The following is a 1,074,244-nucleotide window of genomic DNA, read 5'->3' as shown; positions in this document are numbered from 1 at the left end:
CAACGTGGAGGATAGGTATGTGTGACATTTTCATAATTTTTGAGTAATTTTGAGTGACATTTCAATGACCATGAGTGGGTTAAATTATGGTATTTTTATGTTTCCCTCTTCTTCATTGATTTATTTTGCTGGTGAGAAAGTGTCACTCATGGTCATTGAAATGTCACTCAAAATTACTCAAAAATTATGGGAGTGCATAGGGAGTGCAGAGTGCATAGGGAGTGCAGAGTGCATAGGGAGCGCAGAGTGCATAGGGAGCGCAGAGTGCATAGGGAGCGCAGAGTGCATAGGGAGCGCAGAGTGCATAGGGAGCGCAGAGTGCATAGGGAGCGCAGAGTGCATAGGGAGCGCAGAGTGCATAGGGAGTGCTAGAGAGTGCAGAGTGCTAGAGAGTGCAGAGTGACTGCAGAGAGTAAGCTAATGGCAATGTAATTGACTGCCATTTATTTATATGTTTTCAAAACCAACACATAAATAAAAATGGTGTCATTTACAATGCCAATAACTCTAACTTTTCCAAAGCCGAAACCATTGCATTGTAAATGCTTTTTTTAAATGGGTCCTTGTGTTAGTGGGAAAACAAAGCTTTGAATCTGTTTTCCCGGCTCCATGAAGCATGAGGCCAGGGAAGAGGGCAGGAATGTGACACTACTCTGACAAGACGAGATTAGAAGTAATTAACAGAAAACAGATGTCCTCTTCACTTTTATGAGGCCAAGAGTGTTTGAGAGTCTGTTTTTTCTACTTTCTGTAACTTCACATGTTTTTAAAACTAAACATTTGTTGTCTTAAGCCTTATATCAGTGTGTTGTTAGAACAATCTATAGACATAGTTAAGTCGAATACTGAAAACAGCATGTCACACCATATACGCACCACACAATCATACACGATACACACACACACACACCACACACACACCACTCTCTCACCACCACACACTTATCACCACTCACCACAACACACTCACCCCCACAGACTCACCCCCACAGACTCACCCCCACACACTCACCACTACAAACAGAAACACACACACAACAACATAACACCAGCCATCAGTGCACCCTTTCACCAGGGCCAAACACCACCAGCCATCAATGCACTTTTTCACCAAGCACAAACACCATCAGGCGTACAACACCAGGCAGCCGTCAGTGCATTCTTTTACAAGGCGCACTCACCAGCAACCGTCAGTACACTCTTTCACCAAACACACACACCATCAGCCATCTGTGCACTGTTTTACTAAGCACACATACACCAGCCGTCAGTGCACCCTTCCACTAGGCACACACACCTTCAGGTGCCAGTGCACTCTTTTACCAAACACACACACCAACAGCCATCAGTGCACGCATCAATTGTTAACGCATCCACAATTAACTTTTGTACCAATCGCAGTATGATACACTTTACTTTTAAACATATTCATGTAAAGCACAGCATGACACCATTGGTAAAATTACAATACAACTCACATAATACCACTACACACCACATGCACACACTCCATCACACATGACGAAAACACATTGCCATTTACAATACCATTAGCTCAAAATCAAATAAATCCGAGCCCGATTGCATTTCTAATGCTTGTTTACAGTGTTTTGTGATAATGTCTATCAGAATGTGCTTTCAGAGAGGCCACTACTCCAGGGGTGTCATAAAATTTGCCTTTCTGCTGGGAATAGTTACAGACCTGCAAATCTGTGCACACTCACGGCGCAACTTTCATTAAGCAAAGACGACTTTTCCCGCCACTGACCTCCCTTTTGAAATCTGAGACCCCCAACCTCCCACTCACCCAACACAGGCCCCTATTCTCAATCCCACCACTATATTAACAGAGCTGGGGTACGGGGGGGTTATTGTTTAAATAGATTCTGCATTTTTCGCCAGTAGACATCAGCACCACTTTTTTAACCTGTGGTATTGCATTTCAGCATTTATTTAGCGCTTCCTATTCTTGTCGAGGCCGCGAAGCGCTTTGTTCTTCCAAATCAAAGTGAGAGCATATTTATCTCAACCGCTTATTCGCTCTCACTCGATAAAACCCCAGGCAAAAATGTCTAGTTTTTGAAAAGTGCATTCCGCTGGTTATTGCTGTTTTTTGTATGTTTCACATCTCCTAAATGGGGATGCAGAGGAAATTGCAGACGATCACACACTGCGGCAAGCTGGAACATTAGAACTCCTGCCACAATGTGGTGCTTTACATAACATTTAGGGCCTGATTTAGAGTTTAATGTTTAACAGAAAATCACTTAATTTGGGAGGTAAGATTCCCTTTCTGCACTATATCCAAGTTTACAAAACACCCGACGTTACTGACTCCTGACCATACAAGCACTAAACCAATTAACACCAATTGCATGTCACTCACTCATCCCCCTTCGCACTAAAAGACAACACACACTCTTAGGACTTCCATCCCCGCTTCTGACCGCACACTCCTTCACTGACCAGTGACCTATGCTGAACGGCAGGCTGCCTCAACTGTGTCCCGTGTGAGGTGAACTGCCTCAGGCTTCGCCCCACCTCTTCCTGTCAGTAGTGGCAAGTGCACCAGCTTCCAACCTTCAGTGCCCTTTACTTCTGCTTAGCCTGGGTGAGCAGTCTCCTCTCTTCTACCATTACTCAAATTGTACATATTCTGTTCCAGCACCTGGCACTCGCACTGCCTCTCAGTGGTACCCAGTGTTTAATTTCAGTCTGGCACTTAATAATAAACACCAGCGCTTTTCATGAGCACCAGTTACGGGCATGTTCATTTATGGTAGGCACAGGGAGATTAAGTGATTTGTTCAGAATCACAGGATCTTGAGCACACGTTGAGACTTGAACCTGGTTCCCCATTTCTGATGTCGGCAGTTCTGGCCCTTACGGAACATCCTCTCCCCACTTTCATGGCTAGTAGTTAGCTCTGTTGTAGGCGGCGCTAACCGGAGAAATGGGCTGGTGCAAGCTGCCTCCTGACCAGAGTGCCGGCACTTATTTTTTTTACAAATTATCCACTGGTGGTACCTCCTTTTCTCATACCTGTCCAAAGTCAAATTCAGTGCTACCACCCTGAATCTAGCTCACCCCCTTCCTTGGCCTCCCCTCTCCTTCTCCCCCCCCCCACCCCCCCCAACCGCTGCTGCCTCTCAGTGGAACTTCTTGTTCTCTAACCATTGGTCAGCTGCCCTCAAATCTCCCAGTTAGAATAAAATGATGTGCCCTCTGTGCACCTTTACCCGTGAGTCCCCATTCACTCCTGCCTACAGTCTTCTTCTCACTGTTTGCGGTGTGTCTTCACACCTACCACCTCCCACAAAAATGGTGAATAGACACAACGCCATTGTGGACATGCTTCCAGGAACACATTGGCTTTGCCTTTACGTGGTCGCTGGTGATCATCTCAGCAGTCCACATTTTATTACATCTCCTCTGAGGACCTCCGAACTGTGGCAGCATATGACAGATGTGCCCCTTGATGCCCTGTAGCCTCCCCCTTGTTACTTCTCCTGAACTGCCCTGAGGTTACCACTCTAGCCATATCATTACACATTGATCTCTGTGGTGCAAGCTTCCAGGCCACTCTGGCTTACTCACTGCTTGATACAAACGCCATGTGTTGCTCAACATTTCTATTCTACAGACATATGCCTCCTTCTGCTCTTTCTGCACCCCCTTAACCCCTTGGGCGCAGCGGTAATTCTGCCGCGGCGCTAGGGGGAAGGGGAGGTTCCGCCATGCTCGTGACGGAACCTCTCCGTCTCGAGCCGTGTTGGCGCTGTGCTTGTGACGGAATGGACCCGTCACGGCCCCGCCCGCCTAATAGAACCCTCAGCGCAGGTGTGAAATCAGCGCCGCGCAGGCGCAGCGGCCGGGCCGTGACGGAACCATTCCGTCACCAGCACAGCACCACCGTGGCTCATGACGGAATGGTTCCGTCACGAGCATGCAAGGGGTTCAAACCCATGCCAGTCCAGCTTGTGACCACTGGTGCTGGAAGAAATTTCAGAATGGGGGTGCTGCCATCAATGTTACATCACTGATGTTGAAAACTCCTAGCATCACACAAAGAACAAGTGTCACAAATGAGCCACGCCCATTCAGCAAGAGAATGGTATAGGCGTAGTATATAACTAGTGTTGCATTTGTGGAGCACACTGTCAAAAATATATTACTAAAGAATGGGGCTTAATTTGTAAAACAAAATACGTGCCGGAGCCCTCGTCAGGAGGCCACTGCAGATTGCTCCACATATTGCCACTGTACTTGCACAACTACTAACTATCACACTAAAGTGTGACAATTCAGACTGTTTGAGGCCGCCAACACTTTAAGAATGGCCTTGGTGGCAGTTATTAGTTGTTATTAATGTATATTGAGTTAACAAACAAAAGTTCTGCTTATCTTTAAATTACACAAACAGCGCCACCATATGGCAGCTGTCATAAGTGCAGGTTTAGGCAATTAAGTGCCTGTGCTGGCAATTAGGTGCTGGTGTCGAGCAGGGCAAACCACAGGCTCAAATTAGGCACCGATGGTAGCACGCTGTCCCTTACAGACAGCACATTTTCTATTGAAGTGAACACTAAATTTGCTCAGACACACAAGTTTTACATATAAAACTATACTTTGCAAAAAGAGTGTGAAAATTGGGCTTCAGCAAATGTTTATTTGTTCCTCATCAAGTTAGGTGTCTTGATTTGTTTTCATTCTGTTAAAATCTTTGTTTCCATCATAGTTCGGAATTAGAAACAACACTTTATTTGTGCTTTTCTAACTCTTTATTTTGAAATATTCGTGCAGTTTATTTCTAGGTATTTAAATTGTGTTGTGTGTTAGAATACAATGGCATCCTACAGTATTTAATTCACACCAGCAAGACTGTCACTTAGTTCACTGTACAAAATCCCTACACCTCATAGTCAGAGAAAGAAAATAAACACCAGTCTCCATGTTAAAAGAATAAGTAACAATTTGTTAGGAGACTAGACGGATATTTGACCTCTGATATTGAACGAACAGCAAATGTAGCAAGATCAAAACAAAATAAATGTAATCTTTAATGCTCAATTACTTTAGGACCTCCCGCATGTTAATTTTTTGGGGGTGCGCAGCATCCCCCGTACCCCAACTTCCAGTGCCTATTAGATGCGAGAAAAAAGAAATATCAGGTGCGGGAAAATATGATCAGGCGCATCTCTGTATTTCTAGTGGGGATAGTGTTTTTAACAGACAGTAGTAAAATCACAGCGCTGGGCCATTTCACTCCCACCTGTCCAATATGTCAGAGATAACATTTAAATATTCACTTCTGACACCTTACTTTCTTATCTATTTGAAGACCCATATCTCTTTCATAATGCCCCCCAGGAGTTCATGCTCCTAAAAATGGCTCAATGTGCCATGCTAACCTCAGTACGGATTGTGGAATGAGGTACAACAATAGATGTATTTGTTTGGGTGCTGGGCCGGGGGGGTGGGGGGGGGGGCAGAAAATGTGATGAATATTTTAACCCCCACAACCTATCTAGTCGTACAGATGCAATAATTTGCCAATAAAGTTCAACCACGCTACACCAAAATTGCCAAGATAGGTGCCGACATTTTAACGCAATCCTTTACTGTAGTAATATAGGGACCATATAATGAATAGTTGTGCTGGCTCAAAGCAGAGCTGAGCTCTTGGGGTTTGTAAGTGAAGTGTCTTAGGGGGATGCTTTTGACTCTGAATAGCTCTGAGTTAGTGCTCCACAGCTGAGCTTGGAGACAGAGGCCAATGGTTGCCTCTTTATGCTTCCGAGGTGTTGTCTCTGAAACTCATGCAGTAACTCAAGAGATTTAGAGTTAATATAGGCAACCATTTTGATTCACCAGTAATTGCAATATCAAACATATGGAGGCATATTGACAGAGGCATTCTGGAATTGTTAATATAGGACTCTTTAACACTCCCTTTCATGCTTTTGTGAATCGGCCCTAGAGCTATTAAAATAGGAGCAACTTAGGCATTTTCATATAAAATGAATGTAGATACATAGGACCGCGCCCTCTTTGCTCTTTTACTAATAGGGAGTTGGACCTTTCAGGGCCCATTCACAAGGGCGTGTAAACGTATGTGAACGAGTCCTCCAGCTGTGCTACTTTGCGTATCCATAAATGATTTTGGGAGTCGGCTTTAAGTTGTTCAAGAGTTTTCACAATGCAGTGATCTATTTTTGTATTTAAATATGTAGTTGGCTGTTTTTCTACCTTATTTATTTTTGGAAAACTTGGTACAGGTTAGGCTTAGCCCACAGGAGCTGCAGACAACAGTACAGAACACAGTTTTATTGTACCTGGGGTTCAGATGCTACTGTGACTGGATTACAGAAATGAAGATGTATGTGTTTGCAAGAACCTCAAACAAAACTCCACCCACAGCATGTTTAATTTTATACTTTTAAGTTACACATATTTACATTTGTAGGCAGAGAATAGTAAAGTAATTGACCCAGAATCCCTTTTATTAAGTACAAGAACCAGAATTAGGACCCAGATCTTAACATTCCAAAGCTTTGAACTTTAGCCTGTAAACAATGCTGCTCCCTAGTGAAACAAGCATTGGCATAGCCAAAAGGTCTCGCCTTTGGGACCTTATAAGTGGTTGGTTATCCAGCACAATATCCTGGGTGCAACAACATAAAATGTTGCATGGCTAAACACTTATAACGTGCCAAAGGCGAGACCTATTGGCTATGCCAATGCTTGTTCCTATGTTTGGGCTCTCAGCCTACTTCCACCTTGTGGTGGAAACCAGTGTGAAGCCCATGGGTGATCCAGGAAAGCTATACGTTTCTGAAAAGAAGCAACATTTTGAATTGAATTTAACAAGAATCCCTCAAGGTTTTCTCAGAGAAACAAGCTTGAAATAAATATTGAAAATGTGTAGGAAAAACCTGCCATTTGTGACAACGTTTCCATCTGTAATTTTTGTCAGATGGCCAGTTTACAAAATCAATATACTATTACTTGTGCTAAGCCATTTTGGTTGTGGGGTTATATAGAGTTTGTAGATTCCCTACAACCCAAGGTACACAGAGCCAACAACTTAGCTGCACCGTACCATAGTTTTTCATTGTGTACAGAGTATAGATCAATTCACATGGTGAAATATGTAGAGTACAAAATCGGTATCAAGGAAACCTATGTATTTCTGAAATGGGCACAAGATGTGGAGTTTAGGACAGTGTTTATTTGTACATCTCTGAATTTTTCATCCCCTTACTAGCATATGATGTAGAGGGTATTTTTCAAGATGTCTTCTTTCTTACACAATGGCTTACATTTGGAAGGCACAAATGTAGCGAATTCGGATTGGTAGTAACAAATGTTCTACTATTCTATGTTCCCACATGTTGTCCGAAAAAAATGGTATCTCATTTGCTTGCCCGAAGCCTACCCACACAACAGGAAATGGGTAAAAACACAACATGGACACCACATTTTTCCTCTGAAAACTGACCCTTTTTTCCAATAGGGGTAGCTGTAGATTTTGTGCCCTAGCTCAGCCAGCACCTAGGGAAACCTAGACAGCCTGTACATGTTTTTAAACTAGACACCTAGGGGAATCAAGGAGGGGTCACTTGATTGGCTCCCACTAGCATTTCTTACACAGAATACCTTGCAAACTTAAAACTTTGACTAAAATAACCAATTTTTCTCACATTTATGTAATGGAAAGTTATGGAATCTGCAGGGAACCACAAACTTCCTTCCACCTAGCATTCCAAGAAGTCTCCAGATAAAAATGGTACCTCACTTCAGTGGGTAGGCCCCAGTGCCTGCAGGAGGGAACGGCCCAAAACGCATCATGGACACATCACATTCTTCTCACAGGAAACGGAAACTTTCTTTTTGCAAGGTGGGTGTCACAGGAAAATGGACGAGGCTCGACTAGAGAGATGAATCACCAAACATCAGTATCTTCTTTTATCTCTAACAGCGTGCTTCTTGGATTCTGTTCCTTGCACACAGACCCGTTGTTCCCTTGGGGAGAAAAAGACATAGGGCTTAGAAATCAAGTTTTTCCTTTACTAAAGCACAGTCTCAATCCTACACCACAAGGTGACTAGTTTGTGCTTTATTTTTAAAGAGGAAAGATTCTAGTGTCGGTAACCCAGAGTGCGCTGCACTAGAACCCGCCTCTCAACGTAGGACCCAATTGTGAGAGATCTGAAGAAAGCAGACCATGCCAAAAGTGAAGACAAAACACAGCTCCATGATCCAAGCACTTTTGAGTTTTCCTAAAACCCAAAGAGAGACTCTCCATCCTGTGTACACCGAACCCCCTGCTTATCACTTGCCTGTGATCTAGAGCCGCGTCTGCCACGTCCAAATTTCCTCTCCCTTGCAAAACCACCTCCGTTTTCTCTCCGGCCGCTGTAGGCATCACCTTGACACGCTGACCACTCTCCTGCTGAGTGCCTCCTCTGATGTCCTTTCAGATTCCTTTTGTCTTCGGGAAACTTACTCCACTCCTGCTGTTGCCAATCAGGACCTCCTGCCCCCATTTTTTAACCACTGCTCCCGGAGTTTACCACGCTCATTCTTTGTGTACTCTTGTCACCACCTGCTCTAGGTCTGTGCCGCCCTAAGTATCTGATAGAGATAATGGCCAAAATGCACTTTTCAGGAACTGCCGTGAGGCCAGCTTTTTTGAGTGTTTGAAATTTTGCTGTCAAGTGGAGGAGGTGATGTTCCCAATTTGGGCTAAAAAATCACAATGTCATCTAGGTAGGTGACTGTGTAGCTCTTATTGGGTTTTAGAAAGATATCAATAAGCCTCTGAAAGTAGTCGGTGCTCCGTGGAGCCCAAAAGGTAAGACCTTAAACTGATCAAGTCCAGAAGATGTAGAAAAATGCAGTTTTCTCCTTGGCTGTGGCCTTTATGCAAATCTGCCAATATCCTTTTGTTAAGTCAAGAGTGGTGAGGTCAGGAACCGACCCAAGATTCTCAATTAATTCATCTATCCAGGGCATGGGATAAGTGTCAAATTTGACCTGCGATTCGATTGTCAATAGTCAATGCAAAACCTAATGCTCCCATTAGGTTTTGGCACCAGTACCATAGGTGAACAACCAAGCACTGATGGAAGGCTAGATTATACCTTCCTTCAGCATTTTCCTCACTTGTTTCCACTGTTTCTCAATATGTCTCCTCGGGAATTCAATATGGCCATAATTGGACCACCTGCTTGCCCTCAGTGACTATATCTTGAGAAACAAGGTAGTCCGACCAGCTGTAGTGGAAAATACATCCTTGAACTCTTATGAGAGTCTCTGCCTGGTTTTTCTGGATACTGTTGAGGGAATTGCCAAGATGAATTGGGTTTTTCCTCATAGTTCATAGTCTCTGGAATGAAAGCTATTTCTAGAGGTTGAGAATCTGTCACAAACATGGATGAGGAGACCTCTCCCCCCTGTCCTATTGTCTGTTTCCTGCTACTTAAACAGATTGATGTGATACGTTTATTCACCCTTATGCCTGTGTGTTATCTCCAGCTTAGAAGTTACACAAGTGATTTGGGAGACTATTTTATACGGTCTGTACCAGGAGTTTGTCTGAAGAGGGAAGTAACACCAGGACTTTATTCCCCACCTGTAGTTCTTGCACTTTACTGATTTTCATCATAAGTGGTCTTGTTTGTCTTCGGATTTCTCTAGGTTACTCCGCAGCTCCTCCCATAGATGATGCACGTTCTCTTTAAGGGTGGTAGCATATTCTTGTAGTCCCAACTGCTCGTCCTCTTCCTCCTCCCACAAGTCAGCTGTCATGTCCTGCATGGTACAGGATTGTCTCCCAAATACCAGTTCAATGGGACTGTACCCAGTTGATGATTGTACATGGGAATGGATGGCATATAACTCTAAAGTAAGCTTTCCGTCCGAAAACCTTCCTGTGTCTGATATAAAAAAAATTAAGATGGACTTTATCGTTCGGTTATACCGTTACACAAGACTGTTGGTCTCTGAATGGTAAACTGATGTCCTATCAGGGTTAACCGAGAATGATACACACCTGTTTCAGCAATTTAGTCATGAATGGAGTTCCCTAGTTGCGAGCAACTCCTTGGGGAAACCCACTCTTGAAAATAATTTAATCATCGCATGGGCACTGTGGTTGTGGTCATACTAGACCGCAAAATGGCTTTTGAATACCGTGTTGCATAGTCAACAAGGATATAGTGATCTGCATGTACCAATGCTACCAGTGGAACAACCAGGTTCATGCCTACCAAGTAAAAAGGAACATCAATGACAGGCAGTGCTCTTAAATTAGCCTTCAATATGTGGGCTGGGTTGGTAACTTTGGCATTCCTCACATGCTGCACAGAATCTTCTAATGTCAGAAAACACTCCTGGCCAATAAGATTGCCCCAGCAAATACTCCTTAGTATTGTCATGACCATAATGACCCCCTCCGGCTTGGCTATGAGCCAGATGTGAGACTTACTGACTTGCTACCAGAAAGGAAGAGGCACCACCTATTGGCTTAGACATTGTTTCCTCTCTTTACTTTACTATACAACAGTCCCTGTAAAGTACGGGCCTACCTGGCCACTGGAATCCGACACCACCTGTCACCCTGCCAGGGTGGGGTTTTGATCTCCCTTCTGGGCAGCTCTGAAACTAGGTACAGTACCCTTGGTATCCGCTGTGGAGGAAGGACCGGGAGAAGCATGAGATTCCCCTACCAAACACAAACAGCCAATTATTCAGGCTTTTCTCTCGATGTGTTATTGTCTTATGACTCTTACCCCCCTGCTATCTCCACCAGGCTACTTCACTTTCCTGTCCCTCAATGGAGCTGAGTATTGTAAAGTCTGGATAGTTGGTCCCTATTATCATCTCTTCCATCATCTGGAGTATAGCGCTAACCTTTAGGTCTTGAGGTTGACTTCTCTAATTGATAGTGGCTGACGCTACAGGGTGGGTCTCACTATCTCCATAAACACATGTAATGACTATGATTTACCAATATACCCACTGCTCAGGTTTCACCTTTTCCTTGCTTATAACCGAGTATCTACACCCTGAATATACCAATACCATTCTCATCAGCCCATTCACTTCTAAGATTTTCCAATACCTTCCAGGACTACCACCTGCCCAGAGGACTCATTGTTGGGTTCTTCCGGAGGTGCCTTCTGAGGACCGTTACGGGCAACATTCCTCCAATTCTGCACAGTGGAAGCACTGGGGACCCTGATTAGTATCCCTCCCTTGTGACCTAAAGGGTGCCCTGGGTTCAGGAAGGTGCTGCGGAAAAGGTTTAGGAGTGGAGCTCCTCTAAGTGGGGTTTGTAGAGGGCTGCTCTCTGTTGGGTGGCCCTAAAATTGGGAGACATATGGAAGGCACACGCTGTGTCATTGGCAATGCTGACAGTCAGTTTGGAATGTTGTTTTATCCAGGTCATTCTAGTGGACCCTCGAAGAAGGAGGATAGATACTTTATTGTGCATGGTTATTTAAAACCTTTACAATATAAAAGAGAAAAATTTGGTTAATAAAACATGAGTCAAGTTTGTGCGTGTTAAGACAATAATTCCATCCTTAAAAAAACATGGTGAGATAGCAGCAGCAAAATTAAAATAAACAGGCCGTTCAACATGATGTTAAGCTTATCATAAAAAGTTCTTCCTCAATACCAGCCAAGGGGTAATATAGTAAAGTGCCAGTGTATAAGAAAGAATGGTTAATTATTATAACAGTTCGGGGTGTCCCTGTTGTATAGTCAGTGATATTCAGTGTAAGACAGAGTCAAGGTGTCGCGCTAGAGCTTGCTCTTCAGAGTTACCGTAGGGTTGATCCTCTTGTCCTTTACGGTACTGCTAAATGTTGTTCCTTTCCTTCAATGTTTTGAAGCGGGCCTCTGCTGTTTCAAGGAATTTTACCATTCAGCAGCTCAGTTGGATATCATTGCCTTTGAAGCAAGCGAGCACTGCTTGCCTGCAGGTCCGTATCTTACGGTTGTTAAAAAGTGGTCTCAAGAAGGAGCGTCATTCTTGGATGAGCTTGCTGCAGATAGTGATCAAATGAACTGTGTTTTCTTTGCTGTTCCCGCAAAATCGGCATGTTGTTGGTAATTGTGGCTGTAACCAAGGTGGTAAGTGGGCTGCTCACTGCAGTAGCTCTAGGCGAAGTTTCAGGAGCTTCTCTTTTATTTTTTTGGCAAAGCCTGTCCGTAGATAAGTTTGGGGCGAGGGCATGATATACGATTAGACTGTAAGCCAGCGTGAGCCTACTTTGATAGAGCGGCTTTGTCCTGCAGCATTGATTCTTGCCGGACTGTCTTGTTGACCACCTTTTTGAAGCCTGCTGGAGAGCCTGAAAGTTCCCGTAATTGCCGTAAGCCAAGGTCGTCGATGGCGGCCTCCAAGGGATTAATTTTGCCTGAATCAACTTTGAGAGGAAGTAAGCTTGGCCAGAAACCGTGTTTTTTAAGTTTCTCAGTGCCGCCACAATAGTTTACCCTCTCCTTTTTATGGCTTCACAATGCGTCATGAAGTTGCCCTTTTGCTCTATGATGACCCCCCAGATATTGATATTCACAGACCATTTCCAGCTTCCTGGATGACAAGAGCCAGTTCCGTGTTACCTTCTTTTTAGGGAGGTTAATGCACATAACTTTGGATTTTTCACGGTTGATGCTAAGCCTGTTGGCAGCGGAGTATCTTGAAGTAATGTCCAGTAGCCGCTGCAGGCCTACAGGGGTCCGGCTGATGAGTAACAAGTCATCTGCGTAAAATAGATTAGACAGCTGGGAACCCCCTAGCTTTAGTGCATGCGAGTTGCATTCATTCAACAACGTTGATAGCTCTCCCATCAAAAGATTAAAAAGTATTGGGGCAAGTACACAGCCCTGTATTTGTTGGGATCTTCCTTGTTAGGTAATCGCCTGTGCCCAGCCTAACTTGCACCCATGTCTCACTATGTAGAAGGATTAGTTGGTTTAAAAGCAACGGGGGAATGTTCAGCTTCTGTAGTAGGGGATCTCTGTGCATAGTCATAATCTAGTGAATAGTCCCGCCCATGTGCGAGGACCCCGGCAATCAAAAATAATCTCTTAAGTCGTCAGAAAATTGCAGAACTGCAAAGACACTTAAGAGAGAATTTAAAGACAAATAATGCAGCCTATATCCACAGGCTACACTGTCCAGTACTTCAAGTAGAAAATTCCACCAAAAATCCACAAACAGCAAAGCCTGTCCAGATTTCCCTTGCTTTAACAGCAAAAACCCTCTGAAATGATAGAGAGGAAGGCATGGACAGACAAGCCCCATAGGCTGCCATTATGTGGCTTAAATAGGATACTGTGCCTTTAAGAGAACTTTCCAGAACTTCTCCCAGTATCCCAGAATGCATAGCAGGTCCCTCTCACTTTCAGTTCTTTTTTCCGGCTCCTGCTAACAGGACCCTGGTGCATTGAGCTCTCCCTTTTTCAAGGGTTTATTTGAGTTTTGTTCACTTTTGGCTTTAAAAGTGTTTTTCAGTTGTTACTTGGTGTTTCCTTTCCCTTCTGTGTATTTGTTCAGGCTTTTTAGGGATCTAAAATGCCTGCTCTATTCGACAAGTGGCCAGCATGTGGAAGGAAGAAGGCCAAGACTGATCCACACGACGTCTGCATTCTCTGCCTCCCTGAAGAACATGTCCCTGAAGATTGTGAGATCTGCCAGACCTTTTCTACAAGGACCCTGAGGGACAGGCTGAAGATTAGGCTCCAAGGCCTGGAAGAGAGGCGACTGCAGGCTGCAGGTGGATCTGGGCAGGCTGGGAAGGCTCCCTCTGCCCCTGCTGAGGCCTCTGGGGGGGCTCCCCAGAGGCAGGAAGACCAGCAAAAGGTCCCGGTCTCCGTCGACGTCGATTGCATCGACGGCGACGTCGAGAGGGATGACGACGGTGTGTTCCCCTTCTCCCCGGGGCTCCGGGTCGAGACAGCGTGGAAGATTGACGTCGAGAGGCCTGGGTGGGCCGCCGTCGAAGTCACCGCCGACGACATCTTCGTCGTCGGCGTCGAGGCATCGCCGTCGACGACTGAGGCACCGGCGCTCGCCGTCGAAGCGACACCGCCGGTCGCCATCGAGCAGGTCGCCATCGAGGGGATCCTCGACGACGAGGACTGTGAGAAAACTGTCGACGAGGAGGAAGAGTCGACGCTCGCCGTCGAGGTCTGACCGTTCGTCGTTGAGGGGGCGACGGTCGTCGTCGAGGAAGAAACACTTGACGTCGAGGAGACGGCGTTCCACGCCGGAGTCGAGGGGTCGACGTTCCACGCCTGAAAAACGACGCTCGACGTTGAGCAGGAAGAGATCAGCGTCCCCGAGGATCTCCGCCTCCCCTAAGCGGCGCAGAAGGGATTATGGTGCGCAAAGTCACGCTGGATCTGGGGAAGGACGTCTGAGGCGTCGCTCACGTTCTGGGGGATCTGGGTCACAGGTTCCTCCCCCGAAGAAGTCACCGGGCTCGGTGTACTCGGTGGTATATACACTACCTAGGCCTGCCCCTCCTCCACCTCTATCGAAGGAGGCTCCTCCCGTTAATCCGCCGCTACCTCCACTTCCTCCACTTCCTCCTGCGGGGCAACCTCCGCCGCCGGTCCCACCTCATGGGCCCGCTCCTTTACCGGAGGTACCTCCTGTCAGGCCACCGAGGTCGTTGTCGCTGCCTCTGCTTCCGACACCTCCTAAGGGGACTCCTAAACCAAGACCCCAGGATAAACCACGGAAGACGCCTCCACGAAAACCGTTGGAGCGCCCACGTACTGGGAGGTCGCGCTCCCGTTCAAGAAGGAGGGAACGATCGCGCAACAGGTCTTCCACACGATCTAGACGGCGCCACAGGAGGCACAGGTCTCGTTCCCGGACCAGGTCGTCAGGGACCAGGGACTATTCTCCGACCTTGTCGGATTCGCCAGAAACGAGGGTTTCACCGATTGATGATCTGGTGTCCTTCCAGGACGTACTGTTACGTGGTGCAGCAAAACTGGGCATTACTTTGACGGTACCCACTCCCAAGACATCGGTCATCTTCGAGACGCTACACCAGAAGCATTTGTCTCGGCCGTTACTGCCACTGGGGCCGGGTCTGGGAGAACCGGCCATGGACCTTTTTCTCACCCCAGCGGTGACTAAGGCGGCACCCTCGAGACTGCAGAAGAAGTACCGGGCTCTGGACTCGGACCCGGCCTTTCTAAGGGTGGAGCCTCCTCCAGATTCGGTGATTGTGACGGCGGCGCGTAAACAGCATGCCACCACGCCTTCCTCCACAGTTCCACCAGATAAGGAATCTAGGTGGTTGGATTCGTCTGGGAGAAGAGTTTGTGGGACTTCAGCGACTTCCATGAAGGCCGCTAGTGCCACTGCCTTGTTGGGTCGGTATGACAGAGCCCTCTGGGAATCCTTACAACAGTTTGTGGAACATCTGCCGCGTGACAAGCGGGAAGACTTCCAAGAGGTGCTGAATGAAGGGATGTTGGTGGCGAATCAGGTCATCAGTGCTGCAGACGACTCTTCACTGCTGGCGGCGCATGGTTTCTGCCACGGGATTAACCAGCGACGACATGCATGGCTCCGCCTCACGTCTCTGAAACCGGACGCTCAACAAAGGGTTGCCAATCTACCATTCTCTGGCAAAACTCTGTTCGGGAAGCACGCTGATGATGAAATGGCCCGCATGAAGGCGGAGGCCGAAACGCTCACAGCGGTGGGTTTGGAGAAACCCAAGGAGACCAAGAACTCGTACCGTCCGTGCCAACGTCGGTTCGGTGGTCAAGGCAGAGGGCGTGGCCAGTCTTCTGGACAACAGCAGCAACAACAACAGCAGCAGTTCAGAAGACCGTTCCAGAAGCGCCAGAGAGGCAGAGGCAGAGGCGGCCAACAGTCGGCGCCAGCGACTAAAGGCCAGGCCGGGTCTAGGCCCTGAGCGCTTACTTCCCCTACAACTGTTACCCACTCCGGTGGGGGGAAGCATTCAATCTTTTCTGGCAGAGTGGAGAAAAATTACTCAGGACAAGTGGGTGCTGAATATTGTTTGCAATGGATACAGTCTTCGGTTCACCAGCCCGCCTCCATCGATCCCTCCGGTCAGCTCACAGTATCAGCTGCGCGAGCTCCAGGCGGAGGCAGATATCCTGTTAAGGAAAAGGGCGATAGAAGACGTACCTCGGTCTCAAAGAGGAAGAGGTCTGTACTCCCGGTTCTTTCTGGTTCGCAAAAAGGACAAGAACAAGTTCAGGCCCATTCTGGATTTGTGACAAGCAAACAAGTGGATTCGCATAGAAAAGTTTTGCATGCTGTCGTTGCATCAGATTTATCCTCAGCTGCAACGGGGAGACTGGCTGTGTGCCATAGACCTCCAGGATGCATACTTCCATGTGCCCATTGCACACAAACACAGGAAGTTCCTGCGGTTCCAAGACGGCACCAATCATTATCAATACACAGTACTGCCATTCGGACTGAAGTCTGCGCCGAGAACATTCTCAAAGTGCATGGCAGTGGTAGCCGCACACCTAAGGAAGAACAAGGTGTTTGTCTACCCTTACCTGGACGATTGGTTGATCAAAGCCTCCTCCTTCACGGAAGCGCAAGCACACTTCCAGAAGACGTGCGTTCTACTGAACAGGCTGGGGTTGCACATCAACATGTCCAAGTCGGTACCGACTCCAGTCCAGTGCATACAATACTTGGGAGCCTCCATCAATACGCTGTCAGCAAGCGTGTCTCCTTCGGAGGAGCGACGATTATCACTGCTTCGGAAGGCTCCTAACTCTCCATGCACGACTGCACATGAGACCGTTGCAAGAGTGCTTGGAGGATCAGTGGGATCAGAGGAAAGGATCTTGGGACGACAAGATACGACTATCTCTGCATGCTCTTCAGTCTCTGAAGTGGTGGTGTTCGGCGGAGAATCTCCTGAGAGGGGTTCCATTCCACAAGGACATTCCCACGCAGACTATCGTGACGGATGCGTCTCTCCACGGTTGGGGGGCGCACTCCGGAGACTTACAGATTCAGGGGACGTGGTCACAGACGGAGTCCACGTACCACATCAATTTCCTGGAACTCAGAGCTGTTCACTTGGCGCTGAAGGCCTTTCTTCCGTCCTTCCAGACCAACTCCCTGCTCGTACAGACGGACAATACGACCACGATGTATTACCTCAACAAGCAGGGGGGCTCGAGATCGCGCACACTGTCGCAGGAAGCACAGGCGATCTGGCGCTGGCTTCTGGCCAGAGGACTGACGATAACGGCTACCCATCTACCAGGTGTGCAGAATGTTCAGGCAGACGCACTGAGCAGACTGATTCAGGAAAACCACGAATGGGTCATAAACGACGAAGTACTAGGAGAAGTCTTCGCAAGGTGGGGGACTCCAGACGTAGATCTGTTCGCCACCGCCGAAAACAGCAAATGCAGAGACTTCGCCTCCAGGTACTACCAGCCGGGGACGCTGGGGAATGCGTTATGGATCGACTGGTCGAACAGCTTTCTGTACGCTTTTCCACCCATTCCCCTGATTCCGACGGTTCTCATCAAGCTGTCCCAGTCCAGGGCGCGGATGATACTGATTGCCCCGGAATGGCCCAGACAGTGGTGGTTCACGGACCTGCTTCACCGGTCTCTCCTTCCTCACATGCGGCTGCCGTGCAGGCCGGACCTTCTCACGAAGTTCGGGGGGCAGATGTTGCACCCCAACCTCTCGTCTTTGAGTTTGGCAGCATGGCTCCTGAGATAGTGCAATATGGCCATTTGAATCTCCCTGCAGATTGTATGGACATACTGAAGGAGTCTAAGAGACCTTCCACTAGGACTTCTTATGCGTACAAGTGGAAGAGATTTTGTATCTGGTGCAAGTCCAAGAACTATGATCCGACGACATGTAAGGAAGATGTCATCCTTCCTTATCTTCTACAGTTGGCGCAGTCTGGCCTTAATGTCCATTCTATTAAGGTTCATCTTGCTGCTTTGACTGCCTACAGGAAATGCCCTTCATAGACTTCCTTTTTTCAGATCCCTGTGATTAAAGATTTTCTGGAAGGCTTGAAGAAAGTGTTCCCTCCTGTCAGGCTTCCTTCGCCTTCATGGGAATTGAATGTGGTGCTGTCCAGGTTGATGAAGGAGCCTTTTGAACCTATTCATAAGGCTTCGTTGCAGCACCTGTCCTGGAAGGCGGCTTTCCTCGTGGCCATTACATCGGCCCGCAGGGTGAGTGAAATCCAGGCGTTGTGTTGCCAAGAACCTTATACTGTATTTCATGCTGCTAAGGTTGTTATGCGTACTCACCCTAAATTTCTTCCCAAGGTTATTTCTGATTTTCATGTCAACCAGACCATAACTTTGCCTACGTTTTTTCAGAATCCTTCATCTCCAGCGGAAAGGTCGTTATATTCCCTGGATGTTAGGAGGGTGTTGAAATTTTATCAGGATAAAACCAAAGATATTCGTTGGTCTGACCAATTGTTTGTTAATTATGGATCGGTCAGGACGGGTCTTGCGACCTCTAAGCAGTCTATCTCTAGGTGGATTGTGTCCTGCATACAATTATGTTACCAAAAAGCAAATAAGACCTTAGGGGGTAAACCTAAGGCTCATTCCACCAGGGGCAAAGCTGCCACGACAGCTCAGCTCCATAATGTTCCTATTGCAGAAATTTGCAAGGCGGCCACTTGGAAGTCGGTCAATACCTTTGCTAAACATTACTGCCTGGACACTGATGCCAGGGCAGATGCTCAGGTTGGGCAGGCTTCGCTGCAGAATCTGTTAGCACAATAGTGGCGTTATTTCTCTTTTCTCCACCGCCGCTTTGGTGTGGGGATGGGCTTGCCATTCTATTCACTAGATTATGACTAGGCACAGAGATCCCCTACTACAGAAGGAGTAGTTTCTGTCCTGTAACTCCAGTTCTGTAGTAGGGGTATCTCTGTTATAGTCATAAGCGCCCTCCCGCCTCCCCGGTGGAGAGAGATGTTCATGTAAGGAATGTGACAGGTCTGGCGTTTTACGCCTTCAAAAAGAACTGAAAGTGAGAGGGACCTGCTATGCATTCTGGGATACTTGGAGAAGTTCTTGAAAGTTCTCTTAAAGGCACAGTATCCTATTTAAGCCACATAATGGCAGCCTATGGGGCTTGTCTGTCCATGCCTTCCTCTCTATCATTTCAGAGGGTTTTTGCTGTTAAAGCAAGGGAAATCTGGACAGGCTTTGCTGTTTGTGGATTTTTGGTGGAATTTTCTAGTTGAAGTACTGGACAGTGTAGCATGTGGATATAGGCTGCATTATTTGTCTTTAAATTCTCTCTTCAGTGTCTTTGCAGTTCTGCAATTTTCTGACGATTTAAGAGATTATTTTTGATTGCCGAGGTCCTCGCACATGGGCGGGACTATTCACTAGATTATGACTATAACAGAGATACCCCTACTACAGAACTGGAGTTACAGGACAGAAACTACTCCTTATATAACTTTTCCCACAGAAGGTTTCTATTGACATGATCGAAAGCTGAGCTGTATTCAATATAGCACAGGCAGAGTGGTTGGTTCGCTTCTAGGGCGGCATCGATTAGTAGAGAAAGTGCTAGAATATTGGTAGTGGTACCTGTACCTTTGCAAAAACCTGTTTGATTGTATGGAATTGCTGAAACATCAGCTGTCCATGATGACAGTTCCTCTAGAAGGAGTCCCGCAAAATATTTTGCCTCCTTGTCAAGCAGGGCCACTAGCCGATAATTTTTTGGATCGTTTTGGTATCCCTTTTTGAAGATAGGTGAGATGATGGCTCCCCTCCATGATGATGGGATTATTGATGTCTGCAGAATCTTGTCGAACATTGGTTTGAGAGTAGCGGCCCAGTAATCCGGATCTTGCTTGAACAGTGTGGGGGGGAATCCCGTTTGGTCCCGGGGACCCCTCGCGTCTTCCCTTTGAGATTCTGTTACAGATCAGTGCACACTTAATTACAATTGTCTGATCTAGCTGCTGAGGGTCGCGGTATTCCCGGCGGAGCATTAATCGACCCTCAGTGTCCTTTGTGGATTTAGACATTCTTTGGGTGCTAGTGTCAGTACAATTGAAATGCGTGCTAAGAAAGATTATCCAGTCATCTTCTGTGACATGAGAGTTAATGCCTTGACTCCGCGCCATGGACAAATTGTTGATCTTTCACCAAAATTGAGCGCTGCTGTTAGATTTGGCGTCTTGTAAAAGTTTGGCCCACAGGGACTCTTCTGCTTCACGTTTAAGTCACCAGACCAGTCTCCTGCGGTCGCGCTTTAGCAGTCTCAGTTCTTCCATGGCGGCAGGATCTGTCCTCACCCTTCGTAGCTTTTGGCTGATGAGTCTTTAGTTTTTTTAGATGAGCATTGTTTATAAAATTGTAGTTATAATACCGCGTTTGGTTCGCTGCATTGCCCCCTCCTTCGAGCTAGTTTTTCCTCTGTGTTTTTCCCATGTATTGCAAAGTCTTTCTGCAAATTTCTCCCAGCTCTCAATTTGGTCTGTTGTTTCATTTTGGTCTTCACCGAGTACTTGCTTAGCGTAGAGCAGGAGGCGCTGAGGGTCATCTGTTCTGCACCTTATCCGCCGATCATATTTAGTATAAACTAGTTTATGCCCAATGGCGCATGCTGGATTTAGAATTGTGAAGGCCTCTAATGTCACTTCTTGGGGTAAGTGGTCACTAAAGTCTAATGAGCCGATGTGGAAATCACTTGCTGATTGAAACAGGTTACTAGAGAGGAAGGTGAAATCAATTGTTGAACTGGTCGTTGTACTGTGGAATGTTGCCGCTTGGGGGCGATCCCCTGGGAGTCTTCCATTTAGTGCTCGAAGACCTAGTTCTTCTAGTGTCGCTAGGAGTCGCTGCGCTATTTTTGTACTTCTTCCTCCAGAGGAGTTATCTTGAGAATATTGTTCCAATGCAAATGGGTCCTCGTCAGTGCTGATTTCATTTCTGTGGCCGGGTTGTTGAGCATATTCTGATTAAAATCGCCACTAATCAGACTGTTTGTTTTCTCTGCGGTTAATAGTTTTATGAGCTCTTCTTTCAATTGTTGGGCTCATTGCTTCTTACCACGGGGTGTAGATAAAGGTGTATTAGAACTATCTCCTCGTTTTTTCCCTGTTCTCGAATGGAGATTCGTAGTACTTGCATTGCGTTCGGAGGGTCTAGTTTGTATGGTAGAGGCACTACTGTAGACATGCTTCTTAATGAACTGTATGTAACAAGGCCTCCTTTTTTATGGCCAAATCTTGCGCTCTGTGTAGGAGAGATAAAATTCAGGGTATAGCCAGGGAGTGGTGGAGGAGAGCCTGACCAAGTTTCTTGCAATGCTATTAGGTCGAATCTTTGCATGTAAAGTTTTAGTTCCGTGTCCATGAGCTTATCTCCGAGACCGTTGATGTTCCAGGAGCAGAATTTGAAGATTTTTTTTAAATAGATTTCCCAGTAACAGACTTGTTTTGTCAACGTTTTTCCGACTTGTTGTTTAAAGTCCTGGACAGCCAAGTCCAGTCTAGGTTGGTTGCCTCTTTCACGGCATATTGCTTTCTAAAGCCTTGCTCTTTTCGTTCTAAACTGTCAGGGGTTTTGCTGCGGGCCCCTCGCAATACAGAAAGTGACTGAGGGTCCTGGTTGGCCCGGTTTTGTACATTCCGTTGTTGGAAGTCACATGCCAAAGGATCTGGGTATCTAGGTTTTACAAATGGGCGAAGAATTATGCCCCAGCTATTGAGCTTCGCTTGTTCATTGAGCACTCTCTTAGCCAACTCCGTTGTGGCCCATTCTGTTTTAGTAGCTTTCACCTCTGGATGTTCTGGTGAGACTATGAATTCCACTGATTGGATCATTGGTGACTATATTTCTTAAGCTGTCAATAGAGTTCAGCAAGCGTAGTATGTTACCCCTATTTAGGATGTCAAAAGCACCCCTTGATGTATATTCCGAATTAGTAAAATTGTAGGGTTACCTAAGTGCACCTTTTTCCTGTTTGGACCGCTCTGTGCGGTTATTGGGGTGGTCTTGACCCTAGTGGATTCCTCTGCTGACGTTCTCTGGTCTGGGGCCTTTGGTTCATCTGCTCCTGTTAAATCCTGGTTTGCGGAACTTGCTATTGATGTGGCCTCTGGGGGGTGGCCTGATTTTGCCCCATTACCTACTTTGGGGGGAGGTTTTTTATTTCTTGTGTCGCTCAAATTAATAATAATTTTTTCCCCAGACTTTCTCGAGCTTTCGCTGGCGTTAGGTTTTGCGGCTTTTGCACTACTCCTCTAGTCGCGTCCGTCTTCTATTTTTTGTAGTCGCCATGTTGAAAGTATTTCTTTTCCGATTCTTTTACCTTTGAATCGTGTGCCACTGATCCTGGTTGGGGATGGGGATGGGTCCAGATCCGTGTCTGTTTTGCAGCTCATTTGAGCCGACTTATCAAGCGTTGGGTCTGGGGACAAAATGCTGGCTTGGTTGTTCTTGCCTTTACCTTCAGCGAGGGTGTTTAGCTTTTGCTTGCGGCCCTTCCTTCTTTGTTTTCTGCCCTGCTTTGCGGAGAGCCCATGTTCCCGTGGTTCTTCTTTTTGGGGGGTTCCCGTGTAGCTGCTGGATCGCCATTTGTTGGCGTTAGGAGATCCCCATCCCTGGGCTGTCTGTTTGGTCTTGATGTTATATGCTCCTTTTCCCTTGCCCGCTATTCTTCTTGTGCTTGGGATAAGAGCCCCTCAGTTGGTGTCAGAATTCCCTCATTGTTTGTTTGCCGTACTCGGTTTTTCCTCTCAAGTTGTCCAGTTGATTAACTGTTTTTACAGCCTCCCTGGTGTCTGAGAGAAGGTTATCCATTGGTGCTGGGAGTGTGGCCAACTTGCCACAATTGCTATGCCAGTGCAGTTCAATTGTATGAATGCTGTCTCTTCTTGTGCCTTTTTAACCAGACTTTTCAGTTCAGCTAGCTTGTTGTCAATGTTGGCGACAAAGAGTGATAGTGAGTGTAGAACTGACAGCTGGAGGTCCATCTTGTCCGATTGGTATTGGATGGCGTAAACGGACAGTTGCATTGTGTGCAGGAGAGATTCCCATATGTCTACCTTAGCTTGCGGTGTTGTGTTCCTGGGGCTGGGTTGTGAGGCATTGCGATTTGGACCTGTTGCTACCTCTGTTGGAGCCACGTGAGAGGGTGCAGTGTAAGAGGCGACCAATTCTTCCCACTCTTCTTGCGTGAGGTACGAGGCTTCCGGGTCCGTGGCCTTTGGTGGGATAGAGGCTGAACTACCAGAACTGAAGGAAGGCCTTGGGGAGGAATTGAGGGTTGCTCGGAATGTGCTGGATGACGGGCGTGTGCCTGGGGCGCATGCGAGTCCGGTGCTATGGTGAGCTTTCCGGTAAGAGAGTCCAGAGACTGCCCCTTTGTTTTGTCTTCTTGGTCAGTGATCCTGCCCGTTCGATTGCTGTGCTCTGGTCGCTCTTGCCTACGATCTTGTATTGAGAGTATGTTTCTCTCGCACATGAGATCCTGTGGTAGTCCAGGGGCGCCTTGCCCTGCTATTGTTCCGGGGCCTATGTTCCGCGTGTTCAGGTTACTTGGCGCGCTAGGTACTGATACTGGTGTTTTAAGGGCATCAAGCCTTTTGTATCCCTGAGTTTTCCTCAACGTCTCTGGCAGTGATGTGCCAGTCTTCTGGGAATTGTTTTGCTCCAGTTGGTTTTGGAGTGCCTTTCAGGGTCCTGTTTATTATAGTTCCAGTCTTCAGGGTGCTCTGGATGAGGTCTTGATGTTCGCTCTTGTATGCCCGTGGCTTTGTTTCTTGCGCCTGGTCCAGGATCGGGTCCAGGTCCAGGTCGGAGTCCCGCTTTCTGATGTTCATAAGAGTCACCCCGCAGTGATACTCACTGCATTTTTCAGTCTGTGTGATGTCCGGGCATTCCCTGTCATCGCTGACTACTTCTTCTTCGTCTTTGTCACCTCTGCAACGGGCTTTCTCTTCAGCCCTCTTGTTGACTCTTTCGTTGGCTCTGTCTGGATCTCTTGTTCCGATGCGTTGGATACCGGTAGCATTGGAGTAGGCAAGTTATTGGCTTTCCGGCTGTTCAAGCAGAGGACCTCGCCAGCGTCCTTAATGAATGAAGATGTTGTGTAAATATTTGGTTGGTAACTTGTCCCTTTAAGGTTTTGCAAACGTTTTGGGCTGGGGTGACCTGGGAGAAAAGGGGTCAGGGGGATCAGGCGCACATCCCCTCCTCCTTCCTTTTCATCTTTCACCGCCCATTTCTTCAGGTCGTCTTCACAGGCATTCGATACTGGGTTTCTTATTGTCCTTGTTTGCTCTCCTGGCTCTTTTGGTAGGGTTCAGGGATACCTGTGGATCCCTAGACCTCCCGAAACTTATTATGATCCCCTGTGTTCCCCTGCTTACTCCTATTCTTTTTCTTCACTGGGTGCAATGAGCCCCAAAGCGGCAGCCCGACAGTGAAGCGGCAACCTCTCGGCTCTTGCGGCAGCGATGAGTCAGCGTTTGCTCGCTCCTCCTCCTGCACTCAGAGGATTTCTCACCCGCCTCGAAGGGCTTCCCGAAACTATTCCGACTGTATTTTGTCCATGACATCCTCATGGATGGCACCCTCTGGCTGGCTCCGATAGGAGAGTGCCTAGGGGTGAGCAAACGTATCTGGAAGGTTTTGGAAATCTAAGGTGCTATTGAGGTATGCCGGGCCAGTGTTGTGTAATGCTTTGAAGCCGAGATGCTGGGTGTGTGCGTGTTGGGATGTTGAGGGAGGAGGCTGCCTGCTGCATTTTGTAGGGTTTGGAGTCATCTGCCTAATTAAGTGAGGGAGTAATTCAGTATTTGGTTGAGTGAGGTGCCAATGGGTGTGAATCCGTAGGTGAAGATGAAGTGGTGGCGTGTGTAGCTCTACTACCCTGACTATCTGCCATCTACCAATGTGATATCCCTGTGAAAGCACACCTAGCCTAAGCTTCTCCTACCCGCTCATGTCTCTGTCCTCATGAAAGTCTTGACTAATCCTGTATACTTGACAAGTGAACCTATACTAATGCTTTCCATCGCTAGTTACTTGAAGCTCAAGAAAACGTATCTTTCATGTGCTTCAGTGCACTCACTGTCCTACATCCAACTCCTTCCGGTTTGTGGATGCAAGTTGGGGGGTGACAGGGAATGAATGTATAACGTTACAATGCGGTCTTTACACCGCGATACGTTTACAACGCGGTTATTACAACGCAAGTTGTTACGGTTTGCTTGCGCTAGAAGCACTGGACTTAGGAATAGTATTCCAACTCCAGCCTACGTAACAGTAGGGAGGGTGTTGGAATAGTAAATCCTACTCTTCCTTAGGGTATAGCGCCATCCATCGCAAGTCGTTGTAACGACTTGCGTTGTAATGACCACGTTGTAAACGAATTGCGGTATAAAGACTGCGTTGTAATGGATGTCTCCCGTCCGAGAACACCTACCAAGTCTTCATTCCTGGAACTCAGTGAGCATATGCTAATTGGCATTGTATAGCGTGTAATCAGTAATGGTCTCTTAGCGCTTATGAGAGATTTGCGAAACCCTACCAGTAGTTACCTGTCAGTGCGCCTACCTGGTCAGAGCACATCTTGTCCCCAAGCCTGTGTGAACAACAGAGTCTTTAGCTTTTTCCTGAATGGAAGGAGAGAGGCTTCCCTATGCAGACTTTCTGGTAACTTGTTCCATAGTTGGGGGATCAGAACTGAGAAAACTCATCCGCCCATGGTGGCTTTATCAAAACTCCTTAGGCGGTCCTTGCTGTATTATAGTGCCTGCCCAAAGAGAGCTTTGTGTGCAATGCATAGGCCCTTAAACCTGATCCGCTGCTTAATTGGGAGCCAGTGCAGCTGCTGCAGAAGTGGTGTGGCATGTGAACGTCTTGGGAGTTTAAAAATTAATCTCACTGCGTCATTCATTACTACTTGCAGCTTACCTAACAACTTGTCTGGTAGTCCAATATATTGAGAATTGCCGTAGTCCAATTGTGATACAATCAGTGCCGTCACCACTTTGCGCAGGGTTGAGAATGATAGGAGGGAAGCCAGTTTCCCAAGTTGTCTCAAAAGACCCACACAGGTCCCTACCACGGTGGACACTTGGTTTGATGGTGTAAGCTTAGCATCTAATTTAATGCCTAAGCTCTTCACGACGGAGACTGGTGTGGGTCTAGTACCCAACTCTTGTACCTGTGAAACTTAAGTCAAAGGTGCTGGGGAATACTGCCTAAGTTTCCTAAAGTAATAACCCAAATAAATGTCCTGTGACCCAGGATGCTTGTTTCCGGTCCAGGGAAGACATGGCTTGGCAGTTCGGGCTGGACTGTTCCCACGAGGCACAGGGTCAGACTGATTTGCATATAGCCATGTCTGAACTGGGGTGGCTGAGTGAACTAAAGAATGGTGATGGATTAAACCCAGATCAGTTGACTGGGGGTGAGTGTTTGACTTGTTCAAACGCTCCGTCCATCATCCCCTTTTGTATCGCTTTGTTCGCCCTAAGTGTGGCAGGGTATGCTCAGGCGTGAGTCCCTTGTTCACTTGGCCACTGGATTCAAGATAGCCTGGCTGATGAGGATTATGAATCCGAAACCAGTCCCAGGATGCTTGTTTCCAGTCCAGGGAAGACATGGCTTGGCAGTTCGGACTGGACTGTTCCCACGAGGCACAGGGTCAGACTGATTTGCATATAGCCATGTCTGAACTGGGGTGGCTGAGTGAACTAAAGAATGGTGATGGATTAAACCCAGATCAGTTGACTGGGGGTGAGTGTTTGATTTGTTCAAACGCTCCGTCCATCATCCCCTTTTGTATCGCTTTGTTCGCCCTAAGTGTGGCAGGGTATGCTCAGACGTGAGTCCCTTGTTCACTTGGCCACTGGATTCAAGATAGCCTGGCTGATGAGGATTATGAATCCGAAACCGGTCCCAGGATGCTTGTTTCCGGTCCAGGGAAGACATGGCTTGGCAGTTCGGGCTGGACTGTTCCCACGAGGCACAGGGTCAGCCTGATTTGCATATAGCCATGTCTGAACTGGGGTGGCTGAGTGAACTAATGAATGGTGATGGATTAAACCCAGATCAGTTGACTGGGGGTGAGTGTTTGATTTGTTCAATCGCTCCGTCCATCATCCCCTTTTGTAGGACTCATTCATACACACTTTCTACATTTTGCTTTAGAAGTGTGAAACTCTATTATTAATGAGTATCACTGTTAAAGATTGGGAGATGGACTTGGACTGGTGTCATCTGGCTGTGCAGGTCGTGTATCAAAGTAGGGGTTGTCCCAAGAAATGGTGAAGGGTCTGTGGTAGGTGGCGTCTGTACAGAGGTTACAAACTGGGAGGGTAATCGGGCTGGGGGGTTGGAGTATTATGTTTCTGGAGATCTACTACACTTGGGGTGGATGTTAGTTCTTTGTTTGCTGACCTTTTAAAATGTTTATTAATGCTTATATAGATGCCTACGATTTTGTCTATTCTTCTCCCAATGTACACTGTGCAAATGATCCACTGCTGTCTTGTTTACTGAGCAACTGCTTAATAAAAATATTATATATATATATATATATACACACACACACTATCTTGTTGGATGATTTCCTAATTTTTAGTACAAGAACAATATGCATTTTCTTATGTATCAAAATGGCTGCAGACGACACAGTGCACAGACAGTGAACAAATATACATACATCATAGAACAAGACACTGACCAGAGCCAAAGGTTCACATGATTTTATGTCAAATAAACATAAGCAGAGATCCTCCTGGAGAACCATAACATATTTTTGAAAGCAACTTAAGGGGATATCAATGTTTCAACCCATAGTTACTGTTCCGATCTCATGAGGACAAAAGTAATCTGACTAAAGTTCCTTAGAAACCGTGGAATCTTGGGACCTTCAAAAAGGCATACTCTAATACTTGCAAGAATACATGAAAACAGTCTTCATTCTATATTAGACCGCTTGGTTAGTCTGATTGTTCTGGTAGGGTAAACCAATTATTCGGAAGAAGTACACCTTTTGTGGCGGGGATTCTGCACATACACAGAACTATGCGCTGGAAAACAGGACCTCGTGTATAGGGGTGGTACCTTCTTACCACCTTAGTGCCCAAAATCTCAAAACCGACTAGCTATAGAGTCTCATTTGTTCTCCTATATAATTACGAAGCTACAAATGATTAGACAACCCAGAACACAACACTCCCGACTCTCCCAGGAATCGCAGTAGCAAGACATACCCTTTTGCTCAATCACTCTTACTTGTCCACAGTAAGGTTTGTCAGAGTCACTATGTAGTTCAAAATATTTATTTTAACTATCGTGCTCTATAATGCAGTATACAAGCCACTGCGAGCAGGAAAATGCATAAACCTAGTACAGTTAGCATTGTTACAATACCATAGAATATGAAGGGGGAAGTCATTATTTATAGACCGAGGGAAAAGGACTATAAGGCCTAACCACCCTCCCCTTGGTAAGTTGAGGTTTATTATATAAAGGAAGATCTTTGGGCTTTGTCAGCAGACCCCATACCTTGGAACCTAGATGGTAGCTTTACATCATAGTAACAGCATAGCTCTTCTCCAAGGAAAGTTTTCCCTCCAAGTGTGTGTGAACAACATGCAACCCCGTAATATCAAAGCATGAGCTCTCCAGCAGTGCAGCTGTATGTGGCATGTTTTGTTTAGGTAATAGGGACTGACCAGAACAGAATTACATGTGGCATGTTTTTCGATTTTGCTCTTCGTGTTTAGACTAAACCCTAGGAACAGCAGAGAACGCAGAAAGCAGACCGTTCTAATGTGAAAGATACAAACAGTCTTGCAAAATAAAGTCATGTAGTAACGTGCGCAAAAGCAGAATCATGGCAGCAGAACTCATGCTAACTTAGCAATGCCGAGAATGACCCTAAGGGCCATATAACACCCTTCCCCTTGTAAGGTCGTAGTGCTTAGTCAAAATAATAAAACAGAGTTCAAAATTAAGCAGAGTCCAGAAGCGCTTAAAAAAAAAAAAAAAAAGATTATGGGACAACCAAAATTGTAAAATAACAAAAAATTGGTAATTAAAATTTGCTGTTTATTGAAAAAAGGAATTAATGAGGTGGGAAGTCCATAAAAGTATGTGAACCTATGAATGCAATTTGTTCCAAAAGGCCATCTCTATCGTTAGTAGAAAAAAGGGATGCCATCCAATTAAGTATGCTGAAGGAACAGACATGATCCTCGTATTGTGATGCTTCCAAGAGCATATCTGGACAACTTGCGTGATATTCAATGAAACTTCGTTGCATGATGTTCTGCGCAGCCGCGCAGATATCCCATTCAGCCAAGATGTAAAGTGCAGCAGCACGCGCCATGTTGCCATCCCCAGAAAAAGGCTGCTCATGGGCCTCTAAGGGACCCATTAACTGGTGAAAATCAGTGACTGTACATGTCGTATTGGAGAGGCATAAATCCAAAGCCCAATAGAAAGGGCTAAGCTGACAGTAGAACACAGGTTGCACACAGGTGAAGTAGGCAAAGTGAAAAGTCAATCCATAACTCACGCTAAGCATCGCAAATGGCAAGCATCCAAAAAGTTGTTGCATTCAGTCACGGTAAAGTTGCAGTTGGCCTGGTCTGTGCATTACCACCTGATGAGCAGCCATTGCGTAGTAGAAGCAGAAGGATCAGTATTCCACCTGCAAGCACCAGTAACAAAGGAAACCCTCTGAAGACGCTAGAAAAGATAGAAAGGCCGGACCCCACATTCTTATAAAAATTAGCAAGGCATTTGGTGTCAGACGCATTAAATATTTGGTATATAAGCTCCCCAAAGTGAAGTGGGAGGTTAGTGTTCAGAAGTGACTGAATCTCGCTAGATGTCCAAGCCACCTGCAACTCAAAGGTCTCTCGAGTTGAAGTGAGGGCCACTTCCTGTTGAAACAATATCGCTTTTAGCCTGCTCAATTTGTTGAAATCTGTTTTCAAAGTTGGAATGGAAGGCCAAATTGAACTATCTACTTTCCCATGCAGGGGTGGAAAAAGCACATTGCTACAACAAGTAACACGTTGTGAAACTGTTACTAAATACAGGAACCCTGCCCATAGACCACAGGAGTTGTGGTTATTCAGAATAAGATAACTGCCACTTGTAAGCAATGTAAAAGCGGGAGTTATTGAAGGGGGCGGGAGTTCCTTAAAAACAACAAGCAAGATTAGGCACAGATACATTACAAGCGCCGTGCAACTTTAGGTGTTTACAAACCAGGGAATGTCCTACTGTAGAATCGCAGTCCTCCCCTCTTAGGAAAACTTCCTTTTCGTCCCGTTGACATCTGGAAGTGAAAGGAAGGGACCATCATTCATGAAGAAATGGACTACCCTGGGGAACAGAAGTGAGGGGATTGTGGACAAGCACAAGCACTACTCAGGAGTCTCACAGATAAGAACCAGACCAAACATTGGCTGCGCCATGTTGCAGGGATTCTTCACATAAACAGAACTATGCGCGGAAAACAGGCCCTCAGTGTATAGGGGTTGTACCTTCCTATCACCTTAGTGCCCAAAATTCCAAAACCGACTAGCTATAGTGCCTCATTTGTTCTCCTGCATATTCACAAAGCTACAAATGATTAGACAACCCAGAACACAACACTCTCAACTCTCTCAGGAATCGCAGCTGCAAGACCTACTCTTTTGCTCACTCACTCGTACTTGTCCACAATAAGGATTGTCAGTCACTGTATAGTTCAAAATATTTATTTTAACTATTGTGCGCTATAATGCAGTATACGAGATACTACCAGCAGCAAAATGCATAAACCTAGCACAGTTAGCATTTTTACAACACCATAGAATATGAAGGGGGATGTCATTATATATAGACAGTGAAAAAGTGACTATAAGACCTAACCACCCTCCCCTTGGCAAGTTGAGGTGTATTGTATAAAAGAAGATCTCTGGGCTTTGTCAGCAGATCCCATACCTTAGAGCCTAGATGGTAGCTTTCATAATAGGAACAGCATAGCTCTTCTCCAAGGAAAGGTTTCCCTCCAAGTGTGTGTGAACAACATGCAACCCAGTAATATCAAAGCACAAGCTCTCTAACAGCGCAGCTGAGCGTGGCATGTTTTGTCTAGGTCATAGGGACTGGCCAGAACAGAAAAACAAGGGGCATGTTTTTCGATCTCACACATCGTGTTCAGACTAAACTCCAGGAACAGCAGAGAACACAGAAAGCCGACTGTTCTCATGTGAAAGACACAAACAGAGTCTTACGAAATAAAGTCATGTAGTAACATGTGCAAAAGTAGCATTATGGCAGCAGAACTCATGCTAACTTAGCAATGTCGAGAATGACCCTAAGGGCCATATAACACTTTGTATTGTGTAGAGAAAGTGGTCACACCTACACATGGGCTGGCTGAGATGGGTACGGGGGACAGTAAACACAACTCTCCTGCCTGTTTTCCTGCTTAGAGCAGACTCTACATTGACAACATGGTCAGGTCTTTTTTTTTAGCTGTTTCAGGAATGCAGTCAGCCAAGTGTCAATCCTATAGCCTTTCTATGTCCTCCAGAGTACATGAATATGAAGTGGAGGCTAAAGCTTCTGTAACAGCAAGAGTTTCAATGACAGTAGAGTGAAAGTCAAGGAAAGACATGGTTGTCTGACAATAAACAACATATGCATTGAATGTTAACATCTGGATCAGTTGATAAACAGGTTTGTATACCAAGTGTAGGTTTTACGACTCACTGTGTATGGCTGAAGAACCTTGTCATTCTTATCTACTCTGCCCATGTACTTGTAATCCAGTATATAGGTGGGCTTGTGAACTTTCTGACCCCAAATTGTGACTGTGGAAGTGATCTCATCATGAATTGTAGTGAGTACATACATACACATCACACCTATTCGAGAACTTGACTACGAGCAGTTGGTTGGAATGCAACACATTGCTCTCGGATTTTTGGAGCTTCTCACAAACAAGCTTCTGCAGGAATCCTTTGCAGCGACAACAAATGGGACCTTAAACCATAGTTCCAGCTCTGTACAGCTCACTGAACAGCTCCACTCCTGTATAGAAGTTATCCACATAAAGTTTATAATAACATTTGTGAAGGAGTGGCTGGACAAGCTCCCATACAGTCTTTCCTGTGACTCCTAGCGAGGGAGGGCAAACTACAGGGCTTAGAATCGAGTCCTTCCCTGTATACACTCTTAAGCTTTACATATAGCCAGTAGAGCTGTCACGCAGTATGTACAACTTGATGCCATAGCAAGCTATTTTGCTTGTAAAGTACTGCCCGAACAGCAGCTGCCCTTTGTACAGTATCAAGGACCATCAATGCAGCAGAATTATTGATACGCAGCATATGCTGCAATAGCAAAAACTTCTCAGCTCATGTACGATGCGAAGATGGGTGTTACCCAAACCATGCGAATAGACTAGTAGGACTGCAAGCTTGGTAGTGCACTAACCCCATTTACATCGAAAGGCTCCATAACATTTTCAACGCCTCAACTGAAGTGGGAGTCCACCGGAGTGCCCTAGAATGAGACCCGAGAGTGCCTCCATGCGCCCTCAGAAATTGTTCACCACTCAAATTTGTTTGCTGCACAATTTGCTCAAAGAAGTTAACATCCAAAGCGATGGACATAGCCAAACGGCAAAGAACTGACTGTATCGACTTTGCATCCAGCGTCACCAATGAGCACCAGAATTTGTGACTAAACTACATTGAGGGGCTTACGAGAGAGTACTCCATCTATGCTTGCCACTGCACGAGCCTACTCTCTGGGGTGGTCTACCTTGCTACAGTCGCTCCACTGCACAGACTGTGCTTGCAAAGGGACAGCACAACTGCCATCATCATGTCCTTTCAAATCACTGGAAGACAAGTTCTCAGGTGGAACTCCGACGACTGAAAAATCACTTCCAGATTCTGCTCCATTTTCCTCTCCCTCAGATACTGTCTCAGTATTTGCTTCTTAGTCTCTAATCACACCTCAGAGCTGTTCTCCATAACCCAATTTAGGGTCTGCTCAGCAGCCATCTACCGAGACGCCATCACTGCTGATTGGCTTAAATCTTCCTGCTAAAACATTGTCCTATGTAGAAGGCAGGAGTATTGTTCTAAATCAGTCGGTGGAGAGGTGCATATGTGAGATGAGTGTAACAGTAAATAAACAAAAAAAAGACTAATCTTTCCAGGTGAAGCTTCTCCAAAAACAGCTAATAAACCAGAAATATAAGACACCATATTAGTTCACCTTGCCACATCACCAATACTACTGCATACTTTTGTCATGGCTTTATTGTGTGGGCTGCTGCTGGGCCATTGCCAGTAGAAAAGTCATTTCTGAACCAAAAATCTACCTTTGTTCTAAAGAAGATCACATTAATGCAGTAGCCTTTGCAACTTTGTGTGCAGGGGCTTGCTCCTTGTGAAAGGTTACAGTGCTATCCCTGGGTCACTGGAACTACACGGCGTACAGGCTTGACTAAATTACGCAGCAAGAAAAGCCACATTATGTGGCACTTTTTTGACAGAATTACTTCATTTTTTTTATTTGAAGACCTAATACTGCCTGGGCAAATATTTCACCTCAATAGCACCATTATAGCAACCGTATACATAAATAAGCAACTGAATGATGAACAGTCGACCTTTGCCACAAGGCCTTCCACTGCGTGTAAACAAAGATTGCCATGTTTATACTCACTTTTGACCCATTTGAGCTAACATTTTATTTTCAAAGGAATCTGCAGATTATGCAGGGATAATAGATTATGTGGCACATTTATAAATAAGTGATTTCCCCTGGAGGTGCAATGCCCCCCTCCTCCCCCGGGGAGATAACCCATTTCTAAAAACAAAAGCCACATAATCTTTAATTTCTGCATAGTGTGCAGATTTATATATATAAAAAAAAGTTTGTTGCTGAAATGGACTAAAAGTAACTAAAAAAGCTGCTTCAAGGAGTTTAAAATGACCCTCTGCCTCCTATTTTATTTGAATTTTTGGGAAATGTGTGGTTGTGCGATCACCCCCCGCCTCTGGAAAAATACACATTGTCTTAAAATAAAATAAAAAGAAATTAGGGCCCACAGGACGAAGGCCTATATGGCAGGAGGGATGGCAATGTTTTTATTTTATTTTTATTTAATGTTTATTCAGCACCCCCCATCCCCAGCGCACAATTGCACCCCCAGAAGAAAAAACTTTTTTTTTAATACAAAATATTGATACCCCTGGCACATTGCCACGAGGGCTGACCTCCTTTAACCCCCCTAAATAAGGTCCCTGGTAGCCTAGTGGTTTTCCTAGCAGCACCATAATGTCGCAAGCAGGAGTGAGGGTGGGGCTGACACAGAAGTGATTCTGCATCTGCCTCAATAAAATATTCATCCAGTGCCTTTGTATCCCTCCCCAATGTCGGCCAATGGGCGACAGACACACTGCAGAGGGGGTGCAGGTGTCAGCCGTTGGCCGACACCCGTACAAAATGGGTTAAAAAGTCCACTCCAAGAACTTTCTCAAAATGAATGATAGCAGTCGCAGCACATTTGAGAAGAAAAGGAATTTAGTCTACCATTATGTAGACAACTGGCTGATAACAGCATGTTGAACTGCTGCTATTCCAAAACAATTCCACACAATCTTGACCTATGTTTCTTAACCGTATCCGGTAACACCTCTACTATTCATATATCTATCGCGGCAGTGTATCACAGTTGTATATTGTAGCACCCCATTAAGCCTTCACTGGGACTAGCACCCTATATTAGTGTACCATAATCCGCTCACAAGCACGCCATAATATTCTATAGCCTTAGAGCCCCTTCCATCGTTAAAGGCCCAAGTCGAGGGCCTTTAACAAAGGAGCGGACCTTTAATGGCTGGTAAAGCTCGCTATGGCAACTTATAAGTGTAGCAATGTGCATATTTCTCTGCATGTACTTCTCTGCATGTATTTCTCAGCTATACTTAGGATTGTCTTCATGTATCCATTTGAGTAGCACCATGGTGATAGAACTTTGTGCTTGATGTGAGAGTCAGTAGCATCTGGCTCAAGCTCCTGGATGTATGAGAACTTTTTACTCTCCAGCATAAACTTTCTTCAATCTTATCCTGAGTATTCCTGAGCCTCAATTACTTGATTTTACACTGGCGACGAGTGAAGAAAACCTACCCTGCGTACCTGGGAGAGAAAATTACGGTCAGTGATTCATCTTTAAGATCTCCTTTGAACAGCTATCCTTGGTGTTTCTATATACTACGTGAGTTACTACATAATCCTTTCTAGAGAGATATAGAGCCTCAATTACTTGATTTTTCACTAAGGCTATTAGAACTTTCTGCCCCTAGAGGGCAGAATGTTCAAATTGTAAAACCAAGGCCTCACGGAGCCCAAGGGGGTTGAAATCCCCTTGGGCTCCGGGAGGCCTTTGTTAAACATTGAAATGTTATTTTTATTTTTTATTTTAAGATTTATATAGCGCTAGCTTGACCCGTAGGTATTGGAGCGCTTTACATACACACTGTAAAAAATTGAAGGAAATTGCATTACAAGTAGGAAGGCAGTAAGGAAGCAAAACAGAGATAAAACCAAAATACAACATGAAAATAGGTAAACAGTGCAGGAGAGGGAGAGAAAACAAACAAAGGTGGCTAACACAGTCCGATCACCAACTATCCTTGAATGTCAAGAGCAAGAGGCGTCAACTCGGATATTGAAGTCTAGGTTAGTTGATGTTGGTCAGGAAAATATTTGTTAAGGAGATGGAGTTTCAGGTACCTTTTGAAACAGGACAAGGAGGGGTTGCATCTGAGGACTCTAGGGAGAGCGTTCCACAACCTGGGAGCGTTGCCAGAAAACGATCGGTACTGGGTGGTTTTCTTTTTCAGTTTCGGAGGGATAAGAAGGAGTGAGTTGGAGCTTCTCAGAGTTCTGGATTGACCTGTTTTTACCAGTTTGTTGTTCAGGTAGTTGGGCGCAGGAGAGTGACGGGTTTTGTGTGTGATGCAGGCCAGCTTGTAAAAACACCTCCCTTTCATGGGAAGCAAGTTGAGAGCTGGAGTGATGTGTTCAAATCTTTTTACTCCAGATATGAGTTGAGCGGCCATGTTCAGCACTGCCATAAGTGGGGCTAGGTGAGCTTCTGGAGTCCCTGTTAGGATGGCGTTCCCATAGTCGATTTTGGAGAGAACTAGGGATTAAACTACTGTCTTGAGGTCATCATGGGGAAGAAAAGGTTTCAATTTCATGAGGTGTTTTAGTGAGAAAAGCGCACCTTTTGCAGAGTTTTTGATGTGGGCCTCCATTGATAAGTTCTTGTCAAAGGTGATGCCTAGAGACTTAACTGAGTCAGTTAGGACGAGGGGGCAGTTTAGGGCAACCAGGTTCTTGAGCCACTCTTTGATTGATCGGTGGTTGCTTTTTGGAGAGAATAGGATTTGTTCTGTTTTATTTGGGTTGAGCTTTAAGTGGTTAGCGTTGAACCAAGTTTGGATCTCGGTTAGAGTGACATTGAGGTGTCGGATGTCACTGTGTGACTTGATTTTGAAATAGATTTGGGTGTCATCAGTGTAAAGGTGGTAATTCGCTCTAGCTTTTTTCAAGATGATTGTGAGGGGCTCCGTGAAGAGATTGAAGAGGGACCAGGAGAGTATCGAGCCTTGCGGGACCCCAAGTGTGACTTTTGTTGGCTTCGAGAGACAGGAGTTGATTTTAATTTGTTCCGAGCGGTGTTGAAGGAAGGAGGTCAACCATTTTAGTACTGTGCCATTAATGCCGGAGCGCTTCGACAAGGTCTCTAGAAGAGCTGGATGATTTACTGTGTGGAATGCTGCAGATAGGTCTATAAGGATGAGTAGGCAGGCATCACCTTCATCTAAATCCTTGTGAATATCGTCAGAGATGTTAAGCATAGCTGTTTCAGTGCTACAGCCTTTCCTGAATCCTGATTCAAAGGTGTTGAGGAGGTTGAACTCATCAATGTGTTTGTCGAGTTAGTGGAGAACGCATTTCTCAAATGTAATTACAAGGGACGGAGGGTGGAGATAGGTCTGAGGTTGTTAAGATTATTAGCGTCGGCCCCTGGTTTCTTGAGAATGGGTGTGATTTGTCCTAGTTGTAGGGGGTCTGGGACACAGCCAGAGCTGAGAGAGGCGTTGATGATTTTTGTCCAGAAAGGGGAAATGGTGTGGTTGAGTTCTTTTATAATTGTGGGTGGGAGGGGTTCCATAGTGTGGGAAGAAGGTTTTAGGTTGGAAATTATACTGAAGACCTTGTTTTTCGACATTAGCTCAAAGTCTGACCAATGCGCATTGTTTTTTAGCTGGAGGCAGACCTGATTGTCCTTGGTAAGAACTCTTTCTGATTGGTCAAGGGTGGTTAAAGGGGGAAGGTTAAGAGGGAAGGAGGTTTTGCAGTTTGGATGAAGGATTGATCAATTTTTGAGACTTTATTAGTGAAGAAGGTGGCAATTTCTTCACATCGCTCTTTGGTGGCTTTGTTTTCGGAGAGGGAGTGCAGTTTGTTTGGCTTTTAACAATGTTAAAGAGCTCTCTCGGTCTGTTTTTGTCAGATCTAGTTGGCTGCGGAAGAAAGACGCCTTTTCACTAACAATGTTTTTTTTGTATGCCAGCCGAGCAGATCTAAGTTGCGCTAGGTCGAGGGGTTTAGTCTCCAAGACCTTTCCGTTTGTTTGAGTTGAGGCCTTTCATTATTAAGATCCACGTTGAACCAGGGTTTAGATTTGGTTTGCCTCATTTGTTTGAGTTTGAGTGGAGCTACTTGGTCTAAAACCTCTATCATTTTTTAATTAATGTAAGTAGTGATGACATCGGCCATCCAGGAGGAGGGCTGGAGTTGTAGATGGGCATGAATCATGGATTCAAGTTCGAGTAAAGGGACTTCTTTGATGTTTATGGTCCAATGCTTAGGTTTGTCATCACGCATAGGTTGGTGGCTGACAAGTGAGTCAATCTTGAACAGAATGAGGTGGTGGTCAGACCAGTCAATGGGAGAAATCGCTCTCAGAGAGACCAGAGAGATGTTGATATTCCGGGCTTCTACTGGCGATTAGAAGCCCGGAGCACTCCATTGTTTTTAATGGAGCACTCAACATTCCAACGTTCTAATACACTGTTATCCCTACACAGCTGTTTTTTATTTCAATCCAAGTCATAGCTCTATTAGTGCAACTCACAGATCTGCAGCACTCCTCGCGTGCTATGCAGTGGGTCCCAGTTGAACCACCTGTCATTCTGATGCTGGAACCTGGAGACATCATTGCCATGTAAACCCTCTCCCTGCTATGTCATCACTGGACACCAGACTGCTCTATCGGTGTACTTAATGGCCCTACAGCACTCCTGATACCGTAGTACAGGTTCCATATGCCACATTATATAACTACAGTTGCAGGCAGCTGGTGCATTAACCCACTGCACAAACCGTCTCCTGGATAAACTGGAGAAAAGTACTTAACATAAGAATGGCGCCAAATTAAAGTATTTGTACGCATTTCTATTGTGCACGACTGAAATAAATTCACAACACAACTAACACCTTTCTGACTAGCACAGATGAACAATTAAGACCAAGTAACATGCATATCTTTTAAGACCAAGTAACATGCATATCTTATTATAGAAAAGCTGGAAGATTTAGAGCTGCTACAGCAATGTCAATACGAAAAACATCCAAATGAAACAAGGCTCTTCATTGAACTTACTGGATATTCACTGCAGTTTCATAAACTTTTGTGGCAATTCATACACACTAAGCAGGGAAAAAACAAGAAAGTACTGCCAATACATGCTGAAAACACAGACAATATGTACTTAAAATGAAGATAGGTTCATTGCAAATATGTGAGTGACGAGTCACCAAAATTAACATTTTGCATAACCAAGAAAATGCTAGCCGAAAGTGGTATGCGGATAAAAAGGCACAGTGCCATGCTAGTTGGAGTCTTTATGTACTGCCAGGGTAGGCAGCTGATGTATAATAAAGGATTAGCCACTCCACAACTTGACCCTCCCGCCCTACCTAAGCCTGGTCTAAAGCGAATGTGTTTGTCCGCAGCCTGTGTATGTTTTTAATAAAACACAAAAGACAATATTCAGCTGCCTTCTTGCCACAACCAATTACACTGTTTCTAATCCAAGGTCCCTGACCGATTATATTTGGGTCCCCTTATCTTTTCCATAGCACAACCAGTTACACTGGCATAGCACAAGCTCTGACAGACCAGTCGACTGCTCGCCTACATGCCCTAAGCGTAGGAAGACCTAGAGGCACTCTGTATCCAGAGAGCTCCATACCCATGCACCGAGCCTTATAAAATGTGTGTATTGACTTCACAAGTGGCAGGCACTTGCTTATTGCAAGCTTTTCCTCCCTCTGCACATCCAGGTGACGTACAGAGAGAGGAAATCTCCACCTTTCTTTAATCTTTATTAACCAATAGGAGGCTGCTGAGTGGCTAAGGGTCCAATATAGGGCCGGAAGGTCCCACATTAGGAGCTTCCAGTTTGCTGTGAAATGTGGAACATGAATGGCAACTCCAGAATGTAAAAGCAGCTCTTAAGGAGCTGTGTTTCTTCTTTTTTGGATGCACCCTAAGTAAATTGAGTCAGTGGTCACAAGGGTAGCTCTAGGTGTAGCAAAGGGCAATCCAGGGGTCGTGGGTGCGACGCCCAAATGATGTCCGCGGGAATACATGGTGCTGTAGAATATGGGAGACTATGGTAGTGGAAGGATTGTCATCAGACCCCAGCACAACAAGAGGCTTTCACATGGACATGGCAGCCAGCCCTGGATTGTATGGGAAGGGAACATTGAGAGACCACATGTCCTCCCTTGTTGAAGGCGCTTAAATTGTTTGATAAAAGTGCTGACATATCCAAGTGGGGAGAGACATTTATAAATGGAAGCTCTAGAGGTAATTGGTGGTGTACTTCATACAACTTCAAACAAGCGTTCGTGTGGGTGGGAGGTGGGTGTGTACTCTTTAGAACAATAGTTAACTGTTCAATAGTTGACTCAATGTGCTGTATTGAAATGTATAAAATGGCATTCAATAATTGAACTGGTGAAATGATTTGCCAGGTTTCGGGAAGAGACTAATGTAGATTTCTATGAATGCTAATACGAAGCATTTTTTTTTAAAGTGTGTCCTTCGAGGGAAAAAGACTCTTCTATCTGCCTTAAATGTTAAGGTGAAAATCCACAAGAAACACCCCAAACAATCTATCGAGGAACAGTGGTTGTCCCAATTAGTATGCAAAAGTGGGGATATGGAGAGCTCGCTCCAGTAGCTATCCAGTCATTCCCATGGTGGTTCGATCCAGCCAGACTCTTGAACAAAGTTCATTTTCAACAGTATGATCCCACCTCGCAACAGATGCTTCTGGACATTCTAAGAGGAGTCATGGGCATCTTATGATTTTTATATGGAGGAGGTTAAGCTTTTGGTGCATTCAGTGAAACATTGGACCAACAACATGCCAAGAAGAAGCAGTATTGCATGGCCTGCTTTTTGTTGGCTAAATTAAGGTTGCATTGTTATGGTTATATTGTACTGCCATTGCAGCCTATAGAACTTGCCATTCACAAATCTCTGCTCAGAGTTCTAGTAGGTAAGAAATTCCATGAGAGACTTGAGAAAGTTTAACACCCAATTAGGAAACCTTCTTCCCTGGGGCACCATAATGTTGTTTTCTCAAACCCATGGGCCCCCTTTCAAACCCAAGCCAATTCAGAAGGCTTCCCTTCAACATATATGATGGAAAGCTTCTGATCAAGTTGAAATCACATTTGAACGTAGTATTAGTGAGATCCAGACCCTATGCTTTTATCAACGGAGAGGGAAGAGAAGCTATCCCTGGTTGCCTTCCTAAAGTAGTTTCAGACTTCCATGGCAATAAGTTCATATCCATTACGAACCCTTTTACTTCGGCGGAAAGGTCTCTGCATTGATTAAATGTTACGAGTTATTTAGTTTTGTCTAGACAGAATAAGACACTCTTATCAAAACAGTTGTTTCTGAATTATGGCCTGTTCATATAGACTTTCCCACCTCCAAAAAATCTTTTTAAAGATAGATTGTGTCCTTTACTCTTATCAGAAAGCAACACGTTTGTCAGGTAGACCTAAGGCTCACACTACAAGAGGCAAGCTACTGCATTGCTAAGAAACATTTACAGAGCAGGTACCTGGAGATCTGCCCTTCCTTTCACAAGAGACTACTGTCTTGAATCTGAGTCTAGAGCTGATGCTGAAGTTGGTTAAGCCTCCCTTGGAAATTTGTTAGGGTAAAAAAAAATAATGTAAGGCTATTTTGTACCTGCTCATCTGCCACCTTTTAAGGGAGGGTGTTTGAATCCTTTTCAATGCTTATGATTACTAATGGAGATCCCCTGAAGGTAGAAATTGTTACCTTTAATATTGGCTTTCCTGCCAACGAATCTCCATTGAAATCATAAGCCACCCCCCTCCCGGCTTGAAGAGTGGAGTTAGGCGAAATATTTCATTCAGCTCACAGAATTAGCGTAATTTTGGTGACTCAGTGTTACTCTTGTAATGCTGAGTTCTGTCCAAATTCCACCAATTGGTGAACGCCATAATTCTTTCTTGTGCATGGCTCCAGGACGATTAGTTAACAAGCATGAGTAAGATTTGGCATCCCTTAATGCAGTTTTAGGTCGCTAGGATGACCTCTGCTGATATTTTTCTGATGCAGGCTGTCGTGACCGTTCGTGGGCAGAGGGCTGCTGTTAGTGAAGAAAATGTAATTGAGCGCCCACAAAATAAACTCAAGTAGCTACTTATCTCTGGCATGCCGTGTGGTGCTGATTTTTCAGCGCAGAATGTACTCCTGGCGCTAAATCACAGCATAGGCATCGCAACATGCCTATTTATGCCCATTAGCGGAACTCCGTGGAATCTCACTGAGTTTTTGTGTAATACTTCCTGTGAAGTGCCTTGGGGAAAATGACAATCATTTCTTGCAGTCATTTAATTTCATCAAATTTTATTCGATTATAGATATATATAATCATAAAAAGTACATTTTTAAAAGGAAGAAATTTTTTTTAGACATGAATCAGAAATTAAAATCATTATAAGCATCATACAAAGGATCACAATACTTGAATCACTGTGAAGAAAGGAGTTTCGAAATAATAATACTACTGTTTCTGTAAAAAGTGAAAGTATACAGATTTAGGTAAAGGATTTACGACGGATTGATATTACTGTTTTAAGAAAAATAGCTATCAGTTTTGCTTCGTGCGGGGATTTCGGAGATTGTAAGTGGGAAAGTGCTAGGTGTGATTGTCTTATTCCACTAGATCGGAGAATAGGAAGAATCCATGTTTTTCTTGCTGGACTGTAGTATTTGCAAAAAAGAACGACATGGATCGTAGATTGTTCAGAAACTCCCTCACAAGGACAGCTCATTAAATTCCGGGACCAGTTGTTCGTTTCCGGAAATGAGACCAAACGATAAAAAAGGTCAAACCGGAATCTTGTGATTAAGAATTTTTCATAGTTCGATAAAAAGTATGTCAGGTAGGGCTGAATGAGTTTCCCTGTCTGGAGAATGCGAATTTTTTCGTTTTGTGTTTTAATAATCTCTGCTTGATTGCGGAGTTCCCTTAGATGGCTCATACATATTTGCTTTAGCTGTCTCTTCGAGATGTCTTCGATAGAGGGTGGTTCGAGAAAATAATGCTCACAGTCAATATCTACGAAAAATTTGTGGATGTAGATAAGCCACGGAATTTTCCGCCAGTGCGCTAGGCCAAGACAGTCTGTGATGAGGGACCGGGTAATATGACTTTCGGGGTTACACCATATACGCTGCCACAGGAGGATAGGCTGGCATCGTATGGTGTCGATAATGTACTCCATACCAAGCTCCCGGTGTGAAGCTAGGGTCGGGGAGCTTTGGGGAAGGGCTAGGATGTATTTAATGAAGGCGTTTTCAGTGACCTGGAGTTGGTCAATACATCCATAGCCCCAGATACCTGCTCCATATGTGGCCACACTGTGGCATTTCGCATAGTATATGGTTAACAGTTCCGCAGGAGCCGGTTTGCCCAACTTCCTTGAAAAAGTAATTAGTGCTGATGTAGCACGGCGGAAATTAAGATTTCTGGCTTCCACTGCCTTGCGCCAAGTCATTGTGTCATCCACTAGAATGCCCAGATATGGGTACACCGATGTTTTTTCAAGTACGCTGTTGTTAATAAATATTGGCTTGGAGACTCTTTGCCTTGGGCTGATGTTCATTGTAAAGGTTTTTTTAATGTTGACTTTAAGGCCTAGAGAATCCATGAAAGTCACATATTTGTTAAGTTGCCGTTGGAGTTGGTTCGGGGTCCGTGCCAGAATGACCGAGTCGTCGGCATACAGGAGAATGGGTATCGGGCGATGATCTATCTGTGGGAGGTCCTGGCTCCCTTCCAACATGGCCTGTTCAAGCCCATTTGTGTATAGGTTGAACAGGAAGGGAGCCAGTACACATCCCTGTCTTACTCCTCTTGAGATTTTAAAGGGTCGTGATAGTTCACCGCCAGTGCCAAATCGAACTCGGCCTTCTGCGTTGGTATATAACTCTCTTAGGAAGGCTAATATGGGTGGGTCCACTCCAAGAAGTTCTAGGATCTGCCATAGCTTTGGATGCTGTACGCAGTCGAACGCCGCGCTTAGGTCTACATAGACCAGGAAGATGTTGCCTCCTTTAGCGCGCGCGTACTTTCCTGCCAGAAGGACAAGATTTAGGGCCTGTTCGACCGTTCCGAGCCCCTTCTGGAAGCCATATTGCAGGTCTGTGATGACATTGTTCTCCCGGGCCCAAGATTGTAGTCGGTCCAGGAGTATTCGACCTGCAATCTTGCCCATGGAGTCCAGAAGGGAGATCGGCCTGTAGCACGCTGGGTCATTTCGGTCCCCTTTTTTGAAAATGGGCAATAGTGTCGATGTTGACCACGAAGGGAAGAGACCGATTGAAACGACTGCAGCCATGACACATGTGATTATTTTCGACCAATAGTCGACATCGTGTAGGAACAGATCCATAGGGACCCCGTCTGGGCCGGGGGCCTTACCTGGTTTCGAAGCCTTGATCGCCTTTCTGACCTCATTTAGGGTGAAGCGTAGGTTGATTGGATAGATGTTGGTCGTTACCCGTTCAAGTTCCTGTGTTTGGATTGTTGGTGTGACATCCGATGATATACCGAAGATTTTTGAAAAATGGGAGACCCAGTCATCCTCGGTTATTGCCACATCAAGATGGTCAGGGTCACTAATGTTGGCCAGGAGAGGTGATCTTATGGTCTGCCAAAAAACAATGCTATCTTTCCTTAGTGCGCTATCATGTAGTCGAAGCCATAGATCTTGCTTTATCTGCTTTTTACGGTTTTTCCGGGCAGTGTTGTAAATTTTCCTTAACTTGGAAATTTTTTGAGGGTCTCTCGGTTGCTGTCGTAAGGTTTCTTTGAGAGACGTAAGTGCCTTCCGGCATGCGGTATCGAACCATCTCGAGGTAGGGAGTTTTCGCTTGTTTTTTGAGTTAATGAATAGCTCGTCCCTTATTACTTCCTGGATGTTTTGGAAGGAGGTGACTATTAATTCTGGGGGTGCCTCGGGGGACAGACAGTTGGTTAGCCAGAGTTGTGTTTTTTCGAGAAGCCTCTGTGTCATCTCCTCCGATCGATCTTTGTCCATTTAATTGCATACCCATTCAGCTTCTTCATGGCAAGCGATTGTTGGTCTAGGGAACTAGCCTTTGAAGAGGGTATCCCAGCTTGCTTCATGTTGATTTCCATACTGAGTGGATAATGGTCGCTGATTGGGTTGGACCCAATTTTATAATCACTTATTTGCCCTTTATAAGAGTTTGAGGCTAAAATATAGTCGATGGTTGACCGGGAGCCTCGCCCATGAAAGGTGGGTGCGAAGGCCTGCTCCGGGTTGACTAGTTCGTTGACAAAGTCAAGGTCTAGGGTATAGAGGATTTCATTTAATTTATTGCCCCCTGGCGTGTGCACAAAGTGAGGGATGGGGTTTCCATGTTCGTTATGAAGCCCACAGTTCCCATTTTTGTGCTTTGGACACAGCGTGAGATTAAAGTCTCCACCCCAGATGAGATAAATTGTAAATTTATTGTGTGTTTTTTGAAATGAGAGTAAGTATGCAACTAGTTCATCTAGGTGTGAGCAGCATTCCACGTTACCTGAATTATTATAGTAGTTTATGTATATGTGTAGGTCACCTTTCGTTATTGTTGACTGTGTGATTTGTAAAATTTGAAAGAACGGTGTTTCCTTTAACAGTTTCACTGTAAGTGGAAGGGTATTTGAAATAAAGGTCGTAAGCCCGCCTTTTGGTCTGCCCATGCTACTAGGTACTGCTTGAATGAAAATGGTTTTATAGCCCGCTATATGAAGTGGAGTTGTGCACCAGGTCTCTTGTAGGCACAGAATTTGGTGGCTTTTTGCTGTGTCAAGCCATGTAGATGAGGTTATTTTTGTAATTAGGCCTGCGACATTCCAATAAGCGATGGCCAAAGTCAGGGTTGAGGGTTCCGTATCGGTGTGTGAAGATTTTTTCGGGTTCTTATTAAAGGCTACCGGTTGCTGTGGACACAATCCCGTATTGGTGTCAGGTTCTATTAAGCAGATGGTAGTTGGGGCCTTGTTTGGGACGTTAGGTAATCCCTGACTGATATATGGAGGTTTTCCAGTTTTGGTGAGGGAAATATTGTAATGTTCCTGCAATGTGATTTCGTGACTCACTTGCGGTGTCTCTGGGAATGTTAAATGGTGATTAACGTTCAGTAAATGCAGTGTGACATCGGTTTTAGGATGTCTCGCTGTGTCCTTGAATGGTCAATCGACCATTTCTAGACAATCAAAACGGTTTTGAGTTGGGAAGCCCTGCCAACCTTCATAGGTTTGAAAGGGTCTTTCTTGCCAATAGGGCCTCTGGCGTTCTCTGGGCCTTTCTCTCGGTCCACCCCTACCTACATAGTCATATGAGTATTCCGGCTGTTTCCATGGCACTTGGTACCATGGCTCCTGGTTCCATGGTTCTTTGGGGATCTCGTGCCATGACCAGGGTGTGGGATTACGTTGGTGTTTTGCTGGCGGATAAAAAAAGGAGAGATGACGAGCGTCAATCCCCCCTTTTTTATCAAGCTGAGGCCAGGCACAGATGTAGTCCACTGTTGAGGGATCTCTGCATGTTACAATGATGCAGTCTCCGCGGGTTGTCTTTGTTGTTTTGCCAATCCAGACTATCCTACGGGCTGTTGTGATCCCTCCAGATAAATGCGATTCGAGAGGCCTATTGATGCTTAACCACTGCATGGCTTTGTTTTTAAGAGACCATGCAGTTTCGGGTGTGTCATCAGTTAGCTCTGGTACACCTGTGAGAACTATTGTGTAAGGAGTGGCTTCCGGAGGCAAGTGGGCAGGGCGTCTGGCTGCAATGGGTTTTTTGGGTATGTTTTTCGGGGTCGTTTGAGGGGGCAGTGATTTAGGTAGAAAGATTTCGGGCCTTTTTCCTGAGCTCGCTCTATTGCTATCAGAGTTTGTCGCTGGACCTGGGGTATCTATCATGACTGAATCTGTGTTTACTGTTTGCTTAGTTACTATAGCCGGAGGTTTCTCCTTCTGGGGTTGGTGCGTTTTGGTAGCGGATGTAAGTAGTGAAGTGTTTTGTTGATGTTTTTTCTGTGCTAATGTCGGAAGGTTTGTGTGATTAACTGTTTTCTGTATGTGTGCTTGTAGCTGTTTTTTAGATGGCTGTGACGTGTTATGCTGACCCTTTGTTTCTATACGGGTGTTTGAGTCTAGGATAGTAGCCGAGATGATAGTTAGCTGAGCTTCGAGATTCCTAATACTCAGTTGAATGGGCTTTAGATGTTGGAATAACAGATCTTTTATTGTAGTGAGGACTTGTGAGGTAACTCTACAGGTTTTGCATTGGTTTTCTAAGTGGTCATTGGAAATTGCCTTGTGGGGTTGATTGGTTACTAAGGAAAATGGTGAGGTATGAGACACTGTAGGGTTAACGAGAGTTAGCGCCTGTTCTAGACGCGGAGCATTAGTTGGTACTTCTTCAGTGGTTGCTGGATGAATGTGAAGAATTCCTCCTTCCCTTTCCCCTTGTTGAAACTGGTTATCGTGTGGTTGGGCATCCCCTTGGGTATGACAGATAGCTAAGTCAGGGGTTGTTTCCAAGTCATCAAACATAATGGAGAGATCTGATTCGGACTGTGTAACAGAAAGATTTACTACCGACGGAACTGAGTTTGTGTCTGGTACTGACAGAGACGTCGGAAGAGAACAATTTTGTGTATTTAGATGAATCGGGGTGGTGGCATTTGCAATAGCGCCTAGAGAGGAGCGCTTCGCATTAGCACTCATGAGATCTAGTGATACTCTCTTTTCCATCAGGGCTATACTCTAGTTTATTGTCTCGTTGACCCGTGAGATGAATAAATCGATAGGGCCTGTTACTTGAGCTACTTCTTGTGCGTGTTTGGATTTGGGCTTAGTGGAGCTCCTTGTTTTTGGTGGCATGGTGATTACCTGAGTGCGAGTTCAAAGATGAAAGAGGGGTGGCCCGGACCGGTCTCTGCCGGGCACTAACGGGCAACAACGGGCCCGCCCTTGGCCCGGGCTTCGCCCCGGGCTGCGGCCCGCGCGCGTCCCGCGATGCGCGTTGATGGCCTCGTATAAATCAGTGAGGAGTGAAAGGGGGCGTGGCACTGGGAGGGGGCGCGGCTCACGCGGGAAGAGGAAACAGCTGATGGACTTAACGCTGTTCCTCGCAGTCCCGGGGCCGCGCCTCTCACCTCCTCTGCGGCCTCGCGAAGGCTTCCTCCTCCCTCTGATGGTGCGGTGATTCAGGCAAATGAAGGGCTACTCCTGCAGCACGAAACAGGTAACAGGGAGACTCTCGGTCAGAACCTCACTGCGAGCGGCACCCGCGGAGCGGGGGCCGCGAGAGGTTTTGAAGTCCTTGATGGGGGCGGGCACTGGGAGGGGGCGCGGCTCACGCGGGAAGAGGAAACAGCTGATGGACTTAACGCTGTTCCTCGCAGTCCCGGGGCCGCGCCTCTCACCTCCTCTGAGGCCTCGCGAAGGCTTCCTCCTCCCTCTGATGGTGCGGTGATTCAGGCAAATGAAGGGCTACTCCTGCAGCACGAAACAGGTAACAGGGAGACTCTCGGTCAGAACCTCACTGCGAGCGGCTCCCGCGGAGCGGGGGCCGCGAGAGGTTTTGAAGTCCTTGATGGGGGCGGGCACTGGGAGGGGGCGCGGCTCACGCGGGAAGAGGAAACAGCTGATGGACTTAACGCTGTTCCTCGCAGTCCCGGGGCCGCGCCTCTCACCTCCTCTGCGGCCTCGCGAAGGCTTCCTCCTCCCTCTGATGGTGCGGTGATTCAGGCAAATGAAGGGCTACTCCTGCAGCACGAAACAGGTAACAGGGAGACTCTCGGTCAGAACCTCACTGCGAGCCTCTAGGATATCCTGTGTATGACTGCAAATCCCGCTTCTATGTTTTTTTTTTTAAATAATACCTTTTGTTAGTTTTTAAAGCAATTCAAACCAATACACAAATGATTGTCATTTTGGCCAAGGCACTTCACAATAGTATCATTTATGACAAAAGAAAAACAAGCATTTGCAATGCAATAGGTCTCGCATGTGCGAGAGTTTAAGCTATTGGCATTGTAAATGACAATGCCTTTTATTTATCTGTTTTGATAATTAACACACAAATAAAAGGCATTGTCATTTACAATTCCAATAGCTCAAACTCTTGTAAATGCAAGACCTATTTCACTTCAAAGAAGCGGCCGCCATTGTCCTGGGCTACTTGGAAAGTGAAAGCACGCATGGCATGCTTAATGTTGCAGAAAAGTATTTCATGCCTGCAGGAGGAGAGAAGCATTAATGAAAATAGTGCTTACAGACTAAATAAGACATTTTGTGTAACAACAGAAGTAAAAGGGCCAGTCCTCATGGGATGTTACAAATGAAGACAAGGCAGTAATAAGGAGGGACTAACAAGCCGATTTGTGATTAAGAAGCCAGCATTTACAAACGACATTGACACAAGCCAATGACAAATATGGGAGGAAAGTGTACGGGGCTTCAAGCCTATACTCTAATACAGCATGCCTAGCAGAGCAGCGCATGCGCTACCCAGGCTCGATCTAACAATGACAGGACACATGTTCAACACCTTGGCAGTTCCATTACCCTTGCAGTGTCTTCATCTCAAATTCCATAACTGCACAATTAATCTTCCCTCCAATAGGTTCATATAGGGTCAAGGAAGGTGATTGTGGTATACTGTGGTATCCTGGTAGTATCACCATGTATAGTATTTCTTGTTAGTGTTTCATGTCCCGCTTATGTATTCGCTTCCCCTAGTCAATTGCAATGTTTTCGTTGCCATTGGAACTTGTTGATGTCATAGCATTGGGCTAGCTGGGGACTTGGTGTCAGTCGATGCTTGTTGCTGTGCCTGTTGGATGGGATATTCTATTAAGAATAAATTATGTGTTTCACATAATCTGACCTGAGCGTCCTTCTTCAAGAATCCCACACTGGCGTAGTCGGCAGGATCCGAACCTGCGCGGGGATACCCCCATGGATTTCAAAATGTAACTATTGCTTTAGCAAAATAGTCTTCCCTAAATTAGAAAAAAGACGTGCTCAAAAAGGTGGAAGAGTACCGAATAACATCTCATGGCACTACTGGGAAAACCCCTTTTTTGTTATTTCGTGGTAGAATGTCTAACACTTGTCTTGTCTTGAACCTTCTTGGGTGAACAAGTATGAGGTATCTAGGGGTAAGGTGTGTGATGGGGTGATCTGCAAAGGAGAGAAGAATTGAAAGCTGCTGACTGAAAGAAAATTTTGATAAAAGAAATGCGGTGAAGAAAAGGTTAAATTGGGAGATTGGGTGAATTGTAAAACATCCTGGTCTGTTCCGTAGCTCTTCTTCCAAGTTTTGAAGCCTTTGTTAGTCATTAAAGTTTTCCACAATGCTGTTAAAACCCAAGATCATCGTATTTGGAATCTTAACTGGGTTGTTATTTTGAATAAGAAATTCGATGGCAACTCTGGTGCAAGCTTAAGAAAAAATTCCACAGTTTGTGACCACTCTAAATCTGAAATCTGTAAAGGACAGAGTGGTATAGAAAATGCTAGGCGGTCCATTAGGATGGTTAAAAGTCCTGATTATCCTAAAGACTATGTCTAGACCTGTTTTCCTCTCTTGCTTGCATATCATTGTATATGTATGAAGGAAGGGAGGTGATACTGGTAGTATCACCATGTATACTATTTCTTGTTAGTGTTTCATGTCGCACTTATGTATTCTATTCCCCTAGTCAATTGGACTGTTTTAGTCATAGGAACATGTTGATGTCATAGCCTTGGGCTAGCTGGGGACTTGGTGTCAGTTGATGCTTGTTGCTCTTCCTGTTGGATGGGATCTTCTACAAAGAATAAACTATGTGTTTCACCTTATCTGACCTGAGTGTCCTTCTTCAAGAATTCCACAGTGATTCAACTGCTAAGATTCCAGTCCGTCCATCTCTTGTAATAATTCAGGCAGCACCCCACACCAAATATATGTGCTTCTCTTGGCTCATGCACTGGTCCAGACCTCTTTCTGTTACCCCTAACATCAAAGCGTCTATCTCTTTCCATTGGCGAGCAGTATTTCTCTTGGCAACCAGGAGCCACCGAAAGGCTATTTTATATCTATTAAAGTCCAAATCAATGTTTTTTTTGCAGAGTGGCTAACTTTGAGTCAGTCTGTAGTGACCAACCCAGATCGCACCCTAGAGTAAAGACGTTGCTCTTGCAGAAAGGAGCAATTTTACAACATTCCTGTATAGTGTGCATGAGATCTGCAACCTGTGTAGCACATCTCAAACATAAAGGTAAGGAGATCATTCGATCTTTCCACAACCTTTGTCATGTGAAATACACTCTATGTAAACACTTAAATTGAATAACTCTGTGCCGTGAGGCAATAACAGATTATCTGGGGACCCCAACGCCTCAATCCATTCTTCACCCAAATTGTGTTTCTCACTCATGGTGATGTTTCCCAAAGTAACTGGAGTATTAATGGCCAAGGAACAATGTGTCTATGTTATTCTGAGGTTTTACAATCCACCCATCAAAATTTTGCCTGGAAGGGGTAATGTCTGGAATTGCTTCCAGGCCAGCCACATAGGGGGTGATCGCTGGGGAAGCAAGAGGTAATGAAAAAAACTGGGTTTCTTGAATCTCAAATTCCCATTGAAATTCTGCAAATGATTAAATCCCCCTCTTGACATCGCATCTACAAAGCAGGGTATGCCTATTGTTTCCCAATGCTCAAATCCCTTCAGTGCTGTCACTTGTCTCAATTGCGTCCATACCCATAGGGGTATTTCATTGATGAGTTTGTGTCCCTATCGAAATCCCTCACCATATCCCTCCATATTTTAAAAATCAGCTTAGTAGCCAGTGTGAGCGAGGAATCATCTGCTCCCCCGTATAATGGGTGTAATTGCTGAATACCCTCCACCTCCGACTTTTCTGATCAAAGGCAGAATCTCCCTGTATGTCATACCACCAGTCATTCAAGATTAGTAAGTGAGATGCTCTTCAGTATGATAGGCTATGTACTGCAGCAGTTCACCCATCATAAGAAGATTTGAAACATTTTAAGAGGCGATCCTAGGTGTGACATGAACCCACAGAAAACCCCTCAGAATGGAATTGATGCCCACAAACGATGCTTGTGAAATCTTGAAGAGTAATTTCTGCATTAGAACAATGCACCGATAGTCATGGCAATGAATAATTTAAAAAATCGCAGCTCTACTCAGTGGTGATAAAGGGGTTTTGACTAAATGTTCATGTTGTTAAACAATTTGTTAAGTATTGGCTGTATGTTGTGCACCCCTGCCAGATGGGCATCTTTTTTAATATAGATCCCCAAATATTTGAACCCTCTGCCCTGATGCATGTAAATCACTGGGCCACACCAGGCTCTGTGAGCAATCACCCACCAAAAATATTGATCACTTGATTTTTTTGAAATGCAATCCACTGGCAAACAAATGTGTTGAGCATTGGGGGCCGTAACACTCTTGATCTGACAAGAATAGCAAGACATTGTTGGCACTAGAGGGCCACTCTGTATGCCACCCCTGTGCCCACTTAAAGCCTCATGTTCGAGCATTTATTGTGATACATTCTGTAAGTGATTCAGTAGCGATTTTCAAAATCAATGGTGGCAACGGGCACTCTTGTCTCGTACAACGCTGTATCGAAAACTGTTCTGATCTCTCTTTTCCTACACCGATCCTCGCGTAAATGTCTGTATAAAGAAGTATATATTTGATAAAGTCGGGGAAATATTAATTTCATTTCAATTGGTAGTCCCACCCACCGACTCAAAGGCTTTTTCAAAGTCAGCAAAAAGGTCCCTCTCACCTATCCGCCTGCACCAGGGCATTATGGAGGCGTCTAATGTTGTGCTTAGTGGCATGCCCTGGCATATAGCTGGACAGGTCCTTCTGAGTCAAAGAGCAAATCACTGAATACAAGCAATAGGCCAGGGCTTTTACCAGGATTTTAACCGCAACAATAAAAAGGAAATCGATTGGTATGGGGAACATCAATCATGGGGGTGAGTGTCTACTTGGTTTAATTATAACTATAATTCTGCCACGCAGAGGTCTGGCAGTAGTCTACTGCTTGCCAGGGATTCTGTTAATACTTCTCAGAATTGTCTAGAAGATTGATGCATAGAATTTCACCTGGATCCTGTTGGGTCCTAGTGTTTACTGGGTTGCGATTGGCCCAGGGCCTCTGCCAGGTCTTTACTGGTAATGTATACTTCCATAAGAGCCATCTCAGACTCCCAATGACTGCATAATTGAAAGGTCAGCAACAAACGCGGGTAGAGTTTCAGTGTCCGGACTTTCTGCTCTGTCAAAATAAATGTAAATAAGATGTTTTTAATGCTTGTGCTGTGGCCCGGTTGCCCGTACCAATGTGCCTGTAATCAGTCGATATGTTTGTAATTGCATACCAATTACTTGCATTATGACATAGGTGATGCATGGTTTTACTAGCCTTTGTGGTGTCTTGGCTGCAGTGCATGCATCCAGCTCTATGGCAACTGGATGATGCTATGTTTTGGTGACGATTTATGAGATGACAAGCAGAGGAAAGTAAGGACCCATGAAAGTTCTTTTGATTCTATAAAATTTTGGAAATTTCTTCAGAATTGTTTTTTTACTTCTGGAACTCACAGTCTTCATTTGATATGGATACTCCAAAGAATCTACTCATTTTATTGTTTCTGACTCAGCGAGGGAATTTCTACCTTGAAGCTACTGTTCCCATGGACTCTCTTCTACCTTGTCGTGAGTAATATACTTTGACTGGGCTGCGCAAGACGATTTGTATCCTTGTTTAGTGTGACAGAAGTATCACTGAACAACTAATTGAGAACAAGTTGCAACTTGTGATTTGCTGTTTTGAAGTTGTTCATGACTGGAGTGTATAAATCGCATCAATTTTGGAGTTGCTTGTGACCGGAGTGTATGCATCGCATCTTGCAAGAAGTTTAGTGCCAAGTGTTCGTTATTGTGTGCACATTAACAAGTACTAGGTGCAAGGCTGCCATCAAAAAATGTACCAGCTTACATGTGACGGTTGGATCAACGGCACTCCCAATCCAATGGCGCTCCTCGGCTGCGCGATTCTACTTGCAAGCTGTCCTCCCGCACAGCCTTGCACGCTCCACACAAGCAAGCTTCCTCTTGATTGACGCGGTACGCTGACCACGTCGGGTCACGCACGCGTCATCACATGGGTCACGTACACGACGCTGCGTACCGCCATTTTGGAAATCCCTCTTCTCTGGTTTCATCATTATTTTTCGATCGGAGACACATCTGAGTCATACCGGATTTTTACAGGAAGTCAAGGTACTCAAGGTACTGACTGCTCCTGAGGCGTGAGCCGGGAGCGAGGCGGATGATTAGATCTGCCTGCTGATACTTTTTGCTGATATTTGCACATGTATTGACTGCTGCTATTTTTAAGTGCTATTACCGTTTTTAATATGTTTTAAAGGACTAGTTGGTAAAGGGACAGGCTGATTGATAGACTCTGCACCTTCATTACTCACAGGTCGGGAGGCAGGGAAGAGAGAACTGCGAAGGGACGCTCGCCTGGACGGCCGCCATCTTGAAGCGGGCCAGGGCTGAGCGGTCCAGTCTTTCTCCTTCCCGGGACCTTCAAAAGGCGGGCTGGCGCGAGCGCTCGACCTGACTGCTCCTGAGGCGTGAGCCGGGAACGAGGCGGATGATTAGATCTGCCTGCTGATACTTTTTGCTGATATTTGCACATGTATTGACTGCTGCTATTTTTAAGTGCTATTACCGTTTTTAATATGTTTTAAAGGACTAGTGGGTAAAGGGACAGGCTGATTGATAGACTGCACCTTCATTACTCACAGGTCGGGAGGCAGGGAAGAGAGAACTGCGAAGGGACGCTCGCCTGGACGGCCGCCATCTTTAAGCGGGCCAGGGCTGAGCGGTCCAGTCTTTCTCCTTCCCGGGACCTTCCAAAGGCGGGTTGGCGCGCGCGCAGCGGGCGCGCCGGAGGCGCGCCAAAGGCAAGCCCGTCTGCGCCCGTCCGCGCCAGCTCCGCGCCTAGCGCCATACCCCCTGGTCGAAGTACCATTGACACGGCAGGCCACATTACATACAGACGGGATACACTGTGGGCGTTAGGAGCCGAAACCAGAACGCCGGGCTGTGTACATTTGGAACTTCGAAAAGACCCGCAGCTGACTCAGCCTTGTTGCCCGAGCTGTCATGCAATCCTCCCCGTAACTTCCTGGCTGCCTAATAATGCCACCACCAATACCAATAGTGGGATGGCGAAGGGTGAGTGTGCTGATGTTATATGTATGCTGCTGAATGCCAGATCCCTTGTCAAGCACAGTATTGAACTGGCGGACCTGATACAAGAAATTGATGTAAAGATAGCATTTATTACTGAATCATGGACTGATGCTGCCTCGGGCCCTGACATTGTCAAAGCCACTCCACCTAACTACGGCTGTCATGTTCAGAACAGACCAGGAAAGAGAGGGGGCGGCTTGGCGATCATCTACCGTTACTCAGTAAAAGCCAATTTTCAGCCAGTAACTGTGGCTGCTGGCGAGGCACTCGGTTTTAATTTCTTACTGTCCCATCATCAATCCCTTAGAGGTTGTCTACTTTATAGACCCCCTGGGACTAATGCCCCATTTTTAGCAGCACTTGGAAGCCTTCTAGAGGAAGCGGCCTGTGCCAAGACATTCACAATTTTAGGGGATTTTAATTTTCACCTGGATTGCAGCTTAGACCCCGATACCCGGGAATTGGTGGAGCTAATGGATGGAATAGATCTAAAGCAAATGGTGGCGGGTCCTACCCATAGGGCAGGACACACCTTGGACGGAGTCTTTTCTAACCACCCTGATCTAGGTGTCACAGCCACGCGCCCGATCCCGTGGTCCGATCATGACTCTATTTGTTTTAACATTGCTCTAGCCACACCCCTCAGATTGAGACAGGCCAAAAACCAGCAAGGGCCATCAGGAAATGGAAAAGTATAGAAAGCAAGTCTTTAGACGAACTTCTGACATCTACGATGGTACCTCTTTTAGGGGATGCAGATGAGGCGGCTGCCACATACACTAACTGGGTGGATACGGCCTGCATGGTTTTACTAGCCTTTGTGGTGTCTTGGCTGCAGTGCATGCATCCAGCTCTATGGCAACTGGATGATGCTATGTTTTGGTGACGATTTATGGGATGACAAGCAGAGGAAAGTAAGGACCCATGAAAGGTCTTTTGATTCTATAAAATTTTGGAAATTTCTTCAGAATTGTTTTTTTACTTCTGGAACTCACAGTCTTCATTTGATATGGATACTCCAAAGAATCTACTCATTTTATTGTTTCTGACTCAGCGAGGGAATTTCTACCTTGAAGCTACTGTTCCCATGGACTCTCTTCTACCTTGTCGTGAGTAATATACTTTGACTGGGCTGCGCAAGACGATTTGTATCCTTGTTTAGTGTGACAGAAGTATCACTGAACAACTAATTGAGAACAAGTTGCAACTTGTGATTTGCAGTTTTGAAGTTGTTCATGACTGGAGTGTATAAATCGCATCAATTTTGGAGTTGCTTGTGACCGGAGTGTATGCATCGCATCTTGCAAGAAGTTTAGTGCCAAGTGTTCGTTATTGTGTGCACATTAACAAGTACTAGGTGCAAGGCTGCCATCAAAAAATGTACCAGCTTACATGTGACGGTTGGATCAACGGCACTCCCAATCCAATGGCGCTCCTCGGCTGCGCGATTCTACTTGCAAGCTGTCCTCCCGCACAGCCTTGCACGCTCCACACAAGCAAGCTTCCTCTTGATTGACGCGGTACGCTGACCACGTCGGGTCACGCACGCGTCATCACATGGGTCACGTACACGACGCTGCGTACCGCCATTTTGGAAATCCCTCTTCTCTGGTTTCATCATTATTTTTCGATCGGAGACACATCTGAGTCATACCGGATTTTTACAGGAAGTCAAGGTACTCAAGGTACTGACTGCTCCTGAGGCGTGAGCCGGGAGCGAGGCGGATGATTAGATCTGCCTGCTGATACTTTTTGCTGATATTTGCACATGTATTGACTGCTGCTATTTTTAAGTGCTATTACCGTTTTTAATATGTTTTAAAGGACTAGTGGGTAAAGGGACAGGCTGATTGATAGACTCTGCACCTTCATTACTCACAGGTCGGGAGGCAGGGAAGAGAGAACTGCGAAGGGACGCTCGCCTGGACGGCCGCCATCTTGAAGCGGGCCAGGGCTGAGCGGTCCAGTCTTTCTCCTTCCCGGGACCTTCAAAAGGCGGGCTGGCGCGAGCGCTCGACCTGACTGCTCCTGAGGCGTGAGCCGGGAACGAGGCGGATGATTAGATCTGCCTGCTGATACTTTTTGCTGATATTTGCACATGTATTGACTGCTGCTATTTTTTTTTTTTTTTTTACTTTTTTGAAGACCTTTATTTATAACGGTGGTACACAAAGCCCAACAAAAAGCCCGAAGGCTTAGCAGTACAGTACACAGCAATACGTCAGTGTATAGAGGATTAGTTACAGATTTACAGAGGTCAAGTTTCAAATTTCAATTCGTAAGGAGAGTAGTATCAGGACAATTTAAATCAGAACATTGATGTCAGCCGCTAAGGTCAGGAGATATAAGTACGCATTTCGTTTGTTATACAAATACTGCAACTGTCCTCATAGGAGGAAGCATATGAATGATCAGTAGTGCACACCAAGTAAACTTCAATAATCGGGAAGTCAGTCCACTATATAGCTCATAAGAAAAAAGAAAAAAGGATAGAAGGCCCATAGAACAAAAAGAAAAAAACGAAAAACCCTCCGTCCCACCCCCCACCCCTCACCCCTGCAGTTGGCTACGGCCTACCCCCCCTAGCAGTGTGCCTGTCGCCCCAAAAAAGGAGTCCCGAAGTATAGAAAGTAAGAAAAAGGTCCTAACCTATAACTACAATAAGAGTAGTGGGAAGCGGGGAGGAGCCTTCCACCAGTCCCTCGGCATCTCCCTCCCGTAAGTCAATAACAGCACAGAGTGTAAAGTCCGGTAACAGAACCATCACTAGCAAACAAGTTTCATAGCACAAGTTCGGCATATGGCGCAATCAGGGAAATGAGCACGTCGCACATCTATCACGGTCAGCAACGATGAAACTATAGGATTGTAGTGGGCCGTGTTCACCCCTGTCCCGTCTTATCTTTTCTGCCACTGCTTACCAAAGTGTCCCAAGCGAGCGTGAACAGCAGCCCAAAAGCGTCAATTGGAGTCAACCATACCACGGCCATACCCTTCCCACGCTGATCCAGTGATCCCGGCCAGGGCCAAAAGTACACCTTCCACATGATACGCAGCGGAGCTGGGCCAGGGAGGAAAGTCTCAGTGTCAAACAAAAGCTGGAGTGGCCCCCGGGTGACCGGGAGCACGACTTGAGGCGAGCACTCACGTCACGATTCCAATCCGAAGACCACATGTCGTCCCGGGCAGGCAATATTTTCAGCAAGGGACGTTTCGGGGCTAGGGGTCTCAAATCTGTCAGTGCCGCATAGTGCCGCCATCTTGTTGTAGACGTGCATAGAGGGAGGCATGTCGCTATGTACACGTTGAGCAGCCATTCTCGATCGCCCCAGTGCACACACAATATCATCCACCTTGCTGGTCAGGGTTCGGACATAGTGCATCAGGTCGTGGCGAAGGGCGACAATAGCTGCCATAAGACCGCCATAGTACTCGTCTCTTCCGTGCCCCCTCTCCATCATGTCTCTCTGCTCCATACGTCCACGTTCCCCTCGTGACTCAGTCTCCTCGAGGCTGCACTCCATAGTGCACGTTGCGTTCATTGGCAGAGACCCACTGATTCGGGTCAGGCAACACACAAAGGGGCACTAGATATCTGCGTAGCGCAATAGTGACCGACAAAACCAATATGGTGCGATAAGCCACTATCCACAGAAAAGGGGGGGGCAGCCCCGCTCGATGTTAAGTAAGCAGAAATTCGGGAGCCTCCCGCCGACAGCGGGACAATGCACCAGCAGTTTTCTCGGCAGCAGATGATCAAAGTTCCTGCGACCGTGCGATTCACCCCAAACAAATCGTTAGGCACGCCTAGGAGTCGTACCTTCAGTCCAGCAGGATATGTGTTTCGAAAGTCGGCCGTTTCTCGCCAGAAATTAGCCGACCGGCTCCTCTCAGTCGCAGACGCCCGTTGTTGTTCACTTGGTGGCCAGACCCGATATCTACTCGAGGCCCCGGTCACAGGGCTGCTACGGGCCGCAAACTCTAGCTGAGTGTTTCTCCCGTTTGCGAGTGGGCTCGAGCCTCAGGATTTCTCCGCGGGTCGTCGGAAGTTGGCATTTTCCTCAATATGTCGTTTCGGTGCAGGATCGCCGGCAGGATATGCGCACAGGAGGAGACGGTCTTCGGAGCCGAGGGACTAGGCGCCCGTCCCGGACGCCATCTTGGCTCCTCCCCCGACTGCTGCTATTTTTAAGTGCTATTACCGTTTTTAATATGTTTTAAAGGACTAGTGGGTAAAGGGAAAGGCTGATTGATAGACTCTGCACCTTCATTACTCACAGGTCGGGAGGCAGGGAAGAGAGAACTGCGAAGGGACGCTCGCCTGGACGGCCGCCATCTTTAAGCGGGCCAGGGCTGAGCGGTCCAGTCTTTCTCCTTCCCGGGACCTTCAAGAGGCGGGCTGGCGCGCGCGCGCGCAGCGGGCGCGCCAAAGGCAAGCCCGTCTGCGCCCGTCCGCGCCAGCTCTGCGCCTAGCGCCATACCCCCTGGTCGAAGTACCATTGACACGGCAGGCCACATTACATACAGACGGGATACACTGTGGGCGTTAGGAGCCGAAACCAGAACGCCGGGCTGTGTACATTTGGAACTTCGAAAAGACCCGCAGCTGACTCAGCCTTGTTGCCCGAGCTGTCATGCAATCCTCCCCGTAACTTCCTGGCTGCCTAATAATGCCACCACCAATACCAATAGTGGGATGGCGAAGGGTGAGTGTGCTGATGTTAAATGTATGCTGCTGAATGCCAGATCCCTTGTCAAGCACAGTATTGAACTGGCGGACTTGATACAAGAAATTGATGTAAAGATAGCATTTATTACTGAATCATGGACTGATGCTGCCTCGGGCCCTGACATTGTCAAAGCCACTCCACCTAACTACGGCTGTCATGTTCAGAACAGACCAGGAAAGAGAAGGGGCGGCTTGGCGATCATCTACCGTGACTCAGTAAAAGCCAATTTTCACCCAGTAACTGTGGCTGCTGGCGAGGCACTCGGTTTTATTTTCTTACTGTCCCATCATCAATCCCTTAGAGGTTGTCTACTTTATAGACCCCCTGGGACTAATGCCCCATTTTTAGCAGCACTTGGAAGCCTTCTAGAAGAAGCGGCCTGTGCAAAGACATTCACAATTTTAGGGGATTTTAATTTTCACCTGGATTGCAGCTTAGACCCCGATACCCGGGAATTGGTGGAGCTAATGGATGGCATAGATCTAAAGCAAATGGTGGCGGGTCCTACCCATAGGGCAGGACACACCTTGGACGGAGTCTTTTCTAACCACCCTGATCTAGGTGTCACAGCCACGCGCCCGATCCCGTGGTCCGATCATGACTCTATTTGTTTTAACATTGCTCTAGCCACACCCCTCAGATTGAGACAGGCCAAAAACCAGCAAGGGCCATCAGGAAATGGAAAAGTATAGAAAGCAAGTCTTTAGACGAACTTCTGACATCTACGATGGTACCTCTTTTAGGGGATGCAGATGAGGCGGCTGCCACATACACTAACTGGGTGGATACGGCCTGTAGGCAGCTAGCACCTCCCAAACTCTGCCACTCCACTCGCACGTCTCCATCTTGGTTCTCAGAGGAGATCAGGGAGCATAAAATCATCTGTAAAAAAACTAGAACGGATATGGAGGAAAAACTATTGTGAGGCCGACAAAAAAAGATACAAATTAGAATTAGCCGTCTACAAAGACCTAATAGGGAAAGCAAAAAGTATATTTTTCTCTAAACGTATCAGGGAGGCAAGAAACTCCCCAAAAGAACTCTACCAAACCATTCTTACCCTTGCAGCCCCTAAACCAGCAGCTGTCCTCCCCAGTCAGGAACTGTGTGAAGCCCTGGCAACATTTTTCCAAAACAAAGTGGAAACTATCTTCAACTCTCTGGATGGTCAAACAAAGAGTAACTCCACAGAGGACAACCCCGAACAAATAGAGAACAAGTCCCAGGAAGGCAAACTTCTGTACTTCGCCCCTGTTAATGAGGAGGAAGTAAGGAAGCAGATGCTGAGGCTTAAATCAGGTTCACCTCATGATCCCTGTCCGCCTACCATAATAAAGTGAGCTGTTACACCTATAGCCTCTGTGCTCACATCATTATTTAATAAAATGCTGGAAAGCGGGGAATTTCCATCCCGCTGGAAACAGGCATCCATCCTCCCTCTTCTAAAAAAACCAAACCTGGATATGACGATTTAACCAGCTATCGACCCATTGCCAGGTTGCCACTACCGGATAAGATTATAGAGGGAATAATGAACTCTCAGTTAAGCGCATATCTGGCTACTGCCCAGGCTCTGGATCCATCTCAACATGGATTCAGGGCGGGACACAGCACTGAGTCGGCTTTAATTAAATCTGTAGAAGACATTAGGAAAGTGATGGACGCGGGAGGAAGCTGATTCTCTTAGACCTGTCTGCGGCCTTTGATATGGTCCACCATGAGATATTGGTGGACCGGTTGAGGGCGGCAGGGATTCAGGGCAAAGCACTTAAGATCTTGGAGGCCTTCCTCTCCAACAGAACTCAGGTGGTGACATTGGGTGACCAAGAATCCTGTCCGTTCATACTTCCTTGTGGGGTGCCCCAGGGCTCTTCATTGAGCCCAACGCTTTTTAACATTTATGTCTCCACCTTAGCACCCGTGATCGGAGCCTTTGGTTTTAACTTAACCTCATACGCAGACGACACACAGATTGTGGTGTCGCTGCTACCAGGAGGTGAGGAAAGCACGGCCAGCAGATTTAAAGACTGCATGCTTGCGGTCAGTGAGTGGATGGCAGGGAATTGCCTAAAACTGAACTCGGCCAAGACCGAAGTTCTCCTTTTTGGGGCCAAAGAAAACGTTTGGTCCCCAAGATGGTGGCCGGAAGAACTGGGCACTCCTCCTGCACCTGCCGCCAAGGTTAAGAACCTCGGGGTCCTAATGGATGAAGAACTATCCTTTAGGCCTCAAGTAAATGCACTGTCCTCAGCTACTTATTTTGTTCTAAAGACTCTTCGCAAGATCCTGCCCTTTCTTCCAGACGAGCATAGGAAAACTGCAGTATCGGGATTAATCCTGTCTCGGCTGGATTACTGCAACGGATTATTGCTTAATGCTCAACAGGGTCTAAATGCAGCAGCTCGCTTGATCAAGGGCATTCCCAAATTCGCTTTGGTCGCCCACGAGCTGGTGAAACTGCACTGGCTGCCTGTGCGTAAACTAATTGCATTCAAGGCACTATGTCTGGTCTTTAAGGCCCTGAAAGGGCTGGGTCCACAGTGCATGACCCAGTACTTCCAATGGTACAAACCTGTAAGATCATTGAGATCAACCAATCAAGGGCTGATAGTGATCCCAAGAATTAAAAAAGCCCGCTGGGGAGGCAGAAGTTTCTCCTTGGGAGCAGCAAAAGCCTGGAACGCCCTACCAGCGGACATCAGACAGATACCAGATCTGATGTCCTTTCGGAAGGTCCTGAAAACTTGGTTATTTAGGCAATAAGCAGGCTAGCTTTTCGGGAGTGGTCAACCAGCGCCAGGACACCATCTGGTAACAGTGCGCTTTATAAATGTTGAAAATAAATAAATAAATAAAATTACATTCAGTGAGTGATTCCAAAGTGATATGCTCACCGTATATCACAAATTTAACCTCATCTTTACACGGTGATGTGCACACCATATAATCACTGCACATCGAATTTTCTTGTTCACAGTGATGTGCACACCTTACAACAACTATAGTACATCGGAAGTTGGGTCCCTTCACGGTGATGTGCACACCTTATTACTGTAACAGCACATCTTATTCTACACCTAACATAGTTATGTGTACGCTTCGTGATAATTACTATTTACTTATTACTGATTATTGAATAGGGTTAAACTTATTTTTGTTTGGTTGTGATAAGTCGAATTGGTGTGCTTACTATCATTTATTATATTTTACAATGGATTCACAAGGAGGCTTAAATACCCCTGTTCCATTCTTACCACGCCCTGGTGAACCCTTAATTAAATGGTCGGATTGGAAAGACTATTTTCTAAACTACATTGAAGCATTAGAAGAAGAACATGAAGATGCATTTTCTTAATCTAGGAAAAAGAAGATGCTTCTTCATAGTCTTGGTCCTGAAGGAAACAGGGTATTCAACCAGATGGAAAAGAAAGTGAGACCTGCTGACAGTGCAAATGTGTTCCTTGATGCACTAGAAGACTTTAATGCCCATTACCATCCACCGGTGTGTGTGTGTGTGGGAATAAGTAGATATAAATTCTTTAAAAGAAAGCAAGGTAAATCTGAAGCTGTAGAGGATTACGTGTCCTCATTAAAAAGTTGGCAATTAACTGTGAGTTTTGGTACACTCCACGTCCGTTTTATTAGGGATCAATTAGTTATGCATTCCAACAACTCCTCCATTCAAGAAAAATTGTGGACGTGTGGGGATGCTCCTCTTTATGACATTTTTGCAATCATTAGGAAAGCAGAAATGTCTAAGAGGTGTGCGAAAGTTGCACTTAAAGATAAAGAAGAATGCTTGACTGTTGGTAAAATATCCCAAATCCGTATTAAAAAATAAACAAACGTTCATCATCTGAAGTAAAAAAAAGAATTTTACTTTTCCTAACAAATCAAAAAGTGACAAAACCCCCAACTGTTACAGATGTGGCTACAGGGGCCATTATGCCAATGATACTAAGTGCCCTGCCTTAAAATCTAAATGAAACTTTTGTGGTAAAGTTGGCCATTTCACTAAAGCTTGCAGGGTTAAATTGAATAAAGAAAAGAAAACTGTTGGTTGCATCAATGAGGGTGAATATGAAACAAATATTAATTCGGATTCATCCAGTGATGATGGCATTTTATGCATTATAGACAGCTGTGTATCTAATGACATAGTGCCAAGCGTCAGCTCGAATAAAAAAAAAAAAAAGCCTACTTGCGACATTAAAATTGGGGGTGCCCTTATTAATATTGTATCAGATTTAGGCTCCCCGTACACCATTATCCAACGAGACGTTTGGAATGAGCTTTTTGCTAACACCCTAAATAAGAACTTGGTTCCTCCTGATATTCAACCCGTTACCTTTACAGGTGAGAAAATTCAGATGGTTGGGTTTGTAGAAGAGGTTTTTGAATTTAAGGGTAGGAAATCCTTGGGCAAGCTATATGTTGCAGAAATTGCTCCCTCGGTCCTGGGTTGGACAGACCAGGGTTCTCTAGGTATCATTTTAAACCCTAAAAATAACAACCAAGTGATGATTTTAGAAGAAGGTGATAACGTTTTCATGGATAAAATTGTTAAACAATTTCCCAAAGTTTTCTCAGGTGAAGTTGGCAAACTGGTTGGATTTTCACATAAAATCATTCACAAGAAAGATTCCTGTCCTGTTAGTCACAAAGCTAGAAACATTCATATTAATGTTAAGGAAACTGTCATGACTGAATTAGACAGTGTGGAAAAGAAAGGTATGATTGAGCCCATTGAGAGTGCTGAGTGGTTGGCTCCATTGGTCGTGTTCGGATGCGTGTATACGAGTCCATTGGGAAAATAAGAAATGACCGAGGTGGAGCGCTGTCTCCGGCCGCAGGGCCAGGCCAGACGGGCAGAAACCAGCTCAAGCAGGGTCCTTCAGGAGCATTTGGCTACGTGATAGGTCCGTGTCAGGGAGATAAATCACAGAAGACTGAGGCAAAGCACCCCCGTCACCCAGGCGGTCGGAGGAGCCAGAGCGCCACCCAGTCGAGGGTCCCTCGGCGAGCATGATCCACCGCTGTGAGTGGCCCGGCGAGGAATCCGAGCTGGCCCTTCTCTGCCCACGGCACCTGTGGGATTGGTTAGCAAAGGGAGCGAGATGGCCAAGTCCACCCTCCGCTCCTCCCAAGCCCTTGGTTTGGTCTTCAGCCCCCAGAGGGCGGTCCTCTATTGCCTAGGTCCAGGCCTCCATCGGGCTGTTGAAGAACAATGTCTTGTTTGCGAACACCACACGCAGGCGAGCCGGGAAGAGGAGCCGGTACTGAATGTTAAGTGCCCGCAACTTGTGCTTGACCTCCCCAAATGAGCGGCGCTGGCCCTGGACCTCGCAGGTGTAATCTGGGAAGATCATGATAGCGGAGTTTTCATGGTGCAGCCGCTGCTTCTTGTGGGCTTCAGACAGGATTGCGTCGCGGTCCTTGAAATTAAGGACTCGCATTATGATCGGGCGAGGAGGTGCACCCAGCGCCGGTTTGGGGACAAGGATCGATGGGCCTGCTCAATCGCGAACCAAGGAGAGAGAGAGCCCCCAGGGACCCATGACTTCAGCCACTTGTCTGGGAAGTCCACCACGCGACCCTGCTCCACCCCCTCCGGGAAGCCCACCAGGTTGAGGTTGTTGCTTCGGGACCTGTTTTCTGCACCCTCTGCCCAACGATGCAATTCCGGAGTGTGCGACTGAAGACGGGCCACTTGCCCCTTAAGTTGTTGGACATCATCCTCCACACTGGAGATCCGGTTTTCAGTCTCTTTAATCCGGGCAGTTGCTTTGCGGAGGTCTTGCCAGATGGGAGTCATTTCTACTCGCACTTCTGCGATCTTACCCTCCACCGAGGTCTGGGATGCATGAATAGCCTGTAGGTGGCCAAATCCGCAGACGCAGGAGCTTGCTGTTCAGCCACACCCCCGGTTGCCCTACCTCAGAGGTGGTGAAGCGGTCCATTTTTGCCTGGGTGGCAGGGGCCTTCGCCGACCTATCCGTTCTGCCCATGGTTTACCCCGGAGTCTAGGGTTCCTAAAGTCTCCACAACTGGACCACACAATGGGAAGCCAACAAAGCAACTCACGCTGACCAGGGTTCCGCAGGTGTAAGCAGCTGGCGCGAAGACTTGGCGCAGACCAAGCTGCCTCCAAAAATTTGCGGCCAGCGGAGATGGAGAAAGGTCTTGATCTAGGGCAGTGTGCGGGTCCCCTTCCGGCGGAACCACAAAGCGATCCACCGGGGCGGTAACTCAGAATAGATGTAGAAGTCCAGGAAAAGTAGCGGGTCCAGAACTGGGGAGGGTCGATGTGAGCAGATGTCGCCGGGGATGTATGAGCGACCCAAGAGAGGCCTAAAGAGAGGACCAGAGGGCCACTCAAGTCCAGCCCCGCGAAGCTACAGCCGTAACCCCCAGGGGGCCTCCAGACCTCCAAAGCCAGTACAGGTACACCCTCGGAGGGTCACCGCCGCCCGAAACGGCAGCCAAAGCACTCCTGCTCACACCCCAGGCCAGAGATGGGAATTCCACCAGGTCGCGCCGTCACAACCACCACGCAGGAGGGGTTGGCTCTCCTCAACCACAGGTCTCAGGAGGCGCACTGGGAGTGGGGGGAGGAGGCAGGGGGGGAAAGAGGAGCCGTGGCAACCAGGGGTGCCCCCCCTCACTCTACATGCCGTCCGATCGACGGCCGAATCCACACCTCAGGACCAGATGCCACAGCACCCCTAATCCTTACCTTCAGGCCAGTTCTTAGGAGCACAGCGACCAGTTCGTAGTCAGACCTCCCTCACGTGGACTCCGCAGGACCCCCACCAGCGGGCGCCACGGCAGATGAAGGCCACGATGTCAGCTGCGTCTGTCCGGGCCCCCAGGGGCAACAGGAGAACGCCGCTCCCAGCAGGCCGCTCAGCGGATGGAACCAGGGAGTCCAAAGGAGAGCCGCAAAAGATCAGGCCCCGTCTCAGAGGAAGGGGGCCCAGGATTCAGGCGAGCCACCAGAGAAGATGCCAGTCATTCGTGTCCCTCTCCCAAGCACCGTAGTGGCCCAGGGTGGAGGAATACCCACGATAAGGACCCCCTCCCCGCCGCTCGATACACCTGGCCGATCACCCCCGTCCCAAAGCACCACCTGGGACACTGAGCAGGTAGGTGTATTGACACTGGCAATGCAAGGGGGAACGTGGGCCTGGTGGACCCAGGGCCTAGGCCTGAAAAATCGCCTCCGCAGGGATCCTCACCGCCACCTGATGAAGCGGCCGACAACACTTCGCCGCCCCCTGCCCAGGGCCGGTGTGCTCTGCTGCCGATAACTGCGTCTAGATCAGGACTCAGAAGGCCCAGGTTCGCCCTGATGGAGTTCGGACTTGCAGAGGGGGGCCCCCTCCAAACAACCACAGGAACCCCCGCAGCCGGAACCTACCGCCAGAGGCGATGCAATGCTGCGCTGGCCCTCAGGTCATGGCCCCCCCTCCGTCGGCGACGCACACGGGCGCAGCCCGGGGGCACCCGGGTCGGATCCAGACACTGGCCTCAGCCGATCTTGGGCTTCCTAGCAGCTCAGGCCACCACCACGTGGCCAGCCGTCCATACCGCTTGAAACAGCCTTAATACTATCGATAAATGGAATCACCTCCAACTAATCATTAATATGTATATGAAAGCTACAGCTATGAGGCCCCTAATTCAATGGTCATCTTAAATTGCAGGTTTTGTTGTGAAAAAGGGACAGATCTACATTGCTAAGGCCATATTAGCAGCAGGGTACAGGGTTTAAGTGTTTGGGGTGATAAAACATCTAACTTAGTTCAACTCTGTCTAAAAGAATATTAGGTGACAGAAAAGGCAAATATGAGGTCAACATGCTGGTTCTTCTGTGGGTATCAAGGACATATTTTACCATCAAGGAAATCTGCAATTCAGTGGATCGGATATGCAAGCATTATGTTTAGGAAGATCAATATGATGTTGGTCATGCATTAACGCATAGTAGTTAGGCAAGTCGAATTACAATAACGTCAGTCTCCATGATGCCTAGAGGCTTTGGAGCAACGAAATGAGTAAACATGCTCACAACTGCAGTTCCATTATAATGTTAAACTGAATCTTGACAGAGAAAAATATTTAAGAACGATTAATTATACGCTCACAATTTGTATCAGAGGTGTAGTATAGGTATGTTACACCGCGCTGCAAAAACAGCTAGGGTTGGGGTGGGGAGACATGACATAAATGCTCATGTTCTGATTCGAAGGAACTCTTGGCACATTTCTTGCATCTATCCTGACTTACCATAAAGGGCCTAGGAAGCAGTCCTTAAAAACTTTTATAAATACACATGGAGAATGCTCTTGTCATGGTCCGGTAGCGTAGCTTACTGTGTGCCTGAGGGAGGGCTGCGGGTCTGTTTCCTTGGACGGCATGGTATGCCCGACTTCCGGTCCGGAGGGGTTAGCGGTCTAGCTCCTCTCCAGATGCAGACATGATCACAAACACTTCCGGGGGAAACCACATAAGGACCATGGTTTCCGCCCGCTCTGTGCTTCGAATTCCAGAACCAGCGGTACGCTTACCGCATGAACCTACTTCCTGTTAACGGCTTCCCTGCTAAATGCCGCATCTCGCTGTCATCTACGCTGTCATCTACGCTGTTTGCACAGACCCTTGACGGCCGCGACGCACTGGGAGCGTCCCTACCTGTTGCTGGTAAGGAAACAGAGACGCTTATTTCGTAGTGCCTGACACGCGCTGGGAGCGTCCTGGCCTTTGTCTCGCAAACGCTCTGGGGGCACATCATTCCTGCCATTTGAGCCGCCTATGCAGACTTGCCACTGCGCTGGAGCACATTTGTTTTTCTGATACTTTATCGCGCTGGTAGCACGTTTGATGATTTTGGTTTCTATGCGCTAGGAGCGCCCTTGCCTAAGTTGCTACCACACCGCGCTGGAGCGCATTTGTTTATTTTGAAATGCCTTAATGCGCCAGACGCGCAGTTGCTGATTTTGTTACCTAACAGTGGATCCCCCACAGTTGGATTATCCCTTCATCACGCTGGAGCACTGTTACCTGAGGACAACCTCTACAGGTACTGTACCCTTCCACAAGTGTACTAGGAGAGATAGAAGGGGGTTATTGTGTGTTTGTGTCCAGTACTAGGGTGCCTTTCTTTCTCCTCTACAGCTGTCAGGTATACCCAGTGGGTCCCCAACCTGAGAGAGGTTCCCTACAAGCAGTCAAGACCAACTCACGTCCTCTTGCTCTTTCCCCGTGCCCATCATCATCCTAACCTGTGTACAAGTCAGTTTGGGGGTAAGGTGGGTTCGGTGGTGGTGGCTCATGTCGTCTCTGCAAGAATACTTCACAGATCACAGGTAAGATTTGTGAGGTCCAGGACAGCTCTCTTTCACGAGGCACTGCTCGGTGGCATTTAGAAGCTAGGATGCATCATCAGTACCCAAATGCTGTGTTTATGGTGATCTTGTCAAATGGGAATAAAGAACAGTGAATATTAAACAAATAAATGAATTAGTAAATAATGTGCCTAATGACGTCAAAGCTAAATTTTACCTTACCCGTTCCTTCTATGTGTAAGATTGTCTCTTATAAACTTACTATAGGAAATGTAATAGAAATACTGAAGGAGAGAGACACTGGGTCTATCAGAATGATTAGGTTTTTCCCAGGACAGAAGGCAACTGAATGTGCATTGTTCTTAATCTAAAATGAGCAAATTTGTTATCATAAATTTGTTATAGCAATATTTTTCTATCCAGTTTCATAGAAATAGCTACAGGATGTTTGAAGTGTGAGTGTTTAAAATATGTACAATATCTTTTTGAAGTGATTGTTTGCTATTGCTAAATCAACTAAACACCATACACATTTTACTAAAATAATCTTTGTAATCTGTGTGGGAGCCGATTTATTCACTGAAGCTTGGAACGGAGGCCCGTAATATTGGCATCTAGGGCTTATGTATTACAAGTACTTGGAGCAGAACTATAACCTCTCTGTGCACCAGGCACACGCTGGCCCTGAATGTCGTTAAAGGTCCTTACAATCCATCTTGTTCTATCGAGGATGGCTGCTCCATTGTATTTTATGTAAAATTAGAAAACATGCCCTAATGTTTGGTGCAACCTGTAGCAAATTGCTGCTTTACAGACGACTGAAGGTTGGGTGAATTATTTTGATTGTCATTAATGACAATGGACGGTTGGCCAACTTGGAGCATTAAAATAACTACCCCAACACATGTATACCGTAGCTCAATTCTGATTTTCGTCCATAGTCCAATTAATTTAAAAACAGCACTCACTCCCAGGTTTTGGACACTTTGGTACCAATACTTTGATAGATCAAAATGTTATAAATTTCCTCAAGATTCACCATAACCTGTCAACAAAAATAGGATAAAAAAAACACACATCGAATTACTGGAATCAGAGCCAGGTCTCACAGTTTTGGAAATGCTTACAGGCACTGTAAGCACTTTATTCAATAAAATCTCATTGATCAGAGGCCAAAACACATCCACATTTCATGTTCACTACAAATTTATATAGTCCAACATCCTTCTAATCAGCACAATCTTAGGTCTGGCGTGATGAACATGAATGTATATATGGCGATCCACATTGGGGTGCAACATACTTTCATGTATTGTTAAAGTGCTTGTTCCATTACTATAATGTTTTTTGGAGCGCAAAACTAATTGCAGTACAGTTTCAGAAGTGCAATACAGTCTACTAGTTTGTGTAGGCAATTACAGTCCACCTTAACATCACTGACGAAAACGGGTTCCTTCCCATTAAATATATTGTTTGATGATCAGAGTTGGATTGCTTTTCTTACAATGTTGGTGGATTAATATATACGATTTCATAGCTGGACCACTCACCTCTACCAATAATCACGCGAAACAGACTTTCTACTGCAGCTCACACCGCGCGGTGCCTCAACAGCATGGCCCAAACCACGGATGCGTCTTTACAATGCATTCCTTTATCACGCAAGTCGTTAGAATGCCTTGCATTAAGGAAAGTGTCGTTGAATTGATATTGGATTTTCGGTCTCATTTTCCCTACTGTTGCACAGACTTGAGTTGGAATAGTAAAATATACTATTGCCCTAACGCAAGTCGTTGTAATGATTTGCATTGTAAGGGATGCGTTATGAAGACACATTTGTTGTTCGGACAGCATTATTAAGGCAGGCTTGATTAACGCCTGCGTGGTTCTGACAAACAACCATAATCACTCACTGCTTCAGCAGCCAATGTCCACAACAGTGAAATACCTCAGGTCTTGTTGCTGTTTCACAAGCCAGTAAGGGCACAGTGTTAAGGCCTTTCCATGAATAGCAAAGATGAGAGCACAAGACTTCTTCCATCTCTGCCATCACTGTCGTCAAACTGTCCAAACTCAGACTTTCTGCTTCGTTTTTAATAACCTATGTCCAATATTTTTGTGGAAATAAATATGAAATGTTGGTAAAGCCCTCTAAGGCTTTATGCTCCCTGCCTATGATGGCTGTTAAGTAAATATGGCCTCTTGCCCATGATGACAAGGATATCTCTCCCCAACCAGTTCTACCTAGAATACTGCAGCGTAGGAACTCAATTTCACCATATTAGATTTGTAAATTAATGAATGGTGCAAATCCAACAATGTCTTGAAGCAGAATGAGTGCTCGCTGAAGTGGAGGTTCCACGTCAATTTCCACATGCCTTTTTCGCAGAATGTCCAAACTTGATTCAGTCACATTATGGCAGTGTTTCACCTTCAGAGACTGCAGTTTGGGGCAATATTCCGCAAGAGATCTGTAAAGGGAAATCACAGTTGGAGAATATTTTAATAAATTCCCATCACAAACCTACACGATTTTTACACATATTTTCTTTTTAACCGCAAGATCTGTTTTAGTACTTTAAATGAAGACACTACTCAGTTTATAGAGGTATGTTTACAGCACAGTACTTCTTGGTAAATCTATAAAATTGACGTTTCAGAATGGTATTCATGTTCAGGAGGGCTACAGGAAATGTGACCCGCAGGTCTCGGAATCGCTCTTACTTCGGTGACTTACTTCACATTAATAAGGTCAGAGTGGACACCCTCCTGTTACAGCCAGAACGGGAAATAGGATTGAGAACATAAAATAAAAATTACTAACACAATAAAGGGACCTGCAGAGCTAAACAGTGCTACCAGCATACCACAATAGTACATCAATCTCTCACACTGCACAGCGGTGCATAACACAATATATGCACCTTAATGATCAGCATGCACGACATAGCAATATTTACCTCATAACCTGAAAGGAAAGACAACACATTTCCAACCACCAACCCACATGATGTAGCATGCTATCAGAATGGATAAGTGCTTCAGCGCCCCACAAAGGGTAGAAAGGGCTGTACAAAGGCTACACTACACTACTTGACTTGCAAATAATGTTTTATCTCTCTATAGTTTTACATCATCAAACCCTGCATGAAAATTGACCTTAACTTGAAATCGTTTGTTTTCCCTTACCTCTCTATCGAATTAACGTCTCCTTACCTTTCATCCACTGCATGTTTGCTTTCTCCGAGTATGGCTTAATCTAAGTTGCGTGAATGACTGTCTGCTTAGTCTCTATTATTTTATCTCTGCAAAAAGCCCACACTTTATTTCATAGATCACAACTTTTCCTTTAAAATCATATCCTTGAAACCTAGCCACACTGTAACAGGGGGAGTCGGTCGCCCCTTCCCTTAACGACCCCCGGACATCAGTACATGGATGCCAGCAATGACACACACCTCTTGTCTCCACAGTCTCCCGAGCAGATGCAAGAATGGTGGCGGCCCGACATGCAGGGGCCGGAATCAGAAGACGAAGAGTGTGGTCCCTTTAACTGGACGGCGGCAGGAGAATGGGTGGAGCCTATCACCTCACCAAAAGCCGAGGAGTATTCAGACCAGGTGTGCTTGTTCACCGGAGGTCACGAGAAAGAAGGAGCCGGGACGTTGAGAAGCTGGAGAGGAGCAGACGGAGACTTGGAGGGAGCGGAGAGAACCGAGGAGCGGACGGACATACCTGTGACGGGAAACCGGACCGGAGGAGAGGCGCCCTCGGAACACAGAGAGCCAGGAGGCCAACGACAACACGAGCCGCCCAGCCGCACGCTAGGAGGAGGCGTGTGGCTCCGCGAGGTACGTAGCCGAATCTCGGGTTGGGTGAGAGGCAAGGGAGGCACGGGGACGTGACTGCGGCTCTGGGTTACAGTACTTGCGCTATCGTTATCCAACTGCCCTTCACTATCACTTGTAGCCGAATTTCACTGTTGTGTGCCCTCACTCCCCTTACCTTGCACGACTACTATTGGACAGTTGATCTGATCCTTGCCCTCTCACTTTTTGTCTCCCCGCCTCGAGCGTGCTGTGGGCGTCACGGAGTCGCGGAAGACGAAACACCGAAGAAGCCCCACCCGATCCCCCAAGACAGAGGACACCTCGGGAAGACGACAAACAGACCGAAGCCGATCCCCAAGACGAGTAACCTCTCGCCCTACTTGTACTGACTTTCTGTTAACCAAAATAAAAGGGGGGACCTGGGGAGAGCCGCGCGCGAGCCGGTCTCTCCCTGGGTAGATTCGCGCTGGAAGATGGCCACGACAGGTGGGGTCCTGATTAGAGAGGGACAGGTGGGGCAATTAGGGTCAGCGCGAGGCAAGGGTTCACTGTGCACTAGGGAGGCGGGCGGAGAGGTTCGTTTCTGTGGTGCAGTATAGGAGTCTGCGGTGTGTAGGGGCCGGTTGTCACTGAAGGGTAATATAAATGAGGGACACTGACACAAGTGCTGGGACGGTTGGACAGGAAGTCCCGAGCGACTTCCTTCCCTTTATTTATAGCCTTCCGGCCAAGCCTGGCCTGAAGGTGTTACAAACTGTGCAAGTGGTTCCGGGTCTCAGCCGAGACCCTCGGACCACTAGAACGCTACATCCCTTCCCAAGTTAGTCCTTGTTTGCTGTGTTCATACATGGTTCATGAGTAGCACATATATTCTGCTAGTCTCTGACTTGGCTTAGGGTTAGGTCGGAGATGGTAAATCTGTCTTCCTCTCGCTGGCGTTGCAGTTCGTACAGGTGATTGCACTGGTGATACTGGTGCCGGTAGAGTCGGTTCCCCTTCATGTAATGTTGTCCTGGGTTGTTCTTCACGCCGTCCCGCTGACTGGTCATCATTGTGGCTTTCAGCGTTTTCTTCAACCCCTGCTGATTCCGCTGGGATGCGTTTAAACCAGGATACATTGCGGGTCACTTCCTCTCCATCTCTGTGTGCGGTGACTGCAGTGCCCTTGGTGTCCTTGATGACCCATGGTTCAGGCTCATATGGTGTCTTGAACTTGCCCCCTGGTCTTCGTGTCCGCAGTAGCACCGTATCTCCCGGTGCTAGGTCTCTACTCTGTGCTCTCCTCCTTTTGTCGATCCGTTCATTGTTCAGTCTTCTCCTCCGCTGAGTCTCACTGGACTTGTATGGCTCTGGTGCCCAGCCTTCTGTCATCGGGAGACTGTCTTGCCGATTTCCTGCAAACATCAACGACCACGGTGTTCTCTGTGTTGTGCTGTGTGGCGTGCTTCGATATTCTCCTAGGAACTGTTGTAGTGCTGATTCTGGATCGATTTCCTCAATATTTGCTATTCTTAATGCTTTGTTGATGGTTCGCATAAACCTTTCGGCCTCACCGTTGGCTTGCGGCCACTGGGGTGTTATGCGGTGATGTCTGATCCCTAATGTACTCATAAAGTCACGGAATTCACTCCCCTGGAAAGGAGGCCCATTGTCCGTCTTCAGGATCTGGGGACGACCAAACATGGCGAATATTTTGCTCAATATAGGCTGAACATTTCTGAAGCTGGTGGATTCAGCTAACTCCACGATGGGATATTTGGAAAATGAGTCTATAAGAACAACTGTTGTTCTCCCATCTGGGAAACTTCCAAAGTCCATGCTAACCCAAGACCAAGGTGCAGGGGCATGTTCCTCTGTGATGACAGGCGCTGGGTTTTCAGGAGTGCTGGTGAGTTGGCACAGTCTGCAGTTCTTCACTAGGGTGTCGATGCTGTCCTCCATCTCTGGGAACCACACTTTCTCTCTCATTCGGCTCTTCATCCGCCGCGTTCCCTGGTGTCCTGCATGCGCTAACATGGTGGCCTGTTCTTGCAAGCTGAGTGGTATTACTATGCGGCGTCCCCTGAGAATCAGTCCGTTCTTTGCCATGCTTAGTTCATTGTGAACTTTCCATATTTGGCCTATCCTAGAACGCTCATTCTCTGACCAGTCATTGTTGTCCCTTAAGAATCCATTCCATGTTCCTGTTCGTATGGTGTTTGCCACCTTTTGTAACACTTTGTCTTGAAGGTAATGTTCAATTATCACTGGGATGGACATGGCCTGCGGGCATGCGCTCTGAGCCAGGAGATTGATTTCTTCTTCAAACAGGGTCTCTTGTTCTTCAGGGACCATTCCATCTGCAGCTGGGTGACGGGACAGAAAATCAGCTGGGTTCTTTTCACCAGGTCTGTAAACTAAGTCCATTTGGTACTGTTGTATTTGAATTGCCCACCTCTCTATCCTAGGTGGTGGATGTGGAGCGGTTCCTCTGAATAGTGGGATCAGTGGCTGGTGGTCAGTGACTAATCGAAATGGACATCCTGCCACATATAAATGAAAATGGCTGCAGGCCCATTTCACTGCCAGCGCTTCTCTTTCAATTTGTGAGTACCGGGACTCTGTTGCTGTTAGCGCTTTGCTGGCAAACGCCAACGGGGTCCACACACCTGGCTCTGCTTCCTGCGTCAATAATGCTCCGAGCCCCACCGGGCTAGCATCGACTAGGATCTCCGTTTTTCTGGAGGTGTCAAAATATGCAAGCGTTGTTGTATCTAACAGAGCTGCCTTGATTTTTGTAAATGCGTTCTCTTCTTCTGTACTCCATTTCCAAAGTGCATCTTTCTTCGTCAGGTTGCGAAGCGGCTCTGCTATGGTGGCTAAGCCAGGGATGAACCGGGCACAATACTGCGCCATCCCTAGAAAACTCCTCACCTCTGACGCTGTGGATGGGGCAAGTGCATGTTTTATAGCGTGTGACTTGCGGGGATCCACCTTCACCCCGTTGTTGTCGAATACATATCCAAAGAATTCTACTGATTTTGGGAAAAACTTGCACTTTTCTTGATGGAGTGTGACTCCATGCTCCGATAGTCGTTTGAGTGTTGCGCGTAGTCGCCGGTGGTGTTCCTCACTTGTTTTTGAATGGATAAGAATATCATCGCTGACGTTCAATACGCCTTGCAATCCCGATAAGATCTCCTTAACAGTGTTTTGGAAAATCTCGGCAGCTGACGAGATGCCAAAATTCAGGCGTTTGTAGCGTCTCAGGCCCAAGTGCGTGGAAAATGTTGTGATATAGCGACTTTCCTCCGCTAGCCGGAGTTGATGATATCCGGCATTTAAATCGAGCTTAGAAAACCACTGTGCTCCGTTGAGGTCAGCTAGAATATCATCGACTGTCGGTGTAATATGCCTCTCTCGTTTGATTGCCTTGTTCGGCATGCGCATGTCTATGCATATGCGTATTTTCCCAGGCTGACGAGGTTTTTCAGCGATCATCATTGGCGAAACCCATGGGGTTGGACCAGTGACTTTTTCTATTACGTCTTGTTTTTCTAGGTTTTCCAACTCCTTTTCTACTGCTGCTCTGAGATGGAAGGGTATTCTTCTATGCCTGAGGGCGATGGGTTGTACTGTTTTATCGATATGTAACTTTATTGGCGGTCTTTTGGTCATGCCCAATCCTTTGAACAGCGATGGAAATTGCTGTAGTAACTCGTCAACTTGGATGCTTTTGACGGCATTCGCGAATGCAATTAGGTGTAGATCTTCGGCCGTGTGGCTTCCAACTAGGAGGTCGGCTTCTCTGTCCACCACATGGAATGTTGTGGTAACTTCGTGTTCTTCCGCTTTTACCTGTACTACCATCTTGCCTCGCAACGGGAGTGGCTCTTTCCCGCCGTATGTGAATATTCGGACCTTGGATGGGACCAGTTCTGGTTTAGGATCTAAAGCTTTATAATGCTGGATGCCCATGACATTTACTGTAGCGCCTGTGTCTATCACCCCGGTTGCCGGGGACCCATCTATGAATATGTTACACTTGGGTTGCGGCCGTCGTCTTTGTTTCAGCTCATTTGTGAATGAAACGAAGTAGCACTCACCATCTTCATCTTCCGAGGAATCGTCGAGCCTGTCACACCTTTGGTATGTTGATTTCACGCTTCGTGGTGATTGTTCAATCTCCAGCTGGCGGATCGCCCCAGATAGTGACTTCCTCCTGAACGATCCTCTTCCTCGGCCTCTTCCTCGGCATACGCTGGAGAAATGATTCGGGATCCCGCAGTTTGAGCAGGTCTTCCCGCGTGCTGGGCAACTCCCTGCCTCATGTGCTTCACGACCACAATAGCCACATTGTGGTTGTCTCTGTGTTCTGGTTGGCCATCTGCCTCTTCCACCTCGACTGGATTTGCTGATTGCATCAACCTTTTCTTCCTTGATTGTCGATCCGTTGTTCGCGTTGGCATTCAAAACTGCCTCCATTGCTGAAGAGCGTACATCCGACAACTCATATGATCTTGCCAGTAGGAGGATTTCCTCTAATGTAATCTTTGGTTGGCGGAGGATCAGCGTCCTTAGGGGTTTGTTTCTGCACCCTTGTATGAGCTGGGCTGTGACTTCCTTATTCGAATCATCCTCTGCGCAAGTGCTGACCAGTTCACGTAGGCGGGCGTGGAATGCATCCATGCTTTCTCCTTCCCTTTGCCTGGACTGCCTAAATTTGAATCTCTCATAATGTGGGTTGAGTTGAGGATCAAAGTGTGCATTAAGAGCTTGCACTGCGGCATCATAGTTGTTCGATTCTCCAGTGTTCGGGAGGTGTGCAAACACTTTATATATTTCTTCACCACCAAAATGAAGCAGTAGTGAACGCTTCACTTCTTCATCTTTTTCCCTGGTGGCTATAAAATAGTTATTTAGTCTCCCTAGCCATGTAGCCCACCTAGGTGCCGCCGTCGACGGGTCCGCCAGTCCACTGAATGGTGGTAATGCTTGCACTTGCGCGTGCGATGAGTGTTGGGTTGGTGTCGGCGCTGGTACTGGTACATGTTGTAGGGGTGGAGGCTGCACTGCTGCATTTTGTGGAAGAGCAGCATTGTCTGCATTACCAGAAGGGCCTCCTCTCACGTTTTCCTCTGGTAGGTCAGACATTGTAGATACCGATGGTCCCTTTTAGCTTTAGTGTGATGCTTTGCCAATGCTTGTTGGATTGTTTTTTTTTTTTTTTTTTTTTTTCCACTTAAAATCTGGTTTTGCCAATGCTTGTTGGCACTAAAATGTCCCTGTAGTGTCTCTCTGTTGTGTTATCTTGTCAAGATATAGCTGCCAACTTTGACTGTCTGTGTTTCTTTTTTTTTTCTTGCGTTGGTTTTACCAATGCTTTATTGTTATTAGTTTGTTTAATTTTTTCTCTGTTGTGTGCCTTGGGCAGCTGGGCCTTCTTCGCGCTTAAAATCGGCTTCGCCGATGCCTTCCCCTACTTGTTGTTGAAAGCGCTGCTCTGCGCTCGTGTTCCTGTCAGTTTCTGTCAGGCTCAGCGTGTGAGGCCTAATCGGGCGCCGGACCCCGCTCCTGCGCATGCGCGTGTTCTGCGCGGCTCCTGAAGCGTTTCTGGGCCTCGACCTCACTTTCTTCCTCCGCCCGGTGCCTGACGCAGCCCTCGCTCACGCTGCTTACCGGGGTGTCTTTTCCGGGTGTCTTCTTCCTTTCGTGGGCTGAGGAGCGCCACACAGCCTCGGGTGAGGAACAGCTTCGATGCCCTCAGGGACAACTTCACGGGCCACGCGTCACTCCGGATCCGGACTCGCCACAGATAGACGTCGCCTGCAGGTAGGGATATGTAGGATCCCGCCCTCGTCGACCAAAATGTAGGGGCCGGTTGTCACTGAAGGGTAATATAAATGAGGGACACTGACACAAGTGCTGGGACGGTTGGACAGGAAGTCCCGAGCGACTTCCTCCCGTTTATTTATAGCCTTCCGGCCAAGCCTGGCCTGAAGGTGTTACAAACTGTGCAAGTGGTTCCGGGTCTCAGCCGAGACCCTCGGACCACTAGAACGCTACACGGTGGTACTGGGGGCCATTCGGGTCCTCCGTGGAGCGGGACGCGTGGACCTTCTGAGTTTCTGGTGCGGCGGGGGTCGGGCGTGGGCGCCCTTTCCGGACTGCGGCTGGAGGCGTGGCTATGGCGGCGCCGGCCTTTTTGGCACCGCAACGGGACGGAGAGCATGTCGCTGCTGCCATGCCCCCTTTGTGCAGCTGGATGGGGTCTGCCGAGTCACAGTGGCAGGTCAGTTTATTGTCTCAGGAGCGTGCTCTTTTTATTGTTCTCAGCAGGGAAGGGTCCCGTGCGTTACTGGGGGCTGGTGCTGGGGGCGTCCTCAAAGGGGATTAGTGCTTGTGGGAGCGACCGGTGTATTCACACTTAAGCACCAACACTTAAGTAATAGTTTGGTGTTTTTCCCTCACTTTGCGATTAACTCATTTCGGCACCCAATCCATAGCATAGACCTGGGATTTGCTCGCAGTGTTTGATATGTCCGAACTTTACTCCTCAATCCCGTTTTCTTTGCCCATGACTGAGTTGGTTTTCAGTCCATGTTTTCCCCCTTTGCACTCAGGGGCTTGCAGCGCTGAGTGTCACATTTCAAACGGACAGTCGGCTGGGATTGCAAGGAGCTCACGCACACACGGACGTGGGGATGGACGATGCAGGCTGTGCTTTTCCTGCTTTAACGTCCCCGTGTTTGCCAGTCAGTCATAGACATCTGGGAAAGGAGCACTCCTTCATGTGGCATGGCACCCATCCTCTTTGGTCTTTTTATTTTATTTTCCCATCTGCTAGTAGAAGTGCCTTCTGCCGGGCAGGGGGCAGGCAGCGGGTTGCCACGCCTGCCCAGGACACCACAGGGTGCATTGAAAGCAGGGGCCTTAGTAAGTCGTCCCAGTTTATTCACTTTTTTGTGGCACTAAAGTGTGAACTCTGCCTGGCCGTAGTCCCCGTTTCCGGGGAAGCGGGGGTTTATGGGTAGGGTTTGTTTAGTTGGGACCCTCCTCTGGGTCTGATGGGCCCCGGGCCAGGCATGTGCCCACCCCTCGCCCTGTGTCTTCCTTGACTAAAAATAACGATCTGCGCTGTCCCTTCCGGGAATCGCCCACACATGTTCAGGGAAGCGGTGTGTGTTTGGGGGAGCAGCCCTCGCTCGGATGTTCCTTTATTTCCTTATCTCTGTTTTATTGATGCGGTTTTGTGTGGCGGGGTTTTTTCCCCGGGGGTGTCGGAGCGCTTGCTTCCTCTCAGATTTTGTTTGCCTTTGATACTTGCAGAGGTGCCCCCATTGCCTACGTTACGTTTGTGCTTGTGCCTGGTTGTCTAGCTTCTTTTGCAGTATTATGCCTCTACTTGTTCTTTGTTTTCTTTTGTACCCTGCGCATTTGTAACTTTTTTCCTCCTGGCGCTTTTGCTACCCATGTATTTTGTTTTTTGCACAATTGTCGCTTTTACCTCATGATGCTTGGCATCTGCTTTTGTACTGTTCACGTGTAATGTTTTCCTCATGTATCGGTCCGTTCTTTTTGGGGAGCGCTCTGGCGCCTTCGGGTGGGGTTTGCGCTTTCTGGAACCACGTGCATGGCTGACTAACTACATACATATCTAACTTTCAGTTTTGCATGAGTTGCATGGGGGATGCACAGAGGGTCCTTGTGAGGGTGCAGGCTGTAGGGTCGCACAATGAGGAGGCTGGTGCTTATAGTTATCTCTGTATACATGGGATGGGATACGCATGGGTATCCTCTACGTGTTACTTAGGAATTGTAGAGTACAGAGGGCTAATGCATACCCTAGTGCTTAGACTTATCTCTCTATACATAGGGAGGGGATACACATGGATGTACTCTAAGCGTCACATCGGCATGGTTCTGGGTACAATGGTCCCTCCTCGCGCCCCTGTTTCTCCGGTGTAGTGGGGCTGGCACGGTTTCGCTACGTCTCTCCACTTAATTGGCGGGGCTTATGTGCTGTCCCCCTCTCCCAGCAGGTTCAGCCTGGGGGCCATTGGTTCAATTGTTTCCTCTGTCGGCTTGTTTGTGGGGTGTGGGGGTGTGTTGCCACCGAGCTCCGCTCCTTTTCCTTTGGGAAGCAAGGTGGTTGGGCCTGACTCTATTCCTGCTGCGGTGTCCTTGTCCGGGAGCCTGCTCCAGGGGGCGATTCATGCGCGGTTGTTTCCACTGCTGCGGCGGGGGTTTGTGGGTATATCAGTATGGTACAGTCTGGCTTGAGCTGCTATGATGGCAAGGCTACAGCTACGGTCGTCGGTCCTCAGCTGACAGGGCACAGTTACGGGCTGAGCAGGGGGCGTTTCAGTCTGGGGCGGAGGGCTCTGGAAGGGGATCTGGAGCGGATTTCTCTTCTGGTTTGTGAGGCGCAGTGCACAGCGAAGTTATCCGAGGGCATCCAACGTTGGTGGACTTGGTGCTGGCAAGTTGCCTAGGGGGTTTATGTTGGGCATGAGGATGACCTTCTTTTGGATGTCTCTAATGATAACATGAAGGGGGGGTGGGTTGGGCCAATCTGTTGCGGGCTGCCCCAACGGCGGTTTTTTGGGGAGGGGAGAGCGGAAGAGGTTCTGGAGCGGATTCCTCTTTTACGGAAGTATTACGATGGAGGTGTGGGAGATGGGGAGATTCTTGGTGGAAGTGGCAATTTTGTTGGGGGGTGAACTACGAATTGAGGATATTGCACATGTTTAAGTCACAAATGAGGGGTGGGTTAGGGAAATCAGTTTATCTCAGTATTTTGCAGGAGTCATGTGCGGACCATGCAAAGTCAAGTCTCATCGTCAATCGAGTCGCGTCCAGGGGACCCTGAGTTGTTTCAACAGCGGCTGTCGCGGTGTCGGAAGGTAAGTACGGCTGGTGGTCTGTTTGGCACAAGTGGGAGAGTCTCCCAGTTTTGTACTAGCTCTCTTGGTATTGGGGATGAGGTTATTGGGGAGCAAGTTGCTCTTCAAACGCTGCTTGTGCGGCAAGCTGATGTGAATAATAAGTTTGGAGGGGACGAGGCCGCCATTTCACGTGAGCGGGCAGGGGACTCTGTTGCGGGCTGCCACAACGGCGGTTTTTGGGGAGGGGAGAGCGGAAGAGGTTTCTGGAGCGGATTCCTCTTTTACGGAACAGGGCGCAGTGCGCAGTGATGGTAACCAATGGGAGTATTATGATGGAGGTGTGGGAGATGGGGAGTTTCCTGGTGGATGTGGTAAGTATGTTGAGGATGATGTCTTCCATTGGGATATTGACGATGATGATTTGGAAGAAGGGGAAGTACGTGATGGGGAGGTTAGAAATGTTGCCACAAGGATTTGGAAAGGGGGTGTGGGGCAATCCCATGTGTTCGTATTTTGCGGGAGTCTGGTGCGGACCACGCAAAAGTGAGATTTACGTCTCCAACTAAGCCACGCCAAGGGGATCCTCCGGTGTTTCGGCAGCAGTTGGCGCAGTTGCCTAAGGGTCAGGAAGGGTGGTGGTCTGTGCGGCGACAAGGGGAGAGTCTCCCCGTCAAACGTACTCGTTCTCTTGGTGTTAGGGATGGGGATGTTGGTGAGCGAGTTGCTCTTACCCAGCTGTCTGAGCGGCATGCTGCTGTGAATGATAAGTCACAAGGGGATGTTACCGCCTTTCGTGCGGGGCGGACAGGGGATGATGCTCACACAATGACTTCAAGTGAAGGGGACCAGTCTGCTCACACAAAGTTGCCTTATTCTGGAATTGGTATGCCGTTGGGTTCCAACTTATCGGAGCAACTAAGTCTGGAATTTGGAGTAGCGAGTTTGTTGCTGTTTTTCGGTTGCCATCTCTGGCAAATTGGCGGGGGTCTCTTTTTATGGGTTGCTGCGGTGGGGAAGAGATCCAGTGGGGGCGGGGGGGGTGTTGGTCAAGGTTTTGAAGGGCCTGGGTAGGCTGCAGTCTGTTTTAAGGTGTTTGCGTCGGCCGGTCACTTTTGAATTAGCTCCAGCGAATGTTGTTTCTCTTAAGGGGTTGCTGTTATGCTGAGTTTGAGTATTTCAAATTTAGGTGGTGTTTTGTGTGGTTGTTTTTTCGGGGCCTTTCTGGCCTCTGCGCTTTTGGGCTTACGCACCAGGGTGGACATGACCAGTGAGGCAGTGGTTCTTGAACTAGATAGGTTGCGCATCTGTTTGCGCGCTTTCAAACCGGACCAGCTGGGCAGGGGTGAGTGGGGTTTTTTCTTGGTAGGAGTGGTGTTGTGGCTTGTTGCCCGGTGTGTGTGGGAGTGGTTTTTGCAGTCTTGTGTTTTTTCATCTGGTGTGATCTTTTGTCTCCTTGATGGCAGTCCCGTTACAGTTGTCCAGTTATTGGTGTGTTATGGAAGGTTTTGTTAGCTCTGGGATTGGAGTCTTCACAATTTGGTACCCATTCTTTAGGATTGGGGCGGCGTGTGAGGCTGCCCGGCAGGGGTGGGACTGGTCTCCGATCCGGAGAATTGGGAGGTGGAGGTCAGGGTGTTGCGAGACTTATGTGAGTAAGTAGCACATCTTTGCTTCGTTGACATTTCTTTTTCTACTAGGTCCCTGGCTCGGGCTGGCCGTCTTCAAATGGAGGGTGTGGATTATTCAACACTCCTTCGTGAGGTGGGCTGCAGTGGCTGCGGAAGGACAACATTGTGGGCGATTTTTTAGGTCTTACCGGTTTACCACGTGAGGTTGTTTGGCATGGTTTTGGAGGAATGCGTTGGGGGGGTTTGTTTACTTTGCTGGCTACTCTTGGTATTAAGGGTGGGGGCCCGCCTGACCTGCTAGTCATTCATCTGGGCGAGAACGACATGGTCTCTTGATCAGGCTTAACTTTGATTAACACAATGCAAATGGATCTGGAGGTACTCAGAGACCTATGGGCGAGCACCATGGTGAGCTGGACAGAATTCGTGCCTCGACTTCACTGGACTGGTGCACGGGAGGATTCTGCAATGGACAAGGCGCGGAAGAAGCTGAACCGTTCTATGCAATTCTTTTGTACGGATTTGGGTATTTATGCTTTGTCTCACCCTCATTTGCAGGTTTCGAATGGCACCTATTTCGTGCGGTTGGTGTCCACCTTTCTCGCATGGGTCAATCAATTTATCTTTTAGAATTACATGATTTAATTGCAAAAGTTCTTGCTGTTCAATTGTGGTGCTCTCAGAGTTCAATTTAACTGTTGGGGTGGGGCAGGAAAACTCTAAAGGTTTTCCTGGGTGGCGGATTTTAGTGGGGGGTGGGCAGCCTGGAGCGGGTTGGTCCATCCTCAATAGACAGTTGTAGGAAAGGAAGGGGTATACATAAGAGTTAGGGGCTTCTGGTTTGGTTAGGTTTAACTTGGTGGGGGGTTTATCAGTGGGTAGGAATGACCTGTTAGGCTGAGAGCAATTTGAATTAATAATTAAATAAATAAATAAAGATGTGGTTTGATGTTTTGTCTATAACCTGTCTTAATAAAGTGGCCTTTCTTGCTAACTAAGAAGTTGTGGACATGGACTTTATTGCGCGAGGGGGGACCTGGGGAGAGCCGCGCGCGAGCCGGTCTCTCCCCGGGTAGATTCGCGCTGGGAGATGGCCACGACAGGTGGGGTCCTGATTAGAGAGGGACAGGTGGGGCAATTAGGGTCAGCGCGAGGCAAGGGTTCACTGTGCACTAGGGAGGCGGGCGGAGAGGTTCGTTTCTGTCCCACCCACCCTCCTCCTTTTTTCTTTAGGCCTTTTTTGTTTTTTTCTGTGCTTTCCGTGCTGGTTAGTTGTTTTTTATTTTTGCCACTTTAAGACAGGTTGTTTTCCTTTGTAGGCGGATTTTAGTGGGGGGTGGGCAGCCTGGAGCGGGTTGGTCCATCCTCAATAGACAGTTGTAGGAAAGGAAGGGGTATACATAAGAGTTAGGGGCTTCTGGTTTGGTTAGGTTTAACTTGGTGGGGGGTTTATCAGTGGATAGGAATGACCTGTTAGGCTGAGAGCAATTTGAATTAATAATTAAATAAATAAATAAAGATGTGGTTTGATGTTTTGTCTATAACCTGTCTTAATAAAGTGGCCTTTCTTGCTAACTAAGAAGTTGTGGACATGGACTTTATTGCGCGACAACCGTTAACCAAGACTCGTATCCTGCCCCTTCCTGTCGCCAAGTTTACACACACCCAATTGCCGCTAGCATGTCATTTATTCCAGAAACTATTTGCATGAACTCGCATAACCCCACCTAATTATCACACCTAACCTCTAATTATTTATTCTACCCACATGAAACTAGAGTACATGGGTGGAATGGTTTATATGAGAGCAAAAGACTAATCTCAATAACCACCGAATTAAGCACTAATCCTTGAGTTCCAGAGTTGGGTTTTACTCCTCAAAAATTGCCTCAACTCCTTGGCAGAGGTAGTAAGCAATAATATTCTCCTTCAGAACAATTTATCACATATTGGATGGTTTTTAATTCATGGCTTCCAATTCTGAATGTAGAGTACTATGCACTGCAGGTGGTTAGCTGGAACTTGTCCATCCAGCTGACAACACCTTTCGATGACTGTTGTGTAATCTACAAATAAATATTCATGGCTACACAACTCAGCTTCTGTGGTCGACTTCATTACAATAAAAATATGCCAACGAGCTGGAAAGAGCCACTGCTATTCAAGAACCCAAAAAGCTGCTCTACCTTCGCTGCTCATAGGATCTATGTATTACCTGGTAATTTGATGAGTGGAGAAAATTTTCCAGCAAAATGATCCCAGTCTATGACTAGTCGCTGATCTAGTTTCCAGGGTCACAGTAAGACGACTGGTCAGATCGTCCTCAGTGTCTTTCAATCTCCTGGCAGGGCATCCTTAGAAGCAAATGAACCATGGGTCTCAGGATTTTTGGGCCTGCCTTTTAGCGCATTCACATGAGCAATCTCAACCAAGCCATGATTCAATGGATATTTATATCGCACCATCGCTAAATTGGCTAATTAATGCAACACACACACCTTTACATTACAGCTGTTTTGCCTGTGACTACATATATATGTATGACTCATTTATAACCGGCGCTACAGAGTCCAACCCATTCCCTCTACATTATATATGACAGATCATTTTCTAAGTAATTAGTGTTTTCTGATAGAGACTTCTGACAGCAGATTCCTCTCGGTTTAAGTATTCCAAGGCATAAGATTGGATCTGGAAACATTTGCATAGCAATTCCACCACGTAGTTTGGTATTCTACCTTGTCCTTCTCAGTCCCACACAGAAGTGATGTTGGTATGTGCTGGCGTCAGTTCCTTTTGCTCTATGCCAACCAATGAGGATTCGGAGGTTCAAATGTCATTGAACACATTTGGTACTTTTCCCCTCAAACAATTGCAAGTGTGCAGGAAAAATGTCACCTAAACCTACAGGTTTAAGCCCTGTAAGGACTGTTCCCAACTGATGGTGGTTACCAATCCTTACGTCAGCTGCCTTTGTGTCTTTGCTTATTTGTCATGTGCCAAGATGAACAAAAAGGCCATCTGTGACCGAGAGGCAATGCTTCTGGTTGTTGAGATGAGGAAGTCGAAGACGCGTTCCCAGTCGAAGTTTTGGGCGTGGCGGTTACGATCAAAGGCCAGGGTGCAAACGTGTTCCTGAGGTCATTCTCGTGACCAGTCTTCATCGAAATTAAGTTTTTTAGAAGAAAAACCATAACAATTAAAAAAATTTAAGCATGGTTTACCTGTGCCTTACCACTCACACCGTTTAGATTGCATGGCGCAGCTGGCACCTCTTGGCCTCTGAGCTGTTCTCCTCTAGTGAAGTCAGCTTCCTTGCTTATTCCTGTTCAAATTCCATCTGATCGGGTGGCAACTCCGGATCAGTTCCAACAGCTAAATAGGACTATGGACAAGATCTCTAGTACCACACTGGATCCCACTAGAATTCCCTCAGGCTCCATGGATCTAAGGAGACCTCTAGCTGGTTTACAATTGGTCAATTCGTATTGGACACCAGCTATGCCTCTTGACCTTGTCCTAGGGTCAATACAATCACTGGATCTGGCTCCATTGAATCCGGATCCAACAACTTCTCTGGCTCCATCCTCAGAACTGCATCAGACATCATGGTCGCATCAACTGGAGCAGCTAAGTTCGATATCAGAGGCGATTACGTTGTCGACTCTGGGCAAAGATCCAATTGTTTTGTTGGATACCGAAGCCCATTCTCCTCGCTCTAGTATTAGGACATGTGCTTATTCTGAACCTGACTATCCTAGAGAGGAGTTCATTTTTGATGAAGATAATCAGCCCTTTGAGCAAAGTGATGTGTTTGATGAACTCCAGGATGCCAGTGGCTTGAATTCCTCTTCAGACATTGGTCTGACTTCTCTTAATCCGGTCATTACCACTGAAGAGACTGCATCTTTTGCAACAGTAATCAGGAGGTCAGCAGAGAGCCTTGATCTTATCCTACCTACTCAGGAGGTAAAAACAATCTTTCTTACAGAGATTTTGAACCCAGCTCATTCCTCTCAGAAGCCCTTATTGCCTTTTAATGAGGCCCTTACAGATGTGATGATGTGGCACTTGGGCAAATCAGAGTCTAGCCCTCCGGTTAATAGAGAGGTGGAAAGAAGACATTGACCTGGGAAAAAGATATAGGCTTGGGAGATCTTGATTTTTTCACCACAGCATCCAACTCCAGAGAGCCTTGTGACACAAGCTTCTATGAGTCGTACAAACCTAAATGCCTTTCCATTGACCGTCGCGTAATAGAGTCAAAATCTTTGACCAGTCTGGCCCTTAGGTTGGTTAATACATCATGCCTCCTGGGGATATATTCTTGTGCATTATGGGATAAAGTATGTGATGTCCTGGCGGCAGTCCCTGAGGAAGTATGTCATATCTTGCAATGTTTGGTTTCTGATGGTCAGAATGCAGCAAAATTGGGCCAAGACACTACTGTCTGGGAAGGGCAGTCAGCATCAGCATTGCGCTTTGACGGAATGCCTGGATCCACTCCATTGGATTCTCCACTGAAGTTCAACACTCACTTATGGACATGCCCTTTGTGGCAAAAGGCAATTCGGCCTTTGAAAGGTTCAATGAGTAAAAGGACACTGCCTATTCTTTGCACTTAGCATCACCAACAAGACAGAGTCCTCAACAATGCCCTTGTCAACAATTTGAAAGCGGTTATCTGCAAAGACAAGGGCAGTATTCCTTTCAGTAACAACAGACTTTTCAATCCCCTAGGGGAAGAGATCAGGGAGCTAGTCGATGGGGTTCAGGCTCCCAGGGGAAACGTTCTACTCCGAACACAGAGCCCCCTTCTACAGCCACTGCAAACCCCCTTTAATTAAACCTTGATAACACACAATTGGCTGGTTGGAAGGAAGAGTATCACCTGAGATAAATGGGTGCCCCAGATCGTGGAACCAGGTTACTTCCTACCCTTCCTTTCCTTCAAACATACCATCCACAACATATAATCTCCCGGGAAAATCTTGTCTAAACTCTAAGGAGACGTTTTAGCTCTCATAGCCAAGGGAGCAATAGAGATGGTACCGGTTTCAGATATTGTGACTAGTTATTACTCCCATTACTTTCTGATACTGAAAAAGGATGGAGGCCTTAACCCATCTTAGATCTTCGTCCTCTGAAATTCTTCCAAAAGAAAGACAAGCTGAAGATTCTTACTCTGGCCCAAGTTCTGTCTAACCTCGATCCAGGAGGTTGGATGGTAGCGCTGGACACATTTCCATATTCCCATCCTACAGTCCCACATGCGTTTTCTGCCGTTTCAGGTAGGGTCAGGAGCATTTTGCATTTTCTGTTCTCCTCTGTGGGCTTACTAGTGCACCTCAGGTGTTCACAAAGGTGATAGCAGTGGCCACTGCCCATCTGCAGAGGTTGCGGATACCAGTCTTCCCATACCTCGATGAATGACTACTGAAAGCGGATTTGCCTCAAAAGTTGTGAACCATCTCCAGACGACGGCCAATCTGTAGACATATTTACGATTTTTTATACATGTGCCAAAGTTACACCTGACTCCTATTCATTCGACCTATCCTGACACGTTGGTCTTCAGAGCCCTCCATTTGGCTCAACGAGTCCAGGACATTCGAGTTATAATCTCGATGTTTCAATCTGCAGCCTAGGTCTCACTGAGGCTTCTGGGCCTCTAGCATCCTACTTGAGGACCATGCCAGGTGGCACATGCAGGCTCTGCGACAGGAAGACAAATGTCAGTGGGCTAGCACCGAGGAAATCTGTCAGATTCCATCCAGGTGTCAGAGAAGCTTATGCAGTCGAGGTTTAACCACAATTGGACTGGTGGTAGACTCCTCTCCTTGCTCCACCTACAACTGTTGTGACGGATGCATTAGTGGGTTGGGGAGGTCATCTGGGAGAGGAAGATACCACGGGACTTTGGTCTCCGGCAGAGGCTTGCCTCCACATCAACATGCTGGAGTTGTGAAGGATTCCCTTGCACTGAAGGCGTTCCTCTCAACCATCTCAGTGGAAAAGGTGCAGGTTCTCACAGACCACACAACTGCCATGTTGTTTTGCAAGATAAATGGTGGAGTGGGGTTGTGTGCCTTGTTGCCAGGCGGTTCGTCGTCTCTGGAAATGTCTGACAGCACAGGACATTTTCTTGATAGCACATCACCTGGCGGGATCTTAAAATGCCAGAGTAGACAAACTCAACCAATGTTGTCTAGCGGATCACAAATGGCAGTTATGCTCAGAGGTGTTACAGTGTGTCTTCCAAAAGTGGGAGAACCATGGCTCGATCTATTTCCCACTGAGGGTAAAGCAGTGTCTAAGATTTTGCGTGTTGGAGTTCACAAGGCAGTTTTCTTTAAGATGTGCCTTTCACCTATATTGGGGCTCGGGATTCCTATACACTTTTCCGCCCCAATCTTCTATCCAAAGTATTCAGGAATATGAAGAGACCAAGCAAAAGTCATCCTAGTGGCTCCACACGGCGCTAGGAGAATGTGATACCCAGAACCTCTCGCCATGAGCACATGTCCTCCAATCTGACTGCCTCTTCGGGAGGATCTCAGTTACAACTAGCATTCAATCTTTCTCCGGAAGTAGTTAATATCATTTTAGAAGCCACGGGTCTTTTTACCAAAACTGTGTACGCTTGAAGTTGGTACGATGGTGTTCCTCTCATCACATCCAACCCTTACAAGCATCTCTATCTGATATTTTGTATATCATTGGCCAAGCAAAGCCTTCCTGTAGCCACAGTTAAAGGTTACTTGTCGGCCATTTCTGCCTTTTTACATTGACCAGATCAGCCATCCCTCTTCAGATCAGCTGTTCTGATTTGTTTTTTAGAGGGGCTGACCCATATATGTTTCCACCTACTCAGCGGGAATGTAGTTGATATTAAAAATGATAACAGCGGGCCTTTTCAGAGGTTATGGTCCTAAGACCCTACAAAATTGCCAACATGTTTCATCCCACAAAAAACGTGGCCAAAAAATGGTCCGGGGCTTTCGTCAGGGCACAAAAGATTTCCCTCCCTGGATTGTTCAAAACAAATTATGTTGACATCCCCGCTATTAAAGGGATACCTGGGGCAGTAGTAGGATTTTTATTCTGTAAATCCCCCAGGCCTATATCTCCTAAGAGCTCCCTGAAAAATAGTCGAGCCCACCCAGACCTTTAGGAGTCTGGGTGAACCCGATGATGAAGCATGACACCAATAGGGTGTGTGAAGGGGAAATAATAAAAGGAATTATTTACTTTCCGCAACAGCAACAAATGCCACCATTAGGAGTTTTAGAGGCTTTAGGAGCCATCTTGGGTCTGGATACAATTTTGTGAAGTGGAGTAATTCCTAGCCTTCTGCATTACCGAAAATTATCATCTACAGGTTAATGCAGGTGTCTTTTACATCCTAAATAAAGGAGTCTTCCATAGCCAAGAGCAGGGAGAATAATCAACTCCACACATTACAAATTTAAGATTATGCCCTTGACTAATGGTGTGAAAATTATGAACATAATCGGTTAGGCCCATGAAATAAAGACTTCTCTACTCTAGTTTTTGTACACGGTCACTCTAGTGAGATGTGTTGCTAAGTTTCCTGGTTCACGTTTGGACATCCAGGAAGGCTGGAAGCAGGAAGATGAAAAACTGCCTTAAGAGATCCACCGATTATTTGTTCTGAATGACCACTGAACCTTCCTGTTGATGTGTAAATGTTACCAGCAGGGGTGCTGGTAAGCAGAAAGTATAACCCACCTGCATATCTATATTGGTTTTTGAGGCAAGTTGGTACAATAGGGGATCAGTTTACAGAGGTCATGGAGGCTAAGTCAATGTGACAGTGGCAATGAACTGGTACTCTGACATTTGAGGCGGAATGTGTTCGAGAGAAGAATGTTTGTCAATGCTAAGACAAGAATAGGACCAGCAATATAACCAAGATTGAAAAACGCTGAAGAACAACCTTGAACCTTAAATACACTTTCCTGACTATTAAGGGCATGTAAAATGTTGGTAAGATATTTAAAATATACACCCTTTACAAGAAGAGCAGGTCACACATAGATTTTCTACAGGAGACACACATAGAGAAGTGGGACTTGCACTGAAATGTCAGGGCTGTGGTTTAACACTGGGTACTCAGAGTATGCCACAGGAGCATCAACATGGATAAGCCCAGGGTGCCTTTCATAGCTTACCAAACTATATCGCACCAGGACACTATGTTGTTGTAGTGGGCAAGTTCTATGGAAAACACTTTTTAATTGACAGTAACATGCTCCAAACACTGATCAAGTTTGATTCCTAAACAGTTGACAAGGCAGTTTGTAAAAAAACACACACATTCCGAGAATACTATAATGGAGTAAGTGACTTGATTAAATATAGGTCCCACCCTCCCATACCCCCTTAGTCAGTGGTTAGAACAGACCTAGCTATAGAGAAATGGGCAAGTAACTGGGGTGTGGTTGGTTCCTGGTCAACCCTGATTCCGGATAGTAGTCCTACTCCTTACCAATCCATGACTTACATGGCAGATTAGAAAAGATATATAGTTCTAGATCACTATATGCTTCCGTTCTGCAAACTGAGTACCTCTTTAGAACTATACCAGATCATAATTCATTGTTATAGGGATTCCAATGAAGTGTACAGAAAGCAACTGTTCCACATGTAGTCATTTTGGAATACGAGATTTGGCACTTCTTTGGGAATAATGAAAATACAGCGCCTATCACTTTGATGGAATGTGAGGCATTCAATGTGGTGATTACAGAGCACTGCATGTTAACAATCTATGAATCATGAATGAACATAGTTAATGAATCAGATGGACTTGAAATGCAAATGCACAGCCTGAAGAAGGATATAGCTCAGAGAGGCAGAGGGGGCAATCTGGAAAGATTGTGTTGTTTGATTATAGAACCTACATGGCAAACAAACACAGGGAACAATATAAAGAAGGGAGTTTGTTAGACTGGCTGATTAAATCAGAGTCTTAAGGAATTCTAATAAGAAGTGCCTGGGACAGTGAACGGAAGACAAAGGACATAGAGTATGATATTTAATATTCAGACATTTTGTGATTATTCAATGTTATAGGGGCCAAAGGACCAGGCTACAACTGGGTAGCTAGAAGATTTCCTAGATAAGGAAACTACAGACTATTTGCCCAGATCAAGTAGAACATTTGGATAAACCACTGACTTCTAGAGGCAGAGAAGGCAATTCCTGATCTAGCTAAAAGGAAAACTTCTGGAACAGCTGCCAACCCATTTAATTCTATGGTACAAATGTAGACATAGTGGCACTAAAGCTTCCAGAATTATACGCGGTTACAGTGCTGAAGGTATAACCCCTCCTTTCAAAAGAGAGGTATTGATATGTATTGCTTCCCAAACTAGATCGAGATCTGCAAACAGTATACTCTTACAGACCCTTGCCCATGAATTATATTATTCTTAAGAACGCCACAGATAATGGTATACTTAACAAACTGCCATGCCCTGACAAAAATCAGAGCAGAGTGGGGTTGTACCAGGTCGTAATCCTGTCTTGAATATACAGTGCTTGTTTTACATGTTGAAACAATAGTCCAGACACCTAAACCACACTACTGGTAGTTGCGAGAGATTTGGAGAAAGCATTCAACACAGTAACCTGGAAATATATTTTTGCTACACTGGGTCGATCAGGAATAGGAGAGATTATGAGGACATGGTTGATGCTATTGTGCACCTAACTTAAGAGTCCTGACTGAGCAATATTATTAGAACAATACTTCATAAATAGTGTCAAACTGCAAAATTGCACACTATCTCCATTAATATTTGCCTTGATTATGGAGCCCTCTGCAAAGGTGGTACACTCCATGGGCAAAAAACATGGTATTATCAGAAAGGGTAGCACACACACAATGTCACTGTATGCTGATGATATGCATTTAATTCTAATGAATGTTGACCAAGGGCTTACCCTGATGATTGATGAATTGGATGAATTTGGGAACATCTCCAGACTAACTGTAACTGTGATGAAATCATGCACAAGTCCAATAAGAAGCCATTCTGATGGGATTAACCTAACCCATCATTTTTGTTAACATTTAGGTACATGAGCACACAAATGTATCACGTAGAAGCCAACAATATTTGATGGTAATATTGGGAGAACATGGACATGTCTTAGAGGATGTGCGAAATTTTCGGAGGTTGCTTCTTGATATAAATATATATTTTTTACAATATACCTATGAAGTTGCCCAATGGGTTATTTAAAGATAAATAACCACACAGACGAGAGGTGGAGGACCAAATCCCTGCCCTACAGCCTCCACTCAATTTACTCAATTCACAAAAAGGTAGGCAGACTGAAGAAACTCACATGCACATCAAGGGGAATTTCCCAAATTCTGGCTATGTGGGTCTTCCTGAACACCCAGGTGTTTAAGGGCTCATTCACATATTTGTGGTATGCTTCATAATTGGCCAGTCCGGCCCACCGAGTTAGGACAGTGCCAACCTGGTGGTTTCAACCTTAACCCAAAAGGGGAAAAGAGAGCTCATAATAAGGTGGTGCTGGTCAACATGGGGCTCCAGAGATTCTAGAAAACAAAAAAAAATAAGCTCTGAGTAATTCACCGACAAGAGCCTTTATTATTAGGGTCCACAGAATAGTAAAGTGTGGTAGACTGCACTGGCGTAGAGTGTAGTGATGTACAGTAGAGTGGTGGAGAGTAGACTACAGTGTTGTAGATTTCAATGAGTGGAGTGGCACAGAATGGCATAGAGCGCAGTGGCTTAGTGTAGATTGTTTCAGAGAAGAGTACAGTGACAGAGTGCAATGGTGCAGTGGCATAGAGTATTGCAGAGTAGAGTATAGAGGCGTAGTGTGCAGGGTAGAAGGGGATAGAGTGTATTGGTTTTGAGTAAAGTGGTGTAGAGTATATTAGCAAAGAACAGTGGCGTAGAGTACAGTGGTGCAGAGTACAGTAGTGTGATGTAGAGTAGCGTGGAGTGGCGTAAAGTGAAGTGGCATAGAGGAGATTATTTCAGAGTAGAGTGAAGTGGCTTAGAGTGGAGTGGTGGCAGGGTAGAGTGCAGTGGCATAGAGTAGTGGCGTAGAGTGCAGTTTTGCAAAGTAGAGTGGAATACAGTGGAGTTGTGCAAAGTACAGTGGAATTGCCTAGACTGGAGTGGTGTAGAGTGCAGTTGTACATAGAGTGGGGTAGAGAACAGTGTCACAGAATGCGGTGGTGCAAAGTAGATTAGAGTGGCCTAGATTAGACTGGTATACAGTGTAGTGGAGTAGAGTAGAGCATAGTGACGGAGACCTCATTGGCTCTGAAATAAAATCTTATCAGTACCAGTACAGATTTGTTGTATGCTACTTTTTTGGAAAGGGTGCGGGGAACCTAAGAAAACAACAATGGTCTCTGGCTGGTAATGTTGGTTCCTAACATGGTTACCTTTCAGGTAAGTTTGAGAGGGATTCATAGGAAACCACCTGTCTGGTTTTCACAGTCCAGATGGTAAGTTGGTATGCGTGCACTGCCTGGGGGCCAAAGGAATTCAACTGGAGTCAGCTAGGCCTGTCTAGGTACACACAATGCGATTTCATAAATTCATTTCATGACTAGGTTAGACATGCAGTTGTGAAATTTACATGTAGCTAATTCTTGGTTGCTAGGGAATATGAAAACGGCAAGTAGCAGTAATAGTAAAGTGGATGTAATCGTAACCCTGGGCTAAGAGAAACAAGTATGTGCTTCATTTCGACGTACCTGATAGATTCATTCTTGACCCTCAGGCAGCCTGTCAGGTCTAGGTGTTCCAGATCCCTGCAGCATTTGGCTACTTCGTGCACTGCAACATCTGTAATGTTGGCATTCACTGCGAGGGAGAGGGATTTTAGCTTGCAACTGTTCTGTGCCAAGTAGCACACTACCTCGTCCTTCAGCTGACGGCATGCAGTCACATCAATCGACTCCAAGTCCTTGCAGTGGTCAGCTAGGCTGCGCAAAGAAAGGCCATCAACCCACTCACAGTGGGCCATAGAAATGTTTTGAAGGTGTGGGCAGCTTAGACATATGGCCACCAGCGACTGGCGGCTCAGAAGAAGACAGTTGTTCAAGTTGATGCTCAAGAGGTGATGGTTCTGGCCCACAACAGGAAGAAGCTCCCGGTCGGTCAGCCACTCAGAGCAGCTCTGGAGGTTCAGTCGGTGCAGCACCTCGTTCTCCTTCAGCATGGTACAGAATGCAGCTTTAGGCAAGTGTGAACCTATCTGATATAAAAATAGAAAGTTAGAAACGAAGGCTCAGTAAACACAAGAAGTCTCTTATTTCAACACAGAGCCACACTGCATGTTAATCAGTCAAGATTTGATAAAAATGGCTGCCCAAGCTAGTGCATAGCAGTAGAGCTACAACTAAAAATGATGCAAGAAGAAGCAAAAAAGAGGTATGGTAGGTGACCCAGAAAAGCTGAATCACCAGGGGAAAAAAATGCAGGGGCAAATGCATTCACATCACTTCACCCTAGAAACACAGAGCTTTTAGCTTAACCTACATACCAGGGCCTACATGCAGAATGTCCTACACGATAGTGCAATAAAATGGAAGCTAGAGACGTAGGCCGAAAGTGCACCTAAGAGTGATTATTTATAGTAGCCTGTCGGTAAATTTGTATTTCAGAACTGACAACACATTTCAGTCCTGCACGCAAGCGAAACCTATGGAAGAGCTGCCTGAATTCACTTCTAGTATTATTCCGCAGTTGGTACATTCCTATACTCACTACAACTGAGCAATTATGATCCGCTTCTCCTTATTTATTCTAGTTTACTCACATGAATTGTTGCATTACATTTAACAGCAGAAAACAGTCCCCAGTTTCCTGCTACGTTAAACACATTCTAAATGTCATAAGGAATCTGCATTGTGGGACACCAGGATGCACCTGGACAATGTATTTTTCATTTTATCAGCTGAATAGATAGAACGTTTACCCCCTGTGTTACCAGCTAGGGGTCTTTAACTACACCATAGATAGATCACAACTCAGGGCTTGTTTCCTCAGTCTATTTACTCAACATTCTCCCTGTTGAAAATGCCAATTTAAAGTGTTATTTATGAAAAAGTTGTACTTTTGCTTTTATAGTAGTCCTCTGATATGTGGACTGGCTGGTGTTTTCTTTGCCAACAATATAGGAGAATTAAGGAAACTGGAATTATCACTTTAAAATTATTAAATGAAATGCTTTTTAAAACAATCTATAGATCCCAACAACTGAAACCGATATAAAACATGATACATACTGAAATGCGGAAGAGTGAGAAAGACAAATACTTACTATTCTATACATGTGACAGAAAGGCAGGCCTACAGATGTAAGATCCAGAGGGGTTCAAAGTAAGCACATGAAAGGGTAGGCTCGAATGGAACAAAAAACACGGTGCTGGGTCAAACCTACAATCAATCAATCAATCAATCAATCAGGAGTTTGTTAAAGCGCGACTACTCACCCGTAAGGGTCTCAAGGCGCTAGGGGTGGGGGGGGGATTTGGGGGGGTGCAGGTTCCATTCCATCAAGGAGGGGGTCTGTCGAAGAGCCAGGTTTTGAGGTTTCTTGCGAAGATGGGGAGCGATGTTGTCTGTCTGAGGTGGAGCGGAAGGGCGCAAGGGTGCAGACAAGTTACTACCAATGTCTGTCAAATCCATTCACGATTTGCTATTGAGAACTTTCGTCCGAATAACCTATACTGCAGCAGGCTTGTAAGACTCCACTAAAATTAATATATGTTGGGGCGTGGCTTGCGCGCCGCGACGAGATGGCGGTTCGCGAGTAGCTCCGGGGCATCTAAGGCTGTCGGGACGATTTAGGATCCCTGCTGACGGTGCCTGCTTCCTGAAAATCGGCATTTCAGCTGTCGGAATATGCTGTGAGCGGATTGCAACGTCTCTCTACTAGCGGAACTTACAGGAACCTGCTCTTTTATTAATTAGTAGCTCCGCTCCTTGGATTTCGTGAGCGGCTGCCATTTTGTTTTGCCGGCGCCGCTCGCGTTTTCTCTTCACGGGTTTGTGACAAGCCACTGAAACCTGCATGCGAAGCTGGATTAAGGTGATTTTTCAATATGTTTCTCCATTTCCATGCTCCAGGATACATCAGTTTGTCTCACAGACAATTTTATGAGACATTTTAGTCGTTATGTCGTCATGACTGATACTTTTTGCCTCTCCTCGATGTCTCCTCTAAACCTCTTGCCCAAGCATGATTAATGAGCTACCTTACTTGCTCCTTTCTTCAGTGGGGACAGGACCAATTATTTTTTCAACGCTTTTTCAGCGCTCCTTCAGCATGTTATATGGATTTATTCTCCCTACTTGTTAATGACCGCTGTTTTGTGCTCTACTGCTATTGCTGTTGACAGTGTCTTCCTTTTATAGGCTACCTACTGTTTTTATTGTGTCTTTGTACGCTACTATTGATTTTTCTGTCATTTTATGGTCCTTTTGGGTCAGATTATATTCGCACAGGTTTTTTTTTATGTGGTGACATTATTGGACTTTTCTTGTGGTCATATCTTATGGCTGATAATATGGTCCCCCTTCTAATGCTAAAGACTCCAAAGTTGCTCTGAAGAGGTCCAAACAAACTTCTCCTACCCCGGAGTCATCTCAGAAGGATACTGGTACCACATGGGACACCAATTTGTCACGTTTAAATGCTGTACATGACATTGCGCAATCTACCAAGACCAATACTGATTTACTACAAGTTGAGGTAGCGGCTATCAGAAATGATTTTAAAGCATTATTTATTCGTGTTACGAATGCGGAGACACGTATTAGTGGTGTGGAGGACACTGCGCAACAACACTCTAAGTCTCTTCAGCAGATGGAGCGCTCAATGGCGGAGTTACGGAGGGATCTCACAGAACAGGAAGATCGCAATCGTAGAAGCAATCTGTGGATTTTTGCTCTGCCTGAAGATGCGGAAAAACGGTCTCCTCGATGATAAACTTTCTATACCAGTGGCTTCCATCTACTCTACAAATTTCATTTCAGAAAGACTTTGAAATTGAAAGGGCTCATCGTGTACCAACTTTTAGACCCAAGTCCTCATTGCATCCAAGGGCGGTAATTTTTACACCGCTGCGTCATCAACACTCGGAGCAAATTTTGGCTCACATGAGGAAGATCAAGGCGGTGACTTGGGAAGGGCATCGGATTGCTATATCGCAAGACTTTGCCAGAGAACTGTCATTCGAAGGTAAGGTTTTCTTAACTTACGGAAACGTCTTTCAGATATGAATATCCCTTTTTCTTTTGCTGGCCCTTCGAAATTTCGTATCACCTTTAAGGGCCGGTCGAGAATCTTTGATGAACCTTCTGATCTCTCCTCCTTTCTGGATAATTAGTCTGAATCTCAGATGGATTCTTCTCCTACTCCTGGTCCTTTGGGCCCTTGATTTCTAGTTGTCACTATGAAGTTTTCTTTTTGTCTCTTTATGCTTAGCTTGTGTAATAGATTTCAATTATACATGTTAGGTTTTTGCTCTTAATAATTATAAGATGGTGTTCCCAGCTTTCTAGTTCACATGTTGTTTGCCGCAGTAGGGGTTCATATCTTTCCTTTGTTTATTTGTGTCTCTTGGTTCTCGTTCCTTTGATATTTTATTTTATATATTTTGATTATTATTTTTGACTTTCAGATATGTTTCCTCCCTTTATATTTTTCTTTTTATACATGGATGTATCTTCCGTTGTTGTCCTCAAACTTCAGACTTTCTGTTTTTGTACTTCATTGTTCATAGTAGGTACTTTATGTTTTGTTTCATAGCGATTTTCAGTATATCTGTTTATTCCCTTTTACTATTTGGGTTGCTGATGGTTGCTTTTCTGTGGATGTTTTGTTTTTCTTTGGATGTTTCTTTTTATGTGTACAATGCTTCTTCTTTTCTATTCATTTGGTGTTCTGTTTTGCTTTATTTTCGTATTTTTTCCTCCCTTTCTTTGGTGTATAATTGGGTTTTTTTCCCGTTTGTTTGTGTTTGAATATACTGGTTGTGATGTGATGTTTATATGTATTCATGCTCTATTAGATGTGTTCTTTTTTAGTTGGTTCCTTATATATTAACATCTTTAACTTATTTCATCTAAATGATTATTGCTCTGTTTTATAATTTTCTTGCTTATTGATGCTCATTAATTGGTTTGTCTATTCTTGATATTGTAATGAATTATATATAGGTGTTTTTTTTAGACCTTAGATATTTTTGTTTACGTTTATATGCATTTTTTCTGCTCATACAATCAAGTCTGAATAGTTATTATGATTGTTTAGAATACAGTTCTTACTTATATACTGCATATATAGCTGTAGATTGTATTCTTTATTATGCACTATACTCGTTATTTCTTGTTAGTATTTATTCACGATGCTTTTATTATACTATATATTGTGGTTTATTTTTCTTCTATCTAGCTGACTGATGGATTTTTTAGAGTTTCTTTTATCTGTTATAGCCTGTTTGATTAGCTTATGCTCTTTCTTCTAGTTCTCTCTTAAATAAGAATTATAAGGCTCATTGGCACCTATTTTTTTTATCACTTTTTACGCCTTTATCTGTAGTTTTTCTAATATGGGATCATTGGCTTCATTACTATGTATTTCCTGGTGGTCCCCTTGCTTGCCCCTCCATGTCCCCCCTGGTATGAATTTGGTTCTTCATAGACCTCCCCTGGTGGGTCTCTTTCCTTTTGTCTTTCTATTCCCTCTTTTGCTTTTCTCTTTCCTTTTCTTTTCTTCTAATCTTCTTTCTCTCTTTCCTTGTTTTTTTTTCTCTTTACACATTTTCCTTTTCTTTTATCATGGTGATACATTTGTTGGCCATTTTGGTTCATTGACATAATTCTTCATATCTTCATATGATACTTTGTACTTTTTGAGATTACTAAATGATATATTGATCTTCTTGATTCTCATCAATTGTATCACTTTGTAATGTACTTAACTATTTATATGCTTTTTAAAATGCAATAAAATTATTGAACGAAAAAAAATATTTAATATATGTTAAAGTTATTTCCCCAGTGTTCAGGGGTCCCAATTCTTTAACGGAGTAAACTTGTCCTTCAGCATGATCTACAAATATTTCAGTTTTGTTGAATGCAAAATGTCTTAGGCTAGCAGGAATGAAGCTTTCAATTATATGAAGGACACTTCAACTGTTACGATTCTACAGGTTAAATTATAAAACCTTAATTAGCCATTCTCTTCCCTTGAATTTGCCTAAAGCAGGATAGTTCTTATTTTACAATACTACTGCCTGGAAAATATGTGCACTTTAAAGCAATCCCTTTAACCTTTATCTGCATCTGAAGACACATTATTTACAACTTACCTAAGCAATCACAATTTTTCAGCTCTCCTTCCTACTCTCTCAAGGAGCGGATAGCAAAGGTAATGAACCCTCCTCAGAAGCAGACATATAGATAAAGGGGATAACCATGGTAATAATATAATACCTGAGTGGAGTCGAAGCAGTGGCAGTTTCTCAGATAAAGCTGGACGAGAGACTGGAAAGACTTGCTGACCCTTTGTAAACGCACAAGTTGATCGATTGGCAGGTAGTCCAAGATTCGTGGGAACAGAACATCCTCCCATGGTAGATCCAGTAAACTAAGACAAAAACAGAAAAAAACAAGTGATTTAGATTGAACACCGTAGAAACTAGGAGCAATGTGCCAAGGCAAAATTGCAATCTCGCAAACTCATCAGCTAGATTCTAGGTTCCAGACTGGTTGTTTCTACCACTTCCTCAGGGAAGCCGTCCTCTGAATTCACTACCCATTCACTGTAATATGATTAACCAATGCTACACCTTTCTTCTCTCACCCCAGCTCTCATACAGTCATTTCCTCATCTCTAGTTTTAAGAGTACTCTTCCAAAGCCAATCTGTCCACATACTGTACAGGTATTTGTTTTTCTTTAATAATTTGATTATTTCGATCATATGCCCCTAATTTTATTTTGGGAATCTCCCTAAATTCTAGCTGATAATTCACTGTAGCAATAGAGAAACATAGTAGTTTATTCTGCAATCACCATTCTGCCCACTGCCATGCAATTTACTAATATTTAGCTATTTAAATATTTACAGAGGACAAAGCCACATGGGACGCAATGGTCTTGTCATAACGGTATCAAAAGTAGCAGGTGTTGCGGCAAAGACAGGAGGCTCTCAGGCAGACTTGCAGTTGCAATGGTGGGTGCCACTGGCATGGAATGGGGTGCTTCCCGCCTCATGGATTCAGCATGTGTCAGCCCAAAAGGAGAAATGGCACGGGGGAATAAAAACCCCGATCCCAGACTACATTTGATGACTGATTGGTTTTACAGTAGTGTGGTGTGCAAGTAAGCAAGGCATGCAAATTCCTTGGTAGGATACGCGTCACAGTGAATTCTGTACGAAGAATTCACCTATAAACTTCTTCCTTAAAAACACACAGGTTTTCACTGTAGGGGCAGTGCTCATTGGACTCGTGCTTTCAAAAGTACGCCATTTTCAAAGACCGTGACTGGGCTTTCTCCTTTCGATTATATGGCATTCAGACCTGGTACAATGCTTAAAATATCATCAGTGATATTCCTCATGTGTTGATTATGATTCACTATATGAACCCCTTTATTTTATTTGCTCTCAGGATCAGAAATTCAGAAAGTGTGAACGTGGCAACAAAGGTGCATGGCTATGCCAGTCCCCTATTCTACATATGATATATGGGCTTGTGAGAGAGGCAAGACCAATAACTAGTAGGGCATTACAGTTCTCGACGACCCAAAAAGATGAGCCCAAGAGAATAGTTATCAACTGAGTTACCACTCCTTACTCAATGATGTCGTTCTAAGGTCCCACCGCTCCCAAAACAGGACCAAAAAAAGTACTTCCCTTAGCAGGTTCACTTAACAGTCAAATGTTTCCAGCCACTTCTCAAAACAATCACAGTCTTGTAACTGACCCATCTGTCGCAAATACAGTAGGAAAATCCAAAATGGTCAATAATGGTCCCTTCAACTGTAAATTCCATGGACACAATAACATAGTAGTTTGTCGTACAGTAAACATTCCACCCTCCACTATGCAAGTTATTAAAGTTGAGTTACTTAATTATTTATTGAGTACCGATGGTGCCCCATAGGAAGTGGAGCACTTGCTGAAATGGTATCAACAGTAGCACTACACAGTTAGTGGACTCTATAAGGAAAAGGAGGAGTGCAGTTGGCGGATGGAAACATTTAAGTCAGCACCTGTGATGAAAACAAAACGAGTTTCGTGAACTTTTTACATAGTTTGAATTTTTTCAAGTTATCTCTGGTTTCCTATTTCAGTTGGCAATGCCGTTGTTAAAACGAGGTAGTTGTTGACTGGCACAGATTTCTGACAAGTCCATCCTTTTCAAGGTGGCAACACTCTTTTTAAATGCAATCAAGTGTTTACGCAGGTGGTACAAAGTTATTTTTCTTTTGTTTATAGCACAACATAAGGCAAAGCCTGCTGCAAGGAAAGCAGTGCTAAACTGAGTAACTCGTCAAAATGTAACTTACAAAGCCAACAAGTGACTTTGCGTAAGATAATGTATATGGTTCTCTGCAGGTTGGTGGCAGAAAACTCTTGGATCTTCAGTGGTGGGGAAATGTAATCTTATTTTTTTAAATGCATTTTAACTGATTCTGATGTTTCCGATACTGAATCCTCCAGCAGTAATTCTGCTTGGGTCATTTTTGAGTCCATTGTAAACACCGCTAGACACTTTGGGCCCTATTATGAGTCTGGCAGTACAAGGACCGCCAGACTTGTTGTGCGTGGCAGTACCTGACCCAGCAACCGCTGCACAGGAGGTCCGACCGCCCGATTACAAATCGGGCAACAGGACCACGCTTGGACCACTGGCTCTGCCATGGAACTGACATTCCTTGCCATAGGAGCGGCTGTTTGAAGCAGCAATATGCTTGGCTGGACCGCCACGGTCCCGCCAAGCATATTAGGAGTTACCTCTCAGCCAGGCTTTTCAAGGGGGTTCCGTCGCCATGAAAAACCCTGGCAGAGAGGAAACCGTATGTGGATACACCCAGGGGTGTATAACATGCGCCCCTCTGTGTGCAAGCACATAGGTTCCTGCACGGTATGGACTTTCGAGTCCTTGCCGAGCAGGAACTTTGTGAGGCGTTCCCATTACGTGCCATTGAAAGGGTACTGCAGGGGGAACCGCCACGCCGCACGCCTGCGAGACCACTGAACAGTAATAATCTGGTGGGTGGGCAACAGTGTACTTCAGCGGAGCAGTGGTTTGCACCGCCGTGCCACAGCGCTGCTGAAAGTTCGTAATAGGGCCCTTTGTGTGTATGCCACAATGAATCTCAATAAATACTACCCATGGAAATAGCGTCCAACAATTGCAGCATCAGTATTGTTAAATTGCACATCAATTTCCAAAATACACTAGAATGCCTGCTAAGCGAGTGCAGCAGATAATCCTTCCTTAGCACCATACAATCCTTAGTGTATCAAAGCTTACACTTTCATGCAATATGTTGAATGAAGCAGATAAAACAAAAACAACCCTTGAAGTGCGCTCTTCAGCTATGCCTCACCAAAATATACCTTGCTGTGTTTTAAAAAAAAAAAGCTGGGAAGAGTGGGGCGCACCACAGCTCAAACTGGTAAGGGGTGGGAACCGCACATGAGGAAGCGACAGTAAACACATGCACTCTCATGGAGTGCTGAATAAAAAAGAAAAACAATATTTCACTAAATGTGAACAGTGTAAGGATAAAAATCAGCCAATCAAAAGGAAGATAAAGAGGTTATGCTCTAAAAGAGCGGCAAATAAAAAAAGAGGAAGACAACCATTGAATAAACAGCTGGTAAAAATAAAGCAGAGTGGGTGAGGAAGGAAGAAGCACAAAAGAAAAAGATCAACATGGAGCGTCGTGGGGTTAGCAGAGTAGAAGAACAAGACAGAGTAAGAAAGCAACACATATGTGAGGGCAACGGAGGTTGGAAGAAGCACAGGCCAGAGAGAGCTAGAAAACACATGCAATCTGAGTGCTTAACCAAAAAGAGAAAAGTATATCCCTAAAAGTGAGCAGTGAAAGGATACAAGACATTAAAAAAAAAGGATAGTAAGAAGGTCATGCTCCAGGGGAGGGGCAAACTCAAAAGTAAGGCAAGCAAACAAATGAGAAGCAAGCAAAATGACAGTGAGAATAAAGCCAAACAATGGTAAGCAATGAGCAGGCTGTGATCCTATTGTAAATTCTTGGTAAGTCCACTAGATCGTTCAAGAGGTAAGACCTAAAGATATGGAAAAGGCAATATAGTTAGTGGGCTTATGATGATTAGTGTTATCATTGTCAAGGCTATCAAGCCAACCACACACTGAAAGATAAAGCAGGGGCCATTGATCATGTTTCTTTTTCAAAACATCAGAGAAAATAATGTCTTATGGGCCTGGCAGTTCAGGCTGGACTGTTCCCATTGGGCGCAGGGTCAAGACCAATTTCCATATGGCTGGGTCCAAACTGCAATGGCATGGTGAGCAGAAAAACGATGGATTTAGGCCCAGATCTCTGTACTGGGGTGAATGTAGGACATTGTTCTGCATTCTGTCCATCAATTGTTGTTTTTGCATTTGTCACCCCGAGTGGGACGGGTATGCCCAGACGTGGGTCCCATGCTCTTCGTGCCTCTGGAGTCAAGCTACCCTGGCTGATGAGCACTGAAAGTCCGAAACCGGTCCTAGGATGCTTGTTTCCAGTCCAGGGAGGACCTGGCCTGGCAGTTCGGGCTGGACTGTTCCCATTGGGCGCAGGGTCAAGGCTGATTTGCATACGGGTGGGTCCAAACTGGAATGGCATGGTGAGCAAAAAAACGATGGATTTAGGCCCAGATCTCTGTACTGGGGTGAATGTATGACATTGTTCTGCATTCTGTCCATTTAAAGTGCACACCCAAATATTTGTAGCATATGGAATATTCCAACTTTTTTTAATAAACTTTGGAAACCTCTTTTTCTTGTAAAAGGTCTCAATTTTTAATAACAAATATGCATTATGACTAATAAATGTACATTAGGAAAAAGAAATTGACATGTTCAGGACTCGCACAATTTCACACTTAAGGGGGTGAATATTTCGTTTAATTTTTATTTCAAAATACTTTATTCAGTTACAATAAAACTATAAAAGCACAATAGAACAATTATAGTAGAAGACATCCCGAAAATGCTATCATTATCAAACAAAGATATGTAAAACCAAGTAATTCTATGACATCAACCTTTTTAATTATAAGAATTAGCACTATCACCCTGCACAATTCAAAAATAAAATGCCAGTTCCTAAGATGATAACGGGTTTTAAACCTGTTAGAGCTGGGAGTTTATAGGATGATATAACCTATACCCTCAAGCCTCAGATATATTTATAAGCATCAATCGGTTGCATATATGTACAATGTCTCTTTCCTACCCATTACAATAATTTACATTAATTTAAGTTCACATAATATTTAAAAAGAATAAATACATGTGCTCTGTTAAAACATTTGCTAATCCTCTAAACCTGTGCAAGGAAACCGGCTACAAAATGGCACATGACTCCTATATGTAGTTGCTTGCGGTATACCAGAGCTGGTCTGCAGTAAACAAATTTTGAATGTTTGATGAGCGGGATAATCAGCTTCAGAAGATCATCACAGGAGGCAGGGTGGAAGACATCAACCCGTACCATCTGAATCAGTAAAGGCAAAATAAACAGTGTACAATATTGTGACGAAAAGCTATGGTCTATCCTGGTAACCATTAAAATGTATGGTGGTACCTGGCTGGGTGAGTAAATGTGTGTGTGTGTGTGTGGGGAGGGGGAGGGAGAGGGGGGGAGAGAGGGGGGGAGAGAGAGAGAGAGAGAGAGAGAGAGAGAGAGTCAATGTGTGTATGAAGCTATGCAATGCCTCTTAAGATTGCTATTGTCTTCTAATAAAAATGTATTATCAAAATGTGCTTTTTGTAGTTAAATCTGCTTTTGAAATATACCATTGTCGCATTGTGTAATGTTTTGAAACAGGTTTGATTTTTTTTACTCTTGTTCCATTATTTTCCTCTATTGTGTTGCACTTCGCCCTATTACACGGGCTGTGAGAATAAACACACAATGTTGGTAACGATTGTGGAGGTGCTTGGGGTCCTGCAAATGATACCCACCAGAGATACCACTCTGGTTTTCCCGGAATTCAGGGTGGTGACTAGATTGCACAACTGCCACTCTTGGTTGGACGAGAGTTTGGAGCCCTGTACTCAGGGCCACTGGAATTATGTGACTGTACGACTGCGGCGATTTTAGCATGATTATGGATTTTCGCAAATGCCACATAATCATCTGCCGCACAATATGCAGATTTCAACACAAAAAAATGTGTTTGTAGTGCAAATGGTTCAAAAGTTACGAAAAATGCGGTGCCGTTGTGACGCACAGTATAAGGCCCTTTGCCAAGCTGGACTGGTCACCTTTTTGTTGCTTATTGCTATATTTGGGTATTAAACTGGTACTAATGAGGTGCAACCAATGCCCAGACATTGTTACCAAGTTTAGAAATGACAAAATAATGAAGGAATACTATTACAAAAGGAGCCACATTATGCTACATACTTTGCCTTTTCTGCCCGCATAATTTACTCAACCTTAGCCCATAATTTGGCCCTCTCCTGCTGCATAATTACAGTGGCCCTGCCTGTACTCATATAGCATACTGCACATGTATGATACTCTTGCGGATCAATGGGAATGAGGCACTGGTCAGCTTCTTACACATGGTGCCCTGCTGGGAGCAGTTCAGAATACATGGGGACGTGGGAAGGTGGAGTCACCTGTCTCTCCCATTCTATATAGGTGATACTTGCTTGGACGTGGAACATCTAGATGGGCCATACCACCTGTTTCGCAGGTTGAACTAACTGACTGATATAAAGTCGTACTCGGAGGGAACCTTGTGCTGACAACCCGCAGATACTGAGTGGAATAAAATTCAGTTTTACTCCAAGACAGTCACCCGGAATCGCCGACATAACTATTCAAAACTGAAGTGCCTGCACCAGATACTATCTGACACAGAAAAGAATATCAAGGATATACCTGGGATCAGCACATTTCCCCAGATGTCAGGGGCCAGGAGTGGATTTGTATATACATGGTGTAGACCTGTCCTCTAATAATTATGCATTATTGTTCGCAGGTGAGAGAAACTTTATCAGAAGTGTCTGGAATATTGATGCCCCAGGATATACGGTCATACCTTCTCAGTGAGATTGCAAGCCCAAAGAGTGATCAGCAAACTCCCATATTTCTTGATTTGGGCCTGATTCTGCCTAAAAGGGCCTTTGCAATGGCCTGGAAAGCTAGACTACCGCAGATCATGAAGCAGTGGCTTTCAGAGATCCAAGAAATGGATGAGGGCGGAAATAACGGTCATCCGGGATATGCTTTGTGGCAGGCAGGGTGGCACTGTGAGACACTATTATTAGCAATACAAGCTCAAACGGATAATAAGACCCCCGGAGGATGGACTGAGATAGTGGGTGCCCACTTTGACGAGTTGCTGAGCGGCTACAATGGACCCAGTGGCCATCTGCAAGAGAGGAAGCGAGTGTGTATTTATAGGCCCCTAATTGATTGTTGTGGAATTGAAACCGGACGTTTTTCTTGTTGCACGGGTGAATACACTCGGGAAATACAGGCGGCCCCTCCCCACCGCAAACATGTTAGTTTACACCAGTGATAATTCCTTACACGATTACCCACCGTGCCTATAGAGAGATTATGGAAAGAGAATGTTTTGGTATGACAAACACTTCTGGTTGGATCTAAAAAAAAAACATTATTTTCTTGCTTCATTATTTTTGTTCACACAATTAAAGCCAATAGATGTAGCGGTGGGAAACAACGTAATGTATATTTACTGACATCCTGCCGAACAGCCTGCAGAGGCCCGGGCAGGATCTCTAGAGCTGATGTCCTTGAGGTGTTGTTGTATGCCGCCAGAGTGATATTGCTTTGCTTTTCCTGGGAATTAGGGTGTGTTTGTGTGTGTGGGGGGGGTGGGGGGGGGCGCGCGGGGGGGAGATGGGGAGACAAGCGGACGTGATTGTGTTGTAGATCTTTGTTTCTTCCTTATTTAGTTGCATGGTTCTGATGCTAGTGTTAACATGGGATAATGTTTACCCTTTCAGTACTAAATGGATGGAATAGCGCACGAACATCTGGGTCAGATAAGATTAACCTACAAGATTGTACTGCCATTTCTTACTGTGAACAGTGTAATAAAGAAATATATGAAAATAATGTATAATGACTGTTGCTGCACTAATCTCGTTTTACAATCCTCCACCTGCTGCGTGCTATATGATTTATTACGCCCTTGTTCCGAAGCTTGGCTACCTCTTGTGGCAAAATGTTCATTAAAATATATATTTTTTAAAAGGCTTAGCCCTTACTAAAAATAATGAGGGTCTCGTGGGGTAAGTGGGCAGGGTCACGTCTGATTGGAGTATATTCTGCTGAGTATCAGACTGGTAGATGCAGCTGCATGAATTTCTAAAGGCCACCAAATGAGACCTGAGTGTAACCTGGTGATAACCAGATCTAATCGAAGTACTGAGTGGGTGAATGCACCCACTGTACTATGTGCTGCGAAACCTTTCGTTGACGGGTCTCAGTCCTAGTGAAACAGATTCCTTATCTGCAGTATCGGCGCTATATCGATAGACGCCAGGAATATAACGAGGAGATTAAAAAACAAACTGAAACACGTTCCTTAAAAATGCACCACGTCACAACCAAGGCAACCTCAAACTCCTCCTCAGATATTTTTCCAGTTAAAAATAGTTTCACGTTAGGATTGTTACAAAACATTCATTTTAATTGGCAGTTCCAATAAAACAAATTATAAATCCTAGTATGTGTGTGTTAGCCAAACTAATTTTACATGACAAGTAGTTTTTCGAAGGTTTACTTCCCATTAAGAAGTAGATAAAAAAAATCCACCACCCCGACTCCATTATTTCTCTTTGAGTGGTGATTGGCATTAGAGTTTCCCTGTGCTTTCTGCTTTGTACCTTGTTGACCCAGGGGCTGAGCGCTTGTATCTTGGTGTGGCTTTGTGCGCAGATTGGCTTTCTGTTGTGGAAGTGCGCTTCGGCCTATGGAGTTTCTTTTAGAGCTGGAAGGGCTGGTATGACCCCACCATAACACAATTTTAGTAGCAGCCTCCTGCAGTGTGGAACTGGTGGAAACATTGATGCCAGGGCTGACTTTGGTTTCCAGTCCATCCTGCAGTCAGGGCTCAGAATCTTAAGGGTGCCCAAATGTTTGCTGGGGCCCAGGCGCTTTCTTTAGTCCGTATGACAGCGATGAAAACTTTGCAATACCACAACTGCACCACAACTCAGTAATTCATTTTGTCACCTGAGCCCTTGCTAAGAGCAGGTCTCAAAGTCTAAGGGAGCACAACCAGGGACAGTCATGTCCTTGCTTCTAACCTATCACAGGGAACACAGTTGAGCCCTGCCTTGTGACTTAACAAGGTAGCCAATTGATAAAGCCAGTCATTAAAGTGCTTTACGTTATTAAGAATAAGAAAGGTGAAGAGTATATGTGTTATAATGGTTGTACAAAAGGATGGACAGCAAGATATGTTCAGTCGAGGGTTTAACTGGGGGGGAAAAATGCCTATTTAAAGCATTTTATATGTAAAGCATTCCACTTATGTAGGTTGATGCGTTTAATTGCACTAGTAATGGCTATTTGTGAGGCACACAATACAAAATGAATTGTTTTGCCACTCGATAATCGTATAATTTAATTCACCAAGAAAAAATAAGGACTGGGTTTATGCAGTTTTTTATAGCCCTAACTTGGCCCCAAGGCGTTAGAGCACTGGCCGATTTGAGAATGTACAGAGCAAACTGGCCGAACTAATGGGTGCAAACAAAATAAATGAACACAAACCTATTGAGAGACAAGCAAAATGTCAGCTGACGACATATAGTGAAGCCTTGAAGGAGGTTAAAACATATATAAATAACAATACAATGTCAAACAATCAAACATTAAAAAGAGGAAGAAAATTCAGTGTGCAACTTCAAAATGAGGGATAAACAAGGCAAGAGGAAAACGGTCGAATGACGGTATGGTTAAGGTAGAGAGATAAGTTAGGCCATAGCTTGGAAATTATTCGCACAAAAAACAAGAGCAACCAATGTGTCCTTGCAAACTGGGTAATGCTAATTAAGCAGAGACAATGTTCACAAGGAACTCATTTTTAAGTAGATTGAATAGTTATTACAGCAATTAATGTATCGTGCTTGACTGAAGCAAAGCAAACAGATATAGAACACAGCTTTAGCTCAATAAAGCATACCAATATTTAAATGGTTTTAAAGCATTACAGCCCACGGGACATAATGACTCAGCGGCGAGACGCTAATACCGGCAATGATGGCTGTTCTTTGGCGGGCTGTGTCCTACCCTGGTCTAAGCTTCATGCCTCCCGGTAGGAAGCAAGAACTTCACCTACTAACTGACTAATAAGGCTCACTTCGATTGCAATTATATTGCCTCCAGTGGTCACGAAGAGCAGCCCTCCTCTGGGTATTACTCAATATTCAGCATGGGATCTACAGTAATCTCTGTTACTGCGAGCTTCATCGCAAGCCAAACTGTGGCTTTTCTTCTTAAGGGAACCAAGTATCCTGACAGTGGGAAGTATCCGACAATATACCAGAAGAAATGTATCACTCAAGCATCCTGACTTAGTTACTTGTCCCCAGAATCTTCGTCCTGAAGAGACCGTGTATCGCTAAAGGGTTGAAACGTAGTTGGCTATTAAAAAGCTAAAGCCCTCAACACATCAAATAGTCGTCTTCAAAAAATCGATTGTATTACATTTCCAACCGGCTACTCTTTTATTGACCAATAACCAACACTACAAGTTTGTCAATTGCACTTTTCATACGTCACAGGTTTGGTATGGTTAAATCACTGAGGTTCACCATTCACTTTCAAATATGCAAATATATATAATGTAAAAACACAGACAGGAAACATCTTTTTGATTCTCTTTTTTGTATGAAAATACTGCTACGCAAAAATAAATAATACTCACTTCGGCTGAAGTGAGTACAAATTCATTATGTCCTGTGGTCTGTAATGCTTTTAGACCATTTAAATATTGGTATGCTTTATTGAGCTTAAGCTGTATTCTACATTTGTTTGTATAGCATGGAAATGTCTCTGAAAGAAGCGAACCTTCATTTTTTTTTACAATACAGGAAGGAAACAGATAGCACAAAGAATTAGGAATAATGTTCCAAATACTTGTTGCACTGAAGACAAAGATTGAGACAAGGTTGTTTCACATTTGAAGGAAATTGGTTGGATAAGCAGCAAATTAGATGTGAGCAGGTGAGAGTAGCCACCAGAGACTTTGTGTATTACTTTGTGGGTGATGCACACTAACGTAAACTGAGTTTCAGCTTCAAAGCAAAGCTTTTGTAGCAATATGTTCACTAGTATAATGTGATCAGGCTTCTTGCTTCCACAGTCAAATCGAGTGGCACCATTCAGCACTGGTCTGAGAGGGGTAAGATGGGCTCTCGATAATCTTGTGAGGACTGAGTTGTAGTAATCAAGCTTGGATGAAACAAAGGATTGAACAAAGGATTTCAGATCGACCTCCAGAATAAATTATCTGTTAGTCCAGAGCGGTTCATACCCGGTGGTCTGGGGACTCAAGAAGGTCCGCAAAGTTTACTCAGGGGGTCCTCAACTGCTTAGAAAATTAAATAATATTAACAGATTAAAGTGTAGATAAATAAAGCAAAAAAATCTAACATTGAACATTTTCAAATGTTCTATAAACGTGAAGGAATTTGAAATTGAAGGGTAAAAATTAAGGTTGTATCCTCAGACAGATTCGTGGGAGCAGTGCAAGTGCATCAAACAGAATACAGTATATACGACGAGTGGCCTAAAATTGAATTTAGAAAAGTGCCAAACTTTCCAATGACATTCATTTTATTTATAGATTTGTTTGTGTACTAAATAAATTTTTTAATTTTTTATGTATTTGTTTGATGAATGCTTGTTTCAGTATTTTTTGTGCATGGTTTTGTGTTTCAGATCAACAAAAATGTTTATGCTGGGTTCTCAGGCCTCTAGTAATGACTGATTGGGGGTCCTCTGATTCCAATAATGATTCAGTAATGATTAAGTGGTGTTCCACAGAATTCCAGAGGTTACGACCCACTGTCCTACAGTGATCTGAGTTGGAAGTAAGAAGTATTGGCCAATGCACATAGTAGGGAATGGTTGGATCTTCAGCATGTTGTTGAGTATGACTCCCAACACATTGGCATAGTCAATGATGGTAGGGTGATATACGAGAAAACCTGAAAATATTCAAGCATAACCATTGAAGGTTATAGTGTGATGTTGGCAACCAGTGTACAGCCAACTGACTTAATTTAGTAGGGTGAACTGAACTTTTTACCTGCTGGTTACACATCTGCAATAAGTGTATTGACTGAAGGAGAAATTCTACTAGTAGTAGTACTCAGCAGCAGAGAAATAAATCCACCAAGTTATTGTACGACTACCGAAACCTCAAACCGTCTTTCTCCAGTAAGTGCATTAACCACCTTAGCTCACTTAAGTTATACCATGAGACTTGCTGGATAACATAATTATCACCAAAAAGTGCCTTAACCCCCTACGAGATCCAATAATGTAGCCTGTCTGACTGATAAAGTAAGCAGTAACAGTAGTTTTCTTGTGCAACTAGAGGTCGGTTGAAAAACATGTTTGGTCGGCCTTATTACATGTTCTTAGGTGTAAATAGGGCAGTATTTCGTGTGAACACATTTACTAGCATATAATTAAAGTGGCTTTGAGCAGTTGTATTCAAAGTCAAAAACGTTTTCGCATGTTAAAGCAGACACAAATTAGTGTGGTACAGGGCAATGTCCCACTATATCACAACACCACCACAATTTTACAGTAACACAACACTGCCTTAGCCCAAGAATCATGCAATACTACAGCACACACAGCAAAAGCACACACCCCAACACAAACTAGAAACTGCAACAGGACACAACAAATTCTCAAAACTAGACAACATAAAAGCATACAATAGCAAAACATATAAAAACAAACCAACACACTGGGTGTCATATAAACGTCAAAACAGAAAATAACAATAAAAATACAAGAAACTAGTACCCCGGCATGACACACCACAGAAAAACAGCATACCAAATAATTACTAGGGCTTTAAGTGGGCTGTGTCCTGCCGTGCTGAGCACCGTCAGTTCTAAAGAGGAGGTACTAAGATGGGTCCCCATCGGGCTCTCCATTTTTGCCCTCACCCTTGGTGAAAAAATAAATCTTAACTCTGCAGCAGTGCCACCCTTCACTGCCTTTGATGTAACTTCAAAGAGACTCGTTAAAGAATTGTCAGTGTTGTATACAACAAAGCCATAGATGTTGCTTATTTATCTCATGTAACTAACAATCATTGACAAAGCCAATAGTCCTGGCTTGTTGTAGGTGTAATGTTACTTGTATTATATATCTGGATACAGTGACAGTAGCAGCAAAATACCAGTCAGACAGCACACTATATTAAACACAGATTTTCAGATTACCTGTATTAAGCCACGCCCTTAATTACATCAGCCACGTCGCTTTGAGAGACACCCCCCCCCCCAGTTTTTTCATCCCACTTAAAGCCCCGATTATTGCAGATGCAAATCGCCAATACAACAAAATACAAATACAAACACCACCGCAAAACATAACACTCCAACAATCCTACGAAATATAAAAGCCAACACAAACATTAATAGGGTTAGCATGCAGGCGCGGTGCGTCCATTGGGGCGTAGGGGCGTAGCCCCACGGTCCAGAAGCCAAATACAAATATTTTTAAAAATCGCGCTATCTGCCGACCGGGAAACCGGGAGACACCCGACTTTCCCGGAGTGCGCAATAGCGGGGGGGGGAGTTTGGGGGGGGGGAGAATGGGCCTGCTGCAGCCGCGCAAGTGTATTTTTGGGCACAAACATGCCCGCGCATGCGCAGATCGTTTCCAGGGAATTCCCCCTTAGAGAGAGGACCAGGGGGCGGGCCGCAGCCCCCGGGGTTACACAGGGCGACTGGGCGAGGAGTCATGGTGCCCCCCCAGCCAATCCTGGCGCTGCATACAGCGCCAGGATTGGCTGGTCAATACATAGCCCGGGTACATAACCCCTGACGGATAGCGCGGCCGACTTTGGTGCTGGGAAACCAGGTTCGAGCCTCTTATCGAACCATAAAAATGTATACATGACTTACTTTGGTGTTAAATAAATAGATATTTTAAAAAACAAATAAAAATGATGTTCCGACTAAGGTGTGAAATTGGTGTCGAATAAATACATGTTTTAAAAACAATTAATATTAATCATGTATCATTTGTGCTGGAGTACAAGGTTCGAGACTGGTATTGAACACTGACAAGCTGTGTGCAAGTTATATGGTCATAAAAATACATGAATGATGGATGCAGGATGGGTGAGTGGATGCACGAATGGATGCAGGATGAATGATGGGTGGATGAATGGATAGGTGGATGCATGAACGAATGATGGATGCAGGATGGGTGGATGGGTAGATGAATGAATGATGGATGCAGGATGATTGCAGGGTGGATGGATGGATGGGTGCATGAATGAATGATGGATGCAGGATGGGTGGGTGGATGCATGAATGGATGCAGGATGATTGCAGGGTGGATGGATGGATGGGTGCATGAATGAATGATGGATGCAGGATGGGTGGGTGGATGCATGAATGGATGCAGGATGAATGATGGATGGGTGGATGAATGGATGGGTGGATGCATGAATGAATGATGGAGGCAGGATGGATGCAGGATGGGTAGATGAATGAATGATGGATGCAGGGTGGATGGATGGATGGGTGCATGAATGAATGATGGATGCAGGATGGATGGATGGGTGGATGCATGAATGGATGCAGGATGAATGATGGGTGGATGAATGGATGGGTGGATGCATGCATGAATGAATGATGGATGCAGGATGGATGCAGGATGGGTGGATGGGTAGATGAATGAATGATGGATGCAGGGTGGATGGATGGATGGGTGCATGAATGAATGATGGATGCACGATGGATGGGTGGGTGGATGCATGAATGGATGCAGGAATGGATGTAGGATGGATGATGGATGGATGATGGATGGGTGGATGGATGGATGCATGAATGAATGCTGGATGCAGGATGGATGCAGGGTGGATGGATGGGTGGATGAATGAATGATGGATGCAGGATGGATGGGTGGATGGATGGGTGGATGGATGGATGCATGCATGAATGAATGATGGATGGATGGATGCAGGATGGATGTAGGATGGATGGGTGGATGGGTGGGTGGATAAATGAATGATGGATGCAGGATGGATGGATGGGTGGATGCATGAATGGATGCATGAATGGATGCAGGATGAATGATGGGTGGATGAATGGATGGGTGGATGCATGAATGAATGATGGATGCAGGATGGATGGATGGGTAGATGAATGAATGATGGATGCAGGGTGGATGGATGGATGGGTGCATGAAAGAATGATGGATGCACGATGGATGGATGGGTGGATGCAGGAATGGATGCAGGATGGATGGTGGATGGATGGATGGGTGGATGCATGAATGAATGATGGATGCAGGATGGATGGAGGGGTGGATGAATGAATGATGGATGCAGGATGGATGGGTGGGTGGATGGATGGGTGGATGGATGCATGCATGAATGAATGATGGATGGATGCAGGATGGATGGGTGGGTGGATGGGTGGGTGGATGAATGAATGGTGGATGCAGGATGGATGGATGGGTGGATGGATGCAGGATGAATGATGGGTGGATGAATGGATGGGTGGATGCATGAATGAATGATGGATGCAGGATGGTGCAGGATGGATGCAGGATGGGTGGATGGGTAGATGAATGAATGATGGATGCAGGGTGGATGGATGGGTGGATGCATGAATGAATGATGGATGCAGGATGGATGCAGGATGGGTAGATGAATGAATGATGGATGCAGGGTGGATGGATGGGTGCATGAATGAATGATGGATGCAGGATGGATGGATGGGTGGATGCATGAATGGATGCATGAATGGATGCAGGATGAATGATGGGTGGATGAATGGATGGGTGGATGCATGAATGAATGATGGACGCAGGATGGATGCAGGATGGGTGGATGGGTAGATGAATGAACGATGGATGCAGGGTGGATGGATGGGTGCATGAATGAATGATGGATGGATGGATGGGTGGATGCATGAATGGATGCAGGAATGGATGCAGGATGGATGATGGATGGGTGGATGGATGGGTGGATGGATGGGTGGGTGGATGGATGCATGAATGAATGATGGATGGATGGATGCAGGGATGGATGGGTGGATGAATGAATGATGGATGCAGGATGGATGGGTGGGTGGATGGATGGGTGGATGCATGAATGAATGATGGATGGATGCAGGATGGATGTAGGATGGATGGGTGGATGAATGAATGAATGATGGATGCTGGATGGATGGATGGGTGGATGCATGAATGGATGCAGGATGAATGATGGGTGGATGAATAGATGGGTGGATGCATGAATGCAGGATGGATGCAGGATGGGTGGATGGGTAGATGAATGAATGATGGATGCAGGATGGATGGATGGGTGGGTGCATGAATGAATGATGGATGCTGGATGGGTGGGTGGATGCATGAATGAATGATGAATGCAGGATGGATGGATGGATGGGTGGATGCATGAATGAATGATGTATGGATGCAGGGTGGGTGGGTGGATGGATGGATGGGTGGATGCATGAATGATGTATGGATGGATGCAAGGTGGTTCGGGCTCGCTCGCTGCGGTGCAATATGCAAATTAGTTTACGCCCACCACTTTCAAATGTCACCAGCCGCCCCTGTTAGCATGTAACTTCGGTGCCTTTTTTAAGTGTTCGATCGTGTTCTTAGTGGAATGTGTTATTTTGTCGCAATAGTGCTGTTTCGTGGTTCTGTTATCGTATTATAGCGGTGAGCTTTCCATTTTGAGCATGCGTACTTCTGCACCCAGAATGTTCTGTATCTTTCTCGACTTTGCCCCAAACAAAGCAGACGCAATACCCTTTCACTTGCTCACTATAAACTGTCATACCCAGTGTTCAATTAAGAGGAACTAGGCAGGACTCATTCTATAAATTTGAGAGTTTAGTTCTGGTCTCGTTAAAATGTTATTCTATAATTTTGTTTAGTCATGTATACTCCCCTCCCACTCACCTGCACGTTCTATGGTTAACTTTAGCCATTGAAAGCGAGAACAGAAACGATCCGATGATGATGGGTCAGGATCGTCAACCTGGAGATGGGTGAATGCCTCAGGGCACGGGTATCAATGGCAAAATATCACCATTATGGATGGGCAATGATCATCCGTGTGTACGTGGGTATAATCCGTAGTAGTACAAATCACCAGGGAAAAAAGGTTGCAGGATCTCCGCACTTTACCAGACTGCGGGTGAATAAACGTGGAATGGGTAGGTGGATAGGATCTGCAAGTCTACTTGACTCGCTTGCATAAAGCCGGGTTCCTAGCTGTCAATGACGCAACAAGGAGTCGCCCGCTCGCAGATAGTACGTCAGTGCCCCTGCGTGTCGCCCTTTGAGTTCGATTGCAGTGCCCCAGATGGTGACGAACAGACAGCAGCCCACATAGGAAGTATGTAACTTCTCACTCATAACGCTAGAAACGACAAGAAGAAAGATAAACTCATGAAATAAAACAAAAAATCAAACGTTATTTTAAAACAGAAGTCATATTTAGGAAAATATTAAACACATTTAAAAAAATGTTTTCAGCGATTAATTAAAAACAATATTAATTATCTAGTCGTTCCTGTTCAATTAACTAATGTCCATTGTGATATAAGCCTTCTACGTTTGTGCCGACGAAACATTTTCACTCTTCAAAGATGACCGCTCCATTGTCATTCCCCATAAGGGCTACTCAGACGACGTCGCTGTTTAAACGCGCGTCACCATAGAAACACGGAGCTAGAAAAGACAGCCCCCTTCTTAGGAGAGGTTATACAGCAGCGAAGTCTGACTCTGTTGAAGTGTCAGAAAGGTGAAATCATTTCCAGCTAGGTCGGTTAGTGACGAGCTAAGGAATGTTGGATATAGCATACATGCCAATGGACCCGATCCAGGCGCGAGACTTCTGATTTTTTGAGCAAAAATGACTTTATTTTGGCTGTCTTCCACCTGAAATTGCCTCTGCTTCAATAGAAGTCAATGGGACTAGTCCATTCTCCCAATTATTTGTTTTAAAATCTCCCACTTTTGCCTTCCAAAATGTTGACATGTATGTGATATATGGATAAATGTTACGGAGCCCTGACAGAAACGGCCATACAATGCGTTTTACAGAATTATATTCCAAGTACATTGCCTATAAAGGAACAAGCTGCCCTGGAAAGGAATTCAAGAAATATTTATTTTGTCTAAGATCGACGTTATTTGCAAATCCACAACCCTCGGCAGACTGCAACAGTAGAAATAAATGCTAAGGGCTTAAATAAAAAGTTGCCCGTTAATCGTGCCAACACTTCCATACTAATGCAGCCATGCCAAGTTTTCCTCCAAGTCTATGCATGAGGAATTTCCCAATCCAGTTTTTTTTTGCTTTCTTGGATTTTCTTTTTTTTAAATTTATGTTCTAGAGTTGCCACGTAGAGTTTTAGGGCCCGATTCACAGAATGAACTTAAGACTAAATCCTAAACTTACTACTATTTGGTATTCACAGAATGCACCTACTACTTTCGGGATTCACAGAGTGAACTTACTACTTTCGGGATTCACAGAATAAACTTACTACTTTCGGTATTCACAGAATAGATTTAAGACTACTAACTCTAAGTCCGAAATCGGGGTGTAAATTCCGGCCCGGAGGCGGAGCTTCCGGCTTAAGGGCGGAGCTTACAGCCCGGAGGCGGAGCTTCCGGCTTGGAGGTGGGGATTTTTGCCATGCTGAAATCTGCAACTCTGGGCCGCAAGCTCCGACTCCGGGCCAGAAGCTCCGCCTCCGGGCCGGAAGCTCCGCCTCCGGGCCGGAATTTACTCCCCGATTTCGGACTTAGAGTTAGTAGTCTTAAATCTATTCTGTGAATACAGAAAGTAGTAAGTTTATTCTGTGAATCCCGAAAGTAGTAAGTTCACTCTGTGAATCCCGAAAGTAGTAAGTGCATTCTGTGAATACCAAATAATAGTAAGTTTAGGATTTAGTCTTAAGTTCATTCTGTGAATCGGGCTCTTTATTTTTAACCAGTCTGGTATGTATTTTTGAGCCCAGGCTGGTAAATATACTGATAAAAGCAGTGTAATTTGGTATTTTTTCCCTTCTGTACTTAAACATAAAATATCAAACACATAAAGAAATCTGTTACAGCCAACAACACTTCTCATAGCATGCAGGTTCCTTCCATGTTATGGATCGGGTAGGCCGAGATGATATATCAACCAGACCCCCCAGAATATTGCGGCATAGGTTAGCAAATTTATCGGCACAAATATGGAAATTTAGCGGCACAAATATGGAAATTTAGCTGCATTTTTGCGGCACTTTATTTTACTCGTAATCATTCATTGTCAGCCTGAAATCAATGGAAACTGTTTTGGCAGAGTATTCCACTTGTAATAGGCATGTTTAAAGTGTCTGCAACTCTATGGAAGAACAGCTCCAGTCCTAACCTTGTGGGAGGGTGCTGTATTTCTCCCTGTGATGTACAGTTCCTGTGGGAAGCACCCGTGTGGGGTCATTCCTAGTCCTGTCTAGCACGCTGCATCAGAAACATCCAACCAGCTTAACAGTGATTGGCCTCAGTCCAGGCCACAGATGCACAGACTGCACAGTCACCGTAGGCTGTTCCAATCCGAAAAGGGCAACAATGGTTTTATTGAGCCAGTCAGCAAAAATACGTGTATTTCGGACCTATCAATCCGCTGAATGTGGAGTCTGAGTGTGCATGTAAATTAAGGATTTTATGCCTGCTTCGGCGTGTTCGTGCCACTGTCGGTGCAAACATTTTGACCTTTATATAATTCTTCATTCCGGACCCATTCATCTCCCACATATTCTTGGTCTGGTTTAAGTTACAATCTAATTCCTGTTCTAGCACGTAGGCAATTGGTTCTTAGTAGGGTAAGATGCTGTAGAAAGTTATGTAGGGGGATGTTTATGTAAGGTCATCTTTAGTACTGTATAATTTAAAGGCTGTTTTTGCAAAGTTTTTATGTTTTCCAGTCTTGTGTTTTTACAATCCAACACTGTGCAACGATTAACGTGTTGTTTGTCTTTCTTTTTTCAGCATTTTTAAATCGATATAATGCAGTCTATCTGATCAAATACTTTTAAAGGTAACCATTTCCCCTCTCCCATATAAAGTGAGATTATTTGAATGCCATTCACCAAATATATATTTTCTTGGCCAAAATATTAATGTCCACATCGCACATCGAAACTGGAGTAGCACTGGTACATCTAACTGGTTTGTCATTCAGCTGTTAAGGCACTCCCGAAATGCTGATCAAACACAGATTTTGTAAATGGTCTCGGTATGTCTCAAAACTCCCTCCCTTTGATAGAGGCGTGAAAACAAATTCAATAATGGCCTTTAATGAACCAAAGCTTGTCCAGAGCATCACTTCAGGGGTGCGCGCTTCAACAATTACAGACCACAGTCTAGCATGCCAGGTTCAGTCCACCCACATCTCATACCAATTTTGTTTACCAAGTCTCTAGTGCCCTTGAACAGGTCTGTCTCAGGATCGCTTCTCTGGATGGAACTAATTTTAAGGTTAGTCACATGAGCTCTTCAAAGGCTTACTGTTTCAGTACTCGGAATATTTTTTCAAAACATCACAATGGCTTTTCAGTATCTCTCGGGATTCAGAAATCTTAGTCTTTAAGATGAAATTCGTATGGACCTTAGTGTTTTAGTTTATTTTCCGAATTTCGCGTGCAGTTTTGTAAAAATCGCGGCATTTTTACAAATCTGCCGATTTTGCGATTTCTTTTGCAAATCGCGAAATCCTGGAGGGTCTGATCATCAGTTGTCATCGCCTCTGACATTGAAAAACCATTCAATACCCTCCTATGGATATATCTGTTTGTGGTTCTAAAGAAAGTAGGGTTTGGCCCAAATATACTGAAATGGATAAAATTATTGTATACACAGCCACTGGCCAGAGTACGCACAAGTCGTGTAACATCCTCACATCCTCACAGTGGGTAATGCGTAAAGGCATTGACAAGGTGTTTGTTTCCCCCTTGTTGTTCCCCCAGAGATAGTTACCATGTTACAAAAGTATTCTGACAATTTTACATTCATTGTCCCCACCAGCTGATGGCCATTCCAAAAAAGAAAAAGAAAAAAACAAATTACAGGTTTTTCAAAGAAAGTTTATAACATCAGTACTATAAGTCCTAGAAAGAAAAGAAAACAAACATGGACCCGAGCAGCTATTCAGAATGAACCTTGTTAACATTGCAGCTCTGAGAATTTGTAATTCCGGGGTACGGGAATTCCTCCTGAACACAAGTTGCAGTGCCTGGAATGAGGAATAACCACACAAATTGATGTTTCCACACTGATTTCCACAGGTTGTCCTCACATTCCAGCCCATTTCCCCATTATCTGTTGCATCTAGGGCCTAAGGACTACAGTAACAGCCATACCAGCCTAAAAGGATTAATATATGGATACATTTCACAGAACTACGCCTTAGGATTGGTGAAATATACTATTGGGTAGTTCCTAAAGCCCAGACGTCTATCTAATCTAATGCCATATTTTCTGACAGAAGATCTTAAATCAATCTATATGCATAATTAACCATTAGGGATTGCATCGCTGTATTAGTTCTAATTATTGTGTAAAGAATGACAATACACTCCCTAGCATGGTCTTAATTCTAGGATCAATATTCTCGTGGGACTGGCATTCCCACCTTTCCACCTTCACCTACTAGAGTTTCCAATTGCATCAGCACAGTTCTAACAAAAGGCTACAACACTCCCTTCTCTCAGCTTTCTGTCACCTTTAATGTATGTGAAACCAATGCAAGTTAGTAGGAAAATTAATTTCTCTTTTATTTTTATTTTTACAAATCTCTATTGGCTATTTCCAAGTTTTGACAAGAATGCAGTTTCAATCTGCTTGAAGACTTGAACAAGACAATATTTTCCTGTTCTTTAAGTGAAAGGCAGGTGGGATTCCAGGGTAAGGAAACATTGTAGTAAACCGAGAGATGGCATGCAATCCTCCTAGGTTACATGCTAGTTGAATCCTCAAGTTACTAGGAGCTGGACAGGTATATTTAAATGCAAACCGTTTTCCAAATAAAACTTTACAAATTCTGTATAGCACAATAAGAGACAGCTCTAGGTAGAAATTGCTTAAGCTAGTCAGGAAAATAACATGTCTCTTGAATGCACAACGTATAGGCCGATAATCAGAATAATAATGGCATTATGTATTGCACACATTACACAATCAGCAGTTTGCCCAAGTTGCAAAAAAAAGGAGTAGAATTCCTACATATGTTCTGGAGCTGCCAGAACCTGGGGGATGTCTGGGAAGAAGTAGCTACAACCATAGCAAATGTGACGGAAAAAGAAGTGGCAGTAACACCTGGGTATTGTCTGCTACACTGGTTCTCCCATATGGCTAAAAATAAAGTGACAAGTAAGTTCTAGGACCTCTGCCTGGTACGGGCAAAAAGAGACATTACCAGTCACTGGAAATCAAAAGGGGGCCCTAACAGACTTAGATGGAAAAAAGAATTCATAAAATGGGCAGAAGGTGAGGGGGCAGTAGGGTTGGAAGTAGCCTAGAAAACAGGGAGCGAAAGAACTCTGGAGACAGCTAGAGCATTGGCAGTGTTGGTTGAATCATTGAAGAATCCAGAGAATGAGGCAGAAAAGGACCTAATGGGGAAGCCCATGAAAGTGAAAGCTGAGCCCCACAAATTAGACACCAGTGATGAGGAACAGGGGAACAGATACACAACGGTACCAATTCCTCTCACTGATGAGACACAAGCCCTGGGCTCACAACGACAGTTAGAGTAGCAAATGGATATACATCCCCCATTAGGAAAATAAGAGATTGCCTGCACACGACACGCCTGGGGTGAGGAGGGGGGGACAGACGGGGATAGTTTTATAATGTTAAGAAATCCCCTTCACTAAATGTTTAGTTTAAATAGAAAGTAACTAGGAGAATTGAATATGATGTAGCTTGCGGAGCCCTTACTAAATGACCGAGGACTTGATAGCACGAAATATCATTCTGCCTATAGACATGCAATTGTAATTTCTTTGAACGTGATTGAATAAGCGCGTCTCATAATAATGTCATAAATTGGTAAGAATGACACAAATGTATGCTTAAAAGCTTAATACAAATCTGTTTGTATTGTTTTTAAAAGGAATTATGTATTGCACGCAGTACAACTTTGTTTCCTGGTGATTAATAATAGATGCACAATGGCAATCTTGTTATTGCCTCCTGAAGATGATAGAGTTGTCCCTGCTGAGAGTCAGTAAAAACATTACAATGTCTGTCTTTTTTTAAAAGTGCTTCCTGCTGCTTTCTTGCTGTTTATATGTCCTAAAAATATCAAGTATTACAGTCATCCAATTTAAAGGGTAATCCATTTATCAACCTCAGAAAGAAGGATGTAAGGGTGATTGCCAGGATTTCAAAACATAATCTGCAGATCACCACATATGCCAGTGGAATGCATTCATCTGACTAAACTATCCTCCCAGCTTTTTTAGAACCGGTGTGTCTATTAGAATTATGAAACACACTGTTACAAGCTGTCAGATGAAAATGTAACAAAATCTTGTGTTATTGAAAATCTGCTCCATGCTGGGACCAAACCTAGAGAAATACTTGTTATCCTGTATTTTCAAAGTCCCCTCATGTGCAGATTCTTCTCAACATATACCTACAACACTTCTTGAGTGACGTGAGGCAAATCAGCAGCCAAAAGAACTTTTCACATCTGTGTGATGTAGAAAGAGTATTGGTGGAATTGTGAGTGTGGACAACATTTTAATTAATGTGTACTTGACTCTATTTTCTGCCATCAAATCCGGTATTTGATTTATTGAAAAGATTTGGAAAGTTTTGAGACACCATAACAGTCCTTAAAAACCAAGACTGCCTTGACAAGTTTAGCATGTGTGGTCACCTTGTTCTTCTGACTTTAGCATAGTACCCAGGAGATTTGTTTCTCGCCAGCTTTACGCCTTTGTTGACCATTTATAAAACCTTTGTGTCCGTTTGAAACAAAAAGCATTTTGTTCGCTCATGTGTACTTTTGCGAATCCCAAGCAACATCATCTTTATGAATCTCACTAATTAGGAACAACTGCATAAAATATAAGCTTTTTATGACTGGCTAAGGCTGGGAAAATTTGTATTTGTATTTGTATGTTGGATTTATATCGCGCCAATCACCTACAGGTCTCTAGGCGCTCGGAAATCGATGGAATTCATACAATAACTACATACAACACAGAGGGGTAGTGCAACAGCCTACAATGCACCCAGAGCCCTCCCAAACAGCCATGTCTTTAAAGACTTTATGAACCGCAGGAGATTCACCTCTCTGCGTAGTCCCTCCGGCAGCTTATTCCATAGCTGAGGGACCAACACAGAGAAGGCTCTCCCTCCCTTAGTCACCAATCTGTACCGAGGACAGATCAGCAGCTGAGAATCAGAGGATCTAAGTGTTCTTTTTGGGCTGTACACATCCAAACGGTCTTTGATATAGGCAGGTGCATGGCCATAAATTGCCTTATGGGCCGTGCATAGACTCTTGAACTCTACCCTCTCTTTTATGGGAAGCCAATGTAGGCTCTGTAATAGGGAAGAAGATTTAGTCCTTCTAGGGAGTCTAAAAATCAGTCGCGCCGCGTCGTTCATCGCGACCTGCAGTCTATTTGTCAGAGTTTTTGGGAGGCCTAAATAAAGGGCATTCCCATAATCTAGTCTTGAGATAATGGTTGCCGCTACGATTGTTCGCAACATGGCCTGAGAAAGAACGGGGGCTAGCTTACGTAGCTGCCTGATGATATTCGTGCAACTCCCAACAACAGAGGAGATTTGGCTGCCCATTGACAAATCACAGTCCAGCCTAATCCCCAAACTCTTTACAATTGCACTCGGCTTCAGAGTTGGACCTAACTCCTGTGGCCAGTAAAGATCGCTCCAAGGTGAGGTGGTCGATGGAATTACCAATACCTCAGTCTTATCTGGATTGATCTTCAGCAGATTTCCCGTCATCCACCCGACCGTGTACCTCAGGATATTCTGTACTTGGGACTGCACGGCCTCAGTGTTATCGATGCTCAGAACAAGCTGAGTATCGTCAGCATAATTAAAAACTCTGCAGCCCATGCTGGCCAGAGACACAATCAGAGGCTGAAGATATAAGTTAAACAGCAGTGGGGACAATGCGGAACCCTGGGGCACCCCACACTCTAAGGTCCCCACATCTGATGTCAAATCCCCCAGTTGTATCCTCTGTGTCCTTCCCGAAAGAAAGGATTTCAGCCACTTAAAAGCCACACCTTTAACCCCGAAGTTGTCAAGTCTTTCCAGGAGCATGGCATGGCTGACAGTATCGAACGCCGCTGACAGATCTAAAAGAATCAGGGCGCTCGATTTCTTGATGTCAGCCATGCCTCTTAGTTCATCCAGCACCGAAAGCATCACCAGTTCGGTGCTGTGATGTGCTCGAAACCCTGCCTGTCGCTCGTGGAGTAGATCATGAGACTCCACGTGAAGGGATAGAAACTTCAGGATGTGCTGTTCTAAAATCTTGGAAAGAAAAGGCAGCTGGGAGATTGGTCATAGTTCTTCAAGACCGCAGGATCGGCGCCGGGTTTCTTCAATAGAGGCCTAACACGCGCTTCCTTAAATTCAACAGGTAGATACCCCGTTTCTAAGGATCTATTAAGGAGGGAGATAATACACTCCTCCAAAATGGGACGTGCCACTCGAAATACACTAGGGGGGCACGGGTCAGCTGGGGAACCAGATTTAGTTCTACCCATCAATTGCTCCAGACTCAACACATCTATCTCCGGAAACTCCATGATAGTACAATCCGTGGAGTTATGAGAATCAGGGTGTAGGACAAGTCCATTCACTGTGTTACTATTTATTTCCGAGATGATGTTCTCCACTTTTTCTAGGAAGTATTCCTGAAGGCTATTACAATCTATGATAGTTTCTGAGCTTTCCGGTTTCTTACTCAGCTCAGATAAGATTTTGAAGGTCTCTTTCTGAATATTCCCAGCTTTGTTTAGACGAGACTCATAGTGCTCCGCCTTTGCTTGCAATATAAGTTTTTTATACCTATGAAGGGAAGCTTTGTACTGATCCCTGGCTATATCATGTTTGGTTTTCCTCCAGAATCTCTCTGAAGCCCGCAGCTTTCTTTTATGCTCCCTCAGGAGTGGGGTAAACCATGGAGCTCCTTTGCCTGGACCTCTAATGAGCTGTGTCCTTTCAGGTGCTATCTGATCGATAGCTTGACGCAGGCTCCACGTTAAGTCCGTATATTCCAGGTCCAAATTGATTCCAGCAAGAGGTCGGGCCACTTTCGGAAATGTCTCGGTCAGGGTTTTTAAATCAACCTCATCCCATTTGCGGGTTTTCCTGACTCTCCGAGGCAGATCACTTAGGTGGCCATCAATACGGACCTCACAATTCACTAGATAGTGATCAGTCCAAATACATGGTAAAACACCTCTGAGTGTTACGTTTGGATCTGAGGTCCATACAAGATCGAGGGCGTGACCCTTGATGTATGTGGGTACTTTCACTAGTTGTTTAAAGCTTAGAGAGGACATTGTAGTATTCAGTTGACGTGTAGCCAGATCCATATGGGGATTTTCCCAATGTAAATTAAAATCTCCAGCAACCACGATTTTTTTGTATGGCGTGCAGAGATCAGACATAATGGGGGCAAATAGATCATTGAATAGCGAGGTCGAATTAGGTGGACGATAGACCGACAAGACTACCAAGCAAGAGTTATTCAGGGTGATTTTTACCCCTAACAGGTCGGATAAGTCCACTGTTTCTGACAGTAATCTTCCTACTGACAGATTCTTTTTAAATAGAATCGCTACTCCCCCCCCGTGCACTTCCTGCACGGTTATGCCAAATTGCGTCGTAGTTAATTGGGAGAGTCGCAATAATGTCTGGCATGGAGTTATCATTCATCCAAGTCTCAGTTAGGGTCAGGACATCAATGTCGTTATCCTGAAGCAGGGTAAAGATCTCCACATAATGTTTATGGAGTGACCTGGTATTTAAACTAGTGAAAATTAGTGAAATGAGCTTCAAAATCACAATTCCAACTACTGAGTGGTCACACAGTACAAGCTGTGTACAGTACTAAATGTGCACGTTTGCTCTGTAAGATTAACAAGGTATGTTTTATTGTTTCATGACCTTTAACAGTTTGATATGACACTGCTGTGTGTGAACGAAATTCGAACCATATTTTTATTTATAAAAGTGTTATATTTTCCATTTCAAAAATCCAGTTCAATTGGCTCAATAAAACATTACTGGCTCCTCCTATCAGTTGTTGAACTCCATCTATAATTTTAAGTTATATTTAATTTTTACTATATTTAAAATGCCACTAATGCATTTTGTGGTGTGTATAACAAAAGTACTCTCATAGATAAAAACTTTTTTTATTCTGAATGCTCTTCTTGTGGTCAGGTGATGTAAGTTATCTCCATTTGTGAAGTTATTTCAATTCATGCATGATAAGCAAAGGCATGTTCCTTTTTGTTTTTTAGTGCGAGTTGTATTTTTTCTGTAACACGTTTTTATGCTTTTATCAAATATTCTATGAAGTAGTATCACTCATACACAAACACTGGTTTCTCTAAAAACAATGTATTTCGTTTTTTAGTAAATTGATCCCAGTGTTGCAACATTACTAGTTTAAATTGTTTAGACGATGTTGAATAGTTACTTATAAAGCTTGATTATTTGTGTTTGTATTTTTCTTTTTATTTCTAGGAGAATCACCCACTTATGTTCCTTGGCATTGCTGTGTGTTGTGATCAGTATTTGCAGCTCAAATCCTCTTTCCCTGAAGATAAACATCAATTTGTGCTCTGTTTGCATAAATATTTGAGGGTCAATATTATTTTTTTATTTCTGATTATTTTCCTCTTATGGTGTATTGTTGGTTCAAGAGATATTTTGTAACCCATACAGTTGTTTTGATTTTGTTCTCGCGATTTTTCTCTTTCATATCAAAGTAATTCATTTGTGGTTTTCTTCTATTCAGAGTGAATTTAATATTTGGATTACACTGATTCACTGCAGAGTAGAATAGTTGTATCTTCCTAAAATTTCATTGAGATGAAACCACCACCAGGTTAGTTTCTTCTGCTTTATTTATGGATTAAAAATGTAGATTACTTTAAATTGATTTATATAAATGTTCGCTTGGGTTAGCACAACACACGGTATCTTGTTGTGGCTCCTGCAACTTGAAGAGAGTACTTTTGTTCAAATCTAAAGTACTAGTAATATAGAATAATATACAATAGTTGACTCATCATCATCACAAGACTTTTAAACAGTTCATAAAAGCACAAATTCATCCAAAATATAATAATAAAAAAACGGATATAACCATGTGTAAAAAAGACTGAAAACCAATGTATCAAATTAGCCATATGTGTAATAAAGATAATATCATACCACCATTAAAATTAATTAAAATCCTGCAGGTCTCTTAGTAGCAGTTAGGCCCATGTTACATAAATGAGTCCAGTTTTATCCTAGTTGCTGCTAATTAAGACAACAGCCCCGAGATTTCCTTTTTGTCATACAGGCCCACAAAAATGAAGCGAGGGAAAAGCACACAAACGGATCCGGGAGAGCCTTTAAAAAGTACAGAGCCCCGCTACATTGTTTAAATTTATAGGACCTTAAACTTGGAAGAATAAATGCTTTTCTTTCATCAGAATAGTACTTGCAGAATAATATTAGATGCAGATCTGGCTGAGGAGACTTGTTATTGCATGGACAGGGTGACACATCTGAGAGTTTATATTTCCTCTCTGGGTAGCCTAACATCACTGGGATCAGGTTCAATCGGAAACGCAATAGACTAAATCTATCCTACAGGAGTCAGGATCCTAAAATAATTTGCCCTGCCCCAATGCCGTCAATTCTGTATCTACATATTTAACCCAACCAATCCCCTTATAGTAATCCAATTTCTAACAGTCCTTAATAGTGCGTTGCATTAAATTAACAGTGGACCTACGCCAGATTGAAAGCCACAACAGGATTGGAGCCAGTCTTATATATTCACTCAAATAGGGTAGCCCCATTTCTAAATGTAAAATATAATTGGAGACTGAGTGTGGTAATAATATTCGATTTTTAAAGAAGCATCTTCCAATTTCTGAAGTTGGTCTATGTTTGCCATCCAGGTTAGGAAAAAAGGGACCCCTATATATTAATAATGCACTTGCTATACATAGGGAAAATTAATCAATTTGAGAACAGTCTATAGCTATGTAAAAGCTAAGTAAAAGAAAGATTCCATATACACAGACCAACATGGGAGTGTAAAGTGATATCATCAACCACTATGAAGACTCACCACCCAAATAATAAGTTCAGTTATTCATTTTTATTTATTCATAAATAGTGTACGTATGATATCCAATTGTAAAATTTTCTTATCTTTTGTCATTTATATATTTCTTTTTTCTTATAAAGGTAATTTACAATTCATGTGGTTAAATCCTTAAAATCACAGAACAAACAATGAGCATAAGACGTGACAAGTGATGGAGGCAATGCGGCTGGGTAGTTCACTACGCGCGTTTCGGCCAAAAGGCCTTCCTCAGGTGACCGTCTATAGCACTAAAATATTAAAAAACAGTATGGGTGACCGTCATGTAAATATATACAGTGGAGAGCAAAAACAACATGCTATTATACACAGTGGGCAACACAAGACAGCAATTTATATACAACATATGATAATAGTAGTACTGCAGCAAATTACATCATATTAGTATTCTAAATACTAAACAAAATTATGTCACAATTTCACTTTGTTCATTATACATAGGCATATGGATTGTGTTTGGACAGGCATATCTCTGATGGTAATGGCTGTATTTGGTAGTAGTCACTGCTCATAAGCACAAATCAGAATTAGAATTAGATGGAGAACATACATGTATAACATCGCGATTATTGTTCTTATAATTATCAAAAATTTGTACATAGGTATTTATTCCCAACTCGTGGATTCAGATTAACATAATGAATGGGGTTCGTGTATGAATCCAGATAATACCATAGAGAAAGGAAGATCGTGTGATGGCCGCCAGGTATCTACACAAACATTGGCCTGATGACACTTGAAAAATGAAAAATTAATGGTATATAAATAAGGTGGAATCGACCGACCAATAAATAATAAGCTGAAACACAATCTAATGCTGGTCAAGAAAATACAGATAGGAATATAGGGTCATTGTGCACAGGTTACATGTTTCCACTAGGTGACGCAACAGACACGTGGTAAATGCGACTACTAGAATTGTCAACTTACCTATAATGGAGAATAGGTGGGGGTGATGATATGAACACACCGTTGAGTGCTGATAATAACAATAATACCTGTAGAGTGGGTTCAATAACGCACGTGTTAATAACGGAGGAATTTCTGTAACACATACTATGGACTGTTAGCACTAGAACAAAGATTGACTTAATTACCTAAAAATGGGCTCGTTGTGTGTAGTGAATGTACGTCCACCGATAATGGTATGCACTACAAGAGTAGGGCTCCTGTTGGATAAAAAGAATACGGATGGTAAGGAAAAAGAGAAGAAAAACGGATGATCATTCAAGTATGTAACCCCATAGACATGATGTTATACCTCAAATGCGGGCTCTGTATATGTCCCGTATGAGTACTTCAAAAAGCGTCTATGGGCGCTGAACTGGTTATTTCCTTAGTGATGATACAAAATAATGTATTTATACCGCATAGACTGATGTTCCGACCTGTTATAAAAAGACATAATTATGACCATGAAATGGTTTCAGATTGCTGGTGAACATAACAGTCCATAGAATAATGAAGGTAGGATTAGCACCTAAAATTGGCGGCTAACGGATCGACGAGAGCCGAGGATCTGGGAATACCTCATGGTTATATTCTAAAAGAGAAATAATTTTTGAGTCAGGGTTGTGATATCCAAATGAAAGTGGATATATAAGTAATCAATGTTACCTAATGGTCTGCCCAAATAGGTTGTAAAGTTAACGAAAATAAAATGAAAAACACAATGTACACATGATTGCGCCAAGGAGAGACATATCACTTAAATGCAGAATTGTATATGTCTCGGAAAGCGGTACGTGCAGCCTGCTGGGGCCGCAAAGGAAGACTGAGGCCAATGCGATAACTTACTTGCGATATAAATCGTAGAATCAGGATGTGGCTCTCGATGAAACCGACACACCGTGTGTGAGATGGTGTGTGTCTGGATGCAAACAGCAGCGTATGGCCGGACGCCATCTTTATATAGGTTGATGGCATAGAAGTCTAAACAGGGAGAAAGGACTACGAATTCGGACGAGTAGCCGGCCGAACATAGAGATGGGACTACGGTTATGCGATATGATGAATACGTATAATATCGAAAGCATCAAGTAATGTCGTATCCAAGATTTGTATAATGAGCCACATCTTAACGTTAATTATTCACATAATTCAAAAGATAAGTTCGCGAAGTTCGAGCTGTTGTCACAAAGACATCGCGAAAGTTTATATGATGTTGTAGATGGTCCATGAAACTGGGAGTACCGAAAACCTGGGAAACAACGATTGACGGGATGGGACAAGCTTGGCCAAGGTTCATGGGTACAAAAAGGCATTGCAGGCCGATTGAATGATGACCCTAGAGTATATATAATATAAATTACGTCCATGGGCGCAGAGATTGCAAATGGACCGATAAAAGATTAAGCATGACGTGTAGTCTTCTTGGTTATCCCAACTTGATAAAGTATATAGCGCAAACGTGATAATATCAGTGCAAATGTATGGCAATTTAGATCCACAGCTAAGAACAGCTGAAATGCTGATTATACAAAATTTAGTTATATATACATATACCAAATAATAAAGCATACTGAAATTATTACAAGAGACAACATCGAGTTACATAATGGCTTGGTCCCATGGGATTTCAAAGTTCAGTCCGTTATTAACAGTGTTTAACATAAAAATGTAGTAGACTTCACGCTTTTTTCTCACTTTGTCACAGCAGAGCCCTGCTGTGGGGATAATCTTTTCTAATATGAACCAGCGAACGTCATCAGGAGAGTGGTTATTTTCCAAAAAATTAGATACAATTGGTGCCATGAGCTTTTGTGTACGGATGGCGGATCTGTGTTCTGTCAATCTGGTGTTCATAGATCGTGAAGTTTCACTGACATACGCTTTCTTGCAGGGACATAATAGTAAATACACCAAGTTAGTAGATTTACAATTAGTGATGCCTTTACTTTCCACAGTTATGCCATTATGGCATATAGAATTTCTTTCAATACATTGAGTGCATGACTTGCATCCTCCACATTTGAAGTTTCCGTTGATGGGACGCGAGTCGACTATGCTGCGTTGTATCGCTTTTTTGGGGGGGCCATACGAGATCTTACTACTAGGTCCTTAATGTTCTTATTCTTGCGATACGCAAACATAGGTTTTTGTAAGTGGTCCACTTGAGATTTGTTTATATTCAGCAAATACCATTGAGAGCAAATTATTTGCCTAATGTGTTCATTAAGAACAGAATGTCTGGTAACAAAGACCAAATTTTGGTTGTGTACGTTGACATTGCCAGATAGAAGATGTTGACGGTCATAAAATCGTGCCCGCTTATATGCGTCACGTATGATGCGATGGGGTACCCACGATTTTTAAATTTAGTCTTCATCTCGTCAGCACGACGGTCATAATCCTCAATTTTGGTGCAATTGCGACGAAGTCGCAAAAATTGACCAAACGGGATGGCATTTTTCTGCTTTAAAGTATGAAAACTGGTGTGGTGTAGGATGGTATTGCGAGCTGTGGGCTTAATGTTTAGGTCAACATAAAGAGAGCTGTTTTCATGTTTTACCATGATGTCTAGAAATTCGATTTCAACGTTACTGAGGTGTGAAGTAAATTGAAGATTTTCATCACATAAGTTGAGCCATTGGATAAATTGCGACAGGGTATCTTGGTCATCGTCCCATATAAAAATAATGTCGTCTATGTAACGTGACCATTTATGGACTGTCTCAAAGAAGGGGGCCTCTTCTTTAAAAATGAATTGGTGTTCAAAAAAAGCAACATAAATGTTTGCTATGGTAGGGGCACAAGATGTGCCCATACTCACACCTTTAGTTTGTTTATACAGTGTGCCATGGAACTCGAAAATGTTTTCTGTTAGAATGATAGTTAAGCAGTCGATGATAACTTTGCTGTTACAATCTACTTGGTATGTTTCAATAAACCAAGCTACCGCCTTAAGAGCTCCTTCACAAGGTATGCTCGAATATAAACTTTCAACGTCTAGGGTGACTAGCCATTGTGTGTCTGCGTTGTAGGGGATCCCTTCAAAAGAATTTATAACTTGGCAAGTGTCCTTAATGTAACCCGGTATATCTTGAATATAAGGGCGGAGAATGGCATCCAAGTATTTAGATATTGGTTCAGTAACGGAGCCTATTGTACTAACAATAGGTCGAAGCGGTGGATTGGTAGCATCTTTGTGGACTTTAGGGGTCCCATAGATACAAGCCAACTTCGGAGTCTCTACATTAAGGTAGTCATATTCTTTTTGGCAGATGATGCCATTGTTCAAAGCCTGAGTCGTTAAACAGAGTATTTTAGATTTGATAGTACTAGTCGTGTTTTTAGTTATCTTGGAGTAGAATCTAGTGTCATCAAGCATATTATCAATTTTTTCAATATAGCTTTGAGTATCCTTAAGAGCTATTCCTCCTCCCTTATCACAACTTTTTATTGTGATTTCTGGGGAGTTTTTGAGACTATTTAATGCTTGGTATTCCTCATGTGAGATGTTAAAGGAAGTTTTGGGGACATATTTGGTAGCTATAAGAAATTTATTGTAAACAACCTTTTCAAAAATACCGACCTCAGGAGTAACTTGATCCAGCGAGGGCATAAAGATGGATTTTGGTGCTAGTCCGGATTTGTTGATCTCCTGTTGTTCAGATACATTTTCCGAAAAGAAGAACTTAAGTCGGACTTTACGTAAGAATGCCATTAAGTCTGAGAATAATTCAAACTTATTCAGCCCGGAATGGGGGACAAAGGATAGACCCTTCGATAGTAAAGATAGGGTATAAGAAAAAGAATTCAAGCTGGTTTTACTCAGGTTGAAGATGGGAATGGTATCTATTGCCTCCAATAGCGAGCATTTCTGGTTTCTAAGAACTGGTTGAAGTTCATTATTGGAGGTCCCTGGTATTGGTTCGGATATGGGGCCTGTGGTTGGTATTGTATCGGCTGCTGAAATTGCTGCTGTTGATAATTGTGATTCTGATATCTTGGTCTCCAATTGTCTCTGTAAGAAGTGCGTCTGCCTAAAAAAGGCCGCCTACCTTGATTATATCTTGGTGTATACCCCCGTCCTTGTTGATTTGAGGTAAAAGAACCTCCATCAATGTCCGAATCTGATGAATTGGAAAAAGTGGTCACTTTTTTATGAAACAGACCGGTTGATTGATTAGATGTTATATCAAAGTTGGTATCATCAATTTGAGTATAAAACCCATCAGCAAGGTATGGATAAATTAGATCCTTACTGAAGTATCTTATGTCTTTCTGCAACTTTTCGGTCTTGCGTTTAGTGAGATAATCATTATATGAACTTAGTTCTGTCTCAATATCATCAAGTGCTTTTTTTGCGTCCATCACTGCTGGCGGTGACTTGATTTTGCATTCTAGCTCTTCAATCTCTTTTAATAATTGTAAAATGAGATCTTTGGCTGTTTCCACGATGAGCATCATGAGGTCTCGTGAACAGCGGTTCGCTATTTGGGACCATTTGTCTAAGAATGCTTTTATATGGGCAAAGAGCCCGGGGATGTTCTTAATTTGTAACCCTTGTGGGATTACTCGGCTCTGAGATATTTAAGCATAAAATCTCCATGTAGTTCAATTCGCTTGGTTTTCTTTCTAAGAGCTAGGAGTTTGGTAAGTTCGGCATTATTACCTATATCGTTAGATGTTCTGTTATCAAAGGATGCAGATGTACCTACCATAGACATAAAGTCAGCATCACTGAAACCAAACGTAGGCAGAGTGGCCATAGTACTTACTGGCCAAAGATGTATTGAGGTAAGCAAAGTTTAATGATAAATACACCTTTTTACTGATATGGCTGACAATACTATATTATTATTGTAACAGTTGTGTATTCATTGCAGTTCAAGGGATGATGTAAACATTGATTGACACCTCCTAATAAAGCACGGCCTATATGAACATGGAGCGTAATTATAAACCAAAGCCAAAAAACATATAATAACAATTGGTGTAACAAATAAGAAAAAAATAAATATGTATATATAGAATCATATGCAGTACATACGTGGGCTGTCTTGTGTACCTATCAATAGATATAAAAAATGAAACAAAAATTATGAAAAAAGTGAAATGCACAAATTGATGCAACAAAGACAATATATACTTAACGTAACATCCCCTCATAAAACAGGCTATGAGATTAAACAGGTTAGGAAAAAAGGGACCCCTATATATTAATAATGCACTTGCTATACATAGGGAAAATTAATCAATTTGAGAACAGTCTATAGCTAAGTAAAAAGCAGATTCCATATACACAGACCAACATGGGAGTGTTAAGGGATATCATCAACCACTATGAAGACTCACCACCCAAATAATAAGTTCAGTTATTCATTTTTATTTATTCATAAATTGTGTACGTATGACAACAAATTGTAACATTTTCTTATCTTTTGTCATTTATATATTTCTTTTTTCTTATCAAGGTAATTTACAATTCATTTGGTTAAATCCTTAAAATCACTGAACAAACAATGAGCATAAGACGTGACAAGTGATGGAGGCAATGCGGCTGGGTAGTTCACTACGCGCGTTTCGGCCAAAAGGTCTTCCTCAGGTGACCGTCTATAGCACTAGAATATTAAAAAACAGTATGGGTGAGAGTCATGTAAATATATACAGTGGAGAGCAAAAACAACATGCTATTATACACAGTGGGCAACACAAGACAGCAATTTATATACAACATATGATAATAGTAGTACTGCAGCAAATTACATCATAGTAGTATTCTAAATACTAAACAAAATTATGTCACAATTTCACTTTGTTCATTATACATAGGCATATGGATTGTGTTTGGACAGGCATATCTCTGATGTTAATGGCTGTATTTGGTAGCAGTCACTGCTCATAAGCACAAATCAGAATTAGAATTAGATGGAGAACATACATGTATAACATCGCGATTATTGTTCTTATAATTATCAAAAATTTGTACATAGGTATTTATTCCCAACTCGTGGATTCAGATTACCATAATGAATGGGGTTCGTGTATGTTAAGATTTATCATAGGCTAAGGAGTGAGTTCAAATGTAGGCACATCCAAAGGTGAGGTGGTCAGTGCGGCCTCCACCCCGTTTGTATAGATAGAAATGAGAAATGGGGCAAGGACACATTCCTGCCATACCGTACACAGGCAGTGGCATTGGCGTAGAGCTGGCAAATAAAACAGATTATCGGGGGATCAATGCCCATCCCCTCCATCATGGGCCACAACTTCTGGTGAGAGACACAGTCAAAAGCTGGGGTCAAGTCCATGAAGGCCATGTGGATCTTCCCGCCTTTTGCCTTGATATATTTATCTATGGATAATGAGAGATTTAGGCATTGATCCACCTCCGGAAACCATATTGTGCCTGCATAAAAATGCTAAGTTTTTCGGCCCAAACCTCCAGTCTGGTTAATTAAAGCTGTTCCATAAGCTTGGCGGTGGTGTCCAGAAGGGAAATTGGGCGGTAGTTCTTTGGGGACCCCCTATCGCCTTTTTTGTATATAGGTACTATTACACTCTGTTTCCAGGATGGTGGAGGACCCTCTACCACAATAGTATTAAAAACATTTGTTAGTAGGGGAACCCACATATCATAGTTCTCCTGGAAAAGGTTGATTGGCACTCCGTCAGGGCCCGGAGCCTTTCCAGGGGCACAAGCCTCCAGCCCCTTTCTAACCTCAGATAATGAGAAGTTTAGCCTGCCATGAGATACGGGGTCTTGCTCGGGGGGTAGAAATAGTAGGGAGATGCTGGAACCAAAGATATTTTCAAAATGTCCCACCCATGCTTCCTCGTATACATGTGTATTTAAGAACGGGTCTTTGAAATCTTTAAATCTTTAAAATAGGGGGCATTTACAACTTTCCAAAAATACCTACTACTACCTGAGATAGCCACTTGTTCGAGATCTTTCCAGGCCTGCTCCCTACGATCCATCTCTCTTCTTCTTCTCGCTTGTTTATAGTCATTGCGTAGTACTGTCTAGGGTGGGTTTTTAAAGCGTTGACGAGGGCTCTTTTAGCAGTAGAGCATGATGAATCACACTAGCGGGTGGTAGGGATAGTATTTGGCGACTTCGAGCGAGTAAGAGCCTCTTTCAATTTAAAAAACGTTATTGGCTTCTACAATATAATAGAACTTTCTCAACTGTTACAAGAACATCTGTGTACCCCACCCGATTCAAGAAAAAAAGATTCCATCTGGAAATAGATAACCTAGCTTCTCAATTACAGCTCAATTCAGTTTGTGAATGCCTCCCTAAAAAATTCTTTCAGCTTTAATGGTGATGTCCAAATACTGATCCTACTACCAAATGGATGTTAAATAACTACAGGCTCTATGGCTTTGAGCCATTCCATTAAAGTGCATTCATAAAGGGCATCAATAGTTTTATGTTTATATCATTTGCATAGAAATGCAGGTCAGATCATAAAGGTTACATAGGAATACACAATACTTATAAATGTACTTAGAATTAAAAATAATGTTTCCATTTAGCCCCATCTGGGCTATATTTCATTTTCGTGCCAGGGTTATCACAAGCCATTTTTATAGTTTTTTTAACAGTGATTTATACTAAAAACTAATTATTAAAGTGCCTTGTGTAGTAATGTTAAGGGATCATCTTTGGATGAGAGAGAGATAAAGGAGAACGTGGGCCTGGAATAGGAAAAGTTAAGTAAAGCAATGGGAGGGATTTGGTTGGACAGCAGCCATGATATAGACAGAGAATAACACCACACTTGCAACCTCCAATTGAGATAAATCACTTAAGAAGAAACAAGCATTTGCAATGCAATAGGTATCGCATGTACACGAGTTTAAGCTATTGACATTGTAAATAACAATGCCTTTAATTTATGTTTTAAAAACAAAAACAAAAATAAAAGGCATTGTTATTATAGCTCAGACTCGCGAAAATGCAAGACCTATTGCATTGCAAATGCTTGTTAAACCTTGAATACTGTCCAAAAAAGAGTTTGCACACTATTCATCTTAACAGGATCACATCTAAAACGCTTAATATGATCTGCAATTGTACGTCAAGAGGTTGACTGACAGGTATGCATTTGCCTCTAATAAAACACCTTCACTTATGCCCTACGGACAACCATCTGTAGATAAGCACAATGACATACAACTTTAGAGCCATGTTTACAAATCCAGTATGAGTTAATGCACCTCTTGGCGGACCACCCCTACATCCTTCAACACTCAGCAGTGCATCCAAATGTTCATTAAAGTTCTGGAAATAAAAATCTATGCCTTATTTTTTTTTTTTTGGGAAATATATTTTTATTGCAGAATCAGGAATAAACACATCCAACAAGCCAACCAATACACCAACGGCACCCAGCATATAGTGCGATAGTAATACAATACACAGCCGATTAGCCCACATCCCGGAGGCTGGGCGGCGCTTCAATGAATCAGTGCACTGGAGGTACCTCGGTGCATGCCCTATTCGGGACACAGGTCAAGTGCAACACTTCGTTTCTGCTTTTATCCCAGAACAACCAACCCACCCTCTCCAGCTAATCCTAGGCCACTCCAACGTCATGTCACTCAAACATCATGATTACCTTCCTGGGCCATCTGGTTCCGGGAGGTTGCCGCTAGCCGGCAAACCACCCCCTCCTACGACTCCTTCTCAGTGCCCTCCCCCCTCAACTGCTGCTAATGCGGGTTCCACCATCCCCCTCCTGCTCCAGGGTGACAACTATCAGGAAGTTTTGACAAGCAAGTAGTCATAGTCACACGGAATCCCGGCCTACAACTGATCAGTTTCCTCGCCTTCAGTTAGGTAGTCCCTTAATGCCTGCACCACCAGTTCCCAGGACCGTGCCAGTTCCAAGCTCTTCTCGTTACCAGCTCTAGTTGCCTGGCGCATTCGTAACACACTCTCACAGCTCGACCACTTCACCAATTCATTCCTCCACCTCCGTACAGACGGCCCCTCCTTAGATTTCCAATGCCAAGTGATTTCACGCTGTGCCAGAATCAGTCCCAACCCAATGAATTTGCTCGTAACCTTGGTCTTTTTGGTGTGTGGGAACCAAAGAAGCAGGCATGTAAAAATCTATGCCTTATTACCTTCCTTGTTAAATAACATTTGGCTTTAGCACAGTATTACAAATATTGAACATGGGCATGTGCCCAAAAACCCACAGGTGGTAAGTCTATTGTCAACATATGCTTTAGTTTCTCTGACAGATATTTGAACATGCTTTAGCTTTAAGCCTCACCTACTTTAAAACATGCCTCTGTAACTCACTTCAGGTGCGCTCAGCAGTTACTTTGGTTAACATGGAGTACTACTTGCACCCAAAACTTTGCTGGTTTGTAAATGTACACCATATAACTTTCAACATGCACAACCGCACTTGCCTCCACAGCTTAAGCTATTTCCATTCTATGCACACGCACATATACACATTAACTCCATAGTGTATATGGCTGTAGGCTTTTCACTTACAACTTTTTTTTCCAATGATTTATGGGTTTAGGGAGTAATGTGAATAGCAGTATTAATAATGATAGAATCTGAGATGTAATCAATAAAAAGCAGTGCATTATATTGGAGCAAGTTTAAGTTAGTTCACTAAACTATAAGTGGCGCATTTCAGCCTTTTTTGGTTTTTAACCATTAGGTCTTATTTCAAATTGAACTATAATGTTACCTTAACATTTACATTTTCTTTTTTCATTGCATATACATCCATACGGGCATACACACACATGAGCCTTCCAGTGGAAGTTGTCCGAAAAAGTTCCATTTGAAATTTAAAATTGAAACTACACCGACAAGATTTTCACCATATATGTTTTACTGAGAGCTCTGCTAGAAAAATGAGTGTATTCAAGCTTGAAATTATATATTAATTTTCCCTTGATGGACAATCATTAAATACACACATTTGAACATAACCAAGCATTCATATTACATACTAATTGTTTTTAGGCTTGTGTGGTCAATCAAATGATACTACTCCCATCCTCTTTTCCACAAGAAGAATTTGGGATATCTTGTTCGGAGTAGGCAGAAGGATAGGCACAAGTCTTTATGGTGCTTACATACTGTATCTATATTTAGGAGTTCAAGCCTCAGGGAGATTTACTTTACGTAAACGAATTGATCTACAACTCACTCATTCAGTACAGAGAATGGTCACGTCTAATATAGCAGCGAGGACAATATCAGAGTGTACCTAGGTTATATTTAAAATTGAAACAAAGAAGGAAACGTAAGCAACTACAATATGGATTGGAATGCTTCAGCAATAAATGCACTATGTGGCACTTGAACGTATGGTATCTGGCATAGCTTAGCACTGTCACAGTTTCCTTAGCCTTTACCGCAGATACGCCTTACTTTGCACATATCTGATATTCTCTGGTCCGTTCATTTTTGCTCTCGTTTTAAATTGTTATTGACATCACTAGGATAAAAGGCTGTAATATCTCTACGGGCATTTAAATCTGACACTATGAGGTTACCCAGACTTTGGAATCCTGTGTGCAAATTACCTATGCTACTAAAATCCAACAAAGTAGTAATTACTAATCAATCTCAGAACAGTGAGAGTCTTCATTGGCTGTCACGGTTTATGAACTTGAGACATGTTAAGAACTCAGATGTGTGCAGCCCATGAATTCATGAAGTGTATTCTCTCTCTCCCCACAACAGAGTAGGTATAATGTTCCTGGCCATAAAATTCTTGAGGGAGAGTCCCAAAATCTTGCCTTCAAAAACAGTAAAAAAAAAGCAATCCTTTAAACGCCGAAAGATGAGATTATCTGAAAAGGTGACCACTTACTATAATTGTAGTTTATTGCCAGGTATGTTGTTAGCGAAGGTGTTGTCTTTTTACATCTGCACCGATCTTAACAGGGAATAAAAAAGAAAAGAGGCAATCAGACTATCTCTTAAGGTCAGCCTGTGCACGTGTGAGCACAAGCATGGACGCTACAATGCAGCAAGTATATGGTTTGAGGTTTACCGGGGTTTGTGCTCTTACAGTCACTGTCGTGGGGTCCCTCCTGGATCATCAGTTTATCGGTGAAATTCGAAACCATGGCATCTAAAACACAAACCAACAATTTATCAATATTTAACAAGCAAAGGGGTCGGGGGTGGCGAGGGCAGCAACGGATGAAGAAAGCCCGCGAATAGTGCGTACGCAATTGGGAGATCGAGCAGCCCATCTGTTTTCAATGACCGCGCCCGCGTTTGGGCACAATAATTGAAAACAGATGTGGCCTGTGCTTGTAACCGCAAGCCTTAGGCCGTGGCGGTTACATTGGCTGGGAAAGGCGGGACATGCACCCGCCTTTACCCACTTTTAAGGAAGACGCACGCAAACACCAATAGAAATATTGGTGGAAAAATGCCACAAGCACGAGCTTGTGAAAAGTCCTGGCCAGCAGCAAGAGGTCGTTTTCCTATTGCAGCGCATGCGCACTGCTATAGACTCGACCTAAAAATCACTGCAACCTATGAAACAAATCAAGTATGTAGTTAGCAAAAAGGCGTCATCTTCTGACCCCTGTACATCTCTCCTAGTCAGATAACAATCCAATTTCCTTAACGTCCTCTAGAAATGCGCATGCCTCCTCAGTCCAGGGAAGCAGGAAAGATTTGCCACCCTGCTCAACATTTGGACTTTTTGGACACCGCAAAGAGAAGTTGTTTTCCATCATTGGCTCCTTTGTATATTCACATTCTTGAATCATTCCCCATTGTCAGGCTGGGAATCCTTAGTGCATTAAATAGCAGTAGAACAGTGTTTACAATGGCCAGAGGGTTGAAACAACAGTGCTTATTAAGTAGCAAATCCATCTTATTTGAAGCAAGCCAAACGTCAGCCAAAGAGTTGGAAGCATCAGCTCTCCATAGCTCAGATTTCTACCGCACATTGTGTGTGAGGAGTCCCCAGTCAGAGCTCTGCTCTAACCTTTCCGTGACCCAAACATCCTAAGCTTCCATAGTACTGTGAGTTGTCTTTAGGTAACTTTACAACTTTCAGGGCCAGGTAGACCCTATGCCTTGCAATCGGTTGTCACCTACTGTCACCATGGCTGACAGAGAGGAAATTGCTCTTCAAATCCTGTTCTTCCTGTAAGCAAAAGAAGATTTACACTGATGATCCTCATTCACACTGTATTTATTGCCTTTATCCTGATCATAAGGTTTGATGTTGTGACATTTGTAAGACCTTTACTTCTAAGACCCTGAATGGCAGCAAAAGAAGGTTAACACTATATCTACTAGAAGAGAAAAATGTTCAGCCTTCTAAGGGGTAAGCACCTTCTTCAGGGGAAGATTCTGTGAAAAATGCCCCACCAAGCACTTCCACAAAGCCAGCGTAGAAAAGGAGGCATATACAGTATCCTGAACTTAATTTATTTGGTACAGTTCTAGCAGCCACCTTCTCTCATATACAACCTGAAGCTATAAAACACTCTACAAAAGAAAATTCTCAGTCTGCGCAAAACAGTGCAAACAAATGTCACTCATATGATGACCGACCAGAAAGCACTTCATTGACGATAACCATAAAAAGACCTCGTCGATGACTACAGCGTTGGAGGCATTGACGATGACAAGACCATCAACTGTTAGAAAAAAAATAGGGGTTTGCCCTGATACTCCTACCACATCCAGGCACGAAATAAACTGTGAAAGCAGTCAATGATGCAGAGGCACAAATAAACCTATATTTCTAAAGGGAAAAACAAATTGATCCCTATCACTGAGTCCTAGATCTCTACACTTTTTCTTTTTTCATATAACTCCGATACCAACTCCAAGAGTAGTAGTCAAAAATATATTTTATCTTTTTTATAGCAAAAAAGCACACAAAACATACACAAAAATAAATACATACATATACATCTAACAAATCTTTCCTACCCGTTCTTACTTCATACGGATGCTAATAATTAACAAGAGGCATAATTCAAAAAGCAATGCCAAAAAGAAAGAGATAGTCTAATACACGCTCGAGGGGATACATCAACCCTCCACTTAATACAAGGAGCGTGTAGTCAAAATTCCTTGGTATGTCAATCATAATCTGTCGGCCTCCTTTCATGGTGTGGGGTCGACGCGTTTCAGCCCATTCATTCCGGCCTCATCAGGACAGAGGAGAAAAGAAAAGACAACGCCGTAAATTCAGGGGGATTCAATGCTTCATGTAGATGTAACAAGAGGACTCCTCTCAAATCTCTCAGTATTAGCACAGAGGCTGTGGATACGAGCGTAGTGGTCCCTGCTCAATAAATGAAGGAGGTCTGCTTCTGTTGCGCTAAGGGGCCGTGTGTGAAAGTCGAGCACTCAGGGGAAAACTTCAGTACTGATCTCTCTCCACCGTGGCACTACCATTGCAAACTCCTGGCGGATGGCAGCTGGAACTTACAGATTCTACCGGTGGCGTCCTCCGTGTCAGCATTCCGATCACTTGATGATGGATGTCTTCCTTACTGCTGTTGTCAATACTGAAGGTTTTGATAACAAAGTCGACCACATAACCCTTGATATCTGCAACAACAACAACGCCTTTGAGGTCAGGAACACTGTTGACAGCGATACCATCTAAGGCAGTATTTGCAGAACATGTATTTTCACTATTATGGGTGACAACTTCTTTACCTTCCCAAATTCATGAGTCAGCGCAAGATGAAGATGCAAGTGACCTCACATCACAAACACCATACAGTCCAACACACCTGTATGTTCACTACATCCCAGATTTTAAGTCTGGAATAAATGAGGATGAACCATACCACAAATATGACTCCCCGCAATCTTATATTCCTCATTGTTCATGCTTATATGGCCCTCCCCAATATAGCAGAGAGAATGTGGCCAAACGGCTATGGCAGTCGACCTCGGAGCTGGGGAACTGGGTTTGAGTCTCGGCAGGGACGCTCAGCTGTCTGTGATTCTGGGCAAATCACTTATCTCCCCACGCCTAACAAGAACGAATGTGTGTCCGTATGTAACGTAACTGGTGCTCATGAAAAGCGCTCTGATACCTCCGGGTCTAGTTAGCTCTATATAAAACTGCCCCCCCCCCCAAAAAAAATAAGTGGTCCAATGTTCTGCTGCCTTCTTATCTACTTTACAACACTTTCGAAAGACTGCCACCACAGCAACCTACGGGTCAGCCTTTTCAACCTGTGACACCTGCTGTACCTGTTCCTTCAACACCCCTACCTTACTAGGTATGCCACCTCATCTACCTTCACCGGCACTGCCTCCTCCACCCTCAAGGAAAACATCACCAAGACCAGTTGATAAAACTCTTGCCCCACGAACTCCTGAAGACATGAAGGAGGGCGACAATAGGATCAATTTTATCTAGTCTGAGGAGGAACGGGGAACTTACGCATTAAGATGGCAGTGGTATCAATAAATGGAGAGTACCCCAATATTCCAAAAGAAGATAATAACCTACCAAATGCATCAGATGATATATCCTATTTATTAATGGAAAGAGTTGCCAAGAAATTCAACCTGCCAATGACATCAATTGAACAGCAATATTTCCTTTATGGTTTTAACATCCACAAAAGTGTATAAAACCACACCAATCTTGAATTTTGTTTAGCATGAAGCTCTAAAGCTAATGTAGGCACCTGTAACTGTTCCAGTGGTCATATCATGTGTGGAAAATAAGTATAAAGACCCTGATTAAGCTTGTCCGACTCTAATACCATTGGCTACTCAGAGGAGATCTAAAAACTCTATTTTACCATCCTTTGGCCTTCCAGACAGGGATAGTAGGTGTTTAGACAATCTGGACCAAATAATTAGTTCAATGTCAGCAAATACTAGCAAGGCAACCAACACGCTGACAATTCTAGGACATTATGATCGTCAGATGTGGCATCACATTGCACCATTACTTGATCTCGTCCCAGAAGATAAAAAGGAGACTACTAAAGCTGTTCTCAAAGAGGGAGAATTTACTTCAGAAGCCATAATTGATGCAGCAGTGGAATCATCAACACAGGTTTTCGCCAGCTTATAGGAGGAATTTTTTGAGAAGACAAGGCTAGGTGAGATTGATAGCCTTTCATCCTGCAATTCTTTAACAAATCCTGGACATGCCTTGCGATGGCCTCACCTTGATTTAAAAGCATGTGGATGAGGCCCTTCAAGCCTTTAAACAGACATGGATACAACAAAGGCATTACGTCTTTTACAGTCCTATAGGTCTGGTTTATCCAGTTTTCATGGTTCACAAAGATTTCATAATTACATAGGAGGATTCAACCTGTATGGGGTCCGAAGCTTAACATATTAGCCCTACAGACCATCTAGCTATGACCAGGGATATACCTCCAATCGCAATCAAAGGCAAGGATATAGAAGGTTATTATGACAAAAGGGAAGCTCTTCTCAATCACGTACAACAAAAACTAAGAAAGAGCTTGACTCGATGACTGAGCCCCGTCTGCCATCATTAACACAGAAGATAGTGGTCAGCATTTCCCTTTTTGCCTCACAAGAGAGTCCATAACATCAGACAAATTGGTGAGGCAAATTGTTCACACAGGTCATACTTTGAAATTTTTCAAAGATCACCTGTCTGCCTGCTCTAGAAAGAACATCATGTCCATTTGAGTGAGCTGCAACAGGAAATTCTCCTTCTCCTCCTCAGGGGAGCAATAAAAAAAGTCCCCAAATAGTAAATAAATCAGGGGTTTTGCTCCGTTTAATAGGGAAGAAGATGGGATAGTGGAGACCAATCCTGGACCTCAGACAGTTAAACAAGTACCTGAATAATCAAACTTTTAGGAAGGTCACACTTCAGGAGGTCCTCTTGATGATATAAGGGACATCGAATGAGACCTGTCCGACAAGAACTGGATGTGGAATGGAAGAAAATCGAAGTTAATGTGGAGACAGTCCAAGTCACTAATTTTAAAAAGTTAGAGTCCCTTGGGGTGCTTAAAAAGTATCCTCACAATCCTCACAATAATTAAAATGACATTTTAGCATATTTAATAATACCAAGTCATTTCATTAAAAAATACCACTATTATTATTAATGAGAAAACAATCTATATTTAATGTGGAGACAGTCCAAGCCACTAATTTTGAAAAGTTAGTCCATTGGGTTGCTTAAAAAGTATCCTCACAATAATTAATATGACATTTTAGCATATTTATTAATACCAAGTCATTTCATTAAAAAATACCACTATTATTATTAATGAGAAAAAATCTATATTTACAGTCAATTCATAGAGCATGTTATAATGATCATATTCCAATCAAAATCAAAACTTCAGCAGATTAATGAATATTCAAATTAATGAGTGAATGTTGCTGAGCCATCTCAACGTCATAACCCAAAGACGTTGAAATTCATTGTTAACTCTTGTGAGTATTCCTTTATATTGTTCTTCGAAGGATTATTGTAACCACAGCCAGCGCGTGTTTCATGGCCTAACAGATGCTTCTTCAGTGCTGTAAAGGTAGACAATATTCTTATAAAGGGGTTGAATTATAGTCAATCTACCCCAATTGGAAAATATTTTTTCTTGATTACTTGTTGATCCTACTGATAACTTTGACTAAGGTCTATACATTAGAACCAGTCCATAGATATAGAGAAGAATGGAGGTGTACATTGTAAGATAATTTCGCCAGTAACATATATACTCTTACAATGTACATCTGTCCTGAATATGCTGGTTTTGCCTTTTTCTATTTTTGGTATTGCACTTGTATTGGGGATAACAGTGTACAACTTGATGTTACCCAAAATACATACTGGTTACTTAGAGTACACTACCTCTACTTATGGCTTTCTGAGTTGGTATCTCGCTGCAGTTGGTAGTGGGAAATGTTTAAAGAGGTGCACCATTCCCCTCTTCTTACAACTAACTGAGAATAGCATAACATGCATTTGTTCATAATACTACACTGGCCATTATAACCGAAATGTGGCAACCTCTTTTTCCATATGCAGTGGTCTCTAAATATGGCAGCAATATGTGTAAAAAAGCAATGCAACTGTAAAATGTATAGTTTTCCATCGACGTACAGCCGCTTATATTTTTTACTCCTTTTAAGCCCAGTATACTGGGGCAGCATTATATGTGAACTATAAAATTACAGGCTGAGATATCCAGACAAGAGAGTATTGCTGATAAGTACTGGTGGTTGTCTCATATTAAATTAGTGTGTGGTTACAGAGAACATTGTCCCTTTTGTTTGTCACTCTTACACGTGTGTTCATGTGTGTTTTGCAGTTTCTTTTAATGTGCAACCCACAAATGAGTTCCTTGACCTCGGCAACATGTGCTTTTACTTGACGATGCCTGGTTGATACAAATCCTGACTTTTATTTGTATATTGTTCTGGGTTACTAGCACAGAGACCATGGAGGATTCATTTTGGTTCGTCTAGTGCATGCTTTTAACTTTTTACTATTGATTATTTGTTAGTCTAGGTTTCTGGGGATCCATAGCCTTGATGAATGCCCCTGACTGGTAGAGGTGACTTAGATTAGGGCTGAAACATGTTGCCGATAAGACGATGGTCCGAGCCATTGTACTCCCATTCCATTGTGCAGTTGGTTTTAGATGTACCAGAGGTTACCATTAATAAAGGTGAAAACCCTTTTACCTCTTGGTACTTTTAACTTTATCTAGAACCCCCTGTTTCGTCCAGGAAATTATCTTATTTAAGAACTTCCTCCATCGGGTCCATTTGGAGGTTGAGTCCACCTTGGTGACATTGTCCTACCAGGGTGTGAAGAGGTTTCCTATGATGAAGCAATTCACAATATGTAAGTGATGCTTCCTCTTCCAAAAAAGATTAGTCTTTCTCCCTCTCCTGAGTCTACTCCTATGAATGCCAGAATCTTAGTAATCTAAGTATCAGTGATTGGTACTTATAATACTGATACAAATAGCACTGCATAGCAACCATACATATTTGTATTTTGAGCCCAATTAAGCTACCTGGCCGAATGATCGGAGAAGGAAACTGATAAGTAGTGGTGCTTCGTAGACCATGCTAGTGCAAAAATATCCACGGACAAAGTTCTTTGTACAGAAAAAAAATCCTTCTGAATCTTTTATATGTGATATTACCAAATTGTGGGAATCCATTAATGTCTGAACCAACATCATGAATATCAAGGAAATCACTACTATGTAGAATGACCACAACCAAATTTTAAAATCAAGGAACAAACAATTTATATTATTCAAAGTTAAAAAACAACAAAATATATATATACACGGTATTATGAATGATGTGAACGACGTAATTCTCATGACTAGTCAGTGAAATAGAAAGATCATTTTTAAAATAATGGAAACGCTTCGGTTGTGACCATCAGAAGGTATGAATAAGCTTTACAACCGGTAATCCTTAGAGCTCAAAGCTTAAATATAAACAATAACACTCCAACACAAAGAGACAGTCAGTGTTTCGACCCCAAATGTAAGTAGTATCTTCATCATCAGGACTATATTAAAAATATTTTTTTTGTAGCGTTCTAGAATGGAAATTGGAGGACAGTCAGTACTGTCCTCCAAATGTATTAGTTGGTATGACAACTGAGTTAATCATAGATTTCCTACATCAGTGGGGTGACATCAATTACTAACTGCAAAAATTGGAAAAGGTACAATTAAGTTACAATAGAAGGAATTAGTAAGAGCCCCATACACAGTTATGTTTAGGAACAATAGCTAAAAATAAGTAGAAAAAAATCAACAAATTATGTAGATTCATGTATATAGTGTGTCTTACCACTTACCCAGACACGGAGTACAACAGTAGTGCGAACTGCTACTACAAGGACGAAGTAGTGACAAGCGCTCCATCAAAAAGAATATAATCTTGGTGCAATAAAGCAAGATAAGAAAAATGAATTAATAAGCACATCAAGTGATCAGTGGCGAAAATTGCTACATTCAGAGACAGACCTGTGCTCAATATCAAATGCCATGTAACATGCACATAATGTTCCCTGATAAATTGAGTAAAAAATGGTAAGCATATCAGTGTGCATGGGCCAGATAGGTGTGGGAGCCTATCGTGTAAGAGGCAAGAAAGCAATATTTACTCTGAGACCATTGCATCAAAGATTTTGGAGGACCGTATCACAATAAAAATGCACCTGTTTGTGAACTCATAAAAAAACGAAAAACATCATTTAAAAATCCAATTTTTCTGCTTGTCCGATTCTACTTATTTCTGCCACTACCAGATCATCTATCTTGCATTTCTGTGAGGAACAATGTTTTTTTAAAATCTTTATTTTTCATTTTAATATAAAATAACTTTGCAGCAGAATTATTATTATTTTTTTCCAGAGTTTTATAGAGCGCAAACGTGACCTGTTAGGGTATCAGAGCGCTTTATAGGGATAACATGTTGTATACAGGTTTGAAGTGGACAATAACATAGGTAGGGGTAGATGGAATTGAAAACACTTGGCAAATAACAGCATATTTACTATATTCAGAGCAGCGAACAAGTGTGCACTATGCAGAGATATCCAGCTTTTACATTTGTGGGAGTACCAGGTCATTACAAAAGCAAAGAGAACAAAAACAATCAACAAATCAATCAGGAATCTAGCAGAAAACATAAAGCAATGCCACTGTGTGGTGTATGCAATGTATGAGATTTATGGGAGGAATGTGTCCATTAGGAAGGTTTTAGCTTCCTTTTTGAATATTGACAGAGAAGGTATTCTTCTGGAATATGTGACGTTTTTCCGCAAAAAATTACTCCGCATACCATCACTCCGCAATTATTACACCGCAAATACAATCACCCCGCAAATTATCACAACGCAAACTTTTACAACGACTATGCCTTTACCACGCATGCCATTACAACGCAAAGGCATGCATGTTAAAGGTATACTCATTGTAAAAGTTTAAAAGGTAAGTGAGAGTACCCTATCCTACCCTACACTACCCTACACCCTAATGTAGAACCCCAGCACAAACCACCCTCGACACCTAGTCCTTTTCATACATTTACACTACCCAGCACGACCCCCCAACACTACCATAAACCACTTTTCTTCCTTACACAAACACTACAACACTACCTTAATACACTACCCCTGCACGACCCTACACTACACAAACACCACATCACTACCCTACACTATACAAACACTACCCTAAACCCTAAAACACTACCCTACACTACACAAACACTACCCTAAACCCTAAAACACTACCCCCAGCATGACCCTACACTACACAAACACTACAACACTACCCTAAACCCTAAAACACTACCCCCAGCATGACCCTACACTACACAAACACTACCCTAAACCCTAAAACACTACCCCCAGCATGACCCTACACTACACAAACACTACAACACTACCCTAACCCTAAAACACTACCCCTGCATGACCCTACACTACACAAACACCACAACACTACCCTAAACCCTAAAACACTACCCCCAGCTTGACGCTACACTACACAAAAACTACATTACCCTAAACCCTAAAACACTACCCCCAGCATGACCCTACGCTACACAAACACTACAACACTACCCTAAACCACTACCCCTGCGAGACCCTACACTACAACACTACCCTAAACCCTATAACACTACCCCCAGCACGACCCTACACTACACAACCACCACAACACTACACTACACTTCAAAATCACTACCCCAGCACGACTCCCCAACCCCTAAAAAATTAACCCAAACCCACCTTACCTCTCTCGTGTCGTGGTTCCACTCTCCTCCTGGTTCCATCTTCATGAAGTCTGTTTTTTTTTCACAACGCGAGTGCATTTACCATACATGCCTTTACAACGTAATTCGATGTAAAGGCATGCGTGGTAAATGCACACGCTTTGTGAAAAAATGCGGATTGATGGTATGCGGGGTCAATGACCTTGCGGAGTAATGGTATGCGGGCTCAAAGTCCGCGGAGAAAAAGATTCGAAGTAAACGTAGATGACCATTCTTCTGATGTAAGACTGCAGCAAATTGCATATTCTTGGTGTGGCCCCAGAGAAGGCTCAATTGTATGTTTTTTCCTTTAGGGAGCGGGGTGGTTGGAGCGCAAGGTCTCTGGCAGACTGGGAGTTTCTGGCTCCTTCAGAAACTACGATTTTCTGAGCAAGATATTCAGGGGAATTCGAGTGAAGCGCTTTGTGGGTGATACATGCCACTATGAGTTGGATTCTGGCTTTAAGAGGAAGCCAGTTCAGCACCTTCAGGTGCGATGAGATGTGGTCGAATTTTTTCGACCCAGTTAATAGTTTAGCGGTGGAGTTAAGGCAAGCTTTTAGGGGGGCCGCAGAGATCTAGCATATGCCAGATAGGGTTGAGCATCCGTATTTAATTTTGGAGATAACTAGTGCCTGAACTGCCATTTTAATAACCACAGTACACAGCAGGTAGGTAAAGGAACAGTGCCCAAAATGCAATTGTAGGTCTCATTCAGTTCCCAAGGACAGAACAACAAGCACACATCCTAGCCACCCAGAAGCCTATCCACACCCTACCCGGTGGCCCCATCCAGAAAAGGGCTACTGTTTGGAGCCATCGCTATCCCCACTACCCGAGTCAGTATAGAGGGCCAAGAACCTGTCACCCAGATCCCGCCACAGAAGGGTATTGTGTCACACCTTATTATCCTTCCTGCTAACTTTCAGATGAACTTCTTCTAGCATCCATTCCCCCACATCTTTATGCCAATATTCTTTCTCCTGAGTGCACCGAGCAATCCAGATGATGGCCACCCTACGCCTAGCAAGAATTTACATGCCATCTTCTGACCTTTAGGCCTCCTAATATCCCCAATAAACAGCATTGTAATGTTACCACAGCCTGTAATGAAATAACTCCAGTGAGTTCACCCGCCACCCTGACTTATATATCCTTTACTGCACAACAATCCCAGGCCAGATGCAGGAAGTCAGCTCCCTTAGATCTGCATAGGGGCAGAGATCAGACCAAATTTGAGATATCCTCCGAAGAGTGAAGGGAATCAGGTAAATGCAATGCAAAAAGTTGTAATGGACCAACTTGACGTAGGCGTCACTTGATACAGACAGCATGAGTGCGCAAACTCGAGCCCGGTCCCCATCCTCCATGGGTGCCCCCAGATCCTCTTCCCATGCATCCGGGCACGCAACCGGCTGCCTACTGCATCCGCTGTCAAAGCTTTATATATCAAGGATATTAGATGCCTACCCGACCCACAGGACCATAAGGTCTCCAGAGTGTCAGACGCAACCGTCGCTGCTGGAAAAGTTGTCCAGGTCTGCCTGGGCAACTCTGCCAATCCGGGGTAGTGCAGAAAGTGACTAGGCCCCAATGCAAACTCTGCCCTCCATCCTCAAATGAGATAAAGTGCTCATTCAGGTATATATCCCTTAACAGCCCACAGCCCCTGTCTTTTTATGCCTGAAAGGACATATTTTCAGCCATCTGTTGGATTGATGCTGGTGTCCACACTGGCAACACATGGTGAAAGGGGGCGTGCCTCAACACCACAGTGTTAAGTCTTTGGCAGATTCTTGCGGTCTGATTTCTACGAACAGTGTGCTATCCGGGGTCCCTGCACCCTCCATCAACATCGCCAGAAGCTGCCAAATATCATCCATCCCCACCAACATACGTTTCTCACAGCTTTCTTCAGTCTCCAGCCAGCGCGCACCATGCTGCATATGCACGGCATATAACAATACAAAATGCCGCATGTCACCCAACTTTATGCCCCAGTCCCTCAGCTCCTGCCTAGCCCACACTGCCATGGGCTCCATTGCAAGCGCGAAAAGGAGCAGGGACAAAAGGCAACCCTGTCTCTTCCCCCACCCAGAACCCAGCTCTCTGAGCAATACTGCCTCACCAGGACTCTGGCACTAGGCTCAGTTAAAGGAACCAAATCCGGCACCGGACCTGGGGACCTTAGCCCATGACCCGCAGAACCTCAAAGAAATAACCCCAATCAACAGTGTCAAAGGCCTTTTCCAGGTCAACAGAGACCAAGGCCTTTTCATCCCTACAATGCTCAACCTCATGCATTACATGCGAGAAACGCCAGATATTCATCCCGGTGTTACGACCCAGGATGAACCTGCATTGGTTTTCGTGAACGAGGCTGGCCATAATGGGGTTCAAGTGGTTGGCCAACAGCTTGCACAGGATCTTCACACCGGAATTAATCTTAGTAAGCGGTCTATGTGCGGCAGGGTCAGTCTTATCCCCTCCTGGTTTAAGAAACAATCGGATGTCCCCCTCTCTCATGGGTGTTAGTACCAACGTCTCCTGCACCTCAAGGAAAACCTCAAGCAGGCCCTGAGTGACCACAGCTGAGAATTCCTGAAATGACTCCACCAAGAACCCCTCCTCTCCTAGAGACATGACCCAAGGCAACATACGCACACAATTCCTCAAGCTCAGTGGCAGAGCCTAAATCCTCAGCTGTGGACTCCACAATTCTAGGACGACCCAGACCTGCCAAGAAAAATTTATTTTTTATTTATTTATTAGGAGTTTTATATAGCGCTGGTCCAGCGCTACCCGGGGTCTACCCTGTACATGCGCTCCAGATGTCCCCGAAATGCGGACCAATGCCCACCCTAGGAGTCACACTGGCGTCGTCTGGGGTCACCAGTTGAGTTGTTGGGGATGATGCCTGCTCCCTGTGTGGGATCCAAGCTACCAGCCTGCCAACTTGTCTCAATCCCTATGCAGTTGCTGCCTGTATTGCCTCAAAGTATATTTATCCTGCCTGTCCCATATATCTGCTATGTGCCTTTGCACTGCTGTTTCCTTTGTATTTGGGGGGGTCTGTTCGGTTCCTTGCCTGCAGCACGGACAGATCAGTTTCCTCTGACTGGAGCTCAGCCTGAAGTTGGCGCCGTACATCACAGGTTAGACCCATACATGTCCCCCGCTGCACAGCTTTCAGCGTCTCCAGTTCTGTGGCTCCATGTGTCATTGTGCCCAGTTAATGTCAATATAATCCTGCAGAAATCAGGACAGTGCTTCCCTCTCCACCGGGTCTGCGAATATCTCCGCCAGCATTCTCCTTGCTACTCCCCTCCGCGCCAGTCCCCCCACTTCAAGAGGAAGCAGAACAGCAGATGATCCAAGAGGAACCTAGCAACATGAGTCACAGCCATGCCCCCTGCCACCAGAAACCCTCCCACTAGAACCCTATCCATCCAGCTGTGTGCATTATGGGTCAAGGAGTAGCACATATACGCCCGCTGCGTGGTATGGAGTGTATGTCCTATGTCAGCAACACCCAGATTGTCCATTACTCCTCTAAGTGTTTCAGACATGCAGGGTTTTGTGCCCTCCCTGAGAGGCGCCCCGTCAAGTACGCAGTTATAATTCTCGAACCAGAAAACGGGCATGTCCACCTCCTGCCTCACCAGGTCATACATCCCTGGAAAAAAACTTGAGTCATCTGCATTCGGGGCACACGTACTAAGCACAGATATCTTTTTCCTGTCAAGTGTCCCCTGTAGTAGCATCTACCTGCCATTCACATCAGCCTCAACATATGCTAAGAAAACGAAGAAGTGCCTGGGGCCACCTAGATGAGTACCCCCCAAGCGCATATAGAGTAGGAGGAATGGAAGATCTGACCTCGACATTTCTGCCAGTCGCCCGGCCCCGAGCATCATCTAGATGCGCATCTTGCAAACGAATCCCATGACTGGTTAGGAAGGTGAGCACCCTGAATCTTTTCTGAAGTCAAAAATGACCCCCCCCCCATCACCAGGACATGAGGTCTTTTGGCACCCTCCCACCCCCCCAGCGCACTGCGTTCAATTGCCATCACTGCACAAACTTTCTTAGAAACAACCAAACATGAGGCTGCGTATGATACAACTTTATTATTTGCATGCAGCTTACTTCACCCCTGTATACCTTCATCGAGCGGTGTTTAGCCCAACCTCTGCCTGCACTAGATGTGGCCACGACCCGGCTGATTTTGTCCATATGGTATGGACTTGTCCTCGCTTGGCGCGGTTCTGGGGGGACGTTGAGGAAGAACTCACTAAAATACTGGGGTGGGATGTCCCGCACGACCCGAAACACACGATCTTGGGCATTACTAATGGGCTGGATGGGTCCAGGACCGACAATTTGTTTTTTACTACAGCAATGGTGGTGGCTAAAAGGGACATAACGGCTTTATTGAAAATCCCTGAGCCCCCATTTGTCAGACGCTGGCGGACCGGGGTTGACTGGTGTGACACGTAAGAAAAAACTATGTACGAGGCACGTGGGTGTCCTAAGAAGTATTGGAGGATTTGGGGGAAGTGGTTGGGGGGAATGGTCTAGTCTCGAGGGGAATGTTCTAACGCATGTTGTTTTGTAACTCATATTCGGGGAATGGGTCGCTCAGGTCATTATTTGTACTTCTGGTCTCCATGGTGTTGTAATGTATGGCTGGTTTCTCTTTGTCAAATCAATAAAAATGTGTTTATCAAAAAAAAGACACAACCAAACATGAACAAACAATCCCCCTACCCTCAGACAAACATAGTGCAACATAACGACTATAGATGTCCACCCATAATATGTGACAGGACCTTCACAGCATCCCGCCTGTCCAACAGGGACAAACCTCACAACATTGCTCGTGTCTCCCGGTTACCAAAAGGAGATCCAGATCCCACCTCAATGGCTACAGCCAGAATCAGCTGCCCCCTGGCAGTGGACCATCCTGGGCCTATCTGAGACCAGCACAGCCGCCCAAACGCATTCACAGCAATCTTCAACTTTCAGCGATCCTACGGAAGCATCAATCGTCCACAGAAGGATGTCAGAAACATACGCTCGCGCCAGCCAGTCATCAGCCAATGGCACCCCCCACACAGGAAAGGAGCAGACAGCAGCAACCAGTTCAGTTCTGGATCTCCTCAGCATCTATCGTGCCAGGCACAAAATCTAGAACCGGGCCCAGCACTCCAGTCACTGGTCTAGTCACAGGAGGAGGAGTCCCGTCTCATAAGAATGCCCCCTGGTCTTCCTCACTCTGCACCTGCATGTTGCCATCCTCCTGGATTGTCACTCACTGGGAGTCCAGGGGGCTGCATCCCAGCGGTCCCTCGTTGAGCGGTTTCACCCGGGGCCTCGGCAAGGCCGAGATCCCAGGTTCCTCTGCATACCCCCACTGGAGCGGAGAACTGCAGTCTAATTGCAGAATTCAAGCCACTCCCAATTGTCCTCTGGGTGGTCTAAGAAGTGTGCCTTCCCTTGCTAGATGACCTCGAGGGGTGCAGGAGCATGTACTTCAGCTGCAGTGTTCGCAGCTTTTCATTTCACTGCCAAGAAGAATTTACATTGTTTATGCACCTTCTTAGTTTAGCCTGTGTAGATGGCTATTCAGCAGTTCTCAAACTGAGGCACTGCTCGTTTCCGGAAGGCACAAAGGAGGTAGTCCTTGTCGCAATAATTCAGGATCTAGGTGATAATGGCCCTGGGCAGGGCACCCGGTGGTGGGGGGGGGGGGCACTAGGGCTCTGTGTGCTCATTCCACCATGAAGAAGTCCGACAGACCCTGTGGCGAAGCTTTCTCCGCACCCAATTTTAAAGGAAGATCTCCACCATGGCTCCCTCCACTCTTTCCAGGCATTCCAGCACACAAATGTTGCTGCTACAGGAGAGACCCTCCATATCCTCAACCCAGTGTTCAAGCTCACTCGAGACTGTAGACATCTGAGCCATCTGATGCGTGAGGGCAACAACCTCCCCTTGCAATATCTCAATGTTACTTCCAGCTGATGTGGCTTTATCCACCACTTTTCTCAGATCAGCATGCAGCAGATTAACGTCAATGGAGGCAGTCTCAATTTTGTGCTCAAGAGCAGTCCAAGAGCCATGTATGTCTGACAGATCCACCAGTGAAGGTGCCTGGTCCCTTTCAGGAAATCCCTAAAAATTCTGACCTATCCTGGCACATGATCCTCTGGGACTGCTGACACAGCCCTGTGTACTGAGTAATGGTGTTCACAGGGTGCAAACATGCCAGCCTCTCCTTCCCAGTTGCCTCTTCACAGGAATGCTGATGCGGGCCCCCACCCCACTCCAATGCAGGTTTGGCCGCGTGTCCTCTCGTCCTCCTGCTTCAAATCTCACGGATCCTCTGTCATGTTCCAGGCAGTTGCCAACCGATAGCAGACTGTCCCAGAAGTGCCACTAGGTTCCACAGCAGGCTGCAGCAGCAAGACGTGTTGAACATTCGTTTCCGGCTCTCTCACCGGCCACCTGGACGCCCCCGTTCCTGCCACCCAGTAACAGTGGCTGCAGGATGCCCCCTGCCAGCCTGCCAAGCACCGACCCAGTGTCAGGCAACTTCTCAGTTCTTCAAGGTGCTCACCTGTGGCACTATAGCGCTTCCTAGGGTAATTATTGCCAGCCCAGGATCTCCATTGGTGTCCCCTCTGGCTGCCACCTCGCACTGCACCCAGCCAGGCCTCCGGATCTCTCTGCTGTCTTCCAGCTACGCCCCCGGTCCTGTTCCTCGCTGGCAACCACAACCGCCCACCCTTGTGTCCTTCAGCTGCCAAAGGGGGGCCTCCCTCCTTCTCTGTGAGTCCACCGCTGTCATGCTCCCACCATGGCATATCAGGAGCACCCAACTCCCCCAGGCATATTTTATGGCGCATTGCTCTCACATGTATAAGGGATTGCAGGGGGTAACAGGAGGTCCACCACCTCCAGCCAGGATCCAAACATCAGCCTCCCCACGCTACCCCTGTTGCACAAGGGAGAGCAAGAGGGAGAGCAGAGGCCATCCATCTTCTGCCACAATCCTAGGTACTGCAGCAGCACTTTCGTCAGCTCACACAGGCAGCCGTGCAGTCCTTGACTCCTACCTCCTCTGTGTGCAGCATGACACCTGATGCCGGATGGCCTCTCAGTAGAAGCTAGTCCCGGCCGCAGGCGCACTCAATGGCGGGCTCGCACACTCCTCTGCACGGCCCCCGGTACTTGCCTCTTCACATGAGGAGCTCTGCGCCGGGTGCAGCAGAATGTCTTAGGGGGCCCCCAGCGCATGTTTCTCCAGTCATCGGCTGGGCCCAGACCTCGGCGTTAGCAGTTGCACGGCAGCCCGAACGCCACTCCACATTTCGGCTGGCTAGCAGATGCATCCCGAGCTGGTCATCAGTACGTCAGCGACATCGACCTCAAGGCCGCTGCTCCCTCTCAGGGCTCCAGGGTCATCGTGGGGATTTAAAAGTAGCTCCAGCTGTACCCTACATTATGGCCAAGCAACTGTGGGTCCCTTTGTCCCTGTCACTAGTTGATATAAGGGAGGTTTATTCAGGATCTCCATGGACTGGTTGGGAGGTCAGAGACTGACGTCATGTCGACCATGTTGCGTGGCCACGACCCTGTCAGGAACAATGTTCAGTCTACGAGCTTGTTTAGTTTTGTCAGTGCTCTTTACCAATAGTATTACTTAAAGAATCCTCCTCCTCAATGTCATGCCCATGACTTAAGTGCTGGAAGTAGGAGGGAGCGGGTTGCTGAAGCACATCCAACAATAACCTTGCTGGAGTTCAGAAGTTGATTGAGCAATAAAGAGAACTTTGAACAGTAGCCGCCCGCACAGGTAAGAGCGGTGAACTGGTGGGGTGGGGATGGGGAAGGGCAGGGGGAAGGGCAGTGGACGTCGACAGACGACCGGATAAGTAATATTAAATAAATAAAACCACCTATTTTGCCCTCCCTGCATCACCATGGGGCATGGGGGTGAGGCGGGGTGGGATGGTGTGCGGTGGATGTCATCAGACGACGGGATAAGTAATAGTAAATAAATAAATAAATAAAACCACTTACCTTGCGCTCATGGGCGGCCGCAGAAATTTTTCCAGGGGGGGGAAAAATGTTAACGTCATTACCATCCTCCGACATGATGTGTGCCAGGTGGGGCACAAGAAAAACTGGGGCTCAGGAGGAGCCATGGGGGCAGGAAGCAGGCCGCAGATGTTCTTATACACCATAGGGTTATTGTGCCACAGCCAACTCTTTCTTTTGTGGCCTTTGGTAGATATCATTCACACCTTCTAGCAGCTGGCAAAGAAAAAAGCAGAGCTCAGCTACAGACAGCACAGGCATGCAAAGGGTTTAGAAACCTGATGCAAAGGCTTAATGGAATGATCAAGCTGCCATTGTCTGATTAGCAATTTCTAATCTGTTTTTATGTCACCACTATTCAATACACCACATTATCCATATACACATGATCAAGGCAGTGAAGCCACTATAACTGCATTATAAAAAACATGTAGAGTAGGTCTGCATTTGCTGTTAACGTGTACAAATGAATGAGAATTACAATGTATGACAAATGTATTTATTTTGGAAATGTATTGACTTAAATAACTTAAAATAAATCAAATCAAATATATTACCATAAATAAAATAACAGCTGTTCTCTTCCAAATTGGAAAATAAAGCATATAAACTTAACCTGGATAACTGTTGCAGGAATTGCAAACATGTACAGTCTTGCTGAAATTTAACAGACACATTTTTCAATGAGCAGTAGTTTTATACAGTTTTTGTTCACTGGTTAGTGTACTGATCTTGAAAAAAGAACTGTAAACGTCTGTAGTCTTGTGCAAATGTATCAATTACTTTGTCAATCAGCTGTTGTTTGTTTTCATCAAGTTTTGCTCGATGTATGCTCATCATGCACAAACCCGATAAGCGATCATCTGCCATTGTCGACCTCAACCAGGTTTTCACCCTTCTCATTGTGCTAAAAGACCTTTCCACTGTGCAAGTGGTCACTGGTAATGTGAGAGCAATGAGAATTGCTTGCTGGACTGATGGAAATAAATCTGTGTTGTTTAGCAAATCCAGAAATCCATTGTCAAACTGCTCATCCTTCGTTGACCAGATCTGAAACCATGTGACTGCTTCGGCTTCCATATTTTCAATGTCGTAAATTTCTCTGATGTTTGCAATATGGCATTTGTATTGCTCAAGTGTCATTTTTGCCATATGTTTTGTATACAGTGAGAACAAACTCAAATTTTTCTTGTTTTCATTGCCAAACCGGCTTTCTAATGATGCGATGATAGAGTCCATGTATGGCACATAGATAGACTGGAGATAGTATTCTTCCACAGAAGAGTAACCAAAAATAGAGCAAAATACTTGCCGGCCACACTGTCTGGGAACACAATGTTCGATGTTCAGTTTTTCTGCCAGTGTTTGAACTTTTGTAAACATGTCCTTAAATTGCTCTTCTGCTTTTTGTCTGTGATCATGGAACACAGTCAGAAGGTCTTGCACGTGATTGCACACCTTAAGGATGTCAAGCTGAACAGCTTGGAGAGCCTGGTTTACAGAGTCCAATCTTGATGAGTAATCTGAAATTATGGACAAGCAAAAGAGAAAGCTCACTGTGCTGGAGGAATATTGCAATTGATATGCATCCTGACGTGTTTTTCCTGATGCTGTAGTGCCCAATAACCTTAATTGTTTAAAAATCTCTTCAACGTGTGAGCTAAAAATTCGAATGCTCTTGTATTTTGCTGTCCGTCGTGTTTCACTCAGCAATGGCAGATTAGGAATAAGAGATCTTCTTTTTGGACTCTCACGGAAAAACTTGATGATGGCTTTCACTGTGCCAATAGAATTCCGTATATCAGGAACCGCATTCAGGTCATTAACCGCATGCGTGTGGGCGGAATTCCGCTCGTACGCTGAGATTTTTAAAAGCGCACTTTACGTGACGAGCTGGGCTCGTCATCAGCGTGCGAGGAGGCTACCTCATGACGAGCCCAGCTCGTCATCAGCGTGGAAGGGGTTAACAACCAAATTAAGTTTATGTGCAGCGCAGTGAGCAAAAGCAGCTTTAGGACATTTTCTCTTTATTATGGCTTGAACGCCACCTTCCTTTCCTGCCATTGTAGAGCAACCATCATATCCTTGGCCATGGAGTTTTTCTAAGTTTAATCCAAATTTAGAACATGTATCCATAATCATATTTGCAATTGAGATAGCATCCATTTCTTTTAAGGTTGCAAACCAAGGAATTCTTCTCTGATGACAGCTACGGTGCTACTTGTCGTGTCTACAAAAAGTACTCCAAGTGACATCTGTTCTTTTTCAGATATGTCAGCACTTTCATCAGCAATGATTGAAAATCCATTTGACCTATTGACTAAGGATACTAGATCATCTCTTAATGTTTCTTCACATAATGTAATCAGTTCATGTTCAACAGATGTATAACGTGCATTAACTGGTGCATTTTCCAGATGGTTCTTTAGGATGACATCTCCTGCTTCAATGCGAAATTGGTACAGACTTTGCACGTTTCCGGATGTACTTTTTTTCCAACGTAAAGCAATGTCATGTGTGCCACAAAATAAGATAGTAGACAAAATTGGAAATAACTTTTTCCAATTTTCTTCAACATGCCTTTTCACAGCATTGTCTTGTTGGCAAACAATACTTGTTTCCGTTTCTTTCTGCTCTCCAAAAAGTGAGTTGCATCCACTTGTGCGTTTTCATGCCAAGACGTTAAGACATGCTTGAGTGCAATTTCATGGAAGTCTTTATATTTAGTGAAAGGCATAGTTATGAATGCTCCTTGTATCCCACGATGATATGGCTGTGGAAAAACTGTGCAGAACTTGGACATTGCACCTTGCAGTTGGGGAGAGTAGCTAAGCCATGGTGAATATTGATTAATCCACACATGACGGAAACAGCGTGTTCCATCTGAATCTTTCTTGAAGTCATACATTTCTGGTGGAGTATACGTATTTATCAGAAGATTGTATTTTACATCGTCTGTTAGTTTTTTTGCTAAATTAAAATACAATCCAATATCATTCACAGGACCATCAACATCATATCTACATTCTGTTGGAGCTGAAAGTGGACCTGCAGAACTGCTTGTGCTTGGCTCTTCTGCCTCCTCCTGTTCATCATGTCTAGATTCATTTATTGATTCCGTAATATCAGATTCTTCATTATCCAATTTTCGTTTTGAAAATAATTTTCGGATGTCCATTTCTAAAAAGAAATGAGGATCATTAAATACTCTGCTCATCACCAGGCTGGCTGTATCGAATAAACCGAATTGTAGATGAGCTACAGGGAGTTGAAAATTCCCTTTGAATTTCTCTGGCAAGGAGAACCAGGTTGCCTGCATAATTATATAGGTAAGATGAGATTTGTGAACGCTAAATAACTCACCTAAAATGCACTATTTATTGAATACATACAGCCCTGTAGGCCGAAACAAAGTTGAAAAACTAAAGTGTGTGTAGATATATGTACACACACTGATGCACGTACACATTATATAGACAATGGCAGCAGATTTTAAGAGACGCACACACAAAAATGCTGGTGTTTTTACAGAAATCTGACATTTGCGATGCACACAAATATATGTCCATACATGCTTGGACATGTATGGTTATGTACGCCGGCCTCCTTCTGCACACGCTCACACACACACACACACACAACCCAAATGCATGTATTAACTTATTTATGCAAACTTATAAAAGCCACTTCTAAATTGTACATATATTTCCCATCTTCCTAGACTCTGCCAGGTCTGACTTCTTTGTAGATATATCTAGCTGTGTGCCACTGAAAAAGACTGTAGCACAAGGCACATTAAAGTGGATTCTAATGAACCAAGTTAAAAAATGGAAGGTGGGAGGAAACACACAACTCGTGTCTGCCCCCCACCCCAAGGCGGGCAGGCACTCCCATACCATACAGACAAAGGTGGCAAAAGAAAAACATCACTCCAGAAATGTTCCTGTCAGACAACGCCTCTATTTGCTTCCTGCATAAGCATTTTGTATTGTGCTGTAGAACGTACCCAGAGACTGATAATACGAGTGTCAGAGGGTATGATAAATCTACTGTTCATGACCTGTTACTCCTCGTCCATAGAGTCTTTCCTATTCCAACACCCTCATGCCCACCCCTCTGTAATAGGTCAGAATCGTTACACATACGATGGGACAGGCCTTATCATCTTCAAAAGGATGAATGCAAGTGGTGATCCACTGGAGTTTGAATGCTATATTTAACTGACACTAATGTCTTTCTGGTATGACCATTAATACACTCCGTTCTATATATTAGAGACAGAAACTGCTAGACTGCATTGCGCACACACACAAAATGTGGTTGCACAAACCTAAATCACAGCCAAAGCTCAAAGCTTACCCCAAAAATATCCCATAGAAGGTTGCATTTGAACCAAAGCTTCACTTAGTTTCACAAAGCACAGAAAGCAGCCTGCAGGATTATGTACCCCAGCAGCAGACAACCTCCAGTTTTCTCAGTCCAACACCCTCTGCAAGCATGGATGACCTAGCTCCTAGAGGCAATCCACATTAAAAGTGTATGACACACGAAAGTGCAGCCTGCCACTTTGTGCAGCTGCGTCCCTGCATAGAGAACCACTAGCTGCTAAATAACCAAACATATAATAAAAAATAATAACCCTTGAAGTTCTCTTGGCGGAATGACATTGCATCCCACACTGCACTGAGAAGTAAGGCATTCGGGACATGTATGTCGCTGCAGCAGTGTCCAGACGATTACCCAGTATCTTCTACAGATGACATACCTACATCTGGCTATATGATTACCCAGTACCTACTACAGATGACGTACCTACATCTGGCTGTCTGTGGAGCACTGCACCTCCCTGACTCTTCCTGGCACTAGCTGAAGAAACAACAGAAACACAATAAGTTCAGGCTCTTCACTCTGTCGGACCGAAGAGTGTTCTCAGTGGTTAAAGTGGGGGGGGGGGGAAGTAGGGGAACTGTGGGCGCAGAATCAGAGTGCATGAATAAGCAGAGGATTGGGTCAGTGGGCATAGTCAGAAGTGTGGCTAGAAAAATCAAAACATCCCAATTATTAGTATTTGTTTGGCATTTCACTGACCAGTTACAGCTTATTACGTTATTTGACTTAACCAATGGATACACATGTTTATTTAAGGTTTAATATGAGTTCTTGACATTACAATACATTCACAATGTGGGTTATGTTTCCAATCACAGAATGTCCCAAATACGCTTAAAAGTGGAATTACAAGCCATTTGTCATCAGCACTTCTCCCTTTGTCCACAAGAACAGTTCAAACATGAATGCCAAAATATTGTAGCTTGCAAATGTTTTCCACATAATTATGGTTCTGCCATACTTGCCCCATAATACATCATATCATCTGTTGCATTTTTTTTTTTTGTAAAACAATTTTTATTGCAGAGGTAATGCGAGTTATACAATATACATGCCAATGTGTTCTCGAGGTTGTAATCAGGTACAGTACATCCAGTCACTATATACACAGCCTTATAACCCACACCCCGGAGGTTGGGTGGCGTATAATCATGTATCGTGTTGCGTTAGTGCACATGTACAAGTACTCTCAGTGAGTCATCACTCTCCGCTTTTAACTGTTCAATGCCTTCTGTACCCCCTCGTTCAGCCGCGGTGTATGAACCCTCTTCAATATCTGAGTTAGTTTAACTTTTCCTCCCCCCCTCCCTTCCCATCTCCCTGGTGTCTGAGCCTACGTGTTATGGTTGTGAAATTGGGTGAGTTGGTGGTGTTAGGATTGTGAAAACAATGGTTAGGTGTGTGTGTCCGGCATTAGTGCGGGGTCTAACACCTCCTCCCCCGGGGCCTCCATCTGTTCTATTTCCTCCTCTTCGTCTCTCGTTCCTGCACTGTCCCTAAGCGCCTGGACTAGGGTCTCCCATGCTAGCGCCGCTTCCTGAGCTTTCTCGTCCGCTTTACGCCTGGCCAGCTGGTACCTAAGTGTGCTTTCCGCCGCTGCCCATTTCAGAAATTCGTTCAACCATTTGTGATGTGTCGGTGCCGTCTTAGATTTCCAACCCCTGGTGAGCTCCCTCTTAGCGATGAGGAGGCCCATGTCTATAAATTTACTCGACAGTTTGGTTTTGCGCGTGTGTGGGAACCAATGTAGAAGTACGACCGCGCTGTCATAGTGCAGGACTCTATCTGTGACCTCATTCAGGGTGTCCCCAACCCCCATCCAGTACTCCTGGAATTGTGGACAGTCCCTAAGCATGTGCAGTAAATCAGCACCCACCAGTGCGCACCTGGGGCATGCTGCATCCACTGCGCCAAAGTATTGTGCTATTTTCTTCGGGGTGAGGTAGGCCCTATGAAGGATGTAAAGATGTATTAATTGGAAACGGGCATTTCTGGTGCTGTTCCTAGTTCGCTGAAGGAGCTGGGACCATGTTGTGTCAGGGATTTCCTTTTGTAGATCAGTCTCCCATTGTGTTTTGAGGCGTGTTAGCGGTGGTATGTTTTCGGTGCTCATTCTGGAGTAGAGACATGCAACCGCTTTGATCGTTCCTGCCGACATCATCGTGTATTGGCACGCCAGTGACGTGTTAGGTTCAATCAGTCCCTCCCCCCAATGCGTCCGGATAGCCCTCACTACTGCCGCATGCAGTAAATAGTCTCCTCTTGGGAGATCGTATCGGTCCTGCAGAGTCTGGAATGCCGACAGCACCCCGTCGGTGTATAGGTCACCCACCATCTGAAGTCCCGCCTCTTCCCATAATTGAAGGTTCGACCAATCCCCTCCATGTGGAAGCGCCGTCAGCATCCCTAATGGTATCTCTGGCGCATATGGGTGACCAGGACCGGCACGCTTTTGCATGCGATTCCAGCACAGCCGTAGCGTCCTTTCTTCTTGGGTCAGCCCACTGAGTGTTAATTTCTGCTGTAGGGCTATGTATGCCAGCACATGGCGGGGGGTGCCCGCTTCTCTGTCTTGGTCAGGACCCCGGTACACTCTTGCCACCTCCTGTGTGAAGAATTGCAGTTGCGCAGCCAAATAATAGAGCTCGAAGTCAGGGACCGCTAGCCCGCCCTGATCCTTCGGGCGCATGAGAGTCGTCAGTGCGATTCGCCGCCTGCCTTCTCCCCATAAGTTTAGTTTAGTTTAGGGCATTTATAAAGCGCCTGGTGACGCCAGAAGGCGTGTCCCCGCGCTATGATAAGTGAGCAGTTTGCCATCCCTCCCTCCCTCAGGAGTTATCTACTAAAAAGGTGAGTTTTCAGTTTTTTTCTGAACTGGACCTCTGATGGTTCAAGACGCAGGTCTGGAGGCAAGACGTTCCAGCATTTGGGAGCAAGATATCTAAAAGATCTCCCCCCCATCCGTGCCTTCCTAACCCTGGGAACCACCAGTAGTCCCATCTGAGAGGACCGTAGATTGCGGGTAGGCTCATAGTGGGACACCAGACTCTGAAGCGGCACAGGGGCTTTGCCACTCAGAATGCGGTGGCACGTTGAGAGGGCCTTAAACTCAACTCTCTTCTCCATCGGGAGCCAATGGAGGGCTTGGAGAGCAGGTTTGGAAGGTGACCTCCTCGGGAGTCTAAGCACGAGCCGCGGCATTTTGAAGCACCTGGAGGCGACCCATGACCTTGCCTGAAGCCCCCAGATAGAGCAGATTCCCATAGTCTAAGCGCGAGGTGACCAGGGCGTGCACCAGCGTCCTACGAGCCGAGATGGGAAGCAGATCTAAAACCTTCCTCAAAGCTCTCAGGACACCGAAACACACCCCCGCCACCCGGCCGACCTGCGGGCCAAAGGCAAGGTCCTTGTCAAGCCATATGCCAAGATTCTTGGCCTCCAGACTGGGAGTGGGGATCTCGCCCAAGCAGGGTGGCCACCACGCAGGCGACCACGCAGAAGGCCCGCCCCCCACCACGAGCACCTCGGTCTTGCTACCGTTTAACTTTAAACAGTTTGCGGACATCCAGGCTGCGAGATCTTGCATGCAGTTCCTGAAGATGTCCGCCGCAAGGCCGGGGGCACGAGAAAGGGAGACGACCAACTGCGTGTCGTCGGCGTAAGACACCAGGTGGAGACCGTGGCCCTCCGCGATGGCTGCTAAAGGGGAGACGTAGATATTGAATAAGGTTGGGCTCAGGGACGAACCCTGCGGTACGCCCTGGCCCAACTCGATCTCCCTCGAGTAGCATTCTCCCATCCTGACTTGAAAACACCTGCCAGACAGGAAGGACTTGATCCAACCAAGCGCAGCGCCTGTAACCCCACCTTCACTCAGACACTGTAGCAAGATGGTATGTGCTACAGTGTCGAATGCTGCACTTAGGTCGAGTAGAATCAGAGCCATAGTCTGGCCTTCATCCACACCCTGTCGGAGTGCCTCCACCGCCGCAAGAAGTGCAGATTCCGTTGAATGACGGGGACGGAACCCAAATTGCGAGTCGTGGAGTAGCGATGCCTCCTCCACGAACTGCATCAATTGTGTGTTAGCAATTTTCTCCGCTATTTTAGCCATGTAGGGCAAAAGGGAGATGGGTCGGAGGTTGTCGAATTTCTCAAAATTCACATTGGCCTTTTTTTGCAGGGGGAGTACAACTGCCTGCTTCCAGGCCTTGGGGACACTCTGGGACAGAAAAGAGGAATCGAGTAGGTTGCGAACATAAGGTTCAAGCACCTGCAAGCTACCCTTAAGCCGGCTGGGGGTCGTCGGGTCTCTTGGAGAGCCAGATTTAATTGACCCGCAGATACGGATTAGTTCTTCTGTAGGCGGGGTGAAAAAGGAGGTAAGCTGTCGTACTCCTTCCTTTTTAACACCCTTCCCCCATATGGGAGCATTTAGTGCCTGCCGAGGAAAGGAATTGTAGAGGTTAGTGACCTTATTAGCAAAAAATTCTGCCACACGGTCACAGCCCTCCACAGTGCAGAGTTTCGAGGGGCATGAAGCAGACTTCCCTATGGTGATGGACTTGTAGATCGAGAAGAGCTCCTTAGTGGACTGCTCAGCTCCTTCAATCCTAGTGGAGAAGTATGCTGATTTGCCCTTTCGTAGTAGTTGATGGTAGCTACGCCTACAGTTAGTGTACTCTGCTTTAGCGGAGGCGGAATATGCTACCCTCCATAGTCTTTCAGCCCTTTTACACGCTGCTTTCGCCACCCGCATATCAGCATTGAACCAGGGAGCAGATCTCTGTGCTCGGCCCCCCAATTTGGCCGCGCCAAGTGGGGCGACCAGATCCAAGGCCTCTGTAATACGTTGGTCTAGGTTGGAGTTGATATCTACCACACCTATTCCGCCTGGGTGACCTTTGGCAGTTAAAGCCAGATTGAATGCGGGTTGGGAGAATGCTGCCCATCTCCGCCTAGGGTGTTTATCGGCCGGAGGGTCAATCGGAGCAGGTTCTTGACTCCCTATGGTGAATGGAATAAGGTGGTGATCTGACCATGGGATGGGAACCGGGGTGCATACTTCCACTTGATACCAATTAGCAAAGATTGGGTCAAGAAGATGACCCAAGTTGTGGGTGGGATGTTGCACCTTCTGCTCAAACTGCAAATTAGCCATTGTGAGACAGAGATCATTAGCTGCCTTATCTGTTAGAGTATCCAGATGTAGGTTCTAATCACCTAGGACTAGATACCTATCAGTGCTCAGAGCGGCTTCGGTGACAGCTTCCACTAGCTTCTCAATGAAAGCTGTGGGGGAACCCGGCGGACGATAAATCAGGAAGCCTTTGAGGGTGGACTTGCCATTCAACGAAATGGAAAATGCACCTGCTTCACTACCCTCAATGCTGGTGCGTTCCAGCTGGCATTGGTATTCCTGTTTCGCCACAATGGCGATACCCCCGCCTCTCCCTCTGAGTCTGTCTAGTCTTTGAAGACAGTAGCCCTCTGGGATGGCCTCAATAATTTCTGGCATGGAGTCCGAGTCCAGCCATGTCTCTGTAAGAAAGAGTAGGTCCCATCGCTTTCCAGCAAGGAGATCGTGGATGTCGAGACTGTGCTTTCGCAGGGAGCGAACATTCAGCAAGCCGCACATCAGAGGATGGTGGGCACTAGTTTTGATTAGCCCTGAGCAAAAGGTGAAACCGCAATAGTTGCAGTCCACGCCATTATCCGCCTCCATGCTTTGTAAGCATGGTCCCAGATGGCCACGGCGGAGGAGGAGAAGATCATCTCGACTCCAGCGAATGTGTGCTGCAGGAGGACCAGGGATTCTGGCCCTGGGCCGCAATCGGCCGCGGACGGGCGCAGACGGGCTTAACTCAGGCGCAACTCCGGCGCGCCTTCGTCGCGCCCGCTGCGCTCGTCCGCTGCGCTGCCTGCAACACATCCGCCTTATATCCCCCCCAGCGTCCCAACAGCTAGAGCGCTGCAGGCAGCTTCCGGAAGTGTCTGGCTCGGACCCTCCACGCCCTCTGCTCGAACGGTGCTAGTCACCGGCGTCAGAACGAGGCGGGAGGGAGGGGCGAGTCCAGCACTCCGTTGCTAAGTGATGGTAGAAGCGTCTCCGCTAGTGAAGCTCAGCCGAGCAGAATACTAATGGCGGGAACAGCAAGAGCGCAGTGAGGCTTGTGCGCGCTGTCTCACCGCAATGCCAGGTCAGGACAATGTGATTTTAAAAGTAAGGTAAAGGTTTAAAAGTTAAAAGTTCACACGCCAAGTTGAGCGCGCAGCGCACAGGTAGCAATCACCCAAGCACTGACGAGCGCTGCAGTAGAAAAGCGGTAGGGACACTGCCACTGCCCACTTACCACGCGAGGGAACAGGCTCCAGTGCCTTATATCCCCCCCAGCGTCCCAACAGCTAGAGCGCTGCAGGCAGCTTCCGGAAGTGTCTGGCTCGGACCCTCCACGCCCTCTGCTCGAACGGTGCTAGTCACCGGCGTCAGAACGAGGCGGGAGGGAGGGGCGAGTCCAGCACTCCGTTGCTAAGTGATGGTAGAAGCGGCTAAGTGATGGTAGAAGAACGATACTATGCTAGATTTTAGGCGCCTGAGCACTTCTCCCGGTATCCATACAGGGAGGGTCCTGAAAAAGTACAACAATCGTGGTAGGGCGATCATTTTAAGGAGGGACACTCGTCCCGTCACGGATAGGGGGAGGGTAGCCCAGAAGGACATGTTGCCCTTCAACGCTCGAATACATCGTCCGACGTTCCCGTCCAACAAGTTGGCGGGATCGTGGTAGATGTAAACCCCAAGATAATGCAAGCAATCCGGCTCCCAGCGCATTGTAATGTTGGTTGTCGGACACTTCTCCCCTCTCCGGAGCGGAAAGAGGCAAGTTTTCGCCCAATTCACTTTCAGGCCTGAGAGTGCCCCGAATCTCAGTAGTAGGTCCTCCGCACCCTCAACCGCCTCCTCAGCATTATCTAAGAATAGCAGGAGATCGTCTGCGTACAGCGATATATGGTGGCTGGTCCCCCGTGCCTCCAGACCGCGGTACGCAGCACCTCCTCTAGCCAGCATTGCAAATGGCTCCATGGCCAGAGCAAATAACAGAGGGGAAAGCGCGCATCCCTGTCTCGTCCCCCTGTTCACCTCGTAGCGATCCGATATTAAAGCACCCACTCTCACCCTTGCGCCTGCCAGAGCATAAAGCACTTTGGTCCATTTTATATAATCGTCCCCTAGACCGAAACCCCGCATCACCGCATAGAGGTAGCCCTATTCCAGGCTATCGAACGCCTTTTCAATGTCGACTGATAACACCATAGGGGCCCTTGCGGTCTGTGGAGGGTCCGCTATTAGTCTGAGCAATCGCCGAATGTTGTGGGATGTGTTTCTAGTAGGGATGAAGCCCGATTGGTCTCCATGAATCAGACCCTTCATATGGGCTAGTAGTCTCTCGGCTAGTATCGTGCTTAAGATTTTGTAATCCGTCGTCAACATTGACAACGGCCGGTATGATGCTGGGTCAGCGCTATCTCTACGCGGTTTAAGCAACGGGATCATGATCGCCTCGCGCATCGACTGGGGCAACTCTCCCCTCTGTTTGGCTTCATTATATACCGTTCTAAGTCTTGGGGCTAGTAAATCCACATACTTAGCGTAGAACTCAATAGGCAGCCCATCCATCCCCAGTGTTTTGTTACGCGCCATTTTCTTTATGGCTCCCCTAATTTCGGCGAGGTCGACCGGGCCTCCGATTGTCTTAGCGTGTTCTGGGTCCAGCCGAGGCAGCTGGATCTCCGCTAACAAAGCCTCCGTCGCCTCGGGTCGAACCTCCAAGCCCCTCCTGTATAAGTTGCCATAATAGTTTTGAAAGCACCTCACTATGTCCGGTTGAGTGGTATATACTTCCCCGCCCACCCCTGTTAGGGATAGTATCGGGGTAGAACCCCGATTGGGGTTGGCCAGCCAGGCTAGGAGTGTCCCCGTCTTGTCCCCTTCGGCGAGAGCCTTAGTCAAGTAGGATTTGTAATCATAGCTGCGTAGGCGCTCCACTTCAACAGCTACTGCCTCTCGTGCTGCACAAACCCTACCCTGTAAGTCCGGGTTGCCGGGTCGCGATTTCTCAGCGTCCCGCAGTGTCCGTTCAGCCCTGTCCAAGTCCTCCACCAACGTTCGCTGTGCCCCTGCAAATTTCCCTATACAGTGTCCCCTTACCACTACTTTGAAGGCGTTCCATTCGGTGGCTCTAGAGGAGGTGGTCTCCTCGTTTTCAGCAAAGTATTGGGTGATTCTGAGTTCTAAGTCCGTTCTGAATGGCGGGTCATCCAGCGTGTCTGGCCGGAGTCGCCATGTCGGGATCGGTGCAGTCCCATTCATCCAGGCTAGTGTGAGTAGTAGGGGATTATGATCTGAAATTGTGCGTGTTAAGTATTCCGTACGAGTAACCATCGGTAATACTTGTCGGGAGCCTAAGAATGCGTCTATACGGACATGAAGGTCGTGCATGCCGGAATAGAAGGAATAGTCCCTCTCAGCAGGGTGTTGTATGCGCCACACATCAGTTAAGTCCCACTGCTCCTGCCATTGCAATCTATGCTTCGTTAATCTGTGTACTGGGGAAGCGTGTAGTGGCGGGTGTGATCTATCTAAGGCGGTGTCCTCAATTGAATTGAAGTCTCCCCCCATCAATATAGGGCCAGCGAAGTAGGCAGCCAAGGGCTTGGATAATTTAGTGAAGTAAGCCGCTTGCTCGGTGTTCGGTGCATAAACGCTGCAGAGTGCTATAGTACGGCCCCTGAGTAATCCCTCAACAGCTACAAACCGCCCCTCCGGGTCTACAGTATGTTTAGTGAGTTGGAAGGGGACCCCAGCCCGAATCCAGACCAGTACCCCCCTGGCAAACGCTGAATATGTGGTGTAGTACAATTGGCCCCTCCATCTACTCTGTAGTGCGGCCCCTTCTTTTTTAGTTAGATGAGTCTCCTGCAGGAAGGCAATGTGAACCCCCCTGCGGACCAGGTAAGAATGAACTTTGTGCCTTTTAGTCATTGAGTTCAGCCCCCTCACGTTCCAGGACACACATTTTAATGATCCCATACTATCCATTATCTCGACATTGTCGGCTGAAAGCCCCATCCAACAGTGGCCAGACACTAGTAAAGACCCCATCGTTCCCCAACCCCAACTGTTCCGTCTCCCTCCCCCATCGCCCTCTGACCCCTCCCTGCGCAGCCCCTCTCCCCCTTCCCCCACCCCGTCCAGAGTTACCCCAACGACTCTAGACATCCTCCCCCCACTAGAACAGGACCTAACTACAAAGAGTTACCCCCGTCCAAACAATTGAGCAAGGTGCTCTCAAAACCGTCTACTCCGCAGTCTGTGCTGCGGCGGCCTTAGGGGCCTCTGGGCACGTGAACTAGCTTCCTCGTTGAAATTCGCCCCCCTTTTCCCCCCGCCCCTCAATATGCATCCAAACTCACGATTGTCCAGTCTGACGTCCGCCTGCTCCAGTGGCCGGGCACGCCATTCCAGTCTGGCTGTCGTTGCCAGCCCCCCCAGGTGCGAGAGTTAGCTGCCGAATACTTCTTCCGCTGTTTGTGGTGTCACTGTTGGGCCCTTTGCGCTATCCACCTCTGACAGTTCAGTTTCCAACCCCGTTCGTTTGTCCTCCAAGACCGATTCTTCTCCCCGTAGTGGCGGTTCCCCGCCTGAGACCTCCTTCGCCGCTTGCAGCGCCGCTTTCCGCTCCACCACCGTCTGTGATTCCGTCGGCCGTTGCCGGTGTTGGCCACGTTTCCGGAGTCGCTTGGATCTTCGTACTGAGCCCTGGTGGAATTCCTCCGCGGCCCTGTAGCGGGCCCCATCCGTTCCAGCCTTGTAAGAGTCCCACCAGGCCCAAGCATCTGCCGACGATGTAAAGAACAGTGCCTTCCCATCTAAAGAAACTCGGAGCTTTGCCGGGAACAATAGCGAGTACTGCAGTCCCTCCGTTCGTAGCTCTTTTTTAATGGACAGGAACGAAGCTCGTTGTTTTTGAGTTTCGAAGGTGTAGTCTGGGAACAACGTGACTTTGCTATTATCAACCTGGAATGGTCCCGTGTCCCTCGCTCGTTGCAGAAGCCAGTCTCTGTCCCTGTAGTGGAGCACTTTAATCACCACCGGTCGTGGGGGAGCCCCGGTTTCGGGGGCCGGGCAGGTACTCGATGTGCACGCTCCAACGTGAAGAATGGGGACAGACCCTCCGGCGCCACCACCGTCCGCAGCCAATTGTCCACATAACCCAGAATGTCCGTCCCCTCCTTTTTCTCCGGAAGGCCCACCAGTCGTACATTGTTTCGCCGGCTTCGGTTTTCCGCATCCTCTGCCCTCCTTTCCAGCGTCTGGATGCGGCCCAGGGCGTCCGTAAGTTTGCCTTCCAAAGCCTTCTGTCCCGGCACTATGTCTTTCAGGGTGGTTTCCGCTTCTTCGACCCTGTCGGCTAGCTTCCCATGGTCCGCTCTCAGTAGCCCCAGGCCCGTCGACACCTGAGCAATGTCTTGTTGCAGAGCGTTCCTCGTAGCTGCTATAGCTTCTAGGATTTTGTCTTGCATCGTTAGCAACTCTGATTGGGGTTGTTGCACGGTGTCTGGAGTCTCAGTGGTCGATCCCCCCTCACCTTTCGGCCCTTTCGGTTTCCCCATGCCTCCTCTGGGTGAGCCGCCGGATCAACTGGGACAGGTCGTGATAGGCAGTCCACTCAGCAGGGAGTCTGGTCGCTTCTTCCAGTGAGAGCCGTCACCTGCCCGAAAGCCGTGGCCTGTGGTCTGCTCGGTCGGGGATCACTCACCGGTAGTGGTAGCCGTTTCCCAGGGGTCCCGCCGGTGCGCCCTCGCTCGCTCCCCTGCACAACGTGGGGGGGAGGGCGACTGTGGTTGTCCTTCTCTGCAATGCGGTTCCGGTATGTCCTGGTGGTCGCTGCCGGTCGGGCTCGATTCCCGCCCTGTACCCCGGTGCCGTTCGTCCGGGTTCCTTCTCTCACCGTTGGCCGTCGAGCTAGGAGTCGGTGTACCGGGCCTCCGCGCTTGCACTCACTTGCGCCTGTCGGAGCGGACCCCCCAGTGGGGGAATGGGTGGTCGTCCCGGTAATGGAACAACCAGTCCTCGCCGCAATTCACCACTCAGGCCGCACACCCGAGTGGCCCAAGGCCGCCAGCCAGTCGCCACGTCCCTCCCGTCTAGGAAGTCTCACAGCCCCCTGCCAGGCACAGAGCCGCCAAAGGCGTCGAGGTTCACATCCACTGGCTCAGCTCACTGTAGGGGTACTGTTCCGTTAGCCAGTGCGGCGCTGAGTGCTTCTCCGGGCGGGCGTAGGGCGCCTAATTCCACCGTGGGCGCCCCCGGGTGTAGCACAATGGGCGGGTCAGCGGAGCGGGTGGGTCCGGTCGCAGGATCAAGGGCGCGGTGCCCAATCCAGCAGTGCCTTAATGGAGCCAGGTGGGCCCCCCCCCCAGGGTCTATGAGGCGAGGCAGCCGGTACCCCGGTTAGGCCTCCTGCGCCGCTCTCCGCCGTCGATCTCACCTCTTCAGGGCCCCCGTCCACCTATCGTCGCCGCTGCTCCCGGACCTCAGCCGGCTCGCGGTGATGACCCGCCTGTGTCCCGCGCTCGGCGGCACCCCCGCTGTCCCCACAGAGGCTTCGCTCGCCGTTCACCAGCAGGCGCCGATGGGCCAATGTCAGAGGGGGGTCGCGAGTCCAGATGCCGGGGCGTCGCTTCGCTGATTCCTCGGGCCTCAGTCACCACCACCTCCGGGCACTCATCGCAGGCGTCAGGCAAATATCCCCGAAGTCCCGGCGCGGGGAAGGCACCCCTCCCGGGGGGGCCGCACCGGAGCAGCAGTCGCGGCTCCCCGCGTTAGGCAGGCGCGCCCGTCCACTCCAGAAACAGCAGGCCGCGGTGAAGCCGGGGCCCCGAGTTCAGTCTCCCGGGCAGGGAGAAGTCGCCTCAGGGCCGGGTGGGTTCGGAACTCAGTCCTCCAGCGGCCCCGCCCTGATCCTAGAGGGCCGCCGGGCCCCGCTGCCAGGTGCTCTCCCCCGATCACTCCCGGTCCTCACTTCCGCTCCCCCATGCGGGCTCCAGGATCGCATTGCAGGTCTCGGCTCCTCGGCGGCCAAGGGGTCGCCGCCATCTTGCGTCCGAGATCCGCGGGACGTTTTCCGGGCAGCACGTCTCCCTTGGTGCAGAAAGCGGCTCTCCCGCAGCACCGGAGCAGGCGGCAGGATATCACCGGGGTCACCCTCGGTTCTCCCGGGGTTCCCGGGCGTTAGTCAGGAGAATTTGGGCGGATTACAGGCGGCGGGCTCGGGAGCCTCGTTAGGCTGCCACCATCTGCGTTGGCTGCTAGCCACGCCCCATCATATCATCTGTTGCATAATCTGACAATTCTAACTAAAAATTATTTGTAGCTCAAATGCATCAAAATTTACTAAAAACGTGACTTCTGTTGCTGCGAAGTGGAGAGCCTTTGCAAAGGTGGACTGGTCACCTTTCTCACTGCTGCATTTGTATATTACACTGGTACTGAGGCTAAATCTTTGCAAAGACGGTTAGTATGTGTAAGAATGTCAAACTAATAAAGCATCAGAAAATGTACTGCATTACGCTGCAGCCCTTTTTTGGCTGCATAATTTAATTAACACTGGAACATAATTTTGTCCTCCATTGCTGCATTATTGTGTGGCCCCAAAGCAGACAGCGCATGTTAAAGGTGCTTGTGCATGATGCAGAAAAGCCCCAAAGCTTGCAAACTTAGTTCGGTGTGCGTTCAAATCCTTCATTGCCGATCCCTGGTTAGTTGCACTACTTCTCCAGAAACAAGGCCAAAGGAGGTACCAATGGGTGAGGCGGGCTAGCCTCAGGGTCCTGTGACCTCTGTGACAGAGTCACTATTGTACTGGTTGTGCTGCTTTGTAGGCCTGCCCATAAGACTGAAGGTGAACTTCGGTATGGATTATGGTGCACAGGCCTTCAAGATTAACCCACATTTGACACCGCTACGGTCCACCTGCTTGTGCTAAGACACCAGGGCTTCTAAGGTCTAGCAGGGCCTTCTAAGGTCTAGCATGGGAATGTGCTTCCTTAGGAGTTTCAAATTCGGCAGCTCTGGCCATAGTACCACATCTTCTCTCCCACTAAACACCATACTTTTCCACTAAAAGTAACTCGCACTGCCTTTAGATGCAATCCAATTGTGTCCCGCTATAAACGCCTGGAAGCAACTCAATTCAAATTATGCACTAGACAAGAGTAATATTCTGTCTGAAAAAACAGTAAGAACCTCCTGGAAAAAGCAAACACTCACAGGGAATGCAAGACTAAGTAAAGTATGTGAAATGTAAGCAGGAACAACATGCTTACCTTAATGTTTGAATACCATTTTAAATATTAGAGAATGCAAATGGATGTACTTATTCAAAACTATCACCCGTGGGCTTAATGAACTCGATGCCAATTTTGCCCAAATGGCCGGTATAAACCCAGAATGAGCGTCCTGTATTAAAGACTTTCACCCCCTCAACCTGATCCTTTGTAGTATAGGATAATCACCTGCATTCCTATAGTACTCTGTCCTTCAATTTCGCATTGGAAGTGATTGTTTGATAGAGGTTAAGAATTCTATAAGATAACCACAGTTGCATGCTGCATGTTGTTGCTATACGTAATTATGATATGTAGGTTGCGCATCAACGCATCTGTGTTCTGTGAAACTCGTACCAGTACTGTACCCTTGTAACTTATCATTTGTATCAAGAACATTGTAAGATGATCACATTTTCATGCTGCATGTTTTCCTGATACACATCTGTGATATGTAGGTTGCGCTATAAAGTTCAACTTGTACATGCATTGTACCCTTGTAAACTAGCATTAGTTTAGAACTTCCCATCACGGAGGCATACGAATGTTTCGACACACTCCCTCAGCCCTAAGGAAGCAAACCACTTCTTACCCCCCTTGCTTACGCCTCGCGCGGTGAATGAGCAGGCCCGCAGAGGTCCAACGTGATTGGCCCGCCATTGACGAGCCCATTTCTAACTAGCACCCAGCGTCTGCACCGCGAGCATCGACAGATGCATCGAGGCAGCCAGGAGCACTGACGGCCACAACCGCGCTGTAGTAAGTGATCGCACTAGTATTGTGGATTATGTATAGTACCCTGATGCAATATCCACTAGGTGACTCCTTTTTTTAAAAAAACCCTGAGTCCCGGTTTGATTCTCACACGGCGTTCCTGTTTCACTTCTTCAAACTCGCGCTTTTAATGTTCTCTATATGATCCTCGAGCACTTCGACTAACTGACATGTGTACACATATAACTGAAGGGACTCTAGTGCACCTTTAAGTCCTGTCCAGTTTAAGAATGTTTTTTCAAGCACTACGTGTTTAACGCGCTCCCCTTGTACCGCAACAAATTTCTTGCCACCATTAGCCCTCATAGATTATTCTAGATGGACTGTTCTAACAGCCTCAGTCCCTCTGATCATCTAACAGCGGTTTCTGTTAACTTTCCCAGCACAGCGCGTTGAGACTTTTTGAACACCAGGACTGAACCCTGACACGATGCTCAGTCGTCAGTAAGGAACAGAGCCCAAGTAAGTTCTCCCTTCTCATCATTAATTCTTTTCCGGCTTCCCAGCCACACAGCCCATTGAGACCCGGTATCCACTTATGTATTAACAGAATACAAAGGAGCACGCCAAGGCCCACCCCCAGACGGCAAAGATGATGACCGTCTACTGATGTATGTAACTCTTCTTAACTAGTTTGATCACCACTGAGATTGCTCACCATTTTTAATTTAACTATAGTCTCCGCATTATTCTTGTAGGCTCTCCATATCACTGTCCTGATGAAGACCCCAACATGAGGCAATAATAACCCTTCTAGCGTACATTGGGGGTCGAAACGTAGACTACGCCATCTGAACACACCATAGGACACAAAGGAATATATTGATTTGACCTATGTGTGATGCAATTTCGGAACCTCTTGTACATTTTGATTGTAAAGGCGTGTTTTGATTTTAACGTGATGTCTTTAAAAAGTCACACCACCTTTACCCGGTCCCTCACAACTTTCGCACTTCCCCTCCCCTTCTCACTGAGAGCACTCTGAATGTAATGACTTTACAATTACATTTAAGTATTGTTTTTTGAATATTTGATACACAACAGGCTGAGTAATACCAATATTGCACAAATAAATGCAATTTTCTTCTTGATTATTATTTCTCTTTGATAAAGTTGTGTAAATTTGTGGCAAATGTTTATGTGGTGAATGTCTGTATGGTATGATACAGAATCATTGTAGTACAGTAGTCACAGCGTAACTCAGACCATTTCTTCTTTGTACTGTCATATGGACCCAGGTCCTTGAGTTCTAAGGGCCCACCCCTTTATTACTCATACCTTAATGTTTGTGCACTAGTTATTCAGAAATCAACGAGTGTTTTTGCCTGAAAAGCTAAGGACATGACTACTGGACCTGGAAGGGACCCGTTTCAATGTAAATTGCTTAAATCCATACAAAACATAAGGAGTATGGTTTTAAAAGACCACATTCATGAACATAAAGCTTCAGTACACTACACATTTCATAAACTGCTAAAAGGAAAACAGCTGATAAGGATCACATGAAGCATTTTCTACACCACGTATCAACCAGATATCGCAGTACCTCCAGGAATGGTGAATTTCCTCACCTGAGGAAAAAAATGCTATTCAAAGACGAGAAAAAATGAAAGTAGTGCTGCCTTCACTGGGAAAGTCTGTTGGCGCTAATGTGTTTGGGTGTAAATAAAACCAATCTGGCAACTTTTTGACCACTCTGTCTTGCTTTAAATTATTTACTTATTTATTTTTCGTATTTTGAACATTTTTTTTCTCTCCATTCCTAGGTTGCACTTTGGATTAGAAAATGTCAGAAAAAGATATTTCCAACAAAAGTATTACTGCCTTTTTAGATCGATTTCACAGGGGAACGAATTAAGCAAAGGAGAGGAAAGAGAGGGTAATAGGCAACAGGTTTTACTGTGGCCAAGTAGTGGTTTAGTTCCACGAGGGAAGTGGGAGGGTGGTGGCTGCAGCCGGTATGCCCATTAGCTTTGATGCATCTTCCTACTGCAGCAGCTTAAACATTCTGAGTGCAGTGAGCCTCATCATATGAGACGGCACTTAAGGGAAGGGAGTTGCCTCAACTCTTTCACTCTAGACAAGCCATTAGCAGCTACTTTGTCATTCTGCAGTCATTACCATTTGTACCTGTCCAACGTGATTTGAGGATATGAAATCTCAGCCTGGAGCTAGATCAGTGGCCTGACTGAATTACCTATAACTGCCCCCTCTGTCCCCAAAACTGCACTGCATGTTGCTAGTCCAGCACTTTGATGTCTTTTCGTCTGTACCTCCTTTTGTCTGGGCACCCTAGAGCCGATTGGCTCAAGGGTCTTCTTGCCATGCCATCATGTCTTCTAGCATGAACTTCTTGTGTTCCGGGTTTTCTTGTTTCTGTACGCTCTGGCTCCTCCCTGATGAACCAGAACTCCCATGCCCCTTGCCTTCTGTGGCTTCCTTCATACTTCTATCTGATGCACTTGTGCTCAATGTCTGTGCCTCATTGGATTCCTAACCCTGCTTTGTGCGAGTGCGACTCCTTGCCTTGGTACAATGTACACCCCTTCTCTTGAACCAATGCATATACAGAAGCTTTAACATCCTGTTACAGGTAACCAATGTCCCCTGCGACAGGGGTTCATGCAATAATCCAATCTACTTTTGCGTGAAGAAACTGTCTGTATTGCTGCTGCCAGTGTAACACATGTTCAGTGAGCGCCATCGAAGCTTGAGATACATTTTCCAGTAAACACACAATGGCACAGGACTGGACTAGGTTGGACCAGGTTGGGGTCGAGATCTTCCACTAAGCCAACAGACTAATGACCTCCCCTCCCCAGCCTTCATGCGCTGTACCCGGCACAGGAGTTTAGGGAACAAAGACAGCCAAAAGACTACTGAGGCCCACTGTGGCCCGGGATATGTCGGGAAGCAGAAGAAGCAGCAGGGGTAAGGTGGTTAAGGCTCATGGACCCAAGGCAGAGTTCAACCGCCTGCATCACATCGTCGCCACTATACTCCGCACCTCACCCCCTTCATCCGCTCCAAAACGGGTGTCCCGGAACAGGGTTTCAAAACAAAGGAGCAATATAGGAGCTACCAGGGACATGAGGATGGGTGCTATTCAACAAGGGCTACAAGGCGCATAGACCAGAGGGGAGGCCATCAACTGTAGGTACCAGTGTATCCCTCACCAGGGAGTCCGCCCTCTACACAACTACCCAGCTCCACCCCAATCCCTAAGAAGTACCCCATTCTTAAGTAAGATTCCACCGAAAGGAACCAAACAATGCAACAGAGCAACAGCCCCCGCCTACAAGTGGAAAGGTGATCGTCACAGTCTCAAAAGGAGAAGTGCAAAAGAAAGACAAAAACGATTTTTTTTTTAAAGAGTACACACAAATAACAAAAATGGAACATGAGATCTGGAAGGATTACAACAGACCCCCGGGCAGAAGAACCTTAAGCATAAATGCATAAACAAAAGACCAAAACCCAGGAAACGAACCACTACAAACGAGGCAAATCAGACAAGAAATGCAAGAGCCAATCAAAGCAGCCCGCTCATATCGCCAATTTTCACTCTGTTCGGGAAACTGAACACAAGTTCGAAGTTCAGCTTTTTAAAAGACCCAAGAGCAGCTATTTACACCATGCCAGGAAACGTGGCAGTGCTGCTAATACCCCTGTCCCCTCAGAAAACAAATCACCTGGGGAAACAACCTAATTTAGTCTCCATATTTGTACTGCCAAAAGCCACTCCGTGCAAAGAAAAGAGCAACGTGTATAGCCGACTGACAGTGCTACCCCTTCAGAGATAGCAAAGGGGGTCACGGAAGCCAGAAGCAAAACAAGCTACAAGTAGGCCACATAATGTGAGATGTTTCTGTAGTTCACCTTCTGATGTGACAAGGCCTAGCAGTGAAAACATCCCACAAGCCATTTTACTGTGACAGAAGACAGAGAGTAAATATTTAGTTGTCGAACAATGCTGCACTTTGGAAAAAAACAAAATTCACAACTCTACTTCAAGTATGTTGTCAAATACACCTGCCAATTAAAGTAAATGTTTCCCTTCATCATTGCTACTATGGACAGGATTTTATTTCTTTAGAAACAATGACACCATAGGAGTAGGAAGCAGTTCTTGGAGTCACGGTTTTCAGTGAGGAGCTAGACAGAAACAGAAAAAAAGAGAGGTTATGGCTTACTTCAACTTCAAGCTGTGGGAGCAGGCAAGCCCGGGCCTTCAATCTCTGTGATCGTGCCGGTCAGCAGCAGTTTTCCCGAATTCCTGCTCCTAATATTGACGGTGTCACGGCCCTGGAAACAACCACCACTGTGGGGGCTGTGTGACCTTACGCACGGGCGCGGTACTTTGCAGCGTAAGATAGGTGGTGCAGCACTCCGTCATGATGTCATGATAGGGATTGGTGCTGCTGCCTGCTGGCCTAAAATTATATACAATGAAGAGGCCTGCTCACAAAATGAAAAGTTCCGATCATCCATCCATTCTAACAATGGAAATAAAAATGGAAAATAAATGCCACTCAACAATTACACTTTAAAACTCACCACTACCACGGCACCAGACATGGCAGGCCGGGTGATCCGGGGGGGGGCAAGCGCCCCCCCTTGCCGCCCCCTGTGGACGCCCATGCTTGCGCTCGCCGCATTGCCGAGTCGGCGATGCCGCGAGCGCAAGGTTAGTGTTTTTTTATTTATTTATTTAATATTACTTATCCCTTTGTCTGTTGACTTCCACCACCAGGGCCGGACTGGCCGTAGCGGGAACTGGGCAATCCCCCGGTGCGCCGCACGGGTGGGTGCTGGTTTTGGACCCCTGGGGGCCGCTTTTGTTACAGGGCCGTTTTTTGCAGCATAGCTGCAAAATCGGCCCTGTAACAAAATCGGCCGAAAACCGGCCCTGGCAAAGAGCTCGGCTGCACCCCATAACCCCGAGCGGGGGTGGGGGGCGGCCGAGCACTTTGCCAGGTTCGGTTGTGGTTCCCTGTCCACCGCCCCTGCCCGCCCACCACTCTTACCAGTGCGAGCGGCTACTGACTTTAACTTTTGTTTTCATCTTTCTTTCTCTGTCTTGCTGGGTACTGAGACAGCAGCTTCGAGCCCGTACATATCATATCGTACTCCAGTGATTTTCAAGCTACTTAGACTGACAATTTGGAAACACTGCTGTTCCAAATAAAAATGTTTACTGCAGGCCAACCCTCCCCACCTGCACTATTACCTTTGCAATGCTTGTTGCTACCGCTGCCAGGACTTGAATCTGAAAGGCACAGCACACGCTCAAGCCCCACAGCTGACTTCTGGCCCAGGTTCCTGCTCCTGTGGTGTTTTTCCCATGTCTTTTGTTGTGTTTTCAGTTTTGTGTGCACTGACATGTAAACAGCTATCAGTAGGCGGGCTTTTGAAGGGTACAATTCCCTGTCCTCAGCCTCCAACATTGCGGGAGGCCTTTAGGAGCGAGGAACAATGCATTCCATCCCACACATCCTCACGGTGCTCACCACCACAAAATGACAAGCTCTCACAATTAAAGCAACAGGCATGTGCTATATTAAATGACTGCCCACAGCCCTGCGCACTAAGAGTAAGGCATGGCTCTCACAGGCATACAATGACCAGAATGTGCTGTGGTAAATGGTTTTCCACTACCCTGCAAACCACAAGTGGATCACTACGCTCACACGCATGCGGAGCTGGGACTATGCTGTGTCAATTGGCTGCTCTGTACACCAAGAGTAAAGTGCTACTTTTATATTCACGCAGTAACAGTTGACTTGTTCTGAGCTGAATAGCTGTCCAACCCAAAACACTGCTCCTACCAGTGTACCGCAGTATGCCCTTTTTGTTGTTTGTGTAAAGTTGCTCCTCACTGCCATGCACACCAGAGTAAGTTATTACTCTTACAGGCATATAGCGATAGGACTGTCCTGTGCGGCTGCCTGCTACATTGCACACCACATGTGAGGCACTGCTCTCACAGCCATGCAAGGGCTGTACTGCTTTAAATGACCACCCACTGGCCTGCAGGTCATGAGCAATGGTGTTTTATATTCATACAGCGACAGGCCTGTATTATTCTAAATGGCTGTTGTGAGACACCGGGTTGTTTGTTGACTTAGGTGTGAGCCCTGGTCAAGCAGCAAACACAGTCCTTGTCAGGGTGAGGCACAAGCCAACCCTAAATTAACCTGTGCTCAACTCTTTGGTAGCTTGGCACAGAGCAGTCATGCTTAACTTAGAGGCAATGCGCAAAGTATTTGTGCAACACTTCAAACAGTAATAAAGTGAAAACACCACACCAACAGGATCCCACACCAGAAAAATAGAGTTATATTTAATTCATAAAACAAGACCAAAATACCAAACATCCAATCAGTAGAACTGGAGATATACAGGCTTAAATATTTCAGTAAAAATAGCTCTATAAAGCACAAAGTGCCAACTGTGGATATTTGGTCGCCCCGAACCAGGACAAAATCACAAGTTCAGGCTAACCACAATGGAGCATGGGTTAGCTACAAGGACCGAATTAAGCCCGATGAGCAAATTACCTTATATCCTGGTTTGTGGAGCATTGCGAGAGTCTGTGTCGAAGATTAGTCATGCAGCCGAAGAGATGCATTGGTTCCAAGATGCGGCGAGGCTGTGCTGCAAGGTCCTGCGTCATTGTCAAGGATCCTGTCGACGTTGGCTTGCGATGCAAAATCCGATGCCGAGGATGCATCGTGCAGTTGGGGCAATGTGTGGTTCCGAGGAGCTGCAAGGCTGTGATGCAGAGTCCGGCGTCATCGTCCAGGCTGCCATTGATGAAGGATGCAAGGGCCTGTGCCAGGGATGCATTGCGCAGCAGCGGTTCCAATGAGGAGGCGGGCTGCAATGCGATGCAGCTCTTTGCGTCAGAGGGGACCCATGCAGCGTTAGCAATGCCTTGGTTCTGCTTGGGGTTGTGACGCACCGTAGAGAAGATGTGGCTGTTCTGCTGGATCCACAGAGGCTGGCAGAGTACTTTAGGCCCACTTCCCAGGACCCAGGACTGGAGTGGCACCACTTGGCAGGGTAGACTCACATATGGCGGGGTCCAGGTGCTGGTGTTGAGGTTGATGGAGCCTTCTGTCCATGAGACTCAAGTCAGGAGGCCAGCCAACTAGCCCTTGGAGTCACTCTAAAGTCCTGGATTCAACAGATACAGGTCCAGTACTTCTCACCCAGACAAGTGAGCAGCAGGTAGCACAAAAGGGCAGCAATCTTTCAGAGCAGCAGTCCAGCAGAGTGTCAGTTCTTTTTAGCAGCACAGCAGTCCTTCTTCCTGACAGAGCATTCACAGGTCCAGAAGTGTACTGAAGAGTTGGTGTCTGAGGTTCAGTATTTATTCCCAGTTATGCTTTTAAGTGGAGAGAAGCTTCTAGAGGTCTCCCTTCGAAGTCCCAGGTATTCTGCCTTCTATGTCCTAGATCCCGACTAGCAGAGAGTATGCAGCCCTTTGTGTGGAGGCATAACACAGCCTATTCAACTGTAAGTAGTGTGCCCTCACATCCTATCAATCACCAGACAACATCATGTTTCAACCTCCCAGTGTGGAATTTTTGTGTAATAACACCTCTGTGGGTACTTTTCAGACTCCATCAAGGGGGTGCGTAAGTAAATAGTTCTTCAGTGGTTGCCAAATGTCTCAAGGGCGTGAGGTAGGTGGTAGCAAAGTGGCATACACTTTGCTCAAAGTTTTGCAATGAATAATGCCTCGGAACCAGGCCCTCACAGTCGGCGCCTGTGATCTGCCCCAATGCAGAGAAACCTGTTTTACAATGAGCAAGGCAATCGCTGTGAACCTCCTGATATCTTTTTTAAGTGGTTGAACATACCCCTATAATGCCATCAATGGTGTGTGTTGTCTGCTCTACCACGAGGGACAAATGGCGAAAGACCTCCCCCCAGTACGCATGCACAGGTGCTCAATTCCATGCAAGGTGCTGGAAATAAGGCTCAGGGGTAGCGCATCTAACGCATGCATATGATATGCTGGGATCCATCTTTGCAAGTAGTTTCGGGGTTACATAAACTCTAAGTTTATATTTAAAATGTAAAAGTTTATGGCGATGAGTATTTGAGATATAGCGCGTTTGTGCACAACAGTAGTGCCATATGTTGTCAGTTATTGATGTGCCTAGATCTCGTTCCCAGGCTGCCCGCACCTTGAGCCCAGCCAAAGGCCGGAGAGATAAAGAGATGTGGTACAGGCGTGAAACCAAGTGGGTACTGTACGGCTAGGTTATAACGAGCATGAGAGGGGGAAAGTCCTCCGGTTCCATCAAAGCGTCAGGTATGGCATCAATCAGGGATCCACAGACCCTATGAAGAAGGAATCTGTCCATGTAAGTACCATCTCTGTGGGAAAGGAGCTCTGTTGTTGTACACGGTGGTGAGTCTTTTAACAGATATCCAATCTTGTGTAGTCTATGCTTAGTATGTGTTTGGTGAGAGTTTCAGTGGTGGGGGGGTAGCCACGGATTTTCCGCCAATGGTATATGTGCCGGGTATAGGGACTCTTTGTAGGTGCCGCCGTAATTTGGTCCATGCCCAGCATGTAGTAGGCAGCGTCTGTATCTCAGTGGGTCAACAAGGTAGGCCCTGTGGTAGTATAGCGGATAGCGGGTTAGAATATATTTGAGACCTGTCGGGCTTAAGATATTGAAGTCGGGCATCAGGATGATACCAATAATACATTAAGTAGATTTGAGCCACGAGGTCATATAAATAAAAATCAGGGACTCTGAATCCCCCTTGTGCATAGGGCATAATTAAATTGTTCCAGCTTAATGCGGTATCTACAAGTAGTGATAGGTGGATAGCTAATATTTTGGCTAGGATTTTATACTCATGATTCAGTAACGATAATGGTCTGTAAATCGAGCATAGGTGCGGTGATTTACCTGGCTTAAGCAGTAGTGTGACAACGGCTTCTTACATCGTTGGAGAAAGAGACTCGTTCTGCAATGCCTCATCATGTACAAAACTCCCCGGTTAGGCCATCAGAGCCCGGGGTACGGCTGCCAGGTAGGTCTTTTATTGCCTGTTTAATTTCTGCTACATCTATCGGGGAGGCTAGGAACTCGTGCTGTCCCTCCTCCACCCAGACCGTGGCAATCTCCTGTAGATAGTCCGTCAGGGCCTGTCCCTCTGGGGGGCCAGGCATCGTATATAAGTGGGTGTAATAAGCGAGAAAAGCTGCAGTGATGTTGGTTCCCTTCGTCAGTGTGACATTGGCATCTATGTTGAGGTGCGTGATGAATGCTGATTGATATTGGGGTCTGAAGATGCGGGCGAGTGTCCTACCAGGTCTCTCACCTTCTCCGTATACCCGAGCCATTGCATAATTACCGAGAAATGTAACTTCACGAGTAGCTAAGTCAGTGAATTTTGGTAATAATGTTGCGCGATTATGTAGTGATTCGGGCGAGGAGGTAGTCTGAGCGCTTATGTCCATATCTAAGTTTCTGCTCAATTTTCTGAAATTCCCCACGAATGGAACGAAGCACGCCAGTGTGCTTAGATATACAGACCTAACGGATAAATGCCTTCAAGGCATCCCACAACCCCGACTGCGAAGTCACTGTCCCTTCGTTTAGCAGGAAATATTCTCTGATGGCTTCACCCACCTCGCTGTGAAACTACAAATCGAGCCGAGCCGATGCAGGAAATCTCCATAGAGGTTGTTGTTTCAGAATCATAGGAAAGTCAACCGAGAGCAAGACAGGGGCATGATCGGACAGTGTGCGGAGCAGGTAGTCAATACCTCCAATAGTGGCTGTGGCGTAAGGTACCAGCGATATATCCGGGACCATGAGCAGTGAGTGGACGAATAGCATGAATAGTTACGGACCCCAGGATGTTTTGTGCACCATGGAACCGCCAACAGCATGGGCTGCACTAGGGTGGTAAGACCCTGTGTAGTTTGTGGTTTTGTGATGCGGCCAGGCGCAGTAGTGTCAAAAGTGGGGTCTAATGTAAGATTGAAATCTCCACCCGTTAGTATATTGTCAGCGTTGAGGCGGTCAATATGTGCAGTTATTTTGGGGAAAAAATCTGTGGTGTCAGCTGTATGTTTCATTACAATTTCAAAGACACCAACCACAAACTGGTTACCTACTCCCATTTGGAAATTACAGTTTATTAAATATAATAAGGTAACTCCAATACTGGTCTACGGGAGAGATAGGCCTTGCAGTAGTAAACATTGAATTTGAGATTTGTTTCACTACTAGGACGTTTACAACTTACAAGTACATGCCCAATGTTTTAAATACACTGTACCCTGCCCACTGGGCTGTCCAGTGCCAAAGCCAGGGGTGACTGACATGTATTGGAAAGGAAGGTTTGGGCCTGGCAGAAGGTTTATTTTGCCAGGTCGTCATGGCAGTTTAAAAACTGCACACACGTGGCCCCCTGCGCTTGCTCTACCAGCATACTGCACATGTTCATCATCCCTTCTTTTTTTCTATGACTCCTCTTAGGCCTTTCTGTCTTTCCTACTTTCTTTCCTCCTACTTGCCACTCTGGCCCTCGCCTTTCAGCGAGACAGTTGCGCTCTGTTGCGCAGTTTGTGATAGTTGGGCTAGTTGCCCACCAAACGCCCTCTCACCGAAATGGACACATGCCTGTTTGCAGTGCACACCTACTCAGCATATAAGTAAGCCACGCGGCCGGCCCCCTCCTGGAGGGTTGTAGGCATGGCGCTGTGTTAAAATGTCTCCCCCATCCATGCTGGCGCCGAACTAAAGAAACCGATTTATACGCGGCCGGCCTCGATACGAGGTTGTAGGCTCAACACTGTGTCCACAATAAACAGAAGTGAACAAAAAAAGGGAAGCTAAAAAATTTTTTTTTTTTAAAAACTGCACACAAAGGCTGCAATGGCAGATCTGAAATATGTTTAAGTGGGTGGCAAAATCAGTGCTGCTGACCCCCTAGTAGTATTTAATTTACAGGCCCTGGGTGAATATAATACCACTTTACTAGGGTGTAAGCCAATTGGACCATGTTTAAAGGAGAGAGCACAAGCACTTTACTGATAGAAGTGGTAAAGTGCACAGAGTCTAGTGGCCAACAAAAACGAATTCAGCGAAAAGTGGAGGGTAATGGTAAAAAGTTTAGTGTGACCCTGCAAAGAGAGCTAGGTTCCAACAGCTCCCCACTACCTTACATATCGGGAGTAAGATACTGATATCACAAAAACACCATTGGAGAGCTGTTAGTTACAAAGGATGCCCCATATTTCCTGCAACACTCGGTGCAGCACATGCCTGCACAGCTCACTATGAAAGGCCTCTCCGAGATCCCATCACAGCTACACTACCCTATACACATGCAGAAGGGTGCAGCTCTTACCAGCACATTTTTGCAAACACAGCTGAGATTTATTGACTGCATGCTCAGCAACGTATACTGTCACCAATGCATATAAAAAGCAAGCCCATAATCTTATGGCCTCCTCGCCTCCACGCACACACTCTGCCATGCATACACGGGGCATTTGCTACACTCACCATCAGGCCTAATTGTCCTTTCTGAGGTGGAACACCAACTACTAAACTGCAGTGAACACTCAGGGAAACTGGTTTGTCTGGAAAAACACAATGAGTTCTAAACCTATGTCACTGTTCTCAAGTGCATGCTGTTGAATGTCAAATGCACACTGGGCAGCACTGCCCCCTATCAAACTCTCAAGTTGTGGCCTTTAATTAAATGCCTGGTGAAGTACCCTGCACGCTTTGTGGGCGAGGGGAGACTATCAGCACTGCCCCTACTAGCAGGTAGTAAAAAACATGTCCTGGATCATGGACCTTCCCCACTGCCTTGAACACCAGCAGCTCACTGTGATAGGTATTATTATTATTATTAATATTATTATTATTAAATTAGTTTTGTAACGCGCGCAGCTACCCAAAACAGGTTTACCGGCGCCTAGCACACAAATTGCCAGAAAAAGAGCAGTCAAGAACCATTTGCTACTAGAAAAGCCAAGTTTTAAGATTTCTTCAAAAGCTGAGATAGGACGGGTCATTCTTCAGGGACACCGGAAGTATGCTACACCATTTGATAGCACTGCCCCAAATACACTGCACACCCATGGAGATTCGCTGCTCCACAGTAGCATGATTGACCTATATGAGGTTCAATGGTTGCCAACCACACTGCACAACTTGCAAGAGACACCACTTTCAGTTCCAATACATGGCCGGCCTGCCCGAAGTTTAGGTTCTACCCCCACTGCCCTGCATACACTGAATAGCAGATATAGAGTCAGAAAGCCATAACAGGCCTGCAATGGGTTAATGGCTACCAAAGTCCTCGCTGATTATGGGATCCAGGAACACTGCTTTCATCACCACATCCTTATAGGCCTATCTAGATGCACCCACTGTCCTGATAACTCCAGGGAATTAATGCTGCCATCCTTGGACTGAGCTATTTAGAGCCACATTTGCAGCTCCTTAAATCACACTCACTAAATGTATGTCTGACCCTAGTACCCATCCAAACCCTCTTAATGCTGCCAATGGTGGTTGCTGCCATACTTCATACTTATTCATGAACCATATGGCTCCCTGGACGCAGGTATAAATGATTTAATGGAAGATCTGTTTACACCAGGGTCGGACTGGCCAATATGGAAGGCAGTGCCCGAAAGGATGGTCTGACAGGTCGGTTTGTGGTCCTTTTTTGGGCTGTTTGAGGGCCTGTTTTATGGTTTGCTGGGCAGTTGTTTTACTGTTGATTTCTCTGATATCAAAACAAGCATTGCCTTCAACAAACACAAATCCATGCAGTATCTTCCATATACCTTGCAGAACAATTGTAAAGATTTCGTTTACAAATCCAAAAGTGCCCTCATTGGCAAACCTGGGGCACTTTTATAGCCATTATTTCACTATGGGAGCCACTTTAATTTTGGTGCCCGGGCCTATTTTCCATCCTAGCTCGAATCTTTACACCACGTGGTTCTGTAACAGGCCGCCAGGCTAAAAATCATAACGTATATAAAGCGACAAACTTGCAAACAGAAAGGTGATCTGTCTCTGTCAATGCTCAAACATAGAAATTATTTGGTGTTGGCCCTAGAGAGATAAGATAAGATCTACCATCGCACAAAGAATATACCGAGAAAGGGTTACTTTCAAGAGCTGGGGGATAACCATTACTCCACACATTAAGCTAGGATATCCTGACCTGCTGACGCCAAAATATACAGATGAAAATCCGGTGCCCGATGGCAGGTCCATCACCTCGGTACTGAAAGGAGCCAGGGGGCAAAGTAAAACAAATGGAGAAGTCTTCTTGGTAGAAGGTGAAAGTCATCAAGACCCCACAACAACACCGAAATGGGACACCGACATAAGATGGACTCAAGAACAATAAACAACAGGAAAAAAGATTGACGACTTAGCGGAACAAAATAAAGATCCGACACAAGGGGGACTCTACGGATGTGTTCATGGAACGTGAACGGCCTGGCAAGCAAACTGTTGGATGCGGACTTCATTGACTATATCAGGGCCTTTGACATTGTGGCTCTACAAGAGACTTGGCTGAGCGAACCCCCACATTTGCAAGGATTTCTGCGCTTATACACAAGTGCACTAGCTGAGGCAAAATACAGCCATCTTCAGGGGGGTCTCGCCATATATGTTGCATGTGGAATCAATCCTACTGTCTGAGATCTAGGTTCTCCTTCATCTGCAGCTCTTGCTGTAAACTTATACTCTCCAGGCACAACACGAGCAACGGATCTTAACATCACAATAATCAATGTTTATATCCAACCAAAGCAAAAAGGCAAATTAATAAAAGAAATGTGCAAGTTGGTAGAAACCTTTATTACAGAAGGACCATCAGTGGAGCTCATTCTTACGGGTGATCTAAACCTACATTTAATGGGGTCCTCCGTGGATGCCGAAATGTCTATACAAAACACAGTCTGGGACATTCCAACGCAAGGGGAGCCACTCTCAAGTAAGCAAACAAAGGCGGGACAGTCAGCCTTGGAGGAATTGGAACACTTATATTTAAGAGCACTAAATGTTAGATCAAGAGGAGATAATCCCCCCGTAGCAACATACTGCTCATCCAGAATAAACACTATACTAGACTACACTTTTTTCTCCCTTGAGTTGTTCCATCAAATTACCCTATTTCGTTTAGGGGATAACGGGGACAGTGATCACTGGCCACAAGAAATCGAGCTTAGAACAACAGTTTATATGTTCAAGCACTGCCGGACCGCTCAAGGAGCAGATTATACTATTAATCTTAAAAGAATTAAATTTGGGGCTGTCACACACTGAAGAATGATGGGAATTGCTAAGGATCACTTTGAACTGAGAGCCGGATCAGACGAGGTTAAAAATGGGAAAGCTTCACTGATACCATGGCAGTCTACACATCAAATATCAAGCCCAAAATCCAACAAAGAATCGGAGGTGCGAAATCGATATCGCAATTTGCGCTGAAAGAAATCAAGCGCACCAAGAGAGTTATCTTTCGTACATTGAGACAGCTGCGGTGGAATCCTCAAGATACAACACTACTAAATTCACTGTGAAAGCAAAAGGCTCTGTTGAAAAAACAAAAAAAGGATGCAAAAAGGGACAAAGAGAACGCCATGTGGGCCAACCTACACGCTGATATTAAGCAAAACAACAGCGCAAGTTTTAGGAGAACCATAAATAAATGTGTTCATCCTAATAACGAGGGAACTACCTCCAACATTTCGGAGGCAGTTTGGACAAAATATCTTGGGTCTCACTTCCATGAAGCCGCGGAGTCTAGACCAAAGGGGGAAAACCCCTCGGGCGCTTCCGAAGGTTCTTACATCAGTGCTGCGCATGCAAGAATCAACCAGATCACACAAAGTAAAATTGAAAATGACATCTTAACTGTTGACTCACCAACTAATCAAACCATGATCATAAAAAGGCGAATAGGCAAGGGAAGGAGGGAAGGGGCCCCCGGCCCAAACGGTATACCGCCTGTGCTCCATAAGCAAGAGTCAACATTCTGGGCTGAAGCATTAGAACCACTGTTTAGGGAAATCAGGAGGACAAATATTTTGCCAGAGTCATGGAGGGGATCCATCATTGCACCAATTCATTAGTCAGGGGATAGTTCAGATCCTCAGAACTATAAGCTAGTTGCACTACTGGACAATGAGGCAAAATTCTTCGTGGGAATGCTCCTGGAAGAGCTCCAGGCCTGGGCAGAAGCAAAATCCATCATCCCCTTGAACCAGACCGGTTTTTAAAAGAATGTGGGAACGACCACAAATATAATAACGATGGCAATTCTCTTCGAGAAGGTGGAAACGACTAGGAGCTCATTGCATTTGTGCTTTATTGATTATAAAGCAGCTTTCGATCATGTAAAACGAAACAGACTGTGGTCCAAACTACATAACTGGGGGCTCCCCCAATCCGTTCTAAACCTCCTGATAAACCTGCATACTAACACCTGGGTCCAGATTAAGCTGGGCGAAGGAACACACTTGTCGCAACGCATTCCAACGGACAAAGGGCTTAAACAAGGCTGCGTTCTGGCCCCCACACTTTTTAACCTGTTTGTAGCTGACCTTATACCGATATTAAACGCCTGTAACTCGCATGCTCCAAAACTGGGAGACATCTTAGTGCCATGTCTCTTATACGCAGACAACATAGTCTTGATCAGTAAAACGAGAGTAGGCCTCCAACATCTTATAAATGCCACACAAGACTATTCAAAAGAAAACGGTCTAACGATAAACCTTGATAAAACTAAAACGATCACCGTAAGCAAAAAAAGGGAAAACCCCTCAGTATGGTTCTGGGGCAACACCCGAATAGAGAGCACCACGGAATACAAATACCTGGGTGTAAAGATCGACAAAGGAGGTCAATTCCTTGCACAGAGAAACAGCATCAGGCACAAAGGAATCGCTCTGGCAATCTCCCTAAAATCTTTGCACTCCAAATTAACCAGCCCGTCGATTCTGCCCATAGTTGAGGTGATTCGTGCAAAGTTATTGCCAACAATAACTTACGGAAGCGAAGCCCAGAAAGGAGGAGACGCCAAATTACTGGACTCCACAGTTACAAGCACGTTTAGGATTATATTTGGGTTACCCAAATACTCCTCCCCCTCGCAAATAAGGCTCGAGTTTTGCATCCAGAAGCTATCTCTTGCGAGACATAGGGCATACATCATAAAGTGGGATAAAATACGAAAAGCCGCTTCAGGGTCACTAAATGCACAGTTATGGAAAGAGATAAGCAGAAACACTACCTCACCCGCAGCGAGATACCTCGAAGAAGGATTACACAAATTGGGACTGAACCAACTGTGGAAAACTCCCACCAGTTCCGGCGTACTCAAGAAACTAGTTTGGAAATCAGTCAAATACCTATCGTGGCTGGAGGACAAAGCCTCACTCGCTGAAAGGTCTCATGGTTGGATGACTCTGAACACATACTGTGTGCAAGCAGCCCAGAAGTACTTTAACACGGGTTACGCCAAGCATACAAAAATTTGCTTCATGAAGTTTAGACTTGGCTTGTTACCTGGCACTCAGCACTCACCACCCTGGCTGAAGGAGAAGGTGGACCCTAGGTGCCGCCTATGTGGGTTAGCATTGGAAGATCTGCTACATCTATTATGCTCCTGCAAACAACTCTCACAAAAACGGCTACAAATATTAAAAGTAAAATTCAACCAGCGTGGAATTCGAACTAGGAGGCAGGCTGTTCTGGCTTGCCTTGCTCCAAGTGACCCCCAACTAAACTGCGCTTTGGTCAAATTTCTGACAGCATGCCAAAAGAAATTGCCGTAAATCAAAATATTGGCTGAAATCTAACTTTTAAATTTACCTGTGCATTTATAAACAAAGTATTATATCCAAGAATTACCGTGGTGTAAACAAACGTAATATGCATTTCTGGTTATAACGTGCCTGAATAAGTGACTTCTATTATCTGAATTTTTATTGTACAGTCTTTTTTATAGAACTTTTATCCTTTTATAACTAAGGAGTTTTATATACACAAATTGGTCTGTAATGAAATATCTCTGTGTTGCAATGGTTTTAACAAACTATGCAAATAAAATAAACTTGAAACTTGAGTGAGAGTGATTAACTGTGAGTGGTGGAACTGTGAATGTGAATGGGTAAGTCGAAGTGAGAATGAGTGAAAGTAAGGGTGAGTGTAAGTGTAACTGACTGTGAGTGTGAAAGTATGAGTAAGTAATAATAAGATTGAGTGAATGTGAATCAATGAGTGAGTCCGAGTGAGTGAGAATAAATGAGAGTTAGTGAGAATGAGGGATTAAGAGTAAGAGTGAGTTCAGTTGAATGTGAGTAAGAAAGCTCGAGTTAGTCAGAGTAAGAATAACTGTGAGTGAGAGTGAATGAGAGTGAATAAGTGAAAATGAGTGAGAGTAAGAGAGTGTAATAGAATGAATGGGTGTGAATGAATGAGTATGAATGAATGAAATTCTTTATTGTATAGTTGATAAAAACCATTACAATGTTACATACTATATTAGTTAATGAATGAGTATGAGTGATTGTGAGTATGAGTGAGACAATGGGGTTGTGCTTCCAAGTCTGCTGTTGGCCCTGGCATACCAAAGGTAATTCTGGGCGTATAGCTCAAGCCATGGCAAAATATTGGCACTGACATACTGGAGACAATTTCTGCCTCGATGGCACCCATGGTAAACTACTGGTGCTGGCCAACTACAATCAATTCTTGTCATATTGGGTGCCTGTTGCAAAATGCTGACACTAGTACATTGGAGGTACTACTTGGCATAATGGTAAACAGTGCCTGTGGAAGAAGGGGCAACCATGAAAAATGCTGGCCCTGGAATACTAGAGGTAATTCTGGCACTTGCATTTTGTGTGTAATTGTTGGCATAAGGAGGTACACATGACAAAATGCTGGTTCTGGCACGAAGGGTGTAATTTTTGACATGTGGGGCGCCCTTTGAAAGAAAATGAGGGCAGTTTCTCAGGAGTGTCAGGTATATCTTGAAAGCACTTGCATATTTAATAAGTGCCTTTTCAGACCCATGGCTTTTTAGCAAATTTATGTGAAAATGTTGATTTAAAATGCACCATTTGAACCATTTATTTCAAAATGTTCTCATGGAATAATCCCTCCATAGAAGAGGTTTGGCTCCCTCACTCGCTGTTATTCATACATCTTAGTATCCTAATTAGAAGTGGTATCTAAAATAGAGATTTACCTTTGTTTGTTGTTTACAATATTCATGCAGTTTTTATGGAACTTCAGCATTGTTAATTATTGTGTTGTCATAAGGGTTTCGGAAGACTGAGTGTCAAAGGTCTTATGATGTCGCTTCCTGTGATGTCATTAAAATCAGTTGGGTGTGTAATATTAAATCCGCTACCACTGCCATTTGGTCGAATTAACGTCCATGATGCTCAACAAAACAAAGATATAACACTATGGAGTGAAACTTCTGGAAATTTGTTGTCGTCTAGAGAAATATCACAAATTGTGCCGCCATTATTTTAGATCTATCTCTTGATACCCCTTGCCTCACCATCTCCCCTAATGTGGTTATTACTGAAAATTATTGTTCGTTTTCGATTTGTTTTTTTGTTAGTGTGTTTGTATCTCATCTTCTCAAACCTTATAATAGGTGAAAATCTGTAACAAAAGATAACTACGTTCAAACTCCTACTTTCAGAGGCTATATTTAGTTTTATTAATTATGGTTATTATTGTTCTACATTGTTTTATTCGAAGGGATACGATATTATTATCATTTTATACCATATGTACTATTATATTAATTACTGCTCTGTGATGCTTTAATATGTGTGTATTATTAGCTGTGGCGTTGTTCTTCATCAACATATATTTCCCTTGTCTCACCTTTCTTTGTTCTTTGCCTAAAGTAAGTCCCTGGAGAAGAAGGGTCTTCAAAACAAAGTCTACCTTTTGGCACCATCCCTCGGAATGCCATTGCATAAATCATTGAGAAATAAGCACGGGAGCATGCGCAGAGAGCCGGAAGCTCTCCGTGAGCAGAGAAAGCCTGCCTCAGGGCATGCGCAGTGAGCCGGAAACCCTACTTTTCGTCAGCGGAGCTTTGGAGTATGCGCACTGCAATCTCGGCGCCGGGAGCTGTCCGTTCAGCACCACGCGGTTCAGCCGTTCCAGTGCGACCAGCTGTGCCCGGGACAACCAGTCTCCGCCCCGCCCTCCAGCGGGTGCAGGTAAGTCCCACGCAGCCCCGGTGATTTGCTCTCTTGCTCTGATTTTGTCAGGGGAAGGAGGGGGCAGGGGGTTTCCTCCAACCATTGCAGAAGAATAGAAGAGGGGCAGTCCTTCCCCTCTGCTTTAAAGGGACACCTTGGGATGCAGTGTATAGTACATTCTGGTGCAGGCAGCCGCCGATGTGCAGCTAGCCCAGAGATGCTTCAGAGCTATTGTCCTATCGCTTTCCTGCATCCTATAGATGCAGTGAATACGTCGTTTATCTGGGCAGGCATCCTCGCGACAAAATCCAGGCACCCTCTCCTCTCTCTCTGCACTGTTCTACACGCAGACCGGCTTGACTAGCCCGAGGTGGTTTGCAATATCCGACCAGCCTTCAAAGGGCACACAGGGATTCTGCGGCGAGCCAGCTGCAGCCAGCTCAGAGCGAGGCTTCGCCAGACTTATCAGCCCCGGGACAGACAGAGCCTGGTGGCGATTGAGACATAAAGAAAATATCACTGCCTTGCACACGGCGGCGTTCCACCGACTAGAGGCTGCAGCGTCGCCTCTGAGAACTGTTTCGCACACAGAAACTGAAATGATAGAACACTGTTCCCCTTAGGTGTGCTCATTGTCTATTGATGTTTAAATATTTGGTTACATTGGCAACTCCCGAACAGTGTTTTACGTAAAGGTTCTGTCCTCTCTGAAGTTCACTGGTTTTGATACACTGCACGGACCGCAGGCGTGCTTTATTTGTACGTGTCTGCTTGGCAGTGATCTTGTTTTCAATGAACTGTACCTTAAAGGGCATGTTTAAAAATCCCCATGATTTAAGACAAAAAGAGGTAGGAACCACCTCATTGGTTCCCTCCCAAGAGTCTGCCTAGTTATGTTTATATTAGAATTTAAAATCATTGATTGCAGTTATCAATTCCCCTTGAATAGTGAATTGTATGTTTTTGGTTAAGGAGTGCAATCAGTCTCTCCTCTGCTCTGCACTTTGTATTATACAATACGTGTCTAGTGATTGTCATGTTTTTTAGTTCTTTGTGAAATGTATATGACAGACTATATGCTTACTTTTAAAGGCCTGTTCTAGTGAGTTGCATGCGGTTTAGTTTCACTGCTGTGCAACCTGGTTAGCGAATCACGTGTGAGAAAAACACCAGGTTGGGAGGCACCTCAGTTCTTCCATTAAGAGGGCTTTTCAAGTGGTCTCCATATGGGTGCTAAAAAAGTGACATCTTTCTTCATACCATTACTGTATCCGTTAACTAACTAAACTGTCCACAAACGCGCTGTGTGCTGCTGGTCATGTGTGTTTTGATGAACTGTGTAATCCAAGATTCGTTTCTGCGCTTCCCCTGACTGTCTGTGATCTTGCAGTTTTGATAAACTCTGAAATCGTGGGCAACTTCAAACCTTCTTCACAAAGGGAGGTCTGTTTGTTCTGTGTTTACGTTATCTGTGCAGTCCAAGTGCAGCAAACATGCTTCCATTTGAAGGAGCTGTCTAGAAATTGATGTTATGGTATTGCCTAAGTATTGCAACGCCATTCCTTTAAAGGGTGTGTCAAGAGATTTTCAGATTTTTGACGAAGTTGTGCAAAGTTGGAACCGCCTCCTTATGTCGCCTAAAGGGTCTGTTTGCTGATGTTCACGTGTTTGGGTGTTCGCTGCATTGCACAATACACATTCACCCTTTCATTTAAATTGTCCGTCTCATTATGTTAATTTATTCTCTAAACTGTGAAAATGTACGATCCACACCCCGCCTTAAGCTTGCATGACTTGTTTCATTTTTTCAGAGGTTTAGCTAAATTGTGCAAGGCAGTAAGCACCCCCATGCTTCCATTTAAAAGATGTTAGGATATATCCATGTGTTTTCAACCAACAAGCACTGCCATCTGTCAGATGTACCTTCATTGTTCCTTTTAAAGAGTTTGTCTTGAAATGTGTTCGTGTGCTTCAGCTAAACGCTGCAATAGAAACATCACTTCGCCCCCCTGTCCTGTCCACTGATGTATGTTATTAAATGAAAGTGTGCCCTTCTTGAACCATAGTCATGCTTCCTTTTGTAGGGCCTGTTTATGAGCCATGCTGCCCATGCATCGAGCATAGACAATCACCCCTTAGTTAAAGGGCCGTTGTCATGATGTGTAGCTAAATTATGCCACGCAGCGCCCAAGACTCGCATTCTCTTTAAATGCCATCTCCAGTGTTGTTGAAGTTTTTATTTAAACCGTAGACTGCAGAAACCACACTACCTGAAAGTCTATCAAGTGATGTTTGTGTTTGTGGCAAAATTCAGCTAACCCCTTACTTCCAATCAAAGAGCCGTTACTGATGTATATGTTTGTCTAACTGAGATTCAGGGCCCGGCTCCAGCAATCCCTGTTTGGCGATGCTCGTGTATTTCAAACATACGGAGAAGTGTTTTACAGTGAGTATGACATAGAAAGAGCCATGAATAAGGCAAACGGTGCACGATAGTTACTTTATTGTTAATTTTTTGGATTAAACTGGAAGAGCGTGGATACAGAGGTGCAAATGTAGTACATGAAGGATAAATGTAAATGTATTTTTCATTTGTGATCGAGCAGGGTTGGTGTCAGGTGCCGGTATGAGGTTGCTAACATGTTAGCTTTTCTTTTAAATCAACAGGCGATAACGTTTCTAAAAACATGATATCGGCGCTGCTTCAAACGCCTTGTTCTGTGTAACAGTCCCGAGTGCAGTATGTTTTTCAGATGGGAAGGTTTGTGGCTTCTGGTCTGTCCCATGTCCCCGGCAGTTTATGGCCTTTACGAGTGAACACCTGCACCAGCCCTGGGTGAGAAGACCCACTTTGAAAAGTGCGCCAGGGTGTGTACGTTTAATATATTTAACTATTCATTTGAGCTGGGGATGTGCTCTACGTCAAACATGTATCCATTAACTCGGTGACATGCCCTGAATCGCTCCTGCCCCCCCCCCCCCCGCTCAGCCCCCCACCCGGGTGCATGGACTGCCCACCAGCGAACCGACCGTGTATGCATATCACAAACATTAAAGCAGCGAGCACCAGCTGCAGCATGTAAATGAGGAGTGTTGAATCCAGTCTCTAGACACAGCAGCCTCAGATTAGCTGACTGTCTCCTGAGACACACTGTAGAATATATGATTTTGAAACAAATCCGTTCAACGTTTAATCGCAATTTCAAAACGGCAAGAAAATACAAACAATTTCAACCTTTACTTTCTAACATCCCGAATACCCACTGCCCTAGTAGCAATCATACAGCACCCTTTTATCCGGCACCCAGGAGCCGAGACGTGACCCCCAGCTTTAGCCTCCCCTCGGCAGCAATCCACTCAGCGGCCACCTCCTTCGGTTGGATTTATAATAATGTGTCTCTAATGACAAAGAATACATTAGAAACATTCTGCCATGTCTGATGGTCAAGGGCATAGTTGGCCTCTGTTTACTATTTCCAACTATATTTGTCTGCAGAGATCCACGCCTTTATCTGAAAGATGAATTACTTGTTCCAAAATATGCTTTCTTTTGAAGGGCGTTTCTTAACAGTTCTGCCATGTCTGATGCTCAAGGGCATATTTGGCCCCTGTTTACTGTCTACAACTAGTTTGTCTGGTGAAATTCATGCATTTAGCTGAAAAAAGAATTACTTGTGCCAACATATGCTTTCTTGTGACTTTAGTAATATTGTACAATGCAGTTGTGCTTCCTCCTGGGGAAGGTCGTGATTTAATGGCATGTGTTGTGAGCCTTGATAACCATAAATGGCGAATTTAAGTGGTTTTACGTATTTGTACCAGGACCATAACTCAGGTTTTACTGTTTTTTTTCAGTAAATGTCATTTTTTTAGGTTGTATTGAATTAACAACACATTCTTCAACACCCATCAGGGGTAACAGGTGCTACATGAATGCAAAACTTTCTTCCCTTTTATCCTTCCGCTACCCTTCTCACTCCAAATTACTAATATCCACCACTCAAATTACTTTCATATTTCACCATACTAATTCAGCACTAATCCTTTATGGGTTTCCGGAGTAGGGTGCTTCAACACCCCATCAGGGGTAACAAGCGCTATATAAATACAAACTTTTTTCTTTCCTCTTCTATCCTTCTGCTATCTTCCTGATTCCAAATAACTGACTAACCTATCCACCACTTAAAATTTACTTGCATGTTTCACTATACTAATTCAACACTAATCCTCTATGGGTCCCGGAGTAGCGTGCTACTCACCAAAAAAGCGCTTCGACGCCTCATCAGGGGTAGTAAGCTCTATATAAATGCAATTACAATACAGTACAATACAATGCAACACACAACCAACCCTACCTGTCGCTGGAGGCAGTCCCACTTTGTGGTCAGCCTAAATAAGATTTGCGAATCAGATGCTTGGAAGCTTGACCTCTTTCACAATTTCTGTGTGAGTTCCAAATCCACAACATCTAAAATAGCGTTACCTGTCTTCGTACCACGGTCCCACCTGCTATTTTTAGTTTTGGGGATTCAAAAGTCACAAGGGAATTGCAAATCTATAACCTTTTCTACATTTCTTTTAGATGTAACCAAAGGGGGGGCCCTTTTGAAGGACCCGCCTCTGTGGCCGGGGGTCAGTGTGTGCCTATCACTCTCATTGCAGGACATTGGGACTGTACCCCGTATCCTGTAATGGCTTCCGTAAAATCCATTTTTGTCTAGTCAAATCTCTTAGTTCCACACTACGGAAAAGGACAACAGGACAAAAGTCTCCCTCATCCAATAATATCCTTTTAATTTCGGGACACGCAAATTATTTATGAGTCCCAAGAGGCAGGGATGAACAAAACTATTATCTTTTTTATAACCCGCTCGGCTATTTTTTTTAAAACACTCATATCACAAAAAAACTGAACAAGTTTACCCAAACCAATGAAAGCCTGATTTCTGAGTAATTTTTTTTATAAGTTTGGTGTAAATCCGTTCAGGGGTTCCGGCTGTAGTCATGAGCAAAATGTTCTATGGGAACAAATATGGCAAAGCACGTCTTTTTTCAACCCCCTAACTTCATTCCTGTGGGAAGTTTCACTAAACTTGCCATGCGCAAACTTAGCTAAAAAAGCCAGTAAATTGCCACCCTTTGTGCAAATTCATCCAGTATCAAAAGCTATAGGCAAATCTATATGTAGAAACAGGGTTTTCACTGTCGTCGCGCCACACACCTTGGGTGCCTCCTGTACGCAGTGGTGAACCGGGCCACACAGCGTTTCCCAGTCGGAGACGAAATTCGTGTCGTCCGACACAAGCAGGAGCACCCTCCAACCAGATCCATGAAAAATATGTTTATTTCATTTCAGACCCCCCCTCAGCGCTGACAGATGCGTTTCGCCGCTCTGGCTTTGTCAATGTCAGTAACTTTCGTAAAGTACCACCATTTTAAAGTAAAAAAAGTGCAAGTGCAAATGAAGAAAAATGGTAAACACAAAAGATGGCATAATACATACTGAATGCTATAGTTTTATGTTGGCCATCTTAACATGTCCTGGTCTCAAATAAAAATACTACATGGCCTCCTGCCACACACCTCCACCACTCTCTGTGCTAACTTTGCCTTCCCCGCCAGAAGTTATCTCTCCAGAGCTTCTCTGATAAGCTGTCTGAGAGACCAGGCAGAACAGTCTGGAATTCAATTATAAAGTAGCAACAATGTCAGTGAGTTACTAGATTTAGAATCCAGTTATTCACGCTAATGGCTCTCATCATAACAGTAGCATATTCTGTCTTGAAACAGAGTATCGGACAAGTTTTCTTAGTATTCATTTATTTTAACATAGACAATTATTGAGTGTGCTAATGACCGTAACATCAACCCAGCCTATTGTTATTGACATCAGTAAAGGGTTAAGTATGGAGTGGGAGTTTGGCGGGCAGAGGTAAGTCTATTGGGATGATGGAGGCCATTGTCTCAGCCATACCGAAGGACTTCCACCTGCTAAATCTAGATTTGTCCACCTGTCCCCCCGACAAATCGAAACATTGTCAGGAACGGCCATGATGGCAAATGATGTAACCTTATGATGGACGGCTCTGTCAAACATGAGTGCCCTCCATAAAACTTTTACAAAGTTTTACATTTTTCCAAAACTACCTCCAAAATGGGTAGTTTGTTATGGAAACATATTTAAATAATGACCCCCCACTCCATTGTCGTTTTCTCCCATAGTGTGGGGGTGCTTTATTTATTTTTTACTGTCCCTCACTGCCAGCAACAGCAAAAAAAACATGACACTGTCCACTCTAAATCACGCAGATAGTGTTATATGCAAACCTCCAATGGCTCGTACTCCGTTGGGCCATCGGAGGCGTATGTCAGTGATGGAACCTTTGAATCAGGCGGGCTGACCAAGGGTTTGGCGTAAAGAGATGCAGCAGAGTTCCCTCTACACCAAAAACTAAATCACTCCCAAAATGTCTTCCCCTTTTCCTGAAGCAACCCTCAAAGAACTTGGACCCTTTTATTGGTATTATTATGAAATATAATTTCTTAAGAGGTTCACACATTTATACATTTATAGCATACACCATTGGGATACCCTCTAAAATTTCTGTGGATGTTAAACTAAAAACATATTTAAAGAACTCCAACCCAGGCCCCTCAAGCAGAACAAATGTGATGATCAGACCAATAAAATTTCTCATGTTGGAGGCAGTGAGCAATAAATGATAACATTCATATTGTAAAATTCTTAGACTAAATTTTTCACAATTAGCCAATATATATTTTGGTATGAATTTAGTGCCACATGCAACACAGATATTCTTTGTGCGGGGTCATCTATGGAAAACCTTTTTAAGGCAAAAATGTACGTTGTTCCAAAATTGGTGTCAAATCGTACTCAGACTTGAAATTGAGTAGATTGTAAATGTGGTGGAATAGGCCAAATATCATTCAGGCCCTCAGGTCTTTTCCTATATTTTTTATTTTTTACATAAAAACTCCTTAAACTCTCAAATCTGATTTATAAAAAAATAAAGTCCTCTTTGGTGGCAGACAAAGCCTCACCAAAATGATCAACTGAAAACTTCCAAGTTGGAGGTGCACTAGTGTAGATGTCAGTTGCAGCACAAGTTCGTCTCTAATGTACCACGTCCCACTGTAAGATCAAATAGGCCATCTTGTCAAATGATCTCACTACTTCAGTTCATGCAGGTGAAACTGGTGTTATCGATCTGATACTCAGTTTGCCCCATATTTAAATTTTTTGCCTGTTCATTTATGCGGGCTTTCAAATTGAAAAATGAAACCTTTTGAGAATATTTTGTTTGGGTATTTCTTTTGTATTTGTACTCTCTACTGCTGGTTGCAAGGGGCTTAATCTTTGGAGGACCCAATCAGTACAGTTCAGTTCCCAGATGCTGTTGTGTATATGCCCTGATCCCTATTAGCCAATAGACTTGTGAACTTGCTAAATTCACTTTGTTGGGCTTTGGCAAGTTACCAACAAGATTGAGAAGGATTGCACCACGTTTAAGACACTTCTGCTTTAGAGAATGTATCGAGCTCCCTCTAATAATTTTACTAAAATAGGAGGGATTTCCCACACCTTTATGACCTGCATTTATTTTATAGGGTTATCAGTCAAAAAACTTTATTTCAACCATGTGGCCATAAAAGCACATAAAAGGGAAACAATACAATACATTTGACATAACAAGGAAGGATGTTAAAAATGTGTCATCATGAAATTTGTGTACAATGGTGCTGTGTAGAAAGATGGTACAAGGATCGTTTGTGCAAAATGTTCAAGTTCATTCTTGAATGCACTCCCTCATTACAGCACACGGTACTAACCTTGAATACAAATCAGTAATCAACAAGGGATATGAATTCTGCCATAGGTGCGGGAGGGGTTAAAATATTGCATATTAAAAAAGTCGATTCATTGATATATATAGAGCTCCTATCAATTGTAAAAAAGCTTTTGGCCTTATATAGTACACGTGTGTAACAATGCTAAAAACACATTAAACAGGTAATATAAAACATTTTAAGAAAAAAGGAGAGGAAGGACCATGAAGTAGAACATTTGAGGTAGCAATAATCATACATTGAATATGTGCAAATGTAACATAGCAGCATGTATAAAAGTTACTGGGAACTAGGGTTTTCCTACAATAGTTTTCTTTAAAATTGCACTGCGAATGCACCACATCGAGTAGAGGAACCTGGAAATAATGAACACAATACGTGTATCAGTTTCGTGCTTAAAGAGCCTGTAAATCTCTATGTAGGCTTATCATTATCATTATTTTCAGTCATCTGTCTAAAGACAGGAGCTTGAGGATTTAACAACTGATTGGTCCTTGTAAGGCAATCTGCTGTTTAATTTGAGATTACATTCTCCCTGAAAGCTCACCTTTGATGCCTGAGAGATGATGTTAATATCTCATCTACGTAAGGTGGGTTTTCTGACCTTTTGTACAAACATGAAGTTACTTGGGTGCATGCCACTGCTAAGAAACAATACCAAGTGTGAAGTAACATTTAGTAAATAGAACAGCCACAAGTTCTTAACACAGAAGTAGTTGTCACTGCGGATAATAATACGACAAGAGATAAACATATAAATAAGATATCATCCTTGAGTATTTGTGGAGAATTTGAGACACAGTGTGAGAAAAAGCAACAAGGGACCTGAACACGGTTGAGTTAATTTGTATACCATATATGAATACATAATAGTCACAGCCTGGCCTTTATAGATGAGATATAGTAACCCTTGGTGTACATTAAAAGAATATTGCATGTCACTGAAGAGTTCTGTGACTATAGTGGACTTGCAATGCAACTATAATGTATGGCAGGTAATACATTATTCATTAACCTGTCCCCCTTTCCCAAAAACTACTTAAATCCTTGGTGTGTTGCTCTTTCATGTTTGCAAATATGAAAAATAAAAATTGAATATTAGTGAAAAATTAAACACACTAACAAATTCAGTAAGATATCTGTTGCAAGAAGATAACAGAATCAGTTTAATACAAGTCCCATTTTTGTTTTAAAAAAGGCCATGTAGCTCATAATGTGCGTAAACATGCACAAATATGCTATCTTTTCTATAACTACCAGCGTGGTGCAAAAAATATACATGTTGCCATAATATCTCCTTTTTGCTTATCAAAATTCAGCTACAAAAAAGAAGCAACAGGAGGAAAAGCCAATGTTTCATTTACGTGTTCTTGATCTGCAGTTATTCCTGTTGACCTGCCTTTCACTTTGGCAGCTGACTCTAGCAGCAGTCATTGTGATGTCAGAACGCCACTATATTGATTTATTACAGTTGAGCAGGTAAGTAATTTCTTTATTACAGAGGACTAGGGACTTCACGAGTCGCCTTTAATAAAGAAATTAGAGACACCTTTTATACACAGATTGCGGGATCCCATGTATTACAAATAAATTACGGTAACTTCTTTCCGTATATCTTCAGATTTTGTATGTTGCTGGTCTTTCTTAGAGCATAAATAATTCCCTTAAAGCAACATTAGTCAGCTCTTGAAGTCAGTGATCCACGTTTGATTCTAGATGAGTCTTTCAAGGGTTAAATATTAGACCTTAAGACAGTAAAAGTTGGCTCTAAGGACTGCGGAAAGGCTGAATCACACCCTAAACATAATACTTACTTGAGACCCAACAGTGTGTGAATGGTAGGCTAATTACCATATATGACGAAAGTGCCATTATGAGCTACATGTGTCCATCATTTGTCATCTGAGTCTCTACAGACCTAGGTTGAATTCTTTGCCTTTCACAACCATACTTCCACCACACATGAATTTTGCAATGCAACATTGGATGCAGAGGTGTTGCAGGAGAAGCTTGGCGCCACCAGTCACTAGGACAAGAACGTCTTTGCAAGGGGAAAGAGTTTCAGGGTACCCTTTGGACGGTAGAAGGCGTTATTAAAAACACAGATGTATGTGAATTAATGGTAAAACGAAAACTGAGAAACCACATTGGAGGAAACCAAATCATAGAAAACCAATTTTAAGGAAAGACAATATAAAGGAAATACAAATAAATACAAAATAAAGGAAACCTTTTATGGGAAAGATAATTTTAAAGATAAATCCAAAATTACATTACACTTTGGGTGCAGGCATGGGTAATGTTTAGGGGTGATGAAGGGTTTTTAGTAGTCAGGAGTTGGTGTTCAGGCACAGAAATGGGTTTTTTGGGGTACAGGGATGGGCGGAGTTTAATGGTGGTGAGAGTTTTTAAAATGTATTTATCATGAATAGGTGGAGTGTCCAGGAGGTATGGGGTTTTTAGGGTTCATGTATGTATGGAGCTTAGGGGGTGTGAGGTGGATTTAAGGTTCAGCGATGGGTAGAGTTTAGGGGTGGTGAGGGGTTTTAGGGGTCATGGATGGGTGGTGTTTAAGGGTGGTGAATGGTTTTGTTAGGGTTCCGGGATGAGTGGAGTTTAGGTGTCATGAGGAGTTTTAAGGGGTCAGGGATGTGTGGGGTTTAGCATAGAAAGTGATTTGTAGGGTCGAGGAATGGATCGATTTTAGGGGTAGGAAGGGTTTTAGGGTTCAGGGATGGATGGAGAGTAGGGGTAAACGGGCTTTTATGGTTCAGGGATAGGTGTAGTGTAGGGGTTAGGAATGTGAGTAGTTTAGTTGTGGTGAGGGTTTTTAAAGGGCAGGGATTGATGGTAGTGTTTAGGGGTTATATGGGGTCAAGGATGGATGATATTTAGGTGAAGTGGCTGGTCAGTAAATTAAAGCATCCAAAGTAACTGTTTAACAATGTAAAATATATGTATCTGAAATAATGTCCCCTTAAGTAAAGCATCAATATAAATACCTCAGACAAACCTGTTTCTGAATGTAAGACCTGCAACCATTGTATTTAAACTTTAAAAATAAACATGCAAACACCAATTTCGAACATAAAGGCATTGTATGAATTGGTTTCTATAAAATGGTAAATGCCATTTATTCTGAAAATTTCCTTTAAACAGTTTAGGTGAAATGGTTTCTTAATAATGGTATTCCATGAAATTATTTTTTAATGAAATCACATACAACCCAAAAACACTTAGCATACACATATTTATATCCTAATATAGAAATCCCTAGACGGTCACATCATTCCCCTTCACGGCAAAATCTAATAGAAACCATGTCATAGTCAACTGAGAAAAGAGTGGACAAAACATCCACCGAAAAGTCCCTGCAAGTGATGTGCATTTCCCCGTCTTGCCGTTTTAGTTGCCTTAGCAACAAAACGCAGACCTTTTCCCAAATGGAGACATGCATTTTCAGCCATTACAAGCTTTACTTTTGGAAAGTGGGAGGGGGCACATGTTTTGGATTTGTACAGCTTGTCAGCTTTCATTAGGCCTGAGAAGCTAATGAACTCCCTGCAGGCAATGTGCTGTATGAAGTCGACGTGTAGTATTTTATTGTATTGCAACATTTATTTAGTGCCTACTACCCTTATGTGGAGTGTTGAATCACTTGCCTACATGGGTAGTGTGCAGCACTGCTGTGTAGGGTGTGTGGTTAGAAGGGTGTAGTCTCTGTTTTTATCCTGTGTGGGAAGTGTTTCCATGTTGTAAGTGATGACCACAGAGGCGCGATATCGTGTTATGGGACATAAAGCTTAGTAGTGTGAGAGATATGCATTTTGTTTCAGGTTTTCTATAAGTTGACATGTTTGAGTAGCTCTGCAGGTCCCTTTATGGTATTTCTTATTATCATAGTCCACTAAGCTGGTTACTGCATTGGGATGTTCATTCTGAGAATTTCAATGTACGGTCCCGAGCAGGCATAGGTTGAAAGGAGAGGGGGGGAGTGATCTGATAGGGTGTACTTTGTTATTATCATTCCCATATATGATTGTCATTGTGAGATGTCAAAAAGTGGGTATAGTCTGTCACTAGCTGGAACTATCAGTAGTTGACTAAAGAGCACTCTTTTGACCAGCATATGTGGCAGAGCTCTTCATTTATTCCATGCCTGTTCAGTTAGTGATGGATGGTTTATTATGGTGGACTGATACAGTACTTGGTGATGGAAATGACATTCACAGGTTCTGCTTATGTGGGTGGGTGTAAGAGGGCCAATCAGTATCAAAGTTACATAGTCTGTTTGTATTGCAATTGCCTGCCCAACCACTAAGTGTTAGTATTAGTATTACTGAGAACTAGGAGTGTTATATATGAGTTGTCATTACTGTATATCACCCAGGCTAGACATAGGTCAGCCCTTCATTGCTTACCTGGACATATAAAGTTGTGTGCTGGCTTTGCTCTACCATGTCTGTGGACTGCAAACTGCAGATTGTACTTTTACTTAAAATAGCAAGTATTATTCTGGGTTCTATTCCATGGTTATTGAATGATATAGTTACCTTGGAAGGTGCCATGTTTAAACTCCCTTTGGAAGTGTGAATGCTCTTGAGAGCTTCCAATTGTGGGTGGCAGCTAGGTCCAGAGCTTGGCGGCTTGTACTGAGAAAGCGTTGCCTCCTATGGATTTAGTAAGGTGATATGATGATCCGTGGAGTAATGGACTTCTTCCTTGTGCAGCTCAGTGAGTGATGCAAAGTGCTATGAACATACTGCGTCTAGCCACAGGTAGCCAGTAGAATGGTTGCAAGACTGAAAACATTTTGTTAGTTAGGATGGAGGCGAAGAAGAAGTCTTTCAGCACCGTTTTGGATTGGTTGTATTTTGCATATGATAAAACTGGGATGCTAAGCTATAGTCTGTTTGCATAGTCAACCCTGGAGATTATAAATGTGAAGTAAGGTTTTAGCTGTTGATGTTATCCAAGGTATAGGAAGATGTATTGCAATATTTTCATTGTGTAGTAGCTGCACTATGTGACCTTGCTGACATGCAGTATTACGGACATATCTGAATCCGTAGTATAACATGCAGTGACAATGATTTCCCATCACTCGATGCTCACAGATCAGCAACAGGGCCAAAAATTAAAGAATAGAACGCCACAGGGCTGAACTCTACACCTGACTCAGAAAGTTAATAGTCTAAAGTTCTGGTACTCACGGTCCAGAACCTCACAGTGCAGAACATCTTTGAGTTTGGCGAACAGGATACTCCATCACAAACAAGGCAGAGTACCCTGCGAAGTACCCTGTCTGCCATACTAACGCTCCTCCAGCTTTGTTTAGAGTCGGGCGAACCATCATGTTTCCACTAGCGCAGTAAGCTCCCATGGTGTCAGGATCGTTAATTTTTTTTGTTTTTTACTTAATAAACTTCTATTTTGTATTTGAATAGCAAGAACGTTTGCTGTGTTGCTGCATGAAACGTGGTGGCCACTCAGCAAACCTACAATGCCTTTAGAGGAGCAGAGATCTCCGTCAGGCAGGCAGAGTTGTCTAAATATAGAAAGCAGTACATGACCTCCACCTATCCTACTCCTCCGGGGGACAGTGGGCCACCTGCTCTACCTCTAAATACATAGGTTACTTTCCATGAATGCATGCGCTAAAGGAAGACATAACCAAGTTTCAGATAGTAACCCTGAGAGTTGTTGGCCTCGCTTGTATATAGCAGAGATGTTGTCTTCAGGCTAAATGGTTGCACGTTGCAACCAGACACTTGAGTCCATTGTTGAATTCCCTGATCTGTCAAATTCTACAGTGCTTAGAGACAAGCGACTAACCCCTTTTAGTGGCTACAGAAGACTAGATATTTGCATTTTTTAACTAGTCTGCATATTTTTAACTCTTTATGGTTGTTTCCCACTATTGCTACATTGTAAAGGAATTCCAGGCTGCTCTGACAGGGCTCTCGGCAAGCCTTTCATTGCAGCACATGCTCTCTGCTCTGAGGGAGAGCAGAGAGCACCGCTCAAGCAGGGCGGGGGAGGAACGCTCCAGAGGTAAGTGTGAGAGGGCGTCAAGAGGCCAGGTGTTACCTTTCTGTTTTATATTTGGGTCAGGCAAAGAATTGAAGAGAGGGTAGTGTGGCTGGGTAGTAGGACACCAGTATTCTTTTCATAAAAATTGAGTAGCGAGAATGAATAGGGAGATGACGGTAAGTACTTATGATGGTGATGGTAGGTGACAGGATACCAGATATGTTTTCTTTTTTGTGTTTGAAAGCTTTATTGAAGAACAATATTGATAAGCAAAAGGAGAACATCAGCAAAAGACATAAAAGTGTTGAAACATAGTCTGAAGAGTTAACATTGCTAATGTCAATAACTACGAAATAAATGCTTTTTATGGGAGTTTTAGAATTGTAGGGAGAGGGAGATAGAAGGGGAAGGGATAAGAGAAATATGCTACAACATCATAACACTATAGAAAATAACGGCAAATAAGGAAATGATACTAAAAGCAATACAAAATATACAGTATAAAGAAGCGGTGCAATAGATGAAGCTGCAAAACATAACAAGTAAACTAGAAGGAGAGAGTAAAAAATTCTTCAAGGGGGTTTAAAATTTTCTGAATTGACATGAGTAGGTAACCTTTGGACTAATTGGTCTAGGTATGTGGTAAGAGGTAGCCAGTAAAGATCTACATTACGTGTTGATCTACAGGAAGAAGCAAAGGCAAAATCAAGCCTGTGAAAATGACATCAAGTGTTCCACCAACCTTGTATGGAAGTGTTCGTAAGGGATTTTCAATTTGAAGAGATGTGTTGGATTGCGAATGCAAGCATGAGATCGTAAAGACCATGTGAATGTGCAGGAAGATCTAAAGAATCTGAAAGGCTACCCAGAAAAAGAAGAGAGGCTGAAGGCCCACGTAGCCACTTCCTAAATGCTAGGCTCCTGCATATGCTCTGGACCTGTCCTTCGCTTTCTATTTAATGGAGCACAAAACTCAGTGTACTACGTATTACGACCGGGTACGCCTTGATTAACTCTCGCTATGAGACCTACGGGTGATATATGTCCTTAATAAATACCAAATACAAAATACTGTTAGGCTTGTTCCTCCATCCCAAGTTTAAGAAATCATAGACCTCATTATGCTTCTGGCGAAGCAGAACATTATGAGAAACTGGAAGGCTGCAGCTTTGCTGGACAGTGCCATGTGGTCCTGATTATCAATCCCTTGGCTTCAATCAGAGAGCACTTTAATGCACAGAGAACAACGCTCAGGCCTGTGGAAGTACTTTAAATCCCAAACTTGGGATACCCTGACCGAAGAATTTATTGCAAGCACCATGGATGCCAATTCATGCCATAATAGCTAACTCTGACGCAGACATTTTCTCAGATTACTTTTTTCCTTATCAGATACCTTGCCTTACCTTCTATACCTAAGATTATGAAATGCTTACTTTTCTCCCCTTTTCAGGCTATAGTTTACCCTTACTGTATGGGGGTACATATCTACCATGTCATTATTTCTGCTACAGGGCCCTCCATTGGTTGATGTTTGAAAATCTAGGTTGTGTCATCGGTTACCTTGGGTATAGGTTTAAGTATATCTTTATTGAGATTCCAGATTTAAAAGGAATCAGAAAAAGAAGGGAATGTTTGGTACGATTAAGACACTATAAATTACACTGCAAAATTCTCCAGCGTTTACCTCAATTGTTCACATACATCAGCGTGCTATGCTGTAGTGCTTGTAATAGTTCTTCACACTAATAAAATATATTTTGAAAAAAATAATTAGGAATGCAAGGTAATGCAGAGGGTTGTGTGGAAGGTCGCACGATGCAAGGTATTCTCTGTTTTTATGGTGGAGTCTAATGGGGACTGATGTCCAGATGTTGGTATGGGTGTTAGTAGGATAGATGGGGCCATATTACACATAAGGCATATTGTCCCGCTCTGTGCTCCGGTGCTTCATTTACTGGGTGCTCCAGGCATAGACTGGACTGTACTCCCGTTCACAGTTAATACCATGCTCAGAGAGCAAGTGCAGCCCCTGGCTGCACTCTGAAACGTACCAGTGTAAGGCTGTTTGAAGCCAGCCAGTCAACCAGTCTGCCCTTCTGTTGTAGCCAAGGAAAGGCCTCAGTTTAAATTGGGACAGGGATTTCCCATGCAAATGATTGCACTGGAACATATTGTGTGCCACTGCCATCTGTACTGCAGAAGGAGCTGCCCAAGTGTCAGTGGCCCCTTCTTTGATATCAAAGTGCCATGCCGAGAAAAGATCTGGCAAGCCCGGGGGGGCATCCCATTTTCTATAATATAGACCCAGGTGTGACATGGGGTGGAGGGTGAGGCAGGTATGTCTATTTATGTATGGCTCCCCCATGATTCCTCTGCTCCTGCACAGCTAACGTCAGCGGGAGGAGATGAAATGGAGGGGCTATACTGAGCAGAATATTATGATGCCACTCAAAACCCTTCATTAAAAACATGCATGTTATTTACAGATATACATCTATATTTCTGTATGCTATTTTGTCACTCCTTTGTGCATGATTGTTTTCATTGGTTGGCCTGAAAAAAGTCCTCTCATTTTATCTTAATGACTGAAACATATGGCAGGAAGAAATATAAACCCTGAGTTTCTAACTCTGTGACATGTATATACACATAGACAAAAGAAGGTAACTAAACCATGTAGATTGCATGATTTTCTTTTCTTTCCTCTGCTGTAAGTGTGACAATCTTTTAACTTAAAAAGAAATTATAGTAAAATATTTGTGATGGTTTTAAAAAGAGAAAACTGGGGATCTTTTCTTCTTTTTTTGAACTTTTCTTTATTCAATTTTAAAGTTAAACAAACGACAGCAAGTCTGTACAGTGCCATGTTATCTGAACATACCTAAGAACACTAGACCCCAAGCCCACACTCTTATACACGTCAATTGAGCATTCACTCTATGGAGTCTTGACAATTATCAGCAGGTGCAATACTGAGTAGAAAGATCTGAAAAAATGCCCATAATCCCTTCAGGCAGGAGGTTTCCGCTAAAAGTTCAGTACATACCTCTGATTGATTGATTAGATTTGTCAGCCATTGCCTATGAGATGGAACCCGACCGCAATGTTTAGCCATCAATCTCTTGCTAGCAATAGCGCTGGGCCTATACATTTCCAGCCTGTGTGGGACATTGGTTTGACCCAACCCAAGAGCACATTCAGTGCAGTTAATTCTATATTGACATCTGAAATTTGGTGTAGTGTGTGCATTCCTCTCCATTCCCAAGCTAGGTGCAGGAATCCCGCTTCAAATACTTCACATCGTTTATAGTTGTGATCTGCCCTCAGTCCCCATGTTTGCAGTGTCAGTGGGGTATAGTATATGGGATTTTGATATCTAAACTATATCAACTGTTATCTGCTACTGGGTATTAGTTCACCTGTCTGGTAGCAACAGTTTTCCCATTGGGTATCTGCCATAGGTGCCTCCAGGTGGTCTCTCACCCTTCGTTGGCAAGGCACCTCTGTGAGAATTTCAGTTCCTGCATTTCTCTGTACAGCATTGTTACATGTTTCTTGGTGGTTTTAACATTGATTAGTTATTGGAGTGGTTTAAAACATCTGGTTCTTGAGGAAAGTCGTGTGTGATCTCCATCCTAATCCGCTGGATTCTATGATATTGGAAGGTGTCAAGCGGGATGATCTCCAAATGTGCCCCTAATGTTTCTAAAGCAATGAATACTTGTTTCTCATATAAATTCCCTACCTGGTAATCCCCAACTTGTGCATCTGGGATTTCGCCTTATCTTCTGTCAAGATGGGAAACCGTGGGTGTTTAGTTAAGGAGATCTCTGGTGAAAATATTGGGCCTGATGACGATCTTGGCGGACAGGGTAACTCTGTCACAAACATGATGGCTATCCCGCCCACCGTATTACAATTCGGATCTTGTAATAAGGAGGATGGGATATCAGTCATATTGTGACTCAGTATCCCATCTGCCAAGATCATAATCAGGCCCTTAGTTGTGAAATTGGTCCATTTCCATAGGTTTTCCCAGGCCAGGACAGTGCTGTGCACAGTGTGAATTTCTTTGTGTGTGGTGGGTGTTGCGTACAGAAGATGGTTATCAAAGAGTGTGGTGAGCCACATCCTGTTCCACTGGTAGTTGGACCATATACTTGGACAGGTGGATCCAGTAATGCACAAAGTGGGCTTGCGCACATAGATAATACATTTTCATATAAAGGGCAGTGTATCCTCCATATTTAAAAGGTAAGGTCAGTGTGTCCCAGGACATTCTGTTTTTTTCCTTACCAAACAAGGCTGGTAAGCAAAGATGTTAACATTTGAAAGAAACACTTATTCAATATGATAGGTATTTTAACAAAATCATACAAGAACTTGGGAAGCATGATCATTTTTATAATCACACTCTGCCAGCCATTGACAGCAACAGCTCCAACCACCTTTCATTTTAGTCTTCTAGCTGAGTGATGGCAGTCCCATTGGGAAGTTTAAGACAGTCCTCCCAAATGAATACATTATCTGAGGATATTATTAAGGCTATCTTGTGGGTTAGTGTAATGTCATCAAGATAGAGAGAGATCAGTAGAGACCTTTTTCTAAAGTGCAGGGCATTTTGCGCATGGTGTTGTTGTAGTTAAGTGGCCCACAGTTCCAGGGGCAGGACAAACAACGAAGATTATATGGGGCATCTATGCTTAGTTGAGGAACTTTTCTATTAGAATGTATTGATGTACTCTTTTTATTTAATTGGTGTTGCTAGCCATCAACAAAACATTTAATTGCTGTTAATAGACTTACTGTTAAGTAAAGAACAATATAATTTTATTTTTCGATACAATTACTGCTGGTATCCAGTTTCCAGTATATCTCAGTAACTGAACTTAACTATAGTCTCACAATAACTCATTAAATAGGGTCTCTTCACAGTTAAAGACAAATATACTGAAGCCATTTGTGGCTAGGTCTTCTCCTGGTAATATACATTTCCTAAACTCAAGAAGCCAATGCGTAGTGCAGAGGAATAATTAACATCTATGAAACGGATCAAGGTCTTAGTTCAGAGGTCCCCAAATCTACATTCATTTGTACATGAGAACCCTTCCTCAAAGAATAAGCTTTCAAAACTGTCAGCAATATGTGACTTTGTGGCACGCTTCCACAACTCTTTTGCCTCGTCATGAAGCTAGCACCCACAACCCTGGGAATTACTATACATTGCCTGGCTGGGTATTTACACTCTCTCTGTATAATGTTACCCTTACCTTTTAAAAAGTGCTTCCTTACTAAAGTGTCACTTTAGATATGTAAGGTTGGGAATACAGGGGCCATGGACCTTATTTTTTGTTTTGTTACTGAGGATGTGTAACAAGTACTCTACATCCCAATGAGTATAAAAATACCACTCTTGGTAGGATGAAGGAAGCCAACATTTGAGCAGAATTTTGCACCTCAAACCCACATGAAGCACTTGTAGGTTGCTACCCTGACACAGGATGAATCAGCCCACCCTGTGTAAGTCCTTCTGCCTTTACTTCTCCAAGCTTAGATACCAAAGATCCTTGCTCTCTCTACTTTGCATAAGGATATATACCCCTCCCTTTCCACAATCTCCCCCCAAAGAACTTTCAGCATTAGCTGGAAATAATAATTTAGCCTAAAAAGAGATAAGGTGGTGAAAGAGGATTTACCATGTTTCCACTTCCATCTAGTACAAAAGCCAGAGAAGCAGTCCCCTCCCAAGTTTCCAAATGGTCTTAAGGTCACCCAGGGAGCTAACACAAGTTCACTTAGTGTGTCACCAGGAGCTAAGAAAAGCCCTAATTGCCTTGATCACTGCATGAAAACCCCTTGGAAAAAGGCCTCCTGTTGGGGTGGGTTCTGAGGCGAAAGAGGGCACAGATTATGGTTGAGAATATTCGTTTTCCACTTCTGTCTTGGAATATTAACATGCTGAACTAAATCATGTTTCTCTGTAACTGCTCATCTTATGCAGGGCCTAAAATAACCTGAAAATGAGTTTTCAACCTCTATTCTTCTGCGATGTGAATAGAACCTTATTCAAATGACAATATGCAAGTAAAAGCTAAGTAGGGGGATCCACTGTATGAAAGCAGGATGTCTCAGAAAGATACCTCTTCTCAGCTATTAGCAATTGAAACCACGCCACCAGCTATTCGTGCTCTCTGACATGTCTCCCGTTCGTTGCTAGGCAACCTAAACTCCATCACTGTTACTGAGGCCAAAATGGATTCAGCTTTCTTACATTTCACACTGCAGTCTAGACTGAGGGTTGGTGTTTCCAAACCCATATCTTAAGGGATAAAAACTAAATTTCCATGCTGTAAGGCTTTTGACCGAAAGACATGGCTGATGAAATTGGAGGGAATTAAATGTGATATCAATCAGAAGAAACATATTTCACGCAGACAGGCGTGCCTTTAGTGAGCAGCGCAAAGCACTTCACGCAGCAGCGTATGTGCTGTATATCTGAGTGGGATTTTTTTGTTTGTTTGCAAATTTTGTGAATCTGATCACCTTTACGTGATTGATGCATTGGGGGTGTGATTTAAGTGTTCATGAAGGGTGTTGGAAATGTCATCTTTGGAGACTGACATCCTCTTCAGCTGTGACAGCCTCAAAAGTACCACTTAAGTCTCTGAAGATCTTAGTGGCAAAGCAGTACGGTAACATGAGAGTACACGAAAGGCACAGCCTTTGGTGGGAGAGGTGGAAAAAGTTCCAGAGGCTTAGGTAAACTTTTGGGACTTTCAGAAGAGTGCTCTTAGCTCCACTGATCAATAAGACATCAAGGATGAGAAGCTAGAAAACCTGGGTTAACCAACTAAAGTAGAGGCCTTGGAGAACCCCATCCTTCAGGAAGAGATGGACTTGTGAAGATACCTGGACAACTTTATGAAAACACAGATGTTTTGCTGTCTTTCAGATACCTAAATGATACAAAATTCAGGCCCATGATAGAGGACAGTTATAGATAAGGGAATACTGATCATGCAGGGCACATTGTTTAGAGAGAATGACGATTCTCCAGTTATGCAGAGAGAATCTTTATTCCATTAAAGACAACGGAGGCTAACATTATGCAAAATACTTTTATTGCTGCCCCAACATGCAGCCCTTTAAATAACATCAATACATCATAAACATTTAGAATGTTTACAAAGAAGTGTAAGTATCCAGCGCACAGGCATATCTTCCTCTTTTAGCTGCAAACTCACAAGAACTCGAATATCCACTTCTGGTTATAAGTTACAATCCATCTTGTTTCCTTCATGAATCCTACATGGTATTATCTGAAAACAAGAGAAGAGATTTGCAAAGTAAAGGTAATCTGGACTAAAAGTTAAGCAAGCTTAAAATGACAAATGTTAAAAAAAGACATTAGAAAAAAAGAATTCAGAAATACGTAACCAAGAAATTTTATGTTCTCAACTTAATACATTCTCCCTTCATGGTTGAGGAGGGTGGGATAATGTTAGCCTCTGTTATCTTTAATGAAATCAAGATTCTCTCTGCATAATAATACGAGAATCATCATTTCATTATAAGACCGGAGGCTACCATTATGCATGTTTAAAGCCACCAAGAGCTATATTTCCAACATGCTCTATCAGTCTTAGGTAAAATTTTGCAAACTTGTTTGCATTCGACCAGTCAGCTTTTCTTTCGGTTAGGGAACCTCCTGCCCAAAAGACCTTACTAGACATGGCTCCCCTAAAAGAGTGGGCTCCAAATTTTGAGAGGTCTATCCCTGTTTCACTCATTACCGTACGTATCCATCTAGCTAGTGTTGCTGTAGAAACTGTTCAATGGTGTTTGACATAAGATAGGAGAAGTTGGTCGACATCATTTGCTCTAAATTCTAATATTTTACTTTCATACACTTTCATACATCTTTCCACACGTAATATTTAACAGTCTTGGAAGGAAGGGTAGAATACGGAATCAGACATGTTTTTTGTTCTCTTCCTAATGTCAAAGTGTACGCTTTGATTGGAGTAGAATCTATTAGATACTTCAAGTACTTTTATATCAGAAAATCTTTTGAAAGCAATTAAGCAAAGTAATGTGGCTAGTTTCATGGATATCTGTTTAAGATAAAGTAAAGAATTATCTTGCCAACCTATGAAAAGTTTGAATATTAAGCTGACATCCCAAATGGATTTGTATTGTGCTTTGGGTGTTCTTTTTAGTCTAACACCCTTCATTACTCTTTTGATTAGAGAATTGCTACCAATTGCTAGGTTATTTACTAAAGCATGACAAGAGGAAATAGTGGATCTATAGCAATTAATCGTCCTATAACAATAATTGGCTGTTTGTTGTACAGGGATCTCCACAGGATCCAAATTTCTCTCCATGCACCAACTACACCACTTTTTCCAGATGCCTCTATATCTTTTTCTTGTACCTGGTACCCAAGATTCATCCAATAGACTTTTAGCTTCTGATGAAAGGTCTTAATATCTACTAGGTCCCCTGAGATCCTCCAGACAAGAAGGTTCATATTCCCCTCTAGGACCAAAGGTGTTCCTCTACATCTGGGCCCTGAAGAAGGCCTAAGGATACTGGAATTAGGCATGGAATATCTATAGCTAGTTCGATATTGGGAGCCACACTTGGGATTTCCAGAAGGGAGTCACAATGATGATACTGCAGGACTCTACTCTCACTTTCCACAGAACCCTTTGAATCAGGGTGAAGGGGGAAAGGCATAATCTATGTTCTTGCCCCATGATTGAAGGAATGCATCCACTGCCAATGTCCTGGGATCCACGTTGCAACTGAAGTAAGCTGGAACTTGGAAATTTAACTGCTTGCAAAGAGATCTATCTGTATTGGCCCCCAAAGATCTTGTACCAAAGAGAAGGCTTCTGGATGCAATTTCCAATCGTTGGAATCCCTGCGAAATCTAGAGTTCCAATCCGCTCTTACATTTTGAACCCCTGGAATAAATTCTGCTCTTAGAACTATTTTGTGTTTCCAACAAAAATCCCAAATTTGTTTACCTAATTTGAGATCTGGACCTTGGATTTCGCACCTCCCCTAATCTGTTTATATAAGATATTGCAGAGCAATTGTCTAAGTGAATTAATGTATTTGAGTTCTTTAGAACCTCCTTGAAGCTCATAATGGCATTCAGTGCCACCAACATCTCTAGGTAGTTTACATGGAGTGATTGTTCCTCTAGGGACTATCTTCCCCCAGTGAATTCCCTATCTGGGCTCCCCATCCTCTGTTGCTCGCATCTGACTCTCCAACGAAGCATGGGACATTCCCGAAAATGGCCCTGCCATTCCATGCTTCAAGGTTTTTAAGCCACCAAGTTAAGTCTGCTTTGCGTCCAGTGATAGAGGTATTGAGTCTCTGTACTATAGTCCTTTCCTTAGACCTAGGGTTTTTACTCTCTGTAAACCTTTGTAATGTAGTGAGCCTGGGGAGATGGCCTGAATGGAGAAAGAAAGAAGTCCTAGAACCCTTGCTAGATCCTTGAGTAGGATTGAATCCTTGGAAAAAAACATCCTCACGTCTTTCTTTATCTATACCACCTTCTTGTGAGGTACAATTAGTTGGGATAGTGTGGAGTCCACTTGAAAGCCCAGGAAATCTATTTTTTGAGTGGGTGTCAGGACTGATTTCTCTATATTTATTATGAAACCCTGGCTTTCTAAGAGTTCCATTGTCATCAGTAAGTGTTTCTGAGTTTCTAGTCTGTCTTGAGACATGATGAGGAAGTTGTCTAGGTATATGATTAAACGCACTCCTCTTTCCCTTATGTAAGTTACTACTGGTCAGAGTGCTTTTGTGAAACACCACGGGCCGAGCACAGGCCGAGCACAGGCCAAAGGAGAGGCAAAGGAATTGATAGAGCACTCCCCTCCATGTGAAATGGAGATCATTTTGGCTGTCCTCGTCCATGGGAATCGTAAAGTAGGTGTCCTTGAGGTCTACCTTTACTAGCCAATCCTTGGCTTGAAGAATAGCCCTCAAGAGGTGGATACCCTCCATTTTGAAATGCCTGTAAACTAAAAATTTGGTTAGGTCTCTCAGCTTTATGACTGGGCGCCAGCCTTTGTCCTTCTTTGTTACTAAAAAGATTGTACTTACAAAGCCTTCTGTCTTTCTCTGACTTTCTCTGACTTCCCACTACTCTCAAAACTCCTTTGTCTAGCATTTGTCTCACTTCCACATCTATAAGGTTCATCTTTTCTGAGTTTGGGTTCTTTTAATTGAAACGGGGTCTCCCAAAAGTCTATTTTGAATACTGTAACTGTTTCTAAAACCCAAGGGTCTTTAGTTATCTTTTTCCAGTTTTGCACATACTGTCTTAACCTTCCCCCTACCATTAATTTTGAAGAAGAAGAAACGTTGCTCACCTTGATATTCTTGGGTTGAAGGTCTTGATCTTCCCCAACGATTTGTGGGGTTCTTCTCCTTTGAGTGTAGAAACGTGTGTTCTGTCGGTAACCTCTCCCATAGTTTGGGGGTTTCGGTGCTCTTGAGGGTAGAGTTGGGACCTGAAGGTTCAAACGGCTGACAGCCAGTCCCCTCCTGTGAGCCCTACCAAAAAGAGAGTATAAGCCAAAAACTCTACGCATATTGGATTGCGCTTAACTGAAGGCTGTGAAAGTGGATTCATATTTATCCGGAGTCTTAATAAAGTTATCCCGAATAGGAGACCTTTAGTGTCGCCCATGTCTTCCTTAGAAGATAGATCAGCCACCTTAGGATTCATTCTCATCAATATAGCATTGCGCCTCTCTACAAGTTGGTTGGCATTGGCTTTGCCTACCATGCACAATGCCCTTTGTGCCCATCCTCTTAGAAGTTCTATATTAACAGGGACGTTCTTCCCCCTGGCGTCTTCTGCCATGTCCAGTATATATGTGAGTGGGCCTATGATATCGAGAAGTTTGTCTTGAGATTGCTTAAGGCAGTTCTCAATACCATTTCTTGGATCTTTTCTGAACTTGAACAGAAAGGTATTAAGCTCCTGATCTAGGTTAGGGGTGTTACTTATCTTGTCCCCAGTGGAGGGTCTTGGGCACTAATTTCTAAGAAGATTGCATGTATCTTTATCTAGGGGTTTTCTAAACCAATGGCGTAAGTATTTAGAGACTAATGGCCACCACTCTGAACTGCGGGGTTGTTTAATTGTAGTAGGATTGAACATTTCGCCCCAAAGGGGTCCTTGATCTCTTGTGAGATAGTGGATTGTTCCAGGACCTTCTCTAAATCATCCGGAGAAGGAAACTTGTCCTGTGGATCAAAGATGAACTCATCTAAGTCCAAGTCATAGGTAGCATTTTCTGACGAAGAATTAAAGTTATTTCTACGATCTATTGTACTATTAAGGTCACTTGTTCTGCTCATACCGCTGACGGCAACTTTTCTTTGTGCACCGTTTAGGTGGCCATCCTCTATTGTGTTTTTATGAGCACCATTGTCTTTTACGGGGGCTGCCAGTGCCATATGCATGAACAACTGCTTTCTCAAAGTGTTTCTTTTTTTGGGAAACTTTACCACCTTTTTGTTGTTTAGAGGTGTAGGCGAGTTCCTCATTACAAAGAAAATAATATTTCTCTACTGAGGGTGATCTCCTCTTTCTCTTGCAAATTGCGACGTTTGCAGCCTCTTTAACAGAGGATCTTAGTTCCTCTTGAAGGAATTTTCTAATGTTATACCCCAACAGCCCAGATTCTTCTTGGGTGTTAATAATTTCCATTTATTTGCAGAAGTTTTTTAATTATTTCGGTAATATACCAGTAGTTTTTTACTTAATATTTTGTGTCCGGAGTTTCAGTATATATAAATTATATGGGTGTACCTTGAAGGAGGTTTCTCTCAATATATTCCTTCTGATATAGTGGTAAAAGGACCATTAGGTGGTGTAAAATAGCTAATTTTAAGCTCTTCACTTTTCTCTAGTGTTTCTTTCATGTCTTCTCGGCCGAGGTAGCTTGCAACTGTCTAAGCGTTACTTGTTGCCAGCGTTACAGAAAGACGGCAAGTAAGGAAGGACTACTCTCCTTCCGGAGAAGACAGGTGCTCAGACGGGATGCGATTGCATTGCAAATTTGCCCTGTACCGTCATAGAGACGTTGCGATGTCATGGAGACCTGTGAAGGCTTCGTTGGGAGCATGGGTTGTTATGGAGCCTGGTAATTCCTAAAAAAATGCTAATCGAAGGACCGGTGATCGTAAGAGATGCTGATGCCTGAAATTTCGAAGGGAAACGTTAACACTTTAATTTAAAGGAACACTAGCATGAATTATTGGCATAAATTAATGGCAATACTTAAACCACACAGCAGTATTTAGGAGCAATCACTAAGTAAAGGTTACTGCGATAGATTATTACGCTAAACAAACACCTAAGCCAACAGTACATTGGAAGGCAGACACGGCAGAAAGTAATTTCACTTGTAAATTGATATTATCTAAGAAAAAATAAACCAATAACATCTTGTAAATTGAATTTATTAATTCTAAAAGTAAGAAAGGGAGGTTGGTAATCTAAACGGTTACAGGTTATCTAGAAAGAATAAGTTAAAGAACAATTGTTTAATATAAAAAAGGTAAAGGTAAATGTATACTTATCTTGTTGAGGAGCAGCTAATAAAATACTTCTTTGTGAACAAACTAATGTTTACGATGTATTGATGTTCTTTAAAGGGCTGCATGTTGGGCAGCAATAAAAGTATATTGCTTAATGGTAGCCTCCGGTCTTGTAATGAAATCCTGCAGACCATGAAGAGGTATGTTCCTTTAATGTATCTTCTCTCAACCAGAAAGTACATGAACTGAAAATACTGGTTCTATCTGTTTTTGCAGGCAGACGCCTCCTGCTGGTTGTGAAGGCTGAGGTATCCCTCCAGGTATAAGGAGAGGTGTATATGTCTTTGGACGATACATGCTTGAGGTTTATTGCATCACTTCCTTCTAAAGATCTTTGTTCTTCTGTAGCCTTAGGTAATGGTGGTGTCTACCTTGATTACAGGGTAGAGGGTAGTTGGCTTGAGTCTATGTTATCTCTAAAGTGTGGAACTTAAGAGATATTAGCGTAGGTCCACCACAGGAACCTCTGTGAGGGAGGCCACAAAGTCTTTAGGGTAAGTGGAAAGTGAAGTCCATTTTGTCACACTGCTCACTTCTCTTCTCAATCTCTGCTGTATCAAGACTCAGGTCATTAGTATGGTGTTCTCTAAGATATATATGTATGGTGCTTCTGCTAGTATAAAGAAGTATGTTGATCGTTTTGTATACCATTTACCTTCCTCGGTGGCAGCTAGTAAGCTCTGGAACACCCTGCTCCTTGCTCTTAGATCCATCCCCCTTCGGCTCCCTTTTAGAAAGGCTCGTAAAACCGGGCTTTTCACGGTCTAGCATCTAGTGGGAGCTACTGGTCCGTTCTAGATTCCTGTGTATGGACGGCTGATCTCTAGCGCCTTGATGCCCTCCGGAGACTGATGCACTTTATAAATCATCAAATCAAATCAATCAAATGTTATAATTTTAATATTTCCTAAAAATAGTGTAGTACTATTAAACACACTACAAAATGATGTTTGTAAATAGGCCTCCTGCTGTTTATCCTGTGGGTCATGAATGGCTACCACTCATTTGGCTAATTATAATTACCAAAATAATTAATAGAATTACATCTTTTTTGGTTTCTTGAGCTCACTCACGAAAAGGAGCTGCTAATGGAAAGACATTGGAAAAGAAATATCCAAGTGGACACCGTACAAATTAATGGAACAACCACATACTGTATAAGTTGTAGTATTTATTCCAATCACAGAGAGTTATTGCAACCGTGATAACACCAAACTAGGTATATAAATGGGACCAATGTTGTAAATAGCAATGTAGTCTTCACAAATCGTATTAGATAGTGTGAACAGAAGAGGTTTTTACAAACTGAGAGTTTCATCTAAAGAGACACATTCAATATATTAAGAAGATGATAAATACGAGTTCTACGCCTCTTTTTGAGAGAGACAGCCCCGTGTCTCTGTAGAGACGTGGTCAATGCTAAAAGAAGGTGTTTATTCGAGTAGAAGACTTCCTAAAAAGAGACCCAGCCAACATGTGCTACATCAAACACAACTTTTTCAAGGCTTGTTTGTGGGTTTTTTTTTGATTGATACATGGCTCATAACAGTTACGACGGAAAGTGAAAAAAGGTGCTTCGGACTCAAAGTTCATACAGAGCTATATATACACCATCCAAACACTAGAGGTGACATATGTGGAAAAAAATATGTATACAAGGAGTAATATGTACTAAAGTGCTAAAGAAAAAATAGACTTATAACCTGGATAATGGAGAAACCCATATGAAGGGAACATTTCCACAGTTAGCACAATTAACCTTACTAGTAATAGTGCATAGAGAAAAAATATGCCTGAAATAAAAATTCTACCTTAACTTAGACAATCTCTCAAGTTTGTACCTCCTTTATAGATCAGAAAATACTTTATTCGACTTTTGGAAAAGCCATAAAAGATTGCACAAACAAAAACACAGTTAAAACCCCAAAAGCCAACAGGTCCTCACACACAGAAATTATTAAAAAAATTCTGAACAGTAGTTAACATACGCTACGGATCTTAAAAGCTATAAAAAAATTAACAGACAGTATATAATTCAGTTGATTGTAATGAGAGTAAATATTCCATTTCCAGTTCATGGTTTCTGATCCCAGCGGCAAGTAAAAGTAGACTAATAAATTGTTTCCTCTGGGGGTATAAAAGCTGCAAAATAAAATAAAGTGCAAAGTGCTTTGACTTGAACAGCTATCACAGGGACTTACTGGGAGTAATGCAAACCATGGGCCTCGAGTGGGGAAAGTGACTAGGTAATGAATTATTTTTAGCTGCCTTTCATTTAGATCAATTTGTACATAGAGTGTTGGTTCTCTTTGTAGCCGGGAGGAAGGCTCTCGGTGATTAGGCATGTTACAAGTAACATCTGTCCTCTTATGACTTTGGTAAAAAAGAGATTTACCTCCTTTATATGTTATGCTAGGCTTGCTGACATGATGTTCTGTGTAGTGTTATCAATCGTCAAAATATACCGATGTTTATTTTTCAAACTGATGTTGATTTTACTGCTTAGCAAATTATAAGTGATCCGTCTGGGAGTAGAAGAAGCATTCTTCTTAGTTGTCTGTCTAGGAAGCAAGGTAGGTTGAGGTATCTGTGATATTCTATGTTTGGAATTGTTAAGTGTAACATTGTTGTATCCTCTGGCCAGAAATTGTCTTTCCGCGTCCTCCAGTACCCTATTTAATGTTACATCCTCACTGCAGTTGCACCTTAATGTTATCATCTCACTATATGGAATGTATTGTTTCTGAGATCTGAAATGTGTTCTAGAAGCATGTAAAATCGCATTGCATGCTGTAGATGTTTGGTAAATCTTGCTAGCTAAATAATTGTCCTGACAGAAAATAGAAATTCAATGGAGGGATGACTGTGGTGGTGCTGAGTGAATCTCAAGTTGTAATTGTGGGAATTGAGATATGTAAACAAGTCCAATAGTGTATTGTAGTCACCTATCAAAATCATAATACTGTCAACGTGGGTACCTCCCTCAGTAAAAGATGTGGTCTGTAATATGTGGCAGGCAAAGTATCCACAGGTAGTGTACTACAAAGTGGCCCATTTTCAAGTCTACACTGGAAGGAGAATATTTTGACCCCATTGCGGCTCCCCATAGTTGACAATACTACTTATAATGTGAGAAAACATTGTTATTGATTTCTAGATGGATCATCTCAATGATTATATCTGTATGTTCCAACAAGGTAGCTTAGGAGCATGACAAGAAATGTCTTACTACCACAAGTGCCTTCTCGTTAGATATACAGGTGTACAAGGACCAGAAATCTAGAGTGACCAGGGTCATTGCATCCTCCATCCACTGGACATCTGTACGTTTTTTAAGTTATTCCTGTATCCTGTATTCCTGTATAAAGGAGGATAAATTGACCGCATGAGGTTGCAAGAAATGATCAATTTATTCTTTTTTTTAAATCCCGAAATGATAGGTCTCGCACCCAAGGGAAAGGTACCTGTTTTATTTAACTTAGGGAGAAAATAATACATGGATATGTTGGAAATGTTTGGCTCAAGTATTTGTATTCTAGATCCGAGGTTAGACACATATTCCAGTATCTCGTGAGAAAGCTGTTAATGCGTGCTGTAATCTGACACAATAGATAAGGACACTGATATTTACAAGTCTCAGAGCATCTTTTTATGCTTAAAAGTCCGGTTCTATATCTACGTTTTAAATCCAAGAATCGATGAATGCCTTGCTGCTGCATTGATTCCTGTTTTTAAAGCAACAGGACAAGGAACAGTTGTCAGAATGATTGGTGTGTTTACTTCAAAGGAAAAAACATTTAACATCCTCTCTCTTCCCCTGCACACGTTGCTTCCAGGGGCCGCAGTAGTTAACCTGACCAAAGCTTAAATATTAGTTTTGTATAATTCTTTTGTGGAATGACATGTTGATTTCTCACATTCTTCAAATCATAGTGCCTGCGAAATTAAGAGTGTAGGGTTCGTCATTAGCCACACAAGGTTGCAATAGTTAGTCAGAGGAATTCTACCAGAATATCATATTTTAAATATAGTGCTACAAAAATATTGTAGCCAGAATTTTGAACACCACAGGGTAGTGAATGGCAGTGTATAGATCCCCCATCCACCAGGACTACTTCCCACCCAGACCACTGAAGTCAAATACTCCCCAGCCAAACCATTCCTACAGACCTTGCGATACCCTGCTTGTTCCCCATCGGGACCACTCCGAACTTTTCCCTTCCTGACCATGCCCATAGAGACTATCCCTATCCATACTTAACCCATGAGTTCAGTCCCTCCTAAACCATTCTTCAGTAATACTGTGCCAAATCTAACCTTTCGTTTTAAGACCAACGATCTGTTGGAGAGGTCTCATCCGAACTGTTTACCAGTCCGTGTTCCCAAACTAACTACTGCAGTCATACCTATCTGGCCTGAACACTCTTGCCCATACTAAACCCCATGTACACCTCTACCATCTATACGATTCCTGTTAGACCACTTCCTCCCAAACTATTTCTCTTGAGCCCATCTCCCCATGGCCACTTAAAGCACTAAAATGATCACCCCACTGACACCAACTCCACTTCTCCGCATATCCTTTCCCTCTTATCTACCACAGCACCAAAGGCATACTTAGAGCGATATTACTCAAAGACAAAGTTCTAACTAACGCTATCATTCCGTCCTGTCAGTAACTCTGCATGCTTCCTGTTCAGCCATGCTTTCCATGGTTGGACATTTACAACCTCTATAGGTGCAAAGCTATTCACTCAGCAACAAGCTACTCCAACATCACACTCATCTCAATTCCCAATTTTGCCCCCCTCTCATGTCTCTTCTAGTTTTTCACAGCCACCTACACCCACACATGAGCAACAATCAAACTAGGTCACCTTCTCGAGCCTGATCCTCGATGTTTCTAGAGTCTTCTAGCAGTGTACACTTGGATAGCCACGTCATGCGAAGTGACACTCACTTCAAATGGCCCAAAACACGTGCAGCTCTCGCAGCTCATCTGGGGTAAGAGACAGTCGCACGAGAATACAAATGCTTTTAACATTGCCAAACGGAGGCCCATCGTGAATGAAAGAGAAGCTGGGTGTAAAAATTACGTGATTGTAACAGCCTGTGCTGACTCAACCTAATCTAAATGAAGACTGCCAGTCTATTGCTTGGCACTTGCAGGGAGACAGTGCTAGACGGAAATAGTTCAGAGCTGGAGTGTTTCTCCAGTGGTTTTAGATCCCTTATACTCCTTATGTGGCATGAAGAAGGTAGAGGGAACAAATGTTGTGCTATATTAGAGTTTTGTAAAGGATAACACGCATTGTTTAGCCCCTTGGCACAGTCTGGAGTCTAAAGTCTGGTAATCGTTTGGGTGTTTCCTAAAATGGAGACTCTGCCTCATCAGGTGGCATTGCACCATTTGCATCTAGGCCCTTGGGCTCATCCCAAGTCCATCTGTTCTAAACTGTGCTGTCTGGTCTTTGTCTCTATTAGTCTAGAGGCATTTCTAGTCCTTAGTGCAGAAACTTTGTAAGCGGTTGTGTATTTTTGCTCTCACTCAATGTGTGCTCCCTGCCCCCCTCCCCAGGCTTGCCCTCTTCCATTTGTGGCTTATCTTCACTGAAGTTTCAGGAGTGGGTGGCAGCGTGCCGCTTACTGCCAACACAGGCTAACATGTTATGGTGAGGCATATGAGTTGAATCGTTGGCGTTGATTGTATGGGATGTCCGTGCCAGTATACTTCATTCGTCGAAGACGCTGTTACCTCACCTTGTTGCAGGACCATCCGCAGCTTCACGCGTGGCATTCCTGGTCCCCTTATCTTATCACCTCCATTCGTTTTTTTACATCAACTACTAGTCTTAAAAATAGCATTCTTAAGTCAAATATCTGAATTGTAGCCATGTCTTATATGAACTGACATGCATCTGCCCCCGGTCATCTCCTTTTTACTTCTATTCACCCACCTAACAAACAAAATGGCTCCTTGGACTTTAATGGGGTCACCCTCTAGTCAGACCTATGTGACCCCCCCAAAAAAACATTCTTTCCTCGTTCACCTTAATTAGATTACCATCTTAAAAGCATGACTTTACCTGCAAAGTTTTTATCAAGAGGTTGACAGGTATTGGATTGGATTGGAAGTGCATTTACATGGTGCTTACTACCCAGGACACGGCCCAGGCGTTGAAGGGCTTTATGGTGGGTAGCATGCTACTAGGGAACCCAATGTTAGTGATTCATCTAGTGGTTATTGTGTATTGTTCATTGGGATTAGTCTTGTGCACTCAAGGAACCATTGCTTGCATTTACTCCAGTTTCTTTGCTGTAGACTGATTGAATAGGAGCTTGATGTGATCATTTTTTAGAAGGTGGGATGAGTTATTTGGTACTGGTTGGTGGGATATAGCTTGGAGGATATGACTTATTGTTAAGCTGCAAAGAAGTGGTTTCAAAGAAGGAGATGTTCTAATCTTTTAAATGAGGTGTGGGCAATTTGTAATAATGCAGTATTAGAGAGTGTGGCAGAGAAGGATGTACAGTTCCATAGCCAAACTTTGGCGAATCCCTACATGCTGCTCTGTGTTTAACCCTTAACATGCTGGTGCCTTACGCAGTGAAGCCCTGATTGATTCTGCTCTGCACTTGCTGCCACTTACCAGCTGCCTTTTCTTTTTAGATTCAGTTACTCCAGAGATACGTTCTTTTAAATTGGTTCTTAACTGTGTTTCCTTGGCTATTTGCAGCAAATTTGTTCCTTTAATGTAATTTGCATAGAGACTCCATCCGTCATCAAGCCGGCATGAATGTTGTTTCTTTGCAGTGATTCTGTTCAGAATATGAATGTTTCTCGGACAGGTGCTTGAATTCTTCAATAATATTAGTTCATAATTTCCTACGGGGAATGGTAGTCCTCGTTCAATACAGACCCTGCACCTAGGAAAATTGCACCAGTACAAAAATGACATCAAATATGGTGTGGCATGTCAATTTTTTAATGTACAATGCTAGGTCATTACCAAATCTCATAACTGCTGCTAATTGTAATTGTCTGGCTCCAGTCCTTGCCTCATTTCACTTTCTCTCCCATGCCTTTTGTTATAACCTGAGCCTCTTTGGTTGGGAATGCTGAGTTGTTAGGATTCTTCTGTGTAGTGTAGCCGAGTTCTACATCGAGTCAGTTATCGGCTGCCTGGTGAGGGAGCTCCATGTTGTATCTGTACTCCTCAATAAAGCTTGTTTCCTGCCTTATCTAACCCTTGTTCTTCATAAAACATTTCCCTTCTGCTGCTCTTTCTTCCTTTTTGTTCTTTCTTTCCTCGTTTCATCGCATATTGAGTATTACATCTCCTTTGTTTCTCCTGCCCTTCCATTATTTCCGCCTTTTCTTCCAGTTTTTTTTATTCCTTTGCTTCCTTTCTTGTGTTCCTCCGTTTTACTTTTCCCTAACATACTTTTCCTTATCCTTTCTTCCTTTCCCTAGCCTCCCTTCTACATGCGACTTTCCTGCCTTCTTTCCTTTTTTCTTGTTCCGCATAAACCTTTTCCTCTCTGCTGCTCTTTCTTTTTCTTCTTTCTTTCTTTTCTCGTTTCATCACATATTGGGCATTAAATCTCCTTTCTTTCTTCCGCCCTTCTTCCATTATTTCCGCCTTTCCTTACACTTTTTCTTCCTTTGCTTCCTTTCTTCTGTTCCTCCATTTTACTTTTCCCCTATTTACGTTTATTTGCCCTTTCTTCCTTTCCCTACCTCCCTTTCACATGTGACCGTCTTTCCTTTTTCTTCCTCATATTCATTGCATTACTCCCCACTTTCCTTCATTTGTTTTATTACTCCATTAATTTGTCCCTGCGCTGATTTCCTTCTTCTTTGTTCCTTACCTAGCCATCAATTCCTCTTTCTTTCATAATTTCTTTTTCTCTAGCCTTAATTTTGCTTCCTTCCTCCCTTTCCGTCTATTTTATTTTCCTTCTTCCTTCCTCCCTTCACTCGGCTTTGTTTCTTTTTTTAATTCCTTTGCAATTTGCTTCCTTGTTTACTTTTCTGATGGTTACTTCTGCTGGCAGATTCCTCACCTTATGAAACAACCTCACCAGGCATCAGAATGGATCCAGTAAAACTTCCAATAGTGCCCAAGTGCCCAAGCGCCAGCAAATGCACCACATGGCTCTGGCCTGGCTTTGGGACTTCTTCCAGATGTGACATCACAGATCCATATAAGACAGCCCTCTGTACAAGAGGCCTGTCACATGTTTCTGCAGGTTTGCATAAAAAAATGTAAACTGGTTTATCTCTAGGCGCTTCATTCGAAGAAGTTTACAAAAGCATTTGCAATGCAATCGGTCTCACCCTTGGGACATTTTGTGTTTTTAGCTATGTAGCACATTATCCTGGATGCTACAACATCTACTATTGTTTAACATGAACGTTTTTTGTTGTTGTAGTTTTATATAGAGCGAATTGGAGTCGAAGGTATTGGAGCGCTGGACATGAGCACCGGTTACATTACACAAGGAAACATAGGCATATTATAGAACTGCATTGAGAAGCACTTATTTCAAGTGTTATTTTTGTATAACTGGTAGTCTGAGCTTACATATCTGGAAGTGCCACACTTGTCATGTTGTTGTAATACGTGTGTCTAGGCTGGTTGGGATCCCGTACTTGATGAGGGACATGCTCTTTTTACATGTTCCTCCCACGTCAACAATGTACACATTCTGGCCACTGAGTGTCCATCGCTATCTAAGGGCGGGAGTGGGAGGCGGGGAGATTGCAGAGTGGTCCTTATCAGTTTCATGGAGGCAAAAGGGGGAGCATTGTGTTCCCTTGCTGTTTTGATCATGGCAGGAATGAAGCCTACATTGGGCGATTTGTTGAAGGACGTGGTGACATGGGAATCCCACGTGCTTGGTTGCCATAGGGTTGGGCCGTATGACCAAAGTAGTTGCCATTTTGAAAGGGTGCTTTATTAACACAAGCATAACAGTGGAATGCCATAATAACTCTCAAGACGGAGATCCTTTATGTGTTCTTCTCCAGACAGCCATGTCTCTGAAGCAGTGTGGGATCATACTAAGCAAAAGTCCCCTGGAAGAACAGTGATTATTAAAAAAATTATAATATTTATGAATTGCAGGTTTTCAATAAATTGATAAAAAATGTTTTTAAGGATATGGTTTTCCAAAAAGTGTGTACATTGTGGTAGTATAAAACTACAGGGACAAGGCAGTTAGTGGAATGGGCGAGGAAGCCCCCCCCTCCCCTTAACTTGCAGTGGGGGTCATTAGGTGTGGGTGGTGAGATTTCTTTATTTCTAAAAGGCTCCGGATTTGTCCCAATCACATCATACTTTGCGCCGATGCAGAAATTAAGAAAGGGGCGTGGGCTCCCCAAGTTTGCTTACAGCTGGAGCGCGGCGTTTGTGAAGATGCACAGCGCTAAAAAAAGTGAAAAAGGAATATTTGGGTGAAGAGTGACATGGAAGGGAGCAGGAAGCATCCGCGCCGCACTGACAGCAGCAGAAAAACAAGCCACTTAATTAAAGTAAATAAATAAAATAACATGGGCAAGCAACACGAAGGGTATGGAGAAGGGAAGAATGGCGCGTCCAAGTAAGCAGCTGTACAGCTTTATTTAATCAATATAGCGCACAGGGAGGAGAGTGAGCGAGCAAAGCTACTTAATGAAGGAAGGACCCAATCCTAAAATAGAGGCACAACCCCTGCATACAATTTCTGGTAAACATAACTCCACACCAAGGGCCATATGTACAAACATATTTTCCCATAGGCAATGGGTAAAAACCCACATAGTAAAGCCCTTCTTCCTTCTTTTAAAGGGAGAGGTAGCGGATCTTTTATTAATCACATTTTAATTTCATCTACTCTTCAGTCTTTATTTTGTGGGTTTACTATTATGGAAAGTGTTCATAGCGACCATAATCCTCTCTGTGTGCAACTAAGTGGACCACTTTTATCCAAAAAATCCAGGGTGGTGATACCGGGCACGCTAAGACCAACGGACGGTAGGCGCTGTCTTAAATGGTCACAGGTCTCCCCTGATGCCTTTTATGGTGTGGTAAGAGACTCAGGTGCTGCTGAACTAGCACTTTGTGTCTCGCCAGGTACTTCATCGAGGGACGTCCTTGGCGCCTTTAATGTCTTCACCATTAAGGTAGGGGAACTTTTAAGTGCACCTGCACGTAGGGTAGTCACTCCAAATCCCAGATGGTTTGATTCATCCTGCTCTCAGGCGGTGCGGAAGCTGAAGGAGGCTTTGTTTGTTACCCCAAGAAACCAACCCCAGATACGCGCCTGTCGTAACGAATATAAAAAGGTTCTGGCCATACGCAAGGGTGCCTTGAAGGAGGAGGCTTGGAGGGAGTTGTTAGAGACGAGCACCCTAGGGAACAGTTCGAGGTTCTGGGGTATCGTCAACAGACCGTTGTTTGAGAAAGATACAGGGGGTGACTTAGGCTCCCATACCACTGAGGAAGAATGGGTGTCCCATTTTCAATCGATTTTTAAGGGCCCTACGGATCAATCTCAACAGATAGACAGGGTCATTAATACCGCCGCCGTGGTTTTAGAGCAGTGAGAGGTTTAGGCTGGGATTGCCGACCTGACATGTAACAATGGTACAAAAGGGGGTGGTGATGGACGGAGCATCTGAACCAATCAAACACTCACACCCAGTCAAAAGATCTGGGTTTGATCCATCACCGTTCTTTAGCCCACTCTGCCACCCCAGTTCAGACATGGCTATATGCAAATCAGTCTGACTCTGTGCCTCATGGGAACAGTCCAGCCCGAACTGCCAAGCCATGCCTTCCCTGGACCGGAAACAAGCTTCCGAGGACCGGTTTCTGGCATTCCAGCCGTCTTCAGCCCGGCTTGCTAGAATCCAAGTGCAAAGTGAGCAAGGGACTCACGTCTGAGCATACCCTGCCACACTTATGGCGGCCAAAGCGGTACAAAAGGGGGTGGTGATGGACGGAGCATCTGAACCAATCAAACACTCACACCCAGTCAAAAGATCTGGGTTTGATCCATCACCGTTCTTTAGCCCACTCTGCCACCCCAGTTCAGACATGGCTATATGCAAATCAGTCTGACCCTGTGCCTCATGGGAACAGTCCAGCCCGAACTGCCAAGCCATGTCTTCGCTGGACCGGAAACAAGCTTCCGAGGACCGGTTTCTGGCATTCCAGCCGTCTTCAGCCCGGCTTGCTAGAATCCAGTGGCAAAGTGAGCAAGGGACTCACGTCTGAGCATACCCTGCCACACTTATGGTGGCCAAAGCGGTACAAAAGGGGGTGGTGATGGACGGAGCATCTGAACCAACCAAACACTCACACCCAGTCAAAAGATCTAGGTTTGATCCATCACCGTTCTTTAGCCCACTCTGCCACCCCAGTTCAGACATGGCTATATGCAAATCAGTCTGACCCTGTGCCTCATGGGAACAGTCCAGCCCGAACTGCCAAGCCATGCCTTCCTTGGACCGGAAACAAGCTTCCGAGGACCGGTTTCTGGCATTCCAGCCGTCTTCAGCCCGGCTTGCTAGAATCCAGTGGCAAAGTGAGCAAGGGACTCACGTCTGAGCATACCCTGCCACACTTATGGCGGCCAAAGCGGTACAAAAGGGGGTGGTGATGGACGGAGCATCTGAACCAATCAAACACTCACACCCAGTCAAAAGATCTGGATTTGATCCATCACCGTTCTTTAGCCCACTCTGCCACCCCAGTTCAGACATGGCGCCCTGAACTTTTTTCAAAGCCTGATTCCATTGTACAAAAGGATGTGGAGTTTGTCAGGAAAGCTTTTAGCAGCCTAAGGTAACTAGAAAAGACGAGCTAGAAGTGCGAAAACCTAGTTTTCGCAAATTCCTGGTGCTAAAAACAAACCCATCCACAGGGCCTTATCTCCTGGGGTCATTGTCTACATATGAGCGGTTTTTACTGTCCAGGTTCCGTCTGGATCTCTTTCATTTGTTACTCGTTGTTCCAAAAGGATGCAGTAGAGGACAGATGTTAGAACCCTGTGGCTGCGACAGTGTGTCTCCACAGGATCTGCTACACTTCATGTTCTTTTGTAAATTTTACGAGGTACCCCAGAGATATTTTTTATTCTCTGTTTTAAAGAAGTTGAATTTTACCAAGGGTCGCCCAGCGCTTCTATATTTGCAATTGCTGAAGGCAGACTATCTTTTTCATCGTGGGTTATTTGAAATCTACGGTGAGAACCAGGGCCTGTCTAGAAATTTAGCAACCCCACTTGGTAGAAGACACTCTTTGTTTTAATGTTTAGTATATGAGTCACACTAACGGGGCCATCTTCTTTCCCCTTTTACTGATATGAACTGTATTTTGTATGTAATTTTATTGTATCATGTTTTAAATGAGATTTGGATGCTGTGAAACTTTTATGGTTTTCTATACGTGAAACCAAATAAAGTTGTCTTTGATTTGATTTGATTTGACAGCCCATTATTCATTGAAATGGCCACTGAATTTGCACAGACATACGATTTTACTGATGAAACTGTATTGCACCAAAAGATAATGTGTGGAAATTGGGTTTCAATGAATATTTCTCATTTGTGCATCTCCAGGTAAAGTGCATTGATTTGCTTTGATCCTATTAAAATCTTAGCTTCCATCAGACTTCAGAATTACAAAAAATGTGCTATTTTTTGCTTTCCTAACTGCTGAATGTGTACCGTTTATTTACAGGCATTTACATTTTGTTGTGCATTACAAAAAAATATCCTACACCCTTTCCTAGGCAAGATAGTCACATAATTCACTTTACTTTTCTTTCTCTGACTACTAAGTTAGAGGAATTTGTAATCATCAATCCCCATGTTAAAAAAATTAAGCAGCACTTTGTCAGAAGTAGACATTGCCTGACATTTGACCTCTGTCTTTGAAGTGTGACAAGATAAATAGGGAATTTGAAGGCATCTTTATTTATTTATTGCTTGAACTTTCATGGCCAACCAAAATTCAGTTAGTTTCCCACGATGCATATTTAACCTCTTCCATGCTCATGACAGCTCCCGGCCGTCATGAGTCACGGTGGGCGTGTGCTGATGACGGCCGGGAGCCGTCATGACCACGCCCACGATAGGAATGTCGAGCACTGCGGCAGAATTCGCGCTGCAGCGATGAGGTTATATCGAATAGCACTCGTTAAAATGCGTACCAATACAACACGGGTATTAGTACGCGTTGTCAATTACAACGAGATACCATTACAGCGCAAACTTTTACACCGACTGTGCCTTTACCACGCATGCCATTACAATGCAAAAACATGTGTGGTAAAGGTATAGTCGTGGTAAAAGTTTCTAAGGTAAGTGACAGTCCTCTCACTACATTTACACTACCCAGCATGACCCCCTACACTACACATACACCACTACACTACCCTAAACCCTTAAACACTACCCCCCAGCCCGACCCCCTACACTACACAAACACCACTACACTACCCTAAACCCTAAAACACTACCCCCAGCACGACTATCTACTCTACACAAACAACACTACACTACCCTAAACCCTAAAACACTACCCCCAGCCCGAACCCCAACACTACACAAACACCACTACACTACCCTAAACCCTAAAACACTACCCCCAGCACGACTATCTACTCCACACAAACAACACTACACTACCCTAAACCCTAAAACACTACCCCCAGCCCGAACCCCTACACTACACAAACACCACTACACTACCCTAAACCCTAAAACACTACCCCCAGCACGACTCCCTACACTACATAAACAACACTACACTACCCTAAACCCTAAAACACTACCCCTAGCACGACCCCCTACACTACACATACACCACTACACTACCCTAAACCCTAAAACACTACCCCCAGCAAAACCCCCTACACAAACACCACTACACTACCCTAAAACACCACCGCAGCATGACCCCCTGCACTACACAAACACCACCAAACTACCGTAAACCCTAAAACACTACCCCCAGCATGACCCCCTACACTACACCAACAACACTAGACTACCCTAAACCCTAATACACTACCCCCAGCACGACCCCCTACACTACACAAACACCACTACACTTCTCTAAACCCTAAAACACTACCCCCAGCACGACCCCCCTAAACCCTTAAAAAGTAACCCCCACCCCATGCCCAAACCCCCTTAACTCTCGGTCTTAGTGGTTCCTCTCTCCTCGTTGTTCCTGCTTCACGTCGTCTCTGAGGGGCGGTGCACGTCGTTCTCAGAAACAGAACAGCCTCTGTTTCCTTACGACGTGGATGGTCTACATTTTTTTAAAACGCATGGTCATTTACTAAACATACCTTTACAATGAAAATCGTTGTAAAGCATGTGTGGTAAATGACCATGCGTTCTAAAAAAATGCATAGTAATTTACTTCGCGATGTTCAACGCATGCGTGGTAATGCATGTGTTGTAATGGTATCGCAAAGTAAAAAACTTGTAATAATGGCTATTTACCATTTATATATGCTCTTTAGGACCAACAATATTTTTGCTTTCAGCCAATGTTTTCTGCTTTTTATGTGTTGAGGGCCTAGCAACTCACCGAGCAATAAAGTTTTACAAAATGCATGATAAAACAAAACAAGCATTGACAAATGTGAGCCGCCAACACCAGACCTTTTGACTTTGTTAATGCTACCTTCTTTTACTTTTTGAACTTTATGGAGGTGCTTGTGTTTTCTTGCTCTCTCTCCCATTCCGGATTCCTGCTTTTCTCCTCAAACCTTCCCCCCCAAGCGCTTCATGTTGCCCTCCACCTCCTGGCTCATCCATTGCTCTCCTTCCCACCTCCCCATCCTGCTTGCCTTTTTTTTTTATAAATTGCGTTGCTCTACCCACCCGTGGTCACTGTTGCAACTAGTCTGTGGCGTTTGGTTGCTTTTTTTTTAAGCTGTTGTCTTGTGATCAACATGATTCTACTTTCTGTATCAAGGCTGGGCACTGTTATTTTCTAGCATGATCATTCCTCGGATATGGGGTTTTAAAACAAAATAGCATGTTCTTTGCATTTGTGATCGTTTTTAATAACTATTGAATAAATCTGAAACTGAAAAAGAAAGTAAATGCTTATTAACCACTGCTTCTCCATTGCTGCCCTTCCCTGCCTGTCGTGGTCAGCTGTTCATTTAATGTTCTGCTTCAGTTACTTTGCTGCTTCCCTTCCCCTTGCTTCTTGGCATCTCCTTGCCATTCTTCCCTCCTCACTGTTCAGGTCTCTATCCATGGCAATTGGGTTATTGGTTGAGGCGGGTGAAACTCTACTGAAGCAGTCACCACAATTCATGTGCTTAACCCTCTTGTAGCTTGGCACAAAAGCAGTCAGGCTTAACTTTGTGGTAGTTTGTAAAGTATTTATGCAGCACTTTAAACAGTAAGAAAGTAAAAACAGGGCATAAGAAAAATCCCACTATAATTTAGAAAAACAAAATGACAATTAATAAATTATTTCTGACCAATAGGACAAAATCCAATTAGTAGAACCGGAAATATGCAATTTCATAGATTTAAGTGAAAATAGTGCCTAGAAGCACAAAGTGCCAACTGTGGTTACATTGTTACGCAAGACTGGAACAAATTCACAAGTTCAGGCCAACCACGATGGAACGTGGGCTGGATGCAGGGACACAGTTAGGCCATCTGAACAAAGTACCTTAAATCCTGGTTGCAGAGCGTTGTGAAATCCAGCATTGAAGATGTATCACACAGTGGTGGTTTCAATGAGCTGTGGGTGGTGATGCAAGGTCATGCGCCACGCAGTGACAGTTCCAATTGAGCCATCGATGTTGCTTGCAATGCAAGGTCATGCGTCATTGTCGAGGATGCTGTAGCGGGAGGCTTGGAATGCGATGGCCTGCATAGCGGTTGGATCACTTGGTGGCAGTTCTGATGAGCTGTGGACTGTGATGCAAGGTACTGCATCGGGGATGGGCTGCATAGTGGAGGTTCCAATGCAAGGCTGCAACGAGATGCATCACGCTGCTTCGGTTTTGCCCAGGAGACCACAGCTGAGCTGCAGAGCATCTTCAGGCCCACTTCCAAGAGTCTAGGATCAGGGTGGCACTGCTTCGAGGGCAAGACTCACAGCAGGCAAAGTCCAGGTTCTGAGTTCAAGGTGGTTGGAGCCTTCTCTATCCCTGAGACTCTGATCAGGAGGCTAGCCAACTAGCCCTTGGAGTCACTCTGGCTGTCCTGGGTTCAAGATGCAGGTCCAGTCCTTTTCACTGAAGCAGCAGGGCAGGAGAGTAGCAGTCCTTCACACAGTAGAGCAGCACAACAGTCCTTCTGAGTCTTCCACAGGTCTGAGGGTCCAATATGTATATTCGGTGCCAGCGTGAAGTAGAGGAAGGTTCTGGAGGTTTCCACTCTCAAAGGTGTTTGGATTTTCCTGCCTGGCCCCAGCTTGTCTGGGGCACAAAAGACTAGTGAAAAACCCTGTGTGAGTGTGCGGAAGCCGAACCTTTATAATGTTTAAGTGTGGTTGGTGACAACTCCTCTCCCTTATCCAGTCAGACATGGTCCATCCTGCCAATACCTATTTCCCTTTGTATCGCTGTCTAGGATTAATAAATACCAATGGCCAGCTACATCTAGTCATGTAACCCAGGATCCAGGCATTAGGCACCAAATAGGACAAAAAAATTGCTACTTTCTAAAAGTGGCACTTTTCAGAATTGTGGCTTAAAATCCAACTTTACCACCGTAGAGGGATTTAAATGATACTTCTTTAGACATGAAACTCAATATTCCTACTTGCTACCAATTGAAAGTTACACATATTAAATGTAATAAGGTAACCCAACGGAGAAGCTTTGCACTAGTGAAAAACGAATTTAAGAGTTTTTTTCAGTTTCTAGACATGTATAATTTAAAAGTACATGTCCAACTTTTTAAGTAGACTGCACCCTGCACTATGGGCTGTTTAGGGCCTAACCTCGGGTGACTTATGTGTATTAAAGAGTAAGGTGTAGGCTGGGGAAAAAGGTTTATATTACCAGGTTGAAATGGCAGTTTAAAACTGCACACAGAGGCTGTAATGGGAGGCCTGAGACATGTTTGGAAGCTTACTTAAGTGGGCAGGTTAATAAGTGGCGCAGGCCCACTAATAGCATTTAATTTACCGGCCCTGGGTACAGGTAGTACCATTTTGCTAGGGACTCACTAGTAAACTAAATGTGCCAGTTGGTTATAAGCCAATGTTACCATGTTTTAGGGAGTGAACACATGCACTTTAGCACTAGTCAGCCGTGGTAAAGTGCACAAAGTCCTAAGGACAAAAAAAAACGAGGTCAGCAAAAATGGAGGAGTAAAACAAAAAGTTTGAGAGAAGACTACCATAAGTCTGACAGGGCTAACACTTCTATAATCGGCTTTGCCAATGCTGAATCAGTTTATTATTAAGACTCCCTGTTTTTCGTTTTTACAGATTTTTACAGATAAATACAGACAGAACCTATTTATTTTCCTGTCTGTGTTAATTTTTAAATGTGGTTAAAAACGGAAATTGGATTGTTTTTGGAGTGATTCTAAATGTTGCCAGTCATGGCTGCCAAGCAAACGAATACCTATGTAGATTTATAGGCAATGTGGTTAAGAAAAAGAAAGGAATTTTAGTAAAGTGGCATGAACAGCAGCAGATATGCACACGGTTGATACAAAAATGTGTGTGTTTTCATTTAAGTGCAATGATTTATCATCTGTGGGTTTTCATATCATTGATACCTTTCGGCCATTTAAGCATGAGTGCACATTTATCGGTTAAATAAATGTGGAAATATACTAGTTTCAGCCTAACTTTTTTTTTTTTAACGCAAAATAAATATGGATAAATACAGATATAATTTACAAAAATAAATATGGATAAATGCAGACAGAAAAGTAAAAAAAAAAATAGCCCTATTTCTAAGCACTGACATTGACAACGCACATAGCGGTCACTGGCTGTGCTAAAAGTACATACATTAATTAGAAACCAGTGTTTTCTAAACTTTCAAGCTGGCCAAAACATTGTGTAACACAACGTTCCGTGGCAACGCAGAGGCTGTCTGGAAAAAAAAAATCCTAAATTTTTACATTCATAAGATTCCCAACATGTTTCGCTATGCACCGTGATGTGTGATGCAACATGGCAGCCATCCTGAGCTAGTAGATCAAATAGTAAACAATGTTTTATATACTTTCAAGAAGGCCACCGCTCATCATCAATGTGACGGCCATCTTTGAAGTTGTTAAACAGTGTTTACAATTCTGTTAGCACCCCTGATTGTCACATTAGACTTTTCTGATTGTGGTGGATTGTAAATGCATCTGGCGTTGGCAAAGCCAGTAGCAGCAGTTATACTGTATTCAAAAAGCAAGACCCATTGGCTTGGCAAATGCTTGTTAACTCTCCCTCCCTACCATACATCAGCCCTTTCTGCCGCCTCCACAATCATCAAGGCAATGTTTGCATATTAAAGGCCCTCGCTGTGAGCAGCGATTTCACGGCCCAGCCTGATGGAGGAGTCTGATGCTGCAATGTCAGCTCTGACAAGGTCATTGCTAAATGGCTGAAACACAGACTGTTCCTGCATCAGAATGAGGCTGCAGTGGGATTAGATCCCTCGCTTTTGCCAGGTGTCTGTTAGAACTATGGTAACAAGGTGTTGCTGATGCAAATCCCTAAGACCACCGAGACACCCGTTCTCTTTAAAACCAGGTGTTACTACGATCCCCCTCACTGGTACTCTCGCCTCTTGGAAAGATAAACGGCAGAGTTGGCTCTTCTGAGGTGCAACCTGAAAACTTGCAGTTTTCACACAGATTTTTTTTTGCAGTAGGTGCATGCGTTGATCAAATGAACAACCTCCCTCCTGAAGGAACGCTCAAACATAGAGCCCTCAGTACATACTCTTTGCACACTGTATTCTTATTAGTCCAACCACGTTTTTAGGGCTTTGTGTCATTTTGAAGGAGTTCCATAAACATCTACTCTGTTTCTTCCAGTCTTTCTTTTCCCGGGTATGCTCCTCCTACTGTTGGTATTTGTTTTCATGATTTCACATGTTCTGGTACCATAATGTAAATGTGCCTTGTCATATATGTTTCTTCTTAGATAATCAAATTACAACAATTTGGGTAATCGTTGAGCCCCACAGTGGGCTTCCCAATGTGATTTCAGTTGTTAACCCCTTCGGGGCTGATGACGAGCTCAGCTCATCATGAGCGTAACCTGCCGTGCGCTCATGACGAGCTGAGCTCGTCATGTAACGCGGTAATTTTGAAATTGCCGCGTACAGCGGGAAAATGCACCGCATCGATGCGGTTAAATGGGGCAGTTCGCTAATAAGGCAGATATCCCACAACTGCACCAGGAATACTTGGGTGGTAACTACTGATAATCCTACTTAGGGTGGTCATAGTGTTGTCACTATTTTACAGTTATGAAATTTGCTAGTAGCTCAGGAAGACTCTCCTTGAGCTGAAGTAGCTCTCGCTACAGAAAAGGTTGGAGACCCCTGCTAGGTCCTAGAATGCAGCTGTACTAGATAGTAGTCAGCCGTTGTATGTCCCAAATTCACAGCTCTCATCTTACATACTCTGTTCCTGTCCCACATAAAATGATCCAATCCACACCAGGGAGAGGCTATTAATAGCAATTTGAGTCTGTTGAAAAGGGTTCAGATTACAATTTTAAGTGGATTTAAGAATCCTAAAGGACGATTGCCTCTCTAGAGAAGGAACATCTCTTCTCTGAGTATGGACATATTTAACTTTGATAGGTAAAAGTATAAATTAGGTCAACAGCCACGCAAGGTGGTTGAGTGGACCATTGCTTCTATTGGAAAGATCTGTGTGTTATCTGAAGGCCGGCGGTTTGCTTTCAGCAGGCTGACTCAGTCTCTCATCCTTCTGGGGTGGATGAAAAGAGCACAGATGAAGTGGGTAGCAGCTAGCATATGTTAATAACACATGTGGTCAAAGAAATGGCAGCTGTCACTATATAAATGTAAGTAATTTACATTTATTATAGTGAGAGGAAACATCCATCACGTTTCTTTAAAAAAAGCTATTTCTAAAATATTTCTCTCACTTTAAATATGTGGACTTGGTCCAGTTACTGTTCTAAATTAAAAATCTCCCTTTCATGGATTTATCAACTTTGGTGCTACCAGGCAATTTCAAAAGCACACAGAAATGGCACACTTCAACTGAAGGTAATGAACATGTGGGGCTTGATATGGATTATGGCGTCATGTCACTTTACACTCAAACAGAATGGCCCTTCTTTGTAAAGCCTGCTTTTTTGTGCTATGCTATGACTGTGAATACTTTACCATATCTGGACAGTGCATTATGCAACAAAGGGCGTATTCTATTCTGATTTACATAATCTTTTTTTAATCGACATTTGTATACAACAGAGAATATTTCACAAGCGTCATGTGTGCAGTGGGTTTTCACAAGCAGCCTTCATATTTTCATTATTTTCTTCGACATGTTTCCAGTTACTCTTTTAGTATCACCCTTGTAGATCGAGCCTACTATACAGTGTATACATTATCTTTTGTTAGACATATTATGGCTTACCAAGAACATACGTAGGCGTGGAACATCCCCATTGTTTACCATTGGTTGGCATTCCTCTCACTCAACTGATTTTTATTTGTGTCGCAACTTTCCAGTCTTGTGTTTGTCCCTCCCACACAGCATTGCCTCTTTACCATCTCTTTGATTGGCTGATATCTCTGCTTCTACTGCTTGCTTTTCAAGTACTACTTTTTTAGGTCGCACCTACGCAGCGCGCAAGCGCTGCATAGGAGGGGACCTTTTGGAATAGATCACCACTTTTGCCTAAACGGGTGCACGTTTTGCATTGCTTTGTATTGCAACACGTGCACGTTTGGTGTTTCCCTTGTGGGAGCGAGCAGCAGCGCCATCTGTTAGTAATTATCTTCAAAAAGATAAGAGAAGTGGAGAAGTGTGGCTCACTGGTTAGAGCAGGCAGACCCTGAAGCAGAGGTCAGACCCGGGACCAGGGTTCAATTCCCGACGCGGCAGGGTCTTGAGCTCAAAATGTCCATAGACTCGATAATTCTCGCTTCGGTGCCTGACCTAATCATGGGTTCAAACTCTGCAACTCTGGGCATTAAGCTTGCTTAATCTCCACAACGGCCCCCCTGCGGCGGGATGCCTGGCTTTCACCTTGGGGATGCCCTGTAGGGGCTATCTCACAGGGAAAAGCCAGGACGGGTTCCCAAGGCAAGCGCGGAGATACCCCTTCGGGGGTTGATTCAGGCGCTATATAAGAAACATAATAATAATAATAATAAAAACAGATGGTGCCGCTGCTCGCTCCAGCAAGGAAAACGTGTCTGGTCCCCATGCACGTCCCCTACACCCCACCGCCACAAGGGTGCGCGTTGCTTTAACTTTAACGGCTGCACTGGTAATTGTCGAATGATCCGTGACATACGGGCTCTGAAGGGGGGCGCTCTCCGTCTTCCCGTTATTGCCCTGCCAGGTGATCTCTGCTGGTGATTAGAAGACGGGTCACGTGCATTTCTTCATGCACTTGCCCTGGAGATGTGTGCTGAAGAGATGAGGTGCTTGGTGTTTGACAGCAAAAAACAACGAATCTTGTCTGGTTTTCCAGGAAGGCCATTATAACTTCACTGCACCGACGCTCAATCCTGCCATCATTAGGAAAGTTGTGGGTGGTCTCAGTCAGGCCGCTCATGTTGTTTAAAAAAAGAGTATTAATGTAAAAAACACATATAGTGCAAAGCTTCACGACCATGGCCCTCAAATCACCTTGAAGCCCTCGAGCCTAGGTTTTAAAAATGGAGCGATAAGCACCTTTTTTGCCAAAATATCTCCAGGAGAGAAAAAAAGGCGTAGTGTTTGGAGTGACCTTATCATGCACAAGGAGCGTTAACTGTAGTGTTGGATTCCAACAAGATGCTTTTTGTAATGCAAGGGTATGGGGATCGGTGGTTTCATTTGGGTGGGGGGAGGGGCACGTTGAATGTGGCTGCTAGCAATAGGATAAGCTTCTTATATATACTTGCTTCATATTGCTTTCGAAAACTCAGCATGGGTTTTTGTATTGGGAGTGTAGAGTGTCATTTCGACATCGAAAGTATGAGGGAAAAGTTGAAAGTACCTTGCGGGTTAAAGCAGCAGACGGGCTCGAAAAAGAAAGACTTTCTAAACCAGAATTACCATAATTCAAAATATGATGGGTAAAAAAAGGGCTGCATTGCTGTGATCCTGCACATCTGGGGACGGAAGGGACACAGCCTCATGCAAGGCAGGTGTGAGCAGTGCCTGTCGTTTGTCTTCTTGACCATATTGTCTATCCTCTGATATGATGATTATTGAATCAAAAAAGAGAAACACCATCACACTTATGGACAGTGCCAACACCCTTTCACCAACCCCCAGAACCACTGTAAAGCTAAACGCCGTGATAAGATTTAGATTTGCATGTGACTAGTCAAGCAAGTGTTGTTTAAATCGATCTGTGGCAGTAGTCCGTTCCAAACTGACGTTAATGCAAACAAACGGCCTACAGCTTATTCGTGTTTGAGATCAATATTTCCAAAAGTATCAGACCTTGTGTGATAGGTGAACAGACTGCCCGCTGTCATCGTTTGTTTTTAGCTCTAGTGTAAACGTTTTGAGATGCCAGGTAAAATTACAGTTTGCCGTTAGGACGCTTCTTACCCCATAGCATCACATTTATATATTTTTTTATATTATTTTCAAGAGCGTCACAATTTGGCACTGTGGATCTATGTCGTAGCGTCATAAGTCACACCTGCGAAGGTCGTATTGACTAGAAAGTCTTTAGCATTTTTCTAATGGCATTTTTGAACGCCAGCGGTTTCTCTTTTTTACCCCCTCTGTGTCGGCAGCACCTTAAAGCTGTTGCTGTTCTACTGATGCAATTGACCTAATTGCATTAGAACATTTGGATGCTCTCATCTTTTCATTTTTCCAGCAGCGCCTGATAGCAGTGAGGTGCAAGCACCGGTCTGTCACGTGGCATTATTTAAGACAAAGTGTTTTTTTCTGTAATTATCTCAACTTGTATAACTTTAATTCTCTCAGTAGACGTTAGATTCACGAGGTGTCACTCACTTCCCTTTGATTGTAATTTCCCAGTGTCGTTGTTTTACTAGCATTGACCGCATCTTAGAATTTGGACATTTTGCCCCCTTGTTTTGTTAATAAGCATAAACAATGCAATAGGTCTCGCATTTGCGAATGTTTATGCTATTGACATTGTAAATGACAATGCCTTTTATTTATTTGTTTCAGAAATGAACACATTAATAAAAGGCATTGTAATCTATAATGCCAATAGCTTAAACTCTAGTAAATGCGAGACCTATTGCATTGCAAATGCTTGTTTCTTTTGTGTTAGGCACTCCATGAGAATGCATGTGTTTCGAGCTGTCTCCTTCATGTACTTCACTCTCCCTGCACTCTGTGTTGCTTTGGTACCTGTGTGCTTCTACTCTCCCCATTTTTCCCACACACACCCACCTTCACTCTCCCCATTGTTGCTTCGGCCCCCTGTCTAAGTTCCCCCGCCCTCCCTGTGTTGCTTCCGCGTCCCGTGTTGCTTCCGCCTCCTCCTCCACATTGCTTCTGAACTGTCGCTTCTGCTCTCTCATCCACTTTTTGAAAAACTTCTTTATAGCAACCAAGCCAACTCAGTTCTGTAACCAAAAAGCGAAAAAGCACCCACTTCAGTTTGTAGGCATGGGCATGCATGGTGTACGTGCCTACAGAATGACATGGGCATCAGTATGAAAGGCTTTTTTCTGTTTTTAAAACATTAGCCATGCTGTACAGCATCGTGAGTGCTGAAGAACGTGGCTAAAAAACATTGGTAAAGTCAATAGGTCCCAAAGACAAGGCCTGTTGGCTTTGCCAATGGTTCTTAATGTTATCTGTTGCTAACCTGCCTCCTGCTTTGTTATTCGGGGGTGTTTAGGAGAGGCATGGAGAATTCACATATCAACACTAATTTTTGGCAATGAATTATGCCATATCCATCAGTTTATTCTAAGTCACCTTCATGCTGTTAAAGTTTCATGCAGAAAAAACAACCTTCTAGACAGTCAGCGGCCATAGATTTATTTTTTCGCGTCATGTTTAGGCACATAAATATTGTTATACTCTCACAAACACTTCAATTCCCTGTAGGCTAGTAACCTGTAGATGCCCAAACTACAGCATCAAAATCCTATTGCTTTTATTTCTGAGTGAGGCCTCCATGAATGTGGAAGCGCCGCATGGGCGCTAGTAAACAAACAAATAAATAAGCATGGCCGCTATACTTAACCTGTTTGCCGCTTCCGCGATTTCGCTGCAGTGCGGCAGTTTTGAAAAACGGGCGGGGCCGCGTCGGCCATCGGCAGCACTGGGGAGGTAGTGCTGCCGTCGGCCAATGGGCGACGGCAGCACGGAAGGGGTTAAAGCGGACCGCGCTGCTAAAATAAATAAATAAATGCGGCCACTATTGTTAAAGCGGATCGCCATTAGTAAATAAAATAAAAGCGGGAGGCGTGCTGCAATGTATTGGGTGGAATAGGGGCAAATCGTTAAAATAGTGCTCACAGCCAAGATAAAGCAGACTGTGTAACAAGACAAGTAAAAGGTCCACTTGTTATGGGAGGTAACAAATGCAGACAAGGCGGTACCCAAGGAGGGACTAACAAGCCTAATAACGAATCGGAAGCTAGCGTTTATGAAGGAAAATGACACAAGCCAATTAAAAATATTGGCGGAGAGTGAGCAAGGCTTCAAGTCCATACTCCAATGCAGCCTGCCTCACAGCATCGCATGCGCTGCCCAGGCTCGACCTAAAAACTGCAATGCAATGTCTTCCCCCAAAAAATCTTGGTTTAAACCCTATAGGGTTTGAGAGGGACAGAAATCCATCATTGATACCCATGCTGCTTGACTCTGCTGCCTGGGGTAAGATCACAACTTGCCGCAGCATGCATTGCAAAGCCATTAAGGAGAGTGAGACTAAGCTCTTTATGGCTTCACCCAAGGAGAGCAAATGAACCAGAAAACGTTCCAGATATCATTCCAGCTAACCATCGTATTCATCAGGAAACATGCAGAAGAAACACAAGACAACGAAGAAGCATTTCAGGAATAGGTCACCCGATTGTTCACCCACTCCTACAGGAAATTCATCCTCAGAGCCTGAGTTATCCCACCTGCCTCTGGTGGCTCACCCTTTCGAGTGGCCCTGCTCCTGTGCCTCCACTGGACCTGGCTTCTGTGGAGGCAGGTCCAGCGCCTCCTGGTCCAACACTGACTTTTTCAGAGTTCCTGTTACCAGGTTGGACCAGGGGGCATCCTTCAAGCCATGTATCCGTTTTTTTGCAAATATGCTGTGCCTTCTAGTGTACCTGCACACCCATCAGTTCTATATGGACAGTGTTCCTCACTATAGCCCCGGTGCCGTACCATCGACCTTAATGCCGGCTCCACCTTGCTCCTCAAATACACATCTTAGACGGTGCAGCTACCACTAACTCCACCTCCTCCTCCGGCTCAAGGCATAATGCCACAGGTGCTGCTACCCAACACCGTTCTAGAGAACAAACCCCAGAGAGATACCTAATACCTCATTGAGGGAGGAGCATACAGGAATGGGCTTTATGAGTTTTTTGGCACTGATTCAGACTATCTAGACCTAGACCCTATTGAGGATAATAGCGAAGATCTTCAAGGAAAATTCAGTGTCTATCCTCCACGAGTGAATTGGACACCTTCCCTGAACTTGCCATGGATTTCAGCTCTCATCCACTGACACCAAAATAAATGCCCTAACAGCAGCATTATTGCCATCACTGTAGCAGCAGAACCATTACTTTCTTTATATGAAGCCACGCTAGATCCAGATATTCTGTGGTCAACAGATCAGTCGCCCGTCGCTATTGCCCAGCTCCTGGTGACCCACTGTTGATCTCTGCCCGTTTGCCAGAGAGTCTGGTCATACAAGCTCCGTGCTCTGTGTGAGAAGTTGGCCTGGCATATGCTGTCCACTATTCTAGTGGGCACCTTGCACCAGTCCTAACAACCCATATTGATGATAGGTTTAAGACAACCTTTATTGAAAGCAATCCTAGTAGTAGCTATGGAGATCAGCCTTCAGGCTAAGTCTTGAAGGAGTGTAAAGCAGCTTGGTTTACCAGATTATAACCTCTTGAATGTCTAAATGATAAGAGATCCACACAAGGTATATATATATAAAATATATGTATTTATTTCTAAACACTCTCTAGTAATCTCTTTATGAGATTACAGAGCAAAGTACACAATTTAAATGCAATAGAACTTCAGTAAATAGCACAATATACACTGGGCCCCAGGAGGGGACCAAACCATATATTAAGAAAGTGGTATAAGGACCACGACTTGACTAGACACAAGGCCTAGAGCCTGTAAAATCGCTGGGACCACAAGGAACCACCCATGGTAGTGACACAAGGGACCTACTGGGGACGCGTGCAGTGTGAGAACAGAGCCGCGAGACGCCGTTAGCTTCTATGGGGAAAGTCGCGGTTGGAAATTTAAATATTAAGGACACTTAGGAGAGGACTTTCAGCAAACCCCTTTAGACTTAAGTGGTTCTAGGACCAACACCCACAGGAGTACCGGAGTACTCGAGTTACCTCACCCAGGGAAGCCGGGTGCATAGGTGTCTTTTGGTGTCGGGAATCGTCATTGATTACAATGGCGATCTACTGCAAAGTGCTGCTGCCGTCGAAGTGGAAAGTGTCCGGTGTGATCCAAGCCTGGATCGAGGATGAGAAGAACCTGAAAGCAGAGGGGACAGAGTCTGGCTCACTAGCCAGTGACCAGGGGCAAGATAGACGAATGTTCACCAATGTCAGGTGATTCAGGTGTGATAGGTGAAGCTTGACGCTGCAGCCACGAGTACCAGGAGGCGTCAACGACTACCAGGAGCTGGATTCAAGCTGTCCCACGAAGGATGTCGAGTGCTGCGGTGTATGTGTCGGTGCCCGGATTGGACCCAACAAGCCTTGGCAACAGCAACCCATGCAGGAAGAGAAAATATGCTTTGGTGCGGACAAGCAAGGTCGGGGGGACTCACCAAGTGGTGGAGAGTCAGGGCACGCCTGGAGCAACCAGGGAAGCCCAAGGAAAGTCAAAGTTACCTTCTCAGGGACCCACAAGTCAGGCCAGCAATCTTCAGTGGAAAAGGTGCTCGGGTCTGGGATACAAGTAACCCAATGCACAGCCTCAAGGGACGTCGAGAAGCTGATGCACTTGCAAATGTGCACGGTGTCCAGGGGTTCGGGTTCCACTGTACTCACGAGTGCTGCTGGTCTCAGCTTTGCTGGGGACTCAGAGCGGCCTCGGAGAAGTCTGGAAATCCACCTCCTGGGCTGCAATTGCTTCGGAGTCCGTCTGGAGCTTTGGAGATGCAGACCGGTCAGATGCGTCTTTAGTGTCTGCCAAGCAGGGGAGTAACTCCTTTACTCCAAGGGAGATTCTTCAGTCATCCAGCATCGTGCAGTTCGGCAAAGTTCCAGGATTCAGTATCAGAGTTTTGTCCAGGTGTAATTTAAAGTCCTGTAGTCAGGGGTTCTTTTCTTATACCCAAGAAAGGAGTTGGACTAACTCTGGGGACCCACCTATGGGAGGGTTTGGAAAGAGGGGTGGCTACACCCATTTCCTTTGTCCAATTTCACGCAGGGGCTCGTAGCCCCTGCAACCGGTTTGTACTGGGCTATGCACAGGGACACCAAATGTGCCCCCAGTGCAGACTTCAAAGCACTCTTTGGTTGCTCCCACCCAGCCCCAATAAACTAAAGCCTGTCTGGGAGGTGGTGACACCTCCCCGTGACAGGAAGCCTATTGTCCAGCCCTTCCCTGCCGGAGTTTCGAACAGCGGCAGGAGGCCAGACTCGTGTCTGTAGCATCCATTTTGTGATGCCTGGGCTCTTTAAAACTGGTACCAGGTATACCGGTGTGTACATGTCTCTCCCTCTAGGATTCCAAAGTGTTTGACACCAAACACAACATGTTTCCGTTGCAGCTATTCCAAAGTTAGCATTTACAGCGAGGTTATAATGCACTTAAGAGTATATGGTCTGGCTGCAACACAGAACAGCCCCAGATAATAGGTTCCGAAGGCTGCAGAGGGGGCCCTGCTCATGCATGGGCACCCTCTCACACAAACCCCAGCACCCTGCCTTCAGGATTGATAAGGCCTGCCATTGGGGTGACTGATAGGTTTATATGTGTAGTGATTTAGGGTAGATATAGGTAACCTATATCTAAGTAAGGGGTGCATGCATCACCTTACTCAGGCTGCAGTATCAGTCCTGTGGTGTCATTTTGGAAGGCTTCCCAGGGTGGCATAATACATGCTGCAGCCCCTAGTAGGCCTCTGGGGTACCTATGCCCTTGATACCTAAGGTACTGTAGACTAGGGACTTATAAGGGTACCCAAGTAACCAAACTGGAGTGTACCTAATGTACATGGAATCATTTTAGAAGAGAAAGCAGATAGGCTGGGGGCCTGAATAGCAGGATCCCAGCCAAACTAAGTCAAAAACCATCAAAACACCACGAAAAAAGTGGGGGCAACCATATAGTCAGATTCCACCTTCCTACACTCTGGTCAATTAGGAGGAGCCTTTCCTACAACCCCTGCTGACAGAGAATCAAAGCAACTGGAGATCTCGGGAAAGAAAGCCTTTTTAGCAGGAAGTTCATTCATGCAAACTGCCTCCTAGCAGGTTTCAATCACGCTTTGTGGGATATGGCTCAGATGATCCTTCTCATGTACCAGATGACTTTCGCCAACATTCCCAGGAGGTTATATAGAAGTCAGAATGGCTTCAGGCATATAGTCAAATCAGACTGGGATACAGCCTACTCAGTACTGGTGCCATGGTAAACTTCATCACCATTAGCATGCAAGTCTAGCTGAGAACCTCCAACTTTTCACAAGACGTCCAAACAAATTTACTTGACCTACCATTCGATGAGGAACATTTATTCAGCGATAAGGCTGACTCAGCCCTGGAGCGATTAAATCTGGTAAAGCCAGTGCTCACTCTGTAGGTTTACAATTGCCCCCTCTGTCGAGAGATGACTGTCAGTTTCAAAGCTTTTGTTGCTTCCTGAAGGAATTTTCCTTTCGCCAGCGCCAGCCATGCCAGTTGCAGACTCAAAAACAGTCTAATCCACTGCTTAAACAGTAGAGGCAGAGCAAAAGGATGGGATTGTGGATCTGTCCGACAGACCTCCTCCCTCTCCTCTTCTTTACCCCACACCACTAGGAAAGCATATCTAGTTTGCTTCCCCAAACGTATTTGAAGCATGGGGGGTCTCTTGGCCTGGCTAGGCATTGATTCAGATCAGTGGGTCTTTAAGGTCGTAGAAAGGGAAAACACCCTTCCCTTCCTTCAGGCTCCACCTTCCATTCCCCTCCCATGTTCTTCCCACCCCCGGACCACCTTGCCATATTGCATCAGGAAGTTGTTGCACTCTTACGGAAAGGAGCAATTGAGTTAGTGCCGGAACAGGAGCAGGGCCAATGATGCTATGCACATTCCTTCCTGGTTTCCAATGAGGATGGCGGTTTGCATCTGAACCTGGACCTCAGGGAGCAGAACCTTTTCCTCAAAAAAAAGATATTAAAAATGCTGACCCTATTTGAAGTACTACTGGTGTTGGATACGTAGTTCCACATCCCTATTCTGCGATAATATCATAAGTACTTGTAGTTTATGATGTGCTCTACACATTACCAATTTGCGGTACTATTCTTTAGCTTGACATCGGAGCCCAAGACTTCATCCTTGCAATGGCGGTGGTGGCTGGGCTTTTTGATCCACACCCCTCCCAACGACTCCAGTTCATTGGGTCAGTGCTGGACACCAACCTTCTCTGAGCCTTTCTTCCACTGCAAAGGCTCAGAGACTTCCAGGAATGGTTCCATCTTTTCAGCAAGGTGAGAGAGTTTCAGTCCAGAGAGCCAGCTTCCTACATTCTCCTAGTTATGCACACATGTTGGAAAATGAGGGGCTTGCTGTGGTGCCTTCGCATTCAGTGGCTACAGTAAGGGGAGATATGTAGAACTTCTTTGTGATATCCCCCAGTGATGCAACGCAACTGGCTTTGTGAGGAACGAGGTAAGCCTGAGCTGCAGGATGGCCTTCACTCCCCCTCTAGCCGTGACTACTGCAGTGACGGATGCCTCCATCCTAAGGCCTCTGGTCTCCATCCTAAGGTGGGGAGTCAAAGGCCTCTGGTCCCCGAAAGAACAGGTTCTTCACATCAACCTTTTGGAACTGTGGGCTGTGCTCACGGTCTTCCTCCAATCCATCCAAGGTTGGTCTGTTCAGATTTAGATGGACAACACAACAGCGATGTGGTACATCAACAAGCAAGGAGTAGGCTCTCACCTCCTTTCCTCTGAAGCATTGAGACATTGGTCTTGGGCAAACTGCCAAGGGCAATGGCTTACCGCTAGTCAACTAGCAGGGTCTCTGATTGTCAGAGCTGACAGCCTGAGCTGGTGTTATCTTGCCACCAAAGAGTGGAGTCTTTTAGCGCAGGTAGACCAAGACATCTTTGCCCAGTGGAGCACTCCTGAAGTAGACTTGTTTACCTCATTGGAAAATGTTCAGTGCCAGCATTTCTACACCCTCCAGTATCCATTCAGGGGAGCCTTGGAAGACGCGTTTCAGTTGAGGTGGAACTTTGAGCTGCATTGCGCGCTTACCCATACCCTTGATTCCTTGAATTCCAAGAAAGATTTGTGTAGACCAGGTTCAAGTTATTCCCATCGCCCACAATTGGCCAGGGAGGGTATGGTATGCGAGCCTTCTGCATTTCTCCACGTGTCCATCGCTTCATCTCCCATACAGGCTGGACCTCTCTCCCAGTTAGGGGGGGTGGTTTTCCACCCCAGTCTCCGATGACTCCACCTACATGCTTGCAGAGTGAGTGGGGACAACTGTGTTTCTTTCAGCTGCCACCAAAGGTAGTGGAAGTCATATTGTCAGCATGTTGACCCCCCAGCACCCCCCCAACCACCCCCCCCCACCAAATCTGCTTACTAGGGCAGATGGACCTGTTGCATAGTGTTTGAGCAAAAATGAAGACCTTTTGTAGCCAAAACGTCTCAGGTCCTACAATACACACTTTCTCTTGCTCAGAGAGTTTGTGCAGTATGCATTGTCAAGGCGTATTTAGCTGCCTTTTCCGCATTCCCCTTTTCACCAGACCAGCCATCCTCTTTTAAGTCCTCCATTGTAATGCATTTTTGAAGGGGTTGATGAATATGTATCCTACACACCTTGTTGTACAACTGTAGGACCTTAATCTAATGTTGACTTTTCTTATGGGTCTCTGTTTGAGCCTCTACATAGTTGTTTCTTACGAATGTTGATGCTCAAAACAGTTTTTGGTGGCTATCACCTCAGCCAGAAGGGTGAGCGATTTACTCTTGCCATCCCCCGCCCTTTTTTTTTAAACAAACTTTATTGAATTTTTCCAAAGATGTACACATTGCTTTCAAGTAATACATAGCATCAATCCACTACGTAGCATAGATTGGTACTTCTCACCCTCCTTTTACTTCTTGCTATCCCTATAAATTGATGTTGCGAACCAGGGATGCTTTCCTGCCAAACGTGGTGACGCCCTTCCACCTAGCTCAGTCGATTTCCCTTCCAACCTTCTATCCCCCCACCTATCTCACTAAGGAGAAAAAGCAGTTACATTAGTTGCATCCTAGGCGGGCTATCTCGACGGTACCAAGGACATATGACTGAATGAACAGCTCCTTGGGGTTATTCTGGAGCCAAGAAGGGTAAGGTGGTACAAAAGAGGACCCTCTCCAGATGGATCATCTTATGTATCAAAACCTGCTACGCTCCAGCCAAGAAAGAACCCTGGAAGGACTTAAAGCTCATTCCCCCAGGGGGAAATTCACAACTTCTGCCCTTACCAGACGAGTTCCCATCGCAGTCATCTGCAATGCGGCAGCGTGGGCATCCTTGCACACCCTTGCCAAGCACTGCTGCCTGGATTCCGAAGTGTGCAGGGATGGGCACTTTGCTAGAGCTGTTCTGCAGGACTTCCTTGTCTAAACATTCATCAACCCTCCTCCAAAAACAGGGTATTGCTATGTTCTACAAGTGAGAAATCTGCAGTATAATCAGAAGAAAAAGTTATATACATGTGGTAACAGTCTTTCTTGTGAATACACTACCTGCAGATGCTTCACCAACCCGCCTGCTTCCTTGTTTGAAGGATGCGTTATAGAGAAATGTAATAAGATCTCCATTAATTATGCACTACTCTATCGCTGTCAATCTATGGCTTTGGGAACTTCATCTAATGTCAGTTCCAGTGTGGTCTGAAGCCAGCGGCCCCTACCGGCGATGTGAGAGCTTTTAAGTTTTCAGATCCAGATTGACACCTGGGACAGTCCTACCGGTGAGATATCTGCATGTAGATAGGGTATCCACCAGAAAGATCATTACAGCAGTTAAGTAACTTTTTCGCTTGAGCTCATCCACTTAATTCATAACCGTGGAATAGTACTCCAGGGTCATAAAACATATTCATATATCTGTAACTTCGGTATATTGTGTTCAGGCCTGGCTCCAGGGTGGTGTGACTGGTGCCACTGCACTGGGTGCTGACTTTGGAGACTCCGTGTTTGCAAGTTTACTTTGGTTTAAAAACCACCTGCTGCCACGTTCCTTGACTTCAGCAATTTCCAGGCAACAATAAAAATGTCAAGCTAACGCTGGTGATTAATGTTCTTGCTGAAGAGAGATCAGAGTGTTGTCCAGTTGAGGCTTTGACTGATCATAAAATAGCACAGAGGATTAATATGCCTGCTGCAAAGGACGTGTTCCATGCAGATCACAAATTGCATATAATATAAATAGGTCAGTGAATTACTGCTTTTCTAAAAGCCACCCTATTGTTAGTTGTAGTTTATAAGTTCAAATCCAAATATAGAACAGTGAATTATTAACTGTCATCAAAGAACTGCATGCACACTGCAAAGTATAGATTAGAGCATAGATTATGTAACAAAAACGGTAATTTGGGTAGAAATTGGTTCTGATTATTAAGGAGAACCCCCAATTATGGAGTTTCGTTTTTAATTCTGAGACTGTGCTTCTCCAGACTAAGCAGTCTTAACCTCTTGCTGAAAAAATTGACGCCTGTGCGGTTCGGACCGCCCCCGGCGGTCCTCCGCACACGCCCACTGTGACGTCGGACAGCCGGGGACCGTCCGATGCATCGAAGAGTTTAAACTATACAGCCTCACAATATTGATGCAGGTCACTCCTACATCTTGTAGTTTCTGGCTTATGTACCGTTTCCTATACGCTGAAATACACATGTATGATTGATTGTCTCTGTGTAATGTGTGTGTGATTTAAAGTGCTCTGATACCCTACGCTGATATGTGTGGCTCTATATAGAGGGGCCGGCTTTAGCACTGGTGGCGCATCAGTGTTTGTTGGCGCCCCCCCCATCCATGGAGGAGGCGTTAACAACCTCCACCGCTGAATCCGTCACTACCACTTTTTAACAGTGCCCCTCAACTATGCATAACCACTCTCTTTCAGATGCATTGAATTAATTATTTAGCGCCACTCATACCAGTGTAAAGTTTCAGAGCACTTTGCATCACACACACATTCACAGAGACAATCAAACAATGATACAAAATTATCATATAGGAAATTGTAAATAGTTTAATAAAAATCCAATTCAATTGTGAAGTCGATTTTTTTTGATATTACAGAAAAGTAACATTTAGAAAGTTTACTTTGCCCTTCCTGAATGCCGTGGAAGCTAAATCAGCATTTTGCTTTCCCTCTTCAGACAGCCAGTAATTAGCACATGAACAGGTGTGAACTTGCTCCCAGGAGCAAACAATAGGTCTGACCTGAATGAACAGAGATGACCCATCGGAACCTTATGGAAAATGCAGAGGGAGCTGTGAGGACCCTTTTTGTCATTAAAGCGTCAAGTCCCGCTTGAATGTCACATCCTGATTGACAGTTTGGAGTTTTCAATATGACACTTGGGACATACGTCATAAAGGCATATGTTATCTGACTCTTGTGCAGTAACTACCTTTTTTCCTCTCAGCTAGTCAGGGCCCAATCACAGTGCACCTCTTTTTGACATTACAGTGTCCCAATCTATTTGACAGGTCTGCTGGGTTTATATATAACATTTGGGGTGCACTTCAAAGGGTGGAGACAGGAGGCCAAAACAATTCTTGCATATCTTATGTCTAGTTGCTGAAAACTCTTATAAGTTCTACCAGACATCTGTATCTGAGGTTGTTGTGGGTACAGGGACTGCCTAAAACTGGATTTTGGTGTTAGATGTGGAAGAACACTAAAATGACCATATTACACCCTCCACGTACACCTCTCAGCCCGCAGAGCCCAAGTTTGGTGAACCCGAAGACACCGGCCATCTTCAAAATGCCCAAAGTGGTTAGCGTTAGCCCGGAGAACCTTTACCCCATGGGTTAGGGCAGCCTCAGGTATTATTTCCATCCACAATCTCTTGCCAGACATAAATATGGAATCTTCAGGCACCCACTTAAGAACACGCCAGGACCTGTGGATGATCACTAGAGGGCTGACCTAAGAGGAGCCTAGAACTGGACCTGCTCTCCCTCCAGTACCCAGGACATAGAAGTAGACTTCAAGGATCATAAGGAAGACCTCCTGTTAACGCTACTGGGACTCAACAAGCTACTAGAGGCCTTTTCCTGCAAAAACTCAGTGGCAACTGGATATGGAGTAGACCCTCCTGTTGGTCTCTGCCAGTCAATGAGTCGCTAAGTGTCTCCCAATATATTCATGTGGGGGATAGGGACTTAAAAACCAAAGTCAGAAGGTAAAATCATTGACCAGGACAAACCGGGTTAGTGTATCCGACCGCTGCTCCATCTTGGTCAGAGTCAAATTGCGCCATGGTCCTATTCTAACACGAACATTGACTATCATGGCACTTGATAATTCTTGGTGCTGTTTCTTCATAAAACTTTCAAAAATCATACCTCTTTTTCATATTTTTATAATTGTATTTATTAAATGTTACTCTATTTTTCTAATTCGTTGTGGTATTTTATTGTTTTACATTTCGACTTTATTATTAAGTATTGCGTAAATACTTTATACATTGCCTCTAAGTTAAGCCTGTTCCTTCTGTGCTGTAGCTACCAATTGATGAAACTCAGGCTAACACAAACATTGACTATCATTGGCACTTTATAATTCTTGGAGCTCTTTCTTCAAAAAACTTTCAAAAATCATATCTCTTTTTCATATTGGTATAATTGTATTTATTAAATGTTACTCTATTTTTCTAATCGTTGTGGTATTTTATTGTTTTAATTTTCGACTTTATTATTTAGTATTGCATAAATACTTTATACATAGCCTCCAAGTTAAGCCTGTTCGTTCTGTGCTGTAACTACCCATTGATGAAACTCAGGCTTATTTAGTGACTTTCGTAGGTCACCCTGACAAGGACTGTTAATATTACGGAAGGTGGGTATCTAACCCCCTTAACTCATAACCCGATTTCTTACAGACGTTCTGAGAAGGCATCATTGGCTTTCATTGTTCGCCAACGCTCTCTTCTGTCTAGCTTATTTTTTTCTTCAAACCATACACACTTATTTTCTACGTTATGAACAAAGTTCATATAGAGTGGGTCAGGAGATCTAAATAGCAGGCACCTCGTTGCGGTGTGAGACCACCATATTCAGCCGTTTATCAGCACAAAAACATTGTTTCCTGCTACAGAGTTATTTGAATTATTTACCTAAAATGTTGGTTCTTTACAAAAATTGTATCATTTCCGGTTTTGTTCTGTTTAAATGTTCTGTTTATTCTGTATGCTTCTTATAAATGTTTTGTGTTTTTTTAAGTAATTCTGTTTTGAAATCAAATTGAATGCGCAAGGAATTTTTAAGACTACATATACTTCTTTGCATGGCACTCTTGCACTTTTTAATAGGGAAACAAAATATACTTAATATTAGAGAAACGTGATAGCAATATTAAATAGGATCAATATTAATGTGTTGAAAAGAAAGTCTTAACACTTGTAAACATGTTTATCTATTATTGATATTAGGTGCAATACGAATAACATGTAAACGTGAATGTTTTATTGACAAGAGGTTTATATTAACACTACCAACTACAAACCAAAAGACTACTGTTACCCTTTAATTTGAGTATATTAGAACAGGGGATGGTATTTATCACTTGTAATACCAATATGCTAGGTGAGGTATTTAGGCAAATAAGCAAACAATGGGATGAAAACATATCATATGGAGTTTTGAAATCCCTTTTTGGAAAGGCAATAAAAACATTGTCAGTAAAGGAAGATCTCTGGGTCCTACAATGAAAAGCCCACAACCTACATACAGAAACAACCTATATCAAGATGACGCCCCAACCCCATTTGTCTCTACCTCTAGCAAGAAACTGTAAGCATACGTTTTTAAGATTACGGATGGGCCTCGTTGAGGTCAGAGAAGTGGCTCCAAAATGGAGACATGTACATAAAGATAACTCTTGTCGTTTCTGTCTTTTCCTGAAGGAATTGCTGGCCCATGTACTATGAACTTGACCTTCTTTTGAATGGGAAAGCCGCTTCTGGCTAACTTTATTTGGAGAACTACAAGTGCAATAGCTGTCACAATGCAGTTTACTAATGCTTCCAGGGCAAGGATAACAGGCTTACTGCCAGCTACGGGAAAATTCATGGACCAGGTTGAAGTAATTTCACATTTGACATTGGTCACGAGAATGTGCATTGTTCAATCCGTTGGCGCACACGCCTATATATACACACACTGGCTTACTATAAATAGAGCATTTTAAATGTGAAGATTTGCACTCCCTTTCCGGCGATCACCGAGATATCATGTCATTAGTATTCAAATTATTCGAATTTGTGTATTTTAACACATTTCTTCTTTTTTTTAGGATAGTTTCAGGAGGGTTTTTATTGAGATGGTTTGCAATCGCTTTTTATTGACCTAGCATATATGTATTTAAACATGTACCTGGTGCATAAAAACCTCCCGGGTAACAACACGCTAAGTCAACCTTTAACGCTCTGAAATCTACATGCATTTACTTTTTCTCCTAAGAAAGTTTAATGGCTTTGCCCTGTCAAACTTTATTAGAGGAAAACTGCACAGCTACAGTGTTGATTGCCAAACTCTAAAATCCGATCTTTGTGCAAACTTTGATTTTCCACCGAACTCAAAATCAGGGCCATGACTCCGTTCAAGGACAATCAATCCCTGAACATAAACTGTGCCTAGATCCAAAAGCACACAAATGTTAGCAATCCACTTACAATTACAATAAAACAACAGCCGTAGGCTGGTAGCTTGACACTTCCCTGACTTGCATTCATTGTGATTGAATGGCGGTCTCTTTATTGCTCCTTTGTCCGCTTATACTAGTGATAATGGGATGCATGTAAATCAGTCAACACCCCGTTATCGTCGCCATCAAGTGCTGGGCCTCAGGAAACGGATACTGAATGTCCGCCCCAGAAGTACCTCTTCCTATGAAGGGAAACGAGCGCTGCCTGCGGCCAGTGACCGGGAGGGTGGCATATGCCCAGAAACGGAAAGAATATCTGTCATGAAAGCACGGGTAGAGAAAAGATCCCATTGCTGCCAGAGTTGTAGCGCTCACTTTGCAGTCTGGCCCCCTGGGAGTGAGGGCAGCCCCCTCCCCACCCCATCTGCTGCCCTTCCTCTGGGCTGAGTCCCTCGCCATGCCAGCAGCCGTGAGGACAATACCAGCTGAACTACACCTCTCCCATCTGCCACCACAAGACTACAGTGGAAAGGCGGCCCCGCGGCCTGCGAGCGGCGTCCGTGGATTGGCTGCCCGGCCTCCCAGCCCCTGAACGACAAAGAATGGGGGGCGTGAGGAGCGGGGGGGATTAGTCCTGCGGTAGGCGCCGCCGTGGAACCGGGCTGCTTTCATCCCTCCGCCTGGGGGGCGCCGAGGGCTCGCGGAGGAGCCCCAGCCGGTGCGCCACACCGACAGACCTCTGGAGAACCATGGAGCCCAGGCGGCGGGCAGAGGGGAGGCTGAGGGTGAGTGAAAACTAACGGAAAACAAGAGCATCTCCTCACCCGCGACCACTGAGGAGACGGGACAGAAATATTCACGCCGCGGCCGGGTGGGCGTGGGGAGGGCGGGTTGTTACGCACGTGCGCGCGTTGAGCTCCAAGGTGGGGACCAGGTCGTCTACGGGTAGTAAGCCGGGTGTGTGTAATGTCACGTCTCACACATTGTCTCGCTGACAACCACAGGAACGGTATCACTGATGTCCTGTTGAAAAAAAATCAAGAGTGTGTCATATTGGACACGACGTCACCTGTTTAGAAAAATCAAAATAAAGCCAGTAAAGTCCACTAATTCACACCACTTGTGTTTTGATTTAAGCAGTCTCGGCGAGCACCGCTGTCTGGCGAAATATATTTGAACGTATGTGACAGAGACTTCTGTGAAAGTTTATGCACTTACTTCTGTAAACATGTGCATTTGTGTTATGCCAGCAGAACGTAATTATCCGTTGAAGTAGTAAACTATTAAAAGATGGACCACCTATAATAATCCATTTCCTGTTTGTGTATTTTTTATGCTTTTTTTTCCTCACATAGTATTTATTCTGTTAATATTTTTGTTTGCCTTTGTTATCAAAGATATCAAATTCGAATCCCTCCTGGTTGCCACTAGGACTTGGCTGTAAGTGATACTTAATCTAAGAAGACATTGCCAAAATATGTTTGTGCTGTATCTTGATCTCTATTGATTTTGATAGTTTCCGGAGGTGGACGTGACAGAAATGTTGACATGTTGGTTGGAAGCAGTGTAAAAGAAATGTGTGATCACCTCTCGCTGCGGGAGGGCGGGGGAAGCTTTGAGGAAAGGGAGGGTGTGAATGGCGTGGCCTCAGAGGCTTGGTGGGGTCGGTGCCAAGGGACCTGTTGGCTTTGGAGAGGAAAGCTTTACACGTGTGTGTAAAGGAAACATTAGGTTGCTTTGCTGTGAAGTCACCGTTGGTGTTACCACAGTGCCATGTACGTGCCTTCTGGGCCCCAGCTCGTCGGTGCGCCTATATACTCACCAGGGAGGGGGCACTGACTGAGGCCATGGAGACATAGTATATAGTTTATTTATTTGGATAAGGGCACATGTTTTCTGAATCTTAATGTAAGACAGGGAGTACCGGTAATTCAACACGGATGCTGCCATTATGCCACGACGTTCTTGTTCTCTCCCATGACCTTCAAAATGATCAACAGTGCAGTGATAGTATTGGGCACTGGCTGTAGCCGACTTCACAGATCTCTAAGTCCTAGTGGTCTCCGGCAGCAGGAATATGAAAATCAATACCAGGCAGAACTGATGCACATCAGTACTTTCTTAGAAATTCAGGCGCATTAGTACGTGAAAGGCAAGCATACAGGGAGGTGCATTTAATTACGTTTTGCTGCAAATGTGGTCTGGTCGCTTTTATTCTTGCTTTATTTGGTTTGATCCCTTGTCGCTTTGCAGAAAGTGTGCTGCAGAATATTGGATTTCACAGGCGGGGGATTATGAATTAAGGGACGCAGTCTGCCAGCCACGGCAGAGATTATCACACACTCAGAAATACCCCAAGATGGACAGAAATGGCGGAACCTCTTCTCAGGAGCAGGAGTCCGGAGTTATTCTAATCTACTGCATGCCAAAGCAAGTTTGGCCCCTATTAAAATGTGGTCCTACATAGCCCTTTTATGCACTAAACCGTAGAGTAAGCCTGTGTAATTGGGTTTGTTTTCTGCACACAGTATCCAGCCCGTCTCTTATATTTACACTAATCTCTAGTGAAACATTGAGGGCTCAGCGTGGCCTGTTGTATCTCAAAGTACACAAACAATCACTAGGCTAGTGTTCCCAAGCTGTGGGTCATGACCCTAAAGTGGGTCACTAAAGGCCAGGTACGTATAAGTAATCAGATTTTTGATATTGATATTCAATAATAAATGTAAAACACGTATAAAAAAAAATAATGACATTAAAAAATCGCCCCACCTCATGATCATAAAAGCTAGGTGAGTTGCGAAAGTGTGTCTTTTTAAAAACTGGTTCTTTGTTCTAAAGGGTGTGGAAATCACTGCATTAGGCTATTTATGACTCAAGCACTTTTTTCAAATTTTCCGTGCTAACTCTCTTCCTTCCCATGCACTTTCAGTGTTGCTGAAAGAAACTGTGATTGCAAATTTGGAGTTGGCATAGCTATTGAATATTACTTTTGGATTCAGAGCTTCTAGTTACAGACAAAGACTTTTTTTGAAAGCATGTCATGCTATGATGCATTGGTCTCAAACATGATTAATAACAGCCTTTGTTTTCGCATTTGTTCCTGGCTGGGAGCTTAGCTTCGAACTGCAAATACATGAGGTTGCGATCTTTTTTCAAACACTGAATGCCTACCAAAGACATTCCCTATTTGTTGATATGAACACAACATTTTTTGTTATTGGCCATCTTTTATCCGTCCGGGACCTACTTTAGGTCCTCCTTTAGTAAACTGCATAAACCCACTTTGGTGCATCGGATCACCTGCCAACCAGGTCTCCTGGAAGCAAATTATCTCGTTTCCTTAATTTTTTTTGCTTTTGGGTTTAGTAGGAGCATCCAGTTTTGATCTCACTCACTTTTTGTAGAGATGGGAGCGCCGGGAACTAAGGCACAATTGATTTGTCTGGAGTCACTCAAGTTGGTCAGGTGACAACATCATCATTAGAAACCCAGTTTGTAATGCTTATACAGTTAACATCTTAGCTACTAAAATAAACAATTTTTTTAGCAGGGAGCTATAAAATTCACTTTTACATTAAATATTCAAACATTACTTGTGCTACATTAGCTGAATAATTTTATTATTGAGATATTTCATTATTTCAAAAGTCAACATTATATATAATCTACAGCCACCATAAGCCATCTTTACCTCAGCCAACACATATTTTGCGGGAAGCTGGCCTCTTCTTCTGGGCCTTTTCTGATTGGTAGGTGCTATATGGATATCAATTATGAGAACATCTGCTTCCAGTAGACTAGCAACGCTCTGGATTACTCCAATACAGTCATCTCCAATATCATAATTAACACAATCTTATATCTTACCATACAGTTAGTTTTATTTCCATCTTCTCCAATAGTGGAAATATATCCCTCCTTCCAGTCCAACTTGAACAAAAACAAATGCATTCTGAACCTTTTCATACTCCCAAGTATCAACATCGCATCAATATGAAAGGTTTCCCGCAATGTGTATCAATTTCAATCTACAATTGCAATTGATACACATTCTTGTAGGCTTTGCAAAATGACCTTGATTAAATTTACCAGCGTCTCAAGATTTAAGATTAACTACAAGAAATCCCAGGGCATGGGCAGATGGGTTTCTCCTGGGCTGGCAAATCTGACACTTAGGCGTTCAGCTACCCACGGAAACAAAAAATCTATATAACTACAATGTGCTCCCTCTACTACAAATGTTGTTTAAAGACTTATACCTGTGGGATAAACTAGACATTTCATGAATGGGCAGCATGAGGAATCTTAAAATGAACTTTATGCCTCAACTTCAAAAGCAGGTCACCTCTGTAGCCTCTGCCTGCTTTTTCCAGCTACAGTGCTTGAGAAAGATCCTTCCTTTTATTCCTCAGAAGATGAGATCCCTTTTGGCCAGTACAATCATTCTGTCTTGAATCAAATATGCTAACGCCTGCAGTCTGGGTCTTTCCTCCACATGAAAACTCCAAAACATAGCTATTAGCTTGATGACTGGGAAGCGCGGAATTCGTCAGGTGCTCTTTCTTCTAACGTCTAGACTGGTACCACTTGGAATCCTCCCTTCCAGGCACTTCACTTGACCACTCATTTTAGAAGTCTTGTTCCTATTCTTTAAACAAGGCTTGCTTAAGAGCCACAGCCTTTCTGGCTTCAAACCTGTGGCATCAATTTCCTCTGGCTCTCCACTATATCTCTTAGTTTTGCTGACTAAAAACAGTAGCGAAAACCTGTTTTCATGTGCTTGCAGTGTCTGTAGCACACATACTTAACTCTGAATTTCTCAAAGTTAAAGTATGAATTGCAGACAGCATAAGCCAGAAACTACAAACCATGATGGCCGCCTTTCCTGAACTGGTACTAAACATATCCTTGAGCTTTTGTCTCACCAATCCTCTATAGACCTGCACTGAGGGGAAATCCCTATTGGCAAATTCCAAGCCTCTAATTGATACTTTAGTCTGCTTTATTCCTACACTATAAATATCCAAATGAGCTCTCTCTGGGTAAGTGTTAATCAGGAATGAAAGGTGCTGTTAGTAGTGTTTTTGAGTTTCTACTGTTTAGGAATGTCAACCAGGAAAGGGTGTTGTCTCTCAGAGAAATATCCTTCTGTGTTAATGCAACAGAACAAATGTCTCTGCCTAATTTTATAGAGGCGAAAACAGGCACAGAGTCTAAGGGGCCCAATACCGCCAGGCCGGCGGTAGCCACCACCGGATTGGCAGGGGCGATCCGCGCGCCATCCGTGCACAAATGACCCTCCGCCATATTAACATCGCTGGGGGGTCCGCGGCGGACGGAAAGACCGTCCCCCGCTTTTCCGCCCCGTTCGCCTTGCGACCGGGGCAGAAAAGGGTTTATATGGTGGTGGTGTCTATCAGACAACGCCAGCCATATTACAATTGGCATTTTGCAATGCTTTTCCGTGGCGGCATTGGGCATGCGGAGTCTGCTTTGGGGGCCCGTTGCGGGCCCCCAAGGACTCCGGGGGTGGTGAGGGGTGCACATTGGAGCATTTCAAAGAACAACGTGGCAGGCACCGCGCGGTGCCTGTCACATTGTGCTTCGAAATGCGCAGCATGTATTTTTACCATAGCGGCGGTGAAAGCACCGCCCGCCGCAATGGTAAAAATACAGGATGCGTCCGCCACTGTGGCGGGCGCATCCTAATTCCACCCACGGGACCCCCGCCCTTATGGCGGGAGGTCCCTTGTACCGGGAGGATGGCGGACGGGCAAAGTCCGCCCGCCATCCTAATGGGGGCCTAAGTTTCCAGCTATCATTATTCCAGCTGGCTATAAAGATTAATTGGGAAATTGTGTCAGGAGCTTCATGCCCTTCACCTTAGCCTTCCAATCCAGGCTTTACACTGTCTCTACTGGACATAGGTGATCTTCTGACCCCTTCAGGAGTTAAGTAGACCCACCCCTGCTAGATTGCTTGAAAAGAGGCCATTCTTTGCAGAGAGGCCAAAAGGTTATAGCTCAGTCTGGGGTCGGGTTGCTCATCTGGCTGGCTCTGAGCCTTTTCAGAGGCTGGGACGCACAGCCGGAGACAACTGTCACTCCGACATTTCTGCCCTGTACATTGAATAGAAACCAAGAAACACTGCTGAGATCGTGCTGTCTTTCAGGTGATCATAAGTTGAAGATCCTGTGATACTCCTGGCTCACCTAATTCCCCATAGGTGTATGCCCCTGGCTTGGATCTTGGTCTGTCTTCATTGGACTTTCATGGTGGCGATTGCCACCCTCTCGAAGTTTGCTCTAAGGACAGGCGCAAATGCCAGTGCACCTGAGGTCACAAATACCAGAGTAAGGACACCCTCCTGCCTTCTCAGTATGTGCAATATTTGTAGTCTGGCATGTACACAGAAATAAATGGCCTAATATTAGTCTATAGACTAATGCCATTCTTTATACTTTATTTACAGCATCTTATCAAATGTGTATACATAGAAAGGAATAGCTCAATGTTATTGCCTGGATTATTGGCCACTAATGCATGAGATGAGGTTCTTCCTAATGGAAGTCCACCCAACAGCATAGAGGTTGTTTAAACATGGCTTCTCTGGTGCTACCAAAGGGGTTGATGGACGGAGTGTTCTGGTGCTGAGGCACTCGCAGCCTATCATTTTTACATTACCATGGCATTTATGTTGCTGGAACATTAGGGAAGTTCAAGGTACATTAATGCTCTATGGTATCATATATGATTTTAAACCTGGGACCTTCAAGTTAAACAAATATCTCATAGATCTCTTGTTTAAAGTTTGACATATCTTAATGGCGTTTGTGCCTCTAACTTTCAGACAAGCCACAGATCTATAAATAAGGACTATTAAGAGATAGAACTGTTTTACTGATTTTATAACCAGAGACATATATGAGTTACGGTTCCAGTGAGCTCTATAACTTTGATTCAAAATTACACACACATATTTCTGCAACAGTCACATTACCATACGAATATATATTTTACTGCCATGCATACCTGTGCAGGGTACACACTATGGGCTTAATTACGATGGCGGTCGGACAAGTATCTGACCACCTCCGCAGCTAATTGGAAACCAACTGACATATAGTTGGCGGTTCCACCTGCTCAGTTAAGATGTGACCGCAGTGAAGGCGGTCGGAAACATCCTCTTTTCCATTGTGGCCTGTGCTGCGGCCCGAAAAAGAGCCACAGCACAAGCTACAGTGGAAAAGGGGATGTTTTGAAACATCCACGCCCTGTGTGCCAGACACCACATGGTATGAATGTTTGGGTCTTAACCACAGCTGCCCCCCGGGCCTCATAACGGAGGCCCACGGGGGATGAGGCTCAGCTAGGGGTCCTCAAAGTCCCTTTCTGACAGCCTTTCTATGGCGGTTGGACCTCCATGGAAAGGCTGTCGGAAAGGGACATCATAATCCCTACGGCGGTGCCTGAGCATGCACTGCCGCTACTCTAAGGAATACAATCTGACCGTTGGTCTGATGGGCTCTTTTACCCTCTCGGAAGCGTCGGTTGGTCCCTCCAACTGATGCGGTCCGACCGACTGCATCATAATGCGGCGATTGAATCACTCTGCTGGATGTCATTAGGACCGCCACAGATGGCCTGTCGGTGGTGGTCACACCGACGTCCTAATCAGGCCCTATGTGTCTAACTCTGCCTATCCCTGTAGCCCTCTTAAATGTGTTAGTCTGTTACAATATCCTCAATTTGACCTTTTCTGCTGCCTTCTAGTCTCACCAGATAAAATACAACTGAGGCAAACCCCTCTATCGCCTTCTCTTTTTCTGGCTACTTTCTCTATCTTGTTTGCGTTTTTTCTTGTAGATTCTTTAAATCCATGTGTAGAACCTTTATTTAACTATCTCTAAACCGGCTTCCTTAACTTTCTCCTAGTATTTGGTATACTACGTGCTTTTGGATTTAAAAAAAAAAACTCAGGCGAACTTCCCATGGAGGTTCAGGCATTGTAATTTATTTGTAGAAATCCGCAAACCTCTCCCATCCCTTGGCAAAGAATCATAAATAGCTGAAAGTCACTAAACAAAAAGTATTCCCTTGTTTTTTCCCTTCCCAGTCATGTTATGTTATGCTAACAAGGATTTTTCTGCAGCATTGTATAGCCAAAGCTATCTAATGACTACACGTTGTGTTCCTGGAATGGGTGGTGGTGTAGTGGAATGATTACTATTCCTTAATGGGTTAATTGTTCTTTTTCTGACGTTTGCACGCTTTCTGCTGGAGTGAGTATTTTTATGATCCATGTGACACTCATTGATGAATTTTTAAAAGTCATGTTAGTTGGACCAACCTAGATGGTCATTAATATGTATATCTAATTAGACAAAATATTTGTAGTCCCCTCGACAGTCCCTGACAATTGTGGCCCTAATGTTTTAAACAACTGACTAAAAACGTATAAGATGTACTGGTGTGAGCCCCCAGGCTGACAACAAGTGCAGTCCAGAGATCAACATAGCAACATAAAAATACTGTAATATAATTGCAAAAAACAACAGTAAACAGTAAAACAATTTTGCAGGGTCCTGCTTGTCAGCTCATTGACTCGTCAAAGAAATTAATATTCTGAAGCAAGGTGTGAATGCAGTGAGTTACAAGATGGCGATATTATAGAATTTTCTGTAAATGTTGATGTAATTAGCTGACCGTCGGTGATATTCCTGGTCAGGGTCAGTGAACTCATTCAGGAAAGAGAGCTGGGTGGATGAGCTGTTTGGGCAGGTCCAGGCAACAGGAAGCCCAAGAGAAAAATAGCCCACATTACTGTGGTCATCTGTGTCCTACGGATGTGGTGATGTACAGCCAGTTGTAGTTAGAGATGCCTGGGACGAGTAATGCAGAGCTTTCCATTGGTTCCCAAAGGGGGATTCTAGAGAGCAAGATATGCCAGGCCGCTGTCTTCGACCAGAAGAGCAAGAGCAGTAATCTTCCCTCAACCCTACAGAAGCTACAGATCTGACTGAGGCATAAGTATAACACAGGTGAAAGAGTGTGCTGAGCAAAGCCACTTCCAAATAGTCCCATGCATTTTCAGTCTATCATTGTGATGACTGCAGTTGCTATTCAGCCTGCTTTTTGCACGCCATAAATTTGGTCATTGTGATTAGGCTGACATAGAAGCCAGGTAGGCCATCTTGTAATAGTATCAAAGTAACAGGAACACTGTCTATCTACTAAAAGCTTCATTCCGAGTTTTGAATGAATCGTTATTCACACGGAAAAGGGAGCTTCTGCTCCAACTGGTATTACAAGCTGTGCAGAAAAAGACACACAGCAGGTACATTTCCCTATTAAATATTTCACATGGGAAAACCCAGCAAAATGTTACCTGGGAACACTGATTGGAGAGACCAAATCTGTGAACTGGTCTCAAACACTTTGAATTTAAATGTTTTACCTCTTTCCAAGCAGAAAAACTTGTGAAATATTACAGCCTGCAATAATATTAATATTTGCTGGATGGAGTATTACAACAAAATAAGGACAACTCAGCGTGAGGTCATAAAATGTTTTGTCTTGGTCTGCTTCCACCTGCAATCACCACGTAACACTGGAAGATAATATGGGAGAGTAACTGGGCAGGTGACAAGGAATGGCTGAGGTATCATACGTACAACCTCTGAAGCATAAAGTGAATTGCAGAATCACAAAAATAATTTCTCTTAAAGCATCGAGTGTTACAAGTTACCTGGCACCCATCAGACATAGTAAGAAGAGCACATACTGATTGCTAAGTACCATGTTAGAGGGTTAAGAAAAAAGAAGTGATAGATTGCATAGTATCTCCAAGCAGGATGAAAAGAGAGAAAAATTTCTTCTCCCTCACGCCATTTGAATAAAAAAAAGGAGATGGGTTACCTAACCCCCACAGCCCACAAGTAGCACAATATTACTTCCCTACAAAAGCGAGGATGATGGCAGTCCTTCAAAGGATATAACAAAGTACACATGCTTAAACAAAAATCAAAACAAGAGGGAAGAATGAGACAAGAAGAAAGGAAAATAGGTGTTAAAAAAGAATAATGCAACAAGCCAGTCCACAGCTATAGAAACTCTGAGACATGATATTGGCTCGGGTAGAAAAACAGGCTTGCATCTCATTTGAACCTGGGGAGACTGGAAAATAACTTGAAAACCGGCTACATGGGTATTTTGAGGATCAGAGAGAGAGAGAGAAGGAGGTCTTTTTAAGGTATTATCAAACTGTTATCCGATGTCTTGGTGCTTCCACCTAAGATTAAAAATACTCGAGATCCTGACTAAAAACATGCCATAGTACCCTGGAATACTGAGAATAGTGAAAAGTAATTGTGGCCAATTGGATAAGCAAACAGTATACATACCTTTCCCTTAAGCTCTTGAACATAAGAGAGATTGCTAGGTTGAGGGCTCCACATGGTCTTCATGCTTTCCTGTTCATTGAAGCCAGCAGAAGGAACCTTTAAGAAATGAAGGAAAGTTTTATGAAAGAAGGAGCAAAAGTGGGAATCCTCTACCCAACTGAATCAGAAGTGTCTCTCGACAATAGCCCATAAATACTTAAAGTTCCACAGGGACTAGAGAGATTCTCGAAATCCCTAAAACCGCCAGTGATGGCACAAATGTAATGAAAGCAAACCAGCAACTGAACGGCAAATAGATAATGTTCCCTCGTGGTCGTCTGTCGAATCCCCCAACCCAGCTCCACCACCCCACCGCTCTTACATGTATGGCCCACGGCTGCCATAGAATGATGTTAGCTAAGTAGGTTTGAATGAAAGCCTTGATCGCTAGCCATGAGAAAAGGAAATGTGGGCAGTTTGAAATACATGAGAAGGAAGGTGTCCCCCCTTGCCCATTAATAACTAATGATGCCAGACCCTGTGGATATGAAGAGAGTTTTCCGTTTGCCCACAACACTCTCCCACTAACCACCCAGTTAGGTTAAATCCATTTACTTTGCTCAAGAGGTCATGATAAACAAACCCCTCGCTTTTAATTTATTGACTGCCCTCAGCCTAGCTGCCCATACAAATCTAGCATCCTCCGACAAAAAGGCCTGAAAGGAATATTTTCTTATGTCTCTCTCTACAGTGTGGGTTAATGACTTTCTTGGCCACACGCCAAAGAAGAAGTCATACACCAAGAACTGTTACAGATGACACGCGGTCACTATCAGAGAGTTATTTTATGTTCTTGATCTTCCTCTAGTCCTGCATATGCAAATGCACTAAGACGCTAAGAAGAAAGTTAAAAAAAAGAGAAATGCCTGATGTGGAAGAGACAGCTCGGTGCTGCTCAGAGAGCGGAACCCCCACATTCTCACTACACCATATGTGCCTTCAAGTATCAGTCTGGCTTTCCACATTCTTGTACGTTTTACTTACAATACCGATCACTGAATGAGAAAAGCCATGCGAGCACTGCAAGAGACCACCAAAATGTACACTGGGCGACTGAGCTAAGGCCACCATAGGATGGGTTGACAGTCCGGGGACTGTGAATAACAAGTGGGTTTAATGTTGCTAGGGCCAACTTTCATATCTCTTCGCATAGTGAGGGGGGTTTCTTTTGTTAAACCTATCTTTTTGCCATGTTCTGCCATTGCTTTCTGACCTTTCATTTCGTATTGCCTCAAAAGGATTTAGCCTCCTGCTTTTTGTTAACACATAAATAGTGTAGTAGTTCTGTTTACTGGTGATAAGAGATTTTTTTTGTTTTCAGTTGTCAGACTTCAAAGACTTTTTCAAATGGTGAAATATGCGGCACGTCTCACTATAGCAGCTTTACCAGAACCCCCGCCCCCCCACCACCACCATGCAAAATGAATGTGAAAAGCTTCTAGTTTTTATTTGCATGCTGCCACTGGCCTATGCATAGGAAGGAAAAACAACGGAAGGAAAAACAACGGAAGGAAATACAATGCAATGTTTGCTAAATAAAAATCGTTGTGGACAGCACACCAGATAAGCAAAGTACACAAGCATTTACACTGACCATCATCGGGCACCTAATCCCATAAGAAAAAGACAGTAACTTAAAATGAACCCCATGGTGTTAAAAATAGGAACATATTGTTTATATTTTCACCAGTTCAAAAATGCCCTCATCAAGAATAAGAATTATTTTTGCACACAGTAAGAGATTATTTTACACCAGCTTCAAATGTAAGGAGAATAAATTGCTAAGCCTTTTATGGCTTGTCTGGAGCATTGATGTGGCAATGAAGAACCCGATAGAGATAATGCAAGAGCAATAACAATAACGATGAGGGTTGGTCAACAAAAGACCGACGAATGAGCTGGAGTCAATAGCCCTGCAGTTTTTAAGGTCGTTAGATTTTACCATAGATGTTTGCACAATCTAAACCCACCTGTGCCTCAATGGTGGAGTCTGTTACTTTTGCCAATTCTAAGACCTCAGTTTTCATGTGCTTTCAAGTTACTTGCCAGCGTGTGTCCCACTTCTGCAAACTAATCCCTGAGTAAATTGCGTCCTATGTTTTTGTATTTCTTATAGCCTCTTGTTTCCTCAGCGTTTTCAGTTTCCTTTGAGTCATTTCCTTATACTACCAATTAAAGTACAAAGATGATGCAATGTTTCTTTTGGGCTGCGGATTGATCATTCTATAGTTAACCGCAGATAAAGAAAAGAACCATTCTTCCTAAAGGCAAAACTGCAGGAAGAAAGGCTGAAAGAATGTATGCTTCCAATAGCAAATTTGTAAATTATTCCACAAGTTGTCCATTTGTTTTTTGTATAGCTTCTTCAGATTGGCAACTTGACAAATCTCTTTTAATGGAAAGAGACAACACTAAATGCCAACCTATCAAGGCAATTTGTTTTTGCCTGCCTGAGTCATTGCATGTGCTGTCGCTTGCAAGACATTTTGTTTACTTACAAGGGGCTAAGAGCCTGCCCATTGCCCACCATTGGTTGGTTTCATTGTCACTAATTTCTTTGCTTCTCGTTGATGTGCGTGGGCCAGCTTCACTTCCTCTGTGTGTGTTTGTCTCTCTTCTAGAGCATTGTGCAAGTACTCCTTCTTTTTAGCACCCAGTTTCCTTCCACCGCTCGCTTGCTTTCAAATGTACTTTTTAAAAATGTAGTTGCAGCACTTCATAATAGTGTATATGTTTGCAGGTGCAGGACATCTCTACCTTCCGTCCAGCTCGGCGTTGTTGTAAGGCCCCTTCTACCCCCCGTCCCTCTCTGTGTTGCAAAGAAAGGGGTGTGGGAAAAAGTTATAGGGTTGACCTTCCTATTTTATATAAAACAAGCACATCATGCACAGTTTGTGAGATCCAGGGGGCATATTATCAAGACTCGGTGATAAAATTATCGCTGCTTTATCGGAAGGAAATTGCCGATAAAGTGGCGATAATGGGCTTGATAATATGCTTTATGGAATTCCAATCGAAGCTCATGTTAGATGTGAAGGACATTTAACATGAGCTTCGATTGGAATTTCATAGAGCATATTATCAAGCCCATTATGACCACTTTATCGGCAGTTTCCTGCCGATAAAGCGTCGATAATTTTATCACTGAGTCTTGATAATATGCCCCCAAGTTCGTCCATATTTTAATGTTGACATTGTTAGAGTCAGACAGAGGAGGAACATTTATGGTCACCGTGTGCTGCAGAGGCACCCATGACAGCCCTAAAGCATCCAACTAGCTCAGCAACTACTACCATAGCTACGATTTCACAACCCCCAAGACATTCGTGTGCCACTAACTGTAGTTGTCAAGTGGGGGATTTAACATGTCGATTCCTGAGACAGAACTGTCTTTTTTAATAAGCAACACTTTTGTTTCCGCAAATGTGGAGTTGATCATTGGAATGGTACAAGTGAGACTGCAATTTGCTGCTGATGCATATCGCAAGCAGGCTCATGCATGCTGGAGTTTGTGCTGGAGAGAAAAATGTTATATGAGGAATGAGATTAACGTTTCCAGGCGTCACTGAGGTGAATAAAGAGCAATACCTTGTTTCTGGTGGCACATTGTGTATAGAAGGAGGAGCACTTATAGATATCTATCTCAGTATAAATAGTTTTCCTATTGCTTATTCTTCTATACAGCACATCTGTCTTTAATAGCCTATGCGGCACTTCATATTTTATCCTCCAAATTTTTACAAGAGAATTATGTAATCTGTGAATTATCCTATATTTCTTTTTGTCTATTTAAAATATTTGGAAAAATATTGCAGGGATTACAGTTATTTGGGAAAATAGGGGATCATAAACATCTAAACATACTCTCACACACCCACTCAGATACACGCAGGCATTGTCACATTTGCATAAAAGTCATATTTGATTGCTATGTAAACTCTAGTTGCTGTGCAGTGGAATAAGAAAACGTAGTGTTCATCACATAATGTATCATGCAAAAAAACAGATCCAACCAGTCCTGCTTCGATGACTGGTTGTGTGGGCTTTCCTTCAGCTTCTTGTGTTTGTCACTCCCGTTGTGCATGTCCTTCCACTGCTTTCTTTTCAGGGACTCCTATTTCCTTTTTAAGTTCTCAACAGCAGGCAGCGCGCATGCGCTGTCGCTTGCGGTGTCGCTTGCTGACGATCTAGTATGACTTTAAATAAAACTTCTAAAAAGGTGCTTTTAGCCTGCCCATTACTCACCATTTGTTGGCAGCATTATCAGTCGTCTTTGCTGATTTCTACTTCAGCGGCACATGCCAGGCATTATTTCCTTTTCTTTGTGTGGAGCATGAACCGAGCACAGATTGATTTATCTTAATTAGTGTTAGCTCGCTGCTTGTGCTGTGATTCAGATATTATTTATTTCGCTTCCGCCACCTGACTCCATTTCCTTTATCCCCAACCCATATAACATATGTTGCTCCCTCACCCACTAGTCCCTCCCTGACTAAAATGCATTTGTTTGTAAACAGAAACCCTACACCAGGAGATCCTATTTTATAGCCATTTCCACTATTTAACGAAATGTTGAGTTCCAGAGCAAATCAAGAATTCTCAGCGTGCCAAAAATTAGAGTGCTTGCAGACCCGGAAAAGCAAACAGAGGGCTCCTTCTTTATAAAAACAAGTTCCTACACCAGGTCAAAGGCATCAAATTGTAGGTCGAGATAATTGGTAATGTATTGGATTATAATAGCACTCATATAGCACAATGCTTTGAAGCGCTATAGGGCAATTCAGTGGTAACTCGGGTACTCAGAGCCAATCTTCACCACTCTACACCGCTCTACTCAGTTCCATTCCACTCAGTGCCAGTCCTCTCCTATCAGTGCCACCCCACTCCACTCAGTGCCACTCCACTCCACCCAATGCCACTCCACTCAGTCCCACTCCATTCAATACACCCCTAGTCCACTCTGCTCAAGGCTAGATGGGGCGGCCGCTCTTTCAGCCATACAGCGTCAAGGCTCTGGAACTCTCTGCCTGTGACCTTGAGAGAAGACAGTAACTTACAATCCTTCAGGAAGGCCTTAAAGACCTACCTGTTTGCAAAAGCGTACTAACTACCCGTAGGTCCGACACAGTAATCAGTCTAAAGCGCTGCGAGGCCTCCGGGTTGTTATGCGCTATAGAAATGTAATTTTTCATTTCATTTCATTTCAGTGCCACCCCACTCAATGCTACTCCACTCTGTGCCGCTCATTGCCATTCCACTGAGCGCCACTCTAATCAGTGCAACGCCATGCCGCTCCACTCCAATCAGCTCCACTCTATTCAGTGCCACTCCAGCCAGTGCTGCTCCACCCCATGCAATGCCACCCTACTCCACTCAGTGCCACTCCACTTCACTCAATGCCACTCCACTCAGTGTCACTCCACGGCTCTCACTGTCACTCCACTGAATGCCATTCCACTTTATGCCACTCCACTCAATGCCACCCACTCAGTGCCACTCCACGCCACTCCACTCAGTGCCACCACTCTACTCAATATCACCCACCCCTCTCAGTGCCACTCCAATCAGTGACACTCTACTGAACACCATTCCACTCAGTGCCACTTCACTCCACTAATTGCCACTCTACTCAGTGCCCCTCCTTTCCACTCCACTTAATGCCTCTCCACTCAGTGCTTCTTGTGGGCTGTCGTGGCCTTTTTATTAGCATTTAACGTTTTTCTCATGGTAATCCACTTCAATTGAAAAAGAATAAAAAGCACCTACACGGAATTAATTATACTGCATTCCGCTGGATTCCATATTTACATTATGTGCAAATAATGTGCATAGTGGTCCAGAGTTTTGGGAGTGCAGGGAGGGGTGTGTAGTGTGCAATTCGAAATAGGTAGGGCTGGAAATATGCAGCAATGAAGGAATACATATGTCCTTACCCTAGTAGAGGAAAGCCTGGGTCCACTAGAGAAGGCAGCAGCAGATAATGAGAGGGATGCATCAAAATTGCAGGAAGCTTAGATCAAATATGTGGAGCTGTTAGAACTCTTACGTGTTATCGATTTCAGGACTTATATCCAAAAGACCTACGTTGAATTGGATAAATCAGGTACATTACTAGGCCGTCTGATTAAACCAGCGTCCTCAACCACTCCAGTTCTCAAAATAATTATGTTACAAAATACTCAAGCCACTACCTAACTAGAAATTAATGCGGCATTCCATGATTTTTATTGAGCTCTATACGCGATCCCCCCATCAGTTGACTCTGCTGCAATCCAAGGATTTATGGACCGATTGGCCTTCTCCTTGTCGAGGGCTGCAGAACGTGAAATGTTGGGTGCCCTATCACTGCCAGTGGGATTAAGGGAGCGGTTAAAGAACAAGCTAGGGACAAGACCCCTGTCTCCGATAGTCTCTTTACAGAATTTTTCACCACATTTGCCAGCCTTTTAATCCCACAATTAGGACACTTCTTAAAATCCTCTTTGGGTGAAGGTAGACTACGCCCCACCACAACACAAGCACTGGTCACCTCTTTTCTAAAACCTAACAAGCATCCATCGGAGATGTCCTCTGATAGACCTTATTCTTTACTCAACGGTGAATATAAAATACTTAGTAAGGTGCTTGCTAGTCGATTACTTCCCATGCTCCTAAACTCCTAAATCATGATCAATATGGATTTGTCCCTAATCGCAATATCTCACTTAATATATGCCACTTACACCAGAACATGGATGCTGTATGAGGGAAAGTTTTCTGGGCAGGCTGTCTCTCTTTAGACCGAAGGCAAGCCTTTGATACAGCAAGCTGGGACTTTATGATCGCTGCCCTCAAACTCTTCAATATCCATCCTACTTATATCCGTTGGGTTCAATTAGTGTATGCTGCCTCCACAGCACGGGCACCAATGGGCCAACATATTTCTGCTCCATATGCGATACTTGTGGCACGAGACAAGGTTGTCCACTCTTGTCGCTTCTCTTTGTTCTGGTGCTAGAACCCTTAGTACAATGCTTAAGGCAAGATGCCCATGACTGGGGAATCCCAGCAGGACCCACGACCTACATAATCTCATTATATGCTGATGATATGATATTATATATTAAAGATCTCTGCATGATCCGAACCAAAGTGGTGGAGGTGTTTACCGCATTTGTGACACTATCTGTCCTACAGATCAATGTTGATCAATCCTGTGTATTCTCATTCGAAGACACTTATAACTGCCCGTCTTTGCCGTTTAGTGATATGAATATACAGGTGACATCCCAGACTTTTCACTATTTGGGAATACAGATTTACCGTGATGCACTGGATGTGTTAGAAGGTAACCTTCTTTTTTATTTTATTAATCTTTTTATTGACAAAACAACCACAAAAAATATCAGGCGACATTAGTCCATTACAAAATTGCCGAGTGTAGCATTCCATACTGCAACTAACAGGATAATAACTGCGGGATCACGGGTACTCCTGCACCTCTTCGTCTACCAGCGTGCAAGGGGGCGTACAAATGTCACCACAATAGCAATTCCAGCCTGCCCAAACCGTACCCCACTTTTGAGGGCAACCTCTAGAAACATAGACCGACCTCTCCCTGAACATACACCAATCTATGTCGTCTGCCCATTTCCCAATCCGGGGTAGCTGCGCTGCTCCCCACAGCTGGGCGATGTTGCGCTTGGCAACCATACAAGCCAGCGCTACCCACTGCCGCTTGCATGAATTCAGATCCGTGGGTTCCCAAACATTTAAAACACAACGACGGGCCTCCGGCCTTTGATCTACCCAGTAGGCCTGTATCTCCCTGCAATGCCACAGAGTATGCATGAATGTGCCAAGTTCCCCACACCCCCTGCGACAGTCCCCACTCTCAGACCTACCCATTAAAACCAGACAGGGCCCAGTGACATATGATCTATGGAGGATCTTCAACTGCACTAATCTGAGCCTCATCTGTATTGCTACTAACCGTGGGAAGGAGACCGCCTCCCTCCAATCCTCATCATCCAACTCAAGTCCATCTGCACTCCAGTGTGACCTTATTAATACAAGTGGGTCCTCCGCGTTATTAATTAGTTTTTTATATATTAGGGAGATGGTCTTCTCCGGGAGCAGACCATCCAAAACACGGTCTTCAATGGGAGAGGCATCCGGAAGTGCCGTGCCAGAAGGGACATGGGTGAGCAATGCGTGTCTGACCTGGAGATAGCGGAAGTGTTCCCTATCATTAAGGTGATATTGCTGCTGTAAGGAATCAAACACGAGAATTGTATCCTTCCCCCAGACGTCTTTGATCTATGAAATCCCGATTGTTTCCCACTTGTCAAACCCCTTTGATTTCCAGAGGCTACCTAGTCTCTCCGAGTTTAAGAGCGGGGTGGCAAGTGTTAGTTTCCCCTCCCACTTAAGGTGCTTGTTGGCTGTGTGCCACACTTGTACGGCATGTGCAGTAGGACCCATTAGGGGAAATCGTCCTGATTTAGCATATAACTCCGTGAATAAAGTCGCCCCCCGGGACCTGCCAGCGGTCCATGGCATAGCCGAGGTCTATTGGGGCCCCGTATACGACGTAGTTTACCGCCGGCATCTGGGAGGCCCAATAGTATTTCCGCAGGTCCGGCAACCCTAATCCCCCATCATACCAGGAGAGGATGAGCATGGAAAAGGCAATGCGGGGTGTACCGTCCCAAAGAAGCTGCCTCTGGAGTGCCTCTATGTCCTTAAAGTAAGACGCTGATAAGGGGTCCATAGAGTTCTGTAACGCATATAAGAATCGGGGGAGGGCCAGCATCTTAAAGAGGATTGCTATGCCCAAAAGACAGCGGGAGTGCCCACCAACGAGCCAATTTTGGGTCAGTTGTGACATAAATGCCAAGGTATCGAAACGCCAACGGTTCAATTGGTATCGGGCAGTTATCCGGAAGCACCGATGGGTCACCACTAAGGACAAAAAGTACAGACTTAGACTAGTCGATTGCGAACCCGGAGTATCTCCCAAATATGGCAAGCACATCTAGGAAACCTATCAGGGAACCTCTTGCATTGGTGAGGTAAAGCAGAATATCGTCAGCATACAACGAGATTTTATCCTCCCACTCCAACGTCCATCTCAGTCCACGGATCGTCCAGTCCCATCGGACCCATGCCGCGAGCAGTTCCAAAGCCAGGGCAAACAGGAGTGGGGACAACGGGCATCCCTGCCTCGTGCCCCTGCCAAGGGAAAAGTCGGCAGATTTATGGTTGTTTACTACCACTCTAGCAAGGGGATCAGCATATAATAAACGCACCCAACCAATGAATTCTAGTCCGATGCCGATCTTGCTCAAGACTGCAAACAAGTATGGCCACTCGACCCTGTCAAACGCCATAGTGGCATCGAGTGATACCTGCACCGCCGACTCCCAGATCGTCGGGGCCCTGCCCAAAACTCTGTGCAAACTGCGCAGGTTAAGGGTAGTGTTTCAGTGAGGCATAAAGCCAGATTGGTCCAGATGGACCAGGGTATTGACAACCTTAACGAGTCTCGTCACCAGTAATTTAGCTAGTATCTTAGGTTCGGCATTAAGCAACGAGATGGGCCGATAGGATGAGCAGAGGGTCTGGGTTTACCCGTCTTGTGGATAACCACGATGTTTGCCATCCTTTGGTCATAGGGAAGCCTCCCCTCCTCTCTACTCTCTAAAAACATAGATCGAATGTAGGGGGCCAATTTGTTAGCACACACCGTATATAGTTTTACAGGGATCCCGTTCGGGCCCGTCGCCTTCCCGAATGACCCCGTCTAATAGCTTGTGCCACCTCGTCGTTAGTGAATGGGAAATTAAATATTCCCGTTGTCGTCTGATAATATGGGTATCTGAATATCTTTGATCATCTCAACATTATCTGTCTCCGAGTACGTCCCGGCCGCAGTATATACCCCCTTGTAGTAGTCTGAGAACTCGTCAGCCACCGCCTGTGGGTCCCGTATGATATTGGAGTTCCCCCTTGTATCTCCTGCACCAGTCTCGAAGCCAGTTCTCCTCTCTCGAGCCACGCTATTAATTTACCGGCCTTATCCCCATGCTCATAGATCCGGCTCTGTGTCTCAGCATGTTGTACCCTGGCCCCGTCTCCAGGGAGGCTCCTGTATTCATCTTGGCGCAGATTTAACCGGTGCACGTCGTCTGGGGCAGCGGTTTGGGACACCACCTTCTCCAGCCTCACTACATCTGCCTCTACTCTATCAATTTCGGCCCGTCGCTTCTTTTTCCACCCGGCGGCCAGAGAAACTACCTCCCCACGGAAGGTAACCTTCTTAGAACTATAGCTACCCTTAAATAACAAGTGAACTTTTGGACAACCTTGCCGGTTTTGGTTGTGGGCCGACTGGCCATTGCTAAAATGGTCATTCTCCCTCGCTTGCTTTACCACTTAATAAACATTCCAGTGCTTGTACCTGCCTGAATCTTTGTGCTGCTGAATGCCCTCCTAATTGATCTAATTTTTGGACTAGCGGTTGCCGCAGGGTTAGCCTTTTTCTAAGCTTGAACTCCCACCTGATAAAGGAGGGATGGGAGCTCCAGACTTCAAATCTTATTCTATAGCAGGGCAATTACAATGACTTACCTACTGGCTGGCAGGCCATAACCTGACAGAAATTGGCTACATTGATGACACCACATTTCCTGCTGATGACCGCCTATTACTACCGATTGCCCTTACCTTTTGGAAGAAGGCTTTGCCCGATACCACCCCACAAAATCCTTATGCACTGAATATACCACTGCTTGTCCTCCCCACCATACTCTGGGATACATACGGCAAACAGATTGCAATAGTGGCTAAAGGAAGGGGTCTCCACAGTTGGAGACCTCTTCGTAGAAGGCACCCTACTGAACCATGCAGATTTTATACCTACTCAAGACCTACCAAATACACTATTTCTAACCCATGCCACTATAACTCGCTATATACGATAACACTGTGCACCTGATTGTGTTGAACCTCACCCGCACAAACTACTCCGAGCTCTCCATATAATGGGACATGGCTGACACTTGGTCCGTTGGTTATATCGCGGCCTCCATGCACACCTACTAATCTCTCTGACCCCCTTAAGAACCAAATGGGAAGAGTATCTAGCCTGAAGTCTTCAAGATATATGATGGGATTTCCTTATAAAATATCCCAGGCAAATCTCCCGCAATTCCCGCTTTAAATGTATAAAATTTTCTATATTGTGCCGGGCTTACCTTACACCACGCAGACTCCACACAATGTTCCCCTCTGCCCGTTCGGCACCTAGAAGTCAAGATATTGCATATGTTATGGGATTGCCCTGTATTATCCCTATACTGGGAGAAAATCCCTGCTATCCTCCAACTCACCAACAAAAATCATTGACAGTCACCAGAGTGCTTTACAGGACGCTTGTTCCCTCGACCAATAAGTGCAAGAGTGGTTTCGCGGTCTGCGGATTTGGCACTGTTACTGGCAAAGCGCTTTTTAACAAGCCGCTTGAAGTCCGAAACCGCACCCATAGTTTCTCTGTGGCGAGGAGAAGTGGAGAAATGGGGTCTAGCGGAGATTGGCGCACTACTAGTATTGGGGTTTACATAAAAAGCCCATAGCACTTTAATGTGATGTTCTGTTTGAGTCCTTCAAGGTCTTCAATTTTGTAGACACCCAAGTTGGCTCATTTAAGCCAACCTGTGGATGAATAATGCACGGCACACTTACCAGAACCACGCACAGACACTCTCAGACGTGATATCACCGAGATTATGATGGGATCCCTATCATACACTATACGACTGCCCAACCTGACTATCTACTAGCCTACATTAGCTACAGTCTATTAAAACAATTGTGACAGATGTATGGTTCTTGACATTCAAGCAGTGATGGTGATCAGTTCCTGGGGGGAGAGGGCCGGTGGAATCGGTTAGTTTGCTTAGATAAGCTCGTAACTCACAGTTTTTGATCATTTAGAGTGAACTTTCAGGCTGTACAACCACCTGCTATTAAGCCGTGGAATATATATAATGTTCAAACCTGTACTTTTAACCTTTCCCCCCTCATACCTGCTATGTAAACTGCTATGGTTTATTGAGATGTATCAGATGATGGCAATGAATATAACAAAAAAAATGCGATAAAGTGTGTGTTAAAAAAAAAGAGTGAATCAAATTATGCAGCACAGATATACAAATTATGTGTCAGAATGCAGTTTTCTTTGTGGCAGCATTATTCAACTATTTTTTCTCATATGAATATTGTTTGCACAATAAGACTCACTTTACGAGTATCAGTGTTAACACCTTAATCTAGCAATCAGCAACAGCACGGCAAATACGGGGGCTTTCAGTGGACCAGGTCTCTCTGGGTCTCAGAACATGTAGTAATTGAAATTTAAAATTGAAAAGATTCGCTGTTGGTCTCTATATATTCATGAACTTAACCTTAATGGCAAAAACACTGTGCCTGATTCACAAAGGTAAAGTGAGACAAAAATCTAACTTTACGATTTAAGGTATTCACAACTCGTAAATGCCCTTTGTGAATTTTGAAAGTCGTAAAGTTCGACTTTCGGTATTTACAAAAGGCATTGATGAGTAGTAAATGCCCTTTGTGAATACGGAAAGTCGTAAAATTAGACTTTCGTCTCTATTTATCTTTGTGAATGGCCCTCCTGATCACTTTGTGAGCAATGATTGTAAAAAACGTTAACATAATCCATGTAAGACGATTCATTCCTGTTTATATTTCATAAATTTTACTTAATCTTGCCTTCCCTAAGAGGTGTTAGCTATTTCCAGGATGTTTTTCTGTATATTTCGTTGTGCTCCATATTACTCTTGTATAGTGCATACTTTCAACTGAGTTGCCTCCAGGTTTTTATAACGGGCCACGATGTAAAGGTCTGGAGTTGAGACTTGAAGACAGTGCGAGCTCACAGTGCCTGTTATTGGGTGAAAACGGTGTTCACACTGTATGGTCATCCTGTCATTGGCCTCTCTGCAGAGCAGTTGTTACATATTCTACTTGAAATTATGATAATTTGCTGGATTCTGTGTGCAAAGGTGGTAGACAGTTGGCAAAACATTGACAAGGAGAAAGTAAAAGAGATGCAGTGGTTACAGGTGAGCGGGTGCCCTGTGTGTCTGGGAGGTGGTGAAGTGAAAAAGCTGAGAGGAAGTGCATTCAGGAGAGAGTGACTAGAGAGTGATGTAGAGGGAAGAGATGAAGCGTGAGATATACAGACGGAGATGTAGAGTGAAAAAAGGGCGTACATGTTTGACATAGAGTGAACTTACTTAACAGGAGTGACTGGGACACTCTGAAGACTGCTACCCCAACCATAGTCCTCAGTAATGTTTAACCCCTTGCCTGCGGGGCTGATTTCCGCTGTGCTGGGGGGGGGGGGGGCGCGCAGAGCGCCTCCGTGCTCCTCCCGCAGCACGGTGGTGCTGTGCTCATGACGAGCTGAGCTCGTCACGGCCACACCCGTTTCTGTGGAATGTTCAGCACAGCGGGGGAATTAGCCTCGCGTGCGATCGTTGTGGCCGTTATGACGAGCACACGGCCACCGTGGCTCATGACGAGCTGAGCTCGTCATGAGCATGGGAGGGGTTAATTCAGTCACATAATTTCAGAATTGAAGCATTTTAAATGTTAATTTACAGCAAAATCATTGTTGTTACACATTTATCTTAAACAGCTAACGATTGTTGACGAAGCCACTAGTTATGGCTGGTTTTAGGTGCATGTGTGTTATTTGGATTCAACAATAGAAAGCTCAGAAAGGCACCAATATATCAGTTGGGTGACACACTAATTTAACTTATGCACTTAAGCCACGTCATTGATTATATATGCTATGCCCTTTTAGAGACCCCCACACACACACTCTTTTTTCAGGCCACTTAAAGCCCCGGGCGACTACTTAACCTGTGCACTACACACGTATTTGTCTCCACATGGCACCACCTGCGGCACTTTTAAAAAAAATACTTTTATTGGTCTATTTGAACAGAAACACTTTTTGTTAACACCTGCACATTAAGAAGCAGGTTTTGGATTATTTGGCAAGTGTAATGGAACCATATTTATGTAGAAAGTTTGGTGAATGCATAATTCCACAAGCCCTGATCATAGGGTAGGCTTTTACAATTTCTTACAGCTGCCATATTATTAAAACCAGGGATGTTATTCCAATCCTTTAAACTACTTTCACTTGAATTTATATGTAATATGACTTTTTCTCACTTTTCCAAGCGACAAAGGGTGATGTGATATTGTAAAATGTGAGAAATACGGCCGGGTTGAATACATTACAACGTATGGTCTTCTTCATAATCTCCTGGAATAATCGGTGTATATATCAGGTGCCATTTATTAGAGTATGTTTCATCATGTTTTAGATGTTTACATTTGATGCTCTTCAAAAGCTTGAAACCAAACAGATTTTAGCACCTACGGTAAAGGATTCAGACTCAGTGGTGGCGGTTACCTACTATGTTTTCACTCTAAAAGATGATCTATGAACACATCAGGTATATCAATATAAAAACAAATATTCCTCAGCAAATATAGTTCGTGACTAAATTAGTCAATTTATCTTGCTTAAATATTAATCTTCCATATCAACGTGTTTTAAATGAACGTTTTATCAATGTGAACATTTTCTAAATATACTTTTCTAAAAATATATATTTGTCACTTATAATAAATTACCATGTTGTAATTAACCTAAATTATGTTTACTGCCACTTACTTCAGAGCAGCTCAGAGGAAGAGGTCACTTTGAACTATTTTGTTGTTATAAATCTTAGTATAAACGACTAACAGACTGCTACCTAGGAACGTATTTTCAACACAAATTGTGCACTAGCACTTTAAGCTCTCGCCTTAAACAGAGGGTGATGCAGACCAAAATGTACCCTTGCAGTAGTCCTTAGTGGTAAGCAATGCTGTAATGATTATGTCTCTGTCAGTACCCATTTATGGACCATTGCACATGTGCACTCTGAAGCTCTGTTACTTCTATCTGTGAAATAAATGTGATTTTAGAAGGTCAGCTCTGTTCCTTGTGTACACTAGTTGTCAGGTATTGTCTCTTGAATTCCATATTTCTCAATAATGAGCAATTAGTGATATAGTGCACACCCTCCATCTATTTTTTTTCAAATAACTATATGAAGGCTGCCACAATTGTTCTCAAGAAGTCATAGAAAACACCAATATGTGTGTGTGTGAACGTTTCAAGACAAATATATGTTTTCTTAAACATTGATTTAGGAATTTCTTCCTTCTCTATTAGCATCTAAAGCTGTTAAGGTCTTATTACGGTGTGATCGTTCCAAATTTGCCAGTGCCATAGACGAGAAATGTCAAATGTCCCATTCTGGCTGCATCTGCCTACTTCTCTAGTTCTGCTGTGAGAGATGTTGAAAAGACTACAACATCAACTGATACTTGATTAACCTCTAATAGTTTACCTCTCTGATAAGTGTTTGCAAGCAATATCTTGCTAAAACATATTAACCCTCATCAGCCAGGATAGCTTGACTCCAGTGGCATGGTGAGCACGGTACTCACGTATAAGCATACCTGTCCCGCTCCCTTCTCTTGTTGCCGGCCACCGACTGCCAACTGGTCTCAGGTGCCGAGATCCTGCCGAGGGGGATTTCAGATCATTCTCCCGTCTCCCTCCGATTGGGGGCTCCTCCGACGGGGCCACGAGCGGTCTGGCGCTGAACGCCTGGTTCCTGCAGGACCCCGACTTAGTGAACTCTCTCGGTCAGGAACTCACCCACTATTTCTCCGCCAACGCGGGCTCAGTTCCATCCCCAGGAACGCTGTGGGAGGCGGGTAAGGCCGTTGTCCGGGGTGTGGCCAGGGGACTGGTCCACGTGAAGCAAGCAGTACAGACGGCCCAGCTCGCACAACTGGAATCCCGAGCGATACGGCTGGAGGCTGCCCAACTCTCTGGCGGGCGGCAGGAATCCTCCTGACAATTGGCAGCGGTACGCGAGGAGATCCGCCGAATCTCGCTATAGTCGGCCAAAATGCTCTGGCGCTCGTCGGTAGCTTGCATCTATGGTTGAGGGGGATAAGAACGGCAAACTCCTCTACAACCTTGTGTCTTACCTCAAAGTCAACCGTATTATTCCCGAGGTCCGTTCAGACGATGGTACCCCCCAAGTGACCTCCGTGGCCATAGCACAGACTTTTGCTGCCTTCTACGCACACCTCTACGCCGAGCGACCCTCGAGCGCTCCTCTGGCCGATCTGTTGGATGACACCGGTACCCAACTGCCTTCTCTCTCTCAGGAAGCGGCGGACACTTTGGATCGCCCCTTCACCTTGGAGGAAGTCCACAAGGCCATCTCCCTCTTACATCCCGGCAAAACGCGCGGCTAGAGGCACCCGCCACTGTATTCGCCGCCTCCACCTGGCCCTGGCCCACCAGGAGCGGCTAACTCCATACCTAGCCCTCCTTTTCATAGACTTCGAGAAGGCCTTTGACACACCTGCAAGATGTGCTGGTTAGGATGGCCTTCGGTCCCTCGTTCCTCTGTCTCGTCAAGGTACTTTACACCAACCCCCGAGCCCGTGTGCTCATCAACGGAGAGCTCTCCAAGGCCTTCCCGATCCGAAGGGGCTCACGTCAGGGGTGCCCTCTCTCCCCACTCCTTTTCGCGTTGGAGCCCCTGGCGGCGCTCATCCGACAGGATGCACTTATTCGGGGATGGGCCTGGGACTCGAGCCAAGTGGACAAGATAGCCCTATATGCAGATGACGTGCTGCTCTATCTGGCGGATCCCGAAAGCTCCGGCCCCAGATGCCTGGAGGTCCTCTCGGATTTCGAGAAGGTCTCTGGACTTCCACTTAATGCGGCGAAGTCCACTATGGTCCCGCTTCATCCCTGTAGAGAATGTTACGACTGGCAGTCGGTTATCCCCCTTAGGAGGAATTTGGTCAAGTACCTTGGCGTATGGATAGCTCTTCTACCGGAGCTTGAATGGGCCCTGAATGTCATGCCCTTGGTCGTCAGGATGAAGTCGGACCTTAAGAAGTGGCAAACCCTTCCCCTGAACCCATTAGGCAGAAGTGCGCTCTTCAAAAGGATGGTCCTCCCCTATTTCCTTTATATATTGCAGAACATCACGGTCTACCTTCCGGGTAGTTGGTTTCGCGAGCTTAACGGGGTCCTCACCCGGTTCTTATGGGGAGGCAGGAGACCACGCATGTCCCTGTCGTACTCCCGCCTTCGACGGAGGTATGGGGGTGACCAATCTCCACCTCTACTACCTGGCTACGAAACTTATTGTCCTCCACGATTGGTATGAGGGCGGCTGGTCTGATCCTGCCTATCGGGTGGAGCTCACGGCGCTAAACTTTGCGCAGGTCCAGGGGCTTCTGTACGGTAGTCTTGTACCGCAGACGATGGCCCCGGTCACCAGGACGGTGTTTATGGCCTGGCGCACGGCCCTACGGCATGTGGGATGGGACCGCAAACTCACCCGACAGACGCCACTTTGGCATGGGTCCTGGTCACGGGAAGTCTCGTCCCTGCAGGGATTCCATAGGTGGGACCTCATTGGAGTTTCAGTGCTTGGGGATGTCTGGGTGGGGGATCACATCCGTTCCTTCGCAGATCTGCAACAACGCCATGCTCTTCCCCACTCCCAACATTACCAATACTTGCAGCTACGACACGCCCTCTACACGCATGTCTCGCCACCTACCTCCCTTCCAGAATTTAGCCCATTAGAAGCTCAGGTGATGATGGGGGATTTGGGTAGAGGGGGAGTGTCTCGCATATATCGCACCCTGGTAAATAATGGTCGCGCCTCCCTAGATCGGCTTAGGTCCCGCTGGGAGGATTGTTTGGGCCCCCTGGAAGAGGCAGACTGGAGAGATGCCCTCGTGGCGCCTAAAACCCTAACCACGTCTTCCAAGTTGCGCCTGATTCGACTATACTATCTCCATACGGCCTACCTCACCCCGGCACGACTATTCCAGGCCCGGTTGAGGCCCTCCTCGGCTTGCCCGCGATGTGCCTCAAACTCTGCCGATTTTTTCCACATGGTGTGGGGCTGTCCGGTGTTGGAGCCGCTTTGGAGGGGGATAGAACTTGAGCTTACACAGGCCTTGCGATGGGAGGTTCCACACGACCCCTTACGTATGCTGCTGGGGGTCTTTGATGGCCTAGATGGCTCTAGGGTGGACAAACGACTTCTGGGGACAGCACTGGCAGTGACCAAAAGAGACATAGCTTCGCACTGGTCACAGGCCAAGGCTCCTCCGGTGCACAGTTGGAGGAGGGGAGTGGACTGGTGCGGGATCCAGGAAGAAGCCCTATTTGAGGCCCGAGGATGTTCTGACTTATTCCACAAGGTGTGGGGTAAATGGTTTAACACGCGGCCACCATGATGTTTTGCCTTCCCTTTATTCTATGTTGTACTGTGATTATAGTCCGAACTGTTGTGTCATACTCTGATGGACCGACCACATTCTTGTTACTTATCATTCCTGCCATGTATCCTTTATTGATTATTGAACTGCAACCTATGTATTTTCTTGTTCCTAATAAACTTAATAAAGTTGATTATCAAAAAAAAGAGATTCTGGACCCATAGCAGTCTTGGTTCGGATGCTCTTATAATACTGAGACTGCCTTGGTTGCCGTTACTGATTGTGTCCAATTCTCTCTGGACAAAGACATTCCATCTATGCTGGTGCTATTGGATCTATCTGCAGCCTTTGATACCGTGTCCCACTCTAAGTTGATTCACAGGCTTTATGAGATTGGCATTTATGACACTGCCTTGCAGTGGTTTCAAGATTTCCCAAAAACCAGAACTTTGACTATTTTTTTTGGGTCCTTAGTCTTACACTATGCTGATTGACAAGTGGGTACTGCAGGGCTCCTGTCTAAGTCCCACAATGTTTAACATTTATGTAGCCCCCGGCTACTATTGCCAGAGCCTTTGGTTTTGAAATTACTTCATATGCTGATGTTACTCAGCTGATGATCTCCTTTGATAAAGACCTGGAGGAAACTAAGGATCAGTTCTCCAATGGCATGAAAGCAGTCACAGAATGGATGGCAACAAACTGTTTACAACTGAATGTCGACAAAACTGAGATCATGCTATTTGGCATAGGCAAGCAACTTTGAGTTCCCGATTAGCGGGCCTATAGAATTAGGCCCTGCTTCTATGCCCAAGCAGGTACTTAAAAATCTTGGCCTGAAAATCGATCAATCTTTATCTGAAAGACCAAGTCGCCGCCATTAGGGGAAGCTGTTTCAACATGATGTGTATGCTGACAAAAAAGCTTTCTCTTACCTTCCACCCTCTATCAGGAAACCTCTTGTCCAGGCCCTGATTATCATCAATTTCGACTACAGCAATGCCTTACTTTCTTCAACAAATGAGACTTGGCCAAATTGCAAGTGGTCCAAAACATTGGCGCATACATTGTTTGCAATCTCCCTGGCTGTTCTGCATCCCAACCGTTGCTGGGAGCCCCCCACTGGTTGTCAATTAAGAAAAGGATTATTTTTAAAATCTGTTGCCTTACATATAAATCATTAATGGCAACAGTCCAAGGATAAAGCCCTACTGACTTCCTCACGTTTGCTTAAAAAGATGCAGCGGCAGGTCCTTCAATTACCTGGCTCTGTTTTATTGGAATAACCTGCCTTATCACATCTGTGCTTGTCCTGAATATGTCAAATTCAGGAAACTGCTTAAGACAGTTCTTGTTAATCTTGCGTTCTGGTTCGCCTGTGTCTATCTTTTACTGCCAAGATACCTCTTGGGGGGTGATTTTTGCGCTACAGCAAGGTATGTAAACATAACAAAAACAATGATATCAAGGTAATTCAAAAAGCCTTTCACAGCACATACTTTTACTAGCAATGTGTTAGAGGGCGTTTGCATGTTTGCAATAACTTTTGTTTCCTACATTTTGTCTTCAATGCCTGTCCCCAGACTTGTTATTTTCATGCCTACCTGAATTCTTGCTGCCCTTTATACACCTTTGGATGGTGTCCGGCACAGCAAATGCCATTATCTGTCATTTTCTTTAAACTAGTACTGAAGACACTGGGCATCACAATTTGGTCAGGTGGGCTGATTTTAGGGGAGGATATACTAGTTGCTGTGCAGGATGGTACCAGCAGGCTGCGCCAGAATGGACCTAAAAGTGTAGAATATAACACTTCAATATGTCACTTGACCGAGGTATAAAACAAATGACATAGTTAGAGCAGCAACACACCACATACAAAAATAATTGGTAGGACTCATAAGTATGTCTCAACTGTTCATTATAATGTAGGTTGCTGGAAAAAATCAAGAAGAGATATGTCACTACCCCACTAGGTTTTAAACCAAAATGTGTTAATTGGATAACATTAGAAAAGAAGGATAAAACTGGAAGCGTTGTACAAAGTCATGTCTTCTTGAAGGACAGCTGGTCATACAAATGCAGTCAAATATAGATAGATGTTGCATGCCATGCTCACTACAGTTCAATGGAGGAGCAAGGCTCCTAATAACAAAGCCTGTGAAGTACTGCTGAGGACGCTACTACAGGATGTATTCTGACCTCTGCCTGACAGTGTCATTGTGTCTAAGCAGCCAAACGAGGTCCTGAAAAGATTTGTAGATATGCATCAAAATATTCCCATTATATGTTGGTAGTATAATTACAAAAAGGGATGAGATTCCTTCAACCAAGGGAAAGAGAGGAGAGACTGCATATTGTTAGTGTGATATGTGTTAGTTATAATAAACAGTCAATTGGGGCATGTTTGGGTACGCAAAGCTCACAGTGAACATGTGGTGTATACTCTGTTAGGCTGATACCAGGCAATAATATGTTGAGAGCAGTGTTTGATAGTTAGGAAAGATCACTGAGGACCTTTATGGATACTTAATATGTTCTTCTAATAGAGTAATTTGTGTTTTTTTGTGCCTGTACAATATGTTGAATACGCCCCCTGATTCATGGGACGGTGGGGGTATGGCCCTACACAGTTTAAATTACTCTACAAAAAGACACCCCTCTAGGGTTTTCTTAGGGCTTTCACACCCTGATTGTGGCATGCTTCATCATAAAGTTCCTCATATAGAATGATTGTAAATTTGGATGGGCTCAACCTACCTGACGGAATTCTTGATATTGCTAGAGAATGGGTGGGAAGACAAAATTTAAATAGGGTAAAAACTCGTCAGGTACTTTATTCATGGATTTTTCCATTTCAGCATTGCATAAAGACACCATGATATGCGTGGCGTGTGGCTTGTGGGTCATGTGCATTGCCGTTGATCAGTCACTACCATGGGCAAACCATCATATTGTGTCTGAAGTTCAGGTCAGTTTGTGTTGGGATAACAGTACATCGCAAAGGAACTATATTCCTATAAAATTGAATTATGCTGAGATGCACTTTCTATTTTTATTGATATTAGAAGAGGACAAAAAGTGGTGGCGGGTCCTTTGTCTACCTGGGCCCCAAACTGTGGAACTCTCTGCCCATCAGTCTTAGACTTAACACCAATCTGTCCAGGGTGGACAGTCAAAATATTGATTTTTAAATATCGAAGCACATTTATATTGAGTTTTAAATATCTCAGGGACAGAATATCGAAATCAAGAATATCGACAACCAGTATATCGAAGTTAAAGTAAGAAATATCAATGTTGCAAATATCGATGTTAGTAATATCGATAGTTAAATTATCGATGTTAATAATATTGATATTTATATGAGTGTTATGTATTTTAGTATGTATTTTATATGTATGTGTACTATATTTCTTGTTAAGTATTGTACTGTTTTTTTAAATATATGTATAAATTTTTTAGAAATTAGTAACTTTTTTAAAGGTATATTTTGCATTTTAGTACCGTAGCCGGTTGTGGGGTGATAGAGGAATAGGGTGGGAAGTAATTTAATTATAGTAAATTAAATAATACATTTTAGGAATTATTAATTATTTTTAATTAAATGTTGTGTTTTATTTCTGTAGCGGGTTGGGGTTTATAGGGGAATAGGGTGGAAAGTAATTTAATTTCAATTAAGTAATTATTAATGTTTAATTATTGTTGATAATTAATTTATTGTTAATTAATTGGTAATTCATTTTTAATAATTGATAATTATTTTATTTGTATTGATTTATTATTGGAGTGGGCTGTGGGTTTCTAGGGGAAGAGGGTGGGAAGTACATTATTTGTAATTAAGTAATTCATTAAGAAAAATTGAGTATTAATAATACATTTCGTGTTAATTAATTATTAATTGGTTATTTATTTCTATTAAATATTATTTATTGCCATTGATAAATATTTGTTGTTAATTAATTATTAATTGGTTATCAATTATTATTACATGTTATTTATTGTTATTGATAATTAATTTATTTGAATTTAATTATTAATGCAAATTAATTCTTATTAATTGATAACTTGAAAATTAATTTTTACCCCTACGCTATCCAGCGCTTTCCTTACTGTTGCACTCTCTGTAGTGGGAATAGTAATTTTTACCCCTATGCTATCCACCACTTTCCCTACGGTTGCACTCACTGGAGTGGGAATAGTAATTTTTACCCCTACGCTATCCAGTGCTTTCCCTACTTTTGCACTCTCTGGAGTGGGAATAGTAATTTTTACCCCTACGCTATCCAACGCTTTCCCTAATGTTGCACTATGTGGAGTAAGTATATTTATATTAATTTATATGTATATGTTTAATTTATTTTAACATTTGTATTAGTTATTATTTTTAAATATGTTTTAATATTTTTAACTATATTTCTTTTAATTATATGTATTATTTGCTTAATTTTACATTATTATTAAAACATTAAAAACTATATTTTTAAGATCGATTACTTGAAAATTAATTTGATTGTTTGACATGTTATGTGGAGTGTGTTGTGTGTTTATTGGGGAATACGGTGGGAAGTATTTAATATTTTTAAAGTAATTATTATTTTTGATATGTTTGTAGGTTTTTTCCCTAAATTCATTAATAAATCATTATTTAATTATAATGTTTAATTAATTTATAAGTATGTTATTTTTAACATCTACGTTGCCCACTCACTGGAGTGGGAATAGTAATTTTTACCTCTACGCTATCCAGCGCTTTCCCTACTGTTGCACTCTCTCGAGTGGGAATAGTAATATTTACCCCTACGCTATCCAGCGCTTTCCCTACTGTTGCACTCTCTGTAGTGGGAATAGTAATTTTTACCCCTATGCTATCCATCACTTTCCCTACGGTTGCACTCACCAGAGTGGGAATAGTAATTTTTACCCCTACGCTATCCAGTGCTTTCCCTACTGTTGCACTCTCTGGAGTGGGAATAGTAATTTTTACCCCTACGCTATCCAACGCTTTCCCTAAAGTTGCACTATGTGGAGTAAGTATATATATATATAAATATATATATATTAATTTATATGTATATGTTTAATTTATTTTAACATTATGGGGTCGATTCCGATCCAGTAAAATTACCGTCCGTACGATTGGCATCCGGAGCCATCCCCGTACGACTCGTACACACACCGTACGACCCGACGAGTACGATCCGGACCGGGGTATCAGGACGCGATTCGTATGGTCCACGTCAGGTAAGGGCGATTCGTACGGAAAAGCGCACATTCACATACACACCGTATGGTGCGTACCCCCCATGATCACAGGGGTACGCACCGTACCCCTGCGATCATGGCGGGTACGCACCGCACACCCAGCGTACATGGGGTAAGCACCGTTCACCCAGCGTTCATGGGGTACGGTGCATACCCTATGTACGCTGGGTGTACGGTGCCTACCCCCCATGATCGCAGGGGTACGGTGCGTACCCCTGCGATCATGGGGGTACGCACCGTACCCGGGGGGGGGGGCGTTCGGTACCTGTTTCGGCGCGAACTCTGCTTTCACGGCTGTTTTCAGCTCCGGTAGAAAAAGGGTCATATGGTGCGTACCCAACACGAATCGTACTTGCCGGGTCGGAAAAAGCAGCCGCGAACCGTACAGATGTCGCGTACAGCAGGTTCCGAGGTAGTTTCGTACGGGGATTTGATTCGTACGGTCTCTGTACGATTCGTACGGAGTCCAGCTCCTGGTACCAATCGTACTTCGTCGTACGTACGGTGGACGTTGCAGGGTACGATTCGTACGGGAAAAACGCTCCAAACGGCTATTGGGAGCGCTTTTTACCGGATCGGAATTGACCCCTATATGTATTAGTTATTATTTTTAAATATGTTTTAATATTTTAAACTATATTTCTTTTATTGATATGTATTATTTGCCTAATTTTACATTATTATTAAAACATTAAAAACTATATTTTTAAGATCGATATTTTTGACAACGATATTTTTCCCCGATATTTTTGTACTTACCTTTATGTAGATTGGACTTCGATATTTTTGACTTCGATATTTCAATGTCGATATTTTTGTTGGTCGATTTTCTGACCGTCGATATATTTTGTCAGACATTCTCTGTCCAGATTCAGAAAGCAATTAAAAACATATATGTTTAAATTTAATTGGGATAGTTTGCAGCAGGGATGACTAGTGCTGGGAAGCCCGATTCGAGTAGCCATGTGCTCAACAAATGCTGTTAATAATAATACTAATGTAAAAAATGGAGTCCTAGCCCTGTAAGTTCTCCAGTCCCCTCACACTTTTTCCGACTTCTTGGGGTATCCTCTAGCTGTATAGACCACTTATTCCGCCCTCTGGCACCAGTCCAGATCAGCCATCCAATCATCGACTGCCGGGGGAACCGTAGCACCCCATGTCTTTACAATATTACATTTTGCGACCCCCACCACTAATCTGAGCCAAATTTCCTTTGTCCTAGGACAGTGCTGGTCCCCTTTTATCCCCAGCAGGAGTCAGCCAGGCTCCACCTGCATCTCCACTCCCGTTACTCTCGCCAGTATTGATGTGATTTGTGTCCAGTAATGCTGAATTCCTCTACAGTCCCATATTGTGGGGTAGAAGGTCTCCTCGCCCCAATACCCCCTTCTGCACATTGGGAAATGGGCTCTTCCAATTTTGTGTGGGAGGACCTGTGCATAATAAGATCTATGGTTCAGGTCTCTTTTAGATCACTCGTCCTCGCACAATTTGTTTTGCTATTGACCGGTCAATTGGCATTAGAGGCCTTAGCCTGCTTCCTGTCAGAAGAAAACAGTAAGTGAAAATAAGAGAGGAAATGGGTAAGGAGACGTTAGGAACATGGATGTAGTGAACTCTAATTAACGCATTCTTATTTTACTGTGCCTGGTTTCTGTCTACATGTGAAGCCGAGATAGCTACCGTACAGGATTTAAACAATTATTATTATATGAACCATTTTTTACTTGCTGCTCAGAATCAAATTCATATGTTAATGCTCGTAGGAGACTTTCAGCCTACAGCCATACTGGTGATGTTGTGCATTATGCAAATGTCTTCACTCACTAAAAAGGTGTCAGTGGTAAAGTACAGAATAGCTGTGCAAAAGAGTTGTGAGCCACGCAGAAGCAAACGATAGCTAAAGGCATTGCATGGAGTCAGAAGCTCCAAAGGAAATTACTGTCAAGATTTTCCACAATTGTACCAATTTATCTTCTTCTATACTCAGTTGTATCAAATGAGGCCTTTCTAAGATGTAATTTTTAATTCCACCTGTAAAAGGTAAGGTCTAGGGTACATTTATACATGACTGTGCTAGGGTTTTATGACCCAAATAAGATAGATATCAGTCAGTAAGGTGTTAGAAAAATGTATTTGCATGACATTTCATCTTATGGTATCCATAGTGACAAAAGAGAGATTATGTGACTAGCACGTAAATTACCTTCCTTCTGGATTTCTGTTTTTGTATTGAAGCAAAAGTTGTTTTTCCTCATTCATCTGTGTTTTGCAGAGGACGTTTTAAATTTGGTGTTGTTAGCAGAGTTTCTAGCTAAGATCAAGGGTTAGATATGTAGGCCAGAGAAGCTGTGGATCACACGCCTAACTGGACGAGAAAGTCCTGTGGTGGTTTGAAATTTATATTGATAACCAATAGCGCTCTTTTCCTTTTGGGGGCTACCACACTGGACAGGAGAGAATATGGTGCAGGGGATTATTTGCGGGATGCAACGTGACAGAAAGGATTTGACTGAATTAGTGCTAATTATTCTTCCAGCATGTAATGTATTTGTTCTGGTTAAAAGGATGCTGTGGTGTGTTGTGTGGTAGGTCAGAAAGACGAAGACTGTTAAAGCCTGAAACTTCGAGAGTGCTTACTTTCTTTAAAAGTATCATGAAGAAAGCGATAATGGAATCGACTCATAGTGTATTAGAAAGTTGTGGTGGAGAATGTTTTTTTAAGAATTTGGGATCCTGAAGTGCTTCAGAGTTCCTTGATCACTCCTCTCACTGATGCATTATTTTCTGAACTAAGCCATTGATTTGGATTGGAGGCTGGTGTATCTTGGTGATACAATTGCCTCTCAGTACCTGAATGTGTCTCTTGAATATACATGTGGTACATATTTGGCTTGTGAATACATTCAAATGCTCTGTTTCCCTTGTGAAAGACTTCTATGAATAGTTGATGAGGTTTGCAGTTTTCTAATTTTTAAAGATTTCTCGTGTGAGTTGGCATCTAGGGCATTTTGTACATCATTTATTTGCTCCTCTGATTCACAGTTTCTGTTTTCCCTATTTTGTTGTAATCACTGCCCGCATGTTTGATATTTGAATTTAATGCAAAAAAAGTGACTGAAAGAGAATGGGTGAGAACGATAGCAGGAGAGATAGCAAAGCAAGCATGCGATGGAGGGAGTAAGCGGGAAGGGAAAGGAAATTGATCCATTTATTAAATGTATTATTATTGCTTTACGTGCACCCCTACGTTCATTCCTGCCAGAGATGGTAAGAAATAAATGTACACATGAATATTTGTTTATTTCTATTTGGGATAAATATGTTAACCATTAGTGTGTTTTTTTGTTTACAATACATTAAATAAGAATTACTTAAAATCCTACCTAATTCTGAATTCTCTTTCAAAATGAGCAAATTATGGTGGCCCAAAAAATCTATGAAGGCAGGAAAAAGTGTTTTTTTATAGGTGAGTTGCAAAGTATGAATGTGGCTAATTGGATAAGGTGCCTGCTTTGTATCCAAAATATTACTGATATTATGAATATAGTTCAGACAGCACTGTCACCTCTATATTGTGTGTTATCCCATAAAACATAGGTATTTAAGTTGTAAGGTGACATTAATGAAATATTAAATTTACAGTTCTGTGCAATATAATGTCTTCTAATGAAAGAGGTGAGAGTCCCTCTCTCTTAGTTATTGTTTGTATGTGGTATTTGTATAGCGCCAACCTAGCTAAAATGCAACAGAGCGCTGTACAGGGTCAAATGCAAGCGTACAGTCATTGATAAATCGTAGAGATACCTGGAGTTTGGCAGCAGCAGAAGTGTACTGTTAGTATATTATGATGTAATGCTCTTTAAAGAAGTGCGTCTTCAATTCTTTCCTATGTTGGAGCGGTCCTGGTGAATAAAGGCATGAAGTTCAAGATCATGGGTTCATAGATGGAAAAGGCCTGCAGCCTTTTTCTTTTCTTACACTTCTTAGTCTCCAGTTTGATGGTGTTCTGGCTGCCTATGTGACGAGAGTCACCACAGTTGGTGAGCTTACCTTTACGAAAAGCAGGGGTACTGGTAGTGATAGCTTTGTATACGGTGCAGGTACTTTGGAAAATGGTGCTGGCCTGCAAGGGGAGCGAATTGATTTTCAGCATTATAGGGATTTTGTGTCCATGTTTCTTCAGCCCTAGATGAGTCGTGCTGGAATATGTTGGATGCCCTTAAGTGGAGCCAATATGGAGTATGGGAGGAGAAAAGGGAGCTATTTCCAGGCCGTCTTTTTGTTTTTTGGCAATATGTTCTTTGACGGTGAGTGAAGCAGGTGTCAAAGGTGAATCAGAATGAATTGGCATTTAGTGTAAGTTGGTTCAAAGCCATTAATGTTCATATCATTGGGCCAGGTATGTTTTATATTTTGTTTGTTGTTCTTGGCAAATCATATGAATTCTATCCTGGTGGGGTTGAGCTTCACATAAGTACTGTTCATCTGGGCCTGGATAAAGTGCAGGCACCATTTGAGAAGTTTGAAGCTTGGGGCATAGAAGAACGTCAAGTAGAAACGTGTATCATTGGCATATTTGTGAATTTTTATGTTTTGTGTAGAGCTGCAATGGCGCTCTGTTGAGAGGTGAAAAGTGAAAGGGGACAGTATGGAACCCTGAGGGACTCCACAAGTAATAGGAATCATTTGGGGTCTGTAAGTACCCATGGGAACTAACTGGTGTTGGTTCTTGTTTGAATGTAGGCCACATATTGAAATTAATAAGTGAAATTCATACCAAAAATGTTAATGTAGAAAAGATGTTGTTAGGGGGGTTGAGAGAGAGAGAGAGGTGTGTGTGTGTGTGTGTATATGTATATATATATATATATATATATATATATATATATATATATATATATATATATATATATATATATATAAGATTGACAAAGGCTTTCTGTAAGCCGAAACGCGTCTCTTCTCCTACCTCATGGGTTGAAGGTGTCCTGAAAAAATAAATCGATGTCGTACCCTGACAGCCTCGTGTCCATGCCTTCTTCCAGGGACTTGTCTTTGAGAGCTGGATGGTGTGTTCATATATATATATATATATTCTATTGTTTATCAGTTCATCTCGACCACAAATGATCAGGGCAGATCGAATTGGTAGGCCACCCTCAACCACAAATAAGCAAGCACACACTTCCAATTTAGGGAGACTCTCGGAGCCGACCGGAAAGCAAGGAATGGAATGTGCAAACCAGTGCTTCCGAACTACTCAGATTTTTTCTGGCAAGCACTCCATTCTATTGTTTCCTGTGCCGCGTATCGATTTACGCAAGGAAACCAGCAGTGTGTAAATCAGTTGCAGCCAACTCTTAAAGGAACAATCCACCACAAATTGTGAGGCCACTTTACTTCTGCAGTAGAACTCAAGCATTTATGGAAGTGTTTTGGTCCTATTAAGCCTCTATGGAGAGGTGCAGTTTGAGTTAAAGCTACAGCGAGTTCAGGAAACATGTCTTGGCATACGTTTCCTATGCTGGAACAACAAAACTTGAGTGATGGAAATGCTTTAGCCGGTATTTTGTTTTTATTGTCACTCTCTGGGAAATTTTAAGTAGCTTTCCATTCCATTATTTTAAAACTGGTTGCCGTTACAGATGAGGATCTGCCATGTCGAAACCTGTCTTGTCCTTTCATAAAGAAGCCTTCCAGCCCAAATTGCAAGGAATCATAACCTTCTGCATGGGAACATTACTGAATTCCCAGTGGTTCTTCAGGTTCACCCACATTTATATTTTTCTTATGGCTTACTTTACTGTTACTTTAGGATTTCTCGGCAACCAATACTGTCTATTTACCTAAAAAGGTCATGGCAGATATAATTGTTCAATATTAAGAACTGTATTGAAATTGTTGTTAAGCATGTAATATTAGTTTCACTTTGTTGTAGGTAGGATGCAGCAGGATTGTCTGTGTGACATAGGTGAAATACTTGTAAGTGATATGTTTAGCAACTTGGATTTTGATCGCAAAATGCAGCGTCCTTTTGCTACTCTAAAACTGTGAATTATGAAAGTGTAGCACCATTTTTAGTCTGAGTTCGCCAGTTTACTTCTGTGCTGTGATCATGCTCTTCCATGAGTTAGATGGAGTTTTGTCACGCGAAGATGGAAGAGATTGGAACAAAAGGGCCGAACCTTCATCTCAAGGTAAGGCCGTGTATTATGATATTCACCTTTATGCATGCACATGATGTATGGATGGCATGGCTCAGAGGAGGAAGATGAGAAATGGGAGTGAAAGGGGTGGAGTTTAAATTTGAATGCATTCTACAGTTGGACTAAGACTTTGCCTTCCCCAAGTGACTCGTGATGTAGGATGGATTACTGAACCCTTTTTTCCAAAAAAAGATCACGTGGATCTCTTACTTTGATGAAGATAGATCAGTGGTGAATCACCTATCACAGCCTTTTTATTTCAAATTGTCCATATCTGACTACAGCAAGCTCAACTGTTCATTCCTCTCTGATTTTATAAACACTGATGTCTTTAGCCACTCAAGCTTACATCTGTTCATACTGGAAACAAAATCTATGTAGAGATTCTGCAACAAAACAAACAAACAAATTCTCTTGAATTAGCAGTTGTGTCCAGAAATAGTTAGCCATTTGTTAGCTCAGCACAATGATTGCCTCTCATTCAGTGGGCTGTAAGTTTTCAGTGTCAAAGCTGCACCAGGTTCCTGGTGCTAGTATTATATATCGGGGAGGACATTAGACTGCTCGATCCACATCTTACATTAACTTTCAAGGCTAAGATGCTTGACAGGTCAGGTTTTCCAGACCCGAGGGTCTTTTTGAACTTACTTCATTGTTCATTCAGCTGTGTAGATGCATTTGTGTAGATGTAGGTGCTAGGCAATGCATCTCACTAGCAGGAAGTGTAACTCAGAGAACTGCTGTGTGCACCAGAAGCAGTGTACTCAGTTTACCACTTGCACCACAATGTTCAGCAGGAGCTGGATTCACTCACAATACTGCATAACTTAATACTGTAAGCTGCAGTATTTTTAAAAGTCAGCCTTCCCTTGTTAAGGATCAGTACTGTTGCAAGGCAGCTTTAAATAGCTCTTGGCAACAGAGGGAATACACGGATAATCAATGCTGCTAAGTGTTTAGTTAGTGTGATCCTATTAGAGTATAATAAATTAGTCTCTTGGGTCTCATCTGGTGAGATGGATTGCAATCCCTATCTTAGTCCTTGCTTTTCCCAATGCACTGCTCAGGAGTCTGAAAGAGATGGTGGAAGCCTGCGAGTCGAGATCTAACTTCGTCCCCCATGAGCATGCAATGAACAAAGAATCATAGATCATTACAACTGTGTACGCTTGTGAATTTGGACACCCTGCACAGTCGGAGGCTCTCATTAATATTAAACAGTCTCCTAGCTGGCATTCTCCTCAGCGAGTCAACATATGCTGGAAAAGATAATTTAAGGACACAGAATAAAATATAAGAATACAGTCTTGCTGATTTCAAATATAAAGCCGAAAAGAGAAATATGGAATGGTGCTGTTCACTCCTACTTCTTTTACTAAATCTGCTTCCCCCCCTCATTTTGGTTGAAATAGAATCATCATCACTGCTTAAAATGTGGTAATAGGAACAAAAATTGTTGATACCAATTTCAGAAAAAGGAAGAAAACAACTCACAGTTTTTTGCATGTAAAGAACAATCAAGTTTAAGAAGCGTATAGCAATTTCAATGGCCACTATTAGACATATGAAAACATGGGGCTTAGGTTAATGGTGGGAGAGGATATCAGTCAACCCCCATACAGATTGCATTGCCTGTGAACCCCCCTTTGGTAGTGCAAAGTCTGTCTCTTTTCTTCCCAAAGTAATACAAACAACCTCACATTACTGGAAGATATGCTTCAAATGAACAAAACCCAGATAACATACACATTCAGAAATCACCATCTGCAAAGTACCTCGAGTAACTGACATGGGTGTTTAGACAACATCTAGGGTTCGCCGAGTGAGAACTTCTGTTGATTATGGTTTGTTACACATCTTTTCTAGGGTGAGATAGATGTTCCGTATCTCTATTTTGCTAAGTTCAGGGGGATTTTTGATATCCCTGCAGCCTAGTTTTTAACTTGCAGGCTTCTCACACAAGCAACTAACTTGAAGTGGGATTATCATATAGCAAAGCCTAGGGGACACACGATTCGGTAGCTAGTCCTAAACATAGGGCACAGTGGAAAAGCAGTGAGCTGGGTATATGTGGTTTGAGAAAGCCAACTTTGAAGTTGTTCATGCAAGTAGGAAGCAGACTTAACACTTGTTGGGAATTTACAAACACGAGCTGGACCAGAGTGCTGTCCTTGACAAGGCATGAGTCTTGAAATATTTGCTTTAAAGTAATCCAGTTGAATTACTTTCACTGGAGATGCTTTTCCCCAAAGTACCTCTTTCAGATATATATTTGTCAATTGGACTATTGCCCTAGAAGTGCTATGGGAAAAGCAGGTTTTTATTATATGGTGTGGATCTGCCTGGTTATTGACTCATATCGGAGGGAAGTGACAACCGTCATGTGTTCTTTTTTATAGGATGAACTAACCTGCTTAGACAAGAAACTTGTCTGCAGGGTAAGATAATCAGATCAAAGATGAATAGCTTTAAATGACAGCCTGCTGGCTTGATCTTCGCTGTCAAGAGGCAAAAGATAGCCATGTCCTGCCTCATTCTTCCAAACTATGTGATTGGGATTAGAAACATGTTCAAATGGGCTGAGCCGAAATCAGTGGCATCGAAAACTAAAGTTGGGAGAAATTGGAATAATGAGCCTAATGACTAATGGGATATCATACTTTTTAAATTTGCTAAGAATCGTGATGACAAACTAACATGAAAGATGGTCCTAATACTTTATATCCCGTGGGTGCATGGTTTGTTGTCCTACATTCGGTTTGTCAGCAGTTATTATTAAAGTGTATCAACACCCTTGTTTTAAATGGTTACCAATATTGCCACAAGAGGTGCACCACATACAAAACAATTGTTATTCAGATGATCACAAAATTTCCGACAGATAGTGACAATGAATTTCTCAAATCCAAATAATCTTCTTTTATTAATGTTTCTTTAAAATACTCATAGCACCAGCCAATGCGTTTCGTCCAGCATTAAATGGACTTCTTTAGGGCTGTAATTGAGTAAATGTGTAACATGTATAAACAAACTGTACAAAAATATACATTTACATACAAAAACATATTTACACAATCACTAAGACACAAAGAAAACCAAAAATATATATACAAAATGCATACTGCTGTAAAAACGAAAAATAAAAACACAAGATCCAGTGTGTTATGAGTGGGTTCACATAACAAACTCATAATACCGGATGTGCAACTTTTCTGTACAGGTGAGCACTTGGACAGTGGCGTTATGCTCTACATGCTCCTTTTATGTCTTACTGGGACGAGGCCATGGGGCATCGCCTCCATGTTTATGGAATCCTTGCTCTATGGATACACATTTTCTTCTTTTAACAAAAGAAGATAATTTGGATTTGTGAAAGCCATTGTCACTATCTTTAGGAAATGTTGTGATCGTCTGAATAACAAATGTTTTTTATGTGGTGCACCTCTTGTGGTAATATTGGTAAAGATTTCCCTATGTGAGGGTAGCATCCTTTAGGACAGAAGGTGCATATAGAGTAGTGCACACAGTATGAGATAAACCTACCCAATTGACTTAATTTAGGAATATTACGGTGTGGGTGCGGCAATGTGTTGAGGTCCACTGCTCTCTGGTGTTTCGTGTTTTTCCTGGTTTAAATGAGTTTCATTGATTAACACTAATGTAGGGCTGGGTTAAGTTAATACATCCATCTTTCCCACCTACCCAAAGAAGAGCCATATAGTGAATTATGTATGACAAGCATAAGCATACAATCTCTCAGATACAGACTTCTATATAGACATGTTGGTTCCTGATACTGGTCACGTGGATCAATCATGTAGCCTTAATAGGATCGACCCATCATTCAGCTAGTGACTGTTGAGTAGCTAAATAATGGGTCTTATCTGTTTAGTTGAATACAAATGAGATATTCTATTGAAATATTTGAGAAGCACAACTTGTTTTTTGAAAAAAAACAATAAAACATATTTAAGTGAATCATAATCCTTAGAAATCAAATTCCAAACTGATGTGTTACACCCAGTCCTCAGACATTCACAAAATGAGGTAGTCTACTTTTCTTGGTCCTTGCCATCAGTAGGATACACTGGTGCTCTACGCTGGGGCTCCCCCTTAGGGTACTGGATCTAGAGCAGGGGTCTCCAACCTTTTCAGTAGTACGAACTACTTCTGATCAATTCAACCCATGCAGAGCTACAGCCTAGTTATTATAAAAGGGTACATAGAAGCCGAAACAAACAAAACTCTACCCCTTGAACAACCAGTCCCATTACAGGAAGCACAGTTACTAATGGCAGAACAGCTGTATCTCCTATGGTCCCCAAGGAGCTCTTTAATCTTTTTACTTTGACCTGTGATAGTCGAGAATAACTTTTTGTTATTAAATAGAGGGGGTGACACTATGCTCATTATGGGGGATAGGGCCCAAAAGACTTCCATTATCTTTCTTTTTGCCCTAAAGTCCATTGGTTGCTGTCCAGAGAGCGCTGCCCCCCCCCCTTAAAGATTCTAGATTGAGAATAATGTTTACTCGTGGTTGGAATGGTACAAAAAAGATTATTAGCAAGGCAGGCCCTTGAGATTTTGCATGGGCCGTTTGTAGTGAGGACTCTTGAATGACAATAGCCGATTACTTCCGTAAAATAATTGTGTTAGTCTTTCTCGATGATTCTAGTGTTTTTACAACCTTTTATAAATAGAGTTGTGGTCTAACACAAATTCTATTATATCAATCTCGAATTCTTTAAAAGTATTGAAGGTACTTCTGGTCCGCCACTCTATTAAGACAAAAATTCCAGCATTATCAAAAATTGTGACTCGGGCCTCTGGAAAATAGTAGTGAGTGTGAGCAAGTAATGTCTAAAACGCCTGGATAATTGTTACATTGCTGCAATATGCAGATTCACAGTAAACAAAGGCTGAGGGAGTTATGTAGACTTGTATCATAGCAGAGCAAGATATTCCCTGGTTGAAGCAGTTTAAATACTCAGTGAGTTTAACACATTTGTTTTGTAATATGATACCCTTTTAAGGTGGGATTGAAATAACTCAAATAGGAATTGCTATTTTTAAACTTTGATCACGATTTATGACAAATAAATTGACAACCCACATTATTATGGACTTTAGAATGTTCAATTGCAAGTAGTTCCTGATGTGTACAATTCCAGCGCTAACAACCAACATTGTAATCCTTGAGCTGTTGTTTCTAACATCATTAAATCATCCATTCACAGCATTGCTAAAAGTACCCTCCTGAAAATTTAGTTGAGAAATTAATAAACTATATTGAGCTCCTCCAATAAGTCTTGATGGCACATATTGACCTGATCTGAATGTTAGAATATGACTTGCTCCCTCTGTTATGGAACCTAACTTATTACCACGTAATTGTGAAATCTGACACAAGTCTTCTGCTTTGAAAAAGTAGACATTATGCATTGTGCAGAAAGTATGTTGGCAAATTACATCTAAAATAAAATTTGATTCGTGTGTTGATAACGGTGTAAATGCCACTAACCGCCGACCAGCAAAATACAATGGAAACGTTATCCTTGATGACTCAGAGAGTAGGGATGAGAATCGTAACCTTAATGTCAGTTAATTGAAACTATAGAGTTGACTGTAATTGCAAAGTAAAATCGCTGCTGACTGCTCTGTATCGAGATTCCTTAATTATGGATTCCTAGTAAATTTGAACAAATAAATATCTTGTCTTGGAATGTAGCTGGACTACACTATTGTTTACAGAATATTGAAACAATTAATGACCTTTCCAAGAACAATATATTCATGTCACAAGAAACCTCATTGACTGTCCCTTATACAGGAAATGGTTTTAAAGTATGTAATGTTATATCAAACAGGGAATGGAGGACATATACCTTTCTCAGATAATCTCAGAGCTTTTGATATCCAGCTTGTTACTAGCACTGATTAAGCTATTTTTTCTAGCAATGATCCACATTGGAAGTAATGATGAGTACAATGAACATAGTGCTTGTGAACCTGGAAAATGTGTAACCAAGAAGCCAGGTAATACTGGTTCTTTGGTTAGATTACAGCTCTGTCACTCTGTGGTGCTATTAAGTGACCATTTCAACACCAAGAGGATGAAAGGTATCACCACAGGTTCTCAGGTTAACATGTTGAATTAAACTTGGAATATTCCTACTCCATATTTTTCCAACCAATACTTGATATAATTGTAGCAAAGAGTCAGAAAATCCACTCAAATGAATAGAGAATTGACTGAAATCTTTCATTTTTTGTACAGTTGACCTAAAACCTAAGGTTCTACATATCGAAGCTTCAGACGATGACGTGCTAGAAGCCCTTGTAAATGTTTCAGATGATAATGTTAGCTCATTTTCTTAAATTCAACAGAAAAAAACATTTGATTACATACAAAAAGTAGCACGCTAAAACTGGAAAATGGAAATAAATGTTTCAGATCTTCCAGATTCGTCACAACCGAAAAAAGTTTGCAAGATGATATTGGTAGGTTGAAACATGGATGAAAATACACTTAAAAAAAGATTGATATATTGTCTTGGAAAAAATATTAGGAAGTTTCACTTGGGAGAGGAAGATATTGAAGGAAAAGACATGCCATAGAATAAGGAAACAAGGGGTTACCTACCTTTTGACCATGATGAAATCACTAAAATGATTAAACCTCAAATTCTGATAGCTTCGATGGATGGGCCAGATTTACACCGATTTCCCAAAAAGTGGTCTTCTACTCTGTGGAAAATTGCATTCATGGTACAAGTACATAAAAATGGTGAAGCTCTTCTTCCAGCTACTTATTGTTTGTGAGTCATTTTAAACTCCCTCCTAAGTAAAATGTTTGCAACCCTGACATCCCTGCAGGATTGGACTGAGGAGCAGAGTATAATTACTTCCGGTGACGCAGACTGGTTGACGTAATAACCAATCTACCATTACAAATTGCTTTGTCTTTCATAATGAAGATTTTACACAATTTTTTTTCCAAATTTATTGTACCTTCAGAGACCTTGAAGATATATTTGTATCCTATACAGGTGTGCACTCTCAGGGTCAAGGCTGACACTATGAGAGCCATATTGTTGCTGGATAATAACATGTGGACAGTGGCTCTAGTCGGTGAGGAAGGAAAATAAACTCATTGTGTGCCTACCACTAAGGAGGGTCAAGTAAGGATTCCTTCTGTGATTTCCACTGAGTTTTCAAATGCTAATTGAATTCTAGTCAGGATTAGCTCCATATATGTCCCAGCAAAGTACTACAAAAACAATGTAATTGTTTTTGGCCATAACCCTGTGGGCCTCCAATAATTATCGAATACACAGGCGAATAGCAATCACCTTTAAATGAACCATGCTATATCTAAGATCAGTGGCAGTGAATTTCAAGGATACATGGAGCTTTAAGGGGAATCAGTAGGAAACAGATGAATGAATACAGCTCCCTGATGACTAATTGAGGACAACTTGATCTGAAAGTACATAATCATGGCACGGTCTATTATTTTTTGTTTTCTAGAAACTTAATTTGCTATATAGGGAACTTGTATTTGCTGCCTCTGTCACTGGCAAACACTTTAAACAAAAGTTATCCCCTGCTTAGTATGTGGACTTGTTATTCGGAAAATTGATACCTCTACACAACTGCTTTGTTATTATGCTTTGTAAATGCTCGTCTGATACAGACCATACTGTGTCTACTCTACAAAATAAAAATGGCTACGACTAACTTGTTATAAAACCTCTATAGACGGGATTACTTGCAGGCTATGGATATCTCTGAAGCTGTAAGGCCAATGACTCTCTTGAAAATCACAGCACAGCAAGAGCCTATTTAAGTCCATAGTAAAATATAAAATGTATTAATTGCAGTTAAGAATATTTGAACACAAAGACGAAACTTAGCCCATTTGTATCAGTTTTCTGTCTCGGGGATCTCTCACCTCTACTGTATTGTACCCTTGGAAACAGATGTTTCCTGTTCCATCTGAACCAGCTGCATTTTCATCGTTGTATAGGCAGCTGGAAAGGTATACCTTAAGAGCAGCTTGTTAGCTACAGGGAACCAGAAACTGCAGACCAATTTATATTAAGTTGCTCTAAGTTAAACATAAGAGACGACTACATGCCTTTCATAGTAGAATGTTTGCAAACTTTAAAGTGAAGCGTAACATCAAATACCATATGCAAGAAAAAGAGGTGCTTTGCAATCACTGACATTTGGAAATGTTGATCGTTTAAATAGGATAAACTGGACTGCTAAGAAGTTAGATGCTTTTAACAAACATATGGATTTCTTTCTGTATGCAAATGCTGTGTTTTGGGCTAGTTTGTCTAAACGAATTTATGATTTAATTTAAACAAAATAACATATTTATCAATTGAACTGATAAAAGGGATGAGGGGTAGTACACAATCTTGTTTTTTACTGTTGGTAACAAATGTGCTTAGATTCTCTCTCTGTCTCGTTTGTGTGAGATGGCTCTTAACTACTTTGAACCATCCAGTCTGCTACCTTCGTCCCAACCTTAACCCTAATTTCCTCTCCATATCAGCCAAGCATAGCCACAAACACCACCATTTTACAGAAGCTACTCCTTATCAGCCCTACATTGGTTGATAGTTTCTTCTCACTTACCCATCCCTTGATGTTCTCATGCTTTTCTCATGCCTCACACATTATGTATCTGAGATAGCGCATGCTCATCAATTATTGGTTAGCCCACATCTTCTGATCACAGCATCTTTTATGTATCCATTTATGTTCTTGTTTCCATCGCTCAGTGTCACCATGACTTGTTTGCCACGTACTAGTGGCTCCTTACTCGGTGGGGCTGCTCTTTTTTCCTCTAGGGGCGTTTGTTGCATGTCACTTGCCAGATCAAAATAATTCCACTGGCCAACCATATGAGCAATAACAATGTAGCACACCACCAGTATTCTACAGCTTCTGAGACAAGGCAGGAGAAAGGTAAATTCTACCTGCACTTGTATGCAATCTGACTTCAACATTATTGTCTCAAACTCCAATACCTTCAAATTCAGGACATCTGTAAACATCTCTGAAGAAGACTTAATTTCCTTCTCTACGCTTTTGTTCTCACTTGTTGTTTACTTTCTTGCGACATTCTAAACCAATCTTTTTTACTGGCCTTCATATTAAGCTTCTCCAACTCAAAAATCTAAACTATGCGCCCATTATTGTGAAATATTTTTCCTGAGTGTTTAGAAAGTAAGTGGTTACTGATTCATCAATCAGTGTTGGTGGATATTGTCATTCCCTAAGTCTGTCCCGGAACCCCTGTTAAGACTGCACTCCAATGAAATAGTTACTCTCTTTGCTTTCTTTATTCTTCCATGCTAACTAGATTGGGCAATAACAGATTAATCCAGGGGGTGATAGTTGGTTTGGAATTCAGATGCCAAAGGACATAGTACTTAACACATTAAACTCATTCTCCTGTCAGAGCCATTGCTTTTAAAAAGAGTTGGTCTCTGTTTCTACATCTTTAATATATGACAGTAGAAATAATGAAAAACAAAATGAAGCAAAATGTACTCGCAGCTTCTTGGCCCAGGAAACAACCCTAACTCTTTTTACAGAGTGTACATGTTAAATTTATGTAAATGAAATAATATAGTCTACATGGTCAACATTCCAGTGGTGATAGGTTTTGAAGTCTTATCTTTAGACACCTCCGGGTTTCAGTTCTTTTACAATTGCAGTATTTTTATTGGCTAAAGTAGCCAGGCAGACTACTCCATCCTTTGTTATAGTTTCTCAGCAGCACTCATAGTAGCAAAGGAGGCAATTAACTGGGTATAAGCACAGGTGGCAGAGAATCTGAAAAACCTATAAACCAACATAGTTAATTTCTAAGATACAGCAATGCTGGTGATGAGGTTACAAACAGTTGCTTTTCAAAGTTAACATGATATTGTTCATTTAACAGATAACATGATGAATTGTTCATGGGTAATGGGCACTAGATACACGAGGACTACCGGTGGTGCAGATTACTTTAGCACCCACAGTATATCCCTCGGGGTATCAAACTTTAGGAGCCAATATTACTTAAACAGTTGGTTGTGACAGTCTTTTCGGTTGGACTGCCAAAACTTATTCCCTCTAGTAACTGGGAATTTTGATTTGGGGACAGAGACCTACCACAGCTTAAACAATATATCTGGGCCGATAAAATTTGAACAGAGAATTCAAATAGTACTGAAATCTGAGTGATTTGAAACAGTCAGCTGCGGTCACGCCTTTTTAAGGTTTAGCACTCAACCCAACCTGTGCGGTGTTCAGAATTCACACTTCTGGACAAGACCTACAATTGTCTTTCTGGTCTTTATTTACAAATCAGGGACAGTGGTAAGCAGCTATTGGTCAAAGGAATGTGTATCCTAAGGGAGAATGAAAGACCTCTTCTGTACATGGAAGGGGTCCTATATTAATTTTACGGGGACACAGGCATATCGTTCTGTGCTCCTAACTATAATCTGAACTGTCTCCACCTGCCAACTCTCTGATAGGTTTGGGAGATGGCATTGGCTACTCTGTATTATAGGAAGAGGTGAAGGATGCTTGAAAGCACCATCATTATATTTTGAAACATGTGTTAAATGGGTGACCAAGATGTGATGAGGCTAGGGCCGACTTTTTACACAGAAGTTGGCGGTGTCTTGGTATTAAAAATTAATAGACTTGCGTTCTAACACTAAACAGCAAGGGAGTAGGGAAACAGTTTGCTGTCCTCGCAAAAGTGTGTTCCAACATGGTGGAATATTGTTTGTGTAGGAAGGACGAGGTTTGTCTACATAGCAATGCTAATATCACTTAGATAAATCACAGTTACCTATTTGGGGAAGACTTTATCCAGGATTCAACTAAGATTTTTACATAAATGTATTGTAGAATTATGAAGAATATTTGAGGAATTATGTGCCAATGAAGGACCAAATTATCCAGCACCATTGACTAAATTAACCAGCAAGGAAATCTAATTAATCAGTATATTTTGCAAATAAAGGCAAAATAGACAATGCAGTTGTAAAAGAAGTCCATAGTTTGGGGTGAGGGCAATGGCAGAAAGAAGGTGATGTGCCTGCATAAGGCATGTCATTCTGACATTTTTTTAGATCGAGCCTAGAGCAACGCATGCGCTGCTTGCCCGACTTTTAGTAAGGGGGTTTTCAAAGTGCTACCCACAAGCTTTTCTTTGCCTCAAGCTTGCGTGCACGCGCGCAGCCGCCATCTGCCTTTCTTATCTCTTCCTCCGCATCGCTGGCCATTATTTTCACTTTCGCGAGCAAACTGGGACAGTCTAAGAGGTTTCCCTAGCTGCTCTCCTTGTCTTCGAGAGATTCTCAGTGGGTCTAGTAGGGGGGGGCAGTTTGCAATGTGCAGGCATACATATGGACATGTGGGTATTTGTGCATCAACTGTTTATTTCGGTGCGTTGAAATTCGGCTTGAGTGGCGATTAGAAACTGTTTTACAGTCCTGTCTGATCAGATTCACATCAAAAAAAGTTTTGCGCTCTGTGTTTGTGCATTTTAATGAAAGCTGAAAAGTTCAAGATGTATGCACACTTTGTTTGTAGTTAGTCCAGAGACTCAACAATGCCGACCTACCATCATGAGCTGACCAAAACTGTGTCTCCCCTGAAGTGAAACATGAGCATACCTCCTTTATGCTGTATTAGCTTGTTTCATTATCTCGGCCTTTTCATACATCTTTTTGGCCGTAACTTGGGGCTGTGTGGAATTATGTTGCGATTGTTTCCTTTTCGATGTGTCATAAGTTTAATTTAATTAGCTTTCCCTCTTGCAAGTGTGTAGTAGTGTCTGCTTGAAGACCTAACGGTTTAGGAATACTAGACCTGTTTAATTGCTGTTCAGAAACTCTAGATTTTTTTTTTATCCAGCTTAAGAATTTCTTGTATCCGACGTCAGTGAGTTTTTACTAATTTGCCTTAGCGTTAAATGCAGAGGCGTTGGGTTTGCTGTAGCTGTCAGGAGCACCCCGGGGCACGCTAACAACCAGGCTGTCCTGATAGCTCTGCCTGACTGGAGGCCAGCAGTAGCCGTCGCAATGCTTCTCTGGTGGTAAGTAGGCAGTGGCCTTCCCAATAATGGATCTCCCTTGCTCACCGACCTGTAGCTTTGTTGAAACACAATTCAGAAGGTTTGCATCAAGCATGTGCAACAAAAAACAACCTCCCTGCGCTTTTAAATGTCCAAGGGAGAGTGGGAATTCGGGTGTATTTTGACAGCAGCTCTCTCTCATTCGAATCAAGACGCTTTTGCAGCCTATACTAATCAATCTGCTCATCTGAAATTCAACATTGCCGATTACTACTTGCATACCTTTTATTGTTCCCACTTACAATGCACCTGAAATACATGGCATGGTTGGCAGGGAACCAGGCGCTCCAGTTAGGAATGCTTTGATGCTTCCACTCCTCCCGCTTTTTTTAGCAGCTGGTGCTCTGCTTTGTAAACAACGCCAGCCGCCATAATATTATTAGTTTTTGCATTTTTATTACAGCCTTGTCTCTTTACATATTTTTAAACTTCGACGTGAGGCAATCTTGGCTCGTGCCCAAGACAGCTACCTAATTCTGCAGGAAGACGAATACGTGCGAGCACAGGAACCTTTGCTATTCAGGAGATGATGGCACACAATTTACTTAAACACAAAGCCTCGCTCTGTGCACAGGTTTGTATGATCATTTCCTAAGTAATGAGTTTATGGCTGTCCTAGATGGCTCATTAATTATTTTAAAATCACATAAGCTCTCTACACCTCTTGTTATTTTACGAGCCTTCGTTTTTATGTTTCTGGAACCCCCTCTTTGAGATGCGTCACAGAATTACCCCTGAAAGAACCCTTTGCCAGTTTAATAGACAGCAAGAGCGCACTGTGATGGTTTGAGAACCGCATGTCCTATAGTGGACTGGAGCCCTTGGATGCTGGGTTTGAAAGGTCAGGATCGTGCCTGGAGACTATGTTGCACTCCCCGGCTCACTGAGGTTAATTGCAGCACGCAGGGAAAGGCTTCAAGAGAAAACAAGCATTGACATAGCCAATAGGTCTCGCCTTTGGGACCTTATAAGTGTTTAGTTATCCAGCACAATATCCTTGGTGCAACAACATCAAGTGTTGCATGGCTAAACACGTATAAGGTCCCAAAGGCGAGACCTATTGGCTATGCCAATGCTTGTTAATGTTTTCTTTTACAAACTCTGTCCCACAAGTTAAGGGATAGTTAAGGCACTTTGGGTATCTTAATTAGTCACAAAGAAATGTAGAGTCTTATTTACATTTTGGGGCTGGTTTGCTGGTGGGCCAAGGAAGCGGAGGGGTTTGCTTTGCTGCCCTTGAGGAAATCCGACCACCATATTTAGAGAAATCCACCAGGCAGGCAGAGAACGCTATGCCTTAAGCAGCGCCTCCATCACCACGGTTAGTGTGGCCTTACAGCACATTTTTTGTTAATCAAAAACAATCTTCCAAAGCAGGAGTTTGTTTCTGAAAATAAAGAAAATCAAACGTGCCCGACGTGCAGGGATTTTTCCAGCATGTGGCCGTGATGCTTTTATTTTACTGTTTGGGATTATCATGCTTTTACTGACAGCCCTGAACAGTGAATGTATGTCAGAACACACACCCTAAACAGAGCTGATGGTCTGAAGTACTTTGACGAAAGACCCAAAGTCAATAGGGCTGGCCATCAAAGGTGAAGGTTTTGCCAGCAAATCATAGCCTTGCCTCTGACTTGATCAAACCATGTACTACGTACCATATTTGTGGTGATGTTGCCTGTCGGCAAAACTTCTTATATGACCCTTAATTATAAGCTGCCTTGGGATTAGGCTACCCTTTGCAACGATCTATATGTCACCAGTAAGTGCCTATTGGTAGGATAACTGTGGTGACTAATTAATCTATTAAGAGAGCTCTGTGTATTCTATGATTACAGGTTTGAATCATGTTAAAATAGCTTAGAATGGTAATGTTCCCTCTGAAAAGCATAGCATATAAGTATTGGCCACATAAGGGTATAATATACGAGATACCTCTGTAGGTAAACCCTTTTCTTGTTGCATTACAAGCAGATCTCAAGCTGCGGTTCTATAGATTGTACAGTGATACATCCATTTCAATTAGCTTCATGTGACCTTCAAGGTATACATTCGAAACCTTGAAGATTTTAACTCACTTTTCATTATTCTTATTTAGGTCAATTGAAACCCAATGGATAGCCATGCACACTTATTTTTAAATGCAACAAATGATTCTTCTGTTGCATGTTAAATACATTATTAGTAGTGTACTTAATGACATAGAGAGAAATACTTTGCATTTCTTTAGAACATTTAAGACTAACATTGTCTTGTTTCCTCTGTTGGGCTTCTGTGTTGTATATCAGAATGTCGACTACCAAATATTGTGCTTTAAAACTATTGAAGTATACAAAAAAAGAGATGAATGAAAATGCTCGAATGGGACTGGTATGCCCAGACATGGGTCCCGTGTCACTGGAGGCAAGCTATATCTGGCTGATGAGCCCTAACCAGGGCGAAATCGGACCTTGATTGCTTGTGTTCTGGTTCAGGGAAAACCTGGCCTGGCAGTTTGGTCTGGATTGTTCTCATTCAAGCAGGGTCAAGACTGATTTGCATATGGCTAGGTCCTAACTAAAGTGTCATGGTGTGCAAAATAACGATAGTCAGGGATGTGGTCCTGAGTAATTACCAGTGGCTGAGAATAATTAGAATATTCCATCCATCACTTTTTTGTATACTTTAGCGTGTCACCCTAAGTGAGACAGGTACGCCCAGACGTGTATCCCATGCACACTGTGTGACTGGAACTAAGCTATACCTAGGTAATGAGCCCTAACTAGGGCGAAATTGGTCCTGGGTTGCTTGTGTTCCGGTTCAGGGAGGATCTGGCCAGGCCTGGCATTGGTTGGACTGTCCCATTGGAGCAGGGTGAAGACCAATTTGCATATGGCCGGATCAAAAACTGAGGTGGCATAGTGTGAAAAATAACGGCTGCACGAATAATTATCAGCAGCTGGGATTAATTAAAGCCTTCCACATCACCAACAAAAACATTGCATACTTAGGTAAGTATAGAGCTACTAGTCTACATACCTTGAAGAAGATACATATATCATCAAGGTACCTATATGTGTAGATAACAATAGCCATTCTTTACTTAACTATATATACATACTTTCGCAATATTTTTTGTTACATTATTGCTGCAATATTTTGTTAGCTTGATCTTTAGGACTGTGTGCTCTTGTCCTTTTCCTTCAAAACTCATGGTTCCTTGCTGCTGTTGATTATTGTTTATCATTTCTGTTATCTTTTTGATGCAATAGATTTCCCGGTCCTTGAGTCCTGTGTCTACATCTCAAGGTAGTTTCTTACAGTGTGCCTTTCTGGTTTTCCAGTACCTGCTTCTGGATGGTCATCATTTTAGGGTTATCGGATCTTATTTTCTAGGAGCATAGTAGGCTTGCTATGTTCTGGTAGTAACATTCATAGGTCAGAGTGTACACCCCAACATGGGATTCACAGTGTGGTGAGTATTAGAGGTGGAAGGTGCTCCAATCTCTCCTTTGCTTCGGTAGATTGATGGTGTGGCATACAGCTATGATAGTAGTGTGGCAGGCATTTACATAAGTGGTGATGTGAGCTGGATGGTATACTAGCAGTGATCTGAGTCTTCAAGAGATGACCTTGTCTAAGGACCATGCAAATGTGGCATAACACCAGCAATCAATCAGCCACAGCATTAAGGAGCAACCAGTTATCATAGCAGGTCCACCCCGCTGCAGTATGAGTGTTAGGTTAGCAAAGCAGCAGCAGGAACATCATTATACAGATTCCAGATACAACCTCTTGTAGTTGAGCTTCATTGAAGAATAGGAAGTGTGCCTACACTGCCAGTTCCATCTGCATGAATTGCTGGATCTGAAAGTAGTATTTTGTTTGTTGTGCTAAGTTACAGAGATAATACCTTCAGAATCCTATATACCCAATATTCTCTTACAAAAGTTGGATGAAACCAATTTTTCCAGAATCTAAGTTAGGACAGAAAAGGCACAATTCGTCCTGTATATCTTACGAGATCTTTCCAGGCTATTAAATTGTGTGCATTGATTTCCATGGTATGTCTACCGCAGTGTATAAGGCACGAGTTACAGCATTCTCTGTTCAAATTCCAGACGTGGAGAAGTATTTGCAGACAAAATCAGAAAGAGACTCACTGTGTTTGTAAACTCAGAAAAGACATGGAGAGCTAATGGGTAAAATTTGTAACATGAAGGTGCGCATGATGGCTGGGCCATATTAATTGGACTAAGTAGCCGAAAGGTAAAAACGTAAAGTAAAAGGGTCTCTGCAGAGAATGTTGCTTCATGACTTTAAGTATTTTTGTTGTTTCCTTGGTTTCCATGTAACTGCTTCATTGTACTGACCCTTGTATCAGTTTTGGACTACCTTGGTATTCGACTTGGCTACTGTTTTGAACCTGATCCAGTTACCCCTTCTGAGTTGGTTGTGGTGACTTAGACTTAGATCCTGCTTTTGAACTGTTTTTTTAATTTCCCCTCTTTGCAGAATTAACCTCGCTATCCTTCGGGCAGCATTGCTGATGGGGAAACATCCTTTACATCGCAGTGATTACACCGCGATGCATTTAGAATGCTGGCATTACAACGCAAGCGTTACATTGACTTCCACTGGAGGGCGCTATAACCTAAGGAATAGTAAGATTTCAACACCTTCCCTACTGTACGTAGACCGGAGTTGGAATAGTAAATCTTACTACTCCTAAGTCCAGCGCCCTCCAGCAAAAGTCGTTGTAACGACTTGCGTTGATAAAAATGCGATGTTACATACCGCAATCGTTTTGATCGCGTTGTAACATCACATATTCATTTTTAGGTCTAACCTACAGACAGCGTTAGTAGTCTATTATCGAAGATCAATTGTATACAATACGATAATACACAGAGCGGCCTTTGGGACAGCCCCTTGTTCATGATTAGATGGCTTTATAATCTATCTTCGTTCAATGTTGCTCATGGCCCAATAGCTTTCTTCCCTATTCTTATTTTTGACAAACCCCATGACCATAGATTCTGTACTATCATTTTGAGTGGTTGCCCTCTCCACTTGCTCATCTGTTAATCAACACCACCCTCTATTTTTTCACAATTTCTTTTGCGGGACTCCACCAGATGTACACTGCCTACAGGCTACTTAAATTCTTGCTGACAACTCTGTCCCCCTTCCCAAACTTTATTTTATTTTTATTATTTTTGCGAGAGCAGGGCAGCTGCACACTGCTGCTCCACCGGAAGTCATTCCTCCCAGGTAAGCCTTTTTTAGGGACACAGAATGCTTTAAAGAAATGCTCACTTGGAAGGAATGTGAACCTAGACACTGAAATCCTTGTCCCTCACCGGCCACCATCCCCGCATTCTCAGACCTTCGCAAAAAGCTTCCTGCTTCATTATTATTTATAAAGCAGGAGGCTTTGTGAATTCTAGTGTATTTACAAAAGTATGCTTTTTTCTGTTTGCCAAACACACAGTATGCAATTAGCACACATGGTTAGCAAACAGGGTTTAGAACATCGGGCCAAATCAAATACGCAACAGTGATGGATTGCCTGGATGCAAATCACAAATTACTTTTGTTAGAATCTAAAATTATTTAGTGCATATAAACAAATGGGAAGGCCGAGGCCATATGCACAGTCATTTAAAAGGGGGCTGAAAATTTATCTTTTAACTGAGTACAAAAATATAACCACATCATGCAGAACTACTCCCCCCACCCGCCTACCTACAAACATGCACCCATCTCACTTAAATTTGCCCGCCAAAACGGATATACCTCCAATATCCTTTAGGAAAATGTCAGTTGCAGAGCACTACCTCCAGAACGTGTACCAGTACATTTTAGCATTCACTGACCTTGGCACATGTCCTATGGAGCTGGCATGGACACTGATGACCATCCCTCCCCATGGCTGTGACCTAAAGAGAGATTCCTCCTGGTCGGATCTGTGGGGCAGACTTGGCCAGCTGTGGCCATTTCCTTCCACTCGCCTCTGCAGCTCTATGAGAGGACAGAAGCCAAGGCACTGCTAGCACTTCTGCTTGGGCAGCTACCACCGCTTTGCCACCTCTGATTGTGTCTCACAGCAAAAACCTCCAAACATCACACAAAAACCTTGAAGCCAGATATGGAAGCAGGTACGGCAGTTCCACCACTAGCTAGGACCCAGTCCTTCTTAGAAATCCACAACAGCCTGGGTGCCAAGAGGCTACTGTGCCCTAGAACCCAGAACTTCATGGGCCCATCACCCTTTTTCAGAGCTTTGAAGAGCACAACACACTGAGCAAGAACTCTGACCTCCTTGTCAGGGAACTCTGCTCTCCCCTTGCGCAGCTCCGTAATTGCATCAATGCCCCCAACACTGCTCTGGTCACAGGTAGGTGTTTGAGGCCCTCCTCCACCCGCAGACTCCTGCCTGTGCCTCATTCTCGATGGCCCAGTGGGAGAGCCTTGCTCTTCTGGTCCGCTCTGCCAGCCTTGTCTGTCTGCCTCTGTCTGTCCCCTGCTTTTTGTGCCCCATTTGTGCACTTCTGCCTTTTTGTCTATTTGTGCTTTTGCCTTTTTTGTGCTTTGTGCTCTTGCCTTTTTTGAGCTTCGTGCTTTTGCCTTTTTGTCTATTTGTGCTCTTTGTGTCCATTTTGCCTTGTATTGTGCCCTTTTTTCACTCTCCTCTTGCAGTTTTGCCCACTGCTGTTGCCCCCCTTGCCAGTTCTTGCTCCTGCCTCCTAGCTGCGCTCCCTCACCCGTCCCCTACTTAATAGTGGCGGCTGCGCCGAAGGAGTCCCAAAGGCAAACCCGTCTGCGCCCGTCCGTGACCCCACTGTGACCAGCGCCAGCGACCCTGGTTCTCCGACCTCCAGCCGCTACGACTCAGCCACCCTCCACGCACTAAACTCCGCAAGAAACAACAACTGCCAGCTGTCGAGGCCGAATACCACCCACGGCCAGTTCTCCTGCCGACACTGCCTCCGCACCTTCACCCACCTCCGGAACCCCACGGGAATTGGAGCAAGGTCACCGAAGAGCACCTCAACTGCACTCCCTCTCGCGCCACAACCAACGTCAACTCTGCAGCCAAAGAACTCCACAGATGGATTACTGACTGCGCAGACAAGCTCGCCCCCTCCGGAACTCCGACAGACATCGCTCCACAAAAGCCATCTGGTTTACCACTAACATCCGAGAATCCAGATGCACCTGCAGACGTCTTGAGAAAGTATGGAGAAACAGCAAAACCTCGGACGCACGGACCAGCTACAAGAATGCCAAGACACAACACCACCAACGCATCAGATCCACTAATAGGAACTTCATTCAGGACAAGATTATCGCCAACTCCAGCAACTCGAAAGAGCTATTCAGCATCATACAGGAATTCACCAAACCCCCCAGCAAAGCCTCAGACTTCACACCCTCCCAGGACCTCTGCAACAAACTCAGCTCCTACTTCCATCTCAAGATCAAGTCCCTCTATGACAACTTCAATGAACAGATACTAGACACCGAAGCCACAACTACCGCCAGCAATGACAGCCAGCCAACGATCTCCGCCTGGACCCCAGTCACTACAGAAGACACCGCCACAACCATGATGAGTATTCACTCTGCCGCACATCTTCTACAGAGCTGCCGCCAAAGCACCCGAACTATGACACACCATCAACTCCACCTTCGAAGTGGCACATTCCCTAATGACTGGAAATGCGTAGAAGTCAAGCCCATCCTCAAGAAACCCTCCTCAGACCCAACAGACCTCAAAAACTACAGACCCATCTCTCTCCTCCCCTTCCCAGCCAATGTTACTGAGAAGATCATCAACATCCAGATCATGAACTTCATCGAAGCTAACTCCATCCTCGACTCCTCCCAATCCGCATTCCTCAGCAACCACAGCACTGAGACCGCCCTCCTAGCCGCCACAGACGACATCCGCACTCTCCGCGACCAGGGCCACACAGCGACTCTCATCCTACTAGACCTCTCTGTAGCCTTCAACACCGTCTCCCACCGCACAGTCACCACCAGACTCCACCATGCCGGCATACAGGGGACCGCCCTCGACTGGATCCTCTCTTTCCTCACTGGCCGAACCCAAAGAATCAGACTCTCACCCTTCATCTCCAAACCCACAGAGATCAGCTGTGGAGTACCCCAAGGAACATTGCTCAACACCCCCGCTCTTCAACATCTAAATGGCCCCTACTCGCTGCCACGTCAGACAGCATGAACTCAGCACAGTATCCTACGCTGACGACACCTAGCTCATCCTCTTCCTCACAAAGGAACCCAACACCACCAGACTCAGTTTCCAGGAAGTAATGAAAGACGTTGCATCCTGGATGAGCAACAACTGCCTGAAGGTCAACCACGGAAAAGACAGAAGTCCTCGTCCTCAATCCCACCCCCTCCGCATGAGATAACACCCGCAGCGCCTCACCTGCCATCTGGGAGCCTCGGACTGTGTTTGTGGGCGTTTCGTGTGTACGCAGGGCTGCGAGCGTTTGGGACCGGACTTCGTATCCCAGAAGCCCCGGGAACCCGCGCCTCCTGTCACCTGGCCACTCTCCCTGCCCGCCACGCCCCACCTTCACTCTAACAGCCCACGTATTTAAGACAAGTGCTATTCCCGCTGCGCGGGAGCGTCCCGGGAGAAGCCCGGGACAAGGGCGGGACCGTCTGTGGCCGTCAGGGGCCGAAGGAGCCTGGGCTGGGCCACCCCTCTGATTGGCTTTGATTTTAGCTTTCCTAATATTTATGTTTTATATATGAGACTGTACTCCCACTCATTATTGAGCACCTTTGATAGCAATACATGAATTGTTTATTGAGTGTAGTAACTTGGTTTCCTCCTGTTGATTCTTTTTATTTTTAGGCACTTTTAATTACCGCATTATTAAATTAGGGATGTCTAGCCCTATTCCTAATTCTCTTCCTAATTGTGTAGGCATATCTATACTAGGCCCCCTCGACAAATACTTTGCTAAAGCCACCAAAGATATTGATAGAGAGTTAGCTCTTGCTGAGAGGAGGGCAGAGCGTCGCCTTTCAATTGAGCTCCTTAAGAGACAGGCACCTCCCAATCATGAGAAGGCTGCTATGAGCACTTCGGGACATGATAGTACGTATGTTGAAGCTGATGCGGAATTGTTTAATACAGAAAACAATCCCCTAATTTTTCAAGATAGCCCGCCATCATTGGAAGATTTGGATGTAGCTGTGGAAGGAGAAAATAACTCGCCCACGGCTATATCCAATAATCTTATTGATCTTAATATCCCTTCACCTTTAAATGCTGCACCCCATTCTATTAGTACCATCTTACCTCCACCCCTGAGGATCCAAACTGAGATAGTCATGCTGCTTGATTCTCAACCAACTACCAAAATTTGTAAAGCACGTGACAATCAAATAGGTAATGGGGGTAGAGGAGTAGTACGCTCTCCATTTAGGAAAAGAAGGAGGAAGGGAGGGCAAAAAAATGGGGTTGCCAACCCATGGAAGGCGCCACATGAAGTTACTCCTAAACAAAACCCACCAGATATAGTGGTGAAAGAAGTAAAAGCAGGGAAACCTGTCACGGAACATAAATCTCCTCTTGACGAAGGGCTTTTTGAGGCAGTTGAAAGTCTTTTAAAGGCTCTCATTCTTCCACTCACTGAGAGGCTTAAAAGGCTGGATGAAAAATTGGACCGGCTTCTCCAGGAGCATATTCCGCCAGAGAATCCAAATCCAATTATTCCAGCTATTTCAACTGAAACTAGATCTACAATGAATCAACCTACAAATAAGCAAGGTAGGCAACATACATCTACTGTAAGATCTAATACTATGCCTGCTGATAGGAATTCCATCAAATCAGTAAGCACATTGGACACTGCAGTCACAAAAGACACAAGGAAAGAAAAGATCCGACCAGTGGTTTCAAAGCCTGTTTATACTAATACTAATAGATTACCCTCCACCCAAATAAATTCTTCCAATAGAGGAAAATCTAATTCAAAAAACATAGTTGATCTGCACCCGGACTCATCTAATTTTGTCATTATCCTAACAGGTGTTCCTGCTGTTCCAGAGGGAAACGTGGAATCAAACATTAGTTTGAAAAACAAAGTTATCCACTGGCTACGTTTGAACAGACCATTACCTTTACACCTGAATGGAGACATCGTCTCAGTGAGAAGGTGTTACTGGGTGGGCTTACGCCCTAAGGACATAGAAGGTGATTTGATTATTGTAAATTTCCGGGACCATAGGGTGGTCACTTATATTAGTGACTGGTTCCCGGGTAGAAGCCATGGAGGAGTATCATCCCGAAATTTGACATACTTTTACCCGGAAACAATGATGCTCCCCTTGAATAAACCTCTGATGAGGCATGGTTTGGACGTACCTCATTATCTGAAACAATCTAACCCGGCTATCCCTACTCATTTTAATAGAAATGTTAACCCTCTCCCTCAGCCCAATTATCCAAATAGGTATTCTATCCGAAATAGGTATTCTATGCCAAATAATTATCCTCCTACAGATCCAAAGGAACTTTGGAATATTCCTTTATTTAACATGTTCCATCCTCTAACTGCTATGGATGTAAATGATTGACTGAATCCAACTCCCTTACAAAAAAGATCTGTTCGGGATAAGCTGTCTACATTTCCCTCTTTGGTCAAGGAGGTTATGTCTGACCCGGTGTCCCATTATGACTGTACTCAGTGGGACGATCTGGTAACAAGAACTAATAATAATAATGATGTAGAGGACCTTTGGGTTAGCAATACATTTCAAAATCCTTCTGACCAACATATTAATTCTGTAGCTAATGATGGGGATGGAGATAATGATATCCATGTGAATGTGGGATCTATGAGCAAAGCAAATTCTAACTCTGTCTTAGATCAGTGGTGTGGAGAAAATCCCTGTATATCTAGAGGTACAAATTCCCTCGATGTTGATGTAATAACTAAAGGTTTAGAGACAAGAGTAGGTGGGTATGACTTAGTTCACCCTAAAGGGAAATCATTACAGGGAAAAGAGGATAATCGGGCAGAGGACAGCTGTTTTCGTTTAATTTCTTGGAATATAGCCGGCCTTGGGCGGAGACTAGAGGATCCTGTCTGGTTAGATTACATTGAATCTTTTGATATTGCCTGCCTCCAGGAGACATGGAGTACTGTGGATCAATGCTTGGATGGTTTCCAAACATTTAATGTTTTCGCAACGCCATCGCAAGCGGGGAGAGCAAAGGGTGGGCTTATGACAGCTCTCTCTGTAAAGCATAATTTAAGACATGTGGTTCGAGTGGTGGAATCACCTTGGTACCAATTACTTATGATCAAGGACTTATTTTCAGTAACCCTTCTTCTTATAAATTGGTATTACAATATATTTGATCCCCATGTAACCGCGGTTATTGAAAACCTACAGGAGGAAATTACTAAGGTCACAAACAGGGTTTTCCCTCTTTTTATTATTTGGTTAGGTGATTTTAATTGTGAGCTATGCAAATTCAGTGGATCCAGAGTTTGCGGTTTGATGGATTTAACTGATCAACCTATGGCTCATTTTATTCACTCAAAACAGGGGGAGGCTCTAAATACTATTGTTTTGAATAATGATTTATGTATCTTGGATATGCCTAGTTTTTCTGGTACATTGAATATACCCACTTTCCAAGGTACAGGGGGCAGAATGAGTACAATCGATTTTGCCATGGTATCTAAGGGTTTCTCTCATTTTCTAATTTTTTTTACAATTGAGGCGAACCCAGCTAGTGACCACAACCCCCTAATTCTGAGCTTTAACTTGGTTTTCGAGAAGACCCAGACTGCGGAACAACCGATAGTATATAGTCAAAATCAGGGTGTCACCTTAAGGTGGGATAAAGTAGATGTTAGGCAACTGGAGGCGGATATTTTTGAGGAAAATAAGGACAAGATAGAAACTTGTCTGATGCCTATTTCTGACCCAGATTGTATAATTAAGAATTTTGAACTATTACTGGGAAACGTTGCTTCACACCTTGTAAAGTCAGGGGGGAGGAAACAAGATAGGGGGCCTAAATGGTTTGACGAGGAATGTTCTTCTGCTCAAACACGTCTATCAAAGGCCTTACGCCAAGTCCCGCGTGATATGGATTTGGTTAGATCAGCTAGGAAAAGGTACAGAGATGCTGTCAGTAAAAGGAAAAATGATTTGAGGACTAAGGCATGGGAAGACCTGGAAAAAGCGGTTGATCTAAGGGATAATAAGCTTTTTTGGGAGGTAATAAACCGGCCTTTTTTAAAAACAGGAGAAGAGAATACCATCCGAGTGCACATATCTGAAGACTCCTGGGTAGCTCACTATAGCAGAATCTTTAATCCAAACGAGATACTGCTGACTGCTACCACGGGAGTAGGTGATTTTAATATGGCCTCAGCAAAATCACTTAGTGATTCCATAACACTTTCAGAGGTAAAGATAGCCCTGACCAAGGGGGCTGCTTTAAAGGCCCCAGGTCCTGATGCAGTACCCTTGGATCTTTTTAAACATAATTTGGAGGTTTGGTCCCCATTACTTTTGAATGTTTTTAAGGCAATAATGCTGGGGCCCATTCCGATTTCTTGGAAAGAGGCAGTGGTGGTACCTATTTTTAAGAAGGGTGATAAGTCTGACCCATGTTGCTACAGGCCAATATCACTAATAGATGCATCATGCAAATTGATGGGTCGGGTGATATTGGCTCGTCTTGAAACATGGGCTGAGTCAGCGGGGGTTATTGTGGACTCCCAATATGGTTTTAGAAGAGGGAAAGGAACCACTGAGCAGTGCCTAAATTTAGCACTAATTATGGGCAAGTACATGGGTGCCAGGAATAGCTCTATTCACTTGGCATTCATGGACTTGTCCAGTGCTTTTGACACTGTATGTAGGGGAAAGCTATGGCGGATGATGGAGTCTATGGGGTTTGAGGAGCCTTTGGTTACCTTGCTTCGCAGGCTACACACCGCCACAACGGTGAGAATCAGATATGGCCCTGGTGGGGAGAAGACTAGACCCATATTATCCACTGAAGGTGTCCGTCAGGGATGTATTTTAGCTCCCTTTTTATTTCTGGTCTATACAAATGGATTAGAAAGTTTTCTGCTAGAAACCGGTGCTGATTTTCCACAGATTAATGGCAAAAGAATGCCAATGTTGTCATATGCAGATGACACTGTGTTAATGACCCTTACTCCCAATAGCATGCAGATTTGCCTGAACGCCTTTGATATGTTTATGGGAAATTTAGACCTTGGGGTCAATTTCAATAAATCATTTGCTATGACTTGCGGTCTGAAAAGTGTCAAAACCCGCAGGTATATAGTGAGGGATTCAATTATAGAGAAAGTAAATAACTTTAATTATTTGGGTAACCTTTTTAACAAAAAATTGAATTGGGAACCCTTGATATTAGTTCGGGTCCAAAAGGTTACACAATCAATTGAAGCTCTGTTTCGTTTTGCCAGTAAATTAGGACAACGGCGAATAGCAGAAATAATATCCTTGTATAAAGCTAAGTGTGTCTCTGTTATAACCTTTGGCGCTGGAGTTTGGGGGTCACAAAGTTGTGAAAAGTTGCAGATTATGTAGAATAAATTTATAAAACGTCTCCTATCTGTCCCTTTGGGTACGTCAAATAGTTTTTGCCATGGGGAGGTTGGTATGGAGTTTGTGAGTGATATCATACATGTAGCTCCATTACTACTATGGTCTAAAGTCTGGCAATCGGAGGAATTGAAATTGACAAAAGATATTTTACAAGACTGCCTTAAACTTGATCACTATAGGGAGATTCCATGGCTTCGATATGTTAGGGATACCCTTCATAAGATTGGATTAGGTAACATGTTTGAAAACCCTCACATGATCAACAAGGATGTTAAGTTAATTATTAAAAATGCTTATGGTTCTAAATTGGGTACCTTAAGGAACAGTGAACATGCTCTTTGTGTCAGGGGCAAATTGGTCCGATCTTTTTATTTGTCATATATTATCAACACGCAATGGCGTTTCTATTTGACAAGGTTTCGACTCGGTACACTACACTTCCTTTTTGCCTTTCCAAAGCAAGGGGGGTGGTGTGAGAAACTACCTTTCTGCCCCTGTAATGATAAAGTTTCGCAAAACACTTTGCACCTTATTCTTTTTTGTGCTTTGTACAAGGTCCCAAGAAATACTTTTATTAGACCATTATTACTATCCTTTGGATCATGCTATTATAAAGAGGGATATGAATATTTATTATCTTTGTCAACCCCAAACATTTGTAACGCTGTGCTTAGTTTCATTACATCAGCTTTTGTTATTAGAAACCGATACTGAATGTATTGAAATTTAGAAATATGTAAAAATGTATTGTGGTTTTATTGCAACTTGTGTTTTTATATTGATGTGTACTTTTATGATTCCTTTGTGGAATCGAAATAAAGTTATTTGAACGAACGAGATAACACCTGGTGGCCCACTGCCCTCGCAACCCCCCCACACCCACGGACCAAGCCCGCAACCTTGGCATCATACTTGACTCCTCCCTCACCATGACCCGACAGATCAACGCCGTCTCCTCCACGTGCTTCAACACCCAACGCAAACTCATCAAGACCTTCAAATGGATCCCCCCGAATCCAGAAAGACCATCTCCCATGCACTCATAACCAACAGATTGGATTACGGAAACGCCCTCTACACCAGAATCAACAAATCCCTGCTTCAAAAACTCCAGACCATCCAGAACACAGCTGCTAGACTCATCCTCGGCATCCCACGACAAGACCACATCACCCAGCATCTACAAGACCTCCTCTGGCTCCCCATCGAGAGGAGAGTGACCTTCAAGCTACTCACTCACGCCTACAAATCCCTCCACAACACCAGACCCCAATACCTCAAAGAAAGGATCTCCTTCTACGCACCCAAGAGAAAGTTCCACTCTGCCGACCTCGCCCTAGCCAAAAAAAAACGCATCCGCAGAGCCAGAATGGGGGAACAGCCTACTCCTACATCGCGGCAAAGACCTGGAACGAACAACCGCTCACCATCAGACGTTCACCCACTCTGCAAGCCTTCAGGAAGAGCCTCAAGGCCTGGCTCTTTGGGTGAGAGAGAGCGGTACAATTCCCCCCCCCCACCCCCCCAAGCACCTTGAGACCCTCACGGGTGAGTAGCGCACTTCACAAATACCTGATTGATTGATTGATTGATTGATTGATTGATTGACTGATTGATTGATTGACTGTTTCTCACCTCACTTGCCTATGCCCATTTCTCGCTCATTTCTGGATTCTGCACCTTTCCAAGTTAACTACCTTTTACCTCTGTCGTCATTCTGTATTGCGGTCAGTCTTTCAAAGGCTTTATATTAGAGTTATTAAAAAGCAAACAGTCTCCATAATGGTATGTCTTTAGAATGAGGTTGAACTTATCTAAATTTCACATTCTAATGAGATCTGAGATGTAGCCGCAGGTGCAACACATACTCTCCCAGTTTGAGCCGACCAATTATATGTTTGGTCTAGGAGGGTTATGATACTGACCTTAAAAAGCAATATGGTTCCAGTGCACAGATATAAGTCTATGGAACTTCCCTTCAAAAACAAGTTTTATGCTGTTGTAATGAAAAGTACAGGCTTTAAGGAAAACAATTGAATGATATAGTGAAGACAGCTGGCAAATCTTGAGCAATATTAATATAAACGCTAACAGAAAGACTTCTAAAACAAATCAGTCCTTTAAGCTGCTGTACACATAATCTCCATATGTGGCACATGGAGCACATGCTGTTATATAGGACTCCTATTTCCTTGGGGTTTGGGTGGTAGATGACGGTTCATCACCCTAGCATCTAGCCTCTATTAAAAATAGGAGACCTTCACTAATATTCACACTATGCAGGCTGTACCATAAAATAATCTGTCCAATGCAGAACCCATCTTGAACAGTCTGAAGGTGAAATGTATCTCAGAACTTGTCTAGGGTCAGGAGGCTTTTCCAAGTACTTGACAAGTTACAATGTAACGTATTTCAGAAAAATTTCCATCTTCTCCAATGTATCACAGGGTCTCAAAAAAGTCAGAATGCGGTTTGACCAGACTGTCATTGGACTGTAAGTTTTCTTTCTTAAATTACTGTTATTAAGTTAAACATGCCATATCGGGCTTCTTTTAAATTGATTTTGTGGCACATTCTAATTCCAAAAATGAATGGCGGCAGAAATCTGGGATTTGACTGGCTCAATGATACTCTAAAGAATTTGAACATGGAGGCTGCATAGAAACAGAACATACCATATTCTGCCTTTTAGTTTTTGGTCTCGCTCCAATTAATTATAACAGCTCAAAATAAGGACCTTGAAGAGTTTGAGATAGATAAAAAAGCGGACTATTTGGTGACCTCATACAATAGGGTTTATTCCGATGCCGGTTGGAAGGGCTCCGAATCGGATTCTGGTTTGCCCGAATCTAATCCGGAGCCCTTGTTTTAGACCGATTTGGACACACTTCCGAATGACCAAGTACGATGCCTGGAAACCGTTAGGGCTGACCGACTCGGTTCCAGAGCCGTTTCATAAAGGTCTATGAACTTGGTTTGCCCAGAACGAAACGGCTGTCGGAATCGGTCTTTGGGGGCCCGCAGCAAGCCCCCCTTCACCCAGGGCCGGTGGGGGTACTCATGAGTCTCCTCTTCCCAACCATGCACAGTGTGGCAGGCAGCAAGGGAGGCCCGCCGCTGGGTGAACGATTTTCCCCAACCACCCCTTTCTTCAATGGGAGCCTGTGTTCCTGTTCGGAACACAGGCTCCCATCCGACCGACTAGAATCCGGATGCATCGTACTCGGTCGGTCGGATTTCCCGATCCAAGTTGTACGGAAAGCATTCCGGAACCAATTCAGTCGGTATGCTGTCCGAACGAGAACGGAATTGGGCCCGATGTGTTGAAAAAGACAAGTGTACTTGGCAGAACTGATGGATTGCCCTAATAGGCACAGAATTAAGTGAGTGTTTTTCTTGCTCTCTACATGTAGTCAATTTGGTTCTAATAGTTGTATATGCCAAACTAGGAGAATATAATTGGAACACGTAGTTTGCTGTTGCCCAGCTTTGATATTTGAGTGTAGATATTTACTCCACAAGTATTTCTTAGCAAATAACAACTCCAATGTACATGAATTGAGTCGTGCTGCAAAATACTTTAGTTTAGCACTCAAAATGCCCTTGCTTCTGCTGATTTTAGTTGACGCTTGGAATGGGGAAATTATATGTATTTGTAATCATGTGATAAATGTGAGTATTCAGCTTTATTTTTGTTGTGTCCCAAATGGAACTCTTGTGTGATGTTTTTGGATTTTGATATGGTTTTAAGTAACTGTCAATTGAAATGTTGTACATACTATCAGAGTATGTAGGAGTCCTGTGTAAAATACAGGGGTTATAGCGCTGTGCTGTAATAATGTGAACGCATGGTCAAGTATGACTAACTCATTTGAAAGTGTGTATGGCAGACACTTAATACAGCTTATTTGAAGAGACATGCACAAGCTAAACCAAAGTAGATTATTTATAGGAGTCCCCAGGGACAACAATAGCTTCCCCACACTACCGAACACCTCACTAGCGCTGACTGCTCCCAGGGAAGCTCTAAGAGTGATTCTCTTATGTCCCCTAGTCATAAAAGAATCGTTCAGATTTTCTTCTATCATGTACAATTGTTACTTCTGCCTTTCAAATTAAAAAATATACATTGTAATAGGAATTGTAAATATATGACGGATGTGCTCTTATTGCAAATGTCTGTCAATCTGTCACAACATCAGCAAGAATATGTGATGTTACAACGCGATCAAAATGATTGCGGTATGTAACTACGCATTTTTATCAACGCAAGTCGTTACAACGACTTGCTCTGGACTTAGGAGTAGTAAGATTTACTATTCCAACACCGGTCCACGTACAGTAGGGAAGGTGTTGGAATAGTAAATCTTACTATTCCTTAGGTTATAGCGCCCTCCAGTGGAAGTCGATGTAACTCTTGCGTTGTAATGCCAGCGTTCTAAATGCATCGCGGTGTAATCACCGCAATGTAAAGGATGTTTCCCCTAAAAATCATGGTGCCAAACTGTAACATATTGTTATGAGCCACTTTATGAAGAACTGTTAATTTTATATAAGCGTAGCTCTTTAGCCAGAAAAAAATCATTGATCATTACAAAGCTTGGGCATTGGATGCAGCTAATGTTTCCATATTCATTGTTGGCTAGACTTTAGGAGCACTGGGCTTATGATTGACTGTAGGAGGCTTTTAGCCTTGTACTGCTAATGCTTTTTTTAAATCCTGAAAGTACTGTTTTATTGTACTGCTCTATGTTTGACGTTCATCCTGCACAGTCCTGAAACTTTCAAACTCGATTCTGTCATTTGGATACTTCAATATGAACATTGGACCACTCTGTGATGTACAGTTTGTGGTTCATTTTCATAAAATGTCTGTCATTTACCTTTTGTTTTTTTGTTTTACTTTGGAAATGCATTGCGGGCTGTTAGTTTTTTATAAATTAGTAATGTGGTGTGTGGACACACTTATCCAACTTCAGTCCTTGCACTCATTCCCTAAATACCTTTAGATATGAGTATGATTGTGTTTTAAAACAATCAGTTTAGAAAAAAGTAAAAGTGTTCCTAGAGTATTGCGTTCTTTTCTTTATGGTTTCATACAGGACCACTAAACTGTAAATTGGACATTAACGTGCTTCATCAAGAGGAACCTTACATAATCAAGATTTCATTATAATGTGACCATGGAACTAAACAGCTACTATGAAAGTGCAGTGGTGCAACAGAAGGAAGAAAACATATCAGAACTTTTCCTAGAAGGATGTTCGACTCAAAGAAAGGAGTAGGCCAGGTTAGGAAGGCAGCAGAATATTGGGGGAATCTATGGAGAGGCAGGTGAAAAGTTTAAGATGCAGGAATGGAGGTAGGTGCTAAAGCAGGAGGATATTGGTAACAAAGAAAGTTATACTATTAGTGGTTGAAAAGTTATGATTTCTGATGATTCCCGAACTGAAGGAAGCCTCCTTGATGCCTGAGGTAATGCGATCCTCCGGCTGGGGGGCGACCCAGAAAAAGATTGTGACATAGCCGTGTGAGAGTTGAATGTCCTCATTTCAAGTCTAAAATTATCTTTACTTAGATGCTTCTTGCCTCCTGAGCTTTATAAAGATGATGTGCAGTAGAAGGGTTATTGGTGATGAAGAAGCTTGAAGGTCAAATGAACAAGCTTGACTTTACTTTTAGCATAGGTGTGAATAGTCAGTCTTCCTTCCTGACAAGAGCCATGTGGCAGGATGCATCACAGTTTTTCAACGAAACAGAAGATTGCTTGGGATATTGATTTGGGTGACATTAACATAGTCTGTCTGTGACAACACTAGTGCTTTTACAATAGAGCAAAGGTTATTTAGTTTTAGAAACAATTGTATATTTTTAAGTGCTTTGAGTGAGGATCTTGCCCTTTTCAATGAATGTTCAATAGGTTTGGGCCTACCAGGAAGCTGATACATTGACCTTTGAAGCAAGATTAGGAATGAAGTAGTCGATGCGGAGTTCTGAAAGCCTTGTTAGTTTGAAGATGAATTGTGTTGTCTTGGAAGGAGCCTGATGCACAAAAGGGGTTGATTGCAGTACCATATTTGCATTGCCTTTTCATCAGTCTTGTCCTCTACTGTGTGAGACATGCTCACAATGCAAAGGGACAGTTTGCAAATGTTGCAGACCACCAAGCTCATTAGTGTTAATGGGGAAGTAATCAACTTGCGACTCCACTCCCCCTGTTGCGAATGGTGAGATGGAGGTCTGTATGAGGTACCAGGTCTCCATCCTGTCACATGGCTCGGTTGGGCCCATGAAGAAATACTGCCATTTTACATGCACACGTTTCTTAAGTTGCCTTCTTTTGTACACAATGACTTTTGACAAACATTTGATTGCGTGACAGTGCAAGATTAGTTTCTCTGAAACACATTGCTTACCGTTCCACTTCGTAAGTACACTATCATGACACCTTGAACATTTAGTACCAGACCTGAATACACATTATGTAAATGTTGTTTGTTATTCGGCCATAAGGCGACATGCCTATCACAAGACTATAAACAATGTCAGCCTAGCTGAAGCCTAGACACAGATGCATGGATACTGTTATTATAAATACACACTCATTTCCGTGTTCAAATCAGAGGAGCACTCTGCTGTCATTGTGAGGTTACTATTATCGGAGACTCAGCCCAGCTGATTCCTGTTTACCCTTTGTGAGGAGGGAGCTCCAACTTGTGACCAAGACGGGGACGTTCATGCACTTACCTTCCGATAATCTGGAGTTAGATCATTCAGAAGGAACGACCACCCTAGGCAACTAGTTTAGGGATGCATAGTATGAGTACACAATACACTGTACTTATATGCCAGTGTGTATATATACTCACTGTTTTAGCATAATGGTGGAATTGTTCATCCTTTCTGCTTCTGTCTTTGAGTCATTGCACCGCATATATTTTACACGAGAATCACAATGGTTCAATTAATATTGAAACGCCCCTTTGTGTATTTCTTGTGTATCTTTCTGAGTATGCACAAGTAACTGAGCAAAAAGGGTCTAGGTCTATTACCACGATTTCTCGGGGGTTCAGGGTTGTCATGTTCTGAGGCTTCCGAAACCATTTGTTACCTTATTAGGTTTAGAGGTACTCATGGTGGCGCAGTGAGCTAGCAGGACTGTAGGCCAACACATCCTGGGGGTGCATAGAATCAGTCTGACACCATCCTAAAGTTTATGTTGTCCAACAAACGAACAGTTCCTACTGAGAAAGTGGAAACCGTATGACAATCTCAGCATCTGAAATTGTAGTGTACAGGAAAGGAAGCTGGATCACAAACCCACAACAAGTGACAAACTATGATTCTGACATTAGGTAGTGTATGCAATGGTCTGTGACGTCAGTGTCTTCAGCTCCAAATGTCTGCAGCTTGTACACACGTGGCGTAAGCTAACAAATTCGGACAGGGACAGCTTATACTCTGCAGATGTTCAGAGCTTACCCTCGGTAGACACTAACAATTACATGCGTTGCAACCACCAAAATAATTCACAATGTATTTGTTTATACCTTTGCGAATTTCAAGCACAAACAAGCACCATTTTTGCTCACTCTTCCATTGAGATTTGTAAGAGGTCACAATGCGTTCTTTGTGATTTGTACTTACTATCAGAGCACGGAATCTTTCATAGATTCAATTGATTCAGTCATTCCCCATTGTTGAACTGGGAGTCCCACTCTAACATTACAACAGCAGTAAGGTTACATTTCCATAGAAATGCATTGAAAACATTGGATTTAGTAGCCCCTTCACATCATTAGAAAGGTGGTTTAAAATAGAGTAAGGTGTACCTAGAACTTGTTTTAATAAAGTGGTCCCCTCGACAAAGATAAAAGCAAGGGAGCTGTCACAAGAGATAATAAGCCTCAACAGTTTGCACGTGTAAAGCGTTCTGATACCCGATACCTTCGGGTCAAGTTCGCGCTATATAAAAAAACTCTACAAGAAACGATAATTTTGTGGCATAAAGTTGCTTAACGGCACAAGTTACTGTTTATTCAGATAATTATAACTGTAAGTATAACTATAACTGCAGCATTTCTATGGCTTTGTGTGGGTAAAACGTGAACCTAACTATAACGTCCCTGTAACCTTTGTTTTTTTCAGTGAATTTCTAATATATGATTACCGGACATTAACACAACCCTTGCCGCAGGGCCTGCAGCCAGCCCCCCACATGCACCCAACCCCACACTGTGCATGCCCTTTGGCCGTGCGCATAGCTGGTATGGTGTATGGTTTATTTTTCCCAATTGGGCCTCGGATCCACGGGTCTTCCGAGGGTATCCGCGGGTCTCCTGCTGGCACATGCGGGGTCCTCGATTCGGGCCCCAAAAAATATTTTGTCCAATTTCTTGCCCATGAGGGCATCCAGACACCCCTCTATATGTCCCATGGGGTCAGGATACCTGTATTCTGACCCCTTCTATGTTTTGACATCCCCGTGGGTGCATCCGCCAAAGATTCACACCCATAAATATCTTTATTTTAATTTTTTTATTAGTACCAAACCTGTGGAACAGATTTCCACTAAATTACAAAAAGCACTCTTTCTGGACCGAGAGCTAGCTTTCCCAAATTTTGTGTAATTCTGTTCAGCGGTTCGGGTTGTACTTGTTTTAAAAAATGCAGACTCCCCATTGACATTGCATAGGGGAAAAGCATGTCTTGGCCCCCAGTCAACCAATCACCCCAAAACTTCCCAAACAGCAGTTAAAGTAATTGGGACATTAATTTTGAAAATTTCGTGAAGATTCATTAAACGGAATATATGTATATGTGTGTGTGTGCATGTGTGTGTGCATGTGTGTGTGTGTGTGCATGTGTGTATGTATATGTATGTATGTATGTATGTATGTGTATATTCTGTTCAGTTGGAGCTGTGCATCCTCACATACAGCGGGAGTAGCCGTGGCCTTCAAGGCTTCATAGTACAATTTTAAGTCTCGCCTTCCAGACATCACAAGCTACCTGTTGGTAAAAACAAAAGGCCTATTGACAGGATACAATGGGCTTAAAACCCCACCCATTGCTTACCATTGGTTGGCTTTACTGTCACCCAAATGTGCATGCTTTTCATTTATTAGATTATGTGGGCTTTTTCGTCCTGATTTTGTGTTTGTCCACCCCTGGAGCATGCATATATTACTTGTGTCCTTTCACTGCTCTCTTTTCAACCACTACGTTTTTCTTTTGGGTTAAACACTCAAGGAGAGCCTTTTCCTGCTGTCTTCCTTGTGCCCATCTCTCCACGGCATTCTATGTTGCTCTGTATTTCCTGTGTGCATATCCTCGTCTTCTTCATTTTCCTCTCACCCTTTTATATTTCTCCACAACTTTTGCTTTCTCCCCATATGCTTCTCCCCTGCCCATTTCACATTCTCTCTCTGACCTGTTGCTTCTATCTCGCCTTTCGTGCTGTTTCATTGTCCCGTCTGTGTTGATTTTCCCTCACCCACACTCTCTGTGTTGCTTTCCGTGCCCTCCATATTGTTTCTCCCCATCTACACCCCATGTTGTTTTCGCCACCCCTTCCTTGGTGATGCTTCCTCCATCTGCATCCTTTTTAATGCTTCCCCAACCACGCCCTTCGTGCTGCACCTCGAATGCTTTTGCACTATTTTTTTATTAATTTACCGATCCACTTTGATAAATTAACAAAAGTACTCATGTCAGTTTGTAGGAGTGCATGTGTCGTACACGCACCTACAAAATGGCGTAGCCATGGTGTCATAGCAGCATTTATTTTTGCTTGTTTCCTTCAACCATGCTGCATAGCATCGGTGGTCCTCTATGGCATGACTAAAAATCTAATTGCACAGCCAAAAGGTCCCAAAGTTGAAACCAATTTGTTAGTTGATCTTAGGTTTCAAACGCTCTGGAGTGTTTCTACCTAAAGTGCAGGTAGATCAACTGCTTATTATGTGTTGGTCAACAGGCCCTTACCCAATCTTGCCCCGACCCTGATATGCTGCTCTGAATAGTCCTTGCAGTTGTATGTTTTAAATAAAATGTTATTAGAAATATTTTCTTTTTGAAAAACAGTGTATCACTGTCTAATGCTTGGGTATCCTTAAAAGCTTCAGAACATAGTACAAGCTACACAAAGCTCCCAAGGCCTTTGTTTAGAAGCAGCTATAATGAACAATAGCTGTCCGTGTTTACACAAATTCGCACTTTAGTCTGCTTTTTAAAGAGCTGTAAGCAGGAAAGTAAAACCGAACTGAACGTCTGATACTGGAACACTACATGCATACTGGATTCCACTGTTTTTTTTAAAGAAATAATGTCGTTTCTGTTTGGCACCTACATTTTCAGGAAATCTGTAAATTTTAGGAGGGAAAAAATTATAACATTAAGAACTTTGGGCCAAATGTGCTAAGCTTTTTTGCATTCGCAAACGGTAAGATTCACAGAATTGGCCGGTGTGCTGCTGCAACAAAGCATTTTGGAATGTATGAAAAGCAAATTGCTATTCGGTAACATGTTACAGAATTGCACATTGGGTGTGCATCCAATTCTATCTCTAGAACTGCACCAGACATACCCCAGGCCCAAATGGACTGCGGAGAATTTTTCAAACAAAACAATAGCCTACTGGCCCCCGTCTACTAAATATGTTCTTAACGGCAAGGGAAAAGTTAACACTACTACCAGATCTTTGTCAGGCCACGGTGGTGGTCATACCATAACCAGGCAAACCCCTAGAGGATTCTGGGTCTTACCGCCCAATTTCCCTTTTGAACATTGAAACCAAGATTTTAGCTTCCATACTTGCTACACCACTATTGACGATCAATACATCACTGATTCATAGGGACCAGTCGGGCTTTATGACTAAACGAGCCACGCACCTCAACCTCCGTAGACTAGCAAACTGGTTAGATACGGCGAAGGGGGGAACTACTCCCCAGATACTTCTGTCACTTGACCCCGAGAAGGCTTTTGATACTGTCCACTGGCCATTTATGAGACAAGTGCTTTTTAAATTAGGCTTCAGATGCAACTTCCAGGCAGGGTCGATATACTATACACAAACCCCAGAGCAAGAGTCAGGGTTAACAGAGTCAAATCAGCTGACTTCCCCAATCAACAAGGGTCTTGAAAGGGCTGTCCACTGTCCCCCCTGCTTTTTGCACTTGTTCTAGAACAATTGGCATGCTTAATTAGAACACACCCAGACATAAAGGGGTTTCAGGATACTGAGGGACAGTTGATGAATGAACGAATCTCCCTTTATGCAGACAATATTTTACTCTATATAACCAGCCCTGACACGATACTACCCATCATATTTAACTTAGTTAAAGAATATGGTAGACAGGCAGGATACAACATTAATTGGGCGAAGTCAAACATATACCCCATCGGCGGCCCCATCGACACACACCTTATACGGGTGCATCTTCCTATTGCAGAAGATGGCTTTAAATATTTAGGACTATATATTTCCACTAGTGTGACAGACTGCCTTGCCCACAACATCCAGTGAGTCCTGGTGGAATTTCGCGAGGATGTAGTCAGGTGGCGACGCCTTCCCTTTATAATACTCGGGAGTGCGGCCATGTATAAAATGATAATGCTACCTAAGTTATTATACTTCCTCCAAAACACATACTACAAAATTCCAGAGGCAGTTCTTCAGGCGATAAATGACAAAGGGCCATATGTATCAAGGCCAAATGGGTTCGCAACGCCGAAATTCGCAGAATTTCGGCGTTTGCGAACTTATTTTCGCAAAATGGTATGAATGAAAGAATTTGGGTGCAAAATAAGGAATCGCAAAATTTGCCATTCCTTATTTTGCGATTGCATTTAACGAATAGCAAATTTTGCGATTCCTTAAATGCAAAGTATTAAGCAAAAAAAAATCCAAAATGCCCTTAAGGAATCGCAAATTACCACCAACTTCTAGTTGGTGGTAAGTTGCGATTTCCTTGAAAAATGCACATTTCAGCATTTTTCAAGTGCCATGTGACGCACATACATGCCCTTAGGGCATGTATGTGCACCACATGTGCACCCATACTTATTTCAGGGGTGCAACAGGGTGTCCTATGGACATCCCTGCACCCTTGAAATTATTCTCAATTTGCGATTAGCAAATTGCGAATCGCAAATTGAGAATAAATTCCCATTCCTTTCTATAGGCCAGGACGCCCATAGAAATGAATGGGAAAGTATTCCTTAATTGCGAATTCGCAATTTGCGATTTCGCAATTAAGGAATATCAAGAAATCGCTAAAATATTGCAATTTTCTTGATACATACCAATTAGCGATTCTGAAATAGCGATTTCTTAAAAATCGCTATTACAGAATCGCTAATTGGTATCTTGATACATATGGCCCAAAGTGTGCACACTCCTATGGGATGGAGGCCACCCGAGTAGCACTGCAAACGCTGCAACGCAGCCAATACAATGGGGGAATCACGCTGCCGGATATCCAGGCATACTATAGAGCTGTGCACCTCACAGCAATTAACGAATGGGGACATGTGCCCAGGGATCATCCGACATACGCCCTAGGGAGACTCCAATTCCGAAAACACTCTAATGTACACTACATATACGGGGTCATGGAATACAGGGCCTATTGCCAGCAACGTAGAGGGTGATTGAAGCATGGAAGGAAGCGGAACGGCAGATGAAATGGGGGAAAAGCTTAACAAGGTCCACATCCCTATGGGAAGGTAGGAGGCTACCGGAACTAGCAAAATTACGGGGGTTTAAAGTATGGGGCACAATCGTGATCACCACACTGGGAGACATAATAGGGCAAGGCGACTTGATAACCTTTGCAGACCTCCAGGCTGAATACAACCTATCAGATAAACAGCATTATAAATACACTCAGCTCCAACACGCTTGGAGAATGCAAAAACCCGACATCATAGATGTTTCTGAGTATGCTCCATTAGAAGGCCGTTTTCTACAAGAGGAGATACCAGAAACAGCAGTCTCCTGGACATATAAAAACCTGATAAATGATATGCATGACAACCTACTAACACTTAGAAGCAAATGGGAGGAAATAACAGACACCCTGGAAGACATAGACTGGGAGACGGCCTTGATGCACCCCAGAGAAGTGACGATCAAACTTAGGTTGCGGCTGATCCTGTTTAAAATATTACACAGGGTGTACTATAATAGGGCGAGACACCACGTAATAGGCAGAGCAGAGACGCCAGAATGCCTTCGTTGTAAAACGGTGCAAGGCTCCTATATACATACCCTATGGGAATGCCAACTATATGTGGATACTGGACACAGATAATACAAGAACTGAATAACATACTAGAAACGCAAATTCCAATAGACCCTAAGTACGTTCTCCTAGGCATACACGCAGACATCGACATGCCCAGATATAAACTCTTGCTAAGTAATTTAGGACTCATAGTGGTTAAGCCAGACATAGCCAGATATTGGGGGAGAGCAGAACCCCCCCCATGAAAGAGTGTCCGGATGGTATGGATATGTAATTGGGGGCAGAAAAAACTGTATATAAAGTAACAGGGTGCCCTAAGAAGTTCTGGAAAGTCTGGCAGCCATGGTTAAGCTATTACAACTCAGAGATGGAGGAAGAGGAAACAGACACAATACAACTCATCACACAGAGACATGAAGGCGATGGGCTTAATACTTCAGAACCCACGAATAGTTGAGGGACATGAGACACACTTAACGCCGGGGGGACTGGGACAGGGGATCCATGAAGAAGAATTGCAACAATGCGAACTCGGTATCCTTATCAATCAAGATTGTCACCTACTGTATCACACTCATGCAATGTGAGATATACCTGCTGATTATTGTGTTGTTTTTTCAAATAATAAAAAAAATCAGTTTAAAAAAAAAAATCTCAGGGCCTGGCTCTTCACTCAGTAGCCTGCTTCTATTCTTTTCTTTCGTTTACTTCACTGCATAGCGCCCGGACACTTTTTTGAGTAGCTGCGCGCTCAATTAATCTCTATACATCAACATCAAATACCGATTTGGTATTTGGAAGGGGCATCCCTTCCAAATACTAAATCTCAATGGTATGTATTCATTTTTTACAACCAAATTACGGTTGCAAAGCATTTATAGTTTACCAACTGAAAATGAATAAAAAAAATCTAGCAAATCTCTCCACCACTTCTCCCTCTAACCTATTCCTGTTCAAGACGATACACAATATACAAAATATGTCAGAATGGACAACCCAGTGCACCTTCTGAGCTGCTCAACGCTTCCAGCTAACTAAACACCATAAACTGCATGCCTATCTCTCACACTTCTTCATCTATTAAACTGCTAATCTCTGCATCCCATAACTTGATAACTGCACCACTGTGGTTGTGACGCACAACATGGATACACCTACCACGTATGATCAAAACAAAGACAACATTGTTCTAACCACACATTCTACACTGTGTAGCGTGCTACACAGGCAAGCAAGCATTTCAGGGACCCACATAGGGCTAGTAAGCGCTGTATAAATGTTGCAATAAAATACAATTTAGCGGTTATCAATTCACAAATGGGGAGGGGTTCTTCCCCTTTTTGAATGTAAGAATAAAAGTTTATTTGACATGAGGTAGAAGTCTGCAGGAACACAAAAATAGAGAAATTTAGCTTTTTACATGTAGTTGCGTTACCTTTATGGGAAACAGGCTTCATTTAAATAAGACAAAATTGCTTTATTAAAAAGCAATCAAAGACTTGGCGGTCTGCTGACCCAAGTGCCACTGTCTCTGTGTAGGCGACAATTCCTAATGGGTTTCAAGTTGCAACCAATCTCAATATTCAGCAGGTAAGTCGATTTGCAACCCGCTAGGAGGCGCTAATTTAAAATAAAAACATTCATATATTAGGTTTTACGACTTCCAAATTGTGATTCGGTAAAAATCGCAATTTGGAAATTACTAATCTTGATATACATGTGACCCTTTATCTTACACACTCATTGCATTCCAAACCATCCGTGTCCTATCCACTTGTAACCCAGACATAAGGGCAGCTGCTCACTATTGCATAAATGGGGACCCCCTCTAAAAAAGCTTCATTTAAGGTCAGGGAGAAGAGGGGAAGAAAACCATATACAATGAGAACACTCCCTCAAGGCCTACCTTTCTATTATCCTAAGGACTAAATCACTACTGGGCTCAATAATCAATTAAATCACTTCAGTGACACTGACAATTATAATTTGATTCTCATTATTTATTTCATTTCTTTATATAATTTATAAAATTGATTTTTTTTCTTCTTTTTTCAACTTTAAAACTTTTTTTCAGATGTATACATTACACTAAAAAGTCAATCCCGTTGTCATATCAAATACAAAAAACACATATAATGTATTACTCAACAAAGAACGCCCCCAGAGAAAATCACAAAAATACATAGATTTCACAAAACTCATTCAAGCACATACAGACTCATACGTAGGCGCGCGGTCCTCTTTGACAATAGCGGCCACGCTCCTTTCTTTATTTACTTTGCCTCGGTGTCCACTTTAACTATACCGGCTGCCATCTTTTCTTTTTATCGAAGTACTAACCAATGGAGGCTGCATGCCTGGAGTGGGGAGGCGCGCATTTTGCACATAAAGGCGTGCAGCTGCCATTGGCTAGTACCCTGTACTCCCGAATCTCCTGTGCTCACTTGCCCGCCCCCAGCTTCTCTCCAAGGTCGAGAGTTTAAGCTATTGGTATTGTAAATGACAATGCCTTTTATTTAGGTGTTAGTTTTCTAAACAGATGAATAAAAGGCATTGTCTTTTACAATCCAATAGCTTAAACTCTCGCAAATGCGAGACCCATTGCATTGTAAATGCTTGTTTTCTCTAGGAGCATAAGCCAGTGCTTCTCTCCAGTCCTTAACTTCAGGACACAGATACCACGCATTGTCTGAACAACTGCAATTTGAAGAACAAAATGAGTAACATTTGAAACTGATAAATAGAACGATTCAAATGATGTAATTTTCTTTTCCAGTACATGTGATAATTAAAGAAAATGTAATTGGATTTTTTTGTGATTTTAGTGATTTGTAGAGCTTTGCTTCAATTTTAGATTGTTTTATTGAAATTACTTAAGCTCAAACGGTTGTGGAATGTTTGTTTTTGGTTGACTACGCACTTAAGGCTTAATTCAAACAGGTATTTGCACACCTAGGTTGAAGTGCGCAAACACCCTTATTTGTGAGTGTAAATTCATGTTTGCTATTGTGTGAATTGCGTATAAAAATAACAAATATGATGTCATTGTGTGAGCAAATCTGCTGAAAGGGGCTTGTTGTAAGCATTTCAGAGAAGTGAAGATTCACAAATCTGTATGTTTGGGAATAATCGAAAAATTTCATCGGAGACTTTCCAAATCTGGGAATGGTTGGAGATTTACTCCAACTATCAATTGTGAATCTAGCTGTTAACGTGATGCGCACAGGCATGCTTTGCATTGCAGTAGTCGGTATTTAATACATTTTCTGGGCTTTATAATGCCATACCAGACAAATTATCATCAACCTCTTGGTGCGTTGGCAAGTGCTTCCTATTTTGGTTTGGCTTGCTTCAGAAGAACTTGTGCTAATTTAAGAGAATGAAACAGGCTGGTTTCAGTTGCCTCTGTATCAACAATATAGTAACATCAGTAGTGCTTGATACCTTATATTCAAATACCATATCTTTTTTTTTGTTTAAGAAATGTTTATTAAATATTTTAAATAAAATAACAATACATATGTTATAAAGTTATAAAAAACAAGCAAAATATATAAGGAGTACATAACATATGCATTAAGCAATAATCAGAATAATAAGAAGGATATAAAGAAAGGAGGGAGGATGAAATAGGAAAAATAACAGAGAGAAAAAAAAAGAGAGAAAGAAGGAAGAGAAGGAAAGGAAAAGGGGAGGGAAGAAGGAAGAGAGGAGAAAATGAGATCACGTGGGAATAAAATAGAAAGCCATTAAGAAGGAGATTTGGAAGAAAGATAGGAGGTGAAAGGAAGCCAAAAAAGATCAGACTTAATTTTTAGGGGAATAGAAGAAGATGCAGCAATAGAGATCCTATGTTCATCGCAGACAAAGTTCCACCAAGTATGAACAGAAATCTTAGAATTATCTTTCCAACAGGATAAAATGACTTTAAAAGCAAGTGAAATCAACAGGTCCAACAGTCTTGCAGAAGAAGATATAATATCAACATCAGTGGATAAAGATCCTAGAAAAACATTCTGTAAAGATAACGGAGCTGAACAAGAAAATATGTGTATACAAGTCCTCCAAACTTCCTTCCAAAATGAAAGGACATGGGTACATTCATATAGTAGGTGTTTAAGTGTCCCAGTATCTTTAGAACATGACCAACATAGTGCAGATGAAGTTTGGGAAAACTTGTGAACATTAACAGGTGTAATAATGACTCTATGATAAATAAAAAACAAAGATTGAGTAATACGAGCAGCAATAGATGTCTTAAACAGTTTGGACCATATACGATCCCACAACAAAACAGAGAAGGTAATTTCCAGGTCACTTTCCCATGCAGTCTCAACAGTTGATTTAGGACGATCTTTAGTAGTTGAAGTCAAAATTGTATAAACAAGGGCAGCTTTAGGTTGATGACTGGAGAATAAAGGATATAGAGGAGTGGTAGGAACAAAAGATGGAAAAACATCAGGTAATGAGAGGGAGGCTAAGTGAGATTGAATGGCAGACGTAATAATGGTGTATTCATTTATAGATGAAGGAGACAAGTTAAATAACTTTTGCAATTCCAAAAACGAAAGGACAGAGCCATCAACAAAAAACTGATAAACAAATACAATATTCTTTTCTTTCCATATCTTTTTTTTCACACTGACATATTTACTTTTTAGCAATGTATTCATATTAAGGTATTATAAACATATTGCTAGTTGTATTCTCTCTACTAATCCTCCTTCCCACATCCTTTTCCTTGGCTGTAAATACTGTATTGTCCTTTATATTATTGTTTCATATTCTGGATTATAGAATTTTAAATATACATTGTCTTTTTAGTATTAACTGTTTTTTTGTAATTGGTTTTCAAGATGATTAGGATTCATAGTCTCGTTTGATGGGCGTTATTTAATCTTTCACACCAGACTGCACAATTTGTCATTCATTGTACATATGTACTCTGGTGTTTTTTGGTTAGGTTTAGTTGATTTTTTATTTATAAATGAATTGTATTATATTTTCAATGGATGAAGCTAAAAAGTAATACCAAGATGATCTATACATTACCACCTGCTGTCCCTCTGTTACAAAGATAACAGGTGGATGTGGATGTTGAACATTTAGGGGCCGATTAGGATGGCGGACGGACTTGCGTCCGTCCGCCATCCCAGAGGTGGAGGGACCGTCCGCATGGGCTGCGGCGGTCCCTCCGTGCAAATTAGGTTGTGACCGCCACCCTGGCGGTCACATCCTGGATATTTAACATTGCGGCGGGTGCTGCTTCAAGCAGCACCCGCCGCAATGTTAAAAGTGCATGTTTAACATTTACATGCACAAAGCGGCAGGCACCGCGCGGTGCCTGCCGCTTTGTGCATGTAAATACTGGGGGGTACCATAGGTACCCCCCATGTGCACCCCCCACCCGCCTACACCCTGGGGGCCCGCAACGGGCCCCCAAAATCAAAAGTACACATGCTTTTCCACGGCGGAAAAACCGCCGCGGAAAAGCATGTTTACAAATGCATCCTAATTTGGCTGGCGGTGTCTGATAGACACTGACAGCCAAATGAGAGCTTTTCCGCCGCGGTTGTAATCCGACCACGGCGGAAAAGCAGCGGACAGAAACCAAGACCCACCAGCCATCGTAATGCGGCGGTGGGTCTTTGGTGACTCCGCAGAGGATTTTCCGCCTCCTCCGGGCCGGAGGTGGCTTCCGCCGGCCCGGAGGAGGCGGAAAATCCTCCATCCTAATCGGCCCCTTAATACCATATATATTTTTTATCCCAGCTCAAGGTTAAAAACAAGTATTATTGAATGGGGCAACAGTATGACAATCACTAAACAGGGATGAACATATTAATAATAGAAGAAGGTAAATAAGGGTATCCAAAGCATAACAAGTCTTGATGTGATGTGGTCTTGATAGTTGGTGTCATTTCAGATTGCCTTCCAAGGTCTTAATATTTGTCCTATAATGCTGGTACTGAGAATATTCTCTTAAAAGGAAAAGCCTCTTTTTGCATGCTCACTTCCAAAGTTGTGGACTTCACATCTAGTTTATCGACTCTGAGAGTGCACCTTGGCCTGCTAACCAGACTTTCAAGTCAGTGCTCTGACTCTTAAAAGTATTTGTTTTATTGGCTTACACCCAATCAAAGCAACTTTACTTACTTATGAGTCTCTAGTATGTGATATGAGGGGAGCCAGGGCATATAAGTTAATTTGTCCCACCAAGACTGCAGCACTTATTGTGCCACCTTAGATGTGACAGTGTAAAAACATGTCTCCCAGCCTGCCACTGCATACTCGTAGAGCAGTTTAAACTGCTAATTCACCCTTATCATTTATTGGCCAAGTCCAAACCTCCCCCTTTAATATATATACCCCTGCTGTATATTAAAGAGTAGGATATATGTTGTTATGTGTCATAACACTGAAAATCAGATATTGTTGTTTTTACTGTGGAATGGCTAGTACTCCCATTGCTGAGTACATGGTTACACAGTTTTGCTAACTTCTGAATGGGACTATTAAGGTTGGTACTTAAAACTATCAAAGAAATTGACATATTAAACCAGACTTAATGCCCAAGTCGATTTTAATGTAACTTTTGAGTAAATGCAACTTTTAGAAAGTTGTCACTATGTTGGCCAATTTTTCCAGTTGCCTTTCGCAGATGCTGGCCACACACAGTCTTCTCCCTCCTGGGGAGAGGTGTGAATGACTCCCAGGAGAGGGAACAGTAGAGGCCTGCTGTTGAAAGTGGTGTTACCTCTCCCCGGCAGGAAGCCACACAGGGTGTGCACACCCAAACAGCAAGCTTCAAAGGGCATGCTGTTTGGGTGGCAAATTGTTGACACACATGAGAGGGGCTGCTCTTTTGTTCAGGTAGACTGGTTATTGTCTGTGACAGAGAGGGAAAACCAGTTGCCAAGTCTGTCTTTTTATGGACCTGTAGCCCCCAGATACTCAGAACTCTAGGGTGGGCTACCAAGCTTTATACATCGAGAGAAGTGTTAAGATATCTTGGGAGTGGGCAAATGGTGCATTCTGGGGTTGCTAGATGCTGCACATTGCAGGAAGTTATCATCAGGCGGGAGGGGACCTGGTAGCCCATTGGCTAGCAACTGCCACACCCCTGAGGGCATAAATATGACACCACTGGCACCCAGACCTCAGATTACATTTGGACTGGAGAGAGGATCACAAATTTGCTGCCCTGATGTTTCCTGGACCTGGCAAGAGTGGCTGCACCAACTGCTGGACCACACCTGCTGATGCTTGGGCTAGTAAAGAGGTGACTGTGCTTGTGGTGCTCGACTCATGGAAAAGTCGCTCCTGAGCCCTAGACAGAATAAATCAACTGCCTAGAGTCCCAAGGGTTATTTTGCTGACTTTCTGTTATAGCACCAAGGCGACAAAAGGGGAAGAAGTATGTCCTGGCTTGTCATTAGCCACGATCGCCTGATAGCCACTGGCCGCCGATGTACTTCCGGGGAGACCAAGTCCTGATGCTCAAAAGTTGCACCTAAGTCGGCTGGATTTGGAATAGTTGCTGGAGTGCAGTTTAGTTTCCCAAGACGGACACAAGCTTTCACTAAAGGGAACCGCTTGTTTAACAGTGACCAGAGACCATTAGTCCAGTGGCAACTAGAATTTTTCTGGACTAAAGAGGACTTTGAGGACACCGATCGCTGTGGCCAAAGTCACACCACCTGGACCGTGGACAAGGAAAACCCCAGGAAGAAACCCGTTGACCGCACAGCTTCCTGCGAATCTTACAGAATCTTCATCATCCTGTGTCTCTCGCATCAGGACCACTCAGTTAAAGTCTTTGACGGTCCGCCCAGAGAGCCTATAACTGGACTGGAGACTGCAATTGTGACAAGGTAACTGTCCTACAGCCCCTTACTCCCTTTCGGAGTTGGTCCCAGGAGAGGGAACAGAAGTAGTAGCGACTCTTTTGTTGTTGCTTTTTGTTTTATTATTTCCATTCACCTGATGTGTACTTATTTGCGGAGTTATTAACCTAAAAGACTCTTTTTATTATTTCTTCTGGACATTTATTTTTTATATTTTGGCAAAATATCTTATAGGGCACATATCCCTCCAACAACTTGTATCAAATAAAAAAAATTATTACCAAAATATTTTTTTTAAATATTTAAGTTATTTCTTTGTTTCACTCTATAGTTGCTTATTTGGCTCACTATGTACATACCTCAAGTAATCTTTCCTCTGTTTTTCTTGGCTCTCCAGCCTGAGTTACCAAACGTTTACTCTTATTAAGACCCTGTTACCTCTGTGGGTCCTTATGTTTGGACCAAGTAGGAGTGCAGCCACAACTCACTTTTACGTATGCATCTATGCAAACCATGCAAATGTCTAAATCTAATAGGAGAAGTGCAGTACAAACTGCCAGCCCAGGCCAGGTCCTCCCCAAACCTGAATACAAGCAACCTAGGGCCAGATTTGCCCTGATTGGGTCTCGTCAGTCGGGTGTTGCCTGACCCCAGTAGCACAGTGAGCAAGGGACTCATGTTTGGGCATACCCTTGTCATTTTGGGCGGTACATCAAACACACTAAAGGTAATGGATCGAATGCTTGCAATTTTTCCTACCACTGGCAATAGCTTAGGGTAGCATTCCTATCCATCATTCCTTTGCCCACTATGCCATCTCAGTTTGGACCCAGCTATATGCAAATCATTTTTGACCCTGCTTTAACTGCAACAGTCAAACTCAAAAAGCCAGGCCAGGTCATCCCTGAACCGGAACAAAAGCAAGCCAAGATATTTAGGGTAACCTATCATATAGCTCCATGAATGGACCAAACTGTCGCCCGACAAAAGAAAAATGTCATTTTTTCCAGAAGCCCCCTACAGCTTTTCTGTGTGTTTCCCTTGCCGTGTCTTGATAGGCTTTTAGAAATACTTCAGAAGAGCTTAGACTTGCAGTGTTTCCTTTTCACTTTTCCCAGTAGTCATTATCGATTGGTGGTAAATGTCCCTGTAGAACAAAAGCTGTTCTTATCATGTCATAAGATTGAGACAGTGTCTGTATATTTCAATTGTGGGTACCAGTTTTAAAATAAAGTCGCACAATTAGGGTCAAGGGATCCAATTCAACCCCATATAAAGCTTGTAGCTGAGGTGTGCAGTACGTTACAGCACCAGTTGCAAGTGTGACAATTTTAAATGCATAAAAACTGGACAGTATTTTTGTTAGATTAAAATGACTGTCACTGCTTACACGGGGGCACTAGTCCCATTACTATAGCGCTTACTTCAAGCACTATGGTGTGTCGGGGCATCTATCTTTCTCATTTACCAAAGGTAGGGAATCATTATCTTTTAATATCGTTCCTGTTTGGTACTCAATTCAACTAGTAAGCGATGAAGCTTCGAATAGTTTGGCTTCCGGGCCTCTGAAATTAGCAATTTATAATTAAGACTCCCTGTTTTCCGTTTTTACGGATTTTTACAGATAAATACAGACAGAAAACAATGTGTTTTCTGTCTGCATTTATTTTTAAAGGTGGATAAATACAGAAAATGGTGCTCCTTTTAAGTGACTCTCCATGCTGTCTTTGAAGAATTATAGGCCACCAGCTGAGCATATGCACAGCATGGGAAATTAAAAAAACTGGATGAAATGTATTTAAATAAAGGCATATGTCAACATACATTTATGGTATAATGCTAGTATTTACCAGTGGATTTATTGTTATATGACATTTGACAGCTTAAATAGCTAAAACACGACAGATATCAAAGTATGGGTGTGCTCCTGTCAGTTAAATAAATATGGAAATGTACAGTTTTTCAACTTCATTTATATGCACAACACAAAATAAATATGGATGAATACAGATAAAATGGCCAAAAAATAAATATGGATAAATACAGACGGAAATGTTACAAAAATAAATACCATAAAACCGGGAGCCCTATTTATAATTGACTAAATACAGTCTAGTGTCTCCACACTGCTCCAATCAGTCTAAGCACCATAATGCGTTGCAAGTCCTCTTCTCTGAAATGTACCCCGTAATAGAACAACTGTTGGGCTGAATAGTAATTAAGGCTCCCAGTTTTATTGATTTTAACAGATAAATACAGACAGAACATATGTGTTTCCTGTCGTAATTTGTTTTAAAAATCAATAAAATACAGGACATTCTGCTTCTTTTGAGTGACTCTCCATGCGATTTCCAGGCCAACAGATAAGTGGATAAAGAACATGGGGAGTTAAAAATTAGGATTAGCTTTCCATGCCTACAAATATTTGTAGTATCATGCTAATATTTACCATTGAGTGTGTTGTTTTATTATATTTGGCTGCTTATTTTGCTAAAATAAAACAGGCAACAAAGTATGAGTACATGTGTAGCAGTTCAATAAATGTGGAAATATGTTATTTTTACGACTGTATTTATTCTAAAAACACCTAATAAATATTAATAAATACAAATAAGATGACCACAAATTAATATAGATAGAGATAAAAAATATATATTTTTAAATACCATAAAAGCGGGAGCCTTAACCGTAGTTAAGAAGATGTTATTCCCAGTGATGTTGGCATCTGTTAGCTGGCAAAAGCTCTTTCCTTTCTAAAGGAAGAAGCTTTCCAGCCCATCTTTCCATCTGGGCTTGTGGATGAGCTCTCCTGGTTCTTTTTTTTTTTTGGTCCTCATTTACCACCATGGTTTCAGGTGTAGCCGCAGTCGGGAATACAACAATCTGTCACAGATTATAAACCTGGCAGGGCTTGGTTAAGGAAGGCTACCAAAGCTACCAAATTCCCTCAGAAATGTTGCACCCTTAGAGACAAAACACCTAAGAAGAGCTCTCATGGTTCTTGCCTTTTTCTCCTTTTCGGTCTTCCATTTCGTCAGTAAACTTTTGTCTCTGATAGAACATTTGTGAATACCTCTACTCTGATCAATCACTATTTACATCGAAGTAGATGATGCAAGGCGAACTAATGCCTTTCCCAATAGTACATCGATCAACAGTAAGGTAGAGCAACTGAAATGTGAGGTTTCCTGCTCCCAATTTACTGCAATAAACACTAGGCCCCCACCCCTTGCACAGTCAAAATATAGCCAATATGTCGCTAGAATGGCCAATTTCAAAGACGAACAAGTGTGCCGGCCGACATGCTGGTTAGGCAAAAGGACCTTTTTAAACGACACCCGACATGATGCAAATAAATGTAACCTCACACTTTGATTTCATGTACAAAAGTTGTGCCAACCTCAGGATAAAATTTGTTTGTAACTTTGTTTGGTCCCATAAGATTTTCTCCATGCCAGAGTAGCAACAAAATATGTGTACGTGACTTTCCAGTGCCGAATCATACTTTGTAAGACTCTTTAACCTTTCTTGCATGTGTAATTCATTAACCAGTTTTTTTTATTAGCTTGTGTAACATATTTTAATTTTTATTTGTCTTTCATTTTGTTTTAGAGATGAGCAATGATGTGTTGCCTAAGAAAAACATCACACTTGTATCAGAAGACCACAGAGAATTTCCTGGTGTGGCACCTTTGGGTTGAAACTTGATTTATAACAGCAAGATGGCCCAGACTGGAGGGGTTGTGCGCTTTTGCACTGAAGGGGACTGCATTTTGTCATCTCCCAGATCCACAAGAGAGCCTGAGAGGAGATCCTGGCACTCCGTGTTGAACCCTGATTCTGTCTACCTGGCTCAACGATCACTCACCCCGAATCTCAACTCTGGGAGGATTCAGCTCCTGCGTAAAAGCCTCACCCCAGAGGCTAGACGGGCCCACCTTGGCATGTATAACAGCACAGGGTCTCTGATACGTCACCCAGCAGAGATTGGTTTGAAGTCTGGGCGATTCACAGCTCCTTGTACCCCGCTGAGAAGTAAGCCGCAAAGCCCTCTGAATTCCCCAGGGAACAGAAGTCCTTTGGTACCTCGGTCATTAGGAGGCCAGAGCTCAGTTGTGACATTTACCTTTGTAGAAAAAGCAAGTGTGAAAACTGTGAATGGAACCCCAGCTGCTAACCATGAGAACAAACCGTTCCCCCAGAACGTACGCAAGAATTCCTGCTCCACTGACTCTACATGTTCCAGTGTGCAGAAAGAGTTGGACGTCTGCCGAGGAATAGCAGATGTTCAGCAAAGGGCAATCTCCCCACATTTTGAAGCTGCCTCTCCCTTGCGAAACCGGAATAAGTTGCATTCAGAAAGCCCTATCACATCACAGAGGACCTCTGAGTGTGGCTCTGGAAGAGCCAGCCCCTGTGTTACAGAAATCCAACTATTCAATACCAGTCCGCCCCAACGCTCTTTGCACAAAACGATGTCTCTACCAGCAGACACACATAGGCAATCTGTGGACCATAGCCCTTCTGAGAGCTCTGTAGTCGGATGTGAAAATCTAGAGAGACAGCACAAGATCATGGAAAGTATGTTCCAACCCTTGACCAATGGATCTGGGACCCCTAGTGAAGACATTTCAAGCACTGAGAGAAGCCTCACGAGGACTGGATCTCCATATGAGGTAGATATACAAGTCCCTACTTGACCTCCTTCCAGCAAACATAAAAGCAAAGACAATTCTTCTTGGGAGCCCTCCTTTTTAATGTCACTTTTGTTTTGTTCAGGCAGATTCATGGGATCATACAGTGGATGCTTCATCCCGCGCTCAGCGAATAGCAAAGGCCAAATGGGAGTTCTTCTATGGATCTCCAGGGCCTCAGAGGGCAGGTAAGCCACTAGTGAGACGTAAAAAAACTCAAAAAGGAACATCCTTTCAGTGCCGTATTTCTTGTGTGTCCCGGTTAAAACAAACCTACCCTTCCGCGTCTACTAATGCTTCTTAACGTGTTAAAAAGTGAGCTGAAAAACCATGTTTAGAAGTGCAGCTCTGTGCCTTTCCTTATACCCATCATCAATCTTTGGAACATTGTAGAACTTCACTGGCTATAAAATACAACAATTGAATATACATAAACCTCTATAGTTCAACATGCCTCACTCCATCTTATTGTCTTATTGTACTTCTGCATTCGGCTGATACCCCATTTTATACATCATAATCGCTCCTCCTTAAAACCCTATCCCTGTAATCTAAAATTACCTAATGTCTGCCAGCCTATCTATCTCACCAACCATTCATGTGAAACCACATAGTCCTCATCAATGAACATACCTACCTCTTATTAATATAGTACAAAGTAACTGGAGTAAATGCATGCAATTTTTTCTTGAGAGCGCAACTAATCTCAATAACCAACAATAAGCACTAGCCCTGGGTTCCAGAGTGGAGTGCCACTCTCCGTAAAGCACTTCAACTTCTCGGCAGTGGTAGTAAGCACTATATAAATCCAATTACAATATAAGCTAAATGGATTGCACCTCTTCTGTGTTATATCTCCCAGGAACATCAGATTGAGTCAAGGACATAGGCAAAGTTCATATTTCGTAAAGAAGTAGAGAGGTTTTAAATGGTGCAGGCTTCCACCTGCCTTTCCGAAAATGTATGTATGCCTCCATATTGAGACATGCCTTTGACACCTAAGAAGGGAACCATTGTATACTCATCTCAGTACACTTGTCTGATGCGCTCAGCCCTCTGCCACACACACTTCCATGCTATATGATAGTCTGGTTCACTTTTGTATCTCCTAATCTCTTGAATTGCCCAAGATACCTGTCTCTTTGTCCCGACTATACCAAAAGGATAAATAATGAGCATAAATGACTAATAAAACTTTAAGAACTGTGATGTTCTAATGGAGAGGCGGAAAGGTTGTGTAAAAAGATGACTACAGGCCAGACCTACGTCTGGGGCAGTGTGTTGGGTCTAGCCTGAATAAAGTGGGCAACCTCACTGCATAGGATGAAAGATACCCTGCTGAACTAGCAGCAATGTCATTGGTCTTTGTAGAAAATAATTCAGTTGCATTAAGTTATGGTGAGCCATAATCCGGGGTGATATTTGTAAGCCATAAATGCAGTGTTAAATTGTACCAAGCAACTTAATGGTATCAGGTGTGTGTTGTGAAGGAATGAAGTCTCAAAGCCTGTAGTTTGGGGAACCTAGTAAACTTTTTTCTTGGGTCTGTTCATTGTTAATAATGTATCTCTAACAAACTTGGAACAGTTGAAAAAGATATCTTCATCTCATGATTTTTATGCGGTCACAAAGGCTCTGCAGGCTGTATGTAGCACTCAATTTTTATCTATGGTTCATGGAAAAATGTGAAATCCTAACTCATCTCTCAAACAGAATAGATGACAAAGGGTGTGTCTGCACTTGAATCTCTAATGAGTGAGATAAGGTTGATGCCTGACTGAGATGGTGTTCAACTAGGTATATGCCAAAAAAGGATCCAGATGACTACTAGGTCCATGCCATTCATTCCATATAACACCTGAGGCTGTTGGTGAGTACAGTATACATTCACTGGCCCTTATTACGAGTAACAGTGTGATTTGTGATGTTTATTGCACCTGATAAATAATAATATTGTGGGGGAAGTTATTTATTGGATTCGATCAATAGGGCCTATTACAAGTGTTCCATCTAAAATGGAGGATAACATTCATATTTTGGTGCTTTAGGTACCACAATCTGCATGCCCTGGTATTGTCCAGACCATTTACTCCAATTAATTCCTGCAGATTTTTTCTTACCAGTGTAAACAGGACGGGACCGAGACTGCTTTGCATCATGCAGGTCTTTGGGGAGTCATCAGGATTGTATATGTACCCCCGAAAGTCCACGCTGTGGGTCCTTGGGGATGCTGTGGGTCTGGGCTCCTGGGCCTTGTCAGTTTGGGTGGCTGTAGGGAGGATGAAGTATCTGGGAGTATTCCTGTCAGACTCGCCTAGCGTGTCTTGGGACAGAAATTTGGCCCCGGTATGGGAACGCGTATGAGAGGAGTTTAAGACCTGGTCTCACATGTCCCTGTCCATTTATGGTAGATAGGCCGTCTTCAAGATGGTCTCGCTCCCCCGTCTACTATACCTCTTGCAAAATTACCTGTATCCGATCCCTTCCAGATGGTTCTGCCAGGTTTATGCGACCTTTGGACAGTTTCTGTGGGCCGGTGGAGTGGCCAAAGTTGCGCTACGGACGTGTTTCCAGTCTACGTACTGCGGGGGACTGGCGACCTCCGATATTCAGTTTTACTATATGGCCTCGCATCTGCTTGTCTTAAATGAATGGTGGTACGGGGATGGTGCCAACCCGGCTTATGCAGTCGAACGGTGGTGTATGGGGGGTTCCACTTTGCATACAATACTATACTCTGCACCGCTGCGCAACTACTTGCCGCCAGCTACAAGGATCATTTTTCAAATATGGAGGCAGGCCCTTCGGAAGACGGGATGGTGAAATAGACTGACAAGGGAGACTCCCCTCTGGAACAATGGGCGATTGCCACAGCTGGCTACTCCAGCTGGGTTACGTAGCTGGGACAATCGGTATCTCTACCCTGGGAATGTGATGCGCGGATCGGTCTTAAAATCTTTTCAAGATCTGTAGAGGGACTTTCAAATACCGAAAACTAAACTTTATAGATATCTTCAGTTCCGCCAAGCTATCTTCCCTAGCTTGGAGGGATTAGAGTTGCTTGCTAAGTTCAGCCCAATTGAGGCAAAGGTATTTATGGGAGATCTCCAAGACCATAAGGTTTCTAAAATTTACCAATCCCTGGTTACCCATAGCTCCTCCACATTACAGAAGCTTAGAGAGGCCTGGGAGGGTGATGTTGGTCAGCTGGACGGGGAGGACTGTACGGAGGCGCTGGCCTCCCCGCGGGGGATGCAATCGCAGTACGCCTGTGACTTATCCAGTTCAAGTACCTTCATCGGGTATATTTTACTAGGGTTAAATTGTGGGGACCGGGATTAGTGGCCTCCCCTACATGTCTCAGGTGCAAGCGGGAACCCTGATGCACACTGTCTAGCATTGCACTGCTCTGACACGATTCTGGAGGGGAGTTATGACCTGCCTCTCGGTGGTACTGGGCTGGGGCCTACCCCGTTCGCCGAAGCTGGTACTCCTACACATTAGGGAAGGGGTGGGGGCAACATATACAAATGCCATCTTATGCTACTGGGGTTTACTCTGGTCAAAAGAGATATCGCAAAGTCATGGAAGGCACCGGCTGCACCCTCGGTGACCGCATGGGAGGATGGCCTGGATTTTTGCATGGGCTTGGAGGTCCCCATTTTTGCAGCAAGGGGGTGTCCGCACATACATTTTAAAATTTGAAAGAGATAGGCGGACTATCGAGGCCTGCAGTGGGAGCCAATGTCTATGGCAGGGCCCCATGACCCTGTATAATGTTATTTTGGTTGGTGCAAGATGCAGTTCTAGGTGTGATGAAGCCAACGAGGTGGCTGCATTTCCTAATGATATGCAGATCGAGGTGAGATGTTAGTGCGATGGGGGGGGGTTTGTTATGTTACAATTTCTCTGTTGATCTGTTTTCTTTTCATCTGTATTGCTTTCCATTTTTCCTTGATTATTATTTTGTATAAGTCAAAGTCATAATGATGTAAGTTTATTGTGCAGAAGTTTCTGGGGTTCAGAGCTCTGCTCTTTATGTGCTATTTGACGAATAACATTTGTTTTAAAAAAAAAGAATTCCTGCAGATTTGATCTGCTGAAATTTAACAGAGATACAATTTTTATTTGACCCAGTGGGTATCAGATGCAATAAAAACGAAACAAAAATGTGCTGTAATAGGAGTTACTGCACATATTGAAATTCATCAGGCCGCTTGTAAAGAGTGCTTACCAGTGGGTAACGCAAAATGATCGGGCCCACCTGCAAAATGTGATGAGGGGCCCCTGACTCTCCCATATCTCAGAGATATTCATTGGCCGTGGGATGAATAGTTTGCCTGGCTGATTATGCCCTCTGATGGGTTTGGGGGCCACCCTGCACCGCAGGGGCGGCAGGAGCCTGCGTTATGCCCCTGGTGCTTAGGTATCAAAAATTGTACCTTATGTCGATATGCTGAAAATCCTTAATGATCCGATCCCATTAGATCAACAATGGATGCCCCTCTGTAAGACTCTCATCGACTTCTCAAAAGCTGATTTGTACATTCTGCCTTCCACTTTTTTGTTTAGTGCCATTGTTCCTTTCAGATAAGTGGTCAAAAGTATTGGTTTTTGGGATGTCAAACTTAATATGCATTTTTAAGTAGGAATAATAGTAAAATCTTCATTTTACCTTCTCAAACTGCTCTCTCATATTTTATTTACCCAGAGTGAGAACAGTCTAATGGTGGTGCTGGAATGGGTAGCGGGTGCCTGCAGTATGCAAACGTTAGCAGTGCAGGTCTGCTTTTTTTTAAACTAACTTAAAGGCCTTTTTTGGATCCTGAACACTCCTGGAGGCTTAACGTTGGGGTTTGGGAATCAAAGTTGTTAACTTAATCCCTGAGTGAGATTCACTGGCTGCCGGCCCTCTCTAGAATCATTTTGAAGACCTTGCAAGTATTGCGCATTGTGTGGCCCAGAGCCAATCAGTTCTAGATGTCCTACAAGCCACTAGTTCAAAACTACTCCTATTGTACCTAAAAGCACGTGCATTTGCAGGGTGCATTGTGTTTAAACCATAAGCACAGAAAGTCCTTATTTTTAAGGCTGTTCTTTGAGATGGTTTTAGCTCTTTCAGAGGACTATTGCTTTTTATTTGTTTTTAAAGCATGCATAAAAACATAGGGAGGGTGCCTTAGGTCAGCAGACTTTGTAATTGATCTGTTAAATTATCATTAATATGTCGCTTCTGCCACCACAGGGTTTTCCCACTTTAGTCATTGGCCCTCTTCACTTCGAGTCACTGCAGAAAGACTGTACACATTCACCTAAAAATAGTTCATTTGTGTTCAGTGACCAGGCTAGTTTAAATTGTATTTATTCTTTATATTATTTTTTAAATACTTGCCGTTTATTTTGCCTGGACTTTCGGCCCAATTAGATGGGGATTTATTTTCTGTAAGTTTTTGAAAATTAGTAAGGGTTTAAGTAACTACTTGCCTATTATTTGAATGCTTTCTTTGGTGGTAGCACACAATAAAAACATCGAACAACTTGCCACGGCCACAACAATAGGCTTTGCAAACGTGTTTGTGTGTGTATTTGGGTGTATACAAATGATAATACAAATCCCCCGTAGACCCATGGAACGCTGAAGCAGAACCTAACCGGCCCCAAGGACCGGGGGAAGGATTAGGTCCCAGGGTCAGCTAAAGCAGGACCTCCAACCCAAACCCCAAGAACCTGCTAGAGCAGGTCCAACTTACCTGTACAGCGCCTCTGGAGAGATTCGCGCAGAACTAAAAAAACAGGCTGTTGGTTGGGCCGGCCCGCCTCTTATAGAGGTCATGGGTGATCTGGTCGGCCATATTGGGAGGGGATGGGAGGCTTTTATTTTTTACTTTGGAGGGTTCTGGTGTGGAGCTGAAGCTCACTATGTAAGTCATGTGGCGAGGAAGACTAACGAGGAGGTAATGAGAACGAAGCAAGGGTCTCTAGGTGAAGTGATCAGAGCTAAGAAACATCACAAAGAAAGGAAAGGGGTGCATACTTACTTGCTAAAAGGAACAAGCATTTGTAATGCAATAGGTCTCGCATTTGCGAGAGTTTAAGCTATTGGCATTGTAAATGACAATGCCTTTTATTGATCTGTTTTGAAAACAACGCATAAATAAAAGGCATTCTCCTTTACTATGCCAATAGCTCAATGCGAGACCTATCGCATTGTACATGGTTGGTATGTGAAAGAGGCACACAGAGTGACGGAAATATACGCAAGAAACAGTAATTGAAAATACAGTGTACAGCAGGGAGGAGGAAGACGGGGGATTTAATTTATTATGTGTTTTTTTTATAGCTCAAACTTTACTCGAAGGTGTCAGAGCGCTTTACAATAAAACCAGTTACATTACATAAGGACTGTAGAGTACATGAATAACATTAACCCCTTCGACGCTGATGACGAGCTCAGCTCGTCATGGAGTTTCCATTGACTTCAATGGAAATTACATTGAGCATCTGGTACCACCCTTAGCATCCAAGTGGTTAAAGATACAAACAGATAAATTCTAAACTCACATAAGAATGGTAGTAAGTACACAAATATTCTACAGCTACTGCTTGGGTGGTTTGCTTCCTGGTGCACCCAGAGTGCTGGGCAAGGAGACACTACAAGGGTGTGGGTGGTGCAAGTCCTGGTGCATCCAGAGAGACGGGCTGGGAAACACTGCACGGGCAAGGGTGGTGGGAGTTCTGGTGCCCCCAGAGCACTGGGCAGGGAGACACAGTGCACCGGCCAGGGTGCTGTGCGTCCTTGTGCTAAATAGAGACACAGGGAAATTTATATGCCCATACTGTAAATCTGATAGCATGTGTGCGCTTACCTGTGTTCTAGTGCTGCTCTGTGTGTGTGCTTGCGTTCTCCTGTGCGTGCTTGTGAGTCCCTATACGAGCTTGTTTGTGTTCTTGTCCGTTCTTTGTTTTCCTGACTATGTTAATTGTATACATAAATAAATATATATATTGTGTGTAATTGTGTCTGTGTATCTTCTGTTCTTGGGCATGTATAGTTTTTTATGTGTCTTCTATATTTGTTTCTATGTGTGTTTTAAAATGTGTGTGTCTTTGCTTTCTGTGTGTTATCAAGTATGTTTTTATCTGTGTATCTATGTGTGTTCACGTTTGTCAAGTATCTTAACTCTTGCTGTATTGGACATAGAAATCCCCTTTGATAGGCAACATGTTGATACTTATTTTTTTTACTTTCTCAAGCTAAAACATCCTCCTCAGGAGACAGGTTAATATTATTTCTGCAACAGGATATTTCTGAAATGTGCCGATAACTAGGTAACTCTATTAGCTAACACCAGGGGTTCACGTTTTTGGGAAGAGCCGAAGGGTGCACTGCCTATAGCCATCACTTTGCCTTGTCTTTAAGGACACTTGAGGAGGGAAGCGGGTTCACATATCACACGTCATTCGTTCGTAAAAAACTAAAAGAAAAAACAAGAGTCTCATACATCAACAGGGTGAGTAGTCAGTCTGGTGTGTGTTTTTGGGCTGGCTCCACATTTTGGCTTGTGAGCAGGAGGACGAGGGCCAGTGCCCTCTGCCTTGGCAAACATGCCTTCGAGGGGATTTTTGTTTAATTGCGGAGATTGGAGAAGTCCTATAAATGTGCAATTACGGGTCTACGCTTGTGCCACTTCTATGAGGGGGTGTTTTGGAAGCTCCTTGGAGTGCTTTCACAATGCATGTTGTCGATCTCACCAACCCCAAAGAAGAGCAGCACACAATGCCTGAATGCACACGGAGGGAGCAGCCCTCCATTTCTGTTCTTGTGGCTCCGCTGTGATGCAAGTGCAAGCTGGAGCCCCTTGACTGAAAGGGAGGGGGAGGGAGAGCAGTGGGGTGGAGGGGCAGGTAAAAGACAAGCAGGAAAGCAAAACCAGTGCAGCTCTCATGAAAGGGGCCAGCGCTCCTAGAAATACCTCATACTTAAATTTTCTACAGAGACCAGAGTTATAAGGCAGAATAGAGGTAGCCGTGCCGGAGACAGAAATCAAGCTATGATAGATAGATTAAATGCATAAGACTGTGCTCAACTGATCAAATTACTCTAATGCAGGTTGCAGCATAACCCTCTCTCTCCCTCCGCCTGGCTTCGCTGCTCTGCTGTGAGGCAGGCCAGGCGGGAGCCTCGTGCCTGAGGGGGAGGGAGAACAGAGAGAGAGGGGTGGAGGAGTATAGAAAACACACAATTTGAATTTTTGAATTTGAATTTGAATTTAAAAACATTTATACAGCGCTCGCATACCCAACGGTTTCATGGCGCTAGTGGTGATCAGTGGATGGCGGCAACAGAAGGATTTAGGGGTAGGCTTGGGTGAACAAAAAAGTTTAAAGATTTTTACGGAAAAGGGGATACGAGAGTGAGGTACGTAGAGCAATTGGGAGGGAGTTCCAAAACGTTGGGGCCAGAACAGCGAATCTCACTCCGCCCGCCCTCTGCTTTTTAAAGCGGGGGATAGTAAGAAGGGCCAAATGGGTCGAGCGGAGTTCTCTGCCTGGGCAGTATGGTTTAATAAGAGAGCAGATGAATTTAGGAGCAGTGCCCGCTCTGGCTTGATAGGTAAGACAGCCGAGCTTAAACAGGGCACGCTCTCTTATGGGAAGCCAGTGCAGGGTCTTGAGTAAAGGGGTGACCCGATGATATCTGGGAAGGCCATGGATCAAAAGGGCCGCCTGGTTCTGCACCAGTTGCAAACGGTGGATCATGTATGCAGGGGCTCCGTTGTAGACTATGTTGCCATAGTCTATACGAGACAACACCATGGCCATCATGATAATTTTTAGAGCTGGGGGGGAGAAGAAGCGGGAAACCTTCCTAATCACTCTAAGGGAAAAGAAAGATGAAGAGACCACAGAATTAACTTGTGGGAGAACCGAGAGCTGGGGATTTAGAAAGATACCCAAGGTCTTCACTTTGGGAACCGGGAGTGGAGGGACACCAAGGGAGGGGGGCCAGAAAGAGGGAGACCAGGGACTGCAGCCACCTCCGGTCAGGACCACTTCGGTCTTGTCCGGATTAAGTTTGAGGTGGCTGCAGTTCATCCAATCTTGAATGAGGGTCATGATGGTTTGAACATTCAGAGCGGATGAAGGTGAATGGGACAGATTAAAGATTAACTGGAGATCATCCGCATAATTAAATACGGTGACCTCCAGTTGCTGTAACATAAAAATGAGGGGAAAAATATAAAGGTTAAACAGAAGAGGGGAAAGTGATGAACCCTGGGGAACCCCGCACTCTACCTTGCGGGTGGCTGCTGCAAAATCAGCCAGATGGACTCTCTGTGTTCTCTCAGCAAGAAAGGACTGTAGCCAACAAAAGGCTAGGCCCTCTACCCCCGCCGCCCTGACACGGTTAAGAAGAATGGTGTGGTTCACCGTGTCAAAAGCGGCGGATAGGTCAAGGAGAATCAGGGCTTGCGGACGGTTGATGTCAATTCCGTCACGCAGCTTGTCCATAACTGAAATGACCACTTTTTCGGTAGAGTGCAGGGGGCGAAAACCAGCTTGACAGGGGGAGAGGCAATGATTTGCCTCGATGTGGGTGCTCAACGTGGAAATGATGTGGGTTTCGAGTACCTTAGCAAGGTAGGGGAGGAGTGAAATAGGGCGGTAATTAGAGGCAGAGGAGGGATCAGCGTCCAACTTTTTCAAAATTGGGATGACAACCGCTGATTTATGTGGGATGGGAACGTGACCATGAATAAGAGAGTCATTGAGGAGGGTCAGGGGGGGGGTGAGGCAGACTGAGTAAATTTCCCTGAGTATGTTGGCAGGGGCAAAGTCCTGAGGCGAGCCTGATTTGACCCGTTGAAGCAGGGGACCGAGGGTATCAATAGTAAGGAGTGGGAAGTTGGTCAGTTTGGCAGAGGAGGGGGGGGGGAAGGGTCCATGAAAGTGGGGGAGGGTTGGGGAATGTTATGTTTAATTTTTTCGACTTTATCTATAAAAAACTCGTTAAGCGAGTCACAGAGGAGTTGAGACGGGGGGATGGTTGATGTGGCTCTGGTGGAGGAGGCAAGCTCATGAACAGTGGAGAAAATTTCTTTCGATTGTGACTCCGCAACCAATATCCTGTGGGTGTAATATTCAGCCTTAGCTTCCAGGATGGTCTTTTTGTAGGTATGCAGAGTGGCCAAGTAAATGGTTTTTAAGGCAGGGTCGTAAGTTCTACGCCAAGCTCTTTCAGCCCTTCTTGCAGCAAGTTTTTTCTCTTTCAGGTCGGGGGTGAACCAACGGTTGGCTGCATGGGCCCGTTTTACTGAAAGGCGCCTGAAGGGGGCGAATTTGTCTCCTGCCCTCGTGAGCCAGTTGTTAATTGCGGCCAATTGAGGGCCGACTGTCAGGCCAGTAAGGTCCGGGCAAGTCGTAGCCAGGGCCGAACAGAGGGAGGGCATACTAACCTTGCCCCATTTCCGAACCCAGGTATTTTTAGGAAGGGGGGGTTTGACCGGGAGTGATAGGGCAAGGGAGAACGTGATGGTGAAGTGATCTGACCAAGGGCAGGGAAAGATAGTGGGCAGGGTAGATGGGATATTTAGTGTCCAAATTTGGTCCAGTGTGTGGCCATGTTGGTGGGTAGGACTGTGGACAAGCGGTACAAAATTCAAATTTTCCATGAGGCTGGTAAATTCCTTGGACTGGGGGCTTTCGGCCGGGTCATTGGGCCAGAAATTAAGATCCCCTGGTACAAGTACAGAGGAGTAATTTACTACCAGAGTGGCCAGAAAAGTCTGGATCTCAGGAAGGAACGAGGGAGTGGGCTGGGGGGGGCGGTAGATGAGGACAAAAGTAAAAGGGACTTGATGGGAAGTAGAACGAGCTACGAGAAGATCAACATCGGTAATGGTAGGGGAGGGGAGGGTATGAAAAGTGATGTCAGTGCGGGCTATTAGCGCCACTCCGCCTCCCCGCTTGCCGTCAGAGCGATCCGCGCGAATGGCGGAATAGGTAGATGGCAGGGTGGCAAGCACATTGGGGAGGGAGTCGGTCTTGAACCAGGTCTCAGTTAAAAACAGGAGATCTGGTTCATTGGTGTCAAGATAGTCAAATAGCTCGTATTGATGATTTACGGCGGATCTGGTGTTTAGAAGGGTAGCCGAGGTAGAAGGCAGTTGAGCAGGAGGGACTGGGAGTGAAGGGGGGGCAGGGGTGGATATGGAAGCAGATAGAACAGAAAATGAAGCAGGACTAGGGGGGTGGGATGGAGGGGAACAATATAGGCCAAGATGTTGTAGGGCGGTGGTCGTGGCAGAATTTATGCAGCCGGGGGACCATAGGAGGCATAGCTGAGACGGAGTGTAGGTGGTATAGCCAGCAGCGTCCCGTGCCCCTAGCCCCGGCCGGCCGCGGACGGGCGCAGACGGGCTTAACTCAGGCGCAACTCCGGCGCGCATCCGTCGCGCCCGCTGCGCTCGTCCGCTGCGCTGCCTCATGCTATCCGTATAAGTAGGGGCGGAGCGGCGGGGGAGGGGCAGGGCTGTGATGGAAAACGAAGCCCAAGCCAAGATGGCGCCCGCTGCCACTGGGAGCCCGCAAAGGACCCGGTCAACCCAGCCGGCAGCTCACCCCTAAATGCCCAAAAGAATTTAGATGCCTGCACAAGTTGAAAGGTAGGTTAAAACAATTTAAAATACAATTTTTGCCAGGATGTCGCCACCGCTCGCAATCAGCGGGGCGGGAAGTGGGAGAAGCAGCAGCTCGCCAAGCAACCGACCAATCAGCCCACTGCCACCGGGCCACTGGTCAGACACGAGGGGAGCGGGGAAACGCGCTGCTAAGTAGGGGCGGAGCGGCGGGGGAGGGGCAGGGCTGTGATGGAAAACGAAGCCCAAGCCAAGATGGCACCCGCTGCCACTGGGAGCCCGCAAAGGACCCGGTCAACCCAGCCGGCAGCTCACCCCTAAATGCCCAAAAGAATTTAGATGCCACCACAAGTTGAAAGGTAGGTTAAAACAATTTAAAATACAATTTTTGCCAGGATGTCGCCACCGCTCGCAATCAGCGGGGCGGGAAGTGGGAGAAGCAGCAGCTCGCCAAGCAACCGACCAATCAGCCCACTGCCACCGGGCCACTGGTCAGACACGAGGGGAGCGGGGAAACGCGCTGCTAAGTAGGGGCGGAGCGGCGGGGGAGGGGCAGGGCTGTGATGGAAAACGAAGCCCAAGCCAAGATGGCGCCCGCTGCCACTGGGAGCCCGCAAAGGACCCGGTCAACCCAGCCGGCAGCTCACCCCTAAATGCCCAAAAGAATTTAGATGCCTGCACAAGTTGAAAGGTAGGTTAAAACAATTTAAAATACAATTTTTGCCAGGATGTCGCCACCGCTCGCAATCAGCGGGGCGGGAAGTGGGAGAAGCAGCAGCTCGCCAAGCAACCGACCAATCAGCCCACTGCCACCGGGCCACTGGTCAGACACACAAGAATAAAAGGAGAAAAAAGAACCTGCGCAGCGCTTATGAAACAGTTGCAGCGCTGATAAAGCATGTTGTGCTTTTTAGATTATTAGCTTAATGAAGCAAAGAGTTCTCCCGAAGGGCTAATGCAAGCTCTACAGTAAGGACACAGTAAAAGGTCCAGTCCTGATGGGAGGTTACAAAATAAGATAGGGAGGTACTAAGCAGGGACTAATTAGTCTATTAACAAATCAAAAGCCAAAATTTACAAAGGACAGTCACAGCAACCAATTGAAAAGATGGGCGGAGAATGTGCGGAGCTTCAAGTCCATACCTCACTACAGCATGCCTCGTAGAGCAGCGCATGCGCTGCCCAGGCTCGACCTAAAAAGGGGTACAGGTTTTTTTTACTTTTTTCTGACAAAGAAGACGACTCTACTTTGAAGCAGGTACTGCTTTCAAATACCCATACAGCAATTACTTTTCAGCAAGGTGAGTGCATGTTCACGTCAGTTTTTTTTTACGTCTTTGTCAGATAGAATCCGAGTCTCTCTTTTTATGTTTAGACCTTTTGTTGATTTGTTTTTGCAGAAAGGACAATTACAGTTTCAAAACAAATGCAAAGGCAAATGAAATAAGAAAGGAATAAAGTAAACAGTACGATTGTTAATTTGACCTCTGTAAGTGCGAAATATCATAAATATATTTGACAGTAGTCTAAACAGAATTTTTGAGTACATTTTACTAATTTGTTTTTTATTTTATGAATATCGTGATTTTGCTAAGAGAGTCTTAATAATCTATTGTATGTAATGCTGAGGTCTTTACCGCTGGCAATCGCTGGGAGCTATCTACTCGCCTCTACAGTTGCACAGCATTGCTTTAACGTATTATACCTTAATGCCTTGGACTATTTGTATAGTGGAAATTTGCCTTTTTTGCCTCAAACGTTTGTACAGTGAAACCAGAATATGACCATGCAACGGTCCATGACTAATCATATGCCAGGATTTACCCCATTTTGATAATATCTGCTAGGCATCCGTGTTCTGATTTCAGAAGAGATCTGAGTTCAAAAGTGATCTTTGTGATCAATTTTATATGAGGTAAAGGGTCACATGACAATTTATCAGTAAATGTAGAAAACATTGTACCTAATTTAGAGTTTGGAGTATAGTTTTTGCTCCATCAGCGTGACAGAGTAAAATAAATATTCTGTCACGCTGAGTAGCCACACTTCAAATTTAGAGATGTCGTCCGGCCTACCAGACATCCCTTACAATGACAGGAACTGTCTTCACAGTGGTTCCAGTCAGTGTGTTAAAAGTTTGATGGACAGCTCCGTCAACATGACGGTCCCGTCTGTCAAATGTTTAACATGTTATTTGGTTTAAAAAAAGAAAATCCCAAAGTGGGATTTTCTTTTTGAAAATAGAAAAACTAACGACCCCGAACCATGCCAAACTCTGAATCAGGCTGATTATCTTTTTTGTTTATCCTGCCATCTGTGACTGCTGAATTTACATTGTGGGCATTTCCTTGAAGTTTAGAGGGCTGCTTTGCTGAGGATGTAAAACAACCTTTTTTTCTGGCTCTTGGCTTATACATAGTCTTCAGGTAATCATTTCCGTTAGGTTCCAGGGTACTTGGCGAAGTGTTTAAGGTCAGGCCCTTTCTTGATCGGTGCATAAAATTTGTGTTGCTAGAAAGTTGTTATGATCCAAGTTAACAATTGTATGTTTTTCTCTGTCAATAACGGATTGGCATAAAGAGCAGGCTCTTGTTCCCAATATACCAGAGCTGTATCTATAGCCAGTATTCTGGTTGGCAACGGGATCTGCTTGGGACTTTTGAGATCAGTGACCACTGATCTAAGTTTGAGTTTCAGACTTGCAAAAGCTTTGAGTTAGTTGTAGAGTTATGGCTATGAAAAGGGCCTAGATCAAGGTTCAGGTTGGTCTTGTTATTAATGATCGGGTTAGGTTTATGCTTAAATATTTGCAATGAGTTGGAATGTTGATGTAAATAGGTGCAGAGCCGTTTTAAGGCATGAGCAAAGTGGGTAATTGCCCAAGTCCCCTACCCCTCGGGGACCCTGAGAATGTGCCAATGATGTGTATCCAAATTAATTATTTTATAATTTAAAAGCTGGGCTTCCCTAGCCTACGCCTCCTTACCCGGTGTGTTCCCGGGATGTGGGAGGCAATTAAATAAAAAATAATAACAATCTTTTTCTCTCCCTCTCATTACTTCACTTCACCTCTTCTATCTCATTCCCCTCTCTATACCCCCACTCTCCGGCCTCTCTCTGCATATTTCAACGTCTCTGTCTAACTTCCACGTCTTTTTGTCATAGCTTTCTATCTCATCACAAAAGAAGCAGAGAGCTCTGGGTAGTTCCCAAGTTTAGGTACAGAGCAGCTCCTCTATAGAGCAAGTGACACTCAGAATCTACTCACCTCAAATGTCTGCTTTTCTAGCTCCTCGTCGAGGTAGCCAGAGTTCTGTGCTTCTTTTTTGGTAATTTATGCAGTACTCTAAGCCAGAAAGGGTATTGTTTTGACTTATACTGTTTGCTCCGTTGAATCTGCGTCTCTAGATATACCTAAATCTTTTTTTTTTCTAAACATTTTGCTTTATTGAAATAGAAATCTGCAATACATTCATTCCACATAGAGATAAGAATACTTGGAGAATATCTCATAGGCATTACAATGTACAGTCGTGGACTAATAACACATTTGCATTCACAACATCTCATCGTCTGAACCATGGTCTGTAACAGGGGGGGGTGCATATATATCCTCTGTATTCATTCCATTTGTCCCACACTCTCCCCCATTTCTTGGGACACCCTCTGTGGGCATATGTAGCTTTTTCAGCCCGCATAATCATGTCCATGTCGTTACACCAGCCTGTCACTGTTGAGGTCTGCGCTGCCCCCCAGGACCAAGCTATGTTCCGTTTTGCTACCATCATCTCCGTTGTTGCCCACTGTCTGTCTGCCTGGTTGAGGTCTGTTGGCTCCCATATGTTCAGCAGGCAGCATTTGGGAGAGAGCGGAATTATGTTCCTGCTAACTTCCGTGATGATATCCATTACTGCTGTCCAGTACGATGTAATCCTGGGGCATTCCCTGCCCATTTTATGCATAGTCACTCTTGTGTAGTAGGTCCTATGTAGTATTTTTATTTGGATGAGGCGCAATTTGGAGGAGATCGCTACCTCCCGTGGTGATGCTATCGCGTCCTGCCAGTCCGAGTCATCCATGTCCCCAACCCCCGTCTGCCAGGTCGCTCGGAGTCGCGTCAGGGGGTCTGTCTGGTTATTAATAATTTTCCGGTATGTAAGGGAGATTGCCTTCTTGTCCAAATAGTCAGTCAGTAGTCGGTCTTCTAAGGGGGACGATTCTGGAAGTATGTCTGCCTCTGGAAGTGCTATTTCTAGTACGTGTTTAATCTTTAAGTATCAAAACCGTTCCCCAGGGGCCATCTCATAGTGTTCTTGCAGGTAAGTAAAGGTAACCACCTTGCCCTCCCTCCATAGGTCCCCTATCCAGGAGATTCCTATCAAATCCCATTTCTGAAACCCTTTACTATTTCCCAGGGTACCCAGTCTACCAGTGTCCCATAGTGGGGTGTGTTGCGTAAGCTTATCGGCCCACCCGAGGTGTCGCGTCGCTGTGTGCCAGACATGAACCTAAATCTTTTTTGTTTAGTAACTCCAAAACTCCTGAACAGATTTACAACAAATTTCACACAGCACTCTTTCTGGTCCAAGATATAGTTTTCTGCCAAATTTGGTGTAATTCCGTTCAGCGGTTCGGACTGCAGTCGTGTCTAAAACTCCTTTGGGAAATTGCATGGGGAAAACAACATTTTGGGACCCCCTCACCTTTTTTTCTCGGCTACTGCTTGATGAATCAACCGCTTATCCTATGGAAACTAGGTTTTAACTAAACCTCGGAGGGGTTAAATGTACAATTCTTACTCTAGTCTGTACAAGAGTAGGGAAAGTGTTGAACTGTGGATGGGTAAGATTTACTATTCCCACCCAAGTCTGTGCTACAGTAGGGAAAGCGTTTGACTTCGGAAGGGTAAGATTTACTATTCCCACCCCAGTCTGTGCAACAGTAGGGAAAGTACTTCACTTCAATCACATTACAAACTTTAACAACACTAATAATTTATTTAAAAATATATAACTTAATATAAACAATATCAATTTACATTAAACATTTAGATATTAAAAAATAACTTCGGAGGGGTGAAGATTTACTATTCCTACTCCAGTCTATAAAACAGTAGGTAAAGCGTGGGACTTCAGAGGTGCTAAATTTACTATTCTTACTCCAGTCTGTATGACAGTAGGGAAAGCGTTGAACTTCGGAGGAGTAAGATTTACTATTCCCACTCAAGTCTGTGCTGCAGTAGGGAAAGTGTTTTACTTCGGAACTGTTAGATTTACTATTTCCACTCAGGTGTGTGCAACATTAGGGAAAGCGTTGGACTTCGAAGGGGGTAAATTTACTAGTCCCTCTCCTGGCTATGCACAGTAGGAAAAGCATTGGATTTCAGAGAGATATGATTTGCTGTTCTTTCTCTAGTCTGTGCTACAGCAGGGAAAGTGTTGGACTTCGGAAGGGTTAACTTTACTATTCACACTCCAGGCTGTGTAACAGTAGGGAAAGTACTTCAATTCAAGCACATTACAATATTTGAATAACCCAATCATTTGTAAAAACAATATATGTGAAACACTTAATATAAACAATATTAATTTACGTAGGAAATATGTGTGTGTGTATATATATGTAGATATGTATATATATTACCTACTGGCGGTCGCCAGTAGGTAGTTATAGTTAGGATCGTTTTCCATAGGAAATCCGCAACATTCTATTGGGAATAACTTTGGCGCCGAATGAGGGATCTGCCTGTAATTTTCCTTAACTTTGCCTCGCTGCGCTCCGCTCCTTCCCTGAAAGTTTCGGGGGGATCCGTCAAGCGGGGGCCGAAATAAAAGGGGGGTCCCAAAACGTGTTTTCCCCATGTTAATTTCCATAGGGCGGTTGGACTCACTTTTAGCCCGAACGGCTGAATGGATTTCCACCAAACTTGGCAAAATTGTAGGGACTGGTACCCCGATGTGCCTTTGCTATGTCTCAAGATATATGCTCCAGTGGTTTTTACGAAAATTAACTTTGAAAAAATATATATTGGGCTACATTGGGCTATATATATGTTAGAGCCCAAATGTAGCCCATTGTAGCCCAATGTAGCCCAAAGATGGCCACCAGAGACAAAAAAAAACAAATGTAGCCCAAATATCAGCCAGATGTAGCCCAACTATAGCCCAATGGCAGAATGTCCCAGAGTGTTCTAAAGAACAACTAGAGCACTAACAGTCTTACTTATTACAAAAGTATGGCACACCTGAAGTCATCTTGATTGGAATAAAGTGTTAACACTTAAAACATTTAATTTGCAAAGGAATAAAAGTAGGGGGTTCATTTTGCCATAGAAATTATGATTAGTGCTGCAGAAAGAAAAATTAGGGCACATTTTGAGTGACTTCTCAAATCCTCTTATATTTCATTAAACGAATTCTGATATGCAGTCTCCCAAGATGGCCACCAGAGACAAAAGAGCCCAAATGTAGCCCAAATATCAGCCAGATGTAGCCCAACTATAGCCCAATGACAGAATGTCCCAGAGTGTTCTAAAGAACAACTAGAACGCTAACAGTCTTACTTATAATAAAAGTATGGCACACCTGAAGTCATCTTGATTGGAATAAAGTGGTAACACTTAATACATTTAATTTGAAAAGGAACAAAATGAGGGTTTTCATTTTGCCATAGAAATTATATATATATATATATATATATATATATATATATATATATATATATATATATATATTCACTGATAAAACCATAGGTTTCACACCAGTTATAGTTAGGAATTAGCATTTAAAAAACCTATTAAATTCACTGAAAAAACCATAAGTTTCACACCAGTTATAGTTAGGTGGAAATTTTACTCGCATAAAACCATTGAAATTCCCACGTTATAGTTAGTTGGACTCACTATAACTTGCGCGTGCAATGCCCGGCTGATGACGTCACATATTACATCACTCATGACATGGTCAGTGACATCACTCATGACATCACTGATGACATCTCAAATGACATCACTGATGACATCATCCAGTGAATGTGTATCTTTCTGAAAAATAAATATTTTTTATATATGTATATCTAAAGGTTGATGGAAGAATAAATGGGTAAATAAATGTCTAAATGGATGTTTTTTTTGTGTAAAATTGATTGGTTAACTGACTTATTAAATGTATCTTAGTGAATACATATTTTAGCGAGTAATGTTTAAATATTTAAATATCTGTATCTGTGTCTCACTTTGTGTATAAGTGGCTGCATGGGTTGGTGAGTAGCTACATGGGTGTGTATATGGGTTATTAGTTGTTTTTTTGAGTATCAGTATCAGTGTCTGTATGGTTCGGTGGGGGATATTACTTAGAGCACAGATGCATGAATGAGTGACTCACTATTTGTATGTATTTTGAAGACAGCATGTGTGCAAGACTGTATGGGCGGATGATTGTGTGTATGGGTGGGTTAGTGAGTATGTGTATTTATAATTGATTGTTTAAGAGAGTAAATATGTTTCCGTTTCTGTAGAAGTATGTGTAGTTGTGTGTATATAGCAGTATAATCAAGTAAATGTTTTTTTGATAGTTTATTTGCATGTGTGAATTTGTGTGTGAGTAACTATATGGATGAGTATTAGTGTGTAACAGGATGTATAGGTGTATGAGTACATATGATGAGTAAGTACATGCATGAGTGACTATATAGACCTGTTGGTGAATGAGTGGATGTGTATGTAGATGTTGGAATTACCTAATAAGTTGTTGTAATTGGTATTGGTTTCTCCTTTTTTAAGAAAATGTTAGTTTCTATTTTTGAATGTGTGTGTCAAAGGTTATTTTATGCTGATAGGAGGTCTGCCACTTTGTCACAAGGATGTTGTCATCAGTGATGTCATTTGAGATGTCATCAGTGATGTCATCAGTGATGTCACTGACCATGTCATGAGTGATGTAATATGTGACGTCATCAGCAGTGCATTGCACGCGCAAGTTAGAGTGAGTCCAACTAACTATAACGTGGGAATTTCAATGGTTTTATGCGAGTAAAATTTCCACCTAACTATAACTGGTGTGAAACCTATGGTTTTTTCAGTGAATATATATATATATATATATATATATATACATATATATATATATAGAGAGAGAGAGAGAGAGTGTAAGTATATTAAGTTTAATATAAGTAATAATAAAAAAATTACTTTGCAGAGGGGAAGATTTACTATTCACATGCCAGTCTATGAAACCTTAGGGAAACCATTGGACTTCGGAGGGGTTACATTTACTATTCTCACGCCAGACTTTGCAACAGTAGAAAAAGTGTTGGAGTTTGGAGAGGTAAGATTTACTATTCCCACTCCAGTCTGTGCAACAGTAGAGAAAGCATTAGACTTCAGAGGAGGCGTTTTACAATTCCCACTCCACTCGGAAAGCGTTGGACTTTGAATGGGTAGGATTTACTATTCCCACTCTAGTCTATGCTACAGTAGGGAAGTGTTGGATTTCAGAAGGGTTACATTTACTATTCCTACTCCGGGTGTACAACAGTAGAGAAAGAATTGGGCTTCAAAGGGGTTACATTTACTATTGCCACTCCAGGCTCTGCAACATTAGGAAAAAGCGTTGGATTTCGGAGAGGAGAGATTACTACTCCCACTTCAGTCTGTGCAACAGTAGGGAAAGCATTGGAGTTTAGAGGGTTACAATTTACTATTCCCACTCCAGTATGTACAACAGTCGGGAAAGTGTTAGACTTCAGAGGGGTAAGATTTACTATTCCCACTCCAGTCTTTACCACAGCAGGGAAAGTGTTGGACTTCAGAAGTGTTAAATTTACGATTCCTACTCCAGTATGTACAATGGTAGTGAAAGTGTTGGACTTCGTAGGGGAAAAATGTGGTATTCCCACTCTAGTCTGTGCTACAGTAGCGAAAGTGTTGGACTTTGGAGGGGTTAAATTTACTATTTTCACTCCAGTCTATGCAACTGTAGGGAAAGTATGTTGCATTAAGTATACATACATTACGTATTTAAATAACCTAATAATTCATAAAACAAAATATTAAACTCTTAATATAAACAATATTAATGTATTTACTGAACAAGTATAAATATGTTAAAAAATAAACATCAATTAAAGACTTGGAATAGTTAATAACAAATTTAATAATTATTTATCAATCTAAAAAACAATACCTGCACTTAAAATAATATATGCACTAAAACACATTAAAATAATCCAAAACTATATTTTTAACAACTATATTATTGAAAACGATATTAAAAATGATGATACTCTTAACAACAGTGTTACTTACCTAAAAACAGATTATTTTGACAATTATATTTCTGCGTCACAATATTTTTGAAACACTATACTCTTTTCCAATATTTCCTTTTTTCCTGATATTAAAAACTCAATATTTTGTCCAAACACCCTCATTTGTCTCTCTACACCCCCTTTCTGCCTTGTCACTCCCTACCTCACCACTGTCTCACTATCTAACCTCTCAATTTACCTCTCTGTGTTTTCTACCATCCCTCTTTTTATCTTTGTTCCAGCTATCTATCTTCTCTTACTACCTTACTCTTTTGTTGCTACCTCTTTCTCTATCTCTTTTACCGAATCTTTCTCTCTTAGTTCCTCTTTTTTTCAACAAAACCTTTCATTCTGTACGTTTTGTTTTCATACATTTATCTATTTCACCTCTCTGTCCCTACCTCACACCGTTCTCTCTCTCTCCCGCTCTCTCTCTCTCTCTACCTCTGTATCGATCCTAACTTTATTTCTCTCTCTATCTAGATTACTTCTGTCTCTCTACCTCCCATTTTTTCTCTTTATACCTTGTCACTCTACTTTTCACAGCCCTTGTTACCTTTCCGGCTGCCTCCCTTCTTCTTTACATGACCTTTCTTTCTATCTCTCTTCTCATTTTACCCCTCTCTATTTCTAATTGTTGTCTCTACCTTGCATCTCACTATATGTGTCTGTCACTACCAACCTGCCTCTCTACCTGTCCACGTCTACTTCTCTCTGCCTCTTCCTTCGTATAAGTCACTCATTTTTTCTACCTTATCTTTCACTCTGCACCGGTCATCTGTACCATACTTCTCACTTTGCCTCAGTCCTCAGTGTACACCATAGTTTCCCTATATTTTCTCCTCATTATTTCTAGCTCACTCTGCCTCTCTAAAAACTTATATAGCTACTTCTCTATCTTTACCTGTCACTTCGTCTTTCTTCTGCTTTGCATTTTTTCTAGCACCTCACATTTCTCTCTTTACTATATGTTTATCCCTACTTCACTTAACTCTCTACCTTATCTCCTTCTCACCTTCCTTCTCTTTTGATTTCACCTTTCTGACTATACCAATCTCTTTACCTATGTGCTTCCCCTGTCTCTTTCTGTCTTACATTTTTAGGTCTCGCCTGGCGAAAGCAGCACATGCGCTCTCTCACCATGGAGAGCACCTTTTGTAATCGATTTGCCAAGGGTTTTTCATGCACGCGCCTGCATTGACAAACATGGCTGCGTTTGCCCTTTGTCCATAGCAGACAGCGGGCGAGTGTCCGTAGGGGCTGTGGACAGTCCCACGCCATTTTGTTGCCTTGGCAACGAAAATGCTGCTTCGCGTGTTCTTTCCTTTTATTTTTGTTGTCAGTTCCCCCGGGGCACAAGCAGGCATCCACTTCTGTGTTTTTGTTCCGATCAGCTGTCCTGCAGTTCCCCTGGGGCACAAGCAGGCATCTACTTCTGTGTTTTTGCTGCGATGCGATCAGTTTGTTTTTTACTCCATTCTAGACTCGCTGTTCATGTTCTTTTGCGGGCGGGATGTATTATGCCCTTCTTTTTGATGTTTTTGTGACTTTATGCTCGAGTGTGTAAATCTTTTCTCTTCCATATGTATTTTGCTCAGATTGGCGACACTCGATGTTTCCCCCCCCCCCCAAGACTTTACAAAACAAGCATTTACAATGCAATGGTTTCGTCTTTTGAAAAGTTTGAGCTATTGGCATTGTAAATGACAATTTTTATTTATGTGTTGGTTTTGAAAATAAATAAATAAATGGCATTGTCATTTACAATGCCAATAGCTTACTCTCGCAAATGCGAGACCTATAGCATTTGCAATGCAATAGGTCGCGTATTTACGCGAGTTTGAGCTAATGATATTGCAGATAACAATGCGTTTTATTTATGTTTCAAAAACCAAAACATAAATAAAAGGTCTCTCACACTGCTGTCTCTCACACACTGCTGCCTCTCACACACCATGCTCTCCCACGCACCATGCTCTCCCACACACCATGCTCTCCCACACACCATGCTCTCCCACACACCATGCTCTCCCTAGAAGACTCACACTGCTGCCTCTCACACACCATGCTCTCCCACACACCATGCTCTCCCTAGAAGACTCACACTGCTTTTTGCTGGATAGTGCGAGTTGATAGCCTGTAGCTATAGGAACTGGTTACTTCTAGATAGGGAGCAGATGTAGCGATCTGATAGGTCTGCTTGCGCAGTTAATTGTTGGCTACAGAAAACTGTAAGGAGGGGGGGGGGTGGAGATGGTATGGCCAGAGTGTAGAATCATGGCACTTAAAGTACTGGACAAACTGTGATTGAGTTAGTGTCGACGGGAAGCATGAATCGGGCAGAGCAATTATGTTTGTGCAGAGCGTGGGCACTTTGCGTGCTCAATTACGGTAGTTTGAGTGTTTACAGCGCACTCAGTATGTGGTATGTGGACAATAATTCAGTGTGGGATTACAAGCCGAAGGCTCCAGGGAGTTGTGCTTCCATCAACTGGTATTGAATGGATGGCTATGCATTGTCATGGGGGGAATTATATTTGGCAATTCCACAGTAAATGTTAAAACTGCTTTTCAAAGATGCCACAGACCAAGTGCTATGTAACTAAGCATCAAAAATGGCAATTTCGGAAGGATTTCCTTTCCTTTCCGGCGTCTTAATGTACCCTGGTGTATTCACAATAAAAGGATTCATAGGGTAGCACACAACCCTGACGTCACTAGTCAAAGAGCCAAAACTTCAACTTGACCCCCTCTCCACTTCACACAGTTCAATGCAATCACTTGGTTTGTCCTTAGCCCAATTCCAAACCGTTGTCAATTTCGACACGTGGACAAACACAGCAATCCGAGAATGGCTGCCACAGTTGCAGGGTGCTAGGTTTACATTTCTGACAAGCTAGTAAATGACAACTTGTGCTGTTAAACGTCACACTGACACATCCTGCAGCACCCGTTTAATGTACAGTGCTGTAAAATGGAAGCCTCGGAATTACGAGTTACTGCTATGTTCACGGTAGCCAACTGCAAGTTGGGCAGTGGCACTGCTGACAACAAGTGTGTGCACACTAAACATGCACAACGCTAGGGCTCCTTGACTGCGCACGAAACTACACACGGATTAAAGGTAGGTTCTTAGCAAAAAAAGTCCCTCCGTTTAAACATCAGCTGGTGTCTCTGGGCCAGAATAATATGAAAAATTCCCAAATCTATATTGATAGCGCTTTTGAAGTGCACTGAAAGTATACGCCTGTGTATTTTCAACGTAAAATAAAAAGGGAAAGGTGCCCTCCTTTCGGTTCAGCACAAACAATCATGTCCTGGTCACTTCTTTCACAATAAACCAGGAAAGCTCTGCCTCCGTCTCATTTCATTTTGTCTACTGAGAAAATGTGATGCTAGTCCAAAAATTGGCGGGCCCGGCTGTCCCTCGTGCCTTCGGTGCCAATGTTTGCACCCCTTGGCCTGCAAGGAGAGCTCGCTGGCGGCGACATGCCCCCGGGCACCGCTGGCTCACCGGCGCCATGAACGCAAAGTAGCAATGACTCCTCGCCAAAGAGTAACGTGTGCTTTAAGTGGCGCGCACAGGCGGCAAACTTCACACACGAGAAAGCAAGCTCCGTGTAGTGCTACTGCACTCTTGCACGAAGCGACACCAAGTTCATTTATTCACCAGCCCTCCGCATTCAATGTCACCAGCAATCGGGTGTGGAACGGGGGCTTCGAAGGGCCAATGGCACTGCGTTCGGAGATGATCCCTTGAGGGCTGTGCGGTGCCTCCCCGTCCAAGATCCTGCAGAAACTCGGGTGGCCATGATACGGCAGAACCGGCCTGGCAGCTTTCAATTCGAGCTTCAATACGGTCTGTGGTCCGAGGATGGCTAACAACAGCTGACTTGATTGCTGCAAAGGGTTAGGACATTTCACCATGTTCTAAAAAAACAAACCAGCTGACGCCAGGCGAAACCTAGCACTCACCTGGACATCTTCCGGCGGCAAATGATCAAAACATGGCGTCCAAAAAAATAACATCGGCCCACCGCCGCATGACGTGCTAAAAGGGGCAGGATGAGAAAAACATTTCCGGAACGCCCACGAATTACCTCGGACCATGACGGACAGATCTCACTTCCAATGGCTAGCCTCCATTTATGGAGCTAGCCAATGGAAGTGAGAGGCGTGACAAAGGCACCATACTCTTCTCAAACGTTTTCGCCTGCGCGAACGCTGCTGAGCAGCGGACGGCAGCGCTTCGACACGGGAGGAATACTTTTACTGGTGCTGACCTCCCGAGTATGTAAACTGAAAACATTTACACAGTCTTCACTGGCTGCACAGTGTACGTGTTGAAGCACGTCCTAAGAGTTGCCTCATTGTTGTAGCTAATAATAACAGCGCCCACTTCATTGTGGAAAGAGAAGCATATGGCATGAAAGGAGATTAAATATTGGTTTTTAGGGTTATGGGAGTAGCAATTTGGGCTGGCTTTTAAGTCCCCCACGACTCCTTATTTCCAGATTGAGAAGCACGTCCTGTTCAGTTTTGTGTCTTCTGACACAATCCAGCACCGATTTACTTTCAGGTCACATTTTCTGGGTTCTTTGATAGTGAGGGGCGCATTCAATAACGGGGTTCCCCTAAGTTTCCATTTCCTTGCCTGGTGTAACACTCTGGGTGCCAATTGGACTCCAGCATTGTAATTACTTTCATACTGAGATGCACACAACAAGCCTTTATGAAATCTCTCACTGATTTGGTCTCCGCGTCCTCTTACAGCCAAATATTAATGGGACTGGTCTTTCTTAGCAGTTTAATACAACGGATCTCGAAACCCAAGCTGACGTAATACATTCTCCAGTGCTTATTATTGGTGTTTGTTTGAGGGCCAGGACTCGACAAAGATAAGTTTCTTTTTTCTACAATGAGTGACCCCTTTAAAAAAACCTTTTCAGACGTTAAGGGGTCGGGGCTCGAACAAGTGCATAAATGTTTCCTGCATAAAGCATGATAATAACCAAACAAATGGACCCAAATCTAGAAATTGCGGAAATGGCACTTTTGGGGTCTATGTACAACCCACCTCATTGGCCTGTTCGTTTTCTGAAGTTTGATAGTACGATTAGAACCTTGCTAACATTGATGTTCTAAGAAGTCAGATACATACATGTTCCAATGAAAACTTCTAATTAGTAGTTAAATGTAAAATGTTAACTTTAAAATGCAATTCTTCCATGATCTTAATCATTAAAGAGGGATATTTTTGTCCCAGTTTTCTGTTTGCTTTTTACCAGTGCAGTGGTAAATCTCTCAAATTTCGTGGACTGGAACCTTCCCACAGCTGGTGCTTCAAAGCAAAGTCTCTGGATTCACAAGTCTAAATTCAAAATTCACTGTCCTATTTAACTTTATTAAGTACCTCTTCTTCTAAATATCCGTTGTTCGTTCAATGTCCTGAGAAAGGTCCCGCAAAATATAGATTTTACATCACTGCATTTTGTGAAAAAAGACATCCAAATATGTAATGTATGGTTGTGTGCGTTTCTGGTGTGATGTTATTCATGGTTCATTTTCGTGTGATGTTTATAAAAGACTTATGCGACACATTTAGTTCCCAAGACAGGCATGCTTTGCAGTGAATTCAAGGGAAAATGTATGCCTCTCACCCCTCGCTAATCTGTTAGGCACACCTTTTCACACAAGAATGCGAATACCTGCTCATATTCACAATTGTGCACATGCGGACACCCTCGCACACGTCCCATACACCTTAACAATCACATGCACCAACTTGCAAACACACACCAGCATAAAGTAATCTTTCACATCACAGGACCATATGCACCGGCACACCATGACACATTATTGTACACCATGCCATACTCCGCTTCTCGCTTATACTATTCCACCATATCTGCACCAGCAAACAAACATACCTGCGCGCGCTCTCTCTCTCCTCTCGCTCTCTCTCTCTCCCTCACTCCCCCCCCCCCCCCCACCCCACCCCCCCATCTACCTCCCCCCTCTCTCTCCCTCTCCCCCTCCCTCCTTGCACGGGTGCCTGTACTGTTAGTATTCTGTGTACATTGTAGTTCCTGGCTCTGCTGTTGAACATGCAGCCCCCGTGTGGTAGTTTGGGATATTTGATCACTGCATCTGCCTATATTATTCTGAGCATGCGAGGGAGCTTCCCTTGCCTGTACATGTGTATTGCGTGTTAAGTAACCATATACATGTTGCCCTGCCACCTCTGAATCTCGTGTCTGTTGATTCAATTCATTGAAGCAGGTGATGCTTGTTCTGGGCAGTGTGTTAAAAACTTTTCACTACAAAATCCAAACGTTGTTGAACATATATTTTATTCCAGTTAGTCTCAGTGGGTATTCATATTCCTGAACCCCACTTGTGAAGACAATCCATTTTATATTAAGACGACAGGCTACAGTTCACCAATGTGTGTATCACGCTTGGGCAGTGTTGTTTTGATAATGCAGATGTCAGAACATGCTAAACGTGGTGATCCAATAAACGGATGTTTTGACTGCCGATTGCAAGGAGGAAGTGCTGCCAGGGTTCTTTGCGTCCGCCAGATGCGCTGGAATGCCCAAGTGAGCCTACCTTAGATGTAAATGAAACCAGATAAGGCCCGGTAGACGGTGTTAAGCCATGTCCCCGTAAGAAGACTTGTCGGATGGATGTCTGGACACCAGCCACCATCTGGGCAGGAATCAGAGAAACATCTGTTTGACACCAGCAGGGACTTCATGAATTTGATCTAAGGAAAGGACGGGTGTTGGACTCCGGCTGCTTACGTCATCCGCCTTGGGCTCTTAGCAGGGCTAACCATTACCAGGCAACAAACGTGGGTCCACCCTAGACAGCCTGTCAAATGTGTATGCCTCGGCCAGGTGGATGCATAAAACAGGACAGAAAGACAAACTTTACGTTCCAACTTGGGGACATAGCTGTCAAATTTTTCACTGCATATATGGTCTTGAGGAGACCGCCATAATGTATCCAGTCCTGTGCTGTAGAAAGGGGTATCTTTGTGAGTTGTCACCTGTTCGCTTAAATCTAACCAACTGGCTTTACTCGCCTTTTTATCTTCCTTTTAAAAAGGATAGTCCAGGACGTGGCAATCTAGTACAAATTTTACATGTTCATGTTGTATAATAATTATATTGCTAACTGTGAAATCTGTAGATCTGGGTTTAGATCCCTACTTTCCTACTTAAAGTGTGGGATGCCCTGTTTTTCACTTCATCTCCTTGCTGCCCCTTTGGCCAATTTGGATAGTATATCGAAACAGTGTCACTACAGTATTTAGCAAAACCAAAACATGGCTCGCCAACTAAGTACCCAACTCGAACTATTCCCTCACACCTTACAGTGCTTGCTAATGGCTTTTCGACCCAGAGTGTAAGGGCTCCGGCATGTTTTGAATGGACCCTGACACAGTAGTGCAATGCACTGGAAGCTGTCCAGTTCTAGTGAACATGGCAAGCCATTGTAAACCGCACTTTAACTGTAAAGGGGGATGCTCATTTTATAGACATCAGGGGGCCGAGTGAACCACCCAGGAGCAGAGCCTGCGACCAAAGGTCAAGTATAGATTCTTCCATGAGTGCATCGGCTCATGGAGCCATCTGACCCGGAATTAAAAAGTCGCCTTCCGTGGTGTCTAATTGATTCTTGCTGGTGCATCAGTGACAGTACAAGCATTAGAAATGCAATAGGTCTCGCCTTTTATTAAGTTAAAGCCATTTGCTTTGTAATGGTATTGAATAGCAAAGCAAATGGCTTTAACTTAATGAAAGGCGAGACCTTTTGCATTTTCAATGCTTGTTCTTATTAACGTCACTATCCATAGAAGTGTACACATATGCAGAGGAAAAAAGGGTCAAGGCAGAAAATGATGGATTGGTGAAAGTCCTCTGAGCAGTACTTTGATTTTCACTTTTATCGCAAAGGGGATTTATTTGTGGTTACAAATATTTACAATTTCAAGTGTTACATGAACATATCTTCTAATATAATCCACTAGCCCTCTAAACAGCCCCCAAGTAACCCTTAATGTCTTTTTCACAGTAGGAAGAAACAGGTTGGTTAGACGCTGAATTTCAGTTAAAATGTTGTTGCACGACAAAAAACAAAAAACCTTATCAAGCACCAAAAAGGTATGGTTTCAGCAATGGTTGGTATAGCATTCTTTTTTGATTATTTCTGGGGTGGCTTTTTTACTTGTCACTATTTCTGAAAGGCACAAACAAAATGTGCTGTTGGATTTGAAAGTCTCTGACCTGAAGACCTAGTTTAATCAAACAAAGACACTTTGCTTGGTGATGCACGTTTGATATATATTCACAGTAATGCAATTTCCTCACATTGTCATTTGTGTGTTACATAATTTTATCAATTAAATTGTGTCTTTGCAAAATTAATGGCCATTTCATTGGACAATGTGCTGTCTATAAATGACAAAGAACTATCATATGGAGATTTAGTTACATTCAAAAATCACCCTTCCTTGTGTCCATTAAGGTTAGGTGGGTGTTGAAAGTTTGTCATTCTTAAAAAGTGGGTCGTGGTTTTAAAAAGTTTTGAAACCACTGTTTTGGGAGGTTCTGAAGTCTGTTTTTCTGAATTCTTGACGGTTACGCAACCAGAATATATATAAATTAAAAATGTCATGACCAATATATCCCCTCACATATCCAGAAATACCAACATTAACACACCCACTCATACACTCACTCACATACTGAGTCAGTCACCCATACACTATTTGCACACCTACTTACTCACCCATACAGTCGCTCATACTGCCACTCACTCACCCATACAGTTACTCACATACCAATTCCCTTACTCATACAGATACTAACACATGTAATCACTCACCTATGCAGTCACTGACACAATCACACATTCACCCTTACAGCCACTCTCACATTCACTCACTCACCCATACAGTCACTCACACACTCACACACTTATCCATACACCACTTATGCACCCACTCACTCACCCATACAGCCACTCACACACCCCATCACTCACCTATACAGCCTGTCATATACCCAGTTACTCACCCATACACCACTGACACACCTCCTCACTCACCCACCCACACAGCCACACACAGTCACTTACTCACCCATACAGCCACCCACTCACCCATACAGCCACCCACTCGCTCATACTACCACTCACAAACCCATGAAGCCATTCAGACACCTACTCACAGGGGGATAAGGACTCAATTCAACTCAACTCAGCTCTTCAACTCAGAAGGACATCTCTCAGTCGCTAAAGCACAAAACATAATCCTTTATTGCATACCTACAGCATATCTTAAAAGTGTATTATGTGCACTAAAACGTGGGTTTGATACTTGTGAAAGACATATAACATATCAAGTGAAACTTGGAGTAAGAATACAGTGTCTGCACTAGTAGCCATCACCCAAAAACGGTTTCTCTGCATGGTGCAGAAGGTTGTGTCAGTACTTTCCTACATATGTAAGTGAGTGTAGCAGTATACCTGTATGAGTGCCATAAGATGTTTATGTAAATCTGCTGGTATGTGATTGTGTGTTTTACTAGCTCTATGGCTGTCTATATGTGTATGTAAGTGGCTGCACAAATACTTCGGTGCCTCTGTTAGGGAATTGAGAGCTATGAATGTGTGACTGCAACTACCTTTGAGTCTGCTGCAGGCATAAGCAATTTCTAGTTCGGGACTAAATGTATATGTGCTTCTATAGCTGTCTGATTCGGTTGGAAAGAGGGTCTATGCGTTTGTGAACATGAGCATCAGTTGCTTTAAAGGTGCATACTCTATGTGGTACTTTGCATAGGAGCCTACATGTGCTCAAGACACTTATTCAATACAAAAGGAAATCGGTCATATCTTAGAAGTGTGTTATGTGAACTAAAATGTGGGTTTGGCACTTCAGAAACACCTATAACACGCCAAGTGACACTTACAGTGACAGTGCACAGACAGTCTCTGCACTAGTAGCCATCACCCATTTTGAAATACTGTTTCTCTGCATGGTTGAGAAGATTTTGTCAGTACTTGCCTACATATCTGAGAGAGTGTAGAAGTACACCTCAATTAGTGCATGAGATGTTTAAGTAAGTGTGCTAGTATGTAACTGTCTGCATTAATACCTCTATGGCTGTCTGTGTATGTAAGTGACTGAAGACATACTTCAGTGCCTGTGTTATGCAATACAAAGCTACGAAACAACCTTTGAGTCTGCTGCACGTATTAATAGTTTCCGGTGAATACCTGAATCTCTACGTGCTTCTGTAGCTGTATCAATAGCTGAAACAGAGGCTCTATGTTTATTTTAACATGTATGTCAATTGCTTTAGAGATGGCTTACTCTTTGTAGTACTTGGCATAGGGGCATGCAAGTGCACAAGTGAACTGAAAAGACCATCTCTCATCTTTTAAGCACAAACCAGCATGCTTAATAGCACACCTACAGCATATCTCACATGTGACTTGTGCATATTGAAACTTGGATGTATGACTTGACAAACAGCTTATACATGGCAAATCAAGCTACAAATGAAAGTGCACACACAGGACCTGTACTGCCAAGCATCAACCATGTTTGAAAGAGTATTTCTGTTCGTGAATGAGAAGGTTGTGTCAGTACTTGCCAACATATCAGAGAAATTGTAGGAGTACACCTGTAACAGAGCCATGATACATTTAAGTGGATGTGTCGGCATGTGACTGTCTATGTTAGTATCTATGATTCTCTAAATATCTTTGCAAGTGGCTTTAAACAAACACTTCAGTGCCTGTGTTGCAGAAAAGAGAGCGATATCGATGTGACTACAATTATGTTTGAATCTGCTGAATGCACAGTAGTTGCTGGGTAAGTGACTGACTGTATATGTGCTTCTGTAGTTGTCTGAAAAAGCAGTGTAACAGAACAACAACTCCCAGAATTAAAAGAAAAACACTCTTTGAGAACCACACATCATATAGACACACACACATATTTCCACATCTTCAAATGCCTTGCTAATTAAAAGTGTAACTTTTAATCTAAAGTTTTTATTGCTACCAATTACACCATGTATTAAGCAGCAAATGTACAACATACTAATTCAAAGCAATAGACTGTGATGCAAGTTCTCATACATCTAGTCTGCAAATCAACAAACTACCACATTCTTATACACTCATAAAGCATCTTACCTGTTATTAAACATACAAAGCCACTTACAAAACCACTCATAAATTACCTCATATAGTTCCAATATTTTCTCAAAAATATTTTATACCCCCTTATAACATTCTCGCATATACCTGTTCTATCATTTTTTTCTCCAAATTAAATGTAATTCACATACCTGAAAATTGAGTTTGTTGCTCAAATATTAATTTTTGGTCTTATCAGATATATATGCAATACTGTCAAGAAAACAAAAAACCAAGCATAAGAATGGCACACCGCTCTCACACAAAGCAACCGTTAATGGCAGCATTTTCAGCTTTGCATCCTCAGATAGTGTGAAGGCAGCAAATAAAAACATATCTTTCATTTTTTAATTGTGTTACTCCATTCCTGAATGGTTAGTATGTGTTAACCGTTTCTTGCACTTTTATAAAGAAGCCCAATATGTGTGTTGCACACTTCTGACATTGGGCTGTACCTGGGCTACATATGGGTGATAATTGTGTTACATTTGGGCTCTTTTCTCTCTGATGGCTGTCTTGGGAGACTAGTTTGTTATGAAGCTCCCTAATCTCCTCCGTACTACAGTATCCTCAGTAGAAAAGCTTTAATTTTTCCACTTCGATTCCATCAAGTTGGAGGTCAGATGTGCCACACTTTGGGCATAAATCAGAATGTTAGCACTCTAGTTGCTCATCTGAACACTGCAGTACACTGCTGAGCACCAGGGAGTTAACTGCCAGTTTGCTGCTGGTGTTGAAAGTGCATGTTTCATGCTACATATCATAATGTTTTAATGAAATAGAAGAGCAAGATATTTGAGAACTCACTTAAAATGTGTCCTAATTTTTCATTCTACAGCACTAACCATAATTTGTATGACAAAATGAAACCTCTCATTTTGTTACTTTCTAAATCAAATGTTTTAAGTTTTACCAGTTTGATTCAATCAAGATGACTTCAGGAGTGCCATACTTAGTCAATAGTACGACTGTTAGCGTCCTAATTGTTCTTTAGCACACTCTGGGAAGCTGCAGTAGAACACAAGGGAATCAACTGACAGGCTGCTCCTGTTGAAGTACAACAGGAAGGTATTTGAGATCTCCTTTAAAATGTGTCCTAATTCTTCTTTCTACAGTACTACCCATAATTTGTATTACAAAGTTAACCCCCTTGTGTGTTTCTTTCTAAATTAAATGTTTTAAGTTTTACCAGTTTGATTCAATCAAGATGGCTTCAGGTGTGCCATACTTTTGTCATAAGTAAGACTGTTAGCTTTCTAGTTGTTCTTTATATGGCTGAGAAACATAGTGTGAATTTAAAGAAAATATTCCATCATTTTAGCTTCTGGAGCACCTTTTATAACCTCTACGGGAAAACCTGATTGATGCAGTCTCAGCAGAAGGCTTTTTCACAGGGTAAAATCACATTAGAACACACCACATTTCCTAAAATTAGTATGGTACCATCAACAAATAATTTCTCCTCAAACTTGCCATTCACTACAATGCATTTAAGTGGGGGTACTATTATGTCTAATGGTCACAGGATGGCTGCCAGCACCTTCTGGTTGAAGTGCTGACAGCCAATCAGATCTCACCATGAGATCTGTGCTTAGACTCTGCCCAGATATCCTTATTTGCTATCCCATAAATTTCTCAACACCTACTAAATGGATTTACACCAAATAACTGAAAGTATGATCTGAAAACCAAAATCTACCTTCCTGACAAATTTTGTGTAATTCCGTCCAGTGATTTGCGCTGTAGTCATGTTCAAAGCTTCTATGAGAATTAACATGGGAAATCATGTTTTATTTACTCCCCTTTTTCGCCCCCCCCCCCTACCCCGGCATATCATCTCAAAACTTTCCATGCACAACAAGACTCACTATGACGCTTTGGAAAATGTTGTGAAGATTTGTCAAACGACGCCAAAGATATAGGCAAGTCATAAAATGCGTTTCTAAAGAAACATTGTTCTAACTACTGGCGATCGTCAGTGGGTAATATATACAAACAGGAGTCAGAAAACTCTGGGTAGTTACCAAATTTAGGTGGAGAGCAGCTCCTATATAGAGCACCCTGCAACACCAGCGACACTCTGAATCTGCTCACCTTAAATGTCTTTTTTTCTAGCAAAGTTTTTAAGCATTAGATTAGCAAAGTGCCATCCACGCCGAGCTAGAAAGGACAAAGCCTTTTGCCATTCATACAGCAAAATCTTTAAGCATAGGATTAGCAAAGTGCTATCCATGCTGAGGTGTAAAATGACAAAAGGCTTTTACCACTCCAGGCACAGTATTACAGCTTTGGATTGGTAAAATACCATCCAAGCCAATCTGGACTGCATATACCAAGCGCTGACACGTGTTTCGCACTCATTAGAGCTCTTCAGAGTGGTACAGCTTTGTCCCGATATAAGGGAGCACCCAATATAAGTCAGAACAATACCCTTTCAGGTTTAGAGTGCTGAATAAATTATGCAAAACAGGAAGCAGAGAACTCTGGGTAGTTCCCAAAATTAGGTGGAGAGACGCAAATATCTGTTTTATTAGCAAAGTTTTTAAGCATTGGATTAGCAAAGTACCATCCACGCCGAGCTAGAAAGGGACAAAGCCTTTTGGCATTTATACAGCAAAATCTTTAAGCATAGGATTAGCAAAGTGCTATCCATGCTGAGCTGTAAAATAACAAAAGCCTTTTACCACTCCAGGCACCATATTACAGCTTTGGATTGGTAAAATACCATCCAAACCACCCTGGAGCACATAAAAGCAACCTCTGACACACGTTTTGCTCTAATTAGAGCTATTCAGAGAGGTATAGCTTTGTCCAGACACAAGGGAGCACCAAGTATATGTCAAAAAAATACCCCTTCAGGTTAAGAGTGGTTTATGACACAATGGCCTTTCCGCTAAGACCTCTCTACAGGTTGTATCCTGTTGTGGTTTGTGTTAATCTGACATTTGTACTAAAACCTTTTTCCAGGTTCACGAATGGTGTTGTTGTGGTTTGCAACAGGCTAGCCTATACAGATACACATTTTACTTTGGTCATTAGTATTTACAGTAGTGGCTTTGAAAACACAGGAATATCTGCTCAAACCTGTCTCTTACGTAATAAGGCAGTGTAGTAGTTGATAGGATTACAGTGAACTCCCTTGCTGTACCTGTGTCTTCTTACTTTAAAAAAATGTGAATAGTATTTTATGAAGTATATTGAAGTTTACTTTGCTGTATGATGTCTTCAGTGATGTTATCAGTGATGTTGCTGATCATATCATAAGTGATATAATATGTGAAGTTATCAGCAGTACATTGTGTGAATGGGCGTGAGAGTGGTTTTGTGGGTCTGTGTGAGTGGATGTATGAGTGGCAGTGTGGCTCTTAAGTCGGTGTGTCAGTGGCTGAATGGGTGAGTAAGTGGACGTGTGAGTGGTTGTATGGGTCGGTAAGTGGGTGTGTGAGTCATTTTGTGGGTCTATCAGCGGGTGTGTGACTGGTTGTTGGGGTGAGAAAGTGTGTAAGTGTGTCTGTGAGTAGGTGTATTTTTATTTTTAATTGAAGTCTAGATCCGCTGATCTTTTGTGGATTCACATTGGGTCACTTTGAGCGCTGCAGTGTTTCTGCAGATACTCGTGCACCCCCCAAAAACCATTTTTGCCCAATTTCCTGCCAATGAGAGGTCCCTCACTGACCCCCTTCATCAGTCCTGTAGGGTCAGGATACCTCTATCCTGACCCTTTATATCTCACAGAAACCGTGTCCGATAAACAAATTGCGGCCACAACTTTCCTTTCAGGTTGCGGGCAGTCAATCACGGCATTGCTGGTGACTTGTGGATCCGCATCTCTAGATATACATACATCTTTTGTCTTTAATAACTCCAAAACTGCTGAACAAATTGACACCAAATTACAAAAAGAGATCTTTCTGGACCAACGTCTAGTTTTCTGCCAAATTTGGTGTAATTCAGTTCAGCGGTTCGGAATGCAGTCATGTCTAAAATCTCTCTGGGAAGTTGTATGGGGAAAATGCATTTTGGGACACCCCTTTTTCTCTGCCCTTGCTTGACGAATCACCCCAAAACGTTCCAGACAGCCGCTGAAGTGACTGGCATGCTAGTCTTGAAACTTTTGTGACGATTCATCAAATGGGCCCAAAGTTAACAGAATAAAAAGCGCTTTGTCTATGGAAACTAGGTCCTAACTATAACTACCTAGTGGCGACCACCACATATATTTTCGCTGAAAAAAAAAAATAAAGGTTACGGGGATGTTATAGTTAGCTCAGATTTCACTCGCACAAAACCATTGAAATTCAGCAGTTATAGTTACCTGAGCTAACTATAACTTATGCACCTGCAATGCACTGTTTATGACCTCACATATTTCATCACTCATGACATGGTCAGTGACATCACTGATGACATCTCAAATCACATGACTGATGACATCATCAAGTGAGTGTGTTTTCTAAGAGTTTATGAGTGTTAAACATATATACTAACCCAGTACAAAAGTTAGATTAGTATACTAGTTATACTACTAATGAGTGGTACTATTTATAATATATGTGATCTGAGCGACTGTGTGACTGTCTGTATCAGTGGGTAAGTGGGCGTCTGAGTGGCTTTATGAGTGTGTGCATGAGTGGCTGTATGGATGAGTGGGTTTCTGACCAGCTCTGCGGGTGTGTGGTGGTTGTATGGGTGCGTGAGTGGGTGTCTGAGTGGTTGTATGGGTGTGTGAGTAGGTTTGTGGGTGTGTGAGTGGTGGTATGGGTGTGTGAGTGGCTGCATGGGTGTTTAAGCGGGTGTGAGTGGCTATATGGGTGTGAGTGACTGTATGGGTGTGTGGTTGGGTGAGTTATTGTGTTGGTGGGTGAGTTGGTCTGTGAGTGAGTGAGTGGGAGTCGGAATGGCTATGTGAGTGAGTGACTGGGTGTGTAAGTGGGTAGGTTGACTGAGTTGAGTGAATCTGTGTCTTCAGGGAGCATATGGTAGGAGTGGTTCATTGCTTGAAGCGTAGAGCTGCAGAAGGATAGTTGGAGTTGATGAAGAAGTCAGGGTAAAGTGCATTTATAATGGGGCTGAATTGAGGAGAGTAGCCCCAGTATTGCCGGAACTGTTTGAGGAGTGAGAAGATTGAGTCAAGTGAGAAGTGAGAATTTCAATTTGGATATTTCTATTTAGTGATCAATAGACATGTGAGTTAGAGGGGGCTCTATGTTGGGCAGAGATTGATCTGCAGAATGAAGTATACTGATGCATATTGGAGGTTGAGGTCCCAAGTTTGCCTTTGGGGTGGTTAGTTAAAAGAGGGTTTGAAAATAGACTGTTCTGAGAGTAGTAAAGAAACGTATGTCTTCTTTTTAGATTTCATGTTATGATTAGGTCACCAAGGACAATGAGGAAGTGGCAGAGGCAGTCAGTCCAAGGTTATACTTAAATCTTCAAAGAAATATCAGACGCATCTTTTGTGATTATATAGTAAAACAATATGTAGGTTGGAAGGTGAGAGAACTGTGGTTCTGATCTGTTCCGCCAAGGAGGAGGGAGGAAAGAAGAGCTGAAAAGAAAGTGAGGAGGGGGATGTATGTGTGTATGTGTGTGTGTGTGTGCATGCATGTGTGTGTGTGTGTGTGTGTGTTTGTGTTCGTGAGAGAGATGTCTTTGTGTTTTAGCTTCCATTCTGTTTCAGCTCTACCAGCAAAAGGGATTACTGAGTGGAATCAGAGTAGAACTTGTCAGTGATCTATGGGTATAGTATCCCATGCCTTATAATTTAAGGATATTACAAGTCACTATGTGCTTTTTTGATCTTATAGAGGAACACGTCAGAAGGCTGAGTTCATATATAAGGTCATGAAACTGAAGTATTGCAGGTCACTGAAGAGTGTGACCATATAGCGGGCTAGAAAACTATATCCCACTCAAATCAGGGCCTGAGAGTCCAAACTCAGAAGCGGAGGATAACATGGAGAATTTGGTACCCACTGCACCAAATTTGGCGCATTTTACACCAAATTTGGCATACCCTTTTAATTACCGAACATTTTTCTCCCAATTAATGTTGGCCAGCTTGACCTGCAGACATTGTCCTGGAGAAAACTGCAAAGTGCTGAATTTATCACACCTTATAATTATCAGTTGCAGTCATCTTTGTAGTACTTGGAATTGCCAATGATTTTGCACCATTAGCGTTGTATTGGAGGAATTGAGTTTTACATCCCACTTGGGATCAGGACATAATAGACAGTTTAGTCTGCTTTGTCATAGATTGCTGATTTGTCACTCACTCTCCTGAAAACTTGTCTCAGTAGCAAGTGCTAGATAAAGTGTGGGATTAGGATGATTGCAACATTATTTTCTTAAACTTTCATGGATAGCAGACTGCCACCACAGTACATCATTCAGTTCACATACTATCATGAAATGATTCCTAGAAAACAATAGAAGTTCTGTGTCTTTGAGTTTAGTGTCTGTTTTAGTGAATACGTTATTTTGTTCTGTACTTTGCTACCTGATGCAGCTAACAAGGAAATACAAAGAGCTCAAGAGAAGGCGGATTACAACTCTATTTACAAATGAGGTCACCATAAAAAACATATGTTTGGCACAGGATTTTTAGATTCTGGCATTGTTCCTATAGGCTGAGGGAGAGGAGTTGAGAAATGTGGCCCACCTCCAAGATCCACATGGGCTCTGACCGTGTTCACAGCTGAGTCAGAAATACCAATTTTAAAATAAGAACTTTAGCACCAGATTTGCAATTTGATTCTGTCTGCATCAGGACTTAATTTCCCCATTTAGATTTTCCAAGTAGAAAGTATAAATGCAGCTATTATTAGAGCACTTGCGTAGCCATTTCCTCTGTTAAGCCGGCAGCTGCTGTTGCCTTTTACTGACATCCTCCGGTCTTTCTCTTTCAGGAATCGCACATGTTGAGCAGGCAGCAATTTCCACGACTGAAGAGTCAACGCAGAAATCCAATAGTTTGCCACGCCATCAGCAGCCCGAGCCGCCTGAGCAGCAGGTTCTCCGGCACAGCCTGTGTCATGTTGAGGTGGAAATAGATACTACTCCATCGGGTGACCTGCCTCTTGGGATCTGTGAGTCAGGTATCATAAGGAGGACTGTGAAATACTCTGAGACCGACTTGGACTCAGTGCCTCTGAGGTGTTACCGTGAAACCAATATCGACGATATCCTGGCGGAGAAAGAGGACGTTGACTCAGCCATTGGTAGCCAAAAGGACAGCGAGAGCAACAAGAGCTTCACTGGAACCAACGGCAGGAGGAACAGTGAGCTGGAGGAGCCATGCCCCGCCAGAGGACCGCGTGCCACAGCTCTGCGGGACAGCGGCCTGCAGAACGGGCAGGAGGATGAAGAAGAGGATGAGGTATTTGAGGACTCAAGGCAGGAAAGCAGTACCAGGTAAGGATTTCCTGCTGCAAGGTCTTAACATTGAAGTTACTGTTCCTCAAAAGATACTTTAAGGTCCATCTTGAAATCATATCAATGTTGATCACTGATTTTTTTTATACAGGAGCCTTTGGCATTCAAAATACTCATGATTCATCTTCAGTTATTTAAAATGTGCTTGTCTGGGTTGATTCCTTCAGCCATGGGGTACATCCAAGATAACCTTTCACAAGCAAGTCCGAACTAAAAAAGAACATTTTCAAAACAGTTAAAAGTGTACTTCTAGCAAACCTATAACCACTTGTCATGATCTCGAAAAAGAAGGTCACTACTAATATATATTAATTAGTCCAAATACTTAATATAAACATTGGTATAATTTTTTTATGGACACTCTTTCATCCTTTTTATTGTTAGAGAGAACGTGTATGTGGTGCACTCAGGACATCTTGCCACCCAACAAGGTAGTCTCCAGCAATGCCTAGTTCCTGTCTGTAACATGGGCTTGTGCGCGATATCCCAAGTAGTAAAAGTCTTCCATAAGAAATTTCACTGGAGCCTGCAAACACTGGCCTTACAGTGTTTCCTCTTGTCTTTTGCAGATTCATATTGTGATATTGAAAGCAAGGTAGGGGGAAGACTTGTGATTCTCCCCAACAACCCTTGTGTCTTTGGTACTGTGCAGATGACCTATACTTGATGACATTCAGAAGAACACTGTAGTTGACAGCTTGCACCGACACGCCTCCTGTTTTGATTTTTGGGTCAGCTGAACTGAGCCCTATAACTGTAAAAAATTCCCAAAGGTATTCTCACATATTCTATATGGATCACTGAAATAATATCGACTACCAAAATATCGACTACCCAAAATATCGACGAGAAAATATCTACAACCAAAATATCGAGTTTGTATGTACAAACAGGTAAGTACAAAAATATCGAGTACAAAATATCGTTAACAAAAATATAGTTGTAAAAAATATCGACTTTAATAAAAACAATGTTTAATTACATTAATATAAAAAATTAATTACTAAAATATAATTAACAATACTTAAAATAACTTTTAATAATTCAATAATTAATGAAAGTAAAAAAATAATATTTTTTTAATCATATTTCTTAAAACATATATATATATAGTAACAACATTTAATTAAATAATAGCCAATATTATTAACGTACAAATACAAAAGAGTAAAAATTACTATTCCCACTGCAAAGAGTGCAACAGTGGATATATGACGTTACAACGCAACTTTTACAACGCACTACCATTACAACGTAAGTATTGGTAAGTATATAATAATTTTTTTGAATTTAAATTATTTAAAATTATTTAAATATAATTTAATTTAATTTAATTTCATAAAATTAAATTAATGTAAATTTAATTTTACTTTATTTATACACTGTACCCCTGTACCCCTGTACCCCAAAACTGACCCTGAACCCTAAAAATACCCCTTTACCCAAAAACTAAAAACTGACCCTGAACCCTAAAAATACCCCTTTACCCAAAAACTAAAAACTGACCCTGAACCCTAAAAATACCCCTTTACCCAAAAACTAAAAACTGACCCTGAACCCTTAAAATACCCCTTTACCCAAAAACTAAAAACTGACCCTGAACCCTAAAAATACCCCTTTACCCAAAAACTAAAAACTGACCCTGAACCCTTAAAATACCCCTTTACCCAAAAACTAAAAACTGACCCTGAACCCTAAAAATACCCCTTTACCCAAAAACTAAAAACTGACCCTGAACCCTAAAAATACCCCTTTACCCAAAAACTAAAAACTGACCCTGAACCCTAAAAATACCCCTTTACCCAAAAACTAAAAACTGACCCTGAACCCTAAAAATACCCCTTTAATTTAACATAATTGGCAATTAATCAATTAAATTAAATTAATTACCAATTACATTTTAATTAATTAACAAATATTATTTAATTACCAATTAATTAAATATTACTACCAATTAATACATTTACATATTTAATAAATAATAATTAAATTACTTCCCACCCTATTCCCCTATAAACCCACAACCCGCTACAGGAAATACATTATTTTAATTTACATAATTAGCAATAATCAATTAAATTAAATTAATTACCAATTAAATTATAAACCCACAACCCGCTACAGAATAAAATTACACAATAATTAAAAAAAAATCATTAATTAAAAATAATTATAACATAAAATGACACTTTTCACACATATTATAACATAAACACACTATAAATAATTACATATTATATAAAAAAAGATATTTTTTACTTTCGATATTATTTACAGTCGATATTACTTCACTTACCTTAAAAACGATATTTTGGCTGTCGATATTCTGTCCTGTCGATATTTTCTCCAAACGATATTTAAAACTCGATATTTTGTCCATTCGATATTGTGGAGTCGATATTATGTCTGTGCACCATTCTATATAACATGTGTTTGCTTGGGTTAAGATAACCATAAGGGTCAACGTTCACAGCAGCCTTTTTGTCACAGAAAGGCCAGTGTAAGAAGCTCCACTTACTATACATATTAACAAAATCTGGAATGCCTTGCTTCGAAAATTCTGAGGAAAAATGTTTTTGTTTCAAGAATTCTCAAAGTTCCACTTAGGGACTCCTATTTTTTAAGCAGACACTCTTGGAGTCTTCTTTACATAATGAAACAATTTCATAAGAGGGCTAGAATTACATTAATGCAAATGATTAACGGGAAAGAAAATTGGAATTGCAATATTTATGTATTTGAGCAACAGTAGCATTTTAACACAAATGATAAAAAATGACAAAAGTGGTACATAAAATATTAAGCAGATTTGATCATAAAAAACAAACAGAGATTGAGCTGCTGTACAAAGGTGCTGCTGTATGTCATATAAATAATAAATACAGATAATAACCAGATATATAATGGCTTTTGATGTATGCACAGTTTAGTATAATTAGCGGTCAACTTACACTTTTCTGCCTGATCGCGTCTTTGTACTTTTAAACTCATTGATTGAAAGGCAAGCCCGGATATCAGGAGATAGTAAGTTCCCATGGCGGTGACCAGGGAGATAAAGGAATCAGTGTTTACAGGTTCAAGGGCCAGATGTATGACCATTCATTTTTGCGAGTCGCAAATTGCGTCAAATTGCAACTCGCAAAAATGAATGTACAACAGTGTCCCAGATGTTGTTTGCGATTCCCAATGGGGTCGCAAATTGCATGACTCATTAATATTCATGAGGCTGTCGCAATTTGCACCCCATTTGGAATGGTTCGCACTCACAGGGATGGTGGGCTGCTGGGGTCAGCAAACCACCATGTCTGTGACTGCTTTTTTAATAAAGTATATTTTTTTTAATGCAACCCGTTTTCCTTAGAGGAAAACGGGATGTATTTAAAAAAGGAAAAAAGGGACCACTGCCTGCTCTTAAAAAATATCTACTCACCCATTTGCAAAGGGGAAGGGGTTCCCTGGGGACCCCTTCCCGTTTGCGAGTGGCTTACCACCCTTTTGAAAAGGGTGCAAAACAATCTTACATTGCAGTCAGACTCGCTATTAGGAAGGGACCCCCCTTGGCACGCCCCTTCCTAATGGCGAGTCGCAAACCATAATTTGCGAGTCGCTAATAGTTTGGCAACTTGCAAAATATGGTTTGTACTTGGGGCTGACCAATTTTGCGGTTGCAAATGGGTCAAATTCACGTTTGTGACTGCAGAAAACGGTCGTACATCTGCCCCTAAAACCTTTAATTTGTTCTATGCCCGAACATCCAGACGGTATACAACCTTTACCACGCATTTTTTACCACGCAATACCATTACAACGCTGGCATTACAACGCAAACCATTTCAACGCATTGCGCTGGGGGGCGCTCTAGGATAGGAAATAAGTTTAATTTTCTATCCAACACCTTCCCTAGTGTCCACGGGGACTGGAGTTGGAATAGAAAATTATACTTACCACTATCCAGCACCTCTAAGCGCTATGCATTGTAAAGGTATGCGTGGTAAAAACCGCGTTGTAAAGGTATGCGTGGTAAAAGTATGCGTTGTAACGTCATACATCCCATCCAGACTCCTTCTGAACCATACTCTCATGACCAGACCAACACTTTATTAAGTGAACCTTTTCCATCTCTGTAGACTGTGCAGATTGAGCGACAGGCCAGTGATGAGATGCAGATGGTCCAAGATTATATGCCTGAGGCATGTGGCCAGTTTGGAAGCAAAACCTTCCTGGAAGCCCAGCTTTGGGTACGCTGGGCGCATTAGTAATTTCATTTAATTTTTCCCTGGTTAAAGCATTCAGATGGTTTACTTCAAGAAACCATTTGCCGGATTAGAAAATTAGTGAAGAAAATTTGAAAATAAAAGCTCTGAAAAAGTTGAGTAAAATGCAGCAGTAGGTTCAAAACTCCCTGAAAACTGTCACTTTTTGCTTTCGTCACATCACTTCATATCACCTGAAGGGGCAAGGTTTAAGGGGCATGTATTGTATGAATCACAAGTAGGGAGCCCAGAGTTCAGTTCGCCAGGGAAGAGGTCATATTTCCACTCTGACCATTTTATATCTTCCCCCCAGGTAGGGAAGGATGTCTCTGCACCATTGATGTTGGCACAGTATGTGCCACTCAATGGATAGAAGAACTATTCACCTGCCCTGACACTGTTTCTTTTGTAAAGAGGGTTTGATATCTGGGGCCCAACAGGATCAATATTGTACTAATTAGTAAAAAACAAAACATATATATATATCTCTATATATATATCTATATCTATATATATCTATATATATCTATGTATGTATATATATATATATCTATGTATGTATATATATATATATTCACAGAAAAAACCATAGGTTATAGACCATATATAGTTAGGAATTAGCATTTACAAAACCTTGAAAATTCACTGAAAAAACCATAGGTTATAGACCATATATAGTTAGGAATTAGCATTTAGAAAACCTTATTTTACTCACACAAAACCATTGAAATTCCATATATAGTTAGTTGCACTAACTATATATCGCGCACCCGCAATCCACTGCTGATGATGTCACATATTACATCATTCATGACATGGTCAGTGACATCACTGATGACATCACTGATGACATCTCAAATGACATCACTGATGACATCACTGATGACATCTCATTTGACATCATTCTTGTGCTAATACGATAAACCTCTTCAGACTCTAATATAACCTTAGATACACTCAGTGTATACAGACACTCACACACTGTCACTCATCCATGGAGTTACTCACACACCTAGTCAGTCATGCAAAGAAACAATCTCACCTCCATTTCCTCAACTATACAGTTATACACACCTTACTTATTCAAACATATACTAACACATATTTACTCTCTTATACAATCCCTGATACAAGTTCACAATGATCCATACAGCCACTCACACATTCAGTGGCTCTCATGCACAGTTATTTATATATGCCAACTCTCACATGTACTGTGTTTTACATATGTACTTACTATGACATGTAGCATTGAGATATCCATTCACTCATCAATACACTCATGCACACAGTCAACCGCCCATGTAGCTTTTTCCACATGCACTCTTGAACTCATACACCTAGTGAATCAACTGCTCACACATCTATGCACAGAGTCACACACCTCCCAGCCACCCCCACACAAACTCAATCTCCCATAGAAATACTTGGGCAACCAATTAATAACACATATAGCCTCTCGTATAGCTAATGATCAACACATGCAGCAGTTTACATCACAACAGACATAATGATGCACAAATTAAGACAGTTTAGTCACTAACCCATGCATTCAGTGAGACACATTTAATCACTCACTCATACAGTCAGTCACGCACCTACTAAATCCTTCATCCAGACACTTATACATCCACTCATTCTTCAATATCTAAGACATATTTTAACTTTACAGAAACATACAGTCACTGGATGTTGTCATCAGTGATGTCATTTGAGATGTCATCAGTGATGTCATCAGTGATGTCACTGACCATGTCATGAATGATGTAATATGTGACATCATCAGCAGTGGATTGCGGGTGCGCGATATATAGTTAGTGCAACTAACTATATATGGAATTTCAATGGTTTTGTGTGAGTAAAATAAGGTTTTCTAAATGCTAATTCCTAACTATATATGGTCTATAACCTATGGTTTTTTCAGTGAATTTTCAAGGTTTTGTAAATGCTAATTCCTAACTATATATGGTCTATAACCTATGGTTTTTTCTGTGAATTTCATTGGTTTTTTAACAGCTAATATCTGTAGCTGTAAAATGTATTCTTCTTTAAATCCCAAAATATATTTTATATGTTTATGAATAATTTTTTTTTTAAATATTTTTTTTTCTTCGTTCCCGCTTCGCGAATCGGGAAGCTTCCCGTTAGCTGACCTTGATGCCGCGAAATAGACCGCGAGCCGGTAAACGTTTCTTTACCGCAAGTGCCGCGTTAGAAAACAACATCGTGACGCCTCCCGTCCGCATGACGTTCCACGTTGTCGCGTGATACGTCATATGACGTGCTACGTTAGCGAACTGGTACGCGAAGCGAGTGCCAAAGCGCAGGTTTCTGGAAGCAAACCGGGAGGCCCTGCAAAGCGCTTAACGTAAACACAGCAAGTCATGTGACTTGGTAATAACACTTTTCATTGGTTCATTTCACTTTTGGTTTCCTAATGATGTAAGACTAGGTCATATAATCTAAAATGAACACTTTTGATTGGTTGAGAACTCTTGTTTTTCCCAAATGATGAAAATCCCTCCTTCTTTCCTCACTCTGACTTTCATCATTGTGAGAGAAAGACCCTTTGTGATCACTGAGCAATGGCTTCTTTAGTAGCTTCAGCTGGTGCTTCCCCACCACCTCCACCACCTCCAAGGAAGAGAGGACCACCTGCTCAAGTTGTAATTCAACAAGAAGAAGAAGAAGAGGAACAGGAGGACGAGCACGAAGAGAGGCAGTTTTTGCCTGAGCAGCCCAAGACGTCTCACCGGAAAGAAAACTTCATTTGGCAATTTTTTAAAATTCCCAAAGGTCAGAAAAAAGTAAATGCAAGATACGTAACTTGCCTTATATGTCAAGATAGACTGTCCAGAGGGACCGACAAAAAATACAGTTTCGGAAACTACACAATGCATCGCCATATGACTAGGTGGCATCCTAACAACTACAGTGCTGCACAGTTTCGGAACGACCTAGATAATCTCCCTATTATGGCCAGAAGATCTGTTGTACCGGAAGTAACGGGACCAGAGGGCAGGGAGATGGTGCCAAATATACAAATGAGATTTGGTGAAGTAAAACACACCTGCGTATTTTGCGATGGATTCATTTCCTACGGAGAAAGAAGCATCACTCTGATCAACAGAGCTATTGACTATCATATGCAAGTTTGTCCGAAACGCCCAAAATAATAAATACTTCTTTTTTTTGTTTTGTTGCTCCTGTTGAGCCCTTTACAATGAATCGTTTTCATTGCCCCCTCCAAGAAAAACCCAAAAAAATATAAAACTGTTCCGAAAAATTCAAAAACATTAAAAAAATGTTCAGAAAAATAAAAAAAAAAGTTCTTTTCAGAACTACCTCCCCGTTATTAAAAAATTGGTACAATATTTGGAACTGTGCCAACCTCTATTTCTCTTAGTTCGCTTCCTAGTTCGCTCGCTGGTACGCGAACTGGAAGCGAACCAAAAACAGTAAGTATAAGGGAAGGAAACACACACTTATGTTAAAAGAAAGACAGCTATAGGGGAGTAAACTAGAGATACTATTACCCATAATCCACTACTGATGATGTCACATATTACATCATTCATGACATGCTCAGTGACATCATCAGCAGAGGATTGCGGGTTTTTTGGCAACATGCCTTATCCACGGTTTAATAACGCTGCCTTTTGCTTTATATAAGTTTTCAAATTGTATGAAATATATACCAATAGGTCTTTATGAACCTTTAGGTAGTGCTTTTGTTCATGAGGTCTGGTCGCTTCCATACACATACAGATGTTTCAAAGATGATCAAGAAGTTTATCTGAATGGAGAGGAATGCACTGAGACGCCAGATCATTCACTAATGTGTAGGCACATACAGTTACACGATTCATGCAACAAACACCGACCAAATATGGCTTGCGTGTTGCAAGGCACGCCAGTTCCTGCTATCATCCCCACGTTCAAGTTGTTGGAAAATGGTAGTTATTTGATGCTCAATAATGAAGATTGTTCTGAGTTAATTAAAAGTATTCCTTTTATCGTAACAGTAAGTGAACGGGTTATTTGCTGCAGAAATGTTCTATTTCCTCCCACACATGAACATAGGGAGTTTTCAATCTGGCCACAAATACCAACCTTGGGACACGTTTCAACGGCATGACAAGAATAAGAGCTCTTTTGTCTCAGAGAGAGGTGGCCTTGAGTTCGGCCCGTGAAACTTTCGTACTTCACATAGCGAACACCCGTACACAGGTTTGCCTTTCAATTTCAGCAACATGTTTCCGACTATCTTTAACGCATCCTCCACAAAATCCCTGGCACACTTTTTTAAAGTTGTTACCAGTGGTCTCGTGACTTCATTTGAGAAAATCTTTGGAGTCATCCCTGCTCCCTTTCATTCCATTTTCTCCACTCTGGTTCGTGGATTGCATTTTTACTTGCATTACCAGCGGACGCTCTTGTGCTTTTTTACATTTTTAAATATGGATGTCCCTCCTATGCAACCTCCGACCCTGCAGCTGCTGACACTGTTCCGCAATCGCATGCTAGAATATTATGGCACAATGCCGTTGGCGATATTAAGCACGGCATATGGATTATCTTTTCGGTTCTCCTACTTCACCTGTGTCCAGCCTGTATTTCACTGCCTGACCTGTGATTTCGATTGGGCCATTGATTTGTGTCTCTGCGGACCGGTTTCTCCTGACGTCGACTTTAATCAGCTGATGACTCCTATCATTACTCACGAGTTGGTTTGTCCTGGCGAAAGGATTATGGCTGTGGCATTGATGCATGGACTACTTGGTCCCTGGAATTTACTGGCGGCAGCACAGTCTTTCTTGGAACACAGCTTTCTTGAAAACCCACCGAGCTGTCCTCTGATGGTGATAGAGGATCCGGTGCTGGGAGAGCACGTATGTTCTTTTCCGCTTTTAAATTGGATGGCTGAACTGTTTTCGGATGAAGACGGTGACTTCCTGTTGGAGGCTGTTGCAGCTTATTTTGCATACACAGTTATGTCATAGACCTTTTTCATGTTTCATATGCTGAGTACTAGCATTTCATTGACAATTCATTGACTTAATTGTCAAGTTTTTATTATTTACCTTGCCTATTGGCTTAAGACTCGATAAAGTACTTGGCTGTTTTATTTTTCTTTAGCATTGAATTTTCCTAGTTTTTAATGCTTTACCTTGCGGACCGTCCACATATAAACTTGCAATCTGCTCTCATGAGATGGCACTTCTATTATCTTATTCAGTTCGTTTCCGGATCATGGGGAGGTGTCATCTAGGTCCTGGATATCTTTACACAGTGTTAAGTTAGCATGGGCTCATTACCGGTTTAAACGCCATTTTTCCTTTTTTGCAACTTCTGCACACGACATTTAGTTGTTGCTTTAGCTTTCCACCTAGTAGTTCATCGTGGTTTACATGAGAATAATATGTTATTGGTCTACTATCTGCTTTACTTGTTAAACTATATCTGTACAGCGAGTGCTAAAGTTTCAAGAACAACACGATACAGAATTGTTATGAGGTCTGATCTCCACGACTTCATACTCATAACATAAGTGCAACTTCTGCCAATTCTGGGCATGAGGCGGGTTTTATATTGCTTTGCCGAACACACATACACAACACTTGATGCGGTTCACATGAAGAGAGAGCTGGTGTATGCTGATGTGATTCCTTCAAATCTAAGACACTAAAGTATGGGCACGCCCTAAACCAACACAAAGAGACCTTCTTAGCAAATAATATAATATGTGTATTAGGGAGGGTGAGATATAAGCAGCCGCGGGCCGTGGAGGGAGTTACGGTGAGGCAGGGAGGCGGGGAGGGGGAGAAGCAGGGTGGAGCCCTCTCTACCTTGCCCCTCCCCCTCCCCGCCTCCCTGCCCCACCGTAACTCCCTCCACGGCCCGCGGCTGCTTATAAGTGTTGCTAACTCTTATTCATTTACAGCATGTTAACATACTGTCACCATTCGCTTTTTATGTACTAGTAACTATGCTGGTAATTTTGCTACTGATAATATGTGTACTTGTATTCTCCACCCTGCTTCTCCCCCTCCCCGCCTCCCTGCCTCACCGTAACTCCCTCCACGGCCCGCGGCTGCTTATAAGTGTTGCTAACTCTTATTCATTTACAGCATGTTAACATACTATCACCATTCACTTTTTATGTACTAGTAACTATGCTGGTAATTTTGCTACTGATAATATGTGTACTTTTATTATCTAAGGTACTACGCCTGAGAAGACGGCATTAGTAAATAAACATTTCAAATACACATGTGTTCTTCTTAACTCCATGTTCTGGTTTCTAAGAAATATATAACGACCGACTGTTCATGAGTTCCACGTATCCTGAGGTACTATAAGTTCATATTCTGGATTGTCTAAACATTGAGAGTTTGTTATATCCAATGTGACACTGTACCTAGCTTGCTAAATAGTTTTTGATTACTAACGTGAGTTTTGGGACACCCTAATTCGCCGAGGTTCCAATCCTCTGTCCACAGTTCTGTGTGAGAACAGAAACCCTGCGACAGGGGCACCCCCGACCCTTGCTGGAGCTTCATCACACTTGCGATACAACTCCAGCAATGCGCCACCTTTACGGCACAGATACATCACGCATCTGTGCTGTTTTTGCCCCGTGATGCGCCGCATTGTAAATGCAGCACACCATAGGTGACGGAACAGCGGCACAGAATGACTAACACATCCCTGGTGATGCGCCAGTCATCATAAATCTATCCCTATGCTTCTTATCTTGTTAGAGATGAACCGCCATATGTATCATCAAAGTTATTTGCATTTCCTAAATAGCGAACTTTAAGGAATAAATAGCGATTCTTTACCATTCCTAGTTTGCGATGAGCTATTTGCTAATTAGCCGAATGTAGCCCAATGAAGCCCAATGTAGCCCAATGTAGCCCAAAGATGGCCGCCAGACACACAAAAAAACAAATGTAGCCCAAATATCAGCCAGATGTAGCCCAACTATAGCCCAGTGACAGAATGACCAATCAGCTTCGCAAACCTCCGTTACGCGAAGCGGAGCGCTGTTACAGATATATATCTTTTTTTGAACGTTAATTTCTCAAAATCCACTGGAGCACATATATTGAGACCTAGCAAAGGCACATCGGGCTACCAGTCCCTAATATTTTGCCAAGTTTCGTGCAAATCCATTCAGCCGTTCAATTATTATTTTTATTATTTTTTTTTGCCCCGCGGGGCCCTTTTAAAACCTCCACATCAAACCTAGGGGGTCAGCGAGGATCTACTATGCCCCCTTATAGTTATTTCCCCCTTTGTTTTGACCTCCTCTTGTCTCTCGATCCTACCGAGAGACAAGATGGCGGCCGCTACGGACTGTTTGGAATGTTGACAGACGCCGGAGAACCAATCAGCTTCGCTTCACAAAGCTCCGTTGCGCGAAAAGTCCGCGAACCAGAGCGCTAACCGGTCCGCTGTTACAGATATATATCTTTTTTTAAACGTTAATTTCTCAAAATCCACTGGAGCACATATATTGAGACCTACAAAAGGCACATCGGGCTACCAGTCCCTACAATTTTGCCAAGTTTCGTGCAAATCCATTCAGCCGTTCGGGCTAAAAGTGAGGCCAACCGCCCTATGGAAAACTCAATGTTAAAAACACGTTTTGGGACCCCCCTTTTTTCTCGGCCCCCACTGGACGAACCCCCCCCAAATTTTCAAGGGCTGCTCAGAAACAAAATGTGCCATTTTCCTGAAAATTTCAGCCGATTCCGTCCACAAACGCCAAAGTTATTAGACATAGAATTTTCAAAAAACCCATAGAGAAAAAATCCTAACTATATATACCTACTGGCGACCGCCAGTAGGTAATATATATATATATATATATATAGATATATAGATAGATAGATACATGAAATACATCCACAGGAATACAGAGGGATACGGACGAACTCCTCAATGATTCTCTCAACAAAACTTTATTGAAAGCGCATCAAGTGACAAACGGTCAACGCGTTTCAACTGCTCACGGCAGCCTTGTGTGTTTATATATACATATATATATATATATATATATATATATATATATATATATATATATATATATATATATATATATATATATATATATATATATATTCACTGAAAAAACCATAGGTTATAGACCATATATAGTTAGGAATTAGCATTTGAAAAACCTTATTTTACTCACACAAAACCATTGAAATTCCATATATAGTTAGTTGCACTAACTATATATCGCGCACCCGCAATCCACTGCTGATCATGTCACATATTACATCATTCATGACATGGTCAGTGACATCACTGATGACATCACTGATGACATCTCAAATGACATCACTGATGACATCACTGATGACATCATCCAGTGACTGTGTGTTTCTGTAAAGTTTAAATATGTTTTAGATATTGAAGAATGAGTAGATGTATAACTGTCTGGACGAAGGATTTAGTAGGTGCATGACTGAATGTATGAGTGAGTGATTAAATGTGTCTCACTGAGTGCATGGGTTAGTGACTAAACTGTCTTAATTTGTGCATCATTATGTCTGTTGTTCTGTAAACTACTGCATGTGTTGATCAGTAGCTATATGATTAACTATATGGGTTATTGATTGATTGTCCAAGTATTTGTATGGGAGACTGAGTGTGTGTGTGGCTGGCTGGGAGGTGTGTGACTCTGTGCAGATCAATGTGTACTTGTATCAATGATTGTATAAGAAAGTAAGTATGTGTTACTATATGTTTGAAAATGTAAGGTGCTCTATATTTAACTGTATAGACAAGAAAATGGAAGTGTGATTGATTCTTTACAGGACTGACTAGGTGTGTGAGTAACTTCATGGATGAGTGGCAGAGTGTGAGTGTCTGTATAGGTGTATGAGTGCATATGATAGTGTTGTAAAGATGAGTGATTGTATGTATGAATGATTGTATGGGTGAATGAGTGAATGTGTGTGTAGACGTAGGAATCAGTGAGTACGTATGTAGTAACTAGTATTGGTGTGTCAATGGTTTCAAAAATTATACTCTGTATTTAACACTGGGTGAAACAGAGGTTATATTAAAATGTGAGGAGATGCATTGTATTGTCACATGAATGATATCATCAGTGATGTGGTCATTGATGTCAAATGAGATGTCATCAGTGATGTCATCAGTGATGTCATTTGAGATGTCATCAGTGATGTCATCAGTGATGTCACTGACCATGTCATGAATGATGTAATATGTGACATGATCAGCAGTGGATTGCGGGTGCGCGATATATAGTTAGTGCAACTAACTATATATGGAATTTCAATGGTTTTGTGTGAGTAAAATTAGGTTTTTCAAATGCTAATTCCTAACTATATATGGTCTATAACCTATGGTTTTTTCAGTGAATTTTCAAGGTTTTGTAAATGCTAATTCCTAACTATATATGGTCTATAACCTATGGTTTTTTCAGTGAATTTCAATGGTTTTTTAATACCAAATATCATAAGCTGTCGAATGTCAAGTACGTGGTAAGTGAAAACATTTTCGTGTTTATGCACACTGATCTGCTTTGAATGGTGCCCCCCCCCCCTCATTTCTATTAGGAGTACTCTCTCTTTGCAGATAGTGAAAGGTAGTTAACGCAGGCCTTTGCCCCCGTTGTAATCCGTCGTGCCTGCTTCTCTCTCCATTTGATTGATTGTTATCCAAGTATTTACTGTTTTAGAATTAGTTCTCTTTGGTTCATTCTCTATTTACAAACAAACACAGAGTCGCAATACTCTGTTTAGTCTTTGCAGATAACGAAAAATCGTGTAAAAAAAAAGAAAAAGAATCGAGCAAAATCAGTAGGCCACTAATGGGATCTCTTTTTGACCTCGCTAAAATAGAAACATTAGGAACAACCCCTCATGACAAATACAAAACTAGTGAGATGAACTGAACTCCACACAATGATGGCTGCAAAACAGCTCGGCTCCGCCACCCTCCGGGCCTAAAATAACGATAAAGAGCGGCTGCCATGATTGGTTGCGGAATGGCCACAACGGAGCTACGAAATGGTGCTGCTCTCATGCTAACCCCAGCTTCGGTCTGAAACATCCAGAAACACTGTAGACTACCAATTCGATCAGTTCCGGTAGCGCCCCAATGTAACCCGGTAGAGAAGAACTAGCCCTCCCCTCTTTGACTGATGGTTCTTGTTGCCTGTCCCTTCTGTTGTCATTTAACAGAACTATTTAGCCTGCTGAAAGGGGTTGTGTTCCGACCGCTGGTTGGTGGAGACATTTTGACTATATTCTGGACCTGCGTTGTCGCGTAATGCGTCATATGACGCGCCGCGTTAGCGCATCCGGAAGTCATCCGGGGCGCGCAGCGCGTAACGTAAGCATAACAAGTCATGTGACTTGTTAATAAAACTTTTCATTGGTTCATTTTACTTTTCTTATTCTAATGATGAAAGCCTTGGTCATATCACCTAAAAATTACGCTTTTAATTACTTCCGAACATTATTTTCTCTTAAATAGATGTTATAATGTTCCAGGCTAATGTACTTTCCCGGAAATTTTACAACTGTCCTGCAAGTAAAATATATTCTTTTTTCGACAAAAAGAGCGTTTCTTCGTCCCATGACGGAGCCGTTGAGCAAAAGAGGGTCGACCTGCTGTCTTAGTCGCCGATACGCCTGAATATGAGATTCTTATCGATCACTTTATGTTGCAGGAATAGAAAACACAACAGCCCTTGACCATTTATCTTTACTGCGTTCCTTCGTATTATACCTTTTACCCTTCATGTAATTGGTCTGCTTTATTTCACTTGCCTTTTAATGATTCTAAAACAGTGACTATTATTAAAAACTTTACCAATGTATACACTACTACCATGTTTTCTTTTAAAAACCTTTATTGTGAAAATTTCATTATACAAATACGAGCCTATAACCACGTGGGCCTGCCACGGAGCAAACTGTAATCGTATATGATGAATAGACATTTACACTGTAGAGGAACGTAACGGGCGGGCCATTAGGTTGCAAAAACTAAGGTGTCTAACAGTTACGGAATCGGTGGACGTACATTTTATAATTAAAATACGACAGGGCCAGTTACAATAAAATTATCTAGATATACATTTGCGGGCAAGTACCATGGGTGACGTTAATTCGAATTTTCAACAGTACAGTAATCAATAACACATCAGAACTTAATATCAATAGGGATGTCGAAATATTCAATCAATTCTCGTCCCCGCCCGCCATGTGCTTCAAAACTGCATACGTATCTCGTGATTTCAAGGTTCTGCAACCAGTACACAACAAGGAGTTACGAGTCCCATTCATTCCGGCGCCATTTTGGGCGAGGACGGGCAGGTCCAGGATATAGTCAAAATGTCTCTACCAACCATCGACTATGATGATGTTCATATGCTGTATTTATTAGAGTAACACTCATCTGCCCACATGAAATTAATTTACCACAATCTAAACATGTCATTTTAATCTTTCCAAAGTTCTTCTAAATATTTGGGACCGTTTCCCTTGCCTCTGAAGCTCTCAGTGCCACTTCTTTGATGAATGTACTAGCAGGTCAGGGGTTCTCCTCCAAATCTCTCTTTTATGCAGCACTATAATTAATTGGTGCCACCTCTCCATATGACGATGCATGGTATAGTTACCACAACTATATTTTTTTTCGGTTCCTCTGGAGAGTTCATCGTGGCAGATGAAGCGTGTAACATACCGGGCATTTACCTTTTTTTGCATGTACAGGAAAGGAAAAAAAAATCGAGCGTCCGAGTTCTAAGGTGTCCCAGGACAATTTTAGTGGACCAGGCCCGAATCCAAAGAACAGGCCGCCATTTTGAGAGTCCTCTTGCAGCCGCCTGTCGCTGTAGCATCAAGAGCAGCCGAAACTCAGCTGAATAGCAACTGAAACGGTAAATGGGCGCCCCACTACATTTCAGCATTGTAGGATGACCACACCAGTACAGCAACTTGCTAGACATCACCTCGGTGCCATCCGGATCTCGGCGCCCCACTGCAGATGAAGTGCCTCTCAACTATGAAACCACCACGGTGACATCCGGATCTTGGCGCGTTGTGCTGCCTTCGGCCTATTCGCACATCGGTCCGCTACTGACGCCATCTCACAGGCTAATGGGGTGACCCACGCCGAGTTTCAGCATTGTAGGATGACCACACCAACTTGCTAGACATCACCTCGGTGCCATCCGAATCTTGGCATCTCAACGCCTAGTGGTATCTTCCATACAGAAAATATTGTTACGCTGCCTTTGGCCCCATTCGCACATCAGTCCGCAACTTAGACATCACCTCGATGCCATCCGGATCTTGGCATCTCAGCGCCTTGTGGTGTCAGTCAGAAAATATTGTTGCGCTGCCTTTGGCCCCATTCGCACATCAGTCCGCTACTGACACCATCTCACAGGCCAATAGGGCGCCCCACGCCGACTTTTACCATTGTACGATGGCCACACCAGTGGCACAACTTGCTAGATATCACCTCGGTGCCATCCGAATCTTGGCATCTCAACGCCTAGTGGTATCTTCCATACAGAAAATCTTGTTACGCTACCTTTGGCCCCATTCGCACATCGGTCCGCAACTTAGACATCACCTCGGTGCCATCCGGATCTTGGCATCTCAGCGCCTTGTGGTGTCTTCTACTCCGAAAATATAGTAGAAAATATTGTTGCGCTGCCTTTGGCCCCATTCACACATCAGTCCGCTACTGACACCATCTCACAGGCCAACAGGGCGCCCCACGCCGACTTTTACCATTGTACGATGGCCACACCAGTGCCACAACTTGCTAGACACCACCTCGGTGCCATCCGGATCTTGGCATCTCAGCGCCTTGTGGTGTCTTCAAATCAGAAAATATTGTTGCGCTGCCTTTGGCCCCATTCGCACATCGGTCCGCTACTGACGCCATCTCACAGGCCAACGGGGCGCCCCACGCCGACTTTCAGCATTGTAGGAAGGCCACACCAGTGCGGCAACTTACTAGACACCACCTCGGTGCCATCCGGATCTTGGCGCGTTGTGCTGCCTTCGGCCTATTCGCACATCGGTCCGCTACTGACGCAAACTCACAGGCCAACGGGGCGCCCCACGCCGACTTTCAGCATTGTTGGATGGCCACACCAGTGCGGCAACTTACTAGACACCACCTCGGTGCCATCCGGATCTTGGCGCGTTGAGCTGCCTTCGGCCTATTCGCACATCGGTCCGCTACTGACGCCATCTCACAGGCCAACGGGGCGCCCCACGCCGACTTTCAGCATTGTAGGATGGCCACACCAGTGCGGCAACTTACTAGACACCACCTCGGTGCCATCCGGATCTTGGCGCGTTGTGCTGCCTTCGGCCTATTCGCACATCGGTCCGCTACTGACGCAAACTCACAGGCCAACGGGGCGCCCCACGCCGACTTTCAGCATTGTTGGATGGCCACACCAGTGCGGCAACTTACTAGACACCACCTCGGTGCCATCCGGATCTTGGCGCGTTGTGCTGCCTTCGGCCTATTCGCACATCGGTCCGCTACTGACGCAAACTCACAGGCCAACGGGGCGCCCCACGCCGACTTTCAGCATTGTTAGATAGCCACACCAGTGCGGCAACTTACTAGACACCACCTCGGTGCCATCCGGATCTTGGCGCGTTGTGCTGCCTTCGGCCTATTCGCACATCGGTCCGCTACTGACGCAAACTCACAGGCCAACGGGGCGCCCCACGCCGACTTTCAGCATTGTAGGATGGCCACACCAGTGCTGCAACTTGCTGGACACCACCTCGGTGCCATCCGGATCTTGGCGCGTTGTGTTGCCTTCGGCCTATTCGCACATCGGTCCGCTACTGACGCCGCCTCACGTGCCAACGTATTTTCTCCGCATTTTACACCCTATGCCGCATAACAGGTCATGTGACTTGTTTATAAAACTTTTCATTGGTTCATTTTACTTTTGGTTTCCTAATGATGGAAGGCTTGATCATGTGACCTAAAAACAACACTTTTCATAGGATGAAAACTTTTTTTTTTTCCCAAACGATGAAAGCCCCACCTTGTTTCTGGATGTTTCAGACTGAAGCTGGCGTCAGCATGAAAGCACCACCATCTCGTAGCTCAGTCGTGGTCATTCCGCGAGCAATCATGGCAGCCGCTCCCCACCAGAAGCCTGCAGGAGTCGGAGCCCCCAAAACTTTTGATGAATTCTCAAGGCGGAGGGGACGCTTTCGAGAATGGGGTCCAAGACCTAGCAGACAAGCGTCCGATTTCCAAGGTGTCCCAGGGCCATTTCAGTGGACCAGGCCCAAAAAGGAAACAGCCTGCCGCCATTTTGAGAGTCCTGTGACAGCCGCCTATCGCTGCACCGCAAGAGTGGGCGCAACTCAGCTGAATTGCGGCTTTTGACACAGTGGACCAAAAACGGACGGAATGGCAACTGAAACGGTAAAGGGGCGCCCCACTACAACAGATGACACTCCACCTGGAGAGGCCCGTTCACGCCGCCTCCCCCGGGGCGCTCCACGCCGTTATTCGGAGCAGCATTGTAGGATACCAAAACCAGTGCGGCAACTTACTGGACATCACCTTGGTGCCATCGTTCTGCTGCCTTGGAACTATTCGCGCAACAGTTTGCTACTGATGACCCACCCCCCGCGACGCCCCATGCCGTTATTTGCTGGGTGGCAACTTACTAGACATCACTTTCGTGTCATCTAGATTTCGGCGCGTTCTGCTGCCTTGGAACTATTCGCACAACAGTTTGCTACTGATGACCCACCCCCCGCGACGCCCCACGCCGGAAATCTGGACGTTGTGCTGCGTTGGGACTATTCGCACAGCCGACCGCTACTTCGTTGTTTTTCCCTAAAAATGTTTATATGTTATTACTATTTTTGTTTTCTTGTATATATTTATAAATTATTAAAGTTTTATAATCTTACTACTTTGTCGGAGTGCTATATATTTTTAATGTGACACATAATTGTAAAAACTTTGATGTACAAACAGTCATCCCTGGAATCTTCCGCTTCAGGCTCGGTCCCCTCCCCAATCACAATACAGGATGGTTTTCAGATAATAGCAACGCTTCTGCTGTGACGGATCTCATCGAGTGTGGGCCTTGATCTACTATAACTCCTTTGAAGAGGGGTGATTCTTTACAGCTGTGGCCATAAACTACATCTGCAGGGCTAGCTGATACCCTAGGACCAGCCTGGACAATCGGACACAGAGGAAAAGGAGTGTCAGAGGGTGCGGTAGTGAATAGGGCGAAAGGGAGGTGTCGGGCGGGCACAGGGTGTGATTCTCAGGGAACAGCAGCGCAGATGGGGGAGGTTTATTACCCATGCATAAGACAGAGAGCGGGGGTGACCACTGCCTGGGGGAGATGCTTGCGAGGGTGGGGAGCCATGCTAAGGATCGACAGCGTGCACAGAGTGGGTCTGGTCAAGGCATCTAAAATGGCTGCCGTGCACGACAAAAGTGTGGCATTTGAAAAAAGACAAGATGGCGCAGACAATGTTTTTCAACACTTCCTGATTTCCTTCGAATCGAACGTTAACAGACGTTGGGGCATATTACCAAAGTTAAGCGATATTTATCCCTAACGATGCTTAGCAACGATTTTTTTACCGTCAGAAATTATCGCAGATAAACCTTGCTATTATCAAGGTTTATCGGAAATACGATAAAAAACGACCGCAATGCATTAATATCGCTGAAAACTCAGCGATATTCATGCATTACCGAGCTAATGCTCTTAGCCATGTTATCCACCTCCCATTGGATAACATGGCTAAGAACTGCTCAGGGCAGGTGGTAGCTTTTGGAGATATTCGCCCTTATCTCGAATATTTCCAAAAGTTGATAATAGGAGATAGCGATGTTAGCGACTGTTTCCAGTCGCTAACATCTTGGCATGCCCACTTTGCATGTCATTAGTGATAAATATCACTCACATGCAAAGTGGGGCCCAAGATGGTCGCTATCTTCTACTAGCCGTCGCTAACTGGTGTTAGCAACAGCTAGGTAATACACATATAATTTTATCTCCGCGAAGCGGAGCGCTGTTACAGATATATATCTTGTTTCTGAACGTTAATTTCTCAAAATGCACTGAAGCACATATATTGAGACCTAGCAAAGGCACATCGGGCTACCAGTCCCTACAATTTTGCCAAGTTTCGTGCAAATCCATTCAGCTGTTCGATCCTACCGAGAGACAAGATGGCGGCCGCTACGGACTGTTTGGAATGTTTACAGACACCGGAGAGCCAATCAGCTTCGCTTCGCAAAGCTCCGTAACGCGAAAAGTACACGAAGCGGTGCGCTGTTACAGATATATACCTTTTTTTGAACGTTAATTTCTCAAAATCCACTGGAGCACATATATTGAGATCTAGCAAAGGCACATCGGGCTACCAGTCCCTACAATTTTGCCAAGTTTCGTGCAAATCCATTCAGCTGTTCGATTATTATTATTTTTATTTTTTTTTGCCCCGCGGGGCCCTTTTAAAACCTCCACATCAAACCTAGGGGGTGAGCGACAATGTACTATGCCCCCTTATGGTCATTTGCCCCTTCGCTTTGGCCTCCTCTTGTCTCTCGATCCTACCGAGAGACAAGATGGCGGCCGCTACGGACTGTTTGGAATGTTGACAGACGCCGGAGAACCAATCAGCTTCGCTTCACAAAGCTCCGTTGCGCGAAAAGTACGCGTAGCGGAGCGCTGCCCGGTCCGCTGTTACAGATATATATCTTTTTTTAAACGTTAATTTCTCAAAATCCACTGTAGCACATATATTGAGACCTACAAAAGGCACATCGGGCTACCAGTCCCTACAATTTTGCCAAGTTTCGTGCAAATCCATTCAGCCGTTCGGGCTAAAAGTGAGGCCAACCGCCCTATGGAAAACTCAATGTTAAAAACACGTTTTGGGACCCCCCTTTTTTCTCGGCCCCCCCTTGACGAACCCCCCCCCAAATTTTCAAGGGCTACTCAGAAACAAAATGTGCCATTTTCCTGAAAATTTCAGCCAATTCCGTCCACAAACGCCAAAGTTATTAGACATAGAATTTTCAAAAATCCCATAGAGAAAAAATCCTAACTATATATACCTACTGGCGACCGCCAGTAGGTAATATATATCCGTTCCAAACTCCCGCTGATCGGCTCTGGATACTGACCCAACAACCGCAGGTACAGACCACAAAACAGCGCTGAAAGTACTTTCAAAATGTGGTTTATTGCTCCCTTGTCACCAGCATGACGCGTTTCGGCTACGTCACGGTAGCCTTGATCACAAGGCCATAGGAACCAATAACTGTGCTTTAAATACTGTGCAAAGTCAGATTGAAGGGGCGTCAACAATGAATAGACATAAAAGACATACTAAAGCTCACCATCCGAGGATACACATATTAATATACATATACAAATTCATGGACAATCATTTTAAATTCGATATAAAAGCCCTATCCTGGCTGATCCATCGGAAGTAATATTTTGGGAACTTAATGTGAATTAATATAACACAGTCTATATACATAATGCTGACCACAGGCTGAATTCATACAACAATCCGAATAAAAAAGTGCAAGTGCATAACAATTGTAAAGTGCAAAATTGTGCAAGGTGCAAAATGTATTCAACATTAAAAAGAATTTAAATTCATATTAATGGGAATGCGCATGGGACGGCACGATAAAACCCCTATTTATGATGGGTTACATGACGCCAGAAATCAGTTATTAGTCTAAATAACGTGCAAATATTTATAACAAGTAAAAACCTGGTTCACTGTCGAAACATGGAAACATTATGGCATAGTGCCCAAATCCTAATGGGGAAAACTGTTGTTAAAGACCAGTGACCAGCCCTGTACCAGCAAAACTAACATGACAGCTGGCTACTATACAGGTGGGATCGCTGATGAAAAACCCCTGATTTGTATACGATCACACTACAGAAAGACTCAGGGACCCTACACAGATTGACAACTGGTTACCACCATAAAACTAATTAGGGTGAATGATGAACATAAGGCAATTCAAATGGAGAACTGGCTAAAAACGATAAGTAGATAGCTCATAAATTAAGAATATTGGGGAGCCTCAACACTACTGTTGTTAAACAGAATCATAAAAAACAGTGCATATCTTCCCCTGTATTCATTCCATTCGGAATCCTGGTGTCTAAAAGTAAAATATATTTACTTTCTAGTTGTCTTAGGGTTTTCTCCCTGATGTTCTTGGGTACGGCGTCAATGATGAAGTACTTTAGGTCATTCAAGTTCTTTTTGTGGACCAATTCAACGTGCCGTGCTACAGGATAATTCACATCCGAAATTACAATGGCTCTAAGGTGTTGCAGGATACGATTAAAGGCCTGTAACTTCGTGCTTCCAATGTACTTGAGCCCACAAGTGCACTGGAGCACGTACACTGCAAAATCAGTACGACAGGTGAAATGGTTCCTAATCTTGATGGGGTTTAGATCAAATGCAGAATGGTATTCACTGGTGTTAACACCAAACTTGCATGCTCTGCAAGAGATGCACTTAAAAAAACCACATTTCTCTGATAACCGATAAGGTTTAATAACTACCTCCGGGCTAGATCTGACCAGAGCATCCCTCATAGACGGTGCTCTTCTAAAAACCACGGAGGGCTCATCTGGTATCAGGGGAGCTAAACTAATATCGGTCTTCAGTAGCGGCCAATGCTTTCTTAGTATCCCTCTCACCTTCCTCTCTTCACCATTGAAAGTAGTTATCAAACTGATATTGTTACTGCATTCCCTCTCCTCATTGATCAATGATTTTTGAGTGACATTTACATTAACTGAGGTAAGATACTCCTCTCTTTTAAACTGATTCGCCCTATCTTTGGCTTCTTGTAACAGAGAGGTATCATACCCCCGGGCACAGAATCTTACAAAAGCCTCACTTTGACACCTCTCAAGATCAGCCTCAGAGCTGCAGATTCTGCGCATCCTAAGAAACTCCCCATACGAGATGCTCCTGATCAGATGGTGAGGGTGCGAACTGCTAGCGTGCAATATCGCATTACCCGCTGTAGGTTTTCTGTGCAGACGGGTCTGCAGCATGCCTTCAGAGATGTAGATTTCCACATCAAGGAATTGAATTTGTTGGGTACTGATTTGTGAGGTGAAACATAAATTAAGGTGATTCTCATTGATTTTGTTGACAAATTCTGTAGCTGATTCCACAGGACCCCTCCATACCATGCAGATATCATCAATGAAGCGCCAAAAATGCACAATACAATTAGGAAAAAGACTGGCGAGTGTACCCATGAGGACATGCTCCTCCCACCACCCTACATGTAAACATGCATACGTGGGGGAGAAGCATGCCCCCATAGCCACTCCTCTCAACTGTTGATAAACCTCCCTGTTATACAGGAAGTAGTTATTATTCAAGCACAGTTCTAACATTCTCAGTAGCATAGTGCTATGTTGACTGTAGGTAATGCTACGTTTTTCCAAATAATACTTAACAGCATTGAGTCCATCCACATGAGAAATACTCGTATAGAGGGAATTTATGTCTAGGGCAATAAGTACAAAATCATCTTCCCAATTGATACCATTGATTTTAGAGAGGAAATGTCCAGTGTCTTGGATAAAGGATGGCAAGGCTTCCACAAATTCATGCAAAAATTGATCCACATATCTAGAAATCGATTCCAGTAAGCTACCCTGGGCGGAGATGATGGGTCGCCCAGGAACAGGAGATACTTGCTTATGAATCTTCGGAATCAGATAGAAGAAGGGTGTAACTGGGAAATCATTTTTTTAAAAAGCATGTTCTTGTTTGCTCAGTAATCCCACACGTTTCCATTGATTTAGTTCCATATGTATGGTGTCTTTGAGACACTTAATGTCATTGAAGTTACCTTTTCTATAGCACGCGATGTCATTCAAATGCTTTTCCGCTTCAGCCATATAAAGATTTCGGGGCCAGATGACAGTATTTCCCCCCTTATCAGCCTTGTTGATTATTAGGTTAGAGTAGCTTCTTAATTTCTTCATCAAATTATAGTACTGTCTTTCCATATATTTGATTCTTTTATTCCTGCGTGTGATGCTGTTTTGTAGTCCTTTCAAATCCTCCACCACTATATCACAAAACGCATCAATATTGTCTTTTGGCATCACCGGATAAAAGGTAGAAGGTGGTTTGAGTTTGGTTGCACAGGGACAATTCATAGGGATACCCATGTTTGATAAATTTTCCTGAGTAGTCCCTGTTTCAAACTCTTCGTCATATGCCAATTCATGCGCAAATTTAATTGCTTTAGTGTCAGATATTTGAAACACACTTGATGGTTGGGAATTGTCAATGATGTTGGCTGCTCGAACCTGAACATTAGATAGTTTAAAATGCTTTCTCAGTTTCAGCTTGCGGATAAACTTGAAGACATCTACGCGTGTTTGCACGTAATTGAAAGAGTTTTTTGGACAATAGGACAGTCCTAATGAGAGGAGCTGCATCTCTGCTTTAGATAAAATCGTATCCGATAGATTAATCACGGTGTTGTTGTCAGAATTCATGGACTCATTATTCACAGATGGTGCAATTTCATCAAAGTCATGATCAATCATTATCGGTTTTAGGGAGGGGGCCATCAACGTTGTTACCACTTTTTCCCCTTCCCCCTGCCTCTCTTTATGAAGCCTCTGCCTCCTGAGTTTCCTCCTTGCACTGCGTTTTTTGTTTGCTGCTCTTCGTTTAATTTTCGCTGTTGGCGAGTCAGCGGTCGCAGTGTCTTGAATCTGTCCTCTACGAGAAAACCCAATTCTTCGGAAGGCGTATATTTGGTTTGTACCTTTCCTTGATTAGAACTGCCAACAGCTCCATCATCCGAGTCACAACTGCTTGCCACTGAACTCAATTCAGTTTCTGACAATTCTGCACTTTGATTATCCTTGGATGTGAGATCAGTGTTTTTAGAAACCAGACCCTGCTGTTTAGCATTATCAAATTTGCGCGCAAACGTGAATATTCTTCCCGTCTCATAATCATTTTTATCGCGCGCAAATTTGTATTGCTTTCTAATGCTAATCGTTTCCTGATGTTTCGCTAGCCTGGTGTCAATTTCTTCTCTGGATTTCTTGATAAAGTCCTTGTCCTCTTCTTCATCTAGCTCTTTATTCAGTTCCTCAATTATCTTAAGTATCTCATTGCGGTCAATTTCCGCATATTTTATCAACAGACAAACCATGTTCATGGAGGCGTCCAGGTTCCCAGCTGCCCATTCTTTCAACAACAGGGGATTTGGGTTTTCAAATGATGGCGCTATAAGTACCCTCAATCCCCTCGGAACTCGCCCCACTTCCCTGTACTTTTCCAATGATCGTTTCTCCCACCATTTTGTGGTCTCAGTTCTTAACAGTTTCTCCAATCGTTTCATTTTGCTTTTTAAATCCATGGCAGTTTCACTCGGTTTGGTCGTCTCACTCCTGGTTTTTAGCGCCGGTAAATTCACAAACATGGCCTCCGCCAATGCTTCCCGGTTCCGTAAAGCCTCTGCTGGTGTTGACATTTTATTGGGGCAATAAACCTAATACTTTAACCAAGAAACGGAAATAACACACTTCTCGGTTGGATAAACTATTCGTAGCGCTCAATATATATATATATTATTGAGTACAGTTATAAAAGTGGCATACTTTAACCACATACAGAAAAATACTAAAAATGATTGTGAAAAGTAGTTAATCAATAGATAGAGTCTATTTCGATTGTAAAAGTACTGTCACGACTAAAGCTCCTGATTGTGAGCCCGAAGGTCATTTGCAGACTGTTAGTCTTATCCCTGCCTAATACTGTCTTTGTAATATTACACAGGATTAAATGTCATTACCTGTGTTGGCACTGAGCAAGCCCATGGTGTGGTTTACCTTGAAAGTTTGTGAATCCCCTCAAACACCTCAGGTTTGTCAGAATTCACAAATTCCTCTCGCACCCTTTCCCTTTCTGGTAACGACTGTGAACTTACTAACGGTGCAACCCCCAAAGTGAAGGAATAGGGATTTATCCACAGGGAAAAAAATAATTTAATTGCGCTGTGGAAAAACAACACACAATTCCCCAATGCTGAATTGCTCTATTCTGATGATAATTCTGTATTGGGGAAGTGGTTTCGTACACAGTCGCTGATGATTTCCCCAGGAGTATTTCTAAAAACCTGCTGCTGGCTCAGCTTTCTGGACGTACTGCTGTTAAGTTTTGTGATTGGCCTGCCAGGAGTCATGATTTGACATATGTCTGTAGGAGTACATGTATGAGTGCAGGGTTAGGGCTTTACTTCGTGAAATGTGCTGAGTGATTGACATAAATGCATATGTATATGTGAGAGATGAAGGCACAATGTGCGCCTCTAGAGAGAGACAGGGAGGGTGCGAGAGAGAGCTAGGGACATAGAGACAGTTAGAGATGAGAGTGTGATTGGGTGTTGGCAAGCAGAAGAGAGACATTGTCATTCGAGTGAGTGAGCAAGAGTGAGAGTGTGTGTAAGAGAGAGTGTGCAAGTGCGTCGTATGAGAGAGAGAGAGAGCTAAATTCTACTTGCAAAAAGAAACCTGATTTTGTAACAAATTTTAATGCGACATCTGTTTTCAATGCAGTGGAAAGATTTAACATTCATCTTGAATGTGATGTGCTCCAGTCGGTGCTGTTTTATTGCTTTCTGCTTTTTGGCATATGTTACACTAGTGAGACCTGCTGTTCCCCAGCACTTGTGCACCTAAAGAACACGCCACGCAGACTTGAGCTGTTCTCAATTTGTCGCTGACGTCTCACAGAGATGCCTGCGGGTATGGAGCGAAGAGGACCGACCCGAGGAGGGAGGTGACTGCTGCTTGGTGCGACTGGAGGAGGCATTTCGAGCCTCTGGTGCCTTGAGGAGGGGTAGTCTAGAAACTAGGCCTGGGCGGTAAATTCCGTTCCGCTCGCGGAATTTGCCGAATTTGGGTAATATCGCAATCCGCGGAGAACGCGAAATTGGCCAAAATTCGAAATTGTTTGCTTGTTTGCGTTCTCAACATGCGTGTTCGCGAGATATTTCCCCCCCGAGCACGCAAACAGCGATTGCGAACAGTAAAAAAGTACCGCGAACAAGCAATTCTGCATATTTGCCGAATTTCTGCGTGTTCGCGGAGATTTCTACCGTTTCGCGGAGATTTGCGTAACGCGATTACGCAAATTCCGCCCACCCCTAGAAACACTCAGCGTAAGTGGAATGCAGGCCCCAGCTGCCCATGGCAGCGCTAGGGGCCCCTCCAGTATTGGGGCCTCCGTTCAGACTAAAGTCTATGGCTAGTGGTGGGATGTGTCCGTCTCAGGGGCCCTTCGTCATTTTCTGCGAGGGGATGAGAGGTCATAATTTAGTTTTACGCCAATGGAAATATTTCGTACCACTGATCACGGACCATTATGACGCTGTGTCCTTGGGCTGCTAATTTACAGTCATGTAGCATTTTTGCACTGATTATTTAGTAGGACTGTAAGTTTGACCTTTTTCCAAATTTAGTTGGGAATTGTATCTTGAGATAGTTTTCCTGCAATATAGTAGAATCAGTTTTACTCCGATATACTGAAGTTACTTTATTATTTTTCACATGCTGGAGACTTGGTATTGTCTTGAAATAACACCCCTGCATATGATTTACTATGGTGTAACTTCCTGGTCTTCCTTTTCATTAAAAGGTAACGTGATGCCACCAACTGTGATATAGTCGGAGTCCAGGCAGTGTGAGACCTCTTCCCGTGTCGTGTCCAGGTCAAACTACCTGTTATTTCAGCATCTGCATGCCGTTCTGATCTTTTCAGGAAGTTTGGGGGGTGGGGGGAGGGGGGAGAGGCGAGAGGAAAGGAGGTGAGGATTAGGAAAGGGTGCCAAAAAGTCTTGTATCAGCTTTGCACATCGACCTTGAGGTAAAAAAGTAGGGCGCAGCTTTTTAGACTGCCTAGTTAGTGAGTGCACAATGAATTGCATGTGCATGGTGATACTCACACGCCCTATCTCACACTCCTTTTCATCTCAAATGTTGTGCCTCACGCACAGCATAAAAAAATACTAGTCATACACAGGCACAAAATCTTCCATCTGTGGCACTGCCACACACTTTGATCCTCTCCATCTTATACCAAAAGGGGTGTGGGATAAAGTCATGGAGTTGACCCTACTGATGCTTATCTAATTGCACAAAAGCAAGCACATCGTGAGAAGCTTGTGACAACCACGCTTGAACATAATGTATTTTTTTCTTTGTGAGGGTCAGAAAGAAGAAGAACATTTACAGTGACTGTGTGGCCCCAAGCCCCCGTGAGAGCCGTAAAGCAGCTCACTACCTACTAACCCATGGGTTCAATTTCACAACTCCTAAGACATTCATGTGCCCATGCCTCTAGCTGCCAAGTGGTGACATACCATGTGTGGACCCTTGAGAGAGAACTACCTTTTTCAAAAGCTGCACTTTGACTCTGCGAATGTGGAGGAGATGATTGAAAAGGTGCAAGCTAGTCTATAAGTCCCACAATGCAATGTGCTGCTCATGCAAATTGTAAGCTGGCTAGTGCATGCTGGGGGTTGAGTTGGCGAGGCAATATTGGTATGAGATAAATGCTCTCTCGCGTCGCTGAGGTGGATCAAGAGCAGGACCTTCTCCTACCTTGCCGCCAAGACCTTGAACACCCTGCCCCTCCACCTCAGGCTATCCGCGTCGCTGACCCAATTCACGTAGGACCTCAAGATCTGGCTCTTTCAATAATCCTCCCCCCAGTCCGACTAGCAGCCCCCCCCCCCAGCGCCCTGAGACCCTCACAGGTGAATAGCCGCGCTGTAGAAATCTCTGATTGATTGACCCTGTTTCTGGTGGCACTATGTGTTTAGGAGTAGAAGCAGTTATACCTATCTATCTCAATATAATTAGTTTAACTTTTATGTATTCTTCTATATGGTACTTCTGTCATTAACAGGGCCTCTTGTTGCTCATATCTCATCTTCAAATTTGATGAGGCTATTACGTCATCTGCGAATTATCCAGCCTCTTATGTGGTCTTTTTTCAATATTTCGTTTTGACTGTTTAAAATGATATTTCATGTAGGCTTTTGGAAAAATATTACTGAGATTATACTTTTTATTATTTTTATTTTAATTAGAGGCGTATAGTAGCACTCCAAGGAAGGGTTACGTTTATGTAGTAGGGCAAAGAGTATTTAGTAAATTATGTGGCGTACTTCGGATGGGGATAAAGCCTGATTGATCTGACAAAACCAGATTTGTCATTAATGGTTGGAGCCTAATGGGCAAGATTTTTGCTAATATCTTGGCGTCTGTGTTGATTATCGATAGTGGTCTATATGATTCACAATATTCAGGGTGTTTGGCTTTGACAATGCGATAATGAGGGCTTCACGGAGGGAAGGAGGAAGCACCTTTTTTGTTTAGGCCTCGTACAGTGTATGAAGGTGAGGTATAAGCAGGTCAGCGTATTCTTTGTAGAATTTGCCCGTCAGGTCCTCTTGGCCTGGTGCTTTGCAATTAGGAAGGGAGCGTATTGCTCCTTGAACTTCTTGCTCAATGATCGACTGTACACTGTATTCACGTTGCCCATGAACTAGCCATGCCAATGCCACATCCTGCAAGTACTTAGATGTTTCAGCTACTGTAGCCGAACCCTTGGGGGCATATAGACCTGCAAAGAATCCAGAGAAGGCAGACAATATTTCTGTCGTGCTAAAATTGTTCTCCCCTGTGGAGTTTATCATTTTTACAACATGACCTGGTTCCCAGCTTGGTTTTAGACGGGATGCTAGGGTGCAGCCTGGTCAGCCGCCCTCCCCATATGGCCCCTCCATATAGCGGCTAGATAATTAGTTATCTGCACTCTAATGACCGCAAGTGTACTAGGTCAGGGGTCAGCAGCATAGACGCTTTCCAGCGTTTGCAGCATGCACTCTATCTTATGCAATTGTGTTCGGATGTCTTTAAGGACACCAGCATGCATTCCAATGCATATCCCTCGAATTGTAACCTTAAAGGCCTCCCAGAGTGTGTCTATTCCCTCTACTGAGCTTTTCTATAATGGCTGTTTGCAAATTTTCACGATATGCTTGGTCTAGCAGTTCCGATGCAAACTGTGTTGGGATATGTGTGGGTATAAACACTGTTAGCCGCACCGGAGCATGATCCAATAGCATTTTTGTTAAATGCTGCACCTTAGTTGTCCAGGAGTGTACCTCCTGAGTCGCCAGCCAATAATCCAGTGTGGACCACGAACCGTGGACCGAGGAGGTGAACATGCCCTCCCATTTGTCAGGGTTTCTCAAACTCCACAGTCCACCAAGCCATACTCTGCCATGACTTCACACTGTATCTTGGCTGATTGCTTTCCAATGTCTGTCTTCCCATGCCGTTCTATCTAATAATGGGTCAAGGTACGTGTTTAGGTCACCTCTCCAAATAATGTCAGTGGGGTTCAAAGAGTGTAGCCGGTCCAGAGGTGTGTATAAAAACGGGATTATCTATGTTGGGGCCATAGACGTTTACCAGGGCCACAAGTGGTACTGCATAGGTTTCTTTGTAATATGGCACATCTGCCCTGTTCATCTATCTCAGTATAGACAACAGCAAATGGCACTGCCTTTTTAGGTCGAGCCTAGCACAGCGCGCATGCGAAGCTCTAGGAGAGGGCCTCTTGGAAACACTCCACACTTTCTTAAAGCTCCTGCATGTGGTTGTCCTATTTTATTGACCTTTGTGTGTGGCTTTCAATAATGAAAGCAAGCAAATGGTTAAAGAGGGGTTCATGCCCTGCCTTTTCTGTAAACATTCACTCCCGTGGCCTTTGGATCTCGGGAGCGAGCAGGGTGCCAGCTGAATTCTTTGCATTCTTGGATCATGTTACTAATTGACCCAGGCTTTCTTTTTTCTCAGCTTTCCATTATCTTACAAACTTGTGACCTCCGCTTTTCTCTGCCCACTTCTTTCCTTCGCATGCACCCCCTGTCTCCATATCGTGAGACACCCTCTCTTCCTATTTCCTTTCAGCCTGTCCGTTTTTTTTTAAAACAGTCCGCTTCGTCTCTCCCCTCTATGTAATGGTCCCCTTTCTCTGCCCTCTTATTTCCTTCGCATGCACCCCCTGTCTCCACGCCGTTAGACACCTTCTCTTCCTATTTCCTGTCAGCCTGTCCGTTTTTTTTTTAAATAGTCTGCTTTGTCTCTCCCCTCTATGTAATGGGCCCCTTTCTCTGCCCTCTTATTTCCTTGGCATGCACCCCCTGTCTCCAACGCCTTGAAACACCCTCTCTTCCTATTTACTTTCAGCCTGTCCGTTAAAAAAAAAAACAGTCCGCTTCTTCTCTCTCCTCTACGTAATGGGCCCCTTTCTATGCCTTCTTCTTTCCTTCTCATGCACCCATTGTCTTCACGCTGTGAAACACCTTCTCTTATTATTTCCTTTCAGCCTGTCCATGTTTTTTTCTAAAACTGTCCGCTACTTCTCTCCCCTCTACGTAATGGACCCCTTTCTATGCCCTCTTCTTTCCTTCGCATGCACCCCCTGTCTCCACGCCGTGAGACACCCTTTCTCCTTATTTCCTTTAAAACAGTCCGCTTCTTGTCTCCCCTCTCCGTAATGGGCCCCTTTCTCTGCTCTCTTATTTCCTTCGCATGCACCCCCTGTCTTCACGCTGTGAAACACCTTCTCTTATTATTTCCTTTCAGCCTGTCCATTTTTTTTCTAAAACTGTCCGCTACTTCTCTCCCCTCTACCTAATGAACCCCTTTCTCTGCCCTCTTCTTTCCTTCGCATGCACCCCCTGTCTCCATGCCGTGAGACACCCTCTGTTCCTATTTCCTTTCAGCCTGTCCGTTTTTTTTTAAACAGTCTGCTTCTCTTCCATTTACATAATGGGCCCCTTTCTCTGCCCTCTTCTTCCTTCACATGCACCCCCTGTCTCCATGCCGTGAGACACACTCTGTTCCTATTTCCTTTCAGCCTCTCCATTTAAAAAAAAAAAACAGTCCGCTTCTTCTCTCCCCTTTACGTAATGAGCCCCTTTCTCTGTCCTTTTCTTTCCTTCACATGCACCCCCTGTCTCCACGCCATGAGACGCCCTCTCTTCCTATTTCCTTTTAGCCTGTCACTTAAAAAAAAAAACAGTCCGCTTCTTCGCTCCCCGCTACGTAATGGACCCCTTTCTCTTCCCTTTTCTTTCCTTCGCATGCATCCCCTGTTTCCACGCCGTGAGACGCCCTCTTTTCCTATTTCCTTTCAGCCTGCCCGTTATTTTTTTTAAACAGTCCGCTTCTTCTCTCCCCTCTACGTAATGGGCCCCTTTCTCTGCCCTCTTCTTTCCTTCTCATGCACCCCCTGTCTCCACGCCGTGACACACCCTCTCTTCCTATTTCTTTCAGCCTGTCTGTTTTTAAAAAAAGAAAAAAGTCTGCTTCTTCTCTCCCCTCTATGTAATGGGCCCCTTTCTCTGCCCTCTTCTTTCCTTCGCATGCACCCCCTGTCTCCACGCCGTGAGCTCCAAGCATGGGGTGGAGAGTGGAGTGGAGCCATCTTGATGACCCTCTGAGATAGCGAGTCACTGTTCCTCATTGTCAGTTTCAGTGTCTGGGTGTTTCTGTCATCCTAGGGATATCTTTTAGGCAAACGACATCACTGCTTTGGGCTTTGTAAATATTTTTGTGAAGCCTTAGTGCTCCACTTGGAGTTGGGGTCGGATACAGCATCAGGGCTCGAAAAATCCACTCGCCTGCTCGCTATGGGTAGTCCGAGTTATTCAGGACAAGCATTCCTGGCGAGTAGGAAGTCAAACTGATTTTTAACCTCTGTCTCTGAAAACGGAGCAAATGTTACGAGATAACAAAATTTAAAGCCATTTTTATTGCTCCCAAAGTGAATGAGCAATAAAGATGCCTTTAAATCTTGTTATCTTGTCACATTTGATCGGCTTGCACAGGCAGAGGTCAAGTACGTAACAGTTAGGCCAAGGAGATTTTTCAAGTTACTATACCTGCAGGCCTAGTAACATTTTTAGGATTTTTCGAGCCCTGAGCATTGCATGTGGAATCTCTGCTTTCTGTAGCTTCTTTTTAACCTGAAGAAATTCTTTGCGAGCTTTTTGTACAGACGTGAAATCTGGAAAAAATGCGACACAGTTCCCCTGATAGTTAATGTTCTGCTTCATCCTCGACAATCGGAGTACCGCTTTGCGATCCCCGTAATTAAGCAGTTTAGCCACTATAGGGCCCGGAGGGGAACCCGGCTGCAGTCTTGGCGCTAGTGATCATGCACTCTCTCAACCACCAGCATGCGCAAGAGGTTGTTGGGGACAAAGATGTCTGTTAAGAGTTCCTACGTACAATTTCATTTTGCATGTGTTGGTTGACTCCGGGATCCCTGTTATGCATAGGTTGTTCCTTCTGGAACGTGCCTCCAAATCTTTGTTCTTTGCTTGAATTACTGCCAGCACCTTTTCCATGTTTAAGCATTTTGTGTTCATCACCTGGATATCATCTTCAGTGGTTGAGATACGTTGCTCCGCAGCTGTTAGGTGTGCCATTACTTATCGAGTTTTGTGGTGAGGCAATCCATGTGTAGATTCAGGGTGTCAATCTTACCATCAATAAATTGCAAACTCTGCTGCATGGCATGTAAGGTGGCTTCTAATGCCATTGTATTCTGGCCTGCTGTGGCCATGTCTTGAGCTGCAGATTCAGTCTGGGGTGTTCTGTTAGCGTGGTGGGGATCGAAGGTGAGCCGTGATTGTGACTTGTCAGTTTTCCCCATCAGCAGGGTATCGGGGTTCCACTGTATCTCAGTCGCCTGTCGGGAGCTGCAGTCCTCAGCATCAGAGGTTTAACAGTACCCTCCAGCAACAGTCTATTGTTTCCCTTCCCAGCCTGCCTGCAATTTAGAGCAGATCTCAGGGCAGCACAACTGTGTACACCCCAGCGCCATCTGAACCCCACACAAGGATCAGTTGCTATGCACGTAGAGCTGACTGAAGTATGAATAAAACAGTGTACCTTGGTCAGTCACTGCACTATATAAAGCAGATTTCCCCCTCCTCAAGGTACCGTTCCCAGGGAAGGGCAAGGGCAAGGATCACCTAGGGCACCTCGCACAGGAAGCAGGAACGGGAGGACTGATCCCCTGGAATGCAGTGCGCTCCTGTGGTCCCTGGATTCACAGCTAATGCTCCAGGCCTTGTCTCCGTGATTGAGGGTACCATGATCTTCCAGTGGTCAATGACACACTTAGGCTGTCTCAATTTCCCCCTAATCTCCCATAAGAATGTCATGTCTGGGGGTTGTTTCCTACTGGTCCACATGTGGGCACATCTGTTCAGCAGCGAGATTCATCAAGGTCTCCCAGGGGGGCCCGCCAGTTGTCACTAATTTCTGGCAGGCACACAGCGAGGTTCTCAGGGCAACAATTGCACACTCTCACCTAATGTGTTTCTGCCCTGCAGAAAAGATTGAGGTTCCCCATCTCTAATAACAGCTGTCAAGCACGGTAGGTGGCATTTCAGAGGGTCCTTGGCGTGGCAGCCCGCCAAGCGGTCCAATCCACCCACCTGGCTCAGCTTTGCAGTCTCCCAGTATGTCGGCGCCTTGCTCACGCTTCAGCAGGGCCGCATTGTTGACATCCGGGCGCGCCCCAAGCCGTTTTGTTTCGTTCTCACCCGCTAACTCTTCTCGCTGGCCCCCGGCGTGCTCCTTACCTGTGTCCCAAACCAGGCGTGTTTATCACTGTCAGGCAGGTTTTCTATTAGTAACAGGGTAGCCTCACGCAGCACCTATTTCTCTCTAGAGGTGCGGCCATCTAAGTTACATTCCACAACTATGGTACTTGTGATAATGGCAGCCCGACAGTGTGGTCGCAGGAGCTGGGTGTACGCCGCTAACTTTTGCTCCGCTGCCATCTTGGGCTTAATGGCTCTCCCTGCAGGGTGTCAGACGCAGGCCAGCAGGTGGTCTTTTGCGCCTCTCGCCAATACAATGCAGATCTCACAGCTTAGGTCGTGCTCAGGGTTATTCATGTCTTCTTTTGCAGGCAGGATGAGGGCCGAATGGGAGGATACTTCCCTACCACCACCCTACCAAAACAACCCTATCACACCCTTCCCAACATCACCAAACCACCACTGACCTACCAACACATTACCATCTTCACCCTACCATCATCACGAATACCACTGCACCCTACCACATCACACTCCGCTACTATCGGCGCTACCAACCATCACTGTACCATCACCCTACCACTGCCCTTACCACTACAACCCTAACCAGCCTACCACAACCCTACCACTATCACCCTACCACAGCCACCACCACCATCATCGTACCATTACCAACACCCTAACCACCCCACTCTAATCACCCTCCCGACCCTAACCAACTCCCTTACCCTACCATAACCACCACCACCCAAACCACCCTACCACCACCTTTTTACCACTTTACCAACTCCCTAGCCACCACCACCCTGTCACCACTCTTCCCCTACCACCACCACTACCATACCTCACCAAGTCCCTACTACCAACCTACTCACCAGCCTAACCAGCACTTCCACAAATATCATCATCCTAACAACTGCCACCACCACCCTAACCATAACCATCCCATACCCTAACCACCACCACCACACTACCCGAACCACCACCACTCTAGCTACCTACAACAACCACCCCCACCCAAACCACTGTGACCCCACCCTAACCACCACCCTGATCACTACTGCCACCTTTACCGTCACGATCCTCTAGCCACCTTCACCCTTCTACTTCAAGACCACCACCCTAATTATCACTCTAAGCACGATCATCATCCTCACCACTACCACCAATACTCTACCGCCAGCACCCAACCATTCTACCACCACCACGACCCTACCACCAACCTACACCACCACCACACCACCACCAGCCTACCACCACACTAGCACACCCCCTACCACCGCCCTCTACCACCTCCTACCCAGCACCTTAACCACTACCATCCTAGCCACCACCCTACCCTAACCACAACCCTAGCCACCATCACCCTAACCACCACCCTACACCCTACTCACACCACCCTACCTTAACCACCACTACCATACCCACACCACTCTAACCACCACCACCACCCTAGCCACCTTGACCACCACCATTCTAGCCACTACCCCATACCACCTCAACCACCACCATCATAACCATCCCACCACCCAACAAACACCACCACCCTAGCACCACCACTAGCCTAACCACTACCATCTCAACCACCACCCTCATCCCTAACATAACCCTAACCACCACTTCACACTGCACCCACACCACCACCCTCACTCACCACCACAACTACCGTCACCTCCAACCCTGCACCCCAACCACCATCTCCATCCTTTCACTCAACATAGCTCTCAATTCCTGTGGAAGCTCTTCATTTTTAACAAACAGTCTGAACTCATTACTTGATTGTTGTTTTCATGGAATGTTGTGGCCTATGTTTGCATTTGTTTACAATTGAGTAATTTGTACTTGCTTGAAACAAAGTGATATCAAGGATTAACAAACATTTACACAGTATCTCTAGCTAGCTATCGACCTGTCGGCCTTGTCCATGGAAATTAATAGGAAATCAATATTAGTACGTTGAGAAGAAACTCTATGTAGGATGTCGCTGTGAACCCTAGTAAGTGCTGTGCAGTGGGAATAAGAAAACACAGTGATCATCCCATTACTTGCCGTACTTTTTATAAAGCAACCTAGGAAGACAGTCAATTATAATTCGTAGACTGGTTGTGTGGGCCTTCCTTCCTCTTCTTGTGTTTGTTCCACCCCTGGAGCATGTCTTCTTTACTTGTGTCCTTCCACTGCTTACATTTCAGGCACTTATTTTTTCTTTTTGGTTAAGCACTCCATGAGTGTGCATGTGTTTTCCAGTAGTCTCCCTCGTATACTTTTCTTCGCCCATATGCCACGCTCCATGTTGCTCTTGCCACTGTGCTTCACCATGACCCACCTCCTTGTTGCACTTGTCTTTGTGCGCTCCTGCCATGCATTGCTTTCTCGCCTCTGTGCTTCTCCCCCGTTCCAGAATGTCTCTCTCACCCCTGTGCTTCTGTTTCCCCGTGATCCACTTTGCTCTTCTCTTGCCCATGTAATGTACTGCTCCAGCTGCCCTCCGAGTTGTTCTGACCCTGTCCTCCTCCATTATTCCCCCCCCCACTCTGATTGTTTTATTCCCCCCGCTTAAAAAAAGATTTGTTTCTTACGTTGTTTTTATTTAGCAATCCAACTAGGATCAGTAAATAACAAGAAAAAAAAGCACCAGGGCATTTGTAGGTGCATGCATGGTTGATGCACATGCCTCCAGAATGATATTGTTGCAGCAGCCATGCTGCACAGCATCACTACAAACCATTAGCAAAGCCGATATGTCCCATATGCAAAGCCTATTGGCGTTGCCAGTGCATTCTTCTTGTGTACACTCTTGATTTCCTGCACTGCCAAATATGCAGCAGAAAACCTGAGGTTGTGCTCTCTTTTTTCTCTGTATTTCTATTTTGCACCCTCCTACTCTATCACTCACACACACACACTTGCACACACTCTTTCTCTCTCTTTTTCTAGCTGTGGATTTGTTGACTCTGCTGTATAAAAGGCAGAGATGAAACGAAGTAGATTTTGGGTAATGGCTTCTGCAAAGCGACCCTGAGTATTGATATGCTTCTGGTGCAAGGCATTACCTTTGGGTTTTCTCTGACGTTGTACCAAGAAAGGCACCCCCCTTGTGCAAGTGCTGTAGATATAAATAGTTTGAGTGGGCCTTGCCACACCAGTGACCCCTCATTTCCTCCTAACTCAAGGAACAATTACCCACTGAACGTGCTGCTGGATGGCCTGAGCTATATTTGATTAGTCAAGGAATGGGGAGCTGCTGTAGGACTAAGGATAACTAGGGTTATCGTTTGCAGATACTCACACGAGGAAGGAGCTTTTCTATGGGAGGGACCATGGAATCTGCATCTGGTGGTTACGACAAACTGCAGTTTTATAATTAAAACATTAACTCTCACTTTGCTGAAATATGATGGTTCACCTCTAGGACAATAGAGGAAATTGCAGTTACCACCCCGGTGTTCTATTTAACAAACAATGCTTTATAAAACCAGTGTGATAGTGTTGTGATTGTGTATGAACCAAGAGGCAAAGACGGCCGCTCTCTCTTGGCTCTCTCTTTTTTTCTTTCTCATTTACAAAAACTCTGCCACTGTGCTGCAGACACAGTCAGATGCACATTTGCAAAGATGGATACGCAAAATCAGTTGAGGACTGCATATGCACATCCATCTGCAGTCTGGCACATCCACAAATGTTTGCAATGGCTTAAAACCCTTCCTTCAGCCCGCCTGTCTAGACACCCCTCCCTAGGGCTAGCCAAGTTAAGTTCCACAGCCTCAGGAGTTGATGTTGCCAAATAAGTTCATCTGAAGGTCACACATTCCTGACATGCAGAGTATGAAGAAAGTGAATATACATGCAACGGATGGGCATTAAAGGAAGTTTCCTTTGTTTCTTCTGGCTCACTCTCAAACCATTGGGGCTTTGATCCTAGTATCCACCACATTGGTGACCCACATTGTGCATTTAATAGTAATTCAAATCACTTGCGGACACTGCAAAGAAGATCCTGTACACCAAAGCATGATAAGCCTCTTGACCCAGATGTAGCTGCTCTTAAACTCTCCAATTCTCTTAAGTATGCACCTCCTTTAAACAGCTCATATTAAAGAAGGAAATCTCCCACTCACCACTAAGAATTTGTTTAAAAATCTAGTGTGCAAGTGAAAATGTTACCTCCCAAGACTAAAGGGTTTAACCCTTGTAGGGACTTTCACAAGCAAATGTCTGTGACAGATCCCCATCAGGTTTGAAAACATCTTCAAGGCCTGCAGTGACTTTAGCCATCCAGGATCATGCAGCAAATCTCTGCGCCATCAAGAACGGAAAGACTCCATGCTGTGAACGGTTGAAGTTGAAGGCAAGATCTCTTTCCTGATCCAAAAGTTGTTCCTGTGGCTGATCATTGTTGCAGTTAAAGTCTTCGGGTAAGTTGAAGAAAAAGCATAACAAGTCAAAGAGGGACTCGGCTCCTACCCACCACTCTCAAACTCCAAAGACGGTGCAAGGGAGGCAAAGTGGGTCCCAGTCTCTCACCCGAAGCCGTTCCCCTTAGGAGCCAATTGCAAGCCTTGTCCTGAAGCGACCTGAATATCCGGGGTCAATACAGATGTTGCAGCGGTTAACAGTCGGAACACCGGGTCTTAACCACATGGGTACCGACTACTCAAGCTCAATCACGCTTGCCTTAACCACACATATGCCTAAACCATGCATATGCGTGGTTAAAGCAGTGCGCGTTCTAGTTGCTGGCTAGACGGAAAATGGAGAAGACGGAAGCAGGACGATGCTTCAGTGAAGTAAGTGGGGCTGGGTGGGAAGTTTTTAGGGCAGTGGATCGGGTAGGTTTCAGGGCAGTGTAATGGGTTGGGGTAGTTTAAGCGACAGCGCCGGGGGTCGAGTTAGTGTAAGTAAAGGGGCAGGGTTTTAGGGTTTTAGGCTTTAGTGCAGTGGGAGGGGAATGGGTAGTCTTGGTAGTTTTTAGGGCTGGGGGTTCGGGCAGGTTTCAGGGCAGTGGAAGGGATTGGGATAATTTAAGGGATAGCGCTGGGTAGGGGGGTCGGGGTACTGTAAGTAAAGGGGCAGGGTTTTAGGCCTTAGGGCAATGGGTGGGGAATGGGTAGTTGGGGTAGTTTGTAGGGCTGGGGGGTCAGGGTAGGTTTCAGGGCAGTGGAAGGTGTTGCGGTAGTTTAATGGACAGTGCGGGAGTGTGGTATGGTCAGGGTAGTGTAAGTAAAGGGGCTGGGTTTTAGGAATACCCTTTTACCATTCATACCTATCCCATGAAATTGCGTGGTGAAGGCATACATGGTAAAGGCATGCGTGGTTAAGAGTAATTTGTGGTTTGGGCTGCTTGGTAGAGGCATGCATGGTTTAACCATGCGTGCTTCTATCATACAACTGTTAAAGCAAATGGAAGAATTCCATGATGCCCTGCTGTGACTCTTTGGCACATTACCGGCCCCCTCTGGCATGCCTCCCGGCACCAAGGAACCACTTGGGTCTTCACCTGGGACCCTGCTGGCGGGTTCTCCGGTGCCACCAGCTGGACCCTCTGGACCATGACAGGCTCTTCATCGGCTTCACTGCCGACACTGTTCCTGCCACTATGATCCACTCCAGACCCCGTAGCATTGACACTGATGCTGGCTGACGAAGAGGAACCTATTTTGCTTTCCAACTCCGAGTCAGCACTGGTTCGACTGTGAAAGAGGTCACACCTTTATCCACTTGGGCAGCAGCCTTTGGGCAACTTTAGATGCCAGTACTTTGCCCTTGCCTCGAGGACGGGCCCACACTCTCCATTGTTTATTTGGAATAGGTTGTGACAATGAGGCTGATGATGCTGGGGATTAATTTGCCCAACCATACTGATGACAGTTGATATGAGGAACTTCAGGACAACAGTGGCCTGGACATCTCACCAGACACGGGACTGGTTTCACCTAAGGGACCCGCCACAAAAGAAAGTGACTTTCTTCACCATGGTCATGCGAAGGGCGGCTGAGGTTCTCTATGTCCTGGTACCTATTTTGGAGGTGACGACTAGTGTCCTCACTGAGGTGCTTCAGCCTTGGCAAAGAAATACTGAGCACCTGCTTATGTTCAACAAAGCCCTCACAGACACCCTACGTGGGCAAACCCTCTTCTGGACCTCTGATGAACAGGCAAACAGCTCGGCTCCATCATCCAGCCCTGGGTGAGCAGGGCTTCTTGACTCAGCACCCTAATTGTGCAGGCCCCAACTTGTAAGGTCCGCCCAAATGCATTCCCTACAACACCACCGGATCAATCCTTTCATAAAGGTGTTTTTCTCAATCAGTTTGGCACTACGTTCTGACAATGCTAGGTGACTTCTAGGACATTATACCTACGCCTTACGGTACTCCGTTGCACAAGCCTTGCTTGGTGTCCCAAATGACTTGCATCCGGTTCTTACGCCGGTTATTCAAGGTGGTTGTGACGTGGCAAAATTTACCATTTGCTGTAGCCTGAACACCACAGATTGCTTAGGCTGCTAATTTGGCACCAGTGTGGATTTCAGGTGGCACGTCTGGATGAGGTCCATGGGCTTCTCCAGCCACATCCAGTCCACCTTAATGAACATTCCTTTGGATGTCTCTCATTGTTCTCTTGAGAAATCAGTCTCTGGCCTTGAGAGCTTTAAGGACAGTAGGGTAACTGTGGACTCTTTGGGCTTGTCCGTCCATCCCACCACATCAGATGCATTAACAGTTTTGGCCCCTCCCTAGTTATCGTAGAGGCGTCCAATATCGCCATCAAGTTCAGCCTGCTCAGCCAATCCATTGGCCTTTTTGTTGCAAAGGTTGTGGTACCTACAAACCATATGTACAACAAGAGCAGCATGTAGCATAACCTTTCCCCCCTCTGTTTGCCTCAAGATCCTTTAAGTGTATCCTCCCATGCACTTAGCCATCTTGTTGGAAGCAGGATGTGACATTATCTGCCAGTTTGACAGGCAATATTTTGAACACGAGGGTCCTACAGATTGCGCAGACGAGTTATGCCATACCATTTACTGTCACCCGCCACACATTCCACCATCCTCAGAAGGGCTCATTGAGCTCCATCTGCCTCTATTGCAGCAGGAAGTGCGGGTCCTTCTGGCCGAGAGGGTGCCTGCATCAGAAGTAGACTTTTGTTGTTATTCCCATTACTTTCTTGTGATGAAGTAGGATGGAGGTCTCTGTCCTTTTTTATGTTTTAAATATCTTAATTAATTTTATACAAGAACAAAGCAGTCAGTGTCCCAATAGCTATGACATCATGTAAACAGTCAAAAAATCCCCCCCACACACACACGACCCCACCCCTCCTTCGGGACCACCCATATTAATCAGGAGTGTAAACAATCTCATAGAAATGTATATGGAGTCACTGTATTCCCCTCAGGTAGAACAATGAGAAGTCTCTGTGAGTCATAGGAGGCATAAGTCTTTAGGGCAAGTGAGTTCATGGAAATCTGAAGTCAGAAGCGAGATCAAGCAGTAGCGGCACCCTCCCTAGAGCCTTGAGACCCTCACGGGTGAGTAGCTCGCTCTACAAATTTACTGATTGATTGAATGGATGCCAAAGGTCTGGGAAGGATGTCCCCTGATTTAACAAGGAGATGTAATGCGCTCCATGCCAAGAACATAACATAGTCGGTGTAGCCGGACATAGAGAACCATAGCCCCGTACCCCAAGGTGACAATTTGTTATGCAAAGCTGCACTGAGTGCAAGACCAATGTGCCTGCCTTTGCAAGATTTAAGTGGAAAGGTGAATGCGTTGGGTAGACCCAGTATAATATAAGCGGGGAATTGGGGTAATTGTGTATTAGAAAGAATGTCAATATCCTAGAGCACCTCTGTCCAACAAGTTGTGAGTTTAGGGCAATTCAATAGCAAATGAGATAACATGCCCAAGGAACCACAGTCACACCAACATTCCGGCCTGCGGTCTGGGTTCCCTTTTTGCAACTGGGGAGGTGTGAGATACCAGTTGGTGACTATTTTAGTTGCTGTCTCGCTCTGTCCTTTTTTAGACCTTCACCCTCTCAATGCCTTCCTTAGGAAGGACAAATTCAAGATGCTCATTTAGGTCTATCTCTTGTTTGCTCATGACCTAGGAGAATGAATATTTGCGATGGAGGGGGTTTTCACGGGTTCCGTCCTTCTCCTACCTCGGAGATTGGCTGCTGAGGGTGGGCTCACCCAAGGCAGTCGGTACTCACCTCCAGACTACGGCCCACTTCCTTATTTCATTGGAGTTCACAATAACGGTACTGAAGTCACACCTGACTCTTTTATAGGCGTTTGCCTTCATCTAAACTATTCTGGATACGGTGTAGTTGTGTGGCTTCCCCCTGAACGGAGAGTCCAGGGCACTCAATGTTTCATGTGGCTCTGTCCTGGATCTCATTGAGGAACATTTTGAAACCACTTGGACTGATGGCAACTTGCATTCTGTCAAGCACCGCAGGATAACCTATAAAGCACTTGACGCCTGTATGCGTAAGTGGCGCCTATATGTGGTTCTGTGCATCACTTCTGAAGCGGAACAGTGTTGGTGTGAAGCTGAACTATGCTACCTACCCACACGCACAGATACCTCAAAAAAGTTTATGGGTCCAGTCTGACACCTGGGGAATATTTAAAAGGTTAGGAATCTGGTACCGTAAAGAGAATTAACAATGGTAAGTAACTTGTTCATCTCCACTAAATGCTAGCTAGAAACACACATGCAGTCACAACACTGGCCCTAATCTTCTAACCACTATCTCTAAAGAATTGATTGTATTCACATCAAAACGTATGTCACTAGCCAAAAGATAATCAAACGTTGATACTCTGATCTCTACCTAGGTCTATGAACAATGGACCAACTCTAGAGCTGCTTAATTCCACAACACTCTTGTTTTGCATTTCTGGAAGATAGTTCCAGGCATTACCTTGTCAATAAATGTCCTGCAGTGCTCCTTTCAATATAGCACCGATTCTGCACATCCTCCTCTACAGCATCAGCTGTATAATAAATTGAACACGTCTCCTTCAGGATTCAAATGATCTAGAAACCTTAATGGCATCACTATCGAACAATTTTCAGAGTATCTTTGAAACCTCCACTATTCTGTTGTTACAGACCCACTACTTGCACCCCCAACAACCTTTGTGCCAATCCACCAATACTAAAAGGAAAGCCAAGACATAAAAAACACAGATACCAATCCTTATGTTTACACACAGGCTACACATAATGAAACAATGTGGCTACACACTTGAAAGCAAATGGTGCAAAAATAGAACCAACATTTGAAAACAAATTGCTTAATTCAGGGAAAGACCGACATCAAAGCTGTTGGAGAAAAGATATTCTCCTACTCCAATCAGAATAATGTCAGTTACAAAGCAATCTATTTTAGAGAGTAAAGCAGTTGTTCACCCCACAACCGTCCAAGCACTTAAATGGTTTTATCTGAACTTGCGCTCAGACACCCGTGCCTACTTCACACACAAAAGTACTACTATAGACTCTAATTTCACAGCTAAGCCTCCCACCCAACACAAACTAAGAAACATTATAAAATTCACACAATGAATCGTAAACAACTTACTTCACCTATTTTCAACATCTTCTCATTGTTAATATTAACTCCTTAACCATGGCGCAAATTCCGCCACGGTGCGGAAGTTCTATTGAGTGGGCGGGGCCGCGTCGACCAACGGATGTGCACAGCACTACTGAGGTAGTGCTTGCGTCGGCCAACGGATTAACAAACACCCTGGCTTAACTATGCTTGTATAGTACCTTCTGTAGCACACCAATTTGCACCTGTTCTTGGTCAATATTTAGAAATATATGGGTAACAGTTAATTGTGGGATTTTCTTTCACCGAGGCATCTGAGTGACGTCAAATAGTCACTCAGAACCCTTAATTGAAAAACATCCCCGTAATTCACTTTTTATCCATCTATAATTTTATGCTACGTGTGGCCCCCCCAAAATCATCTGAACTTGCCTTCAACTACTGTGCAGGGGCAGAGGACAATAGGAGAGCTATATATAACATGCCGTCGCCTCCCTGGAGCTCATGTGAAAAATAAATATCTCACTTGCTATCTTTAACCAAAACCCGCTACCTTCCCTGCCTTCTTTCCACCTGCGGCAGCTGTGCTGTCTGTTTTCAGCCAAAGCAGATAGGCAGAGCTGTACTCTCAGAGAGCCCTGTCACCTGGCCTGGAAAGCTTTTATGACATCACAACAGTTGATAATCAGTTTTATCAACTGTTGTGATTTCATAGCAAGGATTAGAACATTGGAATGTGGAGCACTCCATTGAAGACAGTGGTGTGCTCCGTGCTTCTATGGGCCGGTAAAGGCCCGCAAAGCAACATTCCAATGTTTTCACAAAGGCCTCTCGGAGCCCGAGGGAATTTAAATCCCCTCGGGATTCAAGAGGCCTTTGTTATAGTTGTTAGAACATTCGGCCCTCTAGTGGCAGAATGTTCAAACAGACTTATTGCCCTTCGTAGCTGGGCTATACCGGCTATTAAAGTCCTGCTCCCTTGTTAAAGGCCCTTGCCTTCGGCTCGGGCCTTTAAGCTGGAGCAGGCCTTTAATAGCCGGTATAGCCCGCTACCGCAGGCTATAAGACTATAGTCATGACTTTCAGAAACTGAAATAAATGATGGAGGCTCTCTTTGAGAGCCTTACATAACAATGCCTTAGCCACTGTGAGGATAGTAATGGCTCCACTACTCCGACTTAAGGAACCAACTGCAAAGTCTACGAACCAGAAAAATAGTGGCCCATGTCGAAGATGCCACATGTACATGAGCTCCTAAAATGTTTGACTCAACAACAGCAGAAACGAATTGAGAGCTGAGGGAAACCAAAAAGCTTTTTGCTCTTTTGTGAAACAGGGACTTGAGTTCTTATCTTACTGTATGTTTTCTAATGAAAGCAGAGAATGCTTTTTATGGTCAGGCTTGAAAGTGCCGTTGTCGCCAGTTTTATATGTGAGAAACACTAGAGAGAGGCTTTGGCCCTGCCCACATGTTGGAAGCCAGGAGTTCATGTTTTGATCGGGCAGAAGTTGTGTACTTCCACAAAAAAGTGCTTGCCCTCAATGCAGCTGTGATCATTTTGTTTATTTATCCAGCTGCCTAAGCTTGAACTTTTAGGGACACACACATGACATTGTAAAGCTATTAAAGAGCGTAGATAAATAACAAAAAACATTCAAGTTTTTTACTCTGGCAGCAGCACAGATGAGAGGTGGGTAGCCAATGACCTTCATACTTTCAAACCAGTTATGGTCAGGTTTGAAAGTTCATCAGTCATCTGACCTTTTACCCTTAACAAATATTATTTTAGGGGTGAGCGGGACTCGCATAATTTGACTCAGCAGAACTCCACATGCATAAAAACCCCACAAGATTTAGCAGAGTTCTGCCAACGGGTGGAAATAGACCCATTGCGCTACTTGCTCTGTGATTTAGCACCGGCAGTGCTGAAAATCGGCGTGAACGAAGCTATGCGGCGTGCCACAGGGTGCAGCTACTCAGGATGAGTGGATTTTCTACTCTTTTTTAACTTTTTTTTTATTGATCAGAAATAGACACTAAATACCAGGAAGAGCAGGCAAACAAAACACATGCATTGATTACAAAAAACAGAGATAAGGTGGCATTGTGCATATTTAAAATGTAACAAATTAGCAGCATTCACAGATACACACAAGAAGAGTACGAACGAGTCCATTTTTTCAAAAGTAGATGTTATAGTGCAGCTGTGCCTTTAGTAGGCTTTTCCATTAAAAAAAGGAAATCTTTAGAGAAATGCTAATGCAAACTGCTGTAGTCAGTAATTAGCCATTAAAATCATTGCTTTCTCCTCCTAATCAACATGATGAAATACATATAAAGAAGAACTGTAAATATCATCATAAAATAACACTGTGGTTATTTCACATAGAACAGGTTAACAGCATACATATTTATAGCCTTGCAGCATCGAAACAAGTCTTAAAATCATTACATTCTCTTTGCAGCACTGTAATAAAAAAATGAAGTGAAAATATAGATAAACTGGAAATGGCATCAATAAAATACCACGGTGCCTATTTCATACAAAGTGGGTCAGCAGCCTGCACATTCATGACCTAGTGGCCTAAAAAACACATTTTTTTAAAGGAAAATGTTAAAAATCAACCGTGCTAATAATAAACATTTCCATTACGAAGAGAAAAGCTCTAGAGAAGTGCTGTAGCATAATGCTATAACCAAATTAACTCTTGGAACACGATGCACTTAATTGCACTTCATGGTGAACCATGTCCCTGGCTGGCTTCAATAATCTCTGAATGATGCCATGTGGTAACAAACATCTTCAAACCACCCACACGTTTCGCATATGTCTCTTCAAACTTCTTGGTCCTAATCATTTTTCCTTCCAGCCATGTAAAGTTGGAATCAAACATGTTCTCCAATTCTGGAGGATCAACGAGCGGGCTATCTTTAGTACAATAGATATGAAAACTGCCCCCTCATTAAATCTCTGATTTTCCTTAGAGGCTCCAAACAACACAATTGTTTCTTTTGCATATGTCGCCCTAAATGGGAAGGGTATGACCAAACGTGGTTCCCTTGCTCACTACACCACTGGATTCAAGCTAGCCTGGCTGATGATGGGTGATGCCCTGAAACTGGTCCCAGGATGCTTGTTTCCGGTCCAGGGAGTACCTGGCTTGACAGTTCGGGCTGGACTGTTCCTACAATGAACAGGGTCAAGACTGATTTGCATATGGCTGGGTCCAAACTGGGGTGGTGTGGTGAGCAAAAGAATGATGGATTAAACCCAGATCCTTGTGACTGGGGGTGAATGTTTGCATTGTCCAGCATTCCGTCCATCAATTATTTTTTTTTCCAAACAACACTAGACTTGCTTCCGGAGCTATCCTAGTCTGTATTGTCTGGCTAATAACAACAAATAACCCCTCCAAAAACTGCTGCAGCTATGGACGTGTATAAATTCTGTGAAGCCAATCCCCGGCACCTTCTTGTTGACAACAAACGCATTGGCCCGAGACTGTTGGATACATTTTGTGAAGGACTGTAGGAGTATAGTACGACAACCATCAGGACAAAAAGGACATTCTCTAAAAATGTGTCTCTCTCAAAGACTTGTACCCTATCTCCAAGATAGCCTGCCAATCACCTTCAGATAATCTGCATTGCTCTTTATCAAGAACTTTACCCCAAAAAACTGGTGATTTGGTCCTGAGTCGAATGATTGTGTAGCACCCTATACCAGTTGTCCACTCCTGTAAGCTTACTTTTTACCATTGTACGCAATGTCGGTGAGCTTCTTGACTCAGACCCTGGTGATTAATAGCTAAGAAATGGGTTAAAGGTTGAAAGCTAAAAAAAAAGGGATTACATTGAGCCCCACACCTCAAGGTGAGCACCTCCCATGTAATGCACTTGCCCCTTAAAACTAAAGCACCTCGCTACTTAAAGCCCAAAGAATTCCAGAATCGCATCTCTACCCTTGATACAGTCAGCCCTACATATTGGCCCTCCTGTAGTTTAAGGTATGAGTAACCTGCTGGAATCTGGTGTGATTCACACTGGTCTTTCATCCGAATACCAAACACCTGGAGTTTCTAGTACCTAGTTTTCTTGGGTAATTTTGTTGTTTTAATAAAGGCTGATAGACTTATTACAGATTCCTGCACTATTTTCCCTGAAAAAAAAGTTGTGTAATACACTTCTACCTTCCAATAATTTCGCCTTAATATCCATTAATGCTGCTTGATAATATGTCTCCTTAGGGGAGCGCCAGAACTCCCTGAACCTTATTTAATTGCAAAACAGAGTATCTCACCTTAGGGACTTCCTTATTCTAAAGAAAACGTCTTACAGATTAATTGAGCTCCTGAAAATAACTATTGCTGATTTTTATCGGTACGTTGTAAAAAAGAAATATAAGTAAGGGTAAAATGGACATCTTGATAAGTGCAACCCTCCCGATCACTGTCGGGGGAAGAAGTGACCATCTTTCCAGTACCCCATTGATTTTCCTCAGCATTACCATATAATGTAGCTGAAATAGCGGAGAGAAATTGTTAGTAACATATATTCCTTAGTTGGACTTTACAAACTCCCCTGCTGCTGTAAGGAAGCTGGAAGGTCCGCAACCAGTGCATTAAAGTGCAATAATTCTGTTTTATTTGGATTAATCCTATATCCACTAGTACTTGTGAATTCCTCAATCATATTGAGAGCCCTCTGCACATTCTCTCAATCTGCAAATAGCTTCAACTTGGACATGCCCTCCACTGGTGCAATAATGCCCCCATTACTACGTAACTTCACTGCTGGTGGCTCTATAAAAAATGCAAACAAAATTGGGGAGAAAGGACACCCCTGTCGGGTGCCTCTATTGATTGCCACCATACCAGCCATGCCATAAGCAACAAATACCTTAGCCTCTGTCCCTTGATATAAATTTATAAGCATCAAAATAAATTGTGAAGGGATGCCAAATTTACCCAAGCTGAAAAAAACAAGGCCTCCCAATTGACCAAATCGAATGCCTTCTCAGCATCCATTATTCTTATAGATGCACTCGTTCGATTACATGAAAAAAGTCTATTGCCTGTATTAAAAAATGTGTATTCACTGCCATAAGACAATTGGAAATGAACCCACTCTGGTCCTTATGAAATAGCAGCTGGCCACGTGGCATAATTGGGGTAGCCCATACTTTCATCAACAGCTTGTTATCTGCGTTGACGAGGCTGATTGGTCAGTAGGAATTCACGTTCATAGGATTTTTGCCTTTTTTTCAAAAAGCTCACTGTGGTGGATTCCTTGAGGGTGGGGTGAACTTCCCCGTCTTCCTTTATAAAGTTAAATACATCTGTTGCGAATAAATTATTAAATTCAGATGGGAATCTGTCATTCTCACATGCTTTTGAGTTTGCCATTTTTGGAGAGCTTTATAAATCTCAGACATTGTTATTTTACCTGAGTTTGCCTCAACCAGGGAGTTTGGTAGTTGGGGTAGCCGTACATAACTGCAGTACTGTTCTGTACTAGACAATAGAACAGAGTACTTAGTTTCATATATACTTCTATAATGCTGTAAGAAGACGTGGGTTACTTCGTCTTGCTCAGTTACCATCCTATGAACAACTGAATTCTCAATTTTCCTGACTATTGATTGACACTGCATATTTGAGTAGCCAGGCCAAACATTTGTCTATCTGCTGGTTCTCTTCATAGAGTTGCGGCTGGTACGCTTTGGAGTTGTTTATTTCTTTGTGAGGTAAAAATTCTCTAAGATGTTGTTTTGCCTCCTCTAGTCCATTCTACTGCCCTCTTGCTGGCCCTTGAAGCAGTATTCACTGCTAGTTGTAATTCTGCTATTTGCTGGGCCATCTCTTTATCGTAATGTGCTTTAAATTGAATAATACGCCTTTGTGCAATGGTCTTAAAGGCCTGAGTAAATTTTCTACTCGAGCAGCAGACTTCTGGCCACCAACAATCGTGAACGCCCGCATTAGAAAACTCTTGTTGGATGTTCTCCTAGCGAATGGAAAACGCACTAGGGGACGCCAAACTCGCTTCCTGTCATGGAGCCGAGCAAGAAAATATTCCACAATGCGCCGATTGGTAGAATTCGGCCGGAACTCCTTGTTACAAAAGTAACGTGGAGTCGCCAAAATTCCACCAGTTCCGCATGGAGAACAGACTATTTCACCCACCCCTATATTATTCTACAGTTCGTTGCTTCCAACCACTTACCTATCCATTACCATGCTATTTACTTCTAATGTTTCACATTACCATACAGCATTCCTTTAAACCAGACTTATTGGCATTGCCAATGCTTGTTTTTATGTGTGAAGTGTTCTATGAGTACGGCAGGGTACCTAAAACTGTGTTCTCCCCTTAAACAACAGCCAGTGCAGTTGTTATCGGATCCGATTAATGGGACGTCTGGGTAATGTCTTAGTGAATAGTTCTGCAATGTTTTTCTCTCCTCACTGCTGCGTTTCGCTGGGTATGTGTGGTAGAGCCACACAGATTAAGTTGTAGTAATCTATATGAGATATGACAGGTGATATGATGAGTGAACACTCTTGGAGAATGAGAAAGAAATTATGAAGGGGACCTTACTCGTTTATGTTGAAAATTAAATATCTTTAGCATTCCTCTGACCTGGTGGTGGATTGAAATGGCATGATAAAATATTTGTCCTCTAATAACCGAAATTTGAGCTTCCCCCTTTTAAATAGTGCAGTTAAATCTGATGGTTATTCGAATTAGGGTATCCACCACCAAGAACATATTTAAATTCAAAAAGTAGCCCAAGAGTATCTCATATTTTCATGTAGATCAAAGTATGGATGGTGTTGTTTTTGTCAAATATACAGCAGATGCTGCAAACTTCCTAATGCAAATACAGCAGCTGTTAGTAACACATATGCAAAAAGAATAAATGATGGACGGAATTCTGAACAATGCACAAATTCACCCCCAGTCACAGATTTGGGTGTAATCCATATTTTTTTGCTCACCTCGCCACCCCAGTTTGAACCCAGCCATATGCAAATCTATCTTGACCCCGCGTCTAATGGGAACAGTCCAGCCAAAACTGCCAAGCCAGGTCCTCCCTAGACCGGAAGCAAGCATCCTTGGACCAGTTTCAGGGTATCACCCATCATCAGCCAGGCTAGCTTAAATCCATTGGCACAGAGAGCACGGGACCTACGTCTGGGCATACCATTTCCACTTAGAGCAACAAAAGCATAAAAAACAAATGATGAACGGAATGCTGAACAATGCAAACATTCACCCTCAAGTCAGAAATCTGGGTTTAATCCATGTTTTTTTTGCTCACCACACCACCCCAGTTTGGACCCAGCCATAAGCAAATTAGTCTGGACCCTGCTGCTCATGTGAACAGTCTAGCCAGAACTTCCAAGCTAGGTGCTCCCTGGACCGGAAACAAGCATCCTGGGATTGGTTTCAGGGTATCACCCCTCATCAGCCAGGCTGGCTTGAATCCCTCGTCTGAGCATACTCTTCTCACTTAGGGCGAACATAGTAGACACAACAAGATGAGGGACACAATGCTCAAACTTTTCAAACACTCATCTGCAGTCAAGAGATCTGATCTAAATCCACCGTTCTTTTGCTCACCATGCCACCCCAGTTTGGACCCAGCCATATGCAAATCAGTCTTGACCCTGTTCCCCAAGGGAACAGTCCAGGATGAACTGCCAGGCCAGGAGCTCCCTGGACCGGAAACAAGCATCCTTGACCCGTTTCAAGTATCACCCCCTCATCAGCCAGGCTAACTTTGAATGCAGCAGCACAGTGAGCAAGGGAACCACGTATGGGCATACCTTTGGTCACTTAGGGTGAACAAAGCAAACACAAGATGACGGACGGAGGGCTGAAACTTTTCAAACACTCACCCCCAGTCAAGACATCCGGGTTAAATCCACTGTCCTTTTGCTCACCGTGCCACCCCAGTTTGGATCCAGCGATATACCACTAAGTCTTGACCCTGCTCCCCATGGGAACAGTCCAGCCATAAGCAAATGTCAGAGGTCTGCATTCAGTCTACAGGCCGTTTATGCCCCTTTGGCCCTAAGTGTCCATGTTAAATATTAACTCGCGGGACTTTTACACTTGTCACCCCATTCTCTGACAAAAATGAGGGGGAGTTTTCTGGTTTTAACCTTCCTATTAAGAACAATCGATGTTGTTCCCCTTTTGTTTAGTGTACATTTTGGTGTTACGAAAACTAGAGACAGCCCTTTTCTTTTTTTGCTCACCTGCTTTAGAAGCTAGATAAACTAAACTCTTTCCAGATTCTGGGTTGACTAACATTTTACTCCTCTTTGAAACATATGCATGAATAGCTTCTTTTATTTGAGCTTTCACTTTGCGAAATGTTCTAGGGAAACATGGCAAGCCTGTATATTACATGCAGTCTTCACTTGGTAGTTGGACTAGAGCAGAACGTTGATTTATTCACTTTCTTCCTACGGTCTTTTTCAGAGGACAAGACATGTTAGGCCATTTTTTAGATGTGCTGCATCTCGTAAGATGAAACACAGTATTTGCATTGTAGAGCAATACTTAGAGCATCTACTGTGGCATTAGGACATTTAAATGCATATTACTTGCAGCAATTCCCTCAGTAGGAGACGATTTTCCTCTCTGTGTTCTCTGGAAAGGAACCTCCTCATAAAGAGTACCTCATATTCACCATCACAGATCAGCCCAGCAAAATATTGCCCTTCCCACGAGGTCCAGAGTTCTAGAAAATCTATCTCAAAGTAATGAGCAAGGCGGCAACCCCTATAGAGGAGACATACGAGCAAATGGGTTTCTTGGATATGTACGTACTCATTCTAACATAACACACTGTATTGAGCCAGGTGTCTCTGCAATCTTTAAAATAGGAACCAGCATTCTAAGTTTTCCTTGTCTGCATGCCTGAATTACATTGTTCATGTTGCATCCTGTGCCTACATTGTCTCTTCTGGGCAACTGTGGCTGGAGCAGTTTCACATCCCAAACGGTACGCAACCGCCCCTCCAGACACAGTTATCATGCTCTTTCTGATTGGCAACCCTCCCCTGGTTTCCCAGGACACTCAGTCAGCACGAGGATTCTCGGGCAGAAACACTGCCAGGTCTGCACTTCCTTCTAATGAGCTCTCCTAACTGGATGAGGAATGTTGGAATGTTGGAAATTACCATCTTTTGTGTGGCATTCCCCCAGATATTTCCTTTTTTTACTGAACCCTTTTTGTTGGCCGTAGCACTTCACTCCTGCTAACTTGTGCTCTCCCTTTTAAACATGGTAATATTTACATATTCCTAATTGGCATGTTTAATTTACTCATACATCCCAAGTATATGGTACTACATGTACCCAGGGCCCGTAAATTAAATGCTGCTAGTGGTCTGCAGAAGTCATTGTGCCACTCTCTAAAATACCACTGTAAAATGTCTCCAGACCTGTCCCTGCAGTCTGGGTATGCAGTTTTAATCTGCCATTTCGAGCTGGCAAAATATCCCTTTTGCCATGCCTACATTTTCCTTTTTAATACTTATAAGTCACCCCTAAAGTAGGCTGTAAATGCCTATAGGGCATATTGCATGGTATTTAAAAAGTAGGATATGCGTGTTTTATGGTTTAAATGTCTTGGTAGTGAACAAAACCCTTAGTTGTTTTTCACTGTAGCAAGGCTGGCTCTTCCATATTAAAACACTGGGTTACATTATAATAACTTATAATGCTTCATTTCAGTTTGGAAGCTGATAGGAAAATGATTCAAATACTCATTTTAATAGTAATTTAAAATCTAACTTATTTTATATTACTGTTTTCAAAATGACACTTTTAGAATGTTGTCATTTCCTGCCTACATGAAATGTACATTTCTGCCAGTGTCCATTGTCACCTGACTGCTAATTGCTTTCCTGTAGTGTTATGTGGATTGCTCCCAGACAGTAGACAAAATACTTCTTTCTTCTTTGAGCAGGATGGACTGGGGGTTGTGCTCTGCCCTTTCTGGAGCTTCAAAGGGTGGCTACCATGTTGCTGGCAGACATATGTCACACCAATCCCTGCCTTTTTTTGTCTTCCTACTCTCTTGGTTTCAAACCCAGTGGGAGGTGGGAGCTGCCCGAAAACTGATTTGGGGTGACCACAAGGGGGAGAGGGGTTGCCCATTCATTGCCACACCAGGGGAAGAAGGGTTCTGCCATGTTGGATTTTGGTAGAGAAATGCACTGTATGAAAATTTACAGAAAGCGCGCAGGAAGTGCTGCAAAAGTGGGTATAGATTAAGCGTGGGAACTTTGATCCCATTGGCTAGGAACTGGCCAGGAGTTTCCCTCACTGACATGCTGGCAATGGACATACCAGTCGCATTCCCAGTACCCCTCTCAGAACACTCTTGACCCTGTGAATCAAAAGAAGGACTGCCCAAGAATCTGAAGGAAGAATGGACCTCCTTGCTTTGAACTCAGAATCCCAGAGATGACTCCAAGGGTCAGTTGGCAACCTCCTGTTTCAGCTACAGGGAAACAATAAGCTCCCAGAGGCCTTTCTTGCAACTGTGCAGCTCACCAGTTACAACTAGAACTGCCCTCGACTCTGCTGGTGGCCTCTTCTGGAGTGATTCTTGACCCCCATGTTCAGTCCTTAAAGTCGTAGATCCTTAGCTGGTCTCAAAGTTTACTCCTAAAGTTTCCTGAAACCTGGGACTTAGAATCTTTCGCCAACGTTTTGAACTGACAGTCGACAGGGGACCGGGACTAACCTGCACGCTGATCTGATATAGCTGCATCAGCACTGGGCCAAAGATTTAGGTTGCACCCTCTACGTTCTTCTCCACATCAGCAAATCTTATGCGGCTGGACCTCGTGGAGAAGGTGTCTGGACTTGTAGAGCACTCTTCAACTACATCCTTCAGCCTTGCGCTGCTGGAAGAATCTGAGCTCCAAAAAAAGTGACTAAGTCTGAAGGTAGAAATCTTCACCAGGCAAAGGTGCAAAAAGTATCTGGCTGGCAAGAGATCATCTCTGAGCACGAAATTCAAATTACTCCCCCTCAGAGATTTCCTGCAAAAGTCAACAGCTTCATTGAGACCTCATTCAGCGGCTATTCAGCTACATGTAGCTCTCTTCAGCAACAGCCTTCTGCTTTGCCCCTTTGAGGATTTTTTACTTATATTCAGAGACTTAGTCTGAAGTTAAATTTTCTCTGGTCCCTGTATCTGACCCGCACTCCATCCTGGTCGGCACTAACGTATGACTGTGGCCTGGTCTAGGTTTATTTAGTGGCTGTTGTGTTTCACTCTGACAAGGATTGTAATTATTATTTGAAGAGGGTTCTCAAACCCCCTAAACTAATGCTCCAATTTCTTACAAAGAGCTTTATCAGGCTGATAGAGACGTCTAGCCTCAGATTCCTCACCTTTTGAATATCTTACCTGGCGTCACACTGGCTCCGGTAATGAAATGCAGGGCGAATATAGGTGCCACTCCTGCACGTTGACATCAGTTTCTTTCCATGCCATCTGATGCATATCTGAAGTACCCTCTTCATCTCTTTGAGATTTGTACCTCAGAAACGTTTACGGTGTGCAATGGATGTCACCCCCAAAGCTAAATCCCTGTTGGGACTGCTTCGGATCGCATTCTTTGTCCAAGGTTTGTTACCAGTCTTGTTCTCCTTCCCTAAGTTGTTGGACCTGCTCAAGAGGCTGGTCTTTGTCATAAAAAGTTGAAGCAGGATTCGGCTCCCTCGTGCCATGCCCATTCAGGTCGGGGCGGTGCCAATGTTCTTGATCTAGCTCCCGAAGTCAAATGACTCTGGACCCGATCCTGCAACTTGTGCCGGTACAACTCTAGTTTCTGGGGCCAAATGCCACTTCACATCAAACCAAAGAGTTCTGCACGGCCATGTTCCGGCTCTTTCGAACCCTTCCAACTCCCTCTGGCACACCTTTGGGCCCCAAGGAGCCTCAAAGCCTTGTGGGATACTGCTGGTGCGAGCTGGAGCTACAGAGCTCGTTCTGCCTCTGGCTCACTTCAGACCCGCTTCCTGCCCAAGATATGTACCAGCCTTGGGTTCCTTGATGTCTATGTCAACTCTGTCTAAGCCGGAGGAGAAGGAACCAATCGTTCACTCTGACTTCAAGTCGGCATCGGTGTGACCTCGGCCAACGTCGCACCCCAGTCCAACTGAAGTGCCACTACCCTTATTGGATGTCCCTATTCCTCAAGGTAGGCAGCCCGCCTTGCACTCCCTTTTTGCCACTGATTCTGATGATTATGACTAGGGTGATGAGTTCACTCAGCCCTATACCAATGACAATTGGTACGAAGACTTGCAGGAGGCTAGAAGCCTTGAAACTTCACCTGAGACTGCCCGGTTTTCTCCTCTTGGACTTGTCACAGAGAAATCTGCTTCCTACGCCTTGGTTATGCATAGTGCAGCTTAAGTTCTTGATTTCTGCATACAAAACATGGAGGTCAAAATGAATGTTCTCACTGAGATCCTGCAACCTGGCCAGACTTCTGGTGAGCCTCTCCTCCCATTTAACGAGGCTCTGGTGGACACTTTACTGGGTGCTAGTGCCAAACCTTGCTCTGGGCCCCATGTCACTCTACAAGTTATCAGGTGCCATCTTCATGCTCCTGGCGATCCTGATTTTCTTTCACATCATCATTCACCCGAATAACTTGTGGTTCAGTCTAATCCGAACACATTTCCCTCTACTCTTCCTGGCCAGGAATCCAAACATATAGAAACATTTGGCAAGACAATCTTCTCTTCCACCTGCCCAGCCCTCCGCTCTCTCAATGCTGTCTGCTTGTTGGGTCAATACTCCCATATCCTTTGGGTTTTGGAGGCTCAAGTCCTCCCTAGCGACTTGGACAAACTTCGCCCTGTCTTGGCCAAGGCAATTCAAGGTTGTATTGTAATTTTATTGTAATTGGATTTATATAGCGCTTACTACCCCTGATGAGGCATCGAAGGGCTTTTTCGGCGAGTAGAGCGCTACTCTGGAACTAATAAAGGATTAGTGGTGAATTAGTATAGTGAAAATATGAAAGTAATTTGAGTGGTGGATGTTAGTCAGTTATTTGGATTGAGCAGGATAGTGGAGGGATAGAAGTGGGAAAAGGTTTGCGTTAATATAGCGCTTGCTACCCTTGATGGGGTGTTGAAGTGCTTTTTCGGTGTGTAGCACGCTACATCAGAACCCATAAAGGATTAGTGGTGAATTAGTATAGTGAAAGTATGAAAGTAATTTGAATGGTGGATAGGTTTTCAGTTATTTGGATTGAGAAGGATAGTGGAGGGATAGAGAAGGGAAAAAGGTTGCATTTATATACCGCTTGCTACCCTTGATTGGGTGTTGAAGTGCTTTTTCGGTGTGTAGCACGCTACTTCGGATCCCATAAAGGATTAGTGGTGAATTATTATAATGAAAATATGAAAGTAATTTGAGTGGTGGATATGTTAGTCAGATTATTTGGATTGAGAAGGATAGTGGAGGGATAGAGACGGGAAAAAGAGGTTTCAATTTATAAAGATCTTGCCACACCTGATTGAGGAAAGGAAGTATTTTTTCTGCGAGTAGCGCGCTACTCTGGAACCCATAAAGTGTTAGTGGTGAATTGGTATAATGAAATATAAAAGTTATTTGAGTGGTAGATATATTAGTCAGTTATTTGGATTGAGAAGGATAGCGAAGGGGTAGAAGAGGTAAAAAGGTTTGCATTTGAAAGTGCTTTTTTGACAAGTAGCACGCTACTCTGGAACCCATAAAGGATAAGTGGTGAATTAGTATAGTGAAATATGAAATTCATTTGAGGGGTGAACATGTTAGTCTGGTATTTGGATTGAAATGGATAGTGGAGAGATAGAAGGGAAGGATTTTGAACTTTAGTTTTGTTTGTTTGTTTTAGAGGTGGATGAGTGGAAGGGAGGGTTTAAGAAAGGCTTGTTTTCGAGGTTCGGAATAGTAAAAAGAGATATGAGATGATGCAAGGAGGTGTGGAGTAGGGAAGAGTCTCAAAAGGATTATTTTGGGGATCATAGTAGTGCTATGGGGTTTGGGATCAATGAGAGAGTGGAGGTAGAGGATATATTGCTAGAGGTATAGGGTGAGAGATAGGCTAGTGCATTGGAAAGAGTAGTAGGAAGAGGTTTGAGATGAGTCAGAGAGTTGAGCTAGAGAATATATTGAGAGCGGTATAGGTAGTGCATTAGATATGCTGAATTAGAATAAAATTAATAAATTAGTAAAAGTAATAAATATATAGATCCAAAAGTAATAAAGCTATAGATCCAAAAGTACATGGAAGGTATATAGATGCATAAACAAAGGTAGTATATGAAGATTAAAGACGCATTAATTAAACTTTGGCTTTCAAGTGTTGTACTTTAAATTAGTTCTATTTAGTTTTTATATATACATTTTGTTTACATCAGTAGTGACGCAATTGTAGATAGTTATGATAAAAAGATTTACTAATTTATGCAGTCACTTATATACATGTTAAAACTGAATAATGTAACTATCAGTAATATGTACATTTGTTAAGCAGAACTAAAGAATATCTATATGTAATAATTTTTTTAAACAAGTATTCTACACGTTTATACAAAGCAATACACATATATGGGTACATATCTACAGTACAAATAAATGCTCATCCACAAAGAGATATGCTATATATTTCTATCTGTTTGCGTATTGTGGTTATGTGGGCAAGAGCCAATTCCTTGGTAGTTTTCTGAAGATAAGTTTGTGACACACACTGGGGTTGTGATCACTAAAGGGGCTCAAATGTATTGTAAATTCAGAAATATAGGGGGAAAAAGCGCAGAGACAGAGATAAAATCGAAAAACAACTCATAACCTCTATCTGAAAAAATGGGGGTTGATATCCTTCCTCATGGATGACCGCTTTTCCATTCATGAGACTTAGACAAACTCATTTAACATGGCATTGAGACTTGTTCCCTGTAGGGTATGTTCTATGTGCATTCATGAGAAAACATCCGAAAGCATCTGCACCACCTACCCTCGGATCCCAACATAAATGAACATTATAATCACCAGCAAGAGTTATATTTACAGAGGATGAATTGAAACCTTTCAAATTTCTTAAATATGAGCCCAGGGCTTCAATTTGACTAATCCCTGAAGTGGTGGCGTTGTAAAAATTCAACAATAGTAACTTGCTGGGCCCTGTAGAGAATAAGAGAGCTTGCAAGGTAGAGGCCTCTGTAGGAAGAACATCATATCTGCTTCTAATGGCCAGAGACACAAAAATAATCAACCCCCGCCCCCCATTGGTCTACTGGCCATTGAAGGAGTTGCAGGTATATAAATTGTCGTATAACCCTCCAGGAAGAAGCAGTTTATAGTGGCCATGACTCCTGGAGACAAATCACATCAAAGCTCTTGATACAACTCAGCTACTTGGAGCCACTAAACTTGCCAGCAAGTCCAGCGATATTCCTGCTGATGATTTTACACTCCTTAAAGCCGGTAATCATGGAATAAAAAGAGCTCTGGACTGGGCAGGCGTTCTGATCCACTAACTGAGGACTGCCCCAGCCAGTCAATCGCAATTGTCCAGGGATGATAATAGGGCAATTCTGCTGTGAAGGGCAAGTTCAGTGGAGACCCCTTACCATGTGTTCTAGGCCTGGGAAAAGTGTCCTGGGACTTTCCTCTGACCAACTTTTGAGATGTGGCCCGATGATCTGTAAAAGAACCCCAGAGAGGGGGCCACGATAGCCGAAACAGGATCACTGAGAGAGGGAAGCCTGATAGATTCTAAAATTATCCCAGTCATGTGTGGCCTATTGAAATTTATGATGATACAACCCCCCACAAAGTTTTCATGACCCTGCCTAACCAGTTCACTCTTCATACCATGTTGATATATCCTTGCACCCGGGCCCTCAGGATTGTATTTGAACCCAGCTAATGCATGACATTATTTATTAGTTGATGGAAATTCTCAGAGGAACCTGGTGAGAGGGAGGGTGCATTCCCCTAAACTATCACATAAGGGGTGGCTTCAGGAGGTAGATTAAGAATAAACTGCATGGGCGGAGGGGAGCTTTATACGCTATTGTGTGGCCTATTAACCTCCAGCTACCAGCTGTCACTGACTCGTTACTGCCAGCATCCGCTCCAGGATGCACACCCACTCTCGACGATGAAGGGATCATTTTTGTCCCCATCAGTTAACAGCAGCACCAGAACTCTAGACTCCTGTTGACGCTGCGTCCCTCGCCAAATGCTGTAGGTCACGTGGCCTAATGGTGGTGGATGGGCGTACGACAGGGATGTTAGAAACAAAGGCTTCCGCTGGGCACGATGGCTGTGTCTGATTCTGTTTAAAAAGTTCCTTTTTCTTGCTGCTAAACATTGACTTATGGGTTCCAGTTTGCCTTCCAATTAAGCTATTAAAGAATGACGAAAGGAGTCCGTCAAAACCACCGTTATCGGATTTTGCCATGACAAGAGGGGTAGTGTATTTGACAGTAAATCACCATTAACCCTTGGATGCTAGGGTTTGCTGCCGGTCAAGGGGCGCTTCCTTTTGTCACCAGCCTTAGGAGCCTCCACCAGTTTAACCTGGACAACAGGTGGCGTTGGGTTAACAGGATCACATGTGCGCATTGGGTCCTCCACAGCAGGGGATGTTGGTGTATTATCCTCCCAACCTCTGCTCAGCACTGGGGGTGATGTTATTAGTAAGTGTTAGACCTGACACCTTTTGGCGTGGTTCTTCCCCCATCTTTTTGCCTCTGACTCATGTGTTTTGATGCTGTGCTGGATTTCGTTTTTGCTGATTTAGATGCTTTGGACACTCTGCCACTGCTGATCAGTGTCAGAGTGTAAGTGCTCCTTCTGTAAATTGTGATATTGATTGAGTATACCTAATTGGCATATTTGTATCACCACGAAGTCCCTAGTAGAGGGCACTGTGTGTGCCAGGGCTGGTGATGACAAATGCTGCTAGTGGGCCTGCAGCGCAGATTGCGCCACCCACATGAGTAGCTTTAAAATGGTGACTCAGGCCTGCCAGCGCAGGGCCTGTGTGCAGTCAGTGACTGCCATGTCAGCCTGGCCAGTGTCCCCACTGGCTAGGCCCAATCCTTCCCTGTCTGTGCACATCAGTCACCCCTATGGAAGGCTCAAGGTACCCCCCTGGGCAGGGTGCAGTGTATGGATAAGGTAGAGCATGTGCTAGTGCAGGCACTATGCTCTGGTAGTGGGCTACAGCCATTTTGTGTGCTCACTGCTGTAAGGCTATCTTGCTCCATAGAGTAACATGGAGGGGGGCTGGGCCCATGTGATACCAGCCTATCTCCCCATAGGAACAAGATGGGACATAAGTGAAAGATATCCCTGGACTCAGAATTTAATGACACATCTTTTAGTGAAGGGTGTTTTTAAATCCTGTGTTGGAGAATAGCCCTTTTAGAAAGTGGCTGTTCTCTTGTCTAAACCTTTTTCTGTGTGCCTGGGTTTGTGGAATGTCTGCCTGGTCTGGATGTGACAGGAAGGGGCTGCAGAGCCCCAGAGGAGAGGGTCGGAGCCATCCCGGGGATGAAAGGGCACATCTGCCTGCTTGGGAGGAGGGAGGAAGGAATGCCAGATAAGTGCTGGGCTGTGCCTGCCTACCTCCCCCACATTCGCTCTCTCCTGGTGGTCAACTGACCCCCCTGGCCCTGAAGCTGACAGGAAGAAGAAAGCCAGAGACACCTCAGTGCTCCGCAACCCCCAGAACTGGTTTAGACTGGACCCAGGGCCTCCATGCACCAAGAACTTCAAAGACATTGGGGGTATAAGGAAAGGACCCCTGTCTGCAGAAAGTTAGATTCTGAAATTCTGCAAGCAAGACGGAACCCTCGCTGGAAGGAGGACAGCTAGAGAACTGAAGGAAGACTGCCTTGCTGTGTGCTCTAAGGGCTGACTTGTTCTGCTGTCCACCTGGAAGCTAAGGAGAAGAAAGGGACTTTGCTGTGTGCTGTGACCCTGCCTACTTGAAACTGCCAAGACTCTGCTGTGTGCTGTGTCTACAATTGAATCTCCAAGGGCCTGAGAAGAGCTGGCCTCCTGCTTGGAACCCAGGGCTAAAGGTTCCTAAAGCTATCCCAGGAAACAGCTGCAAAATCGTGCTGTTGGGACCCGAGACGCGTGGTGCTGGACTGCGGAGCGTGAGGAGGAGATCGGTGTGCTCATCGGCACATTAATCGTGAGGGTTGGAGGCTTGTGGAGCCTCCCCTCGTGAAATCTGCTCCCAGGTGGTGGCAAGGTCGAGAGGGGGGTCTAGTTCTGACCAGCGCCCTTTAAAACCCTTTGCCGCCAAATCACCGTCGCAGCCCGGGGCCAGGATCACCCCTGGAAGTTGCTGTTCGTGACCAGGAGCGGCCGCGGCGAAGAACGAAGCCGCCGCGACCCCATTGGCTGAGGGAGCCGAGCCCCCTCACTAACGCCGCGACGGGATTGGCCCGCGCGGCGCAGCGTCATCAGCTGTGGTGTGCCGTGATTGGCTGAGCCTGCGGAGTGTCATCGGCGAGGCCGCGCTGCCATTGGTTGGCGGCCTCGCGCTCAGAGGGGCTCGACTGAGGGCCGCGACCGGATTGGCTGCCTCCGCTGAAGCTGCGGGAGGTGCCGAAGGATTGCCCAGAATCACCGCCGGGACCGGGGAAGAGCGCCGACCCCGCCGAGGGACCTGGAAGCGTCCCGCACCCCTGGCCCGCCGTCCCTCCATCAGGTGAGCTTCACCGCCTCCCCCGCCGCTCGTTGGATTGTCGAGAGCGGGCGGGAGAGGAAAGGGGACCGGCCGGGGCGGGGACGCGTGCAGTCTGCACGGCGGGTGCGCAGTGGTGCGCCTGTATCTCAGGAAGACGCGAGGCTGCCCCGGGGACGAAAAAGAGTCCCTGGGCCTCGCGAGGGAGTTGCCACAGCGCATGAAGCCCACGGATATAAGTACACGTGGGCCTTGTTTTCTTTGCGCATGCTGGGAGCATCACAGTATAAATCAGTGGCCATATTCTTTTAAGTGCTGATTTGAGAGACTAGAGACTATTTTTATTTTTATGCTGAGAACTGCCTATTCACAAGACCTACTAAGAATTAAGTGCAACCTTGTTCTAAATGAAGTGTTTAACGTGCAACCTTTAAGTTAGAAATGCTATGTGTTCTAAAGAAGTGATTATCATGCAACTGCTTCATTTACATGCTGAAACTAGATAAAGTTATATTTTATATATACTTACCTGTGTGGTCTCAGTTTGTGGTGGATTGGGAATTGCTGTTGTGTTAAGTGCAAATGTTATCCACATTGTCTCCGAGTTTAGCCTAGACTGCTCGCGCCATGCTACCTAGAGGGTGAGCAGGGGTTATCTCAGAGGGTTATTCCGTTGCCCTGACCGGAGCTAGGGGTCCCTACTTGGGCCAAGGTACTTACCTTTGCCAACCAGAGACTCCCGGTTCTAACATTGGTGGCTCGCGGTGCGGATTTTGAACTAATAATTGCACTTGACCGGCAGTGATTTCTTGTACATCACTAGTCTAGTTTAGCAGAACAGGTTGCGCAAGACTTTTTCTTTTTGGTGAAACCTTTTTAGTTGAAAAAGGGTAGGAAGCATCATGTCTCGGAAAGCGCCAAGCGTGAATGGAGACGTGGAGGTGGAATTTGAAATCCAGAAGTTGTTAACCTATAACAAGGAGCAACTGAGAAAAGTCTGCAAACAGCTTGAATGCCCAGTGAGGGGCGGCGCAAATAAGGAAGAGCTAAGGACAGCTCTGAGGGCCTGGTGGGAGGCCAAACATGGTGTCCCAGAAGCTCCTATTGAAGAGGGTGGCGCACAGGAGATTGGGTTTTGGCCCAGTGAATTGCCAGTGGCAAAGCCAGCGTCTAGGGCCGGCAGCACCCACTCCAGTAGGAATATTTCTCCAGAGGAAGTGGAGGAGAATCAGAGAACTAGGGCCCATGAGATTGAGCTTTTGAAGCTCAGGGCGGAAGCCGATGAGAAGAAACTGCGCCTGGAAATTGAGAGAGAGGCACAGGAGAGGAGGCATGCTCTCGCTTTGGAGGAAAAGAAGCTCCAATTGGCTCATGAGAGGAGCATGAAGGAATTGGATTTCAAATATAAAGAGAGGGGGTCCAGTTCTAATGGTGGCAGCGCACAACCAGTACAGGCGGGTAAGGTATACATACCAAAGGATCTGGTACAGAATTATCAGAGGGGTGAGGATATTTATGCGTGGTTCAGAGCGTATGAACTTGCCTTAAAGATGAATGAGGTGCCTGAGAAGAATTGGGGAGCAGGATTGTGGAAGCATTTTGAGGCCTCTGGGAGGGATGTTTTGGCACCCTTAGAAGCAGAGGATGCTTTGTCCTACTCCGCCATGAAGGAGGCTTTGTGCCTCAGGTATGGGCTCACTGCTGAACAGTACCGCCAGAAGTTTAGGAACTTCAAGAAGCTTGATTCAAGTACTTGGGTGGAGTGTGTGAGTATGTACACGCGTGCACTGGAAGGTTGGATGAAGGGCAGCAAAGTTACTGATTATGTGGGGTTGTGTCACTTGATTAGTAGGGAGCACTTAAGTAGTTTGTGTGTCCCAGAGCTGCGCCAGCATCTTTTGGATAGTAAGTTAACTGATCCCAGTGAGCTTGCTAAAGAGGCGGACCGGTGGACTAGCACCAGGGTCCACAAGGGGGTGGTAAGTACCCCAGCCAAGGGTGGACAGGGTCCCCAGCAGAAGAGTGGGGGGGACACGGGTAATCAAAAGGAGTCTTCTAAAGGGCCCCAAACTGGTTCCCAGGAGAAGGTGTCTCAACCCCCCAAGTCTAAGAAGTCCTGGCCCCGTAAGGGCAAGCAGGACATCAGGCCCCCGCCTACCTGCTTTACATGTGGGGCGGTGGGGCACATTGCCCCCAAATGTCCAAAGAAACCTCCAGCACCCTCTGGTGCTCCAGCACCGGCATTGGCCAGTGTAGCTTTGGGAGGGGATTTGATCTCTAGTGGGGAGGAAGGGTTAGCAGTGATGACCCTTGTCTCTTTAGGAGACCGAGAGATGGCCCAGGAAACCTTGCTGCCCCAAAACACTAAGAAATACGGGCAGAAGGTGACCATCAATGGACAGGTGGTGGAGGCTCTGAGAGACACAGGGGCCAGCGTGACATCTGTTAGGTGTCAGTGGGTGTCTGAAGAGCAAATTGTTCCCCAGGTACTCCGGCCTGTGGTGGCAGCTGACAGTTCAGTGCGCTACTGCAGGCTGGCGAAAGTTCCATTTGAATGGGGAGGAGTCTCCGGTATTTTGGAGATTGTAGTAAGTGATGCCTTGCCTGTAGATTGTCTATTAGGTAATGACCTGGAGAGCTCCCCATGGAAAGAGGTGGAGCACCGGACTCACTTGGAGATGTTGGGTTTGCCTGCGTGGATCTGTGTGTCCACCCGTGCAATGACAGTAAGAGAGGGCGGTCTAACAGAGCTGGAGCCTGGAACAATGGCCCAGGGACCTGCCAAGAGAGGAAGGGGTAGAGGGCGCGGGAAACCGGCCCCCACTGTTCCCACGGTCCAGGAGGAGGCAGACCCGGAAGGGGATGCCCTGGAACCTACAGGGGAGCAAGTGGCCGAACTAGGGGAATTGCCTGAGCTGTCCCAGTGGCAGCAAGAGGGTGGTCCCTCCAGGGAGGAATTCTGCCAGGCTCAGAAGGAGTGCCCTTCTCTCATTGGTGTGCGGCAGCAGGCTGCTGACCAGGCCGCAGGCCTGGGGTCCAAGGAGCATTTGATCTATTGGGAGGATGACTTACTTTATAGTGAGCCTAAGTTCGCTGAGCCCGGCGCAGCCCGTGTGCTGGTAGTACCGGAGCGCTTCAGGAACTTCCTACTGGGTCTGGCTCATGACGTGCCTCTCGCAGGACATCTGGGGCAAGACAAGACCTATCACAGGCTTGTCACCCATTTCTACTGGCCCCAGATGAAGACGCATGTCTCTGCCTTTTGTAAGTCTTGTCAGACTTGTCAGGCCAGTGGCAAGAGTGGAGGGAAGCGCGTGGCGCCCCTCCAACCGTTTCCCGTGGTGAGCACCCCTTTTGAGCGGGTGGGCATTGACATCGTGGGGCCCCTGGATCCCAAGACAGCCCTAGGCAACAGGTTTATCCTGGTCTTGGTGGACCATGCCACTCGGTACCCGGAAGCCCTTCCGCTCAGGACAGTCACCGCCCCAGTGGTGGGCCGTGCCCTGATGGGGATCTTTTCCCGGGTGGGATTTCCGAAGGAGGTCGTTTCGGACCGCGGGACAAACTTCATTTCTAAATATATGAAGTCCCTGTGGAGTGAGTGTGGGGTGACTTACAAGTTCACCACTCCTTACCACCCTCAAGGAAATGGTTTGGTTGAGAGATTCAACCGCACATTGAAGGGCATGATTATGGGCCTGGAAGAGCCCATGAGGCGGAAATGGGATGTCTTGTTGCCATGCCTGTTGTTTGCCTACAGGGAGGTGCCTCAGAAATCATTAGGGTTCAGTCCCTTTGAGTTGCTGTATGGCCACCCTGTCAGAGGACCTCTGGCTCTGGTGAAGGAGGGGTGGGAGAAATCCCGTGGGAAAACCCCTCAGGATGTGTTCAGCTATGTGCTGGCCATTCGCAACCAGACTAAGCGCTTCAGGAAGCTCGCTCAAGAGAACCTGGAGGCTAGCCAGGAGGAAATGAAGAGGTGGTATGACCAGAATACTTCTCTGGTTGAGTTCCAACCTGGACAGAAAGTGTGGGTGATGGCGCCTGTGGAGCCTTGTGCGCTCCGTGACAAGTGGTCGGGGCCATATGAGGTGGTGGAGCGCAAGAGCGAGGTTACCTATTTGGTTAACCTGAAGACTCCCAGGCAGCCCCTGAGAGTGCTACATGTGAACCGCCTCAAACCCCACTTTGAAAGAACTGAAGTGACTATGCTCATGGCTACAGATGTTGGAGGGGAGGAGGATAGTGATCCTCTCCCTGACCTCCTGGCAGTCAAGGAGCAAGATGGGTCAGTGGATGGTGTGGTCCTCTCCCCCACCCTGACCCCCGAACAGCAGGAGGACTGTCGCCAAGTCTTGGGTCAGTTCGCCCCACTGTTCTCCCTGACCCCAGGTGTCACCAAGTGGTGCGTCCACGACGTGGACACTGGAGACAGCATGCCTGTGAAACAGAAGTTTTACAGGGTGGCTGACAAGGTCAGAGCTAGCATCAAGGAAGAAGTTTCCAAGATGTTGGCGCTTGGGGTTATTGAGCCCTCCAGCAGCCCCTGGGCTAGCCCAGTGGTCTTAGTGCCTAAGAAAGCTGCTACCCCCGGTGGCCCCCCAGAACTTCGGTTCTGCGTGGACTACCGTGGGCTCAATGCGGTCACGAAGACTGACGCGCACCCCATCCCCAGAGCTGATGAGCTGGTGGATCGGTTGGGAGCTGCCCAATACCTGAGTACTTTTGATTTGACTTCAGGGTACTGGCAGATTGCCTTAACTGACGGGGCAAAGGAGAGGTCAGCCTTTTCAACGCCCGAAGGACACTTCCAGTTTCGTGTCATGCCCTTTGGGTTGAAAAATGCCCCCGCCACATTTCAGAGATTGGTCAACCAGGTACTGGCAGGGCTGGAGCAATTCAGCGCAGCCTACCTGGATGACATTGCAGTGTTCAGCTCCACTTGGGAGGAACACCTGCAACACCTCACTGAAGTGTTGAAGGCTCTGCAGAAGGCAGGCCTCACTATCAAGGCCAGTAAATGCCAGATAGGGCAGGGATCTGTGGTGTACTTGGGACACCAGGTGGGGAGCGGCAAGGTGGCGCCCCTACAGGCGAAGATTGATACCATTCTGGCTTGGGAACCCCCCAAGACCCAGACGGAGGTGAGAGCCTTTCTAGGTCTCACCGGGTATTACAGACGGTTTGTCAAAGGCTATGGCACCATTGTGGCCCCTTTGACAGAGCTGACATCTAGGAATCAGCCCAGGAAAGTGAATTGGACTGAGGCCTGTCAAACTGCTTTTGACACCCTCAAAACTGCCATGTGCACAGCACCGGTGCTTAAGGCACCTGACTTTTCAAGTGAGTTCATTGTGCAAACTGACGCTTCAGAGCAAGGCGTGGGAGCAGTGCTCTCACAGATCAATGATGAGGGAGGAGACCAACCGGTGGCTTTCATTAGCCGGAGGCTAATCCCCAGGGAACAAAAATGGAGTGCCATTGAAAGAGAAGCTTTCGCTGTGGTCTGGGCTCTGAAGAAGCTGAGGCCCTACCTGTTTGGGACTCACTTCCGCGTTCAGACCGACCACAGGCCCCTCAGATGGTTAATGCAGATGAGGGGTGAGAATCCAAAATTGTTGAGGTGGTCCATTTCCCTACAGGGGATGGACTTTACGGTGGAGCACCGCCCTGGTACAGAACACGCCAACGCTGACGGTCTGTCCAGATTCTTCCGCCTTAGTGATGAGGACTCCCAAGAGGTTGGGTAGTTCTCCCCACTTTCAGCTGGAGGGGACACGTGTTAGACCTGACACCTTTTGGCGTGGTTCTTCCCCCATCTTTTTGCCTCTGACTCATGTGTTTTGATGCTGTGCTGGATTTCGTTTTTGCTGATTTAGATGCTTTGGACACTCTGCCACTGCTGATCAGTGTCAGAGTGTAAGTGCTCCTTCTGTAAATTGTGATATTGATTGAGTATACCTAATTGGCATATTTGTATCACCACGAAGTCCCTAGTAGAGGGCACTGTGTGTGCCAGGGCTGGTGATGACAAATGCTGCTAGTGGGCCTGCAGCGCAGATTGCGCCACCCACATGAGTAGCTTTAAAATGGTGACTCAGGCCTGCCAGCGCAGGGCCTGTGTGCAGTCAGTGACTGCCATGTCAGCCTGGCCAGTGTCCCCACTGGCTAGGCCCAATCCTTCCCTGTCTGTGCACATCAGTCACCCCTATGGAAGGCTCAAGGTACCCCCCTGGGCAGGGTGCAGTGTATGGATAAGGTAGAGCATGTGCTAGTGCAGGCACTATGCTCTGGTAGTGGGCTACAGCCATTTTGTGTGCTCACTGCTGTAAGGCTATCTTGCTCCATAGAGTAACATGGAGGGGGGCTGGGCCCATGTGATACCAGCCTATCTCCCCATAGGAACAAGATGGGACATAAGTGAAAGATATCCCTGGACTCAGAATTTAATGACACATCTTTTAGTGAAGGGTGTTTTTAAATCCTGTGTTGGAGAATAGCCCTTTTAGAAAGTGGCTGTTCTCTTGTCTAAACCTTTTTCTGTGTGCCTGGGTTTGTGGAATGTCTGCCTGGTCTGGATGTGACAGGAAGGGGCTGCAGAGCCCCAGAGGAGAGGGTCGGAGCCATCCCGGGGATGAAAGGGCACATCTGCCTGCTTGGGAGGAGGGAGGAAGGAATGCCAGATAAGTGCTGGGCTGTGCCTGCCTACCTCCCCCACATTCGCTCTCTCCTGGTGGTCAACTGACCCCCCTGGCCCTGAAGCTGACAGGAAGAAGAAAGCCAGAGACACCTCAGTGCTCCGCAACCCCCAGAACTGGTTTAGACTGGACCCAGGGCCTCCATGCACCAAGAACTTCAAAGACATTGGGGGTATAAGGAAAGGACCCCTGTCTGCAGAAAGTTAGATTCTGAAATTCTGCAAGCAAGACGGAACCCTCGCTGGAAGGAGGACAGCTAGAGAACTGAAGGAAGACTGCCTTGCTGTGTGCTCTAAGGGCTGACTTGTTCTGCTGTCCACCTGGAAGCTAAGGAGAAGAAAGGGACTTTGCTGTGTGCTGTGACCCTGCCTACTTGAAACTGCCAAGACTCTGCTGTGTGCTGTGTCTACAATTGAATCTCCAAGGGCCTGAGAAGAGCTGGCCTCCTGCTTGGAACCCAGGGCTAAAGGTTCCTAAAGCTATCCCAGGAAACAGCTGCAAAATCGTGCTGTTGGGACCCGAGACGCGTGGTGCTGGACTGCGGAGCGTGAGGAGGAGATCGGTGTGCTCATCGGCACATTAATCGTGAGGGTTGGAGGCTTGTGGAGCCTCCCCTCGTGAAATCTGCTCCCAGGTGGTGGCAAGGTCGAGAGGGGGGTCTAGTTCTGACCAGCGCCCTTTAAAACCCTTTGCCGCCAAATCACCGTCGCAGCCCGGGGCCAGGATCACCCCTGGAAGTTGCTGTTCGTGACCAGGAGCGGCCGCGGCGAAGAACGAAGCCGCCGCGACCCCATTGGCTGAGGGAGCCGAGCCCCCTCACTAACGCCGCGACGGGATTGGCCCGCGCGGCGCAGCGTCATCAGCTGTGGTGTGCCGTGATTGGCTGAGCCTGCGGAGTGTCATCGGCGAGGCCGCGCTGCCATTGGTTGGCGGCCTCGCGCTCAGAGGGGCTCGACTGAGGGCCGCGACCGGATTGGCTGCCTCCGCTGAAGCTGCGGGAGGTGCCGAAGGATTGCCCAGAATCACCGCCGGGATCGGGGAAGAGCGCCGACCCCGCCGAGGGACCTGGAAGCGTCCCGCACCCCTGGCCCGCCGTCCCTCCATCAGGTGAGCTTCACCGCCTCCCCCGCCGCTCGTTGGATTGTCGAGAGCGGGCGGGAGAGGAAAGGGGACCGGCCGGGGCGGGGACGCGTGCAGTCTGCACGGCGGGTGCGCAGTGGTGCGCCTGTATCTCAGGAAGACGCGAGGCTGCCCCGGGGACGAAAAAGAGTCCCTGGGCCTCGCGAGGGAGTTGCCACAGCGCATGAAGCCCACGGATATAAGTACACGTGGGCCTTGTTTTCTTTGCGCATGCTGGGAGCATCACAGTATAAATCAGTGGCCATATTCTTTTAAGTGCTGATTTGAGAGACTAGAGACTATTTTTATTTTTATGCTGAGAACTGCCTATTCACAAGACCTACTAAGAATTAAGTGCAACCTTGTTCTAAATGAAGTGTTTAACGTGCAACCTTTAAGTTAGAAATGCTATGTGTTCTAAAGAAGTGATTATCATGCAACTGCTTCATTTACATGCTGAAACTAGATAAAGTTATATTTTATATATACTTACCTGTGTGGTCTCAGTTTGTGGTGGATTGGGAATTGCTGTTGTGTTAAGTGCAAATGTTATCCACATTGTCTCCGAGTTTAGCCTAGACTGCTCGCGCCATGCTACCTAGAGGGTGAGCAGGGGTTATCTCAGAGGGTTATTCCGTTGCCCTGACCGGAGCTAGGGGTCCCTACTTGGGCCAAGGTACTTACCTTTGCCAACCAGAGACTCCCGGTTCTAACAGTAAGGTTATTGGACCCGGCCCTCAACAGGGGAGAAAAGCAAGGGGGCACCAGATGTATACCAGAGGGTAAAATCGGAAGAGGAGAACGAGAAAAGACATTGAGTGACCAGCTCTCTTTCCTTCTCGAAGGACCCTTGTGGTGAGCTGCAAAAAAGCATCCATGGTGGAGACCGTATTCGTGGGTGTCATAACAGGTCCCAAAGTTGCCCAGAGACTAGCCCCGGACCCAAGGTCTCACACAGCTCCCGGCTGGATAGTCGTACGGAGTAAGCAAGCCTTCACAGTGATCACTTTACTCCAACCGACAGGCTATGGATTAAGGACTATGCTACCTACCCTATAAGCATCTGTTCTTGGCATGTAGAGCTGTAGACTCACATACCCCGCACACTCCCGCCATCCAGCGCCAGGTCGGGACGCCCGCAAGCCGCCCCTCCTTCGGCACCAGTGTTGCCTTGGTTCTATCTGTCGAGAATGCACAATGGTAGCACTAATGTGCATTGGAGTTTCTTGCTCAGAAACATGTTCTACCTTGAGTGGAACTCGGGACTCCTGTAGGACTTTACATTGATACAACTCTTGCCCCGAGTTCTTATGGAGAAAAGAATCAGGTCCAAGTCATCTTATATGCTCAAGATTGGGCACAGAGAGTACGGTATCCAGAACTCCTTGGGCTTGAGCATAGTCCTCTGATCCGGCTGCCCCTCTGGGAGGACCTGCTGTGGCAGCAACAGGGCAGGTTCTGCAACCAGCCCTTTAAAATCTCCACCTTCATGTTTGGAGACTGAGCGGTGACAGTTAATCACCTTCAACATTCCTCCAAAGGCGGTTGATGTTGTCTTGGCAGCCAGCATCCCTCCACGAATACACATGTTGTTGAGACAAATTTGTGGTTTGGTGCGGCACGTGCCAGGTTGACCCCCTTCAGTCCAAGTTATCTGACGTTCTGTTGTTTGTTCTTTCTCTTGCCCGGCAAGGCTTTGATATGAACACAGTTAAGGGTTATCTTTCGGCCTTCTTACAATTGCAGATCAGTCCTTGCTGTTTAAATGAGTAGTGATGCAATTTTTTTAAGGGCTACAGTATATGTTTTCCCCTTCTCCCTTAGCGCCAGGAAACTTACGTTGTCAGTGCGCTCTATAAATTTCACCTAACATAACATAGCATAACATGCCACAATTGTACTTTAATCTGGTCCTGAATTATCTGATGTGCAATCCGTTTGAGCCACTTCACAGCTATCCCTTATGGCTACTTACCATCAAGACTTTTTTCCTCATTGCCATCAACCTTGGCACTGCGAGCTTTAGTCTCTTTCTCTTAAGCCACCTCACACTATCTTGTTTTCAGACAAACTGGTCCTGTGGACTCGGGCATCCTTCCTCCCAAAAGTTGTGTCGCCGTTCCACGTCGGTCAAACCATCACCCCGCCAGCGTTATACGCCCCACCTTACCCCTCTAAGGAGGAGGAGAGACTCTTTCGCTTGGACCCCAAGAGAGTGCTGATCTTCTTCATAGATCGTACCAAAAACCACCAGTTGGCGATCAGCTCTATATGGGGGTTCTCAAGCACGAAAAAAGGCAAGGCAGAGCCATAGAGAACCATCTTCCAGCTGAAAAGTGGTCTGCCGTAGGATCTTGTACACATTGGCTAAAAAGCTGCCTCCAGAAGTACTGCATGCTCATATGACCAGGGGGCAAGCTGTTAGCATGCAGAGTCCCCGTCCTAGATGTCTGCCATGCAGCTATGTGGGTGTCCCTCCAAATGTTCATGATCTACTATTGTCTGGAAAGTCAGGTTCTCCGGTAGGGGCATTTTGCTGACTCGATCATGCAGGATTTTCTGGTTTGATTCCTTTCCCAAGGCCCACCTCCAAATAGGTACTGCTTTGGTATCTATTTGAAAGATGAGGAATCTGTTGCTTGAAGTCTCTATCAGAAGAAAAAGTTACTTATCTTCAGTAATGCGCTTTCTGGTAGAGATTCTCATGCTGAATATTCCTCAGCGACCGTCCCATCCTCCCCAAACTGTAATTGGACTCTCTACTTAAATAGGATCCCAAGTCGAGGAATCTGCACGCTGTCTACCAGTTTTTGGGTTCTGCATCTGGGGGCACAGACTGTCTTGAAAGCAACTGACGTCAGCATGCAGGAATGGTGCCTTTATAGGCTTGCACATCATTTCCATAGCGAGACTGCATTAGTGCGTAGCTGCAGATCACCACCTTCTGGCGCAAATGTACTGCTGAAAAGTTTCTGGAACCACTCTGATGCCTGGGGAATAATCAAAAGGTGAGGAATCCGCAGTTATATAGAGTCCTTACCAGAAAGAGAAATACAAAAGGTAAGTACCTAGTTCTCTTAGACTTTGCATACCACTCCTTTGACACTAGCTGTTTAATCAGGGTTATTGTAGACTCACTTTGTCTAGTACCAGACATTCACATATGGTAGGTGCCCAGTAACATCAGGGATATAACCTGGGCTGCTACAGCCCCTGTGATCCATGGGAAACTTCATCCTTCAGAGCCGCTCCAACATTGAACTTAAAGCCTTTAAAGCCTGTGAGTCTCAGGGGTCCTGCCAATTTGTGGTACACCACTGAATCACATCCTGTTAGGAGAGGACACATATGAAACTTATTGCAGAAACACAGCATCCTACATGTTATGTTATCTCCAACATTGGTCCACCTAGTAAGTTCATCCGTACAGGCACTTCAGTCTCTGAAAGTTGAGGTGGACCAAAATGGGAAACTCAATTTGTTCTCAGCCCTATTTGCACTGGATACCAAGACTATAGGAGATAGTATATAATGGACAAGATCAGCTACAAAGACCAGATACATTTGCCCAGAGAAAGAAGAGGCCAGCTGCGTACACGGAGCTAACAATATTGCAATTCACACAACATTAGCACAGAAGATGCACACAACTGTCCAGTCACTATGTTCAACAATCAGACAGGAACCACAACCATACAGAGTTCTGGTGGCTCTGATAATTTCAGGTAAGGATATGTTATCATTATTTACATTCCTAAGTTACTCATTTTAAATTAATTTGATGTTTTCATAAATACTTGCTTACTTTCACTCTCAGTGGGGTGTGGTAGGGGAACAACATTCATAAGTGTAGGTTCAAACCTTTTCACTATTTTTACAGTTAATGGTTGTGTGCACATACTAGAACATTCACACAACCTAGAAGGGTGGGGATTCCAGGGTTAACCGTTGAAAGTGCTGGCTGAGGACTGTGAGGATCTGTTGTCCAGAGATTTCCATTTTTGATTTGTGTTTTTGGATCTCTAGAGAAGTAATTAAGCTTGGGTAGACATTGCTGATTGGGGCCGAATTTTTCTGGACGACATTTTTAAAAATTACAGATGTGTTGCAGTGATGATGTAATATTTTAGGAACCATGAGACCTATATACTTCATTTTGGTGTCACACAGGGTGGCGCCCTGTGCGACATTGTTGGAGCCCCCCTAATGGCCACCACTGCCACGGATTCCCTCACCACCGCCCTTTAACAGTGCCCATCAAGTCCCCAGAACCACTGTCTCGTATTCATTTAGTTTTATAGCACCACTCATACCAGTGTAAGGTGTCAGAGCCCTTTACATCACACACACATTGCACAGAGACAATCATAAGTGTGTAAATCAGTGTATAGGAAATGTTACATCAGAGAGGACTGCAAGGTGTAGTGTAGGAGTGACATGTCATCGATACTGGTAGGCAATATAGTTTGAGAGTCCTTATTCTGGAAAAGCACAAATTCAGAATTTAAAATGTAACACCATTGTTAGGGGTTCTCTTTAATAACAAGAATTGTTTTCTTCCGAAATGAACCCTTTTGGCAAGAATAGGATAATGGAAGACTGGGCAAAAAACATATAGCCCTAACATAATGCTTGCAGTTTACACACAGCTCTTTGGTGATAGTTAATAGCTCAATGTTCTCTAGTAGGATTTTGACTTACAAACAACAAGTTACAAAAGGAGCTCTCTTACAGAAGCAGTAACCCACTGACCTATTTACAGTGCATGCACTTTGTTATCTGCATGGTACACGTTCTTAGAAGCAGGCATTTTAACCCACTGCGCTACCTTCGGATGAGTCAAAACTTCTACTAGACAAACCTCTTTCTCATTCCAGGAAGACGATTAATCACCGGAGTTATCTTGACATTTTAATTGATGCCTTTAAATTGCTGGAGGCCAGGAACACAGCAGCAGGTGCCTTTAAAATGTTAATATACTTGCAAAAATGACGCCCCAACTCCAAGTGAGCACCCGGTGTGGTGGCACCGATCGCACCACCCTAGAGCCGGCCCTAGTGTCAAAACATAGGTTTTGGGGATCAAGTAGTCTTATAGAGACAGAAAATAACTCCTCAGAGCAACCCTTCTGCCATTTTCCAAAATGGCGGCTATAATAGAGGAAGAAGAGACATATATAGAAATGAATCTGATAATGTTTTTTAATCCTTTTATGTATACACCAAACAATGTGTATGATCTGAATATGAAAACAAAATGTTTATTACTCCTGTTTTAGACACATGTTCATTATTCACTTTATTTATTTGTTTTGGCAATCGGTTGTGGTACATTTGCAGAATGTTGACCATTAGAGAAGAGCATATCAACAGGGAAATCTTTTTGTAGCACAGGTTTTGCAAGTACATGTACATTGGGTAGGTGAGTTTTCCACACAAGTACAAGGTTTTTTTTCTACGTCTTTAAAGTTACATTCTTCTTCTTTCTCATCAACTTTTTTTTTTGTTTTGTTTATATTTTATTTTACTAAGTTTTATATAGTGTGAACTTCACCCGAAGGTATCGGATATCAGCGCGCTTTACATAGCACCAGTTGCGTTACATGAGGACATATTCATTTTTTATTAGGCACAGGGAGATGAAGTGATTTGCCCAGAATCACAGGATGTTCAGCGTTGTTGCCGAAACTCGAACCCAGTTCCCCAGATTCGAGGACGACCGCCCTAGCCGTTAGGCCAACTCCTTTTAGAAACTTCACAGGTTCAGCAGTTAAAGCTCCAAGCTTTGTTCCAATTGTATTCATAGTGTCATCACCCGTACGAATATGTGCCTTGATAAGAATACTAGTCATCTCTGGGTCAAGTTTCTTGTACACAAAATGAAGAGGGAACAAGTGTCTTTTCTCGCCTGTTCCTTAACACATCCATAGCTCTGACAATCCTTGACTTATGATCATTGCAACAAATCTAAGTGGCACAATAATAACATCTGTGTCATTTGACAGTTAATGACTCCATTGGAACCATTCCGAACAACCCACTCACCATGTGGCACAACACAAATGTCAGCTTCCTCCAAATTGCTGTTAAGTTCTTGAACAATATGGCCGTACCTTTTGGATATATCTCTGCAGGCACCAACTCCTCATTGGCAATTATTCCACTCGCAATAATTGGAAATTCAGTGTTCACTGAAGCATCAGCAATGTTTGGCCAGTTAAAATTTCCAAGTTCATCTTGTTCGATGTTGGTGAACAGAATTTATCAAGTTGCACAGGTATAGGTGTCGAATCTTTAATGCAGGCAAGTTCAGTTGCTCCACTTGTAGATATTCGGCTGATTCTTTCACATTCTTTGACAGATAGTTCAAGATAACTGTCAAAGATAATGTGCAGCTCTTGCAAGGTGCATACTGACTTTGATATCTGTAGAACAGTCTGAATGACTTCTCCGAAGTTTTGCATGGATAAAATCTTGACCATTCGCAGTAGTGACATAGTTTCATGAAATGAAGAAGGCTGTCAACATGTTTATAAAAACATTCCCCTCTTTTTCCCACAAGTTTGTGGTGAGGAACAATTTCACAATGGTCTATTAATTTTGAATTTGTCATCTCTCTGAAAACATTGCAAATAGAAAGGACTTCATGGTAAACTAGCTGCTATTGAGCAACATATTCACTTTTACGTGTCTTACCAACAATTCCCTTTGAGCTTTTCTTGGATCTCCGGATCGTGTGTTCCAGTTTCATATCTGGAGCCACAGCATTGAACCTTCCCACTCTGTCTTTCACCACAACATGTCTTTGGGTGAATTTTCTGTAGAGGCATGGTTTTTCCACCTCTAGCTTCTTTACACTTTTCAAATACCAGGACTCATGTCTCAGGTCGTTTATGCAATCAAATTCGCAAAACGCAGTAATCCGTGACTCCATAGTCTTCATGTGCAGCTCCCAGTCACTTTCACATTCAGCATGTACCAAGTTTTTCACTAGAGCTACCATGTGTAAAACATTTCCTTAGTACTTGCAAAGTTCAGATTTTTCTTCACCTGCTTTGACAAACTCTGCAAACTTGGTTTTCAGGTTTTCTAATTTTGAACTGAGTGTACTGAACATTGCCTGTCTTTGCATTATGTCTTTTGAATGAAGTGCACCCAGTGCCTTGTTCACTTCTGAGATAAGATATGCAAAAACAAATGTGTTACTCTTGTTCCAGGAAAGCATTCCAATGCCATGTTTCTATAGCCTCATATATGATGTGCATAACTTGTAACAAGCAAACATAATGAGTTCCACTCAATACGTACTTGACAGTTTTGCTTCCAAAGGTTTCAGCCTCAATAAGTGCATTGTCTATGCCACATCCACTGAGATTTCTTCCTGCACACTGCAATGCAGGTTTTGTCATGTGGAAAACCCCCATCATTGGATAAAGATCATCAAATTCTATTGGATTGTTCATAAAAATGTCAGTTACAATACGGAAAACACCTTCAATTGCAGAAAATTGGCAGGATAGGCTGATTTTCAAGCTGATCACGCACAGTTTGAAAAATATTTATAGCTGTGTATACTCTTGCGTAGTTTGTGACTTGAGATGGTATTCCTGGTAAAAAAACAACCTTCTTCAGTGGGACGGTATTCTGGAGAGCAGAGCCTGAAATCCAGCCAATGGAGGAACTGGCTTTTCTTCATCCTTCACTCTGCATCGAATAAGCGATATGATAAATACAGTTAAATCAGCTTTGCTGAACACAGCATCAGGTAGAAGGAGATCCATTTCCACAGCCGCTTTGAAACTTTCTGGTAGACTGGGCCGTGTTGTCGGCTCGTAGTGTTTTTGCGCACGTTGTCAAGACAGTTGGGTTATAAGTTTGCAGCTTTGTTTAGTTTATGCCTTCTGCTGACACAGCTTGTTTTCCAGCAGCAACTTCATTGGTACAGTCTTGAAAAAGCACCATAGCAGTATCATTTGTGCTGGATGTCTTCAAAATCAAAATTATCAACACCAGCAATTGAAAATCCTTTCCTGGTAAAGTGACTGGGAAGTGGTGTGCTGTCCGATTCACAAGATTTTACAGCATGAACTGCTAATAAGTTTCTGCTCTGTACTCTGTCATTATTCCTTGTTGATACACCAATCCTATTAATTGAAGTGATTAGCTGTCTCCTTTTTGCACTTATCATAGATTGCGTGGGCAGTAATCATGTATAGCAGAGTTTTCTTTTTGCTGTGATGTAATTCATAAAACATGATTTGGAAAAGGCAGTACATTTGTACAGCAAAAGTCTGTCGGTTCATGGAATTGTCTTCCACTTCTTTGCTTATATCTTCAAAGCCATCATCAATGTTGTTGGCTTCTGTTCCGAACTGAAGAACTTTAGTTTGTAACAGTTTTGCTTTGTTGATATCGAACAATGATGTAAAAATGTTATGACAACTTCAGGCATTCTTGTTCACTCCTATGATTTACAGAGCTCTGTGGCATCACAAAATGTGTCATTACGTTCAAAATCAAAACCTTTCAGGACATTTCTTAAAATGGTTCCTGCTGATTGTACTGCATCCTGTGATCTTATTTTGGCAGCAAGAACTTCAGGAGTCAAATCTGCTGAGAACAAGGTAAGTGGCTTATTCTTTTTGTTAGACTGATAAAAACAAATCCTGTCATTGTACATTCTCACCAGGAAAATCCTTAATTTCATTCTTATGGATCAATACAGTAAAGAGTGCAAACATAACCGAAGGCTGACGGTTACGTTGCTGCTGGGAGCTTGTTGCACTTTCATATTTTCAAATGTATGCACACATGCAATATGTGTGGGCATACAAATCTACTGCAAATACATTCACCTCACTATTTAGATCAGCTACTTGGCTGAATATTTCAGCTTGGAAGAAACTAACTGCAGATGAAAACATGTTTGCCCTTTGAGAATCACATACTCTGTACTTTGTTATTTTGCCAATCCCTTTACCCTTGTTCTGGCTAAACCACAGATAACACATTGACACATTGAAGATCCTCAGTTGTTGAAGGTGGACGAGGGGTAGCCATTGATCTTCTAAGTGGATGGGCATTGGGTTTGGTTGACTTCGCTTTCTCAGAAGAATCGAATTCTTGTTGTGATTCACTGGTTTCTGCTTATTTCCAGGCTATTTTCCATTGTGTACCACTTGTAGCACTAGTTGTTACAATGATAAAATACTTGATCCTCTTCACCCGTGAGTTTCAATCTTTTGTGAACTTTGTCTTGCCATATTTCTACAGCATCTCGAAATCTCTTCTGCCCAGCAGCAGTTGATGTTAGCTTTTCTTTCGGATTAGTATGGAATATGACACATTTGTCTTTGTTGAAGGAGTCCTCAAATTTTGTAGTTAACAACACTCTTTCAGGAGGTAAAGTTCCTCTGCTATCACCTGCTTCACTCATGTTCACCAAATTGATAAACAGAAAACCTGAAACAAAAACAATATTACAATATTTTACAAATATCATGGCTAAGACACATCAAAATAGAGACTACTTGACCCTCAAAACCTATGTTTTGACACCAAAATAAAAAATATAGGTCTCATGGTTCCTGAAATATTACATCATCACAGCAACTCATCCACCATTTTGAAAAATGTCTTCCAGTAAAATTCGGCCCAGATTAGCAATGTCTACCCAAGCTAACTAACTTCTCTAATGATACAAAAACACAAATCGAAAATGAAAATCTCTGGACAACAATTTGTTAACAGAGGTATATCAAGGGTCCAGGATTGTGAATGCCAGATGTGAGGAGTCTCTGTGTGCGTCTTCATGTATGTGGCAGGAGTACGAGGAGAAGTGCATGGGTGCTACCAACGTTGCAGAAATGAGACATCTCACACGTGAGAAGTCTCAGACATGACTTTGCATGCAGATATCGCCATCTTGCAGCAAGCTGACATTTTAAACTGTAACATTGGGAGCTGTCCTCCCGTCATCAACATGCACCTTCATCGCATTGACGGCCATTGTACAACAGGCCTGTTTTTCACACAGTGACCCTGGGAGCTCTGCCCGCTTCATGTAATTCTTCGTTGTGATTTCCTGCAATTACTGTCATTTATTGAATGGCCACACGTCCGACTGTGCTTGTTCTTTCCTTTGAGCTGGAATTAGCTTTCTGTTCATCTCCTATGGTGTTTCACTTTCATTAGTATTTTACAGGATTGTAACCAGGTACAGAAGAATTGTATGTACAATGTTAATTTTCTCTCTCCTTTCGCCAACAATAGCAAAGAGATCTTGTTTCAGAATGTCAGTACCTAATATGTCTCGACCCTCTGCTGTCTTATTGGAAAAGGAGGACCAAATTTTGCTGTGGAAACATTGGAGAAGATTTTTGTATTCATATTTAGTTGCGATTGGGAGTGAAAGATTTTACTCTGCCAGGAAACAAGCAACTTTACTCCATAACCTGGGGATTGAAGGCAGGAATATTTATGAGAGTATTATTGTAAAACCTGTTGGCAATTGAAAAGGGGAACCTACAGCCATCTATGAAATGTCATTGTATATGCTTGACCAATATTTTGCACCATATACAAATGTGGTTTTGGAGAGACACAAGTTCTTCTCTAAAATTCAAGGAGAGTCTGAAAGGTCTGGCAATTATATTAGCTTCTCTTAAAACTCTTACCCACACTTGCGACTTTGGGGATCTCAATGACTCTATGTGATTAGTTGGTGAGATGTATAAACAGTAATAGGGTGCAAGAGCAACTATTAGCCACAAATCCTACTCTTAAGGATGCTATTGAGATTGTGGAGAGTAGTATGTAGAATGCATCTGGGTGGGTGAAGCAAATGAGGAGTCAGATGTCTGGTGGTAGTTGTGTGGGCTGCCCTATACATGTTATTTGCCATGGTGGTGGGGAATTAGAGTGCGACACTAGTGTTCAAAGGGTGTTGGCTAAAAATTTTAAATCTAAACTTTCTTTGGATTTTCCAGAAAACAGGAGTAAGTGTTATAGATGTGAATTTATCTAACAGTCCTAACAGTCTTGCTAGCAATTCTTATTTGCCAGAAGTGTTGATTTAAAGGACAATCAGCCTGATTCATCATTGTTCCGTTTTGCGAGTCCTTAATAGGGATTATTAAGGAATCGCTATTAAGGACTTGCAAAACGGGATTCATGTAGGAATCGCTAAATAAATTGCGATTCCTACACATTCCTTATTTGCGATTAGCAAATTGCTAATCGCAAATAAGGAATAACTCCCCATTCATTCCTATGAGCCAGGCTCATAGGAATGAATGGGGAGTTATTCCTTATTTGCGATTAGCAATTTGCTAATCGCAAATAAGATCGCGATTTCAAGGGTGCCAGGGGTGTCCAAAGGACACCCTGTAGCACCCCTGAAATGTAATCTACATTGGTGTTGTGCACACACATGTCCAAAGGACATGTGTGTGTGTAACATGCAACTTCGAAAAATGCATTTGAATGCATTTTTCTAAGTTTTCGCTATTTACCACGAGGTTTGACCTCGCGGCAAATAGCGGCCCAAAATTGCGATTTCGCAATTTTAAAATGGTTCATGAATTGCATTTAAGGAATCCCAAATAGAGATTCCTTAAATGCAATTCCTCGCAAATATGCGAATTCTTTATTAGCGAATTTTGCATTTGGGATGATGAATCCCAAATGCAAAAATTGCACTCGCAAAGGACCAGATTCTCAGAATCTGGCCCTTTGCGAGCGCAATTATGCTTGATGAATCAGGCTGATTATGCTTGTGTATGTAAGGCTGAGAAAGTTAAGATAGTTGACATTGTTGCTGATGGTGTGAGGAGGGTATTCCTCCATTTTTTTTATTTTTTTAAAAAACTTTTTATTTTTTCCATCTCGTCAGTAACTTGAGTCAGTCTTATACATAACAAATCTGTATGACACCTTATTTCAGCAATACACAGTTCTGCACGTAGCACATATACATTGTTCTGCCAATTGTTCACAGTTTTTATCAAGCTCCGTCCCTCCATCCACCACCCCTCACCCCTCATCCCTCATCCAGTCCTGAGTCATCACTTTCATTATCTGCTGGTGGATTACAAATACCTCCCTTGGATTCATTCCATGTCCCCCAGATTTTAGTCCATTTTCTGGGGCGTCCTCCATTACCAAACACTGCCCTTTCAGTTATCATAGCCTCATCCATGTCTCTGCCCCACGCTGTTAGTGAAGGCACCTCCACCCCTCCCCACCTTTGTGCTATATTCCTCTTAGCTTTCATTATTCCGAATGTAACCCAGTTCTGCCCGTGGCGTGTGAGATCATTTGACTCCCATATATTTAGTAGACATCTGAGTGGTTCTGGTGTGAGCGACACCCCCTGCGCTGGTGACATAGTACGTAACACTTGTGTCCAGTACATTGCTATTCTGGGACATTCCCATATAGTATGAAAAAAGGTTCTCTCTTCTCCGCAGCCCCGGAGATAAAACGGGTGGTCTATTCTTCTCATCTTGTGTAAAATAGGTCTGGTATGATAGAATCGGTGCTAGCTTCTGAGTTGTACCAGTCTAAGGCGCGAGGGTATTCCCACCTCCCTCAGGGATGCCAACGCTTCCTGCCAATCCGAGTCATCCATCTCCCCTATGTCCTGCGACCACTTTAGTTTCAGGGAGCCTGTAGGATCGGGCAAATTGTTTACTAATTTCCGATAAGTAAAAGAGGTAGCCTTCTTCTGCATGTAATCAGTCAGTAACCTATTCTCCTTAGGGGACGCCTCTGGGACATCAGAGCCAGGTGGTATCGCCGTCATCAGGGCATGTCTAATTTGTGTATATCTAAACATTTCAGAGGGCGCCATTTCATATAGGTGCTGAAGACGCTCAAACGGCACCATTCCCCCTCCTTGCCATAAGTCCCCCACTGTTGATATTCCTCTATTATCCCATTGATCGAAGCCCTTGCTGTTTCGAAGTCTACCTAGTTTTTTGGTGTCCCATAGTGGTGTAAGTTGTGTCAGTACCCCCGCCATCCCAGTTTTGTCTGCGCAGTGTGCCATAATATCAGAGTATGTCGCAGAGGGCCAAACATTGTAAATGCCAAATTCTTATCATATAGGGGTGAGAGCATACCTCTTGGGCCAAGTTGTGCTCTATCTGCCTCATATGCCGGGTCGGATTGTGGGACATGGAGCCAGTGATTAATCACCTTGAGCTGTGCTGTCCAGTAATAGAGCTGCACATCAGGGAGCGCTATTCCTCCGTCATACCACCCTCTCACCAGTTTGGCCTGAGCAATGCGTGGTGGCTTATTACCACATAAGAGGCTGGAGACCTGCGCCGCGATGGCTTTAAAGTAAATAGGCAGTACTTGGTGTGGTGTATTCTCCAGGACTTATAGGAAGCGGGGTAAGGCCATCATTTTAAAAAGTGCTGCCTTTCCTAGTAACGTTAGTGGCAGTGTCTCCCAGTGACGCACATCTCTCTTAAGACACTCCAGTGGGTGCTGTAGGTTTTTATTATAAAATTCTCTGGAGTCAGCGGTTACGTAGATCCCTAAGTATTTAAACGTACTTTCCGCTATTGTAAGCCCGCAGCTATCAGGAAGGAGTGGTGGAGGGCCATGAAGCACGTAAAGTATTGATTTTGACCAATTAATGGTATATCCTGAAGCGACGGAAAAAGAAAAACCAAAGGTGGTGATGGACGGAGCGTTGACAATACAATCACTCACCCCCAGTCAACTGATCTGGGTTTAATCCATCACCTTTCTTTAGCTCACTCCGCCACCCCAGTTCAGACATGGCCGTATGCAAATCAGTCTGACCCTGTGCCTCATGGGAACAGTCCAGCCCGAACTGCCAAGCCATGCCTTCCCTGGACCGGAAACAAGCTTCCGAGAACCGGTTTCTGGCATTCCAGCCGTCTTCAGCCCGGCTTGCTTGAATCCAGTGGCAAAGTGAGCAAGGGACTCACGTCTGAGCATACCCTGCCACACTTATGGCGGCCAAAGTGGTACAAAAGGGGGTGGTGATGGACGGAGCATCTGAACCAATCAAACACTCACACCCAGTCAAAAGATGTGAGTTTGATCATCCATCACCGTTCTTTAGCCCACTCTGCCACCCCAGTTCAGACATGGCTATATGCAAATCAGTCTGACCCTGTGCCTCATGGGAACAGTCCAGCCCGAACTGCCAAGCCATGTCTTCCCTGGACCGGAATCAAGCTTCCCAGGACCGGTTTCTGGCATTACAGCCGTCTTCAGCCGGGCTTGCTTGACTCCAGTGGCAAAGTGAGCAAGGGACTCATGTCTGAGCACACCCTGCCAATTTAGGGCGAACAAAGAAAAACCAAAGGTGGTGATGGACGGAGCGTTGACAATACAAACACTCACCCCAGTCAACTGATCTGGGTTTAATCCATCACCGTTCTTTAGCTCACTCCGCCACCCCAGTTCAGACATGGCCATATGCAAATCAGTCTGACCCTGTGCCTCATGGGAACAGTCCAGCCCGAACTGCCAAGCCATGTCTTCCCTGGACCGGATTCAAGCTTCCCAGGACCGGTTTCTGGCATTACAGCCGTCTTCAGCCGGGCTTGCTTGACTCCAGTGGCAAAGTGAGCAAGGGACTCACCTCTGAGCATACCCTGCCAACTTAGGACGAACAAAGAAAAACCAAAGGTGGTGATGGACGGAGCGTTGACAATACAAACACTCACCCCCAGTCAACTAATCTGGGTTTAATCCACCACCGTTCTTTAGCTCACTCCGCCACCCCAGTTCAGACATGGCCATATGCAAACCAGTCTGACCCTGTGCCTCATGGGAACAGTCCAGCCGAACTGCCAAGCCATGTCTTCCCTGGACCGGAATCAAGCTTCCCAGGACTGGTTTCTGGCATTACAGCCGTCTTGAGCCGGGCTTGCTTGACTCCAGTGGCAAAGTGAGCAAGGGACTCACGTCTGAGCATACCCTGCCAACTTAGGGCGAACAAAGAAAAACCAAAGGTGGTGATATCCTGAAGCCACACCATAGGCAGTACACAAGTCCAGGAGGGTCATTATAGAGTGAGTCCTCAATTTTGAGGGTGATTCTCCTGCTCTGGGCACTGGAATCTTGGTGATGTCTGAGTATGAAGTGGATATTGGGGAAAAGAAGTTTATAGTTTTGGCTGATTCTGGCTCACCATACATCTTGATTGGTGATAGGATCCGGGCTGTGACGTTTGGAGACAAACCCATTATCTTTATCCCCTAGATATCAATCCAGTGAGTTATGTGGAACTTAAATTGATGTGCTTGGTTATGTGATCGTGAACATTTCTTTCAAGGACAGAGTGACTACTGCCAGGTGTATATTGCCAAAAGAGATGATAATTTGTTAGGGTGGTGCCACCAACGGGATATGGGTATTACCCTTAATACCTAATACTCATGAACAAGAGATGTTGGTGGTGACTGACATTTCCACAGAATTTCACTAATGAACTGAGCTTATTAAAGAAGTTTGAGCACAAAATCGTCCTGTAAAAGGTTGCTAAGCCCATTGTCCACAATGCACGGAAAGTGCCCAGTCTGATGATGGTACCATTAAGGGCGCAATTGAGCATTCTGAGTAAAGCAGGTGTCATCAATGAAATTGAATCATTAGAATTGTTTGCGCCCATGGTGTTGGCTCCCAAAGATGGTGCAAAGACTATACATGTGTGTGTGTGTTGATCTTAAAAATCTTAATTCATGCATTTGCGTCGATCGTCAACCATTGCCTAACATTCCTGAGTCTCTTACCATGATGTCAGGGGCCACTATTTTCAGTATCCTGGATCTGTCTTCTGCTTATGACCAGGTGATGTTGCATGAGGAACTGAGACATTTCACTTTGTTGGTTGCGTCGTTGGGTGCCTACAGATTCAGAAGGATGCCGTTTGGGCTAGTTCCCGCTGTTGCCTGTGTCCAGTGTCCAGAGGATTATGAAGATTGTTTTGGAATGTGCTTCAGATGTGTTCATTTTCCAAGATGATATTTTGATTGACGGCATAGATTAAAGTGAACATGATGAGACCCTGAGACTGGTGTTGAAGAAATTAGCTGAAAGTGGATTGACTGTAACAAAAGGAGAAATGTAAGCTCAAAGTACCATCATTTACTTCCCTTGGGCATGTGATTTCAGGTGAAGAAGTGAAACCAAAGTTTGAGTTGGTTGACAGTTTAGTGATGGCTCCCTCTCTGGGCCATAAAGAACTAGTAAGATCATTCTTAGGGTTTGCTGAATACTATTCCAAGTGTATCTGGGATTTGTTAGTGTGATGGAACCAATCAGATTATTGCTAAAGAAAGGTACAACTTTTTGTTGGGCAACAGCGTGTGAGAATGTGTTGAGAGCAGTCAAGGAAGAGATTAGTAAAATGCCTAAGCTAGGGCAATTTGATATAAAAAGAAACACTGTTTTGCCTACAGATATGAGCCTGAAGGTTCAAGGGGCTGTTCTGTACAAGTACATGATGGAGAAGAAAGGGTTGGGGCTTTTGCTTTAAGAGCACTGAAGAAGGCAGAGAGTCATTACGTGGTGATCGAGAGGGAAGCGCTGACTGTCGTGTTAGCAACAGATAATTTCAAATTCCGTCTTTGAGGTTCACCTTTTAATATTAAAATGGATCATTGTCCTCCTGTTCAAATTTACTTCTGTAAAGGGAGTGAGAGACTAACAGCTCGCCTGAAGAGATGGAGTGAGGAATTGGAAGAATTTAAATTCCAAATACAATATCTATCAAGACTTAAGAATAAGTCTCCTGATTGTTTGTCACGTCTTCCAGTGGAAAGAGAGAATGACGTGGGAACTATTGAGACTCAAACAGTGTGTTGGGTCATGTAGAGTGCTTTCCCTCAACTGAAATAGGAAGATTGTGAGGTGAGTGGTGTTACTTGGTCAGTCATTGAAAACTGTGTTGTTGAAGTCCAGTCCAAAAAGGCAAAAATGTAGGGGTACTTTTCAAAGCAAAGCTGTGCTTTGCTGACCATATTAATCAGGTTACATTTTCCTGTTTTTTCACATTAAGAATTTAGCGAGAAATCTTTCCTTTTATCCCTACAGAGCTTCAGAAAACAGTTATTGTGGCCCTAGTCATTTTAAAGGTGTAACACACTCAATGTGGTTACCCAACAACGCCTAGTGAATAAACTTGAAATCCTTTAAAACGTAGCAGCAAGGTACTGATGAAACTCCCAAAATTACGCGTGTCGCTCAAACCATTATTAGTCTGCATTGGCTGCCAGTGAGCGAGTGGATTAAGTTTAAGGCCCTATACTGGGCCCATAAAGCTGTTCACAAGGTTATCCATGACTATTTTCAAAAGCTTTTTCAATGGCACTTACCCACTCAGAATCTTCGTTCCAGCTCAGCAACAATGGCAGTAAATCCCAGAATTAAAAAGGCCCAATGGGGAGGTAAAAGCTTTTCCTACTCTACGTGTAAATGGTGGTACTCACTGCCAGCCCATCTCAGAGCTCAGCTAAAATTGGTAAAATTCTGGAAGCTGTTGAAAACCTGGCCTTTTTTTCTCTTAACTAAATAGGTCTCAATTTTCCTTGGAAGGTCTCTATCTGGACACTAGCGCCAAGACACTGACAGGCATTCGCATGCTGTACAAGCCTATACTTATTTACTTACTTACTTAAGGTTGGCTGGCATAGGTCATTAGATCCAGCAATGTGCTCCTTTTGGAATGTGAGACATGAATTGTCGTTTGACGGTGGTTAATTGTTGAGGGGAGAGAGATTGGTTCCTCCCCCAGAGATGAGACCTTAAGTGATTAATCAAGCACATGTGAGACATTTGGAAAGGAATCTAACCCAAGCAAGAATGAGAGAAATATATTGGTGGCCTGGTGTTGATCAACAGTTGGAAAGTGTAGTCAAGGGGTATTATATGTGTGCCATCAATGATAAGTCACAAGTGACTCCTGACAAACCATGGAAGAAGTTGGGTCTGGATATCATGGGTATTTTTGAATTGCTACCACCAGGTGAGCAGTATGTGTTACTTCTCTAGTCTCTACTAGGTGTGAGCACTTCAAGCACAGAAATTGTTCTACATTTTCTGAGAGATTAATTTGCCAGTGTAGTAGCCCCTAAAAAGTTGGTGACCGACAATGGGGTAAAATGTATGTCTCAAGAGATTCAATACTTCTTGAAGGCTTAAGGTAGCAATCATCCCAGGACAGCCTTGTACTTACCACAGGCAAATGACCTTACTGAGAGAATTAACCGGGCAGTGAAATTGTGTGCTCAGATGGCAATAGATAAGAGAGTATCTTAAAGATGTTCTGAGGGAGACTTGGTGGGTACATCGTACCACTCTTATTGGTGTGATGTTGAAGTCTCCTTTTAAGCTCCTGAAGGGGAGCGAGGTTTTTCCAAGCTCAATCCTGTGTGGATTTTGTCTTAAAAGAAGGAGAATAATGTGACGAGCAGAGTGAATAGGTTTTAATGGGAAATCTAACAACGTAATTATAAAAATAGGTATGTTCAGAAACACTCTGTGAAGTATAAGAAATGGAATGTTTGGACTCTTGTCTGTATTAAGAAATCGGGTTGGAGCACGAAAGGGTTGACTCCATTTTTGGGTCCATTTTCTATGGCGGCCATAAAGAACAAGCATTTGCAATGCAAAGGTCTTGCACTTGTGAGAGTTTGAGCTATTTTATTGGCATTGTAAATGCTAATGCCTTTTAATTATGTGTTTGGAAAACCTGCAAGTGGTGCGTAAACACACACTTTGTACTAATTGTTGCTTACGAGAAGAAAAGCTGGCAGTAACTGCACCTTTTTTACACAAATGAATGGTGTATCCATCTAGAGGTGGTGCAAGGTCTCTTTCAAGATTGGAGGGAGCCTTGGTTAGATCTGTTCTCCACCACCGAGAATGCACAATGTCAGCAGTACTGTGCGCTTGAGTTTCCGAGGCATCTGACTCTCACTTTTCAACTCAGGTGGAAATAAGACCTCCTGTACTCCTTTCCGCTAATACCACGCCTGCCCAGAATTCTCAGGAAGATCAGAATCGACTGGGCCCAAGTCCTTCTTGAGGCTCTGGATTCAGCACGGACAACCTGGTATCCCGAACTCCTGAGCTTGAGCATTGGTCTTCTGATCATGTTGTCCCTGCGGGAGGATCTTCTGTTTCAGCAGCAGGGCAGGGTCTTGCACCAGAACCCGCGTTCCCTTCACCTTCATGTGTGGAGATTTAACAGTAACAGTTGGCAGCCTTCAACCTTCCTCACGAAGTCTGTGATGTTATTCTGGCAGCCAGGAGTCCCTCCACTACGACAGTATACATCTGTTGTTGGGACAGATTTGTGACATGGTGTTCATCCAAGAATATTGACCCTCTTTCTGCACCCCTCTCCCAAGTTGTATTTTTTGTTCTTTCTCTGGTACAGCAGTGCTCTGCTCTGGGTACTGTTAAAGGTTATTTGTCAGCCATTAAGGCTTTCTTGGAGTTGGCAGACAAACCTTATTTGTTTAGGTCATCTGTTGTGCCACAGTTTCTTAAGGGACTTCAACATCTGTTCCCTTCAAGACCATTCATCATGCCCCAATGGGATCTGAATCTGGTCTTAATATTTCTCATGTGTCACTGCTCAACTGCACAATTTGCCCACTAACCATCAAAACGCCTATTGTAGTGGCCGTAACATTGATCAGGAGGGTTAGCAATCTGCAAGCACTTTCTGTGCACCTTCTTTACAAAACTTTCCATTCAGACAAACTGGTTATGAGAATCTGTGCCTCCTTCCTTCCGAAGGTTTTGACAGTTTTCCACATAGGCCAGAATATCATCTATTCTACCTCCTTTGTTCCACCTCACCCTTCTTAAGAAGAGGAGAGACTCCACCGCTGGACCCAAGAAGAGCATTGTTGTTCAACCTTGATCATATTATCAACTGTTTGTTGTATACATCAGGGCAAAGATGGAAAAGGCTGTGCAGAAACAAACCATCTCACAATGGATAGAGCTCTGCATAAACATCTGCTATGCATTAGCTATAAGGAACTCCTGAGGGCTTGCACACTCATTCCACTAGAGCCAAGGCTGCAACCATTGTGTTGGGTCGTGGAGTCTCTGTCCTGCCCATCTGTTAGGCAGCAACATGGTTACCACTGCACTTCGGTCTGTCGTGATGGACATTTTGCTTGTTCAGCCCTGCAGGATTTTTTTGTCTAATCTCTTCGCAAATCCACCTATGGGAGCTACTACTTGGATATCTATTCTGAGGTAAGGAATCTACATACAGAAGTTACTATCAGATCAACCTTAGCGACCCTCCGTTCTTCCCTGCTCTGCAAACTGATTTCTGTAGGCACTTATAACTGCACACCAGTGCATCAGCATCCTTCGTGACTCCACACTTCTGGTGTGGAAAGTCACGAAAAGAAACTGATGTCAGCGCTCTGGGTGGCACCTATATAGGCACCATGCACATCACTTCCGGCACGGCCGACGTCGACGCAGAGCTCAATGATGCCACCTATAGGCAAGCAGAGGTATAGCTCAAGAATTTTAAGATCCAGTCAGATGCATTGGGAAAAATATCTGAAAGAGACAGTTAGTTATATATTTGTTACCTTAGAATTATCCCCAGGCGTCAGACTGGATGCGGATAATTTTTTCTCCGCAGTACCCCTGCACGTCGGTTGACTCTGCATCTGTCATCGGCAACGTGGTCGCCAGGATGACGTTGCAGTGTCTACATAGACGCTGCCCCTGCGCGCTGACGTCAGTTCTTTCTTTTTCTGCGCCAGCCTACCGCAGATCTGGAGAGAGCTACCCCTTAGTCACTTTTTGACTAAACTTTTTCGACATTTTGTCAACATCTTTTTCGAGTCTTCGACTCCAGGTGCGCGAGGGATGTCCCATTGTCGAGCGGGATGCAACACTTGTGGGGCCTGTCCCAGACTGATGTCAGGGACGGACCCGCACCTCGTGTGCCTTTAGTGTCTGGAGTGCGACCACCATCTGAAGTTGTGCTCCGCATGCCTGGCCATGAATCCCAACTCTTTATAGAAGCGGTCTTGAAAGCTCTTGGAGGCCCGGTGGTCGGCTCACAATCACTCCCGGTCTCGTTCGAGGGGAAGGTCTCAAGGCCGGTCGCTGAGCCCCTACACCTCTTTGCACTCTTAAGTCCTCGAAGTCTTCAGGTAAGTCGAAGCACAAGAAGAAGGCGAAGAAGCACCATCGCTCTTAACCTTCTCCCCATCGGTCGGCTGACACAACGCGAGACCCGGAGCGTTGTCGCTCTAAAGCTCCGTCGCTTGATTCAGGGACGACTCCGCGCATACCCCCATTTCCGGGAACTGGGGCGTCCCCAGCCCAACTTTGTACATTCTACGAAGCCCTCCACCGCATCTTTGCGCAGCCTGACTTCGGAGGGCCCCTGAGAATCCAGGCCCGGATCGACAACCGGTCGATCTTACTTGACCTTCCCCGGCGCCGTTCCCGACAATGACGCCCCTGGTGTCGGCCTTGCCCCCGGTCGACGCTGTCCCCATCCTCATCCCTGAATCCGACACCGGAGGGTACTTTTATTCTCCAGTTCATACCTGGTGTTCCCTATCGCCCATAGGGTGGTGATGAGGACTGGGAGGGGTCATCTGACCCTTTAGCAGACCTGTTTGAAGAGCCAGACTGGAGTGAGGACCTGGGTGATGCCAGTGGTTTGGACACTTCCCCAGACATTAGCATGCTTTCTCCCCCTACCGTGGCTACAGAGGAGGGAGCATCCTACGCTGTGGTGGTGCGAAGGGCAGCCGAGGCCTTGAGCCTCGAGCTCCCTTCAGTGGTGGTCAGGACTAACTTCCTGCCAAGGTGCTTCAGCCTGCGGGAACCTCCTCTAAGCCCCTCATGCCCTTCAAAGAAGCCCTCACTGACGTCCTTCTGGGTACCTGGTCCAAGCCCAGCCCAGGGGCTAAGGATGATTGCCCGCTGCCACTGCCTGGCACCGGGCAACCTAGTTTTCCTCACCCCACTCCCCGAGAGATTGGTGGTCCAATCCTCTTCCTCCAAGGGTGCATCCCCTTCTGCTCCCCCAGACAGGGAATACAAGAAGCTGGATCATCTTGGGAAGCGTATGTTCTCTTCCCCAGCTTGGCACTGTGGTCTGTGAATACTGTGTGCCTCCTGGGCCGATACTCCCATACAATCTGGGATACATTGTGCAAGTACTACCTCAGTGCCCAGAGGAGACCCGGGCTGTTCTCTCCCAAGTGATGGCAGATGGGAGAGACGCAGCAAAATTCACGATTTCCATGCCGGTAGCTCTTCGGCGCTATGCCTTGTTGAGAACGTCTGTTTTTTGGGGGGATGTCCAAGCAACCTTACTGGACATGACCTTCGATGGCCGTCGCCTTTTTGGTGACAAGGCAGATTCGGCGCTGGAGCGCTACAAGGATTCTTATGCTACAGCAAGATCCTTGGGCCTCGCTGCGTCTTCCTTTCCACAGCAGTCTGCATTTCACCCCTTTCGTGGCTACAAAAGGGGCACCCCACCACGTCCGGCCCAGTCTAGCCACCAGCCAACCCAAACTGCCCAGCCTCTGCCTGGCCGCGGATCTGGGAGCCAGCAATCTCGCGGGCCTGGGAGCCAGCGGGCGGGCTAATCCATACTCCCCCCTCTCCCCTGGAGCGGCCTCCAAACCCTCCTAGTCTGGCTCTTCAGGACCATCATCGGCCAGTGGGCAACAGGATCTGCCATCACCTCCCCCACTGGCACTCAATCACATCAGACAAGTGGGTTTTGAAAATAATTATAAGGGGCTACTCCCTCCCCTTCGAGACTACCCTTCCATGCCACGATCTCTCGAATGCATGTCGGAGAATCATTTTGTGCTTCTCCACCAGGAAGTCTCAGCTCTTTGTGCCAAAGGAACAGTAGAGATTATGCTGTTGCCAGAACTAGGTCATGGTTGCTACTCCCGCTACTTTCTGGTGCCCACGAAGGACAAAGGCCTGTGTCCTGTCTTAGACCTCCTGACCCTCATCCGCTTCCTCTGGAAGGAGAAATTCAAAATGCTCACGTTGGCTCATGTCCTGTCTGCCCTCAACCCTGGAGTCTGGATGGTGGTCATCGATTTGTAGGACGCCTATTTTCATATTGCCGTTCTTCAAGCCCACAGGCGCTACCTATGGTTCACAGTAGTCCAAGAGCATTTTCAGTTCACGGTGCTCTCCTTTAGCCTTACCAGTGCCCCTCGGGTGACCACGAAAGTGATGGCTGTGGTCGCAGCTCATCTGCGCAGATCAAGGGTTCCAGTCTTCCCCTATCTCGACGACTGGCTGTTGAAGGCAGGCTTGCTCCATGCTGTTGTCTTGCGCCTCCAGACTACGGCGGACCTCCTGCACTCGCTGGGGTTCACTATAAACGTGCCGAAGTCACACCTGACTTCCTCTCAGATGCTCCCTTTCATCTGAGCTGTTCTTGACACAGTGCAGTTTTGGCCCTATCCTCCCGAGCAGCTAGTCTGGGATATTCGGGCTATGATACCGATGTTTCAGTCTCTATTCCGGATTTTGGTGAGAATGACCCTGAGGCTGCTGGGCCTCCTGCATCGTGATGGTGGATCGTGCCAGCTGGCATATATGGGCTCTGCAGTGGTACATGAAGATCCAGTGTTAACAGCATCATGGGAATCTTTCTGACTACGTCCATATCTCAGAGGATTGGGTCAGATCGCTCTCCATTCCTGAACCAGAGCTAACAGTGGGGACCAATGCATCACTTCTGGAATGGGGCGGCCATCTGGGAGAGGCAAAGATTAGAAGAGTCTGGTCTCTGGCGGAGTCCAGGCTCCATATCAACCTGTTGGAGCTTCAGGCGATCCGTCTGGCACCAAAGGCATTCCTTCCCTCCCTCAAGGGGAAAGTAGTGCAGGTGTTCGCTGACAACACCACCGCCATGTTGTACTGTAACAAACAGGGCGAGGTGGGGTCGTGGACCCTATGTCAAGAGGCTCTTCGCCTCTGGACATGGTTGGAACATTAGGGCATGACCCAGGTGGTTCAACACCTGGAAGGTTCTTTTAACGTCAGGGTAGACAAACTCAGCCATTGGTGCCTGGTGGTCTTCACTCAGAGGTGGTGCAAGGTCTCTTTCAGCAGTGGGGAGAGCCTTGGTAAGATCTGTTGACCACCGAAGAGAATGCGTAATGGCAGTAGTTCTGCACGTTGGAGTTTCCAAGGTGGCGCTAGCCGGGCACCACTTTTTGTCGCAAGTGGAAGTGCGGCCTCCTGTACACCTTTCTGCCTGTACCACTTCTGCCCAGAGTGCTGAAGAAGATTAAGCGCGACTGGGCAAAGCCATTCTTGTGGCTCTGGACCGGGCACAAAGAGTCTGGTAACCCATCTCCTGAGCTTGGCCATCGATCCTCCAATCAAACTGCCCCTTCGGCAGGATCTTCTGTCGCAGCAGCAGGGTATGGTTCTTCACCCGAACCTGTCCATCCTCTAACTCCTTGCTTGGAGATTGAGCAGCGACAGTTGACAGCTTTTGACATTCCGCCCGAAGTCTGTAACGTCATCTTGACAGTCAGGCATCCCACCACTAAATCGGTATAAGCCTGTAAATGGAACAAGTTTGTGACATGGTGCACAGCAAAGGCTGTGGATCCCATTTCTGCCCCTCTTTCTGAGTCCCCTATTGTAAGTAGGTTATTTAAAGGCATTATTCAGCTCTTTCCTCCATCTCCTTTCGTAATGCCTCAGAAGGACTTGAATCTTGCCTTGACATACCTTATGTGCGCTTCTTTCGAGCCTCTTCACAACTGTCCTCTTAGGCTCCTCACCCTGAAAACTACTTTTTTGTTTGCCATCACCTCTGCTCGCAGAGTGAATGAGCTTCAAGCTCTTTCTTCTGAACCCCCTTTCTTCTCTGTGCTTCTGGACAAAGTGGTGCTTACAACGAGACCCTCATTCCTTCCTAAAGTAGTTACACCTTTTCACATAGGACAAACTATTGCTCTTCCCACCTTTTTACCACCTCCACATCCTTCCAAGGAGGAGTAGAGACTCCACCGTCTGATACCACACCGACCCTGTGGGAGTGCTGCTCCTGTTTGCTTGACTGTAAGCTTGTCCGTTTTCCGGCCACTTCGCCACCACTTCGCCACCACGCCTCGCGGCCCCCGCTCCGCGGGAGCCTCTCGCAGGCGAGAGACTTTGTTGGGGATCCAGCCCTGGTATCTGCACGTGCTTGGAGCACCAACGCCCCTTCAGGGACACTACAGCAGGACACCAAGCACAGAGGCGGGACTGCGAGGACCAGCGTGCTCAGCGGCGCTGATCGGCCGCAGCTGGTCCTCTTCCCGCCCCCTCTACCTGTTCATTTCCCTGATAACTAGTAATAGCAACGCGCACGCGGGACGCGCGCGGGGCAAAGGCCGGGGCTAAGACCGGGCAAAGAGCGGGCCGTTTGAGGCCGTTAGAGGTCTAAGAGGTCTGGGCTGGGCCACGTTACTTGGGCCTACGGCTGTCCATTTTCACGTGAGTTAGCTTTTTCTCTTTTGTGGTTTACTTCCTCACTGTTCATCATGTGTACACGAGCCACACGCAGCAAAACTGCTAGGGGACTTAGTAGACCTAGTGGGACCCTGGATGACTTTTTAACAAAGACTAATCTGGCCATTGACGCCGAAATTAATAAAATGCAACACAGGGTCTCCCTCGAACTTGATGCCGCCCGTAAATTGTCTCTAAGCATTGCCTCTTCAAAAAAATCATCACTAGGCAACCTTGCTCTTGCTCTTACCCCTGAGCGTACAACGGGCCCTCGCCCCCTGCTTACATTGGCAGAAATACATCACTGCCCATCTCTGCCTCCATGTGACCAAGAGAAGGACTGTCCACCTAATCCTCCGGAGGAGGTTGCGCCACCCAACCGTGTGGTCGGTGTAAGCTCACAGGCAATGGGTAAATCGCCTAGGACTGCTACAAAGGCTCACAAAACTGTTAAGAAAATGTCGCTCCAGCAAAAGAAAAGCTTGGCTAGGTCTGCATTCGCCCGCAGAAAGGCTAAAATTGCGAGAGCCCAGTTTTTTAATTGCCGACGCAAATTAGGCGCCTCTGCCCCTGGGGAATTGAATGACAAAATCTATATAGATCTGCCTGTTAGTGCTACTACCCAAGTCTTGGAGGGAGCCGGGAATGTTCAACAGGTTAAATTTCTTCCAGGACCGAGTAATGATGGGTCAAGGGAGGGAAGTTTGGGTTTGAGTGGGGCTGAGGGGGACAAGAGGGGTGATGAGGAATTTGTACAAACTGTTTGGGATACACTTAAGAAGTTACTCACCCCCTTGGAACTTAAACTTTCCAGAATGGAAAACCATCTGCTCGAGATGGACAGGACAATTGTTACATTGGCCAGCCTTAGTCTCAAGCAGATGGAAGCTAGTTTTTCACAGGAGGAGGTTTTACCATCACAACCTTTAGATTCAGAAGTAGATGCACATGTTGCTCCTTCACTGGGATCCAAACCTGTACCTAAACCACGTACAAAAATAGGGAATAACATCATCCCCATCCCAAATCTTAGGGTTTGCCTCCCGAAGGAGTCCTCAGTGCCACCCAAACCAAATATCACTGCCTCTCGTGCTGGGGCTGATCTTCATCCCCAACAGAATATTGCACGTTCAAAACCTGTGCCATTGGCTGATCGGCAACCCAATCAGTCATCCCTCAATACCCAGCCATCTTTTGAACTTAGTAGACCTAACTTCCGTGGTGGCTATATTGACCTACCACCGGAAGCTAGTCCATATGCCATTGTATTAGCTGGTGTACCAACTCTTGACCCACTAGCAAAAGAGGACCACTGGTCCCTTAAAAACAAGGTAATACACTGGCTTAATACAAACAGACCGCTCCCAAGTCACCAAAGAAGCCGGGTTCTAATGGTGCGTAGAGTACCATGGGTCGGACCGAGCCACAAATCCATCATGGGCGACTGTATAGTGGTAACTTTTGCTGACCCCCGTACTGCACAACACCTCTGTTCATGGGCCTCTTGTGAAGATGACCAGACAGTTGTTGTTAGACCCCTCACTTTTTTCTACCCTCCTAGAAACCAGCATAGGATGGGTGGGACTTGGACATCAATTCAAGGGTCCATGAACAGGGGCTTTGGGAAGGTAGGACCAAGTCAGAGTGCCTGGTGGCAGGGTGCCTCTACGTCTAATATGTTCGGCTGCCTAGAGGAGGTTGACTGACTCGGGGGGGTAAACATAAAAAGGGAGCTGGCAGACCCTATTATGTACACCACGAAAGGTTCTAGTGTGGCTTGTCCAACGTTGCCATTAGATCAACAAACAATATTTGTCAATGTCCCCAATCCCCTCCTGGCTGAGGTAGGAATTTTAGCTCAGCATGTATCCCCTTGCACTAGCCCCCCTGCTAACCAAATCAAAATAGCATCCTGGAATATAGCGGGTTTACGGGGTCGCCTGGACAATGATGATTGGGCAGATTACATCTCTTCCCATGATATCATCTTTTTCCAGGAAACCTGGTCAGTTGCCCCACTGTTTAGACTAGGCTATCTAAACTTTTATAAACCGGCAATACAGGGCATGAAGGGCAGGGCCTCGGGAGGTCTCTCCAAATGGATAAAAAACAGCTTAGGATTCAACGCAAGAGAAATAGTGGGGATGAATCCTGATCTTCTTTGTATATCCTTAAGTAAGGAGAACTGTAAAGATATAATTCTTATTAATATCTATGCCAGAGGATGCCAGGGTGGTAAGAAACAACCGATCCTTAATGATCTAGAAGCTTTTCTAAATGAGCACAAAAGCGACCAGCTCACTATAGTGGCTGGCGACTTGAACTGCTCATTTGAGCCCATCCTGAACCTTGCTGAGGACGTTGGCTTAGAAGAAGATTCCACATGGAATATCCCTCCGCTAGCAATTACTAAGGGTGTCAGGGGAACCGAGGCCGCTTTTAATTGGCTTGGGCTCTGTCTGGAATGGGGGCTCCGAGCAGTGAATGGCCGTAGTTTATCTGATAAACAGGGGAAGCCAACCTTCGACAATGGGTCCTGCGCAAGTCGCATTGATTATATACTAATCAATATCGAATCTTGGGCAGCTGTAACTGATATGACTATTGATACAAGGCCGGAGAGTGATCACAATCCTCTCTCACTTGTACTCAAGGTCCTAGGGTTAGGGCCACCCCAGGTGGAATCTGACTGCATCACATCTGACCTCGTCTTGTGTGACAACAGAAGACGGGTCAAATGGTCAAGAGTGATAGCCAACCCAGAGCTTGTCAGTAAGATAGAAGAATTGGTCATACAAACCAAAGATAAGATGATGGTACCATCTCCCAATGACATGCCCCAGCTTAATAACGTTGACCTTCATGAGGCATGTTTTGCGGCAATTAAGGAACTTCTCACTAGACCATGCCGGAAACAGAAGGCTAATCAATCTAAAGGCTGGTATAATAAAAATTGTAGAGAAGCCCATGGCATCCTTATTGCTGCAGTCAAATCCAGAAATACCCCGGACATTAGGGTAGCGAGACAGGTGTACAAACGTACTATCTGGGAAGCTAAAAGGGATTGGGAAGACTCATATTGGCTTGATCTTCTCCAAGCATGTGAGTCTTCCAACCAAATTAAATTTTGGGAGATAGTCAGGCGGGCCCGGGGCTCAGAATCATTATCACCTGAAAACTATGTTTCAGCAGCAGACTGGGTAGAATTTTTTTCTGCACAATTTATCAATCAGAATGCCCCCCAGTTAGCAGAAGGGCCTCTAGCAGGGACCAAACTAGCTCCATATGGGGACAGACTTACTTTTAGCATTTCAGATACGGAATATGCACTAGGTTCAATTCAATCTGGAAAGGCTCCTGGCATTGATGCTGTGCCAGCTGACCTTTTCAAACTGAATCCAGATTTGTGGGCCCCTTATATTACAATCTTAGCAAACTCCATTGCAGCCGGGGAAAAGATACCGCAGTCCTGGAAAGGGGCTGAGATAATCCCGGTCTTTAAGAAAGGGGATCGATCCTTACCAAAAAACTATCGTCCCATTAGCCTGATTGATACCATTCAGAAAGTGGTATCACGAATGGCCCTAGCTAGAATACTGGGGTGGATTGAGCAAAACAACATACTCTCCCCCATGCAGGCAGGGTTTAGATCAGGCACTAGCACCCTTGACCAGGTGTTTCGGCTTACCATGATGTACTGGAAGGTGGTTCTTTTGGGCGGTGGTGTCATCTACGCTGCTTTTGTTGACCTTAGGTCGGCGTTTGACCTGGTTCCCAGGGCAAAACTTTGGGATGCCCTGAGAAGCATGGAATTCCCTCCAGAACTATTAGATCTGGTTAGGCGCCTTCATGAGGACAATTTTGCACGCGTAAGATGGGGTAAACAGGGTCAGGTGACCGCCAGCTTCCCTGTCGAACGTGGTGTCCGGCAGGGCTGCGTACTGGCCCCTACCTTGTTCCTCCTGTTTATCAACCGGGTGGTTGCCTTTTTCAAAGACACTCACACTGATGCACCCACCCTGGGGGGTTCAAAGTATCCCATGTTAATATTCGCCGACGACACCCTGCTCCTCTCAAGGACCCGTAGCGGCCTACAGGCTGCCTTAAACAGATTTGCTGAGTTTTGCTCAATAAATGACCTCCAAATCAATGCCGACAAAACTAAATTTATGGTCTTTAATAAGAACAAGCCTATTATAAGTTCATTTTCACTAGAGGGTGTTCAAATAGAGCAGGTTAAAGTCATGTCATACCTGGGCGTGACTTTGGACCATCAATTAACATGGAAACCCCAGCTGGAAGTGTCAACCCTTAAGTTTGTTCGCCTTACAGGTTGCCTGACAAAAGAACAGAAAAAAACCATGACAAAACGCATTACACCTGCTTTAAAAATATACGAGGCCAAGGTGAATGCGGCTATCCTGTATGGTGCGGATGTCTGGGGATATAAAGGATTGTCGGCCCTTACTAGTGCTCAGAACAAGTTCTTCCGGAATCTAGTGGGACTTCCCCAATCTTCCCCCATTACACCTCTGCTTTTAGATCTAGGTTGTAGACCGTTGGATGAGATGGCACAGTACCGCCTTGTTGCTCTTTGGCGTCGCCTTTGGACGACTCAAGAACTTAGCCTATTTGCATTAGAATTAGGTGAGGTAAGAGCATTGTGGGGTGCACAGAAAATTCCATGGCTACGGGAGGTCAAGCAAATTCTGTATTCTATGGGTCTCCCAGAGCTATGGCTACATCCCGAATGTACAAGCTTCCCATCGAAAGCAGAATTCAAAGAGCTTTATTGGGCTGTTAAAAAATCTGTACTGGTCTCCCTCTCCTCCGCTAACAACCTAACGGGACAGTTCCTAATGCACAAGATAACCCCATTTCTCGAACCGTATTGGGACCTGATATGCAAATCACTTGATCGCAAGCTGTACCATCAGTTTCGGGTGGGAACCCTACCGATCAAGTCCTTTACTGCAAAGTGGGCAATAAACTCAAGTAACAAATGCCCCTTTTGTCCTGATCAGATAGAAAGTCTGGGCCACGTATTTTTTGCATGTCCTGCTTATCGTTCGCCCAGACTAAAATGGTTGAAACCAATCTGCAAAACACTTGATTGTGGGGGTAGCCACGCAGCCCTGCTTAAATTGAGAGACTTACGCACTGCTAAATCAGTGATTTGTGTTGCAAAATTTTTGGGTTGGCTGTGGCTTATCCGTGTAAAGGTACTGTAAATCGTTTTTTATTAGTTTTAATGTCTATGTACTGCAGTACATTATCCTTTATGTACTGGGGGATCCAATGTACAATGCTGTATATTGAAAATGTTTTTTAAAGATATTTGCTGTCTTTTATGAATTTTTTTATTCGAAATAAAGACTAATTAAACTGATAAACTGACTCCACCGTCTGGACACAAAACATACGCTGTCCTTCTATCTCGACCACACTAAAGATTTCCAGGTGAACGATCAACTCTTCATTGGCTGTGTGGGTGCCAAGAAAGGCCGGGCTGTCCAAAACTGTACCATCTCCGGATGGGTTGTCTTTTGTATAATAATGTGTTACGTTTTAGTGAAAAAGGAGCCTCCAGTGGGGCTGCGTGCTCATTTCACTAGGGCTACTGCAGCAACTACTGCATTGTCACGCAGAGTTCCACTCATTGACAGCTGCCTGGCAGCAACGTGGGAAACTATGCACACATTCACCAGACATTACTGCCTGGACAGTCAATTCCGGGGGGGCGGCTATTTTGTCTGTTGTGTCTCAAGGACTTTCTGGTGTGAACTTGGTTCGCAGACCCTCCTCCTGGGTTGGTATTGCTGGGGTATCTATTCTAAGGTAAGGAATCTATAACTTACTGTCTCTTTCAGATGTAAAAGTTACTTACCTTTGGTAATGATATATCTGTAAGAGACTTAGGTTAGTTATAGATATCTTACCGCCCCACCCACCCTCCGCGTTCTGCAAACTGACTTCTAGTGTAAGGGACTCCCTTTCAGGACTCTAGTTTTGTGCACCAGTGGTCAGTATCTTGCATGGCTCTGCCCATCTGGCGTGGAATGTCGTGTAAAAGAACTGACGTCAGTGCGAAGGGGCGGTGTCTAAGTAGATACCACGACACACGACGACGAACGCGGAGTCGACCGATACCACCTTCTGACGCGCAGGGGTACTGCTGAGAAAAAATTCTCTGGATCCAGTCTGCCGCCGAGGGGTAATTCTAAGGTAAGGAATCTGTAACTAACCTACGTCTCTTACAGATCCATAGTTTCTACCAAATAAGGCATTACAGAAGATTAGTAACTTGTTCTTTAGAGCTTGGGTCAAGAAGCCATGATGGAAGGCCTGCCCAGCATTCTCCAGTTGGGCGAAGATGGACCCGCCCCTGGCCGAGCGTGGCTTATGCATGTCTCGTGCTGCAGAAACCCTGCAGGCGCTTTATATCGATTTTTTTGGCCCCTCCTCCTTGGTGTCAGGTGCACTAGACTGCAAGGCGTTGTGGGGCTAGTAGAAACGTGCAGTGGCGCACCCTGTTCAACCTCACTACCCTCATCTAACTCCAAGCTTAGCACTGAGGAACTTGACAGTGTAGTGAATTTGTAGTACTGCCTTATTCCTTTGTTTCTTAGATCAACGGCAATACCTGGTACAAGGGTTTCTTAATGACCCTTTAGTGATCCAAGCCCTGAGAACTAGTGTGAGAGATGGACAGAGGAATTAGCAGGGCTAAAACATCTACAGACATCTATAGATAAAGAGACCAATGCACGTATAGCTGGATACCCATGCACAGAGACCAATAAACATACAGGCAACCGTGCACACAGCCACAGACATCCGTGGCGTTCATGTGAATCCTGTTGTGATAATATCACTGAGCGACGTGATTCTTTTTAATCCTGTCTCAATTAGAAGTACTGCAGACAGTGACTGACATTGTTGGGCTAAAGTTTACTTAAACATTTGTGAGAAATTGAGTGTGATGAGTCTGATGTAATTTTGCAGATTTTCAGAAAACAGCAAAACATTTCAAGATTAAGACAGAAACAAGAGTAGCACAACTATCTTTAATTGTATTTAAAAAATGGATCACATGTTCACTTTAAGAGAGGATGAATATGAGCAGTAGCCAATACATTGCAAATAACTTTCTTTTTAGGTATTCATTTGAAAATGTTTCTTCTGTTGGTCACTGTTGTATGGCTGTTTATGTGTGACAGGGTCTATGCTCCCCAGTTTGATCTAGAAAATGGCAACTTCGATACGACTGAGCAACGTGCAAATTCGTAAACTGGGGTAGAGGAATTCTTAGGAGCAGGAAGGGGTGTGGGTTTGGGATTGGAACGTTACCAAACGGTACAATTATTTAGAGGTATTGTATTCATATAGGATGTCTACAAAGGCATTAAGCAATGTGACAAAACCATGACAAGAGAAATGGATATATTTGAGCGTAGAAACACTGTGGTGGTGGATAATGCGATTTATTGGAACTGGTAGGACGGAGAGAAAGGATTTGGAAGCTGGCAGAACCTTAGGAGGTACTTTTCAACCAAAACAGTTCTAATTGCATGGAACAGCCTTTCAGCAAAAGTGATGAAATAAAAAAGTAATAATTTAAAAATACTTGACAGAAGGAGTGAGGGATTGATATAAGTGCGTAACCAAGGTCCGTCACGGGGGATTGGGGGTGGGGGGGAGTTGGGGACATGTTTATTGGAATATTTCTACTAAGTATAGCCGAGAACTGAGATTGATATCGTAACACAAGGACCATGGACATTTGTAACACTACAAGAATCATTGTCTATACCAACATCTCGGATGTAATGAGACTATAACATGCACTTACTTATTGTAACAAGTAATGGCTATATGTGATACGTAAAATAAAGATATGATATACAAAATCAATAAAAGTATGTTTAAAAAAAAACCAAGGTCTGTCACAAGAAGGTAGAAAGTTGCAGCTTGGATGGGCCCGACAGTTCTTCTATGGCTTACGTTTGTATAGTTTTATGTATTCACCCCTACACATTTGGACAGTGGGTCATCTGTTCTTATGTGTTTCAAGGGTTGTGCACACCTGTGCCATTTTTGCAATTCAGTTTTATTTACTTTTATTTTGTCTTGTCCTTTCTTAGGGCTGATGCCCGAGATGTGCTTAAGTCTCCAGTGCCATTCCTGCAGGGACTTCGCCTTTCCGAAGATGGCACAGACTCTTTCAGCAAACACTTTGAGAGCATCATGGAGTCCCACCGGGCCAAGGGCACCTCTTACACCAGCTTGGATTCCATTGACGCCCTCTCTTCCCCTGGCCTGAATCAGAACAGTTTCTTCTCCTTTGACCTGCCCACTCTAACTCCGGAAATACAAGACGAGATCCGCCACAATGTCCGGCTCATTGAGGAGAATTTCGCACCGCTGGCCCACCTGGACCCAGATTCGGGGACCAGCTCCGCCACTGACCCTGCCTGGAATGAGAGGGAGGACGAAGAGCTGCCAGGAGTAAGCGGCGGGGCTTCGAAAGGTGTGACCCGCAGCCCCTGCAGATCTGAGGACAGCTTCATCATGATGCAGTCAACAGTCTTGAAGTAAGTCAAATTAAGTTCCTTCTGACTTATGAGCTCCAGCGAGAATGTTTAGAAGTTAACATACTTTAACAAACATGGCTTTATAATTTTGCCGCTCTGTGCTTCACCATGTTCCTTAGGACCAGATGTACAAAGAGGCATGTATCAAGTAACGGGTGCAAGTTGAGCACTGGCTTCTTGCAAACTCTGTAATTTTGTGATGGTATCTATGTACTAATAGTTGGCATCACAAATTTCCCATTCACAGGGGTCACAGAACAAATTCTCTAATAAATATTAATCAGACAGGTTGCTATGTGGGACACCCTGCAATTGGTTATGAGCACAGGGATGGTGGCTTGCAAGGGACAGCAGACCACCATCCTTGCATTCCCAAAAGAGAATTGGCCTCTTGACCACTATTTATTCCTACTGAGACAACCGGAGACAATTTCCAAAGGGAAAGTTGTCTAATGGGGACTGCTTCCCCTGTGCATGTCAGTTACCACCTGCTTTGAAGTTTTGGTAACTTTTCAATGGTTTGCGATTCAATTGCTCCTACAGCCCACTCATACATTTCATTTTTAATTGCTATTCGGAAAGTGTCGCAAACCACCTTTTAGGATGTGGAAAGGCTTTTTCAAATCACAAACATCATTTTCGTTATGCAAATCACATAGTTTTACAAATAACAGGGTTTGCAACCCGAAAATGGTTTTCTACTTCTGACCCTACATGTATTTTATAGGCAGGGAGATGGCAGTCCAAAAAAGAAGCATTGGTGGATTGATTTAGAGTACAATTTTGAATTTTCCAACAAACTCTACATTCCTCATTTTTTTCCCTCTACTAAAGTGCTACTGAACTTTCTTCAGCATCAAGTAAGAACAGAGCCTCCCACAAAGTGGGAGTTCACAAATATACATTGTATGTGTTGCTTGTTAAAACTTTGTTTGCCTTCGGTGGCAAAGTGACTTTGACCATGAGCACACAAGTCCTTACTTGGTACTACGCTTTCTCTCTATTAATGTGTTGATAATTTTAAAAAAAGCATGAAGTATGTGTTGTTGGAAACTCCCTTTTGGCTGTGATTTGTTGTTTTTGGGGATAATGCTTTTGAACTCGCAGTCAGCATGCGGATGGAAGAGCCTTAATGAAGCGAAGCCCCGCTTGTTAAGTCCTGATAGCTACTGTGGAGCCAAGGACAAGTGACAACTCACAATTTCCCTTTCGCCAATATGCTTTGGTTACTGTATAACCAGATGTGAGGAGGGCAGAACATGTCCTACACGAGGAATATCTTTGGCTTTAAATATGCTTCCAAGAATGGAAAAATGTTTCAACATTTGATTGGGTTTGTTAGTGAAGCAGTGTGTATGTAAATAGGGTTGTATGTCACTACAACGCACACTTTTACAACGCATACCTTTACAACGCATTTTTACAACGCAACATCCATTACAGCGCATTCCATTACAACGCATACCATTACAACGAAAATTAAAAAACTACATTTACAACGCATTCCATTACAACACATAATACCTTTACATCGCATACCATTACAACGCATAACATTACATTGCATGTTTAGGTAAGTATTGGATAGTGTAGGGGTAAAATTTACTATTCTAACTCCAGGGGGTGCAACAGTAGGGTAAGTGTTGGATAGTGTAGGGGTAAAAATTACTATTCTAACTCCAGGGGGTGCAACAGTAGGGTAAGTGTTGGATAGTGTAGGGGTAAAAATTACTATTCTAACTCCAGGGGGTGCAACAGTAGGGTAAGTGTTGGATAGTGTAGGGGTAAAAATTACTATTCTAACTCCAGGGGGTGCAACAGTAGGGTAAGTATTGGATGGTAATGTTATGCGTTGTAATGGTATGCGTTGTAATGACTGCGTTGTAAAGACATGCGTTGTAGTGGTGTGCATTGTAGTGTCATGCGTTGTAATGGTTGCGTTGTAATGGCATGCGTTGTAATGGATGATGCGTTGTAAAAGTTTGTTGTAATGGTAGTGCGTTGTAAAAGTTGCGTTGTAAAGGTTGTTTCCCTGTAAATAGCATTGCTACTGGCTAATAACAAACTTCATGGTCTTGCTCCGAGATTGAAAGTAGGGACATAGACATGTGTTTATTGGAAAATCTCAAAATGGTGTTGTTTTATTAAAATTGCTGCAATAACCCACAAGTAGAACTCGGATTACATACAATTCAGCCGTCAAACAAGTTTACCATCTGGCAAAATTCTTTGTTGGTCACAGCACATTCGAAAAAGTGAGGGTTCACAACATTGAGTAGCAGAGCTTGCAGGGATAGAGAATAGAGGGAAGGATCAGCCTAAGCGCTCTGATAGATAGGGGGGAAAGGGAGTGAGTTTTACTTTAGGGATTGGAGCAGCTTAGATGTGATATGATAGCAGTGGTATTGCTTAGGGGATTTCTGATAGGGACCTCTAACCTCAGATTCCTCACCTTTTGAATATTTCCCAGGAATCAGACTGGATCTAGAAAGCATTCAGCATACCTCTGCATGCCAGAAGGTGGCATCCTGAAGCTCCACACTGTCTCCCTTTCCCTCCGGAAGTGACATGTGGAACATATATAGGTACTCCTGTGTGCTGATACCAGTTCATTTCTTTCCTCTCCTCCAGGCAGAGATCCGGAGCTCTCTTCGTTTCTCTGTGAGAGGTTACCTCAAAACGTTCTTAAGTGTGCAAGAGATGTATCCCCCCAAAATGACAGGTTTTAAACCCTGCAGGGACTGTTACTCACAAATGCCTGTGACAGAGCACCCATCCTTTTGTGCCTGTGGTCCCTGGTGATCGATCCACGACTCCAAAGCCTGCGGCGACTGTGCGTCGATGAATGCGAAGGTCATCAGGGAACATGAGGGGAAACTTTATGTCACCAAACATAAGAAGACTCCTTATCGGGACTGTTACAAGTCACGCTCCACGTCCAAGGTTTCGATCTTGGTCCCTTTGTCAATAGTGCAGTTCCAGACGTCGGTCTTCTTCGTGCTCCAAGTCCTCAGGTAAGGGAAAGAAACACAAGAAATCAAAGCTGTATTATGCTCCCTCGTGCCACTGCCATTTGCTTCCGCAACGGCAGGGGTGGCGCCACCTTTCTCGAACTCGCAACCAAAGTCAGACAAATTTGGAGCCGATCCTGCAACAGGTTCTGGCACGGCCCACGTTTTTGGGCCTTCAGCCACGCGCATCATATCCCCTCCCCTTGATTTGTCACAATGGTGCAACTCTCTGCATTTTGTTTTTGGGCCATATTTCGATAATTACTGTATCCAGGTGATGAATTTGCCAGGCTGTACCAGGATGACAGTTGGTACGAGGAGTTACAGGAGGCTAGTGGCCTCAAAGCCTCCCTAAAGAAGGGTCTTTTTTCTATCGCTGGAACAGTCACAGGGAAATCTGCTTCCTACGCCATGGTGATGCGTTGGGTGGCCGAAGTTCTTGACCTCCAGCTCCCCAACTTTGAAGTTAAGAAAGTTTTTGGTTGAGGTGCTTCAACCGGAGCAGACATCTTTGAATCCACTTCTTCCGTTCAGCGACCCACTTGTTAATTGACAGATTGCCAGGTGCCATCACCCTGCTCCAGGTGACCCGACTTTTCTTTCGCAGTACCCTTCACTTGAATGCCGAGTGGTGCTGGCTTCCACTACCTACTCTAATTCCAACACATTTCCTACTACCCCCCCTTGGGGGAATCTAAGTAAGTGAAAACATTCTGCACATGTGTTTTTTCCTTTACCAGCTTGCCCATCAGTTTTGTTATGCTATCTGTTTTTTGGGACACTACTGGGACACTACACTACTCTCACCCCCTTTGAGATTCGTGACACAAGTCCTGCCTGTGTGCTTGAAGACCTTCGACCTGTGCTCTCTCAGGCGATTCATGATGGTTGAGTAGCAGCCAAGTCCATGATTAGTTGTGGCTATACACCTGCCAGGCATACGAAAAGTGGAGGTTAGTAGGCTAAGCAAGCAAACAAGTGCCTTAGTTAAATGTGGGCTAAAACAACAGGTAGGGGAAAAGGTCTTTTAAGAGTGAGCATGCCAGAAATACGCCTATTTGCTACCCAAGAAAATTCCAAATTTTAAAATGTTGTGTCCAGGTACCCACACCACCTCTCCTAGTGTAGTGCTGCATCAGTAGATTGGTCAGGGAAATTTGTATAAGCTTTCCCCCCAATACCATTGATACCATGAGAACTAAACCAGCGCAGACAGTCACCCATGACACTGATCTTAATAGTGCCACACTGTGCACAACGAACATGTTTTTCTGGTCTGGTAAAGATGGCTCATGTCATGGTGATGAGACTGCCAAATGTCCATGACTGCTTGATACAGTAAGGGCACCTGGAACCACACAGCCTCCGCTTAGAAGATTAGCTCCTGCGGATTTAGAGTTCAGGCACCCGGGACTCCAGAAGAGAAGCATGTAGGTCCTTAGGGAAGCAAGAAGGTCAACAACACGCAAATGTAATGCTGCAAAGTTGAACAGGTTTGTCCATTTGTGCAGCAGGGACGGGCTCATAGACAAAGCGAACAAAGGACACAACAGTGATTAGGTATCTAAATCTCTTGCTGGATAAAAATCTCACCTATATCACAGAAGGTCTGCCGGTCACCTATAGTGGCATACACTGGGGGACGCATAAGAAAGAGCTTCTTCCATACACCAATCATCAAGAGGTTTCTAGAAGGAGATAAGAGGATAGCATCAGCTGCTACACCGAAGACCTCAAAATGACCACTACACAGAAGACCTCAAAATGACCAAGCAACACTGCAAACAACTGGAATGGAAATGGGGAACCATCAAAGGGGAAGTGGAAAAAGACACCCTCAATGCCTCCCAGAGGAGGTGCCACCAGATCATCTGGGAAACAAAGAGGAAGGCCCTAGTTGAACAAATAAACACCAGCTCCTAAAGCAGAAAACACATTTTTACAGCCCTCAAAGACTTCACCACAGCAGTCACTGGAAACATCAACCCATCACAAGATCTATCTTTCAACGACCTTCCACACTTCGCTTGCAACACAATTGCAACCATGTACAGCAATTTCCCCTGCAACCAGGCCCCATGGCCCTCTCCAGAAATCTCCCAGTGACAAAGGAAGTCACCACAAACACCGTAAGGGACACCATTATCACGGAGGAAACCACAACAATCATGAAGACCATTCACTCCGGGACCCTTGCCTTCATCATGTCTCTTTGAGAAAGGAGCAATCCTCATCATCAGGGCCCTCACACATATCCTCCACACATCCAACAGGCTTGCCACTTCCCAGAACCATGGAACATGCAGCTGTGAAAGTCCACCAATAGAAACACTTGGATTACCGGACTAAACTCGCCAGTTACCAACCAATGTCCCTCCTTCCCTACCCAGTCAAAGTTCTGGAAAAAGCCACCAGCAAGCGTCTCTCCTACTACCTCCCAAACACCTGAAGGACTCCTTGCTCAGCGCAATCCTCTTCAACAACTACATGCCCCTAAAGGCCAACTTCATGCAAGCTCACAACATGAAAGTCCTCACTTACACCAAAGACATGCAACTGCTACTTTCCCTCTCTGACAAAATACCCAACACTAGGAACAGGTTCACCACATGCATGACAGAAGTGGGCACCTGGATGTAATCCATTTTCCTCAAATTGAACTTTGGCAAGACCGAGGTGGTAGTCTTCGGGCTGAACATCTCGCCGTGGGACTCAACCTGGTGGCCCACAGACCTTGGACCCACACCCTGCTCACAAGCAAGAAACCTCAGAATTATCGTTGACAACAAACTGGATATGACCACCCAAGTCAACGCAGTGGTCTTGGTCTGCTCCAATGCACTAACGATGCTGATAAAAATCTTCAATTGGCTACTAGACAACACCAGGAAAACAATCACCCATCATCATCATCACTAGCAATCTAGACTAGTAAAACTGCCTAGTCCACATCACATCCTAAGGGTGTGACTGGTGTTACAACTGATTTAAGATCAAGCACAGCAAAGAAGTTATGCCAGAGCTGTGCTTTTTCTTAAGCTCTTTTGGCTTTTCCCCTGATACCTCAACAAGGTTCTTCAAGGGCATTCTGCTATTTTGCACACCCTACATGTTAAGATATGGTCTCAAGGCTAGAGAGGCCAGTGACATTGATTCTTGAATCATGAAGAGGTCCCTAGCATCAGGTGGATGACCTTGACATCAAGTAGGTCTTTAATTGCATGAAGGCATCATCATCGAGAAGTTTGTCTCTTTCAGAAAGATCTTGACATCATCAAGGCCTTGACTTCAGGAAGGCCAAGATTTTTAGTAGACCTCAAAGTCCAGAATATCTTGACCCATGAAAGTAAATCCTGCAGGCCACTAGACTGTGGGCTTTGCGTGCATATATTAAGTGTAGGCATACCCCAGTTAGTTGTGCTCCTGATGAACTGGAGTACCACTATGCCATTATACCATAAATTGATGTTTTGTTATGGCTATGGTACTTTCAAGATTCTACATGGCTCGTCAGTCCAAGGGCCTCAACATTATATATGGCATAGTCATTCTATCAGAAAACAGTCACCCAGAAGGAAACACTTTAAATGGGAGGTAACAAAGCAGCAGCAGAAATCATTGAGTAGATTGTGCTCCCGAGAGACTGCGACCTAATGCAATCCTAGGAGGTTCACATAGTTCATCAACTCAGGGGATCCTGCATACCAAGGACCATAAAATAATAAGGATCCTCAAGGTTCTGTGACACAATCAAATCATGAAGTTACAAGGCCTTATAGGAGAATGTGAGCCTGGGTGTTTGAGACTAACACTAAGAAAGACTATCATGTCATGGTGAGCCGTGTCGTGAGAAGTCTCCAATTCACAGCATCAGAGGTTGGTGTGATACACAAAAGTAGCACTAATATTATACTTGATATAACGAGAGCCCTAATGTTGGCAGGAACCAAAGTGATGATGAGAGCAGAAACAGGATATCTGCAGAATGCACCACCTTACAAAAGCTCGTGCCAGTTTCAGCAGTGTATTATGTCACAACAAGTTTTACTGTCCCTTAGTCTCAAAATGGGCTACAGACTCCTAACTTGTCCATCATAACTCTTTAAAACTACACTCCTGATGTCTTAGAAGGAGAGGTGCCCCATAGATCATAAAGTGTTTATTTTCTTAGTTCTCCTCTAAAAGGCGCCCGTAGAAAAGCAAGCCCTTCAAAGTTTAACAAGTGAGACGAATCTACCAAGATAACCTTTCCCTGACTGTTCTGTATTAGCTGAAGATCATCCCAACCATCATAGATTGTTTTAATCTTTATAGTTCCACGACACATTGTTATGCTGTTGAGTGGCTCACAATAAACAATCTCAGAATCATCTGAGATTGTTTATTAGCAGTTACCATCTTTAACGTCACATGTTCTTTGGTTACTTTATGTGGATTTTTTCTTTACTCTCCAAGCGTACCAATTAATAACCTTTGGAATAATGTTTAAAACTTTACAGACTAAAGCCTATGGTTTGTTTTTATAAAACGCTTGTCCCTGTGCGTACCCTCAAGAATTACTGTTTTTTATTTTCATGAGTTTTTTTTCTACTTCTCTTTAGATGGTGACTTCTACATTTATTCATTCCTCAGTCAAAACTCAGGTTTTCTAGATTTACTATAATGGGTAGTGTCCATCTTAGATATGTGCAGTAGCTGCAAAGTGTATTTCAACATCTACATTAAAAGATGACGCTTACAAATTAATCTTCATAGCTCTCACTCCTCTAATTGTCAAGAATGTTTTTACGTATCCAAGAGGATGCAAAAGATCGTGAGTGCCCTTGAAGTAGGTTCGTGGGCAACCATTTATCCACTCCAGGAATGATAAGGTTTTAGTCTCCATGTCCAAGTACGTTAAGACATTATATAGAAGACATTTCCGTCTCATTTCAGGAGTCCGGTGATTTGCTTTGTGTTAAGAGCTTGTTTGAAAGACAACTTGTCTTTCTCTGAAGTTTCACAGGATCAATGATATTGCTTTTCGCCAACAACCTAATGCCAGCAATCATTTCCAAAACTCTCCTGGTTGTCTGGAGTCCAATGCAGATTTTTCAGATGCAGTCTACGACTCGCTTCCAGACTTCAAAGAAAGGTTGTACTTTCCAGTGTTTCTACCGTACTCAGTATTTGAGTCAGTGTTCCCTCAAACTCACTCAACTACACTAGCGTGTAGCGCAGATTTACATATTTGAAAAGCTTTATAGGAATTGTTTTTTTTTCTATTTTTCTCTTTTGAAAGAGAGCTAAGGTCCCTGCTTTTTCCCGGCATACACAGCACTGTGATACATGGTCCCACATTCAGATCCTGCTGAAGTCTGAAGAATCTAAAAATTCGGCTTCCATTCCATTCTCATTTGTAGTTGCTTCTCTCCATTTATGTTCCTTTCTTGTAATTAGCAAATAAAAGATTAGAAATGTATTGCCTTGTGCATTGTCTTATGGCTATTTTGAATTCTTGTTTATAAAGTCTTCCTGGATCCTACACAAACACACACATACTTAGTGTTATGTATATATATTTATTATATTTATTTAGTGTATATATTTATCGTTAATGTTTTTAACAGAGATTCCCATGATGGAATTCTGGGTTACAAGTTTGTAACTTTTTCGTCTTCCTGAAATATAAAAGTTACCCTGTGACCATACCGCAGCATTGTGGGAGTATAAAAGGCTGGTCCCTTGTTTTGGGCAGTTTGCTGTTCCTTTGGTCAGCAGCATACCCAGGAGTCTATTAACCCATTGTGATGTTTGCTGCTAGTCAGGGCCAGGGTTACCTAAATGAAAGAGGTTCGACCTTGATTGGTAGATATATCATAGCCTCTTTTTGATCACCCAAATCATATGTATATTACGTTCAGGTTAGTACAATTTTTGTACAATACACCTGCATTTACCGTGTCCCCCAATTCATGAGGTCAATGAAACTACACATTTACATCTGTCCACTTCAGGTAGGAGTTTTGAATTGATATCTCTCTTAGCACTGTGTTCTCATGTCACAAATGAAGTGATGGGCAGTACAATTTGATACTTCCTTAAGGAAAGAGCTCTGTTAGTCTGTACACAGTGCTTTCGTGGAACTTTTGGACAGACCCAGAGACCTCCGGTTGGCCCACCTTTTTAATGTGCAACCCACTGTATTCTCCTACAAAAGCTAACTGACAAAAGTGCAATTCATTTTTCCAACTGCTTGCAAGAGACCCTCAGACCCCACTGCATAACTAGAAAATATAATTACCCATCCTGTGTCCTAGTGGAACCTGCCCACAAGAAGTCCTCAAGGTACACAATTGTCAATATATAACTAAAAGCAGTCAAGCAACAAGGATTTGTTTCATGTTTTTTGCAGTTGCTTGCCGAAACCTTTCCTTAGTATCCGGCATCAAAAATATAGATCTACCTAACCTATCTCTGTGTGAATCGGCTAAGACCCCTCTCTTACAAATATGTGTCCTCGCTGATTTTCATCACCTCTAAAAGCATAAAATGAAATAAGGAGGCTCTTCTGAGATGGGCGGTGATCTTTAGGGCTTATGGTTCCAATGCAAAAACTGCAGAACCAATTCCAGGACTTATAACAATACCAAGGCCTACAAAGTGTATTCACTTCTTGCCACCAGGCCCTGTTACCGAACATCTCACATGTTGTCTGTGTAGTCCCAGCTAGCATATAGCAGGAACCTGCCAGATCCCACTATGACAGCTGTTCTTATGCTGGAACCGGGTTCTTGCCATGTCGTATAGTCTTGATAGTGCCCTTGTAGGGTGTTACGTCACCTGGACACATAAGGGCAAGCACTGCAGTGGGCTCCTTAAACAGATATATGCCATACTAAGCAGCACTCTGCAGCGGGGGTTGAGAGATTGGAGGTTTATTTTTCCCACGTCAGAATAGCTATAGCTGCCTTACCTCAGGGATTCCTTGTGTCCAAAGCTTGGTCCTAGTTTGGAGTAAGTGTTTAGAGTCAAAGGCAGTGTTGCAGTTCACTGTTGCACCTTTGTTTCGGACTCAGCAGCCATGAGGGGAAACAACAAAGATACACTGTGTCACTTCAAAAGTTGAGCAAAAGATATGAAAAAATAGTCTTTTCTCCTAACACCTTAGTACCCAGTCTATGAACTTTAGAGGAATTAAATATTGAGTTAAAACGTGCAAGAATACAAAGTGATGCTTTACAGTTTGCATACTGCTGTTATCAGCGGGTGCCTAACCAACTGAGCTTTTTTATTAGGAGTAGATCCTTGACCTGCAGATTTGTGCTCCAAGCACCTTGATATTTCCTTCCTGTTTGTTGGTCCAAAATGTTGCTTACCTGGAGTCGTATTACATAAAGTGCCCCAGGGGCGCAGCGGGCGTTTGCGCTTGCTTCGCGCTTCCCCAGGGCGCTTTGGTATTACAGAAGGGGCCGCAGACGCTTGTGCGGCCCCTTCTGTAATACCAATAGCGCTGGTGCACGTAAAGCGCCAGCGCTATCTTCAAGGAGGCATTCCCTCATTTGCATGGGGGCATGCACCATGCAAATGAGGGATGCCCTTTGCCTCTGCGCTTGCTCCGTATTACCGACCCGGGCGCAGAGACAAAGAAGCCATCTGGAGGCGCACTGACACTGCGTCACCTAAAAGGGGTGGCTCACTGTCAGCGTGCCTCCTGAGAGCAGCCCTCTTCAGGGGTTAATGCAGCCCCTGGTGGACCTGGCTGTGATAAATCTCAGGTTTTGTGAAGAACTTGCCCTCTTGACTCTCTCACAACTCCATTACTAGCTTTCTGCTGGAGGAGTGTGGCTCAATGGTTAGAGCGGCAGACCCTGATGCAGAGGTCTGGCCCGGGACCAGGGTTCAGTTCCCGCCTCGGCGGGTCTTGGGCTCAATTTCCTCGGACATGATCGTTCTCGTCTCGGTGCCTATTCTAATCATGGGTCCCACTCTGCAACTCTGGGCAATATCTTGCTTAATCTCCACAACGGCCCCAACAGCACTGGGATGCCTGGCTTCATATTGGGGGTGCCCAGGAATGGGCATTTCACAGGGAAAAGCCAGGAAGGGTTCCACAGCGGTATGCGTACAGCGCCAAGAAACCCCATGGGGTTTAAGTGCGCTTTACAAGTACAAATTAATTTCATTTAATTTCATTTCTGCTGTTTAGCTTGAAAGCACGCAAAGGTCTTCTTCAGCCAGGACACTTTGAATATAAGTATTTAAGGAAAATTAGTCAAGCTTCCAACTGCTTGTGTACACCATCTGTCAGGCTTAACAGGAAGACCCAAGACATGATTCTGTTTGTAATGCTACAAATATCTACATCAGATTTAAATTGATGCGACTCAATGAAGACCTCTAAGTATCTTGGGGACAATGCGTCGTGCCTTTCTTTGGTCGACATTCAGGTGGCAGCCGTCGACTGCTACGCTATGGGCTAGCGCTTCCACTGTGTCACATACATGTAGATAGGTTGAGGTATCAGCAACGCTCTGATGATCTGTGCTGAGAGTCACCCTGCTTGGCTCCATCTTTACATGACACCAGTTATAAATGATCAAAGCCTTGCTGTGTCCTTCTACATGCCTTTCCCTTGATGAAACACACCATCACAGCTCCTGTGTGCATTGAGATGACTCAATGGACGCATTTGCAGTGCTCACAGCAGTGTGAGATGATAGGGGCCTGTACTTGCTGCCGGCGCCTCCGCACAAGGAGCCATGATAATGTTAGGTTTACACTAATTGGGATTTGCAGACCCAAGACATGGGTAAATGTGTTCCTTGGCCGTCAAACCTGTGTGTTAGCTGAGTCATAGGTGGGAGAAGCATGGGGAGAGCGGGCGTGGGGAGGGCCATAAGAACCGTCTTGAAGGTCACTGACTCAGTCGCAGCTGGGGTGGGTGGGTGGGTCTCCACATTTCCGCCTTTAGCCTGTTCCGAATGTCCCTTTCTTCCTTGATGCTCAACTCCTTATTTTTATAGGGACCGGAGGCACCGAAGAATGGGACCACATGTTTTAGTGAATACATTTGTGATATGCAAACCTTTTTGCCAGTAAATATATTAATCAGTGTTACCTCAGGGACGAATAGGACACTTTACTCCGCACGCGTTTACAACGCGTGCCATTATCCGGCATTTTTTACTCCGCACAATCTTTTACAACGCAGGGCTTTACAACGCAATCCATTACATTACATTCCCCATTACAACGCACTTTACTAATCTAACTCCACCGGGTGTTGCTTTGAGGAATGCGTTGTAATGGTTTGCGGTGTAAAGCCCTGTGTTGTAAAAGATTTTGCCTAGTAAAAAATGTGGGATAATAGTATGCGTTTTAATGGCATGCTTTGTAACGCATTCGTTGTAAAGGATGTTTACCCTCAGGGAGAGGTATTATGAGAAATCCCTGTGTGTGATATTGTCAGATATCTCATGGTAATATATGTGCATGGAGAGACGTTTTCAGGCATGGGCAGAGGGCACTTTCCCAGGGCCCCCACTTTCCGCAGGCGCCCTGAGAAAGTGAACTTTCTCCCTAGCTCAGGCCAGTGTATTTTTGTATCTTAACCTTTGTCATACATTTCAATATTGTTGGGCAACATAATGTCTTAATTAGCAAAAATCGGATAATAAAGTACAACGTTTTTCCAAAACAGATCACCAAAATATTTCTTGCCTTCAGATGACACGATATGCATGAGGCCCACAGTGCCAGCAGTGACCCCAGGTGACCATCAGTGCCAGAGAAACCAATATGACCTTCAGCGCCAGTAGCCAGAGTGACCAGCAGCCCCAAGGAGATCATTGCCACTGTCTTCCTAGTGATCTTCAGTACCAGAGACCTTATAGTGACCATCAGTGACATCAACCCTTTAGTGCTCATTAATGCCATGGCATCCACAGTGGCCATCACTGTCAGAGCCCCCCTAGTGAGCATTCATGCCAGAAATGCACACTCATAGGGATTAGCCTGGTCTGGTGGCTCAGTGGACTAATGCGTCCACTGTAGGGGCCTGTGTGTGACTTCATGGGCACAGCTTCAAATCCTGGTGGGTCCACTCAGCCTTTCATCCTTCTGAGGTTGATAACATGAGTACCATTGAGTTGGGTAACAATAAACATTTGTTATTCAGCGCCAACAGGGTGAACATGCTCTTTACAAATACACGTTATGTTATTGCGACATTGATCGTGGGCAATCTCTTCTTAGTGATCATCAGTGACAGAAACGCCATGGCGACCTTTGCCAGACCATTAACCCGGCCTTCTGTCCACTGTCAGTGTTAGGCTTCCAAACTGAACACCATTGTCAGCGGTCCCATGGGGACCATCGACGTTAGATACCTCATTCTAGCTTTTAGTAATCTCCGTGTGAAAGTATGATGGGAAACGAGGAATTATAAGGGGAATAAAACCCAGAATTACACATTTCCCTGGAAGTGCCTTATATTTTAGTTCACCCTCAAAGTCGTCCATTTTGTAACAGGCCAGGCTTTCCCTTACCAGTATCCCCCCCGGCATTATCAGTTTAAGGGAGTTGGGAAAATCTAGCCCATGTACCAGGACATTGACAATGAGGGCCTTAGTGCCACAAGCTCATAGCTACTATCAGTGCCAGAGCCCCATAGTAAACCTCAATAGCAGAAACCCCTTTAGTGAGCATCATTGCTAGAAACCGAATGGAAGAGTGACTCATTGATGCTCCCGATGCAGGTTTAGAATCCGCTCCTTTATAATATCCTCCTCCATACATTTACTCTGTTTCCAGTAGTTTCAGGTCCGTCATTCCCTAATCCGAGACCAAAAAGCATGTATAAACAGCTAAAAGAGGGATTCGTAAGACCATTTATCGTCGATGTATCTGAAAGTGTTGGTTTCAAACAGAGAGGCTTCGTCGTGAATCCCACAGTCGCATTCGCAGTTCTCAGCACTGTAGGTGTGTTAGAGGCAATATTTTGCTAGGCAGTGGACGCCCTGTCGTGTTTGATGCTCTGTTGTGGCGCCTGTCCCTTTGTAAAATGTCAGGCGCGTCCCAGCTACCTGTGTTTGCGGCTCTGCTTGTGCTCGTTATAAGTGTGATAACGCATGCAGCCACTAGATGGCGGCAGAGAGCAACAGAAGTTGACTGATGGCACCCGCTGCGCTCTTTCTTGTTCAGAATTTGCTTGCTTTCACGTGTAATTCTGTTTCTTTGTCATCGACTGTGTGGCGTTAGGGACAGAGCAAAGTGACTGTCAACAGGCTGGCTTATGGACAAAGCACATTCTCTCGATCTTCGTTAGTTTGGCATCGGTGCGTATTAGGCACGCATTATTGAATTCGTTGAGAAGGCCGATATTGTCATATAAGATTTACGTCCAGGCTAGAGGTTAAAGAGGACATCCGTGCTACAATGCGTTTCAGTGTGAGCACTGTGTGCAGATCTGAATGACGACTGTGCTCGCTCTCCGTGATTGGATGCACTCAAGGCAGGGTTTGGGGCATTGCTCAGGAGCAGGGCTGAGTGGGTTTACGAGTTGCGCAGGTGTGACATGATATTGGCAAAGCAGTGAGATTGCAGCGCCGAGACACTCAGTTTCTGCTGAGTGGTACATAAATTATTGCTGATATTAATGTATATCTGCGTGCTCTCAGTGCCCGGACCCCCACAGGTAACATGTTTCCATTTTGCTAGCTTGAAACTCGTTTTTTAGGTCTAAGTTTTAAAAGTGCGGTTGTTAAATCGACCTATTGCTAACAATATTCATATAATGGGATTTTGATCCGCCCAATTCAACCATTGGATTTCTTCAACAATCCCCTTTTAGCCATTGGCTAAAAACTTTGTCAGTCACAACTTGGCTCAGCCCAGTGGAGTAGCTACTTCTCACCTAATGCTATTAGTTGTTTGGGTGTATGCTTCCGCCTTCACTCAATTACTTGGAGTCAACGACTTAAGGGACTACTTCACAACTATACCTTGTTCTCTCTACCAGCTCCTTCTTGTATATCTCGCTCTAACGTGCTGATGCTTTTAGCACATTAGAACCATGCCTTTGCCAGACCATTAACTTAGGCTTTACCAACGCTTGTTTCTTTAAGCTCCTACTGCTCCTTATTGATAGGGACAAAGGAGTGGACACATCCTGCCATCCCTCCCAAATGGTGCCTCTTTTTATAATGTACTATGCTGTTTTCAGCGGAGCAACTTACTGAGATTAGAAGGGGTGGAGGGAGTCATCTTTTACCCAGCAAGCAACACAGTATACGTAGGTAAAAAACAGAGGGTGGCACTCAAAGAGGCAACAAAGCAGTATGATTGGGAAGAGGGCGGTAGGTGTGCCAGTGGATGGTAGGATGAGTTCTGTAAAATAATTATCCTTCTTAGTAGAATGACATATAGAACTATAATAACCAACCTGATCTGGTGGTCTGCAATGGACATACCAGCTTTCCCAACCTCGTTACGCAGACATGTCCGATCTCATTCACTTAGAATCCCTAGAAAGACAATCATCTCCCTTACCTTTCTACCTTGGTCTGATCTTCCTCCATGCCACAGCACATCTCATCAATGGGCTGAAGAACTATGATCTCAACACACTATCTTGGTGTTATTCCACAAGTTCTCCTTGCTGGCCCCCACCATCTTTAGAACCAGCTGCATCATTTACAAAGCCATCATGATCAACGCATCGCTTATCTTGCAGACAGGCTCACCATGTCTGGTGGTTCTCAGCACATCTGCAGCCAGGACACCATCTCACTGCAGACTGAAAAGTGAACAGAAAAAAAGAAGGCAGCAAGCCCTTTTCATCCTTGCACCCGCTATGCATCCCCATATCCATCAGAACTGCCCCAATGCTGCTTCCGTGTAGGAACAAGTTGAAGAGAAACCTCTTCAAAGGATGCTACATCCCAGTGCATTACCTGTTCACAAATCAGCAACCTCTACTAACCCTTGTTGACTTTATGCTTGTCTTTGACCTTGCACTGCGTTTTGGCTAGGGTTTGGAGGACATAGCAGTAGCTGGAGGCTCATCGGTTGCTGAGGAGCGGGAGTCCGGAGGTTCAGTCGTCCTCTTGCAGTGTGTGAGAGTGAGTCCACGCATACATCCTGTGGCACTTATGTTCATAGTGAGCAGAATCTGGTAGTTGCCCTTCCACTTGGACTGTAATGCCAACTTTTATTGGTGGACTGGATATGGGTCAACTCACCAGGCTGGATGTTGTGGCAGGCTTCATTAAGGACTCGGGAAGGGTTGTGTGCACATAGGAACAGAAACTGTGTAGACATTGAATCACTTTTTTGCAGTATTGTAGTGATATATCATAATTTTGAGACAGTTCAAAGGCAGCAGGAGAAAAAGACGGTTTTGACAGACGTGGCATGAGGCGGCCCGTAATCATCTTATGGCCTCATTTAGATCATCTTGGCCTGCATGGTTTGGGCTAACCAGACTGCTATGGTTAGCATTTTTTGGGTAACTTAAGGTGAGTCTCGATGTTGATTTTGACAGTTTATTCTCGAGAGTACATATTGTAATGATACATCTTTAGGTTTTAGGATGATAAGCACAGTGAAAAGTTTCATATATCGCTAGAGTTCTTACATTTCCGGCAATACAGAAGCTTTTTAGCCACCGTAATAGCATTGTCTCAGGAACACAAGTATCCCTCAGTCTCTCTAAAAAAATATATACACAATTACAAGAACATAAGACTGGGAGTAAACCTTAAACATCTAAATAAGGTCCATCTCTATGTAGAGGAAGGGGAACCAAGTATTTAGGTGGTCGGTGAGAGTAGTTGTTGTCCCTTTTCGGTTGTTATTGACCTGGCATGCTTCACAGGAGTGACACACTTGTTGGGTGGCTGAGGGAAAGAAGGGTGTAAATCACCGGTTGCTGCAGCATGAATTACACCATCCCTTCCAATATGAGCATGAATGTAGTTGGAAAGCTGACATTTTGGGTTTAAAACTCTCACCGTTATGTCCCTCCACTGCGTCAGTTTTCCTTATACAAATCTTCTTGATCCATGATGCTTTTTCATTCTCAGATGCCTGCTGATGCTACAATGACAAGATCTTAAGTGCAAGTATAGGAATTTTATCAGTACCTAAAATATACATAGCAATTTCTTGATTTGGAAATAAAGCTGCTTTCTTAGCCATCTTATTGGAAAATGTATTACTTCTAGACACTGCAGATTACTGGTGAGCAGTACCTTGAACAATGGCAATTTTACATGGAAGCATAAGAATGCCTGACAAGTTTTTCATACAGGCCCTGTTTTTAGTGCTGGTTTCTCCAGATGTCCTGGGCTGCACCACATACATACTTAAAATCTATTAATATAGCTTCAATTTTTAGCGAAGCCCAAATGCATGTGCACTACGTAAGAGTAACAAATGCAGCTACTTGAGCAGAGTGGACCTGAAGCTATTGTTAACTCTTATCTCCCTATACAATTTAGATTCAGTGTCTCCAGCACCAAGTTTTCTGACATTTCTATGACGTGATTCATCCACATAATAAACAAATTCACTGGTCGGGAAAGGGGCATCAAACAGATCAGTCATGGGATTAACTAAATATTCAGTAACAAATAAACAATCCTGAGGCTCACAATCCTGTGCAGTGGGCTTAAAAGAAGACAGGGTCAGGGCTGGTAACAGACTAGATTGATGTGAGAGACCGAGAGTAGCAATATTCATATTGGGGCAATCATGCAAAAGACAATGAGTTTTAATGGTATGGAGTAGGCCTTCTACAGAATCAGGAATAGCAACTCTTAAGGTGGAACCCAGAACAATGTTTTCAGAAGCTTCTACAAAAGTGTGGTTGCAGCTACCCACCGCATATAAGGCGGAAGGGCGTCAGCCCCGGGATCAAGGGCAGAAGTGTAGTATGAAATGTTTTTTTTTGTAATCACCATGGTCTTGCACCAGTATTCTTAGAGCAACCCATTTCGATCATGATAATACAGAGTAAAGGGTTTTAAATAATACTACAGTCGTAAAGCAGGGTGGATGCTAATTCTTGCATGCTCACTCTGCCTCAGTCTACTGCAAATCTCTGGAGTATCTTTCTTAATATAATCATGAAGGGGCTTAACCAGAGTCACAAAGCCAAAAATCCATTGTCTACAACATCCTGCTATCCCTAAGAGAATGTGTACCTGAGACTTTCACTGGGATGGTAACTTTTGGGTGGATTCGATTCAGTCTGCATACAGGTGGCGATCCACAGCGAAGTTATCATGACCTAAATATCAAACATGTGAAGACAAAACTGTAATTTCTCTTTCAAAACTTTAACTTGCGGGGTAGGAAAAGGCAGGAGACGTGTCTTTGTTAGGGCAGGCTTTATTTGATGATATAACAAGTCTGTACAGGTTTTCCGGGGTACGGCTCTCCGAGGGGATCTGCTCCTTTCCGTTCGGCGCTTTCTCAGGATTCCCTCCTCCTTTCTGCGAGTCGGACTCCTCCTCCGCTTTCCTTCTTCAGACTCCGTTGTGGAACAGGCTCCGCCGGTGGGGGAAACACAAGAGAGGGGGGGGTGTCAGTCCACACACTTTACTCAGGCAACTGGAATCGGAAGGGGAGTGAGGGAAACCAAAGTGCTCCGGGTTAATACGGAAGTGAAGGGCAGTGGTTACCAGGGGACTAGGGAGGATTCACGGGGTGCCTCTACCCTTCCTCCCAACCCAACCCGAGATACGTTTATGCACCTCTGTTAGCCACACCCCTCCTGGCGTGCGGCTGGGCGACCCGTAGTGTCGTTGGCCTCCTGGCTTCTGCGTCTCCAACGGGTCTCTTCCGTTCTCCGCCTCAGATGTTCCTCGCCTCTCCTCAGCTGTTCCTCGCATCTCCTCCGTCTCCGATGTTCCTCGCGTCACCTCCGCCTCCGATGATCCTCGCGTCTTCTCTGCCTCCGATGTTCCTCGCGTCTCCTCCGCCTCCAATATCGTTCTCTCGAGTCTGCTCTTGTCTTCTCTCTTGCTCCACGCCGCTCCTCTCCACACGCTGTCCACTCCTCCGGTGTATAGACACACCTGGGCTCTCTCGCTGACGACATTTAAGGCAGGACTAGACTCCTCCTCCTCAGTGCTCATGCTTGCCCAATTAAAGGGCCCGGTACCTTCTTCTTCCTCGTCGCAACTGTACCGTTCATCGGGTATGTTCCACACAGGGGGCATCGGTGACTGTGGAAACAAGAGGGAGGGGTCACAGGTTGAATGCTCACACCGGGGTTCAGGGTGAGGAGGCAACCCGTCCCCGTTACAAAAACCTTATAAACCTTTTTAGCGAATTAAGTGAGCAAATCTTTTGAATCAACATGGCATTGGTCCTTAGTGGTGGAAACGAGTAACTAATCATCAACTTACTGAACAAGAGTAGACCCCTCAGAAAAGGCAACAGTGTTGATCAATGTACTTTTTAAGGGGTTGGCAAAAGATGGAAGGGACTCTGTTAAGCTCTGGGGAAGTCGATCTCATGTTAGCTGGCCTCTGCTGAAAGGGAATAAGACACTTTACTCCGCACGTGTTTACAACGCGTGCCATTACACCTCATTTTTTACTCCGCAGCAACTTTTACAACGCAGGGCTTTACACCGCAGGTCATTACAATATATTGTCCATTACAACGCAATTTACTATTCTAACTCCACTGCGGGGTTGTAATGGGGATTGCATTCTAAAGGCTTGCGGTGTAAAACCCTGTGTTGTAAAAGGTGCTGCGGAGTAAAAAAATGCGGGGTAATGACATGCATTGTAATGCAGTTGGTGTAAAGGATGTTTACCGCAAAAAGGGAATGCGAAGAGATATTGACTCTCTACATGAATGGGAATGGAGAAGAAGGTAAGCATAAGTCAACAACTGTAAATAATTTATGGCAGGATGGTAACAGGGTTTTGGTATTTGAATATATGTAGTGGTATAATGAAGAACGTTCCAAGCCATGTGGATTTTCCATGTAGGTTTATTGAGTAACTGGATACATAGTAGAATGAGTAATCCTTAAATCAGAGAGTAATCAAGAAGGTAAGTAAAATCCCAAGTAAGAGGGAAAGAATGAGCCACACCAGGAGCAGCCTCCCTGCTGCTCAGCCCATTCACCAACTGATTCAGGCAAGCAAACATTCCAAGCACCAACATTCTATCAAGCAGTCATTCTGACTAAGCAGCAGGATACCACAATGTTACGTATATTTACAGTAGACATTAAACTCCTTGTTTAATTAGTGCTGCAAAAATTGGTCAAATTCCAGCTTCAGCGTCTAGATGTTGAGGATACTGTGAAATGTGAGGTAGCTTCTTCATGGGATTAACCTTAGTTTTATCTTAATTTTAAAAGGTTCAGCAGTGTACACAGTTGCAATCTTTTGCATATGATACCGATGTTATAGCCTCTGTTGTGGATTTCGGTGAGAGTGACTCTGAGGCTGCTGAGCCTTATGACCCTCTGCATCCTGCTAGTTACACATGCCAGATGGCATATGCGGCCACTGCAGTGGGACCTGAAGTTCCAATGGGCACAGCATAAGGAGAATCTCTCCAACATGGTCAAGATCTCTGAGGGACCTCCACAGGACGTGCAGTGATGGCAGACCAACTGTGATCAAGTCAGAGGTTGACCTCTCTTCCTTCCCCTACCAGACCACACAGTAGTGACAGATGCGTCACTCCTGGGATGGGGCGGCAATTTGGGAAAGGTGGAGATCAGAGGACTCCGTTCTCTGGCAGAATTCGGACTCCCTCATCAACCTGCTGGAGCTCCGAGCGAGTCGCTTGCCATTGAAAGCCTTTCTTCCTTCAGTCAAGGGAAAGCTGTTTCACGTGTTCATGGACAACACCACCACCATGTGGTACTGCAATAAACAGGGTGCTGCGGGTGGGACCCTTTGTCAAGAGGTCCTCTGTCTCTGGATATGGCTGGAACAGCAGGTCATATCCCTGGTGTTTCAGCACCTGACAGGTTCTCTGAATGCCAGGGCGGACAAACTCAGCTGTCGATGCCAAGCGGAGCTCGAATGGCATCTCCATCCGGAGGTGGCAAGGGCTCTTTCAACAATGTGGAGAGCCTTGGTTAGATCGGTTTGCCTTCGCTGAGAACACGCAATGTCAGCAGTTTGTGCATTGGAGTTTTCAAGCCGACTCTCGCTTGGAGACGCTTTTCGTCACTAGTGGAGCTCAGGCCTCCTATACACCTCTCCACCCATATCAATCCTGTGTAGAGTGCTCAAGAAGATCAGGAGCAATCGGACCCAAGTCATTCTTGTGGCTCTGAACTGGGCACTGAGACTCTGGTATCCCGAGTTTCCCCAACTCGGCATTGATCCCCTGATCAGACACCCCCTTCAGGAGAATCTTCTGTCGCAGCAGGGGAGGGTCCTCCACCCGAATCTGTCAACTCTACGCCTTCTTGCGTAGAGATTGAGCAGCGGCAGTTGATAGCATTCAACCTTCCTCCCAAAGTTTGCAATGTTATTTTGATGGCCCGGCAGCCCTCAACCAAGACCGTGTGCAAATTTGTAAAATTTTGAACAGAAAGATCTATTGATTCTCTTTCTGCTTCCCTCTTTCAAGTTTTGCTTTTCATTTAGACCCTTGCCCAGCAGGGCTCTGCTCTGGGTACTCTGAGGGTACCTTTAGTCTGCCTTCCTAAGGCTACCAGATCAACCCTCATTATTTAAATCTCCCATTGTAAATAGATTCATTAAAGGCCTTGTACATATGTTCCCACCTTCCCCTTTCATTATGTCTCAGTGGGACCCTAATTTAGTTCTCACCATGTAATGTGCGCTCCATTTAGTGGCAATCACATCTGCCAGGAGGGTAAGTGAATCGCAGGCTCTGACATCAAAGCCAGCCTACCTGAAAAAAGAACATTGTTGTTCTACCTTGACCGCAGTAAACAGTTCCGAGTGGACGACCAACTCTTTGTAGGGTATGCTGGAACAAAAAAAGGTTGTGCGGTGCAGAAGAGTGCTATCTCACGGTGGGTCATCCTCTGCATCAAAATGTGCGACGCTCTGGCGAAAGAGCAGCCTCCTGACTGCTTAAGGGCCATTCCACCAGAGCAAAGGCTGCTACCACGACGTTGCGACGTGGAGTTCCAATCCTCAACTGAGATCAGCGCGCCTAGGTGGTGCCTATATAGGTGACTTGGACATCACAACGGCGCCGACGTCACGTAGAGCTGACAGACACCACATACCGGCGTGCAGGGTTATTGCTTGAAGAAAAATCTCCTGGATTCAGTCTGACACCTGGGAAATTCAAAGGTAAGTAATCTGTGGCTGGATCATGTCTCTACCAGTTACGGTGTTACCGAAGGTAAGTAACTTGTCCATTAAGGCCTCGGATAGTCTTTTAGCTGTTTTTATAATCAAGACTAACTAATCCCTGGTGCAGTCAACTTTATCATGGACCAGTCTTGTCTTAATGTAGGGTCCACCAAAAAAAATAATGGAGTATTTATTACCAGTAGACCCTGGAGTGCTGTATATCCTCTCAAATACTCTGCCATGATTACCATGTGCAAAACTGTCTCAATTTGTTTCCCTGTGAGTTCTGAGAGTGTGTTCTAATCCTTTTGTTTGAGCAATCGCCTGGGCTATGTTCAAGCCATTTTGTAGAGGTGGGCCAAAACAATCGAGTCTACTTCCTCAGCCATGAAAGTTTGGCCTTGATTTTCTGCCTTTGTTCTCACCGGCAATAATAAAAGGTCCTCCTAACTAATTGTTATGTTATGTTATCTGGTATTTAAAGAGCATGCGTCTACTCCCAAGAGTATCCCGGCGCTGAGAGAAAAAGGCCACATAACAGCAAACAGAAAAACCCGCCCTTGCCATAGAATCGGAAAGGCAGAGAGCTGGAAAAGCCATGTTTTCAGATTCTGCCCAAAGTAAGGCGGTCCGGGATCTGTCTCAGAGGGAGAGGGAGGCCATTCCATAGTCATGATGCTACTGCTTGAAATGATCTTCCCCCTACCCGGGAGAGCAGGACCTTCGGTGTCAAGATCAAGCACTGAGTAGAGGACTTCAAGGTACGCTGCAGTGTATAAGGCTGAAATCTTTCCCTTAGGTAGGGGGCTCCGATCTTATGAAAAGCTTTGAAAACCAGGACTAGAGCTTTAAAATGAATTCTTTTCCACACCGGAAGCCAATGAAGTGAGGACAAAAGATGAGACGTACGAGTCCTAGGTCTGGTCAGAGAGATGGCCCTGGCCGCCATGTTTTGAATCATCTGTAGTTGGCCGAGTTTGTACTCTGGTAGTCCCAAATACATGGAGTTGAGGTAGTCCAATCTCGACACCACGAGGGCCTGGACAACTGTTTTTCTGTGGGAGATTGGGAGTAGGGGGAGAAAATTCCTCAGAATTTTCAGCACCCCAGAACAGGTCCCAGCCACTGATTGGACTTGTGCCTTCATTGAAAGGGTGGCATCCAATGTAACCCCCAGGTTTTTCACAATAGTAACAGCAGACGAGGGGGGGGGGGGGGAATGTTCTGCGGCCACCAGGTGTGCCATGCTTCATATGGACGAGAGCCGAAAAAAAGAATCTCTGACTTTTCAGAGTTACATTTCAATTGGTTTCGACTGAGCCAAGAAAACACCTCAGAGAGGAAGTTGTTTATCCTGGTCCCATTGAATTCAGTACCTTTCTTGCACGTGAACAACAGTTGAGTGTCGTCCGAGTACAACACTATTTTAGCGCCGTGCTTCTCGGCGGGAAGGGCGAGGGGAGCCATATACAAATTAAACAAAGTAGGGCTCAAACTGGAGCCTTGAGGAACTCCGACGTTCAGGGTGGGGATTTCTGCAGTGAAAGGTGGTGACCAGATTATTTGTGAGTGGTACTTAAATAGGATGTAAACCATTTCAATACTGTGCCTCCGATCCTGCCCTCCTTAAGTCTTTGCAGTGATCTATTGTGGGGAACGGTATCGAAGGCAGCGGAGAGGTCCAACAACACCAAGACTGCATTACCTCCTCTATCTAATGTGGCTTTTATTGTCTCAGCGACTTCTAACAAGGCTGTTTCCGTTTTGAAGTTGGCTCTAAGCTAGACTGGCTCAGATGCAGAAGATGATTGGCCTCCACATATTTCGTGGTAACTTCATTAACATATTTCTCCAAGACCTTGGAGAAAAAGGGCAGGAGGGAGATAGGTCTGTAGTTACTGGCAACCTCAGGGTCTGCCATGGGTTTCTTTAAAGGAGGGAGGATTTTGGCATGTTTTCATGTTTGTGGCATAAGCCGCCACCCGCAGGGAGGTATTTAAAATCGGATTGACTATCCTCTGTGAGTTTGTCAGTTCCTTTATCAAAACAGTAAGCCATAGGACATCTTCAGTTTATCCAGATTAATTCTTATGTGGATGTTAATCTCACACAACACCTTAGATGTAGCCTCAATGTTTCAACCCCCTCTTATTCTCAAGGATCTCCTCATAACTGAGCCGTCCATATTTGTGTCCAATAAATGAAGAAAAGAGAGGGCCCTTGTTGCTATCTAAATTTGCTCATAGCTTCTTCTGAGACTTGGGCTTAATAAATAAGTGCCACCTTGTGACGTAGATCTGACACGGTAGAGGTGGGTATCCCCTTTGTGTAAACTGCTTTGCCTGATAATCTAAAAATGGAAAGTCGCATCTTTGAAACTGCATCTAAAGTCTATGCCAGCAGTTATACGTCTCAGTAGTAAAGACACTTACCACTATAGTGGTATTTTAATTCCTTCTCTTCTCTTTCCTCCTGGGTATCATAATGCAGAATCAGGAGTGCACCATTGTCTGCTTTCTCTCTGCTTGTGATACTACCTAGAGACAAGAGGAGTGCATTCAACAAGGTTTCACACTGTAGGATGGACCTAAGTGTGTCTAAAATCATAGATTAACTAGCGCTTACTGGATGTGTCTAACATGGTTGTACGAGCATCCTGACTCATGTCGCAATCAGGCGGATACATTCCTAGTCCCATCAGGGGGCCGTGGGTGGTGCGTGTCGGCTGAAGATCAAAGTAAAGACTCCACGGGAGAAATCTCATCTGCACTGTTGGAAAATATAAATGTACACATGGCATGAATAATTAATAACATGCCTGCTGTGTATTTGTGGATGTACATTAGAGCTGCAGTAAAGCACCTGACAGTTTGCAACGCACCGTCAGGTATGTTGCTAGTTTACTCCAAAGGATAATCCTTTTGCTAAAATGTAGCAATCCTCTCTTCACATCCGATTTGGGGTGGGAAGATGCGCTCCCAAAGGATTCACTCTTGCTCATGGTCAGTGTCATGATGTGAGCGGCCATCTTAGGCCACTACCTACTTTCAAAGGTATATACCGCACTACATTCCTTAACTGCTCATTGTTTGAGCGACCCATTGTATAAGATGTGCCCTATGTCTCTCCCTGTACATATCTATGTATCTATCTATTGAATATAAATCATACTATGTGTACTAATATGCCTCGTTAGCATATCTAATAATTAATTAATCACAGATATGCAGAGGTTGTTAAAATAATGATCAAACCTCTTACATGCCACAAATAAGAACTACATAATCGTGTCCAATGCAAGTCAATCCAAAATGACTTATAGAAGGCATATGGTGTGCAAGAATTGATGTCAAGTCACAGAGTATAACCATAGAGTAAAACTCATGGTGCAAATCACCTCTTGTATCTGATGTTTCTCTTGGAATTAATGTGAGATTTTGTGCCCAGAGATGTGGCCATATATCCTAATCGGGTAGTACATAATATCCACCTCTGTGATTTTTCACAAATGTAGACACCAGACGTTGGTTACACGTAGTCAGTGTTGCTTATATTGCCAAACAGGCCATGTTACGAAGTTAACAGATATCATTTAATCCATTTGTTGTTGTTTTTAGACAGTTCGTCGGTTTGCATTTCTTTCTATTCAAGAGGTTAGTTAGACTACCTTTTCTCAGATCACATTTTATGACCTTCATGACCATCCATTCCATATCGTCCTCCATGTAATTGATGTTAGAATAGTGTTTCACTTCCGGGGCTCCATCCACTTTGCACCTCAGTCGGCTTCGGTGCTGTCACATTTTCTGACCATCTGCATGGTCTGACCAACATCCAACAGTGTCAGTGTGCTTTCTCCTGCAACGTCTTTATTTCGATCAATGGCCGACAGGCACCACCCACGGCCCTAGGTGGGACACCTCATTCATCAGCCTACTTGCTGCTTAAGATGGTATGCTTCTACAATGGGGTAATTGTCTTTGCCACTGAGAGATAATACTCGCCTAGACCTTTTATGCAATTTCAAATGAATGACATGACAACATTTAGGGTGCAAGGGCCAGCAGCATAAACAAAAGGAATGCATCTGGAATACTTCTGCAGTACCTAATCTACGCCACAAGGTGACTTATACCTTATACTTAGTCCTAGCCTCTGAACTAAAAATGAGCAAATTCAGATAGCAACAAGGGCCCTCTGTTTTTTTCCTTTATAGACCACAAATACGAACGGCTCCGTCCTGATGAGATCCTTGAAAAAAACAGGGGGTTGAAACATCGAAGCTACGTCTAGGGTGTTGTGTGTGAATAACATTCACATTAAGATTCATCTGAATGAACTGAAGATGTCCTATGACTTATTGTTTATACAACCTTCGATGTTTGTGTGATTTTTGGTAATATGCAAATATTTGCCCAACTATGAGCACTGCGCCGTCTGCTCTTTGATGATTTTTCTGTTTTCAAGTGCTAATACTTTAAATGAGTGACCTTGACTAAATTTTTATTGCAACATTGACTGATGTTTGTTACATGAAGGACTCATAGATAAAGGTACTATCACTGTTTGTTAACCTTTGAATGAATTCCATGGGACACTGCATTAACTTACCTCACTACCCTAGTCCTAGTTGGGTCTGATAGGTTGATCCATGTTCACAAGTATCTCATTTGCTATTAAAGTCTCATTTGTCTGTTTCATCCCCTTCCTTTAGGACTCATGGTTTCTCTTGTATGCTTCCACATACCAATTCAGAAAAATTTGCCACTGCTCATTATATATCTTTTTTTAGGTTAATAAGACGTCTCCTTAAGTTGTGTAAACGTTCTAAATCAAAGGTACCTTTCTCTGGAAAGGACTTATTTCCATCTTTGAATAGTGAGTCCCAGCCATTGCTTCAAATACCTGCATGTTTTTTTCTTTACAGGTGGTAGGTACCTAGTATGAACATACATTGCTTTTACTGGGAGCTGTTCAAATTTAGAATTCCTAACCCCTTCCCTCACCTTTAGTTTACTTTAGACATTCATATTTAGGGACACATAAAGGTGTCTACCAGCCTTGTGCTACAGCTCTTCTCGTGAAGGGAGATAGGGTAAAACGGACGAGAGGAAAGGAGGGATCTCACAGTTATCCGTCTAACTGTTCATGTGGAGGGAGGAAGGAATGTATTCTTGCACTCACACTCACAGGCCCTCTTGCTTAATGAACTTTTCCGTTCTCCCTTGTGAAGCTTGCAAAAACGACATGGCATGTTGAATCAGTGAGTCTCTGTCGCATGCATGTTCATCCTTATAGGGTGTGTGTTAGGGTCCTTTCTCTCCTGCCTATCTTTCTTTGTCTTGTGGTACTTCTAGAGCCTACTCGCTCAATACTCTGGATTGCATTCATACTCTCTTAAATCTTGGGACTCCCCGTAACTTACCTGTCCAACCCAGAATGGCCCATTGTCTCCTACCCACACAACATTTCAATTTTCCTTAGTGAACTCTAAAAGCAAGAAAATTAACATGCGTGGGTAATATAGAATGTCGAACCTCGTATTACTGGGCACCTTTTTGTGAAATACGAGTGTATTTCTCAATTCAGTGTCTGTAGAATCCTATTTCTCTTTAACATTTCGCATGGCTAGGTAGCTAATTAGTGGGGCAATCCTGAACTAGGGCTTTTTAAAGGGTTGAAATAGGATTATCTTGTTGCAAATTCAAAAGCTGCTGTGAGTGTGGTTGAGTCAGGGGGTTTGCCAAGGGACCCTTCCAAGTATGATGGGCACTTTTGTAATTCGTCAAAATGACAAACATTGACCCATTCTGCCACAAAATTGAAAGATAGGCTCTTCGAATGTCCACAATATCCCTTCTATGCAACCAGCCATGCTCACTTTGAGATATAATTTAAGGTGTGGTAGACCCGAATATCTTAGCCGGTGCAGAAAAGAGACTCCTTTCAAGGTCCTCTTTCTGTCCAGTCCCACATAAGAATATTAATGCAATGAACTGGGGGACCCGTTGTCTATTTGTCTCAGCAGCATAAACAAAGGGTACAGACCAATCTCTTGGTGGCAGCCTGCCAATAATGATTGCTCCTGGTTAAGTGCTTTGTCCTGGTAGGTATCGCAGCTGGGATTGCTTGGTAATAGCATTCGAGGTCTGATAGAGCCGGTCCCTAAACTTACAAGGGAGCTTGATATTATTATTATTATATTTTTTATTGTTTTCTCAGATCGGAGTAATATTAATCACTAAGTATATTATAGAGTGGGATTACCAAAGGACATGTATTGAGTCTCATATTCTGATACTCCATTCTTCTCTGTCTGTTCTCGTAATATTTGCAAGTGGTTCCATTACCAGTGCAAACTGCAGGTTATGTTTTGTTAAAATGTTTCTAAAGCGCTTGAATACCCATGGGTGTCTTGGCGCTAGTTGGGAATAGCAGTATTGGCATTTATTTTTACGGTGTGTTTTAACTTAAATTGCACCTACCTGCTCTTGCAGTGTAAACTAGCTCCACCGCTTCCCTGGTCTGCCACGGCATTGCCGATTGTGCGGAGGGAAGCGGAAACTCCCCCTTGCCTGACTTCCGGCGGGGGGTGCAGGTCACAGGTCAGATAAGCGCTCGGCCAGCTACAAAACCACATGCTGGGCCGGGCGTGCAGCAGACACGTGCAGCGGATGCGCGCAGAGTGCCGGAAACGCTGCGCTTTTTTCTCAAGATAAAGAGACCAGGGTTATGTGGTCAGGTAGAGCTCTTCTATCTTTTAATAAAACTGGTCACTGCTGCCCTTGAGTTGATCTTAGTCAAGATCTCTCTAGTTTTCAGTGTCACAATTGTGGTTTTCAGGTCACCAACCTCGAGTTGTTATCTAACATCAAACAGGCTCACACTAACAACACTCCGCATTTCACTATTCACAAATTTCACCTGGCCATGATCAACGCACGGTCCCTAGTAAAGCAAGCCCTTGAGGTCATTGAGAATCAACAACTTGATGTCCTTTTCATCGCAGAAACATGGGCTAATAATCATTCCAGCCCTTACCTGCTTATAGCAACCCCACAAGGCTAATCAATGATAAGAGCAGACAGATTTGGAAAAAGAGGTGGTGGTCTGGGGATAATTTACAGAAGTCACTTCAAATGTAAAACTGACTCCACGCCTAACTCAGAATGCCAAATGTTATCCTTTAGCCTTGAATTGACTAACAACTGCTTTTTCAAAGGCCTGCTCATTTACCATCCCCCAGGCACAAGACATGATTTTCTTCAATCAATTCATATGCTGGTTTGGGGGGGGGAGGGGGCGTGTAAGAGCGACTATACAGTACTTGGAGATTTCAGCTTCCACTTAGACACTGAGACTATTCTGGATATAATGAAGGTTTTCAACCTCCCGCAATTAATACATCAGTCTACTCAAAATTGTGGTCCCATTCTGGATGAGAGTTTCTCAAATAACCATTTCATTTCTGTCAAAGAATTGCTTCCACTTACATGGTCTGACCATAAAGCAGTTATTTTTGAACTGTCTGTCCCCCTCCCTACTCAAAGAAGGGATGTGAATTCTAACCATTTGCTATTCTATCGCTGGTCTAAAACTAATTTCGACATTTCGGAACAACACCTGTCCCAGGCAACTTTTTCCCAGTTGTTCGACCTGAATCAGGCCACAGCTACTTATACTAATTGGCTCAATTCGGCCGTCTCAAAAGCTGTTAAAAAAATGCGGTAATAAACACAAACTTAAACAATCCGCACCTTGGTTTACAGACACTCCTCTTCTTCAAAGACAGAAATGTAGAAAACTGGAAAGAATATGGAGATCAAATTACAACCCTTCTGACAAACTAATATATAACCATTCCCTGGCCAACTCTAAAGCAGCCATCTTCAGGGAAAAGTTGTCCTTTTTTACGCAGCAAATAGAAGCATCCAAGAACTCTGCCAGAGAACTCTTTCATAAACAATGGTTCTGTCAGGGATATCAACTGATTTGTGATAATCCTTTAAAAACAATATGGCTTAGTCATATTACAAAATAACACAAATTATAAAGTAACACACCAGGAAAGAAGTCACATTTCTGCCACAGTGGCTGTGTGGTACAGTTAGTGACTTTTTGTGATATGTGACAAGGTACTGTACAGGGGTGACATAAATAATATATATAGAAAAACAATATGTAACATATGAGTCCAGAAGTCATAGCATATGTCCCAACCGAAGATACGATTCTCTGTTCAAGCCAGGGAATTGCTTGGGCTTAATAAGACAATAACGTCGATATTTCGACCCTTATCGTTTGTGCTGATTAATATACATCAGGTGCGGGTCTTCATCAGGACAAGGGGAGTGTGACAGCATAAAAAGGATGCTCAGTCTCTCTCTAGATTCACCACTGCTTTTCATAAGTCTAAAACTTAATTTATCTTGAAGCTAGGGATAAACTCTCCTTCTCTCATTGTAGGTACATCATGGTGTATTTAACACACAAAAAACGTGTGAAGGATGATATCGCTGTACCCAACTACATATATGGGTGATTTTTCCCATTTTTGTTAAAGTTCTGAAGGCTGAAAAAAATAACCATGTAGGAATCAAACAGGGTGAGTGTTCCATAAAAACAGTGTTTGGTTACGGTTCATGTTTAAACAGTAGCCAGTCCGAAATAGAATTTAGTAATCCTCATGCTTATCCAATCAGTTATTACAGGCCAAGTGAAGACTTTGCTTTGATTAAAAAATGGCTCAAAAGTATGGCCTTGACCATTAAATGACAGTTTATATTAGTTTCTGACAGTTATACATTCTGGTGTTTATACTACTGTTTTCCCATAATAAGTTCACGCGTACAAGCATCAAAATGTAGAGACAAAGCCTGAACTGGACGAGCTGCCCTCACGTGTGATCGAGAAACTTGAGTGCTGTGCATCAGATGGTGCAGCGCAGGGTCATTGTTATCCTTATACCTGGCAACTTGCGAATAAGTCTCACCCTGCAACTGGGAATGAGCTGTTTTATTGAACCTGATCTATGCAAACTGGTCAGATCAAATCAAAGCATTAAAGCAACTCCTGCTCTCCTCCCAAATAATGGTAACCAACCAGAGACGTTTTAAGAAATGGGCAAAGAGGAGCAAAAAGAACAGAGAAGTGTGCCACCCATATGTTTGGGTAAATATTGTAATGAAGTGATTTGGACTTTTCTAGCTTTGCTTGAGCCACAAGACGCCAAAACAATCTAGTATTGTTAATTTTATTGGCTTTCAATATGTCTTCTGCTGAATGAGCGAAAAAGAAGACCTGTGTCCAAAGAAAATAAAATTATTTTCTTGAGTCCCCTCGCTCATCCAGGGTTGCCCGTAGGGGACATTCTTCATCATTGGGGCCATCCCAAACAGCTGCTGCTTGGGGCATGCTGCGACTTGGGGAACTACGTAGGAGCACTTTTTAGTTTCAAAAGTGTTTTTATTGAAATTCTTAACAGGCATATAGTAAGACATCTCTGTGAGAAAAGTAAACTCAGAGCATACATTGCGGGCGGGACAGACAAGCATGTCTTCCCTTGTGCAGCAGAAGAAGCAAGGAAGGTATGCCCAATGAGCGATGCGACGTCATGCTTGGAAGGGCAAAAGATTGACATAAGGAAAACAACACGAACCAAAAACCCCCACCCCTCCCCCACAAAATCCCCCCTCCCTCCACCCCGACCAGTGTGCCCAGGAAGGTCAGTGACACCTGCATTGTATCGCAGGAGTGTGACGAGGCCATGAGTAGTAGAGTCACCGGGAGTCATCGGTGGTGCTAGCGAGACGCAAAACCCTAAGATACTTGGGGCAGGTGATTTCATTGAACTCCTTGGATAAGAGGGTCAGCAAGGGGAGCCATGTCTTGCGAAAGGCGTCTGTGGAGCTGGTGAGAGTGGCATGGATACGCTCCATCCCAAGGGTGAACCACAGTTTGTGGAGCCATCCCGTGTGTGTAGGTTTAGTCGTAGTGCCCCATAGTGACAAGATGTGTTGTGTGGCTGCCTGCATAGCGATGCCCATCTGTCGGCCTCGTAGTGATTTGAGGGGAAACATTAAGGCATTGGGCAGGCCCAACACGGTGTACGCAGGGAATCTCGGGACTTCAGTTTCGAAAGTGGAGTCTATGTCATCCAGGACCTGTTTCCAAAAGTCTCCCAGCTCGGGGCACTCCCAGAGGATGTGAGTCAAGGTACCACGTTCCCCGCACCCTCTCCAGCAAAGGTCGCTGCGCTTCGGGTTTCCTTGGTGTAATCGGACTGGAGTAAGGTGCCAATATATGGCGAGTTTGACTGCAGTTTCTCTCGCTTTGGTGTTTCGTGTAGTGTGTGAGGCTCTATGGTAGATGTATCCCCATTCTTTGGATGACAAGGTCCTCCCAAGTTCAGCCTCCCAGCGCCGTTGACCGGGTGATTTAGCCTGGGAGGGTGAAGGGGCAAGCATTTTATAGAGTTCGGAGATGAGGCGCTTGTCTGTGGTCTTAGTAAGCAGCCACTTCTCGAAGTCCGTCATGGGGCGGCCCACTAGGGTAATGACGTTCGGGTCAGTGAGCCAGTGTCGGAGCTGGAGGTATTGGAAGAAGTGGGGGTGTTCTATCCCGTATCCTTGTTTAATGTCGTCGAAGGAAAGAAATCCGTTCAGGTCAAAAAGATGACCCGCAGCTCGGCACGCCGAGCCCCGCCATTGAGAAAATGCACCTGGGCCCTCACCTGGGGGGAAGTCAGGGTTGTCCAGAAGGGGAGTGAAAGGGGAAGGGAAAGTAGTCAGTCCGCGTTTGAGCGCCACCCGATTCCACACCTGTAGGGTCGTGCGAGTGATTGGGGACCGTGACATATATTTGGGCCTGTGGTGTTTGGCCAGGAATGGAACCCGCCACAGCGGCGTCTGAGCCATAGCTCTATCTTGGAAGAGCCATCTCTTCTCCGATTCGGGTCTGTACCACTCCACCAGGTACCGGAGTTGGGATGCCTGGAAGTACCGCGCCAAGTCCGGGATTCCGAGACCGCCCTCATCCATGCTCCTGTATGCAAGCAGTTTGTGAAGTCGGGCTCTCTTCCCCTCCCAAATAAAGCCAGACAGTAAGTCTTGTAAGGTGTTCAACGTGCCCGCAGGGGGCACAATGGGAATTGTTTGAAACAAATATAAAATCCGCGGCAGGACTGACATTTTTATAGCCGCCACCCTCCCCAGCAGAGAAAGAGGTTGTTTGGACCATCTCGCCAGGTCTGAGCGTATCCGGGTGATGAGAGTTGCGTAATTAGTGGAGACCGTGAGGTCGGTTGAGGGAGTCAGGGTGATACCTAGGTATGGTATCCGGTCGACCACCTGTAGGCCGCTGTGGTGACCCATTGCCGGGGCCTGCGGGCGCGCATTTTTGCCTAGAGGTAAGATGAGGGATTTTGCGATATTAATGCGGAAGCCTGAAACAGCCCCGAACGAGTCAAGTTCCTCCATGAAGGCAGGTATAGAAGTATCAGGGCCGTGTAGAGTGGCTATGACATCGTCCGCGTATAAACTGATAGGATGGGGTTCGCGCCCGAAGTCGATGCCCTCTATCCTCGGGTTGTCGCGGACTCTCTGTGCTAGAGGCTCAATATACATCGCGAATAGGAGGGGGGAGAGGGGGCACCCCTGCCTGGTACCTCGTTGGATCTCAAACGGGGGCGAGCGCAGGCTCCCCAGGCGAACCGTGGCCTGTGGGTGATGATAGCAGCCCGCTATGCGCGAGCAAAAACGGTCACTGAGACCGAACCGGCGGAGTACGTGTTGTAAATAATCCCAGTTCACGCGATCGAACGCTTTCTCCGCGTCGATGGCAAGAAGCGCAGAGTCCGAAGCTCGAGAATGCGTCTTGTCAATAAGGTGGAGCACCCGTTTAGTATTGTCTGCACACTGGCGGCCTGGAACAAAGCCAGATTGGTCTGGTTCCAAAAGACCAGGAAGGCACGGGCCAAGGCGGGCAGCAAGGATACCTGTAAAAAGCTTCAGGTCTAGGTTCAGTTACGAGATTGGGCGGAACGCAGATCAGTGCGTGGGTTTTTTCCCGGGTTTAGGAAGCACCACCACTTCAGCGGCTAGCATGTCCGGAGGTATGGCTGCCGCCCCCTCGAAAGAGTTGAAGAGGCGAGCAAGCACCGGGGCCAAACGCCGATTGAAGAGCTTATAGAAGCCCGCTGAGAAGCCGTCCGGTCCTGGGGATTTAAGTGGGCGCAGTCGAGAGATGGCAGCTAAGACTTCTTCCTGGCTTATGGGGGCATCGAGAGCTTCTGCGGTAGATTCAGGGATCGCGGTGATAGCCACAGTATTTAGGTATGCCTCAATATCCCCGGATGGGACTTCCTCCCCCCCGTACAGGGAAGCGTAGTATGAACGAAACGCCTCGGCCACTTGGGCATCGTCTGTGAGCACTTCACCATTGGTGCCAACTAAAGTGGTGAGTTTGGCCCGTTGGGTCTTGGCCCTTAGAGCACTGGCCAGTAGACGCCCCGTTTTGTTCCCTCCGACATAGTAAGTATTCCGTAGGCGGAGAGCTGCAAATTCCGCCCTGTCTGTATCCAGACTGGCGAGTTGGGCCCGAGCAGCTTTTAGCTGTTTCCACACTCGAGGGGCACACGTGCGACTGTGTACCCGTTCCAGCTCCGCCACCTGCGCCGTAAGTTCCTCTCTCTTGCTTTTGCGGTCTTTAGCTTCCGCAGCCGAAATAGCTATGAGTTCGCCCCGCACGACCGATTTCAGAGCCCCCCAAAGAGCCGTCGCTGAGATGCCCGGTGTATCGTTGGTAGATAGGTAAGTGTCTATGCAGTCCCCAATACGTTTAGTGACATCAGGGCGCTGTAGCAAGGGTTCGCGGAGGCGCCATGGGCCTCGGGGGCGGCGGGGTGCGCGGAGAGCGAGGGAGAGTTCCACCGCGTCATGGTCAGTGAGGGCTGCGGGTGTGATGGTAATGTCCTCAAGGGTTGTAAGGAGGTCTGAAGAACCCAGGAAGTGGTCAAGCCTGGCGTAGGTGTGGTGCACATGCGAGTAAAACGTGAATTGTGAGGCAGTCGGATGACGGGCCCTCCAGAGGTCTACCAAGCCCCTTTCGGATAGCCAATCATGTCCGGCAGATGACAAGGCCCCAGCGTCTCCGTAGCGGTGGCCAGACCGATCGGCATGTGTATCCATAACAATGTTAAAGTCCCCGCCCAGGAGTAGGGGTGTGTGTGGGGTCTGGAGGGCTTCGGAAATGGCGCCTTTTAAGAAGGCCTCCTGACCTGTGTTTGGAGCGTACAGGGTGCCGATTGTGAGCGTTGTGTCACCCACGGTGAGAGTGTATGCCAGGAGGCGGCCTTTGATTTCCCCCACCTTGCTACCCACCCTCCCTCTAAAGGAGCTAGAGATTAGGATCGCAACCCCGGCATTCTTCGTTGGAAGGGAGGAAAAGAATTGTTGTGGGAAGGCTCGCGAGCGCATTCTGTGCCAGTCCTTCTGGAGGAGATGCGTCTCCTGTAGCAGGCAAATAGCGGCTTCAGAGTTTTCCAAGTAAGAGAGAACAGCTCTCCTCTTGATCGGGTTGTTGAGCCCCTTCACATTAAGCGTTATAATCTTAAGGGTGTTGTCTGTCATCGCGCAAGGGGTGTGTGATGCAGCGCTGGTTGGGCCATAGGCACGTCAAGGGAGCACGTGGCGGTTCTTGGTGAATAGTGTATGGTATGGTCTCTATTTGTGTCTGGGTGTGAGCCATTTGTGTGAGTGAATACTCCAAGTCGGCATATGCATCTTGGTGAGGGGTCTCTTCGCGCGAGAGCTGAAGTAGCGTGGCACACTGGTCCCCACCCTGGATCCCTCCCTAACCCAACATCCCTCCCAGAAACAGCCCGCTGCCACCAAAGTATGCAACGTAGTACATGCAAATAAGGACAGTAGTAGGCCGCAGCATAATAACAAAACCCCAAACCCAGTTCCCCACAACCCAAACCCAACAAAATGGAAACCTGTAGTCCCAATCCTGTCAAGGCACACAGGATCGTGGTTAAGAACAATGAAGGGGTCATTTCCGATGGCGGCTCCTCCGGGCCCCCCGCCCGAACCGCCAGTCGTCAGGGCTGAGCAGGTGCGATACACAATCTCCTTAGCAAGAGTTAGTATCACTCTGGGGAAGAGGTCTCTTTGATCACCTCTGCCACTGCAGTCTCACGCTCCCGGGAAATGACAGAGGCATCGGGCTTGAAGCGCTGAGGAGGGGATCGTTTGCGGTGTACAGTCTGCCAACCCCCTCTGGAGGAGCCCTGCGAGCTCCTGAAAACCGGTTCAGCATCCACTTAGTCAAGACCCAGGAGATCACAAGTGTCTTTAAGAGATCGTAGCTGCTGTAGCCATCCGTTCCATTTGAATATGATTCGAAAGGGATGCCCCCAAGAATATGATATTTCTTTTCCCCGCAGGAAGTCCGTGACTGGCTTGAATTCCTTCCTTTTCTGGAGAGTCGTGGCGGAAAGATCTTGGTATAGGGCAATGGGATGGCCTTGAAACTGGATGGGCTGAGCTCTCCGGGCTTCCCGGAGGATCCGTTCTTTAAGCGGGAAGTCCGGAAGGAAGGCCAATATGTCCGGCGGTGGGGCTGGGGCTCTGCGAGGCAGTCCTACGCGATGTGCCCTGTCAATGCGGATGTGGAAGTCGTCTGTCTCTCCCAGAATGCTCCTGAAGAGGGTCTGCAGGTACGCGGTGACATCAGCCCCCTCGTCTTTCTGAGGGACCCCCCCGACCCGTATGTTGTTCCGTCTGGAACGGTTTTCCAGGTCCTCCGTATGGGCCTGGAGGTCAAGGTGCTGGTCCGTGAGTCGCAGGACTTCTTGCTGGAGCAGTTCGATCTCGGAGCTCCTGGCTTGATCAGCCTCCTCGACTGCGACCACCCGTTCGCCGAGGTCCTCCACATCCCGCCGGAGTTCCTTCACTTCCCCCGCCACCTCCTGTTGCAGGGATTTGAAATCTTCCCGTAGCGAGTTGAAGAGCGTCTCCAGAAAGGCTTTGGTGATGGGCACGTGGTCATCCGTGGTCGCCGGTGATGCCTTCCCGGTCCCAGGGGACGGCGGGTCTTTGCCAAGCTTGGGCTGCGATTTAGCCAACAGTTCAGGGAGAGTTTGCGATCCCTTCTTGCCTCTTTGTCCCGCCATGGCGTGTGAGGGGATAGGGCCCCGACAGGCAGTTGGACAGTGGAGCGCGTGTTCTAAGAGGGACCAGTGAGGAGGCAGACGGGGAGTGGGGGGTATGGCAGTGTCCAGGCGGCTGTAGACGTCTGCGCACGGGCAGGGACCGATGTCTTCAGATGACCGCAAGCCCAGGGGGGGGGGGAGGGGGCAAGGTGGTAGCCTCCGCCCGACCGGCGAGAGACCGCAATGAGTGGAGTGCGGCTTACCCCCCCGGAGAGGTGCTCCAAAGGTATCAGTTAGGATTCTGCAGTGGGGGCCCACAGGGATGTCCGTACGCCGGGGACTCGGTTGCGCCCCCCGAGCTCTCCCACTCCCTTCTCCACTCTCCTCACCTGTGGTAGGTCGGTGTGCTCAGGGACTCCGTTCGCCAGGCCAGGTCAGCTGTGTTGCCACGGGTTGCTGGGGGCCAACTGGAAATCCAGGGGGCAGTGGCCAGGGCCCCTCCGGTTGCGGGGCCTGTCGGGGCTCAGGTCGGCTCTCGGCAGGAATCCGAGGTAGGTGGGGGAGTGAGCTAGGCCCGAAGCCGAGGCCTCGATTTGCACGGCCGCCGGGCCGCTCGCCGGGTTGCTTGGGCGGCAGCCTCCGCCTCAGGTGACATGCGTGGCAGCCCGGAATGCAGTCGAGGAGGTCCGCTGCAGAAGGGGCGGGCCGGCGCCTTGCCGGAACCGCCGCCGGCCCGATGCACAGGCCCTCTCGCGGTACGCGAGTAGGCCAGAAGCCGGGGTCTTGCGTATTCCGCCGCCGGATCAGGGCGGCCCGGGCAGAAGTGTTGGTGCAGCGGCAAGCCCCCAGGGCCCGAGCGGGCGGCAGCGGGGCTCAGCGAAGCCTCGCCGGGTGTCCAGGAGTGCCCCCACCTCACAGGGGGGCAGCGGGCCGCTGGTGGCTGCCAAAGGGACCCCCTCCGCTCCGGCGGCGCAGCCGTTGCACGATGGCGCCAAGTCCGGGTTCCCGGCGGCTCCCTCGCAGCAGGCGCAATGGGCGTCCGTCTCTCGGTTGGTCGTGCACCGGCGGTTGATTCCTCTGACCTCCGGGTGCCGATGAACGGAGAATTGTGGCTATTTTAGGCGAAGTGGCGGGATCAGGCAGGGAGCTCCGGAGACCTGCGTCCGATCACGCCGCCATCTTAGACACGCCCCCCCGTAGGAGCACTTTTTTGTGAAGAAATGTGTAGTGCAGTGTTCCTTGAGTTGTGAAAGTGATGTTAAAAATACCTAGGTAGTGAGCTAGTATTTTATTCTCGCTCCTAGTTGGTACGGATAAAAAGGGGTTAAATAGTAGGGAAAAGATATAACTGCTATGTGTATACTGTCCCTAATATTCGGTCGACATGTTTCGAGGTATCCCTAAACCTCTTCTTCAGGACCACACGGGGACCAGCCCCATGTATGCCACTCCTTGAGACTTGTGTCGCCCAAGTCTCTTGTAGCAGACAGATGTCATGTTTAGCTATATATGCCAACCAATCATCAGAGTCAACCAATTTTGACCCCAATCCCGCTAAGCTCCAAGATAGTAATCTAGTTATCGTGAAGGAGTTACTCTGCCCACTTAACTCATTTCCTGATGGGGCAACTAATAACTCCTCTTGGTCTAGATTCCCAAGGGAGTGTATTCCATTAGGGACAGCATTCTCACATCTGTTCACTATATGATAAATATTTAGTTACACAAGGATAATAGTGCCGGTTCTAATCCAGTGTGTTCATGGCTCCTTGTCAGGGTAGGTGTGTCTACCAAACCCTCACTGGCCCTGCTGCAGAACTTTATAACTTCATCCCCAACACAATGTGCAAAATAATTATTTAAATTAGCAGCTGACAGAACAGAATCATCAATACACCTTAATACATGAGCAGCTACCTGCACTTTCGAAGTTATAGATATTTCGCTGTCTATGGATTTCGTGAGCGTTTAAAAATGTATTTTAGGAAACCGATTTCATTCAAGTTCATTGGGCCAGAAACAATGTCTCTTGGGGTCTCGATGGATGGTGGAGAGTCCTTCATTTTATTCCCAGCGATTTGATCCCATTTAAATGACAAGTGCACTATTCGAGATTGACTAGATTTTCAACTAGGTAATGTGATTTCAGGACAACTTGTATATAATCATGAATCGTTGTACTGGATGAATACCTTTTGGCATGCACAATGTCAGATCTGATCACTGAGAGACATTTCCGCTCGACTCTCAACCAGTGAGTTGCTTTGTTCATCAGGGCATCTGTGTCCTCGTAGGAGCCTGGTTTCAACTTCAGGACCTGGGTCATATAAATTGAGTTAAGGAAAGAAGTGTGTAAATGATCTTGCGACGCCAAAGGGCGATCTTTGTCACAGTATGTCTTTGATAAGTTAAAAGTGGACAACCGAAAGTTAGCAGTAGACGTTGAACTCTTCCCACTACAACGATCTCCTACCTTCCTTGAGTAAATGACCGGAGTCAGTTTATTATAATGACAGTTCGAGAGATTTTCTGATCTCAGTGGCGCTGAGCTTGATTTGTCTGCCACATATTGGGAACTATTCAACATCTTTCCTGTAACAGCCATTTTCCCTGTTTGCATTCTATTGTAATTTGTGAGGATCACCTGTCGTGGTGCCTTACTTGATATACTAGAGTAAGGAAGTTTGCAAGTCGTGCATGACTGAACTGTTGTCAAAGACTCAATACCCGCCTTGGGACAGATTTTGACGTGCTCACAAGCACAAGTTCTATTTGATAATTTAGTAACTTGGTCCGACAATAACAGAATACATTTTTTAGGTGATCTAATTTGTTATCCAACATTTCAAAACAGCTATTCATGTCTTGTTTAGTAACAGGAGCCTTACTGACTTGATTTATTTCTGTAGGGGCAACTTGTGTCTCCGTGATTTCGTCAACCAACTGTAGGGGTTTTAAGCAATTGTGGTAAGGGATATTTGTGACTATGTTTATTTTCGGATACAAGGGACATTTGGTTTTCTTCATCATTATTGGACTATTCGAATTGTACCTGTGAAGGGCTAATTCGTTCGAAGATTCCAGGGATGCCAAGGATTCACAAGGATCTTTGTTTGTTTCATCTAGTTGTTTGCAAGCTTTTACTTTTTGTTGGGACTTTTGGTAAGTGACTCTTCTCTTTCCCTTTATTCTCGTAAGTTTTCAAGAGATGTTCCACTTCCTCAATGAGGTGGTCCATATCAGCCAGGGATTGCAGATTTGATTGAGCCGCACCCGATCTGATATCCCAGTCGTCCTAGTTTTTTTAGCAAGGGTTTAATTCCTGATAGCCTCACCTACTTTACGTTTACCCTTTTACCGAAAATGCAATTGCAATATCCAAAAAGGGAATACATTTAAAAAGCAAAAGAAATCATCCCAGCAAGGTCAATATTATCAACAGAGAATAATAGGATATAAGATAGTACCTTAGTGGTTGGTGCAGTAGAAGATGTGATTCCGGTCACTTCTTTACGCTAGTAATCCTAGGTTCTGATATCCCTCAAAAGTCAGGTGTTAGGGAGGGGCCCAGCCTGCTTCGGGCTCCGACAGGCGCGGACAGGCCCACCCTTGGCCTGGGCGCATCCGCGACACAGGAGCCTCGAGCTGCCTTTATGCGCCTCCTGGCGTGCTGTAAACAATGGCAGCGCATCTGCCGCAGGGCCTGGTGGGGGATGGAGTCCCTGTACTGGTGATGAAGGGCTTGCACGATGTGGGAGCCCCAAGCTGCCTTTATGCGCCTCCTGGCACGCTGTAAACAATGGCAGCGCATCTGCCGCAGGGCCTGGTGGGGGATGGAGTCCCCAGACTGGCGATGACAGCCTCCTGCACTGCAGGAGCTCCGAGCTGCCTTTATGTGCCTCCTGGCGCACTATAAACGATGGCAGCGCGTCTGCCGCAGGCCTGGTGGGGGATGGAGTCCCTGGACTGGTGAGGACGGGCTACCCATGTGTAATTTTACTTACTTTTTTAGGGGTCTAATAAAGTATCACTTTTCATCTTCTGGCTGCTGCATGGCGCTAGGATTCAAAGGAAAAAATCTGAGCTGTAGAGAGGGGTTTTAGAGTCCATTCGGATGCACAGAGGAAAATACTTCATTTCGATAGTTTTCATTCGCTACCCACTTTAGTCATTCGTCTTAAACATAAAGCCAGGTTAAAGAGTTGTGTTTTCAGGAGTTCCCTGAAGTGGGAGTAGTAGGATTCTGTCACTAGTCGAGTGTAAGGCATTCAAAGTCTGGGGGTCTTATCACCCAGTGATCTGTCTCCAACTTTCACACATCTGTAAGCTCGGTGCTGAATCGGGTAATGGCTGACCAGTCATGGGTTTCTTGCTAGTGTGTGTAAAGGGGGATACCATTTGCAAGGCTTTTATTCCAGTAGGCCTTGTGGATGGTGCAAAGAGTTTTACATTTCATCGTTGACTCCAACTCCAGTGAGTGGAGTCAATGGAAAAACCACTAGGAGCCAGTGGAGTGAAATTGGACATAGGTGGCAGTTTGACTGAAGATTAAGAAAACAATTAGCGCCCTCACTTAGCAACCTTTTAAACCTGCGCATTAATTTTTTGCGAGCATTGTGTACACCACGTATAATTGTGTCACGCGATCACTATAGACTGTGTCAACTTCATATTATTTGGTAGTTTATTATAATGTGTATAACATTTTCATATATTTGATCCTAGAAGGCGAAGATGGCCCAAAGGTACAGAACCAATACTGTTCCTTGTGTATTTGCCAGAAATATGTATGACACACAGAGGGTGTCTACCACCACTCAACTCAGATTTGTGAGACTCAATGCTAAACCGAGAAAAATTATTTTTCCATGGGAGTTCCTTTTTCATTTAATTGTTGCTCTAGGTATTAGATGCTGTGAATACTTAATGTTATCACACTTAACGTGTAAAGTCTAAAACTTTATCATAGTTTTGGCACTCTAGTTGCAGTATTTTAAAATGATTCAGCTCAAAGTGTGTGTTTATATGAATGTATTTGTTTTTAAACTTTTCAGACTGAGCCCTCGATTTTCAGAGTTGTTTGAGCTATGAGTGCAAAGTAATCACAAAAGGCGATCTTGTATTCGTAAGTTCTGTTATCCCGGTGCAGTATTATCCCACAAAGGCGGAATATTATATATGAGTAAATCCCACACACTGTGGTTTCCTAGGTTGGGAAGGGAAAAATAACACCCACAAAGTTGACTGGGGTGTAATTGAAGTGATTCCCTACTGCACAAAATATTTTCCTATTGGAGAAAAGAATCCATAGCACAAATGTAATGGCATTTCACTACGTTCAGTCATACAGCCAGTGGCTTAACATAGGCCCCCACAGCTCCAGCGGTGCGTGGAAGGCCCTCGAGCTCCAGGGGCCCCCTCAATAAAGTACCCTGACCTGAGAGCTCCTGATTAAGTCAAGAAGCCCCCACCCATGTACCTTGCAGGGGGGCACCATCAAGTTTCGTTATACCACTGCGTACAGCGCTCCCGCTTATATATGTGGAAGTGATTCAGCACAGGTGAAAAACCGAATTTTCAAAAGCTTTCCAATAGCAAGTGTGTAAGGAAATGACTCTTTTTGTAAGGTCAACCCCAAAGATTTGGTTATGCTGCTTTTTCCTCGACTCTGAGAGTGCACTGAGGCCTGCTAACCAGTCCTCTGTGCCTGTGCCCTGACAGTCACCCCTGTGGAAGGCATAGCGAGCCCTAAGGCAAGGTGTGCAATATATTTACGCAGCAGAACATGTATTTTACCTGTTCTGACAGTAAAAAAAGCTGAACTGTCATTTTTACTGTGGAAGGACTTGGTAGCTCCATTGGCGAGTACAAGATTAACATGATGTCCCCTCAACTGTGCTAACTCCAGAATGGTGCACCCAGAGTTGATATTCCAAGGTATCACACAACGTGTTGCATTTAGCCCAACTTGATACTCAAGTCAAAATTAAGGTAACTTGGTTGCACATGGGGTATGTCCCTTTGACAGCTTTCTTCCCCTCTGAGGAGACGTGTAAATGGCTCCCAGGAAAGAACATAATAGAAGTTTGCAAAGGCTCAAGAGGATATTGAGGGATGTCGATTCCTGTGGCCAGGACCACCTCACCAAGGTTGCGGACCAAGGAGTAGCCGGAGGAAAATCCCCGTAAACTGCTTCGCATCCACAGCGTCCTGAAGCATCTTCAGCATCCTCTATCCCTTGCATCAGGGCCACTTCCATAGGAGTCTATGGCAAGGCGATACAATGCCTGGAACTGACTGAAGGCTGCTTCTTTTCTTAAGGGAACTGTTTCTAAAGACCTTGCTGGTCCACATGACTGGCTCCCTACCAGAGTACTGTCAATTTAAGCAACTCAAAATAACCACATTGATACTTATCAAAGTTTTCATGAAAGAGTTTCTGAGTGTCAAATTTGTGGAATTTTCTATTGCTTGTTTGTTGTTAATTAAAAAGTGCACATCTACTGTACCTTGTAAAATCCATATCTCTGGAACGCTCTGGTGGATTTCTTTCATTTTAGTGTAAAAAATGACATAAAAATACATATGGCCAGACACTGCCGGAGGACCCCCCCCCCCATCTTCCGTTAACAAACAATATTAACCAGGACATGAGAGGGATCTCTTTGGAGGTGGGGGGTCTTACAACCCCCCCCGGCCGTATTTATTAAAACATACAAATAAATCAAAAATTGAAATAAACAATATTTACACAATTACGCAGAAAACGTTACAATTGATATATACTGACATCAGATGGCTAACCTTAACATACTTCTAGTACAAGGCATTTCCTATCCGAAACTAACATATCAATCACATTATACAATAATTTTTCTGCGTATCCTATCTGGACCTACGGCAAGGTCACTGGTGTCAGATCCTTATCACTAAACCACGTCTTCCTGTCAGAGGGCGCATGCGCAGAGGGCCCTTTTACCGTGAGGGTACTTCTCCCCCCGGTTACCCCTGTACGCCCTATTAACCACGCCCTTCTGTCGAAGTGCGCATGCGTAGAGGGCCCGTTTACTGTGAGGGTACTTCTCCCCCCGGTTACCCCCGTACGCCCGATTAACCACGCCTTTCTGTAGAAGTGCGCATGCGCAGAGGGCCCGCTTACCGTGAGGGTACTTCCGCCCCCTGGTTACCCCATACGCCCTATTAACTCCATTAAAGGGGGCCCTTGCATTTCTGCGCCGTTTACTGGCGTCATTGTGAACATGCGGGGTGGCCAACCAGCCTAGCGAAAGCATGACTCTCCCCTCCCCCGCACCCATGTAGCCAACAGGCTGTAACTGCCCTGTAGTTCTAGGAAAGACCACTTGTCCCTCCATTTAGGCGACCCCATTCAAGAATGGCGCCGCCCCCTAAGGACCTTAAATTAACTGCTCACTAATCATGATCTTACCGCCACAGGCCAGCATAGTTGACCGACTATCTGGCCCCGCCTACCCTCCTACACTGAAAGGTCATGCCCTAACCTTAAATTCACAAACCTAGCCGTTATGTTTTGTAGTCCGACTATTAGGCCCTACCAACTCACTGCAATGTCATGCCTTGTCCCTATAAGCCACTAACTAGGCAAGAAGATTCTCTGCGATGGTTTCATCTCCCGTTGTGGACAAATGGACGCCGTCTTTTAAGAAGCACGACTCCCCCCAGATGCACCCCTGGGCTATGGTCTGTTAGTAGCAAGCCCTGGCTAGCCTCATTATTTTGTTACTAGGTATTTGCTTCCAGTGGCACAATGGCCTCACAGACTCGCTTCCCCTATCGGAAGATCTGGAATGTCTGCGCCAGGGTGTACCCCGGGCACAGACATGTCGACCCCCACTTCTATCCAGGCATCCTGGTGTAACTGTTCCTTTCACGCCCCCTCCCAAGTGCGTGATAAATATGCTAGGGCTGTCTGATCAAGGGAAATTAGACCTGCCGCCATGGGGCCACCAGATGGGCCTAATTGATGGCATCACGCTGCACACGATAAGACATGGTACTCCCGACGCTGACACCCACTGTTGGTGCAATTGAAAGGCTACCCGGGGAACCACAGGACCCCAAAATCTCCCACTGGCATATCGTGAAGTCCGTGAACCACCTACACCTGACCACTATGCTCTGGGTAATGTTCCGTGTATGCCTACCTCCTTACTATGGAATATCCCCACCACGCTGTGTCTGCTACGATGGCAACTGGGAGCTCGGGTGCCGTAAAGGCAGAGTACTGCTTCCCGACAAGGGGTGCTGCAGTTGTTGCGGTGCGGAGCACTTCCCAAGTATCCACCATGGATCCGGTCATACATAAATGAAAAACAAATACAAACGATTAATGTTTCTGGCTTCCTGGCGAAAGATGCAGTACACGTGCCCGTATTACATTGCTGTCAAATGCTAAGCCTTAGCTACGTTTAGCACCAGATGCATTCCCATCAAACTTGCAACTGCAAGTGTTTAGCATAGCATCAGTTTGTGTCACTTGCGGAGCCTTTAAATTAGGGTTACAGTGTGGGTGCCTGGTAGTATAACCTTCATTAAAATAATAGACCTGGAGTCCACAGTGAATGCAATAGCACCTTCATGATTACATAAGGACAGTACAAAGTGTAAAGTGCAGTGAAATAGCGCATTCATGGTTACTTAAAGGTATTCTGCAGCCAAGCACATTTCTTGCCAGGCCGATGCTATTGGTATTCCCGAAGTCCATCAACACATATGTGTATGAGCATATCTGTGTGACATGACACCCCCCCAAAAGCTTACGTGTACCAGCACATGGTGCCTAGGGCTTTAGACCCAGGCCCCAAATTCCTATGTACCGCCGCAACTGCGCGCAGGGATACCCTTGAAGGTATGACTACAGGGTGTACTGTTTAGACGTCATCAGTGCTGAGAGTGTACCTGAGTGACCCTCCCCGAGGCCGTTGCCAAGTAGGCCTGACCTCCTCACCATGTAAAGAAATCCCTGTAATATGCTAAGCATATCTCTTTCAGTAAGTAACGACCCCCTGCTACAAACCTGGAGCCCGCCCCAGAGGTGACCTATATGTAAAGCAAAGGAGATTTGGGCCATTTTTTGGCAATTCACTAACTTCGCGAGCTGACCCTACAGTGATAAGTCTGAAAACACATAATTACAGCCTCCTAGAGGTTGGAGGGACAGGCCGTGGCGCGCGGAGTAAAAGAGGCTGACTCCCGCGCTCCACGGCCTTTTAACCCCTCTTCGGTCAGGCCGGATTTAACCGGGCTGGCCTTTGTCCCATAGTGACCCTGAAGTGATTCAATCACTTCCGGGTCACTCGGGGAACCGGGGTCCAATCTTTGTTTGAGGCGCACCCGCCGCGTCATGGTGACGCGATAGGGGGCGCGCCCCAACAGCTATAGCGGGTAGCGGGTGGGGGCCGGTGCGCCACGCCATACCTGCGGCGGGGCCGATGTCGGCCCCGCCTTTCCTTTCTTTTCCTTTGTGCGAGCCTGACTGCTCAGAGCAACAGCAACCCAGGGTTGGCATAGGGGTTTGACAAACTAAACCTACTGGTCCTAAAGGGGTTGGTCAGTGTATTACACAATCAAGTTGCACAACCCCACCATATACTACATCTAATTTTCTTACAAAGTCTGCCACAACTTTCCAGCCTTCAAAGCTTTAAGAATGTCTAAAATTGGTTGATTTGCATGCATGCAAGATAGTAAACATCAGATTTACAACATTTTGTCAAGAATCATGCCCTGGGAGTAAAAATTGATATGCATGTTGATTTTCCCTGCAAGTTTGTTGATGGTAGCTTGATAGTAAAGGTTCCATTTTATTCCATGTCAGGCAGACTTGCCGCATCGCCCTCAAGTCACTAGAGAGTAAAGTCTGGTTTTACTGCTGCAGCTGGCATCACTCTAGCCCTCTGTAATTCAGTGATGCGGCCTTGAAACAAGGATATCTCCTTAGACAGACCCTCTTACTTTTTGTATCTAATTGTTTTTGTGTCTCATATAATCCAAAAATATGTCGCATTAGGCACACAACATACTTATCTTATCACTGATATGGGTCAGCGCTAACAGATTAAAGCGTGGGTTGCATGAATATGAAGATTTAAAGAGCACGCTCATGGAAATAGCTAGAGGGCACATTTATGCTGTGATTGGATGCAATTGGTGTGTGTTAAACAGGGCAACCCTCCCATCCTTTATTAATTATTCATTGGCATGTTCTGTCTCTAGGCTCAGTTACGTTTGATCAGGGCATGTCTCTTTTCAGTTTAAAATAGAGTTAAGCATTTGTAACGATAACGGCAACGGACGAAACGCGTCGGCTATTCGCAACTATCAAAAAAAGAAAAGAACGAATAACAACTGAATAAAAGAAAGAAAATCAAAATCACAAGATTGTGTGTATTCTGTGTACATTTGGGAAAACCAATACTCTGCATATCTGTATGTTCTTTTTCAATATTTGTTTTGCAATGGTGCATAACTCTTGAAGGGTGCTGTCCAATTTCAAAAATCATTTGTAACGATAAAGCTCCTTGTTGGCATTAACTAGCAAACAATCTTTAAGGATCGATGAGTTTCATTGCTTAAGATGTTGAGGCAATTTCCTCAGCGCTAGCGAGCTTTACAGCATGAAGATCCCTATTTTTCCACAGAAGGATATTTTACAGTTCACATCATTTCAGTCTTTGGCCGCACTGTTGAGTTGGGCAAATAGGATGTTGTTAGGTATTGCTGGTTGTGGTGAAGTGTAGAGCAAACTGGCTCCAGGGGTGCAAGTACTTCCTGAGGTATTGTGAAAACTGAAGGAGCCTCCTAAAAAAGGGTCACTGGACTGTTGCTCCTGTTTCTTTGTGGATCAACGGAATCATTGAATTTCAAAGTTGCTAGAGAAATGGAAGCTTTTTATTCAGAAAAACACAAAAACCGGGATAGTTTTCCCATGTCTTATGGATGCCAGCTGGTCTCTATCCCTTTGTGCATTGTCAATGCTTGGGATAGGTAAAGATCACTTACAACAAAACTTTTACAACGCACTACCATTACAACGCGGTCATTACAACGCAAACCATTACAACGCATTGCGCTGGGGGGCGCTCTAGGATAGGGAATAAGTTTAATTTACTATCCAACACCTTCCCTAGTGTCCACGGGGACTGGAGTTGGAATAGTAAATTAATCTATTCACTATCCAGCACCCAAAAGCGCTATGCGTTGTAATGCTATGCGATGTAAAAACCGCGTTGTAAAGGCAGGCGTTGTAATAGCCTGCGTTGTAACGTCATACATCCCTTGGGATATTCTCACCTACTACCAAGAAAATCCGGGATTTGCATCCTAAAGCTAAGGATTTTGTCAAACGTTTCATGGTCTGTCAACGCCACCAGCAGAGGTATAAACAGTATCAAGCCTATAAGCCATGCAAAGTACTAGTAGAGCAGTGTGTCTGCATCAGCACCATAATGCTTCAACTTGGACCCCCCGGCTGGTCATGCCTTTTGTGAAATATGGGCAACTCTTGTTTGAAAAATGACAAGGTCATGAGATGAGTGTTTTTCCTCCATTCCGGCATGCACCTTAATCTTGGACACTCATATGTATACAGATAATGTGGTAAGTCAACTACTTCTCCCTCCTGTTCCTGTCTTAAAGGCAGGCACAAAAACTTCTACTCTAAGCTTTGTGCACCAAGTACCGCCCTTGTGCAATCAGGCATAGGCAACCACGTATGTGTGCAGCCCTGCCAGTTGTTCCTTTTTATTGTTTATGCTCACCAGTGGGACTGAGTATATTTTATTTTGAAGAAGAGAAGCTCTGGGCGAGAACAAGTGCTCATAAAGCAGGACCCGTATTGAGAACTTCTTATGTCACTGATTCAACAGGGCGCCCTACCCTCCATATGGAGACAACAGTCGTTACCAAACCCAATACATGCTTGCAGGCCTTGGGAAGGTAAAACTACTAGGTTGATTTACCATTTACTCACCTCTACCCGATGCCTTCTTTTGGCCAGATGTATCTGGTAAGGTCCAGAGAAGTGATGCATCTCGGTTAATTTCACAAAGCTATTTTGAGACCACACCTACCGCTCCTCTCATGCCATGGCACCATTGGGTCAAGTCCATTTCTGTGTGTCGGTTCAAGGCTCCCAATTAAAAATTGCATTGTGGGTTCATCAACCTTGCACAGCCCTCAAGGCATAATGGCACAATGCTGAACTTTGCAACAAGAGTTCATTCTCTCCTTCACCTGAGAGGCATCTTATTTGAAGCTGCTCATTGGAAGGGAGAGCTGTCTTCAGCAGGTGCTCTAATTAGACTTTGGCCGTCTTTTCACTAGTGTGATTTTTATGTGGCTGTGGTTTAAAAGCAATTCACCATCTCTATGTATCCATGGGCGGATCTCCTTAAAGTGTACCTAACTGGAACTGGTGATGCACCCTACCCTGTGCTCTCACTCCTTTTAGAATGATACAAACATATTTTGAAAAATTCATACAACAATAATGTGGGGGCTTTAAAAGTGGGCTGTGCAGGATCTCTTTCTTAGCAAAGGAAGCTCAATGAGACTACTGATATCTTGGTATGTTTCAGATAATGAGAGCAGAGTTTTCCCAAATATTTAAGCACTTTCAGAACCTGAGAAGATAAGATTTGCTGGATGTGATCTGTCTGACCAGGTGCTCGATGTTATTGTGGGTGACGAAGAGCAAGATGTGCAAATATGCAGAAACTTGACGTTCTGTTAATGGTGTTATTAGAGGCATTTGCGACTCATTTGAGGTTGTTTTGGGTGAATTCCTGGGTTTGATTTTACAGAAAGAATGTACTATTCTGCCTGACATTTCTCTTCAGTCTGTCAGGGACTGTCCGGGACACAGTCAGAGCCTTGAGCAAGGACTGGGGACTGTGTAGAAAACGTACCGTGCACAGAAAGAGTAGTACAGCGCGGCCCAGGATCACACAAGAAGTCAGAGGAGAAAAAGGGATCCAAGGGGAAGCCTGTACAAGATGGCTAAGACTCAGAAAGGAAGGGCACTCATAAGGCAATTTAGCATTCAGACTAACTACACCCAGGATGGACTTGCAAGACATATATATAATACAAAATTAACAATAAAGAGAATGTGGGGTAAAGCACTCAGGAGCTCCACACAGTAAGACTGGAGCTCAGTAAGTTCCTCACCCACAATTGCTGTTACAGATACTGACTGAAAATACCCACATATAGGATATGTATGCAAAGGCTGCGTCTGTGGAGCCTATACCTATGGTGATGTTATAACTGTAACTCAAAGACAATACTCACAGTGAACAAGAAACACCACCTAGGTAGTAAGCTGTGCCCACGGATCCTGACGATCAAACAGGAACACGCAAGGCAGTAACAGCAAAGGGGTAGAACTAAACACAAGCACAATAGATAAGGAGCTAGCAAGGAGGAGTGCTTAACAGGAAAGGAAGGAAATCACAGGGCACACTTGGCAGAAAGCAGGTAACAAACATACAAGGTAACAGAAGCAAGACAGCAGAATAGAAAGACAGAAAACTAGAACTGGAATCAAGGAAATGGGAAGAAAGGCAGGGACTGGAAAGGGATATACAGAAGGGGAGGCTACAAGTGTACTAGAATAGTGCAGGTTAAGGAATCAAGAAAAGAAAGTAGCATAGAAGGCAGTGCTGGGGCAGGAACAGGGAATTACTAAAGCTTCAGAAGTCAAGGTAGCACTGCAGGCAGTGCTGGTTCGGAACAGAGAATTACTAAAGCTTCAGCAGTCAAGGTAGCACTGCAGGCAGTGCAAATCAGGATCAAGAAATTGCTGAAGCCCAGCAACAGGAACAAAGAATAACTATAGCTCAGGAACTCAGGAAACAAGGTAGCACTGCAGGCAGTGCTAATTCAGGCACAAGGAATAGCTATAGCTCAGGAATCAAGGAATATCAAAAGCTCAGGAAACAAGGATCGGTTTCACCGGAAAACAGCTACAATGACCAACGCTGGGCTGAAGGGAGCTGGGGCTTAAAAGAGCTCACAGTATTCATGTGCATCAAGTGTGAACACTTTAGCAGCAGCCAGCCACGGGTAAGCTGAATTCCTCCACCTATCCTTGGCCTGCAGGGTTGGAGACAAAGCAGTGAGCAAGGGAATTATAGGTAATGGAGTTTCATGCAGGAGCAGATTGGTTTACACAAAACCCGGCATGGATTGGGAATGGATGCCAATTCCTAAATGATGTCCAAATGCCTGGAAGTCAGGATATGCATACAGGGGAGTGTCTGGAGGCATATTAGAATACTGGAAAGCCCCACAATTCAGCCCCCGGTGGTGGGAACGAGAGCACAGGGAGTGAATCGTGACACAGTCACTCCTTCAGTATAGATACTTACCCTCTATGATTCAGGTCTGCAGTGTTCTACTACTTAAAAAATACACCACAGACCACTAAACTCCCACCAACCATCATCCTGCCTCTCTACACCCGTTTGTCTAAACATTCTGGAATAACTAGTTCTTATTGTTTTACCTTCTTCCTCATGTAAGTGGGGCCAGTTTCCTGTAGGTGCTGCCCCATTTTTGCAAGTAAGCAAATGTGGTGGATTTAACTAACGCATTTGGACAGGTACGCAGCTTGTTAGTAAGGCATGTTTTAAATTGAATGTAGTTCAGAGCATGATTGGGCTCAAGCGGAAAGTTTTCACACATGTCTGGAAAAGATTTAAAAGACTCGTCCATGGTGACATGCTCCAATGTGGTGTTGCAATGTCGTTCCTATGCGGCCAATGGAGGGACTTCCCTTTATCTTAAATCTTTGAGTTGTGCCTGGGCGGTGCTTGTAAATGCAAAAAATAGATGCTGCTTGAGAATATTAGGACATGTCCACATATTTACAGCTCCTATCATTATGGGATTAAGATTGCCTCTTGAGGAAGAGTTTTCTGATGGACAGTTGCCGGCAACTTGATTCCACCTTGTAGGTGACTTTCGAAGAGCACTGTAAGAAATCAGGGGTGTAAGCCCAACTCAGGCAACAACCACAATTCCAGTAATGGTGAACCACAAATTTTACTAAATTAATCTATGTTTAACCCTCTGGTAGCTTGGCACAAAGAAGTAAGGCCTACCTTAGGGGCAAAGTGTAAAGTATTTTTGCAGTACACAAACAGCAATAAAGTGAGAACACAGGAAAGTAAAAATCCGAAACAAACTTAACAATATAGAGTAAATTTGAGTATATAAAATGATACCAGAACAACAAAAATTCAATGTGCAGAAATGGAGATATGAAATTTAAAAGTTTTAAGTAGATAAAGCATCTAAAAACATAAAGTGCCACTCGCGGTTATCTGGTCATGCTAGACGGGGAGAAAGTCAAAATTTCAGGCTGACCGTGATTATGGAGCACGGACCAGATACAGGGACCATGATTGTCCTGCTGAAAAAGTTACCTTCTCAAAGTCCAGTGGGAAGAGATCCGTTTAGAGTGGCGAAGGCCGCGAGGAGCAAGGAGGGCATCGCAGATGGTCTTCGCTATAATGCGGCTAGCATGCCTGATGTCCATACCGTAAGATCCACTCAGGCATCACAGATGGTCTTTGCTGGAGCTTTGCGTTGGCGATCACCACGGGCTGACGTTGCTGTAGAGTGAAGTGCAGATCTTGCGTTGCAGGTTGTAGCGTGAAGAGTTGGATTCACTGAAGCTTCATGTGGTAGCCTTCACGGGCAGCAGAGTCTCAGCATAAATGGGCCAGTTTGTGGTCGCAAAGAGCCCAAAAGTTCAGGATTTCTTCACAGGAGGAGCTCAACAGATGCCGGCCATGGGTCCAGGACCTGGGGATGCACCTCTTGGGGAATCAGTAACTCATTCCAACAGAGGCCAGCAGGTCTCAATCAGGTACAGTTGCAGGTCCAGTGCAGCAGGTCACCTGGGAAGTTGCAGGGAGGCCTCTGGAGCTTGTTGTGTCCCTGTGGCTCAGATAGGAGGTTAGCCAACTAACCCTTGGAGTACCTCAGTTTAGCCTGGGATGAAGGGAGCAGGTCCAGTCTTTCTTCTTACAGAGCAGTGCAGTCCTCAAACAGCATGGCAGCCCTCTGGAGGTCAATGCTTTATTCTAGCAGCACTGCAGTCCTGTGGAAGCAGCAGGGCAGTCCTCTGTGGAGCAAGGCAAGACTCAAGGAGCAGGATAGTCCACGAGGGGGGGAGGCAGTCCTTCTTCTATAATGTCCAAGTCAAGGAGTGTACTGAAGCGTAGCTCTGGAGGTCCAATATTCATACCTGGTGCCACCCTTTGCAGTGGGGAAATTCTGTAAACTACCCCCACATCTGGTACTGGAAACGTATCCCCTTCCCTTATCGAGGCTACGAGAAGTCTGGGGTGACAAAACACTATTATCTTGTTTCTTTGTGTGTACAGAAGTCAAAGCCTTTTGACGTGTAATTGGGGCTGGGTATAACTCTGCCCCTAATCATCCTGCTAGAATGGCCCATCCTGTCCACACCTAATCACCTTTTGTTTTACTGTCTGGAAAGAATACACAAACACCAACAGCAAAGTCATGCGCATGATCCTGACAGATGGCACAAATCTTTAGGACAAGAAAATACCAGCTTTCTAAAAGTGGCATTTCCATAATTTTGAATTAAAAGCAGGCTTTGCCATTAAAGAGGGTTTTAAATTAGAATTGATTTGAGTGTAAACACTATAGTTCTACCTCCTCCCAATCAAAAGTTATCTCTTAATAAATGCGATATGGTAAACCCATGTTAGTCAATGGGAGAGATAGTCCTTACAGTAGTGAAAAACGACTTTAGAAGTTTTTCACTGCTAGGAAATGTGAAACATGTCCTACGTTTTAAATACTGTGCACTCTGCCCTATGAGCTTTTAGGACCTACTGTAGAGGCAACCTATATCTATTCAAAACTGTGCCACATGCTACAGTGGCATGCCTGAGACATGTTTTAAAAGGCTACTTTAGTGGGTGGCACAATGAGTGCTGCAGGCCCATTAGTAGCATTTAATTTACAGGCCATGGGTACATGTAGTACATCAACTAGGGACTTAAAAGGACATTAAACATGCCAAATAGGTGTCAGCATATTTTACCATGCTTGAATGAGATAGCACAAGCACTTTAACACTTGTTAGCAGGGAAAAAGTGCACTGAGCCCTTATGCCAACAAAAATGGGTTCTGCAACTGAAAGCAAAAATCTGAGATCTAGGAGAGACAATGCAAAAGGGGCAAGGACCAACAAGTTCCTCGTCGGGATTTATAGGTTTGGGTGAAAATGGTTGCTATATATAGTGAACAGTATGGTAGCTCTCGAGGGTAGGATGGCATAGGCAACTGCAAACTCTACCTGATTGTCGCTTTATTCCATCTAATCTTGGTTATTTTCCGAAGCCATATGTAGATTTTAATTTGGCTCCTTCCAATGGATTGGTGCTTTGTCACTGGTATAGGGGTTTAAAGCATTCTGAAAACATAATTGGCATGGCACAACCACCATTTTCATTATCTGGATTCTCCCAGTATGGTCGCATGACATTTTCCCCAGACGTGAAAATCTTTCCACATTTTTGTTGAAAAGTCTGCCTGATTATCTCTAACCATAAGGTGTAGAGAGGTACTCACTAAAATACCTAAGTACTTCATTCAATTCTGGACCCAATGAAATGGCAGACCATGTAAGGAGTGTGCCTCAGTGCTTGCTATCATTGGTAGTGCCTCACTCTCAGTTCCATTGACTTAACCTGTATACCGTCTTAGAATTTGGTCCACATGTAATTAATTTGCGACTGCATCAATTGGGGCAAGACACATACGGGCCACCTCCACCAGTACCACCAACACCACAGTACACTGTTCATAGCGTCCTTTAAATCTGCCTGCATCCAATCAACCTCTGCCACTGTCCACTGTCCTACCTTGCAAGAAATGAACATCTCATATGCATCTCATCACTTGTACTGACATAACTCCTGTGGCTGTGCCTCCCCACCCACCCCCCTGTGTTGTTCCTACCCCAGTATTCTATCCTGTGATCCATCTCGCCCACTCAAATCAAATCAGGCAACATTGATCTCTGCCTTGCCTTTCAAGCATGTGGTCTTGCACACAAAAATATTTTCACGGTTGTTCCATTAACGCCAGTGAAACAAATGGATGCCTGAACTCGCAGCTGAAATACATAAAATACTGGAATAAGAAGCTAAATAAACAACAACAGATCAGCTGCGGGGACTGCTGCCACGGCAACGCAGAGGCGGAGCGGCTGAACACTGCGTTATCCGCGCTTTGTAATTAGTTAGAAAAGGTTAAACCACTTACCAGCTCAGATTCACTGCGCTAGAGAGAGGGGGGGAGAGAGAATCAGCTACGAAAGGGGTTTATTTAGCAAAGCTCGAAAGGAAATGCAGGGTCTCAAAGCTAAGCTCCGCTGAAGAAAGAGGGGTACAGATAATGGATGCTTGCTACATGGCCCACAATGGAAGCAGACTCAACTGTGTTCTAAACCTGGCCTCCGCATTTGACCAAAATGTTCTGATTCTGGGCAAATCACTTTCTCTGCCTTTTTCTAAGCTCCCATATCTGCCAGAATGGGTACCACTCTTGAAAGCCGTGAGCGACAATGGTAGGTACTAAAAGAAAAATGCCCACCTCTGCTTATTTTTACCTGCTGCTGCTTACACCCACTATCAAGTATTGAGAAATATGGCCAGGTTCAGTGAACAATGGGGCATATTACCAAGGGCAAGTATCGCCGCTTTTTCGGCGAATTGTGCCGAGAAAGCGGAGATACTGCTAGAGCCCTATTAACAAGGGCATTTTAAAGCCTGGCGCAAGCCCACTTTGCATGTCGGCGATAAACATCGCTAATGACATGCAAAGTGTACGTTCCCACGTCCAACCACATGTGAAATGTGGTTGGAGGTGGGAACACCCTATTACCTAGGCAGGCGTTGGGAGGGGGAGACCTGCGATAAACAAGTTTATCGCAGGTCTCCCAACGCCTGCTCTGACCAGGTGTTAGGGCATTGATAACAAGGGGGAGTGGATCATAAAGCTGAATCCACCCCCCCCATATTATCAAGGAACACATTAGCGCGTGAAAACAACGTTTGTTTTCATGCGCTAATGTGGCATATCGCCGACTATCGCCGGATTTCAATTCGCCTACGTGATGCGCATTGATAATTGCGCGCTAAAAAGGCGATGAAATCCAGAGATAGCCGGCGATATGGGGATGTGCGTTGTGCGTTTACTAACGCACTTCTTGGTAATATGCCCCAATATTTTTATAAATGTCACATAAATCGTCCATAATTTAGTATTTTGAATACTATCTGATCCAAAATACCAAATTATGGACAATCTGTGGACAGTCTGTGTGACATATATGCAGTTACTGCTCATTGAGCCTGGCTTAATTTTTCAATACTCAAAACTTTCTACTGAAGTGCCTTTCCCAAAGGTGTGCTCAAAATGTCAGTTGCGAGTGCATAAGCGACATATTACAATTCATAGACTTGCGACCCATGGACATTTATTCTCACAGAAAGAACTTGCCTTTTCAGAAATTCAGTTGTATTTGGTGTTTCTACAGTCTGGTTCGGGGATAGATGTAGACAGCTCTTTCCAGAGCAGTAGATATGGTACCAATTTGGGATTAATCAACCCCTGTAATGTTGTAAAGTTTCGCGAATGCACAAACACTTCCAATGGCTTTCTTTTCGCAATACGCCCACTTGAAAATGATGGTGTATATACATACATTGAACGCAGACTACATATTTTTTCCACGTAGAAAATATTTTCCTTGTCGAGTTAAGGAAGGGTAAACAGTAAAATGTACTTATGCAGATTTCTCATATTAAATGCTGCACAGAAACCCCAGGAATCAGCTTATGACATGGAGAATATAGCTTGAAACCAACAACTTTCAGGCATATTCCTGTGGATTTCCGTTAACCTACTAAAATGCATAAATCTATACAATAATAGGCATAAGTACACAAAGAGTAGATTTTTTTAAATTTTTCTTACCTTTTTGTGAAACGCCCCTTTAATTCCTAAGTTTACCAACATGAAAATTGAAACAAAAAAACAGCTCTATCTTTAGATAGACTTCAGTTTGCAGGAAATGGAAAATCCATACCTTGATGTGTAGGCGAAATATAGAAAGCACAATGTAACTCTATATTAGGATTAAAGGTGCTGCTTAAAAATAGCTTAATCATATTAATTATAATTCCCCCAAACAATTTAAGAGCTTTATGTTTTTTCACCAGTTAAAAGTAAGAAGTTCCTTGTTCATGAGGAAATGGGAGGCAGGTTTGAGGTTAGGGGATTGCATAGCAACTAAACATCGGGCATATTTCTTGAGTGCTTCTTATTAGGCTTGTACGCGGCAAGACCACCAATGATAATGCACAAAACTTCATTGCAGTGACAGGCGAGTGTGTTAACATCACTGCGTGTTAAGGTGCAGGTCAGGTGAGGGACCACTGGCAGATCCAACTCCTTACGGTCGATATTTTGATGTCCTGTACCCAGGCTGAGTGCCGTTTAGGTTGAATAATGTCTAAGGTCCTGAATGACGATGGTCCTGATTTAGAGTTTGGCCGATGGGTTACTCTGTCACAAATGTGACGGATATACGTCCGCTCTATTACACCTGTGGTAGGATATGTTGCAATTGTAATAAGGCACACAGAATATTTGCCACGTTCGTGATGAACAATTTAAACATTACAACTGTCACTTTGGTTTTGTTGTTTTGAAGTATGCTCTCTGTCTAAAGTGAAAAACAGTGGACTGGGAGGTGGCCCTGTGGGATTGAGAGTGGCCGACAATAGTTCAAGCATTCCATCCATCACTTTATTCTTGTTGCAATAGATGCCCTATGTCTGACGGGTATGGCCAGACTTCAGTCCAGTTCTCACAATGCCACAGGACTCAAGTTGTATCTAACTTATGACAACGAATTAGCTCAAAACCAGTCCAGGGTTGCCTGCCTTCTGGTTTGGAAGAGACCTGGTGTGGTCTGGCAATTCGTACAGACTGCTCGATTTGCAGCAGGGTCAAGACTGATTTGCGTCTGACTGGTCTCTGGCATAGTGGGTGAAAAACAATTGTCTGGGATGAGGCCCCAATGTTTGCCAGTGGCTGAGATTAGTTAAAACATTACGTCTGTCACTTTGTTCTTGTTGCTTTGAAGTATGCGAGTACTGGGTTAGAAACTGTGTGAAAGTAGTAAGATGTGTGAGCTTTCTAAAGCTTACTGGTAGGGAATCCATGCTTTAACAGCTGCTACAGAGACAGATTGCTAGTGAAGACATAAATGTGTTTGCCTCTATCACCAGAGAGTCTTTGTTTCTCAGACCTCTGGGCCCTCCTGAGATGGTTACAAGTTGTGCTAGATATGGAAGACAGTTATTATGTGTGGTTTAATGGGTGAGAACACAGAGCTTGAACCATATCCTAAGGTGTATGGGAAGCCAGTGGAGGTCAAAGATAATTGCATGGTTTGGCAAATACTGTTGCAAGACAACTTTTATTCGAGCTCGATGTGCTCAAATTCGGTGTTAACAAGGTGTGACCTAATCTAGTCTGAATATGACAAGGGCATGCAATGCTGTCTTGAGAGAGTTGGAAGGACCAAGGGTGACATATCTTCTTTAACATGTGTAGATGAAAATATTCTGCTTGGGTGATCTTGTTAATTTGTTGGATATGTGTGAGTGCCAGATTAATGATTATTTCCGATGATTTAAATGATGGTGCAGGAGCAGCAGTGAAGTTGTTGAGGTTAAGTGGGTGCACAAGAAACGGATACAACTCTTATGCCGACGAGGAGAAGACTTTAATGAACAAGTAGAAAAGATTGTTTGCGAAAATGATTGCTCTCGAGCCTTAAAATCATGCTGTACTTGCTTGCAACTCATTGAATTCGACCTGGATTAAAACACGTTACTGAGACTGAATAAAAGTTTTCTCTATGGATTTACAAGTTGGATTAGACTTCCCATAACACTATAATATTTAACAGACATTTTATTTATCCTTAAAAAGTAGACAATCGGGAGGAGCTACGATAGCAACCAAGATGGCCGCGTGAGTTCCCGGCTCCGCCGACCTCCGTCCCCTGCCAGTGGATCCTGTCATATATCCTGAATTTGCGCCCTGCCTTCTTGTGTCTGAACTGGTCTGGATCGAAATGGTGCAATTCTGAGACTTCTGCCATTCCGGTGGGAAAAGATATGTTGTGTGGCACTTTGCTGCCCACACCAGCTTGAAAGCCGGGGTCTCGAGTACTGGCCGAGCCGGGCTGAAGTTGAACAACATCGGCCGTGGTTGTGTGACAGGGTCCGGTCAGTTGAGGTGGCAAGTTTTCTTTTGACCCGCTACGAACGGCGATTGGTGTGCTTGGTACACATTGAAAGGGGGGTGACGGCACATAATTGCAGCAGCGGATCGGGGTTTCTGGCCCGGTGGCCCGGTTTTGGGAGCAGCCGGTGCTCGCCGGGTGGGGTTCTCCGCCTGCGGTAGCTGCGTCCGGACTATCATTGTCACCAACGGAGTATCCCCCTCTGCTGTATTCCGTTCCGCATCCACTTGTTTTCCCCTCCGAGGGACCGGGCTCTCCGGAGCCGACACTATGATTGAGACCGAATGCAGTGTTGTGGAAGGAACCAGTAGTGTCCCGTCACTACTAACTGTGTTGGCGGCCATAGGGTCATTCCATGAATGTATTGATGCACACCTACGCGCAATGATAACTTGCTTGACTGGAATTGAGCGGACCGGACCGGACCCTGTTCCACCACGGGGAGCGGAACTACTCGAGATGCCCTTGAGGGCCACTTCGACGGGGGATCCAGACCCTGTGCTGTGGGAGGTGTCAGAGCCTTTGAACGGTGTTGTGAGTGAACGGAGAGAACACGAACCTGTGACTGGATTGTGTAGCCTACGACTACTGCTGATTATGGATGGACTACCTGCTGCTCCCCTTCCGGAACCCAACGCTGGGAACTGTTGTCGGCCTGGACCTGCGTTACTCCCCTGTGTGTCTAGACCGCTAAGATAGCGGCCGCAACAACGCTGTGCATCCGTGAGGGTTAGGGGAGTCTCGGACACTGGTGAAGTTATCGGCACTCTCCACCCTGTGCTACATCCTGGTTTTGACTCTGTTCCGATCTTTTTATGTTTTGATTATCCTGCTGAAGCGGCTATTCGTCCGGAAGGGGTTCGGTGTCTGCTCGAAGGGGACAACCTCTTAGATAGTTTGAAAAATGGTGGTGACTTTTTTTGTGACACAACTCTTCTTGTCCTGAAGGCTGGTTAGATGGTGATTCAAGCATAGCAAACCTTTCCTGGATACCATTTTTGTATTTAAAAATCATATGCTTTCTTGAACAGCACTTTTGTAGTAAAAATTAAAAAAATTAAAATGTGGCAATATTTTGGCTAGTTTCTCAGTACCCTCCAGGATACTGTACAACCACTGGGTACTTTTAGAATCCACAGGTTGTTGGAAAAAAAGGAAGAAAAGCTAGCGTTGATACCTTTTGTGGGAAACAAACGCCATAAAGCAATGGTTCCCAAACTGTGTGCCATGGCTCCCTGGGGAGCCGCCAAACCTAGCCAGGGGAGCCATGCACCAGGCACTTTAGTGCATTTCATGTTGAAGGGTCTGTTGGCTTTAGTTAAACTAATTAGACTTAAACGCATGATGTTGATGATTTGTAAGTGACATGCCTAAAGCTGTAAACGCAGTGCCTAATTGATGGCATGTCGAGGGAGATGACCTCCATATTTCACTAGATACAACGTTCCAACACTCCCAAAGTAAGCCGAAGATGCCTGATTTATTTTGTTAGACTTGTTAATTTTCCAAATGCATTTTACACCAATTCAAGTTATACAGTACAGTTGTCCTGTCAATTAAACACACTAAGTATAAATAAATATTGACATTTGTACTTGAGTCATAGGTACTTCCAGTACACTTTTCTTTCAGTACTCATACATTTCTAGACAGGGCTGCTCTCTCCTGGAGCACAGGGAAGTAAAACACCATATATGGCATAATGCCAACATTTGGAAGCAAGAAAGAGGGACGTTTAAATTTTTTTTACAGAGAAATGTATTTTACTTGCATTGATTTAGAGGCAATTTTAGAGAGGACACAGCAAAAATAAAGCTGTATGTGGTTTAAAAAATCGTGAGTCACCCTGCAGAGACAGGTATGTTGGCACATATGACATGGGTAGAAATGGAAGTGTATACAAATATTCTTCAAGCGCAGAAACACTGGCAATGGGGCCTACATGCACAGGGGTGCTATCTAGCACTGTAAGTGGGATAAAAAGGTTTGAGAGGGTACTCTAAAAAAGGCATTGGCAAAGAAGTGTAACTAGGAATCTTTTATTAGAGGCGCCGCTTTGGTAATACGAAACACCCTGCGTATATGATCATAATACCTTCATCAGCTTCATCCTAATCTTTTTCAGGGAGAAAAATGCAAGTAATCCCGAGGCCGGGCTCACAGCACCCCACGCTCCCCAAAAAACAGTGGAGAGCCATGGACAATGGCCAGTGGGTCAAGAAAGCGGCGGGTCGAAAAAGTCTGAGAACCACTGCCATGAAGGGTTAAATGTGAGCTAGCCCAAACATCCAAAAACGGGTCATAGCTCCTTGTGGAAAGGATTAGCAGCAAATGTGTCAATTCTGTAGCCTTTGTTCATTCATACTATTCACATTATCAATTTAAATGTTTGGGTGGATGAAGAAAAACTTGAAGATACTTATTTCAACATTCATAAGAGAGCTGGAATGAAAAAGGTTGAATTGTTCAAACCGCTGGTGAAGCAGATTCTGACTCTAATGTTTAAGAGAGCGCACAAAAAGGTCCAGTCTAATCCTTAATTGTGTAATTTACATCTAAAGGCGTCATTGAACTTGGAAGTTCAGATTTGTTTGCGCAACACAGGGAGGAATTACTGTATGCTTAGCTTGAAACTACAGGTCTTGACATTGTTTTCCTCATATTAGGGCCAGCGTTAACATTTTTATCCTACTGTTGACCTGGAAATAACTATATTACAAACCTGTCAGCATTATGCATGTTTTTTCTGGGTTGATGTCAGCTCAGGTAGATTGAATATCAATCAGTCATTGGTAAGAAATGTTGCCTGGTTGCTGAGATGTTATGTTTGGAACCAACAGGCCTAACCAGACTGTTCCCGAGTTAGAAGAATTGTATGATCCTGAAGAATTTATGTTATGTCCCTCCTCCTAGCATATGAATAAACTACATATAAAGACACAATTCTCTGAATGTTATCTTTCTTAAACTAGCATCTTTTGTAAAAAGAAAATCCAGAAAATGTTCTTCAGTCTGCACCACTAAAACATTCCGTCTGAAAAGCATATTATTGTACACTGATAACATCAAGTTATACAAACTATTAAAGAAAATAACAATTAGGTCTTAAGCAATATAGTGTATTCAAATCAGACATCTAGCACTTTGTACAGGTTTTGGTTTGATGTTTCAAGTGGGCCGTTTTTAGGTCTCGCCTACAGACAGCTTTAAGCTGTTGGTTATCTAAGATCTTTTTGAACAATACCAATACTAACAGGGAACTTTTTACATGTCCATTGCATGCTGTTGTTTGGCTTTCTTGTCAGTCTCATTTGCTTGCTTCTTATTTGACTCGATGACTTGTATCCTTCCACAGCTCATATTCAGGAATCTATGTTTTCTTTCAGCATTGTATGGGAGTGCATGTGCATTCTTGCTCTCCCTTCTGTACTGCTTCTGCCATCAAAAAGCCCCCTCCCAAGCTACATGTTGCTTCCAGCTCGTCCATTGCTCCCCCAAACCCACTTAGGTTTTTTTGCTTTGTCTTTTTTTATTTTCTCCTCTGAGCACCTTATGCTCTTCCATTGTTTCCTACAAACTCACCCCCTCCTCTTTGTTGCTTACCCCTTTTGTTGACTTCTCCTTCTACCCACTGCTCCTGTGGTGCTCTTCCACCCGCTCCCATTGTGGTCCTTTGAAAAGTACTTTAAAAAAAATGTTTGGAGGGTAGGTGGCTGCAGTTTGCTGCCAGGCCTCTCCCTTTTCAAACCGTAGACTCCAGGATTGTCATCCGCTAACTTGGGATGGTAAAAAACCCAAAATGACAGCAGCATTAAGTAGTACACTGCACCCTCATGACAAATATACATACATGCTCACATACATGTTATTGTGTTTTTTCCTATTTTTGTCAGTGCTTCACGGTATCAGCAAAAAGTTTTTTTTTTAGCCATGATGGTGGACATCAGTGATAAAAAAGCTTTGGTAAAGCCATTGGTTCTGCAGTTGCAGCCAGAATAAGAGCCTTTGGCTTTGAAAATGCTTGTTATTCTTCGCTCAGTGAGGCATAAGCACCATTGGGTACACCAGGGCATTGCTCAGATATGAAGAATGGGACCTAAAAAAGGAAATGACAAACCTCATGTATTTGACACTGCGGTAGGGCGGTTTTATTGCATCATGGCATACTGCAATTCATTGAAAGCATGGCTTGCCGATTCTGTTTTATGCAAATTTAGGTTCAACAGAAAATTAAAAGCTTGGTTGTAGCATAAATAATGTTTCAGGAAAAAGATTGATCGTGCATCCAGGTCATTCTCCTCAAACACATTCATTTATTCTGGGAATGTATAAATCGTGCAATACCCAGAGGGTGTCCTGGCTCTAATAAGAAGCTAAGAAATACTAAAACTGTAAATTGGTGACTGAGTAATTAGCCAGGTTTTTATTTGCTTCCGAAACACGGACAGCTTAGTCTGACTCTGTAAATAAAAAGGGAGAGAATTGAATTTAGTAGCTAGCGGGAAGGTTAATGATTTGCCCCTTGAGATTTTTTGATCGTAGGGATCAAAAAATCCGGGGACTGCTGCAAAGTTTGTGAAGGAGCATAGCAGCTGAACAATTGAATGATGAATGCAGGGCCAAAATTGTGTAGAGCTGTAAAGCAGGTCAAAAGACTTTTAAATAGGACCCACTTCTTCACTGGCAAAGGGTGAAGTTCAAATAGGTTGAAATGTGGGAACGATGTAGAAGATTAAGTAATAGTCTGTTAGCACAATTTTGAACTAACTGGAGACCGTGAAGCTAGATGTCAGGTAGACCCCAAGAGCAGGGCGTTGGCATAATCTAAACGAAATCGCAAAATATTACGAAAAATGTTTACAAAGTTAGGTATGCCCGAAATGCTTCTTACATTAGTTATTGAGTTTCATTCTTCTACTTGGTGTCAGGTGCTACTGGGTGGTTCTAAGGGCCTCTCCTCCATAATTCCGGCCAAAAACGTCTAAAAGAGTGTTGCTTGTTCATTCAACCCATTTTTCAAACATTCCTGATAGTTTAGCAAACAGTAAGGAGGATGCCCCTAGCATTGGTGGTCGTCCTTTTTCATGCTTGATGTATTCAGATGATATAGTTATCCTAGTATCTAACTCCCATGGGTTAGAACAATAGGTTGGCCTCTTCACAGCAGTTTGTTACCCTTCATTTTCTGAAATTAATGTATCAAAAAGCAAGGTACTGATTTTCAAAGGTAGAAAAGTCAGGAAGACCTGTAACTATGTCTGGGTGTTAGGTTTAGAGAATCTGAAGATAGTAAAATCATATCCCTATTTGGTGAAAACTATGACAGGCAGTATGAGTGAAAAAGGTTACATCACCTACTGTTCCTCCAAGGCCTCATCGAATGGCCTTTTATAATGCTATGGGCGGGTGACACTTCCTGCTCTTGCCATCAGTATATAATGTGAAAGTTCTCCAGACACTACTATATGCAATTAAATCAATTAATTTGTTGAAGTGGGATTTTTTTGAGAAAATGGAAAGGCAAATTTGCCGTAAATTGTGCAATTTTGATTTGTCTCTCCCAGTTCCTGGCTTAAAACTGGAATTTGGCTTAACAAGTTGCTATGTGCATGGGTTGGCTAGAGTGATTTAGTGGGGTTTTCAGTTTAAGAATAGTAAAGAGGATTAATTGAGAGGCTTTTTGAGCTCAGAAGTATTTAGCTCAGAACTAGGAAAATAAGCATTTTCCAGGGACTTGATTATGCATGAAACCAATTTTTTTTTTTTTTATTTCAAATCTTTTTTATTGAGAATCAAGACAATACAAAAAAGGGGAGGGATACGCAAAGAAACCAATTTGTTTAAAGCAAGCGACACTGGCCTCTTTTTCTCATATTCAACTCAAAAGCTTTCTAAAACAATCCTCCAGTCTTATTAGTCAACATTTGAATGTAAAATATTCTGTATCAATCAAAGAAAAAGTGTGAGGGTGACCTCTTCTTGTCAAGCAGCCATTCTTGTCTTGGAATCTCGAGCTTGGTCTTCTTCACTTTACGTATAAATTTGCTTCCTTTAAATGTGTTAACAGTGAACTGGTCTAACTCAAGAGACAAAGAGAAAGTGTGAAAATTGTGCAACATGGCTATTCAGGATTATAATCATGTATTATTTGTCTGCCCGCACTGATTGTTTCTTTGTCGTTACACCCAAAGTAGAATGTTTTTGAAGAATAATATTAAGACCATAGAGTTAGCATGACAATTTCTCTTTTTTTCCTAAAAATTAGGTTATTTGTATAAAAGTTAAAAAACATGTTAATGCTTTTTAAATGTATATTAAGGTGATAAATGTCATTTGTTACATCATTTCGTTTTATGTGGATTTCTTTTGAGTTCCGATCATGAATGAAAATGTAATTTAATTAAACGGGAACGCACCAATGCTTGAATAATCGGGAAAAAGTTTGAGGATAGGGATGAAAGGCAGAATTATTCTCAGGATCTTAAGTTGGCAATAGCAGACATCAGTAACTTTATCCATTTGTGAGGTAAATGAGAAATTTGCTTCCAAAATGACTCACAGATTTCTAATGTTATAGTGAATGGGGTAACCCAGTATCCTGCAGAAACTGGGAAGTCAATCGATATAGGTAACAATTGGTTCTGTAGGGTGTAAGATACTAAACAAATTAGTTAGTGATTAAACTCAAGCAAGCCACCCATTTGACTTGTTATTTACACATAAATGTATAAACAAATTGATCTGTGTAATTAAATCATTGACACCAGAAATAGTTGAGGAAAAGAACTAAAGTATATTACTATTCATATACCATAGATGCATATACTAGCCCAAAGGCCATTGATTACCATATTTGGCATACATTTCTGTGCAATTGAGAATCCTCATGGGATCTCAGGGAGTATTGGATCTCTGACCATACCCATGCACACGGATTACAAGGCGCCCTATATTTTAATAATGTCTGGATAACTTACCTGGTGCCCAGATAAGAGATTACATGGCCTCTGAGTCATTAGAGACCTTGCTAAGGAAATCATATTGGATTCAAACCAGATGCTTTTTCGTTTAAAGCCATCCTTTTATATTCTTTCTGTCCTGATGAAGGCCCGTGTTGATGCCTAACCCCAGCATGTGACATAATTGGGTCGAAACGTCAACGATCTTTTCCGGTGCCCCATATTGTGATCAAGCATTCTTCATAACCTATTAATAAGGACATAGATCTGAATCACTTTGAACATATTTCCGGACACCACCATTGCAGAAATCTCTGTGTTTTGTACTGTTATGTGACACGTGTAACGTCTTGTATATTTAAATGTGTGTATATTTAAATGTTTACATTTGTGACTCTATGCACCAGTTGTATATTACGTACTGAATGTTGTTCGTTCACTCACTGTATATATGTAATCCTTGGCCTTTGGGCTAGTTTATGCATCTATGGTATATGAATAGTAATATACCTTAGTTCTTTTCTTCAACTATTTCTGGTGTCAATGATTTATTACATGGATCGATTTGTTTATACATTTTTGTGCAGATAACAAGCCGAATGGGTGGCTTGCTTGAGTTTAATCAGTAAATAATTTGTTTAGTACCTTACACCGTACAGAACCAATTGTTGCCTATATTGATCCTCAGATTTCTAACAGCATGAGCGGGTGCAGGACATGAACCAAGTTTAGCTTGCTCCCAGTTATCAGCCAAAGAAAAGATAGCCTCCAAGAATGAGCACCTCAGTCTTCTCAAAAATCAACTGTAAGCAGCTAGCAGACATCCAATTTGCATCTTCTTTTAGTCATGATCACAGGTTTGCACATGCGTTCTCTCCATTACCATCTATTTGCAAAATAATGTGAGCGTCATCTGCATAGCACATACATGATTAATGATGGTTCTTAATGAGCTGTGCGAGTGATGACTCCAGGACTACCCATGGGGGACTCCATAATTGAGTGGGTGATATAAAGGATGGCAGGATGAATGTTTTATTTCTCCCAGCAAGACAAAAGAGCTTAACCAGTGCAGTGCAGCTCCTCTGACTCTCAACTCTGCCCGCAAATTCCATTTGAGAATGCAAAATTAGAAAATCAAATATGGTTTAGACATGAATTCTTCTTTCGGTATCTTTCTTCCAGTGTGTTGGTGTGTATTGTCATGGAGAGCGAACTGTATTGATCTAACGGTACCCAGTACAAGCTCTTTGATGTCCAATATATTTGTGTTTCTCACTTTTCTGTTCTTTTTTGTGACTCGTGGTTTTCCCTTACAAATGATACTGGAGCACCTGTTCTCCGTGGATGTACACATAAAGTAAGAATTGAAATACCATAGGAACGTTATTGTGACAATGCAGGCTATTCAAAAAAGCCTGCCTTACTGTGTGGGTGTTATCAAAGATAAAGAAATGAAAATGGAAAACATAGGAAATAAAACAAATGTTAATATATGCCTTGTGATGTGACACAGGAAATGATATACATTCTGTGGCTTCCATTAAAGAAACATGCCATTTCAAGTGTCCCTCAATTTTGTTTCTCATCAATACCAACTTTTAGCACTGAACTGAATGAGACTGGCATGTGTGTATTTACAAGCAAAAAAAAAACAAGTCTCTGGGTTTTCTCCACTATTTCTTATTTTATTTCTATACACATTTTTTCTCTAATAGTCCTGCCATTAAATCTCAGAGGATATCAATTTTGACATAGTGAAAGTATCTTAAAATCCATCACAATTTTCGTAGGGGATGCTCCAGAAGTTGTCCTACTGACTCTGTATGTAATTAACTTTTCGAATGTCCGGATCATTGCACACAACCTTCTGTTATCATGGCATCTTGATGATTGGCTGGTAGTTTCTTTGTTAAAATTAATAGAAAGGTGTTTATAAAAAAATTTCAATCCATCACAATTCATTAAACTCAGTACAACCTAATCAGCAGATAATGTGGTCTGGGACTGCCTTCGAGTAGAGTAAATTTGCTGAATTGAACAAGATCAGTATCACCTTAAAGATTTTGGGGACCTGGGCAAGGCATATTTTGGTGGCCCTGTAAAGAACAAATTTTAACGTCATTTCCCATTTCCCTCTAATTCAAGTGCGCATGTTGCCAAACGATATAAAGTGTTTGTTACACTTTAAAAGGGTAACACAAAAAATAGTTGAAATATATCTTAGCCAGAATCCCAAAAATCCTTAAGATAACAAAGAGTAGCAGTGGTAGTGGTAGATGGAGAGGGAGAGCAGTTTAACCAGAGAAATAGAACAGACAGATCAAATAGAGAGAATGTTTACTTTCCTAAGTAGGTGCCCTTGGTTGATGGGGGCCCTGGACAATTTCCCACTTTGCCCATGCCTTGAAATGTCTCTGAACAAGATGATGGTCAGTTGCTCTCTTTCTAACCTGGCAACTTGAGTCAGAATTTTGATATTTTTTTTTTTATGTTTGCGAAACATTCTCAACAATCCGCAAGATGTACAATCCCGGGGACGTGACTTTTGACTCTCTAATAGTAGGAAGGAATGGCTTTGGGCCAGTTGAAAATCAAAGTAGATTTGCCATGGGTGGTTGCGGGTAGAGGTTGACACTGGGTATGGGCATTAGCAGGCCACTGGCCTGTGATTGCATGTAGATGCAAGGTTCTGCTGTTGGCCACTCTGTTCTAGTTTAATGTTGGGTTCGCACCCTGTACTTTTTGAATGTTATTTCACTAAATAAGCGTGCGCGCCACTAACCTTCAGACTGATTCTGTGACTGAGACTGCCTTTGCGTATGATACTGTGGAATGCCATGTATGCGATGTCAATTGTATTTTTTCTGTTCTGTTATTGTGTGTGGTCGACCAATACAGACCTAAATAAAATACAAAAAATTAATACATCATTTGAAGTGTGCCTTAAGTCGTAGACACCTTTTTTGATTGCTTCTTTGTTAAGATGCTCAGTCATTAGCTCCAATGCATTATCCCTCCACAGTAACTTCTGAGCTCCCCCTATTGACCTAATTGTTTTTCCTTGTACTCTGTACCTAGTTTCCTTATTCTTGTCAACCCATTTATTAATTTACCTTTCAATTATTCCCCTTGCTCTTTTGATGTTTACTGTTTATTGTAAACAACAGTAATATCGGCTGATCCATTCCGCGCTCTATACATTTGTTAAATAACTAAATAAAATAGTTTCTTCCTAATAGAAAGTTTCTTTACTTCAGGAGAAAAACGGGGGTTTATAATTGTAAAAACACATGCAGAGTAATTATCTTTCATATACCATTCCGCCTAAATAGTACCGTACAAACATGTCACGAATATAGCGAGATACTCCTTCAACGGGCAATGATAGTGAAGGTGACATTACACTTCCTTCTGATGCATTTATTTCATTTGTATCCATCTGTTAGGTCTATCTGCCTGTCTATCTTGGCCGTGGCAATGTGTGTGCCTGGTTCCACGTCTCAGCTATTTCCTGTTTATCTCTCTTTGGTATTGTACAAACCCAACTACAGAAGAGCAAAGTGCTGAGCCACAAACACTTGTAAGGCATGGGCCAAGGGAGTTGTGAGGATCATGTACTGTAATGAGTGGTGAGTGGGATTTTTGTTGGTGGTCCAGTGGCTCATTGAGGGCTTTTATCAGAGATTGATAAAGCGCTCCTTGAAGAGGAGGGTCTTACATCTATGGAGAGATGGTAAAAATCTGATACAAGGAGATCTGTTGTTCCAGATCCTCAGTCTGTAGAGGGACATGGTTGGCATATCCTTTTTGCACTTCTTGATTTGGAGTCTGGCGGTGCATTGACTTCTGGTGTTGCACTTTCCACTTGAGATGTTTTTTAAGACAAGTAAGCTGGTGCCCTCGTTCTTGCAGCCTTGTAGGTTATGCAGCAGGTTTTGAACACGATGCATGCCTGGAGGGACAGTGAGAGGGATTCTCCAGAATGGAGTTCAAGTGTTTAAATGGGGTTAGTCCTTTGTTTAGGAGGCCATGGCACATAGAACGTCTTTCAACAAGGTCTGCTTGAAAGAGCTTTGCCCCAGTTTAGGTGTGAGAGGATGCAGACTTGGACAGTTATTCCGAAGTCCATTTCTGGGAATTAGGAGTTCACTTTCTTCAGTAGTTAGGACCACGCTGTTGTGAACTTGTTTTCAAAGTCTGCGTTGAAGGAAAGGTGTGTCTTCTGGGTGAATCAGAATGACTTGACATTCGTGGTGAGTGAGAGTGAGACTCTCTCTTGCTTTTTGTTGGGACACTGTGCCTCGGATCTGTCTTTCTATGTTGCTGTTTGCAACGAGTGGGGATCTGGTTTTGTATTATTCTTCTGTTTGACTCACGTTTTAGTGTTTTCTTTTTTCCATCTTAAGTCACCCCTGTTGTCCTTAAAGGTCGCACTGCCACTTTTTTGCTCCTCCTCAACTTTTTAGTATGGCATGATCTTTCTATCCCAGAACCTCCCTCCCCTGTACTTCTCATCCCTTTACTCTATTTTCACTCTATTTCTCCACCTCACGCTTTTTACTTCTCTCTCACCCCATCTCTCTTACTCCATCTCTTTCCCTTCTTCTATTGTTCTCCATTCTTTCTCCATTCTCTCTCCCCTCCCAGGCCCACAGTAGCTCCCTGTTTCTGGCTCCCACATACAATCAGTCGTAGGGTTGTCTGTGAAACTGATTGCCCTTTAGAGCAAGGTGCAGGGCCTGCGATGAGGTGAGTGAGCAGCACATGGCTCTAGCACAGCCACAATGGCTAGAATCTATGTAACTTTGTAGAAGAAAATGATTCTCATAGGCGGGAGCTGAATTGTACTGGCACAGCCTACCTTAATATGTCTCAAGCAACCATCATTTGAAATTCAACCTGATTTTATTCACATTTTTACTCAAGCATATTAAGTCTTCCTTCCTTATTGCCCATCCAGCAAGGAGTTGGGTCAGCAGCGTATTATTAGGGACTCTCGCAATGTTCACTGGTCGAGTGCTCAATTCGCACAGACCCAGGTTTTGGCTGAAAGTGAATCTTGGCTCAAACCAAGGTATTGTCAACACAAAAGCCAGCAACTATTGGGTTTGTCAAATCTGCTTTATGTGGGCAATATTAATGCAGAAAATGTATGAAACGTCAATATTTTGGCACAATGTACACTTCTCAAGTCACACTGTTGAGAGGCTTGCTCTAAGCTTTGGTTGCCCTAGCAACCAAGGTCCACCCTTTTATCTGTTCTTCCACAGGTGACTTTATGGCCCTGATGTTGAACCAAGACATATACGTGCGTAGGTCTGCATTGCAACTACAGTCCGGCTTTCTACGGGATCATTCATTAACTGATTGTAAACGATTTTGAATCACACCTCAATGCTTACGCCCCCTGTTCAGTGTTATTTTCTGTCTATAAATCCGCGCACTACGCCAGAGTCGGACTGGGATTAAAAATAGTCCTAGGCTCAAAAATAAAAGTGGACCATATTTGCGAAGAATATAGGTAAACAAATTGTAATTTCAGGGAAAGCAACAATAACAAGCATTTACAATGCAATGGTTTCGCCTTTGGAAAAGTTAGAGCTATTGGCATTGTAAATGACAAACTTTGTATTTATGTGTTGGTTTTGTCATTTACATTGCCATTAGCTTAATCTCTCGCAATGTGAGACCTATTGTACCCACGGACGAGCTCAGCAGACAGCAATTACTACCACATACACACACCCAGAGCCACACACACACACACACCCAGAGCCACACACACACCCAGAGACACACACACACACCCAGACACACACACACACACCCAGAGACACACACACACCCAGAGCCCCGCCACACACACACCCAGAGCCCCCCAACACACACACACACACACACACGCACCCAGAGCCCCCCCCCACACACACACACACCCAGAGCCCCCTTACACACACACACACACACCCACCCAGAGCCACACACACACCCACCCAGAGCCACACACACACACACCCACCCAGAACCACACGCACCCACACAGAGGCAGGGCAGCCCACATCTCACTTCTTGCTGTTTGAACGATAGATCTCACTTCCAATGGCTAGCCTCCATTTATGGAGCTAGCCAATGGAAGTGAGAGGCGGTGAGAGGCGGGACTTTTGTCCATAATGTCTGTCCATAATTGTGTAAAGGACAGGGGACTAAGGGAGTATGAAGGGATGCCTCAGTCATGAGGTTCCCTCCTTTTTACCACATGGTCTCTGCATCGACTTAGAAACCATGACTTTACATTTCCACAGCTGAGCTTACTGCAAGTCTCACACTGTGCAATAGGAAAAGTTTAGCGAGAAAAACAACAAGCAAAGCATAGCTGCCAAGGTATCAGATTCATAGTGGGACATTTTCATAATTTCAGTGCAAATATGAGTGATATTTTAACGACTATGAGTGACACTTTCTGGAGAGCAACATCAAGCATTGACGACGAGGGAAACATAAATATCAGACATTACACCCATTTGCATGTCAAGATTGTCTGAATTGTACTGTGTGAGCTACCAAAGACCATTCATTAAAGGGTGTGAGCCACCGGACAAATGGACTGAGGAAGGCAAAAGGGATGCCCAGCCCTCCACTAAAGGAGAATCCTGAAAGAGAACATCTCAGAAAAAGATGACTGCCTTCACCAGTGAGGAGCATCGTTATTCAGCAATTAAGGGGGCATACCTGTGTGTTGGTCAAGATGTTTGCAATCACAGCAATGTGTGAAGCATGATTACTGAAATCATACCTGCGTGTGGTGCATGATTGCAGAAAGAATAGTAGAGTGGGACACATGATTACAAATACTCCGCACAAAATATGGTAAAGTCAGCCTTAATTTCAGAGATCGGCCTACGTAGTTATCTATAGTACTGTTTACACAATACTTTAATATCAATGAGGTCGACTGCAATGTTGCACCATTTATGCCTCTCACAATATCAGGGGTATTGCACTTGTGAAAAATAAACTCCTGCTGATGCTGGAGCAGGAAACAAATCAGCAGCAAGATATTTGTGTGGGCTGGCTCCCCGGGGGCTTTAACTTAACAATAATATTACTTCCACTTGTGAAAGGAACAAACACAATGTCAAAGGCACTGTGGCAATAATGCTGCAAATGACACCAGCAGATGGGTGCTTCGTGTGGGATTCTTCGACTTTGCGGCCCATGGCTAGGAGGTCGGGTCAAGCAGCTGAGGCTGTGAGCTTCATACTGCCAACCGAATGTTCCTGACATCTATCTGTGGCTCATCCCGCAAGCAGCTCCCCTGTACTCATGGAGACTAATCACACCTGCAATCTGTGCCTCGTGTAACGCGCAGTATCCCTGCCCTTTAGAGACGGGTATTAAACTCTTACTGATTTTTCCCTCAGATAGTGGCATTTACCATTAAAATGTGTGTAGTCCTCAAAAGTAGGCAAACCAAAGCAAATTATGCAGCTTAATGCGGCACACTTTCAAGCAGCACTATCTCATTGTTTTGCCACTGCTGCATATATTAACGCCGCATGGGCAAACATTTCACCTTTTTATCAGTTGAATATCTAAATATAGCAATCAGCAACTGACAGGTCTGAGGTGACCTGCAGCCGCGCGATAGAAGGAAGGCCTGCCCCTGCGCAGCAACACATGCAGCACCGTTTTTATTAATACATTTTGATCTGTTTGAGCTAGAAAAAGTTATTTTTTTTGTCAAAATCAGCAAGTTATGCAAAACGGTGATGGATTATGTGGCAAGTGTGGCAAATCAAAGATTATGCCGGAAACGCCGCAAAATTGCATGTTTACAGGGGTCGTACTCCAGTAGTGAGCCCCACACATTCACAACAATACTTAATTATTAACGGTCACTTTGCATACATGTGTTTACTTTAATATCAAGCGAGTACGCCGTCTCTGAGAGAATAAGTTAGAAGGGATCCATCAAGTCAGGCGGAATTCTCTTTGCTTCGTCGAGGGTTCATGAAAAAGTTGCTTCTTTAGTCGCGGCCGGTGGAACAACTCCAGTCACGGCCGGCATGAATCAGGGGGCTGGGGGGAAAGGGAGGAAAACCGCGCGGGGAGGGGTGGGTTAATGCAATGAATTAAACTTACCAGGCATCTTCTTCGGTCCCGCGCGTCGCCCCACGTCTCCTTTGCAACGCTCAACAGGGAATACTAACTGCGCCAAATCAGGAGACCGAATGCGACTTGGGGGGGAGGGGGGCTGGCGGCGGACCCTTGTTTCCTCGTATCCTGGCATTTGATAGGGCATGGGGCGTTGTGACTCCAGTCAGTCTTGGGTGTAACTGAATTTGCATGGCGCGACTGGGCGGACGACGCATTGTTTTATTAGCGCTCTTTGAGGTGGGCATAAAAAAGGCCAACAAGCGTCCAAAGAAAACATCACATCCATGCCCTGTGTTGCCGCTACACAGCTAACAAAACAAGCGGGAGGGGGAGGAGAGACGCAGCGCCATTGCGAGGCCAGCATCAGGAAAACAAGCGGGAGGGGGGCGGGAGAGAACACGGACGACGGGAGGGGGGCGGGAGAGAACACGGACGGTGGGAGGGGGGCGGGAGAGAACACGGACGACGGGAGGGGGGCGGGAGAGAACACGGACGACGGGAGGGGGGCGGGAGAGAACACGGACGACGGGAGGGGGGCGGGAGAGAACACGGACGGCGGGAGGGGTGCGGGAGAGAACACGGACGGTGGGAGGGGGGCGGGAGAGGACACGGACGGCGGGAAAGGGGAGGGAACGGGAAAAAACGTAACTCCGCCCAGGGAAAAAATCTCGGGAACGCCCCCGAATCTGGTCCGGCCTTGACGGACAGATCCGGCACCCAATGGCTAGCCTCCATTTATGGAGCTAGCCAATGAGAGCCGGGGGACGTTCCCGAACTCCTTATTGTCAACATAGGATTTCACCTGCGCCGAAAAGCTGCGCAGAGCGCAGCCTTCGGCAGGTGAAACCCAATAAACGGTACCTGGCCATAAAACGGTCCAAAACTGCTTAAAACGCCCTCACGCGGATCTGTCGATCAGTGCCTGGTTGCCCCAGTCTGACCCTGTACTGCCGATCCCATTCCATAGGTACCTACTGCGGTGATTGCCATAAGGCAGCGTGATTCCAACCCCAGCTTTGGCACTCGTCAGCGCGCGCGCTCCATTCTCCTGCGATCTGAATGTGAAATCTGTCGCCCGTCGCGAGCCAAGTTCCCCACGAGCTGCTGGTGGGCGTCGGCGCGCGAGAAGTAAATGGAAAGCAATTAGCATTTCTGCAAGATGATGAATGGGGGACGACAGCAGGGGCCGCGCGCGATGCTTCGGCTGTTATGTAATCTTAAAAAGACACGATCATTCACACTGGCAGACGACGCACGCACAGCCAGCCGCTGTGTGTGTACAAACAACATTAATTGCCTAGAATTCATTAACATAGAGACCTTAAAGATGTGATCATTGGAGCATCTGTATCGTCACTTCGATTCTCTGATTCCTTTTCTGTCTAAATACTTGCCATGGACAATTCTGACCTGTTGCAAAACCGGAAGCAGCGCCATTTTTTATCCCATTGTATCTTCAGGGCGAGACCCCGCTGTCGAGAGATGGCCAGCATATTGCAAAAACAACAGTTGATGGACAGAATGCAAAACAATGTCATACATTCACCCCAGTACAGAGATCTGGGCCTAAATCCATTGTTTTTTTGCTCACCTTGCCATTCCAGTTTGAACCTAGCCAAATGCAAATCAGTCTTGACCCTGTGCCCCATGGGAACAGTCCAGCCCGAACTGCCAAGCCAGGTCTTCCCTGGACTGGAAACAAGCACTGTATGGTGCAGCAGAATCCGCTCTCACCCCCTGGAAAAGCGAGTGGTCCAGTCTGGTGATAAGGATTGTGCCTTGAACTGGTTACTGAAGCGTGGTCTCGGTCTAAGCCATAAGAAAAGCAGCCAGGGGGAAATGCTCACAGTACCTCACAATGTTGGATTACCTCCAAGGATTTTGTTGCACCAGATTCTCGAATTTCAACAATCTGTTAAAGAATAAAGTACAGGAGCAGTCTTTGTGACCGATATGACCTCGTGTGACTCCCCATTTGCACTCTTTTGTGACGGCGCAATCTCCTTTAGGTACCACGTAGAGAAAATTGCATTTGCCAAAACCATGGACCTGACAGTTGTCATGATACACAGCATTTAAAATCAGGCGCGTGTACAGTTTGTGTCTCTTTTTCAAACTTAGTGTGAATTCAGGATGTCCCTTTTATATGGGACTGCTTGTAAGCATATTGACATTTCCTCTATTCTGGCCACAGGAACCTCCATGGCAGACTGCCCCAAATTGTCCTTCGCGATTGCATTTTTCATCTGGATCTCTGCCATAATTACTATCCGAAGGATGCTACTGCTCCGTCAGTGCCTGAAAAGTAAGTGTCAAGAAAGTTCCCATTAGCAGAAACCAATTTAAAATGAAGATATTATTTACCTCCACATGGTATGAGGGAGAGGGTACAGAACGTTCATAACTTTTTCTTTTTTCTTGTGATAGGTACATTTTGGAGGAGTCTGAAGGCAAAATGTTGAGGGAACATTTGGATTCTCTCTCAGGCACTCCCTATTCAATACTGTGTTATTAATAATACAAAGAATTTAAGCTGAAGGCTGCAATATCTCCTTTTTTCTCCCTTCAGAAAAATAGCCTAGACTTGGACCTTGACACTAAGGCTACAGGGGAGGACCTACCCACTACCCTTGTGCAGCTAGAGAACATTTCAGAATCTCAAGTGAAGACGATAGCAATTGAAAGGGTTTCCTCACAAAGTAAACACAAATAATTCTTTTAAAACGCAGTAAGGAGTTGGGTGCAAGCATTCTTTGTTAAATAAAGGTAAGAGGGGATGTTTAGCCTCTTTAATATGTATGCCTTCAAGGGTAAATTATAATCCAACATATCATCCATTTTGAGTACTGGTAACGTGAAAGACATACTCAGCTATGCGCAGAGGGTGACACATCTATTCTGGCTGATAACCATTCCCTCACATCTGTCAGTGTTCTTTTGTGTACACTTTCGGCATTGAAGATCTTATTAAATGATTGTTGTGAAAATGTTTAATAGACAATTATATTTGAAGTTATTGGTTGGTGGGAGATTTTTAACATAAGCCAAATGTTGTCGAGTTGAATGGACAGTTCAACTGTTTGCTTCCTAGACTGGGGAAGCTGTAATTAATCTATTTTTTGTTGAGGTGTGGTTGCGCTCGGTACCTGTCTTATTAACTTGCTTTTCTCTTCTTTTCGTCCCATTGTATTGCTTTTTTCATTTTTATAAAATCACATACAAAATATTGATGATAACATAGCCATATACCTTTTGCCATGTATCAGCATATCAGACATGTATCTTGTGCACTATCTCAAGAGTAGTACAGTCCAGCTCACTTGATAGTTTTCAATAAACAAATGTGAACCTAAAACCAGCTGGTCTCTCTTATCTCGTACCAGAGCCATCTGACGTTCTATTATTTAGGCCCTAGTTCAAGAAAAGTTTTAGAGGGCTACCCAAATACTCCATATCTTATAGAATTTTTTAACACCCTTTTCTTCTATAAAGATATTTCTCCACTGGCGTACACCAGTTTATTCAGTTCATCTTTTGTAGGTGCATCATCTGCTCCCAACCCCAGCAATATTATGTTTAGCTATTCCCACACCCAGATCACATGATGCTGTGGTATCTTAGATGAAGTATTATCAATCCAGACACCTGGGAGTATTAATTTTGTACTTCACCCCTTGCTTTTAATTTTGTGATGTGTCAGTCTTTCCCAAAAGGATCTAGGATAGGACCAAATAATTAGGAAGCACCCTCCCTCCTGATTGCACCTAAGATCTACAATATATTCTGGACCAGCCTAAAAACATACATTATTGCCACTTTACTAGGGTGTTGGAGCGCGTCTTGCCAATCTGTGTCTACTCATACCCCTTTCTGCCCAAGGCGAGTCAAAGTATCTAGCGCATTGGTAATTATGGTTCAATATATTGAAAAGATTGCTTCTTCTCCAATGCCTCTGTCGGAACCCTGTTGTCCATGGGCAGCAGTCCTCAACAGAAGTGTTGCGGGGGATATGTGGCCTAAGGTAACCTAGGTTTAACAGGCAGTTTGCTAGATACTCTTTTAAAGAGGTTAATCAACAGATCATTTGGGCCCTGGGAGAATTTTCCAGATTTCATTGGGCCTTTCAGAACGTTAATGTCATCTTTTGTCAGATCAACCGCCAACATTTCACAATTGTCTTACAAAAGTACAGGAGTCAGTAGCTTGGAGATTAACTCATTCAAGTCTGTTTCCTCATTGTTTGCATTTGCTTTGACTCAATATAGGTTGTACAGGATTGCAAATCATTGGTATTTCCTTTAACCAATTCCCCATCGACAGTGATCATTTATCTTACCTGTCTATTTCTATCTTGTCTCTTCCAAGCCAAGCTATCAATTACTCAGGTTGATTCACCACTTCATAGTTTTTCTTGACTGATTGGGTAATGGTTTGTTCTGTATTACTGGAGAGGGCTTAATTGGCTAATCGTTTAAGGTCCACCTGGTTACTAAGTTCCTAGCCTCTAGCAACCACCTCCTTTAAACGTGTGACATAGGAATATAGCATGTCCGCATGCTATTACATCAAGTGCTTTTACAACGACCGCGTTGTTAGTACGCGATACCTTTACATCTCAAGTCATTAGATCGACTTGCTGTGCGCGCTGGACTTAGGAATAGTATTATTTACTATTCCTACTCCAGTTTGTGCAACTATAGGGAAGGTGTTTAAATTAATTTCCAATATCTTAGCGTCCCCTAAAGCAAGTCGATCTAATGACTTGCGATGTAAAGGTGTCGCGTACTAACAACGCGTTCGTTGTAATACCGTGCTGTAAAATGTCCCATCTATGCACCCTATAACCTGTGGAAACCTCCTATTCTGTAAAATTCCAGTTTTGTATTTTCAAGTTCCTCATCATCCCATGGCAGGTGGATGTGTTGATGGATGTGGTGTAGCATGGAATCTAGGAAACTGTGAAAGAAATGCGAAATCGCACTCTGCGACACACCTCCTCACTATCACGTACAGGGCAGCCATTGTGAAAAGGTTTCTGATGCATTCCTGGCCTGTTTTTGTAGGTTGGGCCTGGTTACCAACTGGTTCTGGTGAGTGGTAAATTGCATGTGCAAATGGGCCTATTTGCGCAAATTTGCTATTTGCGACTGCTCTGTACATTGTAACTGTACGCTTTTTGTGATTCGCAATTATGGGAATGCAAAAAGCGGTCAGTATCCATATATGCATATTTTCAAACTCCTGCCATTTGGTCTCCATAAGCTTAGTTAAATTACTCCTAACTTTATTCATTAGGTGAATGTCGACATCAGAAATCATCTCTTTGCTACTTTAGGAGCATCCCGTAAAATCCCATCTCCAACATCTCTGTCTTAAAATGGTTTATGCAGTTGTAAAACCCCATCCTAACTACTACAACATCAAGCAGATTATCATTCAGACTCCACGGTTTCTTCCTGGTGAAATTCAACTGAACAGGCATCATCAGGGTTATTGGGAGTGATCAGACTGTGTTATAAGACCAATGTAGGAATCAATCACCCCTTTTACTAAACATGTTCAGTCTAGCATATGTTTTGTGAGCTGCTCAAAAACAATGTAAACAAGAGAGTCAGGACTTAGGGGCATATGTACAAGCCCCTATCGCCACGGAAACGTCACTTTTTGTAACGTTTCCGTGGCGATAGGGGTTTTGCCTTATTTACAAAGCAACATTAAGCCACTTAACGTGGCTTAACGCTGCCTTGTAAATAAGGCTCCCTTTCACGCTATTCCTAGCGTTAAAGAGGTGGGCAGTAGGTGTGTTGCAGTGGGCGTTCCACCGCGGCATCCATTGATTTTGACGCTGCCCCCTATTTACAAGGGAAGCGTAAATAGGAGGCAGTGCCAACATTAAGACCAGGGAAAACCTGGTCTTACGTTGGCAAAACTAGGAGAAATGTTTTATTTCTCCTTGTTTTTGCTTTTTCCATGTGTGCTGCCTTGTGCAGCACACATGAAAAAAGCAAAATGCCCTGGATTGTTAATTTTTTGCGAGTCAGTATTCATTTGCATCGCAATTTTATATTTTGCCACAGCCTTTCGTACATTGTGTACAACCATTTTAGCATGCGCAAATCGTTTTGCCACCAATTTTGCGCATACAAAATGGTCGTACATCTGGCCCTTTGTGTATCCCGTTCATGCTCACTAGTGCGAGAACCATTGTTCTCGCGGGAAGGCCATGGGTGAGCCCTGAACCTTCTGATTCTGTTTTTTTTAATAAATCTTTTTATTAAACATCTCGACATAGAGGTACAGTTCCACTTGAATCAATATTAGGGAGCACAGCGAAATCAAGATATGTACAGGTACGGTAGGATAATGTTTGGAACTCACGGGTAGGGGGAATCATCACAATTGGGATTACAGGGGGGAGTACATATATTGCCGCGGTATTCGTTCCAGGAAGCCCACATCTTAGACCATTTTCGGGGACAACCCCGTGCTGCGTATACTGTATTTTCCCTCAACATACACCAATCAAGGTCTTTCTCCCAGTCGTCAACTTTAGTAGCATGCAGCACTCCCCAGAGTTGGGCCATATTTCTCTTGGCGATCATGCAGCCTATCGTGACCCATTGTGTGGCGTGTGAATTAAGGTCGGTGGGTTCCCAGGTGTTGAGGAGGCACCTAGGGGCCTTTGGCTTAATCTCGAATTCCAGTGTTTCACTCATAATGTCGTGAATTTTGTGCCAATATTCCTGAATTGGGTCACAGTGCCATATTATGTGTATGAATGTGCCCATTTGAGTGCACCCCCGCCTGCAAGACCCATCCGCTGGACCACCCATGTGTATCAGTTGGTGGCCCGTGATGTAGATTCTATGCAGTATTTATAGTAGCATTAGGCGGAGACATGCTGGGATAGCAACAGTTTTGGGGGAGGAGACTGCGACCTACCAGTTTTCGTCATCTCATTCGATCCCATCTTCAACCCATTTCTCCCTTAGGGACAGTAGGGGATCGTCCATGTTGTTAATACGTTTTCTGTAAGTCAGGGAGATAGCTTGCTTAGGCAATTGTGACAATGGTTGCAATTCTTTGATCCATGGGCAGCGACCCCTGATCTAGACTGTTTTCGAACATAGATTTCAGGTACGGGGCCAGTTTATCCGGACGGAGCTTGTAGAGCTCGATCGGGATACCATTTGGGCCAAGAGCCTTGCCGGAGTGAAGCGCTCGGATTGCAGTTGCCATCTCGTCAGCGGTAAGGGCACTGTCCATAAATGCTCCGTCGCTGTCCGATAGCACCGGGAGGGAGATATCACTGGGGAGTTCAAAAGAGTCCGCCTCAGTGTACGGCGAGACGGAGCTGTAGACTGTGTGGAAGTGTGCTGCTAAGTGGTCGACTATGTCCTGGGGATCTGTTATGGGGATTCTTCAGTGTTTCTAAGTTCAGGGACTAGTCTACTGGCATGCTCCTTTTGGTCCAACCAGGCAATTCATTTCCCTGCTTTGTCCCCCCAGTCATAGAGTCGGCCCAGTCTGTCCTGTCCCAGCAGTTTGGCACAGTCGGTGACCAGGGCCCGATATTCTTCCTGGCGGAGTTGCAGGGAATGAAGAGTTTCAGGTGAGGGATCAAAATTAGTGTCGTTCTCGAGGCGATAAATCTCTTGCTCTACGTCGGAGATATCTTTTTGCTTGTCTTTTTTGGATCCCGCTATTAAGGAGAGAGCCTCCCCCCGGACCACTGTTTTAAAGGCTTCCCACAATGTTTGCGGCGAGTCAACCGTGTGGTCGTTCTCCAGAAAATAGTTATCAATGGATTTGACCAGTTCTTTTCGTATTTTCGTGCTTTTTAGATACCATGGATTGATTGGGGCAACACGTCCACCCTGGGAATGGTCCAAAACAATATGAACCCAAAGGGGGGAATGGTCGGAGATGTCCCTAGCTAGGTGCCGTATCTCGTGGATGTCTGTCTCTTGTGGGGCCGGGACAACTATATAATCTTGACGGTAGAGACTATTTTGGGCGCCTGAGTGGAAAGTGTGTTGGAACTTGTCAGGGTGGTATGTTCTCCACCCGTCCACTAACCCCATCGCCTCCAAGAAACTTGAGAAGGAATGTGCAGTGTGAGGGATTGTGCGAGGGGGATGTCTGTCCAGTGTACCCGATATAATGGAGTTGAAGTCACCACCGAGCACAAGGTGCCCTTCCGGCAGTGATAGCAGCACTGTGCTGAGGTCAGAAAATGTTGTTGCCTGTAACCCTGGAGGTGCATATATTGACATGAAAGTAATGGTTCGTCCTTCCCAGGTGCCCGTGATACCAACATACCTGCCACGGTCATCCACATAGGTGGACGTAGGTGACAATGGGAATGACTTCTTTTGCATGATGCCCACCCCTCTGGAGTTAGTCGCAAAACCTGCGTGTGCAATCATCGAGTGACCCCATCTATGCATAGCTTTACAAGTGTTACCATGAGGTGAGTTTCCTGAAGCAATACAATGTCCGGTGACAACCTCTTGACCTGTTGCAATACTATACTCCGCTTGATTTTGTCCCCAAACCGCTAACATGCCAACTTAAAATTGTAACCTCCGTGTTACGCTGTACACCCATTGACTTGTATGTGAAACGCAGCAGCGGTCTCTGCATAAGGCTGGGACTGCACCATCAAGATAATGTCGAGGATAAGGAACAAAAAACCATAAAACAATTAAACAAAAGACCCCAGCCTAACAATCCCCCACTCCGCTGCCCTGCCCTCTGGGCTCAAAACTGCCCATCGAAAAATTCGCAGAGTGCCTGTCGCCCTAGAAAATTTCAAAGGAAGAAAAAACGAGAGGGGGAAAGTAGTGGGCTCCGTGTCCATGCCCTGTGCTACAGCACTGTCACACCCGTATTAAACATTTAGCATATGGCCAAAAATAAGTCAGTAGTCCCCTTTAGGTAGGATTCCGTTGGCCCCCCATCCCTAGCCCACCCCGCATCATTTGCTCCCCCAATCCTAAAAAAAAACCTGTCTATGTCCAAGGCTCCGCCTTAGGCCAGTCCATTGTCCGTGTGGCCCCCGGCTCCACGCTCTGCTGGGCTTTTAGTCCCTTGATAATCGATCCAGTCCGCAACATCTTCAGGTCGATCAAAAAACCACGTTCTCCCCTCCGCCTCAACCCGGAGGCGGGCCGGGAACAGCATTGAGTATTTCAGGCCCCTTTCTCTCAGGTCTCGTTTAACAGACAGGAATGATCTCCTTTGTTTCTGTACTCTTTGTGTGAATTCGGGTAAAAGGAGATATCCGCACTTTCGTAGCGGAGGGGGGCACCGGTCCTGGAATTTTGGAGGATCACATCTCTGTCTCGATAGTTCAGGACTCGAGCCAACATGGGCCGCGGGGGAGCGCCCGGTTTAGGTCGTCCGCCCGGGACCCTGTGGGCCCGCTCAATCACGAAAAATTTACTGAGGCCTTTGGGTTGCAGGTGCTTTAGAATAAGGTCTTCAACGAACAGGTCAGGAGTTTGCCCCTCGGATTTCTTCGGAACGCCTATGATGCGGAGATTGTTGCGGCGAAGTCGGCCTTCGTAGTCATCCAGCTTGAGTTCTGTGAGATTCCGGTAGTTTTGTAGTTCTTGGACCTCTCTTTGCAACTGTGCTACGTCACCCACTAGGCTAGTAGTCGTAATCTCCACCTGTTTCACCTTTCCATTAAGTTTCCCCATGTCGGCCCTGATAAGATTGATGTCGATGGCCACTGAGACCAAGGAAGTCTTGACACCTGTTATGGCCTCCATGATGTCTTTCAGGGAAAGCTCCTGCTCCTGCTCCTCCTCCCCAGGGCTTCCTCGCTCGACTTCTTGAGACGGGCGGCCCGCTGCAGATCTTTGGATACCGTGTACCGGTCCAGCTTGTTAGTTTAGACTGGCTTTGGTCCCGGCCCCCTTAGTGCGCTCCATCGTAGTGCTTGAGGTGGTTCATAAATGGATGAAGGTTATAGAGGGCGGGTAGGGGAAGCAATGTCCTCGGCCCCCGGGTAGGCGTGATGGGGCCAACACGTAGGTGGGGCCTGGGGCCCACGAGGAAGCAAACAATGGGGAAGGCAGAAAAAGAGAGTTCACCTGTGGATCAGTGCCGCTTCCGGTAAGCAGCCCACGGTTGGCGCCCTTCAAATCGCCTCGAGGTTGGTGTGTAGGGTGGTGTCGCTAGGTTGTTTTCGCGAGGCCACAGTCGCCACCTGTAGCGTTGCTCCCGGTTGTCCCCTCTTTAGGCACCCAGTTGTGCGCGGAGCACAGCAGCGTCATATATGTTTGGCGCCTCCGCCTTGAAGCGTAGAATGTCTGAGGCTGCCTTACAGGATATACAGTGCTATGTGTCCCAGTGGCAGGCCTTCCCAGGGGCCACGGTATATATATGGCAAGGGGATTTAACGCAGTAAGGCAGGCAGATGGGGGGGCCATAGTTATCAGGGGCGCGCTGCTGCTACCAGTTGCTCCGCGGCCAGCGCGCCCTGTTTCTCCGCCGCTGTGTCCCCAAATCGCACCAGTACATGTATCATGAGGCTGGGGACCCCTGAATGGCTTTGTGCAGTAAAGGCTCTTATGGGGGCTACCTTCTAGGCAGGATCGCTGTGGCCCTTTTAATTGCGGTGTCCCTGCAGGACAAAAGATAGGCCAGCTGCAGAGTACCTTAGAGGCAGGCCGCCGTTAGTCGAAGCGCCCGAGGCCGGCTGCAGTGGAGGAGACAGAGCGAGAGGCTTCACTGTTGGAGCTGCGCCACCGCCATTTTGTGTCCTGCGGCTGGTGCGCTCGATCCCTTTGTGAGTCTCTTGCCTCTCATGTAGACTCACACGCCGCCGTATATCCGCTGGTGTTCCCGCAGCTCCCGGTCGTCGGAGCTCCTTCAGGAATCGTCGGCGGGGAAAGAGGTTGCGGCCGTGCCTCAAACCCCAGTGCACCCGTGAGGTGAGGGAGGGTTGGCAGGATCCCCTTTCCGGCAGGCACCGCTACTGTGTGCGCCGGCTGCAGGACGACGAGTGGCTACGACCCCAAAAGGGCGCTCGCTCCTTTGTTTCAAGCGGTCCGCGCACCGGAGCGGGTGGGATGGGCTCCGCTGTCGATCCGGTGTCCGGGACTGCGTTCAGGTGGTACGGATTGGCATTCAGGATAGTCGAGGGCTAAAGCGGGCTACGGAGCTCTCGGACTACACGGCCATCTTCAGTCCGTGCTTGGCCATGCCCCCCTGATTCTGTTTTTGAGGCAGTCTTCCACTGTAGCCGTGCAATAAGGCACAAAAAGTGTTTTTCTCTGGGGGACCAGACGACCTCCTATTCCGTTTTATGCATAGGAATTGCTTTAACAAAATTATTTTTAAATGGTTTGGAATGCTGTGTCAGATGTTGTTGAAGTGAAATTGATCAGAAGTTTATAATATTATATGGCTACAAATATGGAAAACAGGCAATGACAGCATAAGATTTCTAGAGCCCTTCCATTTCAGGTGAAGAACATTTCAAGTTAAACAAGTCATTCTGCCAAAGATTTAGTAAATTGCCTCCTAAAATATCTATTTTCTAGGTGATTTCATCCTACAATGGTAGCCAGACAGAATTACCGGAGTATCTTTTTCTATTTTGTTGATTTAATACAGTGCAGCCTCCAAAGTTTTTGTAAGGTTCTTTTCACTAGCCCTGGGGCCAATTTCTTGTCTAAACTAAACTCTAGTCCCCAAATGAGCTCTAATCAAAGTAAAAGGGGCCAGGAGCTGTCTTAAATATTTCCAGATAAATTATTTAATTAACCCAAAAGTTGTGCATTGCTTTATTTAGAGTGGTAAAAGATTAGGATGTTTTCTAGCTTGGCGTGGGTTTTGTTTTACTAATGCAATCCTTTACAACTTTACCAGAATACAGACGTGAACAGGCAACATTTGGCATTTCTGCTGCCTTAATGAGCTTCACTTGGAATGCTCTCAATATTACTCCCACTCTCTGTAGTTTTTCTTCACTCTTTACACATTGTATTGGTCATAATACAGCTCACCATGAGTTGCTTTGTGGTTCACACCCATTCCTATGACTGTACCACCCCCTGCAACATGGGTATATTGCCAATGGGAAGTCGTTCTGCCCCATGAGTTGTGTTCCCTATAACATCCACAGATTGATTGAGCTATTTCACAGAGCACCTATGTGTACCCTACAAAAACTTGGAACAAAACATCAGTCTAATAGGAAGAAATTCTGTGGTTTTAAGAAAGAGCAACACGACTTAAACGGGATAGCGAAGGTGGGCTTGTACTCTATACTACGGATGTATGACGTTACAACGCGTGCTTTTACTACGCATGCCTTTACAACGCAGGTTTTTCAACGCAAGTCGTTACGACTTGCGTTGGGGGGTGCTGGATAGTGAATAGTTTATTTTACTATTCCAACTCCAGTCCCCGTGGATAGTAGGGAAGGTGTTGGATAGTAAATTAAACTATTCCCTATCCTAGAGCGCCCCCCCAGCGCAATTCGTTGTAATGACTTGCATTGAAAAACCTGCATAGTAAAGGCACTGCGTGGTAAAAGTTGCATCGTAAAAAATGTTTCCCCTATACTGCAGATTAATTATTTCTAGCTCTGAAATACATTTCAGCGCATTTGCATGAATTTACTCAGTCTGGTTAATTATCAACATGTGAGGCTAGGGGCTTGACTACGACTGACAGGAAAACGGACACGCCCCTTCGCTCTCCTGAGAGCCATCCAGCTGTTCTCCTTCAGGTCCACTCAGCCACTCATCTGAATGACGCATAGAAATATGAATGATATCTTTTAAATTCTTACCACTTTTATGCCCCATTTTGCAAAATAAGATAGACAGTGTACTGTTCCTACATCAACAGTTGGCTGAAGGGGGAAAAGGTACAGGGATACATTGATATCACATTTAACTAATACGTTTCCAAATTCGCATTAAAGAAAACATGTGGATTTAAAATTTGTATTGGAATGTGATGAATATCCTTTGTTCAGTTGCCCCAAGAAGTGACAATTAGATGTTTATTATTCTGTTTCACAAAATGCCAATGAAATGGTTTTCTGGGAAAAAAGGTTAGTAAGGCAGGATTTCTTTAGAATTTCCTTGCAAATCTTTGCGAAGGCAGAGATGAACGCTTGAAAAGACAACTGACCTCCATTTATGTTTTCACTGTTGCAGTGCCCCACTTTTGGTATGGGTTGCAATACTCAACAGCTCATCATTAAAGAGTCTTTCGGGTTAGGGGGTGTAGATAAGCTGAGGTCCATTGGACTATCTGCTCCAGTGCTTAATTTGTGCCAGTTATTTCCAGTGCGCGCCCCAAACTTATTTCTTGACAGTGGCATATATTTATTACAGTCCACCACATGGTGGCGCTGTCTGTCTAGTTTTAAACATCAGAAGACCATTTAGCATTGCAAAATACTAAAATAAAAAATAATACTAGCACCTCCAGCCCATTATCATAGTTGTGGATGGCCCAAAATAGTTCATATTATCACATTTGTAGGAGTGGGATGGTTAGTAGATAGTGTAGGCACTTCTCCAGCCGGGGAGCATGCAGATGAATTATGCCACACAGGAGCTGTGGTTCAGCATTGCTTTAATCTTGAGCATACACTCATACACTGCGCATTACGTCATACTTTTCGTTAACCACACCCTAACACCTCCCGCATATTATGTACTTCCTGTTCAAAGTCCGCCAGACACACGAGGGTCCTAGTGCGCATAATGTTAATATGCTACATCTCCCCCTTTATAAAACAAAAAGGGTAAAATATCACTAAAATCCCATTTCCTCGATTAGTTGGTGAGGCACTCGCATTTGTCTGCCGGCTCAGGTGATCGAGGTCCACCCTGATCGGGCAATGGTGACCTAGGCTCACTTTGGTGTTCTGGATATCACAATAAAGTTGAAACATGCTTAGCTGTCTTGGATGTCGACCTGCGATGATGTATCAGCACTCGTGAAAAGTAATCTGCTGAGTTTTGATCCTTCCCCGGTTTGTGCACGATCTCATAGTCGTACTCTTGTAGTCTTAGCCCCCACCTCTTGATACGACGGGGCATATTAGCTTTCAGGTTTCCAAAAATTGTAAGCAACGCCTTGTGATCCTTGATGACAGTGAATCATTTTCCATAGAAGAATACATTAAAATGTTTGCAGGCCCACACCACAGCCAGATTCTCCTTCTCCGGCTGGAATTAGGCACGTTCTGTTTCAGACATGCATCGGCTTGCATAGGCCACAATGTGTCTCTGAGCATTCGGGTGGCCATTATGTTGTTGTGAATGTATCTTGATCAATAATTGGCCATGTCTAGAAAGGATCGCAGCATAGCAACATCCTTGGGGGGGGATCAAGTGAGATGGTGCTTGTACCGTGTCTGGAATCATTCCACCATCAGAGAATATGTGCCTCAACTACTTGAGTTTAGTTTTGTGAAACATGCACTTTGCCGAGTTCAGAGTGAGTCCTGCATCAGCAAGTAACTGGCTCACTTGGGTAAGGGCTTTATCATGTTGTGTCAATGTTTTCCCAAATACCAGCATGTTATTACTGCAATTGAAAGCATGTGTAACAGGTTGGCTTACTTAGCAAATAGCATCCTGAAATATCTCTGCTGCGGAAGATACTCCAAAACTCAGTCTCTTATATCTGAACAAACCAACATGAGTACTGCAGTTCTCCTCCAACTCGAGTTGATGGTATGCTTTATTCAGGTCAAGATGGGAGAACACTTTGGCTGCTTTCAATTTCATGATCAAGTCCACTATGTGTGGACCAAGGTGACTCTCCCTCTCAATGTTTTTTTTTGCCTGGCGCTTATCAACGCAAATGTGCACGGCTCCGCTACTACTGTCTTTTTGTGGTACTAGTACTAAGGGCGAAACCCGTGGTGTGGGGCCTGTTGAGTGTTCAGTGGTGTTGTGTGTTAAACCTGCCTCCAACTCTTTCTCTACAGCTTTTTGTAGATGAAAAGCAACTCTACGGTGCCGCTGAGCAATAAGGCGAAAATATTAATTGATATGAAGTTGTACTTTCATTTTTTGAGTTTTTCCTGGCCGTGGAACAATGACGGGAATCAGCTTGTGATCTCAGACTGAGCACAGAGGTTGTAGTTGAGAAATATCAACCCCATGTCAGTAGCAAGGGTATAACTGAGCAAACAGGCACTCAAAGAAGTCCCTTGTAGAACATGAATGGTAGCTCACATGGATTTCCTTTTGTGTTGCATTGCCACTTTGATTGACCCTCGACTTTACAATGGCTCAGAAGTGGCCCAGGTATACACTTTAATGCCTGATAGAGTGAGGCGAGGCACAGGAGATAGGCTGTTAAAAGTTTTCACTGGCAAGATATTCATTGATGCACCACTGTCTATGAAGCAAGTTATTGGGTAATTGTTCACTTTAAAGGTGATTTTGGTACAGTGTCCAAATGACGTTTGTCGCTTTATTTGGTGAGCTTCCTTTACTGGTGAGCTTCCTTTAAACTGTGACCTTCTTTAGAGGCATCTAGCCCTAGTTATGCACACCGTCCTTTGGTAGATATCATCAGTGTATACCCATTTTCTTCACTGGTACTCAATAGTAATGTCGATGGACCTTTGTATGATGAGCTTGACAAAGATTGATTTTGCCTGTTTTTTTCTTGTTGTGGCTGATGTTGCTTTTTAGTTTTAGTGACTCGGGGAAAATGCGTCTGCAACGTTCTCGTGTCCATCTTTTCTTGCTATCGTGGCACACTTGATTTTTGTTTAGCTCGGCACATCGTTATGAAATGATTCTCTTTCCCACAACCTTGGCAGACTTGTCCTATGGCTTGACACTTACCTTCATTAGGAAATTAAAATCCACATTGAAAGCATAGCTTTGTTTTCTTTCAAGATGTCGACTTACATGTATCTTCTTTATGCTTGTGCCTGCTTTTCACGGTCACTGCCGATTCATTGTGCGCCGTTCCTGCTTCCATGTCAGCAGCTTGTCAGTCTGCCCGTTCTTCTGCTCTCGCAGCCAGGCATCAGCATTTTCTCTAGACTGTGTGTTTCTTTCAGCATGCGCCTTCTAAACAAATCTGAAAGGCAGCCATCAATGACTCTGAGGCTTATGGCTTCTTCGTAGGTGAAGTCACAGAACTTGCAATGTTTATTGAGTGCATAAAGTCCTTCAACTAACTCATCCATTGTTTCGTGGTGCTTGGTTGAAGATATACCTTCATACTTGACATTCTGCATTGGATTGAACTTGGTCTCCAACGCTTCTTTTATCTTTTGGTACGATTTTACATCAGTCTGTGAGATTTTCTTTAGCACTTCTTTCATTCAATCACCTGCAAGGTTTTTCAACTATTTGATGAACTTTTCATCTACTACCTCTAGTGCATCTATGAAGTCATCGCCACTCAGACCACCTGGCACCAATATTCTGCTTCATAGAAGTGTCAAAAGTGTAAGTGTATGGTAGCTTCAGGAAACCAGCTGCACTGTATTTCACACTCCCTTCTGCCGCCATTGTGATGGCATGTGCCGTTCAGGAGATTGCAATGTAGGCTGGTTTCCACCGACAACTTCTGCAATCACCAGCCTTGTGATTAAGCATGGGTCGCAGAATGTTTCAGCCACCCTTGATGGTGAATTAGTTCTCCATTTCTCATAACTTGTTGACATGATTGTTATTTCTTGCTTCGTTTGATTAGTTGCTCTGTATTTGGGGTGAGGCACAGCGTCTCTTTTGACCACTTTGTTGGAGGTTTTGCCTGGCGTTTTGAATATGCTTCTCTCTAGGGCCTTCGATTTATTCTGCAGCGGATAAGGGCTGGAGCAGGCCTTTGATTCCACCTCAGACCACTCTGCATTGATTCTGGGCACATTTGGCACGCGCAGAGCAGGGTGCTGTATCCTTGCAAACTCTCAGGGAGAGCAGTCTTGTCTTTTAGAGCAAATAGCCCCTACTCATCACCAGTTGTATCATTTTCTTCAGCCCAGGAGCATGCAGATGAATTACGGCACACAGAAGCTGCGGTTAAGCATTACCTTATTCTTCAGCATACACTCACACACTGCACATCATATCATAGTTTCCGTTAACTACACCCTAGCACCTCTTTGCATATTAAGTACTTCCTGTTCAGAGTCCACCCAGAACCACGAGGGTCTTAAAGCATATCATGTCAATATGCTACAGGTAGTAGTGGTACTGGCATTTGGCAACACTGTCAGGGAGTTTGGGTAGTGAAAGCTGCAGTGGAATCCTGTGAAATATCTTGAGTCTGGCACTTATTTTTTCTATAATTAACTGATCTTCTCCATCCAATGCTGGCTGCTGACCCTGAACAGCTTCCACTTTGCAGATGGTAAATAATGCCTTTTGGAATCTAAAGTCACATTAGAACAAATGAACAAATGCTCCCAAGAGATGAAAATTTAGCTTTGTTATTTTTATTACCAGAGGCTGGGGGTGGTGCAGCAGTGGCTTCCTGACCAGGACCCTGGCACTTATTTTTTTACAAATTAAGTACTCGCAGTGAATAGTTGGCTCACTAAGCTATTCTCCTTCTTCTTTGAATAAGTTAAAAGCAGGGACATTGGGATTCTGCGATTTTGCTACTGGGATGTTTTCTGCATAATTATGCACAAATATGTTGTAGCTTGGTGTTAACCTCTACCCAGACAGTGTTAACTTGTGTTAAAATGACAAAATAATGAAGTAATGCAATACTATCACAAACTGTGCCACATTGCGCCGAATAATTGACCGATTCTCGCCCCATAATTTAGTCAGAACTACCAGAGAATTTGGTTCGCTCCTGCCGCATAGATCCAGTGGGCCTTGTTACAAGGTAACTATCACGCATGTTATGCTTGTTGGTTACACTCTGTCCGCCTACTTCCTCGAAGCTCTCCTCTTAAAGGTACTACTTTTTGAGGTGTCACAAACAAGTTCGGCCATTGTTTGGTGAGAAGAGTCCATGCAGGACTTCCTTATCCAGGTCTTGCTCTATGAAGATTCTTTATATAATTTGCTTTAGTAGCTAATAATTGATTTAGAAGATCAAACTCCCGAAATATCTGTGATTTTTCAAACAAGCAAAACCATAAATATGTTACACTTATTTTTGCATTTGTATTTATAGAGCGCATATACACCAGTGTTTTCATGGTGCTGAGAAAAGTATATGTGAGTGAAAAGGGAGGGGGGAGACGCAGTAAGTAACACACTATTACCAAGCAGAAGCTTGTTTAACCCCTTGCGTGCTGATGACGGCCCCCGTCCGTCATGCATTACAGTGCTCGTGTGCTGATGACGGCTGGGGGCCGTCATGAACCTGCCCACTCTTCAAAACGGCCGCACAGGTGCAGAATCACGGCCGCGCCCAAGGAGTCAAACAGCCAAGTATTTAATGCTTTCCGAGAAAAGACTATGTCCGATTGGGAGTGGAGCTAGAACAGAAGAGAGCTGCATTCTGCTGGAGCTAAAACAAGAGAATCTTCAGCACCCGTAAATTTGTCGCAGATATTAACAATATCTAGAGAATTGTTTGGATACCAATTCAGTTTTAGGCAGTGATTTAACAGGTAGCCAGTGGATCTTTTTCAGACGAGGTTTTATTTGTGGAGTTTTAAAAATAATCATAGCTGCCACGTTTTGAACCATCTGTAATCTAGTCAAATCACATTTTGGAAGAATGAGATAAACAGCACTGGCACCGTCTAATCGGTAGCCAACAACTACTAATGTAAAGATTTTAGAACCTCTGCCGTGAAGTAAGAAAGCAGTTTCCTAATGGTCCATAAATTTAAGATGCATTTTGATACCACTGCGTTAATATGCCATCTCATTGATATATGCTAATCCACTTAATTTAAATATTTGTATATATTTTTATATTTACATTTTTAAATTGAATTTCAGTATTTACATTTCATTTTTTATACATTTAAATCATTTATCTTGAAGCCTGTGTGTCCATTGCGAAAGACCTCCAAGTATGATTTTGTGGGCGTAAATCAGAGCTGGAAAAAAGTTATCTTTTACGAGTTAATTTGGGAGAATGGCAGATCTTTCTAACTTGAGAAACGTCCTAGGCAGTGCAAACATTAGCCAATTCACACAGATTTTTAGTAAACCAAAGTGACTGTTATATGGTCCAACTTTCTCAAGCAACATACCCAAATAAATATAATAGTACACTCTTTTATTTTAAAGGGGGTTGCTTCCCACAGGCTTTTCCTGATATTCTTACCTCCAAAAACTGTGGGTTTTGTTTTGCTGTGATTAACCAGTAAATGATTTGCTTGACTGAAGTTATGCACTTAGTGCACGTTGTAAACGTACTCCTTTCAAACTGAAAAGTACTGTATCATCTGCGTGTTGCAAACAAGTAATGTTAAAAGTATAAATACAAGGGGATCTGTGACTTACTCTGCTACATATTTTCCAAAATCTGCCATATACACACTAAAGAAGACAGGGGTCGGAGCAAAATCCTGTTTGAGGGCTTTATGTGTCATAATTTTGGGACAACAATACCTGGCCCAGGTTTAACTTGTGCCTAGGTATCCTGTTAAAACAATTGTATGGCTTTTAATGAAGAGTCTTATCCCCGCCAGCATCTTAGCTTATTCCATAGCTGACTCCTGCCTACTTTATCAAATACATAGTTGGTATCACTGTAACAAGAGTAAAGAGTGTTTTCTGAATTTGAATAAATTGAAAAATCATAGGTACAACAATCATAATGCTATCGATGGTGTCACAAAAGGGTTGAAGCGTGGTTTGGAATTTGGGAACAAGATTGTTAGCAGACACCAATGCTTGTTATTTATTTGAAACGATTTTTGCCTCAGCATCTAGCAGGGGAATCATGCAGTAGTTTTCAGGCTTTAAAGGAGTGCTGTTTTGCTATAGGGAATGTTATATTGATCTGTGTCAGCTGACAAACGCTGGGCCCAAAACTAGATATCTGCTCTAAAAAGAGCCATTTATAAACCACTGGGCACAGGTGCCTTTTCGGTGCTTCTAAGAAGAGATCACTCAGGTGATGAGATTCAAAGGTAGTTTGTTAAGCTTCCAGCAACGACCCTTGACAAGTAGCCACCTCTGCATCCAGCTGACCTGCACAGAACTCTCAAAGCCAACATTCTACATTCCCTATCAGGACCTGGAGCAGAGGATTAGATGACTCCTAGATAACACAATGATCCATTCATACGATATAACACGTGTGCCTATCGTCTGTGACCCTAGCCACATTGGTTACAGTGAATACCACCCTGATCAGTCCCACCTTTGCTGTTACCAAGCATGTCTTGGGCAACTATAACTGCTGCGTTGCTAGAACAGAGGGCATTGATATCAATTTCCTATATCTCAGATTAAATCACATCCATATTCCCCTGAAAAGGTGCACAGTCCAAGGAGTTGACAAACATCCAAAAGGCGGACACACAAAAGGCGATCGGAGGAATGCTTTGAATCATTGTAACCCCTGACAGTTGCTAGAACTGTCAGGCAAGGTTATCCCTGAACTAGAACACAAGAAACCCAAGGCCGGTTTCATCCTGATTGGAGCTCTTCAGTCAGGTGTAGCTCGGTTCTAGTTGCGCAGTGAGTATGGGACCTGGTCCAGTACAAGGAGGACATGTCCTATCAGTTCAGGCTGAACTGTTCCTATTGGGGCAGAGTCAAGACTGATTTGCGTATGGCTGGGTTTCAAACTGTGGTGGCATGGTGGGCAAAAGAAAGATGGATTGGAATGCTCCCCAAGCGATTGCCAGTGGCTAGACTTATTGCAATCGTTTCTAATACCGTCTTTTATTTGCTTGGAACATCCAAAACAGCCCTGAGTCCTTACTTTTGCAGATGTCAAGTCAATGCACCCACTGATTCTCGCTATTCTTTTGTTTAGCCTTAACGACCGTTTCTGAGAAAGTTGTTTAGGTCTTGACTGCAAGAACAGCGCAAGCTGGCTTAGTGTGAAAGACCCTGAACGTACAGTGGGTTTAGATTCCACCCATTGCTTACTATTGGTTGGCTTTATTCGCCCTCTTGTTTGCTTGCTTTTTATTTGATGACTTGCCTTCCTCTTCTTGAGTTTGTGTCCCTCCACTGGAGCATTACCTCATTACAATTGTTTTGATTGGCTCAATTGTAACCTTCCACTGCACACTTTTGGGAAACTACTTTTTTTCTTTTTGAGTAAGAGAGTGCATGTGTTTTCCTGCATTATCCCTTGTGTGCTTCTCGAGTCTTCCCTTCACTTGTTTTGCTCTCTCACTCATGTGGTCTCCCCTGTGTTCTATATTGCTATCTCCCTCTTATGCGGCTCTCTTCACCCTGTGTTGCCCTCCCATTGTTTTCCACTCCTCTGCCCTCTGCTTTCTCCATTGTGAGCTTTACCCCTCGCCCCTGTCTTGCTCTATCCCTTTTTGGCATCCCCCTGCTCTCCATGTTGCTCTCTCCACTGTGCTGCTTTTATCCCCCTTCTGGCTTTCTTTTGGTTTTATCCCCAGCGTCTGCACCTCCTACCCACTCCTCCATTGTCCCCTACCCTTGTGTTCCTTTTTTAAATTATTTTATTTTTTATTTGAGCAGGGCAAGCAGCAAATTGCCCCTGCCTTAAAAAAAGCACTGTCTTGCATAGTTTAATTTTTTTACTGCTATTTCTCAGATGAGCAAAAACAACATTGTGCCCATGTCATTCTGTAGCTGTGTGTCTGAGTGATGATGAATGGATGTCCCTACAACATTACATCCTTGTGCCTTCTTTTTTTAACCTTTTGCCATACTGCACAACCTCTTTCACCGAAAATTTACAGCATTGTAACAAAGCAAGTGACCAAGCCAGAAGTTCCCACAAACGAGATATATTGGCTTTAAATGTAAGTTCTTCCAGCACTTGAGGTGGATGATGTAGGTCATAAGACTTCCTGATTTCTTTATTTAAGGCATTTCTTTCCAGTCATAAGGTTCTAGTAAACCTTTGTGGGTGTGGTGAAGAGGCAGACAGGGACAACGCAAGATAGACTAAGGGATTTATTACCAGCGACCAGTCAGTAATATAGTAGTGGTACACGGATCAACAAAATCAAAAAGGATCTTCAAGGTCTTGATGTCTTTTATGCCTTTGCTTCTCTTCTTCTTCCGTCAGAGGGAGCTAGGGGTGAAGCCTTCAAGTGTCCGGTGTCCTTGTTAAGCCACGTCCCTCCAGGGACACGGCTGGCTTCCTCGCGGTACAGGATAGGGCCCAACTCCCACACAGGGTCATGGCATGTGGAGACACCCTCTTTTTCTGATTCCTGCATCGTCTTGACTAGGTCCTCAATTCCTGCCAGAAGCGTTGAGCCCGGGGGCAGAAAGAAGGTTTCGGCTCTCCTGACGTTCTCTTCCGGCTTCGGTCCCTTCGTCCTGCAGGTTCCTGTCGGGTTCTCTTCCTGGAACGCCTCTTCCGGTCTTATCCAAGCCGGAGCTCTCGATGCGGTCATATGACAAAAGTAAGAACTCGTTGGAGGTGTGTCCTTAAAAAGGTAGGAGCCTGGAAGTAAAGGAGGGAACAGGGTAAGAGATAAGGGTAGTCCGATTCAGGCCCTGAGGGCGGAATGTCGATCCAGGATGCACCTCCTCACAACCATGTGGTATGTTGTTGAGTCCTAAGAGCACCCGGTTGCCTGTTTTTTTCTGATTGCTAGTCTGCCATGAATCCTAGATTTCAATAGGCCTCAGTAATCAGTAGACAATTAACAAGCATCAGGAGCCGGAAAATCCGTTGCTAGAGAATCATAAATTGAGTTTTGCATATTGTTAAGTTCCCATTTCTGCCTTTTTGGTAGACATAACCCAACCAACTTCCCATCGTAGGACATATGTGTGACAATGTTGAAGTTTATTTCTATTTTCAATCTTTGAGGATCGTGATCACAATCAATTCTTGTAATAACTCACAAAAGGAACAGTGTTCATGTAGTTTCAAGGAAACAAGGGCAGAATTGAAAAAAGCAATAATAATAATCGACTTCTAAAGCGCATAGCTATCTCAAATGAGGTGTCCCAGCGAGGCACAGGTATCCGCATACCTAAATGCAGCTAATAAACCCCCATAGGTCCCGAACTAAAGAACCATGATTTACATTTTTCTTGTGAAAACGCACTCCGACTGGACCTGATGAACTGACAGTGGCAAAGCATTCCACAATTTAGACGTTAAATAGATAAAAGAACTTCCACCTATGTGCGCTCTCTCTACTTTTGGAACAGACGCCAATATCTCTCCCCAGCCGATCTTAGTCTACTTGGTGGTACATATGGTCTAACCAAAAAGTGAAGGTACTGTGGTCTTTTGTTACCAAAAGCCTTGTGACAATAACACACGGCTTTAAAAGAGGATCTCTTCCTCACCGGAAGCCAGTGTAGCTTCTTAAGTCCCCCACATCGAACCCCAGTTTGGCAAGTTCAGTAAAAGACATGCAGCAGCATTCTGCACTCTTGGGGTCTGTTGATCTGACCCTGTGTGACTCCAAGATATCATTCCTGTAATCGAGCCTGGGCACGATCAGGGTGTAAACTACTGTGTTTTTTGATGACTCTGGCAAGAAACACAACATTTTCCTCAACATCTTGAGCAATCCAAAGCCTTTTACTGGCCATGTGGTTATTTGGCTGTCAAAAGACAGTTCTCTGTCAAGCCAAATACCAAGGTTCTTGACCTTGGGTGCGGGATCAGGTAGTGGGCCCAGCTCCTTGGCCACCATCCAGTGGACCATATGTTTGAGTGATTGCCCATGGTCAGAATCTCAGTTTGTCCAGCATTGAGCTTGAGACTATTCCAGTCTATCCACCTAGCAACCTCTGCAAGGCAGAGACATACAGACGATGTCATGCAGGAAGAGTTCGGTGACAGCGTGATCATATGCTGCGTGTCATCCGCATATGAGATGAATGTAAACCCATAGCGTTCGATGACCTCCGCCAGCAGTTGCATTTGCACATTTAACCATGTTGGACTCAAGGAGGAGCCCTGCGGCACTCCTTGCTTCAATTGAAGTACTTTTGGCTGGTACCATTTTTGCGACACCTGTAATGTACACCCCTGCAAGAAAGAGGCGACCCAGCTCTGTGCAGACCTAAGTATGTACATTTGGCTGAGATGTTTGGAGGAATACGACCATTAAAAATCCTTACATATAGGGCTTCTAAGTTCTTTTTTAATTGAGTTCTTAAGAAATCTGGATTTGAACATTTACAGATGGTCTTCAATATTGTAAAGTACAGCCAGAAGACTTGACCTTCAAAATTAACATCTGAGCTTAACTTAGAGTTAAAGTCACCAAACAAACAAGAATAACCCTAGGATTTCAGTGATGCAATTTGTGTAACAACAGCACTGTTTGTTCCATTCCTTTAGCCTTAATGCTTCTTGAGAGGTTAATGTAGGCGTTTACAATTTTTAACTTGTTTGAGGCCAAGTCAAGTCTTTGTCAGAATTTCATCAAGCGATCTACTGGGAAAGAGATACAAGTGCAAGACTGTTCAATTCTGTCTGAGAAACACACACAAAACGGGGAAGAATTGGAGGCTGCGGAAGAATGGCTCTTGGAGACTGACACACACAAAGACACAGAGAGCTAAGAACACAGAGTTCCCCGGTCAGAGCCAGTAGAGGGAGCATAGTACTCCCTGGTTCCTAGACACAGGCTGCAAACTAGCAAAATGGTGCCTGGCAACTTTCTGCTTGTTTTATGTCCCTCACTCTTGCTTAGTTCATCACCGCTTTGCGTCCTTTCACATTTCTTTTGTTCCCTTTACCAGTTCTGTAACCGCTCATTCCACACCATCCACTCAAGGGATGCAGAGCAAATCTCCTGTGACTTATGCTCATGGGTGTGGTATGTTCTCTCACTCACCTTCCCTACCCTTACACCACTCTTTCGCTGTTCGAGACAGACCTGGGAGGCAGCTCTAACCATACTACCACTTCGTAAGTCCTCATGGTCAGAATGGTGGATTATTATCCAAGTCCAGTGCCTGTCTCTCTCTGTCCTGAGAATGGGTGCAGTCCTGACAGTATTATTACTAACAGCCTAGTCTCAATAGCGGGATTTCAATGCATTAAATGTTTATGACACAAATATTGGCAAACACCCTAAGGCAGTGGTTCCCAAACTTTTGACTCCTGAGGACCCCCACTGAATCACTACTGGAGGCCGGGGACCCCCAGGCAATTTTTACAATTTAAATTAAAAAAAATTAAAACAGTAATTCGCAAAAAAATACACAAACAATTACACACCAAACAAATACTTGCATTACTAAAGCTTTTATTTTATCTTGAAAAGTATGCAAAATTAAAAACATTTTAATGGGAAGGATGGTGCTGCATCTCAGCGACTAACTTTTCAATGTTAATTAAACACTCACATGCTCCTCCCGATCCGAGGTGCCGGAATGCTGGTCTTTTTTTTTCCTTCTTTTTTTTCAGAGTTTTATATAGCGCGACCTTGACCCGAATCGGGTATCAGAGCGCTTTACATAGCACCAGTTACGTCACATGAGGGCACACATTCATTTTTATGTCATCAGTGATCTCATATGAGTGTTGTGATACTGCAGGAAGACTGTGTATACAAGATGATAAGTGTAATATGGAAAACAGGATGAAGCAGCACAAAAATCCTGTTCCCTTTCAGGATATCTTTATTAATCTTGCTGACATAAAAAATTGCTTACCAAACAGTCCACAAAATCTGAGCTCTGGGACCTTGTAGTCTTTGTTGAGCTAAGTGCAAGTACAATCCAGACTCTGCACAGAAGCATCTCTGTTGCTGCACCAAACAAACTCTGTGCACTTTGTTTAGTGTTGGCCATAATCTAGCAACCAGAGTCCATGGCTGAGAGTTTAGGTTAAACCCAGATCTGTTGACTGGGTGTGAGTGTTTGATTGGTTCAGATGCTCCGTCCATCACCACCCCCTTTTGTACCACTTTGTTCGCCATAATTTGGCAGGGTATGCTCAGACGTGAGTCCCTTGCTCACTTTGCCCCTGGATTCAAGCTTGCCGGGCTGAAGACGGCTGAAATGCCAGAAAACAGTCCTCGGAAGCTTGTTTCCAGTCCAGGGAAGGCATGGCTTGGCAGTTCGGGCTGGACTGTTCCCATGAGGCACAGGGTCAGACTGATTTGCATATGGCCATGTCTGAACTGGGGTGGCAGAGTGGGCTAAAGAACGGTGATGGATTAAACCCAGATCTGTTGACTGGGTTTGAGTGTTTGATTGGTTCAGATGCTCCGTCCATCACCACCCCCTTTTGGACCATTAGGTCAATCTAACTCCCGTAACTTTAGGAATCAATACCAGCCTCACAACCTGCCTTCCAGAGAGTCTTGGAAGCAAGCCTGGAAACATGCACTGGGCCCAGATCAGGAAAGTGTACATATTTTAAAGACTGCCTGGGTTATGTCTGACCCCAAGATGCAACCAGTCTCCCAAAGCCCCATCCAGCCAATAGATGTACTTCATCTGAACTTAGAAGAAAGCTGTGCCCAGAGAGATGTTTCAAAGGGATTTGATCTGCGAGGATCAGACATAAATACTGGATATATCGCCTCTACAGTAACCTTGAAGGAGGTAGCTCTATGGACCAGTGTGAAGAAACAGAGGGCCCTATCTACCAAGATCCAGAAAGGAAGGCTTGTGGACTGCAGCCTCCATGAGATTGTCACAAATAAATGAGCCATCCAGTACCCACAGAGTACTTGCCACCCAGAACTGATGATCCAACTTCAGACTGGTCTAAGAAGCCGAGGTAATATTCTGGGACAGCAAACTAGGAAACATGATAATTTATAGTCAAAACCATACATTGAATCACCCACCTATGCCCCCCTTGAACAGTTGTAGAAACAGACTGCAGCAAAAAATTGAGTTTCCAAGAAAAGCTGACACACTCATTAGACGACATTAGATATGGTGCCCAGGTGATAAATGTACCAGATAAGTGATATTATTGTGTTTTACTAACTGTTGATTTTGTGAAGTTATTTTAACTGCAGGACTTTCCTACCTGTAAATAAAATCCCTACCCTTTTTCAAAGATACAGCCCTGGCTGTACATAGAGACTATCGAGTGTAATTATTTCTGTCACACCATATCAGAGTTCCAAATACTGTACATCCCCGGAGTGCAAGTCTTGACTACACTTCCTCAATAACCTTGTAAAGTCAAGCACGCAGAGAACATAACTTGGAGTGAAATAATTCCACAATCCTCAGGCCATGAGTGGTGACGACAATACTACCCGAAGATGCTGTCCAATAAGGACTAACTGTGATAGAAACCAGAGATAAGGTTTGACACTCAACGCCTGCCTAGCTGCAATGGCCTCTTTCCAAGAATGTTGTCTATACGCTATGAAAAGGGTTAATGTGTCACCAATGAAGGCCTCAAGAATCTGGGCTACCTCGAGTAGAGAGAGCAGGCAGCGGCCCCGTACGGTCCTGAGATGGCTTTACTAATGTGTGGGACATAAATACCGTCCACTGTAAGACAAAACCAAACATAACATAATCAGAAGCACTGTCCTATGGCGGGGTAGACTCGTTCTACCGGCGCTCTCTGGGGATGAGGAGCTGCAAGTCTGGAAATAAACAGAGCAGGAGAGATTGGGAAATGCACTTTTATTCTCAAACACGTAAGAGTGGCGAGGAAGGCTCGGCCTGTGATAGGGCGGTTTCCCGGTGTAATGCTGCAAACACCGTTATGTTATACACTTGTAATAGCCACGCCCGCCAATAACTTGGTCTGGTATCACTTTTACTGGCAGACGCATCCCCGTGCATCAACGAGACAAACACTGCTTGCAGCCTCTGGAATCCAAAGTTTCAGGAAGGTTTTATTTTTAGCAACTTCTAAGAAACTTACCTGTTCGCTATGCTTGAATTCCTGAGACCGGAGCTCTAAATCTGAGCTGCCTGCTACAGTCCGTCCCACACCCAGCCTCTGCGCACTGTGCAGCCAAAGCCCCATGCAACAACCAGTACACTGCCTCTCGAGGCATCTGCCCGCACCCGAGGGGAGCGGGCAGGGTGTGTGGCCTTGAAACGAGAGGCACAGCAGTACTGTATGCAGGGCAGAAAGTGAAGACAACATTGGGCGGCAAAATGCTCCTGTGCTGGCTGCAAAACGAGGGAACACGCACTCCCGTGCGTGCACGCACAACTATAAAAAAAAAGCCAATCACCCTTCAGCTTGCACCTAAAGCTGAAGGGTGATTTCCCTGATTTTATTGTGGTCCAGCCGCCCCTTGTCATTCACAGGGCTTGTAGCAGCGCATGGGCGCTTGAAAGGTGCGTGTGTTTTTGAAGAAATTATGAAGAGGAGACGTGCAGATTTAAAGGTGAAGTACCTTTATTTCAGTTGAAAGCTTGCACGTGAATCAACAGGATTCACTTAGCGCTTCAGTGTTGATGACGGAAGGCACTCCAGTCGGCGGACCCCCTGGGAATGTGTCACGGACCCCTGGGGGTCCGCGGACCACAGTTTGGGAAACGCTGCCCTAAGGCATGAGCACTCCTACATACCCAAAAGGTATATATAAAATAGCCACATTACGGACCCCAGGTGGGCCACTGATCTTTACAAGCACATGCCTCAGCACAGTGTGTTTACTGCAAACATTAGGATGGTCCTTGTCCCAACTGATGATAACTTCCACCCGTTTCTGTCACACCCTGCGCGATCCTTACGATCTTGTGGAAATGGGGAGATTCTTTCTGTCCCTGGGATCTCGTGGACAGGAGGACAGCCAACCAGCCCTTGGAGAGTGCTCAGGGCCCCGGGCCACAACAGGTGGCGATTGACTGCAGGTCAGCAACATTCAGGCAACAATCCACCAAGTGATAGCCTCCTTCCTGGATCACAGTAAGTCATAGGCCTCCACAAGTCTGCGGATAATCCAGTTGCAGTCCCTTCTGCCCCAATTGTTTCTCTTGTCGATGTCTCAGCATCGAACCAGCGTAAGAATGTTTCCAACCCAAAAGCATCACTAAGCTCTTGAGGACAGAGCCCCAGTAGTTATACCCACAAGTGCATTTGAAGATGAGATCAGTTCAAAAGACCACCTTTGAAATGCACATGCCCCTTCTAAATTTAGTCATGTCAGCCACCCTACCCTAGGAAGCTTGATCCATATCTTTAGTGGGGCCATGACTCTGCCCCTTGCAATGCGGTTGCCAATTCCACCCCCTCTTATCCGTCCCAAGAAGGCCCCTCAGAGTCGGAGGTCTGCAGTTTCCCTTGAGTGCCCCTAGTTTATGGCCGTCTAGTAGGAATGCACGGATGTAACTGCCCCCCAGCATCCAGATGTGGATTGGAGATAGGCTGACAGGCACATAGAGAGCAACAAGCATAGAAATGCCCACTTTCCCAAAGTAGCATTTCCACATTTGTGATGCCAAATCCACTATCACTACAGGAGAGCATTTGCCCTTACTAATCCATTGTTACTAAACACCATACTGCTACTGTTCTGCAATCAGGAAATACAGCTCAATAGCCTTTCCATAGATCCTCATGTTAACCAATGTGAGAAGCAAGTCTCACAGTACTGAACACACCATCCAATGTTATTCACTACTAGGGCATGTAGCACACAAGTGCACATGCCCTACCCCTTCCCTACACCGCACCCTGCCCCCAGGGAGTACTCCGGTGTAGAGAGAGACATGCAGAACTTGGCAAGTAGCTTTTTAAATTACAAGCTGAGTAACAGTAACCTGCACACACAGCCCACCGTGACAAACCGGTGGTATGTTTGAAGAGCTACCTCTGTGGGTACAAGCTCTATGTATAAGTCTCACGACTGGACAAGGGACTTACAGCTAACTCAAATCAGCCAATCATGTATACACTAATCACCAGTATGTATATGACAAGAACAGTGCTTTGGCACTGAATGGCAATGTCAAAGCACTCAAAGTCCTTAGGCTAGGATGTAGATTAGTGGAAAAACAGGAGGGACAAAAGCAAAAAGTTGAGGGAAACCACCCTAAAAAGGGCAATTGCCAACACTTTTGATTTAAGACACAGTGGAAGAAGAGGTATGGCATTTTTCTGGTGAAGAGATCAGATTAATTAAAAGTGCAGAATCAGTGAAGATCACTGTAAAACTTGATCCACCCCAGAACCCAATATAAGCTTTCACAGAAGCAGAAGAGGGAATGAAGCCTGTCATTCAGAAGATAATAGAACTGGGTATCCTGAGAGAGATGGGAGTCCTTGCAACTCACCTGTGATGGGCATTAAAACAAGAGGAACAACTGGAGGGTAGTCTGAGATCTTAGAAAGAAAAACAAAACTGTGCGGCATATAGTGGCACATTTTGTAATAGTATTGTGACTTTATTTCGTAATTTTTATAGTCGTTAACACTGTTTAGGCATTGGTTGACCATCATTAGCACCTATTTAACAACTAAAGGGCCTTCCACTGCACTGCAACACATGTCCCTCTACTTTAGTAACTTTTGAACCGTTTGAGCTAGAAACACATTTTTTTAATTAAAATCTGCAGATTATGCAGCAGATGCTGGATTGTGTGGAAAATGCAGCAATTCTAAAATTATGCGAAAATTGCTGCTGCCGCACAATTGCATAATTCCAGTGGCTCCAGTAATAAGAAAGATTATAATGATATGTGGGTAACTCAAGAACACCAATATGTACTTCCTGATTCAGTGCTACCAACATTGGCCACATTAATCCATGTTCAGACTCATTTTTTTTAACATCGTTTTTATTGCAGATCCAAAGCTTACACATTACATACATTGTTGAATACTTTCCACATCTATCACTCTCACGTATTGTTCGATTGGGCGGTTCATCTACACAGCCAAATGGCCCACATCCCGGAGGCCGGGCGGCATCAAACATCAATTTAAGTCACCCAGCAATCCATGTTCAGACTCATGTTGGAAATGTTGGCATGATTAGGCTTTTCTGAAATTACTCGCATAATACACATTTTAGGGCTGTAGCAGATCTATATCAAACATGTATTACTTGTCAGAGAATCAATCAAGTAAAGCGAACATTCGTGAACATTGGTCATATAGGAAAGTCTGAAGGACAATTCACTTCACTAGGCTCCAGGTAGATTATATTGTAATACATGTTTGCTGTGGTCTTAAGTCCATTTAGCTATAGTTTGTTTTCTAAAAGGATGGAAGCCTATCCAACTAGCAGATGTGACAGCATGGACTGTGGCCAAACTACTATTAAAAGAATTGATCCCTAGATTTGGTGTGCCTACTTCTGTTGAGACAGACAGAGGGACCTACTTTGAAAACGAGATCCTAAAGCTACTGTGTATAGTTCTACAAATTGAACAAAGATTTTGCTGCAGTTACCAAAAGCATTGGGTGTGGTTGAAAAAATGAATGGGACTACAAAATCTAAGTTGACTGAGGTATGTGCTTTGACAACCTTGACATGGCTTGCTTATGAGCATTAGAAGCAGTTTAAATGAAAAGACTGACCTTACTCCACATGAAATCTTCATGGGGAGTGCTCCCATGAATCCCCTTACCAGGCCTAGTATCGATAAGTGATGATATTGTATTGGACATCTAAAAAGGTCTGGCTGATGTGATAAAATCTGGCACTCATCAGGTGAATGTAGCAACACCATTGAAAAAAGATGTTCTGTGTCATCCATTGCAACCTGATGACTGGGTGCTGGTACAGAAGCATGTTTGCAAGAACTGTTTAGAACAACGGTGGAAAGGCTGGGATCGGAAAGAGGATCCAAGCTGCTCACACAAAGAGAGTGAAGACTGCAGATGCAGAAGTGGTGACAACAGCCACTGAGCAGTGTCAAGCTCGAGTTCGCTGTGTGGAACCGGGCATGGAAGATGCAGAAGTTGTAGCTCCAGACAAGGGTTAAAAAAAAAAAACAGGAGGAAGAAACATTGCAATATCAAACAAAAAAGAACAAGAGACTGAAACTGCAGTTTGTGACAAAGTGAAACTGAAAATGTGAGTCTTAAGAACCCCCAAAAGAAAATCAGTTCTGAAAGTTGCTGATACACATGAAAGCACAAATCCAGTTACAAGTGAAAACTATTCAGCAGTAGTCGCAAGAGAATCTGAAACTAAGAATATGCATTGAGGAAACAATTGTCCTGAATCAGTGAGTAGAAGTAAAAGATGTAACTGAAAACTCAGAGGCCAGAGCTAATAAGAGAAGAACCAGAAACAATTGAAGGTGACTCTGAAACTGTGACAGTGAATTAATAACCTGTAGACAAAAGATCTACAAAACAATGAGTGCCAAACAGAAAGTATGCATCTTTGGAATATACTGATCTAGCATCAGTCTCTGCAGATGAAGAATCAAACGTGGAAGTGTATGATTTGACTAATTGCTGCCAGTTCATTTTCGAGGAAAAATCTGAAGAACCGCCCTGAACTCTATCCTACAAAAAAAAAAAAGCTTTGATGGATTTTTTAGCTGGAATTTTTGAGACTCACAAGAAGAACTTAATAATTAGTTTTTTTGTTTTGGACCGTAGTTATCCAGCCAAGGATTTTACGGTTTTGTGAATTCTATGGAAAGAGTCACTTAACATTTGAAGTAATTAAAGCTTGATTCCATAGTTGTACCTTTTTGAAAGTAGGGTTTCTCTCTTATTTTTCATTGTTGCTTACTACAAGGATGGTGAACTGCAGACAAAGATGCTGCAATAGTTTTGGTATTTTCTCATTGACAATGAGATTAATATTTTTTATTGGCTTGTTGTGCATGATTTCTCTAGTTTGAGATGTTTCACCACCACAAGTTGAAGTAACAACAATACATAATGATATAGGCATGAAGTTTTACACATACGGATAGATCTGTAGTGAGAATTTATATTCTAGTTTATTAGAGTAGTATAGTAGTATAATGAATGTAAAATATTGTTTTGTTTGTACATATCTACCTTCCTCAATGGCAGAGAGTGCAACATGCTCCGAATTGACACTCTTATATTAGAATCAATCAAATCTTTATTGCTTCAGCCATGTCAGGCCATAACAATTATCAGTGCAAATTAAAACACAATAATTACAATAAAATTCACAATAAACTCATGAAAACACATTCAACTGTGTGCATAGTCTGCTATTTCAATATTTTTTTTTAATTTCTGCCACATAAAGAAAACCACCTAGCTTGGTATTCTCGATAAAGTGCTATCGCAAGGAGGTCAATGTAAAGAAACCCAGATAAAGTGCAAGTGCAGAGATGCCTCCCTCGGTAGAAGAATTGCAACCAGTCGGTGTGAGGCCGCTAAGTGCTAACAAAAGGAGGGACTTACTTTTAAGGTGTGATTCGTAAGGGCCATACATTTCATTTTGAAGCTGCACGCTAGAGCCGTAACCTGCAAGAGCGAGTACGTAAACAGATAAAATAAAATATTCTTGCGGCGGGGTCACCTCAGGATTCGATTAATTATTGTACTGGGTATCTTATGAAGGTGTTGGCAATCTGCTGTGGGGCTCAGGTACAATGGTGCTACCCTTGATGTTAATTCCCTGGATGTACGTCCCCATTATTCTAAGTGGCATGAGCTTATCCCGTTTAGAGGTGCCTTCGCCATTTGGTTGTCTCAGGGTGTGATAGCAACACACAGGTAGGCAGCTGGACAAAATTGATCAACTATGGGGTTGGCTTCCTCCATTAGAGTGCTAGTGCTTGGTATTTCCATAATTGCTCTCCCTTTATTTAGCAATCATTACTGACTAATGGAAGCTACAGAAGGGCCCTCGCTGTAGTACGAGGCACAGAGCAAATCCCAAAGTTCGTATTAGCAGCAACTAGAAGGATTAGCATCAAAAGTGCAGTTATAGGTCTGAAGGTCTGTTGAGTAAATCTGAAGGGAGCAACTTGGTTATGGTATTTGTGGGGGTTTTACATAGCTAGGAATTCAAGTGCAACGTTTGTGCCCTCATAATAACCCTACTGTGCACACAATATTGTCACACTATTTGAAGACATAAAGAACAATACATTTGCCAGAGTCATAACTTAGTGGACTACAGTTACCTATTAATTAATACTATGTTAGTCCAAAGACAGAAAATTTGGTTCACACTGAGTCTTAATTTGAAGTTTATGAAAGCAATATGAGATGCTAATTTTGAGACAGTAGTTTTAATGAAAGTTGCTCGAATGACAAGCTCTTCTGGTCCTTTATGTTCATAAGGTGGCTTACAAAGAACGCAGTTGTTGCTGCACTCAGGCTCTTGGTTTCCTGGCTGCATAAACATAGGACGAGGCAGCCGAGACTAGGATTTTATTGTCTGTTTTCATACATAGAGCTTCTGCTTCAATGTTTCCTAATGTTATGCTGAATAAAAAGTGGACTTAGAGAGTATTTTCATATCAATAACATGTGATGGCACAGCAGTGTTTCCGAACCTCCCAAGGAGCACATGCACATGTCTGCTCCCGCGACAGGATTCGGTGACCATCTTTTATCAACTGATGCCACTGGCAATGTGCCCAGTCTGGATTTTAGATAGAGAGCTCTCTTTTCTGCTGGGGAAATATCGTCTAGGAAAATTTCAAAGCTGCATTCTTGTTAAATGACCGATAGTGTTTTGTCAGAGGACCTGCTCGGCTCAGTTTTGCTCAATTGATGTTTTCTCATTATGACTTTATAGCCAGATCCTAACTAGTCTTTCTGATGGTTCCCGGATAGAGCCAGAGATTTTCTAGGCCGATGCTATGAAGAACGATTGATATATGGGTGAACCATGGTATTTTGTGATAATATTGGTTCTACCTGATATCCGAGAGTATGAAGCTATAACAAACAAGCTAATCTTTAGACCAAATACAGAACCGGTACTTTACTGGTGCCAATGTTATTTGCCCATTATAATTTCCAACCAATCTAATTATGAAGCGCTCGGATACCCGCCTGATTCATATTTGTGCTATACAAAACTTTATAAATAAATAAATGTGATGTAATCCTCAATCTTTTCAATATTGAGATCTGCTCTCAAAGGGTCCATCGGTGTTCTGTGGCCCAGATGTATTAGGCATCTTAGGAAGATGTTTGCAGTGATTTGAGTCGATGGAGGTTTTCTGTGCCCCCAGATTTCAGCGCTATATATATAGTTGCTGCTCTCACTTTCATTTTGTATGTAATGACTGTCGAGCCCGCTGATCGGTTTCTACACGATTTAGCAAATCTCAGCACCGCTCTCGCTTGCTGTGCCAGAGTGCTTTTGCTCTTAGATAGTTGCGGCCGACAAGAGGTTATCATCCAGATCGGTTCCCAAGTAATCCTAGGTGGACATGTAATCCAGAGGCTTGTTATAAAGCCTAAAAGTCGCTCTCAAGTTTAATTTTTGAATGAGAATCATGCATTTTGTTCTCCTAACATTGATGGTTAACTTATGGTGGTAAAGAACAACTCTAAACCTGCCAATAAGCGGTTCATTGATAGTTCTGTTCTGGCCGTTAGCACTGCATTGTCTGCAAAGAGTAAATTTGGGATTGGCTCCTTGCTCATTATGTGTACTTAGTGGTGGGCACATCTAGATGAAGGTTTGTCAGTGATTTCACAACAGCATTAAAGTAGCAATTAAAAAGAGTTGGCACTAGGACGCATCCTTGCTTGACAACTTGCTGTATTGCGATCTCTGTTGCATATTCGCCTCTGATAGTATACTTTACCCGGATGGTGTTGCCAGAATGTAATGCAACTATTAGATGTAGAAGCTTCTCCGGTATTCCCAGCTCTATTAAGATTTGCCATAGTGTGGGGTGAACGATGCTGTCAAAAGCAGTTTGGAGGTCGATGAAACCCAAATAAAGTAATTAATTTTTAAGCAATGTGTATTTGGAACAGATGAGCATTAGACTAAAAACGTGATCCACTTTACTCTGACCTCCCCTAAAACCCGCATGGTACGGGGATATTAAGTATTTCTCTTCCAGCCACTGCTCCAGAAGGGATAATAACAGTTTCCCAAAACTTTTTCTTGCTCCATCAAGCAATAAAATCAGTTGATAATTCTCTGGGCCCTTTCTCATGTAATTGCACAAGTATCTATTTTCTCCAGAAGGATAGAATCTCCTTGAGACACCAGATGTTATTAAAAGAAGTTAATACAGGTAACCATAAGGTCAACTGATTGCGGTAAACATCCAATGGAATTTTGTCCGGTCTAGCAGCTTTGCCTGGCTTTTGAGCTTAGATCACTTGATCCACTTCCTTTTTGCTGAATTCATCTTTTGGCCCCAGAGTTAGGTAATGGGGGCATGCACCAACTGAGGCAATTAGGGAGTTGCAAGGCTTTGGGGTTGATATTGTGGGAGGTGAGAGACCCAAAAGTTGTGTTTTCTAAGCAAGATTTAAGTTACTATTCATCTTTAGGTCAACTTTCCCGCTTTTCGGATTTCCATTGAGTTGGTACTGTTCTTGGCGTAGCCTGGAACTGTAGGGCTGGAACGTTTGTTTTGCCCAGTATGTTAACTCCTTCCTTCTGATAGAGAGTTGTGAAGTGATTTATCCAGAGTTTTAGGCTTTTGTTCAGCTCCAAGTTCTTTGGAGGACCTTCATCATTCCTTCTTACGATCTCCTAATATTTCTTTGATTTTCTTGACGTTATTGCATACAGTAGAGCTTGACAGAGCTTTTGTGAATGGTGTTTCTTATTGTACTTTGTCATCTGTGTATGATGCCTATGCTGCCATAAACGAGCTGTTCCTTGTGGTTGGACAGCTGTCGATTTTTCAGGGCTAAGGAAAGTGACCTTTTTAGTTTTAAGCATTCCACATCGTGCCAGTCCAGGCAGTCTAGACATGGGTATTCAGATATGCCGTGGGTTGTGTTTTTTCTGATCACTGCCGTCTGTGCCAACAACTCTTTTACTAGCAGCTCCCCCTCAAAAAAGTGGGATATGAATGAAGTTTGCGTGGTTATCCAGTTATGCTGGAAGTGTAGATCATTTTATCACATTTGCCATTAATATCAACAATATTCTTCCTGTTTGGTTTCAAGGCAATGTTTGCACTCCTTGCATGATTATCTAAGATGGAGGGAGGAAGGCTTGAGTGAGGATGCCCATGACCAAAAGTAGTGGATCATGATCAAATTCAATCCTGCCAACAACTTTCATGTCTAAAACACAGGGCCATGCTTCGATATTTATCACCATGTAGTTGATGAAACTTTGCTTATAGTGACTTCTAAAAGTGGATTTAGGAGGTTTGTCTGATGGGGTTCGTTAAGTGGGCGCCTCCCTCGACTAGAGCTTCAAAGATGAATTCATCCTTCTTTGTATTTATGCAGTGATTTATGGATGGTATGGGGATGTTCTAAGTGCTATCTTCATCAGTTATTGTCTTGTCCATCATTAAGGGGTGCAATTATGTATTAAAGTCACCACATACCAATAAGCATTTGTTTTTAGTACAAGTATGCTCTGCAAACGTGTTAACAGGTTGGGTCGTCATCATCCCTTCCAATCGTTTTGCCAGAAGCTGGTCTTTGAAGGCTCTTATATTCACTTTCCTGTTTTTGTTAGCCTTTTCCATAATAGATAGTTTCTGTCTCTGTATGCTTGTGCAAATCTACCTTCCTCGGTGGCAGAGGGTACAACTTACTCCCAATTGCCCCTCTTATATTTGCTTTACTTTAATGTTTTTGTTATTCTTTTCCAAAATAGTGAGTTCTGTCTCCTTTTCTCTTGGACTTCAACCTTTCGCTGCAAAAACTGCCTGCATCTGAAGACTCTGAGAAATTATTTTGTAAACAATTAAAGAAAATTAGACAACTGAACTTGAATACTAACAAAACCAAAATCGAGTTTGCTTGTAGATTAACTAAAGAAGAGCCTGAGTATAAATAAAAGGAGTATAATGAAAGAAGGGTGAACATTTTGAGAAATTGGGAAGAGAGGTTAAGATGCAAATAGACAATAGAAATCTAGGAATTCAAATGTTCATCTGAGATTGAGAATGAAGCATGTGAGAAATGGAGTACTGTCTATTGTGCAACAGAAGTCTCAACGTATTAATTCATTGAAATATGTTGGAGAGGTGGTGAAAGGATTTATGTTGTTGCTGATGAGTTTTTGATTGGAGAAGAACTGAATAAATATTTAAAGGTTTTTATTATGATTGTGGTAAGACCTACTATTTTAACCTGCCACTTAATTGGGTAGGAAGCTGCTATATTGTTTTGGTGTCCCACTGTGTGTACCTTGTGAATAAAATGGGTGATGCTGAGCAGCTTGGATTTGGACAAACTGTGTTAGACGTGCTTGGTGCTATGGTTTCATCTATTGGTGCTGCTTTGAATAATGTGAAAATTAGGAAGTTATTGATGCTATTAGACCACCTTACTCTTAACACTGCTGCGACATTAACTAAGGTCAGTGAGGATCTAATGGCTGAGTGCTATGATTATGCAAAACCGCCTTGCTCTAGATATCCTTCTAACGAAGGAGGATGGCGTCTGCCGTGATTGGAAGGTGCAAAAGTGCTGTACCTTTATACCTGATACCAGTAAGCTTATTAATGCTCATGTAACACACATGACTAATATTTCTCATGAAGCAAAAGCTTTTAAAGATTATGGCTTGTGGGAATCAGTTGGTTCCTGTTTTTGTGAGATCGGAAAAGGATTGTGGGTTTAAAAGAAGGCATCAGCAAAGTTGAGAAATAAGAGTAAGCCAAATGATTATGAAATGGAAGACGTCAAAACACAAGGCTATGATGATATTAAGATGTTGGAAGGACGGAGATGCAAAAGACAGAAAGTAATTCAGACTGTAGTATAAATGTAATAGTGTTATATTGGTGAGGATTGTAATCATCAGAGGTGGGATTTGATGAAGCTACTTTCTGAGTTAAATCATATTTACATATCAACATGAATGTGCACTGTTTGTTTGGTAATGACATGTTGTTCTCAAAAAACTCAGGAGGAAGCCTTTGGATACTTTTCAATACTCTTCTTCCTTGCTCGCCTTACTCCATTTATGCATAAGTCTTTTCTTTGTTTATGTTAACAGATTTGGTCTGACACTTCCCATGGCATTAGGTTAGAAGTGATTAATTATTTTTCATTAGGTGGGATAGTGCTAAGTCATTTCAGGTCACCCCAAGCTATTATATTTATTCAACCACATACCAATACCACCACCTGCAGCATTTTTTCAGAGACTCACCACAAACATAACCTGGCTAATGTGGGCCGGGAAGCTAGCTCGCATTGAACTACATACATTGACATTGCCATACAATAAGGGTGGGTTTGCGGTGCCGGATCTATTACTGTATTACTTATGTGCGCAAGCGCAATATGCACATTATTGGTTTTATCCAGTACGATATCTACCACACACAGCAGTGGAAGATGGTGATGCCCATCCCATCCCACTACGATGTAATCTGCCACATCTTCGCCCCATATTGCTAGAAATGTAATGAACACAATAAAACCACAAACTCTGCATGGCAACGCATGGGGAAACTGACACAGAAATTACCACTCTTGGCGCCCGCCCTACCACTATGCCATCATCCTTCGTTGACAGTGACACACACTGGTAACGGTATGTCAATGCTGCAACAAGTCGGTATAACCACTATGGGGGACCTACACATCGAAAGAAGGTTTGTTAATGAGTCTGACCTCAGGTACATCTGCAATCAAACGCTACATTTTAAATTTACCTACCATAGACTGCGGGGGGCAATCAAGGACCTATATCCCACATTCCCTGTGGAGCCACCGACATTGGCAGCACTACAAATGATCATTACCAGCCCAAACAATACACATTTGGTATCCAAACTATATAAGTTATTACAGGATTATATGGCGGGCAGAACCAGATCGTTGGGATGCCCAATGAGGAGGAATGTCATATCTGCTGTACATTAGCGACCTTATTGACATCAAATGGCAACCTGCGTATCATTCACTACAAGTATATACATCAAACATACCACACCCCACTCAAGTTACAAAAATGTGGATTGAGAGCAGATGCTAGATGCCGCAGATGCGGAAGAGACAATGCTGACTTCATGCACTTAGCATGGAGATGCACAAAAATTAGCAAATACTGGGAGGATATAACGATGACCTTAAGTCACATATTGGAAATAAAGATAGACTGTTTGGCGAAAGTATGCCAATTGGGTATAGTGGAACAATTAAAATATACGAAACGCAAGCTATGCACTATATCGTTATTGATGGCCAAAAGACGTGTATCCATTAACTGGGACAGTAAGAGGTCCCCTAGTACGAAGCAGTGGTTAACTGACCTAGTATATTGTAAGGACACCTTAAAAACATATGAGGAAGAACTACTGATAGCATCTAGACTCAAAAAATATTGGTCGCCGCTGACAGAATACTTGCGATCTCATCCAGATTTGTTGAACTCTGACATCGTGTAAATGTACATACTAGAATGTGCTCTGACATGGAAATAGTTTCAAAGTATACTATATATTGCAAATTTGTATAATGTCTGGTCGGTATGTGCTGTTTATAGAGAAATACCGTGAACTGGTATGTTTTGTTAATTTCTATTTTGTTATCTTTATATATGCAATAAAATTTGATTTAAAAAAAATTAAAAAGTCATCCCAGGTCAAGTCAAGTTTATTGTGTGATTACTTAAAATCATACAAGTTACATAAAACACAAATATCACAATAAAAACACTGTAAAACAAACACTTAAAAATGCATTTTCTATGTGGGAACGAATTTTGCAAGCACGATTAAATTAGTACAAAAGTTATAAAAGGGCTAATTACTTGTTCTGTACAAAACGTCTTGTCTTTTTTTTAAAAAGATCTTTGAATGATAGTAATGCATACTAATAATGTGTGTGTAGCGACTCAGGTCATGCAGAGATAGCAACGTCTGAAATGCCACCTGGCTGTGACATTAATGTACAAAGGGTGGTGACAAATAGTGTAAAACTTGTAAAGTGCAAACGGTATGTAAAAAAGGAGCAATGCATGTACAAAAACAGCTCAGAATCATGCTAGACGTGTTGACGCAGGCCATAGGAAATAAAACGTAAAGTGCAATACCCGAAGGCATATTGGTGCAAATAGCATTTTAAAAGTTTATATACAGAAGTAACACATAGTCTGTAATTTATGAGTCACCGGTGACAGAACTAATCAAAATGTGTTGGAACAAAACAGCCATATAATTAAGGTGCTAAAGTGCCTAAGAAAGTACTACTTATAAAGTGTGGACAGCCTCGCATAGTGGGGCAGCTCGAGGTTAGGCTAGTCATAGTGGCCACAGGAAAACAACAGAGAATGAGTGCAAGTTATATGTGCCAAATTATGACCTATAACATTCAAATACAAAGTACTAGAGTTTGTGGAGTCCCAACGACAAAGTTAATCAGAATTTGTTGCATCAGTACAGGGTCCTTGAACACTAATGGGTGATCAGTTGGCTACAGGGGCTGTTGGGTGTTCGAGTTCTTTAACAAGTTACCGGCTTGCATTATCAATTTACCAAACTTGGCCATGTCCGCCACTGAGTCCAAGGTGTATAAAAAAGGGACAGCCTCTTTGGCCTACTGAATACTGTGCTGTAAAAGGATGGGCCTCAGTAGGATTCGAAGGACAAGTAGCAATGCCGGGCAACAGAGTAGCATATGTACTAAGGATTCTCCTCTGCAGTCACACAATCTGCAGCTGTTGATATTTTCACGAGATCTCCAGGTTGGATTCAGTTCTCTGATTGGAAACAAAACTAATCTATCTGATAAAATTTGATTTAAAACTTGTTTTCCTACTGCCTGGTGTTGATGAAATTTAACTGAGTTGCTCCTTTGCTGCTCCATTATTGACTCACAAGCGCCCCTGGCTAAAAGAGCTTCCATGTCCAATTTTTGTGAACGACGATGCAATTGTTTTCATATTGCAGATTTGATACATATATGGTTGATGGTATTTGAGTCCCAGTTCTCCACTGCGAGTTGTAGCCGTTCCTTAGCTACAGCGAGATTGTTGGGCCACAGGCTTTTGGGTGCTTGTAAAATTGTTTTTATTTCAACCTTCATGGTGTTGGTGGGAGTGGCCATTGACTGGAAGTAGTATTTAGCCAGTGCTGCCAAGTTTTCCTGAATTTGCTGCACCATGACATTATTGCTCATAGCAGTTTGGGGCAAATGTTCCGTCTCACTAGCTTATGCCATAAGCTGTTCCGGGCAACTCTGTCGAAAGCCGCTGAGTAGTTGATAAAGCATGCACACACTAGCAGTAAAATGTGGGATACAGCTTGATGAGCAAGGAAAGAGAGGGCGACAATAATACCCACAGTTCACCCTCCTGCACGGAACCCTAGTTGGTAGAAGGGTAGTAGGCCTTCCGCGCAGGCCCATTGCGTTAGCTCCCAGAACAGTACGCTGGCGTAGGCTTTGCCATCAATGTCTAGCAACGCTATTAGCAGATAATTTCATGGGTCTGTAATAGATCCCTTCTAGAAGATAGGCTGGAGAAGGGATCCTCTCCAAGACTCTAGAAGCTCTTTGACGAACCAGCATTCAGAATACAGAGGTGCTAAAGTCGAGGCCTACTATTGTGAGTCCTCCCTAAATAGAGACCCAGGAAGCCCATTGGGGCGGGGCACCGTATTTTCTGATCTTCTTTAGAACTTTACTGATGTCAGATACTCCCCATGGTGAATTTTCTCTTAAGGAAGGTTGCCTTGTTTTATCGGTTAGCCCTGCTGCTTTCTTGTGAACAGGGTTGGTCAAGTAGGGTTTGTCCTGTGTGTCACAATAAAGGGATTTAACTTGTGCGATCCATTCTTCTGCTTGAACTGAGTTCCCTTTCCCTTTATTTCCATGACATATTCTGTTATGTATTGCAAAAATTTCTGATGTTTATTTGCCTCTATCAGATCGAAAAGTTTGATCCACTTGGCCTCCTGGACTTTCCTCCTGTGCTTCCATACCAAGGATCAGATGAAACCGATTCTAAAATACCGAATTTTACCGATTTGGTATTTTAGAATCGGTAAATGATATGTAGCTAATGATTCGATAAATTTTACCGAATCGGTAGAATTTGGTAAATACCGATTCGATATTTACCGATTCAGGTATTCCCCATTCATTCCTATGGGCCTGGAGGCCCATAGGAATGAATGAGAATTACCGATTCGGTAAATACCGAATCGGTAATAGGGGGTAGACCTACAAGGGTGGCAGGGTGTCACATTGACACCCTGTTGCACCCCTGTATTGTGCATGAGTGCACATGTGGCACACATACATGCCCTAAGGGCATGTATGTCTGCCACATGGCACAGTTGAAAAAAGCACAAAATTGCTTTTTTTAAGGTTTTTGATATTTAATACCGAATCCTTAATGCACATATGCACTCTTAATTGTGCTTGCTACATATCATCTACCGATTCGGTAAATACCGAATCGGTAACATCCGATTCGGTATTTACTGATTCGTATTCACCGAATCAGTATTTTTTGGCCTCCTACATCTGGCCCTAGATGTTTACGTTTTCTGGCAGCAGAGTGTAAGAGATCCTTTGAGGATTTTTTTTGTTTTCTATGTGCCCTTTGTATGGCCCTTAATTGCAGCATGCTTTTCTTAATTTCCCTTACTGTGCCTAATGTATAAGTACTGTTGTGTTTCCCTGCCATTGGGAGTTTCCCTTGTAAGAGTGTGCACAGAGCAGAGGACAGATCGGACCAACATGCAATAATTGCGTGTGTTAGGGACTTGGTAGGCCATCCGGCTCAGCTTGATTTCCAGGTTTCAAGCTTCTTTTCAGACACAGCTGACCATTTGATCCTTCAAGTGAGTTTGTAGACTTCTTCGCTGTTGGTAGCTCCTTGAGGGTTTAGACTAGAGGGATTCTAGCTCATGCATTTAGTCCAACCCAAATTGCAGCATGGTCGCTCTCATTTTGTTGCATCACCTCGTAGTTAGTTAGCGTGGCTCAATGGTTAGAGCGGCAGACCCTGATGCAGAGGTCTAGCCCGAGACCAGGGTTCAATTCCCCGCCTCGGCGGGTCTTGGGCTCAAAAATTCCACGGACCTGATAATTCTCGACTCGTGCCTATTCCAATCATGGAGTCCCACTCTGCAACTCTGGGCAATAGCTTGCTTAATCTCCGCAACGGCACCCGCAACACTAAGGATGCCTGGCCACCACCTTGGGGGTGCCCAGGAGTGGACACCTCACAGGGAAAGCCAGGATGGGTTCCACAGCGGTATTCATACAAGCGCCTTGAGACCCTTGCGGGTGAGTAGTGCGCTACACAAGTATCAATTTAAAATTTCAATTTACAATTTTATACATTCACTTAGGCCTTGGGACAAAAAAAACGTAATCGGTAGTGGATTGATTGTAGAAAGACGGGGCGTATGACACCCACTGACTATTTGTTGCAACTTTTGCCCAAACTGATTTGAGATAATAGGATCTCAAAAAAGTGTTGAACATTGCTGATTCCCTGTTATCACAATATCCAGTCTCAACCTCCCCCAGGTAGGCCATGTTAAAGTCCCCCAATAATATCATTTCTAAAGCGGGGAACTGTGATAATAGGTTTTCCAACTGACAGATCATTTGAGATTATTTTTCATTTCATTATTTTTCATTTAGTGGGATAGTGCTAGGATGGTGGTGTACATGACCTTTTATAATGCTCTGTTATGATTGTTGTATTGGTACATTTACTTACCTCGTGCGGACTGTGTGATTTCCATTGCTTTCTTTGGTGAAAAGCATTATAAAAGGCCCTCAATTTGTGGGGAGCCATACTCTTTTTTGGGCCTCTTAGGGATGTTGTCTGATTTTCTACTGATGTGCTGCACATTCAGGAACTATACTAGTTTTCCGATTTTGCACGTTGGTGCATCTATTAAAATGCTAAGAGCCTTCATGGCAATTGATTTCTGAGCTGTATGATTGATTTGTTAAACCTAACTATATTTTTGACTTCAGTATTGGGCTAAAACATTCTAATAAACCTTCATGGTTTTCCTAATTTACAGATCTCAAACTCCCTTTTTGAGTCACTCCTTATTAATTGACCGTATTTTTAAATACTGTTTGAATCTTGTCTTTAGGGACATATTGCTTCACCTATTCTTGTGGTCAACATCTTTCCTGACACCGCACTGAGCGCTTTGTCTCAATCATGCAGACGCGTGCACACAGACACTCTCTTTCTGACATTTCACATGGTGTTACAAATACTGGGCAGTATTCCCATGCCTGTTACTTGTAATCCTCAGTGTTCACATCTGGAATGGGAATAGCTTGGGGAAAGTGTTACTACCAATTAAGGTATGGGATAATGCAAACCCAGATTTCTTGTGACAGTACACCATTGTGTCAATATCAGCCCCTCTTTCTACACCTCATTTATATTGTGTTGATATAAGTGTAACGTTGTAATGAGACATCATACAGTGGCTTTGGTTTGATAATCTGCTTGATTGTGGGCCCGAATACAAATTTGCTGATAATTCTGTTTTCCACAAATACTTCTGTTTTGGGCCAAAATTGAATTAAAAGTTCCGGTATTTCCAGCCACATATATACTCGAAAAAAACAGCTACACTTCTGCTAGGAAAATGGCCTGGGATCTGCAGAAAAAGGTACGGTTATAAACACTTTCCTCACCTTGAGACAGAAGTTTCCCCTGGGCATGAGAAGAGTTATTGTCACCTCATGTTTTTCTTTCACATCCAAGGGTAGACAGCACTGTGCTTGGTTAGAAAAACGATCACAGTACTCTGTCTTTTGTTTACTAAGGTGTTAATCATTCGTATAACTCAGGCACCAAGACACCAGCGGAACAAAAACTATGTTTATGTAAAGAGAGCCCATTTTTATTAAAATAAGAGTGTGTAACTCTTGAAAAACTGATTAAGCCCACAATGTGGATCTCGTTCTCTTTTGTATTATTTACTTAATTCTTTTTGCGCATTCATTATCTCCAGTTCACCAAGGGTTGTGATAAAAAGTACCTTTTTCAGGAAGATGCGTTTTATATGTGATGAGAAGAAGACGCGTTTGTGGTGTCCTGTCAAAATCAATCGAATATTAACGTTAGTCGAGTTCTGGTTAGGAGGACCATGAGGATGACGTTTTTGCACCTTCTGGTGTCTTGTCTGCGTGAGGGCCTGCCCGCCTCTTCATTTATTAAAATTAAAAGGCAGAAGGACACCGGGGCACATATGGAGGCAGAAAAACATCAGACCCGCTAAAACCTCTGGGGAAATAGTCTGTGTGAATTAACTACGGTGGACAACGTGCTTTCATTTACTGACAGGCTGCACTCTTATTAGAAATACTTAAATGGCCTATCTTTTGAGGCCCTAAAATCCTTCCCCCGCAGTTCTACATGTTTCCACCAGCCACTTGACCTTGAGGTTGAAGGGGATTTCACATATTGTGTGTAAGTTCCTGGTTTATTTATGCCTGGTTCGTTTGTTATTTCCTGGAATACGTATTAAGTTCCTCATGATGCCTGCTTTGGGTGCTTTCTTTTTAATCTCATTGCACGCACGGGGTTGTAAGAGATTAATGAAAACCAATGTTGTGCGTGGTAAATAAATGACTTGATATCCATGGCGAAATATTGAAAGGTCTGAAGAGGGAAAAATGTTTCCCTATCCAAGAACAAAGTGCTTTTTTATGTTGAAGTTCCCAGTATAGCGGCGAGAGGTTTGGGGAGGGGGTATTGTGTAAAGTTAATATAGTAAATTTGCTCATTGAGATACAACACATTGAAGCACTTTACAAAAAAATACATATTCATGTTTTCCCTCAAAAATCTGGCAGCGTTTGTCCAATTCACGTGTGGACTCCTTTCATATAACCTACTGCAGTTTATTTTTATTCTAGTAATTTTGGCCTTTGGCGATCCTCATTGCGTATTTTACATATCACCACAAATAAATAATATTTGCCATTTCAATTCGCATTCACGTAAAAATAGCAAGTTTACAAAAACGTGCTATTTTTATGGGTAAACCCAAGGGGAGGAAAGGAATACTTTTACCTAGTCCGAGTTTCTGATTTTATGACAAGATGAAGCATTGCTGCAGAACTAAACGCAGGTACCTCCATGGTTTGCCCACTTGACAGTCATATTACAGCCGTGTTCCCTTCTTACTAGAAGAAAGCATTGCATTTTTTACACTTTTAATCAATGCAAGAGTGATAGAAATTGTGAAGGGGATATAAGAGAAAACGGAGCTTGTAATTTAATGTTGGAGGAATGCATTTTATCAGTAGGATCAGAGCGTGGGAAAATTATAACATTTTGTGGGAAAACAACTCGCAAATTACAGGAGCTCCACTTTTGAAGAACATGTGGTGCAGGGAAAATGTAACTTTTATCGTTTACGCTGTGCTTGAAGGGCGACGGGAATGCACAGGAGGCAGGCTTTTTGTCTTGCAATTTGCCAGTGACTGGGGGTGGGGGAGGGGAACTTCTCCTTTTTGAATCCCAGAGGAGTCTGAGGTGAAAATCTGCCCTTTCCCAGAGCGCACACAAAGCCGGGCACACGTGCGGCGTGCACATAGCAGCACGGGCGCGCGCACACACGGGAACTAGCATGGGCACACGCGAAATAAACACCTTCCCCTTTACTTTCACTTGCTGATCTTGTGCTGACCCCACTGGTTAACAGGCACAAGGGAAGCAATGTCAGACAGAGATGGCATTGAAAACGAAAGCTGAAAAGTGAACTTCAGAGCGGATCCGAGGGCCCGTGTTGTCTCAGCCAAACCTGCTGTATTTTTGCAAGATATGAAGTGAGTGCTCACTGCGGACCTGCTGCGGCATTCCAGGCTTAGCACACCGGCCCCTTCAGACCCGAGGCATTCTAAGAATGAGACCCTGTGATCCTCGCACAGCACGCGGACGCCAGGCACGTGAGAGAGATGGGTACCCTGGCACAGGAGATGGGTGCAGCTAGCTGGCCAGGATGCATGCAGTAAGTGAAATGCGTTCCACCGTACACTTTTACAATTCGGAAGGGGGGTCCCCCACCCCTTAATGATACATTGTGCAAAACATATTTAAAAGGAACCAAGCAAAGCATGTAGTAATCTCCCAATTGTAGGTTGTGAGAGAGTGCTTGCCCCTTCTGAGATATGAAGGGAGTGCATATATGGGCAGTGTTTTTCCCTAAAAAGGTAGGGGCAAAATCACTCTTGACACTGACATTCCTGTATGTTGGAAATTGGGCAAATAAATGCCCTTGTATCTGTCAAATATTGTGCTTGGTGTACTTTAATTGCATTTATATGCATCTTTCAAGCCCTGTGTGTCCTGTCTCTACACTGAAGTGCATTCACAGACAAGTAGCATGATAATCACTGGGAGGGCTTTAGATGGAAAAGTGTGTGTCTGCTATGTGGCTTATTGGTAGCTGTTCAATGTCTTGCGTAAGGGCCAATATATTTGTTGCTGCACTTTGGAGTTGAATGAAGCAAAAGGAAGTGAGCGGATTCTCACGCATTAGATGCTAATAGATGAATGGATAAAAAAATATGTGAGTGTAGTATGGCCCATATGGAAAGTGTTTAGATGTCATGCATGCATCCCATGTTTCAGCAAATGAGTAGCTTCACATAAGTATGGGAGAAGTCGAAATGTGTGAGCAATTGCCCGATTATGAATGTGGCTAACAGCCATCTTTGCAGTGATGACTTCAAATCATTTCATATTTGTTATGGAACAGAAGAAATCTTCCAAGTGGTCATGGCTGCTACACTTCGGGAGGTGCAGTTTTCTATCTTTTATTATATTTTCACTGTGGCCTCCACCTAGGAGCTGTACACAAGCAGCCCATAATAATGGGCATTATACAGCCAGCCATGGCATATCCTCTGAGCAGTACCCCATGGGGAGGCAGGGAGTAGCCCTTCAGAATGGATATTTGATAATCAGCCATGGTCTTTGTTCTGAGGAGTCTACCAAGGAAGCAACTCACAGTAATAGGCATCATACAGCCGGCCACGGTATGTGCTTTGAGGAGGCCACTCGGTAGTGTCTTGGAACCCACATGTCGGCTTAACCCAGCAGTCCTAGCTGATGCGCTCTATAGGGACTCTTTATGGGAGGATATAGCGGGGTATTTCGAGTTGAACCAAGACACTGCAACTGACTGCATGATTGAATGGGAGGCCTTCAAGGTGGTGATTTGTGGGCACTGCTTGAGCCCATGTGTGAGTGTTCGTGGAGAACTAGATAGAGAGCTGCAAGAACTTGATGCTGTACTTCACAAACTAGACAACTCCAGTGCACTGACACGCTTGTGCTCGTGCAGCTATTGCCTGCAAAAGAAAGATACAAAGTGGTCCTGGAGCACCTGCAGCACCACAACTATAAGGACACACGAGTGAGAGGGCAGGGCTGGGAGACTCTTGGCCTGGCTAATTAAGGAAGGGACCAATGGCACGCCCATTACTTGCTTGCTCTCGACTGCTGGTGAGACGTTGTAATCCCCTAACACCACCAAGGCAGCCTTCTGTGACTATTATGTGCAGTTCTATCAGCACCCAGACCTGGTTTTGGCCGGGACAGTGTGAATATTCCTGAACCGCCTCTCACTCTGAACATTACCACAGGAGCGGAGAGTGGAGCGGGGAGGCCCAGTGACAACCCAGGAAAGTAAGAACGCCATTAAGGGCATGGTCACAGGCAAGGCCCTGGGTTCAGACGGCCTACCTGCTGACTTCTACTCTGCATACGCGGGAATGCTAGCCCCTAAGTTAGCAGTGGTGTACGCTAAGTCTTTTGCATTAGGGACCCTGCTTGCCTCGACTAGGGAGGCAATATTGGTCCCACTCCCCAAATCCAAAACTCCGGGGGCCACCACCACTGCGTTTTACCCTCTCTCCATACTGAACGTGGATTTTAAAATCCTTTAAAAAGTATTAGCAAACTTGACTGCTTTAACATACGCAGACGTTAATCCACAAAGACCAAAATTGCACGGACCACCTCCCTTTACCTGCGGCGGCTCTGTCATATGCTATACAGCCCAGGCGTGCAGGCCACCCTCCTCGTGCCATAATTATGTTGTTAGACTTCGAGAAAGCCTTTGACACAGTCCAGTGGGACTTTCTCGAGGAGATCATGCTCCGAATGGGCCTAGGAGATGCCTGGATCAATTGGGTATTGCTGTTGTATTCCCTCCTGACTGTCAGGGTTAAAATGGGCGCTACGATTTTGAAGCAATATGAAATTAATAGTTGACTGCGCCAAGACATCCCCCTGTCCTCCCTCCTGTGTGCTATAGCGATAGAGCCACTGGTGGAGCTGCTCCGGCTGGAGAGCAGAAGCAGGGGCATTGTTGCAGGGGGAAGCGAGCACATAATATCCCTCTACCCTGATGACCTTTTGCTCTACGTGGCGGTGACAGTGCCTCAGATGCCTACCTCATGATATAGCTCCTTCACGAATTTGGTGTCCTTTTGGGCTTAGGGGTCAACCGGGCTAAACCCTGCTTATTTCTGATCACGTGATTTTTCATGGTCGTCAGATGTTGCACCAGAGGTAGCTTGGGCTGCCAGCACCTTTAAATATCTGGGGATCCAAATCTACCACACTTTGGCTGATTTATGGGAGTGCAACCTGGGGAGCCATTGCGTTCTCTTAAGTTATGTGTTCCCTTCTGGAGATTGCTCAAGCTACTGCTCATGGCGCGCATCGCTATCTCGACGATGGTGATGCTCCCGAGGCTGCGCTACTTTTCTCTAATCTGCCGATTGATGTGCCAGGGTGCTGATTCTGACAATTGGACTACCTCCTTAGGGATGGGGGCCACCACAGAGTGTCCCCTTAGGTGACCGTCGTCGGAGGGCAGACTGGGAGCCCTGGACTTTGAGCTCTATTTCCTGGCGGTTCAACTCCAGTGGGTCACCCAATGGCTAGATTGTGCTCACTAGGAGGAGTTTGCCCTGTCGGCTGGGAACCTAACCAAGGGACCTTACTAGCCAAGCTGGTGCGAACAACAGTGAAAATCCTGTGCCCCGGATTCCTGCTGCCTGCTGCCCTGCATTGTTGGCACCGTTGTGTCTGGCGTATCGGAGAGAGGCCATTCTATGATCCTCGCCTGCTGCTCGAGTGCCTCCTGCATGTCGATCCGCTATCATACTTCATGGCAGCACAGCAGGGTAGCTGGACTGAGGCCGGGTTTGGGACAACGGAAGGTTGCTTCAACATGGGTGTCCTGCTACCCATGGAGGAGATAACGGGACAGAATGACTCACCCCTGGTCAGTTTGTGACATATGGAACCTTGGTGCAAGCATTCAGACACCTGTGGGACAATGGCGAGGAGGAGCCCCAGACTCATGAGGTCCTTCAGATACAAGTGACTATGGGATCGGCCCATCCTCTGGTGGCATGGTATTATAAGGCACTGATTGGAATGCCTCGGAAACCCCTCCCTAACTGGGCTCAAGGACAAGTGGGAAGCTGTAGTGGACCATGAGCTCACAGACCCAGCATGGTGCAGGATATTAGCGTACACCCAAAAGGTGTCCCGGGACACACGTCTGAAACATTGCTAAATTAATTTACGCCCACATGACATACCTGACGCGGTACAAGATCCGGGCTGCCTACGGTGGTGAACCACGGGGATGCCCCCGATGTGCACACCTAAACACTTACTTTTGCCTCATGACATGGAGCTGCCCCCGCCTGCAGGGTTTACTGGAACACGGTGCTGAACAGACTGAACAGTGTCCTTAATCGCTCTCTTACATGCACAGTGGAGACCTGCCTCCTGGGGCCTTCCCAGGAAAGGCCAAGCCCAGGAAGGTTTGACAATAAGTTTTTGGATCTGGAGCTTGCGTTGGCCACAAGGAGGATAGCGATGGCTTGGAAGTCCAATGCGGGCCCTACAGTGGGGGTCTGGGAGAAGGCCGTGGGCCGGAGCTGAGGAGAGAGCACTACTAGGAGAGGAGGCCAGGGTAGTGCACAGGACTGTGGGCGGAGGTCATGGAGGCACTGGAAAACTCCAGGACGAACCAGAACTGGGTGGCGGAAGTCCTGACTGTTGGGCGCGGCTGACTTGGAGGCTGGTTGAGCGCTGGCGGGGTCTCCTGAGGCCAGAGGAGCTTTAACATTGTTTTCTCCCGATGAATGACTCTCTCATGACTGAGGTGCATCATGCCCGAGACCCCTACCCAGTATCCTAAGCCGAAGCCCCTCCCCGGGACCGGTCCTCCGCACATAACTACCCATAGAGAAGTGTGGCTCACTTGTTAGAAGAGGCAGACCCTGAAGCAGAGGTCAGACCCGGGACCAGGGTTCAATTCCCGACGCGGCAGGGTCTTGAGCCCAAAAATGTCCACAGACTCGATAATTCTCGCTTCGGTGCCTACTCGAATCACGGGTTCACACTCTGCAACTCTGGGCAATAGCTTGCTTAATCTCCACTACGCCCCCCCCCCCCCTGGCTTTCACCTTGGGGATGCCCAGTAGGGGTTATCTCACAGGGAAGAAGCCAGGACGGGTTCCCAAAGCAAGCGCCTTGAGACCTTGCGGTGATAAGGCGCTATATTAGAACGTTTGACATGACATGACATAGACGTTAAATAGGTAGGTACAGATGCACAGCACTGTTCACCATAGGTTAAATAATGACATAGACGTTAGCCACGGTCCCCAGGAAACAGCAGTTTGAGAGTTCTTCCCTACCTATTGCTTCTTTTCTTTTTGTTTAGCTGGCTCTCTAACGATACGCACTGATATGAACCATTTGCCATGGAGTACTCTAACTCCGCCTGCATGTACTGAACTGCATGCCAAGGCCCACGGGAATGTAGGTTGTACATAGTGACTGTAGTTATCTGAATCCATAAGAGTGCTACTGCGACAGCAGAACCTGATATGTAAGCAGAGGGTTGTACAAACTAATGAAACCAGGCCAATGAACACAGTAAAAAATATGTTGAAGCACTTGACCCTGTTTATTTATTAAACAACCTCGGCCCTCACCTCTGACCTTGCCCTTTGACTCTGGGCGCGTGTTCCCTATTCGGCGATTTAAATTAAGTGTCTGAGGTAGACTTTGCTGTAGGGCTTTTAATTTCCGTACTCGATGCGCGAGGTACATTAAAAGCTCGGTGTCTTGTGATGTAGTCTCTGGGGTGCGCTTATACACGATTCGTGTGGGTAATAGGTTAACCACGGAGATTTCCGCTGACGCGTTTGAAATGTTTTACACAGGATTCTAAGAGGTATTTCAGCCCGGCAAACAGAATGGGATGGGATGGGAACAGGTATTTGTGGAGATACACGGAAACGCCCAAATAAGGACATATCTAAAAGTGTCAGAGAACGTGCGGAAGTGACGCACAGCCCATTAATACTGTCAGATACCTGAATGATGCGCACTTGCTGCTGCTGTCATAGCATCCTCTAGCTAACGGTGTTTTTCGCTGCCTCGCGGGACTCTGAATATCAATCGGCGGTTTTGACTGAACTAAGCAATGACAAAGCCAATAGCTGTAAATTTTATAAAGTGAAAATCGTTTTTAGTTAGCAAATGTAGAGACACCATTTTTGCAGAGGGTGCTAAATGGAGTGATTAATATGCAGTTAAAGGCTGATAAATGCAAGTGGAGGGGGATAGTGCCGCTGCTGTGCTTGGGAGATAGATCCAAAGAGAGCACCAGGCAAGGGCATAGTAAACTGAGAAGGGGTTACTGGGCTTTACATCAGCTGTTCTTAAGAGGACTCGGATGCAGGAGGCTAGGGAGGGGCACTGAAGATCAAGAGATAGGGAGAGGGATTGGTGCACACATTCTGGGGCGCAAGCTCATATTAAAGAAAAGCAACATCTGGGGACGTTATTGCAGAAAGTGCCTGGAGGCTCAACACGCACTTACACCCATTTTATGCACCCCCAGGCACGTTGCTATTTTGGAAAGTTCTGCAGGCACTTTTGCTGCTCGTTATGTAATATGGATTGTTCTGGCACATATTATGCCGGGCGACGAGGCCAAAATGCCCTGAGGGAATAAATATCTTTGTCCATGGGCTCTGCGTGGTATTAGTGACACGAGTGCAGAGCTGTACAGGCTATTGAAGGATATTTAATGCAGGTCTCATCAGACTTCTTGAATATTATAAAGCAGGGCGTCCAGATAGGTTGAGATGGCCTACTCTGTGCTTTCAGCTTTCCCCCAAAAGCTCTTACTGAACCTAAGTAGAGGTCAATGCCTCTGCCACTGGTTTGGTGCTCCTGAACCTACATTGGACACCAGACTTTCAAGAACTTCAACTCCGGCGTCTTTCTACTGCTTGGCCACTGAACCTCTTGGTGAAATGCAGTATCCTTGTAATATATGCGAAATCTCTTTATCCCAGATCTAATTATTTATGCAATTAAAGTTAAACCCAAAAGAACTTCCTTTTATGTTAATCTTGAAGGAATAAAACAATATAATTGCTCCTTAATTAACAGTAATGTACTAGGCTATCACAAGTACACATTGTGTTGCAGAGAACATCATGGTGAAACCCTTCTCCAATATACACTGCGTCATTGAGGCACTGCAATGAACACTTTCTTTTTCAGAGGCAAAACATGAGACATGCCCTGTAATTTCCTACCCGTACTCCACTCCTGTAATGCCAATGCGCTACATGGTTCCAGTAGGGCTTGGCCTCCTCTATGGCAAAACTAAAAAAATAGCTGACTTCCACCAGACAAATATAACTCAAATGACACATTCTGAAAATGTTTATGGAATGAAGATGTATTCCTAAGTCTGGCGACTCAGTTAGGGAATTTACACCCGGGACACTTTTTATTGCACCGAGCACTTATAGCCTTGCTGTCTTCTAAGTGGGTTCCGCTTGCTCAGGAACCACCCACACACCACACACTGAAATACCTTCATGAGATGGGAACCGGGAGACACTTGACACAATGGTTCCCATCCTCCCTTCGTCAACACACAGAGGCCGAACTGACCCCTTCGAGACACCACTGGGAGGGGGCCTTGGGGAGGGCATTCACAGACAGGGAGTGGATTGCTGTCCCGGGCAGTCCGACTTACATCCCGCATAATCAGCGGTTTAAGCAAATCCAATTCTTTGTGTTACATCGGGCTTATCTCACCCCAGGTCAAATCAAAAAGGACTTCCTTAGCACAGGTGCGGCCTGCCCTCGATGCAGTCAGCTAGATGTGGACATCCTGCATATGTTGTGGCATTGTGTCAAAAGAATATTGGAGTAATGTGGCAACCACACGGGCCACTTGCACATCTCGCGCTGTCCCAACTAGATGGGAGGTGTATATACAGCACATATTTAGCAGGAATAAGAAACACAGGCTTACCACCCGATCTTCGATTTGGGACTAGTAGTAGCAAAACGCTTCATCACCAAGCGATGGGAATCCCCTCTTGCACCTCACAGATTAGCCTGGCAATGGTCACTACTTAACTGGGCTTGGGCGGAGGGAGTGGCTTTGCGCAGAGAGGACCTGCTTGGTATCCGTAAGCTTCTCATAGCGTCTCAATGGGAAACTATGGTGTCGAAGTTACAGGGCACAGTTACTAACTCTGAGAAGCCTCTTGACGATATCCCGGTCTGATTCCCAGCGCTCACTCTTCCAGGGTCCATGGGTAGAGCAGCCCGACTTCCAGGGATGTATAGCCCGCTTCATAATGCCGCTGTCATTGAGCCCTGATAGGCCTGATCCACTCTGTTATACCACACACGGCAGCAGGTCTCATGCGACTCCCTTAACCCTCCTTTGATTAAGTTGTCCTCATTTTGTTGTACCCTATATCCACAGTTTGGCCTAAGATACGCCATGTCTGAAACGCCTAAAGACTGTTCAGTGGTAAGACTCCGGGCATGGATACGCCCTCTATACAGACACTGTCACGAGTCTTCTTGCAGTATCCTGGTGAACAACTCACTTGTTTATACAGTCCTGTACTGGATATCCCAGCTCTTGAAAGCAACTATACATGGTACTTATGCTTTATTGTTCTGTCCATCAACTGTGTTTTTTGCAATTTTCACCCCGAGTGTGCTGGGGATGCTCAGACGTGAGTCCCAGGCTCTCCACACCACTGGAGTCAAGCTATCCAGGCTGATGAAGGCTGATAGCCAGAAACCGGTCCTTGGATGCTTGATTCCAGTCTGGGAAAGACATGGCTTGGTAGTTTGGACTGGACTGTTCCCATGAGGTACAGGGTCAGAGCTGATTTGCATATAGCCAGTGTCTAACCCAGGGTGGTGTGGAGTGCAAAAAAAGATGGATTTAGGCCCAGATCCTTGTACTGGGGTGAATGTATGACATTGTTCTACATTCTGTCCATCAACTGTGTTTTTTGCAATTTTCACCCCGAGTGTGCTGGGGATGCTCAGACGTGAGTCCCAGGCTCTCCACACCACTGGAGTCAAGCTATCCAGGCTGATGAAGGCTGATAGCCAGAAACCGGTCCTTGGATGCTTGATTCCAGTCTGGGAAAGACATGGCTTGGTAGTTCGGACTGGACTGTTCCCATGAGGTACAGGGTCAGAGCTGATTTGCATATAGCCAGTGTCTAACCCAGGGTGGTGTGGAGTGCAAAAAAACGATGGATTTAGGCCCAGATCCTTGTACTGGGGTGAATGTATGACATTGTTCTACATTCTGTCCATCAACTGTGTTTTTTGCAATTTTCACCCCGAGTGTGCTGGGGATGCTCAGACGTGAGTCCCAGGCTCTCCACACCACTGGAGTCAAGCTATCCAGGCTGATGAAGGCTGATAGCCAGAAACCGGTCCTTGGATGCTTGATTCCAGTCTGGGAAAGACATGGCTTGGTAGTTCGGACTGGACTGTTCCCATGAGGTACAGGGTCAGAGCTGATTTGCATATAGCCAGTGTCTAACCCAGGGTGGTGTGGAGTGCAAAAAAACGATGGATTTAGGCCCAGATCCTTTTACTGGGGTGAATGTATGACATTGTTCTACATTCTGTCCATCAACTGTGTTTTTTTGCAATTTTCACCCCGAGTGTGCTGGGGATGCTCAGACAGACGTGAGTCCCAGGCTCTCCACACCACTGGAGTCAAGCTATCCAGGCTGATGAAGGCTGATAGCCAGAAACCGGCCCTTGGATGCTTGATTCCAGTCTGGGAAAGACATGGCTTGGTAGTTCGGACTGGACTGTTCCCATGAGGTACAGGGTCAGAGCTGATTTGCATATAGCCAGTGTCTAACCCAGGGTGGCGTGGAGTGCAAAAAAACGATGGATTTAGGCCCAGATCCTTGTACTGGGGTGAATGTATGACATTGTTCTACATTCTGTCCATCAACTGTGTTTTTTGCAATTTTCACCCCGAGTGTGCTGGGGATGCTCAGACGTGAGTCCCAGGCTCTCCACACCACTGGAGTCAAGCTATCCAGGCTGATGAAGGCTGATAGCCAGAAACCGGTCCTTGGATGCTTGATTCTAGTCTGGGAAAGACATGGCTTGGTAGTTCGGACTGGACTGTTCCCATGAGGTACAGGGTCAGAGCTGATTTGCATATAGCCAGTGTCTAACCCAGGGTGGTGTGGAGTGCAAAAAAACGATGGATTTAGGCCCAGATCCTTGTACTGGGGTGAATGTATGACATTGTTCTACATTCTGTCCATCAACTGTGTTTTTTGCAATTTTCACCCCGAGTGTGCTGGGGATGCTCAGACGTGAGTCCCAGGCTCTCCACACCACTGGAGTCAAGCTATCCAGGCTGATGAAGGCTGATAGCCAGAAACCGGTCCTTGGATGCTTGATTCCAGTCTGGGAAAGACATGGCTTGGTAGTTCGGACTGGTCTGTTCCCATGAGGTACAGGGTCAGAGCTGATTTGCATATAGCCAGTGTCTAACCCAGGGTGGTGTGGAGTGCAAAAAAACGATGGATTTAGGCCCAGATCCTTGTCCTGGGGTGAATGTATGACATTGTTCTACATTCTGTCCATCAACTGTGTTTTTTGCAAATACCACACACGGCAGCAGGTCTCATGCGACTCCCTTAACCCTCCTTTGATTAAGTTGTCCTCATTTTGTTGTACCCTATATCCACAGTTTGGCCTAAGATGCGCCATGTCTGAAACGCCTAAAGACTGTTCAGTGGTAAGACTCCGGGCATTGATACGCCCTCTATACAGACACTGTCACGAGTCTTCTTGCAGTATCCTGGTGAACAACTCACTTGTTTATACAGTCCTGTACTGGATATCCCAGCTCTTGAAAGCAACTATACATGGTACTTATGCTTTATTCATGTTGCATGATTAAAATGAGAAAATGTCAATAAAAAAGATTTAAACAAAAAATAAAAGAGTATCTGTGGATAACAGTACATATCTGTTATTTTCAACTTCTCAAACTGACGCCTTCAGACTCTGGGATGTGCACTCTACAAATATGGGCAGTATGTTGTGTTAAGTGTTTAGGCCAAATTAATCAAAATCCAGACCTACATTTTATTGGACGGAAGCATTATTAGATACGCTTTTAATTTAATTGTAAGAAACATATTTTCAGTGGAATCATTTACTGATTAGAGATAGGTTGTTGTTTAACTTGAAGTTGTGACTGAAAAAAAGGACTAACCTGCACCTATTTTCGTAAAAAAATTTAATTGAGGAAGGCTATCCAAGAGCCTCTTGTACGTCGTCTTTAGAACCATATTGAACAACATTATCAATTGCATATGAATGACTTACCCGGATTAGCTATTTTGTGCAACTTTTTAATTTTTTTTAATAGAGTTTTATATAGCGCGAACATGACCCGAATAGGGTATCAGAGCACTTTACATAGCACCAGTTGCGTTACTTTAGGACACATTCATTTTTGTTAGGCACGAGTAGATTAATTGATTTGCCCAGAATCACAGGATGTTCAGCGTCATTGCTGAGACTCGAACCCAGTTCCCTAGGTTCGAAGTCGACCGCCCTAGCCGTAAGACTAAGGGAAGTAATGACGGTCCCCATTTTTGGATGGTATAATTGGTTGGCCTTATTTTAGTTGATAGAGAACGCTCCAGTGTTGCTGGAGTAGCCAGACTCTTTGATTAGCAGGTACAGTTGAAAATTTCCGATGTCACTGGCAGGCACACTCTGTTTGGTTTATCCTTGTCCAATCAGATACACATAACAACCTCAAATAGGTAAAGGTTGTCTCTAAATCTTTCCATGCAACACCAGACATAATAAGTACAGTGGTTATATGAATGAAGCAGTTATGTCTGTAATACTTGGAGGAGTCCACCTACCAGACTTCGGCATCAGACTTCAAAGGCTGCCGCTCGCCCCCCCCCCACCACATCGATGCCGAGAGCTTGTTTCTGAACGAAAGTGAAAGCCTACCGTGCTTGTTTACAGTAGCCTTGCTCCTCAAATGCTGTTGCTGTGTTTTGCCATCTCTCTAGGGACACTCAGCTTGAAAACACTCGACTTGTTAGCTGCAATGCTACATATGCTATGCTTTGCCTCTAGACATGTTGATCCCTCGCAGACTGTGCTGACTCTGCCCCTCCTGATTCTGAAACTGACCAACACAGTCACCACGCAGTCTCTTCTCTCTGTCTTATGATGTCTGCCCTGCCACCATTTACTTTGGACCCTCACACCTCCTCACCCTTACACCCCTCACCCTCACACACCCTCACACACCCTCACCCTCACCCCATCACCCTCACCCCCGTCACCCTCCCTCACCCCCACACCCCCTCACCCACCCTCACTCACCCTCACCCACCCTCACACATCCTCACTCACCCTCACAACCTCACACCCCTCACCCTCACAACCCTCTCACCCTCACTCACCCACACCCTCACCCTCACACACCACATAACTCAGGAACACCACCACATCACTCAGAGACACCACCACATCACTCAGGGGCACCACTCAGGGACACCACCACATCACTAAGGGACACCACCACATCACTCAGGAACACCACCACATCACTCAGAGACACCACCACATCACTCAGGGGCACCACTAAGGGGCACCACCACATCACTCAGGAACACCACATCACATCACTAAGGGGCACCACCACATCACTCAGGGACACCACCACATCACTCAGGAACACCACCACATCACTCAGGGAAACCACCACAACACTCAGGAACACCACCACATCACTCGGGGACACCACCACATCACTCGGGGGACACCACCACATCACTCTGGGACACCACCACATCACTTGGGGACACCCCCACATCACTCAGGGACACCCCCACATCACTCAGGGACACCACCACATCACTCAGGAACACCACCACATCACTCGGGGACACCACAACATCACTCGGCGACACCACCACATCACTCTGGGACACCACCACATCACTCTAATACACCACCACATCACTCACCCTAACCACATCATCACTCAGCACCACAACAGCACTGTCCTTGCTTGCTACCAACAAGCATTGCCATAGCCAATAGGACTCGCATTAGGAAAGTGTAAGCTATTGGCTTTGGGAATAACAATGCTATTAATTTATATATTTTCAAAGCCAACACATTAAAAAATGTGTCATTTACAATACCAATAGCTCACACTTTCCTAATGCGAGACCTATTCCATTGCAAATGCTTGTTTTAAACATGTAAAGCTGTTGATGAATGTCCAGTTTCCTTTCTAACTTGCAGACATTTTCACAGAAAATTCATGCCATTCAATACCGTGCTTTTTACAGTAAGATGAGGCGTGGTCCAGTGCATCATAGAATGTTCCGAGAGTAACTCTTTTATACAAATTGCCCTTCGACGCTACATAAAAGTAAACCTGCCCCCCCCCCAACATCGTCCCCCAATTCCTTTCACTCTCAATACCCCCACATCATTGCTTTATTCTTTTTTTTACAAGACTTCATCACCGCCACACAAGCAGAAGGAATCCACACCCCTTCAATTAGCTAAATAGGTACAATATCCACATATTACTATATCTCATTAATTATCATTAGTAGGGCATGTTCGTTTTGAGGGTATGGTTGAAAACAAAATTCTATTTAAAGTTTTCAAATCTTCTTACTAGCAGAATTTAGTCTACCAGGTCATACATGATGATTTTTCCTGTTAAAGCTTGTAACACCAACTGTCTTAAGGTCTGTTTAGCTGACATTAGTAAGTGATCTAGGAGAGTCCCATCTCATTTTGTCATACCTTTCTCCCCAGGGTTGAAGTACCGGAAATTATATGATCCCCTCCCAACAATAATCATTACATTACCAAGTCCCTTACCATTACCAATAAGCAGTCGGTCGGCAGTGTAGAAGGTTCAAGCGTTTATTAGACAAACACAAACTCTGCCAGAGGAGCTCCTTGCGACCTGACCCAAAAGGTCCGCCAAGAAGACTGCTGGCACATTGTCAGCACATCACATATATACAATTGCGTTGGCACCGGCATGGCCTAACATGGAAAAATACAAATTGGTACAAGCTAGTACAGTAATAGGAAAGCCCATATAAGGCACACAAAGAGCTCCTGATTTCGCTCAGGCAGCAAGGTCAGACGGGTGACTCCCTTCTGTCTTCTCAGAGACAAACCACCCTGCACCCCTCCCGGAATGTGCTTATCGGCCCTTCCTCGGCTAACTACGACCTTGCCGAGGCTACCGAGCTGAAACAGCAGTTTCTGCAACAGTTGGTTTCTTTCCCAGGAGCAGGGCCTTTAGAGCTAAGGGAGAATAAGGCCTGTGCATGTACGATATTAAAGAAGGCCATAGTATGGTATTCATATAGCGTAACGTGGCATGAAGCTAAGTGAAAGTAAATACCGTAAATGCTAATTATGCATGTCTACAGTGTGAGTTTAGAGACACCATGCTAATCCTAACATATCGATTATCAATACTACGTGATCAGGAATCAATTCTGGTACCTCAAACCCTCCTTTTAGCGTGGTGGCGCTAAATGACAACAGACATCTACTCCTCGAATATTTCTTCATCGATGACCATCATATCATGTACCTCTTTCTGCAGCATTTGGGCTTTTACAGCGATAGGGGATGGGACACACAGAGTAGTGATACGGGAAGCACAGTAAGAACAGCAGGCTGGACCACAGTGCATCAAGACACAGCACGTAAAAATGATGGCAGCAGCTCCTCCTAAAATTAACATTATCTTCCATCCCCATGTGGCCAGAAGTCCCCAAAACCAACCTGACAATGACCAAGACCCATTGTCAACATGCATTTCGGAGGCAATGCGATGCAGTTTCTGGATGGCTAGATGGACGGAGGGGGCAGAGTCAGGAATATATACACAACAAGAACTGCCGATGACGCGGCATGCCCCACCCCGATCAGCTAAGATAACGTCTAGAACCATTCGATTTTGAAGCGCTACAAGGCGAGTAGCCTGAATTTCCACCGTTAGGTTTGTTAAAATATCAGTAGTGATATTAATGACGTTCTCCACTATTCTAGACAGTCTCCTAATTTCCCTACTATTGAAAATAGGCCCCCAAAAGGGTACTAGACCCTTGCTGAAATCCGTAAATTGCTGCAATGAAGTATCTGTCTGATCAACTTCAGTCATATCGAGCTGTCTACGTGCTCTGTGTAAGAGTGTACTACGGGAATGGCTCGAGGTCACCTCGGTGAAGCTTGCTATCGGTGTGCTTGTGATTGGAGCGGCTGGGTTCCCATGATTCGACCGCATCGGGTATAACTGATGCGTTTTATGATAGTTGGAGGGAGCCACATAAACAGGGGGAAACAGAAAGGACAGATAACAGCGTCCCCCCCAATTTCGTGGTAGCCAAGTGTATGCATGTTCCCCACACACGAAGTACACATTGTGGGGAGTAATCAAAGGAGGGCTAATACGTTTTCGCAGTCGATAGGTATAATTGCAGATGCTATTCCCCATTTGTACCTTACCTATCCCTTGCACACAAAATCCTGCAGAAACATTCAAAATAGGGATGGGGACAGTGCGGTCTCTGGTAACATTTCGTTCGATGAAAATCTGAAAGTATTGAGTGGCATTAAAGTCTTTAAAATCATACAGTTCATCTTGTAACCAAGTTTTGTTCATTACCGCTAAATACAGCTGTATACACCCTTGTGGGTCAATTATCACCTTATCCCCATGTCCTGTTCTATTATAAGCATAGTGCGTTCGAACATAATCAAGAATAATATTGTGCTCATTGACATCTAGATCCCTGAAATGCTCACTCCCATGCCGGTATATCGCCAGAAACAGTTTGTACCATGCTTCACAACTACCTAGATAAGACAGAGGGCGGGAGAGAAATAGATCATGATTGCGCACCACAGTAGGCAGGAGTCCACAAACCCAACAATCCGTGGCGTTAGTAACATTGTGCGTCTGATGCAACATTTCTATGAATACATTTTTAGCATATTTTTGGCGATGTCTTTCTTTGTGGGGCGCTAGGGTAAACAGGAAATGTTCGGGAGGTGCGGCAGTTGTGGGCAAAAACTTTTGTAATGGGTATTTATGTTCTAGGTATACAAACAGACTCATGAACACAGCTACTATAACAGTTATAGTTACAACAAAAGCTATTTTGACCTTCGTGGTCCATGTGGAAAACATTGGCTCATAAAAAGGTATGCGTCTAGGCGCAATAGGAAACTCTTCTTCTAGGATTACACGACCAAAAGGGTACATTGCTAGCTAAAAGTCCAGAAATAGGCCTAGCAGTCCGACCTGCCAGAGGGTTTCTTCGTTCCTGCGTCCGTCAGAGTCTCACAGGCAGACTCGTATCCCTTATTCCAAGGTAGAAGCCATATCCGTTTGAACAGAACCTTCTTTCTGAACAGAGCACAATGATTGAAAAGTTCCAGCTCTCAACGAGTTCAGTCCAGTGTCTTGCTCAGCGCTCAGACCGGTAGGCTAGCAAACCCTATCTTATGCAATGAAGTCCTTCCCTATCTCCTGACAATGTGGTCTGAGGCGCCGTGTGTCGGCCTTCTGGGCCGAAGATTGTATCGCTCACGACCCAACACTTCAGGGTCAGAAAAGAGCACACCCGGGGCTTTCCGTACTGGTGACGTTTGGTCGTCTGGGGTACTTGAAACAGAATTCAACGCTATTGCACGCTCACTTGCAACTTCAGTGGAGACCAAGTCGTCTGATCTCGCCGATCCTTCCTGTAGCCTCCGCTCAATCTCGCAGGCGTCAGAAAAGGGCACAAATGCGTCAGCTCTTTCAGTTTCCTGTGTTAGAATTTCCCCTGGACGTGACCGCTCACCAGGGAGTGGAAGTGGTAGCCGTTTCAGATGCGAAACATGTATCCAATGTTTTCGGCCATCCACTTTAACCGCCGTCCGGGTGGCCAACAAAATCTGCCGTGGCTCAGACCATCTAGGAGCCAAGCTGGTGTCTCGCTCAAACTCTTTGACCAGGACCCACTGGCCGGGCTGTAAACGATGACCAGGGCCCTCTGGCAGTGGCTGCAGTACAGAAGCTACCTGCTGATGAACAGAACGAAGGTCTTTAGTCAAAGCATACAGGTAATCAATCAACATAGGATATTCAATATCTGCAAAAGAACGAGGTCGAGGTACCCCCCACACGTTAGCAGGTCTCCCAAACAGTATCTCATATGGAGAGAGACCCGAACGTGAGTGCGGGGTGACACGTAAAGACATAAGGGCTAGAGGTAAAGTGTCAGGCCAGTTCAACCCCGTGCTCTCCTTTATTTTTGCCATTTTCAATTTTAGAATGCCATTGTACTTTTCCACGAGCCCTGCTGATTGGGGGTGTCGGGCAGCATGGAACTTTTGTTGTATGTGTAAGCCCTCGCAGATATGCCGCACAAGGGCCCCATGGAAATGTTGCCCGTTGTCCGACCAGATCAAGCGAGGCAATCCGAAGCGAGGCACAAACTCTTTCAGGAGAGCTTTTGCAGTTGCCAATGCTGTGTTCTCCTTAGTAGGGTATGCCTCAACCCATTTGCTAAATGCACAGACTACGACCAGTACATATTTGAGATTATTGACGCGGTCCATATGAATATAATCCATTTGGAGCACTTCAAAAGGCAATGTAGGTGGTGCGAAATTCCCGGCTAAAACAGTTTCTCCTTTTCCTGGATTATGCTGCAAGCAGACCATGCAATATTGGACCAAACGGACAGCCGTCCGTTGGATATTCGGATTATTCCAAACTGGATCTAAGATCCCACAGATACCCTTTGCTCCTATGTGTGCTGGTCCGTGTGCCATTGTTACCACAGTCTGTACTAATGCATTGGGCAGTAGCCATCTTTGTTTTTCAGTCAAGTCGATCCAACAATCATTTTCATCCAATCTCCCTATCTCTAGTTCCCATTTCTCTAGTTCCGCTGGGGTGGCTTCCTTCTGTAATATTCTCACACTTTCCATAGTATTATCAAATAATCCACAGTCTCCCCCCACCCATCTAGTAGAGGAATGAACGTACATGGGTGACATCAGCGACTGAGCTGTCTGCTTGGCCACCTGGTCTGCAAAAGCATTGCCTTCTCCCACCTCATCCACAATCACTTTGTGAGCACTGCATTTGATAATAGCCACTTTCTTGGGGAGTGTGAGAGCATCCAACAGCCTCAAAACCAGCTGCCCATTCTGTATTCTCTGACCGTGTGAAGTAAGGAAACCCCTTTCTTTCCACAGCCGCCCAAAACTATGGGCTACGCCAAAGGCGTATTGGCTGTCCGTGTAAATGTTGACCTCTAGTCCCTCACTCAGCTCACAGGCTCGTAACAAGGCCATAAGTTCAGCGGCTTGGGCTGATCGGTGGGGTAGTCTGAGTGTTTCAACAACTGTTTTCAGAGTCGTGATCGCATATGCAGCTGTCGTTGTGCCATCTGTTAGTTTGAAACAGGAACCATCCACATATAGCTCCCCCTGGGGTTGATCTAAGGGTGTGTCTGTGAGGTCAATTCTACCCTTGGTCTCTTCCTCTGTGCGATATATGCAATCATGTAATTTAGTGTCCTGTTCACTCGTATGGAGTGGTAACAATGTGGCTGGGTTCAATGTTGCACATCGAGTAATCGTAATATGTGGTGCAAATAAGGTCAGCTCATACCCAGTAAGTCGTGCACTCGTAAGGTGCTGCGTTTTTGTTTTATTTAGCAAGGTGTCTACTGCATGCGGCACCATTACAGTCAAATTGGAATTTAAAACGAGTCCTTCTGACTGCCGGATGGCCACTGCTACTGCAGCCGTAGCCCTCAGACAGCTAGGAAGTGCTCTTGCAACATTATCCAATGTTGCTGACAAATAGGCGCACGGTCTTTGCTTACCTCCAAAGGCCTGCGTTAGAACAGATAATGAACAACCGTCGACCTCGTGTACATATAGTACAAAAGGTTTACGATAATCTGGAGTACCCAGAACAGGGGCAGAGCATAAAGCAGTTTTTAGAGAGTCAAAAGAGAGCTGACATTCATCCGTCCAGGGTAGGGGTTCATGCACATCTTTGGTAGTCAAATGCAACAAAGGTTTAGCCAGAAGTGAAAAATTAGGTATCCATTGGCGACAGTAAGATGTGATGCCAAGAAAAGCGCGGACTTCACGCTGCGTGCAAGGTACAGACATGTTAGAAATGGTAGCAATACGTTCAGGTGTTAGTCGTCTACCCTCCTTCGATAAGAGATGACCTAAGTAGGTCACCTCCTTTCGACAATACTGAAATTTAGATAAGGATACCTTGTTCCCCTTGACAGCCAAATGGTGCAACAATTTAACCGTAGCTTTTTTACATCCATCCTCTGTGTCAGATGCAATGAGTAAGTCATCTACATATTGCAAGAGGACATTGCCATCCGGCAATTCTAAGTCATCCAACAGAGCCTTCAGAGCCTGACTATATATGCTCGGACTTTCAGTGTAGCCTTGAGGAGCGCGACAGAAGCGGAAGCTGCGTCCGGATATTGAAAATCCGAAGATCTGTCTGCTATCAGGGTGGATAGGAATGCTGAAGAAAGCATTTTTCAGGTCAATGACCGAAAAGTACTGTGCAGTCGGAGGAATCATGGTAAGAATGGTAGTGATATCGGTCACCACAGGATACTGTGGTACCACAATTTTGTTAACGGCTCGCAAATCAATCACAAAACGATAGGCAGCACCCATCTCCCCTTGGTCATGGTTCCTCTTCAAAATCGGGAGGATCGGGCTATTGCAAATATTGGCGTTTGTTTCTTCTACAACCCCTTTGTCAATCAATTCCTGGATGATGTGCAATAAAGCCCGTTCCCCCGCCGGTGCTATTTTGTACTGTGGGATGCGTGGTAGTTTAGCGCCTTGCTTCAACGTGATGTGAACTGGGGGTATGTCCAGTTCACCCACATCTGCGTCCCCTGTCGCCCAAAGGGAGGTTGGGACGCCATCGAACTCCGGTGGGAGTCGTTCATTTTTCGTAAAACATTGTTTAACAGGTGTTACAGAGGGACGTATAGTTAAATAGACCCCATCCGCAGAACAATGTATAGTAGCATTCAATCTTTTCAGCATATCCAATCCCAACAGATTCTCCCCACAATTCGATGTCAATAAGAAAGGAGTGTCCATAGTGGCTGGACCAATCGTAAAGGGGATAGGTTTAGAGATGGGGCTTACAACGGGGACTCCGGAAAAACCCACCGAAACATTGTTTTGCCCGGACAGAGCTGCCCCTGGAACCAATGATCGAGCAACGGAACTGTTCATTGCTCCTGTGTCAATTAGAAAATTTTCAGATGTCCCCAACACTTCCCCTCTGATGTAGGGTCCCCTCTGATTGACCGGAATTGACACATGGCCCCCCCTCTGTCCCTGGCTATCCTATACTGGGGCATAGTCATCATCATTCCCTTCGGCATAGTCGCCATGGTAGTATTGTCTGCGTTGGGTGTTATCAAAATAATTCCTTTCTGACCTGTCTTGTTGAACGTCTCCGTGCTCGTCTCTATGCATATCACCTCGGTCGGGGCCCCCTCGTCCTCTACCTCGTCCGCGAACCGCTGTGTTCTGGGCGGCCAAGTATGGACACTGAGCCTTCCAGTGTCCCTCCTCTTTACAATAGGAACACTGGTTGATGCCGACTGACGGGGCTCCTCCTGAACCCCTTCCTGTCCCCGCCCCTCTTGTCATTGGGCCCCGACTACCTCTACCTCCTCCTTGCCCTCGAACCACTTGCTGTAACAGTACTCGAGTCTTCAGATCCTTAACCTTTTTATCCACCTTATCCTTATTTTCATTTTCTCTATGCTCGTAGTACTGGGCCATGCTGAGGATTACAGACGGGGAAGAGGTAGTCCAGGTACTCTCTGCCGCCTCCAGTCGTGCTGAAATTTCCGGAGCCAGGTTCGTAACGAACCTGTTAACGAACAACCTTGTGCCCCCTTCTGTGGCCAAATCTTGCCCACTAAAATCAATAAAAACCTCTTCGAACCTGGTAAAGAAGTCGGACACACTTTCGTCCTTCTTTTGTCTACAGGCGGACAGTTTATCCCAATCGACTTTTCGGGGTGGGATCAGAGTATGCATAAAAGTTATTATTTTCGCTGGAAGAGAAGTTATTTCCACTCTTGGTTTGTCCCCTGGCTTGCGATCCTGGTCCCAGCCTCTTAACTCCTCCCACGTGCCACCAAATTCAGCATGATTAGAATCGTGCACCTGTCGCCATATATCAACCGGTACTAGTAGTCCGAAGAACAATTCAACATCGGCTAAAGTCATTACAGCGGACGCAGCTGCTTCGGTCAATTCTTTGTAGTACGCAGTAGGATTCTTTCGGGGATCTGGCAACTGAGATTTCAATGCCAGTACTTCACTTCTTTTCCATGGGGTATAAACCCACTGTTCCTGGAACCGAGCCGCCACCCCTTGTCGTATGATCGCCTGGTTACCATCTCGTTGTTCGGGGATTTCGGGATGATAGATTGGGTGTACTTCTCGCATAGGGTGTTGCGTAGTCCACTGTGGACTTTTCAAGAATAATCTGTCGCGATATTGTACCAAAGTGTCTACATTCTTAAATACTTCTTCCGGTGTTAGGCTAAATTTATGGGCCCAATCTCTGATAGTATACAGGATCTGGGGGGCTGTCCCGTCCCTAAAGCTTATTTCCCAAGACCCAATGAGCGAATTGGACATCTCGTATAGCACATGTTGTTGCATGACCGGCTCTAAATCCTTCACAGTACTCCATATGTCAATCAGGGTATATACTTCATTCCGCACCCACTTGACAGCCTGGTCTCCTAATGCTTCTTTTTCGCCATATTCTACAGATGCTCTAGTGAACAAACGCTTGCTATCTAGGCCCCCTACAGCTCCCCTCGGGGTCGGGTCAAACCCTCTGGGTGTAATACAAGCTCGGGGGGAGGATATCTCCGGCATAGGGAGACTCAAGTGCGTCTGAGGGGAAGTGATCAGTTGTGTAGACTCGGGGACAAGCGTAGCCAAGGCCCCACCTTGAGGAGAGGAAACATCGTTATTTTGTTCATTGATAACGGAGCCCCGTTCCTCGGGCGCAGATGCCCGTGGTCTAACTTCTGGCTGGACAGGTATTGCAGGGTATATACGCTCCGGGGCATATGGTGGGGGAGGCCTTGCATTTAACAATTCCTCAATCTCATCTTCCGCCCCTTCTCTGGCTACATAACATTGGTCTACCTGCAGTTTAAACCGCCTGTCTGCAATTTCAATATTTTGTTCTACCTTATTTTTATCATATGCGATAGCCTTCTGGGTAATAGTCTGTCCCTGCTCTATCTTCATTAATTTTTCAGATCGAATGCGTCGTCTCTTTGCTTCTTTCTGCCATTTGTTAAGGGTGTCGAACATCGACTGCCGGCTGCGTTTAATAAAAAGACGTTCTTGTAAATATGCCAGTTTTTGTTCATCGAAAGACCCTGTTTTTGGCCACTGTAATTCTATATTGTCCTTAGTGTATTTATGCCACAGAGAGTTAAAGATGAGGGGGCCAATACCATGCTTACAATACATAAAGTGGCTAGGTGTCCCCTCTGGGGGGTTCGGCTGACTCTCGTCTAACCTCCCTTCCTCACTATGGACACAACCAAAACACAATTTGCTAAGGCACGGCATATTGTATTATCTCGTTTCTGGCTGAAAAGGAATTTCTCCGTTAGTACAAATTCAACAAAATTAAATATCACGTTATCCTTACGCTTTCATTCTCATGGCCATGACACCCATCATCCTCACATCCGTATTTTCCTTATACATCAGACAAACGTAGAACGTGACACATAAGTTCCAGCAATTGCAATCGAAAAAGTGGAGCCCGTCGGCTCCCACTCGTGGAGAACTCTTCTGCTAATTTATTCAAAAGGCTGCAAAAACACGACCAACAACAGTCTTGTCCTCAGACTGCCTAAAGATAGTTACACAGGTTTTAAACCACAGACCGGTCTACAGGCCATCCGACAGCATTCATGGTTCACCTCCCGAACTGTTCTGGCTAAGCCCGCGTTTCAGCGCCGCTCCAGATTTGTCCGGGTGCTACCCAATCTCAACCATCGGCTTTCCCGAGAACAGTCCGGCCGAGCAGGAACCGCAGTTCCCCTAGGCGTATAATCCTTATCTTTAGTGTACCCAGAGCGTTCGCACGTGCAGTTCCACACTGCCCCCGTCGAACCTCCGACCAAATCCTCTCTGTGACAACTAATGCAAAGTCAGAGTTTCTCCGTGACCATGGGCCACCAAATGCTTAAATCCCGTTATTTAAATCTGCATATGCAATTCAACATATAACGAGACACAACACTCACCTGGTGCACGCAGGTTTGCCGGAACGTTCTTCACTGCCGACGTTTGCCCAGTATCAGCGCTGCAGGTTCTCGGGTTGCACCCGAAGGACTCCGGCGTGGGGTTACTAGCAGCTGAAGCCCTCCGGATCGGGAGGGCAGAGCAAAACCCCAATTTCTTATGCGTCTGGTCTGCAACTCTCCCGATCAAGAGGACCCCTTTCGATGTCGCCTGTGGCTACACAGGGACGACCCCAACGCGGAGTCCCGGCGGAGTCGCCAACTGAAGTACCGGAAATTATATGATCCCCTCCCAACAATAATCATTACATTACCAAGTCCCTTACCATTACCAATAAGCAGTCGGTCGGCAGTGTAGAAGGTTCAAGCGTTTATTAGACAAACACAAACTCTGCCAGAGGAGCTCCTTGCGACCTGACCCAAAAGGTCCGCCAAGAAGACTGCTGGCACATTGTCAGCACATCACATATATACAATTGCGTTGGCACCGGCATGGCCTAACATGGAAAAATACAAATTGGTACAAGCTAGTACAGTAATAGGAAAGCCCATATAAGGCACACAAAGAGCTCCTGATTTCGCTCAGGCAGCAAGGTCAGACGGGTGACTCCCTTCTGTCTTCTCAGAGACAAACCACCCTGCACCCCTCCCGGAATGTGCTTATCGGCCCTTCCTCGGCTAACTACGACCTTGCCGAGGCTACCGAGCTGAAACAGCAGTTTCTGCAACAGTTGGTTTCTTTCCCAGGAGCAGGGCCTTTAGAGCTAAGGGAGAATAAGGCCTGTGCATGTACGATATTAAAGAAGGCCATAGTATGGTATTCATATAGCGTAACGTGGCATGAAGCTAAGTGAAAGTAAATACCGTAAATGCTAATTATGCATGTCTACAGTGTGAGTTTAGAGACACCATGCTAATCCTAACATATCGATTATCAATACTACGTGATCAGGAATCAATTCTGGTACCTCAGGGTAATGCACCCCAAAGATCACCACTTCTGCGTTATCTGCAATTGGATACTCCACAGCATTTATTTATTTGACGAATAACCTCTTTTCTAGGTATCAGTAACTTCAGTTAGGTCCACCATATACGTAACACTGTAGGTCCCTACAAACCACCACCCTTAACAGCTTTGTGATACAGAAGGATACACAGTTTTGAGCTTCTCTTCACCAGACACCAATTCAAAAGAAGTTTGTAACTCTTCTTTTTGTGTTCCACACTTCGAAAATTCAGTGGTATGTGGTTCAGTAAGGCTATTCACCCTCTATTTTAGTTTTTTACATAAAGCATATTCCCACCTTTTCTGGTAATGCATGATTATTGCGATTCTCCGTCGCCTGTAGGGCATGTTTATTGCAATTCTCCTTCTTTTGAGAAGCTTGTAGGTCATTGATATTAAACTTAGTTTGAAGTCGTCTTATGCTGGATAAGTTTCTCAGAGGTTGTGGACGTTCTAGTAACTGGTAATCTGTTACCTGGATTTAATGTCCAGTGGCAAATCTGACAGTAGGTGAATCTGTAAGATTCTTGTAGTGAAAATTACTTTTTAGATTTTACAAATGTTTTCATTTTCCTATCTTGTAACATATATCCTAAAATACCAAGAAATAGATACTCATGCACTGCAGGTGTGATTTCTAGATTATAGTACATGGGAGTTATATATATAAAAAAGTTCTATGGAGAATTATCTCTGACTCCAATGTTACTAACAATGTGTGGGTAATTGCACTAGCATAGATATTTGAGGCTCTCTCTGCTATTTAAAGGTGCATTAGGTACCAAAGATGTCAAAAGGCAACGGGCTAACCAGCATGAGCTGACTTTCTTAGCAATTTCTGTGAAGTGCCCATGTCTGTAAGAGTCGGATGAGGCTACCCTATATTATCACTAGTCCTCTGAGTTTCCCACAATTCCCCTTCGCCTAGGATCCATGATGACTCTCCTCAAGACTTAATCCCTCATTTCTCACCACAGAGAATCGTCTACCTTCTTCTGCAGAGACTGATTGTCTTCTTTAGGTGTAGTTATGAGGACCACTGCCTACTCGTAAAAAATAAAACTTAAATGTTTCATTTTTATCTTTTTAAATGCATCCCGTTTTCCTTTAAGGAAAACAGGCTGCATTAAAAAATATATATTGCTTTATTAAAAAAGCAATCACAAGACATGGTGGTTTCCCGACCCCAGCAGGCCACCATCCATGTGATGGCTGCACATCCTAATGGGTTGCAAACTATGACCTACCTCATTAATATTTATGAGGTACTTTGATTAATAGCAATTTCCTAATTGTCATTCACAGAAAATCGCAATTAGGTATTCATAATGCCTAAAATTTGTACATATGGCCCTAAATGTTGTTGGCTTAAAAGCCACAGCTAGAGGAAGTCTGCCCTATATTTTGGGCCCAGTTGGCATTTCTCACCATCTCCTCACTGAGTTATGGACATTTGTGATTGTAATTGTATTTATATAGTGCTTACTACCCCTGACAAGGCGTTTAAGCACTTTTTGGCTAGTAGCACACTACTCCCGAAGCCAAAGTAGATTAGTGGTGGATTAATATAGGGTCATCTAAGCTGTTAATTCGAGCAGTGGACTTGTGAGTCTGTTAGTTTGATTGAATAGTATAAAGGGTGGATAGAGGAAGGAAGATATTAGAACGTGTTATATGGGAGATCATAGTAGTAAATTGAGGTTTGGGATGAGTCAAAGGAGGGAAGAATCTAGAAAGGGTTAATTGGGAGAAAACAGTAGTACAAGGAGGTTTGAGAAGTCAGAATGGAGGATATATTGAAAGAGGTATAGGATGAGACATAGAGTAGAGAATTGGATAGAGTTGACGTGTATTTATTTATTTCAATAGGAGTAAAGTAATAAATATATGGATACACACCCACATAGAAAGGTATACATGTATATGTAAAATAATAGAGAGTTATCAAGTTGTATTAGATAAAGTCCCATATGTACATGTATAGATAAATAGTTAGAAACTCCAAGTTTCAAGTGTTGCTGTGCATAAAACTAATTTATTTATGTTTAAAAAAAATATATATTTGAAACATTTAGTTTCTTTTTTGTTTATTTATATTTATTTTTATTTTATATTTTCCACAATAGTTCAATAGTGAAGCACTTGTAGATAAAACATTTTATGATCCTATTTAGACATTGTGATGGATAAAATAAAATAAAAAAGAGACCCATAAGCACATAATCAAATAACTTACATGTAAACTATGAAGTGACTTCTATACATGTTAAGCATAACATTATATATATATATATATATATATATATATATATATTCAATACAAAAGAGGAGTGTTGTGACACGTTTTGTATAAAATAATTGCGTGAAATCCCAAGAAGTGTGCAGCGACCTTATTCTTTTGTATTGAATTAACGTGAGACACTGTCCTGGTCTCAACGCTGGCACCCACTGGACTGTGCTCCCGCTGCGACAGGACAATTTGTTATATTATATATATATATATATAAATGTGTACATTTTAGCTATAAGTGATATATACATTTCTTAGCAGACCTATAAGAATATCTACATATTTTTAAACCATAAATAGCATATATATTTGTAAAAAGAAATACACATGTCTAAATACGTACATGTAATAAATAAAAAAGAATGCCCCTATTACAATCAAAGCCTGCAAAAACCTTACTTTTCAAGGGTAACAATAGTAATGAAAGTGCTGTCAGTCTAGCTACAAATCAGAATCTGCTATAGCTCTGCATAAAATGGAATACATGTGTGTTGTTAACTGTGTGGGGAACATACAACGCCAGTTATTCTTCGATTGTAGGAAAGAACACTAGTTACGTTTTGGATTGGGTTATTCGACATACCCTTACCCATCCCATAACCATTAAAATACCCTTACCACGCAATACCCCTAGCCACCTCTAAACTCTTGTTGGACTTGATGCGCCAAGTATGTTGTGGATTGAGATGGCACCATGTATCACAAAGAATAACTTTTATTGTATCCTATATTCACTAATGGCATTACAATTCACCTTCAGGTTCCGCATATAGGGCCTACTAGTAGTGCTGTTGATAAAGGGATATACTGTATCAGTGTATATAGATAGATAAAGGGATAGATAGCTAGCTAGATAGATATGGTGAGTGCAGTATGATTATTAGCACTGGTGAGTGGGAGGAGTGGCCATGAATCCAGAGAAGTGAAGCCATGAGGGTGTCAAAAGCTAAGTCAGCGCCAACTGCAATGATAATAAATAGGTTATTACTTACTGCTGTATGGTTTTTGTGGTGCTGTTCATTTAAGTGTTATTTAAGGAGATCCAGACTACAGTCTCATTGCATAGGCTTATAGTGTGACACAGGGAAGGTCTAGAGTATGATCCAGGTGCAGAAGACGAAAAAGATGCACCTCTACTACAATAAAAACATGGGATTTCACCCTGGCTCTGTATGTAGCACAAAGAACTCATTTTTGGGGGCTGTATTTCTTTCCACTGGCATGACACACATGCGTATATTTGTGATTTTTTACACTGCCTGTGATGACATTTCAAATGTTTAGATATTTTATTACGAGGACTAACTATAACGTCACTTTAACCTTTGTTTTTTTACATGAATTTCAAGGGCTAAAGTAAAGTTACATAATATACCTTATTGTGACACTAATTTAACCTTTGGAGTTTTTCAATGAGTTGCTAAGGTTTTTTTTAACATTAAGTAAGACCTTATTACCTTACCTAATTAAAATGTCACTTTAACCTTTGTGTTTTTTTCCGACAGTTTCTGTTTTTTTTTTTTTTAAATTATAGTCATCCGACTCTCCTACTAAGCCCAGCTTTTGGCCGTATGCAGTAGAGGGTTGGCCACAGGACATTAACCCCCCACCAACCCTGCCCCCGCCCAAGTGCACGTCCTTTAACTGTGATCAGGTTAGGGTTTGGCTGCCGGGCCAGGCCTGCAGGCAGGCCCTTCCTTTCACCGAAACACAAACTGAACCCTCGGGTCTGTGTTGTGTCACACCTACCTAGAAGGCACCCTTTATAGGGCGGTTTCCCTCACCCACCAGAGGTGGTATGCTTCATCATTGGGGAACCTCCTCGTATCATGATGCCTGGTCATGATACGGCTACAACCCCCTCTCTGAAAAGGAGTAGCTCAGGGATGTTCTAGTGCTAAATGGTTGTATATACTAAATACCCAATGAAGAGCCTAGAATGGTAAAGGGTGCAGAGCGATATGAAAAAGGTGATTAAAACTAACTACAGGGTTCGCTGCATCGCCCGAATAAAGCTATGCAGCGAACCCTGTAGTTAGTTTTAATCACCTTTTTCACATTGTACAGCACCCTTTACCATTCTTGTCTCTTTATTGGGTATTTTCACCTTACCATAACTTCCCTCTAGCCTATATTTTTCAGTAAAATATATATATATATATATGCACATACGTTTATATCTATATATAGCTACATCAAGTAGAATTGCTCGGTCTTTGAGTGAGTGGAGTTTTAAATTATAATGGACAACAGGCTAAAAAATGGTGAACAACTTTTATGTTGCAGTCCTTAGGAGTAGCTGTTCAAAAAGAAACAGCTGGGGGCATATTATGTAAGGGGCAACCCCAATGCCTGCAAAGCTGTTGTAGCACCACCATACAAATGGCAATACGGATGTAATAATGCCCTTATTAGTACTCCCGGGCAGAGTAGATGTTTTGCTGTTGTCTCAGGCCAACTTTGCATGGAGGCATACTGCAATAAAATATGTTGTTCATGGTTCTGAAACACTTAATTCACCACCTTGTGAATTAAAGAAACCGATAAGCCATTTAATGGCCAGAGTTGTGACCCAAAAATGAGTGTCTTTAGATGGCCACTTATTGGCAGTATTTACAGAAGTTCTTGGAGGCTGTTGTGGCCCATGTATGGGCACCAGGGCGTGTTTCCGGATTGTGCGCCTCTGATGTGAGCACAAATCGAATGGCAAACGGAAGCTCTTCAAATTAAGATATCATGTTAAAAATTAGAAAACATCTTAATTTCACATTGATTTTCATTGACGTTTGTAACACTTGTTGAGGGCAAAATTAGAAAGTATTAACATGTGTACCTAAACATCATCTGTCCCCTTCCAAATTATGACCTCGATACAGCGGAGGACAATGCATTGCAGAAACGTGTCTCAAAAGTTTTTTTTTCCTTTGCAGTGACCATGTCCTCAGCCAACTGATCTCCGATTCAGATTCTGAGATGGACAGCACCGAACAACTGGCCCTGGGGAGCACGGACACCCTATCCAACGGGCACAAGGCTGACCAGGAAGCGGCACAGCGCTTGGCAAAGAGGCTGTACAACCTGGACGGGTTCAAGAAAGCAGACGTGGCCCGACACCTGGGGAAGAAGTACGTGTGGGTATTGTAAGGAGCAGCAGTCCTTCCAAAACCTTATCTGCAAAATATCAAACACATTGGTGGCACAGTTTGCCTTCATTCCTCTATTATGCAAGTCTAACATTTGTGTAATTTCTGAATCTGCATCCTCAAGGAGAAACTGAAGGTATCCTTTTCCAGAGTGTCTTTTGGATGCCTAATTCACTTACTCGTAAAGTGGCTACATGGCATTAGTAGTTCTCAGGATGGAACTACTTGCTACTGTTGTCATACTCTGACTCAATAAGGATTCAGAAACACTCTGAATGGGGGTCGCTTAGCCCTGTTCCACTCCCTTCAAGAGATTTCTTGCACACTTAAATGCATATGGGTGATCACTAGGATTGACAAGGTCCACACTTCCCTAGGTGCTGTGTTTCCTAGCATGTCATTCCAACCTGTTTCTGAGAAGTTTCCAAATGTGCAATTGAAAAGTGCAATCACTCTAAGCTCCATCCTTTTACACGTACATGAAATGAAATTGATGGAAATGGATATGTTTCTTTAATTACATCATGAAAGCGTCAAAGACTGTTTTTAGTGCAGTCAGTGCAAACCCCTTCCTGTAACCCAAAAAGTTATGTAAGGGTGGAAATGTCCTTGAAGGTTTTCACCCGATTCTTTTGTTTTGCTTTAGTCTTAGGCTCTGTGGGTGTTGAGTTGCTGTTTAGTATCTAAATTTCATAGTGTTTTTATTGCACAAAGCAGGTTTCCTTGCGAACAGTTTACACCATTTTGTGGCATATTTAAGGTTTGGCTGCACGCCTGTCCTCCGACCAGGGTGGCTGAAGTCATGAGCTCTGCCACCCTGGCAGAATATCATCTGCCATATTTAGCTTGACTTCAAGGGAGATCTGTGCTTTCAGAGGGCCTGCTGCCATGACGGATCTTTTCAAGGCATTGTAACTTTGCTGTACGGCTGCCATGTTTAAGGCAACTTAATCTGAAATCTGAAGGTTCACCTGACTCTGAATAGGGTGGGCAGACCAAGACTTTGGGGAACACAGTACTCAGCCTAATTTGTGGAGAGGAATCGTACAGGCACATTCCTTTGCAAGTGCCTTTTAGAGGTAAAGCTTTAAATCAAAGGACTAGTTTGAATTTTTTGAAACTGTCCTCGTGTAGAAGGCGCCTGCAGGAAAGGTCCTGCCCAGAACTCCAACTTGAGTAATCAACGTTAGATATAGCAAACATCAAATCTCACATGTTCAGGTCTCCTGCACTGACTATCCTGAAACAAATCCACTATCCCACGGTCTATATAAGTGTACCAGGAAGGGGTGGCGAACAAGGTCTGGAAGATAAAACCAGCAGCAGAACCAGCTTCCATCAACTCTTCATCAAAACAAAGTCACAAATAGCACAAGAATGGAAAGTATGAGAAGAAAGGGTTCAAATGGTCACCAGTAGTTTGGGCAACAGCATTGTTTTAACTTCTAATTAAGGGGTGGGATTTGTTCAGTTTTCTTCCTTTTCCCTTTTCTGTTGAGCTTCAACAACTCTTTGGCTCTCCAAGGGGCGGCGGTTAGAACACTAACTCCTAACGTCTTCGCAGATGACGCTCACTTTCCTAATTTTAGTCAAGTTCCTTCTTTCATTGGTTCATCGACTTGCTCTAAATATTGCTCCGGTCCTCTTATTTTTCTTGCAAATACAGAAGAACCTAGACCTGTATGCATTTCTGATGGATACTCCTAAACTCAGATTTGCCACCTTTAGACTATTCCCAGGTACCAGAATTGAGCCACAGATTTTTTCAGCAATGCTTTCAACGTACTGGTAGGTGGTGCCATATACTCCACAGTGACTTCATCTTGCCCTGGAAGTAACGAAGTGGAGCTGCATATAATCACCACCCAGGCGCACTGATTCCAATTTTTTTTCTTTCTGTGCCGTACAATGCAGATCTAGAGACCTGCTCCCAACGTTGTTGGTTTTTAGACAACTCTTTGTCTCAAAGACAGCGCACCAGGGAAGATGTCCCTCCTGAAAACAACTGGTTTCATGCTGTCTCTCAATTCCAGGAAACAAATGTTGGTCGCAGTCTTACACAAAATGTACAAACAGTCACAACGGTTCAAACAGAGCCTATTTAACAGAGTTATTGGAGGAAAACAGCAAGATTACTGTGGCTAGTATAGTATATTATCATGACAGTAAAGACAGTAGATTTCGAGTGAAACAGTGCAGCTTTAAGTACATCATAAATCACATCTTGAAATCAGTATTTGAACATGTTAAGTGCAAAGTGACCTCACATGAGCAACAGACACAACATGCAAGTGAAACAAGCGATGAAAATCATAGGTATGTTGGTATGCAAACAACCTCATAGTTCGGTCCTATTAGACCAGGCACTACATTGCCTATCCACACAACAGTTGTGAAATATCAGGAGGTTTTGTTTGCAAATAGTATCCACACAAAATGTGCCTATGGTGCTTGGCTTCAGTCACTACTCAGAGTTGTGCGATAAGTGGAGTTCATACACTCAAAGGCAATCGGGGAGCAGAAGGTGAAGCTTTATGTCATAAGAAGAGGTTTCATGTGAAGTCAGTGGGCTGTTCTTGATTGTGGCCACAAGGTAGGTCCAGTGCTAGTCCTTTTCCCCCTTAAAGCCTTCTGGTTAGTAGAAATTGAAAACACAACATAAGCTCTAGAAAGCAGGTGGGACTTTTCCCTATCTTGCCACTTAAAGTCTGACATGAAGTCACAAGAACATCTTTCGAAGATCTTCTGAGCCAAGCCAGCCCGACATTTGGTCTTGGCCCGCCCCTAATTCCCAGCCCCTGGTCGACTCTGCAGGAGCTAGTGGTCTTCAAGGAGGCATCCTGCAGACTCTGCCACCTTTCTCTGGTACACCCTTGGGCCACAAGGGGACACCATTTGAGACTCTGTGAGCGGGCCCTTTCCCAGCACTGTCTGTTACCTGGGGCCCGTTCCTGGGTGAGTACTAAATCGGGTCCAGACCTCCACTTCAGCCCCAGGTCCCAAATCAGTTTGGTCACTGATGAAGGCCTGTATTTAGACTTCCAAAAAGGTAGGAGGCTAAGGGCCAGATGTAGGTAAATTTTATTTACCGACCTCTTAAATACCGAGTCATACCGACTCGGTATTTAAGAGGTCGGAAAATAAAAATACCGAGATGTAGGTAATTGCAGATGTGCAATTACCGAATCGGAAACAGTCGGTAATTTCCGATGTGGTAAATACCGACCAGTTAATGCCCATGCATTCCTATGGGCTTTGAAGCCCATAGGATTGATTGGGCATATACCGGTCGGTATTTACCACATCGGAAAATACCGACTGTCACAAGGGTGCAGGGGGTGTCACTTTGACACCCTCTGGCACCCCCAAAAGAGGCTCGGGTGCCATGTGGCAGGCATACCTGCCCTAAGGGCAGGTCTGCCTGTCATATGGCATAGGTGTGCATGCACACATGTGCATGCACACCAGAAACTGTATTTTACCATCAAGTAGTATTTGATGGTAAAATACCGATGTTGTACTGCTTGTGGGACTCAGAAGAGTCCCACCTACATACCAATTTTCCGGAATCAGTAATGATACCGACTCGGTATTTTACATACTCGGTAAATTTACCTATCGTTAAATTTACCGAGTCTGTAAATTACAGGGACCTACATGTCAAATTGCTTTTACCAGGTGGTAACGGCCGAATTCGGCCGTTACCACCCGGTAAAAGCCTACCTACATCTGGCCCTAAGTATCTCACCAGAGACTGGACTGGACTCGCCACCTGGACCACCAAAGGAAGAAAGTCTCTCTTTTGCTTTAATAATACATATCATAGTAGAAGTGCTAAACGTGTGATTGCCTAGTCTGGAAACCAAAGCCATTTTATTGACTGCAGTTCTTCAACCTTGTCCAACTTCATCTGAGCCACTGCTACCATTTAACAAGGCCTTTACAGATACTTTCATGCCCACTATGTCTAAGCCTTGCTCAACCCCACCGGTCCGCTGACCAGTGGCAAGACGGCAGAAACCACCCCCTGGCAACCCTGATGTTTTGACGAGACACCCAAAGCTTGAAAGTCTTGTGGTCCAAGTATCCACAAGGAAAGTCAATCTGAATGGAATGTTTTTCTTTTGAACTCCCTAGTAGGAGTCAAAACATATTGATGCCTTTGGAAAGAAAATGTTTTCCTCAGCTGGCTTGACGTTATGGTCTTTGAATGCTTTGTACCTTCAGGGCAGATACACACGTGTTATGGGACACCACAAGAGAGATGTTGCTCTTGCCAGCTGTTCTAGAGCACCTCAGGAACCGGCTGGAACAAACGATCCAAGATGCAGCGAAGTATGTGTTGCCTGCAGGCCTGTACACCACCGATTGCATAGGGCCTGCTCATGACATAAGTGTAGTGTTTAGAAGGCAGGCCTGGATGTGATCGACCTGGTTTTGCAGGGGATGTGCAAGCCTCCTTGATGGACATGCCCTTCAATGGATCCAGACAGAAAGTCGACTCACTTCTCGAGTACGTTAAAAATAGTCACACCACAGCTTGTTCCTTGGGGTTATTGCCCCAAGTCAGAAATTCCACCAGCAGTGTAAAACGTTTAGGGGCTATCCCAGTAGTATAGCTTATTGGCAATGCAAGTCTTCCCAGCAGGTGCAGTAGAATATGTACCCTTTTGGGGAATAGAGGACTTGGTGGCATTGAGTCCGCTCACACCAGCAGGGACAGATATCTTTCAACTCTTCCTACCATGCTGCATGAGATCCCAAACCACTTTAGTTTTCCCACATTGGCCTACATACAGCTGGTAGGTGACAGTATACGATATTTCCTTTCCGGCTGGAGATACAGACTGATGGGTTTTTTAAATTGTTCAACTGCCTTTCATTTCATCACCATCTTTTATTCCCACTCCCCACACTAGAGTGATATTCAGAGGATCATGCTGCGATCTGGAAGCCAAGCTTCTGCTGGCCAAAGATTCCATTGAGCAGGAGGAAACTCTTGAGAGTGGCCATGGGTGCTATTAGCGATAACTTCCTTGTGCTGAAGGAGGACAAGGCCCTCAGGTCTGTAATAGACTTCCTTCCATTCAATGCCTTTCCGAAGAATCACAAATTAAACTGCTCACCTTGGCTAAGACCCTCTGTTCTCTGGATCCTTGGCACTGGATGGTGTCCCTAGACTTGCAGCACGTGCATTTTCATATACCTGTCCTGCAATTCCACAAGCATTATCTGTGGTTTATGGTTGGGTTATAACATTTCTAATTTAGCAGGCTGCCCTTTGGCACTACCTCGGCCACTGGGATGTTCACAAAAGTGATGGTAGTGGTCACGGCTCTTCTTTGGATGGTTGGGGATACATGTGTTATACTTTACCGACAAAGGCAACTGAACCAGACTTTGACAACCCAGTTGACTATGTTTACAACCTTGATCGTCAAGGATAGGTTGTTTGTCCGACAGTTTTACCTACCTAAGCCACCTCTTGACTCACCTCTCTAATGTATTGTCTTAAAATGTTTATTTTGTTATGCATATCTCATCTTGTATCCTTATACCATGTTTTTTGGTACTCTATTCATTCATGTTGTAAAGCGTTCTGATACCCACGGGTCTAACCAGCGCTATATAAAACTTCTAAATAATAATAATGTATTCCCCCTGCCCTGACAACTTGATACTCAAAGTGAGCTTACTTCAGTCTGTCACCGACCACTGCCGGACAATGATTGGGCTCTTGATCACCTCGGGGATCACTTAGATTGCAGTGTTCTCAGGGTTTCCAGTATGACATATGTTTTGCTTCTCCTGCAGTGGTGAGGTTTTTGGACAGGTAAGCTTGTTGCTCTAGGTGTATCGATTTAGAAGTGCTGCAGAGTCATCTTTCAAACAAAGTTTCGAGAAGACTCTTTCAGGATCTGCATGCTGTTTTTAATAATTCCCAAATGATTTAGAGCGATTTCCTCCATTTCTCTTCTCATGTAGCGTAGCGCTGAGATACTCCTCCGGCAGTGGGTCTTGCGCGATATCAAATTACCAAATAATAATAATAATGTTACCTTGGAGCAATCAACTAACAAGACTTGAGTCTGCGATAATACTGTACCTCTCACAAGTGATAAGTAGTCACAGTCTGAGTGAATGATAATACCTTGCAGAGAGTATTGATAAGAACAACATACTCAAGAAATTCACCCTAGATGGGAATGGCTGTTAGAACAAAGTTTTAGGCGTCAGTTAGATACTGAAATCGTTATTTAGGGGTTCCATCCACCTTAGTAATCAAATGTTGTCCTGGTGAAGCTGGGGAACAGGTACTTCACTTCAGAAGCGACACACATTACCCATGACTCCGCTATACTTCAAAGCTGCTATCCTAGCCTGGATATTCGCACAGAACCAAGTAGCATTATTGCTCAGCGTAAAGGGTATTTATTTTCAGGGTTCATCACTTTATTTTCTTCATATTGGGTTACTTCATTTTCTCATAATACCTACTTCAGATATATGGCTAGCTGATTTTCGTTTACTCTACCGCCTCTTCAAGACCAGGCATGTAATTTAAAATTATTTTGTCCATAAAATGTCCACTAGTATTTCTTACTTTACAGATACTTCCATAAAGAGCTAAAATGTACCTTCAGGCAGACAGGTCCACAAGAACTTCTCCTATCCCTCTCATGGTTGATAACAGAAAATGTAGATGGCTCACCCAGATCTCTTCCGATGGTCTGCTTACTCTCTGATCGCTGCATCAGAGGTCCTTTCCACACAAGAGCACCTGCTCTCGTCATTGCATGTTTTCGAGAGAACTTGTTGTCTTCTGCCCTACGTACAAGAGCAGTTCTGTCCCACCACTGCGAGGTCACGGGGCACCTGCTCAACGCAAAGTGTATCAAAAAGATCACCTCTTCCCTTTACTCAGAGGTGCAAGGCCGCGTGCAGTCTTCTACACATGTGTAGAGGAGTACCTAGTACTTTCTGCATATGTAGAGAAACACCAATATTTTCTGCAGATAGATGCAGAAGCCAACCCTCCTATGTGAACACGCACTGCCTTGTGTTTTCTCAAAGCTTCCAGGCTCAGCCATGGCTCTCTCTGTTACTTAAGTACTATCTTCACACACTGTATTCACAGTCTTCTGACTTGCCGTAGTTTGCACATGTGCCATTTCCCGGGAAATGGCATGACAAACATATGAGGGGAAGGGACATGTATGTCCATGAAGCATTTTGCTAGATCCTGGCCCTCACGCCTCTGTGGGAATTAATTTAAGACATTACTTCATCATGATGCTTTTTCATGAATTAATTAATGGATTTTTCTTATTACGTTGAATATCTCACCGCGGCCGTAACAATTGCATGTTTAGAGGGAGGTCTTGTTGTTTTTTAGCAACGGTGAACCAAGATCCCAAGAGGTAGCATACATTCTAGTAGCTGCTATCAAGCATAATCCTCGACAGAGCAGATATCGGCAGCTTCAGCGCGTTCATTTTCTTCTCTTCAATTTACTATCCTGCAATTTTGGAGATAATAACTGTGCTTCAATTGCCCATCACAAGCTTTTCTCCCTCACCACTGAATACTCTTCACAGAATCGGTTCACTCTTGGCACGGCAAGAGAAAGACGTGGCTCTGGGGCTTAGGGATCAATCAATCAATCAATCAATCAGGAAATTTATATAGCGCGCTACTCACCCGGAGGGTCTCAAGGCGCTTGGGGGAGGGGGGGGGTCTGCTACTGCTCGAACAGCCAGGTCTTGAGTTTCTTCCTGAAGGAGAGGTGGTCTTGGGTTTGACGGAGGTGGATGGGGAGGGAGTTCCATGTCTTGTCTGCCAGGTAGGAGAAGGATCTTCCTCCCATGGTGGCTCTTCGGATGCGTGGATCTGCGGCGAGGGCGTGGCTGGTCGAACGCAGCTGGCGGGTGGGAGTGTAGAAGGTCAGGCGGTTGTTGAGGTACCTGGGGCCCAGGTCGTGAAGGGCCTTGTGTGCGTGGGTGAGGAGTCGGAACGTGATTCTCTTGTTGACGGGGAGCCAGTGCAGGTCTCTCAGTTGTCCGGAGATGTGGCTGTGACGGGGGATGTCCAGGATGAGTCGTGCGGAGGTGTTCTGGATGCGTTGGAGTCTCTTCTGTAGTTTGGCTGTGGTTCCGGTGTAGAGGGTGTTTCCGTAGTCCAGTCGGCTGGTGACGAGTGCCTGGGTGACCGTCTTCCTGGTTTCGGTGGGGATCCATCGGAAGATCTTTCGGAGCATGCGTAGGATGTTGAAGCACGAGGACGAGACGGCGTTGACTTGTCTGGTCATCGAGAGGGAGGAGTCCAGGATGAAGCCCAGGTTGCGTGCGTGGTCCGTTGGTTTGGGTGCGCTGCCTAGGGCAGGGGGCCACATGGAGTCGTCCTAGGCGGAGGAAGATGGTCCCAGGATGAGGACTTCCGTCTTGTCTGAGTTGAGTTTCAGGCGGCTGTTCTTCATCCACTCGGCTACTTCTTTCATCCCTTTGTGTAGGTTGGTTCTGGTGGTGGCTGGGTCGTTGGTGAGGGAGAGGATCAGCTGAGTGTCGTTGGCGTAGGAGATGATGTTGAGGTTGTGTTGGCGTGCGATGGCCGCGAGGGGGCTCATGTAGATGTTGAAGAGGGTGGGGCTGAGTGATGATCCTTGTGGTACGCCGCAGATGACTTCGGTGGCCTCGGATCTGAACGAGGGGAGGCGGACTCTCTGGGTTCTTCCGGCGAGGAACGAGATGATCCACTCCAGAGCCTTCTCTTGGATTCCGATGGTTTTTTTTTAAAACTTGTTTTTATTGGCATTTCGTTATCATAGCAGTACAGACCATGTAAGTAATCACATATGCTAGAAAACGTAGGATAGAAAATTCAAGGAGAAAGGAAAAAGCGCAAGCACGTGAATCAACATCATGGGGATCATTGGAGTGGGTCTGCAGAGGCTGTACAGCGGTGGTGCCAAGTAACTGGGGGGACAGAACTCGGGGAAGGAGCATCTGGGCGTGTGCACGGGCATATCAAGAAGAGATGGGGGTAGGGCGTGAGAGGGATCAGAGACGCGCGTTTACAGTGGGCAGGGCTGCTAGAGGGCGGGAGTGTTATGGTAGATCGGGCATCGGGCCAATCGCCCCGGGAGCAGAGTAGAAGTGTGGGACCGTGGGTCGCCAGCGTCCTGCACTAGTCGTTGGTCAGGGGCTGCAGGCTCGCGGGGGTCCGTCGGGGTGGGTGCAGTTGTAGGTGTGGGCGTGGGCGTGGCTGGGTCATCATGGCGCGTCAGCTGTCGGAAACTATGCAATAGCATGGCCCATTCCATAGAGATGGGGTGTTTACGGGCGCCTTTAGCTTCCTCCTCCCACAGGGCGTCTTCTTCCGCCGCCGCCCATTTACAGACTGCCCCTGTCCATGCTGCTGTAGGGGGGCCCTCTAATGATCGCCAGTGCATTGCTATACATCTTTTCGCCAGTAGTAACGCTAGGGATACAAAGCACCTGTGTGCCGGGAGCTGTTTCGGAATGTGGAAAATGCCCACGCGCTGGATTCCCAAGTGTCTAGGGTCGTGAGGCCCATGAGGTCTTTCAGTGTGTCGTGTACCGTCCGCCACAGGGGGTGGAGGAGGTCTGGGCAGCTCCAGAACATGTGGCGGAAATCTGCATCTGGGGAGTGGCATCTGGGGCAGAGGAATTGAGTAGTGGGGTAAAATTTCTGCAGCCGCGCCGGCGTCAGATACGCCCTGTGTAATATGTAATATTGGATGTTTTTAAAACGGGCGTTCCTAGACGTACGTTTTGGGGCTTCAAGCGCCTTGATCCATTCCGAGTCGTGTAACGGGCGCCCGATGTCCTCTTCCCAGGTGGTGCGCAAGGACACTAGGGGAGCATTCGAGAGTTCTCGTATCGCCTTATATAACCAGGTGACCAAATGGCGTCCTGCGCCCATGTGCAGGATTGCGTGTATAACTGGATGCATGTCTTGTTCGCCGGCCTGGAGGTTGTGGTAAGGACGGAAACATTCAAGGAGCTGGCAATATCGGAGGAATTGACTGGGGGGGAGATCGAATTCGGCGATGAGTCGATCGAAAGATTTAATCCGACCCTCCTCAAAGAGCGATTCCATGTCCGTAATACCGCACCGTGTCCACTCGGCGAGCATGGGGGCTGGGAAGTATGAATCTGACCTGGGCCAGCCGATCAACGGGAGCAACGGGGAATATGGGGTTGTCCTGGGAGATATCCGGTGGACGCGGAGCATACATCAACGCGCCACTGTGACCTGTAGAGGATATGTGCGCCGTTGGGGTATTGGCCTCTTGTGTGTGCCGGTCCGCTGTCCAGTACGACAGCCATTGGAGCTGGGACGCCAGAAAGTAGGACTCGAAGGATGGGGCTCCCAGGCCCCCCTGGGTGGTGGGAAGCTGAAGGGTTTTCAAGGCTACCCTGTGCCGGCCCGATCCCCAAATTAGGGTACCTAGGAAGGAATTGAGGTCCTGGAAGAAGGACCTGGGTGGGACCACCGGCAAGTTGGTAAAATGATAAAGGAGCCGGGGAACATTACCATTTTAGCTAGGGCAATGCGCCCTATCGGGGCCAGTGGGAGTCTGGCCCAGAAAGCAACTGTCGGTCGAAGGCTCGCGAGCGCCCTGCAGTGATTGCCCCCGAAGATGTCAGCGGGAGAATGGTAAAGTCGAACCCCTAGGTATCGGGGGCATCCGTGGACCATGAGATCTTTTGCGACCCCAACCAGGTATCACGGGGTGGCAGGTCCGGGTGGAAGGGGTATACCGTGGATTTATCCCAATTCACTCGGAGGCCCGAGGCGTCCGCGAATTCGGTAAGTGCCGTCCATATGGGGGTGAGGTCGGCCGTAATATCCCGGACATAGATGAGGAGGTCATCCGCGTACATAGAGACGCTGTGTGTGACTTCCGCAAGTGGGATGCCCCAGTCCAGACCTCCTTGGCGTAACCTGATCGCCAGTGGCTCGACTGCAAGGGCGAAGAGGAGAGGCGAGAGGGGGCACCCCTGCCTCGTCGGACCTCGAACGCCGCCGAGATGTGTCTCCCAATCCGGACCCGTGTGGACATGTCGGTATAGAGGAGCCGCGTGTACGCCATAAGTACTGGGCCGATATTGAGGCGGTGGAGGACCGAGAAGAGGTATGGCCATGTGAGAGTGTCGAACGCCTTCTCTACGTCCAGGATGAGGCAGGCAGAGCGAAGATATCTGTCCCGTACCTGGTCCTGAACATGGAAGATGCGGCGGATGTTCTGTGAGGTGTTTCTCCCCGGGACAAAGCCGCACTGGTCCGGGTGGACCAGCGGGCGTATGACCTGGGCGTATCTGTCTGCCAATACCTTCCCGAGGAGTTTACAGTCTGCAGACAGTAAAGTGATGGGGCGATACGAGCCCATAAGATGTGGGTCCCGGTGTGGTTTTAAAAAGGTCACGATTACCGATTCCCGTAGTGAGCGGGGCAACACACCCTGATCGAGGGCCGCCGCAAACACCTGTACCAGGCGTGGGATCACTAGAGGGGAAAACGTCGAATAGTATTCTAGCGGGAAGCCTTCGAGACCCGGGGCTTTATTGCGAGATAGGGACCGCAGCGCCTGAGTAATTTCTGAAGCCACTATTTTGGCGTCGAGCGCGAGTTTGTCGGCATCCGAGATCGTGGGTAGTGGCAACGGGTCAAGGAAATGGGTGACAGACGACGGAGAGAGCGAGTACGGGGCGCCGTACACCGCTGTGTAATAGCGTTGGAACGCCAGAAGGATCTCCGCCTGGGAGCGCACGAGCTCGCCCTCCGGGGTGACGATGTCCGTGATCGGTCTGGTTTCGGTGTCCTGTTGCGCCAGCCATGCGAGCATTGCACCCGTTTTGTCCCTGTCTCAATGGACTCTGGAGGCATAGGCCCTGAAATTATATTTCCTGAGATCTGCACAGGCAGCTTGGTAGGCTGATTTAGCTTCAGCTGTGAGCGCAGCGTGTTCCTCAGAGGGATCAACTTGTTTAGTGAGTGTAGCTAGGCGCTGTTCCGTGGTTGTGAGTGCCTGTTCCAACGTGCGCCGGACCCCTGTGATTTGTTTAATGCATTCCCCCCGTGCCACTACCTTGAACGCATCCCACTCTATCAGTGTCGAAGAAGCCGTGTTCGTGTTGTGTGTGAAGTAGTCCTGTATGCTGCGTGTGTGCGAGTCTCGGAACACCTGATCAGTCAAACATTCCCTAGGTAGCCGCCAGGTAGGGACTGGTGGGTGTGGGGGCGCCAGGTGAGTCGCAGTATGTGAGCGTCATGATCTGAGATGACCCGCCCGAGGTAGTCCGCAGAGACGACCGTAGGGAGGATCTGCGCTGAGCATAGAAACCTGTCAAGGCGGAGCCGGAGGTTGTGGGGGATAGAGTGGAACGAATAAAGGCGGGTATGAGGATGTAGGTGTCCCCAAGCATCGGTGAGCGCCCAGTGCGTGGCCCAAGCTCGGGGAGGGTGCGATCGGTCCAGGGAAGGGTCAAGCATGCAGTTGTAATCGCCTCCCAAGATCCAGGGAATAGCAGTGAATTGGGCCAGGACTCCCGTAAGGTGATCCCAGAACTTGTCTTGCTCAGCATTAGGGGCATATATGCTGCCCAGGAGGATCCCCTGACCGTCTAAAAGCCCCTCCAGTAGAGCGTATCTGCCCTCCCTGTCCACCACCCGCTTGAGTTCCCGGAAGGGGGTGCCTGGCCTAACCCAGATTAAAGCGCCGCGCGCAAATGCCGAGTAGGTCGTGGCACAGAACGTCCCGCGCCATTTAGCTTGCAGTCTGCCCAATTCGGTGCCGTTACTGTGTGTCTCCTGTAGGAGAGCAATCCCAGCTGTCATGCGCTTGATGTATGAGTAAACAGAATAGCGCTTACTAGGCGTGTGGAGGCCCCGTACATTGAGTGTGAGGACATTAACGTCCGATCGTGGAACTGCCATCGATCAGAGGTCGTGTAAACTGCTGAGAGCTCCCAGGAGGCCCGGGGAATTGTGAGGTTGTACATCGTGTGCATGCCCGTGTATGCCTTGCTGCTGAGGGGTAGGGACAGGATCTGATAGGAGGGAAAACTGTGGTAACAGGGGGCGGGAAACAGTCCCAATGCAGGGGATACATCACCGGGGGTGGCATATCCAAACTAGTGTCCCGCGAGGGGAAGAATATAACAAGAAACTGCGGGGTGGCAGCGCGCGTGTATGCGAGGCTGGGCGCTGATCGGGCTGTTGTAGAAGTGACGTATGTCGCGCATGAGCCTACATAGGAAAAGCGCTGAAGTAGAGTCAGAGCATATTCGGTAAGTAAGGTGTTCATAAAGAGGATACAATCCAGTCACATATCACTCGGAGTTGCTAGGTCGTCCATCCAGGAGAGCGTCCATTGTTTGCGTGATGACCAGGGGGGAAGAGGCCTGACCTATTCCCGACATTGTGCCATCACTGTCACGGTCTTTCTCCGGAGTGAAGAGGTGTGGCTGGCGTTCCAAGTCTGGAGCTAGGGGTGACGAGTGCAGTTCAATCCCCGCTCTCAGGGCATCTCGTCGTTCTCGCATGATCTGCGTTAAATCAGGCGATCTCGAGGGGGATGATCAATGGCTCTTGGAAGGGCTCGCTTGGGGGTGCTTCAAACCATGTCTCCTGGATCTCCGCGAGCGACTGTTCTGGTCCCGTTGGGCTCCCGCCTTGGGTAGTAATGGGCAGTGGAGCTCAGTCCAATCTTGCGCTTCCTCGGCGGTGACGAAGAAGATGGCCTTACCCCTGTGTAGGACCTTGAGGCGGGCTGGAAACAGCAAGGAGTATTGGACATCGTTTGCACGGAGGCGCCTCTTGACCTCGAGAAATGTGGACCTCTGCTGCTGAACCCCTCGAGCATAATCCGGGAACACCATGACATGCTGGTCCTCCACCTGTAAGGGGCCTGCCGCCGGGCCACGCGGAGCACCGCGTCGCGGTCACGGAAATGCAGGAACTTGGCTAACATGGGTCTAGGAGGGAAGCCTGGTCTTGGCTCCCGGGCGGGGACCCTGTGAGCTCGTTCAATGGAGAAGAACGCCGAGCGTTCCGCTTCGGGGTGAAAGATCTGGTCCATGACTCCATATAGTTCAGGGGGTCTGAGTTCTCAATTCCCTCTGGAAGGCCCAGGACGCGGATGTTACAGCGTCTCGACCGTCCCTCCAAATCGACTGTGCGCTCTTCAAGGGCCGCCACGCGGCGCAGGACCTCCTGTAGCTCTGTCCCCTGCGCCTTCACGGCGGGTTGTAGGTCGGTCAGTATCTTCTCTCCCTCCGTCACTCTGTCCGCTAGTTTGCGGTGATCGTCGCGGACCAAGCTGATGTCCGTCGAGAGGGTGCCCAAACGTTCCTCCATCGATAGTCGGGACATCTCTATGGCCGCCAGCACCTGGTCCAGCTTTGCCGATAAGGTGGGGTCCGTTTGTGGCGCATGAGTTTGCGACCAGGTCCGGGTGTGAGGCATATTCTCGGGGGCCGTTTCAGGGATGGCGGTCGTCTGTGTGCCCTTTGGTTTCCCCATGCCGACAGCAGGTGGGGTGCTGTGAGTCAGTGAGGGCAGGGAGAGGCGGGCTCTTCGAGGAGGGGTCCCTCGAGCAGACCCACGCTAGGGGAGGATGCTAGGGCACGGCAGGTGCAGGGTGGCCAAGGGCTAGCCCACCAGGTACCGGGCTCTCGAGCGGTGAAGTGCTCGCACTTGAATGGTGGAGCAGGGGCGCAGGCTGCGGGGCCCCCCTGCTGGCTGTTCAGATCCTCCAGGCGTAAGTAGCAGGAGCGTGAGGGAGGCGCGCGGTGATCCGGGGCTCCAGAGGTGCTGCCGGGAGCCCCTCAGACGCCGTCCCTCTCAAACGAGTATGGGCGCCATGTTAAGGTCAGGCACCACCGGGAAACAGGCGTCGGGTGGTCGTGGAGGGCGCCCCAGTCACACAGGCAGTCCCCGCTCCGTGCCTACCTCCGGCGACGGGCGTAGCGATGTTGGTCGGCCCCGCGGACCGCCCGGCGCGGCCACCGGGGATCGGGACGCAGCAGGGGTGAGTCCTCGGAGTGGCGGGACGGCTCCTGTAGTCGGGGGGGTTGTTGCAGCGATGGGACGTAGCAGCGCCCAACCCCCGCTGGTCTCGCCGCCCGATCCGGGAAATCCTCTGGCGGTCACCGCACTGCTGTGCTGAGGGAGTCTCGGGGAGAGCAGTGTCACCGGGTCGTGGCCGCCATCTTGGGTCTCAGTGTGCGGCTCCGGCGGGAGCAAACACGGAGGAAATTCGCCCCTTCCAGCGCCGGCAGAGCCACTGTGGTTGGCGCTCCGGGGTACAGGGGTGCTCCGGTCAGTAGTTTTGCGTGGAGAGGCCCACGGCGATCCTCGGGTATAGATATATTGTTAGCCCGATCGCGTAGCCTCAACAAAACACGGCCGCCATCGTGGCTTGCGTAGCCACGCCCCATTGGATTCCGATGTTGCTGAGGCGTTGTACTAGGGTGCGGTGGCAGACAGTGTCGAACGCGGCGGAGAGGTCCAGGAGGATGAGGGCCGCTGTTTCCCCGTTGCCGAGCAGGGTTCGGATGTCGTCAGTGGCTGCGATGAGGGCGGTCTCGGTGCTGTGGTTGGCTCGGAAGCTGGACTGCGAGGGGTCGAGGGATCCGTTCGTCTCGAGGAAGGCGGCAAGCTGTCGGTTGACGGTCTTCTCGATGACTTTAGCAGGAAACGGGAGGAGCGAGATGGGGCGGTAGTTCTTGAGGTCGGTGGGGTCTGCTGATGGTTTCTTCAGGAATGGCAGGGATGACATGTACAAAGGGAGTACTCATTGAGTGAATCAGAAATGCTCCATTCTACTACTCTCTTCCCTTGGGCACCTCATGCTATGTGCTCAGTTCTGCTTTTGACAGTTCTTTCTTCCTTCTACCACCCACATGCAGCTACTGTCTTCTGTACTAAAGGCTCTACCCTCCTCCTCGAATCTTCTCCAGTCTGCTTTAACCTTCTCCACCGTTCTCCTACTGTCATCCCTCCTCATGCATCCTCACACCTGCTTCTACCTCCACCTTCCCATACCTAACCCTTCTCCTAGGGGCTCTCTTACACCATCCCTACTTGATTCAATCTATTTCAACATCTCCCCATCTACCCAGGCTTCCTTGGAACGCCGAGGGGTCCTGGAGCAATGTTCATCTTTCAGTACAGGGAATTACTCTGAAATCACCCGGCTCTTGCCACTCCAGACACGCTCTTCTGTAAGGAAGAATGAGGATGGACCGGATATAGATCATCCCACATTAACTTTGTGCATGTTCTTAGTGGCATTTTTATCTCAAACCATTTTGTAATTAGAATTGAGAAGAAATGCTTGCTTGACCCTGTGTTGCAACTAGGTTACTGTTTCACATCGGCTATGTTGTTATGGTAGTTAGTTTATTAATTAATTTAAGTTAACTAATAAATTCAGACATGTTGGTGGCTTGTGGCATGCGAGACTGGCGGTGTCAAGTGCCTTCATTATGCCAACACTAAATAATACTATGATAATACTTAATAATATGGAATCCATGTGCCCTACAAGTGTAAGATTTGGAGAATTTGAAACTGTTTTGCTTTTTAATGCCCTCCAAGGACAGCACATCGATCACCACTGAGCCTAAAGTGCTTTGATGGCCGTATCTGTGCAGTCTTGAGTGCTTAGTCACTTAACCCCCAAATAAAATATGTAGAAGATTTAATATTAGAAGAGTGTAGTTTTTTGGTTATTCATTAGCAGCAGCTGTGATTGTTTGTTACCAAATTTGATCATGTGACATTTGCCAATTGTTTGCCATTATAAAGCACAAAGTAATTCAAATACTGTGCTTTCCTTTTGCTTCCTTTCCTTTCCTTTCAGTTTTTGTTTCTTGATTATTGAGATTTAACTTAACACAAATATCTTTGTCTTTCTTTTTCAGTAACGAGTTCAGTAAGATGGTGGCAGAGGAATACTTGAAGTTTTTTGTGTTCACCGGACTTTCCCTTGACCAGGCCTTAAGGTGGGTTTCCTGCTTGGGCGTGAAAATGACAGAGGCGTTGATCCTGGTAGCTTTGATCGCCATTCTGGCATGGAAGTGACAAGGAAATCCGTGGCGTGGGCTTGCAACATAAGTAAACTAAAAACCTCCATCCATCAAGTGAAGGAGGTCTTGGGTGGGTCCTTAAGATGTGTTAAGGATTTCATAATACAGACATATGCACGGTTGTATGTCACATTATAATCTACCACTTTATCGACTACCACTGTCATGAAGTTATGCATATATAGGCACGTATAGATTTACCATTCTTAGCTCGACATTTACTTACCTTGCCAACATAGTAGTAGTTGGACCACCTTATTGTGACCCCCTGACCCCACTACATTCACTGGACAGGTTTAGATTGGCAGAATTTGTTGCCATAATCTTGGCATCAAGGTATTACAGTAAATATCATTACTTGTGTTTTGGTGGTTCTAATGAAGTTTGCTTACTGTTGATTTGGGGTTGAAGAATTGAATGAGCTGCAGTGTGCCACCATAATGATCTCTACTGAGACACCACTATGTTGGGTCAGTGCATTCAATCCTCAGACTCCTCACTGAAAGATCACCATTCCACCCCTGCTGCACCACCTTTTGAAGAAGAATATGAAAACCTATTGTGCCTCTGCATCCTTACACTACAGACCCACAGCTCCAGGCTATAAACCCACAAAGTAGTATGGCCTACAGGCATGCACAATGTGAAGGGCTTACTGTTTTCCTGCCATGAAGTTACATAAAGGACGGCCCATGAGGTTCAACTCCAACACATGAGGTTCTCCATGTATGCACACCTAGAAACCACCCTGAAAATCCTATTCAATGGCATTTAGAGCGCAATGTGAAATACCAATTTAAAAATAGTTGTTTTTCTCATTGCAGATTGGACGAGGATTATGTTCTGCAGTGATCTTAGTCTCATAAAGTGTCACACCACACACCAATTTTTTGTTTTCTTCTCAAAGGAAGAGTCATAGGAAACGGCATTAGTGTCAAAGTGTAAAGTTTAATGGGGGTTATTGCCTTCACACCATCGTTACTGCCAAACCTCGAGTGTTGCTGTGAGTATGGTAGTATACAGGAGTCCCTTACATCCTACTGAAGGGGCAACAGCTCTGAGGGGGAGAAAGAAGCCTAAATCTACTCTGATATAACATGATTTGGTAGGATGAACGACCACCGAAAATTAAAAAAACACTCAAATCTTATATTCTAGTTACATTTTATTCCTCTTAATTCTGTGATTCGCTGTAATTAGTAGAGGAGAGAACAGAATTGAATGTAATCTTCGGAGAGGTCACAATTACGTTTTTAGTTCCCAGAATTCAAAGCATATGTTCTTGACCACCCTTTAATGCCGTGTCACAGCATCTACTTGCTTGTGGTGGGTAATATTTTTCCTCGGTGTGCTGTACTTAGTTAAAGGTTAGTTACTGTGCCAAGCTTAGCCATTCTAGGCAATATACGTGTAAGCTTTATGAACTTGGGCCAAACATGGTTGAAACCAATTGCCCTGTTTTATTCCCAACTTCGTTAAAATTTATTAACGACAGCGTAGGTTTTTAAATAATTTTTTATCTTAATTATATTGTATTTTCCGTGGACAGTACATTAAAATTAATTGGCTCAAAGATTATTTGAGAAAAAGTAATGAACTTTGAGAGCTTGAGCCATGTTCCTGCATTACTTTTAAATGAACGCCTGACATAGAACTGTATTTAAGCTATTGGCCACTGTGTTGTCTTTACCTATGTTTCAATGCATCCTACTTCTTTGCCTGAAAATTTCTCTCAATCGTTTGGAGCATACATACAGGCAGCATCATTTTCATGAATTTGAAATCCCCTTGGAATGGCATTTTTACAGCAGTAGGCAGGCCACAAACCATATCCTCTGCTGTAAAACCAGAGGAGATAAAAGCAGGCAAAGAGCTTGGCGGGGCAGCTGTTACACCCTTCTGGGCTTCCCGAATTCATCATTGAATATAACACTATGATCTCACATCCAGGAGTCCACAGTAGTAAGATTTTAGGGTTTAGGAAGAAGTGAGAGTGGGTTACCAGCTAAAAGAATGCTTTTCAGAGAGTTCCTCCAGACTCCATTATGGTCAAGGAGTGAGACTTTTCCCTCAAAGTTGACGCTCAGAGACTGAGATTGTGTTCCAGGGTGTGTAATCACACACAATGCGTGAGATTGTGTTCTAGTCTGTGAGACTCATACCTAATAAGTGAGAGTGCTCGACAGACTATGGCCTGGCACTCAGTAAGGGAGACTTGATGTACCTGGTAGTGTGGTGAACACTGAGTGATGGTGGGATTGGACACACGAAGCAGCAGTCTACGGCTGAAAGTGAGCTAGTGCTAGTTATTTAGTTGTGCAGCTTTTACATGGCGCAGATTGGTCTTCGGACTCTTGATGTGGTCTGAAAGCCCAACCCATGCCAACCGCATGTTGGTGGTGAAAATCTGTTGGCCAGATTTGTTTTTCATATAGGGGGATGCGATGTGAGTGAGTGTCGAGAATGTAAGGATTAAAGGTATGTGATGGTTGAAATCAAGCCTCTCAGGATGAATAACCTGCTTTCTTCTCCCCTTGCAGGACATTTCTACGAGAACTTGCCCTCATGGGAGAGACTCAGGAGAGAGAGCGAGTCCTGGCCCACTTCTCCCAGCGCTATCATCAGAGCAACCCGGACATGATCTCCTCTGAGGGTGAGCGGGCTACCTGCCGACACATGCGGATGTAGTTGTCATGTTTGTGAGAGTACGCATGTCCTGGCATGTGCATACGAAGTTAACCAGACTCAGTTCAGTTGAGCTGAAAACATATGGATGATTATGACTGAGTACATTAACACTTGAAAGATAAAGCAGAAAGAATGAGCACCGCACACAGCCGTTCACTGGTGAATGGGTAGTGTGCACTAGTGTAATCATTCTTGAAACATTTTACCTATGCCTGTTTAATCCACTGAACTTTGCACCATTCCAATGGTGGATTCCATTCCTCCTTCCCCAACACGCACCCACCACAATTCGGTAAAACACATGCAGTTTTTAAAATCTATTTGAAGTTTTGCAATGTGCATACAAAACCTCTATAAACAGACGAAAAATAACAAATACATTATAAATGCTTCTATAGTGAGAAGAGAACTGCGGTTTTACTTGAACGATCGATATGTAATAGTTCAGAAAATTCAAATTCACCATTTTAACAAAGATAATCATGTAAAAAAATAAAAGAGAATAAATAACATTTCAAAAGGAACGTAAAATCAAAATAAAATTCATATGAGGCCTAATAATAAAAACAGTGAAGCCTAGACTGCACTAAAGGAAGAAGAGGACAAACAAATATAAAGAGAACTAAAAACATAAAGTAACTGAGAATCTGACGCAAGAAACTTCATAATGTAAATGTGAGAGGTTATACATTCAAAGCACTAGAAGAGGAAACTTTGAGATTTTGAAAAAACAAATGGGGGAATGTATTTTCACTTTGGCTTACATTGAAGCAGAGGCAGTTTCAGACGGGATACAGTTAAAAAGAAGACATTTTGGGCTTTAAGAATCGGGAGTCTCACGCCTGAATCGGGGCTGTTGGCATCATTGTATTATTTATCAGGGAGGGAGAAACTAATAGTGACACATTGGAAGAGGGTATGGCAGAAGAGGATGGCCTTATTATATCTGTCCCTGTATATTAATGTGGAGAGATCGGGACTTAACTAATGATACTGACCGGCATCTCTCCATGAATTAACAATAACAAGTTAAGCTCCATGGAATGGGGAATAACTGCCCGGACCAGGATTTACCAGGTCATGCATGCATTTCCGAAGTCCTGCGTCTCTCCCCTCCAGGGCAGACGCTTCCCACTGGACGCTGATGCCTATTACTCCCACTGGGTACCATGGAACGTGGTAGCCAAGAGCTGAAGATGACAGGAGTGGGGAAGTGAGTGCACAGAGTCCAACTGCCGTCAGTTTTGTTTCTGAGCTGGGTTGGGGAAATCTGTAGCCACGAGTACAGGAGCTCAGGAGAGGAGCCAGGGGGCCACTACTAGCCATAGCTCCTCTGGGCATAACCTGGTGTTCTGGCATACAGCAGTAGTGAGTTGGCATTGATTGGGGTAGTGGAGCAAGGGCATAGAACCTCTTGGCCACCATTTTAAATTCGGTCAGTGACAATGAAGATTAGGACCACGAGTGCCAGGGACTTGGGCAGAGAGCCATCCTCAGACACAACTCCTTTAGACTGTTCTATGGTACTTTTGAACCTGTACCTCTTATGCAATTAAGCTACTTCAGTACCCCAGAGGGGGCAGCCTGCCCAGCAAGGGAAGGCCTGGTGTGCAGCCCCTAGAAGCAGACATGATATCACCAGTGGGAGAGGACGTGGGACAGAGAGCAGGATCTGTTGTCCTCCACACATTGATGAGGTGACACCAGCGAGACCTGGGACAAAACGCACAGGAATGGACCTCTTCGGCTGTGCAAGCTGACAGGCCCCGTGCACTGTAATCGAGGAGCTGAGACCAAGAGTGCAGTCAGAGATTCCCTCACTATAGAAGCCAGGTGACCATACATAGGAGAGAGACTTCAAAGACATATCTATCCCCAGTGACTCAAAGTAGGTCTGCAGGCAAAAGTCAATGTGGAGGAACTATGCTGGGATTTAGATGGTTGGGATAGGCTGTGGGCTGGCATGGGAGGCCCTTGGTGATTCTACTCACCCCAGATATTGAAATAGAACTACAATGGTGATGATCCTGCCCCTTTTCTCCCTATGCAATCCACGTAGATGGCAAGACCCACCAGAGAGTGCAGTCGCCTACCATACCTTCCGGGTACAGCAGAGCCAGTGAACCCAGTGTCATTCGAAGGTGCCTTTTCTTGCACACTTAACCAGCACACCGGATACACTAGTCGCGCCTTGCGTTGTGGAAACATAGACAGAAACTTTGCAGTGAGGGTTCTCTGCTTCCTCAACCAACCTGCAAGGGATGCTCGTTAACTGTATTCTGGTGACACTCAACGGGGATAAACCCTTCTCTCATTCACAGCCATGGATTCTGGCAGGCTCAAGAAAGACTCTTTTATCAGGGATCCGTTAACTGCTGAAAGCACCAAAGGCGATAAACCCGCTCCTCAAGACATCACCAGAAGGAGTAGATGATAGAAGCATACAGCTAGCCATCCTGCAGGATTTCCTTGAACGGTTTCTCTCAGAAATAAAGTCAAAGGTCAGCACGATTCGAACGGATTTCAAGAAATATCTTAAGGCGACCCAAAAGTAAGTCACTAAAGTAGGAGTGATGGTCGAAGACATGGATGCTAGATCAAAAGAAATCCGCCATCTTGGAAGAAAACTGCTCTACGTAGAGGGTCATATGGCAGACTTTCAATTTAAACAAGAGGACCTCGAAAACAGGTGAGAGTAGGGTAGGAAAAATGGCGTGCTACTAGGTGGATAAACATGCTGTCGCTTCTTTTACATAGTTGAAGATGTGACATGGGATGGGAGGGTGATGTTATTGTGCTCTGGGGGGCTGGGGAGACGGTTACTGATGGCTTTTATTGTCTTCAGATAGTTCCTATTCCAAATGGGAACCTCTTAGTCTGGAATCTGCTTCTCGATATGGTTGTAAGGATACAGAATGGTGCTGTGTTGATAGTGGAGAGAGAAAGAAGGGGTTTGATGAAATAACAGCACGGAAACGTGAAGACTGCGAGGAGACAAAATGGTGAAAATAGTGAGCCTAAATGTCTGAGGCCTTGACTCTCCAGTTAAACGGAGAACGATATTCAACATCCTGAAAGAAGCAGATTGGCCTAGACTCACTTCTGATTTTTCCCTTGACAATTGATCTCATCCCCAACACAAAACAGCAGGGATGGCAATTCTGCGCTACGGTGCTGTTCCAGTCGCAATAATGAGAATTATTCCAGACCTAGCAGGGAGCATGTTGGGGCTAATAATTGAAATAGCACATATCCCTTACACAATCGTATATGCCCCCAACACAGGAGGGTTGTCCGAATTCCCTCATCACAGATATCCTAGGATATGCAGAGGGGTAAGTTTTCATATTGGGGTTGGGGTCTCAATTTAATAATGTATAGCCGGGGAGACTGTTCCAAACAATGCTTTGATGGCACAACTCCAGCCAGCCAAGGTTGAAAGGTGGCCCTTTAAGATGCATGAGGGAAACACATTGGGATGCCGTGGATTCTACCGTTTACTCGCACTCACACAATGTATAAGCCTGTCTTAACCATTTCCTCCTAAGCTCCAGTCTCATGTCTAACATACACACTGTCCATATTGGCCATCTATCTATGTTTGATCATGTTCCTAGCACACTACAACTGAACAGTCCTCTGCACCCATTTTGGGACAGTACATGGCTATTGAAAGGCTTTCTTCTCCAGTAGTTTGGGATGACCTAAAAAGGCTACAGCTGACAGTGACATGCTGGACATAAAACCATCCACTCTTTGGGACAGTCTCAAGACGTGCTTCCTAGGCTCTTAATCTCTAATGCTTCAGGTTGGAGGAAAAGGATTTTCGAGCAACGACAGGAGTTGAAAACTGAGCTCAGACATCTAGAGACCAAGCAACGAACTGCCTCGGCTAAAACGTGGCACAAAATCACTGACTGTTCTACCTTCTCTAGAGAGAGCCTTAGATTTAGATAAAGCTGAATATTCCTTACTCCATAGTAATAAAAGTATTAGTCTTCTAGTAATATGGCAGGTAAACATTTGGCCTCTCAACTAAGGGAAAAAGTGGCCTCAAACAGAGTGCAGGCAATTACGTCAGCCACATGAAAGCTAGTCTCTGAAGATAGAGCAGTCTCAGGAGTATTTTGAGCCTTTATCAGGCCCTTTATACCAAAGAAGTTGCCTCATTATTGACCATAGTCTAATACCTAAGCTCTCATTTACAATGTATTCTCATTAAATATCAGGTAGACCTCCTTGAGTCACCCATAACCACAGAAGAGGGAATGGCCTCCTTCAAAACTTTGAAACTGAGGAAGGCTCTGGAGCCAGATGGCTACTCGGCCCTTTTACATAAGACTGTTGGCTCAACTCTGGCTCCTACGCTTTCCAGTATATGTAATGAGTCTGGCACATTGGGGCGCTATGAGAGATGCCTCTATTTTTGTAATACCCAAGTCAGGAAAATATCTCATGAAATGTGCCTCTTATAGGCCAGTTTCTGTATTACTCAAATAGATGTGAAGATGTTTACGGAATCTTGGCTACCAGATTGGCTTCATACCTTCCAGGCTTAGTAGACCCAGATCAGTCAGGATTCATCCCGGGATGACAATACAGCGACAATACGAAGAAAATTGTTCATATTTTAGAACGCACACAGAAAAAGAGGGCTAGCAATCTTCTACTTGCTCTCAGTGCCAAAAAGGCATTCTACAAAATCATCTGGACCTGCATGTCTAAGGTTGTGAAGAAAATAGGCTTAGGTACTCGCTTTCTTCTGTGGGTATTGGATAGTTACAGATCCCCTATGGCACATATGAAAGTTAATTGTATTAGATTGGCCCCATCTATGTTGAGAGAGGCACAAAACAGGGCTGCCGGCTCTTGCCTCTTTTATTTGCCCTTACAATGGATCCCGTGGCAAATGCTAATTGACGAAGGGTGGAGACAGAGGGAGTTACAGGTTGAGAAGAGGACTATAAGCTGAATATGTTTTATTCTGGTATTGTTGAATACACCTTTATTCTGGTATTGTTGAATACACCTGCCATCACTACAAATAGACAACCTGCAGAAGCTTATAGACCTAGAGTGCACTCACTTACATACCAGGGGATATAAATAATTTGTCTGTGATGCAGGTGGTGCAGTTAAATTATTGGCCGATCTTAAGCATCTAATCTCCAGTTGGCGATTAAACTATTTTTCATGGTTGGGTAGGCTAGTCACCATTAAAATGATGGGTTTGCCAACTTGTTATACCTGTTCCAGACTATCCCACTGCCAGTTGCAAGAACTTTCTTTACATAAGTACACAATTTAAAAAATAACTACATATGGAGTGGAATGTCTCCTTGAGTAGCCAATACGATACTTCATAAACCTGGAAGCCAGGGAGGCCTTCAGTCTCCCATATCCTCTCATACTTTAGAGCAGCTCAATTGAGGTATTTAGTAGATTGGGAAAAATAGATGTATCAAAACAATGTGCTATGTCGTATACTTAATAGCAGCTGCACCACTTTGGCAAATCGCGTGGTTACATAAACACCAAATAATCATCCATGTTACTAGTGACTTTTTCAGTATGGGATGGTGTTTTGTACTTAGAGGATAGACCACTTTCCCAATCCCCTATACTTCTGCCTGTTTCAGCACAGACTTCACTCCTGCAGTGGGGCAAACCGATTCCACAAATGAAGATACCAGCAATACATCATAGTAGTCTCTGTATACCAAGCGGGTGTAATCAAACCCTTTGACGACCTAAAGAGACAATACCTCCTACTGGAAAGAGAGAGGTTTGCCAATCTTTATGTGTGTCACTGGGTGCTGCACCCAATGATTAAATCAGAGAAGTCCCGTATATTTACTGAATTTGAAAAATGGCTAAAAGACATGATCGGCATCTCATATCACATAAATATAAATGTATCATGGATTCTAGCTCTTCAGAAAAAAATACCAGAACAACGCAGATGGAGGAAGAGCTAGGCAAAGATATCCCACCCAAACAATGGGAACAGCTGTATGAAAAGGAGCAAATGGCATCTGCAGGTGTAAACATAAGGGACTCATACTATAAAGTTCCAACATACTGGTACCACACATCAGACAAGTTAGCCCTATGGGACAAAACAAAGTCAGATGAGTGCTGGAGAGGTGGTGAAGCTACCCGACACTTTTGCATATTTTGTGGCATGGTTCCACGTTACATAGGTGGTTGAATGGTATGTGGGGACAGCTGGGCCATGCCTTTAAACTAAATATTCCACAAGATCCAGCTGTAGCAATTCTAGGCCTTCTAAAAGTCAATAGTGCCAAAGATGGACAAGTGGATCCTTAAGATGTGAGACACATTAGCACAGGAAAAAATCTCCCTTTCCATAGATCAGAGGCGCAGCCAATATGAACCTGTTTGTGCCCCATATATAAATATCCTCTCTCAGCAATTGCCAGTCTTAACCTTTCCCAGGTACTTGTTTATATTGAGACTTGTCGCCGAAGACTCTCGTCAGGACCCAAGCACACATTTGCAGGAACAGAGAGATATGTAATACTATAGACCGATTTTGTACTGTCAAAACCCAACAGCTAGGGGAGGACATAAGCATTAGTCATCATGGGGGAGGACTCGTGTGTTGAGTTTCTTAAAATATACTTTTAAATGCTACTCATTGATTTTGCATTTTGATTTTTGCAGCTGGTTCACGCCGGCTGGTAAGTTGTAGGCGCGAGTATGTGTAAGCATTTAGAAAATTATAAAAATAGTTAAACCAATGGCGGTGGATGGCCACAGCAGGTGGGTGTGTGGTTGCTGTTGAGCGGTGAGATTGGTGGTGGGGTGGGCGTTGGGAAGGTTCCTGGGCTGCTTAAAGAGGGGGTGAGTTGGGGACTGGACTGATCATATCTTCACTGCCACCCTAGAACCCCTTTAGGTTTATTGGTTACAGCCCACCCACTTAAACCAGGCCTGATATTCATATGTCTAGTAATTCCTGGTGTGTGAACACTAGGCTACTCTGAATTTCCTGAAGTAGTATTCATATAGTCGCTGGGGATACTACTACAGCAGATTCATATTGAGGGTCAAAGGGCTGTAAAGGGTGAGAGATGCAAGGAAGCGGCTTCTGAGGTCACAGATTGTTTCCTGCATCACTTCTCCATCAGTAAACAGGGCTCTATTGAATACTTGAATTTCCTTGTTTCTTTTATAGTCAGCACAAACAGATCATGGGTGCTGGCACACTCCATTTCCTGCTTCAGAGTTAAGGGGCGGAAAACAGTGAGTCAGTGAAGCACAAAAGTGAGGATTTGTTATAGACATAAAATATAAAAGACAGTTTGCTAAAGAAAAAAAACTCAGTAGTCAACACAAAAGAGCTAAAATATCAGATCAAATGCTAATAAAAAATTAAAGTTACGAAGTGTTTCCTCAAAGAGGCTCTCTCTGGCCTGTGCCTTTTTTTGTGCGCCCATAATATGTTGCATCCTGCTGTTCCTCTTAACTTCTTGGGAATTACTTTCACTTGCCTAAGATTGCGGTCTCCAACCAATGGGGCACCCCTCCCTTATAGATCTCATCACCATATGCAAAAAAAAGCGCATTACTTACTGTTCTGTGCCTTCAGTTTCCATTCAGGAAGCCTTATTTAACACTTTTTGATTGACATGTGATTTTCCACTACACTGCACATTTCTCCCGATACCCTTGATTCCTCAACTGCAACAGTAGCTTCACTAAGACCAGTCACAAGTCCTTATGGTCTCCTTTATGTGTTTATTCCCTGACAAGCTAGTACTGATAACAAGTGCTGCCTTACTTCCCGAAGTAGTTACCCTCTTCCATTTGGGCAGTCCATTACTTTCTTCAAGTTTTCCCATCCACCCCAACCCCTTGTAGGAGGAGGAGAGGCTGCAAAGGCTGGGCTCTCATAGGTCAATCATCTACTCTGTCAACAGGACCAAAGATTTTTGACCTGATGACAACTAGAAAGGCAGAAACGTCCAGAAAAGTACCCTGTCTCAGTGGATAATACGCTGTATTAAAATCTGTTATTTTGTTATTCCCAGGCCAAAAAGGAACCCCCAGATGGTAACAGAGCTCATCCTACCACAGTAAAGGCGCCTTTTATGGCATTGTCCAGGGGTGCCTATTGCAGAATTATGTGGTTCTGCAATGTGGGTTTCACTTGGAAGTACGAAGAGATGGTCATTTTGCTTATTCTGTGCTACAGAACTTTCTGGTGTGACAATTCCTTAGACCCACTACCTGGGAGGGCCATTGCTTGTGTATCTTTTCAAAAGTTGTGGAGTCTCCAGTGAGAACATCCATCAGAAGAACACATTACTTATGCTTGGCAAGCAGCTTTATGGTGGAAAGTCTAGATGCAGATTTGTCACTGATTCCACCTATCTCCCAATTCTTAGGAATGGTCAAAGTTGTAACTTTAATAAGGGTCGAAATTTGATTGTAACTCTCCATATCCATTGTGGAATTGCTGTCAGCCTTATCTCTAACTCAAGGTGCTTAGAAAATAAAATGGACGCAGATCTACGCAGATCTCTGGTATGGCGCCCAGGATCTGGAACGCACTTCCTCCTCAAACGAGGCTCATCTCCTCCTCCCTTCTTTTTAAGAAAGAAGTCAAAAATATCCTTATGGCTAAATACACTTGAACAATTCGTTTGATTTACATTGCGTCGAACAGTATAACCAGTATTTTATTATGATATAGCCTATATATTCCTATGCACGTGTGTTTTGACTTATATTTCTCTATTATTTACATCGTTCTGATGACCTACGCTCCAACTATGCCATGCTACCTCATACCTGTACTATACGTAATATTTTTGCTATGTACATGAACTTGATGATCTACCTCCCTACTATGCCCTCTTGTTCCCCTACTCCCCCTACCTGCCTGTGTAAAGCGCTCTGTTATCTGCAAAGATCTTGTTCGCGCTATATAAAACTTTCAAAATAAAATAAATAAAAATAAATAAAAAATCTGATATTGGGATGCTGAGTTGTATCTTTATGACTTCGGTAATGTAACATCCAGACTGCTAGCTGAAATCGAAGCAGGTCTGAATGCTCCTACCAGTGCAAGAGAGCAGTTGCAATATTTTCGGATCCACTCTGGCGCCACTGGATATTTAAAAGGTCACTGCTGCAAGAATGATGGTTGCCATTATTTCCAAGTGTAGCGAAATAAATGGGGTTTAGACTTATGTGAGATTTCATACTCATTGCAGGAGACCAAACGCAGCATCAGCAGCCTTATAACGAGGTTGAAACACCAGGATACGGCAAGATGAACCACACTCATTCTTGTAGAAACTGTTATTCACTTTTTTATAACAATTTTTGGGTATTTCAAAAAAACACACAGAGGTCAGACATATATACATGTTAAGCATAGTCAGATAATGAGTTCAGATGTTGTTGCATGCATACTTAGGTCAACATATTCTCACAATAGTTACACACTGGTCATTTGAGTTTAATATCATATGCAGCAGTACAAATAGGTGGAACCTTCAGTTCCAGAACAACCTCTTAGTTCACCAAGTATTTCCCTCCAGGACGTGAGGTCACTCTCTAATTTTGAATTAGTACAAACAGTAGACTTTTCTTCAGCTCGTTACCATCCATAATTCTTTATATAACATGTCATAAGCAGATTGTCTATCCTGCAAGCAATGAATCACAACCATCTGACATTGCATGTGCTTGCGTTCATGATACAATCGAAAACCAAACTATGCTGTGTTTTATATCCATATCATGTGTAGTAGGTCGGGGTTATCAGTTTGGCAACTAAGGCATTCCCAGACAAAGCTCTTGAATAACAGATATAAGAACATAAGGTGCATTGGGAGAAGTCATATGCATTAATTGGCCATCTCTTAGTGTATTCCTGTATTTTTCCCATTCAGCATTCAGGTGTTGTGCACCTCAATTAGTAGAGCTTTGCATGTAGCAGATAGACGGTACCACCCTGCGCCAGCGCTACTATTTCTGTCACTCTGTTCGATTCTGGGTGTCTGCCAGAAAAAACATTCCACGTATCGCAAAGTGCTTTTGGTAATCTAGCAAATGGCAGGAAATGTCCTGCTTTCATACTAAACGGAATACTCGCTTCCTTAAATGTATGATACCGATGGAATAGAGAAATAAGTCTCATATTCACACCTCCGTTATTCAACCAACCTGCTATTTTAATTTCCAGCTAGAGTTTACCTAATTGATATAGATTTTCATTTAGTGTTTGGCTCGCTGCCTGCCGTTTGGAGGGGGCAGCCGGGCTAATAACCTCTTCAGCCCTGGCGGACTATCCCTGCCATGTTTAAATAACTTTACAGCCGCATCCTGTGCAGGTAAGAGTGGTAGGGCCGGGTGTGTGTGTGTGTGGGGGGGTGGGGGTGATTTCGACGGACGATGATGAGGAAATATTAAATAAACACCACTGCCACCCGGCCATACCGCTCATACCTGCACCGGCCGCAGCTGGCTAACTATCTGCCTGGCATAGATTTATGTGCCGTCAGTGGATGACCGCCACTGACCAATTTGCCAATTTATTTTGGGAAAGAAAAAGAAAATAATGACCCTTACTACCTGAGAGTCTTCACCCAGGATTTGGAGATAATTTAAAAAACATTGTCTTCGGTACCAGCTGGCTTTCTCTGGCAATCCCGAACAGAAAAAAAGCAAATCACACTGTAATATCAAAATAGGGCAGATGGCCTGAGACACTCGTCCGAAAGCCTTACCTGTGCAAGTGGCCTAAAAATAACTGTCCACCAGACCCTGGCCTACATGGAGTGGATGGACAATAGGTTTCTTAGTATCGAGTGGGGCATCCTGTCCCATTTCAGCCACATTAATGATACCATATATGTTATTCCATGGTCTCTTAACACAGGGTTTTACACATACTCCTGTGGGGGCCTTCTAACAGTCGACTTTCTCTATCAAACCATTTTTACTGGATCCAGCTATTGTACAGGAAGTACTACAGAATATATTTGCTTGAAGCCTGTTTTGGAATTTGCTTTCTATCACTCTCATTGTAGTTTGACAGGAGAAACAGGTTCTTGTAAAAGAGGCAGAACATGATGCAAGAACAAGGTAAATGTACTTTTCGGGTAATGCAAGTACTAAATGTGACTCTCCCTCGATGACAATACTCACTCTGGCCATCCAGTGGATCATATGAAGGGCTTCAACATGGGTGGTCTGTTAAAATAAAGTAATGATTGCCGGCTCTTGCATAGTTGAGACATCTTGGCACTCAGAGACTTGTTTATCCTGAGGGACTATTTCTGCTTATTAAAGTTTTAGCATTTTTAAGAACCCTTTTTTTGTTCTGTTTTGTGTATTGCAAGTAGACAACCAAATGCTTCTAGGTGATGTCAAATTGAATATCAATTAATTGTATGACCGTAAATAGATGCAGACTTGGAAAAATACAAAAGTGATAAGCCAAATCCAAGAGCTTTACAATATTTCAAAAATGAGCCAAATCCCAAGAGCTTTACAATATTTCAAATACTTACTTGCATGCTTGGGGTATTTTGGCAAATAATTTCATAGGCTTATTGATTGGACCACAAACATTCTGCTACCAACTGAGGTCTGTTTCAGTGTGAATACCAGCAATGTTGGATCAGTCAAAAAACAGAGAAGCAAATCAACACTCTTAGCAGCCAAAAAGGAAGGGTCTCATTTGCAGAAGGCATGATGAGTCAAGCAGAGCTGTTCTAGAGCACCTCAGGAACCGGCTGGCACAAACGATCCAAGATGCAGCGAAGTATGTGTTGCCTGCAGGCTTGTACACCACCGATTGCATAGGGCGTGCTCATGACATAAGTGTTATGTTTAGAAGGCAGGCCTGGATGTGATCAACCTGGTTTTGCAGGGGATGTTCAAGCCTCCTTGATGGACATGCCCTTCAATGGATCCATACAGAAAGTCGACTCACTGCTCGGGTACGTTAAAAATAGTCACACCGCAGCTTGTTCCTTGGGGTTATTGCCCTAAGTCAGAAATTCCACCAGCAGTGTAAAACGTTTAGGGGCTATCCCATAGTATAGCTTATTGGCAATGCCAGTCTTCCCAACAGGTGCAGTAGAAAATCTACCCTTTTGGGGCATAGAGGACTTATTGGCATTGAGTCCGCTCACACCAGCAGGGACAGATATCTTTCAACTCTTCCTCCCATGCTGTATGAGATCCCAAACCACTTTAGTTTTCCCACATTGGCCTACATACAGCTGGTAGATGACAATATACGATATTTCCTTTCCGGCTGGAGATACAGACTGATGTTTTTTTTTTTAATTGTTCAATAGGGTTATGTCTGCCTTTCATTTCATCACCATCTTTTATTCCGACTCCCCACACTAGAGTGATATTCAGAGGATCATGCTGCGATCTGGAAGCCAAGCTTCTGCTGGCCAAAGATTCCATTGAGCAGAAGCAAACTCTCTGAGAGTGGCCATGGGTGCTATTAGCGCTTCCTTCCTTGTACTGAAGGAGGACAAGGGCCTCAGGTCTGTAATAGACTTCCTTCCATTCAATGCCTTTCTGAAGAATCACAAATTAAACTGCTCACCTTGGCTAAGACCCTCTGTTCTCTGGATCTTGGGTACTGGATGGTGTCCCTAGACTTGCAGCACATGTATTTTCATATACCTGTCCTGCAATTCCACAAGTATTATCTGTGGTTTATGGTTGGGTTATAACATTTCTAATTTAGCAGGCTGCCCTTTGGCCTTACCTCGGCCACTCGGCTGTTCACAAAAGTGATGGCAGTGGTCACGGCTCTTCTTCAAATGGTTGGAGATACATGTGTTATACTTTACCGGCAAAGGCAACTGAACTAGACTTTGACAACCCAGTTGACTATCCTTACTACCTTGATCGTCAAGGATTGGTGGTTTGTCCGACAGTTTTACCTACCCAAGCCACCTCTTGACTCACCTCTCTAATGTATTGTCTCAAAATGTTTATTTTGTTATGTATATGTCATCTTGTATCCTTATACCATGTTTTTCAGTACTCTATTCATTCATGTTGTAAAGCGCTCTGATACCCACGGGTCTAGCCAGCGCTATATAAAACTTCTAAATAACTTCTGAAGAAATAAACATTATGGGTCCTAGTGACAAGCTGCATTTTGTAGTATTTTTAGGAGTACTACAATAGTGGTACTAACAGTACTGCAAAATGCTTTTCACAAACCTACAAGTGTAAATCCCCACCTCCTAGACTCCTCATTTTTCGATAATTAGATCCTCAACGCATCTTTGTTTACCAGTTAGTAGTAAATGTGGGAGGGACCAGAGGGATTGGCTCGAAAAAGTGGCATACTTACTACTAAATGGGCAGAGTTTAGGAGAAGTAACGAAGAGTTAGGGAGGGGTTTGGGGAGAGAAGTGCCCTCTTACAGTAGAGAGTAAGCCTATTTCACTTCTAAAGTTACTACAGCCCAAAAAGGGCCCAACGCTGTAGTAAATTACTCCTGCTCAGAGCTGAAGTATGTCCAAGGACTGTGCATGGCCAACCCCTTACTGCAACACCCTCCCATAGAAAATAATGGAGGTAAGGACTTAAAATAATCCTTATAAAATAATGTTAAAATAAATTACTTACAATAGCTGAAATATAAAATACATATAATTTAGTGTTAAAAGATAAATCTCTAAAAATAAAACATTTATTATTTAATTATTAAATATGTAACAACCTTTTATGAATTTATTAATCAATGTAACATTTTTAGTAACATAACATTCAAATACTTTTATTTAGTTCTATACGTCTCTTTTAATAATTATTAATGCATTTAAAAAACATTTTACTCTAGGTAAGATTTTATTTTAATTTAAAGTTCAAAAAATTAAAAGCTAAAAAAATTATAAGGATCTACAGTTTTATTGGCTACAGTTTTTGTATTTACAATTTGCCAGTCATCATGCAACATATCATTCCCAAATCTTGGTGCATATTGTCTCACCCACCTGTCTTGACACCTAGAAGGATACAAGGGTCATCAGCAAATACTTAAAGTCATTCTATGTATTAGGGAGGAGTGAGACCAAAGTTGGAGCTAATGATAAAGCAGAGGTAGTGACATAGCTGAACCCTGGGATATGCCAGGATTAGTTCTACTGAACGACGATTCAAATGTTTCAATAGACACCACTTGCTTGCAAGGTATAGAAAAGTAGCTAATAATTTCACTAAGCTGCTTTAGGAAAATAGACAACCCGCAGAAAGGTTGGTGAAGAAGAGAGAAAGATAACATAATAAATTGTTGCCAGCAAGTGCAGGAGCAAATAATACCAGAGCCAGCTAGAACTGAAGAAGACGAGAACATGTTTGAATTTATAAATGCAGGAGAAAATGAAGAATTTGTTGAAGCGTCGGTAGCAGAGAGAAAGAGAAATTTACTTTTTCTAATTCTTTCACCTCACTGGTCACAATCTTAATATATTCCTTGTTGGTATTTGTTGACAGAATTACCAGTTTGAGAGCATCCAGCCTGAAGCATTTACACTGTATTCCCTCAAGCCTTAATTTATTATATTTTCTATTACTCTCCAATGTTTGTAATCTGCTCAAGTATTATGTGACTGTAAGGGATGAGAACAGTATTTCCTGGGGTATATGATTTAGTAATTAACTCCCCTATTTTAGAGAAATGGTCTTTCATGTGCTGACCTTGTCTTTCTTTCAGATGGCGTCCATACGCTGACATGTGCACTGATGCTGTTGAACACAGACCTTCACGGCCATGTAAGTAGCTATAAACACACAGATATTGCTTCACCTTTATTTGACCTTAAATTTGCAGTGGGTGCATATACTTCATTAATAATGTGAAATTACATTAAGAACATGAGAAGACTTGTAAACCAGTCAGACTTAGCCTCCATGTCTTGGACTTGTTAGTGAAAAATCCATTCACAATCTGCAAATATGATTATTTTGTTACAGACTTTTTAGTCTTGTGATGTTAATAAAAATCCTCATGCAGAATTGTAGTTAATATAAACAATGTTTCTTCTTTCCAGTATATCTTTTGTATAACGCACTGATTTAGAAAATCTGTCTGAGGCCATTTGATTGCTGGGTTTTTGTTTGCTTTTACTTACAAATTATTCTTTGAAATCTTATATAATATTTTTCATGTATTATCAAATCAAGCTTTATTTGAATTGTATAATACATTCATAAATGCAGTAACACATCAAAATGTAAAAAAGTTAAAAAGGTAAAAACAAACTATTTTATCTTATAAAACGTCTTATAAAAGATAAATCTAAGCAGATGCAACAAAAGCCCAAGTACGTTAATTCATAAGCTAGTCAGATCCTAATGTGTGCAAAAGCTTCTTCTGGTTATAAACTGCTGATATGTAGGAGGGCATAATACAACACAGCAAAGGGATGAACAATGACTGTAAAAACAGAAACGCTTGGCGACATTGTGCAAATATATATGGTCATGTAAGAAAGGTAATACAATTCTCTTCCTCAGAGCTTTATAAAATCTACAAAATAGTACTGTATGCAGTGTGCTTTGGTCAAGCACATTTTTGCATTAATAAGAGGCATTTACCAATCATTGAAAGTAAGATAGGTTATCAGTCAGTGAAATGTGTTCAAGCTAAATCTTGTAATAAAAAATCTATGTCTAGCATTCTGAACAAAAACTACATAGGGTTGAATGTCGTAAGTGACCAACATCAATTGGTTATTGAGAACACTAGGTTTTAAGAGCTCAGACTTAAGGCTGAGGTTCTCAAGCAGAGAAATGCCAACCTGTTTAAGGTCTTTTCTGCTAATTTGGAACAGTGTGTCATGAGAGTTAAAGTACTCTGGGTGCCCTAAATGAGATCACAGGTGTTTTTTTTTTATATAATTCAACCATGGGATTTGTAGGGAAAGAGATGAATTAAGTCAGTCCCTAATAAACTCCCAATTGAAGGTAGTCTCGTCTGAATTCCATTTCTTGTGTCAGAGTAGAAGTGTCTGTGTTCTAGCAGCATCTGATAGAAATAGTTCAGAGTGACAGATTACCATGGGCAGCTCTGGGGGACCAATGAGAGATTCATAAAAAAGGAGTTTCCACCGATTAAAGGGGTTGGCAGTCTCTATACCCCCAAAGCTCGCGCCCCATACAGGGCAGACGACAAGCACTTGGTCTTATTAATAACTAGCATTTCCCTGGATGGTTTGTTACTTAATCAAGATTGCAAAATTCTGTAGCGCATTAATGGCACTCATTAAATGAAGTTTCCTTGTTGTAATCACCTGGTTCCAAGCCCCCATCTGTCGAAAACGATGCCCTAATAGGAAAAAAAAGACGTAAAATAGATGTTAGTGTCCCCAATCATAAAATCACGATAGGAGGCAAGTACTCACCCCTGTCTGACTCCCTGTTCGACGCTAAAAAGTCGGTACATTCCCCATAAGGCCGTAGCGGACCTTGGCTCTGCTCCCGAGTATAGCTCCCTCAAAAACTGAATAATGGGAGGATCCACCCCAAGCTTAGACATAATGGACCGAAATTTGTCATGTATTACGCAGTCAAAAAGCGCAAGGTAGATCAATAAAGGCTAAAAACACAATGATCCATTTCATTTGAGTATATTTTCCAACTAGCAAAATTAAATTAAGACCCTGTTTTACTGTTCCAAGACCACTGCGGAAGCCAAATTGCTGGTCTCATAATATATCATTGCTTACTGCCTACTCTTTCAGTCTTCCCAAAAGAATGCGCCTTGCCACTTTCTCTAAAAGATATTGGGCTATAGCAGACCGGTGAGGGTGGTCACCCTTTTTAAAGAAAGGGACTATAAGTGATATTGACTATGTACTCAAGAAACCTACAGAACAGGATGCACCTAACACCTGGGTTAGTAGAGGACCCCAAAGGAGGATCTTAGGTTTGAAGAGGTCGACAGGGAAACCATCAGGGCCAGGCGCTTTTCTACCTTTACTGCTCACAAGGGCCCTATTGACCTCCTCGAGGGAGAACATTAGGGTAGAGATGTTTCTATATGAATCTGAAGAAGAGGCCTCAGTGAAATAGGGTGCTAACCTCCCTCGCTTCCTATCGGGATTTGAGTAGATGTTTCTAAAATGAGCCACCCACTCTGCATCAGTAATGGCATCCTCCAATCTAGGGGCGGAGTCGTCTCTCATATGAGGACTATTACTCACGCGCCAAAAGGCTGCACTATCCTTGGAGAGACTGTTGTCGTAAAGTTAGGGAGAGGATATGTTCTATCGGCTAGAGCGGTCGAGCTTGAAGCTGGGGAACCGGGTTCGAGTCTCTGCATCCTGTGATTTTGGGAAAATTACTTAATCTGGAATAGTTTACCTGCTTGTCAGGAATGTTGCTTCTGTTATACCTAGCGACACACACAATTTTGTTTCCAAAATCTTCTATGGATCCATTTTCTACACAGACTAGGCAGCCACAGTTTTCAGCAACACCAGCGTTCAGCAACATTAGCATTCATCAGTGTCAACAATAGGCTCCTAAGAAACCCTTTGCGCCTCTGCACTTGTTTAGTCATTCATTAATTTCCAACCTTCATCCTGTGTCTCTGATTTTGCCCTTAACTAATTTGTGATGGCTTGTTCAGAGACATTTGTTCTCCTATTTGTCTGGTGTGGTTTGTTTATTCCTGTTGTTGTGGTAAGCTAGCTGGTCCTGTCTCTGGTTCTTGCTCTCCAAATCTCTGTGAGCGGGCTGGACTTGTGACTCACCAACTACCCCTGAGAGTATTTGTCAGGATCTCTCTATCCTGCCGTCGGTTGTTGCTGCTTGAATACCTAATGTGACCCTGCCTTCATCATGAATATTAGTTTGGAACCTGTGCTTCATTCCAGTGTTCATTCACAGACTTTACAAATCCTCTTGGAAATAAGATCCACTCCAGATTACATTCCAGGGTTTAATTATCAGCTCCTAATGCATTATGGTACATTTATGCCTTACCTGGTAGTCAGAGCCGGAGAGGAGCTTTTTAGTGAATCAGTGTACTTTGAACTCTGTATTAGCATTCCCAGCATGCCATGTGCATTGCCTGAATTCCTGTCATGTTCGGATGCAAGATTCAATATTTGTCCCACTCTGGAATGTTGTTCACCCCACTGGTTGCTTTCTGTAATTTCAGTGCACTCCTTCAAGCAGTGAGCTGGAGGTAGGACTTAAACTGTTCTCACCGGCACTGTGCTGCAACTCCCTCCCACCTTTTCTGAGTTTCAATCGCCCTGAGTGGCTGTGAGCCAGGGGGAGTGATTTCAGACTGGTTTCTGCATTCAGAATTCATGGTTCAACTGCTAATACTGAGAGCTCCTGCTTTCTTCTACATTTGCCTACACTGCTGGACCTCTGGAGTGCTAAGAGGAGTTCTGTTTCCTGCCACTGCTTTATGAAGTGTCCTGCATTCCTGTGGATGCCCTGACCCGCATTGTGCTTACATGTTTTCGTTGCTTCACAGTTTCACTTTTTTTCTGCCTATCCTTTCTAACATCTGATCCTGATTTCGGTATTTCCGCTGTTGGGAATTTGACCACACATTCGCAGAGCTGTTCATTTTGCGTCTGTGTTCTAATTTACTGTTCTGATGCTGTTCTTGAATTCCTATGTTACTTTACCAACAGGGTATTACTAGTTCCATTGCCTGTTGGGCACATTTTTGAATTCCTTGGTCTGAATACTAATTCCAGCTTCTCAGCATTACTTGTCCCAGTGTCTGTTGGATGTTGCCTGCTCTTGATCCCAGTGTTCCTATTCTTGATTTCTGAAGCCCTGTTCAGACTTACTTTTCTTGTATTTTTCTGTGTCTCCTATCTGTTTTTTCAGTCCCGTATTCTGGTTAGTCTTTCTACACTGCTGTTGTTCCATTCCAAATTGGGTCCATTCTCTGTTGCAGTCCATATCCGTACAGTGGAACCTTTGGTTTGGTCTCCATTCTGATCAAGTAAGGGAAAGACCTCTGTTGTTGCACCTAGTTCCTTTGTATCTTACCTGTCTCAGCGTTATTGTACTCGGTCTCAATCCACCATACCCTGAGTAGAACAGTCTCTCTAACAGCAGCCCTGAACTATGACTTCGCTGTGTGACTGTTGTTAAGAGCAATCTGCTGGCGTCAGTCCTGAAGGGCTTTCCTAAACTGCTGAGAGATCTGTTATGTCCAACACAAGAGAATGATAATAGGTTGAAGTCCTTTATTTAGGAAAAAGGTGTACACAGAAACCTCATCCACAGCTCAGGCAGTGAGAAGCCTCCAACCGCCCACACAGCCCTTCTTTACAATGATCCTGCTCCCTTGGTTACAGACCCTCTCATGCCAAAGGCTCGGTAACCTAAGATACCACATCACCTCCCTTGCCTACACAACAAAAGAAACAGAAATTAAACAAAGCATGGAAACGAAAGATAAAAAGAAACAAAGAAGGAGAAAATAAATCATAAATAGAAAACTGTAAGAAAATGCCAAAACAAAGTCACATATTACTGCCGTGTTAATCATGTTCGCACAAGCGAGCTGGGCATTTTCGTACACGTTTGGGCCGACACTTGGGTTCTTCAGTCAAACCCCTTGACGGAGGTGCAACCTCATTTCTCAATGCAGAATTGCACTTGGCAACCCTACTGAGATTCCAGATCCTGTTGTCATCAGTCTTAACCGCAATTCTGAACACCTTTATTACTTTACAAGGTTGTCCAAATTTTGACAATCTTCCATCTTTCCTAGGGGATTTAATCTTTATCCACTCCCCTACCTCCACACGTGACTCCTTGACAGCCTTACGTTTGTCATAGCACAACTTGGCTTTCATCTTCTTTTCCTGTTCCCTCTGTTCCCATCCTCTGACCTCACCAACATTTTCACCAACCAAAACTCTCTTCTCATTGACCCAAGCAGGTATAACTTCACAACTGGGCAGCCTCCTGTGGTAAATGAAGATACAGATCCTGCAAGTAGGCTTCAGTCCTTTATTAGAGTCGGAGAGTAGATGAGAGCGGACTCCTCTCTGCTGGTCAAGAAACAACTGACTAACAAGAGAATGCTCCACTTTAAACAAAAACATCGAACACTTTAAACTGCTAAGTTTCAGAAAGACTGGACCGCAGTACAAGTACAACACATCTTCCCCCTTCCTAACTACCAAGAAGAAAGGAGAAGAAAAACAAAGTCCAAAAAATTGCATTGTGTACAACAAAACGTACAAAATTCTTAACGGGTGGCCTGCGACTCCTCACAGTTCTGGGGATGCTAGAACCCTCAGAACCAGGAATGGAACCACTTGTTAGTGAAGCACCCAGCCCCTCTGAAACCCCAGACAAAGCCTCACAGGAGTCACCACTCGCAGCAGTTGCTCTCAATCTGACTGGGCTAGCAACGACATTTGAATCTTCTGCTAGAACATAACTACTGCTGGAAGTTTCCTCCATAGGATTCCCACACCTTTGGTACAGAGCTACCCGTGGAAAATTCAATTTTTCGCCATTTTCCAAAACTAAACAGTGATCAAAAACTTTTGTTACTCTGTAAGGTCCCTTAAACTTAGAAAGACCTTTACCAATCCTCCCACTCCTGACCTTTACTAAGTCACCCTCCTTGATGCAGCTGGGAGTACAGGACTTTTCTTGAGGCTCTGGAAAAGCCCCACTTAAAGCCACGGACTTTCCCATCCGTGCAGGAACCAATTTGGAGCCGGAGACTCTCCCTTACATCAAGTCAAACGGAGATTTCTCCCCAGTGCCTTGTCTGGTGGTGCAGTAGGCCCATATCACCTCATCCTCCATCTTACACACAACACAGCCATTGGCAGTTGCCATTTGGATAATTTCGTTCACGACTCTGTTAGCCGTCTCACACAGGCCATTCCCTTGCGGGTTGTACAGTGAAGTGCGGTAGTGAGCAACACCACAATCTTTCAAATAGGATTGCATCTCCCGCGATACCAGTTGCGTGCCATTATCAGTGATCAGCACTGATGGAATGCCCTCATCTCTAAAAAATTCCCCTAAACACCTGAGAGTACTCTCAGTGGTAACATCTCTCACAAATTTTACGCTCAACCAGTTTGAAAAAACATCCACCACAACAATGCCAAACCTGTCTTTTCCACTCAATTCTTCCATAGGACCAATGAAATCCAGGCATGTACTATGCCAAGCCTCACCAGGATTACTAATATATCCTATCTCCGAGTTACTGCCCACCTTCAATCTTTTTTCACATTCCTTGCATACAGGGCACCTTTTGACCCAACGTACTATCTGTCCATCCAAACCCGGCCACCAGAAATGTGCTTTCACACAACGTTGAGTCAACGTTTGACCTAGATGGCCTTCATGGGCAGAGCCAACAACTTCTTCCTAAGACCAAAAGGAGGAACAAACATCTTGCCCCTCATCAAAACACCTTTGCCACACATGGACAACTTGTCCAAAACTTTTATATATGGGTGAACAGAAACAGAGTTCTTGACCCTAAGTTTAACATCTTTAAAACTTCACGCAGAGTGTCATAGACGTCATTTTTCGCATCCACTCAGAAGTATTGAACGCACCCTTACATACCATAACTACATCTTCCACAGAAGCTACTGCAATGTCTTCTTCCTCATCCATTACCACGGGACTATCCACCACCTTCCAATCAACTGACATTCTAGACAAGCAATCTGCCTGCACAGCTCTGCAACTATGAATGTGTTCCACCACATACTGAAACTCTAGAAGTTTGGAAGCCAATTTTGCAAGTCTTTTGCTGAACCCTTACCAGTACCCCCAAGTGATAACATTTTAATTCAAGGTTTGTGGTCTGTGCAAAGTAAAAACTTGGTACCCCACACATAAGTGCTGAAGTACTCCACACCACAAGATGCAGCAAGGGTCTCCCTCTTGATGACAGAGTTATTTTGTTCAGCTGAGGTCAGAATCCTAGACGCAAAAGCTACTGTTCCCTCAGACCCTGCATTTCACTGTGACAACATAGCACTTAAACCTGTAGCGCTAGCATCCACTGTGATTATTGACTTACGATTTACATCAAATGGAGTTAACCTCTTCGAGGCTCATGACGAGCTGAGCTCGTCATGAGCCACGGCGCTCCGGTGCTCATGACGAGCTCAGCTCGTCATGAGCCGTGGAACGCTCAGGTGCGGGGAGAATTCTCCTCCTGTGCTGAGCATTCCACGGGAGGTAATACACCTGTGACGAGCTGAGCTCGTCATGAGCACAGGAGCGCCGTGCCTCATGACGAGCTCAGCGCGTCATGAGCATGGGGGCGCTGTACGCGCCCCCCTCCCCCCCAGCACAGCGGGGGAATAACCCCTGCAGCGAAGGGGTTAGAACATTGGCTTCGCATATTTCTATTTTTATGTTATCAAAGCATTTTTGGTGTTGTATGCCCCACACAAAACTCACTCCTTTTTTTAGCAAACCCCTCAAGCAAACAGTTGTATCAGAATTTTTTTTTTTTTACAAACTTGGCATAATATTCAATTAATCCCATAAATTACCTTAATTGATCTTTGTCTAAGAGAGGAGGTGCTAGGTCAGTTGCACTGCACAGACTTTTCTTAGGTTTAACTCCAGCTGCGCTTATGGTGTACCCAAGATAATCGATTTGTTCTAGCATAAATTTACACTTCTCTTTGCGGAGAGTCACACCCACTTCACCCAATTTTTCCAAAACAGGTTTCAAGATAACATTATGTTTCTCTACGGATTTGCCAAAAATGTAAGAAATCATCTTGGAAAAAATTGTAGATTTCTTTAAAAATCTCAGTGACCATGCGCTGGAAAACACTAGTGGCTGATGATAGTCCAAATGGTACACGTGTGAATTGAAATGTCCCTTCAGAGGTGATGAACGACGTGAGATGCTTAGAGTCGGTGTGCAGTTTAATCTGGTGGTAGGCGCTCTTTAGGTCGAGTTTAGAAAATAACTTAGCATCTTTCAGAGTGGCCACCAATTCACTAATATTCGGTTGGGGAAACGTGTCAGCCACCACACATTGATTCAACGATCTCAACTCCACACAAAATCTCAATCTTCCATCAAGTTTCTTCATGATCACCACCGGAGACACGCAAGGAGAGGCCTCCACGGGTTCTATCACCCAAGCCACCAGCATCTCTTTGATATGTTTTTGACGTCCTTTCTCACCACAATAGGCACCCTCTTGACTTTGTGTTGCATGGGTATGGCATCTTACTTTAAAAGGATGCAGTGCTCATAACCCTTTAGTTGTCCTAGCTCTTTCCTAAAAAGGACCTCTGCCCCCTCAAAATGTTTTCAACCCCTTCATCCTCAATGTCCGTGACCTGTTTAGACGCTCGGGGATTCATTATGATCCGCGTATCGTATTGTTGCACCCAACCTAGGATGAGGGAACCTTGCTCTGCCACATAGACTTTACCAGGTATTTCCCTGCCCTAGCTTCGAAATACCCCACCAAATCGATGGATTCACTGTGGTATCCACCAGGGGAAATATCCTCGGGCAATAATTTTTTGTTACACCACACTTCTTCAAATAAACTCTTCTCAATTATAGTGTATGTAGATCCGGTGTCTACCATTAAACATATTTCACACCCATCCACCACAAACAAGGCTTTAGGCCTATTTTTTCTTCTGTCATCCTCATTTTGCACTTTCTCATCACCAACAACTAAGATTTTGTCGACCCAGGTAGAACCCACTTCTTCAACTTCTTGTACACAGGCTACTCTAGAACGAGGTTTAATCTTCCAGACCCTTACATAGTGACCAACACAGCCGCATTTCAAATACTCTTGTTTTGCTGCAAAACAATATTTGGAATCAGAGGAATTAGCAACACTCCCACACCTATTGCAAGACTTAAAGTTTTAACGTTTGGTGTGAATTTGTTTTTTATAGAACTTCCCATTGTTTTTGACAGCAGCTATTACTCTCATGTTGTCTTCACTGCGGTCAGCGTCCTCAAAATTATCACGATCTGAAACTTCAGTAACATCATGGCTTTGTAAATGAAACAAATGTTGACAGTGGACCCTGCAACAATCTAGCACCTGACCCGCTATCCCTAATTAATATACATGTAGTGGAAATGAGAGGTGTGCGCACACTGTTAATGCACCCACTGCCATGGTGCAATCCAATACAGGATTTTAACAATTTCAAAACAATCGCAAAGGTGCGCCACTAACCACAGCAGAAAACAGACACTTAACAAAATATCAGGTCCGTGTCCATAACATTTATCTTCAAATATCTTCTTTTATTCAAGTTGTGTTTAATTTGAAAAGAACAGCCGACGCGTTTCGTCCAGACAGATGGACTTGTTCAGGGCATTCAAACAGTACTGGGCAATATGTTCATCAGGGTGATAGATACAGTTCAAATAGGATGGCAGATATTCGCATTCACCAGGAATTAATGTGATGCAATAGATGCTTCTCTCAAATATAAGTGAAAACAGCAGTATGATGACCAGCTCAGAGTGCTTCAACAGTCTCACGAAGTAGGTGGACTGATAAGACTTCGAGCGTATTAAGGTCGAATCTGGAGATTGTCATTTATATTATCAGTCTACCCTACTTCGGTGAGAATAATGCAATATAAATCTTGCATACGCTGTGAAATACAGGGAGCCCCATTGGTCCAGCATTATGAGCAACATGGGCATAGTGAGAATGACCTAAGTTGGTCAGTATTGCTAGTGGTGAAATCTGTAAATAAAACAGTGCTTCAAATGAGCTTAAACGGCCTTGAAGCTGGGATGAGTAAAAGGTACCACACAGCGGTAGAGGGAATAAATGATCGGGATGAAATCTGGGCGTTACTTTGACCTCATGTACAGATGTAGGGACCATTGTGCATTTACAATGGTACACTGTTGAAAGGACGGAGATACCCAGGACTATGTATATATTTCTGTATGTCTTGCTCTGTTTTTAATCATTGTGTCCAGTCACCACGTTGTAGGGTTGTATATATATATATATATATATTTGTTTGATTGTGTATATTCATGTGAAAATTGAGCCACACAATGTGTGTAGGACTTTGACATTTAGATGAGACATGCTTATCTACATCGATATATTTTTGTAGATATTGATTCCTATTGGTGTTATAGGATGTAAGCCTCTATTGTATGAAGCATGCTGGCACGCAGACGAGAATCACCATATATCCCAGTTGTGTGTATACTCACAACTCACAGTTGTCTTTTAATTTCTAGAAATTTTACGGTAGCCAATCCGAGAAAGGTGGGCCAGCATAGAATATTACAAGAGATCCGCCTTTTAAGGGACAGAGACCACATAGAGTCAGTTTTTTGTATCTCCATCTGGAGAGTCTGTTTTTTCATATCCATATTCGGGCCGACGCGCCCACACTCACGTGAAGAGCTTGGTTTCTCTGTTAACATGATGACCGGAAAGCGCATGTCTGGCAAATATCGTTTGTTACACCCAAGACCGCGAGCACCTATCGGGTTACAGAGACTACACAGAGTCCGTTGTTTGTATTTCCATCTGGACAGGCACACAAAGTCTGCTCTCTATACTCATATCCGGGGGAATTTCCAAGGCGGCACTCGCTCGGCGCCGCTTTTCGTCACGAGTGGAGTTGCCATCTGTTGTACGCCTTTCCGCCTATACCACTTCTGCCCAGAGTGCTGAAGAAGATCAGACACGACCGGGCCTAAGTCATCCTTGTGGCTCTGAATTGGGCACGAAGATACTGGTATCCCGAGCTACTCAGTATGTCAATCGATCCCCGGATTCGACTGCCTTTTCAGGAGGACCTTCTGTCGCAGCAACAGGGGACGGTCCTCCACCCGAACCTGTCCAGCCTCCACCTACATGCGTGGAGATTGAGCGGCGACAGTTGATGCCATTTGACTTGCCTCCTGAAGTCTGTAATGTCATTCTGGCAGCCAGGCGTGTCTCCACAAAAACGGTATACTTCTGCAGGTGGAAAAAAATTGTGGCATGGTGCACATCCCCTCTCTGCCTCTCTTTCAGAGGTTCTCCTCTTTCTTCTTTCCCTGGCCCAGCAGGGCTCTGCTCTGGGCACTATCAAGGCATATCTCTCAGCCGGATCAGCCTTCTCTTTTCAAGTCCTCTGTTGTAAATAGATTCTTGAAAGGCATTACTCACGTTTCCTCCTGTTCCCTTTGTAATGCCTCAGTGGGACTTGAATCTGGTGTTACCCTATTTATTGTGTGCTCCCTTTGAGCCGCTCCATAACTGTCCTTTACGTCTTCTGACTCTAAAGACTGCTTTCCTGGTTGCCATCACCTCTGCCAGAAGAGTGAGTGAGCTCCAGGCTCTTTCTTCTTAACCTCCTTTCCTCTCTGTCCATCTGGACAAAGTTGTTCTGAGGACTCGTCCTTCTTTTCTACCCAAGATGGTTACTGCCTTTCACATCGGTCAGACCATTACCTTGCCCACATTCTTGCCGCCTCCGCATCCCTAAGAGAGGCTCCACCGTCTGGACCCAAAACGTGCACTCTCTTTTTACCTGAACCGCACACAACAGTTCTTTGTGGACGACCAACTCTTTGTTGGCTATGTGGGTGCTAAGAAGGGACGGACGGTGCACAAGCGGACCATCTCGGTGGGTCGTTTTGTGCATCAAGATCTGTTATTCCTTGGCTAAAAAGGAACCTCCTGTAGGGCTGCGCGCCCATTCCACTCGGGCCACGGCGGCTACTACTGCCTTGGGACAGAGAGTCCCTTTTCAGGACATTTGTCAGGCAGCTATGTGGGCCACGCTGCACACGTTTGCCAAGCATTACTGCCTGGATAGTCAAGTCCTGAGAGACGGCTTCTTTGGCTGTTCTGTTTTCCAGGACTTTCTGGTGAGATTTTGCTTCGCAGACCCACTACCGGGGTTGGTATTGCTGGGGTATCTATTCTAAGGTAAGGAATCTAACACTAACATGTTTCTTTCAGATGCACAAGTTACTTACCTTCGGTAACGATATATCTGTAAGAAACATTAGTTAGTGTTAGATTCCTTACCGCCCCACCCTTCCTCCCCGTTCTGCGAACCGATATCTAGGGTTGAGGACTTTCCCTGTTAGGGCCCCAGTTTCATGGCACCGGTGTCGGTTTCTTGCATGGCTCTGCGTTCCTGGCGCGAAAAGCTATGTACAGAACTGACGTCAGCGCGCGAGGGTGGCGTCGAAGTACTCCAGCGACGTTATTGCGGTGACCACGACGCAGACGACAGAAGCGGAGCCACAGGACGACGCCTACCGATGCGCAGGGGTACTGCTGACAAAAACTTTCCGGATCCAGTCTGATGCCTGGGGATATTCTAAGGTAAGGAATCTAACACTAACTAATGTTTCTTACAGATATATCGTTATCAAAGGTAAGTAACTTGTGCAACAGGTGCAGCAGCACCCAGTCACAGAGGAACCCCTGAAACACCAACTAAAGGTTCTCGTTTGTTAGCTGATTTGGGACAGGCAGGACATTTTGACTGCTCGTCTCAGGCCCGTGATGTCTTTGCTATGGTACATTTAAATGGAGTAGCTGAAAAAACTGTCTAATTTCAATGATCCCATCATGCTTTAAACCCAAAACAAGCATAGACACACGCAAAGGAGTGCTGAGCAACATACAAAGCAGCACCAAAATTACGACTTTGCATCAGACACTCTTCCCCACTTCCAAGCCCACGAGGGGAAGCAGAACACAGTTGGGCACACTGCAGAATAAAGGCTTGTAATTCCTTATTCCCTTCAAAAACACCGGCCGTACGTCATTTTCAAGAAAGTCCAGGTACTCCTGCTGAGCTTCCCGGAGCTCCTGGTCGTCAAAACCCACCACATCCATTTTCAAAGAACACAACAAAAACAGCCACTCCTTGTAAACCGTTCCCAAATGCTCAAGGTGAACGTGTTGACGTAGCCACGCTCTAATGTGGCTGGTGGGTTGCGCGTGATTATGCGGTCAACAGGGCATTAAAACTCTTGTTTGGCTGTATGCACCTGGATCACAATGCCTTTTCCTTCCTTGAAACACTTATAAGGCCCAAAAGCGAGACCTATTGGCTATGCCAATGCTTGTTATCCATTGTTGTTTTTCACTCTGGGACTTATATTTTCTATGTTGCTATTCCAGAGACACACCATACGGGTCAATCCTTAGGTGTGTGAGCTCACGTATAGGAACCAGTCGTACTCTGTGATTGTTTTTTCTCAGTTGAAACGGTTCTTTGAAACAGTTCTTACTTGTGGGTATCCACCCATAGCTAAAGTATCATCCTGGCACATACATGTTACTTGGATACTCAGTGTCCCTAGGAACAAGGATAAAACCCCCCCTCCCTTTATCCAGGCCTTTTTTTCCATTCAACATTTGAATTCTGGGTACTGAAGTTTCATATACACCCTTTGACTTCCTTCAAGATAAGTGTTCTTGGTTTATAAGCCTGTACTAGCTGCAGGAGTCAGACTAACATAGAATCACATGAAGGCCATTTTATAAATGGAGGATACATAATTGTAACTGCATTATGGTACCATTATGTAATGGAAAGAAAGGTTCTGACATAACATAAACCACATGGCAGAGAGCAAATTAGATTGTAAATTTCACAGGAACCCGAGGAAGCTTTGTTTGACTATAGTTGAAATGATACTAGTTATGGGATTTTTAAATATTACATATTTATTTTGATGCAGTTTGCAATAAAACAAGACATATTTCTTGAAACAGGGAAACACTGAACCATGCTGTTCAGTTGTCCGCAATATAAGAACATGTTTAGTTATGTTACTCAGTAAGGGCTTGCTACAGACCAAATGCTCTAGTATAGTAAGAAAATGTGATTTTTACCTATGCACTGTAGTATTACATGTCTACATTTATTAGGACTGTTTTGACTGCACAGCTGTCTGCAGCAAATATTGTTGACAATGTAATAAAATACGTATTGAGTGCACATTGGCTCCATCCTAAGGAGTGTACCCTCTCACCTCATGTTATTGGCTATTTTATGTACCTTTTCACTTTCCGGGATGTGATTCTATTTCATGGATTGCTATTTTAGATCTGAAATCAGCATGCTGTTTGACAAATCAAAATCTGTACCTACTATAGACATTCTACACAGAAAAACAATAATTTTCATTGCTTTCTTCCCAGCATTGCCAAAGTCAGTAGCGTAGGCTTTAATGTGATAAACAGCATTTGTGCGTGCAGTGCATGTAAGCTTTATTTGTGAATGCGTTGGCAAAATAAAGCCAGACATTTTGGTTCTGCCAATGCTTTTTTTTCACTAGTATGGTAAAAAATATATTTAGCATGTTTTATGGGGCTACATTTATTTTCACTGGCACAGCCTGCAATGCCAGTGATGATAATGTGGGCGTTTTTTCTCTAGATTTGATTTTTATGATGAATGTACACAATGAAATAATATGTATGGAGTTGAAACAAGTTTAATACAAGGCATAGACGTTTGTTTTGGTTACGTCACATTTTAGTGAAACTGTCATATTAGATAACAAGCATTGGCATAGCCAATAGGTCTCGCCTTTGGGACCTTATAAGTGTTTAGTTATCCAGCACAATATCCTTGGTGCAATAACATCAAATGTTGAATGGCTAAACACTTATAAGGTCCCAAAGGCGAGACCTATTGGCTATGCCAATGCTTGTTTTGAGTGAGTGGCTCGTGCAGGTACGCCACTGTGAGGTAGAGATGCTGCGAGTGCTTTTACAGGAGCCCCTGTGACATTGTGCCTTGGGTCTGGTGTAAAACTTCTAGCCCCTATTCCCGTCTTCTCGCACCCAATGCATCCTTAAATGTCCCATGTACAGCCGGAGTTGACACTCCTATCACCCCTGCCCTCCAGTGACACTTTACCTGTCACGGGTGGTGGTGGTGGTGGTGGTGGACGTGATGGTGGTGGTGGACCTGGTGGTGGTGGTGGTGGACCTGGTGGTGGTGGTGGACCTGGTGGTGGTGGACGTAGTGGTGTTGGATGTGGTGGTGGACGTGGTGGTGGTGGACGTGGTGGGAGAGGTGGTGGTGGTGGTAGACGTGTTGGTGCACGTGGTGGTGGGGGATGTGGTGGTGGTGAACGTGGTGTTGGTGGACGTGGTGGTTGTGGTGGACGGGGTGGTGGACTTGGTGGTGGTGATGGACATGGTGGTGGTGGACATGGTAGTGGTGGACGTGATGGTAGTGTATGTGGTGGTGTTGGTGATGGACGTGGTGGTGGCGGGGGACGTGGTGGTGGTGGTGGTAGTGGATGTGGTGGTGGTGGACGTGGTGGTGGTGGTTGACGTGATGGTGGTGGTGGACATGGTGGTGGACGCGGTGGTGGATGTGGTGGTGGTGGATGTGGTGGACGTGGTGGTGGTGGAGGACGTGGTGGTGGTGGACATGGTGGTGGATGTGGTGGACGTGGTGGTGGTGGGCGTGGTGGTGGACGTTGTGTTGGTGGACATGGTGGTGAACATGGTGGTGGTGGACTTGGTGGTGGTGTACATGGAGGACAAGGTGGTGGTTGTGGTGGATGTGGTGGTGGTGGACATGGTGGTGGTGTGGACATGGTGGTGGACGTGGTGGTGGCGGAGGACGTGGTGGTGGTGGACGTGGTGTTGGTGGACATGGTGGTGGGCGTGGTGGTGGTGGACATGATGGTTGTGGGCATGGTGGTGGACATGGTGTTGGTGGTGGTGGATGTGGTTGTGGTGGACATGGTGGTGGTGGACATGGTGGTAGTGGACATGGTGTAGGACGTGGTGGTAGTGGATGTGGTGGTGGTGGATGTGGTGGTGGGCGTGATGGTGGTGGTGGACATGGTGGTGGTGGTGGTGGATGTGGTGGTGGTGGTGGACCTGGTGGTGGTGGACGTGGTGGTGGATATGGTGGTGGTGGACATGGTGGTGGACGTGGTGGTGGTGGTGGTGGACATGGTGGCGGTGGACATGGTGGTGGACGTGGTGGTGGACCTGGTGGTGGTGGTGGCCGACTATTGGGTAGGAGGGTGCTGGCAGAATGCAGATGGAGAGGAGGATCTCGAAGGGGGCACATGGGAAAGCAGAAAGAGGCCGAATATTAGATACAAAAAACGACGAGTAAATAGAACACAAAACAGATTTAACGGGGTGGTCCCTTCTTATAGCGCCTGTGAATGTTCCTTAGCACCCCGTTTTTAGTAAACAGGGGGACCATGGGGAGATTAATTGATTAATCACGCATGATGATCGGGTACGATTAATTGATTAATCACGCTTGATGATCGTGTGCGGAAGCTGGTGTTGTTCGAGTAATGGCGTTGGCGTACCAATGTGTGATTCTGGGCAAATTAGTTAATCTCCTGTGCCTTCTAAAAGGCAATGTACAGGAATTTATATAGCGCAAATCACCGAGCGGTTTCTAAGCGCTTGCTTAGGGAACCCGTCCTGGTATTCCCCTGTGAGATAACCCCGGCAGGGTATCCGCAAGGTGAAAGCCAGGCATCCCGCCACGAGGGGCCGTTGTGGAGATTAAGCAAGCTATTGCCCAGAGTCGCAGAGTGTGAATCAGTGAATCGAGTAGGCACCGGAGGGAGAATTGTCGAGTCCATGGACATTTTAGGACTCAAGACCCCGCCGAGCCGGGAATTGAACCCTGGTCCCGGGCTGACCTCTGCTTCCAGGTCTGCCTCCTCTAACCAGCGAGCCACACTTCTCCACCCAGCAATGTGTTCCTGTGTGAATGTGCTCTTGTGTAATGTAACTGGGTGTCTTGTAAAGGTCTCTACTACTCTTGAGTTCAGTTTGTGCTGTATGAATTTGCTAAACAAACAGCCAGCAGACCTTGTAGAGCAAGAGCCTATTATATCTGTTCATGTAGCGCATGCAGCAATGAGGACTCTGTACAGCCTAGTACTGCATACTACACAACAAACAAATATCAGTTCATGTTGCACGCACAGCAGTGAGGGCTTTGTACAGCCCAGTACTGCATTTTAAATTCAAAGCGCATTAAAGCACAATGCTCCGTTAATAAAAAAAAATAAGTTGCGCCTGCAGTGAGAGCGGCTCACAAAGAAAAGAAAAAGTGCTTAGCTGCTAATTAAGAGACACTGTCTCCCGCCGCAAGTAAAAGATCCAATCCCGTCGGCGGGGCCAAAAGTGGACAGGGTGGTAACCAAGAGGGACTAAAAAGCCTCCTGGACAATCGGAACACCCGATTTTGCATAATTGGTGACGCAAAATGACTCGCACCAATGCAAAACACGGGCAGAGCAGGAAGTGAGCTTCTGGAATCGTATCGATTCCAAGAAGCCCTCCCATGGCGAGAGCAGTGCATGCACGCTGCTAACGCCAGACGAGACCTAACAAATGGATGCTGTTTTTCTGTCTGTGTCTTTGCTACTCCATTCACCCCTCCCACCAGGTCCCCCTGAGTGTCCCCTCTTCCCAAAGGCTCTACAAAAACAAAGACAACTGATGTAATGTGTTTTGATCAATAACGATACACAGGTTTAATAAGATGAAGCTTCTAGTGTACTAGGAAGATGACAACATTCTTGTTTTTTCCGCTATGTTTCTGTAGTAGAGTTCATTTTCACACATGCATGACAAGCCTTTGTTATATATTGTTATCTCCCGCCTGTCCCCGATGTGGAGGGGAGCCAGCAACATCTAGGGACTGTGCTAAGCTGAGGACTTACTGGGACAGGATACTGCATGAACTGCGGGAAGTCACGCGGGTTCAGATCAAGGCCTCAGTCAATCACTGCTTGTAGGGAGTGCTGCAGACTCCAAACAAGCATTTGCAATAGGTCTCGCATTTGCGAAATTTTAAGCTATTTGCATTGTAAAGGATAATGGCTTTTATTTAACTGTTTTCAAAACCAGACATAGATAAAAGATTTGTCATTAACAATGCCAATAGCTCAAACTCTCGCAAATACGAAACCTATTGCATTGCAAATGCTTGTTTAATAATGATTGCAAAAAACACAGTTGATAGCCAGTGTCTAACCCAGGGTGGTGTGGAGTGCAAAAAAACGATGGATTTAGGCCCAGATCCTTGTACTGGGGTGAATGTATGACATTGTTCTACATTCTGTCCATCAACTGTGTTTTTTGCAATTTTCACCCCGAGTGGGCTGGGTATGCTCAGACGTGAGTCCCAGGCTCTCCACACCACTGGAGTCAAGCTATCCAGGCTGATGAAGGCTGATAGCCAGAAACCGGTCCTTGGATGCTTGATTCCAGTCTGGGAAAGACATGGCTTGGTAGTTCGGACTGGACTGTTCCCATGAGGCACAGGGTCAGAGCTGATTTGCATATAGCCAGTGTCTAACCCAGGGTGGTGTGGAGTGCAAAAAAATGATGGATTTAGGCCCAGATCCTTGTACTGGGGTGAATGTATGACATTGTTCTACATTCTGTCCATCAACTGTGTTTTTTGCAATGTTTAATAATGATAGCAGATGGAAGAAATTTCTAAAATCTTATATACTGGCATTTTGTTTGCACATTCGCAGGTTGGATTATAGACTGAGGAACTGTTCTGCACGTAAATGGGCAACAAGTTAAAACTGTCTGTATCCTCTCCACTTTCTTGATTTTATCGCAAGAGCAGTCACTAGGAGAGTATATTATTAGCCTTTTCTCACGATTCAGTATTTTAAAGGCAAATGGGTCTATTTTCCTATTTTCAGTGGTTCTGTCTAGGCATTGTGTGGTCTTTCATGACCAAAAGCCAAATTGATAAATGGTATGATATTGTGAAAAGCCTCCGTCCTTCCAACTTCATCCATCTTCATTTTGGAGTATTAAGAGTAAAAGTAAAAAGTCTACGCCTAGAGTAAGGTCGAAAGACTTTTTGACATCTGTGGGAATTGAACTGAAGCATAATTATTACATGGTACTCAAGGGCTGAGGTATCCCATCATGCTGAGATCTATAGCATGTTTTAACATACTAGGACTTATCTAACAGTAAGCCTCCCATTGCACTTTGTATCAATGATTAGTGCTCCATGACCATTGGAAAGGCAAGTGTACCTGGCCATGAAGTCCCTGGGCAAGATGCAGAATAGAATTGATTTCCAGTGCTTCTGGGGTTATAGCAGGTCGACTATGTATGATGCTCAAGGGGCAGAGTGTTCCATTACTTTGAGGTCAATGCTGAAAAATGTCAACCACCTTGGCTAAAGGTAGCGATTTTGAAAGCATTTTGTGAGGCTGACTGTAAAAGTTGTAGTGTGCAGGTTTATTTGAGAAAGGTGGTGGAACCCATCTTGTGTCTTAAACATTGTCCTATTTTTCTGAGGTAGAGGCTAAGGTACTGTGCGGAGAGGCCATACTCACCGAGAATTGAGCTGTACTTTGACAGGAAATTTCTTTTTGAGAAAATGTGATTACAGGCAACTTTGATTTGGGAAGTTGGAATTTTTAGTGGTATTGTCATTCTGTTTCCCATCATTGCATCAGATGATTCACATAGATGTTTCACCACAAACTTACAAACAATTAAGAAAAATGTACTTGACGGTAAGGATTGCCAAAATACCACTGATAGCTGTTTCTGTGGCCTTTTGTTTTTAGAACATCGGGAAAAGGATGTCATGCTGCGAGTTTATTGGAAATCTGGAAGGACTGAATGGTGGTAGCGATTTTCCAAAGGAGCTGCTGAAGGTAAAAATATCAAATTATCCTTGGCTGATGCCCGGCCATCTAGTTTTGATTTATGGCTCAGACTCCATGCTTGACACCTGCATAATATATTTCTGCTGCAGATGAGTTTGTTGTTTCACTTTCAACTCTTGATGACATTTTTGAGCCCATTTAAAAGCTGCATATTGCTTTTCCTATTCAGTAAAATAAGTTGTGCATAATTTTCGTGCTGCTCGTTCTATGCGACAATCACCTTTGTGATCCATAAGCATATGCCTCAGTTCCTGTCATAGGGAATCAGGTGATTGAGTTAAGGAACATGGTGCTTGGTGAGAGACATTAATTGCTAATATTATTAAATTAAATGCAAACAGCAGTTTGAGATCATTAGCAGTACGTGTCCATGGCGCTGTCATGATCCCAGCTGTATGCCTTTCCTATGAAATTACTGATAACCAGGCTTTCAGAAAAAGATGTTCTGAAAAACATGAAGCGCTCAAGGCGTTTGCCTAATAAGTCGTGTATATTTAAAAAATATTTACATTTAAAATTGCTCAAAGTACTTTGTTATATCTGCATTTTATACTCCGTCTGGTTCCACGTGGATCTTTTTCGATCAGTTTGATTTCAATTTCATCCACTTAGGGTTTTTTAGGAAGCACCTATAGCTTTTTTGTTTGAAAGGGGAGCTTTTTGATTAATTGTGCTGCCAGCTTTCCGCTGTTTGTTGAACGTGGTACTTTCAGTGTGTCTTATGTGTAGTCATTGGTTTGGATTTGTTTGCTGTCATTTGCATCTAGTCAAAAACAGATTATATTGTGACTAGTTTGCGTTAATTTAATTAGTAAATATATATTTGAAAACAGATTATTTTTTAAACACCATAGGCAGTTTCTGATTTAATTCCAGTTCTGTAAATTGTTTTTGTCTACATTATAGGGTTGCTGTTTTCTAAAATTCTGTCATTCTAATTTTTCATTGTTTTCCTTTAATATCCATTTTGAAGCGAGTCTGCAGTATTTCATTTCCAATTTCGTTTCGATGTTATCTGCATTGCTTAAAATAGCTTTCCTAAGCAGCTTATTTCTAGTGTTGCAAAGATTCATCTAAATATACAGCAGGTTGTGGAGGCGCTATCTATTTGAAATTATATTTTAGTAAATAATTTCTATTGTGCCAAATATATGACAGAGAAAGTGGTCCTTATGTTTAAATACAAAGCAAGGAAATATAGTATTTATTAATGCCAACATGGGCGATTGTACACATTTTACTTAGTGTCAGGCTGCCATGAGCCCCAGGAATTATGTTGGGGAGGGCTGCCATGAGCCCCAGGTATTATGTAGGGGAGGGGGCCATGCGAGAGGAAAGCATCAGTAGATAAATAGGAGCATGTGTGCACAGCACTGCCTTTCTTACCCTCGTTCTCTCTTTTATTTACGTTTTGGTGATTTGTCACCTTTGGGCTTAGACCACCATCTGCCCCCCTCGTTATCTTTTTGTTCACTACTACTACTAGCTTCTGCTCTGAGCCATATCATTGATAGACAATAAAGAGGCTTTATTTGCATTTATTTTGCACCACTGATTTGGTGATACTACGTTTAGCGATCAATAGTACAGTCTTTACATTAACCGCACAACAACTGTTTACCACATAGACCGTGTATCGCACTCCGTATCTGTCATTAAATTGCGGTTCAGTTGCCTTTTAACATCTATAAACCAACAAATAATTACTGTGTTCCTTGATTAAGTGCTAGAATCAAGAAAGAGAGTCAGTATTGGACGAAGCATGTGTTGGGTGTCTCTATGTGCTTTGGTTAATCGTCATTTAGTTGACGGTACTTTATTATATAATATAAAGCGCGACTTTGATATACTGTAGTTAGATACTATATAGGGGGGACCATTGAATCATCCCTATTAATATTCCTGAACGCTGTCTCAGGCTGTATCTCATCATTTTCAGTCGCACACAAAGGGTCAACTGTGCACTCTAAGACACCAAGACTTCCATCAACAAAAGATATTTGTAATGTGAATATTTACGGTGCCTTTTTTGTGTGAGAATGTGGGGAGGGACCCAAAAGTACATGTATTCTTTGAATAAGATGAATAACTGTATTCATAATTGTCTCTGGTATTCATTGCCAAAGAGACAGGTTGGTCTCTGAGTAGGCACCTGTAGAAGAGATGTTAAAGCTTGGACCTCCACTGTACTTTTATTTCGAGCGTGAGATGAAATGGACGAAGTTGACATGTCAATTGTAGCACTGGGTAGCATTGGTGGAAAGACCTGCATGACTGTGCTGAGAAAGTAAATTATTTATGTACTTAATTTTATTTATTTGGGGTGTTTTCTATAGCACAGACCTATCCACAAGGGCTGCAGCGTGCTCTACACATAAAGTAGCATATGGCCTTTACAGAAAAACATAATGAATAGGGAGGATAATCTGAAGAGTATTTACAAGGGATATAAAGCCTGAGAAGATACGTTTTCAAATCCTTTCGGAATAAAAGGAGGTCCTGATTTTGTCTGATACAGTGTGGAATGAAGTTCCATAGTCTCAGAGCTAGGTAGGAGAATGCCAGCTTAGATGCTTTGGTTTTTAATGTTTAGGCATTTCAAGCAAGAGATGTTTTTTTTGTCTGTAGGTTTGCTTTGTTCTCCAAGGTGTCCATGTTTTTTGTCTGTGAAGGTTACATCGTTGATGGTCTTGGTCCAAGTCCTCTTAGCTTGTATTTGCATTTATGGTATTTCTAGAGTGTATTAGACCAGAAGGCGTCCAAGCGCTAAGAAGAGAAGAGAAACAGGACGAAGATTGGCAACCCAAAACAAACAAACCCACTGCAATGCAACCCCCAACAGAAGCCTAATCCACAAAAAGCCATGTTTTAAGTTGCTTACGGATCAGTAGGTGCGATCTCAGACTCCCGATATGTTCAGGAGGGGAGTTCCACAGCCTGGCTGCCGCCACTGTGAAAACACATTCCCCCCACCTGTCTTTTATGCATAGTGGCACCACTACCTTAAGGCGTACCGCTGATCTCAGAGATCTCCTGGGAACGTACCAATTCAGGTTTGTCTTACAATAGGTTGATCCCTGAGAGGTGAAGACTTTATGCGTCAAGCAAAAGTCACGTTTCTTTATAGGCTGCCAGTGAAGGTATCTCAAACCTTCCATGACCGAGGAGTATTTGGGTACTCCCAGGACCAGGCATGTGGCCACATTCTGAATGATTTGGAGCTTGTTTAACTATAGTTGGTTGATATTTAAGCACAGGTCATTGCAGTAGTTCAGACGGGAGATGATGAGTTCAATGACCACTTGTACCCTGAGCACTTTCAGAAGAAGAAGCAGTATTTTCTTCAAGATCCTGATCATCCAAAAGCAAAAGCTAATCATTCTATTGTCCTAGGTGTCAAAGGTCAAGATGTTATCAAAAATTTAAACCTAGTTTTTTGGCCGCCTCTACTGGGATAGGTAAAGTACTTCAGGTATCTGGCCACCAGCTTTCAGTCCAGATTGAACTTTCCACTCCAAACTCCACAATCTCGGTTTTCTCCCCATTCATTTTAAGCCAGTTCTCATCCACCTGCTGATCTCCCGCATACAAGCCCTAAACCTGTCCACTACCTCTTCCCAATCATCAGAGATAGAGACAATGATTTGGGTGTCATCTGCATAGGACGATACCTGGATACTGGAAGAACGTACTAGGTTCGCCGTGGAGGTGACATACAAGTTAAATAGGGTAGGACTTAGGGATGACCCTTGGAGAACTCCACAGGGAAACTGAAAGAGGTCGGCTCTGAAATGGCTACAACTCACTGTGATTGTTCTATCACACAGGAAGAACTCCAACAATCTTAAGGGCCACATCCTTCAGTCTGGCCTGCTGCAGCCTTTGCACAAACAGCGATGTAGATATGGTGTCAAACGTTGCTGACGGGTCTAGCAAAACCGGAATAGCCGCAACTCCCTGATTCACATGCCTGTGAATAGAATTTGTGGTAGCGGTAAGAGCCAATTTGGTGCTATGATTCTTTCTGAACCCATTCTGCGAAGGGTCCAGAAGTTCTTCATCAAGGAGATATTTGGCTAGTTCTTGGTTTATATGCTTCTCCAATATCTTAGCAGGAGCAGGCAACAAAGAGATCAGGCATACATTTTTTAAATCGCGGGAGTCTCCATCAGGTTTCTTTTTCAAAGGGATGATAGCTGCCTTCTTCCAGGCCTGTGGGTACATCTGGGTCCCCAGGAAGTCGGAATAGATGTTCTCCATAGCCTCAGCCATGAGGTCTGAAACCAGCTTCAGGAACCCAGGCAGACCAGGCTCATCCGGAGAACCCGAGGTGGTACCAGCTAACAGGTTCTTGATCTTAAACACAGGCAGAGGGGAGACTCTGGCTAAACAACTGGGTGTGAGGTGTTCTGAAGCTGCCCTGTCCTCACCATAGCCTGGCTGAGTCTCAGAATCACTGGGACCGTCAGTGGGCGTCGGAAAATCTGTGTGGATCTTCATAATTTTCTCTTTAAAGAATTCCGCTACTTTGTTGCAAAAAGTTCTCAACTGCCTGAGGCATCGGAGGTGATAAAAGGGTGAGTACTGTATTAAAGAGTTATTTCGGGGCGTTAATGGTCAACGTTATTCTCTGGGAGTAGTATGCTACTTTCACTTCTTTAATTGTCATTGTATATTTGAGAATGAGCTCCCTAAGTTTGATTTTCTCTATCGGCTAAGGGGCCAATTTCCATTTCTGCTCCTGCCTCCTGCAATGCCTTTTGAGCTCCTCTGAAAAACACTGGGAGGATGTTTTTTCCCGCCCTTTGAGCTTACTCTCGTCAGGGCAGCAACCTCTTCTACCGCCGACCTTACCCAATTATTGAAATTCTCAACAGGTGAACCTGGGCCCAGCAGGTCCTTCACCTTAAATTTATTTTGGCTTGGATAATATATTCCTAGACTGACAAGTCTTAATGAAAGAAGCGATCTGTTTATTGTTGTTATTCTTAAGTTGAAGCAAATATACACCACCACTTGCTTTGCAGGTGGGATGTTTGCACATACCACTATTTAGGTGCAATTGTTTATCGTCCCTTAAAAGTTTGTGAACTTTTTGCTATTTTGCACCGGTGTCTTTGTACAAGTACTAGCTGCTGATTCTTGGAAAATGCTGATTAAATTTAAGGAACATCTGAAATGTCATTAAGAGTATAAAGGAATGGAAAATGATTGTTCAAGTTAAAAGGAATTCACAAATTTGGATACAACAGTTTGCTGATTGGCATTAATTTTGAAAAAAATTGAAATCAGGTTTGTGAACAAACGTTCACCAGAACAGTCTACCTACCACAAGTCGGATCCTACATTACATCACTTATGAAGAGTGGCTCTATTTTTAAACATTCTTGGTAGTATGCTTGGAAAGATGTATTTGAAAAGTAACACCCTAGGCAATTGAGCACAATAGTTTTCCACAGGATCAAGAGATATATAGCAATAGACTAAAGCTGCTTAAAAAACATGTTTTTATTAATTAATTAACATAAGTTAAAAATGAGAACTTATAATATCACATTAAAATAACAATACAAATGTAAAAATTCCATAGGGTACAATTGACAGACATAAATTAACATTTTCTAGACATTAAAAAACTTAATTAAAGCAGGTGGCATGAAAATTCGATCTCATTAAAAAACTTAATTAAAGCAGGTGGCACGAAAATTCGATCTCTACGCGCGTTTCGGCGGCCAGCGCCTTCTTCCTGGAGCAGCCACACAATATTAAGTAGTAATCTTAGCAGATGGTTAGTAGAAGACAGTTTTTTATAGAAATGATATTCAGATTCTGTCTTTTTTTGAAAGCCTTTTCAATTTCAAATCGGATATGGCTGATAAAATAGACTTATTTGGATTTAACGCCCGCCAACCGGAACCCTTTAGGATAGATAGGTGCTTGGTAAGGTTTGTCCTTGGTGGTCTAGTTTAGGGACCTTTATTCTATACTAGGTTTAACCTGGTTTCTCGGTCTGTTGTTTCTTTTGTGACGCCGGTATGAACCTTGCAAAGTTGGTGCTTCTCTTTACTGGTTTCTAAGGAAAGGATTTCTTGATTCCCAATGGCGCTGAGTTCGGGTGATTAAAAGATCTCCCTGCCAAAGAATGATTAGCAGGGCTCCCTATGTCCGGTGGCGGGCGGTACGTCTCGTCAGATGCTGAGCGCGGCGAATACTGGTGCATTTTTTCAGGGGGTCCTTGTTACATATACAATTGCTTGGAAAGATGTGCCAGGTGGAGTTTTTCAGTGGTTTGACAGGAAATGTCATGTCCCACAAGGTCCTGTTACCACTGGGCGAAATTCTCCATATCCTAGTATTCCGAACGGGAGAAAGGGAACCTCCGGTGCAAAGGCACTTTTTTTCTTACATGTTGTAAACATTATCCCTAAGAAAGTGCTTCCCCTACATCTCCAGCAAATCTGAGGCGATCCGTCCCTCCCTTCCCATCTTGGAAGGTGAGTTACTCCAACCTATGTCTTAAATATCTTTTTTACCATTTCCTGGGTTGGATAGGAGGTCCTGGAATGTTCACAGATGTGTATTTGTGGGTGCTTCCAAGCTCCGAGGCAAACCACATTTTGGAAAGCCAACTTTACCGGTGTGATTACTCTACACTCATGGTGGCGACATCTGAAGAAGTACATGCATTTACACCTCCCAGCAATTTCTTTGTAAATTCCTGGGAGGCAAAAGCAAATATTTTCAGCCACAAAATGATGTTTATGGATGAAAATACCTTTGCAAAAAGGACCAGTGTGTGTATATTCAATTAATATGCCAGGCTTATCAATTGCTTGCTCATGTACTCCCACCAGATGTCGGGTATTGCCATCATATGTCCACATACTCCAAGCACATACCAGTTGTGACCATCATATGCCTAAGCACTTCCACAACATAACAGTAATTAGCAAGTTTCCTGTGGCCTGGTACCTCACCTCATGCGTGATATTGTACTCATATGCCGAAGTATTCTACCATATTTATGGTATGCAGTGACACCTGAGGGCCTACATTTATTTATTAAAAGGTTTTGTATAGCGCGAACAAGACCCGTGGGTATCAGAGCGCTTTACATAGAAGTAGGATAAAGATTAACAAGATAATAACCATTAAACAACATATAGATATGAGGTAGATAATTATATGGCTTTAGGGGGGTGCTTATATATCTACATTCCATTCAAGTTAGTCCTCTACAATATGAAGTACTATAAAGCATGAAATTATATCATTTGCCATTTTCGTCATACATATGAGGTAGGAGGTTATATGGTTTCAGGATGTGAGATAAATATATGAGTTCACATTGACATGAGGTAGCAGTTGGTATACAGCTTAATCACAAGGAGTGGCGTCAGTCTCGAACCATCATTTATCTTTCATCTAATTCACGTCGAGCCTTCTCTTTCTGATGACGTAAGTGTTCTGTTTGAGGGCAGCATTAGATCACACTAATGATCCATAAACTTCTCTATGTAAGGTATTTACTCATCAAGAAGCTCTTCACTTCTCGCTTAAATGTTGCAGTATTAGGAGTCTTCCTAATGCTTGGAGGGAGTGAGTTCCAGATTCTGGGGGCAGCTCCTGAGAACGCTCTGTCATATGTTGTCATTTGTCCACATACTCTCCTTATATGGCAGAGATTGCCATTGCATGTCGATGTAATCCCTCCATATGCCTAGGTGCCAGGTCCCATCACACCAAATGCCATGAGATATCATATACCTAAATACTTCATCACCTGCCAGATATTTCCATCATTGGATCTAGTAATTACCCTTTATTTCAGAGATTGCGACTATATACACTGCCACTTCTCTCAGTGTTATTTACCATATACCGCCATTTTATACTGAATAAGAAATTAAAAATGATGATGCACTGAGCTAGTCTTTGATGTTAAATGTCTGCCTTTAGGCTGAAAATAAGCTTTTCTCATGTCTGTATTCCCAGCTTCATTAGTTCTGGCAGAGAGCTCTGCTTTCTGCAGCCAGGCTTAAAAGTAATAATTAGTGCTCAAATTTTAGAGCCAAAAGGGTCATAGTTTTCAAGAGGCAAATACTTAATCCATGAAGAAAAAAAAGAGCAGTCAACTGAGGAGTCAACAGAAGAAACAGAAACGAGTAGCTTAATGAGAAAATGAGAGAACGGCTTAGGTAAGGTTGGGTGTGTTGGTGAAAAGTAGGGTTTGTGAGGCTGAATAAGAATGAATGTTACAAGGTATAAGTGCTATCCCAGTACTTTTGTTTAGAGAGAAAGTACTGATGAGAACTTGTACATCAGCTGCCGAAGAGTACATGGGAGCAGGGGTAAAGAGTGCAAACATAGGGTCAGGGTAAAGAGTGTCAATTATAGCTTTGTCAATCTGAGTACACTTGTGAAAAAAATGTGTTGTATTGTAGCATTTTTATAGTTTTCAATATCCCCATGAGGTGTGCTGCAGCACTTAGCTACATGGGTAAAATGCTAGACTGTAGTGTTTAGTTGGAATGGCAGTGTCTTTCCTTTGATCCTATGTGGAAAGTTTTCCCATCTCGTGGGATGGTATCCATTGAGGTGCAGGTATGGTGTTATGGGACACAGCGCTTAGCAGTGTGATAGATATAGAAGCATGAAAGATAAGCCAGCAGTTCATGATTGTCAGTTAGCTGGCAACTTTGAACACGCCTGTGTTTCCTTTATGGCATTTTCTATGACCATAATCCACTTAGCTAGTTACTTCATTGGTTTGATCATTGTGAGATTTTTAGTTCAGTTTATGGTCCTGAGCAGGCATAGGTTGGAGAGGGAAATGGTTGGGAGATCTGTTGGGATGGACTGTGTTACTATGGTCCCATATATGATTGTCATTGTGAGATGTCAAGAAGCAGTCATTGTATGCATCTGGTTGGGATCTACTATGGTGGTGGACTAAATGAGAGCCTTCTGTTGCCCAGGAGTATGTGACAGGTGTCTTCAGTTGTTCCATGCCTGTTCAGTTGGTGATGGGTGGTTGTGGGAGGGCGGGTTTGATAAACAGGCGAGGAGGCTGGAGAAGTGGTTTGAAAGAAGGTGATTTATTAATAACAGAAGGGGTTGTGATTTGGTTGGTTGACTGTCCCTCGGGTTCTTCCTCTTCTGATGAATCCGGTGATGAGCTGGAGGGGGTCCAGATGGTTAGAGGCGATGACTTGCTCTCCTTATCCTCTTGACCGAGGCAGTCTCCCCGGAGGCTCATAGGAGGAGGAAAAAAACAAATGAGGGAACTGTAAGAAATAGGCTCTGAAATAATGTTGTTTTATTTCTTCCTTCACCACACCGTTTGTGCTCTCGAGATATTGGTTGTGCCTAAGAGAATCAGGGAAGGGTGGGAAAGTCGAGGTGCCCCAGTTGAGTTCAGGAAGTAAGAAGGTTAGGTATATTTAAGTGCCATGGGGGGGGGTTTAAAGTGTGCTTGGGATCAAGACGACGAAAAGGTGGTGACTGATTTAAGACACACTAGGAAAATACAATAGGCTGCAGTATTACCCAATGTTCGGGCCAAGAAGCCGTATAGAAGACCCCTTTTTAACTCTGGCCCCACCCTATACTCCCTCCCGCCTCCCCAACCCACTTCCCGGTACCCTTGAGCCGTATCACTCACCGGCTCCGTCGCAACCCTCCAGATTCGCGGCCGCTCCCCAGCATCCTCCGGACACCACCAGTCCTCTCACCAGCTTTCTTCTCCTTCTTCCTGGTTCACTGGGGTCTTGCGTCCAGAATCTCGGGTCCCGTGTCTTCCTCCTCGGGTCCCGCGTCTTCCTCCTCGGGTCCCGCGTCTTCTCTCTTCGCATCTTCACTCCGGCTTTCTTCTGCTCCTTTCACGCCACCGTTCTCTATCTCCGCCCCTTGGATTAGGTCGCTTTTCATTGGACCGTTCCCACTGCTTCCGGATTTCGTAGAGGTCACTTCCGGGTCATTCTTGCCGACGTGTTCCTGTAGAGAAACAGTAGAGGAGCATGGTTTCGGTAGTCCTGGGTTAAAGCTCCGAGACGGAATCCGTGATTGTGGCTCCCCACCCGGCGCTAGTCCGGTAAGTCCCATGTCTTCCTCACAGTGGTTTATTGCTGTGAACTGGTGGAATATGGGGTAACAGACATGACCTGTAGCAGTTTGTTTTATATGTGACTATAAGGGGTCAAGCAGAACAAGGGAATTATCATCCATCCTGTTTGAGCTGTAGTTGGCTAATAGACCGGTGAGTGTTATTGTACCAGAAATTGTGCAGACCAGAGGATTTATATATGAATTAGCATTACTATATGAGATGTTACATCTCTTTCTTCTTGGAGGAGCAAAGACATGAGGGATTTGAGTGGAAATGGGTGGCTAGTCGTCTAGTTGTAGGTTGAGGTGGAAATGCAGGCAAGGTTGTTGGTTCGAGAATTATGAGGGTTGAAAGATGGGTGTGGTGTGTGGATTTTTTGTGGGAGGCACCAATATTATAACTGCAGCGTTGTGTGGTTGTTTGATTGGGGTGTGGAGGCCTCTAGGGCAAAGCACGATCAGGAAACTTGCCAATCATGCATCGTCACCGACCTTTTCAGAGTCTCAGGTTAAGTGGAAATGGTAAAATGCCAAACATACAGAATTCCTTTCGCTTTGCCCAATAGTAAGAGACAAGCTCAAATGTGGGGCAAACAAACACATATTCTTGAAGCTTTCTAGGCCTCTTTTTGAGCCAAGCTCAAATCAGCTCCAGAAGGTACGTTATAGTACCTATTATGACTGGAAAATAATACGCCCTCCATGAGTGGAGTAAACCCCAGGGAGGCATATTGAGCTGCAGTTCTAGAGAACTTACAGGTTATTCACATACGGAAGTACTTGTGGGCCCAACCACAACTCAAAAAGTTAATCATGAAACAAATGAAATGTGTGCCATGCACGATAATGCGCTGACCGACCCATAGTCCACTCCTAAGTGCTGTACAGGAAAAATGTCACTAGTACTGATTTTACTGACCACAGAAGTATGGAGGACAGAGTTAGTCTTGCTGTGGTTTGAATTCGTAGCTGGAGATGACAAATATGTCAGCAGGGTGTGTTTACTTCACTGAGCCACCTTGCCTGCTAAATGGATGCAAGCATAGCATGACCCTGATCTGCTTTTGATACCATTGAACGTTGAAGCGTTACAAGCACAATGAAAATCATTAGGATGAAGAAATGTGTAGAAGAATTGATAGTGAACTTGGTGAGTGGTTTGAGACAAAGTGATGATAAACATAGTTTATTCGGAGGAATGAAAAGGGAGAGATAGTTGAAACCCTGGGGCTTTGGCCTGACCTGATTTACCCTCGTCCGAAACCACCCCTCACCCCCATACACACACTTCCTCTCTTTTTCTCTCGATATATGTATTATTGGATTGGTTGTGATCTTTTTTTTAAATACCTGATTAAAATAGCAGAAATGCTTCTTTTGTATGATGTTGTAAGTAGGATAGAAATAATAAAGAGATCTTAGAGGCATTTTAAATATACTTCCTCACTCCCTGCTGTGAAATCATTACTCTCCTTCTGTCTCCTTTTATGTCCTTCGCTGACATCTGTGCTGTAGAAATTCATCACACCTGTCCTAAGCCTTGTGTCCTTTCTTGAATATCATCTGTAGTAAGCGAAGGGCATATACAGGCAGCATTTGGTTTCTGTGAAGCTTATTTGATCGACAGCCTATATAATATTAATGTACATATACATTTTTGGTGTTCCTTGAGTAGAGAGTATCTGTCTATCATCACTGTGGTTCCAATCATCATTCACTAGTAGGGAGAGTCTGTTTCTGTGGCACTTCCATCTAGACCTGCCCTGTGACCTCCCAACGTCGGCAACACTGGAGATGAACCTGATGTGGGTAGCGCTCTAAAGAATGGAGCCCATTACCCTTTGAACAAGAGTAAGCGGCATGTCTGACCATACTCATCCAGGATCCAACTCACTGCAAAAGCACTAGAATATATCATTCTAGAACAGGTGTCATGCATATACATATAGGTATTTGTAGAGTGCAAATCTAACTAGAGAGCAGAGAGCAAAGATGGGAGTCAAAATGTTAGTGGGTGGTGAATTGACTTTGTGGAGGGGTGTTGACCCATGAAGAGGTAGGTCTTCAAGCCCTTTCTGAAATGCAGGTAGCTAGGAGCAGCTCTGGTGTTGATCAGCATAATGTTGCTTGGCGCACCAAAGGAGAATATTTGTCTTTTGGCTTTCTGTGTTTTTTTTGCAGGTTTTCTCACTCTGATGATGCCTTGGCTTCTGTTGTGGTAATGTGGACCTGAGCTAATTTCTAAGCCAGGCACAGAGGGGTTGCAGTTCTGCTGGCCTTTTTTGTTATGCAGCTTATTTTGAATATAATGTGGGCTGGGCTAGTAGATTGGATGAGATCTTAAGAACTTGTTGAATTTATTCCAGAGCTGGAGACCAGTGCTTTGAGGTTCCTTCTTCAATGTTTCTTCTTTCGAAATATATTTAGTGACCCAAGAACAGACTAACAGGGTCCTGCATCCCTTCTTAGCCCATTTGAGTTTTAGAAGGCTGATGAGTACAGCTTGACTAATATTGGTAAGAGCTGAATGAAGCAGCTTGTCTCTTGTGAAGTGCGTTTGTGATCTCTGCTGCTATGCTAGTGAAAAGATGTCCAGATCGCTAAATTCACGCTCCAGTTGGCACTTGTGGATGGGTAATGGTCTTCTGAAGGGGCATGCCAAGTGTTATTGCAAACTGGATGTCAGTCAACAAGCCTGCCGCTGCTAGCAGCAGTATCTGCACCATAGTGCAAAAGGGTGGGAAGAGAATGCTCAGTGACATTAGTGGTATGGTTGGCAGAAAACAGGTGAGTCACACTCCACTGGGGCCATTGCTTAATTTGTATACAACTACTTACCATTACATTCCTACAAATGTACCATATCAGGCTATTCCATGCCTCTCAAAGCTATAAGAATGGCTTGGGCGGCAACTATTAGTCGTTTTTAATGATTATTAAATAACTGTTTTGTGCTAGATTAAAAATTGGACAAACAGTGCCACCATGCGGCAGACTGTCATAAATGCTGGTGTTGACAATTAAGTGCCGGTGCTGAGCACCGGAAACCACCAGCACAAATTAAGCACCGACTCGAGCAATGGTTCAGTGATTTGTACTAGATGATGCTGTGTCAAGTGTCCAATGGTACCCGCGGGGGAGTTCGGTTCCATTGCGTAACTATGACATTTACACAGATATGGGGATTGGCTAGTGACTGTGTAGATGCTGAGCTTGAACAACCTTAAAAATATTAGGATGAATTCTCTGGCTTGTGCAGTTTAATAATATCAAGCAAACCACAGATTGGTTTACACTTGAGCTGATTATGTTATCTTGGATTTGTACAGTGCACTGTACAGTGCACAACTGTCATTAGTATGATGTTCTGGCTGGTGGATGCATGTTTGTTTGGGAGCGCTCGGGTGATGGTGTGTTCTGAACTGAGATGCGGTCCAATTGTGCCGCAGAAAACTTGATGTCGAGGCTAGGTCTGAAAATGTGTATTAAATTTTATTTGTAGCATGCATTTCAGACATCTAATGGAGTCCGATAATTGGACTGAATACTCCTTAGTACTCCTTAGTGGTAGATTTATGGGGTCATATAGCATCAGACGGATGTCTGGGGGTGAAGACCATCCACCCTACTTAGTGATCTCTGCCTGATTGGTGGGAATGAAGGCTGATAATGTGAAATGGCACTTGGGGAACGGGGAAGTATGGGTTTTGGTGGTAGGTGAGACTGATACTGGGGAGGTTGTGATGCTCAGTCTGCTAACAGATCAGTAAAGGGGCTAAAATAGTCAAAGATAGACATCTGCTCGAGTAAGCATTCCCTATACACATTTGTTTCTTTGGACCTATGCACCGTCTTTGTTGCTTACCAAGCTCTGTGTGTGTGTAAATATATATGTGTGTGTGTGTGTGTGCGTGTGTTTAGCTGCTAAGACCTTAACTAATGCGAAAAAATAGAAAATCACTGAAAAAAACAGCAATTAAAGGTGTCACGAGTGATGTAATATGTGAGGTCCTAAGCAATGTATAACGGGGGTTACTTCACTAAATTACAACTGACGTATTTCAGTGGTTTGGGGCTTTTAACATTAGTGTGTGTCTCATTCCAACACATACCTATAAAGTAACTTTAGCTTTTTTTAAAGTAAATATATATGTGCGTGCATATATATCTATATATATATATGTAGATATATATGTGTGTGTGTGTCTGTATATATATATATATATATATATATATACACACATACATACACATATATATATATACAGATATATATTGCTTGTGCATATTGGATTGAACCACCTTAGCACAACAGAATATAATTTGCCTATAATATATATGCTCTATTTATACCCCTCGCTGACATTCTCCAGCTCTTACATCCCTATTGAGCATCTCAGCCACTAGCCAAAATTGCTCTAGATAGAGGGGTTACCTGTCAGGGTTCGTGGATCTTTATTGACAGAGTCTGTAGACAATCTGCCACACTTCCAAAAAAGTAGCTCTGTCCGTGCATGAGCCAGCACGAACAGCAGAACTAAACCCTATTTGAGATGGGGAATGGGAGCGAAAGAGACGTCTGGGATTGTGTGCTTTCGTCAACCACGCGTCTCACAGGGGATTCTCAGTAGCGTTTTCAAAGGTGAATGCCAAATATATACTGAATGTAAATAAACTACGTGTTTCTACGTTACATGAACCAGACCGTATACTCTTTTTTTTATAGCTGGGCTATTTTAGTTGTTGACAGTCAGCAAATCGTTTATAGTCAGCTTTGGCTTGCTGTAAATGGAATAAAGTGGTTGCCTGTACTGATGTAATATTAGTACGGAGCGCTGTAACGCATGAGACTAAGGTGACACTTCAGGGGAAAATAGTGGATATAAACCAAAGGAACAGAGGAATGCAGTGAAATATTATAAACAAGGTCATCTATGGGTAACCGTAGAGCCTCTTGTTCTTGTTGGTTCATCGTGTAACTTCTGAGAAGTTGCTCAAGGGACTGATTAATATGCTCGGTCTGCCCATTAGTCTGGGGACTGATGGTCTTAAAATCGACTGTTCTCAGCAGAGCTGGCCTTTGCTCAGATAGCGCCCTGGGCAAAACGCAATTTGATACCCCCCTACCACTTGTCAACTTTAATTGTCATTGTGCTGGGAAAATGGGAGGTGTATGTGGAAGGTGAGGGGAAAAAGAGAAAGACGAAAAACAGACTTCATAACTATAGAACCAGGCTTGAGGGAGACTACTGCAGGCTGCTCCAGCTTTCATCTGAAGGTCGGTGCCCTGGGCGAGGCCCCAGCTTGCCCATGCTAAAGCCAGCCCTGGTTCTCAACCTGCTAAGTAAATTGTCCCAAAATGTAGAAATAAACTGAAAACATCTCCTCATGATTATTTCAGAAGGTAAGCCATGTAAACATACGATTTCTTTCAGAAATGTCACGCTTAGTTGTGGTGCTTTGAGTAATATATGCAAGGGAACAAAGAGAACTTATTTCGTGAAACTGCCCACCACAACAAGCACTACTGCAATTTCAATTGAAGGAGGACGATTAATGATGAAACCATGGAGATCTTTTCCCATGGTTATTCAGGAGTAGATATTGGTATTAAACGCCCTGCAGGTGTCTGTTTGGAACATTTTTGTCTATGAATACAAAGAGAGCTGAGCTGTTCCTCAGAGGGAGGATGTCTGTGTCACACTAATGCCTGGATACTGTTGGTCTCAACGAGTCCTACAGTTGGGCATCCATTTTGTTGGATGTAATGCCCTCACACACCCTTTCAGGTGCTATGCTTCATCATCTGGGATGCTCCTCGTTGGGTTGGCGTTGCAATACCCAACGGGCTCACCTCAAAGAGGGGCACTTTACCGGAGATCTTTTATCCAACAGCCGTTTTGTGAAGTGCCGGTATGGGGCCAAAAGTGTGTAGAGGTGAAAGTGAATTAAAATAAAGCTGGGAGTACCAGTATCAAGTTTATTCTGGGGGTCTCCTGCTCTAGTTAAAATTTGAAAACTAGCCGGTACTCGATGAAATTCAATGTTTCCTACTTGAGTCTCAGTTAGTATGTGATCGTGATGGTCGACATGTTTCTCGCGTTTCTGTTCAATAACTTGCGATTCTTCAGGACCTTACGAAAAATTATTAACATTTATGGAAACTGTCTACACTAAAGGATCTACATAAGTATCCAGTGAGCTAGTCTAGATATCACAAACAGAAGAAAGCATGCTTTATGTGTTAATGTACCTGTGTTGCCCTGGATCTACCTATTATGTCTAGTTGCCAGGCATCAACAGTACCCGGCGGTCTGCACAACAGGTTGAGACTTAAAGTATTGAGTTTTACAGCCGTGTGTCCTTCCTATCGACCTACCCACGCCGCCGAACCTGGCGGCGTGGGTAGGTCGATAGGACACGCAACACAGGTACATTAACACATAGAGGCAGTCTGGATAGTGGGGTAGACCAACATGTCCATCACTTGTGCAATAACATTACTACGCCTTGTGCACAGCAGTGGCAACAGGCTTTTCCAGGACGGCAGTACGCTGCAAGGCCAAGCTATTCAATGGTATTTGTCAGTTTCCTGTCACTGTGCTGAAAGCAAGTGACATGAAAATGTTACTGGGGCAAAATATACGAAAAAAGGAATAGCGATTACTTAATTTGCAATTAGGAAATCGCTATTCCTTATGTATGAAACTCATTGATTTTCATGTAGCGATTCGGAGTGGGTCATGAGGAGACCTACCTCATGCATATTAATAAGATAGGTCGCAATTTGTGACCCACTACGACTTGCTGCCATCCAAGGGATGCAGACCACAATGTCTGTGATTACTTTAATGCAGTCTTTATATTTTAAGTGCAGGCTGTTTTCCTTAAAGGAAAACGGAATGAATTTAAAAATGAAAAAATGAAACTTTGAAGTTTCATTTTTTTAAGAGTATGCAGGGATCCATGGTCCACTGCCTATTGTTTAAATATATTTTCTCAACCATTTCCTGGGGGACCCCTTGCCATTTGCGAAGCGGTGACCTCCAACTTTGAATTTGGGGTAAATTTCAAATGTTTTGCAAACGCGTATCGGTCACAAAACAAGGTACCGAATCACAACTTGGGCTTCGTACATAGGAAACAGCATTTTTGCATTCACAAACATTTGCGAATGCAAAAATTCCTCCTACATCTAGCCCTAGGTTCTGTTGGAAAAATAAAATCCCATTGGAAAAAGATTGTTGAAAGGTAGAAGGCAACCGAGTCTCTAAGCAACGCCAACATGCACAGACTCATCTCATTAGGAAACTGCAGGGAGTACTGAAGTCACATCACTGACTGCAGTTTTGGCTGCCATACTTAATCAGAAATTTAGCTGTTTTGTTGGTTGTTGTGTAAGAGCATATCACTCTATTTGCTAGTCCATGTGGACAGTGTTTATTGTGCCGCCTTTCTCATATGTTTGCCAGTTTAGAGACCCAAGTATGTGCCACAAATTGCAGTGTTCTGCTTACATTTTTGTTGAATATATACTTTCACATTCTGCTTCAATGCATTTGGATGTGCTGTTATCAATGAAAAATTAAGGATCTTGAGGTGTGAAGTTGTGGGATATTAAGTCAGTCATTCAGTAGACAAATGACATAAAAGAAAACAGTTTGTCTTATTTTGCATACGGCATTGGTAAATAAGAACTGATTCACGGTTGAAGGGAGGTTCTATAAGTGACTGATTGGAATGAAATCAGATTATAAGTTTGGAGCTTTTTCCCTTTAGTGAGAAAAATAGAAAATGCCACCTCCATCTTCCCCTTGTCACAGGCAGATAGGTTACAGGACTGGACATAACTAGGACAGGCAACTCAGCCATTTCAGTTGAGTGTGTTGCTGACACTCGTCACTTCTGTCCACTTCAGTCCTTTTTCCCCTTCCATTTAAAGCCTCCGGTGCCTTCAGGAAGTCGCGCTCATATGCTTAAGCCATCTACCATAATACTTAAAGATGCCTTTCAGGAAAACCCAAAGTAATTTATGACTGTAAATCTATGCATATGGTACAAGTGAAAATTGCTTGATTTACGAGTGCAAGGTATTCCCAGAATACCTTGCATTGATCAATTCTTTCATTTCCAGGTATTATTGCCACACAGCAGAATTGTATGCGGGTGTAAATCACCACAAGGAGTGGGAAGTGGCTGTTTCGAGGCTTGTTGTGCCTTCAAAGTTTGTGATTGGCCAAACTGGAACTGGTTGGAGATTTTCTCCCACCAAAGGTTAAACTAAATCCTTTTACACCCAGGGAAGAGGAACAAACACCCCAAACTTAATACGCCTACAAGTCCTTAATAGTGAAAATGCATTGGCAAGGCCAATAGGACTGACTGCCCTTTATAATGGGGTTCCTCTGCATGGCCGGACTAGGAACCGAAACCGATCTTGGCAAAGAGCTCGGCCAGCCCCATTTTCGGGAGGGCTTTATCGGAAAGTTTTGTGCCGCTTTTATTGCTGGGGCCCCGATATTGCAGCTATGCTGCAAAACCGGCCCCAGTAACTAAAGCGGGCCTCCAGGGGTCCACAACCGGCCCCCACCCTGGCGGCCCACTGTGGAATCGCCTGGCGCCCGCCAGGCTAGTCCAGCCCTGTTCTTCTACCGCTGGCTTTGCCAATGTTTTTCTGTAAACTATTGCTTATAAAAGAAATAAAAGAAGAAGAAAAAACTTTTTTAAATACTGAAGAAAAAGCAAATCTATTTTGTGACAAGGGAGGAGTCAAAATAATAAAAAATCCCCCACTTTGAGCCATATGCCAACCAGCAATGAGCAACTGATACAGCCAGTAGTCTTTCAGGGGATAACCCCTCCCCAGTGGAAATATGTAATTGCTTTCTTCCCTTCATTCTTATTTCTGTCTATTCACACTTCTTTCCATCTACCCTTGATGCCATCTATCATCCATTCATCCACTTCTCTGTCCATCTATCTGTCCATCCATCCTTCCTCCCATCAAACCATCGTTCTGTCAGCCCACCTGCCCTTCCTTAATTTTTTGTCATGCCTTCTTATTCCGTTTTATGCCTTTCCCCACATCTCCATCATACTCTCAAAGTGGTATCTCTGAGCTTCTGCTTGGAGACCACCAGTCGTAAACAAAAATTTCATTTTCTTTTAATTAATCAGAACTGCTCAGTGGCACTCATACCCACTCAAGCTGCTGAAGTAGGTGGGTCATAACGCCCCTGTTTTGTAGTATATCCAAACTGTATATTGAATTAAATGCTTTTAATATTTGTAAATGAAATGGCATGGTTTATTTTTCAAATGCTTATCAGTCCATAAACTCTGAACAGAATTTAAAAAGTGCAAGGAAAAGTCATAATGTCAAGATTACCAAGGCCTAATTTACTTTCCACCAAATTCGGCCATTTGGCCCTTTGCCTGTACCCAGGGAGCAGATTTGTGGTCCTCCAAGAGAAGTGTCATGATAAGTACACCTTTGGTCTCAGATGTTAGTTGAGTGAGTGCAGTTTGCACTGTCTGGTAGGCGAGACCTAAATTAGAAATGTCAAAACTAAGAGGGGAGTGGTGGGGGATCACTGTGGATCTAATTCGGTCTCCTGGAAGCAGTCCATTGTAGACCACAAATACAACTGTGATACTTCATTTGGAACTACAATTTACTACATAATTACATACAGCCAGATTCATGAACGGAAAATAGGCTCGCAAAGGGCCAGATTCTCAGAATCTGGCCCGTTGCGAGAGCAATTTTTGCATTTGGGATTCATCATCCCAAATGCAAAAATCGCAAATTGCGAAATCGCTAAATTGTGAGGAATTGCATTTAAGGAATCTCTATTTGAGATTCCTTAAATGCAATTCATTAACCATTTTTGATTTGCGAAATCGCTATTTTTGGCCGCTATTTACCGCGAAGTCTAAAGTGCATTTTTCTAAGTGGTATGTTACACACACACATGTCTTTTGGACATGTGTGTGCGCAACATCAGTCTACATTTACATTTCAGGGATGCTACAGGGTGTCCTTTGGACATCCCTGGCACCCTTGAAATCGCATCCTTATTTGCGATTAGCAAATTGCTAATCGCAAATAAGGAATGACTCCCCATTCATTCCTAAGGCCTTAGCAATTTGCTAATCGGAAATAAGGAAGCTGTAGAAATCGCAAATGAAATTGCGATTTCTACATGAATCCCGTTTTGCAAGTCCTTAATAGCGATTCCTTAATAATCGCTATTAAGGACTTGCAAAACGGGACAATGATGAATCTGGGGGTTAATGTATTGTGCAAATACCAACTAAAGTCCTTAAGATGTTTCCACGTTAGTGCAGGATCAAAACCCCGCTCACCTAGAATAAAAAACAGTTTAAATGATCTTAATTTCAAATATGCTGCTGTATATACATATAAAAAAACAAAATATTCTGTAATATGTACTCTCAAATCACATTTGTTTGAGCACCGAACACTTTACTCATCTCACTGATGATTGGTGGCAATTTGGTTTATTTCTTTTTGTTTAAGACTATAACATTGTTTAATATAATTATGTTTAAGTTAAAGTTATTTCTTCTCCATTATTATTACCTTACGGACCACTGTGTCTTGAAATTACTTTTATTTCTTGACTTCTTTCTTTGACTTTTCAGATGTAAACCAATAAGCTTACAAAAAATCAAGAAACTAGAATTTTAGCTGAACATTGTTTAACGCGCTCGTGATGATTCTTCTCTTACACACCCAGAATTAAATTTAAAACATCAAAATGTAGCTGCATAGTGCTGGAGAATGCACGCTGCAAGCGCCATGCACTTTGAAACTAGTGCCATTTTTAAGAGTGAAGTTTCACAGCATTAAGTTATGTACTGCCCTATTTCCAGAGTTGTTTCTTTTTTTTTTGGTACAATGTAAATGTAAAATTGGATGTCCATTATTAGAACAAGTTACAGTGGCATGAGGTGTCTGAACAAAAAACAATGCAAGTCATCCCATATTTCATTTTGTAAAAGCATGCGGGCAGCCAAGCACAAGCACGTGTGAGCTCACGTTTCATTCCGCCTTACGTGCATACTTAAACCTGTTAAAAAAAATAAACAGCAAAAGGCAAATGATGCGGCTGCGTGCAGATACCGGGGGCAAACTTCAAAGGCGCGCGCGCTGCTCATTACCCTGACTCCACTGCCCAGGGCTCTCTCCATGCACATCTGGCGAGGGGCGGTCGCGCTGTTCTCATTTGCTTTCCCAAATTGGACCACAACCCTGAGGAGGCACTCGCTGTTGAGCGGAAACAAAAACAAGCACTGCCAATGCCAATAGGTCTTGCCTACACCAGAGCTATTTGTTTCGTCAGTGTCTTTTAGCCATGTTGTACAGCATGGCTGTAGATTATTTTAAAAAGGGCAATGGCGTGGCGAGGGGGCAAGCAACAACAGCGTGGGAGAGGGGTGGGAAGAACAGGGCAAGCAATAACAACGCGGAAGTGGGTGGGAGGAACAGGGCAAACAGCAACGTAAGGGGTGGTAGGAGGGATGGGGCAAGCAACAACAATGAGGGAGGGGTGGGGGAAGCAACTGTAATAAGAATGCAGGTAATGCCGAAAGAAAGAGGCAAGCAACAGCAACAACTCAAAGCAGAAGTGGGTCGGGAGGGATTAGCAAGCAACAGCAATGTCGAAGAGGGCAGGAGGGATTTTTTATTTTTTTGTGCACATTTATTTGGCGCAAACTCGACCCGAAGGTATTGGAGCGCTTTACATGAGCACCGTATTTACATTACACATTCAGGCATGGGGAGATTAACTGATTTGCCCAGAATCACAGCAGGAGGGATGGGGCACGCAACAACATGGGAGTAAGGGAGAGGGCAAGCAACAGCAATGCTGGAGGGGGCAGAAGAGACAGGGCAGGCAACATCCTTGCGGCAGACCTGCTGCAATACATTTAATGGGAGAGTACTGCAATTCTCAACAGCAAGCAGGTACTGTGGATAGTGAGCACCTGCACTTCTATCTTTCCATTTTAAGCACTGGGTTTCAGGAAAAAAGGCATGCCCCAGGAATTCATTTGAAACATCAGGGATATGTCTGAAGAAAATAAAGACCTTACCCACGTTTTGTATTATTTTGCTTTTAGCTGAAAGCCAAAGACTTCAAGCTTTGTACAACGGTCATGTTGGACCGAAAGGAGGATTGATTGTGCTTTCATCTTGTTTCAATGGTGCCCCATTTTACCCATGTAATTTGAGCCTGTACGTTGATAAAATAGCTCTGTGGGCACCTGTCTGGATATCTGACCAACGCTGCTTTGAATCCATTCATCCTTCCAAGGGTGACAAACAAGAATATTCTATCCTTTCATAGACATAGTGTACTTAGTGATTTGTGTTCTGCAATCATGATTATTCTTATGTTTAATATAAGAGCAATACAGAAAGGTAACGTTCTTCGATTGGCTGACAGGACAGCGGTCTTTGGTGTTCAGTGGTGTAAAATGTGCAGTTGTGAAACATGGACTTCCTTGATGCCAAGTCTTTCTGCAAGTCTTCCAACATGCAGTGTGGAATGAATAGCTCTTCTCTGTTATTTATGTCCCCCTGGGAGATGCTATTGATTACAAGAGTAATTACTGAGATGATGATAGATATTGCGGTGTGCAGCGCAAGGGGGTAATGATTATGTTAACAGACCTACCGCTGATTGTTGATGGTGTTGAGCGTGATGATGATGAAGGTGTAATTTATACCTTAGTGTTAACTGGGCTTCCTAGCAGGGGCTGATCTGAAAGTCACTGTGCAGACAAAAATTCCCCAGGAAGGACCTCAATTACAAATATTGTTCTGTGAGTAGGTGAGACTCAATCTTTGAGTACTCAGGAGTAAGTCACATATAAAAAGCTTTCTGGCTATGACCCATATTTCTTATTTCCATAGGATAAGAAATAGTACGTGGTCATTATTTCATACTTGGTGGAACAGTATATAGAGTACAAATTGGATATTAAAAATTACTGTAATTTAAACATCCATAAAAAGGTATTCAAAAAAAGCGTTTTTGTTATGGTTACGATCCAATTGTGCCCATTGCTGGAGCACTCATGAAAGTTAACGTAAAATGCTTAAAATGCGACAGTATTAATACTTAATCTTACAGAGAACCTATCAACCCTGCATTCAGGAAGTCGCCCAAGAGAAGTGCTTTAACGAGCAATGAACTTAATTCATAAGTTCATTTTCAGGTGTCGTCTGTGTTGAGGTGTCGGATTGGTGGATGGTGGGAGATAAACTCAGTCGACCTTTGCTAAACAAAATGTGATGAGGCCATATGCCAGATGGGTAATTGCCATAAACGTATACATTTACATTAGACAGCATACTATTGTGTGGGTCAGATAGATCTGTATTTGGTGGTGATAGATTGGAAAGGATGTGGTGTGCTGGCTGCTTAAATATTTCAAAGAGATGGGCTTGATGTGCCTTTTTGAGACTTGTTGACTCTTATTACTGATCTTGACCAATGAAAAAAAGTGCCTTGTGTTAGGGAGAGTGCTGATGAGCGAGTGAGTGCATGGGCGAGTGGGAGGTAAATAAGTGTTAGATTTGTGGGTCTCTAGTTGGCACAGGTAGGTACTTGTGACAAATAGGGACCCTTGCCTCTAGTCAGGATAAGGGGATTACACTCCTAAAATAACCCCTGCTTACCCCCTTCGGAGCTTGGCACGAGCAGACAGGCTTATCTCAGAGGCAGTGTATAAAGCATTTGTGACCACATACAGTAACCCAGTGACAACACTACAGATGGACACCACGCAAGGTTTTAGAGCAAAAATAAGTACACTTTATATAGATTTACCACAAGACCATAAACAACAAAAATACACAATAATATTACTTTAAGATGGTAGTTTTAGCTCAGTTCAGTTCTTAAGAAGCGGCACTTTGGCGTCAATGTACCTTACGATGCGTTGCGCTTCCATGACAAGCAATGTCGCAGTGAGGGAAATGCGGCAAAGTTCAGGTGGAAAGAAATAAAGACGTGAAGATCTACCCGATGCGGCACCCTTCTCCGAGGATGCGAGAAATTCTCGGTTCGATGCGTGGACTGCAGCGGCGACACCCTTGTTCAGTGATGCGAAGGCAACTGCTCCAACTGTGACAATCTTCTCCCACGATGCGTGAAGCTTCTGCGCAATGCGACAACTACAGCGGCGACATCCACGATGTGACGGCAGCAGCTCTGACGGTGGGGCGCTTCTTGGGGATGCGAGGCGTTTTTCTATGATGCGGTGCAGTGCGACAGTTCCAGCGGCGAAACCCTTGCTTAGAAGTGCGACGGTAGGCCCAGCGATGGCTACAAGCTTCTACCTCGTTGCGAGACTCTTCTCTCGATGCGGTGCAGTGCGACAACTCCAGCGGCGACACCCTTGTTCAGAAGTGCGACGGCAGGCAGCAGCGACGGCGACACGCTTCCTCTCCGTTGCAGCATGCTTCTCTCGATGCGGTGCAGTGCGACAACCCCAGCGGCGACACCCTTGTTCAGTAGTGCGACGGCAGTAGCAGCGACGGTGACACGCTTCGATCTTGTTGCGTCGCGCTTCCAACTCCTTGCGACACGCAGTTCCTCAGAAGGCCCAAAACAGCAGCAGGCACTTCCAAAAGAACTCTGGGGAGCTGGGGATTGAAGTCTGTTGTCCCTGAGACTTCCGCAGGAGGCAAGCTCTTTTCCAAGCCCTTGGAGATCCTTCACAAGTTGAAAGCAAAGTACACAAAGTTCCTTTCTCCTTCCTTTGGCAGTAAGGCAACCACTGCAGGCCAATCGCCCAAGCAGCACTTCAGCTTTGGAATAGTCTCTCCTCAGTTTCTTCAGGTTCCTCTCCTCAGTAAAGGTTTCTTCTTTTAGTCCAAAGTGATCTAATTTCATGGGATCGTGGTCCCAATATTTATAGCCCAAAATTCTTTGTTCTCTGAGGGGAGAGGGGCCTTTGCCAAGTCCAAACCAGTTCTGAAGCACTCAGTTTACCAGACTTCTCCTTTCCATTCACAGTGCAGGGCAGAAACATCAGACGCCTCACAGGAGGTGGAGCCAGTATTGTGGAAGGCAAGTACAGTCCTGAAGCACTTTGTTTACAGGACTCCTTCTCTTCTTTCAGTGTGCAGGGCAGAGACATCAGCCGCTCCCCAGGAGGTGGAGCCAGCATTGTGGAAGACAGGGACAGCCCTAACCAAGGTTCAGGTGCAACTCCTCCCTCCCATCTAGATGCAGATCTCTCTATTCACCACTGGGCTGACTGATCCTGTCTCTTGGAATCCCCCAGCCCTGTCACTCACAAACTCCAGACAAGGAATACACAACCTCGCAGAGGCAGGCTTGAAAGGTTAGGCAAGCAAATACCTACTTTCTAAAAGTGGTATTTGCAAACAGAGAATGTTGAAACCAACTCCACTAATAGATGTATTTTATCATTCTGAGTTCAGGCATACTAAACTCGAATTTCTACCATGTTCTCTGAGTCAGTTAGGATTATAAACTGTAATAATTCTAACAGCCTATTCTGGCCTATGGAGAACAAGTAGCCTTGCAGTAGTGAAAAACGAAAATGGCTGTAATTCACTATTAGGACATGCCACACATATCAGGGTGTGTCCTACCTTATACTTACAATGCACCCTGCCCTTGGCCCTACCATAGGGGTGACTGATATAAAGAAAAGGTAAGGTTTAGGGACTGGCAAGTGGGGGCACTTTCCCAGTCAGCATGACAGTACCAGACTGCACGCAGGCTCTGCAATGGCAGACCTTAGACACATTTTACAAGGCTGCTTCTGTGGGTGGCACAACCAGTGCTGCAGGCCCACCAGCAGCATTTGGATTTACACGCCCTGGGCACACTCAGTGCACTGTACTAGGATCTGACAAGTAAACCAAATAGCCAAACATGGACCCACTGATTAATATATCAATTTACAATAGGGAGCACTTGCACTGTGGCACTGGACAGCAGTGGCACAGTGCCCAAAGCATCTAACACCAGCAAAAATACATGAGGCAATAGCAAAAATGGAAGGGAGACCCACGCCAATGGTGCCAGGTTTAACAATAAGTGTCTGTGTTTATGTGGGGAGTAATAAAAGGAAGGTTGAGCTGTGAGTAAAGAGGTGGGTGCATGTGTTGTAAAGTTAGGATTTGGAACCTATGAGTGCTGAATTATTGGGTAAAGTGATTGATTTGTGGTGGATGAAGAGGTGAATGGGAAAAGGCAAGCCTCTGAATGGATGGAAGTTGGAGAATGGTGAATGGTTGTTGTAGGAAAGATTCCTGAAATCGGATCATGAATATTAAATGGAAAATAGTGAATTTATTAATAATTAATAGTCAGAGATTAGTCAGTAGCTGATGGATGGGATGGAGAATGACAGACGGACAGAATGGTAGATGATTGCATGGGTGGTCATTGATAATGGATGGGTTGCATATGATGACTGGATAGTGAACTGCTTGATGGAAAATGATGGATGGGTGAAGGAACCTTAGTGAATGGATGGACTGAGAATGGTTAATGATTATATGGATGAAAAATTGTAAAATAATGGATTGAAAATGGATGGTGAAGGGTGAAGATTGGCTGTATGGTGTTTGTAGGGGAGCATATGTTTAGATGCCAGCAGAGTGTGTGTGGGCAAATGGTGTGTGTATGCGTTGGTTGAACGGATGGCGTGTGGTGGATGGTGAGTGTATTGAATGGTGTGCATGTGGACATGTGTCTGTCTGGTTTGTGTCTGAGTTGACTGATGGTATGTGGATGTGTGGGGTGTGCGACTAGTTTGGTGGATGAATGGCTAGATGATGAATGGATCAACGTTTGATTAATGGATGAGACGATGGAGGATGTGTTGATGCTGGGTGTGGGTGGGGGTGGGGGGTTGCAGAATTTGCGCAGCGGCAGCTGCAGCGCGGTTCTCTTGAATGAGTCGGCGAGTCTCAGAAGGCTCTTGATTGTACTCAATTAACACTGAAGTTGGCTTTTAAACGTGACAAGAAAGGGGGACGGGTATAACTCCTCATTAGTGGATGTGGCAACAGGAGAATGGTGCTCAGGAAAATGCCAGCTCTACAACAGCTCATTTACATTTCATCATTTTGTTTAAATTGGCTATTCTGGAAGCTCCTAATTGCCTTGTGAATTACAAAGACTTCCCTTTGCTGGCGGATTCTTGACCACTGACACCGATGCCTTTCAATGGGTTGAAGTGGTGCTCTGAGGGTAAACATAACTCATTCGATTACTGATGTCAGGTAATTGGATGAGTCTAGCTCCAAGGCACCATTGGACACTTTACAATTTTATTGCAGGAGTGGCATGTCAGTCATGAGGGGCAGTTGCAAGGACAGTGTTGAACCTGGGTGGGCTTAACTTGACATCAGTTAAAAAGAATCAGGATGTGGTTCGGAGGCAACGTGTAGTTGGAACAACACGCTGAAAAGTTCTTTTAACATGACATTAAATATACTCCTCCATTAAGACACATTTTCAATGCGAGTCAAGGGAAATAAATCGATTTTCCTAGAATTACACAATATTTGCTCAAGTATTGAGTCTGGAATTAGAACTCGTGTTTCAAATACCAGGCATTAGTTTAGCTAGCAGTTAATTTCCCTTTCCAATCTGCGGTCCCACCCTCCTCTGCTCTGTTTTACAGCCAACATAAAACCCTAGCTAGATTCTCTGAGAACACAGAGAAACTATTTGCTGTTTTGTGAATAATTTGTGCAGCCCTTTCACCCGCTATTTACCCGGCTATCCTAAAACAAACCAGTTCTGACCTAAAGTGCATTGTTTTTATTTTAAAATACATTGGAGTCTTGGATGGGTTGCATGGTGTATTGTTAAAAGAGAATCTCTGCAGTTTAATAGGACATCTGTTCTAGTGGCCACTTAGGAGGGATACATAGGTCACTAGTGACTGCAACACTGCAAAGAGTCACTGGAAACCATGAAAGGCCATTGTCTAAACGGCAGACATTGCATATCCGGCTGGTGGGAGCAAACCATAATGTTGGGTGTTATGGTATGTTAATTTAACTTATATTGCGCTAGAATCACCCTGGGATGGGTATCTCGGCGCAGGTCTAGCCACTGCAAATTGCCGGCAGGGTTCAGGTCGAACATGGAGGAGAGGTGGTGTGGCTGCCTGCTTGACCCAAACACAGAATAGTGTAGGGGGAAAATGAGTGTTGCCTAAGAGGCATGGGGGAGAGGAATAGGTGTGAGCGGAACCCACACTGGGGGCTCGCAAAGAACAGGGACAGGTGGTGTGGCTATTGGCAAGGGGTCAGGACTTGGGGGTGCAAAGGAAACACTTGAGCAAGCGTGATGACGGTAGATGCAGGAAAAGCGGGCAACCTGGTCCATCCATAGCTTCAAGGTGCTGATGTCCACGTGATACGCCAGTACTGATTGCTGTATCTGTGGTGTATTGATGGGTCTACGAAGCATTGAATTAATGCCTTGTGAGCCGTGCATTGTAAAAGAAGACATTATTTGGCAGTGTAGGGATATGTGATTGAATGTAAGGAGTTTGTGATGAATACACCAGCTACTTCAATCTGTGTTGTGCAATTCTTGAAAGACACCTGCAGTTGTTTACACCTTGTGATGCTGAAATGCCACTGTGCTAAAAGAAGGCGGCGGACATACGTTTTGGCCACACTCATGAGGAGAGCCGATCATCATTTTTTAAAACACTGTAGTATTAGTTAACAGTTTCAAAGAGTAATACTTGCGTACGCAATCGTAGATTCGAAATCGGTCTCAAGGAATGAATTGTATTAGATTATCTGAAATATGTCATACAATATTAATTTATTCACAGATTCCTTCAGTTGCATTAAAGTTTTGAACCAGAAAAATGAGAATACATCCTCTTCTGACACCAAGCATTTCATATCCTCCATTCTGATATTTTATTTAAGAGAGTGCCATGATCTAAGAGACTGCCATAATCTAAGAGAGTGCCACGATCTAAGAGAGTGCCATGATCTAAGAGACTGCCATAATCTAAGAGAGTGCCACGATCTAAGAGAGTGCCATGATCTAGGACCGGGTACTGAAAAACTCTGATCCTATTCACACCGAAAGATGGCCTTGGGGAAAAGGAGACCCAGACTGCCAGATCTCACAGCCTGTGGGGCATTGTGTAGACAAGTATCTTTCCACTGTGATACAGTGATGGAGAGATCATGAACACACTCAAACATCCGACCGAGCGGTTCAAATGCTGGAGCTTGGGATTTGAGGCAAGCAAAAAATGTCGTCAGATTTGTTAACTTTTAGAACTTAACATTGCAGTGACGCTTACAGAGCACTGGCATAGTCTAGCTTGGTGTTTATCAGTAGTGATGTATGGCAGGGGCGGCTCTAGGCTCATGGCGGCCCTGGGCAAGGAGACTAGGTAGGGGGCCCTGGAAGATGGGGTCCGGGTGGGGCGGAGCCCCCTGGAGATCAGGAAGGTACCAGCGGGCCAGCAGTGGGTGGGGACAAAAAGAAGCCAATCAGGAACCAGGAGGAACGCATGCGCGGAGGCCAGTGAAGAGGGGGGGGGGGTCAGGGTGTTTGGAAGTGGAACAGAACCGGAGGCCGCCAAATCCCTGCCAGGGGTCGCCACGCAAATATGTATCCATCCTCAGACGATTATTATAATAAGGATATATATTGGCGTGGTGGCCCCTGGGGTTTGGTGACCCTGCTCAGGTGCACAGGTTGCACATGCCTAAGGCCGCCCCTGTGTATGGCAACATCTGTCTCAGTAGTCCGCGACAATGAAAAAGATCCTGAACCACAACACCTAAATGGGCATCGAAACATCACTCCCTATGTAGGACATGGAGAAGGTGGGCCCAGGAGAATGTAATTTTGTTTTGTTTTGCGGATTACTGCTTAACAGTAGTACGCTGGTTTTCAAGGCCGCTTTTGCTCACCCAGGCTGCTACCTCTTCTTGTCCCTCGATCAACAAGCGAAGATCATCAAGTGCTTCTAACAAAAGAAGGTCCATAAGAGGGATAACGTGGATGGAGGTGGTTTCCACCTCCTCCTCGTGATGCTTAAAACAGAATGGATTTTGAAGGCGCGACTAAAATCGCTACACACTATCAGGGAACAAAATATTGGTGCAAAGAAGCAGGGCACTTTTTGTATGACTTATATTCTGCGCCGCCAGAATGGCACTGCTTGCGAACCAACACTTTTTACATTAATGGGCTTACATCTTTTCTGCAGTTATTATTACAATTTAAATGAGGCTCTGTCTGTACCTTTCTATTCTCTCGTTTGGTCTCATTTTCCTACTTCGTCCCTTAAAACCCTAGATTCAGGGCAACCTTCGGGTGGTATAAGACACTGTTCAAATAATTCTGTATGACGTAACATTTTGAACATGACAGAAACAATGTGTCCTTCCATAATTTTGAAATCACCTTTGTCCAATATTTTCTGAAGCGTTGTGTGCGTCAATTTGAATACATCGCAACAAAACTATCTTATTTCCAGACCTCCATATAATACAAGATTAGTGGCTTGGCCATTGTATAATACTTGCAAAAGTAGAGGCACCCCGGAAAATGAGAATATATCCTAAATCAGGGAAAAATGACAAGTGTGTATAAAGCTTCAGGAAATTACAGTGTTATAATATTCCTAGCAATGACTAGATGTTATTTGCAATGTATACAATTAATAATCTATGGTTTGCATAAACTATAAAAACTGCTTGGAATTTTTGCAGTATATTGGTAAGAAATCCATAATAAAATAGGCAGTGGGTGAATGTGGGAGTATGCCTGAAAGGATCTAGTATAAATGACTATATAAATATACTTACCTTGTGGTATGCAATGAACTAAAGATGAGTGTTTGTATATGTATATAATTTATTTGTACTGCCTTTTAACAAAACATAAGAAAAATTAACATTGTTGAATAAATAAAAATATTATTGATAATGATTAGCATCTGGCTAATGATATGCTGATATTGAATTTCAAAAGGTCCACTATACATGTAATTTCCTGAAGCTTTATACACACTTGGCCATTGTATAATGCATAGAAAACACCTTTGCTCTTGATCTTTAATCGTGCATACATAAGCCCATATTGTGTTCCTGCCATCTTTATGATAACATATAGCAGAGTGGACAGGATCATTGATTGGAGAAAGAAAAATTGAGACAAGAGGGAAAATGTAGCTAACTGGCTATCCAATTCATGTCGCAACCATATCGAGCGAGCGTTGCTTGAAGCCTTTGTTGCCAAGTTCATAAACAATTTAGAGGATGGTTATAAAAATGAAATAGAATGAGTTCTTGCAATAGATCAATATCCCCCCACACCTCCTCCTGCCTCTCGCTGTGCATAGATTTTGCGTCTGAAACGATTCCCCTATGGCCAGTTTTGTTTCCCCAACCACTCCCTGGGGATTCTGCGCAGTACTTTGAAATTCCATGAATAAAATCGCGCCTGCGTCACTTGCGTTTGCCAAACTTATGCATTCTCTGAAGCTGCAATTAGGACATTTTGTTTATTGTACCAAATCATCTTCATCTCATTTAGTTTAGTTTACTGCTCTTACTCATCGGCTTTTGAGAATAAAACAAAGACCAGGTGAAACGACCTATAAAAGCTGCATAAATCAATTACAGTACCACATAAACGAAGTGCAACTGTGTTTTGTGTCCATGCACTGTTTATGAGAATCAAGACTCCAGCACTGATTTTATGGCTTATGTTACATTCTTTATCTCTGATTCCTACTCTTCAGTCAGTTATGTACTGCTAAAAATTGCTCCAGAATAAGAATAGTATATTTATCCTTGTTTTTTTTTTAGAACTCTGCCTCCCTAAATTCTGCCTTTCCAACGGTGAAGTCATGTGCTTTCTGTGAAGTTAATTGTCCTGTTTGATTATTTTAATTCTTGCTAAATCTCCAACAAATAAACCAGGATACTAGAGATACAATATGGCTTCCCTCCTTGACCAAGTTGTGTGATCCTGAGAAAATCACTTTTGCTCCTGTGCTCAGTCCTAAGAGGCAGGAGTGCTTTGAAGCAGGAAAAACATCAGTGTTGAGAGTTACTCAGGGGACTATCCGGTGAATGAACCCAGTATTCACCTCAAAACTACAGCTAATATCATCAAAGCAACAGTCATGAATGCCTTCTGTTGATGATTGTTAGAAGACCAGGACTGGGAGAAGAGAACATGTTCTTTACAGTGGATGCACCCTTTGAAACTTGAAGATTCACACCTGCACCACAACATCTTTCCTGTGGATACTGTTTTAGATATGCAAGATATTGTAATTGACAAGGAACATTGAACTGTTCGCCCATTCGTAATCTTCATTTTGAGTGACACATCCCTAGATGCGCAAGCCTTCTGGAAAGATCTCAGAGTTAGAGCTGGATCCCACCATGTGGTGCTAAAGGTTTGGCCTAGCTCCAGGGGCGGCTCTTCCATTAGGGCGGAGGAGTGTCGCCCCACTGCTTTCTCGCAGTGCGAAAAGCAGAAACATAAAATGGTATTTTAAATACCATTTTATGTTTCTGCTTCTCTCACGCCGAGAAAGCAGGCGTCAGGGTATGCCTGGTGGGGGGCGGGCAGGAGGGTATGCCTGTTTGGGGGTGGGCGTGTCATGGAGGAGTGGCTTGCACCACTCTGAGTACCCTGACTGTTTGGTCGGCCAAAACCAGTCATGCACACTCTACATTTTCTCTATGTAGGCTGCATGCAGCCTACATAGAGAACATGGCCTCCCTACAGGCGACCGGCTCGGCGCTGTTACGGGAGGGGAGAGAGCAAGCATGTTCAGGAAAACGCCAAAAGCGGGACCCAGCCCAGGAAAGACGGCACGGGAACCGTTCAAGTACGTTTTTTTTTCTTTTAACCCCCACCTGCGAGTATTGCGAGCCGCATCTGCCTAGTACTCTCCTGGGCTAGTGTGGCCTGTACTAGGCTTTCAGTGCTGAAGCACTCCCCTTAGGTTGCTTGGCTGACTGCTCCTGTGAGACCCTGCAGGAGGAGGTCAGACTCGGAATACGCATAGTGTGAAATCTGCAGTGCCCTACCTGTTTTTTACACCAGGATTTATAGAGCAGGTCGACCAGGGCACAAGTCGGAGGTACACATGGATTAATGGCGTCCACCCACTATTTTCACATGGTGGACGCTGTCCACCCTTCAAGGAGTGTGCCTCACTGAAATATGCTGAACTTGTCCTGGTGTAGTTTTCAGGCACCGGAACACATTCAGCAGCACGCCGGCACCTTGCCTGCTTTCCTCCAGAGCAACAACATGCAGGCGGTGAGGGAGCTATTGCATTTCAAACTCCAGCTGGGCCCATAACAAAGGCCGAATTTGAGGGGTCATCAGGCCTCCTTTCGGTCCACTATCCTAGTTGGGAGCAATCTGGGCGTCACACCTAGATGCAAGGGAGGGGAAACAAAGGCACACAGCTTGTTACCTCTTCAAAAGAGACATGCTTTTCACTTTGTTTAATCCTTGTATAAAAGAGCTATGCATGCACTGTAAGAATGTCAAATGTGCTGGTCTGTCCCAGTATTTACACAAATAGCATATGAAATGCCATTTTATTTTTTATCCACTTCCATGCGTCGGACGGCCAGTGGCCGTCAAACGTCACGGTGGGCGTGTTCGTCGGACGGCCGGGGGCCGTCAGATATGCGCACTTGTCAAATTCGCCCATACTGCGGCGGAATGTGCTCCCCGGCGAAGTGGTTAAAGGTACTAATCATCTCAATGCAGGGGAGAGCAGTTGGCCCTATGTGACCAACCTAAAAAGGAGCTTTCAGGGTTACTCAAGAGAAGGGCTTTGGCTCTGCCCACATGTTTGTGGACACAAGAACATGTTTTGATTGGGAAGACATTGTAATCTTCCACTGAAAACGTGCTTCCCCCAAGCAGCTGTGATTATTTTGTACCTTTACCGAGCAGCATGAGCCAGCAGCGCTATAGCTGCCCTGGAAAGGCTCACTGGCATGCATAAAGTATCAAGCTCACAAAGCGACAGAGCTTGAACTTTTAAGGGCACGCACATATCACTGTTAATGCGACTTAGATGAGTAGATAATTTACATTATTTTTCTCTGTGGCAGCAGCATAGATCCCCTTCCCTTTTCATCATCAACTTTAGACTGCAGAGTGCAGTTGTGTGTTTGAGAGTAGTAGCAGATTTCCAGGGTTAAAGTAATCCACATGCGTTTTTAGAGGAGCCTAGACAGCGTAGCTGTCGCTGGAACTTATGTGATCAAGAAAAAAGATCTTCCCTGTGTCCTTCCAGTTGGAGAGGATTGTCTTGGTTGCTGCCGTGAGGAGCAGGTCGATGAGGCTCCTGTCGTTGGCAGAGTGAATCTCCGGCGCCATGAAGGCGTTCGACAAGGACTCAAGCCGCCCATGTATAACCAACACACAGGCGCCGCAATAAGCCTGTATGTACCATTACCTATGCATATGTCTACATCTAACCAGTGTTGTCTTCTTTCGGCTTACTCTGTACTGTTTTGTAAAATTCTTCTAATAAAATCTATTGAAATAAAAAAAAAATTAAAAAAAGATCTTTCAGAGTACTACTGATAGAGGGGCCTAGGATACACCTACATTTTGATTCCTTTGAGTAGAGGATTTATTTGGGCAGAAGTTGTGTGTTTCTATTAAAAGTAGTAGTAGTGCTTATATTGCATGTTTTGGCTTGTAGCATTGCTTCTGCTCAACTGTCTTGGCTATGGAGGCAAGCCGATGATTATGGCTATAGGCCTAATCTGTTTATTATGAAATGTTGTACAGAAAAGTCAGTAGGCCTGATGTATTTATTGTGAAAAGCATATGTAAAACTCAATAGGCATTTAAGGATGGATTGGTTTTACTCTGTTTCTGATGGATACTGCAAACTGCAGATTCTTCACCTTGTGAATACCCCCAGGTGTCAGACTGGATGCAAAGTTTTTATCAGCATTGCTCCTGTGCGACAGTAGATGACGTCGAGTAGCTTGTTTCTGCTTTGTCCCAGCCCGTTGGTGACACTAGAGCCACAAATAGGTACCACCCTCATGTGCTGACATCAGTTCCTTTCTTTCTGTGCCTTCGGACACAGATTTGCAGCTCACTCCCTCAACTTTTTCTTGTTATTATATTGACAAGTTTTTGTGCAAATTATTCACTACATTTCACAATGGGCCTTGTCCCCTCCGAAAATTACAGGATTTATACCTTGCAAGCAATACCACAAACAGATGTCTGTGACAGACCTTGACCAGGTAAGTCTCTGGTGCTTAGGGTCTTCATACGACTCCAAAGGTTGTGAAGACGGTGCCAGGAGAAATTCCATGGTGATCCAGGATTACATTGCCACGCTCTGTCGCCAAACAAGGAAGGAAGGCACGGGCGAACCAGTCGTGGTCAAAGTTAAGGATGCAAACCTGTTCTGGAGGCAGTCCCCTTGAAAGGTCCTCTTCCCATTCCAAGTTGGAAAAAAAAGTCAACGTTTGACTCTCCCTATTCCCACCACTCTCATCAGGAGAAGTCACATAGACTTCAAGGTGCCTCTTGATCTCGGTCACGGAACTGATCTCACAGCTTATAACAATCCAGCCCGAATTTCCATGTCCATCTGCAATGCTGCAACAAGGTAAAGCCTTCAAGGAGGCCGTGTTGCACTCTTTAGGAATCTTCTGGCTCTCTCTGGCGACCCCAAGGAGGCCCCCAGTAGAATTTCAGTCAGCAGATCCTTCCCCGACACTGTCTGTGCCTCTTGACCCCGCTGCGGGGTCTGCACCAACTCTGGTGCCAACTTCCAACCTCGGGCGCAACCAGTTCAACCTCACTCTGACTCAGATTGAAACTCTGCCTTTGCCCAGAACACTCCCCATTCATTTTGCTTCTAATTCTGAGCACAGTCACCATTATGATGGTGATGACGGGCACGAAGCATCCCACTCTTATGACGTGGAGAGTCTGTTTATAGACCTTCAAGGTGTCAATGGGTTGAACACTTCCCTGGACACTGCATTGAACTGTTCCACAGACCCCACCACAGAGGAGTTAGCTTTGTTTGCTGTAGTAATAAGGAAGGTTTCTGAGGTTTTGGGCCCTCGAAATTCTGTCTGTCGAAGTCCTGCAGCATGGACTGACTTCCCCAGAATCACTTCCTTTTATTAAAGCCCTGATCAACACATTGATGTTCACTTGTGCCAAGCCTGGCTCTTGACCATCAACAGACAGGTTGCCAGGTGACACATACCCGTAACTGGCGAAACACCCTTACTTCTGCAACACCCTGTACCTAAAAGCTTGATGGTCCAGGCATCAACAAGCAGATTCAACCCTAACTCATTCCTTACTATGCATTCTGGTAAGGAACTCAAATATATGGAGGCATTCGGAAAGACGGTGTTCTCCTCAGCTAACCATACCATCTGCTCAGAGAATGCTAGTTGCCTCCTGCGATGCTATTCACATGTGCTGTGGGATATGAGCAGCGAGATCTTGCCAACAGTCCCCAAAGAATTCCACAACAACTTTGCACAAATTATACAAGATGGACAGGACATATTTAAATGCGTCATCTGCTCTGGGCTGGACAGCACCGACTGCTTGGGCAAGGCAGTTGGTACCAGTGTGGTACTTCAGCGATACGCATGGATGAAATCTGCAGGATCTTCAAGTGATAAGGGCGACACTAATAAACATGCCATTTGATGGCACCTGTCTTTTCGGAGACAAGGCACACTCCTCCTGGATTGCTTCAAAGAACGAGGCCTATCTGTGCCTGTGCGCCAATATCGTTAGCAGTTTTGCCTCTTTCGAGGCTTCGGAAGAGGTTTGGCATAAAGGCTAAGCCAAGGGCCACCGCCACAACAACAGACCCAGCACTCCTTTTGAGACCGGAGTCGGGGATTCAGCTGAAAACCTCTAGGCCCTCAGGGACAACATACTGCTCAGTCTTCTGCCCCTACTACTACCACCATCAAACCACTTCAGCTTGCTGTTGGTGCCATGTGGTCGCCCCATAGGAGGTAGGATAAGGTATTACTTCCACAGATGGCAGAGCATTTCATCCAACAGGCGGATGCTAATGATAGTCCAACCATTCCTTTCCACCCCGTTACATATTCCACATACTCCATATTGGCTGTCGGAGGATCATTTCTTCTTCTTACATATGGAAGTCCAGGCTCCTTTGGACAAAGGAGCCATTGAGAAGGTGCCAGCTTCTGAGATATGGACCGGATGTTAGGCTTATTATTTCTTGGTGATTAAGGGATCTGCCCAGAATCACACAATGCTGAGCGCCATTACCTAGACACGAACCCAGTTCCCCAGATTTGAGATCGAGCGCCCTAATACTAAGGCCCCATCCTCTCACCATGTGATACTGCAACACACAGGGTGGAGTGGAATCTTGGATTCAGTGCGAGGAGACCCTGTGACTCTGGAATTGACTGAGTTGGGGGAGGGCATCCCCCTTGTGGTGAACCATCTGGCAGGTTATATAAAAGCCAGGGTGGACAAACCATTGGTGATGCCTCATGGATCACAAATAACAACTACACCTGGAGGTAGCACTAGGAATCTTCCAGCATTGAGGAAAACCCTGGCTAAATCTCTTTGCTAGCACTGAGAGCATGTAGTGTCAACACTTTGCTCATTGGAGTTCCCACGAAGGCTGCCTCTTGGAGACACATTCCACTTAGAGTGGAGCATAGGACTCCTGTATGCCTTCCTGACGTTGCCTCTCTTGACCCGAATTCTAAAGAGGATCAGGAATGACATGGCCCAAGTCATCCTACTGGCTCTGGATTGGGCCATAAGAGTGTGATTTTCCGAACTTTTGGGAAGGAGCATCTGTCCTCCAATCAGGCTGCTGCTCAAGGAGGATCTTCTGTCACATAAGCAGTGCTGCAACCTGCATCCAGACCTGTGGAATCTACACCTCCATGAATGGAGACTAAGAGGCAACAGTTGTCTGCCTTTTATCTCTATCAAAATAGTGGATGTCATTCTGGCGGCAAGACGTCTGTCTATGAAAACTGTTTACGCTGGGACAAGTCTGTGACCTGGTGCAATTCTCACCTCAGAGATCTATTCATTACAAGCAAATTTGTTGGATTTTCTCCTTTTTGCTCTATCTTTTCCCCAGCAAGTGCTTGCAGTCGACCCAGTTAAAGTTTCTTATTGGCCTTTTTTACCCCTTTCCATTTACCAGACCAACCATCCTTGTGTAAATCTCCTGTTCTGATACCTTTCATTAAAGGTCTGTTCTATAAGTTTCCACCCAAACCTTTTGTAATACCACAGTGGGCCCTTCATTTGGTCCTCAGCTTCCTGGTGTGTACTCCATTCGAGCCTGTGCACAGTTGTCCTTTACATCTGCCTCCTGACTCTCACAAAATAGTTTCCTTTATAGTGATTACCACTACTCGTCATGTAAATAGGCTGCAGACTCTCTCTCTGTTCACTCACTGTAACCAGGGCTCAAGTCGGGGTACCACGCGAGTGGACGGCGTCCCCCCACTTATTTTACCGGGGGGGGGGGGGGCGCCATTCCCCCCCTGCCAAACAGCTGGACTTCACTCTTTGGCCTCTCTGGGCGAGGAGCTCGGCACCTTTCGTGACGTCACTACCTGTTGTGACGTCACTTCCGGTGACAGCGTCCCCCAACTTCATTTTTTAACGACTTGTGCCCTGACTGTCACCACCTGTTTCCTAGACAAGCTCGAGTTGTTGACTAGAGTGACGTTTTTTGCTGAAAGTGGTGTAAACCGTATCATCCGCATATAGCATGACTGGCACAAAACGATCCCCCAACTGGGAACATCCTAGGAGTGTTCAAGTAAAAAAGATTCCAATCTATTAATATAAAGAATAAAAAGGAAAGACGCTGCGGATGCAACCCTGTTGTTTCCCTCTCAACAGTGCAAAGTGCATTCTCCATTAGGGCGGTATCTAATGGAGGCCGAAAGCCCCTTGTGCATATTGCGTAAGAAAGTGACAAGTGCAAGCTCAACCCTCAAGCACTCCAGCACAGCCCAGAGCTTTGCTCTATTAACTGTATCAAAAGCCATCCTGAGGTCCATGAAAGCCAAATCGACGGCTCCCTTCTTAACTTTAGTATACTTACTAATAAGCCAATATAAATTCAAACTGTTATATAGTGCTGAGACCCAGTCTAAAATCGTATTGCAGGTATAAAAGAATGTTAGGCTGTATTGCCCCGAGCGTTAGTCGATCCAGCACAACCCAACCAATAATTTTTACCTCTGAATCCACCAAGGATATTGGTCTGTAGCAGGCTGGATTGGCTCTGTTCCTCTTAACACAGTCATATCCGATCAGTTAATACAGTCTGTGGCCAGCGGCGTAGACAGAGTCAAGAAATAAAATTGAGGTCGGCGACCGAGGATAGTGATTATAGCTGGCTCCAGCATCATTTTCAGGTAGGACCAAGCCAATGTGGAGCCGCACAACATCATCTACGGGCGTGCAGGAGAATTGCTGAATAGAGTATCTAGATCAGGTCTGGTACCTGGTTTTTTTTTTTCAAATGGGGAGGAATCTGCAGTTAGATAAAGTACCCACCAAAAGAGCATTAACTCATTCATTAAAGCTTAAATAGGTATTTCCCTATATGGAATCTCACAGATTACTGTAGTAGGCAACAGCTTTGGTGTTGGCGCTCCCCCAGACAAACCATGGCTATGGAAGATTTTCACTGTTATGTTATGTTATGTGGAGAGCATGTAACGCGCACGAATCACCCGGGGGCATCTCGGCGCTTTCCTCAGTCACACCTGGAGAGCGAAATAGCAGGACAGAAAGTCAGGGCTGCTAATACAGATATACTTTGAGTTGTTTCCTAAAAGCATAATAAGAGGAAATTCCACGCAGGGCCACTGGGAGACTGTTCCAATATTTGGGGGCTAAGTAAGAGAAGGCCTTGCCCCCCGACCTACTGTGTTTGATGCGCGGTACTTGGAGTAATCGCATCGAATGCGACCTCAGCGCTCGGGTGGGTCTGTATCTTACCACTTTCTTTTGCAAGTAGACGGGACCTAAGCCCTGAAGGGCAGAACATTTCAGACAGCAGACCTTAAAAAAGGACCGCTGTTTGACCGGAAGCCAGTGGAGGGATTTTAACAAAGGCAGTGATGGTGTGCCAGCTCGTTGGTTCAAAACTAGCCTGGCAGCAGTGTTCTGCATGACCTGCAGCTTTTTCAGATGGGATACTCCGACCTCGGCTAGCAGAGCGTTGCCATAATCTAGCCTACTAATAATTGTCGCTTGGGTCAGCGTCCTTCGATAGGTTATAGGGATAAAGGGGAGAATTTTTCGTAACAGCTTCAGCCTGAAATAGCAAGCCCCGGCTATTGAAGATATATGGTCTTGCATTGAGAGGGATTGATTCAATTTGATGCCCAGGTTGTTAACACTCTGTGCCAAAACCGGAGGGGCACCGAGTTGCGTCGGCCACCAGTCCAAGGACCATGACTCTCCTGCCTGCCCAGAAGCATGATTTCTGTCTTACTTGGGTTCAGCTGAAGATAGTTTTTACCCATCCAATTGGAAATCTCCAACATACCCATACAGAAACGATGTTTATCGGCCTCTTTATCTGGTCCACAGTTGAACACCAGTTGGGTGTCATCGGTGTATGACACTGTTTCGAACCCCAGGGCTTTCACCACCTTAGCCAACGGTGCCAAATAGATATTAAAAAGGGTGGGGCTAAGGCAGGAGCCCTGGGGGACACCCTTGTTCAACCGAATGCTTTTGGACTGATAGGGGCCCATGGTGACAGTTTGCTGTCTGTCCTGCAAAAAACTCTGCAGCCACTTTAAGGCTAGACCCTGAATACCGGCCAAGCTCAGCCTCTCCGCAAGCTTCGTGTGTGAGATGGTATCGAAAGCTGCGGAGAGGTCTAGCAAGACCAGAATAGCCGATCCTCCTCCGTCCATAGTCATCCTCAAGGAATCTGTTATGGCCAGCAGGGCTGTCTCTGTGCTAAAGCCCCGTCTGAACCCAGATTTTGAAGGGTCCAGGATAGAATTTAATTCAAGATGTCTATTTAGTTGTTGATTAATGTAGCTTTCCAGCATTTTTCCCAAAAGAGGGAGCAAGGAAATGGGGCGATAATTGCCTAAGTCCTGAGGATCAGCTGTAGCCTTCTTCAGGCGGACAAAAGCTTCCTTCCATGCGAATGGAACCACGCCTTCGGAGATCGAAAGATTAAAAATCTTTTGGACCGAAGGGGCCAGAGCGTTTGCCAAAAGTACCATAACCTTGGGAGGGCAAGGGTCTGCCAGGGAGCCTGATTTAGCTGTTTCCAGGGCTTTAAGGACCTCCGTAAGGGAGATAGGTGTAAAATGTTCCAGTAAACATTCAACCTGGTCAGAGTAACCTTCCCCACACCCTTCCGATGAAGTGGGGTCCCGTTTAGGAGAGGGGAAAGTTGGCGTATATTTTTTCAATTTTTTGCTGAAAAAAACGGCCAACGAGTCACATAATTCTTGTGATTCCACTACTGGTTGTTTACAGGCATCCGGTGCCGTGAAATCTTTCACGATGTCGAATAATGCCTGTGAGAATTCTTTTTTTTGTTGTTGTCCTCATTAGCCACAAAAATCGATCCAGAGGCACTCCAACCAGGAGATCCAATCACCACTATGACATCCAGAAGCCAATAAATGGTCTTCTAGTACCCAGAAAGGCAGACAAGGAATCTCAGGCAATGAAGGGCCCCGCACGATCTATCTCCATTCAAGCCATTTATTGGCAGGTAGTCCAACAACGGTATGTATTGCGGTGCCTCCCACTGGACAAGGAGATTTAGGCCTAATCATCGGACCCGGGGAAAAAAAAACACAAAAAAAAAACCCCCGGGTTGACTAATTATACCTTCTCCACTCAATCAAAAAGTCCCAGAATCTCACAGCACGGGGGCTGCATCTTCTAGTTAAGTCTACTTTCGATGTTACATATAGTGATGACAGCCACCCTGCATGCGTTGGAGAGTTCATACTGACCCAATTCTTGCAGATTTCTCTTCTCGCTAATAGAATAGCAAAAAATGTAAATTCTCTTTCTAGCCCCTTGATGTTCTCGTTTAGTCCGAAGATGACTAAAGACCATGACAGTGGAATAGGAATTCTGAGGATTGATTCGAGCGATGCCTTGATTTCTTGCCAATAGGTAGCGATGTTCGGACACTCCCAGAACATGTGTAGGTCTGAAGCTTCTGGGAAAGAGCACTTGCTACAGCATTTCCCGGGTTGGAATTTCGAGAGCCTCGTGGGGGAGTAGTACGCCCGATGTAATGTATAAAAATGATTACGCCTCAGCCATGCTGGCTTAATGATTTTGTAAAGGGGGGAAAAAGATTCCACCCATGTGGTCTCTACCTGGGGTTCTCCCTCTCCTCCCCACAGTTTTGCCGGCAGGTTGAGGTCTCCCTCTCCATCCTCTATGATATTCCAATAGAAGAGTGCGACCTCCTTCTTTCCCACGGGTTTCTCCACTAAGTTGTTTTCTAGGAGGCTGTATTCACCCATTATTGCCTTATTCTTTGTTTGAGTTCGAAGCCAGCTAGCCGGTTGTATATATACTAGCCAGGAGGATGATGTTATTGCCCTGAGCTTGCATATTTCCCATTTCACGAGGGATCCTTCTACCACTAATTCTCCCCACCGTGTTATACCTGCAACCAATAGGACCTTTTTGACTGTGTTGGAGTGCTGTGGTGAAAGCCCAGGTAATTCCCAAATCGGTGCGTGGTTAGAGAGATACCGTATCCCAGCCTTAGATTTAATTTTAGTCCATTCTTTTATGGGGCCCAGTAATGACTTTAGTCTGACCTTCTTGAAGAATTTCTGGTGGCCGAACTTAAATAAAAGGTCATTCAGTGGGAGGTCAGAGCCCAATATCATTGCCTTATACATATTGCCATTTGCGTTGTCCAAGGGGATCTTAAGTAGCATCCTGAAATGAGTCAAGTGGAACGCCCAGGCATAGCATTCTAAGTCTGGCAAGGCAAGCCCCCCCTTTCCTCCTTCTCCTCCTCAGTTTCCTCCATGCTAATCTACTTGACTTATAGCCCCAAACAAATGAATTAATATTTTGTTGGCATTTTGCAAGTTGTTTGGTTTCAAAAGCTAGTGGGATGTATTAAAAATGAATGTATATTTGGGGAGAATACTCATTTTTACCAGATTGGTTCTCCCGAAGATGGTAAGCGGGAGAAAGGACCAGGATTTCATCAAGATTTTTGATTCACGGGAGATCCGGTCCAGGTTATTTTGAGCCAGGAGGTCCCGTTTAGGAGAGGGGAAAGTTGGTGTATAATTTTTTGCTGAAAAAACCGGCCAACGAGTCACATAATTCTTGTGATTCCATTACTGGTTGTTTACAGGCATCCGGTGCCGTAAAATCTTTCACAATGTCGAATAATGCCTGTGAGAATTCTTGTTAAGCCCTCCAGGATAGATAGTATTTTGCGTTGCCAATTGTCATTGTATATACAGTTGTAATTGTATGCCTGTATGCACAATGGTTGTTGCCTTGTGGGAAAGCTTAGGCTCAGTACATTTGGCCTGAATTGGTTATGGTGACAAGTCAATGATAACACCCTTAGCCCTGATTGGTGCGCAGGGGAAAGAGGTGCCAGGTGCCAGTTATGAGAAAGGCAGTAGGCCTGGCTTATTTATTGTGAGCAGCATTTGTTAAAGCCAATAGGCCTCTAACAGTGGATTTGTATTACACTATATTCCAGGCTGATGATAGAGACGATGCGGCTCGGCCAGGTCTAGGCTGTGTGTTGTAAATACTTTTTAACAAAGCTTTTAAACTGCCTACTTTGCACAAGAATACTTACTGCACTCATTTGCACTTTATTTGCTCGCCCAGGCACCCCGGTCCGTCACGGCAAGTGCCGCTTGAACGGAGGGTGCCCCAGGGGGTCAGAGCATTTCTTTCCACTTCCGGCCTGGGGGCATTTCCAGCGCTACGCGCTCTAGTGGATCGCCTCCCATTGCTGTTAAAAGGCTTGGAGCAGAGCTACGCGAGTCTGATGATAGAGACGACGCGGCTCGGCCAGGTCTAGGCTGTGTGTTGTAAATACTTTTTAACAAAGCTTTTAAACTGCCTACTTTGCACAAGAATACTTACTGCACTCATTTGCACTTTATTTGCTCGCCCAGGCACCCCGGTCCGTCACGGCAAGTGCCGCTTGAACGGAGGGTGCCCCAGGGGGTCAGAGCATTTCTTTCCACTTCCGGCCTGGGGGCATTTCTGGCGCTACGCGCTCTAGTGGATCGCTGTACATTCACTATTTGAATCAATGCCAGAACGGAAGCGCAGCGGACGCACGCAGCGGGCGTGCCGCGGGCGCGCCTAAGGCAAGCCCGCTTGCGCCCGTCCGTGCCGAGACCGGACCCAGGGCCATAATCCCTCCACAAAACCTACGAGGGCTTGTGAGGCTTAGCTACTCCAGTCAAGCATTACGCCTAATTAGAACTAACGCCGGCTGTCCCATAATAGATATGCACACAGAAACCAAACTATGTCCAGTCTGCTCTCATACCTTCATTTTTTCTCCTATCGAAGGATTGGCCACATCTAACTTACGGCCCAACAGACCAGAGATAAAGCTAAACATCACCAAGGCCGTACTAATCAACGCCAGGTCTATGGTTAAGCATAACATCCACATGGCGGAACTAATAGAAAGCCAAAACCTCGATCTTATATTCATTACAGACACTTGGGCAGACGAGGCCTCGGACATAGATTTGGCTGTAGCTATCCCAGAGGGGTTTTCCATCTGTAGAGTGGACAGGACAGAGAAACGGGGGGAGGACTGGCAATTATATTTAGAGACAAATTTATGGTCAAGAGCTCAGATAAGGGCAGTAATCTGGACTGTGAGACATTATCCTTCCAGATCAAGATTACAAACAACTATACCTTTATTGGCCTCCTAATATACAGGCCTCCCAGAGCCAAAACACCGCTGATCCATTTACTCAGTCCATTCTTGGAATCCAGCGTGAAAGACCCCGACTATACCATTTTGGGAGATTTTAATCTTCACTTAGAAAAGAGTTCTGACACACCGGTATCAACCTTAAGGGACGCTCTGGCCAACCTAGCCTTGGAACAGAGGGTCCTTCAAGATACTCATAGAGCTGGCCACACTCTTGACGGGATCTTCACTTCCTGTGGGGGCATAAAAAGAGTGGATACTTTGCAAGTCCCCTGGTCAGATCACAAAGGGATTATCTTCGCCTTGGAAGTGAATGAAGAGATTAGCAGACCCGCTGGTTTACCTAGGAGTGCCACATATCGGGATTGGTCGAGAACCAATACCCAGACTCTTCTAGATAAAATGCAGTCATCAAATCTCGAACTTGCCCCAGACAGCAATACAGCCAATGATCAAATCATGGACTGGATAAATGCTGCAGTTAATGCTGCAGTCCCTCAAAGAAAAGTTACTTTCAAGAGGAGAACTCCTTCCCAACCTTGGTTCTCGGAAGCTCTTAGGTCACAAAAGCAAAATTGCAGAAGAGCTGAGAAAAGATGGAGGACCAATTACGACTTAGGGCTAAAAGAAGATTATAAAGCCTCCTTGGTCACTTATAAAAAACTGATTAAGGCAGAAAAAAACAGTTATTTTACTCGAAAAATTAACGAGACAAAAAATTCCAGCAAAGCCCTTTTTGCCACAGTAAAAAAACTAACAAAAATAGATAACAATAACACTGTAGCAATGACTTCGGATTTTTGGGCGAATTCTTCATCAATAAAGTATCTTCGGTATATGAGTCTTTTAAAAGAATCGATAAAGTTATACCTGCCTACTCAATTTCGGAACCAAACAAGGAACCCTCGTTGTTATCTCAGGGCCCATGGTTTCATTTCGTGCCACCCTCAGCAGATCAGATTCTGCAACTAGTGAAGACCACCAGATCAGGTAGCCCAATGGACCCCTGTCCACCTAAGGTGATGCAGCTTTTTCCAGAACTGTTGAGCAAACAACTAGAGAAGCTGTTCACACAAATACTAAAGTCTGAAATTTTTCCAGACGCATGGAAAACCACTTCGGTGATGCCACTATTAAAAAAATCCAATTCAGACTCCGAAGAACCGGGAAACTGTAGGCCCATTGCTAGGATACCCTTCGCCGCAAAAATTCTGGAGAAACTCCTTAACAAGCAGCTGTCCCAATTCTCTTCGGAGGGAAATGTATTAGATCACTCACAATTTGGCTTCGAGAGGGACATGGGACAGAAACTGCATTACTAACGGCGTCGGAAGAACTCAGGAGTGTTCTGGATGACGGAGGGAAGGCCGCCTTGGTTCTTCTGGACCTCTCGGCGACCTTCGATACGGTCAGCCATGAGACACTCTTGACCCGTCTGGCTGAAGTCAGAGTTCACAGCTCGGCTCTCGCTCTATTGGCATCCTATTTGTGCAATAGAACCTTTTCAGTAGAGATGGGGTAGGCAAGATCGAAATCATTTAGCTCGCCTTGTGGGGTGCCCCAGGGGTCTTCATTAAGTCCTACCCTTTTTAATTTATAAGTAGCTCCCTTAGCAGGAATCATGAGGAAAAGTGGTTTTATTCCAGGTTCCTATGCCGACGACACCCAGATAGTGGTGTCCATCAGCAAGGATGCTAAAGAAACAGCGAATAAATTCAGATCATGTATGACACAAGTCAAACAATGGATGTTGAACAACTGCCTGAAATTAAATGGGGACAAAAGTGAAGTACTGGTGCTAGGGGCTGATCCAAACATATGGTCCCCGAAGTGGTGGCCTGACAGCCTTGGCAACTGTCCAGCTCCAGTAAATAAGGTGAAAAACCTGGGTATGACGCTAGACATCAAACTTTCATTTGTTGCTCAGGCCAGTAAACTGGCCTCATCAGTCTGGTACATACTGAAAATGATTAGAAAGCTTCTGCCTTACATCCCAGTAGATGAACGGAAAACGGTGGTGACTGGGCGCACTATATACACTGCAGCCGCGCTAAGCGGATTTCGTGTGGGCACAGACTTGATTGTTTTAACAATTCCTGTTGTGTATTTGCTTTTACATTTGGTTTGAATTTTCCCCTGTTTTTATTGCCAAAACCACATACTTGCACCATAATACGAAAAAAGCACCGCATTTCGCGGGTCCTTTCCACTTCCCTATTCATCGGCGGCCATCTCGAGGGAACGCGGAGACGCCCGGCGGCGCCATCTTTGTTGCCGCGCTAGTTGTTCACCTAGCTGCTCACTGGGAGCTATTTAGAGCGGCCATGCTGACGCGCAGCGTTCGCGCGCAGCGTGAGCACGCCGGAGTCACGCCAGAGTCCAGCCCGTCTGCGCCCGTCCGCGCACGGACGGGAGCGGGGGTCGGGACTCTTGGCAGTCGACTGTCTTATACATCGGCAGAACTGCACCAACGACACATTGAAGTAGCAGTACTAAACCCAGGTACTGTGAATACACTATCCGATCTGGGCATCCTAAGACCAACTATTTGTAGGTCCGCATCAAGCCTACCCCCCTTAAAACTGACCAGTCTAAACACCAGGTCGTTGAAATGCCACAATCTCGAGATATTCTCCCTACTCCAGGACGGGGAAATTGATGTTTTAACACTAACCGAGACCTGGTTGGGAGACAACTCACTGCCTGATATTATAGCTGCTGTCCCGAATGAATACGATATTCTATGGCATAATCGAGCAGACAACGCCAGAGGGGGGGGAGTAGCAATTGTGTTTAAAAAATCTTTAACGGCAATTAAAATCCTGGCAGAAACGATAGACTTAGCTGATATGATTGCGGTAAAGTTTACATTTGACAATCTATGTTTGGTGATCCTTACAGTCTATCGTCCACTTAACTCCACCCCAAACTTCAACGATCTATTTTTGTCTACCATATCTGACATCCGCTCACGCTACAAAAATGTAGTAGTAACGGGAGACTTTAATCTACACTGGGACAGGTTAATAAAAGAACCTGCGGCATGTCATTTAGAGCTGACCATGTCATCTTTAGGTTTTAGACAGCTAGTAGATACACCTACACACATAAAAGGACACATCCTGGATCTCATTTGGACATTGGATCCTAAGGTAGCTCCCCCGAGGGTTGTACCCTGCATTTGGTCTGATCATCATTTACTTTATTGTGACATTCACATAAAGGCAAGACCGATGCAAGTGCCACCTAAAGTGAAGAAAGTCCGGCAGTGGAAGAAAATTGAACAAGGCACCTTGAGAACGACCCTCTCGAACTCATTCATCCGATAGTTCCTAATAGCAATGTAGATCAGGAATACAGGGATTTAACACATAGCCTGACCAAAGCATTTGATCTGATTGCACCTGAGAAATCACAAAGAGTCAAGGGGGCGGGAAAAGGAGCACCATGGTTCACTCAAGCTCTGAGGGATCATAAGAAGAAGCTTCGTAATGCCGAGAGAAGCTGGAGAAAGAAAAAAGATGAAATAGCCCGAGAACAATATAGAAATCGATTCCACCTTTATAAAAAGCTCATCCTGGCAACCAAGGCTGCCTACTTTGAGAATCGGATTAGCCAGGCCGACAACGTCCAGAAGGAGACATTTAAAATCCTAAAGGAGCTAAGTAAAAGACCCCAAGAAACGGAAATAACAATCCCCTGCAATACCTTTCAAATCTACTTTCTAGAAAAAGTAGACACCATCCTACAGAATATCAGAAAGGATGCTGGGCCAGGCCTCATTGATCGATCGATTGATCATCCTCTGAAGGATGTTGTCATTTCACACTTTCCTCAACTAGACCCTATGAGCCTGGAGCAAATTATGAGCAAAACCAAGTCCGGGTCCCCAGCTGATCCGTGCCCCCCTAGCGTATTCCGCCTAGCATGTCCTATTCTAGAGGAGCATGTCCTCTCGTTGCTGAACAAATCTTTACTTACAGGGCAGCTACCTGATGGATTTAAAGAAGCTCGGGTAAAGCCTCTAATAAGGAAACCAGGAGCCGATCCCAAGTCCCTGAAAAACTATAGGCCGATCTCCCAGCTCCCGTTCCTGGCCAAAGTCCTGGAGTAACATGTGCTGAAGTCCCTGGCCTCGTTCTTGGAGTCACACCACCTTCTCCACGAACTTCAGGCAGGATTCCGCGCACACCACAGCACCGAACTGGTGATGCTCTCGGTGCTGGATGAGTTGAGAGAGATGGCTGACAGTAAGAAACCGAGCGCCCTGATACTTCTAGATCTATCGGCTGCGTTCGATACTGTCAGCCATACACTGCTCCTGGACAGGTTGACCAGTTTTGGGATTCAGGGGTCAGCATTCTGTTGGCTGAAATCTTTCTTGACTGGGAGAACACAGAGGATTCAGCTAGGGGAGGAGATCTCAGAGGTTGGAAACTTAACATGTGGGGTACCTCAGGGCTCCGCCTTATCCCCCCTCCTATTTAACCTGTACCTTCAGCCATTAATTAACTCCCTGGCAAAGATGGGTTGTCGCGTATTTAATTACGCTGACGACACCCAATTGTTGCTGAGTATAGAGAATACAGTACAAGCTCAGACCCAAGCGCAGAATGTACTCAGATACACCGTTAGGTGGATGTCTTCGAATCTTCTGAAAATAAACCCTGAGAAGACAGAAGTCTTAGTGGTCGCATCGACCTGCTCCCCATGGAGTGACTTGTACTGGCCCCAGGATCTGGGCCCTACTCCTAAACCAGCGGACAAAGTAAAAAGTCTGGGCATCAAAATTGATCGTGAGTTGTCAATGACGAGCCAGATTTCCCCCGTAGCCGGCACCTGTACGGGTTTGATTAGACAACTACGCAAATTAGCCCCTCTTTTGTCCAGGTCCATGCTGCGTACGGTCGTATCCGCGACCATAATATCCAGGCTGGACTACGGAAATGCGCTGTACCTAGGCCTTCCGAAAATACTAACTAACAGACTGCAGGTGACCTTAAATGATGCGGCTCCCCTCATTTTCAGGCTACCAAGATGCTCACATGCCTCACCATTGCTACAAAGCCTCCATTGGCTGCCTATAAGGCAGCGGTCTGAATTCAAGAGCCTTTGTATAGCCCATAAAGCGATCTATGGACAAGCTCCGTCATACATAAAAAACCGTCTGGAGCTGTACAAGCCAGAACGGTGTCTTAGGTCCTCCGATGCACAACTGCTTGTTTGTCCCCGTTTTAGACTCGCTACAAAAGGTGGAAGATCATTTTCGGTCTTGATCCCTAAAATATGGAACAAACTACCTGAGTCCCTCCGCAAAGAGGGAAACCTCCTTCGCTTCAGGAAGTCTCTGAAAACAATTCTGTTCAGAGAGGCTTTGAGTTTAGCCTAAGCACGCTCCCCCTTTGGTCATCCTGCTGAGTAAGATGTTGTTCCCTTTCGGTCAAAAGCGCCTTGAGACCTGCCGGTGAGTTGGCGCTATATAAACCGGAAATACAAATACAAATACAAATACTGACCTGGCCTTGTCAAGGTTAGATTACAAAAATGCCTTGTATGCTGGGTCCCAGGTCCAAATTCTAGCAAAACTACAACGCTTACAGAATGCAGTCGCAAGGATGGTGCTGGACATTCCCAAACATAAGCCAATTGCCCACAAACTAAAAACCCTTCATTGGCTCTCCATTCCCAAAAGAGTGCAGTTGAAATCGCTCTGCCTGGCTTATAAGGCCCTTCACGGATCTGGCTCGCAGTTTTTAAAAAACATCTTAAACTGTATGAGCCTTCCAGGCCTCTCAGATCAAGCCAGGCCAAACTAATCCAGGTTCCTAAACACAGATTGGCCAGATGGGGAGGGAGAAGCTTTTTACTACATACAGCGAAGATTTGGAACCTTCTCCAAATTTCTATTAAAGATAGTCCTTCCCTGATCTCCTTTAGGAAAGCATTGAAAACATGGCTCTCTTCCGCCAGCTAGCTTCCGTTCTGCCGACCCAGAGCTCTCTGATTTGTCATAGCGCCAAGACGCCCATGGGCATTTGCGCGCTTTATAAAATTATAAATCAAATCAGGCTATAGACTCGTACTTGGTTACATGTAATCTCACTAATTGACATAGTAGGCAAGTGTTTTGGCATAGGTCATGCACTCTGACAAACCCTGAGAGTAGAAGATTTTCCCTGTGATGAATCTTGTTAGACCCTTCTCTCGAGAGGTGTTATATATTGTTTTGTCAACTGTAATTCTAAACATATTTGTAATTTTATAACTGCATGAATGATGGTTGCCAGTTTATGCAGACTTCAGTAAGCCTGTGTTGGTTATAGTATCAAGACCATGGTAAAATCTATAGGCCTGACTGGTTCACTAGGAAAAGTTACATCAGATTTGCTAGAAGTGATCTGTTTATGTTGAAAATGTAAAACAGAGCATGGAGGCCTACCCAACTTATTCAGAAAAGCATGTGTTAGAGGCTGTCTGCTTTGAAGGGTGGATTGTTATTACACTGTGCCCAAGTGTGTTTGCAAGTATTTGGTAGGGGTCCGTGAAGTTCAAATAATTTGCTTCCTCATAATTCCATGAAATTTCGGGAAAATGGCGTAAAACACGAATCCTTCATTTAGCACTGAATGTAGGCATGAAATGAATCCTTCCATCATTGTTTACAGTGAGTGCACATTTTGCGCTAATAAATAGTTCTACAAATACAAGTATCTTTAACAACAGTCACTCGTGTTCTGATTCTGGTTGCTCGCATTGTTCTCACACACTATAATTTTGTGGCCATTTAAGAGTGGATTGTTATTATGCTGTATTAAAGCCTACAGATGCATAGTTTGTAACATGAAATCTCACAGTTACTGTCTGTGGCAAGGGTTTTGTATTGGTTACCCTAGGGGTCAAAAGATTTCCACTTTATTATGTCTTGTCTGAATCTCTTAAGGAGGCTTGACAGGCTTAGCGAATGGCCAGGATCTTGCCATTTGCCGCTCATTTCATCTGAAGTGTGCTGCATCCCACATAGCCTTTTTCATCCAAACCAGGCAATCATCATGGAATGATGTTGGCCATAGTGTATTGTTTTTTTACTGTTCCAAGATGGCCAACATGTTGGTTCTAAATGTGGCAGTCATGCTGGATCTTGACAACAACGATAGACAATCTAAATTCCTCTGCAGTAGGTCATCTACTGCTATATTTAGTTTCCTTATTGCAAGGATATTCCAGGCGTGTGTGGATGGCAGCATGATTTCTCTTTTTGGCTTGTATTATTTTAATTTATATTGTACATTTTTTTGAGTATGTGTGCTTTATTGTGTTTGTGTCAGAGGGTGAATGCAAGAATGTGTCAGTGGATGGATAAATGAATACATGATTGCAGAGATGAGCAAGAGTGAGTGTAGAGTGAGCTATTGAGTGCCCAAACTGATCAGTGCCATAGAATGCACTTTCATTCATGAGCCAGACTTATTTGCATTGCCAATGCTAGTCCCAATTCAGCTTTCTGCACAGAGAACCTTAATCCTGATTTTGTAAACCCTGCAGCCTCCCAAGAAGTTTCTTTGTGAGCCTTTTATAGATGACATTGCTCTAATCAAAGTGTGTCATCAGGGCTCTCGTCCAATCCACCTGATGATCAGCTGTGAGTAGCAGCCTCTCCATAGAGGTGAGGACTGTACGTTTACACTCAAGACAACTGCATTGTCTCTTGGGAAGGAACAAGACCGCACTGTTATAAATCACTCCCTGATTCCTATATTTTTTAATTATAGAACAGTCTTTTGGACACTCAAACAGCAGCGATGGGTTTGCTACATATCCAAGCACCTTCATCTCAGGTTTGTCTTTTTTCGCACACAGGATTTTCTCTTTCATCTAGTGGAGAGGCATTAATAGAAAAGCAAAAAAGGCAAGGTCAGATTTTCAACCGAATACTTGGCTCACCGAAGCGTTCTATTTTTGTGTTACAGCTAACATAGATATTTGGAAATAATAAGCACTTTACTTGAAATCCTGGCAGCATACCTACTTTTCTTCGCCTTGTGCTATCTTTATGTCAGTGCTCACCAAGGCTTCGCCATGGTGAAAGACAAAACAGTCAGATGTTCTCAGAATTGTACGATTATACAGTATGTGGCGACTATGGGAGACAAGCAAACCGATCCATTCACAAGGTCCCCCCGCCACCGACAAAAGAAACACAACAACGTGCTGTATCTGCGGCTTCAGATTTAATGCGCGCGAAGAGAGATTCACTTTCTGCCCTGAAATGCAGAATTGACACTATCTCGTGTCAAGGCGACTTCTAACACCAAGTAAATGCGTAATCCGATCACCCCGCTACAATAGAGCGGAAATCACCATCATGGTCGGCGAGGAAATCTACAGTATGTAGAGGCGGGAACCTAACAGAGAGTACATCTCCCTGCCACTACCGAGCGAGACGGAGCAGCAATCACGGCCAGAAGAGGTGGGGGAGGGGATCGGAGCACATGGGGAGGGAAAGATGGGAATTTAACCGCACTGGAGGTCGGGCAGAAAATCTGAAAACATCCATCAACACGCGGTGCAGAAAGGGAACCCGCAGTGGCATAAAAAAAACCACGCAGTTTGCTTCATATCTGTTTTTTCAGATTACCCGCATGTCGCAGATTTGAGCTGTGGTAAACATGACATCATATGGAAGGTAGAATAAATTCTGATGCAGGGTTATAAGGTGATATTACTTATGTTCCCAACTGCAGCCAGAAACTATCTGCATAGTTTCTGTTGTTATCTTTTGCTTTAGTGATGTAAGCCAAGTCCAAGTCAGTGCAAACACCAAGCAAGCCTGGTCAATACAAGCTGAACTGTGTGAATGCTCTTTCTCCTGGTTTCCTTGAATACTCGTGGGGCAGACTCCAGGCAGTTACCCACGTGGCCACACAGTCATTGCTGGCACAAACTTGGGAGCCACTGCACTGGTACCTTGGAAGCTTGTGTAAGAGCCAAGATAAACATCAAGAAATCTAATTCGCTCGAAAAATGCCTAAGCTATATTGCCCTTTCTTCACTCTACAGAAACCTCCCACACACCATCAGGAGGCCTTTGAAAGCAGCTAACTTCCTAAATAGTACCTTCCAAGATTTAAATATGCAGACCAGGGGAACCGAAACTTTGCTACCCAGACACATAACTTACTACAAGCCTCCTCTAGGAAAGTAACTTCCTACAACTATAGTCTCCACAGCCTGGACTCTAAAATCTATTCCACTATTATTCCCTAAGGATAAGTACACCGCAAGGTTACAACAGGAAGTAAAGCAAAATAGAGGGCACCTGAATGTCCCTCCAGTGTTGTTTATTGTGCGTGCAATATAAAACATATACAATTATTAATGTCATGGGAGTCCTAATGCTGATTTAGGGCTGCCACTTAAATTTCAGGTCAGTTCTGTACCTGGTGCATAGCAAGTTTAAAATGGCGTAAGTAACCTGGAATGACCAGTGAAATGGACTGCTTTCATGAACATATGATAAATCTATGTACAAGGACTCAGCACAGATGAGGAGGACTCAATTTCAAAGCTCCATCTTACTGTCTCAATTAGGAAACTTAAGTTAGAAACCCCCGGTAGTAGTCTGAGAATCCCAAATCATAGCCACCATAACAGTTAAGAATCTCCCCCATGGATCTACAGAATCCTAAATTATAAGTAATGTGTGGGTAGCGTGTATAGAGGTACCCAGAAAAAGTATGTTGTGAAAGTTAATGTGAGTTTCCAAAACACCACTGCCTTTGCGACCTGCCAAAGCAAACCGTGTAGGAATAGTTTGCCCTTCACTTGTCTCTACTAGGTCCACTGCACTGGGGTTCAGGTCTTCGGACCTTCGCCTCACCTATATCAACTTTGTGATTTTTGCACTCGTTTTGGGGTGTGTCAGACTTTTTGTTGCACAGCTGAGGTGCTACATTTTCCTTGTTTGCAGCGTGCTTCACAGAGTAAATTGGTGGAGGTGTTTGTGTGTGGTTGTCCAAATGTAGGTGTTAAAACTGACCGGTCATGTTAGAGGACTTATAGTTCCTCTCGACTCTAGGTGAACCACAAAATTGGTTTTGTCACAACTAGATAAAAGTGCAGGGGGCTAAAAATTACGAGGGCTGATAATATTATATTGTATTTATCAAGCTTTTTTTTATAAAGTTCACACACTCAAAAGCTTTATGATGCTTAAACTGGAAACAGAAAAAACAAACTAGAAATGCAAAGATTTTGAAGGCATATAAGTTTGAGCATTGATTTCCCAAAATCTTGGTGCCGCACTGCAGCGCCTTGTACCCAGTGCTTTAAATGGACCGGTACACAGGACCAGAACTTTTTTTATTTTGAGAGGGAGAGTACCTGCACTTCTTAAGACTCACGTGATATTTTTGATTGGAGAGCACCGGCACTTCTAGATACAAGCAAGTACTCTGTTACAGGGCATCTGCACTTCTGTATTTCCATTTCAAGCACTGCTCGTACCATCCTGTTAATCAACATTAGGGACTTTAGCGAAACTCTCTATTTGATTGCCGGCCAGTGTAGGCTGCTAAGGACTGGTAGAATATGTTCTCTACCTGATGTGCCTGTGAGTATACGAGCAGTGGCTTTCTGGACTAGCAGCAGACCACTAAGCAATTTATCAGGAGGACCCAGGCTTTTCCGTAGTCAACCCGTTCAAAAATAAAAGCCTTAATAACAAGGTGTATGCAAGGTAGAATAGAAGTGAATAATAGAAAGGCGACCCTCGGTAGGTGTCATCGTTGGAACGTGATTGTCCATAGCGTTCATGATTGTGGATCTGGCTACCCCTCTACAGATAGTGATGCTTCAAATTCCAGTTCACCTGCTTCGGAGGCCGAGATGCAAAAGCTGAACTGAAGTGGCAGATCTTTGATCTGAATTGTATCCCATTTTTGGATCAGTCTCGGACCTAATCCTGTTTCAGTGCTGTTGCTGCAGAGAGGAGGCTTCACTACAGATATATTTTAAAAACATGATTTCAGTTGGTTTCTAACATAAGCATTGTAGGGCATCAATGTTCCTTTTGTGGGCAGGCTGCAGACCACCGCCAGCCCACGTCAGAGTTTGTGAGGCTACTTGAGAGACATTCATCACTCCATGGAACAGGTTCTTGCACACTGGAGATAGGCGCAGAAGAGGATAACAGAAGGAACTAATTTGGGAAACCAGCGGGCTGGTGACGGAATGTGTTAGTCAGTTCTACAACATAAAGCATGGGCTGTAGGCCCAGTGACTGTAAAGAGATGTCCCTAAATATCAGCATAACAAGTGGATACAAGGCAAAATTGGAACCAAGGGTTCCTGGGTGCCGAATAATCATATGCATATTGTCAACCAAGTCAGTGGTACTCATTTTATCGACCTCAGGACAATGAAATGCAGATTAAAACCACAGGGATTACAACCTGTGACATTCACATAGTAATAAATTACATCGGCTGAAAATCACATTTGGCACTTTACATTTATGATTAGTAGTGCTCATCTTATTTGTTCGGTAGCCGCTTTTCCTGGCGCACGTTTTATGTTGTCATATAGTTAAAAAAGTTTATATCATAAGTCTCTGTTTCTTGGAGCTCCTTTCTCTAATTTATCTATTCAAACCAATGACATCCTTTTTTATTCAGCTGAAAACAATGTATGTAATTTTTTTCATTTCTCATCTTTTGTAACCAGTGTATTGAGATGTACCTTTTCACTTGCGCCAAATATAATGCCACACATGTAAATCTCAGTTTCCTCCTCTTAGGTGTGGGATGTAAGCCTAGTTTACAGTGTTCCACCTAGTACTCCAATCTGGTTCCCTGCAACTATTTGTCATTTAATAGCAACAACCGTACAACTTCATATCATATGTACTAAATTATCTTTGGCACTATTGCACCATGGACAAGCATCTGGTCTAAGTAGATAGGTTCTTATCACACAACACCTGAAGGAGCTCCCCTAGATCCTCATACACAAACACCCTTTCATGGTATTACATAACACTGACCTAGCATGAATTAACAATTGCATCTGCTTTCATAAACCTCCCAGACACCTCGAATCAACTGGACTCCTACCTCACACATCTCAAGCTTACAGAAAACTAGATCCGTCAGTCAAGCCTTCTCCTACTTGTCCTAAAGTGTCGAATTACCTGGCTTTTCGAGTAGTCCCACTAGGCCCAATGTTCCGCTACAATTACATCTGCTCTATGCCAGGATGCCCCCCAGGAGATAGTGTTTGCTCTACAAATATGCAAAACATAATATAACAGGTGTGAAATATAGTATACGTATATACTTCCACTGCACAAATGTTCAACAGGCATTACTAGCACACACATTGGTATATTGTAATACTTTTTACGATTGCGGTCCTCATTATGAATGGCCCAATAAGGGAGCGGATTTTCCCCACCTCTAGAGTTAGGGTGGAACAAATCTGGTGCATTACATGTTGGACCCTGAAGGTCCACTAAGAAATAGGAATTACCAGGTAATCAGTCATTCCGGCTCTGATTCCAGCAGTCATTCATCATTGTGGGCTATATGTTCACCCAGAGATTTAATCTGCTTGTAAGGTCATATTCTATCTATTCTTAATATTTAATTGTTCCCTAGGTCTCTTCTTTTGGAGTGATTTATATGTGGAAAGATATCAGATGACCACCTCCAAACAACCCCAGAAATAGTGATATAGTTTCTGAGGGTCAAACAATGTACTCGCCAAACAAGACTAAAATAAAAATTGACCTACTGATGTAGCAATTATCTGGTGCGCTTGATCAAAAGTTAATAGTTGATCATCTTTATTTAGGTCACCGACCAATAAGCAACCACCATCAGTCCATCCTGACATTTGTCCTTCCTTCGAAAACTTCCTAGCCCAGGGAAGTTCCTTATGGATATGTTTCCATGGAATTAAATCTTGCTGAGTATTTTATTGACAGCCCAATTGCCTATTGCATAACCATACACATGTTATATAGGCATAACCAGATGTGAGAGCCCCAAAATATGTGTTGCTCTTTGTCTCCTATCTTTCTTTCTTGGAAAAGTAAACAATCTTTCCCATTATTTGTTTTGCAATCAGCAAAATATGTTTTACAAATATATAAACATCTGGCTAGTTGTATCATTTTTGTAAATGATATTTTTTCCATCATTGAAAACAGGATGGAAGACTAAAATGGGATCATTTTCCTCATTCCTTCAAGCAGCCCGTCCCTGTTGAGATCTGTGGTTTTATTTGGCATTTGAGCAATTGGTAGTCCAATGAATTTAAAACGATTTGTTCAACAATTCAGCCATACATGTAGCTTATCAACTTTCAGTTTCTCCTTTGGCATTAATCAAGGTTTTGAAGGATGACTTTGGAGTGCAGATATTTCACCAAACAATTTTATTATATTTACTGTATGTGGTATAGATGTTTCCAGATCTTATATATCACATTAGATAAGATAAATATATTAATATATGTGCGCTCAGGCGCAATAAATATATTAATATATGTGCGCTCAGGCGCAATACCTACACTACTGGATTTACCCACCTCCATTTCAACCACATGTGGCCATAGAGCGCCACATAGCTGAGCCAATACCTCTCAGGGCTGCTGTCTATTATCCATATAGACATAATAATAAAGAGATCAATACAGATGAAACATTGTGGTGGGCCCGGGAGGGGCTGAGTAAACAAATTGGCAACCCGTTACTATATGCACCGGAGGTACCGTTAGCCCACCAGCCAGGTTTCAAAGCCTACATGCTGCGGGAGCAATCGCCAGAGCACTCAAGGTGGGGTTGCGCACAATGGGGGCCTCTACCCGCCAAACACATTTATCTCACCTCCCGAGTCCTCAGAGGGACGCAAGTACCACTATTAGATCAAGTCCTTCACCACCAAATCAAATCCACCTTTAAAACGGTTCATTCCACCTTTCCCGCACCCCAGCCCCTATTCAGTCCCTACAATATCTATTAACTACGCCATCTCAGCGCAGACTGGTGTCCAAGTTATACACACCTACACAGGCTGACACTCCTCGCACTCAACCATATGCTATTATACAATGGCAAGTTGACCTTGGAGAGGAATTTACCAACAAGCATTGGGCATATTGCAGCACGCAAATACGCTATTTATCTCCAAACTATAAACTACGCCTATTGCACTTTAAATATTTACACTGGTTTTATTGCACGCCCGTGCATCTGCACAAACTCAATCTTAGAGCTGACTCCTGCTGCTGGAAATGTAAGCGAGAAGCAGCCATGTTCTTGCACATTACATGGAGTTGCCCGGGGGTGTCTGATTTTTGGACCAAAGTCCACGATATTATTAAGGAAGTCACTAGCTATACCTTGGATCCACCTCAAATGGTGCCACTGCTTGGATATGTGGAGGAGATACAACCCGCGGCTCGTAGGCTTATAGCCATGATGTTATTATTGGCAAAGAGTCGTATAGCAATCTACTGGGGGCACCCTAGACGCCCGCAAATTACAGAATGGGTGACAGATGTAACTTACTGCCAAGAACAGCTCACACACTATTGGGAACTCATGCCCATGTCCTCCCGCCCAAAAGACATCTGGGAGCCATTTGCTACTTGGCTTAGAGCGAGAAACTCAGAGTCTGAAAGTGTAGCGCATCACTCGCCAGGGACTGATAGTTCAGATTTGGGTATTGTGGGTGTCGGTTAAACATTTCAGCTGTGTCTACTGACATTCAACAGTGTCATAAATATATGATGTGATGTACTGTCATTATAATGTATAGCTGCTTGCTCTGTTGGCATCACGTATTGTGACCATTGATGTTCTGATTCTGTTGCATGTCTGTCTGTGAACAACCCCCCCAAAAAATAGAGCTTCTTCTAATAAAATAATGGCAAGTGGTTCCATAGCTAGGGCAAACAACAACGTAGATAATGGACACTTCTGCCTACTACCTCTTTGCAATACCCAATGGTCATGAATCAGCTTACCCTTTTTTACTCTAGCTTTGAGTGCTCTGTACCACAACTTTATCCAACCTGTAATTATTGGGTCAAAGATAAATTTTCGTATGACATCAAACAAATAATCTTAAAAACAAATTCCCTTTTGTACCATCGCCTCAAAAAAAAGTCCAATAAGTATGCTCTGAAAGATGTACAATGTAATATTATGATACTCAATGTTATTAATCAACCACTATTTCCTGTTCCTATTAAAAAAAGTTTTATTAAAAGCCATGTAAAAAATATTTTTATGTTGTTTAAAAATTATGAACATACAATTTAGACAATCGTTGATCATCCTATACAAGTTCATCAGTTCACAGAAATTCACCAACGGAGCTCACATACTAAATGTTATCACGGTGTGTCAATCATCCATGGATTATAAAAAAGCTTGCTTCCAATAAAATCAAATAAAATTCAAACAAATACTAATATTTTAAAAGTTAAAACATAGTCTTATTAATCACCAGTCCTATTTTTTTTTAAACATCACTATTATGTTGACGTGGTGTTTCATCGCGCTTTGAGAAGTTTCCCCGCCTTCTTCAGGAATTTGAGTATGTACAACCACTGTACATTTAGCAATTAAAACTGTGCATCTGTTTTGGCACAAGACCGTGGTTGATCTGGATATTCTTTCCTCCAGTCTTGGTTACAGTACTATTATCCCACGGATCAGATGGTTTATGCTCCTAATCTCGAAAGGGACTGGCTAACTTTTTCACCATCCCTTTTCGGGTCTCTTTGTGTATCTGGTTGTTACACATAGAGAAGGATTATTTCTCGGAACGAGCAGGAATGTCTCATGAGCCTTTCTTTCTTTTTTTACTCTCTTATTATCACACTGTGATAATATCTAGTATGTAAGTTTGGTTGATGAATTTCTGTGAACTGGTGAATTTGTATAGGATGTTCAACGATTGTCCAAATTGTATGTTCATAATTTTTTATCAACATAAAAGTATTTTTGTACATGCTATTAGTAAATAATTTTTTTTATAAGAACAGGAGATAGCGTTGAGTATCATAGTATTACATTGTACATCTTTCAGTGCATACTTGTTGGATTATTCGTTGAGGTGATAGTACAAGAGGGAATTTGTTTTTAAGATTGTCTGATCCACCCTGCCCCTTTTGGCTAAAAGATGGTAACTCTTAAATTTAGTGTTAAAAAATAATCCCAACTAACTGTACAGCACACCTTTTTGTACCCAAGGCTTTAGCTAAATAGTCTATTTAGTCAACTTAAGAAAACATTGCATATGTGCCAAACACCTCAAATTTAGTATGGCGTTTCGGTGAGGAAACAATCCGGACTGATCTGGATTAATCAGCTGGTATAGCAGATTTGAAGAGATGAGTAACAAGCACTTTACTGTGGATCATCATAACAACATTAGGTTACGTTTTTTCAATGCTGACAAAAAAAGGCTTCACTTTTCATTTTAGAACACGACCCACATTAGATGCTTCTTTGCAAACCACACTGAGTTTTTCCATTAGTGCACTTGAGGCACCCTGATATACTTCCACTGGTATGCTATCTAACCCAGGGTTTTTACTTACCATTTTTTATCAAATGATGATAGTAGTTCCTAACTCTAATGGAGGGAACATCTAATTTGAGTCTGTGATCCTCCAACAGCCTGGGCATCCAAAGGTTCACCAAGAAAAAAGATTTGAACTCCTCCTCTGGATATGTGACTGTGAGTGAACTGATAGAGACTTCCAGCTGCAAATTCCTTCACTTGGAATTCTTCCCAGTCATCAGTATGGATGCAGAAATTCTTGACCACTACCTCTACACACCGGTATTTGGCTTGATTCAACTCCATGTGAGTGTTTAACGCGCCTGAAGTGGAGTGACGGGTGCCTATATAGTCAGAACCCCAGTGTGCGGACATCAGCACAGATCTGGAAGTGCTACCCCAGTCAATTTTTTACTGAACTTTTTCCAACATTTTGTCGAAGACTTTTTTGAGAAATCCTTTCTCCAGGTGTGCAAGGGATATCACCCCAAAAAACAACAGGTTTTAAACCATGTGGTGCTGGTCCTAAATAGATGTCTATGATTTACCCACACTTGGTTTGTTTGTGGTGCTTGGAGCGGGACTACAACTCCAAGACCTGCGAGAACTGCCACGTCATGTCATGAAGCCGAAGGCGCTAAGGGAATGTTTCCTGCAGCTCCCTGCTGCTGAACAACCCCGGTCGCGGGGAAGGCCCAGGGACAGAATGCAAGGCCATTCCCAATGATCGTCGTCCCAGTCGAAATCGTCGGGTAAGTCCCACAAGCACAAGAAGTCAAAGAAGTTGAAGTGTTCTTCGACTTCTCCGCACTGGTCTCTGTCCTCGAACAAGGCGCGGTAACAACAGCTTTATTTGGGGCCTTTCTCCCCTAAAGAGCATGTGCCTCGTTCCTCTCTGCCCCTCCAGACTTTCCCTGAGCTGTAGCAACCCCGGCCCCAACACATGGATTACTATGAGGCCACGCACCTCATATTTGGGTGGCTTGACACCCCTGGAGCTTCTTCGGGCTACACAGTTTTGTGAGGTGCCCCTACTGGATTCCTGTCAGTGGATTCGCCATTGGTGCCAGTTGGTCCCCATCTGGAGAGACTCCACCTACAGGACCGCAATATCCAAGAGGCTGCTCCAATGCTGTTTTTCCCAGTGCCACAGGCCTCCATAGTAGTGCATACCCCATTGTCATTCCCGACTCCGATACAGAGCTTGACTGGCATCGCTCCAAATCGACTCTGGCACCAACTGGTATCATGCCTTCCAAGTCAGAGCCAGTGCCTTTTTCTTTTGATGGGATAGAGAGGGAGATGATTGGGAGGGGCCTGAGGATGCTTATGCATTCCATCACCCCCAGGGCCTAGATCAACCAGAGGACAACTAGTATGAGGAACTGGCAGATGCCAGTGAGTTAGACACCTCATCAGACACTGGATTGGTCTCTTCTCTCACTGTTGCTACAGAGGAGGGAGTCTCCTTTGCAATGGTGGTGCATTGGGCAGCTGAGGTCTTCGACCTTCAGTTGCGGTAGCCTAGACGTGAAAAGTTGCTTAACCCGGGAGTTACCCCCTCCGAACCTCTACTCCCTTTTAATGATGTGCCTACGGATGTCCTACTCAGGGTCTGTTCCAAGCAGTGGCGTAGCAAGGTCAGGTGGTACCCGTGCAGAACATTTCTTGTCAACCCCGGCTTGACAAATGGCAAAAATATGTTTAAAACACACATTTTTTCCATTTTGTCACCCCCCCCCCCCCCAGTGATGTCACCCAGGGCAGCCCGCTCCCACCACACCCCCCTTACTACGCCACCCGTTCCAAGCCCTGCATGGGTGCTTCTGTGCACAGCACCATTGCCCGCCGCCATCACTATGTTGCTGGGGACCCCAGTTTTCTCACCCAGTACACCATCCCAGACAGCTTGGTAGTCCAACTTCCTGAATCAACCTGAGCACGTTCCGTTGGCCGACACACCCGCGCAAGTGCTGCCCATGGTCTCGGAGGAGCCCCGAGCCATACTCACCCAAGCTGTGGCTGATGGGTGAGACGCAGCAAATTTCACCATAAAATGTAAGCTGTACATGGCTGGCTCAATAGGCAGAGTGATTGCATCGTGGGTGGTACTCAGGCTCCATGCCTGGTTGAGAACCATTGGTTTTTCAGGGGATGTTCAGTCTTCTCTCATGGACATTCCCTTCTCTCGCCTTTTTGGTGAAAGAGCAGACTCAGCGCTAAAGCACTTTAAAGATAGCAGGGCTGCAGCCTGATCTTTGGGCATTACCATGGCTCCCGCCAAACCCATTCTGCCTTTTGCCCATTCTGTGGCTACGGTTGGGGCACCCAACCATTGTCTTAAAGGCCATCAAGCTTCCCAAACTTTTTGTGGCCGCGAATGCAGTGCCCACAACCCACATAGAACCATCAGCCAGAGGTTAGGCCAGTCCACTGGTTCCCTGGCAGCACCTGCCCGTAAGCCCCTTTAGTTTGCCTCATACCAGCACAGGCAGATTCACCATAACCTGCCCCACTGGTAGTCCATAACATTGGGTATGTAGGTCGTTCAATTTGTGCAGAAGGGCTGCTCCATCCTCTTTCTGGAAACTCCCCACCCATGCCACCTCTCTATACCAGCTGACGGAGGATCATCTTTCCTTGCTCTGTCAGGTAACTACAGGCTCTTTTGGAGAAAGTGCCGACATCAGAAGTAGGTTGTGGTTACTATTCCCTCTACTTTCTGTTGCACCCAAAGGTTGCAGGCCTGCAACCTATCCTGCCTTTTCAACTAGAAAGAATAGTTCAATATGCTCATGTTAGCTCATTTCTTGTCTGTTCTCGATCGGGAGACAGGATGGGAGCGTTGGGCTTGCATTACACCTATTTCCACACCCCATCTTGTCTGCCCAAAGGCATTACCTCTGGTTCACAGTGGACCACAAGCATTATCAGTTCTCTGTGCTCCCCTTCAGCCTTACCAATGCTCCTTGGGTGTTCACCAAGGTGAATGTGGTGTTTGCAGCACATCTGCAGAGGTTAAGGCTTCCCCTACCTCAACGATTGGCTGTAGAAGGTGGACTCACCCAAGGCAGTCGTCTCCCAACTCAAGACTATGGTGGACCTTGTGCACTCGCTGGGATTCACTAACAACATGTCGCAAGTCACACCTGACTCTTTCTCAGATGCTCCATTTCATCTGAGCTGTTCAGGACATAGTGTAATTTCGGGCCTATTCTCCTGCCTGGTAAGTCCAGGTTATTCAGGCTATGATTTTAATGGAATTCGATGAGACTGACTCTGAGGCTGTTGGCCCTTCTGCCTTTCTGCATCATGCTGGTAAAAGATGCCCATTGGCATATGCGGGCTCTGCAGTGGGACCTGAAGTCCCAGTGGGCTTAGCATCTGAGGCAACTGCAAAAGACATGCACTGGTGGCTGACAAAACACGATTGGGTCAGCGGCAGACCCCTCTCCCTTCCCCAACCAGAGATGACTGTAGTGATAGGTGCATCACCCCTGAGCTGGGGTTGGCACCTGGGAGAGGTGGAGATCAGAGGCCACTGGTCTCTGGCAGACTCCACATCAACCTGCTGGAGTTGTGGGCAGGCAGACTGGTATTAAAAGCTGTTCATCTTTCTATCATGGGAAGGCTAGTTCTGGTGTTCACAGACAACACCACCGACATGTGCTACTGCAAGAAACAGGACTGGGTGGGTTGTGGCCATTGCGTCTCTGGGCCTGGCTGGAACGCCAGGGCATTTTCCTGGTGGTTCAACTCCTGGCTGGCTCCTTGAATGCCAGAGAGAATAAACTCAGTGGTGGATGCCTAGATTATCACGAATGGTGCCTTTATCCGGAGATGGTGCAAGGTCTCTGCTGAGATTGTGGAAAACCTTGGTTAGATGTATTCACCTCCACCACCACCAAGAAAATATAATATCAGCATTTCTGCAGGCTGGGGTTTCCAAGGTGGCTCTCACTCGAAGATGCTTTTCGTCTCGAGTGGAACTCAGACCTCCTGTACATCTTTCCGCCGATATCACACCTACCCAGAGTTCTCAAAAAGATCAGCAATGACAAAGCCAAAGTTATTGTTTACTATGATTGGGCATACAGAATCTGGTATCCTGAAATCATTAGAATCAGCATTGGTCCTCCAATCAGGCTGCGTCTTCGGGAGGATCTTCTTTCGCAGCCAAACCTGCACACCATTCGGCTACATGCGTGGAGATTGAGCAGTGGCAGTTGACAGCCTTTGACCTTTCTCCTGACTTTGTGACGTTATTCTGGCAGCCAGGCGTTCCTGCACCAAGATGGTATACACCTGCCTTTGGGGCAAGTTTATATCATGGTTTGCATCCAAGAACACTGACCCTCTTTCTACACCTTAATCCCAATTGTATTGTTTGTTCTTTCTCTTGCACAGCAGGGCTCAGCTCTGGGCACTGTTAAAGATATGATACTTTTTCAGCCACCTCGTCTTTCTTGCAGTTGCCAGACCAACCTTCCTTATTCAAGTGACCTGTTCTGACTCAGTTTCTTAAGGGACTCCAACATCTTTTCCCCCCAAGACCATTCATCATTCTTCAATTGGACCTCAGTCTGGTCTTAACCTTCCTCGTGTGCTCATCCTTTGAGACACTGCACAATTGCCACTTCGATTATTAACCATCAAAATGGCTTTTTTGGTGGCCTTGGCATTGGCTAGGAAGGTCAGTGAACTAGAGGCACTCTGTGCACCCTCCCTACATGAGGTTCTACCCAGACAAACTAGATCTGAGAACTTAGGCCTCCGTCCTTCCGAAAGTGGTGACACCCTTCAGTGTAGGCCTAAACATCACCTTGCTTACTTTCTTTGCTCCTCCTCACACTTCGAAAGAAGAGGAGAGACCCAAAAAGAGCAATGAGCCAGAGAGTTCAGGGTGGACGATCAACTCGTCATTGGGTATGTCGGAGCAAAGGGAAGGGAAGGCTGTGTAGAAACAGACAATCTCATGATGGTTTGTGCTCTACATAAAAATCTGCTACGCATTGACCTAGAAGCAATCCCTATGAGAGCTTGCACACTTATTCTGCAAGAACTAAGGTTGTGACCAATGCGTTTATCCGTGTAGTTCCTTTCCTGGACATCTGCCATGCAACAACATGTGTGTCTTTTCATACATTCACCAAGCACTTCTGCCTGCATGGTCAAATCGTTGTGATGGGCACTTTCCCTGTTCGCTTCTTCAAGATCTTTTGGACACACGTCCTGTGAGGTATTGATTGCAAAGTAAGGAATCTGTGGCTAGAAGTCTCTATCAGACACAACAAGTTACCTTCGGTAATGCCTTATCTAGAATAGAGACAATATCTAGCAGCAGATTCCTTACTGACCCTCCCATCTTCTCTGCTATGTGATCAGATTTCAGCATGGGTTCACACTTTTGAGGCTAGTAGTGAGCACACCAGTCCATCACCATGCTCCGTTTTACTGCCGGAGAAAGGTCGCTAAAAGTAACTAATGTTCGCATGCTGGGGTGGTGTCTATATAGGCACCGCACGAGTTACCTCCGGCAGGGGCGCTGCTGATGCAGAGCCGAAAAATGACACCTACAGGCACACAGGGGTACTGCTCAAGAATTTCCAGATTCAATCTGACGCCAGGGGTAATTATAAGGTGATAAATCTGCAGCTGGATAGTCCCTCTTCCAGATAAGGCATTACTGAAGGTAAGCTACCTGTTCATCTTGGCCATTCTCTTCTTTCTGAGCGAATATACTCTCATGTCTTTCCATAAAGACATTCCAAGTCCATCACTTTCATTTTTCCTGCTATAATAGCAGAAATCTTTTAATTTCGATGTGTCATATTTCAGACATCTCTTGTCGGCGTCCACATTACACAGCATATATTCCTCGCTGCGTTTTGGTGACTTGCCAGAATGAGGAGCTATTTGCAATGTTTATTCTACCACTTGTCTCCTGGCAGCTAATAGGAAGCTAGTAATGGGCTTGCGGGGTCGGGGACAAGTAATTTGAGCCACAGAGAAGTGATATCTCCCTGATGGAACCCTGCCTGCCCTCTGCATTGCGACCCCCTTCAAGATATAGTTTCCATAGTAGGTCACAGGGGATAGTAACGGGTGTCACATAGATTACAAATATTACCAGTGATGTTATCAGTGATTTTTTTAAATAATTTTTTTGGGGTAATCAAATAAAAAATAACATTAAATAGTAGGCAATAATTACAGTACTAATTTAATAATTCAGTTATGTTTGCAAAAAAATAAATATACAATTTCGGGTATACAAAACTGATCTCAGAGTGATACTCCTGTGTTTGGCATGGCATTGTTAAAAAGGACAGTCCAACGTAGTTCCAATCGGCTGGATCCATTACAGATTTTCAGGTTACGCTCTGAAATTGTAAATTAATTCTATTTGTGTTAATTCTGTGTATATATTACTCCATAAAATCTGGCTTGGAACTTGCCCTCCTGGACCTATGTTGGCTTCTCTGATTTAAGATATATCAATTGAAGATTATATCTGTTGATCTCGTTTTTCAGCCTAGTCCATGAGAGTGATGAGATGTCTTCTGGGTGACCCTAGAATTAAAGCTTATGTCGATGTGATCTAATGCAAGCTTTTGAGGCACTGATCATGGTTCTGTGGCTTGCCAGTTAAACAGTTTTTTTGCCCCAGTCTTATGCTAAAACTCGATTTGGGACCTTCCCAGGACCGCTTTTATATACGAAGCCACACAGCAACTAGTTTCCTCTTCGTTTCCTCATTCAATCCTTTGTGTCCTCATTCACATTTCTGCTGATTAGAAGGATCTTTTTAGAGTAGTCCTCTTCCATCCCAGTGATATTAGCCAGAGAACTTAGTTTCCTAGTCTTTGGCTCTTTCTTGTTAGAGACTTCAAGTGTCCTTTTGAGCCCAGGGAATGGACACTTGGCTCCTTGTGAGGGTAGACACAAGGGCACAGTTGTTTCCAGTACGGAATACACTGCAAAGACTGCTAGAGGCCAGTGAAATCCACTTTACAACTCAGTGCCTTTCTTACATTAATTTTAGCAGCGTATTTTCTACGGCTTTAATTACACTGTGCACATCAGAAGGATCTCTTGTTTGGCTAAGGATAGTTTCTTTGAACTGTCTCTGTTCTGCTTAGCTGATTCTGCAGAGTGAACTTGGGACTGGTTTTCCAACCGTGGAACTTACTTCCTGGGTCTATCTGAGAACGTGACATTGGCTAAAGCAAAGGTTTCCAGCATCGGCCCAGGGGGGCCAGCTCCGTGAAACATTTTCATGATATAAGTGTAAGATTAAATCACATACAGTGAATTTAAATGGAAAGTAGCTACATCATCAGGATTGTCTTGAAAATCTTGCATGAGTGGTATCCTCCTGAAACTTCGTGAACATGCTTCAGGGGTTCGATGTTTCTTACGGAGTAAAAGTCTGTCTTTTCCCAGTAGTACTGTTTCTAGCATGATCTAATTTATTTCAGTTCTGAATTTTGTAAGTGCCCAGGAGTTATCTTAAATGTATATTTAAGGTGTTGCTAAATGAAAACCCTGATCACTTGCAGTAGGAGGTGCTATACAAAAAGATTTCACCATGCATGGATAATAATAAAAAAACTTAACATAAAAAAGTATTATGAAAACAATGTAATCAGCCAGCAAATCTGAGACCACAGAATATGCTAGCTTGAAAACACGTATTTAGAACTGTGCAAACGTGAATAAATAAAATTGTCAGGGGAATTTGGACAGGAGTACTAAGTCTTCAATTTGAATGGCGAAGCAGTAGTATGAAGACTGAAAAAAAAAATTCTTTAAGGACAATTGTAGAAAACAAAATTCTGAGCGAGTAGAGATCTGTGTTTTACAGTTCAAAAAAGTATCAAGCAAAAAGAAGCCCAAACACTTAACACATAATACAAATACGAAGGTTACCTAAAATGGGGAATGGAGAGTACGAAAATTGACATAGAAAGGGGATGAGTGAAGAAGAGGAGAAACTCAATCTAAGTTGAATTTCACTTTCATAAATTTGCGTACTTTTAAAACTCTTGATTCCCTGTGATAGTTTCTGTTGTGATGTAAAAATATTCCAACTTTAACAAACTTAGGAATAATTGTCATTTGCATACTTGTAGATCGATACCCCGGTCCTACCATTATATCTGCCTGCAGCTTCACATAAATGTTGAAAGTGTGGCAGCCAAGATTCAAAAATGAGAGACTCCGCACATTATGGAAGCGTGCCCTAGAAGGGTACTTCTGAACAAGGTTACTCTCTCAAATTATTGAAAGATATTGAGCCTGTCCTTCAAGCAAAGAAGAGAGGACGTGACATCCTTATTTGGGCAGATGAGATATTAATTAGATCTGCCATCTCAAAAGCCGCAGTGAGAGCAGAAGGTCTGAGACACATGTACTATGCCATCCAGCATGCTCATGGCGTCCTCCACCACCCGAGAGTTTGCTGTCTCATGGCGTCCTCCACCACCCGAGAGGTTGCTCTCTCTGTGCTGCATGAAGGATGGAACAGAGTTTGATAAGTGCAAAGAATATTGAGCTTTGAAATGTGAGAAGATAATTGGGGTGCAATATGCCTTTCTAGAAGCTTGCCCATACAGGGCAGACTTGTGATCAAACAACAATAGCTTTAGTCAATGGGGTCAATTGAAGGCTTCTTTCAAAGTGACAATTCATGATTCCCTTTCAATATTTTGAGAGAGTGCCCGTATCATCTTATAAATCTCCTGCGCTGATCTAACCTAGTGTAGTAATCGGGCATAAAGATGCTCTTCCTATGCTGCCTGAAGATCAGGGTTTGTTGTGGGTGGCTTTCCTCCCTGAAGACCAGTACAGGCCTTTTTATTGGCCAATATGCAACCATTGAAGAATGAGGATGGGAAATCAATATTACTTGGAGTAAAACACAAGCCTTAGATGAATAGAGGGATTACTTCATGGCTGCAGGCCTTATGGGAAAACAAGTTATCACCATTAAGCATTACATTCGCCTATTTTCAACTATTCATTGTACGTGTGTGTTTCTGTGTGTGTGTGTGTCTGTGTATATGTATATATATGTATACATATATATATGTATACACATGTATGTGTGTGTGTGTGTGTGTATATATATATATGTATACATATATATATGTATACACATGTATGTGTGTGTGTGTGTGTGTATATATATATACATATATATATATCACATGTACAATATTAGTCTAATAATTTCACCAGGCACTGAATACAAAATAAATGCTCCGCTGAAAATATGCTATTGATGTATTTGTTGATTGCGAGAGGAGGAACCCATACGTCACACCAGCCAAAGCCTTGAGTGGGTCATATGATCCTTTCCCACAACAATGGCAATCAAATGTATGTATATTGGTTGCGCGTAAATAAATTGTGGGACTTCGTTTAATGATACACTTAATGCAGAAACATGTTTTATTGGGCATGTATATTGGCATTGGCGATACGTAAATACAAATGTATTTTACACACACATACACCTGTGTGTGCGTGTACCTCACCTCGCGTACCTCCCTCCTGTAACCCACTCCTCTCATTCCCCTCCACTCATCTTACAACCCCCTCGGATATGTGTCCCTCCTCTCGTATCCCACTCCCTCCCCCGTGCTCTCCTTTTGCTGCATTACCGCGCGCGTCGTTCCCTCGCTCCCACACGGCCCCCTCGCTGCTCTGAATACCAAGTGCCTCTCGGTGGATGTGCTCGCCATTGGCTGGCGGAAGCCGAGGGTAACTGGGTTCCTCCTGCCAGCCCCGTCTCTGTGAGACCGACTCACTCCGTGGCGAGGTCGCAGCTGGCCCTCATCTGCTGCAGAGGATCCTGTCAGTGCGCGCGGCGCGGCGCGAGGCTCCCAGTCATGCGCGCGGCTCCGGGCTCCTGTCAGCGGTGACCAGGGCGGCAGCGCGTGGCCCCTGAGAGCGCGTGGCCCCGGGGAGCGCGGGCCGGGGAAGTTGGTGGGCGCCTGGCGCAGTGCCCTGGCAGCGCCACCTCCTCCACCTGCCAGCCGTAGATAGGAAAGCCACCCCCGGGGAGAGGAGAGGGGCACCAGCGGAGCCCCCTGCCAGCGCGAGAAGATGATCGGGGTGAACAGCATCAACAGCAGCGGGGCCGGCCGCCTGCGCTCGCGCTCCATGTGCTCGGTGCGCTACGGCCGCAACTACCGAGGCATGGAGACCTTCTGCTACGGGTGGCCCCAGCGCTCCAGGACCCTCAAGCCCGTCCTCTACACCGACCTGGTGGTCAGCCGCCTGCAGAACCGGAGGAAGAAGAAAACGGTAATGGGTGTCGGGGAGCGCGCCGCGGGCACCTGCGGGTGGATGGTGGAGCCGACACCGGGCGGTGGGATTGGACCGGGGTCTCCTGGGGGTTGTGTCTGCTTCTGTGCAGCAGTTCCCTCCCGGAGACACATCTGGCTGTGGGATGGAATCACCCGGTTGCCCAGCCAGACACCGTATTACAGTTCTTAGAGACACCTGACGGGGCTGGCAATTGCTACCCATGTGGGACAGTTTTTGGAGCTAGGCCATTCGCCTGTACCACTTTAGCCGTGGAAGCGTAGCATTATTTTAACGCCTGTGTTTTTGATAGGGTTGAGTGGGAATTGTGATGAATTCTATGATGTTTGTACTTTACCCTTGCATAAAGAGTGTTTTTGGCTTCTCCACAATGATAATAGCCTATCATAAACATACAATGCAGCAACATAAATGTATTCCCACAATCAATGGCAATACTGTATAGATTAGAAAATAAGTATTAGCATTTATACATTTACTATATATTAATGTAACAAAATGCCCTGAGCATGTATATTTTTTTTACAAAACAATACACACAAATATCCACCCCATGCAGGTCTACCAGACCAATGTGAAATGCTGTGAACATTTAATACAAATATGTATTCCACATATTGTGGAAATCTGCGCAGACAGTGAGTGCGACCAATGTCAGTCATGATGAATCTCTAATCCTGATTCTTGTGATCTTTTGTTTCTCATCTGCGAGTGTCTCACCGCATAAGCCTTAAAGAGCCTGCCACACTAACCTATCAACAAAGCATATTTACATAACACTGAATGTTTTACTGCCAGACCATTTCATTTTTTGGGGCCAGGTTACTTGTGTAAATGCAGGATCTGTGTGTGATTTCATGCCTCACAAGTAACGCACGTCACATCTGTCTCATTTACGTAAAACATTCTAGCTCTTCGGTTAAAGCAGTAACGTGTTCAGCATCACTGTCTTTTTCTTTTTGAGTGGGTGTGCTAGAATAGTGTGTTAAAGAGAACCGGAAGTGACACAGACTGTAATTTCCCACCTGCTGTACTTCACAGTACCATAACCGATGACATGCGAGTGCAGTAAATAATAGCAATGAACACGGGTGTGCACGTGCACATTGGTTTGCAGTATTAAAAGGCTTTTTACGTGGCTTAGATTCAAATTCTGCTCTCGATTTCGTATCTTGGTATTTTTGACGCCTGTTACTGAGTGGCCATTTATGTGTTAACACACATCTCCAAGGCGCTGATGTAGTGTTCACATTCACCTTTTGTGGCAGAGATTCGTTGCCTACTGTATTTAATAAGCATTGGTAATGCCAATAGGTCGGGTTTTAGCGGAATGTTGTATGGGATTGTGAAGCACTGCCAGTAAATAACTTCGGAATGGCTATGTATTTGTGTGGAAAGAAAGAACTGTAGAATAATATTGGTGAAAGTTAAATTTGTTCAGGTGACAGTTGCCATATCATATGGATGTTTAGGTCAAACCAGGCCTAAACATCCATATAGGTTAATGACTGCCCTCCTCCCATCTGTGCTGCTGCTAGAAAAAAACCATCCTAAATTATCTAGTTATCTAACACAGTTTAATTGGATAACCATATCATCTCTGTGCTCCTGATCGTTTAAGCTGAAACACCTGGATACATAAACAAAATGATCACGGCTGAGGTCAAACACTTTTTTGTGGACACAAAATTTCTGCCCAATCAAACCATGTACTCCTGGCTCCCAACATGTGGGCGGAGCCAAAGCCCCTCTCTAGTGATGCTCACATAATTGTCTGGTGCGCTGTCAAGTCAGACTATAAAAACTATGGGCCTTATTTATGAAGGCCTTGCGCCGCCGGTGCGCCACTTTTAAAATGGGAAAAAGTGACGCACCGGTGGCGCAAGGCTTTCATAAATAAGGCCCTATGTCTTGAAATAGGACCCAAAAAAAAGCATGCATTTTAATTAGTTTCGATCTAAGGCATGCAGGGTACGAGGAACTAGATTCCAAGAACACAGTGCCCATCATCTGAGCAGACTCTGAGTGCCTTAGCCATCCAGAAGAAGAACTAGATACCCCTGGTGTAGGTTATAGTAGATTTAGAGGCATTAGTGTCAGAGCGAAACTAAAAAATGACCCACATATTCTGGGAGATCACGGGTAAATTAATCAAGCCTAATTCATGAACAGCCAGCTGTCTAGAACCTGTGGATCTCAGAGGAGTTGTAGTTTTAAGATCCCAGTAAAACTAGAACCCCCAACTTCCTTTCATATTCACAAATTGTGGATCTAAGTAAATACAAAGTTTTCTGAATCAAAGCAGGCCTACTTATTTATATCCCAGCAGATTCTGACCATCTGGATCTAGGTAGATCTAGTGTACAATGGACTAGAACTGGGAAAGAGTTATCTGCACTCACCCTGTGATCACAACGGAGTGTATGTTTAAAAAGTTGATTTGATATGGATCCAGAGTTTACTACATGTTACACAATGCAGGTGGACAGACCAGGCCTGTGTCTGAAAGGATGTTTTGTGTTCTGTCTCGCCCGATTCAGGGTATGCAAACAAGACAAGCAATATAATCATAAACACTGGAGTCCTCAACTTAAGCAAATCAGGAACTCTTTCACTTACAGTGCACAAAAGGGTGTCCAGCGAAGGTTCAATGAACTCTGATTTATCAACCACCAAAGAAGGTTTCATTTATGAATTACAGATATAACTGAACCACACATGAATACATGTAGATACAGGATTTGCACAGTGTGAAACTCAGCACCCTGGATAGCCGTTGCTGTGATCCAAGAAAGTCTGAACTAGAAACTTATCAAATGTCAGCAGGCATGTAATTTCAAACACAGAAGCATAGCATTGCTCAGTCTTACTTGGAGACCTTCCTATAGCCCTTCAGATCCAAGGTAGTCAGGCTGAGCATGGCCTAGGCTGTCCAGATACTAGAAGATATTGGTAGCGGGAAGCCAGACACATATTCTTTGTCCTCCTTGAATTCTCGATGTTTCAGGTATAATTCTGGAACCAGATCACTAAAAACACCAAGAAGACAGGTATCAGTACAGTGCACCTGGATTCTCTGGTGCTACCAACCCAGCCACGCAGACTGGTTCAGTGTCGATTAAATTGAAACATAAAATAAGGCTGCAATTCTGAATATGTTAATTAGAACCCCCTTCTTTGAGTCCCGATTTGGGTATCATGTTCTTGGGAAAACATTGTCAGCCCTTCAAAGCATCATCATAAATACAGTTGTGAACAGTGCATTGCCCCCAGGTCCCTCCGTCCTCGACACCTTCATTCACAATATGAGATATTATATATAAAATATGTATAATATCTCATATTGTGAATGAAGGTGTCGAGGACTACGGGACCCGGAGTAATGAAGATTACCTAAAGTAATAGGACATTGCTAAAGCGTAGCTTCAGATGCTACAGCATGCTTTAGGATAACACAAATAGGCACCCACTTCCCTTGGCTGGACTCATCCACTGATGACATCTTGACGATGCATACAGCACTGTTGTCTCACAGTAGACCATACGCAGCCTGAGTTATTTCAGACATTTCAGGATTTTAGATTTAAACACAGTGATATATTAAGGCTAGTTACGTTGGTGCACCAGTGGATCTGTTATCGATGCAAAACATTCTTTGCACGTCCTGTGCTCACATCTACATGCACAGATCCAGGTGGGATCCACTTTTTTTCTATTTTAGGTGCTGCATGGATGCAGTCAGTAGATGAAGGGAAGCTGTTATTAAAAACGTTGTTCAATTGTATGAACAAAATGAAAAAGTATTTTAGTGGAATCTTTGTTTTGTGGATTTTTATTCAAGGAGGCTTATTACGATGTAAGTGGGACACTTCCAAAAGCCGTGAGGTGAACGGCCAGCTAGGTCAGCAGTTAGCTTGCCTTTGTCAGCGCTCCAGCACCTAAACTACGCCGTGAGGGAAACGGCCAGCGTTAGCAGCGCTCACTTCTACAGCGCTCCACCGACCATCCAGACCACAACACCCAGGTGCCCCGGCGGCGGAAGTGACGCCGCACGAGCGCCCGGAGGCGCTTGAAAGAGCGGAGCGCCCGGAGCTCCTGTGGGACACTTCCAAAAGCCGTGAGGTGAACGGCCAGCTAGGTCAGCAGTTAGCTTGCCTTTGTCAGCGCTCCAGCACCTAAACTACGCCGTGAGGGAAACGGCCAGCGTTAGCAGCGCTCACTTCTACAGCGCTCCACCGACCATCCAGACCACAACACCCAGGTGCCCCGGCGGCGGAAGTGACGCCGCACGAGCGCCCGGAGGCGCTTGAAAGAGCGGAGCGCCCGGAGCTCCTGTGGGACACTTCCAAAAGCCGTGAGGTGAACGGCCAGCTAGGTCAGCAGTTAGCTTGCCTTTGTCAGCGCTCCAGCACCTAAACTACGCCGTGAGGGAAACGGCCAGCGTTAGCAGCGCTCACTTCTACAGCGCTCCACCGACCATCCAGACCACAACACCCAGGTGCCCCGGCGGCGGAAGTGACGCCGCACGAGCGCCCGGAGGCGCTTGAAAGAGCGGAACGCCCCTCGCCCCCGCGAGTCGCGCGTGGGAGCGCCCGGGGCTAAGCCCGGGCAAAGGGCGGGCCCTCTACGGCACGAAGAGGCAGGAGCAGGGCCAGGAACGCTGTTCAATCTCATCTAAGTAAGTGTTGCCACCCTATTACTTCTGTATCCGGCGGGATCATCATATTGATTGACACCCCAAGGACTGCCTTTGCTGATATTAATATGACTAAACCCAAAGCATCCTCTGCTCCAATTAATACTATTGAAACCTATATGGTTCAGAAAGTTGCCAAAATCAACCAAGATAGGAGGTCCTCATTGGGTCTTAGCTATTCTCCGGATATGCTTATTGACAATACTCCTCCACCAGTCTCAATACTTGATATTAGCAATGAGGTTTTTCAAATACCTGATACCAACTCATTGACCCAACTTCTAGTTGAAATTAATGAAACAACTCCCGACTGCACTATAGACGTTGGAAGTAATACCCTAGAGGAGGAAGCCCCTACACCGGTGCCAGCCCCCAGAATAACGAAAAACAAGGGTAAAAATATACCTAAAAGGGGCGGACTTAGATCGGAGAAAAAATGTCCTGAGGCTGCCCCAGAGGATAAACATGGTGATGATATTGAGAATAAAGGGGGAGGTGGAATCCATCTAGACGAAGATCAATTTAAAAAACTACTGAATGCTATAGATAATAAAATCAAAGTGATCACCAAACCACTTCTAAGCAAAATTGATTCGCTCACAGTAGAGGTCACTAGATTGGGATCGCTTCTGCAAAAAATTATAATAGATACACCTAGGCCAGCCCATACAAATTTGACAATGGTAGACCCAAAAAATACCAAAGCCACAGCCTGCCTAGGTAGTGTCGCAAGTACTTCTCAAAACACCACACACCAACCTGGTCAAGGGGGAGAAGGGATAGGAACTATAAATCCAGTCCCGAGGGTTGAGGACTCAGCAGGGCCCGCTAACATAAATACCAACGAAATAGAGAGCCTGGATAGGGGTCCTGTAGAACTAATAGTAGAAGCTTCCCCACTAATTCTGGTTCTAGCAAATGTTCCTCAACTAGAACCAGGGCAAGAAGAGAATATCCCCTCATTGATAGATAAATCACTCCATTGGCTATCCAAGAATATGGCTTTTAAGCCAGGAGGCAGGGACCAATTGGCACAAGAAATAGTAAAAGCTAGAAGGGTTGAATGGATCGGAGGTGGCTGTAAAAAGTTTAGGGGGGATTGCGTGGTGTTGCACCTCTCAGTTCCCGAAGCCTTACCTAACATCCTAGCTAATATATACCCCCCTCAGCGAAGATCAACAGAAATTGTGCCACTAACGTTGGACTTCTTTTACACAAAAAGGGGAAATGCCATTAACCCAACGTTACTAAAAACTAAATGGAATACCATCACTAGAAAATCCAAATATCCACCAAATAGAAGTAACTGGGGAATTACGTTAGAAAACAGGTTCTCTGCCATATCAGGACTAAGCCAATGTGATTGACTGGTTAGCCAGAAGAGTGTAGGGCATCCAAAGACTGTAGAGGTTCATCATGGGAACCCTAGTCTTACCACGGTGGAAGAAACAGGTCGAAGGACACCCGATCCTAGAGGTTGTACCACTGAACCAGTGGAGAACAGCACATTAGCTGCTCAACCAGGTATTATATTGATTGAAGTAAGGTCCCTATCTGATGAATCTTCCCCTAACCTGACTACTCCCTTAAATAAGAGGAGTATGGAAAGAGGAAGCCCCATCAAGATTATCTCTTGGAATATTGCAGGTATCCAAAATAAAACTGTGACCCCGGAATGGTATGACTTTATAGATTCTTATGACATTGTACTGTTACAAGAGACATGGTCAGTGTCTCCAGTATTTCGCCAGGGATTCTTGAACTTTTATGTGCCCGCGAAGAAGAATCTAAGGGGACGCCCCTCAGGGGGCTTAACCATCTGGTTACGGCAAACTCTGCAATGTACTGCTAAGCAAAATCTTATTCCAAACAGAGACCTACTTTCTATCCTGCTTACTTGCAACGATGGTTGCAAGCTGGCAATATACAACATCTATGCTAGGGGGACTCTAGGGGGAATACCCTCAGATATAATAGCTGCCCTAGATGCGGACCTAGAGAAGTTATCCACGCAGTATAATATATTAGTAGGAGGCGACCTAAACACAACATTTGAACCTCTAGGCTGTGAGGACAACGACTTGACATACGAAGAAGATACGAAATGGGGAATCCCTCAGTTGGACATTCCAGTGGTTAAAAAATGGTCACAAGTAGCTATTCAGGTGAAAAGTTTATGCCTATCCAGAGGATTGAGGGCAGCAAATGGTCGTACTCCCTCTGATCCTCACGGCAGACATACCTTTGATAATCTTAGATCAAGCAGTAGAATTGATTATATTCTGATAGACATTAGAGTCTGGAATAAAGTGATCGATATGCAGGTCATATCTAGGTTGGAGAGTGATCACAACCCTCTGTCCTTAACGTTCAATCTTGAACAAAAAATCATGACAGAAATTTTAGCTAGGAACTTTATGACCTCAGACGTTGTTTTAACAAACGACGTCCGTCATGTTAGATGGGCAACTTTAGTGGCCAATGCAGAGGATAGGCAGGTCCTAGAGGGGCTAGTTATTGATGAAGTCGCCAGATTGCAGGTTTTAATGAACGATGGAAATTTTATAAAGATAATCGAAGAGTCACAGCCAAAGTTTTTTGCCAACCTCCAGAAATTATTTTTGAAGGCTGGCAAGAAGAAGAAGGGAAATGGACAACCTATAAAAAAGGGTTGGTATGACCAATCATGTAGAGTAGCAAGGCATAACCTTAGTAATGCTCTTAGGTCTAAAACGGGAGTTTTGAAAGCCAGAGATGAATATAGAAAAACTCAGGTAAAGGCAAAAAAGCAATGGGATGAGAATTTCTGGTTAGAACTGAAGAAGGCTTGTGCTGACAAACACCAGAAAGAGTTTTGGGCCATAATAAAATGGGGCTCAGGGGGTGTAGCGGAATGCCCAAAAAATCATGTCCCGAAAGAGTCTTGGGTTGACTTCTTTAAACCCCAATACGCTGATAATATAGGACAACAGGTAGTTCCTCCCCCAGAAAGGGTCTTCTATGCCAATGGACCATTCACAATAAAAGATGTACATGAGGCAATGGATGGAGTGACCAGAGGCAGGGCACCAGGCATTGATGGTATACCGGCTGACGTTTTCCTATTAGATAGAGACAGCTGGTGCAAATATTTTGTATGGCTTGGGAATGCTATCGCACAGGGGGCGAAGATTCCCTCAACGTGGAAAGGAGCAGAAATTATTCCAGTCTACAAAAAAGGAGATAAGGCTCTAGCAAGCAACTACAGGCCAATCAGCCTTATCGATTGTGCCCAAAAATTGATGGGTAGGCTGGTTCAAAAGAAGTTACAAGCCTGGATAGTTGACAAGGACATTCTTTCGCCTTATCAAGCTGGATTTCGCCCTTTAACCAGCTCTGTTGACCAAGTGTTTCACTTTTTAACTATATATTGGAAGAACGTCACCCTGCTAAATGGTCCCTTGCTCGCTGTTTTTGTTGACCTGAAGGCCGCTTTTGATTTAGTTCCCCGTCAAAAACTTTGGGGTGTTCTAAGGGATCTAGGAATAAGCCAGGAATTACTAACTTTGCTTGTAAGACTCCACGAGAACAACTACGCCCGGATAAGGTGGGGAACCCAGGGGGAGATCACGGAAACCTTTCCTGTGGAGAGAGGAGTAAGGCAGGGCTGTGTCCTGGCTCCCACGCTATTCTCCCTCTACATAAACGGTATCGTGGACTTTCTGAAGCAAACTCCGACAGATGCTCCATTACTGGATGGGAAGCGAGTTCCAGTACTCATGTTCGCGGATGACACCTTGCTGGTCTCGCGGACTCCTAGCGGCCTACAAAAGACACTAAACGCTTTTGGAGAATTCTGCCGGATCCGAGGCTTAGAAATAAATACATCTAAAACAAAATTTATGAACCTGAATCCCTCTAAGAAATACAAGGGGAAACTGGTCTACAATGGGGCCTTTTTAGAAGAAGTTGACGCTTTTACCTATCTAGGCATCTCTATGAACGCTTGTATGAATTGGAGATCTCATATGGACCTTGTAATGTTAAAATATAATCAGTTGGCAGGGGCAATAACAAAGAAGCATAAAACTTCATTTTCAAAACCAATACAGCCAACACTGGAAATTTACGGCATGAAAGTGCTGGGTGCATGTCTTTACGGGTCAGAACTTTGGGGCTTCACCAATTTGAAGGCTTTATCAGCGGCAGAAAATAAATTCCTGCGAGGCTTAATCGGAGTCCCACAGAGTACCCCCACCATTCCCCTCCTGTATGATTTGGGGAGGAAAAGGATTGAGGACATGATTAGACTCCGCCCCCTCCTATATTGGAGGCGTATAAAAACTACTCTGGAATTGAGCCACTATGCTGCTGCCTTGTTAGATGTTGATAAATCTGACACTTTTCACAAAGTAGTTTGGTTAAAAGAGGTGAGGAAACTACTTCAAAAATTGCACCTTGAACACTTGTGGTATGAAACCGACCCAGATGTCTTTCCTTCCAAGAATGCATTAAAAAAGCTATACTGGGAAATGATAAATAATGCCGTACTGGTTTCCAGCCAATCCCCTGCCTTGACATCCCAGTTCTTAGAGATAAAAACACTCCCTATGTTCGAATTGTACTGGGATTTGATCTCCAAGCCTTTAGATAGGAAATTGTTTTTCCAGTTTAGAGTCGGCACCCTACCCCTGAATGCTTTCACTGTTAAATGGTCCCCTGATAATGTCAGCACATGCTTTTATTGTAAATCCCATGCAGAAGACCTTTTGCACTTTTTATTCGTATGTCCATTATACGCAGCCCCAAGGAGCAGATGGCTGAAACCTGCATGCAAAAACCTGGGCACAAGGAGTTGTCTCGAGGCTTACAGGGTCCTGAAATCAAACTGTGCCCCTCAACTTGTAATTGCAGTCGCCAAGTTCCTGGGATGGGCTTGGATCATACGCACGCGCACTTTAAAACCCCCATGAACTACATGAACTTTCTTTGGACTGTGTTGATACTTTTAATGTCTAAAATTTTTAAGATTTTTTCTTATTCGCCAACAAAGCAATATTGCATGTATTTAATATGTTTTTTATACTACTAGATTAGTATTTATTATGTGTAGATAGGGTTGAAAGCTTTTATGACAATGTTGTCGAATAAAGTATTTAAACTTGAACTTGATGTAAGTCATATTAAGATAATTATGGAAAACGTACTGCCATAAAAAAAATCCAAAGAAACAATTACATTCAACCAATGCCCCTATATAAATCTTTAACCTACATTCCTGCCCCACATAGCTTTTATTTGAGGGATTGTGACACTCTTTGAATTCCATATTTGAATCAGGACAGAAGAGGGGTCAAATGATACGAGTGCATAATATACCAACATGTATTGAACATTTTGCGAGAATATGCCATTGGTTTATTTATATTTTTTATAAAATGTTTGTAGAGTCCATAAAGACCAATAGAGTCCTTGTGACGTACGGAGATTTAATTTGTCCTCCATGCCCACTGCGAGCGAATGTTACCTGTGTAGAGATTTTGAATACTGCCAAGAGATTCTCTGCCCCTGCGTTCAATGCCTGCAGGAGCACAGTTTGAATGTGTCCTCGTCAGAAAGGTGACTCCTCAGCGACTTACTGCAAAGTCATGGCTTGGCGGACACTTTGAGCTCTACTGAGCACACTAAGTTTGCACTGCAACTCATATCCAGTTCGCATTTCTGCAAAGAGAGAGCAGAATTACCTAACATTTAAAGTCCTTTTCAATTTCAGTGGATACATGTATGTACTTCTATCATTTATTAGTGAGAACTGGGATACGTAAAGACACCCTGTCTTGGGAAACTGGGTGCAATGACAATTCAGAAAATTACATTTTTAGGTTCTTACTTTCCAGACAGCATAAACTGCCTGGTTGCAACATGCCTTTTGTGACTTCCCAAAAATATACAGTGGGCTTACAAAAAGACAATTATTTACCACAGATTGGCTTTATTGTCATTCTTGTTTGCTTGTATCTTTTTCGGCAAGGTAACTTATCTTTGGTGGGATTGTCAGAGAGAGTTCGTTTCATCTCAGTGGGGCACGTTGCAGCATGGTCTAGTGGTCTGGTGTAGGTTTGGGTAGGATTTGCACAGTGTAGTGCTGTATTTTGATGCTGAAGTCTTTCCATGGATTCTTTTAATGGGAAGGGAGCAGTCTTTGAGAATTACTAGACCATTGATGAGACGTAAGTTTAGTAATATGAGGATCAGGTAGATGGAATACTAATCGTCTTTCGAGCTACCGTTGTACTGTAGGCTTTTGTACCATTTGGAGCCAGTGATTTCATGTTTGGGCGGTTCGAGATAGAGTGAGTAAGGGTTGTTGGGATGGAAGGAAAGGGTTTTTAGGATTTCTACTTGTCAGCCCTATAGGGAATTAGAGACTAGGAATTATATGTGATGGATCTGTTTACCACATCTGTACACACATTGGCAGTCCCTCACCATTTTTGAGTTTTGGTTGGCGCCTGTGCTTTTGAATTTAAAGCTTGTGACCTTGGCTTAGAGGGTGCTACTGCTGAAGCAGCTGATGTTTGGGTCCCTCATTGTTTAGGACAGCTTAAGCTCCTTTAGCGTTTTAGAAAGTGTGACGGTGAACACACCCCCACGGGTTTAATTAGCTATTAGCCAAGGAATAGGACACACAAAATTGTGGTCTGAATTGATTGATCTTCACAATTAAACGTGAGAACCTGGCCTCTCACAAGATTTCCACTATTCATAAAGTGCCCTGTCTGAAAGTTGCATGCATACAAAAATGTTTACTCTTTTCAGTAGAGTCCTTTATTGACAAGCAATTGACTCTCTTAACTCTGCTCACTCAACCTCTCGTCCAACGCTGAACCAGCAGTTTAATGATCCGGCTTTCATAGTGTTTGCTTCAGCTTACTCCCAAATCTTATATCATTTCCGTGCCACATTTGTACCACAATCCAGTCCTTTATACCACGGTCTAATATATGGTATTTTGAATTTGCTTACTTTTCTTTTCAACTCATCATTTCGCAGTCGATTACGGGATTTGTATATTACCATGTTCTCAAGCTAATCCACACCCCCACACACTTATTTTGTATTATGGCACTAGATATATTACTTTTCCACTGGGGCAGGTCTGATCCCCTGTACCGCGCGAGGCACTGGGGCACGTTTGATCTCATGTACCACCCCGAGGCACTGGGGCAGATCCACACCCCCACACACTTATTTTGTATTATGGCACTAGATATATTACTTTTCCACTGGGGCAGGTTTGATCCCCTGTACCGCGCGAGGCACTGGGGCACGTTTGATCTCATGTACCACCCCGAGGCACTGGGGCAGATTTGATCTCAATTACACCCCCCTCCCCAAGGCACTGGGGCAGGTTTTAGCCCAAGTACCACCCCGAGGCACTGGGGCAGGTTTGATCCCAAGTACCTCCCCGAGGCACTGGGACAGGTTTCATCCCAAGTACCACCCGAGGCACTGGGGCAGACTTCATCCCAAGTACCACCCGAGGCACTGGGGCAGGTTTCATCCCAAGTACCACCCGAGGCACTGGGGCAGGTTTCATCCCAAGTACCACCCGAGGCAGTGGGGCAGGTTTCATCCCAAGTACCACCCGAGGCAGTGGGGCAGGTTTCATCCCTAGGACCACCTGAGGCAGTGGGGCAGGTTTCATCCCAAGTACCACCCGAGGCAGTGGGGCAGGTTTGATCCCAAGTACCACCCGAGGCACTGGGGCAGGTTTCATCCCAAGTACCACCCGAGGCAGTGGGACAGCTTTCATCCTAAGTACCACCCGAGGCAGTGGGGCAGGTTTCATCCCAAGTACCACCCGAGGCAGTGGGGCAGTTTTCATCCCAAGTACCACCCGAGGCACTGGGGCAGGTTTGATCCCAAGTATCACCCGAGGCACTGGGGCAGGTTTGATCCCAAGTACCACCCGAGGCACGGGGGCAGGTTTGTTCCCAAGTATCACCCGAGGCAGTGGCGCAGGTTTGATCCCTAGTACCACCCCAAGGCACTGTGGCAAGTTTGATCCTGCGACAATGGGAAATGCGTGAGTGTGTGTGGGGCAGGATAGTTGTGTTCCCAGGGCACTTCTCTTCTGCCCTCAATCTGCTGTCTGGTCTCCTGCAGCCTGGAATCTGGTGTATGGTGTTATCCACTTCTCCGCCCTTGAAGGCCTTGCTGTGTCGAGCACAACCCGAGGTGCTGAGACACTGCAGCTTGAGGTTTCATGGGTGGACATCACCAGTGTTGGGATACCAACGGGCTCTGATGGTCTGGGAGCAGTGGCACCTCTTACTGGCTGTGTCTGTAGAGGGGGGCGGTTTCGCCCCTAGTAAGGAACATCAGGGTCCTGTAAAGTGTGGAGGGCGCTTGGCTTCGGTCTATGCAGATGACCTCATGTCTGCTCAAAGTGTACAGAGTTGGGTGGTCTGTCCATCGGCGCGGTCAAAGGAAAGATGGCTGTCCTGAGGCTTCCGGTTTATGTACATCATGTGCATTGTAAACTGACGACGGAGCTCTCTCGGCCGGAACTTGTGGCTACCAGGGCTTACATGCCACTGAACCGAGTGATACGAATCGCTTCGGGGTCCCGCCTGTAACATGTCCCAGTGACTAAGCCCTTGATTCCGACCCCCCTCGAGACATCCGTTTGAACAAGTTTAGGAGCCCGTTTACTGACCAGCTGACAGTCTCGACTCCTGACTGCTAGATCTGGACTGTTTGCATTGAAATTCACTCTGAAGAGAAATCAGTTACCTTGATGCAAGGTCCAGGATTTGTTTTATCTGTGACTACCCGCCGATTTTAAAACAGGAGCCTTTTGAACTCGCATGGCCTCAGAGACATCCCGGGATTTAAGTAGATCCTTGGCGCGCTCCTCTCGAGAATAACGGCGTGCCTTCCAGCTTGGAGTTTCCCCACCATAGATCCCCTGCCTTGGGTGCAGATTGGCTGCTTTTCGTTTATTGTTGCCCCCTCATTTCCCTACATGCATCTGCCCTGATGAAGGTGCGGCCGTAGATCGGGCCTGGCACCGAAACGCGCGTTGGCGCTTCCACTCTTCACCGTGAGACCACCACCTTGGGTCTCCGGCATTGTTCTGTATCTGCATTTTACAACCTTGGGATTTGTTCGGATTATGATGTTTTGTTTGTTATAAATTGGATGTGTCGAATGGTGTGTATGAGGATATGTTTGATGTGTGATTCCTGTATCTGAATGAATGACGGTTAGTGTAATGTGGGTTTTTTTGTATGATTGAACTTTTTGTCATATTAAATGTCTTTTTATAATCTAATTGAAAGAAAAAATGAGTTCTCTGAAAAAAGAAAATAAATAAAATCATGTTTGTATCTTTCTATCTCCTGTTTTGTTCATGATGTGGTGCGGCCTTGAAATGTAGTGAGCTCACAATTGCGCAACTAAAATCATTGGACTCGTTGGAGCCAGGAATTTAAACATATAGGGCAGCCTCTCCTTCGATTGTTTTTGCTTCTTTCCCCTGCTGGTTCGCCCTACATCACTCTCAGGGGGGCCCTTATTGTATTGGTATGTACATCATCACACCAGCTGCAGGATATGACTTTACAACACCTCTCTCTGGTACCTTAATCAGCGGCAGGACGGTACATGATTGCACCCGCTCAGGGTAGGCCTTTACATCATCCCCTCTGGTACCTTAACCAGCAGCGGGAGGGCTATGCACCTGAGGATGAATCTGGTCTTCCAGGTTAAAGCACTTCCTTTCTCTGTCTTCACTGTTCAGCTCTGCCAGTCATCCAACTCAACCTGATATAAGATCTGCAACATTTTCAGACTTGTGCCCCTTGCTACTCACCAAAAAAGCTTTTCAACACCCCATCAGGGATAACAAGCGCATATAAATGCAAACCTATTCCCTCTCTCTTCCATCCCTCCACTATCCTTCTTAATCCAAATAACTGACTAATATCCACCACTCAAATTACTTTTATATTTCACTATACTAATTCACCACTAATCCTTTATGGCTTCCGGAGTAGCGATCTACTCGCCAAAAAAGCAATTCACCACCCCATCAGGCATAACAAGCGCTATATAAATGCAAACCTTTTTCCCTCTTCTATCCCTCCGCTATCCTTACTCAATCCAAATAACTGACCAATATCCACCGCTCAAATTACTTTTATATTTCACTATACAAATTCACCACTAATTCTATATGGGTTTCGGAGTAGCATGCTACTCGCCGAAAAAGTGCTTCGACGCCTCGTCAGGGGTAGTAAGTGCTATATAAATGCAATTACAGTACAATACAATGAAAAAATGTTAGCGATGGATTTTTCTTATACACAGCTCTTCAACCTTCGCTCCTCTTAATAGCACTTCAAACAGCACCCTTATTATTGCACAAATTAATAATGTTCGTTTTGTCAGACTCCAAAGGATGAAAGGCTGGGTAATCGGCGTCTTTGGCACCTATCAATCATCTACAGGTTGCCGCGGGTGTCTCTTTTACGCATCTGTTACTAGCTTAAATGCAGAGCGTGCCTGTCTTTTGTAGAGGAAGCTGTCAGTGGGACGCCTGCATGCACTGTTCTGAAAGGAGCTCAGATTTACCCCCGACGCGCTGGAGATTTAAGGTAGAAACAAATAAAAGTCGGTGTTGGGAACTGCTCTTCGTTATTTATGTGTGGGCTTTTTCTTTCAGTCGACGCGCTTGTTGGCTCATCGGTACATGTTGGGAGGGTTGCTTGGCAACTGGGCGGCTTGCTGGTTGCGATGGTTACAGGATGTTTCATCTTTTAGAATTAATGCTTTCCTGCTTCAGAAGCCAACTTTATAGTCATGGCTTCATCCTTGCCCTCTTTGTGCATTGTAAATGATGGGGAGAGAATTTGACTGCCTTATATGGTACATTCCATAATATGTTACCAGAAACAGGTATTTTCTTTGTCTGTTTGTTGTAAAGAAAACAGCGTGACCAGGAGTTTAGCAGTAACTTTTCATTTGTATACCTTAAGGGGTCAGATGCGCCCTATACATAGCTGTGTGATACACGATAGTCACGTTTTAACCCCTAGCATGGTTGTCTCGGTGTTTCATACTGCGGGATGGATAAAATAAGTAACCTTGACTTTTCTCTTAGTGCCAAGCGTCAATTTTTTGTGTGCGCATCACAAATGGACATTGGTGCTACCGTGCAGAAACGTATTACTGCAAGAAGAGGGGAAAGAAGTTATTTAAAGTAAAAAGGCTTCTTCTGCAGCATGCCAGCCTGAGTTTGTAGATGCTGATCCACCTGCTACCTATCCGTGGCTGCCACAATTGCTGTTTTCTGTACTATGGCCACTTCTGAAGCCGTTCTGTGAGAGGCCAAGGATGTCACATGTATTGATGTGCTTCACTAATTCCTGATTGTGGTATTTCTTCAATGTTTTGGTAAGTGTGAGCAGAAGTGAGATAGGAGTAAAGTTCTTCAGATCATCAGGATCAATTTTTGACCTTTTTTTTGTAAAGAGGAATTACAGTAGCTTCCTTGCAAGGTTGAGGGCAAATCCCTGAATTAGCGGCATGGTTGAGTACATCCTGTAAAGTTTTAGCAATGCAGTCAGGTTCCAGCTGCAATTTTTTAGGTGACCAGGGCTCCACGGGAGACCCTGATTTAAGGCTCTCAAGATGCTCCTTGGTTTTCTACTGGGAAATAGTAGGGAAAACGGAAAGCTTAGAGGACTCCGTGGAGATGGCCAGTGATTCCATCGAAAAATGAGTTCAACTGGTTCAAACGATTGCTACAAGAGGAACTGAAGGAAGGAAAAGAAGTGAAAAAAAATTCTGTTTAGATGGCCGGCTCTACTGCTGCTGCCACAAATATATATCAGTTATTTCAAGCCCAGCTAAGTACATTTTGAAATGTCAAAGTTTCTATCAATACGATAAAATAGTGATGGGGGAAACAATAGTCTATGCCACTATAAATCCAAATATGGGTATCAGTTAATATATTTAAAAGGTCCACTCAGTTTTAAAGGTGCTCGTGATATCAGGACAGCTTTGCACATGCGAAGACTTTAGTGTGCTGTTAACCAGATAATATTTGTTTAAGAGCACCCAGTTCCATGGATAAATGAAGTATTTAGCTCATTGTCTTTGAGAACTACTAAACCAGCAAGAACGCAAAAGACTTAGTAAGTCTTTGAGATGGAATATAGAAGTGCCTAGGTGACAGAAATTGCCTGGTTTTTGGGCAGATGATCTTGACCTTTGATTTCTTGCATCATCACATACTGAAGACTTAAGGATAGTCAGTCTCGTGCATGAGGAACACTGATCCAGGATTCAGATTGTTATATAGGGAATCAGGAGGAAGGGCCGCATGTGGCTGACGTTCTCACCCTTGGGGTAAGTACATCTTAGAGGAACTGGAGGCAAAGCTTTATCATCAGTGTGGGGAGTATAAAAGCTTGCTGCTATGTTCAGGTGCAATAAACAACACCTGTAGTCAAATGCGAACAACCAAATGGATGCATGCAAAGGAGCTGTTGGTAAACATTTAATAAGTAAATACGTTGGCATTGAACTGCGAACATGCTTTGTATTTATAGGAATAGCCTGATTTGCCTAAGCACAGAAGGACGTATGGGATTGTGTAAAAAACACAAAGGTAATGGAAGGGTTGCAAATACTCGAACCACCGGTAATTGGAGGCTTAGTTTTCTAATCTATCATCTTTTTGCCTACCATGCCAGCTCCGATTTGGCCCAGCATATGCAAAGCGGTCTTCTTGTTTCATGTAATGTCCCAAACGACCAGTGGTATGCCCAAAAATGCGTCTCGTGCTCTCTGGGCCACTGGACTCAAGCTGCACTTGATTGAAGATTCCTAGCTAGGCTGAAACTAGTCTCTGGCTGCTGAGGTTGCAGTTCAGAGAAGACACGGCAGTTCCACATAGGAGCAGGACTAGACTCATTTGCATATGGCGGAGTTTAATCTGAGATTGGATGGTGGGCAAAAAAAACGATGGGTGGGAATACTAACCGACCGATTGCTAGTGGTCAGACTCTTTGCACGCATTCCTCCCTTTCGAGCGTTTGTTTGGAATGGTGTAGCCTGTTGTGGCTCAAGGACCACTGTCGCCAAAGAGCATGCATGTATACCTTTATTTTAATTCCATGCAGAAAATGAGGCTGCTTGTCGTGGGGGAGTACTGGCTTTTGTTGTCCTCACGAAAATGAGTCAGCTGCTCATCATATCTAGTGGCTTGCAACAGCTCCCTTTTGGCTATTCATTTGGGCGCAGGTGAGCGTGCGTGCGCGCCCTTGCATGTGTATTTTCGTGCGCGCGCCCGTGTGTGTGGGGTGGGTGGCGTTCGGGTGCATGGCAGGGCGCAGTTGAATATTTTTGTTGATCTTAATCACTGGTTAAATGCTGGCCAGTTGCTGCCAGATGCACGCAGCACTGAAGGCTGCTTGTTGCCATGGCCACTGAGAAGTCTCTTGTAACACCTAATGAATGTATGTACACACCGAATATACAGCCCTCCATGTAGGCTTGGCTCCTGGGCTAGGAATGAGGCCTTGGAGCGCTGCCTCTCTCACCCGAGCCACCGCGTCGCTGCTGAGTGACGCCGCTGAGACAGAGCCCACGCGCCAACCCTTAACAAAGCAGATACACGGACTGTTGTTAAAGACCCCGCTACCTGCCCTCCTTTTTAGGGACCAAAGCGTAATTTCCATCATCAACATGTGACTCGGAGAGAGGGCAAGAGAAGGGCAGAAAAGATAGGAAGCAGGAGGAGGAGAAAGATAGGGAAATAGTGAATGGAGCATTGATGACAAACAACATGCAGAAGTGAGATAAAGAGACAAAGGAGGTGTCGGTGGTGGAAGAAAGAGGCTGGCAGTGCATCCAGCGCGCCTTTATGTCCGCGCTCTGTGGTCAGAGAGGTCTTTGCAATGAAATGTGATGATAGTCCACGCCGCGTGTCTTACTCGTGCTGTTATCAACGGTTCAAGGGTTGAAGTTCATAAAAAGTACGGAACCTGGGATCCTAAGTGCAGGGAGCGTGGTCAGGGGTGTGTGCGGACAGAGGCGTGGCCAAAAAAGATCAAAATATACTGCACTTATTTTGTTGGCCTTTCATCTTAAGGTAAATGCATTTATAATACAAAACGCATCTAAAATGAAAGATAAATCAAAGGTAAATTAATTGGTAGGAAATGCACTCCTACATTAAGGAAACTCAATTTATTAATGCGATCGCTATAGGGTGTCTTGTGTGTTACCAGTCACAGAACTCCGTAAAAGGTAATAGCGACGTGTACTTAAGAGTGCTACCAGGCCCCAGCGTGGGACTGAAAGAATTGAATATTTAAGTCATGATTTTAACATTGTACTGCAGATACTACAAAACAGACTACTGCGAAATGTGCAAACAAATGTAGTGTATCGTATACATTTGTATTCAAAACGTATATTTCCAGTAATTTGCACTGAGTCTGTGATTAGTATAATCATTGTTTATGTTTCCATTAGAAAGACACTCTCCAGAATTCAGTTAGTAACATCTTTACATTACCTCTCAAAAAGAGCACATCTATGTCACTATGAAGCTTCAAATGTTTCCCATCAATTAGAACCATATACTGACTCCCAAGTAGATTTTAGATTTGCTTATTAACTAGTTGCACACATTTCTGTTTCTTTCAGGTAGCAGGCATCCCAGCGTGAAAACGTGTTTAATCTTTCCCTATCTGCATCGCCTTGGCTTCACAGTACATGAGAACCCCTTCCCCCATTTTCCCCTGGTGCCAAAGGCACCTCAATTTCGACTCTAACCTTTTAGGAACGATTGTTTTTGTTTAAAAATGAAAGTAAGGCGACTGGTTTTGTATAATTAAAAAAGAAAAAGAGTGTGAACGTAGTTCCCAATAGGTCGGCCCTCTTGACTGTGGTACAGTTTTTAAATGGTCTTGAAGCAGGCAAGCAATCAGTTGTCCTTGCCAGACCACATCGACAGGTTCTAAATGTCAAGATTGGATTGAATACATGTTGACCAATATTCAAAGGAGTAAAGACTATATTTATCGGGTTGTTACACGTTCATCTATTTACTCCGATTAAAGTGCTCCTGGTGCTCGTTCCACAGATCATGTTAAAAAGATGGTTCCATCTATTGACATCGTATGTCCCTTTCTCCAAAGAATGAAACAGAATCGACCAACCCCTCTCTTGCTGTGGCTTGGCCTCTCATTTATTTTGAGACAGGCTCCAATGTATCTCACTCTCAAGCTAATATCAGTCTGGTCATACAGTAAACATATGAAGAATATGTCCTTGCTCTCCACATCAGTTGCAGTGTGCTGTTGAGGCCGGTGCGCATTTTGACCAAGTACAAATATAATTTAAAATCTATGTATTGTGTTTTTTAATCAGACGTGTTAGAACCAGACAAAGAAAGACTGACGAACTGCACTATCAGGAATTGAGCCTTATACATCACCCATTTCCTTAGCCTATTTATCCTTACCTACCTTAAATCAGAAAAATTAGCTTGTGGTCTGAGCAACTTGCGTGGCCTTTTGAAATGATCTTTCGTATTCCTCACATAATCTATGTTAGTCAAGAAAGTGGATCGGTGCTACAAATTAAGCATTAAACTTTTCAGATGAGATGTTACGAATAATTTATCGCTTTTCCCATTTTCAGGTAAGTTTGAAACATATACTTGACAAAGCATTATTGTACAAAGGCGGAGTATAAATACCTCTGGGTATTCCTGCTAACAGGTGTGAGACACAAAACTGGTTCTAGATCTCTTTAAATAAAGAGCTTTGCTTGCCCGTCCCTGGTTTGCATATGTGCATCAAACACCACATGTCCCAATCTCGGTGCGGGTGAGCGAACCTGCCAGGTGCCTTCTATCCGCCTGTTGATACCGGAGATAATCTGCTTCTTTTGATCTTCAAAGTTCTTTAATGAAGCCTAGCCCCTTTTCACAAATACAGTTTGGATTCTAGTATTTAAATGTTTTTCCTGCGAGTTCCCTCAGATTACATAATTTATGCCATACTACTTAAACTTTAATAAATGTGCGCAGGGCCACTCGCTACTTGTAGTAGCTAACCCGCTCCTCGGGGCATTGTCATCCACTGCATGCTTGGTATGAGGTCCCTCTGGCACCACTGGGCTTTTATGCAGAGCAACGATCCGATTCCTGAATGAGACAGGTTTTATCACTAGAAGGAAGAGCCAGCGGGCACAGTGCCAAGCACCAAGCTTGCCTGTGGGTTAGAGTGGACCCTTCCTCTTTCTCATGAGTGGCCTAACCTTGGGGGTGCAAGTGACTTGTAAAGCTGAAAACATCAACTCGAAGGGCCCTTGAATAAACGCTGCACCTTGTTCCGGCCGAACTGTGTTGTGACTGTCTGGAGGAAGGACGTGAATCCCTGAGAGCAGAGGATCATTATGGATCTCTGCTTGCTGCCCTGTCGAGCCGAGCACAGCTCCTCCAATGGGCGCAGAGGTCTCAAGCCACCAAAAGAAGTAACTAGTTTCTCCTATACATATTCAAGAGGGCTCCTGAAGGAGTCATTTAACAAAAATAAACTGTTTTAGATTTGGGAGGTCAAATGAATCCAACCTGAAAGACATTAGTTAGTCAATATATGTATGAGCAAATATAAATGGCAACGTGTACATATTTATATATTCGAGGGCACTCTCCTCCACCATTCTATTGCTATTACAATTAATCGCAATACTTTTGTTAGTAAATGTCTGCAATTCACAAGCAAATCGATGCTCAGTCAATTTTAGAAACTGTTCTTTTATTTTGTTTATTGTTTCCCCTTAGTGGACAGATTTTGCTGAAGAGAAGAGTTGCTACTTTTTGCATACTTTCTTTAGGAACAATGCAATAATACCTGCTACACACCTCAGAGGAATTCCTATGGAAGCTTTAATTCGTTTGCTGTTCACTACGGTGTTATCTTATTTAATTAAATTGCGACATACGTCTCTGCTGTTAAAAAAAAAACGCAACTTGGACAGTTCTATGCTGACTAATTTTTTACCCATTACAGCATAACTTTTCTGAGCAAGGGTATTGAGAAGGCTCTTACTTTTCAGTATCGGCCTATATGATTGCTTACTTTCCTAGCAATTCGGATTCCATCGACAATGTTATACTAAGACTACCACCTTCCTAGGATGGTTGAAATTCCTTTTAGGTGTTGAGGGTCATACGCACCACGTATAAATTACTTTTGAAAAGCAATGTTGTAAATTAAAAAACTTGTTTAATGATTTTTCATTTACTTTTTTATTGGTGTGTGGTTTGAAATAATGTCCCATATAATTTGCCACTATGGTGAGAAACCCTGTGTGGCTACGCTAAACATTTATAATATACTTCCACGCTTTTTAGGTTGAGCATTCGAGGCGTCGTGTGTATACTTTAGTATATTCTTCTCTTGTGGGCCTAAAGCCACCCCTCTGCTTTTCATTTATTTGTTTGTGTCCTTTAAAAACCCTTGTTTGCTAGAGGTCAGTCCTGCCTCTTTGTACCTTCTCTCTTTCGTTTCCTTCCACGGAACAGGAACAAACGACTGTATCATTACGCTTTGGTTGTTTATCTTTTCTTTGAGGGACTATTTTTTTATTTCTTTCCTGCTCGTATTACTGTTTGCCTGTGTTGCCCATAGCTGCTTGCATTTTTATGAGAACAATCAGTACAGTCATTAGTTACCAACACTAATACATTGATAGACATGGTTAGTAAAGGTTTGTACACTGTATCATTTAGAGTTAAAGCTGTGTTGGGAAGAAGAGGCATCTGGATGAGAAGCTTTGTCTGAATACATTATTCCTCTTTCAGAAGTGCATGGCTGTGCCTTTCTTTCCTGCGGGTATCTGAGCCCTACGGCAGCCGGTCCTTAGAGGTCCAGGGTACCAGCTTCAGGTCAGGTGCACGCTCTGCTCTCCTCCCTCTACCAGCTGCTGGAACCCAGCACCCATCTTTTACTCCATCTTATCTGCCTGCTGAGGAAACAGGGCTTCCACATGGAGACAAACCCCGCTCATCCCATTGGCACTGTAACTTGAAGCACCACCACACTCTCCGCCTGGCGCCTATTAGACAGCGCACTTTGTACTGATGTGAGCCGTTGCTGACTCTGGAGGTGCTGGGAGCTCATGGCCTGCTGGGAGTTGTAGTCGGGTGATGTCATCACTTTCTTCGTAAAGCTGAAGGGTGCATACGAAGATTGATCTGCTGTCTGCCTCTCTGGATTCTTACACACACAACTTTATTATTCCGTTTTATGTAAAGCGAACTACTGGAGCGCTCTACATGAGCCCCACATTACATTATAGAAGGTCATATTTTTTTTAACGTATAGGGAGATTACGTGATTTGACGCTCGGACTTGAACTTGGTTCTGTACTTCTAAAGTCAGCAGCACTCTTCCCTAATATCGTTCTGCTTGCATTACAAACTCGCAATGCTTGCTTTCAGCTGCGGAGTTTAATTATACACTTCATTTTAAAAGCCTCTTTATAGTGTGTACATTGAATTGCGCAGGGCAAGAATTGTCAAATTGCAAGCAAGCCATTTATCAATCTGCATTTCCCATACCAGGATTAATGATGGTGTATTTTTGGACAAGGATAAAGTGGGTAAAGCCTAGGGTTTGGAACAAAAATGAGATGTGCCCAAACATAAATCACAAGAGTTACTTAATGCAGCATGCCTCTTAACAAAAAGGGAAAAAAACAAGATGATTGTAACAAAGCAAGCAAGAGGCTGTCGCTCATCAAAATAAATGATAGTTTCAAATCAACGACAGTAAGCTGCTACTCATTTCAAAACATATCCATGCTTACCTAAATATTTCCAGTATTCCTGTAATGGCTCGCATGCTTTTGCTGCCCTCTCTTCCACTGGTACTAATGGATTGAAAATCCACCTGCCCTCTGATAATTTCCTGTATGCATTTCTACAAATATCCCTAACTGTGCCTTTTTTCACTTCTCTTGTTCGCATTTTCTTATTATTTTTCTTGTGTTTGCATTGCTTTATAGCAGGTCTCCTTTAAGTCAGGGGTCTCCAATGAGAATCTTGGAAGCTACTAGTAGCTCACCAGCACCCTCAAAGTAGCTCTCACAGATGTAGCTAAGCATCTCATTCAGAGAGTCTTTTACGTTAAAGAAGGCAATACTGCTAATCTCAAGACTGAGCCCCTGTCACTGACAGCATCCATCATTGAGTTACTGCTCTTTACGCCACCAGAGATAGCACATCATCATCCTGTATTGTTGTAGGTCTCCATAAACAACTGACCCTTCCTATTCATCACCTTCACATACCATCAGTACTCTCTCATAACATCCTGTATGTTGCAGACTGAACCCTCTAACCGGCACTCACTAGCCATTGCACACCGAATCACTTGGAGACACCACCAGTACTTACTTACTTACAGCATCCAACAATGGTATCCTGCATTCATCACTAATCTCATGAGTCATGCTGTATCCATCTCCCACTGAAAGCCATCAACCACAGTCAACCTTGAGGGGCGTCTCTAGAGTCTTGTGACCTGGGTGAATACGCAGTATGCGGGACCCATCATTGATCCTTGACACCCATAGGAAGCATCCGCTAACATCACACATCCTCATACTGGTCTCGCTGCATAGCTAAACACTTATATGGTCCAAAAGGCGAGATCTATTAGCTTGCTGTTATTTGATTTACCTTAATGGTCTTTGTCTCTTGCATTCTTACCTGCTGTTTTTAGGTCAAAGCCTACTGCTGTCTAGTTGCAAAGACATATTGAGGATATGCTTAAAGCTTTCACAGGAATGCTTCCCGTCCATTTCCTCATATTGGCTTTGTGTTTTGTAACTCACATTTGCTTGCTTTCTAATTGCTGGCTTTATTTGTTGTAGGCTGTCCAGTATGTTTTTGTCTCTCCGAGGGAACATAGCCTTTTTGGCTCCTCTTTGACTGGCTTACAGTATTCTTCAATGAGTGCTTGCGAACTAGAAACTTTTCTTTCTTTATCACAAGGCACTCCACAAGATTACAATGGTTTTCAGTTGTTTCCCTTGTATGCTAGTTCAGGAATACTTTTATTGTATCTCTTTGAAAGATTTCATGCCTTCTATCTTTCTGCTTCACTGATTCTACTTATCTCTGCCACTACCAGTACATCAATCTCACATGGCTATGAGGAACGATGCTGTGTCTACGCGCTTGTTTATTTCGGTCAGAACTCTTTACTGAAAATGTTTTGTCAGTAAAGGTAGTGTGCTACCACTCCATACATACTCCACTCTACGCCACTCCACTCTACATCACTCCATTCTACGACATTCTACTCCACTGTATGCTATTTCACTCTACACCAATCCACTCAGCGCCACTCTATTCTACAAGATTTACTTCACTCAGCACAACTCCACACCGTCGCACTCCACTCTGCTCCTCTCTACGCCTCTCTACCCTATGACACTCCACTCTACGCCACTTTACTCTACAACACACTACTCTGCTCTATTCCATGACACTGTATGGCACCCTTCTGCATGCTACACCTGTCCACTTTATGATACTCTACACTACTCCACTTTATGCCACTACTCCATTCTACTCCAGTCTGCCACACTCCACTCTACAAGTCTACTCCAGCCTATGCCTTTCCACTCTATACCACTTGTCTCCACTTCACTTCAGTCTACACTATTCCACTTTACTTCACTCTACTACACTGTACACCACTCCACACCGCTACTTCATTCTATGCCACTTTACCACACTCCAACAATCTGCTCCACTCTATGCCACTCTGCACCACTCTACTTCATTTCACATTACTTCACTCTAAACTATTCAACTCTAATCCACTCTAATCCACACCACACCACACCACTCCACTCTACAAAATTACACTCCACTCTATGCAACTCCAATCCACTTTACTCCACACTATGCCCCTCCACTCCTTGTCCACTCTACATCACTCCACTCTGTCACTCCATTCTACACCACTCCACTCTACAAAACACCACTCTCAACGCTCTACTCAATGACACTCTATTGTTTTCTATGACACTCTAATCCACTGTACTCTATGCTACTCTACGCCAACCTATGCCACTCCATTCTTCAAAACTCTTCAACACTCCATGCTACTACACTCTGCTCTACTTTGTGCCACTATGCTCCACTCTGTGGCACTCCACTTTACGCCATTCTACTCTACACAACTCCACTCTATGCCACTGCACTCTACGCCACTCCACTCTAGGCCACTTTACTCCATGCCACTTTACGCCACTCCACAATATGCCACTCAATTCTTACGCTCTTCTTCACTCTACTCCACTCCCACGCTACTCCTTTCCACTGCAGTCTATACCACTTTACTCCTCTCTACACCTTTCCATTCTATGACAGACACTGTACTTCATTCCACGACACTCTCGTCCACTCTGACACTCTATGATACTCTATTCTACCACACTTTTCTCCACTCTACAATACTCCACACCACTTTCCTCCACTCTACTCCACTCTATTGTGCTCTACGACACTCCAGTCTAGGACACTCTACTACACTCTATGACACTCCACTCTGCCACTCCACGACACTCCACTCTATGCCACTGCACAACACTCTACTCCACTCCATGCCACTCCATTCTACGCCACTCTACAGCATGCCACTGTGCCACATACTGTGCCACTCGACTCTACAACACCCTATTCACTCTATGCTACTCCACTCTATGTTATTCCACGATACTGTGTGCCACTCCACTCCATTTCACTGTACTCCACTCTGCGACAGTACTCAACTCTGTGCAGCTCCACTCAACGACACTCTTCTCTACTCTGCTACTCCATTCTACTCCACTCTACACCACTTAATGCCACGCCACTCTACTCCACTGACGGTACTTCACTCTATGACTCTCTGCTCCACTCTATGACACTCTACTCAACTGTCCACCACTCCACTCCGTACCACTCTTCTGTGCCACTAACTTTTAGGCATGCTGAACAGCAGCCACCCTAGTGTTCAACATGGCTCAAACACATTGGCAAAGGCAGTAGCTCTCACATAGGCGAGACCTATTTACCAGTGCTTGTTTTATTATACTCTTCCAGCACAATTCAGAGAATCTTTGTTTTGCCACTTTCAGCTGGAGTAATAATTGTTAGGAAAAAACATTGCACAGTATTATTTCACCTTTTTATCTAATGATCCAAATTCAATGCGAATGTCTCTCATACCTCTAACCGACTGTGAAATGTACATTACACAGTTTGCCGGTGACATACAGCCATGCTGTCAGGTGTGGAAGGAGATGAAAGCCCGCCAGCTGAAGTGCTGCCATTTTATAATTGAGGCCTAGATGGCCTCAGCCCATGTCAGTTTTATTCCAAACAAACATAATTTGTCTTGTTTGCTCTGAAAAAGTCAGGTATATTAAAACCACTATGAATGTTCTTTTAGGCCTCCAGTGAAGTTACACTCTCTTAGCTATTCCATTTCAATTCCTAAGACTTAGAGAAACCAAATTCTTCTCACAGAGCCCTTTGTGATGAAAACCTAGACCATGCCGTAAAGTGCATCAAAACCTTTTCTGCAAAATCATTATCTTCAACAGTGTAGTGTACTTGTCTCCTCTCATATTGATGATGGTAATGCTATTGCTATAGATTCGCCTTACACAGAGCGAGGCTTCATCTTAAATACTCAGTATTCCATGCTGAAGCACCTTTATTGTTGGAGCTACTAAGTAGGAACACGTCACCTCAATCCTTGGAACCTGATGATAGTGATTCTGAATAGGTTTTGCATTTTAAAACAGGTTTGCAATCTTGCTGCTCAATCAGTTTTGTGAGGATACTCGCATTACACCTAGTAAGATCGTTACCTATTTAGCAGATCTACATTTTCCCCTCGCTTTCTCCAGCGCAGAGCAACATTTGCTGCTTTTATGATCAATATGATGCCGCTCATTTGTTGACATCCTTGGCGCCACTGAGGCCTTAATTATGAGTGCCCCGGTTAATTATGATCTGTACGGTAAATCCTTTAGGACATATATCAGAATTACGAATTTTGCAGCAGAGCATACACATAACAGTTCTGGAATTGGAGAAAATTTACTCTGGGAACCCATAAATTGGGGGGTGAAAGTGTGGCAGGCGAAAGGGGAGGAGTCACGAGGGGCAGAGCTTGAAATGTAGTCTGACAGTCAACTTATACAATTAATTTTAAAAATCGACATCATATTCTTACTTCAAATTCATAAGTTTCAATCCTGCTATCTTAACATAGTGATCTATTTACTGGCGTCAAGGTGCAGCATGCAAACAGTGAGTCCTATGGTTTCGATCCTTATTATTTTGTTACTCAGGTTTTTGTTATTCTAAAATTGCTAAGGAGAGCTCCCCTGGGAATGAATAAAGTCTTGTTTGCACAGACAACCCTAATCACTTTCTTGCACTTTAAATGGTGACTTTTGTATCTCCTGACCGTTCACTCTTAACATATAAAATCTGAAAGAAACAGGTTAGTATTAGATTCCTTACCTTAGAATATCCCCAGGCGTCAGTCTGGATCCGGAAACTTTTGCGTAGCAGTACCCCTGCGCGCCGGTAGGCGTCGTCTGCAGGCGTCCCCTGCGGCTCCGCGTCCGTCGTCGGCGTCGTGCGCCGTGATGACGTCGCTGGAGTATATAGACGCCGCCTCCGCGCGCTGACGTCAGTTCTTCTTTTTTCCGCGCCAGTTAGCGCAGATCCGAAGAGCAGTACTCCGGTCTTTTGACCAAGTTTTTTGATAATTCTAAATCTTTCTACGGTGCCGGTAGGATGCCCGGTTTCAAGAGTTGCGACGGGTGCGACCGCCTGATGTCGGTCACCGACCACCATCGACTCTGCCTCCGGTGTCTGGGCGCGGACCACGACGTGGAGTCCTGCGTCGACTGCCGGGCCTTGACTAGTAAAGCTAGACGGGAGCGGTCCCGCAAGCTGCTCGAGCTCCGAGTGTCGGCCCCGCGTCGAGAGCGGTCCCGGTCTGGTCGGAGGTCGAGGGAGCGGTCGAGGGAGCGATCGCGGAGCCGCCATGAGCGCTCCGGGAGTCGCCGCCATTCCTCCGGTTCGTCAGGTAAGCGTCACAAGAAGTCGGGGCATCGTCATCGTACCCCCGACTCCCCCCGACGCCCGCGTGATGCGGCCGGGGGTTTGGGTGGCCCCACCCCCGCGGCCCCGCGTGGGTCGCCGACGCCGTCTACCCCATACCCGTCGGTCCCTGGGGAAGGCGCGTCGCGCGAGGAGATTGAGGAGTTCCTCATGGCTATGAGGGCGATGTCTCCTCCGGCGGGGCCTACGGCGCCTGCGGGCCCGTCGGTCCCGTCTGGGGGCCCGAGCGGTTCGGGTGCTCCTGCCCCGACGCCGCCGGCGGCTCCGGTCCCGGCGCCGCTGGGCCCCTCAGGGTCGTCGCCGGCTGGCCCACCGGCCTCTCCGGCGCCGATTCCATTGGGCCAACCCGTGGTGCCGCCTCCGCGCGACGCCGTGGCTCCGCCGTCGGTTCCGGCCGGCGTCGGTTCCGGCCGGCGTCGGGTCCCCGGCGCCGCGCGGCGCCACCCCCATTCCCTCTCTGACTCCTGACGCGGAGTCGGACCGACATCGTCCGACGCCGAGTCCGGCGCCGTTGGGCCCCATTGGCTCCGAGGAGCCGGTCTATATCGTCGACCCGGACTACGGCGATGAGGACGAGTATGGAGAGGGTTGGGAGGGGTCTGAGGACCCTTTATCACGCGCCTGCCAGTATGACGTGGACTGGGTAGGTGACTTAGGTGATGCCAGTGGTCTGGACGAGTCGCCCAACCCTGGGTTTGTCTCGCCTTCCCCTGTGGCGTCGGAGGCGGGGGCTGCCTATTCGGTGGTCCTGATGAGGGCGGCCAAGGCCTTGCACCTTGAGCTCCCCGTCGCTAAGGTCAAACCTAACATTCTCACCGAAGTGTTTAAACCGCAGTCATGCCCTCAGGAGCCTCTGCTGCCGTTTAATGAGGCCCTGACGGATGTCCTTTTGGGCACCTGGTCCAGGCCCGCTTCCGGTGCACCGGTTGACCGGAACGTTGCCAGGCGTCACCGTCCGTGCTCGGACGACCCTGCCTTCCTCTCCACCCATCCCTCCCCGGAGAGTCTGGTGATCCAGGCCTCCACTTCACAGTCCGCATTCCCGTCGGACCCGCCCGATCGGGAATCGAAGCGATATGACCAATTTGGCAAAAAGGTCTTTTCGTCTTTGAGCGCTGGACTGCGGTCTTGCAATACCGCGTGCCTCTTGGGCCGCTACACTCACTCCCTGTGGGATACGGTCGCGGAGTGTTTGCCGCAATGCCCGCAGGAGGTGCGGGACAAGCTCAACCAGGCCTTGGTTGAAGGCCGGGACGCGGCGAGGTATTCGATCAGGTGTGGTCTTGACACGACCGACTCGCTGGGACGGGCTGTGTCCACGACGGTGGCGATTCGTCGCCATGCTTGGCTGAGATCCGCCAACTTCTCGCCGGACGTCCAGAATGCCCTCATGGACATGCCATTTGATGGCAGTCGCCTGTTCGGTGACAAGGCGGACAACGCGCTTGAGCGCTTCAAGGACTCCAGGGTCACGGCCAAGTCCTTGGGTCTTTCGACCCAGCGCCAGCAAACGGGTTCGTTTCGCCCCTTTCGTGGCCAAGGAAGGGGCGGTCCCACACGTGCTGCCAGCCACGCGCCGCAGAACGCTCCCCAGCGCGGTGGCGGCCGTGGATTCCGCCGTGGTGGCGGTAGAGGGCAGCGGCGAGGTCAGTCCACACCTTCCCCCGCAGCAGCCTCCAAATCTTCCTAATCCGAGCTTTCGGGCTCACGTGACGCCAGTGGGTGGCAGGGTTCGCCATCACCACTCCCGCTGGCGCGCGATTACATCGGACAGGTGGGTGCTGCAGCTCGTCCGAAGGGGCTACTCCCTCCCCTTCGAGTCCACTCCTCCAGCCATGCCACCGCAGAACCACCGTGTGTCGGGGGACCACTTGACACTTCTGCAGGAGGAAGTTACGGCCCTCTTGGCCAAGGGGGCCATCGAGCGCGTTCCTGGGCCAGAAGTAGGGTGTGGTTGCTACTCCCACTACTTTCTGGTACCCAAGAAGGACAAAGGAGGCCTCCGTCCTATCTTGGACCTAAGTAACGTCAACGGCTTCCTCCGGAAGGAGAAGTTCAAGATGTTGACTTTGGCTCAGGTCTTGGCTGCTCTAGACCCACAAGACTGGATGGTAGCGTTGGACTTGCAGGATGCGTATTTTCACATCCCCGTCCTGCCGGCCCACCGGCGTTACCTGCTGTTCACGGTAGGCCAGGAGCACTTTCAGTTTATCGTGCTCCCATTCGGCCTTACCAGCGCCCCACGGGTGTTCACGAAAGTGATGGCGGTGGTCGCAGCTCATCTGCGCCGGTTAGGGGTTTCAGTCTTCCCCTACCTCGACGACTGGTTGTTGAAGGCGGGCTCGCCCCAAACGGTCGTCCACCACCTTCAGATGACGGCAGACCTCCTGCACGAGCTGGGGTTTTCCATCAATGTGCCGAAATCACACCTGTGTCCCTCTCAAAAGCTCCTTTTCATCGGAGCGGTTCTCGACTCGGCGCAGTTTCGGGTTTATCCTCCGGAACGGCGGGTCCGGGATATTCAGGCTCTGATTCCCATCTTTCAGCCGTTATCCCGGGTTTCGGTCAGGTTGACGCTACGGCTTCTGGGGCTGATGGCCTCCTGCATCCTACTGGTGCATCACGCCAGGTGGCGGATGCGGGCTCTGCAGTGGGACCTGAAGTTTCAGTGGGCCCAGCATCAGGGCAACCTATCCGACCATGTCCTGATCTCGGAGGGCACTGCGAGACAGTTGCAGTGGTGGCTTACGGACCGCGATTGGGTCAGAGGCAGATCCCTCTCCCTTCCCCAACCGGAGCACGTAGTTGTGACGGACGCGTCCCTCCAGGGCTGGGGTGGCCACTTGGGAGAGGCGGAGATCAGAGGCATCTGGTCTCCGGCGGAGTCCCGGCTCCATATCAACCTGTTGGAGCTGCGGGCGATTCGCCTAGCACTGAAGGCATTCCTCCCCTTTGTCAACGGGGAGTGTAGTGCAGGTGTTCACGGACAACACCACCGCCATGTGGTACTGCAATAAACAAGGCGGAGTGGGGTCGTGGACCCTTTGCCAGGAGGCTCTGCGCCTCTGGCAATGGCTGGAACGTCAGGGCGTGACTCTGACGGTTCAACACCTGGCAGGTTCTCTGAACGCCAGGGCGGACGAACTCAGCCGTCGGTGCTCGGTGGATCACGAATGGCGTCTGAACTCGGACGTGGCGAACGGCCTCTTTCAGCAATGGGGAGAGCCTTGGTTAGATCTATTCGCCACAGAAGAGAACGAGCAATGTCATCAGTTCTGCGCGTTGGAGTTTCCAAGACGGCACTCGCTCGGCGACGCCTTTCGGCGCGAGTGGAGCTGCGGTCTGTTGTACGCCTTTCCGCCTATACCACTTCTGCCCAGAGTGCTGAAGAAGATCAGGCGCGACCGGGCCCAAGTTATCCTTGTGGCTCCGGACTGGGCTCGAAGATACTGGTATCCCGAGCTACTCAGCATGTCAGTCGGTCCCTCGATCCGCCTGCCCCTTCAGGAGGACCTTCTGTCGCAGCAGCAGGGGACGGTCCTCCACCCGAACCTGTCCAGCCTCCACCTCCATGCGTGGAGATTGAGCGGCGACAGTTGAGGCCATTCGACTTGCCTCCTGAAGTCTGTGATGTGATTCTGGCAGCCAGGCGTCCCTCCACAAAGTCGGTATATGCCTGCCGGTGGAACAGATTTGTGGCATGGTGCACAGCAAAGGCTGTGGATCCCCTTTCTGCCCCTCTTTCCGAGGTTCTCCTCTTCCTTCTCTCTCTTGCCCAGCAGGGCTCTGCTCTGGGCACTATCAAGGGCTACCTTTCTGCCCTTTCCGCCTTCTTAAGGCTACCTGATCAGCCATCTTTATTCAAGTCCCCTATTGTTATGAGATTCTTGAAAGGCATCACGCACATGTATCCACCTGTTCCGTTCGTGATGCCTCAGTGGGACTTGAATCTGGTTCTGACATTCTTGATGTGTGCTCCCTTTGAGCCGCTTCATTCCTGTCCTCTCCGTCTTCTCACTCTTAAGACGGCCTTCCTGGTTGCCATCACCTCTGCCAGGAGAGTGAGTGAGCTCCAGGCTCTTTCTGTCAAACCTCCTTTCATGTCCGTCCATCCTGACAAGGTGGTTCTTAGGACTAGGCCTTCTTTCCTGCCCAAAGTAGTTTCTGCTTTTCACATCGGGCAGTCCATCACCTTACCCTCCTTCTTCCCGCCTCCGCATCCTTCAAAAGATGAAGAGCGGCTCCATCGTCTGGACCCAAAACGTGCGCTTTTATTTTATATGGATCGCACACGCCAGTTCCGGGTGGATGACCAACTGTTTGTTGGCTACGTGGGTGAGAAGAAGGGAAGGGCGGTACAGAAACGAACCATCTCTCGGTGGGTCGTCCTGTGCATCAAGGCATGCTACTCTTTGGCTCGGAAGGAGCCTCCTGTTGGGCTGAGGGCCCATTCCACTCGGGCCACGGCGGCTACTACTGCCCTGGGCCGGGGAGTCCCTTTGCAGGACATTTGCCAGGCGGCTACGTGGGCCTCGCTGCACACCTTTGCGAGGCACTACTGCCTGGACAGTCAAGTCCGGAGGGATGGCTTCTTTGGCCGTTCGGTCCTCCAGGACTTTCTGGTGTAGGTTTGTATTGGTTCGCAGACCCACCACCGGGGTTGGTATTGCTGGGGTATCTATTCTAAGGTAAGGAATCTAATACTAACCTGTTTCTTTCAGATGAACAAGTTACTTACCTTCGGTAACGATATATCTGTAAGAAACAGTAGTTAGTATTAGATTCCTTACCGCCCCACCCATCCTCCCCGTTCTGCGAACTGATACCTAGGGTTAAGGACATCCCTTTCAGGGCCCTAGTTTCAAATGGCACCAGTGTTAGTTCTCACATGGCTCTGCGTGTTCTGGCGCGGAAAAGCTGTGTGCAAAGAACTGACGTCAGCGCGCGGAGGCGGCGTCTATATACTCCAGCGACGTCATCACGGCGCACGACGCCGACGACGGACGCGGAGCCGCAGGGGACGCCTGCAGACGACGCCTACCGGCGCGCAGGGGTACTGCTACGCAAAAGTTTCCGGATCCAGACTGACGCCTGGGGATATTCTAAGGTAAGGAATCTAATACTAACTACTGTTTCTTACAGATATATCGTTACCGAAGGTAAGTAACTTGTTCGTCAAGACGCATGGTCGATATTTGGTTTCTACACCTAATTGTCTTAAGTAACATTTCCTGGACATTGATTTACACACTTGTATGAGTTATGGTGTCCGTTTGTGATGTAAAGCACTCTGACGCCTTACATGGGATGAGTAGCGCTTCAAAAGAACTGTATAAAAATAAATTAGCAGGTGCCATTAAAATAATAATTATTATAATTACTCAAGTGCACAGCGATAAAGCTTGCATTCTTACAGTGCATGCACATCTCTTACTTAGGGAGGGTTGAAAAAAGTCTGAAACATTCCTCCAAGTAATAGTTTTTTAGGTCTCGTCCTTTACCATTCCGAAGGAATGGGAAATGGCGAGAATTCAAGTGCTCGAACTGATTGTCAAACCACCGCTTTTTTTCGTGGCGTTTTCTTCGAGTGCACGTACAGGCACGCGCTTTTGGCCCATACACTTTCATGGCCATCTGTTCCTCAATGTCCCTCCTACCCTTCGTTTGATCTTGCCGCGAGTTCAGGCTAATGGCCCTCCCCCAGCACAGAGCGCGCATCGCGGCCGCACAGCACATCAAAGGGCTTCTCCCAGCGTGTGCTGTGCGGCTTCCCCTCCCCTAATTATGTGGCCGGCCGTACTTGTGTTTCTCGGCCGCTTCCCGGCCACTCTTGTATTTAATTAGCAGCAGCAGCATTTCTCCTGCGCCAGGCCACATCAAAGGCTCTGTGCCACTTTCACCCACACAGCAACACTTACAGACACGCAACGCCACTCACACCCACGCAAGCCCACTATCATCCACGCAACACCACACTCACCCACGCAACGCCACTCACCCAAGCAACACCACTCACACACGCAACGCAACTCATCCACGCAACCCCACTCATCCACGCAACCCCACTCATCCACGCAACGCCACTCATCCATGCAACGCCACTCACCCAAGCAACACCACTCACACACGCAACACAACTCACCCACGCAACGCCACTCACACACGCAACGCCACTCACACACGCAACGCCACTCACACACGCAACGCCACTCAGCCACGCAACGCCACTCACACACGCAGCGCCACTCACACACGCAACGCCACTCACACACGCAACGCTACTCACACACGCAACGCCACTCACACACGCAACGCCACTCAGCCACGCAATGCCACTCACACACACAACGCCACTCACACACGCAACGCCACTCACACACGCAACGCCACTCACACACGCAACGCCACTCAGACACGCAACGCCACTCAGACACGCAACGCCACTCACACACGCAACGCCACTCACACACGCAACGCCACTCAGACACGCAACGCCACTCACACACGCAACGCCACTCACACACGCAACGCCACTCACACACGCAACGCCACTCACACGCAACGCCACTCACACACGCAACGCCACTCACACACGCAACGCCACTCACACATTGTGGGTGCAGATTGTGGGTGCAGATTGTGGGTGCAGATTCAGAGTGCAGATTCAGAGTGCAGATTGTGGGTGCAGATTGTGGGTGCAGATTGTGGGTGCAGATTGTGGGTGCAGATTGTGGGTGCAGATTGTGGGTGTAGATTGTGGGTGCAGATTATGGGTGCAGATTGTGGGTGCAGATTCAGGGTGCAGATTCAGGGTGCAGATTGTGGGTGCAGATTGTGGGTGCAGATTGTGGGTGCAGATTGTGAGTGCAGATTCAGAGTGCAGATTCAGAGTGCAGATTCAGAGTGCAAATTCAGAGTGCAGAATGTGGGTGCAGATTCAGAGTGCAGATTGTGGGTGCAGATTCAGGGTGCAGATTCAGGGTGCAGATTATGGGTGCAGATTATGGGTGCAGATTGTGGGTGCAGATTGTGGGTGCAGATTCAGAGTGCAGATTGTGGGTGCATATTGTGGGTGCAGATTGTGGGTGCAGATTGTGGGTGCAGATTGTGGGTGCAGATTCAGGGTGCAGATTCAGAGTGCAGATTCAGAGTGCAGATTCAGAGTGCAGATTGTGGGTGCAGATTCAGAGTGCAGATTGTGGGTGCAGATTCAGAGTGCAGATTCAGAGTGCAGATTCAGAGAAAACTCAGCAGCACCACCACCATTGCAATGCAATAGGTCTCGTTTTAACGCAAATTTAAGCTATAGGCCTTGTAAATGACAAAGCCTTTTATTTATGTTCCAAAAACCAGAACGCAAAAATAAAGGGCATTATCATTTACAATGCTAATAGTTCAGACTCGCGTTATTGCGAGACCTATTGCATTTCCAATGCTTGTCTAAAGTACTTGTGAAGTGATAAGCTGTGGGCTTTTGTTTCCTTCCTAGGCATCTAGGCTTTAGGCTTCAGATGGCCCCCAGCCGGGATGATACATGAACAAAAGATGGAAGGCCGGAAGTGCAGGTTACTGCACCAAACAAAATGCAGATAACATGTCGGCACGGCTGAATTGTGTCCCACTGTGGGAAAAGGACTCGAGGAGAAATACAGCGTATTCCCGTGGGATGCTGGGATCCCAGATCTGGCCCAGAAATAGCTGCCAGAACTGGGATCCGACAAGAATCCCCGCCCCTGCCCCGACCTACTTTCCAGCACTGCTAGGTAAATTTCGGAAGGTCAAACTAGCCGGTATTCCCCAGGAGAAAAATGCATGTTAACAAGCAGGAAAAGAGGATTTTGGTGAGGTAATCACTAAAATCAGTTCTCACTACACTTCATTAATCCTTGGCAAATTTGTGTCAGAATATATTGAGGTACACCTAACACCTTGGTATTTATAACCGAATTCGTAACATTTCTATATCTTTAAACGTTTCCCTAAACGAACGTCCAAGCACTTGGGTATTTTCGTCAGAAGCTCTTAGATGCCGAACATCCCCTCGATTGATTACAGCCCTGGGCTACAATTCAAAGACAAATTGAGCTGCATAAGGCAAGGCCTGAATGCACATATTGGGGAGGGAGATTATTGCCCACATTGCAATAGTGAATTCAAGTTCATAGTTTGAATAAAGACACAGATGAAGTGTTTAGATTCACATGCAAACTCCAGGTAGATGGTTTGAACGCCCAGATGCAGCACTATAATTATTTTTTTGATAGGTCTAGTGTCCCAATTTAGGATTCGAATGCATGATGGCAGAGCCAAATGAATGAAAGAATTTAGAATTTGTGAAGTGACATATTCATGAAGTCTGCTATGTGCAACAGCACCTACTGTTTCTCAGTGGGGCGCCTCCATCCTGGCACAGAGAGATTGACGAAGAACCTGAACCTCCCCTTCCCAGTTCTTGTATTGACCATATCACTCCTGGACGAGAAGCAGCTGAACCTTGTTAGATTGCCCCTTTCTGCGTTCCTCTGTGCACCCTACTTCCCTTCACAACAGCCACACCCAGGTATTCTCCAGCTATGCATTTACTGTTAAGCAAAGATATTTCGTCAGATGTATGCAAGGCTGTAGGATAGGTGATGTGTAGATCTTTAGGTTGTATTAGGGATTACATGAAAGTTCCATTGTTTCTAGATACGATTCTCTCTGCATGCAGTACAAGAGCATGCACTCACTCACTATGTGGTGCGTTCACTCCCATACAACTGCAGCCTTTTACAACGAGGCATTGTTTAAGGATATCAATGGGTTTCCATGGTGTCCAAGCGCTCATATTTCATTGCACACTTGGTATTGTTAATATGTACATTTGGAAGTCCATTGCCACCAGTTGAATCCTTCCCTTTAGCATGAGGAGATGGGACATTGGGCAGACAGTGTCCTGGTCATCCTTGCAGGCTCTGGAGGCGCCCAAACAATAGTGTGATGGTGTGGGCCAACATTTCCAACCAATCCAATTTGTGACTGTTATGTGCCTTTTATGCTGAAATAGAGAGGCACACGAAACAAACAAAATGTATGGAGTGGGTCATGACCAATCTCAGGCGTACCGTGACCTGATTTCAGTACTCGTTCTGCGAAATTAGTTGATAAGTCGGGGAAATACAGATTTTCCTTACACATGCCTGCTCTAAATACATTGCCTCGATGATTCCCTTTGCGATGTTGTGATGCAGCTGTTGCCTAGCAACTCAGAAAGATTTGCATTGCGTTGATGAAGCAAAGGGGCATAGAAGAGATTTGTAGTATTCACTGCTTGAAGGTAACATGCAGCACTCCCCCCTCCCCCTCTTCTCTTCTCTCTTATTCGATAACATATTGGTTTCACTTTCTGGATTCAGAGGTGCGCTGGTTCTGAAAAACACAATCTGGGGAAAAAAGATTGGCAGTTTAGCTTTGCGCCAATGAAGCTTTCGAACACTCTGAAATTAAGCACCACAAAGCCCATCATCACAACGCAAAATCAAACTTGGTACTAGGTCTGATTGAACAGATGGGAGAAAAAAGGTGAGCTTGGAGGAAGAGAGTAGAAAAGCTTGCAGTAGTAGGGAAGAGAGGGAAGATGGTGCAAAATGTATAACGCGCAATTGCTAAAAATAAGAAACGGTGAATCCCTGGACATGTGTATGAAAACTACAAAGAAGGAAAACCATAAAAGCAGTATTTCTGAGGATGGGACTGGAGCGACAGATATCTTATTAAGAGAACGTACTCTGTGGTGGACACAAAATTGGTGAAAGTGTGGGCTTAAATTAAAATGAATGCATGAAAAATGTTTTTTATACATTAGCAAATGGCTTGCTGCATGTTATCGAGAGGGGTGTGGAGAATCTCTGAGAAGGGCAGATTGTGCTGCACTCCCCTGAATACTGGTAACTGTTGCCCTGCAGACCCTGTCTGAGCTGGACTCGAGCTTGAAACTTTTTTCTTTTACTTGAGGGATAGTAATGTGTGTCACTCATATATTGAACATCTTCCATATTTGTTTAGATCACGAGAAACGATGCCTTGAAACACAACTGTCTCTTTCAGAAAGCAAAGAAGCCTGCACCATATGCACTTCGAAGCTTGCTTTTTGGGTTTGAAGCTCGCTCCTAGGAGCCAGTCTCTCTTCTCGGTAGTGAGTCCGTGGTAAAGTGACTTAAGCAGTCTGCCAAGAAACAACAAGCACTGGCACAGCTAATAGGTCTGGCATGGCCACCCGCTTTTTGGCTTTGTCACTACTTGTTTTATGTTGTGATGCTTTGCAAAACTTTGTTGAGGAAACTGATGGGCTCTTGTCTGCCAAAAAAAAAAACCTAAAAAAAACACCAGTTTAAAACAAAAATATATTGTAGGTCCCAAAAGCAAACATTGACATAGTAGTCCCAGGCACATAAGGGACGTACTTTGTGTTCGGATGTGCTCCTTGTGGGAGGCCAGAATGCTGTTACTCACAGTGATCTTAGCCAGTGACTGACCCACTGCCCCTCGCTGTTTGCTGTAGTGTGTGGAAGAAAAAGGTGAATGACACAACAACAGAGCAATGGATGAGGAGGGTTGGCTAACAGCCCATATAGGTATATTTTATATATCATTTTAGTAAAATGAAAAAGCCTTGTCTAATGCCAGACGTCAAAATGGTTGGTAGGCCCGATATCACTCTTCAGTAGAGTCAGTAGGGCCGAAATCCCAATTGCATTGCAAGCACCAACATCGTACAGATCTGCACATTACATTGTTTACTGATGTAGTGTATGACAATATTTTAACTAAGCTCTGAGGGGGAAATATGCTAAAGGCTTCTTCTAAGGAGTTCAGCATTTAGGATTAGCTCTCCCCATCTGATAATGAGAAGACTTTTTTCTGAAACATCGGCCTCTTAAAAAATATATTGAAGCAAGAACATTGGCCAGAAATGTCTGGTTTTAGTGCCCTCACCACTCTTGACTCTGACCAAATATTCTGAGCACAGCTGGGACGGGGCAGGCAAACCAGCTGTTGCCTCCGAAATAGAAAAGCAGGCAGCTAGGGACAAGGGCCAGACAAAGCACCACGACTATCGCGCTATATAAAACTTTATAAATAATTGTCAAGAATTGTGAGACAGGCTAACTGCACATGAGGGATGGTGGTGGGTAGATCAGGAGGCCATGCTTCTTTGCTGCCCTGCTTGGGGGACTTCAAGCCCCAGTGTTCTCCGTGTTCTGAGCGCCAGTGTCGAGGAGGAGGAGGAGGAATCTCTCCAGCGCCTTCAATCTCCTGCTAAACGGGACGCTCCCGGGCCAAGGATGGGTCCGTCCACGCCCGGAGGAGGCTGGGCTGGGCCACCCCTCTGACATCTGCCTAAAAATACTGATGGTGGCACTGTATTTTGTTTATAACCCTTCTTGTCTTGTGTTTGCTGTTGCAATTATACAATGTAGTGTTAACAGTGACTTATCTCTAATGGGCTTAGGAAATGCTGTAGACGTGGTCGCTGGCCCACCTCTAGCGAAGAAAGGCCCTAAATCGGCTGGAGGGAACTGTGTCATAAACATAATTGATGACCTTTTGGAAGAAGTAGAAGAGATATTAAACCCTACTGCCGCACCAGTATCTACTACCTCCCCTAAGGAATCCCCTTAGTCCGTCCGGAACGAAGAAGGTTCCGTATATGTTTACCCAGCCAAAGAACCCTGTCTCTGTCTCATATGTAGCCCTTCCAAGAAGCTCCAAGAACTTAAGTAATGTTGAACAGGGTATTGGGGATAATGCCACGGTTATGGTTATTTCAGATGTTCACTGTCAAAATAGGTATTCTGTACTTTGTTCACGAGGAGACTGTGAAATTGGAGAGGAGGAGGGGGGCGATTAGGGTCCAGGCAAAGCAGCCTAGTGTGAACCCAAATGTTGACGAACTTCTGGAGGAGATTATGGGGCTGAGGGAAAAGGTCCGTAATTTTAAGTTGGTTATAAAAGCGCTGGAAGGGAAAAACGATGAGGCACTGTTAACAAACAATCCTGCAAGTTAATGGGGACCTTGAGGGTGATTGATTCCAAGATCCCAGAGCAATCTTTCAGTACAAGGTCCTGTATCCTGATTAGAACCTCCACCATCCAATCTTAGAGAATGTGCGGAGATACCTCACATGCAAATGGCCTATTTGGGAGGAATGGGGGCAAGTTGGACGAATCCGAGCAGATCTGGCTCTAGATGTGAAAGTCCAAGGGGGTCAGTCACTGATAGCGAGGCACCAATTGAGGAATGTAATGTTTATAGAAAACCTCTTCCTCGTTTCCCCCACCCTCGTCCAACGGAAGTGATGGTGTATAATGAGTCAGGTGCCTATGCCATCACCCCTGAATCAGGGTCAGATTATCCTAATGCAAGTTCCTTTAAGCCACACAGGGGTATAGGGAAGGTTAAGGTTCTTTGATCAGTAAAGTTATCTATTTGTTGCGGAACGTAAAGAAGTGTTATTTGATCATTAGGAGTGATATTATGAGAGTTGAGCGAATTGCGACCCCTGGAGAGCCCTGTGATCTGGTGAGAGTAGTTCTGAATCACCGACCCTTGGTGGACTGTCTTCTGTCATTGGATGCTCGTAGAATTTGCAGTGCTAACACTCGAATCCAGATAAAATATAGGGAAGAATTAGAAGTACCCTGACAAGGGAAAGTGCAGCATGTTCCAAGACCAGCTGTTCAGCGTCCACGTTTGTCTACAAGGTGGGTTAAAATAAATTGGCTGGGTATAAGTGCCAAACATAGGATATCTATAGACAAGGTTACTAGCGGAAATGGAGGCACGGGAATTGAGGTCGGGGATTGGATGAGACCCTTGACAGTTGGTAATCCCTCCAATGCTACCAGAATGGGTGGGACTAGAACCTTGGTGGCTATGTGGGGGTTTTTCCACAGATAAACATATGTGGGCCGACTAGAAATTGTATGTCGGAGGGAGCTTTCAACCCATGTGACCAAGAAGCATTTAAAAATTGTAATGGACATTTGATTACAATTCTGTCCTGGATTGTGGCTTGGATTAGTTCCAAGTTGATGGATACAGATTGGGTGGCCGTTTGTAGACAGGCATGATATTTTTCTCTTCCAGGAGACTTGGAGTACAAGCCTAGTTATTAGAAATCGGTACACATCCTTTTGGGTTAATGCAACACAGCTACCAAGTGAAAGACATATGAGGGGGGCCTAGCGATTTGGGTAAGAACAGAATTGCAATGTTCAATCAGGGTTCTAACAGTCAAATCTATAGATGTGCTGGTAGTTAGGGTGGATTGCTATGCTAGTAATTCCCTGATGCTATTCATTGTGTATAAGCGGGTGGATGGGCGAAATGAGGAAACCAAATCTATAAGCATACTTGAGGATTTCCTCTCTGAATACAATGACAAAGGGAAGATTAGGGAGATTTTAACTCCACCTTTGAACCATTAGTGGCCACCCCTCATGATCTAACAAATGGTCAGTATATCAAATGGAGAATTATTTACCTGAACATCCCAACAGTGAAATGGTCTCCAAGGGCGGCACAACTGTTTGCAGGAGCCTTAAAATTTGATCCTAGAGCAGCAAATGGGAGATCAATGTCCGATATTGAGGGTAGACACACGTTCAACAGACTGGGTCGCTCCATTAGGATTAATTATTTTTTAAGCAACCTGAATCTTTGTCCATTTGTGCACGATGTGGTTGTTATCATTTTGTTGCTGCTGGATACCTCAGGAGACAGCCCCCGAATCTTAGACAACATACAAGTTGGGGATGTTGCACTCACTAACTAAGGGAAAGCCATTAGGTGGAAATGGAATGAGAAGCACCCTCTGGCTCTGGGGTTGGCAGTTAGCAAATTTAAGGGGCAGTTAGAGATATAGGATGTCTTATGACCGAGGGGGAGCTGTTTGGCCCTGGAAAAAGCCCACAATGCCCTTTTTGCTAGTATTAGGGACCTTCTGGTTCAGGATAACAAGCGCGTCACCAAGATCCTGAAAGAAACTTCCTGGTATACCAAAGCTTGTAGGTTGGCCAAGACCTGTTGCTAAATCTAAGAATAGGTTTGAGCTTGTGCTCTGTAGGGCAAACTACAAAAATGAATTGGCAAAAGCCAAGCGAAATGTGTTCTGGGAGGATTTTTTCCCTGCTATGAGCACCAGACAATAGAGGATTTTGGAAAACCCTGTCGTATAGAGAAAATGGCTCTAGGAAGGAAGTGGAATGCTTTGTACAGCCCTAGGCTTGGGTATGACATTTTAGTAATTTGTATTCCTGCACTGAAAATCCATCCTGGGTTGGTAGTGATCATTTGCTGGCAGCCAAACTAAAGGACCACAATACCCTGGAATTTGAGATCAGGGAATCTGTGGAGGCAATCAGGACTAGTTTATTATCAAAAGCCCCTGGCCCTGATAAGATCCCAAATGAGCTTTTCCTGGCACACCCAGATGTCTGGGGTCCCTGTTTATCCGGCTTTCAAATTCTATCTTAAAGGGTATGAAGATCTCTGCCTCTTCGCATACTCCAGAGATCATAGCAATCTAAAAGAAGGAACATCATAATGAGTAGAGCAATTATCGGCTGCTCAGTTTATTAGATGCCTCACAGAAGATGTTCTGCAAGCAGGTATTTGTGAACCTTCTGAATTGGACTAAGGACAACAATGCACTATCTGATTTCCAGGCGGTGTTTAGAAGTGGCATCAGTACAGTTGACCAGATAATCCCATTTAGCTGTATGTTCTAAAAGATTTTAGCAGTGAACAAGGGCTGACTTTTGTCGCCTTTGTTGATTTGTGTGCAGGATTTTATTTAGTCCCAAGAGCAATGCTTTGGACAATCTTTGATAATATGTGTATCCCTTCCAGTCAATTGGCAATCCTTGTTCGGTTACATGCAGAAAATGATGCCAGGGTCAGGTGGGGGGCCCAGGGCCAACTCACTGATCCATAAGGATTATGTTTGATGTCAGGCAGGGTTGTGTCCTGGCCCCTACACTGTTTTCATTATACACAAATGATGTAGTGGAGTGTCTGGTTAGGGATGGCTGCGACTCTCCAAAAGTGGTCGAAGGAGAATACCCTGTTTACTCTTTGCGGATGATACCTTTTTGATTACATTTTTTTTAAAGGTCTGCAACAGCCCCTAAATTATTTTAACAACTTCTGCAAAGAGCGTGAGGTTAGAGCTTAACAGCTCGAAAACCAAACTTAAATTGAAGCCCGCGAAGACCAAAAACTACAAATGTAAATTATATATCTGAAAGAAACAGGTTAGTGTTAGATTCCTTACCTTAGAATATCCCCAGGCGTCAGACTGGATCCGGAAAGTTTTGCGTAGCAGTACCCCTGCGCGTCGGTAGGCGTTGTCTGTGGCTCCATGTTCGGCGTCGAGTACTTAGACGCCGCCCTCGCGTGCTGACGTCACTTCTTTTTTCCACGCCAGCAAGCACAGATCCGGAAAAAGTAGTACTTTTAGTCAATTTTTGATCTCTTTTGGATCCTTTCTCGAGTCGATACGACTCTCGGTGCCGATAGGGATGCCCGGGTTCAAACCCTCTGTGCCTCTATTGCCTTGGGGCCGACCACGATGACAAGTCGTGCCCCAACTGCCGGGCCTTGACGTCGAAGGCTAGACGAGAGTGGTCCCGTAAGCGCCTCGAGCTCCGGCAGTCGGCCCCGCGCCATTCACGGTCCCGGTCCAGGAGGTCGAGGGACCGGTCGCGGGGCCACAGTCATCACAGCTCGGCGAGTCAACACCACTCGTCGGGCTCCAAGTCCTCAGGTAAGAGGCACAAGAAGTCGAAGAGACGATACCGCTCTTCCGACTCCACCCCGACGCGCGCGCGATGCGGCCGGGGGTTCGCGCGGCTCCGCCGGAGCCGCAGGCCCCCGCCCAGCTCCATACCTGCCAGTCCCTGGGCTGAACGTGACGCTGGAGGAGATCAGCGCCTTCCTCGTGGCCATGAGGAATCGCTCCCCTCCGACGGACCCTACGGAGGTGCCTCCGGGCCCCGTGGGTCCATCTGGGTGCCCTAGCGGGCCGGTGGCTCCGGCCCCGGCGGGTGCTTCAGCCCCGGCGCCGTCGACGACTCCGGTCCCAACGCCACAGGGCCCCGTTGGATCCGGGTCCAGATCCGGGTCGCCGCTGGTTGACCTTGCGATCCCTCTACCGACGCCGACCCCCAGGGAGTCGCCCTCGACGCTGTCCCCGGACGACGACGTCCCCGGTCCCCCCCTCGGTCCGGTTCCGGCGTCGGACCGGCGTCGCTGGACCCGCATTCAACGCCGAGAGAAGAGCAATTCTTCTATGATCCGGCCCAATCCTTTGGTCCAGACTATCAGAAGATGGTGGGCGAGGAGGATTGGGAGGGGTCTGAGGACCCTCTGGCACGGGAGTGCCAGTTGTATCAGGACTCGGCAGTTGAGCTAGGGGAGGCCAGTGGTCTGGACACTTCGCCTGACACTGGATTTGTCTCCCCACCTACTGTGGCTACGGAGGAGGGGGCTGCTTACAGCGTGGTGTTGACGAGGGCGGCCAAGGCCTTGGCTCTTGAGCTCCCCGTCATGGCAGTGAGGACTAACCTCCTCACCGAGGTCCTCAAACCGCAGGCATGCTCTTCGGAGCCTCTACTGCCGTTTAATGAGGCCCTTACCGACGTTCTGTTGGGCACCTGGTCCAAGCCCGCTACAGACCCCCCTGTAGATCGGAACCATGGCCAGACGCCACCGCCCGGTCCCGGGTGACACTAGCTTCCTGTCACCCACCCCACCCCCGAGAGCCTGGTTATCCAGGCCTCGAACTCCCAGACCGCATTCCCGACTGCCCCTCCTGATCGGGAATCCATAAGGTATGACCAGTTCGGTAAGAAGCTGTTCTCCTCACTTAGTTTGGGGTTGCGGTCGGTCAACATCGCTTGCCTTTTGGGCCGTTACACCCACTCTCTGTGGTACACGGTTGCGGACGTGCTGCCAGACTGCCGGAGGAGGCCCGGGCAAAACTCACTCAAGCCCTTGCGGAAGGGCGAGATGCAGCACGGTACTCTATTCGATGTGGGCTGGATACCATGGACTCGCTAGGCAGGGCGATTTCCACGACGGTGGCGGTTCGCCACCACGCCTGGCTGAGGTCCGCCAATTTCTCGGCTGATGTCCAGAACACACTCATGGACATGCCGTTTGATGGCCGTCGCCTCTTTGGCGACAAGGCAGACAGTGCGCTTGAGTGTTTTAAGGAATCTAGGGCTACGGCCAAGTCCTTGGGCCTTTCGGGCCACGTGAGCAAACTTCTGCCTTTCGCTCCTATCGTGGCCAAGGAAGGGGCACCCCCTCACGTCCTGCCAGCCACGGGCCACAGACTAACATCCAGTGTGGCGGCGGACATGGTAACTGCCGTGGCTGTGCCAGGGGACGGCCGTGAGGCCAGTCCACATCCACCCCCGCAGCATCCGCCTCAAAGCCTTCCTAGTCCGAGCTTTCAGGCCCATTTGACGCCAGTGGGGGGCAGGGTTCGCCATCATCTCCTCCACTGGCACACCATCACATCGGACGGTGGGTGCTGCAAATCGTCCGAAGGGGCTACTCCCTCCCCTTCGAGGCGACCCCTCCAGCCATGCCACTGCAGTACCACCGCGTGTCGGGGGATCACTTGGAACTTCTGCAAGAGGAAGTTACGGCCCTCTTGGCCAGAAGTAGGGTGTGGTTGTTACTCCCACTACTTTCTGGTTCCCAAGAAGGGCAAAGGGGGCCTACGCCCTATCTTGGACCTGCGGAACGTCAACGGCTTCCTCCAGAAGGAGAAGTTCAAGATGCTGACTTTGGCTCAGGTCTTAGCTGCCTTGGACCCCGGAGACTGGATGGTAGCATTGGTCTTGCAGGACGCATATTTTCACATCCCCGTCCTGCCGGCCCACCGGCGTTACCTGCGGTTCACGGTAGGCCACAAGCACTTAGAGTTTACCATGCTCCCCTTCGGCCTTACCAGCGCCCCTCGGGTGTTCACAAAAGTGATGGCGGTGGTCACAGCTCATCTGCGCAGATTAGGGGTGTCAGTCTTCCCCTATCTCGACAACTGGTTGTTGAAGGCGGGCTCGCCCCAGCCAGTCGTCAGCCACCTCCAGACTACGGCCGACCTCCTGCACCGCAGGGGTTCTCCATCAATGTGCCGAAGTCACACCTGTGCCCCTCTCAGAAGCTCCTCTTCATCGGAGCGGTTCTGGATTCGGCGCAGTTTCGGGTTTATCCTCCCGAACAGCGGGTTCGGGATATTCAGGCTCTGATTCCGATCTTTCAGCCGCTATCCCGAGTCTCGGTCATGTTGACGCTGCAGCTTCTGGGGCTGATGGCCTCCTGCATCCTACTGGTGCATCACACCAGGTGGCAGATGCGGGCTCTGCAGTGGGACCTGAAGTTTCAGTGGGCCCAGCATCAGAGCAACCTGTCCGACCACGTCCTGATCTCGGAGGGCACTGCGAGACAGTTGCAGTGGTGGCTCACGGACAGTGATTGGGTCAGCGGCAGATCTCTCTCCCTACCCCAACCGGAGCACGTATTGGTGACGGATGCGTCCCTCCTGGGATGGGGGGCCACATGGGAGAGAGGGAGATCAGAGGCCTCTGGTCTCCGGCGGAGTCCCGGCTCCATATCAACCTTCTGGAGCTGCGTCCAATCCGGCTTGCACTGAAAGCCTTCCTTCCCTCTGTCCGGGGATGTGTGGTGCAGGTGTTCACGGACAACACCACCGCCATGTGATACTACAACAAACAGGGCGGGGTGTGGTTGTGGACCCTTTGTCAGGAGGCTCTGAACGCCAGGGCGAACGAACTCAGCTGTCGGTGCATGATGGATCACGAATGGCGTCTGAACTCGGACGTGGGGCAAGTTTTCTTTCAGCAGTGGGGAGAGCCCTTGGTTAGATCTATTCGCCACAGAAGAGAACGCGTAATGTCATCAGTTCTGCGCATTGGAATTTCCAAGGCGGCACTCGCTCGGAGCCGCTTTTCGTCGCGAGTGGAGCTGCGGTCTGTTGTACGCCTTTCCGCCTATACCACTTTTGCCCAGAGTGCTGAAGAAGAGCAGGCGCGACCGGGCCCAAGTCATCCTTGTGGCTCCGGACTGGGCACGAAGATACGGATATCCCGAGCTACTCAGCATGTCAGCCGATCCCGCGATTCGTCTGCCTCTTCAGGAGGACCTTATGTCGCAGCAGCAGGGGACGGTCCTCAGCCCGAACCTGTCCAGTCTCCACCTCCACGCGTGGAGATTGAGCGGTGACAGTTGAGGCCATTTGACTTGCCTCCTGAAGTCTGTGATGTCATTCTGGCAGCCAGGCGTCCCTCCACAAAATCGGTATACGCCTGCAGGTGGAACAGATTTGTGGTATGGTGCACAGCAAAGGATCCCCTTTCTGCCCCCCTTTCAGAGGTTCTCCTCTTTCTTCTTTCTCTTGCCCAGCAGGGCTCTGCTCTGGGTACTATCAAAGGCTATCTCTCTGCCATTTCAGCCTTCTTAAGGCTTCCTGATCAGCCTTCTCTTTTCAAGTCCCCTGTTGTAAATAGATTCTTGAAGGGCATCACTCACATATTTCCTCCTGTTCCTTTCATGATGCCTCAGTGGGACTTGAACCTTGTTCTGACTAATTTGTTGTGCGCTCCCTTCGAGCCACTTCACAATTGCCCTCTTCGTCTTCTTACTCTTTAGACTGCATTCCTGGTTGCCATCACCTCTACCAGGAGAGTGAGTGAGCTCCAGGTTCTATCTTCTCAACCTCCTTTCGTCTCTGTCCATCAGGACAAAGTTGTCTTTAGAACGCGTCCCTCTTTCCTGCCCAAAGTAGTAACAACCTTCCACATCGGGCAGTCCATCACCTTACCAACCTTCTTTCTGCCTCCGCATCCCTCGAAAGAGGAAGAGAGGCTCCACCGTCTGGACCCAAAACGTGCGCTCTCATTCTATCTGGACCGCACACGCCAGTTCCGAGTGGACGACCAGCTCTTTGCTGGTTACGTGGGCGCTAAGAAGGGACGGGCAGTGCACAAACGAACCATTTCTCGATGGGTCGTTTTGTGCATAAAGGCTTGTTATTCACTGGCTAAAAAGGAGCCTCCTGTGGGGCTGCGGGTCCATTCCACTCGGGCCACGGCGGCTACTACTGCCCTGGGTCGTGGAGTCCCCTGGCAGGACATCTGTCAGGCAGCTACGTGGGCCTCGCTACACACGTTCGCTAGACACTACTGCCTTGACTGCCAAGTCCGGAGAGATGGCTTTTTCGGCCGTTCTGTTCTCCAGGACTTTCTGGTGTGATCCTTGGTTCGCAGACCCACCACCGGGGTTGGTATTGCTGGGGTATCTATTCTAAGGTAAGGAATCTAACACTAACCTGTTTCTTTCAGATGCACAAGTTACTTACCTTCGGTAACGATATATCTGTAAGAAACAGTAGTTAGTGTTAGATTCCTTACCGCCCCACCCATCCTCCCCGTTCTGCAAACTGGTATCTAGAGTTAAGGTTCTTGCCTTTGAGAGCCCTAGTTTCTTGGCACCAGTGTTGGTTTTTATCATGGCTCTGTGTTTCTGGTGCGGAAAAGCTGTGTATAAAAACTGACGTCAGCGCGCGAGGGCGGTGTCTAAGTACTCCGACGACGTCATCCCGGTGCCAACGACGCCGACAACGGACGAGGAGCCGCGGACAATGCCTACCGACGCGCAGGGGTACTGCTACGCAAAACTTTCCAGATCCAGTCTGACGCCTGGGGATATTCTAAGGTAAGGAATCTACCACTAACTACTGTTTCTTACAGATATATCTTTACCGAAGGTAAGTAACTTGTGTGTTGTCAATGATCACATACAACAGGTCTTCAACTCTGACTATCTGAGGCTAAGATTACCATCCAACTTGGACTGGTCCATGCAGATGCAAAAATCGCATGTTTCCTTGTTGCAGCTTACAAGACAACTGAAGATTTTTATAAAAACAAGTTCCAAGGGAGCTGCCCCGGCACTAAAAATCTGTAATGTCAAGTCTTTGGGAGCCGTTTTATATGAATCTGAGATTTGGGGGCACACAATTTGCAGGATATTGACCCTGGCAGAAAATTGTTTAAATCAATCCTTTTTTGCCCTCCCAACAAGCACGTCCCTGATCCCTTTGCGGTTAGACATGGCACCGAAATGAATTGCTTCGAAAGCTAAGTAAAGGCATTTGTTACACTGGCACAGACTTTGGACCTTGTCTGCTCTAGGAGCTCATCAAGAAATTCTAAGGGATTTTTTTGCCCTGAATTAATGTCCAAAAAGTACCATGGCTTAAGCATGTCAAAACTGTATTGAGGAATTTGGGTCTGAAGAGACTCTGGTTGCATCCAGCAGAATCTAACTCCCTCTCAATAATGGACATCAAAACATTATACTGGAAATATGTGTCTGTTGAAATTATCTGTGAAAGCAACGCACTTTATCAACAGAGTTTATCAGTTTTAAACAGCTCCCTTTGTATGAGAGCACAATTGATTAAATGACGCCCCTCTGGACGGATATTGTATTTACAATTTAGGTAATTGTCTCTCCCCACTATAGTTTTTTGTAACAAGTGGACACATATAGAATCTGTAGGAGACAAGTGTCCAACTTGCAGAGGGGCCCCAGAGTCCTTGCCTCATATTTTATTCTTCTGTCCAACATATGGGTACCAGAGAACAAAATGGATACTGCCCCTGTGTAGGGAGTTGGGTACTAGGAGGCATCTGGAGTCTTTTTGAATCCTCGGGACTGATAGCTCTAGGTTGGTGGGATTTTCTGTTGCAAGATATCTCTGGCTGCTTGGATTTGGCATTTTAAATGTATCCAAGCTAGTGAATAGGAAAGTCACATATTATGTTTACTTATGTGGCAGTGCTTGGATATTGTGCCATTTATAGCCTGTTTGACTTGTTTGCCTAATGTCTTTGTAAAAAAAACTCTATGCACTTTATCTTTAATGCATTACAGTTAGGACACTTCATGATTGCATTTTAATTAATGTTTTTATAAACATTTTAGGATATTCTGTATTTTATGGTAAATGGCATTTCAATGATATGGTCCGGCGAAACATCTTATCGATAGGAAATAGCTAATATATCACTTAATCAACCTTGACCTTTTGACCTTCCCAAATGGTGTTCTATGGTGATTTTAAATTGTGGTTGGTTTTATATATTGGGAGCCTCACCTCTTGTAAAATATATTAAGGTAGTGGTTTTTTTTTGCTAAATTTGCACTGACACGTTTGCGCCTTGAAAGTGGGATCCCACATTTGAGATTTTTTTGTACATGTATGGCGTTACTTTTCCAAAATGATTTGGGTTGTATGGTTTACAAATTGAGTGTTGTTGATTTTATGATTATGTGTACTTTTATGATCTTTTGATCCAAATAAAGTTCCCTATATACTTGTTCTCCTGTGGATTTGCTCCATTCCTTGGAGCATAGTCTCACTCTTTGCTTCTTAATCACTTTCCTTAGAGCAACAGGCCCACGGTTTATGTTTCAATCCCATTCTGTGTCAATGTATTCATTTGATGATCACCCGTTGAAGCATATTTTCTAATTTTTGGTGTTAGTCCTAGTTATGAGAGCATTTTCTCACACGTTGAGTACGAGTCCTACACTTTAGAGCAGAGGTACACTCAGTTCTAAATATCATTCCATAGAACACAGCGTCACAGTCGGCGCGTTATTGATTTCACGTCTCATACTTCTTTTCACAAAGTACAAATTAAAAAAGGACGATTAATCAAAAGTCCTTAGACTGCACTCTGTGAACGTCTGACCCTTGGGTTAATTTTGAGATTTGTTGCCAATATATTCATCACGCGGCTTCTGTGCTCAGAGCTTCATAGTCCAAGTCAAAATAAAATTAAAAGTAATCGAGTAAGAATGTCAAGAAATGAATTGCTGCATATATATATATATATTTTCAAATCTGAAAGTCGTACATGTTTTACAGGAAGCATGGCATATGATTCATAGTGTTTATCATTTGTTTTTTTAGGAATCGTATCTGAAACTTGTACTTTCCTCAATTCATCTGATTCTATTACCACAGTCATTAATGCGCACATTCATTTCCCAGGATATGAACCAGGCCATCTGTTCTCTTTAACTTTATATACCATTAGAGTTAATTGCGTCTGAGCGCAGGAAATGTTGGGAGAACTTCCTGGTGGTAAAAGATAACTGCCTCCTTTCATGCTCGAAAGACGCCCATCCCAAGTAGGGCAAGCCCTGGTCAAATGGACGGTCAGTGAGATAATGAAGAAACCAAACGTTTATTATTGACAAACGTTTCCTCTTTTATTGTATGGTAAATAATCCCTTTTGTTCGCCATGTTATCTGTTCTAGGAGAAAATTATTGCTCACTGTCTTTAAAATGAAGCACCCGTGTAGGTAGCCCTTTCGAGTCAAATGGCTATATCTATTGTTAATATGATTTTGATTATCGTCATCATCTTTATTATTACCGTTCTTATCTCTAATTTCCTTGAAAAAAATGGCAAGGTACAACCATTAGTAGGTAAAACCCTTGGTATAGCATTTAGCGATTCGTTGGAAATTAATCGGGCCCCGCATGCTGCTTACAGGACGCCTCAAAGTACCAGGCAGTTGGAATGAGAGCAGGAAGAAGAGGTATAAGAGATGGCTAGGAGGATAGTAAGTAGAGAGGTTAGTAGTGTAGCATGCTTTTGGATTGTTCTGGTGCCTCTGCTCTCGCGGTCACCCAGACGGGTGTTCCGCTAGCGGCCTTGGGTGCAAGGCATTCTCCCGTTTTTGGGACAGCAGAAATCGGTGCTGGGTGAAAGGTGTCAAACTTGGACTTTTCTTTGTTTGCCATAATTTCCAGGAAAGGGGCATGGACAAGCCTTATAAACTGCCTCTTCGAAAATGGTGTCTTGCCCATAGAATGCCATATTAGGTACTCAATAAAAGATAAAGTAGTCTTATTCTGTGATGTCAGTTCAGGCTTGAATGATACATTATGAAGCATTTCCAAGTCATGAATGTGTCACAGCATATTACTTCTATTATTTTTCGATTTGTTCGTCACCCATTTTACAACCTAACCATTGGAACTTGTACTGGATTCTGGTTCTGGATAGTATGCCAGGCTGTTTTCTCTTAATTTACGTTAAGGAGAGTTTGATGCTTGCTTATCACTTCAATATTAGTCTTTGTCTTCAATCAACAGCTACAGGATTGCCAAGGAGAATGAAAATTTCCCTAGCTTTGGAGAAGGTAAGTTTCAATTCTATTAAGGACACGGAGGCAAGGATTATGCTTTATCCTTTCTTCGCGTTAATGACATTTAATCAAACAGCAGCCATCACAATAAAACTACATTTCCCATGAACCAGGGGAAAAAATCAATAACAAATTTCATTAGTCCTTCGTCTGTGTCTTTGTTCCAGTATGCATACCCTTCTTTGTCATATCCTGTTCTCCCTCTTTCTTCGCTGCTTGGCAGCTAGTTAAGTATAGTATCTCTTTCCTCTTCATATAATTGGCTTTGGGCATTATGTATGCGCCGCGCTGTGAGCGGACGCGCAACCATAACGTTACTTATTATTTACAGATTCCCTGGCCTGTCGCGGGACCGCTTTGCGCTCCTTACGCAACGTGTTCCCCTTACGAGGCCGCGGTCCTCCGCCTGCTAGAGGGCGCTTCAGGGGGTCCGCGACGTGCTGGCCGCGGCACGCGCTTCCGTGCGGGAATTTCAAACGCGATGTTAGCCTGCTACTGCTTAAAGGTGGTTGGCTGGCAGTTGTTTGTTTGATTTATTCTACTTTATTGGAAAAGAGGAAGAGTAAGTATCCAGTCAGTTTTTGTAAGGATGAAAATTGCTGGGAAACTCTTCAGTGAATATACCAAGTATGTTTTATTGGCACTTTCGAGAAAGAGACATAAAGCTACAACTCTCAGGCAGCATCATGGAAGTGGATAGTAAATCCTGAGTATACCTTGAAGAAGACAGACCATTAACAAGGAACTCTTTCACTGAGGATCAGGTGACCAGCACTTCTATCTCTGAAGAAATATTGTGTCAGTTTGCAAAGCCTTTGGAGAGCAGTGGCGGGGTCTCCTTTGCAAGCGGACAGGTATTAGGATGCCTTACTGTGTTGGTAATGCCTTCAGTAGTTCCTTACCAGTTGTGAATCAGGGGCCTAAATCTAAAACCTCATCCTAGGATGGAAATCGAAAGTTCTACCCATGCTGCACCCGTTATTGGCCCTTTTTTTTAAATGGTAATACATTCAGTTTGACTGTTGCCTGTTGTTAGAGGTTAGAGTCAATGTGAATGGTTTTTTCTGCTTATGAATTCAACTGCTGCAATGAAAGCAAGATTATTTTATATCTCACAAAACACAAATAAGGCTACTCGCTTTTGCCGCATTATTTACGAATATTAGATTACTTTCATATATTCTAGCTCAATCTCCTTATTTGCTGTTAGCACATCCTCTAAACCCTGAAGGCCTTTGCTTAGTCTTAACGCAGCCTACTCTCAATTTCATCCACCCTCTTCTCATTCTCTCTTGCTCTCCATTGACTCTCTCAGCACATATACCCACTCACCATGTACGTGCTCTCATGCCCATCTACACTGTATCCTCCTACCCTTGCATGTACTCTGTCACCTACCTAATTTCAATCCCTGCTTCCACTCATGCACTGTACTCCCCATCCACCTACTTTCACAACTAGTATCCAATATCACATGCATCTCCAACTCACCCTGGATTTCACTCTTTGTGGATTCAAAGGAAGATTTAGAAGTTGACATTTTTATTCATAGTAAACCTTAATGAGGCTCTTAAATCTTTGCATTTTAGGAAGGTTAATTTGCAGTGCATTTCCTTGCTTCCCCATTAAATTCAAAGCACTCTTGAAGAGTTATGAATAGTTATTGCAGTAATGACCTTTCTGTTCTAGTTTCTTGTTGGTATGTTTAGATAGTACACTTTAAAAGTGCATTGTGACAGCCTTTTCCCGTACAATTTTTTTTGGAAAGGTAAAGAGAAGATTACTGAACAGTCAGGCCTCTGAGAAAACTTAGGGTCCAACCTGACTCCTTTGAAAGGTACTTAGGGTTGGGCAAGGTCACCTAGATAATCAGTTCTTTCTTACATGCGACTCTGCCATAGCACTACTTGTCTTTGAGTCCGATGGTGTTGCAAGGATGCAATGGGACCGAAACATGCCCTGCGTGCCACCAGCTGGGTAGCAAAATACATACATTTTTGGTAGGTAGAGGTACCTTAACCCCCCTAGGCCCCATTGCCGATGCACCTCCTGCACATTCCTCTATTTCAGTCCTCTTCTCCAAAATGACCCTTAGTTTAATCACTTTCTACATTCTATGTGGAAAAGACACCAACTGACATTTCCATCTTTTGCCATCAATACATCTATTAATTCAAAGTATGGTAGCACAGTATGCAATGAGTTGAAATGTTTTGCAAGGAACGGGAATAGATATCATGGAAATAAAGAGCATGACAGACTGGAGAGTCATGTATGCTTAATAAATCTTTAAAACCTCCCATCTTTCACTCACCTGCCCAAATACAGAATAAAGGGCTATATGGAAGTAATCTACATTTACCGATTCTAAAATACCGAATTTTACCGATTCGGTATTTTAGAATCGGTAAATGCTATCTAGGAAAAAAATCGGTAAATTTTATTGGTAAAATTCGGTAGTTACCGATTCGGTAATTTCGTCCGTTACCGACCGGTATTAGGCTACCTACATCTGGCCCAAAATGTCATATTCAGCTCTCATTGCAGTAGGAGATGCTCGATACCTCAGCATGTAATATGTAATGCTGTTCAGGTGGATCTCATGGTGCTTAGAAGAAAGAATCAAACTTTACCACAAAAGAGCCTCCCACACTCTTCTTTCTGTGTGAAGTTCGCAAAGACTGTTCATTTGGGATATATATAAGGGGTTTCCTTCTTCAACAGATAGGCTGATATCACTTCTAGAGTGACCTTAAAAGCCAGAGAACCTTGTGAGAGGTATTCATTTACTGTTTTGTGACGATCTCCCTCACAGCTCAATGGTCGACAGAAACAGGAGATGGCAATGCATGATTTCTGTCTCTTTCCCTGGCTAACTTTTGGCCAACACTTTAAATTCTCAACGCACCAAGCCATTGATGGAAGTGCCCAAGCTACCATTCACCAAATTAAACTCCAGTTCTCCATTAGCAGTTGCTAATCTTTCACCACTGGATGACTGTCGCAATTATAGTGAGCACTCTCATCAGTAACTGAACACTTCTCCTCAACAGTTCCAAGAATTTGGAAGTTTTTGCAGTATAGGAAAAAAACAAATCCATACATACTTTTCTTTCTGCTTCAGTAGTGTCCTTCTCCTCTTGAAACACTGCTGCAGTCAGAGTTTTAGGCTTACTTAATGGCGACCAACGGGCAATTGGGTGCACCGCTGGAGTGCTGAAGGCACGCTAAAGGCAAGCTCAGCTGTGCCTGGCAGTGCCTGGTCCGCATCCAGTGCCAGAAACCCTGGTCTATTCATCGCCCACTGATACTAAGCAGCCTTACTTAGGTGACTCGACCTCGAATGTTGTTCTACTGTCCTCTACCATGCCGCACCTCACACCACAGTAGGAGCCTTTACCTACTGCCACTGCCAGTTCTCCTGCAGCCACCCACTCACACACCCCACGCATCTCCAACAACGCCTCCGTTACCCCCACCCAACACCACACGCCACACCAAACCCACACATCAACACCCACTCTTGTACATGGTGCTCAGTGCATGACCACTCTGCAAACACAGAACCAAAATATGGGACCTGTTGAACAGACATGCACCATTTACCCTCTTTATCACGGAAACCTGGCTCAACCTCTGCCCCGACATCGCCACGGCTGTCCCAGTTGGTTACAAGAACGCTGGACAGGACTGCCCTCACAAACCAGGAGGAGGACTCGCCATCATCTTAAAATAATCCATCAGATGCACTACCTCCACAGAGAACGTCATCTCATTCATGGAATACCTGCACTTCAAGCTGTAAGTTTCTGCAAATTTCGTCCTGAATGGAACCCCCTTTCTACCAACCACCCAGGCTGTGAGTCCCCTTCACCAACCTCATCATGACTTTGTCACCCTGTTCACTTTCGATTCCATAGCCTAAATAATCCTTACAAACATCAGCTTTCACCCAGAAGACAGATATGACCCTGCTCCACAGCACTTCATGAAAGTCTGAGCAACATTGGGCTCGCCCAGCTTGTCTCAGAACCAACTCACACCTCAGGACACAAACTTGACCCCATATTCATCACCAGTGGCAGCATCAAACTCAACGACACCACGCCGCTGACATGGACCGACCACTCCATCATCCACTTCCAAGCTCACCACAAGTCAACACCGCAACCCTCTATAAAACCCTCTAAATAAATAAATAAATATTAGCATTTCAAGTTTCAGCTGGGGCAAAATCACAGAAACAGACTGGCTCAGCGCCCTCAGCACGGATCACCCCAGACCACAGTCATCCTCAACAAGGACAACAACAATTTCAATAACTGAATCAAGAACTGCACGGACTCCCTCGCACCCATCAAAAACGCTGGCCAGCTGGTACACTGAAGACCTCCAAGACACCAAACAACACTGCAGACAACTAGAAATAAAATGTAGAGCCAGCCACTATCCTAACAACAGAACCATCTACAAGGCCACACTCTGACGTTATCACCAGCAAATAAGAGCCAACAGGAAAAAAACCACTAGTGTACTGCATCAAAGGAAACTCCAACAGCTTCAAAGAGGTTTCTCGATCATAAAGAACTTCACCTTGCCATCTGCCACCGTCATCAGCATCACTAACTCCCAACAACTCTGCAACAATCAATCCAACGGCTTTGACAGCAAAATTGCAAACATCTAAAGCAACTTTGTACACAAACCAGACTCCAAAGAACTCATCACCTGTCTACCGACCACCAACCAAGACGGCCACCTGACGGAATGGACAGCCCTCACCAGCAACTACACTGCAGCAGTCATGCAGACCATCCACTCAGGGCTCCCAACAGACCCTTGCCCACACCACATCTACAACATCGAACCTTCACCAATTAGCACCACCCTGACCCACATCATAAACACATCCCTCACAACGCTACCTTCCCGGAGGAATGGAAACTTGCAGAAATCTACACCCTACGCAAGAATCCCACAGCTGACCCAAATCAATGAGCACCTTCCGCCCCATCTCCCTAAGCAACTAATATCCCACCTTGAGCTCCACCAGCTGTTAGACAACACTCAGTCCAAAAACACTCAGTCAAGAACCACAGCACTGAAACTGCACTATTCACAGCGTTTTATAACATTTTAACCATCCTGGACCGAGGAGAAACAGCGGCCCTCATTCTGCTAGTCCCCTCCGCGGTCTTCGACACTGTCTCCCACAACACCGTCAACATAAGGCTCGACAAGACTGCCATATGAGGTTCTGCACTCCATTGAGTCTTCTCCTTCCTCGCAGGAAGGACCCAAGGAATCAGGCTGCCACCTTTCACCTCAGACACCAAGAACCACATATGCTGTGTCCCACAGGGTTTGTCCCTCAGCCCCACCCTCTTCATCACGTACATGACACCACTGCCAACATCATCCACTCACAGGACATCCCCGTCATCTCTTACGCCAATGACACCCAACTCATCCTCTCCCTGACAGACAAGACAACCAACAACAGATCCAACTTCAACAACTACATGACCATGGTAGCAGACCGGATGCAAAACAACTGTCAGAAGCTTAACTCCGACAGGAAGGAAATTCTGGTCTTTGGCAACAAAACCTCCTCCTGTGACTGCAGCTGGTGTTCAGCGGAGCTAGGACCAACTCCCACACCCTCAGACCAAAATCACAAGCTCAATATAACGGCACAAATCGAAGCAGTGAGCACCTCCTGCTTTCACATCCTACGCATACTGCGAAAGACTGCCACAGAACACGAGACGGACCGTTACACAAGCACTCGTCACCAGCAGGCTCTACTATGCCAACTCTCTTTATGCCAGAGTCTCCAGACAACTCCTACACAGACTCCAGAACGCTGCAGCAAGACTACCTACCACACCGCCCCCATATCACACCACACCTCAAAAAGCTTCACTGGTTCCTTATTTACAAGCACAGTCAGTTCAAACTTCTTATGCACACACACAAAGCCATGAACAACACAGGCCCAGAATATCTGAACAGCGGCATACACTGCCATCACACCACCAGACACCTATGGTCTGCCTCACTCTCACTCGCACACACTCCCTGCATCTGCAAAAGCAGAGCAGGAGGCTGCTCGTTCTCCTACATTTCACTCAAAACATGGAATGACCTCACACAACACATCAGAGCCTCCTGCCCACTTCGTGAGTTCCGTAAGAAGCTTAAGACCTGGCTCTTCGATTAACCCCAAGATGATCACATATATACACACCTGCTACAGCACCTGATTACCCTCATGGGGGAGTAGTGCACTATGCAAATCAACATAATATAACAATTATAATGCTTTATCCAACTTAGTAATGTCCTTATTCTCAATGTAGTTCTATTCATAGTGAGATGCAACGTGGCGTAATTCCACTATTCACTAATTTATTCAATTTGGAATTGCTTTTCTCTGTTTACTCATCCATTATTGTAATTTGCATTCATCTTGGAAAAACTGAGCATTCCTTATTCAATTTCAAAACTTGGGTTAAAGAATGAGAATGTGCACATTAAACATACTCAACTGTCATGCATATTAACATTTATGTTCAGAAAGTAACTGAGAGAATACAAATAATTCTATAGAAGTTACCACAGGTCTTTGTGACGAAAAAAGGCATTTGAAAGGCAAATGGTCATATTTTCTAATTAGTTTTCCCTTTTTCGGTCAGTGCTTAAATTTGCTAATCTTGTTGCCCCAAGGTGTTGTAGATCTTATATTTTAATAGTCCCTTAAATGCATTTGCCTTTGGCTCTTTGGTATGGCCTCAGGATTAAACTAGCAGTGCAGTTCTTTACATTGAGTGCTTTCATGCAGAAGAAAATCCCTTATAAACAGAAGCAGTAAAGCATAATCTAAGTCAGCCATGTATAAACATTAAAAAGTGATTTAATTATTGCTTTAAAAAAAAGTAAGCTTCATTTAATCTGAGCATGCCTGCTGTTCTAAAAAGCTTCTTCCTTCGGCCATCTCCCATGCATCATGTTAGTGTCGTGGCTGAAATACACATGGGATCGGAATGCAAATCCTCCCGTCTGTGCAAAATAACGGGGATCGAATCGCATTAGCGACAGCTTGTATCTCCTTAGGCAGCAGCAAACAGGGAGAAGAGACAGGTCACTGTTGCAACAAAGAATACAAAATCTGGACTGCTCCCGGGTGGCATTTTGGCACCTTATAAAAGTGGCTACTAAAACAAAATACCGTAAAACATAATATACTATTCCATTCTTTAAAACCAGCTATACCATAACATAATGCAACATGGCTGTTTATGGCTTGTGCTCCTGTAGACCTCTTGCTGCGTACGCTTCTTCCAGCTAGTTTTGGGTGCAAACGTTGCGAGTTCTTTTTCTTCGAAGAAAAGGTTTTCTTTTTAAGGTGACTCGTGGTACCTCAGACAAAACCCACAATGCACCAGGACATAGACTGCACCTCAGATTGTTTTTTCAACCTCTGAGTTCTTATGTGTTTTTGAGTGCTTCTACAGCAGCTGAGAACTTTGACATCAACAGACCAGAATGATAACTTCCACATACAAGATATTTGTGCAACTCATTGACACATCAGAGAACCTCCTCAACTGTTGACTGTTCTGGAGCCGAAAAAGCCCAGGGACAGGTCATAGATAATGTCTCACTTGAGGGAGATATGGGGAATACAGCATGTAAATGTTGTCCTATCTTTAGCAGTAGGTTCCTGTGTCAAGAGCAACACTGGGTAGGCCAGCTGGCAATAACTTTCACTTTCCTCCTGCAACCTCCATACAGGGTTGGAGAGGGCACTTCCAAACCCGTCAGTTGCAGAAATTTGAGCAAAATTACTTCGCAAGCCTTGAACACGTGCTCAACCTCCCTAGAACTGACTCTGATGACTACTTTGCAGAAGACCTCTAACCCTGGGTCTGTGCTTCCCTGGATACTCTAGCCCCCTTGAAGGTCAAAAGGGTCTCTAGATGTATCCCTTCCACTCCCTGGTTCTCTGAAGAGCTTAAGGGCCTGAGACAAGAAGGCAACAGACATGAACGGAAATGCAGAGCTAACCCAGGCCATATAAAAAAGTGAAGCATAAGGCTCTCCAACTGCGTTATACACTAGAAATCAAATCAGCTAAATTATCCTTCTTAACAGAAAAAAATAAGGCAGCTAACAATTCCTCTAAATTACTTTTTAAAACAGTGAAAGAGTTATCCAATCCCCCATTCCAGGGCTCCCTTAGTTCATCTCAAGACTTCTGTGACAGAGTAACACATTGGTGCAAAATTCTCGATATCTACTTGGACTTTAACCTACCTGTAGAAAATGAGCCTCTTTCTGAAACCACTACCAGTTGCTCTCAGCCCAATCAGCTCTCGGATTTCCCCTCCATTTCCCTGCAGTAAACCAAGGTACTACTGCTGAGTGTGAAATCTGTCCTCTGAAGACTCTTTATCTTGCCCCTGACTCGATCACCAACTTTTCGCAGAACGTGTTCACTCTCATGCTGCAATCCGGAACTTTTCCTACTTCATTGAAAGAAGCATTCATGACTCTTCTTCTTAAAAAAGCTAATGCAGACCCCGAAGCCTTGAAAAACGTCTACCGTATGACCCTGCTACTAGCTCCTGCTAAGATACTTGAAAAAATCATGAACCGTGAATTAGTTTACTTCATGGAGATTCATGATTTCCTGACCCTTTGCAATATGGGTTCAGGAGTGGCCACAGTACAGAATCGATGTCATGTGGCTGCAGTCAGATTCATCAGGGGGGTCAGCCATACTTGTAATGCTCGAATTATCTGCAGCATTTGACACCATGTCGCCGGTACGTATGGCCCAACGTCTATAGCAAGTCCGTGTTCGCATCGCCTTGCAGCTTCTTCTCTCTTTCTTGACCAATAGTATACAAATTGTCAGCTGCTGGGTTTCCTGGCGGAAGCCTTTTGCCTCCCCTGTGGAGTGCCCCAGGACTCGTCCAGTAGTCAACCCTCTTTAATGTTTATGTGGCCCTACTGGCAGAAGTTATGCACTTGTTTTGGTTCCATGTGCTATCATATGCCGACGACACCCAGAGCATTGTATCCATCTCAAACACTCTATATCGGTGGCAGAGAAGTACAACCAATGCATAACCAGTATCAACAGGTTGATGTAAGACAGTGCTCTAAAATTGAATGCAGAAAAACTAAGGTTTAAGTGTTTGGCACGCAGAAATCCATCTGGTCCAACACCTGGTTGCTGGAGGACTATGGACCCTTTGCCACTCCTGTCAAGCAAGACAAAAACCTGGGTGTCATCTTTGACAAAACCTTTCGCTTTGACAATCCAGTCAGCTGCACCACTAGCACCTGCTTCCTCATCATCAAGACATTAACGAAGATTTTTCATTATATTCCCCTGGAACTGCACCATTCTGTCCTCAACGCTCTGGTCACCTCCCTATTGGATTACTGCAATTCCGTATTCCTCAACATTAAAACCTCTTGTCTCAAAAAGCTTCAATTAGCCCAGAATGCAGTGGGCCGTCTGGTCCTTAACATTCCTAGATGCCTCTCAGTCAGGGACAGGATTTGTTTCCTACACTGGCTCGCAGTCAAAACAAGGATCACTTTCAAAGCTCTCTTCATGGGGTTCTTAGCCCTGCTTCAGAAAGGACCCAGTCAATGTAACTCACTCTTGCGATGGTACATTCCTAGCAGGTTTTTTCAAATCTTCCTTCCACAGGAAGGCAATAATTCCCAGATTTCTGATGGCTAGATGGGGCAGACACTTCATTTGGGTGGCTGCTGCCATACTATGGAATACCCTACCCTCCCACATCTCTGGACTTGGCTCTTTTTCTGTTTTTAAAAAAGATTTGAAAACGTTTTTTTTTTTTTTCCAGAAACCTAGTCATCTTCTGAACTACTACAGACTGCTATTTACTTTGGAGCCTCCATGGGAAGCAAAGTTGATTCGGGGTTCTATGCGAAGCAAAATTCAGAATACATATACTTCAGCGACTTCAGAAAAATTAACCTCCAGGGCCTTCATCAAAACCCACACCCGGGACTAATACCATTCCTAGGGTTTTGCAGACACCACACACTGAGGTTCTTTCCTTCATGCTTAAGAGGAGCCTCCGCTCCATGGCAATGAATGGCTTTGAAAGAGTCCAGAACCCCATCTAAAAATGCCTTGACAATTGGTGCTGCCCACTCTTCCCAAAGTCATTTGACTCAGAAACGCACCATCAGTCCCAGAGACCTCTCGAGCTCCAGAGCCTGAACCTCTATGCTGAGATACACAGCCAAGACCTCAAGAGACTTAGTGTGCCTCCACCAGCTGGAAAACACCACACCAATAACTGTTTTACCTGCAAAGTGGCAATTTAGGAGGTGCTCAGACTGTCCACATTCCCCCCAAAAAGTCTAGGGAACCTGCACCACGGGTACCGATAAATGCACCTTCACCAACCCCAGCACATTCTATTGATAAAATGTATTTATCTGTTGATAAAACAAAGACTAGGACTCCACTGAAGATCAGATCAAACAAACCTATATGAAGATTATACCTAATGATGGCTGAAATTAATGTCTGCACTTTTCTAACATGGACCCTCCAGTAGAATAATCTTTGGAGCTATAGGCCCTAAAATCATCCACGCCCAAAAACACAACTGCATATTATGCGGTCATCCAACGAGCAGTACTTCATCATAAGGTTGAACTCCAGATGGAGGAGATTTTCCTAATTGAAACCCTCCTACTCACCAGACAGTTTTCCCAGTACTTGCCCATGCTTAAGAGTATGTTGAAGTGCTTGGGTGAAAACTTCAAAGACCTAGTAAATCCATATGTGGTCACATCCCAGGTGGCGATAAAATACAGGGTCAACCCACAAGATTCAATCTACACCCACAGTCATGTTCCATTTGGCTCCCTTGTTGTACACACTGCACCAGAGAGTTTTAGGCCACCAGGAAGGCCCTTTTGCTAGATAGAGAGAGAAAGAAAATCAATGCCACGGGTAAGCTGGCAGCGAAGGAATGTACTATGTAAAGCTGCAATGCCAACTATGTCTCACTGCTCTAAGATACAATAAATACCTACAGGAGAAAATGGAGGAGCTCATCAGGCACCTCCTAGGTACAAATAATAAGAGAAGCAAAGAAATTGGCAGAGAGCACGCCCATTTCAAACACCAAGATTGGGTGAGCCGTCTTTGAATGCAATGTATTCCGTTTTTACAAAAGGAACAGCGCCTACTGGCACCCCTTCGAGTCCAACGACCCTATACTAGCTTCTCATGTTTATGTCCCCACATCTGAGGCTGTTCCGCATCAATGTATTGAAAAGAGAACGATTATGGTATATGATTGCCGCACACTGTTATTACTTTAGGTATTAATCAATGCTCACTTCTCAGGTCAACCATTAGAAAAACCCAAACAAATAAAGTTCAAAAAGCAAGAGTAGAGGAGCACAGTATTTATACGAGTATACGGTTCCGAAGAACACTAGTGTCTCATTTCTCCCAAAACACAGTATGGTAGAACAACAATCAAACACTGCTTAAATTTAGAAGAAACATCAAGAGAGATTTTTTTTCTTATGTTGAATCTGTATCTTCTTTCTTTCTTTGTAATTTTCTAGAAACTCAAAGTCATTTGGTGGAGGAACAATACAGAAACCATCTCCATGAGATTTTGGGAATGGACTCTGACCCTATGTAAATGTAAATGTAAATGTAAATATTGATAGCATTCCTTTGGAGACTCTGGAAATGAAGGCTATGAATTCCAAGATCTAAGCCACTAAACTGGTTGCTTAGCAACCTTACTGGAATTTGCCATGGATTTTCATAGAGGTCCATCACCTCGTAATGTGGTTTCCCTTCATAAAGTCATGTTGAAGGCTTCAAAGTTCTTAGACCTGAAACTGCCCACCACTGAAACAAAAACAAACTTACTTACAGAAATGCTCCTAGTCCCTGCTTCTACTTCAAAGTTACTTCTTTCATTTAACAAAGCATTCTAAAGTCAGTTTTAGCGGCATGGGAAGAGTCCTCTTCTGCTCCAGCAGTCAAACGACTTGTCAGGCTTTGTTATCGTTCAGCTCCTGGTAGCCCTCCATTCCATTCTACTCATCTGTCACACAAGAATGTTGTAATCCCGGCGTCCTGTTGTGGTGCACACTCTGAAGGCTCTTTCCGGATATCCCCCTCTGATAGGTAGTCTAAACTCTTTGAAGCCTTTGGTAAGAAGTCTTTATCTGCAGATAGTATGGCTCTCAAATTCATTAATTCCAACTGCCTGCTAGCCAGATATAACCATACCCTATAGGATATGGGCCAGAAGGTCTTACCTCACATCCTTAAAGGCATGAGGGAACATTTTCGAGAGGTTACCCATGACGTTCAAAACGCATCCTATTATATTTTAAAATCAGGGCTTGATACAGCAGAGTATATAGCCCATGCCACAGGTATCTAAGTCACAGTATGCATCTAATTTCTTTGTTGATGCCCAGGCAAACATGATGGACCTCCCTTTTGATGGAGCACGTCTATTTGGGGATAAAACTGATTTAGCATTAGAACAGTTTAAGACCAGCAAGGCCACAGCATGCTCCCTATTCCTTCAGCTTCCCCATCCTTTAAAGGAGTACCATAACTTTCGCCGCTTGTGCAGCTTCTCAAGGGATTGACTTTTTGTCTGCAACAATACCAACCCCACCCTCCACAACATCCTAACAGTCTTCTCAGGCAATACAGAGCAGGAAATTGAGGGAGGAGATTTGACTCTCTCTTGCAAACCTCCTCCTTCTCTTGCACCACCAGGAAAGCAGGTCTAGTTTGCTTCCCTAATCCCACAAGGAGCCTGTGGGTGTTTCATTTTCTTCTGGCCTGGAAGGCCATTATTTGGACGAGTGGGTCCTTGAAATAGTAGAAAATGGCTACACCTTTACCTTCCTTCAGGCTTTTCCCCACACCCCACCTCCTCATTTGTCCCCACCCTCAGACCATTTAGCCATTCTTTAACAGGCGGTGGCGGCTCTTCTACTTAAAGGAGCGGTGGAGTTAGTTAGAAGGAAATGGGCCAGGGATGTTACACACACTACTTTCTGGTGCACAAGAAGGACGGTGGTCTGCGCCCCATCCTGAACCCTGAACCTCTTCCTCAAAAAGGAAATACTAAAGATGCTGACCCTACTCAAGTCCTCCTGGCATTGGAGCTTGGTGACTGGATGTTGTCGGCTTAACATCAGCACCTTGAGTCTTCACAAAGGTGGTGACGTGGATGCAATCCATCTGATATGGTCAGGCAACCCCACGTTGGCATATGAGGACCCTACCGTTGTGTCTTCGCAGGCAGTGGCTCCAGCCTGGGGAGACCTGTCAGATTCCATCAGAAGTCCCCCAACACTGTCGCAGAAGTAGCCTGCTAGTGGAAAGTGGGAACCTCACTTACTTAATGGCCTTAACTTCCTGTCTGAACATGACTACTGCAGTGACCGATGCCTCCACTCTAGATGGGAGTTCATCAGGAAGATCTGGAGATCAGAGGCTTCTGGTCTTTGGAACAGCAAGTTCCTACATCAACCTGCTAGAACTGCAGGCAATTCGGCTGGCATTCAAGGTCTTCCTCCCCTCCATTGCAGGACGGTCCGTCCCGATCTTAACAGATAACACGACTGATGTGGTATGCCAACAAGCAAGATGGAGTAGGGTCTCACCTCTTTTGCCAGGAAGCATTCAGACTGTGTTCTTGGGGAAGGGATATGGCTCAAGGCCAAACACCTAGCGTGGTCTCTCACCAACACCTCACTCCCGTAGCACTCATTCTTCCCAAAATAGTGTCTACCATTTGTTAGCGATGTAGTGACGAAAAGGAGGATTCAGCCTCTAATGAGAAGAAAGAAACAGTCCATGCGAAGTACAGAGAAAGGGACCAGTGGCCTTAAGTGTAGCTCTGGGCATGCAGCTTGAGACACCTGAGGGCAGAAATTGAGAATACTAGGCTAGGGCAGTAACATGCAGCTAGATTTGGTGGGGCAGGCATCACATGGGGGTCGAGGAATAGCAAGACTGCTCTTGTGGGCCTCCCAAATCTGGCAACCGCTTATATTTTACCAGCCCTGGGAAAGAGGATTGAGGAAGGCTTTCTGAAGCACAGTCTTGTTTTCATTGAGGTCATGTGCAAGGAAGGCGATCCGTAGACTTAAAAGACAGATGCTTGACCTTTGAGTAAAGTGAGCTCTGAAAGAATTTTACAAAAATCCTTCAATGACATATAGCGTACCGATTGAAAATAGCAAAATTACAACCCCATTCTGGGCTCCTATGTGTGTGGAAATGTCTCAGCTTATGTGTTTCTTTTGGAGACCATCACATGCCTGCTGCCCTAAGAGCCCGCTGCTGGCACTTACTATTTCCTGTCTTGGCCATGGACGAGCATGAATATACTGCTGCAGGACATGGTAGGATTAGAACAGGTTAGCGATTTATTCTTGAATGCCGTCCAAGAAGATTACACAGAATGACTAGCTGGACAGCAATGGAACCTCAGTGACCATTGGGTAAAGAGGCACACTCGAGTCCAAAGGAAATCAGTGTGGACCCCACTAAGACAAACTTGCTAGACAGCCTAGCGTCTTTCAGGAGTGAATGATTTAGACCTGGATCTATGTAAGAGTTAACAAGAACTGAGGTCAGACTTAAGTACTACTTTGAAGTGTCTCAGACAAGACATGGGCTCGATTGACACAAGGAAAATGGATATGGAAAACAGTCCCTCATTCCATGCAGTTGTACCAATCCAGGCCAATACAAAAGGTTTGCACATAGAGAGAGAACTTAAGGATCACAGATCTAAAGGAAGAAGCATATAGACCAAAACAGACAATGTTTGTGACGGGCACGTTTTCTTCCTTACCTGAAAGACGCCACATAAAGCTTAAATTGGATAGAGTGCGAAGGATAGACCCTAAGCACCCAGTGCACAATCAGAAATTGTGAACCTAGCAAAGTTTCAGCTTATACAAGAAATAAGCGCTGCATGCTGTCTGGAGAGCTGACAGGATCTCTTACCAGAGTTATGCTGCTGTGCACTTTCAAGATATGACCCCAGTGACTATTCAAAGAATACTCTTGTTCAAGGGCATCTTAGGTAGGCTCTGAGAGAAAAATATCAGATTCAGATGCACTTTTCCTTTTGGGAATGTGTTTCAGAAAAACGAAGTCACACAATTTCTCGGATCGAGTGGCAGTGACACAATCTATGGCAAGTTAATTAGAAAACACTTTTATGGTTGATGGTGGACCACAATGCTGGACCACAAGAGAAGACACACTTACTGCCATCTTGACCCAGAGTGCTGGGAGAAACTCTGATCGTAGGGATCAAGAAGTAAAGAAGGTGACTTGATACTCCTAACCTTATTTTCTGTTTACTGAGGAGGGGATAGAAGGGTATCTAGGAGGATCATATCCTGAACTGTAGAATGAGTGTCTCCCCACCTTTCCCTTTTGGTTACTAAGACAGCAAGGAGACAATCAAAAGGATAAGAGGATAATTGTGTGGCATAATAATGCTCTTGGTGTGTGCAGGGCAGATGGGAGGCCCCAGGATGTTTGGTTGTTAGTATTCACCCGCATTTTTTCTGTCATTTGTAGACCTTCCTACTGTCCATCAAAGTGAGGTTGGTACAGGTCCTCACAGACAACACCCCCCCCCCCAATGTGGTACTGCAACAAGCATGGCAGTATGGGATCATGAGTCCTGTGTCAGAAGGCTCTTCACCTCTGAAGTTGGCTGGAGCATCAGGATATCTTCGTGATCATGAATCACATGGCTTTGTTTTTAAATCCCAGTGCAGATGAGCCCAGCCGGTGGTGCCAGGTGGATCATGAATGTTGGTTACAACCCGAGGTGGGGCAGGGGATCTTCCAGCAGTGGAGAGAAGGCTGGATAGGTCTTCTTGTCATTGTCAAATCTTTTGTAAGTTGGAGTTTCCAAGAAGGCTTTCTCTAGGAGATGCATTCTGGCTTGAGTAGAGCACGGGTTTCCGGTATGCCTTCCTGCCTCTGTCTTTCCTGCCTCAAGTTCTGAAGAAGATCAGCAACGACAAGGCCGAAGTCATCCTACTGGCTTTTGAATTGGGCCAGGAGAGTTTGGCACCTGGAACTTTAGGGCATGAGCGTCTGTCCTCCAAACAGGCAACCGCTTCGGGAGGATCTTCTGTCAGAGCAGCAGGGCAGGGTTCTGTACCCGGCCCAGCACAATCTACACCTCCATTTGTGGCGTTGAGCTGTGGCAGTTGACTGAGTTGAGTCTACCACCTGAAGTTGTGGCTGTTCACCTTACTGCTCACCATCCTTCTACAAGGTCCAGCTGTGCCGGGCGGTGGGAGAAATGTATGGCCTAGTGTGGAGTCTACAGTACAGACCCATTACAAGCCAAACTGTTAGATGTACTATTTAGGTTATCTGTAGCCCAGTAAGGAATTGCGGTGGGCACCATTAAAGGTTGTCTTCCCTTTCTGGATTTTTGCCTTAACCAGACCAACCGTTCCTCTTTAAATCAGCGGGTGTGGTGAGGTTTCTAAAAGGTTTAACACATGTTCCCCCTAAACCCTTTGTGGGACCGTAGTTGGATCTCCGCTTCTATCCTAAGGTTCCTCATATTTTCTCAAGCCAATGTACAACTGCTCATTTCCTCTCCTGACTCTGAGGACTGTTTTCCTCATCGCGATTGTTAGACCTGGCACTGTTGGCGTGGGTCTCCCTTCCATTTTTTGTTGTTGCTTCATGTGTTTTTGCTGGTTATAGATGCTTTGGGCACTGTGCCACTGCTATTCTGTGCTACAGTGCAAGTACTCCCTATGGTAAATTGATGTATGGATTAGTGACTCCATGATTGGCTGGTTTTGGTTTACTTGTCAGACCCTAGTACAGCACTGAGTGTGCCCAGGGCTTGTAACTCAAATGCTGCTGGTGGGCTTGCAGCACTGGTTGTGCCACCCACAGAAACAGCCTGTAAAGTGTGTCTCAGGTCTGCCATTACAGAGCCTGTGTGCAGTCTGGTTCTGCCATGTTGACTGGACAAGTGCACCCACTTGCCAGTCCCTAAACCTTACCTTTTCTGCATATTAGTCACCCCCAATGGTAGGCCCAAGGGCAGGGTGCATTGTAGGTAAAAGGCAGGGCATTCCCTGGTGTGTGTGTGGTATGTCCTGATAGTGAATTACAGCCATTTTCGTTTTTCACTATTGCAAGACTACCTGTTCCCCATAGGCCAGAATGGGCAGTTTGATTATTGTGGGAGAGTAGGGTCTGCTTCCTTGGTCACCCCCACTTTTTGCTGTGATTTTCTGGTTTTTCGACTTTAGGTGGCTGTGGGCCTGCTAATCAGACCCACAGCCCAGCTGTTCTCTCTCTAAATTGATACCATTCACTTTAGGTACATACCTATTTGGGAATTGGGTCACCTTTGTGAGCCCCTGTATAGTGTACCATAGGTACCCAGGGCATAGGTGCATCCAAGGCCTACCAGGGGCTGCAGCATGTATTATGCCACCCCTGGCTGGCCATCCAAACTGACACCACAGGCTGATCACTCAGCTTGGGCAAGGTGGTGTAATCACCCCTTGCTTAGATATAGTATACCTATATCTACCCTAATATATAGGCACATATATACCTATAAGTCACTCCTATGGCAGGCCTTGACAATCCTGAAGGCAGAGTGCTTGGTTTTATGTGAGAGGGTGCCCTAGCATGAGCTGAGCCCCTCTGCAGCTTTCGAAACCATGTCCTTATAGCTGTTTTATGATATAGCCATACCATATACTCTTAAGTGCATTATAATCCTTGCGGTTAATGCTAACTTTGGTTTGGCTTTATCAAAACATGTCGTGTAAGGTGTCAAACACTTTGGGATACTACCACCGCCCCCCCCCCCCGCCAATTCTGGCGGCGGGGGTAGCATTCCACACTTCTAGAGGGAGAAGACATGTAGTTACTGCTTTACACTGTTAAAGTTAAACAGAGCCTCAGCATCACAAAATGGATGCTGCTGCCACAGACACGAGTTGCTGCTGGACGAAACTCCGGCAGAGGAGGCCTGGACAATAGGTTTCCTGACTTGGGAGGTGCTAGCACCTCCCCAGACAGGCTTTTAGTGTATTGGGGCAGGGAGGGCTGCAAAATGAGACACTGCCTGGGGCACACAAGGTGCTCCATGCATAGCCCGGTTCAAACCAGTTGCTGGGGCACTCCAGCCCCAGCTCTGGTGCGAAACTGGACAAAGAGAAAGGGGTGTAACCACCCCCTTCTCAGGGTCCACCCATAGGAGGGACCTAGCAGGTAATCCAGCCCCTTAGATTAGTATAAAGATAGGAGCTGTGAGACATTAGATTATCCTGGACTGAAACTCTGAAACAGAACTCTTGGACCTTCGGCGTTCTATACCGACTAGAAGACTGAAGACATCTCCCTTGTGGTCAAGGAGTGACCACCCTGTGCAAACAGGCACCACCAGTAACTTGCCGGTTTGCTTTGTCGACGCTCCTGCCGGAACCCGAAGACTCAGCTACTCAGGAGCTGGACTTCCAGACTTCTCCGACCCACATCCACAGCAAAGCTGAGACCCGTGGCGGACACGAGAGATGTGGGACCGGACACCCTGGACTACCTGCTCTGTGCTAAAACGTGCAGCTACTGAGGCACCCTCGAAGTTGTGCATTGGGGTTTGAGAAGCCCCAGACCCGAGCGCCATTTGCACCGAAGCTCAGCCCTCCACACTCCACGAGTGCTGCGTGGGGCCTGCTCCTGCATTTCAGCTTGCCGCGTCTTCCCGGTTGCTAGCCCGTTGGCTAGTTAGCCCTCCGAAGACTTTCTTGTGAAACTACGCCGCTTGCCTGGTTGCTCCGGGCTTGCTCTAGCTTCCCTGCGAACGAGAAGCTCCCCAGACCTTGCTGGTCTGACCTGAAGCCAATCTTCCCTTCCTGCGTGGATTGCGTTTGCCAAGGCTTGTTGGGTCCAATCTGGATACCGACACCGCAGTCAACTAGATCCTTCGTGGGACAGCTGGAATCCAGCTCCTGGTCGTTGTCGACGCCTCCTGGTCCTCGTGGCTGCAGAGACAAGCTTCACCTCTTCACCTGATTGCATTTCGACATTGCCTGGTTCCTTCCTGGTCACTGGCTAGTGACCCAGACTCTGTCCCCTCTGCTTTCAGGTTCTTCTCATCTTCGATCCACCCTTGGATCCACCCAGACACTTTTCTCCTGGTCCCCTGCAGCACTTCTTTGCAACTCTCCATAGGAAACAGCGACGAAACCCGACACGAAAGAACACCTATGCACCCGGCTTCCCTGGGTGAGGTAACTCGAGTACTCCGGTGCTCCTGTGGGTGTTGACTCTCGAAGTGTCCTAGTTTAAAAGGGTTTTACCGTAGTCCATTCGGAAGTGTCCTTAATCTACTACTTCGTAACTTTTTACGTTCCCATTATAACTCTATGGTAACTCGCGACTGTGTTCCCACACTGCACGCGTCTCCCATGGGCCTCCTACTTCCTAACCTTTGGTTCTGTAGTGTAGCCCCAGCGATTCCCTAGGCCCTAGGCCTATTCACTATTCCTGAAGTGGTCCTTATACCACTTACTTAGTATATGGTTCGTGAGGCCCCTAGGGCAGAATTGTATTTGTGCAACTTATAGTATGCTAAATGAGTAACTTGTAACGTATCTCAAACTCTGACCTCATAAAGAGTGCAGAGGGGTTGTGTTAGTAATGAATACATATATATTTGATATGTACCTTGTGTGGTGTCCTTTCAGTTGGTATTCAAGGGATTATATATGGTAAAACAGCTGGCTTCACATGCTTTCTGAAGTTTTAGCCTAAGACTGCTGGTCCATGGTACCACTAGGATAGCTGATCTATAAGGTTGACGTTACAACCACCATCATAAGTGTCGTTTAGACTGGTGCAAGGTGCCCACTAGAATAGTGGACAACATATGCCAGGCTAACTTCTCACAATTATTACATTCTATAATCCTAACTGACTCGGGGAACTAGGTAGAAATTAGAGTTTAGTATTCCTGAACTCAGAATGATAAAATACATATTTTAGTGAAGTTGGTTTTAACATTCTGTGTTTGAAAATACCACTTTTAGAAAGTAGGTATTTTCTTGCTGAATTATCCAAGCCTGCCTCTGCTAGGTTGTGTATTCCTTGTCAGGAGTTTGAATGACAGGGGCTGGGGGATTCCGGGAAACAACCTTTACAACACAACTTTTACAACGCACTACCATTACAACAAAATTTTTACAACGCAACATCCATTAAATCACATGCCATTACAACGCAACCATTACAACGCATGACACTACAACGCATACCACTACAACGCATGTCATTACAACGCATAACATTACAACGCATAGTACCCTTACACTATCCAACACTTACCCTACTGTTGCACCCCCTGGAGTTAGAATAGTAATTTTTACCCCTACACTATCCAACACTTACCCTACTGTTGCACCCCCTCTGGAGTTAGAATAGTAATTTTTACCCCTACACTATCCAATACTTACCATACATGCAATGTAATGTTATGCGTTGTAATTGTATGCGTTGTAAAGGTAGTATGCGTTGTAATGGAATGCGTTGTAAAAGTAGTTTTAAAAAATTCGTAATGGATGTTGCGTTGTAAAAAATGCGTTGTAAAGGTATGCGTTGTAAAAGTATGCGTTGTAACGTCATACATCCAGGGATTCCAGGAGACAGGGTGAGTCAGCACAGGGCTGAATAGAGAGATCTGCATGTAGATGGGTGGGAGGAGATGCACCTGGGACCTGAATAGGGCTGTGCTTTCCCTCCACAATGCTGACTCCACCTCCTGTGGTGCGTCTGATGTCCCTGGCCTATACTGTGAAAGGAAAGAAGGAGACTTGCCAACAAAATGCTCCAGGACTGACCAGAACTGGTTTGGACTAGGCAAAGGCCTCTCTGCCTTCAGAGAACAAAGGGAAAATGAGTATAAAAGAGGGGACCCAAACCCCAGAATTTTAGATCACTTTTGGGAAACAAGAAGAACCTTTGCTGAGGAGAGGAAACAGAGGAACCAGAGGAACTGAGGAGGAGACTATCCCTAAGCTGAGTGCTGTTTGGGGGATTGGACTGCAGTGGTTGCCTGACTGCCAAAGAAAGAAAAAAGCACTGTGTGCTACTTTTGAATTCAACTTGTAAAGGATCTCCAAGGGCTTGAGATAGAGCTTGCCTCCTGCTGAAGTCTCAGGGACCACAGACTTCACCCACCAGCTCCCCAAGAGTTCTTTTGAAGTGCCTGCTGTTGTGGTGGGCCTTCTGAGGGACTGCTTGTCGCAAGGAGCTGGAAGCGTGACTCACGAAGAAGAAGCGTGTCGCCCCCACAGCCGCTGTCAACACATCACTGGAGAAGGGTGTCGCCGCTGTCGCTTCGCAGAAGCACCTCGCATCGGCGGAGAAGAGTGTTGCCGTCGCATCAAACGCCGTCGCATCATCGGAGAAGCGTGTCGCCACCGCAGCCGCTTTCGTCGCATCACTGAAGAAGGGTGCCGCCACTGCAGCGGTCTCATCGCATAGCTGAAGCGTCTCGTATCACCGGAGAAGAGTGTCCCGGTCGCATCAGACGCCGTCGCATCACAGGAGAAGCGTGTCGCAGGGCCTGTTGCGGCTCAGGAGAATTGTTGAGTCACCGCACGGCTGTCGCGTGTGCACGCATCGTGTCGCATCAAGACCAAGACGCCATTTTTGTTTTTTCATTGCACCTGATCTTCATCGCATCACAGTGCTTCTGGTCGCATCGCAACGGAAGCGCAGTAAGAAACCGATGCGTCACCTCTCCACGCCGAGAAGAACCAACGCATCCCCTAAGCATCAGTAGGGACCCGACGCATCACCGTTCTTGCGTGTAAGGATCCGACGCATCACCTTCCCTGCAACCCTTTAGTTGTATAGCGTTACGCTTCTAAAGGTACAGAGAACTAAGCTAATTCTACCATTTTTAAAGTACAGTATTGTTGATTTTTGTCGTTTGTGGTCTTGTGTTAAGTTTATATAAAAACGTATTTTTATACTACAACTTGTGTGGTGTCCATCTGTAGTGTTGTCACTTGGTTACTGTATGTGTTCACAAATGCTTTACACACTGCCTCTGAGATAAGCCTTTCTGCTCGTGCCAAGCTACCAAGCGGGTGAGCAGAGGTTATTTTAGGAGTTTACCCCCTTATCTGACTATACGCAAGGGTCCCTATTTGGTCAAAGATACCTACCATTGCCAACTAGAGACCCCCAAATCTAACAGTGATCACTTCAATTTTGTTGCATGAGTAAGCTTTTTGCTATCTTATAGTAACTGCTTTATACCACCTTTTTCCAGACATACTGATGTTGAGAACCATTTGAGCCTTTTTGCCAAAAGTCGGGATTCCTTTTCACAGTACCTCTGATTGTTGTTGAGCCCTGTATCTGAGGGCGCGGACAGAGTCAAGCTAAAAAACGTATGTCGGCGCACAGGAGTGGCACTTTTATGCTACTCCGTTTGTTACCTCCAGGGCAGAACAAAGTTGATACGGAGCCGCTCAAGGCCAGGTACTGGCGCAGTTGAGCAATGCTGTTTAAAGCTTCCAGAACAAGTCTGGCAACTGGAGATACTCTTAAGATGAGGAATCTACAGTTAGCTAGAATATCCCCCAGAAAAACTTTACTGAAGTAAATTACTTATTTATCTGTGTAGTGTTCTTTTTCCAAAGATTACCAACTGATGGTTCTGTAAAGGCCCTCAGCCAGTACCCAGTGTCTGTCCTTAACCAGTGTCGTCAGTGTCTCTATTTCCACATTGTCTTCATCGCTGCTAATTGGGATATGTTTCACTCCATTTGAACCATTGGAACAGGTGGATAAGGGGGATTTTCCGCAGGCTCCTTTCATGGTTACCTTGTACCTCCTCCCAAACTCTGACAGATCAATCTTTAAATTCTTTGACTTTGAAGACAATCCTACAATGTGAAAAAAACAAAAATGTGGTGACCCCCATCACTTTTGAGAAACTGATACTTAAACAAGAGTTAGGGACTCAAATCGATGAATATTTTCTCATCAACACCAATGAGATCTCCTTCAACATTCTGGTCCTAAGAGACACGTTCATTTCCTCGATTGGCTGAATTACATAGAATCAGAACACTAGAGACATATATTTGACCAGGGGCAGAAAAACTCAGAGCAAACGTATTCAAACATTCCTTAACGTACTCGTAGCTGACAATTACCAGAAACCAATATTTAAAATATGGGAGAGAGTTCTATCCATCTTAAAAAATGCTCATTCAATAAGGTTTGAATGACCACTTTGTGAAAAATTGAACAGGTTATTATTAGGAAAATCCTTTCAAGAATAGTACTTGCTTAGCGGACAAAAAAGATGGACTGGAAAAATTCAGGTAATTCAATAACTCCCTGTGCTCGGTTGAAATCTACCCCAACGATGCAGACCGAGACTACATTGCCTGCCCCTAACTGAAAAGATTTTCTGAGACCAGTCTGCAATTTTTGTAGCTTTGAAAACACAAGGCGAAATTTAGCTGGCACTCAGCCACATCATTACTCAGATTGACTAAACATCTCATTTGCCTAGCCAGCACAGGTGCTGTTCCCCCCTCTAGGAGTGTAGTGTTTTATCTAGGAAACCCGAATCGATATTCCTATTTTATGCCCTTGTCCGGTTATAATCAATAATATCCATACAACGGCATATTAATCATATCCATAATTCAGTCGTAGCACATGCTGTCACATTAAGCAAGACTACTTCTCCGGCCCCCTAGTAAGCACACCGAGTTCTCTAAACAAAACCAAGCCTCCAGCAACCTGGGAAATCCCCCTTGCCTTTGTTTTGATTTCGTCCTAGAACTCCTGTAAAGCACTGTAAGAACGGCCAGTTCTTAGTGACATCTTTATTGACGTCTTATGTCCAACCTTACGTCAAACCCAGGCACCTTTCAGGCTCGAGTCTATCCAACCATGTGACTGGTCAGATCACCATATTGTCACTTTCTTCATCAATGAAAGAGTTAAATTTAACTTGGTTCAATACCCCTAGCCCAAAGTCTGGAAAAGAGACCTGAAAAAGCTCGACCCAAGTTCTCTGCCTCCTAACAGCTGCAATCTCTTACTTCCACCTACCGACGCTACGGACGTCCAATCCTTGACTGACCACTATCTCAACGCTATGACCTCAATATTTAACGAGGCTGCACCCATGCAGCTAAAAAGAGTCTCTACTAAAACCTCCAATCCATGGTACGATGGGAGTCTCAATGATGATAGACGAGATATGCGAATGGCAGAGCGCACCTGGAGATCAGCTCCCTCTGCGCTGCACCTAAAAACTCTGAAGAAAAAGAGAAACGCCTATTTCAGGAAAATAAAACGCTCAAAATCAGATTTCTTCAGCCTCCAGCTCGACCAAGCAAAAAACCGTCCGAGAAAACTGTTTGAACTAATCAGAACGCAATCCAAGGAACAACCCCAACCACTCAGCACTGTGTGCAAAGCACTTTCCTGTGAAGAATTCTCTGCCTTCTTTGTCCAAAAAACTGACATCATAAAGAGCGATCTCCTCATTGACGCAAGCCTCTACTCCAAACCCCACTGCGTAGCAACCACTGAACCAAAAAACAATGCCTCCTGGTCATCCTTTGGCACCTACTCTGAAGAAGAAATTGGCAAACTGCTCAGCACCTTGAAACCATCCAATCACCTCACGGACCCTCTTCCTGCTAACGCCGTTAAAGACTTTACCCCTTGGCTTCTCCCACTCTAGACTAAAATTATCAACAGCTCACTTCAACAAGGAACCATACCTGACTCCCTCAAAGTTGGGCAAGTCACTCCTTTACTAAAGAAACCTACAGCCGACCCTACTGACCTAAACAACTACCGTCCCATTACCAATATTCCCACTCTCGCCAAACTGCTGGAAAAATGCGCACAACTACAACTGACCAAACACATTGAGCAGTTTGACCTCCTCAACCCTCATCAATCAGGCTTCCGAGCAGGGCACAGTACAGAAACTGCTATGACTCACATAATTGACGTCGCACTTCAAATGCTAGACCAAAACGACACTTGCCTCCTCATCCTTCTCGATCTCTCTTCAGCTTTCGACACCGTTAAGCATGAGAATTTACTCGATCTACTAAACACAAGAATGGGTATATCTGGAACTGTTCTCAAGTGGTTCAATTCCTTTCTACACAACAGATCACAGAAATTCAAGAGCAACAACATGATGTCCTCGCCAATACCAGTATCGCTAGGCGTCCCACAAGGATCCTCCCTATCCCCGACTCTGTTCAACTTAGTCATGGAACCTCTCACCACTCTGTTACAAGCATCCAATGTACACTTTCACATGTACGCTGATGACACCCAACTTTATCTCAAACTACAATCCCCCGAAGACATTTTGCTCCTGAACTCAACGATCAGAAGCACTCAATCCTGGCTTGCCGAGAATCATCTCAAACTCAATGCTCTGAAAACAGAATTCCTTCTGATCTCACCTCCTTCGAAGATCTCTACCACTCAAATCTGGCTTAAACACCTAACCGCACTTAATGTCCAACCCACCATTGTGGACTCTGCGAAATCTTTAGGGATAACACTCGACACCAATCTCAACATGCAGCAACATATCAGCAAGGCAACTAAGGGAACGAACTTCCAAATTAATACCCTGAGGAAACTTAAACCCTTCCTACCAGCCAAAGACTTCCAAACTGCAGTACAAGCACTAGTCATCCCTCGAATAGAATATGGCAGCATCGCCCTCTGCGGACTCCCCCTAACTACTACCGCACCACTAAGAGCTTCTCTAAACGCTGCAGCAAGACTCATCACTGGGTCAAAAAACACTCTCATATCTCCCCAGACTTGAAATCCCTGAACTGGCTGCCTTTTGAAGCCAGAATACATCTGAAAATAGCCTGCTTGACACACAAGGCAATACACCTGAACTCACCCGGCTACCTCACTCAGAAGCTGACAATCTCTGGCGGCACTAGAAACACTAGAGGCACAAACAATCTTCTGCTGAAGCCTCGAAGATTCCGGAAGGAAAAAACCTACAAACGCTCCTTCTCAGGAATGGCACCTAGGACCTGGAACTCACTCCCTCCCGAAACAAGGCTCATTCCCTCCACTACACTCTTTAAGAAAGAAGTAAAAGCTATCCTCATGGCCAAATACACCTGAACAATTATCTCGGATGCTTTAAAGACACTGGACCGATCTGTACTACCTGTTCGACCGCTTTGTTTATTTGCATGAACTGTATTATTGATATGTATTGTGATATATATGTATATGAGTGGCTTTGCCCCCTCCTATTTGTACTGTTAGCATTACTGACTTACCTGTTTGACTATAATCCCTCACCCCCCTTCTTTGTAAAGCGCTCTGATATCTGCAAAGATCTTGTCCGCGCTATATAAAACTTTCAAAATAAATAAATAAATAAAAATAAATATTCCAACGTTGCCTTAAGCAAATACACGGTGGTAATTCTGGAGCAGAGCAGCTATCTACTTCCGAGAGCCCAGCTGATGCGAGAGCCCACGGACGCTGCCCCTCCACTTTGACGCGCTGAGAAAGACGCTGTCTTTTCTCCTGCCGAGAAATCCAGCTCCGGCGTTTCCAGCCTACCCTTGCGGGTTGCTGGGATATCGTGTCCTGAGAGAGAGATACCAGACCTCCTGCTTTCTATTACCCAGGTACGGAACTGACTAAACCCTTACAGAGAATTCTTGAGTCAGATTCTTGGCAAAACAAACTTAACTTAAACTGCTACTTACTTACTCCTTCCCACGTATTAGGCTTAGGTCAGGTACACCGGGGTAGGCGTAGTTAGAAGCACCAGTTGAGTACGATTAGTCAATGTATATATGTATGTATATATTTTATCTATTTTAAAGTTTCAAGTTCAAAAATTTGTATAGGGCGCTACTCACCCAGAGGGTCTCAAGGCGCTTGAGGGAGGGGGGGGTACTTTACCTATCGAATATCCAAGTTTTTAGCTGTTTTCTGAAGAAAAGATGGTTCTGAGTAAGGCGGAGGTGGGTGGGGAGAGAATTCCATGTTTTGGCCACTAAGTAGGAGAAGGATCTTCCCCCCATGGTGGATCTATGGATGCGCGGAATTACGGCGAGGGCTTGATTGGACGATCTTAGTTGGCGGGAGGGGGTGTAAAAGGACAGGCGCGTGTATCATATGGCTAAGAAACCATATCAATGCTTTTACAGTATTATTTTATAATCCTCCTTTTACTGTACGCACTTTACTTTACCATGAGCATTACAATCGTGGCAATTCATTTCTCTTGTATGAGGAAGAAGACTGCTCAATAAATAACACCTTTTATTGAAAAGGCCCGTCTCTCTTTTCTCTGCATTCTGGTGAAACTAAGTACGCACATTTGACTGAGTGAAATAGCTGTCTTTTGTTATCACACGACTCTAGAGATACACTCTTATTCAGGGAGAGCAAAGTTGTCATGTTTTATGGTTGTCAGAAGCTAATCCCTTCTTGTCTATCCAGGGAGGTTAAACTCCTCCTCGTTTATTCGGGAAAGTTTCTAGTGACCTCTGAGCTAGCTGGCAAACCTTAAGTCTAATATAGTCAGTAGAGACCTAGATAACCTCAGTCCTACGTCTACACTGCTGAATATATTATTCCAATGCGCAGAGCCTATTGGGAATATAGGAACTACACTACAGGAGTATGACCAATATTTCAGTTATACTTCAACCACAAACGATCCCAAATGTTTCTCTTCCTATAAAACAATATCTCTCCTCAATATTGCTGAAAAACTTTTCACAAAAGTGCTAACTTCTAGGAAGGAAGAGCTGTTGTTGGGCCTGATTGTACTAGACAAGTCTGGATTTATACAGAGAAGTCACACACATGGCCACATAGGAGTGATACATTTAGTGTAAAAAGAACGAAAGAAAGCTGTTCCTGTGATCTCAGAAATCTTGAATGCCGAGAAGGTGTTTGACTGGGTTGGCCGGCCAGTCCTTAGAATGGAATGGGAATGGATAGACCTAGGCCCAAAATATACTACAATGATTATGGCTGATTGTGTCATAGAGAGTACTCTTTGTCCTTAACTCTCAGGTGTTAAGGGCTTTCACTCTCCAAGGGAGTATTAGATAGGAATAGAGCCTCACTTACACCTCAAATTAGGCCTTTGGTTCTGAAGAGCATAATATTGCACATTGTGCTGCTGCTGATATACTCTTCATGATGGGCACCCCAACACTTCTCGTCCAGAATTGGTACACCATCTCGAAATAGTTGAAGGAGCTGCTGGGTATAAAATCAATATGAGCAGATCTGAGATTCTTAAAGGGACCCGGGACAGGGAAGAGGAAATGAGGCTGAGAACCCACTTATAATTTTGCTGCTTGGCAGTGAAACAAGTCAACTACTTTGCAATCAAAATAACAGTACAATGCATGTAGGTGATCTCTTTAGCCAATTAACACGCTCTGCTTGTAGGTTTAATTATTGACTAACAAGAGTGGTCCCTGCTCTTTGGTACTTAGTTTAGAGGGTAGATACAATAACATTTGTACTCCAATTACAATTAATTTTGGCTTCATAGGGGAACTACAGCAAACTGTTTATATGGAAAGGCCCCTATTCTAGGGTAGCTCTCAGACTTCTACAACCACCCAAAAAGGAGAGTGGTCTGGTGCTACTAAATGTTGAATATCAAGTGTCAAGACTACAACTAATGTATTACGCCATTATGGGTAGATCTAGCCAAGACACAGCTTGGTTCCTATCCAGAGGCAACTACTAAATCCATACTGTAGTGCCCTAATGCGCACAGTCTTTAAAACCTGGGACTCTAACCATTACATGGGAGTTAACCACTTTTCCTTCTTCACACACGTTTATTCATTTTAACCTGGACATCACACCTGGAACAGATGCTGGACCCTTTGGATATGATGCATAGGAGGCTGTAATTGACATCTGTAATAGGGGATTTAATTTGCATGAAGAGGAAATGCTATTTTGCTGGCAAATTAGGCTTTGGGTGATGCATTCTGACGTGAAATTAGGTGCTAGGAGAGATCAGACCCCGTATGATAAATTATTCCTCTCATTTTCTGGGCCCAAAAGAGCGATCTCCCAAGATCTATAAAGTACTGGTTCAAGCACAAAAGTCATCCTCCTTGTCCTACATGGCAAAATAGGGACAATATCTAGGCAAGCCTACATCGCTAAAGACTTGTACATAAGACATAGAGACTTGATTTGAAGTACAATTAGTATGAAGTACATGAACGTCCACTATGCAACGTGACTGGTACTATGTACCACTATGCTGTCCCAGATGTTGGAGGGATTTTGGTCAAAAAGGTGATTTACAAAGCATCTGAGGATGCTGCCTGAGACAGTCGTTATTCTGGAAGGAGGTACTTTGGGTAATTAAGGTTATTCTAGGGTACCCTATTTCAGCAAGACAAGAGGTGGTGCTTCTGCTGCAGTTGGCTTTAGCTTCATGTAATCTAGACTTTCTTTACATCTATTTCTAAACATCTTCTGTAGTTGGATATCTTTTAAATACAATTAAGGTACTGATTGCTCTGTGTGTCCTCAACATGGCTTTCCCACTGATATGTTGATCCTAAACTAACAAATGTGGATTTTTTAACACCAAGACCCTGATTATAGTAGGGCGTGAAAGGGTGAGGTATTTACCACACCCATTAAATTCAGATACTGCCGTGTGTGGTATTAGCCGCAAGGGATAAGTACATTCTATTTCACATTTTCCAAACCAAATTCTGCTTGAAATGAACTTTACTTCATGTTTTCTCTTAGTATATTTCAGCATTTTTGACCTTTTCAAAATTGATTGGGGAAAAATTGCAGACATTCTCACTAGGATGTTCGAAATTCCGATTCCTGCACAAACAGGTGTTAGATCAGTGATCGCAATTTGCCCTCTCCACCATCTTATCGGGGGCCAATAACTCGATACACCTTTTTATAAATCATACTCATATTGGCGTTTATTTTCAGTGCCTGAAGTTAAGTATGTAATCCAAGACAACACAGTTTTGGGTGTAACTTTTAATTTTCTGTGTTAATAATTAAATGGAATTTGTAATTCCTGCCTTTCAAATGAATTAACATTTTTGAGACTCAACTAATTTGTTGCTAAAAGTGAGGCTTGAGGCTCTCTTCGTTTTGTTTACACACTCTGCACTTCTGACCACATATCATAGTGACTCTTCCCTCTTGACATTGCTGATGGCTCAACTGTCTTCAACACCGTTAATCATACCACCCTCTTCCAGACTCTGAAGTCTCAAGATAGATTCACTGGCAACGCCCTCCACAAGTTCTCTTCTCACTTATCCATCTGATACCATTTCATTCACATGGGCTGCTTTGGAACCCAGAAAGCCCTATCATCTGCAAAGCCCCCAGGGCTTCACCTTGTATCCATCATCTTCGGCCTAACATTCAGGGAAGAAAAGGAGGACAGAAAGATTGGAGTGTTGAAGAAATAGGAGTGAGATGGAATCAAAACTAAGCCTCCTTGTTATTTGGCAATCCTGCCATTCAGCAGAACCAGTAGTGTGCTTCTAAGAAAAAAAGGTTGGGTCCCTGTATTTCTTTCTTTACATATTAAGCATTGCCCAGCTGTCGGAGAGTAGTCTCTTCAGTTAGTTCTTTCCTTCTAGTTTAGAGCTCCCAGCCAGGACAGCTGGAAGTTAGTTGCTGCTTGACAACACATTGCAAACACACACCAACAAAAGCTTTAATCTGATTCGGGCTTTGTAAGAAATCCAACTCAGAACCCTAGTAGATGGTAAATGCAAGTAGCATAGCCTAGCATAGCAATAGCCTGTCAGACAATATGCAAAGAAGACACAGTAAGGAGCAAGCCCAGCTATAAAAGGTGTTCATACGCCTGACCTGCTACTGATTTTGAAACTTTACACAAATTAATTTGTAGACCCTATCCAGGGTAGGCTTTCATCTAGCCCCCAGGCACTGATTGGGTTGGGGGAGGTATCATTGGAAAGGGGGGTATCTCCCCTTTCCAGTTGTATCCCTGCCCAGTGTATCCCTGCCTAGGTTTTACCACAGGAGGTCGATCCCCAAGAAGAGATCCACCCACTAGGCACCAGGGATTTGTGACAGGGGATTGGCTCCTTGGCAAGGGCTTATGCCACCCTCCCAGTCCCTACAAAATGTTTGTCTTTCAAATTGGCCCCTGGGAGTGTAGACAACCCACTAGAAATCAGGGATATTGTGTTTGGGGGAAAAGAAAGGGATACAGGTGTTGCACTTTGTCATTTGCCATACATCTGCTCTAAAAGGAACATACCAGCCCTTCTGCCCCCAGGGATAGATGAGGGGATTCCCCAATTTGTCCTGGGGGTACGGAAATCCCACTAGACACCAGAGATTTCAAAATGGCGCTGAAACAAGCAAAATGATGTAAAGGCCTACCCTGGCATCACCCCCACCACAGAATGGGCAACAGTGTCTTTCTGCCCCTCTGGGGGGGAGATAGGAGGTCCGTCCTAATTTGGGAGGTCAGAGCGTGAGTTTACCCCCAATTTGTACCTGGGGGCAGATAGCTGATTGAGTAGCAAAAATATATATATATTCTTTTTATAAAATAATGCGGTGGGTCTGGCCTATCCTGACATCAAGCCCCACCCTCACACCTAACTCCTCAATAGTCTTTCTGCTCCCTTGCGGACTAAAATATTGCATTCCAAATGGTAAGCGAGAGGACATTTGATTCTTTTGGGTGTTGTTTTTACATGTAGGCCAAGAGAGTGGGGCTAAATCCAAACATCTCCCATTTCCCATGGTGAATGGCCACATTGTTTGGGCTTAGGTAAGCCGTCACCTCGGAAAACCTACCAGACCTATACATTACTGAAAACTAGACATTGAGTGGAGCCAGGGTGGTGTTTTTCGGTCATTGACCCTGGTTTGATCTGTTCCTGACACGTGCACTAGGCCCAGCCACACCAGTGGGCTAGTGTTTTTAACTGAACAAGTTGAGAAACGCTGGGGGGTCGGAATTTTCTAGATCCCTGTGGATTCTGGAAGTTCACATCACCGAAATACACAGAAAATTTGTGATTTTAGGCAAAGTTTGAGGTTTGCAGGGCATTGTGATTAAGCAAATGTCATGGATCTATGCAAAGAACACCACCCTAAACTCCACCGAGCATCTAGTTTTGAGAAAGGTATGTGATTGGTAGTTTTCCATAGGTTACGGCTGAGCCCGGGCTCAATTAACACAACTACACCCATTGCCAAACCAGGTTGGTTTTTTGACAGGGAATGTTGATGTCTCCACCTTAGGTGTTGAGCCTTTTCCTGTTGCAGTTGCTAGGCCCACCCACATAAATGAGGTATATTTATATCGGGAGTTTGTGGGAACGCAAGGTGGTAGGAAATTTGTGACTCCTTACAGATTTCAGAACTTTACTCACAAAAATGTGAGGGAATATGCGTTTTAATTCAAAATATGTTTGCAAGGACTTCTGGGTAGGAAAACCTGGCAGATGCACACAAGGCACCCCACCCTGGACTCTCCTGGGTATCTAGTTTTCAGAATTGTGCTGGATGGTAGGTTTCCCAGAGGCCCAAAATTCACAGACACCCAAATTGCAAAAAAGGGTTGGTTTTGAGAGGACAAATGTAATCTGTCTAGGTTGTGTTTTGGGCCCTTTAATGTCATGGAGCTAGCCCACCCACTCATGTGAGGTACAATTTTTATCGGGTGATGTGTGAGAATGCGGAGTTGTAAAAACATGTGGCTCCCCTCAGATTGCAGAATTTTCCCTCATAGAAATGTGAAGAAAAAATGTGAGCTTTAAACTAAAGTTTTGTAGTTGCAAGGGCTTCTGGGTAAGATAACCTGGTGAGAACAACCACCCTGGACTCTCCTGGGTGTCTAGTTTTCAGAAATGGCTGGGTATGGTAGGTTACCATGGGTGGCGGCTGAGGTGGGGCACAACATGCATAGCTACCCACATTGTAAAAGCATGAATTCTGCTGGGTAAAGTATGTGGTCTCCAGGTCTGGTTTTGGGGCATTTTCTTTCGTAGGCGCTAGGCCCTGTTGGTCCTCCCCCACTGACCTTGCTCTTCCACTTATACTTTTGCTTCATTTCCAACACTGGCCTTAGCCAAAAGACCGCTTCTTTTTCAGTGAACTTTATACAAGTGAGGTATAATTTTTATTTGGTGACTTGTGGGAACACAGAATAGTAGAACATTTGTTATTACCATTTGGATTTCTCTGTATTTGGGGCTACCAATGTGTGAAAGAAGACATTTTGCAAAACCCCCTCTGAATCTCATGATTTTATGGGTAAACCCAATTTCAGGGGTGTACAAATAACCACTCAGTAGCTTTCTATCATACCCATTTTTCATTCCTTATATTTTACCATATGGATTCCTGAATAATCTGTACACGAGAAAAAATCGACATTGTGTACAATCACCAACTCAGTTGTTGGCTCTGGGTGTCAATTGTTTTGGGAAAACCTACAAACCCTACATATTGTAGTGACTAGAAAAGTCTGTCATACATGTTTTGCTTTTGTAAATCGTCCTTCATGACAAGAAGTTACAGATGAAAACGTCGCAATTGGCTGTTTTTTTCTAATCAATTTCAGTATTGTTTTTATTTCAACAGTTAATTCATTTGGGAAAACCGAATCTTCCTGGGGGAGAGGGGGGAACCAGATCTCCCTGTGGTCGGCTGCCCCCAAAACCCTTCGGGAGGGCAGAGTAACCTCGGGATGGCTGAGTCTATGTCCTCAGCCATCCCTAATTCGCCGTCCCGATGCACACTTGTCCATCAGCCAAACCGTAGCTAAGGGCCTTGTTTATCTCTGTCTACATTCAGTCTCTTTTAGATTGGGAAGCTGTAAAGACTTTAGCATTAGATATACATTTCAAAGGCAGCCATGCAACATTTAAGGCTGAGCCTGAAAAAAAGCTATGATAAATAATCCTTTTAGATTGAGAAACTGTAAAGACTTTAGCATTAGATATACATTTCAAAGGCAGTCATTCAACATTTAAGGCTGAGCCTGAAAAAAAGCTATGATAAATAATGCAGATGTTTGCATATAAATACAGAATGAAAACAATCTGGTTCTATCTCTTTTTGGGAAATTGCAGACAATTTAGTCTCTTTATTCTTTCAACCGCGTCTGCAAAGGCCAATTGTTTCTGTGCATGTACTAGTACAGCAGTGCTAATGTTTTAACATGATTGTATTGTTTTAATGCACAGAGACCCTTAGCGTAATAAAAATCCTACAGAGGAAGCATGAGTACATTTATCAGATAGATAAATACGGAAATACACTAGTAGTCATTGAATTTTTTTGATCCCATCAAAACTGAGAAAAAATAAATAAACTGAGATGCTACCGAAAATGTAAATTAATAAATATCTTAAAAATTAGTGCCCTTCCTAAAATACATGCATTTACATTATGAGCCTTGTGACGGTCTCGTATAGAGGACGTTCCCTGTATTGGGACAGCAGCTGCTATCGGTGTTCATTAGTGCTTCAATGTCGCAGTTCTTAAATTCAGGAAATGATTCTGAATTAATTTTTACATTTCTTTTGAAATATGATAAAGCTGTTAGATCATTCACGTTCTAGAATAAAAAGCTAGTCTTTTTCAATAAGGTGGCAAAATATACAAGCTAGGTTAAATACTGTCAAGAAAAAAATAGGTTTTTGAACATTGAAAAAAAGCTGTCTGTGTCTGTACTGTACAGGCCAGATCTGTTCAGAATTTTAGCATTACCTGTTGTCTCATATATCCAGCAAAACACACCCTATGGAATACCAAATGGATTCTTTATGAGACTTGACAAACTGTTGTCATTGCGTACTGTGTCTGGCCCCTACCATGCTGTAAAGGAGTGTATTCGAGGGTGAGATAGCTCTAGCAAGTATATGACGGTATTACAAAGGACCTCCGGTCGCAATAGCTAATAATTTGGCCTTTGCCGCATAACCGAACCGATGGTAAGAATAAGTGTAATACTCCACTGTGGGATTCTGAGAAGCTAGGTAACCTATGGAGATCAAAGGGATTCGACAAGTGGGAACTCACCGGGATCTCACGTATCAAAGACATTTGGGGGGAGGGTGAGGTGAAGTCCTTTACCTCACTGCAAAAGCAATATGAGTTGGCTGACACTGAGCGTTTTAGTTACACACAAGCCCAGCATGCACAACGGTCCATTCTACTGAATGGTTCCACTCCTCCCGAATCTTCGCCGTTGGAGGATAGAATATTAGATGGCCACTTACCCGAAAAAACTATTTCCTTAATATACAAGAAATTGATAAATAACATGGTAGACCCCCTTCAATCATTATGGTAGAAATAGATAAGGGATGGCATCGAAACGGATGAGGAAGACTGGAGGGAGGCACTATCTTCCCCGAGGGTGGTCGCAATTCCAGCGCGCATTAGACATGTGCAGCTCAAAATCCTCCACAGGGTAAATATCACAGGACCCCGTTTGGTACAAATGGGGAGGGCGGACGTGGGGGAGTGCAGGAGGCGATGCGGCCACCTAGGACCATTCATGCACATCATATGGGAGTGCGAACACATAAGATCCTTCTGGCGGAAAATACACGATACCATCAATATAGTTCTCACTGTCCACCTTCACCCGGAGGCACGAAGGTGCCTCCTCAATATATGGGAACCTACGGACCTGAACACTCACCAGACACAATTGGTCACGCTGGGATTCATGCTTGCAAAAAGAAATATCGCACAGCTTTGGGGCGCAACTCAAGCGTCAACTATAGAGGCCTGGAAAAAAGACCTTGATTGGTGCATGCACAGGGAAAAGACGGTTCATTTGGCCAGGGGCTGATTCAAAAAATTGTCCCACATTTGGAGCCAATGGAACTCGTATAGAGGGGAGATATGCCAACCACCTCAGAGTATTGAACAAGAGAATTTCCTCACCCCGTAACTTTCCCTTCTAATGTAATGCTGTCATTATCTTTCACATATTGTCATCACTATGCACTATCTTGTTGATTCCTCTGTATTGTATATCTGACGCCGATGTATGTTAATAAAAAGAATTATAAAAAAAAGAATAAGTGTAATAGGCATGCCCAAGTTAGAAGATACCTACATGTAATGTATGGAGGTAGACCACTATATGCACTTACATACACTTGCATATACTCAAGAACAAAGTGAGATGGAAGGAGAGACAAGCCTTGAACAACATTGTGGGTGGGAACCAAACAGCCAGGACAGAATAGCGTGAATTGGTTTTCAAGATTGGACTACTGTAGGAGTCACTACATTGGGGGGCATATGGAGTAGGATTCCGAATTTAGACACTAAAGGAATCCTACATTAGGGGAGATATGGACAGGGAAAGATATTGCTCCACTTTGAGCTTTTTGTTACTTACAAGTCAAGCATGCATTACACTCATAGCAGGACTACACCGATGGAAATAGAGGTGTCGCAAATGTCATATGTTACCTTAATGTTCAAAACTCATGTGGTCCTGGTAGTCTGACTGACAACCCCTGCTTCTACCAAGATTTAAATCAACTGTGAAAATGCATATAATGAACATGGTTGCTGTAACACCATGTGTGCAGCTGTGCCCTTATGTTCTTTATTTGGTTAGGCTTATGACCCAATACAAATCAATATGCTTTGATTTAAAAAAGAAGAAATTAGTTGGGTGGTTAAATAACAGAATTAAGCAATAGTATGTTTGAAAAGCTGACGTCCTGATCTAGAGTTGGATGGTAATATAATATTTACTAATTTGGGGAGGACGCGATAAACTTGAAGGAAAACAGTTTGGACATTTTTCACCATCATGCTATTCCTGTAGTGAGGAAAAATCGCCAGGGGATTCAGTTTCTCCAGTAACTTGGATTTTTTCCATTACTGCCAAACTCTAAATAAGGCCCAAGGAGCACCTTAAGCACACTACATGGGCTGTATTTGTTATCTCTTCCACATGATCTTCTTCCTCCAATTTTGTACTGCATGGTTGTAAAGTGTCAATTCTATTTTCACTACTAACCGGGTCTTCTTGATTTTGTCTCTGTAGGCATTGTACAGCTCCATTAAGAATGAAAAGCTGCAGTGGACGATGTAAGTAGCACGACTTTCAGTTTCCTTAATATTGATACCAAGTGTATCAATATTGGGTTGCATGTTGATCCACAGTTTCATTGTGCATTGTTTATCATGCTCGATTTGCTTAAAAATTAATCTTCTGCTCCAGTAGAAAAGGCTCATTTTGCAAACTTGCAATGTTACGGCCCGTGGCTAAGGCTTGCTATAACTTTGGCTGAAGACACCCTAAAGGCGAAAGCATTATATGGGAGGATGAACCAAATCCTTGAATAAACAGAGGCCATGGTAACAAAACAAAAATACAACATGCATTAGTATTGGCTTATAATTGAAGTGCATCTTCAGTCACTGGTGAGTGAAGGCACTCAGTCATCATGCATTTACTCTGTCACTCATTCTTGCTCTCATGTTTCCATTCATTTTTCCACTGACTCATTCTTGCATCCCCGCACTTTCCCTTCTACAATTAACCACACACAAACTCAAGGAAGATATGCAAGATATATTAAAAGAATAAAAGTAATAAAGGAAAACTTACCACCATCTAAACATGGTGGACTTATGCTTTTGTGCAAAAAGAAAGTTACGTTGCCAAATTTTAAAACAAATTAATGGCCATTTTGGAGTAGTAAAACAATGCCAGACTATGCCCAGTAAACATTGCTCTTGTGGCCATATTGTAATGGTATTGTTCATAGTGTAGTATTGTTGTTTCGATCCATTATGACCGAACTAATGCTTCTACATATGGAAACCACCTTTGAATGGTAAAACAATTTTACACTATGGACAATAGCATTCCCAGAAGCCCATCTAATTTAGAACCTGTTGCATCCAGTGAATAGTTTCAATAATTGGGTTCAACCCCTGGTAGCTATAGCACAGATCAGATAGGCTTCACTGATTGAAAATGTTTAAAGCATTTAGAAGTAGCAAAACAGTTAAAATGTCAAAGACAATACACAGTAAAAAATCCCACTCCAATTTATAGTAATAAATCAAACTTTAATAAGCAAACCGTCGCCTTAAACCACAAAAACCCAAAAAGGGAAACCACAGATAGGATTTTTTAAATGTTTGAGTGTAAATATTTAATTAAAAATAGCGCTGCAAAGTGCCAATGTTAGGTAGTTGAAGTCCCAATGCAGAAAGGAACGTTGCCATTTTTTAGGAGGTGTGGAGCTCTTTGTGCTGGAAAAACATGACATTCAATCCAGCACTGTGGAACGGCTGGTCAGATACTTTTCACAGCAGGTCCCGCTGAAGCTCTTGAGTTCTAGAGCAAAAGTTTTTCAAAAGTTTCGAAAGTACTTTTAGTACCCAAATAACCACAGGAATGCACTTATAATGCCCCCAGGGCCTCACAAGGTCTGTTAGAGATTCTCTGGGTGTTTCGCAGAGGCCAACTGCGAAGTCCAATCCAAGCTTCAGTTGCCACTGATCAGTTGGGAATTTCCAGTGGAAGGCCTCTTGCAAGTTGTTGTGTCCCTGTAGCCACACAGTAGGTGAGCTAACTAACCCTTGGTTTCTTCTTGTTTGTCTTTGGTACAAGGGGTAGCAGATCTAGTCCTTCTGGGATCCTCTTACATGACAGTCAGCAAGTCCATTCCTCTTTTGCTCTTACTCAGGTCCAGGAAGTGTTCTAAGGAGGTACCTTAGGGAGCCACATTTATGTCTGGCTCCAGCTATTGGGTGGTACTAGTCAATTACCCCAATGGTTCGGGAGTGACCCCTGGGCACTGTGAAAATAGCTGCCCATCTTGGAGAAGAGCCATGCAAGTGTCAATAGCAGGTTCTTGAGTGAAAGAGAGAAAAGGAAGGAAGTGAAAATGGGTAGGACACACACCTAATAATGTACAGATATATAGTAAAAATACATGAGGGACCAAACCCATTGCAATAGTTAGAACATGAAAATGCTGAGAGGTGCTGCAATAATTGAAAGTGGGATGTCAATATGGCAACTATCTAGGAATGGAGTCATAAAAAGGGTCAAGTTAGCTAGTCCGAGCAGATCTAGCAAGGATTATCACAGTGCAAATAGTTTAGCAGCAAAAGTTGTCCGAGACGTTGACCAAACCCTTGCTTCCTACAGTACTGTGTGAGATTCCATACACAAAACGCCTCTCTACAGGCTTTACCATAGTGTAACAACAACCCACCCTTAAATGCCTATTAGGGTGAACAAATACTTGTCAATAAATTCATTAAGCCTGTTGCTTTATTTGTAACTTTAACTCAACAAATAGGTCATTCCTGTGGTCCCTACCTTACTTCTCCCAATAAGCCAATCATGGCTATAGCCTTGAAATTTGGTTTGTCACCATAATCAACTCAGCAATGCTGTATTGAACATTTATTTTCCCTCAAGGCAACATTCCGCCATACAGTTATAAAAGTATCTATATGTTCAACATTACAGTTTTCAAAACAGTATACTACCCCTCCTAAGGGAGCATAACAACGATTATCACAATTGACATCTTCTACCTCCAAGGTTTGCCAGAGTAGTAACCAACACCAAAATCCCTGTCAATTAGGTATTCTGGAAGATTATATGTAATAAGTTACCTCTCTACAAGTTTTAACATTGTGTAATAACAATCCAACCTTAAAGGCCTATTGACTTTGCCGTATGTTTTTCACAATAAATATGTTTGAGCTACTGCCTTATTCATAACATTTGAAAATGAGCACCTCAGGCCTGTGTTGGCCATAACTGTCATGTCATGCCTTATTTAGCACAGACTTTCCCTAAAGACAAAACTTGAAATACAAGCCTTCTTTTTCAGCAGAAGCACACCAATTCCGCCAATCAAATGCTGTACTCATCATAATAATTAAGTGAGTGCAGCCAAAGCCACTCTTTCAGTAGTGCACAATAATGTTATGTTATTTTTCTGTTAATCAACAGGGTCTGGCAGCAGTTGCTCAAGTAATCCAAATCTAAAACCACCGGCAGGATTTCCTGATGTAGCATTTCTTTTTTGTATCTTCAAATGAAATGCAGGGTCTTTAACCTCTTGCACCTTCTCCTTCTAGAGGTGTCTGATGCCCAGCTCCCAAAAATTCCATACTTCTTTTTTATTGTCTTCTGGGGAGATTCCTGTAGCTTTTTTTTCTTGTTGAGCATTTTAATCTATTTGTCAAACTTTTTAGGCATTGCATCGACTCATGGTGTTGTACTCCTGATTGTATATTTGTGTGAATTACTTCAATTTAACTGCATAAATGAGGAGGAAAAGTTGTTCTCATCCTCCTTAGTACACCAGTAATGTAAAGGAAGTGAACATCTATCTCGTCCTCCACATTATGAGAGCAAGGATTTTTTTTGTAAAATAAACTCTGGATTCGAGGGAAGATAGATCTTCCTTCTCGACCTGACTTTATTAGGTTTCGCCTAGACAGCACCTCTGCGAGACATTTTGTTTACATCCAGTGGGCTTACTGCCCGTCCATTCCTTACCATGTGTTAGCTTCTGTGTTACTTTCGTTTCCTTTGTTCCCGTTTGGCTCTTTTTAGGTTCGGCCTTGCCTGGAGCATTGACAAAGTACTATGTCCTTCCACTGCTCCTGTTTTTGGAGCTACTTTTTGGGAGGGGTTCAAGCATTCGATATAATTCCTTGTGTTTTCAGTCCATCTTCCATATCCCCTTCCATGTAGCTTCTATTCCTTCTGAAAGCCCCCTTCCAGGTTGCTTCTTTTTCCTCCCACGTACCCTGCCCAACAATGTAATCCAATCAGCTAATCTGTGACATTAAATAGGTCTGTCGTTGTGGCACAGAATACACATTTCCTTGTATTGTAAAGTGTAACTGTGATTCTGTGTACCTTCCAAATAAAGAACGGTGCAACATTATTTCCTGTCCTTCACATATCATGTAAAACATTGTTTCATCTATGTTCTTCTACTTTGTCTAGTGCTCACCAGTGAAGTGCCTGTATGAAACATTGTGAAAACCCATGAGGGTGACTTCTCTTCAGAGATTAAGAACCCCCGTAGGATTTGAAAAGAAGCCACTCCACTCTTCCCACTCTACACCACTCCACTCTATGCCACTGCAGTCTGTACCACTCCACTCTACACCGTTTCACTCTACGCTACTGCAGTCTACTCTGCACCACTCTAGTTTACACCACTCTACCCTGCATCAAATTACACCACTGTAATCAATGTTTTTGCACTCTACACCACTGTACTCCACTCTGCACTACTCCACTCAACATCACTCCACTCAAGGTCACTGCACTATATGCTACTCTAATCTGCACCACTTCACTTTATGCAACTCTACTCCACTCAACTCTGTGCCACTCCACTCAACGCCTCTTCTCTGTACTCCACTGCACTATACCCCACTCTGCTGTACTCTGCACCTCTGCACTCTATGCCTCTCCACACCATTCCAGTGTATGCCATTCCACTTTACGCCACTACACTGTAAGCCACGGCACTCTACCCCACTCTTCTCTACTCTGCACCACTGCACTCTATGCCTCTGCACTCTGCACCACTGTAGTCTACGCCACTCCATTCTACGCTACACCACTCAGCACCACTTCACTCTACTCCGCTGTGCTCTGCACCACTCTACTATACTCCACTGCAGTATGCCACTATATGCTATGCCCTTCTACTCTACAATACTGCACTCTATGCCACTCTTCTCTGCGCCACTCCACTGGACACTCTACTCTACACCACTCCACTCTACGCCACTGTACTTTACACCACTCTACGTCACCGCCCTCTATGCCACTGCATGCTACAGCACTACATCCTACGCCACACTAATCTACACCACTGCACTCCACTCTGCACCATTGTGTGCCACTGTACTCTATGCCAGTCCACTCTACTCAGCGACACTCCACTCTATCTCACTCTACGCCACTCCACTCTACTTTGCACTCTGCACTTCACTTATAGGAAAACTATATTTGAAGAAATACTTTATGCAAATCAGTTGATGTGTCAGCGGCGGTCAATCATATGTAATTGTTATAGTTCCGATTGTTATATACATGATGACAGCTTTATGAACACACCCACCCAAAAGCACACATTACCTGACCAGTGCCTGAGCATTTGGTTTGGGTATACAGCTGCACACACATTAGATTATAGGCCAGCAGGACATAAGCGAGAAAGCCCTGAAAAGTGTGTCATGTAAGCGTTAAAAAGTAGGGTTATGATGTGGACAAGGCATTATTGAGTGAGAACTGTATTTTGTAATTTATATATACTTCTTTAGAATGCCGGATGATGAGCTACTGTTACAATTGCTCTGACTATATAACGTGCGAGTTTTAGCACTACTGTTTCCATCCTCTGTTCCCCTGTTTAGAACCACTTACCTGCATTTATAAGTATAGTTCACAACCTTCTATATTCTCCCCGATATATTGCCGGCTCTAAGTTTATTTAAATTGACTCCATAGGCTGCAGCAACTCAATGATTGTGCTCCGCTTTTATTCTGGAGGGGGCAGTTCATTCCTTTCCTCGGTTCACATACTTGGTATTGCCGCTCTATTTTTTGCCTTTCGGCTCAATTAAGCTCCAAAGTAGTTCGCCACATTGAAAGCAGTGTCTTTGTGAAATCTCCCTGTGTGCAGTTTCTAAAAGTGCAAAGCTGCAGTTTTGCGAGGAAGTGAGTGTAGTCATTTATAAATCGCAAGCACATCTCTGAAGGAATCTTGGCGCTACAGAATTGTGTGCTAGAACACCCTGAAACCATCAGCTGAGTAATAGGATGAGTATGATTCCAATTCTTTTCTAAAAGTAAAGAGATTTTGCTGGTTTTTTTCCGCAAAGCTAGTGGGAAGAGCATCCCTTAAAGAGGGGACAGCTGTTCAGAAGGCTCTGTCCCTAGTTCATGCTAATGAGATATGCTACATCTTCAATAAAGGCAGGTTTTCTGATCTAAGAGACCTACCTTCAGGGTATCTTGGCGACACTCTTGGAAAAACCATGAGCTGTTCCTATGGTAATCTTTGAAGGAGTAACAGAAAGCTTTGATTTTAATTTCAAGTCAAGTTAAAGCTAATTGGTTCACAGAGTTCACTGCAGTATAGAAACATCACTCACCAGCAAACAACACCCTTGGCAGTACCAAAGCTATGCTGACAGGTACATGGTTGAGGAGGCACTACATACAGCCCCACCCCCTCCCGGCCACAGGTGCCTTCCATTAAGCAGCGCAGGTATGCTTTCCTCACAAGTTCTTTGGGATGGTCAAACCAACTTTGTCTGCACTTAAGCATATCTCCAAACATATGCTTAACTGATTTGAGTGGTCCCATGATAAGACCACTGTTCTGCTGCTGTAACTATGGCCGTTGAGAGGTTTGAGGGTACCAGGTAAGTTCAGCCTCCTTTCTTTGGCTCTAAGGCTGAAGGATTGGTACAGAGAGGAGCAGCACAGTAAGAAGGCTGAATGCTAAAGAGGAGCATTGATCAGGATGAGAGCAGAGACCTGCCCTACTACTGAGCCATGCACGCTTGTGAATTAAATGTGTCCCAAGCGTCAAGACACTTCTCAACTTTCATGTGTGGCTTCTGGGAAAATGGGATGTTTGGAGCATGTTTGTTAGCTTAGGGCTATAGTTGTAAAGTAGTCCTTCATGCAGTTCAAAGTATTCCCTCCAGTAGCGGCAGAAGGATATATCCAAATAGCCATTAGCGTTAGGTGAGAAATGATTACCCCTTTAGACTGCGCCAAGATGTGATCGACAAAGTCTCGAGCCAGTTCCTGAATGAAGCTTGAAGAAAAATGCAATTGTTGAAAGGTCGGACCCAAAACCAAGTCTCTGTATATTATAGGAAGTAGTTCTGTTTAACATTTGAGCTGTCAAAACCCAAACCTTGAAAAGGTTAAGATAAAGAGGATGGGTATGCCATCAGACTTTGTCTGCAGCAACAATGTAGCCACCACAGTGTATGATCTGTGGTAGTTTAACCCCCTGGCTGCGGCCGGAATTCTGCACCGGTGCGGCACATTCCGATCGCGGGCGTGGTCATGACGGCTCCTGGCCGTCATCAGCACACGCCCACCGTAACTGATGACGACCGGGAGCCGTCATCAGCACCGAAGGGGTTAAATACTTGTTTAGGTATCGGGCAACAATTTCTGTACTTTTCTAGTAGCAAAGTTGGGCTCATCTGTTGTAGGGAGCTACTCCAGATTTTGGGCTGTAGTGAACACCATCACTGCCTGTTGTGCTGAACGTGCTTCTTACACAGTTACGAGGGCCATGCAGATAATAACAGGAGCTTTAAGGGGGGGTGGGGCTAACCTTTCTAAACTCTTCCCTCTGACTCCTCCCCTCCAAAACTCCTTTTTACTCATCCAAAAGCCTCCTCCTACGGCTAAGACCTAAAAAAAAAAAATCCTTCACTCTTTTTTCCCTCCACTATCTTTTGAAATCAAAATTAACAGACTAACATGTTCACTTCTCAAATTCCATATTCAACTATACTAATATACTACCCAAATAACTGAATAACATATCCACTACTCAAATTTTTTTTTTTTTTTTTTTTTTTTTTATTGAGATGGATCAGAATACAAAAAACAAACTGGGATCATAAATACAATTAAGATATCAGCTGAATGAAAATATCATACCGAAATGCAGACATATAAATTTAAAGGGAGAAACATGCAGGACAAAGACATTTCACTTTCAACATCTTGTTTTCCTCCAGTTACTGAGTGGTGCCCAAATTTTTTTACCATATTCTTTCTTCTTTTTACCCTTAAAATTGTATAGACACTCCTCAATGTTATGAATGCCAAGCAGTCTCGCTAACCACATCTGAAATGAAGGGGCTACCATATCCTTCCAAGCTGCCGCTATAAGAATTCTTAACACCGCAACACACAAAAAGATAAAAGCTTCGGCTTCATGTGTGACTTTAAGATTTTCATCCCTGCCAATTAAAATAGTGGTTGGGGATAGAGCGATTTGGCACTCTAGCAGCCCCGATAAGAATTTCTCCATTTCAGTTAAAACAGGTTTAAGATTTTGACAGGAATAAAACATATGAGATAAATCTGCCGGACCTTGGTTACATCTTGGACATCTATCCGTATCCCTTTTACCCCATTGAAACAGCTTCGCGGGGGTATAATAGAGATTAAAGATCGTCTTGTAGTGTTGTACTTTTAAGTTGGATGCTCTTAATACTTTCTTATTTAATGCCAGGGCGTAGTCCAGGTCTACATTTGGATCACCTATTCTAAGAGCCCAAGCATTTTCTGTTTGTACAACATCCTCCTCTATGCCCTGTAAGAGATGAGCATATCCAATTTTGATCTTTCTGCCTCCATTCCTTATATATTGGAGAATCGGGTTTAACTCCTGGATAGAGATCCTAGGTCTTAAAGATTTAACTGTTTGTTCTAACTGTTTATACAACATCCAGTGGTTCATAGGGACCCCATATCTTTGTTGCAGGACCTCAAACCCTAACAGATTATCCTTACACATAACGTCACCCAAACATCGGATACCCAGACTCTTCCAAAGGGCGCTGTTCCTGTTCTGTCCAAGATGTAAGAATGGACTTGAGTTCCAAAGATCTGTAGTGCCATTGATCTTAGGGATCTTAAAAAATTTCAGCATCAACTTCCATACACCCCAAACACTTAACATCACTTTGCTTTTACTCCTCTTATAAAACCGCACGTTAATTTCACGAGTTAAAATCCCCATTGCTCTTTCGCCAATTATTAATTCATATATTGTGGGCATTCTAAGAATACCAGGCGACAGTACGGGGGTATCATAACACAGTAAATGTTTCATGTGCAACAATAAGCAGACCCAATGATACAGTCTTATGTTAGGAGCCGATAACCCTCCTCCCTCTACTGATATTGAGAGTCTAGCTAGCGATCTTCTCACTTTGCCATATTGCCATAGGAACTGTGAAAACACTGCTTCCATTTTCTTCATCAGCCCTTCATTAATTAATAAGGGAATAGCACGGAATAGATATAACAATTTTGGGAACATTGTCATTTTAAGAACGTTCACTCGGCCGATCAGAGTTAGATGCAATACATCAATTCTTCTCAAATCCTTATCCATTGATGCGAGTAACGGCATGTAATTTTCCTGAATGATTTTACCCACATCGGCATTGATTTTTACTCCCAAATAGACTGCAGAGTCAACATATCTTTGATCCCTTTTCTGAATATTCTTTGTGCAGATTACTATAGTTTTTTCAGTATTAAGCTTATATCCTGAATAGGTCCCAAACTGCCGTGCCAAAGTATTTAGTTCCTGTAATGCCATATTCGGACTATCTGTTACAATCGCCAGATCGTCCGCATATGCCAAAAGCTTAGTGGTATGCCCGTGAGAAATAACAGGGGATATTCTATCTGAAGCTAGAATCTTCCGAATTAGCGGATCAATATATAATGAAAAAAGTATAGGAGAACACGGACAGCCCTGGCGTGTACCTCTTCTAATCGCTACCTCCTCCGATTGAATCCCCATTGTAGTAATTCTGGCTACTGGATCCGTATACATTGCCTTGATACCTTTCATACATTTTTCACCGAAGCCCCTTTTATCCAGCACCTCCCACATGAAGTCCCAGACCACCCGGTCAAACGCCTTCTCGGCATCCAGTAAAATCATAGCCATGTCTCCTCCTGTAGTAGTGACAGCATCGAATAATGATATAGCCCTAGCTGTATGTTCAGTAGTTCCTCGCCCTGGTACAAACCCATGCTGCCAGGGTGAAACAAGTTGACCTATAATCCCTCCTAGTCTCTTCGCCCATATTTTGGAGTAAAGTTTAGCGTCTGTGTTTATTAGGGATATCGGCCGATATGAGCCCGGGTTCTCCTCTGGCTTTCCCTTTTTGTGAAATATCACGATATTGGTCTGTTTCCACGTATCGGGAATGATACCTGAGCAGATAACACCATTGAAGAGATCTTCAAACATAGGAAGAATCTCATCACTCAGAGCCCTGTACACCTCTATAGGGATTCCGTCTGGACCCGCCGCCTTCCCTAATGCCAATTCATCCAGAGCAATCTTTATCTCCTCGGTTGTTATATCTAATTCCAATCGAGCTCTATCTCCCTCCTCCACGCTTGGTGTTATAGGAAACTGATCTTGTATGAGCGGTACCACACCTGGCTCCTGGTCATAGAGTATTTGAAAAAATTCCTGGAACACATTTATTATATCTTTCGGGTCAATATATTCTCTCCCATTATATTTAATCTTGCTTATTTTATTTCGATTCGATTCTTGCCTGATACGGAGTGCTAATGCTCTCCCCGCCTGGTCCCCAGTCTCATATCTCCTTGCTCTTTGTGACTGATATTCATTAATCTCTTTCTGAGTAATTATTTTTAAGACATCGCCTTTAACCCGGGCCATATTTCTAATGGTCTCCCCACTATCTTTGCCAGATGTTATTTCATCAATATGGCGTCTCTCTATTTCTGCAAGATCTTCCATAAGTTTGTCAATCCTGCCTTTATCCTCTTTCCTGAGTCTTGCTGCACAGCTAATCGTCTCGCCCCTCAATGCGGCTTTAAAAGACTCCCAAACTCCATTTCTGGAGGCACTGTATCTGTTACATTCGAAAAATTCCCTTGTCCAACTTTTAATGTGTTTTAAAAATCTTTCATCCTGTAATAATTTCCTATCGAATGTCCATCTAGATATTTTCCTTTGAGCATTGGGAACATTATACGAAAGTATCAGAGGATTATGATCGGAAATTGTTCTTGGTAGTTTACGAATATCAACTTTACCAATTTCCCCCTTTGTAACAAAAAAATAATCCAACCTAGAATACTTTTGCGCTGGATGGGAGAAATATGTATAGCCTTGATCACCGGGCATCTTTTCTCCCCAAACCTCTACCAAGTCATGTGATTGAATCAGGGAACATATTGCTGCATTAACCTTACGTTTACGACCTGTATACTTGTTACCCTGTTGCCAGTCTGCAGAAATATTCATATCGCCACATACTATTAGAGGGGTGGCCCAGTTAGCCAGTTCTTCTTCTAATTTATCGTAGATCCTTGGGTCATCCTCATTAGGACCATATATTACACACAGCGTGAACCCCCTATTCATTTCCGCTAATATCCATCTTCCTGAGCCATCTGTTCTAATACATTTCACTCCGCCCAGATGATTTTTAGCTAATATGGCCACTCCTCTGATCATTGATGATTGAGTGGAACATCCAATCAGGGTGTACCCATACATTTCCAGAACTTTCCTTTTATTCCAGGGAATGTGGGTTTCCTGAATACAGGCTATATCTATATTATTCATTCTAACCAGATGACTCAATCTCTGCCGCTTCTTCCAATCATTTAAGCCGCCTGCATTGATAGTGCAAATCCTAATGTCTGACATATTTAGAGTATTGACCTTTCCTACATTGACTATTAACCAAACAGCTGATATCAATCCAGAGCCTATTCCATTCCATCTCATTATTTTTCAAAATTTTCAACCCCCTTTCCCCCCCCTCCCCCTCCCTCTCCTCCCTTTGCCCTCTCACCCTCCCCCTGTCATGCTCCAGAGTGGAGCACACCCTCATCCACCCCCCTTGTCTGGAGGCGCTCAGACCACTGGTCTGTGCACGTGATGGTTGCAGCTCAGTGTGAGGAGATAGAATCCTTGAAACTTAACCCATTCACCAGTTAGACTAGAAAAATATTGTTTTCCCTTTTCTTCTTTTATCACCAGAGTTCACACACTGTAACCCCCTTCCATTTCAATTACCCTCCACCTTAGCACCTATCTACCTTCAAACGCATTCTATATCAATCGTTATCCGTTCACAGCAGAATAATATTTACCCGTGCCAACCTTATGCCCCATACGAATTAAATACCAACATATCTTCGAGACCCCTATTCCCAACTAGAATTAATGGATCAGCACACTTCTACTTTACTCTATCTACCCCATCAAGAATTCCTTAGCTTTAATCTCCGAGGAGAAGTAATATGCTTTTCCCTCTTTAATTATCTTGAGTTGAGCGGGGTTAATCAAGTAAGCCTGCATGCCCTTGTCCTGAAACGGTTTAATCATCTGCCGTAATCTCCAGCGCCTCTCCACCGTAATATGACAGAAGTCAGGGCGAACAAAAAAGGTATAACCATCAACTGTTTTCTTTTTATCAGGTCTTGCCCTCTCGGAGATTGCTTGTCTCAGAGTGAAATTGCCCAGAAAAATTAAAATAGCTCTGGGCCTGTCTCCCTCTTTCGCATTTTTGTAGACGGTGGCTGGGGTACGATGTGCCCTCTGGATCTCCCTACCAAAATCCCAATCTTTCAGATCCGTGAAGGCAGACTCAAAAAGCTTAACAACAAAAGGTTTCATATCTGACCCCTCTGCCCCTTCGGGAATTCCAAGAATGCGTAGATTGTTCTGACGCGATCTATTTTCTAATGATTCGAGTTTCCACTGAATATCGATGAGCTGTTTTTGTTGTGTATCGACTTTACTGGTCGTGGCTGCTGATTCAGCTTCTGTAGAAACCACTCTGTCTTCCAAATTGGTAACTCGCTCTCCCAGATTCCCACAAGCCTTAGTCAGCTTTCTGACCGCACCTTGGATTTTTCTGACGGCCGCCTGAGATTTACGGCTCTCCTGTCTCGCTTCTTCCCTGTGCGCCAGTATCTCCTGGTGAATTACCTCCAGGAGGGACATCTGTGCTGACCCCCCATCTGGGCTGTCTAGGGTAGCATTAGTTTGTTGCTCTTTTTTCTGGCTATGTTCTTTTGTTCTCACCACCATTTTTACTGCTGTGCTCGGAGGAACGCATGCGGGAGGCGAAGATGGCGGCTGTGTGAGACGGCCGGGACGCAGCTCGAGTGAGGAGCGGTGTGATGTAGGAACAGGGAACTAAGAAATCCCCTACCTATCTATCTATGACTCTGCCGGGTTGAAAGGAGCAAAACGAATTAATGGCAGTCTGAACCATCAAACACGAGGAGGAGAGGAAAACGCGAGTATTGCGGCGAGAAACACTAAATGAAACTGACCTGCCGTCAGCCGCTGAAGCGGCTGCTACTGGACGCGGTACAGCTGACGCGGAGGCTCAGAGGCGGTGTGGCCATTGGACTGCAGGCGGAGCTGGAGGCAACGGAGTTCGTAGAGTCAGCCCTCAGGAGTGAAACGGTGCGGGGCTTGCTGCTAAGGAGGCGCTCTCGGTCGAAACTCGATCCCCGCTTGGGTGCGAGCAGGCAAGGTCAGAGACATAAACATCGGGGGATAAGCCTCTCAAGCGGCAGGCAGGAGGAGAAGCATCACGATCTGGACGGGGCAGTGGAGCGGAAGGCGGAGGACACGGATACTGACAACAAGAGTATCCTCGGCGGTAAGGTGCTATTTGGGTCGGTGGAAAGGAGGAGGGAGATTATGGCCCCCAAGATGAATGCCAATGCCAAAGCAGCGGCCAGGAGGAGGGCTGCAGCAGAGTTAGCGGAGTCATTATTGGACACAGAAGGGAATAAGAGGAAGAAGCAAGGCTCCCCGTCGGGTAAAAAAACGGCACAGCAAGCTGCTAGTAAAGGGAATCCTGATATTTTGGGCACCACCCCAATCTCAGACATCTTTCAAAAAATGAGCAAAAATAAGGGCTCTAATGACATGAAAGTAGATAATTTCCAGGCTACTTCAGAGACAGATGAGGCGATCCCCGACCGCATAGAAGAGGGTCCTGCGGTGTTGTTGTTGAATCCCACTGCAATTGCCGAGGGAGGAGGGCAGCAAACTGAGAATTCAGTGGAGAATTCAGTGGGGGATCAGGCGGTGGATCAGGTGGTGGATCAGGCGGTGGATCAGGCGGTCAATATAAAGGAAGCCTCAACTGAGGCATTCTTCTCTGTATCTGAAGGGGGAGAATGGTCGGAGGAGGAAGGAGAGGATAGTGTGAGTCAAGATATCAGCGATCTAGACACTGACAGTGATGTGGAACCTGAGGAGAACAGTCCTCCGTCCACTACTCAAATTACTGCATATTTATACTTAGGCTGTGGGGTTTTAGGTTTAAACCTATAATAACTGATAAAACCCCACTGAGAGAAAAATAACCCTCACCGGTGAAAACATATAAACACTGAAAAAACACCCGGACAACCACAAACTAAATGCCATTCAAACAAAGGAAAAAGAGAGTGAAAGTCATTTTTTTCTTCCTGAAGGGGTCAATAGAATGTAACTTTGTTATACAAGTAGCAGTAAGAAAGACTGGCTAACATTATTCTGCTTGAGTTTTGTTCTTTAGGGATGCCACTAAAATATTGTTTCTTCTTCCTTTTACTTTTTCAGTTTTCTGGCCTTTGGTCTAAAGATGCAGGGTTTAGTTTCATGCTTTAGGTCTAGTGTAATCATTTTATAAACTATAGAGAATCAGGAAATATCAAACTCATATTTGATATTTTGGCTGCATTTGATTCTTTCACCGATAGGCAAAATGGCTGGTTTTATAAAAATCTTTCCTAATATGTGTCATCACATTTACCCACAGAGAGGGTAAAAACCTTTAGACCATAGTTTCTAGTGAGACAGTATTGATAGTAGGTGAATTGCCAACACCTCAGGCTTTAAACATTCAATGCAAGGTATAGATATATCACCAAGCATCTGGGATAGTGGTGAAAACATGACACCAGACTTTTGGAAAACATGGGACGCAGTGTCACTTGTAATGCTCTGCAAAAAAAGGTTCTTTCCAAGTTCAACAAAGATTGGAGTGATATTGTTTGTATTTGCAGTGATTCAGCTACGTATAAAAAAAAGTTGTGTGATGACCTGTCAAAATTGATACCCGAGCTGAAGTGAGTCCCTGTAGTAGTTCCTTGCCACTTGTTAGATGGTATGCTGAAAGCATCTTTACAATCTTAAGAGTTAATGAGGGATGCTATTGACTTTTTAGTCCATTCTGGTGCACTGGTTTCTAATGCATAGGAACTAAAACGCAAATATTTATCATTCCGTGCTTTATGTGGCATCAAAGAAAGAGTCATCCCAACTGGGTCCCTTAGCTGATGGTTCTCAGCCCAATGGGCTAAGAATGCTCAGAGGGCCTTTTCACGGAAGTTTACATGGTAAGGAAAGAGCAAGCGCACATGACCCAAAGACTCACTGAAGAAGTATTGTATGGTGTACTACAATAAGATTAATTTGCAAAAATCTATTTGGACCTCATATACACTATATGTACACTGTCTATATACCATGTTCTTTCAGTGCAGAAAGCAAGCAATAATAAAAGCAAAACATTTCCATAAACACCGGAAAAACACTTTTTCTGTTGTTTTTAGTGGGGCGAAAATGTGTAACCACTGATAACAACTGTTTTTTAAGATATTGAAAATACTGAAAAAACCCCACCAGAATTTACCAAAAATAGAAACTGAAAACAGGAAAGCCTATTTATACTATACTAATTTTCAACACTAATCCTTTATGGGTTCCGGAGTGGCGTGCTACTCGCCAGAAAAGCGCTTCAACACCCATCAGGGGTAACAAGTGCTATATGAATGCAAATCTTTCTTCCCCTTTTATCCCTCTGCTATTCTTCTCACTCCAAGTAACTGACTAATATCCACCACTGAAATTACTTCATATTTCACCATATTAATTCACCACGAATCCTTTATAGGCTTTCTGAATAGCGTGCGTCAACAAGCGCTATATAAACACAAACCTTTGTCCTCCTCTATCCTTCTGCTATCATTCCAAATCCAAATAACTGACAAACCTATCCACCACTTAAAATGTACTTGCATGTTTCACTATACTAATTCAACACTAATCCTCTATGGGTCCTGGAGTAGCGTGCTAGTCGCCGAAAAAGCGCTTTGACGCCTCGTCAGGGGTAGTAAGCGCTATATAAATGCAATTACAATACAATACAATACATTGCTGTGAATGTTGTGCGCCAGACAGGGTGGCTTTTTCATTGCCGTTAGTGATATGCAGTATTAAATATTGTTTCTACATTACTCCAAATGGTGTGTGCTAGTGCAGACTGTATTGTCATGAATGTTTTGTACCTATGAGCGTAGTGTCTAACAGCCTGATTCATCAAGCCGAAATCGGCTCGCAAAGGGCCAGATTCTGAGAATCTGGCCCTTTGCGAGCGCTATTTTTGCATTTGGGATGCATCATCCCAAATGCAAAAATCGGTAATAGCGATTTCGCTATTTTGCGAGGAATTACATTTAAGGAATCTCTATTTGAGATTCCTTAAATGCAATTCATCATCCATTTAAAAATTGCGAATTCGCAATTTCGGCCCGCTATTTACCGCGAGGTCAAACCTCGTGGTAAATAGCGAAAACTTAGAAAAATGCTTTTAAAAGCATTTTTCTAAGTTGCATGTTGCACACACACATGTCCTTTGGACATGTGTGTGCGCAACACCTGTTTCGAATTGCATTTAAGGGGTGCTACAGGGTGTCCTTTGGACACCCCTGGCACCCTTTAAATCGCTATCTTATTTGCGATTAGCAAATTGCTAATCGCAAATAAGGAATACTCCCCATTCATTCCTATGGACCTTTTGGCCCATAGGAATGAATGGGGAGTTATTCCTTATTTGCGATTAGCAATTTGCTAATCGCAAATAAGGAATGTGTAGGAATCGCATTTCTTTATGCAATTTCTACATGAATCCCGTTTTGCAAGTCCTTAATAGCGATTCGTTATGAATCGCTATTAGGGGCTCGCAAAACGGGAGAATGATGAATCAGGCTGTAAATTACTTAGATGTTTGTACTCCAGTAAACGATGCTTCTGGTTGCTTTGGTCGTTTGTGTTTTTATCCTACGTACTTTTGCCTCTAGCGGTACGTTTTCTAGTTTACCTTTGTCTCATTCTGTTATTGTGAGCATGTGCTCTGTTTGCAAGTTGTTCTTCATTCTCTGTTTTCTGTGGGTTTCGTTTCTATGCTGTGCTTCTGCTTTGCATTGGATGTGTAAGGAGGGAGGTGTGCGGTCTGTGTCACCTGCTCTAGTATAGAACATTTGATGTGGTTAGTCTTCAGCGGATGAGGGATGGCAGATTTAACAATTAAGAGCGAGTTACTGAGCTGGTAGGTCGCTCTGCTCCTGGCTGGGCATGTGTATACATGTCTACCTGTAAACTGTATAATCAGAATGAAGAAAAATAATTTTTGTACTTGACCAAATCGGCTTCCGTTGAAACATGCTCATCAGATGAAAGGGCATGGACAAAAGAACAGCTTTTCAGTTTAAATTTTAGCCCAATGCACAGAAAATGGTATTGGTAATTTTAGGTCTCTTAAAGCTTTCATACTCTCTTAAAATAGCACAGCTAATGTCCTAGGCGGGATAACTTGCATAGAAACAGCACAGTGTGGTTTCTGAACGAGAGGCTGAGCAAGAAAGGGCACAGCGTGGTCCGTGTTTGGAAAAGCTTGATTAGAAAGGCCGCACACAGTTGGCCAAGCCCCAAAGCGTTCGTGCAGAGCTCGGAACAGCACGGCCCCATCCAAAGGAAACGTGTATACACAGGTTACATTGTGTTATTTGCACAGTAATGAGCAGACTGGCACAGTGGCTGTCCTGAATCCTTTTTCCAGGGGTCCACCATTATTGTCCCTCTCACCATAGTGGCATAGACCATGGACTCTACTCCTGCACGGGTCCACAGCCTAGTAATGGTATGTGCACAGGGTTGAGGGAAGGTGCCCCTGTGCCGGTCATGTTTGCAGTGCACTGGCAGACATCAGGAGGAACATGGAAGCTGTGTGTCATAAATGGGTACATGTTTAAATGCGAGCATGTTTAAATGTGAGTCTTTAACACCATACACACGTGTTGCTGGTTGCATAAGAGCTTATGTTTTGGGGGAACCTCAGAATCTTTAAGTGTTTCGGGGGCTCCTCGTGGGGCTAGTCGTGTATAGAAAATAACACGCTTGTTGCTTCGAGCGAAACACAAGCATTGGAAAAGCGTTGTTTCTAAGGTCCAGCAGAAGACGGTGTTCATGAAGTATAGCGTGGGGAGCCAACAGTACCTCGTGGCTGCAGTGGTGGGGCCGAGATGCCAAATTGTCATAGACGCTCTTGAAATTGGATTAAGGAAGCTTGTGTCGTAGCAAAATAAAAACAGCTCAGCTTTTATTTGGTAACTGTGCTAAATGTGTGCCTATGAAGCTTCCCTGGCAAGCACGCTGTACTATTGCTCCTGTGCTGTGGGGTTATTGATGTGTTGATTCACTGTTGGTGTGGCCATGGCAGCCTGGAATATGCGGCAGCCATTCTTGTGTCTACCTTCTCTTTGAGAGCCTTCAGTGCTTGGAGACAATGGAAAGAAATGATTAGGAAGGGGACAGATTTCTACTTACTGCAAATAGGCAGTATAGCCATTTAATGTGGGTGTGTATGGGTAGTGGGTGTGTGATAATCTTGTTGAGATTCACGTAGAAGAAGGAGGTTAGGGTAATGAAGATGTGTATGAGGTGCCCTTGGGCATGTTGGATAGCTATTTTGGCACCATGGATAAAGTGGTGTTCGAAAGGCTCTGTTGTGTCATGAGGGATCAAGGGAAGTTTCAGAAGGTTGTTATTTACGCTGCAGCACTGAGATAGTTAGCTATCACATATGTGTTTTGGGTTCTCACATAGTCTCTTAAGGAGGTAATTCCGGTGTAACTCCCATAGAAGAATACGAGCAAAGTTGTTGGCTAAGATCCTAGGGCTAGAAGAAGCTGTTGGCTCTGGAGCACACTGTACAAAGGAAATAAATACCACCTCAGCTGGGAGGGATAGTAGTAGTGTAATCCATGTGACATGGAACTCTAATGTAAAAAAAATGTTGTTAAACAAGTGATGAGGTTTAGCAGCAGAAAGCAAAAGGATGCCCACAAAGTCATGTACTTCTGTTTTGATACAATGCTTCAAGTTTATCTTCTGGTATAAGCAATATGTTGTTTTCTGCTAGTGATTCAAAAAAGAACTTGCCTATGTTTGTGTGGAGAAAATAGTATAGAGAAGTGAAAGTACTTGATTTTGTTTCTGTGTTAGAGTTATTATATACCTTGAAAATACATTTTCAGTGTTGGAGCTGAGACTTTACCCTAGGCAGCATGTGAAGGGGGTAAGATTATACTACTACTCCCTGGAGTTATAAGTCGTATTTGAATTATCACATGATGGCCATACGGACCAGAGTCTCATGAAGAGCCATTTTAGTCAGGAGATTACCTCATCAGAAAATGATATCGATCAGTATATTACTGGTAAATACAAATTGAAAAAAGAATTGAAAGAAGGAAGGACTATATCTACCACAATACCCTGGGGCTCTACTGCATGCAGCCTGATTGAAGACACCCACATGGAAACTGTTTTGTGCTGCGTAGTTTGAATGCTACCCCAATCTGTGTTTGATAAGCCTTAAATACGTTTACTGGTTGGCACTGATGAATTTGCCGGCTGAAGAGATGTGCTCCGTGCTTTACAAATTATAGTTAAGTAGTCCCTGATGAGTTTGTGTGAAAATTTGGCGATTCTTGTCCTGGGGCCGATTGATGCTCTAGTCACCAGTTATTGGGTGAAGTTGTTTTATAATAGGTGCATGCCTTCTTGAAAAAAATTGTGTTGAAACATGAGCGCTGTGCTCTAGAACATCATCTGCCCAGTGGGTTGCTTGAAACAACAAATCACATAATAACATTCAGTTGTGGTTGGCTATTGGTTTTCAGTTGACAAGGGTTCTGAACTTTCATTGACATATTGCAAGAAACTGTTTTGCTCTATCAAGATGCCATATATTTCTGTGATAGAAAGTGACCTAGCTCCAAGTTGTATTCTGGCTGTTCAGGTAGATCTCATGGGAGTATCAGACAAAACCTCATAGCGGCACAGATATATCCCATTTTTGTTTTTGAAGTGAGAAGACCCTGACACCATGTTGGGTAGTAGGTGGTCAGGTCAATCTGCGGATTTGGTCCAAAGTGAACAGGGCTGTTATGAGGAGGATGCAGAAGAATCATCTATAGTAGGAGCTGTGAGCCATGTAGAAGAAAGAAAAAATAAGATTTGGATAGACTTTAATGTAAAGTGCATGAAATCTTTTACTCTACTGTCCTTCAAGAGAAGTGGCTCTTGCCTCCTTATCAAGGAGTTGTCTCGCATTAGTTCAGTTAGCTATCCCATATAAGCAATGTGCTTTGCATCCCCAAGTAGGGATGTCCACCCGAGAACATGCTGTTTCTGAGCTCAGTGCAAGAAGAAAGCTTTTTAAAACTGAACTACGATGTCGCCAATTCAAACTCAAGGTCACCTTCTAATGTATGTCTGTCAGTTATATCCCGAAATGGTTGCCCTGGAATGTCCAAAATGTTAATTATTTAATTCCATTGATTAATTGACTTGTGCAGATGGTCTGGTCCCAGTAGGGCTTTGCAAAGGTTTCTCCTCCTTTTCCTCTCATCGCTGCACAGGCCCAGCTGACCCTGGAAGTAATCCTCCTGTTATATCTGTAACACCTTACTGCAGCGCTGTGTAATAGTAACAGCTGATAAAAGAGCACAGATACCCCAGGTTTTTAGTACTTTACATGGAAACAATATTATGTGATTTGCCAAGTGGCCTTCTTTTCAGCCTTGTCATAGAGGACAAAATGTTTTATAGGTATTTCATCTGATCCCTGTCCCACCACCCACACTGACAATGTCTCTGAGAACAGAAAAACAGACTGACATTGTAAATATAGTTGACAAGGGGAACATTTCAGGGGGAAAAAGAATAGTGGATCCTTTTATGACTTTCAAGAGGAATCAAAATTAAGCATATAAACACGTGCTCTAGAGTGATCTAAAACTCTTACCCGAGCCATTGGTGGGACTGCTCAGAACTATAAATAATTCTATGCAGGTCTGTACTTACTCTTGTATACTTTTCTTTATTAAAAAAAACGTAAATGCACAAAGATTCAATGGTTTATTTCCCTTCTTTTCCCAAAATAACGGAAGAACTGTGGGTCCACTTACTTCCGACACTACCAAAAGCATTAATATAAGAGGTTTATCTGTATCCCTTTCGTTCCCATCACCGCAAATGTAACATTGTATGTAGGATGTGTGTTGGCTCCCACATTATTTTCAATGCTTGTTAATGATATCCCATCATACTTGGAGGGCTGTAACAACGATGCACCAAAACTGAATGGAGAAAGGGTCCCAGCCCCCCTATTTGCAGACAACACTATATTGATATCCCAAACGCCTAGAGGTCTGAAATCTCTTTTAAACTCATTCCAAACATATTGCAACGGGAAGGGCCTTGAGATCAATACCAACAAGTCTAAGTACATCAGTCAGTCAGTCAAGGACATTTATAGAGCGCACTACCTACCCGGAGGGTCTCAAGGCGCTTGGGGGGGGGGGTGCTGCTACTGCTCGAACAGCCAGGTCTTGAGCTTCTTCCTGAAGGAGAGGTGGTCTTGGGTCAGGCGCAGGTCGGTCGGGAGGGAGTTCCAGGTCTTGGCGGCCAGGTGGGAGAAGGACCTTCCTCCTGTTGTCGTTCTTCGGATGCTGGGGACGGCGGCTAGGGCGTGACTGGCTGATCGGAGGTGGCGTTTGGGAGCGTAGAAGTTGATGCGGTTGTTGAGGTAGCTCGGGCCTTGATCGTGTAGGGCTTTGTGTGCGTGGGTGAGGAGACGGAAGGTGATTCTCTTGTTGACGGGGAGCCAGTGCAGGTCTCTCAGATGTCCGGAGATGTGGCTGCGTCGGGGGATGTCGAGGATGAGTCTGGCTGAGGCGTTCGTTCTGGATCCGCTGGAGTCTCTTCTGGAGCTTGGCGGTGGTTCCGGCGTAGAGGGCGTTGCCGTAGTCCAGTCGGCTGGTGACGAGGGCCTGGGTGACCGTCTTCCTGGTCTCGATGGGGATCCACCGGAAGATCTTCTGTAGCATGCGCAGGATGTTGAAGCATGACGAGGAGACGGCGTTGACTTGTCTGGTCATGGAGAGGGAGGAGTCCAGGATGAAGCCCAGGTTGCGTGCGTGGTCTGTCGGTGTGGGTGCGGTGCCCAGGGCGGGGGGCCACCAGGAGTCGTCCCAGGCGGAGGGCGAGGAGCCCAGGATGAGGACTTCCGTCTTGTCTGAGTTCAGTTTCAGGCGGCTGGTCGTCATCCACTCGGCTACATCTTTCATCCCTTCGTGAAGGTTGGCTCTGGCAGCGGCGGGGTCGTTGGTCAGGGAGAGGATCAGCTGGGTGTCATCGGCGTAGGCGTAGGAGACCATAAATCCTCATAAAACTTTTAGGGGGAACCTGTTTTTAAATGACCAAAAATTAGAATCTGTACAGAATTTTACATATTTGGGCGTTTCACTGGATTCAAAATTATCGTGGAAATCCTAGGCAGAAAAAAGTAGAATGATACTAACCCAGAACACCTTGCCAATTATGAAAAAACATGGAGAGAGCCTTAGTAAGGCTGTTTTCCCGGCACTCGAGATCTTTAAGTTCAAGGTCCAGTCCGCTGCATTATATGGGGCGGAAATATGGGGACCAACGTGTAGGAATGTCTTTGCGAATAGCGAAAATAAATTTTATAGGTCACTCGAGACTGCCGACAAGCACACCACTAATACCTGTAATGCTTGATTTAAATATGAAACGCACGGAGCACTATGCTATCTTGAGACCACTATCATTATGGGTGAGACTCTGGTGCACACCAGAGTTAGCTGATTACAAAGATGGCCTCCAAGAAATAATGAGATTAGATCTGAATAATAAAATTGTGTGGTTAAAACACGTGCGTACATGGCTAAAAAGAATTGGTTTGGTGCAGTTTTGGGATGAGCCTCTAACATTAACCCAAAACTCGAAAGAATTGTTAAAAACTGCATTTTGGGTATATATTGATCATAGCTTGTTAAATGACCAAACAGGCGGAACCTTGATAAGTAATTTTCTTGTGTTTAAAGATAGTGCTTATTTCGAACAGTTTTTAGATGAGGTTCAGCCACCTTTGGCCAAAACATTATATATGAAATTCAGATATGGAATTTTGAAAACAAATAAGACCATAGCAAGGTGGACAAGTACCTGTAAAGAAAAGACTAGCGATCTATGTAACATGTGTCCAAGTAATACAAAAGAAGATGAGACCCATATTCTTTTCTTTTGCCCAGCTTATGAGGCAGCTAGGAAAAGATGGATTAAACCTTTTTGTCTAAACCTAGGAGTGCGCTCATATAAAGAAGCGGAAAGGATCCTAAAGACTGACACTAGGCAGGTGATAGTTTTTGGTTTCAGCAGATTTCTACTAGCAATACGTTTTGTACTTGATAAAGTGGGTCTGAAGCTTTAAAAGGAACTTTAATGTAATTTTAAAGTAATTGGTCACAAAATGTTGTTGCTATCTTGCTAAGCCAAATCGTGTACATATATTCTTAGATTTTAAAAGTACTATTATCAGAGGGGCGGAGGAAGAGTGGGGCAGGTGGGGTTAGGGAGGGCCTGGGGAGGGGGAGGGACATAAGTGATCCAGATCATAATGTTGATCTACTTGTTGTACTTTGCTGCTTGCTGAATCTAATAAAAATAAATTTGATTTAAAAAAAAGTACTATTATCAATGGGAAATGATGATGAGTTGGACCTAAGCAATGAATCTTATGTGTTTTATAATTTGGTGCCTTTTTAGCTCATTTAAATAAGGTTTTAATGAACGATTTCCTAACTGCTTCCGTGTTATCTGTAAACTCATTAATTCCTCCACATAGACCTTGTATTATGTATGTTTTGTTTTTATGTATCTTTTATGGCTCTATTGTGCCGAAATAAAGATTATAAATGAAATTAAATTAAATGAAACATTGTATGTATGTGGGACCCTGCAGCTGTTCCAAAACAAAATTGATGAAAATATCTTCCCTTTTCGCGTAGAAAAATAAATTTGAGCAGTATGAGTTGAGTTGAAGATGCTAGCTAGCCCAGTATATATCACATTGTTATATTTCACATCAAAAATAAATAATCTAAAAGGAAAACAAATCTCACAGAAATTTCGAGTATATGTATCATGCAGCTTATAGTATTCTTTTATTCTTAGTTACAGTTCTGAGGTCTTCAGACAGCATGTGTTTTGCCACCCTATTAACTCCCAGGGCTTTTTGAAGGCTGCCAATTAGTACATATTTGATATACAAGTATAATAAAGAATCATGAAAAGATGTGTATTTATCCATTTTTTATATTCTATTATTCACATTTCCTATTTGGCATGTGAGTACATTTTCTGTGAGCACACTGTGGCACTGCAAAGGGAAAAAAGGATTGTACGTAACGGGTGGGAAGAAATACATGGGTTGATGAGTGTTTCTGTGAAATATATCCACACTCATGCTTTGAAAGGTTTCCGATATATATCTAAATGGTGCAAAAAAAACGATATTGACCAAGAATTCCAGAAAGTGGTAGTTACCAAGCATTGAATGGGCCCTGTTTAGGAAGATATAGTAATTGTTATAATTCGGCTTTTCGTTCAAGTTCTATGCCAGAAGAATCTTGAGTCACTATTAGTAAATACAAATTGTGTATTTTGGATAAAATGATCATGGTTTTAAATTATTCGGTCTGGATGGCTAATTAAAACAAGCATTGCAATACCAATTGGTCTGGCTTTGAAGGAATGTTTTATGGTAATGTGAAGCATTACAAATAAATAGCATTGGTATTCATATGTATTTGTGTGGAAGATAAGAACTGGTGAAAAATATTATAAGGTCAAAAGCCAAGGTGACAGTTCCACTGTCAATCCAGACCTAAAAATCCATGTAGGTTAATGACTCCCCTCTTCCCATCTGTGATGCTGCCAGAGGAAGGCACATACCATGAGCCATCTAGTTATCTAAGCCACCTTTACAACATGACCATATCATGTGTGTCCCCCTGAAAGTTCCTAGCTCGGCCAGCTGGATACATAAGCACAATACAGTTGTGTGAAGGGCAAGCTATGTTTTTTTTGTGGAAGCACCTGGGCGGAGCACGGTTTCTCCAGTGATGCTCAAATAGTTGTCAGGTGACGGCTGCACTGACAAGCCAGACCATAAAAAGGAAGTTGGGTAGTAATCTGTGTTGGCGTTGAGTGACTGTGGGTTCCTTCATTTGGCAGGAGCGAATCTTGAAGTTGGAGAAATAATAGCCTGTATTGGAAAGTGAAAATGTTTGTGGTAAGACATAGCCATAATGTAGTATGATAAGGACAGAGGGGAGGAGGGGTTCCTATAAGTAGGTCATATTTTACCTTAAAGTAGATGCAAGTTCCTAATTCGAGCAGAAAGTCTCCTGAAGTTAGAAATACCAATATCTTAGTTGGCAGGATGAAATGATTTTATAGTGCCAAGTAATTTAATCGCATTAGGGCTCTTTTTAGTTTGTGACTCGTGTCAAGTAAAATCCTCATATCGGTTCTCTTTTAATTTGTGACTTTTGAAGCCGTGAGTGCAGTGCAGAGTTTAAGGAGGTGCCTGGCAAATGTGTCTGTCGTCCTTTCAAGGGCCAAACGATTTCCTTTAGGAGGGAAGGATATAGATAAAGAGGTAAGTGCCCTTGATTCGATGTTATTACCCTTCGGAGCGGGTTACACAATGGGGGCGCAAGGGTCACAGAGAGCGAGCCTGCCCTACCTTAAGGTTGTTGTGGTTCCGAAGTCTCTCATCCAAGTGTTTTCAGGCGGACTGGCCTGGGACAGTTTTGTAAATGGACATGTTCGCGCTTAACTGTTTATGGGGGCACGCTTCGAGGTGAACCGAATTCAAAAATCTAGAGTCAGGCCAAGGAGGCGGGGCATCTTAGGGTGGTTTAAAAGTCACTAGAAGCATTTGTAATTATCTGAAATGAACGAGAGGAGTTTCACATAGACATTGATATGTACGTGTTGTAGAGAAGTGTGCACGTGAACTTTTATAAGATGCGCGTTTTAAGGAGCTGAAATTTGCCCAGGGTGCTCCCCACCCAGGCATGGCAGCTTCTCAGTAAATAGTCCCCCAGATACAAGCTGCATAGAAGTAGCAACGAGGTCATTATTGTTTACGAGTAAGTGTGGAACAACCTAGAGATACAGTATGCTAGGTAGCAGTGGTACTGTTTTGGGACATATTTAAGCTGTTTTGCTTTTTATTTGTAACTACAGATACAATTGTAGTATATCGAATACCATAGTGTAGCTGCCACCTCACTGCATAGTCCTCTGTGTAAAAAATAATAATAGTTGTAGCTCCAAGCACCATTTCCTAACAGTAGAAGAGCATGCCCCCTCCTTCATTTGTAGAGCAAGTGCAATATAGTCCTGTCGTGGTGCCCATGGAAAGAGCAAACACAGTCTCCTCCCTGCCCATACCCCGATGAATGTTCCTATAAATAACATGATTCTGTCCTGCTTATGGGGCTTTCGTAAAACTGGGTCAGATGAATCCTTTCCCCTGTGAGCTTTCATTGAAATAACCCAACACAGACCCCTCTCTAGAAAAGGTTCGTCCAGATAGCACGCTAGCCCCCCCACCAACAGTACCAAATGTATTTTCCCAACCATGACGGCCTTGGTACAAATAAGGGGAGATTATTCAGTTCATATATCCATATTTCTTAAAATGGGGCTCCGGGGCAGCTTGTATTGGCAGCGTTCTCTGGTTAACTCGCTTGCGTTTGTGCAATAAAGTGTTAAAGACCCTAATAAAAATAAAGTCATCTGCCCTATTAATGGGCTTGTTAGCCTAATTAGAACTCACGGATGAGCTCATGAAATCCACGGCTTATCCGAAATAATTTGAGAGCAGCAAGCAGGCTCTGTGTCCTCGGTGCTAATCCCTGCATTCTGTTGGACCCAGCTCAGTGACCTGACAGTGTTTTGTAAATGTTGTTGAATATGAGCCATCCCAGCGCCTGGCGCTCGCAGTCTGCTTTGTAGCGCGCACAGGGTGCATCTCAGAGTATTCCAGAAGCCATATTTAGAGATGGAAGACTTCACTAGATAAATCGCCCAGAGGAGAGATATCCCTCTTTTCACACTGTGCGTGGATTACTAGATCGTCTACGTTCTTATCTCTTTGTACTCAACTTAATGCTTCGGAAGGCGTTCAGTGATTGTCTTTACTTAAGGCTGCTTTGAAAGCGTCCAAACTATATTGGTTTGCTTTAAACCTTTATTGGTTAAATAGATCTCGTCAGTAGAAGTTCTCATCAGTAACCGGTAAGGCTGCCACATTTGGAGAGATAGGAGAGGGAGAGGTTGGTAGTGTATGAGGCAAACATGTGGGTTTACATATACATATATATATATATATATATATATATATATATATATATATATATATATATATATATATATATATATATGTATATATATATATATATATATATATAATGTGAAATGCATGTTATCTGGGGTCACACAAGAAAACTAGCATTTGGCAAGGCCAGAAGGTTGGGCTTTTGCAAGCTGGTATAATCGTTATTGATTTTTTTGGTAATGCATGCCATATGGCACAGAATTAAAAACAAAAAACATGTTGCCTCCTAAACATCACCCCCATATGCCTGCAATACAAATTTCAAATGTAAATAACATTAAAGTGTATACTAGTGGTCTTAAATTAAAAGCCTTTCAGTTGTGCCACACATACATTTTATTCTTCTTATTCTTTATGATTTGTGAATTTAACAAGACCTAACGAACACTCAAATAGGAGGCTGCGTCAGTGTTACAGTATTACGTACACCATATCATTTTAACTTTAAAAAGGAGGTGGAATATAAATTTCCATCTAACGGGGCACCCGAAGTTCAGGCAAAACAACTGGTGCGTATTTAAAGTTAAGAAAACAAAAATAAATACATTGCATTTTGAACCAGCTTTGTCTATAGAGAAAATAACTATTTTCGCATTAATGTGAACAATGTGCCGGGGTCAAGTGCAGTCACTTAAACAAAGGGAGCCAATGGGTAAAGTGGGCGGACCCCTAGCCCCATAGTGTGTGCTGTGCTGATTGGAAACAAAACGTTAATGACAATTTAACAGACCAATAGATGAAGCCCACTGACCAAAAGCCCTTCAGTGTAGGTGTATTAGGTATGAATTATTTTGAAAAACAATAGATTGGTGAGACAGCAAGTGCTTTCTCAAAGGCCAGGCCCAAAAACATGAAGTTATTGCCCCCATGAAAAGTAAACCAGAGTTCAATAGAAAATAGTACTATGCATTAGCTGTTGGTCTCAGAAAAAAGTTAGAAATGTTTTGCTCGAGAAATGCAGAAATGTAAAATGGCCTGTGCTGTTTGCGAAAGTGGTAGGTTGTGTAGAAATCGAAAATAAAATGAAAAGGCTATCGCGTTTAAATAAAGTATGCATGACTTTGCTTATGAAAAACAAAGGTTAAATTATATTACTTTGGTAATGCGAAATCTGGATAACATTGCTTATGAACAAATATGAAAATAACAATATTTGCAAAATAAACTCCTACTATTGTGCACAATAGTTGAGTAAAAGCATCCTGGAAAATAATGAAAACATATTTTTGCCTGAGCCTCAAAACAATTAATTATTGCTTTACTTAATAATGTTCTCTTCAAATGTTATTAACTGCCTGCCTTTAGAAAAGAGACTGACAGCAGCTGAGAGGAATGTATTTCTGTTTCTACCTATTTTGTGAACTATTAATCCCATCCCATCTCTCCCACTAACTGCACTCTCTCCCTTTGGAAATTTGATTTCCTGTCTTCAAATTCATTTTACCAATTTGTTTTTGTTCCATTTTGTTGTTGAAAGTTTATTATTGTTGTCTTTGCTTTGTTGCCTGATGTTATTCGTACTTTATTTTAACTGAACATTGAGTAATGTTTATCCGTAGAGAATAGCAGTGCGTTTGTTCATCCACAAAGGATATTCACTACAGTTCAGCTGATTTTGTTCATGACCACCAAACACACAAAAGGGAATGGGAGGAATGCTTGCAATTTGTCTAACCACTGGCAGTCGTTCGGGGTAGCATTCAAACCCTTTCTTTTGCCCACCATCCCACCTCAGTTTTTATCTAACCTTATGTAAATTAGTCTTGACCCTGCTCCAATTGGAACAATTCAGCCCAAACTGCCAGGCCAAGTCCTCCCTGAACCAGAAGGTCAGCAACTCAAGACCAGTTTTGCTCTGACTTGGCCTCGTCAGTCGGATGTAGCTTGGCTCCAGCGGCATAGTGAGCACAGGACCAAAGTTAGGCATACCCTTGCTACTTAGGGCGCTACAACAGATACACAAAAGGTTATAGGAGAAATGCTTGCAGTTTGTCTAACTACTGGTTGTCACTCAAGGTAGTATTCCAACCCACAGTTCTTTTGCCCACCTTCCCATCTCAGTTTAGATCTAGCCATATGCAAATCATCCTCGACCTTCCCTGCTTCAATTCCAAAAATCCAGCCGAACTGCCAAGGCATGTCCTTCTGAACCAGAAAACGAGCAACTCACTACCAGTTTCCTCTGATTGGGCCTAGTTAGTAAAGTGTACCTTGGTTCCAGAGGCACCATGAGCATGAGACCCACGTTTAGGCTTACTCTTGCCACTTAGGGCGCTATGTCAGATACACAAAAGATAATGGGCGAAATGCGTGCAATTTGTCTAACCACTGACAGTTGCTCGGGATAGCATTTCAGCCCATCGTTCTTTTGCCCATCATCTCACCTCATTTTGGATCTATTCATATCCAAACCAGTCTTGACTAGCTCCAACTGGAAAAATCTGCACAAACTTCCAAGCCATGTCCTCCGTGAACCAAAAGCCCAGCAACTCAAGACTAGTGTCGCTCTGAATGAGCCTTTTGAGTCGTATGTAGCTTGGCACAGTGAGCATGTGACCCTTGTTTAGGCATACTCTTGCCACTTAGGACAGTACATCAGATGCTAAAAAGGTGATGGGAGGAATTTGTCTAACCACTGCCAATCGCTAGGCTTAGCATTCCAACCCATTGTTCTCTTGCCCACCATCCCACCTCAATTTGGACCAAGACATATGCACATGAGTCTTGCCCCTGCTCCACAAAGAACATTCCAGCCCAACCTGGTAGGCCAAGAGTATGCCCAGACGTGGGTCCAGTGCTCACTGTGCAATTACTGAACCCACTCCCGTTTCCAGTCTCATCGGGCAGACACTGGGGATCCTGTTTGACTCTGATCTTTCTTTCGCCTGCCAGATTAGGCAACTCTTGTCGATTTGCTTTCTGAAGCTTTGATCAATCAGGAAGCTGATACCTCTACTTCCAGCTCAGACATGTTCAAATATTAATCCACGTTGTTGTGACATTTTACTTGGATTACCCAAGCAGCTTGTTTATGGGTCTACCCTATCTGATCCATAGACTTCAGATCATACAGAATGTGGCGGCTATGTTGGTTTCGATGGATCGCCTTCCGCCATCCTATCTCGCCGCATCTCAGACTGCTTCATTATCTTCCTGTAGCAAACAGGTTCAAGTTTAAGGCTCTGACGGTGGCATTCAGATCCTTGGCAGGCAAGGGCCCTTGTTACCTAATAAATAGACTCGACCTGTACCAGCAGGAGAGATCGCTGAGATCTAACCATCTCTGATTCATGCGGGTCCCCAGGTTCTCCAAAGTCCTACAGGGAGGTCGATCCTTAACAGTATTGATTGCGAACCCCTGGAACTCCCTGCCTACCAAACTCCACATGGCCGAGTCTGAGCACATCTTCAGGAAAGATTAAAAACCTAGTTCTTCGATCAAAACTAGATTTAAATGCCCAGTCATGTACTCCGTATCTGCTTTGAGCGCTGAGACGCTTCTTTGAAGCAGCCAAGCGCTTTACAAATCCCAGTGATTGATTAATTCATTCCTCCCATCACCTTTAACCCTTACCCATCAGCAAAATAGGTCTCTGTTGCAGGATGAATGAATCAAATGCAAAAAAACAAAGAGATGACAACAAGACAAGTATGTTTTTAAATGCAAAAACATTAAATGTACTAGTCTGGTTCCTTGAAACAAATACTGGAGATGATTTACACGCAGCGGAATAGAGTACTTTTGTACTCTATTCCATGATCCATCCTTCAATCATTACAAGTCATTACAAGTTAATAAGGTAAATCCCGAAAAAAGTAACCGGTCCCTCACACTGTTGGATGAGCGAGATGAGTTGATGTCTGCAAGATGAATGCAAGAATGAGCCATTGACTGCAAGTCTACATGCTTTAGCCGCCAAATTCAGGATGAAGCAGAAAACAAATACATACATGAGGCTTACAGTTTGCCTATTATTATAGCGCTATAAGACGCTGGCTTCAGCGACATGTGCCTCAAATGACCAAAGGTGGTTTCCTGTACAGAACATGATTTTCTTTTATTTATAAAGAAACAAAGTTAATTTGTCTCTTCACTATTACGAAATTCCAGAAAGAACAACTTTTGTTACAATTTAATCAAATATCCTCATGTACCAACTGCTTATTACATATTCTTGGCAAAATATAATGACTATTTTTGTATTCACCTTTGTTTAAAAGCGCCATAATAAATTCATAAGTAAATAAATGACTCATTACGGAAGGCACAGGAGTGAATGACTGAGGTTGCATCAGTTGACGGGCAGGGCCACATGTACCTGGAGATTCGCAAATGCAAATGTGGTTCTACTTTCTCCTGCCTGCCCAAAAGCAGGACCTGCAATATGGATCCTGCAGTGGAATAGTGCACACCATCCAGGAATCTGAGCAGTGTGTCAAAGTGGCGCCATGGGTCCCTCCAACAAATTGTGTTTGTAGATTGTGCAGAGCACCCATTCCAATGCACAGCGCACCATTAAACTTGTTGCTTGCTGCATTCGTATCATAGCTGCTTAACGAGTGGTGACTTCGGTATTACTCTGCACTTGAGCCCAGACGGACATATTCCATACAGGGCAACGCTATCTACTTGGCAATATAGTCTCTATAGCCTTTTGCCCATCTTACGTAGGGTACCGGTTGTGCTGACATAAAGCCTCCTGCTCCCTGGTAGTTGAAGAGAGACTTCCATAGCACACAACATCTACTTCTGCTCCCAATGCGTAATTCATTCTTAAGAGTCGCCCTCTTATTTCAAGAGCAAAAGCAGTTTTATGTAGAGTAAGATGGGCCTGCTGTTTTTATGCAGCCATTCACTCCTTGTAGTTACTCCCATCAGCCTGCAGTCGCCCCCATGGAGGATGCAGTCATCGTGAATGAACCTGAAATTTTATATTCTTGAGAGGAACACCTTTAAGCTGCTGCGCTGTACACCTGGCCCATTACTGCGCTTTCGGGTCCATTTTTATGAATATCCTGCTTTTCATGGTACAGATCTGCATAACTGACGGAATATTAAAACTTTGAGGTATCTAGGACTAAGTGGCCTACTACATGAACCCCTCTAGCCACATCACCTGTTGGGTGGTCAGGAACAGAGCAGAGCTTCTGACCCGGAATGAATATTTTAAATGACAAACGAGAAAACAGCTCAGGTTCCCAACCCTTTCCCAGCACCTTTCTCCAAATCTATTGCAAAGGTTTGCTTCTCTGAAACAACAGCTGAGAAGCAGCAGGCAGATGGCAGAGTGGCAAAGTTGCCAGAAATCTGAGGAAGCTAAGACGTAAGGAAAGAGAACAGCAGCAGGGCAAAAAAGCAGGATGGAGGGAGCAGCGCATGCACACCAGCACCATACCAGAAGGTATGAATTCAGGTACCTTTGAAAACTTATGGCACATATGGAGAAGTGTGGCTCACCGATTAGAGCAGCAGACCCTGAGGCAGAGGTCTGACCCGGGACCAGGGTTCAATCCCCGTTGCGGCAGGGTCTTGGGCTCAATGTCCTCGGACCTGATAATTCTCGCCTCGGTGCCTACTCTAATCATGGGTTCCACTCTGCAACTCTGGGCAATAGCTTGCTTAATCTCCACACCGGCCCTAACAACGTTAGGTGCCCAGGAGTGGACACCTCACAGGAACAGGCCAGGAAGGGTTCCACAGCGGTATTCGTACAGCGCTTAGAGACCCCTGGGTGATAGGCGCTATACAAGTGCAAATTACATTTACATATGATATAAGTGTGTCGAAAGGAAAGTAAAATAAAAACGAGAACTCTAAAAGCACAATTAACCAACAGCAACATGCAGAGTGGCACTACATTTCCTTAACCCGTTAGTGGCAAAGGCTTTGCCTGCTCCTCCTAGTTTTGAGCCTTTTTGTTTGAGGCACATCACGCTTAACCCCTTTAGAGCTTGTAAATAAACCTCCCCAGTGCTGCGCTGTCCATTGGAACTAGTGCTGAATGGACGTCCAACGGTCGTGCGCAGCACTGGGGAGGTAGTGGCCGTGACGACCGTTGGCCGACGGCAGCAATTAAGGGGTTAAACCTTCATAACTTTTTGTCACAAAAGATATACAATACACATTTGTGGAAGAAGTGTAGGAATGTTTTAGTGGTAGGAACTTTGTGGCATCCCCTCAGATTCCGGATCTTTCCTTTACAAAAATGTCAGGAAAAGGTGTGATTTTATGTTTGCAGAGCATTCTGTGTAAGAAAATGGAGTTGGGCCGGCACAAGTCACACTACTCTTGACTTTCCTGGGTTTCTAGTTTTCAGAAATGTGTTGGTTTAGTGGGTTTTCCTGGGTGGTGGCCAAGCACAGGCACAAGTACTCCCATCATTAAATTACCATTGAAGGTAGAAATATCTTCGCAGATGTATGTGTACGTGGCCTGCTTCATCATTGGACCCTCACAACAAGCACCGGTGATATTCAATCAAGTGCCACTAGCTTACGGAGTTCAGAGATGGGCCTGTATGTGTAGCTAGAAAGTTGCATGTTTATAGAACGGCCAGCCAGTAGTGATTAGTGCAGTGATGTGTGTCACTCCTACATTCGCTTTATGCCTTGTGCCTACACAAGATACCTATGAAAACAAGCCTGTGCTAAGCTTTTACTGCCTTTCATTTGTCTGTCTCACGAGAAGTTCTGAATGAACCTTTACTAATGCCTTTCTGTGGCAGCCTACCTAGGCTTAGGAATAATGGTCTTACTTGCTGTGAGAAGTTGGCCTAGTAAATGATGTCCACTAATTAAAGTAGACACCTTGCACCAGTCCAAACAACCCATATGGTGATTTAAGAGGTGAAAGATAACCTTAGAAAGCAATTCAAGTGGTAGCTGTGGAGAGCAACCTTCAGGCTTAGTCTTAAAGAAATGTTAAGGAGCTTGTTTTACCCGAATGCAACCTTAATATATGGGTTAAAAGAAAGGAGAACCTCACAGTAGTTATAAAAATATGTATATATTATTATAACACACCTTAAAACCCTCACAGTATCTGCTACATGCAGATAAACACAAAGCACACAATACATAGAAGGTTGGAGAGCCACCCCACCCGTGGATACCGAAGTACCAGAGTTACCTCTCCCAGGGAAGTCGGCTGCATAGGGTCAAAGTGGCGTCGGAAATCGCAATTGTTCTCAGTGGGAGTCTTCAAAGAAATGCCACTGCTGGAAAGAAGAAAAATGTCCGGTGGAACCCACAGGTGGATTCTTGAAGGAAGGAACCAGAAAGCAGAGTGGGAAGAAGTCTGGGTCACTCAGGAGTGACCAGGGGCTCAGTAGACAAATGCCCACCGATGTCGGGTGCTTCAGGTGTGAAGAAAGAGACCTTGACTCTGCAACCACGGGGTCCAGGAGAAATCAAGGACGACCAGGAGCCGAATACGGGCTGTCCCACGAAGTATGTCTAGTGCAGAGCGGTCGGTGTCCGGTGGGAGCACCAGCAAGCCTTGGCAGTGGCAACCCACAAATAAGGTCGAGGAACGTCACTGTCTGGCCCAGCAAGGACCAGGAGACCCACCACAGCAAGGGGAGTCAGGGCTGGCCTGGAGCAACCAGGGGAGCCCAAGAAAATCAGTGTTGTCCCTAAATGGACACACAGGCCAAAGGCACAGGCATCGCGAGGGGAGCTCTAGCGGTTTCACAAAGTCGCAGCTTACGGGGCACAGAGTGTGAAAAGGCTGCAGTCCTTTGTACAAAATGTGCGCAGAGGTTGGGGCTATCAATAGCCCAATGAACCTATTTGGGGAATGCCAATAAGCATATGCAATTGCAAAAGTACACAGTACACAGGGGTTTGGGTTTTGCAGTCCCCATGAGGGATACTGGCCTCAAACTCGGTGAGAGGGTAGCTCACCCTCAAGGATCGTAGGAACCCACCACCTGTGTTGCTGGAGCCTTCGGAGTCCGCAGGAGCTCAGGATCAGTAGACTGATCAGTTGCGTTATGGTGCCTGCGAATGCAGGGGAGTGACTCCTTCAACCCAAGGGAGATACTTCGAAGGCCTTGATGCTCCACAGGTCCTGCACGGAGCGTGTATGGTGCATGGGCACAGACGATGCTTTGGGCAGAACAGGAGACGAAGTCGGGCCCAGTCGAAGTCCAGCAAAGTCCAGAGTGTCCAGACGGTTGAAGTTCAGTGGTTTCTCGATCAGAATCTTGTCCACGTTGAATCAGGGGTCCTACAGCCAGATAAGCCCTTTTGTACCCACGGGAGAGGGTTGGACAGATTCAGGAGACCCTCCCAGTGGAGGATCAGGACAGTGAGGAGGATACTCCCATGTCCTTTGTCTAGTTTCGCCCCAGAGCAGGAGCCAACGGCTCCCAGGACTGGTTTGAACTGGACTATGCACAGGGACACCAAGTGTGCCCCAGATGCAGACTTTCAGGCACTTTGGAAGTGCACCCACCCACCCCCAATACACTGAATCCTGTCTGGGAGGAGGTCACACCTCCCTGTGACAGGATGTCTATTGCCCTGCCTTCCCCTGCTCGAGCTTGGCTCAGCAGCAGGAGGGCAAAACTGTGTCTCTGGTTTGCAGCAACCATTTGTGCTGCCCGAATCGAGAAGGCTGGTACCCCACGAAGCTTGCTTCAGAGGGTGCAATCATACCTCCTACACCCGTTACCAGTGTGGAGGCATGATTTCAAGGTGTTTGATACCAAACACGACGTGTTTTGTTGCAGCCGTTTTCAAGATAGCATTTTACGCAAGCATATAATGCACCTCTACCTATTTGTCTAGCTGTGTCACAGACAACCCAGGAGAATGGTCCCCGGAGGCTGCTGAGGGGCTCTGCTCTTGCATGGGCACCCTCTCACGTAAAACCTAGCACCCTGCCTTCAGGATTGTCAAGGCCTGCTATAGGGGTGACTTATAGGTTTTAAGTGTAGTCACCTATAGATATAGTAAACCTATATCTAACGTAAGCGGTGCAAGCACCAGCTTACACAGGCTGCAATGGCAGGCCTGTCGTTTTATTTTGCATGGCCTCTCATGGGTGGTATAATACATGCTTCAGCCCATGGGAAGCCTCTGGGTACATGTGTACCATATACTAGGCACTGACAAGGGTACCCTAGTATCCAATCTGCAGTGTACCTAAGTACATGCATAACATTTTAAGCAGAAAGCATATATACTGGGGTCCTGATTAGCAGGATCCCAGTCGGTCTAGTCAAAAAACAGTAAAACACCAGGCAAAAGTGGGGGTAACTATGCAGTCAGATCCTACCTTCCTACACTTGCACCTTTAGCATGCTCGCTGCACTAAATCAAACTCCTACTACGTGGTTGTAGTTTGGAGGTGTCTGAGGATGTCTTGCATTTAATTCCATGGACATTGTGTTCATAACTAACTACATGTAAAAACTGGGGCAGACTTGCTGGGACCGACTCTCCAGTATTCTGTAAGGAACACTTTTAGAAAGAATACAGGCCTTGGGGTCCATCAAATTGTGGAAGATATCCCGCCCACTGTTCTGTGCAGTGCATCGACTGTAATGCACTTGTATTATGATGGATGTAACGTCCACCACATTTTAACAGCGGATGAAGGTCACAAGCAGGTCAAAAGCAAGACCAAAGTGTACCTATTTACTGGAAACAATGAAAACTCCACGACATGATTCTAAATGAGGAAGAAAATCTGCCTTGGGTTATGGTACTTTTTCAGTTGAGAACTAATAAAACGATTTTCCAAATTTGATGGAGCTATTTAAAAGCCTGCATAGTTTGTTAAGTAATGTGCCAGGTAAGGTATGTATCCATACACAGCCATTCAGAGGAAAATAATAACTATTCTTTTGACTGCTACACTCCAGTCACATTTCCAGAACATCTGTTTTGGGTGGTACAAAGTGACAGTGTGAAGAATGTTGGAAACCTCAGGTCTGGGGATAGTGATAATGACTCTCCTGCCTCTTTCCTTGCTAAGAGAAACTTTTCATAGGCGATAGGGCTGACTCTTTATCTCTGTTGCAGGAACGCAGTTGACAAAGTGCAGATCATGCAGTCTTGCCAAGTTCTCCACAACGGACGAATTGAGGCTACTGCTTCCCCAGCAGTGAGAATTTCAATATTGCCCAACTGAAAGTCAAGGAAAGGCTTCAGTCTTCCGGTGGTAGTTTGACTATAGACAACATATGTAGTGTATGTTATCATCTGAATTAGGTGGGTAGCTAACTTCTATCTCATGAAAGTTGTACTACTTGTATAATATAGTTTAAGTACCTGGTGATTGTTGTCTACTCTGCTTATGTGCTTGCTGCATTCAAGTATACAGTGGGGCTAGTGGACTTCTGCCAACAGCCTCCAAACCACTGGAGAAGTGCTCTCATCATGAATTGTTGTGAGCACATATACTTGCCACCTATCTGAGTATTTTAGATTAAGCAGTTTGTTGCAAGTAGAACACACTGCTCTGGTATTTTTGGAGCGTATAAACAAGCCTCAGAGCTGTGCAGTAACTTTGATTGTACTGCAAACCACAGTCACACTACCACAAGGAGCCAAGAGGGATATGGAAAGGTATATCAGGGATCGCCCTCCACTCTGAACAGTTAAACAACAACAAGATCCCTGTACCTGGGGTGATTGTTACATTACCAAGACATGAGTACACATCACTCAGGTTGTATTCTTTGTTTACATACCGGGATGGACTCCTGCTATCTGTCGCAGTGAGGTATCACTACTCTAATATCTCATAATCCCCATCCACTTTATGGTTCCAAACAGTTAATCAAATACTATTGTCTCAACTCACATAGTGTCCAGTGTGATGTTCAACAGTTGTCTGCCATCTGTACTGACAACACATCTAACCACACTTCACCACTTGTGCGCACACTTTGAAAAGAAAAATGTGTGGTGGAAAGGAAGGCACCTCACGGGCGAACACCCTCGGGGATGTTGGCAGATGTTACCAACTCAATGCCCCTTTCTCATCATCGGTTGCCTTCCAATCCAGAAAAAAACAAACTAGAAATACCACATATCGACAGCCACACCCACTCAATAACTTTATTCTTCGTATCAGTGTGAGCTGAAGAGTTAAAATAAAGGTTGGTAGTTTAGTATCGCCTACCAGTACCTGATACCATGGGTATCAGGTACTGGTAGGCGATACTAAACTACCAACCTTTATTTTAACTCTTCAGCTCACACTGATACGAAGAATAAAGTTATTGAGTGGGTGTGGCTGTCGATTTTATATCACTCTGTCCTGTATGAGTTAATGTTGTTATACTCTTTATGTTGCACCTTTACACACATTTCAGTTTATGTGGTATTTCTAGTTTGTTTTTTTCTGGATGTGTACTCATGTCTTGGTAATGTAACAATCACCCCAGGTACAGGGATCTTGTTGTTGTTTAACTGCAAACCACAGTGCCAGGTTTGTACAGCTCGCTGGCCTGTATAGAAGTTGTTCACATAAAGGTTATTCCCTTTATAAAGGAGTGATTGTTCAGGCTTCGATACAATCTTCTCACTAATTCCTGACATGAAAGTGCAACCTGTAGGATTTATAGTGGAGGCATTCCCCGCATATACATCTATGCTGTATACATAACCAGGACCTCTCGCACACCACACACTTCTTGATGCCATAGCAAGCTCTTTTGCTTGGTATGCTTTGTACAGGATCAGGAACTTGTCCACTGCTGTATTCTTCCCAGAAGTATAAATCTCTGAAAACTTTGCAGACAAATATTTCAAAACAGGCTTTATTTTGAACAACACATTCATGGTCTAGATGTCCCGGGGCAATACTGTAGAATTATTGTTAAAAAGCAGCATACTCTGCAGAATCAAAAATTGATCTCTGGTCATGATCAGTGCAAAGCTGGGTGTTTACAACCCATCCGAGTAGACCAATAAAACGGTGTTGTCGGTTTGTGCACTAATCTTATGTTAAGTGTAAGGTCCGGAAATGTTTTCAACTCACCAAGTGAAGTGGGAGTCCACAGATGGGTCCTAGAATTAAGTGCCAGAATGCCCACTTGCTCCCTCAAACTGTTTGGTACCCACATTCATTTAATTCACAATTACCTCAAGGAAGACATCGTCCAAAAAAGAAGGGAGAAGTCAGTAGACAATAAAAGTGTAGTATTGACTGAGACTGAGCATCTACAGTAAATGATAGAATTTGTGGCTGTATTTTATTAGGTGCTGCCAAATGAGTACTCTCCCTGGTACCTGCCTGCACCTTGGATTGGGTTACATTGCTACTGTCTCTCAGCTGAGCAAATTGTTCTAGTTAAGGGACATCACAACTTCCGTGGAATCTGAGTCTTCTTCAGATGGAACTGCACCGACTGAAAAATCATTCCGAGATTCTGATGCATGATCTTCTACCTTAGACCCTGTCTCAGTATCAGAACCTGTTGCGGAGCTCTCCTCCATTGTTGAGGTCCGGCAAGGACTGCAGTTATCCATTAAGGCTCCATCTCTGTTAATTATTGAGAACTTCTTCCTCAAATACTGTGTGCTGGTAAAATGCAGAGGCGCTAATAGAAATGCTAATACTTTGAGAATCCTGTGTGTATATGTGGTGAACGCTGCAAGTAAAAATTAAATGCATTGCTGGACAAATCAAAGTGTAGCATTAAATTAAATGGCAAAACAAATACATAAATAAAGAAATTTAAATACTTAGCTACATAATGTCATAGTAGTCTATGGTACTAAAGAGAACTACTTTAGCGAGCATGTGATCCTTGTGAAAGAGCAGAATGCACTTACATTGAAGGTAGCCAGCAACTGAAGTGAGATGGCCCATTGCATCATTATATATTCTATAGTGGACTGAATACAAATGTGAATGACGCAATACACCATTTATGAGGGCTGCATGAAAGTTCCTCAAATACATAAAAAGATCCCTTCAGTCGGTGAAGTGAGCCAGTGGCAGAAGAAGGCTAACCCATTGCCTCATATGGTGTGCTAGAGTGGGATGAATACAAATGTGAATGGCACAATACTCCAAAAGATGACAAGGACTGGCTAAAAACCCCTATAGTGTTACAGCAAACAAATGATGGACGGAATGCTGACAATGCAAACATTCTCCCCGTCAAAAAATCTGGGTTAAATCCATTGTTCTTTTGCTCACTACACCACCCCAGTTTGGATCCAGTCATATGCAAATCAGTCTTGACCCTGTGCCCCATGGGAACAGTCCAGACCAAACTGCCTGGCCAGGTCCTCATTGGACCGTAAACAAGCATCCTGGGACCGGTTTCAGGGTATGTCACCCTTCTTCAGCCAGGCTAGCGTGAATCCAGTGGCACAATGAGCAAGGGACCCACATCTGGTATACCCATCCCACTTAGGGCGAAAAGTGTTACAGCAAACAAATGATGGACCGAATGCTGACAATGCAAACATTCTCCCCCAGTCAAAAGATCTGGGTTAAATCCATCGTTCTTTTGCCCACTGCACCACCCCAGTTTGGACCCAAACTATATGCAAATGTTCTGCATTCTGTCCATCAATTGTTCTTTTTGCATTTGTCACCCCGAGTGGGACGGGTTTGCCCAGACGTGGGTCCCGTTCTCTCCATGCCACTGGATCAAGCTATCCTGGCTTATAAGGGCTGAAAGCCCGAAACCGGTCCTAGGATGCTTGTTTCCAGTCCAGGAAGGACCAGGCCTGGCAGTTCGGGCTGGACTGTTCTCATTGGGCGCAGGGCCAAGACTGATTTGCATATGGCTAGATCCGAACTGGAATGGCACGGTGAGCAAAAAAACGATGGATTGAGGCCCAGATCTCTGTACTGGGGTGAATGTATGACATTGTTCTGCATTCTGTCCATCAATTGTTCTTTTTGCATTTGAAAACACCTATAGTTCATAAAACGTTGCTCTCAATGAAGATAGCCAGTGGCTGAAGTGGGCTGTCCCATTGCCCCATGCCGAGTGGACCGAATTCAAATAAATTATACCTCCTGGGTGTTCCACCACAATTCCATGGGTGGCTACGACGTGCCACAAAAAAATCCCTGGCCTGGTGGTCTAGTTGATTCTTGGTTGTGATCTAAAGCAGAACTCCATAGCACAGGTCACCATAGGAAAGTGTAGATTCACCCCTTACCAATTCTGTCCCACATGTCTGTTTTCCTGCTCAAGAGAGACAGCACACGCCTTCTGGCACGAGCGTCGAACAAACATGAGGGCTGCCTCATTCTCCTTTCCCTGCCCTGAAGGGTCGGCCACGCTCTGCTACAGGGTGCCACCCCCTCCATGTCCCAATAAAGGAAACAAAAAATAAATATATCCCTTGAGGGGATGTTGACTTGTGTTTGGGGACCGATCCCATTCCCTAGCACAAACTGCCTTGACATTTAGCAGGGGTTCCTGCTTGGGGGTCGTGGTCCAGGTGTGATCCCCGATTAGGAATTCTTTTGTGACTTTCCCTTTCCAGCGATGCTTCCCTATTGCTTTCAGACCTCCGTGGGGTGGGAGAGAAATGGCCCCTGACTCGCCGAGCATCACTCGCCTGCTTCTTGCAGCTCGTCGTCCGGAGGGCGAGCCTGGCGCTGATATCATGGATCAGGGGTGGCAGGGCTGACGCGGAAGTGTTTCCACGCCGGTCCCTGTCAATATTTAAATCGGGGAAAAGCCTCCAGTGCACCACTGACACGAACGCTTCCTGAAACACACTAAAGCAGTGTTTCCCAAACTGTATTCCGAGCCGATTTTTGGTGGGTCGGTAAAGTCCACGCAGTAAATATAGATGCCTTTAACGTCTGTGTTCATCCTGTCGCCTTTGCCGGTTCTTCAAAGACAGAGGTCAAATTTAAGACTGTGTCTTCTGACACATTGCTGCTTATTCTTTTCACACAGGGAATGGTGTTTGCTTTTCTTTCTCTGCGAAGAGAGAGGAGTTTTTGAAGTGAAATAAATGTCAATCTTGCTGGAGTACAGGGAGTGTGAAAAAAGGACAGGGTGTAGGATGTTGGATTTTTCAAAACAGAACACATTGTAAATACCTGTAAATGAACTGCATGCATTCAGCAGTTAGGAGAGCAAAAATTAAGCATATTTGTTTCTATTTCTGAAGCGACATGGAAACAGACATTTTAATAGGATCAAAACAAATGAAGACGTTTTGCTTGGTGATGCCCAAATAACAAATATTCACAAAATCCCGATTTCCACACATTATCATTTGTGTGCTATATAGTTGTATCAGTAAAACTGTATGTCTGTGCAAATGTAATGCCCATTGCAATAGAAAATATGTCATCTGTAAATTTCAATGTGCTACCACATAATCCTTTAGTACAATCAAAAATCGCCCTACCTCATGTCCATTAAAAGTAGGTGTGTCACAAATGTTGGTTGTTCAAAAAATTGTGTTGTGGTTCTAAACTGTTTGGGAAGCACTGCACTAGAATGATTAACTGTTGGGTATGTGTTAACTGGTCTTGTAAGTTAAGTATTTTTTATGTACCACTCAAATGCTTAAGGCCATCTCCTCAAGCCATGTTAACTTGCAGCCCATTCTGAACATACCCCTTCATTCCGTGCCCCTTTCTGTATGCACGTGTCATTGTTTTCCTCATTCGTTACTGATCGCAACACATGACAAGTATTTCCCAGACCCATGTGATATATAGTGAGAATATGGTGAACCTTCATTTGTGTTGACCACTGTGAACACTGTAAATGCACTACTTCGGCCACATCACTGCCTTTTCTGCCGAATCAATAAAGCATGCGAACAGTGATGTGATAGGAGTCCATGTATGTAAATGTAAATGTGTTTGTATTTATTTAGCGCCTTCTACCCTGAGGTCTCGTAGCTCTGTATTCATACCGCTGTGGAACCCTTCCTGGCTTTCCTGTGAAATGTCCACTCCTGGGCACCCCCAAGGTGAAGCCAGGCATCCAAGCGCTGCTGGGGCCTTTGTGGAGATTAAGCAAGCTATTGCCCAAAGTCACAGAGTGGGACCCATGATTAGACTAGGCACCGAGGCGAGAATTATCAGGTCCGGGAAAATTGTGTCCAAGAGCCACCGAGGCAGGAATTGAACCCTCTGCATCAGGGTCTGCCGCTCTAACCATCGAGCCATGCCTCTCCACTGTGTGCCCGTCTCATTTACTCTGAGTTTGGAAGAAAGACGTGCCCATTAGTGGAACCCTTTTTTTAGATTAGGAAAATGTGCCAGTGATCACAGGGCAGTCATTTGTTTATCGGTTGGTAATCTTTAATCTGGTCTGATTGCATAGTGTCATTGCATGACTCTACAAGACCTCAAAATGCATCCTTGGATCCTCAGCATCTATTTCTATGCAGGAGACTTATTGGAGAACAAAGTATGCAGGCGCCCTGTTACTAAAGCGCATGTAGGTAGTAGAATAGGCATCCTGTGGCTGGTTCTCCCACGTTTTCTGAGAAGAGTTCTTTGCAGTCCTTTCCCTCCGGAGAGAAGAGTTGAATAGCGATCAGCTTACTGTATGCGCCGAAAAAGCCGAACAATATCTGAGAGGAGGTTAAAACATATGCAGCTCTTTCTCCGGCTCCTTTATGCACCTGACACATGTTTTTATCAATATCAAACTCGTTCCACCCACCGCCTCTGCACCAATTCTCTGGAACATACATACACGATGAGTGACTCATGGGGAGCCAGCATTAATCCTATAATAGAACTCGGCATACGATGCAGGCGGGATTCTACAATCCATCTGTGGGAAGAAGGGTGTATTGAATTAGTTCCAAAGCAATAAGTTCTGCTACAGAAGAGCATCAAGGATGACTCGGCGACTGCTGCATTCAAGAGCAGATAGACTTAATTGTTTTCCTCAGAGCAACATGCTTTTTGTTTCTTTTTCTTCATTTATGATCTGAGTGAGTTACTTTGGGAGTTAATATTCATGAAAAAAATGTTTTGCATCACTTATGTTGAGCTGCTTGCGACGCAAATAGCACTAGGTTAGATACCAGCGCTCCCCCAAAAATCCATTGTTTTGCCTGATCAGTGCACATCTTTTGGGGCATTGCAATGAAACAAAAAAATAATTCATGTGTATTTGAAACTTTAATTTTTTTGAAAATTTCAAATAATAAAGGCAGATTTCAGGAGCAGAAAATGTCCTTATACGCTTCAGGTCTAACATGGTAGCAGTATACTTCATTGTTTGGGCAGCCCAAGACCGAAGAGAAAGGAAAGGTTGACAGAGGATGCAAGTAAACCATTATTCAATGCTTTTCTGGTAGACAATTGGGTTATAGAGGTTCCTGAAGATGAGCCCAATAGATCCCCTCTTCTTCAACTCCACCTATGGACCATTAAACCTACGCAGATATATTCCTGTTTCCAATGATCGGGCCACTGCAGGCATATCCCTAGCATTTTTTTTTATCTCTGTCTGGCTGATCCAGAACCTTGCTAACAACCATCAGAGGCGTCCGAGGCGTCATTGAGGACTTCTACCTCACGCGGCAACTCCCTGTACCCTTTGGACAAGACATGGTACCATAAATATCTGAATATATATGTAAATCAGAAGTGCACCAAAAACGTGTATATCGTTTATGTTACCAACAATAACCATAGCAATGGTTTCCGATCTAGTCCATAGTGACCAGGATGGATTCGTGCCCAAACGAAGCACGTCACTGAACCTGCAGAGATTATTTAGGGTAGCCACGGACAGCTTGCGAAAGTGGCCAAGGGCAGGTTGCTTAATATTGGACCTTAAAAAAGCAAGTGGGGCTACCTGTCGACATTGTTGCAACGCTATGATTTTGGGCTGGGATATCTGCAAATGGTGGGCCTCCTATAGAAGAATCCCACAGTTCGGGTAAGACTGGGTCCGTACATATCTACTGCTATACCAATCAGCAGGGGCACCAGACAGGGGTGCCCAGTATCGCCGCTCCTTTTCGCGCTGGCGATCGAACCACTAGCGGCAGCATTGCGCGCAACATATGGGGACAGTATACCCTTAGGTGATGCAGTACACCAGGTATCGCTATACGCAGACGACCTGCTAGTATACGTGCGAGACGTAGAAAATATCCCAGCCCAGTTGGCCCACATACTACAAGACTTTGCCAACATTTCGGGACTCCGGGTGAACGCCACTAAGTCATGTCTCTGCGTTTGGGGAAGGGCGACACGACCCGGGATACACTCTTAATGGTACGAGAGTTCAGTGGAGAGGGGACACTTTCCGATACCTGGGAATCCAGATATACCTTCAACCGGCGGACCTCTTTGATGGTAACCTGGGAAGGGCCCTTACGGCCATCAAGTCGCAAGTACGTTTCTGGAACATACTACCGCTAACAGTCACAGGAAGGGTAGCTTTATCTAAAATTGTGATCCTCCCCCGGCTGCTGTACTACTTTACCAACTTGCCCCTCTATATCCCAGCGTCTGTTTTTGCCAAGCTCTCCAGACTGCTCAGGGACCTCATCTGGGGGAGTGGGCGGCACAGGATGACACTGGCGAAGCTATACCTTCCTACGGATCAGGGGAGGTTGGCAGCACCTTGCTTTGAGCATTACTACTTAGCTGCACAGCTGCAGTGGATTGTCCGCTGGCTGGTGGATAAGGGCCAGGAAGACACAGCATCCACACTACCCCCACGCTCCTTGGAACAGATACTAACACTGTTCCACCCAGCCGTCAAGTCTGCGGTGCCGTTACCGCTCTTTCTGGTGTTGGCGTACAGAAGCTACCGCAGGTGCCTATTCCTCACTAAGGCCCTGATCCCTTACGCACCGGCGATACCGCTGGAGGGCTCCCCTAGTAGGATGGGGGCACTCACCCCTTTCATGCTTGCGCATTGGCGGGACGCTGACAAACAGACTATGGGAGATCAATACCGCGATGGGACACTCACCCCTATGGTTGCAGATGAGGGTTTACCACCTGGGCAATACCTAAAACACTGCTCACTAATGACAACCCTGACCGCAACATGGGGAGACATGTCCACAGAACCCAGCCAGCACCTTACCATTCAATATCTACACGTTATGGGGAGAGGCCGACACCCGATCCATTGGCTTGTGGCGTCATTACGCACTCATGCGGCGATCACCCTAGAACCCCTTCGACGAAAATGGGAACTAGACCTGGGGAGGCAACTAGAGGACAAGGAATGGGAAAGTGTATTGAAGAGCCCCGTGCGCATACCCAGAAATATGAGATTTCAGCAAATACAATTGTTCATCATGCACAGGGCATACCTTACACCTGAAATGATCAATAGGTGCTTTCATCGCACAGATGCAGTGTGCCCTAGATGTGACGAACCTGGGGCTGGGCTAATCCACATGCTATGGAGTTGCCGCAGACTACACGCATATTGGCGCACAATTAGCAAGCTGCTGCGCGTAAGCACGTGTGCGACATACCCTCTGACTGGACGGTGTACCTGTTGCACCATTTCCGTAGGACCCCGGCCACAAAAGTAACATCCCGGTTCCTTGACCTGGGGTTAGTGGTCGTTAAGCGACTCCTCACCAGGAAGTGGAAGGCACAAGAACCCCCCACACACTGGCATGGAGACAGTTGCTCACTACATTGGCCAGGGCGGAGGGGACAGCCATCTGACGGGAAGAGACCCTGGGACCGAGGAAGGAGCCCATATGTACTCAATGGGAGGGACTGCTCCAAGCACTCCAGCAAACTGCGGATGTGCAGGGGGACAACCTGAGGGGAGGGATGAAGGCACAGAGTAGGAGATGAGGACCGTGTCGTGTGCGACCGTGGTGTTTCATGTACACCTGTATAGCCAAACAGACACTACGGGCGTTCAACGAAGATGCCGTCATGGGAGAGTGGCAGTCAAACTGACAAGATGTAACATGATGGGAGGGGGGCGGAGGGGTGGCGGGAGTGGGAGGGGGAGATACTTGCACTGGCACCGGTCTATGTTGCGGTTCTTGGTTTTAAACTGTTACATCACACGTTATCTGTTCGGAAGTCCATATTGATCCCTCTGAAAGACTTACACACTGGATTGATGGGACCATGACACCATGACACTGTAATCTTTATTATTCATGGACTGCGATAAATACTGGATTTCCATGCGTTCGGGTGCACTAGGCACCCCACGAAAACTTGAAATGTTCGAACCCATGTACCAATAGTAAGTTTCCACAGTTGATGTGTGAGCCAATGCACTGACAGTACTAAGTGTATGTTGCCTTTCTGTACATGTAAGCTAAAAGTCAATTAAAACAGATTAAAAAAAATAAAAAAACAATAACCATAGGATTTGAAACATGACCATGTCCTCATCTTTGTTGTGAAAAACAAGGGAACCCAAAGTAGCGATAAGGCTGGGACCTTGGGAATATGTAATGTTTCAAAAAACAATGGTCCCAACCATTAGAAGGGATAAACAAAGCAATAAATACAGACCAAAAATCAAATCTATATTAGCTGTCCAGCCGGACAGGTTTTAATAACAAGTATAATTATATGTTTCAAAGATGTTAAACAATTTCCAAGTGGGACACAGCCTGTGTCCAACTACCGCAGATGTGAAACATATGACGTACACATAAAAGAGAGGCAAAAAGGGGGGGGGGCAGTCTGTAGAAGATTCAGAGTAAAACAGACATTTAATGTTGTGGTACACTTCAGGTGATTTTACATAAAAACATTTAAATCATCAAGCGTACATTGTCGACGACGTTTCGATCGCTTTGAAATATGGGATCATCATCAGGACATATTAATTCATGCCTAACAAGATATTGATACATGCCCAGTCTGGATTCTGACACTCGCATTGACAAACACTGTTGTGTTCGACAGCACTGATACTATGAGCAGTTGACGAATTGTGCTAGTTTTGTTTAACCACTCCTCTGTGTCCTGTGATGTGGAGGACTGTTCAATGCTTGTTAAGCAGTTAAATTCTTTAGCAATGGTGGTGCCATATCTCTGTCTTAATTTTTCATCATAACTCATCTACTCCAGTCCAATTGTGTTCTTTTCTGTTCCCCGCTGTTAATCATCACATATGAGAACCCATCTGTTCAATGCAGCACTAATATTTAGGGTAAATTCTTACTCTGCATTGACTGGGGGCTACATTTTTAGTGTCCAAGACGGTATACCTAGCCAGAGCTTTCCATCAATGGAAAAGGACATTGGGGTTACGTTCAGTTATTTCACCTGGTTTATCGTTTGACTTCAGATTGTTATTGTTGACTCCATGTCTAAAGATTTGAGTGCAGCTTGTCAAAACCAGTGGCTACATTGGTGATTATGTGTTTGCTTTTTCTGTAAAGACGTAGTAGCTCCAAAAATGTGAGGAAGTGTGCTTTGAGCCGTGCTTTATCAATTACATAGCAGCTATGTGTGGCAGATAAGCCTTAAAGATATTGTAATTGTATTTAGCTCGGAAAGGAAGAGACAACTGCTGTGTCTTTGGCTTGTGTATTCGTCATTTACAAAAACAAGATGGCTACTAGAAGAAGCATTGCTCTGCGTCGCCGATGTAAGACTTGGTAAGGAATTGTTAAATGCTCCATTGGGTCATGTTTGCTCCATGATCAGAATGTGCAATTTAAAATAAAGCTCCGTACAATTTATGAAAGTGCTCTTGTAAAAACAGCTATATTAATTATTCTTTGCATATGTTTGCAATCTGCCTTGATCGGTTTTAGGTACCTGGATCCGCGGCTGCATCGAATTAAAAAAAATAAAACCCCGATAGTAAAAGTCAGAATGATTATATTCTGACAAAATAATTTGGTTTTAGTTGTGATTGTTTGTAACTGATGTTAATCAAATGTTTTTAAGAATGAAGCCTTTGAAGACCATATTTTTGTGAAAAGTGTTTTCTTTTTTTCAGGACTATCTGAAACATAAAAGTACAATGTCACTTTCACACTGTTCCTTTAACATGCAGATCAAAGTATTTTAAAAAAAATGATAGAGAGTATCGTTTACATTGTAATAGGGCTGGATTCTTGCACACTGTATACAGGAAAGTTCAGTACAAAAACATTTTTAATTCATTTTTAGCGGGTAAAGTAGATGCACTGATACATATTCGGAGCAGGAGTGAAGAGATGCTGATGTATAACACTAACAAGATTTTGAGGGGTGTTCACAGCAAAAGGAATGTCGCTCTTTTCAAAAATGATTACCTAGATTTCATTAATCATAATACTACAGCATTGTTGCCACAACTGATTGAAACACATTTTCTTGCTCCAGCAATAAAAGTTGCTCATTTATTATATGTCAAGTGGGTCACATGTTTGAGCAGGAGAACAAGCCAGTACACTTATACCATTTATCTCTGATGAAAATGATAACAAACTCCAGACCGTGACGTAATCCTCCAGACCTGAGCAGGAAGGTAACTAGACCTGAGGCCATATCAATGACAGAGCTATATAAATCTGTGTTTAAATAACGTAAGATTTACATAATTACATGTACAGCATGTGCAGTGTATTGAGAAATGGAAGGTTTGCCCCATGAATCGTAACAGATTCCCATGCTTTGCATTCTTCTGCCTTATAGCTTTGAGTTGAAAAGGTGTGTCTTATTTAAGCAAAGTTTTTCCATGTAGAGCATTGACTGTGGGTGTGCTTATAACACCTCTCCAATGACTTACCTATGCTCTGCAATAACCACTCCCCATTGCCATCTTTAGCTTGTGTTTTTTTTGTTACCAGTTTGTGTTACTGGACGAATGTAGATCAAGCGTGGATAGCCCGTTAGTATTTTCCATTCAAATGGAAACAATTATTGCAGAGAAATGGGTGCAAGCCACCATATCCCAGAGCTACTGCATTCCGCTTGACAAAAAGCCCGGAAATATACCCCCAGAAGCAAACCTATGAAAAAACAACTTAAAGCGAGCAACCTTCCTGAAAAAAGGAAGATTCTATAGAAGAAATATCATTGCATGGAACATGCCTCGTCCTATCAAAGAAAAACAGAACATTCAGGCTGATACTGGACGTCAGACACTTAATCGGATCACTTAAGGGTGTCATTCCTCTGATTATGGAAGATGACTTTGTGTCAACTTGAAGGAGACATACTTTTCTATTGTGGTCTGTCACGAATACAAGAAATACCCCAATGTCAAGGTAACAGATGAACTATGTGTTCATGGTCCACTCAAGGGTGTTTATTAAAATGTTGCCTGATTGCAGCTCCCCTCTAGAGAGAGAGGACCTACAGTGGTTTCCATACCTAAATGACTGACCGACCAGAGGGTCCTCATGGATAATGGATTGTGCTATTCTCCCGGATTGAGTGTTAATTGATTTCATAATTTATAGAATAGCCTGCCTATGTTTGGGATCCACAAATATATTTCAACAAATACGTTTCATTTTTCAAAATTATTATCTAAAGAAAACATTCCTGTGCGAGGCAACATTTCATATCCTTCTTAAATCAAGCCGCAAATAAATAAATGTTGACTTAATGAAGTATATTTAGCTGGAAAGCCCACTTTAATTGGCTTCTGAAGTGGAAAAGCAAACCGGGAAATCGTCCTTGAGGCTCCAACTATTTGACGTGCCTTTTTCACTAGAGTTAAGATTATTCCTTTCCTGTTTCTCAACAGAGACTCTCCTGAGCTCAAATATCAGCCATCGTGCCAGCTGTCTTTGCCAAATGTCATATGCTGGAAATAAATCTTGGAACTGTGTACACACATTTTTTGTTTGACTTTCAGATTCGCAGATCAGAGGTTGTGTCACATGTCTTCAGATGCCATATAGATTGAAGGACAGGCATCTTGACTGATGGCTAAGTTGTGCTTTCACGAGATATCTTGCTGGACTCTAACTCCAGCAAAAGGCCACTGGCAGATGGGCAATTTTGGTGCTTTTGAGAAGCAGCTGTATTTTCCTGATTTTCTCTACCCTTCAGCATTAAAACATACATTGTTAACTTGTTCATTCAACATCATCACATTTTGTCATCAAGGTGACCCTTGAACACCAAAGGCTTTACTTTTAGCTTATGCTTTACGGACCGTAACCTCAGGTTAAATATTAGTCAAGCATTAGTCAATGTTTAGTAGTCACTCAAAGTTGTGAACTGTCTCAACATCCATACCAGCAGTGCCAGACAGCTCAGATCTAATAAAGAGATAATCCACTGTTCCTGAGGTAGAACCCATCCATAGATTACCTACTTATTTCATGTATTTGTCAGAGGTTCAATGGACAAAGCGAGCACACAGTGCATTTTAGGGGCAAGAATGTATGCCAAAGCAGCGTTAAATCAAGGAGCCAGTTTCACAACCCTCTTAAGTCACTATGATCATGCACTTGAGATTCCATTGAGAAGTTTGCAACCTTTCTTCCTGGAGACTGCATGAAGATTTCTTTGAGATTATTAATGAGAGGATGATCACCTGAAATCAGGTAATCCGCTTTGCCATTGACTCACAGAACTTTCAGCATATGGCTAAGGCCATAGTACAATGTGTAAATGTAGTGTACTTGTATAGCACACAAATCGACCCCAGCTGGGGTATCTCGGCACTTGTACGAATACCGCTGTGGAACCCTTCCTGGCTTTTCCCTGTGAAGTGCCCACTCCTGGGCACCCCCAAGGTGAAGCCAGGCATCCTAGCGTTGTGGGGGCAGTTGTGGAGATTAAGCAAGCTATTGCCCAGAGTTGCAGAGTGGGACCCATGATTAGAATAGGCACCGAGGCGAGAATTATCAGGTCCGAGGAAATTGAGCCCAAGACCCGCCGAGGCGGGAATTGAACGCTGGTCCCGGGCTAGACCTCTTCATCAGGGTCTGAAGCTCTAACCATTGAGCCAATGTTGAGATGTTCATTGTAGCGACGTCATACCTTACTTTTTGTAAGATCTTCTGTTATCTATAGCCACATATTGTGGGTATCTTGCTATTGAGGCGATGCAATAATTAAAGATGAAAGCCAAGTTTCTGAAGACGGGTTGCTTAGAGAAGGGAAGAGAACAAGGCAGAAGGGAGTTTCTCAGGGCACAACTTAAGTCATAAGTCGTTTCGTTTTTTGCTACTCAGAAGATACAAAATTCCAAGTAAACAAGGAAGGGCGTGGCTGGGTATTGTCTTGCGCAAAAACCAATGAATTAGTAGAAAGAAATATATTGCTAATGATAATTGCTCAAGGGAACACAAAGGCAACGGCCACCAACGTGCCCAAAACAGTCTCCTGTACAAAACAGAAAACAGTGAAACATAAACAATAATTGGTCCCCGAGCAGCGAAATACAGCAGTAAGAGAGAATTATTCTCAAGATTTCAGTCCAAATAAGTCCTCCAGATATTGTCTTTACACAAAAAGTTCTTTATTTTCTTTATGTAGATCAATCAAATACAAGTTCTGAGGGATGATCCTCTCGGCTTGGTATCATCCACTGTAGCCAAACAGCCAACATGTGTTTCGTCCTGGGCCAAAGACACCCAATGACTTCCTCAAGGCAGAAATATTATAAGGATCTCATCATCAAATAATGCATAGGTCTAGGTAAGATTCCCATATGTCAGTATTCTAGTATCAGGTTGACTTCCGTTGTCTCTATTATGATCCAACCAGGCGTCTAATTAGAGTTGTACAGTATTTCTTTAAAAAGGACTCAATATGCAAGTCCACAACGTTTCTCAAAGGAAATTCATTTAAATCTTTAGAGCGCTGGTGAATCAGGTCCAGCAAGTAGGGTAGTGTCGTTACTCCCAAGTCATGTACCGGAGAGTACTCCCGCCATGATGTTCAAACGCCGTCAACTGCATCAATATTTCCAGGGCCCAATTCTAAAGGAAATGCTTTTGAAAGACTGGTCAGACCATATGTGTGCACTTTTCTATGATTGTTTCTCTTTACAAAGGTGATTGTCAATCGATGGAACACAAAACAAAGATGATCCTCATTGTTGTCTACTGCCCAAGTCAACAATGGTATCCTAATCCAAATGCCAGCATAATTGTACATCATAGACTGCTATTCCTGAACCTAAAAGACTTGCTCCTGATTTCAAAATCTGCCTACTGATTACATGAACATCCTGAAGGAGGTGAATTGCCTTTTTAGGAAGTTATTTTACATCTTCAGTGATAAGAGCTTCAGTATTTGGTGTCTGGACAAGCAGAGTGATATGAGAACGTCCCGATGAGACTGATCTGCATTGCCTCCTGGATTTGGTTAAATCTTACCTTACACTATTTACATCTGTCAGAGTACATTTGATTACTTGCAGCCCTGTAGAGTCTTCCCACTGTAATCAAACTTGCCCCTCATCAGCAGCAAGATATTGCTTTGTCGAGGTTTATCAGCTCCACTCTTGAACCTACGTATAAGGAAGACCTGCATTGTGTGTCCTAGAAAACGGGCTTTATAGTGCATAAAACATCAGTTATTGAAGTGTGAGAAAACCTTAACATGCTCATACGTTTTCACAGAAAGCCATCAAAAGAAAGTGTCACTAAGAGCTTTTCCCTTCTTCCTCCCAAGTGTCATTTTAGAATAATGTAACTTTTTTTGCCTTTATTTTTTCCATATCAAGCCTTAGCAAAAAGGTTTCCCCCGAGCTTGTTTTTTAAGAGAACCTTGAGCATTCTCTTAACAAACGGGATATTCGTAAATCAAACCAGATAATTGTACATTATAGATTTCTTACAAAGGTGTCTTAGCATCCTTGTAACAACCCAAAGCCATACTGATAGTACCTGCCTTACAGCCTGCTACCAAAGAGCTACAGATCCAGGCGAGAAAATGCTAAAGCCTGTTATATGAGGTAAAGCATCTACTACTGCCCTTTAAAGACAATGTTCCAGTTTTCGTAAAGTGTAGACAGCCAACAGTACACTGGAGCACACCTCTATTAAACGTTAACTGCATTGCCTCTGACACCAGAGCAGGCATGGTAGTGGATCAGGTCCCTCTGTGCAACTTGTTTCCATAAATGGATTCTCACCATTTGTTCCCTTTTTACCTGCATCTCTCTATCTGGAGTAGGATGAGCTTGCCACTTGATTCTGGTATTTATCATCATAAATGATTGTCCAATAACAGGTAAAAATTATTTTTACTTACCCTTAGTCCAAGTTGGCAATCTTGTTTGAATTCTTAACTAACCCACCGTTCTACCAATTGAAAGAGGTATTTAGTCTTACATTGGTTTGATTGAATCTTAACTCTGGCATTCCTATGACAATAGTTGCCTAATTGATACTGCTGTGCTTCATGGTACAGTGGCACACTAAGATTTCTTACAGTAAGAGGGTCAGAATTCTTCCATTTAAAGAGTGATGCCTGTGTGCATCATTTCCTCCATTGCTTTCCGGTTTTGGTGGACAATTAAAGTGGGGTTTAAGAACAGATATAGTCGTATTCTGAACATGTATGCTTTCTTTATACGAATATTTTCAGAATAAATATTTTACCTTTTGGAATGGGTTTTAGCATCCCACACGTAAACAACGATTTTTCAGTACCTATGAACGTAAAGAAAACAACCAGGAAGAAGAAATAGGACTACAAGTTGTACATTTTTCTTCATTGCATCATCCGGGTTTCTCACTGAATAGAAACACATAAAAATAGTTTTAGGAGCTAATATAGACGCAAAGAAACTAGAATATTGCTTAGTCTGGAGAGGATGTCCTCATTACAGAAAACCTCCATCTGAGCCAAACATCACAGTCTCTGATAGCGTTGGATGTGATGAACGTCAGATTGCATATTCTTTTATTTATTGCAGCATTTGTATAGTGCATCTGTGAAGGTCTAGAACAATAGAGTTGTATTTTTGACACATGGTCTGGCTGCTAATTGTAAGGCAGCTCTGAGCGAGGCCGATTATGTAAATGGGACAGTAGCCAGTATAGCGTTCCTAGAGTCCCCGCCTAAGATGGTAAGTGTATGTACAGCAGTTTTAGGTTGGTCGGGTGAGATGAGTTCACTGCATATGAGATCACTGCAGGAGGGTTGCACAAGAAAGGGCCACGGGTGTGTGAGGTGAGGCCAGGGATCAGTTTCTCGTTTGTTTGCTCCACAGGAATTAGCCAGTTTCCCAGCCCCAAATGGCCACCATGACAGATTCCCTTTTGATAGGTTAGGGAATGTACTTGGTAGCGCTGATGGCATAAACAAAAAATAAACAAGCATTTGCAAAGCCAAATAGCTTTCGCTTTTGAAGCTATGGGCTCTGGCATTGCCTTTTGCTCATGCTGTACAGCATGGGCATTGGCGAATTTGGCAATGACTTGTAGGCATGCAGTATAGCAGCGTGGCTGCTATGCAGAGTGGCTACAAAATGTTTTTTTTAAAAGGACTATGATGCATCCATCGTTCCTGCACTTTAAAAAAAGTGTACTAGCCCTAGCAGCTTCCTAGCCCTTTTTTAAAATTAGTTTTAGCCACATTGCACAGCACCATTGTTGCTGTACAGCAAGGCTACAAAACATTTCCAAATCCAATAGATCTCTTAGGTGAGACCTATTAGCTTAGCCAAGGCTTGTTCTAGTATAGTTTGGATTCCTCCCTTTGTTTTATTTATTTATTTATTTTTTTGTTTTTTTAAAAGACCTTTATTGTCCGACTTACAGTATACACAGCGTTATAGCTTACAACCCAGCCGGGCCAGCCGCAGTTAAAGAACATTGTTTTGGGTGGGATAAGTGAACACAGCTTCAAGGCCGACAACCCTGGGGTCCGGCAGCGTATATCAGTACATCACATATCACTGTAATCATGCAAGCATTCGATGTCTTGTAAGTGTGTGGTCTATGGGTTTTCCTTATTTAGTCAGCGGACCAGAGTAGCTGCGCTGAACCAACCCTCATCAACAGCAGTTGCAACTTTCGAACCCGTTATATCTTACATGTGTCATTGGTAAGTGTCTCTGTGTGGGTCGACATTCAGACGGGTACGGTTTCATATGAACGAGTGATGTGGGTGTGCAGCGCCTAAGCGTGTTTGGGGCGCATAACCGCCTTATTTGCCCATTCCCGTGGAAATAGTTGCTCTGTATCTCAGCGCCCAGGAGAGGTGTCTAATTCCTAGCTGTCACGTCCGAGGGTGCCATGAGGCTCAAATGGTATGAGACGTGGAGTTGTATGTGTACGGATACGGTCTAAGAGGAGATAAAACCAAATCTATAATGAACTACAAAACAGGAACATGGGCTATATAGGAGGCGGGTAGGGGTAAGTGTGGGCAGAATTCGCCATAATGTCGAGAGGGGGGAATCGGAATCAGCGTGTCAACCGTGTCTCACGGGGTAGGTAGGCAGGAGATCGGGGTGGGGGGTGGGACAATGCAGGCTGTTCATGAGGCAGTGTTATATTGGGGGGGGGGAGGAGTCCCCAAGTGTTCGTTAGGCGTGGCATTCCGGTGTAGTGTCCGGGCCCCTGTTGCAGCGTCTCTTACATTGGCGCGCGTTCGGGAGTGGGGCAGGTAGTCGTCAGTGTGAAACTGTAAAACACATGTCAAACGGTGTGCACTGCATACTGGTCAGCTGGGTGGCGTATGGTGCATCGTGCATGATTCGCAGGAATGCGCATTAGGGAGTGGGGGGAGGCGGTACATAATATCTCACATAACTCCCTGTTCCACACATTTCTGTTGGAAAGAATGTAGTATGTCTTCCCATTGTTGTGCGATGGGGAACTTTCTGAGCCCTGCTGTCTCTTCCCGCTTCAGGACGGAGCTCTCAGCCCTTGCCCAGTTAGTCAGCGACAGACACCAGTGTCGGAGGTGTGGGGGCGTGGCCGCTTTCCACCGCTTGGTAAGTAGTCTTTTAGCCGTGATAAGCCCAAGATCCCAGTACCTAGTCTGGACTTTATTTAGTCTTGTGCGTTTGTACAAACCCAATATACAGGCCTCCCACGTGCGCGGCACTCGCTCCTTGGTACAATGTCCTAGTAACCTGGTCACTCCGTCCCAGTACTGCTGGAGGGCGGGGCAGAGCCAGAGCATGTGGAGGAGATCTGCGCCTAGAAAGGAGCAGCGGCCGCAGGCAGTGTCTGTGACTGAAAAATACTTATTTATCTTGCCCGGGGTGAGGTACGCACAGTGCAATATGTAAAACTGTATGAGTTTGAAGCGAGGGCTGCGGGGGATGTTCACTGGGCTAGCTAGGATCATAGCCCACTCTTTATCCGTCCAGTCCCTCCGCCTGTCAGTCGCCCATTTTTCCCTCAGATGTATGGTTGTCGGGTGTGTGTGTAAAAGGAGTGCTTGCGTTAACCAATGAATAATGTGTGTGCCGTTGCTCATGACATGAAGGTACTGCAGGAAGTGATGTGTTGGTGGCTCACTCGACATGTCTCCCCAAGCGGTAGTCAATGCATGAACGAGGGACGCGTGTGTTAGGAACTGTCCAGCCGGGAGGGATGTATCTCTCGCGAGGGTTGCAAAGGGGAGGAGGGCGCTGTCAGAGTAAAGGTCGCCCAACGTTTCCACCTCTGCGGTGATCCAGCCTCACAGTGGTCAGGGTCCCCGCCGCTGTCGGAGTACCTAATAGTGGCAATATCGGCGCATATGGAGTCGTCGCTCGCGTTAGACGCAAGCAGCGGAGGAAGCATCTGCGCGCCACCGCGAGTAGCAGTTGCGGCGGTCGGGGAGTCCGCGTCAGCGGATGGAACAGTACGTGAATTTGGAGTAGGGACCAGACAGTGGTGTCCGTGGCCGTGTCGCCCAGGTTCTTACCACCCAGCCAGCCTGACACCCACTGCATCTGTGCTGCAAGATAGTAGAGCTCCATGTTGGGAACCGCTAGTCCGCTCTCCTCGGTGGGCATGTAGAGTTTCGTCAATGCAACTCGAGGCCGACCCTTGTTCCAAATTAGGTCTCTCTGCAGGATCTCGAGATCTCGGAACACCCGGGTGGGTACATACGTCGGTATATTCGCAAAATAATATAACAGCCGTGGCAGGACTATCATTTTTGCTAAGGCTATGCGACTTGGGACATTCAGCGGTAATGTATTCCAGAACCCCACCTGTGCTCGGGTAGAAGCGATCGCCCTCATCAGGTTCCCTTCCAAGATGTCTATGGGGTCTCGATAGATGTGTATCCCGAGATATCTGAACATGTTGGGGTACCACTGCAACCTCTCACCTCCAAAATGTATGTCACATTCGGGAACGTTCGGGCTGAAGGAGTATACCCCTGATTTGGCCCAGTTTACTCGCAATCCCGACATCTCCTCAAAGGTGCCGAAGATGGTTGTGAGGGACTCCGGGACGTCACTCAGGTCTCTAACGTACAAGAGAAGGTCATCAGCATACAATGACACTACATGCAGTCCGTCCGCCAATGGTATGCCCCAATCATTTCCTTGTGACCGGAGTGTCGCAGCCAGGGGTTCTACTGCTAAGGAGAACAGTAGGGGTGACAATGGGCAACCCTGTCTGGTGCCTCTCCGCACACGAATGGGGTCAGAGAGTAACGCGCCAGTGCGGACTCGGACCGTGGGTTCGCGGTATAAGAGTCCGACCATGGTCAGATAGTCATCCCCCAGCTCGAACTTCTCCATGACCGCTCGTAGGTAGGGCCACTCGACCGAGTCGAACGCCTTCTCTAGGTCGAGTACGAGGCACCCTGCTCGTGGCCACTGTCTAGTGGCGTATTCCTGCAATCGGAACAGCCGGCGGATGTTGTGGGATGTGTGTCTCGTCGGTACGAACCCATTCTGGTCATGATGTACCAGCGCAGGAACCATAGGGGCCAGCCTGCGAGCAAGCGCGGAGGCAAGAATTTTGTAATCTGTATTCAGGAGTGCAAGAGGACGGTAAGAGCCCATCTGTGTGCTATCTTTGCCAGGCTTAAGTAAGGAGACAAGGGTTGCCTCGTTAAGTGTCGGGGGTAAGGCGTAGTCATCTACCGCCGCAGAGTACATCTTCACCAGGTGTGGGATCAGAATGTCTGAGGCGGCCTTGTAGAACTCGGCCGGCAAGCCATCTGGTCCCGGAGTTTTGCCATTCGAGAGGTTAAAGATGGTGTCGCGGAGTTCCTCGGGATCCAGCGGTGCCCCGAGGTCCTCCTGCTGCGTCGGTGGTAGGGTAGGTAAAGGTATGTCAGAGAGATATTCCGTGATGGCAGTCAGTGGTACGCGTAGTCGGGAGCGATACAGGCCTGTGTAATGACCAGTGAATGCCTCGTGTATTTGGCGCTGGGAGTATAGCAATTCGCCGTCCCTAGCCTGTATGGCCGATATTGGGGCAGATCGATCTTCCCGTTCGATCAGCCAGGTCAACAGTCTGCCTGGTCTGTCGCCTTGTCTATGGACCCGGGCGGAGTGTGCTGCGAAGTTGATACTTCGTAGACGGTCTAGTAGGCGGCCGTGTTCCGCCTTAGCTTCCGTCAGCCGGGCGTGCGCATCCTCCCCCACAGGGCACTCGAGGTCTAGCAGTTCCGATTCCAATCGTGTCAGGTCTCGTTCGATTTGGCGTCTCATGTGCCCCTGCGTCCCCAGGCAGAGCCCCCGGGTCACTACTTTGAAAGCATCCCATTCAGTTTGGGGAGAGGACCCTGTGCCAGTATTGAGTTTGAAGTATTGGGCCGATTGTGTAAGCATGGAGTCGCGGAAGTTCGCGTCAAGTAAGAGGTCTGGTTGGAGGCGCCATGTGGGAACGGGAGGGTGTGGGACGTCCCAAGCAATGACCAGTGTGTGTGGGTTGTGATCTGAGTGGGTACGGCCCATGTATTGGGTGTCTAGGATCATTGGTAGAAGATCGGGGGAAACCATGTATCTGTCCAAGCGGACATATAGTGCATGCGCGCCTGACCAATATGAGTACGTGCGCGTCGCTGGGTTGCGAGTCCTCCATACGTCATGTAGGCGCCATTGCTGGGCCCAGTTGAGGAGAGCCTTCGTGGTGTTGTGTGCTTGAGCGTTAGGTGGGGGTGCAGTGGACCTGTCTAAGTGCACGTCTAGGACACAGTTGTAGTCGCCCCCAAGGATCCATGGGAGCCCATGCCAGGGTGCCAACACCGTGGAGAGGCACTCAAGGGAGCCTCCCTGATCAGTGTTAGGGGAGTATAAGGAGGCAAGAACTACAGGATGCCCATCAAGCCTGCCTCTCGCTATTACATACCGACCCCCTATGTCTGTCTGTGTATCTATGACTGCCCAAGGAGTGCCCGGCCTTATCCATATGAGTGCCCCGCGGGCATAGGAGGAGTACTCCGTGGCATAGATCTGTCCGCGCCACCGTTTGCGCAGCGCGTGTACCTCAGCTTTATTTAGATGTGTTTCCTGTAGTAAGACGACATGAAATTTATGGCGACGTAGGTATGAGTATATTTGGTAGCGTCTCGATGGTGTGTGCATTCCCCTCACATTCCACGTGCAAATCCTAATTTCAGCCATAACAACTGTCTTGGTAGGAGGCATCCGCCTCCCCTGTCCCCCACCCCCTATGCGATCGTCTCCACAAAGTCCCTCTCCCCCGCCCCCTCCACCCTCCGCAGGCACAAATTCCGACATTTCTAACAACAGTGTAGGCGATTCTCTGAGGTGGGAAGTGGGAAATGTAACAGGGTGTACTAACAGTGCTAAGTAGCAGTAAATACCAAAAGGTCGGCAACGGAACATGTCGCCGTCCAAACACGCCAAGACGGCGAAGTTTTAGCGTTCAAGTCTAGGGGGCAGCTTGAGCTAGATATCAATGAGGCAGTTCTTCAACGTCCAATCAAGTGAGGTCGATCTGTAGCCCTTCCCCTGACTACGAGTCATTCCCACCAAGTATTCAAACGCGGCTTTCATGGAGTTAGTGTGATCGCCAACAGTGTGGCCGTTATGTTAACCATGTGTGTACAAGTGAGAGAGGCAAACTGTACTCCCCAGTGTCACGGAGTAGGAATGCTTCCCTGCGAAGCGGGTTGATGCCATGACATGTATACAATCCCACCCACGTATCGCTCTCATAGCGTCCATACCTCTGGGTGAGTACTCACTGCGTCAGGGCCTCTTCGTCTGCTACCAAGGCGGCGGGGGATATCATCGGATTCAGCCCTGGTTGAGGCGTCTCAGGTATTGTCTGTCCGCTAGTCCCATCCCCGCCGCCCTGGCATTATCCGATGGTTGCATGCGTTGTGCTTCAATGGGGCATGTCGGCCGTCTGTGGCGTGACATCTGGGAGTTCCACCGATAGTTGAGAGTCTGGTATCCCGTAGATAGCCTCATCGTCGCTTTGAGCCATCTGCGGGCTCGTGGCTTGATTATTTTCCGAGGTCGGTGAAGCGCTGAGTTGGGAGACCCTCCGGAGTGCGTCTCGTTGTTCTTGGAGCATTTGGTCCAGCGGTGTGGTGGTGAGCCGCGTTGTCCGGGCGGCCAGTCCTGTGGTCTTTGTTTCTACGCCGGCGTCGCGGCCCACGGCTCCGAGGTCTTGTCTCAGGAGTCTGTTCGTTCCTGGGTGCTGTGTCCGTTCCACTATCGAGCCAGTCGCTCACCTCCACAGGGTTGTTAAAGAAGTAGGTTTTGTCTCTCGCCACCACTCTCAGCTTTGCGGGGAAGAGTAGAGAGTACTTAAGGCCTGCCTCTCGCAGTCGGCGTTTCACTTCCAGGAAATCATGGCGCTGACGTTGTACCTGTATGGTGTAGTCTGGGAAGAACATCACCGTAGTGTTGTCGATTCGGACTTCCCCGAGCCGTCTGGTTTCCCTCAGGATAGTGTCTCTGTCACGGTAGTTCAGGAATCTGAAAAGCAGCGGCCTCGGGTTGGAGCCAGTAGTATAAGGTCTCGTGGGTACACGATGTGCTCTTTCCACCACGAACTGCGGTGAGAGTGCGTCTTCTGGTAATAGCTCACGTAGCCAGTCTTCTACACGCTGGGTCGGTCGGGCGCCTTCCCATTTTTCCGGGACCCCGACGAGCCTGATGTTATTGCGTCTCGCTCTCCCTTCCGCATCTTCAGCACGGTCCTCTAGGTACTCCACCCTGTTCAGGAGATCTTGTACTTGTTTATCAGTTTGCGAGACTGCGGGGCCAAGGTCGTTTACTGTTCCTTCCAGTGTCTTCGTCCTATCGGCCAGTTTCTTGTGGTCGTCCCTTAGGTGGGTGAGGTCTATGGCGACAATGTCTATTTTGGATTCCAGAGACGTTCTAGTCTGTTGGAGCGACTGCTCCAATCGTTCCATAGCGGCAAGCATGTTATCTAGCCGTGAGGTTACTTGGTCGGCCGCCATCTTGTGTAGTGACTTGTCAGATTTTCCCTTCGGCGGGGCCCCTCCGGACATGTGCGAGGCGACTCAATCAACGGTGTAGGCCCGCTGAGCCCTGGGGCGAGGCGATCGTCGTCTCCTGGTCTGGCAGTGGTGTTAGCCCGCTGGGAGGTGTTTCGGTATCCGTTGTCTCGGGGCAGAGCAGCTGGCCCCCTGTGCACCTCCAGCGTGGGTGGTGGGTCCGTGTAAAGGTGTGCCGTGGCAAGCCGTTAACCCGAGCCTCAGGTGGCTTGCGATCCCAGCATCCAGCCGAGCCCTCGGCTGGGTCGGATCTCACAGGTGCAAGGGCCCTAGTCAGTCTCTTGGCCAGTGGGGAGGGTCGGTCCTCAGATCGCGGTTGCCGGAGAACTTGGGGTTAGCAGACTGTGGCGAATGTTCACTTCCTAATCGACTTTTGCTGAGTAGTGTAGCTGTGGCCCAGTGTCTCCAAGGGAGTGTTTGGTTGTGCCCCCACTCCGGGCCCACTGCGTCTGCCCCGCGTAGGTTTACGGTCACTCAGGGTTGGGGCCGCGTCTTGAACTCCGGGAGTCAGCCGCCACTGTGTCTCACTGGCCGGTTTGTCCCATGGGGGCCCAGGGGGAAAGCAAGGGGTCCGAATCCAGTAGTACCCCCTCCTCACGCAGCCCGACTCGCAAAGGGGCTCCGGGTCTGGTGAGTTCTCGGTGCTGTCAGCACGTGGGTTCAGGTGGCATGTGCTGCCCTTCGTTAATGGCCGCTCCTCGCAGTCTCGCCGTGTTTGCTAGAGGTGGGAGACCCGGCGGGGGGGAGTTCGTGACTTTCCCGCTATACCAGGCTAGTGAGACCTTCTCACCTTCACTCTCGGTCTCCTCCGCGGGCGTCGGCTGCGTCTCCACAGGCGCCCGGGCAGGTGGGCCGGTGACCTTGACTCTTGTCCAGGCGTCGTCCGCTACTTGCCAGCGGCTCGCTAGGCGCTGCCGGTCCAGGCCTTCTACGACCTCTTCGCTGCGGTGGAAGAGAGGCAGCGGTCAGCAAGCCCCGTCGGCCCCTGGGTCCAGGGCTCCATGCACGGCAGGCATCTCGGGTCGTGTCGCAGGGCCCAGGCAGTGGGTCCCGGCCTCAGGCCACCGCAACTGTCTTCGCTGACCGGGTGGTCACAGGCCCCTCCCGGGCCGCTCCGCCGTCTGGAGCACAGGTAGGCAGTCCGGTATTCACATCTCCGGCCTGGGCCACTGTTTGCGCAGTGTTCCTCGCTCACCCTCAATACCTCCGCGTCTCGCCAGGCAGGTGCGTGCAACTCTTCTCCTGCGGCGGGGGGGGGGAGCACAGGGATCAGTATGTCCGGGGGGGTCCCGAGGCCCGAGTCTCGGCGTGTGTAGGCGAAGGTGATTCCGGATTGCAGGCCGTGCGGTGGGGCCTAGTTGTATGGCCCAGACCACGGCCTCTCGTAGTCCTCCTCGCCGTTCAGGTGCCAGCCAGTCCCGCCAGGGAACCCCAGGAAAGTCCGGTGACGCTGTGACGGTACTCAAAATCAAAAGTCGGCCAGGGTGCCGAGAACAGGTCGCTGGTGGTCCGCCCGCATTTTCAGGCTGGTCCGAGGATAATTACCGGAGAATTAGCCCGGGGAAGGGGAAGCTCAGCACGGAGCTCTACTCGGGCGCTGCTGCCTTCATTGCGTGCCCAGCCACGCCCTTGGATTCCTCCCTTCATGCTTACAGTACTCTAGTGTTCTCCATCGAATTTCATCAAACAATAGAAGTATTTAAACAGAGATTGTTTAAGATAATGGCGTTTTGATTAAAGCAGTGTACCCACCCAGGAATCAGTGAGGAATTGTTGACAACCATCTGCTCACGGAGCTTACACTTAATCTGCAGCCTCAGAATAGACTAGAGGCCAAGTCAGTCGCATTGATACTATATTTAGAGTAGCAACTTGCATACGATAGGCTTACCACAACAATAACTTTACACAGCCATGGCACAGTACATTAATAGGGAAGGGATACTTTTTAATATGTCATAAAGATATTATACCCAAGCTACAGTGTTAATCATGGAGAACTTAGAAAAAAATGAATAGCGATGTATACAATTAGCAATGGCTTGTGATAGAAACAAAAAGCCACCGCCATATTAAAAAAGCAATGAGCAAAGCTTAATTGAGTGACGTTTCCTACCGATAGATCCCTGAAGCTGGTAAGGTGATAAAAACTGATGGATAGTTTGCGTGAACTTATCTTAGTCATTAGTAGTTTCTCTGAGTAATGTTCCAGTCTATCATTTTTGGCTCACTTGTACACCCAACTCTATAAAATGTAGTCATGTCAGCCCCTCAAAAGGGGCACTCCAACTCGAACTTCTAGGCCTCGTTCCCTCTGCAAAGGAACACACAATGCTAGACAGGTTTCGGCAAAGCAGAAACTAATCTGCACTGACTTTAGTTTCACAGGGACCACAAAACAATGGACCACAAAGTGGTTCATAGTAAATACCAGATATCCAATCTGTCGCTTTTTCCTTTTCAGAATATATGTGTGTGTATTTCAGATGGTTTGTTCCTCACTTATGCAACTTTTGTGTTTCATTGTAACTTCCAATGTTCTACCATTAGAACACTTAGTTTAACTTTAGTCTCTTTTGTTAATTACCCCAATTACATATTGAACTGCTATGTGTATTGTTAGTACGTCCTCCTCTGTGCCATATTAAGTTATCTTAAAATGAATGAATAATTTCAAAACATTTAACATGTGTCTGCAGGCTATACACAAATTTGGAACATGGCACTGGCATATTGCACCAATTCTGCACACCTAATAAATAAACACTGTGGTCACACCAAAATCTTAAATCGCTGTAGTGTTTCTTCTTCTCATTATGGTACAAACTCATGGTGCAAGGATCTGAAATTATTTCAATGTATGTATCTTCCACTACCATTACTACAACATCGAATACAGCGCTCTGAGACCTAGGCAGGTGGAGTCGACAGTATTGAAAAAAATATATAAATAAAATACATATAAAATAAAACAATACAATACCAGAACTTTTCCATAAAGGCACTGGACACCTAGGTAAAAGCAGCTGAATGGCACCTAAAACTACTTTACTTCTTTCTAAGAATTCATTACGTTTTACAAAAAAGAAGCTGTAGTTTTTGTACAGATGTGTGCACAGAATGTACGGACCTTTTCGTGAAAGCCTTTTTTATGTGGAACATACGGGTTAGATAAGCATGGTTGCTACAAGGGTCTACTTAGGGCTTTAAGTGGGATGGAAAAACTGGGGGGGGGGGTCTCTCAAATGGGCGTGGCCAACGTAATTAAGGACGTGGCTTAAAAACACATAAGGTAAAAATCTGTGCTTAGCATAGTGTGCCGCCCGACTTGTATTTTGCTGTTTCTGTCATTGCACCCAGATATATGATATAACAAGTAACATCATACCTACAACAAGTCACGACTATTGGCTTTGTCAGTGGTTGTTAGTTGTGTGAGATAAATAAGCAGCAACTATGGATTGTATATAGTAGTGAAAAAGCTTTGACTTAAAGCCTTGGTGACACCCCGACATTGTTGCTGCTCCTGGTTTTCAAAAAGAGAAGGGAAATCCAGAGAAAAAATGACTCTCTTGAAAGGGTTTCCCTTCCCCTACAACGCACTCCTGGCATGACGTCATGCCCTAACTTCTGCACTAGTGAGAAATAAGCAGTGTGTACATGGGCACATCGATGTGCCTGCTGTCACTGCGGACCGCCTGTGCCAGGGCACAAAACAGAGCCCAATAGAGACTCGTTTCAAGACCTCCTTTAAAAAACTACTGGTGCCCTGCTCCAGTGAGACCCAGCCCACTTAAAGCCCTGAGTCTACTGTTGCTTTGCTCCGCCCATACATTCCACGGCCACCTACCGGCACAGAATGCAATTTATTCGGCTTTCACTAACCTGTGGGCAGGGTGAAGCCAAAACATACATTTCTGCAAAGTGCTTCCCACACATGGATGCCAGTGATGCAAAGCATTATCAGCTGTTATTTGGCTGGAGTGCAAATGCTGCGATGAAAGACGGCCAGTAAATGGCAGTAAGCCACATACTGTGGACAAGCCCTGCAATTACCCACTCGGGAATCAATTACATTAAAAACAAGCAACGAAGAGGAGGAACCCAACTGATGACTTAGGAAGAAGAGGAAAAAAACGATATGGAGGGAGCAACAGGCAGCAGGAGTTAGATGTGGAAGAAATAGTTCTTCAATCTTAACTTTATATCCGGGTTTGGTCCCTGCTCCACAGAAAGGATTGGAAGTGACAGCTGACCTGCACTGGCCAGTTAAGGAGACTGAAAAGAAGAGTGAGACTGCAACCAGCAAATGGCAAGCAAGTGGAGAGCTCCAGGCCCTTTTTGTAAACAAATGAATTTTTTGTCATATATTATTTTTGTTACCTTGTAGCGAAAAGATGTTTTTTGAATTTAGTGACTTTTGGTGTTAATCTGATAGTGGAAAATACTGTTTCATCCAGTCACCAAAAAATGTTCAACCATTAGTAACCAAATTTCCAGATAGCAGAAATTGAGTGCCCGGAGATGTCCAAGATGTGTGACAACCTTGCGAAAGTTACCTCTGAAGAAGATTAAATCAATGCGTTATGCTCTACTAGCGTAATGACACACTTCTCACTCTCTCACTCAATAGGCCATCAGTTCTCCTCAATCTATCGCAGTTCCCGAACTCCTTACCCTGCCTTCCAATTGGCTATTGTTATTCCTAGACCCTCCCCCCACTTCCCCTATTGAATCAAGAATTCAACAGAATTGATTGTATTTGCCGCACATCTATTTCTTTTCCCTGGCTTTTTTGCTTTGTCCCGAGAGCATATCCTTCTTATAGGATTAGTTTCTTCCTCTTCTATTATTCTACATTTTTTCACAGCCACTCTCTCTGACTCTCTATGATGAATGAGGAACAGTGTCGCCTTGATGCCGTATGTGGGCTGGCTCCTTCATGGCAATGCCACCATCCCTCGGGCGCCGAGCTGTTACAATGAGCCATCGTGATGCTCTGCATTACGCAGATCTCTCTCCCACTCCGTCCCCACCATGCCATGGCGTCACTCTCAGTGGCAAGTGCCTTCCATTTCAGGGGGATTATTCGACTGCTGCGTAATCCTAGCGTTTGAGCAGTCCTAGCCTCAGTTGCCATGGAGACGGGGGAGCAGATGCCACGGGTTTTAATTAGCACCTGATTCGGGTAGAAATGTGCTTGAAGGAAGCCAAATGCGGCAGGTTTCCTGCGCTATTTCTGCGGGCTAGGACAGCGCCTGAGGCAATAGTTTACACGAATGTGCATAAATTGGACTGTGTCGTTCCAACCCTTCATGGGGGAGGGCGGTAAATGACAGCACCTGACGTCCTACGGGCACTGGGAGCTCCAGTAAACGTCAGCTGCTCCAGCCATGACGTACATACAAAAGCCTTTGCACGCGCCTGTCTAAAAATGACCGTCATGCCAAGCGTCGACATTTGTAATTGTGGCGGGTACCAACGAAAAGCGCACTGTAAAAAACACATGCAACTCAGAGAGCAGACATAGGTGGGGACGGAGATTTCGAAACGAGTTCCTTCCGTTCGAGCTGCAGTATAATGAGACTCCAGCTGGCCCGGGCATGGTGGTAAACACGATGCTGATGTGCTACCTTGTTAGGAAACCAGTTGGCACTGGGGGGCATGGTTGTAAACACTCATTACCTGCGACACTGTTTGGACATCATCTGGCACTGGGCATATTGAACAAGTACTGCTGCCTTTTTAGGTTTTGCCTGGTGAAAAGATGCGCTCTGCGCATCTTTTTCGCGCAGGCGAAATCCTGATGAGAACGGTAGTGTGGCTTTGGGTCGGCCCTCGTCATTCATTGGCTGGCTCCATAAATGGAGCCTAGCCATTGGACGAGGGGCCTGTCCGTCAATGCCGGACCAGATTCGGGGGCGTTCCCGAGATTCTTTGGCTTTTGCCGACGTCACGCGACGTCAGCCGAAAGCCGGGAACGCCCCCGAATCTGGTCCGGCATTGCCGGCACTTCTGCGTCTCTCCACCCCCCTTTCCCGCCCCCTCCCGCTTGTTGCCTGATGCGCTGCAGGATGGCCGCCTGTTGAAGGGGCTCTGCAGGTCAGACTTTCCAATCCTAGAAATCACCACGAAGGCGCGGGTCCTGCTGACATAAAAACCCCGCTACCATGAGCTAAAAACAGCTGGAGAGCCTGGATGAATTCCCAGCTGTCCTGCAAAGCCGGAACACACTGACAACTGCTGGTGTGTGCCGAGGCCGCGACCATGGCTGAAAATGGCTGCCTTACTCGGCGAGATCCAGTAGCTGCTCCAGACTGCCGGGCGCCCTACACGAAGAGAAGACACCAACTTCATCCGGGGGCACAGGGGACGGACGGCGGAACCGGAGCTCAGTTCATATGGTAGAGCTGGCCTGCATATACTGACAAGAGCCCGGGCGGAGGGCGTGTGCGCGCGCCCTGGTGGCGACTGTGGCTGCGGCTGGCGAGATCGGAGGCGAGCTGTTGCAGACCTGCGTGGGAGCGAGAGCCGGATCTGTGACCGCTGGTGGCGAACTGAAGACAGCGTTGGGAAAAGGTGCGGTAAGTGGGGCTGAGTCCGCTGCTGGGAAGGGGTTGGGCTGAGCCACGCCGCATAGGCCCTGGCCCCGTTGCAGCACCTGACAGCTGCGGGGCTGGGATATTGTTGTGTAGGCCCGGACACCACCCGCCCTTCACTGGGCCTTGGCCTGCTTCTACACAGGGGCGGCTTCTGTGCAGGCATCGGCGGCAAGAAGTAGGGAGGCTGAGGTGGGTCGCGGCCATCTGGCTAGCCTCCCCTGCATTAAAACTGCAGGAGGGTGTTCCGGCTGTACATGGGCCCGCTAAGCCTCCTTCTCCTGCTCGGCGGCCTGCGTGGGGCCCCCCCTCCTCCTGCCCTGAAGTTGGAAAGACGACCCTGGCCCCCGGCTCCGCATCCACTGTTTTTATCAGGCTCTACATATCTGGTGTGTACATGTAATGCACTAACTACACTGTGGTAGTTAACTACACTATGGCGAAGGTGCACATTTCGGCGTGACTGTTGCTGGGGCAATCAGGGACAGACTGTTCCTCACTGAGGCACTGTATTGAGACGATCTCGGCGCATTGCCTATAACCAGCTGCCTAGTTGGGATCTTTTACCGGGCGTGCTCCACCAACCTGTTTGCCTACGCAGGAGGAGTGCAAACCTTGCCACTGACACGCATCACTATGTCTATTTCATACGGGCTGGGGGCTATCTAGAACGCCCCCCCTTCACTGTCATCCTGTCTGATTGCGGAGAGGGTCCTCCCTTGGTTTTCATTCTCACTTGAGTCACAAACTGCACTATTTGTCCCTAAGTGCATGTGGGGTGGTACACCGCGGCTGGGCTAACGACAAACCTCACTTAGAGGACATAGGGGTCACTGTAACAGCTGCTGGATTGCCTTCGGCGATATGTGGGGACATTTAAGGCTTGGGCGTGGACTATCAGCTCAGACGGACTCGTGGCTGACTGCGATATTGGGCTTGCTATCATGGGTAAGATAGATCCAAAGCAGCCCAAGATCCCATTCGAGAGCAAACGTCAAACGTGCACCACGGAGGTGACAACAGAACTGGACGCCACCCAGGGCCCTAAAGAGATGGCAGACCAACCGGTAGAAGATATGCGCTCTATCCTACTTGATGTGCGCTCCAGCCTCAAAACCATAGACAATAATATTGATGCATTAACCTCAAGCCTGGATGTTGTCAAAAAGCGGGTGGTTGCACATGAAACTTGCCTGGATGTCCTGGAAAACAGATTGTCGCGGAGAAGCCTCGTTGCCTGCTTGTGCCTCCGTGTGCCCCTGTTGCCTGCTTGTACCTCCGTGTGCCCCTGTTGCCTGCTTGTGCCTCCATGTGCCCCTGTTGCCTGCTTGTGCTGTGTGGGTGTGTGTGGAGGGCTCTGTGTAGCTGTGTGTGTGGGAAGCTTTGTGTGGCTGTGTGTGTGGGGGGCTGTGTGGGTGTGTGTGTGGGGGGGCTGTGTGGGTGTGTGTGTGGGGGGGCTCTGTGTGTGTTTGTGTGTGTCATTTGCGAGAGATAAAGCTAGTGGCATTGTAAATGGCAATGCCATTTATTTATGTTAAAAAAACATAAATAAAAATAATGTCAAGAGCAATGCCAATAGCTCTAACTTTAACAAAGGCAAAACCATTGCATTGTAAATGCTTGTTAAATATACATTTTAGAAAATCTATGGGCCTCTGTGGTTCATGCCATCAGCTAATCATAATTTTAAGATGCTTGGATGCAGGAATAATATTTCTTAATTGTCAATTTAGAGTATTTTATGTCTATATGCGTACGCTGACTCTGTGGGTCCTATAAGGTGGCGTGTTTCCAGTTCACAGTGCCTAAACATGCAATCTGCAAAAAGAAGTAGCGTAACTAGCCTGATCCATTTAAGCTTTATTGTCTAGATAATTGCAAACGTTAAATTCCTTCTTGCGCAGTTATAGGCTCAAGCCACCGGCAAGGGCTCATGATGAGGAAACGAGTTACTAACAGCTGTTAGAGGCACGTGTAGTAAAGTGCTAGCTTCCTGATAATCCTCTCCATGTTCAGTGCCTCCTTTTCAGGGAGATATGGCAAGTTATGATGGGAAATTGTAATTGTATTTATATACTGTATCTATGTATGTATTACTTAACTCCTACTGTTAAATAAATACAATTCTGAGTCTCTCCAATACACTACCCTATGTTTCACCCTATACCTCTCTCAATATATCCTCTACCTCCAGTTTCTGACTCGTCCTATGCCTCAATCTGCTAATGCAGTGACCTATATACATGTTAAGCATAGAATAAGATATATATATATATATATATATAGTTGAAGCACAAAGGTCACCGCTGCCGCACCACTCGTCTTGGGTGCTGTCGTCGCGGTGGTGAACCGCGATAGCTTCATCCACGGCAGTAAAATATTTACAGCAAAATACGCACTCATGGGTCAATAAAGGCCAAGTTCTTTATTGTGCGGACATGAAACCCTTGAACCACTTCTGGGTAATCTTAGTAAAACTTGCCTAAGATAGAAGTGGAGGTTCATCATTGCTGCCCAGTCTGCTTAAAGTACATTAAATAAGGGGGGGTTTTACCCAATAGAGTCACTAGGGACATGGGTGTTTTATGGTTCAGAATAAGGGGTCCCAGTGAAGGTATCACAAGTACACAAACAAACCACTTTATATCACACAATATTAAAAATCACAAACTAATGATTCAGCACACTGTTGTTTATTCACAATATGCTTGTTCACATGTCTTATAGCAAATTCATATCAACATTATTATAGTGCATTGTACTGGCTCAGGACTCTGAAGCCAGCTGTATTGATTGTTCAATAACCATATATTGATATTTTTGTCACAAATAACTTACCTCACACATTCCTTCCCTACCCAATCACTGTCCCTCACCCTTCCTTTTCCTGGGGCACTATAATAATTTTGTTATGAATTTGCTATAAGAAATGTGAACAAGCACATTGTGAATAAACAACAGTGTGCTGAATCATTAGTTTGTGATTTTTAATATTGTGTGATATAAAGTGGTTTGTTTGTGTACTTGTGATACCTTCACTGGGACCCCTTATTCTGTACCAGTCTGCTTAAAGGGCATTAAAAAGTAAGATGTGATTGACAGTGTTTCCAGCGAATAGCTTGAAACATTGTTATGATGTATAATGGTACAGAGCACTCTACACAACATTTTAATAAAATAATTACGTTTTTTTTCCCAATAAGAATTTTGAAATATCCTTCTCTCTTTCTACCACCCTTCTTCCCACACCTTCTTCCAGTTGCTTTCCAAATATTTTCATTCTGTGGTTAGGTGAAAGTCCTTCTTTCCTTTCGATTCCTTACATGTTAATTGCACCCCATCAGTGACGTAGATAGAGCTTCTGGCGCCCGCGGCTATCCCTCAGATTGCTGCCCATGGCCGATAGCGGGAGGGGAAGGATGCGGAAAAAAGGACGTATTTGCTCCAAAGCCCCCAATGAAGTCAACCGTGTAGCGTGGCTTTATCGCGCCAAATACCTCCAGTTTGTTATTGATATATAGAAGTTCATTTCACACAAGGCCTAGTGACTTAAAGAAATCCCACACTGCTTTTGAGTTCTGACATTCTTGAGATGCTTTACGTCATAACGTTAGACATACTCCATTATTCCATCCCGTTATCATGTATTTTTAACCTTATTCCTCATTACCACATTCAGTACCTTCCAGCCTGCGTTGTGACCCCTAGCTATGTGTGTGTCCATCCATTTCTGGTGCTTTCCAGCCGTTTTAAGATCTTTTTATAGTTTCTCGTTGCTCAAATGGGTGTAATTTATAATATTGATATGTTTCCCTCATCTTCATTGCCTGATTTTGCTCGCGCGGAAGTGTCACTCATAGTTGTTGAAATGTCACTCATAATTACACTGAGATTTTAAAAATGTCACACATAGCAATCTAAAACCGTGGCAGCTATGCATAATGATGATATTTATTTCAAAAAGACTGTGCAGTTTATTAAAAATCAATTCGTTGATTACAGCACTGCGCGCAGTTTTACCAGCTATTATTAACCTAATGCTGAAAGTAAGTTGCATGGCTATTCTAAGTAATTAACATTACAATACAATGAGGCATGATGGGGGGGGGGGGGCAAACCTCAGGAGAAGAGGCTGACTGAGGTACACATAGCCTAGATATCTATGCTGTATTATTTCAAAAAGACACTTCGAGACACCGAGCAGTAATAATCCTAAAGCTAAACGTAGGATCCATCCCCAGCCTGACTCCCTCTTTGCATCTGGCTGTAATCCTAGCTGGGAATAACCCCCACAATCATGCTCTACGCTGCCTCCAACTCCTGACTGTGCACCAGTGAATGCAGCCGGTGCCTGTGCCGGGGAGCCCGACCACTGCTGTCCTCAATGTTCGGCCTCATGGGAGCCCTAATGAATGCACCGCTTGCTGCAGCAGTACTAGAATAGAAACGTCGTGCGCTCTCCGAAAATGAAAATAATTTGATTGTGATATTGTGACTGACAAATAGTGGCAGTGGCTACTGGCTGGTTAACTTACAGTGTTCGTTCTTCTTCCCCCAGGCTGAGGCAGCGTGACTCTACCAGTGACGATCAGCCCCCAGCATCTCTCCACGGTCTCTTGAGTGCATGATGCAGCACTCTCCTTCCTTCACCCAGTGGCATCGTGTCGGCCGGGCCGGCCCGGGCTGTCTTGATGTTCGGAAATAATTCACAGGCCTGGCAGCATGACAATTTAAATCCTCGTCCGGCCCCCCAGTGTGGGCGGCCCGGCTGTTCGGGACAGGTCTGAGCGAGGTGCGACATGTCCGTTCAGTGACCGGTTAGCGGTCTAGTGGGTGTGAGGCAGACGGGCTGAGGGCGTTAAAAGGAGGATGTACCCCCGGAAGCGCAGCGGACGAGCGCAGCGGGCGTGACGAAGGCGCGCCGAAGTGTCGCCAAAGTCGAGCCCGTCTGCGCCCGTCCGCGGCCGACGGCGGGCTAGGGTGATAACCCCTGGTCCGGCTGTGAAGATCTGCTGGGATAGGGAGCAGCTCCTCAGATTATGTCCGTCCACTTTACCATCATGCAGGCACGGTATGTCCAGTGATGACATAGACTGTGCTCATTGTGGCTTTTGCTTTACCACCATGCTGCCAGACGCCGGGGAGCTTGCTGCTCTTAACTGTGGTCTCCTTAATGTGAGGTCACTGCGCAGGCACAGAATCGACATTTTCGAGTTGCTTGCGGAGAGAAAGTTTGACCTATTGTTCATCACGGAGACATGGTTAGACCAGTTCTCTGATTCGGACATCATCGAGGCTATGCCTGAGAGCTACTCGATGGTTAGGCAGGACAGGCCAGTAGGGAGGGGGGGGGGGGGGGGGGGGGGGGTTGCAATTATTTTTAGGAAACCCTTGGGATGTTTGTTGGAAAGCACGCTGGTTGCTGAGAGTGAGGTGGGAGCTTTCACTATACAAGTTAATGGGGGCATGACGATCAAAGGCTTTTTGGTTTATAGACCCCCAGGGCCTTGCGCCAAGTTCAGGGAGAGTCTGTTAGAAAACTTAACAGAGGCAACGTTGCGTAGGGACACATTCCTCCTATTGGGCGATTTGAATTTGCACCTAGACTGCCCAGAGGATAAGGGAGTGGAGGAATTTTGCCGGGATATTCAAGCCCTTCAGCTTGAACTTAAGTACTCGAGCCCCACACACCGGCAGGGGCACCTCCTGGACCCGGTTTTTGCTAACTGGGAAGGGGTTGAGGTGTCCACTATTGAACCAATCCCCTGGACAGACCATTCTCTGGTGGTCTTTTCTATAAAGACCCCTAAAACCACTAAACCCATTCAGGCACCCTTAAATTATTTAAGGAGGAAGTGGGCTAAGTTCGCATTGGAGGATTTTAATCATGCTCTGATTAGAGACGGCCAACCTGGAGGGGAGGATATTGAAACGGCGGTTTCGAACCTCAATAAGCGCATTATTCAAGCGCTGGACCAGACCGCCCCACTCTGTCGAACATTTGCATCCGGCCGTAAAGAAAGATCTGCCCCATGGTTTAGTGGAGAGCTGAGGCAAACAAAGGCGGAATGCAGGCGAGCCGAAAGAGTGTGGAGGGTGTCATATGATACCCAGGCTAGGGAACTGTTCCTAGAAAAAAGGCGGCAGCATCATAGGCTGATTAAAAAGTCTAAGGCAGCCTTCTATGCAGGACAAATTTTAGGGGCAGAAAACTCGGCCAAAGAACTTTTTAGTATCTATAAGTCTTTGACTATCCTAGACTCATCGGCAGACCCAGAGAGTTGTTCGACCGAAACTTGCAATCGAATTGCCGAATATTTCTCCACCAAAGTTGAGAAAATGTATTCGACTTTTCCTAATCCTCCCCCTGTAGGGGGTTGAGTTTGTGGCAACATCGGAGGGCATGGAGACAGAGGGGTCCCTCACGAACTTTAGCACCCCCCCTCCTGAAGAGCTAGTCAGGGTATGCCTCTCTGTCAAATCGGGCTCCCCCTTGGACCCGGTGTCCCCTAAACGTTTGGGGGACAGCCTGGAAGTGCTGGAGCCTTACATAAGGCATGTCCTGGATACCTCCTTCAAATCGGGTATGTTACCTGAAGGGTGGAAACAGGCTGTGGTACTCCCTCTCCGGAAGAAATCCCACATTGGTTTTGAGGTGTTGGAAAATCTGAGGCCCATTTCTCTCCTGCCTTTTCTGTCCAAAGTGGCCGAAAAAGGTGGTTAACACCCAAATCATGAAACATGTGGAGGAGATGGGATTGCTCCATGCCACACAGTTTGGCTTTAGACCGCGCCATTCTACCGAGTCCCCCCTTCTCATGGCAACGGAACATCTGAGACAGGGCGTAGATAAGGGGCAAACGATGGCCTTGATCCTGTTAGACCTCAGCGCGGCGTTCGACACTGTAGCACATACCACCTTGCTACAGTGTCTGAACAGAGGTGGGATCACCAACACCGCGCTGAGGTGGATCCAGGCCTTCCTCACGGGAAGAAGCTTTCAAGTGAGGCAAGGCGACTGCTATTCAAAAGGGGTACCTTTGGGCCAGGGCGTGCCTCAGGGCTCGTCCCTGAGTCCAACCCTTTTTAATTTATATGTAGCGCCGGTAGCCTCCATTGTGGAGAACTATGGTCTCCAATTGGTATCATATGCCGATGATACGCAACTGGTCATCTCCCTGTCACACGCACCCTGTCTTGCTGCAGATGGCTTCCGGTCGTGCATGAAAGAACTTGCCGACTGGATGGCCATCAATTGTTTAAAACTCAATGGCAACAAGACAGAGGTGCTGATGGTAGGGAGAGCCCAGTCTGCATGGTCATCGGCATGGTGGCCACCCTGTTTAGGACCAACCCCCACCCCTTGCCAAGAGGCAAAAAATCTAGGGGTATGGTTTGATGCAGGTCTCACTTTCGGGCCCCAGATCAACCGTGTGGTTGGCGTATGTTTTGGGGTACTGAAAAGATTGAGGAAAGTCCTGGACCTACTGCCGATGGAAGCTCGCCAAACCCTGGTACATACTTTGGTAACCGCCAGGATGGATTACGGGAATTTGCTTTACCTGGGGGTGCCAGAGAAGAGCATGGCTCGCCTCCAAGTACTGCAAAATGCGGCAGCTCGTCTGATCCTCAGGCTGCCCAATAGGGCGCCTTCGAAGGCGGCACTGCAGAAGCTACATTGGCTTCCGGTGAGGCGCAGAGTTGAATATAAAGCCCTCTGCACGTGTCACCGTATCCTGTATGATAGGGCTCCTCGACCACTGAGGAAACTGGTTGAAGCTTATATACCCGCTCGAGCGCTCAGATCCGCTGATGGGGGTCTGCTTAGGGTCCCCAGGGTGAAGAAAGCGCGCATGGGAGGCAGATCTTTCAGGTGTCTAGCGGCAAACTACTGGAATAAACTTCCAGTGGACTTGCGTCTGGAACCTGAAGAAGCCAGGTTTCGAGCGAAATTAAAAACCCACCTCTATGCAAAGTAAATGACTATTAAGCTACTGTGCTCCCTGTTTGCTGCCTCTCTCACTTTCAGCGCGCGGACACGCCGGTGCGCGTAACGCAGCGCTTTACAAATGTCCCAATAATAATAATAATAATAAGCTCTTGCCTCAGGCACTCCTGTGTAGACTCCACAGTGGGTGGCACAGGCAGGGCCCCTACTGTAGGGCAAGTTGGCTCTGCTGCAAATCGCCCTGCACTTCCCAGACTCGAAAGCGCGTGGTGGTGGCGCACGTCACAGCTGCGCTTTCAGCGCAGGGGCTGGCCAAAAATTATTCCCTGAGCCATCATTGGTAGCGCGTTCGCATGCTACAAGATGGATGGCTCTGAGACCCACATAGACAGTACATCGCCATCGCGCACCGCACCACCACCACTTGCTAGGTGGTGCGTGCGCTGCAGCATTTGCAAGCTGGTGCGCTTGCACGAACATAACAAGGTTGTGGCCACCGAAAGTAAGAACGGACTATAAAGAGCAGCAATTGCACAAACTCCTAGTGTGGTATGAAACTAAATACAACCGCTCAAAAGTCACTATATTGATCCCACTTATAGTGCATCGTGAAGTTTCAACGATTTGCCTAAGGCGGAACTACTACTCTGATGTAGAGTCTTGTAGTGGATACAGTTCCGAATCTCAGGCCTTGTGATCACTACCCTGGTTTGCCGGTCATGGGCATCCATTTTATGCTATAATGCATTCTGGTAGTTGTAGTGCACGTTGTTTTTATGTAACCAATGGTACTAATTTGTAAAGGAAAAGTGCTGCACTGATAACAAGATGCTTGGATGACGTGCAGCGAGGAAGAAGCCCTGACAGAGGGACGCATTTTCTTCCGCCGATTAGGAAAGTAGCACTTGTAGGCAGCTGAGTTTTAGAATATCACCTCTGCATGTCACATGTGCAGTGCTGCGGGCTCAGCGACAGTCACAGCCGCAAGTGTGTGTGTGGGGCTGCACTGTACTTCGCTCACTGTAGGGGCGGCGGCTGCGCGGCACTGATGGCCCATGACGGCAGCCTTTAATAATTTATTTGGGGACACTGTGTCAGTGTCTCCAAATAAATTATAAAGCCCACCGCCTTGGGCCATTAGTGCCGGGTGCCTGCAACCCCGAAACTAGTGCCGCCTGGGGCGGACAATCCCATAGCTACGCCGGTGCACCCCATTCCAATGTATGTAATCCCCTTCAGCTCCGTTTTTGCCTATGTGATTTTACTTTATTGTTGATGTAAAGCACATTACTACTACATGGTACAGGTGTGCTTCTCCCTCATTATAATTTTGATACCTTATACGAGGATTTACAAAATGCTAGTGGGCTTGACACCTCCCCTTGTGCTTTGTTTGCAGTGGTAATTAGGATGGTTGCTGAGGTACTAGAATTGCAGTTGCCCTTCAATGAGACTAAGACAAGTGTCCGAGCTAAGATTCTCCAACCTGGGCCTGTAACACAAGGACCCCTTACCCAGATTCAATGGCACTCTCATTGATGTCTTGATGGCTATGTGGTCAAAACCATCTTATTGTCTGCCCATTAGTTGACAAGCAGCCAGGCGAAACAGGGCTGTGCCCAGTGAACCAGATTGTCTTAACAAGCACCCTTTCCCAGAAAGTCTTATTGTACAGGCTTTGACTAGAAAGGTTAATCTAACTAATTTCCAAACCAAATCTCTGGGCAGAGTATCCAAACGGAGTGACTCTTTTGGCAGACTGAAGTCTTATTCTGTCAGTTTGGCACTGAGGTTCAGTCTACCTGTTTGGCGGCTACACGCCTTCCTTATGGCGCATGACCAGCAAGATGTTGCAGATGGGCACTGAAGAATTTGTGGTCTCCCTTGCTCAGACTATCCATGATGAGGTGTAATATGTTATCCATGTAGGCCTGGGCTCAACAGACTCAATTGGCAGAGGCTTGGCACCAGTGTTGTGCTTCAAAGGCACACCTGGATGCAGTTTACTGGATTGTCTGGTATTGTTCAAGCATCGCAGATGAACATGCCCTTTAATATGTTTAGGCTCTTTGGAGAGAAGGCAGGTTTTGCGTTTAAAGACGTTAGGGCCACATCATGCTTCTTGGTACTTCTGACTTCTCATAAACAATTTTCCCACTAGTTCCGCAAATGTAGGAGCTATTCTATCGGGTTAGTCTATAGAGAGCGGCAGCCTTTCCTGCCAGTGATACAATTGCTCTTTCGACCCTTTTGGGGCTACAGACATGGCAGCAGGAATCATCAAACATGACAGGGGCACTAGTTCTCCAACACCTTACCACCAAGCTGCTTTAGTCTGCCCTTAGCAACTCACATCCAACTGATGGCATCAGAATGTATTTCCTCCCAGGTTGGTGATCTATCACCTCCAGCATATAGGTTTTATAGATTGTCAGGGGGGTTACAACTTGCCTTTAATTTCCTCCCCACCTCACCTTCCTCCATACTAGAACACATTTTGGAGAAGTGTCTGTCTTTTCTACTGCAGGAGGTACATCTCTTCCTCTCCAAGAGTGCCATTGAAGAGGTACCAGACTTTGAGCAAGGCAAGGGCTGTTATTCATGCTGCTTTCTCATTCAGGTAAAGGACAGGGGCCTGAGGTTTATCCTGGACCATCAGCCTCTAAATGCCTCCTGTAGAAGCACAAATTAAAAATACTCGAATTGGCTCAGATTCTTTCTGCCCCGGACCATGAGACTGGGTGGTGTGCCTGGACTTGACGGATGCGTATTTGATATAGGTATTACCTGCAGGTCAGTGGGTGCTGAGAACATTTTAATTTGCCGTGCTCGCCTTTGGCTACATGACAGCCCCTCAAGTGCTCACAAAAGTGATGGTAGTTGCCGTTGCTCATCTACTGAGGTCAGACTTTTCTGTATTTCCTTACTTCAACAACTGGCTACTGAAGGCTGTTTCACTGCAGTTAGTCGTAGACCACCTTCTAAGGATATCAGAGCTCCTAAGATTGTTGGGTTTTTCTACGAAGAAGTCCCATCTGATTCCCTTCACAGAAGCTTCCATTCATTTGGGTGATCCTAGATATAATGACCTTTAAAGCTTTGCATCCACTGCAGCAAGTCCAGGACTTCTGGGTCAGCCCTGGATCTCAGTGAGGATGGTTGTGAGGCTTCTTGGTCTCTTGGCTTCATGTATTTTCCTTGTCAGCAATGCCTGGTGGCCAATTGTACAGTGTTGCAACATTTATGTAATGCTCACTACCCTATGTGGGGCACTGAAGCCACTTGTCTACGCAGGTAGCATGTTCCACTGTGTTGGGTGTGTGGGTGGAAGGATGTTGTCTTTGTTTTGATCCTACGAGGGAAGTGTTTCCATGTCACGTGTGATAACAACAGATGTGAAATTATCTTGTCATGAGACACAGCGCTTAGCAGTGTGATGGATGAAGTTGTGAGAGACATGCACACAGTTTATGATTTTCATTATACTGGCAGATTTTGGCAGCTCTGCCTGTCCCTTTTGGTATTTCATATTTTCACAGTCCACTTAGCTGGTTACTGCCCTGGGTTGTCCAATCTGAGATATCTTGTTTAAAGTTTATGGTCCTGAGTAGGCATAGGTTGGAGGGAGACATGGATGATAGAGCAGCAGGGATCGACTTTGTTTCTGCCATCCCAAATTTGAATGCCGTTATAAGATGCCAAATGCGGCATCGTATGTAGCTATTTGGGACCCGCAGTGGTGGACTAAATTAAAGTCCTCCATTGTCCAGAGACATTTGGCAGATCTCTTCACCTAATGCTGTGGACTGGTACAGTACTGGCTAATGGCGTGACCTATAGAAGTTTGGTCCTATATGGAATTGTCAAGCAGTATAAGGAAATTATTATGCAGTCGGTATGATCTACAAACACTTGGTCAACATGTGATGGTTATGGTTTTAATATTAGTATGAGTCTGGAGGGTTATATGTTGTATTGTATTGTAACTGTGTTTATATAGCACTTGCTACTCCTGAATTTGTTTGTAGGATGCTGCTCCAGAACCCAGGGTTAGTAATATTTTTAGTTATTGTTGGTTATTGGGATGTTTTGCTTAAGTTTCTATATGGTGGATTCAATTAATAGGAGTTAGGGATGATCCTTAGTGGGAGAGGGTGAACTCATGTTTTGGTTTGTGATAGTAATTAAGGAGTTACAGGAGCTTGGATATTGTTAGGTTGCAGGGGAATGCTTTTTAAAGGAGAAGTTGTGATCATTTAAATGAGGTGTGGGCAATTGGTAGGGTTTCAATAATAGGGATTGAGGCAAACATGCATGTGAATTAGAGTAGGCTGCGCTCAGTGAGAAGTGGCATGCAGAGGATGGAATGGAAGGAAGGAGAGAGTCATTCGAAAGAAAAAGGAGAATTGAGATTTGGAAGGCAGGGGTGGCAGCACTGTGGATGTGTCCAATCTATGGAGGCTCTGCAGTGGAACCTGAAATCCCAATGGGCCCTGCAACAAGGTCGTCTCTCTGAATCCATCTGTGTCCCGAAGGAGACTGTCAAGCATCTGCAGTGGTGACCAGTCCGATATTAGGTGGAGTTTACTTAACACCATGGAATCTTCCCATTAGGACAAGGGAGAAAGTTCAGCTAGTTATTTTGTGTAAATAGAAGTTGTGAGAGTGATCATCTGTATCTCAACAAGTTGTTCATTCTCCCGAGTTCCATCTTCTGACTAGTCGAGAAATTATTAAAACAGGCAACTACATTTAGATTAGCACTTTTGTCGGCTAAGAAACAAATACACAGGTGAAGCTATTAATAATAAAGAAAGCATACATTATGTATTTGAGTGCTGCTGTTGGGAAAATGGTGATTTTTAAAGCTGTATTCTAATTTAAATGATATCAATTATCTGCATAGTCCCAGAGCAGTACAGTTTGCACCTTACGCTCCCGACAAGTCAATGCTACATTGCATAACCATGTACTGGACTGGTGTGTGTATCTAGTTCTGGATAAAATAGGTTCACAGCAGTCTTCGATGCCTATCTCTGATCTGGAAATCTGCAAAGATGCATCCACTTTCACAGCAAAGCATTGGCAATGTCAACAGGTCTGGTTTGTAAATGAAGGACCCTCTTCAGTCATTTGTGGGTGTAAGTATCCCACATGCACTCTGTCATTCACCCGTGCAGCCATTCATCATCATTCTGACTCATTCTCGAAAACACCCACTTACACAACCACAATAAAACACACACAAACTAAACATGTAAGGTAAATTAAAATAATAAAAATAGAAAACAGAAGAAAATAAAACATGCTGTCGCCTAAGCATAGAAGAAACCACGCTTACAACCAAAGTGTTGGCCATCCTAGAATGGTAAAAGAAAGGTACACAATGGGTAATTTCATTCTATGATGGTTTCATGGTTTAGAGGCAGTAGCCACAATGGACGTAGTGCAGTGCACATTAACCCCTTACGTGCAAGACACATTCCCCCACTGTGCTGGGGGGTGGGGGGGGCGTACAGCGCCCCGGTGCTCATGACGAGGTCAGCGCTCATGAGCCACGGCGCTCCGGTGCTCATGACGAGCTGAGCCCGTCATGGCCACACCCGTTCCCATGGAACGCTCAGCACAACAGGGGAATCAGCCCAGCGTGTGAGCGTTCCACGGAACGGGCGCGGTCATGATGAGCTCAGCTCGTCATGAGCACCGGAGCGCCGTGTCTCATGACGAGCTGACCTCGTCATGAGCACCCAAGGGGTTAAATGAGCAGCAAGCGGTCAGTTAGAACAGTCTTGGCAGCCGTACTATACTCTTAGTGTCCCCACATGAAGAGTTGAAAGAGTTTGTTGGAGAAGTCGTTGTAAAAGTATTTTTTTCAGTTCTTTTTTAAATACTTTAGACATCTAGCTATGCCTACCACTTACATCAATCTATGTGAAGTTATTCATGAAACTTGTCTCCCTAAGTACATTAAAGATAAAAGGGCAGCTTCAGACAAGTGTGTTTGTTTTGATTTTCACAGGAAATACTACTCCGTCAAAGGTGAGCAATTGGCAAACTAGATTACTTTCCTGCCTTGATTGATTCCACTGGGCAGCATGTCGCTGTGAACCAAAATGGGCAGTCCAAGATCTACGTCAGTTACGTTTGTAAACTACAGTAACGTGCTTCATTGTTGTTTTCTCCACAGAGATGAAGAAGAGTTGAGGCGGTCACTCTCGGAACTTGCAGACCCCAACCCCAAATCCATGAAACGAATCAGCAGTTGTGGCAACCCTTTCCTGGACTTCTCTCAGGACCCCAACATCACCACCTACAAATATGGGTTGTTGGTGCGCAAAGTCCATGCAGATCCAGACTGCAAAAAAAGTAAGACTTATCTACTGAATAGAAATGCAAATCATGCTCTCAGGAACCAGACTCTTCCTTTTTATTGTAGGGCTAAGAAAAAATAAACGATTAAAAGATATTGCAACCTGTAGAATTCTGATATTATTGCACTTCTTAGGCTAAAAAGGTGTTCAATGTAGATCTATGATGTTATGCATATTCAGCCATCACTTCAAAATTGGACTGTTGTCTGTGCCTTGGATTGAAAGACCAGTTACCAGATCGATAGATTAAATGTCAGGTACAGAGTTTATTTATTGTTGCTTGCTTCTTATTTTTCTTTTGTTAATTTGATTTACAACTCTACTGAAGGCAGTGGCATATTCAGAGACCTACCATGTTCAGTATCTGTGCCTCTGAAAACACAGATTCTGTGATGAACACATAGCCTTTGAACAATATTCAGATATTATCTATCTGTCTGTCTGTCCGCTATCAGGCTACCTACCTATCTATGTGTCTAGATACAAAGGATACATAACAGGTAATGTGTAATCTGGTCCATTATTGCCATTTAGGGGTTCTGGGGACGTCATAGGCAAGAAGGCCATAGGCCAAGTGTTTTGTAAATGTCACCAAAACACTGAGATGAACATTTAGGACCATATTCCGAATGCTGCCCATTATTAATTTTGTATAGTACATTATACATTATATTTATTTTTTTGTACTGGTTTGAAAAGGGTGTTTTTTCAAAATAAGTAATTGCTTATTGAAAATAGTAACTGAATTACTACACTGTTCTGTTTGGTTATCTGCAGTAAGGGAAGAAAACACTTTACTTAATTATGGGTCATATGTATCATGCCAAAATGCTATGTATCACCCAAATCTGCATGAAAAATAAGGAATCGCAAATTTTGCGACTCCTTATTTTGCAATTGCATTTAAGGAATCGCAAATTTTGCGATTCCTTAAATTCAATGTATGAAGCCAAAAAAATTAGCAAAAATGCCCTCAAAGAATCGCAAATTACTACCAACTTCTAGTTGGTGGTAAGTTGCGATTTCTTTGAAAAATGCACATTTCAGCATTTTTCAAAGTGCCATGTGACGCACATACATGCCCTTAGGGCATGTATGTGCGCCACATGTGCACCCATGCATATTTCAGGGGTGCAACAGGGTGTCCTTTGGACACCCCTGCACCCTTGAAATTATTCTCAATTTGCGATTTTCAAATTGCAAATCGCAAAATTGAGACTACCTTCCCATTCATTCCTATGGGCCTCCTGGCCCATAGAAATGAATGGGAAAGTATTCCTTAATTGCGATTCGCAATTTGCTAATCGCAATTAAGGAATACTAAAAATTCGCTAAAAAAAGCGAATTTGTACATACATACCAATTTGTGATTCTGAAATAGCGATTTCTTAAAAATCGCTATTTCAGAATCGCAAATCGGTACTTTCATACATATGGCCCTAAGTCATTAAGATCAATTTTGCTTTGTTAATACAGATTCAGTGTTTTTATTGGTTTTCAGTATTTACCTCATAGTTAAACAAATACAAGAAATTAGCAATACATGTTTCTTATTCAAGTACTGATGAAATGGCATAGAACAAACTTCATATATAATGACGTCTCCAGTATCTCACGCTCTTCTCATTTTCCCTATTAATTTAATGGTCCATCTTTTTGTTCCATGTTTACCATCTCGTTAATAACCTTTACCTATTACATTGGTGAATCAATCTAGATTTTATTTTACACACCACTTTCCCACTGTCTTCTGATTTTTGTGGTTGTAACTATGTATATGTTACCCAGTGGCAGTTGCCATTGGGTGGCAATAGTTCTGCTATTACGTCTGCCCTACTTAAAATGACACCCTTTATATAGTTATATGACATAGTCAGCAGCTGGGTGCCAAGGGGGTTGGTTGTAGCATGCAACGCCTGTGTCACAGGTCAGGTCCTGTGCCAAAACCCACGCACTACAAAAGGCCATGTGCGGAGGGGTGTTGGGTGCGGTGGTGGGTTGAGCGCAGGTGAGACTCTGTGCCCAACTCCATGCACACCGTTGAGTGTTAAGGTAGGAAACGTCACACACCACAATGCCTTCTCTAAAGCAGGGGTACATGGGAATTCTCATCCTGGAAAAGTAAATCGGCTTCATGATTGATCACATAAGTGCAACTTCTGAAGTGGCATAATTGATGAAAACACTGTGAATGGCGAGGGCACAAGTATTAGATAATTTAGGGCACGAGTTATAATTCCTTGAGATAACTATAACTGGTGTATTTCAGTGGTTTTGTTAGTTTAAAATGGTGTGTTTTAACTAACATTTTCACCTAAAGTGTAGTTTATAGTTAGGACCTAGTTACCATAGGAAAAATAATTTTTGGTTTGCTAATAACTTTAACGTATCTTCACAAAACTTTACAAAACAAATGTTTATACACCTCGGCTCCTTCCTCGCATTTTTCAGTGTGATGCCTGAACCGGGGGCTTCCACAACACGAATTCCCTATGCAATTTCCATATGGAATTTTAGACACCGCTACAACCAAATACAGAAGAATCGAATTACACCAAGTTTAGCAGAAAGCAAGCTGTTTAACGCAAAGTAATCGTTTTGTGATTTGGTGTAAATCTGTTTAGTAGTTTATGAGAAATGAAGCTTAAAACATTATAGTTAACTGGAGGGTTGGGTTCGCAGGACTCTCTAGGGAGTCCTGTGGGCACATAACTTCAGATAATAGAGCTATCTGATTAGCTGTTGGGGCTTTTATTATCTGTCAGCCATCTCACTCCCTTATGCAGCAAGATTGTGCTCTTTAGAAGCAAAGCCTGTTGTGTGTAAACACTGTCTTCTTAAATAAATAATAAAATAGTTTTCACTTCTTTTTACTGCAAACAAACTGTATAATGCAGTTTTCACCTACTGCTTTTAATTAGCCTTTCCCCATTTGAAAAGAAAAAAAGCAGGGTAAAGGGTTAGGAGCCCGCTGGCAGCGCTGCTAAATGCTGGGGGTTCTGAATTACTAAGGCTGCCTATTTTTGATTCCCTCATGGCTCTAGTTTTCACCACCCTACACTTCTGTCTCTATCTCTTACCCTTTAAGGCTCCTTTTCATCCAACATCCTCCCTTTGTCATCAATTCCCTATCCTTCTCTTCCTCCTTTTTAGGTCTCGCCAGGCCTGAGCAGCACATGCGCTGCACTCGCCATGTGAGGGCTTCTTGGGATCGATATGGTTCCAGAAGTCGTGTCTCAGCTCCGCCTGCAAATTTGATTCGTGCGTGTCGTTTTGCGTCATGGATTATGCAAAACACAGTGTAATGATTGCACCGGAGGCAATCATTACACTGAGGGTTGCCACCCTGTCCGCATTGGGCCCCGCCCACCAGGATTGGGCCGTTTACTTGCGGAAGGACACGGCCTCCTTCAATTACTCGGTAAGCACTATATTTGTTATTTTTTTTATAAGTAAGTTACATGCGCGGTCCACTTTAATTTTCGGGACTGCGAGCACAATTTTTTTTTTTCTTCTACTTTGTCTATGCAAATATCAGTTACCACCGCACGCACTAAGGGAGCGCAGTTCCGCTTTCATTTTCGGGACCGCGAGCACTATATTTTTTGTTTTAATCCCCTCCTGCCACAGACGTGCTACTCTCTTCCTGTTTTCTTGTTGAGATCAGTTCACATGCTGTCCTGGTGGGTGATGACTGGATAAAAAGACGAAAAACAAACCAATCAGGTTTAAAACTGTCGCCTGGCTCCGAGTGTCTCCCCTGACTTATAAACCAGGTGCAAATGCAATGCCAAGTGTGAGCTAAACGTAAATGCCTATTTGTGTATAGCCCCCGGGTTAGGCTGATCTGTGCCACAGGTAGATGTTATCTGTCCTGGATCACACAATGTCATCACAGGGAAGTCGGGATTACAAGGGAGGTCTCCTGGTTCGGTTGTTCCGCGCTCTGGTGAGCGAAGCTGGCTTTCTCAATATATTGTGACATATATTTTTTCGCACGCAATGTTCGCTCAATGGCCGTGTTTTTACTCTCGCACGTACTCATTAAACAGCGCAGCTTGAAACAGAGGGCAGTGAGAGGCAGGCGCTTGAATGAATGAAGCTGCTTGGATCTGTGCAGGTGGGTGTGCGCGCCCGCTGCAGTTCCATGCGTGCGCTGCATGAACGTGTTGGTGGGTTTAAGTCGTGGTGAATGCGTCTGACAGTGTGTGTGTGTGTGTGTGTCCCTTGTAAATATGTTGATGAGTCTGCATTCTGCTGAGTGTGTTGGCTAATGTGTTAATGCATTGATAAAACAGCATCCCACTCCGAGGTGCACAAACCTGATGAGCACGGCTTGAAGTGCAGGGCTGCGCCAGGATCCCGTTCTGCAATGCACAACCCTGTGAGCAAGGCTTGAAAGTGCAGCGCGGCACAGTGAACACTCTCTGTGGTGCTCAACTCTGGTGAGCAAGGCTTTCTTTTTTTCATTTCAAAAGATTTTATTATTTTGAAGGAGCACATAAGGAAATAAGGTATAAACTATAGTGATACCATTGAAATCAGATAAGTACAAGCAACATATGAGTCTAAAAATAAATAGCTCAAAACCTATGTCTAATACATTGAAGCTACTGAAGTCAGGTAGATAAATCACTAAAAGGAGAAAAATTAATAGACAGTAGCCATAACTGTCAAAAGTAACACTATCAGGTAATATATTAGGGAAAAGAGGGGAGGAAGAAGAAAGAATAGAAAAGAGTAAAAAAGAGGACAGAGAAAGGAAGAAAGAGAAGAGAACGAGAAAAAATGGACTTCCAAAGAACCTTCCTAAAAAGGAGAACACCATTTAAACAGACAAATCAAAGGGAAATTGAGCAACCAACCCTTTCGAGGCTGAATCCATGTATGAATCTAAGGCAGACCAAACCCCAGCAGATATGGAAGGAGAAAGATGAGCATGATCAACTGAAGTATGAGCACTCCGTAAAAAGGAGACCAAAGCCCACCAGGTATGATAGGAAAGTGAAGCAAAAGACTTCCATTCCATATGAATGATTTTCACTGCCACAGTTAACAACAGGTCCAACAATTGCAATTCCGTAGAATCCAAAGGAAGAGGGACCGGGGCAGCTAACGGGCCTAATAGAATTAATGGAAAAGAAAGGTGGAATTTAATACCAAAAATAAGCATAAGATGTTTGTTTATTAGATCCCAAAAGGGTTGGAGGAGGGAGCACCCAAAGAACATATGCTGAAAATCCCCAGGTAACAAACCACAACTCCAACACAAGTTATCGTCTTTAAGATGAAGCGAATGCAAGCGAGTAGGAGTCCAATGAAGGAGATTCATAGAGAAAAATTTAGATTGCATTATTGAAGGGGCAATTTTATTACGAAGAGAAAGCTTACCAATAAGCTGCCAGGTGTCGGGAGAGATATGGTCCGTAACGTCATGATCAAAGTGATGCAACCATTCCCGTTGTGTAACAGTTGGGGTTGGTAATAAAGAAGACGATAAGAATTTATAAATTCTGGAGGCTACATGTCCAGACCGTATCCATAAGTGAAAAAGGGTGATTGTGGGGGAAGAAGGATGAAGGTGCACCTTGGCAAGTGCCACTTTAATCTTAAGTAAGGTATAAAAATCCAAGTTAGTTGAAGAGAATTGACTTGCCAAGGAAGAAAAAGGTAACGGTTGATCATCAGCATCATAGAGATGTTTAACAAGCGAAATCCCTTTGTTAGCCCAATAGGACACCAGAGAAGGATCAATATTGATTTTTATTTTAGAATTACGCCAAATAGACGACCATCTAGATTTATGCAATGGAACCGCAACTCTTCTATCAATCTTGCGGACCGCAGCAATAATATCTAAAATAATGGAACGGGAGAAAAGGATAGAAAGGGTGTTCGTAGTCATAAAAGAAGCGATCGGTAGTGGGGAGGCAAGAGTTTGTTCTATCAACAGCCAAGATGGAATATGAAGAGAGGGGAAAGAAAACCATAAAGCACCTTGAGACGCCAAGAAGGCAACTTGGTACTTCTCCCAGTCAGGAAGATTACATCCACCCATGTCACAAGGTTGACGTAAAGATTTATAGGCAATCCTAGCCCGTTTATCATTCCATAAGAATTTAGAAGTGAGAACATCAATTTCATGAAAGAAGGAAGCAGAAAGTTTAACCGGAAGAATAGAGGAAACAAAATTAATAATAGGGGTAATCATCATCTTAGGCGTTTGCAGACGACCCCACCAAGAAATGTGTTTCGGAGACCAGGTTTCCAAAAGACGCCGCACTTTAAGAATGGTTTGGGATTCATTATAAGAAACTGTAGCAGCCAAGGAAGAACAAAAATAAATACCCAAATATTTCAATTGTTTAGTTTGCCACTTAAAACCAGCAGAACCCATATGGTGAGAAAAACAGTACACATTCAAAGGGAACATCTCAGTTTTATCCCTATTCAAGGTGTATCCAGAGACCTTTGAAAAGAGAAAAATCGTGTCAGAAATAGCAGGGATGGCCAATGCAATGTCATCAGAGAAAATAAGGACATCATCTGCATAAGCAGCTGTTTTGAAACAATGCGAACCTAAAGAAAAACCTTTAATATCTGGGTGGAGGTCAATCAGTCTGAGAAGAGGGTCAATGGATAATAAAAATAAGAGAGGGGATAGAGGGCAACCCTGTCTAGTACCTTGGCGAAGATTAAAAAAGGTTGATGTAGCACCATTAACTCTTATGTTAGCTCTAGGGCGAGAATAAAGAGACATAACCATCTGAATAAAGGAGTCCCCAAGATTATGGGCACATAAAATCGCACGCAGGAAAGGCCAAGAAACCTTATCAAAGGCCTTCTCAGCATCGAGTGCCAAGGCCGCAGCTGGAAGTTTAGAACGTTTAGCTGATCCAAGAATGTGACAGAATGTTCGAATATTGTCACATGCCAACCGACCTTTTACAAAGCCTGTTTGCGAGGGATGTATCAGATGAGGAATAAAGGATTCTAAACGTTTAGCTAAGATCTTCGCAAAAATTTTAGCTTCCATGTTAAGAAGAGAAATAGGACGAAATTTTTTGGGGTCGGAATGATCCTTACCTTCTTTCGGAATCACTACAATTGTAGCATCAGCGGCAGAACCAGAGACAGAGCCATCCTTGATAAAAGCATCAAAGACGGATTGTAATTTGGGAACAATTACAGGAAGAAAGGTTTTGTAAAAAAGAATAGGGTAGCCGTCAGGACCTGGGGCTTTCCCAGAACGAGTATCTTTATTTGCAGCAGTAATTTCGTCAGAAGAAATAGGGTGATTCAAAAAGGAACTATCTTCCACTGATATCGATTTTATTGGAATTGTCTTTAAAAAGTCTTGGCATTGCTCAAAAGATGCCTGATTAGAGGGAGTATATAATTTATCATAAAAATCACGAAACACCCCAAGAATCTCCTCAGTCTGAAATTTCTTATTACCCAAATGATCATTAATAGAAGAAATCCTGGAAGATTTACAAGAAGATTCCTGAAATTTTAAAGTAGCTGCAAGAATTTTACCAGCTCGATTTTTTAATAAGAGTGCCTTAGACTTCTGAGCCTGAAGACTAATATGAGCCCTTCTGGTAACAATAGTATTATATGTGTATTTTAAGTGTTTAATGGATTGTAGACAGGATTTATCCTTAGAGTGACGAAAAAGAGATTCTTGTCTTTTAATCTCATCAGCTAAATCTGTTAGTTCCTTTCTAATAGCAGCATTCCTCCTTGCCATACATTTAATGACCTGACCCCGGAAAGTGCATTTAAAGGAGTCCCAGAGCACCACTGGTGAATCAACTGAGCCTTCATTTTCAAAGAAAAAAGTGTCAATCTCCTTAGAAAACTCAGAAACCTGGGAGTCATCATACAAAATTTCTGTATTTAGTCTCTATGACCTTGATTTTGTCGTGGGAGCAAAGGACAGTAGAGTAAAAGAAATCGCAGCATGGTCCGAAATCAAAATAGGATGAATAAGAGGAGAGGAGGAAGATTGAAGAAGGGAGGAGTGTACTAAAAGGTAGTCAATACGCGAGAAAGTAGAATGAGGGGAGGAGAAAAGGGAAAAATCACTACCAGTGGGATTAAAGAGACGCCAGACATCCTGAAGATGAAGCAGAGAACACATATTAGTCATTTGTTTATGTGACTTCGGAGGACGAAAATGAAAGGCAGAATTCCTATCGAGGATGGGATCCATTGGCAAATTAAAATCACCCCCCACCAACAAATTACCAGAATGAGGAGTGTCATGCAATTTTTTGGTTACTGTTTTCCAAAATAACGGATCATCCTTATTCGGAGCATAAATATTCATGACAAAAAGATCAACAATACCATCAGACAATTTAGATAACAGCCAACGACCCTCCGTATCCTGTTCAGAAGAGACAATAGACAAACCAGATTTTTTAGAAATCAACGTAATGACCCCATTCCTTTTGCCACACGCATCTGAACAAGCAACATCTGATACCCACTCCCTTTTCAGGAACAGTGCCTCCTTGGCCGAAACCTTTGTTTCCTGTAAAAGTACAAGATCCGAAGAAAGAGATTTGCAGTAGTCCAAAATTTTTGACCTTTTAACTGGGTGATTTAGACCCTTAACATTAAGGGATAATACATTTAAGCCAGGCATGAATCATGTAGAAGATAAGACAGAGAGGAGCTAGAAGATAGTATATGAACAAGCCGAATAGAAGCAATCTTCCAAACACAAAGCAGAGACGTTAAAAAGGGGAAGGTTAATAAAGAAGTCCAAGAGAAGAGAAAAAGGCAGAGAGAGGAGAGAAAAAGAGGAGAAGATAGAGGAGAAAAAGAAATCAAGAGAAAAGAAAGAAAAAGGGGAAGAAGAGCAAGGAAGTGAGGTCTGAAAAAGACCAAATTCATACTAGGGGGAACGTGAAAAGGGGGATCAAGGAAGCCGCTATGAGGAGAAATGGATTCAGCAACATCAGCCCCAATAAAAATTATGTCTTGAAACAGCTCATTTACAGAAAAATATCGTGAAGAAGCATCATATATAACAAAATAGTCAAGCAAAGTATTTAAATAGACTATCATTTGAGTGAAGAGAGAGTAAATATAGCAAAGAAGCATAAAAGAGAAATGAAAAAAATACAGTAGAAATATAAAAAATTTGTCATATGATAGAAAAAGTATGTGATAAGCAGGCAAAGAACAGATAGAAAATCGTCATTGATAATAAAAACAGTAAATAAGAACACAATAAATAGGCAACAGCTAGTAGAAATCCATACAACAGGAAAAACCATAGCATGCAAAAGTTATTATCATTAAAAATAAAAAGAAGGAACCTCATGAAAAAACATTGTAACTCTGAGCAGAACCATATGTAGGTATATCACCTTCAATCTAAAGATTAATAGTAAGGTATAAGGGTAACGATCAAGAAAAAGAAATAGCGGTATATAAAGAAAGAACATCCAATGCAATGAGACAAAAATCCTAGAAAGATAGAAAAAGCAAGAAGGAGAAGCAACCTAAAACAGTACCTAACTAACTACATAGGGGTATATAATACTAATGAGAAGTGAGATGAAAGAGAAGAAGCATCTGTCAAAGAAGGCAAAAACCAGGGACGGAGACGGAGATAGGGATAATCGAGCACAGAAGAGAAGCAAACAACAATAAAAAAACAATTAGCAGTGGAGTAGGAGCAACATGAAAAGCATTCCAGAATGAGATAAGGACACATGTAATAAAGTCTAGAAAGACATGAAAATAGAGAACAAAAGCATGATAAATAAGGCAAGAACAAACAGAAAAAACCCAATATTGACGGATAGAGTAATCAATAAAAGAATAAGGACCGTATCTAGAGACACAGAAAAAATGAGGAAGAAGAAACACACCGCAAAACAGGAGAGGAAAAAGAAGAAACTGACAAACAGACCACCCCAGAAAAAGCGAGAAATACAAAAAGAACACACAGGAAACAAAACCAAACTACCATGGGTAGAACCACAAACAGACAGCACCACAATACAAGTTATAGAGAAACATAAAACCACCAAACAGATCATAAAAGACAACTAAGTCAATAGATCTGAAACAGAGAGAACAAAGAAGGTACAGATATACACTTCATGTGCCAGAAGCACCAGGATCAAGCGAAGCTGCCATTTGAAGTTCCATTTGCAGTTCCATCTGGTTGTCCAAAAAAGAAGCTAGATCTGCAGGTTCATCAAAAATTCTGGAGCGACCTTTGAAGGTAATCCGAAATTTCGGTGGACCAGAGAAGGAAAAGGGAATGTTCATTTCAGAAAGACGTTTCCGAAGATTAAGAAAGCCCTTCCTCCTTATCACTGTATCCCTGGCGAAGTCTTGAGAGATTGAAATTCGATGACCTTCCAGGAAACCACTTTAATTTTCCTCATGTGGGCAAGAATCTGCTCCGTGTGTTGATAACGTAATGGTTTAGAAATTACCGCTCTTGGCTGTGTGGCAGATTTAGATCGGAAGGTGGGAACACGATGTGCCCTTTCTAGTTCAAAGTCCCTCTGAAAAGAGATTTGTAGAGTAGAAGGAAGCCATTGGTATAAAAAATCAATCATTGAAGAGGATGTTTTCTCTGCATCTTCCGGCAGACCAAAAATGCGCAGATTAGATCTGCGATTACGATCCTCCTGTTCAGTGAGATCTCTGCGCAATGCCGCCATGGAGCGCTCTAAGTGGGTAAGAGACCGAGATTGTTTCTGCAGATGGTCCTCCGCTCCACTAATACGTGTCTCCGTAGTCGAAACACGAATAGAGAGAGCCTTGAAATCATTCCTGATAGCGGACATCTCCACTTGCAGTAAATCTGTGTTAGTCTTTGTTGACTGCGCAATCTCATGAACCTCATTGAGTCGCGTTAAAATTGCGTCAAGAGTGGTATTGGTGTCCGTGTGAGAAGACTCAGGCGTAGGAGACACTTGTTTGAGTCTTTTAACCGGGGCACCTGAATCTTTTGAGTCTTTAACAGTTGATGAACGGCCCATATTGGTGGCCATGGAACCTCAGACACAGAGAAAAAATATTAAGCCACTTGAGGAAAAGTAGAGGCAAGCAAAAAAGGTCAAAGGAGGTGTCTTCCCCACCAAAAAGAAAAGAATAGAGCGCACTGAAAACAGATAAACCAGAATAAGCGAAAAAAGCGGACTTATATGACAAGCCTTTGCAGGAATTAGTAAAAGCACCTTACAGAGCCCAGCAGGCTAAAGCAGAGACCCAAAGAATAGATAGAACGTAGCTGAGGGCACAAACTGCTGTACCAAGGCAAGCCAAAACGTGTGCAATCATAAAGAGCCACGAAATAACCAGCCAAGCAGCGCGAGGAAAAAGGGCGGAAGAAAAAATGAAAAAAGTATCCAAATGTAGTCACAAGCACCTGGTATTCCGCCGAACTGGCAAGAAAGTATCCATGACGTCGTTGCTGAGAAGAGAAGGCGACGGCCGTCACAATCAGCTAAAATGGCGGCCGCCCGTAGCGATAACGAGCGCCACCTCAGCCTGTCAGAAATCACACCTCCGTAGTCAATAGCCGGCTGAAATGCTCGCAAACGGCTCTCGGCATGTTCCGAGGGTCAGGATAGCTGTTTCGTCGAACAGGGGCACCTGGAAGCGGGCCAAATCCTCCAACGGCCCTCAGTCCCCCTGGAGCTCAAGCGCAAGTCGCCATGTCGCAGCGGCGCGCAAGCCACGCCCCCTCTGGTGAGCAAGGCTTGAAGTGCAGCGCTAAGATGGCATCCGGTCTGCAGTGCAAAACAGTGGTGAAACAGGCCTGAAGTGCAGCGCGGCACAGTGAACACTCTGTGGTGCACAACCCTGGTGAGCAAGGCTAAAAGGACAGCATGGGACAGTGAACACTCTCTGTGGTGCACAAGCCTGCTGAGTGCGGCCTGAAGTGCAGGGCTGCGCCGGTATCCCGATCTGCGGTGCACAACTCTGGTGAGCAAGGCTGAAGTGCAGCGCTGCGCTGGGATCCCGCTCTGTAGTATAGCAGGGAGGTAAGTGCAGCGCAGCCACATACACTCTCCACAGCATTAAAGTGCAGCAACAGTGGCGCTGGCCTGGGGAAGGGGGCGGGGTTGCAATCACAAGATGATAAGGAGTCTGAATACATTGAAGATGATGCTCATATCAATTTCTCCTCTTACAAACTACAGGATGAAGGAAGCTAAAGTAAAAAACTAAAAAACAAAAATATATCCTTGCTGAATTATTAGAACTCGGCTTAATACTTCGCTTTGAAATGATGAACAGGCTACTCGTTATAAACAGTTTCTCTTTTGGATACGTGCCCCTAAAAGTTCACACATGATGTGCTTAAAATCGATGTCATGTTTTTCATTCTTTTTTATATTTTGTGAATCAGCTGCAACTTGCTGAATATGGCTCAAAGAAGAGAAATTACCCAACAATGTGCGCAGGGATGTGTGGCCATAAAAAGAGCAGATAGCTTCAACAAAGCCAGTGTCAGAAAGGTCTGCAAGGAACAAACAATAAGTGCCTAGGGACCCACGTGGATCAAACGTATTTTTTTTTTCACTTCTACATCTGTTATCATTATACTTTTTAGGTGATAGATCCAGGGAAATTTTCACCAGGGGGTGTAGCGCATATTGCTTTGATGTGAAAACGTTTACATCCCTCCTATCCACTAAGAATCCTCCCCCCACCCCCACCCCTCCAAACAACACAACAAACTGACTCAACAGCATATATTCGTCGCAGGATCGGCTCTTTGTTCCTTTTTCCTTCTTACGGTGCACACATGAAGAGTTATTGCGTCACAACAAATAATACGGCAGAAGTGGGCAGTAAAGGCAACGATTCCCAGTAGTTTTCGTTTGGTTTTATTGAAGAATACAAACTATGCATTTTTGGGCTTCCAGAGAAAAAAATAAAACAATAAAGAAAGCATGGCAAAAGAGTGGCTTTACTTCTCTAGCGCTTGGGGCTGAACAGCTCGCCTCTATGCGCTATGAGCAGACATACTCGGGTCGGTCCTTCTGTTTCTCGGGCTTGGTGTGGACAGTGACCCCTTCCGTCTTGAAGTGCGGCGACAACAGACTGTGGACATACAATGTGCTCACTTCTCATCTGGGCATACCGTAGAAACCACTCCATGAGTACAAAACTATAAACCATGCAGGGGACCTCAGTAGCTCATGTGAACACCCCTTTGCTATGCCCCCCCTTACACACACCTTATCTCTGATTGTTACAACCTCCCGTGTAGTTGCAATAAACTCTTGCAGCACTCTAGGCTCCATGTGGCGAGAAGCCACCAGCGCATTTGGCACATTTGGTAGCTTTGAGGCGCTTTGAAGACAAGCATTTGCAATGCAGTAGGTCCCACATTTACGCATGTTTAAGCCATTGGCATTGTAAATGACAATGCCTATTATTTATGTTTTAAAAACCAAAACATAATAAAAGGAATTGTCATTTACAATGCCAATAGCTCAAACTCGCGAAATGTAAGACCTATTGCATTGCAAATGCTTGTTCTTTTCTGTATTTCTCTCTTGCTCAGAGTCAAAGTCTGATGATGAAAGTAAGTTGTGGTCCTAAAATATATATGCAATCAAAGCTTGTTATTATAGCTCTGCTATATTTCAGAACACTGGCATACAATTGTGACCTCACTGTATGACACCAAATGGTGCAAATGTATTTTTGAGAAATCACAGAGATTTCTGGGACATTTCATCCCTTAAATATGTAGATGAAAATAAATATCTTGTCTGGAAAAAGTCAATTTTCACACTGGTCAAGAGGAAGAAAGAGAATCCTTTCAGCACTTAACCTGAGATCCACATTCTGGACAAAAGTATGTTGAATAGGGGCTCATAGTTGATAGTGTCAAATGCTGCTGAGAGGTTCAGGAGCAGTAGGAGGCAGATATCATCTTCCATAGGTTGTGGTCACATATTTCAAGAGTTGTTTTTCGGAACTGTTTGTGGTAAGAAATCCAAATTGAAAGGAGTTTAGTAGTATATTGTCTGATATGTTTGAAAAAAGTTTTAGAGAAAAATAATTCTTAATGTTTTTTTAAAAGAAGGGAAGTTTGGTATACGTCTTAAGTTTTGAAAGTTGCAAAAGTGTTATTTCATTAATAGAGGGGTGATTTTATCAGTTTGGAGGCTGGAGGAAACATCCTTTACTCTAGGGAGTAATTAATGGTTCTGAGAATAATGGGGACTAAATCTTCAACACATGTTTTTATCAAGTTTTCAGGAATGGGGAACGGAGTCATTGGTTTAGTGGAGGATGTGATTTGTAGAAGAAATTGTTTGAAAAAGCAGTTTAAAGGATGACCATTTTAGTATCTTACTTTCCAGTATAAAAGAGGACTAGAACATCGTAAGACGTTCCCTTGACCGTTTTTATCCACTCAAAAAGTTTGCAGTTGTAGCGGAAATTCGAATTAACGGTTTTGTGTTACAATGTTTTATTGACGTTTGGAGTAAATTACATCATAAGTACAATAAAGTTATTAATAACTTACAATTTGAATATGAATAAATATACGAAATATATGGAAAAGAAGACAAAAAAGGTATATATGACAATTACTAAGCACCAATAAATTCGAATTATAGGTTTTGGATGGTTTCAGTCTTAAAGTCTTCCTGAAGTTAAATGGGGAGAAGACAGAGGATTTTCGGGGGCAATCAGGACATCTGGTCAAGTGACTGGTGGCCAGCTTCCTTTGGGGACTGTCCCCTTCCCTCTCAATTTGCTAGGAATCTGGGGGTATTGATAGACACCTCACTCTCTTTTGACCGTCAAGTCAACAGGACTATTTCTACCTGCTGCGGTACCATCAGGATCCTTAGAAAGATCACTCACTACCTCTCCCCGATGCCCTGAAGCAAGCCACCGTGGCACTCGTTTCCTCAAGACTGGACTACTGCAACGCACTTTATGTGTGTATCAATAAGAACCTTATCCATCGCCTGCAGATAGTTCAGAACGCGGCGGCTAAGATGGTCCTCAATCTCCCCAGGCTTTCCTCAGCATCATTGGCCAGAAGAGACCTGCATTGACTGCCTACCCAGTCTAGGATTTCTTTTAAGATCCTCTCTCTCGCTCATGGGGCTCTGTACGGTTCTGGCCCTGTGGGTATCAGGTCCCTCCTCCACCCTTACTCCCCCAGTAGAGCTCTCCGCTCATCTAACAAAAATCTTCTCTCAGTTCCCAGATTTACAAAAGCAACATAGGGAGGTAGAGCCTTCTCTACTTTAGCTCCTAGGCTATGGAACTCGCTTCCCCCCGAACTTGCAGGGTAACCCTCCCTTGTGCTTTTCCGTAAAGCATTAAAAACTTGTTTTTTTTGTTGAGGCATACTCGTAGTGGTGCACTAGGAGAATTACAGACTGGACGACCTGTTTGGCGCCTTGATGCCCTTGGGCTAAGTTGCGCGGTATAAATCTCCCTTCATTCATTCATAAGAATTTGAGAGAGTGTGCTTTGACGCTTTGTTATCTCATTGATTTATTTCTTGAAGCAATTCACCTAGGTGAGGTGAAGTAATTCCCGTAGAGTACAATGGAGCAGAGGGTTTTTCCTTGAAGACTCTTTGACTGAGAATGGCCAGGCTATTTATACCGTTACCGGTGATGTAGATATTATGATTTGTGAGTTTGAGCGGAGTCGGAAATGCGTGACAGTGTTGCAGAAGTTTTGAATTCATGAGTAGCAACATGGACTGATCTTTTAGGGATAATATGTATTATTGCATGTTGGTCTTTGTTGTGGATTTCTGGGATGGTAGAGCAAAACGGTAAAGCATTGTGGTCTGATGCCACTATTTGGTAAATAATGAGATCAAGGGTATTGCCTTGGTTGAGGGTTGGGAAAGAGAGAGTGACAAATTGCTCGAGATAACATAATGATATTTTAGTTTAGAAGAGAGTGTATTTTTTTATTTAAGAGCTATTTGTGGTGCGTGGGCCTTGCCAAAAGGCAGTGGAGCGTCGTACAGGGTCAGAGACACTGTAAATTGGTGATTGGAGACGAATATTTGGTTCAGATGGTGAAGGTGGACAGTTACTTCGTGGTGTTTTTTTATTGATGTTCCATTGGATATTGGAAATCACCTACAAGAATATTATTAGAATAGCGGGACAGGGTGGATTTAATGAGCTCTTTGAAATACTCAAGAAAGAAGACTTTGTGCACTAGTTGGCTGTAGATGATAAGAAAACAGATGGTATTCTTATGATTAGTTTTGATCATTACGGATAAAAGTTCAAAGGAGGAGAAAAATGGAGAGCCCTCGGTAGCGCATGATCAGTTATTCTTCTAAATAATGACTATGCTGCCACTGCTTTTGTGAGGTCTGCCTTTGTAGAGGATAAAAACCATCTGGTACCAACAAATCAAGTGACGTAGTAGAGCTGGGGAAAACTATATTTCAATGATTAAAAGCAAACATAAAGATTGAGGTTTACTGTGCTCCGCTGTCTGTAATGCGTACACTTGCATTTTGTATCTATTTTGATTTTAGTAGTTACTTTTAGAGGAAGCAATATGTGAAACAGCATCAGTATTGATCTGAGTTAAGCATTCCAGTTGATGGTCTTGCTACACCTTACTTGGGGTTGGTGCAAGTCTGGTGAAGGTGGTCTGAAGGAAAGACTGCATGTTTCGAACGCCACATGTTGGACTGTGTATGATGAAGGGGGTAGGAAGTAAGAGGAAGCTGAATAGAGAGGTAGTAGATTATAAGTATTAGGCTGGAGGTGTAAATAAGGCACAAACACCATGCAGAGGCTGACAATAGTGAAGTAGAACAGTAGTACCTCTTGATGTAGAACACTTAAGTACAAATAAAAGGAAGTAAGAAAGCACAAGGGTATGAGCTCTAAGTGGTGAATGCAAGAGATATCAGAGGGTGTGCAAACTAAGCATAAACTCACACCTCTTAATGTAGTACACATAAGTGTAAAAGGAAAAAAAGGCTCCAGATATTACCAAGTATAACTCAAGAGACTCAGCCATTAGTGGAAAGGGAAAAAAGAAAAGACAGAGAGAAGGGTCTGTTGATCATTGTTTGTAGAGGAAGAAACATTAAATGGGATGATGTAAAGTGCTTCACTGTGAGTTGAGGTGAGAGCAGTTACTCCGTAGATTCGGTAATGTCTGATAGAGGAGAGAACATTGAAAGTGGCAATCTCTAGAATGAGAGTACATTTAGAATAACAGTGTTATCATTGAAGTCTATGTATCTTGTTCTTTCGCAATATGGGCACAGACATACCAGGAGGGATAACACCACTGGAGCGTTTTGGAAGGGCATTAGGCTAGGGCGTTACAATCGCAATGGACCGCACACCGCTAGCCCCTCCTCCGTATCGCCCCTAGGGACTCTGGTACATGGAGTTCTTGAGTGGTTCACCCCAGTTGGTGCAAGTAGGTACTTGTAGAACTGATGATCTCTAGACCCGATACATGTCCCGGGTTTTTGGATATCGCCCGAGACATGGCTCGAGTTTCAGGATAACTTCCCTCATCAGTAGAGAAAATAGTTAGGGGTGGAAGAGAAGGCCACCAAACAACCGTCAATGGCCTCGATGCCCGAACCGGCACGCAGGTGCGTCGTCCAGGAGCCCGTCGGCTCAAAGTTCAAGGGAGCCAATTTGTAGAAACAATCGCAATGGACCGCACACCGCTAGCCCCTCTTCCGGATCGCCCCTAGGGACTCTGGTACATGGAGTTCTTGAGTGGTTCACCCCAGTGGGTGCAAGTAGGTACTTGTAGAACTGATGATCTCTAGACCCGATACATGTCCCGGGTTTTTGGATATCGCCCGAGACATGGCTCGGGTTTCGGGATAACTTCCCTCATCAGTAGAGAAAATAGTTAGGCTAGGGCGTTAACTTGCAGAAATCCCATCTGTTCCCACTATGTAGCGAGGTTCCCCAACTCCAGAGCTCCGTGGACTTATCTGAGGGGGAACATACCTAAAATACTTGGGTGTTAAGATTTATCATGATTACTGGGACCATTCTCTCTGTGCTAGCTTAGACTTCTGGAAGTCCTTACCATTATTAGTGGCGGAACGGATTGCAGTGGTAAAAACTGTGGCACTCTCCCAGCAGCCGTATTTCTTTTCCACATTGCCTATTATTATCCCTCCCCCCCACCCCTGGATATTTCAGCATCTCAATTCCCTGATGATAGAACTTACCTGGGGAACGGGCAGGCACAGAAAAATGATGTCCAAATTGCAGCTCTTGACAACAGAAGGGGGACTGGCAGCACCAGACATGGAGGCCTTTTACTTGGCGGCCTAACTGCAATGGTTCAACCAATGGATTTATTAATGGGTGAACCTTGGGGAAGTCGCCCCCTGCTCGTATCTGAGCTTTTGAGCCCTATTTCAGGTACTCCTGAATCCCAGACAATCACTCCGGAATGGTCCAGCTGAATTGCAAGGTGTTTATTGATGCTGGCAGCACAGCCTACTGCGGACCTGTACCCGGGTTCCTAATGCACTAGATATATTGCTGCACTGGGTGAAGCTGGTGGCTCGGGTGGTGCATTGAGGGGGCTCAAGGGCTGTTCGCACACAAGGTAATCCGTATAGGAGATCTCAACAGGGGACAAGGAACTTCTACTGTTTGAAGGTTTCTCTGCAGCTTTGAGATACCGAGGGGACAATTTGTATTGAACCGGGCGATGGCTGTGACACTGAGGGACCTTTAGAGAAGTGGTACTGCTGAACCCTGACATATAAATGCTGCCAGACACTCTGCACTACAACTGGGCGCCTCAAAGGAGTCTCATATCTATGTCAGGCATTGCAGGCTGATATTGTTCCACCTCTAGTAGAGCTGCAGGAGAAATGGAAGGGGGACCTCACACTCCAACTCGCAGAGGCGGAATGGGCCACAATACTCGCCAACACATCTGCAGTATCTCGAAAATGCTAGGTTCAAATTGATTAACTTTTATTTCCTACACAGGACTTACGTCACCTCTGGTAAAATGAGTAGGTTCTACGGAGCAGTCAAAGCATCCTATCCTAAATGTGGTGAGCATGGTGCTGAAATGGTCCATATGGTGTGGGTCTGGCCCCTCTGATTGAGTTTTGGGGTGAAGTGGTTGAATGCATTAATGATATTACCCAGTGAATGATCTACTGTACTCCAATAGCCTGCCTGCTTTGGGGGATCCCGTGTCCCAATAAACGTAAAACTACTTCTAGATTTGTAGACCTGGCACTGATCCTTGCGGAGCGAGAAATAGCAAGGCATTGGAAAGTCACTTGTGCCTTGGACTGGCCAAATCAAAAGATGACCTCCTTAAGTGGGCAGGATTAGAAAGTGCAGTATTGTTCCGAGAAGTGACGAGAGGGTGAAGTTCGATTGATAAGGCCCTGGCACGGGGCCACCTGATGGATGGCCTTAAAGATCCTTAGCTGGAAACCCTGATAGTTTCCCGCTGCCTGCGGGCAGATCGGGGGTGGAGCATGGCTAAATCCGTCTGGGTGTCATGTGTGTCTCTGATTTTGAGAGAGGACTGAATGCCCACTGAGCACATATGGTGATGTATGTTTTACGGGACTTCTAGGGCTGAGTCAGAGGCAGGGGCTACGGAGGGGTGGGATGGTGGAAGGTTTGATTATAGTTGAGAAAGGCAGTTCTTTTATAGTACTATGGACATTTTGTCGATATCTCCAAGGTATGTTGATTGCAATTTTACAGCGATGGATGTACACCACTACCTGATGTATATATCTCTTTGGTGTTGAACCCTCTACCTGATGTATATATTTCTTTAGTGGCGAGCCCAGGATTATGTTGATTGCTAAGATGCAAATAAAAATTAAAATTTTGTTAAAAAAACAAACATTGAAGCCTATGTTTAATATATCTAAGACAACAGTAAGTCTCCCTAGATAGCTGTGGAAGTGCCCAGGAGAAGGGAGTCAACTGGGAACCAGAAAGAGGAACAGTACAGTCAGGGAGCCAGCGGTGGTGAGCACAGAGTGGGAAGTGACCACAGGGTACAGGGTCAAGGATTAGCAGAGCCTGTCTCCCTCAATTGGTGAGGTGCAGCGACCAGCCGGTCCTATCAATTCTGATGGGTTCCAGAGCGGTGAAGAATCTTACGTTACCGTTTTGATGTTTGCAGCAGGGCTGCTTGAAGCGCCATGAGGTAGTGAAATACTTGACTGGTGTCCTTCAGGGGGTATCACAGGCTGTTATGATAGGGTTAGATTTGAAAATGATTTATTGCAAATACTCAGCATTGTGCTTAACTATAGAGCACCATGCTTAACAAAGTGTGTTAGGATATAGTTAGATATTTTTTGACAGAGTTGACGGAAGTGCAGTGAGTTTGTCAATTGATTGTCATGTATACATGCCCTTGGTATATGTGTGCCTGTGGATGGTACAATACATGGTGGGCCTTAGGTTCCATTTTGGGAGACCCAGACCTGCATAGTGAAACTCAAGGAGATGAGGTAGAGAGATCCCCCAGACAGATTAGTGTATTTCTCTAAGCTGGGTCAGATACACACTGGGAAGGGGAGAGCCAGGCTTCCTGTGTACAGTTGAAAGGCTGCGATTTGTTTAATTGAGAAGTCACAAGAAAAGGGCCTGTGCACATCTCAGGAAGGAGTTGAGGCTAATTAAAGGAGCATAAATAGTAGGTCTAGGGCCATTAGCAAACCCTTTGATGCACATATCAGCTGACATCAAGGTGTGAGCTCTAGTCACTCCCATGGACTGTGTTGTTGGATTATCAGCTTTGGGGATGCTCCTTCTGTGATGGACTGCTTTTCAAGAGGAAAAGGGAGCACAAGAGTGGACACCAAACAAAGCAGAATCCCCTACATAGAACTTCAAAAACTCAATTCCTAAATTACATTTGGTGTCTGGAAATGAACTATCAGAAATGGAGCTTGAGACCCCAAAATTGACATCTTCCAATGAGCCAGACAGGCTGTGTGAGACGTGAAAGTTCTGCAAGACTTCGGACTGTGACAAGGACTGGAGGCTGAGATCTACTTGTCTCCCTGCATGGTAAGGGGACATCAACCAGGGAATCTACGACTGCCTGCCCGAGAGCACCAGCACCTGCCTGCTTTCCAAGACCAGTCTGCCCTGTGAAGAAGAGGAGAGCGTTGGAGGGAGCGAGGTCCAGTGGGAAACCCTGAAGAGTAGACTTCATATGCGAGGTGTGGGGAAACGTCTGTTAACGCCGATTGGGGCATTGTCCATGTGCTGTAAACCCCCATATGCCCTGAGAGGGCAGCCATGAATTGAGCCGCGTGTCGTGCTGCGCCGATTGAGCCGGAGCCTGTGCGTAATGGCAGTTGAGCAACCCTGTATGCCAGGGGGAGCCACCATAAAGAAGACTGCCATGTGATAAGGGCTGCAGTCTTGTGTGATAGCAAGGGGTGACTGTATGACAGGAGGGGCCGCTGTGAAAAAGGACTGCAGTGTAGTCAGTGTCGTGGCCTTGTTCGTAAGCGGGTGGAGACCCCATATGCAAGATGGGGCCGTCGTGAAAGATTTCACTGTGCCGATCAGGCAAGAGCCCCTATGCTGTGAGATACAATGACCCCGTCTGCCAGAGGGTGGAAAAAATCACACACTCCATCACAAGAGCTAAAATTCCTTACCAATGATATGGTCCGTTATTTTTATCATATTTTGAGTAGACTGTTGAAACATCACATGCTCATGGAAACCAAGGACTTTACAGATGATGCTGATCGGTCTGACAACACCAGGTCCCAAATTAAAATAAAGCAAGATGCTGACTATAAACATTGAATATGAATCGGTTGGGAAGACTTAAGGTGATGAATAGTTTGGTCCTGGGAGGTGGAGATGGGAGAAGATACAGGAGGGTGTTGAGAGGACAAGTTATATTTTGGCCTTGCAAGGCCCTGTTCTTGTGTTTGGAAAATTCAATAACAATGTACTGAACCATAAAGAGGGCCCTTGACAGTGCCTATGTTTTCCACACAAAGCAAGTAATTCAAGAGTATGGGCCCTTGTACAGAAAAGGCCCAACCTCCACAAATTATGAGCTTCGCTAGAGGAATGCCTATAAGAATTTAGACTTACATTCATTAAATCCCTGACAGACTTATAGATTGTACTATTGCTCTTAAATTATGTTGAGGCTAACATCTTTACACGTTTTCCCCAAAATATATTGAGAAAAAATGTATAATCTACCTGTTTGTGAGGTAGGACAACATGATCAGCGCTGGTATGCTTTACATCATCAGATGCTGGTTAAGCAAAGCGATAACCACTAGCTCGCATAACTTCACAACTGTGATATTGAAATTCAACTTTACATTAAACATTGCGCTGGGCATTTCTCAGAGCAGGTTACAATATGCTCCGAAACAGATATTTTATATCTATATTGGCAGCCTGAACAAACGGTTCTTACTTCCACTTTTTAGAGGAAACTGGGATGATATATGGGTTTCAAGGAAATCCTAGATTATATTTCACATGGTGCGTTTTTCTATAGAGTAGCTAGAATCAATACAAGTTAGGACCGCTAGTAATTCATGACTCTTTGGGCCCCATTACGATGGCGGGCGAACCGTAACGGTAAACGAGACCAACCGCAAGCGGTGCGGCTGTCCCGCTGTGCCTATTAGGATGCCACCGCCACCATGGCGGTCGTATCCTTTATATTTAATATTGTGGCGGGCGGTGCTGTATTCAGCACCCGCCACAATGTTAAAAGGGCATGTTGTGCATTTGCATGCACAATGTGACAGGCACCGCGCGTTGCCTGCCACATTGTGCATGCAAATGTCGATGGGTACGATGGGTATCCCCCAAGTGCAGCCACCCACCCCCACAGCCCCTGGGGGCCCACAACGGGCCCCCAAAGGAATTCTCCGCATGCCTTTACCTGGCGGAGTCTCCGCCATGGAAAGGCATGAGACCGCCATCATCGTAATATGGATGGCAGTGCCTGCAAGGCACCACCACCATATTGCAGGCCTTTTCCGCCCGGTAGGCAATCGGGCGGATTGCCTACCGGCAGAAAACTGGCAGACCATCTTTCCATCCGCCTAGGTCCACTCCGCCATCGTAATATGGCGGGGGGGGGGAAATGTTAGGCGGGCAGATGAAAATTGCAAGCAGATCGCCACCGCTATATGGGTGGTGGCAATCCACCCTCCATCCTAATGGGCCCCTAAATGTTTTGTTGTTTCTCTTTAAACAATTTCTACTCCTGCTTATTCTTCTCCAAACCTGTTTTCTGAGATTCCTCACAGAGGGAAACCCACCTTTAAAAATGCTTCCAAACATGTCTGCAGAGCCGCCAAAATTTGCAGTGCATCACCACCCATTTTTCATTTTAGGTTTTTCTTACCACTATTTATAAAATAGTTTATAACAGTTTAACATGTAAATTTTGACATGCTTCCAAACATTTTTGCAGAGCGGTCAATATTTGCAGCGCAATACCAACCATTTTTCTTTTTAGGTTTTTCTTACCACTATTTATAAAATAGTTAATAACACAGTTTAAACATGTAAATGTTGACAGGTACAAGGTGATTCATTTAAAAGTCCTTTCTGTTTCCAAATGTTTACTGATTGTGCCTCAAACAGTTCTGTGCATTTTGGGTCATTAGGTATATTTTGTCATGTTGTTTATCTGTGGTCCTGTTAGATAGTTTGCAGATTTCAAATTCTGTAAATTCTTTGCATCTTCTAATACTCCAGATTACATTTTACTCTCCATGGTTGTCTTTTTTCACCTTAGTTGTATTTGATATCAATGCAGGACTTCCATGCAGTGGCAGGTCCTCCGCTATGGTGGAGAAGCATTGCACCCCTGCCAGCAGCCCAAAAAGTGAAAAATAAAACAATATTAAACTCTTGTTTAGTATCGTGTTATTTTGACTGTTAGAGGCAAGGGTTGGGGTAAATCAGAGATGACAGGCTTGTGGAGGAGTGTTTTGCACTGTAATCAGTGTGCATGACGGTGTGGCCGTCTCAGGACGGTCAAACCGTCATGCGCACTGAAACTCTCTCCAACCCCAGCTGCATTCCTGGGTTGCAGAGAGCAGGCAACTGCTCCCAGACTCCTTAGGAGCGCAAATCCACGATGCTCAGGCCAATCCTGACGCTGCGTTCATGCAGCGTCAGGATTGGCCGCAGGGGATTCTCGGAGCCTATGCCTGCAGTACACAGACCCAGGTCGGAGCCAGATCAGAGCATGGATGCAGCTTCTTGTTTTTTTTATTTTGTTGTCAATCCCAGGCTCTTGCCCTCCCCCACCCTACCACTTTGCCGAGATACCGGCCACTACTGCTTCCATGCTGTCCTTAAGGAGTGAGCCAGTCATGCTTTCAACTCCTAAGAATCCCTTTTCACCATACTGGCCCTTTGATTTAGTAGGCCTCTCACAGAGTAGTGAGAAAGCCTGAATCGGGTTTTAGAACTTCTTGTTGTGAGTGTTTCTTCCTTCCTAACACTTTATCATCCTTTCACACCTAAGGTGTTCTTCCCAGTTCCTGATTGTTATTTACACAGATCGTTGTAGCTCTGCAACCTCCCCCCTGGGAAGAGGATTTGGCCTAAGGTCTAGGGTGGCCGACCTCGAATCTGGGGAACTGGTTTCGAGTCTCGGCAGGGACGGTGAATATCCTGTGATTCTGGGCAAATCACTTAATCTCCCCGCGGCTAACAAAAATGAATGTGTCCTCAAGTAATGCAACTGGTGCTATGTAAAGCGCTCTGATACCCGATTCGGGTCAAGTTTGCGCCATATAAAACTCTGTAAAAAAAAAAGGAAGTGTTAGAACTTGTATCCCTTCGAGGAAAATCAAATCTTCATACATTCCAATGATGTTCTGATAATTTCAGGTGAAAGCCAGTAGAGACTGGCTCCTCTTTTGATTTGCACTTTCGGAACATGCACTTTTCTACACTACAGAAATCTGCTTTCTCTGCAAAGGCAGTCCCTGTTACTTTCTCTGAATTGGGACATTGGTCAACGATCTCTCATTTATTTTGTACCTCTAGTTCCTCAATCTTCAATACTGATATGTCAAAATGAATTAATAAAAGAAACATTTTATTTAATATAAGAGTTTATGCTAAGTTATATATATATTTATATTGAAACATAGAGAAATGTGTAGTTACAAACTGAGAGTCCGAAGACTAACTTCAGGAAGTGCACCAAGGGACTGACCTGAGAAACTGATTTCTGTACCATTGATGTGTTCGGAGCCAGAGGACTCACCTAGTTGCACCCCATAACCTGGATACTAACAGATACCATTTTGATTCACATTGGAATGCATCTTTGAGGGATACCTGGATTGTTCGCAATATAAAATTCTTTGCTATGCTGCCAGTCGTCCCAGTTAAGCACACAAAGGGCCCGATTACGATGTTGTGCCCAAAGGCTCCGACGAACAGTCAGATTCTCCTAGACCGTGTGGGACCGCCCAACTCGGTCGGAAACAAGACCGGCCGATTACAATGCTCGCAGTCGGAAGGGGGAACCGTTCAGTCATTCCGAATCGGTTCCGACCGGCAAATGGGGAATCCAAGTCGGTCAGAGGCGATTCGTACAGCTCTACGGACAGCGTTTCCAACCGATTACGATGTCTGATTCTGACAGCCTTTCCGACACAGTCTGTCTGACACGAAAAGGCTGTCAGAAACTGACTTTGGGGGCTCCTAGCAGCCCCCCCCTATATCCTGAGGCCTCCGGTTGGGGGTCGTAGGGGTAACCAAGGGACCCCCCCATTGGACCATGCACCATGCACTATGTGGCAGGCACCATGGGGTGCCCGCCACAGGGTGCATGGTTTTCCGCAGACACCCATTTTCTCCATAGGAGCCTGTGTTGGTCGGAACACAGGCTCCCATAGAAGTCAATGGGAGTCCTTCCGAGCGATGTTCGGAAGCATCGTGATTGGTCTGAAGGAACTGCCGATCGCGAGTCGGTCGTAACCGAATCCGACAAGGAGTCGGGCGGAAAGTTTCCGCCCGACATCGTAATGAGGCACTCAATTGTAGTCTTCGGAACTGTCAGCTATCTCCCTGGTTGTTACTTTTTCTTACGTACCTCTCCTTATTTGGTTTTTCTGATTTGCCAGCAGGAACACTGGCTTCTGACCCTTTTAGACCATACTTCGCCAATTCTTTTTGGAAAGTCAGTGGCAGCACCTTCCTTACTTGTATATCTAGCAGCAGTAGCCACCTATGCCAGGTGATAAGTTTCCACACAGGTTTAATGCATGCCAGAATTATGATTATGTGATCCCCTCATGGCTTGTCTGACTTATGTCGTTAACTTACCTCTTTGGTTAAGTGTACAGTCTGATTGTGAAGCAATACACTAGTGAAGTTCTCCATTGTCTTTGAACTGCAGTGTAGGTGCAAAACCATTGCTGTGGATTATTGCTTTAATGTTAAAGTGCCTGCTGCCTTAAAACAAAAGACAACAGTGCTGTGTGGGATTTAGAATTGCCTTTGCCCTTACAATATTGCTAGTTGGCCCTAGATCATAACATTGTAATCATCAATATCATGAAAAGGTCCATTATTTCATTTCTAAATGATTCATGCATTCGTTTATACAGCTCTTTAATACACATAAAGCAGGGCAAATGGCTATCTAACATAGCTCAGATGTGTTCGGGTGGTAGAAATAAATTAAGCCACTTCCACCAAAAGCTGTGTGGTTATGCTTTATGACCAGCATGGAATGGAAGAGAGAAGCGTGATCTGGAAGGTGCTTGAGGAAGCAGTGTCATTTTCTTAAAGTAAGCTCCAAGAAATGCCCTGGGGCAGGAGTAATGAGAGTGTATTGGTGCAATAGGCAAATTAATGTCTCATTGAGATTGAGGAATGGATTGAGTGTCTGACTGTTGATCTCACACAGACCCTACTACAGTCCCTTCAATCCAAGACAGCCGTGTCAACTGAAATATGAAGTGTAGCTAATGACGTGTCTGTCCTGATGTATCAGGTCTGTGTCGTAGAAGCTTCAATTTCACTGTTACCGCCTTTTTACCAGAATACCAGTCTGTAATAGGATGAGGACTGGGTAGCGGGTAAGAAGAAATTACGAGAAAGTATACCACAGATTTTAAAATAGTAAAACATGGCACATTATAATGTTTTAAGTAGTCCAAATTCGTTTTTTGACTGATTTACAGGCAGGATTTCAACCTAATGTCAGTAGGCTTGGCCAGATTTTCCGCTTTCAAACACAATGCTGGAAATATATCCTCCTTAAGCAGTATCGCCTTTACAATATTTTGTTGACATGAAAGCTGCTTTTGACTTAGTTCCTAGGAATCTACTTTGGGAAGTGCTGAAGAACTATTGCATCGCAGAGCCTTCATTGTCACCTTTAATGAAAGTCCATGCAGGAACCTATGCTCGAGTAAGTTGGGGTAATCACAAGAAACTTACGAAAAGGATTCCTGTAAACATGGATGTTAGAAATGGATGCCTTGGCTCCCACATTACTTAATATTCACATCAATGGGTTGGTCGACTGGCTGAATAAGTGTCAAAATGAGGCTCCTAAATCAGGGAACTTATCTATCCCCGTGTTAATGTTCGCTGACAACACCATGTTGATGTATGGGGTTGCAAGTATTGCTAGATCAATTCTCACATTTTTGCTTTCATCGGTGGAAAACTAAATGCATGGTTCTCAACCACCATCGCTCTTTCAAAGGAAGAATGCTGGTAGAGGGAGTTTCTTTGGAGAGAGTGAAGAGCTTCGACTACTTAGAAATAAAACTTGCTGACACCTTGTCCTGAGGCCCACAAATAGACAAAAGTAGGATAATATTACAACGCTAGCAGTTTAAAGGTACAAAGCTACTTCATGTATGCGAATTTCCCCCGCCCGGAAAGTTTATAGGGTGAAGTCTTTAGAAGAAGTTATGTGTAACTGAAATGGATGTATGTCGTTACAACGCATGCTTTTACCACGCATGCCTTTACAACGCAGGTTTTACAACGCAAGTCGTTACAACGACTTGCGTTGGGGGGCGCTGGATAGTGAATAGTTTAATTTACTATTCCAACTCCAGTCCCCGTGGATAGTAGGGAAGGTTTTGGATAGTAAATTAAACTATTACCTATCCTACAGCGCCCTCCAGCGCAAGTCGTTGTAATGACTTGCGTTGTAAATCCTGCATTGAAGGTACTGCGTGGTAAAATTTGCGTCGTTGAGGATGTTTCCCAACTGAAATATGGGTTTATGGGGACATGGTGCCCCTAAAAGTATATGGAGATTATTTTATAAGCTCATTATTCAATCTTTCTAGCAGTGCTCCTTTATTTCCTCTTTGTTTTCATCTAGCCTTACACAAGGTCGATCAACCATGTTGCCAATCTTGGACCACGGTTGTATTAGATACAAAATTGGTCTGTAAACAAAAAGGAATCATATAGAGCTCTGCTTAGAGATCTGATTTGCCTGGACTAATATTGCTCTACCCCTTGGCTCAGCTTTGTTAGAGTATGGCTACTGAGGCTACACCTTGGGAATTTAAAGGGAAAATCCAGAAACCATAAAGGGAAGCTTTAGACTGAGGGTGAAGGTTTCTTACTGGCAGTATGTTAGAGAGAAACTCTGAACTGAACAGATATATGGGGTCCAACTAACACATTTCTATCTCATAAACGCACTCCAGAATTTGAATCTTACATGAAAAGAATTGTACCATATAACACCAAAATATTGTACTTAAAATTCAGAATAGGTATTTTGCCAGTACATGCCTTCTCTCCTAAATAATCGAAAAGTACAGTGCCAAAGGAGATATGTCCAGTTTGAGTCCATCAAAGGAAACTGAATATCATTTTTATTCTTTTGTCCAGCTTATAGTGCCCTAGGAAAAAATTGACTATTTGTCTGTGCCATTTGATGAGTGTAAGGAGTATTTGAGAGGCGATGGGGTTTTTGAAAACAGATAACTTAGAAAAGATTGTTTTTGCACTGTCAAACGTTTTGCTGTGGTTTTGCTCAATATGGTATTGCATAACAAAAACTTAAAATGCACTTTGTTTATGGACTCTAATGGGCATTTTGGGTTGTATGCGATAACGCGTATTAGCTTTACCTTTTTAAAATGTCATTTAACATTTAAAATTTCGATCTTGAGACACCTGTTATGCAATTTAGCAGTATATTTTTATAATGTTATAATTGTTTGAATTCATGCATGTTTTATGAGGAAATATCCCAAAAGAAACTTTATGATGATGGTAGTGTTTTTGTTTTACTGGTATTCTGCTCTCACGGTTTTATGTTCTATCAAATACCGATGTATATGTGCCACAGTTTGTAATACAGAGATGTCTCCTCTTGAATATTGCTCCCCCCCCCCCACGTGCACTAGAAATAAAGTTGGGTAAGAGGGGGGCATAGTTTATCATCTAGAACTTTCATGTGAAGAATGGCACACTAGATGCAGCATGGTGCCCCACTGTTAGGGTCAGGGCAGAGTATGTCTTGTGTAGTCATGGGTCTTTCTTCTGAAATGGCGTTCCCTGGGGGTTGTGATCTGTGCTGTTACTAATTACATGCTGCAAAGTGACTTGTTTGTTTAAATTCCTGATGTCCCTACTGCAGTTTCCAACCGCACGAGCATATCATTTTATTATGGGCTTAGCGCCATAGCAAACAACCAATTAATAGATATTCTTCCGTTCCTTGTCGGGGGCCATATTGTTACCTGTTGTTACCTTTTAATGCCGAAGGCAGGCATCCATCCATGCTGGCGAGGTGTCAGCCCGCCTTTTCAATTTCTGAAGGAGCAGTGCAGATCTACAATAACCATAAAGAATACCACTAAGACTTGCCGTACTAGAGTTGCAGAAGATGGCAAGGTGTTCATTGTTCTGATGGGATTGAAAACCACAAATGAGACTGGGACGATGGTCCATTAGATTGATTGTTCCATCAGTTGGATACCGGCAGCTTTCTTTGTTAAGAGCTTGTGCTCTATTTTGCTGATTCTGTTCTTTGTTGTATTTTCTAGCTCCGAGAGGCAAAAGAGGATGGAAAACATTCAATGGGGTCCTGAAAGGAATGATCCTCTATCTTCAAAAGGTAACCAGCAATGCAAGGGCTGCTTTAATTGTTAATTGAATGAGGTTTACAGCAACTTGCCATATTGAGGGGGCTTTGTGTGAGACTTTAAGACCTTTTAATTTTGTTAGTCGGTTACTATTTATGTGATGGTTACCTGCTATTGTCTTCATAGCAAGGCATCACCCATATTGTGCTGTGCTCTATAATTATGCACATCAAATCGGCAATGAGCTGTCATGGGACTGTGTAATAGTGAGGACATTTACTATTTCTGGCCACTACTTCTGGCAAATTTACATTGAGCATTTAACAAACACATTAAAAAGTGTCAAGGTTCATTGGTGGATATTGAATGAATAATTGAAAGAAAGAAACATAATTCCAATCGTGCAAGTCGGAATATTGGATAAGCTGCTGGTATTTACAAATTGATATTCAGGCTATAGTTCCACGCTATTTTAAGAAGATTACTAAGATTAGGACGGGTCTAATGCTTGTTAGCTTGAATATGGCTAGTACTCACCATACCCAGATATCAGCTCGCCTCTTCAATTTCTAAAATGTGTTCTTTTCTCTCACACTGTCTTGCACTACCAACATCCAGGAACCATTTTACCACCCATTAGTACTTCCCGTATCTTACTAGAAGAATGGAGCCTGGGAAGCCTTTAGCACGTTCCTCCCCCACTTCCCATGACTGACCCTCTGGCACTGCTTGCTTCAAACCTATTCTAATGAGTTTCGGCTGTAAAGTTGCAGTGCTATTTTAGACTGCTGACACCTAGACATTGTTCTCACTTTGTTGCTCCAGTTTCTGCTGTCATTTCCATGTCTGGTTTTAAATTCAAAAAGAACAATTTGTGGACAGAATGCAGAAAAATGTCATACATTCACCCCAGGACAGAGATCTGGGCCTAAATCCATCGTTTTCTTGCTCACCATGTCTTTCCAGTTTGGACCCAGCCTTATGCAAATCTGTCTTGACCCTGCGCCCAATGGGAACAATCCAGCCCGAACTGCCATGCCAGGTCCTCTCTGGACTGGAAACAAGCATCCTAGGACCGGTTTCGGGCTTTCATCCCTCATCAGCCAGGATAGCTTGACTCCAGTGGCATGGAAAGCACGGGACCCACGTCTGGGCATACCCGTCCCACTCGGGTGACAAATGCAAAAAGAACAATTGATGGACAGAATGAACGACGGATTTAACCCAGATCTCTTGACTGGGGGGGGGGGGGAATGATTGAATCATTCAGCATTCCGTCCATCATTTGCTGCAGTTACACATGGTTTTAAATACAGACATCTTTCTGAAGGCCAAAGTATAACAGGACACATCTAGTTTTTGTGGGTGTTAGCGCCTGTCCACCTGTGATTTCAGACCAGTCTTTGTGTGGGTATGTGTGCGCTCTCACATGGTGTGTTTGTGCAAAGCCAAGCAAAGTGGATGCTCCTTGCTTCTTGTGGGATAACCATATTGCAATTGTGAGCGACATTTACAATAATTATATAACAAAAATAATAAATAATTGTGAATTGGTTCCTGTAACTAATGGGTGTTTTCTTCTGAGGGGGTTCCTAGCGTAGTTCCCTCTAACATGCGCGCACATGTGCTTTCTCCAGCGCGCACACGCTGTCCCAAAGCGCGCATGTCAACAAGAGGCAGCTCGCCAGCTGCATACTTAAATATAACGCTAGAGAGGACCAAAAACGGGTCACTTTGTTGGCAAAGTGCGAGGAGCGGTGGCAGCATTTTTGCAAGGGCGGTCGGAAGAATAGGAGTTCTACTGCGGACACATTGCATTTAACACATCCGAGAGCTTGCCACTACTACACCTCCCGCTTGATCTGGTAGTTTTGAGGGCCTGCCACAATCATGCTGGAAGTGTTTAGTGTTATGGTCAGAGCTACTGACTATGGAGCCAGGGAGCAGGTTCTAATCTCCCGGCCAGTATAAGTATTCTATTTAGTGTTTGGTTCCCACAAAAACTTCTCAAAGGCCTTTATAATAGCCACAGATTTGCATTTAGAAATGTAGAAATTTCTAGTCTGTGACTGTGTCCCACCTCCAGGCCTCTGCATTTGGTTACCAGGGGCCGTATTACAATAGGTGCCCCTGGGGCTCAACGGGCGTGTGCGCCTGCTAATCGCCCCCGGGACACTTTGGTATTATAGAAGGGGGTGCAGACACTGTGTGTCTCGTTCTATAATACCGATAGCGCTGGCGCACTTAAATCACCAGCGCTACCTGCAGAGGGTGTTACCTCATTTGCATAGGGGCCTGCCCTATGCAAATGAGGGAATTCCTTTGAATCTCCGCCCGCGTGGTATTACAGACAAGGGCGCAGAGTCAAAGCAGCCCTCAGGAGGTGCACTGACGGTGTGCCATTTAAAAGGTGGCGCACTGTCAGTGTGCCTCCTGACAGAAGCCCTCTGCAGGGGATAAAGGGGGACCCATGGACCCCCCAGACATACCCTTGCAGGCGGGTGCAGTCACTGACTGTGAAAGTGCAGGTGCCGCCAGCACTGTGAAAACACAGAGCGGCTGCTCAGTGTTTTCACATGAATGCGCTGCTCTGGGGGCAGCGCAAGTTTGCAGCTGCCCTGGGGGCAGCGCATACAACATAATAGGGCGCATTGTCGGGAGCAAACTATCACAATGCATAATACTGCCCCAGTTCCAGCAAATCTGAATTCAATCTGAATGCTCTAAGAGAGGCGCTGCAATGTCGCTGTAATTTGAGTGCATCCAGAACAGTAAACCCAGGGTGGCGGGGGATTATGAATAGGTAACCCAAACTGCACTGAGCACGTGCAACTTTCCCTTCTTTTCCAGTGACACTGAGGTGGAGAGCGGCAGCGTTAACCCACATAAAAAGTTTCAGAAAAATGTTGGGAAGCTGTGCATTTTCAACATCCTGTCCCTCTGGCCATATCACGTAATCTCCGAGTGCCTATCATCAATGAATGCGTCCATGTTTAATGTAACACACTCCAATGCCCTTGGGCCAAGTTTGCGCTATATAAAACTGAAAAAACGATTCAGTAGCAGCAGCTGCATTTGGGGCCAGGGACAATGTAGGAATGAATGCATTGTTTATAGCATTTATTTACTGTAGTGAAAGTGGCCTGCATTTCATCCACAGTATGAGTAGCTTCACCAATTATAAGATTGACTGTTTCTCAGCTCAAATTTAGAAGCACTCACTTTTTATAAATACTTTCCAAATATTGTGATGTACGACGAGTAAATGCATCTGCATCTTAAAGAAATACACTTTCCTGAATTTTGAAAGCAAACTTATCGTATTCTAGCATGATGTTTGCTGAATGATTTACATTACAAACAAGTTCAAAGCTCGTGCACGGGCTGTTACAGCCAGAGTCAACTTAACTTGGCTCTCTCTGGTAATTTCATGGCTCGCCCAATTCTTTTTCCAGGTGCTCCCTCTGCTCCATTGCTATAATCATATATACATGTATGGAAATTGAAAGCTGGGTAGAAACACGAATAAAAGTGCGACCCTTTCCAAATCATACTGTTTACATATGGTGCTGTTAGAACTAGGGAGCTAGGGGAAAGCATGGCTCTGTTAGGCTGTTATCTTGTAGGTGCTGATAGAACGGCATGCACCTTTTTGCAATTTCATCATGAAACCACTACAAAAACCAAATTGAGATGCGATATTCAGTGCTGGAATTAGAAATAATGTACGTCGAGAACACATAAATTGGTGTCCAAGGCGTGTCAACAGAAAGGGTGTGCAGTCAAAATGAACAGAGTCATGAAAAACGAGAGTCTTGCTGTCAGCGTATACATTTGATTTTTTAAAACTCTGCTGCAAAGAATTGACAACAAAATGTGACAGTAAATTTGTAGAGCTTAATTGGTCACAAAGGCTGCATTATCAAATAACTTATGGTGTTCAGGCACCTCTGCAGAGATATTTGCATGCCCACTATATCTCAGACATAATGATATCAGTAAGATTATTCAGGGGTTAATTCAGTTCCTGGAGAGATCTGAGTTTTGTCTAGTTACAGCTTTGACTCATAATGTTGCATATATTGATAATGTGTCTCCTGCAATGCAAATTGTGTAACATTTAGATCGCGGATGTTTATTTTATGTAGATAGGTAGGTTGGTTTTTGCTTTAGACGAAGATCCTTTTATTATTTGCAGTTCATATATTGCAGTCCTTCTAATATAGAACAGTGAGCTATGAACCAGCATAGACAAGCTGTTTGCAAACTGCAGGTAAAGGGTTTATAACCTTATTGCGTTCTTTCTCAATTTTCTTATAAGGCTTCTAACAATAGTTCCTTTGCGTAGTAATAAAGTCTTATGACTACAGACAACCCCAAGCACTGTGTTACATTTTAGATCCTGACTATTTGTTTCTCTCAGGCATGCATTCTTAATACACAATGCCTACCGTCTTACATCACATGCATGTAACTTATATACAAGTGTTAAAGAAAGTCAAAAACCTGCCTTAAATGTTTTCTTAAATACCTGACTTGTAAAGTGATAAGCTGTGTGCCTTTGTTTCCCCTATATTGATTTGGCATCTAGGTATTAGGCTCCAGGTGACTTCCAGACAGTCTCATTCTTGAACAAAGGGAGGGCTGATGGCCCTTTAAATGAGGCTTTTGCTTTGGCCCTAGCTGGTATTGTCAATGAGAAAGCCTCTTCACCGCCTGCTAATTCCTGCTCAGAAAGGAAACCAGACAACCTGAAGTCACTGCTCAATGTGTTCCAGTGTCCGCATATTACACTGTGAAACATTTCAGCAGCATATTTCGCTGGGTCCAGACAGGATCCCAGGTCTGGCTTAATATTAGCTGTATCATTCTTTTGACTGTTTAGAATAAGAACATAACATGGAAAGCAATGACATTACAGCACGTACCATCCCCTCCGCTACCACCTTAATTTCATGCAGGAACGACCCGTGCAGGTAAGAGCAGAGGGGCGGGATGGTGGCTGACTCGACAGGCAACGACGAGGGAAAATTAAATAAATAGTTAATTTGAGATCCCCACCTTCACCCTTCCCCATCGCTCTTACCTGCACGGGTGCTCCTAATTTCACAACGATCTCCTTCCGTTCCCAAACACATAACACCAACATCAGGGTGAGGGCCCCCCCACCTATATCACAAAGTCTACTGTGCCCCCCTTTATGCCTCCTCTTTTTCTGAGACCACATCGGAGACAGTCCTCGGGGCCCACACCTTCTCATACAGTTCGCCTAACTATTATTAAGCACTTCCACTATCCAAAAGACTGACTAGTTGGCAAAGCTTCTTTTCTTTCTCACAGGTGACATCACCAGGAAGTTGTGCACTTGACTGAAGACTGTACAATTTTGATGTGTCTGTATTAACACAAGTTTGCCGTAATGGCAGCAAAGTGTATTGATACTCTAAGGGGAATGGCGGTCGGACCGCATCTGATGGCTGATCGGAGTTGGTCTGACTGCCATCTGCTGCTGCGGTCCGACCAACGCATTACAATGCTTGCAGTCAGAGGCAGCAAGTGGAGGGACTGTCCAACGCTTTCTGACGGGCTCAAGGAGCCCATCACACCCACAGAGGGTCAGTAATCCCGACAATAGGGGCGGTGCCTTCTCAGTCACCGCCGTAGGGCTTACAATGTCCCTTTCTGCCTGCCCTTTCATGGCGGTTCGCCCACTATGAAAAGACAGGCGGAGAGTGACTTTGAGGGCCCCTTTCCACCTGGCCCTCCGCTATGGGGCCTGGTGCCCCCCTAAATATTCCTGCTCCGTTTGGCAGGCACCGCATGTTGCCTACCACACAGTGCAGAGATGTTTTTAAAGTGTATTTTTCTATTGAGGCTTGTGCTGCAGCCCGCAGCACAAGCCGCAATGGAAAATATACTCTTTGCGACCGCCATGAAGGTGGTCGCATTGTAATAAGGGCAGGGGAACCGCCGACTCCTTGTCGGGCGGTCCCTCTTCCGCTAGGGTGCCAGTCAGACAAGAGTCCGACCGGCATCGTAATGATGCCCTAAGTGTTACAGCTGCTTTATATTTTGTTGTTTTACATATCTATTTGATGTAAGGCCAACCAGCAACAGGGATCTATACGCAGTTGGAGAGTACTCCCTTATGAAGCTCAGCACAGTTGTGCTAAGTGACTCAGACCTTTTTTGAATTTCAAAGATTCAATTATGTAAACACATTGTAAAACGTCTGTGGTTAAGATTTTTGATGGCACACTTGCCCTTGTGCTCTAGGTGAAAGCACAAACCAGAACAAACTAAATAGAGGACTTTGCATGCTCCTGTGCCTCGTGACATGTATCTTTGGCTCAAGTATCGGGTGCCACTCAAGATGAGGTGCTATTCAAAATTAGCAGTATTGGGAGTTCAAAAGTTACTTCAGCAGGCAAGACCATTCTTGTGCTGGTGACTGTTACTGCCTAAACTTTTTTGTCGTAATCAGTGTTGTAATTTCAACAAATCACAGACTTAGTGAAAGGAACCAACGATGCCATTTGTCATCTCCTAACAGAAGTGACATCGAGTGCATTTTGATCCTAGTAACGAAACCTATACTTTTCTAAGCTCTGAAGCATGTTAATAAAGCGTAATCGATAACAGGCATAAACGACGAGTTGCTAGAACTTGCAAACAGTAAATGTCATGGCTGAAATGTCCACTACTATTTACTGTACATACCAAACCCCATCTTCTCACAGCAGCCGTAATCCAGCTGAATATTGAGTGTTAGTTTTGTGCATTATTAGGTGGTCCGAGACTCCCATCAGTGCTAACCAAGTAGGCATATTGAATCCTTTGCTTCTGTCCAAGTGTGAGTGTCTGATCACGTTATAGCTACTATAATATTTCCCATGCTAACGGGGGCACATTGGCTCAGTTTCATTCAATGAGATTTAGAAGCTGAAACGGTTACCTCAAAAGTGTTTTTCTAATTGCACCTTGTTTATATTGAAATTATGCATCTTTTGGTGTATCATGATACCTGGTATCAGGGCCGGCTCTAGGCTCATGGTGGCCCTGGGCAGGGAGCATAGGTAGGGGGCCCCAGAAGAGGGGGTCCGGGCGGGGCGGAGCACGGAGGCCAGTGAAGAGGGGGGTCAGGGTGCTTGGAAGTGGAACAGAGCCGGAGGCCGCCTAATCCCTGCCAGGGTCCGCCACGCAAATATGTATCCATCCTCGGGGGATTATTATATTAGTAATATATATTGGCATGGTGGCCCCTGGGGTTTGGTGGCCCTGTGCAGGTGCACAGCTTGCACATGCCTAAGGCCGCCCCTGCTGGTATGGGAACATTCCTATACTTTTCGAACTGCAGATCGTTTTTTAAAACTTAAAACAATAATTAGACTTCTGAACTTGTGAATAGAAAAAAGAAACACAGCAAATGATTTACCGAAGAAAAAATACTGAAGGGCATGATACCTAAGTTAAGTAACTTAATAGAATTAAGGGTCTGATGGTCGCAAAGGGTCTGATTTGCAAAATTGGACCATTTGTTACCCTAAAATGCTCTTTTTCTATGTACTAACCCCAAGTTACATCAATTGTAATTTGGGCTTGAGATTACATACCAAATAGGTATTTGGAAGGGGCATGTGTGTCCTTTCCAAATAGCGATTCAGACTGGGTGGTTTCGATTGAAATTCAATTTAAAAACATTAATATTTACCAACTCCTGCAAAGAAGTGGTAAGCTATTCTCAAACAGGATCCACAAAGGACCCCTTCCTCTTGTTGAATGTTGATAAAAACATTTTTAAGAGCATGCAGTGATCGCATGGACCATTGTCTAATCTTAAAAATGTTTGTAAAACTTGTCATTTTGTTTTAAATGCATCCTTTTTTCTTATAAGGAAAACCAGCTGTATTTAAAACCAAAAAACTAATTATTGCTTTACCTAAAAGCAATCAAAGACATGGTGGACTGCTGAACCCTGCAGGTCACCATCCCTTTGATGGCAGGGAATCGTAGTGGGTCGCAACTTACATCTGCCTCATTTATAATCATGAGGTAGATCGAATTGTGACCCATAGCATTTTAGTATTTTGTGTACCAATCTTGCATAGGTCGGTTTGAAAGTACCACACTGGTCACAAATTGCAACCAGTATTTTTATCATTAATGTTACTGAATCGCAGTTTGTGTTTGGTACCAGGGCCGGATTGGGCACCGGGCATTTTCCTGATGGACCGGAAGTATGGGGCGGTTTTGGACCGGTGGGTGGCCATTTTTGTTACTGGGGGCTGGTTATCACCCCCCTGTAACAAAAGCAGCAGTAGTGTAGTAGCGCATCGTTTCCACCAACACCCCCACCCCCCAGGTCTGAGTTAATTTCCAGGACTGGTTTGTGTTCCCAATCCAGCTGTGTTTGGTACAAACCAAAAGGCCATTTTATCTAGCAAACGGTCCAATTTTTGAAGATCGGACCCTTTGTGACTACAGAAAGTCTTAGTACATCTGGCCCTAAGTAACGTGCACTCCTTGGTATACACATGAATTTGGTGTATTCAGCCTACTGTTAGAATTGAATATACAAACATGCTATGCTGCTTCCTTGTGTTCTGTGATTTCATTGTGCTCCATCTGGATTTTAGGAGGAATATAAGCCTGGGAAGACACTCTCAGAAGAAGATTTGAAGAATGCCATCAGTATTCATCATTCGTTGGCCACTAGAGCATCAGACTACAACAAAAGGCCAAATGTTTTCTACCTCAGGACAGCAGACTGGAGAGTCTTTCTCTTTCAAGCTCAGTAAGTTCTTAATATTTTAATAGATAACGGTGAGCTTAAAACTAATTTACAATATCATCCTTTCTGTTAATATGTTGTGACTTACGATGCTTAGTTTGAATAATTTGCATAATGCACTTTGTTTTATGATGTGGCCATGCTGCAAGGGGTTTAGTTTAAGACTAAGTAGGCGAATAGATCAATCCAAGTTTCGCAGTTTTTTTCAGCCTCTTTGAAAGTTGTTTTGATGGCATTATTACCTCTGATCTTGTGCCAGTAATGATGAGTTCATGTCATATTTGGAACTGAGGTATGGTTGTTTTTCTGATTTTACAACAGCCTAATGCTGTAGCTGTTAAAGACTGCTTTAAGTCCAGGTTTTTCATCTCCACAACCGAATTTCCATGGGATGGTATGGAGAGGAGTACTGCAACGCTACACCCAAACCACCAATGGCTTCCTTGTAAGCCCAAGAGCTAAACGCAGGGCCAATGGCAGAATGTAATGTGCCAATTGCGTATGTCCCTATGTTTTATAACAGTTTGAGCATCAGTAGAGCGCTTGGGCAACACCCATAGGAATCTAGAGCAGGAATCCACTGCAACCATGATATACCTGTAAGCCCCATCTGTTTGTAAGGGGCCGCAGTGGTCCAAATAAACACAAGCAACTGGTTTGTCTGATATTAGCAATGGTGTCTGCGCTGGACATGTTACAGTGGAACCTTTCGTCTGCTGACAGATGTCGCAATTCAAGACATAGTCCTTAGTCTGCTTTGTTAATCCTGGCCACCAGTAGCTTTGTTTCAGTAAGGAAACAGTTGTTGTAACTCCTGCGTGTGCAGCACTATACCCTTGTGTGCTGCTAGAATTAAACGTAACCTGCGATACATATTTGGTCTTACTCTATCTCCCACTCCAGGAATCTGAGCAAATGGAACGTTATTTGCATCTATCTTGTAGGAGTACTTGACTTGACTGTTAATCTTTTCGGTACTGCCGATTTATTGCGTGAAGCAATAATTGCAACCATAATTTCACCGTCTATTCTCATTTTAGAACGAGTGATTGCAGCTACGGAAGCTGTAAGTACAGCTCTCTTTGCGGCTTTATCAGCCAATGAATTCCCTTCAACGTGAACGTCATCACGTTGATGACTCAGTGTGTGTATCATATGAGCCCTTAGTAGTTCGTTTTTCAACTCCACTACCTGTTACCGTAGCGTTTTGTGCTTAATTGTGCCACTCTTTTGCATATTTAAAGCAATTTTGGCCCCAGTGGTGTAAGTATTCATTATATGACTATACACAGTAAAAGGAATCACACAATTAGTGTGGGGAATTCTCGATACGTATTCACCAGTGCCAGTAATAAGGCTTTTAATTCTGCTAGCTGTGCAGTCTCCTAGAGACTGAGTTTTAGTACAACTCGTATGACATTTTCCATCCTGCATGCGCCCTTTAACGTTTGCGCATGCATCGCTGTATTGCTGCTTACTTCCAATGGCTGGCTGAGCAGATCCGTCAGTGTAAATTATATATTCATACTGATCTAGAGGCATTATTTCATTAGGGAGACGATATTCTTGTTCATTTTGCTGGAATGCTTGTGTTTTTAAATTTGGGTCGTATCTGTATTCTACATCTGTTGCAGTAAGAGAATTAGCTCATTGCGTCCATCCCGGATGTAAGGCTTTAGCGTTCGGAACGCTAGCCTTTGTAGCTGCCTCTAAGGCCGGTACTGGAGTCACGACAATTATTCGTTTCCCCTGAGCCAGTGCTCTTTCTCTCACTTCAGTAGTCTGTACTGCTGTCAGTATTTTTTCTGTGGATGCAAAATGCATCTCAGCATTTGCGTACAAATGTGATTTGTATGCTATTGTTACTGTTTCACCTTCATTATATGTTGGGTAGGTGCATCCTGATTGACCCGCAACTATACGGGTCACCAGGTTGCATACCTTAACGCTTGTCTGTAAGTGCTTTGAAGCTATCATATCAGCTTGTAGGGAGCAAAGGATATCTGTGTGTTTCAAAGTCCATTGGCTAACTGAAAAGTCAGGTTTTATTAAATTGTAGAAAGGTTTGACCCTTTCTGCATAATCCAAAATGAACATTCTGCCAAATTTCTGGAATCCCAGGATCGATTGTACGTTTTTTAAATGATTTTGGAGGTTGAAGCAGTGCACACTTTTCTAAAAAGTTAGCTGCTAGGCTTTTCCCTTTACTTGAAAGCCTATATCCCAGAAAAAGGACATTGAGGTGGGCTATCTTTGATTTTTTTAAATTAAATTAAATTTGTAGCCCTCAGAGGCAAATCCCAATATTATGGTATTTACTCTGGTCCAGTGTTCCTCCACGTCATCATCCGTTAAAAAAATATCATCCACATAGGATAATGCCTCTTCATCCAGATTTTGAAGTAGTTCTGTTACTCTGGCCGAAAACAACCCTGGACTGGTCTTATAACCCTGGGGGAGTCTGCAAAGTTGACCCTGGGAGCCTAACGCGGAGAATGCGGTTAAATACCTGCTTTCAGGCACTATATTTTGGCAAAAAAATCCATTTGAGATATCTAGTGTTGTTTTTGATTTTTTACGCACAATATTATTCATTAATGCAGCACTGTGTGCAATTTGTACTGCAAATGTTTTAGTGCAAGTGTTTAAATGTCGATAATCTAAAACTATATATATACTCATAGATCTCCCCAGGCGTCCTACCTCGCTGTATAACTGTGTCGGACGTAGGATGACATCGGGCATGAACTTTATACATAGATATTATACTGAAGATGGTAGTCCTGCTGTGCTTCCAAGAATCCTCATGCATAATGTATGAGATTTCGAACTAGGGAAAACCCACGTTCTGAATGCAGTGTTGTATCTAGGTAAAAGGTCAGTCCCTGTAAACCGTTATAAGTGTAATGTAGGGAAGAATATAGGTGAGGGGTTACAAAGTTACCTGGGCCTATATCAGGGCACTTATATGGAATATATCATCTAGATGTAAAAACTGCTAACAAAGTGAACTTCCAAGTACCCCATAATTTCCAGATAAGAACATTTAAACAAATAGAGATTTCATGTTTCAAAATTATGAGAATGCCTTGTCATGACTCAGAAGTTTAAACCCTATTTCCTATGTCCGACATGTTAATCTATTCATTACTGGTGATGATGACAAGAGAATTAAGGCGTAATGCTCGTTGAAAGCCTTTGAACTCCTTACAAGTAGATAGTTTCCAATTTATGCCCATTACGGTCTGATCTCTATAAGATAACTCACCTGCTTGAGGCTAAACCTGGAGGGAAGGCCTTTGCCACATTACATACCCAGGCCTGATATTCATGATGGCCTTTTGTATCAGACTGACCATTTCTTAATCCATCCATGATTAATTGCTAATTACCGTAGGGTTCAGCTCCCAAATACATGCCCCATCAAAACACAATGGGGCATATTATCAAGAACAAGCGATAAAATTATCGCAGCTTTATCGGCAGGAAACTGCCGCTAAAGCGGCGATAATGAGCTTAATAATAGGCCCTTGTGAATTCTCATAGCAGACCAGGATCTGGTGTTAACCTGGGCTGCTATGGGAATTCACAAGGACATATTATCAAGCCCATTATCGCCGCTTTAGCGGCAGTTTCCTGCCGATAAAGCGGCGATAATTTAATCGCCTGTTCTTGATAATATGCCCCAATATTCTTATGCCACACAGCTTCTATTTTAAGGAGACTGACACGACTTCCTTATTTCCGATTTCTGTCAAATTGTTCCACCATTTGTGGGCATTTATTTTCAGAACTTTCCTCCTTCTTCTGAGCTATGAGTAATTGTTTTTCCATAAGTTTCGTTGTTGTCACTTTTTCGGTTTATTTATATTTTATTTGAGGTTACCAGTGGCAGCTTATAATATTTAATCAAAAAGCAATGTATGAAATGGGTATTAACAGCACAAAAGTAATGAAATATTTTGAAGGCCAAAATCCATCATGTATTTGATAAGAGATTGTAGATGGCAGTGACGGACAAGGTAGTTAAAGACACTGTGGTATTTGAGTTAAGATATATGTGTTTCTACTTTTTTAAACTGTGCGCCTGAATGCTGCTACATAATGTGCTGCTTTGTTAAACGATTCTGTTTGTTTGTTTTCAGGAATACAGAGCAGATGCACTCATGGATTACGCGCATCAATGTTGTGGCTGCCATGTTTTCTGCTCCTCCCTTCCCTGCGGCAATAGGCTCACACAAGAAGTTCAGTCGTCCCCTTTTGCCCAGTGCCACCACAAGACTTTCACAGGTAAACTGCGCTTGTCCATGTGACTGCACACACACAGAATTTACGTTTTAAAAATGCTACTCGTTGTAACTGTTGGAATGAACTTGCCTAAGGGCGAACTAGAAGACTTCACAACATATCCCTCACCTATCAACTTAGTAAATCAGTAAACATCTTCTGGGTAAGATAGTTGTTTAAGGTTTGGTAGACTATTGATGCAAGTGCGATAATTTGTGTTTTCTCTGGGACTTTACTGTTAATTAAAGAAGTGATTCACCTCATAGGTGTACCAAAGCGTAGAGGACTATATTTATTGCTTTGCTAAAATTGTTCCAATAAAGAGTTTTTAAGATGTAGGAAATTGACAGCTGAACAAATAAAATGTACATTCCATCTTCTAGGAAGAACAAGTGAAAACCCATGAAACCAAATTCAAGTCTATGTCTACAGATTTGGTGGAGCATCGCACCTGCCCTCCAGATAAAAAGCTTAAAGGAAAAGAGTCTGATGAGTTTAAGCAGAGGGAAATATACTTGGAATTTGAGGTAAGCTGTGTGATTTTGATAATGGCTCAATCGGCACAAATATTTAAACACTGCTGTCCTATGCTTGATGGCTGTTCTGCATCAGGCCAATCCTAATTACTTTTCTAAATGCTACCCAGAGTCGCACTCCAAAAATATTAATTATTTCAGGCAGGCTACACTTTTCTTCAATTCTTGTTTTTTCATAGGCTACTCAGCGTGCCCAACTTTTTTCCAGCCTGGCGCATGTCAATTGTAAATTTCCTTTCTTTACTCCACTTGGCAGTTCTTGAGTTCTCTGAGTGTGTCCGGCCTGTTGATTTCCTGTTTTTTCTGGGTTGGGTCCCACGTGGTAATTAGCTTAATCTGCGAATTGATGCCCACCTGCAGATTCATCTCTTCTCCACCGAGAATCCCACAAGTTAATTCCCTACTGCGAGGTGAATTTCACGTTGGTAATAATTCTTACCTTCAAAAGTGGCTTCCACCTCCTATTTTCCCTTCTTCCCCATGGCAAATCCCAGCTCTTAATCTCCTTCTCCATCAGCAACCCTTTTTTGAGAGGGTGTGTCTTAGTTCCTGATTCCCTAATTTTTCAAGCTGACATCCACTTTTTAATTTCCTGCTTTTAGGCTTCCATGTCCTTCTTCTCCAAATGAACCCCCAAAACTGATACAATGCTTTTCTTAAGTAATATTTATTGTAATTACATTTTCTTTCCTTTAGTAATCAGGCGGCACACTGTTTTATTTGATAAATTAAAACTCCAACTGAAAAGGAATTTTCTTCTAGGGATAATGATGCGCCAATTCCTTGTGAGGTCCTTTATACTTGTTCTCCCTACAGTTGTCAGAGAAAAACTTATAATCCACTTCACTGCCTTCAGAATGAACGTTCAAGCTAACCTTTATCTTGGAGGTGTTCTTTATAGATAACCGCCCCATACTACTGAAATGTGTCCATATGTGCTGATATGCCATTTCAGAAAACATTTCCCCATCAGGTAACTCCTGATTGTTTACTGCCATTTATTTCAACATTATTATGGAAACCCAGAGAATTAATCAGATCAATTCTAAAAAATGTGTGGTGATTTTCTTCCAAGAATGTATTTTATTGTTTTCAAAGTCCTTCATTTGTGTGTGGTTGTCCAGAGTTTTCTCAGTGCTCCAAACAGAATTTACTCTTATTGAGTTTTGATATTATTTATATGTTGGGTTGGATGCCGACTTTTACTTCTACCTGTTCAAATTTTGTTTCCTGTTCTTTTACATTAGTAGTTCATCTATGTAGATCTCAAGTCACAGTTACTCTTAGTTGCTAAGTTATGTGTCTTTAGTAAACAGAAATATGTATAGTGAATCAATTTTTTTTTGTTGCATCTTGTAGAAGTCTCGATATGGTACCTACGCCATGCTACTGCGAGCCAAACTAAAAGCCGGCACTGAGGACTTGGAGGCATTTGAAAAAACCATGTTTGACTCAACAGAGATTGATGAGGATGGACTGAAGAAGTCTCGTTCCAGCCCATCCCTCAACCTTGATCCCCCCGCTGCATCCGCCAAAGTCAAGCGCAATGTCTCTGAAAGGGGAAGCTCCAGACCAACTTACAGCAGTAATGCACAGAAATCTTAAGAATGCGCCCCCGCAGATCAAAGACGGATGCACTTTTGCTTACTGAACCATGCTACCACTCCAGTTAATGGAGCCTCCAAGGTTTGCGCTGAGAAGGAACTTGCATGATTTAACACTTCTCTTGGTAACATTCCTTAAGGTGTGTTAACACTTGCAGTTGTCCTGAAATCCATGAAGTTTGCCTCTTCGATCATGTGAGATCAAACAGGAGATTCAGTCCCATTGCGCAGTCTTTGTGGGAAGAACTTACGGAATCAGTCATTGATTAGTTAGTGGTTGTTTCCATTTGCAAGTTCCACTCCGTGGCTGCATGCGTGGGACTACGTATGGTGCTTACACCAATGATGTAATAAGCCATGACTCTTAAAACTCCACCATGGTCGAGTTTAATTTTGTATCCACAGAATTAATTGCCAACTCACCCGCTGATCTCCCTGGATAGAGAATAACAGCCACGAACTTGGCAGTGTTCTGAAGCTGATTAAAGCTGAAGCATTCTGGGGGCCAAGACACAGCACAGGCATTTTCAGAGTGATTTCCCACGGACTGGGAAAGCATAAGAAAAAATCTAATTCTTAAAAGGGCATTGTACAGCATTTTTATTGATTACATTTTATAGGACAAAGACATGCTGATGACCTCTCTCCAAAGTGGAATGGTGTGGCCTGTGGAGCTTGCTCTAGGATTGAGAAACATGTACCTGCCATACGGACGCTTTATGTGAAGAAGAAGCAGAAATGGAAGGGCTTTGTGCTGGCCGCCATGAGGGCTGTGGGATTGAGTTGGCTCATTCAGCTTCAATGCCGTTACCACACGGCATCATACTGGTTTCCATCTTTTTTGTGATTCGTTTTTGCACTTTTACTACTTGAGAAGGATAAAAAAACTGTGAAGGATTTTTTTGTAGTTTTTGATGCTACTTTTGGGACTGGGGAAATATTTCTGTTTGTGATAAATTTTGAATGCCAGTGTTTACTATTGCAACCATTCAGTGAAAATTCCAAAGCAGTGAGGAGGCTGGTAGGAGTGGGCAGAACATAGTAATCTGCATGCGATGTTTCTACTCTGCTGTCTCAAATTCTGTCCTGAAATCTAGGCCAATTTAGACCAGTTTGATGGTCTATCCCACATAACCAAAACCATCAAAAATCTAGTAAGTGCTACAGCTTTTAATGGGACTGTTCGGTGATAGAGTGTATGGCGACCAGTCTTATGTCAATAATCTGCAGTCCAGAGTATCACAGTGTAAGTAGGTTATTAACAGTTTAATTAAGTCCGTTTTTTTAGAATGAATGAAAAGATTATACGTTTTTAAACTGGTTCAAAATCAACAGCACGATTGTACTCACACAGGTTACTTAGGATGGGCTATTTAGCAGTTTCAAGAGTCAATTTCACTAGAAGAAAAAGTACATTGAGTTAAACTCCTCGTGGATAGCCGGCAGTTTGTAAATATATTTTTGATCCCCAGGCCTTTTGTTCATGCGGTTACCTGGACATAGGTTAAGGATAAACATACCAATTTCAAATGTGTTGAGTTTCCATCTACTGCCTAAAACATTACACCAGTTGTCTTACAGTGGTGACGTTATTTGTTGTCATGGAATGAGTTAATAAATGTGTAATAAGAAAGTTAATATTGAATAATGATGCCTTCAAACAAGCGGCTACACTTTACATTGTTTTCCTGGAAAGGTGGAGTTTAGAAAACACTGTAGTTCAATATATCAGTTAAATTTATACAAAGTTATGTTTAGGGGTATTTTAGCAAGTGGTCTAAGAGGTGTAGACCCCCTTCATTGATGTTGAAAAGTAAATGTTCATCTTAAAAGTAGTAAAACAGTGACCAGCTACCCTCTCACTCTCAGCCGTCCAGAGAACATGAGAAAGCAAACCTCAGTACCTCTATCCTAGATGTCATTTGCATGGTAAACTACTATCCATGACCAAGTGAAATTGTGTTTCTCCCTCCTATTCTTAACATTTACTTTCGTCTGCTTTTTTATCATTTTTTCATCGCCCACTGTCTATCTTGTGTCATCTCCCTAATCCATGTGATGGTTTGTTGGCATTTCAAAACAACTTTTTTCACACATTTACAGATTCCATTGAGGAGCATAGTGAATAGTTGCAATTCTGTTTTGCAAGTCAGTGACAAACCTAAGCACATAGACTGAACCTGATTATGTTTCCCATGATTGAAATCCAGTAATTATCTTACTTTTTGACTTTTTGGGATTAGATTCACCAAGGCATATTCAAGGTAAAAGAGGGCTGATTTTATAGTTTAAAAGTAATCCACAGACATAACACCCACTTGATGCAGGAAGCCACTGGATTATCCTCTGTATTTAGTACTTCTTCCAGAAATTAGAGGATTTTCCATTACCACCCAACTCCGAATCAAGTTGTGAGTGTCTGCTGGAGTTTTCTTTCTAGAGGGAAAGGGAAGTGACATGAAATCGTAGATCATCAAGAAAGCAGAGTACTCCGCTACAAGTTTAGTCAGAAAAACAATTGAAACTTTTCACCAACGAATGTGTTGATAAGTTAAGCGGGCTTTCTTGTCCTGCTTAACTTTCTTGATAAATAGAAGGAAAACAGGATTGTACATTTAATTTTCCAGGATTATGATTATACTTATGCAGGACACAAGAGCCCGTGTAACACTAGGGAGGGATTCACTGGCCAGTGGAAAAATAGCACGATGTCTCGTAGGGGACAAACACAAAATCACTTAGGGTAAAACACGGGCATTGAGGAACATGAGACAAGCACATAAACACAGGAAAATGGCACCTGAAAGTGATAAGGACAAGATTAAGCTACAAAAAGTAAGTGAGGTAGAACCCACAGTCTACCAATTTTAGGGCTTCTGCGAATGAAGGGGAAATGTATTAAATGAATCCTGTTGGTTAATGTCATGTTTTAATTGGCTATTGGCAAGAACAAGATTAAGCCACAAAAGGTCAGTGGGGTAAATTCTAGAGTCTAACAATTTTAGGGCTTGTGTGAAGAGGGAAAAATGGATTCTATTAATCCTATTGGTTAAAGTTATTTGTTAATTGGCTATTGTCTCCAGGCATTAGTGTATCTTCCTTTCGGAATGATGGAGCATCTTAAAGTCTCCTGTAGCACTTGGTGTAGCCTCGATATGGGTTGTGGCCCACCATCAGTAGTCAGTTTGCAACTTGTCACCACTAGCCACTTTGAGGAGTAGGACAGGGTGACAAATTTCCATTTCTTCTTGACCTTTTTATGCCACAGAGCTTTTTGGGGCGTTCATACAGCAGTTCCCTATCCACAATCAGTTAGTGGGCTGTGGGGCCCAGCCACGAATGCACACCGTCAACCAGGAAGGAAAGGGGTGCTAGCAGAGACGGTGGTCAGCCTGGGAGCCCACAGTCAAAACTCACTTCCTCAACACCCTATTTCACCAAACCGAACCCCTCATTGGTGTGTAGTGTCACAAATTGACAGGCTTCCTTCTCCACCCACTGGCCTGTTGTGGTGCAGTGACACAATTAACCTGGTAGTGAATTGTTTTGTTAATAGAATACATGGTACACAGTAGTAGAAAACAAACAATATAGATTAAGGCCTGGGGCACAAGGTGGGATTCTGTAAAGTAACTCTAAATCTGAAATCCTAAATCTAAATCCAGTATTTGTAACGTGCAAACTACTCATCCCCAAGGGTCTCAAGTTGCTGGGAACGTAAGGGAGATTAAGTGAGCTATTGCCCAGAATCACACTGTGCTGAGCTGCCGCCGGTGATCAAACCATGAGCCCTGTGCTCCGGAGTCAGCCGCCCTGACCTCTGCGCCACACCTTTCTTGGCTTTGGGGAATGTCAAATGGCCCATCCCTTTAACCTTTATGAATGTTAATGGGAGTTGCTAAGGGATTGTTTAAAAAAAATAGCATTGATGCTCTTGCATCACAATTTCCCAGTCACTCTTATAGGCCAAAGAGGGGAAAGCCTGCTTCCAAAATGATACCGCACCTTGGAAAGAGGAGACAGCCCACTACTTTCGACTTTTATTTTTAGTGTATAGCGGTTCAATAAGTCAATAGGTAATGTTATTAAAGGACAACATGTCTGTTTAGCATTTCCTCTCAGATGGTGTTACTTCCTCATATTATTCCAAGCAAGACTGCCTTAAGAAGCTGCCAAACAGAGATCCATTAGCTTTGTAGAGGAGACTGCTGTTTTAAAGACACATACTTGCCCAGGTGTATAAAATGTGCCCACAATTTATTTTTAATCTTTATAACAACGTACCAAAAAGAAAGGGTACATTTGAAACACCTGTAATGAAAATTGAAGTTATACATTAGTGACACAAAAGAGAATGACACGTTTGCTAACAACTCTTGTCCTTGTTTTATCATTTTTGTTATTCTTTAATAACTTTGTTGGTGCAGCAGACTCCTCAACATCCTGCTCATACCCTCTTAATTAAAACACTGGGCGTTAACTGAGGAATAAGGGTGTAGGAGGCAGGAGAAAACAGCATGATAAACTCTACCATTTTATTAAAACTGACAACATTACTTCACACAGTAAATATGCATATTTTCTAGAGGCATTGGAAAATTTGCCACCAGGCCTGAAGAGCTTTGTCTGGGAGCAATTTAGCACCTTCCCTAAAGCCATTAGTATTGGATGTCTTCCTTGTTTGTCTCGGCATTGCAGATTCCCCACCCCACGACATTTCCACAGTACCATCCCTGCCAAATTCTCATAAAGGAATGACAAGAAGTGCCCATAAAATACTAAGGGATTCCCTCTTGATATTTCCATCTGGGTCTTTAAAACGTATTTATCTGTGTGTAACACTCAGTAGCTGCCACTTTCTTTTTCCAAGTCTGCTTATGCCCCCCTCTCGCAGATTTCTGTTAAGATTGGATGGATGTCTGCTTCAGGACAACTTTCCCCTTTGGTCTTAACTGTCAGTATTTTGTTGAATGCCTCCTTTTATTTCATTACTGACTCCTAAATGTATTTTTCAACCATGAAAAAGACTGAATCCTCTTGTGCGAAGGAGAAGCCCCCATCTGATTGTTATTTCAAATTCTTGAGTTGCTTTCCAGAGACGTCAGTTGTTTGTTGATTCTTCATTGGGAGATGTGGCAAACTCCTACCCATTGTTGTAAGCCAGAGTTCTTTAATGTTTGCCACAGATTTCTGATTGGCCACCTCTGTTGGAAAAGTTGTGAAAGCTGGATACACATATCACTATAGATTCAAATAGTTATCACTTTATCAGATAAAAAAACAGCACAATAGATAGTCAGGCACATTATATAACATTATGTCAGTTATTAAAGTAGCCAGTACGGAAAGAATACAGTATACTATGACATAAGTATAAATTGTTACAGTTAAATACACATATCAGTAACTTGTGGTACCAGGAAATCACACATTTGAAATGACACTCAAGAGTACATGGAGCTTTACCTCATGATAAAAGCTGATATTACATTTTATAATTTAGCACCTGAAAGCAAAGGTCCAGTGGTGTCACTGTAGGGTCCATGCAAGAACCAAAGGTTGTAGAAGAACTGAAAGATGTGCTTGTAGAGTGAGAGCCTGCTCTTAAGTCTCAGTAAGTACGCCCTCAAAAAACAAATACTGATTTTGAATGAAATTGCCATCCCTGGGGCTTCTGTAAAGGAAAAGGAGGCATGAAAACTGTGTGTCATAACTGTCATCCTCAGATGTAATACCAGGTGTTTGAAGGTCTACAGCAGAAAAATAGACGTTGAGCACTTTTGTTGGCAAAAGCAAAGTATGTGCTCTTGGGGCCTCATTTATGAGGACGTGCGTCACTTTTACGCCGCCGGTGCGTCACTTTTTGTGATGCACCAGCAGCGTAAAGAATGTGCCTTGTTGCACCATATTTACAAAGTGACGCATCAAGGTAGATGCACTACATTATACCTACGCCAGGTATAATGTATGCAGGGGGGCGTTCTGACGCAAGAAAGGGTCATAGAAGTGACGCAGTGAAATCTATAAGATTTCACTGCGCCACTTCTAAGACACAAATGCGTCAATTTCTTACGCCTGCCTCACAGCAGGCGTAAGACTGATGCAGGCCCTTTCACATGGGGCTTACCCCATGTGAAAGGACACATTGCTGGAGTTGCGTCACTTTTGTGAGACACTCCAGCAATGCGTCACTTTTGCGCCATGCAGATACGTCAGAAATACTGACTTATCTGTAACTCCTTGCGCAATGATACGTCATATTGTAAATATGACGCATCATTGGTGTCGCAAGGAGGGCGCAATGAAAAGTGACGCATTGCTGTTTTGACGCAGCGATGCGTCACTTTACATAAATGAGGCCCTTGGTGTCTCTGGATCTGCTCTTTAGTGGATGTCCTCTCACCTACCTGACAATTCCCACTCCATTTTGGTCAGTTTTCTTTCTCCATACTATGTCATCTCCCTTCATCCATCCTTGTTTCTATTGTTTCTTCTATTTGTCTTTTTACCATTCATGTGTGGATCACCAAAGCTATGTTTTTCACTTCTCCTTTAATTCTAAAGCTATTCAAATTGTCTGTATAGCTGATAACGAAATGCCTTTTCATTTCCTTCACCTCAATCCTTTAGCAACTGAAATTCTGTTCTTTACCAGAAGCCAGACTCTTTCTCTATCTACATCCTTATTTTTAATATTTGTCCTAATTTTTCCCTCGTGTTCACTCCCAACCAAAGTGGTTTTTCTAGTCTTACTTTTTGTAACCACATAATTTATATTGATTGTATTTGCCATTTCCAAATTAATATTATCAAGATGATCCATCCCTTTCTTACCCTCATATTACTGAACTCCTCGCCCTTAGTCTTATCTTTTCTTATCTCTACTACAGTTCCACTTTTCTTTTCTTTTGGTATACCTATTTACTCTTGTTGAGTTCCAATCACTTTTGATTTCTTATGTTCATCTTCTGTTTCTATTTCCACCATCTGCTTATGTTTCACCATGTCTTATTTCTCTTTACTGGTCACCCTTTCATCTTATTATTATTTACTCTTCACTTCATTACCTTTACTTAGAAACAAGAGGTTAAAATCCTACTGAATTCTCTACTAAAAAATACAGCAAGCAGCATATTTCCACACCTTGAAAATTCACCAAACATAGCATACCCAACATCCAGCTGTTATAAGCAAAACAAAATGAGTGTAAAACTAGATGGGTTCATACTTGCGCTTATATACTGCCTTTAACTATGTTAAGTTTATGATTAGTTAAGATTTCAGATCTGGAGATGGGAAATGTAATTTTTCTGAAGTAAAAGCAGCCAAATTTTTCCTAGTTCAATTAAAATAATAATTTTGAAAAAAGAAGTGTACTTTCCCATCTTGTTAAACCATTTTTGATGGTCTTTAGTTAAGATGTCAGAAAAATAGGTTCTGAAATTGTGGACCTTCACAGTCTGTCAATGTTATTCACTCCTTTGGCACTGAGAACTACACAATAAAAAGTTAGAAAGCTAATCTAATTGGATTAATACTTTTTGTGAAAAAGAGGGTAGAAATTAAAATCTCTAATTGTTGACTATAAAAGGATTTAAAAATATATTTATATATAGATAAATATACATATAAAAATGTATTAACATACAATAGAATTTGATGCATATAAATAATTTTCAGAAACCACGGTTTTATATATTTGAGTCACAAACTTACATGGAGATAGTTTTCTTTGCCATACCTACTGACTGAGTTTATTTTTAAGTGTGCGAGCACTGCATCTTGTAATTTAACTGTACGATAACACATTACAACAGTTTCCCATAACATAAAGTAACATAAAGGAGTCACCTACTCTGGGTGGTTTACATTTAAATCAAAAAGATTAAGTGGGTAATTTGTGGTTTGGTGGATGCAGGACAATAATTGTAAACTAGCAGATGTCCCATTCCACCAAACCTGCTGTATCCATGCCTTATTTAGAGATAGGGAACCTTCCAACTTCCTGACGATGGAGCCTCAGCTGGCTCTGCAATTGAAAACCTTTAGCTAGTGGTCCCTTTGCCACTATGCACCTGGTATCAATGTGATGTAAACCCCACAACCCATACTTAGAATGTCTTTCTGTGTAAATGTTTAACGTAAGTAACTGCCTTCTAAACCATGGTGGTCACGAAAATTAACATTTTAGATAAGTCCCACACGTGCTTTGAGAAAGCACCCAGCATCTCGGGACCATTTTATTTGTGAATTACAGAAACAAACCTCCAGCTTAGGGTGGATAACCAGACAGCCGGCTTATTATGGCATCACACACTGCAATATATTTCCACCGTAAGTGTTTAAGCTGTATCAATGGAAGCGCTTTTGGTGAAAATGCCCAATTTGAGTAGCAGGGAACCTGTAATATGCTGCCTGGGTGCAGCGGGCTGATTCCGGTTGTGCCTGTACCATGACAGCAGTTTGGCAACCCATCTGGCAAACCCTAAATAACCCCCTCAGTCCTTTGAATAAACAGTTGAAATTGATCACTTTAAAGTATGTTACCTGCTTGCTAAGTGACTATGAATTCTAACAGTAGAATGTGATGCATTGGGTAAGTACACTGAAAATACCTATGTCAGCATCTACATCACCTTTTAGCTATGTGCGCTAGTAAGGAAAGTCACCAACATTGTTCAAATCAGCTGAACATCCACCGGAACAGGAATTAGACCATGTTTTCCTTCCCAGAGACAAGCAAGTGTCAGTTTAAGTGAAGCAGTGCTTTTTGGTCCCTTTCTGCATCATCAGAGATGAGCTAACAGTAGTTTATAGAGATCTTGTCTAAGTAGTTCCCTGTAGTTTAGTGTCATTAGTTCACACATTTCCTTCACATTTTAAGTTCTCTGCACTATAACACTGTTAACGTTTGTATCACATGTTGTATTCTCTGCACTCTTTGGTTTGCTTTTGGGTTCTGTGTAAATTGAGCAAGTGATTTGAATTGTAGAATATCTAAAACCAGAATTAGGTGATGTCTATTTTTCCATTTGCCTGTCACCACATTATGAAACATTAGTTCTGGCATGGGCTACCATCTGTCTTATCTTAAATTTAGCTAAATGTATCAGAGGATTTCTTCATTATTTGCTTTTACCCTGTTGATCATGACATTTTTTCAATCATAGTCAGTGGCATTGAAATGAGGGAGACTTGGCTAGAAGCAGACATAACCTTTGTCGCTACTGTAATCAATTTTACTGGGGTTAGATTATAAATTTATGTGAACACCATCTCATTCAAAGAGGGTGCTGCGATAGAAGATCTATAACCAGAATTAGGTGATGTCTATTTTTTCCATTTGTCTGTCACCAAATTTTGAAACATTAGTTCTGGCATGGGCTACCATCTGTCTTATCTTGAATTTCGCTAAATGTATCAGAGGATTTCTTCATTATTTGCTTTTACCCTGTTGATCATGACATTTTTTCAATCATAGTCAGTGGCATTGAAATGAGGGAGACTTGGCTAGAAGCATAGAACCTTTGTCGCTACTGTAATCAATTTTACTGGGGTTAGATTATAAATTTATGTGAACACCATCTCATTCAAAGAGGGTGCTGCGATAGAAGATCTATAACCAGAATTAGGTGATGTCTATTTTTTCCATTTGTCTGTCACCAAATTTTGAAACATTAGTTCTGGTATGGGCTACCATCTGTCTTATCTTCAATTTCGCTAAATGGATCAGAGGATTTCTTCATTATTTGCTTTTACCCTGGTGATCATTACATTTTTTCAATCATAGTCCATGGCATTGAAATGAGGGGGACTTGGCTAGAAGCAGACATAACCTGTGTTGCTACTGTAATCAATTTTACTGGGGTTAGACTTTAAGTTTACAGGAACATCATCTCATTCAAAGAGGGTGCTGCTTTTTTTTAATTTCAGATACTGTTTGATTTTGATGTTAAATGTTGGGAGCTGAGGCAACAGCAGTTAGAGAGCATACCAGTATTGGGACTTCAGGGACAAACAGGTATGCAGGATTTTAGAGCATGCCGTGTTCCAAATATTTAGAGTAAAACATTATCTTCAGAATTTCCTAGTAAACTCTCCCGCACCCATATATGACATCAAACACAGTAATCAGTCTATAAGAAATATTGAGTGTTCATGTGTGTTGATGTCATACAAAGAATAGAACAAAGAGTAGTTTGAGTGGAACATTTAAATGTACAGGACCTTAAAAAAGTAGTGCTGCTGATTAGGTCATCACAACAGCTAATATCATGTGTTTCAAACTGTGCCTAGAATTACGTCCCTGATATGGAGACTATTTCAGGAAGCAACATACTGAATCTGATTGTTTCTTTTTTGATGATGGTAAGTTAGCTTCAGATGTTTTTTTTATAGTTGACACTAGAAATTTACCCAGACATCTCCATCACTCCCAGTTCACCTGGTAATTTCCAAGCTCTGTAGATAGATCAAGATTTCTACAATTTGGGAACTGCAGAAGTATGTGTATTGAATTTACCCTGTAACAAATGCAGCGAGTTCAAAGAAGTTGCTAGATTTATTTCTATTACAACCTCTCCTTTATTCTGAGGTCACATGGTATTAGAGAGAAAGGTACATGAATAGAGGAGTATTGAGAAGGCAGACTGACAAATTGGGTCTATTGTTAGTTCCGGTGCCATTCCAATTTCCTAGAGATGGGTGACTGAATGACAAGGGAAGTATTCTTGTTAATGCTACCATTGTTCTACAAATCTTAGCCCTTTTTTTATCACAAGTTAGCGTCTAGCATTACAGAAAGTTAGCTCAGGATATTTAACAACCCTACAACCATGTTTAACTATTGCAACTTTTGCACATTGATATGTATGTGATTAAGTGATGTTCCTGTGCAACTCCCATTATTTCTAGTAGGTTGCAAAATGATTTTGCTGCAACGGTACAGCATGTTTGTAACAATCTGCAGAAGGTGTAATAATAGCATTTGCTCCAGGTGCACCTTCTTACTGAAGACTACTCCAGGACCTCCACTGTACACTCAGCACATTACCAGTCAACATCCTTTTCTTGTGGTGACTGTGTTCATAAATAACTTTAATACTTAAGTTGTTCAGTTAAGAAGTGTATTTATTACTATGATCAATATTTTTTGTATGCCATGTGAACTGTGATATTTGACAATGCTAAAAATATGATGGGAAGCGGCAAAAACAATGTGTTCTCAATGAAGGTAGAGAAGAATTTAAGGACCAAACCGGTATTGTTTTGTGTTTATGTGCAAAGAAAAAAGGAGTGAGGGGAGAGAATGAAGAACAATGAAAACAACATCAGCAGAGAAAATAAAAGAAAATGTAACTTGGAAAGCTAATCTGGAGTTTGTACCCCAATCGTATAGGAAAACTAGCGAAATGTCCCTGGATTCGTAACCTGTTTCTGTTTACCGCAGGGCACTGTTCTCTTAAACAATCCCCATTGATATTGTAGGGCAGTTTCGGTGGCCATGGCATTTATAGTGGGGGCCAAACTCCCTGAATCTGTTCAGTCAGCAAATACAGTGATCACATTTTCATATAAAATGGGCCGCCAAAACAAATCTCTATAATATTCACCCTCTCATCATATTTCAAGTGCCACTTTGGCATCAAGTCAAGGAAAACTGTACTTTACAACTTCCCTTGTATCCTGATCTTTTATCATAATATTACCATCTCATGAACTTCATTTATTGTTCCCTATGCCCATAGGCAATTTATAAGTGGAGCTTGATCTCCAGTCTGTCCATTGCATTCATATCAAACTTGTCCCGCCTAAGAGGACACATCCCTAGTGCCAAAACGTACACTACATTGCTCATCACAGGCAATACCTTCTCTATTGACTGATTTGCCACAATTTTACAGTTCAGAACCTCCATTAGCACACAACTAGCACAAACGACAGGGGGTGCAAAGAGAATTCTTGATCCAAGTACATAGGAGTACCATATGATTACTCTGTGCTTAAATTGAACACGTTAGGTGGTTAGAGTAGAGTAGACTCTATGAATGGCTCAACCAGTGCTTATATCACATCATCACACAGTACATGATGTACATCACAAAACATGCCAGTGGGCTGCAGTGCGCAATGATATGTTGCGAGAGTGGAAATAGAGATGTTGTCTCTCCTTTATAATGTGCATCATTCCTTCTCCTAGCTACTTAAGAGTTGACAATTATACACCTCCCTCAGACAGTTGCTGCTTCCTTTTTCTATAGAAGTATTCCTTGTATGTTTGTTAATTCTGAGAATGTTTAAAAGATTTGTGTTTTTCCTACTGTTGTTTGTAATTATGACCAATAGCAAGTTACCAGGCATCCAGAGAATGGCTTGCTATGTTGAAGATACCTTGTACAGTTGTTTCCATAAATTATTTAATTAAACATGTTCTTGACTACAAGAAAAAAATTGTTTTTCTTTTACGCCAAAATACAATTGCTAAGATATATGAGTTACCTATAGGCTTAACTAAAACAACGTTAGTTTTGAGTTGTTTTTGTTGACTAGTGTACCTTTGGGAATTGAGGTAAAAAGAGAATAGATACTTTTGATCCATCACCCATGTATTTCTTAAAAGGAGAATGGAGACTATATCAAAATTATGCTTTGCTGTTTTCAGTTTCTATTTTTGGTAAATTCTGGTTGGGTTTTTTCAGTGTTTTCAAGCGATCTCAGTACCTTAAAAAAACAGTGGTTACACATTTTCACGCCATTAAAAACAACAGAAACAGTGTTTTTCCTGTATTTATGGAACTTTTAGCTTTTATTATTGCTTGCTTTCTTCACTGATAATACATGGTATATAGACAGTGTACGTACAGTGTATATGAGGTGCAAATACATTTTTACAAAATCAAACTTATGGTAGTACACCATATAATACTTCTTCAGTGAGTTTTTGGTCATGCACGCTTGCTCTTTCCTTCCCATGTAAACTTTTATCTGTGAAAAGGCCCTCTCCAACATTGGCACTTGTCGCGGCAACAGCAAAATAGCCAGTACACAACTTGCTAACTCTGGCCACTGACATAGCTTCCCATGCCAATACTGGTGCACCTGAAGATTGTGATTTTCTGTGACAGGTTCTGCAACATATGCATTGAACTGGGCAGATATGCCCTCAGAGTTATTGAAGTGGTCAATAATGAGGCAGCACTTTTGAAACTCCGGAGAGAATTTCCCTTTACGGAAGGGATCTATAATTTGTGCAGAGTACCACAGAGAGGCTTCATTGACTTCAAATGCCATGGTTGGCGAAGGGCTATTTCTCATAAACTGTGAAATAAAAGTTCCTGAATTGCTCCTCTACATTTCTTTACTTACCAAGTGGCAAGCACTCTAACGTGGAACATGTTGCAGATCCAAAGTCACTAAAAGTGTCACCCAGCCTTCACATCTACACCAATTATTCTGAACATTTAGTAGACAAGGGTGTTTTCAGACTCTAGTTTTTTTATTCTATCCACTACAGAAGTCATGCTTTCCTGTAAAAATCTAAAAATGCAGTAGGGTGAACTTTATTTCAAATCAGAATCAATATGTGACCAAAGATCCTCACGTTTCTTGCCTTTGGCATCATCACTCAGCAAAAGTTCTGTAAATGGTTGACACATGGATAATATAGCATTCATGGCCTCTAGGACCAAGAACCACCAGCTAAGTGACACAGTTGGGATGACTCTTTCTTTGATGCCACACAATGCACAAAATTAGAAATATTAGCGTTTTAGTTTCCGCGCATAACAAAACAGTGAACCCGAATGGACTAAAAAGTCAATAGCATTCTTCATTAACTCTGAAGATTGTAAAGATGCTTTAAGCATACCATCTAACAAGTGGCAAGGAACTCTTACAGGGAAGCACTTCAGCTCAGGTATCGATTTTGACAGGTCATCACACATCTTTTTCATATACGTAGCTGAATCACTGTAAATACACACAATATCATCACTCCAATCTTTGTTGAACTTAGTAGAACTTTTTGCAGCAGCATTCGAAGTAACACTGCGGTCCATGTTTTCCAAAAGTCTGGTGTCATGTTTTCACCAGAATCCCAGATGCTATGTGACCGCACTCTTTTTACGTATACCTGTCACTATACCTTGCATTGAATGTTTAAAGCCTGGGGCGTTTGACAATTCACCTACTATAAATACTGACTCACTAGAAAAGGGGGCTGATGTATCAAGGTTGTTTACCCATTCTCTGTGGGTAGATATGATGGTACATATTGAGAAAGACTTAAATGTAGCCAAAAAATCAAACATGATTTTGATATTTCCTGATTCTCTACAGTTTATAAAATAAATAAACACCTTAAACATGCTTCTAACCCCTGTAATTTTAGACCAAAAACCACAAAACTGAAAAAAGGAAGAAGGAACAATAATTTAGTGACATCCCTAAACTACAAAAATCAAGCAGAATAATGTTAGCCCAGTCTTTCTTACTGCTAGCTTATATAACTAAGTTACATTGTATTGGCCCCTTCAGGAACAAATAAAAATGACTCTTTCACACTCCTTTTCCTATCTTTGAATAGAATTTAGTTTGTGGTTGTGCGTTTTTTTCCCCAGTGTTTATATGTTTACACTGGTGACTGCTATTTATCTTCCTTTGGGGTTTTATCAGTTATTATAAGTTTAAACCTAAAACAGGGCAGCCTAAACATAATCAAAGGTAACTTAATCATCTCTTTCAAATCCTGGAGACTGGGAGGAGAGGTCCATGTTTACTTGCCAGTTTTTTTTATATAAATCTCTCCTTATCTCCACATCCAGTTACCGGCGTAGGCAGGCGTTGGAATCATTCACAATTTCCAACAGGGAGGTATCTTCATTGTCAGCCCTAGTTCCCTAAGAGAGTGTGGTGTCTACTTTAGTAGTCTTTCCTGGTTCTACAAGCCTTAGTTATCCTCATTAAATCCATTGACCATTGTGCATAATATTAAAGGAAGTGCATATGGCAACATGTTAAATTAAAAATGATTTTGAAAATTCAGACACAATGTTGAATGTGACTATGAATGAGTCAATGACTCGCCTCTTGACCTGTAATAAAATCCTTGGTGTTATCCTCTTGCGACATTGATAGACTTTTGACCTTGATCAGGCAAACTTTTCAATTCCACAAGCTGTATGTCTGTGTGGTAATAGAGGTTGTCCTCTCACTGTATTTTTGCCATCTATTAAGGAGACTCATCACCCTGATCCTTCCCCATACTACTATGCAGCCAGCCCAAGCAGACCCTACAGCTCTTTTGTGGGTGAGGTGGGGCGCCCACAAGACAATGTGGACAGGGGCAGCGAGCAACCTAATTCCCAGCCCCTCCAGATGCCGCAACTGCACAATCTCTTTAGATTTACTTCCAGACACACAGCCACCCTATTGGATGCAGGAACTGGCATTTTCTTCCAGGGTGGTAAGAAAAAGCTTTGGACAAATTTCTCTTGCAAATTGTCCTTTAGGGCTATGCCCTCCCATTTATTGCTACCTAACTGCACCTTCCACCATACTCAGGGCGATTGACAGAGGATCATCTCTCATCTAATAGCAGGAAGTGCAGGCCCTTCGGGCCAAGGGAGCCATAGATTGTTTAATGGCATCACAAGTGGGAACTGGCTGTTATTCTCCGAAGAAGAACAGAGCATTTGTCTGATAATGGACCTTTGTTCTCTCAATGCCTTTCTGAGGAGGGACAAGTTCAAGATGCTTATTCTGGACCCGGTCTTGCCTGACGCTTGAGGCAGAATTATACCATTGGACTTATTTTCACATCCCCATCCTGCATCACCACATTTGTTACATGCAGTTCACAGTGGAGGATTCAATTCATTCTGCTTATCTTGTGTGTTCACAAAAATGATGGCGGTGGCTGCAGCGCAGCTTCAGAGCTCAGGGTTCCCGCCTTCCACTACCTGGATCACAGGCTTATAAAGGCGGTCTCACCCTTGGCAGTCGTCACCCATCACCAAACTACGGGGAACTTCTTAAGATCATCACCATCAAGGTGCCAAACTCACCCCTGACTCCTTCGTAGATGCTCCCCTATATCTGAGCTATTCTGGTGCCTTCCACCCGGAGAAGAAAGTCCAATACAGTTGGCTATGAACCCAATATTTCAGCTTCCAGACTGGCTCTTAAGACTGTTAGGGCGTCTGGCCTCCTGCATTCTGCTGGTAAAGTATGCCAGATGGCATATGTGAGATTTAAAGTTTAAATTGGGTCAGCAGAAGACCCCTTTTCTGCCCCACCCAGAGCTAACAGTGGTGACCGATGCATAATTTCTGGGTTGGGTAGGCTATTGTAGTGTGAAATTCCATATAGGTACCCTGATATAGGCCTAGGTAACTTCGTAACCCGTCACCTACATTCTTCTCTACATTACATATATAACGGTTTACAGGGACTGACCTTTTACCTAAATACAACACAGCATTCAGAACACGGGTTTTCCCTAGTTTGAAATCTCATACATTAAGCATGAGGATTCTTTGAAGCACAGCAGAACTACCATCTCCTGTATAATATCTATGTATACAGTTCATGCACGACGTCATCATAAGTCCGACACAGTAATACAGCGATGTAGGACCCCTGGGACGACCTATGGGCATATATACATCACATCTTGCTAAGATAGAGATGGGAGACCAGAAATTCTCAGCCGACACACTGACCAGAGACGCTGAGGTTCCTGCATGCAAACACTCCAGCTCACAGTGGTCTAAACACATTCTTCCCGGGGTGTCCAACTGGAGACCAGGATGATGCCCCACAGTCTGTCACTTCAGGTAATGGGGTTGACTTTACCCTAGAGGGATTCTTGGCTTAACAACTACACACATGCTAGGTACACTTAGGTACAGCTAGTTAGGGAGGCATCGTAGAAGTATGCATCTTATCATGTATTTTAAATACTTGTATGTATTCATGATTACTACACGATGGTAGAACTTTACCATCCGTTTACTTTATAGTACAGCTAATCATTTATATCTTTTACTGTCTAACGATTGCGGCCGCTCATCTATTTTACACTAGAATAACAACTGTTAAATAAATACTTATTGAAAAACACCCAACCGTGTATTCTGTGTATCTCCCTAAGACAGACTAAGTAAGGACGAGTGACTGAGCGAAAGGTAGTACATTGTTTCCACAATCCTGAGGGATCAGGGTTGTCATGTTCGATGGTTGCCAAGAACTATTCTCTCCTTGGTAAGAGGAGATTATAGTACCCTGGGAGCCAACATACTCTGTGGGGGTATTCAGAATCAGTCTGATACCAATCCTACAGTGTATGCTGTCCAAACGTGCAGATCCTGTACAGTTTTATAGGAACTACAAGACTTGGCACCCAACGTTGGTTGGGTACATATTTAATAGTAAAACCTGAGTCGCTCAGTCGTGCTAGTCTCAGAGACCCCTACTTACAAATAGCCAGAGACGTCTGAAGTGGGACGGCACAAACTCCGCAGCAGCTTAGTAGGCGAAATCCTATTTATTGGCTGTTGGTTAATCAAGCTTAAAGGACACTGTTCCTAAATTGTGCAAAACACCTTATCTAAGTTCCCTTGAAAAATCTCTTCTTTACTAAAACTATGACTGTCAGAAAATAACGTTGTACAAGAACTAAATCTCTCAGCAGATGAAGATGCAGATGCAATTCAGATTGCAGAAAACGTTAGGAATGCTATTACCATAAAACTAGGTGCACACGGTCTAACATTGAGGCACACTAATCATTTAGGACAGAGGTATTCCATTCATGGGTTACATTCCTGGTTGCAAATGCAAGAACAAAAATATTTAATTTCTACACAGAGAGTGAAATACAGAACGAATATTGTCCTTATAAGGACATTGAAGTTCCACTCACTTACCAGGAGCATTTATATTGGTTTAAAGGCACCCTCCCCCATACAAGAAATAGAGTAAGACTCGGTCCGCTCGGAAGAGGAGCGGCATGGCCAATATTAGCGGCCTACACACCACATCCTGACAATGAAACAATGCCAGGAGGAGACTTGATTATGCTTCACAGAGAATTAATAAACATTTACAGAAACATGATACAGTTTGTCATGAGGACACTTACGGTCCAACCGGCAAAGGGTTACAACAAACACAAATACAGTTCAAAATACAGCAACTAAAATTACACCACAAACTTTACATGCAGTAATGGGTAAATGCCCACAAAACGTGAACACATGCCATTCTGGGTAGCTCAAAAAATACCACAGCTAGAAGCAATATTGCTGAATACTAGCCCGTATGAAAAACTCAGAATGCTGACAATCTGCTTGCCCATGGGAATAACACCACAGATAGAGGCTTGTACCTCTTGGGGTACAGTTTTTGCTGCCATATATACCAGAACTCATGGAATCCCAACATAAGCAGTAATACCAGATGCATTAAGACAAATACAAAATGAGTACGGAGCAGAACCTGCTCTGAACTTAGGGATGAAATTAGTAGGTAATTATGCCCAGGTATCAGATATAATACTAGCAAATATTAAAGGGGAAACAGCATCAGTGGCAATCTGTCAACTTCTTAGGGAGTTCAGTCCTTTACAACAGGAACATGAATTACCTAAAATAATTTAAATTGCATATGCAGAGTTAGGCAGAGACAGTTTGGGTTGGAAAGCACTAAAACGACAACTAATGAGTAGTCCCGATAAGGACACCTTCAACCAGACACCTGCTTCTTCTAAGAAGAAGTGGGACAATAACAACAAAGAAACAAGATCTCAATCCAGAGGTAGATCCCCTCCACAGGAGCCCTCCGAAAGGAGATATAACCTTAGGAATAGGGACAATATTAGAATACCTGACAGGTATCAGGATACTAGCTTCCTCTCGTTCCTTTCAGGGTTCAATCAAAAACTCAGAGAGGGAAGGACAGTCAGACAGACAAGAAGAGTGTACGAAGTCCAGGGACATGCAACACGCTCAAGAATATACTTCCAAAAAAGAAAAGAAAACAAAAACAAAACCTCAGTTCAAAAAGAAGAAGGTTGCAGGTCTAAAAATCAGACATGCCCAGAATTCTGAGGACTCTACTGAACTGGGAATGGGCTCTCACAATGCTAGACAGTGCAACAGAAGTAACAATAACTCGCCAGAACCTGATGGAATTCCTGGTGACAGCGGACTTGAATGATGGAAACACCTGATACTAGGGTATGTGTCCCACATAAATTGTATGGAATAACACTCCAAATGGAGGGCGACAAGCCCAGGAAAGTTAGAGGTCTCTTTTGTGAGAACCTAACGTTAGGTTATGACATTTTGAAAGCTGAACAAGATTGGCCGCCAGCATTTGTCATGGATTACCCTAGGGGAGAAACGGTAATTTTACCAGCCTTTTCTGACCCTGTTCCAAAATATCTAAAACACGCATATGCACAGGAGTGGGCGATAGCCTTTGCCCCGTCACTATATAAAAACCATGTTGGATGGAATGAGGATTCAACCCACCACATAATTCCATTAAAAAATACTCCGACTCCACAGAGACAGTATCCAATAAAGCAAGAAGCTAAAAAAACAGGTCAGGGAGATCTTGGATCAACTTGACTACCATTGGGTGATTGAAACTTGCACCTCTCAAATGAATAATCCTTTGTTTCCAATAACGAAACCTGACAATTCCTACAGTCTAGTTTTAGATTACAGACATTTCAACACTTGCACTAAAACATTTGCAGTACAAAATGCACACAGTGCTGCATTAATGAATAACATTGTACGGAAAAAATGCAAAAGACACTAGATATCTCAAATGGATGTTTTAGCCAAAATATAGCACCTGTAAGCAGGTATTTACCCGCATTCTCCGCGTTAGGCTCCCAGCGTCAATTTTGCGGACTCCCCCAGGGGTATAAGAACAGCCCGGTAACTGAATTACTTCAACATCTCGATGAAGAAGCAATATCCTATGTGGATGATATTTATCTAACGGACGATGACCTGGAGGAACACTTGAGTAGAGTAAATACCGAAATATTGGGATATGCCTCTGAGGGCTACAAATTTAATAAAAAAAAAAAATCAAAGATAGCCCACCTCAATGTCTTTTTTCTGGGATTTGAGCTTTCAAGTGAAGGGCAAAGCCTAGCAGAACTTTTTATAAATGTGTGCACTGATACAACCTCCAAAATCGTTAAAAAACTTACAATCGATCCTGGGATTCCTGAACTTTGGCAGAACATACATTTTGGATTATGCAGAAAGGGTCAAACCTTTCTACGATTTAATAAAACCTGACTTTTCAGTTAGACAATGGACACAGAAACACAGGCAGCCTTTTTTCACTACAAGCTGATATGATAGCTTGAAAGTACTTACAGACACGCGTAAACGTACGCAACCTGGTGATCCGTGTAGTTGTGGGTCAATCAGGATACACCTACCTAACATATAATGAATGTGAAACAGTACCAATAGCATACAAATCACATTTGTACACAAATGCTTAGATGCATTTTGCATCCACAGAAAAAATACTGACAGTAGTACAGACTGCTGTAGTGAGACAAAGAGCACTGGCTCAGGGGAAACGAATAATTGTCATGGCTCCAGTCCCGGCCTTAGAGGCAGCTACTAAGGCTAGCGTTCCGAATGCTAAAGCATTACATCAGAGATGGATACAATGGGCTAATTCTCTTACTGCAACAGATGTAGAATACAGGTACGCCCCTCCCTAATGAAATAATGCCTCTAGATCAATATGAATTCATAATTCACACTGACGGATCTGCTCAGCCGGCCATTGGGAGTAAGCACCAATACAGTGCAGCATACGCAATCATTAAAGGGCTCATGCAGGATGGAAAATTTAATCCGAGCTTTACTAAAACCCAGTCTCTAGGAGATTGTACGGCACAGCTAGCAGAATTAAAAGCCTTCTTACTAGCACTGGTAAATTTGGATCGAGATTTCCCCACAATAATTGTGTGTGATTCCTTTTACTTTGTACAGTCATGTAGAGAATACTTACACCACTGGGACAAAATGGGCTCAAAGATGCAAAAGGTGACACAATTAAGCAAAAAATGCTATGGGAACAGGTAGTGGAGTTGAAAACGAACTACCAAGAGCTCACATGATACACACCCTGAGTCATCAACATGATGACGTTCACGTTGAAGGGAATTAATTGGCTGATGAAGCCGCAAAGGGGGCTGTACGTGCGGCTTCCATAGCTGCAATCACTCGTTCTAAAACAAGAATAGACGTTGAAATTATGGTTGCGATAATTGCTACACACAATAAATCAGCAGTACCGAAAAGATTTCCACTCAAGTACTCCTACAAGTTAGATGCAAATAACGTTCCATTTGCTCAGATTCCTGGAGTGGGGAATAGAGTAATACCAAATATGGATCGCAGGTTAGGTTTAATTCTAACAGCCCACGAGAGTATAGGTTCTGTACACGCAGGAGTTACGGCGACTGTTTCCTTAATAAAACAACGCTACTGCTGGCCAGGATTAAAAAAGCAGACTGAGGACTATGTCTTGAAATGCGACATCTGTCAGCAGATGAAAGGTTCCACCATAACACGTTCAGCGCAGACACTATTGCTTATGTCAGACAAACCACTCGCATGTGTTTATTTGGACCACTGCGGCCCCTTACAAACAGATGGGGCTTACAGGTATATCATGGTTGCAGTGGATTCCTGCTCTAGATTCCTATGGGTGTGGCCCCAGTGCTCAGCTGACGCTCGAGCTATTATAAAAGATTTGCGAGTCTTTATAGGGACATACGCAATTGGCACATTACATTCTGACCGTGGCCCCGCGTTTAGCTCTAGGGCTTACAAGGAAGCCATGGGAGGTTTCGGTGTAGAATTGCGGTACTCCTCTCCGTACCATCCCGAGGAAAATTCCGTTGTGGAGAGGAAAAAAAGGGATTTAAAGCAGTCTTTAACAGCTAGAGTATTAGGCTCGGGTGAGAGTTGGGTGAAACATTTGTATGGAGATCAAAGAGCATTGAATAACATGCCAAGAAATTCTCTAGGGGTTGTGTCTCCTAATGAGGTCCTATTTGGGGCAAGAATGTGGGTACCTGATCTTGATTGTGTAGGCACAGTGGCAGATGAGAAACCTTTTGACATCCGTAAACGTTTGGCTGTTTTACAGGAGCTAAATGAATCCAGGGCACTACAAAGGAATGACCAGGTAAAGCGGACCGCCACTGGGGAAGTCAAGTCTGTGACGGCAAGACCTGTCTGGGTCCCTAAAGTCGGGGACCTGGTCAGGGAAAAAATAGCGGACAAAAAAGAATTTGGGCCATCCTACAGAAAACCTGTACCTGTCCTGGCAGTTGAAGGAGCAAGAACTGTACTTCTGCCGCCTCTTGCCAGGAAAAAGGATAACATATTTGTCTCAATTGACTTAATGAATCCACACTGTGACCGATACTGAGTAGTAGGCCGCGTGGACTCAGGAGTAACAGACACCCTCCTCTTGCTACCATACAAGAAGTTCAAACAGAAAGACTCGTCACGTTTGAGGAGTCACCTGCACGGAATGATGGACTATGAAACAGTGCCATGGAACTTGTTCCTCTTGAAACTGAAGTTGAAATTCAACACCAAAATGAAAAACAAATTTCAATTTAACCAAACACAGATATCAACATGCCTCAACAAGAGCAAGCTACAGTTTCCACAAGACCTGCGGAAATACCGAAAATTGATCGAACAGCATCTGACTACTTCATAGACTTTGATAAGTTTTTGTTGGATCCAAGTGGACCTGAAACAATGCCAGCCAAAAGAACACGCAACCAGCAAATCATAGACTTTCTGAACTTTCTTAAAAAGACTTACCTGGTATCACTTTGGGTAGAGCTCTGGGAAATTACCAGGGTACTTTTCTTTCTTTTCTGGTTAGGATTAGGAACTGTCTTTAGTATGCTTATGAATGGAACTTACCTTCGACAAAGCTCTGCAGCTCAAAAAGGGAATCTGATTCTCAAACCTCACCTATCATCACATCGAAAACAAAGAGACTTGTCATCAGTGAACATTACAGCAGTTCCTATACCTGATTGTATAGTGTGGGACAAGGTTGATTACGATATATATTTGGTCCAACCAAACTTTTAAAATGTTCATATTTAAAATATCATTGAGTGATATTACCTCCAGTACATTTTACGATGATTGGGATTATGAAACTGTAAATAATATGTTGTCTGATTTTGAAAAATCTGCTGCCTTTTCTAATAGTGAAATGTTGGAAGACACTTCAGATTTTGAAACTATGTATTGCTATCAACATTATGGTCATCATTTTCTGCATAAATCTGCTAATCCCAGAAATGTTTTAACATACCACCAATGGGAACATTGCCCAACACCCCCGAAAAGCAGTTCAAAGACATTTGCACAGAAATGTACATATTTTTTAGGGTTTAACACGTCAGACCCAGCCTCATATTATTATAAGGTTGCACAAACACCAGCACAGAAAAATATGTTAACAAACACCAAACAGATTGATTCTGCTTCCTTTTTTGCCCAGTTGTCTGAACAAGTTTTTGACTTATGGAAAGACACTATAGACTTAAAATCTGTCTGGGGTACTAGAGACTGGCAGGCCCAGGGAACAGAAGCGCTATTTCGAGCATGCCTCATTCCTCAGCAAATCATGTTTTTGAATGAAACTGTGCTACAAACTACGGGCCATATTATCAAGAAAGGGCGATACATTATCGCCGATTTTATCAGCAGGAAACTGCCGCTAAAGCGGCAATAATGGGCTTGATAATATGCCCTTGTGAATTCTCATAGAAGTCCAGGTTCTGGTGTTAACCTGGGCTTCTATGGGAATTCACAAGGGCATATTATCAAGCCCATTATCGCCGCTTTAGCGGCTGTTTCCTGCCGATAAAAGCGCCGATAATGTATCGCCCTTTCTTGATAATATGGCCCCACATGTCTTGGAATAGTTAGGAACAAGGATTTACACTTACCTCAGTTGCCAACCCCACTACACACTGAGGGTAATAATACATCACGGGAAGGGATTATGATAGAAGACATCGTGCAATACAATAGATCAGGCCCCAATTGGAAGGGGGGGTTGATTTGCCCCACAGACACCAATAGATGTCAGGAAAGGATCAAGGGTACAGCCGAAGGGTTTAGTATCAACAGGCCAGATCCACACTATATACAGAGAGAACATCCAGGGAAAGTGACATCATGCAGTGTTAGGAAGTTATGCCTCGATTGGCTAAAAACCTCAACACTTACACAGGTGAAACATCACTTATCTTTACTTAAACAGGATGTGGACCTAGGGGATTTTTTATTAGGTCCTAGAAAGCCACGTCATAAACGTTTTGTAAAGATTAAAGGACATTAAAAGTATTCTTCAAATTGTTTATTGGCTTGCAACAACCCAGCTGAGCCTCCAGCTCAACCGCTTCAATTCCTCTGCCACATTTTCTACCAAGCCTGACAACATAACATTCTGTGATGTCAGCTTAGCATGTCTCCACACATCTTCCCCTTACATCAATTTGAAAAGGAATTTCATACTAATAAAAAAATTAATTCTTGGAAGGGCTATACAATACAATAGCAGAACAAAATATCATACTACCTCAGTCATGGTATATTAACAAAAACAGAACAATTTTAACTCATATAGAGAATGATAATGATGTAATTTTAAGGGATTGTGAAGTTACCTCATAACTTTACATCACCTATACTCCTAGTAGTTCCATTTTCCAGAACTACAACATTTCGTTTGACTTCTGTCACTTTACAAGGATCAGAATATTTACTTTCACCTTCTTTCTTACAACAATCCAATCCAATCTCCAGACATCAACTGAGATCTTTTCACACCCATTCTCTTATTGTAATATGAAACATTCTTACCGTGTGACTTCATCACATTTTTCTTTATTTCTTCACGATGCACAACAATTTTCACATCACCTTTCAACCATGCAGGACAGTCCTTAGTATTTGGCACTCTGCCATTGAGGGAAACAAACGGTGAAACACCAGTTACCGAATGAGGAGTGATTCTATGTGACCACATCATTCTCCTTAATTCCTTTTTCCATGACAATTGGTTGGCCAATGACAATTGTATATTTTCCATAATCAAACGATTCACTCTTTCCACTAGACCATTGGCTTGTGGACGGAAAAACGCCACTCTTTCATGGACAATTCCTAACCCAGTCAAATAAGACACCATTTCCTTGGACCCCATTATCAGAAACAATGGTCTCCGGTAAACCCTCATCCATAAAAATCTCTTACATGAAATCAATAACCACAGACGTGTTCACCTCTGGCGCAGTTTTGATCACAAACCATTTGGAATGGTAATCTACTAACACAATAATACATTTGTTAGCAGCTCCTAACTTAGCCACATCTCCCAAAAAATCAATCGCTACCTTCTCCCAAGGTTTACCAGGAAAGCTTGACACTTGTAATGGAGGCTGTCTAATTACTTTAGTTTTATTACTGTTAGCACACGCCTCACAATTCTTTACTCTTTCCTCCACATCATGATCGACACCCGGCCACCAAAACACTTCTCTTACCCTTCTCTTCATAGCACTACATCCAAGATGACCTTCATGAATGATATCAAGAATTCTAGATCGAATGCCAAAGGGAGGAACAAACTGCCTTCTCAACTTACCTCCAACAATGCTTAACTCATCTTTGACCTTGAAATACTCATGCATAGCCATTCTTTGAGCATCCCTATCATCCCATCAATGCACAATCTTCTCCTCAACGTCTTTCATGACATCATCATCTTCTCTGCAATAGCCCATTCATCAGCAACAATAGATAATTCCCCTTTGTTAGAACTGGGATTTCTGGCAGAAACCACCATTCTAGTCAGGGGAAGGGAGTCACACGCCAAGATAACCCCTGCTCACCCCCTTGGTAGCTTGGCACGAGCAGACAGGCTTATCCCGGAGGCAATGTGTAAAGCATTTGCGCACGCACACAACAGCAACAACATCCTAGGCACACCACAAAAGGAACTCCACACAAGGTTATATAAAAATAACTTTTGTATTGTCAAAACACATCATATAGTAATCACCCATGTACATTGTGCCAACTGGCACGGGCAATATTCACAAGGGATTATGTACAAGGCAGGGCCTCCTGGACCACTGTCAGGAATCAACACTTAGCAGAAATAGCACTTTGTAGATCATAGAATAAGGGTAACACAAAAGAACAATTATAGGTCACAACCAGTAACTACTGGTAAAGGTAGGTACACACTACGCAATACTAATAACCATAGGCCTCGATCACGCATGGACACATACCCTCTCTAGTATAAACTCTACTAGGCAAAACACAACCACCTAAGAATAAAATACATTTAGGGGTATAAGCAAGAACACATTACACATGATGCATCACAACATTCAGAGGTGTTGGGAGGACACAGGCATAATAGCATAAATCATAACAGCCCATAAAGCATATTAGCGCAGAAATCATATCTAGGCCTAACCAGTAAAACTACAGTAGGCAATCCCCTCACTAATCTAAACACACATAGGTAAGCACACAGCAAAAACACATGATGTATAACCAAAACATTCAGAGGTGTAAGAACAAGGCACATGACGCATAAAAACACATTCAGAGGTGCAGGAAAACACAATTGCGCAAAACTTACATAAGTCACCACCTGTGACTGTCCCTAGGCCACTGGCCTTGTGGGGGCTAGGACGCCCTGTGTCCCAATGTCAGGGGCCTAAACGTGGCCGCTGCCCACTAAGTGCTGGGCAGCTGTAACAACAATGAAGGGGCCAACGCTGGAGCCCCACGGGCTCTGAACAAAGGAAATGCCCCCTGAGCCTTGTGGGCTCTCAAAACAACTGTGGCGCCTGGAGCCTCTCGGGGCTCCTCAACAAAACGTGGGACCAGGTGGGAGCCTCGTGGGCTCTGAGCAATGTGCCCCCACTGGAGCCTCTCAGGCTCGTAACAATTATGCCCCCTGAGCCCCTCTGGACTCGAGCGAAAGGTGGGGCAAGGTGGGAGCTGCCCGCTTCCTTCGGGGCCGCTCTACCAATCAAGAAAAATGCCGCCTGGATGGACCCTCTCAGGGCTCAAGAACAACGTAATGCCCTCAGAGCCTCTCGTGGTCTCTTTACACAAAGAATGCCCGGCACGTTGGAGTCCCGCTCGGGGGACTCTGAATCCACCAATGCCCAAGAGCCTCTCACGGGCTCTGAATCACAAGTGCCCTCCCACGGAGATAGAGCACACTGGGGGGGCGGGCACCGGCAATGTGCCCCGACGCCCCCCTTCTGCAACTACCAATACCGGGAACCACTCACCGGTCTCTTCGGCGCGGCTTCTTGACGGCTGCACACCATGCTTCGCCCGGTCCCCCATCTCGGGACCGGGACTTGCCGGAAGGCTGACTCCTCGACCGGGGCTCCCTCCAGCACACGGGAGCCCCGCAACACTTGGGCTCTTTTCCGCTGGCGGCCCCAGGGCTCTCCCTACTTCACGGGAGCCCCGGGCCGCGGGCGGCCATGATTCGGCCAGCTTCTCCTCCTCGCTTCCTCTCTCGCGGGGCTTCCTTCCGTCCGGGAAACCCCGCCCATGTCCCTCGCAATCGTGCCTGACTTCCTGGTTGCGCTACAGCGGCCAGTAGCAGGCTTCTTCGGGCTCTCTGCGGCGGGGGGACAGAGCAGCAAATGCCGGGTGGATACCGGCATGTTTAAAATAACCAATAAATCGAGGTGGGCACTCGATAGGCTCAGCAATCCTGGGCAAATGCCGGGTGGGCACCAGCTTGGCAAACAAAGCGCTCTCAGCGCTAGGGCAGAAATGAAGCGCTCCCAAGCGCTAGAAGGAAATAAACAGCGCTCCCAAGCGCTATAAGGAACCAAAGTCCAGCAAAGTCCTTCAGGGGTCCAGGACACCAGCAGTCCAGGGGCTGGGCAGGGCCCATGGAGGCAAGCATTCCCCTGGGCCCAAGCAGCAGCACACCCCTGGCAGGGTTCAAGTTAAGAACACAAACATTTTGGAAGGGGACACAGCCCCTTTTTATACAGTGAATTCCTTTGTCTATCAGGGTGCAGGCAATGTGAGAACCAGCTACAGCTGGTTATAGGGAACTCCTTTCACTGACCAGGCTAGGGACATCAGACGCACCACATGGGATGGAGCCAGCATTGTGGCAGGCAGGCACAGCCCTATTCACTCCCAGGTGCTATCTCCTCCCACCACTCTAGTTGCAAATGCAGCCATTCAACCCAGGGCTGACTCAGACAACCTCCTGGGGGCTCCCCAGCCCCTGTCACCCTCAATCCACAAGCAGGCCCAGGCACACTCCTGGAGCCAGGCTCCAGCCAATCACGTGCCAGCAGACTCACTACACACGCACACCCATGTCTAGAAGTGACACTTCCACACGACACATTCATGCCACATACATCATTTATTTATTTATTTATTTATAGATTTATAACGCGCTAGAATCGACTCTATGCAGAGTATCTGTGCGCACAGAAAGAAAGGAGAACAGAAAAGGAGCTAGTAGCAACAAGTTGGCATTTAGTTCATTGGTCATCCGAGGGTGCACAAACTATATCTGGAATAGGAATGTTTTCAGTTTTTTTCTAAACTTTAAATGTTCTGGACATTGCCTGAGATCGAGAGGGAGTTTATTCCACCAGGTGGGTCCGACAACCGACAGAGCATTGCCACCTTGGCTGACCTTCCTTGCAGTTGGCACTCTGAATAAAATTTGGCTGCTTGACCTCAGAGCCTGGGTAGGATTATATGGGATGAATTTATTATTCCAATAGGAAGGCCCACATCCATGTAGGCTCTCATGGATCAGGCAACATGTCTTAAAATTGATCCTTTTACGGACTGAAAGCCAATGTAATTTATTTAGAAGGGGTTTTGATGGGGTTCTTGGTGGGGCATTCAATACTAGCCTAGCTGCAGTAGTTTGTACCACCTGGAGTTTTGCAAGTACACCTTCATTAGCTGACAACAGGAGTCCATTGCAATAATCGAGGCGGCTCAATATCAATGCCTGCACCAAAGTTTTCCTAGTAGAGTCCGGTAGTATTGGGAAAACTTTCCGCAAAAGTCCGATAACATGGAAACATTGGCCAGCCACCCAGTTTCCATGCTGTTTAAAAGAGAGCTCTCAATCGAGGCGTACCCCTAGGTTTTTTAGAACCTGTTCAGGCACTAGGCCAAGCTCACATGGCCACCAGTCCGGTGTCCACAGGGTTCTAGCCTCCCCAAAAAGCATGATTTCGGTCTTATTTACATTGCATTGGAGATAGTTCAGTGCCATCCATTTTGCCACAGCTTTCATGCCTTCGGAAAAGGCCGTCCTCACTTCGTCGGTGAGACTTTTAAAAGGAAACAAGAGCTGGGTATCATCCACGTAGGAGACTGGGATGAACCCAAACTCTCTCAGAATTCTAGCCAGGGGTGCCACATAGATGTTAAAAAGAGTAGGGCTCAAACTAAGCATGGGCGGATTTTGCGAATTGGCAATCCGCGAACTTGCGTATTTATGGATTCGCAATCCGCAAAATCCGCGAACTCTCACGAATTTGCGGATTTTTTATTTTTTTTGTGTTCGCAAGGATTTCTGCCAGTTCGCGAGGGTTCTGTACCAGTTCGCAATTGCGAACTTACTTGTCGGCTCGCAACGGCCGCGACTATGTTGTTTCTACATCTGGTTCATCATCACAGGTTCACAGCACCCTCTGTTTCACCACTGCCACCCTCTGGTACACCCATGCCACCCTCTGGTACATCACTGCCACCCTCTGGTTGGTTTATCACTGTAGATTATGGGGGTGAAAAAAAGCAAGCACACCTGCCCTGCTTCAACTGACATGAATTAATTTGGGGTTGATTAATGTGTCACTGAATTTAAACTTCCAGTCTGGCTGGCACCTGCTTCCTTATCTGTAATTTGCTTTCTGTTGCAGTGCACTTTTTTTTCACAGGACCTTTGTGGCCTATAGTTGCAAGTAGGCAACTGAACTCTGAAGGGGCCCCTCAGGAAGCACTACAGGGAATGGTTACTAATGATAAGATTGAACTTTTGCACCTGCTGAGTGCTTTCAGTTTTGACTGTAATTGCTTTCTGTTGCAGTGTAATTTTTTTAACAGGACCTTTGTTGTATACTTGTAGCTATTCTCTGAGCCTGTTGTGAGGGTCAGAGCAGGGTCATAGAATAGTTGCAAGTAGGCAAATGAACTCTGAAGGGGCCCCTCAGGAAGCACTACAGGGAATGGTTACTAATGATAAGATTGAACTTTTGCACCTGCTGAGTGCTTTCAGTGTTGCAAAAATCCAAATATCCAGCAGCATCCACAAAAAGTAATCCTTCCAGGTCAAGATCCAAATCAAAGTGACCAGCACATGAAGAAAGCACTGGGAGGAGCCTGGTGGACAGGAACAGGAAGTTGGAGACTGTGGGGCACTTCCTTCCTCCCACCCCCACCCCCCAAAATGGACTCCTTGCAAAGAAAAAGTGCAGGAAAATGTCAACCTGAGGAGTTATTCTGATAAAAATCATAATTTTCAAGGTTTATGCTGCCTGCTGGTGGATTTCTTGTGCGAAATTGCAAATTTTGCAATCTCGCAATTGCGAGATTGTCTGATTGTCGCTGCCCCCCGCATCTACGTGTTCGCAAGTGTTTACTCCCGCGAAATTGTATAGTATTCTAGTTGGCAAGTGCGACCAAGCAAAAAATCCGCTTCGCACGGATTTTACGAATTTTCGGCAAGTTCGCGAGAGTTCGCGGATTGCGAATTTACCGAAAATCCGCAAAATCCGCGAGCGGACCGGATTTTACGCCCATGCTTAGCTCAAACAAGAGCCCTGTGGCACCCCCTTAGTGATCTTGGTCTCAACCGACCGAAATGGGCCCATGCTGACAGCTTGGGAACAGTTAGATATAAAACTTGTTAACCAGGCTAAAGCTGTGCTCTCAATGCCGATCATAGTCAGGCGTTCGATTAAGATTTTATGAGATATCGTGTCGAAACCTGCCGACAGGTCTAATAGTACCAGGATAACGGAATATCCTTTATCCTGATACATAAGGAGGTCATCAGTCACCGACAATAGGGCAGACTCGGTGCTATGTTTTGGTCTAAAGCCAAATTGAGAGCAATCTGTCTGTTCAATATAGTTGGATAACCGTTTATTAACATGTTTCTCTATAAGTTTCCCCATGAAAGGAAGTAGGGATATAGGCCTAAGATTGGACATATCAGTCCAGGGAGTGGAAGAGTTTTTCCTGATGGGCCTCACCAGTGCTTTCTTCCATTCCCCAGGGACCTGACCTTCCTTCAATGAGAGATTCACCAAGCATTGAATCTGTGGGCTCAGAGTGTTCCCTACTACTGGCATAATCCTGGCCGGGATGATATCTAAAGGACTACCGCTCTTAATCTGGCCTAGATAGAATTCTACCTCTACCAGAGAGATGGGGGGGAATATGTCCAGGGTCATTTGTCCTGGTTCTTTTTCTTCATCCAGGAGTGAGACCGTTGCTCCTGTGGAGGATAAATTTACTCCGGTAATGTCATCATGTATCCTATTTATCTTATTTGTGAAAAACTGAGCAACTTCATTACACAATTGTTGTGTCGCTACTTCAGGGGTTTCACAAGCAGCAGGTTTCACGAATGATTGGAGGGTTTGATATAGAATCCTGGGGGCATTACCTGCGGCTGAAAGTAGAGATTCAATATGTGTTTTTCGGGCGCATCGGATTTCTTTGTGGTAGATCGTGAGAGCCGCCCAATAATGATTCTTGTCTGTGTCACAGTGGGTCGTTCTCCACAGCTTCTCCATCTTTCTTGCCGTTTGTTTGAGTGTTCTTATATGCTCCGAAAACCATACTTCCTGTTTCCGAGCTAAGCGTGGTTTAAACGTTTTCATGGGGGCAATACAGTCGACCGCTTTAAGCATAGCTTGGTTAAAATTAGCTAAAACCATATCCACATCCCCAGAAGGACTAATGCAGGGCTCAGCAAACTGTTCCTGAAAAACTTCAGGGGTAACCTTATGCCATTGCCTGCGTCTGATTGGCAGGACTTGCGCCTGAGCGGGAGCTTTGCCAAAATGGGAAATATGGAATTCCATAACAAAGTGGTCTGTCTAGTTTACTTGTTTCGGAGAAACACATGTCATGGTGTTGGATTTATTTGTAAAAATAAGGTCCAGAGTCCTGCCTGGTGTGTGGGACCTGAATTCTGTTGAGTTAGTCCAAACATGGAAAGATCTGTCAATAAGGAATGTGCATCTCCACATTCCTTCAAATCACTGTGTACATTAAAATCTCCTAGGAGTATAAATTCGCTCTCAATATCAATGTGTCTGGCTAGAATCTCCAACAATGAAATATTAAAACTGGCATAAGGTCCTGGAGGGCGATAGACTAATGCCCCTTTATAACTGATTTTATTTGAAATGCAAACCGAAATTTCTAAATCAGGAGAACTGTTTTCTTCTAAAATGGTGATCGAGAGATTGTGTTTATAAACGATCGCTATACCTCCCCCAATCTTAGTTGGACGATCTAGCCTAGCTATTCTGTAACCCTCAGGGATCCCTAAGGTAATTGCCAGGACCGAATGGGGTTTTAGCCATGTTTCAGTTAGATAGCAGAGTTCAGGTTGCACAGAGGAAATTAGGTCCCACACTTCGCTATAATGCTTAGATAATGACCTAATATTACACAAAAGGTTTCTTCTTTTCAAGGAACCTTGTGGAACTCCCTTTAGAACGGGGACTTTGAACAGAATAAGTGGCGAATTATCATGTTGGGCTTGAAATCGGCATGTTCGACAGGAGAAAGGTCCCTCTGGAGGTACTCCCCCTCCTCCTAAACAGCCCAGGTGGGGTGGTGTCCATAATCCTAATGGATCTAGGGATGAGTATCTTACCCATGAATTAGCGTGGTCAACTGAGAGGGCAGGTGTAGGAGCCATAGCCTCTAGCCTCGTCCGGTCGCGGACGGGCGCAGACGGGCTTCTCTCTGGCTTGTCTCAGGCACTGTATCAGGCGCGCCCCGCGCGCGACCGCTGCGCGTTCCTGGCGACGAGAGGGCTTAATAGCCTGTCCGTGTGTCAGCTAGAACACTAACCGCTCCAGTGGCCGGAAGCACCTGGCTTTCCCTGCCCCGCCCTCCGCTCAACGGTACTAACTACCGAGTCGGACCGGGGCGGGCAGGATGGAACGTCGAGCACAGGTTTCCTGGGTGAGTATCAGCGCCCCTTACGTTTCCAAAAAGCACATAGATTGTGTCCCAGAAATAAAGGATGTTAAAAACACAGCGCAAGTATGCAAAATTAGAAATGCAAGTAATCTGCAGTTCACTTTTAAAAGCTAGCGTGTAACTTTCAAAATTATTTAAATCGATTCTGATGCTGGAACACAAGGGATCAAAGCAGCAAGCACCCAATTCGTGCCCAATGTCTGTTGCATAAGCGAAGTGGGTCGGGGAGACACTGCCACTGTCGCTCCCTACCGCAACACACCGTAGCTCCTCGCTGCCTAAATAGCCCGTCCGTGTGTCAGCTAGAATGCTAACCACTCCAGTGGCCGGAAGCACCTGGCTCTCCCTGCCCCGCCCTCCACTCAACGGTACTAACTACCGAGTCGGACCGGGGCGGGCAGGATGGAACGTCGAGCACAGGTTTCCTGGGTGAGTATCAGCGCCCCTTACGTTTCCAAAAAGCACATAGATTGTGTCCCAGAAATAAAGGATGTTAAAAACACAGCGCAAGTATGCAAAATTAGAAATGCAAGTAATCTGCAGTTCACTTTTAAAAGCTAGCGTGTAACTTTAAAAATTATTTAAATCGATTCTGATGCTGGAACACAAGGGATCAAAGCAGCAAGCATCCAATTCGTGCCCAATGTCTGTTGCATAAGCGAAGCGGGTCGGGGAGACACTGCCACTGTCGCTCCCTTCCGCAACACGCCGCAGCTCCTCGCTGCCTAAATAGCCCGTCCGTGTGTCAGCTAGAACGCTAACCGCTCCAGTGGCCGGAAGCACCTGGCTCTCCCTGCCCCGCCCTCCGCTCAACGGTACTAACTACCGAGTCGAACCGGGGCGGGCAGGATGGAACGTCGAGCACAGGTTTCCTGGGTGAGTATCAGCGCCCCTTACGTTTCCAAAAAGCACATAGATTGTGTCCCAGAAATAAAGGATGTTAAAAACACAGCGCAAGTAGGCAAAATTAGAAATGCAAGTAATCTGCAGTTCACTTTTAAAAGCTAGCGTGTAACTTTAAAAATTATTTAAATCGATTCTGATGCTGTAACACAAGGGATCAAAGCAGCAAGCACCCAATTCGTGCCCAATGTCTGTTGCATAAGCGAAGCGGGTCGGGGAGACACTGCCACTGTCGCTCCCTACCGTCATTACGCAGCATTCAATCTCACGAGTTCGCACATACCAAACTCGACCCTGCACTCCCCACACATCAGGAACTACCATGGTCACACATATTCCCCATGCATTCCTATGGGAGGGCAGGTCACTCACCACACATACACAGAGAGCTCACGCACTTTACACTGTACCACAGTGAAAAAGTGCGCAGAGGCCTAAAATCACCAACACCAGGTTACAGAAACAGGCTGGGAAAAAGCAAAAAGTTTCGTGGTGAACCTGCCAAAAAGGGCCAAGTCCAACACCCTTCAATTGACAATACTTCACTATAGCCAACCTCAGAAACAATTCCTTCCACAGGCATCCTAGATAAGTAATCAGCAACTATATTATTACTGCCTTTCACAAATTCAACATCAAAATTGTATTCAAGGGGGCGTGGCCTAGCGGGCGAAGATGGTGGACGCAGCTTGCTAGAGCTCCCACCGGCCCGACATTGATCCGTATAATTATCCTGGCTCCCGGACCTACCTGGCAGCATACCGGCTCAGCTTTGGTGACGAACGGTGTGAGGTGCCCTCCGGTACAACGAGCGGAGCTCCCTGGTCCTTTTGGGGTCGGAAAAGCGACCGCGGCGATTTGAGGCCTGGTCCGGCGTGCGAAGCCGGGTCCTCGATTTTGGTGGCATCCGGACGGGCGACCCTGGTGCTAGTCTCCGGCTTTGGCTGCTGGCGCCGCCCCGAACAATCAAAAGGACACCGGTGCGGAGGGTGGGTGCCCCGCTGTGCTCCCCGCTCCATGAGTAGCAGCCCGGGTGGTACAGACGCCAGAGGGCGGCGTTGGCCTGTGCGGCGGCCTTGAGACCGGGGCCTTGATTTTCGTGTTCCCTGGCCGCGAGTGGTGGTGCCCGGAGCCGACACGGACAGCGGAGTGGGCGGTCCTGCCTGCAGTCTCGGCGGCGGCACTGGTGCTGTAATCCTTGCCTAACAACCAGCTGGAAGCTCCTACTGGTGTGGATCCTGGGTCCTGCGTGAGCCTGGAGACAGTGGCTGGGGTGCTGCATCACGATTCGTGAGTCCCTCCGGGCCCAGTGTGTGTGGACAAAAAATCTAGGAGCAGCGACGGCCGGCGGGCGAGGACCCTGGGCTATGGTGTGTCGGGACCCCTGCGGTGTGCGGCCTGCCCTGAGGCCCATAACTGAACATTGGCGCGGCGGACCACATACGGCCTGCGACATGACCAGGGGCGGAGGGGGCAGTGGACCCGCCAAAAGGGGCCCATAGACAAATTCACTGGGCCGAATGGAGGTGCCGGTGCATCGGGGGGGAGCCAGAGTGCGGGACCGGACAATGCGACACTTATGGCGGCTATCACCCAATCCAGGGATATGCTTGACGCCAAGATAGGTGCGGTTGGGGCGGATGTGACCTTGCTGCGCCAAGACCTTCGCAACGCGGTGACCCGCATCACGCAGGCGTAATCCAGGCTTTCGACAGTAGAGGATGATGTGGGGACCCTGAAACAGAAAGTGGCCGCGATGGAGAAGATTCAGAGGGGCCTGGCGCTACGGGTGGAAGATGCCGAAGGGCGGGCGCGCAGGAATAACCTCCGCTTCGTGGGATTTCCCGAGGGCTGCGAGAAGGGGAATATGGAAGGCTTCTTGTCCCAGTGGTTGGAGACATGTTTACCTCCGGACGCGCTGTCACGGTGCTTTGTGATAGAGCGCGCCCATCGAGCCCTGACGCAGAAACCGCCAACGGGAGAGCGGCCCAGACCAGTGATTGTACGGATTTTGAACTTTCACGACAGGGACACCATCTTAAGGGAGGCGAGGGCGAAAGACACTGTCATGTTCGACAATCAGAAAATCATGATCTTCCCGGACTATACGAAGATGGTGCAGCAGCAACGACACTCCTTCATAGCGGCCAAAGCGAAGCTACGCGGCTTGAAGCTCCAGTATTCCCTACTCTATCCGGCCCGCCTTCGAGTGATTTTCCAATCGCGGACCCACTTCTTTGACACCCCAGAGGACGTCTTCAAGTGGACGGATGAGACGGTGAGGGTTCGGCCGCATGCTCAACCGGGCCTGAACCCGGGTTCCTCCAGGAGCTCCTCACCAGAGCGGGCCGACCAACGTATCCGGGGAAAGAGACACAGGAGCTCTAGATCACGGCAGCGCTCCTCTTCTCACGCTGGGGCGAGAGATGGAGCACCTACAGACTCGGACCAATCTCACAAGGACAATTGAAGGACACTGGAGTGTAAGGTGACCTATTGCTGTGGTAGATTTTAGCAGTGAGTGGCTGATTAGTATGTCCTGCTGCGCAACCAGTTTTGGACCTAGATACCTTGACGCTGTTCGCTATACATGTTGAGGGTGATGTGGGGCTGCGGGGTGGGGTTCGGGGTGCTTATTTTAGGGGCTACATCCCTCCTTAATAGGCGGGGTTTTGGTAAGGGGGGGTTCCTAATGGTTGAGTGGGTAGTTGGGATCCATTGGTATGGTTGGCCTTGGGCGCTCTGTTTTGGGCCCGAGGTCGCCCATGCCGCGACAGATACTTCTGTGTTCTATGAGGTATAGGGGTGGGGGGCGGGGGTTGAGAGATGGGAAGTTCAGGGGGGTGTTTTGGGGGGGTACGGGTGGGGGGCGTTTTGTTAGTTGTGCACGTGATTTTCATGCTGAGCTGGAGCTGGTGCTATGTATTCGGGCCTGCTGTTGGGTGCTTTTGCTTTGTGTTCCCTGGGATCATGGTTGATGCATTGCCTCCGGGGCCCCATGGGGTGTCCATGCGCATATTGAGCTGGAATGTCAGGGGAATGCTGGATTAAATAAAGAGGGAAGCCGTTCTGCGATGGGCAAAGAGGGAGGGGGCGGATGTACTGCTCTTACAAGAAACACATATGATGGGGACGAAAGCACTTTGCCTACAAAGATTTGGCTATCACCAGGTTTTCCATGCCGGCTTTTCGAGGGGCTCTAGAGGGGTCGCCATCTTGATCCATAGACGACTTGCGTATGTGCATGAGAGACTCTGGTTTGACCCGCAGGGCAGATATAATATTGTGAAGGGGATGGTGGGTACTGAGCCGGTTGTGTTTGGGAGTGTCTATGCCCCTCCCCCTCTGCAGTGGTCTCTGGCTGAACGTTTGTTTGCGGTGTGGGCGGAGGTCCTGGAGTCCCTGGCCGTGCTTGGTGGAGATTGGAATGACGTGCTAGATGCGACTGTGGACCGCCATCGGTTACGGGAGGCTCCTGCGGTGGCCGCCCCCTCCCGATTGCGTGCGATGGTGGAGGGCCTGGGCTGGGTTGATGCTTGGCGACATCTTCATGCTGAGGCCAGAGAGTATACGTATGTTTCGGCAGTGCATGGCTCCTTTTCACGGCTGGATTGTGTGTTTGTACCCAGTGTGTACCTGAGCAGAGTGCGAGGGGCGGCCATTCTGCCTCGTGGGTTGTCCGACCACTCCCCAGTGTCTGGAGATGTTGAATTGGGCAGGCGGAGGCAACCGTTCCGGTGGCGAATGTCCCCATGGCATATCCAGCAAGCGGACTATGTCCATCATATGAGGGGGGCGATAGCCCACTATTGGCAGGAAAACCTTGGCGAGGACACGGAGGTGTCCTTGGCTTGGGAAGCTATGAAGCCCACGCTTCGTGGGGTAGACATAGCGTGGTGAGCGACGGCTTGCCGCCGACGCAGGGAGGCCATAGTTGCGGTGGTGGCGCGTGTGGAGGTCCTCGAGAGGCGGTGCCAAGAGGAGCGAGGTGGCGAAGCTGTGCGGTTACTCCTGCAGGCGCAACAGGCCCATGCATATGTATTGCTTGATGAAGCTCGACAGGCATGGCTCGCCACCCGCAGTAGGATTTATCAATGGGGGGACAAGTCATGCACTATGCTCCATCGACTGTGTCAGAATACCATGCAGCCGCTTACGCTGCCTGGCCTCACGGATGATGCTGGGGTTGCTTTGACGGATCCGGTAGAACTGGCGGCTAGCTTCGCGCGATATTACGCAGAACTTTATGCGCCGCAGGACTGCCTTCCGGCCGAAGCAGCGGACAAGTTTATTGCTGACCTGCTCCCGAGGGCTGTCTCTGGGGAGGAGTTGGGGGACGCACTGGCGCAACTCAACACGGGAAAGGCGCCCGGGCCGAGTGGCTTCCCGTGCGAAATTACAAGAAGTTCCAGCTCCAACTGGGGACTCACTACAAGGCGGTCCTGGAGGCTGCACGCGAGTCGGGTCGGTTGCCCGCTGACTGGCGACATGCTGAGGTGGTGGTGTTCCAGAAACCGGGTAGGCCACCTGCTAAACACGACTCGTATCGCTCCATATCGCTGCTTAACATAGAGGCCAAACTACTGGCAAAAGCGCTGGCGAACCGGCTTCTCCCCTATGTAGCGGATCTAGTTCATCCGGACCAGGCAGGCTTTATGCCGCACAGGGCGACGCAACACAATGTTAGACGGGCACAGACAGCCATAGACGCGATGGGGGCCACGGGTGAGCGGGCGGCCCTGCTTCTAGCAGATATAGATAGGGCGTTCGACTCTGTGAGTTGGGCCTACTTGTTTGCGCTCCTGCCTCACCTTAATCTGGGCCCAGTCTTTGTCTCATATGTTCGGCTGCTCTACACCGACATCACAGCAGCTGTGCGGGTCTCGGGTGCGGTCTCCGCGCGGTTTCCAATCGGACGGGGGACTCGTCAGGACTGCCCACTGTCCCCTTACCTGTTTGCGTTAGCTATGGAACCCCTTGCCTCTTGGGTGCGCATTGATGCGCAGTTGCAAGGTTTCTGTTGCTGTATGCAGACGACGTCCTATTCTTCCTTACAGACCTAGATAGGTTGGGCCCGCGGGTATTAGAAATTATGCGCATCTTTGGAGAAGTCTCGGGTCTGTACCTTAACCCGCGTAAGTCCACCCTATGGGTATTGGGTGACGGAGCGCGTGCGGGCCACTGGGCGTCGCCTCTGAAGGTGGCGGTTGGAGGCCTGTTGGACCTGGGTGTGTTCTTGTCCGAATCTGCGTCGATTTCTTGGGAGCGAAATGTGGTACCGGTCTGGGATAAAGTGCAGTCGGACCTTAAAACGTGGGCGCGGATGCCCCTTACGATCTTTGGCAGGTCTGCGATATTCAAGATGGTCGCACTTCCGCGCCTTTTATGTCAGCTGCAGAATCACCCACACCCGATCGCACCCCAGTGGTTTCGGCAGGTTAACTCGGCATTGGGACGCTTCTTATGGGCTGGGGGCGCCGCCAGAGTGGCTCTGCGTACGTGCTTTCTGTCCATTTACTGTGGCGGGCTTGCGACATCGGACGTACTGTCCTACTACCAGGCCTCCCACTTGTTAGTCCTAAACGAATGGTGGTACGGAGATAGAGGGGACCCAGCATACGCCCTGGAGCGCTTGCTGATGGGAAACCACACTTTGCACACGATTATCTACTCGGCCAGGCTGCGGCGGCGGCTGCCCCGGGCCACACAGGTGGTATTTACGGTATGGCGACAAGCGCTGCGCCGCATGGGTTGGTGGGGCAGACTGACGGCCGAGACCCCCCTGTGGCATAATGGGCAACTCCCCGCATTGGCCACACTGTCAGGGTTTGACGGATGGGATTCAATTGGGATCTCATCGCTAGGACATGTAGTGTCCGGCACGGCACTCAAGTCGTTTCAAGAGCTCAGGGTTGAGTTTCATATGCCCAACACCCAATTTTTTAAATACCTTCAGCTCCGCCACGCGCTTGGACCTAGCTTGGTGGGCTTGGAGTCGCTGCCGGAGTTCAGCCCTCTAGAGGCGAAGGTTTTTATGGGAGACCTAGGCGATAAGAAAGTGTCCTGCATATACCAAACATTGGTCACTCACTGCTCCTCCTCCCTCCTTAAACTGAAGGAGGCCTGGGAGCGGGACATTGGCCCACTAGATGAGGATGATTGGAGGGAGGCTCTGGAGTCCCCACGGGGTGCAGCTATAGCGATGCGCCTGCGACTGATTCAGTTCAAATATCTACATAGGGCCTACTATACGCGAGAGCGATTGTGGAGGGCGAGCTTGATTGGGTCCCCGGAGTGTTTGCGATGTGGTGCTGAAACGGGTACGCTGCTGCATACTGTGTGGTCCTGTACTGGAGGTGCTGGGATGGGATCTTCCCCAGACCCATCGTCTGGCCCTTCTCCACATACTAGAGGGTGTTGGGGGAAACATTTACAAGCGTCATCTGTTGCTGCTGGGCCTTGTCGTTGCCAAGCGGGACTTGGCACAGGCGTGGAAGAGTGAGCGGGCTCCCCCGTTGAGTGCTTGGAAGGCGGGGATTGATTATTTCATGGGGTTGGAGCGCCTGGTGTTTGAAGCAAGAGGGTGCCCCCGTAAACATTTCAAGATCTGGAAGAGGTGGGCGGAATATAGAGGTTTGACATTGGATCCCCCGGTGGAGCCGGATGACGGAGAAACGGTTTCGGTGGACGGGCAGCAGGCCTGAGGAGCCGCTGGCTCTCTTACTGGATACGAACGATTACTGGTGACCGGCGATGATCACGTGCACGGGGTTAGGGAGGAATAAGGGGTGGGTAGTGGGTTTGTTGGGGGGGGCTGGGTGGTGAAGGGGACGGGTGGGGTTGTTTCTGATTGGGATTGCATTTTGCTCCTGTATGCTTAATATTGTGGCAGGATTCTCCTGACTGTGGAGGACTGCATTTCTGCTTTACCTGATCGATAAAATCAATAAAATTTTGTTGTGAAAAAAAAATTTGTATTCAAACACACTTAATAACCACCTCATAATTCCTTCCAAACCTCGTCCTCCTTGAAAAATGTAAGTCAAGGGTTTGTGATCCGTTCTTCACCTAAAAGGAATTCCCCACACGTAAAACCTGAAATGGTTAATTCCCCAACACCAGGCTAAAGCCTCCCTTTCGATCACAGAGTAGGTAGTTTCAGCACCCTGTAATCTCCTAGACGTGAACCCAATCACATTTTCAACTCCTTCATGAACTTGAGTAAGGATAGCATCAATCCCAACATTACTAGCATCAGTGGTAATATATGTTTTTCTAGTCACATCAAAATGACCTAAGGTCGGGGCACTCATTATAGACTTTTTTATATTGGTAAAAGAACATTCACACTCTTCTGTCCACCCACTCTGCTCCTTTTTTCATCAATCGCCTCCAAGGTTCAACAATTTCTATAATTGTTTTTACATATTTAGAGCAGTACTCCGCTAAGCCCAAGAACGATTTCAATTCATCCTTAGACTCAGGTCTGCGTGCATATTTTCAATAGCTGCCACAATACTCTTTTTTTGGACTAATTCCCTTAGCATTAATTGTGTGTCCTAAATACATAACCTCCTCTTTTCTAATTTGGCACTTTTCTTTCTTCACAGTTAAACCATACTTTTCTAATCGCAACATCACTTCCTCAAACAATTTGTCATGACTGTGGTTACTATCTCCCACAATGAGCACGTGATCTTGGAAACATAATACATGCTTTAAGTCTCCAAATATGTTCTTCATCATCCTTTGAAAAACAGCCGAAGCTGAGGCTAGTCCGAAAGGTATCCTTTTATAACGAAAAGCTCCTAATGGAGTAACAAAAGAAGTTAGATGACGTGACTCATTGTGTAGATTGACTTGATGATAAGCGGAGGACATGTCCAGAACACTGAACACTACTCCTTTACCCTCCATAGTTAGCATTTCAGAAATGTTTGGTAATGGTTGTCTATCCACCCAGATGCACTTATTCAAATCATGCAAGTCAATACATAACCAGATCTTTCCATCTCCTTTGGGTGCCACCACAATGGGAGCCAACCAATTCTGAGGCTTCTATTGGTTCAATGATCTGTTGTTCTAGCAACCTATCAAGTTCCTCCCTCAAAGCTTGTTTCATCATGTTTGGCACGTTTCTCACCTTGTTTAAAAATATTTTTAGGAGAAAATCCCTTCAATAAGCCTAACTCATTCGAGAATACTTTAGGAAATCTCTTCATCAGTGCTTCATCGCTTTCCAGAGAAACTTCCCCTACTTTGTCTAGCTCAGTCAACATTACCGGTTCTTTGGCGCAAGGATTGATAGTTATGCCCAAATCATATTGATGGTGCTAACATCAGTCACATATATTCTTCCTAATACTCTTCTATCTTTAAAACTTATTGTTGTCCATTTCAGTCCCAACATTTCTATATTTCTCCCAGCATACCCCACAGCTTTTATATCAGATTAAGATAACGAGGAGTCACTGAAACTTTTGAAGGTTTCTCTGGAAATAAGAGTAAATAAACTTCCAGAATCTACAGAAAATCCATCAAAGAAAATATCACAATGCGGTTTTTCCAATTTGTCAATGCTCTCTAATTTTATATCTGATGGCTTGACCACAGTCATTCCACTTCCACAGGATATTTCTTGTTCTCCTTCCACAGTTAAAGTTATCTCTTGAACATTTTCACAAATGTCATCCACTTCTTGATCCACAAACTGAACTTTTCTTGTGTCTATATTCTCCATTTTTGTTTTACACATCTTGGTAAGATGCCCTCTCCTGCCACACTTCCTGCACAGTGCATTTCTAGCTGCACACATTGTACGAGCAGCAAGAAGCCCCGGGGCACCACACCTAAAACATTTAATTTCTCTCCAATTCATATTTCTCTGCCTTGCTTCTAATTCTACTTTTTTGTTACCGTCAGTCAATTTTTTGACATCAGTATTCTTATTAAAACCTTTCTTTAATGGTTGAGAAACTTCTACTTCAGCTACAACGCTACTCTTTTTTTCTGAACTGGCACTATCTATTTCTTTTAACCATATTGCAGTATGTTCCATTCCTTTAGCAATTTTTATTGTTTCTTCTAAATTTGGATCTTTTGTTAAGAATTTTTCCTTGATCCTCCTGTCATTGGTGCAATGTACAATTTGATCCCTAATAAGGGAATCTGTTAATTGTTCAAACTGACAAGATAAGGCTAAACCTCTCAAAGTAGCAACATAAGAAGCTATGTCTTCATCCAACTTTCGCACTCTAGAAAAAAACTTATGTCGTTCTAATATCAAATTTGTCTTAGGGGTGAATTGGATATCTAACATTTGCACAGACATCTCAAAAACATTGTTTGGTTGGCCGTCGCCCATTCCCAATGATACCTCAGGCAAATCTTCATACATTCTTCTCCCTTCAATGCCCAAGTGATGTAGAAGAATGGCTTGACGTCTGAGGGGACCGTAACGATCTCCACCTATAGCTAATATACACGTAAGGAACAATTTTTTCCATTGCTTCCACGGTACTGGTGGATCTCAAGGAGAGACCAAGAAAGGTGGATGTGAAGCCATGCTTTGATCTGCCATCTCTGAAAACAAAATAACACAATGAACTAAAAAACAAATTAAAATAACTATCACAATCCCATCCTCGTCGCCAGTGTAAAGATTAAAGGACATTAAAAGTATTCTTCAAATTGTTTATTGGCTTGCGACATCCCAGCTGAGCTTCCAGCTCAACCGCTTCTTCAATTCCTCTGCCACATTCTCTAACAAGCCTGACATCATAACATTCTGTGATGTCAGCTTAGTATGTCCCCACACATTTCTATTATGCTGTCTATAATGAGATTTGTAAAATATCACAGCAAGAGGCCGCAGAGAGAGATTAAGAGAAATAGATTGTATAAATTTAGAGAAAGCTCTGGCAGTGGTTGACAATGGTTTAACTGCACTAACATCCAGGATATATTCACCGGGCAACATTGTATCTTATGCTATTGATGTACTAGAACAGGATTTGTCCATATTACAACACGGGAAATCACAATTGCATTCTATTATGTTTTTAAGCTGGACGCTCAATCTTTGCGCGCATGCTATGTGCCTTGGCGTTTCATCAACAGGCTGGCACAGGCTGCCCCAGCATCGGCTATTGACAGTACGGAAGATCATGTGTGCTCAATTGACATAATCTGCGAGGTGTTACAGGGACCGTCATCTGCTGAGGCAGGCAACAATAATGACACATATGCATTTGACTCATTTGGCCCGTCACGTGCTGGGAAAATTCGGCTTCTTAAAAAAACAGACTAAAATTGGAACTACAAAACAAAATTGATCTTCTTTTGGGCATGCGTGGCTTTCAAATGCTTGTAGTAGTTCGAACTAAACCAAAGGACACGTTAGAGCTATAGCTTGAGTGACAACTTCCATTTTGACCTTTTAAAAGATTTTTGTAGAACTTTTTTTTATTTTTTTTTATATATATTTTTATTTAACAGTAAGACAAGAGTAGGCAATACAGACATCAGGTGTTTCGCAATGAAATACAGAATAAGGACCAGGCGGGGGAAATAAACAAACAATAATCACTGTAGGAAGGAAAAGGCCCGTCACGGGTACACACAATGGAAACAGGAAATAAGCAATCTGTGAATCAAATAAAGCAATCCCACCCACACGACCTCGTCCACAATGTTACAGGATAATTAAGTCAGCGAAGACACCCGGGCAATAAAGGACCCGTGAAAAATAAACAGCCCAACTCTTGTTAAAGGAAAAGGGAAAAGAAAAGGGGCCATAGAACATAAGAAAGGCAAAATAAAAAACCCCACCCCTAACCCCCCACCCTGCACCCCTGCAATGGCTACGGCCTAACCCCACTAGCAGCGTGCCTGTCGCCCAAGAACTACCCTAAGGGAAGGGAAAAGAAAAAGCGGAGGAAGAGAAAGCAAACACACTCCCGGTCTCCCATACCCCCCGCCAACAGCGACCACCAGGAAACATGATAAAATCAATAGTCAGCAGGTATACAAACCAGTCAAGTGAGGATAAACAACAGCCACCCAATTCCCATCACAATATAGGTACAACCCCGGCATTACGAAAGGCTATTAAATCGGAACCCAGCGATAAAGTTCAGCCCTGGCCAGTACGGTCCGTCAGAAGAGTCTTTGCCACTCAAGCCGCCATTTTGATGGAAAAGGCAAAGCGTCTACAAAAGTTCTTTTCAGCACAAGAGGATCGAAAACAGGATAAAAGTTCACGGCTCGAGCCAGGAAAGGTGTCCAAAAACAGCGAATATCCGAAACCATCAACAAGGAACTCGTAGTCACATGGAAGACCGTCTCCAGTTGTGTTAGGTGGCAGCAGGGTCAGGCAAAAGACGCTAGCGAGAAGCTCGGGCTGGCTAGCCGGTGGTAGGGGACTGTCAAGGTTCTTAAAATCCGGGGTATGCACAGGGACCTCGACCTCTGAGATGCAATGCACCGCTGGTACCATCTCCAGCTGGAAACCAAACGAGGTGTCGTCCTCGGGTTCCAGGATGCCGTCCACTTTCACCATCAGTGTCCGGAACACGGCGACTGTGCGTGAATGGAGCGCCCCAATGGCGGCCACAACGGCCCGTAGCGATGGCGTGCCCTCCGTCCGCTCCATCCCCTCTCACTAGGAGACAGAGCCGGATTCGAACCCCGGAGGCCGGCTGCTCCGGAGTCACAGGCCACGCAAATCTGGTCACAAACAATGGGCGCTCCTCATCGTACAGAGCACACCGTCGCCGTCAGAGAGGACCCCAGCCCGTCGACCCCGAAGGGGCAGCAAGGTCTCCGGGCACCGGGCCCCCACCACAGCAGTCGGCGTGGCACGATGGCGTGTCCCGGGCGTGGATCGTGCAAAGGATCATCGGGAAGAGTCAACAATTCAGGCACTCTTCGGGAGACCGGGCTCAGTCCAGGTCTCACGGCCGATGTTGTTCAACTCTGAATCGGGTAGTCTAGAAATCGAGGCCCTGGCTTCCACACGGTGTTAGGCCGAGAAAGGAAACACGGCGTATCTTCGCCAGCCGATAAGGTAGAAATCTCGGGATTGCACCTTTGGAAGCTGTAGACCTTCATAAACAAGGAAATCAGGTGTAAGGTCAGGATGAAAGACAGGATAATCGAGCTGCTGGCGGAGGTCGGTGGAGCCGGGAGCTTACGCGGCCATCTTGATTCGTAGCGTAGCTCCTCCTCCTTTGTAGAACTTTTTAAACATTGTTTTTAGCAAAACAAGAAACTAATGTTTTTTAACCATTTGCGTACCAGTATCTAGTCAGCCTAGTAGTACGTTTAGAATTTGACTATATCGTCCATTCAGAAGAGGTGTGGGTGTTACATTCCATATAGGTACCCTGATATAGGCCCAGGTAACTTCGTAACCCTTCACCTATATTCTTCCCTACATTACACTTATAACAGTTTACAGGGTCTGAGCTTTTACCTAGATACGACACTGCATTCAGAATGTGTGTTTTCCCTAGTTTGAAATCTCATACATTATGCAGGTGGATTCTTGGAAGCACAGCAGGACTACCATCTCCTGTATAATATCTATATATAAAGGTCATGCCCAACGTCATCCTAAGTCCGACACAGTAATACAGCGAGGTATGATCCCTGGGGAGACCTATGGGTAAATATACATCACGTCTTGCCCAGATAGAGAGAGGAGACCAGGACTTCCCGGCCGACGCACTGACCAGAGACGCTGAGGGTCCTGCATGCAGACACTCCAGCTCGCAGTGGTCTAAACACATCCCTCCCGGGATGTCCAACTCGAGACAAGGACGGGCCCCAGAGTCTCTTACTTCAGGTAATGGGGTTGACTTTATCCTAAAGGGAATCTTGGCTTTTCACCTACATACATACTAGGTACACTTAGGTACATCTAGTAAGGAAGGCATCGTAGGAGTACTCATCTTTTTATCATGTAGTTTATATACTTGTATGTATTTATGATTACTGCACAATGGTAGAACTTTACCATCCGTTTACTTTTATAGTACTGCTAATCATTTATATCTTTTACTGTCTAGTGATTGTGGCCGCTCATCTATTTTACACTAGAATAATAACTGATCAATAAATACGCCCAACCGTTTATTCTGTGTATCTCTCTTAGACAGACTAAGTAAGCACGAGTGACTGAGCAAAAGGTATTACATTGTTTCCACGATCCTGAGGGATCAGGGTTGTCCTGTTCGATGGTTGCCAAGAGCGATTCTCTCCCTGGTAAGAGGAGATTATAGCGGCACTGCGATCTAGCTGATACAAGAGGCCAACATACTCCGATGGAGATGTTCAGAATCAGTCTGACACCAATCCTATATATGCTGTCCAAACACACAGATCCTGTATAGTTTTATAGGAACTACACGAGAGTAGGAGAGGTGGAGATCAACGGTATCTGGTCTCTTGTAGAGAACCAGCTCCACATCAACTCCTGGCATTGCCGCCCATCCGCTTGGTGTTGAAAGTCTTCCTGCTATTCATCAAGAAGCAGGGTGTGGTCGTGGACCCTGGGTTGGTAGTTGATATGCCCCTGTAAGTGCTGGAACAACAGGGGATTTTCCCGGTGGCACACCACTTGGCAGAATCTTTGAACTCCATGGTGGAAAAACTCAGCCACCAACACCTAGCTTACCTCAAATGGCAACTATACCCGGAGGTGGTGCAAGATCTCTTTTGTGAATGGGGAGAATCTTGGCTCGATCTCTGTCACCACCAAGTATGCACAGTTTGAGTATTTTTGTGCACCATATTTTCCAGGTTGGTTATATCTCAGAGGCCCATTCTGCCTAGAGTGAAGCTCACGATTCCTGTACGTCTTTCCGCCGCTACCTCTCCTGCCCCGAGTTCAGAGAAGATCAGAAACAAATGGGCCCAAACCATCCTAGTTGCACTGAATTGCAGGCAAGGAGAGTGTGGTGCTCAGAGCTCTTGGGTATGAGCATCTGCCCTCCAATTAGGCTGCTGCTTCGGTAGCATATTCTGACACAACAGCAGGGCAGGGTCCAGCACCTGATCTTTGCAATCTTCATCTTCATTTGTGGAAATTGAATGGCAGCTGTTAACTTCATTCGACCTTCCTCCCAAAGAAGTTGATGTCATTCTCGCAATGGGGCTCTCCATTAAATTATAATATGCCTGCCATTGGTAAGTTTATGGTATGGTGTGGTACTCAGCCGATTGTCCCATTTCAAGCCAACCCTTTCCAAGTGTTGTACTTTGTGTTGTCTCTAGCCAAACAAGGACTTGCTTTTGGGACAGTAAAAGGCTACTTGCCAGCTTCTTTTCATTTTTGCAGTTGCTGGACCAGCCCCCTTTATTTAAATCATCTGTTGTGATACGTTTTTTTGAAAGGACTGCAACATTTGTGTCTTCCCATGATGGAGCGAGATTCAGAAATGTTTTCATTTCAGCTCGTGAAGTCACACTTCCATAACTGAACTAATTATGCTAATGATTTGTGCTGTGTGTGTATTAATTGAATCTAGTTTAAAGTTGCATACACGAGAAAACACAAGGGTTACTAACATGTGTGCTCATAAACGTGCATTATGTTGCATCTTTCTGTATGTGGAAAATAATACATTAATCTTGTCTATTATTGTGTCATGATTAATAGCGGCTGTCTTAAAGAATGGCATGTGCTTATTTTGCTTTCTTGTCTACGTGGTGTCACTTTACTCTTTACAGGTGCATAAAGAATCCTGCTGAATTAAATGAAGAATGGTAGATATAAATGCTGCTTTATTTGTGTGCTTCAGCTAGGTAATTTAGACTAATGGGTTAATTATTAGCAATGGTGGGTGGCAACAGAACAAACTGTATTTCTCGCATTAATTATTCTTTTGTGTTTGTTTATATAATAGTTTTTCGTAAAAAGTGGTTCTGGGCCTAGTGCATTCGTGTTTGCCAAAATTCTGCTCGGAGCAAGAGAGAGTCCATGATGGAAAATCTCCTTCTGCTGTGTCGTGATGTAAATTGAAACTCAACGTGCTGACTGTTCTTTAGTCGAGCAAGACCACGGCCAGGAACCGGCAGAGGAGTGTGTGACACTTTCATATCCGAGGAAGCTATGATTCTCTTTTGGTTAATGTTGCAAACTGGAGGAAGCCTCGTTGTTCGAAAACTAGAGACAATGGACTCTAAGAAAGTGACGGAACTGATATTCAAAAAAATATGGTGACATGATGCCTGTCACTTAACAGCCAATGGGACTCCGACTTTAGCAGAAAATTATACTTTTACTTAGATTAGTTTAGTGTAGAAAGGTATAAAAACTCTTCCCCGTGGAAGAGAGTGCTGCTTCTTGCTGACCTTTAGATGGGTGTGATGTGCAGACGAACTTTTCTTGGAACACGTAAGATACCCCAAAAGACTTTTATTCTTTATTCTCTATCATAGAAAGTATAGTTAGGGACTTAGGTTTTGATTGATGCTAAAATGTTATTTTCCTAATTGATATTCATTACTGAAATTTTACCTGAAACCATCGTTATCTTTTACAGATGCTTTAATAAAAATGCTTTAATAAAGATTTCTAATGCATTTTCTAAACAAATAGCTAATAAATCTTACTTTGAAAAACAAGCTGGCCTTGTTATTTCATGAGTTTAGGTTACCATTAGCAAGATCTTATCGCCACAGTGGCATAATTTATTTGTAGGCTTTGTAAAGTGTGATGAAATTCATTTACCGCGGTTGTATATAAATGTATATAGTTGTGAATAGGTTAATTAGGTCACAAGATTCAGTTGTCCTAGACACAATTTTTTAAAACAGAAACAATCAATGTAAGTGTTAATTATTCACACTAGGCAGTCAGATTTAATCTGAACAACAAAAGGAGATGTATTATTGGTTAATACTGCTATCAATGCAAAAAACCCAACACAACAGTACCAAAACAAATTATACTGCAGTTTATTTACATATTAATAAAATTGGCAATAAGAAAATAGAAAAGGTTGGTGCTCATGTGATGAAAGGGAAAGCTTAAAGTACAGGATTCAGAATAGTTCAGTGCAGAAAAGAATTAATTTACATTGCACATATGTAAAGCCTACCCATACAAAGTATATACACACTATTATACAGGGGGACTGGGGAAATGGTATAGGCTTTAAAATTAAAAGGGGGGCATAATCGTCGACGTTTCGACCCTGGCGCAATACGGGGAAATCGCGACCTCTGCTGCGGGTCTTCTTCAGGACAGGTAGGGGACGGGGAAAGGGGAGCACCTGTAAGGTAAGTATAAATATATTGTAATTACTAAAGGGGTTCAATATTACCAAAAATTAAAATTAAAAAGGGGGGTGTTGGGTACTTTACCACGAAAAGTACTGTGGCGGTGTAACAAGGCCAGATCAGTTGGGCGGTACACCTGCAGAAAGATAAGCAAAAGGGGGGGGGAGGAGACTGTTAGCCCATCTCCAAAGGCGCAGTCACCCCACTATAAACACGCCAACCACGGAGTGTTTAGCCCTTTGCCCGACTCACCTCTGACTGGTAAATTCAGTTGGAAGTCAAAAATGGTGAGTTTGTATATGGACAAGCAGGCGATATCAATCGTGCTGAAAGGAGGGGGAAAAAAGAGCTAATCAATCCCCAGATACAATGCGGAAAACAAGCGGTCAGGTCTAATGAATAGGGATGAATGCAACTCACCCTAGTCTGGTCAATCAGTAAGGAAGTGACCGGTTAGTTGAGAGCGAGGAAAACCATGACTCTGGAATGAGCGGACCTGTGTTGGAATAAACAAACCGAGTTTAAGTCCAACAGAGTAACCGACGCAACTGGTGAATTACTTGTAGTTACAGGCGCTCGCAATAGATGACGCCACTGAGGTTAGTAAAGGGCGTCAGCAACCGGACCCAGGCAGAGAGAAAAGGTAATTTTACCTAGTATTCCTTCGTTGGTCCCTGTATATGTAAATCCAAATGAAATATAGTTGTCAGAGATTGTGGCTCGTAGCTGCAGTCTGAATCCGGCAAGTCCTGATTCTCTCATCCGGGAAGAGACCACGTGATTGTGCACCGCCAATCATGGCTATTAGTGTGTTACAAGGCGTGCGAAGCTAAACAAGGGACTACTGGTTAGGCGCATGCAACTAAAGGTAAAGGAGGGACTACCTTGGTGCACAGCGCTAATCCTATGTAGGAGCCCAAAGGATCGAATCCTGTCGCCATTAAGGACCTGATTAAGCCACAATTTTGAACAAAAACGAATGAGAAACATAAATAACGGGGGTCAACAAAGTTACCCATCAATTTACCAAGGACAAGTGCACATCCCTCACAAAGTCAATTCATTTTCAAACACTGTCATCAGAATTGGAACGACAGTCGCACTTAATGTAAATGACAATACAATGAATACAACAATACAATAATTACATAACAGTACAATATATTGTCACAGGCGATAGCATGTAAGAGGAACAGTTGCATGGAGAGCGTTACAGCTATTAACAATTCCCTGTAGGAAGTGTACATACCAAAAGAGAATACATTCAGAAAGAAGTCTGGGGGTGGCACAGATAGAGAGAAATTAGCCATTTGGCAGTGATGCCATTTGCCTCATCACTTCCTCCTGCTCATTCAGACCCTTATTTACAGTATTAAAGGAATGCATCCATCTGCATTCACGGATGCTGATGGATTGTGCAAAATTTCCTCCCCTGGGATTTAGGTTAACTTTCTCAATTACACACCATCTAAGACTTTCCGGGGTATGATTGAATTTGACAAGTGCCACCCCCAGACTTCTTTCTGAATGTATTCTCTTTTGGTATGTACACTTCCTACAGGGAATTGTTAATAGCTGTAACGCTCTCCATGCAACTGTTCCTCTTACATGCTATCGCCTGTGACAATATATTGTACTGTTATGTAATTATTGTATTGTTGTATTCATTGTATTGTCATTTACATTAAGTGCGACTGTCGTTCCAATTCTGATGACAGTGTTTGAAAATGAATTGACTTTGTGAGGGATGTGCACTTGTCCTTGGTAAATTGATGGGTAACTTTGTTGACCCCCGTTATTTATGTTTCTCATTCGTTTTTGTTCAAAATTGTGGCTTAATCAGGTCCTTAATGGCGACAGGATTCGATCCTTTGGGCTCCTACATAGGATTAGCGCTGTGCACCAAGGTAGTCCCTCCTTTACCTTTAGTTGCATGCGCCTAACCAGTAGTCCCTTGTTTAGCTTCGCACGCCTTGTAACACACTAATAGCCGTGATTGGCGGTGCACAATCACGTGGTCTCTTCCCGGATGAGAGAATCGGGACTTGCCGGATTCAGACTGCAGCTACGAGCCACAATCTCTGACAACTATATTTCATTTGGATTTACATATACAGGGACCAACGAAGGAATACTAGGTAAAATTACCTTTTCTCTCTGCCTGGGTCCGGTTGCTGACGCCCTTTACTAACCTCAGTGGCGTCATCTATTGCGAGCGCCTGTAACTACAAGTAATTCACCAGTAGCGTTGGTTACTCTGTTGGACTTAAACTCGGTTTGTTTATTCCAACACAGGTCCGCTCATTCCAGAGTCATGGTTTTCCTCGCTCTCAACTAACCGGTCACTTCCTTACTGATTGACCAGACTAGGGTGAGTTGCATTCATCCCTATTCATTAGACCTGACCGCTTGTTTTCCGCATTGTATTGATTAGCTCTTTTTTCCCCCTCCTTTCAGCACGATTGATATCGCCTGCTTGTCCATATACAAACTCACCATTTTTGACTTCCAACTGAATTTACCAGTCAGAGGTGAGTCGGGCAAAGGGCTAAACACTCCGTGGTTGGCGTGTTTATAGTGGGGTGACTGCGCCTTTGGAGATGGGCTAACAGTCTCCTCCCCCCCTTTTGCTTATCTTTCTGCAGGTGTACCGCCCAACTGATCTGGCCTTGTTACACCGCCACAGTACTTTTCGTGGTAAAGTACCCAACACCCCCTTTTTAATTTTAATTTTTGGTAATATTGAACCCCTTTAGTAATTACAATATATTTATACTTACCTTACAGGTGCTCCCCTTTCCCCGTCCCCTACCTGTCCTGAAGAAGACCCGCAGCAGAGGTCGCGATTTCCCCGTATTGCGCCAGGGTCGAAACGTCGACGATTATGCCCCCCTTTTAATTTTAAAGCCTATACCATTTCCCCAGTCCCCCTGTATAATAGTGTGTATATACTTTGTATGGGTAGGCTTTACATATGTGCAATGTAAATTAATTCTTTTCTGCACTGAACTATTCTGAATCCTGTACTTTAAGCTTTCCCTTTCATCACCTGAGCACCAACCTTTTCTATTTTCTTATTGCCAATTTTATTAATATGTAAATAAACTGCAGTATAATTTGTTTTGGTACTGTTGTGTTGGGTTTTTTGCATTGATAGCAGTATTAACCAATAATACATCTCCTTTTGTTGTTCAGATTAAATCTGACTGCCTAGTGTGAATAATTAACACTTACATTGATTGTTTCTGTTTTAAAAAATTGTGTCTAGGACCACTTTTTCTATATATATACAATTACCCAGGTCCTGTTGACTTATTGGGTCTACCCCATTGTTTTTCAATGACAAGATTCAGTTGGTCAAAATATGTCATGTTAGTTTATGGGCCTTGTGATTGATTTATGATTAATGGTGAATATTGTGAATTTGGGTAGTGTAGCTTATGACATATTTCCTATAGGCCGCTGGATCACCCACACCCTCCATCATGACCCAGTGGGACCTGAATCTAGGTCTCACACTCCTAGCATGTTCTCTCTTTGAACCATTGCAGCTTCTGTTAATAAAGCCTTTTTTCCTCATCTCTGTAACATTGGTGAGGTGTGAGTAAACTAGACGCTCTCTGTCAACAATTCTTCAATTAAATGTTTTCCATACAGGCTGGTGTTGGGGACCCGAGCTTCTCTTCTTCCGAAGAGGGTAACTATTTTTCACACTGAGAAAAACATCACCCTCCCAGCATTCTTTGCCCTTCCTTACCCCTCTAAAGATGAGGAGAGACTATCCGTTGGATCCCAAAAGAGATATCAGCCTTTACACGGATCGCACCTGTGAATATTGAGTGGATGATCAGATCTTTGTTGGATTTGCTGGTGCTAAGAAAGGTAGAGAAGTGCAGAAAAGGATCATGTGTTCTCAATTGTTCTCTGCATCACAATCAATCTGCTATGCACTAGCTAAAAAGCATGATTCAGTTGGTCAAAATATGTCATGTTAGTTTATGGGCCTTGTGATTGATTCATGATTAATGGTGAATATTGTGAATTTGGGTAGTGTAGCTTATGACATATTTCCTATAGGCCGCTGGATTAATTTCCTGGTAGCAGACTTGATGGTTGCTATGGTAACCAACATGCTATATGGTAGTTACATAGGATCGATGATTAACATATGTTGAGTTCGTTCTCTTGTTACATGTAGTCGAAAGGTTTTTTCCAGCAGTGTGAAAAATCCTAGTTGTACCGGTACAGAGTGGTGTGACAAGAATGAAGTTACACAGTGCATTTGATCTGTTTCAGAATAGTGGTATTAGGATATATCACAAGTGTTGTGGTCGTACAACACGTGTTAGGGATATAGGTGTGTTAGATAGAATGTATGCATAGTGAGGATTGTTTATGAAATCGTAGCTTTGAGTATAGGGACAAAGAACCCATTCTAAAATTCACTGCGAAAAGAGTAATAGAATATATTCGAGCTTGAGTGAAGGGTAAAATAACGTCGTTTATTTTACTGGCGATTCAGGTTATCTATGGCTGGTTAGAGTCCTGCCAGGATTTCATGTGTGTATGATTAGGGATACTTTCCGTTTGAAAGTGCGTAAATGATTCTGTAATTTCGTTCGGGTCAAACTTTGAATTGCTACTATATGTGCATTCAGAGGGAAATGCGTTCGCTATTACTTGTTTGAAGGGTAGAGTAAAAATTTGCTTTATCGGTGAATGTATATTCTGTGAGAATAGCGTCGTCTATTCCACGCAAAGGATTTCTTGCATGTCTGTAAAAACTATCACTTTGTTTTAGAGAAACAGACAAATGCTTTGTTCTTTTTGTCGTTATTAAATCGAATTTAATTGAAAAAAGCGTTCTTAAAATGGCGCTGTGAAAAGTTTTTGTGAAGGAGGGGTGAGTGCTGGGAGTGAGACGCGAGAAACTGCAGCGGCTGTGTACGTCACACGGTCCGCGCTGTGATTGGGTAACATACGTCACAGCTAGTACTCTGATTGGCTCATGTGATTTTGACGAGCTAGAAGCTGATTGGCTTTTGCGGAAAGCTCTGTTCTTATTGGTTGAGCAAGGTGGTGACGTAGCCTCGAACCTGATTGGCTTGTTGGTGTGTTTCGCGCACGGATTGGCTGGTATTGCGGAACAACCAGGAAATATTTACGATCATTTCCGACTAAGCGGATTTGGTTTTAAAATGAGTTATTTTGACAAAAATGCTGAGAAAAAGCTTACAATACTTCAGAAATTTAAAATTTTTATTTCACCTGACAAGAAAATTGAAACGCGAGGTGGTAAATTACTTCATAAATACAAGACACCTGCAGCGTATATGGAAGGCGAATATGGTTATCATACTGTTCTGTGGTTTGATGTTTGGAAAAATTACACTAAGGATGACGGTGTATTAGTTTGGCCAGATGATGGTTCATTTAATATGAAAATTTTAAGAAATTTGAGAGAAAAGATGTCAGCTCTTGTACCAAAGCCTAGACCAACACAATTTCAAGCTTTAGTTGAATGGGAGGATGAGATGTTTCACCTACAGAAGGAAGCGAGTGGGATAAAAAGACCTTCAAAAATACCGAGTTATAGACGGGAAACGCATGAAGATAGAATGCGTATGTGGAGACAGGCAGATATGTGCGATGGTCTCTATTTAATAAGAGAAATGGTTTTAGGGTCCCCAGGTGAAAAAAGATCTGAAAAGAAAAATAATACTGTTGTAGAAAGTGAATCAGAAGATGCAGTCTTAGAAGAAATTTACACCACGAATAAAAAGCAAACTCCACTTAGACAGCCTTGTTCATGGTCTACCCCGATGGTTTCTACAGGAACCACACCAAGTGCACCTCCATTAAATGAATCACCCAAATTGTACCCAAATAATTCTGAATCCTTTGAAACTCCAGAAAGATACGAGACAAGAACAAATTCTAGTGTTTTTAATGAAAACAGAAATTTTTCTGAATTTCCAGCGGAAAGGGAAGCTCCTAGAAATTTAGCAAGAGCTGCTAGAGATGAGGAAGTGGCAAATACTTCAGAATATTTACGATCAAAAGAAGAATTAATTTGGCAGTTAACAAAAGGGATGGAAGCAGTGACAGTTCCAGTAACTATTGGTTCAGCCTGTTTTTGATCAAAAAGAAATTAAACAGCCAGGTTTGACAATTCCATTAAATGCAGAAATTCAGAAAGTAGCTGAAAATTTTTATTCAGATTTAGCTGAAATACAACGTGAAAAAACAAAAATGCCTGATTTGACTTTTAATCAAGGTTCTTTTAACCAGTCACCAATGGGTGCAGAATCAGATGCTGAGACTCCTGAGAAAAGAGAGTCTAATTCAAAACTTGATGTTGCAAAATTAAAAGCAGACTTGGAAGAGTTAATAATTGGCACAATTGGTCCTGACAGTTTGAAGTATTATCGAGATGATGAACTCCTGTTCATCAGCAAAAGCATTCAATGGAAAACAAAAAATAAATATGATCAATTGGAGGAACTGGCTGCAGAATTAGAAATCGATCTGAGCAGACAGAAAAATCTGGGAAAACATTACATATTAGACTTTACTGAGAAGGATATCGGGAACTTCAATACAATGGGAAGAATCATGCACATAAAGGAATTGATTGTATACATTAACAAATTGGGTGACTTAAGTAAATGGAGAGTGAAATGGACCAAAAAGAGGGAAGACGAAAGGTTGGAAAAACTGTCTAAACAGTTTCCAATGAGAGAAATTGCAGGTGGAGGATATGTTCATGTCCCATAGTCAAGACAGGATATTTTGCTTTTCACAAATGACTTTCCTCGGCTGAGGGAGAAGCCTGTGGAATGGTATCGACAGGTAGACAGGTTTATCAAGGTCTCAAAAGTTCTGTGGATTGATCTGGATGGATTCTTTGACATAGTTGTCCCATCAGATCTTTGGACAGAATGCAAAATTGCTGTGAGTTGGCCCAAAGCAGAGCCAGATCACATTAAGGAGACGGGTGCTCCAGCACCGGAGGTCATGGATCTGTATGACAAAGTGATTTACTGGTTGAAAAAGAAAATTGCCCCAAAAGAAGTTGATTGGGTAAAAATAGACAGGACAAATCAGGAACCAAAAGAATCAGTTCATTCATTTTATGAAAGGTTATTACTGGTTTTTAAACAGTACAGTGGCTATGAAAAATTAGATGAAAAAGATATGAGCCACTTTATCTACAGATTTGTTTATGGTCTTAGACCAGAAATTGGAGAAATGATCAGGAATAATATTGTCGGATGGCAATCAAATTCAGTTGATGATATCTTGAGAAAAGCAAAATACTGCAGTGATGAATTGGAAGTAAGGCAAAAGAAATTAAAAGAGAAGGCAATGTGGGCTCAGGTGAAGGTGGCTGAGCAACAGATTGCAAGCTTTGAGAATAAAAATGTGAATTTTGGTCAGAATCAGAACCAGGTTCAGGGTCAGGGAAAATTCAAAAATAATTTTAACAAGCCAAGGTTTAATGCTAATATTGAAGAGTTAAAACAGAAATTGCCTTGTTTTAATTGCGGCAAAACCGGTCACTGGAAAAACGAGTGTAAAAATCCGTCCAGAAAATTTAAAAATACATCATTAAACCCACAGATGCAGAACGATGTTGATCTGCAGCAACAGCTACAGCTACAGCGTCAATTGAATGACCTGAGTCTTCAGCAACAGCTACAGCGACAGGCAGTGCAACAGCATAGTCAGATTCCACAGCCCCCTTTTCCAAATTGTGGGGGTGGTCAAAGGTTCAATCAAAGCACTGGATTCAGCGGAGGTGATCAGGTAATAAGAGCTCAAAGATCAAATGTGCAAAATGGATCAGGACATTTTTTATTGACAGGAAATCAAGGAAGCGATTCTGATGACTGCTTCTGACGGTGCCCGAGAGAGGGGGAAGAGTGTGTAATTGGAGCCACTCTTGAGGTTGACCAGTCTGGTCCATTTGTAAATGGAAAAGTAAATGATGTGGAAATTACTTTTCTTGTGGACACTGGTGTTACCCGTTCTACTGTTAGATCAGTGGAAATTAAAAACCTACCTCTCTCTGGGGATACCATCCAAGTAGTCGGAGTAAGTAATCAGCAAATTAAAACAGATCTAACTGATCCTGTGAATGTGGAGATTGGCAATTTTAAAGACAAACACAGGTTTGTAGTTTGCAACAGCAGTCCAGTGAATTTGCTGGGGAGAGATATATTGTGCAAGATGAATTGCAGAATATATTGCTCGCCTGATGGAATTGAGTTACAAACAACGGAGGAAGATGGGTTGTACAGATTGACGATGTTGATGGTCGAGGCAGAAGAAACAAAATTATTTCCTGCATTTGATAAAGAAAATTTACCAGAAGAATTAAAAGAGACAGTCAAAACTGAAATTTGGGATTTGACAGGTAATGAAATGGGTCTGATGAAACATGTAGATCCAGTCAAAATTACAGTAAAGCAGGGAATAGATTTTCCAAACATTCCTCAGTACAAAATGAAAACTGAAACAATTGAAGGTGTCTTTCCTGTAATTGAGAAATTCATTAAGCAAGGTGTTTTGAAAGAAATTATGAGCAGTCCTTGCAACTCACCGATTATGGGAATCAAAAAGCCAAACGGAACATATAGGATTGTTCAGGATTTCAGAAAGGTTAACCAAATTGTTGTTCCTTGTTGTCCAGTTGTTCCAAACCCAGCAGTCATTCTTTACCAGATTCTGCATGATGCAGAATGGTATACTGTCATTGATCTTTGCAATGCGTTCTTTACAGTTCCATTGCATCCAGAGAGCCAGGAAATCTTTGCTTTCAGATTCCAGAGTAGGACCCTCGCATGGTGTAGAATTCCTCAAGGGTATACAGAGAGTCCTTCTATCGTTAATGAGCTGTTAAAGAAATCTTTGGAAGATCTAAGGGGCATATTACCAACAACTAGCGATAATTTTTGTCTCTAACTTGTTTAGAGACAAAAATTATCGCCGCACATCGGCGATTTTTATCGCAGATAAACCTTGCTATTAGCAAGGTTTATCGCAAATGCGATAAAAAACGCCCGCAATGCATGAATATCGCTGAAAAGTCAGCGATATTCATGCATTATCGAGCAAATGCTCTTAGCCATGTTATCCACCTCCCATTGGATAACATGGCTAAGAACTGCTCAGGGCAGGTGTTAGCTTTTGGAGATATTCGCGCTTAGCGCAAATATCTCCAAAAGTTGGTAATAGGAGATAGCGATGTTAGCGACTGTTTCCAGTCGCTAACATCTTGGCACGCCCACTTTGCATATCATTAGTGATAAATATCACTGACATGCAAAGTGGGGCCCATGATGGTCGCTATCTCCTATTAGCTGTCGCTAACTGGTGTTAGCGACAGCTTGGTAATAGGGAGATAATTTTATCTCCGCTTTCTTGGCTTTTAAAGCCAAAAAAGCGGAGATAAAACCCCTTGATAATATACCCCTAAATTTGCCAGGTCGATCAACGCTAGTGCAGTATATTGACGACCTTTTGGTCGCAGCAAAAACAAGAGAAACTGTATTACAGATACGATTACTCTTTTGAATCATCTGGCAGATGAGGGACATAAAGTGTCTCCTGCAAAATTGCAGTTTTGTAAACAGGAAGTAAAATATCTTGGACATAGAATTGCAAAGGAAATGAGACAAGTGACAATTGAAAAAATCAAAATGATAGAGGGAATGCAACCTCCAAAAACACAAAAACAGGTCAGAATGTTTTTGGGAATGGTTGGTTACTGTCGTCAATGGATTAGTGGGTTTTCGGTAATTGGGAAACCACTACAGAGACTGACAAAATCAGACATAAAAGATCCAATTGTCCTTACTGAAACTGAGTTGGAAGCATTTGAAAAGTTAAAAAGAAGTTTGTGTGAAGTTCCAGCTCTGGGCATGCCAGATTACGAGAAGAGTTTTGAGCTGTATTGCAGTGAAAGAGAAGGATGTGCATTGTCTGTGTTAATTCAGAGACATGGAAACATGAGAAAACCTATTGCTTACTTCTCAGAAGTTCTTGATCCAGTTGCAAAAGCCTTACCAGGTTCCTTAAAAGCAGTTGCAGCAACAAGTGTTAGCCTTGAGCAAAGCGAAGGAATAATAATGGGATTTCCTGTAAAAGTCTATGTACCCCATTCAGTTGAGATTCACCTCACAAGGAGCAAAACGCAACACCTGACAAACAATAGATTGACAAAATATGAGAAAATTATTCTGGGATCAGACAATGTATCAATAGCAAGGTGTGTGAATTTAAATCCTTCCACGCTGCTACCTGACACTGAAATTAGTGATGAAAATGATGTGGAGCATGAGTGCTTGGATGTCATGGAATACTGTACCAAGCCAAGGCAGGACATTAAAGATGTGCCATTGCCTGAGTCAGATTATGTCTACTTTGTAGATGGCTCCTGTCTGAGATCAGAGGGAGGTATTTTAAGAGCAGCATACTCAGTCTGCACAGTGGCAGATGTTGAAGAAGCATCATGTCTTGAAGGAATTCATTCAGCACAGGTGGCTGAATTAATTGCTTTAATTCGTGCTTGTGAATTGGCAAAAGATTTGAGGGTCACCATAATTACAGATAGCCAATATGGGTATGGAGTTGTGCATGATTATGGACAGCTCTGGTCTCAGAGAGGCTACATGACATCAGCAGGTTCGCCAATTAAAAATGCAGAGTTCATTAAAAGATTAATTGATGGCATACAGTTGCCACGAGAAATTGCCATAGTGAAGTGTGCAGCTCACAGGAAGGGTGAGGATTTTATCACCAAAGGGAATGCTTGCGCAGATGAAATTGCAAAGTATTGCGCAAGAAACAGTTATGCGCTTAATCGGGAGAAAAACAAAGAATTTGTTTTGAGTTCAACAGAGCAGAGGCATCTGGAGTTGTAGAGCAAATAAATGGAACGATTAAAAATAGAATAGGGAAAATGTGTCTAGCTACAGGTATAAAGTGGACAGATGCTCTTCCACTTGTTCTGATGACCCGGAGAAGTACACCAGATAAAAAGACAGGTCTAAGTCCTCATGAAATTCTTATGGGCAGAGTCATGAGACAAGCTTTTGTTCCAGTAGGAAAACTGTTGAGCATTAATGACAGTGCAATTTTGGAATACTGTAAGAAGCTTTCTGACGTCGTGACTTCTGTGTCTAATCAGGTGGGAACTGAACTACAGTCAAAAGACAAAGTGCAAACACATGATCTGAGACCTGGAGACTGGGTCAGAACAAAAGTCCACCCAAGAAGAAACTGTCTGGTACCGAGGTGGCAAAAACCGAGGCAGGTGATACTCGTGACAACAAATGCTGTAAAGTGTAGAGGCATAAAAAGGTGGATTCATCCGAGTCACACTATTCCTATACCTACACCTGAAAACTCTGATGAAGAGAGTGATACAACAGCTGATTCAGATTCTGAAGAAGAAGCTGAAGAAAATCCAGATTCTGAAGATCGACAGAGAGGTCGACATCTGGAAAAAGCATCTGTAAATGGAGATTTGATTGGAAAAGAATTGAAAATAATTGTAGCAGATTCAGAAGATGATGAAGAACTGCTAGAAAAAGAATCGGCAGAAGTATCTGTCAAGGAAGCAGGAGAGACAAAAGAATCTGATCAAGAAAAAGAAAAAGAAAGTGAAACAGCAGAAAATTCTGATCAAGTTCAGAAGCAAGACCAGGAAAGTATCGAAAAGCAAAAAACAAGCTCTGAAAGCAGGAACAAAGAATCCGGAACTGGGAAGTTAAAGGTGATTGAAGAAGCGGAGGAAGACGAATTGCCGAGTACCAGCGATGGAAGAAGAAATACTGTTCCTAACGGAGTGAAGTTGCCGATTAGAGAAGATCCTGAGTCAAGAATTGAAATTTCTGACAGTGATTCTGGAGAAAGTGATGAAGATTGTCAGAGGGAAAGAGTGAGGAAAAGATCCTGGAAAACAGAATCTAACGTGACTGAGCCAAAAAGAAAATTGCTGAGAAAAGGCGAAACCTGGCCAAGTGAAAACGGAGGGTTGAGAGTCAGGTTAATAAAAAGATCAAAGGAGCAGGTAAATGAGATTACAAGTCAGGAGGATCCTGAAAAGAAAGCAGAGAAAGGAAAGAAAATAGAAGTTATCTCTAGAAAAACAAAGAGAGTTTTGACGCCAAATCAAAAGTATAAATCTCCTGAGTGGGCTTATATTATAATCCCACCTGTAATTGAAATAAACAGTAGTAGTCAGGAGGAAGTTGAGGATAATAGTGACAATGATTGAAGTACTAATTTGTTAGAATTTAGGTTTCTGTTTTTGGCATAAGGCTGAAGAAATTGTGTTAGGTGACACAAGGTCGAAGAATTTGTGTTTAGTTGGAGAATAACTTGTGACGCAAGGTCGAAGAAAAGTTTGTTGGAGGGGTTTTTAAAAAAAAAAAAAATTAAAAAAGGGGGGTGATTAAAAATTTAGGTTTTAAGTTAGAGATATTTTACATTTTTGTTTTCTTTTTCTGTGATAAGGCTAGCTAAAATGCCTGTTGTTTTGAAGAGTAGTACCTCAAAATGTTCCATTCTTAAAAATTGCTGTAAGATGACTCTGATATGTATGCTCATATTAATTCTGCTCTGGTTAGTTTTAACTATCATCTTTCCTTTCGGGATCGATAAGGAGATGTACAAGGTCAATATGACAAGCAAAGCTTCAGTTAGACAAGATAAACATAGTGCAACAAACAAAGCTAACAAGGTTATTGATCACAGACCAGAGGCTCATCAAGATAGGTCTGTTAGTGATTTTTCTAGCAATACATTTTCGAGGCTTTTGAGAGAATATGTTAAGGTTATGAGTGTCAAAGATTGCTACATCTGTGTAAAGTTACCTGCTTCTGTTTCTGAGGGAGTGACATACAATATGCTTCCTGTTACTTATGGCATAACCTGCAGTGTGATAGCTAGTTTATTTTACCAAACTGGCCGCTTAGAGTACTATTATTCAAACTATGATGAGATTTTTGCTAACCTGAAAATTGAGAATGCTTTAAATAAACACAAGCAAGCCAAACAGATGAGGGATTTCTTTTTAGTTACTAATGAACTCACCTATGAGTATGCTTACAGAAATAATTTAACCTGCAAATTGAGAGCTGAGGAAAAGACTTTCCTGAATCTTGTTGAGGAGAGAAGGGCGATCTATAAAAGAAATGAGATGGTCAAACAGACCAAATCCAAATTCTGGCAGAAGGAGGATGAAAAGATTAATGGCAAGTCTTTTGACAATGTTGCAATTCACATAGACAAGCCAATTAGTGGCAAGCTTTGCATTAGGAGGGATAATACTCTTTTTGATAATTACTTTGTAGGTGCTAGCAATTGCGAGGACACTTACCAAATCATGGGGGGTTGGGGATTAAAAGGTGGCAGAGATCCAATTTTTCCTGGGATCTATTTTATCTGTGGAGACAAAGCTTATTATAATCTCCCGGACCATTGGTACGTGACATGTTTTGTTGGTCTTGTTTTTCCAAAAATATTTCATGTTGACAGAAATACAGAAGGTTCATTTGAAATCAGTATTCACGCAAATAGATATAAGAGAGAAAGTTTTTCAGAAATTCTGGGAGACATTTTTGAGGCTGTGATACCCTTAGTAGGTATAACTCTAAATGCAGGAAGAATCAGAAAATTGTCCACAATTGTTGACAGATTGTCCACTGACACAGCAGGTGGTTTCCAATTAGTGGATACTGAAGTGATTGCGGTTAGGTCAATGGTGATGCAAAATCGCCTTGCCCTGGACATACTCCTAGCAAAAGAGGGAGGAGTCTGTGGCATTTTACATGTCCAGCACTGCTGTACTTATATCCCAGACGAGAGCAAGAATATTGAAATGTACATTAGAAACATCACAGAGATGCATTCAGAAATAGTTCCCTTAGAAGAGGATGATTTTTCAGAACGTCTTTCAAAAAGATTTCAAGCTATCAAAACCTGGTTTCAAGAGATTGGTGGTTCAGTTCTTGGCAAGATTCTAACACCTTTGTTTGCAATAATTTTTGTGATAGTTTTGATGAAGGTCAGTTGCAAGTTACACAAGAGAAAGAAGTACATGAAGGAAAAGAGAAGAATTTACAAAATCAGAAAGGAACAGGAGAGGGAGGTAGAGCTAGAAGAAATACGTAGAGCTCAATATGATAGTTGCAAAGATTTTGCTGAAACAAGCCTTTAGAAATACTGACACAGTGAAATCGAAACAATATTCGTTTGAGAAAAATTTTGCTAAATTTTGGGTGTGGTGTGGTGATTTGGAAATCACCAGATGAGGGAGTTGATGGAGCGAGATTCAGAAATGTTTCATTTCAGCTCGTGAAGTCACACTTCCATAACTGAACTAATTATGCTAACGATTTGTTTAAAGATGCATACACGAGAAAACACGAGGGTTACTAACATGTGTGCTCATAAATGTGCATTATGTTGCATCTTTCTGTATGTGGAAAATAATAAATTAATCTTGTCTATTGTTGTGTCATGATTAATAGCGGCTGTCTTAAAGAATGGCATGTGCTTATTTTGCTTTCTTGTCTACGTGGTGTCACTTTACTCTTTACCGGTGCATAAAGAATCCTGCTGGATTAAATGAAGAATGGTAGATATAAATGCTGCTTTATTTGTGTGCTTCAGCTAGGTAATTTAGACTAATGGGTTAATTATTAGCAATGGTGGGTGGCAACAGAACAAACTGTATTTCTCGCATTAATTATTCTTTTGTGTTTGTTTATATAATAGTTTTTTGTAAAAAGTGGTTCTGGGCCTAGTGCATTCATGTTTGCCAAAATTCTGCTCGGAGCAAGAGAGAGTCCATGATGGAAAATCTCCTTCTGCTGTGTCGTGATGTAAATTGAAACTCGACGTGCTGACTGTTCTTTAGTCGAGCAAGGCCAAGGCCAGGAACCGGCAGAGGAGTGTGTGACAATTTCATATCCGAGGCAGCTATGATTCTCTTTCGGTTAATGTTGCAAACTGGAGGAAGCCTCGTTGTTCGAAAACTAGAGACAATGGACTCTAAGAAAGTGACGGAACTGATATTCAAAAAAATATGGTGACATGATGCCTGTCACTTAACAGCCAATGGGACTCCGACTTTAGCAGAAAATTATACTTTTACTTAGATTAGTTTAGTGTAGAAAGGTATAAAAACTCTTCCCCGTGGAAGAGAGCGCTGCTTCTTGCTGACCTTTAGATGGGTGTGACGTGCAGACGAACTTTTCTTGGAACACGTAAGATACCCAAAAAGACTTTTATTCTTTATTCTCTATCATAGCAAGTATAGTTAGGGACTTAGGTTTTGAGTGATGCTAAAATGTTATTTTCCTAATTGATATTCATTACTGAAATTTTACCTGAAACCATTGTTATCTTTTACAAATGCTTTAATAAAAATGCTTTAATAAAGATTTCTAATGCATTTTCTAAACAAATAGCTAATAAATCTTACTTTGAAAAACAAGCTGGCCTTGTTATTTCATGAGTTTAGGTTACCATTAGCAAGATCTTATCGCCACAGTGGCTTAATTAATTTGTAGGTTTTGTAAAGTGTGATGAAATTCATTTACCGCGGTTGTATATAAATGTATATAGTTGTGAATAGGTTAACTAGGTCACAAGATTCAGTTGGTCAAAATATGTCATGTTAGTTTATGGGCCTTGTGATTGATTTATGATTAATGGTGAATATTGTGAATTTGGGTAGTGTAGCTTATGACATATTTCCTATAGGCCGCTGGATCACCCACACCCTCCATCATGACCCAGTGGGACCTGAATCTAGGTCTCACACTCCTAGCATGTTCTCTCTTTGAACCATTGTAGCTTCTGTTAATAAAGCCATTTTTCCTCATCGCTGTAACATTGGTGAGGTGTGAGTAAACTAGACGCTCTCTGTCAACAATTCTTCAATTAAATGTTTTCCATGGGAGGAGCTACGCTAGCAACCAAGATGGCCGCATAAGCTGTCGACCTCCGTCGCTGGTGGATATATACTGAACTTAATCCTGACCTCCCGCCAGACTCCTGTGTGTCCGAATCGTCACTGAGTCCAGGAACGCAATCCCGGAGTCTTTATCACCTTTTTTGACGAAGTTACACCGTCTGTCATTTTCGGGCCTTCTCCAGACTGTAAGCCGGGGCCTCGAGTACTGACCCAGCCGGGTTTCAGTTGAACAACATCGGCCGCGGGTACCTGGCAGGGTCCGGTCTCATTGGAGTGACACAAATTCTCGATCCTGGTGGTTGTCTCGAGTCCCTGCGTATATTCGCTAGACAGCGACGAGACGTGGATGCCGTGGTGAGTGGGGGTCCGGTTCCTGGGACCCTGCTGCAGCCCTCGGGGTCCGCGGGGGGCCCCCCGCTCTCGGCAGCGGTGTACAGAGCGCACAGCCTGACAGTCGCCAGTCGACTTCGCTCACCCCACTCCAGTTGGTTTCCCCGGAGTAGCCGGCCTCCGGGGTTGATGACCTGCTTTGTCATCGATCAAGCGGAGATGGATCGGACGGCGTGTGGACCGACACTGGGGACCGTCATGGCCGCCATCGGGGCTCTTCACTGGCAAATGGAGGCTGCTCTCCACAACCTAACCGTACGCATTGAGACTGTTTGTTCGAGACCGGACCCTAGCCCAGAGTCAGACCCGCACTATATGGTGACCCCCGCAAAGTTTGATTTTATCCGGGACCCAAGCATCGTTCTAATCTGACGCCTATTATATCTGGAGCCCCTGACCAGCCAGCAAACTCGGCAAAGTCATCGCCCTCACAGGACTTATTTCTTTCTTCGTTTCTGGGGACCTCCATCGATATTCATTGGATTGACTTTCGTATCCCTGATGGACTTCGAGACTTGACTCTTCTGACCCTTTCATGCTATATTGATCCTCTCCCCTTTCTACAACGTTCTGACTCCTTTGCTATTGTGCTGGTCCTATCGGAGAGGGTTTGTGTGATGGATCGTAGAGGCCAGGGTTGAACTTGACTGTTTTAATTCTGTGCAGAGACTTCCTTTGACACTGCTGGGTGGTATCGGTGGGAGTGAGGGCCATACGGGATTCCGTTTTTTTTTTTTTGGCTTTGGTGTACTGACTGTGTTCGACAATGGGATTTGCCGCCTCTGTTATGTCTGGGGCTGGGCGGGATGGTATTTTCTCTCCTGGTGATTTCTCCATCAGTTTGCTTATAAGTCTGCTTTACCTCTCTTAGTACCATGGTGGGGAACGTCTGTTCGCGGCGGGGGGAGGGGAGTCCGGGAGCCCGCATTGGGTCGTAAGATATTCCTCCTCCGTCTTTTCCCTTCCTTGGGGTGTAGTTTAGGGGGCGACAGGCACACTGCTAGTGGGGTTAGGTCGTAGCCATCCGCAGGGGTGCAGGGTGGGGGGGGTGGAGGTTTTTTTTATTTTTCCTTTCTTTTGTTCTATGACCTATCTTTTCCCTTTTCCCCTCTCCACAAGAGATGTGGCGTATTCTCCTGAGTCTGTTGTTATGCATATTCGGGTGTCGAGTGTCTAATTTTATATCCTGTATCCTTGGTGGGCAGATTCTGATAATGTTTGCTTATGGTTATTTGTCTTGTATTGTTTTGACCCAGCTCCGGCTGGTATTGATACTTTCCAGAGGCCTACAATTAGATTGTATTTCTTCATTTCATCTGCCCGTTTGCCACTGTAATATGTTATACCAGTGATACCCGAAATGTACATTTCTACTCTTGTGTTATACTTAATAAAAATATATATATAAAATGTTTTCCATACAGGCTGGTGTTGGGGACCCGAGCTTCTCTTCTTCCGAAAAGGGTAACTATTTTTCACACTGAGAAAAACATCACCCTCCCAGCATTCTTTGCCCTTCCTTACCCCTCTAAAGATGAGGAGAGACTATCCGTTGGATCCTAAAAGAGATCTCAGCTTTTACACGGATCGCACCTGTGAATATTGAGTGGATGATCAGATCTTTGTTGGATTTGCTGGTGCTAAGAAAGGTAGAGAAGTGCAGAAAAGGATCATGTGTTCTCAATTGTTCTCTGCATCACAATCTGCTATGCACAAGCTAAAAAGCAGCCCCCAGAAGGCTTGTGGGTGCATTCCATCAGAGCCAAGGCTGATACTAATGTTTTCGCACGCAGAGTGCTGTCCTGGACATTTACTAGTATGCTGTGTGGGTGTCACTAATCACTTCTTGAGAAGGGCACTTTGCCTGCCCAGTCCAGCAGGGTATTGTAGACAGTTCACAGTCCGACCACATGGAGCTACTGCTTTGATATCTACTTAAAAGGGGAGGAATCTGTTGGCCTCTGTGTAAAGATGAGTCCAAATAAATTAATAAGATTGTAATCTTTATTGTTGAGTTGGTACAGGAACCTCCAGCTCATCCACAGCCTGCTTCACAGCTCAGTTTGATCTACTCCAAAGATAACATTCTAAGCTGCTAAGCAACACATTTACATTCCATATGAGTCATCTCTACACACCTCCCCCCTTACATGCCCCACAACTAAAATTTGAAAGAAACCAATATACAGGAAAACATGCAGAGAAGATCAATTTAAACATAAGGAGAAAAACACTTAGTTACATTTCCTAAACTCCAAGTAGACCTATCACACAAAATCACAACACTTTTCTTTACTTTTTTCACTTGAATTGGTTTAGAAAATTTGCTATCACCTTTGACAACATAACCCCCACGTTTTACCACTGCCCAATCACCTGATTTGACATTAGGAAACTTGACCCCTTTTAAATGGTCATAGTGTTTGGCAGCAATGGTTTGTTTGTTGACAACTTGTTCTCTAATCACATCACGATTCACCCATATACACTCCCTGTCTTTCAACCACCCTGGTATTTCCTTCAAACCTGGCTCTCTTCCTTTAAGAGAAATAAAAGGTGATACCCCAGTCGTGGAGTGCGGCGTTACTCTATAAGACCACATTAGCTTTTTCAACTCCTCAGACCAGGACAAACCATTGCACAAAGAAAGTTGTATATTGTCCAAGATCAAACGATTAATTCTTTCAACTAAACCATTGGCTTGAGGCCTGAATAAAGCAACTCTTTCATGTTTAATACCCTTTCCACAAAGAAACTCCTCTATTTTCTTAGAAATTAACTGAGGACCATTATCTGAAACTAAGACTTTTGGAATCCCTTCATTCAAAAAAACTTTCTCAAGAAACTTAATCACTTTTTCAGTTGTAATACTCTCAGATGTCTCGACCACAAACCACTTGGAGTGATAATCCACCAAAACCATTAAGAATTTACAACTTGTTCCTAAATTGGAAATAGGACCAACGAAATCTATCGCCAACCTTTCCCAAGGACGCTCAGGAAACTTCACAGAAGCAAGAGGAGGTTGACGAAAAACTTTGGTCTTGTCACTAGCAGCACAAGCATAAGAGTCTTTGACAGCCGTTTCAACCTCATTATCTAAACCAGGCCACCAGAATGACTGACGTACACGTCGCTTAGTCATGTTTCTTCCCAAATGACCTTGTGTGCCATAATGACAATCTTAGACCTAAGACTCTCCGGTGGTACCAACTTATCTCTCCTCCACAATTTTCCTTCTCTTACACTTAACTCTTCCGTAACATTGATGAAACCTTTAAACCGCATATCATTGCTTACTTGTGAATCCCAACCATTAGAAATAAAAAGCATAACTTTTTTCAACACCTCATCTTCCAACATTGCAGCGTTCCATTGCTCAAACCCAAAGGCTTGTTCTTCAGTATACCTTACCTCCTCAACATCAACTTCAGACTCCACTTCACTCACCAAAACAGGTATTCTTGACAAACAATCCGCTATTATATTCTTCAATCTTTTCATGTACTCCACCTCAAAATTATATTCCAACACAGATAGAATCCACCTTGAAATCCTCGGAGTAACACTCTCTTCCAATCCTTTACCACCCTTAAACAAATGAACTAAAGGTTTGTGATCAGTGCGGAGTCTAAATGGTAAACCCCACACAAAATATTTGAAATGTTTAATACCCCAACAACACGCCAAGGCTTCTTTTTCTATTACAGAATACGATCTCTCAGCACCCTGTAACCTTCTAGATGCAAACCCAATAATTCTTTCTTCTCCACTACACACTTGCGTTAAAACAGCACCAATACCAATAGCGCTCGCATCAGTGGTTATAAAAGTTTTAGCTCTAACATCAAAGTGTCCAAGACTGGGCGCAGACAACATTCCAGCTTTAACCTCTTGGAATGCTTTTCCACAAGCATTGCACCATATAAACTCAACTCCACTTTTCATCAACATTCGCAAAGGTTCCACAATATTAGTAAAATTTCTCACAAACTTGGAGCAATACTCCGCTAAACCAAGAGAGCTTCTTAGTTGATCCTTACTAGTAGGAATAGGAGCATCTTTAATGGCAGAGACAATACTTTTTTCGGTCGGATCCTGTTAGAAGTTGGCCTGATGTGCAGTGTTCACTATTCTAGTGATCACTATATATCAGTCCAAACAACCCTTATTGATGATTGGTTGTAAGTCAACCTTATAGACCAGCTATCCTAGTAGCATGGATACGAGCAGTCTAAGGCTAAGACTCTAGAGGGCGTGTTAAGCCAGCTGTTTTACCATCACATTACCCCTTGAACACCCAGTGAAAGGACACCACACAAGTTGTTATGAAAATAAACAGTGTATTTATTTATAACAAGACTACCCTGGCTCTTTATGAGACAGGGAGCTAAGCACACAACAAAACTCTTATGAAAATACTTAAGTTAGCACGTTATACACAAATGCCCGAGGGGCACGAAAAACCATATACTCTAAAAGTGGAATGCGAATTACTAGCAGGTAAGTAATGATTCTCAGAGGCTTTGGGATCGCTAGGACTGGACTACTGAACCTTTAGATTACTAGCAGGAGGCCTAGGGAACTCGGGTGCAGAGTGTGCACTCTCACGCGGGATGCGGGACAAAGTCTATGGAAGCTAGAATTCACAAAGTTAGTGTTCACGGGCGAACCCGACCTGGTAGGGAGAAAACGACAGTGGATCCTGACCCTTGAATAGTGAGGCTATGCTGGGACACCGGAGTGCCGAAGTTACCTAGCCCAGGGGCTGCAGCTGCATAGGTCTGAAAAGACGTCGGGAATCCTCGTGCCGGACCAGGAGCCTGGAAGAAGGAAGTTGCTGGCAGGCGACCAGTGAAGGAAAGTTCGATGGATCCAAGCCTGAATCAAGGAAGAAGGAAACCTGAAAGCAGAGGGGACCAAGTCCTTGAATCACTAGCCAGTGATTAAGTGGGCACCAGGATGGCACCGGGCGAAGTCACCGCAGTCAGGTGAGTGGGCGCTGCTGGGCTCTGCAGTCTCTCGGACCAGGAGGCGTTGTCGGCGACCAGGATGGAGGTGCGAGCTGTCCCACGAAGGTTCTTGCTGTCGACGTCGCTGGACCCAGGATTGGGCAACAAGTCTTGGCAAATGCAAGGCCCACGCGGTGGACCTAAAATGGCGTCTTAGCCGGACCAGGAGGGTCCAGGGTACTTCTCCGATGGAGGGAAGCAAGGGCCAGTCTGGAGCAACCAGACCAGCAACAGTGTTGTCGTCGGGCGTCGTTCGGAAGGCCACAAGCCAGCGGGCTAGTAGCCAAACAACGCGGTGAGCAGCAAAAAGCAGAAGGGCCCCACGCCGATCGTGGAGATGCTGGGGGGCTGCTCTTCGGTGCTGGAGCTGCTCAGGGTGGGGGCTTCTCGGACCCCAAAGCACTCACCCGGAAATTACTCGGTGGGCTTGCTGTGCAGAAGTCGTGCACTCTTGGCGATGGCCGGTCTCTCGAGGTCTCGTCGCACCCACGGTTCTCAGCTGTGCTGTAGAGGTGGGTAGAGGTCAGAGGTGCCAGGGAAGCTGGGTCTCGTCGAGCTGGGCAGTCGGATTCTGGAGGAAGGACGTGCAGCAGACCGCAGTGTTCTTAGATGGTGCCTGCGGATGCAGGGTGACTACTCCTTAGCCACAAGGGAGAATCTTGAAGAAGAAATCGTGAAGTCCTTTCGTGGAAAGTGGTATCTTGATTCCAAAGATGATCTGATTTGGAAGGGGGCCAGTCCCTACCTTTATCTGGGAAAAGGGGGCTGGCACGCGACTAAGTCCTGCCCTATGGGTGGGACCAGGAGGGGGGTGGTTACACCCACTTCCTTGGCGGGCTTTTCCCCAGCACAGGGTCTGGAGTGTCCCTGGAACTGGTTCAAGCCAGCCTATGCACAGTGAGCACCGGGGTGCCACGTGCAGTCACCTTCCTCTGAAGCCCTGCCTACCTACAATACACAAAACCCTGTCTGGGACGGTGCTGGCACCGCCCCTGGCAGGAAACCCTTTGTCCTTATCTCCTGCTCTGGGAGGACTCCCAGCAGCAGGAGGGCAGACTTGTGTCTCGGTGGCAGCATCCATTTTGTGGATGCTAAGGCTCTGTCTGACTTTTAACCGGGTTATAGGTTACATGCATGTCGTGTCCCTCTAGAAGGGTGGAATGCTAACCCCGAGGGGTTAGTAGTCCAATTCGTATGACACCTTACTCGACATGTTTTGATAAAGCGATACCAGAGTTGGCATTTAACCGCGAGGATTATAATGCACTTAAGAGTATATGGTATGCGATATCATGGAAACGGCTAAGGGATAGGTCCCGAAAGCCGCAGACAGGCTCAGCTCATGCCAGAGCACCATCTCACACGATTCCAAGCACTCTGCCTTCAGGATTGTTAAGGCCTGCCATAGGAGTGACTGATAGGAGATCTGTGTGTCCATTTTAGGGTTAGATATAGGTATACTATATCTAAAGCAAAGGGTGAGTACACCTCCTTGCCCCAGCTGTCGTGCAGCCAGTTGTGTCAGTTTTAGTTAGTCAATCCAGGGGTGGCATAATACATGCTTCAGCCCCTGGGAGACTTCTGGGTGCACCTCAGCCCTGGGTACAGGGACTTGGAGAGGGCCCAGTGCCAATTCAGTACCTGAGTACAATTTGGATAGAGAGAACAGCTAGGCTGTGGGTCTGATTAGCAGGCCCACAGCCAGGGAAAGTCGTAAACCAGTGCAGCAAAAAGCAAAAATCTGGGTGATCATAGGATTGCAGACCCTACTCTCCTACATGACCCCCCCCCAAACTTTGGGACAATAAACTAACCTTGACCAGGTGAGTCTTCTTGCTCTAAGTGGAAATACCTGGAGAGGCCATCAGCATTGCTGTGATCAGTACCAGGTCTATGCTCCACTGTAAAATCCATCCCCTGTAGGGAAATGGACCACCTAAGCAGTTTGGGGTTTTCACCCTTCATCTGATTTAGCCACAAGAGGGGCTTATGGTCTGTCTGAATGGTGAAGTGAGTGCCAAACAAGTAGGCCCTCAGCTTCTTCAGGGCCCAGACCACAGCAAAGGCCTCCCTCTCAATAGCTGACCAATTTTTCTCTCTGGGTGTCAACCTTCTACTAATGAAAGCAATAGGCTGATCATTACCATCAAAATTCAGTTGAGACAGAACAGCCCCCACACCCAACTCAGAAGCATCTGTTTGGACAATGAATGGCTTGGAGTAATCTGGACTCTTTAGGATAGGTGCTGTGCACATGGCCTGCTTTAGGTCATTGAATGCTTTCTGACAGCTTGCTGTCCACTGAACTTTCTTTGGCATCTTCTTGCTTGTCAGGTCATTAAGAGGGGTCACTATGGACCCATAATTTCTGACAAACTTCCTATAGTACCCAGTCAGGCCCAAGAAAGCTCGAACTTGAGTCTGGGTGATTGGAGGAGTCCAGTCCTTGATGGCCTGTATCTTACTCTCCAGTGGCTGAACCTGGCCTCCACCTACAAGGTGGCCCAGGTATACAACCTGTGTCTGCCCTATCTGGCACTTTGTGGCCTTGATAGTGAGGCCTGCCTTTTGCAGAGCCTCTAACACTTTCCTCAGGTGGACCAGGTGATCCTCCCAGGTGGAGCTAAAGACAGCAATATCATCAAGATAAGCTGCACAGAAGTCATCCAGCCCAGTGAGGACTTGATTCACCAACCTTTGGAAGGTGGCAGGTGCATTTTTCAAACCAAAGGGCATTACCACAAACTGATAATGCCCACCAGGGGTAGAAAATGCTGTCTTGGGTTTGGCCTCCTCAGCTAACCTGATTTGCCAATACCCAGCTGTCAAATCAAATGTACTTAAGAATTTGGCAGAAGCCAATTTATCTATAAGTTCATCTGCTCTTGGAATTGGGTGGGCATCAGTCTTAGTGACTGCATTGAGGCCTCTGTAGTCTACGCAAAACCTCATCTCTCTCTTACCACCCTGGGTGTGAGGCTTTGGCACTAGAACTACTGGGCTAGCCCAAGGGCTATCTGAGGGCTCAATGACTCCCAGCTCCAACATTTTCTGCACTTCAGTTTTGATGCAGTCTCTAACATGATCAGGCTGTCTGTAGATTTTACTCTTGACAGGCAGACTGTCTCCAGTGTCAACATCATGGGTACACCAATCAGTTTGGCTGGGTGTCAGAGAGAACATATGTCTGTAGGATTGCAGAACTTGCCTGCAATCCTGTTGCTGATGTTCAGTGAGGCTGCCACAAAAGACAACACCATCAACTGATCCATCATCAGGATTCTGAGTGAGCAGGTCTGGGAGAGGGTCACTCTCTTCCTCCTGTCCCTCATCTGTGGCCATGAGCAAGCTCATGTCCTTCCTGTCAACATATGCCTTGAGCCTGTTAACATGGAGCACTCTGAGAGGGCTCCTGGGAGTTCCAAGGTCCACCAAGTAGGTAACCTCTCCCTTTTGCTCAATGATGGTGTGGGGCCCAGACCATTTGTCTTTCAGAGCTGCTGGGGCCACTGGCTCCAGCACCCACACCTTCTGTCCTGGCTGGTACACAGTCAGAACAGCCTTTTGGTCATGCCAAGCTTTTTGAAGTTCTTGGCTGGCCTCAAGGTTTTTAGATGCCTTTTCCATATACTCAGCCATCCTGGAGCGGAGACCAAGTACATAGTCCACTATGTTGGTTGCAGGCTTTTTGAGAGGTCTCTCCCATCCGTCCTTCACCAAACACAGGGGTCCTCTTACAGGATGCCCATACAGAAGCTCAAAAGGGCTGTAGCCAACCCCCTTCTGTGGGACCTCTCTGTAAGCAAACAAGAGGCAGGGGATCAGGACATCCCATCTTCTCCTAAGAGTTTCAGGTAGTCCATGAATCATCCCTTTCAGGGTCCTGTTGAATCTCTCAACAAGCCCATTGCATTGTGGGTGGTAGGGTGTGGTGAACTTGTAGTTCACACCACACTCCTTCCACATTGCAGTCAGATATCCTGACATGAAGTTTGTACCTCTGTCAGAAACGACCTCCTTAGGGAAACCCACTCTGGAGAACACTCCAACTAGGGCTCTTGCCACTACAGGTGCTGTAGTGGTCCTAAGGGGAATAGCTTCAGGATACCTGGTGGCATGATCCACCACCACCAGTATAAACTTGTGCCCTGATGCTGTCTGGGGTTCCATTGGACCAACAATGTCAATCCCCACTCTTTCAAAGGGAACCCCCACCACAGGTAGTGGTATGAGGGGGGCCTTTGTTGTGCCACCTGACTTACCACTGGCTTGGCAAGTGACACAGGAGCGACAAAACTCCTTGGTATTCTCATTCATATGGGGCCAGTGAAAGTGTGAGACAAGCCTTTCCCAAGTCTTTGTCTGACCTAAGTGACCTGCAAGGGGAATCTCATGGGCCAAGGTGAGAAGGAAACCTCTCAGAGACAAGGGGATGACCAGCCTCCTGGTTGCACCAGGCTTGGGGTCTCTTGACTCAGAGTACAGGAGTCCATCTTCCCAGTATACCCTGTGGGCACCTGTGGCATTCCCTGCAGCCTCAGCAGCAGCCTGCTGTCTGAGGGGTTCAAGGGAAGGGCAGCTCAACTGTTCCTTCCCCAGGTCTGCTCTGGAGGGTCCCCCTGAGCCCAGAAACTCAACTTGATCAAGTTCAAGCTCTTTAGGCTCAGTTTCCCTCAGCTCTTCCAGATCAGCCTCCTCAGAGACTTGATCCTCAACCTGGGGCAAGGGGGAAGGCAAAGCCTTACCCTTACTGCTCTTCTTCTTGGAAGGTGTCTGGTCCCTAATTTCAGGATCCAGCACCTGTTCAGTGGGGCATCTTCTGGCCTGTGACCTAGTCACAGCAAGCACATGTGCTGGCAAGCCTAACATCTCCATGTGAGTCCTCTGCTCCACTTCTGACCATTGTGATGACTCCAAATCATTGCCCAACAAACAATCAACTGGGAGGTCTGAACTGACTACAACTTTCTTTTGTCCCTTCACTCCACCCCAGGAGAAAGCCACAATTGCCACACTATGACTAGTAGTGACATTGCTGGTATTGGTCACCAGGAAATCAGTACCTGGCATGATCTGTCCAGGGTCCACAAAGTTAGGTGTCACCATGGTGACACTGGCACAAGTGTCCCTATAGGCCTGAGCC

General features: G+C 44.4%; 2 protein-coding genes across 3 annotated transcripts; one reads left to right on the top strand and one right to left on the bottom strand.

Annotated features, from left to right (window-relative positions):
• Positions 1-70,257: 70,257 nt before the first annotated feature.
• Positions 70,258-118,280, bottom strand: FBXL15 (F-box and leucine rich repeat protein 15). The gene is made up of 4 exons (XM_078643050.1): positions 117,955-118,280; positions 101,009-101,162; positions 95,257-95,759; positions 70,258-71,623 (listed from the first exon to the last, which is right to left on the bottom strand). Exons 1-4 carry the CDS (start codon positions 117,981-117,983, stop codon positions 71,434-71,436), a joined length of 876 nt encoding a protein of 291 aa, XP_078499176.1. The 5' UTR covers positions 117,984-118,280; the 3' UTR covers positions 70,258-71,433.
• A 234,783-nt stretch (positions 118,281-353,063) lies between these two features.
• PSD (pleckstrin and Sec7 domain containing) lies at positions 353,064-1,009,600 on the top strand. 2 transcript variants are annotated; one of them, XM_078643048.1, is made up of 16 exons: positions 353,064-354,017; positions 354,121-354,223; positions 393,112-393,616; positions 498,481-498,930; positions 651,013-651,207; positions 668,178-668,258; positions 670,883-670,995; positions 685,768-685,826; positions 705,640-705,729; positions 868,284-868,327; positions 951,646-951,824; positions 981,894-981,964; positions 990,569-990,726; positions 994,869-995,013; positions 995,394-995,537; positions 996,906-1,009,600. In XM_078643048.1, exons 1-16 carry the CDS (start codon positions 353,064-353,066, stop codon positions 997,149-997,151), a joined length of 3,537 nt encoding a protein of 1,178 aa, XP_078499174.1. In that variant the 3' UTR covers positions 997,152-1,009,600. The 2 variants fall into 2 exon arrangements, with proteins under 2 accessions (XP_078499174.1, XP_078499175.1); XM_078643049.1 differs by lacking the exons at positions 353,064-354,017; positions 354,121-354,223; positions 393,112-393,616; positions 498,481-498,930 and adding an exon at positions 621,642-621,976.
• The last annotated feature ends 64,644 nt before the right edge of the window (positions 1,009,601-1,074,244 follow it).

The sequence above is a fragment of the Lissotriton helveticus genome, chromosome 5_1 (assembly GCF_964261635.1).
Source record: "Lissotriton helveticus chromosome 5_1, aLisHel1.1, whole genome shotgun sequence".
Classification (NCBI taxonomy): domain Eukaryota; kingdom Metazoa; phylum Chordata; class Amphibia; order Caudata; family Salamandridae; genus Lissotriton; species Lissotriton helveticus.
The sequence above is the reverse complement of the archived record's forward strand: the minus strand, read 5'-3'. Positions and strand labels throughout refer to the sequence as shown.

Bases quoted from the DNA above. Each gene is read 5' to 3' on its own strand.
- PSD (XM_078643048.1), top strand. From the start codon at position 353,064: ATGGCCCAGACTGGAGGGGTTGTGCGCTTTTGCACTGAAGGGGACTGC. The intron at 705,730-868,283 runs GTAAAAATATCA...TTGTCTCTGTAG, and splicing joins TTCCAAAGGAGCTGCTGAAG to GCATTGTACAGCTCCATTAA. The intron at 981,965-990,568 runs GTAACCAGCAAT...TCTGGATTTTAG, and splicing joins TGATCCTCTATCTTCAAAAG to GAGGAATATAAGCCTGGGAA.
- FBXL15 (XM_078643050.1), bottom strand. From the start codon at position 117,983: ATGGCTAAAGTTAACCATAGAACGTGCAG. The intron at 101,163-117,954 runs GTGAGTGGGAGG...TTTTTGTCTTAG, and splicing joins GTTAACCATAGAACGTGCAG to TTTACTGGATCTACCATGGG. The intron at 95,760-101,008 runs GTATTATATTAT...TTTTTATATCAG, and splicing joins ACTGCTTCGACTCCACTCAG to ATAGGTTCACACTTGCCTAA.